Genomic DNA, 1,153,433 nt, shown 5'->3' on the forward strand with positions numbered 1-1,153,433 from the left:
TCATGAGTAGGTCACCTTCATTGGGAATAGTCTGTGAAGTTTCCTTTTTGCACAGCTGAAAGCATTTGTATGCATGACAATAGCAATCACTTACGTTGGTCTTGCAACATGCTGGGGGTAGTGGCTAGAACTTACTAAGAACAGAAAAGGAGAGACATCGAAGAGCATAAATCTGAAACAAAAGAAACTAGCAAAGAGATATATGACACAAAGGAAATATAGGCAGAAATCTAAATAACTTTGCCCCATACGTGTATAAATAAACACTCTCAAGTTTATTGAAGTATAATTTATATGTTACAAAATGAATGTACCCATTTTAAGTAATTAGTTCAGTGAATTTTGATACATGCCTAAACAGGTAGAACTAACACCCAACTCAAGAAACAGAATATTTTTTTAAAAGAGTATTTATTTATTTATTTAGCACAAGTGAGCGGGGGGAGGGGCAGAGAGAGAGGGAGAGAGAGAATGTTAAGCGGACTCCGCACTGAGCTTGGAGCCAGAAGCAAGGCTCCCTCTCACAACTCTGAGATCATAACCTGAGCTGAAATCAAGAGTCAGATGTTCAACCGACTGAGCCACCCAGGTGCCCCAAGAAACAAAAGATTTCTAGCACACTGAAATATTACCTTCTGACACTGCCCAATTTCCCAACCCAACCTCAGCTGCTGTTACATTTCTATCAATATAGACTAGACTTACCTATTTATACAAATGGAGTCATGTGGTATGTACTCTTTTGCATTTGGCTACTTTCATTCAGCAAAATATTTTAGAGATTCATTCATATCATATATATCAATACACATTCATATATATAACTATACTAGCAGACTGTGTACACTACTTTTTTTTTTTTTTTTAGTTTCATACATAGGAGATGAGTTGATGGGGATATATGCTAAGTTTATATTTAACTTTATAAGAAACTACTGACATGTGTTCCAAGATATTTATGCTATTTACACTCTCACAACCAGTGAGTGACATTTTCAGATCTGTATTCTTGCCAAGTTTTACTAGTGTTTCTCTTTTTCCTTTTCAACCATTTTAGTGGATATTGAGTAGTTTAAAATAACATTTCTATGGTGACGATGATTTGTAAAGCCTTCAGTGTTTCTTGGCCACTTACATGTCTTTTTCATTTGTGAGATATATGTTCAAATCTTTTGCCTTTTTTACAAATTAGGTTGTATTTTTATTATTGAGTTATGGCAGTTCTTTATTTTGGGTAAAAACTTGTGTCTAAGATAAGTACTATGAATATTTTCTTTTAGTTTTTGACTTGACCTCTTTTTTAAATGGTGTTTATTAGTAGCAAAATGTTTACTTTTGAGGAAATCCAGTTTATAAATTTTTTTTAATGGTTAGTACTTTTTGTGTCCTAAGAAATCTTTGCCTACACAGTCATAAAGCTTTATACTTTTAAATTTTACATTCAGCTCTGTGATCTGTTTCTGGTTTGTTTTTGTATGTGGCAGGAAGTAGGGTTCAAAGTTGATATTTTTCAATACAGACGTCTGATTATTGCAGCACCAGTTTTGGGAAACACTATCCTTTCTTCTCTTTGTTCAAGTTCACTGACTTTTACTTCTGCAGATCAAACTGCTGTTACAACTAGTGAATTTTTTATTTTAAGTATTATATTTTCCTGTTTTGGAAGTTTCATTGATTTTTTAAAAAATAGTTTTCATTGTTCTTATTGTATTCATGTTTTTTAAATAAACTGTAATAGCTATTTTAAAGTCTGTATATGCTAATTACATCTTCTCTGTCACTTCTGGGTCTGTTTCTGTTGTCTCATTTTTCTCCTGCCTATGGAAAAATGGTTTTTTTCAAATCCTTTTCATGTCTGGTAATTTTGGATTGGCTGCTGTGCATTCTTAATGTTGTATCGTTGAATGTCTGGATTTTATGATGTTCCTTTAAAGAGCATTGCTCTTTGATCACTTAAATTTCTTATGGATTACTTTAATCTTTTTGAGACTTGTTTTTAAGATGTGTTAGGGAAGGTATAAAGTAGTCTTTATTATGGGGATACTTTTGTATCATTACTGATGGATGGCCATTGTAGAGTCTCTACTGAATGCTTAATGGATTCCATGATGTCTCTCCTCTGTGGCTGGCCGGAACTCAAAGACAGTTCAACCCAATTAGAGATAACCATTAAGTTAGGTTATTGTTCTTTCTCCAATTGTTGTTCTTTACCTTGTGGAGTATTGTTCTTTCTGGCTTAATCATCAGCCAACTGCTCAAAGGTGACTTTGTGCATATTTTTTGAATTGTTTTCCTAAATATCTCTTTCCTTTCTAGAACTTTACCCACAAAATTCCAGTCACTCCAGGTAACTCAGTCTTTAAACTCTGTCTTCTCTAGTTAGTGAGGCCCCATGTTCTACTTGGGTTTCCCTTCCCTGAGTAACAATCTGGAAAGTATCTCCAGACCAAAAAAAAAAGACTATTATGTCCTTATCTCATTTGTTTCCTTTCTCTCAGGAATCATAGTCCTTGTGTTACCTATTGTACACTGTCTGAAAACTATGGTTGTATATATATATCTATATATGTTTTTGGTTTTTTAGTTGTTTATGGCAGATGGCTTCTTCAGTAGCAGTTAGTCCAGGAGAAGGACATGTATATTTTTTAAAAGTACAATTAAGATAGTTATTTTACCATAAATAGGGATGTAGTGCTAAAGGTTACTTTAGATATGATTCATTCCTTTTGAGAGGACTAATCAAAAGTAAGTTTTGAGATAGACGCCTTAAGTACTGATGTCTCAAGATGACTATTTCCCAAACAGCAGTTGCTTGTCTCCCACGTTTTGTGAGTTTGGGTGTGAACCACTTGCATTATAATTTACTTAAAATATTTTCTCTAAATTGCCTTGCCTGTAACTTTATTTGAAAGGTAAAATCTACAACATTATTATAAATAGAGTGGGAAAACTAATTATATTTTTCTAATACATATGGAAATAAGCAAATAACTCTTTAAAAGTAAACAAAGTATATCTTTGGAATGCTGAAGGCATCTTAATCTTGTATCTCACCAGGGGTATTTTTCTACACCTAGCCATGCTGGAATAGATCACACAGACATTGAAGAAGGGACATAGGTAATAGAGATAAAAAATATAAAGACCATTTTTTCATTTGTAGTTTCTGATACAAGTATAAAAATTTTAAACTAGGATGATCTTAGAGAATGTCTAATCCACCCCCCTCATTTCACAGATGGACTGGTTTCTTCTTAAGACCTCAGAGCTAGTTAGTTAATTCAGCAGATAAGTATCGAGGGCTGAGCATGTTCTAGGAGCTTGGAATAAAACAATGAAGAGAACAGACAAGGTTTCTTGGAGCTCACATTCCAGTGAGGAAGAGAACGCCCTTCTTTGGTTCAGTGTCCAACTTACATTATTTAATGGCCTACTTACAACAAAAGACAGCACCTGAAACTTCTAATACCTGTTTCCATCTTGTCTCTTGGCACCTTTAGAAATAAGGTTTGGTTCTGTGAAAAACCAACCCAGTTACATAATCATCTCAGTCTAACTCACCTGAAATATATGAGCCACATGATAATACTTTGTACTTCTGAACGGAGCTACTTCTCATACTTTTACTTTAGCCATAAAAGGGAAAATGCTTCTCTTCTTTTTGTAAGTGCCCATTACCCATTGCAAGTATGTAATGTGGAACTTTGTAGGATATAGTCCGCCTCTGGTTGCAACACACATTAGAGCTTTTAGAATGGGTCTTTGGTTTCTTATCTCATCTTGCTCATGATCTTGTTCCTGCCCTATTTTAGTCTCTTTTGATATATCACTCTGTCAAGGTGTTTGTGCTGTTTATCTGTATCAGTTCCCATATCCCAGCTCTGTCTCCTCTCAGACCTGGAAACTCTTACCCCACCAAGCCTTTTCTGGTCTGAGGAAAAGAAGACTCTACTCTGACATTCCAATCTTGAAAGCTGATTCTGTTCCTGACAACTTCAATGTTTTTTACAGGCACAGCCACCCCCAGAGAGCCAGAAAGGGTAGGATGGAAGAAATCATCAGAAATGAGTTTCGGCACACGGTTGACTCTCTCCTTTTTGTCTTTAGATCAGTGGAATTAGTGAAAGCTTTTATGAACTCATGGAATTTTCAGCCTTTGGAATTCCCAGACGTCTTCAGGTTGTCTTTGAAGAATGCTTATTTTACAACGTGTGTTTTTCCTTGGAAAAAGAGAAAAGCAGACTGGGTCTTGTTAGAGGGATGGCTGAGACTTGAGGATAACTCCCTTTTATTATGGACAGGCTTTCTGAAATGCACTTTACATGCTTTTTACTTTTGACCTTTACAGCAATCCAGCAATAAATGAACAATATGTAACCTAATTTTACAAAAGAAGATGTAGACATAGAATCTTAGAGAGGTCACTTAACTTGCCTAATATCAGTCACTGTGTAGGTAGGTCAAAATTCAGTTCTGTTTGATACCAGTGAAACCTTTCAGTAGCTTAATTAATATAGTGTCAGGTTAAAATCATGAATACAAAGATATATATAAAACATTAAGCCTAGGATTTGTCCTTCTATATTTGTTTTATAGCTGAACATATTGAGGCAAAGTCTGTGGGGTTTGCCTTAAAAAATCACTAAGTGAAATAAATAGTGGTCTGAATAGGAACTCTAGTCTTTGAAATTTTATCCCAAACTTTTTCCAGCACAGCATTGTAATTCTAAGAGAAAACTGTTCACTTTTGAATTGGCTTGAGTTGTTTGATTAAAACCTAGTGTACAAACAGTCATAATACAGATTTTAAAGATAGAGTTATAACACTGGTCTTATGAAAATATTTAATGATGTTGATTTGAATTCAAAAAGTATTTATTCAAAATATTTATTGCATGTCCTTTTATTGATTATATTAAGCCTTTCTGCCACCTAGCATCCCACATAAACTATGCTATTACCAGACCAAAACAGAAGATGAAATGCCCTTTCAAATCCAGGAAAATTGTCTTGTTCTATCTAGATTATCCATCTCCTCCCGAAAGACTGGTAGATAGGTAACAGATGAGAATATAATAGGAAATGTCTCCTTCCTCAAAGTGCTTTGTTAGGATATGCTGTTTGAAAGAGAAAAAATAGTTTAATCAGAATCACATAATCATTGAAAACAATCTTGTTTCAGTTGCCATCCCTGCAAATGCAATTATGGCCAATTCTCATGAGTCTGTGCTAATGGGAAGAGAGTGTGACATGGATGGTTGACAGGCTCAGATAATCCAAATAACTGATTTTCAGCATTTCCCCCACTAAACCTACTCACCAGAGTTGCTAGCAAGTAATGGAAATTGCTGATTCTAGTTTCCTTCCTCTTCTCCCCACACCCAGGGCCCCCAAACCAAGTCACTCTTTGATGGAGATATTAGTGAGCAATGAAATGGCCATAAGCCGGTGGGAGGAAGAAGAGAGAAGGAAAGTCAATCAATCCTTGAATAAATAAGAGCTATTTTAATCTGATACTTTAGAAAGGGAAAGCCCTACTCCTGTAGAACATTGTTTTGATTATTATATCTGTACAATAAGTTCATCTCATATAGTTTATTAAATCCCTATTACATAACTAAGATATCAATTCATTTTCTTTGTTTATAAATGTTGAAAATTGGGGGGGGGGGCGCCTGGGTGGCTCAGTGGGTTAAGCCTCTGCCTTCAGCTCAGATCATGATCTCAGGGTCCTGGGATCCGCGAGTCCCGCATCGGGCTCTCTCCTCAGCAGGGAGCCTGCTTCCCCCCTCTCTCTCTGCCTGCCTCTCTGCCTACTTGTGATCTCTCTGTCGAATAATAAATAAAATCTTTTTTAAAAAAATGTTGAAGATAGGAAGATAGGAAATTTTCTTTGACCTTTACCCTCAATCTCAGATCCTCCCCCTTTTCTCAAAAGGAGCCTAACAATCCTGATGCTTATTTATTATTATAAAAAGAGTTCAGCTTCTTACCCATCCAGATTTGTTCTGTGTGTTTATGCAGAAATTTAGTCAGAGGAAGTACGCATTTTCTCTTGTTTTGTTCGACGATACTGAGAGACTAGAGGGTTTAGCTTTGTGATAGACGCTGTGGTGCATTGTCCAAATCCCTCTTCAGTGAAGGACTCATTGCCCCCGTGTGGAATGTTGTCAGCAAACAGGCTTCAGCTGTCAAGCCATTCAGGGACTGCCTCAGTTGCCCAGAAGCACCTCAGCCTCACCCCTTCCGGACTTAGCCCACATTTAATAGCTAATCCGGTTCCATTTAATACCACTGTGCCAGTTCTTATGCAAGTTCAATGCAAGACTGTGAATGTTGGCCCAACTCAGGACAACTCAGAATGAACTTTCTAGATTCAGAGCTCTCTGGAGTGACTGAAGCTGCTGTTGGGCCTGCATTATAGCTCAACTTTTTTCCCCTGGCCACTCTTACTTGCTCAAATATTGATAGCATGAATGTTTCTTTTCTTTTTTTTCTTTTTTTTTTTTTTGATTTACAACAACAGAAATTTATTCTTTTACAACTCTGGAGGCCAGAGGTCCCAATGAGGGTATTGGCAAAGTCACAGCCCTTCTGGAAGCTCTACGGGATAAACTGCTTTTTGCCTGTTCCAGCTTCTGGTGGCTGTCAGCATTCCTTGACTTGTGGCCGAATGTTTCTTAATTAATTTCCTGAATAGTAAACTCCATCTCACAGTCTGCTTCCAGGAAGCCCATCCTGTGACATGTCTTTTGCTTACTTTTTTACCCAGAGGTATGTCTTAGAAGGCTCATTTGCTAGTAAACATAGATCTGCTTTATTCTTTTATTATTCTTCTACCATTTGTGTCAGAAACTGAGTAGTTGTTCATTAAAGGCCTGTTTTCCTGTTCTCCCCGAACCTGTATCCAGGTCGTGAGTGGATATGGCTTAGGTTACTGCATTCTGTGCAAAGAAGTGATCTATGACACTTACAGGCCCAATATGTTAAAATCTTATGAAATCTTTGTTACCTTTTGTCATCCCTTGTGTGCTAGCTGAATGTAAAAGATTTAGCAGAAGATTCCAAGGTCTCTGGGAATGGGAGAGCCACATATGAAACAAGGCTGAGTGACAGAATTACCATAGAGGCTGCCTGCAAACCCCACATCAAATTTCTAAGCTGTTGAACGATTTTGGGTAATTTCTTAGAGGAATTAAGCTCTTACTTAAAAGAGAAAAGACCTTTGGGTTGTTTCTAGTTTCTCTCACTATTGCAAACTCCAACCATTCTAAATATTTTGTGCTTGTCTTCTTGGGTATGTTTCTCTAGTGTTAAACACATAGAATTGGAATTACTAGGTCTTGAGATGTGTAAGCTTTAATACTCAACAAATGTTTTTGCACCATTTTTCCAAGTGGTTGTGCCAATTTTTTTTCATCAGTAGTACATTAGAACACCTTTCTCTCCTGTCTTTCAAACATAGAATTTTAAGGGAAACTCTTGAGTTTGACCCCTAAATATTTTCATATGTAGTTGAATTTTAATTTCATATCTCAAGTTCCAGGACATAAAATTTAAAAAATACTAGACATGTGACCCTTGCAGTTTAGTCTCTTTCAGAGCAGTCCCTAAGATTCATGCCATGAAGTCACTCACCATTTTGCTGTAGGAGTTGTAGCTGTGTATGCCAAGGCAGACGCATACCCATGTGTGCGTATTAGCTCTTCAATGAGCCCAATCAAGTGCCAGATTCTACCTCAGTTTTTTGTTTGTTTGTTTGTTTTTTTAATTTTATTTACTTACTTGACATAGCCAGCAAGAGAGGGAACATAGGCCAGGAAAATGGGAGGAGAAGCAGACCCCCTGCTGAGCAGGGAGCCTGATACAGCCTCAATCCAGGGACCCTGGGATCATGACCTGAGCCAAAGGCAGACACTTAACAGCTGAGCCACTCAGGCACCCCTACCTCAGCCAGTTTTGGTCTTACCCATTTCTCATTCAGAAAGAAATAAGAAAAAAAAGAAAAAAAGAAAAATATATATATATGTATGTATCATATATATATATTTACATATATATATATGATACTGGCTTCTATTTGGTGAATTTATAATGTATGCCAGGCCCTGTGCTAAGCATTTTACCTGTATTAACTTACTTGAGTCTCACAGTAAGCCTCAAATGTAGAAGTTTCTCTTATTTTGCCCTGCTTTTCAGAAAACTGAGGTGAAGGTAACAGAATGTACAGGTGAAAGAGCCGAAGTGTCATCCGGAGACAGGCTGCTGACTCAGGGCTGGAACTCTTTTCTCTTACACTCTGTGGATATACAGCTCTCATTCAAAGTCGGAGGAGTCCTACATTATTTCATTATGTTTTCCTCTACCTCACTGATGGAAATTCAGAGCTGTGGTAGTGTTTGTGCATGGGGGGGATTAACCGGGTCATGAGGAGGTATGCTTTGTGACTGTCAAGGGTTTATTTTAATGAGTAGGACAACACACAGGACCGTTAAGCTCTCTGCCTCAGCTTTGGGGGCATGGAGGGAATATAAAAGTATACAGTTCCGTAAGTCAAAGGTTCTAAAACAACAAAAACAGTGAAATCTGCATTCTGGGTGGCTGCTTGCAAAAGCAGCTGTAATCACTTGGCCAAATCACATCTTGCTCAGTGCTCCTCCCTGAACTTCCTTTGTCCTCACACTGAATATAATGCAGAGGAGGTCTGTGTGGGTCTGGGACAAGATGGAATTTGGACCAGCTGTTTTCAAAGGTTACATTTGAAACTCAAAAGCTAAAAGAGGTTGCTGTGAAAACTGTCTTCTGAAGTCAGAGTTCCCACATTGTATCTTGTGTCTGTACCGAGAAACTACGGTAGAGCCAGAGTTGGCAACACGTAAATCTTCCCAAGATGAACAAAATGTTAGTCGCTATCAAAGAGGCGCAAGGACATATTTGACTTCTCAAATTTCTTCCATATTTGTGGTTTTTGAGGTTGCAGTAGAATTCAAACCTCTCTGGGTTCAAGTTCATCTAGTCTTGACAAAATATGACTTCCTGTGTCAGCAAAAGAAGGTTTTGATTAAAAAAAAAATTGAGGACAATTTGATGAAATCGTTTTTACCATCTATAAATGAATCAAGGTTAGATTTCTCTTAAAATATACAGGGGTCAAAAATCTGGGAACAAAACACAAGCAGCAGACTCACTTGGCATTTCCTTGGACCGTGCCACATTGGAAAACCCTGAGTTCTTGTGAATCCCAAACTTGGTAAAAGGACAAGCAGACAGAGCACAAAGAATGCTAACTGGGTACATGTAATCATTGGACAGAAGGCTGAAATTTTATTTTTTCACAGGCAAATGTGTTTCTTCAAGGCCGTCTTCTGTTTGTGTAATGATATATGTTTGTTCATTTAAGCAATGTCTACTATGCTTGCTTCGTGTCCAGTACAGTTATAAGCTTGCTCTACAGGAGGGAATGAAATCAACACAGTCTCTTATAGTCTTTGAGGGAAGAGATAAGGAAATAGGCACAAGTACTCATAAACAAGTATTCATACACTGAGACAGTTGCTATGAAGAGGATGATTGGGGTACTCTGATAAAGAATGAAGGGGGAGACCTATGTAGATAAAGCCACAGGGCAGATGTGTCTGAAGAAGCACAGTCTAATGGAGACACAAGCAGAATGAGGCCAGGCAAGGTTTCGAATGAAGACTCTGCGATTGGCATAACTATGGGCTGATTGGAGGCTGTGACAAGAGCATACCGGGCCAGTGGGAGGCTGGCTGGAGCAGGGGCCATTTGATCTCAGGCAACGAAATTGCTCTGGAGAGCTTTAAACAGGGAGGTGACATGGTGCAATTTACATTTTAGAATTATCAGTGCAGCTGCAATGTTCACACCCTATGGGGGTGAGGGGGAGATAAGCCGGCAGAGGAGTACAGTGGAAGCAGGGAATTTCGATAGTACACATTTATAATAGTTCAAATGCAGCGGGGAAGAGGAACAAGAGTGAGATATATCTATTTATCTGTTCTCTTGTCGTTGGCTGGACCTCCATCAAAGCTGACATGCATGTGAAATGTTTATGTAAGTTTGATTGTGTTTCATGAATTCCATTAAGCATTCTCAGGGGAAATAAGAATTAGGGAAACCACAAGGCCATTATTGAAGCTTGAGACTGTCAATTGCCAGAGACTGCAAGTAATAAAAGCACCCCTACTCGTGACCATAGCAATGTGCGAAGCAACGGAACTTCTGGGTTCCTGCGAGTATGTGCATACGATGGGTGACTTATGTGGTTCCCATATAGGGAGCTCCTTGAGCAAGGCTGTTAGAAGATGCCCTTGGCCTTGGTCTCTTTTCCATTTCCTTGACATGAGATTGAATGGAGAAGGCAGAGAATTACTAGCAAAATGAGGTTTTTATTTTTCTATGTGTATGCTCATGAAATACCTTAAAAGAAAGGACGGTTGACATCTGTTTTCAGATGGCAGTGTGTGGAGACTCAAGAGCTGTGAATTTTAAAGCTCTAGTTGACATTTTGGACTGGCCTCCACATGTTCCACTGCTTGTAGATAGGATTCATCAAAAGCAGATATTTTTCAAGCTGTGCTGAGCCAAGGTGTTACCTGTAAATTTGTTTTTTAGTATTTCATTGTTCACCAAAAGATATCTATGGAGTTCTCGGGTTATTCATGAACTCATTGTTTTGGATAAAGGGAATTGGATGTCCTAGACAGTAGGATTGCTAGGAACTACTGAACATCCATTGAGATCTGGGACCATGAATTTACTTTTTACTTTTAAAAAGTCACAGTCCCATATTCCTCTAAGTCAAATAATCTCTTCGATGGAAAGTTGCCATAATCTATTTCTCTTGGTATCTGTGGTTTGAGTCTTTCTTTCATTGAGTGATAGATATTTCTTGAGTGTCTATTATGAGCCAAGCACTGTGTTGACAGAATCATCAGTAATAAGATAAGGGAGGCAGAATAAAAAAATAAATAAAAAGAAGACAGAAGTTAGGAGAGAGGGATGAAAAATAACTCAGGAAAAGAAACTTGAAAATCCCTCTGGTGTTCACTTCTTAGTCTGTCATTTTCCATCTATATGACCTTGGGTGAATCACTTTATCTACATCTTTGTTGCCCTCTCTAAATTTGAAGACTTAATTAAACTATGGAGTCCTTGGTGGCCTTACAGGGAAAGGTGTAACTGAAGTGTCACATATGACACATATTTTATATTTCTGACTTCTTTGAAACTGATAAGCTCCAAGGATTTTGGTATCTTATTTAACAGGTAGCAACCACAAATAACTTTGATAAAATTCTCCTCAGAGGTTGAGAACTTGGTGAAATTTTTTGTTCAGAAAAAAAAAAAAAAGAAAAGAAAAAAAGGAGTTTCTATTTAGCAGATTGATTTGCTTTGAGATTTTCCTGTTTCACGTAGAAAACAAGAGCACAGGATCTTGGGGGCCTTTATTAGAGATCCTATGTGTGTGTGTGTGTGTGTGTGTGTGTGCGTGCACGCGCGTGTGTGTGTGCAGCTGAATTGTGTGTGGGCATTGTTGGCCATCTGTCTTTTTTTTTTTACATCAGAAATATAAAACATTTGGGACAGAGGAAACAAAATCCCATCTCATTTGCTTTTACATTGCTCATTTATGGGTCTCCATGTTGACATAATCCAAATGCTAATTTAGCCTAGTATGGCTAATCCCCTAGAAGTTGCAACAGTTAGCCACATAATTCAGTGCCACGCTACAGGCACTGTTCATTTTAGCTTCTCAAATTGGTGAAAGAAAAGGTTTAAATAGTGTTCGCTCCATGAAGCAAAAACAACAATGAGAAAAAGCTAACATTGTATAGAACTTTCCTTCATCCATGCTCTTATACCAGTCTTTCCAACCCCATCGTCTATAGGGGTGGTTTTCAATCTGGGGCAGTTTGGTCCCCCAAGAGGCATTTACAACGTCTAGACATTTCTTCATTGTCATGGCTCAGAGATGGAGGCAGAGGCCAGAGATGTTGCAAAACATCCCACAATGCCCTAGATAGCTCTCACAGCGAGGTATTATCTACACCAAAATGTCCACAGTGACAATGCTGAAGGTGAGAAAGCTGGGTCTAGATCACCCTTTTAAACCCAGAATACATATGCCCACTTTCTAAGTTTGTAAGCTTGCTAAGAGAAAAAGCTAAAAATTGAATTGAATTTAGATTTTAACATATATCAGTAGCTATCTGATACTAAGCGCTTTCAAGTTTGTACCATCAAATGTAAAATAAGTCCATTTGTAATAATAAAAATAATGATCCTTTACATATATAAGCTACTTTATAGTAAGTAAAGCAAATTTACATGCATCGCTGTGTTTATCACTTCGATCCTGTTAAGAGAGGTATGGTTGCCATCATAACCATTTTATAGAAAGGGAATCAGTTTTTCCCTGTTGAACCCTTTGAAATGGCTCTTCAACTTGTTATATAACACCTTAATTATTGAGGAATCACCAACAAATTGTCATATGTCATGTATTTCTGAAAGGAAATACTGGGATGCTCATGTCTCTTACCCTGGGCTTGAGTGAACTCACTGATTGACAAATGGAACTTTAGGGACTGCCTTGGAAGTGGTAAATTGTATGGTATGCCACAACTATGCCATACATCTGATTTATAAAAATTAATTTTTTTTGAAAGGCAGCAGAAGATACTGGATGTGTCATTTTTACTTGAGCTGCCTTTTTTATAGAACCTGAAACAGATGAGATTATGAATAGGGAAAATTCTTGGTCTTTGATCTCCCCTCTCTATGGCTTTACCATGCTGTGATCCATAGATCATAAATTGAACATTTAGTGAAGAAAAGATCAGGGATATCACAGGCTAAGCTGTTGTTTGGTTCTCCTTGGCAAACCAAAAAAATATGAATATAAATGTTGTTTGGTTCTCCTTGGCAAACCAAAAAAATATGAATATAAATGTGTCAAATCCATTAGACGCTTAATGGACCTCCTTTGATTCTGGAAATGTCTTAAAGACAGTGCCAAGAGAAAAGCAAGCAAGACACAAGGATTCAGAAGAATCCTTGCTGAATGTGAAATGAATTCTTGCCTTGCCTTGCAACATTACTCTGAACCCAGGTTTTAGCAGGAGGCAGACCCAGGGTGAAGTGCTGGTTTGGGCACTAGCTCACTCTGTGAAATTACAGCAGTTGCACAATGCTTGATTTCCTCATGCACTAGATGGGATGGTACTCTTTAGGGTGACAGAGAGGATTAAAGCTGTGATGTAATGGACTTAGCAGTGCCAGGCACATTGTAAGCCCTGGAGGACAGCAAATCCTTCTTGAAGAGGCTGTGAAGCTTTGATTATGGCTATCCTTGCTGGTATGATCTCTTTTTGTGATACCTCGTTATGTATGTTCACTCTTGCCTGTGTGCAATGCCGTGATCCTAAATCAGACCATTGACATGTTTTGTAAACATCCCATGAATGAGAGCAAACCCTCCCTCTTCTTAAAACCTTTCAAAGGACTTTCCTAAAGGTGGAAGTCTTCCTTTGCCTGCTCTTTAAATGTTGGAGCTCCTTAGGTTTTTCTCCTTATCCTGTTGCTTCTCTTTCCAATGTCCCAATGCTGTCTTTTAACAAGCGTTGTGTATACCAGTGGTCATAGAAACACTATTCACAATGGCCAAAAGAGGGAAGCAACCCAGATGTCCATGAACATGTGAACGGGAAAACAAAATGTGGTATATACAGTGAACTATTATTCATCTTTAAAAAGAAAGGCAATTCTGACAGATGTGACAACATGAAACAACCTTGAGGACATTATGCTGGGTGAAAAAAGCCAGTCACAAAAGGCCAAATACTGTATGATTTTACTCACTGAGATTCTTAGAGAACTCAAAGCAGGGAGATATAAAGCAGAAGAGTACTTGGTTGGGGGAGATAGAGGCTGGGGGAGAAAGAAAAGGGAATGATTGTTTAATGAGTAAAGAATTTCAGTTTGGGATAAATGAAAGAGTTCTAGAGATGGAGGTTGGTGATGTTTGCACAACAGTGTCAGTACTAGTAATGCCCCTAAATTGTACACTTACAAATGGTTAAAGTGCTAAATTTTGTTACCTATATTTTATCACAGTAAAAAATATTTTTAAAATAAGTACCATATAATAATAAAAGAACAATTGTTAGCAATTATTGAATAGCAAGTACCAGGCATTGGACTAGTCGTGTTAGCTATAGTCTTAATTTACGTCTCACATTAACTCTTAGAGATCAGTGTATGGTTGTTTCCATTTATCAAGATAAAATTAAAGGTCCAAGAGGTTGAGTAAGCCCAAGGTCAAAGGGCTAAGCAGAGATTAAAACCAAGGTATCAAGTGCCAGATTCTTTTTTTTTTTTTTTTTTTTTTTTTGGGGTTACGTAGAAAAGCAATTTATTCCATTATAAGCACTTACACAGTTAGTCATGGAGAGTAACAGGCCTGCTGGTGAAACAGGTCACCCAAAATAGAGATGGTACCAAACTAGTGGTCAAGGACTAACTCCTAAAAAAAAAAAATAAAAATAAAAAAAAAAAAAGCAACACTTATCCAGGATTAATTTAATTTTAAAAACAAATACAAGCTATCAATTCACTCTTCTCAACTCAACTGGACAGTCTACCTGTGGTATGACTGTCAGGTAAAAACATACATCTTTACAACTTGGTGGTCCCAAGTTTTTTAAAAAAACCATTTCACAGAAAGGAAAGAAATATGAAAACAGCTCAAGAAATACACTAACAAGCAAAAATATATGGGGAAAGAGGAACATATAGTTTTGACTTAACTGAAGAAACTGAGAGGAGACTGGTCTACATAGGGAAATGTGCATCCTGGAAAGTCAGGTGTGAAAACTTTAGAGTAGGAATTTATATGACTTGAATCTCCCCCATTTCCTGAATAAAAACAACATCTTGTGGTATTTATACTTCATGGCTCAGACACCTACCTCACTTGGCTCTATCCTTCCTCACTTTAGCCTTTGCTTAAAAGGAGTCTGTAAAACTTGGGGATATAGCCTAAGAAGAAAAATAACCACACCCAATATTCCCCTTTCTGTGGCTACGTTAGACCTTTTGTTACTAGAAAATTCCTGAAGAAAATTTAAATATAAGTCTGTGGCTTTACTGAATCAAGTCCCCCAGTTAATATTTAGAAAACACCCTCTGTTTGGGCTAGTAACATCGTTGATGGTACCTATCATAGAGGGATAGCCAAACAAAGTCTGTGTCTCAAAACCAGTGTTAAATCAATCTCAGGGTTGAGAGGGGGGAAAAAAGGGGAGTCTAAAATCACAAGAAGTGCAGACATATCTAGGACCCTTGTCCTTCTGGATCCACGCTTCCTTCAGGATCTTCATCATTGTAAATGTTCTCTGCCATTTGCCACACTTGCATGATATTGTCTTCTGATACAGAACAAATCACCCAAGGTTCATTGGGATTCCAGGAGAAATCAGATATCTTGGCAGTGTGACCACCATGAATAAACAACAATTCTGGTGGTCCATCTTCTGCATCTTCCGGGGATTGTTCCTCTCCAATTTTACTTAAATCCCAAACATTCAGTCTGCGATCAGTACCACTGGAAGCCAAAATGGTCTCATTGTGAGGCGACCACTGAACCTGGAATATTTCATCCTTATGTGATTCAAAGGAATGCAACTTAAGTTTCAGATTTCTCAGATCCCACAAGGCAACAGTCTTGTCGGCTGATCCTGTGGCCAGAATGAACTCACTGTAAGGATTGAAAGATAGGCAGTTCACTTCAGCAGTGTGAGCATCAACTGAGTGGCTTGGTTTGGAAGTATTGTTTGAACGAGTATCCCAGATCATAAGTTTCTGATCATCAGCAACTGACCCAAACAGAGACTCATGGAGCAGATGCCAGGAAACGTCTTCTACTACTGCTGTATGCCCTGTAAAGATGGTCTTCGCATCCACAACTTTTCCTTCCTTTGGAACAGCACTGATGTCCCAGAGGCAGATGGTGTGGTCGTCTGAAGCACTAAGTAAGTGCCCACTGAGATTTGGGTTCCAAGAAAGTCCATAGCCCTCCTTCTGATGTCCACGGAGACGCAAGTCTGGGTTGCACTCTCCAGAAGGGTCTGGTTTGGAAGGATGTTTTGTATAGTCAAAAACAAGAACATCACTGGATGGAGTCTTTGTCGCAATGATGCAAGGGTTCTGGGGCATATAACGTGCCCGGTTTACTTCTCCTTCATGGTTGATCTTGATTTCTATTTCAATTTTTCCACTAACTGAGCCAAAACCTCCAAATTCTCCTTTCTCACTGTCGTAGTGTGAAGCATCAAACTGAGCATCATCGTTAGGGAGCTGCACACTGGCTATCACAAGATGGTTTTGTTCATCGGACGTGTGTGTTCCCAGGACAAGTCGATGAATGCTGAAGTCTTTCCCTTCTGGTCTGGTTACATCTGGAAGCCACTGCGCAGTTAGGCTAGGCCACTCCAGGGCATGGGTCATCACCAAATCGTAAAGAAAAGGGGTGTTCTTTTTCCATATTTTGTACTCTTCGTTGATCACACGTTCTTCCACTGCGTCATCAAAGGCTGCTTCCTTGTCGGCCATGGCGGGCAGGCAAGCCGGGGGGATCCCGGGGTCGAGCGTTGCGGGAGGGGCGGGGAGGCTACGGGCCTCAAGTGCCAGATTCTTAATCCCTGTGTTTACTCCCTTATCTGGTGCCTATATGTTGACAACCATCATATTTTGATTCTCTAGCTCAGACCTCAGAAGAATGGCAATGATAATGGTGATACTGGTGTTTTTCTCACAATATTTTCAGCTTCTTCAAAAAATTATGAAACAGTGCCCATCATCCCGATTTAAGATGAGAAATTTGAAGCATAGGGAGGTTAAATAACTTGTTCAAGTTCACTCATCCATGGCCAAGCCAGGATTTAAATGTAGGTCAGTCTGATTTAAAGCCATAATCTTAAATATAACTATGTTCTTGAATATCTCACAAGCACCCTGTTTAAAATAAGCCCTCTTTTTTTCGTATTTTAAAATATCTGAACTGGGGATATAACTTATTGTATCAATACAGGGCTCTCCCTATACCTCAGTATTAACTTGATGGATGGATAGACTTTGTAGAACTCGGAAAATTGAGTATTTATCACTCTAGATATACTAAGTGCTCAGAAGAAGTTTGTCAAAACATTTTCCACCGGTGCCTGGGTAGCTCAGTGGCTTAAGCATCTGTCTTGGCCTCAGGTCATGATCCCAGTGTCTTGGGATGGAGCCCCACATCCGGCTTCCTGCTCAAGGAGCCCCTCCACTCTCTCTGTCTTTCACTATCTCTCCCTCTCTCAAATAAAATCCAAAAACAAACAAACAAACCATGATCTGCCCCACGATTACCAAAACCAAGCCTTTGGGCACAGATCTATATGAAAGAATCTGGAACCCAAGCGAGAAGAACAAATATGCATGGGATGGAATTTGCTTTCAGACCTCAGTGAGTTGCTTCTGGGGCCAGAAAAGCTTGGCTCTCCCAAGGCAGATGTAGAGAACACACCTATGTAATTTTTAGATGTGTAAGTCATTTTACAAGATTTTGATCCCCCCGTTCTAGCCACCTTTCTCTGTTGCCCCTGCTTCTCTCCCTTCTCAGTGAGCACTGCTATCTCATTTCTAAGAACTGAGACATACTTGGTCTTTTCAGGGGCAGGGATGTCTTGCATCAACTCACATTGTTTCCTCTTTATCAGTTTTACAATTTCCCTCAGAAACTCCAGAAGATGGAACTGGACAACTTGGAGCCCAAACACAATTTCTAAGACTTAAATCCCTGACCCCCAGAAAGACCCTAAGAGTTGCTATGGAATGCAAACTCCACCAACAGATCCAGTCTGCTTTGTTCTGTGACAAGTTCCCTAACAAACATGAATCACTAGCCATCATAACAGAAGGGCTAATTTTCCTGCTGTATAAAATCAGCTTTTTATAAAAACAGGCATCCTTGATGACATGAGTAGAATCAAATGACCCAAATGCAATTTTTAACAAAGGCAGTAGTGGCTAAAAGTTTCCCCCCCTGGAGTATATCTTGTCTTGCCTGTACCCAGATCTAGATCTGGAAAAGTTTACTTGCAATAATAATTAAACATTGCCATGACAACTGCAATGTTTAAACACTGCTATTGGCAGAAAAAAAATTATTTCCCAAGGAAAAAAATTTTGAGGAAATACATGCAATTTTTCAAGGCACAACAAAAATAGATATGGTTACCTTAAAATATACTATAATTTTCCCAATTATCACTGGTAACATAAATCCAAAATGCAGTTGAAATTTCAGTGTGATAGAGTCACAGTAAATTTAAAGGTTGATTTGACTGGTATTATCTTCTAGAAAGAGAGGAAGGAGCTTGTACTTGGGGAGGGCCACGAGTTACTCTAGTCATCAAATATTCATGCTATAAAAAACTCGGTAAAATAAAATGATGGTTCCTAAATAAATGTCAAGAGTTAGATGGCATTCAGTGAATGGTTCTAGTATGAGCGCAAACAGTGATTCTTTAATACAAGCAAGCAGTGAAAGTATAGGGGGACAAGGGCTCAGGGGAGACCATGTCAGAGAATTAGACTCTGATCCTAAGGAGAGGGCAGCTGGGGCACCTTCCTCATTTCTGCAGAGCTGGGTTCAAATAATGCCCAATAGTACCATGCTAGTGAGTCTGCATCCACAGGAGGGAGATCCTTAGCTAGGGAAGGAGCCTGCAGTAAATGTAGCTGGAAACTTAGGTTGCTATTATTAACAGTAATAATAACTACCACTGAGTGAGTACCTGGTCAGTTCCAGGGGGTTCGAAAGCACTTTATGAACACTCTTCCACCAGATGAAGCTTATGTGTCGGATACCAGTGAAGCACACAAAAACTTTTTTTTTTTTTATTTTTTGCCAGAAATTGCTGTTTTGTGTTTCTCAAAAGGCATTGAATTCCTCTCAGAGGAAAACTTGGAAGGTTGTTGAACTACCTTTGTTCATATTTTGAATTGGTATTGTTTTTATTCTAAAGTACAAAACGGGGTGGGGGTGGGGGCTAGGCAGCACCATAATCTTTTCAGTATCAAAAGCTCTAAAGCTTTGTCTAGGCCACCGGGTCTCTGTCACCACTCCTTCATTAACTAGTTGCCATTGGGTAATGCCAGGACTGGGAGAAAATCGCGGCCTGCAACTTTAAGTGAGGTTGGAGCACCCGTCTCCCACCTTCCCTGAATGTGCTCTGAACCCCTTCATAGCAGCACCTCCTGTCCATCCTGGAGACGCTGCCTGTTGCCAGTCCCCCTTGTTGTTTCTATCTGAACTCTGCGTCTGATTCCATATCATCACTCCCCAGGATATTTCTACCCGGGCTGAAAACACACATCCCACTTCCAGGCATCTGCTTCACGTTTCCTGGATGGCCCAGTAATGTGTTTGTTTAGCTCACTTCACATTTGACTATAGATTTTGCCAGTGGCCTTTTGAACACCAGCCTCAGGATGTTTGTTTTTGTAAGTTTTTGTCTTATCTCACTTCCTCTGAAACAGCCTCGCTTTTCACAGCTTGGCTGAAGCTGTTCTCTGCATCGCTGAGACATCTTGCCAGTGCATGAGGCGAAAAGATTTGCAGTTTGAAAATCCTAACTGTTCTGCATTGCAGCATTTCTCGGAAGAGGCAGAAGAGCACTCGAGGAACATGGGCGAGAGTAACATGCATCAACAGTGGTCTCTCTGCCTCTTTTCTCGCCCTCTCTCCCTTTCCCCCCACCCCTTCTCTCTCACTCCTGCCTGGAACTGGGATGAAGTTCAGCGGTTCTCAAAAAAAAAAAAACAAAAACAAAAAAAAAAAAAAACAGGGTGGGGGGAAGCACCTGGGGAACTTGTTAAAATGCAGATGCGCCAACCATGTCCTCAGAGATTCAGACTCCAAACAGCTGAATGAGCCCTGGGAATTTTTTTTAACACATCCCCCAACACCACCCCTATCATTTTGATGAAGTAGTTAATGGATCTGAACATGAAGAAACGCCAGTAAACTGGTGAAAATCTTACCCTTGAACATCACCATCTTAGATGTGGCTTTGAATTCTAGTTCAGGAATTGCTTGGATGGGTAACCTTCTGAACTCCAGTTTTCCTCAAATGTGGATAAAGAGCACACTGGGGGAATTCAGTGGGCTAGGTGCAAAGTGAATGTTCAGCAAATACTAGTTCTCATTTTTCTTTTGTTTTTAAATTTATTTATTTGACAGAGATCACAAGTAGGCAGAGAGGCAGGCAGAGAGAGAGGAGGAAGCGGGCCCCCTGATGAGCAGAGAGCATCATACGGGGCTTGATCCCTCGGACCCTGGGATCATGACCTGAGCTGAAGGCAGAGGCTTTAACCCACTGAGCTAACCAGGCGTCCCTACTTCTTATTTTTAAATCATTATAGTATAAAGAAACATACAATGAATGAAAATAGTAGAAAATAAATCTTAGTGGTCTTCTAGGGGAGCAAGTAGTTTTAGTCTATGTGAAACTAAAGGCAAAATTTGGACCAATATATGAAAGACAGAAGGCAAGTGCCTAGCTCTTCTATTTTCAATGATCTATAGCCCTATATCTCTCCCTTAACTCGGTCTGTTCCTCAGTCCCATCTCCCCTCATCATCCTTTGGGAGGTTTCTTGAATTCACTTCCTCAGGAGGGTGACTTTCCTGACCTGCAGGTTAAATCCACATTACCAGTTACTTCCTCTCGATGTGTTCCTCACGTGTTATTGTTAACTAGTAGTGTCATGTCTGTTTTCCTTCTGGACTGGGAGCTCCCCTAAGGGATGGGAGCTTTTTTTTTTCCTTTACATTTTTTTAAATAAATTATTTATTTTCAGAAATACAGTGTTCATTATTTTTTCACCACACCTAGTGTTCCATGCAATCCGTGCCCTCCATAATACCCACCACCCATGTACCCCAACCTCCCACCCCCCGCCACTTCAAACCCCTCAGATTGTTTTTCAGAGTCCATAGTCTCTCATGGTTCACCTCCTCTTCCAATTTCTCCCAACTCCATTCTCCTCTCTAAAACCCCTTGTCCTCCATGCTATTTGTTATGCTCCACAAATAAGTGAGACCATATGATAATTGACTCTCTCTGCTTGACTTATTTCACTCAGCATAATCTCTTCCAGTCCCGTCCATGTTGCTACAAAAGTTGGGTATTCGTCCTTTCTGATGGAGGCATAATACTCCATAGTGTACATGGACCACATCTTCCTTATCCATTCGTCTGTTGAAGGGCATCTTGGTAATTGGAGAATCATGGTATGAGCCTGATACATATCTTTTGAGGGAGTAAATAAATGTAAGGATGTAAGAAAGATTTTTTAAAAATTTTTGGGATGTCTCAGGGATACTAACTTGCCTGTTATGGCAAGTCCATTCAAGTGAACCACTTGGATACATTGTGAAGGAAATCTCTGCAGGGACCTTCAAGTTCTCTTTCAGTTGGCCAGCTTTCCAGAGCACACTGAGAAAATCCTGGGCAGTTTCTTGAAGAAAGACAAAGTCATAACGAAGAGCTTTGTTTTGCCATTTGCAAGGAGTTAGACAAATTGCACAAGGAAATGCCAGATGACATCAATTTTAATTATGTCTCAGTGAAACACCTGAAGGTACCATTTAAATGATGCACTGCTACAGTTTGCAGGACTTCCAAAGGATGAAGGAAAAATTAATGAGGTAGAGACAGAATGATTTTATTTACCAATCTACTCCTAGCTTTGCTGCATTTAATTTTTTTTCTTTCCTCATATGGAGAAATTTTAGCTTGGCATTAATATTCCCACAAAGGAAAGGTGATTCACGAGCTGAATGAATTAAGCATTCTACCAGACTTGTTCTCAAAAGTTGGAAAAACAGCAAAAATCACACATTATTTCAAGCCTGGAAAAGCTGAGCTAATATTTTTTCTCCATTGTCTTTTGCTTTCTGTTTCTGGCCAAAAATAGAAAGCCACTTTTATAACCTTTTAAACGTGTTCTTAGGGGAAAAGGCATCTTCCAAGTGGAAGCAGGAGTAGAGAATAAATGCACAGTTCTATTTCTTTTGGCAGATAGACTTCATTTGAATTTTGCTCGTATGGCTCTAGTTTTCATTACTGCAAAATAAAAGGCTACCTGGCAGCTTAGAAAAGGTGAAGAAGACCACATAACTCCTACCCATGTTCTTACTCAATATAGACCTCCTTGTACCTTAACTCAACTCTCTCTGTAGGCCAATTTCTCTGAGTGTTTCTAGTTCATTATTTTCGAAGAAAATCAAAAGTGCCATATGGAATGACAGTTAACTGTAACAAGCATGTAAGCGTACATAGATAAATTATGCATTCATTCTTCATTTATTTGCAAAATTATGGAGATGCAATTTTTAAGGTATTTCTATACATTTCTCTATTCATTTCTTTGAGCCCATTTGTTTCCTTTTGGGAAAGAAAATACACTGAAAACAAAGACAAAATGTACTCTCAACAGCACAATATCAACAGCTCCAGTGACAGACTACTTGTGGGTTCTGGGAGGTCATTTTGCAAAAGCTCTGGACTTAGTCTGGTTGATGAAAGTCCCTGATACTTGTTAGGGGTTTGAGCTTTATCAAGTTTATCACTCCCCATAAATACAAGAAAAAGCTGCTGCGGGGACAATCATATCATCAGATAGGATAGGACTGAAACCTTGTATGGAGATAAACTCCTTCCATATCACACATAACAGTGAAGTCGGTGAGAAAGAAGAGCGTACTCTCTCCCTCTACGTGGAAAAACCAACAAGAAGACTCCTTTACTGAAGCAATTTCCAACGTGAATTCCTTAGATGATATTTCATGGTCAAAAAGATTTTGCACAGTAACTCCATACGATTTCTATTTTTGGAAGGTCATATGCATTTTAGTCAACTAAAGACCTTAGGGATTCCTGAAACCATATGTACTTTTATTTAACTTGACTTCTCCCAAATTCATTTTACCCCTATTTTATAGCACGCCTATTAATGATAACTAGACTTTAATTAAAAAATAGTACCTTAACACATAAACCCCTCTGTATCCCCCGCCCCCAGCCCTTCTCTTCTTTCAGACTCTGTGTAATGTGAGGGTAACCTATAGTAGTTCCAGTACTTTTCCAATTTCTTATATGTCATAACCTGTCCTGTTATAGGCAAGTATAATGCAAAGCATAGTAGTTGCATGCCACACATATACACAATGAATTATTACTGTTTTTCTACTTAATGGTTTCTGACTGTCTTTACCTGCCATAAAGTATTCTGTGAATTCTCCTGTTCTTTAAATTGATGAAATACTGTCCCAGTAGGAGATCACTATCATGGGGAAAAACATTCAACTGCAGCTCAGCAGTTGGAAAGTCCATTCTGATGAGCTAACAGGTATCCACAGGGTGACCCAACCTGGCTGTGAGGCGTATTTGTGGACTGACTGTGGAGTCCTTCCTACTTACCCATTGTTTGGGTATGAAGTCAGATACGAGCACTGTGACTGGTGCTTTCTGTTTCACTGCCCACCTCCCTCCAAGCGTTTAATGGGGAGCTGGTGCTCTGTCATCCAAATGACTACCCTCATTTCCTGTGTCAGGTACACTTCATTTTTCTTGTCTTGGTTTCTGTAAGAGGCCGCAGACCAGATGGAGGAAAACGGAGGGATGATCCATCAACTGTGCCTGCGATGTTTGGAGGATTTTCACTTCCTTTCAATTAGGAGCAGGCTGTTCTCAGAGGATCCCCCTACCTCCACTGCCCTATTTTCTTTCAGAGCAGACAGCCAGAATTTCATTTTACTGTCAGAGCTAGTACTCAGGGGGAAAACCAACCAGGTAGGAAAGAGATAACTGACAGAGGAAGTTATATTCAAATAGACTGATGGGAGCTGGTAGAATTCCAGGTGTTTTCCAGATATACCTATAAGCTAATATCAGGTTTTATATTCCCATTCAGAGATGTCTTTTTTTGGTTATTGTTTCCCGGTAGAATATAATGTCTCTTTTTTATTCCCTTAACAACGAATCTGTATTCATTGCTCAAAATTGAAACTATTCAAATGAGCGAAACAAAGAAAACAAAAGTCACTCATAAAACCACTACTCAAATAGAGTCGTAGTTAATATTATAATGTATTTCTCCTAGCCTTCTTCCTTACATAAATATTTGTCGTTTATTTTAAAACACAGGAATATCTGTGCATGTGTATTAGAAACACACCTTTTTCTACTTCACTGTATGCCTCAGTCATTTTTCGTGCCATGGCGTATTCTTCTGTGCTACCATTTCTGAAGGCTGCAGGAAAATCCCTTCCTTAGGTCTGTGTGTGTTGATGTTTGATCCCTCCCTTCATGCAGTTCAAAGTAGTGATTTGATGTTTCGGGTTGTTTTTTATTATAAACAGTGCTATGGTTAATATCTCTGTGACTGAGTCTTTGCACACAGCCTTGGCTTTGTACTGGTTTTGTTTCTTTTCTTGTGAGATAAAATAAACACAGAAACGTGCATAAACCATTTTTACAGTTATTGAATAACTAAACATGGACATCCATGACTGCTTGACAGTATGAATGTACTTTTTGCTGTAGAACTGTATACATGCAAGGGATTAAAATGGTAAATTTGATGTTTTATATATATGGACCACAATAAGAAATGAGAGAAAAAAAGAACAATGATATAATTACTATCCTGGGCCAAAAAAAGATCATTGCTGCAGCCCATGAGCTTCTCACTATCACAACTCCCTTGGACTCTCCTGGAGGTAAACGTTATGATATCCTTCTTTTAATTTTATCTAATATGGATGAATACCCCAAAGTATCTGTTTTTGAACTTATATAGACACAGAATCATGGTTTTTTTTCTGACTTCTTTGGCTCAATATATATTTACAAGATTTATCCATGTAATGTGTTCATTTATACTGCCACATAACATATCATCATGTACATATAGTATAAATTTATCCATTGTACTCAGGAGGGATAGCCCGGTTTTGATCTGTTGCAGTGTGCAGTTATCCTGGGGTACACATGCACCCATCTCTCTATGGTGCACACCCAAGGTTAAAATCGTTGAGTCATGGGATAAGTATATCTTTAACTTGATAGATAATAGCCAAATAGGTGATTATATTGTTTATAACAGCTATGTATGAGAATTCCCAGTATTCTATGTTCTCCTGGCATTTGGTACTTCCAGACTTTAAAAATATTTCTCTCAATCTAGTAGATACACACAATAACATTTCATTTTGCTTTTATTTGCATATGTTGTGTTATTAATGAAGTAGGGTTCCTTTTCATGTATTTATTTATTGATCATTTGTAAAACAAAAGATTGCATCTTTGGCAGACATTTTTTCTGTTGTCTTGTCTATTCTTTTTTTTTCTTATTGTTTTGGGAGAGTTCTTTTTGTCTTCTGAGGATAAGCCCTTCATTTGTAATGTGTTTCCCCAATCCATAGATTTTCACTTTGTTGATGGTGTATATTTTTTACTTTAGTCAAATATATAACACTTCCTTATTTGTTCTTTGTATTTTAAGATATTCTTAACTATATGGCATTCATGAAAACATTCTTCTGTATTATTTTGGAAATTTCATGGTTTATTCCCTATTTAAATCAGAAACTAATTGGAATTATTATGTAAAAGATGTTATGTGGAGATATATATTTATGTGTGTATATATATTTATATATGTATTTTTTCTTCTTCTTTTTAAAAAATATGGATACCCATTGTCTTAGCAACATTATTAAAGTCCGTCCTTTCCCTTCCAGACTGCATGCTACCTCTGTCATAGAGCATATGCCCATATTACACGCATGGGTCTGTTTCTGAGTTTGCAGCTCTTTTCCACTGGTCTGTTTACCTGTCCTGATCCACAGTTAACTCTGACATAGTAATTCTTTTTTTTTTTTTAAGATTTCATTTATTTATTTGACAGACAGAGATCACAAGTAGGCAGAGAAGCAGGCAGAGAGAGAGGAGGAAGCAGGCTCCCTGCTAAGCAGACTGCCTGATGCGGGGCTCCATCTCAGGACCCTGGGATCATGACCTGAGCTGAAGGCAGAGGCCTTAACCCACTGAGCCACCCAGGCGCCCCTTGACATAGTAATTCTTGATCTCTGGCAGGACACATGCTTCCATATCGTTCTTGACTGCTTGACTGTTATTTACCCTTTGTAGTTCCGTATACATTTTAGGTTCAGCTTATTTCATTGTTGAAAAATTTGGAAATTTGATTGGGATTATATTGGAGGAAAATTTATATCTTTGTGATATTGAAGTTCTTAATCTATGACCATTTATTTAAGTCTTCTTTAATGTCCATGAATATTTTATAATTTGCTTAGTAGAAGTCTTAAATCTTTTTGTTAGATTTGTTCTTATGCATGTTTGGTGTTATTATGAGTGTTATTTTAAAATTTTTTTATTAACATATAGTGTATTATTTGTGGTACAATTGATTTTATATTGCGATCTAGAAAACATGTTTAATTATTTTATTAATATAAGTAACATACCTGCAATTTTTTAGCGGTTTTATACATATAAAATCATATCATTTTGAAGTGACAGTTTTTTCCTTTATTTTCAATCTTTATGCTTCTTCCTTCCTTTCTTTCTTCCTTTCCTCACTGCACTGGCTGGAACCTTCTGTGAAATTCTGATTAGAAGGAATAGTGTGGTATTTTATCTTTTTCTTGATCTCAGAGTGGGAGTACGCCTTCAAGTATGAGGACTGGTGGGGTTCTTCTTTATCAGATTAAGGAAGATAGGTCCCTTCTTCCTAGTTTGCTGCAGGGTTTTCTTTTTTATCATGAATGAATGGAGAATTTTTTTCAAATGCTTTTTCTGTACCTTTGAGATCATTTATGAGTATTTTCTTTTCATGTTTCAGTTATCTATTATTTTATAAGAAGCCATGCCAGTATTTGGTGGATTGGAAGAACGACCGTTTTATCAGACTTTACCTAATCTGTGGGTTGAGAGGGCTCATCAAGGTGATTTTCTGCCATTTTTGTTTGGGTGCTTTTATGTAGTCATAGTGAGAAGATTTCTGGGGTTGCAGTCATGTGGTAGCTCAGTTTGGACATCTATGAAAGATGACTTATTACATGTCTGGCACCTCAGCAGAGATGGCTACAAGTCCCAGTGTGGCTGAAATATCGGGATGGCTGGGCCAATCTTTCTCCACATAGTCTCAAGCCCTCTTTCTCTCTCTCTGGCCTCTGGAAGCTCTCTCCATCTGGTTGGAGGATTTTTTACATGGTGTCCCAAAGTGCACAGCAGGAGCTGCCAGGCCTTCCTAAGGCATATTTCAGAAATTGGCACAGTATCACTTCTGCCACATTCAGCTGGATAAAGGAAGTCACAGGCCAGCCCAGATTCACTGCCAGCAGGACTATACAAGGTTATGATGCCAAGAGGCCATACCACAATATATTAAGGTGGTGAATTACATCAATTAGATTTTCTAATGTCTACTAGCCTTACATACTTGGATAAGCCCAAGTCTTAATGAACTTTTTTTAAATCTAATATATTATTTGTTTAGGTTAGCCCATTTTCACTGTTCCTTCATGATATATTTTAAGAAAAATTGTAGGTCATCCTTGCTCTTAAAAAGAATCCAGTAATACTTTTTTATCAAAGTAGTTGAATGGATGAATCTAGAGGGCGTAATACTCCGCAAAATAAGTCAGTCAGAGAAAGACAAATATCACACGATCTCACTCATAAGTGGAATTAAGAAACAAAAGAAATGAGCAAAGGAAAAAAAGAGAGAGAAAGAGAGAGAGAGGGACAATCTAGAAACAGACTCTTAAATATAGAGAACAGACTGATGGTATGGGGAGGTGAGGGGTGGGGGGAATGGGTAGAATAGGCAATGGGAATTAAGGAGTGAACTTGTGGTGAGTACTATATGAAGTATGGAAGAGTTGAATCAATATATTATACACATGAAACTTGAATAACACTGTATCTTCACTGTACTGGAATTTAAAATAAAATAAAAAATAGTTGAGGCCCCAAGTTCTCTTCTCTCCTCTCCTCATATCTATGCCCTAAGATGAAACTTCTTTGATCTTTCCATGGAGGGGGTGGGACACTAGAACAATTCGATTTGCTGCCAGCAAGGCAGGCATCAGAACCTAAGCAGTGGTGATTTCACCTGGTGATTCACTGTCACATTGACATATCCTGTTCCCGCTGATGGTGCCACCTTTTACACAAAAGCATTCAGAACACTCTGCATTGACAATGGGCTGAGTCTCTCTCACTGCCTCCTCTCCCGTGCAACCTCACAGTGGTTGCATTGGAAGAATCTTGATAGCAACTTCCTTAAGTCCAATGGTGCCCAACTAATGGAGGGTGACTCATGACTCTGACAGGGAAGTTAATGTTTCTTCTCAGTGCTTATGTTGGTTAGTCTTCCCATTTCCTCCTCATATTTGTTTATCCTATCTTCTATGAAGTTTACGAAAAGATTGTAGGACATCACTATAAGGTAATTGGGATAGCATTTAGTTACTACTATAGTAGATTTTACTTAGAAGATTATAGTTTACTATGTACCATGCACTCTGTATATTTAAATAGGTTGTGTATACAATTATATCTAATACATAATGTATGCATAAAATACATGCTGTATGTATGGATATGTTTCCAGTGATCCATGTTTTTACCACATGCTGTGTGTATGTGTATCTGTACACACACACACACACACACACACACACACACGTTGTATGTGGATGCTTTATATATTGTGGTAGACAAAACATAGCCACAAATTTATCAACATTTATCCCACAGAGAGGTGAGTCTTTGACTCCTACCTTTGAACCTGGGTGAGCTCAGAAACTGCTTTGAGCAGGGGGCTATTGAAAAGGTGATGCTATGACTATTTTCAGGCTCAGGCCTTAATAGCCTGGCAGCTTCCACCCCCTGTCTCTTGAAATACTCATTCAGGGAGAAGCCAGCTGCCATATAGGTAGTCCAACAAACCTGAAACCACCATGCTGTGAGGAAGGCCAGGTTAGCCACAGGGGAGTAGAAGGACCTGATGAGCTCCCACTGAGGTATTCTGGTCACCCCAGACCAGGCAACAGACTTGGGAGTGAAGATTCATCAGATGATCCATCCTCAACCCAATCTATTGATACCAACTCATATGCAGATTATAGGAGAGGTAGAGTCTGTTTATGAATTAAGAGGAGTTCCCTTTTGCTCGTGTTGTGATTGAGGTGTCGTGGGACATCCTGACAGAGATACTTAGAGAATACAGAAATTTAGGGTCAATGAGCTGGACTGAAGGTATTATCTAAAAATCCTGAATGTGCCTGCGATTGTTATTTGACATCACTGTGTATGGCCCACTGTTGTGAGTAGTTGCTCATTGTGGGTAACGGCCACACCTCTAGAGGAGGGTAAAGGAATCATACCTATGGCAAAGGACAGTGTATGTCATACAGCTTGAATGAACCCCTCTCCTAGGCAATTCTACTATGTGTCCCCAAGTAACAGCTCCAACCCTGTTTCATCCCTTTCCAAAATCAAAAGTAAAACAAAATTCAAAAGCATTATGTTAGATGTAGGCCATTGTTCATGGTATGAGATTTTATGTAGATATTTTATATTATGATATTATGGATATTTTATATATCTGATATATTTGATATATTTGATATTATAGATATTTTATATAGATATTTTATATTATTTTATATAGATATAGATTATAGATATTTTATATTATACTACATATATTATGTAGATTGGTGTGATCTTTTATGTAGATATTTTACCACTATTAAAGTTATTTATCAAATTATCTCTTCAACTTTTTTTTTTTAAGATTTTATTTATTTAACAGAGATCACAAGTAGGCAGAGAGGCAGGCAGAGAGTGGGGGCAGGGGGTGGAAGCAGGCTCCCTGCTGATCAGAGAGCCCAACATGAGGCTCCAGCCCAGGACCCTGAGATCAGGATCTGAGCCAAAGGCAGAGGCTTAATCCACTGAGCCATCCAGGCACTCCTTCAACTTTCTTTTTTATGGCCTATAAAGACCTATACCTCCTGGCTCTCGGCTACCATTGTGAATCCATTTCCTTTAACTTTACGTTTCATTGACTGCGCTCTAGCCACTCTGACTTTTTATCTCTCCTTTCAATCTACCAAGCTCCTTCCCATTTGGGAGCCCCTTGTACTTACTGTTCCTTCTGTGTAAGAGCTTCATCCATAGATCCTCCTTTAGCTCTGCCCTTTCCAAAATTCAGGTGTCAGCCTAGAACCCAGTTGTACCTTCTCACAGAGGCTAGGTTTACATAGTATACCAGTACCCCAGTTAATCTTCTTTATATCACCTCTTTATGTCTAAAATTAAAAAGAAAAGAAAAATTTGTCAACAGTACTATTAGCTCCACAAGAACAGGATTTTTGAATTTTTAATTCCTAGTTCCAATTTTATACATAGTAGATTCTCAATAAATAACTGCTGTCTGAATAAATGAATGGCCATGTGCATGTGAAAGAGAAAGACCAAGAGAGGGAAGAGGAGGGCCAGTGAGCATGTATCTAACAGGACTCCATCTCCAGTGTTCCCAAATCTGGTGCACTGTTTAGTGGTTCTCCATCTCACATGCACACTGAAATCATCTAGGGACCCACTGAAACTAGAGACCTACTCTCAGAAATTTTGATGTAAATTTTGGGGGTGTAGCCTAGGCATCAAGATTTTCCAAAACTCCCCAGGTGTGTCCCAGCTGAGAATCAGCCATAAGGTATTAATAAAACTGAAGCTATCTTTTCCTGTGCCTCTTCTGACATCTTTATTAAGTAAATTCTGAGATGCTCTAACTCCAGAGCCACCAGGCAATGCTGATCACTACAGATGTCTCCAACATACTTGCTCTAAAGAAAGATCTGGACTGCTCGTGTTTACCTTAAGGATCAAATTCCCATTGACTGGTGGGAACATTTTGGTTTATAAGAAAAGATACACAGAGCTTTTGTTAGAAGATAAACTAGCAATGGCATATGAGCTGCATTCAGAATTTTCCACATTAGCGTCTTTCTTGGTCATTGCATATTAAAGTAGGGTAGGAAAGTAACTTAACAGTCCTCCTGGGAACAGGAGCAGGTTTTGACATTTTGAAGGTCATGTTTCTGCCCTCAAGGGAAGCATATGAGAAAACAGAGCCAGGTTCATTCCCTAAGCCTATCTCTTGGGTATCATGGGGAAGGTACTAATGGCATTGATGGGCACTATGGAACATGATGTTGGTTGAGAAAAAATTTAAAGCAACAAAACCCTCTTTTCAAAAAAAATCAAACCATAATTTGAAAATTGATCAAAATGGAGTGTTCTATTTGGAGGAGAGTTTATAGCCTGGAGGCTAGCTCAGTCTAGGTTGCCTCATGCAGTGCCTACCCCCAAATGGCCCAGGAGGACTGATGACTAGGGCTCTGCCAAAGGTGACTTGAAAAAACACCCTTCCAGATGATACTTTTTGGGGTAGCAATTATAGAGAAATTAAACTAATAACAATTAGGTAAGGGTGTGCTGTGGGTCTTCAGTATTGAGATTGAACATGGCATTAGGATTAACCAGGTTGGCCCCTTTCTAGAATCATTTCAGTCCATATGAGCATGACCTGGGGACCTTGGTGAAATGCAGGTTCTGATTCAGTGGTCTTGGGTGGGACCCAAGATTTGCGTTTCTGATAAGCTCCTCAGAGCTGCCAATGCTTTGAATACCAGCTTCAAATCACAGTTCATGATCAACATTCCCAGGAAACTTATTAAAAATGCAGATCTTGGGGCCCCATCCTGGAGCTTCTCGATGCAGCCCTCTACCTGAAAGTCTGGAAGTCCTTGCTTTTTACAATTTCTCTAGTCTTTTCTGATGTTCACTAAGTTTGAGTACTTATGCTTTAGCACATGTCTGCCTACATATTTTACCTTTTGGGAACCCAGGAGGAGAGCCTGTAACTCATCAAATGTCAGGGCTGGAGGAGGATCTAGAGATCATGTAGCACAACCTTACTCTTTTATTGATTAGAAAATTGAACGCCCAAAGGACAAACAGTTCTGTCAAGTGTCCATCACCAGTGGGGAGCAGGGCAGATGCTAGCATCTCTCTTGTCTTCTGCTGTAGTCCCAAAGCCTAGTACAGTACCTGGCACAAGGAAGGTGAGAGCAACAATCATTCTTACTGGTGTGTATTTGTGCTATGCTTGGGCGTGATTGATTATTTTCAAGTTCTCTTATTAAATATTTTCAAGCTCTAAAAATGAAAATTGCTGTTCCCAGATAAAATATCAAAGTTCTCGTAAGAATCTGAACAGAGTAGGCATTCAGAACATGGACTATGGGGTGTCAGAGAGATGGACCTAGAATTTAGCCCTGGCTTCAACATTTACTAAGTGTGTGATCTTGGCAATTTGGCTCAACTGTTCTGAGCCTGTTTCCTCATTTGTAAATTGGAGATTTCAATAGATTCTAGGTCAGAGTTTTGTGAATATTTCATTGGTCAGTGCTTGTAAACTGTTTAACATGGTTCTTGGTACATAGTAAGTGCTAAATGCAATGATAACCCCTCTGGATTACAAAAATGTGATGATGATTGCAAAAGTCATACCAGAAGACACAGCATTAGGAATCCCCTGCCAACTCATAAGATTTTGAAATGGATCATGTCTGAAATGATTGTGTGTAATACATAGATCATAGATCTGGAGTGAATAAACCTGGGATTGCACACTACTCAGGAGAACTTTCCTATAGCATAAGGTGTGTCACCCTTGTATCATAAAGTGGTTATTGAGATATTGAGAAACTGAGTTACTGAGGTGAGTCGCTCTCAACAGACCAAAGGGCAGGATGGGGTATGGGGGCTGAATTCTCCCCTGGGATTCTCTCCATGGGGTCCAAATATTGACTGACTAGCTTAGAGTTTGCTGCAGATATGTGGTGTAACAGCTTTGAGCAATGTGTCTCAATCTCTACACAGAGAGCATAGGAAAGCTATTTTTAGCCTGATTACTAAAGAGAGGAATGTCAGTTCAAAATACATGCCTCAAGAGTTCAGTAGGGGAATGGGACTGGGCTATCAGGAAGTATGTTTTCTGCACGTGTCCCAGATTTTTAGAATAGCTCCGATTTTCTGACATTCTGCAGTTCTGTGAGTAAAATTCTACTTGTCTGAGCAGATATGCTCATTTTGTAGGGGAAGTGGTTGGGAAAATATGGCCACCACAGACCAATATAGAGATCACATCAATGATACTTGGTGTTTGAGGAAAAAGTACCACATATTGTAAGTAGGCATGACTTCCCCTCAGCAGTGAGTCAGGTTTTTTTCAGTTGTAAGTGACAGAAACTAACTCAAGTTGGCTGAGGCAAAAAGGGGACTCCCTGACTCTTAAAACTGAAAAGTCCAGGGTTGGACCTTTCCAAAACTGACAAGTCCAGGGAGAATCTGGATGGTTGCAGATTCTCAAAAAATGACCCAGCAAAGCCACCTCTCTTTATTTCTTTATTCTTTTCTTTATGTTGTCTTATTTTCTCAGGCGGTCTCCTTTGGGTGATGCCAGCAGCCCTGGGTTTATCTTCATCAGCTTGGCATCCATGTAGAAAGAAAGGAGCTTTTCAGTGAAAGCTTGAAAATTCACTCTGGCTGCACCTGAGTCATTTGTCCCTCCCACACCCACCTGTGAAAGGACTGGTATTAGCAGCACCTGAACCGCGTAGAGTAGAAGATCTCTCAAAGGAAACTGAGACATTAATATAAAAAAAGGAAGGCATGAATGCTGGGCAGGGAAACACACAAAATGTCTTTATATCCTTTTTCCTTGAGTCAGGATTCTGTTTCTCATCACTTCTTTACGCCCAGCTTCCCGAGAATTAAATTCTTCCATATACCATGTCCACAAGACATACCTTCTCCTCCACAAGAGATCTGCCTCTTGCCCACAAGTGAGGTTCATTTGTCCATCCTTTATTTTTCGCCTGTACTGCGTGAACTTCGCTGATGTCTTGGTTCTGACTTGGCTGTCTCTCCACATGTGATTGAATGTCACTTGGAGATTTAATTTCTCCCACCTCGGCTTCCTTTTGCCTCTTTAGTCTTCGTAAAAATTTTGTCACTACACTACAATCCTTTTCAAACTGTGGGAAGAAGGATGATGTCTATACCTGCGGGCAACCAGAAAGAATTTCTTCTGGGAAACATGGAGACACAATTTTGTTGCCATATGCAGCATCTCTGGCCAACTGCAGAATGGACCCACTATTCATTTAGTTCACCAGAGCAAGTACTCCGGGAATGATTTGCTTGGATCCAATTTGCAATTTGCTTTTAGAGAGCTAATTAGATAGAAATTTGCAAGTGAGAATAACTACCCTTGCATGCAGCAATTTGCTTTATTAAATGAGAAGTGACATGGTGTGTGTTACGCCCTTAGCATGATAAGGTTCACAGTTATGCAGATAGTGGAAGCGTTCCAAGAGTGACTGGTGTTCAATGTATAGCTGATTGTCATAAGATTTAGAAAGGGCCTCATGGCAAAAAAGGGACATTTTAATAAAATGTCACTTTCATTCAGGACAGTATATCAGAACCTCCTATAGGATTTGTTAAAAATAATTAACATTTATTGACGACTAGTGTCAGATGCTGGGCAGAACCCATTCACTCCTCCAAACATCCTAGAAGGAAAGTACTATTGCACTCATTTTATACTTAAAGGTTAACTGACTTGCTCTTGGTGACATAACTGGATTGTGAGTGAACTTCCAGCCAGTGGACCCAAGACCCCAAGCTCTGACATAATGTGTAGGTCTAGTAATGATGATCACTTTGGCTATTTAGAAATTACCCATGGCTAACTGTTGGATTTAAATATATATATACATATATGTATGTATATATATACATATATGTATGTATATATATACATATATATTTAGAATATATATTTAGAATATATGTATATTTAGAATAGTTTAAATTATAACAAAATTGAGAGGACAGTATAAAAATTTCCTATATACTCTTCACCCCCCCACACACATAACCTCTTCCATTATCAACATCTTCCACCAGAGTGATTCATTTGTTCTAACTGATGAGCCTACTGACACGTCATTATCACCCAGAGTCCATAGTTTACCTAAGAGTTCATTCTTGGTGTTCTACATTCCATGGATTTAGACAAATGTATTATGACAGGTATCCATCATTATACAGAATATGGTCATTTTCCTGAAAGTTCTTTGTGTTTCCCTATTCATTCCATTCCTGTTCCCCCTTTACCCTACCAACAATTAAAATGGTATAGTTTCCTTTACCTTTTCCAGAATGTCGAAGAGTAGAAACCTTTCACTATAGAGCCTCCTTAGATTGTTTTCTTTCATTTAGTAATACACATTTAAGGTTCTTCCATGGCTTTGTCTGTTTTAATAGCTCATTTCTTTGGAGCACATATTATGTTCTATTGTCTGGTTGTAGCACTGTTTATCCATTCACCTTCCCCATGTTGGTTGCTTCCAAGTTTAGGGAATTATTAATAAATCTGCTATAAATATCCACATGCATGTTTTTTAAGCAGCCATATGTTTTCAGCTCCTTTGGGTAAATACCAAGGAGCACAGTTTTTGGGTTGTTTGGTAAGATTATGTTTGGTTTCGTAAGTAACCACCAAACTCTCTTCCCAAGTGGCTGTGCCATTTTCCCTTCCCATCAGCAATGAATGCAAGTTCCCGTTGCTCTACATCCTCACCAGCATTTGGTGTTGTCAGTGTTCTGGACTTTAGTCATTCTAATGTTTGTGCTACCGGCTGTTTTTTACTTTTTCATTAAAAATGTATCGTATGCCTTTTAAGTGGTAGATAATAGATGTCTCTGATATTCTGTGTATTTTTAAGCAGTAACTCCCCAATAGTACTTGAGACGAAAAACAACAGCTAAAACCTATTGAGTTTTGACTAAGTGTCATGTCTTGTGGAAGCACTTTAAAAAAACTTTGATTGAGTTGATAGAGAGCACAAGCAGGGAGAGAGAGCAAAGGGAAAAGCAGACTCCCTGCTGAGCAGAGAGTCCGGTGTGGGGCTTGATTCCAGGACCCTGGGATCATGACCTGAGCCAAAGCTAGACACTTAACCAACTGAGCCACCCAGGTGCCCTTGTGTTAAGCGCTTTATATGTTTTCTTCCTTTCTTTTTTAAGATTGTATTTATTTGACCTACAGAGATCACAAGCAGGCAGAGAGACAGGCAGAGAGAGAGGAGGAAGCAGCCTCCCCACTGAGCAGAGAGCCCAATGTGGGGCTTGATCCCAGGAGCCTGGGATCATGACCTGAGCCAAAGGCAGAGGCTTTAACCCACTGAGCCACCCAGGCACCCCATATGTTTTCATTTTTTAATTTATTTAATCCTCTTACAAACTTCCTGACTTAGATACCATGCCATTTTAGACTAAGGAAACCAAGTGTTAGAGACAAGACACTGGCTCAGGGCATCCAGTAAATGAGTGACAGAGCTGAGAGAAGAGTCTAGATAATTTGGCTTCATAGCTTTTGCCTTTGGCTTCTCTGCTACACCATACCATAGCACGCCATGCCATACCAGATCCTTTCAGCCACTGTCAGGGGCAATGATGTCCTATTAGAACCTAATCATTTTTATACTTAGTGCTGTTCCTCAGGTATCATTCAGTAGTATCCCCGCCCATAAACATAGCTTCTCAAAGTCATCACTACCAAAATATTAGGTGACATATTTAATTTTTAAATTCACCTTTAAAAGGACAAAATTTTTGGAGAGTGAGATATTGTCACCAAGGAACGTGACAGAATACTAACATTATCAATTTATTCAACATATTTCTCAAGAGAGACTGCCAGCCTGATTCTGTGATAGGCTTTGGGAAGACACATAAGGCACAGTACCACAAGACTGCACATGGTTTAGTGATAAGTATGCAAATAGGTGCTATAGGGCAATGTGTTGAGTTTTGAAGTAGAAGGGAAGCTAAGTGCTTTGGGAGCTTGATCTGAGCTACCCTTGATTGCCAGTGAATTGGGTCTTCCCCAGGAGGTCATAAAAGGCTGTTCTTAAATTAAAGGGATTAGGTTCTCTAATAGTGTGTATTTAATTAAGAATATATTTAGTTGTCCAAAAAAAAAAAAAGATAATAGAGATTTAAGCAATAAGTAACTTAATCAGAGGTCATCAGCCTTAGTTGGTTTAGTTGTTACATGTTATCTCTGGTCTCCTTCTATCTCTCTACTTTCTTAGCTGTTGGCATTTCATGGTCACATGTTTTACCTCATTGTCACAAGATGGATGCTGTCACTGCAAACAGAGCCTACGTGGGAAGTTGATAGGAGAGTGGTAGTAAAAAAGTTATTTTCTGGTAGTGGAACTTTTATTAACTTTTTATTTTATTAACTTTATTACCTTTTATTAACAAGAGAGGATGTGAGACTCTATGGGGAAGATCCTGATGCATCACTCTCGTAACAGGATGATTTATAAGTCAGAATGTCCATTTCTTCGAATGTAAAGAATCGGCTGTACTTAGAATGACATCTAACATCACTTCCCATTTAGAATCCACTTTGTAAAGGCACATTTAGTAGTTTGCTTCTAAGACCAAGTACGTATTATCATCATGCGTATGTGTATCATCATAACATGTGTACAGATGTTTCTAAGACCAAGTAAGTTAAAATCTTTGGTACCTAATCTCTTTGGTCTTCAGGGTCCTGTGCCCACACTTCATGGAGGGCTCTAGCATGTGACACAGTCCTAGAGTCTGCTTGTACAGCAACTAGTGGACTATGGTCTCAGCCTGTCTTAGGCAGAGTGAATATTTTATGCAAAGGGCTTATGCAAGATCCCAAAGGCAGACTGGGACTTTCCAGACCTTACAAGAGCAGTATGCATCCCCATTTTTCATGCTTATTTGCTATTAGGTATGTGTGTGTTTGGCAGAATGTTGTCTAAACCTTGCTTGAATTAAGAGTTCTTATTTGGCAGTAAAATGTGAGGCGGAATGGAAGGTACATCTGAAGCTTAGGAAATACTGGTGAAAATATTCATGACACCAACACAACCATTTTGTATGGTCAAATGAGCTTAAGGTATTCACCATGGAATGCTTTTATTGTGGTGCAAATCACGGAACTAGTGTTCTCAGGACCTCACTTTGGGGAATAAACTCACAAGCAGGGAGTTACAGTTTTAGTCTAGAGTAGACTGGGACAGTTGCTCTAGTTCTTTTCTGATGGTTATTTTTTGATTTTCTGATCTATGACATAATTTATGAGAAAAGTGTTAAAGAGGCATTACAGCAAAATCTCATTTGGTTTTGCTTTTAATGAACTGTCTTTATTGAAAAGAGTAAAATTGAGGAAGTTTGAGGGAAAAATGAAATACATGGTCATTCCACCTACGCACTAATAGCAGATGTGTAGATGAAAAATGAAACACGTAAGGCATTATCTGGATATTTCTATGTTTATGTGCTTCCTATTTATAGAGTGACATTTAGATGACTGACTGAAAATTTCTCTTTCAGAAGCATGATGCTGTAAGATCCATCCTAAGAAAGAAAGTCCTTTGTGGCGAGAACATTCACTGCTTTTCTGTGGCTTCTACAACCAGCACACATCTAGTAATCAAAGAGAGCTGCATGGGATAAATACAGTAGTTGACTTCTGCCCAAATCTTTTGAAGAGAGGAAGTGGAGCTTTTCTGCTCTTCGACACACAAAAGAACATTGCTTTATAATGGATTCCACAGAAAAAGCAAAATCCAAACAAAGCAGCATCTTTTTGCTGTAACCTACATACAATGTAAGTGAGATGCCAAGTATGCAAATGGTGGGAGGGAAGAAATGCACTTTCATTACCCCAGTTATTGGATTTTGTTTAGAAATATGAGTAGTAATTGCCCATGAGTTTGATGATTAATGCGTACTGCTCTTTTCTCCTTCTTCTTCTTGTTCTTTACTATTTGATTCTCAGTTTAATTTTTATATAATATTTCTTTGATTATTTCTTTCTTCATAAAAGATGGGGTAGTGGTCTAAGAACTAGACCCACCTTATATCAGCCCAAGTCATCAGGGTGAAATATAATAGCAGTTCCCTCCCTCTAGGTCAGTTGTCTCTTTCTAGATAAACATAAGTAAGACTGTCTCATGTCTGTTATGAACTCATTTCTGAAAGCAAAACTGGGCCCATCCATTTGTTCTTGTGGTCCAGGTGCAAGTGGAATCAGTGCCATTTTGTAGCAGCTTCTGCTAAGTAGACAAAGCACAGTCCCAATTTGGAACCTGCAGCTGTAAAACTAGACACTCAGCCTGCCACTCACTGCCTCCCCCCCATACATTCCAGCCCCTTGACTGAGACTTTACTATGTGTGAGTTTACCAGTCTAATGAACCCCTCTTCACTATTAGATAGGGACTCTGTTTAGTTGTTGTTGTGGCTCTGTATACCTCTACCCCTCTCCAGGACCTGGGCCAGTGCTCCATCCAAGTAGGCTCTAGATGTTTGTTGACTAGTTAAATATTTTTGAAAGACTCTCCACGCCACCATTGAGGGGGTGGGGAAATGGCTTTGCTGGAGCTGCACATGAAGGAGGAGGCTTGATTCTACAGACTGGAATGAAGTAAAGTGGGAGGATAAAGGATGTTTGAAAAACTGGGGGTGGAAGTCAGTAGGGAAAAAAGAAATGCAAAAGGGAATTCTGTGTTTTGTTTTGGAGTTAAATTCATCAAGGTTATATAAACCTCAGTGCATTAAAAGTGATACCACCTCATAAAGTATTGGACTATATTGTCTTATGTGCTAGAGTAGTCACATGTAGCTATCTAAATTTAGGAAAATTCGAATTAAAGAAAAATAAAAATTTCATTCCTGAGTAATACTAATCACATTGTAAGGGTCAGCTGCCACATATAACTAGTGACTGCTGTATAAAACAGCAGAGATGTGGAATATTTCCATTATCTCCAAAAAGTTGTGTCAGACAGCACTCCTCTAGGGGTGATAACATCATTTTGCTGTCCTCTTGTTCATTCATTCTACAAATATTAACAGAGCACCTACTTTGTTCCTGGCACTGCACTAAGAAAGGGCTAAAATGTTTCAGGGTATAGACTCTGGAATAGCTGGAATAGACTTTGGTTAGGCTGCTCACTCACTGCATGACCTTGGGCAAGTCACTTACCTAACCTGTGCTTTTGTTTAATCACTTATAAAATGAAAATAATAAAATGATCTCATAGCATTGTTATGAGGATTAAATGAGTTTGTATATGTGTGTGCACATGTGTATGAATATACATATGTGTGTATATATATGAGTGTATATATGTGTATGCATGTTTGTGTATGTGTGTGTGTACATATTATGTGTCTTAAAACCAGTTTTGGGCACATGTGCCATTCTTGGTCAGTAGGACCTCTTATCATTAGTAGTAGGTATTTATTACAGAGCAAATGAACAAAACAACTATGGTTCATGCAGTCCTGGAATTTACCATCTAGTGGGAGCAGCAGACAATAAATCATTAAAGAAATTAATAATTACCAACTATGTCAAGAACTGTGAAGGAAATGAATGGGGTGAAGCAAGAGAGCATAATAGGGGACAAACTACCCAGAAAGCTTCTCAGAGGAGGTAACATTTAAGAAAAAAAAAAAAAAAAAAAAAAAGAGGAGCAATGCCATTCTTGCAAAGGGAGGAAGAAAGAGAACTGAAACAGAGGAAAGCACACCATGAAAGAAGACGGTGTGACTAAAACAGAGCAAAAAAGGGTGGGGCTCTAGATAGGTTGGAAGGAGAGGAAAAGAAGGTTGATGTCAGTAGTGCAGAGTGTGCACTAGGGGACATATATTTATAGTATATGTAAAATTATCATTCTGGGGACTGTTCAGGGCACAGATTGGAGGGGACACAGGAATAGAAGCAGGGTTCATTTGAAGTCTATTTTAATAGACCATCAGAAGGGGTAGGATTTAGACTCAGGAGGCATGAAAGTGGAAAAAAATGAGCTGTTTCTAGATACATTTGACAGAATCGATGGGACTTGCCAATGGATTATATGCAGTTGGTAAGGGGGGGGGGCTCCGCACCAATGCTCAGATTTTTTACTTGATTAACCACATCAGTGGTAGTTTGATTTACTGAAATAACAAAAACCTATAGAGAACATTTTTGAGGTAGAAAAACCAAAACTATTTGGGTGCCTGGGTGGCTCAGTTGGTTAAGTGACTGACTTTGGGACAGGTCATGATCCCAGAGTCCTGCTTCTCTCTCTGACCCTCCCCACTCTCCTCCTTTCTCTCTCTCTCTCTCAAATAAATAAAAAAAAAATATTAAAAAAAATAGAAAGTAAAACCAAAACTACTTGACAATAAATAGTCTGTTAGATATGGAAGTCTGGAGTCTACATGAAAGACTGAGATAGGCACATGGACATCATTAGCTTATAGATGATTAAGAGGCAGACTAGGAGACCAGTTTATTGAATGATGGAGTAAAGATACAGTAAACTTATCCCCCCAACAAAACAACTATTTGGGTGAAGAAAGTTTATTTAGATATCTCTGTCTAAATATATTTATCTATATCTTTCTATATAGTGTGTGTGTGTGTGTGTGTGTGTGTGTGTACACACATATTATATACATAGACACACACAATTGTAAATATATAAAATTATATTTAAAAAGTATAAATATGTAAAGCTTACTAAGGTCCTTAAAGTCTCTGAAAATTGTTCTAATGGCACATAGTAAATGAAGAAATATTAATTCAAGTACATTTACTAAATCTCAGTAAGAACAATGAAAGTCTATGATATCTGAACCATGATAACCACTTCCCATGATACCCACTTCCCATGATACCACCTGTATTTATGGAATCACCATTGAAAGAGCAGGCTTCCAGCATTTTTTCATCTTCTCCCAAAGCCCATGTTTCAGAAACTCTATTCACAATGACTGGAGTCTCCACCTATCCTCAACTTTGGGACAGAAGCTACATGCCAAATATGACAGGTCAATAGTATTAGATTCTAGTCATCCTTGAGCAGGTTCCAGGTAGAGGAGTCCCATGCTAGGAGGGTCAAGCCAAGAAGAATAGGGACCACCAACTCTCCCCAGTTTCTAATATAGACATAGAGCAGAAGTGTCACTCCAGGAAAAGTGAGCCTCTCTTCCCATTCTGAACTCTTGTTTAGTGGCATAGAGCTTCAGTCGAGGGTGGAGAGGCAGGCCACTACTGACTAAAGGGAGTGACCTTATTTGGAATAAAACATGGTGAATTCTGTGCTTAGGGTGTTTTTTGAAAACTATGGTGATCTTGGTAAAGAGCAATTAAGAAGCTGCTAATAGCTCCATCATACTGGTAGCAATGAGTAAAACAGTAGAGCAATCAAAAGTTTAACAGAAAGAACCATAGGAAGAGATACACAGGAAAAGCCCTCCTGGCAACATAGGTAACCTTAGCAGTTGGAAATGTAGTACACAAGTAATGGGCTGTGCCTACTCAGGAGTAATCAGAACAGGACATGGGACAGACTTGAAAACACTTCTAGGTTCCACACAGAAAAATAAAATAAATACAAAGGGTATAAGCTGGCACTGGCATGAGGAGGTTAAAGAAAACCTCTAGCCAAACACTGGTTCAGCAATAAGCTAGTTGAACCCAGGAGCAACTTCTAAGAAGGTAAGCTTAAAAATAAAATCCCATATATCCCCAGTAGTCTAGAAGACCATATGTATGTATAAGTCTGCACTCTCACAGGAGTGAATGGAGAAGGATAATCAAACCTACCAGTCCTTGGGTAAACAGGATTTTAAAAATGCAAACTTCATCTGTGAAAGTAGCTATAGTGCTACTTGCATATCCAGTGGTAAAGGCAAAAATCTAATTGCCAACAGAGATTAAGCATGACCTTTGACCAACAAGTGGCTTATGCCATTTAGTTGTTGACCCCAAAATAACCAAGCTAAAAGGGAAAATAAAAAAACAGGGGGAATACCAGAGATTGCACATTGGATGGAAACAGAGTTCACAGAGTTAGTTTAGCCAAGTAACTAAACAAATAAATCAATGACTTGGAAAACAGGAATAATATTAATCCCTGCAGGCAAAGACAGATGTGGAATCAGCATCCAGATTTGCTATAATATATTATTTAAAATGTTTACTTTTCAACAGAAATTTTATAAGATACTCAAAGAAACAGAAAAATGTGACATGTACAACAGGAATAAAAGAAAGCATTCTAACTGTTTTGAAGGAATTCAGATGTTGAACTTGACAGAGATTTTAAAACAGCCATTATAAATGTGCTAAAGGGGATGCCTGGGTGGCTCAGTGGGTTAAGCTGCTGCCTTCGGCTCAGGTCATGATCCCAGGGTCCTGGGATCGAGTCCCACATCGGCCTCCTTGCTCTGCAGGGAGCCTGCCTCTCTCTCCACCTCTGCCTGCCTTTCTGCCTGCTTGTGTGCTTTCTCTCTCTCTTTCTGACAAATAAATAAATAAAATATTTAAAAAAAAATAAATGTGCTAAAGGACTAAAGAAGAGCATGTCTAAAGAAGGCAGGTGTGAGAACAATGTCTCTCCCAATTAAAAAAAAATTAGTAGAAAGATAGGAATTATAAAGTATGAACCACATACAAATGATGTAGTTGAAAAGTGTGATAAAAGAAAATTTCTAGAGGATTTCAAAAATAGATTTTCTCTAGCAGAAAAAAAGTGATCAGGAAATTTGAATATAGATCAATAGGGACTATGTAATGTGAAAAGCAGAAAAAAAAAGAGAGAAAGGGACAAAGTATAAGAAAAATGTAGGCCATAATTAAATCAATATATGCACAATGAAAGTACTAGAGGGAAAGAAGAAGGAGAAGAGGGAGAAAAAATATTCAGAGAACTAATAGCTGGAAACTTCCCAAATTTAATGAAAAAAGAATTATATATCTAAGATGCTCCATAAGAAGGATAAACACAAATGGACCACATTCAGAAACATAGTAGTAAAATATATGAAAGTCAAATATAAAGAGAACATCATGGAAACAGTGACAAGTGACTCATCACATACAAGGAAACTCCAAGATAGACAGCTAACTTTTGACTACAAACAGTAGCTGTCAGAAGACAATGGGATGGCATATTTAAAGAAATGAAAGAAAAAAAATTGTCAACTAAGAATCAGCAAAAACCCTTTTAAAGATGAAAGCAAAGCAAATATATTCCAAGATAAATGGAAGCTGAAAGTTTTTGTTGATAGCAGACCTGCCATATGAGAAATGTTAAAGGAAGTTGTTTAGGCTGAAAATGAATAGCATCAGACAATAATTTGAACCATACCTCCCCACCCCCGCCCCAGACATGGAGGGGAAATAAAGTTTATTATAAAAGACAGTGTAGAGTGATGTCATGGAAGATAATGGAGTAAGTAACTTTAGGAACCAGTCCTGCCACTGAAAAAAACAAAACAAAACAAAACCAAAACCAAAAAACCACCCAAAATTTTGAGAAGGCATTTACAGTCAGAATCAACTACACTGGAATTTTGGAATCTGGTCAAACTCTGACAGTATCTAGGGGAGTGCTTAATGTAAGAGGCTGGTAAATTTTGGTGAGTTTTGCATTTCACAGGGAAGCTACCACCTTCCATTTCCTGGCACTGCATCAGGTAGCTGTGGGGATGGCAGCCCCTGGTTCTGGTGTGACTTGAAGCAGCCAGGTTGTACAATAAACACCTTATTTTTCAGGGATCAGAGTTATATGTGTTGCTCTGCCTTATAGATTACTGTGGGAGCAGTACAGGAGTTGGCCACTGTTGCAGCCCTGAGATTGAATCAGTTTCAGGGCAGTATTTGTCAGGGAATTAAAACAGGATGCCTTTTATTTCTCTTTCTTAATTGGACCTCTGCATTCAAGGAATTCTCTATCAGGCCACTAGCCAACTGTTGAGATAACAGAGACTTCAGTGAGTGATCACACATGACAGGAAAAATGGTCCTGGCAAAAAGAGTTTAGAGAAATCACTAAACAAACAGATAACTATATCCGTCTATGAGCAGCATCAGCAATCTCTGGGGAACAAGGAGTCTCTGATTCCTAGAAGTACCACAATGTGACATTAAAAAAATATTTAGTTCTGGACAAAAATTTACAAAGCCTGCAAAGAATCAGAAATATGTGTCCTGTTCATAGGGGGAAAAAAATCAACATAAAATACCTCTAAGAGATCCTAGACTATGGACATATCAGAAAAGACTTTAAATTAGCTGTATTAATATATGTGAAGAGCTGAAGGAATCAACAAACAAAGACCTAAAGGAAATCAAGAGAGCAATGTGTGAACAGGTAGGGATCTATCAATGAAGACAGAAATTTTTAAAAGGAATAAAATAGAAATGCCAAAAAATTACAAAAGTTGAAATGAGAAATTAATAAAAAGTGCTCAACAGCAGATTTAAGCAGGCAGAAGGAAGAATCTGCAAGCTTGAAGATAAAACAATTGAAATGACCAACTATGAGGAGCAGAGAGAAGAAAGAATGAAGAAAAATAAACAGAGCCTAAAGGACCTATGATATACCATCAAAAGTACCTACATAAGCCTATGGAAGTCCTAGAAGGAGAAGGGAGAAAAAAGGACAGAAGAAAGAGTTAAAGAAATAACAATGAAAAACATCCTAATTTTGATTAAATACATCAATATACACATCTAAGAAACTCAAAAATTGCAAGCGTAAAAACTAGAAGAGATCCACGTTAAGAAACATTCTTGTCAAAATGTCAAAAGCCAAGACAAATCTTACAGGTAGCAAGAGAAGTAACTCATCCCATATAAGGGAGCCCTAATGAGAATATCAGCCAGTTTCTCTTCTGAAACCATGGAGGCCAGAGGCAGTGAGATAATACATTTATTATGTCAAAAGAAAAAAATAATGTCAAGTAGGAATTCTATGACAAAATAGTCCTTTAGAAGCAAAGGAGAAATTAAGACATTCCAAATACTAAAACTAAGGAAGTTTACCACTATTACATTTGCCTATTAAAAATGCTAAGGATACCTGGGAGGCTTAATCAGTTAAGCATCTGCCTTCAGCTCAGGTCATGATCCCAGAGCCCTGGGATTGAGTCCCACATTGGGCTTCTTGCTCAGTGGGAACCCTGCTTCTCCTTCTGCCTACTGCTCCCCCTGCTTGTGTTCTCTCTCTTTCTCTGACAAATAAATAAATAAAATATTTATAAAAAATACTAAAAATAGAGCTAGAAGTACAGTTCTATCACAGTAGAGGTAATTGCATAAAAGTTAATATTTGGGGCTTGTTGCTTCTCTTTTGGTTTCCTGTATTATTTAAAAGACCAATGTGTAAAACAGTAATATAAATCTACGTTATGGCAATATGTAAAGTTGCAATTTGTGACAGTAATATAAATGTGAGGTGAAAGACTGGATAGGACCAGATTTAATGTATACTCTTGAAGCCAAGTTGGTATCAATTCAAACTAGAATTTGAATTACCCCACAGTAATCCCCACAGTAAACACTAAGAAAATAACTAAGAACTGTATAGGAAAGGGAATGAAGAACGTATTAAAAAATGATATGCTAGGGGTGCCTGGGTGGCTCAGTTGGTTAAGCATCTGCTTTTGGCTCAGGTTATGATCTCAAGGTCCTGGGATCGAGTCTTGGGCTCTCTCTTAGGCAGAAAGCCTTCTGCCTCTCCCCCTGCTTGTGCTTGGGCATGCGTTCTCTCTCTCCCTCTCTCTCTCTGTGTGTGTGTGTCAAATAAATAAATAAAATCTTAAAAAAATTGGTATGCTAGAAAAAAAATCAAACACAAACAAAATTGGTATTGAAGGAACTGAGGAACTAAAACAATGTAAGATATATAAAGTAAAGAGCAAAGTGGATGACTAAGTCCTTTATTATCAGTAATAATTCTAAATGTAAATCAATTAAATTCACCAATGAAAAGGCAGATATTGACATAATGGAGTTTTGAAAATATTTTATATATGTGCTCTATGTTTATTCCAGCATTATTTATAATAGCCAAACTATGGAAGCAGCCCAAGTGTCTATCAATAGATGAATGGATAAAGATGTGGTATATATGTATACAATGGAATATTATTCAGCTGTAAAAAATAATGAAATTTTGCCATTAGCAAAAACATACAGCTCAAGAGTATTTGCTAAGAATAAGTCAGAGAAAGACAAATAACATGTGCTCTCACTTATAGATGAAATTTAAAAATCAAAACAAACAAAAGAAAATAAAAGAGAGACAAAAAAAGAAACAGACTCTTAACTATAGAGAACAAACTCACAGTTACCAGAGGGGGGAATGAGTTGGGGGGGACAAGGGAAATAGGGGATTGGGGTTAATGAGTACACTTATCATGATAAGAAAATTAAAGTAAAAATTTAAATATATGCTGTTTACAAAAGATTTACTTCCTTTTTAAAAAAGATTTTATTTATTTATTTGATAGATATAGAGAGTGAGAACAAGCAGGGAGAACAGCAGGCAGAGGGAGAGGGAAAAGCAGGTTCTTCTGAGTAGGGAACCCAACATGGGGCTTGATCCCAGAACCCTGAGATTATGACCTAAGCCGAAGGCAGACATTTAACTGACTGAGCTACCCAAGTGCCCCTTTTGGATGCTATTATAAATAGAATTATTTTCTTAATTTTCTTTTCAGATTGTTCATTGTTGTAGTCAAACATAACCAATTTTTCTGTGTGGACTATGTACACTGCAATTTTACTGAACTTCTTTATTAGCTCTAGTTTTGTTTTCTTTCTTTCTTCTTCTTTTTTTAATGTGTATGTTCTTTGGGCTTTTCAGTAGAAAGAATAATTTCATGTGCAAATAGCAATAGTTTCACTTCTTTCTTTTCAATTTCAATGATTTTCATTTATTTCTCTCTTGCCTAATTGCTTTGGCTAGGATTTCCACTACAATGTGCAACAGTAGTGGTGAAAGCCTGAATCTTTCTCTCATTCCTGATCTTAGGAGTAAAGTTCTCAATCTTTCTGAGACTGAGTGTTTCACCATTGAGTCTGATACCAACTGCAGATTTTTGGTAAATGCCTTTACTGTGTTTTCTTTTAAAGACTTTATTTATTTATTTGAGAGAGAGAGAGCACAAGCAAGGGGGAGGACCACCAAGAGGAGGACAAGCAGACTCCCTGCTGAGTAGGGAGCCTTACTCAGGGCTCCATCCCAAGACCCCAGGATTATGACTTGAGTTGAAGGCAGGTGTTTAAGCAGCTGAGCCACCCACTCACCACAGCCTTTTATTGTGTTAAGAAGGTTTCATTCTATTCCTAATTTACAATTTTTTTTTACCATGAAAAGATGTTGAATTTGTAAATCCTTTTTCAGAATCTTTTTAAATGATTATGTGGTTTTATTTCTATCAATATATTAAACCACATTGATTAATTCTTTTATGTGAAAAAATACGTCTTTTTTATGTTTGAACTCCTAGGATAAATTCTATTTAGACATGTTGTATAAATCCCTTTAGCCTGCTTTTGTATTTGGTTTGTTAGAATTTTATTGAGGTTGTTTACGTCTATATTTACAAGGGATATTGTTTTATAGTTTTCATGTGGTATGTTTGGTTTTATTATCACAGCAATGCTGACCTCATGAATTGTGTTAGGTAGCATTCTTTCCTTTTCAATTTTTTGGAAGAGTTTAAGTAGGAGTGGTGTTAATTCTTCTTTAAATGTTTGGTGAAATTCACCAGTGAAGCCATCTAGTCTACACTTTTCTTTGTTGAGGTATTGCTTATGAATAGTTCACATTCTCTATTTGTTCTAGATCTGTTGAGATTTCCTCTTTTCTACTTGTGTGAGTTTTGGTAATTTGTGTGATTTTAGGGATTTTCAATTTCATTTAGGTTATCTAAAATGTTGGCTTATGATACAATTGTTCATAGTATTCTCTTACAATCCTTTGATTTCTATAAAGTCAGTAACAATATCTCCAGTTTTAAAAAAAATTTTATTTATTTATTTGAGAGAGAGAGTGAGAGACAGAGAGAACGTGAGTGGAGTGAGTGGCAGGGGAGAAGCAGACTCCCTGCCAAGCAGGGAACCCAATACAGGCTTCAGTCTCTGGACTCTGGGATCATGACCTGAGCCAAAGGTAGATGCTTAACCAATGGAGGCATCAAGGTGCCCCAATATGTCCACTTTTATTTCTTATTTTAGCTATTTGTATCTTCTATGATTTCTTGGTACAGCTGAAGTTTACCAAATTTGTCAATCTTTTCAAAAACTGCTTGTCTCATTGATTCCATTTTCTATTCTTCTATTGATCTCTGTTCTAATCTTTATTATTTCCTTCTTTCTGCTACTTTTGGGTTTAGTTTGCTCTTCTTTTTCTAGTTCCTTATGGTGTTATGTTAAGTTGTTAATTTTAGATCTTTATTTTTAATGTAGGCATGGAAAGCTCCAAATTTCCCTCTGAGCACTGCTTTCACTGCATCCTCTAAGTTTTAGTATGCTGTGCTTTCATTTTCATTCTCAAACTATTTTCTAATTTCCCTAGTGATTTAATCTTTGGCCCAATGGTTGTTTAAGAGTATGTTACTTAATTGCACATATTTGTGAATTTTCCAGTTTTCTTTTTGTCATTGGTTTCTAACTTTATCCCAGTGTGGTTGGGGAAGATATTTTATATTATTTTGATCTTTTTAAAAATTTATTGAGATTTGTTTTTTCTCCTAACATATGGCCTATTCTGGAGAATGTTCTGTGTGAATTTAAGAAGAATGTGTATTTTCCCGATGTTGAATGAAATGCTCTTTCTACGTCTGCTTGATTTAGTTGTTTTATAGTGCTCTTCTGGTTCTGTCTCCTTATTGGTCTTTTGGCGATATGTTCTATTCATTTTTGGAAATGGAGTATCGAAGCCTCCAACCATTATTGTAGAACTGTCTATTCCTCCCTATTTCATCAATATTTGCTTCACAAATTTTGGGACTCTTGTTTAGTGTGTATATGTTTATAATTGTTATATCTTCTTGATGAATTGACCTTTTTATCACTACATAATGCCTCTCTTTGTCTCTTGTAACAATTTTTGGCTTATATCTACTTTGTTTGGTATTAGTATAAAAAACCCCAGCTCCCTTTTGGTTACTATTTGCATGGACTTTTTATTTTTTTTTTCCATTCTTCTACCTTCAACCTATTTGTGTCTTTGGATCGAAATTAAATTTCTTTTAGGGGCACCTGGGTGGGTTGGTTAAACGTTCTTTAATTCCTCAGTGGAAAAAAAAAAATCTGTTTGTCCCTCTCCCTCTCCCCCTTCCCCTCTCATGCTCTCTCTCTCTCAAATCAGTAAAATTTTATAAAACAAGTAGCATCCAAAGGACTAAAATACATAGGAATAAATTTATCCAGGGAGGTGAAAGACTTATGCATTGACAATTATGAAACAGTGCTGAAAAAAAAATTAAAGATCTGATTAAATGGGAAAGAATTCTGTGTTCATGAATTGGAAGACTTAATGTTGGTAAGATGCCAGTATTCCCCAAACCAAACTATAAAGTCATTGCATCCCGATCAGAATTCCAATGGGCTTGCTGTGGAAATGGGAAGGCATTCGTCAAATTCATTTGGAATTGCAAGCAGCCCCAAATAGATTAAGTAATATTGAAAAAGTCAAACAAAGTAGAAGAGTCACATTTTCTGTTTTCAAAATGTATTACAAAGCTATGTAATCAAAATGGTGTAGTACTGGCATAAAGATAGACATATAGACCAAAGGGAAAGAACTGAGTGTTCAGAAATAAACCCAAACATCTATATCCAATTGACTTTCAATAAGGGTACCAAGATCATTTAATGGGGTAAGAAGAGTCTCTTCAACAAATGGTGTTGGAACAGCATATGGGATACGAATAAGCATATGGGAAAGAATGAAGCTGAACCCCTGTCGCACTCCATGTATAAAAATTAACTAAAAATTATCAACAACCTAAATGTAAGAACTAAAACCATAAAGCTATTACAGAACAAAGCATAAAGGTGAATTTTCATGACCTCATTTTGGCAGTGGATTCTCAGATTTCACATTAAAAGCATGAGCAACAAAAGAAAAAATAGGAGCGCCTGGGTGGCTTAGTCCTTAAGTATCTGCCTTCAGCTCAGGTCATGATCCCAGGGTTCAAGGATCAAGCCCCACGTTTGTCCTGCTCCCTTTTCAGTAGGAAGCCTGCTTTTCCTTCTCCCATTTCCCCTGCTTATGTTCCCTCTCTTGCTGTTTATCTCTCTGTCAAATAAATAAGTAAAATCTTTAAAAAAAAAAAGGGAAGAAAAAGGAAATGAATTTGATTTCATTAAAGTGGAAGGCTTGTACATCAAAGGCCATTATCAAGAAAGTGAAAAGATAATCTAGAGAATGGGAGAGGATATTACAAATCCTATATCCAATAAGGGACACTTTAATATTCAGAATAAATAAAGTATTCTTACAACTCAAAATCACAAAGACAACCCAATTAAAAAGCAAAAACAAAAGGTTTAAATAGTATTTCTTTGAAGAAGACATTCCAATGACCTGAAGCACAAAAAAAGATGTTCAATATCATTGGTCATTAATGAAATGCAAATAAAAACCACAATGACATACCACTTCATACCCATTAAGTTGGCTGTTAAAAAGGGATGGGGTGTGGGGGGTAGGGAGCAGAGACCAAGAATGGTAAATATTGATTAAGATGTAAGAAGTAGGAACACTTGTATACTACTAGTGAGAATGTAAAATGGTGCAGCCACTATGAATGTATTTAGGTAGTCCCTCAGAAAATGAAATAAAATTACTTGTATGACTCAGCAACTTACTTCTGGGTATATATTTAAGAAAAATGAAAATATTCTGCACAGAAACTTGTACATTAATGTTAATAACAGCATTATCCATTCTAGCCAAAAGATGGAACTCATAATCATACTATAAAAGGGAGGAGGAAGAGCACTATATAGGAGTAAAGTTTCTATCTTTCACTGGAATTAAGTTACTTTAAATATGAAATAGACTTTGATAAACTAAGATGTACATTGTAAGCCCTAGAGTAACCACTAAGAAAATATTTTTAATATAAATATTATTAGTGAAATCAAAATGTTACACTAGGAAATAATCCCTTAAATGCAAAGGAAGACAGTAAGTAAAAGAGGAACAGAGGGGCAAAGAAATTTGAGACAGAGAAAATCAAAAGCCAAGTGGCAGATGTAATTCCAACTATATCAGCAATAGTGTGTAATATAGTCATACAACCCAATCAAAAGGCAGAGATTGGATTAAACAACAACAACAACAACAACAAGATCCAACTATATGCTGTCTAGAGGAGATCATTTAGACTCTAAGATACAAAGAGTTTGAAAACACATGTTTGGCAAAAGAGCATGCAAATAGCAAGTATAAGGACATGAAGTGGCTATGCTAATATCAGAAAAGAAAAAAAAAAGACTTTAAACCAAGAACTAGAAAAGGATGAGCCCACCCAAGGAGAAAGCACTGTTGGAGAAGAACAGAAAGTTTGGGGTAGAACTCCAGGAATTCTCAAATCTAGAGTGGAGAAAGGGCAATACCTTGAAAAAGATACCTTCAAGCTACAATATTTTTCAGGCTTTTGCAAATCATGCTGTGGTGGAAACATACACATTAGAATCTTGCCGCATCAGCCCTAAGGTTGCATGCAGTTGAACTAATCCATTAACTTTCTCACCTACCCCAATTTAACATACAAGGAAAAGAAAGACATGAATAGTGACTTCCTCAAAGTCAGAGAAACATAATAATAGAGCTAAAACTAAAAACCACACACACATCCCCCTCAACAATACAGATGCAGTGTTTCACTTTTCCTTCTTCTCAAGTATTCTGTAAGTCTTTACTTGTTTTGAGAACCTTCAAGGTAGACTCTCAAGGTGCAGCCTGTTTATGGGATCCCAAGAGAAATTTCTCAAGATTTTAAATCAATGGAATTAATTTGGGTTGACTGAGTTATTGTGGACGACTGGTTAACTTTCCTAAATCTTTGTTTCCTCAGCTCTGAAATCAAAAAGAAAACCATACTCTGAGAGATATAATCAAAAGGAATGAATGAGGAGAACAGAATCCCTTAGAGCTTAGTGAATATTTTAGGATCCCATCAGATTGGTTTGAAAACCACAGTAATTCTCTAACCTCCTGAGGACACCATGAAACATTCAAGATGTAATGTCTCTGCATTGTGAACTTAACATCCACAGATAGAAAGATGCAATTTTTGAGTCCAGTGAAAACACCAAGCTGTATTTCAGATGCTAAAGAAGAAACACCACAAAATTCCTAGCTCCCAGTGAAGATTCCAACCATAATACAGGTTTCATTAACATCTGCCATAGAACTAACATATAATCACAGTCTTGAAATCAAAATGCCAGTGATTCCTTACTACCAGAAAGTTGAAGTGCTTTAAACATGCTAAAGGCATTTAGTAAATGCCCTTGTGTGTTTTTTATTTGGGTAAGTCATTCACAATCAGATCCTCTCATCCTTAGTCAATTAGAGTTCAGCAGAGATAAGCCTAGTTTAAATCCTTTGTAACTGTCTATGTGTTTTCCCCTTTGGTGTTTGCTCTGATGAGAATCTGACCCAGCATTACCCTAGATTCTACCATAGTGGAATCAGGTCAGTGTGTTTAAAAAAAAAAAAAAAGTTATCATTTTTAGAATAACAAATCAGCATCACAATAAACGCACAATGAGCTGACTCTTCTCAGAACGAATAAGGAATGATATGGGACAAGATTAGGTACTCTGGGAAACCACAGGAGCACTGGCATTATGCCATAGAGTCCCATATAGTTTGGGCCATTTTTTAGCTTCAGTTAGGTTTTTAATCAAGCACTTCCTTTTGCTGATACTATGGGAGATTGATCTAAAGTGACATTCTATCACTTAACAATTTATGACATTGCCCCATGCTGGAGTTTTCTTAAGTTTCATTTCTGAGCAACTGGAAACAAGTAACTAATCACAGTGGAAGACAGAGATTTGGGTGCTAGGTACTTTTTAAAAAAATGTATATATTGTCAGTAGAAGAAAATTGCAGATGGAGTAGAATTTCCTGCTTTGATGCTAAGGAAGACAAAATATTAAAATATGGACATGTTTAGAATAGTTTAAGTTTTAAATAGAGTGATCTTGACTCATCACTTCAAAGTATTTTTCCAGAGAACCCTTAAGTGAAGTAAAGTCAAGTTCTTAATGTACTTTCTCGGAGGAAATTGTCTTTGCTCAGTTTAGGTTGCCTAATGGAGAGTAAGGAACATCAACTACTTAGAGTAGAAGACATTGAGAGGGAGGAAGAATAGAAAGAAAAGGTAATCTTGATACATTTCATTGCCATTTTTCAAAACATCACACTGAGGCTTTTTTCCTAGTGGCGTTAATCAGCTGCTCAATTAAACCTGACAACTACTATTCAAAAAGAGAAAAATAAATTTATAAACATTTGTAGAAAGAAATGTTTCTCCCCAAGAATAACTCTTCTTGCCTATATGTAGTTTCTTTTTGGAAGTTGGCATTTGCAGTTTATTAATATTATATTAAAATGTAATATATATTCTTTTTTTTATTCAGTGATAGTGATCAGTATTTCACAATGCATTTCTTTTTGGTATACATAAAGGGAAAGAAAGTTGAACTCATGAAAATCAATCTAAAAACAGAATTTATTTTGATTAGAGCCTAATCTTTCCTTGAGTTTTCCTTAATACATTGTAAGTCCTTTATCACTCAGATCTCTACTCATTAATACATTAAGCCAAAAATCACTAATAAGAGTCCTGTCTCATTATAAATTGCCAGAACTAGCTTTCCATACTGGAGTTTTACACTAACAATAGCTTCTGAGGAATGATAACATTTTCTTTAACTGTTCCTACTTCACCTGGTCAACAGCATATTTTTAGGGACAAGTCCCCAAATCACGGTGACTACTGACTGTGTCCATTCAACAAAAATATTATTGCATATTGTTTTTGAACAATAGCCTTGAGTGTGAAAGTATATTATCTTCCCAACCGCTTTTTCCCCATCATTAACTAGTTATTCTTTCCAACAACCTAATGACAGAAGCCACTGTAAAAAAAGAAAGTAGATATAGAAAAAGATTACACAAAAAAGGATTGTGTCAGAGGTTACACTTTGCCAAAGTTATGTTCTGGTGGGTGCAAGTGCATTTCAATGATTCATCTCTTTTGATGGTCACTTAACACCTCAGCATGGCTGATGAAATCAATAATGCTCCTCAAATTGCTGGGGAATCTGAAGTTGGGTTGACAGGAATAAAATCCTTTCTTCTTCCTTTCAGTCAAATCAGTGAGCAACAGGTTTTTCCTGCAAGGTTACAGATTGGTGAAGCTTTCATGTCAGACATTCCAGTTGTCCTTCTGGGGAGGACATCATCCTTGGACTCGGAATCACAGCCTCTTTTAGTTTAAAAGGAACATAGTCCACGGGTTCTTAGCCTTGTTTTGGATATGGACTCCTCTGAGTATCCAACATAAGCTAGGAATGGTCTCTCTCTCTCCCAAAATATTCTCACATAAAATTTTCTGCAGTTAGAGCCATTCATAAAACTTACCCTTGTCTTTTCATGTGAGGAAATGTAGACCCAAGAAGATGAAGTTAGATGCCCAAGTTCTTGTAAGTCCTAACTTAGTTCTTGTCAAATTGTTCATTGCTACCTCTTGAGAGGGCTGAGGTAACCTCAGGTCTTTTCAACCTGTTCTACCATATAACAGTATTCTGGTTCTAAACAACTTCAGCTTCACTTATCCATTCAGCAGTATTTGTTAAGTTTTTCTATATGGTGGGATGCCTGGCTGGCTCAGTCAACAGTTAAGCATCTAACTTTGGTTCAGGTCATGATCCCAGGGTCCTGGGATCAAGTCCCACTTCGGGCTACTTGCTCAGCAGGGAGTCCACTTCTCCCTCTACCCCTCACCCCTGCTTGTGTGCGCTCTCTTTCTCTCTCTCACTGTCTCTCTGACAAATAAATAAAATCTTCAAAAAAAAAATTTTTTTCTGTATGCCAGGCACTGTGATATTTATCCTTCTCTTACATAGCACAAGTGTGAAAACCAAAGAATCAAAATGGCAGTCTAATCTGTTCATCATACCTGTTGGTGAAGTTCCAGAGAACATTGTTTTGAGATTTCTTTTCATCAGATGAAGATCGCAGACCTCTAACACAATTCTAGCTCTACTCACAATCTTTAATGTTCCTCCAGGGCTCTTAAGACCAAAGGTAATTCCCTGCTTGGTATCGTGGGTCCATACATGCATGGAAGACTTACGTTCAGACTCATCTTTCCAGACCCCTTTGCTCAAGACAAACCATTCAGTTCACTCCACAGCAACTCATTAAAAGGAACAAACAAACAAAAAACCCAGTACCATTGTTCATTCAAGCAGTTCTCACCAAGAAATTTACTATAGTTCTCTCCATCTTTCAAAGCCTGGGTCTTTTCAACTTTCTCCGTGAATCCTATCCTTATTACCTAACTTCACATCCCCCTATTCTATTGCATCAAGCGTATATGACTTAGCACCCCTGATATATTTAGCTCTTTGAGGACAGCTATCATGTCTGTGGATCACAGTATACCCTCCCACAGTTGATGAATTTGTTCCAATCGTGGCCGGTAAAAATGGCCTCCCTTCAAAGAATTCCCAAACTATTTTTATTTTTAGTAATTGACTATTAACAGAAAGCCCAGTCTATCCACATATTGAAATTCTTGAATCCTCGCATGTGGATCCCTTAGCCAAGAATACTCTCATTTTTATTTTCTTCTAGAGTCCAGAAAACCTTGGAAGGCTGCCTTATGGGGTGATGGAATGAAAAACCAGACCAAACCAACCAGACAGGGGCTCCTTCTATAAATGAACATTCCACAGCCCAAGACAGAGCATCTTCCATTTCGCAGCTCAGCCCCCAAATGCCTCCTGGTTGTAATTAAGTACTTCAAAGTCTTCCAAACACCCTTTTAGAAATGACTGCCCCAAATACAAGATGATGCCCAATCAGATGTAAATCATCACCCAGCAGGGAGGAAGCGGCATGAAAAGTGGTCATCAGCACTTGGACTAATCAGAAAGTCTAGTCTCTTGATGAGGATTTTCATTTTCTCATTTGTCATTCTAGCCACTGGATTCTCAAGTGGCCAATTTGCTCCCTATTGGTAATCAGCTAGTTATTTTTACTCTCATCCCTCTCTCTGGGACTGTCAGGCTCTCGGAGCAATTCATCACCCACATGGGCCTAACCCTTCTTCTGTGGTGGGAAGTGGGGGAGGGAAGCTATTATCCTGGAAAAGATAAGTAGAAAACTATTTCACCGTTTACATTTGGTTTTTAAACAATGATTTCCCTGATGAGGTAAGTAACATAATGACCCCACCGGTTAAGAGTGCAACGATGACATCTTCAAGGAAAGCACATCATGCAGTGGAAATGACCTCCGGCTGTGAAGTTTGTTCCTCTGAAATGGCTTGTTCTTAGATTGTCTTGACAACCCCCCCAAAGGAGCATCAGCTTACATTCATTACTGGAGCTTGCAGGAAGCTGCCTCTCTGAAAATTAGAAACCCAGAAAGGAGAGTTTTAAATATGTATCATGCATTGGTAGTTATTCCAAGAGACTTTACCCCACCAGCGAGGAGGAAGGTAGCCTTTGAAGGTTGTTTTGTCTGAGGCAGGCAAGTTAGTTCTTTTTCCATTTGTCCCCGCAGGTCGTCTCAATTACAGAGTCTCACTTTGGTTTGCTTGCTGTCCTCGCCTCCTCCCTTCCAGCAGTTGCTGTCTCGGTCTGTCTCCAGTGAAATCATTTCCAAACGTGGTTTCAGGGATTCCGTTTTTCTCAGTTCACCTCAGGTACCATGGAGGAGCTGACCCTGCCACTCGTTGCAAATAAAACTCTGATGTCACAACACTTTCTCATCAGTGGGTGTCTAATTTGATCTCCTCTCAGATTTCCCACAGTCCTTGTGAAGAACCTAATATCAAACCCCCAAGGCCATCTGTGCCCACTATAGCCAAAACTTTATGAACTCCATGTTCACTCTGAAGAAAGTTGTTAGTGTGACACAAATGGACTTTATTTTTTCTTTTCTTTTCTTTTTTTTTTCTTTTTTGGCACTTCCTTCACTGATAGCAAACTCTTTCTTTATTCCTTGGAAGGAAGTTGAGAGTTGAATAGCCCTTCTAGCTATTTCCTTAGGGACTCTATGATTTGAGGCAGCAACGTGATCTGAATCGTGAAATGTTTATCTTCCTCCACTATTTTACATGTCTCAGGCTCTTTCTTAGGGCCTTTATGCTTCGTATAAACATCCACATATGTAAGTTCACTTTTAGGTGTATCCATCTATAAGGAGAATTGAAAGAGATGAGAAAGTACATTTACACATCCCGTATCGAGTTTACTTGCTTTTCATCTGCTAATTCTCTCCACACATGGCTGTTCTCACACTGGTGATATCACCCAACAGCTGCCTTGGACTGGAAACTAAAATGCTTGTAGGATTTCAGTCTTGTGTCTTACCTACTTAAGTCTCTCTTTTCCAAAACACTGAAACAATATGAGAAGAGTTGGCTTGCTTCGGTGAGAAATTATTACTGTGACTTTAAATAGTTTTACCATTTATTCCCCTAATGTTTTGTTGTAATTGTCCCTCATTCTAAATTTGCTTTCAAGAATCATTACCTGTGATTATATCGACATGAGCTCCTATATTTGGTATTTGGGTGAAACAGGAAAATTGATGCTGTAAAAATCGGTTTTCCATCTGCAGTTTGTGAATAGGAAATGAATGGAAAGTAGTGACGCTTTACCTGCCCAGTGTCCTCTTGTTGACCTGAATGAGAACTTTAGTATGCCACGTGGTGCGTACTTGTTGATTAGTATCTGGATTAGTCACACACAATGAGCAGAGATCTCGGGGCGTCCTTCTACAGAATCCATCTGATTCTTTACTGATGCTCTGGGGTCCTCTCTTAGGAAAACAGCAGGTTTCTACCATCATCACCAAAAATAGCTTCATCATCAAAATCTTGTTTTGTGAGAGAAATTTACTTTCTTTCCCATTCTTCCATCCTCTTGAGTTGCCTTTGTTATCACAATATCCTGTCCCCAGGTCCTTTCCCCTAGTCTGGCCATTGTGTTAATTCTCTGTTCTCAAAGAAAAACACCCTTGGGAGAATGAGAAAGCACCCAATAAGCCCTGGTCCAGAAATCCGCAGACCACCACGTGTTAGCAGTAAATACGTGGATAGACTACATACAGCTCAACACATTTTCATGAACTAAATAAATTTATTTGACTAGCACCCAGATCAACAGGAAAGTATTTATGAACCTTTCTAGCCATTGAACAGAATAATTTCTGTTGAAACTAGTCATCAGAAATCGGGGCTTCTATGTTGCCTATCTCCTTATTCCATTTTCAAACATTCATTTTTATTGTATTTTTAAAAAATGTATTGACCAGTGAATGCTTAGAAATAATTAACCAAACAAAGTGAAATCAAACAACAAAACTGGGTCTTCACCCGTGATCATTTGAGAAGAGCTGATCTAGATGCCCTAAGCCCCCTCTCAGATTTTGTGCTTGCCTATTTTCAGCTGCTAAATTCAGCGTTCCTCTGAGAATTCACCCTTCACATGAGACACGGCTCGCCTAGAACAGTACCCATACCTTACAATGAGCACATTCGCTAGAAGTTTTATCCCACTTTCAAAGCACCTTTCCTTGGGGTTAGAACCAGCACAGTTAGTTGGTGTCTATTGGGGTCCTTCAAGTCCCTCCTTGAGGTCCTGCCTTGCAAATGTCAGTGAGGCTTGGATACAAATAGGAAAAGTTTCCCTGCTTAGAGCCCAACATTTTGCGTGAAGATTACAGCATGGTCTACGCTATAGAAATTACTTTCCTGGTTCTAATATAGAAACTGACACACAGGACTGGACTTTTCCTCCTCTTGTGCCAAGAGTGTCTACGGATGTCAAACTTTCCTGTTGTGAATGGGTACAAGCTGTGATGTTGCCATTCAAGGACTTCCAGGAGCAGTAAGAGGAAAATTACAAACCAACTCCCCTCGTAGAGGAAGTGCCTATTCAAACAGCGGTAGGTCGTGAGCACGGTAGCTGCCTCCTTCCTACCAGGAACAGCCCCACCTCTGTAATTGCTGACTCTCCCATCACAGGGCTTGTGAATTGGCATGATAGGAAGAGGCTTGGCAGAAGCAGCATTTGGCATATTCACATTTATCTTTGGGAAAGAATTAGCTCCATGCATTTTCCTGGAAGACAGAATTTCTCTTGTTCGTTAATTGTGTCTTTAAGTTACAACAAAATGCTTTGAAAATGGTATACACGTGATTCTGTAAGCCTTCAACAAATTCAAATAATAAATGACCCCAGACTTATTCTCTGTTTTTATTTTCCTATTGCTTTAGAAGTTGATTATTGGAATGGAAGAGGTTTTACACAGAACTATGCATTTGGAAAGGTCTTTACAGATCAGCTAGCAAATCCTTCTCCCATTTTATAGATGCTAAAACTGACTTGCCCCAGATGAGATTCATGAAACAGATTGGATTTCAGGGTTTTAGGTTTTAATTTTTTTCTTTTGGTAAATGAGTGATGGAAGTAGAATATACTATTAAGGAAGTCACAAATTATAATTGTACAACAAATTTTCATAAATGAAATATACCCATATAACCTGGGCAAGAAGCCGAACATCTCTGTTATACCCTGGAGCCTCTGTAATGCACCCTAGCTGCTGCTCCCCTCCAAAGATAACCACTGTCCTGCTTTCTGGCTTTCTGGTGCCTGTTATTGAAGATCATACAAATGGAATTAGGTTGTGTGTTACTCTCACAAAAGGATTCCTTCATTCAACGCCATGTCGGGGGGATTCTTCCATGTTGCATGTAATTATAATGCATAGGTTTTCATTTCTGTGTAATATTTTTCTGTAAATATAGCACACTATTTATCTTTTCAACTGTTGACAGACATTTAGGTAGTTTCCAGATTGGGGCTATTATGAATAGTGGTGCTAAGACCATGTCTTTTGGTGACTATAGGTATAATCAGATTGGGGTTTACTCCTACTTTGTGCCTAATGATGTCCCAGAAATGCTCATAGAAAGATTGGACCTTTGTGTGAGTCCAAGTGCTATGTGTAATTATCACTATACCCTGTCTGTGCCAACCATCCAAGGGGGGCCATTCGAGGAATTACATTAGCCACATGGCAGTCACCAATACACAATTACGGTTGGAACTATTTGAAAGGCTCTCGAAGGCCAAAGTGGTCACTTGAAATTTTGTTAATAGAAAAGTGTGCATTTAAATTTGCTTTTATTTTTACTTATTTTTAATTACACAAGTCATATGTAAGTACATTCTTGTTCTAAAAACATGTCTAACAAAACAGTAATGCTGCCACGTAGGTATAATGGTTGCAAGGATTTTTGTGTTTTCTTGATCACAAAATATCATCTGTGCCTAACACAGAAGATGCTAGATAATTTGGTGAATGAGTGAATGATAGACAGAACCTGTGACCACTGCTCTTGACTCCTAGAGCTTCCCCAGGGTTAATGTAATCTGAGCGTGGTGTGTATTTTTCTTTATTTTTAAAGATTTATTTATTTATTTTAGAGAGAGCACTCAGGTGCATGTGCATGGGGGAGGGGCAGAGGGACAGGTGTCTTGGGAAGACCCTCTCAGAGCACAGACCCCAGCACACTCAGGGCTCATCTCACAATACTGAGATCATGACCCGAGCCGAAACCAAGAGTCGGGTATTCTACAGACTGAGCCACCTAGGTGCCCTTTGGTGTGTGTTTTTCCATTCCTTTCAGTGGGGGATGGGGGAGGGGTGTAGTAATATCATTGGATAATACCATGCTGTGTGGATATTTCAAATTAACAGTATGTCTTAAGCATTTTTTATTGCTAGTACGTAAATATGTGTCATTTTATGAGCTCTATAACCTTCCATGGTTTGGATGTATTACATTTCAGCTATCTTTAACTTTTTGATAGCATGAATGATGATGCAATGAACATTCTTATAAATATGTATAAAACAGAATTGCTAGCTCACAGGTGGTGTACATTTTTAATACTTCCAAAATGCTTTACAGGATGGCTGTTCCAATTCACACTTTCATCAGCAGAACAGACCTGTTTCCGCTCACCATTGCTATGATTGATATTATCAAACTTGGAAATTTTTGCCAAAATGATGTGTGAAAAATATAATTTAATTTACATTTCCATCTATATTGCTGGAGCTGGGCATCTTTTCATATATTTGCTGATTAGGTTTGGTTTGATTCAAGCTTGATGCAAAGAGCAAGTGTATAGTTGTGAATCATTTAGTGGATGGCTGAAGCCTGCCAATCTCCCATCACAGCATCTCCTTTTGGCCATGTTGCGCTTCATTCTGATCTTCAGAGCCACTGGAGTCCTAGACAGTCCCTGGTTGTATCTCCATCCCATGCTAAGAGTGCAAAAAAGTAACTTAAACATTTCTTCAACGTCCCAGAGAACATGGGGCATCTTGACCCGTTTCAGTATGTTGGTACAAAGCAAAAGCATTTGAAGACTGGATTTTTCAGTTAATGATCCCAGGGCTTTCACTTTATATCAACAACTGAAGAAAAAAACCAAGTTCTACTGTGTGGCTCATCTGTGTTTGCCGCCAAAATAGGGTTCTAAAAAATGACAGATGTGGTATAAAATTCCAATTAAATCTGCCATAAGCATCTTACTTACATTAATGCCTGTTGGATTCATTACCCCACCAGTCCCTGATCAGCACGAAGGGCAAAAGTTCTGAAGGCAAAAGGTCCAGCTTTCAATCCTGACCTTTGCTGTCTTGAAAGCTGGGCACTTTTCTGAACCTCTCTTTCTTTGTTTCATTTTCTATGTTCTAGAGCAAATAATAAAACCTACTTGGTAGAATCATCAGAAGGATTAATGGGTCAATAAATGTTAGGTGCATAGCATAGAACCTGGCATATATTAAACATCCAATAAATGTTATTGTCGTTATTATTACAAATAGGGTTAATTATGACTATATCAGATCAACATTTGAATCAAGCTTGGAACATGTTCACATTCTTTTCTGCTCTTGGTGATGAAAATCACTCTCGTATGCCCTTCACACTCATCTACAGAGGTATCCTCACTTTGGGTAGAAGAGATTACTTTGGTCTCTGAGGCTAATTTTATACACAGCTCCATGCAGGGGTTTAGTCCAGGACATGCAAATGAAGAACATTTAACAAATGGACCCACCAGACCACTAAATTCCATATGAAGTTTTACCCAAAGTGTAAATTGATTCAAGTTTGCTAGGATCTTGGCCTCATGAGCCCTTGGCTGACATTTCTGTTTGAAACCTGACACCCTGCCAGAAAGTTTCTTCAGTTTGAATAAAATGAAAAGGGGCACTTAATTCCAATAACAGACGGACCCAGCAGGGCCAGCATTTGGTTCAGATTTTTATTGCCCCATAAGAATTTGGCCTTCTAGGCTGTGACTCAAGACCTCTACACGTTTGCTTCACATTGAGGATAGAATAATCAGAGGCTCACAGAAAGGACATCTGGGTGGAATGAAGTCACATCCAGCCGCCTTTTTAAAAAATTTTTCCTCAGCTTCCTCAAAATCCCTGTTCGTTGAGGTCCAACCACTCTTAGGTTTGGTGGTAAGACTGATTTAATATCAAGGTAACTGCTGGGTACCATTTGAGAGATGCTGGAAAGATGCACTCCTTCTCACCCTCACTCCAGAATAGGCCTTCCAGGTGGAATTCCTTCCATGTGAGAATTCTCATGTGCTTGAGAGGCATCCTGGGTTAGAATCCTCGTTCAAAATGCAAGTGCTCCTGAAGAGAATGACATATTAAGCTATTGTTATTCCATCAGTCCTTCATTATTCGTTCATTTATTTACTCCCCACATATTTGTGAGAGCTTACTCAAGGCCTGACACTGTGCTATGAACCAAGGGGACAGTGCTAACAAAGCAGACACCGTTCTTACAGTCCTTATGCCCTACATACCTCAGTTAAGTGGAGAGACAGATGTTGGGCAGGCAACTGCATCAAAGTGTGAAGAATATGAAGGATTCGCCAGGAAGGGCCCTGAGGGACTAGGGGTTTGGCCTTGACTCTGAGTGACCTGGATCTTCTTACCCTCCATGTGAGCCCACTGATAGGTGTTAAGAGATGCTACATCTCATGAGAATTTCACCTCCTGTGAGGCAACAGCGCATGCAGCCAGCTCGGGCTCCAAAGTAACTTACTAAGTTTCATTGCAGTGCCCCTCTTGGGCTTTCTGCCCCAGGATCATGTTGTAGGTGAGAACACCTTGTAATGGAGCCTTTCTGCACATTTACCACATTTAAATCCGAGTTAAGAGGGAAAGAGAGAGAAAGAGGGAGGTAGGAAGGGGGGTGGGTAGAGAGACACAGGAAGGAAAGAGCAGGGCAGAGCAGGGCGGGCAGGGAAGGGAATGGAAGGGAAAGGGAGAGGAGAAGAGAAACTAGAGACCCTGTGTAAGCAGAGACACAGGAAGGAGAGAGAGACAGGTATAGTGTGATCCTATTGTTCTTGTCATGAATGAATGTGGTACCAAACACCCTTTCCTAGTCAGGGAGGAGAAACATGAGAATGTGACTCAAGGTCCTGGCGCTTGAGTTATACTCCCATCATTCACCAGCTCTGACCTTGAGAAGTCATTGAACTTTATCACTTCAGTGCGATAAGACACCTCAATGCCCATGAGTTATGCTTTCAAAACATAAAAATGTGTTAACAAATACTAGTTGTCATTATTATATATGAACATTCGATATATGCATGTACAGTGGGTGCGAAGGACAGAATCTATGCTTTTGGGTTGGCTTTGGGTCAAAGGATGGGCAGAGGCTGGGAAACTCTGGGCTTCCCAGAAAGAACTCTAGCACCCTTCTTCTCTTCCTCATGATCTCCAGGGTATATCTCATAGTGCTCCTAGCTTTCAAAGCACGCACATGTCAATCATTTCACACACATTCCTCTTTGTCTCTGTAGGCTGGTTATTGAGTGATCAAAGTCACTCAAGTGGCCCGCCTCTTTTGCTTGTATGCTTCCAAATGGATATCATTTGGCCTGACTCTTATCACCAGCCTCATGATCCTGGAGGGAAACAAAGTACATTGTAGGCTGGGTAGACCTGCATTCCGCAAGTAAGACCCCTTAGACTATTGCGCTACTCATCTCCATGGGAAAGAGGAACTACAGTGTAAGCAAATGAGGCCAGACTCAGTGGAGATTATTTATGAGAGCCACACTTTCTCAGTCAAAAACAAGAGCCCATCAAGTTTATGAAAACACCCTAGAAAGATACTGAGCCTCTGGCCTGCTGTGTCTGGGGGTGCCACTGGTCCTCCATGGAAAAGCAGCCCTCCTGGGGAGTTTTGAGAAACGGAGTTTTCTGATATTTGCAGATGGGATAGCTCTTCAGGAACTGCTTCTTTACATCTGTCTGTTCCAATGGCTAAAGAAATAGATTTCAAACCACATAGGGGGAAAAAAAAGAGGAACTATGTTATTGATATGACTTAGGAGAGCACTCCACAGCCAACCATGCTACCTACGCAACCAGGGGACACCCAGCCTCAGAGTAGCCCTGTCCTTGTGGGCAATGATGCAGGGTGACTTTCCCAAGTGAGGGATGGGCTCAGTGCTGTGCCTCCTGCTCACCGCACCGACCACCCCACCACTGCACACTCTTCATCAGCGTCGTGGTCGTCAGAAGAGCATGGGCTTTGGAGTTGGAGGAGCTAAGTGGAAATCCTAGTCCCATCACTTAGGCACTAAATAATTTTGGACAGTATTTTTGTATCCTTTCTGAGTCTCCATTTTCACAGCTGAAGAAGAGTTGATATCATGATCACAGGGTCATCGTGAGCATTTGATGACACCCTATAGATAAACACTTACCACCACATCTGAGACGTAGCAGTGTGAATCACTAGTGCTTTGCTCATCCATCCATCCCCTTGTTTGGTGGGAGGGGCAGAATGAACATAGCATAGTTTAGAACTTTTTAAAGTTTTCCTTATTTCTTCAAATGTGGCTTTGTCACTGAGGCTTGTCTTGATCACCCTATTTAAAGTAACAAACTTCTATCACAGACACTCTCCCCCACACTCCACACATACTTCCAATCCCCTTCCCATCATTTTGCACTGCCCTAGTTTTCCCATAGCACCATCACTTTCTAACAGATCGCATAATTTATTGCATGTTTAGGTTCATTATTTATGGTTTGTCTCCTCCAGACAGAACTCAAGTCCCACAAGGACTTTGGCCTTCATCTATAATATATACTTTGCATCTAGAAAACAACATGGCCCATAGTACTGTTCAGTAAATATTTGGCAAATGAATTAAGGTCTCAGAGCCATCAGGCCCACTTCCAGTGCTGGTCTTGGCTCATCCTGGTGACTGTAGTCTTTAGCAAACTATTCTCAGCCTCAGTTTTCTCCTTTGCAAAATACTGACAGTGATGATTTCAACCGCTCAGAGTCAGGAGAATGAAATGATATTCTGTCTATAAAGTACTTGGCATAACATCTGGAGTGCAGAAACGTCTAACTAAAAGGAAGCTATTAAAATGAAAATTTGAAAAGCACTTGCTTTCCATGCTAGTATAGACAGAAAGACAGGGGATCATCCAGAGTTATTTTCAGAAACACCCACCCCTAGTCTTATTCTGAACTCCCTCTTGCAATGTATGCATCTGCTGCCAATAATGTGAATTTCACCTCTTCCTTGTACCCCTCTAGTCATCAGCTTCCCCCCATCCCAGCAGGAAGGCCAGTGGGGAAATCTGGGGATCATCACAGGTATTTGGACCTATGGTGTGGGGATCAATACAATGTTGCAACCTCAAATCTGTCATGAACAAATAATAGAGTTCTCATGGGTCTATCTTGTGTTGGAAGCCAAAACTATGGTTACTGCTCTCAAGCAGTTTATGATCCAAAGCATTCTCAAGAGAAGACCACAATGCTCCTTGCCCAGAGTCACTATCGTCTGCAAATGTGTGTGCATGCATGGATTGCAGAGTGGAGGCTGGAAGTGTGCAAGAACCTACTGGGTTTCCAGCTCATTCTAGTGGGCAAACACAGCCTGCCACTTTTTCCTGGTTCCCTCCCACCGTATGAAAACCTTAAGGCAGATGGACATCAAGGATTTAAAATGAGGCTGGCAGTCCAGAGAACAGATTTCAAGTCTCAGCTCTGTTGGGTGCCTTCAGGCAGGACACTGGGCCTATCTGAAGGTAATTGTTGTAATAGCTAACATTTTGTTGCATGTTCCATTTACTGTGGGTATGTGCCAGGTGCCTCTGAGATATCAGTCATTTGCTCAGCTTTTTCTTTGTTCAGCCAAAGTTTGTTGAATTAGAGCTAGCCTTACACCAGGCACAGTGGACACAACCGTGAATGAGACAGCTCAACCGCTTAGCTCATCCGTGGCGGTGGAGACAGAAAGCGAGTAATCCATGACACATATATTTAATCATTCTCACGTGTTTATTCCTTCATTCAAAAACAATGTGTCAAGGTTCATACTATTTGATCAGTGAACTGTGGTCAGTGTTACAAAGGAGAAGTTTAGGGTGTTCTCCAACAAAGCATTTCCTGGGAAGGTGGGTAAATGGCTTCCTCTGAAAGCCTATTCATGGCTTCCTAGGAGAAATGACTTTTGAACTACAAAACTGAAGAATGAGAATTAGGTATGTGGCCCCATTTTGCAGATGAAGACACTGAGGGTCAAAGAGGTCAAGTAACTTGTTCAAGGAACCACAGTTAATATTTGATGGACATGGCTAGCTCTTGGACTGGGATATATGTCAAAATTGCCACCCAGGGCTTTTTCAAAATTTGTGTGCTGGGGTTTCACCAAGAGATTCAGTTGCTCTGGGCGGAGCAAGAAGAGGTGAAAGCAAGTTTAAAAGAGTTCCCAAGTAATTTGGATACACAACTCTAATAATACCACCGTCTAGTATTTCCGCAGCTCAACCCCGGAAGTTCGCGACGACATGGCATCACAGAAGAAAGTGTGATGTCAGGGCTGCTCTGTGTCACTAACTCCCCACATGATCTGAGGGAAGTCTGGGCCTCTCTCTTTCTGGGACTATGACTACATCAGTACTCCAAGCCCTCATTGTGCATTAGAGTCACCTGGAAAACTTTATAAATCTTGCCTGTACCTCACGTCCAAACAATGGCTCCAGAATCTGTGGGGGAAAGGACCCAGGCAGAGGTATTTACCAGAAGTTTCCATGTGATTTAGCACTAGATGATCTCAAAGGTCCCTTCTGACTTTGAAATCCTCCCTGTCTATGAAATTCTTCATCCCCTGCTTTCTGACAACTTAGGGAGACATTACGGAAGGCACACTCGAGAAGGCGGGGTCAGTGGGAGATGAGGTATTGCCAAGACCTGCTGCTCCACTCTGGCAGTGTCTTTGTGAAAATAGTAACTTTTTTTTTTTTCCTGACTGATTTATGTGACAGTTGGAAAGCAGCCCCCAGAACAGGCTGTTCCTCCCCTCAGTACTATTAACATAAATATGTGCACAGGGCCTTTAGCTCCTGCTTCTCCCTGTGTAAACGAGGCTTAAGGGGCCGTGAAAGCCGGAGGCTGAAGAGAAACCGGAGAAAAGGAAGTGTAGTTAGAGGCACAAGAATGAAAAGGGGAAAAGGACAGGACGTTGCTAAGAGACAATGTCAAGCTGGGCCATGGGATTAGCAGCCAGTATCAAAGCAAGTACTTCTTAATGGTATGTCTTCCAGGCGGGCCTTTTCCAAGTGCTGGTGGAGGGTGAGATTATCAAAGCAATTCCATTCCAAATCGCACGTAAAAGGCCCCTTTCCTTCTTGGTAGGACCCAAGTAGTAGGTGGAAGCTAAGGGATTTCAATACACATATCTTCTAGCTTGGGGTAGAGTAAGACTGGATTCTCTACCATGGAACGTAGCAGACTCTTTAACATGCTAATAAGCATCGAGAATCACTGAGAGATAGACAGAGCTTGCAGCCTGCCAAAATTATTTGCAACTTTTTACTTAGAGGGGACATGTGCTTTCCAAGATGTGTTTGAGAAACCCAGATATAAAAACCAACTACTATAATATCTAATATTCCTGTGCTAAGAGCATTACATGAATTATATCTTTTAATCTAAGCAACAGCGCTATGAATTAGGTACCTTTCTTTCCTTCCTTGTGCAGGTGGAGAAATTAAGGCATTAAGAGATTTCGTACTTGCCCAAGAGGATACAGCTAGAAGGGGGAAGGGAAGGAGGTTGAGCCCTGGGGTTACAATGATTTGGATTCAAATCCTGGTTCTACCATTTGCTGGAAGGACACATTTAAGTTAATTAACCTTTCTGAGTCTCAGTTTCCTTACTTGCAAATTGGAGAGGATAAACTGTGCCTTGTAGAGGTGTTGAGATTATGGCTGGTGTGTATAAAGTGCATAGTGGACGCCCCCTAAATGACTATAGGGATCATCATTATCATCTTGTATTTCATATTGGAAAAGGGAGCTTATAAGTGGTGCCTGGAAGAGAATATACATTTTGGTTAAATGGCATGAAATAGACAGTGGGACTGGGCACGTGACAGGGGAGGTCAATGACAAAGCTCTCCTGAGGAAGGGAAAATCCTCCTGCTGTTCTTCAGGTTGAACATACTCATTCTTAATGACCAGCAGGCAACAGAGACTCCTTCAGAGTTTAACCAGGGGGAGGTGGCAGACTTGGAGGCCTCATGTGCTTTGAATCGGCAGCTCCCATCTGGTTGGGCATCAGAATCCTCGAGGAGCTTCTTGAATCAAATTCCTAACCCCTGCGCCTGGAGATTCTGAGTCTGCAAGTCTTTGGCAGCCCCTGGGAATACGTATCTTCTTGGACCTTCCAGCTGATTCTGATTATCCGTCCGCTTTTAAAACCACTAGACTCCATGAAAGCTTGGGAAATCTTGCGATGAGTTACCCAGCAAGGACTCAGAGGAGCTTGGTGTAATTATTTTTGGAATCCAGAGAGTTTGTGGCCTTTTCTTGCATAAGCACCCAATAGCTTTCAAACATCTGGGCATTTGAGGAACAAATTTTCCCCATGCTTTGTGCTCGGTGCAGTGGCCTGGGTTGGCGATTTGTGTGGTGATAATAGCATTAGCTGCAGCACCAGGTGGGCTTGGGTTCAAATCCCAGGACTGGGGAGGGGCAAGACATAATACTAGAAGTCATGAACAATAGACAACGATATTGTGAATAGTTAAAGTCTATGCCATCACTCAGGACAAAAGTAAGAAGCCAGACTGGAGAAATTAAATTAAATTAAATCCTGGATTATATTTTAGTAATTGTTTTTATGATAACAGGAAATAAAAACACAAGAAATAAAAACATTTCAGTATTTTCGTGTATTGATATTTTTATTTTCTTGAATAATATGTAGGTGAGTAACATACTCACGTCTGGCTTTAAGTTCATTTTGGTTTTTCTATCAAGTAGAACTAAAACTCACTGTAGGATATATTTTTCTCAAAGTGATGATTTTGAGCCTATTAAATATTTATACCAGCATTTTTTCTTAGGGGGATAAAAGGCTAACCTTGGGAACTGTTACCTGCTTCTTGTCTTAATATACTTATTAGTATGTTTCTTACTTGGGAATGAAATTCTTTGTCAAAATATCACTGTAGGGCTCCTGGGTACCTTAGCTGGTTAAACATCTGATGCTTGATTTACGTAGGTCATGACCTCAGGGTCTTGAGATTGATCCCTACATCAGGCTCTGCTTAGAATCTGTTTGAGATCTCCCTCTGTCCCTTCCCCTGCTCATGTGCACTCTCTCTCTCTCTTTCTCTTAAATAAATAAGTAAAATGAATCTTTAAAATAGCACAGGGGAAGGGAGGGAAAACTGAATGAGAAGAAATCAGAGAGGGAGACAAACCATGAAAGACTCTGGACTCTGGGAACCCAACTGAGGGTTACAGGAAGGGAGGGAGGTGGGGGGATGGGGTAACCAGGTGATGGGTAGTAAGGAGGTGATGAGCGTTGAGTATTCTATGCAACTAATTAATCGTTGAACACTACATCGAAAAGTAATGATGTGCTATATGCTGGCTAATCGAACATAATAATAAAAATAAGTAAATTGAAAATTAAAAAAAAATATAGTATCACCATAATACGTACTTTAAAAAGTAAATTCCAGTGCAACCTCTTTCTAGCTGTGTAATCAGAGGCAGTATTCTTAAATTGCGTGAGCCTGGTTCTTCATCTCTAGTGATAAAAATAGTGCCCATTATAATGGGTTGCCAGGAACATTAAGTAAGAGGACTCATATTGAGTACTGGTGAAAGGTTGGCTTATAGCAAAGGCTTAGTTAACAGTAGCTGTCATTTTCATTATCCTGTCCCAATTCAGCTTCCTTTGTATCTAGATGGTGGTGGACAAGTAACAGTGCCTCCCTGAGCCGCATTTTCCTCATTCATGAAATCGGAATAATTATGTCTACTCACAGTGTTATAAGCAATAATGGAGGGACTGCTGCTTGAGAAACCCCTTGCAGCCTGCTGGACATGTCGTTAAGTATGGAATGAATGCCAGCTGATGTCATTTGCAGGAAGGATGGGCGTTTTTTGTATTTGGATCTCTTGCGTCATTCATTCCTTCAAAGACACTGTCAGGGGTCTCAGTCAGTTAAGTGTCTGACTCTTAATTTCAGCTCAGGTCATGATCTCAGGGTCATAGTTTTGAGCCCCAAGTTGGGCTCCGTGTTCAAACAGGGAGTCTGCTTGAGATTCTCTCTCTCCTTCTCCCTCTGTCCCTCCTCTGCTCACATGCTCTCTCACTCACTCTCTCTCAGGTAATAAACAAAACAAAAACAAAAACCCATGTCAGGAACCCCCATCATAATACTTGATATGTTTCTTCGAGTATTTTGTTGCCCTAAAAACATAGTGCCCTGAAGTTATGATATCACCTTTTTCTGTTCTGAAAGAAGGGATCCTGGGATGAGTGAGAGTCTAAGAAGCAGGTACCAGGATGAAAATCCTATACCCAGCAAGGCCATAGCCCCCCTGCCTGTGGGGTGCTGCCAGGGTAAACTAAATGTCTGCTACCATCTCTTATGGGTACAATCTTTTCTCCATGGCTGCTGTCTGCCACCAGGCAGAGTGTTGGGTTCTAAGGATGGGCCCCTAAACTAGTAGGCATATTCTCTGCCTTCACGGGGGTTCTAGAATAAAAGAAGGAACTCCCTCTTTTCTTGAGGTGCAAAGCCTTGGATTGAGGGAGCATATTTGGCACAGGCTGAGAAGGGAGAACGTGGCCTGTTTACAGAGCCAAAGGAAGGTGAGCATGGCTGAAACATAAAAGGAGAGAGGGGATGTAGAGAGAAATGAGACTGGGAGGGATACATCTGGGTCTAACATGCCTGGCCTCCAAAGCCATCATAAGGACATGTTAAGGATGTTGGAGACCCACTGAAAAGTTCTAAGCAGGAGGTGACATGATCAGATTTGGGCTTTAGAATGATTACTCTGTCTTCCCCCTGGGGGAAAAAGTGTGTATGTAGAGAGGCATGGGGGAGGGATACTTAAGTTTTCTTATATCTGTTGCCAACAGTTGCTCCATCCTCTTGGGTGAAGCCAAGGGCAGTGGAAGAGGTAGGAGAACAGGAGAATGTAAAGTCAAACATGGCCATCATTTACTGGACATTTGGATATATTGGGTATAGTACTAAATAGAAATGTACGTGATTATTGTGATAGGCAGGTTTCTAAGATGGCCTCTAATCGTTCCCACATTCCTGTGCAGGTCCCTCCCCTAGAACAGGGTCTGGATCTATTGACTTGCTTCTAACAACCAGAATATAGCATGAGTAATGAGATGGCACTTCCATGACTGACTGACAAGAAACTGTGATTTCTGTCTTGCCATTGCTTTCTTGCTTGCTCTAATGAAATGCCCCATGGAGAGACTCACCTAGCAAGGAACTGAACGCTGCTTCTAGTAACTAACCAAGGGTGAGTGAAGCCTTCTACCCACCCCAACCAACGGCACTGCTGCCTGCCAGCGCCCACTGAGTGAGTTGGGAAGCAGATCGTACCCAGTGGGGAGGACTGGGGCTCCATCCAGCACCATGATATTGGCCTGTGAGAGACCCCAAGAGGGAGAACTCTGTTAAGCTGTGTCTGGCTTCCTGATCCCCCTCCCCCCAGAACCTGCGAGATAAGCAATGTGCATGGTGTTGAGCCACTCAGTTGTGGGCTCAGTTATTATACTCCACAGGGTTACATGATCTTACAGAAGGCAGGAGAAGACACAGTAGTGAGGAGGGGGAGGGAGTAACAAGAGTGTCAGAGTGTCAGGGAGAGCAAAGATGACCAGCGATGATCAGGAAAAAGAAAGTACTGAACCTGACCAGGAAGGGGTGTGAGTCTGTGGGGGTGACATGAAGTAGAGGAAGTCCATGCACAGTTCCTATATGATGCAAACAAATTTCAACTCCAGCTCCCGCTGCAGGTGGGAAGGATGACCTTTTGAGGATGAATCCCACAATCTGTTTTTGCTTTCTATTTCTCATTTGAATTTTGGTCTCAATCTTAAGATCCTGTGCTTCTAAAAACGCTCCTAAAGGCAGATATTAATGAATTCAACATCTGGCTTTGCAGTGCTGATCCAAATTCTTTCTTCCCTTTCTCTGGATGCTGTTCCCAGGGATGCACTCCCTGTGCCCTTAAGTGCATCTTTTCTACGCATTGTCTGTTGTCTTTGGAGCCGACTTGGGAACAAAAGGAGGGATCTACACGCGGTGAACTGGGTGTGTGACATCAGAGACTGAGTGGAGTTGAGTTCAATTTCTTCCCTTGCTTGAGTTTCTTACTTAGGAAAGACTCCTAGACGGCCGCATGACATGCCTGGTACTTCCCCTCGCTCCAACTTAAACTAGTCCCTTTTAGCTCAGAACAGGGAAAATATCAAAGAGTCTGGAGTCACCACTTAATTGCTGTGTGGCTTTGAGGAAATGACTTAACCTTTACAAGCCTCAGTTTTCTCTACTGCAGAATGTGAGCAGCAAGACCTCTCTCTTGGGGCTGTTTTGAGGAGGATGAAAGGAGTTGGTGCAGACTCGGTGCTGAGCAAGGGCTTGGCACGAACCCTTTTCTGAAGCCCGTGTTGATGTGAGAAGTAGCTTGCCTTCTCGAGCTTTCCTACCTGGATAGCAACCCCCTAACCACTCTGGAGGCTGCCAAGCCAGCTGCCTCAGACATGTCATAAACAGCCTGGGGAGCAATTTGCTTTCAAAGAGAAACAGGCAGAGGGAATAAAAACAAGACAGCCAGCAGCGGGCCCAGCCCTGGGCCAGGACGATCTGGCACTTGGCAGCAGCCCGGCTAGAGGTGCACCGCCCAGAGAGAGTGCCTCTGCAGGACCTCACAAGCTCAGGGCTGTCCTGAAACTCCACACTCCAGGGAAGATCTGTCGGGGCTGCCCTGTGGCACCCGCACGAGCCTATTCGAAACCCAGCCTGGCCTGAGATTACCTCGCTCCAGTTTTTATTCATGCCACCACCGAAGCCCGCAGCCCCTTCTGTCACTTGAGTTTGTTTTGTCTCTTTAATTCTCTCTCTGGTGGGGGTGGCCTGTCAGCCCCTAAGCAGCCGTGGCCAGCCCTGCATCCTTCCAAAACTTGGGGAATAGCTAGATGCTGGCTGCTGCGGGCACAGGGCTTCCAGTAGGGGCGTCTTCTCTCTGATACCTGTTTCTGTGTTTTCTTTCTGGAAGACAGTTTTAGGGCTCCTGGAACGCAGATCCTGGCCTCCCATCCTGATGGTGATGTGGCTGGCTGTGTTTCACTGTTGACCTCTCAGGTCACCGATGACCTTCTTGGAGAGGCTCTCTCTGATAACCCTTTCTAAGCAGACTCCATCCTCTTCAGAGAGGCTTGTTTTCTCCATCACCTGTTTATTGGCTTCTAGCACCTCCTGAAATCATTCTGTTTACCTATGTCTGTGTCAGGAAGTTGTCCATGTTCCCCACCAGAGAGAGCACAGCTCAGTGTGGCAGCAACTTCACCCAGCCCCCCTAACCCTTACATCCTTATCCAGCCTATGATGAAGGGATGGTTATCCTTCTCCCCACCTTACAGATGAGGAAACTGAGGCTCAGATAAGTTTCTGAATGTCATAGAACTAGTTAGTGGTAGAACAAGAATTAAAACCAGGCAATTGTCTCGGGAGGTAGTCAAAAACCACGTCGCTATGGCGCACTTGAACTGTGGCTCATTCAAACTGAAATGTACTGTAAGTGTAAAGCACATACTGGATTTTGGATTTTGGATTTTGGATTTTTAGTACAAAAAAAAGAATATTAAAATATCATGTTAACAATTTTTATATTGATTATATGGAAATTATAAGCTTTTAATATACTAGGTTAAATAAAATAGAATATTATTAATTTCACCTGTTTCTTTTAAAAATATATGTGGTTCCAGTTGTATTTCCACTGGACTGCATTGGTTTATTCTTTTTTGTTTTTTTAAAAGATTTTATTTATTTATTTATTTGTCAGAGAGAGACAGACAGCACAAGGAGGCAGAGTGGCAGGCAGAGTCAGAGAGAGAAGAAGCAGCACCCCCCAAGCAAGGAGCCCAATGCGGGACTTGATCCCAGGACCTTGGGATCATGACCTGAGCCAAAGGCAGCCGTTTCAGCAACTGAGCCACCTAGGCATCCCTGCATTGGTTTATTCTTTTAATCACTTCACATAGTAACACCTGAAATATTAGTAGCCCTGACATAATGTCACTATTTGTGCCAATAGTGACAATAAAATTCATAGTTACCCAGTTTAGAAATCCCTTTTTTGCTTTCTATAGTCCGAGTGTTTAAAAAAAAAATGCCCTTTAATTTACCTGCATACATTAGGTGCTTATGCCGTGCATACCACTGCACAAGGTGTTTCTTGATGCTGTTAGAACTATTAGAACCTGCAGTCATCAGGAAGTTACAGACACCCAACTGAATTGTCAACGGAGTAAGAGAGGGGGGTTAGTTGGGAGAATTGGGGGTTGCTCACATATCTGAAGGAAGAGCTGCGTGAACAGTGACAGAGATGGGACTCCATCTCCCCCTCTCAGTTCTTTTTGAGTAGTGATTGGTTCCATTTTCTCTATCAGTTTCCTCCTGTGGCTGGGGGCAGATCTGATGGCTCTTCCAGGCTCGCTTCTCTCCAGTTTCATCACTACCTGAGTCTAAGGGGGGCCTCCACCTCAATCCCAAATAGGACTCTTACTGGCTTAAGTTGATCATACATGGATTTCTCTGGCCAGTCCCCCAGAGGCGGCATGATGATTGGCTCAGCCGGGTCACGCGCTCATCATATAAACAGGTGGGTGAGTTAAACTGATTAGGAACCTCTGTTAGAATGAAAACCTGTGGAAAGGATGAAAGGAATCAAAGGAGATTCTTTTGATAAAGGGAAGTGTACTTGGCAGACAAAATGATGCGTTCATAGTGTCTTTCTGGATGCCATTGTCTTCTCCGTGGGAATGAATTTGAGAAATTATAAATATTTCTGTAAAAGTAAAGATGATGCTAGTACTGAATACCAAAGATATTAGAGAAATTTAACAGTAAAGTAAGAGGAGAGTAGAAGTCTTTTGTGCGTATGTAAGGAGACTCAAACATAAGTGTCCCTTTAAGAATGCCCACCTTTGTCCCTTATGATTATCTGTGTTCAAGGAGGCAACCCTGAACACAGAGATACTGGAGTGATGAATATACTTGACTTTTCACTGCTGGAATACAGCTGCTCATTTGTTGAGTACTAACAGTGCAAAAATAGAATTAAAAACAGTTCTGGTCTGCTGGAGGAGCAATCTCATCTAGGTAGTATTTTCTGTTGAACAAGGTGCTCCTGAAAAATCCCTTTTAGAGAAACTAAATACTCTCCCACTTATATAGTCAAAATGTCTCTTTTTTCCTTAAAAAAGAGACTCGGTTCGTCTACACACACAGATAGGCTTCGTCTTCCCTTAGGGTTCAGCCCTCCCTTTTTCTGCTTTATGTTATAAAGCTGTCAGCCCACTGTCATCACACCACCACCTCTAATATCCGAGTGTACTCTTTCTTTGTCACTTACTCGTGAGAGTCATTTTTGGACACATTTCATTAAAATTGAGAAAATTGGGCTTCAGGACCTGAAATATAATTAGAGTTGAATATGCAAATACTAGAGAGATCTTGGATTAACTTACAGGACAACCTATCCATGCCCAAAGAACCCACTGGATATTATGAAATACATACATATCTATATCTGTATTAGCTTCATAGGGAGCTAGTTTTAAAACTGTGCGCTCGTATCATTGTTCATTCTTTTCTTTATTGTTGGAAAGATGTAGTAGGAGTTTATTCTGGTTGGTTGTTTTTTTTTTTTTTTTTTTTTTTTTTCTTTCTCCTCTAACTACTCAGTTTCCCAAAGACAAAGAGATGAAATTCTAACTTTTCAGCTCAGATGCAGGGGTCTTGTCTAAACTATAAGGGCAGGAAGAGCTGCTCTTTGCTATGCATGCCTGAAGCATTATGAAAATAAGAGTCAGGTTTCTTGGCTGGGAAGACCTCATTTGGAGGAAAAGAGCTGGGGAGAGACGTTGTCTTAGGAGGTAACTCGGGCCTGCTGTACGTTGTATATCATCATCATATTCTTGGGAAATGTATGAGCTTATGTTTCCACTACCTCATCTTCATTGTGCATCGCGGAGGCCAAAGATAGGTAGGCAGAAGGGACCGCCTTTATAGAAATACGTGTAAAGAAGTTTCCTATAGAGGTGTGGTTTTGTCAGATAAAACTTGGGGGTTTTGCCTGTACCAGTCCTCATTACACAGTCTTTCTAATTTGGGGCAAATTGATGCTTTACACAAATCATTAAAAATTAGTTCTCTAATGTACGTAGCCTCTTTGGAGTGAAGTTCAGAAGAGACATTTTTGAAGGTGGGGGATGGGGGAGAGGGGGCATGTTTTCCTTCCTGGGAGCTTTCATGTTTAATTAAATCTGTAAATTAAACATTTTTACCCTTCTCGTTTTAAATCCCAGCCAACTGGTGTCTTGCCTTTCTGGCACAAGAAGCGAAGCTACATGTCTAGCTTTGCAGGTAATGGTGACTCATTGTTGTAACCGAATGGGAGGGGAGACAACACACACACAAAAGCTCTCCTTACTGCAGAACACAGAATGTCATTTCTGGAAGAGTCAGTAATTTCTAGTTAAACCCTGCCAGTTATATCTTAAAGGGACCATTACATGGCCTTGCTTTTGTTCGTTTATGATTTTTATATCTGAGCTTCTTTCAGAGCCCAGAAAAGGAATGGCTCCTGCCATCCATACAAAGGGCTGAACACTCTTTGTAATGATTTACCTGCAAAAAATGATGCTGATGATGTCAGTGACCATGAGATTTAAATACCCACTTCACATTATTTCTTCTTGAACTGGTCATGTTTAATTTCAGGCATTGGAAGGAACCAGAGCTTTTAGCAATTAAATGGCCAGTTCTACTTTCTTTTCTAATTGAGGCTTTTTTTTTTTCCTACTCTGTGAGATAGAATAGAAGTTTTCTTCTCCTAAGGTGTACCCCACAACTCTGTCTTAATAATTTGGATTTCTGGAAAACAGCTGGCACATCTTTATCTGGAACTGTAAGAAGAAATAATTTGGTATTAAATGATGAAGACTTTTCTCCCAGTCTAATCAAGGACTGAGTCAAGTGAATCCCAGTTACCAGTAACTTCCTGGGTGTAGGCCAGGCAGTTCGGGATTCACAATCCCCTAGCCTGTTCCCAACTCATGGATTTGTACATCCTGTTCCCTCTACTGACAACTCCCTCCTCACTCCCTCTTCTCTGGATCTCTCCTACTCATCATCCCTGAATCCACTATCACTTTCTTGATACTGCCTGGCTAATTTTGGTCTCCATGGCATCCTATGTCTTTCTTGTGAGAAATCATAATTCATTAATCAGGGAAGTATTTGTAGTCTTCCCTGGGACCGGCGCTAATAGCTATTAGATATGGGTAGGAACAGGGCCTAGCTCTAGGTCTAACACATATTTTGTTGAAGGAGCCAGTGGATTCACTGGACTCATTTCCATTTCACTCTAGGGCAGAGGGTCTCAAGCTTAGAAATAACTAGGAAATGGGCCCAAACTGAAGCCCAGATACACTTCAGAGGTCAAATTGTCCAACCTCGGCCTTACAGTCTGACCTCATCATTATTCCAACCCTTAGTCCAGGTTTTGATAATCTTCGCCAAGAGTATCATCTCTGTTCATTGTTGCCTCCAGTGGGCTCTAAAAACTCAGTGAGTATTGGTGCCTATGGCATCCATTCTTAAAGATGCCCCTCTCCCCTGCCAATCCTCTCTTCTTTTTTACTCCCTTCCGTATTTGCCTCCCATATTGAATCAGGGCTGGTCTAAGATGACTACCAAGGCTAATAATGTATGACTTTGAGGCTAGGTCATAAAAGGCATTGCAGCTCCTGCCTTAGTGCCGTAGATAACTTACTTTGTCCAAATCCAGCCACGGTGCTAGAGGACTCACAAACAGCCCTGCGAAAAAGCATGTGTGGGAAGAAACTGAGGCCTCTGTGAGCACCATCTGCAGCTTATGGACAAGCCCCCTGGGAAGTGGATCCTCCAGCCCCAAACCTACTTACAAACACCAATCTCCGGGTTTCATTGGCCCAGACAGAAGCTGAAATACAATGGAGGTGCTTTCAGATGCTTCATACCTTGTTTCAAATGCCCTCTCCAAAAGCTAGGAAGGCAAGAAAGTTATTTTCACTCATAAAATACTGGCTAAAAAATCATACTTGGAATTCATTGCAACTAGAGCAATATAATATAAATTTTATTCTCTCTCTATCCAGTTAATTTGAGTCCAAGAATTCAGCTTGTTGGATTAATTGCCAGTTCCAAAGACCTCAACCCAATCAGCAGCCTTCTCTTTATATATATATATATATATATATATATATATATATTTTTTTTTTTTATTTCTTTTCAGCGTAACAGAATTCATTGTTTATGTACCACACCCAGTGCTCCATGCAATTCGTGCCCTCCATAATACCCACCACCTGGTTCCCCCAACCTCCACCCCCTGCCCCTTCAAAACCCTCAGATTGTTTTTCAGAGTCCATAGTCTCTCATGGTTCATCTCCCCTTCCAGTTTCCCTCAACTCCCTTCTCTTTACATTTTCACAGTTATTTTCTCATGCTCAGAGTGCTTCAGTTAAAGGCAGCTATGCAAATCCTTCTTCACTTGGCAAATAGGCTCTAAAATTTTCCTTCAAGATACATTGTCATTTTTCCAAACTTCATCCACCTATTGTGCAGTCCAGACATGGCCACAGGTGAGGAATAAACTTCACCTTCATGGAAGAAGATGGCACAAAGAACCTTATTTCATTAAAAATGGTGGAAGGTGGGTCATATCTACTCTTAGCATGAAAACTATGAGGTATTGAGGTCTCACCCTGCAGGTTTTGTCCCATTTTGCATCACTAAGCACTTTCAACCTTTTCATTTCCCCTCTTACCAAGTGGCTGTCCTTTCTTGTCATTAAGGCTGACCCCAGCAGGGAACATCTGTTTCTTTGTTCAGGATGTTGGGGCTACCCTGGTCTCTTTTAGAACCCCCACTAAATTCCAAGCCTCAGGGTCAGAAGTCATTTGATTTGAATTTTTAATAGTTGTACAGTTGTATCTTTTCCTTTAAAAATAATACATGCTCTTAGTACAGATAAATGCCAAAAGATATAGAAATATATATAAAGCAGAAAAAACAATCATCATGTCCCCATAGTTAAAGCTTTTGGTCCATATCTTTCAAAGCTTTATTTTTTCTCCTTTTGTGAGCAAATATATATGCATAAAGAAAGTTTTCTATAAATGGAATCCTTTAATAAATAGTACTATATAACTTTTAAAAATATGAATAAATGGGCGCCTGGGTGGCTCAGTCAGTTAAGTGTCTGCCTTCCATTCAGGTCATGATCTCAGGGTCCTGGGATCGAGCCCTGCACGGGGCTCTCGGCTCAGTGGGAGTCTGCTTTCCCCCTCGCTCTACCTGCCTCTCTGCCTGTGGATTCAATCTTCAGGGCTGAGCTTTCGAGTCTAAGCTCTTAGCTACTCTCCATGTCAATGTCTACAAATCTTCTCAGTCTTCATGATGGTGCTTGGTACCAATTTCCTCCCGACTTGTTGGCTCTCTGTGCTGAATGTCTGCTCTAGACCTTCACTTGCTCACTTGTTTCTCTTTCCCTTATGTGTGCCCCTGCAATTTACCACAGCCTTGGGCCACCTTTCTGAGCTTGTTCCATCCTGATTTATTTGTGGACTCTGAATAGCCTTTCCCTGCTCTCAAGGTGTATTTTGACCTTGATAAACTTGTTCTCTGTTGATCTTTGACAATGATGGAGGTGAGGAAAATGGGTCTAAATATATTTGGGGGGTCCTAATCATGATATCTGTGAGTTCTTTCATCTTAGCAAAAGGCGTATTTAAAGGATAATGTTCCCTTTTTTCTCCCACTCTCATTTTGATTCTGCTCATTCCTAACTGGGTTCATGGTCCCTTCCTGAACTTTCTCTAACAATGCCTTGGGTGTGTCCACGAAGCTCTTAAATCCTTCCCCCAAGAAAGGGAAAGAAGAAAAGCATCATTATATGTGGGCTGGGGGTGGGGGGATAGTGTGGGGAATTGGGGGGCACAAAGAACCAACTGGACTTGGTTTCCAGACAGGGAAGCCAGAGGAATGGCCTGTTGCTCTCCTAAATCTGTACCGTGTGAAAATCTGAGGGCATTCTCAGCTTCCAGCCAGCCATTAGCCTGTGAGAGCACGCTGTCTGAGAATGAAACCTAACTCTTCAGAGAGGAGGCAGGGTGTTGAGTCTCCTTGTTGGCTGGAGTAGAGTGCAGTTTTCCCCCCGTGGAGAGCAACAGACCATCACAGCAGCATCAAGACTTTGGAAATGGTGGCTTCCCAATTGGCTTGGTGGCAGAGAGCCCCAGGCTCTTCACATGGTATCCTCTCTCTCTCTTTCTCTTTCTCTCTCTCGTAAGTAGCAGTTGGATTGCAGCCTCTGAACCATCACATCTCAGATTAATTCCATTTCTGGGACTTACCAAACAGTCTCCTTAAAGTAGCATTCATCATGCAGCATGAGGAGATGACTATTTTTTCACTGTGGCCATTAAGATGGAGACGTTCATCAGGTGGAGGTGTTGCAGGGGTAGCTCGTAGGTGTGACATTGAATGTCTCTGCTATTGACCCATAGCGGCTGTCTGGAGTAATGTTTATAGGAGGATTCTGTGCTTATTTCCAGGCCCAAAGGGCAAGAACACCATGACTGACTTGTCATATCTGCAGTGGGCATTAGACTGATCATGATAGCACATGTGTCATGCATCTGTCAGAAGAATAGGTTGTGGAATAACAGAAGATTGGGGTGCAGGTCTGTAACTTTCTTGCCAGAAGCTAAACCATATGCAGTTGACAATTTGCAGAGCCTCAGTGTTCCCATAAACGCAATAAGGATTTTACCTCTTGCTTTTTGAGGGGATGATAAAGTTGTTGCCAAGGTATCCAGAACATTAAAGCTTTTCAATCAATAGAAACTCTCCAGCCATGTCACTGAGAGTGGTGGCACCGTGGCAAGGAAAGAGTATTAACTGGGGGCAAGAAAATGTATGTGAGATAATCCTGTTGCATCATTTAAGTCACTATTAGTGACTTAATAGTGATTTTGAAGATTTTTTCTCTCTGCCTTTTCTTTTGAGAAAAGACGGGTTTTACAGTGATGACTGTGCTTTGAGTTTTCAGATGTGTTCTGCCATTAATGGAAATTGGGGCAAGAATCCAGACTCCCACCAACTTTCTTCATTATAAAACCCGATATGCAATAACATAACATAGCTCTCATACTCTAGAGACCACAATGTGATATAAACTTCTTTCTGTCTTTCTTTCTTTCTTTCTTTCTTTCTTTTTTAAAATAGAGAGCAGACACATGTGTGAACTGGGCAGGGGGAGGGACAGAGAGAGAGAGAATCTTAAGCAGGTTCCACACTCAGCACAGACTCCGATGTGGGGCTCGATCCTGTGATCGTAAGATCACGACCTGAGCTAAAACCAAGAGCTGGATGTTTAACTGACCGAGCCACCCATGGGCTCCTTCTAATTTAGATTTTTTTTTCTTTAATTTCTGTACCCTAGGGCAAATTATTTAATGGCTCCAAGACTCAGTTTTCCCATTATTAAATAGGCATAATATTTATAGGATCGCCATGAGGCTCCATCACTTAGACAATTTCTGTGAAGGAGTTCCAGAGGCACTATTAATTTGTTTTATTAATATATCACAATTATTTTCTTGATGCATATAGCTTCTGATTTCAGTTGGTTAGAGGAACAACTGAAAGCAGATATCAGAATGAATAACCTGAAAATACCAATAATGATAGAGATTCCTATTTTCTGAAGTCCACTCAGTATAAGGAACTAGATTAGTTTCCACCTCCTCTCAGGGTAGGGTTGTCAGATAAAATATAGAATGCCCAATTAAATTTCAATTTTAATTTCAGACAAACATGTTCTTAGCATAAGTATATGTCAAATATTGCATGGGACATGCTTATAATAAGAAATTGTCATTTATCTGACCATTTTCACTGGGCATCATTTTTTTTAAAACTAAACTAAAACTCTAACCAAGGTTTGCTGAGAACGTTGACTTAATCGTTGTAAACCACTTAGAAGAAAAAGCTCACACAGTAAGCGCTCAATACACAGTAGCAATTAGAGAGACAATGCAGTATAATGTTTTCCAGGGCAGGCTCTGGAGCCAGACTTCCTGCGCCATACCCCAACGGGGCCGCTTATTAGCTGGATGGCCTTGGGTAAGATATTGCATCCCTGCGTGCCTCAGTTTGCTCACCCCTAAAATGACAGCCTTTTCCTCACAGAACTGCTACAAGCGTCCCTTATCTCATGCATGTAAAGGTTTTAGAATGGCGCCCAAGGCGGAGACATTGGTTTAAAAACAAAACAAAACAAAACAAAACAGCTATTACAATGTTATTATAATTGCTGTACTCCTCTATCAGCCTATTTGACCTTCATACTTGACTGTGGCTGCTTACTGTACATACATATGTTTCCTGCTCTCTAGCAGAAAGGTTGCAGGTGTCAGGTGTTTCTTCATCCCCCTTGCATACAGGATGTATCCAAGACCAAAGAGGTCACTAACTTGCCTAAGGTCACACAGCCAGCACTGAGGTTAAACTCTCTGACTCCCTGACTTTAAGACGGAATCTCTTTCTACTCCAGTAGCTGACATCTGTGATCTACAGAGTGGGGATGATGGCTCAGAATTACAACAACATCATCTGCTTGATGCGTGAGCACTCTGTAAATTCTAGAGAACAGGGGTGCCTGGGTGGCTCAGTGGTTAAAGCCTCTGCCTTCAGCTCAGGTCATGATCCCAGGGTCCTGGGATCAAACCCCGCATCGGGCTGTCTGCTCAGTGGGGAGCCTGTTTCCTCCTCTCTCTCTCTCTCTCTCTCTCTCTCTTTCTCTCTGTGCCTGCCTCTCCTCCTACTTGAGATCTCTGTCAAATAAATAAATAAATTTTTAAAAAAATTCTAGAGAACATTATCTGAATATTAGAACAGTGTTATAGTTTTATGTTTGTAAAAGAAATCTTAATCCTCTAAGATCTCCTGAGTTCTTCACCGCCTCTCAGATGGGCAGAGCTGACATGATTGCTGCTGCTCGAGGCAGAGGAGGGCAGTCACAACCCGGGAAGCTGATATGACTTGCTCAGAAGCACCCCGCAGAATAAGAAACAGTGGGTACGAATCCACAGTTTCGAAGCCCATGTTTGATTTCTGACCTGTGGCACTTCCCTCATTATAAACACATTCCTCTGTTAGAGCTTCCAACGTGGTCTGCTTTGGTTTTTATTAAATTAAGTGTGGCGTCCATATCCAAAGACAACGCGAGTGTTCTGTCTTATAAAAATTCCCCCTGCGTTGGATTTTTCTTTCCAGTTTATGTTTAAGATAATGAAAACAAATAATTCACAAATCCAGAGGAGAGATTAGCAAAACAAACTTCACTGTTATTCTTGAGCTATAAGCCAAGCAAGCCAGCAGCAGAATTACTAGCAAATGTTCTGCAGCCCGCATTATCTGAGCATGCCAATTACAGAGCAAAGGCTACTCCACCTCTGAATTTCTTTAGGAATTGCAGGTATAATTTCGACCATGTCATTACAGCATTTCAATTTTCAATTATGCCCCAAATGGTACTTTGGCAGTCAAATGCATTCTGGGCATTTCTTTTTGGATTCCTGAAACTCTGGTCCATGTTGCTTGTCTCTAGACCACCATTAATATACAGCATGCTCACCCTTGAATTTCTCTCCACTTAAAAAAAAAAAAAAAAAAAAAAAAAGAAGGCAGTAAGATGTTTATGGAAAATGCTGGGTTTGGAGGCTTTAAAAGGAAAGTGCTTTGAAAGACCAGGCAAGAGTCCAAGCTGACCTAAGGCCAAAGTCTCTATCAAAGCTGATGGTCTCCAGCCCGGTACTATAGAACGGAGCATGGAAGGGGCTGCCAATCCATGAATATCATAGGATAGCCCCTTGCCCTCTGAAATACCTTCCGGGGGCAGAAGAGTGACAGGGGAGGGTGTGGGGGCAGCAGAATTTCTTCTGTCCTCTCTCAAAAAGACTTAAATGCTAACCAGAAGTACTAAGTTTTGTAACAGGATCAGGAAGGAAAAAAATATTAAAATTTGTAGGTTAAGATCCCCTCTCATTAGAAAAAAAAAAAAACTATGCAGAGAGCTTGAAAGAGAAAGAAAGACTGGAAGGTAGTATACATACATGCAAATGTGGTTATTTCTGGAAGGTTGGTCAAAATTTTTTCATTTACAACTAACTGAATCTCAGCCGAAACTAGTTGAAGTTAAAAGAATCTATAGAAGAAACATATTGGCTCATATGACTTTTTGGCCAATAAATAAATGTTATAGTTTCAGGTATTGCTGCATCTAGGTCCTCACCTGTCACTGAAGAGCTTGCATTTTCCATGTCTCTTTCTATTCTCCCAGAAAGCTAGAATCTGCTTTCTTCTCTATTCCGAAGCTTCGCCATTGGAATCTTCAAACATATTCATCCTTTGTCCTGTGGGTCCCAGAAGAAAAGAGTGTCTTTCAGTAGCTCCAGCAGAAGTCCCAGGAGAGAGTCTGCCCGGTCTGCTGGCCCAGGCCTGCAGCACGGTCAATGCAGTGCAAACCACATGGCTTAAACAGGATTACTGTATGGTCAGGAGAGTTGCCCTCAAATCATATGTCCTCTACTCTGCAATTTTCATCTGCTATTTGTTGGACTATTTTTTTTCTTTTCTTTCTTTCTTTTTTTTAAGGACTTTATTTATTTGAGAGAGAGAGAGAGAATGAGAGAGAGCAGGAGAGGAGAGAGGTCAGCTGGAGAAACAGACTCCCAAGTAGGGAGCCCGATGTGGGACTCAATCCTGGGACTCCAGGATCATGACCTAAGCTGAAGGCAGTCCCTCAACCAACTGAGCTACCCAGGTGCCCCCATTTTTTTTTCTTAAACAGTTTTTAATGAACCTGTATTATTTTATGATAAGATGTAAGTTTTAAAATTTGTTTTGAAACATGCTGTGATATAGAAGAAAGGAATCTAAGAGATTCTAAGCATTCAGGAGACCTTGCAATTCTAATATCCCTAGCTTCCTTCCAAGTAAATAGAATTGGTAAAGAGCCATTTTGTCCATGAGAGCCTACTACCCTGACCACAGTTAGGGAACCCCAGCCTCATGATAGAAATAGTGTCATTCTGTCTCTGTGTATTAACTAATTTAATCTTCACAAAGTCCATTTAAGGTAGGTACTATTAATATCCACCTGTCACAGATGAGGGAAATTGAGGCACATAGAGGTGAAGCAACCTGCCCAAGGTTAAGTGGAAGTGGAAGAGTTGATCTTCACACCCAACAGACTGTCTGTCTAGGGGGTCTGTTAAAAACAAGATCTTGAGAGAAAGACCCAGATGCAGAGGAAACAGCAGAAGCACAAGGTGAAGACAGTGAGAGTGAGAGAGAGAACCCTCTTGTGAGAAGATCTCTCAGGACCTTGCCCTCAGAGCTGCTGTCATTTTGCAGAATAGGGGACATTATTCCAGCTCTTCATGAGCTGTTTTCCTGTCCTTCTCACTTCCCCTCATCTCTTGACAATAGTGCTCTGTTGATGCCTGATGTACATCGCCTTTCCCTCAGTTAAAAAAGCCTGAGTCATAGTGTGACAAGGGAGCCATAAAGTCAAGCCAAAGAAAGGCAATGAACTTATTAATTTCTCTTCCCCGTACTCTCCTGAAGTTCTCTGAATGTCCCTTTTGCCCCTGCTTTCATTCTGCCTGGTATGACCAGGAGTAGCCAGCTTTCTGTCTCTTCTAGGGTAGCCCCTTGAGGGCAGGGCCCGGATTTTACTAACTTCTGTAGGAGAGCCCTGCTCCATCTGCATCCTTCTGGTGCCCAGTAACCAGCTGTGGGATAAAACTCAGGCTCCTGCAGGATGACAGAGTCCTCTGTTGCGATGTCCCTGTCTCCAAAGGCCAAGATTTGGCCTCTTCTTTCCCCTCATCTCCTGCCTCTGGCTTTGCCAAGAGTGAAGAACCAGCCTTCTCTTGCCTGACAAAGCCTTACAAAGTCCTGAGACGGACTCCACAGTATCATCCTCAGGGGACAACCTGAGTGAACCTTGTGGCGGCACCACTGGGTATCCCTCATACAGAGTCAGCAAATGGCAGTCCAGAAGGGGCCACCTTGGGTATGCCTCAAGGGGCTGAACTGAAGCCATTGGTTAGACCAGATGGCATAGACCCAGCAGACTTCCTCCCAGCAAGAAGTGGGTCCTAGCAACAGTGTGCCCTGTTTCTGTACATTATTGCTTTCTGGGACTGGGACATAAAACTTTGGAAGAGCAGGTCAGCCTTCAGTTTTTAGGGGCTGGTTTTAATCTGTGAGGCCATTTAAGATCTTGGTGAGAGATGCTAAAAAATGAGATGAAACCTCTGTCTGGAGATAGAATTCGATGAATTTCCTTAGTTTTCTCAGAAATCTAGAACATGGGAGTATCATTTGGTACTCAGCAAATGTTCTCTGATGCTTTGGGGTTTTTTTCTTCCTTAAGAGCAGTGAAACAGATGGAAAAACACACCAAATTTCAACCCAGCATGCTCCAGCTATAACCTTCCTTGCCAATCTTAATGTTAGTACTCTTCCCCTTCATTCAGGGTGCTCCAGGCCCCTGTCCTTAAATACTCCAATCAAATTCCCATCCCTGGGCCTTTGAACGTGCTCTTCTGTCCTCCTAAAATCCCCTTCTCTCTCCTCCACTGAAGCAAGGAGGTGTCAGGTCATATTCTACCCCTCAAAGATGCCATTCCAGATCACTCAGCCTTAAGTAATTCTTCCCCAGCTACTCTTTCTCCCATTATCCTTTTAGATGACTTCATAACCTTTACCACCATCTTGAACATTTTCTCTGTTGGTCTGTTGGTATTGTATTGTCTGACTTTGCTAGAATGTAAGACAGTCCATACAAGTGGTCCTCAGAGCTCTGTGTCTTTTTCTGTGCCTCCATATGACAATCTCTAGCTTGTTGTAGATGCAGCCTGCCATCACCATACATAGGGCACTGTTAGTATGGCATCCGCTGTGCCCTTGGCAGTGGGAAAGAGAACTTTTCTCTTTCGCAGACAGCCTGAGTGAGAACCTGATTCTAAGTTTGGATCTGTAGGTGGCTTTTTGATGTAACATCCGAAAAGTTATGATCTCCCAAGGCTCTTTCTGCTGAGTCTGGAGATTTACATGTTTGGTATTTGGTGGCATTTATAGGAATTCTCTTTGGGGTTTTACAAACTATAGCATAGCATTGGCTCCATGTGTTCAGCTAGAGGGTAGCTTCTGGGAACTCAGTGAACCAATTTTGGTCCTCAAGTACTGTTTCCACCAGGTATGAATGAGGACCCTATGTGAAAAAGCAAGAAGTAAAGAGGGACACCGGTGTGGAAGACATGCTCCCACCCATCTCCCTGCGGCATTCACAGTTCCTGAATATGACAACCAGTGGTCTGTTGTGAGCACCTGCCATCTTTCTCTAGATACCATGCAGAGCAGGCTGGACAAAGAAGGGAGCTAGTGGCCCTCACTGTGTGACCGATGAGTGCTGGTGAATAAAATCCAACTTCCTTACTCCTGAGACAGATCACCTCTGTGGTGGGCCTGCCCCATGGGTCCCCAGCAAGGCAGAGTTCCAGTTGCCTCCAAAGGTGAATTTGGAGGACTGGCCTTCTTCCCTTTCCAAGCTCACTTCCTTTCCCTGCTTCTGAGGCTTTTTATAAATTCACCTCCCAAATAAACCTTCTTGTACTTAAATCCTTATCTCAGGGTCTGTTTCTGGCTCAGTCTAATCCAAGACAACATGCTATGATTAAATATGGCCAAATAAACGTAGGAACTAAACAAAATGAAATAGAGATTTTTTTTTTTTTCTCCCTGCAGGACCTCCCAGCCTCACTAATATACTTATTTCTATTGTGAGTTTTCAATACAAGTTTTGATGCAGCATTTCCTTTATTTGGCCATGTAAACTGAGGCTGTGGTGCCCCTTACAGGAGAATGTGAACTTTAGAACAACACCCTCTAGGACCACTTACCCCACTCTTCTACCTGACTCACCAGAGTGGGAGAAGCTAGGTGGCTGAGACCAAATTTTTGTTTGGGGACAGTTCCAAGGACTTAAACCTTCATGTTGCTGGAAAAGGCTTGTAAATGCCCTTCCTCCACAGCCATCCACTAACTCTCTTAGCAGAAATGGTGTGTACAGATTCAAGCTTCTGTTCTGAAAGGAACAGAGAATGGAGTGGCTTTCAAAACCTGCTCCTTCTCAAGGTCACCCACCCAAAGTCCTGCAGTTTAACGTAGCAGTTTCATGCATCTTTTATACTTCCCTTTTGTCATGCTGAAAGCCACTGGTTTAGAAATGAGCTAATGGGAACTGACCATATTGCTGACTAAAGAATTGAGAATGACATGTCATTAATGAGTCACTTATTCACGTTGTTGGATGAAATACAGATGTGAGGGCACTTTGGAGCCACAGTCTAGCAAGGGAGATGGATAATGAACTCATAGTTACAAAAAGAACTAATTCCTGTAAGTTTTCTCAATGAAAATGTGCACTTGAATGAAGAGAATATATAATGAAGAGAGTGTATAATGGAGTACAAGGAAAGCTTCCTGGAACAAGTGGCATTTGGGGGGAAACATAAAGGGTGAAGAGGAGAGATGAGTGTTAGAGTTGGTGTTAAGGCTGGGAATGAGAAGTAGCCCAGTGTTAGGGAGCTAGTAGTGGGGGTGGGATGGAGGTTGTGAGGGAACCAGGTCTTCAACAGCCAGAGGAGGAGGGTGGGAACTCAATCGGTAGAGTGGACACAGGCCAGGTTAAGTTCATATTGATTTACCCCATGAGCTTAAGCCAGGAAAACTTCCTTAGCCTCTATATCTTCATCTGCAAAGTAGGATACTACTAGCACCAGCCTATGGGGTTCTAGGATCAAGTGAAATTAACACACGCAATACCCTTCACAAAGTGCCTGTTACATAGCAGGTGGTCAATAAATGTTATGACTTCAGATAGTCATGTATTATTCATTATAATTTGTGGGAGAACAAATTAGTGGGCGAACCGGGACTCAAACCCAGGTTTTTCTTAATGGAGCCTTCTCTGTTAACTTCCTTGATAACTTTCCTTGTTTGATTTTATGTAGCATTTCTCAAAGAGGATTCTGTGAATTATTAGGTGACACTGCATATCAAGTTTTTGAAAATATTTAGGAATTATGGATATAGGAAAATGATTAAAAGATTTTTAGTAATGAAATGTATTCTGCAAATTTTTAGATGTCGTTATCCCACTTTTACTGTTTTAAGATTTAGAAGACTAGATTTTTTTAAAAAACAAAAATGGGAAAAACAATATTGTTAGATAATGAAATTGTGGGTGATTTCCTAGGTGAATTTATAAAAAAAAAATTTATAATTGCTCCCCCAAGATGTAATGAACTTGATAAGGTTCCAGATTTTCTTCCTGGTCTAAAACTTAGGAATTACTCACTTCCCTATTGACGGAAAAAAAAAAAGAAAATAATGTATGCAAGACCCACCTCTTACCAGGAATTGACTTGAAGAACTATTAATCAAGTTTGAAAAAGAGTTAACTAGATGAATCTGCATCCGGGTCCACTTTGAAGAGGAAGGGGATGCTTTCCTGCTCTCAAGCGGAAGTCAGTGCGAAAGGACAGGAGTGGCCCATTTCCAGTCCTGGCAGGCTACGCAGGACTGAGAGCACCTGGGGGTTTAAATGACTGGCACAAAAGAAGAGTAGTTTAGCTTCCTGGCCTTTCTCAGTGATTTAGCTCAAATGCTTAAGGTATATTCCAGGGTGCAGTGGACCCAGGACTGGGCTTGAATAACACCGTGGAATTATTGATGAAATCTTATATGCACCTTGGTTTTTGCTCCAGAGAGAAAACATGAGCAACAACATCCAGATTCCCCTTTGCAAGGTGTTAGCCACAAACATGCCACCAGCATGTTCTGGGGTAGACCCCACAAAAGCATTCCTCAGGCTTTTCAAAGAGCACAATAGCACATGATTCCTTCAAGATTTGAAGTTCATCCTCAAGCATTCATCCATTCTTCTGTATACATACATCATCAGATCAAAATGTGCCCCAGACTGACTGATTCTGAGAGCTGAAAAGATGTTTGGCAAAGAAACCTCAGCGGTATTGAGTCAGAATGTTGATGCAGCACACGAAGCTTTAATTTGGATTAGGATGCTCCAGCTGAAAGAAAATTGTTTAATCTTGCCAGACTGCCCACTAACCCACATGCACACCAAAAAAAAAAAAAAAGGTAAAAGAAAAAAATTAGCTTCAGTTCCCCCCAAATCTTTGTCTCAACAGGTATCTTTTGTAGCATCCTGAGAGTATCCCTATGGACTTTTATGAAGTGCCTACTAGGTGTCATATATTGCAAAGGCATGCCTTAAAGAGGATAAACTGGTAATTTTTCTAGCAAGCAGACTCTTGGCAAATATTTCTGAGGTAAATCGGGATTTATTTGAAGCCTAAGATAGAGGATGTGGGCTCCAGATGGTACTTATGTGAGTGAAAACCCTTAAGTAAAACAGAGCTGACCTCAGAGTGTAAGGAGCACGTATTTGCAAATTATTAGACCATCTGTCACTCGAGGACACTAGAAAAATGTCTTTCATAGGAAATTGGGGAAGTTATGTGCCTCTTTTTGAAGGTCTCAGTTCTGAGAGAATATGCTCGTGAGGCATTCATTGATTTCAGAAGGTGGACCCTCAGGGTATGTAAAAGGTGCACTAAAATCCTCAAAAACTCATGATCCCCTTCAACAACCATGATCAATCACTACATTAAAATAATAAATAAATAGAAGAATATTTCCATGTGTTGGTGGAGGAAACATATGTACCATGGTAGCCTCAACGCCTGGAACTCTGAAGTTCCAGGGCAGACCTACTAGAGTTCGATCTGGAAGGTTCTAAATCATGTTGACAGTGGTAGGAGGTACCTACAAAGGACTTTGAAAGCCTGGATTTGGACTCTAAAGCACATGTCGCATATATTCTTTCTGTGGTTTGCCCTTCTTTCTTCCCTCCTGGATGAATGCTGGCCACCATTCAAGATTTTCTTGGGCAAAACTGAGTGTCTCTTCCTCATTCACCCAAAGCACTACCTACCTTTCTCAAGGACAGTCCATTGTGATTCTGCAGCTGCTTCCCTACTAGACTGTGAGTACACCGACGTCAGGAAACAAGTCTTACTCATCTTAACACACCATGGCACCTGTCACAGTGGCCAACACAGAGTAGACCCTGACATGGTTTAGGTGATAAGAAACTGGAAAAGGAAAGAGACTTCTCTGGGAACGTGATGCATTTCTCATCAGTTAATTCCCAAGTTTGGGGGGGGGGGTGGGCTGTTATAGTTTTAGCAGGGGGAACCCAGAGAGGATCAGTGAAAGATACTTAATTTTCTGGCAAAGTTTTGAAAAAAGTTCGGGGACCACCTGGCAAAGTTCTAGAAAACCAGTAATAGGCAGTAGTACAGTTATATAAATGCACCATGAGGTGGAAAATTACATTTTATGTGGGTTTTTTTGTTATGACCAGTGTAGTAGCTAAGAGAGTGGCTTGGGGGTCAAAATAAGTGGGTTTGGTCCTATGGCCTTGTACAAATCATTTAAGCTTTCTGAATTTCAGTACTGCTATTTACAAAATGGGGATAATATCATTATCTCATGGGATCATTTTTTAAGTTAAAAATTAATATATGTGAATTGCTTACTTCCATATTGGCAAATAGTAAATGCTTAATAAATGCTGGCCATTCTAATTATTAACAATAATATATGTTTAGCATTTTGGTTGTCACATAGGTTTAAACTAAAGATGTTTACTTACACTTGATCCAACAAAACTTTTACTTGGTGCCTATTGTATATGTAGTATACTGTATACAGGGGCTAGATTTAGGAAGATGAATGGTCCTATCACTGAAGTCTTATAACTAAAACTAAAAGGGAAGACTAAAAATTAGGAAGCAAATCATTTCAACATAGTGTTGTATGTGCTATTAGTAAAGTTATTAACAGAGCGCCATGGGAGACATGTCCAACAGATTTTTTTGTGTTAATTATGGTTAGTTGGTTGAGATTGACTGCTTGGGGATGCTGTGTTCAGAAGGATTCTGAAGCTGAGTCCAATTTCTGGGGACAAAAGTGCGATGATTAATTAGCGATGTCTAACACAGATGGAAGTGAGCGGATCAGGATCCAAGTGCCACACATAAATCACTAGACTTTTACCTATTGAAAGGGTAACAGGGAAGATATTTAAGAGGAGCACACATCTGCATTTTATGGCATTACATATTCTTGAATTGAGCGAAGGAGTGATATCAAAAAACCCAGACACTCCTGGATTCACATCTGGGCTTCGCTTCCTTTGCTTTGTGCAACTTACTAAGCATTTCTCAGCCTCACTGACCACAGAAGTGGAATGAAGGGAATAATACATCCTTATTGTGTGGATTAAATGTGAAAATATCCAGCAAAGAGTCCAGGCCTCAGTAGGTACTTAACAAATAATATTACTCTTAAAATGATTACAGCCTTCCCAAACTACCTCAGTATGAAGACATCTCAGATCTGCATTCTGCTCTCTCAAATGAAAGACACAACCCCCACTTGAAAGTGAAAGAAAATAACCATTTAAGTATTTTTATCTCGGTGAAACCACCACCCAATAAAGGAGTCATGAAGAGAAGAATGAATGAACTTGACTCTTTCTGGCATAACGTTTAGCAGCACAAGTAATCCTCATTCCAAAAGATTGCCTTTTCAAGTACATCTTGTCTTTTTAGTAGGTAAAGTCTGTGAGAGCATGTTATATGTCTCCCATGGGTTCTGTAGATCCCCAGACATACATGGTGGTTGCTTAGTGAGTAATAAAGATACAAATAGCCCCCCAAAATAAGATGGGTATTAAATTGATTTCATTTAGGGGATAGGAGTTGTAAAAACATGAGAATTAGAATATTTGATGTTTACATGTTCTCTATCAAGCTTATTCTTACACGTAATCATTCTTTTTAAACACCATAGGTAATAGCACAAACTCGTATATGTGATTATATATATATGTATATACATATATATGTGATATTATATATATCATATGAGATTATATATAGATATAGATACATATCTAAACCATTGAAAAATAATTCATTTTATATGTAATGCAAATAAACTCTCTCTCTCTCTCTCTCTATATATATATATATATATATGTATATATATAATGTGTGGAAGCTTGCCATGAGCTTCTTTGTTCTATGAATGTGAGCTACATTATATCATACATACTTGACCATAATCCTTTGACCTAAGTAGAGTTGTCTGACAAAGTTGAGGTTGAGAATAATTTCAAGGATTTGAATCTTGGTGTTTCTGATTCCAAAGCCCATCCATGCCTTTTGCCCCTTATACTTAGAGAGTCTCTAGCCCCCCTAAATGTGGCTAGCATTAATGCTTGTAAATTGAAGGATTTTGAAATTTGTTGTTTGATGAACTCAACAACTTATCTTTGTATACATCTCTCTATATCTGTTCTGTCAATTCAGACTTTTTATGTGTAAGGTTTAGTTAAAGCAGAGCACACCTGGGGTTACTCACAAATTATGAATGTGAGAGTGTCTAGCACACTGATGATACATCATAGACAGCTAATAAGTGATGGCTATAAGAATGAATAACCAACTGAATAAAAACATTTTGTGCAGTATGTTATCACTATGCAAATATCCATGTTATCATTTCCAATAACTGCCATTTTGTGATGTTCTTAATCACCAAATTATTTCCCAACATTTTCTGGACTTTAGCTCATCTTATCAGTGTGTTATCAGCTCTGTGTGAGTATTTGAGTACATAATGTGTTCTGAAGTAATGGCTGGCCGGCTAGTGTTTTTTAGAGGTGTGGATCACTTCCTTTTCCATTAAGTGTACAATACTTTTGGAAATTAGTTGATCCATATAAATGGATGTTCTTCTTCTCGGCAATACACACTTAATTGCTTAATTTCAAATTCTATTGTCTACTATGAAAGGAAGTTTAAGGCTACTAGCAGTGATGATCAGAGATTCCAAATAAGTATAACAGCTGCCTTATCAAGTCAGATATTACAAAAATGCAGTCTGAAAAACATGTAGGTAATATACATTCCCTAATTAAACACATATGCGACAGAGTCAATAATGTGTGGTAATATATGTTTAAACTTTTCACGAAGAAAAAAGTCAATTGATGTCCTTCATTCATTCCTTACTCAAGAGTTAAACGTTTAAACTTTTCATGAAGAAAAAAGTCAATTGATGTCCTTCATTCATTTCTTACTCAAGAGTTAGTGTTGAAATCTCTTTGTGTCTGTTCTCAATATAAAAAGCAGTTCCATTCCATTCTAAGTATGTGAACATCTTGGATACTTGACATGATCTAGGAATATGGTATCTTAATTAATCCAATCTAACTTTCTATAGATGCCGTTTGTGGATGATCAAGTGTCATAGAGGTTGAATGTAATACAACACACGGAAAAAAAAATGTTTCCTGAGGATTCTGGCTCTGGTTAAAATGAAATAAGCACACTCCACCTTATTCCTCCCACTGAATGCAACCAAAAACCCCAGACGAAAAGGCACACAGCTTCTATCTGTGGACTCAGAAAAGTAAGTGGTAGCAGGTGGATTGGGAAAGGAGTCCAGAACTCTAAATAAAATTGAGGCCATGAGTTTCCTGGGTTTTTATTCCCACATCTCCTACTCCAGGCTCAAGGGCAACATGAATCCTGAAATAGCATGTGGGCACAGGGAGAAAAACCCCCAAGAAAAGCCCCTACTTCTAGTCCAAGGAGTAAGGGGGACCCTAAGGGACAGAGAGAATGGCAGTAACCCTCTGTTTTTTCTTTTGCCTTTTTCTCCCTCTTGTCCAGCCCCCAGGCAAGCTGTAGGCATGGAAGCTGTAATCCTGTTCAGTGGCAATAGCAGCAAGGGTCAGGTAGCCTCCCAAACTTTCTCTCCAGCCAGAGGAACTATAGTTTGAAGAGTTGGTGGAGGATAACTGTGGATTTCTTCTTTCTCTCTATCCACTTGTCGGTCAAGATCAGTTTCATGGAGACTGAAGACCTTGGGTGTTGGTACCAGTAGCAGCCCAGAGGTGTGCCTTCCCAGAGGTCAAGGCAGGGCTTCTGGCATGCGTGGGAAAGCTAGGGGACAAAACGGAAGGCAGACAAGAGGCTTCCAGAGACTATTTCCCAAAACTTTCTTCTAAAAAACTCTGAGGCTGTCTGAAGTCTTCTGAGCCTGGGAGGTCCCCCCATGGGGCGGGTAGCCAGTGCTGGGAGGCATCATTCTGCAAAGCTGCAGGCCCAAAAGCCAAGTGACAATATCTGCAGTCATCTGTTAGCATCACACAGAGACTCCTGAGATAAAATCACTTGTTATTCTAAGAGCATTCAGGGCCTGACATCCACATTTTCTCACTAGGAAACTATGTCCTTTGGGCTTAAAGGAGGAAAAGCTGTTTCAGATGACTGCCTTTTTCCCCCCCGCAAGGATGCTGCATCGAGTGTTGAAAAATAAGAACTCTGGCTCACATTTACTAAAGACTTCCCATGTGCCTAGGACGACCCAGGGGGCTTTATGTATATTATCTCATTCCATGTTCCTGACAACCCTATTCTAGAGGTATTATTATTAGTCCATTTTATAGTGTGGAAAGGGAAGCTCAGAAAGGTGAAAACTAGATTCATTGGGTTGGGCAAATTGGAAATCCAGGGCTGTCGGCTTTCTCCACGAGCACACAGCTCTCCACGTTCGCGGGGCTGCTGTGAACTCACCAACGGCATGATTTCTCAGTGGCTTCCATCTTGAATGTCTATTCCAAGGCCAAACTCTCAAGCAGAGGTAAGACCAATTCCTTTGTCCAGCCTCCTGGAATTCGGCACCTGCACAGAGTTGCAGTTCTCTGTGCATGTCACATGTGAGGGTGAACTTTCAGTGCACACGGTTATTTCACAAAGCTGAGCCTGGCAAGGTTATCTGGGCCATTCCTCTGCCTTTAGGCAACAGAGTCTTGCTCTGTTGGTCACTAAGGAACCTGCTTCTGCACAGGGCGAAGGTCTCATCATGTCAGGTCTCTGTTCAGGATCTCTCCGAGGCTTCACACTGAAGCTTGTGTGCTCTACTCCCATACTCTGAGCTCATGTCCAACCTCCAAGGCTTTGGGAATCTGGAAGAAACCCATCCTCTTCCTGAGCTCTGCACAGTGCAAGGCACAGAGCCAGTGGTTGGCCAGAGCAGGTCCATTGGACTAGATGCTAGTTTCCTGGCCATCTGCCTTTCCCTCCACTACCATAAATATACATTAACCTATCCCAGCTTCTTCAGTTCAGTCTCCTGAATGTGAAATAATGCACGGGTCTAGGTGGGTAGATTTGGAAGGACAGAGCAACAGTGAATGTATCTAGGGAGGCAGGAGAAGAGTTATGAATAAATGGTGAGGCAAAGCCTGGAATCATTTAAGCCAAGGAAATTCAAATGTGGGAACAACCTTCACAGGGTGAGAGTGTTCCAGAAAGGCTTCCTGGAAGGACGCAAATCATGAATTCCCTAACCAGGTGTTTTTCAAACTGTGAGTCATGACCCCAGGGTCAAAAAAAATCACTTTGCTTGAATCGTGACCAGAATTTCTTTTTTTAAAATGAAATAGAATCAAATCCAGTGGAAAATAGCAGAGTGTATTGCTGGCTCATAGCCTATAATGTATTTCTTTGTGATCTGAAAATGTATGAAACACACTGCCCTATCTTTTGGCTTCTGAGAGATCTCTCCACTCCTATGATTTTAAATCCACAGTGCCTGTTGAAGATGAATTTCTGTTCTGTTGGGAATGGAGACATGGCACAACTTTCCCATTTTCAGACAGCACCCTTCCTTCTTTCTGTTGTGTCTGTTCCTGCTGGGCAGTGGGTCACTGATGGAGAGAAGAACTAACGTACGTATAGACCTGGCTCAGGATTAGGTACTTTATACACATGGTCAACATTTAATCCTTATGTCATATCCTTATAATAGCCCTACATGACAGGATTCATCATTTTCATTGTACTGATGAGAAAACTGAGGGTCAGGATGAAGGTATTACTAGTAAATTGCCAGGAAGTGACTGATTTGGGATTTGAACCTACTCTCTTCTGACTCTGATGCTGGTGTAAAGCCCTCTAGGCTTCTGTAAATAGTTTTCCTTTGAATGTGGACTTTCATAATTGAAAGTGATTATGGAATCACTTTTATTGATTATGGAATTCTATATTCTAACTAATCAGAGTATGGGCAGTAAAGCTCCATTTTGTGCCTTTCACAGTGAATCATTGAATCTGTGCCATTTTGCCCCACCCCCAATTTTGTTGTGGTGGTGAAATTCATTTAATATGAAATTTGCCATTTTATCCATTTTTAAATATTAACTTTCCGTATTAAATACACCATCACTGCCACCCATCTCAGAACTCTGTTCATTTTGTGAACCTGCAACTTTATCCCCATTGAACAATAACCACCGATTTTCCCTTCTCCAGAGCCCCTGGCAGTCACCATTCTACTTCCTTGTTTCTATGACTTTGACTACTCTTAAGTACCTCTAATAAGTGGAATCACACAGTGTTTGTCTTTTTGTGACTTAAGATATTTCATTCACAATAATGTCCTCAAGTTTCATCTGTGTTGTAGCATGTGTCAGGATTTCCTTCATTCTTAAGACTAAATAATATCCAATCGCATAGATAAACCACATTTTGTTTATCTACTCATCTGTCAATGGACACTGGGTTGCTTCCTATTTTAGTTCTTACGAATAATGCTGCTATGAACATGGGCACACAAATATCTCTTCAAAACCCTGCTTTCAGTTTGTTTGGATATATAACCAGAAGCAGAATTGGTGGATCACTTTTAAAATGTTTTGAGGAAATGCTGTACTGTTTTCCACAGTGGCTGCACCAATGTACATTCCCACCAGTGGGGTAGAAGGGTTCTAGTTCCTCTTCATCCTCACCAACATATTATTTTCTGATTTTTTGGAAATGACCATCCTTACAGGCAGGTATGAGGTGGTATCTCACTGTAGTTCTGATTTGTATTCCTCTAATGATTAGCAATATTGAGCCTCTGTCAACTTAGCCCAAAATATGCTTGTTGGCCATCCTATATCTTCTTTGGAGAAGTGTCTATTCTTTTGTCCATTTTCAAATCATTTTTGTCGTAGAGTTTTAAGAGTTCTTACCTTTTACCTAATACTCTTTTATCAAATATATGACTTGCCAATATTTTCTCCCATTCTATGAATTGCTTTTTTATTCTGTTGCCAGTGTCTTTGGATGCACGAAATTATCTCATTTTCATGAAGTCCAATTTGTCTGTTCTTTTTGGCTGTGCCTTTGGCATCATATCCAAGGAATCATTGCCAAATGCAATGATGTGAAAATTTTTGCCCTGTGTTTTCTTCTAAGGATTTATAGTTTTAGGTCTTACATGTGGGTCTTGGATCCATTTTGAGTTAATGTTTGTATACAGTGTTAAGTAAGGTGCAATTTCATTCTCTTGTAGGTAGATATCCAGTTTCCCCAGAACCGTTCATTGACAAGACTCATTTCCCCATTGAATGGTCTTGGCGCCCTTATCAAAACCAGGCACATAGTTTTTAAGCTCAGTTTGTAATGGAGAACTATGGGTTTATAAATTCATCAGTGTTGCCAAGTAAGACTAAATAACTTTGTTTTCTATCGTTGAAGGCTTGTAAAATCCCATGTTATTTATTTATTTATTTTCAGGAAGAATGCAGCTATGCATTTCCTAGTTTTGGTTGTGAAATGTTGTTTGTTCATCTTGATTCATTCCATCTCTTGGGTCCATCATTCACCTCCCTTTACCTTCACTGCCTATCACACTGGTCCATGCCAGCACCATCTCCTGCCAGACTACCTGTGCTAGCTTCCTTAACGGTCTCTTCAATTTAATCTCTTCTGATCCTTTTTAAATGCAAATTCCATCAATCCACTGCTTATAATATTCCAATGGCTTCTTTTTGCTCTTTTATGGCACATAAGGACCTTATTTACTAGGGTGGCTACATCTTGCTATGGTTTGACCTTCCTCTCCTCTCTAGCTTCATTTTGTACCCTGCTCTTTGCTCTTTTTATTTTTTTAAGATTGTATTTATTTATTTGATAGACAGAGATTACAAGTAGTCAGAGAGGCAGGCAGGGAGAGAGGAGGAAGTAGGCTCCCCGCTGAGCAGAGAGCCCCATGTGGGGCTTGATCCCAGGACCCTGAGATCATGACCTGAGCCGAAGGCAGAGGCTTTAACCCACTGAGCCACCCAGGCACCCTGTACCCTGCTCTTTGCTCTTCTAATCAAGCAGGACCCCATTCAATTCCTCTGACATGCCTTCTTCCTTCCTGCCACAGGGCCTTCACCCTGTTTCTTCTGCTCACATCACTGTGCAAATCATAAATTCTTTGGGTGATAGACTATCTCCCTGACTAGACTATGAGCTCCGCAAATGTAAGAATTGTGTGGTGTCTGTCTTTTACCCCCAGAGCCTAAAACAATGTCCAACTCATAAAGCAGACAGTAGGACATTCAATAGTCAACTTTGTTGACCTCTTTAGAAGCAGGTGTGATAAAAACTCCAGGTGTTCATGTTTGACCATTAGTCTCAACTCACAGGGAGGTACTCAAGGGCAAGGCTCTGGGGGGATTAAAGAGTCAGGTTTAGCAGAAAGAAGAGCCTTCTGAGTATAAATGTTGATGTCTCAGAGCCCTGGTATTTATGGTTTCTCCTTTATTTGGTTTGGACACAAGACATTCCTCCATCTCCTTTGGGTACTGTCATTTCCTTGTTTAGGAGTTTAGTTAAATCTGCACCTAACATGCTACAAACATTTGGGTGGGGGGAAAGGGATGTCTGGTTTATGGCACTGAGGGGAATGTTAACTGTGTGCAGCTTAGTGTAGCCACAGGATTTACTATGTATATAATTCTAGGATAGATTTGCATGGGCCTCTGTCAGCTTAGTCCCAAATTTCAAGCTGTCTCTCTGGCTATGTGTTTCCCAGGGGATCGGAGCTAAGAATAAGAAGTAGAAAAAAAAAAAAAAAAAAAACCACGAGATAAGACTTCTTCGTGAGCAAAGACATGTTTTCCAGGCAAACCTTTTAGCCAAACAGCCACCAGTGCGTGCTGAGGGGACAGTATGAATAATAATTATAGCAGCCATAATAAAAATTATAGCCCTTCCAGAACTTTTGTTATATGCTAAGTAAGCCCTTTGCCTGCATTATCTTGTTTAATATTCACAACTACCTAGGTGGTGGTTTTATGCAGAAGTCAACTAGAACATGGACAAATCGAGCTCTTTCCCCAAGACCACACATGAAGCCACAGGTGGTAAAGGGAGTTGAAACCCAGCAGATGATCTTCCAGTCCCATTGCTTTTGACCACTGTTTTATCTGCCCACTGCAATCTTTCTTTTTTATTGTATGATAGAAACTGGCATTCAAAGGGTGATAAACTATAGACAGCCCTTTCCCTCGAGAAGTTTAGCACCCACTCAAGAGCATAGCAACCTCATCCCCTCCTTGCTGACACTGAGCACTTAACCATGAACCAGAACTTAGCTTACTTCTGAGCTAAGCCCTGAACTTGTGATATCAAAGTCTCACAACTACCCCAGGTGGGTTCTGTGATCTTACCCAAAGGCCCACAGCTATGCAATGACAGGCTGGGCGAGGACTTGAGGTTTTACTTGACTTGGTCCAATATCTGTGCCTTTCACTACAACACTGCATTACAGAAAGAAAGAGAATGCACGGAGGAACCTCCAACGTACTTTGAGCTCTTTGAGCAGGGCAGGGTGGTGGAATTCTGCCTGTAGAAGCCAGAGAAGGCTTCCTGAGGAATACTAGATCTAGGGAATTGTAAATGTAGGCTTTTGTGGTTAACTTTGCTCTCTGCCTTCCTGCTTATATACAGTAGTAGGTGGGAATGGAGGGAAATGAAAGCCAATGGGTAGAATTCCTAGAGACATATTTATATTTAGCACCTAGAACTTTCTGATAACTATCTCAGACTAAGAGCAGAATGGGCTTTGGGGGAAGTAGTGAGTTCTCCACCCTTGGAAGTAGAAAGGAGGCCAAAGGCACTTGAGAGATTCTGCTATTCCATTGGCAACCAGCTTGGGTCAGGGGCGCTGATTTGGGCTGTGCATAAGAACTGGTGGATGATTTGATTGAACTTCAGTTCCTGAGCTTTGGCCCTAGCATCTGGTTCAGTGGGTCAGGACAGGATCCCGAGAGTCTGCATTTTTAACAAGCTCCTCAGATGATGTTGAAGGCTGTGGTCATTGTGAAGTCAACTGCCACAGTGGGCTAGGTTACCATGAAACCCCTTTCTAACACGGAGGTTCTCCAAACCAGTGTTTTTCACCATGGATTCCACAGACCATTCAGCCTGTACCTCTTCTCAAAGCCAGATAGTGAAGAATTTGGGTTTTGTAAGCTATGTGGTCTCTGTCACTACTCAGATTGCAATTGTGATATGAAAGCAGTCATAGACAGTGTGTAAATGGGGTTAGTTGTATTCCAATAAAATTTGGTTGATAAAAGGAGCAAGTAAGCCAGATTTGACCAAGGAGTTTCCTGATTCCTGGCCTATAAAAATTGGTGCTATATAAAAATGAGTCCATGAAAACTATAAAACCTTAGAATTAAAGAGATTTGTTTAATTTTGGTCTACCCAGAATTTCTCAGATTCATTTAACTGCAGAAACTTCTAATTATGTAACTTATTCTCAACCACTTAGAACTGGTGTTCCAGAGAACCATTTGGGAACCATTAATTCCTATCTTACAAGTGGGCAGCATATATAAGAATTTGCAGGGACTGTCTTCTGAGAGGTTAGGAAGGACACATCCCTAAGATGCTAGTCTCAGGTTGCTAGTGTTGACCCGTAACTCATTCGAGGTGGTGTCCTTGGCTTAGGGTGCTGCACTCAGACTGAAATGAAGGCACTCCCTATGGAAATGCAGTTGTCAGGTTCCTTCCTCGGAGGTGGTCTTATTTATTTTATTTTTTTAAGATTTTATTTATTTATTTGACAGACCACAAGTAAGCAGAGAGGCAGGCGGGGTCGGGGGGTGGGGGGAACAGGCTCTCCACGAAGCAGAGAGCCCAATGGGGCTCGATCCCAGGACCCTGGGATCATGACCTGAGCTGAAGGCAGAGGCTTTAACCCACCAGGCGTCACCCAGGCGCCCCCTCAGAGGTGGTTTTAAATGCAAGTGATGGGACAGAAGATGCCGTCCCATCTTGAGAGAGGTCACTGAAAAGACATGTTAGGAAGAAAGAGCAGGGAGGGGAGTGAACACTTGTAATAAGGTTGATTAAATGTCCACTTTATCCAGATCTGTGGTCTTAAGTGGGAGATGCTTTGCCTTCCCAGGGATACCTGGCAATGTCTGGAGATGGTTCCAATTGTCCTGACTGAGGGTAAGGGATCTAGCGGGGGGGGGGGCAAGGATGCTGCTAGGCATACCACACTGCACAACAGAGCCTCACTGCCATCCCCCCACAAAGGATTTTCTAGCCCCAAATGTCAGTAATGCCCCTGGTGAGAAACCCTGATCCAGATTACCTAATTTCTCCCCTATAACAAGCTTGTGAGGTAGGTAGTATTATCTGTACTCTAAGGAAATGAGGAAACTGAGGCAAAGAGAAATTTGAGTATCTTTCCTCGGAGTTCCCACAATTAGTGACAGTGTGAGCTCATGCCCCTAACAGATCATTTTCAACTACCTATGGCAAAAACAACTTTCACTTCCATGGTCATTAATAGTCTGTGACTCAGTGGGCCCTCCCACAACTCCTTCACACCCCCTTTTGTTACCCCACCCCCTTTTCATTTGCTGCTTCTGATACATTAGGTATGTAGCATCCACCTTTGTCCCGCTCCCAAAAGTTCACCTCTAATGCCCGCTAAAACACCGCTCATTTAAAGCTTGAATTTCATCTGGTGGGAGCCTCACCATCTATGTTCAGTTATGTTCCATTGAACCTACTGGTCTTAGTTTCACCATCTGCAAATAGGAATGGTAACAGTATGTGCCCTTCCCATCTCGATTCAGTTCAACTCAGACACAAGCCATAGGCCCAGGATTATGCATGGAGAGTTAGGGGATCTGAAGAATGCAAACCTCCCAGGGAGAGTATTTAAGGAGGAGGCACATTCCTTGTTTTTATAAGCCTGTCCAGCTCCAGTGTTTTCCAGCGTCCTACAAAAATGCCGTCGAGTGTGAGAAAGGGCCTCAGCGGGTCTGGACAACATCACCAAAGGGTACTCGTTACCTTGATATTTGGCCTGGGGATAAGTGGGCTGGAAGTGCCTGCATGACAGCATATAGACTGGTGGAAAGTTAAAAGTTTCTAGGCAGATCTCTCTCCAACAGAGTAGCTATGAGAAGTGTGACTGGGACACATGCAGGCTGGCCTTCACTCCGGGGACTCCAGGTCAGTTAAGACTCCTGAAGTCCTGGGGCTTGACTTTTCACGGCTAAAGTGAGCCACGAATTTCAGACAGTCCATGAATAAGGAGCTTGTTTGTGGGAAGATAAAACCCATGGATTATCATTAGGCACTGAGACCAAGACTCAGGAAATGAAAGCAATAGAATGGTGTGAATACTTAAGATGGCGCATCACGGCGACCAGCTTTGGGTGTGGCAGAAAGTCATGAACTCTGGCCATGAAGACTGGCTTCCCCCTTTCCCTCATCTTTGGCTCCTTAAAAAGATGCCTACCCTTTTGCTCCCTCTCTATACTGACTCTGGTCGTGCAATTCATAGTGTAAGAATATACTCCTAGAAGTAGAAATGACCAATGAGTCCACCATCATCCTGAAACAAGTCTTTTCAAATCTTGAATCCCCATGGAAATGAGCAATGGCTGAACGCTGAGCTTTCGGTGCTCGCAAATGCCAGGAATTAAATAGTTTAAAAAAAATGCATGTCCCATAAATGACCACTTCCCCTCTTCCCACCCATTAACAAAATAAATAATATCACGTCAGTGTGGTTTAAAGGTATCTGACTGGGTGATGAATAGGGAACACTAGGGCACCTGCCCCAGGGGATTTATGGGGGCTGACGGGCACAGATGAATGTTTGAGGTAAGCTTGTTGAATTAGTTCATAGCTAGACCTATGTCATGTTTTGGATATTTGTGATGAATCGTATTTTAGTTGGTGGTTCTATTAAATTGTATAACTTTTTGCTTTTGTGAAGTCCTATCCTTATAGAATTTCTAGAAGGGCAATAAGGGGAGTGGAAATAAATGATTTGGAACTGGTCAAAGCTAAGGCTCATGTCTGAGCTCTGCCACTTATTAACTAGGTGGCTGTGCACCAGTCGTTTCGCTTTTCTAGATCTTAGTTTTGTTCAATAGTTAAATAATACCTTCTTCTTGTGAGACATAAAGAAATAATGGTAATTTTGTTAAGTGCCTCGAATACACGAGGCACCCAGAAATGGTGACTGTTATTTTCAGTCGAACAGAAGGGAAATTATATTAATGTTTCTGTGAAGTCTCTCTATTAAGGTCTATTAGAGAGACCCAATCTTTCCCCATAAAGGAGAGCAACCCCTCATGATACCTGGTAATGAGTAGCAAAGTGGCTATAATTTCCACTTGTCAGCTTTGTCTCGGTGGACCTCTGACCATTCTGAGGGGGCTAAGAAGGTAAGCAGGAGTCCCATAGTTAATAGGTTTAGAAGAAACCTGATTCGATTATAGGTAATTTACTATTAAGAGAATTCTTGCGGACACAGGGTTAACACCCGGTCCTTCGGCGTGTAGTGGATCTGTTTCACGTTATCGTTTCTACGGTTCTGCGACCCAGTGACTCAAACTGGGCTGCCCTCTTAGCCTGGGAAATCCCTACAGAGGAAACTGGGGAGAAGGAGGCCCTTTGTGCTTTTCTCAAAATGAATCACCAGTGATTACAGCCAATTCAATCTTGGATTCGTTCAACTATGTTACCTTGAAAAGTGGAAGCACCCTTGCCTTTCCCTTTTCCTTCCTTTGTTCGCCAGCCAGCCGCAAGTCCCTGGGCCCACCACACCCCTCACCTCTTACACAAAGACCTCCAGCTTGGAAGTTTCTGTGGCCCCCCCCTGGGGAGGAGCCTGCGGAAACCTCTTCCGCCATTCCCACCCTCCAGGCTTTTCTGGCAGGTGCTGGTTGACTACGTTTCCCTTGCTGCGTTGTTCATGTTTCGCATTTCCTCCCTTTCAGTAACTCCTGATGACTGAGGTAATAATAATTGTTCCACGGAGTTAGCAAATGCCTGGGTGGGTAAAACTAGTCTTCATGGCGATGAGACTCTGAAAGTCCTTGGTTAATTATGTTAAAGGCAGAGCAAGCTCTTTGCACAATCCTGACTAGGCTTTCAGGCTGCCTCAAAAACCCTGGAAGGAGGTAGAAGCAAATGAAGCCATCCGTTGGGACAATGGGCTCCTACAGGGGTCTGTCCGCACTATGTGGGGTCATGTCAGAGGGAAGAGTTGCTGTGAGCTTCCTTCCTCTTGCTGCGCCTTTCCTCTGTTCCAGGGAGCTGATAAAATCGTGCTTTGAAGAGGGCAACGCTGATGCTGGGACAGAACTTTTTAATTCTGTCCTATATGATCCGTTTCAGCCCCAAACCCCAAAACCCCAGCTCTGGCTGGTGTCGAGCTAAGTTAGGCTCCATCCCTGCCCTCCTAGGGAGAAGGACATAGAGACACGGATGTTACAACACACCTGCCTCTTCCAAATGTCAGCCTGGTACTCAAAAACATGGAGTGAGTAAACACACTTCGCCTTCACAAATTTTGCCCTAAAATCATAGCAAGACAATGGTCACTCACTAGTTTTCTTTTGACTTCCTTCTGCCTCTCTTTTCCGTCTCCTTTCTATTTAGCCTCACTCTCACCAATACCCTCTGTGACATCTTGGGTCTGTAATACATTGTTACAAATGTACATTAAAATAAGTGCATAAGCAAGTAAATGTGTTCCTCCATATACCGCATACTCTGTGCGCCTCCCGTATTCCCAGCCGTGGGGAGACCACCCATGGGGAATCGTTGCCATATGCTACACCGCATGTAGGAACAGGACAGAGATCTTCCAGAGCCTATGCCATGGAGCTGGGAGGGAAGGAGGTCAGTGGGGCGCAGAGGACTTCCCTGAAGATTCTGAGCTGAGCGTCACATCATAAATGGGGGTTTGCTCGGAGTCCTGGGAAAGGGCGCTCCAGACGGAAGGAGCAAAGAGTGCTAAGCTTCAAGTATTAAAGAAAAAAGCAAAGCAAAGAGTAAAATATTCATTTGCTCAGTAAGTATTTCACAAGAACCTACTTCTAAGCATCTATGACGTCGGTTTGTTAGCTGTCTGCATGATCGGGTCTGGGGGGATATACCAGGAAGTGTGACATATGGTGTTGCTCTCAGGTTGCTCACAATCTAGTTACACACACACACACACACACACACACGCAGGCACATATGCAGGAATCCAGAGACAAACACTCAAAGAGAGCAAAATAGCAGCCCTGATGCGTTACTCACTGAGTTCAGAGGAGAAATTCTGCAGCTAGCTCTGGCTGAGAAAAGCTTCTAGAAAGTGAGGGACTTTGAAGAAGGGGGTAGAATTTGGAGAGTGGAAGGAAGAGCTCTGGCAGAAGAAATAGGTCAGGAGGAGCAGCTGTAGTGCTGCCTTCACCCCGTGGCTTCTACACCAGTGGTTGGCACGGCCTCTCCTCTAGGCTCTTCATCCAGTACCCTGAAGGAATGTTGAGGGGGCCTGTGACTCTCCAAACATTGCATACAAATTTTCTGTGAATTCGCATGTGCGTATTTCAGGGGAGATTTTTTTTTTTTCTAGTTTTCGTCAGATGTTCCAAAGAGTATCTCAAAATTGCTTATGAGCTTCTGCAATCTGCTCTGACGTGACTTTATTACCACCAGCATCCCTGTCGTTGTTTCTTTAAAACTTGCTTTTTCTTTTTTTTATTACAAGGGGAATCCAGTTTTCATAAACCTGAAGGGAAACAAAACTTCTCAGGGTGATGAAGTTGATGTGTTCAAGGTCACTCAGGGAAACCAGGCCTCCCCAGCGAGGTCAGACTGTGAGGCCCACCCAGGCTCTTCGCCACTGCGCTATCCTCCCCCGCTCAGTCAGGATTCACGCGGTCAGGCTCACCTCCACTCTTAAAGGGGCTTCTTCTATTCTCAGCTTGTGAAACAACACTCTGAGATGTTGACCCTGATCGCTGACCTTGACTTGAGTGTTAATTTTCTCCTTTTGACACCTGATTTTACTAATCATCATACTCTCCTTAGAAGAGCTGGTCCTTTGGAAACCGTGGTAACTGAGCATGCTTTACATACCTTCTGTACACCCCATCTTTTTTTTTTTTTTTAAGATTTTATTTATTTGACAGAGACCACAAGTAGGCAGAGAGGCAGGCAGAGAGAGAGAGAGAGAGAGAGAGAGAGAGAGAAGCAGGCTCCCCACTGAGCAAAGAGCCCAATGTAGGGCTCAATCCCAGGACCCTGAGATCATGATCTGAGCTGAAGGTAGGGTTTAAGCCACTGAGCCACCCAGGTGCCCCCACCCCATCTTTTTTAATGTGAAATTTCACTACAATAGCTACATGTGAACCCGATGTTCACAAATCGTGGTATCACCATTTTCAAGCCAATATTTATATGGACTTAACTGCAAGTGCACTGCATACAATCTTCTAAATTAACTGTTCTTCTTTTTCTTTTTATTATCTGAAAGCAGGGAGGAGATTATAACCAAGCCCCACATTCCCATCTCCTAATTTCATTTATGAGCTCATGACCAATTCTTTTTCCGCTTAGCCCCACTGTTCACTGTTCCCACCTGAATTATTTTGAAACAAATCCCATGTATATAATTTCACCCTTAAATATTTCAGCATTATACAGGATTTAAAGAAGACTTCGTTATAAATAGCACAGGCCACTTGCCAGGTCATGGAAAAGTCTTGTGCTATATACAACAGCATGTGAAAGAATTTTATTTACCAAGGCCCTAGTTGCTTCTCTGGAACATTTCTATCTGGTCATTTCTATAGGTTTAAAAAGTCTTTTTGATAATGAAGGCTGTCACACTGTTGAGGTTCATTCTTGCTGTGAGATCTGGTTTTAGGGAAATTAGTTCAGTGCAATTATGTATGTATAGTCAGTCGTGCTATAAAATATGTTTCGAAAACATGAGTTTGCTCCAATTCCACTGATATATTAAGGAACAACTCGGACATAACTGTATTTCATGTTTGTTTATGCATGATTTCATCCCAGGAAACAGCGCATGAATGACAAAACGGGCCCTTGCTGGAACCGGGCTGCGTGGAAAGACACCCCACCCCCACACCCCCTCAAACTCCCACCCCCCACCTCAGGTCATAAGCCACACCTATCGACATCTGGTGCTTTCTGTCCCATTTCAGATAAACTGGCTTCCACCCCTTCACAAATGCCCAGGAGCTGCAACCCTTCCCATGTCCATTTCCATAAGCAAACGCCAGTCTTTCCTAAGGCAAAGTGCAATATTTACTGCAGTATATTTGCATTTCTTAATCATTGAATGTGGGAAAGCTGTGTGACTGCTTTTCTTAGATTGTCAGCATTTTTTCTTTAATGAATCCTGGACAAATTTCCAGGTGTTGTGTCTCTCACCCAGGGCTTCTCAACCTTGACACTAGCGGTATTCTGGGCTAGGTAATTCTGCGCCGTGGGGAGTGTCCCATGCTAACCACGGGGCTAAACACCATCGCTGGCCTTTCTCCTCCGCCTTCTCTTCACCATTGCCCACCAGGGTGAAGACCAAAACTGTCTGTAGACATTGTCATTGTCCGCTGAGGAGGGGGGCCAAAGTATATGAGATGTTGAGGTTTGACGAGTGATTGAGAACCTCTGCTATAATCCCATTTCCTTTGAGCCCTGTGGTACTTATCATAGTACTCTGCACAGCATGATAATTTTTAGGAATGCGTGTGTCCCATCCTAGGAGAAGGGACTGTCCGTAGGCAGTGAGTCTCCACAGGGAGACTTAGGCTGAATGCATTTACAGGGCACTGCTGCCTTCTATTCCCTTCACATGGAGTTAACAATGTTAATTCCTTAAATTAAGAGAATCACTGACCTCTGATAACATCTTTGCTTTCAAAGTACATAGACCTTGAACCATACAGAATCTTATCACAAAAATAATATTAACAACAATAGCTGTTATTTTTGGATATTCTTTAAGAACCAAGCGCTCTGCTACAAACATTCTATTCAGGCTCATAATCTCGGTGGGAGCCACTATCCGTGAGCGCCCTTTAACAGCAGAGTTCTCTGAAGGAAAACGGAGTCCTGGGGGGAAGAGGAGATTTGCCTGAGGGCAGCCACATAGCAGGGGCTGAGAAGCTTGAGGACATGGTACCTCTATCTCTCAAGTCTACATCCTCACGCCCCTGGGGCCTCCCTACTTAAGGGTATCAACAACTATAGTTTTTAAAGATCTGTTTATTCATTAGAGAGAGTGCAAGCAGGGTGAGGGGCTGGGAGAAGACTACAAGCAGACTCCTCCGACCAGGGACCCCCGACTTGGGGCTCCTCCTGACCCAGAGATCATGACCCAAGCCAAAGGCAGATGCTTAACCGACTAAGCCACCCAGGTGCCCCAGGATATCAGCACCTATGTACTAAGCACCTACTCCTTTTACCAGAATAGTGACTGTAATATTGGAAACACAGCAAACAGATGAAAAGTCAAAATACTCAAATGAATTATCTCATATTACCACAATGAAGCCCTATGCTGACATCAAAAATAAGGTGGTAGTAAAAGAATTCTAGGAAGGAAACTTTCATGCTTTATTTACCCAACAGCACATGTATCTGTTTCTAACAAAGAAATATAGTAGAAGGTGTTAGAGTAAATCAGGAAGCACCATTATTATGTCTGCACGCTAAGATTACTGATGACTTCTGACCTCATCATTTTGCCTAACCATATTTATGAAATCTTCAGCTATAAACATGTATTATATGTATAATATGTAATATCTAAAGAAACATGCTTTTAAAGAGAAAACTGAAGCCCGAGATAGTGCAAGAGATAATAAAAAGTGAACTAGACACCTAATGAGTTCAAGTTGGATTCAATTCTAGAATAGAGAAAAGGTTTGCAGATGTGATTACAAAACCACTGTCAGCAATTTTAGAGAAATCAGAGACTGGGAGTGAAGCCAGGGAATTGGAGATGGGAATATGTTATTCCAGTTTTCAAAAATGAGAAAAATGTGGATTCTAAAAGCTATAAGGCAATGGATATAGCATTCGGAACCCGATTATTCAACGTGGGCTCTACAGACATTTAGGAAGGAGAACTCAGCCCCAGGCAGCTGGGAGCTTGCAGAGGTCCGGGTCATGCTGGCCGAACTTTATCTCCTCTTTCAATACTTTCTTTTTGGTAGACCAATCAAATATGGCAGACATCGTGCACTTTATTTCCAGCACAAGCACTTGATAAACAGGTGTGTGCTTCTCCTGGTGGAAAGCGTGGGCTAGATGATAAACTGAAGAGCTGGATTCACAGCTACCTGAATTATTCATCTAAATTACCAGCGGCTACGTATCGTCTGAGTGAGGAAGGTACTGTGCTAAGCCTTTGCGCACACACGCTTGTCACATGGGTGCCATTGTTATTCCTATCTTAAGAGATGGAGAAACACAGGCTTAGAGAGTCGGTCGTGTTCTTGAAGACAGCCTGTGTATAACTAGCAGAGATGGGAATTTGCTTTTAACTATTAATGTCGTTTTGCCTTTCTAATAAAGAAGGGTTCAAATGAGGGCTTTCACTGCAGACCACAGGTCTTTATCTCTTGCAGTATATTGATATATATTCTGTGACTCAGAAGCAAGCATAGAGCTAATACTTGTCAGACTGGAAGATGATATGCAGCTGGGGTGTTAGACCCCTATCTTCACAACTGCTCCCTTTCCTTTGATTGTAGGAGTGGGCTCTTCCACCCACAGGCCTGGGACAGAGTACCAGAGACACATGGGCATGAGTAGAAACCAAAATTCAGTCCTTCTTCTCCAGAAATATATTTGCTGAGGTCACCATGCAGTTCAACCCTTTCTGGGCTTGCCACGGACTTTTCGCCTGAATAGCAGAGGACTTTGGCCTATTTATTTCACTAGCTGTTTCAGTTCCAAATAAATCGTTGGCCAAAAAAACAAACAAACCAAAAAATCCTTCTGGCTCAGAAAATAAAGAATCTATCCCTTTGTTAAACCTTCCCCGACAGATGGACGTTGGAAGGAAAAAAAGAGAGAAAGAGGGAGGAAGGGAGCTTGGAAGGACAAAGAGATGGAGCAAGGAGAAAAGTCGGAAGGAAGGGAGAGAGAAGGAGAGGGCAGAACAAAGAACGAGAAAAGAAATTTCTTCTTTGTGGAGATAATCCAATGTGTTTCTAAGGCAGCAGTGGAAAATGAAAGAGGTTACCATTTCCCCAGCTGTTTGGTCTGGGACACAGTATAAACAAGCAGCTGCCCCCCCTCGTCTGGACCCCAGGAGGTTGTGGGTCTCAGTGGAGTCCAAGTGCCCATACTTTCCACTTTCCAGGAGACCCCTGCGTGCTGAGTCAGCAGAGCCCCGGAGCAGATGTGAGTGGGAGCTGACGGTTTCTCTTTTTCATTCTTCTGAGTGCCCATGGCAGAGTATGCTGGTGAAGGGTGATGTCTTGAAACAATGGAGGTCAGCGCTGATTAGGAAATTGGGACACAGTTCACAGATCCTTCCTGACTGTGGAGTTTGGGTTTGTGGTGAGGTTTTTCTTAGCTGCTGTTATGAAATGTGCAGGATGAGGATTTGGCCAGGAATAGAAGCCGGAGCTGGTGTTCTGCTGGGCTTAACTTTATTTTCTCCTGCATCAAGAATACCTCCTGGTATATTTGCATCAGGGGGATGTTCTGCAGTCAGTAGAAAGGACGGACCACAGACCTGTGGGGCTTGGCAGGAAAAGATGGCTGCAATCTATCTGTTGTAGAAGCACCCGTGTAATGTGACACGGTGACCTTCGATTACCTCTTGGGGGTAGGGTTACAGGGGATTTTAAAATTTTATATTTTCCCCCCTTGTTTTTATTTTAATGCTAATAATTATAGCTAATGTGTACGGAGGGTTTCCTGTGTGGGTATCATTTCCTGTGGGTGCCAAGCCAAACGTTTCATAGGAATCACTTCATTGACTCCTTGCAAAGACATCTATGAAATATGTACTATTATCACCCTCATTTTACTGATGATGCAACATAAGCCTCTTGCCTAAGGTTATGCAACCAGAAAGCATGAGAAGACCACACTCCAATCCACACTAAGGCCCATTCTCATTAGCACCACGAGACAAGATTTTTTATTTTTTCTGAAATCGATAAAACTGTTTCAATAAAAATGGGTCTTGACCACTGGTTAAATCAAATTTTGAACAAAATGCAGCTATTTCAGATGAATTGGTAGACAAAGTAATTAAGGACGAATCAGAACGTTCGAGATACTCTGTTCTGTGAGAGCAGGAGCTCAGGCATCCTTCCATTGTCTGCATCTGTAGGTAACCCGAGAAAACACAGAAGTATCTCTTCAGACCTGGTGACTGCTATTCTCTCAGTGTTGGCATGGGGAGAAGTTGAGGCTCTTTTTTGATTTTTAGTGCCTTCAAAATTTCTGTGAACAAAAGTATAGCAGCGTCTCCCTCTGCCTTCATGGCTCCCAGGGCAACTGCCTGAACACCCTTTTGTGAGCTTCTGGAACAAGAGCTTGTCGGCCCTTTTCTCCCTTCTGGGACCTGCCACATCATGGGCTTTAGCTTTCTTTGGCCAGACTCTGAGCTGGTGCCTTAGACACAAGAAACAGAATCCAGGGCATCTGAAGAGTTGGCAGAGTACTGGACTCTAAGCCTGTCCCCAAAGTTTCACCTCTCCTTTTTGTGTGCACCTTGGGGCAGCCCACAAAGGCCAAAGCCTGGCTCGTTAAAAGAGGATTATTAGAGATAAAGCCTCTTGACTCCCAGGGCTCAGGGCACAGGGTATGACCACTGGACAGGTGACATTTAAAAATCATGTTCAGGTTTCCACAAGGGTTTCCATAAGAAGCAGCTGGAGAATGTCCCTTGAACCTGGAAGACAGGCCATGTATCAGGCAAAGGGACCCATTGCAGGCAAAGTGTCTAACCCTTTTACGCGATATGCCTTTTGCCTGGAATCCCGTTGTTCATATGAGAACTATCTATTGCGTGTCTACTACATGCGAGATACTATTCCAGGTGCTTGGAAGGCAGAAGACAACAAAACCCAGTCCCTTTCCCTGTGATGCTTGACATTCCAGTCCTTGTACGACCTTGTTTCCTCAGAGAACACCTGCTCATGCGTTAAGACAGAGAGTTGTAGGCCCACCCTGGAAGCTTCCATGATCCTTGAGTGGGGGAGAGGGTTAGGCACACTTTCCTCAGATTCCATTGTATTTTACTGGCACCCATTTTTCTATTATATAACTTATTATACATGTGCTTGTTTATGTGTAATGTATTATTTGTGTCTTTTTTTCTTTTGAGGGGTTCTTTTAATTTGTTTATTTGACACAGAGAGAGAGAGAGAGAGAGCAAGTGAGCACAAGTAGGGGGAGCAGCAGAGGGAGAAGCAGTCTCCCCACTGAGCAGAGAGCCCGATGCAGGGCCCAATCCCAGGACCCTGGGATTGTGACCTGAGCTGAAAGCAGATGCTTAACCGACTGAGTATTCAGGCACTCCTGTTTGGGTCTTTTTCTCAAAGACCATGAACTTGAGATACCTGGGTTCAAATCCAGTTTCCACCACTCACCTAGCTATGGAACCATGGGTCAGTCATTTAACTCCCCTGAAAGCCAGTTTTTCCATTTGTATTTCAGAGACATTAATATGTAACCCAAAAGATTGATGCAGGGTTTACAAGAGAAGTGAAAACCTGCTCATACAAAAACACACAGGTAAATATTTATAACCTCTTTCTTCATTTGGAGACAAACCAAAATGTCTTTCAACGGATGAATGGACCCTAAGAGTGTTCTGCATTCATGCTACACAACCCTGAGAAGAATAAGTTGATACAGGAAACAAGATGGATGAACATCACCTACATTATGTTAAGTGAATGAAGCCAGAATCATAAGCCTACATATAATATAATTCCATTCATGTGACATTCTGCAAAAGCCAAACCACAAAGACAGAACAAAGACCAATGTTATGAAGGGGTGAGATGAGAAGAGGGTTTGGCTACAAATGGGTAAAAAGGAACTTTTTGAGATGAGATATTAGTCCTTATCTTTATGTTAGAAGTTACACAACGGTATTCATTGGTCCAAACTCACAGAGCTGTACACTGTGGACCTGTGTTGGATGGGTGGGTAGATGGATGGATGGTTGATTGGGAGAAAGAAGGAAAGCTATGCAACTTCAAACTTCAGAAAATTTAATGCCTCTGAATGTTTTACCAACAGGAAACAGAAAACAGTGAATAAATTCCTCTCCTGTGGCTTACATGACCTCCCAAAGGATGGCCCCACCAGAATAACTTGTCACACTTGATACCAAGTGTTGGCCAACTCAGTAATGCACAGTCATACTTGTTTTCACTCCTTCCTCGCTACATCCCGTTATCCTCCTCATGTTCGCTTTTTGGCATTGCACTTGTTAATAACATACCAAAAAATCTTTTGCCCTGGGCTTTGCTTTCAAAGAAACCTGGGCTAACCCACAAGGCCGTGTGAGGAGGTTCTTGCCAGAAATAGGAGCAGAAATAACGTGGGCTGCCTTTATTTCTAAGCCTACCCTCTTTGGGCATTCTTCTCTTTGCACTCCCTCCTTTCCTTCCTCGTAGCTGGAACCCCCACTACAACGGAGATTCAAATATGTAGAATTGAATTTGAATTCAAATTCAACCCCCTAAGATATGGCAGAACAACAAGAGGGAAGGAGCTTTGGTTTCTTGATGACTCTGTAGGGAAGAAACCCTGCCATCCTAAATGGTTCATCTCAGGACTGTTAGACAAGAAAGAACAAAATCTCTCTATTTTTAAGCCTCTGTATTTTGGGGGTCTCTTTGTTATAACAACCAAGCCCTCCCTTTAACTAATATGGGGGAATATGGTTTCTCAAGTAACCTCCACAATGGTGACTCTTCTAAACAAATGGTGATGACACATTTTATCACTGAAATGGTGACACTTTTAAGGGTAAAGGAAATGCTATTAATAAGGATTTGGGATAGTAGGAGTAAACTAGTCTTCCCATTTGTAAACAACTTCCAAGCTCTTCTAAGAAGATACGTGGCATTTACTTGGTTTCGTAATTTCATTACTAGGATTGGGAGGAAGGATGGAGAGCGGCAATAATATTGGTAGCATCTGTCCAAATAGGGGTTATTGGCTAGAAAGTTGCTGGTCGTTGTCCAGGGGATACGGATGTGACAAACAGCAAGCAGCCCTACAGATCTGTATACTTTGGAATCGTAGGTGAGCCTGAAAGGATTTCTAACATGTCTTAGAGTATTTCATGAATATAAGGAGCCAATGTCTTTGTCTGCATTTGAGTGGAGAGGAGCCTATAGGTAGATCTTCAAGTTCACAGGTGGATGGATACAGAATATGGATATGAGGGCGCCCATGGTACAGTCTCATATTCTGCATCTGAAGCCCCTTTCCAGGCAATCATTGAGACGTAGGGATCCCAGAGTGTTGCATCAGGGGCCAAGTGACAAAGAGGTACACTTAGCTTGAAGGAAGCGCATTGTCCCTACAAGCCTAAACTTGACTGAAAGAAAATGGCAGGAAATTCAGGAAGCCATAGTCCCGCATTGGGACCTGCAGAGCTGGCAGACCAGTGAACATCAGAGCTCAGTTCTATGCCTGTTTCTCCCTCCATGATTTCACATATGCCCATGTATGCATTACTTGTTCAATGAAACAGGTTTTCTTTATTTAGGACACGGAACATACCACCAGAAAATCAAGCCAGAAGGTTGATATACAAAGAAATTGAGCACTTGAAATGATTTCCATCACTTAAAATTGGCAAAATGCTTTCAAGCCCTCCTCATGAGGACTGACCCTTTATCCACACCATTTTCCTTCCACTGTAATCCCTGTTGCTGAGCATATTAGGGTTACTGTCAACCAAAACCCGCACTCCACAATTTCACCCCCAATCTTTTCACCCCCAATCTGCTTTCTGTTCTGTTTCGTTTTCCAGGGTTTTCCCTGACTATTGTCCCATCACTCCAGGAGGCAATGTAGTGTGAGATAGGCTTACCTCTGGCTAGCTAAACTTTGAGCAGGCTGGTAGTCCCAGAAAAGGTTATTTACAAGGCCACATTATGAAAGTTACAAAGCAGTTAGTTGGAGAGAGAGGAAATGTGAGCATTCAGATGCAAAAAAACCACCCCAAAACTTTAAAACCATAATCTGCCAAATAAAACTGTTTCCTTGGAGCTAAGTAAATATTCTCCCAGGGATGGACCTGAGGAATCAGACAGCTGCAACTATTTATGGTTTCCCCTGTGTCTCCTTCTCTCCTCTGAGTCAAATCAGCTCTACAGAAGACAGTTCCTTTATAAAACCACCCTATTCCCAGCAAGAGATAGAGGCAGCGCCTGAGTAGCACTGAGAGCCAGCTGCCATTGAAATGTTCTGACCATCTGCTGCTTCCTCATTTCCCCCTCCTCTGTCCACATTTAAATGTTTTTCCTGATTCCTCTGTTTGTAGGGAACAGATGGGATGGTCATCACCATATCCCACTTAACCAAACACCTACTATGTTCTAAGCACCATATTAGTGACTTGATAGGAATTATCTCATGGGACCCCCATAAAATTACTTGAGGTGTTATTGCCCCATTTTACTGATGGTAAAACTGAAGCCTATAAAGATGAAGAGATTTGCCTAAGGCAATATGTTGCTAATATGTAGGGCCTTCTGAACCTTAAGGCTCTCTCTTTTTTCCTAAAGAAATTTGTGCCACAGGGATAAAATTTCAGAAAAGTCGTGAAGGAGGTGCAAATATTTTTGGCACCTTTTCAATGTCCTCTTTTCAAGCCAAGGGAAACACTTGGCTGCCCTTTACCACCTTTCCCAAAACTGCCAGGGGTCCCAACAATAGTGGTATTTGCATTTGAATATGGGTCTCCCAGAAAACTAGAGAGTGAAAGAGCCAAAGAAATACATCTCAGTGTTGAATTTCAGACCATGCTCCAAGTAACAGGGAAGATCTTTGGTAGGTCAGTGAGCCTCCCCAAGGCTCCTTTCTCAACTCCAGGTGGCTAGCTCCTACTGTGAAAATCTCAACCACGCTGGGTTTCAGCAATGTCAAGTTCATACAGAAGACTTTACAAAATGGCTACATGGTAATCTTTTCGATTCATTAAAACCAGAACAACAACAAAAATTCTTTAAGCCTTTGCTATGATTCCACAGTTTTTTGAGGGGGGGAGCAGTGGCAAGCCCAATTTGTTCAGATCAAGAGAGTAAAAAGATTCAGATCCCTGACTATGTTATGATGAAGCGAACAAGGTGCTTGTTTTCTAGCAAATAAAAATGTGTTCTTTGGATACTCTTCTTCCTCGAGTCCCTGGGACATGCCTTCAGTCTGCTGTTGCAAATCTAAAACATTCCAGTTGGCAGAAAAATAGACTGTTTTCGTGGTGGACAACTGTGAGTTGAGTTCGGACAATGATTGTTCTGCTTCCAGAAAATCCCGGGAGTGGGGGAAGGGTGGGGGCAGAGAGAGGAAGGGGACTTGTAACTCAGCCAGGTGTTAGACACCTCCTCAGGGGTCCTCTTCTGCTAGTCCCCAGAATCCCAGTACTGGAACAGACCCCACTGACTTTTTCCAAAGTTTGAGCTTTATTAGAGAGGCAGAGCCTAGGGATTTTTCCATGAACAGTTCTTCAGCTCCAGAATTCTGGCTCTGACCTCCTGGTACAAGTGAACTTGCATATACCAACCTCTACGACACGGTGTGACTATGAAGCATTCGTTTGTTTTTCTTTCCATAGGCTTTTCTTATTTTCAGGAAGCGAGATTGAGTAAGAGGAGTATTTGGGATGTTATTTAGCTTAGAAGCAGGTTTGTAGAAAAGAATGTCACCCTAGGGGTTTTCTGTGATAGGTAAATTTTTCTCCTCTGCTAAATGAATAATTAATGTTGTTGTAATATGGAACTGGCCCTTAATTTAGACAATTTATATGCATGTATGCCCACCCCTTCTTTCTCTCAAAGCAAATGGATTCTTTTAACCTACTAAGAGGACCGGCCTAAAATAAGTAAACGTTTGGGTGGTCTGTTGATATTCACAGAGCACATTTGAAATTAACTAATTTGCCTTCTATGAGAAACAGACTTTAATGTTGTTCAAAGAGCTAGATCTTTGAAATTAAGTAGCACAAGTTGTCTTTGTATATCCGCTGAGTTGCTTAGGTTGTTGTTTTAATGGCAGCATGTACTATTGAAGAGAAGGGGGTTGACAGGGCTAGACAGAGGCCAGGATGGGCCTCTTGTTAAAAGTGAATTTCAACTCTCAGAAGTGAATAGGCAAATTAACCATATATTGGATTCCAGAGTCTTAACACATAGTTACGCTCTGTCTCTCTTCCCCCCGACTTCCTGTGTCTCCATCTCTGGCCCACGAGGGTGCCTCTATGCTACATCTGGGGCTCCTTCCGGTTGGGTTCAGCTAGACAGTGATACTGACAAGGAAATCAGCAGGCCAGGAGAGAAAGAAGTCACAGTGTTTCTTCCCTCCTCCCTTACTGTGTGTCATCTCCCTTGTGGCAGTGACTAAGGCTACCGCTTATCTCTTCAGCCCAGGGGTTGGTTGTACTAGTCAGCTTGGGCTGCTCTAACAAGTTACCATAGCCTGGGTGGCCTAAATATCTGAAACAAGAAATTTCTTTTCCCACAGTCTTGGAGGTTGGGAAGTCTGAAATCAAGGTGCTGGCAGATCTGGTGTTTGGTGAAGGACCATTTCCTGGTTTACAGATGGACCTTTCTTTGTATCCTCCTAGAATGGAGAGCTGAGAGAGAAACAAGCCCCCGTCTGCTCTTAGAAAGGCACTAATCCCATTCATGAAGGCTCCATCCTCATGACCTAATCACCTCCCAAAGACCCTACCTCCTAATGCCATAACTGGGACTTAGAATTAGAACATCTGAATTTGGGGGCATAAAACATTCAGTAAGAATGGCCATGACTACATAGGTTTGCCAGTCTTTTGGTGCCCTGCCACCTCCTGCTTCTCTGTACCTTCTCTCTAACACCTCATCATTACAACCGACCTCAGGGGTGGGGGTGCATCCTTTTTACTGCCAGGATCCTGATAAACCACCCAACTGGCTTTTCCTCAATAAGTCTAAGAAATATTAGGAATTGGGCTCTTTATGGTGACCCAAGATCAGTAGTAATCACAATGGGAGTCAATGCTTCCTGAGGGCTTTCCATGTCCCCATGGATTGTGCTAAGCACTGTACACAAAGATACCTAGGAAGTGATGTCTGAACATGTTTCTCAAAGTCACAGGCCATGAGGGGCACTTACAGCTAACATCAATTTAAGTCCAAAGAAAGTGATCTTTAAAAAGTAATAGTAAATATTAATTTTGTTAATACTGAATATTAATAAAAATATTAAACAATCCTTTAAAGGCACTGGATAAATGTGGATGAGAGGTCTTTTTCAACAAAATCTCCTTTTTGCTCAATACTTGCTACAAATAGCTTTACCATTCTTGTCATAAGAGCAAAAGACTTTATCTATCTTTCCTCCTCCCCTATCTTCTCTTTGATGAATCCACAGGCACACAGAACAATTATCATCATCCTACCATCTGCCAGGGGCAGGGCAAGAAGACCTTAGTTATACGCTGTGGGGACTGGAAACGGGAGGAGGAATTTCCATGCTCCCAGGGACATTCTCTGGGCTACTTTGGGTTTTGACCATCTTAAGACTGGTTCTTTGTTGCTGATACATTTATTATATGCTTCCCCTCTCTGTGGTTCTTTCTATTCTAAATGTATGTATTCTGGTATAAGGAAAAGAAAATGAAAGAATTTAGGAAAGGGTAGGGGGCAGAGGGTGGGGGGAGGGTTGGTATTTTATGTCATGTATGGTGTCTTTGTTCTTTTTTCTTTTCTTTTCCCAAAAATAATTGTCCAAATTGCAAGTTTTGGGGTTGTTGGATTGGGCATTGTTTGGATAGTGCTATTTTTGGTGCTAGAGGCATGTGTATGTTTGTGTATTTGTACCTCTTGTCTGACACTCTTGACTTCTCAAAGTCAACTGAGATTAAGAGTCTCATGCTCTTCCGACTGAGCTAGCCGGGCAACAGTCAACTGAGATTAGGTATATTGGTTTTTCCAACTATTCTTTGGGAAGTCTGTTGTCTATCACAGATGCCATGCTTTCCTGTCTTGGGTATGTATACTCCTGATGATACACTAAGCTCACAAAGAACAGGCAAAGTCAAGATCAATATGAAACATCTTACTGGAAGAATGTGAGACAAGTTATGATCAAATGAAAAGAAAATCATCATGGATGAGCAGGCAGAATTCCCATGCCTTTTCAAAATCAGATGAAAGGTGTTACATGTTTCTTTCTTAGTAACTGTAAGGAATAGTCCTAGATTTCCAGGAGTTACAACAATAGTAATAGCTAACATTTATTGTGTCAGACTTCATCTAATCTATTCATCACACTAATCCTATGCTGTATCTGTTATGATTTCCATTTCACAGACGAGGACACTGAGGCTCAGAGAAATTAGATAACTTGCCCACTCGTAAGTGGTAGAGTACTGATTTAATATTATATTACCTCTCTGTTTATGCAAATTTTCAAAACTTTATTTTTAATTATGTAGATGTGTATACTCATTATTGTTATTATTATTTTTTAATCTTAGGGCATCTGGATGGCACAGTGAGTTAGAGCGTCCAACTCTCGGTTTCAGCTCAGGTCTGATCTCAGGGTTGTGAGATCGAGCCCCATGTCAGGCTTCATGTTCAGCAGGGAGTCTGCTTGAGGGCTCTTTCCCTCTCCCTCTGCCCTTCACTCCTCTCACATGTCTCACTCTCTCAAATAAATAATCTTTAAAAAATCAAACCATACAATATTCTAGAAAATATAAAAGAAGCAAATTTCAGTCTTCCTCAACTTTTTTTCTTCTATTTTGTTTTTATTTCTTTCTTGTGTATTATCCTAGCAGTGACCTCTATGGACCTTGACCAAGATCTACAAAGCAGACTCTTAATCTCTATGCTGTGCTGCTTTATTATTGGAAAAGCTGAGAATCACTTCCACTAATTTTGCCAAGAGAGTCGTCTTCCCCATATTTAATTTAGACACTCTTTAAATCAAATTCGTACTACATGCATCTGTTTAATCCCTTTGTCCGTGTATATTTCTTTAAAACTTAGAAATATAATACTCTAAAATATATAGTGGGGATATGTTAAGGATTTCTCTAGTTCAGTAACAAGGGACAAAGCTGGTTCAAAGGAGGATACAAGAAGCTGATATATATTTATTCAGTTCAGACATGTTGGAACAAGATTGCAAATATAGATACAAAACTGATTAATTAGGCACCTGGGGGACTCAGTGGGGTACAGCCTCTGCCTTTTGGCTCAGATCATGATCCCAGTGTCCTAGGATCGAGCCCTGCGTCAGGCTCTCTGCTCAGCAGGGAGCATGCTTCCTCCTCTCTCTCTCTCTCTCTCTCTCTCTGCCTGTTCTCTGCCTACTTGTGATGTCTGTTTGTCAAATAAATAAATAAAATATTTTTTAAAAAACTGATTAATCTCCTTCAGGGCAATAAAACCAGACATTATGGAGTTATCTTTTCTTCTGAACAAAAATTAGTTGCATCTTTACAGAACAAAATCTGTTTACAACTTACCAGTTTCCTACCAGCTGACATCTGACTTTAGAGTCCAAGCTCTAATTAATAGTAAATTTTAACACAAATTTACCTTCCTTTAGAATGGCTATCTAATAGAACTCTCTGCAGGGATGGAAATGCTCTTTATCCCTGCTGTCCAATATGGCCGCCACTTCTTGTAGCCATTGAACACTTGAAATGTGTTTAGAAGGACTGAAGAACTGACTTTTTAATTTTTTAAGATTTTATTTATTTATTTGACAGAGAGAAATCACAAGTAGTTGGAGAGGCAGGCAGAGAGAGAGAGGGGGAAACAGGCTCCCTGCTGAGCAGAGAGCCCCATGCGGGACTCGATCCCAGGACCCCGAGATCATGACCCGAGCCGAAGGCAGCGGCTTAACCCACTGAGCCACCCAGGCGTCCAAGAACTAACTTTTTAATTTTATTGAGTTACTTATTTTTTATTGAAGTATAGTTAGCATATAATATTATATTAGTTTCAGGTGTACAATATATGATTCAACACTTCTATACATTACTCAGTGCTCGTGATAAGTGTAATCCCACGTGTCACCATGCAATATTATTATAGTATGATAGACTATATTCCCTATGCAGTACTTTTCAACTCTATAACTTACTTATTTTACAACTCGAAGTTTGTACATCTTTATTCTTTTATCTATTTGGTCCCTCCCTGCACCTGCCTCTCCTCTCATAACTGCCAGTTTGTTCTTTGTATTTTAGACTATTTCATTTTTTGTTTCTTTCTTCATTTCTTTTGTATTTTAGTGTCCACATATAAGTGAAATCATACAGTATCTTTCTCTGTCTAACTTATTCCACTTACCATAACACCCATCTAGGTCCATCTGTGTTGTTACAAATGCTAAGTTCTCACTCTTTTTTATGGCTAAATAATATTCCAGGGTGTGTGTATCACATATGTACATATCTTCTTTATCTATTCATCTATCAATGGACACTTGGGGACTTCCATATCTTGGCTGTTGTAAACAATGCTTCAATAAACATAAAGATGCATATAACTTTTCAAATTAGCGTTTTTATTTTCTTTGGGTAAATACCCAGCAAGGGAATTACTGGATCATATAATAGTTCTATTTTTAATATTTTGTGGATACTCCATGCTGTTTTTCACAGTGGTTACATCAGTTTATATTCCCACCAACAGTGCACAAGGGTTCCCTTTTCTCCACATTCTTGCCAACATTTGTTGTTTCTTTTCTTTTTGATGCTAGCCATTCTGACCCATCTGAGGTGATATCTCATTGTGGTTTTGTTTTGCATTTCTCTGATGACTTGTGATGTTGAACATCTTTTCATGTGTTTGTTGGCCATCTGTATGTCCTCTTTGAAAAGTGTCTATTCAGGGGTTGCCTAGGTGGCTTAGTCATTGAGCATCTGCCTTTGGCTCAGGTCATGATCCTGGGGTCCTATGATCAAGCCCCATATTGGTCACCTTTCTCTGCGGGAAGCCTGCTTCCCCCTCCCACACTCCCTTTGCTTGTGTTCCCTTTCTCACTGTGTCTCTCTCTGTCAATTAAATAAATAAATAAAATTTTTTTTAAAGAAATGAAAGATGTCTATTCAGGCCCTCTGCCCATTTTTTAAATCAGGGCTATTTGGGGGGGGGGGCGGTTGTTGAGTTGTATAAGTTTTTTTGTGTGTTGAGTTGTATAAGTTCTTTATATATTTTGGATATTAACCCCTTGTTGGATATATCTTTTACAAGTATCTTTTCCCCATTTATTAAGTGATCTGTTCATTTTGTTGATGGTTGCCTTCACTGTACAAAACTTTTATTTCATTTTAATTCCAATTTAACTTTAAGGGGTCACATGTGGCTAATGGCAACGATACTAGTGCAGCTCTGGAGTATCAGATGACCCTAATTAGAACAGTTAGTGAGACATTGAAAGGGCGCATAGTCATCTTCGGCCTTATTTCCAAGTTTCAGGGCATTTTTCCTCACAATTTTGTTTCTCCTACCGTTCCTTCCATTAACCTTTATTTTTCTTTCTTTGCTCTGAAGAGCAGGAAGGGACAGTCTGTTTACAGACTGTTGCCCGCCAGTGGCTCTCATCCAGCTTTCAGATCAAACTGATGGCCCCTCTGAGAACGGAGGACGCAGTCCTTGGGCACTGCAGTCACGATGGACATTACACACAGCTGTGGCCCGAGAGAGCTGACGTGTTCTCCTGTGGAGCTGAGGAGTAAATGTCACGAGAAAAGCCCTTGAAAATGGTTCTCACCCCCTTTCTTCATTGCAGACAGCCCAGAATGAACTGCTCTTAAAATGTCGAACTTTTGTAATCTTAGTGGTTGGGAAAGGCTTCTGATAAGGAGATTCTAGGGTAGAAGGGTGATGAGGTTTTAATTGGTTATCACTGAAGTTCCCAAAGAGATCTCTCATAAAGGAAATAGCTGGCGTAACCTCCCCCCTCCCCGCCCCACAAAAGAAAGGAAATACGTTGTGCTTAGGATAAGGGGACGCATGAAGGATTTCTGCTGATTTATTTTGGAAAGCTATATGAAATGATGGAGATTAAAAAAGGGGAGCCTCTATTGGTCCCTCATCTACTTTACTCAGAAGGGGGACAGATAAGCTGACTGTATCATAGAAACATTTATTGCTTATATGTTTCTGGCTACATCAGCCCACTTTTGCCTCTCTTAAGCCCCTCTGTGACCAACCCTAAGAACTTCACCAATCCATGGATGGAGTTAATGCCTCCAGAGCAGTGGGATCTAAGCACTTACATTTGGCTCACTTCGTACTAAAACCCGCCTGCCAGTAGCTTGGAGTTCTGCCCTGGATATGCTAGGAGCCTGCTTCTGAAAGGGGCTCAAGGCACAAGGGCTCCAAATTTGGAATCACTCTGCCAGCCCTGACAATTGGGGTGACTCAATTTCTTTAATCTTCCCAACTTTCTTGTTCCCTCAGATAACTGAACACTTTATCGAAGGTCAAGCAGACTTTGCTCTAAATCATTAGAGGGTCCGGAAGAGGAAAGTTAAAGAGAGTTAAAGAGAGTCCTGATTGTTCTCAAACAGTCTTGAAATTTTACTTTTTAATTATTTTTAAGCCCCTTGTATTAAAAAAAAAAGAAGTCTATAGAAACATATAGAACTTAAAAAAAGAAACATATATAAGTTACATGATCCAGAATCCCCATTGATTTCTTTAAGCTAAATGAAGACTAACCAGAAATGGGTTTATTGTCTCACTGCTCTTGTTCACCTTCCTGCCTTGATAATCACAGTAAACATGATGCATCAGATATTTCTTGTAATGTCATATGCCATGCTATGCCTGTATCTCATCATTTTCCACTTGAGTTCCCACCAAGTAATGTCCCCTTTCAGAGAAATGCGACTGAGTTGAACATTCAGTAGTTTGAGTACCTCTCCTTGAACACATTGGGGGATTCTTCTGAAACCCACTTTGCGTTACCATCTCATTTTCTTTCTGTGTCCAGCGAAGGCTGATCGAGTGCTTCCTGTGAGCTGGCCATTGGGCTAAGTGCTCTAAGTGCATGTCTCTTTCATGCTCCCAGCACTGAGTTAGTGTTAGTTTTCTCCTTAGGAAAAATGAACACACTGAGGCTCAGAAAAGTTAAGTGAATTCCCCAAAGAGACTCAACTAGTACTTACTGAAATTATGACTAGAGTCCAAGTGTGTTGAACTTCCATACATTTGTTTCCAGCTCACAATAGTCTTGATTTTCATTCCCAGATCTGGATGTTGCATATTGAAATAGCTGTTTGAGCTCTCCATGCATCTATATTCTTATTTGCAAAATAAGGAGAACAAGATCTCCCTTCCAAAGTTGGGGTACCCAGACTTCTCAGAAATGCTATGTTCACTAGCTAGTGTCTTTTCTAGTTTCTTGGATGCTAATGAATTGATATGTCTGGCTCAGATAATAGGTGGGAAATCTCTTTATCCACCATAGAGAACAAGTTAATATAAGATCCTGTCTTCCAACTTGGTCCAATGGGGGTGAGTTGTTGAATTACCAGGAGGAGTACAGTTAAAGGTGGTCTGGCTAATGCAATGGCCCATTCACAGCCTGAAGTACTGGACACAGTCTTGACATTCTTGTTTTACAAAATATGTAAACATTCAATCTAAATACTTTTCTCATTAGTCTTTGAGATTATCTATATATTATTTGTCTTTGATCCATTTGTGTGGGCTAGGTAGAGCATCTGATAATGACTTTGAAGGGGCAAACACGAACATTTTAATTTATGTCAGATTTCAAGTAATTTCTCAGAACACTGTTGCCTCTCCTACTTATTATTTCTATTCGAAATTTTGGGGTGGTCTTCTTAATTTTATATATGACATTTTGGTATTTGGGATTCTCTTTGTAACTGGAAATTTAAAAAAAGAGCAAAATGGACTTCATACAGATCAAATTTACACTGGCCTTGTGTTCTCTGGAAATTAATGTGCCTGCAAGCAGAGAGACGGCATTGAGAAATAACCTTGTCCTCTGAGTGGCCTTGCTAGGGGGACTTAGTTTCTGAAGGGCATTAAAATTCAACATTTTAAGGAATTGTTTCACATGTTATTTCTCTTTAACTTTAAACTTTTCTATTAAAAAACAAACAAACAAACAATACTCAAACCTTTCCTCGTTCAAACAAAGTCTTCTTTAAGGAAAAAATGCAGAGAAAATGATTAAGTCACTTAGAACTGACTTTTCAGGAGGGCTTACTGAATATTCATGATGTTTAATTTTTAAATCTCTCTCAAATGGAATTCCATGGAGACATCATACTTCATCATCTAAGAAGCAAATCAGTCAAACATGGCCATAGACTGACTCCATTAGAGAATATGATCCTTGCCTCATGCTTTCCCCAGTGAGCCAGTTTTGAAGATCTGGTGATAAAAGTCTGCCCTATCAGATAACTTACAGTTGGCCACAGGATCCTGAGAGTTGCTACCTATAGAAACATTCCTAAAAGCAAAAAGGAATACGTGACTGGCTGGCTTGAAGGTAGCAACGGCTTGAAGCCAAGCCAGATTCTTTACTTTCTCAACTTGGTTCTTCTGCTGCATTTCTTTGAAGTACTTTTTTGCAAGTAAAACAAGAAGCTTAATAAAGTCAAAATACTAGCAACACTCTGAAGGCAAGAATAAAAACTATTTGGTTTTTATTTTCAAACACCTGACCTCAATGTCGGAGACATGCTGGCCATAAATAAAGAGAAGCAATGATTAAACACCAAACAAAAAAACAAAACACACAAACGGTTAGTTTGGACTCCACATCAGGGGGAGGTTAAATAAAATATATGGTCAAAAAAGTATTTCTCCAGTAAATCCTACTTGTCACCATTATAAACTTGGTATTAAAAAATCCCACCCGCATGTTTAGGACACAGTGATAGAGCCAAGTGAAGATAAACAAAATTGCCCATCTGTTTCCATTTAAAGAGATATTCAGCTTCCCATATTAAATATGGAGGTCTGTTCAGAATGTAACTAACACAAGCTTCTGCAGGCAAAGAAATCCAGAAGAGAAAAATTTATGCCCTTTAAAACGCCAACACCATGTGTAAAAAAAGGCTAAACCATTAGAAATTTGATTAACTTGACTCTTTTTTTTTCTTTTCTGAGGGGAAGAGTATCTTGATTGTTCTTGGTGACTATAAAAGCAAGATCTACTAATCATGTTCCTTGCTGATGATGCCTCAGAGGAGAGTGGAGAAGATTGATGCTATGATAGAACTTTCTTTTTAATTTGACTGATGCAAAAGAGCTGCACTGAATTGAACACCGTTTTAGCTACAGAGTGTACACACCAAACATCTTGACCCATAAGATGCCTGCCTATGACTGGTAGGCCTTAAGGGGTTCTTCGAATGTTTCTCCTCCCCTCAGCTCTGCCTCCACATCAGAACACTGTGTACCATGGAGAAACAATATAAATAAATCATGTAATAAAATGACCTTTCCCAAATCACGTTTTGGCAAGAAGATGTTTTTTACAGCTGTCTCTTTTCTCTAGCTACAGATGCCAACACCAGTGGAACTTTTATAAGCCTTATTAGAAGTTAAGACATCGAGTTGAATTCAGTTCTGGGGAAGCTAAATTCAGCATGATTCCTTTTTGCATTTTTGGCAAACTGAAAATATATACTGCCAATGAACCAGGGCATTGGAGTTGGCTTCTGGAGAGAAGAAAGTTGTTCTGGGAGAAAGACCATGAGAAGGCATACTGAGAGGAATTACTTCCTTATTTCTTATGTTTGTTTATTTGTTTGTCAGAATAGCAGATTGTGTTATCCTGGGAATTATTGACTAGAGTGACATGTAAATAAGAAAATGGCCTCAAAAGTGGCATGCAACTCTTCCTTTCCTGCTGTGCCTTTGCTCAGAAATGAGACAGATTTGAGTTCACTGGGAAACAAGACACAACTACTCAGGGGTTCATTTTTTACAGGTGGCAGTGTTTTGTGGATTATCTGACAGACCACAATTTGTCAACACAGCCTAATCCACATGTCAAACAACATTTCCAGTCTCTTTCCAGAATATGGCATATCCACGTTGATTACCAGGAAGGTCAGAATTCATAGAAATACATAAATACCAAATGGGATTGGTTGGGTTGCAAAGGACAAGATGGGAATTCCAGAGAGCAACCGTAACTATTTTCTTAAAATATGAGTTTCTTAATTCAGTTTTACTGGGTCATTGTACAACATTGGGAGAACAACAAGAAGGAGATGTTTCTTTGAAAGCTGTACTTTCTCTCTCTCAAAGCAGCTCTACAATGTTCCTTGCTCCTTTGCTCTCCTGGTCACATTAATTTATTTTGGGAAAAGGTGGGAAATAGAATCATGGTTAAAAAACAATGGGAGAAAGAAAATGCAATAGGAAAAAGTATCTTCAACAAATGGTGTTGGGAAAACTGGACAGCTATACGCAAAAGAATGAACTGGATCACTTTCTTACACTGTGCATAAAAATAAACTCAAAATCTATTAAGGAGCTAAATGTGAGACCCAAAACCATAAAAATCCCAGGGAAGAGTATATGCAATAATTTCTCTGACATTGGCTGTAGCAGCTTTTTTCTAGATATGTCTCCTGTGGCAAGGAAAACAAAAGCAAAAATAAACTGTTGGGACTATATAAAAATAAAAAGCTTCTGCACAGTGAAGGAAACAATCAACAAAACTAAAGGCAACCTATGGAATAAGAGGACATATTTACAAATCACATATCCAATAAAGGGTTAGTTAGTATCCAAAATATATAAAGAATTTATAAAACTTAGCACCCAAAACCCAATAACCCCCAAAATGGTCAGAAGACATGAACAGACATTTCTCCAGAGAAGACAACCAGAGAGCCAAGAGACACATGAAAAGATGCTCAATATCACTCAATATCAAGGAAATTCAATTGAAAACCACAATGAGATATCACCTGTCAGAATGGCTAAAACCAAAACCATGAGAAACAAATGTTGGCTAGGATGTGGAGAAAAAGGAACGCTTGTGTACTGTTGGTAGGAATGCAAATTGTTAACCATCACTGTGGAAAACAGAATGAAGATCCCTCAAAAATTTTAAAGTAGAATTAACCTATGATCCAATAATTGCACTACTGGGTATTTACCCCCAAAATACAAAAACACTAATTCAAAGGGATACATGCACCCCATGTTTATTATGGACAAACTATGGAAGCATTCCACATGTTGATCAATTGACAAACGAATAAAGAAGATGTGACATGTATGTGCATGTGTGTGTGTGTGTGTGTGTACACATGCATATATATCTATAGATATATATATCTATGCATATATAGAATATACATGTGTATATATAGAATATTATATATTTAGAATTCTATATAGAGAGAATATTACTCAGCCATCAAAAAGAATGAAATCCCTCTCTGCCTACTTGTGTTCTGTCAAATAAATAAAAAAAAATCTTTAAAAAAAAAAAGAATTAAAAAAAATGAAATCTTGCCATTTGCAACAATGTGGATAGAGCTAGAGAGTATACTGCTAAGCAAATAGAGCCAGTCAGAGAAAGTCAAGTACCATATGATTTCACTCATATGTGGAATTTAAGAAACAAAACAAATGAACACAGTTAAAAAAAAAAAAAAAGAAAAAAGAGAGAGAGAAAGAGGCAAACCAAGGAAGAGACTCTTACCTATTGAAAACAAATGGATGGTTACTAGAGGGGAGGTCAGTGGGGAGATGGATGAGATAGGCAGAGGGGATTAAAAGTACAGTTTTCATGATGAGTAATGTATAGAGTACAGCCTTCATGATGACTAATGTATAGAATTGTTGAATCACAAAAGAAAGAGAGAAAGGTAGGAGGAAAAGAAGAAAGGAAGGCATCTTCACTTCCCTTCTCTTTAGGTGACTAATATAGGGATCAGGGATTGGAAACCAAGTGTCCCCATCTCCTTCTTCAGTTCAGTTCTCCTCCACTTCCTTCTCAATGACTCTTCCCTCCAGATCCTTCCAGCATTCCTCCTAATCTTCTCATTATTTTCCATCCCTTTCTAATTATCTTAGTTCTTTTTTCTTCTTTCATTTCCTGTCCCTTTAACCCTTAGCTTTAGTCTACAAATCTTTACTCATTTTCTAGTTTAGGAATTGGATCTAGATTTTTTCCCCCTCATAATCCCAAAGAAGACCTAGTAAAACCAGGCTAGAATTGAAGGAGCCAATTCACCCACAATACTTCTACCTCTGCCTCCATATCCTTTCTCTTGTGATCACTAAGCTAGAGCTCTTACTTTCTTGGGGCAATTCCACTAGGAATTGTCACAAACTCTACAGGGGAAAAAAAAAATATGGCACAGATAAAACAGAGTCTTCTCAAGCTATAAGCAGGTTGACCACATCTATTAGCACATAGCCTCTTTTTAGAGCCAGGAAATAACTTTGTTTTTGTTGTTTCAAGCCAACTCATTATAAATAAACACCTGTCTTTTTGTATCACTTTCAAATTTAGTTCTTACCTTGGTTTTAACTGAGGTGGGGGGCAGAAATGGCAAAACAAAACAAACAAAAATGGTAAAAAACAAAAAAAATCAGTGACAGGGATAGAAGATAGCAGTGGGGTTGGAGGACACTAGACTTGCCTTGTCCCATAAACATAACTAGGTAATTATCAAATAATACTAAATACCTTAGAATTCAATCTGAGGACTGGCAGAACAAACTAGACAATTAAAAGTAGGTAAGAGGTCACACTGAAGACGCGCAAAGATGCGGCCTGGGAGAGAAACAGAAAGTGGTCACTACAGTGGGGAGGGAGCTGCAGTTGCAGAGAAGGACTAGAGACTAATGAATAGGGGAGTGCACAAGGAAAACAAATCTCCATAGCAACTAGCTTGGCAAGTGAGAGGGCCTGAATTTTGTGAGTTCTTGTAATCAGTAGGACTTAAATCCTGGAGTCTGATAGATCAGTGTGCTTGGCTCTGGGACAGCTTGGAGGACACTGAGCTATTCTTGGAGAGAAGACAGGGTAAATAGCCTGTGGACATACAACACGGAAATAGTGGCCTGAAGAATGCTTGGGACCCACAGTAGGGAGTTTATTTGCTCATCACAAGGTGTGTCCCAGAGAGGCATTGTTCAGGAAGAGACTCCTCCAGAAACAAAGGAACTGGCAGGCACCACTTCCCTCCCCCACCCCTCATCATGCACAAGGTCATCTGCACAAACAGGTTCAGCATTGACACTGGCTACTTAAATTGTTAACACCTAGCTCCAATCCCCCATGCTCCGGAAGAACCTCCCTTCCCAGTCATGCTTGCCTCAGTCCCAGCACAGAGGATCCCCTCCCCCAGAAGACTGACCCACACCCACCCTACCCACACCACATCTCCCAACCCAGGAGTTTTGCAAGACCTCAGTTCAGGTGGTAGTGGCAACAAGTCTCATTTCACAAGCAGACCTGAGCACACCTAGTTTAAACCCACCATATTCAAGCCAGGGACCAAACATTGCCACAATAGGCAAAGACAGGCCATGTAGATGACTGGCTGAAGGATAAAGCAGCCAGGACACAACAGCAGAATATAAGAAGCACACATTAGAAATATCCCAAGAAGTGCCAAGCCCTGGAGACCAGGGGACACTACACTACAGGCACCACAGGACTTTCAGAAAGCCAATATCTGCAAGAACAGGAGATGTGGCTGACTTTCCTAACACAGAGAAATAGGTGTAGAGATTTAGACAAAATGAGAAGACAGAGGAATTTGTCTCAAATGAAAGAATAGGACAAGACCACAGATCTAAGTGAAACAGATAAGTAACATGCCTGGGGGAGAATTTTTTTTTTTTTAAGATTTATTTGTTTATGTTGGAGAGAGAGTGTGTGCACATGTGCATGAGTAGGGAGAGGGGCCGAGGAAGAGAGAGAGGGAGAGAAGCAGACTTCCAGCTAAGCATGGGGCCTGATGTAGGGCTCAATCTTCTGTCCCTGAGATCTTGACCTAAGCCAAAATCAAGAGTCAGATGGTTAACCACTGAGCCACCCAGGTGCTCTGCTTAATGGAGAATTTAAAGCAATGACCATAAGGATACTCACTGGACTTGAGAAAAGAGTGGAGGACATCACTGAAACCATTAACAGAGTTAATGAATAACATAGCAGAGACAAAAGGTTCAGTAAGTGAAATGAGAAACACACTTGATGGAATGAACAATAGAAGAAGCATAGGAATTAATTAATGACCTAGAAGACAGAATAATGGAAAGTAATCAAACTGAACAAAAGAGAGAAAAAAGAATTATACAAAACAAGAATAGATTTAGGGAAATCAGTGATACCAACAAACTTACTAATGTTTATATTTTAGGAGTCCCTAAAGAAAATGAAATCACAAATGAGAAAGAAGAAATAACAACAAACACCACTGAAATATAATTATAACAGAATATCATGAAAAACTATATGCCAACAAATTGGACAGCCTAGGAGAAATGAATAAATTCTTAGAAATTTGTAGCCTACAAAAAACAAAACAAAACAAAACAAAAAGAACAGACCAATCACCAGGAAAGAAATGGAATCAGTAATCAAAAAACTCCCAAAAAAACATAAATCCAGGACCAGATGGCTTAACAGAAGAATTCTGCTTAAGGAAGACTTAGTACCTAATTTTCTCAAACTATTCCAAAAAATAAAAAATTAAGGGAAACTTCCAAATTCATTCTTTGAGGCTAGAATTACCCTGATACCAAGCCAGATAAAGACATCACAAAAATAATGAGAACTATAGTCCAACATCTCTAATGAACATAGATGCAAAAATCCTCAACATAATACTAAGAAACCGAATCCAATAATACATTAAAAAATCATTCAACATGAGTGGGATTTATTCCTGGGTTGCAGGGATAGTTCAATATTTGTAAATCAACCAGTGTGATACATCACATCAATAAGAGAAAAGGTAAGAACCATATGATCATTCCCATGTTGCAGAAAAAGCATTTGATGAAATACAACATCCCTTCATGATAAAAATCCTCAACAAAGTAAGTTTAGAGGGAACACACCTCAACATAATAAAGGCCACATATGAAAATCCCAAGCTAACATCATTCTTAATGGAGAAAAATGGAGTTTTTCTCCTAAAGTCAAGAACAAGACAAAGATGTCCACTCCCAGCACTTTCATTCAACATAGTACTAGAAGTCCTGGCCAGCAATCAGACAAGAAATAAAAGGCATCCAGATCAGTAAGGAAGAAGTAAAAGTTTCACTATTACAGATGACATGATACCACATATAGAAAACCTGAAAGACAGCACCAAAAAACTGCTAGAACTGATAAATAAGTTCACTAGAGTTGAGGGATATAAATCAATCTATAGAAATCTCTTGCATTTCTATATGCCAGTAATGAAGCAGCAGAATGGGAAATTAAGAAAACAATCCCATTTACAATTGTACCCAAGATGATAAGAAACCTAATCAAAGATGTTAAAGAACTACTCTGAAAACTATAAGAAACTGATGAAAGAAATTGATGATGACACAAAGAAATGGGGACATGCCGTGCTCATGGATTGTAGAACAAATATTGTTAAAATGTCATACTACTCAAACCAAGCTGCACATTTAATGTATTCCCTATCAAAATACTAACAGCATTTTTCACAGAATTAGAATAAACTATCCTATAATTTTTAAGGAACCAAAAAAGACCAGGAAGAGCCAATGCAGTCTTGAAAAAGAAGAGGAAATCTGAGGCATCACAATTCCAGACTGCACATTATACTACAAAGCTGTAGTATTAAAAAGAGTATGACACAAAAATGACTGACACAAAAAATGGATATATAGATCAATAGAATAAAGTGGAAAAAAAACTGACACAAAAAGATCAATACAATAAAGTGGAAATAAAAAAACTGACACAAAAATAGATACATAGATCAATAGAATAAAGTAGAAAAATCCAGAAATAAACCCACAACTGTATGGTCAGTTCATCTTTGATAAAGCAGGAAAGAACATCCAATGGGAAAAAGACTGTCTCTTCAACAAATGGTGTGGTCAAAACTGGACAGCTATATGCAAAGGAATGAACTACACCACTTTCTTATACCATGCATAAAAACAAATTCAAAGTGGAGTGCTCATGATGAGCACTGGGTGATGAAAATAAAAACTCAATTAAAAATAAAATAAAAATAAATCAGTGACAACTATTTCCTTTGTCATGACATAGGTTAAAATTTTATTTCATAAAAATGGTCACTTCTCATTAAAGAAGTCTGATCTGCTGGTTAAGCTCTAGGTTGAACTCTACATTTACCAATATTCAATTATTTCTTAATCATAAAAACAGGAATGTCTTGTAGTTCCATGTAATAGGCAAGATTATGATTTCAGATAAATACGTCTTCAGAGGCTTCCAAGTCTAGAGAACTTGAATATTGAATCTCTACAGGCTCAGAGGTGGAGTCTTTCCCCCTTATATTGAACTGATCGTGTAGTTCACATGAAGGTCACAATTCTAGATTAACAGCTCAACTTTCATGGGTCTATTGAGTGTTGGGATTGCAACAGAAGAATCAAAACCTTCACCCAAAGATATATAACTACACAACTAACAGCTATACTTTAAGACATTGTTGTGAAAATGCAGATGGTATTTTATGGGATGATGTATTTTTGATGCTGGAGTCAACCTGAAGTATTATTTTATACAAACTCTTCATTTAAAACACAAGAAATATGAGACCTAGACCCACTGCATGACATGGCAGCTGACAAGGAAAGGTTTTCTACCACGGTGTTCTGCTGATTTTCTAGACTCTTTCTTCCTCCAACTCAGACACTTTGCCTCTACAAAACTGAGGGAGTAGGAGGAAGAAGGAGAGGGAAAGTGGAGCCTCTCTTTTCTTACACTGTAATGAGTACCTTCCATTTCTAGATGGTGAACTGAACATTTGCTACAGCCTTCCCCACCAACCCCAAATCTCTCAGAAACATTAGAAAACATGATTAAAATGAAACTGTACATAGTTGTACTGCAAAGCCAGAAAGGGATTCTCAGTGGGTCATATGCTGTGAGGAATTCCTGAAAGAAATAAAGGAGATAAAATCAGATTAGGGAGTAAAACCAATCCCCCAGTATGGGCCAGGGAAGTCCATTTACATGCTTCCAAATTTCAAATATTGTCTCCTGTCCACTCCCTGCCAGATCTGCAGCCCAGCCCCTCCCTCCCTGAAGTCTTCTTTATCTCAGAATGTTCTTTACTGGCTTGTCCTGCATCAAGTTGTTCTCAGCCTTTTTTCTCATTATCATTCTCCTGAAGTAACTATTGAAGGCATTTTTTCCTCTAATCACTCCTTCCATAAAATTTTAATGCCATAGATATACCATGTATCTGTTTACGTACTGTATGTAGACCCATGCTTCCTACATAAAAAGAATAAAAACTTTTTGCCCCGAGAACCAACTGTTGGTCCCTTGGGGGTGATTTTGTCCCCTTTAAGAATGTATCTTTTATATCTCTGGGATCATACAGCTTCTTTTAAGATGTTACGAGGAGTGCTCTCTGATTCCTCTCAAGTCACACAGTGGAACCAACCAATACGTATGTATCTCTGGGCTGTCAGCTCTGAGTGAATAGTTACACTATCTGAGAACAGATTTTTTTTTTTTTCTTTAAGGGTTGGGAGAAAGATTCCAGGGCATGGGGCAAACGAGCACCAAAATATGGCTTAGATACTTTTACTCCTTGTTTTATTTCTCCTTCGAGTATGCCCAGGACTTGCTTTTCAGAGATGACAATCTCAACATATTCCACAGAATGTGGGTATCAGCACAGAAGAAACCCACAGCGCTGGGCAGCCTCTAAGATGACCCTCTTGGTATCATACCTTTGTTCAATCCCTTCTCCTTGAGTGTGGGCTATCAGTAAAATGGTTCCTTCTTCTAGACAGATATTGGAGGTAGGACTAAGTGCTTTTCCAAGCCAGAAATGAATATCAACACATCAAACCAGAATTAGGTTTCATGTGTTACTGGTATGAGAAGAGTGATAAATTTGATGGAATAAAATGCTACTGGTTCAAATAGAGACAAGAATCCATACTTTATTGTCCTTTTTCAGTTTTTTTTTTTTTTCTTTAAGTTTGACTCTATTAAAAGACTTCATGAACTCTACCCCTAATAATTCAAAATTTAATTATCTGGATAGAGTCTGGCCAGTTCATTATCTTTGTGAGTTTATAGGTAGACAGGCAGATAGGTTATATAGTACATAGTATATAGTATAGATTGGTATTAGTGTTCACATTAGTATATATTAGTACATTGGAAAGATTATGTAGTATATATATTATATGCATAATACAGATTTTTATATGTGCTACAGTATAAAAAGATGGCAAGAAGAATGTTTATCTGCTTATAAGAACTATTGTTGGGGCACCTGGGTGGCTCAGTGGGTTAAGCCGCTGCCTTCGGCTCAGGTCATGATCCCAGGGTCCTGGGATCGAGTCCCGCATCGGGCTCTCTGCTCAGCAGGGAGCCTGCTTCCCTCTCTCTCTCTCTGCCTGCCTCTCTGTCTACTTGTAATCTCTGTCTGTCAAATAAACAAATAAAATCTTAAAAAAAAAAAAAAGAACTATTGTTTTCTAAAACTATAGTAGCACCTTGACCTAGAAGTCAGTAAAAAACTATATTCCCTTTACTTAGACCACATTTGTTCATCAAAATAGGCCCAGTTAGACTTTCACGGGGTTCTATTTTTGCCCAGTTCATGTCATTTCATACTTCTCACACTCTAGCTTAATTGATTCATTTATCCATCAGATTTCAAAAGGTAATAAGACTTTCTTCTAACTCATACTATAATTAAGACAGGTTATTAATTCAGGATTGTCTCTCCCTTCAGTTACTCTTCAATTAGCAAGTTCCTTCTTTGAGACATTTTTTTTTTTAATATCTTTCTTATCTTGGGCCTGGGGGTATTCTGGTTTGATTGATTTGTTGAGAATTTCTTTCTTTTTTTTAATGGCCAGTCAGAATTTTTTCTCTGAGGAATAAGAAACCAGAAAAAAAAAAAAATGTGGAGATTTTGGAAGTTTGACTCATTTTAAGAAGGAAATATTTCATGTAGTAAAAGTGTGAAAGAAGTCTCATTCATAATCTGATTTAATGAATACGGCAAAATTAGTCAGATCATAAAAGATGGTATGGACCACGTCCCACATCATCCAGATGTAGTGAGTGGGTGAATGCTGCAGAAGAGTACTAATTATGGATGTGATTTATAACATGGAGACCAATATCTTCTCCACCATTCACCTGTAGCTACAGTGTGACAGGTGACCAAAGCTTTGAAATTCTGTCCTCCTGAGACTGAAATCTGGCTATACCTCTTACCTACAAGTTATCTAAATCCCCTCAGTGTGTTTTCTCATCTTCAAAAGGGAAAAAAATACAACCCTCTTCACACTGTTGTTAAGTTTCAATGAGGTTAATGAGGTAATGCTTATTTCTTAGCCTAGGGCCTGATACAATGTAAATGCATGATGAATGGCCAGGTTATTATGTGAATGGTGAACTTGACCTCTGTTTCTAAGAGAGAGATGACCTTTCAGGTATCAATTACTGGAACATAAATTGAAGAATTCAAATATGGAAACATAAATTGAAGAAATGAACTATTCTCTCTTTGCTCCTCTCTTCAATGCATTAGTTTTACATCTGATGGAATGTCCCTTCTTACGGGTCAAAAATGGTCAAATGTTGATTCATATTGTCCAATGTAAGGATAGCTTTATATTTAGAAGGTTATACTCAGCTTATTCCTACAAAACACAAAAAATCTCAAGGTTAAAATAAATTGATGATGGTCTCCTCTGTAAGCCCATTAACACACTTGCATGTGTTTTTTTCAAGGCAAGGCTAAGCACAAACTTCAAATATTCATTTTATTATCTTTCCATCCTACTGATGTGTTAGTCTGAACCCAATATGCTGTACTGATAGGGCCAATTGTCTAAATGTGCCTATTTAGACATTGGAGGTTGAAACTTCAGTTAATTTCCTGACAGCTGTCCATTGATGTGTTCTAATCATTTTCACTATAATTGATCTAAATGCTTGATTTTATTTTTTAAGAGACATTCAAAAACCCTCCTCAGTACTTGATCGCCTCATTGGTCCACATGTTCTCAAGGCCATTATGACAAAATTCAGGCCAGTGAGGCTAAAAGATGGTTTTCTATGTTGGGTTGAAGTTTTGTTTGGTTTTTCAGTTTTTAGGTCCTCAAACTTTGCTGTCTCAACAAATCAGTCACATCTGTCATTGTCTCCAGCCCTGCAGGTGCCTAAACATAGAAGCCCGAGTTCATGGATAGAGCATTGGAACAGCACACAGGAATTTGGGTTTTCAGGATTCCAGACACCACAGCAGCTAATCTGGACATCCCTCAGGTAAGGAGGAATTAGAGCACTGCAGTCCTAAAGACCATGGAACCTGCTCTTATTACCTACCAAATGCTTTACCTTGAACACTCACAAAACTTCATGAAAACATGTTCCATTTTTAAAATATTTAACCACTGAGGGAAATTAAGCTGAAAGAATTGAAAGCAACTCTACCCATGTTCCCACAGAGCCTATAAACCCTACACTGAGTCTAGGGCTGTGGTTCTCAACCAGGGATGATTTTATTCCCAGGGGAACACTCTCTGGAAACAATTTTGATTCCACAACTAAGGGAGGGGGCTACAGCTGACTAGTGGGTAGTGGTTACCAAAGACCCACTAATATACAAGGGAGCCCCCCTCAGCCATTACCTGGCCCCAAATGTCAAGATGGCCAAAGTTGAGTAACTCTGGCCTGTAGTCTCCAGAGTTATCCCCACAGAAACTTTTTATGATGGTGAAAAAGTTGTACTAAGAAATGTGATTAGTATGACTGAGGGAATGAGAGTTCATTTAATTTTAAATAATTTAAATTTAATTTAAATAGCCTCATATATCTAGTAGCTCTTCTATTGGACTACTTATGTTCTTACTTCCTGTACTATTGCTTCTTCACCTATAGAGTATCTCATAATAATTTTTTTAGGGTGGTTACAAAAATTAAGTGAGATAAGTAAGTGTGTAATAAGATATTGGCTCTGGTAGTTTGGGAATTAATAAATCCACATATACATGCAAATTATAGTTAAGATTTACATACATATGACATATTTACCTATGTAGACACACATATGAGGAAGCAATTTCCAAAGAATGGCCTTAAATAATAACTACTTGTTTAGACAGTCCACAGACTTTTAAATTGCAGCAATATGAAGGCTTCCATCATGCTGAATCGTGTCACTTCTTCTAACTGCCATAGATGCTGGGAGCTCAAATATTAGACTCTTTACCAGATCAATGAATCCCTACATTTTAATAACTAAATTAAGGCATAATTATTAGTAGGGTTCTCTACCACATCATGACCCCCAAGGACAGGTTTTCTTAAATATCAGTACCCTCATGTTGATAAATCGCATTTGATCTTAGAAAATAAAATTTATGAAGCTTTTTTTAAAAAAAAATATTTTACTTATTTATTTGACAGTGAGAGGGAGAGAGATCACAAGTAGGTAGAGAGAGAGAGGGAAGCAGGCTCCCTGCTGAGCAGAGAGACCAATGCGGGGCTTGATCTCAGGACCCTGAGACCACGACCTGAGCCAAAGGCAAAGGCTCAACCCACTGAGCCACCCAGGTACCCTTATGAAGCTTTTGGAAGCATATCTTCTAGTCTAAAGATCTAGCTCACTTGCTGTTTGAAGGTGCCTCTGGAAGACAAGCAGATTAGCTCACCACAACTCTAGGTGAAAACTCAAGGGGCTTAGTGGGCACACTAATGACCAACACTTTGAGGCTGTTGGCTAGGGCTGGTCTCAGATTTCTATGCAGCTGGGCAATAAGGTCACCGCTTAAATGTCAGATTTTACACTTGCCTGTTAAGAGTCTATGAGCATGAACTTGATACTGGACTGAGGACTAGTTAGATTCTTCCTTCATCATTCTGTGTTGTAGCTTAATTCCCTTTGGAACAAGGTCTGAACTTGAAGGAAAGGAGGTTAGAACCAAATAACATAATAAAAATAAACAGGATCACAGCGTTTCTTTTCCTCTCTTACTTTGGATTTCTGGTTAAATATCACGTCCCTAGAGAAACCTAATCCAACCAGCACACATACAGATTTCTCACCTTACTCTTGTCTTATTTTTATCTTATCCCATTAATTTCTCTCAAAGCACACTGGGGAATGAGCAATTATATACTTGAATAGTCACCTACTTAGTTATTAGACTGCTGAGTTATTAGATCTGAGAGAAATTTGATTCAGAAAGCATTTTCCAAAGACTATTTGTCCCATTTCTTTGATTTCAGGATTTAGGCCCAAGGCCTTTGGGGATGAGACTTCCAGGGAGAGAATTAGGTAAGCATTTACATGAGAAATATAAATGTCAGGCCCAAGGTCCACATAGCATTGCTTCCTGAAGATTCCACTTCTGACGAGGGCAAAAAAGAGTGCAGTAGTTGCCAGCCATGATGTTCCCCCTAAATGTCCCTATTTGAGTTCCCTTAGATATTCAGTTGCTGAGACTTTCTTCCTTCCCACAAACACTAACAATGAGGTGACTATGTAGTTTGGGCCATGAGTCAGGGCTGAGTTACATAGAATACCAAGGTGATGTAGCTTAGGCTTACCCTTTTCAAATCCTACAAAGAAGAGTTCATTTCCCTTTGTAGCCACTAATTCGTGACCTTGTACAAGTTACCCACCCTCCCTAAGCCTGTGATCCCTCATCTATAACTGGGATAACCATAGCATATATTTTATACCATCGTGATGAACTTTAGAGGAGATATCCTTGTTAAAGCATTTAGCACAATGCCTGGCACTTAGAAAGGACCCCAAAATGTTAACCACATGTAGTGACTTTAAAGCTTGGCTCAAATTCTTTGACACTCCTAAGGTTATGGCTTCTCTTCAATCTAGATGTGCTTATGACTGAGTGCATAGAGTAGAGTGGGGTAACACTTTGTGCCTTCCAAGCTAGGTCAAAAAGATATCAGCTTCCACCTTGATCACTGGGACACTGGCCTACCTTAGAAGTCCCAGTTTTCTGAAGTCACCAGGCTGAGAAGGGCACATGGAAGTGTTTTGGCCAACAGTCCCATTTCAATACATCCTTCTAGTCACCCCCCCAACAGTGGCAGTCCACCCTTCTTGGAAGACGACCCGCCAGCCCCAGGAGCTCATTGCCCCATCTGTTCAAGTCACCTTCAGATGAGGCCCAGACACGAGAAAGCAGACCTAAGCCATCCCACTTATATCCTCTCAAAATTCCTGATTCGTAGATTCCTAAGAGCACAGTCCAAGCATTGTTGTTTCAAAACAACTAAGTTTTAGGATAATTTGGAGATAACATAGGAATAGGTTATGAAACACCACAATTATTCATGTCAGTTACTAAAATGACTGTGATAATTTTTAACATTAATCCCAATTAAGTAATGATCATTAGTAATTATTTGCCATAATCTAGGATACAGTTATCACCCTTCCCATCTTGTATGCATTCACCCTTCTTCTGATAATAGCTCTCTGAGAGAAGCCAGGAACTACTCTTATCTTTTCTGAAGGCTTTGCTGGTGCTGCCTCCTCTAAGAACACGTTCCTTGGGTCCAGTCTTCTTGTGACTCACTCTTTCTCACCCTTTAACATTTCAGCTCCGGTCCAGCAAGCCCACTCCGCATACTGGTCAGGCCTCCTCTGTGATCTTGCAAACACCTCAGAGTCTCTCTTAGCACGTTACTCACTGCACTTTCTACATTATATTCTAAGTTTCCATGAGCTCCTTGAAGGACAACACTGCCTTATTAAACTTCATTTCCCCAAGGCCTGCCATTTGCACAGGAAAGACAGTTTCTGGTCCAGGTTTAACCACCAGCTCTGGAATTAGATTTCCCGAGTCCGAAGCCTGGTTCTGCCAGCTACCAGCTGTGTGATCTTCCTGACTGTCTTAAAAATGTGTGTGTCTCAGGTGGGCATGGGGCTTCGTGGATCCCGCCTCACGTGTAAAATTCCTTACAGTTTAAAAATGAAAAGATTTAAGGAACTAGATCAGTCCTGGTTATAAAATCAGTCTATTTAGGATTACAAAATATCACTTCTTGGTTTGGGTCCATACAGAGAGGCAGCCCTGCTATCTCATCTTTCTGGCTTGCTTTATCATTTTCCCCTGTTAAATAACACATGGGCTTTATTTATTTTTTTAATATTTATTTATTTATTTGAGAGAGAGTGAGAGGGAGAGGGTGAGTCAGCAGAGGGAGGGGTAGAAGGAGAAGGATAGAGAGAGACTGAAATAGATTCCCCACTGGGCACAGAGTCCAACTTCGGGGCTCGATCTCAAGACCCTGAGACCAGGACCTGAGCTGAAACCAAGAGCTGGACGCTCAGATGACTGAGCCACGAGGTACCTGGCCATCTGCTTTATTTTTGTTTGTTAATTTGTGTCTTTGTTTAGTCTGGGATCTGCCAGTAATTCCCAAACCTAGTCATGTATACTAGACTCATCTTGGGGAACTGATTACAAAAACTAGGGCAGTCCTTTGGGAAGCTGCAGCTTTAGCAAGGTTACTAGGCAACTGCGTCCACGGAGGTGACCCCTGTCCTGGGCCAGCATTTAGGAACACTGACCTAGGATTTCTATCTAATTTTAATTTTACTGCTTTACCTTCTCACTCCATTTCTCAAGAGGGCAACTGATACACACGATTTTCCCTTCAAGCAGCCTACTCAAGTCTTTTTTCAAACAAACATCCAAATGCCACTGCAATCTCTTTCCCAGATGCCCTTTTCTCACGTCATTGTGTCCCTTCCATTGGCAGTTAGCATCTGACCACGTCCTTGTGGTCAAAGGAGCCGGACCATTTGTAGTCAAAGGATCAGCAGCTGATGGCTTCTCGTAGGGGAGTGAAGTTGCAAATCGGGGTGGTAAATAAAGCTGTTCTCTGAAAGAGCCACTCTCTTTGGCACAATTTGTTCCTTCTCTCCCAGAGGGGGGGAAAAATGGAGGCTTATTCATAGGGGAATGATTAAATGGTCCAAGAATCACTCTGGAGTCAGAAGCTAATCCTCTTTGTCAAATGGAGCCTGTTTTTCCCTATTTCATGTTTGTTTGTGAATGTCACAGCATGTATTCCTAAAACACCACTCCCGGAGGGAGAAGACTCTAATTCTACATTATATCATATCACTTTATCTCAGGATAAATTTCAGAGAGAGAGAGAGGATAGCAGAAAGTCAATCCTTAGAACACACCTGCAAGGCCCTTTCCGTAGTGCTTTGTCGATGAATTGCCCTTTATCTCTCTCCCCAGTGATACTCTCCCAGCTTGACTGGCACTCACACAGCTGTTCACAGCTGCACACAAGATGCTAGCAAGAGCACAATGTCAACCCTTCATCCTCGTGCGGTGCAGTTTAATTTATTTCCTTTGAGGATCGAGTCTGATATTGTGCGCTAGCAAGAATCTAATCAGCAGCTCTAAAAGACATTCAGGGGTCAGATTTAAGGAATGAGATGGGTTTCCGTGTATGATTTGTCTCTTGGCTATTTCGCCTTGCCCCTCGAAACATATCCAGTTGAGAACTGATCTTGACGGTGAGCTTGTTTTAATAGACCTTGAGCGGGAAGTGAGCTGAGGCAGAACAAATGTTCTCATTATTTGAGGGAGAACCGTGGCCACACACCACGTCTGGTGCCAGGCTCCTCTTCACAAGCCAGTTCAATGCAAGGTGACAAAAGAAATTTATTGAGCACCTACTGCATACCAAGTCCTGAATGCCTTTACCATGCCTGGTGCAGTTTAGATGTTCAATAAATGCTGAATAAATGAATAAATCATGCGCTCCGTAAATCAATCTCATAAGCCAACCTAGAGAGATTTGTAGCAGCTGCCCAGAAGGCTATACCAAGAAAGAGTCTGAGTCTCTATCCAGCCTCAGTGGGAAATGTCACCGGATTCATTAGCAAATCAAGGGCAGGAGAGGGTAAAACCAAATGTGCTGCGTATTCCGCCTTCTGGGACGACACATGAAGTTTTATTACTACTTTTACCCTCCTTCTTTCTCGTCCTGCCTATTTATTCATTTATTTATTTGGGTAAACCTTCTTGCCCCTCAGTCTTCAAAATAAGTTGAGTGGCTGTCAGGGTGTAATCAGAAATACAAATCCCCATCTCTTCTGAATCTATATTCAGGCATTCGAGAGCAAAGAGCTAACAGATTCTCTTTCGAGTGAATCAGGGACAGCTCAGTGAAATTTCGTCTCCACCATGGTGGCTCTGCCTGGTTACTACAATGGGAAAGACCAAGCCAACTGCAAAGTTCAAATGGCGGAGAGACCCAGGGTTTACATTTTTGTAACTTAATTTGTCTGCACAAGGTTCACCCCGTCCTTAGCATGTGGTAATATATGTGATTAATATTGGTTGGTGTGTCTTGTTGTTCTGCTCCTTGTGTGGGGGAAAAAAAAATGCATGTGTTTTTTCTCTCTTGACTTCACAGTTGAAGCCTTTTACTTTTTAATTGTCCAGTGCTTCTTGTTAAATAGAGAAACATTAAAACATGGAAATTTAAATTTCACACTCAATTTAGCTAGGCTGCCCTGTTGTAATTTGCTCTCTGAAAAACAGGGGAGTGAGTTTTGACACTATCTACTCGGAGAAGTTGTTGCAAAACAACGTGTATTTTAAATGTTACCTTGAAACTCACAAAGGGTCCATCCAAATTGACCCGAAGGCCTAGAGGATTATCTATCTTCCCTGTCAACTTGGCAGAAGAGTTTCACTAGCAGTCAACCAATAGTTGCTAAAGCCACACAAATTTGCCTAAAATTCTGGGCAAGCACGTCTAAGGACTTGGCAACAAAACACAAGCAACTTTTTTCTTTATACACATTATTGGGTTTGATTTTGTGATAATAAGCATGTATTGCTTTTATAAATGGGAAAAAAGAATTCATATGGATATAAGGAAAATACATAAATTTGTTAAAAAATAAAGGCAGTGTTTCTAAAATCAAAGCTTTCTTTGAGATTAGAAGGAAATAAACCAAAATATTCACAAGTGGATGTCCCTGAGTGAAACTGCCGGTAATTTTATTCTCCTTTTAAAAAGCTGAGCAAGAAAAATGAGGGACAAGGATAAGGTTGTGATCCAAATTGTATGAGTTATTCTATTAAAATCAGGGTAAGTAATATCATAGTTATAATATTTAGTTTGCTAAGATTCCCACATTTTTCCTAGCTTTTTTCCCTAAAAATTTTTGTTAGAGAAGTAAACAGGGAAAAATCAGCTTCAAGACGCCAAATTCAGAAAGCCTATATTTTCTGAGGATTTTTAAATTCTGAAACAAAAGCGGGAGATTCATATAATGGAACAGAGGTAACACTGGAAAAGAAACAGGAGTAAATCAAATTCAGTCTTCTGAATATAGCTTTTTGAAAACCTTACAACTAAATGAATATATGACAAACACATAATTATCTAAAACATTTTTTAAAAGTTACATAATACATTCAGAGACGGTAGGAGACATTGGGAAATGTATGACAATTCATTCCAAAGCTGCCAATGTTTTACCTATATTTTCAAAAATATTTCTATAGAAGCTTTGTTCCTAGCAGCCCAGACCAATGGAAGTATGGAACCCCTTAGCTACAAACTAGAAAGAATGAAAAAAGGAGCCTACAAAAATGTGGCAGACCAGAAAGACTCTAAATTTTGCACAAAGCATCAATCTCAAGAGCTAATTAGTGGCCCCTGGAGACTAGTTTTTCAATTAGGGATTGACTTCAATACCAGAGGCCTGGAAATGAATTGATAAAATGTGCTTCCACCCACCTTTTTTGCTCGAGGGTTCCAGCTACAAAGAAATGTATCAAGAAAATAAAAATCTATGACAAGTGAGGGAATCCTAGACAGGCCAGTAAGAAAGAAATAATTTGGATTCTAAGACCTATAAAGGGAGTTTTAAAGACCTCAGCAGACAATAGTTAAAAGAGGGAAACACTATCTGATGCAGAAAGAACTCCAGCATATCCAGAGGAGGCCCTAGACTTTCTAGGTATTGGTCTGGCTCCGAGGTTACCACACAGGATGATTAAATATCATTGTTGATATGGCAGAATAGTATACCTGAGCCTTGTTTGGTTCCTCCCTGATTTTTTCCTCTTCTATTAAAAAAGGTTGGGATGGCACCTGGGTGACTGAGTGGGTTAAATGTCCAGCTCTTGGTTTCAGCTCAGGTCATGATCTCAGGGTCGTGGGATCAGACCCTGTGTCAGCCTCCATGGTTAGCCAGGAGTCTGCTGGAGATTCTCTCTCTCCCATCCCTTCCAGCGCCTCCCCCCATGCATGTTCTCTCGCAAAATAAATAAATGAATAAGTAAAATCTTTAAAAAATAATAAAATAAAAAAGGTAGGCAGGTCTCTGTGTCCCGTTGTTTCAGAGGCTTTTTATGGTAGAGGAGAAAACAAAATCACCTTAAAAAAACACCCTTGCTGCTTGGCTTTTTTCCCAAAAGTCTGCTTATTGATGAGGCCACTGTTTTTTTGGGGGGGGGAGGAGGGGTCCTTCATTACTCAAAACTGAACCTAATCTTAACTGACATTGAAGTTACTTCCAACCCGAGTAAGTGGTGGTTAGGAGTATAATTTAATTTGATTATGGAGAAATAATGTCATATTATCTTTGCACTCCAGAGTTTGGGATCTCTGTCTCTCTCTCTTTCTCTCGAATGCATATATATGTCTGTATATGTATATATGCATGTATGTATTCTAAAATTTTGTGTGCATATTAATCACCCAAAGTGTTAATTAAAATAAAGATTGCTGGGTCCTACCCCAGAATTTCTAATGCAGTAGGTCTGGAGTGGGACCAAGAATTGCATTTCTAACCAGATCTCAAGTGATGCGGTCACTGCTGGTCTGGGGTCATTACTTCTGAGAACAAGTCTCTCAAACTATCTAAGGTAAAGGGCAAGTTTTATTTATTTTTTTAAATATTTAATCTGCCCTGGATTGGTGTTTTTATAAAATGCAATAAAGATATATTACTAGAGAAATGAAATATTGAAAAGGTATACAAATACAAGCTCTATTTTTTTAAAAAACTGCTACTTAGATTAACATGTGCATAGACACAAAATTCCTCTGCAAATTATTATAAAATTTTCCAAATGTTGACTCACAATGTCTATACTTGCCTCACTGGGGACTGGTTCGTGGAAGTTCCCTGACAAGCCTGATCCCATGGCCCACTATAGCAATCCCAGCCTGACTAAGTAGCATCAGTCTGGGGGTCCTACAGAGGTTTCCTATGTGAGAAATTCCTGCAGCACAATTCAAAGACCCCAAGCCTAGGCCAGTCTCCCACCTTGCCAGTACTGGTTAACAGTCCTGTCTCTTCGTTATCTGATCTAAAAGGGGAAATGATTTGTTTCAGGGCTGGTTCAAAGTATAGAGAGCTTTGTAGCATTGCTTACAGAAAAGCATTATAGAGGAACTTCCACTGGAAAACTCTTAAAGACAAGTCTGGTCATCAGATCTCCCTTCCCTATATGGGATCTTTTAAAATACTCTTTATCAATAATTGGCATCAGTCCAGGAGACCCAGGCTTAAGCCCAGACTCTGCCCTTAACTAGCAGAGGGCTTAAGAGAAGTCATTTTTCCTGTGGGCATCATTGAATTGTCATCCATAATTTTCTTTAAGAACTAATGTTTCTCAAGGGGTTACAAGACATTCTGTGAGAAATGGGTTTGAGGTCAAATACATTTAGGCCAGGCTGAATAGAACATCATGCTCTTTGAGATTCACATTGCCGACATCTTAAAGGGTCTGAAATCTCTGTGGTGAAATGGTCTTGATCTTTTTTTAAAAGATGTTATTTATTTGAGAGAGAGAGACGGGTGCGGGTGCATGCATATGCATAAGCAGGGGAAGGGGGAGAGGGAGAACCAGAGACTCTCTGCTAGGCCTGATTGGGGGCCTCAATCCCAGGACCCCAAATCACGGAAATGGTCTTGATTTTATTTAAATTCTAGAAGTCCCCAAAAGTCACCAGTCAGAGAAAACCTATTAGGTAACAGTGGGTATTCATGGAATACAGTTCTGAAAACATCACCCTAAAGTTTTTTCTGTTCCCAAATTCTCTGTATCTATGACTGTATTCTAGTTCATATAGAATAGGAAAAAATGCTAATAGTCATAATTAATATCACCACCAATAAAAATAGCTAAACCTTGGAGTAAGGGCTATCAGTAACTATGTGCTGGATGGATTAGAAACCCAGACGCTGTTCTAAATGCTTCACATGTATTAATTCATTTAAGCCTTATAGCTACCCTATCATAATTACAGACATTAGTATTCCCATTTTGCACCTGAAAACACCAAAACTCAGAAAATAACAATTACATGTCTCTCAAACCAAGACATTTCTTAAAGACTTGGGTTTTCCTGGATGCCCTAAGGACAGTATCAAGAAATGAAATAAAAACAAGCCCGGTTCTTTTTTTTTTTTGCCTTGTGCGCTTCATTTGCATATCAAAAGCGCTGTAATGTGACTGTGATCTGCACTGTTTAACGTTTCTGACTTTCTTTTACTCTCCCTCTGTTTAGCGTGGCTCACAGTCATTACCCTCTTGATCAAGTTACAGACAAAAGCAGCCTTCAAATTAGGCCTATTAAGATTTGTTTTTAATGAGGAGATAATTCCTCTAACAACACAAGCCAGATTTAGCTGGGATATGATTACACAATCTTGCCATCTTACAGAAAGGAAAGGAAAAGCAGACTTTTGCCTCTGCCTCAAATGATTTCAGCCAGCCTCAAAGAACTTGATGCCACTTTAAAGCGCAGAGCAAACATAATATTTGAGGCTTCTGAGTGATGAAGCAACCCCATGGCCCGTGTTCCACTATTGACAGTGGGAGAGTTTCTATTTCAAGGATCTGAGTTTAGAAGGCAAATGCTCAGGTTCATAGAACTTAAAATCACAGAAGGGAAGATCAATGCTTTCTCTTTGCAAATCTGAGCTGTGTGGCTTTCGTTGAATTCACTTGCCAGAATTGTTTTTCCAGAATGACTACTCTGTGATACTTGAGTAAAACAATTTGATAATTAATTCCAAACTTTTGGGATTTTTCTGAGTGCTTTTGTATTAAATAACACAAAATCTTCTGCGTATTCATTTTCTGAAATGTTCTTCCAACAAAATCATTTTCAGATATATTTATATCCTTTGCATGCTCATCTTTGTAAGTTTTGGGTTAAGAAATCTTTTTCTGTAACTTGCTGAATACGGCAACCAATCATTTATTTATATTTTAGATCTACTTAATACCTCTATTCATCGGAAAGTCTTTTACAATAATATGTAGTAGGGATAATGAACTTGGGCCATCATCGACTGAGTATTCGGTAATAATTCATTTCCCATGGTAGCTCTACTTTAAAGAGATGTAAGCTTCCTTAAGGATTTGAAGTTGTAGAGCAACTTTGAAGTGATGCAGGTGTTTGCCCAAACTTGAACTTAGTATTCATGTTAAGGAATAACTCTTACCCACAGGCTGGGGATGTAAAAGAATCCTTTAGCAAGAATAACAGTTACTAATGCTACACATGACTCTCCAGGTAGAACCGGACACAGTCACATGATTATTTGTTCTGTATTGACATAGCAGAAGCCAAGTGGTAGCATTTGGGGACTGAGTGGAATGGTCAAAATCAGAAGACCAAAGTCTAACTTGATCTTGAACACCATCACCCCTCTACCCCATTCCAACCGGCTACATATGCAGGCACACACTCACAGGTGACTCTGTGAGGTCATTTGTACAAAGCAAGTGTTCATTTACTGTCGTCTCCTTTCAGTTCCATGAATACCTGTTTCTTTCCTGATTACTGTCCTTTTCATATTCTGTTCTGAATTTCTAGAAAGCTCCTTACCCAAACATTTATGTGGGTCATTACTTTTATTCTCTTTTTTCTTAGCCCAAACAAATCAGCAGAGCTTTCCCTGAGCATGCTTTGGAAAGCACATCTACCCAATCCCTCTTATTTTGTGTCTCCTCTCTTTGTTTATTTTCAAACAAGACACTTATTTGACTTCCTGTTTATTATTTTTAACCTGTATTCCTCATTACAGTGTATGATCTTTGAGAGAAAATGTCTATTTTGTCCACTGCTGTATTTCCAAGCCATAGAGAATATGAGACAATGGACATTTCATGTTTTGTTTGCTCAAAAGAATGGATCTTCTTGCTCATTCCTTATTGTTCATTTTGGGTTTTCATTTTCTAATACAAATTTCCATCCCTGAAGGCAAAAGCTATGTTTTATGTATCCTCCAATTCCATCCTTTAATAAATTCCTTCATTTTCCTTCCCCCATATATTCTGAATGTGATTTTGCCTATTCCCTCTCAATGAGTGTTGTAGGTAAAGATGTTGGAGAACTCTCTCCTTTGAGAGTTCACTTAATATTTCTCCCAGATGAACTTACTGCCTCACAAAAGGGCTCTTTGTCTTTCGAGTTTAACCGGCTCTTTGTCTAGGCTGGTATCCAGCACCACAGGAGTAAAATGTCAATGCTCTCTATTTAATCAATGTTTTATTCTTGGCTTGTATTTCAATAGGGCGGATGAAGCAGCAATTCAAATGTTGTTGAAGATTTTTTTTTGTCTCTTTTTAATTTTTGATCTATGTTATGTGAATCTCAATAATTTATCATTTATTTGGAATCTGTAGAAATCCCTTGGAGAAATGTGCTACTCATTTGCTACAAGACACAACAGCTGTGCTGACACTACCAAAACCAAGGCTACCCTTCACTTGACCGAAGTGGTTATTTTACTACATTCAGCTTTTTTTTTTTTTTTTTTTTTTTGTCAAAATTGCTAGATTTTATTGTTTGCAGAGCGGTGGTTTCCAAAGTTCTTTTTGTAGAACACTCATCTATAGTGATGTTTTGTCTTGTCCCCCCACCCCACCCAGAATAGTTTAAATGGGCCAAGAATTTGGGAAACCAAGTATTAGCACGTTAACAGCTCTGAGACCTCTTAGAAAACCAATCATTTAATTTGGTTTAACTTTTAGCAGCTTTTCAGTGTATTTGGCTGTAACAGTGGTTCACCAAGTGTGGTCCCCTAGCCCACTTGGGAGCTTATCAGAAATCCAGATTCTTGGACCCCACCCCATACCTACCAAACCCAAAACCCTAGGGCGCTGGGGAAGCCCAGCAATTTGTATTTTCTCAAGCCCTGAAGAGAACTTGGATATATGCACAAGTTTGAGAACCACGGGACCGTGGAAATTTTGTATTGAGACCACCTTTCAACATCTTTGAGGATCCTGTATTCAAATCACCTGGGATACTCTTCAGTAGGTCTCCAGTGTGGCCCAGGTGGCTATATTTCTTACAAGTTTCCAGGTGCCATTGATGCCGTAGGCCTGGGGAGTTTATTTCGAGTAGCAAGACCACAAGACATTTCCAATCAAAGCTAGAACAGGCATGGCTAACATGCAAGGGAAGAATATTTGGTTATGTTTTCGCAATAGAAATCCTGGGCAAAGTGTTTCTTACTGCCCCACCTTGAGCAGCCCTTCTCTAGCTGTCATCCAGGGACTTTTATTGGAAGACACAATGGCCACAGGATGTTCCTCACCTGGCCACCCACCACAGCGTGGGTTCAAAGACACGGCAAAGGACCAAGTGAAGCAAACCATTCTGGAACAAGGGAATTTTTCTTGCACTTAACAAGAGAAAAGTTTATAGCTACCTCATCCTGGAGAGCTACCGTAACCACTGTGAGATTCAGTTTCCTCTCCGACCAATCGGAAATATTAATAGTACCCGTGTTAACCGTTGTAAAGAGAGTTAAGTATTGCATTCTTGCAAGTGTTTACACTGGGGCATGTAGGAAGTATGTAATAAAGGATGAGGATGGCAGCAAGGATGGTGATGGTCCCATGGAAAACTGAAACATCCCGTAGTCAGCCTCATCATTCAATGGGAAAAAGGATGGAAGGAAAGGTCGAATCATTTTAGTTTCCCTCCATGACTGGGGAATGCATAGTTTCCTCTTGATGCTCTCCTAATAGCTGCAGGAGTCACCCCACCTGCCTAGATAGGCACCAGATTTGTTTGTTAAGTTGGGGAACTGCTGCTTATTTTCTTCTTTCTTGTATGATCAGGATAAAAACAGTCCTGTATAAAAGTTTCGAGCCTTCTCTCAGCTCAGAACGTTCCAAGGGTGATTCAGTGTTCAACTGGACTCCGGTTTTTTTGTAGTGTGGGTCTAGGCAGTAGGTCAGGTGGCCACATGGTAAGAGGTTATGTGGCTCTAGACCCAGAAGACCGGGAACCACACATGGAAGGAAGGAGTTGGTGGATCCTGAAGCAGGGGCAGCAAGAGGAGATGGGAAGGCCAGAGAGAGCTGGAGTTTGGGGTTGATTTTGAGGGAGAAGAGAGAATGAAAGAGCACCTCCTCTGATGAGAAAATTAATATGTGATCCAAGAGGGATTTGGGGGAGTCACAGCCAGGACCTGCATTTGCTGTCCCTCCATCTCTTAGGGAGACATTGGGGACAAGCTACACTGATTCTGGGATATCAGGCTTGTGATGTTCTTCTTCTTTTTTTTAAGATTTTATTTATTTATCTGAGAGAGAGAGTGGAAGCACACAAGCTGGGGGGAAAGGTGGAGGGAGAAGGAAAAGCAGGCTCCCAGATCAGCAGGGAGCCTGATGCAGGGCTTGATCCCAGGACCCTGGACCATGACATGAGCCGAAGGCAGATGCTTAACCAACTGAGCCACCCAGACGCCCCTCAGGCTTGTGACATTCTTCATTTTTGACAACGTGCAGAGACTGACCTTGAGGTAATGTGGTATTGTTTAAATAACATGGTTCAATATTTTATAAATATAAGTATTTATTACATTTATAATCAGAAGGAATAATACCCCTCTCTCCTAGCCTCTCTCTCTGCCTCTCTCTTTTATGAAATGAGCGAGGTCCTTAATTTTAAACATCCATCTTTGTCTAAATTAGTGACTCTCGAGTGGGGGTAGTTTCACACCCCCCTCAGGGGGTATTTGGCAGGGTCTGGAGACAATTTGGGTTATGACAACTGGTGGTGGGTGTTACTGGCATCTATGGGGCAGGGGGCCAGGACTGTTGCTAAAGATCGTACAACCATAGGTTAGCATCCCATAACAAGGAATTCTCTGGTCCAAACTGTTCATAGGGCTGATGTTAAGAAACTCTGGTCTAAATTATTAGAAAATTTCTTTCCTCAATTAGAACTTCCAGTGGTGATTTGGATAATTCCTCTGATTATAATTTACATACTTCCAATAATTATAATTCCAACAGAAAAAAAAAAATTCTAAATATCAGAAACCTTGACGATTCTTAGGGACCTTCCTTCTACCTTATTATCTACCACAGTGAAAACCCTTAATAAACTAGCAATTTTCTCTGGAGATTCCAACTGTAATAATAAACTTAATTAACCAATAAATACAATGTCCAACATTAATTACTTTGGAAATTTGCTTGCCAGTAATACAGTGTATGTTGAGTTTTATCTGATTAGCATGGCTAGTGTTTTCCATGAAACTTCCAGCTTAGAGAAGCTATTGCCAAGCATTCGAAGAGGCAGTGAGGCCAAATGGGAAGAGCCTTGTGTGGTTTCCCTGAGCTTGGTCCTAGGTCTAGCTCTGTCACCAGTGAGTATGGCAATTCATGTCACTTCTCTTAAGCTTGACTGCCTTACCAGCAAAATCAGTAGGAATGGGATTAAATTCATGGTAAGGTTCTCTTCTGCTTCACTCTAAACTCTGATTGAGAGCCTTTGCCTCCGTGAGAAATAGTGCCTTTCAGTTGACCTTTGAAGACCATTCAGTAAAGTTCAGCTCAGCCTGAAGCTCGAGGAAGTGCCTGCTATTTCGAAAAAAAATAAGGCAAGAAAGGAGGAGTCTATGGCAAGTTGCCACCGTTTAAGTGAATTTATCTAAATGGAAATTTCGCATTTTCCCCTACCAAGAAAAATCTGGATCCAAATAGAATGTGAAAAATAGTAAAAACTACATTCCCACAGAAGAAAACAATGAATCAAAACTAACATCTGTTGATCTTCTTCTTCGTCTTCTTCTTCTTTTTTTTTTCCCAGTCAAGCCAACACAGTACTAGTTCACTCCCCTTATTCTCCCCCTTCCAAAAACAAGTAAAATAACTAATTTTTTTTTTAAAAAAACAACATAAAAACAATTTGCATTGAGTTCATTGTAACAGAATGTAAACCAAAACACATCTTTGAAGTTCCCAGCACAGATGGCGGGTCCGGCTCTCCCATGGTAGATGCAGAGCAAAAAAAGTGACTGAGCCACAGGAAGTTGAGGAGACCACAAATATCTAGCAGCACAGACATGGCCCAGAACTGCCCCTGTCCAATAGGAGATGCATTAAGCCTATACATCTCTCTGAAGCAGTCTGTTGCTGGGCTTGTGAGGGAAGTCCTTCTTTCAACTTGAACTTGTCAGTAGAGTCTTATGTAACAGCAACAGGACATGCTCCCTTGAACCCCGTGTTTTAGTGGGAGAGAGGGATTTGTGCTGCTTTGTTAATGTCTACCACCTGGTTCCTATGGTGACTCAGAACAGGCCTTTTTAAGAGAGCTTCCAGAAGCCTGGAGTCATGTTGAGCAAACTTTTTTGACCTGAACACATAGTTAATAATAACTGTTACGCCGTTACCTGTTTTATAAATGTATGCTCTTCTCAAACATGTGCACACACAAACATACACAGAGTTCCCCCAGAGGATCACATTTGCTTGGATCTTGCTTGTTTGGGGACCTACATACCAGTTCCTTCTGCCCAGATCACTTTTCCTACCCTATTCTCTCATTGCCTTATCTGTCTAGGTGATGTTTACTCATCACATATGTTCCTTCCATATCACTGAAGGCCGCAATCTGTCTCTAAGTGCTGTGGTTCAATATTAGAGAAGTCCCAGGGGAAAACTGTTCACTCATTTGTAGTAAGACTGAATAAGCAAGTAAAATCATCAGGTTTTTTAAATATAATTTTGATTAGAAAAAATAGGAACACCATTGATTATTACTTCAATTAGTGCTGTTTGCTCTTTTTTTTTAAGTATCTCAAATCATGTGAGAATTAATTTTTAAAGTTTCTTGGTGGTATAAAAGAATTTTTTTTTTAAGATTTGTTTATTTACTTTAGAAAGAGACAGGGAGAACATGTGTGAGCAGGGGAGAGGCAGAGGGAGACAGAATCCCCAGCCACTCCCACATGGGACTTCATCTAAATGACTCTGAGGTCATGACCTGAGCCCAAACCAAGAGCTGGATACTTAACCTACTAAGCTATGCAGACACCCCATGTTTAAAGGATTTTGAGAGTCTTATTGACTTAGCACAGTCCCTTAAATGTTACACATCAGGATACTGAGCTCCAGACAAGGATAAGTGACCTTCTAAAGCCCATCCAGTTTATAAGGGCACAACTAGGATGAATGATCATGCCCTAAAACACAGAATTCCCCTCCACAAGCACAAATAATTTATCTCATCAATATGTTATGAAGGTAATGTGTCACCCACAGTCTCTATTAACAGTTGAATGTAACAATTCTACAAACATAAATAAAGATCGTTGGTATTCAAAAGTGTGCAAGACTCACACGAAACTACAAAGATGAATTCTATACAGTCCTTGCCTTTAATATCTTATTTAATTGTACCCACATTCTTCCTTTTTGTTTAACCCATAACACAGTTCTATTGTGGCAAACACTACACTATTCCCATTTTTGAAATGAGAAAGTCCTGTTGCTGGTAACCTGCAAAACAGTGATTCAGAAGAGCCTGAGACTTCTATGCCTGCCATGCACAGGTACTCTGAGAACTCAGAGAAAGGAAAGGTTGACTCTGGTTGGGGATTTGTGGAAGGCTTCTTGGAGAATTTAGGATTTCAAGCATGTGATAGATTTCAACAAAAAGACTATCTACGGTGGAGGGAACCAAAGGACAAAAGAAGAAAAGTGGAACAAAAATTCTGGACCTAGTACTTGGAGGATGTCGCTGTTTCAGCATTCTAGGAAACCAGCAGTTCCCAAGAGGTGTTCCATAGAGCACCGTCTCTGTTGGATGTCAGCCGGGGTTCAACAGTGTTCTATGGTCAAATGGGTTTGGAAAATGCTGGATTAAAAGGTTTGACAGGCAGTTTACCACAGTACTGCGCAGAGCCTTGAATAGGTTGATGTGCTTTATGAGGGAATAAAACTCAGAGCATTTCTCAGATTTATTTGACCAGAGAACATCCATTTATTTTTTCCTTTCTTAAAAAGCAGTTGACAGACTAATGTTCCATAGGCCATATGTAAGAGAAATAATGCTGTTTGCTGTGGGAAATATTAACAGAAATGAACATTAGGAAAATTGGTTTGATAATGGTGGGAAAGGTTTACTTAGAAGGAGGTGAGGGGCAGACATGAAGAGCAGATAGAAGGTCAGGGTAGACGTGTTGGCGAGGAGTCATGATGACCTGAAGAGGAGTTCTGGAAGTGGGAATAAAAATTCACAAATCACTGTGACCTGTAAAAGAAAAAAAAAAAATTGGAAACAATAGCGAAATACTAGACACAGACTGGGTTTTAGATGGTTTTGAGAAATTATTTTATATGTTAATTTTATATTATAATAGCATTGTGGTTTTAGAAAAATCTCCATTGTGATTTTAGAAAAATCTTCATCTGTTAGATACTTAACTGAAATATTTATGGGTAAAATGTTTTCCTTTAAAAGAATGCAGTTCTTAAAAAAGGAGTAGGTGAAGCAGGAATAGCAAGATGTTGATAAGGCTAATGAGTTAGATAATTTCCTTGACTTTTGTGTATGCTTGCATATTTCCATAATAAGAAGTTAAAAATAAAATCAAGGAGAGATTGGGAAGGAATATTCTTCACTATCTTAGGTTGGGCTCCCTAAGAAATTGGCTCCGGGGTAGAGATTTGCATGCAATGCTCTCAAGGTGAAACCCCATGGGGGAATGCAGAAACAGAACTGGGCCCCAGGAGATGCTGAAATCACAGCAAGGCATCAGTCGCTCCAGGCTGGGATGGCCCTCAGGTCACCTGATGTCAGGGAGCCAGCCTTTCATGTCCCTCTCCCTTCCCTCCCATTCATATACACATATTGGCCAGTCATTGGATTGTGAGCCATCCCTAGAGAATCCCTTAGGACAGGGCACTATTTGGCTAACACTTCCCAGAGGAGGACTCCAGGGTCAAGAATCTGAGCTTACAGCAACTGAGGTAATAAGAACCTCATTCCTGGATGGGGAATCTGGACGGCATACATGGCACCCAACACACTCTCCATTTCTTTCTTTAAACATTTATAACAATGACATTTTTCTTCCATGCCGCATGCCGTTGATGATTATGTGTGTGTTTGTTGTTTTGCTGGCTGTTATAAAAGAGTGGCATATTTGCATAAAAGGGGCATGTGTTGACAAGAAATAGATCTATTGCTTTAAATTCATCTTGCAAGTGGTTTTCATTGAAAGAGCAGGAAACTAATGTCCTTTTAAAACTTTATTAAAATCATCTGGATATACTCAACCTAATAAAACCAGAGTACACGGCTGCTGAACTTCCTGTAGCTTTAGATATAGAGCAAAGAGAGGCTTATGTGATATCCTACATTTGAAATTGTGTAGAAAGATATGTTAGTGGCCTAAGTAAATATGTATTTTATAAAGCAGATTCACAAATAGCCTTCCTGCTCTGTTTCTGTTGGTGTGACTTTCTGTATGTCTTTGGCATTCTGTCTCACTTGGTGTCTTCATTCTCTGTGCATCTGTATACATTGGTGCTATTTTACTGGGGCTGCTGTCTTTTCTGTTTGGTCAAAGACATTTCCCTTCTCTACTCAAGAAAGGTCAATTCTGAAGTGAAACTTTGCTAAGAGCTGAATCTCCCCCAGCTTAAGAGGCATTTCAATTCTCTCACTTAAAGAAGCAAGTTGTGCCTTCATCATAATTGGATTCTGCTTAATCTAGCCATTTTAATGATTAATTATAAATGGGAGCTCCAAGAGGGGTGGGGTGGCCATATTTAATGAGGTCACTCAGGTAGCCGAGGTTCTCGTTTGGGTATTGCAATCTTGTACTGACTTTTTGCAAAAAAGGGTCAAATAATCTGGACCTTGTTGTTGAGTTACTTTAGAGAAAATGCCACTACTGGTAATTAGGGATGTAAATGCATTTAAGTACGCACAAACCCAAACCTCTACCAAAATCTAGCATACAATTTCAATTACATTTGATTCTGGGGTTCTGAAATGCAAAGGAAAACACAGAACACTGTTGGATAAAACTCCTGTGCAATAGGGAACTAGGAGGAAGTCTTGAATAGCATTACTCCAGCCAACATACACAAGCTTAACATTACTTTTTGAACCTATGGCCATGTGCATTAAAGATGAATATTTTGCCTATGAAAAATTAATGTCCCAGAGCTCTGATTACCATTTCTTTGTGAAATGGAGTATGCAAAATGTCCTTTAAAAATGCATCCTTTTGGTGAATAGATTGCTTTTCCTCTTTTGGCTTGTGCTACTAGTTGGAAAGGCCCCTGAAGGAGTATTAAGCAAATGAGCAAATAGTTATAAAAGTGCCAACTAGATTCACGGGAGCATGGAGATGGATGGAATCAGTGAGTGAGACCAATTTTCATCCTGTGTGAAACAAACAAAATGTCCTTTCTCCTTCCTTTCTTTCTTTCTTTCTTTCTTTCTTTCTTTCTTTCTTTTTTTTTTGCTTGATCCTTTAAAAAGGTATATGCTTATCACTCTTTTCTTGGTTAACAGATACATTTTTTTAAACAAAGAAGACTCTTTTTGAAGGCCACTATAAAAAGAACCCAGCTAAAGAAGATGGAGCTGGCCTGGGGGCTCTGTGAGTTATCAGGTAAATGTTATGTCTGGAGTACAGACCGAGATAACCAAGCCTCATGGGGGCCTTGGATCAATCTAATTCTGATGAATGACCAGTTTGGTAAATATTATTTACATTATTACACAAGTCGGCTCTGTTCCATTCATGTTTGAACAACCCACAGAGTCTGCTGTGGTGTGGCCTCTCGAGTAATCCCCACGGACTGGCTTTCCCCACTGTTAACTCACAATTAGAAGGATAATTAGTAATGAGGGCGCTTTGCTTTTGAACTAAAAATGAAAACATGAGTGAATAGCTCAATAATCTAGAATTGCAGCCATTCATGAGCCACAGACCTCAAAACTCTATTCTCCAATGATCCACGAAGATGGTAGAATTACATTAAAAAATTTGCTTCTCTTTTTGTTTTAAAGAATGCCATTGTTAAACAGGACAGGATTTCAAAAGAAAAACATTTCAAGCATAGTTTTATCCCTCTTATACACGTTTTTCTTTATCTGCGTTTTCTTCCTCTCTTTATTTACCTGTATTCATTTATCCACTCATTTATTCTGTAAGTCTTACTAGGCACTAACATGTGTCAGTCAGTGGTTTAGGCCAGAGATCAGCAAACATTTTCCATGATGGGCCACATAGTAAAAGATTGAGATTTGGGGGGCCACCCAGGCTCAGTTACAACTGCTCAGGTAAGCCATTGCAGGGCAAAGGAAGCCCCAGACAATAAGGAAACATGTTTGTTGGTATTCCAATAAAACTTTATTTATAAAACAGACGGTGTGTCAGATTTGGCCAGCTGGCTACAGTTGGCCAAACCCGGCCACAAGGCCATGGAATTATTGAGACCAAAAAGTAGACAAAATCTCATTGAACATACACTGCAGTTGAAGGAGACAGATAATAACAAACAAAAAGTTTCAGAGAGTAACGAGTACAATAACAAGTAACAAGTACGATGAATTAGAATCATAGTATACCTTCAATTTGGTGCTCTATTTTACTGAATATTAATTTGTGACTGTTTTATACATAGCTACACTCTCTTCATATTTATTGGCCTCACACTATATTGCCTCATTGCTTATCCCATATTTTACTTAATCTTTCCTCTTTGTGTATATTTAGCTAAACCTAATTTGTAAGCATCCAAATGAAGGAAACAAATAAATCCAGGTGTTCATCTTACAAGAAACTTTCTAATTCTTTGTTTCTGCTTTAGCCATATAAGTCCAGTAATTCTAAATAAGGAGAAAAGCAGACATGAGGAAGGTAAATGTAAGAAGTGTTTTCCCTATGCAAAAAAAAAAAAAAAAGAATTTGTCCATGTCAGATATCCTACAGTTTCAGGGTGGTCCTAAAAATCAGGCTCCAGAAGCCTGGATAGTTTTGAAGAAAGGGAGCTAACAAGTGGGAACTCACACTTCCTGTTGATGTCCTGTATTTTGCCACTGGGCATCAGCCCTTCACAGTTTACCATATCAGAAACAATAATATGGGGCACTTGGGTGGCTCAGTGGGTTAAAGCCTCTGCCTTCAGCTTGGGTGATGATCCCAGGGTCCTGGGTCTGAGCCCCGCATCAGGCTCTCTGCTCGGTGGGGAGCCCACTTCTCCCTCTCTCTCTGCCTCCCTCTCTGCCTGCTTGTGATTTCTGTCAAATAAATAAATAAATCTTTAAAAAAAAAAAGAAAGAGGGACACCTGGGTGGCTCAGTTGGTTAGGCAGCTGCCTTCAGCTCAGGTCATGATCCCAGCGTCCTGGGATCGAGTCCCACATCGGGATCCTTGCTCCACAGGGAGCCTGCTTCAACCTCTGACTCTGCCTTCCACTCTGTCTGCCTGTGCTCGCTCTCACTCGCTCTCTCTCTGACAAATAAATAAATAAAATCTTTAAAAAAAAAAAAGAAAGAAAGAAACAAACAAAAATCTCTCAGAGGAAGATGCTCTTATTCAAACCCATCATGCATTGATTGAGTGCTGACTGGATGCAAAGCACAGTTCGTGACTCTGTGCTATAGGAAGGGTCTGGGATGCATCTGGTAAAGCCCCTTCTCTCCAGGTGGCAACAAGGATCTACAGGGATGGGATAGATTCAAACCCAGCAGTGTCAAGTGATGGGATATACCAGAGGCAAACTTTACACCCGACTGATTAGGGTTCCACATGCGTGGGACCACTTCTCTTTCAGAAGTATTTGTTCCTCATTTGCTCTCCTTTTTGGGAAGAAGGTAACCTCTTTAGTAGGAGTGACTGGAAAAACTTAGGGGTGCCAGGCTTTCTGTATTCTGTATTCTCGTTTTAGGTAATGACAGTGACAAACATCTATTACTAGAGTTTCTCTGTGCCACACAGCAATCTTCATCTGTTCAATCCTCGTGACACTCCTGGGAGGTGCAACTATTACCATCCCCTTCTGACAGATGAGGAGACTGTTACAGGGACATGGAGAGATGGGGCTTGCTGCTTGGCTAATGAATGGCGCGGGCAGCTGCACTCACACATCTAATGCCACCATCCGTGCTCTCAACTCTGCTCTATGACTCACCTGAGACCTGAGAGTGTTCTGTTCTATTCTGCCATGATAGAAGCATCCCTGGGACAGAGACAGGATCCATGCTTTGCTCATACCCTCTCTGTCTCTGATGGAGCAAAACAAGCAATTTCTGTGTGCAGGTACACGGCTTTCTTTGGGTGAGCGGTACCGGTTGTGAGATTTGGCAGAGATGGATGGAAAAACCAATCCATCTTCTTGAAATGAGTGATATCGGTAATAAAACAAGTATTTTCATCTCTCTTGGCTTCACTCCTCTATCTATTTTCTTAAATCTTGGTTCTCAATATAGAGGGAAAACGATGTGATTCGTTCTTCCCCTAAAGCTCTAACATATGCATGACTAGCAGCAGTAGTAAAGAGACGCTAACAATAATCCCGGCACAGCAGCACGGTGCTAAACGCTTCCGTTATGTATTGTCTCTCTGAATTTTCACCGCAAGCCCAAATGAGTCAGTACTACATTTCCCAGAAGGGATTAAATTTTAGGCTGTCAGATAGGCTTCTGGTAAATAAAAGGGGGAATGACTGTTTTATTGGCTACATGGCATACTAACAGGCAAGCCCAACATTGACGGCAATGGTCTTTGATGTCAACATCAAATAATTTGGCTTCTCACAGCGTCACTCATAAGAGCTGATATTTCACTCATAAGTCAAAATACTTCAGTGGTACTGGTTAGCAAAAGCAGGATGAAATTAGGTGAAGGTACTTCATTTGAAAATCTCTTTGATCTGTCGACTTCTTCTCATCTCCTCTGGCATTACCCTAGACAAGCCACCATCATCTCTCACTTGTGTTACTGAAACAGCCCCCATACCGTCAACCATATGTATGCTTGTCCATGTCAAATGTCTTCTCTATAATAAGGAAGCACGATCTTGTTAAAGGTCACTCTTCCGCACAGAACACCTGTCTTCCAATATTTCTTAAGATGAAGATCAAAATTCTCAACACACCCATCAAAGCTCTGTAAGGTCTGTTCCCTGTCTGCAGCTCCAGCCGCGTTTCCTCCCCCTCCCCTTTCTGTGCCCCATCTGTACTGGTCTAGTTCCATTCCTGGGCTATCTCATACTCCTTCCTGATCTGCTCATTGTTCCCTCTCCCTGAAATATCCTTCCCTATCTCAGTTTTCACGTCCACAAACATACTTGTCTTTCAGGTTTCAGCTGAAATGTTGCTTCCTCAGAATTTCTTAACCGCCCAGCCTAGGTCTCCTTGTTCCTATCCTATTCCTATAATCTATAGGATTTACCTCAATTTGTATTTATTGGGTGTTTTTCATTACTTGTTTTTGTCTGACTTTATCTAAATAAGGCTCCATGAGGTCAAGGTCCAATTCTGCCTTGCTCACCACTTTGCTCTCAGTGCCCAGCACGGTACCTGGCACATACTCACCCTGTACATATTATTGAATTGGGGCCACAGAATACAGTTGTGCAGGCTGTGTACTGTCCATCTCCAGGGGCAGCATCCACATAAACAATGATATCAGTGGTGCTGCCCCGTGATGGGCAATACAGCAGCCCTGTATTGAAAGACAGAATGAGTGAATAAATGAATGAGTAAATAAAACCATTGATACAGAACTATCTTTGTGGGTAAAATGATATTTGATGTCCAGTATTTCCTAAAAACTATAAAATTCCATGTAGTTATATATGTCCTGCATACTTGTCACACAGAAGTGATTATTTGCGCATTTTGTCTGTTCTAAATGAGATCGTTTTTGCTCTTATTTGAATTCCACAAACACCCTTTCATAATCCTGAACTTGGTCCACAACCCTCCAGGTGCCAGTATAAAGTCCCTCTTTGGCTTTTTAATTGTGCAGGGATCTCATTTTTAACTTGCAGGTGAAAATGAGCTGAAGCTATATTCCATTTGTGAGTCAAAGTATGTTTTTAATACAGTATTCTTATTCAATGGGGGCCCTTGAGTAATATCTGCAATGTATTATAATATGCTGGTAAAATATATACAACCCTTGGGGGAAGAAAAAAGTGACACCCCAATGAAGATTATAGATCACGGTATTGAAAGCTGGATTAGCTGGCACAGGGGACTTTAGATAACGAAGTGTCTACTGGAGATAATAAATCCTGGCCGTGATACCGATCTCAAAGTCTTGCCACACATCTCCAATCTATGTATGACCCCAGGCTTCCCTGCAGCAGAAAATGAGCCATGATTATTACTCATGCCATTTATTAATAAACTTGTAAAGGGTAGTGGCACAGAAAAGTAAAATGGGAATGCTTCTGCATGCACTTGGCGTGGGTAAACTGTGGTTTCCTAGGACCAAGAATTGTTATATCATCCCCAATACTGTTACTGTTTTACCTTGTATCTGAAATTTCTGCATTCTACAGGGAGACTGTAAGTTCCCCAAGGACAAGACCTATGTCTTAAATTTGTTTTTGTACCTAACTTACATGATCTTGACGGTACCTTGAATGTAGAGAGTTTCCTGGTCTTGATACTCACTGGATGATTGAACGAAATTTCTGAACCAAATGGCTTAATTAAACCAGAGTTAAAATTCCACACTGCCCCCCAAACCTTACTATATTAATTTTTCAGACTAAGAACACAGTATTGACTTGGGCAAGTTTTTCATCTGGAGTTAGCCCATGAGATAGTAGATGCCCTGATGCACCACTCATAGACTCTTTTGGGAGTGAAGGACTTCCTCTCCCAGCTGCTGGCAGTACAGATAGGCAGCAACCCTTGTTTATCTGCCCCCTTTGGGGAAAGACCAGTAAGGGAAGCTGCCTTGCCACTGCAGGACTAGCGTCTGCCAATAATGAGTTAACACGAGTTTATAAAAGCCAGGTCCTCTCTCTCCAACTCAGGATGCTGTTGTGGGACCTCCGCATCTCTAGAGCTTCTAATGGTGTCCACTGAGGCCTTTGCTGAGAACACAGTACAGTCCACTTCTCTCTGTGTCCCATCCGGCTTTTGTCCCACCCCTGTCCACAGGTGCTGATCCCAAGAGCACTTCCTAATAAACCTTCTAAATGCTAATAATTGACCCTGAGTTAGCTTCCTCCAGAGCCCAACCTATAACCCCTGCCTCTATGTTTCAATAGAATTAAACACAAAGCAATCGATTCAAGGACTTCTCTCCCCCCATTTGAATGACCTAGTAACAAATGATGCTATTATTTGAGAAAGTTACAGGATCTTGGGAGCAGCTGCAGCAAGAGTTGGATTCACACTCTTCATGTAATACACAGACTCTCATAGCCAGGAGGAACCAGGAGTGTTTCTCGGCGTTCCATGGGAATGCTGCTCCCCCAGCCACATGAGGAATTCAGGGAAGTGTGGTTGCAACACAAGGGCACACTGAATAGTGAGCAGTATCAAGAGTCCTTGCCTCTTTAATTGACCTGCTTTTCTTGAATGATTGCTTGTTGTTTGTTGACATCGCATTCCTCAAACTCTGCATTAACATGACATCCCTTTAGGAAATCTACAGAATGGTGCACCTGGTTGACTCCAATGGTGGAGCAGGTGACTCTTGATATCCAGGTCATGAGTTCAAGCCCCACACTGGGTTATGGAGACTACTTAAAGAAAATAAAATTTAAAATAAATTCAAAAAATCTTTTACAAAATTGGAAAGTTATCATTTTTCCTTATAAATGTAATAAAATATAATTAGTGATGACACTATAGTATAATGATGCTTAATCATCTATTCTAAGGAGTCAGCAAACTCTGGGCTGGGGGAGAACTCCAGCTCACAGGGCATAGAGTCCAGCCACATTCATTTAATCCAGGCACACGATTGTCTCTGGTGGCTTTCACGCCACCACAACAGAATCGAATGGTTGTGACAGAGATGCCATGGCCCCCAAAGTCTGACATATTTCCTATCTGGCCCTTTACAGAAAGAGGTTGCTGACCTCTGTTTCAGGATAGTAATAAATGTTGTATGTGTATACCCACGTGCATGGGCACGTACAGAAAAGACAAACAATGTCTGGTCATTGCTATTAGAGGGGAGTTTTTTAATATTCTTCTTTTTGTGTTTCTCGTGTATTTTTCACAAGAAACATTTCCTAGTAAGAAAGCCAGTGAGGGCTATTTACCATCTGTGCTTTTTCTATTTTAAACCATTTAGAATTTTGCCCTAGCTAGCTGCCTATGAAAAATACATTGATCAGAAGTTAGAAGCCAGCTCTGAGTGTGTGCGCACTGAAAGATTTGTTTCATAAGACTTCTCATGTCTAAGGAAAATATGTAAAAAATGCAGTGTAGAGAAGATTGTCCAGCTAGTGGACTAAGCATCCCGCTGGCCATAAGAAGTTTAAGAATTAAGACAACCACAACAACAACAACAACCCTGATTGTTTTGTGACAGCAGGTTCCTTTTGGTAAGCTTACACACATTATGGTAAGAAATAGGACTTATTCAACCTCTCATTTGTAATGCTTTTTAAATTCTCCTTGGTGCAGGAAAATGGCCTCCATTTTCCAAAAATGGGCCATTTCTGGGCTGGAAAAATAACACTGTGGCCCTGACAATAATACCGTTAGCCATTCTGAGCAATTTTCTTAGTAAATAGCGAGTTCCCTGATCAGTGCTTTTTTTTTTTTTTTTAAGATTTATATACTTATTTATTGGACAGAGAGAGATCATAAGCAGGCAGAGAGGCAGGCAGAGAGGCAGAGCGGGAAGCAGGCTCCCCGTTGAGCAGAGCTTGATCCCAGGACCCTTAGATCATGACTTGAGCTAAAGGCAGAGGCTTAGTCCACTGAGCCACCCAGGCAACCCCGCCTGCTCGGTGCTTTTACCAGCATTTCTTTTTTCAACAAAATAGGGAGAAAAACTTCTCTCAGCCTATTTATCAGATGAGAAAACTGAGCCTCCAGTAAGCTGAAGAGGTGGCTGAAGAGTCACCGCGAAAACATGGCTTAGTCAGAAGTCAAGCCACCTCTCTCTGACTCTAGAATGTAGAGTCCTCGCTCACCGTGTTGGGCTATCTCCTGACCATTTGCCTGTTCCAAAACGTGGTGTATCCCCAGCACCCATCCCAGGAGACACACGTAATGAGTACTCAGTAAATATCCTCAGAATGACCAAAAGAGCGTTCTCTTTAGTCTATTACGTAAGAACTAACCCAAGGAACTAGGTGTTGTGGCCTTAAGATGTCTCGGAAGGTCATAATTTTCATCTATCAGGTTATCTGGAGACTGTATTTTCAGTTGACATAAAGTATTAGCACACTATTTCTATGGAATACCAAAACACTTCTGATTTTATTTATTTATTTATTAAAGATTTTATTTATTTGACAGAGAGAAATCACAAGTAGACAGAGAGGCAGGCAGAGAGAGAGAGGGAAGCAGGCCCCCTGCTGAGCAGAGAGCCCGATGTGGGACTCAATCCCAGGATCCTGAGATCATGACCTGAGCCCAAGGCAGCGGCTTAACCCACTGAGCCACCCAGGCGCCCCAACACTTCTGATTTTAAATAACAGTTTAAGGAAAGCTTTTGTGTAAACATGTTAGAAGTCCAAATTGATGACCTTATTCAAATAAATATTACATTTTGTATAGCGGTCATATTTACTTACCCTGATATTACATATTAGTATCACACAGAGAAATATGAATATATGATTTATAGTTCCATTTTCTTCTACTCTCTTAAGCATTTGAAAATGCTCTTTCTTCGCCCACTCGAAACCTGGTTTTTTTTTTTTTTTTTTAACTTTTTGAATTAAAGCAAGTATTACTAGATTTCTGACTTGGATCCGTGTAGAGGCTGGAAAACATATCTATTCATGATTGATTTTTTCCTGTTAGTGAATCAAAAGAGAATGGATCTTTAACATTACTTAGCCACACCAAATGAAAAGTCAATTATTGCCAAATCTTTCTATTTTATAGATTGAATTGTGTATTTTGAATCCTTCCATTATGCCTTAATTTAAGAGAAAATAAAATTTGGATTTGGAAATGAAATCTAAAAGTTAAGGTTTCCCCACAAATTGTGGCAATTTGTATTGTCATTTAAAATACATGGAGGGGCTCCTGGGTGGCTCAGTGGGTTAAAGCCTCTGCCTTCCGGCTTAGGTCATGATCCCAGGGTCCTTGGGATCAAGTCCGACTCCCTGCTCAGTGGGGAGCCTGTCTTCTCCTCTCTCTCTCTCTCTCTCTGTCTGCCTCTCTGACTACTTGTGATCTCTGTCAAATAAATAAATAAAATCTTTAAAAAAAAATAATAAGGGTGCCTGGGTGGCTCAGTGGGTTAAGCCTCTGCCTTAAGCTCAGGATCATGACCTGGGATAGAGCCCCGCATCAGACTATCTGCTTCACAGGAAACCTGCTTCACCCCCTTTCTCTGTGCGCCTGGGTCTCTGCCTACTTGTGATCTCTGTCAAATAAATAGATAAAATCTTTTAAAATAATAATAATAATAAATAAATAAATAAATAAATAAATAAATAAATAAAATACATTGAGAGAGGGGGCACCTGGCTGGCTCAATTGGTAGAGCGAGAATGCAATTCTTGATCTTGGGGTCATGAATTCAAGCCCCACACTGGGTGTACAGCTTACTTGAAAGAAAGAAAGAAAGAAAGAAATGTATGTGATTCTTCCTACCATAATCATGTAAAAAATAAAAATACATTAGGGGCGCCTGGATGGCTCAGTCAGTTAAGTTTCTTGACTTTTGGTTTCAGCTCAGGTGGTGCGTGATCTCAGGGTCAGGATACAGAGCCCCCATTGGGCTTGGTGCTTAGTGAGGAGTTGGCTTGGGATTTTCTCTCTCTCTCTCCCCATCTGCCCCTCCTCCCCCTACTCTCGTTCTCTGGAAAAAAACAAACAAACAAAGAAACAAAAACCTTTAAAAAAATACAGTCATGGAGAAATAAAAATAGAATTTATTTTCAAACCCTCACCTATGCCAGGTTTGACAGCATGCCAACCGAAAGAGTACTTTATCATGATTACCATCTGACAGAAGAGAAACCTCCGAGGCTCAGAGAGGTCAGGAAATTTGCCCAGTGGTCCTACAGCCATAAAAGAGCAAAGCTGGGATGTGAATTCAGTGTTTTAGACTCTACGGCAAAAGTTCTTAAGCTCAGACACTTGTGCTGGCCTGGGCCTTGGAGGACTTAGCGTTGGCCTTGGACTCTGCTCATTAGATGCCACGAGCACAACCCCCAACCATGGCCAAGTTGTAACCACCAGAAATGTCTCCAGAAATGTCCTGGGACTGGGGTGCAAAATCACCTCTTGTTCACAACCACTGCCCTAGAGCTCCTGTCTTAACTGTGATGCTTTTCTGCCTGCCTTTCAATGTCGGTCAAGTTCAAACTTGTGGACTGGGCCCCCAGCAAGCTTGTCACAGCCCATGCACATCTGGGCCTTGTCCAGCTTAGTTTCTCCCTCATTTTACCTAGGAAGGAAATGCCTGCCACCCATAGTCTGGGGTGGTTTGGGATATATACCCGAAGCTAAAATTAATAAAAAAGAATAATGAATTGCCCTGCTCTCATTACCAGAAATCTGAGCCACAACTGGATCCATGTGCCCTGGGATGAGATTGTTAAAAAGAAAGGGTAGTGGGGAGGCTTATTCAAGCTCAGAGTACTCACGATTTTACTTAGAATTAATTTGAGGAAGAAATAGAATAAGAATTGCAAAGTCATCAAAGATGATGGCTTTTCCTTTATGACCCTTGGCACCAGAACAAAGAGCCTATTTTTGTGGGGTTTTGTTTTGTTTTTTTTTTTTTTTGGATATCCAGAATAAAGAGAATAAAAAATGTTTAGGTAATGTTTGGATGGTTTCGAGACCGTACATACATTAGTGATAGGTCAATTAATATCTGAACAGTTCAAAGAGGCAATTATTTTAATTTATAAATCACTTCAGAGGCAAGGAACTGCCAACCCTTAATGTGGTTTTTACAAATAAGAGTGCTCATTGTTATGTGTGTTTGTGTGTGTGTGCGTTTCTACCCATGTCATTCTATCTGGCCTGAATTTTCCGACCAGATCGCATACCTCGGTGATTATGTATTTGTCTCTAGAGCACTGCCAAATACATAAAGCATTGTATCTGCAATTTGACCCTTGGCTGAGACCACCCTATTTTTCGAGTTTTCACTATGCTGAAAGGTACCACCATGCACAGTGTTGTTTCCAGAAACGGCCTTCTTACATTACACTCTAAATGGCAGCGTCTGGGAGCTAAGACTCCCCAGAGGGTTATAATGTCTCTTGGTAATCATTCCAACAGGGAAGAAGGCCCAGGGATTTCTGGGCACAGGGGACTTATCAGACACTTTGACAGTTGGTGCAAAGTCTTCAAGTGGCAATTTTGAGATTCCTTTTAAAACGATATAATAAGCGTCCCTATATTTTATCTTATTTATTTATTTTTTTCTCAAAGATTTTATTTTTAAGTAATCTTTACACCCAGTGTGGAGTTTGAGCCCACAACCCCAAGATTAGGAGCCACGTGCTCCTCTGAGTCACATGCTCCTGCCAGCCAGGAACCCCTATTTTACTTATTTTTAATTACTGAGTAACAACAAAGTGCCACACGTAGTGCTCAGTGCTAGGGCTCTTAGAGGATGCAAGACAAAAATAATCTGATGGTGAAGCTGGAAATTGTAGTATAGTCTGAGGAGTGCTGTCATGGGGAAAGTATAAGCGGAGAAGCCCAGACTGAGGATATGTTGGTTGGGGAAGCTTCCAGAAGGAAGTGATTGATCTCTGCTTCAAAGCTCAAAGAATAGATATTGGTTTGATTGTGGAGGTTCCAGGAAGAAGGATAGAAAATGGGAAGAGGCCCAGAGGCAAAGAGAGAGAGTGTGGTGATTTCAGGAACGTGAAGGAAACAGGGCTGGGGTCTAGAGAGGAAAAGTGAGGGACAAACCGTGAAGCTAGATATGAGCTCGGGCAGGGTTGTAAAATATTCTGCAAGGCATGTTACAGAGTTTGACTTTATCTTAATGGCACTTGCATGTGATGGACATGCTTTGAGCTGAGACTGGTATGATCAGATTGATAGAAAACAACAGGAGTGGAGGGAAGCAGCTGGGGAAGGAATGAGGGACTGGAGCAGGGAAGGCGGTGCATGGCTTGTGTCCATGGGCAGGGAAGGCGGTGCATGGCTTGTGTCCATGGGCAGGGAAGGCGGTGCATGGCTTGTGTCCATGGGTTCAAGAACTGGAAAGAAGGAGCTTGTAGATGATGTTTAATGGAAATAAGAGATTTTAGTTAAGACTAATAAAGATCTGAGTAATAATAAACTCACCGATAACCCATTATATAGATCCCTTCCCTTTTAACTCCAAGTTTTTCTATTGCAAACTAACAAAAAGAAAATAATTAATCTATATGCCCTTGGTTTCATTAATTAAAAATCACTGAGCAGCTACTACCTGTCTGGCATGATTCTAGATAGTCAAGAATCCCTCCTGCAGACCGGAGACTATTCCTCTTTCCGCCAATTTCATTTTAGGGATGCAGACAGATAGTAACAGGAAATCAAAGCAGGGGTATTCACACAGCCTCCATGCTGTGAAGATGAGAAATTATGGGGTCACTTCAAACGCTGTGCCCTGTTGACATTTCAGCTGAAACCAGAACCAAGGGGAGCCAGCCCTGAGAAGAGCAATGGAGTAAGGCACCCAGTCTAGGCAACAGCACAGGCCTTGGGGTGGGAATGATCAAGATCTTCTGGGGACGCAGAGACAAGTAGATGCACATCATGGAAGGCGTTGTGAGTATGCCAAGACAACTGGATACTGTTCCACTGAGTTCTTATAGTCAGGGCTTCTTATGACTGGACATAATTAATTGCACTCCACTGGCTAGGGTAAATAATCCTTCTTTGAACTGTGGTACATCCTAGTCGTTAATGATGAAACGTTTGGTTGTAGGTCTACTCTCTACCTTGAGATGATCTACTTTCTGGTGCCGTGCACTTTGTTGGGGGAGAACAGACCAGATGGCCTGAGTAACAGCCCTTCATGAAGGCAATGACAGTTTATGCCTGAAGACCAGGCTGCCAGGCTCTGACCAGTGAGTGGTTCAGGCCTTTTCTTGAAGGAAGGGCGAAACCATGCTCCGAGGTCATCCCAGCAGCTCTCCATAGAGGCACCGCACGCACCTGATCCCAGTGGGACTTTTGCTCTGTGCTGGCCTGCCGCTCCATCAAGAACTAATTCCCTTCTTTAATCACAGGAAGTGTTTGGGAAACTGAAGTAAGGATGGTCCTCACTGTGAATGTGTGTGTTGGAAGAGCTGTCTCGTGCCTTTGCCGATTTCCCTCCTGCCTCAGCCCAAAACGACAGCGAGAAGGCTCGGTTTATAAGCAGACACAGGTGGGGATCCCCCCCTGGGGTTCACTCCCAGTTGGATGTATGGCCTCAGTTCCCGAGTCTCATAAGACCGTGATGAGAGAAACCTCAGGAAACTCTCATACTCTCCATAGAGTAGATTTTCTCACCTTTACATAGCAACTGTGCTTCCTTGGGTTCTACATTTTTAGCAAAATAGCACACTTTCAAGCCTGCAAATAAAGGACTGGTGTTTCTTCTGCCCACCACTGTCTTCTGGAAATGTGAACTGAATATTATGAACTTGGCTTCATTTTATCATCACCAAAGACTGGCAGCCAACTAAGGTGCTGCTTATAAAGAAAACCTGGAGATTCTCTTTCTGATGAAAGACTCACCTAAAGGTTATAGTTTGTTGTTGAAGCCTTATCAGAGCCTTGTAAAGTCTTAAAACTACAAAATAAGATGAGGGTCCGAGAGGAAGAATTCTTAGGGAAGTTCAGTTATGTTGGGCTCACCTATAACTAGTTATATCATAGTGTTATGAAAACATTATCACGGTATTACAAAACATTTGTGAACGTACCATTAAATTATTTTTTGGTATTCTAATGGGATTACTTCATCACATTAAAATGAAAAATGTTTGCTATTGTGGCAAATATGTTAATAGCTTTCTACTTTAACTGCATTCATTTTGGAACTTTTCAAGTACTTATTTGTCAAGGGGAGAAGAATACATTTCAGTGTGATACTTTCCATTTCTTCCTTCTAAAGTTACATTTCATGGCAGCTTATCTCAGTAAACAGAGGCAGGGGGAGGCGGGCTTGCTTTGTGATCCACCGTGAACACTTCACTTGGATGGGAAGACTGTTGCAGAGATGGCATCTTAGGCTGTGGACTTAGAAAGACTAGAGTTCATGTCCAGTTCCATCCCTTACAGCCATGTGACCTCACTGCAGGTTACATTTGATGTCAGCCTCAGTGTACGTGTCTGTAAAATGAGGATAACACAGTAGTGTTGACCTTGTATGTTGTAATTAGATTTAAATATTATATGCCTCAAAACAACACTTAAAATGGCACTTGGTACATAGTGAGTTTTCAAAAACACCATTATCATTAACACCAATGAACTCTGCTACTTTAAGCAGGTTGCTTTATCACCTAGACTTTCAATTTCTTACTTTCAAAATAGATTTGGACTAGAACCAACATTTCTCAAATTTAATCATTCTTACACAGTCCTCAAAATTTGTGTTATTTGGGGTGGGGGGCGGAATATCCCTGCAATACAGCCTTGAAAAGAATAAAGCCATATATGCAGATACTAAGCATATCTGTATAAATGTGTAAATGTAAAATAAATCTGTAATTTAATATAGCATTGGCTTTAATTTAATTTTTTTAAAGATTTTATTTATTTACCTGACAGAGATCACAAGTAGGAAGAGAGGCAGGCAGAGAGAGAGGAGGAAGCAGGCTCCCTGCTAAGCAGAGAGCCTGATGTGGGGCTGGATTTCAGGACTGTGGGATCATGACCTGAGCCAAAGGCAGAGGCTTAACCCACTGAGCCACCCAGGTACCCCATGGCTTTAATTTTATTAATAAGGTATCCTAATCACAAATACCCATCTTTCCAGTGTGTTACTATAGAAGATCCTAACACTGGAGGTTTGACCCATTCATGGGTATCTCTGGGCACCATACCTATACCAAATGGGTTACCACTACCTTGCATACCTCAGGCTTATCTAGAGCTATAATAGCTTTTCATTTTAAATATACATTAATATGGACCTGTATGAAACCAGGAGGTACAGAGTAGTCACTGAGAGCAGCCCCTGAAGCTGGTAAGCCCAGGTTCCAATCCCAGCTCTGCCACTTCCTAGCTTCGTGATGATGGGCAAGTCATTTAACATAGCTCTGTCTCAATTTTCCTCATCTGTAAAATCAAGATAATAAGAATATAGTTAAGAGTGTTATTGTGGGTTAATATATGTACAGTGCTTAGATCAATGCCTGGTGTACCAGCATCTCATCAGTGAATTACACCTACCAACATATACAAATTCATCACACTTCACCAATCACCATCCTGGATCGTCTCTATGTTCCATTTTGGCTCTGAAGTCTTTAGGGGGCTGAGAAGAAGATCTGGGTCCTGAGACTCCATTACTGGAGGACACTCTATGTCTCTGGTTCAGGTTTTCCCCCTATAAAATTATTATAGTACCACCTCTCTCCAGGTATTTCCTGAGGATGTTCAGGTCTAGAATGGGTAGGGAGTCTGTATTTGAATAGTATTAATTCCCTCAAAACTTGACAGTAGAAGATCCCATTATTAATTGGCAGCTTATGACTCTTTAGCCTGCGTAGAGGATCAATGTGAGAACCAAATGTTGACTCATGACTCTCCATTGCTTAAGCAAAACCACGAGGGAAAAGAAAACCATTTCTCTAGCTACGCTTTCCTGCCAACAACATTGAAGAAAATGAGACATAACATGGATTCCATATGTCCAAATATATTACTATTCCATTTGGTCATAAAAAAGTAAGTCTCTCTGGCTTACCGTATCTGAAACCCAAATTGTTTCTATCTCAGGCTGAAATCCTTCTTCTAAGTCTTCACACACCTGCATTACATTGACATCCAAAATAAGCACGACTCACTGAAAGTGTGAGATTTCTGTCCAAAAAGATGCTCCGCGGGGATGAGGGAATCTGTAAGCCCAGAGATTGGACGTAAAGTGTGTGGATAGTGGTGGTGGTGTGGGCGATGGACTGTAGTCGGCGTATGTATTGGGAGAAATCCAAAGGGACAAATCAAGTGTTTAAATTCTCAAGTAGAATTATTATGTGTTTCACTATTATGTCTTCGATAAGACAGATTTTGTAAATCACAATGAACTGGTAATTACATGGATACACTACGGCACATTTGAATAGATCACAGAGTCTCCTTGCCTTTCAGCTTGAATGTGGTCAGGTTTCACTTTGGGTAATAAACAAGTTCTTGTGTTAGAGCTGTACTCCTGGGGAGAGATCTAAACCAAGGCAGCAAAGAGGGGTGATGTGGAGTGAAACCAAGGGCCAGGAAAATTGTTTTATCCAATATTGGTTTTGTTCGTTGTGAAAGGAGACAACCCAAAGTCAAGAGAACATGTATGGTTTCATTTCACTTCATCTATTACCCAGCTAACTTGGAAGGAACAATAATTCCCTCATCGGAGACTGCCAGGTTCTCTGGAGTCCACGCATAGGAGTCCATTTCCAAGAGGGACTAAACTTGTGGCTGTGATTGTACTCAGCCCCATTCCTGATAAGATTCAATAATTTTTTTGGATAGGAAAATCATGATGTATATTCTATGCTACCAAATTAAAACTCATCCAACAAATTTGGCATCATATTGGGTTGTAGCTAGTTTATGGGGTGTGTAGCACCCTCCTCCAGTATCTTTTTTGGTAACCCTAATCCATTTGATAGACCTAGCTCAGATTGTTAACTAGGATGAGATTATCCCTGCCTCACTGCATCGTCTTTCCACCAATGTCCTTTCAGAGAGGAACCTCTTTGCTGCCCCCCTCCTCACCCTAGGCCAAGGCAGGTGAGGCCAGGCCATGATGGGTTCTCTACAAGTATCAGGTTCCTGACTAATTCTGGTTCTTCTGGGCTGCCCACACTACTGTCTAATAAAATTCCTATTTAGCTTAAATTAGGCAAAGCCTATTTCTGTCTCTTGCACCAAACAAGCCCATCTAATATATTTACCAAAATGTCACATATATACACATATATGTAATATATATTGCTACCTATATGATATTTTCATTATTTATTGAGAGTTTACCACACTCAGCACTCTTCTACGACTATTAACGTGTTGTAACACATTCATGCTTACAAGTTTATAAAGATACTCTTCCCTGCCCACCCTTCAGCATGTCTCTTTCTGTTCCCTGTCCCTTTTCCCTTCTGTTTTTCAATGTACTTATCTCTTTCCAACATTCCTTGTAATTTTCTTATTAGGTTTATTGTTTATGTGTCTTCCCTCACTGGAATGTAAGCTCATTGCTATTTCTCAAGTGCCCAGGACAGTCTCTGACACATGACAGGGACTCAATAAATATGTGTTTAATTAATTAACTAGTTAACTCATGAGCCGCATGCTATTATTTGGTTTATAAGAATATTCCTTTAAATTCGGGATCCCCGTCCACCTACCTTGCAGGATCTGGTTAGGTAAAATGTTTGCTCTCCTCTCTAAAGCTTTTTGAGTGTGAGCTAGATTTTCACATCTGTGCTCTTGCCCAGCAACAGGGGACTAGATCAAATGACCTCCTGAGAGCTGTCTGGCCCTTGACATTCTAATTCAATTCCACTTAAATGTCCTAAAAGTAATTTGTAGAGAAATTCTTTTTCACCCACCCCCCTACCCCCCTAACCCCCCCCCCCCGTTGGAGTGCACATTTATCTAATTATTTCCTTGGTAGATTGACCTAGCTTTGAAGGAGTTCCATGCCAGCTCTCATGCATTTTCTCTAAGCACTCACTTTATAAAACTAAGAGACTAAAGACTCAGCTCTCTAGGGAATTAAATTGCATTCAAATAAGATTAAGGATTTTTGAGTCACAAAAGCAAGGACAATCAGAGGCTAACTAAGAAGAGGCAATTGTTCGGCAAACTAATCCAGACATGTAATTCACAAAGGGACTCTCACAATTGGTCAAGAAAGAAAATGCCTGTGAAGGATTGAGAGGGCTGCCCTGAGTGAGGGGAGACTTCTTCCTTCCCAGGTTTAAAACCCTGGCCCTCGCTTCCTAGAGAGCGAATATATTTATTCTCTAAATTTAGTCGATTTTGGCCCAATACCCATCCACTGAACTGGATTAGATAAGAGCCTTCGAGAGACCTTGGATTCAATCTTGAGAATGCTGCACTCTAGCTAGTTTCTCTAAAGAGCCATGGCTCGGTGAGGTGGTGTTGGGGTGATGTGAGATCTGTTGATGTTGATCTAAGGAGGTTCGTGTGTCACCCCTCAGCTCAAGCAGGGATTCTTAACCTCTTGTGGGCCGTGGACTTCTTCACAGAATGTTTTACAGTGGGTAAAATAAAGAACATAAGATTTCAAAGCAACGTAATTATATTGAATTTCATTTCTCAAAATATGTTTTTTTTTTCAAAAACAGATCAGTAGTACACATGTTTATTAATACATTGCATATCAAGGGTTAGTGGTAGGTCTCAAAATTGCTGTCATTAGAAAGTGGTGATAAGCTTAAATGATAATTGGAAGTATTTCACATCTGAACTGCCATGTGAAAAATATGTACAATTTAAGTAAGTGATAAACTCACAGGTATAGCTACTAATACTGTGGTATATTGCCTACATTTATAATCAAAGAAAATGCCAAATTTTAGTTAGATAGTAACAAAAATAATGGTATTATTTCACAGATGCCGCAGCTTCTAGCCCAGGTTAAGAGCTCCTGGCATAGAGACCACAGGGCCCAGGTAGCCTCCGCACTAAGCATTGCACCATGAGATGCCCTTGGTTGCTGATATTTGTTTAAACTATTACCCCCAAGAAAATGTTCCCATTGGCTCAGATCCACAATGAGAAAGCTTAAAAAATTGGAAAAATATCAGTACCTGCCATGCGTGTCTTATGCTTAAAGAAATGACCTCTTTAGGCTAGTAGGCAGAGAGCCCCAAGCTGCCATAATAGAGTCAGAGCTCAGACAGTAGTGTGACCAACCTGATGTGGGGCTCAATCCCACGACCCTGAGGTCATGACCTGAGCCGAAATCAAGTCAGCCACTTAACCACCTGAGCGATCCAGGCGCCCCCTATCTTAACCACTGGGCTCTGCACTGAGCATGGAGCCTCCTCGGGATTCTCTCCCTCTCTCTCTCTCTCCCCTGCCCCTCCCCCCACTCCTGTGCTCATGCTCTCTTGCTCTCAAAATAAAATTTTAAAAATGTTAGAGAAACTAAATAAGAAATGTATATCACTAAGGTTTGGGGCTCATAGTACATCACTAAAGAGAAAACCCCCAACTAAATCTCCAGGGCCGAGCTGTCCATTGTAGCAACCCTAGCCTCATGGGCTCATTGAGCACTTGAAATGTGGTTTGGCCAGATTAGGATATTTCCCCAGTATAAAATACACACTAGATTTCAAAGACATAGTAATAAATAAAGGGTATAAAATGTCTTACTAATAAGTTCATAGGGTTTATATGTTGAAAAGTTTATATGAATACATTGAGTTAAATCAAAATATTAAGATTAATGTCACCTGTTTCTTTCAATTTTTTTAAATGTGGCTACTGGAACATTTCAAAATTCATATGTGAGACAACCCAGATAGTCCATCAATAGATGAATGGATAAACAAATTGTGGTAAATACATAAAGTGGAATACTAGTCAGTCTTAAAAAGGAATGGAATTCTGATACATGCTACCTGGATGAGCCTTGAAAATATTATCCTATATATTAAAATATTGAATTGAAAATATTATCCTATATATAAGAAAAATAAGTCAGATTCAAATAGGCAAATATTACATGATTCTACTTATATGAGGTACCTAGAGTAGGCAAACTCAGAGAGAAAGAAAGTAGAATAGAAGCAACCAGGCGTGGGAGGGAGGAGGGGATGGAGAGTTATGTTTAATGGAGGCAGAATTTCTGTACGGGATGAGGAGAAAGTTCTGGAAAGGATTATCAGTGATGGTAGCACAACACTGTAAATGCCGTTGAATTCATTATACACTTAAAAACAGTGACAGTGGTAAATTTTATGGTATGTGTATTTTACCACAATTAAAAAATTTAGTTGTGGCTCACATCATATTTCTTTTGGATAGCGCTTCTCTAGAAAAGCTTAATACATGGCCGGACAGAAATACTCTTCCATCTGTAGACCTGTGGGCGTTTCCGCGTTCAGCCTGTGGAGTTAGAAGCTAGGATTCACATTCTGGCTCTGTGTCTGATGGCTAAAGAACATCTCTAGAAGGTCTGACCCCTCAGTAGCCTCATCTACAAAATGGGGCTTATAAAATGCACCACCTAGGACTGTTGCAAGTCTGAGAGAGAACACAGGCACAGCGAGTAGTGTAATCCCAAGAGGTGATACTGAATGAATGGTCCCATCACCACTATAGTTGGAAGCAGGGGCTTCCATTTTCTGCAATAATTTTCTACTTTGCTGTAGCCTGAGGAATGACCCAGCAGTTCACTTACCAGGAAAAAGCCTGTTCCAAAAATGTTACCCCTTTCTGGAGACCATGAGAAAAAAGCTCAGTCCTACTCTATCAAAATAACATTCACTGGAGAACCTCCCTTCCTCTAGTATTCACAGGGGGATCACCTCATCATGTACTATATGCACTCTTAAGAAAAAAAAAAAAAAACCTATTGGGCAAAATTGCACTGAAAATAACCAAGATTCTGGAGCACATCAGATTTGGGTCGGACCACTCAAAGCCTACATCCCTTTGCAACCAGAGCACTAGCAAAAACCACTGGTCTGTGGGGAAAGATGTTGGCCAGCTGAGGTGGACAGCTTGGCATGGCTAGAATTTACCACAGTGGATCTTAAACACGCACAATCACTCACACACACACACACACACACACACACACACACATAAAGGGTAAGTGGTGGCAGTGCCTTAGCTGGAGCAGGGCTGGCAGTTACTGAGACAATGTGGACAGCGGTGGGGTTCTGAATTGTGGGCGACCATTAAAGTGGGCATGGGAGGAAGGGCAGCTTGCCCCGAGCACAGAGCTGAGCGAGGTTGTGGGAGCTCACGCACTGAGAAGGAGCCATGGGTGCAGGGGCTAAAATATTTTTTACGCACACCTAAAAGGACTTCTGCTACCAGTGCAGCAGCTCAAGTTGAGGACCCTTCCCAGGCTTGCTGAAGCTTTTAATTGGACTCCTGCTAATACAGTTGTCCCTGCCTATAGAAATAGAAAATCGCATATGAACCAATATATCTTCTGTGTAACACAGACAGCAGTCCCCTCTTAAAATAACAAATGACCTAGTTCACACTACAGAACCATACCCATCTGCATTTTCTTTGTGTCAGGGGCAGGACTACATACATTATTCTATTTAATATTCACAATCCCTCCACACATCTGTTATGCCAATTTTAAAGCTACGACCTTGCTGAAAGGCCCCACAGCAAGGAGGTAGCATTGGGAGTCACGTTAAGTCTGCTTCTCTCAAATCGCGTCCTCTTAACCACTGTACTATGTTCTGCCTGGACATTTGAGCCTGCCTGTCATTTGGGTTATTCCAAATGGGACCAAACCCTGGAACAGAATTTAGGTTCAACTTTGCCTAAGCTCACCCCTCCATGAACTTCCCGGTCCTTTCTGAATCCACTCCATATAACATTGGGGAAGGTGGATGAAATGCTTCTAGGCATCTTGCTTCTCTCAAGTACTTGGGACCCATGGAAGGTATAATGGCACGATCTATGGTCTCTAGCTCTGAGGCTATTCTGGTAAGTTTACCTCCCGTCAGGTATGCAAATGAAAGTCATTAGGCTGGAAGTTTTCTGTGTTCTCTAAGGTTTCCCATGGTGACGTACATAGAAGAGAGTCCAAGGAGCAGCGGGTATGCCCAGATTATACCAGATCAGTTACTGTTAGGGTGTATGCAAACGAGTCTTGAAGGCTAGCAAAAAAGTTTGATGGGACAGATTCTTGGATGAAATTCAGAACTGGATTCCTATCCTGGGGCAGTCAGTTAATATGTACCGCAATAGCCAAATTGGCTTCAAAGGGGTTAAATATTTCAGTAGTGTTAGGTAAGTGGTCATTGCTTGAGCCCTCCACCTGTCTACCTCTGCCACCTTAGTCCCTATGGCATCTCCCTTGGGTCCCTCCAAACAGCCTCACATTTGAGGAACTAGATGCCTCACTTCCTAACGAGACCCCGGGTTTTCAGCTGACAGCCATTCTCACTGGCCAACATCTCTGCCCTACTGTTTGTTAAATATCTCCAATATCACCCCTACCTGCCTCTCAGTGTATACCTAAAGAATTAGTTTACCTCCCGAGATTTCAGTTCTTTATATTGATGGGTTACAGAGTACAGACGGAAATGAAGAACTAGACATTAACGAGACCTTGCCTGATGATTCATCCATCATTAGAATATAAGAAAATTTTTTAAAAAGAGTTTAAATTCATTTATAGAAACTAAATAAGGGTTACAATTTCCTATAGATTGGTCAAATTTGGCCTGCAAAAGGTTTTGTTTTTGGGTGGTTTTGTTTTGTTTTGTTTTTGAATGGCCAGGAGCATGTAAAAATACTGAATTCAAAGATGAAGCCCCCAAAACGTCATTATAGCTGCCTTCCACTCCTTCGTCTTGTCCTACTGCTCAGTTGCACATTTGAAAACCCGGCCCATTCCCCGAAGGCATTCCAATTTGGAACCCCTATCAAAAGGCATCTAACACCATCTCGTTTCTATTAGCACTTATTCATCAGTGTAGGCCAACAGCCCTCATATGGTCTGTGACTTGAGCCGTGCCATTTCTATTTTTCTTGAGAAATGGAGGCAAAGCTACAGTCAGAGATAGCCAATTAAGAGTAATTAAACATTTCACCCATCTTAATAGGTCTAATTAGATTTGATTCATCTCTGATTTTATTACCAATGAACATAGTTGGATGATGATTTTATATCTTAACTTCATGGGAGACAAATGCTAATCTCTTCCCCTTGAGCTTTTTTCCTCCCCTTAAGGGATGTGACGGTGAGTCATCATCCATGTTCTCCGTGAATCTTGGTACCATTAAGTAAAGCCCATCTGAGAGCTCTGAATGGAGTCCGGGGTGCTGGGGCAGCTTCTGGCTTTGGGCCACCTCCCTGAATTATTCATGTGGAGCCAGGGTGGGTGAGTGTCCAGCCACGAAGATCTGGAATCAAGGCCAAGGGGAGATGCTGGTCTGGAATAACTGGGGAAACCACCACTGGCGCCAGTAACTTGGAAGCTACAAGTAGAACCGTGTGACTCCAGCTCAGGTCCAGGTGCCCCTTGACCCATGCTATTTTGTGTTAACTACAAAGGGAGCTCTGAGGAGCCAAGATGTCGCTTGGACCTAGTGCAAACCTGGTCCTTTAAGTTGTTCCTTTCTGCAACCCTGCAAGAAGTTTCAGAAAGCCTGGGGACTTTGAGAATGAACAGCAATCACCAGCCTCTAATTTTCCCCTTGTGGCACTCTTTTAATTATCTCATTGGTGTTAAGTTGATAGTATGTTTTCAGTATATTTACTGAGTACCTATGATACACAAAGTGCTGTTAGAGTCTTGGTCAGGGGTTACAGAAGTGGGCAGGACACAGATCATGATCTTTGAGCATTATATGTAAGTTTCATTTGGAGTCTACTTGGTAGTGGCAGAGTGGATGTGATGTTGGAAGGGAGCTCTCCAGAAGAATTCTAGGGCTCCAGTGAGAACCAGTGGGGAGAGAGGCTCAGATCGAGTCATGGCATGAACTCTGGCACGGTGCAGAAGGGTGGCAGAGTTTCATTCCTGACCAGAGTTTCATTCATGTCTGACAAAGAAGATAACACTCTAGTCTATCACTTGTTCAGCTAAATGATATATAGAACAGAAAAAAATAATCACTAAAATTTACTCCATATCAAATACACATAAGACATTAGGTAGGCTCTTAATAGACATTTACTCTTATTTTATTTTTATTTATTTGAGAGGGAGAGAGAGAGTGCGAGCAGGGTGGGTGGGGCAGAGGGAGTGGGAGAGAGAGAGAATCTCAAGCTGACTCCTCACTAAGTGCAGAGTCCAGTGCAGGGCTGGATTCCACGACCTTGAGATCACGACCCTGAGATCACAAAACCAAGAGTCAGTTGCCCGATAGACTGAACCACCCAGGTGTCCTTATTCTTATCTTTTAAGAACAGGTGGCATCGTTTCATCTGGATCACTTATAACTATGTTTAGAACTGGGATTTGACTTACAAGGTCTGCATGGCGACCCCAGCTCTAGATGCAAAGATACGATTCTTACATTTCTGGTCTGTGGCATGCAAAGAGTACCCTAGCAGTTAGACGATGCAGATGACTAGCAAGCCATTTCACAGTGATAGCCTTCAGTTTCCAAAATGTAAAATGCTGAGGGCAGCTTGATGATTTCTCCAGTCCCTTCTGGCTCTACCCATCCTATGAGGATGCCTAGTTCACTCCCCTCATGTGTGGATGGAAACAAAAATAGCTGACAAAAAAAAATGACCAAACTGTATGCATTTCCCTTCTCCATAAATATCCAAGAGACCTGATTGTCTGCTGTCATCCCAAGAGAGAAAAACGATGCTGCTGGAAGAATTCCATGCAATCCATCTGGGCAGTTTGGGGAGTCTGTGAGGTTTGAGGATGATACAGTCAAGGAGTGGCCTGGTGTACAATGACCTTAGTACATAATATAAAACAAGAGAGTTATTTGTCTCTAGTAGTTGTGACCATGTTCCTGGAGCTATGTAGGGAGAATATGTTCTAAGAAAGAAACTGTTAACCCTTTCAATTTTGTTTGGGGGCACCTGCATTACTGAACCAGCTGAGTTGACATTATTGAAAACCTTGTCAGCTGCCATTCAGGGGCTCTGTGAGCCAAGGAAGCTCTTGGGAATGTTTGCTCATTTCTTTATTCAGGCGGTTGGTCCATCTCTGTAGTTTCAGAAGTTGGGTTCTTTGGAAGAATCCAACAGCTGTCAATCCTAACAAACAAGAGCTTTTTAATTCCAGACTGTCCTTCCTCACATAATAGGTAAGGGGGAGGATAATGGGGACTCGTCCAGCTATGTTTTTCATCCTTTCCAGAATCCAGTTTTGAGGAAGCACAGGAGCATTTGACATAGGAAAGTAGGAAGATATATTGAGTTTTCAGATGAATCGCCAAAGTATTAGACATTAGCTCCCAACTGTGTTGGGAAACACATTAAAACTTAAAGACCTAGAGGATATTACCTTCTTTTATTTTACGGCATATTTGTTTTTGAATTTAAACAGAAATTGCTCGTGAACTTAAAAAAGGTCTTCAAACATTCTAAGCTTACTATTAAATTTTGCAGTGAATGGAATGGACTTTGTATCACTGAACGGGTATCTGCTTGCATTCTCATGGACGAGGGAGAGAAAAAACCCCCAAACTTTCTTTGGTAAAGCCACACATTGATATTTGTGCCCGGGATGGATAGCAGGTCACATTTCAGAGCCTCGAGCATAAGTAGAGGCTGGGCTATGACGAAACGGTTCATTTTGGACCGCAGGACCCAGAGGCATTCTGTGGAAAGACAACCCCTCGTTCCAATATGTGAATCAAACCGAAGGTTCGGCGCCTTGCAGCCGCCTTCCAAAGAAATAGTGCCTGAGCTAGGGAAGCAGGTTTTATTTATCTACTATTAACATTCTGCTCAGCAGCCCAGCCAAACAGAATCCAGCACAACCATCCAAAGAGCAAAATGGGGTTAGAGAAAACTCCAAGAAAAGAAAAACTGTGTCCTGTTTTCGTACAATCTTCTCTCTTCCTGCCTTCATGTGTTTGCCCTGCAGTGGCATTCCTTAGCCCCTTGCAGGCTCTACAGAACAGTTAACTGCAGGAATATTGGGTAGATAGTCAGTGGTCCCTGGACTTGCCGGTCTCCACCCAGGCAGAAAGACATGTCCAGGCATCTCCTACTGCCTCCAAAACTGAAAACAAGACAATTTGTTCCTGATTTGGGGTCAGCTGGGTAATTCTTCTGTAGGTGGCAGCCAGCATCATGCGTGAAAGTGCAGCCATCTGGTATCCCCACAGGGGCCAGAGGCTCTGAGATGGCCTGTCTCTCATTTGTGGCACTTGGCACTGGCTGTAGCTCATGAGTCTCCAGAAAGACAGACTGAGCTTCTGCGTATGCTATCAGCATGCTGAGAAACAAGCCCCAGTGCACGAGGGGTTTTCAAGCATCGGAGTGCAAAATATCTTCTGATGTCCCTTGGCCAAAATTAGTCAAAGAGCCAAGCCCCGTCAGTATGAGATGGGACTGTGCAAGGCCATGGATGCATGAAGGCTTGACTCACTGCGGACCGGACTGTCATAACCTACTCCAGTAGGCAAGGCTAAATGGTAAGGAAAATTTAAAAAGTTTTTTTAGCTGACTTAAGTAGCATCGGTAAAGGAACAAGGGAAATGGGCTTTAAGACTTGGGATGTTGCTTCTGCGTTGGCTTCAGAAAATACAAGGCAAAATGATGCAGGTAATTTTTCCATACACAATGAGGTCCTCAGACCCACTGCTGAAAACTGACTTGCTCAAAACAAATTGGGTCTTTTCAAAGCACTCGCATCTCTAAGCTGATCTAAGGACAAAGTGAGTCGAGGTTGTTTTCCTCGATTATTCCTTTCTCATGATCTGAATTGGTTATCAGGTATTTGCAGAAGTACCTGTTCTACATAGTAAAAGACAAGCAAGCACTTGTGGATGCGTGTGCACATATCGCACACACACATGCGCGCGTGCACACACACACACACACACACACCCTTTTTTTATTCCTTAAGTGAAGTCACGAGTACGCTTGCTGTGAACAGAAAGACATAAATGTTTCGGGAGTCAGTAGTCTAGAAAGCATACAGTGGCATCAGTGACCTGCTCCTAGAACTTCCTTTCCCTTGGTATCCCACTCGCTCTAACAGCCCGGCTACGTCATGGACATTCTGAAATGTACTTGCTTTTCAGAGATCTGTCCAGTGAACCATCTGTAAGATCAGAGAATCACAAAGTTGGAAAGAATCTCCGCAGTTTCCCTTTTGCTAGTCAACTTGTGGTCTAAATTATTCAAGACAGATGGACCATCCTCCTCTTTTATACTGATGTTTGCCTCTTGCCAAATCCCTCTCCCCGGCACACATCCCCTTTTTTATTATTATATAAAAGAAATTGTCATCTCTGGCTCACTTGATCCCTTTAGAACCCTACATAAGATAAATGGACCCTGGAAGTGTTTCAGGATTTGACTAAATCCATACAGGTCTTGAGAGAGAGCAAGAGAGCAAAAGCCAGAGACAGAGAGACAGAGAGGGAGAGAAAGAGAGAGTGCTATCCATTCATATGCAACATATATTCCATGATTGACTTAGTTATTTAATTTGTTCTCATGGTTATGAGATAATTTGTTCTCCTGGATATAATAGCATCAGCTACAAGTAACATTGATTGGGAGCTTATTGTATCAGGCAACAGGCGGAGCGTCTTGGAATGTCAGGGCAGAGACTGTATATCAGGCCGGCTTCATGTTGAACAGTCAGCTCACCTACAGACGAGAGAGATATTCAAAGAGAAATCAGAGCCCATAGAGAAGTCCTCAGGGACCAGGGACATGCCAGTCCTATCATTTCAGGGCAAAATGGAAAGCCATGGAGCATGAAGGGGATTTGCCATCCTGTTTATACTTGTGGAGGTTTTCCCACGAAAAAATATCTGGACATAAGAATTTGGCACACAAAATTCCAGGGGTTTTTACAGAGATCCTGCCACCTAGTAATGGGGTCTATAGATTCCTGTGTTAAGAAATTGAGAAAGAGGGGCTCCTGGGTGGCTCAGTGGGCTAAGCCTCTGCCTTCAGCTCAGGTCATGATCTCAGGGTCCTGGGATCGAGCCCCGCATCAGGCTCTCTGCTCAGCGGGGAGCCTGCTTCCCCTCTTTCTCTGCCTACTTGTGATCTCTCTCTCTGTGTGTCAAATAAATAAATAAGAATCTTTTAAAAAAAAAATAGAGAAAGAAAAAAAGAAAGCCTGATTCTTACTAGGAACCTTCTGGGTAGCAGACATTTAACACACATATCAATCCACCTTCAGATTGGCCTTGGAAGACAGGGCTTGTGGTCCTCACTTGGCAAATAGGGAAACTAAGATCCCCAAGAAGTTAAGCCTCTCCAGAGATCACTCTGCTAGCAAGTAAGTAGTAGGCAAGGATCCAAAACTGCATCTTCCTGTCTTCCCTGGCTTAGTCTTTGAGTTGACCACAAGAGACAAAACAATGTGAGAGACTGAAACCCAACAGGGACAGACATTTTGATAAGAGGCCATTTCCATTAGCAGCTACCTAAAGATCTCACAAGAGTTACCCTTAACGATATTACGATTCACTTACACTGCGGAATATTGTACAGCATTAAAAGTTCGACTTTCCGGGGCGCCTGGATGGCTCAGTGGGTTGAGCCTCTGCCTTCGGCTCAGGTCATGATCTCAGGGTCCTGGGATGGAACCCCGCATCGGGCTCTCTGCTCGGCAGGGAGCCTGCTTCCTCCCCCTTCTCTCCCTCTGCCTGCTTCTCTGCCTACTTGTGATCTCTGTGTGTCAAATAAATAAGTAAAAAAAAAAAAAAAAAAAAAAAAGTTCTACTTTCCTGGAGTACTTAATGGCGGGAGGAAACGTTCACAACAGCAAAACCCACGGAGGCTGGATTCGAGTGTATGTATTTCATATAGTCTCCATATATGTAAATGTGTGTCTGTGTAGACACATATATGCATACATTGAGAAAACGGCTGATGGAAAAAATGTGATTTTTGTCTTTTTAATCATTCACCTTTGTACTGTAATGATCACTGGTTATTTTTATAATCAAAAACTATCAGACTTTCTAAAAGTTGAAGTATACCATAAGTGACTCTTAATCTTACAAAACAAACTGAGGGTTGCTGGGGGGAGGGGGGTTGGGAGAAGGGGGGGTGGGGTTATGGACATTGGGGAGGGTATGTGCTTTGGTGAGTGCTGTGAAGTGTGTAAACCTGGCGATTCACAGACCTGTACCCCTGGGGATAAAAATATATGTTTATAAAAAATAAAAAATTAAAAAAAAAAAGTTGAAGTATAGATAGTATTTGGATACCCAAACTGTCTTCTAAAGCACAGGCTAAGGGAAGCAGAAAAGATAATCACTTTTTTTTAAAGGATGTATTTATTAATTTGTTTGAGAGAGAGAGTACATGAGAGAGAGCATGAGCTGGTGGAGGAGGGGGTTGTTGGGGGAGAAGAAGCAGGGATCCCAATGCAGGGCTCATCCCAGATCATGACCTGAGCCAAAGACAGATGCTGAACCGACTGAGCCACCCAGGCACCCTATAATCACTTTTTAATGATGGAAAAATTAAGGCCCAGACAAATGTGACCTAAACTCTGACAAAGGCTTACACAAAATTGGTGGCAATGTTGCATAGGATAGTCTTATCCCTCCCTCCCCCCATAGGATAGTCTTTTATTTTTCCTTTTTTTTTTTTTTTTCTTCTTTATGAAGTACAACCTTATCTGGGGAAAAAAAAAAAAAAAAGTCCTCAACTGTGAAGCAATGTTTTGAATCTCTATCATTACCATGTATACACGAAAACCAAAGCAGAGCTCTCATTAGAAAGACAGATTGCCCAGGCCCCTGCAAACTCTGTCTCCTGTCCCTTAACGCCTTGCACCAAGGGGACATCTAGCTTCACCCTATCCAGGATTTGAAACCAAGGGAACAGGGAATCCAGCTGCCATTGGAAGGTTATTTGCTGTGAGCTTTCCTTTCCTCGGACTCTCCTGTCCGCGTCTTCTGGAGTCTGAGCCAGATTAAAGCAAAACACCCCACTTCCTCAGCAGAACCCACCAAAGGGACTTTTGCTGGCAAAGGTTTAACATAGATGGATGTCAGCCCCTGGGGAATATTCAAATATGTGTACATTTGTTTCCCTAATCGCCATAAATATTTACATTGTGCTTATCAGTAGATTACACGATATATTTATTTAGAACTATCATTTACAGTGCTCTCCCCTAATTGGGAAATGAAACAGCTGTTTGGCACTTAAGAGAACATGTCATGTCCCCTTTGACTGATCACTTAAAAAGGACAGGGATTATAAGTATTTACTTTAGGATTTCTAAAATCATCCTCACCAGTTGTAGGCAGAATGAAAATGATTTCTCAGGCATCTTCTGCTCTACCAGATTGTAGAGATACATGGGAAGAAATGATGAATGGAAGAGCAGTTCCTTGGAATTAAAGGACATATGTCACCAGTTTAAATGTGACTGGGCATTTGTGTAGTTGGTGTTTCCATTCGAATTGCGTGATCCACTCACTCACTACCCTTGCTGTTGAGTGTGTAATGGTATGTGAGTCTGTGGAGTCACTCCTTGCTTTGCTCACTAATTTGCTGGGGCGCAGCTCAGAGGAAAGCTCTTCAAAACTGCTTATTCCAAACGGGGGGAAAAATTAACTCTTTTAAGTTATATTTGCCAGTTATTTCAAATTATAAAAACATAAAAAATAAAGTGGCAAATTTTTCAAAGGACTGATCTGTATTATATTATGATCCTGCTTATCATGGAAAAGAAAGACTTAAAACCAAGTTTGTTTGTTTTCTTTTTAATTAAAGTGGATGTAAAGCCAACATTTCCACTTGTAGTTACTTACAGGAAATATAAAGTACATGGGGAATGTTGGCTTTTTCTGGCTTTGCCCGCATAAAATGTATTGCTTATATATGACAAAGCGACTATACTTTGGGGAAACAAATAAACTGAAAGCGAGTTCACCCCTAGTGTAGCTATGTTAACATAAGAGGAAACGGTTGTGTTTACTAATGCCGTATCTAGTTAACGGTGTGTGAAGTTTAATTTAAAAATCCTATACAAATAGTTTATTGCATACAAATGTGGTCAGTTAGAACAAATTTCTTAAAACATAGCAGATTTAAACAGATTTGTATCAACATAGCTTTCCAGTCCACCATCATTATCAAATTATTTCACATTATCTTCAAGGAGAAATGGTTTTGTACCCAGTGGTAAACATAGTTTAGCACTCTACTTTGAAGGGTGGGGGTAGGGGTTGTGTGTGGAGTGCGGAAATAACTCACCACTTTCGTTCATGGTATTAGACATTTTTGAATAATAGCCAAAGGGTTCTTGTCCGTTTCAGGAATTTACCAAGTACACACTTTCACTTTTCAGAAGTGGGCCTGGAATCAAACTCTGAATAAAATGCGATGGAGAGTCTGTGTCATAGACTTCAGAAATGGCTTGAGGGTTCTTTTTAGAATTTCCACATACTAGGAATGTTCAATCAAGTCAATAAAACTAAACTTTGGAGCCAAGCAGTCATGGTGGGAAAATGACCACTTACAGATTGCCCACAGAAAAGACAAGCATGTTATGTCTAACAGGGATCGAGAAATCAGGCATGGGGCAAGGCATAGCAGAGCGGTTACCAATGGGGAATCCAAGTCAGCAGCCCCGAATCAAAAGCCACTTAGGCTATTTTTCTCACTTCAGCTGTGACCTGGGACAAATCAGGCGATTTTTCTCAAAAGTGATTTCTCTCTGCAAAGAGTCTGATAGCATCATATACCTCCATGGGTAGCCCGTAATGCGGCTATAAATGTTGCATTTATTCTGTAATTCTTTGCTTAATATTTGTCTCCTCTTTTAGACTTGTTACTTTTTTTTTTTTTTTTTAAGATTTTATTTATTTATTTGAGTGAGCGAGCGAGAGAGAATACAAGCAGGGGGAGTGGGAACAGGAGAAGCAGGCTTCCCACTGAGCAGGGAGCTCCATGTGGGGCTCGATCCCAGGACTCTGGGATCATGACCTGAGCCAAAGGCAGATGCTTAACGACTGAGCCACCCAGGTGCCCCTAGACTTAAGTTACTTTAAATTCAAGATCCTTCTCAGCCCTGTATCTCTAGCATCAATTACATGCCTGGCACATAGCCAGTATCCAATGATGATTTGTTGATTATGATCTAAGTACACTGGAAAATTATAGAGAGCACATGATACAACTCATGATGTGTGTTTAGCCCTGTGCCCGCATAGAATGTGTCTTCAATGCATGCGCAATAGTGTTCTTACTGTTGTTATTATTTGCCTTAGATCAGTGAACATTGAATAAAACAATAAATGCCAGGCTTCTACAGGATAAAGCTCATTAGGTAACTCAAATTGGAGGCACTAGGGAGCTACATTTTATTTGTTCAATGGGTAGTGGTTAGGCCCAAGGAAATCATCAATTTATAATATGAGATATATTTTTTCTAGGGGTCAAGACTTCCTAAAATCAAGGTACTTGAAATATAGCATTAATAGTCAGAAAGTTGCTTGTGAGCTTTGAATCAGAACAAAGAGCACTGTCTCTGTGGTCTTGTGGGAGGTGTGATACAAAGAGACTTACCCTGATTCCACCCTTCTGGTACATTTCTGGTGGCTGAGAAGTTAGTATCTAGCTAATACCCCAAATATAAGCTTGGTCTCTCTCTCTCTTTTACTCTCTCTCTTCCTCTTTTTCTCTTTCTCTCTGTCTCTGCCTCTCCACCCACCCTGTGACAACGAAATATAAATACTGACCAATCTGTCTTATCTATGCCTAATATAATTTAGAAGTTCAAAGGGACCTTCGAGAACATCTGTTCCCCTAAACTTACTCCAATATCAAAGATGACAAAAGCATCTCAAAGAAGTGGCTTGCCCAAAGACTGTGACTAAGCAAGGGCCTGACCCCAGGATTCTGACTTCTAGTCTTTCCTGTCAGTAGTCAGCTCTAGCTACAATTCCTTGTTACGGCAGTCTGAAAACCCCATCCCTCCCAAACTTGATTCATGCCCTAATCCCTGGTGTCTGTACCTGTTGCCTTGTATGGAGAAAACGTTTTACAGTTCAGGATCTTAAGATAGGGAGATTATCCTGGATCATCTGGGTGGATTCTAAATGAAATCACATATATCCTTGTAAGAACTAGGCAAGGGGGAATCAAAAACACACTGAGGCAAAGGTGGTGTGAAGATGCAGCAGAGAGCGATGTGAAGGTGCTGGCCTCAAAGACTGGCGGGACGCCTGCCTAAATCAGAGGACGCTGGTAGCCATCAGCTGGCAGCTGGAAGAAGCAACAAATGAGTTTTCCCCTAGATGTTCTGGAAGGAGCGCTGGTCTACCAACACCTTGATGTCAGTCCAGTGATATTGATTTCAGACTTCTGGCCTGCAGAACTGTAAAAGAATAAATCTCTACAGCTTTCAGCTACCAACTTTGAAGAAATTTGTTACAGCAGCCCCAGGAAAGTAATACACCTATGAAACCAGAAGTCACATTTTCCTTTTTAGACAATTTGTAGGCAACATGATATGGCAATGGGGCAAGATACTTTATACGCAGACTGTTGTAATTACATACAACTCTTGGTCCAAAAATAACCTTTGATAACATACCAGGACTATAATTGTATTTTATCTTATTTTATTTTTTAATATTTTATTTATTTGACAGAGAGAAATCACAACTAGGTAGAGAGGCAGGCAGAGAGAGAGGAGGAAGCAGGCTCCCTGCAGAGCAGAGAGCCTGATGCAGGGCTCGATCCTAGGACCCTGAGATCATGACCTGAACCGAAGGCAGAGCCTTTAACCCACTGAGCCAACAAGGTGCCCCTATAATTGTATTTTACGTATATTTAGGAGATAATTTTTCCCTTAGTTTTTCCTTTCGATGCCTTTAAAGACACAGTGTCTTGTCTTATAGTTTGACATTTGGAATGTTATTTTTCTTTTTTTCTTTTTTTAAAGATTTTATTTATTTATTTGACAGAGAGAAATCACAAGTAGATGGAGAGGCAGGCAGAGAGAGAGAGAGGGAAGCAGGCTCCCTGCCGAGCAGAGAGCCCAATGCGGGACTTGATCCCAGGACCCTGAGATCATGACCTGAGCCGAAGGCAGCGGCTTAACCCACTGAGCCACCCAGGCGCCCGGAATGTTACTTTTTCAAAGAACTAATTTTATGACATTTTATTGATTTTAGCTCTAGTTTCAGAGGATGACTTTATTTTTAACTTTCTCCAAAAGCTAGACATACTCCATTTGAGACAACTGCAACCCCCAGGCAATCCCTGTAGCAATAATGCCTCCTCATTCTTCCCAGGAGAGGATTTACTCAGTGCATAATCTTGGCTTAGGTGTAATTGACTGGTACTTTCTGACCTTAAATAAAACACCTCTTATTAAGTTTATATCTTGAAACTATACAAGTCATCATTGGAAAGGTTGCATTGGTATTGGTTAAAGATTAGTAGGCCATCCCTTTATTTTTTGAGGATGTATAGTTATTTAAAGTAGATGGCAGAATAAAATGGTGTTTATTGATAAAGACTAGATGTTTTTCTAAATAAATTTTAACTGCGAATAGAATTTTTAATATCCAAAATTAATGACCCATAGGATTCTGTGATCATTAATAGGTTATAGATTTCCAGCCATTGTTTCTAGTGAGAGTTTTGTTTTTACTTTCTGGAATTGTCTTGATTTTGTTTGAATGTATTTATCAGAAATCCCAATTGGTAAATAGAGGGAACAAAGTCACCGCAACTTATCTATTTACTAATATAAATTAAATAGTATACAAAGTTTATATGTCCATCTGTCAGATATTTTAACAAAGGAACCAAAAATCTGGCATTCACCACCAAAGTGAGGAGAAAATTCTACCAAGAAACAGGGAAGCAAATAAAGGTCATTTCTTTTTTTTTTTTTTTTTAAGATTTTTATTTATTTGACAGACAGAGATCACAAGTAGGCAGAGACAGGCAGAGAGAGAGAAGGAAGCAGGCCCCCCACCGAGCAGAGAGCCCGATGCGGGGCTCGATCCCGGACCCTGAGATCATGACTTGAGCCGAAGGCAGCGGCTTAACCCACTGAGCCACCCAGGCACCCCGAGGTCATTTCTTTTAAAATGAAAAGCAAGAGTCATCTGTGAGTTGAACCAAAGGAAATTGTCATTTTGTAGGTCAGAAAATGGTAGGATGACAGCAATTCTCTATTATTCTACTTAGTAGTTTGCTTAGAATTAATTGGTTTCGATGGTATTGGTGGTCCAGTTTTGCTGGTGTTTGAATTGGCCTACCAATTCAAAGATATGCCATGAACACTGGCTCCATATGGTCTATTTCCCTACTTTGTCCCTTTGAAACATTTTGCCTTTCAGCAGCCAAAGAGAGTTGTTCTTAGAAGATTTGCTGTCGATATCTAAAGAGAAGAGTGGAGTTTTATAGACTTCAAAATGGCTGACACTCTACATGGAACAATTTGAGACCCCAAAACCATCAAAAACCCATTAGAACAGGAAATGAATAGGACTTAGGTATTACATCTCCCATCTTCCCATTCAACCCAGGAGGTAATGAATCTTGCGCTATTTCTTTCTTTCTTTTTTCTTTTTTTTTTTAAGATTTTATTTGTTTATTTGACAGGGAGAGAGAGCTCGAGAGAGCTCATGAGCAGGGGCAAGGGGCAGAGCGAGAGGAAGAGAGACAGAATCTCAAGCAAACTACTCTTTGAGCATGGAGCCTGACACAGGGCTTGATCTCATGACCCTGAAATCATGACCTGAGTCTAAATCAGGAGTCCAGAACCCAAATGACTGAGCAACCCAGTCCCCCTACATGTTATTTTTTAAAACATTAACTACATTTAAACAAAATGCCTCCATTCTGCCTGGAGGGTTTTCCCCCTACTTAGGAAAGAACTTGTCTTGGTTGTTTTTAGAAGGGCTCATATCAAATTAGAGTAAGGATGTCATCAAGTTTTTCCTTGATGTCAGGGCAAGTCAGAGTCCCAAGAGGAAAACAATAATATAGTCACACTGGGTCATTTTAGGAGAGATTAATAAAAGAGTAAATAACAAAGGCATGGGCGGGATATAATGACACCACAGAGATTACACCATAACATGGGGCTAGTGCTACCGATTGAATATTTGTTTCCCCCTAAAATTCAAATGTTGAAAACCTCATGCTCAATGTGATAATACTTTGAGGTGGGGCCTTTGGGAAGTGACTAAGTCATGAGAGCAAGCTTTCATGTATGGGATTAGTGCCCTTCTTTTACCATTCTTGAGAGAGATTCCTTGCCCCTTCCGCTGTGTAAGGACACAGCAAAAAGATGACCATCTATGAGCCAGGAAGCCCTCACAAAGCACCAGATCTGCCGGTGCCTTGATCTCTGCCTTCCCAATGTGCAGAACTCTGAGAAATAAGTTTCGTTTAGAAGCCACCCAGTCTATGGTATGTACTTATACCAGCCCTAATGGACAAAGACATCTAGTACAGGTTGCAGCACTGTGTATATTTCTAGGTCTGATGTAAAACACGAGGTGGGGGGCGGGGGACAGAGAGAGGGAGAGAGGATGGTAGATGGGTGGAGAAGCCTGTCTGAAAAGAACCATGATAACTTTATAGGGGAGGAATCTGGAGAATAAAAGCTCCAATCTAATCTATTCTTTCCTACCTCCATGTGCTAGGGTCTATTTTGCTGAGCCTACCATTAGCCAGAGGGCATGAGAAGCTGTTAATACACTCTCTGAAGGCCGGTATCTTGAGATACTGGGCAGACTGGACAAAGCTAGAGAGTGGATCTGTGAGAGCAAAAGAAATTTTTTTTTCTTTCAATTCCCAGTATTTATGCACAGCCCAGTCAGAAGCAAATCAATTTCATGTTCTTAGAAGAAACAGTATGAGTGTCTTCATGGAGAATGGGAAGAGGGAATAACTAGTATTTATTATCTGTTACAGCTCAGATGCCATTTTGGGTAGTTGGTGTAAGCCATCTCAGTTATTTTCGTTTTTGTTTTCAGAAAGGCAATACACCATAGACACATCACGATCCTATAGATAGAAATGCTCAAGTTAAACAACTTCGGTTATTTCTCCAGAGTCATACAGCTAGTAGGTGGTTGAGGCAGGATTCATACCAAATCTGACTAAAGTCACAGTCCCTGCTGATTTCATCCTTGCACATAACATGTCTGTGCTTGTCTGTAATTTGAGACCTGAAGCCTTATACATGTGAATCTTCAGTAAATACACTTATACACTGATGCCAGTCCTCAAAGGCCAGAAATGTTGTATTTGTATTAACCTGTGTGCTCTCAAGACACACTGGTAATATCTTCCAAAATGTATCACCCCTTAGACATCTCACAGTGTCTTTATATACTGCTCTCTCTGCCTACAGTGTCCTCTCCCTGTCACCCACCATTTTGACCTATTTGCACCTTCACATCCTTCCAGGCTCACCACAAATGTTATCTTTTCTGAAAAAAAAAAAAAAAAAAACCACTCCTGAATTTCTCAGAATGAATGGCTTCTCACCTTTGTTCTCCAAACATGTCATTTGGTGCACCTATTACCATTAGGTATTAATGACTGTAACTTGTATGTTTCTCCATCTTCCTTGGGCTAAATAGGGCATGTTTGTGGGGTTTGCCTTCACAGCGTCTATTCCGCCCTTCTTTGGGTGTCAGCGTCCTGAGTTTCCTTTGGGGAACAACCCCTCCCCCACTGTCAATCTCTGTAAGTGAGGTTGGCTTCTTCTCTGTTCTAACTCCAGGATTGCTCTTGTGACCCAGCTTGGCCCATCAAAGCACCACCTCCTCTGGACTCAGTGACTGGCTTGCGAACAGATCCATGATTGATCATGGCCAATCAAGGCTAAGCCTTGGACTTTTGCTGGAATGAACAAGAGAAAGGAGCTGGAGAGGGAGGAGAGATGGAGGCGTGGAAACTCTTCTTCTTTTCTCTAAGATTTGAATCAGATGGTTTAAAATCTGGAGTCACCAAGTAGAGAAGTCTGTGTTGTAGTAAAGCAGACACAGAAGAAATTGGAGTAAAAATATTCAAAGAGGCCAAATCCTCATGACATTTGCTTTGCCTACTTGGTTTAGTCAGTGCTACTCCAAGTTTTTCAAGTATGTAACCTTAATACTTACATACTTAAGTTTTCAGATTCTCGCAACCCAAAAGTCCTAACGATAACTGCCTAACAGTGCATCTGACATGGAGGGCAAATTGCTCAGAAAATATTCTTTGAGCGAATTAAATGGAATCCCTGCAAACTGATATTTGTCCATGTGTCAAAGTCCTAAATCAAGAGGACCATTGGGCTTCCCACTTCCTTTTGGTTTTAAGACTTATAAGTACTTGAAATGTGTTTGCTAAAGACTTTACATTCTCCCCTAGCACATGACACCACCAGAGGAAAGATGCATTGTGGTTGAAATCAGGTAGCAAATGCCAAGGCTTAGTATGAGCCTGATTTTTCAACCCATCTGCTTCATCACTCCTGAGGATCGTTTGATAGTTTCTGGGGATGTGGGGGGTGAGATGTTTGGAATACCATTCCCTACTCCGTAGGAAAAATGAGATTAGAATATTCCTTTCTAGTGTCCTGGTATTTTTCTTTATCCAAATTCATCTGTCCCCAGGCATTTTCCTACAATAATAGTAGACACGTTTTAGAATTTCTGAACTGCTCACAAACATTCCCTGAGGTTAAGGGACTGACAGAAGCCACGCTTGGGAATTTCACAGATAACTGAACCAGGGGTGGAAGCCTGAAGCATGGTGGGTCAATTTTCCCCAGAAATCTGGAATTAGAGCTGAGAGATAGAGAATGGACTCGATCCAGTCATTTAATGTGCCTGGAACTACAACACATGGCCTGGGGAGCTGTGGGTGCGCATCTTTTCCCCACCATGTGGAATAAGGAGCAGAGAAGATGAGTCTGCTGGGACAAAAGAAAATGAAACAGGTGTGCAGATACAAGCAGAGAAGGAGAGTGTATACTCTCTGGTCCCTGCCGTCCCTACAGCTCACTATTCTAGAATTTTCTGAGGCCTCACTGCATTTCTGCTCACAATTCCATTATAGCACCTCTGCATCTTTGTACTAAATCCTCATTTTTTCATGAAGCTAACCCAACTTGATGTCTGGTGCAAGCAACCATAAAAAGAAAAAGAAAAGAAAAACCTCATATTTTAGCCAAAATAAATAAATAAATAAAATCTTAAGATGAGAAAACGTGAGAAGAAATTCCCCAGTTGAGAGAAACAAAACAAAAATTATCCAGAGAGTTGGCAACTGTCATTCTAAAATCATTCAAGAGATGTCTCTCAGCTCTGAGAAGAGAAAGAGAAAGCTCCTCAGTCAGCCAGCTGTGCAGAACTGAAATTGAATGGACCTACTCCGCGGATTCACCAAGTTGCCGAAAGTAAATTCCTTCCCGCAGTCTTCAGCCTGCCGCTGAGCCATGAAATGTATCCCCAGCAAAACAATTCCTTTCCAAGTCCTGTCCCAGGACTTCGTAAAGTTGTCAGCACACAAGAGCTAGAGCAACTCGCAAGCCAAGAGATGTCACGTTTGCATCACTGTTGACATGTAGACTAATGCTCAGATGGCCCGTTAAGTAGATGGACGTATATGTTCTGCACAAAAACAGAACCCAACTGGTGGCTGGACAGCCCTGCCCTGGCTCTGTATGGCTGGAAACCCCATTTGGCTCAGGAAGGAGAAACAGACATGAGAATCGTGTCAAAACACATTAGTGTATTTTTTTCAGCCATTGCATTCCCTTATTGGGATCTAATAAAGCTAAGGAGATTTTGGTTACGAAATCTGCATTTCTTGCTCATCTTTGTTTTGAAAACACGTGTGGCATCATATGGATAAAGAACATCTTACTTGAGCTTCTGACCGATTCTCCCCAGCCCACAAACGGATTGGCATCCTCAGAAAAATAAAAATCTGTCCCTGCTCTTTTTTTCCTTATCTGTTTTCAAAGCACTGGAGCTATTAAAAGCAACAGAAAGCATGTCCCTTTTTATGCTCAAAAAAAACAAAAACAAAAACAAAAAACAAAAAAACAACTAACCTTTCCCTTACTTTAATTGTAAAATGATTACTCCCGTTATTGGACATCTTTTGGAAATATCTGGATAAAAATACCAAAGGCACATTGATGGAATCTGCAGATGATACTAAATTGGGAAATGCTGTTTTTATTATTAATGACCGTGGATCAGGCAACCAGACTCAAGAACAGCATGGGTGAGAAGGGAAGGGTGCAGTCGAGCAAGTTACATTTCTGAGAAAGGCAAAAGGAGCTATGAAAAATTTAAATGAATCTAAAAACCAGATGCAGTGTGAGTCGTGAACAGGTGAGCCTCGGAAATTCACTCTTCCAGCCAGCGGGGACATGCATGGATGGCCAATTAGAGATCTCCGTACACAGGGGAGTGAGAGCTGAGCTAATTCTGGTTCCACAAGTGGAGGCATTGTGTCTCAAAACAGATCTTCTTTTCTTCCAAAACATTAATAAGACCGCACCTGGCGTCGAGTGTGAAGTTCTGGAACTGTACTAGAATGACATTAAAATACGCGCGCGCGCACACACACACACACACACACACACCCTTCTTTGTAATTTTTCAGGCTTTTCTTTTTTTTTCCCCAACAAAGAAATATACAACCACCTTCCTCTTCATGTTCTTAGCAATTCCTAACAATGTATCAGCCACTTCTCCTGACTAGGATCCTCCTTGAGCATATCTGAAGAAATATGGATGCCTAGTAAGCATTCCCAGATTCACGTACTGGACCCCAAGCTCTGTTCTTCTCATGGCTCCCACCAAAGCTGCTGCTTTCCCCAGTTTTCCTTGTCTCGGTTCTTGGCACTGGACTCTTCCATGCACTCAGGCTTTACAGTGATCCCAGACTCCCTTCTTTCTCCCAAACCACATGTCCCATTCATTCGCCGCTCCTGTTGGTTCTAACTTCAAAATGGATCTGGCTTCTGCCCACATCACCACCTCCATTGCAGCCACATGGACTCACACTGCCAGGATCTCTTGTCATGGTTGTTGCATTAAATATCCGAGTGGGGGAGCGAGTGGTGCTGGGTGGCTCTGACAGTTAAGCGACAGACTCCTGGTTTTAGCTTAGGTAATGATCTCAGGATCCTGAGATGGATTCCCACATTGGGCGCAGAGTCTGCTGGAAATTCTCTCTCCTTCTCCCTCTGCCCCGCCCCTCTCTCACGCTCCCATGTGCTCTATTTAGTAAATTCTTTAAAAAACCATCCTAGTCGGAGTCTCTGCTTCTCTTAACATGAAGGTCAGCCCCTGTCATTTCCCTTCTCAGAAGTCTCCAGCGGTTTCCCAAATCAGCGTGTAGAAGTCGACAAGGCCCTCTGTGATCTGCCACCACTTACTCCCATGACCCCATCTTCTACTCCTGCCTCAGCCACTCCACTCCAGCCACACGGGGCCTCCTTGTTATCCCCACAACACGCCAGGAAGATTCCTGTTTTGTCTTTGCACACGGCTTCCCTGTGCCTGGAATTCTTTTACCCAGATATGAACGTGCTTCCCTCCCTCAGGTCTTTATTCCAGAATCTGCAGTGCAGCCTTTCCCAATGCCCGGATGATACATGCAATCCACATTCACATCACATGTCCTTTCCCCTCTATCTGCTTTATCTTTCTTCCTTGTACCTATCATCAGTGACCATGCTCTGTGTGTTTCTTATTTATTATCTGTCTCTCCCCTGATAGACACACCCAGAATATACATTCCTGCCATTGTTTGCTTTGCTCTGTTTTATTCCCACACCTAGAACAGTGCTTATCACGCAGGAGGAGCTCCATAAATATTTGCAGGAAAACAGAATGCAACCTGATGTTTGTTGGCATGTTCAGGGTGCTTTCATAATCAACACCCTTGATCAGAATCAGCATAGTCCAAAAACTATCTAAGTTCAAATCCAGAGAGCAGGTCTGAGTTGCTTTTCAAGTAACTTTGTTTGTTGACACAGTGCATGTATCCTCCACTCTAAACACAGGCTAAACAGGCTAAACACACTGGCTAAACAGCACTGTGTTCTAAGCGAGCACCATTTCTAGCTAGAATGCTATAGTGCTGTATTTGTGATCTGTAGGGAATATATTTTCAGGAGATGCAATAGCCAAGCTAGAGAGGCATCTTTTTTTTTTTTTTTTAAAGATTTTATTTATTTATTTATTTATTTGACAGACAGAGATCACAAGTAGGCAGACAGGCAGGCAGAGAGAGAGGAAGAAGTGGGCTCCCTGCCGAGCAGAGAGCCCAACTCAGGACAAGATCCCAGGACCCTCAGATCATGACCTGAGCCGAAGGCAGAGGCTTTAACCCACTGAGCCACCCGGGTGCCCCTAGAGAGGCATCTTTTTAAAAAATCTCAGAAATAAGGAAATTAATGCTCAAAAAATGGAATCTAGTGCAAAGAACACTGACTCCGCAATCAGACAAGAACTAACACTGTCAGGCAGTGTTCTCAGCACTTACCTGTATTAATTTGTTCAGCATTCACTACCACCCCAGGAGATAGGATTTATTGTCTTTACACCCAGTCTATGGATGGGAAAAAGAAGGCAGAGGGAGTGGCAATCATTTACCCAACGCTAGATAACCCTTGGGGATGGTGTTTCGAATTTGAAACCAGGGTGCAGAGTCCGTGTTCTTTCTTTCTTTCTTTCTTTCTTTTTTTTTAGATTTTAATTATTTGACAGAAAGAAAGCATAAGCCGGGAGAGCAGGAGAGGGAGAAACAGGCTGCCCCCTGAGAGGGGAGCCATATGTGGGACTCAATCCCAGTACCCTATGATCATGACCTGAGCTGAAGACAGATGCTTAACCAACTGAGCCACCCAGGCACCCCCAGAGTCCATGTTCTTAAGTGTATATGCCCTAAATCCTCACACATTTTTTTTTTTAATCTCAGGAGCCCCTAACACTCACAAAAAGTACCGAGGACCCAAAAGAGCTTTGTTTATGTGCCTTATACCTGTCAATAGTTACTGCATTTAAAATGAAACTAAATTAAAAAATACTCCTCATTAACTCATTTTAAACAACAATCGTATGCTAACTATATGTTATCATAAATAACATGTTAAGATAAATAATTATGTTTCCCCAAACAAAAAACATTTGGCTAAGAGTAGCATTGTTTTACATTTAATGTCTGACTTAGTGGAAGCTAGCTTGACGAGCCCATCTGCTTCTGCCTGCAACCTGCTATTTTATTCTCTTTTGATTGAAGGATACGAAGAAAATCCAACTTCATACAGATACACAATTGGAAAAGAATAGTTTAATAGCTTTTCAGATAATTGTAGGTGTTCTTCTTTGACAGTATGCGAAAGTGCTACTTTTGATAGTATGACAACTGCTGTTTTCATAAAGGTTAGTTGTAGCATGGAATCCAAAATCACATCAAGAAATTTTTCATACTTTGTTATTGTCAATTCCATGAGTTATTTTGTATTTTTGATGGCTCTTTTAGCCATGCATGTTTTGGGGTTTTTTTAACACTATGCATTGGACATTTGGAAAATACCAGTTCAGTGAATTTTGCAAATCTTTAAAAAAAAATTTTTTTTAACAGGCTCATTACTGTCACCGCTCTCATTGTAAAAAGGCCTTATGTAATGGAAAGCTGATAAGCTAATGGTGGCAGAAACACGTTTTCTAAAATTCTGATTTTTGCTTGAAAGTCTGAACTGTATTACTGACAACAAGTAATACCAGGCTATCATCCTGGGGACCTCTGCTCATTGATTTAGCATAGATTTCTAGGTGTTAGCTTCCAGTTATGTTTGTATCTTCCGAAAGTTTATTGATTTACCTGAGCTGTTTGTCAGAAGTCCTCATGTAATATAGCTAGGAGAAAAGTGACTTCAACTTATAAAATTAACATCACTATAAAAAGAATTAAAATTTTTGCCAAGGCAGCAATAGCTTTGCTGAGCAAGGCTTTTGAGCCATCAGGGCACATGCTAACACACACACACACACACACACACACAGTTAAAAAATGTCTTGGCATTTTTAAGCTAATCATTGTGACCACACAGGCCTCTTAAAAAACCTTTGACCAGTTGAAGGAATCTTCGACCACACTGAGAATTGTCTCACTGTACTGGCCCATCTCTCGCATCCAAACCCGCCCCATTACAAGCTGTGCCCCTCCAGCTTCTCCAAGTTTCTTCAGTTTCCTCACCTGTAAAATGCAGCTATTAAAACATAATTCGGGTCTCACAAAATGAACTTGAAAAGTTGAGCCAATCCTACATTAAGCTCTTGGAGAAGTTTCCAGCACACAGAAGGTGCTGGAAACGTGGTCGCTTTCAAGATCTTTGCCGAAATGCATAGCAAGTTATTGGCAAAGCATACCTTTAGCTCCTGCCTGGAGTTTTCCTGGTTCTTTCATAGAAACCCAAGTTTCTCTAGGGTTGTTGTGACAACAAGGAGCAAAGGAGCCATTTCAGCTGATTCAGTGGGGTGAGTGCTCGTCCTCATTCATGTCCTCGCCCAGATGTGGAGGCACTTGGGGGCATCATTAAGAATATGTATGGCCAGGGGGCACCTGGGTGGCTCAGTGGGTTAAAGCCTCTGCCTTCGGCTCAGGTCATGATCCCAGCGTCCTGGGATCGAGCCCCACATCGGGCTCTCTGCTCAGCGGGGAGCCTGCTTCCTCCTCTCTCTCTGCTTACTTGTAATCTCTGTCTGTCAAATAAATAAATAAAATCTTTAAAAAAAAAAAAAAAAGAATATGTATGGCCAGCACTTAGGTCATGAATTTGCTGTGTCCTCACTCTGTGACTTCCTGCGAGTTTTCTAAGCCTCAGCAATCTCTTCTATAAAACTGGATAATAGCACCTGCCTTATGCAGACACTGTGATAACTGAATGAGACAATGCACAGAAACAGTAGGGTACCAGGCCTGTGTAAATGTTCAGGAATGGTGAGCTGCTTGCTACCACCATAGTAAGGACTATTGGGGTTACCTGCGGAGCTCAGCTCACCGTCACATCCTCAGGGAAGCCTTTTCTGACTGTTTCATGAAAGCACCTGATTGTATAATCTCATTGCTCCTATACCTCTCCTTCACCGGACTTGGTATAGTTGTATTTCCATAGGGGATCATCTGATGGCTCTTTATCATGCACACTAGGATCTGAGCTCAAAAATGTCAGGGACGGGGTCTGTGATGCTCACCACTTTATTCCAACATCTGGCTCTGTGCCCAGCACTAAGCAGGCTTCAGTAAATATTTATTGAAGGGATGAATGAAATAGTTAATTTAGTAGCTTGGCAAAGCATAGCTTTCCCCCAGTATATAATTTATCTGAATGTCCTCTAGCACGCACTTGTTACTCAAAGAATGATCTGCAGACCAGGAATAGCCACCTAACCCGGGAGCTTGCTGGAAATGCAACGGGTCTCACTCCAGAACTACAGAATCTAAATGTGCATTTTAAAAAAAAGATTTTACTTATTTATTTGTCAGACAGAGATCACAAGTAGGCAGAGAGGCAGACAGAGAGAGAGGAGGAAGCAGGCTCCCTGCTGAGCAGAGACCCTGACGTGGGACTCGATCCCGGGACCCTGAGATCATGACCTGAGCCAAAGGTGGAGGCTTTAACCCACTGAGCCACCCAGGTGCCCCCTAAAGGTGCATTTTAATAAAATCCCCAGGTGATTCATATTCTTATCAAAGTTTTAGAAGTATGGACAATTGCCTACTCTTCACCAGTCCCGGGGGCGGGGGGGGGGGGACAGAGAAAGAGAGAGAGGGGGGAAAGGAGACGACAACGGGAGATAGGGAAGGAGAGGGAGCCGAGTGAAGGGAAAAGAAGGGGAAGGGGGGAGAGGAAAGGCAGGGCAGGGGAGGAGCAAAGGGGAGGGGAGGGAAGGAAAAGGGAGGTGGAGAGGGGGAAGGGGAGGAGAGAAAGGGAGGGAAGGGGAGGGAAGACCAAACAATCACTAAATTTCCTGGATAAAACAGCACCGCCTTCCCCAAGTCCAGGTCTCATTACATTCCCAATACAAACATTATTACAAATATTACCATGTCTACAAACCAGCTGCATTTAAAAAAAATTTTTTTTTCAGGCTGGGCCAGGCTGCTCTTATTTCCTATTCACATATGATTTTTTCCAGAAGACTATTTTGGTCTCAGCTGAATAATTTATTTCAGAGACTTTACATCCTAAAATATTCTCTGGAGGAGACAGAAACACCATCTGTGCCCACTTCTGGAAAAAAAAACAGCCCCAAACCATGAAGTAGGGGGTGTCATTTTCATTACAGAGTTGCAAAATGTGAATGCTTGCTTGTCTACCACAACCTCAGAGAGGAGAGAAAACACACACACCAAAATCCCTGCTACCATAATAGCACCAAGCCCGCCCCGCTCCGAAACAGCCCAAAGAGATTATAAAAATATGCATGGCACCCAGTTGACCCCTGGAAAAATTACAGCCTAGCTTTTTAATGAAAAGGTTATTATTCTTAGAATTTATTTCCACTTCTGAATGGGGAAGCGCCTTCATCATTGGGTAGTGGTATGCAAGAACTCGAAGAGATTTCAATGAATGATTCATTTGCCTGTGTTCAATCTTACACAGTTCGTGGGGTAGGATTTCAAAATCCCCTTTGTTGCTGTGTTCTCTGCTCCCAAGGGGAAGAAATGGGCCGGGCCAGAAGCAAGGCACCTTTCACTCCTTTGTGTCCTGCCCTCACCAGTGCATTGACCTGGCAAGATCTGAATCTTCGAGCTGATGGTTATCAAATGGCATGTGAGGGTCCTGCGACATGTTTTTCTGCAGCTTCTTCCTTGCCTGGGACTGTCTTCTCTGGGACCCTCCCTTCCATCTCCTACGCAGGTACGCAGGCACAAAATGCTGCCTCGGGAGATAAAGAAGCTGCTGCGTCTGTAGGTTTAATGCCTACAGTGGGTCTGCCCGTGTGTCACGGTCTTCCCCCACCCTAGCTTTTCCTGTGGGTCCTGCTAGGGTTCCAGTCACAAACACATGTTGAGAAGGGGACATTAGGACAACCAGAGAGTGAACACAAGATAGAAATCCAAGCCGAAGTAACATAGCAGGGAGAGACTATGGCTGTACTTGGGAATCACCTGGGAGTCCCGGTGATGCCCAGGCCATATGTCATTATCAGTTCAACCTGACTCTGCGGGAGTTAGACACAGGCATTAGGATTTTGTTTTCCCCGATGCTTCCCAAGCTTTCCCGGAGAGTCCCGATGCTTTCCCGAAGCCTCCCAAATGATTCTCATGTGAAATCAAGTTTGAGAACCAATTATTGTTTCAAGGTGGTGTGATGGGGGGGCGGGTGGAGGGGTGTTGTGTAGACCAAAAACAACCTCAAAATAACTCCAGGAGGATTCTTGGTACTCAGCGATCCTTGAACTGGGCCAGTTCAGTTCCTAAGCAAAGCTTAGGAAACATTTGTTGTCAAGTCAAATTTGTTTATGTTGAGTGTCAAATACCCCATCAATTAAAGAAGATAAGCCTAGAACCCTGAACTTTTAATAATCTTCACATGGATGCCCACAATCTCTGTACCAGGCAATTCTCTGTACCAACAATGCAAGTTACTGGTGATTTCATGATAATGCCAGTGATGATATGAACATTATTATAATTACCAGTAACAACTAACATACACTCAGTGCCTAAGCACTATACACATCTACCTTTCTTTCTTAGAAAGAGTGTGTGGAAAAAAAGAGAAAGAAAGAGCGTGAGCATGAGCAGGGCAGGGGCAGGGCACAGAGGGAAAGGGAGAGAGACAATCTTAAGCAGGCTCCATGCTCAGTGCAGAACCTGATGTGGGGCCCTCATGACCCTGGGATCATGACCTGAACTGAAATCAAAAGTCAGATGCTTAATCAACTGAGCCACCCAGGTGCTTCTGTTACACATTATTTCTAACTTAGTCATCCTATAAACACTAAGGTACATCCTATTAGCATTTTTCTTGTCTATGAATGAGATTTGAAGAGGCTAAGTAACTTGCCCAACTTGACACAGCTAGCACATGCCAGGGATTGGAAATCTCATCTCACATGCTGTAATGAATTAGGCAAATGAGACAGTATTCCACTTTTTAATTAATATTTTATTTATTTTATTTTGGTGTCCCCAGAGCTATGCCCATGATATTTTGGGCATAAAGCATTTGAGGAATTAGATATTTTCCTGCCCTCACAGCCTGGTGTCGAAAACAGATACATGATGATTACCATATAATATATTAGTGGCTACCTGAAGTATTCTTAGAAAGCAAATCAGGGGCAATAAATTCTGTTTAGGTAGACAGAATGGTGTCAGGGGAGGTTTACTAATAGGAGAGGGTATCTTCTAGAGCACTTTAAAGACTGAAGAGGAGTCTGCCAAGCAGAAAAGAAAGAAGCACGCCAAATGGGCTGAACAGAAGGAGCAAACACACAGGCTTAAAATTTTAATGATTTCTAGAGAACTGATCAGCTTCTGGTAAGGGTCCTTGAAATAAAGTGCATTGGGAATTACCAAGAAGCTTGTTGAAACACACATTGCTGGGCCCAAATCCCAGAGCTTTTGACTCAGTAGGACCGAGTGAGACCACAAATTTGCATTTTTAATGAGTTCTCAGGTGTTGCTTATCCTTCTCGTCCAGGGACAATACCATGTTGAGAGCATGGTCTACTTAGAAGGATCACCTGGAAACCCCCACAGCTTGTGTGTGTGTGAGACACAGACCAAAGTCAGCAAGGCTCACACCGAACAAAAGTCTCTGAAGAGATGAGGATTTCTTTTCTTGTTGGTTTTGGGAGCAATTCATCCTGAAGCCGTCCAGTGGGAGGAAGCAGAGAAGCCATACCTCGGGACTGAAACGAGGGAACCTGGGCTTTTCCTGCATCTGTGCCCCACCAGTGCCCCTATTCATGTGCTCATGAAGGCCTGAGGCTAGAGGAGACCAAGCACACTAGATCTTTTGTTGTGCGATCAAGTATTTCTGTCCAGTTCGGAGGAAGGATGGCATTTTTTACATCTCTTCCTGCAGTTTTGGCCCTGTGTCTGCTGGACCACAGGTGAGTTCCTGTGTTTATCACCAACATGATCTGTTGACTGCCAAGGGCCACAGGGGCGCAGGGGGCGGGGGGTGGGGGGGAAGACAAGTCGGGACTGCTCTCACATGCAAAGAATGGAGAGGGTGCTGGATTGCCAGGCTCATGGGGGAAGGCCTGGGACAGATGACCTCCTTGTAAAATCATTCCTTTTCCTCCATCTCTAATTCAGTTATCACGCTTTGCTTCTCTTATTCTCCAGAATGGAAAAATCTAGACTGCCTCTGTCATTGCTCCTCAACCCCCCTTCTACAGGGGTATGCAACCCTTCCAGGCCTGCCTCCAATTTTAGGGTCTTCCTCTTTTAACACCCACCCTATGTAGGACAGATCCCAGCTAGATCTGGACATCCTCTTTGCCCAATAATTGGGGAACTTGAGGCATCTAGTTCCAATGCCCGATGTTGTCACAAGGCTGGTTTCCCAGCTGTCAGCCAATAGGTATGTGTACATTCCTGGCAGGGACCCTCCCAGACCCCACCACTACTCCCAGGATTTGAGAGAGAGGAGTAGGAATCGCCTACCAGAGAAAGGAAACAAAACCGTGTTGTTTGGACTCGTGTTCCATGTTTGTTTTCATTTGGAATGCAATTCCCCATTACTCTCTTGTAATCTTCTAGAAAGTTTCTAGAAGCCTACTGAGTAGTCCACTTCGTTACTGGCCAAAAGCGATGGAAACCCTGTCTTCCAGTTTGGGATTTCCATTTTCTTGCTGTTTGGTCAGGAAGGAGGAGAAAACGTTCGATGATCTAAAAAGCAAATAGTACCTGAGGCCAGACAAGCCTGGTGCCGTGGGCTGCACCAGAAGCCTGTGCTCCATTTCTTTCAGGGAACGGGAGCTTTATCATCAGTATTATTGATGAGACTCTGGCTTCCTTTCCAGAGATTAAGTATTTTTGTCATCATGTCTATTATTCTTCACAAGAACCCAATTAGGGAAGATTGCCTCAACAGAGGAGGCTGATTAAATTCACAGATTTATTGCAAAACCACTTTGGGACTTGTGGAAAATGAGTATCACTGCTGAGCTTCCTTGCTTTAAAAGAAAGAAAAAAAAAGTCAAGCTGTAAGACTGCATCCTGGAGTATCCATCTATAACAGATCATAAAATACCCATAACATGCACACAGTTTATCTTTCTCCAGAGAGGCTCGAGATGCTTCTTCTAGGCTCATAGTACCTCCCCAAGGGGTAGGTGATGGTTTCTGCGTTCCTAGGACACAAGAGGGAATTCTGACCCAGAGCAGGATGAGGTAGGCAGAGGCCAAAGGGAAGATTTTGCTTTGCAAAGCTTACAGCCAATCTCAGGCAGACCCTTGTTATCTGGGTCCCAGAAAAGTTGCTGTAAGTAGGAATGATGTAAACGAAATCTGATTTTTCCATAGAAATGAGGACGGCATTGAGGTTTGCTGACCCCAAACCCAATGCCCAAAATATTAATGAAACAACCACAAGCATTATTTTAAAACTTGTAACTTGCTAGTGAGGATATCCAGGACAAAACCCATACTCCCACCACAAAAGTCTCAGGTTTTGTTTATTTAAGGCAGCCTTTTCCCAGTTGTTTTCTGTACAACATTAACCTCACAGGATGCCCTGGAAGGAAAGGTTTATGGTGATAAAATTGGGGCAGTGCTGCCTATTGGATGCTCCTTGATTGGCAATCCTTATTAACACAATCAAAATAACAGCGAAGTCTTACTCAAAGTCTGCCGGAGCCAAGTACCTGACGTATTATAACTCACCCAGCCTGAGGCAGATACTGATTTACGCCATTTTGCCCATGAGGCAAGGGGGGCATGGAACAGTTAAATGGGTTGCCTGGTTAAAAGGTTCAAGGTCTAGCCAGGTTTCAAATCTGTTCTCATCCTGAAATGCATGCTCTGAACCTCTAAGCTTCATCATGTCTTCACTGTGTAGCTACCTGGTCACATGGCTGTGTCTGTGTTTTTGTTTTGTTTTGTTTTGTTTTGTTCCATTATTGCTTCTTTATACAATTGAGTCCATCCCTAACTGTCACGGTGGGTCATCTTTTGTTGGCATCCTTCATGTGTATGCATGAGCACAGAGCCAGGCTGGGATCATCGTAGGTGATACCGTCCCCTCACATCAAGCTGTCATGCTTCCATCTCATATGGCCTTGGTATAAGTGCTTGAAGCATGCTTTAGTGGATTTTCATCAGTATCTCTGACAGTTTATAGATAAACAAAGATGTAAGGGAGACAGGATGTGTCTGAGTTTATTTACCCTGTCTTTGGCAAGAGAGTCTTCGTCTACAACATGAAAGTGAGTCAAAAGCAAAAGTGGGATAAAAAATGACACCCAGGGTACAACGTTAGCCCTTGTGTTTGTGGGCTTGGGATTTCTTGCACCACTGGCATCTAAGTAAGTAGGAGCTGATGGTGTATTTGATCGGAGCAATGTCAGGGGAAGGGTGAGGAGTAGAGACAGAATATTCTGCACCATCAGTTTCACCCTGAAGAAATCCTTCATTAAATTTAGGAACCAGGTTGTCTGCTAATCATTTTACCAAAGGGTGTTGGCTCAGGAAATGGACTTTTCAAGGATGGGGAAGAGAAGAATGTGAATGATCAGTAGCGGACTCTGATACGAGATGTGGTGTGGTGGGTTGTGTCTGGTTGCACAGGGCACCTAATATCCGCCATCATTCTTGATCCCAATTAAGTCTGCCGCTTTCTATAAATGCCTGTGTGCTCTGAGAGCCTCCACGTGAAAGGATTTGCCCTTCCTTTGCCCCCTTGATCAGTCAGAAATAATTTAATGAGCACCTATGCTACACTCAGTGTTTCCTTTACACACAGGCCTGTTCCCTGATGTGGTCTGGTTGAGGCTCAAGGATGTTTTTTGTTGCTGAAACTGTGCTCCATGCTTTCCATGGATTATCTCCTATATCCACACCAGCCTTAATAGAGCCCACTATGAGCTGTGGGTTATGGAAGAGTAAACCGAGGCTAGAAGAGGAGAAATGGCTTGTTGAAAGACATACAGCAGGAAGGGACAGAGTCAGGAAATTAACTGTACAACCATGAATGTGAAAGCCTATACCGTTTACGGCTATCAGATGCCAGATAAGTGAGTGGGAACCCCTTCACCACTGTTTGCATGGACTAGATGTTTAGGAAGTATAAAGAGAAAAAGAAAATTCTTGATTTGTGTCTTAAAAATCAGTATTATTACTAATTGGGTACGTGGGACCTCTGATGTTGCTGGAACTAAAAAAAAAAAAAAATCAGGAGATCATTTATTTTAGGGAAAACACTAACTATATGGATAAAATTCTTCTGGGTAAAAAAATGCAAAGAACGCCGGTGCTGCCGGCAGCCAAAACAGACTACCTCTATTGTGGCTGTGATTGAGATATTAGAATTTGCTCTTTCTTCAGCTATATAGAAGGTACTTGAAACAATCCTGAAATGGAATTTAATTCTCTCACAAAACACATGCAGTAAGCCCACTTTTTTTTTTTTTAAAGATTTTATTTATTTATTGGACAGAGAGAGAGATCACAAGTAGGCAGAGAGGCAGGCAGAGAGAGGAGGAAGCAGGCTCCCCGCTGAGCAGAGAGCCCGATGCACGGCTCCATCCCAGCACCCTGGGATCATGACCTGAGCCGAAGGCAGAGGCTTAACCCACTGAGCCACCCAGGCGCCCCAGTAAGCCCACTTTTTTAAATTTAGGTGATGACCAGTAATCTCATGAATGCGAAAATGCCAGTGGGGGTGGGGCAACCATTCTGGTCTCAAACAAGTTTTTTTTTTTTTTTAAAGATTTTATTTATTTATTTGACAGAGAGGGAGATCCCAAGTAGGCAGAGAGACAGGCAGAGAGACAGAGAGAGAGGGAAGCAGGCTCCCTGCAGAGCAGAGAGCCCAATGCAGAACTGGATCCCAGGACCCTGAGATCATGAGCTGAGTCGAAGGCAGAGGCTTAACCCGCTGAGCCACCCAGGCGCCCCTCAAACAAGCTTTAAATATTAAGCAGAAGCTCTTCAGCAGTAAAAAGAAATGAGCTATCCACTCACAAGAAGACTTGGGGGAGCCTTTAATGCATATTGCTAAGGAAAGACACCAATCTGAAAAGGAAACTACATACTGTATGAGTCCTACTGTAGGACATTCTGGAAATGGTAAACCTATGGAAATAGTAAAAGGATTAATGGTTGCCCCGGTTGCCGGGAGAGAGGGATACATCGGCTGAGCACAGAGGATTTTTAGGGCAAGGAAGCCATTGTGTGTGACACTGTAAAGGTGTATACATGTCACATGTATCCACATGATACACATGTCACATGTATACATGACATTTGTGATGACTCCTAGATGGTGCCATACAAAGAGTAACATAATATATACTCTGAATTTCAGTTAATAACAATGTATTTATACAGGCTCATCAGTGACAACCAATGGACCACACTAATGCAAGATGTTAATAATGGGGAAACTGCAGAAGAGGGCAAGAAGTCGAGGGGAACTCCATACTTTCTGCTCAACTTTGCTATAAACCTAAAACTGTTCCAAAAAAAAAAAAAAAAGAAGAAGAAGAAGAAGTAACAGACTTTTTTTTTTTTTTAAGCAAGAAGAGAATCACACTGTTTTTCAGCATCCTAGCATCTCCGTAGATGATAGTGCCCTTGTCGGAAAAAAAAAAAAAAATTTGATAATCCACTCAGTGCGTAATACTAACTCAGTGCTTCGGTTGTGACAACCAAGGAATATACGAAAGGTCAATTTAAACGTCTCAGTGGGTTGGAAAGACAAAGCAGACTTTGTGCCACAATAGAACTCATCCCATGGAACCATGGAGATGGCAGGAGATAAAACAATACCCTTTATCGCCAGCAGATTAACTAGCAAGGACATGTTCTTTCTATTTATCCTATAGGCTCCTAAGGACAATGGGCCTTTTGTCCTTACACCTGTTGAAAGGGGAAGGAGCCCCTAACAGAGACCTAGTGGGGTTTATGTGAGGCCATGCAGTTCGGATTTCTTACCTTCGTCTCTGATGGTACATCCCGTTTCATAATATGCCTTCCAGCAGGGGAACTTGGAGACAGAGCCTTCAGCGTTCGAAGGGAAAAAGCAGGTCCGAGTTTTATTTGAGAAGAATGATGGAATATAGAAATCCATGGAGGAGGGCAGGATAACAAAGTAGTGGCATGTTCTGGTTCTCAGCCAGACACCAGACACGAGTTCCGGGAGGGTCCCGCTTCTTCCCTCTCCTCAGCTTTTAGCACCAGGCACAGTGTCAAGGCTCAACAGAGGTGAAGACTGCTGGATCAACAAACCTCCAGGACTTTGCTAGGGAAAAGGAAACAGCAAAATAATTCATCAAGATTGACAGCTGATTTTTCCAGCTGTTTCACGAAGTTTCCAGATAAACATGTCTGGGAGCACATGTGTGCTGATGAATTTTTTCATTCTAAATTCTGGCTTGTAATGGGATCTGTTGGTTTTACTGCCTTCTTGGGGATAGGGGGGAACACTCCAATTTTCTTTAGGGCAACCAAACTTCCTCTTAATTTTGGTGTGTGAAGTTTGATTTTAATACTTCCTTTTGGCTCGAAGGGACGGTCTGAGGCCCGAGCCCAGCCAGTTAGTGTTATTTCCCCTTGGCCTCAGTGAAATTCAGAGAAAGATGTATAACTCAGGCTGAACCCATGAGAATCCCACCTGGGATTTTGCTGCTTGATTTGGAAAGAAGTGTTGTTTTGGTTTTCTTTTCTTTTGGTTTGGTTTTTTGCTATAACTTGAGAAATGGATAAAATGCAAGTCTAGGGTTGCTAGTCAACTTCTTAGCCACCACTTGGGAAAAATACTCTTGGAAAGAAAAGCCAAAATAGAAGAGAACTGAACTGAAAGATAGAGAAAGAAGAAGTCCTGGTAAAAATATTTGAGCAACTTGAACCAGCCAAGCCTAAACTCAACCCATTTCCTGGACCCTTCAATGAGATGGGCCACTAAATTCCCAGGATTTCAACCACCTTATAACCAATTCTATAGATAGATAGAAAGATGATAGATAGATAGATAATCTCCAAATATATGACCACTGAATTCATTTTTCATACTTATTGAAAAGTTCTGAGCCACTTCCATTCATACGTCCATATCCTTCATATTGAAATCTATTAGGAAAATTCTAACTGGGATGTGTTCTGTCCAGAGCCACCCCATATATCTTTGAGGCTCTTCACCCCTCCAGATGGACAAGGATAATATCTGAAATGAAGAGACCTTGAATTTCTATGTCCAAATTCCAACAAAAGGCAGAATTCTCCTTTGTCAAACATCTCACTTCACCACAAACTTTAAACCTTTTTGTGGCTTAGGAAAAGTTGGCACATGGCAGAGCCCTGCTGAACAGATTGAGACATCAGAGAATGGGCCCTTGGCCATGCCTGGCACACATTCTGAAGACATGGCCCCATGCCACCTTCCCCCTCACATTCAATGTGTCATTAACACTAGGAGTGGGCTCAAGAGCTAGGGCAGCTTGGACTTGAAACACAACCTTGAAATTCATGGATGGATTTGAAGGATGAAAAAGAAGGCTCTGTAGCTCTTCAGCCGACTCTAGCCATTAGAATAAGAACTCCCATCAATTGAGTAAGCTGTAGCACACATAGTGCTAAAGACTCTTCTTGCATTATCCCTTTGAACCCTCATCACAACCCTATGTTTTAGATCCTATTGTAATCCTCATTTTAACAATCGAGGAAATTTGACCTAGGAAACTTAGTGAACCTTCCCTGGATCACTGAGCAGGATTCAGACCTAAGCAGTAGGCAGGCTCTCCATCATAGCACAACGTTGCTTGCTAAGAATGAAAAGAGCATCTGGATCATGGCTATAGAATGGTGGCAATGACTGTTATGATGGAAGGAGGCTTAAGCATCATGTAGCCTGACAGAAAACCTGAGGCTGAGGGAGATCAGTGACTTCCCCAAAGCCACATAGCAAAGATAAAGAACCAGACACTGAAATCTAGCCTTGAAGCCCCAGTTCCTTTTCACTGCATGCCTTGTTATTTTCAGATACGTATACAATGCCACACACATCAAGTTATTCAACATGCACTGCTATTATAGATACACAAGTTATTCTAAAATATGTGCATACCACTCGGCAAATGACAACCATCCTGAGACTATCTGTATCTTTCCTTAGGACTCCTGGATCTCTCCACAACTCTCCACAACAAGAAGTTAAAGGGCTGTCCCCTGTGGCCAATTCCCAATCTGATTAGTCGATCCCGTCCCTGAGTTAAATATTTTTAGTATGAACTCTCCTCAACACAAAAGCCCGCACACATACTCTTCTCCCTCTGGATAATGGGAAATTAATGAATGGATCGCCAGCTGCATCTCCGTCATTTGGGATAACAATGTCGTCTCAAGTATAAGAGGTAGATGAAAGCTAATCAGGCCAACTGTATACAGGACAGCCGAGGAGAAAGTTCTGTCCCAGCATTCAGAGACTCTGAGTCCTTCCAGGTGTGGGTTAAAATGTTCTCTCCCTACAGAGAGGAAGTTCAGAGCGTATGAATTGTCAGAGGCAAGAAGGGTCTTGCCCCCACCTCTCTCACCTTTCTTTTTTCTTTCTAGAATGGCAGAGCCATTCCTCAAGTCATGAGAACCCTACGGACAACAAATGGAAATACAAGGAAAGCTTGCCTGCTGCAGAGACAGCTAACCCAGTGCCTTTGGAAGACAATGGGAGGTAAGCCATTCTTTTCCGACTCTTCTCAGCTGCAGAAATGGAGGAACGAATTGCTAGTGGAAGGGAAGCCCTGATATATAGAATACCCAGCATGAGTCAACCCACCCTGTGCTACTAGCCCATCTGAAAACCATCTAGACAATGACCTATCTTCATGAGATGAGGGTTTGCAGAGAATTGACTCAAGCTCTTTGAATATCTGTTCTCCTGTTAAGCCTCACCAGGATTTCCATATCACCAAAGAATCCTTAATTATGAATTATTAGGTATATTCATCAAGAACATCCTTTTATGGACCAGAGGTCTGTTTCATGGCATGAGGTCTGAAGTAAGAGATGAACCCTGCTCAAAAGCAAATATAGAAAAGGCCTGAAAATGCCATAGCCCCCTTTCCTTCACCTTATTCTCTGGATGTTGGCCTACTTAATCCAGGCCTCTCCTCTGGACTATATTAGCATTCCACAGCACCTTATGATTTCCTTTTTTGTAGCAGTTATTGTATTTATAATTATTTTCTTAAAGCTTGTGTTCCTCTCTAAGCCCTAATACCCATGAGAAATGAGTGTGCATTACTCTAACATTTCCCCAGTATGTAGAAGGCTGTGTTGTTTGACAGTGGATATTCACTGATGGAAGAACATTGCACAATGTTGTCATGAAATCCTAGCTATTTACGGAGTGGGCCCTTTAACCCTCATTTGAATATATGGGAAAGGCACTTAAAAAGACCTAAAGTCATCCATGAATACGTCAAGTTCTTTAGCTTCACCAACTCACAAAACACTTTCCAGTTCATCTTCTCTTTCTGTTTATTTAAATGCATTCTCTCTTACACTGTGATTTAAGGAAACTTCCATTCCATGTTATTTTAATTAGTGCATAACTGAGTTTTTCTCAGACTACAGTTCACAGACCAATAAGAGTTGGCTTCCTGTTCCTTGGGGTTCTGTGAATTCCCTATGAGATTTGTAAGATGTAAGCATATGCTGATTCATGCAGATGAACATTTAAAAACTGAATTGGGGGGGCACCTGGGTGGCTCAGTGGGTTAAAGCCTCTGCCTTTGGCTCAGGTCATGATCTCGGGTCCTGGGATCGAGCCCCACATCGGGTTCTCTGCTTAGTGGGGAGCCTGTTTACCCCCCTTCTCTGCCTGCCTCTCTGCCTACTTGTGATTTCTCTCTGTCAAATAAAAAAAATCTTTAAAAAAAAAAAAACTGAATGGGGCCATATGATTTCAATATCTACAGGCTTTAAAATATATCTTATGTTCTCTGCCCATTTCTTGATTGGATTATTTGTTCTTTGGGTGTTGAGTTTGCTAAGTTCTTGAGGAAGTAGAGATGCAACATGGGGGGTTAAGGGGGTAGGAGAAGAATAAATGAAACGATGGGATTGGGAGGGAGACAAACCATAAGTGACTCTTAATCTCACAAAACAAACTGAGGGTTGCTGGGGGGGGGGGGGGGTTGGGAGAAGGGGGGGGTTATGGACATTGGGGAGGGTATGTGCTATGGTGAGTGCTGTGAAGTGTGTAAACCTGGCGATTCACAGACCTGTACCCCTGGGGATAAAAATATATGTTTATTAAAAAAAATAAATTAAAAAATATATATATTTTAAATTCTCTAACACCCCTTCCTTCAGCAAATGGAGTCTCAATTTCCCTTCCCTTAAAATGCAGGCAGGACTTAGTGACTTGCTTCTAGGGAATGATGTGAGACAAAGTTCCCTTGCATGACTTTAGGGGTTAAATGAGAAAAGGTGATATGGCGTCCACCTGGCTCTCTGTCTTGGGGCAAGCATACGGGAGGCTACTATAAGAAATCTGGCTTTGGTGATACTGCCACCCTATTGTGACCAAATGGAGAGACTTTCTAGAGACAGCTAGTGGAGCCCCAACTATTCAAGTCCTCCTAGTCCCGCTAGAAGCCAGGTGAGTGACAAAGACTTGGAGAGGACCCCAGCCTCAGCCACCAGCTGACTATGACCTCATGACAGGCCCCGAGCCAGAACTACCCAGCTGAGCCACTCCTGGGCTCCTGGCCCAAAGAAAGCAGCAGAGACAGGTGATTATTGCTGTCTTAAGTCACCCAGTTTGGGGTGTCCGTCACAAAGCAGTAGACAAGGACTCTGCTGTCCTGACTTGCAGCTGAGTTTGTGACCGCATTGCAACCACATATTCATTAAAGGCCAATGAGAAGAGAATACAGGCAGACTTAATAAATGCATGTCAAGTGAGGGATAAAGTTTTGCAGGAATTCGAATAGAGAACAGTGACAAGTAAATAGCTCATCACCACCAGCTTGGTGTTTCTAGCAAGCTGAACTCAAAGGAATCTTTGTTCCGTCCATACCCTCCTCAAATTGCAAGCAGTTAGCAGGTTTCAGCAAACAACTTCAAGGACATTTAACAAATGCAGTCCGTTTTCATTGTTTTGTTTTTGTTTGGCTTTTTTGTTTTTTTTTTCTGATTCTCTCGGACATTATAATTCCTTATATCGAGTTTTATATGTAATCATTTTAGTAACATTATAATAAAATACTTAAGTCAGCACGAGCGAAACACAATTATTGTTTCTTTAATAGGAATCTTAAGTTTGAGAATCAGGGAGGAACTTGAGATAGGCCTCTGTAACTATAACACACGACGACCTCATTTACTGTTAAATGAAGGACTACCTACGACTCTTTCCCCTAGAGTATTTTTCTTAATTCTCCATATACATAAAAATTCGATTGTAAGCCTCCGTGGATCTGCCTGTAGGTCTCCCGCTTGTTGAAGTCTTGCATTCAAAACCCCTCTTGATGACGATGATGGTTTCAGTCTATGTATTCTTAGTACACATGGCCTGACTTCTCGATTAGCAATCATGTATTCCTCCTGCTCTTTCGTTTCAGCGAGAGGACGGCTATCTGTCTTTGCATTGCCCTTGACCACCCCTACTTAACCTTAACCTTAAATTACATTTTCAGTCAGACCATTATAAACGTAACTTTCAGATCTGGTGAACATTCATTTGTTTTTATTTATTTTTTTTTAAAGATTTTATTTATTTATTTGACAGACAGAGATCACAAGTAGGCAGAGGCAGGCAGAAAGAGAGGAGGAAGCAGGCTCCCTGCTGAGCAGAGAGCCCGATGCGGGACTCGATCCCAGGACCCTGAGATCATGACCTGAGCTGAAGGCAGCGGCTTAACCCACTGAGCCACCCAGGCGCCCCTCATTTATTTTTAGATTATGCTTAAACCAAACTACAGGAGCTTTACTTAGAGCTTATGTTAATACACGTAAATGTGTATTTCTGTTTTATGTGGGTGAGTAGTAGCTATAAGGCATGGCTTTCTGTTACATGCTGTGAAAAATGTCCAGAAGTAGTTTGACTTCTTAAATAGAAACGTAGATCATTAATGATCATAATAACAATATATCAATCATTTATTCCACTCTTGCAGTACTTACATGGTATGGTATTAAACACTTCGTATATATTATTTTGTTTAATCCACAGAACTGGCTTAATGGTTTAGTAAAACTGTCGTTTTACAGATGCTCAGAAGGATGATCATGTGTTCTTAGATAACATCACTGGAAATAGAGGAGCTAAGATTTGAATCCACTAGACTGGCCTTTCTCAACTCAGAGTTCTCTTGAGTTCTAAATTCTCTTGACTCGTCATACTTTCTTGTTTGCGCTATTTCAGTAAAGCTAAGTCGTCATCAGTTGTAAGGGGTTCCACTATCTGTATGCCAGGACAAGAAAGACAGTTAACACTATAGCATGAAGCTTTAATACCAGAAATTTTACTTCATATTCACTTGAAAATGCTCTATGTAAAAAACAGATCTAGTAAGATATCCATTGTTCCCTAACATTACTGTTTTACATAGAGAGACCAGAAAGCAAAAACAAATAAATGGAAGGAGGTATTTTTCTAAAGTTGAGCTCTTCTGAACAGTTTTGGAGATGAAGGTCATCGGTGTTTGTATTTTTCTGCGTTGTCATAGTCCATGTCGATGAGAAGACTGATGATATAGCATTTCTTAAAAGAATGCTCCATCATTGGATCTGGATTTTCCTTCCAAACTGCTCTCATCTTTTTTCCTGAACTTCAATATGTATGTGAGGCAAAGCTAATGCCCCTCATTTAAATATTTAAAAATGCATATCTTAGAGTCAATGGAATATGATATTATGTTTCCTGCAGACCATGTTAAAAAATCAACCATCCACAAATTCAAGTATTTTATGATATTTTAGTTATCCTAGGCATCTAGGTCTAATCTCAGATGTTAGCTTGCTATGGGTCATTAGTATACATTTATGTTGCCTTACTTATATTTCTTCATTTATTGAATGCTTATGATACATCAAGTACTGATCTAGGTCCTTTGCATGTGTTAATTCACCAAGGAAGCAGCATATTGTCCCATTGTATCAATAAGAAAACTGAGATTTAGAGTTTAAATAATTTTTTCAGTCCCATTGCTTCCTAATTGGCAAAGCCAAGATTTGACTTCAATCTCTTGGACACCAACATCCATTCTGCTAACTACTTTGCTATATTACCATCCACATAAACACACACATTGGCAGTGTTAGAATTGGTAACTGTTATTAATGATCCTTATTATGTGCTATGTACACTATTTTTACTTCCCTCAGTCTTCCCTCTGCCTGCACTGTGTATATAAAGTACCATGAATATGGGTTTTATTGACCCCTCTCCCCAAAGCCAAATATTAACAGTAACCCTTCAGGGACTGATCTGGATGTAATGGGCCAGTATTTCTTGCAGCCCGACAATGCATCACTCCTATGGCTGTCTTGCTTTAAAGGTTTCTAGGGGAATTGTCTATAAAAATGACCACAGAATTGGCCATATCACAAGACTCTTACAAGCCATAGGTCCAGGCATGCCTATTTTACCACTGATCAGAAAATTTCATCCTGGCAACCATTCTATAGGAAATTAATGCTGCTGCCTCCCCATGTTTATGGCCCACCATATGAAAGGAAAGAATATGTATCATTGTTGCATGTAGTGCCTGAAGCTAAAGGTTTTCTCATTTAGCTGCTGCCCAGTAGAGCCATGCTTAGGTAATTACATTGCTTTTAAAAAGAAGGAAAATAATCTCAGAGGCACTCTGATCTCATTTTATAAGCTGGAGGTCAGTGGCACAAATACTGAGCAACACTCCTAAACTTTATGCCCTGCAAGTAACTAATCTAAGAATTACTTAGAAAATAAAGTGAAGCAGCTTTTATTAAATGTCAGGTCATGGATTTAGGGAACATTCATTTAAAGATTCCTCCCGTGGTACCCTGAGACAGTGCCTTTTAACAAATCAGTCCAGGTGTTTGGAAACAAGAGGATCCCTGTAATTTCTGGAACTCAAGAGCCATGCTTTGTTGGAGAAAAGTCATTTTCATCTGAAAAAGTTTGCAAGACACCATGAACTACTGCACTGGGCGAGATGTTCATGTCCTTCTTCCCACCTTCTCCTGTCTCAGAATCTGGTGCCACCATCTTCCCAGCTCCCCATCATCTTCTCAGCTCCCAGCTCTTGACTTGCCTAAACAACTCTTACTTGGTGCCTACCTGCCCCAGACAACTCTTACTGGGCCCCTATCTGAAGTCCAACCTTGAGTTCTACTTCTTCCTGCTCAGTAAATCCTTAATCTGCCCACTTCCTTCTATCCCAACTGGCATTCCTTCCAGCCCCCACCACACCCCACCTGGACAGCTGCCTTGGCCTCAGCTTAATCTCTCTCAATAAGCCTGTCTGCCTCCAGTCTCGCTGTTGACGGGGAAACACAAAGTCTAACCTCTTCACTCCCTGGGTTAAACTCTTTGATGGCTTCCTGTGGCTCTTGAGATGAAGCTCCTAGTTTGTCATATCGCTTACAAGGCCCCTCATGATGAGGTCCCCGAGGACTTCTCTCTCCTCCCCTCCCCCACCCCCATTTCTCTACTTTGGACAAATGGAACAACTTTCAACAACCCGCTTGTCCTACCTGCTGCCCCTCACACATGTGATTTCTCTGCCTTGAAATAGCCTGTGCTTTCAAGTCCAAAGTTAGAGTTTACACCCTCTTAGAGTGACTTTGTCTATGGGCAGGTTAGTGCCATGCCCTCCGCCCTCTGCTCTCGTACCTCATGATTATCCTCTCCTTGAGTTAATTCTATAATTACCCCCTTACTTTCCTTTTTCACCAACTGTGACTTCCTTGAGAGCAGAAACAGTTTCTTGTTCACCGTCCTACATCAGGGCAGTGGTGGAAACCACTGCTGTACTGTGTATAGCCGTCATGGTACAAAGGACAATGGGAAGCAGGGTACAGATGCTCATTTTAAAAACTTAAATATTGTTCCACATTTTTAATGTTTATCCTCTCTTTATAACAAGTGGTATTTGTTTTCTCTTTTACGGACCTTGGATGCACAGAAGTGGATTAACTGTGATCTTTGTTCCATGACACAGTCATCACGAGCCCATGCGTGATGGGGCTTATATTTATTTGGCTTATATATTTATTTGGCTCCTTTATATCATAACACGCATCTCCAAATTCACTCTGCAAAGCAAAATCACAGTAGCTGACATTTACCCAGATGTAAACTCATTCTGTTCCGTACCCTTCCACCTGACCGGCCATGCGATCGTTACCATTCTCTCGCTTTCTATTTGAATAGTTTAATTGGCTCTGTGTTTCTAAACTTTACTAATGCTGGTTGTTTTTAACTTTACAAAAAGGATACCATGCAGACACTCTATTTGGGGACTTTTTTCCACTTAATGTCATGTCGCTGAGAGTCACGTTTATTGTACTGCTGTATCTTGCCACAGTTGATTTGGTTGGCCTGCTCTGTTATGTTCCTTCGATGAATCTGCTACAATGTCAGCATCCGTTCGCCCAATGACAGGCACCTGGGTTATCACCCCGTTTTTGCCATTCTGCACAGCCGTGCTCTGAGTACCTGAGGGCCTGTCACCTATCGGACACTGAAAGCATTTCACTGGAGTAAAACTTCTGGGCCGTAGAGTATGGGAATCTTTAGGAGATAAGGCTGAACTAGAATACAATGAGCTAGCACCAATTTATAGTCTTATCAGTGTGTATGAAACCCAGTGCACCCTAATCCTCTCCAGTACTTGGTATTATCAACCTTTTTCATCTTGGTCACTCGAATACCAGTAATATGCTATCTCACATAATCTTGATTAGCATTTGCAATTATTAATAATATTAAGCATTTCTTCATACACCTATTATACATATGTATTTTCTCTGAAAATGCTTATTCTTCTTTTTTGCCCATTTTTCTGTTGGATTGTTAATGTTATTTGTATTGATTTCTGGGCATCTTAACATACCTGATACCAATTCTTTGTAGATTTTGTGTGCTTACTGCAGAATATCTTATTGAAGTTGGTAACTTATTTTTATAATATCTTTAAGGTTTCCTGATGAATAAAGGTTGATAATGTAGCATACACATGACATTCAAAGGCACCAAAGTAGATTTCTGCATAACATGAAAATTACCTACTCTCTTACCTGATAAAATAGGCTGTGGTGGAGGTTTTACTGTGTAGTTGAGCTCTCTGGGAACTAGAACCTACTATTATCTACATTTCCATAAGGGCCTAGGCACTCAGCCAGCACTTGCTGGAATGAACTGAAATACTTTGTGGCAACAGGTACATTAATAAGAACATTTACCCTCTGAGTTGTTTAAACAGATGGCTTGTTTTAGAAGACCAAAAAAAAAAAAAAAAGTAAAAGAAAATAAGAATGGAATTGATCTCCAGTTGATCCTCATGGTTGTGGGGAATCGGCATTTTGGGCAGGCTGTCTCAGGTAGTCCCATTCCTCCTTTTCTAAGACTGTATTATTGGATGCCTTGGTATTTTGGGTATAGATAATTTTTACTGACTCATCTGAAGGAGAGTTTTGCGTATATTGCAAAAATTCTCTTTGAAGCTAAAGGAAGGAAAGAAATAAAAATTAAATGCTCCTCCTTCTTAAAATGCCCTTTATGACTTAAAAATCTCCCCACCCCCATAAACAGATCTACCTATCTCTTTTTCTTTTTCATTCCTTAGCTCTCACACAGGCACAAAGCAAGGCATATCACTGTGGCCACTTTGATATGAAAGCATAATGTAAAATGTTAATTTTTTTAAAGATTTTATTCATTTATTTGACAGAGATCACAAGTAGGCAGAGAGGCAGGCAGAAAGGGGGGGGTGGGGAAGCAGGCTCCCTGCTGAGCAGAGAGCCCAATGCAGGGCTTGATCCCAGGACCCTGAGATCATGACCTGAGCCGAAGGCAGAGGCTTAACCCACTGGGCCACTTAGGCGCCCCTAAAATGTTAATTTTTAAACTGCTTCTTTTCACCTAAAATGTGGAGTCAACCAACCTGTCTAAGGCTCTTCCTGTGCCTCCTACCCACCCTATACCTATCACTCCCCTCCACCTCCCATGAGGGCTAAGGCAGTGGTAGAAATAATTAGGACCTGCGTGACTCAGTGAACAGATCTGTTTTATACCTTACCCGGCAATGTTTCTCAGTATGAAAATTCAGTAGTATATTTTTTAAATTTTAAAATATTTTATAGTATATTTCATAAGGCAGAAGAGTACATATTCACATATACATAGGATGGGGAGTACCATGACACACACCTCTATGTACCCATCATCCAGGCTGAGTAACAGAACATCGCCCGTCCTACTGCAACTCCCCACATCTTTCCTCTCTCTCCTCATGGATTTATGTATGGAAAATATTTTTTGCATAACTATTATGTGTCAAGCACTGTTCTAGTCATTGAAAAACACTAAAATAAAATTAAAAAAAAAGAAACTGACAAAAAGCGCTGACTTACAGAGCTTACATTTTATAAAAGGAAAGTACTATTTTGAATTTTGCATTCCTCATTCCCTTTCCCGCCTTGTAGTTTTACTATATGTATGTGAATCTCTAAACAATATATTAGTTACTTTATTATCTTCTAAACTTTGCTTTTTTTTTATTTAACAATTTTGTTCATGAAATGCTAGTTCATTCATTTTCACTATTTGTAGGTTTTTATTATGTGATTATACTTCCCATTTTCCTGTTTGTGGATATTTGGGTTGCCTTTAGATTTTTGCTTTTGCAAACAAAGCTCCTTAGAAATGTTATCCTACAACATGTTTTTGTGTCTGGATTCTTTTGCTTAAAATTATGTTTATGAGATTAATTTTCATCATGTGTAGCAAAATTCATTACTGTTCATTGCTGTGTAGTTTTCTACTGTATGCACCTACCCAATTTATTTATAATTCTATATTTTAACATTTAAGCTATTTCTAGTATTTGTTTAGTGGCATGTTTGCATGTTTTTAAAAGCATGTATTTGTGTTGAGTATAGCTGAACCCTAAGATATGCATATGCCCAATTTTAGTAGATTCTGCCAATTGATTATATCCAAAATTAGCCTACAACTTGCATTCCCAGCAGTAACCATTCTGGTGACTGGGTATCACACTCTATTTTTAATTTCCACTTACCTGATGATGAGTGAAGATGAACGCTTTTACAGAAGATTGTGGGTTGGCTAATATATTTTATCAAGTAGCAGTTTAACACTTTTGCTCAATTTATCTATTTCTCATTGATTTGAAAAAAGTATATACACAAATATTCCCAAATATGTAAAAGATAGGACTACTTATATGTCATTAAACAGAAGTGGCAGTAATAGCCAAAATTGTTTCACTCCCAATCTTAGAGATAAAAATTCAACATTTTGCTTAAATATGACACTATAGGTTTCAAAAAGTGATTTATCATATTTTTAAAAATCTATTCTCATGGGAAAAATTGACTTGTAGGTTTACTTTTCTAACATACCCTTGTCAGTTTTTGGTATTAAGATTATGCTGGCCTCAAAAATACCTTGGAAAATGCTACCTCTCTATTCTGGATATTTTCTTCTGCCCCATCTGCCCCTTTACTAATTCTCTCTTCTAACCTTAAGTATCTAATATTCTATTAAATCCATTGACTTGGGTTCTTAAATTCAGCTACTGTATTTTAAAATTCTTTAATTTACAATTAATCCTTTTGTATAATATCGAGTTTTCCACCAAAATTCTCCGCCTCATTATTTAATACTTTAACATGTTAATCTTGGTTACTTTAGTCTCCATGTCTGATAGCAAAAATACCTGGATATCTTATGGGTCAGTTTCTACTATTTGTTATTTTCTATTAATTATTAGTCCGTTCTTGTCTTTGTGTCTCATTACTTTTGTTTGAGTGCTAAACACTGATACTGAAAACTGGAAATTACTTGAGGCTCTCATCTGTCCCTTTAATAGTAGCAAATTCCTTAAGGAGACAACCAGTTCAGGTTATAGGCCCACCTTTTGGGGATTCCACCCTCCCTCCAATCCTAGAATTTCAAGTTCTTACTGTATCGGTATTGTCTTGTTAATGCTTTCAAAAACATTTTGTCAAGGAGTGCCTCAGTGGCTCAGTCTGTTAAGCATCTGCCTTTGGTTCAGGTCATGGTCCTGGGACCCTGGGATTGAGCTCTGCAGTGGCCTCCCTGCTCAGTGGGGAGCTTTTTCTCCCTCTCCCTCTGTCTTTCACCTCCACTCATGCTCATTCTCACTTTCTCTCTCTCATAGATGGATAAAGTATTAAAAAAAAAAAGAAATTTTGTCAAGCTTGTCTAATTATTATCAGAGGAGGGATTGTTTAAAATAAGGTAATATGGGGGCGTCTGCCTTCAGCTCAGGTCATGATCCCAGGGTCTTGGGATCGAGCCCCACATCAGGCTCTCTGCTCAGCAGGGAGCCTGCTTCCCTTTCTCTCTCTGCCTGCCTCTCTGCCTACTTGTGATCTCTCTCTCTGTGTCAAATAAGTAAATAAAATCTTTAAAATAAAATAAAATAAAATAATATGCTATTGCTAAAAGTAACAATATCTTATTTCATTTAATTTGCATTTCCATATTTCACCTTAGTTGTTGAACACTTCCAGAAGCTGTATTACTAGTGTTTTCACTTATGCAAATTTTTCTATTTAGTGATTAGTTTCTTCTTAATCTATAGAAATTCTTTATGTCATCTAGATTTTTATTTTTGTTTTACATGTATTTTAAATTATTTCTAATTATAATTTGTCTACTTATTTTGATGAACTCATGTATTTTTTTAATGTGGACATATTCATCAATCTTTTCTCTTTGTGTCTTTTATCTTATTTAGGAAATCCTTCTCCATCTGAATGTCATAAAAATATTCTCTTGTATTTTTTCCTAATCATATTAAAGTTTGTTCTTTTAACTTCTATCTTTAATCTATCTGCTATTCATGTTAGTATTTGGAGTGAAGTAGGGATTCAATTTTACTTTTTTCATATGGGTAGGAATTTACCCCAGGATCATTTATTGGGACAAAACACTTTAATTCCAGAACAACTTGTTTCAGTGAACTATGCTGCAAGTATGGGAGGTCCCTGTTATCTTAGTATTCATTATCTATGTCCCTGAAAGAACCAATCTCTTTAAAAGCTAGCCTTCCCTCAAACCCTCTGACTTAATTTTAGTTTCTCTCCTCTTGTTGTGTCAACAGTATTTGTTAGTCAGTTATCTCATAGGTTGTTAGCTGTTTTTAAAATCCCCAAAATGTAGTACAAAAATGAAAATGGATGGTAAGGTAAAATTACAAATCTTGCAAAAGATGTGGGATTTTATAAACTGAGCATGATTGCTTTAATCATCCCCAGAGGCAATGACAGATAGGGATACGGCACAATCAGTAACAAAAGAACAGAACATAAGTGAGGTAATACTGTGGATGCTTTGAAAGAAAATGACTTTAACATCAAAACTTAAGGAGCAATCCTTTAGAAAAATGTATAAAGATCATGTATGTTACTGCAAACTGATCTTTATGAGTTTGATGCAAAAGTAAAATTAACATTGTCTTCTAGATCAATTTTTTTGAAGTACAATTGACATATACTATTAGTTTCAGGTGTACAATGTAGTGATTAGACAATTCCATACATGATAAAATGCTCACCACAATAAGTGTAGCTGCCATCTATCACCATAGAAAGTTACTACAATATTATTAACTATATTTCTGATGCTATATTTTTCATTCCCGTTACTTATTTATTTTATAATTGGAAGTTTTTACCTCTGAATCCCCTTTAGCTTTTTTGCTTATGCCCTCATCCCCTTTATCCTCTTGGGAATCACCAGGTTTTTCTCTGTATTTATGAGTCTGCTTCTGTTTTCCTTGTTCGTTTTTTTTAAGACTCCAAATAAAATCATATTGTATATTTCTTTCTGTAATTGTAATATTCCACTTTATATATATAATATATATAATCTTCTTTATCTATCTATCTATTGATAGACACTGGATTGCTTCCATCTCTTGGGTATTATAATGTTCTGATGAACATAAGGTTTCATATATCTTTTTGAATTAATGTTTTCATTTCTCTCTCTCTCTCTTTTTTTTTTTTGTCAATACCCAGAAATAAAATTATTGGATCATATGGTATTTCTATTTTTTACTTTCTGAGGAATCTCCATACTGTTTTCCATAGCAGCTACACCAATTTATCTTCCAAGCAGCAGCACACAAGTGTTCTCTTTTTTCCACATCTTCATCAACACTTCTTATTTCTTGCCTTTTGATACTAGCCATTCCGACTTCTGTGAGGTGATAGCTCATTGTGGTTTTGATTTGCAGTGCCCTGAAGATTAATGAGGTTAAACATCTTTTCATGTGTCTGGTTGCCATCTGTATGTCTTCTTTGGAAAAATGTGTATTCAGATCTGCCCATTTTTAAATAAGATTATTACTATTATTTTTGATGTGGGATTATATGAATTTTTTATGTATCTTGGTTATTAACCTCTTATTAAATATATCATTTACAATTATCTTCTCAGTAACTTGCCTTTTTGTTTTGGTGATGATTTCCTTTGCTCTGCAAAAGCTTTTTAATGTGATATAGTTCCAACTGTTTATTTTTGCTATTATTTCCCTTGCCTGAGGAGACGAGTCCAGAAAAATATTGTTAAGGCTGATGTCCACAAGTTTACTATGTTCTCTTTTATGATTTTTATGCTTTCAGGTCTTTGATCCATTTTGAGTTGATTTTTGTGTATGGCATAAGAAAGTGGTCCATTTTTATTCTTTTGCACATAATTGTCTAATATAGCTCAATTTTTAAAGAATCACACACACAAATGGACACATAAGTAACAGAACTTGATGCTTGCTTGTGGTTCTAAGACTATGTCATAATTGGAATTATGACCTAAATTATCTTAAACATAAAATAAGATTGTTTCATAAGTTATATTGTACTTTTGTTTGTTTATAAGAGATACACCTTATCTGTGATTTGGGCAAACAGTAGTTTCAGGTGTATGACATAGTAATTTGATAATTCTATACACTACACTATGCTCGCCATAATAAGTGTAGTTACCATCTGACATAATTTCAGTAATATTGACTATATTCTCTATGATGTACTTTCAATCCTTGAGTTATATTTTTCAAGATGAAATTCCAATCGAAACTTTTTCACTATTACTTATTATAAAACTTTGGTAACTCGGGATTATGAACAATAAACTAGATGGGGAGAGTAGGAGGTCTTCAAACACGTCACTGACACAAACCCAATTCTGATGGACTTATTTCATAGAACAAGTGTAAATGATTATCAGAGCCAGTACTAGGGTCAGATGACTGAGGTGCCTAAGGCAAAGTATTCAAATATTTACACTTAGGACCAACCACTGCAAACGCTGATCTGAAATCTGTTGCTATACTTTAGTTTTGCCTATTCTAGGACTTGAAAAAAAAAATCACACAGTATGTTCTCTTTTATGTTTGCTTTCTTTCACTCAGTTGCTTTTGAGATTAATCCATGTTGTGTGTATGCATAGTTTATTTCTTTTTATAGCTAAATATTCCATTTTATACATTTTCATTTTATATATACATCTTTTTATATTTTATACGAAATGTTTTATATAACATTTTATAAATACACCCAGTATGCTTAGCCATTCATGTTTCGATGGGCATTTGAGTTGTTTCCAGTTATTGCCTACTAAGAATAAAGCTGTTGTGACATTCATGTCCAATTCTTTTTGTGGGCATATATTTCCATTTCTCTTGGATAAATGCCTGACAGTGAATTACTGGATTATATGGTATTTGTTTAACTTCATAAAAAACTGTCAAAATGTTTTCCCAAAAAGTTGTACCATTTTACACAACTTTCTGCAACATATAAGAGCTTCTGGGACTCCATATGCTCACCAATACTGGATATTATTAGTAATTTTAATTTTAGCTATCCTATTATGAAGTAGTGTCACACTGCACTTTAATGTACAGTCCCCTAAAGACTCATATGATATTAAGTATCTTCTCATGCGTGTATTAACCATTTATCTCCTTTTCTAAAGTGCCTTTTGGAGTCTTTAGCCAATTTTTAATTGAATCGCTTGTCATTTAATTATTGAATTTAAGAGGACTTTATATACTCTGAATTAAATATTTTACATACAAAAGCTCTGTCAGATTCAGGTATTGATAATATTATCCCCCAATCTGTGGCTTGCCTTTTGGTTTTCCTTTGATAAACAAGTTTTAATTTTGATAAAGTCCAAATTATCTTTTTCTTCATATATGTCTAGTCTAAGAGATCTTTGCCCATCCTAAAGTTGCAAAAATTTTCTCCTGTATTTTATTTTAGAAATATTATAGTTTGGCTTTTACATTTAAACCTAAAGTCTATTTTTAATTAATTTTGATTTATGGCATGAGTAGATATCAGTATTCATTTTTTAATATGAACATTGAGTTCATATGTTCTCACATCATTTATTAAAAAAAACTTCTCTTTTCCATTTAATTACTTCAGAACTTTCCAAAATTCAATTGGCTATAGGTGAGAGTGTCAGTTTCTAGGATCTCTTCTGTTCCACTGCCCAATACGTCAATACTTTTGTCAATGCCACATTGTTGTGATTGCTAGAGTTTTATAATAAGCTTTAAAATCAGATAGTGTAACTCTTCCAACTTTGTTCCTTTTCAAAATTGTTTTGGCTACTATAGATCATCTGTGTTTCTGTATAAATTCTAGAATCAGCTTGTCAATTTCTATAAAAGCATTTGATGGGATTTTGACTAGGATGCCATTGAATCCATAAACAAATTTGATAGAACTGACACCTTAGCAATACTGAGCCTACCAATCAATGAACATGATCTAGCTCTCTCAGTAGTGTTTGTATTTTTCAGTATGGTTTTGTTGAACATCTTTAATTAGGTTTATTCCGAGGTTTCACAACTGTTTTTGATGTTTTTAATTTACTTTATTAAAATAACTTTTTTTAATTTTGAAAGAGTTTTGCACAGGAAACATGTAAATCTAGAACAGTGAATGCCTATAAACACCACGTCCAGTTTCCTTTATTATTAGCCTCTTATTTTATTATTAGCCTCTTCTTTTAGTATAGGACATTTGTCACAATTATGAAGCAGGAGTGATATGTTATTATTAACTACAACTAATACTTTATTCAGACTTGCTTCATTTTTATCTAGGGTCCATTTTCTCTTCTAGGATCTCATCCAGGATACCATATTACATTTAGTTGTCATGTCTCTTTAGACACCTCTTGGCTGATAGTGTCTGTTTACTTTTTCTTTTTTTCAAGATATTATGTTTTCTTTCTCCGAAGTGATAAGTAATTTGGATATTCACATGCAAACAAGAGAGGCTGGACCCCTACTTCACACCATGTACATAATTAACAGAAACTGCATTATTGACCTAAATACCAGCTAAAACCATCAAATTCTTAAGAGGAAAACGTTGAGATAAATATTCACAACCTAGGATTTGGACATGGATTCTTAGATATGATACAGCAACAAAAGAAAAAAGTAGATAAACTGGACTTCCCTAAAATTAAAAATCTTTGTTCATCAAAGGGCATTAGGAAAAAAAAAGACAACTTAAAGAAGAGGGTAAAATACTTGCAAATCATGTATCTCATAATGGTGTAGTATCCAAAATATATAAAGAGATTTTATAAGTCAACAACAAAAAGACCAAGAAACCAATTTTAAAACAGGCAAAGTATTTGAACATTTTCCCAAAGAAGATATAACCAAAGAAGAAATGGCCAAGAAGTACATAAAAAGATGTTCCACACCATTAGTCATGAGGGAAATGCAAACAAAATTCACAGTGAGGCACCACTTCACAATCACTATAATGGCTATAATAAAAACATAGAAAATGACAACAGTTGGGAAGGATGTGGAGGAATTGACCCCTTCATCCATTATTGGTGGGAATTTAAAGTGGTTCAGCTAATTTGGAAAACAGGATGGCAGTTTCTCAAAAAGTTAAATGTAGAATTTATTATATGATCAACAATTCCGCTCCAAGGTATATACTCTGAAGAATTGAAAACAAGTACTCAAACAATGTCAAGTAGCCGCATATCCAAAGCGGCACTACCCACAATTGTCAAAATGTGGAAATAGCTCAAATGTCCATCAGCAGACTGATGGATAAACAAAATGTGGTATGTACATTCAATGGAATGTTATTCAGCCTTAGAAGAAGGAAATCAATATGCTACAACATAGACCACCTGGAAAACGTCATGCTGAGTGAAAAAGGCCAGACACAAAAGGTCACATGTTGCATGATTCCACTTATATGGAAAAATCCATAGAGACAGATTGGTGGTTATCAGAGGGCAGGGTTTAGAAAGGTGGGGAGCAACTGTTTGACAGGTATGTTTTCCTTTCAGGTGATAAAAATGTTTTGGAACTTGACAGAAGTTGAACAACACTGTAAATGTACTAAATGGCTATTAATTTTTCACTTTTTATGCTATGTAAATTACACCTCAGTAAAAAAAAGAGAGAGAGAGAGAGAGACTTGAAAAAAATGTTAGGAACAGGTCTCTATTTCATCACTGCTAGGTCTCTAGCTACTTTGAGAGTATCTGGCATGCAGTAGGTGCTCCATAAATATCGCTGACTAAATGAAAAACAACACCTATTTTTTTTTTTTTGCCCAGAAATCGCCTCTCATAGCTGTAGCTGGAAAAAAAAATATGTCGGAATGTGCCACCAAAAAGACCTTCTGAACTCATATATATAGCTATAGTATAAATTCACCAGCAACATCGTCTTAAAAATATAGAAGATAAGCCCAGACTCTGGTAAACAACATTCCCTACCCTCTGTCATCCTTACTTTATCTATAAAGCTGAAATGGCTGACTATGGCTAAGTGTGACCTCTGATATCCCCTGCCTCCTTCTCCAGTACCCCAACAAAAGTAAACTTTATTCACTGTGTTTACCCAGCTACATACTATAAAAAACCAGTATGTGCAGCCGGCCTAAGATTTTATGTAAGCCACTGTGAGTGTGGCAGATTAGCTTTGCCAAGAATGACACGAACAAAATAAGGCAGAAGACAGCAAGATAGGTATTCAAAATATGTAAAGATAAATACAGCAGGAGCCTTAATTTGCCTCTATTGTTTTTATTGTTGTTATTCAGCATTTATGGTGTATCAGGCACTCTAAATCATATTTTTAACATGTTATATAACTGAATTTTCACCCCAGTCTTATTTTCAGATGTGGAAACTCAGGCTCATAGAAGTGATGTAAGTGCCCTAGGGTCACGCAAGAAGGAGCAGAGCAAGCATTTGAACTTGGACACCCGGGACTAAGGATTGGCTGCTTTCTGGTTTTTGCCACTGTGCTTCTCCACAAAGTGGAGTTCATGTTAACTCACAGTCCCACTGCTTGTGTACGACTAGTTCTCTTTTTGTTATCACTTAAGATTTTATTTATTTATTTTAGAGATAGAGTGAGGGGAGGAGCAGAGGAAGAGAGACAAGCAGACTCTGCACTGAGCCTACAGCCCAATGTGGGGCTGGATCCTATGACCCTCAGATCAGGACCTGAGCCGAAATCAGGATTCGGGTAACCAACTGAGACACGCTACTGGTTTTTTTGATCAGAGCAGGAAAAGATTTCAAGTTTAAACTCTGATTACATTAGCATAGGTCACGTGACACACTCCAGGCCAAGGGTCAGCGTACTATGATTAGATACTATCACTTCCCAAAATAAAGAATGGACTGTCTAGGGCATCCAAAACAGGCAAAGCATTCCCGCATCTCATACAAACTTCAGGTCATAGTTTAAAAGACATCTGCCAAATAACATCATCCATTAAAAAAATAATATGAAAAGCATATATGAAAGAACTCAATATCTTGGTCAGTACGAGTGTAAGGAAGGGGCTCAGATCAGTTAGTAGGCAGTGTGATGTGATGGGCTGAGAGTCAGGATTTGTTGGTTCTAAGCCCTGCCCTGCCTCTCTCTTACTCTCTCCATCCTTAGATAACCCCCATCTAAGCCTTCATTATCTACTTATAAAAGCAGCACTTGTCGCAAATAGTTCTCAAAGACCCAACTCTAGTTAGTTATGATTTTCTTGTTCTAATCTCGAATTTTGGAAAAACATTCCTAGGTAGCCATGTACAGGACAAGAGAAGCATTCCATTGCTGTTTTCAATCCAAATACCTCTTTTCTAATCTTTGTTTGGCCTTGCAGTACTGGTTTTTCTTCTGGGACTATAAATCCTCTAGTTTCAAGGTCTGATTTTCCCAGGGAATCTCAGGGAATGTGTACATTCTGTGCAATGCCCAGCTTAACCCAGCCAGAACTTTACAGAGGGGAAAATGAAAGAGTGGGTCATTACTCAGAGAATGGAACCTATAAAATGGAAACCAGAATAAAAATATATTTTCTAGCTTTTCCTGGGTCAGTTTTAAAATAATAGAAATTTGGTGAGCATCCGTTTCATTTTATTGGTGTAGATGGGAGTTTCCTAACCTTTTACAATCCATGTCCCCTTATGATAATCCTAAATATCCCACAGCATACCCCGGAATTTCTGAAGTGCACCCTTGACTGGGGCACAGTGCTTACCTCTCCCTCCCTCTCCCCATGAAGAGTCACTCAAACCCAGAATACAGACTCCATCTTCTATGCGTGACCATGGGGCAACATTGAACAAGGTTGACTAGATTGACTAGGTTGACTTTCCCATGGTCATATTGTAAAAATTGTAAGTTGTCTTTTCAATCTCCAACTATTAAGCTACAATATAAACTATGCTTTGATAACCTTCCCTTCCTCTTCATCATCCTGCCCACAGAGAGGAGCTTCTGATATGCACCCCCTAGGAGGAAATATCCCCTAATACCCCAGCTAGTGCACACTTACTCATAATTCTCACTTAGAGCCGACTCTACTTTCTCCTTGATATGTTATCTTAGTCTAACTTCCTCAAGCACATTTCTGAACCTCAGTTCCCTTATGTGTAAAAGACACACAGGGAAACTGAATAAGGTTGCTGTGAAAATTCCTGGGATCATTTATGGAAAGTGCTTGGGACAGTGCCTAGAATATAGGAAGTGCTCGGTGAATGCTGGATGATATCGACCAGGCTGCTGGGTATAATCATAGGGCATGTGTGTTCCACTGTCCCACAGGTTGCAAATCACGCTAAAATCTGAAAGGTGGCCCCTGCACTTGCAATATATAGGAGATGACCGATGGATAATAGAGAGGTAGAAATATACATGTAGCTGGATTGTATAATATGTAACATGTTATCGATCTATGGCTATTGCCAGTGAACCCTGTACATTGCCCAAGCATAGGGTCTCTGATTTCTCAAGCCTCTCCTGCTCCCGCTGTACAACATCAGCAGCAGAGCCAGGACGTCCCGGCTGGCCAAGTATGTAGTATCGGGCCAGCAGGAGCAAATCCAAGTGATCTTCCAAGCCAACTCTCAGAAAGGAACAGTATTTGTGACCCAGAACAGAGGGAAGGCTAGAACTGAAGCTTCGAAAAGGGCCATGTGAGGTCTCTCGCAGTCTTTCCAGGCTCTCATGGAAAAGGTTTATGTCTTTTTAAATATTGGTTGTTTAGACTGAGATTACCCTGAGGACAACATGCTGCTACTATTGTACAGACTGATGCCCAGAGAGAAGTTCTAGGTCTGTCTGTTTGGACGTGAAGCAAATGCCTCCCCTGCAGCCTGTGGGCTGTAAGTGTTTCATAACTGGAGGACGCTCCAGTTCATGCCAGAGACGTGTGACCAAGAAAACAATATGAAAAGATGGAACAAATTGAAGAGGCAGAGTCTAGAGCACTTTCAATTCGTCACAGGCTCCCTAACCATGTGTTTTGTGGCATAAAACACTCAAAGCAGAATGTGACATTAAAGAAAATAAAGGGGGGGGGGCTGTCTGTGACCAAATCATATTAGCATGGAGGATTCTAATTGGGCTTCCTAGCTAGAGAAAATCAAATACCTCCAGCTAGTGGGAAGATCATTTCCCAGATGCATTATCCTATGTCCCAATTAACCCCGTGTGAAATGACACCACTCACTTCTCCTTCCCATTCTAATTTATTGCTACCCAATAATTGGCAAGATCGGCCTTTCTCAGCAGGAAACACCGAAGCCATTCAGTCCCATTTCAAAGGGCATTTATGGCTTGCCTACTGTGCGCTAGGTAAAGGGGTGGGGATAGGACAAAAATAAAGAGAAGTAGATCCCTTCCCAAGGAGCACACTGTCTCAACAGAAAATGAGCAGAAAAGGAACGGACTGCAAAATGAAATCTGGATACTCTATCGATGATACTGTTACCACAGTCCTGCCGGAGTGATGGGCAAAAAAGAAAAAGAAAAAAAAAATGCAAATCACTGATTTATACTTTTATCACATTTAGACTGAAGAACCTGATGACACTGAGAAATTTTGGGTAAAAGGAAACTCTTTTGTTCAGAGGAAAGCTATCTGAAACATTTCCAAGGGAAGTGTTAATCAGTTCTTTTTAAAGAAATTGTGTTTTTCGCTTGCCAAGTCACAATTTACATCTATGGAGGAAAATCATTTTGCCTCAGTCGTTGTACCCATGATTAATTAGTTGATGAGTTGGAAAATCGTGCTTTAGTGGGTTTTAATTTATTTAGTAAGCTCAGTTTATTTGGGAGGAAATGTGTCCAGACAAAACTTTTTTTTTTTTTTTTTTCAAAATGTTTCCCTCAGTCTTATTCTCTGACCACCCAATCCTTTCATCCTTCAAAGGCAATCACCATTTTCAAGTGAGAATAGCAAAAATGGTTGAATTTGGACCTGAGTAAGTGAAATGTTATCCTCTTGGTTTAATATGCCTACTACATTTTAAATAATGACCTACTTGAAAGGGAAAGATGGGAAATTTAAAAATAAAGCTACCAATTCCAGATTTGGATTAGGAACTGAAAACCATAGTTATTTCATGCCCCTCAGGACATTCACTGATTTGGTCTGTTCTATAGATTATCTGTTGTTCTCAATTATTACTCCCAAATGGTTCTAAGAAGACTCTAAACAGTTCATTCCCATGTTCTCAGAGCTCACCTCCTTTTGCCAGAATGGAAAAGGAAAACCTAGTTCCTTCCCTGTGAATTAACTATACTTTATGATCTGGAGATCAGAATAAACTTCAGGAAATGAAACCATCAGCTAGCCACTTTAAATTAAAAACGATTACCATAGGGGCCTGGGTGGCTCAGTGGGTTAAGCCTCTGCTTTCAGCTCAGGTCATGATCTCAGGGTCCTGGGATCGAGCCCCGTATCAGGCTCTCTGCTCAGCAGGGAGCCTGCTCCCCCCACTTTCCGCCACCACGCCACCTGCCTACTTGTGATCTCTCTCTGTCAAATAAATAAATAAAATATTTTTAAAAAATGATTACCATTTATGAAGTACCTCCTCTACACCAGGGAGTCTTATTCATTTAGTCCTCATGAGAGTGACCTTATCCCCATTTTACAGATAAAAAATACATGAACTTGCACAAAGGCAGATGGCCAATAAATGGCAGAAAAGTATGGAAAACCACGTTTGCTAGCTTTGTGGGAAAAAAATTGAGTAGGTAAAAGCAACAGGATTTAGTTCTGGGTCTTTTTCATCCCAAAGCCTGTCCTCTGAAGGAAATCAACACTGAGGTGAGCCCCTTCAAGATGCCACTTACTATAAAATACTTGCTTAGAAGCACACTCTTTTGTTCTAAGGCATTGAAGACTCCCCACTAACACCAATAGGGTGTCCGTTATGTGCCAGGGATTATGCTTCTAATATTGGAAACAGAGATGGCCCTGTGGCTTGTAATCTATCAAAAAATGAAATAATCAAAACAAAAAAATGAAATAATCATAGACCAATGCCTGGCTCTGCACACACACCTACCCACATCAGGGCTGGGCTACATTCATTCCTTTATACATTTAACACATATTCATCAAGTCTTACAATTTGAGCATCTGAGGCTGTGTTTACTCACCTGAAAAATAAGGGCAGTAATTTCCTTGCCTATTTCTCCATGCTGCTGCAAAGACTGCCTTAAGGAATGTGTGGAGTCCTCTGGATGACTGTAACCTGCCCCACTACCATACATTTATTACCGGGAAGCAATTCCACATAGAGATTGAGTACTTCCAAAGTTTGAACCCCTCTGCTGGGTGACCTCGGGCAAAGTGTGCCCTTGCTGTAAACCCCATGCCTTAAGTGAACCTGAACGAACGCTTGTTCCTTGATCACCACAGGGCCTGAAGAACAGTGGCAGCATGAAGCGCCTGGGCTCTGAACACAAATCTAGTACCCAAAAATGTCATTCCTGAGATAAAAACCCACCAGGATACGATGAAAACAGCATATATTTGGGCACGCAGTACACTAAATCCTGGCTCTGCCACTCACAGTGACGTCACACCCATCAGAACGGCTAGTGTGAAAAAGAAGAGAAATAACAAGCGTTGGTGAGGATGTGGAGAAAAGAGGCCCCTTGGACACTGTTGGTGGGAATATACATTAGTGCAGCCACTAAAGACAACAGCATACAGGTTCCTCAAAAAATTAAAAATACATTTACCATATGATCCCTTTAGTCCGCTTCTGGATATTCAGCTGAAGAAATGGAAACACTAATTTGAAAAAAAGTCACGCAACCCTATGTTCACTGCAGTATTATTTACAATAGCCAAGATGTGGAAAGAACCTAATTGTCCAAGGGATGAATGGGTAAGGAAGATAAAGGGATGAATGGATAAAGAGAATGGATAAAGAAGACACACACACACACACACACACACACACACACAGGAATACTATTCAGCCATAAAAAGGAAGGAAATCTTGCTATTTCTGACAACATGGATGGAACCTGAGGCTATTATGCTTAGTGAAATAAGTCAGACAAAGAAAGACAAATACCATATGATGCCACTTACATAATCTAAAAAAAAAAAAGAAACTCATAGATATGTAACTAACAGATTGGTCATTATATGAGGGGAAGGGAATTGGTGGGGTTGGAAAAAGGACAAAGGAGTCTGTCTGATGATCGATAGTAACTAAATTTACTGTGGCGATCACTTTGCAGAATATGCAAATAACAAATTACTATGTTATACACCTGAAACTCATTTTATAACTAATATATTTTTTTAAAGGCACTAGAGTGCTGGATGAGTTGATAGGGCATTTTCATTAGAAATCTGTGTATGCGGATTTGTCTTGCTCACTTTGTTACTTTGAATCTGTTGTATGGATACCTCAGCTGAAATTGAGACAGAAGGAGTTCTGTTCTAGAATCTTGTTGTGACAGTTATTACTGTTATTCGCATCATCACTGCCTGGGAACAAAGTCAAACGGAGCTCCTGGTAGCAAACTCTGTTTGCTTCTATTTCCATGCTAAGGTCACTGATTCAGGTGATCAGAAAGAAGGAAATTTATTCTATGTACCTATCTTAGCTTATCTTCTCTGTCCTACAAGTATATCCAAGGCAAGAGGTGGAGCACTATTTTCCCCATTGTTGATTCAGCCATTTTTTGCAATCTTGGCTCTGGGGGGATCATGTGACATTTTCAAGTTCTAACTTTGTCCATGGGAACAGAATTTAGCACTAGGAAACACTGTCATAACTACTTATTTTAATTGTTGTGAATTCGCTTTTGCATATATCCAACAGCAAACTTGTTTTAAGGATGTTTTAGGTAGGGGATATACACATACTCCCATGAAGGCCATTTTTGCCAACTGAACTACCTTAGCCCCTAGTTTCTTTCAGGTTTGCTCATGTTTTTAACCTTAGAGACTATAAGAGTTCCACTAAGGAAAAGGAAGGCTCCACTTAAAAGGAAAATTATAATGTCTGTTTTTTGTTTTTGTTTTTTTTTTAACTCATCTCTTTTTCCTTCTGGAAGCATTCCTCTGCTGTAATAAAGCTGTAGTACATTAAATAGATACCAAGGGGGCAGTTTCTGAGCCACATTTTTATATGTACTCTTACTTTAGAGTCACATAAGATCTGCCTTCTGACAAGTTCAAAGCACTAAGAAAATGTGACCTCATTAATGCGCTTCACATCTCAGAGTCAAGGAGGGACAGAAATCATTTTTCTCCCATTCTGCAGGTGATGAACCTGAGGCTCAGAGAGGTTTTGATGGAAACAGGCGCAACTGCTAGTAAGAAGAAACCTCACACATTGCTTCTTTTGCTGACCTACTCACCCTTTCACTTGGGTGATGGTAGATACTCTTCAAAACAAGACGACAGAAAAATACCTTGTATGTAAATGCACTGAACATTTTTTAAAAAATTGTTAACATTTCAAACCTGTGACTTGGTAATGATATTTCCCAGGTTAGAAGCAGAATTTCCGTACTCGAACCTTAGGGATCATAAAATGCATTCATTTTACATTGGGGAAAATGAAACCCAGAGGGAATAAAAGATAATACAAGCTATCCAGCTAATTGGAGACAGAAAGACCAGGTCTCCTGACATTTTGTGACCTTTTCCCCAGACTCGGAATGGCATGTATACTCCTGCCTTTGGTGTCAAGCGTGAACCTCAGTGCTTGATCACACTGCCCTTGTGTGCCGTGTTTGCTCACAGCCTTGGTGCAGTGTTGACTCATAGTACCTCATTCTAAACACACGGCTCGAGACGGTCATCAGCCACCACTCGGACTTGACACCAGAAATTAAACCTGTTTACCAGCCATCATATCAAATGCCAAATAAAATTTTTAAAGCTACTTACTGATAGGCATATGATATATATACCAGGTGGAGTCTATGTAGCATATAATTACCATCTCACAACCCTCTGGGGTGGGCACCACTAAAGATCCAGAAACTTTAGTCCAGAGAGGCTAAATAAGCTACTCCGGGTCCCACAGCGAGCCAGTGGCAGATGAAAGATTGACATCTAGACCTGAATAAAAACCCTAAGTGTATTTAGACAGATACACATATACACATGGATTTCACTTAAAGCTTCTTTAAAGATTTTTTATTTAGTTATTTATTTGACAGAGATCACAAGTAGGCAGGCAGGCAGAGAGAGAGGGGAAGCAGGCTCCCCGCTGAGCAGAGACCCCGATGCAGGGCTCAATCCCAGGACCCCGGGACCATGACCCAAGCTGAAGGTAGAGGCTTTAACCCACTGAGCAACCCAGGCACCTGTTAAAGTTTCTTTATATCCCCACTCACTCGCTTTTAATTTTTTTAATAAAAACTGTATATATTTAAGGTATACAGCATACAGCATGATGAGTTGATGTACATAATGATATTATTACTACAACAAGAAAATATGTACAGTTTTTTTGTGTTACAAATGCACGTGCGTCTACTCTCTCGGCAGATCTCTGTTGTTCAGTACAGTATTAAGTAGAGCGTCATGACCATATATTAGATCTCCAGATTTACTCGTCCTGCTTCACTGAAGATTTATACCCTTTGGCCAACATCTCCCCATTTCTTCTGCACCTTCCAGCCCCTAATAACCACTGTTCTACTCTCTGCTTCTGTGTTTTACCTTTTTTTTTTTTTTTAAGATTCCACATATAAGAGAGCATGTAATATTTGTCTTTCTCTATCTTGCTTATTTCACCTAGCATAAAGCCTCCACCATCCACCCATAGTGCTAGAAATGGCAGCATTTCCTTCTCTCCCATCACTGAATAATATTCCATTGTACATATATATAATACACCCCACCTTCCTCATCCACTCATTCACCCATGGACACCTGGGTTCTTTCCAGATCTTGGCTAGTGTGAATAATGCTATACAGCACCTAAGAGTCTACGGATCTCTTTGAGATCCCAATTTTATATATATACATAATATGTATTTAACATATATACCCAGAAGTGATATTTCTAGATAATATGGTAGACTTATCTTTAATTTTTTGAGGTATTTGCATAGTATTCTGGAGCAGGTATGCCAGTCTCTCACCAATAGTGCACAAGGGTTTCCTTTTCCCCACATCCTTGCCAACACTTGTTATTTTTGTCTTTTTGGTGACAGCCATTCTAACAGGTATGAGGCGATATCTCATTGTGGTTTTGATTTGCATTTCCCAGATGGTTAGTGATGTCGAGCCCCTTCTTATATATCTGTGGACCATTTGTATGCCTTCTTTTAAGGGACGTCTACTTAGGTCCTTCACCCATTTTTTTGATTGAGTGATTTGTTTTCTCATTGTTTGAGTTGTTATATATTTGGGATATCGACTCCTTATCCTACATATGCTTCACAGCTATGTCCTCCATTCTGTAGGCTCTCTCCTCACTCTGTTAACTGGATCCTTTGCTGTACAGAAGCTTTTAACTTTGATGCAGTCCCTTTGTCTGTTACTTCTTCAGTTGCCTGTACTTTTGGGGTCATATCCAAAAAGTCATTGCCCAGAGCATTGTCAAGGATTTTACTGCCTGTGTTTCCTTCTAGTAGTTTTGTGGTTTCAAGTCTAACATTTAAGTTTCTAGTCCAATTTGAGTTGATTCTCATGTACCAACTGAGATAATGGTCCAGTTTCATTCTTCTGTATCATCTCTCTCTCCTTTGAATACAGTTTTTTATATCATCATCATCCTATTTTTTTCCCCTTCAATTATCTTTACTTTGGTTAGGTGGGTTTCTTTTCCCTTGCTGAAATGAACAGTAAGATCAGATGCTCCAAATTCAGGGAATTAGAAATGCAAAGAAATTCCCTACCTACAATTGTCTACCAGTTACTAACTGGTTGCAGGTTAGAAATGGCCTTTTCCTGAAAAGCATATTTGGTAGAACACATCAACTCCCTTTCTCTGGAGATTTGTTGTATTCCTCTCTCACGTCCCATACTCTCACCGCATCCATTTCCAAACCCCTTACACAACTTCCTCTGCTTTCCTGTCCTCAAATGAACATGAACAAATTCAGCCCTGCTGTGTCTGGCATTTTAAATGGAGCTGGGGCTGGGCCAAAATAAAGTACTCCAGCATTTTCTAGCAATTCACCAGCAAGAAGATTAAGAAAGATTTATAGCAATTTTCAGTTCTATCTAAATGCCACCAGGGTAGCTTAAGAGTCCAAGCATAAATTCTAGAACCTTTGCCTTTATCTTGGTAAATCAAAAGGAGAAGCAAAAACAAAAGCAAAATAAAGGCCCGGGAGAAGTGCCTTTGTGGTTCTTCAGCTGTCTCTACATGAGTGAATGGTTCACCCATGTCTGTAAGGGTAAAGTTCAAAGAAGATCACAACAAAACGGCCTTTTCTGGACATAGAAGTCAAATCGGCTGAGGTAATCTTTCCTTATCACACATGATGTGGCTCGCCTCCAGTGACCCAGCTTGGCTTCTCAATTAGAACCTGGGAATCCCCATTAATGCTTTGCAGCATTAGCACATGGCCTTAAGCCAACCAACTCACAAAATGGATCCAGTTTTTAAACACCCTTGGACCCTCTCTGTAGCTTCTATTTGAAGAAGGAGATAAATGGCCTCCAATGATCCTCTTGAAAAACCAAACTACATTTATCTTCCTGGTAAAGAAGATGAAAACAAACACCCTTAGTGTCCACATCCCGAGAGAGGAAGGATTCTAGTCCCTCCCGCAGAAGCCAAACTCTTGGCCTGCATCTGGACTGTATTTCGCCAGTTTCAGATGCCTGGTTGTACCTGGTTTCTAAGAAAGATAAATGGATTCCAGGCCCCCAGAGGGTTGGCCATGACTGCTTTTGCTTTGCCAGTGTAAAATGTCAGCTACCGAGAAGGGTCCGTCCTATCTGAGGGCGTACGTTTCATCAGTAAACACTTTCTTCTGCACCTCGTTAATACGGAGAGGGATTTAATGTAAACGGAATCATGCAGCCCTCTGCGGCACTGGGAGACACAGCTGCACCTCCTGGTGTCGTGCTGAAGTCCCCTTGTTTGGTCTCCCTCAAAACCATGCAGCGGCAATGTGTTGGGAAGAAAAGGTAAACAGTTGTGGGTTTCATCACTTACATACAGCTGTGGTGGGTGAGCACAGGTAGGAGGATGTGGGTAGGCAGATGCCATCTGAGATTCTTGGGTTCCGCTACGCCGGCTGCCATCACTCTAGATGCACTGGGTCCATGCAGACAAGCTGCAAGGGAAGTCGGATCCACAGGGACAGCTGACCCAAGTAACCAAAGCAGTTTATAGTACGGTACGGGCCCTAGGAATCCTTCACAGACGTGCTATTATCACTTTGGAGAGAAAGAGACAGATCCCTTTGGTCCCCCTTCCCTGACGCCAGAACATTTGTCATAGGATGTGGCTTTGCAGGTGGCTGTTGGATGGTATTTCACCGGGCACCGATGACAGATAGAACATACCAGACCAGGACGTTTTAAAAGCAAGGCCTGATGTCTAACTGTATGCAGTTTCCATTTGTCTAACTGTATGCAGTTTCCATTTGTCTGCATTTCCATTTGCTCTATCTTCGTTTTTTCTGTCTTTTCTTTCTATACTGGAATATCCCTCCTACCTGCTCATACCCTTGCTGATTATAAGGGTTCCGTTCTTGGGGTTGTATCCTACATGACTTGTTCTTGTGGTTGTATGCTCCATGACTTAGGCATACTACCCTTGTACCTGGAGTAAGGTATGAGCTTAATACATGCCTACTGAACTCACGTTTAGTTCATGGTCTACCTCTTCTCCCTTCCTTTCCTTTCCATTCTCACCCTATCACCTGTCCATGATCTGCTGTCATTCACCATGGCGTTTACATGAGAACTGGTTCACATGCATTTGATGGAGGGGTGGAGGGGCCCCTTGGTGATGCTGGTAGCAGGAACAGTGCCCAATGCTCTACAGACAGGCCCCCTTTGGTATACCAAGTGTTCTTGTATGTAGGTATTTATCTGACTTTTGGAACACAATTATAGCACACAGGCAGCAGGCTGACCCGCACCTCCACGTTATCTGATTGAATCTTCTCAACAACACGTCGAAGTGAAGACCTCCACTCTTACCATGCCAAAAGTGATGAAAACGAGGCTCAGGGAGGGGAATCACTTGCCCTCCATTCCCGGAGATCATGCAGAGGGGGACTGGGAGTTGCACTGCTGCAAATACCACTCCAGATACTGGATACTTAACTCTGTTCAACAAGGAAGCCATCGTTTCATTCCATAACAAACAACAAAGTACTGGCTAGACCTCTTCTTTGAGACACCCCTCCCCCCACACACACACATACAAATCTCATGTGACTGAAGACAGAGACACAGAAGGAAGAAGGCAGAGGGAAAGGGGAACAGACAGCAAGTCTCAGTGCAGGGCTGACATTGGCTCATGGAGGCATATACTCTTCTCTGGGCCATTTCATTCCCACTTGAATTGCTTCCCCACACTTCCAGCTGCTTCTCGAAGAAAACAGCAGAGGAAATGCAAGCGTATGACGTGAAGCCTAAGTGCGGAGGCCAAAGCTGCTAGGGGCTGTAGGAAAGAGTCCTCTCTGAAGGACTTCTGCTCATCTGCGGGGCGTGCTTATTTCTGCCCGTGCTTGCCAGCTGGTGAGCAGATAATCGAGAGCTGCCTCCCCTCAGCTTCTGAGAGGGCAGTGGGACTCTCTCCATGCGGTGGAGACAGGCTGAATGAATAACAAGGGTTGGCCTCCGAGGTCAGCCCGGTATGCAGCCGGCTAGGATGCCGTCTCCTCGGAGAGCCCATTTCTTGGAACCTGGACCATTTTCTGCCTTCAGGAGAGGGCTCCAGTTCATTCCGGCTAATAGCTCATTTATCACTGACTGCTTGACAGGGATTATATCAGAACAGATAGTGGGATGGAAGGGCTGGCTTGGAACTAAGAGGGAAAGAAGGAGAGACAGGAAGGTGGGAAGGGGCCCCATACCTGTCCGTACCCGGCTTGGCCTCAAAGGCCTGCCTGGAATTCAAAGTTCAGGTTTCTCAGGCCTCTGTCTGGGAGAAATCTCAAAAAAAATACCTGTTCCTGAACTTAGGTGAGGAAAACTTCTGGCCACAGTGAAATTTTATAACTTTATCAGCAAGGGGACTGAGACTCGTTCTCTGGTACAAATGCTTTGTTCTTCTTTTTAATGAAGAAGAAGAAATAAAGCACAAAATCCATTAAAGATGGATTCCATTTCAGTGTGAAAATAGGAGATAGCTGTTAATTACTTTGTATTTGTTATTTTTGTTCAGAAATAAACAGAGCACACAACTCTCTTCCCTTATGCCTCCCTCTGCCTGCTCCCACGCCCCCCCCTCAGGTCTGTGGCCTTTCCCATGTTCCCTTCAGAGCATGACTATTAGAACTGCCTCGTACAGTCTGACCTTATTGCCGGATAAAAATCAACCCTTTGTATTTCCCTGCATCCGCGATGGCCTTGCTACATAATGCATAGGAAGGAAAGTCACTTTGAAAAAAGGGCAGTGAGCCTCCTTGTGCTGGGCCTGGTTCTTCTGTTACTATTAAATTAAACCATTGATCCAATTACTGCCACTCAGATTTCTATGTGGAGGCCGAGGGGGCTGCACGTGCCAAGGGGAGAAATGGCCCCTGAAGCCTCCCACTTCCCCTGTTCCTTCCTACAGTCTAGTGCAAGAGAAGTCTAGTGCAGGCCTCAGTGGGAAAGGACTAGGTCATCACCGAGCAGGGGGCCTTGAGGTCAGAGGGGTATCCCTAGGCTGCAAGACGACAGATGGTTCTGGACATTTATACTGGCTTGCTTCCAGAAAGCTAAATAGTTTGAGAGGTCGAAGGGGAGAGAGTGGAAGGGAAAGGAGCCAGGCCTACTTCAACCCATTCGTGACATTACTGCAGAGTGAGCTTTCCAAAAAGCACACCTGATCAGCCCCTCCCCTGCTGGGAACATTCAAGGCTCCCCCTGACTTCTGAATGTTCAGAATGTGGCCCCAGCCAGGCATTTCTGATCTGGCCATTCTTGCAATTCTGCATACCCTCATGGTGCGGGACTGACTGTGCTTTTTCTTATCTCTTTCTCTTGGCAAAAGGAGTCTCTTCACCTTGAACTCCCCTGACTTCTCTGCCTCTTTTGGTTAACTCCTGTTTATCCCTTGAGTCTGAGCTCTGGTATGGCCTCCGCTGGGCTGCTTGCCCAGATCCCGCCAGCACCCTTGTATCTAGGGTCTGTATCAACAACTGGAAAACTTTCTCTAAAGGTCCAGAGAGTGTATGTTTGAGGCCACTCTTTTCTACCATAGGAGCATGAAAGTCTATACAAATCGGCAAGTCTACGTTCCAGTAGAACTTGACTGGCCGAAACAGAGGGTGAGCTAGGTTTGGCCCATGGGTTAGAGTCATCTGCCACCCCTAAACCACATTCCCATAGCTTCTGGAGCATCAGTCAACCAAGAGCCTAGTCTGAGACCACGAGCACCTTGGGAATGAGGATAAAGTCTTTTGTCTCTGTGTGTCCAGGCCCTGACACAGGGCCTGAGGTATGTGTGCTGGGGGCGGGGTGGGGGGGACATCTGTACATAAAGGGGCAGAGAAGGCTCAGTCAACCAACCTTCTAGGACCACTTCACTCTTCTACTGTAAGTCCTTTCTATACGTGTTCTCTGAAGCACTTTAGTTGTCTTTGGATCACGCTGGGGGTGGGCCACAGGGAGAAGAGATGAGTTAGTATGAAACTTGTCTTGTTGTGTCCTCTGAAGGGGAAACAAGGACACAGGAAATGTCTTTCTTTCCAATCTGTAGGCCCTGAATAACTGGCTCTTCGGAAGATTCCAGATTGTAACTGGCCAGCCTTCCAGCTCCCAGAACACGGGCGGGATCTGCTGAGCGTCATCCTCTGGGCGTGCCCACCGGGGCCATCAGCAGGGCGACCCCTCGAATCGCTTGCTGTGACACATTTCTGTCCATCGCATCCTGCTACATCTCCAGCAAGCTGGGGCAGCTCCTAGGCAAGAATTTCTGGCTGTTTGTCTAAAGCTGTGACAACTTAGCTGTGGCGTTTGGACAGCCCTGGGTATGTCCAGGGACTGTGTGGGGAGGGAGGGAATTCCCTCCCCCCCCCCCCAGTAGTTCACAACCAAATGGATTTTTAAATGTTCTAATTCTTCAACGACCACAGCAATCACCACAGGAACAAAATCCATATCCTGCAGCTGTTGGGAGAGGTAGAGAGACAGAGAAGAGGGCTTGGCAAAAAGACAGTAAACCTTTGTTCTTCCTTCCTGCCGGGTCCGCACCCCTTCCTTCTAGTGTGAGCACCTCTGTTTTCACGTAGAGGATCTCCCCTCTCTCTCTCAGTCCATACAGTCTGGATGATATAAGCCCGAGCACGAGGATTTAGGGGTGGAGGCAAGACTCAGGCTTTGCCAGGCTGTGTGTCCTATCTCCTTGGCCATAGAGATGATTTCTGAGCGATGGGCCTCTGACTTAGGTCAGGCCAAACAGAACCACCTCTGGTACTTCTGATGGAAATCCCTGGAAATCACTTTAGGGGATCCGAGAGGCTAATCCATAAGTCAGGAGCCGTGGGCATTCCCTTTGTCAACAGAGAGGACTATGGAGCTGAGAGAGAGTTGTAATGACTTTGTTCGAGCTTAACATCTGCCTGAACTTTTTAGGATCCTGAGCCAATAAACTCCCATTTTTACGCAAATCAAAGTCAGGTTTCCAGCTCTTGTGACTAAAAGAATCCTGACTAATGGAAGGAGTGTTTACACACTCAGACAAAGCACCTAGGACAGAATGTTACAGTTTACAGAGGACTGGGATTCCCCATCCTAGGAAAGGGATTTTCTGCTGTCAGTTAGGCTGGTACTTCCTCCTGACACCTTCTGTTATGATAAGCAAACATGTTGGTGGTGACCCACTTTCTTGCATCAGGTTGGGGGAGGGGTGCGGATTTTTAGAGCCAGTTGAGTCCATATATTTCAATGCAGTAGGGTTGGCCTCCGCTGACGGGACAGCATCCATGGGTCAATGGTGGCCATTTCCCTCTAGGGTGAGTGAATAGAGGAGCTGGGAAATACCTCGGTCCATCTGGTCCGGCTCCCTCACATGATAAAGAAGGACCCCGAGAATGCTGACTGAAGCTGACCCCACATTAGAATTCAAGCGTTCCCATTCTCACGCCTTCAATCCATGGGTTCTCTGGCCCAACTGCCATAACCTGCTTCTCCACTGACATAGGGACAGGATGATTGTCTTGAAGAGTGAGCCTGTAAGGCTCTGCTTAAAGTAAAAGTGCCTTATATACTATAAAGTATGATTCGTTCATTCCTCAAATTGTTGGAGGCCTACCCTGTGCTCGGTACACATGGAACAGTTAACAAAACATGAACCCAGGCTCCTACAAATCTTCTCTATTGGCACGGGAAGGCAATAAACATCACAGAAACTATCTGGGAAGTCAGAGGGAGTAAGTGTTTGGGGAAAAAAATAAAACCAGGAAGAAACCCCAGGGATACGGACGTAACCTGAGGAGATGGGCATCTGACTGAAGAGGTAACAGCTGAGCAACAGCCACCTCAGGGAGAAGAAAGGTTCAATCCTGCAAATGGCAGACGTAACCTCCATGCAGGGGAGACAGCTGCCTGAGCCCGGGAGGTGGAAGGTATAGAACAAATCTTCCTTCTGTGAAGTCATGGTCTCTTCACATGCATTCTACCTCCTACAACTGCTTGGCCAGCAAGTAAGCCGTGCTCAGATACTTAACTGTTTGCACTTGGCCAGGTCACGAAGACAAACGGTAGAGGTGAGCAAAGAGAGAGAGGTGAAGAGTGAGGGGACTGTCCGCCTCTCTGTAGAGAGAAATGTAGCAATACCTCATTTATATATTTCCACCCAGGATTTCTCTGCTGGGTACTTCTACTAAGAAAACCCTATCATTCGGGATCTGTGCAGTGACTTGGCTACAAAAATGGTCATTTATCGTCTGCATTATTTATAACGGTTCAACATTTGAAACATCCTAAACATCCATCTGTGTGGAATTGGCAATTAATTATGGTATTTCCACCAGAAATTCCAGGAATGGCTCAGTTTGGGCTGACTTGGTTCATGGACCTATCCTTGAACCAGCTGCTATGAGCAGGAAGACAGAAATCACTGTTTAGTAAGGAGCAGTTCTATGCAGCCATTAAAAATTGCATTGTACACACCCAGCCGTATTTGTGGAAATAGTATGCACTTTAAATGGGTGCATTTAAAGATACATATCTTTAACAAAAACAAAAAAGTGTATTTATTAACACAACAGATTTTTATTTGCGAAAGAAAGGAATCACAAAATGGTTGTATGCGACATTAGCTAACAAAGGCCATATATGAGCAAAAGTAAAGTCTAGCAGAATATGCATCAAAAGAGTAAAGCATATTCTGAGTAAATCATCATCATATAGATGATTCTTACTATCTTTTTCTTAAGTAATTTTTTACTAGGAAAATTAAAACATGTTTCTGATTTCAAAAAATTATAGATTTTGGAATGGAATACAAAGTAAAACAAGTCTATCTCCTCCAAATAACCACTGTTTTATAGGCCCTTGGGTCCTCTTCCAAAAATGTTTTTTTGCATAAGCAAGCACATGTGTGGGTGTGTGTGTAAATAAGGCCTTTGAGAACACCAAGAGAAGCAAACTAAATCCACTGTTTTACACCTTGCTTTCCCTACCCCCTTAATTTATCTTAAAGATCTTTAACTCTCAGCACTTAGAAATAAACTTGTGCAGCTTCTCAAATGTTATTCCATTATAGGGATTTAATCAATCCCCTTAAAAGTGAACACATAGATGCTCTTAACTCTTGCAAATCTCAAATGCTGGCATTGTCTTTCTTTAACGAGCCTCATTTGGGCACATATATAAATATTTTTCTGATACCTGAAAATGGAATTGCTAGGTCAAAGGATATATACATTATTATCTGCGAGGCACATTCCTGGATTTAATATTTTATAAAACTGCATGTTACATAAGCATTTTTTTTTAATGGCATTGGGGAGTCAACAGTTCTTTCAAAAACCTTCATTAAGGTCTACTATTGTTTGTTTGACCCTAAGGAGGAAGGGGCCCTGTGCTGAACTTATTATGGTATGATGCCCAAAGGACATGTTCTGATTCAGTTGCCAAAGCTGAGAGGCCGATGGCTGGAATCCCAAACAACAGCCCCAATGTATAGTCCATTTAATCATGCCAGAAAATCTCAGGGCTCCTTCCCAGCGTCGTACACCCTTCTACAAAGCAGCCGGCAAAGACAAGCCGTTGGCCAAAGGAAGTGGGAATATATCTCTGATATCTTTGGCATCAGAATACCCTGAGAGAGGCAAAATGGTCAAAACCCCATAAAACTTTCATAGCCTATTAAGAGTGGCACGGCAGGCTTGGCAGAGGCTAAGAACAGAAGAGGTAAACTTGCCCTAAAAAGAAAATAATGGTCGCACTAAAATTCCATAGAGTTTATTGTTCGGATGGAACAGCTTAAAGTGATTATAGAATCTGATTGCCAAGCAGGGTACGTAAGTCAGGGCCAAAGCAACGTAAAGTGACAGTTCTCACTGCAGCTGGCGTCTGGGCAGAAATCTGTTAATTGCGTGTTCGGGGATAACATCAGAAAAGGGCATGAAAACGACTGTCTAAACAGGGTGATATGAAAGCATACATGGCACGTCTCCTCAAAGGACAGAAGGGCAGATGTTGGCAACTTTGTTCAAATAGCAGGAGATGAGTTTGCTTAGAACACCCAGACGTGGGATGAAAATAACGTGATCCAACTCATTGTTCTTGACTCGCTGGTGCACTTCTTAGACTGATAGCCTTTCCTGGCTTGTTTTAAAACATATTGTTTGGCTTCACAATTCCACCTCTAAAAATTGTTTGACTGGCGGCATGTGTGCCTCGACATCAAAAACTAATCTCTGAAGATTCATTTACATGGAAATAACTCAGATATTGGATAAACTACATTTAGGACCTAAGGAGTAGCAGAGCAGGAAAGGTTTCAGTACAACTTACAGAATGAAGAGCTTCAGGTCAGTGTATGTTTTCTGCACTGCCCTACACAAGAGTCCCTGGGTATGGGTAAGTGTAAAGTAATTAAAATTAAATAAAAATTTAAAAATAAAAATAAATAAAAACTCAGTTCTTCAGTCACATTAGTCACATGGCAAGTGCTCAATACTCCTGTGTGGCTATTGGCTTCCATACTGGGCCGTACACGTCCAGAGTATTTCTTCCTTTAATTAATTAATTAATTATATTAACATATAATGTATTATTAGCCCAGGGGTACAGGTCTGTGAGTCGCCAGGTTTACACAGTTCACAGCACTCACCATAGCACACACCCTCCCCAAAGTCAATAACCCTACCACCCTCTCTCTCCCCCAACCCCTCCAGCAACCCTCAGTTTGTTTTGTGAGATTAAGAGTCTCTTATGGTTTGTCTCCCTCCCAATCCCATCTTGTTTCATTTATTCTTTTCCTACCCCAAGCCCCTCACGTTGCATCTCCACTTCCTTCCTTCATTTTTAACTCATCACATTTTTATTAGGTTTAGTTAGCCACCACATAGTACATCACTAGTTTTTGATACAGTGTTCAGTGATCCATTTATTGTCTATAACACCCAGTGCTCATCACAATACGTAAATATCTCTTTCATCATAGAAAGTTCTGTGGGACAGCACTGGATAAGACCTTAGAAATAATTCTCCGACCATGTTTGGCCTACCCAAGTTCCATTGTTTCCACCCATCTTTCTGAATGCTGCACGGGTCAATTCCTTCTTATATTCTCGCTTTGCATGTCACCTGGTGAAACGCTATGAACAGCAGAATAGCAGAAGTGATATGAACACAGTATGTGGCATTTTTTAATGACAGCCGCAGGAAACAAATAACCAAATGCCTGTTATAGCTTGTAAAGAGTAGAAGTCCAAGATGAAGGTATCGATAGGGTTGGTTCCTTCTGAGGGCTGAGAAGGAAGGATTTGTTCTGGGTTTCTTTCCTTGACTCATGAGTGGCCATATTCTTCCTACATCCATTCACATTATTTTCTCTCTATGCATGTCTCTGTATCCATATTTCCCCCACTTTTAAGGACTCAAGTCATAGGGTATGACTGAAATCATGTGAAGATTGTGTTTCTCTGATTGACTTAGTGATCTCGTTTTAGCTTTGGTATCTCTGTAAAGACCTCCATCTCCACATATGGTCATATTCTAAGGTACTGGGGTTAGAGTTCCAACATATGGATCTTGGGTAACATGACCTTTAAGGTAATACATTATCTTTAACAATATTTGTAGCTATAAATGAAGTTTGTGGTGGGCAGAGCCTCATATTGGGATGGTGTGACCTGAAGTCAGTCCTCATATTTCTGACTCTGTGACCTTGAACAAGTCTCGTCACCTCCCCATACTGGTTTCCTCATCTTTAAAATGGTGTCCCTCCTTATGCGCTTTATTTGAATTACATTTTATCTCATTCTATCATCCTGTGTTTACTAACGTACTTAGAGCTATGCAGAAATAAAACAACTTAATTTGACAATCATTTAACACACACCTAAGAGCCAAGCACTTTGTTAGGTGATGAGGACAGACCTGGGTTTGGAACAGCACTTGGATTTCAAGAAGCTCTCAACCTATTGGACTCTAGATGTGAGATTTCAAACTGGCAAATAAGAGAACATAGGAACTGGATGTATATTGGCTTTCTTTTTTAAAAAAATTAACTAATTTTTAAATTTAGATTCAATTAATTGACCTATAGTGTATTATTAGTCTCAGAGGTAGAGTTGAGTGATTCATCAGTTGCATAGAACACCCAGTGCTCACTACATCATGTGCCCTCCTTAATGTCCATCATCCAGTTACTCAATCCCCTCACATCCTTCCTCGCCAGCAATTCTCAGTTTGTTTCCTATGATTAAGAGTCTCTCATGATTTGTATCCCTCTCTGATTTCATCTTGTTTTTCCCTCCCTTTCCCTATGACCCTTGGTTTCTTAAATTCCACATATGAGTGAAATCATGTAGTTGTATTTCTCTGGTTGACCTATTCCACTTAAGCTCCCCTTCTTACTATAAACTCAGTGCATGAATTTGGAAGGATTCGAAGCCTTCTGAGATCAGAAACATGAAAATGTCACTGAACTGGACACGTGAGAAGGGGACTAGAATGTGTTGAAGACAGGTAATGGGTCACATATTCTACTTTCATCTTTCTCTAAGAGTCACAATTATTCCAGGCAGAATTTGTCTGAGAAAAACCAAATCCAAGGGCAAAAGGCAAGAGAGAAAAATCCAACTCCTCAGCAGTGGCATTATGAGGAACTTTGTTGAGAATATGTATCTTCACATCTCAGCACGGGGAACCTCCTATGTCCAAGTAGCTCTGAAAAATATTTTTCTGAAACCTCCATTCATGAACATGAATGTGATGTGTACCCTGAATACATCAGAATACCTGATGCTTTACTGCGGCTTTATACTCTATGAGTCAAGGTTTAAAGGCAAATTCTAAGTATATAAAGGCACATAAAAGTAGACCTACCATTGGAGGAGCTGAAGATTAGATCTGGAGCTGGAAGGGCTGAAATCTACCCTGGACACTTCTAATGACTGCTGAACAGAAGATAAGTGATCTATGTCTCAGTTACAGACCTGAGGGTACACTGGACCCATTAAAGGATCGTTGAGGAAATAATCATGGCAACAATAATGCTAATGCAGTAGGCTAGCACTCCACTCTGACTTAGGTGGCGTCATGGTTCCAGCCAGCTTCCTCCAAGACCAACCATTTAGCTTGCATTAGCTTGTAAGTACTGATCATCTTAGCATCTGCATTCCTTCTTGGAGTTGCTGGGCCACCTCCTCCCCTTGAACTGAGTAAATAAACATGACAGTGAACCCTTCAATGAATGCCCACCCATGATTATTGTGAAGGCTTTGGATCAGTCTCTGCTAAAAGTGAAGACAGATTTAAGGGGCCTTTGCCATTTACTGGAAACTCATATCGAATGGGAAGATGTATGGGGGCCAGTGATTCTAGAATAATAAATAAAAAAGACATGAGAGTCTAGTCCAAACCCACATGAAACCGCCTGACAGGTTACAGCGCAAATCTAAACACACAACCTTCTATAATAGCAAACGTAGAGAAAAACCACCAAGCTCTTGCCATCCCAGCCCATCCATTTATAAACACTCTTCCAGCCAAGGTTCAGTTTTAGCTCACTCTCTCGTGCTAAGGTCTACAGTTTTCTGGAAGCAAAAACAAAACAAAACAAAATTTGTCTTTTTTTTGATGCATAGACATGGATAAACATGAGTGTACAGACAGACAAAGAAAGCTAGGGTCATTTCTTCACTGCCTAGGAACAACGTGGACTCAGAAGCTTTGAGTAGCATCATCGAATGGACTAGAAATAGGACCCAGTATGGCTCTGGATAGGACAGAAATACAACACTCATCCTCCTCTTCTTTGTTTCTATCTTAATTTTTCCACTTTTTATTTTGGGGTTGCATATTCAAACAGATAACTGCTTACAGTCATATGCTATCTATCCTCAATGAAAGGTTGAAAAACATACAAAGCACATCCTTCACAGCTGCATTTGCCAATAATTTCTGGATCTGTTTGGGGCTGATCTCACCCTTAGCCTCCCTCTAGCACCCATCAAAATAATGGATGGGTTAACTTCTCTCTAGTGACACTGACAGAAGTAGTAATGTGCTGTGGTAGGGATTTTTGGTTTCTCTCTGATTAATAGGTGTTCTGGATGCACAGCCCTTTCACTGTTTTCTTTAGATTAAGGGGGAAATGTGATACATAGGGCTAGAGTCTGAGAGGGAGGAAGAGAGCTTTTCAGATCATAGTGGGAAGAGTCACCCCAGTTCACTTTCCTCTTACGTGTTCACCTAATAGTACGATGGGGCTGTCGAGAGCTTGGGCTTTGGGTCACACTAGGCTGGACCCAATTATCATGTGGCAAAGAAGGAACACTATTCAGCCTCTTCCTGGGCTCCGTTCCCTCACCAAAGGATAAGAGCAATTTTAATACCTGCCCACAGGGGTGGAATGAGGTTCGAAAGCTGCTGCCAGGGTGATTATTAGGATCTTCGGTGTGCTTGATCAGTTCCCACTATGAGCTCCTCAATCTAGCTGTGGTTGACTGGACAGGAAAAGGAAGGCAGAGAAGACTTTCCAACTATTCCAGGATGGAGTGGGCATGTTTAGGCTGTAACACTGGCATGATTGAGAAAACACCTGGGTGCCTAGACACAAAAATAATCATGGACTCACTCTCCTGGATTGAACTGATAATGGTGTTTACAAATTTAGGGCCAGACTTTCTAAAGGGAACATGATAAGCTTTGGCGAAACCCTATTCTCCATTCCCAAATGGTCAGATAGGATCATGACAGTTAGGTGGTTCTGAAAGCCTGGTACCTGCAGCCACAGCACCCAGGAACATTTCAGAAATGCAAATTCCTAGGCCTTGCGCCTAGCCTAATAAATCAGAAATTATGGGGAATTTGTGTTTTTAACAAGTGTAGGTAACTGTGATGTCAGTTAGAGAACATCATCTTCTCTCCATGTGTGGATCTTTTTCACCAATAGCCTCAACTTAAAAAAAAAAAAAAAAGCAAACACACAAACACACACACACACACACACACACCCTCACTTTGGTAACCCTGTACTTGGTGGGATGAGATTGAGCCATCCTTGGAAGGAAGCTTGAGCATAGGTCTAAGTAAGCAGGGTTTTATACATCTGCATCCTGGAAGAGATCGGATCTTAAAACAAGCTAGCAAATCTAATCCATCATCCTATTGAGAAAGACTTTCTAGATTTGGCAGCTAAATGCAGGTCAACCAACTTAATCATGTGGTTACTCACCTGATGGTATGCCTACCCTATGAGAGGTTAGCACTCGGAATTAGTAGCAGATAGGCGTTAAGTCCCTGCAAGCACTGTAGCCAAGAATACAAGATCCTACTATAAAGGTTGCAGATCTGCTTCCTCTCAAGGTCTGAGATAAGCAGCCTGTTCAATCTGCGCAGCATCACGAGCAAACCTGCCCCAAAGGTTTGATTGACAGGATACCGAAGAAGAAGCATGGCTGCAATGGACGTGGTTTTCATGTCCTTGACCTCAGTCCCCCCATTTCCCTTTGAGTAGCAGCCATAGACTCAGAGTTGCCTCACTTCTAGATCCAGGGTTAGGGCCTCATTTGAAGGAAATGCAGGGTAATCCTCTCCCCCTTACCATAGTGATTGACTAGGTTTCCCAGCCTGGCCAGTTAGAACAGGCATTTCTCTGGCCACAAGGATCAAGAAAGTCTACACAAGGGGATACAGAAGCTCCTTGTTATTGGTGTCTGGGGTGGGGAGCCATCCACCTCCACGAGGGACAGCGACCTGCCGACAAGGCTGACACACAGGGCCATGAATGTCGGTTGCCACTGACATCGCTATTATCCTTCCTGTCCTCACCTGCTCAGTTCTGGAAGAGAACAAAGGTTTCTGAATGGGGCAGCCCAGAAGGAAGGAATAACTTGCAGCAGAGACCAGAGAACTTGAGCAGAGAAATACTCAAGAATTTCCAAAGAAAAGAATCAAGAAGAAAAATAATGTAGGCAGGAAATGACTATCTATAGGCCTTGGAGTGAAAAATATAAAAATAAAACACCTTGACATGTTAAGTGCAAAGTAAGTTCCTCCAGTCCCCCCAAAGAAAAGGACTGGTGAGGCTTCAGGAGTATATGAAGCTCTTGAGGGGAGTTCTGCCTAATCTAGACAAGGAGCAGAAGGAATGATCCATCTAGGTAGGTGCAAAGATCCCATCACAAATGGAAACATGATGAGTGTTCAGGACTGGAGAAATAAGTTAGAGTGACTAGAATAGAGTGATCAAGAAGAAACATGGCGGTTGCCTGGGTGGCTCAGTCGGTTAACTGTTGCACTCTTGATTGTAGCCCAGGGCATGGTCATGGCGGTCGTGAGATAGAGCCCCGCCTCACCTCAGGTTCCTTGCTCAGCAGGGAGTCTGTTTGAGAGTCTCTCCCTCTCCTTCTCTCTCTGTCTCTCCCCCCACTCAAAAGAAGAGGAGCACCTGGGTGGTGGCTCAGTGGGTTAAGCCTCTGCCTTTGGCTCAGGTCATGATCTCAGGGTCCTGGAATCGAGCCCTGTGTCGGGCTCTCTGCTCAGGAGGAAGCCTGCTTCTCCCTCCCCTCTGCCTGCCACTCTGCTTACTTGTGATCTCTCTCTACCTGTCTAATAGATAAATAAAATCTTTAAAAAATAAATAAATAAAAGAAGAAACCTGGTCCAAGACATTCAGGTTGATAGACATTGAAATGATCACGGAACTGCTTGCTGTCCTGGATTGAAGGGACCTAGAGGAGGGTCAGATAGAGGCTCCAGGTCTTTTAGGCCATGGAAGAGTTGTGATCTTTATCTGAGGATTACTGGGGAGCTGTCAGTGGAAGGGCGCCTGTGGTATCATGACCCATTTTGCAGGGAGAAACATCAAATGCCACGTTCTCAGTTACAGCCTATTAGAAAAGGCGTGAAGACCTCACAGCATGCCCTCCTCTTAGCAGAATGCTAGGGTTCCTGCCACGGTTATAAGGATCCCATCTGCCAGGTGAGGAAAGTAGGAGACAGCTTAGCTTGCATGTGTGAGAAGCTCAGAACAGAACTGGGCTCTCCAAACTGTGACACTAGTCATCCCTCACTCCCAGATACTGCCAGGCTAAAGAGCAGTTCCCTCTTTGATGGTTAACACTTTCCAACCTGGAGTTTTCTCTGGAGACACTAGTGCCCAAGCCCACGGCTAGCTCACCAACCCACTGGTGTGTCATCATAAAGTTTGTTTATTTGAGATAGAGCAAGCAAGAGTCAGGAGGGGTGGAGCAGAGATAGAGGGAGGGGGCGCCTGGGTGGCTCAGTGGGTTGAGCCGCTGCCTTCGGCTCAGGTTATGATCTCAGGGTCTTGGGATCGAGTCCCGCATCGGGCTCTCTGTTCAGCAGGGAGCCTGCTTCCTCCTCTCTCTCTCTCTCTGCCTGCCTCTCTGCCTACTCGTGATCTCTGTCTGTCAAATAAATAAATAAAATCTTAAAAAAAAAAAAAAGAGATAGAGGGAGAAGCAGACTCCCAGCTTACCAGGGAGCTCAATCCCAGGACTGTGGGATCATAACCTGAGGCAAAGGCAGATGCTTAAACAACTGAGCCACCCAGGTGCCCCTGATGTTCCTTCTTGTAACTCTTCTTAGGTTCGTAACACATTATTCTTTGTGTTTTTCTCGCTGGAGAATAATTACTCATTTAGTTTTTTGTTTGTTTGTTTGTTTTGTTTTTTTCTTATACTAAGCAATGAGTTGCTTTAAGGACAGAAACTGTTTAATTTAACTTAGTACATTTCCTGCCCCCTCCCACAAATAGTAGCTACTAGGACCTGGCACATTGTAGGAGTCAATATTTGTTGCATTGGTGGATGAACCAATCATTGAATAAACAAATAATATCATATCAATGATTCAAGGATATCCCTAAAGGTCCCTTCGGGGTGGGGGAGGATATATTTTTTTTTTAATTTGCAATTGGGGCTGAATTTTTGGCTGTTTAAAATGGACCAGGCTCTGGACTAAGAGCTTTATATACAATGTTTCATTTAATTTCCAAACAAACCCTCAACTGATAGTATGTTCTCTTCACTTAACTAGCATATATACAGAGATCGGCAATTATTGGCCCAAAAGTAACCTGCTTGGACAAAGTCACCATTTTGTAGCTCTGGCCTACTTTATCCCATAGACTGACCTCCTGACCAGTGCACTGACGCTTTTTAAACATGCCTTTTCTAGACTTAAATGTTGCAATTAAGGAACAGAGTCCTCTAAAATGCTAGTGCTTGCACCCTTCTCCAGTGCTTTGACAGCAACAACGGCATCCAGAGCTGCTGACTCAGCAATACTCCAGGGTAAGGGATGGATAACCTCCAATTCCTTTGCTGCATGAAAACCCAGTTCAGGGAAAGATACACATGCTAACAGAACTGTCTACATATATTTTTTTTTCTATCTAGGGGATTTTCTTCTATCTTTTTTCAAGTGGGTGAGGTTTATCTTCATAATTCAAGTTTGAATGTAGAAATGCATTCTTGCTAGATCAGACACCTCTCTTTCTTTGGAAAGGAAAGTGGAAAGAATTACAAGATACCATTATGACATGATGGCACAAAATATTCAGCCTAGATTAAATTGGGTGGGGAGGTACCATTGTATATTTAGATATGTCAAATCACATTCCCTGAAACACACTGTGTTAGGAGCTGCTAGTTATTCTCCTAACACTCCCCCCTTTCTCTGTAGCAAGAGACCTCTGTTTTTCAGCCAGGTATCTGGCTGCCCAGTGTATCAGAGTCGGGGCAATCGGTCTAAATTCTAGCTAGGGCTCTGTAAATGGAAGGATCATGTGGCGGCTCTAGCAAGCTCTAGCAAAAAAAGTCTGCGGCTGTGCTTCCTTACCTCCACCTTTTTCTTTCCCTTTTTCACAATGGCTGGAATTTTAATGTGTTTGCCTCTACACTGGAGCACGAGACGACCTTGAAACAGAGGCCCATACACAGTGGGTCATTTAGATTCAGAAAGCCTGGGTCCCTGTGATCTTCATGGAATATGAACGCCAGCCTCATACAAACCTTGTCACAGGGACCAGCTATCTTTCTCTTAAGGGATGGGTATTTTATGTAACAGCCACTAGGCATCCTAATGGAAATGGCAGTCATTTCAGGAGTAGGGGGGAGTGTCGGTAAGGAGTTAGAGGAGCAACAGATAGGTAAAACACCACACACACGCACACACGCGCACACACACACACACACACACACACAAGAGGAGCAACAGATAGGTAAAACACCACACACACGCACACACACGCACACACACACACACACACACACACACAGGTTAACTGCTGGATAATGGCTAGACAGAATGCCATAAGGACTAGAGAAACAACTGAACAAATAAAACTTGATGATAAATGGCTCAACCAGAAGTGGCCTTTGGAAGCAACCTTGTGTTGGCCCTTCAAAATCTGTCTAGAACAACTCACCTCCTCTACCTGAGAAAAAATGCAAGGATGGGGGCCAGGGAGTCTTGCAAAAGGACTCTTGTTTGCCCTACCCCATTCATTCTCTACATGGACACTTTCAACCTGGGGATCTCATTACAAGTGCAGATCCTGCTTCAGAAGGCCTGGGTGGGGCCCAAGGCTTTGCTTTCTCTCATGTCCCCAGGTGATGTCCATGCTACTGGTCTACCTACAGACAAAGCTTTGAGTAAAAAGGCTCTATACAACTGCCAAAGAGATCTCTTTAAAACCTAAATCAGATTGATCATACCAGTCTCCAGCTTAAAACCATCCAATGGCTTTCCATGGCAATTCCAGTAAAACCAGAGTCCTTATGGTATCTTCGAGACCTACCATAATCTGGCCCCTGTCCAGATTGCTGGCTGAGTTTCCACACATTTCTTGCCTCGTCTACTCTCCTTCAGCCACTCTGGACTTACTTCTGTCTCTCAAATATGCCATTCTTACCCCAGCATCTTGTTTCATGTTTTTAATGACACTGACACTTAACCAGTATCTGGAATGCTAACTTATTCCAAACCTGCAAAATATAAGCTTCCAGAATTTAACCTGTAGCATGTACCACCATATTCTCAGCACCTAGCATGGTGCCTACTAAAACACTGGTGCTTAATACGAATGAACACTAGAAGCTAAAGGTTGGTCATTAAAGTAGTGAACGTGATTGATCCCGGAGCACAAAATTCTGATAGGCAAGAGAAATGGGGCTACTGAGTGATACCGTTCTCGACAGCGCGCGCACACACACACACACACACACACACACACACAGAGCCAAGCATCCTAGGAGAACTGGCTCCTATTTAAGCCACATTCCTATAGCAAATAGCACCAGAACCAAATGCCTAGCGTCCCAGCAGATGGTAGATCACAGCAATGGCGGACAACAAAAGCCCATAATGACAAGCGCCAATTGGGTCTGCACTGGTGTTGGTGTAAGAGCCAGCCTTTAGGCTCCAGGGAAAAATGCTTTTGTGATAGTGATGACTTCCATGGCAGAGGACACTGAGCCCAGTGTCCTCAACTAAGACAAATCTCTGATCGTGACACCATTTCCCAGCAAAGGCCACCAGAAGAATGAATGTGCCCATCTCTGTTTCCCATCATCTGCTTGCAATGCTGAAAAGTCCAAACAAACATGTACACTCCAGAAAGGCTAAGCAGCTCCTGCCACAGAAAATGGCCATCATGTGTTTCCTTTCAACTCACCCCTGATTCCCTCCCCAAGGGTGGAAATAAAACATCTTGAAGGTCTGAGAACATTCAAAATAAGCCATCACTTAGAAGTAATGGCCGCTCATGCTATGCACATAAATAAAATCCATACTAAACTTAAACACATTTATAAGGTCTTTGTAAAGACTGCCCTTTCCCTATAAATGTCCAAAAAGATTAATTGAGAACAGGATGACTCATCCATCTAGATTGATTAAACGTATATTTAAGGGTCAGCCTGGAAACAATGCCTAGATGTATTAACACACAATTTGCCCACAGTGATTAGTCTATTTATTTTACTTGCTGACAATATTTCTAGAATTAAGTCATTGTTAATCTATGACTGAAAGGAAAGACAGGACTGCCTTCTCCCTGTCCTAGAAGCCATCTTCTTTCACTCCCATCACTAGCATTCCCCTCCCAAATTTGCAGGCTCCTTTATATCTTGGAAAGGGATTCAAATGCCAGAGTGTAGAGGGAATGCTCCCAAAAGTCCCATCTCAGGCTCAGCCCACTACTTCCCCTCTGAACATTGCTAGCCCTCTGAACAATGTCTCGGCCCTCTTGGAATGTCTTCTTTCTTACCCATTTCTTTTGCATCAGGTCACAGTCTCCAAAAACCTTTTGGGAGGTAACATACTTTTTGCAAAAATAAAACACTAATTCTCTGCTGCTACAATGGGTGCCAACTACATGCAGGGGAGTACACTACTCATGATGTACTTCTTATCTCCATTAACGTTTGTGAAAGCCTGCAAGGAGTTGGAGATCTCAGTAGTCATAGCCCCCCAGGTAAATAAAACCGGGAACTGCAATTTTTAGCTATGTTCACCAATCTACAAGTGAGGAGAGGAGGCTTCGCAGCCTGGTACACAGGAATAACAAGCTGGTGCTCTTGGCTCTTGGACCGTGTTATTTCACAAATGTGTTGAATCTGTCCGTTATGCTTTTCTGTAACAGGACTCCCAGCCCCCCGTGTGAGTAGCTGAGGGCTGAGAATAAACTTTTTTGCTGAATTCCGTCACCATCAATGTCCCTGGTAGCGAGTCAAGTCCCTCATGTGCCCCAGACACATTTGTTGATAGAACGCAAATTATGTTGATAATGTTCCTTTGGCTGTTCTCTGGCACTTATCTAAGCCATGTTTATTAATATAATGGCTGGGGGGGTTTGTAAGAGCCAGTCATACTTTTAGACTGACCACACAATTCTTAAGAGTCTACCAGATGAGCTGTAAAGAAAACAAGGCACTACTCTCAGTGAAAGGGTAAGATGGCAGGTTCTAATTGTCTTCATCAAAGTGGTCCAAGATTGGGTTTAGTGGAATCACCATACTGCCACTGTTCCAGACAGGTTAATTACCTTCCCCAACCCTCAGATCCTTTGTCTGCCAAAGGAGTTGATTACCCTATAAGGTGGTTGTGAATATCAAGTGAGATAATGAAAGCAGAGCAAGAAGCACAGTGACTATTAAAAACTCAATGAGAACCACTGTGGTTACCAATCCTTACCTTAGGCTCTATGATGATCACCGCTAGCCATTTGGTTCCGATTATCTATGCAGTGGACACTGTTCTGAGCACCTTATATACCTTAATTCATTTAATGCTCATAGTAGTTCTCTAAGAAATGACCACTGTATTCCCATTTTACAGATGGGTATGCTGAGGTTCAGAGATGTACACTGATTTGTCCAAGGTCACATTGCCAGTCATTCTCCACTGGAAGCAGGCACTTTAGCTCCAGGGTACAGTCTCTATCTCTCTCTCTTTTTTTAATTTAAATTCAATGAGCCAACACATAAGATATCGTTAGTTTTTGATATAATATTCAATGATTCATTAGTTGGATATAACACCCAGTGCACAGAGCCTAGTCTCTTAACTATGACACTGCATGGCAAGGAATGATACAGCCCCAAATTCAGTGCTGTCCTAAATGGACTCCTGAAACAGAAGAGGTGGGTTAATATGGCCTCCAGGATCCCACTGTCCACTCTCCCTCCCTCTCCCTACACCACTGTTTTTTTTTTTGTTTGTTTGTTTTGTTTTGTTTTGTTTTTTAAGCCAATGTGTAGCTAAGGAGGAAAGGGAGGGAAGGTTTTTCCACCAGAGCTCATTCTCAAGTGGGGCCTCTCAATGATTTTTAAGATAAAATGATAATGTCATGGTTGTTAAGACAACAAGGAAAAATAATAGAGAAGCACTATAAAAGTAAATGTGTTACACACAACAGACAACAAAAAGTGGTTCAGACCCTGCCTTTCTCCAATTCAGCCCATCCCCTGGACTCGCTGTCCCCATATGAAAGCCTGCTGTCCTATCCTTAGCCCCTGGACACCTCTAATCACCAGCTCCAACTGGCCTCTCTCATTCCAGCCCGCTCATCCCTACTCCACTACCAGACTTTAGCTCACACCTCACCTCCAGAAGTCTTCCTGGACCCCCTTGCCAGCCCATTCCATCAAAACTAACTGGCCCCTCTGGGATTTCTTTTCTTTTTTTAGCATGAGAGAGAGAGAGAGAGAGCAGCACATGAGTAGGAGGAGGAGCAGAGGGAGAACCAGGCCCTCCACTGAGCAGGGAGCCCAACTCAGGTCTCAATCCCAGGACTCTAGGGACTCCAGGATCATGACCCAAACCAAAGGCAGACACCTATCAAACTGAGTCACCCAGGCACACCCCTCTAGGATTTCTGTAGCCTGTGCCACAGTTTCCTAAGTACAGTGGCCTACAAACTCCATGAGGGCAGGCAGGATCCAGCAGGTTTTCTGCTATATCCTCAGATGCTAGATCCTGCCTGATATATAATTAGACACCTAGTACACATATTTTGAATGTACAGTACCTTTGAGAACTACAAAGCATGCCAGTTCTTTAAAGCTTCAGAATTATGTAATAAAATGCTTAAAGATCAGGCTTCTTATGACCTGGGAGGGATATAAACTGTTGCAGAAAAGTATGAGTCAGTCTATTTTCTTAGGCTACTCAATAATTTGGAAACCTGGAGAAGGCTTCACAGTACCTATTACTGCAATATCCTTCCTAAAGGGACCCTCTCATCATTTCAACTCATTCCACTTCATTTGGTTCCCTGCAAAGGTAATGCTCAGGAGCTTAATGATAATTATGACATTTCCCCTTAGGTTTCTCTTTTTTAGAATTTAATAATCTCCGCCTCTTAAACTTTTCCCTGTAAAAATTTCCATTGCTTTACCACTTCCCCAGGTACTTATATCTTCTTACCAACAAATCTCATAAAGGAAGTTTGAGGTTCATATTCTTGCTTTTGTTCTCTGAGGACTTGAAGACTTAAAAAATAAATAAAGAAATAAAGAAATAAAAGGACACTCGAGAAATCTATCCACAAGACGCAGAGTAAGATATAAGTTAGTTCGTGGTGATTTGAGCTCAGTCTACCTTTTCTGTTGAGGCCCGTGTGTTGAAACATGCTTCACTTTGTATGAAGTTTCAGAGTCAGATGATGTGAGGTCCATGTTTTAGTATAAGTATAGTGCATAAAGACATTAGAAACCACTCCACATTTTTCAGAATGGCCCCAGTTCAAATACGCAAACCTGTTTTTCCATGAGTAGAACTCCCAAGGGCTGTATCGATTCCTCATCTGGAGTTCAAAAATATGGTCAGCCTATCTATGGCATCTATTCTCTAAAATATTGATAGCAGCCTGCCTCTGTAGTTGCTGCTACGTTAGTCATTCATTGGTGCTTTCTCTTTTGATCATTAAAACCTCTTTGTGAGGCAGATGATACTTTTGTCCCCATTTTATAGATGAGGGAATTGAGGCTCAGGGAATCACCCACCAGTAGGGGGCAGGGCAGGAGTCCAACAGGCCTAATGGACAGTGTACATTAAGCTCTAGGCACACTGCTTAAAGCTCTAACTTGGGAGTTTTGTTTGTTTTTTGGTAAATGACCTGAACCAGCATTATGCACACAGCAGCTTCATAACAATTCTTCGATTTTGACATGAGGAAGCGGGAACTCTCATACTTAGTAACAAAACTGTAAATTGGTTCAACCACTTTGGAGAGCGCTCTAGCAACACCCAGGAGTGTTGAAGATGTGCATTTCTAGGTTTGTGAGTCCCTGGGCAATATGCCAGATACAACTGGTCAGCTGACCCTTTTCCACAGCCCGCCCCTCCCCCATCCAGAAATCCTCCTCTAATTGGCTGACAGATGAAGCACATGGTCCTGTTCTGGTAATGGGCTAAATGTGAAAACCACTGAGGGGGCTTCTAAGAAATCTTCTTCCAGGAGTCAGACTGATGAGTCTGCTTTATTTGACCTCTGCTCCTTTGTCTCACTCTGACTGGAACTTGACACAATGCCTGGAGTTGCTACAACTATTCTGCAGCCATGAAAGAGCAAATCTGAGGCAAAAAGTGCATCCTCTAAGGATGGCAGAGCGGAGAAATGGAACAACGCTGGATCCCTTGGCAGGCAACCCTGGATCTCAATGGCCACGGCAGCCTGGAAGGCCTATGTCCGGGCCCGCTCTTTGGTTAGAAAGAGCAATCTCCTGTGGCCTTAACTCACTGTCAGTTGGGTTTCCTTTGACAGCTGTCTCAAGATACTCCCACATATGTGCACAAGGTGACTTACACAGAAGTCTGCAATAGAACTTACAAACAAAATTACAAACAAAGCTCAATGTCCATCAAATGGGAAAAGGATAAATAACTTGTAGCACATTCACACAGTGAAACACCACATCCCAATGAAAAAAAAAGCAAACTAGATCTACACCTATCAACACAGACAATTCCTGAAACGGAAGCATAAGGCGAAAAAGAAAAATTGCTGCATGACATGCATCCAGTACAATATCCCTTCCGTATAGTTTGAAAGTACAGAATAATTCTATGTATTTTATGGGTCTGTGTGCATCTACACACAGTAGAAAGTATAAAAACATGAATATGAAGGAAACACACCGACTTCAGGGACAGAGGAGGGGATGAAACTAGAAGGCACTTCAACTGAACCTTTGGTGTTTTAGTCCATAAAATTCACCTGAATCAAATATAGCCCAAACTCTGACCATCTGTTAAATTTGGGGGGTAGATCCATGGATATTTGCTAAATAGTTCTTTGAATTTTCTACGGATTTTAAGTGCTTTGCACTTTTTTAAGAAGTTGGCTAAAAAAAGGAAAGAGACTGTTTCAAAAAATGGTTGGGCATTTACATAAAAGGACTCTGCCAAACATGAGGTGGCACATGAAACAACGTGCATCATTATCGTCATCACCATGGGCCAGAAAGGCTGTATTGAGGAGAACTTCCCATGAACTGTGAAAAAAGAGTAGAAGGAGAAGATTAAATTAGGTGGTGGAGATGAAGTTGTGTTATGGAACTATACGGTGTCTCTTCAAAATTCCTAGGTTGAAATCCTCACCCCCAATGTTACTGTATTTGGAAACAGGAAGACTGTGATTGAGGTTAAGTGATTAAGAAGTGATTGAGATTAAATGAGGTCCTAAGAGTGGGACCCCAATCCAATAAGACTAATGCCCCTATGAGAAGAGAAAGAGACACCAGGAGCAGACCGACACTGAAAAAAAAAAAAAAAAAAAAGCCATGTGATGGCACAGAGCAAAGGTAGCCATCTGCAAGCCAAGGAGAGAGGCCTCTGGAGAAACCAGACCTGCCGACACCTTGATCATGACTTCTAGCTTCTGGAACTGGGAGAAAGTAAGTTGTTGTTGTTTAAGTTGATGAGGGAGCAGGAGGCTGGCTGAGGACAAAGCAGGAGCTGGCGCCTTGCACCCACTCTTCACCCTTTCCCCTCCATAAGTGTAGCATCCCTCAGGCAGCCCTGACTGCCATGAACAATAAGCAAATAGTTAACTTGCAGAGCTCACAATCCTGCTAGACAGGAGTCTCCCTTGGCTTACAAATGTCCTAAATCTCACTAACAAAGACGATTGATAGCAGGATTATGACACCCCACCAAAAAGTCTCCCAACTATCTTAAATGTTAATGGCTGGTCTAAAGACAACATTGATCCAGCAGCAAGGGCAAGGCCTCCGGCAGGCCTGGAACATCCTGGCACCTTGTAGGCCCTCTTTAGCATATGAAAACTCCACTGACACCTCCCTTCCCCTCACCTTCCCCCAACAGCAGGGTACATAACCTGCCATCCCTCACAACCTGGGGCAGCAGCAGCTCTTCCTGCTCACGGGTCCTGTCCCCGTGCTTTAATAAACCACCATTTTGCACCAAAGATGTCTCAAGAATTCTTTCTTGGTCATCGGCTCCGGACCTCAGCCCACCAAACCTCACCTAGGTTCTAGAACTTCATCAAAGTCATCTGGTCTGTGGCTTTCTGACAGTCTGAGCAGACTAATATGGCCAATAGGTCTAGAACTATGGTTCTCAATAGTGAATGGCACTGCATAATGTGGGACATTTGAGAAATAGCAGGTGGGGCGGGTAATTCTGGTGGTCACCAAGCCTGAGGAACACAAGAGCCATTTCATGTGCAGGGACAGTTGAAAAGCAAAAACTTCTTTCAGGGCCCAACTCAGTTCTCACAATATAAGATAATTCTGCATCCCCTAGGCCTTTAAAATATCCCACGGAACATTTATGTCGAGGAGATACCTGCATAGAATTATCTAAATTATCTAAAACTACATAACAATGTCAAAAATTTTATTTTGCCAGGTAGTATTACATGCTGAGCTTTCCAGGAAAGTGACTAACTTCTTGATAGATTATGGGAGGATTGCCTTCTTCAGAACTTTGCCAAAAGGTACTCGCCACCATTTTGGAAAATCACTGGCAGTCATGCTAATGATGTTTGAATTGCCCATACAACAGCTCTTTATCAGTGTCCATTCACAGCTGTTGTGTTATGCCAAGAGTCAGCAAACTACTGTTAGCTGGTCAAATCCAGGCCACTGCCTATTTCTGTAAATAAGGTTTTGTTAGAAGAGAATCACACTCATTTGTTTATGAATTGTCTGTCACTGCTTTTGTAGTACAATAGCAGAGTTGAAAATGGCCCACAAAGTCTAAAATATTTACTATCCCACCCTTTCTAGAAATGTTTGCCAATGGCACATACAAACCTGGTTCTGTGTCCAGGATAACACTTAATACTTCAGTATCTAATCTGAATTCTAGAATATCTGGAATATCTAGTTGAATTCTAGAATATTTAACAATTGAAAGATGCATGACTTCATTATGTTACTTTCCCTATAAGTTCTATTAATTATAGTTCATGCATTAGGTAGGCTCTTTTGTAATAGTGTAGATATCTATGTGTCTGTGAAATCCATTTCAGAAAATAAATGGAATTCACTTCACTAAAGAGGGGCAAATATTTCTAAATATTTTTGGCAAGTTAAGAACACCTACTCTAAACCTTAGAACAAAGACCATAAAGAACAAAGAGCTATGTGACCGTGAAGAAAATTGAAAACAGGTGTCAGGCAGAACAGGAACTGACTATAAGCTCCATGAAAGAAGCGACTGGGTTTATTTACACATCATTTACCTCAGGAACTGATACACAGGAGGCGCCGAACACTAGAGTGAGTGATTCGATGAATGGAAGGAGGAAAGACACATATGAATGGCTCGAGAGAGAAGAACTGGAGTAGTGATCTTCCTGTCTCAAGGGTTCATCAAGTAGAAGCTCAGTCATTTGCTGGGCAATTTATACAAGGGATTCCTTCATACAAAGGGTAACTGAGTGGACTAGAGAACTCTTTGGTTCTCTAAACCTCCATTTCTAAAGTTGAGCACTAACACATGGAAATCTCATTACCCGGAAAAGCAAAGACCTTGTTCCAATTTTGGACTGAACTGATCTAAGGCTGCCAACAGCTGCCTACTTTCCTGACATCATCCCTGAACCAGTACCATGAGGAGAGACAGACAGGGAGTACAGTGTGGCAGTTAAATGTAGAAGGCTCTGAAATCAAACAGATTTGGAGCGGAAGGCAAACTGTTGGCTAAGATGGACCACAACATTCCTCCCATCCTTGAATGCATATCCTTTTGCACTATGATGTTGCAGAGCTGTCCTTTAGGATGTGAAGTCTATAGCCCCACCCTTGGTGTATGTAGGATCTCACCTGGTGACTTGGTCTGAGTAGCAGAATGCCGCAAAAAAGACACAGTGTGATTTCTGAGCCTAGATCTCAAGAGGCCTTGTAGTTTCCGCCTTAACCCTTTGGAAAGGTGTGGTCCCATGCGATGAAATCTGGGTGAGAACAAGGATTGGCAGGGTAATGCCCATGGGCCAATCCCACTCCACCACCTGTTTTTGTAAATAAAGTTTTATTGAAACACAGCCAAGTCCATTTGTTTATGTATGGTCTCTGACTGGTTTACACTACAACAGTAAAGTTGAGCAGTTACATTAGCAACTGGAAGCCCTTTGAAGCCAAAAATACTATCTGACTCTTCACAGAAAATATTTGCTGAACCTTTGGCTGCGAAGGATCTGCTACAGGATGAAGACTATGTAGAACAGAATAGTATTGTCCCGACTGAGGTGTCCTTAGAATAAGTAGCTCCCAGTTAAGCTACCCAAGGAGTACAACCAGGTGAATGACTGCAGGGGAGACCAGCAGAAGAACAGTCCTGCTGAACGCAGCCCAAATCGCACAGCCATAGACTTGTGAACCAATATAGTGGGGGTTGTTTTAAGCCACTGCTAAGTTTTGGGCTGGTTTGCGGTGCAGCAAGAAATCAGTGAGAGTGGCAGCTATGGCTATGCTACTGAATGTAGGTGGCAGATTGTTTGTTTCCAGGTCATAGTTTGGGGGTCTTGATGGAATGCTGGGGGTGGGGCTTCTAACTACCAGTATCTAGATCTGTCTGGGGGCTTTCTGCAAAGTCCTGTCAAGAACTCTGGCCAAGCTGGGAAGTTAACACTCCATCGGCACCCCACCACCCCTAACGAGCGATGGACAGAAACTGGTGTGAGAATATGCTCTCGTTCCCTTGCCTTCTGGAAGAGAAAACTCTGAGATTATGTTCTACATTGTTTTCCCGGAATTTCCCCGCAGGGTAACACTCTCATCTCCCCCTGGCATAAGATCACACTTGTTATTTGCTGCTGTCCTTTTTGTGTCTCTTTCTCCCATGACTTAACTGGTATCTCCTGAACATCCCCAAGACGCCATTTTCCCTCAAATCCTTGCCACAGATTCTGCTTCCATCGGAATACAAACCACAAGACACAGTGTAACCTTAGACACTTCGTTATCTCCCTGAATCTTAAGTTGCCTTATCTGTAAAATGAGAAGGACAGGATCATTTATATCGTGGGAGGTGGTCTTGAGGACTATTTTGAAATCACGTAGGTTAAAGCTCCCAGTAGTGCTCTTAGTAGGGGAGAGGCACCTCAGTGAGCCCCACCTCCTCTCTTCATGGGTCCTGGCGATTGGCCAAGCCCATGCACAGAGCTCCAGTGATTGGCCAAAACCCTCTAATAATCCAGGCTGCTACTGAAGGTCTGTGAAAAACTACGAGAGGCAGAGCACGCCTCAATTCAACCACAGTGTGTGGGCACTGATTCTGGCTTAGAGTCACATCCCAGTTCAGAAGCCTGAGCCCCCTGCCTCCATATCTGGAGGACGTCGTGGTTCCTGAATATTGAGTTGGCTCACTGGGCTGGAGCCTGCTGCGTGCCTGACCCCAGGAACCTGTCCCCAACAGGAAGGAGAAGTGTAGTCAAGGAAGTGTAGCAGACCTGACTCCAGACAATTAGAAAAACATCACCATGCCTCACAGTGGAAGGTGAGCATGACTTCAACTGTAGCCTTAAAAAGAAATGGGGTGGGGAAGGATGTTTTTCCTTTCTGCCTTAAAGAGAGATGCTGGTCTACCTAACACCCTCCACTCCTCCTAACAGCCTATAAATACACACCCAATCCTGGAGAAAAAATTAAAAGCACACTTCCCGCCTCATGGACTAGGAAACACGTTCCATTTGCTCTGTCTATTCTCTTTGAAAGGTTGACTCCTTGATTCTCCTCCCTCAAGATCTGCCAAAGTCAAGACATTCGGGGATTGTTTAGGAGAGAACTGGGGTGTGGAACAAGCTCAGGATACTTGGCTGGTCCTCACATCCATCATGGAAGGGGTCCATCACGCCCTGCACAAGACAGCACTGGTAGTGACAGCCAAGTTCTGGATCACAGCCAGGCCAGGAATAATGGCAAAGCTATAATTACCCTGCAGGACTTTGGATGGAAGTGACTATTTTAGAACCTGAAAACATCTCAGCAGCAACTCAGAGTCACATTTGGGAAAGCCCCTTTTGACCACCGTTGTCTTCTTGTCATGCAATAGGATGTCAGTGTCGGAGACATTTCCTACCAGAAAACCATCAAGGGATCTGTGTAGCACTTGGGGAAGCCGAAACAGGCACCATGGCTTCTAAGCCTCGACTCTAAGTGAAAATGCTACCATTTTGTCTTTTGGATGTCTGTTTTTTCTTCCTAGTATTTGTTGGGTCAACATGGTTAGCACAGGTTGTGGCCATGCACTCTCAAGTCCGGAGGCAAAAAGTCCGTGCAATGTATCTTTGCACAACCTACACATCTAATTCAAGGCCTTGTAATAATTAGATGCTTGGGGATAAATGTGTTAAAAAAAAAATGGGATGTGCTTGGGTGTGGAGCCAGAGATCTCCCTGTGGCTACACAGCTTATGTTATACAGCCTTTCAGAGCCTCTGTTTCCTTTTCTGTTATTTCCAGGGTGGGCTTTCTGCCTCCCTCCCAGGACTTTGAGAAATGTGAAAAGAGAGAAAGCACAACAACAGCGCCTATCCTGAAAGCATCTTTTGAGGGTCTTCAACCTATAAAAGAAAGAAAAGAGACAATGGGAAAAAAGAATGGGAAGTCAAACATAGGCTATTAGTTGAGCATAGGTTCTAGAATTAGACCACTTGGGTTCAAATATTAGCTTTGCTATGTCCTTGAAGTATGACCATGGACAGTTCATTGTTCCCTGCCTCCTTTTTCCTAACTGTACTACAGTGCAAGGACCCACCTCCATAGACTTCCACAGCTTATGCAAATGCAGCAAAAAATCTGGAATGCAGTAGTCCCCGGTAGAACACTGTTGCTCCCATCAGTATCATAATCATTTGTAAACTCTTATTATTGGAAGCCAGTGTTTTTTTCCTACCTAGGAATGTGGGTTGTCAATCATGAAGCAGGTGCTTGGTACCCTTGGTAGATCCTTGGTAAGATGACTGTAGAATGTTACAATGTCTCCAACCAGGACACCTGTATGAGCTTCATATCATGACTCTGGTGGGTCCCATTCAGCTGCACAAAGCTTCCTGACAGAAATCTGTTATACAGTTTGGTTATGGTATCAATGTATATGAAGGCTCTATTAAAAATAATAAATTGATCTGGAAATGAACTTCTCCAGACCATCCATGTTTTCATCCACTTCTGTCTTAAATCATTTTTCAGTAGGATACCAAGAGGTGGCTTTAAAGCTAGCTATACCTCAGATTGCCCACAACCTTGTGTTAATGATAGCAATAAATAATGATAATATGATAGCGGATAATGTTTACTGCTTACTCATGCAATGGGCATTACCGGCGGTTAAATACCTGCCCTCTTATTTGACTCTCATCAACTTTCCCTCTATTACCTCATTTAGAACAAGGAGGACGGGCACGCTTAACTATCCCCGTTTTACAGATCAGATGACCCAAAGCTCAGTGAGGTTAACTCACACGCTCAGGATCACCCATTGGTAATGAGCCACCTGGGGATTTGAACCCCACCCTGTGAGAGACAGGAGTCTCAAGTTTTATATCTGTTGAAGCCCACATGTTTGGTGTGCCCTGACTGGCAGGGCATGGAGTGAGGAGATGGGATTTGTGGAGAGCTTTTCTTCCTGTCCCAGGAAAGTTGTAAAGATGGTGGGAAGTGCTGAGAAGGCTTTAGATTGATAATAACTCACTTCCTTGTTCTGTCACAGTTAGGACACATTGTGACAGGCAGAAGGGCAAAGTACACCCAGTGACAAGGCGGCAACTAGAACCCCACCCCTCCTGGTGGATAGGGATTTTCCCTTCGCAAAGGGTTTTCCCCATGTCCTGTCATTGGTGACTTTAAACCACCCGGTAGAGGCAGAATGAACATAAACATTATGGGAGTCACAAGCTATGGAAGGACCAGCTAGAAAGAAAAGGATTTGGGAACCCTAAAATATGTAAAAATTATATATGGACGATTATTCAACTGTAGCAGTGGCAATGAGCCTCAGTTCCCCATCAGCCATATGATCCCAAGGAGCAACAACTATACACATACCACCATTCTGGACCCATACAACCATGCTATTTTTCACTTTCAGTATAGTAGTCACTGAATTACATGAGATATTCAACATACTAGGCTTTGTGTTAGATGACTTTGCCCAACCATCGATTCATGTAGGTGTTCCAGACATGTTTAAGGCAGGCTGGGCTACGCTAGGATGTTGGTAGGTTAGGTGTATTTGGGTACATTTTTGACTGCGGATGTTTTTAACTTAGGATGGGTCAATCAGGATGTAATCCCATTATAAATCTACGAAGGTCTGTATATTCCAGACTCACTTGCCAAAACAGGCATTTGCTCAACACTAGTTACTCTCTCCACTAGCATAGATACTTGGGAGTTGGCAAGGTCAGTAGGGAGGTGATTTACACTGGACGCAGCATATGGATCTAGGAAAGAGAGCCTATATGTTGGGGTAATCCTTTTCAGAGTACTGACCAAGGGTCCAAGAGCTGTCCCAACAAAGAACTGAGTTGGGCAAGGGTTCCTGCCTTTATTCATTAGGCATGGCTAGGGTGTGCATGGTCGGGAGGGGCAAGAGATAGCCAAGAACACTTTGGGCCATATTAGGGAGAGCTTGGGTTTTGTCCTCTAGGTGCGAGAGAGCCAATGAAGAAATTCCAAAATGGAAGTGGCAGAATCAAGGTTTGTTTTCAAAAGACTGGTCTGGCAGCGGCGTGGCAAAGAGAGAGAAAGGCTCTTCTGCGACACTGTTTGAAGCCCACAGTCCTAGCCCTTCGGGCAGCAACAAAGACCTTTTTGAAAGTGGGGACTTCTACTGAATGTAGATCAGGAATAACCATGCCTGCCATTTGTATAGACCCTTTTGCTTCTAACAACAATCTGAGGAGGGGCGCCAAGTAGAATTATCCCATCCACAGATGGGGAAGCATCTCCAAGTAACAACAGAAGCACTGAAATATTCCCAGCTAGAGCAAATGCCTTCTAGCTCTGCCCTATTTAAGACTGAGATTTGATTTGTGTGGTTAGGAAAAGGAAGCATGTTTAAAACTCTAAAAGAAAAAAAAAATACGCAACTGATGAATTATTGAACTCTACATCTGAAACTAATGATATATTACATGCTGGTTAATCGAATTTAAATAAATTTTTTAAAAACGCACACACAAAACACAAAAACTCTTGCTGCCCATAAGTAGAAATCAGTGTTAAATAATAATCTAAGAACTATTGGTTTCAAAAACAAAAAGAATGAGTAACTAGCACAAAGACGCACCCTGCGTACCTGAGAAGCAGAAGCGGCTGGCTAGGGATCCACTTTGCAAAATTAAGAAGCAATTGATGGGAACAATGATAGTTTCATGCATCTCATATGCATAGCTTCTACATCCGTACAGATACAGAATTTCAGCTGGCCTCATTATGCACATTACAACCTTTATCGGGCTGTGCTGGATTTAGCTTAAAAACGATTCTGAAATGACTGTCATTACATATGTTCTTTGAATTACATGAGAACGTCCTTCATTCTCAGCACACACACCTCTTTTTCACTTCCTTCAAAGTACACATATCCCCACAGTTTAGGGAGAGAGAGAATCAAATATCATTAACATGCAGCATAACTAACACCTTGAACTTCAGGTGTCATCAGGAAGAGCCAAAAAAACAACTGAGTCAGGTCTGGAAGATGATTCTGGATAATCAAGAGAAATTCCCAGTGGAAAAAAATAAAAACAACCAGACAGGCTCTTAACCGTCTTGGGCAACTTCCAGAATGAAGGAGCAGTGTCTTTGGATTCAGTCACTTATTTTCCCTAAGCCTCAATTACTTCATAGTAAAATGGCCCACAAGACCCCAATTTTGGCCTGTGGCTCGTCTCCAACCATACCTCCTGCCATTCTTTCCCTTTGTCACTCATCCTCCACCACGAGAGCAGCCTATGGGTCTCTTGGACATGCCAAACACATTCCTGCCTCAGGACCTTTGCACTTGCACTTCTCCGCCTAGAAATAGTACTTCCTTTAGAACTTTGTGGGCTCACTCTCTCCTCTCTTCCATGTCTCTACTCAAACGGCCCTTCTGCAGGAAGTCTTCCTTTGGTCCCTCAGTAGCACCTGCCCACCCCTTTACCCTATGATCTTCCCTGACTACTTTTTCTTCATAGCGTTCATCTCTACCTGACATTATTTATTTTCTTGTTTATTGTCCCCAACCCTAACGAGAATGTAAGATCCATGAGTGCTGGAATTATGTTATCTTCCTCTTTCCCAATTTTGCAAAGAGTATCAGCAAATAAGTAGAAGCTCAATATGGATTTATAGAGAGTAAGGAGGGAGAGAGGAAGGAAAGGAAATCTCAGTGTTCCATTTTTTTTTTTTTCATCTGAAATTCCAAATAAGCACCATGGTGTTAAGTTATTTCCATTAGCTGGTTTACACTGGACAATTAATTGACTAAAATGAGAAATAAGAGGGGCACCTGGATGGCTTGGTGGGTTAAGCTTCTGCTTTCGGCTCAGGTCATGATCTCAGGGTCCTGGGATCGAGCCCCACATCAGGCTCTCTGCTCAGCAGGGAGCCTGCTTCCCTTCCTCTCTCTTTGCCTGCGTCTCTGCCTCCTTGTGATCTCTCTCTGTCAAATAAATAAGTAAAATCTTTTAAAAAAAATGAGAAATCAGAGTTAGCCCCTTTTTTAAAAATTGAGAAATTTTTAATTGTGATAACTACACATAACATCTACCCTCTTACGGACCGAGCAGCTTCAAACAGAGTGCCCCAGCTCAGCCTTCCTGATGATCTGCTTCCAAATCAGTGTAAGACTCCCCTCCCCCATCCAAAAAAATTGTACTAGATTCTTAAATATTTACATTAAATAGATTAACATTTTTAAAACAGAAGGAAAAATCAGTGCTGTATACTTGTGCTACAGCAAGATAACTGTAGAACTTACCCCCCAAAAATGAATATATAGCTCATCCCAAGGAGTGTGATCTGGTAATGGAACATCATTTAAAGCAATATAATTAACACCTTCCCAACTTGTCCGTGTGTCCAAGGGACATTAAAACCTTGTCTAGTGATTATGTCAAGCATCTACATTTAAAACTCTTCATGTACATGAGACCTAGTCAAGTGACCCCACTGTGCTAGGCTAAGAGATTCCTCCCTAATTAAGAGATGGGGAAACTGAGCCTCAGAAAAGTTATCCCTTGCTCGAGGTCAACACAGCGAGTAGCAAAACTGGTACTCACATCAGGTCTTCTAACGGCAAGTTCTGAGTCTTTCCACCATCCCAGGCTGCCAAATGATATTCCTAAATCTAACAGCTCTCTTTTCCCATCTCCTTTTATTATCTACTTTGCTATTCAAAGTCATTCTATACTGAAATTTCTTCCTTCAGCGCTCATATAAAAGGGTGGATTTTTTTTTTTTTTTTTTTTTTTGAGCTCAGCCCATGAATTTTCCAGTCTAGCTTCTTAACAATAAAAAACACCTTCCCTCACAAAATGGCCTTACATGCCACCTGGCAGCTCAGACCTCACTTTAGGAAACACAACTTAATTTAATGGGGTGCTAGGAAGCAAGCTTGGGATGCATCCAGAATTTTAATATAGTGTTTCTGACCAGATGGCATTCACTTGCTCCGAAACTTATCCTTCTGTTATAGTGAGACTGCTTTTTTCAATTACTACAGCAATAACTAAAGAGGTGAAGGTCACGGTTTTGATCCGTGGAGGGGTCAGTTCCTTTTATTCAGGCTCTAAGATGTTATTGCTGTGACTGGCCCCATTCCATGGGCAGCCCCATTTCAAGTTACAGAGTGGAACTAGGTGGATGAATCCGTGCAAATCCATTATGAGGGAGCCCAGCGGCAAGTAGTCAGCCCTGCACTTTTTCCACCAATAGCCACTGTGAAGTTTCTGGAATATATCTGAGTACATGCTAGATGTCCAACATGGTGTAGGACACAAGGAATGGTTACAAAGTAAGCTTTAGTCCTAATTCAGTGTCAATCAACTACATATTGAGTCCCTACTCTTTTCCTGGTACTATGATATGTGCTATGCATTTGGCAAAAATCAGGGCAGACATTGTGGAGTTTACAAATTAGAAACTACAGCATATTCCTATGGTAATTCCTATTGTAATACGCTAATGTCATCTGGTGAAATTACTACATACAAAGGACTCTAGTAGCTACAAAGCTAAAACACCATTCTTGTCCTTAGGATTCCACATATAATATAAAAAATAACAGGCAAACTCTTAAAAAGGTTTATGTATATATACACATACACAGATGTGTGTGTATGTATAAAATATTTAAAAGAATTGATTGACTTTCTCTGACATGAAGGTAGAAATGCACCATAATGTTAGCTACCGTTAATATTAAGCGCATCTCTTCACACTGTCTTTTTGTTAGAAAGGCAGAATTTATCCCCGCAGCATTGCTTGGTGTCCGGTGTCTAAAAGGCAGCTTCCATTTTACCTGGGTTTATACTGCATGGGATGTACTGTTTAGGGGAGTTGGACAGAAATATGTTTCATAATGGAATTTTTTAAAAAGGTATCAATTGTAAGCTAATGGGGAGAATCTAGGTCACAAGAAATTGGGTTGCTGTAAGATTTTTCTTCAAGAGTTTTAAACTTTCCTGCAACAAAATTTTTGTGGGAAAACGATAACCCAACATTGGGACATAAGGCGACCACAGATCCGAAGTGGGTGGCCCTATTGCTTGGAGGTTAGCATATGTGTATAGATGTTAAAATCATGAACTTGGGAATTAGAGGCCTGGATTTGAATCTGCACTCTGAAGTAGACTAACTGGGTATTTCTGAATGGGTTGGGTCATCTCTTAGATCCATAGAAATGTTCACTATAAAAGGGGGATAACCAAGATTACCTCCAGAAATGGTTGCAAAGACAAAGTAATGTAGATAAAGTACTTAGCCCAGGGCCTGGCTTATATTAAGAGCATGACAGCCATGATGACATTTGTATCAATGACGATGATGATGATGACAACGACAATATTGATGATGAAGCAGAAGATAACCAAGATGGAGAGGATGATAACCATGACACTGATGAGCTCAGTGATTCTTTCTGTTTCCCACCTAACCTGTACTTTTACCCATGGTGCTATCCTGAAGGCCAATTTTAGATACATGCCAGATTGAAAAATAACAGAACTCTGTATCGTTGTAGGCCAAAACTCTTTGAATTTTGTTTCTCCTTCTACAGACAAACTTGAAATTACTCCTCCAGAGTCCGTAGGCCAGGTCATTCTGTGAGAAGGAGCTTGTACTCCTAAGATGGTTGTTTGCTTTCACAAAGCCGACAGACCCAGACGCGGCTCCAAACTTGGGTTAATATCTTGGCCTCACCAGTACCATACTTGTAACCAATGGAGCTAACTAGGCTGACATGAAGAAAGAATAAATCCCAAACTAGTCCCTGAGTTATTTTCTTTGGCTCTACAATAGAACTGACTGCAAACAAATATTTTTATTACTGGACTCCTTTTCTGTCCTCAGTGACTCTTCCTTTGGAATAATTTTCTTCAGATTTCAGTGACTCCTCGGGAGAAGGCCTGGGAAGAAGCTACCTAACATGCGTTTCCTGAGACTTAAGAATAACCACTCCATTTCATTTTGAACATCTAATCAGCACAAAATTCATGTCCTAGAAAACCAAATTAATCAGGACAACATGGAAATCTAAAAGGAGAAAGGAAAACAGTGAAGTTACAACCTTACTTTGCAACTACACCTTTTTTGCTGTGTGAAAAAAAATACATGACCCTGTATATGACAAACAGACATCTCCAAGAGACTCCTTATTTTTTCCACATTCTCTCTCTACCTAAGACGTTTTAATGCCCTTAGGTGGTAGAATTTTGGCACACTGGATGAAAAGAAGGCTGTGAATCGCATGCAACTCAAAATATGCTGGGAAGAGTCAGAACGACATATGAACATTTGACGCTACAAAGACTCGGCTTCTGTCTTGGCAAGGAGATATACTTAACCTGCAGCCAGTCCGATCTGGTATACACGTCTTAATATCCTCACTCAGCCATGGGGCTTTCGACACCCTAATAAATTTTAAATGGAGTCAAGACTGAATCTTCAGATAAGTATCTCATCATATGACATTTTTATTTAGGAATTAGAACACTAAAGATTAACTTAAAATTACGTCAATCGAATATCCTTATTGAAAACTTTATTCCTCACGTCTAAGCCATTTTTTATTTTATTTTTAAAGATTTTATTTATTTATTTGACAGTCAGAGATCACAAGTAGGCAGAGAGGCAGGCATCAATAGAAGAGGAAGCAGGCTCCCCAATGATAGAGAGCCCTATGTGGGGCTCTATCCCAGGACCCTGAGATCATGACCTGATATGAAGGCAGAGGCTTAATCCACTGAGCCACCCAGGCACCCCACCATTTTGTATTTTAAACATGATTTCATTTTTTTAAGAGCTGAAAATTACAGGTTTCAGTGCAAATAATGAAAATTCTGAGACACAGAAAGTGAGTCCTTTGAGGGAAATTTAGTAAATGACCTCCCCTTAACCACTCTGATGGAAAAAGTGATAAAAGTTTAATTTTAAAATAATTTAATTTGTTAAAATAACAATTATCACTTGTTGCGTTCTTTGATGCCTGGCACTGTTGTGCTAAGCACTCCACAGGCATATCTCATTTAATTAACATACCTCTTTGAACTTGATAAATGCTATGAAGTGAAAAGAAAAAATTGTTGAGCTACTAACTTGAAATGGCATCATGGGAAAATAACATCCGAACCTTCCAAATACTATTTAAAAGAAAAAAAAAAATTTATTTAGCACCCCCTAGTGTGAAGAATGGGAAAAGCACTTCCCAGTCAAAACTGCTTTTCTATTTCATTCATTCATCATCCATCCATTCTGTGAATATAAGAATATGTGAATATTCTCAATATGTGAATATTCTCATATTCTCAACATACTCTCAACATATTCTCAATATGTGAATATGGTTTCCTTGTTGTATGCCAAGACACTGTGATGGTGCTGGTGTTGAGTAAGAGATAAAACAGACCTGTAGATGAAGGCATGGATGGAAACAACCAGGGTCTTGTTATACAAAGTAATAGGGGGTCCCGCTCGGATGAGTATAAAGTTGGCTGCAGAGCTCCCTGGGCAGGGATAGCATGTGTGAAGGTGCCGAGTGCCACAGATGTTTGGTGTTTTGGGGAACTCTACTGTGGCTGGACTATAGGAGGGAGATGCACAAGATTAGGTGGGAGAGAGGAATAAGAAGGACTCAATGAAGATGGACGCGGCTGGGATTTTTTGTTCTAAGTGTGGAGGAAACAGGTCAGAACCTGAGGCTTGGATGGGACCTGGTGAGATCCCCGTGCAGTAAAGACCTGTGGGACCTCTCTGTGAACGAGGCTCCAGAGGAGTGAAAGAGGGTCTTACCCTTACTGGGGATAAGGAGGCTTTGTAGGAACTGCCACAGGAGATGCTAGTAAGTTGGGTTAAGTCAGTGGTTCTCAAATGGAGGAGACACTGCCCCCAAGGGACATCTGGCAATGTCTGGACACATTTTGGATTATGACCAAGCAGGGGCTCCCCACTGGCATGCAGCATGTCGAGAACAGGGATACTGCTAACAATCCTATGGTGCGCAGGACAGCTTGCCACAGCAAAGAATTTTCCGGCTCCAAATGCCACTAGCATAGAGGTTGTAAAGCCTGGGGTAGAGGTTTAGCAAAAGTGATAGAGATAAGCAGGTAAATTTTAAAAACCTTTAAACTGTGGAATATCTGGAACTTAGTGATGGATGGATACAGAGTTGTGGGGGAGAGGGACATGTCAGGTGTGACTCCCCAGAACCCCGGCTTGAACAAATACGGGTTGTCATTTACTAAGATGGAAAGGCCCATGGGAAGAGCCAGACTGAAACAGGGAAGAAATAAATAACTCACTTTTGACCTTGTCAAGTTTAAGGTGCCTGGGAGATAGCCAAGAGAAGCTGTGAAACAAGTTGACTTTCTGAATTTTTTATTCTAATCATAATCATTATAGTAATTAAATTATGGAGCAGTTATAATGTGCCAGGCTTCATTCTAAGGACTTTTTGTACATTATTGTATTAATCCTACTGACGGTAAGGGTCAACATTCATTCTCTGAACCTTCTTGAAATATATTTAAGTTTCCAAATTACGAGCAACAGATATTATTCTAGTCTTCAGAAATTTTCCCTCAGCATAGGAAACACATTGCTGAAAGCTAACAGTAAATATTATGCCTTCCCTAATAAAACAGAATGTGTCAGTAAGATAAAACATCCTAACCACTGTGGCATCCAAGATATTCAAAATTATATTTGTCCTTACTCCGAAAGCTTTTATCATCCTTATTTTAGAAAACCCTGAAAGCATTTCTCCTCTTTATTGTCTTTGGTTTGGATAAAACAACAAAATTTTACCCCCAAAAGGGCGCCATCATTAGGAAATAGAACCATGATCTCTAGAAGGAGTTGAACATTCCAGGAGAGCCTTCTTCCATTTAATATTCTTTCAAAGCCATCTGGCCCTCCATTTTCCTGGCCAAACGATACAACGTCTTCAAAACACATTTCCAACATTAGCAGATGCATCTAACTCCAGTCAGGAAGCCCGAAGGAATGGAACCTCCTCCATTCTGAGTTACGTGATATGTAAGTCACTCTGTGACTTACCCATGTGATACCCAGGATGGATGTCTGGGAGCAGTTTTGCTTATTTAGTCTGAGAGAAAGAATCTTAAATAGCAAAGCTATGAAAGCTCATATTGTTCAGCGAGCCCCACTGCAGTCGTGAGGTGCAGCCAGACCTTGCTAAAAATGGGACTCCAGTTAGGAATTTGTTAGCAAGGCCAACTTCTGGTAGGGAGTATTTGTAATTGGCCGCAGGGCTAAAGTTTCAACTCACATTAAAGTAGAAAACAAAGTACTTTGTTCAGGTGAGAAGGAACTGCTCCGCTCAGAATCACGGAATACAAAGGATTCACGACTCTCCTATGTCTTGTGTCATTCTTTCTCTCCTATGTCTTGTGTCATTCTTTCTCTCCTATGTCTTGTGTCATTCTTTGAGACATTTTTCTCCAGTTTCCTCCTTGCTTCTATGTCTCTTCCACCCAGAACCTGCCAGTTGTGTGTCAGGTGGAAACAGCGCTGGGGAGCCTGCATCCTTCCTGTCATGACCGAAGGTGCTCCTCGATCTATGGGGACACATAAGACCTCAGATTTCATACCCCCATCTGTTTTCTGGTTTGTTGGGTTCTGGGTTTCTCCATACCTTCAGAAAGAAATCTAGAATTTCTAAGTTCGGTAGTTGGCTCGGGCATATTGAAAATCTCTGTCTTAAAGTCAACACCGTTTCCTGTGCCTCATTACACAACTTCCTCAGCTGTTCTAAAAGTGGCTTCGAGATTTTTTTTTCCCCCCCAGGGAAAGAGGAGGGTCAGGAAGCTGAGTAGCAAGATAAAAAAGCATAGTTCTGGGAGTTCTGGTCCTAGCTGCAGTCCCACCACCAAAACTGGCCCATGGGCCGAACAATTTCATACCACCTAGTGAGTCCCCCTCACTGTCTTACGTCAACACACAAGAGCAGCCTGATCGGAGAAATGATTCCTCCTTATCTCCGTAGTTCCCGAAACAGTATTTTACATTAAAGACTGTATAACCAATAGAATGTTTTTCTATCAAAACTTCAACATAGGGGCGCCTGGGTGGCTCAGTGGGTTAAGCCTCTGCCTTTGGCTCAGGTCCTGATCTCAGGGTCTTGGGATCGAGCCCCACATCAGGCTCTCTGCTCAGAACAGAACCTGCTTCCCCGACTCTCTCTCTCTCTGCCTGCCTCTCTGCCTACCTGTCTGTCAAATAAATAAATAAAATCTTAAAAAAAAAAATCCTTCAAGGTAGGGTGCTTTACTCCCTTGCAACATGTTCTTTACTTTCCCACGCATCTTTCTGGAAGAGACTCTCCCTTTTTCGGTGGGGGTGAGGGGGAAGGAGGAGGCATCCTATGGTATTTGCAATTCCCCCAGAATACGTAATTGATTGAATTCTTAATATGCAAGTCTACCATTGAGGAATATAAAACACTAATTCACTAAAAAGATGAAATTCTACTGGTATTACAACCAAGCATCACGAGCTGCCTCCGGGACACCCGTATCCCACTGTATGGCTGGAAACTAGCTTGAACTAGAGAATGAACACTAACCTTGACTTGAGCTCCTGCTCTGAACCAGAAACCGTGCCAGATATTTACACCTGGTAGTTAGCTCATTCAATTACTAATGTATAATGAACTCTTAAGCATGGTTACACCAGTGGTGGCTAATTATCTTTAATCATTCAGTAATAAACGCTTATTTAAGAAATGTAGGCAAAGTGAAAATAAGCTGGAGGGTTGGAGGGGAGCAGTCCTAATCCCAGCCCCAACAGTGATCACTGTTCAGTATACTTCCTCATAATAATTTTTATAAGGTTTGGCTTCAAAAAAAAAGTTTGTAATGATATAATATGCATAATTACAATACATATGCTCTCTACAGAACCATGCATTATTGCAATAATAAAATACATACAATGATTTAAAATTGTTTTTTTTTTTCCAGCTAACACTAAAACTTCTTTTTGACACGCTATGGTCTCATTCTTTTTAAACAGCTGTATTTTATTACATCTACGGCTCTATCATATCAGTCTTAATAACTGTGAGGTTGAGCATGACATTTGAAGCAACTTAGAAAGGTCAGGGGGTAAAAAAAAAAAAAACCTCACAATGTCCTATTAACTTAAAAAGAAGAAATCCACATTAAGCTATGCAAAGGAATCAAAACCTTTAAAAATACATTAGTATTCTTTCATTTAAAGAAAATACATTAGTATTTTATAAAAAAATACATTAGTATTCTTTCATTCTTTCATTTAAAAATTATTTCAGAGGGCATGCATGATTCAGAATTTCACTAAGCATTTTATAAGGCATTTAAATTAATAAATATGACCGAAATATGTTCTCCTGTCCTCCCTCCCCCCCACAAAATAACTCTACTAAAACCTAAATTTCCTGAGTTCTGTATGTACTTTTTTTTAATAAAAGATTTTATTTATTTATTTGACAGACAGAGATCACAAGTAGGCAGAGAGGCAGACAGAGATAGGAGGAAGCAGGCTCCCTGCTGAGCAGAGAGCCCGATGGGGGGCTCCATCCCAGGACCCTGGGATCATGACCCAGGCAGAAGCTTTAACCCACTACGCTACCCAGGCACCCCTGTATGTACTTTTAAAAGATCATTAAAAATGTATGGCAGAGAGATGAAGAGAGTAAAACTACTATATCTAATAAGGAGTTATCCTGTCCCACTGGCAACATCCTCTGGTGGAAACAGTCATTTGACTTAATGAATTCATTTCCTAGGGCTGCCATAATGAAATACTACAGACTAGGGGGCTTAAACAACAGAACTTGATTTTGTTACAGTTCTGGAGGCTAGGAGTCTAAGATCGAGGTTTGGTGGGGTTCAGCTCTCCCCTTGCCTAGCTGATGGCTCCCTTCTCGCTGTGTCCTCACATGGTCTTTCCTCCTGGGGCACATATCTGAGTCCAAATTCCCTCTTCTTATAAGGAAATCAGTTCCATTGGACAAGGGCCTACCCATATGACTTCATTTTACCTTAATTACCTCTTTAAAAGCCCTGCCTCCAAATACAGTCATATTCTGAGTTCCTCAGGGGGAGGACTTCGACATGAGAATTTGGGGGGCAGGAGGGGGTAACACTGAGCAAGAGTAGCAACAAGATCTCTCTTTTTCATTCCTATGAAGATATCTGATTAATAAAGAATCTTCCTTCTTAGTATGAGAGAGAGAGAGAGAGAAAGAAGAAAAGAAAAACAGATGCAACTCCTCTCCAACACCCCCCACTCTACACCACCACCAAGAAAAACATTTTGTGAGCTTATTTTCTTTATTCAAAGTCTCGTATCACATCTGCATTGGGCATGTTTTCAAATCTTGGGCAAGATCTCAGAACAGCAACGGGCACAACTTTTGCACTAAATTCCTTTAAGAAATAGCCACAGACTTGCTGCAATTTCAAAAAAAAAAAAAAGAAGGAGAAGAAGAAGATGATGATGATGAAGAAGAGGAAGAGGAGGAAGAAGAAAAAGGAGAAAGAAAAAGAATAAAAATGTTAATGCTTTTGCCATTGTTAACATACCCTGGAGACTAGTTTCCTGGTACCTGATGCCACAGAATCACTCTTCTTCCACGGTCCCCTAACTGCTTGGCCCAATTGGGACCCATATCAAAAATAAACCCTATCTTCTTGGAACCCGATCATAGAATTTCCTACCAAATCCAAACCCCTAAAAGCATCCCCCCTTCGAAAGAATCCTAAATTTAAAAAAATAAATAAAACACTTAACTTTGGAAAGATTTTGTTAAATACCAACCACCTAAACCGAAACGTAAGAAAGAAGCAGATTTTAAGTGGAAACAGTCCAAGGAAGGCTCTTCTTTGAAGACATAGCCACTGGCTCTTTTGTTCTTTTATTTTTGCAGGAGACACGGTGAGGGATTTTGTATCCCCTTCCATATCTTTTTGTGAAATCTAATCCTGTTTTGCTAGAGGTTTCCTTCCCTGTTCAGTTTGCCATGCCAAGGGTGGGGGGGTGAAAGTTGCATTTTAACCCGGCATAGGGCTTTCTCAAGTTTATTAACACGGTGCTGCTGAGGCGAGTCAGTCCCCCAGTGCCTGCCCTGGCTCCCAGACGAAGTATCCACTTTCCCTATGATATGTTATTGTAAATAGAATACCAAAAGATTATTATATTTTGGACTAGGTGACTGATTCTGAATTTCCTGACTCTACTAAAATGAAAATAAAAGACCACACAATACTGTAACAGGAACACATCTGGACAGACCACTTTTCCTTTCTTACGAATGCTGAGAGTACGGGTACGGGTAATGTAAGATTCTTGGGTATTTTCTTGCACAGTGAACTTCAACAGGCAAATGCAGACCCAGATCATCTGCACAGATAAGGGAGGGCTTCCCCTTCAGTTAGGAACCTACCATCTGGGGATTATTCCGTCGGACAGACAGGATGACGCTGGACTCCTTGAATCTTCTTTCCTATTAAGATGTAAGAAGAGGAACACCACTGACCAGACCAAATGTGTCAGTTCAAGCTAATTAACTTCTGCTTCTCCATGACCAAATTGCAATCCTAAGATGTTCCCTTTGCAGGAAAATACGGGCACAAGAGGAAACACTGGAGAGTAGATGGATTCAGGAAAATACCTAGAAAAATCACTAATGAGCAATTACCTGCCCATACACTTAGCACAAGAGCAGTGGGAATCATTTGTTAGCTTTCTGTTTTTTACATGTCTGTGTCTTCTACTCTAAATTCCAAGAAGGCAGGGATTGATTGAAGGAGTAAAGAACTGAATGAAAGGATGAAAAAAACCACCCCAGGTCCAGGATTTGAATTTAGAAGGCTTATGAATGAACCGTAGGCGGTTGAATTCTATAATCCTAGTATTTTTTTTAACAAAATGCCTGTGACTCTTATACCATGCTGAGAATTTTAATCTTTGCTTTTCTTCCCTGAAATCAAAATAACTAAGATTTCCTAGAAGTTGTTTGAGTTCCTGATTCTTGATGACCAACTCTCCTAATTTTGCCTGGGACGGACAATGTCCCCAGGATATGGAAATTTGGGTACTAAAATTGGGAAATTCTGGGAACACCATGATGAGAGGGTCATGGTGCCACTACGAATTAGCTTTACTCTTCATTTTGGTCTCATTTAATCCTCATCAAAGCACTATTATTCCATTTTACAGATGAAGCTATGAAGGCTCGGGCATGTTGAGCAACAGAAACTCAGGACTGTCTTATTCAGGAGCCTGAGGTCAGCATGAAGAGACACTGCCTCACCTCAGAATCAGACAAGGGGGACTTTTAGTAACCCCATGTCCTGGATCTTACCCAGTTATTGAAATGATGATGATGAATTCATGTGTATCATGTTCCTCTCTGCAAAGCCCTTTCTGGCTTCACCCTACGGTGAAGGGATGCCATTAAAACTAAATCATAGTCAACCCAGGCTGACCATCTACTGGGAACTTTGTGGCCCGTGTCTCTGGGCTCCAGTGAACCATTTTCAACTTCTGTTTCTAGAGAAGACACAGAGAAAGTAGGAGAGGAAGGGGAAAAGAAATTAATCTTCATCCTCAAGTTATTTCCTCCAAAGGGACTTTCTAATCATTATTGTAACAAAATATTTCTTTTTCCAAAGTCTGTGCTAAGGTTGAGAGCACAACTTGAACTGAAGAATAAATGAGTGCCTTAAAGTGGTGAGGTTGTAAATCGCATATCAGGTCTGAGGATTCATGCTTGGCTGCCTTCTTTCTATTTATCTCCAAGAGTTCCTGGCCCTTCACCTGGGATTGCTCATACTAATATGTGTATTTCAGTGTAGCCAAATCTCAAAGCGACAGGCAAGAAGAACTGTAATGAGCTAGGGGAGACAGATGCATTCAACAAACATACTAAAACTGTTTTTCCTGGGGTAGGTCAAGAGGGCATATACCGTTTAACTGCAAACAAATTCCTTAGAAATGAAGCATTTGACAACATACCATAATCTTGAAGAAAACACAGAAAATTCACTTGTTTTCAATTACATCTGATGATGTGTTATACTTCTAATATGTGATGGGGTTTTTTGGACACCTCTTTGCCTCCCCCCTCCAACTTTAAAATTTTAAATTGGGCACAAAACCTAATCTTCACAGTCAAGGCATTCTACAACACATTTCCATTCTTTTTTTTTTCCTCTGTTCTCCAGTCTTCTCAAGTTGGTCCTTCCTATCTTGTCTCCATGCCTTTATTCAGGCTGATGTTCCCACCTAGAACTCCCTCCCCAATCTTCATCTCCACCTATGAAATCTCTCTCTCTCAGGTTAAACTGCCTTTTTTTTTTTTTTTTTTGGAGACCTATTCCTGCCCAGGCTCAGTCCATGGGTTCCTGGGACCAAACCTATCTTTGCCTCTGGAAGTGGCCATGTGATCTAGACCTGGTCCAACAGAGCTGTTGGTATATTTTGTTGGATTTATCAGAAGAGAGGTGTTCCCTTTTCGCTGATGTCACAGAGCTACTAACAAAGGGAGCTTTGGAGAGCTGGTGTCCATCCTTCCACAAGGAAGAAGCTGTCTGAACCCAAAGCAGGTAAAGAGCGAAACAGCCATGAGATGGAAGGCTGCTTTCTTATGACATCACTTAGCTATCCTGGATCCAAATGCTCCTGAAGCAGGATACCCCCAGATTTTTTTACGTTACCTAAGCCAATTCATGTTTCCATTTTTGCTTAAACTACTTTGAGCTGGGTTTCTGTCACTAAAAACCAAAATCCCAAACATCTCCATTACACAAAACCCTACTCATAATTATGGGTTCTTTCAAAGATCACCAAACTCTGAAAGCTTTCTTAACTTTAAAAGAGGGTGAGCCTTTTTTAGTTTAAAATCTCCTAGTACTCTAGTAAAATCTCCTAGTATTTCTCCAATTCTCCACATTGAGCAAAGGCTCAATGTTACAGCTTTTTAAAAACAAATTATTATTAGGGATGAATAGGAAAATATTAGGGAACACCACAGGATTCTCTTAAGCAGCCTGATAGATCTTCTGGCATACCTGATACTATCTTTTTCTGTCCCCCTTTTGCTTAGAGGTATATTAAAAATTGAGTAGTTTTGCTCAATGCTTTGTTAAATTAACAGACTCCTTCTGGAAAGCCGCACAGAAATGTATCAGTCACAATAATCCAGCTCTTGGGGATTTAGTCAAATGAAATAAAACAAGAGTAGAAGCTGTTCATTCCAGGACTACTGGAAGAACATAATGGGAAATTATTTCAGTATTCCATGGTAACAGACCATAGCCACCCCTTCCATTTCTGAGACCAGCTCTGAAATCCTCAGGTCATGGTCCTAGACACCATGATGTTATTCCAGTGCCTGGGCCAGTGCTCCCTGGATCAATGATTTTAACAGGCTGCATTCCTGGGAAACGGTCTTGGTCAGATGTTAGTGTGCAGGAACAATACCTGTGATCGGTACCTGTGGGGAAATGAGTTCCGTAATACTGGGCAGAGGGAAAGGAAACAGTGATGGAGTCTTAACCCAGCTTTAGCCAAACCCAGGAGCCCTGGAGCTGGAACAACCCTTCCGAGTTGTCCTGTCTTTAAATGTGTGCTGCCCTGGGAAATGAGACATGTCATTGGATGAAAAGGCAATCTTCAGGCAAGCCAAGTACCAGGGAGGAATTCAACTGAGAGCTTGAAGCAGCCAACACAGCCAGGATCTGGGAGAAGGAGTACCTTAGTCCCAGAGGAGAGATCTGGGTTGTACAGATCTGCGTCCCCTACAGGAGTCAACACTGAGGCACGCTGAGCCGGTAAGATGCTATCCTAAAAGAGTCTGAAATGGGAGACAAGGAAACCGGAAGTGGGGAGGCAAGTTTATTGCAGTGCTGGAGGCAAAGGCCACAAACTCACGAGATCGTCAAAGCCACGTGGTCCCTGCCTTTCTCCATGCCTGCTTCTTCAATGGCTCATTGGATTTCATTTGTTCCTGTTACCAAGAAAAACTTAAATACTTGCCCAACAATCCTCAAGTTATTATGACTATGATGGATTATGCAGTCATCAAAATTATAATAATATCATTTTTAAAATGATGTCAAACAGAAAAAAAGTGTCCAAATAGAATTTTAGATGGAACTAACAGAACAGAAAATAGTATTTCTCTGTGTAAACGTTAGTAAGTAAATGTAACACATGCATCCAAGGACGTTATCAAAGAAGTGAACAGACAACCTATAGAATGAGAGAAAGTACCTATAAATCATATTTTTTATAAAGATCTATGGTCTAGAGTCTATTAAGAACTTTCAACTCTTACAACTTAACAACAACAACAGTAATTAAAAAATGGGTAAAGAACTTGAAATAAGCCTTTCTTTCAAAGAAGATACACAAATAGCCTATAAACACAGGAAGAGATGCTCACTGACCTTGAGGTAAATGTATATTGAAACCACAATAAGATACACTTCACGTTTATTAGGACTGCTGTTTAAAAAAAAAGAAAAGAAAAAGAGTGGAGCAAATAACAAGAGTTGGCAAATATGTTCAGAAAATAAAACACTAAGATATTTTGAGTGGGAATTTAAAATGGTTCAGCCACTGCAGAAAATAGTTGGGCGGTTCCTTAAAAAGTCAAACTTACCATAAAAAATGACCATACATCGCAATTCCAGCCCCGGGTAGAGACACAAAGGAATTGAAATCAGAGACTCAAACAGATGTACACAAATGTTAATAGGAGCTCTATTCCCAGTAGCCAGAAGGTGGAAACAGTCCACATGCCCGTCACAGAGGCATGGAGAGACCAATGGTGATCTAACCATACAGCTGAATATTATTCAGCCATTGAAAGGAATGAGGTACCCATCAATAGTGCAGACTTGGAAAACATCACGGTCTATGAAAGAAGACAGGCACACGAAAGGGGCCATATATTGTATGATTCTGTATCTCTGCAATGTCCAGAATCGGTAAGCCCATTGAGAGAGGATGCAGATGCCTGGTTGCAGGGGGACAAGGGGAAAAAAGAAAGCCTGCTTACTGGGGGTAGGGTTTCCTTTTGGGGCAATGAGTATGTTTCACAGCGAGACAAGAGTTGCTGGTTGCATGACACTGTATATGCATTGACTGCCACCGAACTGTCCACTTTACAATGGTTAAAATGTGAATCTCAGGTTGATTTTTAAAAAGGTAGTAGAAATAAAAGATAATACTGTGGGAGTCATTTGATAAGAAGTCGTTTTCAAGGGACACCTAGATGGCTCAGTTGTTGAGCAGCTGCCTTGGGCTCAGGTCATGATCCTAGGGTCCTGGGATCGAGCCCCGATTTGGGTTCCCTGCTTAGCGGGGAGTCTGCCTCTCTTTCTCCCTCTCCCTCTGCCCCTCTTCCCTACTTGTTCTCTCTCTCTCTCTCTCCCTCTATCTCAAATAAATAAATCTTTTTTTTTTTTTTTTTAAAAAGTGGTTTTCAAAAATGTATCACATGGCACATGTATACAGGCGATTCTTTTTGCTTTGGGGTAAACAATTACTTGCTTCCTGAAAGAATTGAGAGTAGTTTATTATGAGAGAGTAATTCTCAGAGTATATGTGATCAACAGTCTCCATATGGAGCGAGTGCCCCATGGTAACACATCCCTCAACAGTATAATTTTGGATATAAAGTGTTTGACAGCTAGCTCTTGTCCTTCCCCAAAGTCTCAATCCTGTCATTTCATTGACAGGATTTTAATACAGTGTTTAATATGGTGTTTCACTGTACACAGTTGAATTTTTTGGACCATGCTACATTGTATTGGCAGGATTTATTTGTAGCACCTTTAAAAAATATTCTCATTAAGTCTTTAATTATAAATTTTCTAGTAAAATACATAAGTATAATATACTTCCTTCTGAACATTCATATAGAAATGGAAATAGGAAGTGAAAATACTCATCATTCTATCACCTAGAATTTTGATTTTAGACCTTTGTGCACACACCTACACATTTATATATGATTATATAGGTGTATTTGGGGCAACAAATAGTAGTATGTTGGACATGCTATATATTTTTCACTTTCTATCATAATGAGCAATTTTCTCTGTCCTTCTAAAATAGCATTTTTTAATGTATAGCTGGGCCATAATTTATGAAACTGATTACCTATTTCATACATGTAGGTATTTTTCCCGGTATTTCTACAATCTTGACTTTCGTTGTGTTCCATTATAACCATTCCCTCATTCATAGCTACATTCTTCTGGTGGGGTAGCTTCCAATTTTCACTAAAATATTTCCAATTTCACCATAAAGGACATGGGATAGAGCCTGGTAGCTCAGTTGATTGAATGACTGCCTTCGGCTCAGATCATTTGCCCATTTGTCCTGGAGTCCTGGGATTGAGTCCCACATCCAGCTTCTCCCTCTGACCTTTTCCCCTCTCATGCTCTCACTCTCTCTCAAATAAATAAATAAAATCTTAAAAAAAAAAAAAAAGAACATGGGATGGAATTCTTTATATTTAAGCCTTTCTGTATCTCATGGATTATTTTCTTTAGAAAATCTTTTTTTGGTTGAGATAATTAACATACAACATTAGTCTCAGGAGTACAACAGAGTAATCCCATATTTGTGTATATTGTAAAATGCTCACGATATTAAGTTAAAATCCATCAACCTAGTTAGACATTTTTATTTTTGTGTTGAGAACTTTTAAGATCTACTCTCAGCAACTTTCAAAAACAGAATACAGTATTATGAGCTGTAGTCACCATGCTATACTTTATATCCCCCAGACTTATTTCTTTTACAACTGGAAGTTTGTACATTTGCCCATTTTGCCCAACTCCCTTCCCCGTCCTTTGGCAACCACCAGTCTGTTCTCTGTATCTGAGTTCAGTATTTTTGTTTGTTTGCTTGTTTGTTGTTAGATTCCACATGCAAGTGAGATCATGTGGTATTTATCTTTCTTTACTGTCTTTTTAAAAAATTAACATATAATGTATTATTTGCCCCAGAGGTACAGGTCTGTGAATCATCAGGCTTACATGTTTCACAGCACTCACCATAGCACATACCCTCCCCAGTGTCCATAACCCAAACACCTTCTCCCTACTCCCTCCCCCCAGCAACCCTCAGTTTGTTTCCTGAGATGAAGAGTCTCTTATGGTTTGTCTCCCTCCCAACCCCATCTTGTTTCATTTTTTCCCTCCCTACCCTGCCAACAACCCCTCACCCTGCCTCTCAAATTCCTCATATCAGAGAGATCATATGATAATTGTCTTTCTCTGATTGACTTATTTTGCTTAGCATAATACCCTCTGATTCCATCCATGTCATGCAAATGGCAAGATTTGGGGGTTTTGATGGCTGCATAGTATTCCACTACTTACATACCACATCTTCTTTATCCATTCATCTCTCGATGGACATCTAGGTTCTTTCCATAGTTTGGCTATTGTGGACATTGCTGCTATAAACATTAGGATGCATGTGCCCTTTCTGATCCCTGCATTTGTATCTCTAGGGTAAATGCCCAGTAGTGTGATTGCTGGGTTGTAGGGTAGCTCTATTTTCAACTTTTTGAGGAACCTCCACACTGTTTTCCAGAGTGGCTGCCCCAGCTTGCTTTCCCACCAACAGTGTAGGAAAGTTCCCCTTTCTCTGCATCCTTGCCAACATCTATCATTTCCTGACTTGTTAATTTAGCCATTCTGACTGCTGCGAGGTGGTATCTCACTGTGGTTTTTATTTGTATTTCCCTGAGGCCAAGTGATGCTGAGCACTTTTTCATGTGTCTGTTGGCCATCTGGATGTCTTCTTTGCAGAAATGTCTGTTCCTGTCTTTTGCCCATTTCTTAATTGGATTATTTTTTCTTCAGGTGTTGAGTTTGATACACCTTTAAAGTTCTATTCAGGGGCACCTGGGTGGCTCAGTGGGTTAAGCAGCTGCCTTCGGCTCAAGTCATGATCCCAGGGTCCTGGGATCGAGCCCCACATCGGGCTCTCTGCTCAGCCGGGAGCCTGCTTCCTTCTCTCTCTCTCTGCCTGCCTCTCTGCCTGCTTGTGATCTCTCTCTGTCAAACAAATAAATAAAATCTTTAAAAAAATAATAATAAAGTTCGATTCAACTTTAAAGAGAAGTTCTTTATAGATTTTGGATACTAGCCCTTTATTTGATATGTCATTTGTGAATATCTTCTCCCATTCTGTCAGTTGTCTTTTGGTTTTGTTGACTGCTACCTTTACTGTGCAAAAGCTTTTGATCTTGATGAATTCCCAATAATTCATTTTTGCCCTTGCTTCCCTTGCCTTTACCGACGTTTCTAGGAAGAAGTTGCTGCAACTGAGGTCAAAGATCTTGTTGCCTGTGTTCTCCCCCAAGGATTCTGATGGATTCCTGTCTCACACTGAGATTTTTCACCCATTTTTGAATCTGTTTTTGGGTGTGGTGTAAAGAAATGGTCCAGTTTCGTTCTTCTGCATGTGGCTGTCCAATTTTTCCAACACCATTTGTTAAAGAGATTGTCTTTTTTCCATTAGACATTCTTCCCTGCAGTCGAAGGAAAGTTGACCATAGAGGTGAAGATCCATTTCTGGGCCCTCCATTGATCTGTTTTTGTGCCAGTACCATACTGCCTTGATGATTACAGCTTTGTAATAGAGCTTGAAGTTTGGAATTGTGATGCTGCCAATTTGGTTTTCTTTTTCAACATACCTCTGGTCATTTGGGATCTTTTCTAGTTCCATATAAATTTTAGGATTATTTGTTCCATTTCTTTGAAAAAAAATTGATGGCATTTTGATAAGGATTGCATTATATGTGTAGATTGCTTTAAGTAGCACAGACATTTTCACAATAGGTGTTCTCCTCTTTTTTGGTCTTATTTCATTTAGCCTAATGCTCTCAAGGTCCATCCATGTTGTCACAAAGGGCAAGATTTCCTTATTTTTTAATGGCTGAGTAATATTTCATTGTGTGTATGTCTACACACACATACACATACACTATATATTAATATGTCTCAAATTCTTTATTCATTGATTCATTCATCAGTGGACACTTACTTAAGTTGCTTCCATGTCTTAGTTATTATACGAAATGCTACAGTGAACATGGGGGTGCATGTATCTTTCTGAGTTAGTGTTTTCATTTCCTTTTGGATAAATACCCAGAAGTGTAATTGCTGGCTGATACAATAGTTCTTTTCAATTTTCTGAGGAACCTTTATAGTGTTTTACACAGTAGCTGCCACCATTTGTACTCCCACCAATGGTGCACAATGGTTGTCTTTTCTCTACTTTCTGTCCAATACATCCTATTTGTTGTCTTTTTGATTAAAAAAATAATAGCCATTCAAACAGGTATGAGATGTTATCTCATTGTGATTTTAATTTGTATTTCCCTGATGATTAGTGATGTTGAGTAATTTTCAAGTACCTGATGGCCATCTGTATATCTTCTTTGGAAAAAAATATGTATCTAGATGTTCTGACCATTTTAATCAGATTATCTTTTGCTATTGAGTTGCAAGAATTCTTTAAACATTTTGAATATTAACCCCTTCTCCTCAGCTATATGACTGGCAAATATTTTCTCCCATTCTGTCGGTTGCCTTTTTCATGTTGATGGTGTCCGCTCCTTTACAGAAGATTTTGTTTGTTGTAGTCTACTTGTTTATGTTTGCTTTTGTTGTCAAATCCAAAAAAATCATTGCTAAGACCTATGTCAGGGAGCTTACTGCCTATGTTTTCTTTTAGGAGTTTTATGCTTTCAAGTCTTACTCAACTCTCTTATCCATTTTGAGTTTGTGTGTGTGTATGGTGCAGAATAGTGTCCAGATTCATTACTTTGTATATGGCTGTTCAGTTTTCCCAGCACCATTTATTCAAAGGACTATCCTTTCCCCATGGTATAGTCTTATTACTTTATCAAAAATTAATGGATAATACATTGATGGGTTTATTTCAGGACTTTCCACTCTGTTCCATTGATCTCTGTGTCTGTTTTTATGCCAGTAACATAGTGTTTGGACTGCTATAGTTTGGACTATAGCTTTGTAGTATAGTTTGAAATCAAGAAATGTGATGCCTCCAGCTTTGTTCTTCTACTTCTTTTCCCCAATTGCTTTGGCTATTCAGGGTTGTTTGTAATTCCACACAAATTTTAGGACCATTTGCTTTATTTTTGTGAACAGAATATTTGTGCTGGATTTGTGCTGAAATTGTAGACTGCTGTGGTATGTGGACATTTTAACAATGTTAATTCTTCCGATCCATGAGCAAAGTATATCTTTCCATTTATTTATGTCTTCTTCTATTTATTTCATCAGTCTTAGAGTTATATACTTACAAATAAATTCTTACAACTAGGAATAGCGAGGCAAAAGGAAAATTGAGGAGTTTTTGATATGTTTTGACAAAGTGCTCATTAGGTGACCCAATTTCTGCTAATAACTCCAGTATACAAGATTGTGCCACAGTTCTACATTCTAAGATCAGGGTTCTCTCTAGTAACTATTGCCAAATGTAGTATTTTATATGGTTTTTTTTTTTTAATTTACTTTTGAATAGACAACATGCAACACAGTTTAAATATCAAATGAGCCAAAGAGCCTACAGGAAAATTCTCTGTTCCGCCTATGTACACCATCTCCCTCTGGGGGCAACCCATATTAACACTTTCTGGTGCATCCTTCCAGAAATAACTTATATATTCATAAATGGTAGTCATCTAAATAGATAGTCTGTACTTTGCACTTATCTATGTATCTTGGACATACACAGCTTCTTCATTCTTTTTTTATGGTCCCATACTTTTTTATTGTTGAATGTCACATACTTAAAAGTGTGTCTTTTGCTGGACATCCCCTTTTAGGGAATGTCCCCTTTTGCTGGACATCCAGGTTGCCTTTTGGCTTTTGCTGCTACAGACAATGTATCTGTGAGTTACCTTGTAAATTTATCACTTCCTGCATGCACAAGTGTGTATGTAAGTTGAATTTCTGGGTTCCTGGGTTCAAGGATTTTTTTTTTAATGTTTTGTTATTATCAAGAAGAAGAAAAAAAAGGAATGTGGGACAAAAAAGAAAAGAAAAAATGTAAAATGTAGTGAGTCTGGTGGTTATTAAATGGTGGGAAATGTCACATATTTTTCCCAGATTGCACATCTCTGAAGTTTCTGGTTTTCTTTCAATAGTCTCCCTCATCTGTTAAAGGGGTTAGAAATTTCAAAAGAGCGGGGCCAGGAAAAAGAATGGGTGCTAAAAACCCAATAGCGGAGCTGCTTCTAATCGTACAACAGCTGTTTTGCCACCAGCTGGATTCCGATAAGGAAGAACAAATGCCTTAGAACAGGGAGGGCTGAGCCTTTAAGCCCTGGAGGTGATGTTACACATTTTCTCTCCAGAAATCCCAAATGGAAATATGTTTAGTATTGGAAAATAATTTTCCCGTAGATGAAATCATCTCAACATCAAGGGTTAAAACTTCAAAACATCAGTTAACATGCCTTTATTTACCAGTGATTTTTTTTAAGTTTCATTCATTTTAATTCAACTTTTAAAAATAACATGTGAACAGCAAAGTGTGCAAATTGTAATCATATAGCTTAATGAATATTCCCAAAGTGAACAGACCCCCATAACCACCACCACCATCAAGCAAAGAACATGATCGCATCCCAGAAACTCCTGTCGTGCCCTTCAAAATGACCATTGTCCCGCAATCACCATTTTCCGTCACCATCAATTAATTTTGCCTGGTATTTTTTTTAAGGATTCTATAAATGGGAAATGTAGAATTCACTTTTCAATGTCTGATTTCTTCTGCCTGACAGTATAGAGAATTCATGGATGATTTTATTATTTTTTTTAAAGATTTTATTTATTCATTTGACAGAGAAATCACAAGTAGGCAGAGAGGCAGATAGAGAGAGAAGGGGAAGCAGGCTCGCCGCCGAGCAAAGAGCCCGATGCGGGGCTCGATCCCAGAACCCTGGGATCATGACCTGAGCCGAAGGCAGAGGCCTTAACCCACTGAGCCACCCAGGCACCCCTGGATGATTTTATTTTTAATCGTGTGTGTGTGTGTGTGTGTGTGTGTGGCTTCATTCATTCAACAAATATTTACTAAGCACCCAGTGCAGTTAAGCACCATGCAAGGTACTGGGGAAACTGTGATGATGATACAGACAATGTGTCTGCTCTCCTAGACCTTACATAAGTCCTGGCTATGACAACGAAACATCTGAGAAGCCAAAAGTCATTGCTTTCCAAGGAGACAACACAATAGTTCAAAAGTATCCAGTTGTCTTAAAGGTCATAGGTGTGGTCAGGCTCAAGTGTGCTCCCATAGATTTCTGCATGTTCATCTGCAGGATCTCCTAGCATCATTTACTTGCTGTATAAGAGGCAGAGGCTTGCAAAGTAAAAATCGCAGTTGCCTTTTCAGAGCTGCATTCCAGCACAGCTCCTGCACTGAATAATTTTAACATGTCTGCCAGGCAAGACTCTGGGGAAGGAAGCAGTCTGTATCTTTGAAATACTATTTCAAACACACTTGTTTTGCAGGAAAATTCATAGAGAGTAATGGCCATAGAATGTTTGGTTTCATTTTCTTTTCTTTTAAGCTATAGTGTCTGCCCTTTTCTTGGTTTAAGAAATGGGTTGGGAGAAATATTTCGTGTGGTCAGGGGAGATTTTTAATTAACCCCAACATCAGGAGGGGATACAGAGGCTATTATCTCAAGACCTCACAGAAAGGCAAATATTCTAGTGTAGGCATATATTAACTTCAGACTTGAGAGTAATTACGGACATTTGTAAATGACTTTTTAAAAATTAAATTAAAAATTAATCAATCTAGTCCAATATTGCAGTAATTAAATACGTGCATTTAAAAATATTAAGAGCATTACATATAAATCTCAAGTCCCTTTACCCACCACCCTCAAACATGTGCCTTCTCCCTTTCTACAGGTATGCATTTAGAGTTTTTTTGGCTTTATGCACAAACACATATATGAGTTCTTCATAGAACTGATACACACATCAATGCTGCAACTTGCCATTAGTCCTTTAACAACAGTTTTTTAGATCTTGCCTGCTGATGTCTACCGGTTCACTCCTCTGAATTGCAGTGCCACATTCTGCCATATGAACGTATCATTCTCTACCATGTGGCCACTCTTCTGCTGAGGATATGTGGTCTCATTACAAGCAATACTTGTAATGTATACATGATCATCCCTGGCATGCATTTTTACGTACGTGAGCAAGTATTTCTCCAGGGAACACATCAGGAAGGGACTAGATCATGCCATTGCTTCTCTAAGAGTGTCTTGGTCCTTAGCCCCAAGAAAGCTCTCTGAAGTCTGTGTAGGTCTTAATTGTTATCTGTATGGGAGCACCCAGCACAGAGCCTCCCAGCCAGTAACTAACCGCCTTCTGCAACACTCGTGGAGGTCCAGGTTTTCCTTTTATCTCTCCACCTCTCTAAGTCTTGGTTGGTTCTTCCTTGACGATGAATCACTCAAAAGGTAGTGTCCTGGGGTGCCGGGGTGGCTCAGTTGGTTAAGTGGGTAAGCATCTGCCTTTCACTCAGGCCATGATCTCAGGGTCCTGGGATGGAGCTCTGGATGGAGCCCTGCATCAGGCCCTGCAGGGAGCCCCGTATCAAGCCCACAGCAGGCTCCCTGCTCAGCAGGGAGTCTGCTTGTCCCTCTTCCTCCACCCCTCCCCTGACTTGTGCTCACACCCTCTCTCTAAAACAAATAAATAAAAATCTTTAAAAAATAAAATAAGAGGTAGCATCCTAAGGTCTCTGTTCTTGGCTTTTTCTTGTTTCTCCATGGTCTTTTTCCTGGTTCAGAAGCTCTCTTCCTTGGCTGCACATCAGAATCAATAGGAGAGCTTTTAAAATTTACCAGCGCCCCCCACCCCCAAATAAAATAAAATAAAATAATAAAATAAATATAAATAAAATAATAAAATAAAATGAATATGATAAAATAAAATAAAATTTGTCAGTGCCCAGACCCATTACCCAGAGGGTCTCACTTATTGGCTTGCAGTGGGGTGTTTTTTTCCCATGGCTTTCCACCCGATACCAGTAAGAGGTTAGAATGGAGAATCATTTGCCCTGGGCTACTGGTTCTCCAAGTGGGGACCCGGCCAGTGTATCAGCAGCCCCTTGTATTTGTCAAAAGTGTAAAAGTTCTTGGGTCTGACCTCAGGGTTACTGAGTTAGAAACTGGGGTAGAGCCCTCTCATATCCTTCCAGATGATTCTAAAGCATATTATATAGATTTTGAGAACCACTGTCCTGGGTGATCCAATGCATTTCCCTGACTTGATAAACAGGCAGAAGAAAACACTGCCATTTCTCATCTTCAACCTAAATTCCTGAACCCACCCACCTAAGTGATATTCCGTGAGAATGCCCTCTGGCACGCACCAGGCTCCTAGCTCCACTCCCATCCAACCACACTGTTTTCCCCTCGGCCTTCTTCCTCTTAGCGAATGACACCAATATCCTTCAAATTGCTGGAGGCAGAAATATGAAATTCATTTTTTAGCATTTCAAAAATAGGTCCTCTATGCAGGTAGCTTAAGACCCAGAAGATATTTTTTAAAAAAAACAAATAATGGGAGAGAGACTCATCTCCCATTATGGACTGAATGTGCCCCCTCCCCAAGTCATATGATGAAGCCCTAACCCACAATGGGACTGTATTTAGAGATAGAGCCTATAAGGAGGGAATTAAGGTTAAATGAAATAATAGGATTAAAAATCCTTGAAATAGGATTAGGGGCCCTAATCCAACTAAGAAAGGTATCCTTCTTCCTTGTAGCAAGTGCATAAGAGTACAGGAAAGTCCAGGTGAAGGCACACCCGGAAGGTGGCTAATCGCAAACAAGGAGCGAGGTCTCACCAGCAAACAACCCTGCCAGCTTCTTGATCTGTACTCCCAGCCTCCAAAACTGTCAGAAAATACATTTCTGGTGCTCAAGCCATTCCAGTCTGTGGTATTTTGTTCTAGTAGCCTGTGATGGTTAATTTTATGGGTCACGTTGACTGGGCCAGGGGGTGCCCAGATACCTGATCAGACATTATTATCCTGGGTGTTTTCTGTGAGAGTGTTTTAGGGTGAGATTATTGCTTAAATTTGTACACTGAGTAAAGTAACTTGCCCACTGTAATGTGAGGGGGCCTCATACAATCAGCTGAAGGCCTGAATAGAACAAAAAACCTGACCCTTCGTCATGTGAGAGAGAATTGCTCCTGAGTGGCTGCCTTCGAAGTGGGACATCTGCTTCTTCCTGCCTTTAGACTCAAGCGGAAACATAGGCTCTTCCTGGGCCTTGTGGCTGCTGGCCTTCAGGTGGAACTAAACCAATGGCTGTCTTTGATCTCAGGCTTTTAGACTGAGACTGGAACTAACCCATCAGCTCTCTTGGGTCTCCAGCTTGCTGACTCACTGTGGGTGTTGGGACCTGGCAGCTGCCATAAGCCCATGAGCAAATTCCTTATAATAAATCTATAATAAATCTCTTTCCATAGTTCATATATAAATAAACCTATATATAAATATCTCTTTATACATAAGTCTTTTTATATTATATATTATATATAAATAATAAATCTATATATAAACATATTATATTATACATTATCTCTCTATATAAATTATATAAATCTCTCTAATAAATATATTTATATATAAATAAATCTCTTTATATATAAATATATTCTATATAATATTAACATATATGTATATAATACACACACGCACGCACGCACATCTTGGATCGGCTTCTCTGGAGAACCGTAGCCGACTAGTGCATCCCTCATCAATCCAATTCCCAGTCTTCTTCCCAGTGTAACCACTGTGCTTAGTTTCTTATGTAACCATTCAGGTTTCTTTAGAATACATATGCAAATAAAAGTATGTTATTTTGCCACTTTTTTTTAGACACAGTCATAGGCACGCACAAAAAGTACTGCAATGGATTCTATCTAGGAGCATTTTACCCAACAACTAAAAAACTAGTATTGGCGTAGTTTTAATTTGACTTTACCTTACTATGTATAAAACGGAGTGCCTTTTCACAGGGCCACGCCATTTGTATTTCCTTTCTCGTGAGCTATTGATGGATACTTTTTGCAGATTTTTTTTCTTTGAGATTGAAGGAAAGATCTCTCTGCGTGATGAGCTGAAAATACAATTTCTCAGCTTGTCATTTCTTTTAGATTTCTGGGTTTTGATTAGGATGTTTCTTCTCATGCAGAATTTGTCTTTGCTTGCTTTATAATGAAGTTAAACATTTCGATTTTTTTTTTCTTATATGGCTTGTGAATTTTTGAGTCTTAACTAGGAAGCCTTCCTTATGCATGGAGGTTAAGTATATTCTCCTCTTTCCTTCTAAATCTGTCTTTAGTTTTTATATTCAACTCTTGATTCATTTGATGTGGGTCAAGCCTATATTTAAAGTGTGAGGTACAGATTATTACATTTAGTTAGTTAGTTTCAAAACCACATGGCTACCATGTCATTCTATCACTAGGTTGTAAATGGTCCATGGTTTCCCAGAAAGTTTCAAAAGTCAGCTCTCCCAGAAACTAAATTCTCACTGCTCATGCTGTTTCTGGCTTTTTCTAAAATCTAGTGTCTAGATTTTTCTAGTTCACCTACTTATTCTTCCACTGAATTTTCTCTTAATTCACAATCCTGTAATCACCCTCTTAATATCTGGTATCAATACTATAATGTATAGATACATTGTTTTTCATTTTCAAAGTCTTCTGAGCCGCTCTTCCCAAATATACTTTGGCTTAATCTGTCTCAAACAAAACAAAAAAAACAGCAGAAACAAATTGTGGGTATTTGTGTTGGGGTTCTAATCATTCTGTAAATTATCTCAGGGAGAATTGGCACTTCTGTGATCGTCAGGCATCTTCCCATTTTCTCACATCTCCTCTGGAGACTTCATTAGTGTTTTAAAAATATCACTCACTAGGCAGTACAGCATTCTTGTTCTCTCTCTCCCTGGTCATTTTGTTGCTCTTGTACGTGTGGCTTCTATTCTTTTATATCCTCTACCTGATTATTATTTGTGTATATAAAAGATACCAATTTCTGCATAAGAATTGAAAGGCTCATTTTTTTTAAGATTTTTTATTTTTTTTATTTGAGAGAGAGAAAGAACACAAGCAGGGGTGAGGTGTAGAGGTAGAAGCAGCCTGCTCCCTGAGCAGGGAGCCTGATGCCATGTGGGGTTCAATCCCAGGATCATGACCTGAGCCAAAGGCAGACACTTAACTGACTGAGACACTTCTCTGACTGAGGGGCTCATGCTTGATGCCCCCTTTCTCTCTCATCCCCAGTATATTGTCCCTCACCATGTCCTGTGGAATCCACCTTCAAAATATAGTCTACACGTGTCTGAATCCTGCCAGCTCCACTAACACCAGCCTAATTCAAGCCAAGGGAACAACACGATATCCCTTGTCAACTCCGTCCTCCACACAGCAGCTAGAGGGTTCTTCTCAAAACAAGAGCATCTTGAAATCTCCCTGAGGAAAACCATTTCCCTGGCTTCCTTTGTGCCCAAAATGAAATGCAGACTACAGACTCCTCACCTGAAGGTGCTATCACTTGGCTTCTGGCTTCCTTGAAATCATGTCTTTGTTCACAGAACTCTAGCCACAAAGGCTTCTCTAGGTTCCAAAACATTCCCACTTCTTTCCTATCCCAGACCTTGCCCTGCTGTTCTCTCCGCCTGAACTACCTTTCTTCCCATTCTGAAGGGGGCTGGCTCCTTCTTAGTCCCTAGGTTTCAGCTTACCTATCAAGCAAGACCTCAAAGAGGTCTTCTCTGTTCTCTTTATATACACAGTCACCCTTTTAATCTGCTCTGCAAAATTTAGGACAGTGTTTAATTATATACGTGTTCGCCTATTTACTTACTCTGTTTTTTCTTCCCCCCTTTACTGTGAACCCTAGCGCTGTCTGCAAAGTGTGTGGCATATAGGAGATGTTCAAAAACTCTGTACTGAGTGAATGAGCAGGTGTCCTCTCAGTCTATATAGTCAGGGCTTGAAAACCCTCTTCCTTTTTTCCTGCTCCTCAATTGCTATTCACATTTTAAATCCATAGCTACTGTATATCAAATGCTTATATTTCTAAGTCGCAGGCTCCCTCAAACTCTTCTCGAAGACTGCCTATCCTAAATCTCTTCCCAATGTTTGTTCACAGATGCACAAAATGTAGAGTTATTTTTGAATAATGAAACACGTATTGAATGGTACAGAAACAGCTGAATTTATGCATAATTTATGAGAAAAATTCCCCTTTAGATGGTGACACCCTATTATTTTCTTTATATATTGTCTTTTTACTTAAAAAAAATTTTCTCATTAAAGAAAGTTGTATTTTCTTCTTGTGAAAATTATTAACAATATGGAAATGGGTATCATAGAAATGCAGAAAGAAAAAAAGATTTCTATAATCCCCAGTCCCAGAGCTCACAGTCCTATGGTCATGGTTTGATGTATGCCCATCTTCCTAGATTTTTTTTTTCTATGCCTATCCTGTTCCAGCACAGGCTGAGATCTTGTTATTGCTATTTTATTTTGTTTTTACTACTCTAGGACCCAATTAGACAAATAACTCTGCAACATATTTGCTTAATAATACAGCTTGGATATGTTTGTGTGTTACAACACATAGCTCTTTTTACTCTTTAATAATTGTCTCATATTTCATTGACTATCCCTTGATGGTTGCCTTCCCTTTTCACCTGACCAATAAAGTGGAGATGGTCTTGAGTTGTGTCATTGGGGTTTTTGTTTGTTTGGTTTTTTTTTTTTTTTTTTAATTTTTAAGGCTTCTGTCACTCCTTGATCAAAATAGCCACTCATGGAGTCATTTCTCTACTGTGACCTCTGTTTTGTCAGAAAAGTCCCTTAAGGGGCACCTGGGTGGCTCAGTGTGTTAAAGTCTCTGCCTTCAGCTCAGGTCATGATCCCAGGGTCCTGTAGCCCCCTATCGGGCTCTCTGCTCAGCAGGGGGCATGCTTCATCTCCTCTCTCTCTGCCTGCCTCTTTGCCTACTTGTGATCTCTGTCTGTCAAATATATAAATAAAGTCAAGAAAGAAAGAAAGGTCCTTTAGACCAAATATAAATTCTGTGAGGTACAGATTTACATTTGGAATTAATGAACTGAGGGATCTACTGTAAGTGATGCCGATTTAAAAAATTTAACACAGGTGCATTTGTGTGGCCTACTGTACGTAGAATGCAGATCAGCACCATCATGGTATGATTACCCAAAAGAAAATTCTGTGTCCAAGCCCTCACTTCTTTTAACTGAACCTCTTGCACAGAGCCCAACAGGAGCTGAAGTTTATACCAGTTCCGCTTGCCGAGCATGCCACCCATATGTACTGTCAGACCTGTTTTTTGGGGGGTGGGGGAGATAATAAAAAAATGATTTTTTATTTTGCCAACATCTGATAGGGACTTGACATGGCATTAACTGCTAGGTTTACATTTCCGGAAGCAACCTATTTTGTGTTATTGGTGCCAAGTAACACAAAGGTAGTGTGTGCTGAATATGCCACTTACCATTGGCACTCGTTTGCTGTCACAGAACCTCCTTGCCAGGTCAAGCCGGGACATGTGACACATTTATGGTTTTGCACATTAATTTGGAAAGTAAGTTATCGCTCCCTACCCCCAGGCTCTCTCCGTTGTCCTTGGTGGTCACAGTAGCTGAGATATTTTGAAAAGTTTTTGGAAAACCTTCTTTGTTCTGGGCCCCCACATAAGCTCCTCATGGGTAATTCAAATCCTGAACTACTTGTACAAGTTTAAGGCAAGCCCCTTGGTCATGGGCTGTTTCTGTAGCAAGGACCACAGGGCGGCCTGAACCACTCTAAGATGCTATGCTGAACTGAGGGCCACAGGAGTTTATAAAAACGGTCACAGCCATGAGATTCCTGAAGAAAACTAGTGTTGTCAAGGGCCAGTCTTACATTTAGGTGAATGAGGGGTTTAAGGTGCTGGAAAGACATTTTCCTCCTCAATGTCCACTTGGCTTGCTGTTCAGAATTCTACCATTTCTGATTCCTTAAACCAAACCCCCACTGGCCTCCTTCCCCCATTGGCCTGATATCTGAATTTCTACTAATGTCAAGATTTCCACTCTTTGAGATTATATTCCTGACCATAAAAATGTATCATGCATTAAGGTAAATATGTGACAGTCAGTATAATGTCATGGTTTAAGAGTATCAGCCTTGAAATCAGAAAGCCTGGCTTTGAGGGGCATCTGGCTGGCTCAGTCAGTGGAGCATGTGATTTTTGATCTCAGGGTCATGAGTTCAAGCCCCACACTGGTTGTGGAGCCTACTTAAAATAAAAATTTATATATTAATTTATATATATAATTATATATCAATTAAACATATTTAATATATAAATTAATACATTAAACATAAAATAAATTTAATAAATTAAATATATATACATATACGTGTGTGTGTGTGTGTATAAATTTTTTAAAGGAAAGTCTGGCTTTGATTCCCCACTCACTAGCTACAAGCTGGGCAACCTTGGGTAATTTATATACCCTCTCTGTGCCTTCATTTCCTCCTTGAAAAATGGGACTGAAGGCATTCCTGTTTCATTGGGTTGTCAGGAGGGTTGAACTCAGTATTCTCCATTGTGCCTAGAAATAGAAAGCCATTGTTAAGGTTTGCCATTATTATAATAAATACCATTAGGACAGACAAGCCATTAAGCATCGTGGGCTGAGGAAATTAGTTTTTTGCATGTGTAAAAATTGCTTGCCATATAAAAACAGGTTTTTTTAATCTTTAGAGGGAAAATTATGTTTTGATTATTTAAAAGTTCTGCCAGGAAAACAATAGGCCCAGGGCTAGAAAAAAATGCTAGATCGGACTTACATGCTAGAATTGCTAATTTAAGCAGAGTAAGAGGGAAAAATCAAGCTGTTTCTAAAAATGAAAATAATTTGGGACGCCTGGGTGGCTCAGTAGGTTGAGCCTCTGCCTTCAGCTCAGGTCATGATCCCAGGGTCCTGGGATCGAGCCCCACTTTGGTCTCTGCTCAGGGGGGAGCATGCTTCCCTCTCTCCCTCTCTGCCTACTTGTGATCTCTCTGTCAAATAAATAAATAAATAATGAAAATAATTTTAAAAGAACAAGGGGACTTACAGCAAGTATAAATGTAGAAAAAATACATAGGAAGGAAATATTACCATGCACAGGATTTATTTCCTTCCCCAGTAGGAGAAAGTCTCATAACTTGGTGAAGGAGATTAACAGGCAAAGGGGCACTAGGTTGACAGCACCCCTTTCTGTCAAACTGAATCAGAAACCACTCTTCCTAACTAGCAAGTGAGGTAGATTGAGGTCCCTGATCTGAACAGAGATTACTTACTTATGCCAGCCTCTAAGGCAAGACTTTCATTGGTCAATTCATTGTCACACCATCCTTTGAGGTAGGTAATTATGATTCCCATTTTCAGAATATAAAAAGGATATGGAAACTCTCATAGCTTTGGTCTCTTACTTGTCACACTCATGATCCTGAAGTAGCCATCAGGGAGAGCCTAGCTCTGAAAATTTCTACTCCTGAAAAAAGGAATCATGATAAGATACTAATTAAAGCAAGTCTCGCCTCTCATGAATGATGATACCATTAAATACAGAGATTATGTCAATTATCCCTGGGGTTTCCTTTGTGTGTGTGCACGCGTGCACACGCGCCCTCGCACGCACTGTGTTGTGTATGAAAGAATGACTTTCATTAATTAAAAGAAAGACTGGCTCTGAATGCTAGAAATAATTTGGGGCAATCGTTAACTCGTTCATTTAAGAAACATTTATTAAGTGCCTGTTACATCCCACTGAGGGGATACAGTGGGAGACCGATTTCTTCCTTGCCCTCACAACAACAGAAAGTGTGAAACAAAGTTTGACAGGAGAATTTACAGGCTCAGGGGGCATATAACAACCGAGTGCCTCTCAAAATACTCCTAAGAGTTATCAGATTCCATGCTAGCATATATAAATCTAACACATGTCTATGTTGAATGTGCTCTTTCACAAAATGGTGACATTGTATCTGCACACATTGTATTACTTTCTGATTTGGCTTCAGTTTCAAAGTGGTGGATATGAGCTAGAAGTCCAGGACTTCTAAATCATTTGTACTTATGAGCTGAACCCCAGGTCTACAAGTCTCATTCCACAAGGTATAGATGGAATGGAACAAGGGGTCGAAGCCCAGAGAGTCTCAAGCGTATATGAATGGGAATCATCTTGGACAAGAGCAAAAAGGGAATCAATAGGAAAAAGGGAATAGGAAAAGGGAATCAGCTTGGACAATAGCCAAAGCCTGGAATGACAAGCGAGAAACAGCTGGTGAGTTAACTTCATAGAACGACCATGCGCAATTCACTGAGTATCTAAAGCTACCTTACAAACTGGGACTATGACTTTCAAAGTGGGCTTAAGAGAAGTTATTTAGAACTTTAGATTTGGCATTAAAAGAAAAAAAGTTCTTTTCTTTTTTGCGGGAAATGACAGAGAGAGAGAGAGAGAAGACACATGAGGGGAAAGCGGAAGGAGAAGGAGATAGAGAATCTTTAGTAGCCTCCACACCAGCATAGAGCCCAACACCAGGCTCGATCTCATGACCCTGAGACCATGACCTGAAATGAAATCAAAAGTCTGATGCTCACCCGACTGAACCACCCAGGCACCCCCAGAAAAAAGTTCTTAAGGTGGTATTCATCAGCCCAAGTGTAAAGGCTGAATGATCAAAAACAATGGGGTGAACAATTTTATATGCCTAGGGGTTCTAGTTAATGGAGATCACGAGCTTTGGAGGTAAAATGACTACAGTTCAAATTCGAACTCAGCACGTTCTAGCTCTGTAATACTGGGCAAATCACTTCACCTCCTGAGTCTTACTTTCATCAGTAAAACAGGGACAATAAAACTCAGACGGCAGGGGGCGCCTGGGTGGCTCAGTGGGTTAAGCCAATGCCTTCGGCTCAGGTCAAGAGCTCAGCAGGGAGCCTGCTTCCCTCTCTCTCTCTCTACCTGCCTCTCCATCTACTTGTGATCTCTCTCTGTCAAATAAATAAAAAATCTTAAAAAAAAAAAAAAAACAACTCAGACGGCAGGACTACCAATGGGGATTAATTAGCACAAAGTTCCAACTCAAGAGAATTTTGTGCTATCATCACTAACAGTAAAACTCCTATAACTTTTGGTATACAAATAGTATACTACTGAAGTCAGTATTTGAAAGACTTTTAAAAATACGGTAGGGTCCTTGCCCATGTGGCACGAAAAGGTAACAGTCCCCTCCTTCCACTGCACACACATGAGACTGACTCAGAGAGCACCATGCTTGAGGTCAGACTTGGGCCATCACCCCCGCCCTGCCTAGTGCTTCACCAGAAACCTGTCTAACCCAGTCCCTTGGCTTATCTACCCAGAAACCACCCACCGCTGACCGCTCAGGAAACTATTCACGTTAATTCTGGCTCCAGGCCTCTCCCTATCATTCGGGTGTGGGTTTTCCCTTTCTGTGGAAATAGATGGCTTCGCTTCAATTCTCCTTCCTGCTGTTCCCAGCGATATTCTGCAAACAAAGTCACTTGTGATGTCATGTCTTGCATTTCCATTGGCCAGCTTCCCTCTCTCTAGTGACTAATGTCAATCATCACTCCCCTGGGATAGAGTTTTCATGAAAAACGAGCCAACGAGGTCTTCCACTTAACCTACAACAATGTTCAATTCCAGTAAAGCCTGGGAGAAGAAAATACACGAAGAATGGTCTCTCTGTTAACTCTAGCTGACCTCCAAAAGCTTTGCTTCTTTTCAAGCAAACTTTCATGATGCACCAGTTTATTAAAGAATCCACTTTTCTCCCTGAATGCCAGTAATTCCATACTCCTGTTCATAAAACTATTCTCTAAACTGCACACGTGTTTGGACGTATACTGACCCATTCATTCAGTAAATATTGGAGCCCCTACTACGTACCAGATTTGCTCTAAGTGCCAAGGAAAGAAGTTGTGAAATGTCCGTAAAATAACTAAGATGATTATCATGAAAATACTCAGCATTAGAAAAGGAAGTTACAGAGCCAAAGAAAACTTGTACACAGAAGAGAAAGTTGAGGCAATTCTCTACATGGTATTAGCTAACCTCTTCCAAACCAAACCTCTTAAACCCAGCCATGCTTTTGAGGACTCCTTTATTCATTATATATGATAGTGATTATCAATTTGGACTAAATTGCTGAAACAGAATTCGAATCCTATCTTTCACTAATGAAGGGACCTTTGTCAAATAATTTCACCGCTTTAGACCTTGCTATCCTTATGTGTAAAATGAAACTACTAATATTGCCCGCCTCATAAAGCTGCTGCAAGAATTAAATTACACGTGTATTTGTACATGGTCTGGCACATGGTAAATACTCAGAAAATGTGGATGATGATGATGGTTCAGACAAAAGATCTGAACCTGAATTTTTCAGATAGTTCACTCCATTGTCCTATGCTATGATTTCAACAGTCTTCCTAACACTTTCTAGCCTTGTTTACAGACGTAAATTCAGAGGCAAGATAATACACTGGAGAAACGATGAATGGACTCTCACAAAGGATAAGAAATTCAGAAACCCAGGTTCTTGGTCACGGCTCAAGGTCACCAAGAGATCCTTGGTATCTTCCTTTCTGATCAGCTCTTTGGAGATGTATCAGGAACAATTTTAAAGAAGAGTAAACAGAGTTTATCTTTGAAATTCAAATCCTAGAAAGGAAGCTAAGCAGACAGAATACACAGAAGAGGCTTCTGTCCCTACATAGAACAATTTCTATACTTATCTTTATCTTTATTTATATATAAAGTATAGTATTTATCTATACTTTACCTTTATTTCAGTTTACCTTTATCAAGGGGGTTTAAATTGAAAGAGAGAAAATTTGTTTCATAGAAAATATTGATAAGTGCTATTATTTATCCTTTATAAACTTTCTTTAATTGACATAAAATTCACATATAATATTAGTTCCAAGTACACAATGTAAAGCTCTGATATATGTAGATATTGTGAAATGATTGCCCCAGCAAGTTTAATTAATATCCATCCCTGTTCATAGTTACAATTCTTTTTCTTGTGATGACTTTTAAAGATCTACTCTAGCAACTTTCAAACATACAAAACAATTTATCTTATAACTGGAGCTTTTTACCTTTTGACTACCTTCCCCATTTTGTCCACCTCCTGCCACACCTCAGGCAACCACCAATCCATTCTCTGTATCTATGAATTTAGGGGTTTTTTGAGTTTTGTTTTGTTTTTTTTAGACTCCATATGTGAAATTAAACGGCATTTGTCTTTCTCTGCCTGACTTACCTCACTTCACAAAATGCCCTCAAGGTCCATTCACATTGCCACAAGCGTCCCTTCTTTTTAACGGCTGAATAATATTCCATTATATGAACCACCATTCCTTTGTCTATTCCTCCATTAATGGACACTTACGTTGCTTCCACATCTTTGCTATTGGTAGTAATACTGCAGGGAGCATGGAAATAGAGCTAACTTTTCAGATTAGTGTTTTTGTGACCTTCAGATAAATACCCAGAAATGGAATTGCTCAATCCCATGCTAACTCCATTTTTAATTTCTAAAGGAATCCTGCTGTGTTTCTGGCTGCACCAACTTACATTCCCACCAACAGCGCATAAAGGTTCCATTTTTTCCATATCCGCACCAAACTTTTTATTTCTTGTCTTTTTAGTAATGGCTACTTTAACAGGTGTGAGCTGATAGCTCATTGCGGTTTTGATTTGCATTTCCCTGATGCTTAGTGATGTTGAGCATCTTTTCATGTACCTGCTGGTCATCTGTATATCTTCTTTGGAAAAAGTCTTTTCAGATCTTCTGACAATTTTTTAATTTTTTTTTTTTTTTTTTTGCTATTGAGTTGTGTGAGCTCTTTATATATTTTGGATATTAAGCCCTTATCCAGTATATATGATTTGTAAATATTTTCTCCCATTACATAGGTTGCCTCTTCACATTATTGATGGTATCCTTTGCTTGCAGAAGCTTTTTAGTTTAATGTAGTCCCACTTGCTTATTTTTCTTTTGTTGTCTTTGCTTTTGGTATCAAATTCCAAAACATTATCACCAAGACCAACATCAAGGAGCTTACCCCTATTTCTTCTAGGAGTTTTATGATTGTAGGTTTTAACACTCAAGTCTTGAATCTGTTTTGAGCTGATTTTTGTGGACGGTGTAAAATAAGGATCTGGTTTCATTCTTTTGGATGTGATTGTCCAGTTTCCCAATATTTTTTGAACAGGTTGTCCTTTCTCCACTGTACATTCTTGGCTCTGTGCCATAAGTCAGTTGACTATATACATGGGTTTATTCATGGCCTCTCTACTCTGTTCTTTTCAGTTTATCCATAGAAGTACTATATTTTTGAGTAATTTTACAGTAAAAGTTCTAGAATATATTCCATCGGAATTGACTAATAGTTTGATTTTGTGATATTTTTTCCATTCCTTGCTAAGTTTGCAATGCTCAGATACTGTGATTATGAGGAATTTTATTTACATAATGAAAAAGATTGTGTTTTAGAAGACATGTGTTTTAGAAAATTATTTTGAAAGTTTAAGAAAAAGATCTAAATGTCACCCTTTAAACATCTTTGCACTTTACAGTTTCTGTTTCTGTTTTCCCATCTTTATACTGTTTATACTCATTAAAAATTCCAGTAATACAGTTAGACAGTGGCACCAGTGGTCCACTTGGGTTAACAACTTTCTTAGGAATTACCAAGTCATTTTTCCCTCTACCAAGAGATATATAAGCATTAATATTTCAAGAGTAGAGACCACTTCTTGCATATTGCTATATGGTCCTTGGTGTTGGGAGTGCTTGATATTTCCAGTACAGAGGGCCAGCCTACTTAGTAACAGAAAACTCCAGTTCTGGGACACTTTCCTTTCTCTTGAAATTGGTGAAATTAGCACACCCTAGGTTCTTCTTGAGGGCTGGTAAAGGTGAAAGTACTTTTGAACCACCCAGGATTAAACAACTCTCTCTCTCCCCGCCTCCCCTCTCCTCTCTCACTCCCTGCTCTCCTTTCGCTCACACACTGGCTCACACACTCCCTCTCTGCTCCGGCTTGTCTAGGTTCCAAACTTGCATCCTAAGGCGGAGGTAGGAGTAGCCTGAAGTGTCGGCTTTGAACTACTCCGAGCATCTCTCCGGCAGAAAGGAAGACGTGATTGAGAAATCCCTCCCCAGACTGGTGCTTCCCCGCCCCCAGCACCTCCCCCTTCTCCCCGCCGACGCTCGAGTCCGCGACTGTCCCCTAGCACTCCGCCCTCACTCCCCTCTCCCCCATATCTCTAAACCCAGTCTGAGCACCAAAGTCCCCGCCCCCTCTCACTGCCAAGAGCCGTTCTTAACCTTTTTTGGGCCGGGGACCTACAAAATGCTCTGGACTCTCTCGGGATGGAGACAGAGAGGTTGGGGGAAGAAAACAGCTTGACAGCTTTGTGAAACTTTCAAAAAACTGATCTGAAATGCACCCCGAACTTCCAGATTAAGAACCCCATCTCGAAAAACTCTTGACTTAGGACAATCAGATCGAAAGTGGAGCTCAGATGCCACATCTCGTTCCCACTGGGAAACTGTAGGAAGGAGAAGACGGTCCGGCACGGGGTCACTTTCACTTGTTAGAAACCAAATGAAGGGGAGAGACAGGGACAGAAATTCATAAAGGGGGAAAGAGAAGAGGGAGAGGGCTGTTATAAAGACAAGACGACAGAAGGGAGGAAGGAGAAAAGGGACAAGAGACATGGGGGAAACAAGGACACAATGGGAGGGAGGCGACAGCACAGTGGACGACCCGGCACAGAGCGCGGCGCACAGAGGCGAGGGCGAGGAAGCGCGAAAGAGCAGAGGGAGGAGAGAGGAGAGGGGTCAAGAGGCAGAAACTGGAAGCTCCGGGAAAGGGAGAGAACTTTCTCTACTCTCCCTCCCCAGCGCAGGGAGTCTCAGAAAAGCCGAGATCTGCACGAGGTGGCGGGGAGCGCGAGCGGCTGGCCCCCGAGCACCGGGCGCCTCTGACCTCCGCCTCCTGCAGCCCGCGGCCGGCTGCGAGACTCGCACGGGCAGCCGAGGAGGGGACTCCGTCTCGAAGGAGGCGGTCCCCACTCGCTTCGCTTTCTCCTCCCCTCTCCTCCCAGAGGCGGGCACCCGGGGTATTTGAGCGGCGGAGGACCCGCGGCCCCCCCGCCTCCGCCCCCCAGCCCCCCATTCAAGAAGCCGCTCCGCTATCCCGGGCAGCACAGGGCGCCCGGCGCGCCTCGGAGCGCACGTTCCGCGCCTTCTCCTGCCGGCTCCCTGGACATTATGCGGCCGAGCAGCCGAGCCCCAGTCCTCCTCCTCCTCCTCCGGCTCCTCCTGCGGCCCGAGCGGCTCAGCTCTCGGCAGGCGGCGGCGTTGCTCAGCCGAGCGCAGACGGGACCCTCGCGGCGAGACCTCAGCGACTCCTAAAGTCAAAAGTTGGCGGCGGGCGCCAGGCTCCGCGCGCTCACCGCGGCCGCAGCCTCGCGTCGCCGCCGCAGCCAAGCCGGGCAGGAGGGAGGGGGGTGGGAGCCACGGGGGAGGGGTGGGGAGCACCATGCAGTTTGTATCCTGGGCCACACTGCTAACGTTCCTGGTGCGGGACCTGGCCGAGATGGGGAGCCCAGACGCCGCGGCCGCCGTGCGCAAGGACAGGCTGCACCCGAGGCAAGGTAATGAGGCTCCGGCCACCGCGACCCCTCCGCCCTAATCGCCACCTCCCCAGCTTCTGCGTCCGACAGCAGGCACCCCGCAGTGGAGGCCTCTGCTTTTCCTAGAAAGAATTATCTATGGCTCTACAACCTCTCCCTTTTTTAGGTCATTTCCAGCCAATTTCTAGAGAGAGCCGCTGTAGAACAAACTTAGTCTCCCCCAGCCCTCTTCGCTTGTAGTTTGATCTTTCCCCTTTCCCACCTCCGTGCCGCAAACTATAGTTACTTAGTAACTGGGGGTAGCAGATAGTGGCATGTTTTATTTGATTCAGGGTATTTGTCAGAATCTGAAATTATCTTACGTATTTTTGACTTTGTTCATTGCTTCCGAATGGTGTTTCCTCAGAGTCCAGCCTAGTTCTTGGCCGTTCCTGGCACATAGTAGGTGCTCAGTAAATATCTGTGCATTGGCTGAGGGTGAAGGCATTGGCTCAAATAGGCAAAATAACTGTTGGAAAATAACCCAGAACAAAGCCCTCTTCATTTTAAATTAAAACTTGGGGGGAACTGGTTTGCAGAAAATGGAATTACTGGTTCATGTGTCTCTGCTCTTCCCTGCAGTGAAATTATTAGAGACCCTGAGAGAATACGAAATCGCGTCTCCCATCCGAGTGAACGCTCTCGGAGAACCCTTTTCCACGAACGTGCACTTCAAAAGAAGGCGACGGAGCATTAAGGCTGCCTCCGACCCCTGGCCTGCCTTCGCTTCCTCCTCTACCTCTTCCCAGGAGCATTACCGCCTCTCTGCCTTCGGCCAGCAATTTCTATTTAATCTCACTGCCCATGCTGGATTTATCGCTCCAACGTTCACTGTCACCCTCTTTGGGACGCCCGGGGAGAATGAGACAAAGTTTTATTCCGAGGAGGAAACGGAGCTCAAGCATTGCTTTTACAAAGGCCATGTCAATACCAAGTCCGAGCACACGGCGGTCATCAACCTCTGCTCAGGAATGGTGAGTTGGTGCGCGCCACCCCCCTCCTTTCCCTCCTCTTCACCCCTTTCTGGAAGGCGTAATTGATTGCTCTCTAGCCTAAGACCCTCACTGTGCCGAGTTTCTACTTTGGCTTTAAATATCCGCTAGCAGCTCGTATGCATCCTGAGGTTTGGGTGACAAGCCCAGTTCGTGTGCTTACACTGGGGAGAGGCAGACGCAGCCGCCCCCAGGGGGTTCGGAATGTTTTGGAGCTTTCTAGAGTCCGAATTCAGGCTCCCCAGCGCTTTGCCCAACGCTAGTAGGCGGCTTGGAAGTCGGGTTTCCAAATTCCGAGAGTTGTCCTTTCCTGCAGCAAACCCTGCTGCCCAGGAGCGGAGCAGCTGAGCGTAGGGAGGACCCAACTCCTTATTGGAGCGTCTTGAGTCAGGGGTGTGGGCTGAGGATCCCCAGCCTCGGGTATGGGGAGTTCCTTCTCCGTGTCGTGGAGGGCGGTGCGTAATCTAGAGTCCGGGAGATTTCTCTGGGCCTTTTTTCACGCGCCAGAAACCCTGAGGCCGAACAGGATTGACAGGGAACAGGTCCGTCCCAGGAACGGAAGGGTGGGCCGAGGGCTCCGGGGGCGGGGAAGAGGGTGGAGCCTGCCTCCGACGCTTTGAATTTGGATAGAAACTGGGAGTGGGGGTGTGGCGCAGTCCGACTCTGCACCCTGCTGGCGGGGTGGCCCCAAGAAACAGAAATAGTGGGGGAGAGCCTGGAGAATCTGCCCGTATGAGACTTCGGTACTTCCGGGTTTTCTGCCAGCATATGGGGTTCCAGAGAATCGAAAAGACAGAGCTTACAATGCATGTTTCCCTGGAGAGGGAGGGCTAGTAGGCGCAGGCTGGCCACCTCCCTGCACTGCAAAATACTCACGTAGCAGGTTTTCCGAGCGGATACCTCGACCCTCTCCTGACCTACCCCTCCCCATCTGCTCTCCAGTTGGCCCCACAGGGCAACAGCTTTTTATCCGCCCCCCCACCCAAACATTTGAAGACCTGCTGTAAAGTTCTGGCCAGAGGGAAAGCGGTCCTTGACTTTCCCAAATGATGTGCGTTGCTACCACGCGCGTGTGACGCAGAAACTTTCCCGGGTCAGGTTCTCCCAGCGCAACGCGCCGTGCGCTCTGCGCCCGGGTGATGCGTTTACTCTTCCCCTGAGGACCCACATTCCCTGTCACCTTCTCTAAGAGGGAGCACGGATACTTACCTGGGGCACTCGGTTGCCCCTTCTGTGCGCTGTTGGTAGATTCAGCGTCCCGGTCTAGATGTCGCATCCATCTCCACCGTCCTATGGAAGGGTGGGAAGAGTCTGGTGGGGAGCCAGGCAACCTTGAAGACTGCGGTGGGGAAGGTTTTAGCCTGCTGGGATACAGGCATGGGGATGAGCCCCTCCAGCCCCCAGCAAAGCGCCGGGAGCTGCGGCTCTTGGTTGAGCTTGTTTGGGGTGGGCGGAGACGGCAGTTTGACGCACGGGGGGGGGGGGGTAAGGGGGTGCTGTAGTGAGTCATCGCTGCCCCAAGACCTAGGGCCAAAGCGCAGGAATCTTTCCATTCTTCAAAAGGTTATGGCCAGAGTGGGCTTAGGGCAGGCATTGGAACCCAGGTCACCAGAGCACACCTAGAAACTAAGATTGTAAACCCCAATTCCAGACCTTTACGGATGGGGCAGGGATTGTACGTAAAGTTTGTAAACAACCTTTACTCCTCCTCCCTCCCCGCCTCCACAGCCCGCTGAATGGCCCTGGCAGTTGTATAAATACTTTGCTGGCAGGGCCTTGATTTCATCTGGCAATTTTAGGTGGTAACTCGCCCGTGGGTATGCAAGTGGTAACTCTCTTGGGGGGCTTAGGGCCCGGGACTTAAGAATGATTGTATAGACCGTGAAAACCCCCTTCATATTGCATTAAATTTCTAATCTGCCTTTTCTGGTAGAGAAAGATCCAGAATACATCTTAAAGATAAGTGCACTGTGTGTTTCTGTCTTCAGCGCTTAATCGAGCTCCAATCTCATCAAGCTCATCCCTTTCTCTTCCTCCTGGAATTTGTCTTTCTTCCCCGGACTTCCCACCACCATTTCTATAGCAGTAATATCATGAAGCTTCTAGTAGCCCACCCAGGAAATCTCTCACTCTTTATAAAGAGTGAATCTAAAAGTGCCAATCTGCACAACACACACACACACACACACACACACGCACGCACTCACACACCCCACCAGTTATCATTTTCCCCGAATTCGATCTTAGATGTGTATCTCACCGGGTCTGAACAAGCCCTGCCCAAATTCTAGACCTCTTTACTTCTCTGCTCCTCTCTCATTTAGCGTTGTTTTCTAAGAAGTATTTCCATCTGGCTTCTCCTCCTTCAAGCGCTCCTCTCTGGTCCCTGCCACACACCGCTAACAAATTAAAAGCTGCTAACAGATTAAGAGCCTGGTGCAAGATTATATGACTCCCCCGTTCACTCACCTTACCTAGTGGCTCCCCATTGCTCAAAGAACAACTACTAATTCCCTCCTCAGATGATTCAGACCATTTGTGATGTGCCCTCTCACGCCTTACACACCCGCACGCTACTCTCTTCTCTTGGGGTTTCCCTCCACCAATTCTGTGTATCAGTCAACCTGCTTTTGCTCCTTTCTCTGAATTTCCCTCCCACCCCAGTCCTACCTTATTGCCTTTGGGCTTTTGGGTTTACTTGGTCATCTCCCCCAGTATCACAGGCTCCAATCCTACCCCTCTTTTAACGTGTAGCTTACACAGCTTCTTCCCCAGGACATCTTGTCCTTCACAGACACTTGTACCTTTCCTATGATGCTTCGTATGCTCTCCCTTGTATTATAGTTCTTGGTACTCAACGATCTAACCCTTTCCTTGGCAGCAGGGTCAGCATCAGAGCATTTATCTCCCATGTTGGAGCCTTGTGTATTATATTTAGTAACTATATTGGGATAAATGGACACTAACCAGGAAAAGATGACTCTTAGAGCGGACATTCATCAAACATCAAAGGTGTCTTCTGTGACTCAACAACAAAATTAATTTGGCATCATACAGATAACACTTATTGGACTCTTATGCAAAGCACTTTTTGTGTGCATTATCTCACCCCATCCCAATCCTCAAAACAACCCATTTTACAGATGAGGAAGGACTCTGAGGCGTAGAGAGTCAGAGGCTTGCTCCAGGTGTCCTGACTAGTAACTGGCAGAGCTGGAGTTCCTGTCTTTCTGACCCACGTTCCTAACCGGGGACCAGAGACTGGATCTGTGTTCCTAAAGAGACTTTGGAAGTTCTTTATAGAAAAGGTACTGGACTAACGTCAGGATACCTGGGTTCTAGATTCAGTACTGGCACCATTCAGCAGCTGCTTCTGTATCACGGAAGAGGGACTTTGGACAAGTCACTTCCTCCCTCTGGGCCTTAGTTTCCCCTTTTAGTAATGAAAGGTGCCAGATCACCATCAAAAGAGCTCCCAGGTTCTTTCCCAATGGTTATGTCTCTCTGGTAGATTGCACATGTGTAAGCTACTGCTGTGTGCCCTGAGAACACCCGAGTTGTATATTTAAAACAGAGAGAGGTGCCCAGAGCAGTTCTCCCTTTAAGCCGACAGCTCGTGAATCACGCGGAAGGCTTTTGTAAGAATACAGATTCTAGACCTCACCCCTGGAAATTCCAGATCTGCAGGTATGGGGTAATGCCACAAATCCCATTTTTTTTTCCAAGTCCCCAGGCAATTTTGAAATTTAGATAGGTTTGGAAACCCCAGTGTCTTGGCCTTTTGCTTCCCAAACTTGATTGAGCCTCAGAATACCTTGGAGTGCTCATTGCTTGTCTCCCGGGCCCTACCCCCAGAGATGGGGATTCAGTAGACCAGATTTAGGGTGGAGCATGATTATGTGAATTTCTAACAAACTCCTAAGTGTTGCCAATACTACCCCTGCCATTCAAGGACTGTCACTTTCATTGTGTCTAGAGGAAGGTAAAAGGGCCCTGGGTTTTTTTTTTTTCTTTCTGTTGTTGTTTTTGTTTTGTTTTGTTTTTGTTTTTGTTTTTTAACAACACCATTGAAGAGCTTGATTTCTTCCTTTCAAGACTTACCACTGCAAGGCATGGACAACTTTTTAATGCTCTTGGAGATGTGGTTTGGGTGGCTCAACTTTGAGGCATAGTTTACCATCTTGTGGGTGTGTGGGAAGGGAAGAAGGAGCTACCCATTTCAGGGTGCTTAAACACATTCTCTCCTGGTGGTTAGAGGCTAACACAGCAACCAGAAAGCTGCTAAGGTGTTCTAATCCCTTACAAAGTGTCAATTTGCTAAGCACTTTCTGTGCATTATCTCATTTAGTCTGCACCATAAGCCTTTACAATAAGTCCTTTTGTCCCTGGTTGACAAATAAGGAAGCCAAAGCTCAGAGCAGTTAAGGACCTTGCCCAAAGTGGGCAGGTCAGTGTCCAGATTGGGATTGGAACCTAGGGCAGTCGGATTCCAAGCCTTGTACCATTTCACTCCCTACTGAAAGGGAAAGGGTGTGCAGAGACTCACCTGTCAGTGTCACTGGTGGGACCTCCTGGAGTGCCTGCGGTGGGTCTCCGCTTTCTGGATTTGAGTAATGATAAGGCTTCTGTGAATCAGCTTTTCCCTCTGGAGCTCACACTTGTCCCTGCATTTCCAGGCTATCTTCACACACAGAAACACTCTCTTGGAACAGCCTGTATAAGTGAGTATGACTAGAATTGAGTCACTGACAAGGATTTCTTAGAGACAGATTTGCATAGCAGGTGCCGTAACCTAGAGTCAGCTCAAGGAGAAGGTACCGTCCTGGGGGAGTGCAAATAAACTCCTTTCCCGAACAGGTGGGCAGAGAGTTCAGTGTTCAGCAGCCCTCACGGGAAGGGCTTGGGGGAAATACCACCCCCACTCCTTGGCAATGTTCCATTTTGTCCCCCTCCCTGTGGTTGAGTTCTGTTAAACCAACCTCTCATCCCTCTTCATCGGCAGCTGGGCACTTTCCGGTCCCATGATGGGGATTATTTTATTGAACCACTACTGTCCATGGACGAGCAAGAAGATGAAGATGAACAGAACAAACCGCACATCGTCTATCGGCACAGCACCCTGCACAGAGAGCCCTCAACGGGAAGGCGTGCATGTGACACCCCAGGTATTTCCTTCCTGCTCTGACAGAGCCCCCCAGCTCGGTGAGATGGGTCAGTGACAATACTACAAACACGTACCTCTTCCACAGGCTGCAAAGTGCTACCGTTCACATTGTCATTTACTCAGTCTTCGAGCGAGGTAGGTATTTCCTGTGGCACAGATGTGGAAGCTACAGAGAGGTTTAGTAACTTGTCCCAGGTTGCACAGCTACAAACCAACAAAGCCTCGATATGAGCTTATCTCACTCCAGGCTCCCAGTGGGCAAAGCTGCGTCTTGTTGAATTTGCTAATTGTTAGGATTCGGCTTCAATAGTCTCTTCAGGCTCTCACAACCATATCTTCAGTCAGCAATGGCTTATGTTCCCTGTGTGTCTTGGTGTTTTCTGTTCCTTTGGGATTTTTTTTTTTTTTAACCAGGTAGGATTAACAAAAAGGTGAAATAGTCTCATAAACGGAACTCAGCAGAATCTCTTTGTGTTCATTGGGTTTTTTTCTAACCACATTGGTTATCAGTTTTAGTTGTTGTTCTAGACTTCAGGAAATAGCAGAATAGAAGTGAGGATTGCGCTGTCAGGTTCTGTCACATGTGCCTGTGCCCACCCCTGGCTTTCCTTCCCTGCTGGCCACATTCCTTGAGGCTTTGTGCTAACACGTCTGGCCATTGTCAGGGCTGTGTCATTCTGGGCCCCTCAGAAAGCTTATGTTTGTGTATGTTTCTCAGTCTACGGCCTTGAGGCAACTTTCCAATGTCTTTGAAGCCTGGTTACTTTCTTTTTGATGACGGCTTGTCCCTAAAAAATTGTTCCTCAGTTTGGTCCTGTTTTAAGATGTTTGCTAAAATGCTCTTTTTTAATTCTAAAATAAGGATTTCTAAAACTTTGTCCCTTTCCTTATTCTTCATTTTTAGAAGATGCTTCTCCAAATTAAATAACTTCTCAAGGTCTTTCTGGCATCTCCAAACAAGACCCGAATTCCAAACCAGCAGAGGGTTTCCTAAAATGTTTCCCAAATGATCGCTTGTTTCGTCTTACATCTGTATTAGGTCCTTCCTCTGATGGACTGTGGTGTCCTATCCCCTCCTGGAATTCTTTCTAAATAAAAGAAGATAACATGAGCTGCTTATAACCCAGAATAGCCAGGCCAGAGGGTGTAGCATTGTAGCCCATCTAGTGCCATGTTCCTCCTCCCAGGGCTGAATGGAATATAACTGAAATATGATGTCGGTTAGACTCATGAACGGGCCAAGGGGTGAGCTGGGCAGGGGGAGGGCTGAGGGAGCGGTGTACTCAGAAACCACAGTCCCAGCAGCTGGCCTGGCACCAAGACTGCCAGCTACCAGGCAGTGTAATGGCGAGATGCATATCCCATTTTTTTTGGCCCGTGCTAGTGAGAACATTGTCCTTTCCTTCTTGACTTCCCAAAGCTGAATTAGCAAATGCTTCTTTTATGTATGTGGATTAACCTATATATAGCATATGATAGAAAGGAAACGTGATTGCTTTCTTTCTATCTTATTAATGTATATTCAGAAGATACTCAAGTAAATAGTATGTTCGTTGATCAATTTATCGAACAACAGCACTTTGTGATAGTCTTCTGCCCTAAAGTGGCAGCAAACCAACATTTAAAAAACAAACAAACAAACAAACAGGTCCTTCTCTATACTGGCAATGTGCAAAGCACTTTACCTACACGACTTTAGTGAATCCTCACCACAACCCTGGAGGGTTGGTACCGCTCTTACCCCATCATACCCAGCAGGGAAGCAGAGAGAAGCACCTTGCCCCAGACCTTCCAGCTACTCTATGATGACAGCCCATGTTTGTCTTATCCCATGGTCCATTTTCTCTGTGCAGGTGTGATATGTATGTGTGCGTGCATTGCGTGTGACAGGGAGAGAGAGAGAGGGAAGTCTTACTTCGTGCTCTCATTCAAAAAGTCCTTAAAGTTCATTTGTTAGAAATTAGTTACCTAAGTCAATCGACATTTGATTTTCTGGGCCAGAGGACAAGTCACTGTCAAGTCCTGTTAAAAACACAAAGAAGAGGGACTATGAAAAGGAGAAGTTGGAGGACAACAGAAGATGCTTTAATTTTTCAAAAAAAAAGTTATTTGGGTTCGTCCTTCTTGGCATTGGGGCCTTTCTGTGTCACCGTCAAAAATCACTTGTGCCAGCTCTCAGTTTTTTTTTCGGGTGTGTCCTTGCCCGTGACCAGTCTGGCCGCCCTTCACCCCATGAGTTGGGTCAGGAGCCCAGTGGTCTTGATCGGCTCGTGCAAGGGTCACTGCTGGACTCTGCCACTCTGGTTTCTCTCTTCCAGCTGCTTCTGTACCCCTTCTTTGAATACAGATGCAGGAGGCTCAGAACAGTTGGAAAGAACTTTGGGATATGGCAAAATTCACCAGCAGCCATTACAGGGACGGACCAGCAGGTCACAGAAGCATCCAAAACCAGGTAGCCTGTGCACAGGGAAAGAAAGTAGGTGGTGGTGGTGGGGGGGGGGTGCTGCAGAGAGAAGCCCCTCTAGCCAGAGCAGAAAATATCCTCTACGAATATTAATCCAGTCAGCTTTAGGGATTTCCCCCTACAGCAGTGGTTGGTAGCCAAGGGTAAACTTTAGAAGCATCCTGAGAGCCTCATAAAAACACTGGTTCTTTAAACACACACACACACACACACACACACAACACACACAGACATACACCCTCTATCTCAAGCTAGTGAGAGGAAGCAAGAATTGGTGTGTTTACTGAGTGCCCCATGTAATCCAGAAGTTCAACTAAATGTGAGCCTCTCTGCTAATAATCACTACCCATGACCTGCCACTTGCCTTGCCGTGGACTTGGCATTCTTCGTCACCGTTTTCTATGGCTTATGGGCTGACAGAAGATTTTCTGGAGGAAACTGTAGTCGTTAGCTCTAGGCCAACAGGCTTATTCTGTACAGATGAGCAAACTATAGTTCTGGGACATTAGGTTGCTTATTTCCAGGAGTGACCAGCTGTATATTCAACACCAGCCCTTCAGAGTTTAAGATCACCCTATCCTAGGAGCACAGCCCCACAAGTCCACTTCTGAGCTGGGTATAATCCTTAGTTGCTAGATAATAAGATCCTGCCCCACACCAGACACTGTGGCTGTTAGTACTCTTGCCTTTTGATGGAGTCCTGCTCATTTCTGACTCTTGATGTATGTCTCATTTTCAAAAGCAGATTCTGAGATAATTTATATTCAAATGACAGGTACAGAAGGAGTTTTATGTAATAAAAATTGTGTGGGTTTAGAAAGGAGGCAATGATTTAATTTATTCATTCATATATGCATTCAGCCATGGTGTATTTCCGAACTCCTCTGTGCTGTGAGGATAAAACCAAGAACCTTCTTTATTCCTGTCAGCTATGTGACCTCAAGCGCATTTAGAGCATAAAGTAAGAATAACACATGCCTTTCAAGGGTGTCGTTACGACTAAATGAGTATGAAATAATGAAAGCTCCCAGGACAGTGTTTAGCAGATGGTAGACAATTACTGAATGGGAGATTAAAAAGAAGAGTCGTGAAAATAGAAATTGAAACAACACCGCAAGTGAAAGGAAAATTCAATGCCAAAACCCAAAGCTCATCGGGTCTCCTCTGCTTAACTTAGAGCTTCTTGGTAACCAGATCATAAAGGGCTTATGGGACTTGGACAGGGTCACCCTGCCAGCAAGTTATGGGGCCAAGAGCCCCCTCCTCTGTGTTTATTTTTTCTGTACCTAATGTAGCATTTTAAAAAAATTTCATTTCTTGGAAGTTTCTCTTGGCCCAGTGGCTGCGTCTCTCTTTTGCCATCGTCTGTTGTGTCTGCATGTGTGCATTTGGGCCAGCTAGGTGGATCTGCATTTATTTGTGATTTTCATCCTGTTTGTAAGTTCTTCAGGATTCAGGATGGGGGGTGGGGCATCTTCTCCCCGCTGCCCCTTCACCCCCCACATGCACGTCTTACTCCTCTGTCCCCTGCGGATTAGGTCCTCAGCAGAGCTCATTGAGCTGCCTGGGGGGGACCAGGTGCCAGGCGTAGGGGAGTCATTCAGGAAAGTTTATTGCTTTTATAAGCCACTTCCTGCTGGTCCTTCACAGTGCATTTCCAGATGAAACCCCAAGTTCTGTCTCACAGACACTCTCTGTTTGACCCTGAATTTTGCACAAGAGGATTTAGTTGTTCTTATCAGCGAGATAGATAGACGAGCTTCCTGTTAGGTGAGGGAGAGAAAGGCCAACAGAAGGCTGTTTTGTTTGTCTGGGCTGAAAAGGCAGTGTTTTTCCATTACTAGAATGCTTCTCTCACCTTCCCATCTCAACACGAGCTGCTGGTTTTTTGTTTTATTTAAGGCGCTTAAGAGTGGATGCCCCTCCTAAGGAAAGAGTTGGACAATTGTGTGAAGACATTTGTGTGAGAATACTCAGTAGGGTGGTATTTATCATAGCAAAAGGCTGGAAGTGACCCAAGTGTCCCTCAGTAGGAGGAGAGACCAGTAATTTATGTTGGGTGGATTCCTATGCAGCCATCAAAAATGATCGTACATACAAATTTACGTCAACACTGACATATATGTGTCCCTCAAGCAGACAAGCCGGTCATGAACAAGTATATATGGTATGATCTCATTTTTTAAAAATGATAGCTGTGTGGTGGTACACGTGTGTTGAAAGAAAAAATTTGAAGCAGTATGTATGGAAATATTAAAAAGGGATGATTTCTGGTCAACAGGAACATAGGCAACATTTATCTTTTTATTTTATGTTCTTAGAGTTTTGCCACAATTCTATAATTTTTCGATCATCAGAAAATACAGATAAAAAGAAGTAGGGCTACTGGAATACAGTGACTTTGTAGCCCCATGGCAGTTGTGACCAGCGACCAGCAGCTAAGCCATGAGACCATGCATTTTTTTTTTTTTAATTTTTTTGGAATGAAACAGTCACTGTAACCAGACAGATAAGAATCCTGCTTTGTATCTGCTTCTTTGAGACAGTGGGGCTGGGCACAGCCGAGGCTCCATCTCAACCCTGCTCAGTTGCCTTGTGTATGATGCACTGACCCTGGGATTACCATGGTTAGTCTCCATTAGGCATGAGGCCCTGGAGACTCTGTCTGTGAGAGTATATTATCCCTTGGTTGGACTCCCACGGATGTGACTGTCGTGAAGTCTGGAAAATACAAGATGATAGTTAAAGACATTCTTTGCTGGGTCTTCTGTGTATCATGAGTCACTGGGCTGCACATTTTCCATACATTATCATTTATAATCTGCTCAACAATGCTCTAGGGTACGTATTATTACCCTGGTTTTACATTTGAGAAAATTACAGCTCAAAGAGGCTGAACAACTTATCCAAAGTCACACAGCTAATAGGAAGTGTGGCTGACACTTCAACTGGGATCTGATTCCTATGTGCTGTCCTGTGGCCTGACTCCACGGAGAACACAAATGTGAGCCGCCATCTAGAAAATCCTTCTCCCTTGGATTTTCATTGATTTAATGGAGGCCCTCGATGCTATCAACAATAGGTCTCATTTGTCCAGCACGCATTGGGAGGCAGGCACTCTTCCAAGGGCTTTATGTGGACTGTATATTTTAATGTTTACCTCTACCTACATTTTGCCATCGGCAGAGAAGTCCATCAAGTTGGCTTGCCCAAGGACACAAACCTCGATGACATCCCAATTTCCACAACCTTTTTGTCCTGGTCTACTCAGAGGGTTTGTTTGCTCTGGACTTTGTTGATTTGTTTGCTTTCAGCTGTGGTGTGTTCTCATGGGGAGGATTTCTCGTAGGCTTGCGGACAGTTTGATTGGATTGGAGGAGGGCTGCCTGGTGCCTAGAATTCCCACCAAGACCCTAATGACTTGCTGAGGCCTGGCGTCTCTCCCCAGGCCTCTGTTGAAGAGTATACTTGTTACACATTAACCTCTGGGATCCCGTTAATAATTTAGCATAGATTAGCTGATTAGATTAGCGGCCAATAGTTGGGCCCAAATGGAGTGAGAGACGGAGCAGCGAAGGTCTGTCCTTCGCGAAGACCTGTGGGGGGCGGGGGGCGGGGGTTGGGGGGTGGGTAATAAACTATGCTGGGGCGGCTGGAGGGTTCCAGGCTGTGCCAGAAGCTTTAGCTGACCTCATGGTCCTGCCTGGGCCCAAGAAGGTCAGTGGTTGTTGGCTAATTAGTTACTTCTGTGAGAAGCCAGCCTGCCTACACCTTCCCACACACACTTTCTGGGTCTTCACATCCTTTTCCCATAGCCGTTCAGCCTGTGAGACAGGCAGCATTGAAAGAGTCATGTGCTGGGCCGTGTGGAAGCCCATGGTGGGTTCTTCTGTTTACTCCGGCAAGAGCTTTTTGGGAGGACGACGCTCCAGTGTTTCCCATTTACAAATAAGAAAGCTCAACTGGGAAAGGTGAATGAACGTGTCCATGTTGGGTTGGGGAAACAGCCAGCCCTCAAACCCAGTTTTGACTGGAATCTTTAAAGATAGTTTCCACCATTTGGGATTTCTTGTTTTGGCTTCACGTCCTGTCACACACCCCTGTTTGTTCCCCATCAGTCTTTATACCATTTTTTCTCTTTTTTTTTAAGTTCTTCAGTGACTGTATTTAATAAATAGTCAACATAGGCAACTCCAAGGAGATTACTGTTTTGAACACCTGAATTCTTGAGCCTGTTTCCTCAGCTTTATCTTCTTTGTGGCATTTATGTAAAAACATGCCTTTTTTTAAAACCTCAGCATTAATAGTGCAATACTACAGCAAAAAAAATGGAGAGTAGAAAAGAAATTTCTAATACAGGAACTGTTGTTTTTTCTTTTTTCATCTGTGCTCATTTATGTGCTTAACTTTTTTTCATCATGTCTTTAAAAATGCATGTTATTGAAGACCGGTTTTCAGCACCTGTACATACGTAGAGGCAACAGTAAGATGAACCCCCATAAAGAGACCATCTACACTAATGGTAGCAGAGACTTTTCCATGTTTGCTTTTTTATTTTTTCTTTTTGCCAGAGTATTTGAAGGTAAATGCAGGTATTGTGACATTTCCTGTCTAAATGTTCCCATTTACATCTCTGAAAAATGAGGGTATTTTCTTATGTAACCTTAATGCAAATATATCATGCTGATATATATCAGCGGTAATTGCTCCATCTAACCCACACAGTATGTATGTTAAAATTTTCCTGATTGTCCCTGCAACAGTAAAGTCCATTTGGTTAGATTGTGATCAAAACATGATCTACATGTGGCAATTGGCTGTTCTCTCTCTAATTTTTTTTTTAAGATTTTATTTATTTATTTGACAGACAGAGATCACAAGTAGGCAGAGGCAGGCAGAGAGAGAGGAGGAAGCAGGGTCCCCGCTGAGCAGGGAGGCCGATGCGGGGCTCGATCCCAAGACCTGAGCTGAAGACAGAGGCTTAACCCACTGAGCCACCTAGGCGCCCCACTCTCTAATTTTTTTTTAAAGATTTTATTTATTTAACAGAGAGAGAGTGTGTGCATGGGCAGAGGGAGAGGGAGAAGCAGACTCCCTGGTGATCAGGAAGCCCGATGTGGGGCTCAATCCCAGGACCCCAGGATCATGACCTGAGCCAAAGGCAGACGCTTAACTGACTGAGCCATCCAGGTGCCCCAGCTGTTCTGTCTCTTAAATAACTTCTCACTTGGTGGCCAGTGCCATGCTTGTTAAATTATTGTTTTCCTTCCAGTTTAGGTTTGCTCCCCACGGTCTTTTTTTCCCCTTTCCACTTCTTTTTTTACTGGTTGATTCATCTTTATTGTTGTAAGGTCAGGCCACCTTTGCCGCCATCTGGAAGAGCGGGGTCAGGCCTAAACCCAGAGCAGGTACCAAGAACAAAGCTACCGGGAATGAGCCACATATCAGAGTTATTTCATTGAGCCCAAAAAAGAGTGGTTAGGCTGTTTTTTGACCTTTTATCTGGAGTACCTTGATAAACCTCTTTCTTCCTTTGTTTTCTTGTTTTTTGTTTTTAATCTACCCATAGAAAGAGTGTCAGTATACAGTATTTACTAAGACTGCTTTATCTACTATTCAAGGATTTCACTCACCTGTGTTTTGAAGCCCCTGAGAGTCAGTTTGCAATTGGGAATTGTAAAGTGACAAGTTAGGTTTGGGCCTGGAATTAGGACTCCCTGACATATGACGAGCTTTCCTTCCTCCTCCCTGGAGCACTTTCTGTAAAGCTTCTGGATTCAGAGATACCATGAGGGCTCCCTGCTTTACTTTGAGCCCCAAATCAGGGCCTTTCCAGGGTCACCTGTCATCAGTCCTGGTTGTTCCTATCACTTTGCTTCAGACTTTGAGAAGGAGCAACATCAAGCCAGGGGAAAATGTTGGTAAAATACTTCCTTATGTGTTGATTCCCATTCCTCACGGGACATTAGTATCAGAGCAGCGTCTTGAAAATGCAGTTGGCTTGTGGTATGTGGAGAAAAGTTCAAACAGACGGCTTTCGCCTTAGAAATTCTCTGTGGTGATTATTTTTTTTCCACAAATCTTTTCACTTTCTATTACTATTTACTATTTACCTATTTCTATTACTATTATTATTACACTACTTCTAGTGTTTTCTTTCCATTTTTCTATTGGGTATAAGTTATCTGCAGCAGCAGTCATTCTTCCTGATACACGGCTCTGCAAGTTTGAGTAAATATGGTCATGTGACTATCACCACGGTTCAGAGAGTCATTCCTGGTGTCCGTGGTAGTCTACCACCTGCTTTCTGTCTCTGCGGTTTGGGCTTTTCCAGAAGGATCATCCAGAATCATCCAGAATCATCCAGTCTAGTGCATTGAAGGACCATCCACTGTGTGGCCTTTGTCGGCAGTCTATCTTTTATTTATTGCTGAGTAGTGCCCCACTGTATGGGTAGGCAAGACTTTGTTTCTTCATTACCCGGTTGAGGGACAAATTTTTTGGCAGCTACACTATAGCTCGCCACTATAACCATTTGCTATGGGTTGTTGGGTGAACAGAAGTGTGTTTGTTTTCATTGGGTAAATACCCAGAAGCGAGATTGCTAGTTTATAAAGTAAGCGTATGTTTAATTTTGTAAGAAATTGTCCATCTCCTTTTCAGAGTGGCCGTACCACTTTGCAGTGCTCCTAGCAGGGTATGAATCCAAGTTTCACTTGGTATTGCCAGTATTTGGTGTGCTTTTGTTTTTTTAACTTTTTGCCACTCTAATAGGTGTGTGGTGCTATCTCATTTGGATTTCCTAATGACCAATGATGGGAGCATCTCTTCATATGCTTGTTTGCCATCCATGTATCTTCGTGAAGTGTCTCAGCAATTCTTTTACCCATTAAAAAACATGGGAATGCTTATTTTCTCATTATTGAAGTTGGAGAGCACTTTATATATTCAGGATACGAGCCCCTTATCAGATATTTGGTTTGCCAATATTTTGCCAGTATTTTCTCCGAGTCTGTGGTTTGTCTTTTCATTCTGTTAGTTTGCACACACTTCTTTCATACGTGGCTTCTATACTCTATTGCATGTATTTTGTGTACTGTGGATGTCCTGCTGTCCTAGGATGGCATTGCAGGAGATAGGAAGAATTACAGTGTAGAGTTTGTCTGAGACACAGGTGCAGAGAGATGGGCCAGGAGAGGCTTATTTAGAACTCTTTATTCAGAGCCATTTTCTGTGCCAAAAGAAAGGGATGCTGCTGCTGTGTTTATTGCTGGTTGGTATCTAGAAACACAACTTGCAATTTCAAGCCAGCGTACTCTATGGTGGGAATGTGTTTTCTTGACTCACGGGTGAAAAGAGTTACAGAGGGAGCCTTGAATACTCAGAGCAACTGTTCTTTGGCACATGTGTACGTGCAGGGAGAGAAAGCCAAAGTGTAGCGAGAGAGACATAGATATAGAAGAAGTTAGTAGTGTGAGATTCAGCCCCCTATGACCACACGCTTCTAGGGGACATGAAAATGGGACACATGACTCCTTTAGTCCAAAGTTCCTGTTCTGTGCTCTGGGGGCAATATAAGGCTTTTCCAGAGATAACTGATTGTATGCTCTGTTTTTTTTCTCTTTGAAACCACTGTCCTTATTCTCACATCTGTGCTATTCCATGGTAACAAGTTAGATTAAAGAGAATGGGAATGGGAATGGGTCTCAGTAACTATGATCTGTATCAGCAGGTCCAAAAGAGAAAATTTGCAGTGGATAATGAAGGCACCCCACCCCCCACAGCTCCCTTCCCATTACTGAAAATCAGCTGCCACCCACCTCTTTTCTGTGGGTCTCTCTCTGCTGTGGGGTTATGCTGTCTCCTTCTACCCTCCCACCCAGCCCCCTGTTTTGGTTATTTCTTTTGATACCTTCTTTTAGGACGGTAATGGCCAAGAGAGGTAGGCTTGACCCCATTTTGAATCTTAGGACCTCCTTTTTCGGCGCTGTTCAGTTTCATCTTGTGAAAGACAAGAACTCATAAAATTTTAATACTGGAAGGAACTTTAGAGAGAACTTCTTTTCCAGTCCCTCTTTTTATGGATCAGAGGATCGAGGCTGAGCATTTTTTAAGGGATTCATCATCTCGGTGCCAGGGTGAAGGAAGACGTGGACCCTGAATGCAGGCTCCTTATTTCCCCATCCTGTGCGCTTCCCAAGCTGCAAATCCAGGAGAGGCTGTCCGCAGAAGCAGTGACAGTGTTTCCCAAGTGCAATCACATGAGTTGTGGCAGTGCTGCTGGATTGATTTTATGTGTAAGGATAAAGAATAAATTAGTGAGCTCCTTTAAGAAGCTGGTTGCATGCCACCAAGAAAAGCATCAGGCTTTTAATTCATTTAGGGGATTGAAGTCATCCCAGCAACAGCTGAACTTAAAGGAACAAAGTCTGAGCTAGGCCCGCTTCCTGGTGCCGCAGGAAGGTGGCCTGTGGCTGGAAAGCATTCCTAGGGGTTCCCCCCTTGTGATCAGATTGGAATATGTCCCTGTGACCCCTCATTTCCGTGGAGGCTGAAACACGGATGTGAGGACAGGAACGGATTTGTACTAGAGGCTGCGGCGCGTAAACTAGCCCTTAGTCATGTGTAAACTGGGAGACGTGTATCAAAGGAATGTGGGAGATAGGCTCCCGCCTAGTTGCTTAGAAGCCTTCTTAAAGAGCTCCAGCAACAACTGCTCTTTAATCTCTGATATGGGAGTGATACCTCGGACCCCCCACAGGCACTGCACAGAGCCTGGGGCTGCCTACAGCTGCCCTGAAGTGTCAGATAGCCTCCGGCCCCAAGCCACTTCATTTCAGCTCAGCCTCTGCAACGAGGCACCCCAGCCACTGCCCTATTAGAGAGAAACTATTATTATCCTCATTGCACAGATGAGGAAATTGAGGCACAAAAAACTCAATTGACTTGCCTGAAGTCACTCAGGTGGAATGTTGGGAAACTGGGATTTCAGCACGGGTCCCTCTGAGTCCCAAACCCAAACTCATCTGGTATAAGCCTATTGGATCTGGTATTCACTCTGCAAACGCCTAGACGGTACCGTCCTAGATGGTGGCCTGCATGGCTTTTAAGCCTTTGAAATGTAGCTACTGCCACATGTTGAAATGATAATATTCTAGATGTATTGGGTTACATAGAAAATATTATTCAAATTAATTTCATCTGGTCCTCTTGGTGTTTTGAAAATGTGCTACTAGAAATGCATAACTTCTGTGTGTGGCTCCCATTTCATTTCTCCTGGAGAGTGCTGGCCAAGAAGATCCCACGCTGCGTCACCACGGAGCCCAGGAGGCGGCCATTGAAAGCAGGCCGCGGGTAGTGTGGGGTGGGGCTTTGGGCAGCTGGCGTGGCCCCCTCACCCCCTGCCAGAAAGGCCAACCTCCCTTTACTGCAAAGAGATCGAATGAGTCACAGCCAACATTTCTGCAGGAGTATTTTGTAGGGTCGTAATAGGAAAACCAAACGGTCTCTTAGTAAAATGCAGGCCTGGGTATGTTCAGCTTATTACATTACCTCAAATAGATACTCCCTAAATATTTTCTCAAGTTAGTTCGGGTGTGCCTCAGTTTCCTCTCTTGGAAATGGCCATCAAAGGCCCTACCATGTTGGGTTGCTGTGAGGAGTAATCTGGTTAGTCCATGGAAAGTGCTTAGAAGAGTCCTGACACAGGGGAACCGTCTCCACACACGTCCTCCAGCATTATTGTTAACTGCAGCCCCTCTTTATGGCTTCAGTTGAGTGGGATACGAGCAGTTGGATGAGAAAGCAGTAGCAGGGCCTTCGAGTATAGTACCTGAGTCAGCAAATTTGACCCCCTTCTTGGCTGAAAGATGGTGGGATGACCTCCAGATATGCCTCCCACCCCCCTGACCCACAGCCAACCACAGTCCCTTGAACTCTAACAGTAGCTTCTCAAGTGTTTTGTGCCAGTGGCATCTCCTTTTCCCCACCACCACCCACCACCACCACCCGGAAAGGAAAGCCCCTTAGCACGCTTCTCTCCATCTCATTATCTTCCCAGGACTGCGTCAGTCCCCACCACCCACCTGCCCTGAAAAGCAGCCAAGAGCCCATCAGTTTCCCAGTGACGGGGTGGTTAAACACATGGAAACTAGTGGCTCTCCTGCAAGATTTCTCAGAGGTCTTAAAATGCTAATGAGCATGGAGAAAGTCCCAGATGTAAATGCTGTGTGGAATATTTTGCACACTTAATGTTATTTGTTTTCAGGAATGTGTTCTGGGGACTCATGTTCCATAAACCACTCTCAGGGAGACCGTTCATAAACGTTCCAGCCAGCCAAAAGGAGTCTCAGCAAAATCTCTTCCGCCACTGTCCGTTGCACATACACAGTCCCTGCTGGTACGGAGCTCGGAGCATCCCTAGAGCCTCGGCACACCCTTTGTTTTTTCCCCCAAGCTCCCCCATGTGTGCAGAGAAGTGAGTTTGGGGGCGTGGTCCTTGCGAGAATCTAGGGGCTCACTGTTGTTTTTAAAGCTAGCCAGTTGAGGACCCTGAAAAAAATTAAACGTTGGTGAGTTTTCATTCTTACAGGACGGTTTCCCTCCACAGCTCCTTCCCCACCCACTTGCTGGAAACTCATTGTTCTTTATTATTAGAACATTCATTGGTTTTATGGCTGTTTGTGTATTTATGTCTTACTTTTTTTTTTTCTCTTTTTCACACACTGTGCTTGTTTATCCATCTTCCTCTGGTCCCAGTAGACTGTGTTTTCTCTCCTGCAGAATCCCCATCTGAAGGCATCATTAACTCTCTGAACAGACCTGATTCGTGCAGATCTTAGATATGAGTAGAGCAAAGACAGCCCGGGGAACTGCCCCCGGCCTCTGCTTTGGGTTCCCTGTATGTTAGCGGCTGTTGGAGCCACAGACAGGTAGAAGTGTTAGTGGCACTAGTTTGCGTCCAATTTCATCTCCAGAACATGTCTTGCCCCCATCCGCCCGCATGTGCGCTTTCCTGGCTGGGAGTTCTAAGGGGGCAGGGACTGGGTCTGCATCCTTGAGCCTCCTCCTCCACATCCCTCCTTTCTTGTAGAAGATTCTTTCTGAAATAGCATTGTTTTACATGAGCAACCTTAATATCAACATCCTCATTCCTACGGAGGGGATAGACCTCAAATGCCTGAGAGAGAAATTAACAGTCATTATGATCACCATAAATACTTCATGAATCCTTCCCGTGTGCCCTGCTTTGTCCCAAGGGCATTTAACTTGCTGTCTCTTTTATCCTCATGGTCAACCCTACAAAGAACTGTTATTATCCTCATTTTACAGATGGGATAACTGAGCCTCTGAGGCTAGAGTAGTGCTAGGGCAGGGCTACCAACAAGAGCTGGTCCACCTCCAGAAGCCAAGTGCAAAACCACTCGGGATTCCCGTCCAGCTTCCTTCTGGCTGTCAAGGCAGGGTAGAGCAGAAAGGGGGGCAGTCCTCCCTTTGCTTCTGTGCTGTGACTTCTCTGCCCACTTGGACCGTGAGGTCACAAGGTGGCTCAGTGCCTTAAGGAAGTTCAGTTAAATTTTGATAAACCTTATAAAAATAGAGAGCAATAATTAACTTCCCAACTGCTCAAGTTAACATTTGAATCTCCTTAGCCCAGCCCCGGTGAATGTGAAACTCTCAATGAGTAACTGCTGAATAACCAGGCCTGGTTGTTATTTTCTAAAATGATTCCAGTTACTTAAGAATATGACAGGCGTTTTATTGCATGGCAATGTGACATGAAGCTCCTTGAAGATGTTTTTTTACCAAAAAATAACTGAATATTACAGTTGTTTTTCTTTCTTTCTTTCTTTCTTTTTTTTTTTTTACTATGAGGTTTTAAGTAATGAGGCCATCTTAAATTTTTATTTATTTTATTTATCTTTATTCTTATTTTTTAAATTTATTTTTATTCTTTCTTTTTAAGGATCGGCCCCAAGTTTTATTTTTGTTTCATTGTTTCCATTGTTTATATCCACTTATCTAGCTCGGTACCTGGCATAAAATGGGTGTTCAAGAAGTAATTTCTAAAATTCAACTTATAATATAGAAGGAGTTTTCTTTCTTTCTTTCTTTCTTTAAGATTGCTTGATTGCTTGCTTGATTGATTTGAGCGAATGAGCACAAGAGCCGGGGGAGGGGCACATAAGGAGAGAGAGAGAGATCATGACCTGAGCCGAAATCAAGAGCCAGTGCCTCCCTGACTGAGCCACCCAGGTGGCATTTTCTGTACACTTTGTTATTTAATTCTCAAGACCACCTTAATGTAGCAGCAGGGATTTGTGACCTCTTTAAGAGGTCAGAGAAACGGACATCCAGAGAAGTGACTTAGAAAAGATCACTTAGGATGTAAACAGTTTATATCTTTGGAATTGTTACTGTAATCCAGAAAAATATTTTTATAATGTCACTCTCCCTGAAATGCTTCCTTTTTTAGTTCTGACTTTATTACTTGGGAAAGGTAGAAAACATAACAATATTTTTGGGTCGCTTCCTATGCGCTGGGCATTTTGTGTGCATGATCTCCAACCATTCCTCAGAGCAAGCCTATGACATAGGTAATGTTCTTATTCAGGTTTCTAAGTGGGAGGCCAGAGGGAGAATGGGAGTCAGTTATTTGCCCAAGGTCAAAAAGAGCTTGAGGGTTGCTCCCTTTGGAGCAGCTGTGCTGGCCTAAGCATCTCTGCTTCTCCTTACTGGTCAGCAAGGCCAGAACAGTTGGAAAAGCCAATATTAACTCATCTTCCTGATATACAGTGTTACAACTGGAGTGACTATGACATGGCCTTGGTGCCACTTTCCACTGTTCAACCTGCCTGAATGTGTTTATCTGTACATGCAACGGTTCAGGGTGCAAAGTATTGCATTTTTCTCTGAATGCAAATGTGCTTTTGATTTTTGGAGGTATCATAGGCTTTTCTGGTTTTTTTTTTTTTTTTTGTATTAAGTTTATTGCCCATCTATTCCCCTGCCCCTACCTGTGCATTGCCTCCCCTATTATCAACATCCATCTCCAGAGGGTACCTTTGTTTCAGCTGGTGAATCTACATTGACATGATAATGATTACCTCATCTGGTTGTATCATCATCACCTAAAGTCCATATTTATATTATGATTTCCTCTTAAGTGTTTTATAGTGTATGGATTTGGACAAAAGTTTAAAAATAACATGTATCCATCATTACGATTTCATACAAAGTATTTTCACTGCTCTGAAAATCCTCTGTGTTCTGTCTGTCCATATCTCTGTACCCCAACCTCCGGCAACCACTGATCTTTTACTGTCCTTGCTGTTTTCCTTTTCCAGAATGTCAGATAGTTGGAATCATGCAGCAGAGAGCATTTTTCAGATTGGCTTCTTTCACTTAGCAGTATACGTTTCAGGTTCCTTCATGTCTTTTCCTTCATGTCTTTACATGGCTTGCTAGCTCAGTTCTTTTTAGCCCTGAATAGCATTCCATTGCCCGGTGCTACCACAGTTTGTGTACTGAAGGACATCTTGGTAGCTCCCAAGTGTTAATGATTATGAATACTAGCCATAGACATCCATGTGCAGCTTCTTCTGCGAACATCTCCTCCGGGTAGATACCAACGAGCATGACTGCTAGATCACATGGTAGGTTTAGTTTTGTAAGAATCTGATAAACTATCTTCCAAAGTGGCTGTACCATTTTGCATTCCCACCATCAGTGAATGAGAGTTTCTGTTGTTCAACATCCTTGCCAGCATTTGGTGTTGTCAGTGTTCCAGATTTGGGCCATTGTAGTTGATGTGTGGTGGTATTTTAATGTTGTTTTAATTTACATTTTCTTGATAGTATATGATGTTGAGCATATTTTCATGTGTTTGCCATCTGTGTATCTTCTGTCATTCAACATGCTGTTTTAAGATTGGAACTAGGACAGGTTGCTCATAAGTTATTTAGTTAACTAAATGTAATTAATTTTTGAAGACTCCTCAAAGGAGAACAACCTTGAAAGAATGATTTCCTATTTTTTTAAAGATTTTATTTATTTATTTGACAGACAGAGATCACAAGTAGGCAGAGAGGCAGGTAGAGAGAGAGAGAAAGGAAGCAGGCTCCCCGTTGAGCAGAGAGCCCGATGTGGGGCTCGATCCCAGGATCCTGGAATCATGACCCGAGCCAAAGGCAGAGGCTTAACCCACTGAGCCACCCAGGCACCCCTGATTTCCTGTTTTCAAGCATCATGTCTGAACTCCAAGAAGAGACAAGAGAAGGGTGCAGCCACTTTGGAAAACAATCTAGCAGTTCCCTAAAATGGTAAACATGGAGTTACTACATGACCCAGAAATTACTTCTAGGTATATACCTAAAAGAAATGGAAACATGGACACACAAAAACTTGCACATGGCATGTTCATAGCAGTATTATTCAACTGAGTTGTTAGACCCAAATGTCCAGCAATTAAAGAGTGAATAAATAAAATGTGAAAGAAGCGAGTCACAAGCCACATATTGTAGAACTCCATTCATATGAAGTGACAGAACAGGCAAATCCATAGATATAAAACCTAGATAAGTGCTTTCCAGGGGCTAGAGGAAAAGAAGTAATGGGGAAATGACCCCTAATGGGTACAGGGTTTCCTTAAAGGGCAATGAAAATATCCTAAAATCAGATAATGGTGATGGTTGCACAACTTTATGAATATGTTAAAAACCACTGAATTATACCCTTTAAAAGGGTGAATTTTATGCTTGTATAAATTTTCTCTCCCTCTCCGTTTTTTTAAAGAGAGAGAAAGGACCGGGAGGTCTGAGGGGAAGGGAAAGAGAGAATCTCAAGCAGACTCACCAGTGAGCATGGACCCCGATGCAGGGCTCAGTCTCAGGACTCTGAGATCATGACCTGAGCCAAAATCAAGAGTCGGACATTTGGCCAACTGAGCCACCTAGCAACCCCTATAAATTATCTCTCAATAAAAAGTACTAATAGACAAACCATAAGAGACTCTTAATCTCACAAAACAAACTGAGGGTTGCCGGGGGGCGGGGGCAGGTAGGGAGAGGGTGGTTGGGCTATGGACATTGGGGAAGATACATGCTCTGGTGAGTGCAGTGAAGTGTGTAAACCTGGCGATTCACAGACCTGTACCCGTGGGGCTAATAATATATGTTAATAAAAAATAAAAAATTTTAAAAAGTACTAATATATGTAAAGCTGTGTGTGAGGAAAAGAAAAAAATAAAGGAAGAGCGAAATTACACAATTTGTACTGTGCTTTCCACCAGAGTGACATTTCATTACATAGCCCGTTCTGATAAAATTAGTAGCAAAGTGACATTACCCATTTGAAACACTGGCCTCAATTCTGTTATGCTCCAAGGTCGTTAAAGAGAAATGTGGATGACTTTCTTTTTACCTTAACACCATATGTCTCTTGGTGGAAATTATTCTCTGTTGTTACAGATTCTATTCAGAGGCAAGAGAGTGGAGTAGGTCTACAAGTTACAATTTCCATATTTTCAGTTCTTGGAAACAACGTTCATGCATTTGTAGCCATTGTGAATATCTGAATCTTTAAAGCTCATACTATTTTTAATGCTAAATTTAAAGTTGCCTGTTAAAATGGATAATGTGTTTGAAATTGGTTGAGCTAATTGGGTCATTAAATAGGATAGTAACTTGTTAGGATAAAAGATCAGATGGGTAAAACACCAGGAAGTATTATATATCAGAACACGTTGTTTTTGATTCTGAAGAAGTAATTTTATTCCTGGTTTTTCATGCCACCTAAAGTAGACGGAATTGTTTCTTTGATACACAGATAGATTACTTGTGAGTGAAAAAATGGTCTTCCAGGTATGTTAGAACTTACATGCATTGTTCTGTTATAAATTGTAGTCTTGTTGTGATCAGTGCCTGAATTTTTTCAGCTTTGTTATTTAAGTAAGTAACCCTGTTTCTAGTCAATCTAGTTAGCCTGGATTCCCGTCTAGATATTCCTATGTTACACGTCCCCCCTGGTGAGTCTCTGAGAGTGTATTTTCCCCCCTGAATGGTCAAAAAGAGTGAATACAGCATTTGCTGAGTGTTTTTCTCACTGTAGGTATACTTTTCTTCCAAATAAACCTGGTAAATCAAAATATTTATAGAAGACTCTAAGTAAAGAGTATTTCTTTTTCACAAACTAAGTGACATATTTTCTTTTTTAAACAGCTTTATTGAGATAAAATTCACATACCATACTATTCATCCGCTGCAAGTGTCCGCTGTAATGGCTTTTGGTGTATTTACAGACATGTGTGACCCTCATCACCATCCCTTTTAGAACATCCTTATCACTTGAAAAAGAAACACTGTACGCTTCAGCTGCCAACCCCTGATCTCGCCACCCCACCTCCAACAACTAATCTACTTTCTGTCTCTTTTGATTTCCTAATTGTGAACTTTTGTTTGACTAGAATCATATACTGACTGGCTTCTTTCACATTACTTTATTGATAAAGTTTATCAACATGTTTTATAATAAAAAAGGGCCAATTCACTAGGAAGATTTCGCCATTATGAATATAGGGGCACATTCTAACAGAGCACCACATACATGAAGCAAAAACTGACAGAAATAAAGGGACAAGCTGACAATTCACCAGTAATTGTTGAAACTTTAATACCCCATATTCGGTAATGGTTAGACCAGGGAGGCAGAAAATCAGTAGGAAATAGAAAACTTGGAAGATACTGTACATCAACTACACCCAGCAGATATCTGTACAACACTCTGTGCAGTGACAGCAGAATACAAATTCTTCTGATGTGCATATGGAACGTTCTCCAGAATAGATCATACATGAGACCATAAAAAATAATAAGAAGAATAACTCAGTACATTTAAAAGAATAGAGGTAATACATAGTACCTTTCCTGACTACAGTGGAAAAAAGTAGAGATCAAAAACATTAAAAAATAAGAAGCTCATAAATATGTGAAAAGTAAACAGCATGCTAAAATAACCAGTAGGTCAAAAGGGAGGTTGGAAAATACTTTGAGATGAGTAAGCATGAAGATAGAACATACCAGAATTTATAGGATGCAAGTCAAGCAATGCCTAGAGGGGAATTTAGAGCAATCAAAGGCTCTATTAAGAAAGAAGAAATATGGGACGCCTGGGTGGCTCAGTTGGTTGGGCAGCTGCCTTAGTTCAGGTCATGATCCCAGCATCCTGGGATCGAGTCCCACATTGGGCTCCTTGCTCGGCGGGAAGCCTGCTTCTCCCTCTGCCTCTGCCTGCCATTCTGTCTGCCTGTGCTCGCTCTTTCTTGCTCTTGCTCTCTCTTTCTCTGACAAATAAATAAAATCTATTTAAAAAAAGGAAGAAATATCTCAAATCAATCATCTAATCTTCTCCTTTAAGACAGTCAAAAAGGGGTGGGGGGCTCCTGGGTGGTTTAATTGGCTAAGCATCCAACTCTTGGTTTCCACTCAGAACATGGTCTCAGGGTCCTGAGATTGAACCCCAGCTCAGGCTCCGTGCCCAGCACAGAGTCTGCTTGAGTTTCTCTCCCTGTCTCCTCCTGCCTTTCCCCCTGCTTGTGCTCTCTCTCTCTCTCAAGTAATAAATAAATATTTTTTTAAAAGACACTAGAAAAGAAAGAGAAAACAAAACTACAGCCTGCAGAGAGAAGAAAACAATAAAGATTAGAGCACAAAATAGTGAAATAGAAAGTAGGAGAAGAAGAGAGACTTTAAAGCCTTCGAAACTTTACTGCATATAACAATTAGATTAAGCCTTTATGGAAGACGTTAAACAGGAGTATTTGTTTTTCATAAAATGAATGACACTGTTTCTTAATATATTAAAAACTATGTACTTTTCAACATGGCCACCAAACACCTATTGTAAAAAGCTGGTCTTTGTGAAAATATCCACATGCTCTCTTTTGTTCACTTGAGATTTAACCAAACCATAAGCCCATTTCAATCCTTAGTTTTTGAGAAATCTTGCTCCAATAGAGCACGTTTTAGGCCATTGATCAAACCCATGTCTGATGCCTCATACCACCACTTTCTGCTGTGTGACTTTGGACAAGTTGCTCAACCTCTCTGAGATTTAGTTTCCTCATGTGTAAAGTAGATGTTAATTTTCTCATTTTGAGAGTAATTGTGAGATAACATACACAAAAGAGCCTAGTCCAATGCCTGGCCCATAGTAAGTACTTGATCAGTATGTATTCCATAGTCATTTTGATAACTTAAAAATGGACGGCCTAAATACCCATGTAGCATGGGTATAACATATGTGGATATACTCAGGAGAGACTGGCAGAAAAGAATATGATATTGAATCCTACTGTGTACCAGACTTTGGGCTAGCTCTGTGGGCTATGGCTGGACCACAAAACAAGTTATGAGAGTATGGACTGATTTCAGTATTTAACGCCTGCTAAAATGGGCAAAATATACATCCTGGCCTAAATGGGTTGTTTAGCAATGGTTTTTATGGTCAAATATTTGAACCCTGCAAATAGGAAACAACTCTGGCTTACCCTTTGTTGTTGTTGTTGTTATTCATGTAATAAATTTTATTCTTTGTATCTTAGATAAACATACTTGTCAGTTGTACAACTCTGTGGTCTGTCTTAGACTACAGGGTGCTGGCATTAAAACTTTAAAACACATTTAGGAGATGGTAGGCAAGATAACGGATGAAATTCTGTTTTTACTCCGAGCCTATTTGGGCAGGCACTCTTCATGCTTATTCGGTGTATAGTGTGGTTGATGACTTTGAGTTTGAACATTTTCACCAGCAACACAAGCTTCAAGCCACATTCTGGACCACCGCTTCTCAAAGCATTACCATGAATATGAATCCCCTGGAGGTCTTGTTAAACTGGAGGGTCTGATTTTTCGGGTCTGGAGTGGGGCGAAGGAGTCTGCAGTCCTTACAGGCTTGTAGGGGCTGCTGTGCTGCTGGTCCGCGGACCCCACTTTGAGCAGCAAGATTGTATAGACCTGAGGACGTAGCTAGGCAAGAGTCAGAATGAGTAGAGCTAATCTGGCATTACACACCATGGCCTCCATGGTCTGTTTATCCTCTCTGAGTTTAATCCACTTCCTTAATGGAGCCCTAAACTAAATTAATTAAAACTTCAGAGGCAGGGCACCTGGGTGGCTCAGTGGGTTAAGCCTCTGCCTTCGGCTCAGGTCATGATATCAGAGTCCTGGGATCAAGCTCCACATCGGGCTCTCTGCTCGGCGGGGAGCCTGCTTCTCCCTCTCTCTCTGCCTGCCTCTCTGCCTACTTGTGATCTCTGTCTGTCTGTCAAATAAATAGATAAAATCTTTTAAAAAAAAATTCAGAGGCAATGAATAGCAGTGATTCTATTCTTACATTTCATGTAAGACGTTGATTTCATGAGGTCCTAGAAAAATACCTTGTCATGTGTTCTCTAGAGTTCCTTTGTATGGTCCATTAGCCTGGCCACCTCCCAGGCCTCTTTCTCCTGCATCTCATTAAATATCAAACGTGGTGTGTAGGAAACATCTCCATTTCCATTCTGTAAACCTCAGTACCCTTGCTGGTCCTTACTGTATCTATGGCAAAGAACAGTGAATGGAAACTGCTTACAACCCAGCAAGACTTTGGTTACCAAATGAGAAGAGTCATAGGCAATTGTCTCCCTTAAACTCGTGCCTGATTTCCTAAGACCTTAAGTGAGCATTTATGGAAGCTTCAAGGGAAGCTAATTTCAAGTCACTTAAACCATTTCCTTAGTCACTCAGATGAGAGTGCAGATTGAATTTCTCCCGTAGAGTCCACAGTGTGTAGAACTTGATTTTGTCTATAATTTGACAGCAGAGGCATCATCTTCTAAGATATAGCAAATTAAATTCTTAATATGAAAGAGAAGTGGTCTGAAATGTAATGTGTGCCCTCTGATTTGTTACAGAACACAAAAATAGTCACAGCAAAGACAAGAGGAAAATGAAAACAAGAAGATTGGGAGACAGACCTAGCCTGGCTGAAGATGTGGCTGTATTAAAAGCCAGCCTAGCAACAAAGGCCCTTTCTGCCTATAGTAACAAGACGGACAGCATCAGGGAAAAGAGGACCCACAGAAGAACAAAACGTTTTTTATCCTATCCACGGTTTGTAGAAGTGATGGTGGTGGCAGACTACAAAATGGTTTTATACCACGGACCAAACCTTCAACACTATATTTTAACTCTAATGTCAATTGTAAGTACATTCCAAAGAAGGTGATTTATGAGGTCCCTAAATGTGCCATTGGGAAATGGGTTTCCACCCCGTGCTTTGGAGGATCATTCTCAGGGCTGGCATTTCAACAATTCAGGCAAGTGACTGAAGAGAACATCAGATGATCGATTGGTTGCCTTTTTATAATAACAATAACGGTGACAGGGCGGAGTGTGTATTTTTTTAGACAATGTGCTTCCTAGTTAAAAGACATCATTGCTAATTCTCCTGGAAGCTCTGCTAGGTAGGATTCTCATTCCCATTTTATAGATAAGAAAACCGAGCCTCAGAGGAGTTAGGTCACTTGCCCATGGTCTTGTGAAGCTAGTAAGTGGCTTAGACACTCATGTGACGTCTAGATGGTCCACTTCCCAATCCCAGTGCTCTTTGTCTAACATACACACCTGCGTGGCTAACTATGGGTCTAATTAAGTAGCCTTGGGATGAGGCCCACAGATCTATCCCTCTGTATTTTCCTACTTTCACTTCGAATAGAAAAATCAATAGATTTACATTATTAATAATAATTAGTAATTAATAATAATAATAAAATTAAAAACAGAACCAAAGACTAATCATGAAAAAGAAGTGTCATTTCCTACCCTGGCCCCTTTTCAGAGGCAACTACCATTAAAAGTTTTTTTGCCTATGTGTCTACCAGCACTGCCCAATAGAAACATAATGCAAGCCACATATGTAATTAAAAAAAAAAAGTAACATTAGTGTTAATAATGTATATCAATTCCTGCCAAAATGCTGTCATTTCAAAAATTGCTGATAAGATATTTTAGGTTTTTTTTTTCATCCAAAGTCTTCAAATTCAGTATGTGTCGTACATTCAGCGGCACATCTCATTTTAGACAAGGCACATGTCCAGTGCTCAGTGGCCACATGGGGCAAGTGGCTACCATATTGGATAACATGACCAAATACGTGTGCATATACAATACTTCTCAAACCAAAATAGAACATTCTAATACACCATTTTAAATACTGTTCTTTTCTTTTAAAAATGTTGGAGATTGTTCTATAATAGTGCATACAATCTACCCTCATTCATTTTAGGACTCAACACAGCATTTATTCCAATAGATTGACCTTAATTTATGTAAACCAGAACCTACTTTTAACAAATTCCCCCAAAAGATTGTGAAAAGCAGCTGTGTTTGGGAGCTTTGCTTTAAGAGTTCTTTTTCCCTCTCCCTGGCCTCTGCTTCTCCTTGCCTTCCCCCCTCACTCCTACCAACCGGTCCCTTGTGCTCCCCACCCCACACCTCACCCCACTTGACCTGCACTCCCCCCTCGCTTCCCTTCCCCATGCTCAGCCCCCCAGGCCCTAGCCCTCTCCTGTCCTGGAGGAGGGAGAGGAAAACCTAATCACACCTTGCCCAGACTCAAGTCTATTTTCAGCCCATGAATTCAGACCCCTCAGGAGAATTTCAGTTATGAGCCTGGGTTTTGGGTCAGATTGATGTAGGTTGAGCATTTTGGCTCTGCCACTCAGCATGGTCTATAGTCTTGGGAAAGTTACTTAAATCCTCTGAGCCGTAGTTTTCTCACCTGTTGTGCAAAGATTGTGATAGCCTAGAGTTTTGCTCTGGGGACCAAATGCCGAAGTGTGTGCAATTTTCAGCAAGGATCTAGTAACACAATAAGCATTCAATGAACGTTAACTCTCACAGTTAATGATAATAATGAAAACCAACCCAACCCAACCCAAACCAAACCAAATGGGTTACTAGGTTGTGAAGCACACAAAGGAGAGTTAAACATGAAGAACAGCTGTATTAGCAACGTACTCAATGTGAGATTCCATACTTGGGCAATCTGGGACTTCTACTGGGATGAAAGAGCTTGATCAAAAATAAATATCCAGTGTTATATGAATATCCAAAGAACTGTTAAGTTGTGTGGCAATGCAGTTTCCGAGGAAAATGCTTTGAAATTTAAACTTGTTGGGATTCATTCTTATCTGAAACTGCCATCTATGAATTTTTCAAAGAGAGTGTTAAGAAATGTTTGTTGAGTGAATGCAAATTCGAACCTACCAAATGCATATGTTTGCATGAAAACATGGAAAGAATTGGAGCCAGGGCGTAAGAAGTGAATTGCTTATTGCTTACACAGAGTTCACAATTAACCTTGAAAAATTTATCTCGGTTGCAGGTAGCCTCTATCTATAAAGACCCAAGTATTGGAAATTTAATTAATATTGTTATTGTGAACTTAGTTGTGATTCATAATGAACAGGTAATCAAGTTTTTTTTTTCTTCTTTCTTGTACATGTATCCGAAATGGCATGTCTCATTGGTGTTGGTACAATGGGCCAATCATAATTCTTTTCTGCATTTAGGAAGGACCTTCCATTTCTTTTAATGCCCAGGCAACTTTAAAAAATTTTTGCCAGTGGCAACACTCGAAGAATTCTCAAGGTGGAATCCAGCATGATACTGCTGTTCTTGTAACCAGGTATATGGATTTCTCATTCCTCAAATCTTCCAGTTTTCCAGTCATGTTGGTCGGACAAGGTCATATATTCTTGGTAACCAGCCCCTCGCATAAGGTTCACAAACCCTTAGTCCTGTGCATTGCAGGATGTTCAACAGCATCTACAGTCTCTTCCTACTACCTATCAGTAGCCTCTCCTCTCGATTGTGATAACCAACAATGTTTCTGGGGTTGGGGGAGCAAAGTCATCCCGATGGCATAACAGGAGCCAACAGGTGCCAAGAAGGCAATCGATATGTCAGGTGGGCCCAACAGTAAACACCCTTAGATGAAAGGCAGATGCTCTTCAGATGGAGCTGGTTGTTACCACGCCACAAAGGCGTCTGGTGTCGCCAACTTCTGTAATTTTGCAAAAAGTCAGAAATTCGGGTTTTTCTTTGAAGTGAAATCTTCCAATTTTTACATGGTAGTGACAAACTCAAAGCTATTTAAAATGCCGTGTAGGGCAACAAAGAAGAGTGCTGTCCTGGTTGTAATTCCCCTTGGCCACCTTGGAGAAAGTCACAGTCACTGACTAGTAGGTGAGCTGATGCCATAGGTATTTAGAGCCTTTTCAGGAACACACAGTAGGAGGGAAAGCCCAGGTTGGAGAGGTTTTTCACTGACTCTATAGCTCCCCCTGTGGCAGAAGAAATCCTCGATGTAGCTTTTAATCCCTATGTCACTGGTTCCCAAGCTTTTTTGAGTTAGAAACCCTCCGCCTCGTCAGTTTCCTCTTTGTAACCTCCTCCCCCGCAAGGTGGGCGCTGTAGTGAATGTCTAGAAGACAGTCAACTGTTTACTTGTGTTGACATTGACTCTTTGATGTTATCATGGCCCTAAGTCTGTTTTGCTTTCAGACAGGATATCTGCAGAGCTCATGACAAGTGTGATACTTTAGGTGAGTCTCCTATGCCCCTCCTCTAGGGCTACAACACTTTCCTGCATTTTTATTCCAAGCCACAATTGCTTTTTCAAGTAAATCCTTCTTCGCTTTCCTTTGAACAGGTCTTGCTGAGCTGGGCACCATCTGTGATCCCTACAGAAGCTGTTCTATTAGTGAAGACAGTGGATTGAGTACGGCTTTCACAATAGCCCATGAGCTGGGCCATGTGTATGTTTCCTTTTTGCATTTTCATTTGATTCCAAGTGACCTAAAACTTTTCTTCCTTTGCATCAGGGAGTATCCCCTTGACCTGAGAGAGTGAAAGTCACTTCTTGAATCATAACAGAAATTTCAGGGTTGAAGAGCCTCAAAACTAGTTGACTCTAGAAAGCTGAGTGGCACAGTGCCCGCTCTTTACCCATAGCTGACGTGCATCTTGGGTTTAACCACACACATTTTCTGGGCAACATCCAACATCTAGTCTTCTCCTTTCCTGCTGGGAATTGGAGGAATGAGCCCTTTCCAGCCCACCCACTGAAGCAGAGCATTCATTAGCTTAAGAAACTTTCCTGAGTAACATCTTTATCTGGAAGGGTCTCCCTCCATTGCCTTCATTCACAAGATTTTCCAAAATCCAGATGGTTCCTAACTGTAAATAGACAAGGCTTTCATTCAGACATCCAGCCTCTGGATGCAGTGAGGTCCCTCTTTTAGAGAAGAGATTGAGCAAAAGATACAGAGAAGAAAACATTTCCTAACTATAGTCACTTAGTTTCATTATGAAATTGGCTTTTCCTTTTTATTCTTTAGAAACAGAGCATAGCTAGAACGTGAGGTGAAACAGTGTAAATTCACCAAGGAATTATTCTGATTTTGGATCTGTATTGTTTTCTTTTTAAAGTGATTTAATTACCCTTACTTTTAAAAATAATTTTCTCAAAAGATGTCACAGATATAGTTGTATGTTGATTTCTATGTCTGTGTTAACCTTGTTTAGAGGCAAATAATCTATTAAGCAAGTTTTTTATTCAACAAATGCTTTTTGAAGGCACCTATGTGCAGTGTGCTATTCTAGAAGTGAAGCAAGATGCATATATAGAGATATCTCCAATTTAGTTCAACATATAATAGGTATATTTTGAAACTAGGAACCTTCAAGCATATTTTAAGAAAACACCTGTTTTCTTTTCTGCGAAAAGAAAACCCAGTATTTATAGCACAAAAGAAGCATGGCTTTCATTAAGCAGTTGTGGTGGGCCAGAGTCCTGCTTAGTCAGCTTCCTCTCTCTCTCTCCTTGATTTCTGAAATATTTTTGTGAAACTCAAGGATTTCTTGGAGCTCAGTTTGAAAACTGATCTACCAGCATTTCCCAATACACAAGGGCTCCAGCACAATTCCAAGAGAATGGTCTGGAGGGGCAGAAAAAGGAGGTTTATAGTCAATTCATTAAAAAACAATTTTTTTTTTCTTCCTGGTCTAGCCCTGCTTAGAGTCACAAGGCTCAGCAACATAAAGTAAAGGCTCTGACAAGTCCTGTATTAAAATAAACTGCTTAGTTTTCTTTAACTCAGTTTTCCCAAACTTATTTTAATAGGCTCTTTTGGGGATTTTTGTTTGTTTTGCATAAAATCTAGTAAATTCCTTTAGACCTTTAAATAGGAGGTATAGATTTGACCATGAAGAATAGGGTGGCATTTCAACAAGGCAGCCATTCCTGCCTCAGGAGACCAGAGTGAGGAAAGTTAGAGTTGGAATGTATCCAAAGGGCTAGAGTTTCTGTGATTAACAGATTAGCCATCACGTATAATCTACAGTTAAGAAAGGTATACTATAAAGTATACTACTGTATAGGTATACTATAAAGAAATATCGTTAATTTCTTCCTCACAGGAGCTTAGAAATTCCTTTTAGGATAGCTGGTTTATAAAGTTGACATTTTAAGGACAGTGAGAATTTTAATTAGCAAAAACTAAATATTTTCAGCCACAGAGAGCCTCAGCTGTGTGACTATACAGTTAACAAACATCTCCCAACACAAAAACCATGTCTCTGGCATTGGTCTAAGAGTTTTTACTTACATTAGGTCCCTAATGGTAGATATCCCCACATGGTAGATATCATGTCCCTGTCAAACGACCTCAGCAATATTAAATCGCTTCAAGTCTGTTTGTTCATGCTGGGGTACCATGTAGTATTGAGGTACCAGCTCTAACAGGGAGACTGGGAGCCAGATACTCAAATTCTGGACTTAATTGTGCTAATTCTGCATTGTCTTTGGTTTGAGAAAAATGTATGCTCTGTCCCTCACTATTAGGTGGGATTAATATATATGCATGTCATCTGAGAGAGGTGTCAGGAAGTTTTCTAAAAAATGAAATAATTGGGAAATGGTGAGAGTTATTAGCTAAATGAGAAGTAAATTTCTAGCCCAATAGGGAATTCTTTTCGTTTTGGTGCTTTGTCTCATAGAGTTAGGTTTGCTTATATTTAATGGAGTATGAATATCTTTTTTTAAAATTTGCTACAGTACTTTGTAGCAGATTTTCTAATGAACTTCTTAAAGATGTAAACATTAAGTTGTTACAGTCATGACTCATGACTCTCTGATAACATAAAACCCTGCTGGGGGAAAAAAGCTATCGATCTTGTATTTGTTGAGTATCATTGGACGCTTCAAAAACAAAACAAAACAAATCAAAAAAACAGCTCCTACCTTCTCATACCTGCTTCCAGAGGCACAAAATCTGAGTTGGGGGAGGAATCTGGAAAGTAACTGAATCTTTCCTGGATACAGGGATTCTTACACGACCTTCCTGAAAATCTTCCACAATTTGTCTAATAGGAGGGAATATGCTTTATATGTATTCCAAAACACAGGGGTTTTTAAATCAGGCTGGAGTGGTTTCCAATGCCAGCTCCTTCACCCCATCACCCTTGTGACCTTAAACAAGTAATTCGGTCTCTCTACAACTCGACTCGTATTTTCTCATCTATAAAATGCAGATCATAATAGCACTTTTCACATAAGGTAGTTAAATGAAATAAAGCATCTAACCCAATTAACACATTGCCTGGTATGTTGTGAATGCAAAAAAAAAAGTCTCAGTTCTTATTTTTTAGTAAGTGCTCAGTGAATATTACAGTCTAGCCCCTGCTGTGAGCAAACGTGCCTGACATTTGAATGAAAAGAAGTTCTCTGTTGGTTTGATGAAGTAAACTTGATTTTATCTGGGCATGTTTGGGGTGATGAGTAAACGCCTTCTTCACACCACAGAAAAACAACCAACCATGATTTGAGGCTCTTGCATGGGTTGGGTTTCCCACTGTAGGTGTGACACTGACTTTGCAGTTGGGAACAGGAAACAGGGGCATTCTTTTAAGAAAATAGGCTCTTAAGCCTGAAAACCCACTATTCTTTTTAACCTAGACCGATGAAGGTTTTCTGTCTCGTAATTTCCATCTGGCAATTATTCCTGTGGGCCATTATTGAAGAGCCCAAGTTGTTTGAGAAGAAAAAGAAAACCATACCCAGGAGAAATGAATGGAATGGACTTGACAGGCTGTGATTCCAGGTTTCAGATTCACATGGAATACATGTCCATCTTCTGTCTAGCTCGCTGATCTCCCTGATGCAAGATGAACTAGTGGAGTGGATTCCCCGCTAAATGCAAAATGATCCCCATGCACCAATTTTGTGACGGAGGAGGCATCCAGAGAGGACATCCCCTCTGAGTTCATGAGTTCATTACCAGAGCTGAGAATGGCATGTGGGTCATAGAACTGATGTTTCTAGATTGAGAAATGCTTCCTATCATTCCCCCCACCCCATTTCCTCCAGCGAAGCCAAGAATGGCAAGTATGTGTTAATGCCGCTGCGGAGTTCCCTCCCAGGCCTGAGAGGACATTGGTACTCCATCATAGCCTTTTCTCAGGGCAGAACCTGGATTCGTTTCAGAATCCTTTTGTGCCCAACTTTTGAGGAAGCAGTACCAATCCATCGGCGTTGGCAGGAGGCATGAAACGATTTGCCCCGTCTGCGTTAAGCCGGTGGAATTGGCATGCTTCTAGTTTCTACGCTTTCAGCTTTCCTTAATGGGTTTTATTGTGCACGAACTTCCCATACCTTTATAATGATATACCTGCGTGGCTGTGTCATTTGTCAACCTAACCCCAAAGGAGATGTCAAGACCCATAGTGAGCCTCTTATTAGAAAGTTTTTGGCTTCAAGGTTTGACACTTGAAGGACTCTTTATATTTGCAGTGTTATCATAACTTGCCAAATTCTTGACTCTATAAGTTGGCCTTGAATGGCTTATTAGGAATTCCCACTACTGTATTCTAGCATGAACTATAGCACGCTCGGAGCGTCTGCAATTCCAAAAAGGACTCTTAACCCAGCTAATGCACCCTGTGATGTCATTTTTTATATATATATATATATATACATTAAAGGCACTTTGTATTAACTTGGGTGAGAATCACGTTCTCTGCTCCACTCCCTCTTCAACCCTCTAGGAAGTTTTCTCCTGCTCCCCAGGATGTGGGTTCCTATTCAAAATGCAGAAGGCAGTCAACATTTTTCTCTTGGACAGGTGCCTCCTTGAACCAGTGATAAGAACTCGGTGCTTTGGTATTCATTGTCGTCCCTGTCTTTGTGTCTTTGACCTTAGGTTTAACATGCCTCATGATGACAACAACAAGTGCAAGGAGGAAGGCGTCAAGAGCCCCCAGCATGTCATGGCTCCGACGCTGAACTTCTACACCAACCCCTGGTTGTGGTCAAAATGTAGTCGAAAATATATCACTGAGTTTTTAGAGTAAGACTTCAACTTTCTTTGAGCCCGGGCTTCTAGTGTCTGGTCTCCGGGTAGCGAGCTCCTTGTGGGAAAGAAAATGTAGAGTCAAGCATTCCTTTGGCGTTGTTATTTTTGTTGACATTCCTGGGAGGAGGTAAAAAAAAAAAAAAAAAAAAAAAAAAAAAAAAAACAACCTCTCTGACATCTGTGCCGTTCCTCTCCTGGCCCGAGTTTCGAAGATTACAGACGGAGCTCAAGAGAAGGCCGGGATCTTAAAGCAAATATGTAAATGTGGCTTCATTCTTGGTGAAGTGATGAATTCTGTTCGGGCCTTGGGGGGGAGGACCCATGAATGTGAAGAGGCGATGAGGGAAGGCCACAGAATTCTTGTGGTTCTGACTTAGTAATTTTGGCTCCGAAAAGGAGAGGGTGGCGAGATGACCCACAAGAGGGTTATGGGGGTGGGTGAAGATCACACAGACCGCCATGTGGTTGAATTAAGAACATTCTTCCTCTGTCTCTCTCTTTCCCTCCCTCCCTCTCTCTCTCTCTCCTTCTTTCTTTTCTTTCTCTTGGTTTCTTTTTTAAGCTTCCTGCCAGGCAGCGCAAAGATCCAATTACATTATACAATATCCCCGTGTCACAGATTCATGGCTCTTCTCTCCCAGCTGTACGAAAGGTTAAGTGATGGTCCAAGGTCACTGGGTGTCTATTTCTCCAGCCACGGGGAAGTGGGGCCTTATTAATCAGAACTCACCAGGTGTGAATTTTCCAGAAGAGGTGTTTGCAGAAAAGTGAAAGAACTCGAGGGTTGCTGTTTTTCTCGCCAACCAGATGGCCTGAAGTCTTTCTTCTTAGAGTTGTTGATTCACCCACTCTTCTACTCAGCAAACATTTACCAAAGACCTGTTGCTATGGTGTTTAGAGCCCCAGGCTTGGGTGAAAAAGACGCTATCTTTGCCCCTAAGAAGCTTACAGTCTATTGGAGAGGAGAGTAAAAAATAAGCAGATTAATTGCCCCAAACTGTGACAAACGCTGTAAAAGCTGCATGTTTCCTACTGACTGTTTTGTGTGGAGAGCCAGTGGTTCCTCAGACGAGTATACACCAAAAATGGAGCTTCCGCTTTTGGATGTTAGCCTGGGACATAAAGAATAAAGCACATCCGATAAAGGAACTGTCCTCTCTACCTTTAATATGGCGGGATGGCCTTGACTTTCATCTGGACCCCTTAACAGCCCCTTCTCGTCATGGCTCTCACCATCTGTGTTTTTCTGCTTTCCATAGCACCGGTTACGGCGAGTGTTTACTTAATGAACCTGAATCCAGATCCTACCCTTTGCCTCCCCAACTGCCAGGCCTCCTGTACGACGTGAATAAACAATGTGAATTGATTTTTGGACCAGGTTCTCAGGTGTGCCCATACATGGTAAGTGTTTGGGGGCCACTTCTGCCCCTGTCCATTGATTCTGGATGTTTTTAATCCACGGTTTCCCAAGGGCTTCTCACTCTCACGTAAACCACGGGTGGCCAAGTGGAGAATGGTCCATTGACCATTAATGACCACAGACATAAGGACGATGACGATCAGCTGTGACAGCGCTCGCTGTTAAATGGTGCTTTACCTGTGCATTCTCACTTCTCTGTCGTGATGGCCCAGAAGGGAGATGTCATTACCATTTTCATTTTGCACGTGGGAAACTGAGATTCAGAGAAGACAGGGGGATCAAGCCAGTAGTGGCGTAGCTCAAACCTTTCCTCTCCTCGGCTCCTTTCATCCCCACTGACTTGTCTGGATGACCTTTATAACAGGGACTCTTCTAGATTCGGTAAAGGTCATTCATGAGACAAACCTGTGTCCCTGTTGTAGCTTGTCAGGGCTGTGCCCTCTGACCCCATGGGGCTTGAAATCATTTCTGGCAATAGGTAGCTTAACTGATGAGTGTGGGATATTTTAATGTGTATGTTGTGGACACTTGGACCAATGATACCCCGTGGTTATCAGGAGGCAAATGGACAAAAATGTGCTTTTCTGAGGTACCCCACTCTCTTCCTTTGGGTGTCTGGTTGGTGGTTTTGGTGGGAGAGACATTGGAAATACCAGGGGAATTGTGAAGTACACTGATTCCATGGAAAGAATAAAAATTTTTAAGTGAAACTCACCCCAGATGATATTCCTTTCTGTGTTTCCCATGATAGCAAACATCACCCTTTTACCCCACCTGAAGTCCTGCTAGACGTAGCCCTTGGAATATTTTATCAATCATCATATGGAGAAAAAAATGTGTTTGTAACCTATGCTATCTTGTTGGCAAAACATTAGTTGAAAGCAACCCTTGCCTGGTTCCATATCATCTAATCACATTGTCACTGGTTTGTTGTTTAACCAAACCGAACAGATGCAGTGTAGACGACTCTGGTGCAATAATGTGGATGGAGTATGCCGGACTCAGCACACACCCTGGGCAGACGGGACTGAGTGTGAGCCCGGAAAGGCAAGTAACACCCCAGGGGTAGCAGAAGTGGGCACGATTTTAGCTGTCGTTTTAGTCACCGTTGTTTAGAGTATACAACACAGTGTGTTTCAGCATGTGTCATACTTTTGGGGGGTAAGAGGTTCAATTTTGCTTTGGAAAATTATGAGAACTTACATTCTAGGATAATACTGATACAAGACACAGAGCGAGCATTATTGCCTCAATTTGGAAAACATCCTTTCTCTCATTTTAACGTTCCTGCAATCCCAACACGCTGTTTGGTTTAACGCGAGACAGTGTTTCTTTTCTGCTTTGTCTTTTTTGTCTTTGTCTTCTCTTTGTCTGTTTTTGGGGCGGCAATGGAAGGCTGGCTTTTAAGTTGATGGAGCATCTTAAAATCAAGGAGACACAGGGGCACCTGGGTGGCTCCGTCATCTGAGCCTCTGACTCTTGATTTTGGCTCAGGTCACGATCTCAGGGCTGTGGGATGGAGCCCGCGTCGGGCTCCACGCTCAGCACAGGCTCTGTTTGAGATTCTCTCCCTCTCCTTCTGTCCCTCCCCCAGCTCATGCTCGCTTGCTCTCTCTCTCTCTCTCTCAAATAAAATAAATGAAATTTCAAAAATCAAAGAAACACAGAAATACAGCAAACTTCCTTTGTTCACTACTGGGATACCAGGCTTTTTCCAGCCTGCGTTGGTCCCTTTAAAGAGCTGTGATGTCACCTGGTAAATATGCAAATGTATGTTGTGAGTTGGTTATAATGATTCCCACTTACTTGTTAATAACCAAAAATAAATAAAAATCTGTTCCTTATACAGCCTGGAAATAACAATGCCCCCCCACACCTAGGAGTATGACTCATACAAACTTCTGTACCTGGTATCCATCTAGAAACTAAAAACTTGCTATATTATCATCATCACCATCCAAAACATGGGCTACTTAAAGTTTTAGATCTAAACCTGATTTTTTTTAATCCCTATGGCAAAGGGCATTCTTTCTCTCACCACTCATGCTATCCCTGGGCTATATTCTGAGTGTGTTGACATCCTTACATGTATTTTTCCTTTCTTCTCTCCTCCTCCCATGGTCCACTTCACTCACCTCTAATATCCTGTTCTCTTCTTCTTTGCCTCCACTTTGGAGGAATGAGTAGCACTCAGCATGTTTCTATGGAAGGGGTCCTCAGAAGTGATCGACTTGAATGCTCCCTTCCCCGATTTTATATTTTATTTATTTATTTATTTATTTTTTAGGGCAGTGTCCCCACACTCCAGCCCCTCCCCACCCCACATTCCTCCTTTGCTTTGTCTGAAGGGGCCAGAGAGTCTCCCTATAATTGCAGTACCTCGGGCTCACTGAGCTCCTCTGTCTCCAGTGCTCAAGCAGGAGGACCAGTGGCTTCCTTACCCATCTGCCTTGGTGATTGTAAAGTGATGTGAGCTGGAGGGTATGAATGTTATTTGAAAAATTATAAAGTTCTGTCCACAAAAAATTAAAAACGACAATGAAGCTGATTTTATACTTGACTTACTTGGAGACTAAATCAGCTCATGTTCTCACTTCTTGATGGCTAAGACCTCAGCAGCAGAGAATATAGCTTTGTCCAATGAACAGACCAACCGAAGCTATGTATGATCATGGACACTACAGCTTTTGCACCTTTCATAAGCATAAGAAGAGATAGATGTCCTTAGCCAGGAAGAATTTTTCGCTTTTTGTGGAACATTTAACTTAAGCGCTTTGATGGCCAGAAGATCATAGATTTGAGTGGGATTGTGGTTCTCAGGTTTCCTTGACAACCATTAAGCATTCATTCATTCTTACAAAATGACAATGTGGCCTCCGAGTCCTGCTTAAAGCACAGTGACCCAGACAGGTGCTAGCAGCTGATGTAAGATGACAACAGACTATATACCTCATTGATAACTGGATTAGTTGGCTTGAGTCTGAGCCTGCCCACTCTATTACTTAAATTAATTCTCTTTGAGCTCAGAAAAATCACTGGGCTTGTGTTAAGGTTCTTTGCCAGTCTGAGGCACCCACCTACTAAGTCTGTTTCTGATATATGTTATTGCTGGAAAAACCGTAACAAAGAGTTTCGGTACTAGGATGAAGTGAATTATGTTCCGTAACATTGTGGCAGACAGGCTACCAACCTCACCATAGCCAGTGCCGTATCTCAGTCATCCTCCAACAGAAAAGAATTCGGGAGAAAGTCTGTTGTATCTTTTTCCAATCTTCTGTTTTTGTAACAGAAGCAGGAGATAAGGGATTGCAGGGTAATCTTATACCTGAGGGATGGGGAAATTTGGAGGTCTTTCAGAAGTCATTTTCCTTGTACGCTTGTGTTTGGCAAGAGCAAGAGACTTCAAGGCATTCCAAAGGGCAGGACACTTAGAGAAGTAACTATGCGGAGAACATGATAGGTACGTGGGTAGTTCTGTTTTAGAAAAAGTGGCCAAGCCTAGCAGCTTTTATTAAAAATGCGGCCATATGTGTGTTTGTTTTCCTGAAGAGCATTTATGCATGTTGCAAACACAGAAGATGGTGTATCTGTTGGCATAGGAATTCTTTGTGTGTTTTTTTTTGTTTTGTTTTTGTTTTGTTTTGTTTTTTGTTTTACTTTTGTTTTTGTTTTATTTTTTTGAATTGGCAGTAAAACCATATGCCTTTTCTCCAACTAATTTGGATTCCCTTTGTGGTGGGCTTAATTTTTCCTTTTTTTTTTTTTTTTTTTGTTTCTTTCTCTTCTTTCTGCCCTGCTCCCTCAGCAGTGATCTGTCTTGGGCTGCTGACACAATGTTATTTTGATGAATGACTCTAATTCTCTTTATTTTCTCCATTCTCTTGTTAAGCCCATTAACATTTCATTTTAACCCCGTTCGTGAGTCTGAGGTTTGAAACTCTTATTTTAAGCTTTCTTGGGACAAAATGGACCTCCAAGTCCCTCTTCCAAACTCCTTAAAAAAGATGTGTTTAGGTAAAATACCATTTAAATGGTTCTAGATGCTTTTAGAAAAGGTTGACTATTGTTTGGCTAGGACTGTACCAGCTCCTTATTGCTTTGTTACGATGTGGTGGCTATTCCAGCACGCAAGTATTGTTTATCGAATTTGCCTGCTAAAATAAGGTCATTGTGGTAAATATCTCCCAAAGAGCCCTGATTTCCAGCCTCTGTCACTTCAGGCACTTCTCCTATTCTTCTCAGCTCTTCTTGTCATTCCCTTTCTACCTATCAGTGGTCATATCAGTAAGGAACATTTGATTTGCAGACCAGTTTTTAATTAGAAGTATAGGAATATCTCATTACTTTGTAGGATTTATAAAATGTGTTTCTAGCAGGAAGATTTGAGGGCTGAATCTGAGGGTCATGTTCTATGACTCCAATTGAATATTAATTAAGAATTTTGTTTAGGTGAGATCCAGTTATAGTAATGTAATCAAATTGGCTCTTTTTTTCTGACACACACAAAAAAACTAGTCCCAAACTAGGCAGGTTATGGGACTGTTGTGGCAGCTCCATAAATCTAATTTCTTCCTGTTCCATTATCATATGCAAATGAACTTCATCCTCAAGGTCACAGAATGGCTGTAGCAACTCCAGCCATCAAGTGGGAGTTCCAGGCAGAATGAAGCCAAGGGGCAGGGGACAAAGAGGCAAAAGGACCTTCCTAGGAATATCAGCCAGTGAAGTCTGCTGACATCTCTTTGACTACTCTTATCTGTACAAGGCTCTAGGAAAATAATGTAGTCTATTTCCAAGGAGAACAGAGAGACTGGATATCGGGTGGACAACTTGGGGGTCTCAGCCTCACCTAACCATGTCATTAATCTTGCTTTTATTTTAATTTTTTCTTTGTTTACATGCCAAAATCAGTGTCCCCATTTGCTCACAATTGAGAGGCAGCATGTGTCACAGTGAAGAGTGCACACTTGAGTCAGACTGTGTTTCGATCTCAGCTCTGCCCCTTACTGATATTTGGTATCAACCTGTCTGTGCCTCCGTTTTCTTTTCAGTAGAAATGGGGGTGATAAGAGTACCTATTTTATAGTGTGCTAGGAGGACTATGTTAATATCTATCTATGCTTAGAACACTGCCTGACCAATACTAAGAGCCCTGAGAATGTATTTAAGTCAGGTCCTCTATGTGTTTCACTGTATACTAGGTACTTCAGATGTGCTGTGTCTCATGTTCTACTCAAGACAACTTTGGCATGTTGGTCTCCATTTTTTAGGAACACTGTAGGAACAGTCAGGAACTCACCTAGGGTCACAAGGTTAGTCTGTGGGAGAGACCTGGCTCCCCACTTGGCCTGCCAAGCTTTGGCCTTCCAAGACCTCCGCTGTCCAGTATAGCCTCCAGCAGCTACAAGTGCCTAGTGAACCCTTCAAATGTCACTCTGAACCAAGATGTGCTTAAGTGAAAATACACACCAGGTGTTAAAGACCTAGTATGAAAAAAAAAATGTAAAACAAAAAACAACCATAATTTTATATTGATTCCATATAGAAATAATAATGTTCAGCTATTTTGAGCTAAATAAAAGGTATTAAAATTCATTTCAGTTTTCCTTTTACTTGTTTTAATGTGGTTTCTAAACATTTAAAATAAATTTTAAAACATGTGGCTTCTGGCACGTTCTCGCTGGATGGTGGAGCTGCAGACCCAGGCTACCTCTCTCATTTGTTTTTATGTGCGTATGTTCCAATAAATGTTCACGACCCCCGTAAAGACCATTGTGAAGAGGATGTCCGAGAGTGACGTCACCCCCTCTACCTCTGCCCACATTTCTTGGGCATAGAAGTGCCCAGGATCTTTGAATGTAGAACCTTTTAAGCCTTAGCCACACAGCCCAGGGACAGGGGACATCCTCAGACACCCCAGCAGAGTTGTTGCAAGAGAGGACGCTGCAAAACAGAGAAAGCTTAATTGTGCTCTCGGAATAATCGTTCACCGAGGCTTCTGTGCGGCTGCCCCTTGCGTTGGGGACCTTCACCTGTGCCTTACTTGTCCGCTTTCCCAGCGCACTCTCCCACCCCCGGCCGCTGTGGGTCTGCCTTTGCCTGTGGCCTCCCTGCAGATAAATCACGGCAGCCGGCCATCACCAGCTCCACTTGAGAGATCTGAGCGAGCCGCGGGGCGTCACCTCCTGCCGCCCCTGCCTCCACTCCGCTTTTGTCCGCTGCTCAGTGACCTCGGCTTTGTGTCAGGGCCTCACACCCCAACAATGGCAGAGGGTTGAAATGGGCTTCTCCGAATCCCTTGTCCTGCTGAGGAGTTTTATTCTGTTTTGTTTCGTCTTAAGCATCATGGCCTTCTTCCTGCTGTAGGCTGGAGACTCTGAAGCCATGAGTCACAAAAAAGCCATAAAGTTTAGGGCTGTCGGTAATCTGTCCATTTTGCTCTGGTCTCATCCTGTGTGCTTTGGTGAAGTGAGTTTATGGGAATCATGTAACTTGCTTTTTTTTTTTTTTTTTCCTCTCCCACCTAATTAAAATTGGCTTTTCAAATCCGCAGGGAGCAATAAAATATATTTTACCGGGCTCCCAGCGTCTCTGAGCCTTCTTAATGGAGAGACGCTCTACAAATCCAGGAACTCGTGTTGGCCCCGTCTACAACCAGTCTGCCCACTTCCTCTCCTCATTTTTTCCAAGTAGACTAATTGGGCACTTCGAAGCCAGCTACAGGGGTTAGCCTGACTGCCTGGAGCCAGTCACTCCCGGGCTCATTTCAGTCAAGCAAGCGGTAAATGAAGACAGGACCTAAAATCCTTAAGTACAAGATGAAAACCCCTACTGTTTCCATTATTCATATAGAATGTGGCCATATAATGATGAAAATCCCTACTGTTTCCATTATTCATATAGAAAATGGCAGCATTTCAAACCAGCACATGGTGGGGTTGGGAGGCGGAATGAAGTATGGTACATACTCAAAAGGGTAGCGGGTCCTACGATGTCTCCAGCACCGATCTCTCCCTCACTGTTCCCCTTATTAAATACAGCACTGCAAGTTTGGATTTTGTGTCCCCAAAGAAATGGAGGCCCCCGTGACGGATGGATCCTGGGGAAGTTGGAGTCCCTTTGGAACCTGCTCAAGAACGTGTGGAGGGGGCATCAAAACAGCTATTCGGGAGTGCAACAGACCAGAGTAAGTCCTAGAAATTCTTGCTGTCGCTTTATCGGCATAGCATGAGTGGCACATTCCAGAAGGGAATGATGTAGCTGGGGACAGATGGAGAGCTCCTTCCCCCTTCAAGAGGGAGTGGATTTCTAGGGTTGCTTAGACTAGTAATAGCCGATCTCTTTCTTCCCAGGCACCGTCCTCTGTAGTACACTTTCTTCCGTGATCCTGTCTATCTACCTTGGGACGCCTGGGTGGCTCAGTGGGTTAAGCATCTGCCTTGGGCTCAGGTCATGATATCAGGGTCCTGGGATCGAGTCCCGCGTCAGGCTCTCTGTTTCTCCATCTGCCTCTGCCTACTGCTCCCCCTGCTTGTGCACTCATTCTCTCTTTGACAAATAAATAAATAAAATCTTAAAAACAAAAACAAAAAAAAGTTCTGTCTGCCAAGCAGTAGGTGCTATTGTATTCATTGGCCTGTTTAATGGTTTGACATCAGACATATCTCACTGCCTGCTGAGCTCAGTATAGCTGGCTAACAAAGGGAACAGACGGATTGTCCCAAGGAAAGGAAGAAATTGGACATTTCTCTCCAGACTGTAGGTAGCTCGGTGCCTCTGCAGTTTAGCTACTAAAATGCCTCAAATGGCACGCAGACCCCCGGGTAGTGGTAGCAGAGGCTAAGGGACTGGATCCCCCAAGGCAGGAATTCATTTTGGGTCAAGGTAGCCGTCTTACAGGTGCAGCCTTAAGGTCCATCCCACAACCAGACAGTGTACAGACTGGGAGTGCCTGGCTTTTGGGGTAATTCTCATTAAATTAAAGACCGTGGCTGTCTTTACCAGCCTAGCCTTTAGTACGTGTTCAAATGAAGTTGATGGGGTTTTTTCCCAGCCTCTGTCACAGTAAGAGTGTGTGTTTATAAGGAGATTTAAGAAAGCATATTTTTATCATAAGGAATGACATCAAATTTTATTTGGATCTAAGGTGTATCAAAATCTAAAGGAACAGAAGGTCATAGGGTGGTATTATAGAGGTCATTGAACCTCTATAGGCCAGAGGACCAAGGAGTCCTCATAGAATCAGGGTAGTTTTTAGATGTCTAAGCCAATAACCATATTGAAGACCCATTTGTTTTGGTGTTATATAAAGTGATTTCATGCACAGGACTCATTTATGAGTCCACATTAAGGGTAGCAGACTGAATTGAGGACAGAAACAAGCAGGTAAGACCAGGGAGTGGGTTGGTACAGTGTAATAGGGTTGTCCTACAGGGTAGTAGAGACTTAAGTACAGGGCACAGCTCAGATCCAGCTGGTTGTTCACAGGCAGGAAGATGGCCTAGTGTTGCCAGAGCTTCCAGTTTTTTTATAAGAAAAAATATGAATCGTGTTAAACAAAAAAGAACATAGCTTTAGGCCACTGCTGCAAGCCCCAACATGATAAATACTCATTAGTACAAATCACAGATAATGATCTATTTATTTTCATGTACTTTTGCTCACAGTCCAACATTTGTCTCATGTTTACATGATATTAGCCTCTGCAAAGACAGTTCAAGAGCTAGAAAACATAGACTCTAGTCTCTCACTATGGGTATAAACACAAAACATTAGATTATTAATAGAGTCTGTATTTTGTATTGGTTTAACAGTGGTTAACCAATTTTGTATTGGTTTAAACGGTACTATAAATATAGTACGTGCTTTCAAAAAATCCAGACACAAAGCTACACGATAAAAAAATTTCTGTTATCATTGTTCCTATTTCCCACCTATACCCCACAAGGAAATAACCAGGGGAAAATGATTGGATAGTATCACTTTGGGCTTTGAAAAAAGATTTGTCATGTAATATGTAGTATATGAAATAAGTATTCTGTAATATGAAATAAGGATCATACTATATATAGTTTTCCACAACTTGTTTTTAAAAGTCCGTTATAAATCCTAACTGTATTATTGAAGCATTAAAATAAAGCATTTCAGGGGCGCCTGGGTGGCTCAGTGGGTTAAAGCCTCTGCCTTCGGCTCAGGTCATGATCCCAGGGTCCTGGGATGGAGCTCTGCATTGGGCTCTCTGCTCAGCGCAGAGCCTGCTTCCCTTCCTCTGTCTCTGCCTGCCTCTCTGCCTACTTGTGAGCTCTGTCTGTCAAATAAATAAGTAAAATCTTTTAGAAAAAATAAAATAAAATAAAATAAAGCATTTTAAGCTAATAGCAAATACGACACACTTTTTAAAAATTAAAAACTGTTCGGTGTTAACAGAGAGCCAAATTATTATTATTATTCCAGTGTGCTGTTATTGCCATGAGGATATGAATATTGCCAACAAGTGGACATTTTTGAAATTGTGACCCAAGAATACTTCATTCAGAAGAACTGTTTGTTTTTGTTTTTGTTTTTTTAAGTCTCAGAGTAGTTCTGGAGGTAATGTGGAAAGTGGAGAGAGATAAATCACTCCATAATTGGAAAGAGCCAGACAAAGAAAATCACCCAGTGTAAAGATCTCAGCAGGAAAGGATCTTGAGCTTCAAAGTGAAGCAAAGATCCTCACATTCAGAAGTTAGGAACTGATCATTAAAGACTTCAATTAGAGGTCCTTGTCCTTGCTGTTTGCTATGGAAGGCTTTAAAAGAGCACCATTCACCTAGCTGAGTGTCAGGGCTGACATCATTCCATGAAAGCTCTTCCAAGCTATTTGCTCTTTGGGATGTCCCTGTGAATTGAGGAAGGAGTCTGCCTCACAAAACCTTGAGTTCACAATGGCAGTGGCGGGGAAGTCCGTTGGACAAGAGAAAGGGACACAGGAAAAGGAAAATCAGATCCAAATCTCGGTTTAAAAGCCTGTGCAGAGAAATTCACAGAGCACATGGTTCGTTATGCAGAAGGCAGAAGGGATAGCTTCTGATTCTCAAGGAACTGGAGGAGAATGGTGTTACCATCACTGGCAACCTGTCTTTTCCCAGTTTGAGGAGCCCTTCTGAATATACTGTAGAGCCCCATTTTTAGTATCCAAGGTATATTTATTAAGAATGCTGGACTTTTTTTTTTTTTTACAGTATTCTTGCGATTCAAGGATGTGTTTAGTATCCAAATACTTTATGCTGTATTTTTAGGTCCCCCCCCCCCCGTCCCCGCAAAAGCATGAAAGCTACAAAGGAGAAGGAGCCTTGGACTATGGTGTCCTAATGAGCAAGCTGTAGAAACCAGATGCTTTCTGATTTAGGTCAAATGGTTTTTGGTTTTTTCAGTATGCAGTGCTGCTGATTTACCATCATGAGAATGGGGCCCGACCATTTTGTCTTTAAATGTTTTATTTGGTTTTTTTAATCCCATTTATGATCCATGCCCTACAGATAAGATGAGCATGTGTTCCAATCTGTAAAAACTGTCCCTGTTCACATCTGTTGTCAGGAGAAGTTATCAATAGCTACCCTTTACTTTCTCTAGTGTCCTGGATTGGACAATTAATTACATGATCATCTGATCTGTGAGAAACACGTAATACAGTAAGATCTAAAATCAGAGCCACCAAAAACACAACTTAGAGTACTAAAGCAAGACCAGTATTGGAACTAGAAGATGCATTATCAGGCAATTGGGCCCTGTCCTTTTTATTTTGTGCTCTAAATTGACTCTGAGCTTGTTGGTGGCTAGAACAAAAGTCTGTAGAATTTTTACAGGTCCATCAAAAATTTAAAAAACCATGCCAGTTCTTTGGGAGAGGCAAAGCTTTCCCTCTTCTGGTGCTTCTATTTTTCTTTTAAATTAGGAGGTAAGTTAAATTAAAAACTAATAAACTCCTATATTTGAGAAGAAGATTGTGAACTAGATATTTTCACACTTAAGCTTTCGCCATAGTAACTGCTAATTAAATCTGATGACAAGGTAATAGACTTGTGTCTATTTCATCTAAGAAAACAAATCTCTCATTTGGCTGTAAAGAATTGCAGCAAAGTTTTCTTTTTCTTTTTTTAAAGGATTTTGTTTATTTATTTGACAGAGAGATCACAAGCAGGCAGAGAGGCAAGCAGAGAGAGAGGAGGAAGCAGGCTCCCTGCTGAGCAGAGAGCCCAATGCAGGGCTAGATCTTAGGACCCCAAGATCATGACCTGAGCCAAAGGCAGAGGCTTAACCCACTGAGCCACCCAGGCGCCCCAGCAAAGTTTTCTTTTTGAGGCACTGAGTTGGGGGAGCTTATTTCAAAATTCAAGAATTGGTTGCTTTGGGAGAGCCATTAACTAAGGAATGAATAAAGATATCCAGGCCCGTAGATCACTCCATTAGGAAGGATCATGAATGATCGCAAGGACAGCCCTCTGGCTCATCCCATCCAATCCTTGAAGAGCTTTTCAGCAACCTCTGCAGCTGGCCATTATACCTCTTCTCAAACCGTCCATGCACGGGAAACACACTACCTTCTGAAGCTGCCTGTCCTATCACTAGAAATACCTTCTTTGTGCTAACCCAAATCTGCCTGCTCCAATTCATTGTAAATACAGATAGACATTGAGATTTCTGTGCAAACCCATTTGCAGACCAAAGTTTAGCTTTCCCTGAGGGTGGAATGCACCTGTGATGATCTTTGCAAAAATGCCTTTGTAGCTTTGGCCATGTAGTGTCATGAGTTTTCTTTGTATAGTCATAGGCATGGTTGTGTAATGTGCACTTGAAGAAAAAAATTCAGCTTGGCTGTGCTGAATGTAGTTACTTTCATAGTAATTCATCTAGCAATTTCCATCAGCCCTTTCCACCCCTATTTGAAATGCAGTTTTTTAATAGTTGGACAATATGATTAATATTTTTAAAGTTGCGTTTCCTATCATTTGTATTATTTGTCTGCATGGAAAAAATATTCCTACCCAGCCAAATTGTTAAATTGCAACATGATCTGAATTAAAAAAAAAAAAAAACTATAACGTGAATTTTTTCCACACTAAAAGGTAAATTCAGTAGGCTACAGCCTTCCCCATAATATGGTCCTTGCAAATCAGGCAGAGATGATTTGGGATAAAAGAAAAGCCATGTATTTTGAAAGGGCAAATTTGTGTTTATTAATAAAGTATAATCTATCTTTATATAAAAAGCCAATAAAGTCACAGAAGGAGTCCTGAAATGGAAAGAAGCCTATCTCAAGAGAGGCAGCATAGGAAAGACCTCAGATCACAAGCTTTGGGTCAGGGAGACCTATGCTGTCTCCCAGCCCTCAGTTCTTACTTAATGGCCTGTCACCTGACCAGGTTACTTAATATTTCTGAACCCCATTAACGAACTTCAGGAACAAGGATGCCACTACCTACCTCACAGCATGGCTGGGCACAGTCACACAAAGTGGCATGGAGCCTTGCACATAAGAGTGGCTCAGGGGTGGGCACACCTTTACTGTAAAGGAATATTTTTCCATAAAATAGCTCAGTAAATATTTCAGACTTGCAGATCACAGGATCTCCAACCCAACTCTTCAACCTTGCAGATATAGTGGGAAATGTACACCGGGCCAGTGGAATGAGCAGGTGTGGCTATTTGCCAATTAGACCTCGTTTATGGACATGGAACTTTGAATTTCGTGTAATCCTATGCCTCTCAAAATACATGTTTTATTTTTTCTTAATTTTTTAAAATGTAAAAACCATTGTTACCTCATTGTTACCTTATTCCCGTACTTGGAATGGATTAACCCAGCTGACCCTCACCCACCCCAAGGAAGTATATCTTAGTGTTGTCTCCCTTTTGCAACTGGGGAAACAGTCTCAGAGAGATTCAGCTACTTACCTAAGATGACACCATTATCAAGAGGCAGGCCTGGGATTCAAACCTTCCGTTTCCAGAGTCCCTGCTGGTGACCGTCCACAATACAGCCTCGCCCATGGAGTGTTTATGAAAAATGCCACTTATAAAAGGAAGTCACTAAATGCCATTTGCCACTTGATAGTGTGCAAAAGCGAGCCAAGGTGGGGACTGTTGCCTTCCTAAGGGAAGCCGCCTCTAAGGGTTTCTGATTTGAAGTCCCAGGAGCTGCTGCATTGGGGCGATTTCAGGAGTGAGTTAAGACTTCTTGTGTAAGAGAGCCAAAAGAAAAAAAATCAACTGTGGAGAATTTCATTTCAAAAAGGAAGAATTTCATTTCAAAAAGGCAAATAAATAAGTGATCCATCCTCCATCGTTAGTTGGGCCCTTTTGAAAGGTTCCACAAAGAGTATCTCAACCTGTGGAAAAACAGAAGAGTTCTTCTTTGTACCGCCATTAAGGCAAGTTTCACCTGAACAGGTGTGGGCCTGATCTTTTTTCTTTTTTTTTTTAGATTTTTTTTTATTTGATAGACAGAGAGAGATCACAAGTAGGCAGAGAGGCAGGCAGAGAGAGAGGGGGAAGCAGGCTCCCCGCTGAGCAGAGAGCCCGATGTGGGGCTCGATCCCAGGACCCTGAGATCATGACCTGAGCTGAAGGCAGAGGCTTAAACCACTGAGCCACCCAGGCGCTCCGGGCCTGATTTTTTATTTACATGTAATCTGTGATATTTTATACATGAGACTAGAGTGTCTTGGTACTTAGAGAAGAGCTTGGAATCCAGGAAACCAAGGATGTATCTCTAAATGGCACCAACGAAGAAAAAAAGAAGAAAAAAAACAAAACAAAACAAAACAAAAAACTCTGGACTATTGTTCCTGGATAATGGAGCAAGAGAGTATAGACAAAGAAAGAACCTGGGAAACTTGGATTTCTAGTCCTGTCCCAGCTCGCTTATGAGCTGTGTGGACCATGGCAAAGGCCTTGACTTCTCTGAACCTCCTGTCCATGTCTGCCTTACTCCAGGGCAAGATACGAGTGTGGGTTAGTGAGTTGAGTGCAGCAGGCAGCTATAAGACACACCGACTTAGTTGTGTTTCATGGAGAAAAAATCAGACCTAGGCAGTGGGAGGTTACATATCGTTTTGTATCCCTAGTTACGGTTTTCTTTGTGATAAATAACAGTACTTATCAGACTGCTTACTAAGCTTCTCAGATTCCTAATGCACTTTTCAGGTGCACTGTATCCTCTGTTTCACATGTGCAGGATGGAGCTCAGAGAGGCCCGATGGCAGATGTGGAGGCGTTTATTGTGTAGCTACAAGGCCCACGTTCTTGCCTTAGTTTGCACATTGTTAATCTAGGGAGCACACTGCAGCAGTTTCACGACCAGTGCCCCCTGGGCACTCTGCAGAAGCACTGAGACCTGCCCCATATCTTAGCACAAGCTCAGTACTCAAAACAAACTTCTCCGTTGGACCAGATTCAGACATATTAACCTAGTAGCTAACCTCTTCAGCATCTACCATGTGTAGATGGTAGGGAAGGGGCAACTAATATTCAGAGAGGCTGAGAACTTCATCTAAGGTCACACAAGGAGGAGAGAGTCAAGACTGGAGCCCAGCTCCAGCTCCAAAGCCTTATCTGTCCTGCTGGACTAGCTCTCATTCCATACTTTTATGGGCATGGATATATGTCCCATTTCCCCCAAGTCCTGATTTAACAAAACAAAATGAAAAAACACTTTGTATGGTCCCAGGGACTCTGAAAGCTTCATTTTAAAGAAGGAAAGTGGAAAACTTTCCTTCAGAGATGTCCTAGGGTAACGGTGAAATCCAAGCTGCCCGAGCCTTGGGTGGGTGAGCCCAGCTTCCTGTGATTCTGTGATCTTCCCATTTCCATGATGGATTTGGCAAGCCGCGGACCACTAGGAGAGGTGTCGTCTCATTGACTCACTGGGTCCCATCTGGAAAATACATGTACATTTGAATTTCTTATAATTGGGGGTTGCACGCCAAGATGGAATTTGCAGTGTGAGGCTATGCAAGCAGACCACGTACCTCCCATCACACAAAAGTTAATGAAACCGGTAGGCTTCTCCTGCTTCTCCTGTTAGGTTAGTCCAAATATGGGAGTGTTCTCTATATTCCGTCTCATTTGTAAAACAAAGAAAAGCCATGGTTGTTGGGGGTGGTGGGAGAAAGAGAGAGAGAGAGGAGGGAAAGAATGAATGGAAATAGAATAGCACAGATGTGAGTCTGGTCTCCTGTGAGAATATCATGTTACATAAAGCAGACGGGGAGCGTTCTAGCTACTCCTCTGTCCCTTTTCCTTTCCACATTTTGAAAACCAGAGGACTGGATTTTCAGGAGAAAGAGGACAGATCCTTGCCTGATAGAGCCCAGGCTTTGTATTTCCAGCTCTGACATTCCATCCCTAAGACAGCCTTACCCGATGGCGCTTTCCCAGTTTGCCAGATGGAGGGCAGAGGTTTGCAGAGGTGGGGTGACTTGCCCAAGGTCATATACTTTCTGGCATGAAGGCAGAAAGCAAACCCGGATTGCAGAATCTTTGTCCTGGACTGTCCTGGCCTCTGTCGTCAGCCACTTCCCTAGAAGACAGGAAGCCACGGAGGAGAGAGTGATGTGGGGAGAAATGCCTTGTGACCCAGCGCGTGTGTGCTTTCCCTTTCTTTCCCCAGGCCGAAAAACGGTGGCAAGTACTGTGTAGGGCGTAGAATGAAGTTCAAGTCTTGTAACACAGAGCCGTGTCTCAAGCAGAAGCGGGACTTCCGAGAGGAGCAGTGCGCTCACTTTGACGGCAAACATTTTAACATCAACGGTCTGCTTCCCAGCGTGCGCTGGGTCCCCAAGTACAGTGGAAGTAAGTGTGTCCGGGGTGGGGGGTGTCCGCGGACGGCGGGCAGGTTGGCGCGGGGTCTGGGCCCAGAAGTCACGCTGCGTCGTGTGTTTCCTCTCCAGTTCTGATGAAGGACCGTTGCAAGCTGTTCTGCCGGGTGGCCGGGAGCACAGCCTATTATCAGCTGCGGGACAGGGTGGTGGACGGGACCCCGTGTGGCCAGGACACCAGCGATATCTGTGTCCAGGGCCTCTGCCGGGTAAGTCCCGGGTGGTGTTTTCTTGACTGTGTTGTCCTGCTGCCACGCTGTGGTCTGTGGCTTCCTTGATAGAGCCAGCAGCAGCTAATATCTGTGCACTGTCTCCAGGGAAGTGGTTTTTAAAGTGTGTTCCCCGGGGCAGCATCAACAATGGCAGCTTGATGCTGTCGCCCAACTGTGAGAACCGGCGTCCTGCATTTTTCAGACATTCTCAAGCTCCGTGAGGGTCTGCACCAAACCTCCCCGTGAAAGTGTATTTTAATAATCCGTGGATACACACCCTCCTTTACTGTAACCTTGGCTCTTAAGGTTAAACCCAAATGCTTTCATACAGCAGGTTTCCTAGAAGAGCTCTGCTCCAGAGAGATGTCGGAGAGGGATCACACTCTAGTCCGGCTGGAGTCGGGTTTCTCATTCTGATTTCAAGCGTGAAAGCTTCTACCTGAGACATGCCTGTTAATCACTCTCAGAAGGGAAATCGAGAAATTTCTGGCAGAGTAAAGCATCCGTGCTGTGATTTCTAGAGGGCTTGATACCATTTCATTGCTCTCACCCATCAGAAAACATTCTTAAATGTAGCCAGGCTTTGAGATAGTTTATTTGATCCTTGCATGGGGTCCAGGAAAATGGGAATCCCAGTCAGTGGGATTTGATGGGAAGAGCCCCCAGCAGCTTCCCCTGCTCTCCGACTCACAACAACAGCGCTCATTTTCTCATCAGTCCGTTCATAGCAAAACATTGAGCTTCTCCTCAAAGGCTAGTTCCTACAAGTGGACAGCATGGACAAGAATGTGAACTCTGTCCTGGTGTCCTAGTCGTTGCTGGTGTCCTTTGCAGACCTCTGTCAACATGGCTGCGTTACATTAAGATGTGGAGAAATTCCAGAAGGTGCTTGAAGCCTCTGGCCTCACATGGTGGCAGCCTGGAATCTTGCTTTGTCCTCCATTCATAGCGTATTTAAACACAGGGGATTTCACATGAAATCCCATTTTCCAGATTCTCTTGAAAGATACGTCAACGTAGGGTTCCTATTTCTTCACAGCTGCGGAGTCTAGAGTGGAGAGAGGTTGCTCCCTTCACATGGGATGTCGGCTCTTTATTTATAGGATACAGCCCCCCACCACATTCCTTTTTTTTTTCATTCCTGAACAGTTCTTTTCATTTACCCCACTTATTTGTAGACTTAGACTTCTCAAGCTTGATTTCTTTTCAAGATTTTATTTTCAAGTTATCTCTACATCCAACACAGGACTCGAACTTACAGCCTTGAGATCAAGGGTCACACATTCTACCTGAGCCAGCCAGCCAGATGCCCCATACTTCTCAAACTTTAATCTGTAGATGAAGCAGATAAGCATCTTGCTAACATGCCAGAACCCACCCCCACCCCACCCCACAATGGATCTGGGTAGAGCCCGAGATTGTACATTCCTAACAGCCTCAGGGATGCTTAAGGCTGCCAGTCCAAGGACCACGTTTTCTGTACCAGGGCTATATATAATTTGAGTTCTCAACCCTTGCAACTTTAAAAAGACTTCCTTGTCATTTGTGAATGCCTAATTCATTGTGAATGCCTAAAGAACCATGCTAATTACCATGTCATAATGTTTTATAATTTTTGTATTTTTATAATACTTACCGTTTATTTCAAACGTTTCTTTTTAAAAGCAAGCTGGATGTGATCACATTTTAAATTCCAAAGCCCGGAGAGATAAATGTGGAGTTTGTGGTGGCGATAATTCTTCATGCAAAACAGTGGCAGGAACATTTAATACAGTACATTATGGTAAGAATCTGTTCCTAAAGAACCAGGAGACGGAAAATGGTCAAAGTTTAAAAATTGTTAACCACAGGTAATAGGTCAAAGTATTCATGTCAGGCATAAAATCAGTCTTGTTAAGGTACATTACCCGTCTGGCTAGAAGACACCTAATAGTAAGAATTGTTATTGCATTCCTTGGTTGTCCACCTTTAACTCCATACTCAAGAGAAACTGAACTGTGTTGTGGAATACTGAATTGTGACTCAATTCTTTTCAGGTTACAATACTGTGGTCCGAATCCCAGCAGGTGCTACCAATATTGATGTGAGGCAGCATAGCTTCTCAGGGAAATCTGAGGACGATAACTACTTAGGTAAGATGACACATCTCCTGCCATTGGTGGGGATTCTGCTTCTCTGGGGCTGTTGGCAGATGTTCCTTCCTAACCCCTTGTGCACACGAAGAGCCGTTGGGTGTCCTGTACTTTCATATTAGTAGTTGATCTTGAAATTCATTCTTTTATATCCCCCTCCCCATGTGTATAACCTCAGAGTAGTATTGGAAGAGTCGTGTAGTTACCCGAGTCCATGTCAGGGGTTCATTCTGGATCATAATAAATAGGAAGGCCTACATCAAATTCTGAAAGCACTTACTATGTAAGTTTAGCATAAAAATCATTGTTGTCTTTGAGTCTTCAAAAATAACAATAACAACAGCAATCTGTCCTATGGGTAACTGGCTAGCAATTTTTTCTTTTTAAGATTTTATTTATTTGGGGGGCGCCTGGGTGGCTCAGTGGTTTAAGCCTCTGCCTTCGGCTCGGGTCATGATCTCAGGGTCCTGGGATCGAGCCCCACATAGGGCTCTCTGCTCAGCGGGGAGCCCACTTCCCCCTCTCTCTCTGCCTGCCTTCTGCCTACTTGTGATCTCTGTCTATCAAATAAATAAATAAAAATCTTTAAAAAAAGATTTTATTTATTTGTTTGACACAGAGAGAGATCACATGCAGGCAGAGAGGCAGGCACAGAGAGAGAGGGAAGCGGGCTCCCCGCTGAGCAGAGAGCCCGATGTGGGGCTCTATCCCAGGACCTGAGACCGGACCTGAGCCAAAGGCAGAGGCTTAACCCACTGAGCCACCCAGATGCCCCTAGCAAATGTTTTATTAAAGATATTACTTGCCCTAATTTCTGTGGTGCCAGTTCTAACCAATAACTGACTGGTGGACTTATTCAACATTTCATTATGCCTGCTTGTTCCAAAATGTTCTAGGGTGCAAGTTATTCTCATGTCATGGCTAGAATGGCCTACCTTGTTACTTTGTGGATTCTTCACCCTTGTCTTATGTTCAGGAACATGATTAATTCCTATCTGTCCTTCTGTTTAAACCACAATGCACCGTCAACCCTGTGTTCATTTCAATAGTTGGCCCAGCTGAGTTCCACGTCAACTTATCCTTCTGTAAACCACTGTGATTATGAAATTTCCCAAGCATTTTTAATTAAAAGAAAGACAAAGGGAGTGCGGTCATGACTGAAGGGATTCAGCTGGTCACCTTGCACAACCAGCCTCCTCCTAGCCATAGAGAGCAGCACGGCTTGCCCTCTGATCTAGAAGATCTCATAGCAGTCTGACTGGGCGGTGACTTTTTAAAAGAAATTAATATACTTGTCCTCGTACAGTGTCTAGACAAGAAAGCTATTTGTGCATCTGAATTCAGCCTCTGTAGAGGGTCTCTGTGCACATTTATACACAATGAACTAGTCCATGAGTCTTCACTGAATCAGATTAGAATCAGAATCTGTATTTTGGAGTGTCTACATGAAATCCTTGATAGCTAGGCAATGATCCTTTAGCCCGGCATGCTGATCAAGTATAATACATACACATGACTTCATTATAGCATTTTCTGCAGTATGCCATTATTCACTCATTCACTTCTTGAATATGGGCCAGACACTCTTCTAGGTACAATAAGCAGAACAAAAATAAGGAAGTTAAAAATCACTGTCTTCTTGGAACATACTTTTTGGTGCTAGGAGAGAGACAGTAAGCAGTAAGTTAATAGGTCAGCCAACTGTACACTGTTAGAAGACGGTAAGTGGCTATCAGAAAATAGAACATCATAAGGGAAACTGGGATACTGAGGGTGAGTTGGGAACAGTGGAGCTGAAGTGTTTAAATTGTGGCAAGAGGAAACAGGTTGATTGGGGGAAGAGCATTCCAGGCAGAGGGAAAGGCCAGTGCAAAATCCTTGAAGTAGGAGCATGTCTGGATTATTCCAAGAATAGGGAGAGGCCCGTGTGGCTGCAGCTCCATCAGCACAGAGGAGAGTTCTAGACGAGGCTGGTCATGCAATAGGAGTAGATCACATAGGGCCATAGAAGCATTGAAAAGACTTGCTTGTTTCTGGGAGACAAGGAGAGCTATTGAAGATTTTGAGCCGAGGAATGATAAGATATCATCGCATTTGTATTTTCAAAGGAGCACTTTGGCTTTTAGATGGAAGAAGGGCGCAGAGTAGATACAGGAGGACTGGTTAGAAATTATTGCAATAATCCATGGGAAAGAGACTGGTGGCTTAGTCCCAAGTAGGAGCAGTGGAGGTGACAGTACATGGTCAAAATCTGGATATTTCTTGAGGATTGGGTCATCATGATTTTTCGATAGATTGAATAGGGTATGTGAGAGAAATAAAGAAGTCAGGGGTGACTCCAAGATTTCTATCTGAGACACTGAGAAGATGGGGCTGCCATGAACTGAGATGAGACAGTTTGTTCCTTATTTACCCATATGGCCACTAGTGTCTTCTTTTTTTTTTTTTTTTTAAGATTTTATTTATTTGAGAGAGAGAGAGTGCACAAGTGGAGAGGAGGGGCAGAAGGAGAGGCAGAGGCGGGCTCTCCACTGAGCAAGGAACCCAATGAGGGGCTCCATCCCAGCAACCTAAGATCATGACCTGAGCCAAAGGCAGATGCTTAACCGACTGAGCCACCCAGGCGCCCCATTGTCTTTAGGTCAGAGGCTATGTCTTTATACCGTAAGCTCTTGATATAAAGCCTACACATATATATGCGCTAAGTAAATAATTGCTCACCTGTTGAATAGTCACTGCTCGTGTTCTCTTTACTGAGGATGTACTATGTGCTTAATGGGGGATTGGATTACCACAGAAATATACATAATAGTCCTTTCTTTGAAAGGCCACAGAGTCCTACTTAGAATCATATACTCAGTGGTTGGATCAGATTTTCCCTAACCTAAATATCCAAATGGGTGGTGACTTTATAAAAGAATGAATGGAGTTCTGGAGGACCCTTTTCAAAATTATTTTTTTGGGACTCCCACATTTCCCATGCCACCACTGAGCAAAATAGATCAGGCATTTTTCTGCACGCACTGGGTTATAAATTTTAAACATGTGGCTGCTGCTGTGGCCTTACTACTTCCTAATTAAATCCAGTGGCATTGCATGCAACCTCCTTTATTAATTAATTTCCTGGAAGCCAAAAGCCATGTTGACCTGCTTCTTTCTTCTTGAAAGGGAGAGAGATGATTCTCTCTTCTGCCCCTTCGTGGAAAATCTCTTTTCAAGTAGTGGCCTAAGTTCAATTAACTTCATCAACCAGGCGAGGTACCTGAATTGGGCAGGGCCTCCTGATAACCTTTTATGCCTCACAGGAGGTTTCTTAATCTCTTTGTCAAGATTGAAAGAAAAATAAAAGATTTGTCATCTGGGAGAGGGAGTCTGGAGCAGTCATGGCCCTTTAGTGGAATATTATGGTAAAGTCACCTGTTGGCCAAAGAACAAGTCTCTGGAAGCAAATGCAGAGTGGGCAAGCATAGATGGCCAGTCACAGTTCACGGAGTGTGAAGGGCAAGACCTCAGGGCCTTTGTACCTTACACTGGCTTCTTAACGAGTGAGGAAGAACATGGCATCATCAAATCCGAGGTGCGTAAACACTTATTCTTGGTTTGAAGGAGCTGCCGCAAATGCTCTAAGAAGGTTTTCACACCCACGGCCGTTCCGTTGCTAAGGCATCTTCATCCTTATCCCTTTCGTTTTTTTTAAAAGCCAGTCAAGCCACACTCTTTCCACAGGTGCTGGTCGAGGAGGAATTTCCAGGAGGGAGGGCCTTTGTAGCAACCCAGCTCTGATGGGTGAAATGGCGGGGAAACCAACCCAGGAAATTAGCTCCTCTAATCGCATTAGTGGAAGGTTGGGCAGTAGACGGTCGTTTGTAGGAAACTATTTGTTTCACAGGGTACCGAAGCAGAAAGTCTCCCTGTCAAAGGCCGTCGTTTCACACAGGCCGCTCCCTCCTGTCGGGTTAAAGCCAAGTCGCACCCAGAGCCACCATGTTCGCCGTTGAGGAGAAAAAATAGATCCATTTCTGTGATACTTCTTTGTCTCCAGTGCACTTAGCTCTTGATTAATTGTGGCAGTGGGAGGACAGGAGTCAATTCAGTTTGGGATAAATCACGAAATTCATTTCCCCTGACGATTCCTTTTTCCTTCCTTCCCCACCAACTACAGGGAGAGGGAGCATGCAAGAGAAGGGTGAAATGCCCCAGTGGGCATAAGTCCGAGAGGAAGCCAGGGGAGGTTGGGAAGGAGCCCCAGAATTAACCTACAACAGACGACTGCTCTTTGAATGAGCACAAAACTGGATTATCCTGTGATTTACGGAGCCGATCTTGTGACATCTCATTTCCCCCATTTTGGTGAGACGTCAGCTGGGCAGCTAGCATGCGACCTCACTTGAGAGAACTTGGTGATTGTGTCGGCAGCATGTCCGGCGGTCACCATGTGAGTGACCCACATTAGGAGGCAGCCTCAGGATGTCTGAGGGGCCTCGGAAACAACCTCACCTCCAATCAGTGACCCATTGAAAGTCCGGCCTCTTGCATGGCTGGTGGGTCTCACGCTACGGCGACCATAGGGGAGACAAGGTTGTCAGAGCTTTACACTGACAGGGAGACAGTTATTCGGCTGGAAGCACTCTGGTCTCCCTGTGATAAATGTCAGGCCCAATCAGTCACTCCCTCTTTCGGTGTCATTGATTGAGCACCTACGATGGGCCAGGGTTTTTCTTGCGGTTACAAAAATGCATTTTTAAATGGCCGCCTTCTGAAAGAGGCTCACGTAGTTGAGGAAGACAAACGACTTAAACTGTTAAACATCATGAGCTCAATGAATCTGACTTCACTTTGTGCATAAGAGAAAGCATGCGTGAATTCATTCATAGAACAGGTACTGGTTGATCGCGTTCTTAGAAAACTTCGGTCGTTAACAGGCTCTGGAGACAGACTTGCCGTGACTGGAAGTCACCTGGCCTTGAGAGAGTATTTTAATAACATTTAAGTCGTGCTTTTCTCATCCCTCACTGAGGCAACTGTGAAGGTGTGGTAAGGAGACAGTGCATAGGAAGAATTCCGAGCTGCCAGCAACGTCTCGTTTAATGTCCGTAACGAGCCAGGGAGAAACTCGTTATCCAGAGGAAGGAACGGAGGCTGAGAGGTTCCATAACTTACCCCAGGTCACGTAAACTTGTCAGAAAGTGGGAAGAGTTGGAATCATTCTTGGTCTGACTTTAGACCCTACACCCTTAACCACTTCACTTTTCTGCCTCAATGTGGAAACAGGTATGGTGGATATGGGGATGTAATGACTGGGAAGTGAGGTTTCTTGGTGGGAGTGAATGGTGAGGCTGGGAAGATTATGCTAAGGAGTTTGAAGCCAGTTGTTAGGTATAGTTGTATTGAGGAGGGCGGCTATCAAAGGATTTTGAGTTACGAAGAAGCAGCCAAGCTTTTGGAGGGTTTGTGTTTTTAAAACCTTTTTCCTGGGGTGCCTGGGTGGCTCAGTGGGTTAAAGCCTCTGCCTTAGGCTCGGGTCATGATCTCAGGGTCTGGGATCGAGCCCCACATTGGGTTCTCTGCTCTGCGGGGAGCCTGCTTCCTCCTCTGTGTCTGCCTGCCTCTCTGCCTACTTGTGATCTCTGTCTGTCAAATAAATAAAATCTTTAATAAATAAATAAATAAAACCTTTTTCCCTCTTACCACATTCTTGCCAACCATTTCAACTGAAGGCATCTCATTCTTCCCTCAGGACCAAGATGGGGCTTATCTGAGTGGGTGCAAATGCAGTCCTGGGTTAGGGACAGAATTCATGCGCTAACTACTGATCCTAGAAAGAGTAGTACTTCCATCAGCATGTGACCAAACGAGTGAGCATGGGGTTGCCACGTCCAAGAAAACGAGGCCCCTGCTGCTGCTGAGCCACCAAGAGCACTCAGAGCTTCATCTCAGCCCTCAGTCATCTCTGCATAACGGTGCAATAGTGACTTTCCCTACATCCTCTAAACCTCCTCCAGCCTGCCTGGTGAGAGACAAGATCTCACCTGCATCAGTGAAAGAGAGGTTAGGGTCCGGCACACACCTCAGGCATCTTCGCTCCCCGTCCCGCAACCAGAGACCAATGTCACGGACCTGTTGCTAAGACGTGACGCTGCCAGTGATTCGCACTCTGTGTAGGTTCTCGAGCAGACCGGGTTGGTTAATGTTGGCACCCGGGATGACATCTGTTTGCCACCCGAGTTAAGTTTCCACATTCCTTTTGTTCACTTAAATCCACGGCCTGTGCATTTCAGGGTTCCCTCCCCACTGAGATTTGCTAATTGTGCACAACTTATAAAAGGTAAGAGGGCCTTTCTCTGATACTTTGTTCAGGACCCAAATGTTTATAGCTCTGATTTATTGAGTTCTTGTTCACGTCAAGCCCAGTACTCAGGAGGATTCATTATCCAAGGAGCGGTAGTACTGAAAAAAAAAAAAAACCTAAACTAAACGAAATGGTACTCAAAAAGCCCAAATTTTATAATAAATACTAGGGGGAAAAGATAGGACGGGGATTTTATCTGGAGAAATTGATCAAAAAGCATGAAAATCGATTTTTTTTCTTATAGTAAACAAAATTATGTTTTCATGCCAACCATGCATATATTTTTAGATTATAGGATAAATCGGTTGATAAATATTCTTTTTTTTTTTTAAAGATTTTATTTATTTGACAGAGAGAGGTCACAAGTAGGCAGAGAGGCAGGCAGAGAGAGGAAGGGAAGCAGGCTCTCAGCTGAGCAGAGAGCCCGACGCGGGGCTCGATCCCAGGGTCTGGGATCATGACTTGAGCTGAAGGCAGAGGCTTAGCCCACTGAACCACCCAGGTTCCCCCAGTTGATAAATATTCTTATCTAAGTTTTCTGGTTAAATTATGTGATAGCAGAGTAGTGCATTCTTTGCTTAGAGTTTGGATTTAACAGTAAAACCTAAAAGGAGTCATTTTTGTAAAAGCTTTCTGGGGCTGTATTTACTTTCTTAATAGTCTCCCTTGACACTTAGATAAATAAATCATTTCTTCTGACTGTAGCTTCTCTGTCCATTTTATTTACTTTCTGTAAGTTTGTAACTGGTCTAATTTCTTCAAGTTCTCAGTTGGCCAGTATTTTGGTGCTTGACTCCAGGACTTTTCTAACATCACTTTTTCAGCTTTTCTGATTGTTTCATCTTTTTCAAGATCTGCGGTAGATTCATTCATTTTTCTAAAATTAAAAAAAAAAGTTTATTGATCATGTACAATGGGCTCTTTTTGAAGCTGAGATATAGCAGTGAATAAAAGAATCCAAGAATCCTTGCCCTCATGGGGCTTACATTCTTGGTTGGGGAGAGAGAGCGTAGACAAGGTGTTATGAAAGAAAATTAAGGTGGGAAATGGGATGGCAAGTATGGAATCTGTGCTGGTAGTCGGAGGGGGTTTCAGTTTTAAAGGAATGGCCTGGGAAGATGTATTAATTATCTTTTACTGTATAACCAATTGTCTCAAGGCATAGTGGCTTAGAATAACAAATATGTACTATATTCCAGTTTCTGTATGTCAGATTGAAAATAGTATAACTGGGTGTTTCTTTTTTTTTTTTTTTTAAGATTTTATTTATTCATTTGAGAGAGAGACAGTGGAGAGAACATGAGAGGCGAGAAGGTCAGAGGGAGAAGCAAACTCCCCATGGAGCTGGGAGCCCAGTGCGGGACTCGATCCCGGGACTTCAGGACCGTGACCTGAGCCGAAGGCAGTTGCTCAACCAACTGAGCCACCCAGGCGCCCTAACTGGGTGTTTCTGGTTTGAGGTATCTCATGAGGTGGCAGTTAAGACTTCATTTAGAGGGCTGCCTGGGTGGCTCAGTTGGTTAAGCCACTGCCTTGGGCTTAGGTCATGATCCCGGATTCCCAAGATCAAGTCCTGTATTGGGCTTTCATCTTCATGGGGAGTCTGCTTCTCCCTCTGACCTTTCCCCCTCTCATGCTCTCCTTCTCCCTCAAATAAATAAATAAAATCTTAAGAAAAAAATTCATTTAGGGCTATGATCACATCTAAAAGCTTGATTGGGGTGGGCAGATCCACTTCCCAAATGCCTCATTCAGATGCTCTTGGCAGAAGGCTTTCTTTCTTCACAGGAAGTCTCTCAGCGGGGGCTGCTTGGGCTGCCTCCCAACATGGCAGCTCAGTTGGCTTCTCCCAAAGCCAGAGAAAGAGCAAGGCAGAGCCACAGTGCCTGAGACCTGACCTTGGAAGTCACACTCTGTCATTTCCTCAAAATCCTACGGATTACACAGTCAGTGTGCTTCCATGTGAGAGAGGACAACACAGGATGTGAATTTCAAGAGGCAAAGACCATTGGGGCCATCTTGGAGGCTGGCTGCTGCTCTAGGCCTCACTGAAAGAGTGACATTTAAGCATCATGTCGGCCACGGATTTTCAGATTCCCATATCTGTCGAGGAAGACTAACAAAGAGCCTATTGGCTCAACTAATGCTAACAAAAAATAGGGATATTTGCATGGGAATTAATTTGTAAATGTTTAGTTCATTAGTACATATTTTCAGATTATAAGGCCTCTGTTTCTATCTGTAAGGCTGTAATATGGGGCTTGTGTATCAAACCCCACACTAATTAAAACGCTTATATTTCAGTAATAGAATTACAAGGGTGGGTTTCTTTATCTCCATTTCAAAGATGAGGAAATGGAGATGGGGAGAGGGAAAGTGAGTTCCCAAGTCCTCATAGCTGGCAAGTGGCAAAACTAGCCTTTGAGTCCATCCCGTCTGACGGAAAAGTAGATCTTCTTTTTCTCCGCATTTTGCCTTTCAGAATGCTCTTTTGTATTTCAGACAGCAAGTCACTGGCAGCCAATCAGTGAATTATCTTTTCTCATCTACAGCTTTATCAAGCAGTAAAGGTGAATTCTTGCTCAATGGAGACTTTGTTGTCACAATGTCCAAAAGGGAAATCCGCATCGGGAACGCCGTGATAGAGTACAGCGGGTCTGACAATGTAGTGGAAAGGATTAACTCCACAGACCGCATTGAACAAGAACTTTTACTTCAGGTAAAAACTTGACCATGAGCCCATGACCCTTCCCTTCCATGTAGTGTCACCGGACCTGCAAACGTCTCCATTTTGTCTGCTCATTCCAGGTATTATCGGTGGGAAAGTTATACAACCCAGACGTGCGCTATTCTTTCAATATTCCTATTGAAGACAAACCCCAGCAGTTTTACTGGAACAGTCATGGGCCCTGGCAAGCGTGCAGCAAACCCTGCCAAGGTATCAACTTGTCAGTGGAGTTTTGGGGATTTGAGGTTTTGATGTTTTTGTTTTGTTTTGTTTTGTTAATTCTTTTTATTGATTTTTCTTTGGCGGCAGCCCAATGCATGTAATCTATAAAACTTTTTATCTGCATGATTCTCCTTTCTCTGCATCTTTCTGGTTATTTTTGGAGGGCAACTTGAACTTTTTAAGGGATTCAGGATATGTTGGGTTTCCTCTCCCTACAAGATTCATATACATGTGTGAACCCAAGCAAAATCAGCTTTGCCACTTTCATTTTCCAGAGACACAGACTTAGTAGTCATATTATATGTGATTTGTCTCATTTCCCTTTGCCTAAATTAGGGGTCAGCAAACTATAGCCAGTGGGCCAAATCCAGCTTGCTATTTGGCTTTTATGAATAAAGTTTTATTGAAACATGGTTACACCATTTTTACATATTATTTATGAGCATCTGCTTTTGCCCGATAATGGCAGAGTTGAATAGTTGTGACAGAGATCATAACGGTGCACAAAACCAAAAATGTTTACTATTTAACCCACTAAAGAAAATGTTTGCCAGTCGCCCTGGTCTAAATAGTTTCTGGAATAGGTTACTTTCTCTGACTATGTTATTTTCTTTTTCCTCCTTGCCTAGGGGAGAGGAAGCGAAAACCTGTTTGCACCCGGGAATCTGATCAGCTTACGGTTTCTGATCAAAGATGTGACCGGCTGCCCCAGCCAGCGCCCATTACCGAACCTTGCGGCACCGACTGTGACCTGAGGTGAGGCCAGTGTTTGTTTCGTGGTCTTTACTGTGAGCTGTGAGGGTCTTGGAGGAGGGAGGAACAGAAGGAGGAAGTAGTGGTCTTTAGTTCCCCTTCCTTTTGTTTCTGTGAAATAAGCTTCAGCCAAGTTTCCATCCCTCTGAAACCAATTATCTAAGACATATGCCTGCAGATTTCTTGTTCTTCCCCTAAGAATTAAAAATAGCTAATAGAGTATGGCATTTGCCAAGAGAAGTTCTCATTTCACCCTCACAACTCAGTGCTAGGCATTGTTATGATTGAGTCATATCTTATGTAAATGTTTGGTACGAATGTCAACAGAAAATGGGGAAATGTCATCTCTCAGGGTACCCGTATGTTGTTCCCTATACACCCAGACTGTATATCACCCAGTAGAAGAAATCTCGTGCATATGAAAGTTGCAATGCCCTAGTGTAAAGTTATGGAAGGAACTAGAAGAAAATCTTCATGCAGATGTCTAGATACAGAAAATACTCTGTGTTTAAGATTAAATCTGAGATAAGAAATAGCGCGTACAGAATAGAATTCTAAAGCTTTCCCGTCTACCTTCAAGGTTGACGGTGTCATGTTTGAATATTAAATAGCTTGGGCATTGCTTTGTATACTCTGAATGATAGTTAAATGCAGGTAACATGAGTTGAGGCTTTAATTCTCCTTTTACAGAAGAGAAATTAGCAGTGTAGAATGGTGTGGGGAATTGTGAGGATCTTACCATTTATAAATGCAAAGTGAATACTTAAGCTTTTTGCAGCTTTTTCTTCACAATGCCAAATCTTAGCCAATGATATGGACAGCCTGTAGTGCTAGAGTAAAGGTTATAAGGCCCTCTCTGGGCTCCAGGAGAAAAGAAGAGTACTGGGATCAATTAGTAATGTCTGTCATGCGAGTAGGTGGGGGAGACATGGCACGAATGCCACATCTTTGCCAGACCTGACATGATGGCTTTGACTTCAAAGCCCAGGCTCTCTCCACCCTCACTGTACTTCATGCCTACACAGTGTCGCTGACCTGTTTGTTCATGGGTTTGTCACAAAACATGGATAAGTCATTGTAGAAAGAAAAAACCCAAGACATTAAAAGGCAGGCATTTACACTATGCAGTTTTAATTTTTGTTATAGGTAAGTAATATACTTAAGAGCCCATTGCTTCAGCCAATTGAGTTAATTTAGTAAATTAGAGTTAAAGCCTTTTCAGAAAAATAATTAGTTATCTAATTGCCAAACTATGTTACTCACAAAAAACCTGACAGTCACTGTCATTGTGGTTCGTACTAATTGCTGTTGAATAGCCATTGTCACGCTGAAAGACGGGAGAGAGGACTATTACTGATGTGTAGAACTCTAAATAATTTTCCCAAAGCGTGTCTGTGGAACACTAGTTCCACGAGACGATTCGTGGTAAGCCAGTATGTTCAAGAAGCCTTACCAACTCTCTCCTCTCCTATGTAGACATGCATCATGTTGATTAACATTTGGAAGACCCAGAGAAGTTCTGAATCACAGAAACCTGCTTAAACCAGTAGTTCCCAAATTTATCCCTAGTATTATTTATTCCCACAATGCCCCCCACACCCACACAGTCATATATATTTTTTGTTTCCACTTATAACAAATACTTTGCTTCTCTGAAATATACTAATAAAATGCATTGTTACATGAAATGCACTGAACGAGTTCAGAACACTGAATTTAAGACCACCTTCCAGGGAGAGACTAAGAAGCAGACAATAATGGCATTTTGAGGAGAACTTTCCTAAGGCAACGCTGTGACTTTTCCAGACTCTTCCAGGTTCTCTGCTCAAATTCTGAAGATAGTATGACTATCAGGGAGACCCTTTTCCACTTGATCTGCTGATGTGTTTTCTTGTGGGGGCAGGACTCCTGCCTCCCTCACCCAGGATGGGTAAGCTTTCCATGAGAAAATGGTGATGAAGGCAAAGAGAAGGTAGCCAAAAATCAAAGAACAGATGAAAGTTCCAGATGCTTCTGTTGAATTGGACCACATTTTTACCTCACTTCCTCAGGGATGTGAAAGTTTGCCCGGATTAAATTTGACAGGATGAGATAAAGCATTGTTTTACAGTCCTTCATTTAACATGTTCCGGTTAGAACAAAATCCCAAAATACTGTGTCACTTTAACGGAAAATCACAGTAGCCCACTTTGCATGCCCAACGTAAAAGTTGGTCAACTCTGACCTACTTTTAAGCATCTGTGAGGAACTCCAAGATAAGCCTGTGGCCAGTACTCCTCAATGTTTCCCAGTCCTGCCCCTGGACAGGTGTGGATGGAAGAATTCTGAGGGCATTTGTATTTGGCAAACTACCCAATTTCTGAGAAGTAGATAGTTAACAGGAGTTAATTCAAATGGAGATTATAAAGAAATTGTCTTTGGATTGTTAAATTGAATGAACAACCTACATATTAAGCTCATTTATTTATAGTCTTCTGTTCAGTTTTAAATTTTTGTGTTTTAATTTGAGCACTGACCGTATTTGGGGGGCATTAAAAGAATATGTCAGTTCTTTGTTGTTGTTGTTGTTGTTTTAAGATTATTTATTTGACAGAGAGAGAGATCACAAGTAGGCTGAGAGGCAAGCAGAGAGAGAGGAGGAAGCAGACTCCCCGCCGAGCAGAGAGCCCGGTGTGGGGCTCGATCCCAGGACGCCAGGATCATGACCCGAGCCGAAGGCAGAGGCCCCAACCCACTGAGCCACCCAGGTGCCCCAAGAATATGTCAGTTTTTAAGCACATGCCCCACTTTGTGGGGAGATGCTGATAATGGGATGGCTGTGCAGGTGTGGGGACCGGGGCATATGGGAAGTCTCTGTACCTTCCTCTCAGTTTTGGCATGAACCTAAAACTGCTCTAAAAAGAAAATTGAATCTTTAAAAAAAAAATATAGTCTAATCAGATTATATAGACTGTTGTCCATGTTTAAAAGGAACTCAGTCTTTATTCACAGAGTTTGGCACACTTGAAATGCACAGTTACAGTCCAATTATCCATTCCTTTATGAAGTCACAGGTTGGCCACTGAACACGTTTTAGCAGAGCCCATATAAAGGAAGTTGTCTAAGGAGCGTTGCCAGCAGCGGGTCTCTATCAGATGCAGCCTTCTTGAGAAATGAAATGCTGAGTTCCATGAACCTTTTAAATAGAAAATTGCTTTTTTTTTTTTGCTCTGTTGAATTCCAATGTTTTCTTCTTTGGGGTTGCTTGAATTTCAGATGGAACGTATCGAGGGAGAATCTTCACAAAGATAGAACCTCTGACTAGCCCTCTGTGACGTCCATGTGCATTGGCAGCCATGAAAAATACATGAATATGTTGGTTTCAAATTGGATTCCAGTAACTGACTGTAGCTTTGGGTTTTGTGGTGTTTGAGTTAAAGAAGAAAAAGGAACTCCATTCTTCTACTAGTTGAATATAGATAGGACATACATATTTAATAGGAATGTTGGTTTCTCCCCACTGTGCGTAGGTGGCACATTGCCAGCCGGAGTGAATGTAGTGCCCAGTGTGGCTTGGGGTACCGCACATTAGACATCTACTGTGCCAAATACAGCAGGCTGGATGGGAAGACCGAGAAGGTTGATGACAGTTTTTGCAGTGGTCACCCCAAACCAAGCAACCAGGAAAAATGCTCAGGAGAATGTAACATGGGTGGCTGGCGTTATTCTGCATGGACTGAAGTAAGTTGGTTCTCACTCAGTGAGTCTTCTTCTTAGATGCTGAGTCTGATTGGTTGATGGTGGCTAATCGACGAACTGATTCGTTCTGTGATTGATTTACAATGCCTGACCTCATTCTGCAGAAGAGTACTGTGATCTATTTGTAATGTCTCACCATATGGCACCGAACATGGTGTGTGGAAAAATGAGAGTGGTGAAACAACTCTTCTAATCCCTTTCTCCATACCCCACAGGCCACTCCGAGTTTTATTTTCTTATGGGGATTCACTAACGTTGACTGTAATATAAATCTGGTAGATAAATGGATAACATGAACAGATACTTCCCAAATCACAGCTAGAATTGGATCGGTTGGATGGTTGTTTCTTTTTTTTTTTTTTAAAGATTTTATTTATTTATTTGACAGAGAGATCCCAAGTAGGCAGAGAGGCAGGCAGAGGGAGAGGTGAGGAAGCAGGCTCCCTGCTGAGCAGAGAGCCCGATGTGGGGCTCGATCCCAGGACCCTGAGATCGTGACCTGAGCTGAAGGCGGAGGCTTAACCCACTGAGCCACCCAGACGCCCCTGGGTGGTTGTTTTTTAAGGGCTGAAAGAGACAAGGTGGCCTAGCCAGGACCCCAACTGTGCTGGGGGAGAAACTTACAACAGTTTCGTGTAACGTATTTTCCTTCCAGTGTTCGAAAAGCTGTGATGGTGGAAGCCAGAGGAGAAGGGCTATTTGTGTCAACACCCGCAATGACGTCCTGGATGACAGCAAATGCTCACATCAAGAGAAAGTCACTGTTCAGAGATGCAGTGAGTTCCCCTGTCCACAGTGGGAAACGGCAGACTGGTCAGAGGTGAGAGAAGAGGGCTCTTATTTCCCCCAGGTCATCTCTGTTACCCTAATTCTGAGTCTCTCCAGCTCTCCTCAAGTCTACACCTGCTGTTTGCTTATCCCCTTCTCCCCTGGATGAAGCAACCGAGGTCCCTGATCAGCCCCAGGAGCGCTGTGCGGGGTGTGACTGGCCCACCGGTGACCGCAGGGGCACGGTGGGTTCGGCTGCATCATCCACTCTGATGGCTGCTGTTGGTGATTTTTGAAGTACCTATCTCTCCCTTTCCTCCTCTTTGAGCCTCCCACTAAATCATTGGAAAGGAAAATAAGGGCTTTATTAATTACAAAGCCATGCTGGCTTAGAGCTGAAGCTAAAGGGGAAAAAAAAAGGAGGCTTCCTATTTTCTCGTCTGTGAAATAAGAGAATTAGACCCCAGTAAGTGGTTTGTCTGCCGTACCCATCCCGTTGCTAATGGAAACCTGAGAAAAGAAAGGACTACTGGAGTGTTCCAGACTTCAGCCTCTCTCCTGCCTGACCTGGTGAAGCCTAAGGCAAGCCCTCATTGCTTAGCATTGGCGACAGCAAGAGAAAAATGCTGAAGCCTCTTTAGTCACTATTAACCCAGCCCGGTGAAATTCACACCACACAGGCGACTCCCTCAGCCTTCCCTCACGGAGGCAGGTGGAAGAGGAAACAGAAGGTCCCTGACTTATGGACCAAGTCAGGAATGCGGGGAAAGAGGTGTTGGTTTCTCTCCTACAGCTTCCGTGCCCATTTGCTTATCTCGACCATGTAAGCGCAGTGTTAACTGTTTACTTTCAACAGGAAATACAATACAGATCTTAAAAGGGTATTATTAATGGTCCTGAAATGGTAGGCAAGCAAGTACCTGTGAGTAACAGTATCTGATTCCCGCACAAGTGAACAACAAACCTACGGGTTTTGTTCTGTTAACAAGCTGCCTTAGCATCAAAGCTAGTGTTTGGTTTTAAAAAAAGATGAAAGAAGGGATTGAGCTAGAGTCTTACCTAAATGGCTAAGAATAGCTAAGGTATCATTTCAGATCAATTAACCTTTTTTGCAAGAAGACTTGCTAAAATGGAGGTGGGGGAGACATCAAACTAAAATGCAGGGTAATCCAGCATTCCTTAGCCTGAAAAACTGGGAAGAAAACAGCAAAATAATTATGAGGATCCCCAGGTAGTCAGAATTTTGGGGGGTTTATTACAGCTTTCTCTTTCACATGTTTCTGTATTTTTCAAATCTTCCACAATGCGCCTGGGTAGTAATGATGATGGTATTTAACATTTAATGAACATGTGCAAAGTATGTTACTTAGATTTTTTTTCATTCGGTCTTCACAATCCTTTGCAATAGGAACTTTGATTATCCTTTTGTAGAGATGAGAAAGGACAGAAGAGACAGAACTACAGAACTGTCCCTTGACTTAGTACCTGTAGCTGGTTGTAGTATGATTAAAACTCGCATTGTTCTGACTCATAAATTCCCCATGCTTAACTCCTGTCCTCGAAAATCACAGAATGTTGTTTTATGATACAGACTTGCCCCGACTTACAATGGTTCAACTTAACGATGTTTGTACTTTACGGTGATGTGAAAGCAATACACATTTAGCGGACACTGTACTTGGCGTTTCGAATCTGGATCCTTTCCCGGACTGGCGATGGGTGGTACACACTCTCTTACGGTGCTGGGCGGCAGCGGCTTCCAGTCAGCTGTGCGGTCGAAATCATGTGAGGGTCAATCAGCCTCTGTCCGCACGACAGCTTTGCTTCTCACTTTCAGTACAGAATCCAGTAAATTGCATGAGATGTTCGACACTTTATTATAAACTAGGCTTCGTGTTGGACGACTTGGCCCCACCGTAGGCTAACGTGAGTGTTCTGGCCGCGTTTCAGGAGGCCTGGCCTCTACTGAGAAGTGGGGTTGGTGAGAGGTAATAAGTGCATTTTTTGACTTAGGATATTTTGAGTTTGCAGCAGGTTTACCTGGATAGAACCCCGTCATAAGTCAGGGGACACATGTGTCTCATGGCGTAGTGCCAGGCTGAGTTCATTCTGGGCTTGACACCGTCCCAGAGCCTTTATAAATAAACACAGAATGAGCGACGGAAAGAAAGAGAGGAAGGAAGGAAGAAAGATGAGTCTTGATGCATTTACAGATTGCTAGCGGAGAGAGGAATGGCTGCGGGAAGGGAGCACATGTGTTCCTGATAATCCGTGAGTGATCCCCGGGAGCCACAACACGTGGTTCAGGAACACCCCTGATTGGCTGTGCTCTTTACCACAGTGCCTGGTCACCTGCGGAAAAGGGCATAAGCATCGCCAGGTGTGGTGTCAGTTTGGTGAAGATCGATTGAGTGATCGACTCTGCGACCCCGAGACCAAGCCGGCCTCCATGCAGACATGTCAGCAGCCAGAATGTGCGTCCTGGCAGGCGGGTCCCTGGGGACAGGTATTTTGAACGATAAAGTTCTTAACTACATTCTTTCCTTCTTATCTGAAGAGGGCTTGCAGAGGGGCATTCCAGGGGTGGGGATTTAACTGCTGGGCCTTGGGACTTGCACCATACCACCGCCACACCGGAAGGAACACGAGAAACTGCAGCCGTTTTGCCCAGGGTCTGCGGGATTGCTGCTCCCTCCTGGAGCCGATTGTTCCCTTTGCAGACCCTCGGGCAGGTCCTCGTCCTGGGGTGAAAACTGTGGATCGAGCACAAGAGTGCTGGAGCAAACTGACAACAGATCTTGTGTCTGGCTGGTATTACCTTCTAATGTGCTGCTGTGGGTCGTCACAGAATGGGGTCCAGAGCCTTCAGTCTGGACCAGGATTTGGAAGGACTTTTGGGCTCACCTCTCATATATAAGTCAGACCCTTCCTACAGAAGGGATTTGCTCAGAAGTGGCAGGATCATCTCACTTTGCCAGGATCTTTTCTGAGTCCCCTTGTCTGCAAGTCCCACAGTCTTGACCTGAGCTATTCTTAAAGGAGAGAGTGAAAGACTCCCTTAGGCTCCCATTTGAGAAGCCACTGCTTTGGGAATTAAGTCCTTCCTAATATAGAAGCGAAAGTATCCTGGGTACTATTTAAGCAGCACTCTGAGTTCCCAAGAGAAGCAAAGCAGCTGTCTGCTGTCACTTTCACAGGCTCTTGAACAATAACTCTCCCCCCACCTGGCCCAGCCACAGCAACTCTCCTGGTATATGTCTTTTTCCAGGATGCATGCAATAAATGGGAGCGGCTTTATCACAACCCCTTAAAATTTCTATCAAACAGACCCTCTTGGGAACCCTCCCACACACAGGCAGCTGATCTTGTCTGATCCTACTAAACAGGGAGAATCTCTTACACTCCTAAGTCCAGCCTCCTTTTTGTTCTCGTCTGTATAACTCTTAGGGAATAAGAGGAAAACAGAGAAGAACCCAGCTCAGAATCACTATGAAGATTTGAGTATAATATCTTTTGGAACTAATGGGCCTATTTTTTTTTTTTTTTTAAATCTGGGTCTACACCAGACCAATCCTAGCCAGACACTTGTTCTTCCTTTTATTGAACATGCAATTCAGGGTAACAGACTGTTTTGTTTTGTTTTAAATATGTTATTTAAGAGTAATACATGGCCAGAAGAGAAATTTTTTGCAAAATGTAATTTAGCAAAAAGAACAAAACAAAGCCCATTCCTTAACTCTGCACAGATTACTGGTATTGATACATCTGATTTTCTTCTCATATTTTTAGGCTAATATTAAGGGCATATTTCATCTGTTTCTTACTTGAAATAAGACACATGTCACACAACTAAGCAGTTCCATGTGAACGGCTCAGTGGCTTTTAGTACGTTCATAATGTAGTGCACCTGCCCACCCCACTAGTTCCAGAAATTTCTCATCACCCCAAAGTACCCAGAAAGCCATTTCTCTCCATTTTCCTCTGACCCTATAGTCCCTCGCAACCAATTGTCTGTTCTCTACTTCCATGGATTTACTTCTCAGTATTCTGTGTAAATGGAATCATACAGTATGTGACCTTTGGCTTCAGATATATTTCACATAGCATACATGTTCCAGGGTCTGAATTGGAGCACATATCTGTACCTCAGTCCTTTCTGTGGCTGCGTAATGTTGCATTATGCTGATGTACCTCATGTGTTTATCCATCTGTACCTGGCTGGACGTTTGGATGTTTGTACCTTTTGGATGTTGTGAATGGGGCTGAGATGAATGTTCAGGTATGAATACTTGTTTTAGTACCTGATTTCAATTCTTTTGGGGTGTATCCCCAGGAGTGGTATTGCTGGATCCTATGGTAAGTCTGTGTTTAACTTTTTAACAGTTTTCCACAGAAGCGGCACCATTTTACATTCCTACCGACAGCACACAAGGATTCCGATTTCCTTGTCTGTGCCAACGCTTTTATTTGCCCACTTCTCAATTATGGCTCTCCTAGTGGGAGTAAAGTGGTATATCATTATGATTTTGATTTTGTATCTTCTCTAATAACAAATGGGACTGAGAATCTTTTCATTTGCCCATTTTAAAAAAAATTGTAATTATGGTCAAAAAACATACCACATCAAATTTACTATCTTAACCATTCTTTTAAGATTTTATTTATTGAGAGAGAACGAGAAAGAGAGAGCATGAGCTGGGGGAGGGGCAGAAGGGAGGGAGATAGAGAATCTCATGCAGACTCTGAACTGAGCACAGAGCCTGACTTGGGGCTCGATCTCACCACTTGGAGATCATGACCTGAGCCAAAGTCAAGAGTTGGACACTTAAACTGACTGAACCACCCAGGCGCCCCCCATCTTAACCATTTTAGAAGTATACAGTTTTTTGTTGGTTTTTATTTTTGCGGGTTTTTTTTTTCCCCAAAAGATTTTACCTATCCACTTTAGAGAGAGAGCAGGGAGAGGGTCAGAGGGAGAGTAAGAGAGGGAGGGGGACAATCACATTCCACACTGAATGCAGAGCCCCCCACTGGGCTTGATCCCACGACCCAGGATCACGACCTGAGATCATGACCCGAGCAAAAATCAAGAGCCAGCTCAACCTCCTGAGCCACCCCATGTGCTCCTTAAACATACAGTTTAACAGTGCGTCTTTTCCTATTCTTTAATGAAGTTTGCTTTTTGCTGTTGAATTATAGCCGTTCTGTATATTGTGGTTTTCAACCCTTTATCAGATATTTGACTTGCAAATATTTTCTCCAGTCCTGTGGTAAGTTGCCTTTCTAGTCTGCACATGGTGTCCATTATCACAAATTGTGATAAAATACAACTTACCCATTTTTTTCTTTTGCCTGTGCTTGGATATGCTAATATCCAAGAGATCATTACTAAATTCCACGTCACAAAGCCTTTAGATAATCTTTTCCTCTCAGCGTTTTATAGTTTTAGCTCTTACGTTGAGGTCTTTGATCTATTTGGGGTTAATTTTTATGTACAGTGTGAGTTAGGACTTCACCTTCATGCTTTTGCATATAGATAGCCACTTGTGCCATGACCATTCATTAAAAAGATTATTCTTTTCCCCATTGTGTGGCTGCGAATTTATTGGAAACCATTCGGCCATAGATGTATGGGTTTATTGCTGGACTCAATTCTATTCTATTTTGTTTCGATCACTGTAGCTTTGTAGTAAGTTTTGAAATTAGGGATGTATCAAGTCACAGTCAAGGAGTTGAACTCCTGCAAATAAAATTCCAGTGGGAGGTAGAAATAATTCCAAGTATCTAAGTGGTAATTGATGAATATGATTTGTGCAAAGCTGGTTGCTCTCTTTTACTTAATTTCTCTGGGTGCCAGCCCTCTGTTCCACTATGATGGAAAATTTTTTTCTTATAAAATTTGCTGAAATGTGCATACCTTCTGTTGTGTTTCTTTCCCTCAGTGCAGTGTCACTTGTGGACAGGGATACCAGCTAAGAGCAGTGAAATGCATCATTGGGACTTACATGTCTGTGGTAGATGACAATGACTGCAATGCAGCAACTAGACCTACTGATACCCAGGTAAGTCTCCTTTGTCCAGCTCAGGGCTTGGCTTTGGGCACCAAAATGCTGGCCCTTCCCCATGGTTCAGCCACAGTTGAAGTCCTTCCATATATAAGTGTGTAGGTAGAGCCACCGGCTAATTAACTAAGTGGTCCAGATGTACCTATCTGCTGCATTTTGAATCGAATACTTTATGTACCAGGATCATTCTTCTCTGGTTCTTTGAAGTATATGTACGTTGGATTCTGATTATTTTATTGGCTAGCAACTGTTGATCGTTTGGTTCTGTATTCTTGAACTCAGACTTTTTTTTAAGTAAGTGACTTCAATGCCGGGTGTAGCAGATAGTGTTATGTGTTGGAGCAACTCTGCACCAGCTCATAAGAGCTCATTGCTAAATTCTCAGGAATTGGGCAAGCTGGTTGCTAAACAGAAGCATTATTAAAATGGAAAATATAAACCTATGATTAAATAGATGGTATTCAAAACAAAGCTGATTAAGCACGCCAGCCTTACCTGTCACTCTCTTTGCTTTACTCCATTTTGCTATTCTCTGTGCTCCTGCGGTGATTTACACGTACATTTGTATCTGTAAGGTGGAAATACTGAATAATGGTGAGCTAGTGCACATCTCTTCCCGAGTCTGACTTCGTGGTCCTCATGTTGACCAGCTATTATGGTAGTGTGTACACCACAGAAATCAGCAAATGCTGTAATTCTAGATTTAAATTATTTTTTTTTTTAGACTTCAGAAAGTGATGGAGAAAATAATAATAATAAAGATTTCGCAGAATCTACGTTATGCCTCAAAGAGTCTCACGTCCAGGGCTGTCACATTGTAAATAACACATCAAATGAAGGAAATATCCTTCTGGCATTTGGAAATCATTGTCTGCTTCGGCACAGGAGTCACTCAGGTCACTGGTAAATGAATGGAGTTCTGACATCGATCTTGATCGTTTCCCTGTCACCTTACTCTTCAACATAAAATATCAACTCCCATTCATGTCAGAACTGTACTTATTCAGCGATTACAACCCATTTTTTGGCCATAGATCCAAGAATCCAACAAAAATCACCCGAAGTATTCTGCGAGACTCAATTGACCGTGTGGAATTTTAAAGGAAGAATTGTAGATATTATTGTTATATGTAAACTGTGTAGCATATATAGCAGTAAAATTTTATATCAGTAAAATTTATAAGCAAACAAATATCTAAATACCAGGATAGACATAGCATGTGCCCGTAATGTGAGTGTGTGTGTGTGTGTGTGTGTGTATAAATACGTTTCTACAAATACACACACATACACCTTTTTTCTCAAGAGAGCCAGTTGGCAATCACTACCAGCACCTTCCTCTTCGTGGGTATGGATTTTAGCATCATTTATGCAAAGAGACTGTGTAAGGAGAAGACTTGGGTTTGTAAATCAGTTTTTCTGACTTCCAAAGACAGGATTTGAACCTTGACCATGCCCAGAGCTCATGTCCTGCGGCCCCATCTGGCCAGTGTCCTGCTTCTGTTCTGAGCACATTTCCGTGTGTGTTGTTAACAATGGACTAAGAGTGTCAAAAAGTAAATGAATACAGCATTGTTGTTCATGTTGTAATTGATGAATGACAAACACCACTTGTGACTTGTGCATCTTTTTTTTTTTTTTTTTTTTACATCACTGACATATTCTAAACCACACGCTAAATGCCTGTGAAATGTTAGCTATTACATCTACACGGTCACAAGGTGAAGACTTAGCAACTCCCTTAGAGCTTCAAAATACACATTTCTCTCTGAATTGTTCCGTAAGATCTGAAGGAGTATAGGGCAGCTCCTGCAGTTGAAGCATATGGACAATTTCTTCACCATGGGAAAAGTAGCCTGTGGTTTTCTTTGGACCGTAGGCAGAAGAATAGGCAAGGTCTCGAGCCAAGAAATAGAATTTCCCCCTTCGGTTTGGAAGCTCCCTGATACTGGGCTGAGCACTGAGGTCACCACACATTGCGCCATGCCTGGACATCTCAAGCATTTAACGGATACATACTTACTCAAAGAATATTTTCTGAATTGTGAGCAAGTACTCATTTCTGTTTTCCCATTTATAAATCTGAAAATGTTATTTATAGCAGATAACCTCAGCTCACTGTAGTGATTTCCTCCGAGTGATCAAGGAGGGTCCTATCCGTTTCAGGCATTGGCATCATGACTACAGCCCTTGGATCTGGATTTGATCTAGATTTCATCAGCACCATGGGAGTTCTCTTTAGGGAAACTTGGAACACCAGTTCCTGATGAGCACATTCTGATTAGGAAATTAATTGAAATGTGAGAACAGGATTTGGTCTTCAGAGCTGTTAAAAATTGACAGTTGATCATTTTAAAACAATACCCTGTTCTTTTCCTACCTAGGTGCCATTTTACCACATTTTTGTCTCTTTCTACTTGAACAGGCAAATAACTATTGTATTAAACATCATTCAGGAAATATCGGGGCACGCTCAGAGTGACTCAGATTATGCCGCATTTTATAGATGAAAACATGGGGGCTGACAGAGGACCTGTGATTTGCCCCGAATCACACAGAAATCAGAGGTCTTAGAATTCTTAGCCCTTAAATTTGTATTCACCTTGCCAAGTAAAGTGTGCATGGACTTCACAGTAACTTTGGCTTTTGTCCCCCTTCCCCATCTAGGACTGCGAATTACCATCTTGTCACCCTCCCCCTGCTGTCCCGGAAACAAGGAGGAGTACACACAGTGCACCAAGAACCCAGTGGCGATTTGGGTCTTGGACACCAGTAAGAAATAGATGGAAGACATAGAGCGGGTGAAAGGGGAGGCGGGGGTTCTCTGACATGACTGTAGGAAGTAGGTTATTGTCCAGTGAATCAGTGTTTCCAAAAAACATACCTACATTATTTTATTTTAACACCCAGTGCTCAGCCACTTGTGGAAAAGGTACTCGGATGAGATACGTCAGCTGCCGGGATGAGGACGGCTCTGTGGCTGACGAGAGCGCCTGTGTGACCCTGCCCAGACCGGTGGCAAAGGAAGAATGTTCTGTGACCCCCTGTGGACGGTGGAAAGCTTTGGACTGGAGCCCTGTAAGCGAGTGGATTCTTTTAAAATTGGGAAATGACTGGGGGAACCATAAGAGGATGACTAGGGACAGGTCCCACATGTCAATGGGTATTATTTTACAATTGGACTTAGCCTGTGATTTAAATTATTTTGCCTCATGTATGTACAGATGGTATGAATCTTAACCAGATGTGCAAGGAATGGATGCTGTGAAAGTGTGTAAATCAGTGGGCAGTTTCCTTTGCCCCATCCTGTTGGGTTGACTGGAAAACCTTGTGTTAATTGAGTCACATTGAGAAAAGAGGCTGGTGGTGGACTACAAATGCCAGAGAGAAGAAGGGAGTAAGGAGAGGTCCTCTTTCCTGGAGTCTGGATGCCTCCAGTAACCTCAGTTTCTTGAAATCCAGTGGCTCTTGGCTTCCCTGTCCAGAGTGGAAAGTGGGAATCCTCACTTAGTACCATGGGCTCAGCCTCCTCTGCACACCAGGCACCATCAGCGGGTTTCTATAAAAGTAGAAGAACCTTAGGAAAAAAAAAAGTAGAAGAACCTTTCTCAGAGCACCTGGGTGACTTAGTCAGTTATGCATCTAACTTGATTTCCACTCAGGTCATGATCTCAGGGTCGTGGAGTGGAGCCCTGTGTGGGGCTCTGCACTCAGCGTGGCATCTGCTTGCCCCTCTCCTTCTGCTTGCCTTCACGCTCCATCGCTCTCTTTCTCTTTCAAATAAATAAATAAAATCTTAAAAGAAAGAAAGAGAGAAAGAAAGAAAGAAAGAAAGAAAGAAGAAAAGAAAAGGAAAACCTTTGTCTTCAGGCAGTTCCTGCTTTCTGCCTTGCAAAAATCCCAGAGCCCAGGAAATACAAAGCTTAGGATAGGTGAAAAGAAGCCCTAAGGAAAACAGAGAATTAATAGCTCAATAAATATCATGACGTATGTATGAAATTTGAGTAGAGTCAAAGAGAGCCAAGTAAAAATCTGGATCCTGACATTTACTGGCCGTATGACCTTGAGCAGTTTGCTTAAAGTTTTTGAGCCCAATTTCTTCTCTTAAAAGACCAAAGAAGAATACCTGCCTTACAAGATTGTTGTAAGTATTATTTGAGATTACCTTTGTTAAATGCTTAGTACTAAGTAGATGCTCAATAAATGGTAGATAATCTCACTCTCCTGCCTTGAGCTTTCAGTCTGTCCATCCATCCATCCATCCATTAAATATATCTGTCTGTGCACCAAATATTTGTAAAAGCTTAGTATAGAAAAAGCAATGAGCAGCAAATAATAAAGCTCTGGCCTTCATAGAGATCATTCTGATGGAGGTTCCAATCAATGAACAAATAAAGAAATATCTATATACAGCAACAAACACTGACAAGTACTAGAAAAATGTCAAGGAGAATCAGGGCATAGGGAAAGCTGGGATGTGCTTCCAGACTGGGTGGACAAAGAAGGCCAAATAGTATATTGAGCAAGACTTGAATAAAGTGAGGGATTATTGTCTAATGGACGTCTGTGTTGTAGAGGAAAAGGTACAGCCGGTGCAAAGATCCTGAGCAAGGAGTTCTGGGCATATTCAAGGAACATCTGTAATCCCAGTTTAGCTAAAGTGCTGTGTGTGGAGAGTGACAGGAGATGGGTCAAGGAGATGGCCTTCCTTCCAGGCCAAGATGAGGACTTCGGACATGATTCAGAGTGAATTAGGAAGTCACTGGAGAGAACGGCCTGATCTTTCATTTGTAAGGGCCATGGTTTGTGATACAACAGACTTGGGCTGGGGTAGAGGGTGTCCAGATTGTGAGCAGGATCCCAGCTGAAAAAGCCACTGCCGTAGCCCGGGCCGGGGCAGGTAACCGTGACGATGACGAGAAGTGGCTGGATTGGGGGTGTAGAGTGACTACCGAGCAGACAGTTTCTCAGTGAAATGGCTGGAGGGTGGAAAGACAAGGGAGCAGGTAAGGATGACGCCAAGGTTGGGGGCCTGAGCAGCAGGGTGAGCAGCGGGCCGTTCACAGAAAATGCACATGGGTGGGTTTGTGACTGCCAGTGACCAATCCTTTCTCTTTCTGGATGTTCAACGTAGTGCTCCGTGACGTGTGGGCAAGGCAGGGCCACCCGGCAAGTGGTATGTGTCAACTACAGTGACCACGTGATTGATCAGAGTGAGTGTGACCCAGATTACATCCCAGAAACCGACCAGGACTGTTCCACATCGCCGTGCCCTCAGCGGACCCCAGACAGTGGTCTCGCTCAGCACCCCTTCCACCATGAGGATTCCCGTCCCCGGAGCGCCGGGCCCAGCCGCACCCATGTGCTCGGGGGAAACCAGTGGAGGACTGGCCCCTGGGGAGCAGTGAGTATTCCCTGACGTCTCTCTCTCTACTTGGCTTTCTTCTCTTCCACACTTTCAGCTTTGGGAGCAAACAGATGAGAAGCACCTTTTCTTCTCACAAGGGATTGGTATTGTATGTTTTCATCTGTTTTGGGTGAACCATCATGGGTTCATTGCAGTCCCTGAAAAGGTGTCCCCCGATAGTGTCTGTTATAAGCTACCTGACCTGGATGGAAGGGGTATGTCCCAGCTGGCCCAGAAGATTCCATGACTCTGAGGCGGTGCTGGGAAGACCGTGATGACATAAAGAGGAATCCCAGAGGCTAGAGCCACAGGCAGCTCCTACCCGTAAGGAAATTAAAAGGACCGAGGAAGTTTTCTGAAAGGGAGCTCTTAGGAAGGTCATTTTCCTTCTTGCTATTTTCCAGGTGAGCAGAGTCTCAAAGTGGCACAGTTGCTGTGTAATTTGTAGTAGTGGTTCATTGCCCTGGAGTGGGGGCCACACTAGTCTAGATAATTCTGTGCTTGGGGTAGAAGTACCATGCCTGATGGCCAATGGCACAGCCTCCAAGTGAAGATGACTGGGAGTCAAAGACTCAGATTTTGAAGACTTCAAATTTTGAAGTCTTCAGTGGGTCCCCTATTCTCCATGGGCCTCAGGTTCCTCGTCTGTAAAACAAAGTAAACAGTAATTCCAGCATTTCTGGGTTGTGGTAAGAAATAAATGTGATGACAGCAGTCAAGTCCTTTGCACAATGCCCATCCCCCACCCATCCCTCCCCAGAGTGAGAACTTCCTCATTATTCTTATCATTGTCCTTCACATTAGGAAGATCTTGAAAGATATTTAATAGTCACAGGGAGAATAGGATCTTAGAATAGGATCTTAGAATCTTTTTGGGTTTTTTACTGAATAATTTACCCCCAAATCTTTCTTATGTGGAATACTGGACCATGTCTAATGGAATGGCAGAAGGGGTAAGGTATCAAGGGACCCTCTCGAGGTGTGGGGAATTAGAAGGTGTCCAGTAATCACGCTGGGGTCTTCATTTTAATTGTTTACTCATAGTTTCCTTCTCATAACACTAATGGTGCTTCATTATTTCTGAACCAAAAAGCATTAGAAGGAAACTGCCTCCTACCATGGTTATGTTTCAGTAAATGAGATTTCCTTTCTCCTGAATACTGATTAGCCACTGAGCATTTTGACTCACAAAAAGCACTGGTTGTAGGCAGGAGGACATCTGCTCCATTGCCCAGGACCTTCGCTCCCACTCTTCTTTCTTGCTCTCCAACTTTAAGGCTTCCTTTGCCTGAGGTAAAAGAAATTTGGGTTCAGAGAAGTTAAAGGGTGATCAGTGGAGGTAATCACTGAGTGGTCCCACAATATCTCTGGTTGAAAAATTTCAAAACTCACATGTGTATTCTAATGATAGCACTAGAACTCCTTAAAAAGAAAAAATTCAAAGCTATTCTTACTTAGGAGTACATTTGGAGAGGATGCATTCTTTCAGAATTGAATGATTCTGCCCTTGGGCAGTGTTCCCAATTAGGGAGGATTAAGTAACCTTTTTGCAGCAATGGGCAATACCATTCTTTGCCTTGTTGTGCCTGTTTTTTGTTTGGGGATTTTTTTTTTTTTCTAAGTTAAGTGAGGCTGAAGATGGACAATGTGATTTTTTTTCAGCTCTAGCTTGCTGTGCCTGACCTGCTCCCAGGAGTGTGTGGAATGTACATGCATCTTTGCTTGGTGTAGTACACAAACTATGTGATTCTCCCTGCTTTCCATGGCCGGAAAGGCAGCAAAGAATCATAAACACTGGGGGATGGGAATCTAATGTTTTCAGTGGATCCCGGCATCAAAACCTCATTTGATAGTACATTTCTGCATAAACCTGAACCCTGTGTGAGGCTGTCTCCCTTGTTACCAATTAGGAGTCTCTGGTTGTGAACAAAAGAAAAACAGCTGCCTCAAGTGAAAATAAAACAAACAGCATTTTTCATGCGGCCCCGGTAGAGACAGAGGGCAAAGCATCCCCAGAGATCTCGCTCAGCGGTTGGCAAATCTTTTTTGCAAAGGACCAGATAGTCTTTTCTGTTATGTGGATCTTATAGTCTCTGTCACAACTAACCAGCTCTGCTGTTGGAGCACAAAAGCAGGAATAGGCAATACATAAACGAGGGGGCATGACTATGTTCCAATAAAACTTTATTTATCAAACAGGTAGTAGGTCATATTTGGCCTTCATGCTGTATCTTGCCAACCCCTCTCTAGACGGAGCAGAAATTAGAGGAAAATTGCTGTAGGGAATTTCTGTCTTAATAAATCCCTTTTAACTCTCATCTACCCTGCTCAGGATTCAAATTCTCAGGAAAAGTCTCATAGACCCAGCTTGTTCTACCTGCCCACTCCCTGACCGGGAAGGGCAGTGTATTTTAATAGGTAGTCCCACCAAGATGACATCCATTGGAGAAGAAATGGTCCCTTTAAGGAGAATTGGGGTTCCAGATATGAGGGGAAGTATGCTAGGCAAGTAAGAAAAACAGATGTTCCTCACCTCTTGTTCCTGCCAAGACTGTTCCTTCTTACTCTGGCCCATGTGAATGATGGGTGCAGGTTTTATTCGGAGAAATGTTTACCTAGGGAAATATGTCCTCTTAAAAGGACAGTTAGATTGCAGCAGGGTGCCTAGGTGACGCATTTGGTTAAGCACCTGACTCTTGGTTTTGGCTCAGGTCATGATCTCGCAGTGGTGGGATCGAGCCAGTGTTGGGCTCTGTGCTCAGTGCAGAGCCTGCTTCAGATTCTCTCTCTCTCTCTCTCCCTGTCACTGAAATAAAAAAAATAAAGTCTTTAAAAAAAAAAAAAAGACAGGCAGATTATTAACGAAGTCAAAAGTGAAATTCTGTAACATGGAATAGAACTAAGAATCCCTGCTAATTTAAAAAAAAAAAAAAATGGCCAAATTAAACCTGGAGAAAAATTATGTACAATACTTAACTTGTCCACGGGATCATAAAGACCCAAACAGGCCCTGAGTTCAGATAGTTCAAGATTGTACAGTGTAGTTCCTTGGCCCCAGCTAAGCACTCTCTCCACCTCTTTGGTCAGATTTTCAGTAGGAAACATCTGATTGGTCACTGGGTGGATTGGTTGTCCTTCCATCAGGTGACCAGCTTTGCTCCAGTCAGCCATATTGGAGGGAGGGTAGCTTGTGGCTTATGGAGCTGTTGTTTCCACTGACTTTAATTGGACAGGCCGTGGTGTACATAACCCAGGACTGGTGCTATGGGAGCTAACAGAAACACAGGTAATGACATTGACCCCTCCTTCAAGGAGCTTACCATTTCATTGAGGCAGTAATGCTCACAGGTAAGGTAGTAAAAGAATGATCCAAGATTGTGTTATCAAGGGAAAAATTCAAGGGCCAAAATATATATTACAGATGTACTTACAATATGGAAGTTCCTTCCTAACATTATACATTCTGGTCCCCAAAGTCAATTAAGATAATAATGCTGTGCTTTCTGTGATGTCCCAAGTTGTTTAAAAAGAGAAAACAAGTGTGTTCAAGTTCAGAGTCATTATATCAGAATCCTCGGGGAATGGAGATGAAATTTTTATAAATCAGAAATTGCCTAAGTGTTTTCTCAGAGAGAAGTCGTAAATCTGATTTCCTGTTCAACATTTTAAAATTAAACCCAATGTATTTCAAAGTAACACATAATTTGTCCAGTATAGGCAGAGAAATTGAGCTTAGGTCCAAAGCAGTAAGCCCAAAAATAAATTCACAGCTTTATTTGGAAAAAGCTGACCAGCAGGAAGCATTGTTTGCAGGTATTTTGAAGTAACCCTGGTTTGAGCTGGGGTTCCTAAAAAGCACAAATCTGCCATCAGAACCTAGAACTTAAAAAAAAAAAAAAAAAAAAAAAAAAAAAAAGTTGCCAGTGCGGTTGGAGGCTTGATAAATAACTCATGGAAATTGCACTGCTTTGAGGACTAGTTGGTTTTTTTTAATAGGCAAACTGATTTTACGAGTTAAGGGTCAGAGTGGAGGATACTAGCAAACACATTGGTTTTGAAAAGATAAGAGCACTGTGGAAAGAAAAAAAAAAAACACTCAAGATGTAGATAAATAAGAGAACTATGACAAGCTCGTGTGGGAAATTAGCTGAAATGCAAACATAATTCAGTGACAACCATGAGAGAGAACAGTAGACAGAAAGTACCCCTGAAGAGAGGCTTGTCAATATGGAATCCAATTAAGGTCCTTGTGGAAGTGGAAAAATAAATTAAAAAACACATCTTGCTGCCATCACCCACTGAAGTCAGGGCTGTTGTGAAGGGAGAGACTGGAACATTCCCTGTGAGGAAATGATGTCTAAGTGACATTCCATGATGCTTTGGGTAATTGAATGAGTTGATATGGAGGCTCCAATTCAATAACTGGTGTGTCGTTAAGCAGGTGATTTGACCTCTGTGTTGAAAGGGCAGTCAATTGTTGGATCTAAATAAGCACTTGGATTTTGAAAAGAAAAGTGTTTCTCATAGACTATGGTGTCCATCATTCTCAGGGATGCAAAGGCGTTAAAGGAAGACAATAAATGGGACTGCTTTGGAAGTCACAAGACATTATCATTCATGGGGGAATCTTTTGAACACCTACCGAGGTCCTAATTTGCGGAAGGGAGAAGCCCTATTTCTACCGTCCAGGGGTTTAGAAGGCATATGCAGGAGAAAGCCCCACAGAAGGGAAGTTCTTGTGCTTGCTTTCTGTCCATTGTCTGGATGACCTGAGAGTGCATTCTGTCACATTTGCCTCTGACCTTCCAACCAGCCACTTTTTGTGTCCCTAAGCTGCAGGTGGAGGTGGGGATAACCTGCTGACTAATGTCTGATGTGTTCAGTGTTCCAGTACCTGTGCTGGTGGATCCCAGCGGCGTGTGGTTGTGTGTCAGGATGAAAACGGATACACTGCAAATGACTGCGTGGAGAGGATAAAACCTGATGAGCAGAGAGCCTGTGAATCTGGCCCTTGTCCTCAGTGGGCTTATGGCAACTGGGGAGAGGTGAGAGAGAGCCATTCGTTTGTATGTCCTTTGGAAAGAAACACAGAGCGATTTTGCTGACCAGACTGCTGCCATTCATAGTTTAAGGCTGGAGAATGAGTTCTAGTGAAAGCTTCTTGACTTGGCATGATCTAGAACTGTCTTAATTCTGGACTGTTTTAAGAGTGCCTTTATTACCAATTAGAGACAGTTTTTAAATACTTAGGAGAGGAACATTAGGAAAGCATGCAGATAAATGCTAGGTTAACTTGTGTGTTCATCTCTGCTGATTAAATTATGGGCCCTTTTAAGGTAATTGGAAATATGTGTTACATTGGTCCATGAAAGTGTTACCATCTTCTTCATAGTTTGGGGTGTTTATGATGCTCTCTTGTTCCCATGGCATCCTTAAAATCCTTGATGAAATAAAACCCTAGGATTTCAAATGCTTGATGAAACCAGAATGAACAGGTGCTGTTATTCCCATTAGAGATGATGCATTTTAATGATGGAAGAGGAATCTTCACCTCTTACCTTGTAAGAGTGGCAGGGCGCCTGGGTGGCTCAGTGGGTTAAGCCTCTGCCTTCGGCTCAGATCATGATCCCAGGGTCCTGGGATCGAGCCCCACATCGGGCTCTCTGCTCAGCAGAGAGCCTGCTTCCTCCTCTCTCTCTCTGCCTGTTTCTCTGCCTACTTGTGATCTCTGTCTGTCAAATAAATAGATAAAATCTTAAAAAAAAAAAAAAAAAAAGAGTGGCATTCTATGACCAATGAGGGGCAGTAGAGTGTTTGGAGCAGACATAACTGGATTCCATTCCCATCCCTGACTCTCATAAACGTTGTAGTCTTGGCAAATTACGTAACTTTGCCAAACATCTGTAGCGTCATATATAAATGGGAATAACAATGGCACCAATTCATAACTACTGTATGAGATAGTGCATGTCAAATACCTAGCACATTGTCTTCAGAGTTAACTGCTATTATAGTGACGATAATCACCATCATTACTACTACTAATGTTTATCGTTAGTAGTAGCAGTAGTAGTATCAAATAGGGTTTTCAGCCACTCTTCTGTGTAGGGTTTAGATGCTTATTGTTTTGTGTGTAATTAACCAACAATCTATCTCTCTAGTCTTGAGTCCACAGGGAGAGCACATAGGTAGAGCTTGTTGCATTGGTCTGTCTTGACTGTAAAATTTATAAAATAAAACATGAGGATTAACATCTTGGAGACCCCGGTGCCAAGAGGGGGATAAATGAAATGTATGGGCACACTCCTGGCTAACCGAAATCCCATGTCCACACTTTCCATAACCTACTAATCATAGGAAGTCATAATACAGTGTTCTGTTGACTTTTGTTGACAGTACGTCATTCTGGAAGGCTTTGATGAAAGGCAGGAAGGGGGAGTCAGGCTTCAAGACTCATGTATTATGGGTTTCCCAAATCTCATAGAGTTCTGTCCTGTGGGGCCCGTGATTAAGCTTCTGTAATTGGACTGAAGCCAGGAGAGTACACGCATTCACTGGGATGCTTGCTGTCAGCACAGACCAGATCATTCCAAATTCTGTGGGAGATCTGGCCTTGACACAGCAGGAGAGCCAAATGTCAGTGTTCCTGGATGTGAGCACAGCAGCACTGTCCAAGAAATACAGCTTGTTCCTGCCTCAGAAGTTTGGGTCTAGCCAGAGTCAGAACTTCATCCAACATTCCCACCACGTTGTTAATTCTTCCCGGGGAAAGTCATCGTCATCCTGAGATTCGGAGAGAGCGTAAAATATCATAACATCATAAAGGTCTCTGGAGACTGGAGTCACAGGAGAGCCAAAAGTTGGTGACAGCTTTTTAGAAGTTGCCAGAAAGTAAACCCCACTAAGTTATTACATCCTTTCTTTGGTACTGGGTGGTGTAGGGAATTTTATTTTTTGGATTTTTGGTTTCGTATCCATCAAAGGAACGGCTGCAATCTTACCTAGTCACTTGATATTGCATTGACCCTGATCGAGTGAATTAACTTCTTTTAGGCTCACTTGTCCCATGTGTAAAATGGGGCCCATATGAGAGTCTCCTCTTGATGAGAGAATGCCTGGGAAACACTTAGTACAGGTGATGAGAACATACTCAGTAACCCAGGTGTACCATTAAGGTAGACAGTTCCATTGTATATAAATATGTTGGTAATTCAGCTTGGGCCTCGAGGCTTCCCTTGCCCAGTGCTGTGATAGAGTTTGGCGAGGAGATTGTTGTCATAGGAGAGAAGATAGGATTTGTCATGGGCTGTTCAGAGTGAATGCAGCGTCTCTTTCTCCTCCTGCAGTGCACTAAGCTATGTGGTGGAGGCTTACGGACAAGACTGGTGGTCTGTCAGCGGCCCAGCGGTGAACGGTTTCCAGATCTGAGCTGTGAAATCCATGATAAGCCTCCAGATCGTGAGCAGTGTAACACACACGTGTGTCCTCAAGACGCTGCGTGGAATACTGGCCCTTGGAGTTCGGTACGGTCCTAACTCTTAATGTTTATTAACCAAACTGTCTTAACTAACAGACCCAGTTCCAAGGTATTCTGGGGCACTCCTTGGCCACAGACAGTTGTCCGACTCACTAGGGCATCCCTGAACCGGGGCTCTGGAGTGATTTTCTTCATACCTACACATAACAGCATTAATGTTTTGTGATTTTGCCAAAGTGACTTTACAGACATAAGTGTACCTCATGTAGGCCTGGGGCCAATGTTAAAAAGTAGCTTCCGTTTTGTTGTTGTTGTTTTAGAAAAGCAAGAGTGTCTACAGACATATTTTAAAGAAATAAGTTCATATAGTTATTAAGTTCCAAAGTGATTTCAGCAGACAACTCAATAGCAGACATTCTTTCCTTTCCCAAATTACGGGAGTTTTGACTTTTGGGGGAAGATACCTGCATATTGAGGCCAAAGCAATTTTTTTTTTTCCCATGACTGTAATTTGCCTCTATGTGACTCGGGTACAAACTCAACACAGTGACCACAGAGGCTGTGCCCACAAAATAGACTGAAATCATTGTGAAAATGCAAAAGACCAGCTACACTGGACTCAGTGACTTGGAACCTTTCGAGGTATCCGAAACATTCTCTCTCTTTCCCCAAGACACAAAGCCCATCTCTTGAGACAATTTTTTGCTTCAGTGCTAGGCTTCCCTTGCTGTCTGCTTAGCTGACATCGTGAGACAGGTTTGCCATTGTAAATACTATGCAAACTTCTGGGGCAGCTCTTGGCAAACAGAAGGTCGGCTGTGTCCAAACAGTCCTTTGGCTGAGTTGTGTTATCATCTGTGAGGCCATTAGGGCTGGTTCGTGTAAATAGAGTAAATGTTTCTGTAAATACATGAATTGCACTGAATCTGAATTTAGTAGTATATGAAGTCATATCCACAAACCTTTTTTATTCCAGAGGGTCCGGAGGAAAAGTCTTAACCATTCTTGAAACTAGATAAAGAGCAGATGACCTGAAGTGGAATGGCTAACACCTATCGATGCTTCTAAGAGCCAAGGGCTTTAGGTTTGAGAATGTGTCTGCAGGTAGAACCTAGCTCTGTAACTACTGTACTCTGTATTAAGTAGAAAGCTAGAGAGTGTGGAGTGTCAGTCATCTCTTCTGATTCTAGTCAGCTGGGCTGTCAGGCTTTCATTCAAAAGCTTAGGTAATGCCATGTGAAGTCAGACGTATATTCACCCGAAGAATTTTGTCTGCAGTACTGATGATACTGCCTCCAAAATGAACATTTTGAAAACGATCAGAAGTGACTGTGGGATGTCAGGAACATCCTCTGGCTTCCCCACTTCCCTCAGTCACCTGTGACAGATTATTTTTCATGAAATTGTCCCTCTTGAGCCCATGATATTTTTACCTTGTTCACTCGGCCAACAGCAACACCACTTCAGAGACGTGTCTCAAAAATTACTAGCCCTTTAAAAAGTAATTTTTCTTTCATTTTGATCAAAAAGTGACCCTGAACCTTCAGAGAGTGTGTGTGTGTGTGTGGGTGTGTGTGTGTATGTGTGTGTATAATCATAAAATATTATATACTGTATACATATATGTGTATGCCTACACATTATATGCAATGTATAACATATATGTTATTGGTTTCCATAACATTCTCCTCCTTGAATGCTTTCTAAATACCACTCAGATTTTTTTACACAGGATCATCCTCCTCTCCCACAGATGTTTTAAGAGCTTAAATCTTGAAATATGACCTACTAATTTAGCTGAAAACGTTAAGATTTTTATTTTAGTTGTTCTTAGGCCTGCACACAGTTTTCTGAAACATACACACACAGAAAGAGAGGGAGAGATGCTAATGCTCTGTTATACACAGACAAGAATACATGGATTTTGAAACTGTTTTTGCTGCCGATATGATTTTCATGCCTCCTTTGTAGAGTGATCATTATTCTTATGTATATTTCAGTGCCTCTGCAGTCTAGGAGCAAGGCCACCTGGGCAAGGCTTCTCACTGTGATTTTTTAAAAAATGACATCAAAAGCATTTTATTTAAATAGATACATTTGTAGTATATTACTTAAATGTGTGTGTGTGTGTGTGTGTGTGTGTATGGGCAGTCTTTCAGATTCTTACTGTAGAACTTTGATTTTACTTTTATGTTGATTTTTGTAGGTGCTTTGTTACAATTTCTGAGCAATTCTAAATTGAAGCATACCTCAGTGAATCATGTTCATAGCCATAAAGCCACTCGTATGGTGCTTCATTGTTGTAACTGACAATGAAATTAACAACAACAAAAAGTATATTTGAGGTGCTAACCCGTTGCTTTCTCTTAAAAGCCCGCTGGATCTGTTAGAGACCAAGGGCAGCAATTAGTCCTTCCATAGGGTTGCTTTCTCTCCAGATTTTCACCCACTAGAGATAGTGTTCAGAAGCAACTACTGCTGTGGGAGGAGGCCTTTCCCAAGGTCAAAATGGAGATAGCCTCATTCAACAATTGTTACTAAGAAGCGGTATTTAGGAAAGAAACGGCCACATCGTCGTTAGCGTGGCTGCTAGAATCTCTGAAAGGAACCGTTGGTGAACGTCAGGTTCAAATACCCGTTTTGGACCTTTAGTTCTGGCTCGTGTCATTGCGGATTCAGAATCGTGGTGGTGAAAAACAACCTCCAAAAATCCAGCCTTTTCTGTCCTCTTTTGAATTTGTCCTTGCACTCCTACTTGATAACTTGCCGATTTCCAAATAAGGTTCTTACACTGATCCACCTTTCAGTCGGCTCCTGGGAGCAGAGTCCTGGGAGCTGACTGATGAGGGAGCGTGCATATCCCATCACTAGAGAGGACATTGGAAAGAGCGCTGTGTGCCGTCAAACCAACAGCAGAAAGTAGGTTAAAAATCCGCAGCATTTGACAGTAAGCAGGTCCATCGAGATAATGAAAGTAGCAGAGGTTGCAGGTGATGTCACCCGTCCAAGCTGGTCCCGTAGCATTCCTTTCTGCCCTGCCCCGTGTATCTGCTTGCTGATCATCTTGGAGACTGTGGTTCTCCTTAGGAGAAATTGCTTGTTGGGGTTTTACATGACAAACCTGAAAGTGTTCTCTGAGCCTTGCTTTAGGTGCTTTGGAATTCTGCTTGTCGACCCAAATAATGAGGATTTATGAGCTCACGAAGGAACTGTGCTTTTGTCTCTGCCTGGCCAACTTATGAATTTGTTTCTACCTCATTTTCATATTAAAGTTTGCAGCTTCCATAGGTAGAAAGAGAAAATGTTGACAACAGTATTCTGTCACCTCATTGCATCCATCTCTAGCAAAAATAAAGACTGTAAATATAAATATCACCACCATACTTTCTGAATAGTTATGAGCAGCCAAGCCTAGTATTATCTGAATATTTTGAGCAGTACAGATTTCTATGTGTTTATATAATAAAGCATATTTATTTTTTCCATGTTATTTAATTTTATATACAATGTTTAAAAATCAGTGTTTATCAGCAGACTGTAAAGGCAAACAGGCTATGTGAATTAGAAATACATGTGTATGTTTCTTTTGGTTTTAAAAAAGATACATTATAATTTTGTAAATCCCCTCCAACCTGTATTGTCCCTCTCCGGAATCGGAGTAGCTTTATGTAATTGGCTAGTTTAAAATGTGTATTTTCAAAAGATACTTAAAAAAAAGAAAAAGAAAAAAACTCTGAATTGGAAATGATATAAACGAAAATATATGAGGCTTAACATTTTGTTGTTTTTTTTCCTTTTCTGATACTGTTATCTGATTCACTGAGTCTCAACTATGAAATATGAATGTTCCACTTACTGAATTTGTAGATAATGATAAAACATAGCCAGAAGACAAAACAAGTGATTAGAGGAAATGGTTCTAAACATGTAAGAAGAGCTAGGGACAGGAAAACACTAACCTTACGTGCACAAATTCGATCACACCTTATTCTTTGTGTTCAGATAACCGTAAGACTTCCGTGTTTGTCAGTTTTGTTATTTGTTCATCTGCAATACATTTCAGAAAGAATTTCTCATTAAAGAAAAATAAAATATGATCGCAGTAAGCGTGTAAGTTTTAAGAGAGCCTGCAGTTTTGAAAAAATTTGTAAAAATTTGTAAAGATGACCCCTGTCGCCTCTTGGTTCCATGCATGCCCCTACTGAGTCTCCCATTTGTATGTGGTTTAGAATGGTAACTGAGGGTTAAAAGGACCAAAATCAGGGAGTCCCCATGTGAGTTTGAGGTTTATATGAGGTGTGAAATCAGATAACTTCTCCAAAGCAGATGATGATAGCTAACTTTTAGAGAATATTTACTACATACAAAGCCAAGTTAAGCAAACACACACTATATTTAGCCACCATGTTACCCCATGAAGGAGGTGCTTTTATGAATCCTTTTGACTGTGTGATCATTTACTATAATAAAATGTCAGTGTCAGTATACTGACTACATTAATCCTGCTTCATGGGATAGAAATAACCCATATTCAGAATGAGTTCTCTAAATTCCTGTTGATATTCAATAAAAGGTATACCTACAACTTGGACTTCATCAGCCTCAACATTATTTAGCTAATATTGGCATTAGCCATTTGACTCCAGCCACAGAAAATCCAAATTTATTTCTTTATTGGTAAATTCCCATAACCAGTGATTATAAACACTTCAAACAACTGGTTAAATTTTGGGAATGGCAAAACATCTCTTGTTTCATTTTAATGTTATCACTTTAGCCAGATTAGGAGGATGATGTAAAGATTTTTGACCATAAGGAATATCACACAAAATGCCTATGCATTTTTAATAAACATAAGATTTTTTCTAATAATGAAGACACATCTTAGATATACTGCTAGCGCCTTTTTAAAAAAAAATAAATATACTATTTGACTCTATCATAATAGAGTATTAAAAATAAGTTGTTATTGTTGTTTTTTTTTTAAATCAGAGCAAGCAAAACACTGGCCTGCACCTATCTCATTGGAGATAAAACTTAGTTGGTTTTTTTTGTTTGTTTGTTTTTCATTGTTTCTGGTGACTGTATGCCTATGGGAGACTCTGTTCCTGCCTCCTGACAGCTGATATCATGATAGTGTGGCAGATTTCTATTTTTGCAGTTTTTAAAAGTCCAAAGGTGGGGGAAGCAGGGAAAGGAGGGTTATTAGGCCCCGAGGAGGAGTGTAGGTCCTCTCACGGACTCACGTCAGCGCGTTGTCCTTCTGGAACAGAAAGGAATGGGAATTTTGGAATGTGGAGTGGGAGGTAGAGATTGAGTCCACGTCTAATTGGTTGGGAGGGAATCCTGATTAGTAGAGGCAGTCGAGGAAGATTTATTTTATGGAGAAGGCGTCAACATTTCTTTAGAAGGGGGGAGGTGGTCATCATTTATTTTTCAGCAAATACTTTTTACATGTCTACCGTGAGCCAGGCATTATTCTAGGTGCTAAGGATATAACAGTGAACAAGTCAGCTATACATTCAGGTAGAGAAGGAGAAAATATGGTATTAAACAAATAAAAGCAATTACATGTGTAAATAAAGAACTGACACTGTTTTCCCGGAAGCCTCATTACAATCATAAAGATAAAAATAAGAGAATGTTCTTAGAGGAACACTCATGGTTACTAATGATCTTTGTTCACTAAATAAAAATTATCATTCCTACCTTTCCTTTTAAATGTACAATTGCATAATCATTTTCAGGGATAAGTGCTCTGTGGCTGGTGGCCTGGAACTTTTAAATTTTTATTTTTATTTTTAAGATTTTTATTTATTTGGCAGACAGACCACAAGTAGGCAGAGAGGCAGGCAGAAAGAGAGAGGAGGAGGAGGCAGGCTCCCTGTTGAGCAGAGAGCCCGATGTGAGGCTCTATCCCAGGACCCTGGGATCATGACCTGAGCCGAAGGCAGAGGCTTTAACCACTGAGCCACCCAGGCACCCCGGCGTCAAAACCTCCTATCAGAGAGTGTGCTTCTGTTCACACTTACATCATTACCCAGACATGAGTTCAGTGATCTGAGAGCCAGGATAAGCAGAGGGCCTGGCTTTCGATCTCTCCCCGCGAGGGTTCTCAGCCTCCATACCTGTGTGGGAAGTCCTGGCTGAGGCTCATTTCCTCCTGTGTTATTTAACGATTACCAATAAAAAGACTTGGAATGTGTGGATTGCCATGCCACCACCTTTGCTTCTTGTTGTTTTATTTCCTCCAAAGTGGGATCATTTTCATAGGTGGTTTTAAAGACCACAACTACCCTTTCCAAGAATTTATAAAATGGAACATTGGCAGCCAAAAAAAAGTGTACAGGAAGTAGTATGGAAAGTAATCAATACAGGCCAAGCCTACAAAACCATTATTTGTAGGCAGATCTGCATCCCCTTTCTCCTATTAGAAAGAGGATATGCCTTGGCCAATGCAATCCAGTAAGTTTCTACAATGATGGAAATGTTTTCTATTTTTGCTTTCCACTATGGAAGCTACTAGACCCATGTGGCTAATACAAAGCCCTTGAAACGTGGCTAAGGGCAACAGGGAGACCGCACTTTACATTGTATTTAATTTTAATTACTCTAAATTTAAATAGCCACCTGTAGCTGGTGGCTACCATATTGGACAGGGCAACCTCAGACAACAGTACATCTTAAGCAATTAATATTCAACTAGCCAAGAAATTTCTAAACTTATTAAAGTAAACTGGAGAGAAAAACCCTATGCCAGCTTGTAAAAAGGGTCCCTAGGTAGGATATTCCTTATATCCAAGTGAGTACCATTCTCCTGCCTTTCTTCTGCTTTGTGCCTTTGTTTTGGAGCACTGCAGGGGGTGTTCTCTGACAGCTGGGCATTAGAAAAAACAGGACAGTGCAAAGAGAGGCTTATCAGAACCAGCTGTCTTGAGAGTAGTAACTCCAGGGCCTCTGTGTAAAAGCAGCTGTTAAAACAACTCTCCTCTTGTGCGTCTTAGAGTTCAAGTTCATCGTGGCAGTAAGTTCAGTTAAGGAGAAAGAGTGTTTATGTGTTCAGTGGGCTGAAAGGGCAAGGCTTGATTGATGCTTTTTAGGAGAAGACAAAAATGGGAAAGACCAGGTAGTCACCTTGTAGAAGCTTGAATTCCAGGAGATCACTCCCTCTTTGAAGGAAGTTTCAGGAAGGCAGCTTTTCATATTCTTCACTGAGCCCTGTAGGTAAAGGTTGGGGAGATTAACTTTAAGGGGCTGTGTTTGAAAGACACTTCAGAAGAATCGGGGTTGAGGCAATGTCTCCTCCATCACTGTGATTCTCATCATTTAGCTTGGCAGTACTTAGCCTTCCCAGTGTTAAGAAAGCCCTTATGGACTTGTTCACATTCATGGCCCACACAGACACCCCCTTGAACTTAAAATGTATGCAACAAAATGGGTGCAGATCGAGTGATGATGTCATCGATACTCTCTTCCAGTGGCCAGATAGCTGTTGTTATTTTTCCCTTTAGGGTGACATCTGAATTAAACTTGAAACCATTCTGGTGGTCTCTTTTTTAAAAGTGCTGATTAATTTGTTATGTTCACTCTCAGGTTGGCTGTGCACTGAACTGGGAAAAAAGTAAAATAATTCTCAGTATCACAGGAAGTGGATGAATGGGTAGCTTCAGTTATCCACAAAAGAGCTGGTTTTTCCCTTCACTTAATTTTGGAAAGAAATGGTACTTCTTCCCATGATTATTGGGAAGGCTTTGATTTTTTTTATTATTATTATAACAATCACTTACATTTTGGAGCATTTACTTTTTGCTAGGAATTACACAAAGCAATTCACCCGTATTTTCTAATTTAATCCTCTCTACTTGAAGAAATTAGCACCATCAGAGAAGTTAACTGGTTGGGTCTAGGTCACACTGTTGAGAAGGGACTTGAACCTGGGATTTTCTGACTTTCAAGCCCTAGGTTTGACCCAAGATAGAATCCTCTCATTTACTCATTAGTTGGTGAAGTGGTAAAATGCAATCTCTGTGGAAAGAGGAAATTTAAGATTTTCTGCTCTCCCAAATTGCAACTATTTGAAACATTCTGGAATTCCTGAGCCATTTTCAAGTTTTGCTTCAGAGCTCTAAAGGGAGGGATATGAGAAAATTGTTTCTCTTTAAATTAAAACCAAGTTAAGAACAAAATTTGTGTTTTTAGAAGATTTTGAGAAAAAAACGTATCCCCTTATTAATAAACACTTACTGGTGATATGTCTGACATTTTAATATACAAAGAGAAATGAAATAACTTGGAGTAATAAATCTAAGTGTTTTCTTTGTTCAGTGGATCGGTAGATAATCAGGACAATAGATCAGATTTTGCTAAAGCCAATTAGGAGATTTGCCGATGTTTGTGGTGATAAGGTTTGCTGTAGAACATAATCTGCTACCCTTCAAGTGAATAATGCAATTAAAATTTATTAAAAAATGAGCTCACACTGAAAGCTCTTTGTTTGAAATAAAAGTCATCAAATGCAATGAGATGTCTTCCAAACTGTTTCTTGAGCTAAAACTAAGCTCTTCTTTGGGCAACACTGAGTCTCCTCTGCTCCCATTGTAGGACAGTCTACAGCTTTGGGTTCTGTTCCTGTTTTCAGCCATCATTCATTGTCCCTTGTATTCCTCCGTCCACATGGCAGGCGTAGGACAAGACTTGGCTATGGTTTGGGAACTGTGTGAAATAAAGAGAAGGAAAATATAATGGAAAAAAAACAGCAGGTTTGCTTTCTTCTTCTTAGGTAAAGCAAAGGAAGAAATAGTCACCACATTTCAAGTGAAAAATCTATTAACCAAATCACTTATTTAATCACCCTAAACCTTCATTTCCTTTGGGCTGAACAGGCCCACTATTTAAGCTTGTTGCAAAGTGGGTGTAAAATAAGCAATACTAAAATGAATGAATTAATGGATGGTTGAGTGAATGAATGGGCCTAGCGACTTAGGAGCTGAAATCCTAATTGCATTGGCCTAGAAATATGGAAAATAAAGTGCTAATCTGTATGAGGGAATAATTAAAAAGAAAGAGAGGATTGGATGTCGGTGGTGTATCAATAGTGACTTCCTCACTTGGAGAGTTATATGGTATTTATGTAGGAGAGTGTCCTTGATTTGGGGAAACTAGAGTTTTAGAGATGGTGAGACATTATGTCTACAAGTCGCTCATATATACATATACACCATTATTATGTAGGGAAGGGAGGGATGAGCAAGTGTGGCAAAATGTTGCCAGTTGGAAGACCAGGATAAGGGAATTCTTTGTGATGATCTTGCAATTTTTCTGTAGGTTTGTTATATTTTAAAATAAGTTATTGTTAAAATTTCTTAAAGAAACATAAATAGGTTCAGAGGATGTATTTTTACTTTAAAGGAAGTGAAGTTAGGTCTGGATTTATTTCAGGACTTTAAAAATTCTGACCTATTTTAGGAAGCTGTTTTTAATCTCAGATTTACACTATCACATCATCATAAAAGTGAGGGCTACAGCCAGGGCTCCGCAGAAACAGAATCTTTGCTAGTTTTTCATTGGCTCGTTTCCCGTGACTTTCTCTTCTCCTTGTCCGCATTTCCCTTCCTCCCTCAGCCCCCTCCCACCCATGCAGCTAAAATGAAAGACCCTGGGGAGTGATGTAGGGTTTTTTCGCTCCCCTTTTCCCAGGGAAATCCAGACTTCCATTGCAAGCCTTGCCAGTAGATTCCAGTAAATACTTGGCTGTATGCAGACTCACCTTTTTTTTTTTTTTAAATCTACTGCTCCCCAGTAAAGCCCAGATTCCTTTGAAAACTAAGAGCTTTTTTTTCCCCCAAAAAAATATGTGTTGTTTATTTTCCTTGCACTTAACAAAAAGCCTTCAACCAACCAACTCACGTATTTCATTGCAGTTTGAACTCTGTTGGTGAAATCATGATTTCCCTCTCGTCATCAGCTGTGAAATATCCGGGAACCCCTTAGTGGTGGTGGGTCAGGGACATGATGTCAGGGAGGAGGTGCTGTGAGGAAAGGATGTTTGTTCATTGTCTTTGAGATCTTCATTGCTGTGTATGGGGTTCAGGGGCACGTTGTACATGTCCCGTTCTCTAGAGACCAGGACTTCCCAATCCTTTTAGTCTGAGACCTTGATCTTCTTGGACTGATGTTCAGAAGGCCCTTTACCACTTCCAGCCACCAAACAAAGCTCTCCGGCCCCACCTCTATCAAGTCAGTTAAAATCAAGTCAGTTTTGAGAGCTTGTTGGACTTTCTGAAAACCTTAGGATAATTCAGTGGTTTTCAATTGGGAGCGATTTTTAACCCCCCCCCCCCCCCCCAGTGGATATTAGGCAGTGTCTTGGGACAAGTGTCATAGATAGGTTAGCACTGCTACTGAATTCTAATGGATGGAAGCCAGGGATGTCAATTAGCATCTTACTGTGCATGGCATAGCCCCTAACAGCAAAGAAGTATCTTACCCAAAATGTTGAAATAGTGCCAAGGTTGAGAAGGCCTGAAGAGACATCTGGTGAGGAGAAGGAGGATTCCTAATCAAAAGTCAAAGTTGAGGTCACAGTTACAAGCCCCATGGAATGATGCTGTTTAGCTATCAGAAAACAGTTCTCTCTGCAGAATTGAATTTCCCATTAAATATTATGTGGGATTCCAGAAAGCCATCAAGGTCAGTCAAAGATTTTCAAGGCTGAGCTGAAAGTATGAGATCTCAAAGTTGCCTTACCAGACTGAATTTGCAAATCCACAATCAGTGTCCCTCATCCTTTTTCTGGAGGGGGAATGGGGAGGTTGTTACAGATGTATACAAATGTGTCCAGTATAATCCACAGACATTCTGCATGGCAAGTTCAGCAAGAGTGACCAACTTTAGAAAGAAGGGCATCAATTGAGGATGGACGCTTCTAGAAAACAAGGGCTACTCCAACGTGTTCATGCTTTAAAATTGTAACAGCCTGATAAGTCGTATGTATTTGTTGCTTTTTGCCTTGTGTTTCAAGCAGTCCATGTTTCCCTCATCCATGATAGAATGCGTGTATGTAATGGTCCAGCTAGATCGAGGAATTGGTGTCAGAGTTGAATATTTAAGTTTTCCTTCAGATATTTTTTTTAAAAATAGGATGAATCCCTAGTGTGCATTTTATCAGGGAAGTAGCAGATTGCGTTTTTGACTAGAGACTAAGGCAGCGATACAGCAAGTATTTCTTGGGTTATAAAAAGGTATGAATCGGGATATCCCAGTCTCAACACTGTTGACATATGAGATCAGGTAATTCTTAACTGGGGGAGATGGTCTGTGCCTTGGAAGATGTTTAGCAGCAGCCTTAACCTCTACCCACTGGATTGCCAATAGTATATCTCCTTGGTCATAATAACCAAAAATGTCTTCAAACATAGCCACATCCCCTACAGGGGAACATCACCTCCTCCCTCTAGTTCTATGGATTTCCTGCCCCAGAACTTTTCTTTCCATAGTCTAATGAGTATTAGGTGGGTATAGTCTGCAGTATTTCCCAAATGTGTTTGATATCAAATTCCCATTTTTTTTTTAAAGTCAGAGAAGTCTTTAAGGTTATCAAATTGTTCCTTTCTCCTTTCTGGGAAGATAAACTGTTATGATATAGAGATCATCAGTTTTCACCATCAATTCTGTCAATTATTTCCCACTGGTTTTTTTAATCCTTTTGAGAAAGTCACACACAGGTGATCAGTTTCTCCAGATGTGTGACATTAAATTGACTTTTCAGTACATGGATTTCTGAGGAAGAAAGTTTCTGAAGCTCTGCCTCTCCCTACCTTTCCTTTTCTGCTTTGCAAATGTTTTCTTGCTTCAGCAGGAGGCAAATGCTATATATTTACCAACTGCAGCCTCCACAGGACACATCCAGATCTGCCCCCAGAACAGCAGGCTCAACTCTGAGAAGGGGAATCAGAGAACATTTGAGATGATGTATCTCAGTCTCAATACTTCTATTTCTAGAAGGTCACTAATGATGGCCCCATAAACACTAGTGGTGACTCCAAAACTTTTGGTCCAGAGAAGCTCATCAGTAGAGGAAAAGCAAGCAAAATGCCCCCAAGACACTGTAATCAACCTCAGAAGTTTTGTGGTCAGACCTAAGTACTAATGAAATATTGGATTTGTCCCCCAGTGTCTAAAGTTTTTTTTTTAATGGAGGACCAGAGAAAATGTTTTTAGAATAAGTATGCTGGTGCCCAATTTAGAAGAGATGGTTCTCCAAAAAGCAAGTTGAGTGGCACCTTCCAGACTTAACTGGAAACTTGAATTTGCAATGGACTAACTAGGTAAAAAGCATTAAGAATTAGAAATTGCTTTTTGCCTTTTACCTAATTATAACCTGAATTATAAACCTAATTATAATTATGTAATTTGGAATTGGAGAAATAATAGTGAAGACCCCATTTACTGAACATTTCGACGAGCCAAGCCCTGGGCCTAATGCTTTATATGCAATATTACTAGTCCTCATAAAGTATTTGCAAAATCGACCTTACTATGTCCATTATGCAGGTAGGAAAACTGAGCTGTCAGAAGGCAAGTAAGTTACCCAGCATCATATGGTCAGTAATACTTGAAGCCAGACCTGACTCCCAAGCTCCTTGCTTTCCTACTCCCTCTCTTGTAGGGCTTTCCAATATTCTAAAAATACTGATTTTGATTTGGGACACATGAACGAAACAAGCTCTTGACCAAGTGGAAATCAGTTTACTCTCCTCTGCTTTTTAAACCACTGAAGTTGAGTCCTTCGTATCTGAGTGTTTTCTAAGGGTTTTCAGCCAGGTTTCCGGTTTTGTTTATTTTACTTATCAAAGTCTGAGGTAGCTGAATGTTTGTATTTTTAAACAGAACAATTTTAACAATTCACTTGGTTTTAAATAGTTTTCAAAGGAACTCAGAAATTAGGCTTGGTCACCCGGAATTCCTCAACCAGTGCTCCTGAAAGGACCTGGCTTCCCCCGTCCCGTGATACAATGATACAACATCCTGGTATGATGAGAATTGGTAGATTTTTAAGGAGAAGTCTGCTGGACTAAGAAAAATAGGTCTTTCTCAACACAACCTGATCCTAACACTTGGGTAACCCAATTACCCCACTTAATAGAGAGGCTTGTGGTGGCTAGTTTGTATAGAGTGTATAGGGTGGTGGCAATGATTTATTTCTGTCAAATTCACTCTATAATTACAAAATCTCAGGCTTGATACTGGTTTTGCAGCTTAGAATCACAAGAGAAGAGATAGTACTGGTCAAACCCAGTCTGAATGATTCCAAAACCAAATTCATAACAACCACCTCCTTCTGTCCCAAACCTTGGGTTTCCTTGAGTAGATCTCCAAATAGTGTAGGAATAATTTAAATTCACCCATAACCATCAACTTAATTTTAGCCCCTTCGAATGCCAAGTGTTTCATGTTCCAGCCATTTACATTTTAGCTGGTTTGACTTTTTGTCTCATCCTTTCACAGTGGCATTTTGAGCTGTTTCTTTAACGAATTGGTGAGCAGGAGGGGAAGACAAGAAAAGCCACAAGAATGAATAGTGCCTGTGGCCAGTGAATTGGTCTTATCTGAATTCCCAATAGAACAATGTAAAGTTGGAGGATAAGCATGTAATTTAATAATGGTTAAGATAAGCTTTTTCCCTCCTGCTGAGATCTGTTTCTCTGGATACAGACTCAGATATGTATGCACATCTCAGCTATTCAGTAGTATTCACATCTACCCAAAAGCAAACTAACTACATAAACTACTTCCTCCCAAAAAAGTTGGACTTTTTCAGTGTAAGAATGTCTGACATGTTGGCATGTAAAGATGTTCCTTTCACACCAAGCCAATGGAGGAAGGTCCAGCTAATTAGAGAAAGCCAGACTGGAAGAGACAATTACATGAACTTTGCCCTGGTGTCTTTTCAATGACTGAAAGATAGACCAGTTCTTTGGGAAGAGGAAGGGGCTTAAGGGCTAGACACAGGTTGGGTAGATGAAAGTCCAGAGAGAACCTGCATGGCTTGCTTTTCAATGAAAGCATTCCCAAAGGTGACTTCAGCTTCCCAGGTCTGTTCCTGACCATCGGTGACATTAGCGTAAGTCATGAGTGGGTGTCCCTGAACATTGCCATCTTCTAGCACAATGACATCTCCAGGCAGCCTCAGTCATGGTCTTCCTTCAGAGTGCCAAGAAGTTCTGGTCACCCATCCCTCAGCCATAACTTTCCCACCAATTACTCGGGCACTTAGTCACTCACCTTTGCAACAGCTGAGAGTAAGGATCCTGGCACAAATATCTTACCCACTATCCCCCTGTCTTCCAGACCGCCTTCATGAACAATCCCGTGGCAAGCAAGCACAGAGTAGGCTTGTACCATTTTCACCTCTCTCCTGAAAGATGCCAATCTCATTATTCTGCTGAAGACAGTTTACAAAGAATCGGAATAGGCAGTGTGCTTGGAAATGGGGAATGAGAGGGCCTGTTAGGGACCCCAGGGCCAGGGAATGTACTAGGCCTCAGGTTCCTGGGGGCACCACCGGCAGTGGCCATGATAAAATTCACCAGGTGTTGCTTTTGCAGATTGTCTTGGTTTTCGGTTTTTGTCTTGATGGGGAGAAACATCACAGTATTTAACATTCTCTCAGGACAAAAGAACAAAAAGAACCTCCATTTGGGTTTCCCAATTCGTGTAGCTCATTTCATAGGCTGTTCTATTTAATATGAATATCACGTCCCCTCCTCTCATTTGAAGTTGTTTCATTATGAGATGGGGAGGGGGCAGCTGGAGAGCCCTGTGCCTCATCGTTCTTGGGGGGGATGAGAGGTGGAGGGCACGAGCCCTTCCTACTGCGTCCCCGTGTTGGCGTGGCCCCAGCATCCCCTGTGCAAGGCGTATTACAGGACCACCTACTTGGCTGTCGTATTGACAGCAGCCTCCAGGCGTGCTCCAAGTTCTGACATGTGAGTCTGAGTGCCTTTTCTCCCACAGTCTTAGACCTTTGTCATACTGCAAAGGCTGTCGGTCTTGGGGACGACAGAGATGGAAGCGTGGACTCATGCCCCATCCGGCTGGGATGACCGTGACTCCCGCATCTGCTTTCTTCCCTGGTGTTCCCTGCCAATCTCCTGCTTTCTCAGCTCCTTTTCATGGTAATAAGTGCCATGGTGGTCCTGGACATAAACAGCCATCAGGCAGACCTGTCAACATTGGCTTTACGCCCTGAAGTCACAGCCCTTGTTTCCTGGCAGAACTCTCTCTCCCGCCCCAGTCATTCTGGTTCCCCAATACCCCCATCCGGAGCCATTCTTGTGTTGTGAGAAGCCCTCACTGTGCTCACACCCAGCAGGTCACAAAGGACTGTGACCACTGCCAAGGCAGAGCTGAGCAGAGCAAGGAAGAGAGGGCATGGCCGTTCGGTGATAGTGGTCACCGGTATGGAGGTTGTGTTTCGGGACATTAAAGGGATAACCTCACAAGAAGCAAATGAGAAACATAAGTAGCTCTTGAGATAATATGTATGAGCAGGAAATGGTGGAATAAAAAAAAAAAAAAAAGCCGTGGCATTCAGATGTGGGGTCTTTCTTTTTCTTACTGTCTTCCTGTCTTCTGTGGCCAGGGAGACCATATTAATAAGTAATAGTTGGAAAGCGTGGAAAGGGTATTACAGAAGAGGAGGAGGCTTCCACATTTATGTCTGCTCTGTGGATTGCTCGGTGGCCTTTGGAAAGAAAAGCTCTTCACCTGCTCACGAGTGAGATTTGACCCAAGTTCCCTTCTTCATTCAGCAAACGCCCGTGGGAGAATGCTAATCTCAGGGACTCCATTAGTTAACATAGATTTAAAAAAAAAAAAAAGTTACTCACCTTTCTACCTACGAGTTGGGAGATATTCTAAAAGACTCTGCTGAATAGAAAATGGTAGTAGTGGTGTTTGTGAATGGGTATTGGTTTTTACACTGTTTGCCCAGAACACCAAGAGCTCTGGCTCTATGCAGTGTCCCACTTCCCCGTGACGTGACTCTGTTGGGTGTAGGCAGTGCTGGGGCCCCCATTTTACAGACTACAAATCTGAGTTGAGAGAGGTTAATTTGCCCCAGGTGGCCCCAGAATAAAATGGCAGACGGCATGTCAGCCTGGGTGTGCCAGACTCCAAAACCTGTGACTCGGCAATGCTGCGTTTTAGAGCAAGATGGAGACAGGCAGGGAGCTTGGCCACCACTTATGCATGTCCACCACAGCCATGGTTCCTGAGCCACGTGAAGAACACCAGTATTTGTCCACAAGTCCCCAGGGGGATCCTATTCTCTGCATCCTAAGCCAGCCTTTACTCCTTCCTTGTTGTGTGACTGTGACACGCCGTGTCTCCTTTTCTCTAGTGTTGAATTTAGAAGATAAATAGAAGGACTAAACCATCTTTGAGATGTCTTACAGCTCAGACATTTGAGAGATGAGTCCTCGGTGAATTGGCAGGCCCACATCGACAGTCCGTGGCCTTCCATTCATGTCCATGCAAAGAGCCATTCACCAGGGAACAGAAGCCGTCACTCGCCGTGTGGCACCAGACAAGCCCCATAGGGTAAAGAAACGCTGAAAAATGGCCAGGAAAAATGAGGGTGTGGCCACAGCCAAGGGAAGATCTGGCCCTTTATTTATGTGATTGTATATTTATACTCTAATCATTTTTCTTCCCTGGGTGTTAAAGATGCCGTGAAGAAAGTAGTAAGGTCAGAAACACTGACGTTGTACAGGTACTGTCTTCCTGAGGGACTGAGGAAGCAGAGGCTTCTAGAATAGTCTTGAGAGACATGTCTTTGAGGTCCTTGCTTTTTGTTGTTGCCTTGGGTCTGCTGAGGTGGACAGCTTGTTTTCTTAACCAAGCCCTTTCTTCTGTGTCGTTTAAGGCAGAAGGTAGTGGTCCTGGAGCCCGAGCCTAACTCTGCTGCCTCCTGGCTTTGTAACCCTGAGCAAGTAATCTCATCTCTTTGGCTTTCCTGATCTGGAAAAAGGAACCCTATAGTTTCTAAGTTATAAGGCTGCTGTTGGGATGAAATGACAGAAGCCAGTAGTTTGTCATTCTTAGTAAGGGTTCAATAGAAGGTAGCTGGTGTGATTTCCAGTAGTTCTGTCCCAGCCGAAAGAGTGGTCCGAGGGTGGCCTTTTTGAATCTAAATAACTTGCGCCAAATTAGTTCAACATTCACACGCAGCACACTTCTATGACTGCTACAGATTTCACGCGTACTTTCACTTCCATAATTATCTCCTGGCTGCCTCTAGCATGGAGGGCAGTACATAAACACGGGTGAGTGGCAGCCCCTGTCTTTTTCCTCCGTGGCAAGTCCACGTGGTTTTCCAGCCGCCACACGGAGCCACGTTGGGCGCTCTGATCCCCCAGGCTACGTCCTTGTGCTCTCATCCTGGCTTGGGAGGGAGAGTGTGTGCCGGCTGGTTTCGCCTCTCCTGATCCTATGATTCTCCTGCATACTTACTTCATTCATCCCTGGCATTGGCAAAGGCTGTCCTGGACCTTGGCTGCCAGCCTCGCATCCTTGCTGCAGCCTGCTTTTCAGGCAAGACTTGACATCTGAGGACTTACACATTGCACCGACCAAGAACCCTCAGAGAGGGAGCCAATAAATCGCCCCCGCGAGGTGATGTGCCGAATTTAACTGTCGTATCTTAGGGACTCACATCGATGCAGAAGTCAGTGCCTGGAAAAGGCTGGAAATGATCAGATGAAAATTTCCCTCAGCATATAAGAGCTGCAACCTGTGTTTATTTGATTATCAAAATGACAACTTCTTTAGGAAATCCTAAAAGACTCACTAATGAACCTGTTAGATATGAAAATTTCTACAAGCAGCTGCTTCTCTTCATTGGTGAGTTAGAAAGCATGAAATGAAAAGTGGTTTTCATGATTAGTTACCTTGAGAATTTCCTTATCACTTTTAGATCTTAATTTCAGGCAAATTATATGGGTGGTGAGTCATGCTGAAGTATTGCATTCTTTTTTTCCAAGTTGGTTCCATTCAAATCCCCAAATAAGAAAAAGGCACATAGGAATAGGTAGAAGGCAGCGAATCTATATGTTAACCAGATTTTAAGGCATCAGAATTTTTTTTTAAGATTTTATTGAGAGAGAGAGGAGGGGCAGAGAGAGCATCTTTAAGCAGACTGTGCACTTGAGTGCACAGCCCTACATGGGATTTGATCCCAGGACCCTGAGATCATGACCTAAGTTGAAACCAAGAGTCAGATTCTCAACAGACTGAGCCGCCCAAGCGCCCTGAGATAATGGATTTGGAAACTACTTCGTCCATTTCATTTCATGAGAAATAGATGTCGGTTGCACCAGTAGTGCCCTTCAGATGAATTATTATCAGTGATGATGGTGATCATTTCACTGTTTTCCTTGTGCTGTTATTGTTCTCAACAGACATCTGTCTGCTTGGGCTGGAATCACGGAAGGAGAGGCATGTAGAAAGCACTGTGGTTACGCCAGTTCGGAAACAGCAGTTGTCTCTGATCCTCGTACCTCTCTCTATGGTGATTGGGATGATTAAATGAGACAGTGCAGGTCTTAGAGCAGTTCCTGGCCCATGAATGAACGTGAGAATGCTAGAGTGTGCCTTTTCTAGTTCTGCCTCTCCTTTTAGACTGTCCCTCTGATGCTATGATTACTGAATGGCTGTTTCCATCCACTCTCTTTCTCCCCCTTCCTATTAATGGATAGCTTGTTTGTACTGCTTATATATTGAACTGACTATCCCTATGGGCGGATTTGCTGTAAGTTCACCCATGTTCCTGTGTTTTCAGGTAGGCCTTTTCTTCACCCTCCTGAAGCCCCTGTTTGAACCCACACACCCAGGTCTTTTGAGTTCTGTCTGTTTCCCACAAATAAAGACATCCTTGACTCCCAGGGCTGTTTCCCTGTACCTGTCATCACTATCCAGTTAGCCACACTGCAAACCTGGGAGTTCTTCCTGAGTCTTCCTCCTCCTCTGTATCCCGCAGCTGATGCACTATTTCTCCCTCAAAAGAAGTATGTCTTAAATCCACCAAATTCCCCCACCCCAACCCTCTGCATCCTCTTCAGAATCACCATCGCCAGGGTGCCTGGGTGGCTCGGCCGATTAAGTGTCTGACTCTTGTATTGGCTCAGATCATGGTCTCAGGGTTGTGAGATCAAGCCCTACGTTAGGTTCTGCACTGAGCCTGGACCCTGCTTAAAATTCTCTCTCTCCCTCGCTGTCTGTCCCTCCCCCTTCTCTTTTCCTCTAGGAAAAAAAAAGAATCACCATCTCCTCTTGCCTGGACCTGTGTAGTAGCTTCCTACTGTCATATTGTCTCCATTCTTGCTGTATTCCCATCCAGTGTCCACTCAGCAGTCAGGGTAGAATTTTTGCAGCAAATATCAGACCATATTTGCCCAGATTTAAAACTCAGTAGTGATATTCCAAATCCAAGTATACGATTATGACCTGTGAGTTCTGTGTGGTCTGGCCCTGGGGGAAGCCTCGGGAGCCCTCCTGCAACCACTGCAGCTGGCTTCCCCCAGAGCACTCCTCTCCGTTGCCAAGCGGGCGTTTATTTTTGTCAACACACGGTCAGTGTTGGTCCCCGTCACTGGCCTGGAAGCTCCATGAGGGTGGGGCACGGTCAGCTTTGCTTATCACTGTGTTGCCAGCCCTTCACATAGATCTTTAAACTTAGTAGGCACTCATGTGTTTATTGAGTGAACAAAGGAATTCATCCCAAGTTCAAATTTAATTTGAAATTATTCAAATTAAATTTGTTATCTGGCAAGGTTAAGTTTCTAAATATTAAAATTAGTCCATTAACAGTAGAGATTTTTCTGTATGCAAGTCATTAGACCACTGGTTTGTAGGAGTATTTCAAGGAGCTTCATTCTATTTTTTTTAAAAGATTTTATTTATAGATTTGAGAGAAAGAGAGCACCAAGCAGGGGGGAGGGACAGATAGAGAGGGAGAAGATGACTCCCTGCTGAGCAGGGAGCCCGATGGGGAGCTCGATCCCAAGACTCTGTGATCATGACTGAAATGGAAGATGGATGCTTAACCAATGAGCCTCCCAGGTGCCCCTAGGAGCTTCATTCTAAAAACCTTCCAGAATTAGGTCCCAAGGCTTTATATACATGAAAGTTCTGTAGGTTGAAAGATGGTTATTTTTGTTCTGGTATGAATATTTAAATTGATCTCCTTCCTTCTACACTGTGTAGTCTATTAAGATTTCCAGGGGCCCCTGGGTGGCACAGTCGGTTGAGCGTCCGACTCTTGGTTTCATCTCAGGCCTTGATCTCTGGGTCGTGAGATCGAGCCTCACATCAGGCTCCACGCTCAGCATAGAATCTGCTTAAGACTTTCTCTCCCTTTCCCTCTGCTGCCCTTCCCCCCACTTCCCTCTCACAAATAAATAAATAAATAACTCTTAAAAAAAAAAAAAAAAGATTTTCAGAATGACAACTCCAAATCGTAATACTCTCATAAGACAGAGCTCAAAGGCAGCCAGCAATGTTTCCATTTCCTGAAGTAAAACAGTCACAGCCAAACCTATTAATATACATATTGCAAAATCATCTACTAGCTGCTATTGAAATGTTTGTAATGATTTGTGCTTATTAGAGTAAGATGTCTGGCACATTTATGAATGATAGAACTTTGAACGTGCTTGGTAATAGCAGTTGGATTAATATTCGGCTCCGTGTTTTACAGGGCGCTATTTATCTATGAGGTACAAAAGGGCACTTCGGTAATTTCCGTTAACAAAATCACAGAGTTAGTGAGGGAAATGAGAAATATTGAATAGAAGGAAATGACACTTGAAATCTGTTTTCATTGCATTTTCACATTTTGTTCTTCATTCTTAAACTCATTTCCCTCTAAAAGTCAAGAACGTTATATTGGGAAATAATGTGTCTTGAAAACCTGAGCCAGCAGGCTTATGATCCAAGTGGTAATGACTTCTGTAATCGCTAATGAGGCAAATGGACATAGAATGTCTCAGTGCACTCACTGGGGCCAGCCTCTTGCCTGTTCTGCAAGAAGCTGTCATATCAAATTTTTGTCCTGACTCCATGGGCACTTTGATTCCTAAACCTTTTTGAGAAACCTAATCTGAAATCAAAGTCAAGTTTCTTAGATGTGGTCAGACAAGGTCACATTTAAAACAGTTCAGTGAACTTGCAGATCAAAGTTGAAAGGTAATGCCTCCCTCCCCAAATTGGCACAGACTTACCTGCACGCTTACCTTTCAGTTTCTAGCGTGGCTTTTTCACCTCCTTCCCCAACCGACTGGGAAAATGAGAGTTTATCCTCTGAAAAATGGTCAAAGAGTTCCTTTAAATCATTTAATTAGGAAATTGGACACAGTTGTATTTTGGAAATGTACCTTTATCCAAATCAGTGTATCACAAGGCATTTTGTTGAAGAAATATCTTGATCAGAGATTGCGTAAAGTGAGATGTGCAACAGGAATCCTTACGAATTCATAGTGGGACTTAAAATCAGAATTTCGTGGTAATTTCTGGTTCATTGGCTTTATTTTTTGCCCGAAGGGTCAGGATTTGCCCACACTCTTGGGTGACCCAAAATGCTATGCAGGATTGCTGCTGTAAGGCTACAGACATTTTTCCCCCTAAGGCCACCTTCTTGCCATGCGGAACCTTGCGATATTACCTAAAATGGCTCTAGAAAAGGGGGGATGATGACTCGTGTTAGATATGATCTTAACATCTCACTACTCAGGTTTTTATCAAACTCCATGTGATTTAAAAAACAAAAACAAAAAACCACAACAACAACCTTGCCATTGCTTTATATTTCAGTGTTCTGTCTCTTGTGGTCGAGGGCATAAGCAACGAAATGTTTACTGCATGGCAAAGGATGGAAGCCATTTAGAAAGTGATTACTGTAAACACCTTGCTAAGCCAAATGGGCTCAGAAAGTGCAGAGGAGGACGATGCCCCAAATGGAAGGCTGGCGCCTGGAGTCAGGTGAGCGATGCTTCTCTGCTACGCTACGACTGCTTCCCTCTTCCCTCCGCCACGTGGCCGGCCGACACCAGCGTGTTGGCTGTGTTTCTCTGCACAGTTCCGGTTTTGCAGAGGGGAGCTTGGGGCCGACGGGGAAGGGGACACTCCCTATGTGAGCGCGCTTGCTAGCTGGGAGACCTGGGGCCTGTGGATTCAGCCCTTGGTGCCTTGCGGAATGCCTCCAGCAGGATGGTTGTTGAGGATGAATTCTAAGTAGTAGTGCTTGTAGGTGTCAGCCCTCTGGCCCAGAGTGGCCCTTCAGGATGCCTTCGCTGATGGCGTGTTTTAGTCCCCTCTACCACTTCAATAACCACGAACTCAGACTGCTGTAAACTTGACTCTGCTCACCTGGCAGGAACTGGGTCAGGATCGAGATGCTTACAGCATGGACTGCCACTGTGAAGGATTAGTGACTAGGTCTCTGCCCCCTTTGCTTCTGCACAACAGAGGTGGGGGACAGAAGGAGGAGCGCTCTCGCATTTTCTAGCTACGTGACCTTGGGTGATCTGTTTAACCTTCCCAAGCCTACTTCATAGAGCTCTTGTGAGGATTTAATGCCATAATGAATGCCGAGTGCTTAGTTCAGGGGTCTTAAATCTAAGAGGCCCTCAAGAGAAATATTTTCTTTGGATGAATGTGATGTGTCTCTCGGACGGGGAAAGAAGGGGGTGGTAAGTTCCCAAGAAAGCAATTACAGTCACACTCCACTAATTCTAAACATTTGGTAATCTAGACAGGAGCTGGGTGAGAGAATTTCCCTATTGTATTTAGCCAGGAACTTTTCAGAAGCTTCTGTTTACCTATAAACAACTGATGTGTGAACCGAAGCAGCCTGGAGGCTGATCTCTTCCTGCCTCACTCGCCCATCCTCTCAGCCTGGTTGAAGGTGCTTGCTTAACAATAATAAGGTGCGGTTTTGTATATTCTGTCTTTCATACTGCTCTTCCTCTCCGTTGCTTGGCCTCTTTGTGCTTTCACTGAAATTGTGGTTCTCCAGTGCAGCCGAGAATTACCAGGGCTTTTAAGAATCAATAGAAAAGTAGGTTCCAAGTTGGAAGGTTCCAGATTTGGTTCTTTCAGAGCCTGCATCCTGAGTCCCCAGAGCCTCAGAGAAGCTCCGGACGGCTGTGTTAACGTGGGGAGGAGTCGGGGATTCTCCATCTTGCCATGACTAATGGAAAATTCCTCTAGAAATGTGAATTTTTCTTAAATGCTCTGAGCTGGCATCATTGTCCCACATGGCGTTCCTCCCCACCCCTGCCTTACTCCCCTTCACAGAAATGCAAGACACGTCTTGCATCATTCCCTAGAAGAGCAGCCTCATCCTTCTTAAGGTCTCTCTCATGATGATCCTGTGTTCTTGTTTCTGTTTTAATTCAACAGTCAAAGCTTCAGGGTCCAACCAAAGCGAGTTCTTCCTCTGACTTCCCTAAGCGATCAGATTTCAAGGCAGTGTTTCGTATGGGTCATCCTTAATGGCTTGTCTAAGTGACTGCTGTCATCTGTAACTCCCAGCCCTCTTATTTGGAGAGCTATTCAATTCATGTATAAGCCCGCAGCTAACATTATTGGAGATACGGCACTAATTAGCTTGTCCTCTTGTAGACTTTCATGCTCTGTTGCTCTTCTTTATGTTCCTTGGCCTCTACTTATCTATTTGCATCATGCCCTGAATATTAAGTTTGCAGCATGAAAATGATGCTCATTTTATAGGCCAATTTATTCAATATAGAGACGATGAAAAGAATCTTTCACTCTTTATTGGTAAACACAGTGAGTTTTAATCCAATATTCTGGGATCTTGTTGGGAAGTCTAAAATTGCTTACAAAGCTGGGATGATTAGGTTTGAACACTGGCAGGGTGGTTTTTTTTTTTTTTTTTTTTTGAACATAAGGTAATAGGATTATCAGAATGCCTCCCTAGAAAAGACTGCACCTGTTCAAAATGATTGCCTAAAACAGTCTAGTCACCTTTGTAGAAAATGCAAGTAAACACAGTTATGTAATGGTCTGTGGCCAGCTTTGTAATGCCCTGATTTGATTTGTAGAAATGAATTATAAAAGCAGGCAAAACAAGGTGCTACATGGGAAAAATCTGATTTATGCGATTTAGAAGTATGCCTGAAAATAATCAGATGCAGTGGTTAATGGAGATAGACAGTCTGCATGGTTAAAGATTATTGGCTTACTAATGATCCATTGGTAAACACAAATAACCCCAAGGCAGTGATATTGAAGCAAGAGCAATGATTATCCATTTGCAACAATGTTGAGAAGATTTTATCTCTATCTGGTCCTTCTGTTTTCTGCTGATACAACATTCTAGTCGTCATCAATTCCAGGTAGGAAGAAGAATTAGGGCCATTTCTCATCACGTCGAAATGTCTGAGGATAATAGGACGTATAGAATATTAGGCTGTGTTGATTTTCATAGTCTCACCCTCGAAATTGGTGCTTTGAGATTTAATGTGGAATGTTTCATTTCTACATCTTTTGAAAATCTTGAATTTGTCAAGGAAATCTTTCCGATAAAAGGAAAGCTTATTTTGGAAAACATCCTCACTAAAATTTTAAAGCATTTTTTTTTTTTAGAAGTTCCACATTCAATTTGTTGAGATGCTTTGGATCAAGAGATAAGGGATGCCCATGAAATTTTAAGTCAAAAATCGGCATCACATTCTTGATTCAGTTTTGATAAATGCAAAGGCTTTGGAGTCCCATGATTATAGAACCATTGCAGAATAAAAATTGTTTAATCCATTCGTATAGAAAGGTTTAAAAAAAAAAATGAAGGTCAGAAATCAAAAGAATGAATGATCAGATTAGAATAAAAGTACCACTTTGTCATTGCTTGTCGATCATGAATTCACTCGGTCGATTCATTTCTCGGTCTTAAGGTACATGTCTTTTTCACACTTGAAACCCTGTATGCTCAGAACAGATCTAACAACCAATGGAATGCCATGATTTAATTAAAATAGCCCTTCTTTCCCTTAGTGATGCAAAACACAATGCTTTGTCTTGCCATTGGTCGTGTCTTCAATCGAGGGAAATGATTAAATTTTAAAAACCCTTCAGTGCTAATACCAAAATGGGAGCTGGCGAATTGCGTGATGAATCCACCAGCCGTTTTCGGTTAGAACTTTTCTTGTAAATTACAGCTTGGTTGTAAGCGTCTGATTCTGAACTATTCTGCTAATGTTTCATGCAGAAACATGGCGAATGTGTAGCTGGTGTCCTTTGAGAAATCAAGGAAACCATATGCACATTATGCACATAGTCAGTGATGAGAAAGAGAGTCGCTTGTGTACTCTCCATTATTTCGTTTGTATTTGAACTGTAAGCATTGATGTTGAATTGTTTGAATACAGGCCTCTCACCCACACTCTTGCTGACGTAGTATAGAAGACTGCATCCTATTAGCACCATATTTTAAAACTGGAAGCCAAATTCTAATCCAGAGTAGCCATGGCCCATTGCCTAGGGCAGAATTCACTTTGACTGCTTTGTGTTTTTGTCTTTGCTGGAGTTGATTATCTCTGTTGTTTGCCATCTTTGTGCAGGGTCTCTCTAAAAGACTTATTAGGAAGTATAAAAGATACATTCTGTCAAATGCTTAGCATGCAGTTCAGCTCTCAGGGGTGATTTTATACTCTCTGGACACTTGGCAATGTCTAGAGACAGAACTGGTTGTCACAAGTGGGTGGAGGAGGGGAGACATGACTGCCATTAAATGGATAGAGCCCAGGGAAGCTGCTAAACTTCCTACAGTGGCTATAGGACAGCTCCAAACAATAAAGAATTATTAGGTGGAGAAACCCTAGTATGGAGTCTGGCACATGGTAAGTGCTAAGTTAAAAGGTCACTATTATTGTTGGGACTCTTATTATTTATTAGAGTTGGTTCATATAGTTGTTTCTCAAGCTAGTCCCTCCTCTAAATAACATCACCACCATAATTTCAACAGTAATACTGGGAAAAAGTATGTAAAATACTTTCCAGTTTTCAAGTATATATATATGATTCCCCACACATCAGAAGTTACGAAGAGATTCTTTTTATCTGTGGAGATAAACATTGAAGTCCCCCTATAAGCTGGGGATTCTGCAGGGCAGGGAGGACAGAGAGATGAAACATAGTTCCCAGTTCAGTAGTTCAGAACTAAAAACATCTCCTTTCAAACCTGCACATTCCATGGTGGAATGATAGCAGGGGGAAACCCATTAACAGAGACTGCTCAACCTTTTTCCAGTAGGCACTAAATAGAAGATGTACTAGCACAGGAAGCATTGAGCACACACACATGCACACATCACCACATCCTCACCATGGCCAGGGTCATGCAGAGGTCTCTCTAATGCTCCCTGATTTATTCATGGGCTTTCCATACAAATCTCAGAGAATTCACCAAGCAAGCATGGCCAGCTCTGTGTGCAAATTGTTGCCTCCCTTGAGACAGCACAGGAAGAAAGTCCAACACAGAGAACTAACTAACTCTGACTCAGTGTACTTGCTTTTGAACAAAGATGACGGTAGATAGGGTATTCGGAAAGGCAAACTTTAGACTTTATGTGCACTTAAGTCATGGCAAAACTTTCCTTCTTTCCAAGCTGGCTTTGACATTATAAAAATAACAATTTTTAGCCTATCACTAAACCTTTCTGTGTCTTTATTTGCCTTTTGAGAAATTGTTGAACACTGCAGGAAGTGATTTTTGGTTAATGTTGGGTACTTACGGCTCTTAATACATTGCCTTCATTGAACCATAAGTAAATTACTCAGTAACACGAGCATCAAAAAGAGGTCTCATTTATTTAGAGCTTGAAGAGTACAGACTCTGAAAGTCTTTAATGTTTGTTCCTTTTTCTTTAGGTTATTAAAACGTTGTGAGATTTTGAATATATATCAGCCCTATGCTGTGCTCAAACTTGTCTACCTAATTAGTCTTTCTTTATATTTCCATTTCAATACACTCTTCTGGGAGTGTCTAGAGATATTCGTGTGTGTGTGTGTGTGTGTGTGTGTGTGTGTGTGTGTACATATATATATATCCAAAGGGTTTTTTAGTTGTTGGTGTTTGTTGTTGATGATGATGATGTTGGAACCTCTCTGTCATTCACGTAGTGACTCCCCCAAGTTACAGTTCATTCATTTCTAGGGTAATCAATGGGAATATGAAACATGTAGCTCCCATGAGCATTAAATGGTCAATCTCTGTAGACAAGGCCATCACTTGTCTTTAGGAACCCTCCCATTCCACCCAGGACATAATGACTTTAAAAGTCTGGTTTCTTCTGGGTCACAGACTCATTCAATCCAATTAATACAATTAAACCCAAACAATAGTAGCTGTGTTGCCTCAAAATATTTCCTTCTCTTCAGCTAGCTTTGATGTGAACGTTCAAGCTCTTGCCCAGCATAGACCCATCGGAAATGATATGATTTCCCGAGCTGCTCTCTAAAGAGTATCAGCTCTTTTCTCAAAACCTGAAATGAAAATAAAATTACTATTCAGCAGAATCTATTGGGTGTGCTTCTCGCTAGTAAATTCCCATTAACCTCAGAGCGAGACAAATCCTGCTGCAGGTTAATTGGACAAGGATGCTTTTCTAATTGAAAAGATCGTGATTCTATTCTTTAAGACTTCATCTCAGAAATGCAGCTGTAATGTACGTTAAGTTTGTTTTCTCAATGCCAGACAAATTAATGGAGGCCAAGCTATCGCAAAAACTTGGTAACAATTTTAAATGGCTCAGTATAATAATATACTGTTCTTTCCAAGCAAATGTTGCCTGTAGTTTCTGTCAAAACCTTAATAAAGACAATAATTCTTGGCCTGCCCATAAGTAAGATTATGAAACCCAACAATGAGGAAACCATTAAAAAATTAATTTAAAGGAAAGTTAATTGCAGACTTAATATGGTGTTTTGCAACTTGGTCAACAAAATGTTTAGCCTGATTAACAGTATTTTTCAAGGGTTGGAAACATGATGCCCGCCCAAGGAAATGGTTTTTCCTTGTCAGCTTTTATTCTCCATATACGTATCCATCTAAGGTTGTAAATAGGCTTTAATACTTCTGTGAATTCAGTAGTTTAAAAAAAAAAAACAAAATTCCTTTGTCTCCGGAAATAGGAGCAAGGAAAGGAAGCGATGGAGAAAATAATTCTACTTATAAGGCCCTAAAAGCTTTCGTGATTTACTCTCCCTGGGTTATACTTTTAATCTGCCAAGAAATTCTTCTTGTACAACGGCACTGTGTCTCCAATTTTCAAGAACTTCCAGTCCTCTGGGATAGAAATCATTTGGGGTTTTTATTTCACATGGCAGCACTATTTATTTCGAGATTGGTATTAAATGTTTTATAATCATCTTTCCCAGCCTCATTCAGTCTCCAAGAGTTTGGGTAACTTTAGAGATTCCCCAAGACTCGAATACATATCTAACTCACCAGCTCTGAACCACAGTTAAGTTTGCAGATTTAAGATATTATCTTGGGTCCCTTTCATTGGAAATTAGAAAGCTTTGTAATAGTGGTGAAAGTCATTAGATTAGGAGTGCATTCCCCATGCCTGTGACCCTTCTCCACCCCTGTCACACACACACACACACACACACACACACACACACACACACACTCACACTCACACATACTCCCCACCCCACCCCCACCAAATGACCCAAAGCTCCCACTTACACGGTCTTTCTTCTTAGTGCTCCGTATCCTGCGGCCAAGGCACACGGCGGAGAAGTGTAGGCTGTCAGATGGGAGCTCACAAAATAGCCAGAGAGTCCGACTGCAACCCGTATACCAGACCGGAGTCGGAGCACATCTGCCAAGCCCCGCCGTGTCCTCGCTATGCTTGGAGGGCAGAGGAATGGCAAGAAGTAAGTAGAGCCATGAAGTGGGCACCTGCCAGGCGTTTCGCTCAGCCCCTTGCAATCACCACATCCTTTATCCTGAAATGACTTCAAGCACGGTGACAAGGCTGGCTCTTTCCCAGAAGGTTTGCTGTCAGACGGCGAGCAGTTCGCTCCGACCAGGGTGGGAGAGCTCCTCCTTTTTATGCAGTTCCTACGTCTGTGTTCTTGAATGTTCCAAGTCGGGCTGCCTCCAGAAACACTGTATCAGGCCTTGGGCCAAATGCATACAGCTATCTTCCACAAAAGGAGGGGGAGATAGAAGACATATTTTCGATACATATATCCCAACTTGGGCATCCCGTATTAGTTCCACCAGCCACAAGGCAGACTCCAGGTAGGACCTGCTCTGCGTGTGTCTCCTTTTGTGACTTTGACTGTCAAGTCCAAGACAGACACTCTTGTGAATCCCTGGTTAATTAGTGAAGCATTTCCAACATTTAAAAAAAAAAAATTGATGGAATCTGAAAAACAGCTCAGTGGATGCAGGGATAGACCTGTTTTTCTCCCTCTCCAAGTTAATGTTTAGTTAAAGAAAACACTGTGTGTCCCTGGAGAAAAGTCTGGCTAGAGAAGGTAAGACTCTGGAGGAAGAGGGAAGGTCTGGTTCCAGAAGAGAACACGTAGAAAGAGGGGAAAGAGTATAAGAAAGCAAAACGGAGTCCTCTGACTTTGGAATGAAACAAAAAGTACACGCTGTCAGCGCTTTAGTGATATGAATAATAAGGAATTTCCCACCAAGAATGGATTTTAGAAGAGGGAGAAACCGTGGCGGGTTCAGTGCTCTGAACTTTATGCTCATCCCCTTACTAGGCAAAATGGGTGTCACTATTATCAGCCCACTTTGCGGCCAAGGAAACTGAGTTCTGAGAACCAGTGTCATCTGTCCCAGCGTCACATGCCCAGCAAGTAGAAGGAGTAAGACTTGATTCTAAATGTAAACCATTCTGAGATACTACCACTGCAGTTTTTTAAAAAAATTGGCACAAGTGTTCCTAGCAATACCACCTTGTTTTTTTTTCCAGGTGTATAGAGATATAATTGGCATATAATATTGTATTTATTTTAGGCGAAAACATGATGATTTGATATATGTATCTATTATAGAATAATTACCATGGTATGTTTTTAATAAGTGTTATAGTTAAATTTTCTCACCTCACATAGTTACAGGTTTTGTTTTTTGTTTTTTGTTTTTCCTGGTGATGAGAAATGTTAAGATCTACTCTCTTGGCAACTTTCAAATGTATGATACAGTACTGTTAACTATAGCCACCCTGTGTATATTAGATTCCCAGGACTTATTTCTGTTATAGCTGGAAATTTGTATCTTTTGACCCCCTTCACCCAGTCACCTAGCCCCTGCCCATCCCCTCCGGCCACTCTGATCTGTTCTCTCTATCTACAGGTTTGATTGTTTTAAGATTCCGTATATAATTGACACCATACAGTATTTGTCGTTCTCTGTCTGACTGATGTCCCTCAGCACAGTGCCCTCAAGTTCCATCTGTGGGGTCACAGGTGGCAGGATTTCCTTCTTTTTATGGCTATTGTATCCCATTGTAGATGTCGATGTAGATATAGATATATACCTTTTTTAATTCATATGCCCATTGATGGACGCTTGAGTTGCTTCCGCGTCTTGGCTGTTGTAAATAATGCTGCAGTGAACGTGGGCGGCGGGAGCAGATATCTTTTCAAGTTAGTGATTTTATTTCCTGCAGAGAAATGTGCAGAAGTGGAATTGCAGAATCATATGGTAGTTCTGTTTTCAATTTTTTTTTTTAAGATTTTATTTACTAGAGAGAGCGAGAGCACAGAGGGAGTGGTGGAGAAGCAGATTCTCCACTGAGCAGAGAGCCCATTGCAGGGCTTGATCCCAGGACCCCAGGATCATGACCTGAGCCAAAGGCAGACACTTAACTGACTGAGCCACCCGGGTGCCCCCTGTTTTTAATTTTTTGAAGACTCTCCATACTATTTTCCATAGAGGATGCCCTAATTTACATTCACATGCACAGTGTGCAGGGGTTCCCCTTTCTCCAGACTCTCAGCAGCACTTGCTGCTATTTTGCTAATAGCTGTTCTAACAGGTATGAGGCTGTATCTCCTTGTGAATTTGATGTGCGTTTCCCTGATGACTAGCAATGGTGAACATCTTTTCATATATCTGTTAGCTCTTTGTATGTCTTCTTTTGAGAAATGTCTGGCCAGGTCCTTTGCCCCTTTTTAGTTTGATGTAGTCACACCTGTTTATTTTTACTTTTGATGCCTTTGCTCTTGGTGTCACATTCAGAATGGTTATAGCCAAGACTAATGTCAAGGATCATACCCCTTATATTTTCTTCCAGTGGTTTTATGTTTTCAAATCTTTCTGATTCAAGACTTTAATCCACTGTGAGTTCATTCTGTGTATGGTATAAGGTAGGAGTCCAATTTCATTATTTTGCATGTGACTGTCCATTTATGGAATTCCCCACCATTTATGGAAGAGACTGGCTTTTCCCCATTGTATATTCTTGACTTCTTTGTTGTAAATGAATTAACCAGATCTGTGTGACTTTATTTCTGGACTCTCTATTCTGTTTCATTGATCTAGATGTTCTTTTTTAATGCCAATACCATTCTGTTTTAATCACTATAATTTTATAATATGGTTTGAAATAGGGAGCGTGATGTCTGGGCTTTGTTCTTCCTTCTCAAGATTGCTTTAGCTCTTCCAGGCCTTTTGTGGTCCCGTACAAATTTTAGGATGGTTCCTTTTATTTCTGTGAAAAATGCCTTTGGAATGCTGATAAGGATTACATTAAATCTGTAGATTGCTTTGGGTAATGGGGGCATTTTCACAATACTAATTCTTCCATGAGCACAGAATTTCTTCTCATTTATTTGTGTCATTTTCAGTTTCTTTTATCAGTGTTCCAGAGCTCTCAATGTATAGGTCTTACACCTCCTGGGTTCAATTTATCCATGAGTGTTTTATGCTTTTTGATGCAATTGTGAATGGAATTGTGTTCTTACAACTGCATTGCTAACCCATGTGGGGATCAGCCTTCTGCCCCGTCCTTCCCTCTCCCTCACCCCTCCTAATGGATTGGATCCATTTGCAGGCATTCACTTCTTCTGTCTCTTCAACTTTTTGCTTGTTTTCTTTCTATATGTTTTTTTACCGCCACCAGACAGTATTGTGGAGGAATGGCTAAAGTAGTTCGATTTCAAATTAATTTCACTTGAGCCACACAAGTTATTGGGAGCCCCAGGGACTGTGGAATTCTGCAGACCTGGTTCATATCCCAGGACTGGGACTTGTTAGCCATGTGACTTAGAACAAGGATTCTTGATTTTTTTGGAACCTAGGGTTTGCCATGTGTAGAATGGGGATAATAATGATGATGATGCAGAGTTGCTCTGAGGAATTTAGCGATGACAGAGTGATTTGGGGATTGGTAATATCAGATACGGAAGGAAGACAAGGCTCCCTGATCTCTGTCTCCCTCAATGTTACCTCTATATTCTTTTTGTAGTCTTGTTTCAGACCCACCACTGCTGGCTTTCTCCCTCTCCCTCTTCATCTGGTGCCACACTCCACCCTGTGTAACACTTCCAAGGAACAAAAAGTAAGAGAGTGTTCCGAAATGAATCTAAGCTGACTGCTCAAGCTTTAGCCAACTTTTGAAAATGCTAGAGCCAATCGAGGAAATACAAGCTCCATTTACAATTCCTTCTGAATTCCAAAGAGTGGAAACCTTGCCAAGTATGCACTGAGGAAGTCCCTTCTCTGATCTTACAAAACAGGCCTAGAAGTGTGCATCTTTGCATGTTCTATGCAGATGGATCCTTTAAAAACATTCCTCAAATATTGCTAGCAAGCAGAACACCTATGCAGATGGCCTGACCTGTGGCCATACTTAAAAGTGAAAGGTTAACCATTCTCATAAAGACAAAAGAATCTTTAGGCACTGAGTAAAGCAGATTCTAATAGTTCTTCTGCAACCACGCTTTCTCCCCTGCCTGAACCGGAAGTGCAAAGTTTGAGAAAGGTGGACCTGGGTGGTAAGAGAGGGTAGAACACTAGCGGGCACCCTCACTTGATATTGAATTGGCAAAGTGAGGCCCAGGGCAGCTGGAGAAGGGACAAGACCCATCAAAAAGCCTATGTAAAACATGCTGGGTTCCCTTTTAGAATGTCCTCACAGCAATTAAGCCTAGAGTGAGTGTTGGTAGCGACTGGATCCTAAGTCTTGATTACCTGTGGGCAGTTCCTGTTTGTGTCTGGCAAAGTCCTGGTATAATTATTCACTGTGCCTAATTTCATGATCAAAGGTATCCTTGTTGGGACGCCTGGGTGGCTCAGTTGGTTAAGCAGCTGCCTTCGGCTCAGGTCATGATCCCAGCATATCGAGTCCCACATCAGGCTCCTTGCTCGGCGGGGAGCCTGCTTCTCCCTCTGCCTCTGCCTGCCATTCTGTCTGCCTGTGCTCGCTCTCTCCCCCCCTCTCTCTCTGATAAATAAATAAAATCTTAAAAAAAAAAAAAAAAGGTATCCTTGTTAAAAAGCACACTTGAGTAGAACGGCACCCTTCAGACCTTCCTCAGTCACAGCACTCAGCCTCCTCTCTTCCTCCTACCTCTGCGCCTACCCATTCCCTCTGCTACCATCTTTCCTGACACCTACCTTGAGCAGACGTGTGTCTTGACTTTCTTACCCTCCATGAGTGACACCTTGAGCTGGTGTCAGTGAGGATGCCAAGGCCCAGCCTCAGAGCTGAGGCCCACTGGATGCGATGTGCTGGAGACCTCCTACACCAATACAGGAAGTACTCTTCTTAGCAGTCCTTGGCAAGCATTTCAGAGCTCTTGTTTGCTTTTTGAGTGTGCATTTTTCTCTTTTGCTTCCCTCCTGTGAATTATTAAAACCCACTTATTTGTTAGCAAGATGTATTTCATGCTGGGCACATAGTAAACAGTGGCCTCCTCATTTTGAGAAATAATCCAGGTGTCCACTGTGGTGAGCACAAGGTCTGCACACCCATGATAGCATAATCATCAGGATGTTTTATGCAGTCACACAGTTGCACAGGTTGTGCACTGCACAATTCAAGAGCTACCATTCCCATAGGTTACAATATGAGTTCCATCCTCCAGACTTATATAGGGTGGTGGCCAGTCCTGATAATAAAAATATCTTATTGTTTATTAAGCTACAGGCCAAGTACTGTGTTGAATATTTTTATGTGGAGGACTTCATTTAACATTGCCATAACTCTCTAATGAAGTAATTAAAATTTCATCCTCACTTAAAAATGAGGAAATTTGAGGCTTAGATAGGTTAATTCATCCAAGTTCATGCATTTAGTAAGTAATAAGACTGGAATTTGAAGCCTGGAAGCCTGATTCTGGAACACACGCTCTGAATTTTATATTCTGTTGCCTCCAATGTCAACATTCATCTACATTGAATTATCTTATTTCCTTTTTAATGGCTTGTCTAGGCTCTTACTGAAAAGTTGGCATAAAGTACAATTCCCTTGACTGGGTGAGCCTCTCACATCCTTCAAACAATTAAATTCCTGGTCCCCTTGGTTGACAATAAGTCCTGTTGTTGGGGCAGTCTTGATGGGATGCAGCAGCTCAGGGGACCTCCTTCATTCATTGTGAGGCCTGGTGCCTGAGCAGCAGGGAAGGGGCATCAGTGTGCCTTAGTGATACTGTAAAAGTAGAGCTTGGGCTTGTAGATGGATGGCAAATAATTGGAGAAGAGAAAAATGCTGTATCCAGACATAAATGTTGGGCTTTTAATATCACCTGCCAACTTTGGGCAATTTATTTGACTTCCCCATGCTCAGTTTTGCTCACTTTAGAAATATAATGCTCATGAGGCAATAGTCATTTGAAAATTACTGTCATAAATGATTTACTTATTCATTGCATTATAATCTGACATATAAGCTTATTTATAGCAGCAGAGGTCTTTAATCAAATTTGTATTGTGAGCATGTGGGTTACATGTCTCCCAGCATTAAGGAGTAAATCTCCCAGGACTGGCAAGTATTCTTCCTTTCACCTTTACCCTAACTATTCTCTTGCCCCTAGTGCCTCTGCATCACAACGAAGCTGCCCTGCTCCTTCCCTTACTTTGGTCACCTTTGCCTATTCTTCAGACCTCACCTAAGATGTCACTTCTCAGAAGCCCTTGCAGATCACATCTCCTCACCAATAACTGAGTCAGATGGCTCTCCTCTGAGTGCTCACAGCACCTGGAAAGACTGTGCTTGAGCAGTCAGCATCTTGAACGGTGGTGGCCTGATTTCGTTGTCTACTTTATCACCCATTTGAGGTCAGAGAGTTTGTTCACTAGAGTTCTCCCCAGCATTTAGCACAGTACCTAGAGCACTAAAAACACTTCTTGAATAAATGAACCTATGAATGAACCAGAAGGACAAAAAAAGGTAGGAGGAAGAAAAAAAGGAAGGAAGGAGGGAGGGAAAAAGAAAGACATTATAGAGCAATACATTTCCTAACCCCTTAGAATCATGATCTTCTCAAAGGTCTTTTAAAACAGCCAAGCAAACTGTTATTCCTGTAAGAACAGATCCTTTATTTTCTTGCCACATTGCCACAGACAAGCTGTGCTCAGATATGTCCGGCCTTCGCAGAACTGCCCACCCCGTGGCTGTTTGGCCCAGTGCAGAGACTTGGACCACTCTCATACATATTTGGATTCCAAAGGTTTTTATTGAGATCAGCTGTAGAATGAGTCCCAAGTTTACCTCCTCAGCTCAGAAAAGTTAGAAAAGAGCAGCGGGCCTTTGGTCAGTTAGTGACAAACATTTTACAAAGTTTCCAATAGGGAGTGATGAGGTTTGGGTGTGTGTACAAGCACCAGACATTGACCCTCTGATGCTCCTTCCCTCATTAATTTACTCAAGAAATCATTATCCAGCACCTGCAAAGAGCTGGGCTCTAGGCCTCAGGGATGCAACAGAGACTCTGACACTGCTGGGCTGGAATCGATGGGCTCACGGAGGAGAGACAGAAAACAAGCGCACAGACACGTTCTGTGAAATTGCCAAATGTCAACAACAGTGCAGGCACAGAAAGAGGCACGGTGCCGAGATAGAGACGGAGAATGACAGGCCAGTCCTACCTTCCCTCAGGTGGGTGGTTGGAGGGGGAGGGCAGGAGGAGGCGATTCCTGATAGAAGGAAGAGGACAGAGCCCAGCACGGCAGGAGCAGAGAGAAGGCCGAAATGAAATTGGACCTACAGCAGCGCCCAAGCTAGGACGTGACCTGGCGGCCAGGCAAGGGTTCAGGTTTTCTCTCAAACCATGGGGGAGATTAACAAGCCCCTTCTTGACCTGGTCTCTGCCCATCTTCCGAAATCCCCATCGCAGTTGGAACTTGTCACCTCCCCCAGCTGCTGTGGCCGTTCCCATGCCCTGCCGCCCCGTGACATTCACCTCTGGCCTCCAGGCGCAGAGACCCTCCTGCCAATGTCCCCTTCTCCTCCTTGCCTGCTTAACCCATCTCCTCAGTCACTCGTCCTCCTCATCCTCTGGTGCTTGGGTACCCCGTTTAGCACTGGGTGTATTCTGGATGCTGGTCCTTTTTCTTTCTTGCTGTCAGAGTTGTGGAAGACCCTGGCGGCTTCTTTAGCCATCATGCTCCGTTATGAAACCCATGTCTGCTCCTACAGCCATACGAGGCAGCCCTAAGTGTTGAACACCAGTGCTCACAAAGTAGCCAGCTGTCCTGCTTTGTGGACCACTGGGTGGGAGTAGCAGCCATCTGAGTGTCATAACAGAGAGAGCACGTGGATAGGAAGATGTCAGACTGTAGCCCAGGGCCCAACATAGAACTTGGCCCCAGGCAACTATTGGTTGGATGGGCGAGTAACTTTCAAGGTATCAGATGTCTTCACGCTTATTATTTCTGCTTTTTTCCCCTGCAAATATACTGATGAGGACAAGGATGTCCATATTCCATGTACCTAACTTTAAAATGAGCTATGAGAAAGAACCTATTGGTCATTTGAAGAACTGCTTTTTCTTTTTTTAATTCAAAGCATTGTTAGATAAACTGACTTATAATTGCTGTTCCTTAGGACATAAAAACTCTACGTAGCACACACAGAACCCTGTGCTGTCAGGGCCCTGATTTGTTCTGTGACTCTTCGGTCCACACACTAGCTCATGGTGGTTGTCTCGCACTAGAAATGGCACTACAGATTATATTATCCGTGAAGAAAATCAGCAGTCTGAAAAGGTAGAGCTTGTGACAACGGGAAGTGATTTTTTTTCTACCCATGATTAGGACATCTCACAGAAAAAGTGTAAAGCAACTTCATGACCATTTCTTAGGAAGGACAGTTTCTACCCATTGCATTAAATGACCCTTTTTAGACCATCACCCTCTGGTCGACCTATCCGGCTAAATAAAATAGTACCTTAAAAGTTTATTTTAGGTCTTCTCTGCTCTCAGATTTGGACAGGCCTTTTCCTCCTGTTAATTTCAGCACATTTTAAAGGCATATGTAGCGTTCAGGACAATGAGCAAGCTACCCGACTTAGCCTGGCCTCCATGACCACTGACTTTCTGAATTCCAGGGTGTCCTCAAATTCAAGGAGGCCGGTGGTGTTACTTATACACTTGGTATATAGCTTTTTTGTTTTGTTTCATTTTTTGTTTTTCTCAATGCTGCACGGAGAATGGAGGAAACCTTTTGGAAGTTAAAATGAGGCTAGCTGAACTTTCTGGCTGTTTTTAGAACATTCTAAGTCATATTCTAGGACAGAGGAGAGAGTTCTTAATCCTGAGTTGGGGGTTGGGCAGTAATATTCCCAAAAGCTGATGAAATGCAGCAGCTTGGATGGGTTGGCTTTCTACTCACCAGCCTCTGTACTCAAGTCAGGACCCCGGGAGAAGAACCTTGCCAGGTAGGTGACCTTCACAGCTGCTGTTGACTAATTCCAAAGCACTGGACAAGTCACTCATTCACTTAGCTTAATTTTTCTTAAAGTTATGTTCACGATGAGGTTCCCCAACTCCCTTTTCCACTGTTGGCAAGAGAGTTTTTATGCTAGTTAACCTTTCTTAAAGACCAAGGCAGAAGCACTTAAAAAGCAAACAGGGGTCTAGGAAACTTTGCATTTCTGCTTTAAAGTGTTACTTATTGACACAGACTGTGGCCCTGGGGATGGGTGGAAAGGAGAGCATGCCGAAAGGTTTAGTCCCGTTTGGGCTGCTCAGTCATCGGGATCCGAGTCTCCTAGGTCCTGCTTTTCTAAGAAATTACTTTTTCTATGGGCAGTTAAGTATTTCTTTTGCATTTATCTATACATCACAGATTAACCACACTTTTGTTTTGTTTTTTAGCATCCAGTGGGTCTGTAACTCCTTCAGCTTTTTTTTTTTTTTAAATAAATAAACAGAAGTGTCCTCACTTCACAATAGTGCCCAGCATACTCCAGAGGCCCAGGAAACCCCAGGCAAGGGTTGAATTAGGTGTCTTGGGAGTGATTTGCTTCTCCTTGCTAATGCTACAGAGCTTTCAATTTATATTTGTACCCCCAGAAAAATTCGAATGACTCCACACCCTAGACCCTGCAGTTTGTATCCAAGTAACAGAAACAGCGAGTTAAATCTGCAGATTGGAAAGGCTACCAGGACATATCACATAGTCCTTTTACTTCCTAAAACTACAAAGTGGCTTACAAAAGACACGGGGTACATCACATGACCCAGCACTTGTACACCTGGGTAGACTCAAGAGAACTGAAATCCAGTGTTTGAACTTAGACACGAATGTGCGTGGTGGCATCATTCACAAGAGCTGAAAGATGAGAACAATCCAGTGTCCAGTACCATTTGAAGGGACAAGATGTGGTATAGCCACACACAGATGATTATTTGATCAGAGAAAGGAATGAAACCCTGATACCCACTACAACATGGGTGAACCTTGCAAACATCAGGCGAAATGAAGAAGCCAGTCATAAAAGGCTGCGTGTTGTAGGATTCCCTTTATGCCCTTTGGCATCCCTTTATGGCCTTCCAAAAAGGCAAACCCATAGAGACAGAGAGCAGGTGGTGGTTGCTACAAACTGGTGGTTGAGGAAGTCAGTACTGACTTTTAAATGGGTATGAGGTCTCCTTTTAGAGTGATGAAAATGTTCTGCAACAACATAGTGATGGTGATTGTACAACATTACAGATGATTAAATGCCACTGAATTATCCACTTTAAAATGGTTGCGATGGTAAATGTTACATGTATTTTAATACCAAAAAAAAAAAAAAAAGAAGAAGAAGAAAAGAAAAAGAAAGAAAGGCATGGGGTATCTGGAAAGACATTTCTGAGTCAGACTGGATCCCAAACTGAAATGCCTTCAGGATGAGATGGGTAATAAAGAGAAGGATGTGTGACAGAAGACAAAGACAGGTTGGGGGGGGGGGCGGGTTCTGTGGATCTCCCAAATACTAAAAAGAGAAAGTTTCAAAGATACCATGCTAACGATAGCTCTCACTTGTTGGTGCGTTAGGTAAGGCTGAGGGAAAACAGAGTGTGTGGTGCTTGTGTGAAGGAAACAGGAGGCCCCTCCCTGGCTTAGCTCACTGTGGTTTCCAAGGTAGTTTAGAGTCATCAAATGCTGAGTGACACAGATGCTTTAGATTGGATAGGCTTTGAGAAACCTTTAGCAACACAGATAACGAGGCTAAACTTCAAAGGGAGTTTGCCGTTGGTTAAAGAGAAAAGATAAAGAACTTGCGGGCAACACAGAGATAGTCCTAGAACAGAACTTGCCGCTTGCTCTATATTCCTGACTTAGTTTATGGGCATAAAAACGAGTGTCCCATCTACCTCACAAATAGATGTTTGATCTGGAACAGGGCATGTAGGCTAAGTCCCAGTTTCTCCACTTGAAAAATGGAGATCACAGGACTTGCTAAATCTCATTACCTACCCGTCTACATCCTCTTTGTCTGTCTTTGCTCCTAAAATATAAGCTGCTCTCTGAGAGCAGGGACTGCGCTGTGCATGTCCATTCTTTTTGTCCCAGGACCCATCCCGGGCCTGACACTGGGAACTTGGTGAATATTTCCTGAGGGAACAAGGGATGAGAGCAGTGCATCCTGGAGAAGAAAAGGCAATCGGGGGTCCCAACAAAGCAAAGTATGACTTGGGAGAACTGAACCTTGTCCTTCATGCTCCTCTGGAATGTACAACTAGGACAAAAGGTTGCAGTCTGCAGAGTGATATGTTTAATAGTAAGATGAAATGGGCCGTCGGACGGTGACAGCTTCCCTGGCTCTAGAGATGTTTAGCAACAGTGTGATAACCACTTTGCTGAAAGTTTTAAAGAGCTTCCATATTTGAGTGAGTAATCAAGCATCAAGGTCCTTTCCACACCTAATCCATTCATTCATGCTTTCATTCTTTCAGTCCAGTAGCCACTTACCAAACACCTATCACTGTGCCTAGAACAGTGTTGGGGGTAAGGGGATAAAGCAGTGAGTTCTCTGATCATTCCTGCCCTCAGAGGCCTCACAGTCCTAGTGGGTGTACAGACGGGAAAATAAATCTCTCCAATAACAGCATACAATAAACCATTTATTACTTTTCCATATCAACACTGTCTTGTCTGTCATGAACAGTGCACCAAGACGTGCGGCGAAGGCTCCAGGTACCGCAAGGTGCTGTGCGTGGATGCAGAAAAAGGCAGCGAGGTTCACGGCATGCACTGTGACATGAGCAAGAGGCCGGCGGACCGCGAGAGCTGTACTTTGCAGCCCTGCGAGTATGTCTGGATCACAGGAGAATGGTCAGAGGTACGTCCCTGAGATTTTGTAACCACCTTTAGGTCAGCGACACCTGAGAGCAGCAGAGGGACCAGGGCAGGAATGGGGAAGACTGGGACCCACCTGCCAGTTCTACCTTCTGGGGCCAGAGCCCCCCATATGCAAAGTGGGACAGCACCTGAGATTGTCTCTCAGTTCCCCTCAATTCTGTGACTCGCCATGACATCCTCTTGGTAAGATAAAGGAGGAGAACTAGGACAGGGCCTGAAAGTTCATTTGATACCTGTGGGTGTCTGAAGACAGTTAAGGTAAGAAAATGCCCTTACTGTCGGGGAGCCAGCAGGGAATGGTGGAGACTGTGACCAACCAGGACAGACCACGTGAAGAGGGCAGGCTTCTCTCCCTGTCCGGGGGAGGCCCTGAGGAAATATGCATCCTGTGTTACCAGACCTGATTTTTCAAGAAAGGACAAAAATCTGAACTAACTAAATCTAACTAACGAAATCTAACTTTAAAATATGGACTCCAATCTTGTATTTGAAACATTGTATGGGGCAAACCAAACACTTTCATGGGCTGGATATGGGTTGCTCGTTTAACAATCTCCCATTCAGAGGAAGAAAATAATTTTCCACAATATTCAAAGAATCAATTTCTTCTTCTCCTTGTGGGTACACAATGCCTAACGCAGAAACTTTTTAGTATTAACGTACCAATGGTAATAATAGCATGATCGTATTATTTGCAAGCCTCATGACATTCTCAAAGACGGAAAGACCTGTAATACTCAAACCAGTTGTCATTTGCCCCAAAGAAATGAGAGATACAATTACATGGGCTCATAGCAGAAGTGCCGGAAATTTTTAGGTAATATGCTCGTTGTCCCTGGACCCTCTTCCAGGTTTGACGGGGCAGCCATCTCACATTTTAATAGAAGAAATATTTGCATGTAGGTGATATGTGTGTTGGGTGTTGAATTGTTTCTGTCCTGTAGCTGGCCGAAAGTCCTTTCTAAACATGTCTCCCCACCCTTCTCTTTATTTTTGCTTCCCCAACCAGGGGACATCTAGTGAGGTCTGGAGACATTTCTGAATGTCGTAGCTGGGGGAGTGGGATGCTGCTGGTATCTAGTAGGTCGAGGTCACGGATGCTTCTACACATCCTCCAGTCCATGGGACAGCCCCTCCCCTGCCACACACACCCCGCAGAAAGCCATCTGGCCCAATGGGCAGTGGTGCTGAGGCTGAGAGACCTCAGCTTTACCCCAGCTCTGCATGTTCTGAGTGTGCTCTTAAAAGAGGGGCAGGGAGACATGGTCCAAATCATTGGAAATAGATTTGCCATTGGCCAGACAGGAACCTGGGGAGGACAGATGCTTGTTCAAAACAGTCTTTGCCTTTGGGTTGAGGCATAAGTTCCAACCCATTCAAATTCCAGGGAGGGTAGGGGGAAGGTATCCTCCAGAGAGGGCTCCTGTCTTCCTTTCAATTCACCTGTCCTAGTTCCTCTTCAGGCTTGGTTCGGAACTTCTGGTTCTCAGCGCTGCCCCACCAAGCCACAGCCTGACTTGCAGCAGGGGAAAAGCCTGCCCTTCTGCCTCTCTCCCTCCTCGGGCCTCTGTCCCTCCCTGCCTCGCCTCCTCCTTAGTTGGTTTCCTGCTTAGTTCTTGGTCATTCATCTTTCTGGAGTTTCTACACCTTTCACCCTATGAACACTGGCATCTTTATCTTAGCCAGTCTTCTCTGTGTCATTATTATTATGCTAAAAGAATTTTGATCTCTTTCTAAGACTGAGTCATGTCACTCCTAGAGCTTTATTTTAACCTTAATCTTAACCTCCAACAGATGAGATTTGAAGAAGATTAAAAAAAAAAAAAAAAAAAAAAGCCTTCGGTAATTCTGCAGATTCTCAATTGTATCATGCATCCCAAACTGCATGTTTACAGGCAAAGTTACGAGGGTTAGAGATAGGTCCTTACATGGATACAAGGACCACGGTACCAAAGACGCTGGACCAGAAATCCCTCTAGAAAAGCTTCTGGTAAAACACAAGAGCCACAGCAAGCCATGCCTTCTCCCTGGGACCTCTGGGACCTGGCAAGCTGTGTGCTTTCCTCTGAGCTCTCCTTGAATGGGGGAGGCCTGGGCCAGATGAGGAAAGAGGATCCACCCCCCACACACACATGCCCCACCCCCACCGATGCATGTGTTTTCTCTGCTCAGGCCTGAAGTGTCTCACCAAGGCAGGGAGAGCACATTCTTATGATTTTTATCCTGTTCCACTCTTCTTCCCAAATTAGATAAGCAATAGATGCTCATGACGAAACAAGCACATGACCCTGAGACATGGAGAATCCAGAGTAAGGGCTTCCCCACGCCCTCCTACCTCCCAGCCTGGACAGACAGAGCATCTGTGGGCTGTCTGCCCTAACATGAGACACCACAGACGAGCTCAGCCCTCCCCGGCCCTCCCCGGGCCTGCCGTCTGCTGGCTCTCCAGGCATTTAAACGGCAGCAGCCAAAGAAGGAAGAGTTGTATGCAGGGCGCTTCCAGGTCTCGAGCCAGCAGAAAAGGAAGGCGTAGGGATGCTCTGTGGGCCTCTGGCTGGGCCTATTCTCTCCTCACCTCTGGGACTTCTTCAAGGGGTGGCTTCTCCCCAGAGCAGTTACAGGAGAGGAAAACCACGTGGCTTCAAGCAACTGCTCAGGAGACGTTCGGAAAGAACAACACGGTGGCTTTTGAGACCTGCTGGATACCGTGGTTCCTCACCCCAGAAAAAGCATCACACTCCCCTTGCTGTGGTCTATTTTGGGGTTCACTAAGGTCACCTCAAACAGCCTTCGGTTTCAAGACTCCTGACCCTCTCACTTAATTTCACAGAACACCTTCACCGGAGATGGCTGGTTATTTGATGACTGTCTAAAAAGACCATCAAAACTAAATTCACTGTACTTTAGCTTTTAAATATATTGTATAAAATACTTAGCTTGGGAAGTAGAACATATTTGAAAATTGCATCAATAACCAATTAGATATCCCATCAGGGGAAGGATCTTGGACACTGTAAGATATTCGTGTCTTTCTCCTTTTCTGTATTGCTTATGTATTTTTAAGTGCTGTGTAATTATGGTAAAAAGGTTAAGTGGTTGCCTGATCTGGTTAGATAGAGAGAGAGGGTAGAGCAGAAAGATAACATTTCAGTCAAGATATACAGGCAGGGAGAGAGAAGAGAGAAGGACAGACAGATAAAGCAAAGCACAGGAAGCCAGAAAGGAAAAGTGTCCTGGAGTCACCTGTTGGCTAAGTGCTTGGGTTTCACACATAACTCAGGTGGGCTGTGATGCTGCCCCCCATCCCCCATGGCCACAACTCTGGTGCAGTCACTGTAGGTTTGGAAAAACATGCGGTCTGGGCTGGAGATCCTATAAATAGGGCCGGGGACAGCTGGAGCCCTGCCCCCTTTCTCCCCTTGAAATCCAAAGAAGGGGCCCAAGGGCCCCCTCCCCACACCTGCCCTGGGGGCCTAGAAGATGGAGTGGAAGCCCTAGAGCCGGGATGCGGGATGCGTGGTTTCGTGGTTTCGGGTTGCATGGCTCCTGTGTGCCTGGGGCCTGCCACTTGAAATGCATAAACAAGCTAATAAAGTGAGAGCTTTCTGCAGTGTCCTCAGGGGTCAGCATCCGAGGTAGAGGTCAGGGGCGTATTGTGAGCTGCCCCCAGGCGCCACTGCAGCCTCTCCTCCCCAACCCTGTCTTCCCAGTGCTCAGTGACCTGTGGAAAGGGCTACAAACAAAGGCTCGTCTCCTGTAGCGAGATTTACACCGGGAAGGAGAATTACGAGTACAGCTACCAGAGCACCATCAACTGCCCGGGCACTCAGCCTCCCAGCGTCCACCCCTGCTACCTGAGGGAGTGCCCCGTCTCGGCCACCTGGAGAGTCGGCAACTGGGGGAGCGTAAGTAGACCAGCTGCTCACCAAATCCGAAAACACCGGGATCCCAAAGTCCGTCTTAAACATGTTCCACCTGACCCATCCAAAGGGATTCTGCTCCCGGCAGAGGTGATGGGAAGCCACGGGAGTTAGGGTCTTGAAATGGGCTCATGGGAAGAGAAGTTCTGTTCTTGGGTGGCAGGGTGGCCCCGGTGCATAGAGCACGGGCTCTGAAGCTGGAAAGCCTCACTGAGAGTCCTGGTGATACTACTTCCCAGTTAATGCAAGGTACAACACTTTGGCACCTCACTTTCCACATCTGCAAAATGGGTGGCTATGAAGAAGAGATGAGTTGATGTGACAGCAAATGACGAGTTACCTGTATTTTACCACAGGGCTTTTAAAAACAGGCCCCTAGAACTCTGTTAGAACTCTGTAAGCGTGACAGAAGAGCTAGTCATTGTCTCTGTGGTCAGGAAGTCAACATAGCCTAGTCCCTCCTTAATGGGGGTATTTCATTGTATTAGGGGTACAGTAAGTGAGACTAATTGGGACTGCCCTGGGATCTTGCCACCATCCCCAGCATCGACTCAGTGTTGGAGAGTGATGCGGTGAAACACGGAATCACTGAATGTGGTTAGGGTTTGATTCCTGGCTCCACCATGACCTTGAATGAAGTTCTTGACATGAGGGCCCCAATTCCCTCTCTATAAAAACAGAATAATGGTAGTACTGTCTCAGAGAATTTTTGTGAGGCTTAAATGAGGAAAAAAAAATATATATATATCATATTATGTACCCATACCTATGTCTTTATAAATACATATATGTAAGACACACATATGTATAAGCATGTGGGTATCATAGCACAGAGACAGGCCAGCCATATGCATCCCGTACATGTACGGATGTTTAGCAGCCTGGGGTCTGAAATGACACTCAGGACATAATGCCCAAGGCTGTGAGCTGTACACCACAGAGCCCGCGCCCCACCCCCCACATTCTGCAGTGGCACCCCAATTCTGCTCTGCCTTGCAGTGCTCGGTGTCGTGTGGCGTGGGAGTGACTCACCGGTCTGTGCAGTGTTTAACCAACGAGGACCAGCCCAGCCACTTGTGCTCTGCAGATCTGAAGCCAGAAGAGAGGAAAACGTGTCACAATATCTATCACTGTAAGTTGGCCCATGGAAGCCATCTCTCTGCGGCATGGAGAACAGGGTTTCTTTGTTTCTTTGTCTGTCAGCCTACCCTTTTAGGAACAGGAGAATTTATAAGAGAAATTAAGATGGGGGATGTAATACACAGCATGAAGCCTGTAGTGAATAGGGCTGTGCAGTACATTTGAAAGTTGCCACGAGAGTAGATCCTACAAGTTTTCATCAAAGGGAAAAAAACATTTTTGTCTTTTTTTGGTATCTCTCTGAAATGATGGGTGTTAACTAAACTGATTGTCATTATTCACAGGGTATGGATGTCAAGTCATTACACAAAACACCTTCAACCTATACAGTGCTACACGTCAATTACCTGTCCATAAAACTGAAGGAAAAAGATAAAAGAAACCTTTATCCCCCCAAAGGGAAAGAATTAATTTTAAAGAAATCGCCCCCCCCCCCCGCCGCCTTTTAAAAACCAAATAGCATTAGTGTGAACAGGATATTCACTCCACAGACCGTCGGTGGACATCTTGGAGCACCACTCTCCATTTTTGCATTTCATGTTTTCTAGGTGAGTTACCCCAAAACTGCAAGGAGGTAAAGAGACTGGAAGGAACCAATAAAGATGGTGAATATTTCCTGCTCATCAAGGGAAAGCTCCTGAAGGTAAACGTTGGACACCAGTCATTATTTCTAGAATGATCTGGGAGCGCGTGGCCCCGGGCCTCATCATCTGGCTGCTGAGCCTCTGTTCATTCTAAATCCGTTATTTCTGGTCTTTCAGATCTTCTGTGCAGGGATGCAGTCGGACCACCCCAAAGAGTACGTCACGCTGGTGCACACCGACTCAGAGAATTTCTCCGAGGTGTACGGGCATAGGTAGGAATGCTCGGGCTCAGAAGAGCACAGACGCCTGCAGACCCCTGGAAAGACCGCCCCATCCTCACCAGAACATTCTCCCTGTCATGCAGGTTGCACAACCCCACCGAGTGTCCGTACAACGGGAGCCGACGGGACGACTGCCAGTGTCGGAAGGACTACACAGCGGCTGGGTTTTCCAGCTTCCAGAAAATCAGGATAGACTTGACGACGATGCAGATCATCAGTAAGGGCCATGGAGCGTCACGGGGGAGGGAATGTGTTCGTGAGTCTGTCCCTTCAGAGAGCAAGCTGCACACTGCTCACTGGCTAGGGACCAGGCGCTGAGATGCCAAGGGGAGCAGGATGAGCTGCTGGGGCCTGGCGATGGCAGCCCCCTCCCAGCTGCGTGGGGGCGGGGCTTGCCCCTTTCCGTTCCCTGCCCTGCGGCCAGTCCCTGGAAAGAGACTGCTTGCTCGCAAGGGGCGGAGCTACGCCACACTGGGAGGCCGGGGAGGGAGGGTGGGGGGGTGATGAATGAATGGAGGAGGTGTAGGTCTCTGAAGGGAGCTAGTGCACTGCGGGGAGACAGGGAAGCAACCCCCAAAACGGGACTCTGAACCCAGAACTGAAGGTCCCCTAATAGCAGGGCGCAGGGTATCAGTGTCAGGAAGGGAAGGGTGGAAAATGTTTTTAAAGGAGAAGAAAGAACAGATACAAACCTCGAAGCTAAGAGACTTGTGTGCAGTCATCTGTCTCCTACGCGGCTCCCCCTTGCAGAGCATACGCAGGAGCAGGGCTTATGCCAAATTTTATCTGATTGTCGGCTTATGGAAGAAAAATGGCGCACAGACTTACCTTTTTTCAGCATATCTTTTTTAAAGATTTTATTTATTTGTCAGGGAGAGAGAGAGCACAACCAGGGGGAGCAGCAGGCAGAGGGAGAAGCAGGCTCCCCGCTGAGCAAGGAACTTGATGCAGGACTCCATCCTAAGGCCCTGAGCCCAAGGCAGACATTTAACTGACTGAGCCACCCAGGCGTCCCCAGACTTATTTATTTATTTATATTTTAAGATTTTATTTATTTATTTGACAGAGAGAGAGATCACAAGTAGGCAGGGAAGCAGGCAAAGGGCAGGTGGAAGCTGAGCAGAGAGCCTGATGTGGGGTTGGATCCCAGGACCCTGAGATCAGGATTGGAGCCAAGGGCAGAGGCCCAACCCACTGAGCCACCCAGGCGCCCCAAGACTTACCTTTTTAAACTAGCCTCTATATGAGCTGAATCGTTACCCTAGCGCGCACTGCATTTTTTTAGGGACATTAATCCTAGGTATGATTAAAGACAGCTAAGCTATCCAAGCATGTTCCCTTGAATAGAGGAAAAACAGAAATCATGAATAATTAATTTTTCCTCATTAACATGGCTCCCATAGTATTGCACTGCCCTCCTCTTGAGAGAGATTAAATTTGATTTGTACCCAGATACTTCTATTGCCTTCAGCCAGCCTGATGCGGGTTAAAGGCAGAGAGTCTGCAGTTTTCAAGCTCAGGAAAAACACTCCAGTTAAGACAGTTAAGACCCAGGGCTTCTCTGCCCTGAAGCCACAAGGGCCCCTTTCCCTGCAGGATGGAGAACTCAGATTTCCCTCGCACTGGAGCGACTGCAGGAAGATTAAGGCTTTTTGCTGTTCCCGAAAGGCTAGACAGGAAGATAAAAAGCTGCCTTGTGCCTCCCGTTCCACAAGCGACAACTTTTGGGCGATTCCCACTTAACTCCGCCTGATCTGTGGTCCCCATTTGTAGAGCTGCTCTTGGGAGCTCTAAAGAGGGTTAAAAACACAAGCCTTGTTTTTATTGGCTTTTTTTTTTTTTTTAAACTACAAGTGAGCCCCAAACTTGAGAAACTGCCATTAATACTTTCAAGATGTGGGTTCTAATGGCTGCACATTTTGGCAATAATAGTGCATAGGCCATGAGAGGACAGAAGAAGCCTCGGGGAAGAACTCCTAAGTAGTTGGAAATGTTCTTGTGGCTTATTTCCTCCTGTCCTTTAAGCCTGAGAGGCGGTGTTCAGGACAACCGAGGACACTACATTTAATGGAGGTAATTCACATATGTAGGTATAGGAGAACCGATTCCAAAGTCACCTTAAACCCCCCTTTTTGGCCTCCATACTGTGAAGAGATTGTGCAGATGAAGCCCAGGGAATGAGGCTCTTGGAACCACAGATATAATGGGGAAAAAGCAAGTGCCCATCTGGATTCATTTGGTCACTAATGATACTTTGGATTTTTTTTCCCCCTCTCCTCCTCCCTCTAACTCTTCCTCTTGCTACACGCCTTCCCTTCTGCCTCCCTGTGACCGTCCTGTCCCTTCTGTACCTTTTTGTCCTTCTCTCCCTTTCTCCGAAACGCCGCAGCCACTGACTTACAGTTTGCCAGGACGAGCGAAGGGCACCCTGTCCCTTTTGCCACAGCTGGGGACTGCTACAGTGCTGCCAAGTGCCCGCAGGTACGTGCTGGGGCTCCCCTGACCAGGGACCCACATCCCGCCCTGCCCCCAGGGACCCTTGGCTGCGATGGCTGCTGGGAGTACAGAGAGATACCCTGGGAAGGGTCCTGTGCCCGCCTGCCTCCAGAGAGAGTCTCAGCAGTGCTCGGAGCTATAATCCTGTCATTCCTAGTGTTTCCCAAGGAACCGATCAGAGCTACACCCCCAAACTTCTGCATTCAGCAAAATCATAGTAGTAATCAGCACCTATCAGTACCTATCACAGTAGTAAAAAATAAAAATAAAAATAGTAGGAGTAGTAGTAAAAAAAAAAAAAAAGAAGAAGAAGAAGTAAGAGAGAGGCCGGATGGCAGGGGTCTTGCTTAAACAAATGATGACAGTTAATGACATGAATATTACGCAGTCAGTGGCGTGCTGCTTTGTTCCCTAACTGGCTCTTGAAACTGAAAAGCCTGCTTCGTAGCCTTTGCCCAGTTCCAAGGTGTAAATAGTCTCCTTCCCCACCCCCACCCGACTCCACTCCAGTAACTGATTTCAAGCCGGTGGTGATGTCACTAAATGGAGCTCACACGCCAGGGTCAGCCATTAAGAATTCTCAACATTGCATGATACAGAAAAATTCTTATCACTACCTCAGATGTATAAAATGTATCGTAATTCAGGCAAAGAAGTGCAAACGTATCATCGCCTACTGGATTCCCTCCTCAGTAGAGCCACAGAACGGCCGGGGCATTGCCCAACTATACTTCCACGCTTTCTTGCCTCTTTAGAGGCCTGGCGAGTTTTAACTTGCCTTTTGAAACCTGCTGGCATTATAATCAGCCCACTGCCAAATTGGCAAAGCAGGCACCAATCGTTGCAAGAAGCTTCTGCCCTGAGAAGGGATAAGGAATTGGGCAGGAGAACTTGGCCCCTGTTCTTGCTCTGGTTCTTGCTCTGGGGTCTTCACAAGGCTGTTGCTAAACTGTGGGTCAGGAATTTCCCACTTTGCCGACAGGCCTTCAAAAGTCTGGCGACTGGGACTGGGAGATGCATTTGGAATCCCAGGCACTGCCTCCCCAGGATGGATGTACGCCCAACTACAGAGACCATCCAAAGACAAACACATCTGAATTTTCTTTTAACAAAGTGTTTTCTCGGCCCCCAGCTTCAGAAAGCAATGCTAAACATTTTAGAGAAGTGAAAAGGAAGCTCTCGGGGAGAAAAAAAATAAACAAAGGGCATAATGGTAAAAGAGGGCCTCTCCTCTATTACCCAGGAATTGAAAACTTTTGAAGTGCTGTTTCTTTAGAGCAGCTGATGACTTCAAACACCCCATTGGTATGGGTTAGCATTTTAACAGCTAATACAGGAGCCCTGTCCTGCCTCTTTTAAAAGTCGGAGGATTTTCTTGCTTCTCTGCGCTGCATCTTTGGGGGAAGTTTAAGTAAATGAAAGGTAATTTGCATTCATTTCTTTTCATAATTCAGAGACAAATGAACTTATTGATTTGCTAAATCCAGCCCCCAAGCAGTTGCTAAATGAGAAAACCCAAAGGCTAGTGAGAAGCTAATTTGTATTTTTCTTAGCCCAATCTTCAAACCACATCGGGCATTTTGAGAATTCAAGCCCTGAGTTTTGCAGATCGGTTTTCTGGGGAAAGGTCTGTGCGAGGTGCTTTGGGGCAGATGGCTTTTCCGGGGACCTAATGATTGCACACAAGTCAGAGTAGAGGGACGTTTTGCTTGCCACTCTGCTTCTTCCTCCCCGTGCACAATGTTGCTTTGGGGATCTGTGTAGCAGTAAGAGCTGGTTTGCCGTGAGCCCCCAACTCAAAATGCAGCCAGAATGTGGTTTTCTATTCTGATCACTGGGGATGTGGCATTATCGTGGTTGATGCCGGTATTGGTCTCATTTATTGAGGGTTTCCTAGATTCGTCCAGCATTTCTAAGTCACGGTAGCATATAATCCCCACAGCAACTTGTGAGAAGCACCGCCCCCCCTTACAGATGAGAAAATTGAGCCACCAAAAGGTTGGGTAGCTTGCCCCAACACAGCTGGTGCTCACTAGAGGCCGGACTCGATCTCAAGTGTGTCTGAGTGCAAACCCATACTGGCTGACGTGTCCGCCTGACATGGCTTGCATGAAAGACTTTGCAGCCTTCCCTTCTGTCCCAACAAAGAGCAAAACCTCTGTTTGTCTCAGGCACATCTTCTGCAAATCTCTCTGGACCCTCTGGCATGTGCATAACTCCGAATTACTTTTATTCTCTTAAATGAGCAACAGGAAGTAGTAACTATCCCTCTAGGGCCTTCTACCCCTTGCAGATGAGGGGCAAAGATGTATGGCCTGGAGCTAAGAGGACAGTAAGTCTTTACTTCTTGGTGGCTCCCAACTTAAGGTGGTCCTTATCAGCAGAAGATGGAGGTCCTGGGGAGGGTGGGAAGAAAGTGAGGAGGAAGACCTCCTGTTCCGTGAGGTGTATGGCCTGCACTGAGACAGCAGGTCTACCTAGCTATGCATAGGGTGTGAGCTCAGATCCTTGACCCGAGGGCAACTGGGGGGGGTTCTTGGGCTAGAAGCCAGGTCAGCAGCCTGGACCTTCCAAGAACCCTGAGGTGGAAGTGGATGCAGTCTACCTTCTCCTGCAGGGTGGGAGTAGGGGGGCTGTCAGCATGGGAGGCAGGATGGGGATGGGGAGAGAGAGGGATCCTGGGCAGTGATGTGGGCTGGACGTTATGAACAAGTGTGAATACCCACCTCAAGGCAGGTAGCAGAGTGAGATGAAGAGGTGGCCCGGTGGGACAGGGAGGGGCTGGTGCCACTCGGAGAAGCCCATGTCTGGGGAGGCCCGGCAAGGAGGGCTTTGTGCTTCCACGTGGCCACAATTGTGAACTCCTGTTGAGGCTCTTTGACAGAGCCGCTGCTGGCATATGTAGAGTATGGTCATAAAATAATTTCCAGAGTGTTTCTGAGATATCACCTACTCTCTGCCAGGTTATGAGTTAGGTTTTAGGTGCATTATACCTTATAATTCCCTCCTATTTGCAGGTTAGATGTTACTAACCCATTTTACAGATGGATTCAGGAAGGGGAAACTGTTCACCCCAGGTCATGTTAAAAGTAGAGGAGTCTGGGTCCTAGGAAAAATTCATCCTCAACACCAGAGTTTCTCAACCTCAGCACTATTGATGTTTGGGGCTGGGTCATTCTCAGTTGTGGGGACCGTGCTGTGCACTGCAGGACATTTAGCAAGACACACCCACAACCTGCCCGTTAGGACAACCAAAAATATCGCTAGATATTGCGGATATCTGGGGGCAAGATCGTCCCCTGTTGAGAGCCACTAAGTTAGACCAGACTAATCCCCCACATCACTTCTGTGAGTTGGAGTCTTATCTGTCCCCATGTTATGGACGTGGAATCTAAGCTGTCAAAGGGGTTTCTAAACTCTGCTAAACTCTGTAAATATGAATGGTACTAATAATGGAAAAGAAACCCGCGGAGTATGCCTAGTCCGGGTCGTCAGAGAGGACAAGCCAGGGTGGGATATTTATTAAGAATCTACCAAGTGCCTAGTCATGTGTTAGAAACCATTACTGATCGAAATAAAGCAATACCAAGGCCCTCCCCTCACTAAGCTCACTGTTCTACTGGAGGCAGACAACCAACACAAAAAACAGAGGCTACCGGTATTTTTGAGTATCTCCTGGGTACCAGCCAGGTGCTACTTGGTTAATTTCACTTAATCCTCCCTGCAGTACTCTGAGGCAGGTACTGTTATTACCTTCCATGTTACAGACGGACAAACTGAGTTCTGAGATACTGAAGAAAAAACAAAAACAACAACAACAACAAAAACCTCTGTACCAGATTTCCTCCCCGGGGAGGAAAGAGCCGAGTTTTTACTCTTAGCTCTGGCAGGCTGGGAGTCTCCACCTCACGGCCCTCCTCCCCCTGTCTTTAGTAAAGACTGCTTTGACAGAGTACGGGATTGGGCAAGGTTCAGAGAGGGAGTGAGGAAGCGTTCACCGTGAGCTTGTTGGTGCAGAACATTTTAAATTCTGAAAATACTCCTTGTGGGGCAGGAAGCCTGGACAATGATATCAAGTGCTTTTGTGGAGTCATTTTCTTAAAGCGAGAAACAGATAGATGGGGAAAGCAAGAAAGAAGCTCTGCTGCAGCGGCTCCTAAGAAATGAGTCTAGAAACCCTGAGGTCGTGTGTCCCCCACCCCCCTCCCCCGCCACTCCGTTTTGAAAGGAATCCTGGAGCTGGTTGGAATCCGGGATCCGGGCGTGGAAGAGGAGGCTCGGCGGTAAGACGTGTAGAATGGGGCGCATGCGCCCTCTGCTGGCGATTCCGAAGAACGCGCCTCTCCTTTGAAGTCCCGCCCCGCTGCGTTTAGTACGCAGAGAGCTCCGCCACGGCGGGGAGCTGCAGCCCAGGAAGCTTTGGCAGCAAGATCTTGTTAGAAAAATTACACTGTGGCATTTTGTTCCTGAAGGAATCTGATAATTGTAAGCAACATCAGGATTGCTGTGTTAGGGAGGAAGAATGATGCTGGTTGAGAGCAAGGACTTTGAAGTCAGGAAAATGTGAGTTGGACTCTCACTGTATCCTGCAGAAGTTAATCACCTCTGCCGGGCCTCAGTTTCCCCTTCTGTGAAGAGAACCGCTTCATAGTGCTCTTAGGAGGATGCATGAGTTGATGCATGTAAAGTGCCTGGCCCAGACCTCCTCCCCTCCCTCCAAAAAAAACCCTCATTAATTAGTGGCTATCGTGATTGATTAATGTCCTCCTTCCCAAGTTCCCTCTTAGTGTGTAGCCTTTGCTCAGGACATCACGTGAACTAAAAATCTCTTTCATTGGCCATTTCTTCCAGGGTCGTTTTAGCATCAACCTTTACGGAACCGGCCTGTCTTTAACCGAATCAGCCAGATGGATATCACAAGGGAATTATGCTGTCTCCGACATTAAGAAGTCTCCGGTAAGGTTACCTAGTGGCTTCGGATGGGTTTTGTTTTCTCTTTCCTTCTTCCGTGTTCGTCTGTGTGGTGGTGCTAAAGGAATGAATGTGCTTTCGCATTTCCTCAAACCGTTATGCGAAGTGTCAGAATGAGAATGTAGGAAATAAATTGAAGGTGAAGCATGGATAAGTGAGTGTATCAGAAAGAGCCTTGCTTCCCTTCTGGTGAATTCTTCCCTGAGTCGCAAACCTGTGAACCATCCAGATAATTAGAGGATGCTTAACCAGGAAGCTGAAAGCAGGAAGAAACCTTTTAAGAGTGTGTGGCCCAGACCCTTTGAGTTAGCCAGCATGAGATTCCTTCTGTGAACTTAAAGAAAAAGATGTTTCTTGTTGTTTTGAGAAAACTCGAAATACAAAAGAGACTGGAAGAAAGGGATAGCTTACCAGGTGATTTTTCTGGAGAGTTAGGGAAACAGGGGTTCCACACTAACCAGCTTTTCATGCTCTGAAATCTTGCTGCTTGTGGTCCAAACAGAGCACCAGCATCACCGGAGGCTCATTGCAAAGGCAGTTTCTGGGGCCCCAGAGCTTCTCAGGCAGGATCTGCCGCTGAACAAGGTCGCCAGGTAGATCATTAGCACAGCATGGCTTGAGAAGCACTGGTCTCCGCAACTGTGTCTCAGCGCTGTTTCTTAGAATCACCTGAGAAAGCTTAAAATGCATGTTCCCCAGCCCCGCCCCCCGCCCCCCCCCCCCCCCCCGCCCCAGCCTGACTCACCAAATGGGAACCTCAGAGGCCGGGTTAGAATTTTAAACTCCCTGGACGATTCTCTTGTAGGGCCAGGGCAGAAATTGCTGCCTGTTCATCAACCTTCCCTCAGAACTTCTGAGGACCTGGGATAGGAACCTGACCTGTGGACAAATGGGAAATTTACCAGAGTATGACCCATGGTCCCAAGTCCTTCTTCAACCACGACCCCCGGGGTCTCCTTAGAAGTGTGGGAGGGAGGGGAGGAAGAAAACAGGACGAGGACTGGAAAAGCAGGTACCATTCCAAAGTAGGCTGCCAGCTCAAATGCAGGATACCCAGGTAAATTAGAATTTGAAATAAACAAGCAACATTTTTTTTTTTAAACTGTAAGCTTGTCTTAAACATTGCATGGGATGTATTTCTTCTAAAAAAAATATTTCTTTGAAATTTACGTCTGACTTGGTGTCCTGTATTTTTATTAGCTAAACCTTATCAAAATCGGAATATAAAAATGAAATTCAAGCTGCTTCCCCCAGGAAGAAACAGCCACTTGCGACTTCCCGTGGAAATCCCAGAGTTTCCCATGCCCATTTTTTTAGCTGTCAGGGATAAATTTGTCTATGAAAAAAACCATCTTACTCCCTTTTTTTCCTCTAAGCCAATCAGCCCCTCATATCTAATTCACTAACTGGCCAATTTGATTGCTCATAAATCATTAAATGTTTTCCTTTGCACTGAAAGGAGTAAAGATAGCTGACCACACACGTGCTTTAGTGGGTGCTCCCAAATTATAATGTTCTTCCCCTGCCACTACCCCTCAGGGTCCATATATTATGGAGCATTCGCTCAGAGGAACAGAAAACTTAACTGTCCAAAATGGTCAGACATGAGGCATGATTCCGTAGGAAACCATCCTTGTAAACTATGTAACATAAGTTTCAGTTCTGTTAGCCCATGATCAACATGGCTCTTTTCATCCAGAAACTAAAAATTATTACGGCAGGGAGCGCCACCTGCTGGAGAGAGTGGTCTCCATCCTGCAAAGATCTGTTGGCCCGTTCCCAAGCTTGGGAGGGAAGTTAGCCTTTGCTACAGGGAGTCGGTTTGACAGGGTCTGTCCAGCACTCTTTATGAATCCCGGGAGCCAGGTCAGAGTCATCCATAGCCTTTGGCAGCCCTGAGAAATGTCAAATCAGTGTTCCCCTAAATCAGTGGTTCTGGAACCCGAGTGTGTATCCGCATCACCTGTGACATTCATCAGCTGCAGGGCACAGCCAGCCTCAGGTGCCTGAGGGGCTCAGGTCATGACCTCCAGGGTGGTGAGTTCGAACCCCACATCCGGCTCTGCACTGGGCATGCAGCCTGCTTGGGATTCTCTCTCTCCCTTTCTTTCTGCCCCTCCCTCCCAAAACAAATGAAAGAAAACCACAGCCAGCCTCAGGAGGGTCTCAAAATGTACATTTCCAACAATTTCCTGGGTAGTGCTGATGTCCCTGGTCTAGGATCACATTTTGAGGACCACTGACCGGTTAAATCAACCCCAAATCCTTCCCTTCAAAGTTGGACCTTTTAATTTCCCTGAATAACCAGTATTCCGTGTAATGGAACACAGTTTGCCAAACTGGATAAGGTCCTGCTCTCACCATTACCTGCCACCGTGTCCCCGAGGCACTGAGGCCTTGGTTCTCAGTCAGCTACCGTGGGCTGCCTCCTAACCCACAACTCGCTTATGAAAATCCAGCTATCCACAAGTATAAAAATCATACTATAGGCCAGTAGAGAAAAATGACATTTTACAGATGTGTGTTTTTCTTCTTCCCACAGAAGTTCGATGTTTAAATATATTCTTTTTTTTTTTTAAGACTTTGTTTATTTGAGAGGGAGAGAGTGAGAGAGAGAGGGAGAGAGCACAAGAGCAGGGTGAGGGCAGAGAGAGAAGCAGACCTGAGCAGGGAGCCCAGTGTCAGACTCCATCCCGGGACTCCAGGATCATGATATGGGCCGAAGGCAAATGCTTAACCAACTGAGTCGTCCAAGAACCCAATGTTTAAATATATTCTAAATGTTAGGCAGTGGGGGCACCTGGGTGGCTCAGTCATTTGTTGTCTACCTTCAGCTCGGGTCATGATCCCAGGGTCCTGGGATGGAGCCCCCATCGGGCTCCCTGCTCAGCCGGAAGCTAGCTTCTCCTCCCTCTCCCACTCCCCCTGGTCGTGTTCCCTCTCTCGCTGTGTCTCTGTCAAATAAATAAATGAAATCTTTAAAAAATAATAACAATAAAAATAAATAAATGTTAGGCAATGTATATATTCACATCTGTGTGACTCTATGTATACATATGTGTGTATATCGATCAATCAATTGATAATCTCCTGTGTTTTTTGGGCAGCTCACCACCAGCACACTCCAAAGAAATATACATAAACACACCTCAAACAAAGATGTGCTGACTTTTCTAAATCACATGAGCCTACTTCCCCTATTTATATTGACTGAGAAAACCAGAAAATACAGTGAAAAGTATGAAATATAAACTATTCATAATGGAACAGATAGTTACTCATTTTAATTATATGTAATAGCTCAAACCAAGCTAGGAAAATATTCATTTGAAAGAGCTTTTTAGAGGGCTTGCTCTAATGAAGAAATAAAAATGATTTATAATTAGTGTTTCATTGTATGTGAGTGGGTACTACTAAGATGCTGGGAAATATACCTTTTTCTCTAAAATAGCCACCGTTTCCATGACAATTGTGTCTATGCTAATCATTTTCTTAGTGGGGTTTTTTTCTTTGTACTCTGTACTAAAAATGATGAGTTTTCGCTCAGACTTTATCTAAATCACATTAGCAGAGTCCCAATTAGTGAAATAGCAGGAACGTTGCAAAGCCATTATCAGCAACTTTATACGTACCCAGACTTTTCCTCATCTCCATGAGAGCAGACTATGATGGAGATTCACACATAAAAACTTTTATGATAATAATAGCTAATATTTTTTGAGCATGTACATTTGGCCAAGTAGTCTGCTAAGTACTTTATGTACATTCTTGCATTTACACCAAACCTTTGAAGTGAGACAAATATTATCCCCATTTTACAGATGCGCCAGGAAATCAAGGCATAGAGAGTTTGTTTTAAAATGCAGTACAGGGGCACCTGGGTGGTTCAGTGGGTTAATGCCTCTGCCTTCGGCTCAGGTCATGATCCCAGGGTCCTGGGATCAAGCCCCACATTGGGCTCTCTGCTCAGCGGGGAGCCTGCTTCCCTTCCTCTCTCTCTGCCTGCCTCTCTGCCTACTTGTGATCTCTGTCTGTCAAATAAATAAATAAAATCTTTAAAAAATAAATAAAATAAAATAAAATGCAGTACAGGCCAGTCAGTCTGACCCTGGTTCTGTGCACTGCTGGGGCACGAGAGAGTGTGGATAAAGCATGAGCTTGGATGAGACAGAAGACATTCCAGCACATCAGGATTCTCCAGGCCCGCAGACCAGGGCTTCAGCCTGTGGAGAAGGTTCCTAGCTAGAACCTTCTAGAAGGTAGAAGGCTGGAGCTAGCTAGAAGGATGATCTGGCATCAGATCTGGTTGGCGGTGTCAGACCGGCTCCAGAACTAATATGAACCCCTAAACACAGGACCAGTTAGGGTCTTAGAAATCAGTCTTCCATCTCAATAACACTCATAATCAAGGGGAAGTGAATTTTTCAAAGAGAAACTATTTTGTTCTCTTTATTTGTTAAATTGGCAAAGCTTGCTTGCTTGCTTTTTAAATGAAATGATTTGCAAGAGACTTTCGGAGCTTGACCATAGGAAGCAAATCTTCACAACCTTGTCCCAGTTCTGGGAATGTAGCCCAAAGATATCCTGGAATGCAGGCACAAATAGAGTTCATCACAGTGTTGCTCCCAACAGTGGAAAATGTGAAACATCTAAGATGCCAAACATTGTGCAGGAATGGAGGGGTGGTGGAGGGTGGCTAATATGACATGGTAAATTTACACAGTGAGCTACACTGTTACAATTAAGGAGTTCTCCGATGCATGGTCAAGTGTTAGGGAATGAATTAGCCAAGCAGTCTGAATTGCAGGTCAAAAAGGAAGTGTGTACATCAGCTTCAGCCTCCTATTCACTCATTTATTCATTCATTTAACAAATGTGCATTTAGTGTCACTCTGAGCCATACACTGTTGGGTCCTGGAGACCTAGGAATTGAAAAAGACATTGGCCTTACCCTCACAGGGCTTACACTGTAGCAGGAAGACAGATGTAAAGAAAGAATTACCCCGTTTTGCCTGATGCTGTGTGGCAGGAAACTGGGGAAGGAAGGTGTCTGAGAGGCAGTGGTCCTTGGGCTGAGTTCTGAAAAATTTAACAGTCAAAAGGTGGGATGACCCAGTGTCCACCGAGGGGAAGAGGGACCCAGAAGAGGGTTCCAATTACAGGGAATGGCATCGTATGTGCAAAGGCCCTGTGTGATAAAAGGCATGTCCGAAGAGCAGCCCAAAGAAATGCAGAAGTCTGGGGTGGGGTAGAGGGAAGGGGTGGTATCTGGAGAGTCGGAAGATGAATCTGGAGGGGCAGCAAACTCCGTCTGTGAAAAACCACATAATTTATGCTTATTCATAAACATTTTAGACTTTACCAGCCAGGAGGCAAAATCAATAATATTATGTATTGATAGGACAAGAGTGGAAAGAAATTTGTATAAAATTTTTATGGATGGAGTTTTAAAAATAATAATGGAGTTCAATTTTTTTTTTTTTTTGCCATACATTTTTACCAATAAGAAGAATGGAATATTCAGAGTGGATAATACTTTGCTGAATTAGCTGAATATTTTGCTTCCTTCTCTATTATCAAAATTGGTTATAAGTGTTTCTTAATGCTGGTCAGAGATGGGATTTTCTGTATTTCATCTTTATAAATGTTTTTTAAATGATAAAATATATATATATATAGTCCACAACTGATACAGTCCACAACCATATAATTTTCATGGAGCATATTCATGGCTTGGCAAGCATTTCTAGAATTCTGTTAGATTATTCTCTTGGTATTTGCCCTCCAGAATGTCATTACATCGCAGATTAGGTACTTGCTACGAAGGTAAGATGGAAGCTTTGTTACATGGATTTTGAAGTATGATATTTTATTTGCACTTACATCAAAGTCCAAAAGATGCTGTTGGAATGGCAGCTCAGGCTCAGAAAATACGTCCACAGATATTTATGTGGCATGACTTATAGCTTCTTGTTTTAACTTTCAGTAGAATGGAAAGTACAGAAAGCAGCTTAACATTACTTCTGATTGGAACAATATTAACTGCCATTACAATGACGTTACCACAGTGTAAGTTGGACCTGTAAGTAGACGTCTTGCCTTGAAATTTAAGTTCAGTTCACTAAGAAATATTGTCAAGTCGACAGCAAAAGCTAGTGTCCAAAGCCAGTGAGTGTCCAAGGGCAGCGACGGAGAGCAGTTCTCATTCAGAAACCTTTAAATCCCAGCCCTGTGAGCTCAAACGTTCACAGTAAAACATTATCATTACTCAGTTATCAAACTGTTGGATGGTGGCAGGAGTCAGGGTGTTCAACGTCTAGTTCTGACTAAAAGTTTATAAAACTCATGATGGATAAGTTCCCAAGAGCAAAAGATGTTCATCCTTGATACTGCCGGTTCCATGACACCTGATAGATTCTTATATTTTGCATAGAGTGCCTACTGAGGGTTAATACAATGAGTAAACAGGCTTCAAACATCTTACATTTTTTGGAAGATTTTATTTATTTATTTATTTATTTGAGAGAGAGAGGGAGAATGTGCATAGAGGTAGGGGGAGAGGGAGAAGCAGACTCCCCGCTGAGTGGGGCTCCCTCCCAGGACTCTGAGATCATGGCCTGAGCTGAAGGCGGACACTTAGCTGACTGAGCCACCCAGCTGCTCCAATATCTTATATTTTTATGAGCTTTGTAAATTTGGCCAACTAACTCTTTCTCTGCTTCTACATATTTTTTTAAATTATGTTATGTTAGTTGCCATACAGTACATCATTCTTTTTTTTTTCTCAAAGATTTTATTTATTTATTTGACAGAGAGACACAGCAAGAGAAAACACAAGCAGGGGAAGTGGGAGAGGGAGAAGCAGGCTTCCTGCTGAGCAGGGAGCCCGATGTGGGGCTCAATCCCAGGTCATGACCCAATCATGACCTGTCTATGATCCCGATCATGACCCGAGTGAAAGGCAGACGCCTAATGACTGAGCCAACCAGGCACCCCAACTTAATTTGGTTTTGATGTAGTGTTCCATGATTTGTTGTTTGCATATAACACCCAGTGCTCCATGCAATACATGCCCGCCTTAATACCCCCCACCAGGCTCACCACCCTCCATGGTCCTCCCTTCTAAAACTCTCAGTGTTTCTTGGAGCCTGTAGTCTCTCATGGTTTTTCTCCCCCTCTGGTTTCACTTCCTTCATTTCCCCCTTCCTTCTCCTAGTGTCCTCCATGCTATTCCTTATGCTCCACAAGTAAGTGAAAGCATATGATAATTGACTTTCTCTGCTTGACTTATTTCTCTTGGCAAAATCTCCTCCAATCCTGTCTATGTTGATACAAAAGTTGGGTATTCATCCTTTCTGATGGAAGCATAATACCCCATTGTATATATGGACCATGTCTTCTTTATCCATTCGTCTGTTGAAGGGCATCTTGGTTCTTTCCACAGTTTGGTGACTGTGGCCATGGCTCTAATGAGCATTGGGGTACAGGTGGTCCTTCTTTTCACTACATCTGTTTCTTTGGGGTAAATACCCAGTAGTGCAATTGCAGGGTCATAGGGTAGCTCTATTTTTAATTTCTTCAGGAATCTCCACACTGGGGGCACCTGGGTGGCTCAGTGGGTTAAAGCCTTTGCCTTCAGCTCAGGTCATGATCCCAGGGTCCTGGGATCAAGCCCAAAGTAAGCCTGCTTCCTCCTCTCTCTCTGCCTGCCTCTCTGCCTACTTGTGATCTATGTCTGCCAAATAAATAAAAATAAAATCTTAAAAAAAAAAAAAGGGAATCTCCACACTGTTTTCCAAAGTGGCTGCACCAACTTGCATTCCCACCAACAGTGTAAGAGGGTTCCCCTTTCTCCACATCCTCTCCAATACTTGTTATTTATTGTCTTGTTGATTTTGGCCATTCTAACTGGTATAAGGTGGTATCTCAGTGTGGTTTTGATTTGAATTTCCCTGATGACTAATGATGATGGGACCTTTTTTCCTGTGTCTGTTAGCCATTTATATCTTCTTTGGAGAAGTGTCTGTTCATGTCTTCTGCCCATTTTTTGACTTGATTATTTGTTTTTTGGGTGTTGAGTTTGAGGAGTTCTTTATGGATCTTGAATATCAGCCCTTTGTCTGTAGTGTCATTTGCAAATATCTTCTCTCATTCTGTGGGTTGCCTCTGTTTTATTGACTGTTTCCTTTGCCGTGCAGAAGCTTTTTATTTGGCGAAGTCCCAAAAGTTCATCTTCACTTTTGTTTCCCTTGCCTTTGGAGACGTGTCTTGAAAGAAGTTGCTGTGGCTGATGTCAAAGATGTTACTGCCTATGTTCTCCTCTAGGATTTTGATGGATTCCTGCCTCATGTTGAGGTCTTTCATCCATTTAGAGTTTATCTTTTTGTATGGTGTAAGAGAATGGTCAAGTTTCATTCTTCTGCATGTTGCTGTCCAATTTTCCCAGCACCATTTATTGCAGAGACTGTCCTTTTTATATTGGATATTTTTTCCTGCTTTGTCAAAGATTATTTGACCATAGAGTTGAGGGTCCATATTGGGTTCTCCATTCTGTTCCATTGATCTATGTGTCTGTTTTTGTGCCAGCACCATACTGTCTTGGTGATCACAGGTTTGTAATATAGTTTGAAATCAGGCAACGTGATGCCCCCAGCTTTGTTTTTCTTTTTCAACATTTCCTTGTCAATTTGGGGTCTTTTCTGATTCCACACAAATTTTGAGAATTGTTTGTTCCAACATTTTGCAAAATGCCTTTCATATTTTGATCAGGTGACATTGGAAGTATAGATTGTTCTGGGCAGCACAGACATTTTTAAAAAATATATTATTTATTCTTTTGACACAGAGAGAGAGAGAGATCACAAGTAGGCAGAGCAGCAGGCAGAGAGAGAGGAGGAAGCAGGCTCCCCGCTGAGCAGAGAGCCCAATGCAGGGCTTGATCCCAGGACCCCAAGACCACGACCTGAGCTGAAAGCAAAGGCTTAACCCACTAAGCCACCCAGACATCCCCAGCATAAACATTTTAACAATGTTTATTCTTCTGATCCATGAGCATGGAATGTTTTTCCATTTTTTGTTTCTTCTTCTATTATTTTCATGAGTGTTCTGTAGTTCCTAGAGTATAGATCCTTTACATTTTTGGTTAGGTTTATTCTTATGGTTTTTGGTGCTATTGTAAATGGAATCAATTCTCTAATTTCTCTTTCTACGGGTACATTGTTAGTGTTTAAGAAAGCAACTGATTTCTGTGCATTGATTTCGTATCCTGCCACATTACTGAATTGCTCTATGAGTTCTAGTAATTTGGGAGTGGAGTCTTTTGGGTTTTCTGCATAAAATACGTCATCTTTGAAGAGAAAGTTTGACTTCTTCTTTGCCAATATGAATACCTTTTATATCTTTTTGTAGTCTGATTGCTGTTCCTAGGACTTCTAGTACTATGTTAAACAATAGTGGTGAGAGCGGGCATCCTTGTTGTGTTCCTAATTGTAAGGAAAAGACTCTCAGCTTTTCTCCATTGAGAATGATATTTGCTGTTGGTTTTTCCTAGATGGATTTTAGGAAATTGGGCAATGTTCCCTCCATTCCAACACACTGAAGAGTTTTAATCAGGAAAGAATGCTATATTTTGTCAAATGCTTTTTCTGCATCAATTGAGAAGACCATGTAGTTCTCTCTCCTCTTATTAATGTGTTCTGTCATATTAACTGATTTGTGAATGTGGAACCACCCTTGCCTCCCAGGGATAAATCCCACCTGGTTGTGGAGGATAATCCTTTTAATGTACTGTTGGATCCTATTAACTAGGACTGAGAATTTCGACATCCATAGTCATCAGGGATATTGGTCTGAAATTCTCCTTTTCGATAGGGGGTCTTTGCCTGGTTTGGGGATCAAGGTAATGCCAGCCTCATAGAGAGAGTCTGGATATTTTCCTTCTGTTTCTATTTTTTGAAGCAGCTTAAGGAGAATGGGTATTAATTTGTCTTTGAATGTTTGGTAGCATTCCCTAGGGAATCCATCAGGTACTGGACTCTTGTTTTTGGGAGGTTTTTGATCACTGTTTCAATCCCCTTACAGGTTATTGGCCTGTAATCTGCTCAGGTTGTCAACTTCTTCCTGTTTCAGTCTTGGTAGTTTATAGGTTTCTAGAAATGTATCCATTTCTTCTAGGTTGCTTAACTTATTGGCCTATAGCTATGGATAATAATATCTTTTAATTGTTTCTATATCCTTGATGTTAGTCATGATCTTTACCCTTTCATTCATAATTTTATTAATTTGGGTCCTTTCTCTTTTCTTTTAAAGAAGTCTGCCCAGTAGTTTATCAATCTTATTAATTCTTTCAAAGAACCAGCTTCTAGTTTTGTTGATGTGTTCTACTGTGTCTCTGGTTTATAATTCATTGATCTCTGCTCTAATCTTAATTATTTTCCTTTTCATGTGTGGATTAGGCTTAATCTGTTGTTAATTCTCCAGTTCTTAAAGTGTAAAGATAATTTGTGTATTGGGGATTTTTCTATTTTTTGGAGTGAGGCTTGGATGGCTATGTATTTCCTGCTTAGGACCACCGTTGCCGTATCCTATTGGCTTTGGACTGATGTGTTTTCATTCTCATTGGTTTCCATGAATTGTCTAAATTCTTCTTTGATTTTCTAGTTGACCCAAACATTCTTGAGCAGGAGGGCCTTTAGCTTCCAACTGTTTGAATTTCTTTCAGACTTTTCCTTGTGATTGAGCTCCAGTTTCAAAGCATTGTGGTCTGAGAAGATGCAGGGAATAATCTCAGTCTTTTGGTATCAGTTGAGACCTGATCTGTGACCCAGTATGGGGTCTGTTCTGGAGAAAGTTCCATGTGTGCTCAAGAAAGAATGAATATTTTATTGTTTTAGGGTGGAATGTTCTGTATATATCTATGAGATCCATCTGGTCCAGTGTGTCATTCAAAGCTCTGGTTTCTTTGTTGATTTTCTGCTCAGATGAGCTGTCTATTGCTGAGAGTGGAGTGTTGAGGTCTCCTACTGTTAACATATTATTATCAATATGTTTCTTTATTTTCATTAACGGTTTTGCTTATGTAGTTGGCTGCTTCCATGTTGGGGACAGAGATATTTACAATTGTCAGATCTTCTTGTTGGATAGCCCCTTTAAGAATGATATAGAGTCCTTCTGTATTTCTAACTACAGTCTTTAGCTTAAAATCTAATTTGTCTGATATGAGAATTGCTACCCTAGCTTTCTTTTGAGGTCTGTTGGCATTAAAGATGGTTCTCTATCCCTTTGCTTTCAGGCTGTATCATTAGATTCAAAATAAGTCTCTTGTAGACAAAGCATATGCATGGGTCCTGTCTCTTTATCCAGTCTGCAACCCTATGCCATTTTATGGAAGCATTTAGACCATTCACATTGAGAATGATGATTGAAAGATACAATTTTATTGTCATCATGTTGCCTGTGAAGTCCTTGTTTCTATAGATTGTCTCTGTAAATTTCTTTTCTGTGTCACTCCTGGGGTCTTTCTCTTTTTATAGACACCCTCCCCTTAATATTTCTTGCAGGGCCAGCTTAGTGGTCACATATTCTTTCAGTTTTTGCTGGTCTTGGAAGCTCTTTCTCTCTCCATCCATTCTAAATGACAGCCTTGCTAGATAAAGAATTCTTAGCTGCATGTTCTTCTCATTTAGTACCCTGAATATGTCTTGCCAGCTCTTTCTGGCCTGTCAAGTCTCTGTGGACAGGTCTAACATTATTCTGATGTTCCTCTCTCTGTATGTAAGGAATCTCTTCCCCCACACTGCCCCTAAGCTGGTTTCCTTGGTTCTAAGATTTGTGAATTTTACTATTACATGCTGGGGCGTTGGTTTGTTCTCCTTGATCTTGGGAGGGGTCCTCTCTGCCTCTAGGACACAAATGATTGTTTCATTCTGCAGATTAGGGAAGTTCTCAGCTATGATTTGCTCAAATATATCTTCTGGTCCTATATCTCTCTCTACCCTCTTAGGGATCCCAGTGCTTCTGAAATGGAACTGTTTCATGGTGTCATTTATTTCTCTAATTCTGTTTTCATGGTTTTTAAGCTCTTTGTTCCAGGCTGATTCCTGTTCCTTCTTTTCTATCAGTTTGTCTTCTAGATCACTAATTCATTCTTCTGCCTTGTATTTACCTTAGCTGTCAGAGTATCTAGATTAGATTGGATCTCATTGATAGTATTTTTAAGTTCTGCCAGATCCGCTCTCAAGTTTCTGCCTTTAGAGAATCTGTTAGCATTAATAGTTTTAGCCATCCTAGCTATTATCTGCATAACTGTTACCTTGAAGTCTATTTCCAACATTTTGCTTATATCCATATCCATTAGTTCTGTGGCAGAGGTCAGTGTCTCTGAATTTTTCCTGTGTTGGAGGTTCCTACTCTTAGCCATTCTATTGAGGGGTGGTTGAGGGAATGTACAGAGTACAGATTATTGACTGCAACCCAGGCAAGATGCACCTCTTTTATAGGGACCTTAGGGTTGTTGGCCTCTTGTTCTTCCAGCCTGTCTTCTGAGGGAGGGGCCTGACACACTGTTACTCAGGCAGCCCCATTTGGACAGAGTTGCCCTGCCCCCTGTGTGGGGGATGGGTTTAGTAAAAACCAGTTTTGGAGCCTTTTGTTCTCTGGTGGCTTTCTCTGGCAGCTTCCCCTGGCAGCTTTCTGCATCTCTTCCAAGAGTCAGAGGAGAAGTCACCATATCAAACTTCTGTCTCAGAGAGATAGCAGTCTGTTCTCCAGTGAGCTCTCCAAGCCATACTGTCTCCTTTTTTTGTCTGTGCTGCTAAAAACCACAGTGTCCTGGGTTTTGCACCCCACAGCAGCGCTCCCAGCCCTCGCTTCCAGGTCCAGGTATGTCTCTGCCCTTTGTCCTTCTAAAATCACCAGCTGCCCCCAGTTCACACGTGTGCCCCCCCCCCCACAGCTCCAGATTTCAGTCTGGGGGCCTGCCCTTTTCCCACTGGTACTGGTCTTTGAGTCTGTGCCCAGTCCCTGGCACCGGAGGCTTTGGTGCCCTGACAGCACAGGATCCAGGAGGCTTCCTCCCCTTTCTATTTATCTTCTAATATCTGCCCGCAGAATCACGGGAAGATCATGCTCCCCACTTCACACCTCAAAACCAACCACCAGAGATATTCTGTTTCTAGAGAGCCAGAGATACCTTCTTACATCTCAGGCTGATTTCAGGAGTGTTCAGATACATATTCAGCTCGATTCAGGGGACCAGTTGAAATAGGGTTCCCTACTCCTCTGCCATCTTTGCTTCTAGGCCATCTACGTATTTTTTACTATTGTCAGTTGCCAACATGTCTTGGTAGATTCCACTTCAGTTATTTGGCACTAGTGTTTCCTCAGTGTCTTTGAAGCTTTCTTGCCTGAATTCATTCCACACAGACTCTTCACAGAAGCTAATTCTTGAGTCACTTCAGACTCGGCATCACCTCCTCAAATAAACAACAGAATGATATGAATACTATCCACCCATCAACTCATCAAGTGTCAAAAAATACCACCCAAAATTATGTGCCTTGCATTTTAATTGATTATGGATGTTGCTTTCCGTGTCATTAACTTCTCAAGCAACTGTTCCTATGGAAAGGATGATAGTCTTAAACAATGTGTTTTCTCTGGACACATTTGTTCAGCTGTTCAATGAAACAAAATGTCTTTAACTCACCTGGGGGTATATACGCTGTTTTCCCTGCTTGGCTAACACATCAGCCACTTGGAAACATAGTCAGTTTCATTGTTTATTTTTACTCGGTTTTATTTTTTATTGTGAGGAAGAGATTATGCTGTGAAGAGATCGTCAGTTGTAAATTTTCTAAATGTATGACCGTTGCTTTCCTAGTGAGTTGGGAATGTATGATGAGGCTGAGGTCGGTAGCATTGGTGTATTCCGTATTTTTCTCGCATGGCTGTGGTGTCATTGCATGAGAAACATTTCATTTTGATAAGAGAATAAGTTCCTATGCCAAGGTGCCTTAAAAGAGCAACATTCAAAGTCACTTTTGTATTCAGGTTCTGACATGATGGTATATGCTGATAATAAAATAAAACAAAATGTTTCGATACGGCAATACGTACAGCATCCACAACACTGCCAAGTTCCAAGGGTGTCTCCATGATTTGCAGGGTGCTGAGTAGTACTGTAAAGCAATGAGAAGTGTCACCACTACTCACCCTGCTGTGGGAGCCTGAGCACAGGCACAGACGTTAAATGAATGAATGAGTGGGGCTGTGTTCCAATAAAACTTTATTACGGATACTGAAATTTGAATTCCCCATCATTTTCACATGTCAGGAAATATTATTTTTGGTTTGCTCCCTCTCAACCATTTAAAAATGTAAACACTGCTCCTGATTTATGGGCCATACAGAGACAGGTGGCAGGCTGCACGGGCCCACAAACCCTCGTTTGTCAGCCCCCGCTGTAGACCACGTGAGGATGTTAGGCTCTGCTTCTGGTACCTCCTGTGCATGCACGAGAGATTTCCCCAAAGCCAGTGGCAGCCCTGGGAACATTAGCCCAGCAGGTGGTCTGAGCACATGCATTTTCTTGCAGGATGGAACCCGAGTCATAGGAAAATGTGGTGGTTACTGTGGAAAATGTACCCCATCCTCTGGCACCGGCCTGGAGGTCCAAATATTATAGTTAAGGTGAGTAAGTCCCACGTTTCCCTCTCTTTCTCTCTCTCCTCTTCTTTCTGTAAACTAATAACTAGCAAATGGGGGCTGGTCAGTTGCCCCCCAGACGGGTCCTAACCTATCCTTGAAGGACCTCGAAAGTGACTCAGTACTGTTCTACCTTTTTCTCTCCTGCTCACCTGCCCTCACGTGATTGAGGTCGTCTCTGCTGCACCCTTGGAGGTGAGGTCCTTAGGCTTTTTGCATCAGCTCCCTATGCAGTATTTACCCAAGGTGTTTGCTGGACTCCATCTCTAGAAGTCCTTTGGTCTCTGGCGCATCTAACAATCTGTATTTTGAATACAGGGAGTTTTGATTCAGGTGACCTATGGATTCATGTTGGAGATGCTGCCCGAGAGTATTGCAAGAGTGATATTAATGGCATCGGTGAGCCCTGACTATGTGTCAGGTACTGAGCCGCGCACCCTGCAAGCATTATTTCCCTGAATCCTCACAATAAAGCCACAGGATGGGGCTTTATCCTCATTTTACAGATAGAGGCTGAGACCCACAGAGGCAAGTGCTTGCCTAGTCGATTCCTTTGGCAGAACCCACTTGGGGTAGTGCTCTACCCCAAAGCCAGGGCTCTTGCTTAATGTGCTATTCAACACACATGTGACTCACAGTGTCCTCTGAGGACTAGCATGATCAGCATCACGCTAGATTTGCATTTTTGGAATAAAACTCTCATGCCTTACCCTAGACCTGCAAAATCAGAATCTGTATTTTAACAAATGCACAAGAGAGTCATGCATGATAAGGTCTGACAGTGCCTGGCCTAACCTCTTTATGCTGACACGTGCTCCCTCTGCTGGGCAGAGGCCTGGATTGGTCCCTCGTTGTCTCATCGCTGTGCCTTCAGCTACAGTGGATGAGTTCAGTCAATCCCAGGAGACTTCTGCAACTTATTTCAAGCTTTGGGCAGCTCATTGTCCTGTAGGACTCTTTAAGATCCTGACGTAGGAGTACCTACTTGACATTTATGTATCAGTATTTCACTGTTTCATTAAACATTCATATTCAAAATGATGATCTTCCATTAGGATTGTTTCTGTTGAGGCAACAGGGGGAAAAAAGGAGATGTACTGCCTTAAATAACTGAGAAATCCAAGCAGTGGGCTAGCTTCAGGCATAGCTGGATCCAGAGGCTCAAACAGGATCAAGACCCTTTCATTCTCCCATAAGTCAGCAAGGCTTGTTTCATTCTCAGACAGAACATCTCCCCCACTCCCTGGTCTCTGGCAGCTCTAGGCTTACATCATCTTTGCTGTTCAGAGCCCCAGATAAATGCCCACCTCCAGCGTGCATTCTGCACAAGAACTCAGGCTCTCCTTGGTTGCATGGGCACTTCTGAACCAATTACAAGGTCCAGGAGACTGAGATCATATACCCAGCTGGAGTTGGGTGATCTGCAGCTTCGTTTAGAAGAGGAAGAAGAGGGATGCCTGGGTGGCTCAGTTGGTTGGGCAGCTGCCTTCGGCTCAGGTCATGATCCCAGCGTTCTGGGATCAAGTCCCACATCAGGCTCCTTGCTCGGCAGGGAGCCTGCTTCTGCCTCTGCCTGCCATTCTGTCTGCCTGTGCTCGCTCTCTCTCTCCCTCTCTCTCTCTGATAAATAAATAAAATCTTTAAAAAAAAAATTGAAAGTCATTTAAAAAAAAAAAGAAAAGAAGAGGAAGAAGAAGGAATTTGTTATCAGAAAAAAGGAGATGGTATGGAGGCAGGCCAAGTTAGTGGGAATCCACTAGAGATCCTCATTTTATATGTATTTTACATATTTTATATCTAGTAAAATAGTTTTGTATGTGTTTATAGGCAGTAAAATTTGAGTGAATTGTATATACATGATATTTACATGTTGTGTCTAGAAAAAAACTGGAAGGAAATGGACCAATATTTGAAGAGCAGTATCTCACGGGAGAGATTTCAGGCTATTAGTTTATTATTTTATTCTTTTTATGCTCCCCAGAAATGTTCATGTTTCTTATAGCAAACATACATCACTTTTAAAATCTAGACAAAGTAGCATCGTTTTTAAGGTCCTGTATGTAAAAAGTGATCTTGCCTGCTGTATGACATTTGAGACAGATGGTTTACATTTCTTGTGTGACTTGTTCATTTTCAGGTGCTCTGAAGAGGAAGTCATTATGGGATGGATGAAGGATAGTAATGCAATACCTCCACCTGAAATTTGTGTGCGTGCGTGTGTGTGTGAGGACTTGTATGAGTGGGTGTGTGTGTACATATGCACATATATACATAGACACACACACACATATACACGTATATGTGTGTGTGTGTATGTGGAATATCCTAATGATGTAAAGTTTAATATTTATGTTTGAAATTATTTATTGTGATGTAATATTTTTGTACGTAAAATGATTCTATTACGACTGCCTTTTGCATAATTTGTCCCTTGCAGTCAGATCACTGCATTTTACGTACTCTACATTATATGTAGTACTATGACAGAAGTGATCCTTCATTATCACGGTACATTATTGTTTACTTTCTATCTGTAAATATTCTGCTGTTACTTTTAAAATTGTACTTCGTTTTTGTTTTTTAAAACAACCTAGCTGCCATCAAGGTGCTACAAGGGTCATATGAGTGTATTTTGGCATTCCTAGGAAAGTATCCGCCAATTAGTAATGTAGTAATGTCACAGATCATTGCAGCTATTAGTGATGTTAATTGTCTATTCAGTTTCATGTGATCTCTGGGAAAAAAAATTGCTGCCTTGGTGCTATATATTGTATATACTTAAGTGATATCAGACTCAGAAATGTAAACATTTTTAATAAAAGGGAGAAATGGAAGGACAGTTTATAATGGACGAATCACTTGGAAAAGTAAGACCAGCTTGTTTATCCCTATGTTTGGATATGCCTGTTTTGGAAGAGAGGTAGACTCTGTTCTTTATTTTGTTATTGTTATTAATACTTTGCTTCAGTTCTTGGCGCCTTGATCTCTCCGAAGTTAAATGGAGGCTACTCCAAAGCAGCTTCATTACAGAATGATACTAAGAAAGTGGGACTCTCTCAATATTTTGCCAAGATGTTCTAAAGTGATGTCCATGTTTACTGGTTGCAAGACAGAGGGTGCTCAGCATGGGATGACCTTCAGGACCCCCAGCACACCTGGAGAAGTTCAGGACCAGTTTTTAGTCATCACAATTGTCTTGTCACCAGCATGTCACAGGATAAACACATTGGCTGGTGACATGACTTCTCTTCAGAACGTGAGCCTAGGACCCCGCCAGTGTCCATGGCTGCTACCGCAATCAGCATTTGTGAGAAGACATAAACCGTGGAGTACGAGACACCTGAATCTTTCTGATTGTCCATTAACCAACTGCTTGTAACTTATTTCCAAAATGGAAGTTGAAGTCATCTTTCTGACCTTCTGACCTGATTGAAGGGAAGCCACTGCCAGTGGCCCACGCCAGGTGCTCGATTTGAGAAATCCAGCCCACCTCCGCAACCCAAAGAGATTGGGAAAAAAACCTGGCAGTAACCTCCAACCCCAAACAAACTCCAGAGTGCTCCAGAAGAGGCTATACTCAGTGTATGAATGTGTTATTCTCGTTTATTAATACATTGTGAAAATATACTATGAATAAATACCATGAGCACATCCAAACATTTGTATTTTACATGGTTTCTGGACTCTTGATTCAAGTTGGATTGAAAATATGTCCAACTTTTTAAGATTGTTGGATTGAGAAGCAAGACATATTTTTGTAATCCCATCGATTACAGTTGTCACTCCAGAGATATATAAGGGACGGGGACTGTCCCCAAGGTCTGCTTTTTCACTATTCAAATCAGCTGAAGTGGTTCTGAGAGAGATATTACTCTCTTGTCTGTATGATGGGGAACAGATGAACAAATAAAACAGGAGATTTAAGTGGGCTTGGGGGCTTCATTGTTAATTTTATATGGCAGGAGTTTCTACTCTCCGGACTTAATGGTATCCAGGGAAATAAGAGCTTTCCAAAGTTGTCAGATAAACAGCAAATAGTAAGTTGGCATCCACCATATGCCAGCCCCTCCTCTAAATTTTTAGCTCTTCCTCATAACCACCAAGCAGAAGTTCATGTACAGTGAGTAAGTGGCAGTCCCCAAACACCCGTGTTTGGCTCTAATTGGGTTACAGGTCCACTTTTGGGCCAGTCATGTTGTTGAGGGGACCGATGTCATGTACCACCTAGAGTCAGGTGATTGACAGCTTCGGCTGGAGGAAAGTTCCCAGAGGAAAGGGTTTTGTTAACAAAGAAGGATAGATAGTATAAAGACAGGCAACAGCAGAGTGTATCTACTCTAGATTCCAACTGTGTGTGTGTGTGTGTGTGTGTGTGTGTGTGTGTGTGTTTGCATGTGTGGGCAAATTCAAATCCTATAGCTAACACCATGATGCCACCCCTTATCGACCCTCAGCATTATCTGAGACCTGGGTTCTAGTCTTTCTTCTGATATCTACTAACTGATTCTAAGCTTTAGTTTCTTTACTTCATAAAATGAGGCTATTGATAGTCCTCCTACTTACCTTGTGAGATTGTTTTCTGAAGACCTTTTCAGCCCTGCATCCTGCATCAATGGTGTTAAAATAGCTGCCTTCAAACTGTGCATCGGCAAATTTAAACTGATGGCCAACAGTGAAGACATGAATGGTTTCAGTTAGGAATTAACGTTCAACTGCTAATTTCGGAGACCTGACTGCAATGTCTTATACATTAAAAAGTGTGTTCACTTTTCAACACAACAGTGTTTTACTATTATGTAAAATAACCCTGGAGATAGGCAATCCAGGCCTGGATGGCAGCTCCACAGAATCCTCAGGTGCAGTTTCTTTCTCTATCTTGTCTCCTCAATCCTCCATAGTTCAATATGGCTGCTAAGGCTCCAGCAATCACTCCCAAATTCCAGACGGGAAGAAAAGAGTGGAGGAAAAGTGGCCTTGCCCCAGCTGTCTTGCTTTTAAAAAGGTTTTCCAGAAGCCTCGTTTAACAAATTCCACTTAGAGCTTCTAGCTGGCAGGAGCAGTAGAGAAACCAGGTTGTTTCACAGAGTACATTGCCAATCTGAATAAAACGAGGGATCTGTTCCTATGAAAGCAGGCAAAATGAATTTAAGAGAGACAACTAGAAGTCTCTGTGACAGGTTCAAGTACAGAGAGGAGAGGGAGTGGTTTGGACGCAATTAGCACAAAGTAAATGAGAGATAATAGGATCTGGGCAAGGGTGGTGACTATTGTCATGGTGGAAAATTATAGAGTGAAGGAGGTGGGAAAATGAACAGATGCTGACAGTGGATAGACGGAGGGTGAACTGCAAGAAGGAAGGTCATTTGCCTACAAATACAGCCAGGGTGACACAAAGATGAATGTGTAGGTGGCAGAATGGACAGATACTGTCTTTAAGAGTCTGTGGATTTTTAACATTTTTATAGCAGTGTACAGATTAAATACTGTCTTTCTATTCTTTTCATTCATTAATTTACCCAAATAATACTTAACGAGCATCTACTTATTTCCAGGCCTAAGCTAGGCACCAGGGATGCAGCAGTGTATTCGTTAAGGGTACAGGCTAGGTAGGGGCTGTATTCGTCCACTAGGGCTCCCGTAGCAAAATACATGGAGCGCGTGGCTTACAATGGGAATCTATTCTCACAATTCCAGAGGCTAGAAGTTCAAGATCAAGGTGCCACCTGGGTTGGTTTGTGATGAGGGCCCCTTCCTGGCTCCTAAACATGCCTGGACGTGCCTCTTCTCACCGAGCCCTCACAGGGCCTAACCTCAGTGTGAGCACGGAGAGAGAAAGAGGTCTTTGGTGTCTCTGTTTCTCCTTATGAGGACACCAGTCCTGTTGGATAGGGCCCCACTCTTATGACTTCATTTAATTTTGATTACACCCCATATCTCCAAACGTGGCCACATTAGGGGTTAAGGCTTTAACATATGACTTTTGGGGAGGCACAATTCAGTTCATAACAGAGGCTTTATAAGGAAGAAATCCCAAAATAAAATGGATATTTATTTCTCTCTCCTCACCATGCACAGGTCCTATCCGATTGGTGACTTGATTCTGTATGTCATCAGAGAACTCGGGCTCCTTCAGTTTTGTGGCTTAGCCATTCTCAAAGGTGTCGTCCTTACGTGGCTCATCCCCATCATATTTGTGTTTAACCTGAAGGAAGGGAGCAATCATCTTAAGGTCATCAGGCAAGATCTGGAAGTTAAAGAATGACTTTTATTCCCCACTTCTTGGCATTTGCTTCGATGCATGTCCTCATCGAGCGGAAATGTTCCCCAGCAGGCTACCACGTACCAGCAAAGGCTATGGGCAGGCGAGGTTTCTATTAAAATAAGATGAAGGGAAGGATGGCTGATGGGCAAATTAGCAGCTTCTGCCAGCAGCAGTGCACAAAACCTATAAAAATCTGTGCCCTTTGGAGCTTACATTGTAGTGGTGACAGATGGACAAGAAGCAAAGACCCAACAAAACCACTCCACAATGGTTTCCCAATAGTAAATCCGACTCCGTTGGCCACCATGGCTCCCAGGTATGACCGTGGCCCAATGTGTCATTCCATCAGCATCAAGAGCTCTCATAGCCAGAGCTTTCACACACGCTGTCGTTCCCTTTGCCTTCCGGGTTCTACGTTTCTTTCTCTTCTGATATGCTAGTAACAAATAGCAAACAAAACCCACTGTGGAATGGGGAGAAGTACCAGAGGAAGAAATAAAGGGAGAAGAGGAACAGAGCGAGCCCTGTATCCCGGGGCAAGTGTGCTGCTGTTTTAAATAAAATGGTCAGAAATTCTTTATGCAGTTACAAACCAACCTGCGAGGGTCCCCATAAAAGCCTGCCACCAACCACCCTGGGTGCGGGGAAATTCCACCTGTTACCAGCAGGTGGCAGGAGCGGTCCTGTGCTGGCTTTTGGTCTCCAATCTAGGTCGTTGCCCTGTTAGTGCGTGTGCAATGTTTTCGGCTTATTTTAGAGGTGATTCTGCAAGATGGGCCAAAGACCTTCAGAGCCCCTAAGCCCTGCAAAGATTTGACTACTCTCCTCAAATATGTACCTCAAAATTAAAAATAACCCAGATCATAAATTTAGGTTTTTCCCTGGAGACTCCCTTTTAAAAATAGCAAATGTTGATGTTTTTTCCTAAGAAATTTGAAGAACTTTTTGCTATAGCCTTAAGCACATGTTTTGTGTTCAGAAGATGGCGCAGCTCAGTTTACAACATCATTAGTCACAATGATATTTTATCAGGACAAATTTTTATAAATGCAAACTTGTAATATAAATATTACATAAATCAGTGGCCTTGAAGTTCTTTTAAAGATCCCATCATGGAAAATTAATCTAACATGGCTTCAACTTAAAATTACAAATATTCCAAGTACGGAGAAGTGGGGCATCTGGTTATAACGGGGGAAGAGGATAAAATGTAACTTTGCGTGGAAATTGTACCAGTTACTGCGTGACTGGTATTGTGACACTTAGGACTTAGGATCCAGTGCCTTACAGGCTGTTGGTATGAACGTCCCAAGATGGCCCAGGACGGTGTTTGTGTGCTGCAAAGACAACCAATATTCAATTTATTACATTTACAAGTCCAAAAACCTATTTCTTAATCTTTGGAGACAGCTGAGAAATTCCATTATTTATCAGTCTAGTTTTTAGCTATTACTTTAAAAAAAAAAAAAAAACATAATGTTGGCTTCATCTTCTTCATTGTCAGTTAAAAAACATCAAATATTTTATGTAGTATTTATGCATCTCATGCAATGTATTTCTGTCTTAAGTCCTTCAGTTATCTGACTTAAGCAAGTCTTTCTGCATACTTAAATTTTTATAAATGCAAACATGTAATATAAATATTACATAAATCAGTGGCCTTGAAGTTCTTTTAAAGATCCCATCATGGAAAATTAATCTAACATGGCTTCAACTTAAAATTACAAATTTAAATCGAGTACTCAATGACACATTGTAAATTGGCATTATAAGCTACCGTGCTTACAGTTCAAATGTCTAAAGTCATGGCAATTATATAAGCTATCAAATTTTTACATGTTCCTAACAGTAAAAACTTAATACAATGGTTCTGATTCTCTCTTTTTTTTTTTTTTAAGATTTTATTTATTTATTTGAGAGAGAGAGACAGTGAGAGAGAGCATGAGCTGGGAGAAGGTCAGAGGGAGAAGCAGACTCCCCGTGGAGCTGGGAGCCCGATGCGGGACTCGATCCCAGGACTCCGGGATCAGGACCTGAGCCGAAGACAGTCGTCCAACCAACTGAGCCACCCAGGCGTCCCTGGTTCTGATTCTCTTAAGCACTTTTATATCTTATGTTCTACCATTAGGATGCATAAACGTTTTATGTTCTTTTGTGCATTCTACAACCATTAGAGAGACCCGGACCCCCACTGGGCATGAGATCAGGAGCAGGAAAAAACCAGGTGGTTCTTCTCATTGCAACTTGGGAAACCTTTGGTATTTATGTCCTAAAATGTAATGCATTTCCCCAGGTCAGGTTTCAAACTATAAATTTATCATCTCCTAGTTCTAGAGGTCTGAAATATAGAGGTCTGAAACCTTTGGTATTTATGTCCTAAAATGTAATGCATTTCCCCAGGTCAGGTTTCAAACTATAAATTTATCATCTCCTATTTCTAGAGGTCTGAAATCTAGAGGTCATTAGGGCTGTGTTCCTTCTGGAGGGTCTACTGGAGACTCGGTTTCCTTGCTTTTCCAGCTTCTAGAGGCCACCGACATTCCCTGGTGCGCAGCCCCTCCTCCATCTTTGAAGCCAGCGGCAGTAGCATTGAAAAGCAGCACTTTCTGGGGCGACTGGGTAGCTCAGTCAGTTAAGCATCTGGCTCTTGGTTTTGACTCAGGTCATGGTCTCAGGATCACAGGATGGCCCTGCGCAAGGCTACGTGCTCTGCAGGGGATCTGCTTGAGATTCTCTCCCTTTCTCCCTCTGCCCCTCCTTCCTGCCCACCCCTGCTCATGCACTTGCACTCTTTTAGATAAATAGATCTTCTAAAAAAAAAAAGAAGAAGAAAGAAAAGTTTCATTTTCAGATTTTGCTCTCCCTATCCAATCTCTGCTTCCATCAGCATAACACTTTCACTTGCTTCTCTTGATTTCACTGGGCCCATCAGATAAGCAAAGGTATTCTCCTTATCTTGAGATCCTTAATCATACCTACAAAGTCTCTGTGATATGTAAGATAAGCCCCTGTGATATGTTTGGAGATTGGGACACAGCTTCAGAGGTCATGAATCCACTTACTATACCTTCTGTGCACATGCATTAAGAGATACAGGCCAGATGCTAACTGGATTGATTGTCCAAATCCCAAATGGGCCACATTGGCCTTTATGTCAATGACCCTTAATTTTAAGACAGGAGTGTCCCCATAGCCCTTGTTCCTTGAATTCTGCCCCGTGCCTCATTTCTCTGACCATACTTCAAGGTTGGCAACACACTGCTTGATTTGATTTTGCATACAGCTCTTGTACATGAATAGCTTCCTGTCTTTGCCCAAAGACTTTTGAACTTGACAAGAGTTCTGTGTTTTCACATGTACTTCCTAGGACATAGAATTCTGAAGATACTGAAGAGATGGTGTGCTGTATTCTGGAGCTTTCTTGTACTCGGACATCTCTGACCTGCCCTGAAGAACGATGCTAGGGCCCCTCTTATGACAGCCTTGTAGGACATGAACCATTATATGTACAGAAAGATTCTGAGGAATACTTGGCATCCATCCATCCCTTTATCATCCTTCTTGATAAACCAAGATGCTTCCTCAGTGCTTAAAGCTCAGCCTCATGATACCGCAGAATAGGTGTACATGTGGGAGCCTCCTGGGCCCCAACTTCTCCAGGGCCAGGTAAGGAGACCTTAGGGCATGTGGTCCCTGGGAGCAGCCCCCAAGCTTAATCAGTATCTCTAGAGGCAGGGCCCAAGAATCTGCCTTTTTAACAGATTCCCCAAGTGATCCGTCTGCACGTGAAGGAGACCGATGGAGTTCCCTTCTTCCCACACAGCATGAGCATCTCCAGACACTAGTGACAGGGCCTGCACCCACCCCCTCCCCCAGCACTTACCTTTGCCTGTTGTGAGTCTATGGCCAGCACCCACGAGCTCTAGAGCAAGCCGTGGACATGATGCCTACACTCCCTGGCCCTCCTCCTTCTTCAGCGGGTCAGTAGGGCTGTGTTCCTTCTGGAGGTTCTATGAGAGAATCAATTTCCTTGCTTTTCCAGCTTCTAGAGGCCACCTACATTCCTTGGTGCACAGCCCCTTCTTCCGTGACATGAGGCTCCCATGTTATTGGGTTGCTGTGAGGATTCTGTGCTGGTACATTCAAAGTATTTCGAACATTGCCTGGCATGTAGTTAAGTACTCAGTATCTTATCTATTAGAACATACATGTAGAACATCCGTACCTGCTACGTATAATCTATGCTTTCATATGGGAAGGGAGAGTATGACGGGGCTGACCCAGCATTTACCTCCACTTCTTGTCCTTGAGTTGAGAAAACCAGGTTTTCGTGTGTGTCCGTCCTGGGATGCCATTTGCACCCAAAATGCTACAGTTCTTTGTTTCCTCCTCCAACATGTGAATGAAAGCTGTGAACCAGAGGTTGATGTCAAGACTAGAAGGAGCCTGAAAGATTATATAGACTGACAGTAATCACAGTAGCTATCTCAAAAGAATTACAGAACCTGTGTTTATTGCCCATTCACTATGTGTGATGGTTAAAGTTTGCATCCACTTGGCTAACGCATGGTACCCTGTTTTTGGTCAAACACCAGTTGAGATGTTGTTCTGCGGGGTTTTTTTGTTTGGTTTTTTTTGGTGGGGGGGGATGCGATTAACACTTAAATCAGTAGACTCTGAGTAAAGCGGATTATCCCCCATGCTGTGGGAAGCTTCATCGGATCAGTGCAAAGCCTTGAGAGAAAAAGCCTGAGGTTCGCTGAGGATGAAGGACGTCTGCCTGTAGACGGCTGTCCAACATCAGCTCTTCCCTGGGTCTCCAGCTTGCCAGCCTGCTCTGCAAATTTTGGACTGGTTAGCCTACATAATCGCATAAGCCATAAGAATAAGTCTCTCTCGAGATAGGTAGTATAATAGTATGTATTATGTAACTTTATATACTCTGCATCCATATCTGATAGCTGGCTCCTCTTGGTTGTATTCCTGGAGAACACCAACCAAGAGACCATATGACAGGCCAGAGATACCCCTTTGCACAACTCTAGAGCCCGTCATTCACCCCGAGCCGCTGAAGGCTTTGCACATGTCCTTTCATGGATCCCTCACGACAGCTTTCTGGGGGAACCGTCTGTTGATTCCCATTTTAAATCTGAGGAGATTGAAGGTTGAGTATGACAGCCTTATTCGCAAACCCTGGGTCTTAACCACTCAGGGGAGGCAGGACCCAGGGCCAACATCTCCTCACGCCTGATGCACTGACTTTCCACACAAGTGAGCTTCCTCACAGAAGGAAGAGGGCGTCTAGAACCTTGCTGCACGTGAGCAGGCAGGCGAAGAATGAAAGCGGTCCCACCTGGAATGCTTCCTGTGACGGCTGCATGTTCCGGACCAGATACCACCACGGGTTAAGAACCACAGGCCCCTGCGAGGTCAAGATAAGGCAGTTTCCAGTTTATGAGTTCGACTTTCTTCCTATTCCATGTCTCTGTGGGGCTCACCTTTTACTCTGACTGAGCCACATTTGGAAATGCCTGCCTCAGCGTCCTTCCGGGCTTTCTGCCCGAGCAGCTGGTCACCATGTTCCAATGAGGAAAGGTTGGGCCAGGGGTGCTGGACTCATTTGCATTCCCTCCTCCCTGGGCCTGAAAAAACAACAACAACAACAACAACAAACTCTTTGTCCGAGGAAAGAGCCAAGCTCTTCACTCAGCAGCTGTCCGGTGCAGACACCTGTGGCTTTTAAGAGGCCCTGTGTTGTCTGAAGTGGGATTTATTTTCCATCTCTGCCCAGGTATTAGTCTACTTAGGTAATGAAGTGTTCAAAGCAATTGCTGGGCCCGTTTGGGCTAACCCAGGGGTCGGCAAATCCTTGTTTCTTTGGCCATTTACAAAATATTTTCTTTGTAGTTGTCCTTGAAACCCAAGTGGGACTAATGGCTTTAACTACCAGCCTACACGTTTCAGAGTGATTTCCACATCAGGAAGCCATTGTCAGCTTCCCCACACACTTAAGTGGTAGAGGATGTGAGCAATTCTGGAAGGCCGCGCTTCTGTTCCGGGCTCCGTCCTCTGCTCACAGAGGAGCTGGTTTTCAGCAGCAATTTCCATTTCTGCCTCCTTGTGTGCACTAAATCATTTAAGGCTCCATTTTCCTTCGGAATAAAAGGTTTCCTTGGTAATGAAAAAGCATTCTAATCATCGCCAGCACCTAAGACATGGAGTTGGCTTTGCAGTCCCCAAAGACCAAAGTGCCCGCGTTGGCATGGTCACGAAGGAAGAGCGTCAGAACAGTCCTGGCGAGCGTGTGGTGGTGAAGAGGGCAGTTTCTAAAATCTGGACAGGTTGCTTACTTCTCTAAAACTCAGTTTCCTCGTTTGTAAATCAGAGCAATAACGGCATCTTTCTCCTGCCATTGTGGCATAACACACCACCCAAAGCTCAGCAGCGTGAAACAATACACATTTGTCATCTCATGGTAGGGTCTGCGGATCAGAGACCCAGGTCTGACTTAGCTGGGTCTGAGATCCCTTCAGGGTCTCCTATAGGCTCCACTCAAGACATTGGCAGGGGCTGTAGTCCGTTCTAAGCTGACTAGGGGGGCATCTGCTTCCAAGCTCGTGCCCGTGGTTGTTGTCAGGATTCTGTTTTCTGCAGGCTTTTGGCAGCAGACTGCTCTCAGTTCTTGCCCAGTGGATCTCTCTCCAGATCCAGAGTGGATCTCTGATCAGAGTGAGCAAGCAGAAAAAGCCAGAAAGTGTGCGCCAGCAAGGAGTGTCAGTCTTTCATAACCTAACCTCGGAGATGGCATCCTATCCTTTTGTTGTTTCCTAGGCACAAGAAGGAAGTCATTAGCTAATTTCAAACACCCTGAGCTTTTTACTCCTAAGTTCTTCAATATCATCTCTAAAAAACATTTTCCTCCTCAACCACAATGCCTTATGACATCTAAAATACTGAAAATAATTCCTTATGTCACTGAAATTCCTGCTTCTATCTTAACTATTTCCACTTGTCCCTGCCTTGTCTTTTATGGATAGTTTATGGGAACCATGGTCAACTAAGATTCATGCATTGCATAAATTTGATTGTGATATCTTTTAACTCTCTTTCGGTCTCTAACACCCTCCTCCCCTTTTTTATGCCACTGATTTTTTTTTTTCTTTCATTTTTCTCCGTTGATTTGTTGAAAAGAAAAGAGGCCAGTGGTTTCATATTCTGGATTTATCTGAGCGCTTCCTCGTGATATCCTTGAACTTCTTCTCCTATCATCTATATGTCTGTGTTCCTATAAACGAGATTTAAGGAAGTATATTCAGCAAACTATTTCATCAGTGACACCGTGTCATCCAATTTCTATTTCACTGGGAGGCACATAATGTCTGGTTGTGCCACTGCTAGTGATTTTAAGATTAATCCGAGTGGTGCTTTTTAAAATGTTTATGTTACTTCTCTGCTTAGAAACCTTGGAAGGGCAGCCCATTCCACTTCAGATAAATCCCAGCTCCCTACCATTATCTGGCTCTGGGCTCATTCTTTCCCTGTTTGTCGCTCTATCTCAAGATCTTTCTCAGCTTAGGACCTTTGCACCATCTGCTTGGGACACTCTCTCCCTAGAGCTTTGCATGGCTGCTTGCTTCTCCTCCCTTCCCAACAGCCCTCCTTCCCAAACCACTCTCTGATTCATAACCCTGTTTTATTTGCTTTCGCCATTTATCACATACAGAAACAATTTCATCCTTTTTTGCTTGTGTCTTTCCTTACATGTTTCTGAGTTTCTCATTTGACTTCCCGTACTAGAATATCAACAGCTCATGGTCAGGGACCTTGTCATGGCTACTTACCACTGCACCCCAAAACCTGGAACAGTGCCGAGCACCTCTTCCATGCTCAATCAATATTTGTTGAGCAAATAAATGAATCTTACCAGGGAGGTTTCTATTAAGATACAGCCCCTAAGACACCTATCTGCGGAGAATAAAAATAGCACTCATCCCTGTTTGTGCTTCTGGGGTTTGGGTTTTTGTTTTGTTTTGGTGGACTAATTAATGCCTTTGGAGGGGCGTATGATGCTTTCCTACCAGACCACTGCTATTCAAAGTGTGTCACATAGACCGGAAGTTTTGGCGATATCTGCAACCCTGTTAAAAATGCACAATCTTATCAGGTGCCTGGGTGGTTCAGTAGGTTACAGGTCGGCCTTCCACTCAGGTCATGATCCCAGCGTCCCACGGGGGACTCCCTGCCGGGGTCCTGCTTCTCCCTTTCCCTCTACCTCTCCCCCCACTGTCCCTCCCCGCCATGCTCCATGCTCATGCTCTCTCTCCCTCTGCTCTCTCTGTCTCAAATAAAATCTTTTTTTTTTTCTTTTTAATGCAGAATCTTGGGCCCCAGCGCAGATCTGCTGAACCCGATGCCCAGGTGGTGGCCGTGTTTTCAAATCTGAGAAACCCCCAGCTGTTCGTCCTCCCCACCCTAGTCTCCAGCTTCACCCAATCATTGCCAGTGTGAAGCCTGAATGACCCATCCCCAGGAAGCAGCTTGGGGTGCCTCCTGAACTATTTACCTAACGGCTTATCTCCCAGGGCTCCTTTCCTTGGGTCTCCTTCTGTTTATAAATATTGAAGGTGAAATGTAAACCACGTTGAAACTCTTCCCCTCCAGGCCTGCGTGTCCTGGTAAGACTTTACATTTGCCGCTATCTCTTGACCTATCTTAGGCAAACAGTTTTAAATGTTTTCGCTCGTGGCTTGGGTTGAGCTTTTCCTTTCATGTTGCCCGGTAAGCAGAAGGAGGCCGGCGTTTATTTGGAAAGCATGAAGGTTTCGCAATATTTCTTAACCGTGGGTTGAAGTCATCGAGCACCACGCTGTGGAATTCGGATTTGATCCCGTGCAGCCCCAGTGCCAAGCCCGCGCTGGGAACCTTTGCAACGGGGTGCGCGTGGGGTGCACGCGCGGTGCTTTACAAATGTGCTCTTTGTCCGCGCTTTTATCATTGCTTCCTTCACTGGAAGGGCATGTGAGCATGGCTTTGAGTACAGTGGGAGATTTGGGGGGGGGGGTATGTCTAAAACTTTAGATGTCCTGCAAGAGCAGAAGGCCCAGAAAATCAGGGGTCAGGACTGTCCCTGGACTCTTCCATCGGACTTTGTTCAGCGTGTTGGTCGTGTTCCACAGTCTCTCAGGATGTCCTAATAAGAGCTCAGGAATCATACAGGACCTCAGGGAAAAAGTATTCACCTCCACTCAGCATTTCCTGAGCTTTTGCTGTGTGCTACACGTGGCCCAGAGACCGGAGAACACAGTGGCAGCTGAGGGGGGGGGCGGGTGAAGGGGGTGTGTGACATCACAATACCATTTTTCTGGAACGTATATCTTAATGGGGTATACATGAGATCAATAACATCTGAAGGGCTTGATGGTTTGAGGGTCCAGAGAAGACTATTCTGAAGTGTATCTCAGCTTTAGAAATAGACAATTCATTGAAGTCACATGTTAAAAAAGCAAGGGTTTAAGCTCAGCTCATCTATCTACTTTTAAGTTGGAAGTCCGTGAGCCATCATGTTTAAGGGCCATTTGGAAAAAGTTTGATTTTATTTGCAAACTGAATTAAGCTATGTTTATAAATTCTGTGTATTCAGTTTCATTTTTTAGTAGCTCATTTGTGTTATTGACAAATCTTCCTGGTTGCTTAAATAATTTTTATAAAGCTATTAAATTGAGCTAATAAGTATGGTGATCCTTAAGACAGCTTAATGTTCTAACTTTATATATAAACTTGCTAAGATTTCAAATTAAAATCCTAAGTCAAGATCAATTATTACCCAATTACATATTTTAAGTGGCTGTTACTAGGCTGATCGGTTCACTGTAACAGATCAAATTCCTATAAACAAAAGAAGCATATAAAATACACATTTTACTACTGAAATATTTAAAATGTAAATATTAATACTATGGATTTTGTTATCTCAAATATTTTTATCATTAATTCTACATTTCTTAAGAGTAGTAATATGCTTCCTTTAAGGGACAATGACAGCAACCCCTTCCAGGTTCACGGAGTATGATGACCAGATTTAGCTAGGCGATGAAGGTGTCCTGTGACACCTGAAGCCCTTTTTCAGAGTTGCCTACAGAAGAAGGTGGTGGCCTCACTCCTGTCCTTTACACTCACATCTTCACCCAGACGGCCACACTGTTGGGTTTCGAATTCCCCTCCCTTTACAGATAAGTACATCTACTCCTAGGTCTACAAGACATGTGAACTTGACCAAAATAACGGCTTTGTTTTCTTTTTCTTTATTCTTTTCCTTCCATAATCTTAAAGCCACACAATACTTACAGATTTCTAATGACACTGTGGCTAACCCTCAGAGTGGTGTGGAATAGTTAAGCACAAAGACCAAGATCATTCTGTTGACAAGAAGTGGCATTTGAAGAGAAAAGGCAGGAAGAGTAGAGGGGTTAGAAAGTGAGGGGTGGGTGCTGGTTTATAGGGTGGTCTGAGATGGCCTGGGGAAGGGACACTGAATTAGAGACAGAATGATGGAAGGGACAAGGCCCTACAGATACCTGGCAAAGCCGTGTTTCATGTAGAGGGAAGGGTAGATGCAAAGGCCCTGAGGTAGGAGCGTGCTTGGCATTTTGAAAGAACAGCAGGGAATCCAGGGCTCCAGCTGGTTGTGTACATGGGGTGGGGGGAGTGAGAAGAGATGAAATAAGAGGAGAAGTGACCAGGATGAGATGGGGTCCCTTATACATTATTATCCACCATAGGGATCCTAAATTCTTTTTTTTTTTAAAGGATTTTATTTATTTATTTGACAGAGAAAGAAATCACAAGTAGGCAGAGAGGCAGGCAGAGAAAGAGGGAAGCAGGCTCCTCACTGAGCAGAGAGCCTGGTGTGGGACTCAATCCCAGGATGCTGAGATCATGACCTGAGCCGAAGGCAGAGGCTTAACCCACTGAGCCACCCAGGCATCTGGGATCCTACTAAATTCTATTCTGAATCAGCTAGGAAGCCACTGGACCTGGTTTAGCGTTTCTTTTCATTTTTTTTAAAGATTTTATTTATTTGACAGACAGAGATCACAAGTGGGCAGAGAGGCAGGCAAAGAGAGAGGAAGGGAAGCAGGCTCCCCGCTGAGCAGAGAGCCTGATGCAGAGCTCTATCCCAGGACCCCGGGATCATGACCTGAGCAGAAGGCAGAGGCTTTAACCCACTAAGCCACCCAGGCGCCCCATGGTCTAGCTTTTCAAAAGCTTTCTCTGGCTACTAGTTGGAAAATAGAATGTAGTGTGACAGGGGTTAAAGCAGATAACCAGCGAAGAAGCAGCTCTTAAAATAGTTCCATCTGGCGCTCACTTTGGCAGCATATATACTAAACTTGGCACTATACAGAGGAGGTTTGCATGGCCCTGCATCAGGATAGCCCACAAAACATCTAGAAAGCATGGTGGCCTCTGGTACCAGGGAAATTTTGCTAAGTGACTGGATTACCAGCACATTTTCGAGGTGGTGCCAACACGGTCAGATGAGGGGTGGGAGACCAGGAGAGGGCTGGAGGAGAGCAGAGTAATGGTAAGAACAAGGAGCGAGATTCACAGATGGGTGAAGTAGCCGGTGCAGTGGCGGCCATCAGGAGTTCAGTGGAGGGCACATCAAGGAGCAGCTGGACACATGACCCGGGAGTGCAAGGTGGAGGCTGGAGCCATCCTGGGGCCAACGCTGATCCCCCCTTAAACTCCAGATTGAATGTCCACCTGCTCTTTGATACGTCCCCTGGATGTCTACAGGGCATCTCTGCCTCTCTGCAAAAAAATCATTATGGACAAGCGCTAGCTGTCGGGTATCTGGCAGGGTCGGGGGAGGGGGGGAAGGAGGGGCAGGGAAGAGGAAGCACGTATTCTTCTAGGGAAAGTAAGTAACGCCATCCGGGTAGTTTTTCAGGACTTCTGCTGCTTTTACGATGCAACTTCAAAGGTTAATGTACCCCCAGTGCTCCACGCCATACATGCCCTCCCTAACACCCCCTGGTTGTGGTGCAAAAACAATGAATACTATTATGCTGAAAAGAAATTAAAAATAAAAAATAAAAATAAAAAAGATTTTTAAAAGGTTGATGTACCTCCACCAGAGTTCCAGCTCATGGTTGATGCAACCTGAGTAAAACAATGTGGATGTATCCAAGGACCTGAGATCGCACCGTGGGTGAGAACCCCTTGACTTGACTTCTTCCAGGGTTTCCTGAGTGCTGCCCCCGCGGCTCCATGTTCTTTCCTTAGAGCGGCCATAGCAGATTCCCGCAAGCTGGGTGGTTTAAGACAGCAGAAATGTGTTCTCTCGTGGAGCTGCAGGCCAGGAGCCAGAAATCTAGCTGTCGGCAGGGCCTTGCTCCCTCTGGAGGCTCTAGGAGCAAACCTTTCCTTGTGTCTTCTTCCCACTTCCGGTAGCTGCTGGTAGCTGCAGGCCTTCCTGGTGGCTCGGATCACTCCCGTCTCTGTGCCCGTCTTCACATGACCTTCTGTGTTTCTGTGACTTCTCTTCTGTCCCTCAGAGTGACACTTGTCGCTGGATTCGAGTATAGTAGAGACTAAAAGTTTTTGTCCCCCCGCCTCCCCAAAGGTCATATGTTGACATCTAAAACCTAGTGTGATAGTGTTAGGAGATGGGGCCTTTGGGAGGGGAGGAGGTCATGAGAGTGGGGCTTTCATATGGGGGATGAGGGCCCTGATAAGAGACCCCAGAGAGATCCCTCATCCCTTCCATCATGTGAGGATGCTGTGAGGAGGTGGCTTTCTGTGAACCAGGAACCAGCCCAGGAACCAGGGCTCTCACCAGATGCCAAATCTGCCGGCACCTTGGTCTTGGACTTCCCAGCCTCCAGAGCTTTGAGAAGCAAATGCTTGTTGTGTATAAGCCACCCAGTCTATGGTGTGTGTGTGTGTGTGTGTGTGTGTGTGTGTGTTTTAAGATTTTATTTTTGGGTAGTTTCTGTACCCAACGCGGGGCTCGATCCCACAATGCTGAGATCAAGCATTGCACACTCCAGTGACGGAGCCAGCCAGATGCCTCTGCGGTATCTTTGCCGTAGCAACCTGAATAGATTAAAACAAGGTTCCATCCAGATAATCCGGGAAGATCTCATCTGGACATCATTAAATTAATTACATCAGCCAAGACCCTTTATCCAAATAAGGTCCCATTCCCAGGTTCTGGGGATTAGGATGTGGACGTGTCTTGGGGCACAGTACCATCAGTCCACTGGATTTGCCTAGTTTTGCAGAGGAAAAGATGTAACCTCTTCACATGATCATGCACCAATTAATTAATTCAGCAGATATTTACTGAGCTGATTATAAGACAAGGCCACGCATGTGGCATTGCACACCAAGGTCAAGATAATAAGCAAAAGGACTTACAGAGACCTCCCAGCCAAATCAGCTCACTTAGCATCATTTATGGTGTCCTCATGTATATTGATACATATATATTTTTAAGTACATAATGCATATACATTATGTATATAATTCTACCAATTAGTTAATAATTAACACCAATTAATTAATTAATATACCTGCCAATTACTTCCACCTGGGAAATAACTCTAAGTGTTTCCATTTACAGTCATAAATGGCTCAGAGAAGTGAAACCACTTTCAGAGGGTGATGATCCCTAGCGGGTATAGTCAGGATTGAAACCCAGGTATGCACAAATTGGGGGAGGAGAGGAATATTCTTCGAACCTTCTGGTCAGCCGCTGTTAGGAAGCACTCACTCTTATTTTATCATGTGCAAATCGCAAACTGTAGGACCGGGGTTTCCCTAAGGCTCAGTGGTCTCAGAGCCCCTCAGTCCTGTTAAACAGCCTAAGAATGACAATGGGTCTGAGCCTCTGCGACCCAGACTCTGTGTTTCCTAAGAGCGTGCGACCCTCCACGTGGGGCATCGGAGAAACCATGGTCTCTGTAACTGATGAGAATTCGACGCAGCCCAGAGTTGCCAGCCAGGATTCTGGAACCCAGTTAGAAATGCAGATTTCAGTTATACTTACTATTGGATAAGACACTAGGAATTCTTTTTCTTCTTCTCCCATGGTTGATGGAAGTAGTCAGGTGGCAAGCAGGAGACGTGGGTACCCTCTTGCAAAGCCACCTCTGAGCCGAGGGCTCCAAGGCAACATCGCTTCTAACTACTGAGCCCCAGGTGCCTCAGCACTAAGGTGACTGTACTAGGTGATCTCAGAGGTTCCCTCCACCTCTGAAGTATTGTAACAGCAAGGCTAAATATTTAGTGCTTAATTATATTTGTTAGGATATGTGTCCTGTATGACTAGGCTTAGTCTACGTTTTTTTATGAGACAGATGAATGAGGTTAATAAGAATAGATAATTAAAAAAAAATACTGGATTCCCAGAAGGCATTTTACTGTGAATTTAATTATGGAAAGTGCTAATTGTATCACTCTAAGACTTGAAAGTTGTCCAATTGCTTCATGCATGAGCAAGGGACAGCTTTTCCTAAGTTAGCCTCAGTTCTAAACTAGTTCCAGAGATGCAGAATTGTCCCTTGTAGCCACGGAAAGAAAGGGAATGCCAGTCCGTTGGCATACTTGATCTCTTTCTTGGTCTTTGGCAAATTAATGTCTCTATGATAGAAAGGAAGTATACATTTTTAAATGAAGCTCCACAATTATCCACCTACTGTATGCTCTCACTATAGGGTTGTCACTAGCCCTTATGGCCTCTTCATTACAGATTAGCCAAAAGCACCCTCTTTAGGTGAGCAGGTGGTTCTGCATCTGCATGGGTGTGATTTGGCAACTGGAGCTTGGAATGAATTGTAGTTTCTATTCATGGCCATGGCTCTTTGTGCAGTGCACAAACTGCCCCACTGAACAAAGGCAACCTGTCCTAGCTCAATCACTTAAACTCTTTCTACTCCCCCCAGGAAGTGGCCTATCTTTATTTCTAAAAAGCACATGAAGATGTGCTTTGAAGATCGTTTCATCTGAGACTGCAGGCAGAGGGCCTAGAATATCTGAGGGTCTTGGATTAGGAGAGAGAAGGACACTTTGGAGAAACTGAGAGAAGAACCATTGTGGCTAAGATTAGGCAACAAGGGAGATGATGTTAGGGGACAAGATCTAGAGATAGAGGTCATTCTTTAATCTGTACAGGTCATTGGTGAGGGGCTTCTTTCTGAAAACAACAGGGCTCTGTGACTGTTGTCAGCACTGAAGGGTTTAAACAGATCCAATTCATTGCTCTGTAGAGAATAAATTGTAGGAAGCCTAGGGTGTCTTGGGCAAGAGTGATGCTGGAGAAGGAGGAGTGGATTTTAGAGATCTTTATAAAGTAGAATTACCCAGGAATGGGGATCGGTTGGGTTGGGGGCTGTGGGGTGAGTTCAAAGGTAGAAACAATTGCTTCCATGACACTTGGAGGCACCATTCTAAGTGCTCTACACATATTAGTTGAGTTAATCTGTGAAGGAGGGACTATTCTTTTCCTCCCTTTATATACAAGAGGAACTTGAAGCGCAGAAAGAGTAAGTAACATGCCCCACGTCCCACAGCAGAGTTGGGAAGTCAGGCCTGAGGGTCTGAGCTTTAAGTCCTTGCTGTAAACCAGTGTCCTTACCTGGGGATGATTTTGCTGCTGAGGACATTTGGTCAGATCTGCTGGCATCTGTGGCTGCTACAACTCAGGGATGGCCGGGAGGTGGGGTGTGGTCCACCTGTCCTCTAGAGGACGGACACCATGGCTGCTGCCAGATTTCTTATATCACAGAACAGCCCCCACAAGAGAGGATGGTCCAGCGCCATCTGTCCAGTATCACTGAGGTGGGGAGCTCGAGCTCTGACCGCTGCGTTAACCTCTTGAGGATAGTGCCTGGGTTACATCTTAGACAGCTCATTTACCAAGACGAGGGGAAGACCAGTTCCAGGGGGACTATGGGTTGCTGTCTGGGTACACCCAGCTGAAGTCCTCAAAGACACCTAAGAAGAGGCCAGCTGAGGACACAGCAGGACAATGACCATCTATGAACCAGGAGGAGGGCTTTCACCAGACACTAAATCACTAAATCTGCTGGCCCCTTGAACTTAGGGTTTCTCAGCCTCCAGAAGTCTGAGAAATAAGTATGCCTTGTTTAAAAGCCTAAAACAACAACAAAAAAGGCCATCAAGAGAACGTGACAAACAGATGGCTGGATGCCTGCTGAGATCTGACATTGGTGGAAGTAAGTTTCTATTCCTGGCAACTGGACACACCCAGACTTTCTACATTTTATCTTGCAGTTGTTTGTTTATACCCCACCCTCTTCCAGAAAGGATGTAAAGCTGCTTACAAGGATAAGGAATAAACAATAGGTCATACAAGTTAAAAGCAGGACGAGAAGGCCAGGACTCCAGGGTGAAGACGTGGGATGGAGCCCAAGGCAAGGCCTGAAAGGGCCCTGACCAGCTTTGTGGCGGTTGCAGGGTCATTAGTAGGATTTTACTGGCCTTGTGCCTCCCTGTCTCTGCTGGCCTCCCTGGCCGAGCACTGCCCCTCTCCAGCAGGTAGACCCTTAGTCACAACTCTTGGCCTGTCTGTGGATAAGAAGAAAACTGGATATTCTTACTGTCTTTTAAGTTCTTGCTACATAGTGGGAAAGCAATAAATAGTTGTTCAGAGAATCTCTGGAGATCCAGCTGTGAACAGGGCATAAACCTTCCCCTCCCGGGGCTGCCTTTCTAAGGGGGAGATAAACCTGAAGCCAGGTGTTTGGTGCAGGCATTCATGGTTTGGTTTTTTTTTATCAGTGCAATTCATACAATACTTTCAAGGTATCATTTATGCTCTAACAAAAGGAGGAGTCAGGAAAGAAGCATGGGGACTGTGTCAGATGGTGTGGTCGGCAGGGGAGGTGGGGTGCTCAGTTCTGAAAAGATGATGAAGCATCGTGCCCTGAAGGAGCCCCCAGCACAAAGTGGGTATGGGATGTTCCAGACCCAGGGAACAGCATAGGTGGATAGCCCTGCATGGAAAGAGCCTTGGCCTTGGAGAGACCCAAAGGGAGGCCTGAAGCGGGACAAGGGAGGTAAGGCTGGGAGGCAGGAAGACAGGAAGGCAGGAAAAGGGCCAGGCTTTGGGAGACAAAGGAAGGGGTACAGGTTTTATTCCAATTGTAGGAGGGAGCTATATGCAAGGACTATGGGGTAAAGACCCAACTTTCCCAGCCTCCTCCATAGACGCGGTCGTGTGACTGAAGCTGGCCACTAGAATGTAAGTTGAAGTGTATAGCTTTGAAAGGAGGGAGTGGTCCCATCCTTGCTGCTCTGTGGGATCCAGACTCAATGGCTGGAGCCCCAGCAGCATCTTGGACTTGGAGGCAACCTTGAAAATGGAGGCTAGGGATGGTGATGCCATGGGGAAGACAGTGCCTGGATTCTGACACCATTGAGCTACCAAACCAGTCTTGGGTAGCCTTGCAGTGGATCTTCTATGGGAAAGAGAGGTCTGTCTTAATGAAGACACGGTTCGGTTATTGTGTAAGTGTCTCTCACGGCTGAACCCAATCCTAACTGATGGAGGGTTGCAGTGGGGAAGGACATGGTTCTCTTTATCATGTAAGAAGTTCCTTTGGACTCTTGGGTGGGGAGTGGACTACAAGGGAATAGCATGGAAGCAGGGATGTGGGACAGAGTCTGCTGCTCCTCTCCAGGCAAATGCATGAATGAATGTATAGATGAATGAATGAACGGCCGGTGCTGCCTGCTTTCTTTCTCACCTGCTCTGACGATCTGCTCTTCTTTGTCTTTCTGTTCCATTAGCTGGTGAGCCTTTTCCTCAAAGGCTACTCGGGCTGCTGTAAGCAAATATCATAGGCTCGATGATTTAAACAGCAGACATTTATGTCTCCCAGTTCTGGAAACTGACAAGTCCAAGATCAAGGTAGATGCAATTCTTTTTTTTTTTTTTTTAAACATTTTATTTATTTATTTGACAGACAGAGGTCACAAGTAGTCAGAAAGGCAGGCAGAGAGAGGGAGAGGAGGAAGCAGTCTCTCTGCGGAGCAGACAGCCCAATGTGGGGCTCGATCCCAGGACTCTGGGATCATGACCTGAGCCAAAGGCAGAGGCTTTAACCCACTGAGCCACCCAGGCACCCCGAGGTAGATGCAATTCTTGGTGAAGGCCCCGTTCCTCCAGGCTCTTGTGTCACTTCCTCTTCCTAAAGGGGCACTCATCCTGTCATGGGGGCCCCACCTCTGAACCTCCTCTAAACCTACCTACCTCTCATGGCCCCACCTCCAGATACCCTCACATTGGGGATTAGGGCATTCCCCACAACAAGCCATTCTGTAGCATCAGCTGAGAATCCTAAAATTGACCTCTGTTCTGGCACAATCTACCCACGGGTGGCATGGGATCCCACAGAGGGAGGCTCCAGTCCACAAGGCTGCTCCCACCTCACTTTGGATGCCCCTGGACAGGAGTAGGTCCCCAGGCTACTCACGACGTCTGTCCAGCGTGGCTACACATCGGAGATTTTCACCACCTCCTCCTCGGGCTGGATTCATTTACCACAGCAGCTTACAGAACTCAGAAAAACACTTGCTTAATTAAAGGGTGTGATAAAGGTCATGGATAAACTGTAGGGGGATACATGGGGCAAGGTCTCGGAGGGTCCCAGGCACAGGAGCCTCTGTCCTCATGGAGCTGGGGCGCGCCGCCTCCCTGGTACATGGATACGCTCACCAGCCGGAAAGTCCTCTGAACCTTGGACCCTGGAGATTTTTACTTAGGCTTCCTCATGGAGGCAGATAGATCCGTCACTGTATTTTCAGCCCTTCTTCCTTCTCAGAAAAATGGGGGGTGGGGCTGAAAATTCCCAGCTTGTGACCGTGGCTCGGTCTTTCTGGTGGCCAGCCTCCGTCCAGGGGCCCCACCCAGAGTCACCTCATTGGAACTAAAAGATGCTCCTTCCAGCAAGTTACAAGGGTTTCAAGAGCTGTGTGTCAGGAACAGGGTCAAAAGACCCGTATATATTTTCTGTTACCTCACAGGGTGCGCAAACATTGATTTCATAACGTAAGCTGATTGTACTTCGCTCCTTTTCCCCTTCCTGATCCCCAAGTTCACCAGAAGGAAGAGACTGGGAATGTCCCAGCCAACCCCATCCCCCAACTCCTGCTTGAAGATTTTACCTTCCCTTCCCCAAAAGGAAAAAAGTCCCCTTCAAGAAGAGAAAGGAGAGGAAGGGGCCCTTCTTTGAGTATTAACCTTGGGAGGGTCCTTCGGGGCCATTGAATCCCCACTTTACAGATGGGCAAACTGATACCCAGAAAGAGAAGGGACTTGCCCATGGCCACACGGTGTGTCAGTAGGATGGAAGTCATACAAGGTAGAAGCTGGAAGAGGGTGTAAGAACCATATACCTCCCCTCCCCCACATTTAGAGAAGGGGAAACCGAGGCTCAGAGCAGGGAGGTAGTGACAGCTAGGACAAGAAGACTAGAACTCGGGGCAGGGTTACCATTGTAGTGCGCAACCACGGCAGCCCCACCGAACCTGCACTTGGGTCTTCATGCTCTGCTCTTGTGTCTGGAAATTCTCAGCCGATGTATCTTTAAATCTGTGTTTCGTAAGTGAAATCTGTTGGGACAGCAGAGCCTGCACGGAGGGTCGGGAGACTCGGTGTGGTGCGTGTGAACTCCTGCCTCCCGCTGACTGTCTGGGTGGGTTCTCGACTCCTCTCTCCCCCGACATCCCACGCCTGGCCCCATCAGCGGCTCCCCAATCCCCTAGCCCCATCCCCACTACCACCAGCAGCAGGGGCCTGTGAATGAGGAGGATTGGCGGGCATAGCCGCTGGCATCTTGGGGTAGGGCACCCTACTCTGCCTGCCATCCCGGCCTGAGGTCGGCAGCCCCATGCATGGTGCATTCCTTGTGCAGCCCAGCGGGGCTGAGCCTCTTCCCCTGTCTGATTTGGGAACCCAGGGCATCCCATTAGGAATGTTGCAATATTTGGGGTTGCCTGTCCATTGTGGGTTGGGGTAAAGGGCCCCTAGGGAAGCGGAATGCCTCACTCTACTTCCCTATATCTCCTAGGTACTTGGCAGTCATCGAGAGAGCCAGCAAAAAAAAAAAAGCCTTATATTTTAGTACCTTTCACAGCACCTCTTTGCTATTTTGTGAACAAGGAGCCCTGCATCTCTCTTTGCAATGGGACCACAGAGCACTGGGACCGGCAGTCAGGTGGCAGGTCCTGACTCGGGACTTTGATCGCTCCTTCCATCAGCTTTCAGCTCTGACTAGGTTTTGTTATGGTCAGCCTACTGTGCTCCAGGCCCCGTGCTCAGCACTTTTCCTCTATCATCTGTTTGGAGGCTTCTAAGAACGCAGTGGGGTGTGGACTCATAGTACCCATCAGACCCAAGAGTACACACAGCAGACTCAGGTTAAAGGGGAGGAAGGGGAGGCACCGACAGGCTCAACATGCCTCAGTCCCACAGCTGATGAGCAGGTGAGGCAGACTTCCTACCCAGGCAGCTTGTCCCCTTGTCCCCTGCTCCGATCCATGGGCATTGAGGGTGGGAGAGGGAAGGCCCAGTGTCTAGGAACTAGCTCTGGCTGCCTCTCTTCCCCCCTGTGCAGGGCCCTGTGTTCCTTCCCCCCTTCCCCAGCAGGCTCACCTCGGGTCCTCCGAGGGGAGGAGACCACGTGGTCCAGATCAGTGTGTAACTAGGCAACCGTTCCAAGATGCTGCTTTTCCTTCATGCTCCTTCTGCCTTATTCAATATCTGCCAGGCGGGCAGGGCTCCCGGGAGCATCCAGAAAGACATCATTAAGAAATAAGGCCGACTGGGGAGGCCTGCGGGGACATCTAATATTCATCTCTCTGAACCCTATACCCTAAAGTCTTGAACTTGCCTGTTGAGGATTCTGAGAGAACGGTGGGAATCCAGATTGCCTGGGACTGGATCTTGATGGATAGGGTATGGGGAAGACGGAGGCAGGGGCACACCTGGTATCACGGTGCATTTGACCCTCAGCTGCTCCCCCCAATCCCCTTGTTTCCCCTGGATGGAGGTTCAGATACCTTGCTCTCAGAAATAGCTCAAAGCTTAGAAATCGTCCTCTGCTCACGCAGCTCTTGCCCCCTGCAGTCAGGTGCGAGGTGAAAGGCACAGCCAGGATGTGTTGGGCTCCTGCTATATTCCCAGTGCCAGACACTAGGGAAAGAAGAATGAGCAAGTTAGACCCCATTCCAATTTCACAGATGGGAACACAAAGGCTCAGACAGGTAGAAAGAAGCTGGATCTAGCTGATGACAACTTTTGTTCCTGCCTCTAGCAATGCTGCTTTTACGGGAACAAAGGGATGGAGGAGTCCTCTGGGTCAGGGGAAACCGATGAACTTGGAGGCCAAGGGTCTCTTCCCGGGCCACAAAGCTTGCTTGGCCCCAAGGTCATCAGGAGTTACTTGAGCTGCTGGTGGATTCGGTAACTGCTGGGAGCTCTAAACCTTCCATTCTCGGAAGCCGGCTGCATTATGCCGGTGCTGACGTCAGCGTGCTCACGTCACTGTATCCGGTGCGGTCATTCACTGGTAGCGGCAGCATAATGGAGCAGAGACTCATTCCTGCCTCTTAAGAGTGAGGGATTGGGGACAATATTTCATCTCTTTGGGTCTCAGTTTCCTTCTCTGTAAAATGGGGATGATAACAATACCTCATAGGATTCTTGTGAGGATTAAAGCAGATCATTTGTGTCATGTGTTGAATGCAATGTTGAATAGTATTTATGGCAAGCTTTTTAAAAAATATTTATGAGAGAGAGAGAGAGAGAATATGAGTGGAGAGAGAGGGCCAGAGGGAGAGAGAGAAAGGGACTCCCTACTGAGCAGAGAGCCTAACATGGAGCTCGATCCCGGGACCCTGGGATCATGACCTGAGCCAACTGAGTCACCCAGGAGCCCCCATTTGTGCCAAACTTTTATCACATATTTTCAAATCCTCAACCAGCTAAAAATAGGACTTAAATCATATTCTTTATTTCTTTATTGGTATTCCAAAAGCCTAGGACTGTGTCTATAAAATAGTAGATATTCAACGATAAATGTCTTTTTCAGATAGTGAAATTTTGGAAAATTAAAATCAAGGTAAACTATGAAATGGTAGACAAAGCTATAGTTCTCTCTTAGCGAGGACTGAATTTGAGCAGCTGTATGTCCAGCCTCCTCTCCCTTCTCTTGTCCCTCCCTAAACCTCCAACCTTCTCTCAAGGGAACACGAGAGCCCTGCCATTTCTTCTGTGATGCGAATTTAGTATCAAGGTGGCTCTCTTTCCAGGGACACTTGCATTCCCAGTATTCTCTGCAATTTTGGAAATACTTCCATCAAAAAGAGGAGGTAGGGCACCTGGGTGGCTCAGTGGGTTAAAGCTTCAGCCTTCAAAAGGGCTTCCCCTGATATTGGCCATTTAAGTGGGGGCACCTGGTTGGCTCAGTGCGTTAAGCCTCTGCTTTCGGCTCAGGTCATGGTCCCAGAGTCCTGGGATCAAGCTCCACATCAGGCTCTCTGCTCAGCAGGGAGTCTGCTTCCCCCTCTTCTCTCTGCCTGCCTCTCTGCCTACTTGTGATCTCTGTCTGTCAAATAAATAAATAAAAGCTTAAAAAAGAAAGAAAGAAAGAAAGAGGAGGTAGACCAGGGTAGTCAGCTCTTCACGGAGCTCAGGGGATGAAGCTGAGACTTGCTAGCTATTCCCTAACCTTGACATCTAGGCTCTATTTCCCAGCTTCCCTTGGAGCCAAGAATGACCATGTGACTGAGTTCTGGCCCATGAATGCGAGTGCAAATGATGTGCACCTCTTGCAACTGTGACCCATCAAACTTGACATGCATTGTCCCCTTGCCCAGCCATGATGGGGGGGGAGGGTAAGTCTCTCTCCCCTCCCCCACATCAGAAGCACTGATTTAGGGCTTTCCCAGAAAGATGAACTTCTAGCATGGTAAGTCATTGAGTTTGAAGAGCGAGGTGGTTACCTGTTACAGCATCTAGTGTTACCTTAACTAATTTCCACATGATGGCAGGTAGCCACAAGGGGAAGCTGAGTCCGCTGCCTCCTGGTGTTGCCTATGTAGGCCAAGGCAGGCTGTGCAGGAAGCAGGACCCGCCCCAGGTTCAGCCTTCCTCATTTCCTACCCGTGCTTTTCTTCCAAGGTCTCTGAGCAGCTACTTTAATTAAAAAAAAAAAAAAAAAAATCTTTAAAGTTGAGACACCCATCCTTGCTTGATCATTCTCTTCTAAAGAGATTCTGGGAGAATCAGAGAGCTGGAAAGTAGGGCAAGGGTTCTTTGATTTCAGCTCAGTTTTTTATTTTTGCCTTGGCTAAGAGTTTAGAGTTAAAAATTCCCTGAGGGAAGAGTTCTTCAAGCTCTCCCTTTACTGCCTGCCTCTCTTTCCTTCCCTCCCTCCTCTTAGGGAGAACTCGGAAGCAGGCAGCCTAGAATCCCAGCTGGTTCCACCACTTTTAGCATCTGACCTCAGCCCAGGGTGTCTTCCTCCCCGGGGTCTTCATCCCCACATCTGTAGACTGAAGATGATGCCCCGTGCCTCACCAGGTCCTTGTGGCTTAGAGATACAATGTTAAAAGCCCAACCCCAGGGGGGAAATGGCTTCTGCTTATATTACTGTTCCTTTTAAACCTTGAGTCCTCTGAATCTGTGTTTCTATTCAATTCCTCCCTCACTGATCATTTATGTAACAGGTGGTGAACTTGGACCAAGTCCTCACCTGCCAGCATACAATGTGCATCCTGGCAGAAAGCTGGATCTGATAGATGTGAGCAGACACATAATATAAATGCCAGTTATAATAAGTGCTATAAGGGAAATGAACAGGTTGCTGAGAAAGACAGTAAGAGGTGAGAAGGTAAGACCCATGATGAATGGGGCAGTCAGGAAAGGCTTCTCTGAGAAGGTGGCATTTCTAGGAACCTCAAAGACTAATAGGCAGCCAGACAAGACGAGGTGAGGTCAAGGAGGAGCCCTCTGGGCAGGAAGAATAGTTGGTACAAAAGTCTTTACATGCTCGGGGTGCCTGGGTGGCTCAGTGGGTTAAAGCCTCTGCTTTTGGCTCAGGTCATGGTCCCAGGGTCCTGGGATCGAGCCCCGCATCAGGCTGTCTGCTCAGTGGGGAGCCTGCTTCCTCCTCTCTCTCTGCCTGCCTCTCTGCCTACTTGTGATCTCTGTCTGTCAAATAAATAAAAATTTTTTTTAAAAAAGTCTTTACATGCTCAAGAGGCAGACAGGGGCCAGTGTGACTGGAGCAGAGGGAGGGAGGGGCCCTAAGCGAGGAGGAGCCCCAAGCTAGGAGGGGCCACATCCTGCTGGCAGGCCAACAGGATAGAAGGTGAATTTTTTAAACATATATCCAAGTGTAATGAGAAGTCATTTGAATAGGGAGCTTGTGTTCCAAGTTATATTTTTACAGTTCTGGTTCTCTAAGTGTGGTCCCCAGACCAGCGGCGTCCGTATCACCTTGGAACCTGTGAGAACGGGAACTCCTCGGGGCCACCCCAGACCTACTGAACAGAAACTCCGGGATGGGGCTTAGCAGTCTGGGTTCGAAAAAGCCTTCCCGGAGATGCTGATACTTGTGGTTGGGACAGGAAGCTCAGTGGTTCTCCATCCTGGCTGCACAGCAGAATCATCCAGAGGCTTTAATGAGCTATGAATATATGAACTATATATGAACCAAGACTCCAAGACTCTGACGTTCTTAGTCTGGGGCTGGCACCCAGGCATTGGTAGTTCATTAAAGCCCCCACCCCCAGAGCATTCCACTAGTTCTGTGGCTAGGAGCATGGCTAGGCATGGAGAATGGGGACCACACAGGGTACACCATCTCTATCTGCTTGCCAGTTAAGGCATCAAAGATCACAGCCAAGTTAGCAAGTACTGAGTTTCTCCTGAGTGAAAGAACTTTTTTCTTTTTTACCCTTATGCTCTGTTTTATAGCCAAGCTGCTTTTGGAACACTGGGGATAGGCAGCAGCAGGGACCACCCGGCCGAGTGATGTATCCAGGAGTAACCAGCAGGGGGCGCGCCAGACTTGGAAATGGGCACTGCAGGGCCTTCGGTGAATCTTGTGGTTTCCGACTTAACTGGGAGAAAGGGATTCATTCTGGAAATAATCATCATATCTACATCTATATACCTAAACAGCTACTATGTAGCCAATACTGTGCTAAGTGCTTTAGGTGTACAGTCTCATTTAATCCTTAGAGCTCTACAAGGCGGGTGCTGTAAACACCCCCACTTTACATATACTTAGAGTAGATACGTGACTTGGCCAGTATCACCCAGCTAGATGGTAGCACGGCTGAGCTTGGTCTTCTGGCCTGTCTGACACCAAAGGCATGTGGCCATTTCTCTGTCAGAAGGGCCAAAATCCCCTCCAGCTCTTTCCGATCTCTGATGGGGCTTCAACTCACTCTTGGGAAGGTCACCTTTGGAAGGTGACATCACTGGGCTGAGCAAAGCTTTTGAAATCAAAGTCCCATGTTTCTGCAACTCACTATGTGATGGTGAGAAAGCTGCTTAGGTCTTTGTGCTCAACTTTCTTTATCCCTAAAATGGGGTGAGATGATGCTCAATTAATGACAGCTTTTCTGTCTATAGCGGTTTCACAGGGGGTAGAAACAGCTCTGGCATGTCTGTGGTCTGTGAACTGTGTGGTCCAGCAGTGCTTTCTGTGATGATGGAAACGCTCTGTATCTCCATTGTGCAGTAGGGTAGCCTCTAGGCACACATGCTCCTGGGCCGCTGACGTGTTGCTAATGCAAAATTCAAGGGCTGACCTTTTCATTTTATTTAACTCTAATAAATTTAAATAAACACATGTGGCTGGTGGCTACTGTGTTGGATGATGCGGGTCTAAAACATGTCTGAGTTTAAGATCTGTGTATCCTCAGGATCCCCTTGGGTATTGGAGAAAATAAGCCATGTTCAACCTTTAGAACCTGGCAAACAGCAAATGCTGGGTGAATGGGAGTTCGCCAGAAAGCAAGAAAGGAGGGGGAATCAACCAGCAAAGCCGCATTCTGCATTTGACACATTTTGTTAAATTGTGGAACTGAGCTCTCAGACTTCCTCACGGCAGATCTCCCAGTCAAGCCAGAACTCCTTAGACATTTCTTCAAGATGGATTTAGTGGGGATAAAGAAAAAACCCACGTTCTAGTTAATAATGTGTATATTCAAAATGAATTCTCTTCATGTCTTCTCTGATTAAAGAAATAGTTTTTCTATTTTTTATGCCCATCACTTCAGTTTTCTCTTGCAGTATTAAAAACCAGACAACTGGGGTGCCTGGGTGGCCCAGTGGGTTAAAGCCTTTGCCTTCAGCTTGGGTCATGGTCTCGGCAGGGTTCTGGTATGGAGCCCCGCATTGGGCTCTCTGCTCAGGGGGGAGCCTGCTTCCTCCTCTCTCTCTGCCTGCTTCTCTGCCTACTTATGATCTCCATCTGTCAAATAAATAAATAAAATAGTTTAAAAAAATAAAACCAGACAACTTTGAGGCACCCGGGTGAATAACTGACTCTTGGTTTCGGCTCAGGTTATGATCTCGGGATCATGAGATCAAGCCCGGTGACCGGCTCCAAGGTCAGCACAAAGTCTGCTTGAGATTTTCTTCCTCTCCCTCTGCCCCTCTCCATCTCTCTCTCTCTCAAATAAATAAATGAATCTTAAAAAAAAAAAAAAAAAACTTCTTAGGAAATTTTTTTAAAGGCTTAAAATGTCAATTAAATAACTGGTGTCCAGGAAACAAGACTACGTCACACAGTTCTCAGTTCTAAAATTTCACTTGTCTGGCCTTTGCCTTTAAGTAGTGGTCATTTGGCAAATCCCAAGATTCGGTGGTCGTGCCTCACAGCTCATACAAGCTAGTGGCAGCAGTTCCCTCCAGAAATAGGTCAGTGTTGGTGGACACTGTCGTTTGTTTCTACCTAAGAGTAACTTCCGCTCTGACAGTCTTAGGACCAATTTGCTTTCCAGCCAGTGAACCTGAGTTCATGGCCACCTTGTTTCCAGTGTATCCTTGAGATGTGGTGTTCCCTGTGGACGGGCACTCTGGGCTGCAGGCTGTGACCTCCTGTGATGTGAAGCCCCTGTTATCCAGACCACACTGTCTGCTCCCAGGGCTGGCTTCGCTGTCCTCAGCTGAAGACTGGTACTTTCTGAGCACTCTAACTTGACTCATGGCTCCTTCAACATAACCTAAGGTTCTAAGCAATGACTGGCCCCTGTAAGGAGCTAAATCTCCTCCCTAACATTTCCTTTCACTGTACATCAAAGCCCCCAAGGAACAAAAGAGAATTCTTTGCCACAGTGATAATTCCCACCTTTTTAAAAACTTTTAAAATTGAGTTGTGACATGCAACGTTAGATTAGTTTCAGACAATTCGATATTTGTGTACACTGCAAAATGATCACTACAATAAGTCCAATTAACATCTATAATGACAACAGTCTTTTTTTTTCCTGTATCTCTTTTTTTTCCTGTCTTTACCTTTCATTTCTGAACATAGACTGTTCCCAGCTCTGTCACCAAAGTCCTTGGTCCCCTGGGAATGTGGTCCAGAATGAATAAAGAGGCTTCCTCCTTCCTTGATAGTGCCTTTCAGTGAAGGGAGGTGGGGCCTTTGGGCCTACCTCCTTGCCCACCACTCTTGTCACCTCCGTATGTCCTCATAGGTCCCCAAATGGCTGGATGTCCGTTACCAAAATAGCTACTTCCAGCTCTTAACGCACCTGCAGTAAGACACTGTGTTAGAAGCTATCAATTAGGTAGACATTCGCAGGGCTCCGAGAACCTGCAGCAACCACAGAGTGTTTTACCCAGGTCTTAGCCGCCCCCCCCCCACCCCCGTGGGCATGGCCATTCCCACCACTGGCTGAGTGTGGGTTTCCAGGCTATGGTACAACTCCTTTAGGTCGGAGCCATTTCGCAACCTACCCCTCTGCTAGCCCTTCTCTGCTCATTCCTCTGCACCTGTCTCTAGGAAGAAGTGCTGCCTCCCTCTTCTGGGTGGGGCCTCTGGGTTCCCCCTCAGACCCCCTGCTCTGTGCCTGGTGGCTGGCCATCTGTCACAGAGCGTCCTTGACTTTTGGCGTTCAGGTGGGGTCTGCCAATGCAGAGTCTCCAGATTGGGGAAGGGAAAAAGAGGAGGGGTACGGATGTCCTTGGTCCTTCCTTTCAAAGTCACTGCAGCCAGGCTCTGTCCCCTCCTTCATACCTTCAGATCCAGGGATGTGATGCTTGGATGCTCCTAGCCCTGGTTTTTGTACTAGTCCTTCTGTTCCTCTGCCCTTGCCATGCTTGAAATAACCCCTTTCTAAGTAAACCTTTCTCCAATTGTCCTCACTTGAATGTGTTGAGTCCCTGATTGACATACCTTCTGTTGGCATATATATGCATTCTGGTTTTGCCATATTTATACATATATATATATAGGCTTTGCCTCAGTGAGCCTCACTACTCACATCTACCGCCTCCAAACATTGCTTGGGTTCAAGATGTTTGCTGATTGTTCCCAAGCCCTAATTTCTCAATTTTAGTCTCTTTCAGACTGACTGTCCATCAGTCCTCCCTCTCTCTGTACTCCCCCTTTTTTTTTTAAAGATTTCATTTATTTATTTGACAGACAGAGATCACATGTAGGCAGAGAGGCAGGCAGAGAGAGAGGAAGGGAAGCAGGCTCCCTGCTGAGCAGAGAGCCCGATTCGGGGCTTGATCCCAGGACCCTGGGATCATGATCTGAGCAGAAGGCAGAGGCTTAATCCACTGAGCCACCCAGGCTTGCCTCTCTGTCCCTTTCTTCCTTCCTACTAGGTAGTCAGACTACCTTGATTCAAGCCCCACCTCCTCTACTGACTAAGTACATGACTTTAACTTTCTAACACTCAGTTTTATCATCTGTGTAATGGAGATAATGGTTGAGCAGTCATAGAATTAAGCAAGATCTTAAGAACATGGTCTGTCCAGTGTGAGTCTCTACTGTATCTACTGACTGTGATTATTTCAATGTCCAGGTCACGCTATAACCACCAGATTCTTAACTTGGGTTCCTAAAGACCTTCTTTCTTGCCCTTCCAGATGGTGGATGACTCCCCCCACCCTACCCCACCCCTGCCAGCCCTACCCATGATCCTGAGGTGACCTTTTGCTTTCTGGTCCTTAAAGACGTCCTTAATTTCCATGGGCCCAGTGTAGTCTGAGAAAAAACTGTTACCTAATTCTTATTTATAGTTTGCCTATTCCCCACAGTTGCTGGTAAAGAATAGCAAAAAGGTGCTTTAAATTGTATTATTATTTTTAGTATGTCCTGTGAAGTCCTGGATATTCAGAATGCCTCAGAGGGAGGCATAGAGGCCAGGAGTCTTTTCTTACAGAGGAGATGGGCTCAGCAGGAGGGAGAATTTGATACCAGTTCTAACAGGCTGGTGGAGCAGAAAAGTACAAAGCGCTTGACATGGGAAGACTATGTAAGTATCTGTGGGTTTGCAGTGGATTTGGTCAGGACTGCAGAGGAAGCAGTTGAGACCAACGGTTAGCTCAGAGATTTAGGAAGATCTGTGACTGTAAATTCTCCATTACATTTCTGATCCATTGACAATTTTGAAGTGTTGATTATGTGATTTTTTTTTTTTTTTTTTTTTTTTTTTTTTTTTTTTTTACAGCTAAGCTCCTGAGAATTGGAGGAAAGAGATTAGGTAGGAGACGTGTGTGTGTGAAATTCACGGAGAAAGAGTTGAGGATACAGTTACAACACCTCCTCGGCCTAAGGCATTTTCTGGATGCTCTGTTTATTTCATATTTTTATTTTCTCTCGAGTCCCCCAGAATAGCAGTTTGTGCACATTTGTCTTCCCATCTAATTTTGTATCAACAATAGTTGGGAAAACACAACCAGATGCTTTCTTTTAAACAAAAGAAATCTACATATTGACATCAATGTCAAAATTAGCAGTCAGTCTCCTTTTAGAAAATTACTTTTTCAGTTCAGTTAATAATTAAATTGACCCAGCCACCTCTTAAATTCTGGGATCAGAATTGTGGTGGGGAGGGGGGGTGCCAGGAGGGGGATTGCTGAACCCTGACCTGGCCTTGGGGAAATCAGCCTGATACATTGTTCTTTTTTGCAGTTCCCTGGAGAAGTATGCTGTAAGCCGGTTTTCCTATTTAAGCAATTAAACTTTAATTACCTAAATCAGATATGAATAGATTCGCCTTTAAAAAACTTAGTATGTCACAGATGAGGCTACAGTTGCCTTGGACCACTCCTGATCATGATCCTGACCCTCCTTACCAGAAGTTACAAGTCTGGAGTGTATCTTCTAGAACTTCTACTTTGTGTTTTCCTGCATACCTAGGCACACAGAGAAAACAAGTACCTTTGTTGTGTGTTTTTCTCATAGACCATTTTGTCCTTGGTTCCTTGCAGTCCTGTTTTTTCTGGACCTCAAAGACCAGACTGAATAACCCAATGGACGTTATTTCACTTTCATTCCTTCTAAGGAGTAGGGTATTAACTCATGTCCTTATATGGTAAATGATGACTTCTTAATAAAGAAGAATTAAAGAATTAATTGAAGAAAATGACATCTTAATATGGTAGAGGCAAATTTACTTAATTTCAAGTTATTGATTATAATTTGTAATTATAATTCATTGATCCTAAAGAGAAAAATTAAGGGAAAAATTTTCCTTTAGGTTGTTCATAGACTTATGCTAGAAAGATCCGAGATGATATCCATTTTATACTTCTGAGTGCAGGAGAGGAAATGAAGAATAAGGAAAGCATCGGACTGGACCCCTGTGTTCTGGTCTACCAGAATCTTCCTTACCTCATACTCACATAGCCCTAGAACTTGGTTGGTGAGGAGCACAAAGAACCCAGGAAGAACTCCCTGAAGGAATAGTGCAGTGAATTAAATACCCAACCAACACACGACTCACCTTTCCTTTTTCTTTTAAAACTAAGTAATGGAAGGTAGAGGATATCAGACTCTACCTTATATTCCCCTTCAGATTATAATAAAGCAATTATTTTCTATATTCATCCCATCTCTTCATACTGCCCTACTCCTCTGAGTCACTCTATCTCAGCTGTGTTCTCTTTCCTGAATCCGTCTTGGTATTCAGTAACTTTCTGTTTTTAATTTCTTCAGAGCAAAGCTAATTACCAATGTTGATTAGGTTTATCTGCAAGAGATTGAAGGGGGAGCTTTCCATAAAGTTTCCAATGTATTGTCTCAGAACACTATATGAGCTTGGTACCATCATTCTCCCCATTTACAGATGAGAAAACTGAGGCTCGGGGAGCATAGGAACCCCAGCCGAAATACCTTCACAGTAAGTGGTGGCATTAGGAGCCAACCTCACTTACTTCTTAAATCTGACACTCACACTCTCACCTCAACCCTATACAACCACATGTGTAGTTACTTTTTAAAGTAAGCAAGAAGAGAGATGTCTGGGTGGCTCAGTGGGTTAAAGCCTCTGCTTTTGGCTCCCGTCATAATCCCAGGGTCCTGGGATCGAGCCCCACATCTGGGTCTCTGCTCAGCAGGGAGCCTGCTTTCCTCCCTGCCTCTCTGCCTACTTACGATCTCTGTCTGTCAAATAAATAAATAAAATATTTTTTAAAAAATAAAGTAAGCAAGAAGAAATACTCATGATAGCATGAGGAGAACAGGTAGGAGACTCTTTTTAAAATTTTATTTGTTTTTATTTTTTTTTAAAGATTTTATTTATTTATTTGACAGGGAGAAAGCAAGAGAGGGAACACAAGCAGGGGGAGTGGGAGAGGGAGAAGCAGGCTTCCTACTGAGCAGGGATGCGGGGCTCGATCCCAGGACCCTGGGATCATGACCCAAGCTGAAGGCAGATGCTTAACAACTGAGCTACCCAGGTGCCCCGAGGTAGGAGACTCTTAACAGGTTCTGGCAAACAGCCTTGTATGCAGTAGGAGCTCAGTGAATGTTTGAAATCAAAATGAAATGATCTGAAGACTAAACGGGTTAAAATGTGTAAAGTGCCTAGAAGTGTATCTGGAACCTACTAGGTTCCAGGTGAGTATTGGATGTTATTATTAATTTGGGGACTGACTATGTCTGTGTTTATGCCCCTGAAGATGCCTCAGAGACAAGCCATTCCTTATCCGGGGTTCAATGTCATGGAGGCCAGTGACACTCGAGGCAATTTAGAGACTGCCCTGAAATATCACTCCATGAAACTAGAGGGCTTGGGCTTGCTAACAAAACTCTCTAGGACCTTCTGGCAGGGGAACAAGTACAGCCAGGGCTCTTAGAAGAGACGGTTTGGAATTAGGGACCTTCTCCCGCATTCCGTGTCCTTTTCTATAGAGCACAGCCACTGTTACTCCTTTCTTCCTGGATGCTTACATCTTCTTCTGCTTGCCCTTGGCTCTATTACCTTTTTGTGTACGTGGAGCCTTTTAGCCTGTATTTGAAATGTCAGTCATTGTTTGCCCCACCTGGGGCCACCTGCACACACCTGGGGCCACAGCGTATGGAGGCGTCAAATCACGTGATCCACCCCCTACCTTCTCCAGCCTTGAGGAGTCAGGATGAGCACTCGACCTTCAAAATCATCATATCCTATGGAGACTGGCCACCACCTTGGGTCACATACAAGGTAAGGAAGCAGATGGAAAAGCCTAAGTGGGACAGAGAGGTGGCCTCTGTTCTGGGTTTCCAGTTCTCGTGTCCATGGGCCCTTGCTAAACTGTTTCCTGTTCTTGATCCCATAACCGATTTTCCTTTCTTTCCTTTTTTTCTTTCTTTCTTTTTTTTTTTTTTTTTTTTTAATTACTTGAGTTAAATTGAGCGAGCCTTGTGCTATGTGGAGGTAGACAACCTTTCACTAGAAGGCTTCCTAATCAGGTAATTAAACTCTTCGAGGCCATTGTCTTCATGCGCCTCTCGAAGGGTAAGTTGCTATCTAACACCTTGTGGGCATTCAGTAAGTATTTGTTTCTTGATAATGGAGATTTCATGGAGTGGATATTATCTGGATCTGTGGATTTGGATGAGACTTTGTTTTCTTGAGGGAGAAGGGCCACATGGGAATAATAGAAATTTTTCATTTGTTCATCCAAAGACGTTTATTCTACAGAACAGAAATTGAAAGATAGAATAAGGTCCAAGTTCTGACTTAGAAGCCTCTCAGTCAAGCAAGGAGATGCCTTTTCCAGCAGGAGACCCGCAGTTTGATTGGTTACTGAGACCTCCGTGAGGTGTTCCCTGTCTTGCAATGGCTGTGATTGTTGACCATTCTGGCAAACTCAGAGGCAAACACCAGCACTGTGGCTAGCCAGCACCTACCCGAGGGCCTGAGACGGATCCTGCAGTCTCCTGGTGACAGAGAGATGTCCTTCCCTTCTCTCATTCTAACGTAGAATTCCTGCATTCATTCTGACCTGCTAGTCATGTCTCCATTCAAGATTGGTTCCCATCATCTCTGTTAAGCATGGGGAGGATTTTTCTATGAAATCCCAGAATGTCTTCTAATGGCCTTTTCCAGATTTCACAACAAGCTAGAGGATGCTCAGAACCAAGGTGTTTTTTGTCTTCCTTGTCCCCTCCTCTGGTAAACCAGCTTGACGTCGCGGCTGATTTCCCTTTATGCACCCCAGTTTGGAAACTCATTGTATTTCCCACCGGAAAGGTCCAAGCCTCTGTCACTAATTAATAGATTTATTGAATTAGTTATTAGAAATCATTAATAATTAAGTCATCATTTAACATATCCTTTTGAGGGGTGCCTGGGAGGCTCAGTGGGTTAAAGCCTCTGCCTTTGGCTCAGGTCATGATCCCAGGGTCATGGGATCGAGCCCCACATCGGGCTCTCTGCTCAGTGGGGAGCCTGTTTCCTCCCCTGCCTCTCTGCCTGCCTCTCTACCTACTTGTGATCTCTGTCAAATAAGTAAATAAAATCTTAAAAAAATATATATCCTTTTGAGTGTCAGCCACATGCCATACCCCAGGGAGAACAAAGTACACCCAGTCTGCACCTGTCATTTCGTTCTTGGAGGCCAGTGGGCAAGATGGTGTTCAACAGACAGTTACACAGACTATAGGATAAATGACGTTGTCCTGTGTGTTGTGAAAGAATATGACCAAGTCAGGTGAGGGCATGTAACAGAAGGGACAATGGATTTGGGTGTCTCAGAGATGTCACAACGTCACACGGAGGCTGAGCCCTCCCTAGGAATGAGGTGAAGGAGGAGGGGAGAGCCGTTTGGATGTAGGGAAGAATGCGGCCTCAATAATTTGGTGGCATCTAGTTGTCACCTCTCAGAAAACAAATGTTCTGTTTTAACCAAAATAACCGGCTGATAGGTGAGACGCCCACCATCAGACTGAATGCCACAGCTGTCACCGAATTAGAAACTGTTCAACATCAAGATGTCTAAAAATCTGCACAGCAATTCTGACATAATTCCACCCTGCCTTCCGCCGCCCCCCTCCCTCCCTGGGAATCAGAACGTCACACAGTCCCAGGGTCCCCAAGGATCCTTTCCAGAGAAGAGCCACCGAGGCCTGAACATTCCTGGTTTGCCTTTGTGAACCCCTGGCCTCCCTGACTTGGTGGAGACAAAAAGCAAAACGCCCCCAAGTACAAGATTTGGGGGGAAAGAAGCAGGACGGTCAGTCAAGCTTGAAAACGACTGCTGAAAACTGCCTCTTTCTGTGCCCTTTGATTTGTGACTCTTCCTTCACGACCCCACCACGTCACCATCATCTCTGTCATCCCGTTCCTCACCCAGCAAACCATCTTCACTACTGTCATCTCCGTCACCATCACCACCATCACCATCTTCGTCCCCACCACCATCGTGGTAGCAGCCATTGACAGGGAGCCATGATCTCGGTGCCAAGCCTTATGCTAAACACGGCACATGCATCGTGTCATTGAATCCCAACAATCCCCCATCAGGTGGGAGCTGTGAGTTTGAACAATGTGAAATTGTCAGTATCCAACCGGTCCGGGATCTATGAAAGTGATCATTTCGTCTGGTTGAACCAGTGGGTTTGTAAATATTGTGTGTGTCTTTATAACCCAAGTATGGCTGAGCCGAGATTCCCACCCAGAAGTGTATTGTTCCAAAGGGGCTGTGAGGTTTTTTTTTTTGTTGTTGTTGTTGTTTTTCCTGACTTGTGAGAGGGAGGAAGGAAGGAAATAAATAGCACGAAGATTCTTTCTTTTCTCGTCCCCTGTCCTAGTTATCTACTCTGCGTGTCCCGTGGGTTAGGAGAGGAAAGAAAAGTCAGAAGATGCTGAAGTCTGAAGATACTCCAACAAGTCTTACCCTCTTCACTCTGTTGTCCCATCCCTTGCTCTGACTCCAGCTAGAACTATCGGTGGTAATCACGGATGCGTGCTACTGAAAAGCCCAGGGAAGTGGTGACTGTAGGCACAGCCAGTCCTCGGTCCTCAAACAGCGTTGATCAAAACCTCCCTCTGGACCACTCAGATCACCTTTCCAGTGGCTGTTCCAGACCCATACCCCACAGCCTAACACCCCCCACCAGAGAGAGAGAGATGAAAGCCATTGGGGGGGCGGGCGGGTAATGTTGGGGGAGAGAGAGAAACGAGAGGAGGGACTGCTTTTTTAGTAATTCCAACAAAATCCTAGCAAAAATGCCCACGGGTTTGCATATGCCACACAGCCATGCAGGGTCAGGGTTGATCACAGCTCTATCTGTGTCTGTCTGTTACCTTAACTCTTTCTCATAACAGCCCTACAGAGTCAGGCTGTTGTTATCATTCCATTTTAAAGAGGGGAAGATTGAGGCACAGAAATAAGGCAAGTGGCCCAAGGTCACACCTTCGTAGATTTTGGCCCCACCATGCTGAGTGCCTCTCTGATGAAGGTCATGGACAGTAGGGATTGGCATCCGAGACTCTGATGCTCAGCCGTGCAGTAGGAAGCAAGCAGGCAGAATCAGCCATATGGGGCCCCAGGGGCCAGCAGCCTGGGGTGAGGACGGGGAAGCTGATGGCTCAGACTCGGGTGCTCTTGTTCTGGAGGAGAGAGACGATTGGGTGCTGGGCAGAGGAAACAGCTGCCCTCCACAATGAGACTGTAGAGAAGTTTTTACAGAGAGGATATTTTTCTCTCCAATCTGATGTTGGGCCCCAATTTCAAAGAACAGGAGGCTATAAAAAGGTCAAAGGAAGGAAGTACTAATTAAGAGGTCCCTGTGGGCTCTCGGGTCACAAAGAACAAAGAATCATAGTTAGGGAGGCTCACAGGCTGGTGTTAACTCCAAGGGCTCGGGGGCAGGGCGGAGGTTCAGCCCAAGGACCCTAGACGGGGGATGGGAACTCTCTAACTCCATTCTCGTTTGTCAAATGGTGATAAGATACTGACCTCTCCGGTTTCCTCGCAAGATTGGATGTCCTAAGTATGGCGATTTCCCTCGCCCGGTGCTTGGCACACATGACTCATTCTCAGTAAATGCTGATGGCTATACTCAATGTTGTTGAAAGGCTATTCAAATATTAGCATCCCTGTGACCCTCTTAGGCCAAAATTCTCCTTTCCTCCTGTGAGATCTTTGGTTTCTTTTTGTAGGATCACAAGAGCAAGGGCTTTTTATAGTACCTATGATCGCAGAAGCCCCATGGCGCTTTCCCAGAACTCATATTGTCCTCACGTCGGGGCTGGCCAGTGTGCCTGACATCAGTATGGCCTACTCCGGTATCCTTTGTCAGATGCTGGAGAAACAGGAGCCCTTATATTCCTTGGGTCCAGAGCGGTCAAACGGCAGCATCCTTCAATACCCCCTTTATACTGATTGGCTGTCTCAGGACAGCTTGTGAACGACTCCATAACCCATGTCCAGGGGCCTCCGGCAGCCAGTCTGGGCTCGGCCTCTAGGACTCAGTTGCTTTATCTTGTTTGCTCTTTGAATCTTGCCCTTCTCATTTGGACTTGATGCCGTAAACTTTCCGAGTTTCCTGACTGATACAGGTAGGTCAGGAGTCTTTGTTGCAAAGGACAGAAACCCAATTGAAACAGACTTAAACAATTATATAATTGAAAAGTCGGGATACAGCAGGATTCAGGGACTTCAACAGTGTTACCCTGTCTCCATGCCCATGTCTTGCCTTCGCTCTCCCTTCTGTTGGCTTCACTCAGGCTGACTCTGTCCCATCAGGGGAGGGAATATGGTTGGAAATGATAGTGAGTCAGTTCCAAGCCTAGCCCTTAATAATTCCCTGTTTCCCTTGGCCTTTCTCTTGTGACTTCTGGAATCCCCATGAGACTACACGCCAGGTAGCCTGCTGGTCCCAGAGAAACAAAAGACACATAGAGTAGAATTGCCCACTGACCACAGATGCTAATACATAAGCCATCCGTGGGATCAGTGTTTATTCTTTTTTTTTTTTTAAGATTTTATTTATTTATTTGACAGGCAGAGATCACAGGTAGGCAGAGAGGCAGACAGAGAGAGAAGAAGGGAAACAGGCTCCCCACTGAGGAGAGAGCCCGATGTGGGACTTGATCCCAGGACTCTGGGATCATGACCTGAGCCGAAGGCAGAGGCTTTAACCCATTGAGCCACCCAGGTGCCCCAGCATCAGTGTTTATTCTTGTATGGCACTGAGCTGGGCTCAGATCTGTCATGTAGACTTACTGTGGCCGCAGTTGAGAGATACACGGCCATTTTCCCAACAACCTCCATCAAGAGAGAGCTTTTCTGTTCTGATCATTCCAACAAAAATTTTAAGACCGATTTCAATTGGCCAGACTTAGGGCTTCTCCCAGTACTGGGTGGCAGGGGAAAGAGAAGCATCTGGAATCAAGACATAGGGCTGTAAGCACTACAGAAAGATCATGGTGCTTTTACCAGAAAAAAAGCCGGCAGAATGACTGATTCTCATTATACCGTGTCCCATGGGTCCATAAAAGCCAGGAACCGGCCTTGCTCATGTCTACACCTGAAGTGTAGGTTGGAACTCAACTGAATGTAAGACCAGTCACCAGTGAGCCAGGTCGGGAGGCCCAGTGCACAGTGTTTGCTGTACTACTGACCTTGGAAAGTCCTAGCCCCGAACTTCTTTCTCTTTCCAGGCCAGAATGGGTAAGGTGCCTTTAGCCAACTGGCAGGCTACTTACTTCCTGGCAACTTGCCCTCTCTTCCCCACAGTGCCAGCTCAGCTTGGAGGTTAAAAAAAAAAAAAGTGGCTGGAGTGATTGCTGGGTTCCACCTGGACCTGGTTTAGAACAGTCCTTTCTCCACAGTCCCCATCCTCAATTGTGCTCAGGGGCTTTAATCCCCAGTGGGGTTCACATCCTGCTGCCTCTCAGTCTTTGAGAAAGGGTAGACCTGAATGGGAAGCGTGGTATGGAATAAAGGTAACACTTTGCCCTGTTGCACAGGGTCATTAAACTTCCCGCTGAATATAATTTAATATGGAGTTGAATTAAAAAATGTGGTGGCTATATTTTGCTTTCTTCTGCCAAATCTGACCTTTCTTCCTTGACCTTTTTGCTGCTCTATTTAGCAGCTGCTATCTTTCAGGAATGCTGCCTGGCTCCAAGATATTCATGGAAAAGGGCAAATTTCTATCTTGCTTCCACAGTATCGTACCCCAAGGGTGCGAGGCAACCTGTGCTTTCCCCAGGGTTCCTGCTGCCTGGAAGTATTTGGAGACGCAAAGAGTGGGCTCCATTTTCTCTCTTCCAGGGGTGACCCAAGACTCTTGGCCCACTCCACCCCCGCTTTATATGCCAGACCTCCCTCTGGAACTGGGAGCCCCTGTGGGAGGAGGCTCAGGTGGGGGAAAGCAAATACTGTTTAATGTATTCACTCTGATTACACCGTTACAGACCGGACAATAGCTGCTGTGAACACAAGCAGGCCAGGTTCAATGCCGCTTTCTTCCCCTCCTCAATGCAGCTTTGATCCAGCCAGGGCTCCCCAGGAGGAATTTTGGTCTAACTGGGGCAGTCCAATCCGGGAACGATGCCTCACTGTGTGGGGGTGGCTCCTTTCATGAACCGAGAGGCAATCGGGACCAAGCTTAGAATGTTCCATGAATGTGGATCACTACCCACGCGCCCCGCAAACCAGCGCTCCATACAGCAGCATACTTAAATTTTTAGCACATAGCCTCGATAGAGGTATGACCGCAGGTGCCATTTTTTTTTCCGAGTTGTCTCTCATCCTTCAAGTCACCTTGATTTTGCCACGCTGTGGCCTGAACGGCCCTTTCTCCCAGCCAGCTGGTGCCGTGCTAGGTTCTGCCACTAGGAGGCACCAGAGGGAAGTTGCAGAGCTGGAGGACAGACAAGGGACTTTTTCTTTGCAGTACTCCCCAGCTTCTTTCTGGCAGAGCAGTCTATTGAAGTCTTTAGGGTTGTTGTTGTTGTTGTTGTTGTTTCCCCAGACAATACCAGTACAGAGAATACATAGAATTATCATTTCTATGTTCCATGATTGACAAAATGCTTCTGCTTAAAAAACAACCACCACCTATGGGCTTTTAAAACAATTCCAGGTCTCTGTGCACTTTCCACCCACGACGAAGAACAGAGAAACGTGAACAGCTGGTACCACAGGGAGAGGGGGTCTCCTCCGCCTGCATAAAGATCCAATTTCTTTCCGGGGGGTAGATACAGCTAAGAAGATAAAAAATGACCTTTAACCTGCGAGAACAGTAATGTAAGATTAATTTGAGGCTTCAAAACTAATGAGTTGGCTCACCCCAGTGCTGCAGCCCGTGAATAACGCGGTATTTGCAGAGCCATAACCCAGTGTTCTCTCTTCCTCAGATGGGGCTTGGGGAGGGGGAGGGGAGGAGAAAGAAACTCACTTTTAAAAATAATCCTCAGAGGAGGGAGATCTGCTAGGTCCCCGTAAAGCTGGTATTAGAGGAAAGAAAAAAAAAAAGCGAATTATGTACCTTTAATCTGCTTAGCTTTTCACTGTTGAATAGCTGAAGGGCTCAGACAGGAAGAGCATTGTGAAGTGGTTAAATCCATGAACTTGGAGTTGGACCCCTCGGGGTCCAGGCCTGATCTGTGACTTTCTAGCTGTGTGATCTTGGGCATGTTTTTTAAGTTGTGCTTCAGGGAGGTTTGGATTAGGTAGTGCGTGGAAAGCATTTCTGTTCAGGCTGTGAATCTGGTTATTTTTGCATTTTTGATGACAGTGGAGGGAGGTGGGAGCAACTTGAGGGTGATTTATCCACAGGATGGGAAGTCTGAGGTTTCTGCTCTGACAAGAGGAAATGTCTAGCAGCAGAAGACAAAAGTGGAACCAGGCTTAGGCAAATCAGGGAAACTGGGTTTAGCACCACCCAAGAAAGAACTGTCTTCCAGGGTGGCTGCCAGGCAGTGGGAATGGCTGCCTGGAGAGGCAGTGAGCGCCCCATCCCTGGGAGAATGCAAGCAGAGGCTGTCTCCAGTATATGAAAGGTTAGGTTAGATTATTTCTCAAGGTCTTTGTCTTTATCTGGCTCGTCCATTTGCTAACTGCGTTGCCTGAGCTCACACTACCTAACAGAGCTTCCTTTTTAGCGATCTCTGTTCCTTTCCTCCTTTCCTCCTTCTTACCGACAGACTGACGCTCTTGATGGGCCAGGCACTGTGCCAGGATCTGGAGATCCCACCAGGGAGAAGATGGCAGATAGACATGCAGACATGTAGCGAGGGAGACAGATGAACATAACATGATAAAGCGGTTCCCCAGACATACTGATAGCGTGATGCCGTGAGGACTCTGCCAGCCTCCAGGACGGGGTGCAGTCACTGAGGGGTGGGAATATATGCTGCAGAAGAAACAAGAAAAGAGGGTAAGAAACAGCGTGGTTTGCAGTGAGTGCTGGCGGGGTGTGAAACCTGTGGGGACAGTGACAGGAGAGGAGAGGCGGAGGCAGAGGCTACAGGATGGAGATCCCCATCTTCCATGCTAAGGAACATGAACTTGCGTCCCATCAACCAGGAGGTCCAGCGGCTGATTTAAACACCTCCTGGCACGCTCAGGGCCCCGTGTGAAGGCAAACTCCCTGGAGGCTGTGTGGAGGATGGGTTAGGAAGAGGCAAAGCTGGACCACCAGCTGGCAGACGGTGCAAGTCAGCAGGTCATCTGAGCCAGAAGTGATGGACGATGCCACCAGCCAAACGTCTGTGGAAGTCACAGGCAGAATCCAATGCTGGGTTGGCCAGGGAAGTTCCTGGCAAAGCAGGAGATGCTCCCACCAATGCCAAGGGTCGTTAGAATTATGATCACTCTAGAAAACTTTGGTTTGGGGGGGTGGCATTGTAGAAATTGGGTCCCCCATCACTTCCCCAGGCAGTGACAATAAAATTTGTGCCTGTGGTCCAATCCAGGGTACATGGTCCTTGTGCTCAGCAAGAGCCTTTAAAAAGGTCATGATACCACTGACTTGAGAAAGAACTTTGCAGGTGCTTCTGGGATACACAGTTGGCTGTTCAAAGACAGGATTTTGGTGTTGCTTGGAGGGACTGGAGGAGAGAAGCACAAGATTAGATTCTGTATAGGCAAACTAAGAGGGTAGATGCTGCTCTTTGAATAAAACTTATAATGGATTTGGCACAAGAGGGCACTGGAAATGGGCCCAAATGTCTCACATTTGCTCAACTCTTTTGCAGACAGCTTGGAATTTACCAGCGTTACTTTTTTTTTTTTTTTTTTTTTAACCAGAGTATTTTAGACCTTGTAGATGTGCCCTGAAATGCCTCATCTCAGGGAGGGTGAGAAGAGCCTCTCTTAAGCAAGTGTGGTGTCTGCTTCTAGAGCTGTTTATGGCAGAGCTGGAAACTGTCTTTGAAATTAACAATAGATGTGCATAAATCTTCAGTTACCTAGCAACTAATACAAGACAACCCAGAGGTTCACAGGCTGGGTGGAGGTAAGCCCATGTTTTAGGAAGACCTGGGATCATTTCCATGTTATTTGGGGGATTGCGGGGAGGGAAAGAAAGAAAATTAATGAGACTAATGAAATGTTTGAGCTTCTTTCTTTTTGTTTGTTTGACCAAAATGGAATCAGATCCCAAACCTTTCCTAAAATCTCTGAGGTTTCTGGCCACAGTGAGGATTGGCGAAAACTAGGTAATTTCGGGGACCCCCTTCCAAAGCTACATTTTTGGTTGTAAAAATGGGCTGTGCAACCACATGTATAAAATGAAAGGCTAGATGAGGGCAACTGTACAGTTTCATCCATGTTATTGCAATGTATGTGGTGATAGGGTTTTTAGGCTTCTGTTTTATTCAATCAAAGGTACGTATTCGGAGCAGAGTAGATTCTTAGAAAGGAAAAGATGTTGAAATAATGTCAAGAGGCATGTGACTTAAGGGACACACACATATAGTTAGCTGATGGGTATAAACGTGTACGTATTTTTTTATTTATAGACATTAGTTTGCGCATTAAGGCTTAGGTTACGAATGCAATGCTCCAGGGCCTGGCAGGCGACACGGACGAGTTCCGTGCCCAGAAGCCATGTGAGCCAGAAGGCTGGACAGCTGCTGCGTAGCCCCAGCTGAACACAGCCATAGGAGTGGGGCTTAGTGCTGCCAGATTTTCGGATTTTTCCCAAAGCCAGAAACCCAGCATTCGTGCAGAATCTCTTATTTTAAAAATATTGACAGCTAATTCCAAGTTTTAAAAAACATCGTGTGGGCTCAAAACCCAGCAAGTCTGCCTGAATGCAAAAGTTTTGAACATGTGGTTTTCTTTTTAAAAATGGCACGGTTTCTCACGACCCACTTTATCTGCAGGGAGGCAGATGAGCTTGCCCAGGCCACTGGCGAACAAGGTTCACACAGAGCCTCGTTCCTACCATGCTGGGGACCCCTCCCGTCTGCCAGGCGCAGCACCTCCCGAGGGTGGGTTTTATTTAGCGCAAGAGTCATGACCCCTGTTTCACAGATGAGGGTACTGAGGCTCACACCCATCCGAGTCACAGTGCCAATGAGTCCTAGAGTCTGAATTTCAGTCCCATCTTTTAGACTCTAAAGCCGCTTGCTCCTCGGGGGTTGACTCAGGAGACAGGACTTTTTCATTTGGGGTTAGCTTTTTTTTTTTTTTTTTTCTTTTTTAGGAAAAAAATTTTTCTTTTAACAGAATTTCTCTGAAGAAGTATTAGGAAGCTATATTCATTTGCAGGAACTGCCTTAAGCGAGTGCCACGAACCAGGCGGCTTCAGGAACCGAAATGGGTTCTCTCGTGATTCCGGAGGCCAGAAGTCCAAGATCGACGTGTCAGCAGGATTAGTTTGCTCTGAATTTTTTCTTCCTGGCTCGTAGAGGACCATCTTCTCCCTGTGTCTTTGCGTCGTCTTGGTGTGTGTCTTGTGTGACTGTGTCCTTACAAGAAGAGATGAGAACACAGACCCGTTGCAGTAGGACTCACTGCATGACCTCATTCTACCTTACCCGCCTCTTCAAAGAGTCTGTCTCCAAATACAGTCACGTTCTGCGGAACAGGGTGTTAGAGCTTCCACACAGGGATTCAGGGCAGGCACAATTCCGCCCTGAACAGACCCATCCATTTTTCCTTTCTTCTTCTGCCCCTTTTAGTGTTATTACTGTTGGAGGGACAAAAGGTTTCCTGAGCCCAGAAACCAGAGCGTAAGGAAAGGGCGTTGGCACACCTGAGGGGATGTGCTTCTCTTATAACAGAAGTCGGCCGACCCAGCAGCTCGTCGGCTCTAGCTGACCCTGGGAAGACTAGCCCCATACCCTTGAACCTGGTAACCCCTTCCCAAGACACAGCTTCAGTGTTTGACAATAAATAAAACATAAGATGTTTAGCAGTGCCACTGTTTTCCTTGGCATCACAGGTTATATCTTTGTGTCTTGATTTCAAATAAGATTGATATGGACAGGGCTGCCTGGGTGGCTCAGTCATTAAGCGTCTGCCTTTGGCTCGGGTCAGGATCCCAGGGTAATGTGATCAGGCCCTGCTTTGGGGTCCCTGCTCGGTGGGAAGCCTGCTTCTCCCTCTCCCACTCCTGGTGCTTGTGTTCCCTCTCTCGCTGTGTCTCTCTCTGTCAAATATAAAAATATATTGGAAATATAAATAAAAAATATCTTTGAAATATAAAAATATCTTTAAAATATAAAATATAAAAATATATTTATATATATTTAAATATTATATAAATATATTTTAAATATAAAATCTTGAAACATAAATAAAAATAAAGTAAATAAAATAAAACAATATTGGTATGGACAAGTTGCATCACCCATCATATCAAAGGCCTCATTGGCCCAGGGCAGGATTTAATAGGATTCTATGCAGGCTCTGGGAACTAAACCGTGAAAAAATATTCGCAATGTGAGAAAATTCTCAAGTGAGCTAAAGTGGGAAGAAGAGGTTCCAAAGAAGTATGTACAGCTTGATTCCAATTTTTTGAAAACAGTTTATTACATGCACATAGATTCATATATATATGCATGTGTATATGTGTGTGTTCACCTGGAAACATGTACCACAAAATATTTAAGATAGCTCTCTTCCAGTGATGGAATCATACATATTTTTTAGTTCATCTTCTGTTTTTTTTTCTAAATATTTCATGTTTTTTGCAATAACATATTATTTTTGCAGTCGGGGAAAATGTCAAACCTTATAATCCCAATTTACACACGCAGTTTACAGAAAAAATCATCGTAACTTAGCCTTGTTCATAAGAAGCTCCCTTATGGCTTTTCACCTGTGACTGCATTTTTACAATATGTAGTTTACTCGCTCTTTTCCAGATTGTACCTGTCAGCCACAATCACCTGGATTCTAGAAAAATTTTTGTGGCAGGCTCGAGAGCCTCTTATCACTTGTTTTGTCCATCCAACTCCCTTTTCTCATGAAAAAGATATTTTGGCCTAAATTCAGAGAAGAGATGGTGCCCGTAGACTTGGATGAACGGCGCTGAAATCGGTAAGTGGACTCGTTTCATGTGCTTAAAGGGTCATCTGAGCGGACCCCAAAAGAAGCAGCACCTAACTTCCTAGTGAATTTGTTCACTCTATTTCTCTTTATTTACTTGAGAGACCCTTTGTATATACTTCCTTTTCAATAGAATGTGTTCTAATTGGCTAAGGATCCCTGCGATGTATGTTTTGATGAAGGAGAGGTCCGTGGGGGATGCTGCTGTCATGTCAAACCTGGAAGAGGCAATATCGGTCTCTTTGTCCAGCTCTTGACATCATTGGTTCCCAGACCTCTGAATACCCTGGCGAGATTTTGTAAAGGGTCAGTCCCCCACACCATTACAGAAATGGAAGTCGCCTGAGACTTTGGATTGGGTAAGATCCAATTCTTCTAATGTTCAGCTGGATTGGAGAACCCTTCCTCTACATGGCTTCTGAGTTTCTCCCTGCAACATCATGATAGATGGTTACATGAAGACTTCTAGAGAAGGAGAATCTTCTACCCCATGAGCTCTGAGTACTATAATTCTCTTTTGCATATAACTTGGATTCCTCTGACGAGTTCAGAGGTTAAAAATGGAGTCACTTGGCCCATAAAACCCAATAAAAATCCCAAGGTCCCAGTCTTCTTGTAGAGTCATATCTTCAAATCAAAAGTAATCACAGTGGTAACTTAGGGCTTTAATTGCAACTCCCCAAGAATTTGTAAGTGGTCTAGTTTATAACTTGTGGGAGCATTTCTCAAACCCCCAGCATTTCCCTTTCCTTCTTAATTCCCATACCTCTTCGTGATACCAGAGCTTTTCATTCACTGCCCCATACCCAAGTCTATCCAAGAGCAGTCCACATGCTCTTTCAGGCTTTTTTCTACCTCTGTTCATTCTAAACAATATGTTGTGTAAATTACCTCTCTGGCTGTTTCCTCTCTGCGCTCTCTCTCTCTCTCTTTCTGGTTTGTTCACTACCCAGACTTCCTACAAGAAGGGAGAGCACAGAAAATGCCCAACAAAAATCTTCCTTCCTTTCTTCCATTCCACTTAAATATATCTCTCTATATCCAATGTCCTGATTCTGCATTTTTTTTTTAAAGGCTAGGAACTGGGGATAGGAGAGCTGATGTCAAAGATAAAATTCCTTGTTTCTAATTTGATGGGGGAGGGCTACCTCTGGGCACATTAATAAGCCTTGAGCTCATCACAGTAATGATTTCTCCATCTGCCACTGCTAGACTATAGACCACTACATAGTTCATATGCTCTGTCCTTATTCTACATCCCCCTCCCACCCCCCACCCCCTGCCCCAGTGTTCACAAATAAAGCCCATCAACTACTATTTGGAATCTTTTTCCATCTCCTGTTCTAATTCCTCTGTCTTATGGTACTTACGATTAAATTCTTTCCTGATTACCATGTTGGGGGGATAGTAAGCAATGTGCTCTGAGCCCCAGTGATTCATAGTGAAGTGTCTATTATGCACTTAGAATCTCAGCCTCTGTATTAGCCAAACATGGCTTTGATCCCAGCTCAGCCTTTTCCTGCTAGGTGTTCACCAAGCATGCCGCTTAACATCTCTGGTCCTTAGCTTCCTCATCTGTAAAATGGGAACAATCACAAAATATAACTCAAAGGGCTGGAAGAATTAAATGAAATGTAATTAACTCCAGTGAAATGCTTAACCCGGAATGTTGGTTCTACATACACAGTAATATTTTCTTTTTACCTTCCTCTTTTGGAAGATATGAGCAGAAGAGAAGGGTGATTTTGCGAGAGAGGGAAGAGGACCTTGTAAAAGGGCAGAAATCAGGGGCACCTGGGTGGCTCAGGTGGTTAAGTGTCTGACTCTTGATTTTGGCTCAGGTCGTGATCCCATGGCCATGAGATGGAGCCCCATGTTGACTGTGTGCTCAGCACACAATCTGCTTGGGTTTCTCTTTCCTTCTCCCTTTGCCCATCCCCAGTCTCTAAAATAGATAAATGAAGTTTTATTTTAAGATTTTATTTATTTATTTGACAGAGACAGAGATCACAAGTAGGCAGAGAGGCCTGCGGGGTGGGGGGAGGGGAAACAGGCTCCCTGCTGAGCAGAGAGCCCAATGTGGGGCTCAATCCCAGGACCCTGAAACCATGGCCTGAGCTGAAGGCAGAGGCTTATCCCACTGAGCCAGAAATCAGCAAACTAAGCCCACAGACCAAATCTGACCTACCACCTACTTCTGTAAATCAAGTTTTACTAACACACAGTCATACTCGTTTCTCTGTGAAAGCATTTGCATTACTGTCGCAGAGTCGGGTCATTGTGATAAGGATTGTATGACCCACATAACCTGTAATATTTACTGTTTGGCTCATTACACATAAAGTTCACCAACCTTGATTTAGAACATAAAAACAGAGTCTCTTTTCCATGTAGTTTGCCACTGGGGAGATGAACGTCCCGAGACTTTCTTCGTCAAGTGAAGTGGTTGACCGTAGTCAAAGATTTTACACCCAAGAGTCAACCCTCACCAACTCCTTAATTACTGTTTGGTTCTGTTTGTTTTGTTTTCACCAAGAATTTACATCTACAACAATCAAGAGTCAGGCAAGGTTCCTTAGAAGCGTGGCTTATCCTACTAGAATGACAAGGAATGGAGTATCACATATCCCATAAGGCCCTTACAACAAGATGCCCAGGGGTCACCCATGTCTGTGCTTCTTTCTAGGCACAAAGCTAGCAGACACGTCCCAGGTTCCTTGCAGTAAGGTGGGCCAAATCTTGAGTTTTTGCTGCTGGAATTAAGGGGAAACATGTCACCATTCCCACACCTTACTAGAGTCTTCCTCATTAACCTCCATACCCTCTCCTCTTCCCTGCCTGTAGGATACAAACAACCCAGTGGAGGACTCTGAAGTTTAGAGTGAGCTATCCCATAGAACTTTCTGGAATGATGGGAAGCTTCTATTCAGCGTTGTTCAATATAACAGTGTTTCATCACATGGGGATATTGTGACCTGGAAATGTGTCTAGTGTAACTGAGGAGGTGAATATTTACTCTTGATGAGTTTGAAGAGCACATAAAACTAGTGACGGCCCTATTGGCTAGAACACTTCTGCAAGACGGTAGATCGGAAGCCTGAGGTCTGGGTGGAGCATAGCACCTCCTTCCCCCTCCCCCTTTCTTCTTCTGGTCCACTTGCCCTAGATTGTGATGTGAGCAAGAAATAACGGCTCCACAGATAGACTTGATGGGCTAGGCAGCCCTGAACTATACAGACCCATAGTCCTGGCAACTGCTTTTATGAAGAGAGGACAGTTCAGTCCACTACTCATTCATTTTACAAGCTCAAGGAATGCCAATGAAGGCCTCTGCTGAGATCTACTTTTTAACCTCATCTGTGGTGTTAATTATCCACTTTAAAAGATGAGAGAAGTGGCTTTGTGAGCCAGAAACTAAGAGTAGCTTCATGAGCGACTTGGACATAACGATCTCAGCTATATGCTATGTAGGAGGGTTCAGTTCTATTCAATACTGCCATTTTTTTTTTTTACAACCATTTTAAACTGTGCATGTCCCATACATGACAGAGAAAGGGCCATCTGGTTTGATGATTTTTGGCTTCGAAGAGAATACGAAAGAAAAGTGTAAGTTTTAATACTCAAGAGATCAGATTTTCTGCTGAAGAGGAAATGACTTCATGTCCAGGAGGGTTCCGCCGAGAAAGGGGCCAGACTGCTCTCTGGGAACTGGTGGGGAGAGGGGGTGCTTCTCAGCGGGGTTGTGCCTGCCACTCAATGTTCCTTTCGTTTCCAAGGTGGGATGATGACTCACTCCTAGAGGAGAACAACTGGTCTCTCCTTCTGTGGTGTCAGGGACAGAGTCTTGTGGGTTTCTGTCCCAAGCCAGAAGGGCTAGGATGACTCACTGTTTCACCCACTCTGTGTGCCCACCTGTTTCTGGACAAAGCACCACAACACCTGTTTTATTGTAAAGAGAACCAGCTTTGTGGGATGCCTGGGTGGCTCAGTGGGTTAAAGCCTCTACCTTCGGCTCAGGTCATGATCTCAGGGTCCTGGGATGGAGCGCCGCATCGGGCTCTCTGCTTGGTGGGGAGCCTGCTTCCCTCTCTCTCTCTGCCTACCTGTCAGCTTGTGATCTCTATCAAATAAATAAATAAAATCTTAAAAGAGAGAGAGAGAGAGAACCAACTCTGTAATCAAACAGACCTCTACCAAAATTTCGAGTCTATCACTTATGAGTTTGGACAAGTCACTTCACTTCTCTGAGTCTTGTTCTCTTTCATTTAGGGATAATAGTACATTTACCTCCTGAAGCTGTAGCAAGAACCCACGTCTATGAAAGCAGCTAGGACACGGCTTCATACAGAGTCAGTACCTCAGAGGATTGAGGGTTCGGAGCCCGTATTTCTAAGACTGGCCCAACAAGGAGGGGCCTTAGGGTGGTCCTGTAGTGAGGATGTGAGTGTATGAGTTAATTACTACAATGTTTCTCAGACTCCAATATGCATTTGATTGACTAGGGATTTTGTTTAAATTTGGATTCAATTTAATAGGATTATGTCATTTAAATGAGCTTCCGGGTAATTTCAAAGCTGCCCATCACTGACATCACCTTAGAAGAGCAAGAAATTAGAGAGTCTTATCCTGCTCTGTGTTTCCCTCTTCTGAGCTGAGATTCGATATCTACTTTGAATTCAGAGGGTGGGGGAAGTGTAGGATAAGGGTAATGCAGAATAGGCAGCCCAAAAGGGAATCTAGGCAGATGACTACAGAAGTCATGGAAAAAGAGATGGGTTGGAGGTTTCCAAGGCTGACTAGACTTTAAACTCACCTGGAGAGCTTTCAGAACTATCCATTGTCAAGTCTCACCCCAGGAATACTGATTTAATTGATTGGGATGGGGCCAGACATTGACATATTAAAGAAAATAACTCCCCAGGTTATTGTCATATGCGGCCCGGGCTCAGAACCTCTGGGCTTGACAAAAGAGGCAACTTTCCCAGTGGGAAAGAATCTGGAAAGGGTCTTATCAAGGTATTAAATCAGGTTGGGTTTTGAGGGGCTGCTGGTTGAGGAAAAAGGAAAAAAGGAAAAAACAGATCATGGAAATTGCATATAAGGGAAGCCACTGGGTTGAAATCTTGAAAAATCAGATCCATTTGATGAAGCTGTCACAAAACACTAAATGTCGGCCTCACCTGAGATGATAACTTAGGTCTAATCCTTTGAAGCCATTTGTTTGTGAAATCCATGCCGTTTCTGGGAATCGGAGGCTCTTTTTCTTTCATCAGCTTTGTGAATTTGATTGCTGTCTATGCTCACAGAGGTTATTGAATGATTTTCATTGGAGCACAGAAGCCAGTTGTGGCTGGTAGCAGTACCTGTCCAGTTACTGGTCCAGTAATTCGTCCAGTGGGTCTCTATAGGGTGGGGGAGGGAGCCATGAGCCCAGCACAGGTGATCCAACAAATTCGGACCAATGCACATAAATAGTTTTGCTACGATTGAGTTTATACTTCTGAAGCCCAGGTGGTAGGCTGTCTCCTTGTTCCCAGAAGCCAGCTCAGAGGTGGCCCTTTGCCAGCTTTGACACAAAGCTCAGCCCCATTCTAGAATCTAGGTGTGCCAAGAGTCTGCAAATACTGAGTTTTATGTACGATTCCTCTGTCTTGGGATGGAGGCTGCATCCGCCACAGCTCAGCATCTCGAACAAGACCTACCTCTCCCCCGGAATGCCTATGCACACAGCCAATAAAGAGATTCTCCTGAATTCTCCTGAATTCCCCTCACAATATTTTACTCCTTTGGATCAGAGTTTGGCCCTGTCCTAGCTGCTCCACAATGGGGGGCCTGGACCCAGGCATAGCAAACACAAGTCTCTCTAGAAATCTGGACCCAACTGTGTAGGTAGACATGTTTTCCCTGTCATCTCAAAGTAGAGTCTTCCTATGAAATCTTTCAGCATTTCATAAATGCAAAAATCACCTTCAGATTTCTTTCAGTTAGTGAAAGCAGGTACTAATGTAGGTCTTTTGTATAGTGAAGCAGGATAAAGTGAATTTTTGGATAGCAGGGGAAACCCTGCATGTTATAAACTGTTACCTGGATGTTAGAATATTCTGTTAAATTCAGAGCAGGGCACAGCTTCTGGAAGGAACACAAAAAGCATAGCCAATGCAAACCATAGCCAAAGGAGCTGGCCCTTTGAAGCCCTTGCCTAAACAATCACACAGGCAAGAGCTCTGCTTTGTGCCTGAACCTTAGACTCACACAGGGGGTTCTTAAGATGCTTATGTCCTGGGACATCTGGGTGGCTCAGTTGGTTAAGCATCTGCTTGTGGCTCAGGTCATGATCCCAGAGTCCTGGGATCGAGTCCCACATTGGGCTCCCTATTCATGCTTTTCCTTCTACTCCGTCCCCCGCTGGTGCACTCTATCTCTCTGACAAGTAAATAAATAAAATCTTTAAAAAAAAAAAAAAAAGGAAAATGCTTGTGCTCAGGCCAGGCCCCTGGAGATTCCAATTTAATTGGCCTGGGGTGTGGCCTGGGCACTGGGATTCTTGAAAGTTCTCCGAGGTTGTTCTTGATGTCCAGCCAAGTTTGCGGCTCGCTGCTCTTTCTACAGTGCTCAGTACTGAAGGGCAGGAGTGAAGGGTTCTTGTAAGCCAGGCTTCCTACCTTGCAGCCATAATTCTCATGTCCTGATTGTGGACCTATGTCGTCGTGAGTGTTTAAATCTCATTAAGTGAGCCCTCTCCCCTTCTACCATCATAAAGCATAAGCATAGTGTCTGTGTGAGACAAGGAGGCCATTAAGTAGCAGACAGACTGAGACGGGCAGGGCACAGAATTTAGTTTGGAGTTAGGACCGAGAAGAATCAGGTATCAACATCCAGGTATCTGCTCCCTGTGTCAGACCTTGTTGGCACAATGCTTCACAGGCGTAGACCAGACAATGGAGGGAAATGGGTGCCAGAAAGCTCTTTTCTCTTTCCCGTTCCTTTCTGTTTATTGGACAGAAGGTACTTGGGAAAATGATATAACACCAAGTTGAGTGCTGACGGAAAGTGGGTCCTTGAGAGGTGAGCAGGGGGAAAAAGAGGCTGATGGGATCTGGGGAAGCAGGCAGTCGAGGAGGAAAAATGGTCACTCACCTTCTCAAACTGTTTCCTCAGACCCGAACTGGACCTTCAAAGATACATTTGGGTAAATCAGAAGATGCCCCTTGGATGCAACCAGCTCTCACCCCAGGGCGCACGTGAGGAACCTGAACACTTCTCTGGGGGGTGGGGGGCAAGGGGAGTGACGTCAGGGAGGAGACAGGGAAATTGCGAGAGAGGGAAAGAGAGAGAGAGAGTGAGAGAGAGAGAGAGAGAGAAGGAGAGACAGACAAGGAGAGAAAGAGCACTTTAATGGAAGCTATCCCTCATAGGCAGTAAGGGATCATGAAACGTGGCACAACAAAGCTGGGCTTCGTTCCTTCTGGAACCACTTATCAATAGGGCAGGGTACTGAGCAAATCACATGACCTCAGTGAGCGTTTGTGTCCTATTCTGACCTTCCTGTGAGTCTTGGAGTTCCAGCCTGTTACTTAAGAATGTATTTCAGAAACACTAGGCTGCAACTCCAGTATAAGGAGTTATTAAAAAGCCAACTTTGCATCTTTGTGTTTTTATAGGGGTCCTGGGAATTCCAGGAGCACAGTATTATAAAGTCCTCAAGGGCATGGTTAAAGGGAGGAACAGAAGGGAAAAGGAGTATTTTTCTGTTGTTACAAAGACACGCATGTCATAGGGAAAACAACGTAGAAAATTGCAAAGAAATGAAACCTGAAATTTCTCCTTCTGAAAGAATAGTAGTAGTTGTCATATAAAACAACTACATATGCATATTTAAAACCCATTATATTTTCAAATTTAGAAGTGTTTTTTCACTCAAAATAACTCAAGCTTCTTGCAGAAATTGAGAATAGATAGATTAAAAAAATCATCTATATTCTACCACTTAGGACTACTTAGTGCTCTAGAATGTTAAAAAGTCAAATATTTACACATTTTATATATATTTTTACCTTTTTTATTATACAAGAAACAAGGGGTTTTTTTGTTCTTTTTTTTTATTATTTTTTTATTTGACAGAGAGAGAGATCACAAGTAGGCAGAGAGAGAGAGAAGCAGGGTCCCTGTTGAGCAGAGAGCCCGATGCGGGGTTCGATCCCAGGACCCTGAGATCATGACCTGAGCCGAAGGCAGAGGCTTAACCCACTAAGCCACCCAGACACCCCTCTACGTTACTTTTAATGTTCGAGTAGAATTCTATTAGATGGTTGCACTATTATTCATTTAACTGATCCTCTAATGTTAAGCAGTTAGATCACCTGTGATTTTTCTTTTTCCTCTTAGAAAGAGCACTGTCACAATAATTCTTTAACCATGTGTTTGTGGTTTCTTTGTAATTTAATTTTTAGGATAAGCCAGGCCAATGGCTCTGCAGAATTCTAAGGATTTTTAAAGAGAAGAGGTAGGATGCTTAGCATAGTACCTTTTATCATTTCAAATATTTTTGCTTTACAGATATGAGAATATAAACTTAAGATGACTTGATGCCTTGTGAAATACTTAGCCCATCAATACTCTTTATTACAGTTTTCTCCTGATTTAATTTTTTTTTTCCAAAGATTTTATTTATTTGACAGAGAGAGATCACAAGTAGACAGAGAGGCAGGCAGAGAGAGAGAGAGGGAAGCAGGCTCCCTGCTGAGCAGAGAGCCCCATGCGGGCCTCGATCCCAGGACCCTGAGATCATGACCTGAGCCGAAGGCAGCGGCTTAACCCACTGAGCCACCCAGGTGCCCCTGATTTAATTTTTTTTCTGATTATATATATCAGTGTCACGCTCATACAAGAAAATGTGTAGACTACAGAAGAGTTGGTTGGAATGAAAGAGGAAAGCTCCTTATGATCCCACCACGGAGAGATTCAGCTCTCTTGTCGCCCCTGCCAACTCCCTCACCACCCATGGCTAGCCTCACTTTTCCCAAATACTCTTTTGTAGACTTCTGATTAGGGGGGATGCTTTCATGGAGCTTCTAAGTGTTGGCTGCCAGTTCAGGGAGGTTCCCCCCGCTTTGCAACCCTCAGGATTGTTTCCAGTAGGTAACAGCAGGAGATGAGCACCTGGGTGGGCCTGTGTTGAGATATTTTGTTCTTAGTCCCTATTTTAGGAAGCGCTCTGTGCACACATCCCTAAGGTTTGCTGCAGGTGCGTGGAAACAGGATGTCGGAGGCTTCACCTGGCTTAATAGTCTCAGATTCATATAAGGAAAAATAGAAAAGCCTAAACACAGAAGGCAGGCATGCATACACCAAAGGATGAGGAGACCAACAGCTTCTTGCTACACCTGTTCCGGATTTGATTATCAGAAGACCTCAGGCAACAAGGACATAATTTTCTATTCAGATAAATAATTTTACATTTCTGATGATAAAATGAGCATCTGCTCATCACAGGAAATACATTTAAGCAGCAAAAAGAAAAAAAAAAACACCTTATTTTGTGTGTGTCTTTCCAGTCTCTTGATGTCTATTTTAAGATGAATTAAAGCCAGACAGCCTCTGCTGGTTTTGTTTTCCCACATTGTATGATAGCAAAGACGTTTTCCATGTCAATAATCCTGTAGGAGGATTTCTCCAGGTTCCATCCATAATTGCACTGCCTTGAGACATGAGGAAAGAGCACCCATCAAAGAGGTCTATGCAGGGTAAATGCAGTGATACAAAGCAAAATAAAATTGCCTACTGTTCACCTATAGCTGACAGGGAGAATGAGTTTTCCTTCCCGGTTACTAAGCTTTATCTTCCTAAGCAAGATAAAGTGCTTGTTGACTAGAGAAGTAAAACACTGCTTCTCAAACGGGAGCCTCAGGTGTAAGTAAGCCCACGGAAAACTGGCTCCTGTTCCGAGGAGATAAGCCAAGGAGGACTCATCCAGCAGGGGGTGATTAAAAAAAATTTTTTTTTTAGTTTCCCTGCTTTTTAAAAAAAAAAATTGAAGTATGATTAACATGCAATGTTACATAGATTCAGGGTTTTTTTAATCTTAAGGCATTATTAATTGGAGAGAGAGAGAGAACACATGATTCGGGTCTTGATCTCACAACCCTAAGATCATGACCTGAGTGAAATCAAGAGTTGGACACCTAACTGACAGAGACACCCAGGCTCCCCCGTGTCAGGGATTTTTTTTTTTTTAAGATTTTATTTATTTATTTGACAGAGAGAGAGAAAGATCACAAGCAGGCAACCAGAGAGAGGAGAAGCAGGTTCCCCACTGAGCAGACAGCCTGATGCAGGGCTTGATCCCAAGACCCCGAGATCATGACCTGAAGGCAGAGGCTTAACGCACTGAGCCAACCAGGTGCCCCCATTTAAATGGCCAATATCAGGGGAAGTCCTTGGGGTTGGGTTTGGGAGGTGGAATTGGGCTTCATGCTTGTGGCTTGATCAGACAACACAGGGAGACGACATACATCTTCTTGGTCTCTCCTCTTTAACCAAGAAATGAAAGTGAAATGCCCAGATCACCCACACCACTTTCCCCAAGGACACAATTACTGTTACATCCTTCACAGCCACGTCCATCCGGAGGTAGGACTATTGCCACGGACCCTTGTACTTCCTTCCAAGGAATCTGAAGAAGGTGCTGCTTCCTCCGGATACGCTCCTTCCATCTGTCAGAGACTGGTAATGCCTTGGTTTTGTTCCTGACCTTTGCTAACAGATTTCATAATTAAAATACAAGTAGGCAATATCCACAGAGAGAACATGGTCCTCCGTCCAGACCCACACCTGCCAGTAGAAGGCCACGCACGGTGCAGCACGGAGCAGGGAATGTGGTCGCCCTGCTGAGAAGGCCAGGTGGGCCCTCTGCACCCGTACTGATGAGCACCTGGGGTTTTAATTGCCGTCACCCCTGCCTCCCGCCCCTAAAAACGACAGCCTTCTCTTTAGTCATTTAACGTTTGTCAAGCATTTAAAATGACCCAGAGCCTGTGCTAGGCCTGTGCCAATAAAGAGATGAATGAGCCATGGCAGTTACTTTCTGCAAGTATACAGCTACTGGTGCTGGGGAGAGGGGGCTATTGGGTAAATAGCTAAAGGCAATGGAAAGGAGTCTCCCCTTTAGGCCGTTAAGCGTTGGAATATTTTTTCCAGAGCTAAGATTATGGTGAGGCAAGTGAAGGAGGGACAGGTAAGTACAGGGTAGGATATGGTCTTTATTTAAAATATTGATTTTTTTTGCATTAATTACTTTAAAATATTGCATTACATGACACTTCATTACAATTACATTAAATACTCCATAAAAATATGGTTAGTCTCGATTCCTGAGTTTTTCGGGTCCCCTGTAAATTTCGCTCTGCACTTTCCTCACCCTTGTTCTGGCCTGGAACTCAAATCAAACCTTAATCTCTGGGCACCAGTGAGCATCAGCAAACGCTAATATACATCAGGTGTCTAAGCTGGGTCACACACACACACTTTTGCAGTTGCGGTACCGTAGACAGCACACAGCTTTTCAGCTCTCAGGCTCAATGTCTCACCCAGAAAAACACTAAGCCCAGAGAAGTATCTTTTTGACAACACCAAGAGTGTCTCCTTTTGACATTTATGGAGTCCTTAGGTTGTTACAATAGGGGTCAGCGTTCTCAGGGAAGGTGGTATTTAAGCTCCCACATTAGTGGGAAGTGGACAGCCTGGTCTATACGCTCGTACTGGCAAAATTTTCTTTCTTTCCTTTTTTTTTTTTTTTTTGTGACAGTTAATCTTTAATGAACCCTTAGTCTGTGACTGTTATAACATCTATTAACAGCCGTACCTGGCCCGCTCATCTCTCTCAACAGCACTGTGAGATTAGGACTCTTGTTATACCCTTGTTTAATCGATAAGGAGACGGAATCACAAAGGCAGTTAATTGGGGAAGATCACCAGCGACCAAGCGGTGGGAAAAGCAGGGGCCCGCGGTGGGCGGAGGGGGAGCGTCAGAGCTTGCCCTGCGCGGGTTCAACAGGTACTCAGCTGCTGCTGTATTCCGGGGGCTGTGGGGGTAGGGGCTTAGGGTATCCTTCTCATCTGCTCAGACTTAGTGAATACATGCCAGGCATGTCACTAACTTTTAAAATAGCCCACGTTTGAGGGTGAGGGGACCCTTTTAGATCTCGATTATGCTGGCTGTTGTAGGTCTGCGTGCATTTGCCCAAACTGGCAGAATGCTGCCCTGCAATTTACTTAAGTGAATTATGACTTCATTTAAAAACCTTAACCCCCCCATCCCTCCACCTCCAGCCGCTGCTCAGGCCCACGCGGCAGGGGGCCTTCAAGTGGTCCCTGCCCTAACTTGGGCTAGGGTGAGGGACGAGCCTTTGTGGGCGGGCCCAGGTGCGGGACCAGAGGCAGCGGCGGCCGGCCGGCGGGGAAGGCGGGGAAGGGAGAAAGTAGGCGCAGCCGGTGCGGGGGAGGGATGGGAAGAGCCCGCGGACCGCGGGGCGAACCCGGGGAGGCGGGGGGATGCCGGGAGAGAGGGAGGGACCTGCCGGCGGGAGAGCGAGAGGCACCAGCAAGGGAGGCGGGGGAAGCGTGCGCTCCGGAGCGAGCCCGGGGCTGCGAGGCGGAGACAGCCAGGCCACGGGCCGCCGAGCGTGCCCGCCCAGGCGACCCGCCCTCCCCGCCGCGGCGTGGACAGACCGACCGACGGCGCTGCGTGCAGGAGGCGCCCGGCCATGTTCAGCCGGAGCTCCCGGAAAAGACTCTCCAGCCGCTCGGTGAGTGTCCCCTAACCTAAGCGGGGCCGGTCTCTGGGTCCCCCTGGGCCTCCGCGAGCGCCCCTGCCCGGCTTCCCTCCCGCCCCGCCTGACGGCCGCGCACCTGTGGCCCCAGGTAAGCCGGCCCCGCGGGCGAGGGCGCGTCCGGGGCTCGCGGGAGCGCTACAAGGCGCGGAAGGGGTTAAGTCTGGAAACCCCTGTCTGGGCGAGAGCGAGACCCCGAGCGGTGGCCCTGTAAGTCACAGTGCGGGGGCGCCCGGGAAAGCCCCCTCCCTCGCTTTTTCCCGAATCACAGTATCTAAGCTCTCCAGCCTCTCGGAGCTCTAGCCGCGGACTTGACTTTGGGCTGTCTTTTGGGGTGTCCTGTGCTGCCCCCTTCCCGGGAGCACCGGCATGGCTCTAGGCGAATGCGCGATGGTCGCTTCTCCCGGACCCTGGGGAACAGAAAGGTCTTGCTTTTGTTTCTTAGAAACCCGCGACCAAGGTGTCTGGGGGAGACAAAGCCCCAGCCATGGCCATTTCTTGGTGGCTTGGTGCCCACGTCAGGGGTAGCCCGCCTGGGTCCACACACCCTTCCCCATGCGGGAGACCACTCTGGGGCGCCGGCAGCGCCCCGCCCCGCGTCCCCCACAACTGAGAGGAGCATTGGAGGCAAATTTGATAAGGTGGGATGGGAGGGTTAGGTCATCCTGCTTGGGACACCAGTGGGGCTTTGGAGGTAGCCCCCGTGGTGGAAACATGGTTGTGTTGTCTTTTTGTTTTGAAGTTGACTGGACTGGGGCGGATAGAGAGAGGCCAGCCGTGTAACGCGTGTGGTGACCAGTGCCCCGGGTTCGCCTTGCATAAATGGAGGTAGGAGGCATCAACTCTGATTCCTAAAGGCATAACAATTCGGGGGTGGGGAGCAGGGAAACATGTATCTTATCTATATATATACACGCTCACACAAACGCCTATATTTATCTCCTTTTGTAAATCTCACTTGTAAGTCACATGGAAAGAATGCAAAGGCTGTTCCTTTAAGACTGGGGCTACATCTGCTACAAATATCGGAAGGTGGAAGTGGTGGCCAGACACTGGGGGATGCAGGAGAGCCTGGCTCAGGCTGCATTTCCCTGCTGGGAGGGTTCTGAGTCCTACCCACACTCTGTGTATTTAAGTTGCTCAGCCCCAAATGGTTCAGCTTGGGCATGAGGGCCACAGGGCAGTGTGTGGAGGATACCTTGGACGTGCTGGTGTTTCCCAATTGTGTTTTCAGTTCAGTCCCTGTAGCTCTGGGTCCCACCCACAAATCCACTACTGCCCGCCTGCGCTGTGTCAACCTTCTTCGGTGGCCAGATGTTTCTTATTAATGTGCCGTGAATGTTGACTTCCAGGCAGCCCTAGCCTGGATTGGAATGATTATGTTTGGGAGATGTGGGATCAGGGTGCCCTCCCGTTGCATCTGGCTGCTGGGGCTTTGGTTGGAAAAAGTTGGGGTGCAGGCTTGCAGGCTCTCAGTTGGATGACGTAAGGAGAAGGGAGTGGATCCTTTTTGGCGACTTTCATGAAAAGGAAAAACCAGTGACAGAATATTCCCCGACATCCTAACATGTTCTCTCTTTGATGAGTGCATCTTTCCCTTTTCCCCACCACTCATATGGCCCTTTGAAGTGGGCGGTTTCTGGACACAAGGCTGGGGGTGGGGGGAAGCCTGCTTTGATTTCATTCTACCCCTCTGTGCGTGCTTCTCTACTTTCTCCCAAATGGTAATGTGTGTTGGGCACCCAGTTACAAGGAAATTCCCAGGCATCTCCTTCAGAAATTAAATGCTTTTGTTCCTGCCTCTGATAGGTCTGGCAGCCTCCTTGCCTTTGTTTCAAGGCACTGAGCACAGCCCTTATGGCTCCCAAGCATTTAATAACTTCTGTCTCAGAGGCAAGGCCAGGTGACCTTATAAATATGGAAAGGGCGGAAGGAGGCATCCATCACTGCCAGTTTTGTAGCCCAAATAGGTGTGGTCTGAGCTGGCCCCTTGCACATCCCAAATGTGGAAGTAGGTGGTCAATGGACTAGGTATAGGAGCCTCACAATGTAAACCCAGTCCAGTATGGCCTGACCGCTTACTGCTTCCTTTCTGATCTCTTGGGTTCACAGGGGTGGGAAAGGCAGAGTCACAAACTGGAGAGTGCTTCCCAGCTTCTCCCCTACACAGCAGCTTGGGGTCAACTTCTGCCCAGAGGCCTGTGGGGTAGTGGTTCTGTGTGTGGGTTGTGGACTGATGCTCCTCCTTTTTTTTCTGTGTGACCTCTGACCTCCAGTAAGTCCCCTGGTCTCAATAGTAATTGGTTTCCCTAACCCTCAGGTGGGAATAATCGTGGTACTCAGCTCATAGGATTGTGGGAGGGGTTAGATGAGACCCATTGTTCACCCAGTATCAGGCCCACGGTAACTACTGGCTACATTTGTTAATTATTTTTTAGCTTCCTATCAACGGCTGCTTGGGAGGAGGCCTCAGTAGCCTGTTTGAGGCTGCTGGGTGTCTAGGTTACTTTAGACTTCCATGACCACAGTTTCTTGGAGAACCTTCAGCTGTTTTAATCCAGTTGATTTTGTGACGGGAATACAAGTGCTGTATTTTCAGCCCATTTTGGAGCTTTTCTTCTGGAAAGAGACCTTTTCATGAGGCTGAGATGGGTTTTCATGCAGAAGCAGTTTCCCCATTGGCAGCAGAAAGGCTTCTCTTGGGCTCCATGAATGGGGTTTTTATAGCATTTCCACCCATTGCTGGAAAGGAAGCAGCTCCTTGCTTTTGCTCCCTCCTTTTCCCCCATGGGCATATTTTCTGGTGACCTTTTGGAGAAGAGGGACAACCATTCCTGGGTTACAACACAATGTTCTTTTTTGGCAGTTTGGAGCCCGCAGTGTGCTCACTTTCTGTTCCTCCGAGGGGGGTGGGAGGGCGGGGAGAGGCTGTGAATCCAGGGGAGAGACCATTGAGCCCTGAGAAGAGCAAGAGGGTGGCCTGACGGAGGCTGAAGGGCTCCTTTTGGTCAGACCTGAAGAGAGAGAATTTCCCTTACCCCAGAGGAGCAGGGCACCCTAAACATTACTGACTGGCCTCTCTTCTAGCCGCTCTGCTTCTACACGGGTCCCCTCTGACCCACTGCCCACCAGCAGGCATTCCCCCCAAAGTAGAACAGAATGGTAGCCCTGCATCCAGCTCTAAGGTACTAACGAAGGTTCTAGGGCAAGAAGAGTGTTTGCTTCCTCCTCTGGTGTGGTGGAGAGAGCTAAGGCTTGCAAGTCCAGAGCTGGCCCGCTGTCTTGTGACCTTCAGCAAATGGCTTGGGCTCCCCGAGTTCCATTTCCCTCTGCTGTCGATGTGGGATTTCTCTACCGAACAAATATTTGAGCGCCTGCTTTGGGCCCGGCTCTCAGCGGGTGCTGGGGATATAGCAAAGAACACACCAGACAGGATTCCTACCCTCATTGAACAAATAATTACATTTTAGATAAGGTGGTCTGGAAAGGACTCTCTGAGGAGGTGACATTTGAGAAGGGACCTAGATGAAGCAAGGGAAGGAGGAGGAGCCCTGTTGATTCAAACCTGGGGCAGGAACCAGCTGGATCAACGTCTCCCTGGGAACTTGCTAGAAATCCAAAATCACAGGCTCCGCCCTAGACTTACGGAATCTGAGCTTTAGTGAGATCCCCAGCTGACTCGTGTGCACCTGAGAGAGAGAGAGAGAGAGAGAGGGAGAAGTGCGGGGTTCGAACACCTAGCCCTGTGGATGCTGGATTGTTCCCTGTACTTTGTGGCTTCCTCCGTGTGAAGGAAGACGCCGAAGGCCCCGAGGACGGCTCTTAGATTTCGTGGGAATCTCCCCGAGTTACAATACTGTTTCCCCATTTCCGTTATCACCAACACCTGCAGGTGGCAAATGTGAGGATTTGTAGGTTTTTTTTTTTTTTTAAGAAATTTTAAAAAAATTTATTCATTTGACAGAAAGAGAGAGAGATCACAAGTAGGTGGTTGTGGGGTAGGTAGCAGGCTCCCTGCTGAGCGGAGAGCCGGACGCAGGGCTCGATCCCAGGACCCTGAGATCATGACCTGAGCCAAAAGCAGAGGCTTAACCCACTGAGCCACCCAGGTGCCCCAGGATTTGTAGGATTTCTAAAGAAAAACAAAACAAAACAAAAAACCCTAGGAAGGTTCCCGTGTTTTGGCGAACAGAGGGCTCACAGTCGTCCAGCACGGTGCCCTCCTCCACCTGATCTAGGGCAGAGGTAAGCACTGTCTCCCACAGGCGACTGGGCCACAAAGCAGCAGCACCTGAAGGCAGCCTGGGGCCGGCCTCAGAGGGAATTTGCATTAAGAGAAACATTAAGGCATCTTCAGGGACCATGGGCAGAACAAAATCATTAATAACTAAGATCTTCCTGTACTATGAGAGAGCACGCTCGGTGGGGGTTCACTGAGCTTGCTTGTTTGCAACCAGTTTGAGAAGGGAGGGGAAAAATAGCCCTTTTTCCTGGGAAGCTTTGCCCTGTGAATGCCTAGGTTCTGAGGAATAAAGTAGCAACAATAATGCTGCAGCATCAGCCATGATCGGGATGGGCACTTACCCTGTTCCGAGCTCTACCTGCCCAGGTGATACCCGTTTCTAGTTCGTCCTCCCCAAACTCTCCAAGGTACAAGTGGGGATTTCCCTGATGAGGAAACCGGGGCTCCAAGTTGTTAAATAATGTCTCAGGTCTCCTCACTGGGGAGAATGAGCTGGAATGGAGCTCTAAACCCCCAGTTCATTTTCTGGTGACTTAAGGCTTCCTGTTCCCTCTCCGATGTAAGGCAGAGGGCTCTCCTGTCACGTGCAGCCCGCAGGTGGATTTTCTTTGGTCTGCCCAGTGTGTTAAGTAAGAGGGCTTTTTATAACGTTAGAATCTAGGTTTCCAGCTTCTCTTTGAAAATCCAACAACGTGATAGCACGGAGCCTTTTTTGCTACCTGGCAGCGTAGGAGTGGTCTCTCTTCAGATGGGTATGACCTTGGCTCGCCGTCGTCTCTGACATTCTGGTTGCCCTGAGGGACCTCCTCAAATCCTTGGGCACCCTGTCCCATACTGGAAGTGCCTGGAGTTTTTACACGCTGAATAAGCACGCTCGTCTCTCTAAATGTGATCTTAAAAAATAGGACGCTTTTGTAAGAGTAGCTGCCATTCCAAAAGCACAGGCAAAGCCAGACAAGCGCTTTATGTCTTTCTTGTCTTTCCATGACATCAATCCTTGGAGATGGTACAATTATTTATCCCTGTTTTAATAGAGACAGAAACGGAGTCTCGGGGTCAAACAGTTTGCCTACATCCTTATAGCCAGCGAGTCGATGGTCTTCCGGCCTTGTCTGACCGCAGATTTCTGGGTCTGGACGAGGACTTTTGCAACTTGGCTTGCATAGGAATTCCCAGGGCATCGTATTCAAATGCAGATTCCGATTGAAGGGGATGGAGGCAGGGGCCCAAGATTCTACATTTCTAAGAAGCTCCCAGGTGATGCTGATGCTGATGCTGCTGGTTGGGGAACAGGCTTTGAGTAGCAACAGTCTGGACCAGGGATCAGCAAATTGAGTCCTGCTGGCCAAATCTGACCCTTTACCTGTTCTGTGTGGCTTATAAGACATACATGGTTTTAGCATTTTTTTTCATGATTAGAAAAAAATGGGGCACCTGGATGGCTAAGTCCGTTGAGCATCTGACTCCTGGTTGCAGCTCAGGTCATGACCTCAGGGTCATGAGATTGAGCCCCGTGTCAGGCTCTGAGCTCAGCACGGAGTCTGTTTGTCCCTCTTCCTCAGCTCCTCCCCCTGATCTCTCTCTCTCCTCTCTCTAAAACGAATAAATAAAATCTTAAAAAAAAATTTTTTTTAAATGGTTGGAAAAAAATGAAGGGCATTTATGACCTAGGAAAATTGTATGAAATTCAAATTTCAGGGGCGCCTGGGTGGCTCAGTGGGTTAGGCCACTGCCTTCGGCTCAGGTCATGATCTCGGGGTCCTGGGATCGAGTCCCGCATCGGGCTCTCTGCTCAGCAGGGAACCTGCTTCCTTCTCTCTCTCTCTCTGCCTGCCTCTTTGCCTACTTGTAATCTCTCTCTGTCAAATAAATAAATAAAATCTTAAAAAAAAAAAAAAAGAAATTCAAATTTCAGTGCCCATAAATAGCTATCTGAACAAAGTCAAGTGCATTTGTTTATGCACTGTCTATGGCTGTTTTCTTGCTACAGTAATAGAGTTCAGTATTTGTAACAGAGATCACTTGGCCTACCGAGCCAGAAACATTTACCGCCTCACCATTTGGAAAGAATGTTTGCCAATCCCTGGGCTGTACAGCAATTGAGGGGAATATGCAATAGCATCTCTTGGTTTTAGAAGAAAAGAATCTGAGAACCTTTTGGAATTAGAACTCAAGGAGACCTCCCCTCCAACCTGGGTGAGATTTGGTGCAGAAATCAAAGACAACCAAAGAACCAGGGAATAGACCAAAGCCATTTCTAAAGGGCATGTGGAGATGCGGCTTGCGAGACCAGATCAATGCCCGCCAGCGGATTCTAAGCTCCTTGTAATCCCTTTAACATTTCGGCTTTGCTGATAAATGTAGATTCGACTTGAGTATTAAAAGGCGGGCTTTTAGAACAAGCCTCCTGGAGTTGCACTTTCAAGAGCCGCTGACGTGGAAAGCTCAGACCAGGGGTGGTTTTGTGAGGTGGTTTTAATTATGCAGAGCGGTTTGTCTCTGGACAACCGGCGGCCTTTCCAGGCGGCATGCTTTGGCCCCATGTAGCCTGGGTCAGCCAATACTGCCTCGAAAAGCATCTTAGTTGCCCGGGCAATTGTGTTGATTGATGACTCTGGTGGCGATCTGGGGAGATGCCGGCTTGGTTTCCTTTAGTGGGTTGTCATTTGGCTAAGAAATGGGCTCCCTGATTATTTTGCTGGGGGAGGAAAAACTTTCTGTCTCTTCAGATGCCAAGAAAAGTTGGGGGTTGGGGGGGGGGTGAAAGGAGATGGTACGTGTGTGTATGAGTGTGTGTGCACCCAAGACGTATGCCTGGAATCCTCAAAGTAGGGAAGGATCTATAGCAGCTCAGAACTTGCTGTCCGGCTCACTGTGCATCCTTGGCATTTGATAACATGCTCGATAGAAGCTTCAGCACCTTTGTAGGATTTTTCTCTCGAAGAAACCTATTTGTTCGTCCCAATGTGTCCATGTTATGGTCTCTGATTTCCAGATAAGGTGTCGCTATTGTGAAGTATTTTAAAATCACACACCCTCACACGTACGTGCGCATAGAAAACTTACACAGCACCCAGAAGCAAACCCTTCATTACACCTTTGAGAGTAGCGGTCAGCAAAGCACAGCCAGTGGGACACAATCAGGCTGCTCTCTGGTTTTGTAGAGACTTCTAGCCAAGAATAGCTTTCCTATTTTTAAGTGGTTGGGGGAAAAAAAATCAAAAGAGGAATTACATTTTGTGGCACATAAAAATGACATAAAATTTACATTTTAAGTTCATAGCTGGAGTTTTAATGGGACACAGCCATGCCGCTTCCTTTAGCATCCTCTCTGATGGCTTTTACAGTAGCAGAGTCTGGTAGCTGAGACAGCCCTCGTGGCCCAGGAAACCGGAAGAGTTGACCACGTGGCCCTGGGCAGAAAGGCTGCTTGACCCCCCAGCCAGATGTCTTGAGATCTATTGCTTATGGCTTGGTTTTTTACATCCTCAAATTCATTCAAATTAGTCTTTGTTAATAAGATTTTAGAGAAAACATGCATCCTATGTGGTCTTCTGTAGCATACTTTAAGATTTACAAATTTTTCCAGGACATCTTTGCGTGTCATCATATAAAGAGCAGAAAGATCGAGGGACTCCTGGGGGGCTCAGTTGGTTAAGCATCTTGCCTTTGGCTTGGGTCATGATCCCAAAGTCCTGGGATTGAGCCCAGGGTCGGGCTTCCTGCTCTGTGGGAGCCTGCTTCTCCCTCTCCCTGCCACTCCCCCTGCTTGTACTCTCTCTCTCTCTAATAAATAAATAAAATCTTAAAAAACAAAAAAGGCAGAAAGATTGAAACTAATACATTTCTTAGCTTTTAGAATCTGGTGTATGGGTTATCAGTAAATTGAAAATTCTCTGCTCATGGCCACTTTGGTGGTTTTCCACCGTTCCTGATTATATAGCAGATGATAATAGCTTTTCTTATGCTACAACAGGGCCATGTGAAGCTCTTGTCAAATTGTCTTCCAAGGAGATGGTGCCAAATTCCACCCCTGCTATTGAAAAAAATGTGAATATATTTATGTGTTCTTCAGGCTGAAACTTTGAAACATCTCAGCGTGTACAGCAACCTTGTAATTAATCCTTGTTTAATCACTCTGAGTGACAATTTGTTCCCAATGAATAGTGAGAAAACACGGAGCATGGATGTCAGTCATCTTTTTCTTTTTCAAAATACGTTTTATTTGTCTTTAATCAGGAGAGTGGTACTCACATTCTGTCGAAAGGTTGCCATCCATCTTTCTGCGTCTGTTGTTTAAGGTTGGTGGGATGAGGGGGAATCTCATAAGTGTGTTATTTTGTGGTCTGCTGGTTCAGAAAGCTGTAAGGTTATCCGTTAACTCTACCATTAATGAGAATCCCAGAGGGAATTCCCTGTGGACAGAGGGAGCCGTCCCCAAAGGGAATGATTCCCAGAGGGTAGAGCATTATGAGATCAAAAGAATTCTACCTGCCCTGTGTATGGAAGAGCCACGGGGAGTGATCTCTGGGGAGAAATGTGTACTTTGAGGCAGTGTCATAAAAACTTCTATGAAGTATATAGGGCTTATGTGGGAAGATTATGGCTGAGCGGTTAAAGGGAAAGCCTTTGAAGACGTTTTGCTGGGATTATAGTCTTGGTTCTGCCTTTTACTAGCTAAGAATCCTTGAACATGGCACTTAACCTTTCCGAGCCTTCCTTGGTTTTCTCATCTGAAAAATGGGAATAAGGTTACTATTATGAGGTTCTCTTATGAGGCTGTCAGGAGGATTACGTGGGATAAGGCACGTAACATGCCTCATTGTGCATGGCATGTAATGTAAGCTCCATGGGTCTGTGGTCGAAAGACAGATGAGTAGCAACAGGATTGGATAAGGAGTAGGAAGGCAGGAGGGCCTGGGGGCCCAGTGGATTAAGCGTCCAAATCTTGGTTTCAGCTCATGGCGTGATCTCACAGTTGTGAAATTGCGTACCTCATTGGTCTCTGTGCTCAGCGGAGAGTCTGCTTGAAGATTCTCTTTCTCCGCAACTTCCCTCCATTCAGTCTCCCCTCCACCCCCTGCTCAAATAAATAAATAAATCCAAAAAAAAAAAAGAGAGAGAAGGAAGGTGTGGGTTGGAGATGCAATGACAGAGAACAAATCCTCCCCCCCCCCCATAATGAGCTGCAGTGCTTCATTTGTTAAACGGGTGTGACGTTCCTTTTTCTATGAACTTCAGGCAGGAGAGATGGTGTCTCCAAGCTCCCCCACCCCCGACCATGTGGGACTTAAGGTTCTAAAGGGATAGCCAACTCACATCACACACTTACATGCAGACATACACACTTCAGATGAAATGGAGTTTAGAATTGGACCCTCTACCCTCACAGTCTATTTGCTTAAGTGAAATGTGCATATGATGTTCGTTAAAACAGTTTGCCAACCATAACAAGAAGACAACATTTAAATTTTGCCCCTGGTGTCCTTATATAAAAAGGGGCCTTTTTTTTGTGCCTTGTGCCCACCAACTGGACCATGAAAATTCATGTCCAAGATGAAAGCCACTCATCATCAAGGTGATACTTAATCCGTGTTACTCAAGCCTGCTTGATAAGCGTCGGGCTTTCCTGCTGCTAGTGTGCCGCACCAAACACTTTGACTTACATGAACATTAAGGAGAAGCTCCCTTTTCTAATTTATACAATATTTGAACTCCAAGATCACACTCTGAAAAGTCCTGGGACAAGATCTGGCCTGTACCTATATTTTGTTGCCGTGGTACTAAATTTAAAATTTTAAGTAGTTGCCAGCATTTTGATGTTTCGTGTAAGAAATCACATTCAGGGTTTCTTTGGAGTAATGTATTTCCAGCAATTCTGGGCTTATTATATTCCTCCCTTACTTTCTGATAAGAATGTGTGTTCAGCTTTTCCACAGTCCCCACCATTCCCTGTTGTGTTATCCTTGGCCTGCCTCACTCATTTACATTTCAGGCTGGCTGCTGTAGACATCTAACTTTGTGCTAGTAATTTGAAGAAGCCAATGAGTGATTATGCCTGACTGGAAGGAGATAAGAATGGCAGAACAGAAGAAAGTCGCCAGTTGGCTGGGACAAATGGACTGAGCAGGACATCTAAGTAGCTAAATCCTCCCTCTCTGGGAGTTGCTTGTTGAAAGGAGCTCACATTGTTGAGGGTTTGCTGTGTGGTTGGCTTTTTTCATGGCCCGTGATTCCCTCAGAACAATTTTCTGAGGCACGTGTTTTATCTTCTGCTTTGTAAATAGGGGGAGACTGTGACCCAGGGGGGGTTAGGTAACATGTGTTAGGTCACACGGGTAAGAAGTAGTGGAGTCAGGATTTGAATCCAGGTCTCTGAGGTTCAAGATCACAAGTACTCTGACCAAGACAGCATGTTTAGCTCTGGCATTTTGTCTCTCCTTGTCTAAATATAAAACTATAACTTGGAGAAAAGAGTCATATTCTCAGTGGTCTGGGGATGAGATTGGACTGTTGCCCACACTGAACAGAACGTCTGAAGAACCCTGGGCTGGTTGGTTTACTTGCGGATGGGGGCTTTAAGGTGAAAGTCTATAAAATCAGAGGACTGAGGGTGTCTGAGAGGTGACAAACTGGCCACTTGCAGTTTCCCCATCAGATCTGCATACATCGAAGGGGGCTCTCTTCAGCTTGCTGACACATTTGGTATTAAATTGGGCTATGGGGAAGCTTGTGAAAAGTGGGAGTCTGCAGCATTCCATTTGCATGTTTCCTAGAGGAACCCTCTGCAGAAGAGGTCAGGGGAGGGAGTTTACGGAGCACCCCCTCGGAGCCGGCTTGAGTCCCTAAGCTAAAAATAACCAGGACCTCCAATCTTTGGACCTGTGCTCTCAAGCTTATGGTCCCCAATGTTTCACAGATCCCAACACCACATTATGAAGCAGACATACTTTTGCCAGCTTGAAGGCATTTAATGAGAGCATTATTTGATTTTTATGTTTGGTAAACTACTTGGGGATGCAGAAACTGCTCTCACAATTCTTAAAAACTGGCTCGTTAAGTGTACATGTAACATCCAGAGCCTGTCCTCCACGTTGAGTGCTGAGGAATTAGGCCTCCAGGGGGCTTATTAGAAGAATGCAGGTGTTTTCTTTCTTCAATGATACTATGAAATTACTGTGATAATATAATTTCCCCAAGCCTTTTGTTCCACAGTCAGGCACCCAGGAGCACACGCCTATCATTTGCATCTTTGATGACTTGCCCTTTGGAGCTTCTCCAGTGACATACAGAGTTGTTGGGAAGTCATAAGGACCGTCTCCTCTCAGCTTCATGAAGCCCCACATTTGGAGGCAATGGGTAACAGGCATGTCTCTGTTGTCTTGGGTCCAGGAATATTTGAAGTCATAGGGAAGGAGACGTACCTAGGTTTTCCTGGGTCCTGGGAGGTAGAATGGTTTCATAGATGTATCCAACTGCTAGGGATTATTGAAAAATTCTGGGTTTTACTTTTCAAAGCCCTGGTGATAACAGCATTTTAAAAGCAGGTTTATTTCTTATTTTAAATTAATCTTGATCAAATAGTTGGATGATAAATGTGCCATGTAGACAGTTTGGAAAAGTCAACAAAGTCAAATGATTTCTTTAGGGGGAAAAAAAAAGAAAAGTAGTGAGACTCCCTGGATCCAAGGAGGAATCTTCTCCACATTAGGGTGTGATTTCCTTCTAGGGCTTTTTTCAATGGGGAGTTTTACATAACTGTATTATTATGTAAATGAATACAAACTGGGTGGCTTCAGATAACAGAAATTCATTCTTTGGCGGTTCTGAAGCCAGAAGTCCAAGATGAAGGGGTCAGGAGTGTCGGTTCTCTCTGTAGGATATAAGGGGAAAAGACCTTGGCATTTTTTGGCTTGTAGATTTCACTCCCATCTCTGCTTCTGTCATCACAGGGTGCTTCCTTTTGTCTCTCTATCCCTTTCTCTTCTCAGAAGGCCTTGCCGATGGATTTGGGCTCACCCTCTCATCTAGGATGATCTCATCTCAAGGTCCTTTACTTCATTACATCCACAAAGACTCCTTTCCAAAATAAAATCAAATTTAGAGATTCCCGGTGGATGTAGCTGTCCAGGGGGCTGCTCTTCAACCCATTATAATTATAATCATGGTGAGAAAGCATATACCCTTTCATGTTCTCCAGCAATGCACCCAACTAAGGCTTTTTAAATGCGTTATCTAGGAAAGTCCAGGAGTGCTAGAGAGCTGGGTATCCACTTTAGGGCACCTTTGTGGGGAACCTGCCTTTTGTCTTTTCGAGGTGCGGTTAAATGCTTGCAACAGGCAGGGATTGTGCAAACCGCTGTTAGTGGATGGAATTTCCTGTCCATATTGATGAATTCAGCATTCTGAATCAGTTGACCCCCTGGGGTCACTCTATGAAGTTCATCCATCTTCTCGCAGCTTTTGTTGGGCTTTGCCAGGGAGATGTATAGGAAATGAACTGATAGTGTATAGACGGTTATTTGTGGGAAGAACTGTTGGCCCTGGGGCTTTTAATTAATGTCTAGGTTGTATAACTGATTGACTTTCAAAGGGGAGAAAATTGAGCTCCCTTAGAAAAGAAAATTCTTCCTAATTCTGGAACTAGGTCCCATCTCTACAAAGTCCTGCCACAGCTAACTTACTCCACTCCCCAGCTCCTATGACTTGTCTGTAAAATCCATCAGAAAAAGTCTAACATTAATTAAACTTCCCTACTCCCTGATTTTTGTTCTGTTAAATTCAGCATGAATGGATATTGGCTTTTCCTAGTAACTTAACTGAAATAAAATGAAAGCAAATGATTTTCCTCATTATCACTCTCATATTAGCGATCATGAATTGACCATTTACAATGGGCAAGAGCTATTCTATCCCAGGCCCATTTCTTATAGTCTTCAATTTAATTCTCGAAACCCTTTATGAAACAGACACCATGATCCACATTGGTTTTAAGAGGAGACCTGGGTGCTGCAAGTTGAAGTTACATACCCAAGGTCACACAATTAGTATTAAAACCAAGGTTAGGTCTTGGGACTCTGACTGTGATGTGGGCTTTTGAGCACCATATTCTTTGCCTTGCTCCGAGGGATCTAAACCGTGGTGGGGCTATCCCCTTCCTGCTCCAAGTTTCCCATTCATTAGCTCTCAGTTGGTGCTTAATTTACACCTAATAAATCAGGTGCTGGTGCTGGTGGTTCAGAGAAGTAGTCTGAGAACCATTATAGCCCTGCCCTCCAGGGCTTAATGTCACATCGGAGAAGCCAGACAGACATGATTTAAATGACTGTCCACTTAGCAGTCTAGGAGATTTCTTACCATGAAGTAGTATAGAGTACTGGTACGTGATCGGTGCTGATGTTGAGGGCCAGGAGTGCAGATGGGAGAGAGAAGCCCCACTCGCATGTGAGCATCGGTATCTTCTTGGCTGCCTCCTCCTTCCTGTCACTTAGGGGCCATGGAATTTACTAAAGTAGCTTTCGCGCTCTTCCATCAGCAGAAAGGAAAACCAGCCAAGGTCTGGTGTCTGTGAAGATGACTCAAGGTTTAGGAGGTTCTAGCCCCACTGGGTAGTCCAATACATCGTAAGGGTACAGAAATGAGATAGTGTGGTGCTGGAGCAGGAGGTGATGCTGGAGGCAGACCAAGATGCCTCCAAAACTAGGCCCGAGTCTCTGTGAGCGGTGTTCAAGAGACGTGACCCGTAAAAGCCATGGGCTAAGCTTCAATACATGGTGCTAGGACAAGCAGTTTTCCATTTGCAATAAGGAGAGAGAGATTCGAAACTTAAACAAGCCCCTCAATTTTCTTTTGGGTGAATGCTTTTATAAATTTGGAAATTAAAAGGCATATCTAAATCTAAATAATTCCTCTTTTTCTGTCCCCCACTCCATACCCTTTTGCCATACTGGCCTCCTTCCTACTGGTTCCTAAACACAGGCATATTTCTACCTCAGGACATTTGACAGGGCAGCTCCCCCCAACTCCCACCCGCCCCAGCAGATGTCCACACAATTTGTTGCTTTGCTTTCCTCCAGGCCTCTTCTCCAGTGTTTCCTTAGAGCAGCATTTCCTAACCATCCGAAATAGTGCTCCAGCCCTTCTCTTTTCCTTGCTTCTCTTAGGTGTTTTTTTTTTGTTTTTTGTTTTTTTTTCTGGAGCACTTTTCACGACATGATGCTCTATTACATTTTTAATGGATTATCTGGATTTTGATGTGCACTAGGTTTAATGACTATAGTCTACACAAGAACTTCAGCTTCATAAGAATCTTCTGTTTCGTGCCTTTTTTGTTTGTTTGTTTAATTCCCCAACTCTCAGAAAAATACCTGGTGCATGGCAAAAATCCCGATAGAATTTGTTGAATAAATGAATAAATGAAGGGATGACCCGGAGCCCAGAAGTCAGAAAAGAAGATTATCTTCCCATGAATAACTTGAAATTTTCAAAAGACAACTTGGGAAAATTATTGGTAATGCACGATATAAGGAGACCTAATTTTTCAAAATGTGGAAACAGCTCTAACTAATGAGAACAATATGAAATGATTCAATAGAAAACTGAACAAAGGATCTCATCAGGCAGATGTATGGAAAAGCATTATTTGTTTTCTTAATGACATGAGCATTTCTCCTGTTTCTGTTTGCCTGAGTCCAGGATAAATAGCTTTTAGGAAACAGATTTGTGTGCAATGGTGAAGTTTGTGTCTCATGAACTATAGCATCTGCTTTCCTAGGAATTATTACAATAGGATGATACTCTGGTTTGAGCTAAGCTTTGTTCACTTCTGTTGAGAATAAAGAGCTATTCAGATTCCTTAGGATTTGGCACTGTCCGAGGGCACAAGCCAGGTCCACAGCTGTGATCATGTGATCCAGGAGACAACAGGAAAGCAGCTGTACAACTACAACAAAACATCACATCTACCTCTAGGGTTGTGGGTGTCTGGCCACTCATGGCTGCATTTCTGTGATCTGGTCACAGTGACTTGGAAAGGGCTGCTGGTGCTTAGTAGTCTGGAGACAGTGTGGTTAAACATTCTTTAGCCTGAGTAACTGTGCCATCACAGTGAAGGTAGTCCTGCCCCAAAGCCAAGGGCATTCTCACCCACTGAGGAGGAGTAATGCAAAGTGTTGCAAGCAGCAAATGCCTTTGGGAAGGGCAAAACACACCTCTGATACTTGGAAACTTACTGAACTCTCCTGGACCTCAGTTTCTCTCATCTTGAGATTGAGGCACATGGATGAATCAGGAAGGGCTCCGTCATCATTAACACATGATGATAGCATTACTAGGGCTTTCTTGCTAAAATAGCCAACGGAGGAGATTTTGGCAAGAAGAAATTGGAAGGGAGTTGTTCATTCAATCCCCTTTGCTGGATAAACCAAAGGTCTGCCTTCCCTCAATGAAACATCCAGTTTGTAAGTCCTTTTTCAGGACGCTGTCAGTCTCTGGTCCCTTCAGCTCTGTTGTAGACTCGTATATTACCAGGAGTGAATTCGTTTGTTCCTAAATCTATTCCCACCTGTTCTCCTTGGGACGGTAGGTACATATGTGAACTTTGTAAATCTATGAAATAAAGATGTAAACAGAAATAAGAATTGCTATTTCTATGAAAATGAAGCTCAGTGCTTGGAAATAACCCAGTAATGGATACTACGAACAACTCAGTTGAATTAGGTTTGAGCAAAATGATTCTAAGAGACTGGGAATGAGGAAGAGATCATGAAAGGACCTAGATTTGTTCGGACATCTTTACGTTATGACACGGCTCTAAAAACAACCAAACTGAAATCGAGGAAGATGGATTGTAGGTTTCTTTTGTGCATGACCTAAAAGGTTTTCTGTTCCATAAACCCATATGTAAAATCTCCTCTCTCCCTAGAAATGAATGTATGGCTATATATTTCAAGAAAAAAATTAGCATATGTATGTATCATTATTTTGTGATTCCTCAATGTGATAGACACTGCTAGGTGTCCCCACGTCCATCATCTACTTCTTCCTTAGGGATATAACCTGTAAAATATTGTATGACAAGCAGCCTGAGAATTAAGAGTATGTACCAGCCCTTTTTATTCCTAGGGGTTGCCATTTCACTAAGTTCCACTCAAAAGCATATAAGTTAAAATAGTAAGTACAATGTCTGGGAAGTACCTTTCAAAAGAAAGTGTGTACCCCTGCTTCCTGCCCACTGGAATATGGATGTGACAGTTGGAGCTCAAGCAGCCAAATTGGACCATGAGGTAGAAGCCCTGTACGGAGGAATGTGGAATAAGACAGGCATTGCCTGGATTCCTGGTGACCATAAAGACTCTCCCTGGTAGCCTTGGATTGCGTAACTCCAGACTGTATTTACATGAGGGAGAAATTGTTTCTATCTTGCTTAAACCACTATTATTTTGGATTTTCAGGCAACCACAGCCGAATTTCTTCCCAATTTGACTACAGATGTTCGTTATATTGGATAAAAGGCTCTGTTATATCAGCTACTGCCCCAGGGTCAAGAATTAGTTTTGACTGTTTCGACAGATTTAGACCTGTCATTTCTAGCAATAAGTTAGGCACTACGTTCTCAATGATAGAGGATCCAAAATCCTTTTTTTTTTTTTTTTTTTAAAGTTTGGGCATGCTTGCTAAAGGGCAAGTGTGCTATGGCAGAACATAAAATATATTGTTCTGAGGTAGGGATGACTTCATCTGAAACCTAGAGTTTTTGTAAGTTACTAGAGTAAATTCCATTATACATGGTTATAATAAGTATTGAAGTGAGAGTACTCCTCCCCCTACCCCCCACCATAGTTCCAACCTCTCTGTGAATCGGCACCGTCATCTATCGAGGAATAACCTGGAACATTTCAAGTATTGTCATCACGGAGCCCCGATTTGACCCTCTGAAAAAGTGCATATGCTGTTGCGGAATGCGTTTAGAACTGCTTATTTTAGGATTAAGGGGTATAGAATGAAGGGATACGATTAATCCCGTTGATAGCCCCTATCATTTTACCAGCAGACGAGGCAGAAAGCTTGGGTTCACATTACATATGTGGAGAAGTATGCCGCAGCGCTACTGCGTGTGAGTGTGGGGCAAGGGGGGAAACCTTATCGCCTTTGTGTGAACAGAAAACGGCATGTGCCTTTTTAACCTCTTAATTAAATAATCACCATTCAAAAACTTTGCTCGCTGGAAAGTCTGCCGTGTTGGTTTTATTGCAGGATAGGTTTGTGTGAAAGACTCAAAGCTCGGGTTGCTTTTTTTGAGCTTTCCTAAATTATCTGAGAAGAGTGTTAAATTGGGTAATAAAAAAAAAATGTCTGAGGAAGAATTGGATGACATTTTGGGGTCAAGTTTGATTTATAAAACACACTGGGAAGTTGATTTATAAAAAGCATGTAGGGAATTTATTCATTCAAGAAAATTTATGTGCCTACTATGACCTCATATACCCTGAAATAAAATTATAACATGTAAGTATGTATTTTGAATTGGATGTCCTCCCTCGATGCTTATCATATATAGGTATGTATACCATGCATATGCCTTTATGAATATTCATGTGTGTATGTGTACATAACTTTGTTTTTTAAGGCAAATGGTGGTATACCATAGCTACATCCTCTTTGTCATTCAGCAGTAGATCTTGGACAGCTTTTAATATCAGTTACATAAATATTCTTTTTTTTTAAAAGTCTGTAAAATCCCATTATATAGCTGTACCATAATTTATTTTTACCAGATCTTCACTGATGATCATTTAGGATATTTAAAATTTCTGGTTGTTGCAAATGTTGCTTGAGTAGACATTCTTATCTGTAGATCGTCATTGCCTTTATGCATGAATATATCTGTAGGACACATTTCTAGAAGTGGGATCCCCGAATCAAAGGGAATACATGTCTCAATTACATAAATATTGTTAGAAGGAAAAAAGTTGGTTTTTGAAGAATGTAGCTATCAGCATGTATGGGGGTAGAACACTGGTTTTCAATGGCTAAGCATTTAAGTTCAACCAACTCCTTGGAATGCCAATTAAAACCTTTTTTATTGTGGTAAAGTAAACATAACCGGAATGCCATTTGTATTCATTACTCTGATTGGCCAGCCTCAAGTTTTTGCAAAACCACTAAATTGGATTTAACCTCACTGTACTGAGGTAGGAGTTATTCAGTATTTTTCTCCTGATAGAGTCTCTGTGGGAGTAAGACACGCCATCCCTACCGCAGACAAGCTGTCAACATTCAGCTCCTGCCCCTGCCTGCCGTGCGGTGCTGAATGTCGGGTGTGTCCTAGTGAGAGTTCGTGCTCTGCAGCAAGGTTGGGTGGAAGGAGGCAGGGGGCTGGGTGTTGGCGATTTTGAAGCTGCGCTGATTGCTCTCATCTCATCTCTGGGTCTTGATGTGCATATCTGTAAAAATCAAGGGACTGAGTAAATAAGCAAATAAAACCCTTTCACTCCATTTTTCCCATCACACCCTCCAGAACTGTTTCTGGAATTAAACCTTGAACCCGGTTTGAAAAACACAGGTTAAATGTGCCTGAAAGCAGTTTCTTCTGTCTCCACCATATGCCTGCTCTACTCCCGACGTCTGTTCCTTCTTGTCTTAGCAGCTGCCCTTGCCCCCAGCAGCTTTCCCCATTTCCACCTTTTCACCCCACTAATCGATTTTCCGTGCAGCACGCAGATACAAAGCAGTGGTTCTTATGAAATATTGAGCAGATACAAACATACTGATAAAATATGTATAAGGCATAAACAGTAGCAACACAATGATTGCCTGTGAGCCTACCACCTGGCTTTAGGAGAAAGAACCTTATTGTCTTTTCTGATTCCATTTTCTCCCTGCCCCCTCCCCTCCACCCCCCACTGTCAGGCCTTTCCACCCAGAGGTAACCATTCTCCTGAATTAGGAGTTTATCATCTCCTTGCTTTGTGTACAAGTTTTGCTCCAAGTGTGTTTCCCTGACAGTCTTTTGTTTGCTTTTCCCATTGTCCTTTGGGATAAACAGGCAAGAGCTTCTGTGATGCAGGTACCCAGGAGTGGCCTTGCAGGAGCATGGGTCTGTGTTGGGGAAACTTACCTAGATAATGACCTGTGGTTTCCCAAGGATGTTTGTTTTGGTTTCTGCTCCCATCAGTGGGTAGGGTTCTTCTTATCTTCCTCCTTCCCATGCTTGGTTGGTCAGCTCTCCCCTCATCCTTGTACATGTGGCTTCTTCTGCATGGAAGGGGCATTCCTGTTTCTCCCAGCCCTGGGCACTCCTTCACAGAGCCTCTAGCTCTCAGTATAATAAATCGTCACCTTCTCAGAACACTGCTCCCACCATATGCCCCCTGGTCCCAAGCTTGTAAGCTCTGGGAAGGCAGGACCCATATGTGCTGGTTCATCATTGCAACCCCGGGGGCCCAGCCCAGTGCCAGGGGGAAGGTGCTCAGTACGTAGTCGGTATCATGAGTAAGTGACTGAGTGAGTCCGGTCCTTGCCAGCCTATGGTCCCGTGGTCCAGTGACATGAAATAAGGATATGAGAAAGTTAAACGGAACCTGTTTCATGTTTGCCTCTGGCTTCAAGGCAGTTTGGTGATGGAGATGGTAACCGAAGACCTGGATGGTGTGTCAATTACGTGCTGCTTGGGTAGAGAAGAACGTTTTGGACACCAGATACCAAAAACGAGGTCCCTTTGAAATAATTGAGTAACCAGAGCATAAAGAAGTGGAGGTTTTATGGTTGCTAACCTTCAAAAGAAGAAAGGTGAGCAGCGGTGCTCTTGGGGTACAGAATGAACCTATATTCCAGCCAGCATTATGTGAACCAGGAAAAAAACAAAACAAAACAAAACAAAACAAAACAACCAACCCCCAAAACGGACAATGATCCTAGATGAGAGGCCTGCGCACGTTTTACTCAAGAGCCCAGATTCCCACTGTGGACGGCCTACCTGTTGCTGTTGGTTTTTCTGCCTTGCATGCACAGCAGTGGGATTTTTTCAGTCCTTCGTGGTAGCACGTTGCCTTGGAGGGAAGCGTGTTGGAAGCTGAGCCCCACAGCTGCAGGCCGGATAGACTGGGAGGGCGGGCATCCGTCCGTTGTTGCAAATTAAGCAAGTGGCTGGACTGACATCCATAAAGAATGAGATCCCTGACACACGATCACTCAGCCAGCAAAGCCCTTTCTCCTGCATAGTCCTGTGAAATTGAAATGGGAGGAAGTAAAGGTGCCCAGCGTTCCTGAGAAGTCCCAGCTGCAGAGGTGCCCCCGCCCTGGGAGGGGGAGGGGTGCTAATAGGCCCAACTGGAATCTCAGTTTGCTCATCTACCTGCTCTGTCAACCCCAGCACGTTACTTACTTCTCTGTGCCTCGGTTTCCTCATCTGTAACATAGGAATATGAATATTCCTTAACAGGTTTCCAGCACAGAACAAGTGATAGAAGGAAGGCAAACCATTTGGGATAATGACTGACACCTAGGACGTTTCTGGATTTCTTTCTTTCTTTCTTTTTTAATATATTTTTTAAAGATCTTATGTATTTATTTGTCAGAGAGAGAGAGCGAGCGAGCGAGTGTAGGCAGGCAGAGTGGCAGCAGAGGCAGAGGGAGAAGCAGGCTTCCCGCCGAGCAAGGAGCCCGATGTGGGACTCGATCCAAGGATGCTGGGCTCATGACCTGAGCTGAAGGCAGCCGCTTAACCAACTGAGCCACCCAGCAATCCAGGCGTCCCTGGATTTCTTTCTTTTAAAGAATTATCTTTCTCTCTCTCTCTGCCTGTCTCTCTGCTTACTTGTGATCTCGGTCTGTCAAATAAATAAAATCTTAAAAAAAAAAAAAAGAATTATCTTTATTTTATCCACAAGGGGCCAGGGGCAATGCAAAGGAGGTTGACTTCTTGGGGTATGTATTGGAAAGTGGCCGGAGCCCAGATCTGGAACTGTTCGCCAGTGTTCTCTGCACGCACTCCTTTCTACTCGGGCGAGTAGCTCGAATAACTTAAACCTCCCTTGATTAAACTGTTGCTAGGAAGGGGCTGCTCTTACTTTTTAAAACATTTCCCAGGTCTTTTTTGCTTTAGCGTGTTTCTTAATGGCTTATGACTTAAACTGGGAGGATTAAAACTGAGGGAATGGCAGTGGGCTCCAGGTACAGAGGATGCTGAAGACTGGTTAAAAATGAGTCAAGAAGTGAACAGAGGGCTAAGGAGAGCTTTCGGAGTCTCAGCCTCCACACCGCACACCTGTCTGTGGCCCTGGCTTGCGCCCTGACGTGGGAGGCCCGCTGCACATCTGTGAGCAAGAGGAAGTTGGTTGGTTTGTTTGTTTTTGTGAAAAATCAGCTCAGTGTGAAAAGAATAAGCAGGCTGACTTGTGATAACTAGTCACCCACCTTAGTAGAAAAATCCCCTTCTAATGGTGCTTACTTTCCAACGGCCACCAGATCCCCCCATTTCAGCCCTGGTCTTATCCCAACATCCTTCGAGAACACTGTTTCTTAACCTGGCTGCCCCTGATGAAAAGTCAGAGCACCCCTGCACGTGGGTGGAGACGGTTTTACATCTTTGTTTCTACTAACCCCTACTTGAACTTCGGGCGTTTCCCTCAATTATGCAGGCGACAAGCTAGGGTAATAACACGAGCAGTACCTCTGACTCTGTCCCCAATAAATATTCCAGATGTCTTCATGTCCCATAGTGGGACATGGACGTTATCTGGAAATATCATTTACTTAGAAAATTAGGCTGCTTAGGAATTATGGTATTACCAAACTTGGTGCTGGATCTCCATGTATCATATGCTAATAAGTACTTTATCACCACATATACTAAATCATGTAAATTATAACTTGCATATAAAACTTGCTAACAGGAGCACCCGGGTGGCTCAATCAGTTAAGCATCTGACTCTTGATTTCAGCTCAGGTCTTGATCTCCTGGCCTGCTCTCTCTCACTCTCTCTCAATCTAAAAAAACCAAAATACCTTAGTAACACATAACTTATATGTATGTCTATATTAATAGACAATATATACTCTATGCATATAGGATACACTAAGTTATGTAGTATATATACCATATATACTAACATAAAAGGACATACATTGCTACATCAAATTGAAAATTTTAATATCTATGTATTTGACTGGTTTCCCTTATAATCGGATATATTTTATTTTACTCCCTTTGGGTAGGGGTTCCTGGACTTCACTAGATGCCCCAAAGGCGAGTAAGGCCCAGAAAGATGAAGAATTCTGACACTGTTTGGAGAGAGGAGATGAAGAGAGAGAGGGATGCCCTCCCATATTTTGTTAACTCTCTTTAGAAGCCGGTGAACACAGTAGAATTGTGAGTTTGGGGGTTTAAGTGTGGCTTTTCAGAACCACGCCATTGAGTGGTCTTTGTGTGTTTTTTTTTTTTTTTTTAAGATTTTATTTATTTATTCGACAGACAGAGATCACAAGTAGGCAGAGAAGCAGGCAGAGAGAGAGGAGGAAGCAGGCTCCCTCCTGATTCCAGGACCCCGGGATCATGACCTGAGCCGAAGGCAGAGGCCTTAACCCACAGAGCCGCTGAGGTGCCCTGAGTGGTCTTTGTTTTTAAATCAGATGTTGCTTTTCACAGTGAGAAGCCTTTGGTTCTGCAGAGTCTCCTCACTTCAGTGTTTTATGAAGCATCTTTTTCTCAGATTGGCTTAGGACTGAGTCAAAAGCAGACTCTGGGGAGGGGAGTGGGAGCTTCCATGTGTCTCTGCCTCTCCCCCTGCTCACTGAAAAACCCACTGCACACACACAGTGTGCCCTTTGGCTGCCCTCCTTCGATGGCATGATGAGCCCTTCTCTCCAGCCCTTGTCCTGAGCAGCATTTGAGAGGTGAGAAGGCCACCTTCTCCAGGATGTCTCCAGGCGCCACCATGAGCACCTCAGGGTACTGCCCTGTGTCAGTGATCCGTTCACTTGCAAGGAACTGGGCCTGACACCTCCCTCTGTTTCACACAAGAAGCACTGCTCAGAACACAGTTTCCCAAAGCCAGCCACTCCCACCCAGGCGCCCTCTGTGGCCTCCAGCCAGATCTAGGTGCCGTCCTGATGCCTGAGAAGTAATTTCAAGTGGCGGTTCTGCTCAGGAGGCCTGGCTCTGGGCTCAGACTGCCTTGGTTCCCACCCCAGCTCCACCAGGAATGACTGTGTGTCTTTAGGCAAGTTAGTTAACCTCTCTGGGCCTTAGTGTCCATTCACCCATCCCTGAACTCAGGGTTGGAAGAGTACTTATCTTACGGGATTGTGAGGAGAATTAAGTAAATTAATGTGTGTGAGGTCCAGAGAGTAGTGCGTGACTCCTAAGAAGCACCCCGTTAAGAATTGGCTGTTGAAATGAGTGATTGTTGACTTTTAATTTTGTTACCATCAGCTTATAAAAGTCAAAATGAATATCATTTAGAAAGGGAATTAGATAACAGGGAGGGGGAGAAAAAAAAAAACAACACAAGTGTGAAAACAGGGAGGACCGTGGTCTCTGTGAACGGCCTGAACTCCAGGGGCAGGGAGTGGGAATTCCTGAGGCAGACAGAAAGCTTGGGCATGGGTGGGGAGGCTGGTCCCTCACCACAAGGAAGGTTGAGGGCAGGACCACAGTGGTCAAACTGTGCAGAGGATCCAGATCTGAGGCAGGGGAAGGTTAAGCTGGGTTAGGAATATGAGAGAAGAGTCAGAGACGCTGGATGACACAGGGTTTAAGGCTGGTGGGCACGCCAGGCCGAGGGATGGGGGGAAGAGCCAAGCCGGGACAGAGAGAGGCCCGCTGGAGCCTGAGAAGGAGCTCCAAGAATGGAAGCTGGGGCGGGGTGGGGAGGAACGGGGGGCGGTTAGTGGGGAGGCCGGAGGAGGCATGGGGGGTGCTGAGAAGGAAGTGGGGGTTAATGGTTTAAGGCATGGAATTTAGATGGAGGTATGGGTACCCAACGGTATGTAATGACTTTTCCAAGGGATTTGCTTATGTGGAAATTGTTTTTTTGTGTTCTTCTTTTTTCTTTTTAAGATTTGGTTATTTATTTGAGAGAGCTTGAGAGACAGAGAGAGAGAGCAGAATAAGAGAGCACTAGCAGGAGTGGAGGGGCAGAAGGAAGAGATGCAGACTCCCCACTGAGATAGGAGGCGGATATGAAACTCCATCCTAGGACCCTGGGATCAGGACCTGAGCCAAAGGTAGACGGCTTAACCTATTGCGCCACCCAGGTGTCCCAGAAGTTGGATTTTTTTGTTTGTTTGTTTTGTTTTGTTTTTTAAAGGTTTTATTTATTTGACACAGAGATAGAGAGTAGAGGTGGCAGAGCAGCAGGAAGAGGGAGAGGGAGAAGCAGACTCCCTGATAAGCAGGCAGCCTGATGCAGGGCTTGAGTCCAGTACCCTGGGATCATGACCTGAGTCGAAGGCAGACACTTAACTGACTGAGCCACCCAGGCGCTCCCAGAAGTTGTTTTTTTGAATGCTTTTTATTTCAGTATTATATGTAGAGATAAAAGTGTCTAAATCAGGGGCACCTGGGTGGCTCAGTGGGTTAAAGCCTCTGCCTTTGGCTCAGGTCATGATCCCAGGGTGCTGGCATCGAGCTCCACGTCAAGCTCTCTGCTCAGCAAGGGAGCCTGACTCTCCCTCTCCCTCTGCCTGCTCCTCTGCCTGCTTGTGATCTCTGTCCAATAAATAAGTAAAATCTTTAGAAAAAAAAAAAAGTGTCCAAACCTGCAAAATTTCCCCAAATTACACACTCAGGACCTAGATCAAGAAACCACATGACCCGCCTTTCCACTCTCAGTGCTCCCACCAGTGGTATGTGCACTGTGCTGTGGGGAGATGTGCGGAAGAGTAAATGGGAGAGGCATAGTCACCCCCGTGGGGACTTCCCCTTCCTGCCGGTGTCCGTGAGGTTTAGGTGTACATCCTGTAACAAGGGGGTTTCATAGATTATCTTTCCTCAGTTATGGTTGACAATAAATGGGAACGGTTGACCACTTCTCTGTCCAATGTTTCCCCTTGGGGCAAAGATACAAAATGCAAATCAGGAACCAAATACAAAGGGAAGGAAATCAGTGTGTGTTGGGTCCCTGTTTGTGGCAGCTGCTGGGCCAGGGGCTTTATGTATTCTGTCCTTCAGGCCTCACGATAACCTCACAAGGTCAGTGTCCATTTTACAGAGGGTAAAACTGAGTCTCAGGGCTTAGCTCTTGGCTTTGCTCTTGCTGCTGGTAAATGTCAGAATCTGCATCCCAGCCCAGGTCTGTCTGGTCTGAAAAGCCCGGCTACATGGCTCAACTTTGCTCATCTTCACAGCTTCTGATGCACAGGAGAATTCTATGAGACCTACAGAGTTTTGCGAGGATTAAAAGATAATATCCCAATAAACTTAGGAAGGGGCCTGACACATATTAAGTTGCCCCATAAATACTAATTACTTCATCTGACAAAGAGGTGTTTAATAAACGTTAACTTGTGTTATTGTTTTTAAGCCTCTAGGCCGAGAACTATTTGTTCAGACTCCTTATTGAGTGTGTCTTTAATGTTATCTGGTAATGGCTACTCCTTGGAGCTAAAAGATCTAATTGCACCGAGTAAGCTTTTTTAATGATGATGCCTAATAAAAATAGAACCTCTCTTTATCCACTGACTCTTTCATGGTCCCGTTAATTCACTTGATTTTTGTTTTCTGCCACGGCAGATAGAGAATCTGTGAATAGAGACCTGCATATTTTGTTTCTTAAAGATTGATTTTTTTTTTTTTTTTGCCCTGGTATTCACACTTGTCCTAGCTACTTAAAATTGAAAGGAAAGGAAGAAATGGCATTTGAGAAAGTCATTTTAACATCATCCACTTAAAAAGAAAAGGCAAAACTCTCTGTAAGACATCTAATTTAGAGTATTATGAAAGATTATCTCTGAAAAATGATATGTGTTCATCCAAAAAATTTAAAGCCTTATTACTTTCACTTGAACTGAAATATCAGCAGTGATTTTTAATTAGATTTTTTTTTTTTTTTAACTTGCGAAGTTCCCAGGCTAGAATGGAAAAGGTCAAGATAGGTTCTGAAGAAGAAAGATCTCATTTTTATTCTTTGTATTGTATAATCATACTCTTTTTTAATGCTTTTATTTTTCCTTCTCAGTAGGTGACATTCTAAAAATAATCTTGTGTTGGCTTGTAAGCTTCTTCAGTTTGGCCTAGGATGAATTTTTTTTTTTTTTTTTTTTTTGAGACGTTATCACGCATTTGGTTTCCAGTGATAATCTATGTGAACTTAGAAGAATTCCCCTAGCAAAATCTTGTGAGGTCAGCCAGGGCCGATGTTTAACATTTTGGCAACTTATCTCCTTGTTTGTTTAGCATTTCTTAGCCTTTGAAGCTTCCCATAAATAGTCATGAAGTTATCACAGGGAAAATCAGTGAAGATGAATTGATGTTATTCCCAAAGGCAGGTCGAGTGCCAGAAGCTGGCTGGTGTGTCAGAATGGTGGCGGTGGGAGCCACGTTGCCTGCGCTGTGGAAAGCCCCTCTTTGTGGCATAATAAAGTCTGTGCTTCTCCTACTGCCCAACGCTGTTGGATCTTTGATAAGCTTTTTGAAGTTTTATTTCATCCTGGTAGACTGCAGTATGAATTAGGCAACAAACAATGAAAACTGTATCTCCATGCTACTGAGTTAATTTACCAGTGGCCCGGAGTGCTTTTGTGGAGTGGGGGTAGGCAGAGGGGCAAACACCTCCAAGGGACAGCCCATAACATAGGTGCACACCTCAGTGCCAATGTCAGTTACCTAAGGAATTCACAGGAGAGAAGTCTATCAGACTCTGTGGACTGGAACATTGTCCTAATGAATGACCTGCTTTGCTCTGACCTTAGAGGCCGAATGTTGGATGCTCTTCAGGGAAAGTCCTCCCCAATGCCCCACATCAGCTTTAGAAAATGGTGATCCTGTTGGTGGATGATAATGCATTATAAAGGACTTTGTGGGTTCTGCCCTTTCCCCTGACCCTTGACTGTTCTTATAACTGGGACCAAGACAAAGCGGGCTTGAATCTGTGAGCCATTTTAGAACTCAATTCCTTTTTTTCTTTTCTTTTCTTTTTCTTTCTTTCTTTTAAAGATTTTACTTATTTATCTGACAGACAGAGATCACAAGTAGGCAGAGAGGCAGACAGAGAGAGAGGGGGAAGCAGGCTTCCCGCTGAGCAGACAGCCCAACTCGAGGCTCAATCCCAGGGCTCTGGGACCATGACCCGAGCCAAAGGCAGAGGCCTTAACCCACTGAGCCACCCAGGCGCCCCCAGAACTCAATTTCTTAATACTCAGTGGCTGACTTGAAATTGAGGGATTGGACGAAAAGAAAGATTTCTGCATTCTGGGTGATGTGGAATATCCCAAACAGGTCAGGCAACATTCCCTGAACTGGGAACAGGTGGAGAACACATTTGGGGAGAAGAGGAAGAGCTTCGGTTTGGATAAGATAAGGTTGAGTGGCTTGTGGGACATTCTGATGGAGAAGTTCTAGAGGTTTATCTTAGAGACAGGCTTGGTATGTGTCACAGGCTTGGTATATGCTTAGGGCTTGAGGTGAAGAAATAGTCATTAGTGTTTAGGTCATTGCTGGGAGTTAGTTGAAGACATCGGAACAATTTGACCAGGAGAAGGTAGAGACACTCTACCATAAAAGGTGTGATTATTGGTGGAGAATTGCACAGACCCCCCTCCTCCCCGAGACAGAAGCTGGTTTAAATGAATTAGGAATTTTATTTTTATTATGTAATGAGAAATAGTGACTTTGGGCATACAGGGGTGGTGTGCCAGCTTAGCTGTCATCTGAGACACATGCTTCTCTCTTTTCAGCTCATCCCTTGTTAGCATGTGCTCTGTCCTCAAGAGAGGGAGATGGCTTTTCTTGCCCGCCTCCCTCTTCTGCCACCCTACACAAGCACTATATTTGAGGTGCGAAGAAAGGGGAAGGGAGAGGAAGAAGCACTGTTGCAACTGAATCATCTTCTTTCCCAGAAGATTCATCCATGACATCAATGCATATCTTATTGGCCAAAGCATGGTCACATGGCCATCGCTACCTGCATGGGAAGTTAGGAAGTAGAGTTGGTTTATTGCCACCCTGAGTATAACATTGCAGTCCGGGTAGCTAGGCACTGGGCCAAAGGGATGTCTAAACAAATGAAGTAAACATTTGGCAAATATTTACTGAATGCTGACTGTATGCAAAAATCTCGAAGCGTCCTTCCTCAAGGTGGCTTTCCTGTCTTGATTGTACAGTCTTCTAACAATTAGATCATGGCCTGTCCTGAGTAAACTGTTTGTGGAGTAGGTACTGCGGGCCAAGGACTGATCTAAGAGCTTGACTTCCATTCTTTCATTTGATCGTCATCTACCGCCCTCTGGGACTGGCACTGTTACATCTGTTTTGCAGATAGCAGAACTGAGGCATAGAGAGGTTAAGTCTCTTACCTGCTGTCACATAGCAAGTGATATGATTTTCAGTGCTTTCCACATTTTTGACCCCATGTATGCAACCCAAAGACCTACCTTCTGCTACATCCCTTGCTTTTTCATATCCAGTTCTTTTATACTAGTTCATTTCCCCAGTTAACACAATTCCTCCCTACGTAAAGGCTAAGTGCTACTTCCTTTTTAAAAATTCACCTAGAATTTACATTTCTTAAGACAGCGTGCAGTTGAACAGACCCATTTTGTTTGAGATATGGTGGATTCAAAGGAATGCGGCTCCAGGAGTGGGCTTTTCACCTGCACCAAAGGGGGAAACATTTGGGGGATGTGGGCAGAGGATTGCAGTGGAGAAAAACCTGACCCCAGTGGCAAGATGGTGGCAGGTGAGTTCCCACTGGACCACTTCATCCTTGTGGAAAAGACAGAATGAGAGATGGAAATACTTGAGAAAAATGTGGACATTTTGCCTTCCATTCTCCTCATGTTGCCTAGCCCTGGTGTGAACAGGAGAAGGAGAACATGACTCTCTTGCTTCTTGTTGGTTTCGGCTTCTGAATCTCTGTGGTCGTGTGGGCTTCTTGCCATGCTGGATGAGATGCTAGTGTTTAAAGGTAAACATTCTTCTAATGCATTGATGAAAGCTGGTGACTTTGTCTAGTTTTCAGCTTGAGACAGGAGCAGTGTCTGTCTCAACATGGGCAGAAAGCTGCCTGGAATAGACCAGGAGAGAGGGCTATTGTTCTCCAAGATGGCTCCTTTATCAAGTGTGTTATGAAGAATAATTTACCTCTATATCAGATTTCTTATTCTGATGCTGTCAACACGTGGATTGGATAACTCATGGTTATGGGGGGTTGTCTTGTCTATTGTAGGACATTTAGCAGCATCCCTGATTTTGATGCACTGGTTGCCAGTTGTGGCAATCCAAAATGTCTTTAGCTGTCACACATGTCACTACATGTTCCCCATGTTACGACTATCCCCAGTCCAGAGCCGTTGCTCTACTTCAGTTGACCTTGTGTGCTAAATTCAAAACCCTAGCTGGACCTACTGTGTAACTCCACTCCATATTTTTTTTTCTAGCTATATTGAGATAAAATTCACACATAACATTTTCAGCCCATATTTGTAAGACTCCTATAAAGCTGTCACATATGAGATGTTTGTGGCTTAGGGAAATACCATGCCACGACATCGGACAGAGACAAAACTCTACTTGTAACATACCATGGAACTATTTATCCAATAAATATCTACTGAGTGCCAGTCGTATGCAAGGCACTGAACTATAATGCCTGTGTACCGCAGGATAAACTAGAGATACATTTTGTGCCCTCATAGAGCTTCTACTCTACCTCTTTGTGCTCCTGAATCCTGAAACATCAAATTATAGATTTGATTAAATTGCAACAAATGCTCCACAGGGAAGGATAAGATGACCTGACCAGTCTGAATAAACCAGAGAAGGTGATGTTTAATCATTTAATCTAAAAGATGAACAGGTGAAATGGGGGAGAGGGAGAAAAAGCCTCCTCGGCAGAGGAAATGGCATGTGCAAAGGCCCTGAGGCAGGGAGGAACATAACATATTTGATGTATAAAAACCAGGGCAGCTGATCTGCAGAAAATAAGGCAGAGGGTAAGAAAGGTGAGATGGAAGAAGACTGGTCTCATATCATCTCAGGAAGTTAAGACTTTATCTTAAGGATGGTAGGAGGCCATTGATTTTACACGGGGGGAGTTATACGTTTCACTTGGTGCTTTAAAAGATAAATCTGTCTCTGTCCAGAAAGCACAGGTTTCTCTCCAGACCTCGAGGGATTGATCTCGTCCCATGCCGGCTGACCCTGATGGCAGTCTTTTGAGGTTACCGCGGCCATTGGTGCCTCTGCCCATCCTCCAACCACCCTAGTTTGGAACCTTTTAAAACTTTAAATAAAAGAAGCAATTTCTGTCCATGTTCTCCCTTTGTTCTCCTTCTTTAAACAGTGATTGAAGCTGGGCTCAGATATCTGAAAACCCCAGAGAAGAAAATAATTTCCATAGCAGCCGTAACCATGGGAAACCTTCAAAATAGCTCCCATTCCTATATTCCGCTCTGCTCTATTGGTTGGCTAGAAATGAGGGCTCACATTTTGGTGTTCTTCTTCTTGTCAAAATCCATGTAGATGAGAGTTGTCTTTTCATTTCCACATATATCTTATCATAGCTTGAGAATCAAAGGATGGCATATTTGGGGTGAGGAAGAAAAGATGAAGCCACTAGAGTACCTTCATTTGTTCATAAGCTGAGTCGCTGAAGTCGAAGGTTGATTTAGAAGACAAGATCTCAGGTTGCTTTTCCTGTTGCTTGTGTTCCCCCACCCCCCCAAGATGTATGTTAGGACCAAGGCCATCTTCTTTGAGAGGTATCAGGAGAAAACAATTTTTTTTTTTTTTCCTTTTTGAGAAATTGAAAGTGCTTTTCATCAGTTTCCCTTCCATTTTGCTCTCCCAGTCTCTTGGTAATGAGTCATCTCTTTGTCCCTTCAGAGATGCTCAAAATTCTTCCAGAAACACGTGATTCCCCTTTGGAGGGTTTCTGTCATAAAAATCAGGACACTTTTTTGGTGGGAGGGGAGGGGGAGCTGAAACTCCGGTCCAGTGCCCCTTTCTGGGGTGGGTACAGGGCAGAAACGGGCTGATCAGTGTTGCTCCTGATGAACAGAATGTAATGAAACGCAGGCATGACAATACAATGAATCAGAAGTTACTGCTGGAGAAATTAATAAGGAGACTGGAACATATGAGTGTAGTGTTTGCTTTTGGAATTTAGCCAGGCCTCTGGGAGAGGCTCAGGAGGAAAGCCGAGAAAGGAAATACAAAGTTCAGGCAAGTCCGTTATGTGCATTCTCCTTTCCAAAATGTTTGAAAACCATGTCGAGAAATGCATTGCCTAAGCTAAAGCAGCTGCCGGCAACTTTAATGTTCCTAGCTTTCCTGGGTCACCAGATAACGGGGTAACTTCTCCAAGATCTCCCTGTGTACGATTGAACACTGGGGTGGGTGGGGGTGGGGAGACTTCCTTTAGGCCACATCCTTATCCTAACAGGCCGACATCCTTTTACCTCCGGAACTCGCTGGATAAAAAGGAGTGACGACGGTGGTGGCATTGGGCTTACTGCCCGTTGTCCTTTGAGGTTTATGTTTTCAAACAAGGCATCGAGGACCAGACAGGCGGTCAGCCGGAAACGTGACGCAGGAATTGAAGAGATTTACCCTGGTTCCAGAGTTTGGCCTGGCCTTCCAGAGGTCATTCATGCGCCTGATGAGAGAGTTTGCCTGTAAAAATTGAATAAGATGACCCACACAGCTAGCCTACCCTGCACTCCACAAATGTCCGTTCCTGTCTCTTATTAAACTTTTATAAGGGCAATCTTAAGAGATGACAATCTGTCTGATGGAAGCTTGTCGGGATGGGCATGTTGAGAATTCTTCCACAACTACGGTTGTCCCTGAGATGGGTGGCATAAGATCAAATCACGAGGTCTGGAATGGTAGTGGCAGTCTGCTTAGTCTCTCTGTTGCTTGCAGGGGAGACCAGCTAGGGTGAAGGCAGTCCTTTCTCTCCTGTCTGCAGCATGAGGCCTCGGACAGTGAGCCTTACTAGCATGAGGCAGCCTCTTCGAGGCCAATGACACTGCCTGGTCACCACCCGAGACACTGGTTCCCATGCTGAGAAAACGCACATTACCACGATCTGCCTGTTAATATGTTCTTCCTGGTAAGTCATTAATTATTAATTAACAGATGTCTCTATGTCCTTTAGACGGTGATTGGAATTGCCAGAAGTATGCGCTCCTCTCTCAAGGGTACCTTGAGAAATTTCTAGATGGAGATTTCCTTCACAGATTCTGTTGTTCAATTCTTGATAAGGAGAACATTCTTCTTGCGTCATTTCAGAGTAAACTACCTTTCCTTCCTGTCTTGCAGAATCTCGGACCTGGGAAGACTCCCAGAGAGTTCCTGGTCGGTCTGGTTGAGAAAACAGATTGACAAGGAGCGGAAGTGACTTTTCTTAAGAGAGCATACTAGGTGGCAAAGCCCAGGCCACAATCTGGGTCTCCTGGGGTGATTTACCAACTAAATTCTAGACATTCTGTAAACATTCTTTAATACTTATCAAAGGTTACTATACTAGTGATAAATGTAAAATGCATCTTTTCCAGCAAAAGCTTTTTGAACAATAAACATTTTAATTGCATAAGATTTTGGTCACTAAAGTCTCCCTTCAGCTAAAACCTGACCCGTCCACGGTGATTGGCAGGCGGAAGATGTGAGGGGTGGCGGGGAGGGGACTGTGGGAGATCTTCCTCCTTTTAAAGCTTGCCTTTAACAAGGATTGATTTTGTCGTGAAGGTATCTGATTCTAGAAGATGGGGAGATTGATGTTTCCGATCCCTTTGTGGATGTTATCTGGGGGAGGTTTTGACTTCAGCCAAGCCTAGATGCCGTCCTTGGTACTCCTGATATCTTAGTTTGTGGGTGAGGGGCTGGAACTCGCTAAGCTCCTGTTTTTCCCCCAAAGCACCATGAAGACCATAATACTGCTTTGATAAGGTTATTGTGTAACTAAAATGGTGTATAGTCCATGTAAAGCCTTTAGCACAGTGCCTGGCGATAGCTAAAGACTATTATTAGCGCCAAGATCAGCCACTGATTTCCACTCTTGAACTTGAATCCATGCTAACAAAGAAGGCCCCCTCAACTTCCCTTGTAATATGAACAAGTTATTGAACACTCTGGCTCAATTTTTTTTTCCCCCCTAATCTCTTACACTGACTGAATCAGACCATTCTTACCTCTAGGAAAAGATGTTTGTTCGTTGGCTAACCTGTTTTCTCCTAAAGTCTCCTGTGTCCATATTCAGATGGATCTTCTGATTTTAGGCTCCTTATTACCAGGGTTCTGATATACCCACCATATCTCCATATTTTGTTTCCAGTCTTCTTACTTATCCTTGGGAACTCAGGAGTCCTCCAGCAGGGATACAAAAGTTCTATTGAAGACTACGTGATGAGGGAAAGAACAAGAGATCTTACAGGAACAATGCGGAGACGTGGAGTAGCGGCCCCTTCTCTCACGTGGAACTAATTGAGACTCTCGTCCTGGGGCCGGGTTTCTGCACCAGGATCCCAGAGCCTGTCCTGGAGAGATGTTGTGGAATCCCACCTCTGTCCGTGCTCGGTCAGAGAGGCCGTGCCCTCAGCATAGAGCTGCGGGGTTTAATAATAAAGTTGGACATGTGTAGGTAAAGATGACCCACATGTTTAATATAGTCCAGTATGTGAAGCAAAGTCCGGTCTGATTACAAGCCACATAAAAACTTCACCTAGGCGTGGTTCTCCTTTCTCCCCGCTTCCATCAAAACGTGGATTTCCCGAGGCTCTGTTTTGAGCTGCTCTCCCTGCACTGTTCCCCCTTTCTGTGATCCCACAAAACGAGGAACCTCTGAATCCAGCCTTCACGCTCCTAGGTTCCAAGATAGCATTTCACGGGCAGCCCCTTCTCAGACCAAAAGGAATGTGAATCATAATATCGGAGCTAACAGAACGCTGTGGTTTTCTACCTCCTTTGAACGCCCCTTGAATTACATTTTCACTGGCTTGGCTCTTTCTCAGTAAATGGGTCTCCTTCAAGTTCCTCTGGCTTTTCATAAGTAGACTGCGATGGTATTTATAAGTATTCCTTATGAGCCACCACGAGTCCTAGTTGGGAAGTACCACTAAAAACAGGAGAGCTCCCTGAAGGTGTCGCTGTGCCTCTGTCCAAGAGTAAGGATAACCTGTATTTGCAAGGCTTTGCACGGTTTTCTAGACCCTTTTGCATATATCATCTCGTGATTCCGGCGCCCTGGAAGATTCTCCTGCTTTTGCTTTTGTAGGAGCACTGGTTTCTCGATGATGCAGCCAGGGCTCAGAAGGGGAGATAGATTGTCTGGCATAGGTGAGGTGGGGCAAAACCAGGCAGGAATCCAGTTCTGACTCTTAGCACAAAGAGCTCTTGGCCTCTGCCCACAGTGGGCTCTCCATACTTTAGCTATGGTTCATAGTGACCAAGACGTCGGCATCTGAGGACCATGCTTCTATAGCCAAGAAGCTGATGCATCATTTAGTTAAACCTCTCCACAACCCTCAGAAGTGAGTAGGAGCCCCGTTCTACAGGTGAGGAGACAGGTTCAGGGAGGCTATTTTACTCACAATCCAAAGCTACGGAGTTTAGATTTCTGCATCCTGTGCTTTATCCTGCCTTCCTCCAAACTAGTCGAAACTCTAGACTATATGCTCCTCTGGCCAAGGTGGGCAAGTCTGTAAAAGACTTGGAACAATTACAAGTGTGTTTGCTAAGATTGGGGCTTTTAAAAAGAGAAACTGCGAATATTTGGGAAGTGCACGTATCCATTAACGTTAAGCAGCCGAAATAACCCAAAATGGTGACCCATACTCTTGGTCCCAGCTCACAGATTTTTCTTTGCTTGAGCAGAAAACTAACGTCTCTTAGAGCCAAGGATTGGGAAAAGGGGTCAAGAGCTTTTGTAGAAGGTGAGTGGGAGTGGGATTAAGAAGCTGTGCTCGTCCTCATATGACTCAGCCCTAAGGACACCTAGTTATTCTCCTTCTACTCCAGGAAAATTCTACAGTTCACATCCTGTATCAGTTAGCTATTGTCCCAGTAATGATGTGTAACAAATAACCTCAGAACCTTGGTGGCGTGCACACTATTCATTTTTTCCTCACTCGTGAGTTTGGGGGTTGGCCAAATTGGCTCTGCTTCTCCTGTCTTTCATCCCCTTCTCGGGATCCGTGGCTAACTCAGACAGGCTCTGCTCATGGCCCGGGAGAGGTACAAAAAAAACAAGCTCAAAACCAAACGTGCTTTAAGGCTCAAGTTTGGAGCTGGGGCATGGTCATTTGTACCTATTTGCCATTGTCCAAAGCAAGTCGTGCGGCCGAGTCGATGCTGAGCAGTGGGAAATAAGGTCCGTGATGAGCCAAAGTGTGGATGCAGGGAGAGGTAAAAATTGGGGCTACTTCAATCAGCTATACATTTCAGTAGGACACGTTTCGGAATTGGCCCTTTTAAATAGTGACTTTAGAGTTTTTGACCTAATGGGTCCCTTTTTGAATACGATGAAATTTCTACACATGTTCTCCCAGAACACACAATATATACTTAATTTAGCATTCATTTTTTAGGGGCTATCTCAAGTCCAACCGTGAGCCCCAAGTTTTTTTTTTTTTTTTTTAAAGATTTTATTTATTTATTTGACAGACAGAGATCATAGGTAGGCAGAGAGGCAGGCAGAGAGAGAGGAGGAAGCAGGCACCCCACTGAGCAGAGAGCCCAATGCAGCACTCCATCCCGGGACCCTGAGATTATGACCTGAGCCGAAGGCAGAGGCTTAACCCACTGAGCCACCCAGGCGCCCCGAATGAGCCCCAAGTTTTGATAGTTGGTAGGGGACTGTTGCCTTGATGGCACCCTGTCTTTTCCAAGTGGGGCGTGAGACAGTATGGTGCCACTCCAGCCTCTCGTCAAGTTCTTCGCCCTTCCCTGTTGCTCGCCCCAGATCTTCAGAATTCTTAAATGGGATCACAGTATCGGATGGGTCTTTTTTCCCTTTCCACTGAAATTAAGAAAGCTTTATCAATCTTTCTTGACCATTACAAAAAAAAAAAAAAGTTTCTCCAAACTAATGGGTAAACAAGTACTGTTCTAGGATATTTGCATTTATTCACAGCTAAATGTGAAGGGTAAGGGTTGTGAAACCAAATCCGGTCCATTTCAAGACTATTCCTCCTCTTTCTGATACTTGCTTTGGTCTTTAGATTTGTTTTAAGTGGCTCCTTCTTTGAAGAAAGCACAGTGATATTAAATAGTTTTTATAAAAGCCCTCAAACGCTGCGTAGATCCTCTAAATTATTCTGGATGTTGTTTTGGGCCTGTGACATGTCAGACTCTGAGAATTACTGATTGAGACCAACTACACACCTGAATCAGAAATCTGGAGATTTCTCCCCCACCCCTAAGGAATCATCCAGACTGTGTTTGATTGCCTCTAGAAATGGAAAATTGCCAGGCATCATTGGTCAGCTGTGACCACGGGATCCTTCTCTCTAATACAGTGTGCAGTCTTCCTCCCGTTCCCAGTACCTGAGGACACTGGTAATCAGCACAGTGACCTCTTGAAGTTTGCCCAGCATCTTAACCATGGAAAGAGGAGCCGACTTTCCTTTCATCTATTGGTGATTCCTTCAGCTCACCACTTTGGAATTTTGTAACAATTTGTTGTGCACCTGAGACACGGGGATGCTTCAGAAGTGAGCCAGCCTTGATTCTCCCTGTGGGCCCTTCGCTGGATGCGGGGTTGGGAAGGCAGGGACGTGAGCAGATCATTGTGTCGCAACACCTTCCCTCCCAGTCCCAGCCTGTCCTCTAGAATTCTTCATTTGCCTGAGAACCCTGTCAGGTTGTTCTTTCCAGTGGGGGACGGAACTCAAAGAAGAAGTCGGTGTCCTCCAGCCCCATGGTCCCTCCAGAATTCCTCGACTTTGGTCCCCTGCCTGGCCCCGCAGCTCCCATACCAACCCTTGTTGCACTAATGAAAACCCACAGCAGAGGGCGGTCTCTCACGCTTATCAAGGCTTCCTTTTGCGTGATGCGATTTAATTGAAGAACCCGTAAAAAAGTTCCTTTGATTAGGGTGGCCTCATAAAGGGGAGAAAAGTCCCTTGCTCTCCTAGAAGCCATGTTTTATCTGCAGGAAGGGCCATTTTGTTCTTTGGGGAGAGATCTTCCTCTTCGGCTGGCCCCAAGCCCCCACACAGTTGGGGTTAATTGGTGAAGTTCAAAGACTGAAAGGGGGCTAGTTTTGGAGTCACCTTTCCGGTTTTGTTTGTGTGTTTGTTGTTGTTGTTGTTATTTTACCAAATACACAAAGTGGTAGGGGCACTGAAAACTGTAGCCAGCCTTGCCGATTTCTCAGGCTATCCTAGCTGCTCCTGGCTCACAGGATTAGCCTGGAGAAGATTATTAATGCCAGACATCTGCTTTTCTTTCTTGTGCCTGGCACTCTGCTGAGTCTGTTTGATATAGTACTGCATTTAATAGCCGCAAAAACCTCATAAGGCAGCTATGCTTGCTACTGCCATTTCACAGATGGGAAGATGGAGTCCCGAGGTTAAGGGCTGTGCTGTGTGACCTAGAGCGCGTCGCTGGGGTTCTCTGGGTTTGGATTCGCTCTTTTGTAAGATGAAGGCATTAAAAAGCTTCCCAAATCCCCATTTCCTCTAGGTGCCGGACAAAAATCAAATGAAAAGCACTGAAACCGAACTTATCCTGAAAACGATGACCTCTCTATTGTGTGGGGGACAAGGGCATTGATGTCAGTGGTGAGGAAGCAAGGTTTTGCTTTTGTCATTGGCTTAAAACGCTCTGAACGGAGGTGAGGGCAGGTCAGAAGCCCGGCATCCCAAGGAGTAACACCCACAGATGATAAAACGTCGAGGCTGGTCCAGTTTTAGCAATCACCTGCCTCAGTTGCCAGGGCATGTTAAACCGGGAGCCGCATTGCTGCTTCTGGAAGCTTGGCCAATCTCAGCATACACGCCTGCTCTCTCAGGAGAGGCAGAAGCAAATCGCGAGCACCTTGAATTATACAAGAGACGACTTTCCTTTTGTTTGCTGGAAAACCTGACTTAACCCCCTTCCTAGCCCGTAAATCTTTCAAAAAGAAAACACATACAGCTTTTGGTGGCCCTGTGTCCTTAGATGAAAGTTTATTCTCTGTGGTATCAGCCACCTCTCAGGACTTAGGGGAGTGTTTTCTCATGGTTTTATATTCTGGTGCGTGGACCTCCCAGCAGGCCCTGGGGAGTGCTGGGTGGTACCTGGCCGGGGGGGGGGGGGGGGGGGGGGTGGTGCGCAGGCTGGAGAGGAAACCCCATGCTAAGAGCTTCTGAAGTTACAGGGGCTTTATCTGGGTTGTTTGGGAATTGGGCCAGGCCCATTTATAAAAGGCAGTGGTGATTAGTCAGTGGTGTGGGGACTGTATACATTGTGTGATGAGAAGGAATCATTGTAGAGAGAGAAGATTAAGGGATGAGTGACAGGTGTTTTTTGTTGTTGTTTAATTGCTGGATCGAAGCTGTACCCCAGGAAATTGCTGTTTAGTAGGGAAGGTCGGGGCTGGGAAAAATACATTCCCAAGTCATCCGCCTACCAGTGGTCTTTATATCTGAGATGGAGATGACTTCCAGAGAGAATGGATGGAGGACAGAGGGCCTGCCTGAGGCCCAAGGCCTCGCCATGTTCAGAGGATTTGTAGAGGAGAATGAATCAGCAAAGGATTTAAAGAAGGGGGGGGGATGTGTCCTTTGATAAATATGCAATGCACACACGCATGCCCACACTCACATGTGCACGTAGCTAAACACTGCTAGGAGTCCTGGATCTGATGTTGCTTTTTACAAGTAATTCTCCCCTCCCAAATAACCTTGCCTGGCAAACACGCTATTTTGTCAGAGGAAACAGCAGGAGCTGCTAAGCTCAGATGATGATTCATTATCTGTTAATGGTTTCCCCCTGGGGTGTGTCTCTCTTTCTCACCACCCCCCACCCGCTTTTAGGGGAGATTTCCGTGTGCTAGAGAAATCCATCTCTGTAAAATTTCCAGAATTCCCAAGCCTTCTGGACTTCTCTTGACGCACGGAACCCGGGAGCTCCTATGCCAATCCAGAATTAATGCGGTCAACCCATGCCTGAAATGTGGTTAACTTCTCTAGGGTCGTGCTTATGCTGAGTGATTTTTTTGTCAAGTGCGCTGGGCAACAGGGTGTCCAGAGAGTGGTCAAACATCATCATTCTGGGTGTTTCTGTGAGGGTGGTGTTGTTGTTTGTTTTTTTTAAAGATTTTATTTATTTGATAGAGACCTAGAGAAAGAGCACAAGTAGAACTGCAGGCAGAGGGAGAGGGAGAAGCAGGCTCTCTGCTGAGCAGGGAGCCGGACATGGGGCTTGATCCCAGGACATTGGAATCATGACCTGAGCCAAAGGCAGATGCTTCACCCTTGGAGCCACACAGGCGCCCCTGTGAGGGTGTTTTTGAGTCAGCTTAACACTTTAATGGGTGGACTTGAGTAAAGCAGGTCACTTTCCATAATGTGAGTGGGCCTTGTCTAATCAGTTGAAGGCCTGGATCAACCCAAACCAGCAACAACAACAATAGCAAACCCCACCTTCCCCTGAACAAGAGAGAATTGTCCAGCTGACTGCCTTTGTACTCCATCTGCAATGTTAGCCCTTCCTGCCCAATGACCTTCAAACTGGAACACGGAGTCTCCCTAGGTCCACACCCCTGGCTCACTTGCACATTTCAGACTTCTCGGCCTCCATAATCATGTAAGCCGCTTCCTTATCATTAACAACCTCTCACCTCTGTCTAGATAGAGAGGGCAGGTAGCCCTGCCTCTCTTTGTAATACCATGCATTTTTTACTATTCTCTACCATCTATCTCTCTGTTCACCTGGGCTTCCAAGGCTTGATCAGGTACCATCGGACTCTTGTCCTGAGACCCCCATGTGCTGCGGGACAGCACCCACAGGGCTTGGAGGCCTTCATACTGTATACATTCAGTGCAGACTTACTGCCGACCCCCATGCTAGAAGCCCTGCCCTTGCTAAGAGGTTGCCAGCTGCATAATGGCCAGGAAACTGGTCTTCCCCTGCTCAGTTCACCGTTTGAACTCTGCCCAGCACAGCAGTCTGCTGACAAACAGCATTCCTGGTTTCTTTTACAGGCTTTGCAGATTGTTCCCTAGAACTAGTGAACCGAAAGTAACAGAAGAATGGGAGAGTCACCCTGGATTTCCTGTGCTTTATCAAGTACACATTCGGGGCCTGAAAAGGTGTCCAAAGGCATTTTCTCATAAATGTTTATGATTGGTTTTGAAGACCTCACCTACATTCAGTCATTGAAACATCACAGGATTCCTTCCCCTGTTTTGTGGGTACAAAAACAACTATTTCCCAGGATTGAAGTTTAGTCATTGGGCACGGAAACAACGATGCTGGGGTTACCCTGATGACCAACCTTGCTACCGAGCCTGGGTGGCAGGGAGGGAGGCCTGCCATTGTACCACGGCTGGGGCAGCAGGGGCCTGGGGCGACGGATGGACGGAGGCAGGCCCCTGCAGCACCAGCCGCGGCACTGGCTGGGACTTCAGAGAAGTCTGGAGGTCAAGTTGGTCAAGAGGCCAACTTCAGGGTCTCTAGGAACAGCTTCTGCAGGAAGAGCTGACACCTATTCACTGGCCCAGATGCACCAGCAACATCTGGCCTCCCTCTGGCTCCCAGTTGCTGGGGGTTGGGGTCCTAAGGACCATTACAGCATAGTGGGAATGCCCTTAAATACCCTTAGTGTGGTTGTGTAGGTCAACCGCGATTCAGCAGCAGCATTTACTCTTGACGAGGGAGTCAAATGAGAGTCTACCCGTAAACCTCTCGCCATCAACAGGCAATATGGAAAATGGTAGAATGGGTTGAAACACAGTCGATGGTAAAGCTTGTACCATTTAGCAGCTTCTGACAAGCAGTTCGCTTTTATGCACACACATATGCTATGTGGAGAATAAAAGGAAGCCATTTTAAAATTTCAGTATCTATTTTTATATCAACTTCTATTAAGTAGAGTATCTCGAATATACTCACCAAATAGTCTGAATTTACAGCGAAGAAACCAAGGGAGTCTGGGGCCAAGGGCTCCCCCCACCACCCCTTCCTGCTCTGCTTCTTGAAGGTTTATTGATTTCCTCCCTCCATGATTTTGGTTTTTTTTCAGAGATAGGCAGCAGCCAGTCAGACTCAGTATCTTGACTCTTATCCTATGTTCTCCTCAGAAACCGTCTTAGTTAGTATACAAATGGAAGAAACACCAAATTAGACTAGCAAGGCATTGAGTAAAATGTAGGCGTTTTTTTAGACAGAAGAGCCTTTCCGTCAGGAACAGATTCCGAAGCTCTGAGCATTATTTATAAATAAAGAGAGCAGCGTGACAAGGCCATTGAGAGTTACGTGAATGAACACGGGGACGGTCTAGGGTCGTGGTGAGAAACCCCATCTGGAGAACCGGGTGGATCTGGATTCAAGCTCTGGCTCTTCCTTTTCCTATCTGTGGGTTCTCGGCCAGCTGTTCAACCCCGGCCTCAGCTTCCACATCTGTAAAATTGGCCTTATCATCATCATGTTGACCGCACTGGTGTGTTATCAAAAGTAAGAGGAATAACTCAGAGAGAGTGCTTAACCCAAAGCCCAAACATAGTACATGCTACATTAAATGTTTGCACTTGTCACAGTTATTCTCATTCAGTGGTTATGGGCAGTAAATAAGAGTCTATTCTAGCTTTGTTGGAAGCGTTCAGCCTCGTGGACAGGAGGTTTGGTATTTGATTTGTTGGTGACGGTTTCTCCTGATTTTCGGGATAGCATGCATCTGTGCCCCTGGGAGAGTCGTGTGTTACCTGGAGTTCACTATCAAAATGAGAAAAATCACCACCTTTTGCCATACAGGCCACTCTTCCCAGGCTCACCTGGGAGGCCATAACAGTCCTCGTCAAGCCTGATCGGGGCTTCAGAAAGTACCGCCTGGCTCTGGAATGGGACCAGGACCGTTGTGGTTGCTGATGACAGTGGTGGTCTCTAATTCTTCCCTTCTTCTGTTTCTGTTGCTTGTAGTACCCTCCCGCCCCAACCCTGCATTCAGCTATGGGGCCGCTCAGACCAGTGGGATGAGAGCAAACCTGATGATGTACGACAAGGCTTGAAAAAGTGGTGCAGGCATGTTTCTGCTTGTGTTCTTCTACTTCTCTGCCATCCCGAGCATAGCTTAGCCTGTGGTCCAGGAAAAGCAAGGAGGGGGGGACATAAAGTACAGCAGGGTAGACCAGTAAACTGAGCCTAAATCAGACACCCACTCACCCCAACCCTCCAACCACCACCGATGCATGAGGGAGCCCAGCCCCAGAGTGGCTCCTGCAGACCCCTGGGAAGGAGAGGCCACCGAGGTCTTCCGGTCAGCCTTATCGTTGCAACAGATGCCTGATACAACCCAGTGGGGAGGAAACTCTGTTTTCTGGCGGTCAATTTTTCTACAAGAAGGAAAACGATGGAATCTTTTGTCTTTTTAAATTTTTATGTTTCATTAAAAATGTTTGATGCCTTAAAGGGAATGAAGCCGCAAGCTGACATGTCCTCAGGAGTGCCAGCCAGATTTTCGCTCATGGCAGGATGTCGTTATTTAAAGTCTGCTGGGAAATAAAACATGTGTACTCATTTGAAGCCGCCTGTAAGTGCCACAAACAATCATCTGTAAGAATGAGGAAGGACGGGAAGGGGACTTGGTTTCCCTGCCGCGGGCTGCCGATAAGTATTCAGAATAGTGAGAGCCCAGGTCCTCAGGTCACTGCTATGTAAGGACTCGAGTAATCATGGCTGCCGGGGGTTCATGTAGCTGAGGAGGGTACTGAAGGGCATGTCACGTTCGCTGGAGGGCTCCATTGACTGTGTCCTTGGCAGGGACAGACATTGTCGATCACCTGGATCCATCTCCTTTTGGATGCCTGTTCTCTGACCTGTGTAGGAACCTGAGCCTTCACCACTATTGAGCTTTCTACATTATATCCTCTGGGCCTATTTGGAAGGAAAAGGGGCCTCTCCCACTAATCTGTGACTCTTCTAAGGGCAACAGTGGGGCTCATTCATTCTTTTTGGTTTATGGACTATCTAGCATGTAGTTGGACTCTTAAGAGTAAATGAATGAATGGATGGATGGGTGGCTGGGTGGTTGGGTAGGTAGATGGATGGATGACATAACATTAAGTATTCACAAGGTGCTGAATTTTTCCCTATTGGATGGACGTCCTTTGGAGACTGCAGAAAGCGAAAGAAGCCACTATGATACTGGAGAAGCTATGTCCTCTTTCGAAGCCTCCGTTTGTAGGTGTGGGAAGGGCAGTCATTAAAAAACCCCATGTCACAGAGCTGGGGTGAGAGCTCCGTGAGCAGGCCTTGGGGACTCGGCATGGTGCCCCGCACACTCTACGCAGCTAACAGTACAGCGGTGGTGCTGGTGCTGACGGTGGGATTAATCCTTTGAAAGTATAAATTATCCTTACAGACCTAAGACTTCCCAAAAGAATCCAGATGCTATGACTTGAATGGGGATGGTAAGAGAAAGACACAGTCCCAGTGGGAGTCAAACTAAGGACACAGCTTCCCCGGGGGGTACTGGTGCAGCTGGAAAGGCTGTGTGGGCCACAGTGAGCCCCCAAGTGGTCAGAGGAAAGACTCTGAGGAGTGGGTGGCGTTTGAAGAATGAGAGAGATTTTGACAGTGGTCATTGATCTGACACAGACTTTGGGTCTTCATGGAATTCTGAAAAAGTACACATCTACCTGGATGTGTGGATCTGGGAGGGCTTGGTGAGGAACGTGGACCTTCCACTGGACCTTGAAGGTAGGAGAAAACAAAGGCAATTTATAGAGAAGAAAGCTTTATTTCTCGGACCCCTTCAAATCTTACTCCTATATTCTGGATAGATATAATGCATTGCAGAGTGTATTGTGTTTCTTCTCAATCCATAGTTTTCTCTTTCTTCCATTTCTTTTCACCCTTCACAAAAGCTCATGGGCTGTGGATTTGAACAGCTCTGGTCTAATTTCAAACACCACTGCTTTAAAAAGCTATTTTGTTTTCTGGGTCTCGACTTTCTCATCCATAAAATGGAGAAGTAATTCCTACTTTAGAAGGTTCATGGGAAGGTTAGTTCAAGAGTCCTTAATGAATGTAGGTCATCGCCATCATTCAGTTTTTATTCTGCCTGCCATCCAAGTACAAGGGACCCTTTTCAACCCGCCTCAGGCTCTGGAGATAAACCAGTTTAGACCCAAAGGTTGTTGAGTGATTCAGCATCACCATTTGGCTCAGTCATCTTACTCAAGCTGAGTGGTCTTCCTGTGGGACAGTTCATTGGTTACCATAACACACCATGTGAAAACATCAGGGGTCTATCCTCAGAGTATGCTGTTTCCCTGAGGCCGTGTCTGCTGCTGGTGGGACCTTCACAGTCCATGTCTAGAGTTGACACATAGCACTCAAGAAGGGTGTAGTCCCTTCATTTACACCTACCCCTAGGTATTGCTGGTTACTAAATAGTTTGATTACCGCTCCTGGCTGCCACCTTTCCAGGCATCAGTTTGCAGGACAAATGACTAGGGGTGACTTATCAAAGTCTATCCTTGAAGACTGTAATTTACAGAATGGCAACATCTGGATGGTGACCGAGTAGCTCAGACATGCAGACACATACAACAAAGATTGAGGGAATTGGAGATGGTTTCTATGAAAAAAAAATTTTTTTCTAGAAAAATTAAGTTCCTTGGTGGTTCTGGGTTCCTCAATAGGGGAGCTATAGGATTGGGGGTTGGGTTAATTCTTCATGGTAAAGAACTAAATGATACATATGTCTCTGTCTTTTGTGCTCTAAATACAGAGCACCAAAAACTACCCCCAGGTATTTCCAGATGTTTCTGGTGTGAGGTTGGTGTTGGAGAGGTGTTGTAATAAGGCCTTTGGTGGAGAATCACCATGTGATCAATGAAACCAAAATAGTGAACAGAGTTTTATTGAGTACATTGCAGAGCAAAATTCAAGGTAGAAAAGCCCACATAATAAAACTAGTGATAATAATAATAAGGAGGATTGAACTTGCAGTTCAATTCAATTCTTGACTTTAAGACTGATAGGTAATTGTCTTCAAGTGTTTCCTTTAGCTTCTGCATAGCAGTTACACTGTGTGAGGGCCTGGATGAGGTCCTGGACCAGGCCGGGACGAGGGGACTATGATGTAGTTTGTGCTCTTCCGGAGCTCACATTTGTCGACCCGCCAGACTGTACAAGCATGGCTGGCTTCAACTCATGGGGCGGCAGCAGCATGGGCAAGGAATGTCCAATTATTCCTCCTCATTTGAGAAGGAATACAGGCACACCTCAGAGTTACTGTGGGTTCAATTCCAGACCACCGCAATAGAGCACGTATCGCAATAAAGCAAGTCAAATGAACATTGGGTTTCCCAGTGCCTTTGAAAGTTACATTTAGTGGTACCTTCTTTCTAGATAGGTCTCCTGAGGCAAGGGAAAGAAATTTCAAGAACAAGTTATTGGGACATCATCAAAATAAAAAGCTTCTGCCCAGCAAAGGAAACAATCCACAAAATTAAAAGGCAGCCTCTGGCATGGGAGAATGTATTTGCAAATGACATCTCTGATAAAGGGTTAGTATCCAAAACACTTAGAACTTACAAAATTCAATCCTCCCCCCCAAATAATCTAATTAAAAATGGGCAGAGGAATTAAATAGACATTTTTCCAAAGGAGATATCCAGATGGCCAACAAGTACATGAAAAGATACTCAGCATCATTCATCAGGGAAATACAGATCAAAACTACAATGAGATTATCACCACACACCTGTCAGAATGGCTCAACTCAAAAGCACAAGAAACAACAGGTATTGGCCAGGATGTGGAGAAAGGGGAAGCCTCTTGCACTGTTGGTGGGAATGCAAGCTAGGACAGCCACTCTGGAAAACAGTATGGAAATTCCTCAGAAAGTTGAAAATTAGAGCTACCCTTCGACCCAGCAGTTGCACTACTGGGTATTTATCCAAAGATACAAAAATACTAGTTCAACAGGATGCATGACCCTCCAGTGTTTATAGCAGCATTATCTACAATAGCCACATTATGGAAGCAGTCCATTGACTGATGAATGGATAAAGGAGATGGGTGTGTGTGTGTGTGTGTGTGTGTGTACACACCCAACATTTCTCAGCCATAAAAAAATAAAATCTTGCCATTTGCAACAACATGGTTGGAGCTCGAGAGTATTATGCTAAATGAAATAAGTCAGAGGAAGACAAACACATACGATTTCACTCCTCTTTGGAATTTAAGAAGCAAACGTGCAAAGGTGGGGGTGGGGGGAAGGAGAGGCAAACCAAGAAACAGACTCTTCGCTATAGAGAACAAACTGATGGTTACCCGCAGGGAGGTGGGCTGGGGGATGGGTGAAATAGGAGATGGGGATTAAGGAGGGCGCTTGTCATGAGTGTGTCCTATGGAAGTGCTGAATCACTGTATTGTACGCCTGAAACTGATGTTACACTGTTAACTAAATGGAATTTAAATAAAAACATTTAACATTTTTATTTTTTTTAAGATTTTATTTATTTACTTAGAGCATGAGAAGGGAGAGGGTCAGAGGGAGAAGCAGAATACCCGCTGAGCAGGGAGCCCGATGTGGGACTCGATCCCGGGACTCCAGGATCATCTCCTGAGCTGAAGGCAGTCGCTCAACCCACTGAGCTACCCAGACACCCAAACATTGAACATCTTTAAAGTTACGTTTATACGCGTGCTGTAATCTACTATGTGTGCCATAGCATTATATCTAAAATAGCAACATATGTACCTTAATTAATAATGCTTGATTGCTTAAAAAAAATGCTAAAACTTACCATTGTCCGAACTTTCAGCGAGTCAGAACTTTTTTGCTGGTGGCTGGGCTTGCCCCCATGTGGATGGTGCCAACTGATCAGGGCGGTGGTTGCTGAAGGTTGGGGGCAGCGTGGCAGTTTCTTAAAATAAGACAGCAGTAAAACTTGCTCCATGAACGGACTCTTCTTTTCCTCAACAACGTCCCCGCAGCCCGCGACACTGTTGGACCACATTTTGCCCACAGGAGACCCTCTTTCAAAACGGGAGTCAGTCCTCTCAGACCCTGCCCACTGCTTTATCAACCCAGTTGATAATAATATTCTAAATCCATTGTTGTTGTATAATAATCATCAGTGTTCACCAGGAGTAGGTGCCCTCTTAGGAAACCACATTCTTAAAAAAAATAAGGGAGGAAGGAAGGAAGGAAAAAGAAACAAAGAAACCACTTCCTTTGCAAGAAACAACTCCTCGTCCATTAACGTTTGAGCAGGAGACTTTTCCAATGCAGTCCTGTTTCCAGGCTCCACTATCAAATTCTTGTTCTCTTGCTGTTTCCACCTCATCTGCAGTCCGACCGCACACATAACATTTACTGATTAGGTTTCTCATCTTCTGCGGGCTCTGTTCATGGGGTCCCAAAACAATTACAATGGGAACATCAAAGATCATTGATGACAGATCCCTAGGACAGATACAACGGAAAAGTTGGGACCGTGGTGAGCATTGCCAGACTGTGACACAGAAATGCAAAGTGAGCAAATGCTGTTGGAAAAATGGCACCGTAGGGCCTGTTGGATACAGGGTTGCCATGAACCTTCACTTTATAGAAGATGTGGTATCTACAGAGTCCAGTCAAATGAGGTGTTCTCCGAGACCTTGGTCTCATTTCTCTGGGATCTTGTAAAGCATTGTTTACCCCTGTAAGTTCCTAGGTGATGAGTTCATCCCTTTTCCACCCTTGGGGTAAGATGGGGAAATGTCATGCACACAGGAAGGATATTAAGAATATTTAATAAATGCCATGGCACAGATGCCTGGAATTCACAACCAGTACTGGCCCGCGCAATGGAAATGGGCCTTTGGAGGCTCCCTTCTGGGCTCTGAATTAACCCTTTGGTGCAGGTGGGCCTGTGAGGGTTTCAGCAAAGTGGCTGTTTGCCAAGTGTTTCCATATTCTGACAGTAGATGCAGTTGTCCATGCTTGCGGCCCAAAGCCAACCTTGTGCATCAGCCCTTACGACCCTCCTTTTGCAGGCATGAGAAGATGGCCTGGGTCTATGTTCTAAGCCCCGTGCCCACCAGTTTCCCCTCCTCCGAGACAGGTTGCCATTCTCCCCCCGTCCCCTAGGTGTCCTCATTAAAGCTCCCCTAGTGGCCCACACGTTGGACCTAAGGGCATTTGGAAAAAGTTTGCTTACTGAACGACAAACATGATAAATACATTTAATGAAGACGTCATAAGTTTCTACGCCAAAACGAAGGGGTTTCTCGCCCATCCGCATCAGTTCTGCTCTTTCTCTTTTTACACAAGCTCACGTGGTATCTTTTTAAAGGTGGTCCCACCTCCCTTGGACCAGATTGCTTACACCCAGCTGGCTCTGTGGGAATCTATTCCCAGCCCTGGTGCTTTCGTGTTTTTGCTTCTGTGGTTTCCAGACAAACCTCTAACATTTGTCCAATGTAACATTTTGTGGTCACGTACATGTGAGCGCGGAGCTTTTTGAAGTTGATTGACGTTCTTGTCTTACAAATTGCTACCTTTTGAGATTTTCCTTTGGTTTTCTTTGGCAGAATAACTTTTCGGTCTTAGAGATCCTGGCAGCATTGTATGTCTGCTGGCTTTTGTGTGTTTAATATTATAATTGCTTTGATATCTGTTCTTACCTCTAACTTGGTTAAAATGTGTGGTTTTTTTTTTTTTTTTTTTTCCGCAGTGCTCTCTGTTGGCTCAAGGGAAGCTGTAAATCTATAAAAGTGTTTGATTTCTGTTCACTGGTTTATTTTAAGAGTAAAATGAATGGCCTTTGAGTACAGCCTGGTGGAAGCGGGTGTCTTTGGGTCCGTTTGATAATCATCAGCAACCCAAATAAGAACATGAAAAGGGGTATTTATCCCAATCATAACCCCTAAATTCATATTAGCATTTGAAAGAAAAATGTGCCCGAGATGATAGAGTTACAAAATGGACTGTTTAGCAAATATTTGTTGGGTCTAAGTCATTAAATCATCTTAGTTCGTGGCTGTAGGTAAAAGAAACCTAATTTGTCGACTGCCTTACAAGAAAAGAGATTGGTGCCTCCAAGACTCAGTGCTTTTAATCAAATCAGATCTTTATTGGCTTGTATCTTTGAAACTTCCCCAGGAATCCTTTTTTTTTTTTTTTTAAGATTTTATTGATTTATTTGGCAGATCACAAGTAGGCAGAGAGGCAGGCAGATAGAGGGAGGAAAGCAGGCTCCCTGCTGAGCAGAGAGCCTGATGCAGGGCTGGATCCTAGGACCCTGAGATCATGACCCAAGCTGAAGGCAGAGGCTTTACCCCACTGAGCCACCCAGGCGTCCCCTGGGAATCATTTTTAAGCAGATAATTATTTGGTCACAAATCAAAGCCCCAGCAAGAGGGAAATGACAATAAAATGGAGAATGCTCCCTTAGCCAAGGAATACAGGTCAGTTTGCCCTCCTTCGAAAACCAGGAGAGGGCCCTCTGGGTTCTTTCCTGCTGATCTCTTGGAGTTCTGAGCCATTTCTCACCTTCTCTTCCCAATGTCCCTACTGATGGCTTTTGAGGTTGAACAGAGGGAAAGTCGATGGTTGGTGGGAAGTTTGTGCATGGGCAGTGGTATTAGATGGGAAAGAAGGTGTGGTTCAGGATGGAGGGTTGGGGGCAGAGTGAGAGCTAAGAGAAGACAGGAAGACAGAGAAATGGGGGCCAATCCTATGCCAGAATTTCTGGGGACATCTCCTAGCTCTGTGTACAGGCAACTGGGCAGATAGGTCTTCTGGTTATGGTAAACCGGGGTGGAAATTCATAATAGTGGGGGTCGTCCTAGTAACAGCGGCTAATTTTTACTGAGTGCTGACTATCTACCCTTCAACTTGCCAAGTGTTTGATGGGATTATCCCCTTTAATCCTCATAGCGACCTTAGGAAGATGAAATTTATTATCCACATTTTCCCACTGAAGAAACTAGGGCTTAGAAAAACTCAGGGTGAAAAGAAGTATTGGTTAAACTGCAAAAGGGCTTTGTTATATACACTTTTCACACAAAGTATCTGAAGTATCTGTAGGAGCCTGTTTGAGACCATCTCCATGGTGAGATTCCAATCCAGATGTGACCAAGAAGGCACAAATGGGAAGCTGGAAAACACTTTGAGGTAGGCGTCCACTGTTTGGGAAATATGGCATTATACCAAGTCAGAGAGGTTGGAATTTATCAATTTGTTTGTTTTATTTTTATTGGAAGACAGAACTTTTAATATATTAACATGTGTCACAGGATTCTCTAGAAGATTTGGTATATTTTTCTAAACTTTCTTGGCCATCGAACCACTCTTTCTTTCTTTTTTTTTGAGGGAGTATCTATTAAATTCTCGAAACATATATATGAAGCACCTTTTGAGAAATATAGACGAACGTGTAGGATGTCTAACTAGAAGGAAAAACGATCCAGGTGCCTTCTTGGTTTCACTCAGGACTCTCCATAATTCAGGGTAAAATTTCATTGCTCCCTGCCAAAGCTTTGCCTCTACAGCTTGGAATGTGTGTGTCTCTGATACTATGTTATAGAACTGTGTTACTGTGAGTAGCTAAAGTTAGACTTAAAAGATATTTCATCGTGAGCATTAAGGTGAGATGACTGCATTTTTGTAAAGAAAAATGTTGTAAGAGTACATGATCATTCTTCAAGTAGAAGAGGAAATTTGAATTTTCTTTCAATACCTAGGAATGAAATAACCAAAGTGTCGAAACCTATTGTTTTTCTTCATCCTTATGACGCTGGAAGGAACATTTTGAAAAGATGATTGAGATGGTTGGGTTCTGACACGTGGGACCTCGCGGAGACTCCAATGCAAGCCTCAGGTAGAAGGTGGTAACCCTGCTTAGATGAAGAGCTCCAGATTCTGAGCTGCAGTTCTCTAAAACTGTGGTCTTGTTCGTGTGATGTAGAGCTCCTGATGACTGTTCGACCCTCACGAGAAACCACACGAGTGCAGTAACTAGACAGGAACCGTTTGTACAGTCAAACAAGAAAAGATCACACCTCCCAGAATCCCCCGGGCAGAAGAGAGCCTGGACCAAATTAGACATCACAGGGAGTGAGGCAGCCATATTGCAAAAACACATCCTTGGGTGTTCTATGGGTTTTTCTTTTTCATTCTTTTCCTCTGAGGTATCAGATCCGTGGAGCCAATAAAGGGAAGACATTTCCCTAACACCAAATGGGAAAAGGCAGTTGAGCCTTCTGAAGTGAACTGTAAAAAGACACAGAGCTGTGGAAAGAAGAATACATTTTCTCCTCAGTGAGGTTGTGTATTTCACAGCTTTTTGATTGCACTTGACCTCTGAAGCATGACCATAGCCAACTTAGGTTGCTGAAACTTAAGATGGTGTAGAGAGCGGGTGGCGGCAAGGCTGCCGCCGCCTCCCTGACAGTCAGAGATTCAGGTCTGGTTAGCAAGAATGTAAAAGATCTTTCCATCCCAACAACGCCAGGCTGGTGGTGGGTTTTTGTGTTTGCTTCTTCTACCCTTCTTGCTTTTACAGTTCATTGACAATTCTGCTCATGCTTTAAAATAATCTGGGCTCGAAGTGAGGCTTGCATCGCGCTGATTTTGATTACTCCCACATACCGTATTTATTTGCCATTTAAAGCATCTTTGTCTGGAGGAGATTCAGTTTCTGCAGCAACTGATCTCCGTGGCTGCGGTTAACTGAGGGAAGGTGAAGGGGAGGCGGGTCCCTTCAGCAGGGCCCATGGTGTGTGGAGACCTCTAGGGAAGAAGGGGAGAAGATAACGCTCAGAATGACCAGGGGGGCCTCACTGCTCCCTCAAACCTTTGTCTGGTGCCTTGCACTTTTTCTGGGGCATGATGGATGGTTACGCCTTCAGGACTGTCCTGACCGTTTAGGAAATACACAGCGTTCACGGTGAACCTTGCGGCCAGGCCCTGGATGCAATTTTGCAGGCTCTCATCCTGGGACTCGGGCCTCCTTTTTCCCATGCCATAGTGACACAAGGTGCTGGGGGACCAGGCGCTTCCAAGTTTCCCATGAGTTCAAGGGCCCAAGGCACGGGGTCGTCCCCCACAATCCTGGCATGAGAACAAAACATCAAAACTTTGGATAAATGAACTTTATGGAAAGACTGCGCTTGAACAGTGCCCCGCAGAGCCATGCAGAAGCCGGAGGCAGAAGGGGGAAAGTTCAGGAATACTAATCTTGTTTTTATTTAAAGACTTTGATGATCTGTTCAGAGTCACCTGTTTTTGCGTTACATTTAAATTTTTTGAAAGATTGCATCAAAACATCATTTTCTTGATTGCTAAGTATAGTGGTACCCTCTTAAATGTTGCATCCAGGGTGAGCGCCTCACTTAGTCCTAGCCCGGTAACAACTTCCACATGAGTGCCTTTTCTATTAAAAGTTTTTAAATAGTGATGTTGATAATGTCACTTACCCTGTATGGAGTGCTCAGTCTGTGCCCCACGACACATGGACTCCTTTGCACCATGGGAAACATTCATAAGTATTGACTTGTGAAATCGGCCTGAAGGTAGGTACGTGATTATTCCCATCCTATGGATGAAGAAATTGAAGCATCAAAAAATTAGGTCATTTGCCCGAAGTCCTCAGCCCACCAGGAAAGGCAGAAGCAGGATTTCAGCCCTGGTGTTTATGGCTCTAGTCTCTCTTAGTTGCCCATCTCCGAGGGCCTGAATTTTTTTCACCCTACCCCGTGTGGGTTGGTTCTGTTCTACCTGGCTGGCAACTTCACGTTTTCCTCGTTGGCGGAAATGTACTGTATTGATTTCTACCTAGGAGATAATGCATTGAATTGAAAGTGAAACCTGCAGTAGGAGATCAGGGAAAGCATGTGGCCATCCTTAATTCTGTGAACCCATGGAAAAGGGGTAGCTGGTTATCAGCCTGGTCCCCTAGCCCTTATAATGGCTTTTATCATAATGGTTTTAATAGCTTTTAAAAAATGTAATATTGAAAATATCTGTGTGCATATTGGCTGGTTCTTCAGTGGTAACCTAACATAGTTTCATTGCCCTTATTTTCTTTTTTTCTCAAATACATGGATTTTGGAATTCTTGTTAGGAAATTTGGGTCTTGGCTGGAAACGTTCCCACCCCGGCTCTGTAGACCTATGCTGTGCATTATGAGAAGGTTATTGACTACTTGAACTGTAGCTCATCAGTAATCCAGTCAGTTTCCCCTTCTCCTTCCTTTGCATATGCTGTAGATTTTCATTTACTTCCAAACACCTACTAGCCACCCTTAGCTATCCAAAATTATCCTTCCACGGCTTGGGGCAGAAGGTGGAGGGGAGGGCCGTCTTTGTTCCCTTCTTCCCTTAATTGTCTCACGGATCAGTGAAGTTTCACTTGAAAGAGATCTGAATTCCCCTTTGAAGTAAATGAGATAATTTTTCTGCAAATGTTAGCTTCAGCGTCTGACAGAATATGCTGCATAAATATTTATTGAATGAATGAATTTCTGTCCTGTTTGTCTTCCTGGGAAGCAGCATTAAGTCCCTGTCTCCAAGGGTCTGAATCTACCTTAGTGCCCTGGGGCAGTCATTAGGTGACGGCTCTACCTGGAGGAGGTGAAAGAACTCTTTAATGCCGTCCTATAGGATGTGCCTCAGTGCAGGAAATCAAATGCATGCTCAGGAGTGACTGAGCCCAACTTCCTTCCCATCCAGTGTTTTCTCCACTCCTCTGCAGATCACCACGTGCGCCTACTTACTTCCTCAGAGTACAGTTGTATTTGTCTAGGCCCTAGGTTGCAAGTGCCAGAGAGAGCCATTTTATTTAATTTTATTTATTTTTGAAGATTTTATTTATTTAACAGAGAGAGAGAGATCACAATTAGGCAGACAGGCAGCAGAGGTAGGGTGGGAAGCAGGCTCCCCGCTGAGCAGAGAGCCCGGTGCGGGGCTCGATCCCAGGACCCTGAGATCATGACCTGAGCTGAAGGCAGAGGCTAAACCCTCTGAGCCACCCAGGCAACCTGAGAGACCCATTTTAAAGGGGTTTATGCATGAAACTGATAATTGATTGGTTGAGGTTATCAGAATACCCAGACAAGGCTGCTGCAAAGGCTCCAGCAACATCTTTAGGATAGGGATCTCTCCAGGACTTGGCTCTGCTGTCCCTTGGTCTCCACCCTTGTGAGTCAGATGGTCGGCTTTTGTTAAACCTCCACTCAGTCCCCGCCCCCACCCCCCAGCCTCACCCTAAAACCTTGGCTCTCTGTGTAGCTCCAGGGAAAATTCTCAGGATTGGCTCTGATTGGATTGTGTGAACTGTGGCCAAACAGATTAAATGCTTGGATTTGCCAGATCTGGGTCACACACTTCCCCCCATGAATCAGGACTCTGGGCTGGCCCATCCACACTGCTTGAGTGGAGAGAGGGGAAGGGCATGGCACCCCAGAGTTACTTCAAGGTCAATTTATCACTGAGAAGAAGGAAAGGTGCTGAGCTGGCAAAATACATCAAAGTGCTGTTATGAAAACCTATAGAGGGATCATTTTTCTGCTTCTCTAAGAGAATGACTCTTGCCGCAGGAATCACAGCCCTCCCCCACTTCCAGAATCATTTGGGAGAGAGTTCCTCAGTCATCAGCAACCAGGGGGCCCCTGATCTTTAAACATACTTTCAAGTCTGTTGCACACAGCAGGTTTTTAATCATTGCTCCAATCAATGTAATTGTGTACCTACTGTGTGCTTGGCATTGTTCCGTCCCTGAGCGTCTACTGTTGCCATAATCGTTCAAATTGACTCTTTTGCCACAGCCCGCCGACAGAGAGCCTGAGCCCGGAGGGGATGCCAGCGGGTTTCCAAATCTGACTCTGTCATTGACTAGCCCTGTGGATTTGGGCTGCCTCATTTTCTGCATTTATAAAATGAGGCTATTCTAGTACCTTCTCCTTACAGTGCGTATGCTGATTAAATGAGAAGATGTGTGTCAAGCGCGTTGCAGCCCAGCTGGCTTATAGTGAGGGCTGACATGGTAGTCATTAGTAATTAATATTTATGTGTCGAAGAACATGTGTTTGGTGAGTGTTTATATCCGTTCGTTTGGGGTCTGTTGAATTGTTGTTGTACGCTGGGTCTTTAACTAGACTCGGGATAAGGATGAGTAAGATACAACTCTTGTTCTTAAGTAATTCATGGTTTCTTGGTAGAGGCAATCGCGTAGGGGAGATTATCAAAGGGAATGCTCATAATTCCATGGTCCATGTGGTTCAGTCCCCAGAGCTGTGTACAACCAAAAGCAATTTGTTCAGATTTCTAGAATATCACAAAGGGAAGCCTGTGCCCTGCCTGTACATGTCTTTCCCCCTTTCCCTCTTTCATTGACTGCCCTTAGCCTGCTGAGATACACAAGTCCCTTCATTTCACGGACCTTGCCAAGCATCCCTGCCCCTTTCCAGCCATGCCCTACAATAAAGACTCCCTGACCACACCTTTCCCTTCCCTACCTTGGCTTCCCCATCCAGTCATTTTCTCTGCTAAAATGGCTCTCTCTATCCCTAGGTAGCTTGAGTGACATCTACTATCCCTTCAAGACTTAGCTCAAGTGCCCCTTCTGTTTGGGTTCTTCCCAGCCTCTTGGCCCCCAGCAAGCGGCGCACCCACTGTGAGGAGACTAGCCCTCTGAGGATGTGATGGTTGGCCTTTCTGACTGTTGTGGGCGGACTACAGGCCGGTCCTCCTGAGAGCAAAATCATCATTTCCTGTGTCTCTTCTGGCATGCTGACACCATGTGGGATGGAGAGAGAAGGACAGCGGTCGTCCTAGAGATGACAGTGCTCTGTGAGGCTTCTAAGGTTGACAGTTCTTGATGGGGCATTTCAAACAGAGCCTCCATCTAGTGAATGATGTATTTTGGTGTCAGTTCCAAAATGACAGTAAAGGCAGAGTAGTACTGGGTGGACACTACAAAGCTTGATCTTCCTTTTTTTTTTTTTTTCTTTTAAGATTTTATGTATTTTTCAGAAAGAAAGAACGAGAGCATAGGCAGAGGGAGCAGCAAGCCAAGGGAGAGGGAGAAGCAGGCTCCCCGCTGAGCAGGAAGCCCCATATGGGGCTTGATCTCAGGACCCTGGCTGGGATCCTAAGTTGAGCCAAAAGCAGATGCTTAACAGACTGAGCCACCCAGGTGTTCCTGCAAAGTGTGGTCTTTGCCATCAGTTAGAACTGGGATGAACTTTAAGCTCCTACCGGCAAGTTCTTTCCCCTCTTAACACCTCCTTATCATTAGAACCTACTCCATAATAGGACTGATCTCACAGGGTTGCTGTGGGCATTTTATGAGATGGTGCAGGAACATCCTTGGCCCAGAACCTGGCAGCCAGTAAAGTCCTTAGTTACAATGGATGCTGTTATTATGAAGGTGAAAATGTATTTCAGAGCGCTCCAATGACTTTTCAAGGTGAACCACCCCAACCACTGTTCTTCAAGGAGGTGGCTCGATGGCTGCTTGTGACAAGGAGGAAGAACGAAACAAACAGCCTTTTGGTTGCTGAGAGGGAACGTGATTTTGTTTTGGTTGTTGTTTGCTTGTTGTTTCTCACACCTGTTTTCTCAGGGGATTGGGACGCAGCGTCTTGCCAAAACTCGACGGCAAGTAAAATACGTAGTTGAAAACCCTCAACAGTCAGAGCAAATGTGAAATCAAATCTCTCATTTGCTTTGGAGCGTCCGGACGGCAAGGACAGCTGCAGTGTTGCTATTTTTTATTTCAAATAAAAGAGTCAGCTCCTTGTTACCATAGAAACCACCAACCTAATTATAAGGAGTTTTGTTCACTGGATAAAAGTCATCATTTCTCTTTCCTCCCCACGCTCATACAGGTCCCCAAAATATTGGCTTGGATTTGATCCTAGATGAAGGGATTCGCTCTCTTTAGCAAGATGATCACGGTGCCCTGGCTACCCCACCCAGGAAAGAAAGCCCTTGTGGCTGGCCAGGGACTTGGAGAAGTGGTGTCTGGAGCTTGTGTTCCACTTTGAAAACAAGTCATGAGCATTTGGCAAGAATAAATTAGTGTTTTAAAAGCAACATCTAAAGAAAGACAATCCTGAGCTATCCTACCACTAGAGAGATATCCCCTTTCTTTTCTGGAAGTAAAAATGTATAGACCCAAGCTCGGGGATCCTTCCGTTCTAGGATTTTACACTGAAATTCTGAAATCAATCGTGTTATATAACATTGCAGTATTTGGAGAAGAAGTGGTAGGCCATGGGTTTCCAAGAGCTAGAGGCCATTTCATGGACGTTGGGGATTTGCTAGAATGGTGAACAGTTGTATGGCCCCGCTAAGGCTACCCCAGAGAACGTGGAACCTTCTCAGGCATGCTTGTCTCTTCTTGAACTTGATCTTCCATCTGTTTCCTGACCTTCCTGCTGATAAGCACCTACGTGGAGGTTCTTTTTCCTTGACCCTGCAGAGGTGGTCCCTCAATAGTCTGCTAGTAGGAAGTTAAGTGGCTAGGAGGACTAAGAGCCTTAGAGGTATTTCAGGCACAAGGTTACTGAGGGGTAAGAGATTTGCAAGCACAATTAATGTATTTATATTTTGACGATTCCATTTATAGCATGGGCCAGCTCTAGGTCAGTTCTGGCGCTGAGCACACTGCTTGCATTTTGTAGATACTGTAATACTCAGTGACATGAATGTTCCAAATACCCATCAGGAATTTTGGAAGCTACATCAGGCCATTTGGGGTGGGAGGCATGCTCCACAGAGGGATTGGACAAGGACAGGGTGAGGCAAAAGCCTGACAGTGAAGACAGGAGTCCCCAAAGAGACCATAACCACAAAATGATAACCATGAAAAGAAGCTTATATAAATATGGGGGGGGGGCAGGGAGGGAGAGAGAGGTGGTAGGCCTTCCCTAGGTTCTGTGACTTGGGCAGTATTCCAGGATAGGTCATCCTGTCCTTCGTGATTGTCCGGAACCAGTCCCTTGATTGGGATGCAGGTGTCTTTGACATAGACTTGTTCCTTGGGTGGTTTCCTCTGCTCTTTGCACCACATAGCCCCCTGCTGTTGATGGTGCCGTGGTGGTGACAGTGGGGTGATGGAAATGTTGATGGCACTTGTAATGACCACGGTGGAGGTGATGGTGGAATTTGTGATACTCCCGGGGGTTGTAATGACATCAGTGATGTTGATGGTGCAGGATGGTGTTTTCTTGTTTTCAGCACCTTCAGCAGCTTTTCAGTTGTTGGCCCCTGTTCTAAGCACTTAGATCTGATGTCTGTTCCTTCATTTAGGCCAGAAACCCGATTATTCCTCTTTCTCATACATGCCACCAAACTCCCAGCAAGTTTTCATCAGCTCTACCTTTAGAACCCATCTGCGTTTGTCCCTTCTCACCATCTCCTTTGCTACCACCGTGGGTCACACGGCCTTCCTCTTCGGCCTGTCTTACTGCCAGAACTTCTCCCTGGACTCCCTGATTCCGTTCTTGCCTCTTACGGCCCATTCACAGCAGCAGGCAGAGTGACCTTGTAAAATCATGCATATCCCATTCCAGAACCTTCTTCCTGGCTTCCCTTCACACTGACTCTGAAATCCAAGACCACACAGGTGACCAGTTAGGTCCCAAACGCCCATCTTACTGGCCTCATCTCCTACCCTTTGCCAGTTGCTTATTCTCCATTCATACCATCCTTCTTCCTGATCCTTGAGTTACCTGGTTCTGTGGCCTTAGCTCCTCCCTATAGGGTGTAGGGCTATTTCACGTAGGCCTCTCCTCAAACTCAGCTTCTTTATTAAATGGCAATCTACCTTTCCCTGTCCCTCATCTTCCTCTATCTCATTAATCTGATTTATTTTTTCATATCTGTCATTATTTTATTAAGCTTTATAATTTATTTTTTCCTTTCTAGAACATCAATTTCATAAAGACAAGGACCTCCTTTGAATTATATACCTCTTTACAGTCATGGTCTAGAACAGCGCTTGGCTTATAGCAAGGGCACCATAAAGCTGGTTTGAAGGAATGAATCAATGATAGGCTTCTGCAATTAAAAATAAAATCCTGGGGCACCTGGGTGGCTCAGTGGGTTAAGGCCTCTGCCTTCAGCCCAGGTCATGATCCCAGGGTCCTGGGATGGAGCCCCGCATCAGGCTCTCTGCTCCTCAGGGAGCCTGCTTCCTCCCCTCTCTCTCTCTCTCTGCCTGCCTCTCTGCCTACTTGTGATTTCTCTCTCTGTCAAATGAATAAAATCTTTAAAAAATAAAAACAATAAAATCCTAAGACTTCTGGACTTTTGGAGAGAAAAGCTAGGGACTTCACTTTCCCAGGAAACTTGTTTGTAACTCATTTGAATTTCTCAAAGTTCCAACTCTGGCAGACCTAAGACAGTGTTCGCCCAACTATGTGATCCTTGGCGTTGGTGGTGTGCAAAATGTCTTAGATGGTTTGTAGACAAGACATTACTATTGAGTTACAGCATGAACCTACTTTTTTTGGCAGTAGAATTTAAAAATTTTTTATTTTATTTAACAGTGACTTAATTTACATGGCATACAATTCAGCAGTTCAAGTTGTATAATTCAGCGTTTTTCAGTATATTCACAGAGTTGCACAACCATCACCATAATCAATTTTAGAACATTTTCATCGCTCCAAAAAGACACCTCATGCCCATTAGCAGTCATTTCCCCCCTTCCCAGGCTCAGACAAACACTTACGTGTTTTCTGTCTCTATAGATTTGCCTTTTTCTGGTTATTTCATTTCAATGGAATCAAGCAACTTTTTTTTTTTTTTTAACTGTGCAGTTTTGTATCTGGCTTCTTTTACTTTAGCAGAACATTTACAAGGTTCTTCAAAGTTGTAGCATGAGTCATGATTCCGTTCCTTTTTATGGTTGAATAGTACTTCTTTGTGCGGATAGTTCACATTTTGTTTGTTCATTTCAGCACTTGCTAGATAAAAAATGGGATTGTTTGCACTTTTTGGCTATCAAGAATAATGCTGCTGTGAACGTTTGTGTACAAGTTTTCTACGTGGACATGTTTTCCGTTCTCTTGGGGATATGCCTAGGAGCTGAACTGCTAGTTCACGCAGTCGTTCTGTGTTTACTGTTTTGAGGAATGACCAAACTGGTTCCCAAAGGGCTTGTGCCATTTTATATCCCCAGCAACGGTGCAGAGGAGTTCAACTTGCTGTGCGCCCTCGCCGTCTTTGCTTGTTGACTCCCTTTTCTCATTATAGCCCCCCTACAGGGCTGTGAGGGTGAATCCGCTTTTGTGATTCCCTTTTAAGAAAGAAGTTTGGGGGCGCCTGGGTGGCTCAGTCAGTTGAGCATCTGACTTTGGCTCAGGTCATAATCTCAGGGTCCTTGGATGGAGCCCTGAGTTGGGCTCCCTCCTCAGCGGGGAGTCTGCTTCTCCCTCTCCTTCTGCCCTTCCCCCCGACTTATGCATGCACACACATTCTCTCAAATAAATAAATGCAATCTAAAAAAAAAAAAAAAGAAGAAGTTAGGCCCTCAGAACTGTCAGCAGGGAGACTACATGGTCTAAGTGCAATTTTATAGCATTATTTGACATTTACTGTATTTTGTAATAACAAATCACTTCCCTTTTATTTCTCCTTTATTTTAAAGTGAGAGCATTATATAGACTCTTTGAAAAACAGCTTTATGAAGATATAATTTACATCCCACACAATTCACTCATTTAAAGTGTATAATTCAGTGGCTTTTCGTATATTCATGGGGTTGGGCATCCTTCACTATATCAATTTTCAGATATTTTTATTAGCTTAGAAGAAACCCCACACCCCTTAGCCATCATCCCCCAAATCCCCCACTACTCCAGCCTCTGGCAACCAGTAATCTATTTTCTATTTCTACACATTTGCCTATTCTGGATATTTCATGTTTTATGTGTGTGTGTGTGTGTGTGTTTTTTAATGGCTGGCTTCCACATCACCTGCCTGGCTCAGTTGGTGGCATGAACTACTCTTGATCTCAGGTTTATGAGTTCCAGCCCCATACTGGGTATGGAGATGACTTGGAACTCTAAAAAAAAAAAAAAAAATCTTAAAAAAAAATGGCTAATTTCCATTTATAGCAAAATGTATTGGTTTTCCTATTAAAATATAAGTTTCCGGGGTGCCTGGGTGGCTCAGTGGGCTAAGCCTCTGCCTTCAGCTCAGGTCATGATCTCAGGGTCCTGGGATCGAGCCCCACATTGGGCTCTCTGCTAAGCAGGGAGCCTGCTTCCTCCTCTCTCTCTCTCTCTCTGCCTACTTGTGATCTCTGTCAAATAAATACATAAAATTAAAATATATATATATATATGTTTCCTGTTAAAATAAATACACTAAACTAAAAATTTAATAAGATAAGTGGCATGTGCATAGAAGGTAAACTTGCTGTGGTGGTCAGGGGAGGGGTGTGGTGGGCCGAGTGAATGGCAGTAGAATGCCTGTGGCCAGTGTTTGAGAAATGGAGAATGATCATTGTCCTTGGTCTGGGCTGGTCAAGAGAAACCGTTCATCTTTGGACTAGAACACGGGGAGGCTGAGTGCCTTCTAGGTCCACAGAGCCACATCAGCAAAGAGCACCATCCCCTCAAGAGCCGTGTGACCTTGTACATCAGTGCCTCAGTCGGCCAGTCTAGACGAGACCCAGTTCATGGGGTCCTAGCGAGGACTAAGTGGCTGATACATGGCAAGCGTTTAGAACACTGCCCGGAATTAACGGCGCATTCCTTCTGTGTTCTCAGCGAGCCAATTTCAATAATAGCCCAGAGGAAGCTCTGACTCCTCCCCACCCCACCGCACCCCACCCCAACCTGATGGCATCTTTGTCGCCTTGTCTTGTGTCTGCCCACCCCTGCTGTTTTGCCTTCCCAAGCAGAGAGCTTTGCTAGAATACCCCCCTCTAAGAGCCAGGCAAAGCCTTCTGCAGCTGAGGGTGGCAGTGGGTATTTGAGGAGCTGGGTTAGAAATATCGCAGCGAGCTTTCAAGTCAAAAACATATTGCCCCTAACCAAGTTTACAAAACCACAGGTTACCTCTTTATGTTTTTGCAAATTGCATCAAATCAAACACTGAAAGCCAAACTCCATGGGGGCCTGAGGGCCTCTGTTATCAGTTTAGCGAGTAACCCCAGAACATGGACACGTTTCCATACCCCAACATTTGGAATGCATCAGCCGACCGGAAACACGATAAACGATGTAAAAAAAAAAATTACACAAGTAAATTGGGATTTTAAAAATGCATTTTGTACATGTTTTTCTTCAGTTGGATCAACCATATGTTAAAGTAAGCTTCACCTATGGCAACAGTTTTCATCTGAATCTTATTATAGCTTAATAAAAGAGTGTGTGGGTGGCGAGCCAAGCCTCCTGCTGAGCTGCTAGAAAATCGGAACTAAACGGGCTTTTGTCTTTTCGCCTTGTGGATCGAAAATGGTTTGATTTTTGCCGGGATTATGGATGGGTGGGGCCGCCTCACCCTTACTGCAGGACTGAAGCGAGGCTCTGGAGGTGTCCGAGGAGAAGACGTCATTTAGGGCGGGACCCAGGAGGTGGGAGAAGACACTGCCTGCCTTCTAATCCAGGCTGGCCCCCCATTCAGAAGCTCTGTGGGAATGGCAATGGATTCATTCCTCCAAGGTTAGGTTATTGAATATGAAAAATAGGGATGATGACACTTACCTTGCACAACTGTCGCGGGTCAAATGAAATCTCACATGTGAAGTTCTTTGCACTATGCTTGGCATGGAGCTAATTTGCCTGGCTTCATTGATATTATAATCATTTTCCCTCTTTTCTGGAGAATTTGACTCCTTTGGACATGTCCGGAATGACCTCTGGTGTCCGGCTTAATTGCATTTAATTTCCACACCGGCCTCTTCTGTTTCTTGGACATACCAGCTTTGTGTCTGCAACAGAGCTTTCCAATTGCCGCCCACCTACCCTGCCTGCCCTTTTCCTTGCCCTTCCTGGGGCGGCTCCTTGGGAACCGTCAGGCCTGTCTTTGTGATCTGCACCTCCACTCGTGTGCACTACCATCTCATTGTGCTTCTTTCCCTCACTGCCCTTGCTCCACCGGAAACCGTCCTGTCCATTGATCTGTTTCCTTGGCTGTTGTCTGTCTCCCCCACTAGCATGTAGGCTCCAGGAAGACACTGTCCTTCATTGTCTTGTCTGAGGTCTGGTGGCCTCCTCCTAGCTCGGTTCCTAGCCTATAAAAAGCACTCCTGAAATATCTGTTGAGTTTCAGTGTACAACTTGGAGTTCACATACAAGGTTTCTTAAGTCGTGGGACATGAGGTTTCAAAAGAAGTCTTATGCTAGAAAGGCTACCATGTTTGATAAGCCTTGTGTTCTGAATTTCAGTTTTACTTCTCCCCGAACTGTGTCCTTGATCCAACCTGATATCATCAGGAGGAAGGCGTACAGGATGATAATAATGATTGTTACAGGCAAATAGGACCTTTAAAAACCATCAGAGGGGGGTGCCTGGGTGGCTCAGTGGGTTAACTCTCTGCCTTCAGCTGAGGTCATGATCCCAGGGTCCTGGGACCGAGTCCTGCATCAGGCTCTCTGCTCAGCGGGAAGCCTGCTTCCTCTTCTCTCTCTCTCTCTCTCTCTCTGCCTGCCTCTCTGCCTACTTGTGATCTCTGTCTGTCAAATAAATAAATTTTTAAAAAAATCTAAAAACCATCAGAGTAGGCAGCCATTTTCACGTGTGGTAGAATGCAGGCATATGGATGGACTGTTACCACCTTTATTATCAGTTAGCAGATGCGTCTCGAGAACCATTGGAAGGATCATAGCGAAAGTTTAGTGGCGCCTGCATGACGTGGTCATTGAGGGAGGAAGAACATCCTTCTGGGGCCCCTAGGTCAGGAGATCCTTGCTGTTCTGTTTCTAGTGTCTTCAGATCCCTAGAAATGGCTTCAAAGAAGTAAGCTTTAATAATATTATTTATTATAATAATACATTACAAATATGCTATTTGTTGCTTATTATGGTAAATGCTATAGAGAAAAAACGTGGTTTCTAGTAAGAAAATAACTGTGGCAGCAGACCTACTTTAGATTGGATGATCAAAATAAATGAACGAATCCCTTGGGAAAGATGAACGTCATTTCTTATAAATCCGCGTGAAATATAGTTACTCTGATGCCCGCACACCAGACTCCTTTACCCTCCACTGTCGGCACAGCAGAAGGAACACCACTGATTCTTTCTTTTTGAAGATTTTATTTATTTATTTGACGGAGAGAGAGAGAGAGAGTGCAAGTAAGCAGAGCGGCAGGCAAAGGGAGAGAGAGAAGCAGGCTCTCTGCTAAGCAGGGAGCCCGATGCGGGGCTCGACCCCAGGACCCTGGGATCATGACCCGAGCTGAAGGCAGCTGCTTAACCAACTGAGCCGCCCAGGCGCCCCAACACCACCGATTCTTCAAGCATGCAGCTGATTTCCCCTTTGTCCAGGCAGGTAGTGCATGCTCCATTCCCTCCTTGCTCTAGCATTCCCTCCCCTTCCTGCAGCCCTCCCCCAGAGGGAGGGACGAGGGTCATGGGGTCCAGAGCGCACAAGGACCTTGGACCTCCTAGATGACCACCTGCTGTGGCACCTTAGTGAAAACAAAATCCTCTTGGAAGGGAGTGAGGCCTGGGGTGGCTTCAGGGTCGCGTCCTTGGCAGATCACGGGCTTGCCTACAGTGTTCCAGAAGCCTCTGGAACAGATAGATCCTTAGTGCTGTTTGGAGTAGTGCAGGAAGGTGGATGTTTTGACCAGTGGCCCCTCTTCCCTCATTCACCAGCCCAACCAGGGCCTGTGGTAGAGGCATTCTGGAAATGTCTTCTGAAAGACACCCTGAACATGTTTGTTTGTTGATGTTTATTTCTTTAAATCTTTTCCTGTTTCAAAGGTATTGATTTATTTAAGAACTGTGTGCCATCATCTGGATTAAACACTTTACATGGACTTTACCACAGTGCTGGGAAAGGCACGATCTGGGGGGGGCACAGCTCCTTTTTTTAGATGGGGACATGAAGGCTGTCAGGAATTCTGTTTACTCAGGGTGGTGTCAGTAGGAACCACTCAGCCCTTTCTCTTAACCACTGGGCGCCTTCTCTCTCCTCACGAATTTAGTGCGCATCATAAATACATAGATGATAGGGATAAGAGACAAAAAATTTAAAGTTATACCCATAAGTCCTGCGTAATGTCTACTACTTTACCCCTCGAAAGTTTATTAACCACTATTAAATTTTTACTTTCTAAACTCTGTGTGGGTGTGTCTATTTCTGTGTATGTGTGTGTGTCTGTTTGTCTAAAATATCCAAAGCATGTATCTTTATATAAATATGTGGTAATTACCACTTTTTAAACAAATAGCAATTTCTAATGTAGCAAATATAAGTATAAAATAGCAAATATAATAACTTCCCATATCAATATACATCTACATGTTATTTTATTTTATTTTTTAAAGATTTTATTTATTTGACAGAGATCACAAGTAGGCAGAGAGGCAGGCGTTGGGGGAGAAGCAGGCTCCCTGCTGAGCAGAGAGCTCAATGCGGGGCTTGGTTCCAGGTCCCGGGGATCATGACCTAAGCCAAAGACAGAGCCCCCCAACCCACTGAGCCACCCAGGCACCCCACTCCATGTTATTTTAAAAACAGCGTAACATCCGACACCTCATCAGCACCATGACTTATTTTACCAAATCCCTATTACTGGACTCTGCCTGCCCCCTCCCTCCCAGATGACAATAATTAGCATTTTATGGTCTGGTCTTCCACTGTTCCAAACTACTGCTCTGGATGTTTTTGAATTTGTTATTTCTGTAGGGTAACTCCCAGAGTGGTATCCAGGCCCTGCCACAAAAGATAATTCAGGATAATGATTTTAGCCAATCAGACCTTGAGAGAATATAATTGCTGTGATTAAGTATTTAACCTGCCTCTCTGGTTCCTGGTTGAGTAAATTCTGGTTGACCAGTTGCTTGCGGCTGGCAAGGAACAAGGCAGTAGGGTAGAGAGAAATTGAAGGTTGGTGTTATAATACGATATGATGAGTTCAATAATAGAAATGTGCTTCATATAGAGGACAAATAGGTATATATCTAATTCCGCCTGAGCATTGGATGGATGGACAGGGCAGAGGATGAGCAGTTTTGGCTTCCAGTGTGGGATGTAGTAGGCAGAGTAGCTAGCAATGGAGCCAGAAAAACAGCCAGGAGCTATGTCAGAGCTTGATAGATATTATTGAGAATGTTTGGACCACCCTCTGGATTTGATACAGACATGATGAGGGAAGACCTTGGAAAGGCCCTAAGAATAGCTGATTTCCATTGTAGAAGGCTCCCGCTGCCCAGGGCATGGAGGACAGCTCTGCGGGAGACAAGGTTGGAGACAGAAAGATGTGTTGGAAGGAGGGTACAGCTTTCTAGGTGAGAGGTCACGGGCGTCTAGATGCACACAAAGAAGTCAAGGAGGGAGGTTGGAGGGGCTGGACTGGAAACTATTCGGATCAGTGGCCTCCACTTAGATATGGAGCTAAGTTTGCAGGACCACCTGGCCCCTGGAATCCTATCCAAAACTGTGCAAAGATGGAAGGTGTTATTAAGAATATTGACAGTGGTAAGCCTCGAATGCTGGGCATGGACAACCTTTAGTGTTGGACCTCTGTTCTGGCTGGAGTTAGCAGATTTTCCAAAGGATCCCCAGATGTGAGTGATCCTATTGGGGTGATGAAAGTCTTCTAAAACTGGATTATAGCGATGGTGGCACAGCTTGATAAAATTACTAAAAATCATCAATTTGTAGACTTAAAATAGGTGAATTTTGTGGCAGGTAAACTATACCTCAATGAAAGTTTTAGTATATGTGCTGCCAAAGCGAGCACTACCTCAATGAACTTTATGAAGGGGAGAGATTCTCATAGTCCAAAGAAGATGAAAGCCACTGAGTATTATGGGTTGCATTAAATGTGCTGGTTAATTCATTGTGTCAACTTGAGTAGGCTTCGGTGCCTCGTTGCTTTGTTAAAAACTAGTCTAGATGTTGCTTTTAAGGATTTTTTTTTTTTTTAATGTGGTTGATGTTTACTCTCAGGGGACTTTAAAGCACGTTGCCCTCTGTAATGTGGGTGGGTCTTTCTTAGTCAATTGAAGGTCTTAAGAGAAAAGCCTGAGGTGCCCCAGGAAAGAAGGGATTCTGCCTCCAGACTTCAGCAGGGAAACCGTGCAAGCATCTCCAGACTGCTGGCCTGCCCTATAGATTTCAGACTCCAGACAGCAGTGTTGACTCACCTGAATTTCTGGCCTGCTGAGCTGCCCTGTGCATTCAGATTTGCCAGCCCCTACAATCGTGTGAGCCAATTCCTTAAAATACCTTTCTGTGTCCTTCTCTCTCCATATATATATGTGCACATACACACACACATGCACACATACGTACTTAATATATAATATATATCCTGCTGGTCCCGATTCTCTCAACAACCCTGACTGGTACAAGAGGAAAATTGAAATATTTTGGTTGCTTTGATTTTTTAAGCTCTTGTCACTCTGAAAAGTATATTCTGACCTGGCATGCCATGGGCTTGGCATTCTAGCATATTTTGGGGCAAGTTAGGACCCCTGAGGGTCCTAGATATGTTCCATGTCATATATTGTTATATGATGTTAGCTCTGGTGCACTGTGGGTAGATGGACAGGCCATGTAGCCCAGCTTGTGGTGGTGGTCTGAGAAAGGCAGGCAGGAAATAGCCAGCCCACTGGCGGCTCCTTTTATAGCAAAGAACCCAAATGAATCACAGGGAACATGGCCCCTGTGTGACTGTGGCTCTCAGAAACCCAGCTACCCTCCCTGGGCCTTCCATCTAAGTGTGTGTGTGTGTGTGTGTGTATGTGTTTTAATATTTTATTTATTTATTTATTTGACAGAGATCACAAGTAAGCAGGGAGGCAGGCAGAGAAAGAGGAGAAAGCAGGCTCCCCACGGAGCAGAGAGCCTTATGTGGGGCTCGATCCCAGAACCCTGGGATCTTGGCCTGAGCCGAAGGCAGAGGCTTTAACCCACTGAGCCACCCAGGCGCCCCTGAGTGTGTGTTTTGAAAAAAGGCACACCCATGTGATCAGCTACAGCTCTGAGCTTTATCGAAGGTTGGCCACAAACAACACAGGAATGACAGCCAGTCCCCAAATTTGGGTTCTCATCCCTCTGTATGTCATGACACAGTTTGGGTCCCTCTCATAGCTTCACCTTAGGGGAGCTAATGGCTCCTCTCTCCTGTTTCTGTTTTTGCCATGACAGGGACGATAGGAAGGAACCTAGGCAGACATTTCTGAGGAAAACTTGGAAGAGTGGAGACTTGTCACACAGAGTGTGTGTGGAACTGGAACTTCGGTTCACGTTGGATATCAATGGTCTAGTTTTTATTGAATACCTACTGTGTGCCAGGAATTATGTTGGGCTTGGGGGCTACTGTTGGCCCATGCTCTTAAGGTGCTTGCCATCTAAGGGGCTACCTGAAGGAACGAAGGAACCAAGGAAAAGAAACATATCCTTAGAGTGAAAACTGATACTGTGTTCTCTTCTAGAACAAAGAGAGGACAAAGACTGTTGACTATTTACCTCCTTCCCTCGTCCTCTCAGAACTGTGGCAAGGAATAGATGAAATAACGTGTGCCGGGCACTAAGGGTCAGGTCATGTCTTAACAGTCCAAGAAGTGCCCCCCCTCCCCGATCTTAGTGAAATTACGTTTCAGCGAGGGAGCTAGACCTAAATAAACCTGGGTGTGTACTATTGTGTGCAAGTGTGTGTGTGTGTGTGTGTGTGTGTGTGTGTCTCCAGACACCAGTGTATTGAACAGAGATGTTGTCATCCAAGAAAGATATTTTGACAATTTTTTGTAGGTAACATTAAAAAATATCCATCCTTTTCTCAGACATCGTAAAGGGATACTTGAAGACATTCCTTAAAAAAAAAAAAAAAGATTTTCCCCATTTATCCATGCACACTGTTGGTTCCCCTCCATCTTGTCATCCAGACTTACCCAGAAATTCTCAAAAAACATACTTCCCCAACCCTCCTCCTCACATATCTCCAATTTCTCCTTCTCCACTCCCACCTTCTCTCAATTCTGCTTCACAGAAGCCTTATCTAGTGCCCCAGTGAATGCAACCCCCCCCCACGGCCTTCAGACCACAGATGGGGTGCAGGGTGGGTGTAAGGTGATGATTGAGAAAGCGGATGGGCAAAGCCAGAACTTGTGTCGGTAGTTGGCGGGGGCAGGGAGCCTGGAAACATTTGCCCATCAATATTTGTCCTGTTACATGGTCACCTCCACCTAACATTTTGGCCTTTCTCTGGGAACGCACATGAAGGACCACCAGCTCTGCCTAGAAAAGTCCCAGGAAGGTCTCTGAGACAGGAGGTTTCTGATTTGGGCCCGAGAGGAAGAGTACAAGGGCCCTGGGGTGGCAGCGTGAGGCAGAGTGCTGTGAATCAGGGAAGAGAGACATTCTGCGGGCTTGGAATGTCAGAGATGCGGGAGGAAGAAGATAGAAGGTAGATGAGGCTGGCCAGCTTCTGTGAGGGCTGTGTACCGTACGAGTGAGCCCTGCACAGCTAATGGCCATCCCCCTGGTGGAGATGCTTCCTTACACTTGCCAGTTGGTTTGCAGATGGTCCCTCCCGCCACCGCAAGGCAGGTGGGTGAGGTCATTGTGGGCCGACGTTGGACAGCTGTCTCCGCCCCCCGAAAACGTGCAGGTTGGCAGCATCTTCTTTGTTCGCAAAAAGTGTTCAGTCTTTCTTTCCCTGGTGCCTCCGCCAGATCACTTGGGTTTGCAAGTGACAGAAACCTAACTCAAGGAGACGGATGCAAAGACTATGACACAAGAAACTAAGCAGTCAGTACGGGAGAGAGTGTGTAACCATGGCTTTAGGCTTAGGCACTGGTAGTGTTTTTATTTCTGTCTGTCTGTCTGTCTCTTTGTGTTCTCCGTCTCGGGACAGCCCCTCTTCGGATGGTGGCAGAAGGGCTCAGGCAAACCTTGGCTGATATCCTGTTACCATAATGCCCCTGGGAAAGGGAACTTTCTCTTCCGGTTACTCCTGCGGAAGTTGCCTTTTGTTGGCTGTCCCCAGGCAGGTCCCATCCTGGAGCTTGGGCCAGGAGGATAGACTGTGCTGATCGGCCAATCCTGGCTCATTTGTCCTGGGGTGGGAGGGGCGCGGTGTGCTCAGAGGTGAGAACTGAGAATGAGGTGCCATGAATCAGAAGTAGGAAATGGATCTCGAGGAGACTAACACGGCAGATGCCTACAACAGTCAGTGTCCTTTCCACCTTAGATCCCGGAAGCACTGAGAAAGACCTTCGCAGAGGTAATGGACATAGCCATTGTTAGGGCTTTTTATGGAGGGAAGGGATGGAGTGACTTCAGGGAATCTATGTGCAGCAGGAAAAGAGATTTGACACGAAGCCCAGCTTCCTATGGGTTTTTTAGTATCTTGTTTGCTGAGGCGAATTAAGCGAGAAGAGAACTTGATTGCATCTGATTGCTTGTAAAAGTGTTCAAACGGCATTTTATCACGCTGTTTAGCTGGGTAAATGGCTAGGAGTTGAGTGCCACCCTCCAAAGTAATCCACAGAATGCGAAGGCCTTCCTTCATACGGCATTTACTTATGATGTTGAAAGTGCAGCCTCTGTTCATTGCTTGAACCTGGGAGGAGCTGTGTTAACTCAGGACAGATGGTGCTTCATACTGACCACACATGAAGACTGATGGCCCCGGGCTCCAAGTTCAGGCAGAAGGCAAGACAGATTTGCTTCCATATCGGATGAGTATCATTCAATGCTAGGACACTGTGGTTTGGGAGTGAAACTGCAGAATTATCTTGAGTAGGTATGTACTATTGTTAATCTTGCTAATTTCAGTAACCATTTTATTGGTATTAAAGCAGGGCTTTTCAGGGACACCTGGGTGGCTCAGACAGTTAAGCATCAGCCTTCGGCTCAGGTCCTATCCCAGGGTTCTGGGATCAAGTCCTGCATCGGGTTCCCTGCTCAGTGGAGAGTCTGCTTCTCCCTCTCCCTCTGCCACTCCCCCTGCTTGTGCTCTCTCTCTCTCTCCAATGAATAAGTAAAATATCTAAAAAAAAAAAAAAAAAAAAAGCAGGGCTTTTCAGTTTACCTAATGCTTCCAGGCGCATCTCTTGTCTTTATCCTCAGAATAACCATGTGCAATGAAGTTTGTTCATCTCCATTTTTTGCAGGTGACAAGCATCTGACTCATTATCACAAAGCTGTGTTGGATTGCCAGCACCAGAGTATGCATGTCCATAACGCTGACTGCAAATCTGGGGCTGTTTTGATGGGTCCATCATGACTGGTCCAGCAGTCTTCCTTGGCTGGGAAAGGACTGGATTTCGTTATGTGCCCATCGGTGCAGGCATCAGAATGAGACCGTCCTCTAGCCAGTCATCTTCCTCAGCATCCTCAGCCCTATTCTTTCATCTCCGAAGTATATGCCCATGATAGCCCATTGGTGGGGGGAAGGTGATGTTAACACTTTGTGAATAATGACTTTTGAACAGCTGAACTAGTCTTCAAAAACTTGTTATTCTGAAATATGTTAGAAGCACAGAGAGTTGCAAAATAAACACAGGGAATCCCTGCACACCTTTCTCGTAGGTTCTCCTAAGGTCCGTATCTTCCAAAATCATTATATAATCATCAGAACCAGGAAATTGACACCCACACAATATTAAATATTAGCATATTTAATATTTTATTATTATATATAATATATACAATATATAATAAATTAATATAATAATAATAAATTAAATATTAAACTAAACTGTGGACCTTACTTAAAAGTCAGGAGCTTTTTCCCAGTCCTGGATCTTCTGCAGGACCTGACATTGCACTTAGCTGTCATGTGTCTTTATCATTTTCTGCTCCAGCCTGTGTGACCCCTGCTCGGTCTTTGTCCTCCTGACTTTGCTCCATTGGAACAGAACTGGCAGTTTATTTTGTAGCGTGTTCTTCTATTTGGATTTGCCTGATATTTTTGCACGATCAGATTGAAATCTGCCTTTTTGACAAGAAGATCACAGAAAGGATGCTGTGTTCATCTCAGCGCATTGTATCAAGAGCTACATGATCTCAGTGTGTCTTGGTATCAGAAATGTCAATGTTTTTTTTCTAAGATTTCATTTATTTATGTGGAGGGGGTGGACAGCAGAAGGGTAGGAACAGAAGAAGAGGGAGAAGGACCTGAGGCAGACTCCCCGCTCAGTGTGAAGCCCGAATGTAGGGCTCAGTCTCAGGACCCTAAGATCACAACCTGAACCGAAGCCAAGAGTCAGGTACTTGACCGACTGAGCTACCCAAGTGCTGCAGAAATGTCAACCTTGACACCTTGTTTAGGGTACTCTTGTATCAAGGTTTCTCTTGAATCAAGCTACTATTTTCCCCTTTGTAATCAATAGATACCTTATGGGGAGATACTTTTGAGATATACAAATATCCTGTTTCTCAGCATCCTTTACCCCACTATTTTTGCCTTCATTGATGACTTTTGTTAACGACATTTATTACTGTGACATTTGCCTAATGACCTTGACTAAAATGGAATGTTTTTCCTTAGTGCTCTTATTCAGATGTCCCATCATTTGACGACACGCCAAGGTAGTACTACATATTTTTATGTTTTCTTTTCCTGTGTCTCTTCACATTTATGCATGCTTTTACCCACTTAATCGTTCATGGATAGCTTTTAAAATATTTTGTTAAAAGGGAAACACAAAACATGTGTTTGGAAGCCTGTCATTGACATAAAGAACTGACAGGAGGCTGGAGAATTGAGCTCACCACACCAAGGTCATGCAGGAGAACTAATGGAAAAGACAACATTCTGCCTTCTGTTGCCCACAGGAGTCAAAATCCAACCTTTTCCATTCCCCTTGATGCTATATAGCAGGCATTTCTGCGGGTTTCCAGTATTCCCAGTTATCATCCTTTAATACCTGCATACAGTCCTGTATACTAATTAGGTGTTCAAGTTGTTCCAAGTTTCACAGGGAATGCATTCTTAAGTATCTTCAAGCCCATGGTTTCTGAACCTTGGCTGCACGGGAATAAACTATGGACTTTTAAGAAATGTGGATGCCTGGGTTCTACCGCCGGAGATTATGATAGAACAGTTGTAGCTGTGGCCTGGGCATGAGGATTTTCCAAAGGTCTCCAAAGATTCTACTGTGTGGCAAAGGTTGAGAACCGTTGGTATAGAAGCTGCTTTGCTTGTATGGCGTAGGTGTTCTTGTGTCTGAATAATGCATATATTCGCAAGTTCCTATGGACTGCAGAAACTTCTGCTGTTTTCACTAGACATAACACAAATATTCACACCCAGAGGCATTCACCTGTGAGGGTGGCCTAAGATTGCTTTATGATATTCTGTTTCCTGCTTATACAAATAGGACTTTCTATACCTTTGGGGGTTTTTTTAAGAGATTTATTTTATATATATATATGTATTTGTATTTTGTATTATATATATATATATATGTATTTGTATTTTTATATATGGAGAGAGAGAGAGAAAGAGAGAGAGGGCATGTGCATGCAGGGAAGGGGGGCAGAGGAAGAGGGAAATAGAGAATCTCGAGCAGACTCCCTGCTGAGCACAGAGTCCAATGCAGGACTCAGTCTCCTGTCCTTGAGATCATGACCTGAGCCAAAATCAAGAGTTGGGCACTAACCACCTGGGCTGCCCAGGTGCCCCTACCCTACCTTTGATTTTTCATCTGTGAAATAGAAAAACATCATGTCTCCTTCCTTGGCTCATGGGGATTATTTAAAAACTGAAATTCCAATTCTTTACGCACAGCTGTTCCGTGCAACCATTTTAGCAAACAATTTGGCAATATCCGAGAAAAAGGAAGATGTGCATTCCCTGCTCTGAAAATAGCTTCAGGCATGTAACAGTGGTTAAATTCTTGGACGAAGAGATAAAAAACCATGATGATGTTTTTCTAGGGCTGGGCTTAAGAAGTCATGGAACCATGATGATAGTTCTCCAAGACTGGGTTTAATAGAAACCATGGAATGGTGTCAACCTTTTCTCTCTGGGAGCTGGTCACCTTTGCTATAGCTGTCTCAGTGATTGGTTAAATTTCCTGCCAGTTTTTTGGTTTGTCTTCCCTTTTACTTAATTTGAAATGTATCTTTTAACTTTGTTTCACACAACCAATATCACAGTGTTGAATTACCTGCATGACCTCCTAAGCATTTGCTCCTCTATGCCAGGTTCCCAAACAAAAATGGGAATGAATTCACAGTGTGAGTGTTGGTAAATTCAGGAAAAGAAGGGAGACATTCTAATATTGTATACTTTTAATTTTATTTAAAGATTTAATTTACTTTAGAGAGACAGAGCATGGGCAGGGGAGGGAAAGATGGAGAGAATCTCCAGCAGACTCCGTGCTGAGAGCAGAGCCCACTGTGGGGCTTGATCTGACAACCTCAGGATCATGACCTGAGCCAAAGTCAAGGGTGGGACACCCAGCCGACTGAGCCATCCGTGCACCCTGATTGTATACTTTTTAAATTATGAACTTCTTCATTAACTAAAAAGACTAGCTGCTATTATTGAACACTTCCTCTTGGCCAGAGACAATGATGAACGTTTCCCAAGTTTTATTTAATCCTTACAATTTAGCCTTCAAGGGGTAGCTTGGATTTGAAATAAGTTTTCATTTTATGGTCGAGGTACTATCATAACAATAATTTATTCAATTCTTACCACGTTCCAGGAACTGTTTAAATAGTCTTTTTTAAACACATTTACTATCAGTTTATTTGCCCTAAGAGAGTATAAGTGACTTGCCCATTGTCATACAACCCAAAAGCAGAGAACTAGGTATTGAACCTAGTCTTATCTGCCTGATGCCAAGGCGAGTTTGCTTGATCGTTGTATTTACTTGGCCCCAGAAGTCTGATGTTTGGTCTGTCATGTAAGTATTCAGGTGCAGAAGACACAGGAAGATTTTGTTTCATTTCAGTCCCAGCCAAGTGATGATGTCATTGCCAGGTGAAGCAGCATCTGGGTCCAGAGCAACTGTAGCAGCACTGTCATTGGCTGCCCGAGCCAATACTTACCTGTCTCTTTGTGACACGTGCCTGCAAGGTAGGGTCAGTGCGATCGGTGTTTTGTGAAGTTAGGTTTATGAATTAAAAAAAAAAAAAAAAAATCAAACCAAACGGGCTTTTGTTCATAACGCCAAGGTGAAGGAAAGTCCCTGTTGATTTTCACTCCAGAGAGGAGTGGACGCTTCAGGCAAGTGAGCTTAGGTTCTGTTGTCCCTGAGCTTCTGTAATTAATCCTGGGCATGCCAGGGAAAACAATTCCAATCCTTCTTGTTTAACATCCGCGGTGAGGATGTTTATCTTGAGGAGTGCTGCTACATGGATATAAGAAATGCTATTTCAGGTCTCTCATTTAATCTTGTATATTTAACCTTGGAGTCTTTATTTTGTTGTCTCTGTGACTCTGCAGAGCCCAAACAGTCTGTGCCTAGTTAATTTCCTGCAAACAGAAACATTCCCAAAGGATTAATGCCCAGCTCTGTGGCAGGGCAGTCATTGCCTCCTCGGGCCCCCACACTCCTGTGTGCCAAGTGTCCATCAGTGCTGTGGAAAGCGTCCCCCACCCCAGACACATGGCTCAGAGGCCACAGCAATGTGGTGGGTGTGTGCCCGTCTCCGTGCCTCTTGGGAAGCAGATTGGGGAAGTGACCGCTGCTAAAATCAATTCTGACAGCTCTCTAATCTTCTTTCTAATTGAAAGCTGGGGCTGCAGGTGAGTCTTTGCAGTGCCCCTTTTAGAATTCACCTCCATCCCCCTCTGAGCTGGTGGGGCTTGCTTCTTCCACTGGTGTCCATGGGCTCTGGCTGGAAACGGTTGAGAAAGGCAGCACCCAGGCTGAGCAGCCCAGCAGTACCTACCCCAGGAAGGAAGAGTCAGCCCTCTCCTCCGTCAGTACAAAAGGATTCTCTGGCGTTCACGGTCACTTCTCCATGGTAGAGCTTTGGTAGGAAGATGAGGTAAAGAGGACAAAACAAGAGCACAGGCAAAACCTATTCACTTTTCACAAACAATGACTGCTTGCTTTCAGAGTGCCTGCCAGAGGGGCAAAGGATAGGAACAGAAAGTGCAGAGAAGCTGAGGCCACATGGCAAATGGGGATTTTAAAAGTTCAACTCATGGGCGATGAAGGCAGTGCACGTTAGCCCCAAAACGAGATGCTGTTTTGTGTATTAATTTAAACATTTTTTAAAAGATTAATCTACTTATTTATTTGGCAGAGAGAGATCACAAGTAGGCAGAGAGGCAGGCAAAGAGAGAGGAGGAAGCAGGCTCCCAGCTGAGCAGAGAGCCTGATGTGGGACTCGATCCCAGGACCCTGGGATCATGACCTGAGCCGAAGGCAGAGGCTTTAACCCACCGAGCCACCAGGCATCCCTTGTGTATTAATTTAACAAAGGTTTTGTTATTGTTGTTTGAGTTGCTGGAGTGAAACAGTGTGGAAGGTGGTATGGTTATTGGCTCTGCCATACAGTACTGTTGGGAACACACATTAGTTCAAAATATCTGGCAAGATATTATCAGAAGCCCCCCAAATAATCATGCCCTTTGCACTCAGGAATGTCACTTCCAGAATTCCTTGGTAAGGAAATCATCCGAGAAAAAGGAAGGAAAAAAAAAAAAAGTTGAAATGCTTAGATATTTATAACAATGTTATTTTTTATAATTACAAATTGGAAATCACATAAATATGTAGCAATAAGGTTATGAAACATTCTAGCAACAGGAGACTGGAATATTAATATCTTTAAATAATATGCCCACTAAAAGTGTTGTTGACTAAGATTTTTATGATACAGGAAATGCTTATGATATATTAATAAGGGAGAATTGTGTATTTAGTTTCTCATTATTTTTTAAAATAATGCATACACATAGGAAAAAAGACAGAAAAGAAATAGACCAAAATGGTAATTATGGTTGTGTCTGGGTGCTGAAGTTTTCTTTCCCTCTTAAAAAAACAAAATTCTGTGTATACTTAAGCTTGTTTAATTCTGCTCTCTTCAGCCTTGATTTAATTAATACTGATAAAGTGCCAATTATATATCAGCACAGATTTATTATAGCTCTACCTTAGAAGTATTTTTATTTTTAATCTTTTAAAAGATTTTGTTTTTTTTTTTTTGAGAGAGAGCAAAGCAGCGGCAGCAGCAGGCCGAGGGAGAGGGAGACGTAGGCTCTCAGCTGAGCAGAGTGCCCAACGTGGGGCTAGGTCCCAGGACCCTGCAATCGTGACCTGAGCCGAAGGCACACACTTAACCAACTGAGCCGCCCAGGTGCCCCAGGAGTATTTTTATTTTCACTATACCTGAGTTGATTATACTATTGAAAGTTGCTCTCTCAGGGCTCTCGGGGAAGTGTGACTTTCTGTTGATGGGGACTAATGGACTCTCCTGTACTTGCCACAGTATGACAAAAGGAGAAATTATCATCATTCTGTGTCCTCCTCTCATGGTCTCATGAACATTACGGACTCACAGTACCTGGGAAAAGGACAATGTGAAATGGTGCTAGAGGTGTCATGAGCGTGCCAAGGAAATCTATAAACTATGGGTATTAAGCATGCAAGAGCTACACAGAGCTTTTTTCCATTTGTGGGGAAGGACACTTATTTAATAAGGAAGGATTGTCAGGCATGGGGACAGAAAAAAGGAGAGGGAGATAAAGAGCTTTCCTGGTAAGCTCTGTATTCCCACCATGGCTTCGGATGATTGTCTTGGACCCTCTGGACAAGTACGATTTTAAAACTGAGAGGTGGGTCCATGCTTTTATATCTTACTGTAGACTAGGTGACACCTGGTAGTACAGAGGGGAAATGACTGTGCTGTATCAAAAGGGCTTGTTGTGAGTGTCCATCTGGGTCTTGCTCTAGCCTTGGATGACTTCAACTGTTTGTGCCTCAGTTCCCTGACCCATAAGGTAGAGGTGTATAAAATGATCTTTGAGGTCCCTTAGCTCCCAGCCATTTTTTTGCTCATCTGAGATATCCGGAAATCTGAACTTGGCCAGAGAAGGAACTAAACCTTATTGTGCTGACAGCCCTGCGGGTTGGCATGCTTCTCTTGGCCTAGGTTGGACTGTAGTTGGGTGCCTCAACAAGCAGACCACCTCGTGAGGATCTTTCTTGAGATGTTGGAAGGGATTTTGATAGCTTTGCATGTGGTTAGAAGACCAGTGCCCTGAAAATAAATGTAACGATAAAATTAGTTATCATATATTAAAGGCCATGCCGTGTCACATTGAACCCTCATAGCTCCCCTGTAGTGGGTATTAGACATTTTACAGAGATCATTAGACCATTAGACCCATTTTACAGAGACCTAGAGAGGCTAAGCGCTCATGGCAGTTACTTAGCTCGTTACTTAGGTGTTAAAGAGTGGAGTCTAGACCTAGCCGACTCCAAGATCCGTGGGCTTAATCTCCATCCATGTTCCTTCTGTCTTTTCTTTCACTCTCAGCATCAGTGAAATTCACAAAACAGCCCAAGGCTCAAGTAACCCCAAACAAAACAGCAGTGCAGAACGGTGGCCCTAGGCAGCGATACACCTGTACTGTGTTTGTTTGGCCTGTGTAGGTTTTCTTAAAGGATGGGATCGGTTGCTAATGTTTATGAATTGGTGGTTTCACGCTGGGCTCACAGCACTGCGAGGCCGGTTGGAATTCCGTACCCGGGGCCCCTTTCAGGTGGGGCATTTGCTGTGCGGTTTGCTGCCTACCCATCTGACCTGCCTTCTTTATTTACATTTAGTTCTCAGGTGGAAAGAAAAATTCAACTTTCTGAATGATGCAGAAATGGGACAGCCAGTTCCCAAATGATTATACTCCAACCACAGCTACAATAGAAGTGAAAGCTCTACAGATGTAAATACCTCCCCCTTTGAAAGTAACTGAATACCATGTCTGAAAATAAAAATGTGCAAAACAATGAGTTATCAGGTACACAGTGTGCAAAAGGAGTCTCTTATGCTTGCAAAAGGCCTTACCAGAATATTCTCTAAAATGATGAGCTCATTTAAATTACGATTTTTTTTTTTTTAAACTAAGTGCTGCTTCCTAGAAATGCTCTGCTACAGAGTAGAAGTTTCCCTGTATTGAAATAGCTTTTATCTGCTCCAGGCACCGCGGCTGCTAAGGCAATGTTGGGGGTGGAGTGGTTGCAGTGTAGACAGGTGCTAGCGTTGCTTAATGATTTTAGAGCCTGAGAAGCCTGGGTTCAAGCTCTAGCTCTTACTTGTACGTGTTGTGCGTATTTGGGACACCTCCTCAATCTGAGTCTCAGTATTTTTTTTTTTTGTAAAATGGATCATTTGAGGCTGAAGGAACATACACACATACATTATTATATGTTTCTATATTATTATTATCGCTACCATTTAAACATGGTGTCTGGCACATTGAAATAATGAATCTTACTACAGTTATTATGGTTTTCTCTTTAATCTTTGAGAAATTCCATTTTTATCTCTCTTGATCCTGACCTCGTCACTTCCTAATATTTCTTGAAAAGCCTCGGAACATCAGAAAGTCCAGTGCCCTAAAGCAGGTGGCTTTCCTTCCAGGAAAAGCAAGAGTGGGAATAATTACCTGAGTTCAGAAAGAAGAACGAAAGGACCCCTTGTGTGCTGGTGTTTGGAAATAATGCTGGCCACCAGATGAGGTTGCTCAAGGGGGAGCGTCCATGCAGGGCCGTGGAGAGCCCGGGGTGGGCTCAGCTTCTAGGGTTTGGGCTGCTCTGAGGGCAATCTCTCCTGAAACGGGCTTGCTCCCTTCCAAGTTGTTCTTCTGTGCGGGAAATAGATGCCAAGCATCATTTTTTGGAGTGGGGGCAGATCAACGGTAGGACCTCATTCTGTCCGTTCGTCTCTATTTTTCACACCTTCTGCTTTGCAGTCCTCACCCTGCTTCCTGTCACTCTTGTCATTTCCCTCCTTTCTTACTGCTCTGTGCAGCTGGAAGGAAAGGGCCCTCTGCAGAACTAAGGAGCAGAGCTAATTCTCTTCTTTTCTGTCATGCGAAGGACTTACTACTTTGTGGCAGACGCTGCCTATCTTCTCCAAACATCCATTCTGCCAGTCTGCTTCCATTTTGAAATATAGGAGGCCACAGGACAAAGACTACATTTCCCAGCTTACCTTGCAGCCAGGTGGCATCCCAGCCATTAGGTACGACAAGCAGAGGGAACCTACTTGGGTCACAATCTCAGGAGGAGGAGGGAAGCCCTCCTCTCCTCCTTTGTCTCCTGCTTCCCAGCTTCAGGGATGTGGCCGTGGTGGCCGTGAGGCATCATCGACTTGTGACGACGGCAACACTGCAAAGATGAGGGCGTAACAGAGGAGGAGGAGGCTGGGTCCCTGAACCCATGGACTCTCTGCACCAGCCCTGGTCTGCATAGCCTCAGACTGTTAACCAAGAGGGAAATAACCTGTCTCTTGGTTAAATCACTGTTGGTTTGGTCTGTGTGATGACTGGCAGACTAGAATCCTGACAGACAAGCGTGCACACACGACACCCTCGCATTTTGACTGGAGATTGTGTGGAGATCCATAACTCCCATGGCTGGAAGCTGCTGTTGATACTTCTTTGGGCTTTGGGCTGTGTGTGGCCTGATCCCTGAGGCACTATCAAAGACTGGGTAGGAGAGCTGGGAATGAGGGGAATCTGGACTTGAATCCTGGCTTTGTACTTTATTAGCTGTGTGACCTTCAGCAAATTAAACTTCAGTTTCCTCACCTGTAAAGTGAGATAATTGTGCCTAACTCACAGAGTTGTATTTTTTAAAGCCCTTTGCCAGTTGCCTAGAACATATAAATGGGTAGATATTTACGTCTCATGGGGTTTTCCTTAGCGAGTAATATAGAGCTAGTTTCTGTATGACCAGGAAATCGATAGGTGTCTATAAGGTGATGGGTATGGGTCCAGAAAATAAGTGAAACAGGTGGTGGGATTTAAGGAAGGCACTTGTGATGAGCCCCGGGGTGTTGTATGGAAGTGTTGAATCTCTATATTATACACCTGACACGAATGTTACCCTGTATATTAACTCACTGGAATTAAAATAAAAACTTAAAGAATTTCACCCTCTACACACACACACACACACACACACACACACACACACACACCATAAAAGGAGTGAAAGTAGCTCCATTTATCCCATTGAACAGTGTGTTGGGTGTTGGGCTTCTCGGACCCTGGTCCCACATTGCCCTGAAAAGAAAGATTCTATTCCAGGCAGTGTCTCCTTCCAAACCCGTTCCATAATTTTCTTTGCCACCTGGACACAGAAGCATCCTGCTCTCCCCATGCATTTTGAGTCTTGGCTCCTGAGCCTGGCATCACCTGTGTGGTTTGGAGACTGTGCTTAGACTTGGTGACTTCCTAGATGCCCCCACACCCCCACACCCCCTGCCGAACTCCCAGATGCTGCCTGACCTGTGGATTCAGCGGTGGCTGGCAGACATGTCTGACTTATGAAACTGTTCGGGCCGGTTCTGCTTTTTGGAGAACATCCTTCCAGGACTCCATGCCAGGACTGGCAAGTTCCTACAACCTTTGGCTTTGAACATGAGAGAGGTATTGCATGGGGAGCTGCAGAGGGGTATTGGTGTAGACTTTTTGGAGGGAGCAGACTTCCCTGCTGGGAAGCACGCCTGGACTTTGGGAGGAGTGTCAGCTATTGGAGCCATCTGGCCCAACCCTGGACTCATCACTCCCATGCAGGCCACCTCCCCAGTCTTGCAGGGGCTACCCTTTTTAGAAGCAGCATAGTTCTGGAGCCTCCAAGATGAATATGGCTTACACAATTCCTCCTTTGTTCTCCAGGGCCTGGGCAGACCAAATGCTCTCCAGAAGGCATCTCAGCAGGTGTCCTTGGGTGCGTGTGCTTTATTTAGGCCTCTTTAAGCTACAGTACTTAGTGGACAGCCTACAGAAAAATGTGGCAGACAAAAAGAAAAGAAAAAATCCAAGAACACTGTGTGTTGTGCATGTCCATCAAGTCCACCAGCTGGTTCACTCCGTGCATCCCAGGGTCACACTGTGCTTTTGTCCCCGGGCTTAAAGACAGGCAGAGGCGATCTAACTGTGGTTAAACACTCAGGTCAGAGTCAAGTGCACCTGCATTCTGGTCCTGGTGCTGTCGTAAACTGGCTGAGTGCCCTTGGGCATGGTTCTTCATGTCAGGAGATTTTCTTTCCCTGACTGGTAAGAGGAAGCTGTGAAAGAGTGCCGACTTCCTGGTGTTAGGAATAACAGCCGAGGTGTGATGTGATGGAGAGTGTCATTTGTGGCACATGGTAAGTGCACAGGCAGTTTAACTATGTATCTGTCCATTGGCTCAGGTAGCCCTTGCAACAGGTGCAAAGGGCCTATCTGTATCTGTCATTCATGCGAGCGGTGTTCCTTTTCTAAGAAACTGTAATGCCCACAGTTGAGTTTGGGGGAAAGGGACAGTTCTTATATTCATCTCTATTCGTAAAATCCTTCTCAAATCCAGAGTTTCCTGCCATTCTCCTGTTTCACCAAGGGAATAAGAATACTGTTCATAATCATCATAATAACAGCAGCAAATATTCAGAACGAGGCACTGTAAGTAAGCGATTTACTCTATTAGTCTTTGTGATACCTATACAAAATTCAGACTTTCATTTACTGCCTTTGGCAGGTTAGGAAATTGAGGCACAAAGAGTTTTTGTAACTTGCCTGAGGTTATGCAATTGATAAATGGTGGAACTGGGATTCACGGGGTAGACCAGTTGGTTCTGGACCCCTGGCTCTCAACCTCCACGTGAAGACCTTCCCAGAGAGTGACTGTTTGGTGGTCTCTCCTTTGAATCCAGCCTGCTCCTTTCAGAAGAACCAGGGAGTAACAGCTGAGTGCCTTCAAAGCAAGGCTTCCCACTGGCCTTGGAAGGAAATGAATCATACTTATTCCTTGAGTGCTTCTGAGAAAAAAAATCTCTCATGACATCTATGAAATGCCAAACAAAATGAATCAGATTTTTTTTTTCTTTTTGTAGGAAGGTAAACTCTCTGCAGGTAGCCGAAGATAATAATTCAGTAAGTTATTAAGTTGAGAAATATAAACATCTTTCCTATAAAATGTCTGTGCTTCCATTTTTCAGTCTGTCAGGAGTGAGGGATTTCGCTGGAGAATTTTCTAAGGCAAAGTTTCTCCATCTTGGCACTATCGACATTTTGAGTCCGTTAGTTCTTGGCTTTGGGGCTTATCGTGTGTGTTATGGGGTGTTTAACAGCATCCCTGGCTTTTAGAACGACCCTCCAGGTGCCAGAAATGCCTTCTCCTCCCAGCTGGACAAACAAAAATGTTTCCAGAGACTCCCCACTGTCCCCTGGGGAGTGGAATTGCCGTTGGTTGAGAACTGCCCCTTTGCAGTCCCCACTAAATGCATCTTAGAATTTGACTTCTGTCGCTTGCACAGCTGGGCAGCGTGGCCATGGACATGCCTTCTGGACCCTCTCAGCTCTAGTTTCCTCATCTGCATCCAGAAGGGGACATTGAGGGGCACTTGGATGGCACAGTTGGTTAAGCATCTGACTCTTGGTTTTAGCTCAGGTCACAGTCTCAGGGTCGTGGGATCGAGCCCTGTGTTGGGCTCTGCACTTAGCGGGGAGCGTGCTCCAGAGTCTCTCTCTTTCTCTGTCCCTCCTGCTTGTGCTCTCTCTCTAAAATAAATAATCCTTCAAAAAAAAGGGGGGGGGGGCAAGTTGATCCTTTCCTGAAGGGTGACTGGGAAGCTGACATGAAGAAACCTAATTAAATGATAGTGGATGGTTAATAAACAATACATGCATATTGTTAACTGTCCTTTTCCTTCCAGTTTCAAAATTCAACAATTCCAATTGTAATTATAGTTCTTAGTTTCACTCCAGATGCTAACATATGTATGTGATAAATCATTTTATGTTTTTTTGGAAGACCACGCCTGGGAATGAAAGTTGAGAGGGATTTTTCTCCTTTTTCTTTTTTTCCCAAGTTTATGTACTCTTTTTTTATTTTCCCCCTAATACAGAAAAGTCTTTTTTATTATTTCACGTGAAGGATTGCTTCAAAGAAGATCAAGGCCAGGGGCGCCTGGGTGGCTCAGTGGGTTAAGCCGCTGCCTTCGGCTCGGGTCATGATCTCAGGGTCCTGGGATCGAGTCCCGCATCGGGCTCTCTGCTCGGCGGGGAGCCTGCTTCCCTCTCTCTCTCTCTCTCTCTGCCTACTTGTAATCTCTCTCTGTCAAATAAATAAAAAATCTTTAACAAAAAAAAAAAAAAAAAAAAAAAAAAAAAAGATCAAGGCCAACCCTTTTAAATATCCACTAGCAGTTCAGGAGGACATGAGTTTAAATAACAGCTCCTGGGATTTAAGTTAGATACAGGAAGGAACTTTGAGACAAAGGGATCCGACAATGGGAATTCATTGCCAGAGCAGGTGATAGAATTGTCTTTCTCGGAGACTGGTAAAACCTAGAAAGCCATTGATCTGGAACAGTCTGGTGAAAGACTTCTAAATTTGGAAAGCAGTCTAAGCCTGCATGTGTACCCTTGAAAAATCTGCAAGCTCCACTTCCTGTCTGAGCCTCTAAGAAAGATTCTGGAACACTATGACAAGTAGGTCTCATCCTCCTTCCTGGGTCGCTGTGCCCCCTCTCTCCCTTCCCCCATTCCCACCACTTGCTAAAAGAAGAACTGAAAGAACATTTGGCTACATTGTAGCACTTAAGACCTTGTTGAAGGCAAAAATGAAAACAGGGAATACTGATTCCCGTGTTCTTAGCAGTTACTTGTAGCGTGAACATACCTTTTTGTTGATGGGGACGTGGCCACACAGTGCCATGTGTCTTCAGCAGCCGGAGCCTGGCCTGAGTTCCCACTGTGGTTTGTTGAGTCATGCCTGCTGCTCCTGAAGAAGATGAATGCTTGGGCCCCACCTCTGGGCTCCTAATTCGGGAAGTTTGGGAGGTACCAGACGACTGTGTTAAGCGTGTGCACGTGCATGCGCGCACACACACACACGATTCTCATCATGGTCTTAATTCTTAAAAGAATGGACTTTGGATCTTAGATGTTTCCTATCTGTTTGTCCTCCTCAGTGATGTGGAGATGGTACTAATAGTACCAACCACACAGAGCGGCTGAGATGGTGGCACAGATAATTCAGACCAAGTGCTTAGCCCAGAGCCCAGGAGAGCTGGGGCCTCGGTTTCCCTGAGCTGGTGTTGTCATCTCTGCCTTAGAAACCTTGGGCTGTGCTTGACTCCTTCCTTTAATGATTTCCTTCACTGTCCAAACTACTTGCCAGATCCTTTTCATTTCATTTGTAACCTACCCCCTTTCTTCACCACCACCCCTCTCCCAGCTTTTTTTTTTTTTTTTTTTTCCTATTTTTACTCCTCAGGTGCATGCCTGGCCCAGGCAACAAGCAGCCTCTTTACTGATATTCCTGCCTCCTGCCTTCCTATCTGTTCTCCCCCGCGTAGCCAGAGTGATCTTTCAAACCTACCTTGAATATCATTCCCATGTTTTTAAAACCCTTCGTTGCACTTAGGACAAACAAATTCTTTCTAAGATTTACATGGCCTTGTGTGATCTGATTTGCCAGCAGTCAACTCATACCACTTTCTGCCCTGCCTACTATAGTTGAGCCATTGTGATCTCTGGCCACATTCAGCTGGACTTGAATCATGCCAAGTTTTTTTTCTGCCTCAGGACCTTTGCACAGGACTTTTCATTCAGCTCCCTGGTTCTTCACCTAGCAACCTCATTCTTACTTTAGGGCTCAGCCATTATTACCTCTTCAGCCTACCCAAGCACACCCATTCACAGGCTGTATTTTACTTCTCATTATTTATACCTCAGCCTCCTGTCTCTTTCCTTCATAACATGAGGCACTTTGTAATTATTTTATTTGTACACTTACTTGTGTTTTCTCACCCTCCTTCACTAGAAGATAAGCCCCCTCCCCACCCGGGAAAGAAACCCTGTTTGTTTTACTCACCAGTCTGTCCCCAGCACCTAGTTTAGTGCCTGCCACCGAGTTTGAGTTTATGCTCGGGAAGCATTCCTGGGGTAAGGGGACGATGGCAAATGAAGGGGTGAATGAGTTGATTTGCTCATGTATTCATTCCCATTTCTGCAAACACTGAGGAGCTCCTGGAGACAAGTCGTGAGCTGGGTTCCTAAAGGGAGGAAGGGATAGAGAGATGTTATCTAGGGCGTATGGGAGTGTTTTAATTTTTCCAGAGCATTTGGACGGATTTTACTTTTTGGACACGGCGAGTTGTGTAATTATGTCATTTTTCCTTTTCCACATCGGCTGCTACAAATTTAGAGCCAAGTTTGTGGCCCATACAGCTTCTCGGTATGCAGTTCAGCCTCATTCTTGGATCCGCTTTAATGTCCCCGTCCTCATTTCTCTTTTCCTTTTGTTCCTATTTTAAATTTATGCCATCTTGTATTTTATGTCTTTTCATAAGCTGCCTCAAATTCTCCCTGAAACAAGACAAAGTATATATCAATCAATATGTAAAAACGTGAAGAGTTTTATGAGAAGTATAAATAAAGAGCTTCTTGCAGTGGAAAGGTAGATCTTTCTCAGACGCCTCCCGGGAGCTCCAGGGGCTTGAGAGGGGAGGTGAGAGCCTTCTCTGGGGGAGACCTAACACTTAGTAGGCACAGGAAATAGGACTTGAATTGAAATTAGTGATGGGGGAAGGGGAAGGATTTAATTCAGGTAACTGGTTATTTTGCCTGTTTTGACTGCACACTGGAGCTCTGCAGCTCCTGCTGTTTTTTTCCCATTATCTTCTTTCTCTGGAAGCACCATATAATTTTCAAAATAAGCAGGAGTCACCCACTCTCCTGTCTCTGAACGCTTCATGCAAGCTTCTGCGAAACTCTCTCGGCACATTCTTAGCCGACCCCGACCTCGGTTTGACAAGGAAGGGGTGGCTGCTTCTCCGCTTCTGTCTGCATTTTGTTTTTTGTTTGCTGGGCTCCTGATTCAGGACTGGACTGAGAGGGGAATCCAAACCCTTTCCTGGATCAGGGTGGCTGTGTCCTTAAAATGCCTGGAAGGACGGTGAGCTCACCCTTCTTGTAGCTCTGAGCACTCCAGATGCTGCCAACGTGAAGCTGTGCGTCTCTAGCTCAGACCTCTGCCCGGACTCAGTGGCTGTCTCCTTCCGACTCTCTTCTTGGATGACCGCTAGGCGAAGGGAGCCGAGCATGTACAGAGCTGGATTCCTCGTCTTCTCCCTGTTCCAGCTGCAACTTCGCCATGTCCTTCGATGACAGTTTCACTCATCCATTTCTCAGCCCGGAAGCTTGGAGGTCATCTTGGACTCTTCTCTGCCTCTGACCTCTCACGCTCAGCCCACCCGGCAGTGCTACAGGCTCTGTCTGCAGATACGCAGACGCTGACCGTGACCCCAGCACTGCCCTGGTCCTGTCATTGCCGTCTCTTGCCTGGGTTCCAGCAAGAGCCGCCAGAGGGCTATTTAGAAACCCTACGTCAGGTCTTGAATGGGAAGACTCCAGTGACAACCCCATCTCCCATAGTCTCAAAGCCAAAGTCTTTCAGGGACCTTGCGGTCACCACGGGGTCAACAGTCCCTTTTCTCACCCCGACCTCCTTCCCGTTCCCAGGCGCCACCACTCGCTCAGACTCACTGCCCCAGCCACAGCCGACTGTTGGCAGTTCCCAGAATGTGCTGTGCTTGCTCTGGCCGGAGGACCCTTGCATCCGATTTCCCTTTTGCTGGAAAACCTTTACTTCCTTCAAGTCTTTGCTTGGTCAACTGGACGATCTCTTTCTGCTTCCCACCATATTCTTCCCTGGGATTCCCAGGCTTTCTAGTATGCTTTTTTTCTTTCATGCAGAGCACTTAACCATCTTCTAACACAATATATGGTTTACTGACTTATTTGGTCTCTCTTTCTTGTCTGTTTATCCCTCTCCCCCCAACCCCCTGCACTAACTGTAAGGGCAGGAATCTTGTTTTACTCCCTAATGAACGCCAAGGGCTTAGCATAGGGCCTGACACGTAGTAGACTCTGAGTAATCTTCGTTATTAATAAATGAAGCATTAGCTTTTCTCAAGCGGGAGTGCTTTCCACGACTTACCAGCATTTGACCTGGTCTGCTGTCCCGCTGAAGGGAACACTTTATAAAGTCTTAATTACACTGATGAAACTGGGGCAAATTCCTCCAAAATAAACCGTGGCTTAACAGCACCCTCCATGTGAACCTTGTACGATTCCTCAGCAACCTCTCTTCTGGAGCCTCTTGGATCCATCTGGAAACCATTCCAGCAGACATCCCTCCTATACAATAGATCACAATTTTCCTTTTTAATATGACTCTGGCTCCCCAGAGCCTGCAGTCAGCATCGAGATGGATTTCTTATCTCTGTTGCTTCATTAAGAGTGTTCCTGTTTGGTTGCCAATGCTACAGTCCTCCCCAGTGCAGTTTGTTGCAACAAAAGAAAGCGTTTGCCAAATGATTTGTCAGCATATGTTATAAAGCCACACAGGCGCTCTTTATGTAACTGGAAAATACTGATCCTATTAGTGACAGATTAAAGACCAGGAAGGAGAAAATGGTGTTGCTTTCTTCAAAGGAACTTAGATGATTGGAGCAAAGGTATAGGGGTGGGGTGAGGAGGAAGAGGCAAAGGAGGCAGAGAGAAGGAGTAGACTGTAGGGGAGGGGATAGAACTCTGGGACCAAGGAAACAAAGACTGGAGCATCGTAGGGCCTGTAGCTATTTATCTTTTAGACACCCAGCATTCTTGAAGGTAATAACCTTTCCAGGCTGACAGCTGGTCTTCCGAGCCAACTCTAGGGAAGAGAAACAGTCATAGGCTCTCCGAAGTAGCAGTGACTGGGACTGACCTCTCAAGGAGCACAGTCCTGCCCTCCTGCTGTACAGAGCCCCCCCCCCCCCAAGCAACGGGGCTGGTGAGCTGGAGGCCTGTGGCTTTAGGGGAGGAGGTCCTAACCACTGGGGTTCAGCAGCTTGTGATTCTTGCTGCTTTTGGAAGTGACTCACCTACCCATCGGGAGAGCACATTAGGCAAGCCTGGCCTCTTCTCCGAGAATAAATATTTGACCTCTCGATGTTCTCCAGGCTTCTTCCTAATTAGGAAACTCAGACAGATCTGTGAGAGCAAAACCAAACATGGCTTCCCAGCACAGGGCAGACCTCCCCTCCCTGATGTGATGGGCTCGAGCCTGGAGCACGCCCAGTTGTTGGGGTCTTGGAGACCTCTCTGGGATGTGCCTCCAGTGCAGGGGGTGGTAGTGGTGGTGGAATGTAATAGTGGCCTTTTGGGGTGTTTCCATTTAGAAAAAATGGACTTCCCTTATCAAAACCAAATGTTTATCTAGTAAAAGGCTCGCTTCATCTAGCATTCTTTTGATGATGTCAACAAATGTAAATGCTTAGAAGACAGACAAATATGTCTTGTCAGGAGGTGAGGTGGCGATCAACCTGAATTCAAGTTGTTCCTTGAAAGATGCATTTTTTAAAAAAATATTTTTATTTGTTTATTTATCAGAGAGAGCGCGCGCAAATGCAGGCAGAGTGGCAGGCAGAGGCAAGAGAGGGAAGCAGGCTCCCCACTGAGCAAGGAGCCCAATGAGGGACTCAATCCTATGATCCTGGGATCATGACCTGAGCCAAAGGCAGTGGCATAACCAACTGAGCCACCCAGGTGTCCCATTGTTCAGCATTCTGCATGTCTGTGGCTCTGGGGGTTGGTGAGGGGGGGGGGGGGGGGGGGGGGGGCTGCAAATACCCCCTTGTTTACTCCAAAGTTCCTTTGTGGTAATGTCCCTTGGGATGTTTTTGAATGGACTGAGCGCAAGAATTTACCACTGTTAGATCACGGCAGTGTTCTAAGCTTTTACGGCGATGGAGACCCAGCAGGCCCCGAATGTGTTCATCCTGTGGTGAGTGGTCTTGGGGTCCGGACTCCACTGGGGCACGTCACTGTTCTTTAGCTCCCCGTTTTCTCCGGAGGAAGAACATCCTCCCTTCCAGCCTCTCCCCCAACCCAACCCAATCAGCTGGGACATACTTGACAGGAGGAAGCCATTCCTCGGCAAACATAAGCAACTGGGGCGCTAGGCTTCAACATTCCAAGAGTCTTTCCATCCGGTTATTTGTGTCTTTGCCTGATTGTCGGGGCGTCTTCAGCCACGCCGCAGGGACCTGTTACCTGAGAGGGAGTCCGGGTGAGGCTCCCGCAGGTAGTCTGCGGCCCAGAAGCGTATCCCGTGCGTTGGCTACGACAAGGATAACAGGGGAGGGATGAGAAACAGGCTCTTCTGTGGTTAATAACGTCGTCTCTGTCTTTGGGTAGCATCTGATTACAGCCTTGTGTATTATTTAAAAGGTTCTTTAAAAAAACATGACCACAGGAGGAAAAGAGTGGCTTTCTCTTCCCGCTGTCTGGAGATTAGGTTTTAATCACGCACATGTAAAGATGTGGTGTTTTCTCATGACATTTGTCAAAACTAATAAGGCCGTTTTCCCTCCCAGGGCAAGCACACTTAAGTGACTCATGTTAAGTTTACTCAGGACAACCCAGGCCTGCTCTGGGATTAAAGCGAGGTTATTCTTTTTCTCTATCCCCTGCAAAACCGATTTGAGACGAACTGATACTACTCTGTGTTTCACATCCTAGCAGGGGATATGGAACTCCATATTCCAGAGACATTTATAGAAAAGGGGGTTTTACATGGAAACGGCCCAGAGGACCTGGTGCTTGAGGGCCTGGGGTCCAGATATGCGTGAGAAGTAAGCGGGCCTAAGTGGAACTGCCCCCCTCCTGGACACCCAGAGGAGCGCACCGGGAAGGAGCTCCGCCAGAACAGAGCGGGTTTGCGGAGCAAAAGGCATTCCCACCTCTCATACTGTGGTCCTTAGCATAGCAGGCTCTGTTCCTTTATGTTCCCAGAGTGAGTTTTGACCCACAGTGACTTAGCAAAATAAACTATACTCTAAATCTAGCCTGCCTCCTGTTTTGTAAATAAAGTTTTATTGGAACACAGCCATGCAATTTGTTTCCTTATCCTCTGTGGCAGCTTTCCTTCTACAATAGCAGAGTTAAGGACCTGTGACAGGGACCACATGACCTGCAAAGCTGAAACTATTTACCAGCTGGCTCTATACAGAAAGAGTTTGCCAGCCCTTGGTGGATTTTTAACTTAGAGACTCTGGTTTTTCAAGGGTATCCATTGATGGCCCTGGGTGGAACAAATCCCCTGAAATAAAATGCAAAATATTTTATGTGTGTGCGTGCCACATAGGACTTTTCTGGAGAGAGAATGCATGGATTATAATACTTTTCCAAGGTGTCCGTGATTCTCAGATGAAGATCCCTACCCTCAAAGGATACGCAAATTTTACCCACATTTACAGACTTGAATTTTGCTTTCCCTTAACCTTTTCTTTTTTAATCCTCAACCCTTCTGATAAGTAATTGGTCCAAAAAAATAAATCATATCTGAAGTATGAATGTCTATCAGGAAAGCATTTTGCTCCATGAGAATACTTTTATTTTTACCAAGACCTTTTGTGCCTGAACCTCAAGGTGTATGTCCAGGGCAATATCAGAAGCCAGGACAAGGGGTGCGGGAGGGGGCTGAGGTGACCAGGAGGCTGTTGACTGGAGATAAGTGCAAGTTTATGCTCCAGTTTAAGGAGACAATAGGGCTGTTATCTTTCTGGTCAAATGCAACCGTAAAACTGTTAAACCCTAAGAGTAGCTACTCAGTAACAAGCATAAGGTGGTATGCTAAGCACATTATGTGAAATGTCTTCCTTTCTACTCGCACCTCCCCAGCGAACTCACATCTGGGATATTAGGACTGCAGTCAGCACAAAATGCACACAATAAAGTTGTTAGCAACTATAGTTACTGTCCTCGGCCTCACCATCCCCATTTATGACCTGAGGAAATTGAGGCTCAGACTTGCCTAAGGTTTCCCAGCTCCTAAGTCACAGAGCGGGAGTTGGACCTCGTGTCTGTCTGTCAGCCTGAGCGGTAGAACTAAAGCCAAGTCCATTCACTTCCAAAGTTGTCCTTTTTTAGAAACCCTGTCTTTCTGACCAGCTCCATGCACGCCAGGATGTGGGTGGTTTCTCTCTCTCGAAGGCGCCCAGACAGAATCCGGCGCCGTTCATGTCAAGAAGCGAGTGTTTTCTCATATTTCCTTCTCATCTCACTTCTTTGACAGGCTTACCTTTAGCATCTTGGTTCTAGAGCAGTGGTTCCCAAACCCAGCCTCCCATCTACACTTCCTAGGAAGCGTCCAAAAACAAACCAAAAAAATTTTCTAGATTCTCAGTTACCACGCCAGGACCTACTGAATCCAGATTTCTGGGGGTCGGCCTTAGAAGTCGTTCTGTTTTATAAACCTGTAGAGGTAGCAGGGCTCAGGCCAGCCAAGCATTCCTGGGTCCATCAGCTGCTGTTTGGATACCCTCATTGTCGAGGACGGGGGCGTAATGTTGCTCAGCTCTGACTGCTTGAACCAAGGTGACTCAACCCCCTCTTGGAAACAGGCGAGATGTTCCCTCTTTGCAGTTGGGTCCTCCTGTCCAAACAGAGCCAGGAGTCTGTGGGTGGTCCTAGGCATGCGGGAGGGCTCCCTTCTGGCAGAGCCGAGAGAGAACAGGCTGAGATGCAGTTGGTTCTTAGGAAGGGAAGAGAGAAGGGTGGGGGTGGTTGGCCCAGAAACAGCAGGATTAGGAAGTTGATTCGGAACTCCAAAGTAGAGTTGGAGGAGGAAGAATATTCCTCTTTTTCCTCTGGGCCTCATGTTAAGGTCTTTACAACATCTTTAGTTAACTCTTAAGAGCTAGCTGTGCAAGTACAGAGATTTCCTGAAGAAAAGCACATTGTGTGGCAAATTATGGCTCTTCATTTCATGGTTTATAGGCAGCGTCCCTAGCGTTCATACTGGTGACCCCTTCCAGAACCCTGGGCAATTTACAGATTGGCCACTGAACTTGAAATGCACGTAGGTCTGAATGACGTACTGCCTGAAAGCATGAGGGGGGCGGCTCCAAGTCTGGAAAGGACTCCAGGACCCCGCAGGCGAGCCTGCCAGATTCTTGACAAAAAATCCGAGCCCCTCAAAAAAATGATAGCAAGGTGCTCTGTGCGTGCATGTTTGTGTGTGTACATATTTGCTAGTCTGCACTGGTCTTTTAGGGGATCGGAGCAATTAACCTTTTTTTATTTTCCCCCTTGTAACTGGAAGTCTGGAAAGAACTCGCAGCCTTTAAAGTTTGGAAAATACGCAGGGAGCAGACGCATTTATGTAAAACTCGATATTTGAGAGTCTTCTTTCCTACAAAGCACGTGAGCAACCAACTGCCAGTGGGAATCGAGCACTTTAAGTCATGCATTGAGATTTCTGTCTGGCTTTTCCTGGTGAGTTGATATCCCCGGATTCTCAGGGATATACGGAAACGTCATTTCCAGCATTTTTTTTTTCTAAAGTGGGGCTCTCCTGGGCTAACACACGCAGGGGGCAATGTCATAATTGAAATTTAGATTGCTCATGATATCTCAGCTAATTGAGTTATTAATTATACAAATAAGCCTCCGTCAAATTCTGACTTCTGTAAATTCTTTGCCGTTCCAACCTGGGTGGATAGAAAGTTTGGACTGGGATGCAATCTCACGTTCTGCTGGTAAAAGGATTTAAGAAGGGATGGCAGATGGAGTCAGCCTAATTAAAATGGAAATCTAATTAGTTGAGGAGAAGGAGAGAAATTCAGTGTCACACTTGTCCCGCACTAACAATGGCACCTCCCCCAACCATCTTCCCCAGGCTCTATTATTCTTATTTAGAGATCAAGACTTGAACTCTGTTCCCTTGCTGGTTTCCCTGCCTCCTCTGAGAAGTGTCCCAAACTGGAAGCCTCACTCCCCCGCAGAGAGTATTAAAAACTGCCAAGCAGGACTGGCGTGTGAGTTGGCAACTACGTTAATTGCAACACTGGGTCCGATGGGACTTCACTGCCTGCATACCCATCCTTGAGAATAAAGGTACTTCTATTTTTAACAGCAGGGGGATACAGAAGCAGGAGAGGCCAGGTGTTAGAGAGCAACTGAGCTTCAGCCTCTGACCTGAATCATCAGAGCTGTCCTTGGGTGGGGAAATCATGGGAAGCGCATTAGGCTCCCAGTTTTTTCAACAGCTTCATGGAACTATAATTTATGTACTATACAACTCATCTAAAGTGTGTGATTCAGTGGTCATTAGTGCATTCACGGAGCTGTGCATCTGTCCCCACTAATTCCAGAACATTCTCATCAGCCCAAGGAGAAAACCCATACCTATTAGCAGTCACTCCCCCTTGCCCCCCAGCTCCCCCTCCCCCAGCCCTAAATAGTACCTAATCTATTTTCTGTCTCTATGGAATTACTTATTCTGGACATTTCATATAAGTAGAATCATGCAATATACAGTCCTTTGTGACTGGCATCTTGCATTCAGCTTGATGTCTTCATGGCTCGTGCATAGTATAGCAATTATCAATACTTCATAGCTTCTCATTGCTGAATAATCTTACATTGTATGGATATACCACAGTTTATATAGTCAAATGTTGATGGGCATTTGAGTTGTTTGCACTTTTTAGCTAGCCTGCATGGACCTATGTTATCTTTTGTCTTGAGTGTACATCCTTAGGAGTAGAATTGCTGGGTGAGGTAGTAACTTCATCTGTAACGTTTTGAGAAATGGTCAAATTGTTGCAAAGTGGGTGTCTCTTTTACATCTCCAGGCCCAGTGTATAAGGATTGCCATTTCTTCACATCCTCCCCCATGCCTGTGATTTTCTGTGCTTTGCTTAGAGCCATCCTAGTGGATGGGAAGTGCAATTCATGGGTGTGATTTGCACTTCTGTGCCAATGGTTGTGAGCCCCTTTCCATCTGCATTCGACCATTGTGTGTCTTCTTCCGCAGACAAATGTCTTTTGCCCACTTTTAATTAAGTTATCTTTTTATTGTTAAATTTTAAGGATTCTTTGTATATTCTAGGTACAAGTCCCCTGTCAGATATACACTTTGCAAATACTTTCTCTCATTCTGTAGATGATCTTTTCACTTTCTTGATTATCTCCTTTGAAGCACCAGAGTTTTCGATTATGATAAAGTCCACTTGAGCTATACTTTTCTTTTGTCACTTGGGATAAGGATCCTATCTAAGAAACCATTGCCTGTCCCCAGGTTATGAAGATTTACTCATGTTTTCTGCTGAGAATTTTATAGTTTTAGCTCTTACATGTAGTTCTGTGATCCACTGTGAGTTAATTTTTGTTTGTGGTAAGAGGAATGGGTTCAACTTATTTTGCATGTGGCTATCTAATTGTCCTAGAACCATGTGTTGAAAACTATCATTTTCCCTCATTGAATTCTCTTGGCTCCCTTTTCATCAATCAGTTGATAATAGATACATGACTTTATTTCCAGACTCTCAATTCTGTTCCCTTTATCAATATGTCTGTCTTATGTCAGTAACACACTGTCCTGATTATTGCAACTTTATGGTAAGTTTTGAAATAGGGAAATGAGAGTCTTCCAACTTTGCTCTTCTATTTCAAGAGAGAAGTTTTGGCCCTTCTTGGTGCTCTAAATTTCCACATGAAGTTGGTCAATTTCTGCAAAAAAGCCAGCTGGGATTTGGACCAAGGCTCCGAATTTGAGGTGGTCCTCAATTTGTTGGCAGTAGGCAGTGGCTCAGGGAAGGAGTTTGAGAGATCCTAAAGAAAAAGGGAGGTGGTGACTTTTCCTGCTAAAATTAAAGCACACGGGGTGCCGGGGTGGCTCAGTTGGTTAAGCCACTGCCTTCGGCTCAGGTCATGATCCCAGGGTCCTGGGATTGAGCTCTGTGTTAGGATCCTTGCTCAGCAGGGAACCTGCTTCTCCCTCTCCCTCTGCCTGCTGCTCCACCTGCTTGTGTTCTCACTCTCTCTCTCTCTCACAAATAAATATATAAAAAATTTTAAAAATTAAAGCACACACACACATACACACAGCACTCACACACACAAACTCTGAGGTTCACATATAGAGGCAGTTCCACATTCTCAGTCTACCACCAATGTCATGTAGGTTCTGTGCAGTTCTGCTACTTATAGGCATCTTGGGAGTAGTATCATGATTCCCATTTTACAGATGTTATGACTCTTCAATGAGTCTGTCAGTGGCTTATCACACTGCCTGGCATAGAGTAAGTGCTTAATATTTCCTGTTGCTGCTGTTATTGTTTTTGGTGAGAGACGTCAGTCACCTGGAGAAGTGTCAAGTCTTCTAACAAAATACAGAATGCAGTCCTTCGATATAGGACACAGTGAATCCCTGTCTCTTCCTGGTCCTTGCATTGTGTCACAGACTCAGACATGAAGTCTAGAGTCATACTGTCGAGCTTTAGAGTCTAGGAATCATTTGAAGGTCTTATTAAAAGGAAAATTCTAATTTGATAGGGGTAGGGGTAGGGCCTCCAACCTGCATTTCAAACAAGCTTTGGGTGATGTCTTTTTGAAGACCCCCTCTGAGAATTAAGGTGGTGGAGGTCCTAGAGGCATGCCCAGGTAGGAGGTGCTCCAGATGGTCTCTGCACTTGGGAGCAGGCTGGAGTTTAGAAGGAAACGCTTGCATCCAGGGGAGCTTGAGAAAGCTACATCGTGATATGTGGATTATCTTTATTCCTTGTAACTGTGGTCATTTCCCTGTTTCCATCATGTGTTCTCCAGTAAATATGGTCTGAGTCACTGGTCTCTAGACTCTTCTAAGTACATACTCCCTCAGTAGATAATGTTTGGACATAGACTGCCAAACCATTTACATTTACTTATCAATAAATTACATATATATACTCCTATGATTAGCTAAAACAGGCCTTACTGGCTTTGCATGGCAGTGTGGGACTCTAAAAATAACCATGCAAGCTGAAACTTTGCAAAGTGATCTTAATAGGCAGTGGGAAAAATTACAATTGTATTAGGACCCTTAAATTTTTTTTTAAACACAGTAGAAACTCTCTTACTGTTGGTTATAAATGCATAGGGAAATAAGAAAAATAGTAAAACTAATATTTAGTACAGTCCAATTTAAGACATGAGAAGCACTGACCATGAAAAAAATTTTTTTTGGTCAAAATCTTATCAAGAGTAGTTTGAATAGTGCTTGTCTTCCAATTTTCTCATCTTCTAACTAGGATACAGAGCAAACATCTTTTTTATAACTTGGCAAATTGTCACACTCCCTTCTAATCTGGATTCACTTTCTATTTTATGCTCTATGATTTCCTGAAATGTTTCCAAGAGTTCCTTTATATTTTTTCAAGATTTATTTATTTATTTTAGGGAGTGAGCAAGGGCAAGTTGGGGGTAGTGGGGGCAGAGGGAGATGAAGAGAGAGAATCTCAAGCAGTCTCTGTGCTGAGCACAGAGCCTGGCAGGGGGCTTTCTCCTATGACCCTAAGATCTACAACCCTAAGATCATGCATGACCTGAGCCTAAACCAAGAGTTGGAGGCTTACCTGACTGAGCCACACAAGTGCCCCTCTAAGAGCTCCTTTAAAGGGAACTTTTTGTTGCACGTCACTTCCTCTCCAAGGTAAATTTCATCCTTTTTGTCACAACTACTTTTCTGTTGATGTTGATAAGTTCACCTTCATTAAATCCCTCTAGTGGTGTGTCCATAGTCAACTCCATGGTCACTATTCTTCCTTCAATAATTCCATTTATATTCTCTTTGTATTTCATTTCCAGCGTGATCACTTTCTGTTTCTTTGCCACACTTGGAATGTTGATGGCCTGATCAGTCACACGGGGGTATCACTGGGAGACACACAGGCAACACAGCTCCATGCTTTGCTGTCTGTGCACGAACTAAGTAACAAATGTGCAGGCTGTGGCCAGTCACTGGCAGACGCGGGAAGAAATAACATGATTGGTTTTTGATCAAAATGTACATTTGTTATTTACATAGTGATTTGTGGAAGCAGTGGAGTTTATACTTCATGCAAATTACTCGCAGTTAAATACCATGCAAATTACTCACAGTTAAAATAGCATGGAAATTGAAATTTGAACCATGATGGGAGACTGACGTTATTTAACTAAACCGGGGTAACTAAAATTTGTGCATAAGGAACTGTGCAAAGTGAATACTGTCTGTACTCCAAAGTATGACATATATGTAAATCAGCGTTTGTGGTTTCAATAATAGTATGCAAAATCCATACCTTCAAAGAACTATCTTGATCTTTTTGTTTTAACCAGTTTACAGTTAGTTTTTCTGGTTATTGCTTTGACTTTATGATGCAGCGTTCAAAGAGCCTAGGCCACAGGTAGAAGACGAACCAACTCTGCCCATTTCTCATTTCCATGTGTTTGCATTATTAGAATTCTGCTCTGTGGAGCTTTTGTAGAATCTGTTTAAGTCATTTGTCAAAGCTAGTTCAGGTAATACTAGATTTCCACAACTCCATAAATCCATTTAACCCAGCAAACTCAGTAATATGTCACAGAGCGCTAAAATGTCATATTCAATATGCCCCCGTCACCTGCCCCATATTGTGACCTTCCCACCCTTTTCTCAGAGTCCTGTTGATGCCATTGAGAAGCATGCCCCATGCCCAGCTGACAACAAAATCTAGGGAGGGTCCCATTGTCCAGACATATGGCAGATATCCCGCACTGTTTAGGTCAAATATAAACCTTAAATCTTTTCAATCCATTGTGGAGACCATTGACCTAAACACTGTGGTTGTCCTTGGGTGCTAAGGGAAATGTCCTTTGTGGGAAGGGGACAGTTCTTCCCTCGTGTCAGCAGGGTGGTTGGGTTGAAGGTCCTCAAAGTCCATGTTCTCAATTCAATTTGCAGAGTGGATTTTCCTGGGGAACTTTGAAAAGTGCCAGCTGGAGTTTCCAGTGCAGGCCGTTTACAGAAAAGCCTGTGGATAAGTGTAGAAGAATGTGTATGTTCTCTTACAGCCCACAGTTGGTTCTAATGCCCAGGTAGGATTAGGAACTATAGCCTCGAGCAGAAGAAAGTCTGTCTTGAGTGAGGTCTTCCCTCTACTGCCAATTTTGAAGGTTCCTAGTTTTTTTTTTTTTTTGTATATATATATATATATTTCTGTGTATGTATGTATACATATTTGTGTTTAGAAGTGTTAAGGAATCCCCTTCGGAAAAATAGCCTTTGTGTTGCCTCCTTAGTTACACGTATTTGCCAAGGAGGGGGCCTCCTGCAGTCATGTAAACACTAGTAGAAGAAAGTTTGTTAAGCACATGGTCAGTGCATATGGCTCTGCCCCCCGAGGGTGACTGTCTGGTTGGAGTGGAGTCCTTCAAACGCTGGGAGAGGCCTAGGCTTTCTCACGGTGTTCCTACCTTTCATTTGGAGCTTGTTCTGTGCTTAAAAACAAAAGCACTCCCCGTATTCCCCTTAATAATAGCTGGCACAGAGACCCAACACTAAAAGATGGTGCTGCCTATCTAGAAGGTCTGAAACACACAATGCCCAGTTAGTCCCCCAAAGGATGGGGGCCAGACATCACCCAGGAAAGACAGAGTTGCTTTCCAAACATAAAAGTCCAAAGATGTTAGGTGAGTTGTTGAAGGCCTGACAACAAACGTGCCCCAGAGGTAAGTTCTTGGTTCCCGATTCCCTACCTACTTCCCCTTGACCTGCTTCACACAGAGTGTGTGGTCTGAGACCAGCTGCCGTGGGAATAACCAGGGAGTTGATTAAAACTCAGATTCCTGGGCTCCACCGGAAGCAGGTGGAATGATCATGGAGTGGCAGGGAGGCTGGGAGTCAGTCTGCATTTATTTTTAATTTTTATTTTTTAATTTTTTATGTTTTTTTAAAGATCTTATTTATTTGACAGAGAGAGCTCAGAAGTCCGCAGAGCAGCAGGCAGAGAGAGAAGGGGAAGCAGGAGTCTGCATTTTTACCAGCTTCCTGGATACATGCTCATTAAGACAAGCTCAAGGCAGAGAATCAGGGTCCTGGCTTAAGCTGCCATTATGCCTTACTCTTTGACCCTGCACATCCCTTTTTACAGTGAGGTAGAAATTAAAGACTAAACGGGAAGCATCTGTAATACTCTTACTGGGTTGAGATTTATCTTTTGAATACAGGCCCCAAAGAGTGCTCATTTCTTCTTGGTAAGAGGAATAGTCTCTTAAGAAATATTTGTAGAAAGGGTAGAGTTTTTCCTAATATATACGAGTAAGCTTAGAAGTTACATTAACTGTGATGGGCACTGTGACGGACCGTTCTGTCCACTGGCCAGCCAAGCTTTGCACAAGTTAGAAATGCAGGAGTCCTTGGACTCCCAAGCAGTCCAATCTGGGATCAAATCTTGCCTGTGCTGCTTATTAGTTTGTGTGAAATTAGATAAGTTATTTAAACGGAGTCTCCGTTTTCCCATCAAAAACCGAGGCTAGTTATATCAATCTTGAAGGGCTATGGGGAAGATTAAATCAGAAAATAAATTCAAAGAACTCCATTTCCATTTTAGAAATAGTTTTGCTATTTTGGGGGCAATCAGATCGTATTTCAGATGTATTGGTAGAGTCGACTGAAGAAAACCTTAGGTGAACCCTTTCAAAGGGGACAAAGACTTTTGAGAACCAGAGCCTAGGCTCTGCACTTGACATCATTACTTGGTAATAATGTGGTGAGAGATGCGAAGAAGTATAAGCTGATGTTTCCTGTGCACCCCCGTAGTTCAGGAGCCCAGCTGAGGAGAAGGTCATGGTCCTGATCCTCTTGAGTTTGTCTGATGGTCCGTTTATGGTTCCCCATGTGGTGTTCTGTTTTACCTTTGTTGTAGCCTGTGGGTAGATAGGCAGCTGTGATCGTCACTGCCCCCTCCCTTTCCGCAGATAAGGAAACTGAAACCGGGGAAGGGGTTTCTGACTTGATCACTGTAGCTAAGACTCACAGGAGTTCTGCCCACGCTGCCTCTTCCTACCCGTGAAACAATCTGAGATCACAGAACCTCGTGGCTCACGGCCAGGTGTGAACCTTGGAGTTGTGATGGATTGCTTCTCCTGTACCTGGTAGCTTTGCATGCTTTGTGACTGGGGACAAGGTCTGACCTGTGCTGACTCCCGAAATGCGCCATGATGGGGAAGGCGACGCCGGAATGGACTTACTGGCGTTCTCTTTGTTAGCTCTGTCCGCCTTGGCATTTTCATTCCATTACGCGTCGAGTTTGTAAAGGCACATACCACTGGCTACAGCTCATCTCCTTAGTGCTGAATTGAAAATAATTAAGGCATATGTAAAGTCAGCATATCTGTCTTCCAAGTGTTTAAAAAAAAAAAAAAAAAACGGGTGTCTTGTTGAAATTGAATTAACTGCTGGAATCAAGAATGCAGTAACTATTTTAAGGAATTCACTTGGACTTTTTTTTTTTTTTAAATCTGTTTTTTAATATGTAAAATCAGCCTAGGGCTGCTTACCTACCTCAAAGCAGAATCCTGTGGCTTTAATGAATGAATATTTGCTGAGCGCCAGCCACGGTCAACAACATCACGATCATTATTATTTTTATCAGCCCTATCATTTTTCATTATTATCATCACATACAGTTCCTTATGTAATAACTGTACTTCAAGGACGCAGGAACATTTCTCTTTAATAAGCTCCCAAACTTTCTCTTCTCCTCCTCCTCCCAACTACCTTTCCGTTTCTGTTGCTCTGGGATTTGGCAACCCAGTTTAATTTATGATGAGAAGACACTCTGGAAAATTGAAGCGAGATAACATGAGTTGATTGGGGGAAAAAATAACTTCATCTTAACTCTTGAAGCAGAAGACATCAGGTTTCCTAATTCCTTCCTTTCGTCCTTGAAAATAGCACATCAGCCATGGAGCACACCTGTGCGGGGTTCTAAAATGTATCTGTGGCAGCCGTTGCCAGAGTAGCAATTAGACAATTACTGCTAAATTTCACCTGCAGAGGCAGACGGTGAAAAAAGACCGGGCGGTTTGACCTTCCACACTTGGGGATGAGGTAAATAATCCGTGGGAGATGAGAAGGGAATATTGGCAGGCAAGTCAGGCAGTGGTGTGGTTCCTGGCTGACCTCCACGGCCTGGGGGACGTTGGTCTCCGCACGTAATTCAACTATTTTTTGTCTGCCTCTCCTCTGTGATGGAGGTATAGTACACTTCCCCTTCCTTCTTCTAGAGTGGTAAATAGTCAAGGAAATCATTCAGTTTCTCACCCTGCTGGCTTTTTTGCAGGGAGCTTACCATAGCTGGAAAGATCTTTGCAATTTATTTCGTTAGTTTCGTTTCCCGACTCCCCTCCCTGCCGCCACCCCCAACTGTGACCTCTGCAGAGAGAGAGAGAGAGACCTCATCTGCCGGGCTCATCTCTCGACTCATTTCCCATCTCAGACCCTGGTGTGTAACAAGTGCTCAACAAACATTTGTCGGGTAAGTGTGTTAAAAGCGCTTTTGACGCGTAAAGCACCAATCACAAATCAATAGCCCAGAGGCCAAATTTGGCTTGCTAAGCTTGTTTCTGGGGTTTTTGTGGTTTTTTTTGTCTTTTGTTTTCTGGGGTTTTTTGTTGTTGTTGTTGTCAGCTTGCACAGTATTGTTAAAAGTATTGAATTAGTGGCCAGCATGTAAATATGGTGAGCCTCCCTAAGGAAGACCACATTTCTGGCTTCTCTTAAAATTCAGTCAGATCTGGAACACGGGACCAGCCTTAGGAGAGGAAGAAGAGCTTAGCACAGTGGTTCTCCAGGTGTGGCCTCAGATCAGCATCATCGGTATCAGCCAGGAACTGGTTAGAAATGCGGATTCTCCGTCCTTTCCTCTTTCCTGACCTATGGAATCATCTGGCAACTTTTATTTTCATAAGTTCTCTGGGTGCTTCTGATGGACCCAAAAGCTTGAGAGTCACTCACCATACTTAGAGCGTAAAAAGGGTGACTGGCTTTGAAAACAGAATGCCTGGATCTGGTTTTGCCACTTCTTCAGCCCTATAGGGTCCGACAAGCTATCTGTGCCCCTGTCTGTTCACACGTAACATGAGGGTGATCCCGGGACCTCCCTCCTAAGGTTAGAAGTACCTGAGTAATGATAATAACTTAATATATGTCCCTGGTTGCTCACATGGCCGTGGTCAGTTGAGGATAAGCAAGCACCTGCCTCTTTTAGATAGACCCTGAGCTGGATCTCCACTCTATGAGGACACTACCCAACGTGTTGACTTCCTTCATGTGACTTGCTGGGCCCTTGTAGCCATTCAGGTTGTCAACCTTGACAAGGACCCACTTTTTCACTATTGGCCATTGCTGATTCCTTTGTTTTCCCATGAAAGATTTATACCGTGTATTGTTTGCCTGCTGTGTAGCAAGCACCGAGCTCAACGTAGTTGGTCCTTTTCTCCTTCCCAGCAGCCCTACAGAGTTGATATTGTTATGTTCCCTTGACAGATGAAGAGCTGGCAATTCAGAGAAGTGAAGTAATTTGCCTAAAGCCACACAGCTGCTAAGTGGCAGAACAGGAATCTAACCCAGGTATTGAACTCCAAAGTCTGTTTTGTTTTCTGCATTCCCCAAAATGGGACACATGGCACAGCAGTTTAAAAATGATTTTATAGGGCAGTGAGTTATTTTTAGGTGGTAAGGAAGATAGTTTCAGTTGGTGTATAAGTTCTGCATTAAATAAAAAAAAAAAGCACAGGGACACTTGGGTGGCTCAGTCAGTTGGGCATCTGCCTTCTGCTCAGGTCATGATCCCGGGGTACTGGGATCGAGCCCCATCTTGGGCTCCCTGCTCAGTGAAGAGCCTGCTTCTCCCTCTCCCTCCGCCTGTTTCTCCACCTACTTGTGTACTCTCTCTCTCTCTCTCTGTCAAGTAAATAAATAAAATCCTAAAAAACTAAAATAAAATAAAAATAAAGTACATAGTAGACAAGCTAATATGTTTTATACTCTTCCACAAACGTGAGAAGAAAGTGGTAATAGGTCACTTAGGTGGTGCAAGTAGATCTTTTTTCTTTTAACTGAAATTCCACTTTAATAATCTTTAAGACTGTATGTTTTAGTTACGTGACTTGGAGACGTATTTTCATGGATGGCATTAGAAGAGAGGGAAGGGAGACCCCATACTTACATTGGTACTTAAAAATCAGAGCATCTGAAGATGTTTTTCTTTATATTGAAACATAATTGAATTAAATGCCAAAACTTCTTTAACCGTTTCTGATGGAACTCGTACTGAAATAGCTTGTCAGAGATAAACCACACAGGTTCTGACCCAAAACAGGTGCTCAGTCAAGATTCACTGACCTAGAGTGCTTCATGTACTCCCTGGTCTTTTCAAATGATTTATCATTTAGTCTGATTTTAAACATTCAAGGTTACTAACTAATAGGTCTTTACATCTCTCCATTACTTGTAATCTTGCCTTTTTTTTCTTTTTTCTTTTTCTTAAACAAAATGACAGCCATAGCCCCATGGCTTTTGTGGGACAAGCGTGTTAACGATTATTTTTTTCCCAGTGTTTTTTTCTATTTATAGCAAGTAAAAATAATTTCTATATATAATAATTTTGTGAAATTCCTTTTTCAAATAGATTTATTTTAACACAACAAGGAGCCAGTTAAAAACTATGTTGGATAAATAATATTGAACGTAGTCTGTGACTATGACCCCTATCGGGAGGGGAGAGAGAAAAATGACAAATATTTGGAAAATGGCAGCTCCTGCCATCCTAAGGAGAGAGGACACCAACTTTTGCCTTTCTGCCTAGACAGCATCCTTAAGGCCTCTGCTTAGACTTCAATGGGTATCTGCCACCAGTTCCATCTCTCCCATTCTGGCAGCTGGCCATCCATGTTACACTAAAGCTGCACCTGACACCGGAGGCCTGATCAAAAAATCAAGTGGTGATGGAGGAAAGGTAGAGAGGATGTGTGGTAACTCATGTCTGTGAGCCTAGTCAGCGTTTTAGGAATTAGAGTTTGGATCCTCCTCTCCAGGAGCAGAGAGCACGGCCCTATGACTCAGTGACTCACTCTAGACCAGCACCACCCACAAGTTGGAGTTTAAATGGACAGAGGGATTCCAACATGGAAACAGTGTTGGAGGAAGGCTATCAGGGGCAGGGTATGGTCTTGCTGCTTCTTGGAAAAAGATGTGTGGCCCCATACTCCAAATTTCTGAGAAAGAAAAAAGTAGACCCCCAAATCCCTGAGAAAGAGAAGAATAACCTCAGGTGGTTTCTCCCAGAAATTGGGCAGCTGGCCTGGTGGCCGAAGTCTTCGGGATAGATCTAGGGAGTCCTGGGTTGGTTTCCTGGGTCTCCATTACCAGCCTTTTGACCTGAGACAAGTCATTTAACCCCTCATTGAGAAAAATGGGAATGGCATATTAGACAATTAAGCTGACAGGAGAAAAGATGTCACACAGAACCTGGTATGCAATGTGTATGATTATTGTTGAGGATAGAAGAGAGAGTCGGTGAGAACTCTAGCATATGTTCTTCCCACCTCAAACTCAGAAAGCCAACACGTTGCCCTGGGACCACCATTTGATCATGTACTAAGGTTCTCAAGAGAAACCATTCTCTCCCTCTATATCTATGCCCACATCCCTGTCTGTATCTAAATCTATAGGTACAGATAGAGATTGATGCAGATTTATCTTAAGGATTTACTTTAGATTTGTTTTAGGCAATTGGTTCATGTACCTATGGATGCCAGCAAGCCCAGAATCAGCAGGGTAGGTTGGCAAGCTGGAGACCCAGGAAGGAGCTGTAATTAAGAGTTCAGAGGCAGTCTGCTGACTGAATTCCCTCTTGTTCCAAAGAGGTCAGTCTTTTCTCTTAAGCTCTTCAACTGCGTGGATGAGGCCCACCCACATTATGGAAGGTCATTTGCTTTACTCAAACAAAGTGTGCTGATTTAAAAATCTCATCTTAAAAATACCTTTACAGAAATATATAATGTCATACCTTATAATGTCCAGGTACCATGACCCCTCACTTGACACATAAAATTAACTATCCCAGGTAGTGTTCCCTGTCTTTGGGTGGCCACTAGTGGAATTCTTTTGATTTTCTTCCACGTTAAACAGAATTCTTTATATAGCTAGGTACAGAACACTAACTGAAACTGGTTTAAGAAAAAAAAAAGGTGAGGAGGGGGAGGAAACACTGATTCAGTAGGTCAGACTATCAGGGGTTTTTAGCTTCTAGATCAGGGTTCTGGGTTCTGTGTAGTATGAGGACCTCTCCATGCCCATTCTCCTGTGTGGGATAGACTGCTGCCAGCTACTCTTAGCTTAAAAGTCTTCGCAAAGTCTTTTTCTTCTTAGAATTTCCAATTTAAATCCTGGGCCTCAATCTCATTGGCCCATTTGGGTCATGTGCCCATCCCTGAACCAATCACCGCAGCAGGAAGAATGAATGTGCGGATTGGTTAGACCAGGTCCTGGGGCCTCCCCCTAGGGCTGAGCTTAGGCACCACCCAAACCCAGTGGCCTGAAGCACCGAGGAAGAGTGATCCCCGTGGGAAATCGTGTAGCCACTTCCGGGAGGAGAAGGACAGCTGGCTGGAGGGACTAAACCCATCATAGAACCGCTCCAACTTCGCACACCCAACTCTCTTCCTGCCCGCGCCATGGCTCTCCGTTTTTTTTTTGTTTTTGTTTTTTTTTTTCTCATCAGTGCATAACCACTTTCTATCCCTTTAAAAACCTGGGCCTTTGCTTCCTCATTTCGAAACTCCCAATTCATCTAAGAAAGCAGATGCTTCAGAAGTAGGCTGCCTCAGAGAGCAGTTTGGAGCCTGATCCTGAATGCGTGATCATTGCCGAGGGACAGTTGGGTACCAGCTGATCCTTCCATGCTTCTGTTCCTGGTGTGGGAGGACGGAGCTCAGAGTAACCGAGTCCTCACTCACGCTGTAGGGAAGGCAGGTTGAGCTTCCTGTGGCTTCTCTTTGTCCACTTAGCCAGAGGTCTATAGTAAAGAGTTTAGAATGGAAACATGGGACTTCCCTATGAATTGTAGCAGGAAGAAGAAATGTCCTGCTAAAAGGATCAAAGATTGGGGCAAAGCTGCTTGCAAACACTTTTTTGAGGTCATATTGTGTGTGCCTGTGTGTGTGTGTACATATTTTTAAATAAAACGTATGCATCTATGCACATTTACATATAAATATGTATATTTATGTAAATATACAAAATACATATAAATACATGCATATACATATACTTTTTAAAAGTCCGTTTCATTGAGATAATTCACAGACCGGACAATTCAGTCCCGTAAAGTGTACAATTCGTTGTTTTTTAGTATTTTCACTGGATTGTGAGACCATCACTAAAATCTTATTTAGAACATTTTCTTCATCCCTAAAATAAACCCCACAGGGATTAGCAGTCACTCCCCATCCTCCCCCTCCTCCAAGCCTCTGGCAACCACTAATCCACTTTCTGTCCCCAGAGATTTGCACACTCTGGACATTTCACATAAACAGAGTCGGACCATCTGTAGGCTTTTGTGACCGGCTTCCTGCATTTAATGTGGTGTTTTCGAGGTTCATCCACACCATTGTATGTATCCGTGTGCCCTTCCTTTTCGTTGCTGAATCATCTTCCTTGGCACGGATGCACCGCAGCTGACGGGCATTTGGACTGGGCCCACTCTTTGGCTATGGTAAAATAATGCTGCTGTGAAACATTTGTGTACACGTTTTTGTGTATATGGATGTTTCCGTTTTTTCTTGCATCTATGCCTAGGAAAGGAGTGACACTCCTGGGTCATCAGGATTTGGAGAACTGCCAAACTGTTTTCCAAAGTGGCTGTGCCACTTAGTTTCCCACCACCAATGTGTTAGGGTTCTGATTTCCCCACATTTCTATTGTCTTTTTATTATAGCCATTCTGGTAGATGAAAAGTGGTGTCTCATGGTGCCTTTGATTGGCCTTTGTCTAGTGGCTGTATCTGCGTATTCTTTCATGGGCTCCTTGACCGTTTGTCTGTCCTCTCTGGAAAAATACCTTTTACCTCTTTTCTCATCAGGTTGTCATTTTATTATGGAGTTGTAAATATTCTTCACATATTCTGGCTGCGAACACACATCTGACGTTGGTTCTTTTTATCCTACCAGGCCTCGGCTTTTAACAGCTCTGGATTAATGAGAATATTTTTTATTCAAGCCTGAGGGGAATTTAAGGGGTAGACTAAGCTGTAATTGATAACATTGCCAGTGGTTTGGGTGTGTTATTTAAAGATGTCTCTGAACCTGATTCTTTATTGTCTGCAAATTTTTTTTCTCTTGAAAAAAAAAAATGTCAAGATACTGAAATGAAAGGGCAGCTCAAAGAATATCTCTAGGAGCGCCTGGGTGGCTCAGTGGGTTAAAGCCTCTGCCTTTGGCTCAGGTCATGATCCCAGGATCCTGGGATCAGGCCCCACATCAGGCTCTCTGCTTAGTGGGAGGAGCCTGCTTCCCCCTCTCTCTCTCTGTCTGCCTCTCTGCTTGTGATCTCTGTCTGTCAAATAAATAAATAAAATCTTTAAAAAAAAAAAAAAAAGAATATCTCTATACCTTCTCCTGGATTCACCAATCATGAACATTTTGCCATGTTTGCTTTCTTGTTCTGTGTGTGTGTGTGTACACCTTAACAGAGCTGAATCCTTTAAAAGTAATTTGCAGACATAATGTCCCTCACCTCAACTCTAGCGTATCCAGATTACATTCCTACATAACCATCATAACTTCCTCCTATCCAAGAAATATATTAATTCAGTAATATCTAATGTATAGTCCCGATTCAGATTTCTCCAGTATTCCCCCAAATGTCCTTTCTTGCCTTAAAAAAAAAAAAAAACCTCCAGGAGGGACGCCTGGGTGGCTCAGTTGGTTGAGCAGGTGCCTTCAGCTCAGGTCATGATCCCAGCGTCCTGGGATCAAGTCCCACATCGGGCTTCTTGCTCAGCAGGGAGCCTGCTTCTCCCTCTGCCTCTGCCTGCCATTCTGTCTGCCTGTGCTCGCTCTCTCCCCCTCTCTCTCTCTGATAAATAAATAAAATCTTAAAAAAAAAAAAACAAAAAACCCTCCAGGATCCAGGATCAAGATTTACATGTTACTTTTGCTTGTGTGGTCTCCCACTCTCCTATGAACTAGAAAATCTTCTCCCTCCTTGTCTTTTGTGACATTGATGTGTTTCCAAAGTAGTTATCTTATAGAATGACCCACGCTCTGGGTTGTTGGACTGTTTCTTTGTGATTGGAATTAGAGTAGATTTTCTTGGTAAGAATATTGCATGGGTGGTGCTGTGTGCTTCCCCTCCCTCTGGAGGAACATGGCATGAGTTTGTCCTGTAATCGCCAGGGCTCAGTGTGATCATTTGATCAAGGAATATCTGCCAGATCTCTCCATTGTAGAAGTAGCTTTTCCCCACTGTAGTTCAGAAGGAATCTGTATGAATATCTTGTTCCTCGACGCCCTTTCACTCCATCATTGTAGCGTGCACTGATCAGCCTGAAGCTCGAATTGGTTATTATACTGGGGGTCAAAAATGTTGATTTTCTAATTTTACCATTCATTCTCCATTTCCTAGCTGACATTGCTCTGTCAAAAAGAGCTTTACCTTGTACTTTCTCATACTTTAACAATTTTGCCTTTCTCCTTTTCTTCTTTTTCTTTTGAATATCATGATGAACTTGAAAATCATTTTAATCATTGTTGTTTCCTAATTTAAAAAGTTAAGCTATTGATCTTCTCAACAGGTGTTTCTGAGTGTCCCACTATGCAGTAGGCATTATTGTCAAAAAAAAAAAAAAATTAAATTGGATTACCTTTAAGGCCTTCTGTCAGGCCTAAATTAATTTGTGGTTCTATGACCAGTGTGTAAATCACTTCCTTGTACCTGTGTTTTTGTATTTATCTCTGCCTGCCTCTAAATTATGTATGTAATTTCATTTACGTGCTGATTTTATTTTGGTATTTTGTCACAATGTTTTTATAGAGTTGCAATTCTATTTTATTAAAGAAAGCAAAATCAAGGAAAGAGCTTTAGGTAATCTGTATCTCTTAGTGTTCAAAACCTAAGAGACATCTGACTCTGAGGGCTCAGAGAAGTTTCTAGTGCTGTCTGAAGAGGTAGCAGCTCACGCGACTACAGCCAAAACCCCTGGGTAAGGTGAATGACCCTTCAAGGTCACAGGCATTGTATTAGATATACTTCTAGTATGCATTAACTAGGTACTTGACCGTCAACCCCCTTCCCAAAATAAAAATAACACTTGAAGTACCATAGGTGATTCTGCCTGCCATTCTGTTCATAAGGTTTGTGGCCAGATTATGTGTGAGACAAGAGATGTGTCTCTCTTTTATAGAACCAACTTGCTGCTTATAGTGTGGGTTTCTCACACATGGAAATTTCACATTTCAGACTCTGTCTGTCTTACGTAGTTAAAAATAAAAATTATACTGTGTATATGTACTCTTATTACACAGTATACATTTTAGTCTCTGTGATATATTTATAATAATAACTCCCTGTATGGGATCATCAGTGACACTGTAACTCTTTGGTAAATCAAGAGATAAATTCACTGTGACTCAATTATTTTTTCCATGTATAATGACTTCAGAATCTAACCCTTGTCTAAGATGTCTCTATTATCCTGTTCTTGCAAACCCATCTCTAGATAGTTTTGATGTCTCTTTTCCTTTCAAACTTTTTTTTTTTCTTCTCTTATGCTGATAAAACCCACTAGCCTTGCTTAATTAATCCCACAAGAGTGCCAGTCTATCACTTATATCTGTGCCCTCCTAGCCTCCCCCTCATCTCTGCTCTTCCCCTGTAACTGGCAGGAGAAATGAAAACTATTAAACTAAGATACCCTCAGTGACAATTTTACAGCTGTCTTGAAAATAGCTCCTTGCTTGCAATAAAAAAAGCCAGTGTGCAGCTGGTAAATGCAAACATATCAGCTTATTGTTTCTCTGAACTGCTCCTCTTTCCCTGGAAAGGCTAGATTTAGAGCTTAGATCATTTGTGAGTCTTTGACTGCAAGCAACAGAAAGTGTTTCTGCTAGCTTCCATAAAAAGGAAGGATGTAGAGTGACTTACAGATTCTAAGGCAAAGCAGAAAAAGCAGACTTCTCAGAAGAGTGGGACCCGAGGATCAAGGGAACAGGAACCCGTGTCTGTTGGTCCACAATCTTTGATATGGTGCTTCTGTGCTGAAAATTCTTTTTTTTTTTTTTTTTAAGATTTTATTTATTTGTCAGAGAGAGAGAGTGCAAGAGTGAGCACAGGCAGAGTGGCAGGCAGAGTCAGAAGGAGAAGCAGGCTCCCTGCGGAGCAAGGAGCCTGATGTGGGACTCGATCCCAGGACGCTGGGATCATGACCTGAGCTGAAGGCAGCTGCTTAACCAACTGAGCCACCCAGGCAACCCTGTGCTGAAAATTCTAAAGCAAGGGAGAGAGAAATGGAAATGGTTTTCCCTGGGGTCATGTGCTCCCTAGGCGGCAGGGACCTGGAACTGGATTGACATTCTCAACCAACTGGGGAGGGGGGTTGCTCCCAAGGGAAACTTGAACTGCTCTTTCCAGAAGAAGACAAAGGAGGTTGGGAAGACACAAGGATCACTGCCCTCAACCCAGCACCATCTGGTATCTTTGTAATGCATTGTCTGGGATGCCCAACACTGTAGGGTAAAGCATTCTGCTATCTCTCCTCTGCCAGCAGTCACCAATCCTACAGCAGACCTTGTCTCACGATCCATTTACCTGTCCCCTCCTTTTAACGTCCTCTCTCTGGGCTGTTCAACTAAAAACACTGGTAGTTGGGGTGCCTGGGTGGCTCAGTGGGTTAAATCCTCTGCCTTCGGCTCAGGTCATGATCCCAGGATCCTGGGATCGAACCCCACATCGAGCTCTCTGTTCAGTGGGGAGCCTGCTTCCTCCTCTCTCTCTCTCTCTCTGCCTGCCTCTCTGTCTACTTGTGATCTCTCTCTGCCAAATAAATAAATAAAATCTTAAAAAAAAAAAAAAAAGCACTGGTAGTCAAATTAGCTCTATAGGCAAAAAATGTGAAAGGGAAGGGAGCAACAGACAAAGAGAGGGACAATGGCCGCAAATGGGTTAAAATGGTCAACTTCCTTCTGGAGACATCCAGCTGTCAAATATTTATTTCCAGAGACCAAAACCTTGCTCATTAGAAATTCACTGGCTTGGTCACTGCTGCCTAGAGCTGTGGGTGTGTAAATGTCAACTCTTTTACTGGCAAGTCGGTGAAATTTGCTGATGACACAAATCTGCGTAGGTTTGGGAGAAGAAGGCAGGATTGTGAGAAACTCCAGATGCATCACAGCAAACCCTGTGAGTCACTCAGACTGGTCAATGGAGAGTCTGCAGGTTGGGTGGCGGTGGGACTGGAAAAGAGAAATTAGCATATTTAGCACCAGAAGAGTGTTGGGCGGGGTGGGGGAGTCAAACTTGAGGGCAGCAGTGTTATTAACTGGCCTTCTCCAAAAATCATCTCAAGCTCTTTCTTGGAACGGTGTACTAAATTTGACTCTTCCTATGTCAGAGAGAGAGAAAAAGGAAAAAAATAGAGCAGAGCATCAGAGCGAGGCTGAGATGAAGCTCCTGCTTCCTATACTCAGAATCTATTTTTATTAATGTTGATAATAAGAACAGTTAACCATTTCTTGATGAATGGTGCGGGGCACCATTACTGAGCATTCTATATGTATCATTAGTCTGCTCTGTAAGTACGTGAGGAAATGCAGCCACCAGCACTGAGGCTCCATTGGCTTGTCCAAGGTCTTCCAGCTCATAAGGGGTAAGGAAAGGATGCAAAATAAAGATGTTATGACTGCTGCTGTAAAAATAGCAGGTGCCTCATTTCTTAGTACCTCGTGCACTGTTTGTGGGTGTCCTTCAGCGTGAATGTGGTGTGTCTGGATAAAGAGCCCCACACTGAAAGTGTAAATATTTATTAACGTTTTTATTTGACAGTTACCTATTGAGCTGTTCCTCTGTGCTGGAGAGGCACCTTTATTACCAGAACAGGAACCTCACTAGGAAGGTCAACTTCTTAACGCCCGTGTTTATACCCATGGGCCAGAGGCTCTTAGATGTTTCTCAACTTGGGGGCCTCTTTGAGCCTCTCACATCTTTATTTAACCCCTTGATCAAAGGGGTAGAATGCTACAGACAGACATTGGTTCCTCCTCTCTGCATTTATAACTCTAAGCTGAGTTGGGCTTTAATGCCTTTCCTTGAGAATGAGGTTGGCGAACAAGAAAGTCACAACAGGACGGGGAAGAATCGGGCATTTAATAGTAAGCAGTGAGGAAAGAAAAGATTTCTGAGCACCTGCTGGATTGTAGAACATGTGACATTAATTCTCCCAGAAATCCCACCACTCATACGTGATCTGCCCATTTTATTTTACTCTTCAGCACACATTACGTATGGAAAGTTTCGATGGTTTGCCCAGCGATGCACAGATTACAAATGCCAAAGTCAGAATTTTTCATCTTTATCTTTTCTTTCTCGCGTCCTTGTGGGCCTCACCTTCCAAATGTACTTAGCATCTGACCACTTCAGAAGAAAGAGCCCCTCTGGCACCCACAGCCCCATCTGAGCCGCCATCCTTTCTTGCCAGAATTCTTGAACACAGGAAGCCGTAGTCCTTGGAGCAGCCTGCAAGGACCTTGGAGGGTCTCTGGGATTCAGAACCACAGTCGTAACCTCAGGGACCGCCTCTCCTCCTGTCCCTCCCATTTCTCACTGCACTCCAGCCATCTGGCCTACAGCTGTTCCTTGAACACCTGAGCTGCGTTCCTTCTCCGGGACTTGGCGCTCGCAGTTCCCTCTGCCTGGAATGTTCTTCCATAGAGCTTGCGTGCTCACATCCTTCATGTCGTCTTCCCGGCGAGACTGGCTCTATCCAGACTACTGAAAATTACGGCTGTACCATAGGCCCAGGCTCAGGGTGGAGTGGTAGGCAGAAATGGCTAAGTGGCTTCCATGACCTTTTCCCCTGATGTCACTTCCATGGTTATATTACATTATATGGCCAAAGGCAAAGGGAAGGCCATCTGGGTCGACAACCACAAAGAAGTAAATTCTGCCACAGCTTGAAAGAGCTTGCCTGATACTTCCCCAGAGCCTCTACAGAGGCCCACCCACCGACACCTGATTGCAGATTTGTGACCCAGGAGCAGAAAAGGCAGCAGAACCCCTTGGACTTTGACCTACAGAACTGCAACATAATGAGCAAATGTTGTTTTTGGTTGCCGAGTCCCTGCGAGCTGCTGGAGCACCACTAACAGAGATGGTAAATGGGATTCTTCCCTCCTGGCCTGATTTGATCCCTGAGCCGCTCTCAGCTGTGTGGAGAAGGGTTTGGAGACTCTGCGATGGTGCAGAGTATCTGAGAGTAGCCGTGGGTCAGCACATACCCGGTCTGGGCTCTTCCCCCACCCTCCACCCCCCACCCCCACCCCCACCCCAGAACTGGACCGGTGCGCTTACGCGGACCTCGTGGAGTGGTTGGGCTGAGGGTTGCTATTAACAAAAACCAGCCCACAGAGGAAGAGATCACGGACCTAAGTAACTCTAATCTGACTGAGCTGCCATGACGAAATACAGACTGGGTGACTGATAAACAGCAGACATTCCTTCCTCTCAGTCCTGGAAGCTGGAAAGTCCAAGATCAAGGTGCTGGAACATTCCATGTCTGGTGAGAGCCAGCTTCCAGGTTCAGAGACTGCTGTCTTTCTGCCCTGAGTGCCGGGGCCACTTATAAGGGTACTCCTCCCATTCCCTCATGACTGAATCACCTACCAAAGACCTACCTCCTCATACCACCTCGCTCCAGGTCAGGATTTCAGTATATTACTCCGGGGGGAGCGGGAGGCATAGACACAAATATCCAGTCTTCAGCAAAGGCCTAGAATGTAAATCCTGTTAGGACACAGATTTTTGCTTGTTATAGCGACTCTTCTGTCCTTGATGTCTAGAACCGTGCCTGGCATAGAGCAGATTCTCTGTAACATTTTTCGAGTTAACGATCTAGGTCACAAAGGAATAGGAGTTAAAAATCTGGCCTGGGGATTAACTGGGTATATATTGGTGCTCCAGTGGCCTGAAGTCAAATTCCATTTCTACCACTTAACAGTTTTCCTCCTCTTCAAGAGGAGACAAGAGGATTTATTTGCGGTGTGGTTGTGAGAATTAATTGAGATATTGAGCAGAAAGTGCTGGACCCAGGGCCTGGCACTGGATCAGATTTAGTGCGTGGAAGCTATTTTAGATTTACCGTATCCGTCAAGGTTCTTAGCAGCTTTGAGCTCAGGCTGATTTAGTCAGGGAAATCTCTATTCAGAGGTTATCCGGAAGCTTACTGGGCTTCCAGGAAGGCTGGAGAGTCTGATTCTGAGTGCAGACCGATCAGAGGAAAGCACTCTCCAGTCAGACAAGCCGAAGCACACTAGGACACGGGTCCTCAGGAGCATGGCAGCCAGTACCACATGTGGTTGTGGCTTTGCTCCTGTACCTCAGGGTACCTGGGCTGGACACCGCCTCGACCCCTGCTGCCCCTAGAAACCCGCACTGTAACTGGTTGCAAGACTCACACGCCCCCCAGCCCTGCTCCTTGGTGTCGTTAAATCTGCATTCTAGTCCCTATTCTGGTCTAGACAAGTCTGTGTGATTGGTCAGGCCGGGCTCCTGCCTGTGCTGCAGCTGCTAAGAGAGCTGGCAAGTGAAGGTTTTGACTTTTCACCCTCCCTAGTGTGAGATAGGCTCCGTCTTCCATTTATAAAGCAAGGGTTCTCCAAACATAAAAAAGACCTTAAGGGGCACCTGGGTGGCTCAGTGGGTTAAAGCCTCTGCCTTCGGCTTAGGTCATGACCGCGGGGTCCTGGGATCGAGCCCTGCATCCAGCTCTCTGCTCAGTGGGGAGCCTGATTCCTCCTCTCTCTCTCTCTGCCTGCCTCTCTGCCTACTTGTGATCTCTGTCAAGTAAATTAAAAATTTAAAAAAAAAAAAAAAGACCTTAAGGGCTAGGCAGCACTCCTCACCCCAACCCCCCAAAAGACAAAACTCCCTACATTGATCATTAAGTTGCAAATTTGGGGTCAGAAATACTGTTTCAAGAGGGCAGGGAGAGCTCTAGGTTCTTGTCTCTGGATGATTCCAGGTAGCAGGGATGACTCATGGGAGCCTTAAATAGATCTGGGGGGAGGTATTTTTTTTTTTTTCCCATTTAACACTGGCTTTCAGTTTGACCTCTTATGATTAATCCTGCACCAGGATCATGAATAATTAAAGGGTCACTTCCGTCTAACTTCAGAATATGGTTGTAGCAGGAAGGTACCTGTCAGTATGAGCTCTATCTGAACCCAGGTCTTAAGCTCTAGGCCTTCGTGGTAGGACCTGCAGAGTCCTACGACATGTCCAAGGGTGAATCGCTCTGTGGTTATGAAGTCAAGGATTGACTGTCATTCTTGCTCTGTGGTTTTTATACCCGAGAACGCCTTCTAAAAAGTAATCCTATGTTAACAGGAAACATATATCTAATGCTTGTCATTTTGTATCCGCTGGCTAAATGCTTTAAGTTGTACGTGGTCTCATTTATTTCTTCCTTCTTTGAAGCATGGTATAATTATGCCCATTTTATAGACTAGGAAACTGAGGCTTAGGGAACATGTCAACCAGGTTGTAGGTGGTGGAACTTGGACTTGAACCCAGGTGTGCCCAACACCAAAGCATGTGGTCTTCACCACAAATTTATGTGAACCTGATAGACGGTGAGCCCTAAAAGCCCTTGGCAGAGAAGTAGGGCTCTTCATCGGTCGGCATTATGAAGGGTCCATTTTGGTAAAGTCGGGCTTGAAGACTGTGGAAAATTCACAGATGCCCTTTTAGATTTGGTGTGGGGTTCAGGGAATTTTGGGGTCTCCAGGTCTTTCTTCAAGATTTTGCCTGCAGATGAAGTTTATGTCTGTCTTGTTTTTTTTTTTTAATGTAGTAGCAATATGAGAGAACATATAATTTTTTCTGTAATCAAGATAATGAACTGAGCTGCCTATATTTATTTCCATTAGCACAGTGATTACATATAATTAAAACCAAGGCATCATCATCAGAAAAGGTCAGATAACAAAAAACATAGGATAGAACAGATAAATTATCTTTTCACAGAAAAGATTCATGCGAACCCTTCTAGAAGAAATGCCCGTGTCCCTCTCTCCCCTCTGCCAATTCCCCGTGCTTCAGGCTACCTTTTCCTTCTCCACCACATTTCACCTTAAAACATGCTATTTTTTTCTGAATTGTATTTCTTCTCTGTCCTCCTTTGAAAATGTAAGCTCCTTGAGGACAGGAGCCTTCCTTTCCTCCGGTGATACACCTCACGCGTCCGCAGAGTCGTGCTGCATCGCGGGTACCCAGTAAATATTTGTTGAATGAATGGGTGACTGTAATACATGACAGTCGAAGTAGAATAAGATGAGAGGAAATTCTTTAGAATGAGGGCATACGTTTGCACAACTGTTTCACCATCTATTGCCATGAGACAAGCCACCTCACCGTGCCATGGCTTAGAGCTGTCACCAGTCCCTGGCCTACCTACCATTCCGTGGTCAGGAATTTGGGGACAGTTCATCTTGACTCACTTGTCTCTGCTCCCCATGGTGCTGGCTGGGGCAGTTGAGCTGGTTCTGGAGAATCCCAGCCAGCCTCTCTCACGTGACTTGGTGCTGACTCTTGGCTGGGGTGCCTTAGTTTTTCTTCTTGGTGGCCCGTCACCACACATGGCCCTCATCTGGCAAGGGCCTTTCTCTCTCTCTCTCTTTCTCTCATAGTCTGGAATTCTTCATGTTGTGGCCAGGTTCCCCGTGGGAAAGTGGTCACTGCAGGGCCCCTCAAGGCCTCAGCTCCAACATCCCAGAATGGCCCTTCCGCCACCGTCTGTGGTGAAAGCCAGTCTGTCCCAGAGCCAGCCCAGTCTTGAGGGCTGGGGACAGGGACAGGGACAGGGACGTGGCCTCTTGGTGGGAGGAGCAGCATGTGAAATTGCAAAAAGAGTGCAGGTGGAGGGGAGGGGGCTCCTTTTGTGTTCTGGGTTGTTGGTTGGTTGGTTGGTTTTTTCCAGCTTACTTTGTTGTGGTAAAATACATGTAGCATAAGATTTTTCTTTTCAGTCCTTTTTAAGTGTAGAGCTCACGGGCACCGAGTGTGTTCACAAGGCTGGGCGGCCATCCCCACCATCCCCCTCCAGGGGATGCTTTCAGCACCTCCCCAGACTGAAACTTTGTCCTCAGTAATCCCGCATTCCGCTCCCCCTCCCCCGGCGCCTGGTAACCACCCTGCTGCTTTCCCGCCCTATTAATGGGACGACTCTAGGTGTAACCTATCTCGATACTTCTGCATGGAAGGATACAGTATTTGTCTTCTCGTGATGGGCTTAATTCTCTTGGCATATTGTCCTCAATGATCATCTCTTTTTGTAGCATGGGTCAGAATTCTGTTTCTTCTTTTTTTTAATTTGAGAGAGAGAGAGAGTGAAGGAGAGAGAGCAAGCAGGAGCAGGGGTGGAGGGAGGAATAGAGGGAGAGGCAGAGGGAGAGGGAGGAGCAGACTCCCCACTGAGCAGGGAGCATGACTTGGGGCTCGATCCTGGGACCCTGAGCTGAAGGCAGGTGCTTAATTGACTGAGCCACCCAGGCACCCCCAGAATTCTGCTTTTTAAGCCTGAATATGCCCTTTTTGTATGCAGGTACCAGATTTTGTTTATCCATTTATCCTCTGATGGGCACTAGAGCTGCTCCCACCTTAAGGCTGTTGTGAATAATGCTTTTATGAACATGGGTGTACAGATACCTGTCCAAGTCCCTGCTTGAGTTCTTCTGGATGTATACCCAGATGTGGAATTGCTGCACCACAGACTAATTCTATGTTTAAGTTTTTGAGGAACCTCCATACTGTTTTCCACAGCAACTGCATAATTGCACGGAAAGGGAACTTTTTTTTTTTTTAAAGGTTTTTTTTTTTTTTTTTTTTATTTGAGAGACAGAGATCACAAGTAGGCAGAGAGGCAGGTAGAGAGACGGGGGAAGCAGGCTCCCCACTGAGCAGAGAGCCCGATGAGGGGCTCGATCCCAGAACCATGGAATCATGACCTGAGCCGAAGGCAGAGGCTTTAACCCACTGCGCCACTCAGGCGCCCCGGAAAGGGAACTTTTTAAAAATATTCTCTTAGACCACAATAATACCTCATTTTCTTTCAAACCTACCTTTACCACTTTTATGAGGAATTGTTTTTAACTTCTTTTTTTTTCTGCTGAAACGTATTGTAATGCACATTTTCCCCTTTGTGGTTGAAAGTCTTCCCTAAAAAACAAGCAAACAAACAAACAAAAGATTTTATTTATTTGAGAGAGAGAGAGTGAGTGAGAGAGAGTGCACAAGCAGGGGCAGAGGGAGAGGGGGAGGGAGACTGAGAAGCAGGCTCCTGGCTGAGCAGGGCTTGATCCCAGGACTCCAGGATCATGACCTGAGTGGGAGGCACATGTTTAACAGACTGAGCCATCCAGGTGCCCTGACAGTCTTCCTTTCTTTTTCCACTTGTATTTATGGTCCTGGAGACCTTCACTGTGTCAGGCTTTCTACTTTTTCTAGCTAACTCATCCCTCTAGTGAAGAAAAGATCTATTTCAAGTTCAGCTGAATAGCCAGGGGCATTTACCCCAAGGTTTCTGCTCTCTGCCTTGCTCAAACTCTGCAGCTTGCACAGATTTCTGGGCAAGGGAAGCAGCATTTCCCTGAAAAGCTTTGGAGAATTGCCCCAGAAGACGGCTCTGAAGTACCTTCAACTTCCCAGCGTTTTGCCAGCCCTCTGTGACTAATCTGAAAATGAATCTTTTGAGAAAAAAAAAAGAAAGAGAAAAGCACCCTCCCAAGACAAATAATGAGAAATTGCTAAAAATAATAGATGTTTTATTGTTTCTCTTCCTAAAGGCCATATTTTTGGCTGGCTTTAACTATTATTCATTCCCCTGGGGCACATTTCGTTTTTGCTGGAAGATTGTATAGGAAGGGGGAATAGCTTATAATTTGGGCTACAAATTGTGTGTGACGTTTCTGTATCGTGTTTGGTGGTTCTTATCTCTGTGATTGTTGCCTAAGAAGAGCTTTTTCTTTTATAGGCATTACTTGAAAGCAGGTAATGCCCCTCACCAATGGGCATACCCCTTCTATAAAGATGTATGTAATATGGCTCATTTTTGTGTTTTTTTAAAGAATGGGATTCATGATTTTACCCCTCACATTTATAATACTGTACTCTACCCCAGCCCATAGAAGAAGTAATTCTATTATTCATGTCCCTATAGCCTTCAGTATTGGAAGGACCCCTATAAAGGTGGCGTGCCCCCCCCAAAATAAATAAAATAAAGGTGGGTGTGTTGGGATTTCCTGAGGCCTTTTTGAAATGACATACTTCTCCATTTCTCTTTGAAGGTAAACATTGGTTCAGTACTTTCCAGGGTCCAGCCACCCCAATAGGGATTCTGCAGGGTATTGGTAAAGACCCAGGTCTTTGTCGTCTCACACATGTAGGTTTTACTTGATATGTGCCTACTTGCTAACTGTATGCTACAGGGCAAATTATGACATCTTCGACAATCTCAGTTACTGCCCCTATAAAACGCAGAAGTCAGTAGTACCTATCTCAGTGGTTTGAAGGGAACAGTCAAAAGTGCTTGGTACAAAAGTATGACCTGAATAATTATTCTTACTATTATTAAATTATAAATTTCCTGAAGACACAATCTTTTTTTGGGGGGGGGCAATCTTTTTCTTTTGATCTTTGAGTACATTGTGTTTATTGATGCATAGTATTTCTTTTTTTTCTTAAGATTTTATTTATTTATTTTAGAGAGAGACAGAGCTTGGGGTGGGGGAAGGCCATAAGCCGGAGGAGGGGCAGAGGGAGAAGGAGAGAGAGTCTCAAGCAGACTCTGCTTTGAGCACAGAGCCCAGTGCAGGGGCTCGATCTCAGGAAGTTGAGATCATGACCAGAGGGGAAATCGAGTTGGATACTTGACTGACTGAGCCACCCAGGTGCCCTGATACATAATATTTCTAAATAATCTGCTGAAAGGGATTGTTGTACCAAAAACAGTGCACATACTGTAGAGCTCTGTATAATTAACTTTTTTTTTTAAGAGTTTATTGGTTTTACTTTTGTTAACTCATTTAATCCTTAAAATAACCTTGGGAGGTGGGTACTATGATATGCCCATTTTATGAATGAGAAAAGTATGGCCAGCCAAGAAAAGTTAAGTCACTTCCCTCCCTCAGTAGGTCAGTGAACCTATTGAACCCACCTTATCTGGCTCCCAAATCCATGCTTTGTATGAGTTTTCAAAGTTTTTATTCTCAGGACCTCTGTAGTCTGTTCAAAGAGTTTGTTTTTGAGTGGTATCTATCTATGAATATGTACCATAATCAAAATTCTAACTGGAAATCTTTTTAAATTACTGAAATAATTTAAAATATAAGAATAATGAATTTGTTGCATGCTACCATACCTACCACATTTTGCAAACAAACAAACAAAAATGACTGGGCCCAATGGCAGTATTTTCCCAAATCTTAACATCTAGCTTCCTAGAAGACAGATGGATAATCATTTTGGTCTCTGCATTCAGTTTGTTGTGGTATCACAAGTGATTTACTGCCTGGAAAATTTTTTTGTCCATAAAAGAATGAGGGAAACATCTTAGTGTTATTATCAGAAGAGTTTTATCTCATGGACTCCCCTGGAAAGATTTTGGGGGTTCCTGGGAATTTCTAGACCACACTTTGAGAACTACTCTCTACCTTTTCCTGATCTTCAGGTGAGAAGTATATGAGCTAGATAGAAAGGGGAGCCTAGAAGTATTAGTAGCTGTTTCTAAATCACCCAATGATGCCTGGCCCAGTTGGTAGCCTAATGTCACATACTGTTTCTTATTTCATTTACATGATTGGGCCAAAGAAGAACATTTTATTTATTTTTTTTTAAAGATTTTATTTATTTATTTGACAGAGAGAGATCACAAGTAGGCAGAGAGGCAGGCAGAGAGAGAGGAAGGGAAGCAGGCTCCCTGCTGAGCAGAGAGCCCTATGTGGGGCTTGATCCCAGGACCCTGGGATCATGACCTGAGCCGAAGGCAGAAGCTTTAATGCACTGAGCTACCCAGGGGCCCCAAGAAGTAATATTTTTAATATCCACTTTATAGGAAAGAACAATCAGGTGAAAAGATCATCAGAGACTCCCCAGAAGAGTTGAGATTTGAACCCATGTCATCAGAGTCCAAGATAGCCTGATCATTCTTCTGTTTTCCCAGGAAGTTGTTGACATACTACATTGTTAGGTAGGTCACTGGCAGTGAGGGACCTTTATGAATCAGGACTTCGGTTTGTTAGTGATAGAAGTCCAATTCAAACTTATTTTTTATTAATATATAATGTATTATTTGCTTCAGGGGTACAGGTCTGTGAATTGTCAGTCTTACACAATTCACAGCACTCACCATAGCACATACCCTCCCCAGTGTCCAGAACCCAGCCTCCCTATCCCTCCCCACTGACCCCCCCGCCCCCCCGCCAAAACCCTTAGTTTGTTTCCTGAAATTAATAGTCTGTTAAGGTTGTCTCCCTCCCTGGTCCCATCTTGTTTCATTTTTTCCCTCGCTTTCCCCAATGATCCCCCGCCCTGCCCCTCAAATTCCTCATATCAGGGAGATCATATGATAATTGTCTTTCTCTGATTGACTTATTTCACTTAGCATAATACCATCTAGTTCTATCCACGTCATTGCAAATGGCAAGATTTGGGGGGGTTTTGATGGCTGCATGCTATTCCATTGTGTATATATACCACATCTTCTTTATTCATTCATCTGTTGATGGACATCTAGTTTCTTTCCATAGCACTTTTTCATGTGTCTATTGGCCATTTGGATGTCTTCTCTGCAGAAATGTCTGTTCACGTCTTCTGCCCATTTCTTGATTGGATTATTTGTTCTTCAGGTGTTGAGTTTGAAAAGGGTAAATTTATTGCCCTCAGAACCTAGTGGTAGATTAACTTCAAGCACGACTAGATCTAGGAGCTCATCTGTCACCTACATAACAAAATCAGACCTCACATTTTCTCTCTTCATCCCTTGAGCTTCCCTTTCATTTGGCATCATTCTTAGGCAGGATTTGACCCGGCCACCTCTAGGCTTTTTCTAACCAGCTTGACAACCCCTGCAACAAGGAAATGAATCTTTCTCAGAAGTTTCAGCACCAGTCCTGGGGATGATGCTTCCACATAAAATAAGAATCTGCCCATAAACCAAGCCCTGGGCTAAGGAGGAAGGGGGCTGAGAGTGGCCAGGGTTAGGACCTTGTGCCAGTCGTTGGAGCCCAAGGATGGAGTGCGGTTAACCCACCTACTCTTATATTAGCTTCAGTTACCTCATCTGAGCATGGGGGAGGGACAGTTCCCAAATGAAAACCGGGATGTTTTGACCCACGAAATGGGAAAAACCCATTAGGTAAAACCGCACAGATAGCCACAATAGATCTCTGTTTTCCTAAGTATACCATTTAAGCTCATACCCTATATGGAACCACTGATTTTTTCCCCCTTCCTTTTCCTCACTCTACAAGGTCATTATATGGGACACTGTGGTCATTTCAAAATGTTCTTTGGTCCTCTGCTGTCCTGGAGACACATGAGACATACACACAAAATGCTCTAAAAATAGGTACCAAGCAACAAAGTAGCATACAGGAAATGAACCGAGAGTCCGGGTGAAATGTCTGTGAGCCAAGAGATGCTGCAGAGGGTCACAAAAGACACAAATTGGGGACAGAGCAACATCTTTGATGTATAAATTACAGAGGAAGGGGCACATGGTGGCCTTTGTTCTGCAAGAGTGTTCTGAAGGGGTCTGCTTCTCTCTGCCTGGGAGACAGTGGATTGAAGTCCATAGAGTATGAATTAGAAGTCAGACACTCAACACAAGCTGGGCTCCCTTTGTCCTTCCCTCGTCATCCAGTGCCGGGATTAGCATTCTGGCCAAAGTCTGCATGTCCGAGTCCAAGTAGAATTTGAGAAGCATGCTGTGCCTGTTCTTTCCATTTTGCTGCCCTCACACGTGGAATATGTACATTTTCCGACAACCGGTATCCCGGTAACCATTCAGTCCTGCACCCCGATGAGCACTTTACTGGGATGGTGGTTGTTTCCACCGGAAAGAAGTGTCATTCAGGAGAGCGAATGGTCGATTGTTGTTAACCACCAGAGAGCCTGGCACGGCTTGTGCTTACAAATGTCGTGGCCTCGATTCTGTCCCTAAAACCAGGTAAATTGCAATATAGTATTAAAACTCTTATTTAATTAAGGTTTTTTTAAGCAACCGAGGATTTCTATTTAAAGGGTATTGAAAAAAACCTTTCAAGCCCTTCGTATGTTATGACGGAGCATTATTATTAACTGCTGTGAGGCATTTGTTTAAAAAAAGAAGGAAAAATGTAGCTTGTGTTTCGTGAAGCTGGTTTAGCTGTTCGCCGAGCGTTAGGAATCCAGATATTGTTCCATTTATTTCAAGTGTCAAAACCAGCCACCCTGAATTAGTCTTTACTTGAAGATTTTGCTTTGAAACATTCAGGGTTGTTTTCTCCAAACTTCCCTTTTCCAACCCAAACATGCACAGATCGAAATTTCTTGCTTAGACAATGGTAATGATCACTCAGTCCAGGGCAAACAATGGAAGGAACTGGCATTTCTACAATCAGTTGGAAGCTTTTATCTCCAGGTTTTTTGGGTTCGATTCTTAAAACTGCACAATGTGCATTGGCCTGAGCCCTGCTTTCGCTCTGAGTCCTGAATGGTCAGCGGTAAGGACTAACACCTGGGACTTTCCATTCACAACCTGCTTTTTGATGGTGCGTTGTGGGGGCATTTTTTTTTTCTTCAGTTTCCACTCCTTCCATCACCCCCAGTTGCGGTAGAGAAAAGTCTCCGTACTGTAGTTAGAAGAACTCCACCTGGCAAAATGGAGACCCATTTCTCTTCATTAGAAAAGAATTCCTTTCAATATCATTGCTTTAGTCAGCTCAGGTGACCATAGCAAAGTCCCACAGACCGGGTGAGTTAAATAGCCGAGATTTATTCTCTCACAGTTCTAGAGGCTGGAAGTTCAAGATCAAGGTGCCAGCAGGCTTCATTTCCGGTGGACCTCTTTTCTTGGCTTGTAGACAGCCATTCTCTTACCATAGCTACACCTGCCCTTTCCTCTGTGTGTGTGTGGGTGGTGGGGAGGGGAGGGGGAAGAGAGAAAGAGAAAGAGATATCTCTGGTGTTTCTTCCTTTCCTTCTTCTTCGTCTTCTTTTTTAAAAGATTTTTATTATTAGAGGGAGAGTGAGAGAGGTCAGAGGGAGAGAGAGAAGCAGACTCACCGCTGAGCAGGGAGCCTAATGCAGGACTCGATCCCAGAACCCTGATTTCATGACCTGAGCTGAAGGCAGTCGCTTAACCAACTGAGCCACCCAGGCACCCCTCTTCCTCTTCTAATGAGGACACTAGTCCTGTGGGATCAGTGTCCTACCTAATGAGCTCCTTAGAGACCCCGTCTCCAAATACAGTCACAGTGTGGGGTCAGGGCTGCAGTATACGAATTGGGGGGGAGGCATGGTTCAGTCCACTAGAATTATCATATTTTTTTCCTTTCATCAAGGGTAACGTGAAAGTCTTTTCTGTGCTTCTAATTCACATGGCATTCTTGTCGACCGCAGTCTCTGCTGGAAGATCTCAGTGAGCCTGCTGTGGGTGGAAAAAGGACACAGTAAACTCTTTCAGCTGGTGAGAGTGACATGCGAGATTAAAAGCACAGAAAATTTAATCTCCTCTCTTCTTGTTCTCCTCTCCTGTAAATGTAGCCTGTCCTATTTGTTACTGTCTGTTTATTTCGCAGGCCTCTTCTGATGGATGCCTGTTATTAAAGCAGATAGGGCCCTGAAGTGGTAATAACAGAGAGCTCCCGGGGAGAGGAGGTTTGCTTAGTGTGGAGATGAGCCCTGTGTTCAGCAATCTGGTCTTTGTCAAGAGACTGGGAAGAAAAGATCAGGGGTAGCACTTCTACCTTCCTTCCATTGTTTTACCATGGAGTTTAAATGTGTTAGGGCATTTTCCAAGATCCTTGGCTTTGGCCTCTCATTCTATAACTTATGTGCCCACTTGTTTATGGATTTATAATAGAATAGTGTTTGGAAACTGACAGAAGTCATCCCCTGTTGTTCCAGAATTTTGGCCAAGACCGAGAGTATAGACAGGAGATGCAAGTACCCTGTGTTCTAAATTCAAAGTTGGGGCCGTGCAGGCGGCACTTGCCAATGGGCTCCGTTTCAGTAGAAGGGGCCTTTCTGGCTTCACCCACAAACTGAGCTGATAAAAGAAGCAAACTCGAAAGAGAGAAAGGTTGTCTTTTTAGGGAGAGGTGGGTTTCCCAGAAGCTATTATCTCCCTTTCCTTCCTGTAAGAGAAGTAGGGGGTTATCCCCTCACTGTGAGCTGACCAAAGCTAATTTGATCCCCCCAGAGCTTTTCGAAGCCCCCAAAGAAGTCAGAGTGGGTGAGTGGTAGCTCTTCTTCTCTAACCTTGCTCCAATTTAATGAAAGCAGGCCTTGGACCAAATTCTCCCACACATACAGACATTGACTAAATGAATATTCATTAGCAAAGCAGGCTCAAAACAGCTCATCAACCCCTTCTGCAGGCCCGTGCAGTCCCAGCACGCCGTATAGCAGTGGGGCTTATCCTGACTACACACCGGAAGCAGGGGGAGAGCTTTAAAAAAGGTACTGATCCTGGTTCTCCCTCCAGAGATTCCTGCATCATTTTTCCCTGGTGAGGCCTGGCACTTGGGATCCTAAATGCTCCCCATGCAAAGCTCCCGTTCAGCCTAGGCGGAGAATCAGTGTTTGAGAAACTCCCATCCTGCCCTGTGTGAAAGGTTCATTTCAGGCCAACCCAGCCCCATCACAGAGGCAGGATTCTGACTCCACTCATTAGGACTCTTTCAATTAGAAAATCTCCATTGTCTGCGCCTAGGGGTGTCGTCATCAGGGGTGTGGGGTACAGGCCAAAGTGGATTTTGTTATTTCCAGTTCACACAGAGGTGAGAAGCATACCCAGACGATTTCAGCGATTTCAAGCATTCTAAATACCTTGGAGTTCACCAACCAGACCCTATTTCTAACATCCATCATGCTAATTAACACGTCATCAGTTTCACCCATAAGAACCTGTTTTGGCATCCCCGATGCTAATTAACAAGTGCTTATTGTTGATTAAACTCAGCTAAGGAAGTGTGCATATGGTAACTGTCCTTGGATTATGGCCCTTTCCAGCGCAGTGCTAAGTGGCCTCCCTGAGTCTGTGTATTCTTGGTCCCATGTTCGCTTACAGCCCTGAAATTTAGGACTAAACTAACTGGCACGTACATGGCATCACCCTAATTATGTAGATGTATTTTAAATAAAATTACAGTCCCATAGTACTGCATTTTTTTCCGAGGCCGCAGGAGGGATGTTCCGAGAGAGAGAGCTGTTTGTGAAGTCTGGACATGTCCCAGCTGCCCGTCATCCCTACTCTACCCTCTAGTCAAGTCAGGGCCTGGTGATCTTCTTTGGTGTGCATTTTGCCCAGCTACTATAGTGGCTTATGACCTGCTGGGACCTTCGCGAAAAGATTTAGGGAAACAACAACAACAAAAACAGGAGAGAGGTGAGCAGTGGGATGGTCAGGCCCAGGTTGGGCCAGGGGCCCCTCTGGTTCTGCATAGGTGTAGACCTCCCTGCGTGGTGCCCGAGGGTGCTGGAGCTGGAGGCCAGACACAGGAAATGAGGTGGAGGCTCTGGACTTGGAGAGAAATGTCGCTGCCACGTATGTTAGAGGCATGTGGCCCAAGACCACCAGCTGGGGGTCAGATTGGGGCTCAGTTCTCTCAGGAGAACCTTTGAGGACTGGGGCAGCGAGGCGCCACTTGTTTAAACCCAATGCACGTAAGGAAACCATGCTGGCTCCATACGATCTCTCTGTGATCCTGCTGCATTGCTGGCTTTTCCTACAGAAGTACTGTCCACCCCTAATCAGAGCAGCCTATAATGACGTCACTGCTCCTTGCTCATGTCAGCTGTTCCAGAACAGGTTGGTGTCCCTCTTCGACGTGTGAGTTGAGCTATGCTTGTTCACGATGGGTCAGCCTCAGATGCGCTCCCCTGTGTTTAATCCGGTACGCAGGAACAAAGGGGCAGCAGCTACCCCAGGTAAATGTTTACTCACGGCGATGAATGAAGTGCAAGAGAGCAAGCTCTACTGCTCATGCGTGCGCCGAGATTCTGCTGATGTCATGGGGGCTGACATCCTATTGGTTGAAGCGAGTCACGTGACTAAGCCCACCACCATCATGGATATAGAGGAAGATACTCCTTCTGAAAAGGCATATGGGAAAGAGGAATGTGTTTGACCGGTCTCTAATCCGCTGCGGGTGCAGATTTCATCTTCTGTGTCCCAAACACCAGAGAGGAAGTTCAGGAAAGAGGAAGCACTCTGAGGGCAGACCACACACCTCTGCCTTCTGTTTTAAGCCACCTGCCCTGATGGGATGGGGGAGGGAATGTTGATCCGAATATAAAATAGGGGTTTTAAAAGAACAGGGTTTTAGGGGCACCTGGGTGGCTCAGTTGTTAAGCGTCTGCCTTTGGCTCAGGTCGTGATCCCAGGGCCCTGGGATGGAGTCCCACATCAGGCTCCCAGCTCAGCGGGAGGCCTGCTTCTTTCTCACTCCCCCCTGCTTATGTTCCCTCTCTCTCTAGGTCTCTCTGTCGAATAAATAAATAACATCTTAAAATAAAAAAGAAGAAGAGGAACAGGGGCTTAGCCTTAGAAAACCAGAATGAGATCCCTGAAACAATTGGAAGTTAATGAAAAATTAGAGTCGGGTAAAGATGTTTATTGATGGAGACTTCCACCTGATAGGTAAAGGGAGTTTGACCCAGCAGGGCTGAACGCTGAGATGGGTTAAGTGTTGCCATCTCGTGTTTATACTTCAGTGTGCCCAGACGCTGTGGTAATCTGTTGCATGCTTCTGTTTTGATGTCATTGTAGGAAATGCCTTCGCACATTCCTTGTCTGGGGGTACATTTCACATGAGCTGTGCCTGGGGAAATTCACTTAGTTGGCAGGGCAAATGGGAACAGACCTGGAGTCTTTTACTTACCAAGCTCTAGGAAGTTGTTTCCTCTCTTTTAGATTCCAGTTGCCTGTGTGTCCATTATAGATAACACTGCCTTTTCATCGAGTCATATGTCTGAAAGTGTGCTTCACAGACTTAATGCTTGAATTATGTTATAAAAGTTTCTCTAGAAAGAGAGGATTCTCTCATCAAATAAATTTTGGAAACTTCAGGTTAAATAAATATAATAGTTTTATTCACTGCAGGACTTTTCAGAGCCTTAAATATGCTAAAATTCATTGTAAATATCTAAAGAGGCCTATTTTGTAATGATTCTTAAAATCATTTTAGAGAATGCTTCTTTCCTCAAAGAATACTCGATTTTCACTTGGTGATGCACCAAATGCTGCCCTGGGGAATTATATGATAAATTGTGCCACATTACTTTGGGTTTTGGAGAAAAGTGGTAGGTAAATTCATTAGTTGTTATTATTATTGTTGTTGTTGTTATTACATACTTCTCTTTGATGTACTATTTGAAATATACCACCTCCACTAAAATTTGCATTACCTTAGAAGCCTGAGTAATAAAATCAGTTCCTAGCAAGAGAATGTGACAGTGATAAGGTGTTGGAGAAAAAAAAAAAGTAGAGGGAAAAAATGTTGAATGAAAAAAATATCAGGGGTGTCTGATGGCTCAGTCAGGTAGGCATCTGCTTTCAGCTCAAGTCATGATCTTGGGGTCCTGGGATTGAGTCCTATGTTTGGCTCCCTACTCTGCTTGCCCCTCTACCTCTACCCCTTCCCCTGCTCCTTCTCTCTTTCACTCATTCTCTCTCTTGCAAATAAAATCTAAAAATAAATAAGTAAATAGTAATAATGATAATAAAAATGAACCAAAAAATGAATCTGTCATCATTGATTTGCCTCATTTCCAGGCATAAGAATCCTAATTCCTTTCTTGCTGGATAGCTAAGCTTTGTTTCAGACTAACCATCTTTTAAGAAACTTGACGCAGTTGTTTCATTCTTGGCTCCGTTAGCAACACATCCTTCCTCTGTTCTCGACTGAGACTCCATTGCCAATCCCTCAGTGACATTTCTGAGCATACTCGTTTTCCCTCACTCCATTTTTCTTTGCCCACAACCCCAGACACTCAACAGCCCTGGAAAAGTCCTGTCATTCTGTTTTCTGTTACTGATTCCAAGCCGCCATGTTTTTGTAAGGAAGGACTCTCGGAGACGTGTGAGTGATAGCCCTAAACATAAGTGTTTTGTTTTGGTTTTTGTTTTTTTGCTTCAGCTGGCCTCTCATCTACTTGTCAGCATGCCAAGGTGACTTCTTTCCCAAACCCCTGCAACCCAGTCTCTCACACACAAAAATAAAGGCACTCATGGGTTATATCTTCAACTTTCTCCAATTCTAGACACACCTGCTCCATTATCTCTCTTTCCCTCCTTTCTTCCTTAGAAGGTCAGGGAAAGCCTGAACCTCCCCTTCCTAAAATAGTAACAATAGCCGATTCACTTAATCCCTGCAATGACCCCATTAATTAGGAGCTATCATTATGTCCATCTTATAGATGAAGATACTGAAGTACACAGAGGTTAAATAATTTGCAAGAGTCTCACAGTTAATAAATGTCATACCTGAGATTTAATGTCTTACCTGGTTGTCTGGCTCCAGAATCCTGGTGATCTATTTTTGGTTCATTCCTATCAGTTAAAAAAAAAAAAAAAAAAAAGACAAACAGCTTTATAGAGCTATGAATCAAATATCATAAAATTTTCCCTTTTAAAATGAACAGTTTGGTGCGATCTAGTATAATTACAGAATTGCGCAACTGACACTGCTAATTCCAAATAATTTTCATCACCCCCGAAGAAATCTTGTCCTCATTAGCAGCCATTCCCCCATGGCCTCCTGTCCCTAGTCCCTGCTAATCCACTTCCTACCTCTGGGTTTGCCTGTTCTGGACATTTCGTATAAATGATGTCATGCAATCTCTGGTTGTTTATGACTGGCTTCTTTGACTTAGCAGAACATCTTTAAGGATCAGTTACGTTGCAACATGTATCAGTACTTTGTTCCCCTCTTTATTGTTGAGTAATATTTCGTTGTACGGATTGATCACATTTTGTGTTTCTGTCCATCAGTGGATGGACGTTTGGATTGCTTCTACTTTTTGGCTGCTGTGGATATGCTTCTACGATGATTCGTGTCTGAGTTTTTGTGTGTACCTATATCTTCATTTCTCATAGGTATGTGCTTAGGAGTGGAACAACATTTTTAAGAGTGCCAGGTTGTTTTCAAAAGCAGGTGCACCATTTTATAATCCTACTATAATGCATGAGGGTTCCATCGTTTCTGTATCCTTAACAATGCTTGTTTTTTTTTTTTAATCATAGATGTCCTAGTGTATGTGAAGCGGTGTCTTATTGTGGTTTTGATTTGTAATTTCCTGATGACTAATGATGTTGAACATTTTTTTCCTGTGCTTACTGGCTATTTGTATATCATCTTGGAAGATAAATGTATCAAAAGCCTTGGCCGTTGTTAAATGGGGTTGTGTTTTTATTGTTGCATTTTAAGAGTTCTTGATATATTCTGGATACAAATCCCTCATTGGATATACGATTCACAATTTTTTTTTCTCATTCCAAGTTATCTTTTTGCTTTTTTGATAGAATCCTGGGAAGAACAGAAGTTTTTCACTTTGAAGAAGACCAATTTATCAAATTTTTTTTCTTTTGTTGCTTGTGCTTTTGGTTTTATATCTAAGAAACTGTTATCTCACCCAGGGTCATGAAGATTTATTCCTCTATTTTCTTCTAAGATTTTTTTTTTTAAATAGTTTTTGGTCTTACATCGGTCTTCCAGTTAGGTCTCTGATTAATTTTCGTTAATTTTTATTTATGGTATAAGGGAAGTGGTCCAGCTTCGTTCTTTTGCATGTGAATGTCAGCCTGAAGGAATACCTTTATTAGTATTTCTTGCAGCACAGGTCTGCAAGTGCAAATTCTCTCAATATATGTTTATCAGGGAATATCTTAATTTCTTCTTTTGTTTTGAAAGATAGTTTTAATGGGTTCATGGCCTGATAGTCTTTCCTCCTCCCCACTGTATCCCCAGTAATTTGAATATGCCATTCAACTTCTTTCTGGTCTCTATGGGTTTTTTTTTAATTTATTTTTTTTAATTTAAATTCAATTAATTAACATACAGTGTATTATTAGTTTCAGAGGTAGCATTCAGTGATTCATCAGTTGCATATAACACCCAGTGCTCATTAGATCACGTGCCCTCCTTAATGCCCATCACTGAGTTATCCCAGCCCCCCACCGCCCCCCAACAACCTTCAGTTTGTTTCCTAGAGTTAAGCCTCTCTTATGGTTTGTCTTCCTCTCTGATTTCGTCTTGTTTTATTTTTCTCTACCTTCCTGTATGTTCCTCTGTTTTGTTTCTTATAGTCCATGAATGGGTGAAATCATAGGATAATTATCTTTCTCTGATTGGCTCATTTTGCTTAGCATAACAGCTTCTAGTTCCAGGCATGGCCTCTGTGGTTTTTGATGAGAAATCTGCACTCATTGTTACTGAGAAGTCTTTGTACTTAAGAAGTCTCTTCTGTCACACTGCTTTTAAGTTTCTCCTTTTGTCTTTGACTTCTTACAATTTATGTTGTGCCTAGAAGGAAATACTTTTGAATTTATCCTACTTGATGTTTGTTTAGCTTCTTGGATGTGTCCATGCATATTCATCACATTTGAGTACTTTTTAATTATCCTTTCTTCAGATTTTCTTTCTGTGCGTTTCTTTTCCACCTCTCTGTCTGGGATTTTTCTTATGTATATGTTGGTAACTTGATGGTGTCTTATAGGTCTCTGAGGCCATGTTCATTTTTCTACATTCTTTTTCCTTTGCATTCCTCAAACAAATTCTTTTTGTATTCCAAAAATCATAAATCAAACTAGATCATCTTTGGTCTGTCTTCAAGCTTGCTGGTTGTTTCTTCTGGTAGTTCACAAATCTCTAGTGAAATGAAATTTTTATTTCAGTTATTATGCCTTTTCAACTCAAGAATTTCAGTTTGTGCATTTTGTTTGTCTGTTTTTCAGTGGGGGAGGAGTGGCAAAGGGAGAGGGTGAGAGAGAATCTCAAGTAGGCTTGAGGTGCTGAGATCCAGCGCACATAGGGCTCGATTTATAACCCTGATATCATAACCCGAGCCAAAATCAGGAGTCGGGTGCTTAAATGACTGAGCCACCTAGGTGCTGCGTATTTAGTAGCCATTGTTCGCATACTTTGCTCTAGTACTTGAGGATGTTTTCCTTTAACTCGTGAACATATTTATAATAATTTAAAGTCTATGCTCAGTAAATCTATTATTTGGCCTTCTTCAAGATCAATTTACACTAAATGCTCTTTTTCCTATGTATGGGCTATAGTTTTCTGGTCTCACAATTATAAATGAGATCTGAACATTTGAAATAATATTGTTAAAACTCTGGAAATCATACCTTCCTCTACCCCCAAAGGGTTTGTTGTTGTACTGTTCGGTGACTTTCCTGGATGAATTCTATAGTGTCCGTATTCTCTTATCATATATGTCTGCTAAGGTTTTTATAGAGTTACCTTATTGGACACCTAGTAATTGGACAGAGATATTCTTGAATACCTAAGGTGAATAATTGTCTTCTTTACCAGATTGCTTGCTGTGTGTGTGTCAATGTACATATTCAGCACTCAGGCAGCTTCTGACTCTGCATTAGCTTTCACTTCCCATTTGTCAGAACATCAAGGTCAACTAGAGGCAAGAGAGTCCTCTTGAGTCTTTCATGGGCATGTGCACAGCTCTTCACATGCCTACTTTTTAAAGCCCTCAGAATTTGTTGGAGCTCTTCTAAGCCCTCCATATTCATCTCATTCTCTAAATTCTGATTTTAAGACTTTTAGCCAGGCTCTTGTTTTCCCCAAGCGGTATTACTTTCTCAGGCAACTGCAGTGTTAAACAATTGCTGCTAAATGTTTTCAACAAACATCTGGGGATAGGGCTTTTACCATGGAGCCAACTCTGATTGAAGTCAACTGAACACAAGCCCTGTTAATAGGATTTTTAAAGAAAACTTCCAGACTGGTCAAATAGAGACAAGTCTCTGTGGATGGGACTCTCTGGGAGCAGTGGGGTGGGGATGGGGGGCTGTCCAAACACATTCTGCCAATTACCATTGTTGTAAGACTATTGGTTTTAAGGGCTACCACAGAAATGGGGAGAGTATCAGCTAAAATGCCATAGAGCTTGCTGTTCTCATCAAAATTATGCTGTTTTTCTCAAATTAATGCCCTTTTGGTTGTTGCAAGCCTTTAAGTTCCAGAGCCCTAAAAAAGTTTAGTTTGACAATTTTTGCCAGTATTCTTGTTACTTTTATGGGGGAATGGATTTTTGGAGGTCCTTACCCTGTCATTCTGGAATTCCTTCTCTAGGCAATCCGGTTTTAATTTATGAACACAAATTTTTTTTAAATCCTTAAGAAGTACTCTGAAGACCTAGTTATGAATGAAAATGGAAGTCTGTAGGATTTTAAGTCATTTGTGCAGAAGAACTGAAGAAGTGATTTAAATTTTTTTCCTTCTAGGTGTTCAAGACCATTAGGACATCTGTAGCCAGTATGTGCTACAAATGATGTAAGCACTCACTTTTCTCTGAGTTAAATTTTCATGACTGGAGAGTGTTACTTTTCTATGGCTGTGTCCTAATTTTTTTTACTAATAAACATTTAGGTATTTTCCCCAACTTTCACTGTCACAGATAGTGGTAAAGCACATATTATTGGGCACGTATTTATAAGTCATTTGGTCATTGAACCGGATTTGCTAGCTCAAAAGGTGTATGTGCTTAAGATCTTGATAGCTAGGCTAACAAATCCATTTGTTTTTTTTTAATCTTTAGAGTTTATATTTTTTTTTTCTCATGCTAGTGTTGGGAGTGTTTTTGTTTTTGGGTCATTCTTTGTCCTTTATTTTAGATGGTCCTAAATATGTACAGAGTATCTGAGATACTGGGAACAAAGATAAACTAATTTTAAAGTGTTTCTTAATTATTTTTAACATGTTTTTCTGTACCCTCCTGACATCTTTTTAGATGAAATACACCTAAATTTATTTATTTTTCAGATTTTATTTATTTCCTTGGCAGGGAGAGAGAGAGAGAAAACACAAGCAGGGGAGCGGCGGTCAAAGGGAGAGGGAGAAGTAGGCTCCCCACTGATTAGGGAGCTCGATTCAAGGCTCGATCCTAGGACTCTGGGATCATGACCTGAGGCAGATATTTAACCGAGCCAGCCACCCAGGCACCCTTGAAATACATCGAAATTTAAGGCACTGGGGCCAGTTGTTAATCTGAAAAGTGGATAGTGGATGCACTATTTCTCATAAAAGGTCCACACTTTTGAACATCCTATAGATTGGCACGTAGCTATTTTATTTTAGCTTGACTCATAACATTTGTACCTGGTACCAACTGGAGTGGCTAAAGCCTTCTTGGTATCTGAAATCCTACTTTTTCATTTGCTCCTTTTGAATATTTTTCTCTTTCAAGTGAGTTGTAGTGGAATGACTCACCTTTCTGAATCTGTTACCCAAAGGACTCTGTATCTTAAATTATACGTAGGTGTTCCTCTAGCTGGGTTAGATTAGACCGTGATTGAAAGTAACACAGTAAAAGGAGAAGCAAGCTGTTTATAACACTTTTTTAAAAAGGTACCTTGAGTTGTGATCTATCCTTTTTCGTGACCTAAAGGGAAAACAAAAATAATCTCTTATCAACAGCCTTTCTCCACTTTACCTTAATGTTTATCTGGCTGCCTTTTGATATTTTATTACTCATCCTACCTTCTGATGAGCAAAGCAATAAAATGTGTTTTAGGCAGACCACGTTGCGGTATTAATTGCCTCATTAGGAGAAAGTTCTTTCCCGTGCCAGTACCCTCTGGTGCTAGGATTCAGGAAATAAAAGTGGCCCTTTGCTAATTCTCAGTTAAGTTAATAGGCCAAATCCCATTACAACAAATCCCAGCACAACAGAATCTTTATATGACAAGAGATTTCCACACCTCCTCCAAACAATGGCCTGCTCATTGCAGGCAACAAAATCCCGGGCCTGTATATGCATTAGGAGTTTTTTTTTTTTTCATAATGGAATTTAACCTACGGTTATGTTTGGAATTAGAATTATGTTTTGGGAATAGTGATTCTACACACGAATGCAAGGCCTCATTTGCCTTTCCCTGAAATATGCTATCAGTGAACCGGAGCAACCCTATAATAACATGGTGAATTCTCCTAAGTATACAGGAGATTAGCAAAAGCCACTCATCACAAAGGGACCCGTAGCTCAGGCTTCTACACCGAGTGGCGGCTGCCAGTCTCTGCCCCATCACGCAGTGCCTGGTACTTGAGTTGCGTTCAGGAAATACCTGTTGAGTGGAGAAGGGAGCAGGAACAACCCTGAGTCGTGCTTCATAGCCTGAGTGGAAAAGGTCCACAGGCGGATTCAGGCTTTCCAGGGAGGCTGGACTTTCACTGCACCGCCAACAAGGGTAGTCTTGCATGAGTCTCCTGGCCAAGGTGCGGAGAGTGTCTCAGCGCCCCCGGGGCCCCAGGTGAGGGTCTGATGGAGGAGCAGCTCTGTCATTACAGCTCAGGAGCTGGTACTTGGGAACTTGATCAAGGGACCCTGTGCAAAGCTGCTCTCAGCCTGTCTGCAGAGGGCCTTGGGGAAAGGGGGGGTGCGGGTCATATTTCAGAAGAACACGGTTCAGAAGGATGAATCTCTCCATCCGGAATGGAAGAACTCCATTGTGGCTGCTGCTGTCCCTTGGGCTGAGGTCAGAGAATATCACCCTGTCACTTCGGCCATTGTACAGAAATAAAAATACCACTCCGCGCACCAATATTAACAATAATAGAGATAACAACTTCTTATTTATTTTTTATGTCCCAGACATTGTTGGAAGGCTTTATGTGCTCGCATGCTTTGTCAGGAAGGATACTGAGAACGCAGGTACGCTCTTCCGTAAGATACAGGTCGCACAGCTACTAAGTGACAGAGCTGGAATTGGAACCCAGGCAATTTAGCTCCCTAATTCATGCACGTAACCACTTTGCTTTGGCGCATCTCCTCTGTGAAACCTCCATATTTTCAGTGTCTCTCTAATAAGTTACTGATGACGCAGATGTAGTCAACTGGCATTCATTCAGCACCCAGCATGGGCCAGGCACTGGAATTATAGAGCTGGACGAAAGTAGACAAGGAGCCTGCTCTTCTTGGTGAATGTGGATGAATGCTAGGAAAGAATTCAACTGGGTTCCACAGTGACCTCTGAGGAAGGTACCTGCTCCAGGCCAGGGAGAAGCAACACTGAGGCTGAGATCTACAGAGAGGGCAAGCAAGGGGCGGGGGAAATGGTATTCCACATGTGGAATAGTATATGCAAAAGCCCAGGGGCATATGGGATCATGGACTCTTCTGGGAACCACAGCCCCAGTAGTAAGAGGAAGAGGCCGCAGAGGTTGGCCAAGCCAGACCTCTGAGACCCCCATAAAACGTGTTAAGGAGACTTACCTAACAAGTAAGGGAATGCCACAGAAGAGCCTTCAGCAGGAGGGTGGGATGACTACATTGGGTTTTGAAAATGCATCTCCCGTGTCTGAGGCAGAACAGCAGGCAGGGTCCCCAGAGAGGGCAGTGGGAGGATAGTAAGGAGGCTCCATCCTTCAGTCCATGCAAGAGAGGAGGCAGCTTGGTTGGGCTAGAGCGGCGGCCGTGAAGATGAAGAGGAGAGGCAGATCAGAGAAATGTCTGGGGGGATAAAATCAATTTATCATGGATGAAATATAGTCATTAAAGATGACTCCAGCTGTCATGGAAACCGAACATCTGATTGAAACGGCGCAAAGAAGATTTAGACTCTGATTTCATTCTGGGCCGGCTAGATCCATCTTACCAACACGAGCAACGTCCTTAACTATATCACTGGGAAAAGACAGTATGCAGTGATTTCAGTATTTATTAAGCCCCAACTGTGTGCTAGGCCCTGCATCAGGCAGTATGTAAACAATGAGGTGGACAGAAACCCTGTCCTTAGGGGGTTTGATAGCAATAGTTCTCAACCACGAGGAGTCTTACCCCATGTGGAGGGGTTTGCTGTTGGCATTGAGTGCGCAGGCTGCTAAACATCATACAATTCCCGGGACAGGCCCCCCAGTAAAGAACGCTGCAGCTCTCCAGGGTCCACCCATGGCGGAGGGTGAGAACTCTGGTTTGTACCTCAGATAGGAAGACAGAGCACTAAGCAATCCCATTACTAATAAGGTGTGAGGAGGTCAAGAGCCGGGCATCATGGCAGTACGGGGCACGGATCCCAGCCTTATTTGTGGGACGAAGAGGCAACAGAGGTGTCTACTTCTGGCAGAAGTTGGAGAGGGCATTGTAAATGTATTGGAGCAGTCCTTGAATTCCATTTAATTCAGATTAATTTAAAAGTATTCATTAAATCCCTTGGGCTCTGGTGTCTGCAAGTTCAAATCCACCATCTTCCTCTCCTAGTGACCTTTGACCTCACTGGTCTTGGTATCTTCATCTCCATATCTTCTTCTCCCCTCATAGCCTGTGGTGAGATTATGGGAGACAGTCTCTGGAAAAGTTTGTGCACAGTATCTTATAAACAGTAATCACTCGGTAAGTGCCCATAATAGACATTTTTTTCTCTCAGTTGCCTCATGTGTGTCATTTTTAGGTTTTCTCCATTTTCTCTAATGACAAGACCTAAAACTGCGTGGCTCCAGCACCTTCCCCAGACCAGCTCCTAAACTCCTTTCTGGAATTTTCCCATTGAGTGTGAGCAGCCTCCTTCTACCTGTGATGGGAAGCATGAAAGAGAAGGAAATAATGCAGTCACTGTTCGTTTTAACTGTAGTATTCAGATCTTTGTGGGACCCTCTGATGGAAAAGTTGAGCTCTTGAAATGGGACGCTCAGACTTTGCTCCCAGTTGAGCAATCATTGTGGTGCTCCCGAATGCAAGACTGAGCTTGTCTGCAGAGCATAACTGTCAGCCAAGGAACTGCTGTCCAACACATGGACTCATCATGTAGTAACTGGCTCAGAAGGTCTTCAGAATCTGAGGGCATTTTAGTCTGTTAATGTGCGAAAGCCAATTGCACTCACACAGTTGTGTTTATTGAAAAATAAGACCTATTGTTTGTGAACTCCCCAAAGAACTTAACAATGGACTCACACCATTTTAATTTGATGTCTTTGTGCCAAAGGGAGAAAGCATTTGGGGAAATTTCCCACCGGCCTTGTGAACCCTGGGCCCGCTGACGATGTTAAAACTGAGACATAACCACCCAACCTCAAGAAAAAGGGAGCATTTGACGAGGCTGGAAGATGGTATTACTGGGAATTTGCTACTTGGTAGCAATGGGTGAAGCCAGGCTGGGTGGGGACTCTACCTCCCAAGATGGGAAGTGTGTTCAGTTGTCTTCCAGCAGATCAGAGAATGGATCCGTCTGAATGATATAGTCGCTATACTCTGGACCAGGGGTTGGCAAGCTGTGGCCTGCAGGCCAAATCCAGCCCATGACCTTTTTTTTTTTTTTCTTTCTTGGTAAATAAAGAATTTTGGAACACAGCCATGCTTAGTCATTTGCGTATTGCCTGTGGCTGCTTTCATGGCAAAGTTGAGCGATTGCAACAGAAAACATAAGACACACAAGGCTCAAATTGCTTTCCATCCGGCCTTTTACAGAAAAAGTTTGCTGGTCCCCTGCTCTAGAAAAGCACTTCTCAAATGCTGGTGTGCCTAAGAATTATCCACAGGTTCTGATCCAATAGGTCTGAGAATCTGCATTTCTAGCAAGCTTCCAGGTGATGCCAATTCTGTGGTTCCTTCCAGTGTAGCAAGGTTCTAGAAACTCATTAGCTTCATGCGATGTTTTTCCTATTGGAGGCAGAATGCTTGGTCGTTAAGGGCATGGGGTTCCAGTCCCATTTTTAGCATTTGTTACCTTGTCATCCTAGTAAGATAGATACTGTCCCGACGCTTTGGATTGCTCTTCTATGAAACAGAGAGGTAGTCTTTACAAGGAGCTTAGCCGGGACCTGGTCTACAGTGTGGATTCCGTCCTTATTAGCAGCTGATACATGGGCATACCCTGAGACCTGACTCATTGCCCCACAAGGGTCAGGCACGATCCCTGTTGCGGCCTGCAGATCAGCCCTTGGAGTCACTTTACTGACAGGGGTCTATGTGATTTTTTTTGAGTCACTGGAGGATAGTTGTCTGTTTTTGTTTTTTTAAGGGAAGATTATGTTGAAATAGCTTTTGGTTTTAAAATTTAAATTCAAGTTATTGAAAAACCTAAGTCTTCAAGTTTTGCATTCAGATCTTGCTATTCTCTATAACATTTGGTCCCCATCTATGAATTTAAATAATTAAATGCTTTACATTTTACATTTACATTCCTTAGTGCAAAATATTTGGCTTTTTTTTTTTTTAAGTCCCCTGACTTAACCTCCTCCTTTCCCAAGAAAACACCCTTTCCAAACTCCCCTTTTAATAATTTTCTCAATTCTCATAAATTAAACTTTTAACTATGGTGAACATTAAGTTGACTGAAGTTTCCTAAAACCATGTGTAAATTTTGCAAGATTTTAGTTTAAAATTATAAATCTATGCCAATTACTCAATTAAACATTTTAAATTGGAATTACAAAAACAGCCTGGTTTTATGAATAGGGCAAATCCTCTTACATGGTAAAATGATTAAAGTACCAAATATATACAGATCCATAATAGAAGCTATATGAAGATGATCGGTTTGGTTTTTTTAAATGTTTCTCTGTGTCATTATAAATCTTAGCAGGGTGAAAAGATGCTTATCCACCAAGGAAACATTTGTCATCCTAAGCAATTTAGGGGATATCGTGTCAGCCAGCCACCTTGAAATTGCAGGATGATGGGAAATTTCAAGTGGGACATGGATCAGTTTCTTGTCTTTAATGCTTTTGGGAGACCCTGACCCCTGTTAATAATCCTTATGCCATTGACTTCATAAATTAATAAAGTGAATGGTCAAGTAATCTGTGACCTTTAAGAGCAAGTTAGAGGTTAAAAGGCATAGACCACTCTTCAAAGCTGCTCCAAGCTTACCACGTGGATGTTGCATTTCTCTGTCTCTGAAGGAGTGGGAATATCTTCCCAGCTAACTTGAGTAACTTTTGAACTTCTTGGAGAATGGTATCTTTTAAAAAACATCCTGTCAGGGCTATAACTTTTCCAGGTATTAGAAAGAAAACCTGTTTAATTTTGGATATCTTCACTGGCATGTAGTGACAACTTCTAAGGTCATTCCCCTAGTTGGGTTGGCCCAGTAAACTCCTTTAATATCGAGAACAATGAGAATAATTAAATATTATTCATGTGGTATCTTTTGGCAGTTCAGTTATAGGGGCAAAATATTACACTTACGAGTGGTTAGAACTGTCTAATTTGTATAGTCCAACCTTTTCATTTTAAGGAAAAGAAAAGACAGATGACCAAAGGAAGGTTCAAGTTCAGACTGAGCCAGAGAAGGCCTAAGATATGCCTAGCCATGCACCAGATAGATGAGATGGTTGAGTCTTGCTTGGGAGACCAATGCTATCCGTCCTGCCGTCCTTCATAAGTAAACGTTTCATAGAAGCTTATCATCATTGGTATGAAAGCAGTGACTCCAGATGATTCATTTCTGCCTGCATTTCATTATTTGAAAATGTGAATAGCTCTTAGATTATATTACCATAGTTTATTTGAAAGGCATTCATTTGAGAGATAGTATTACACCTCCTTGGGCCATTTGATACATGGATGTTTTGGGTACCTAATTTAGATGTTTCCACCAAAACAAACTTTTCTTGGATTGACTTGGACTTCAGGTATACCCTACAAGTTATTTTATTTTATGGTTGTTGAAAAAGTTTGTTTCATAGGTATATCATCTCATGAGCTATATCTTTGTAGAAACAGAGTGCTCTGATCCTGTTTGACCCGTCCATCAAAGGAGGGCCATTTTCAGCAACCTAAAGGTAAGCAGAGTTTTGTAGAATTCACACCCAGCCATCTCAAGCCTTCTCTACTATATATAGGTTTATTTTGTACTGGAGGGTAAAGGACACTTTTGGCCATTTATGCTTGGGGGGCCCTGAAGTTAAGCCTGTCAGTGCTGTTACAGGTATTAAATATGATCCTATTCCCTTGAAAGAAATTAAGAAATTAAACCTTTTCCTTCCCGCTCATGGTTGGGATTAAAACTGCTGTGGTTAAGCCAAATGTTCATCCACATTGGACAGTTCTGAGCAATGAAAGAGTCTTTCAAATGATACATGCAGAGTTGATAGCTATCCCAGTTACTACCCATGTTGTAAATCTTTGTAGCATACCACATGCACACGGCTTTCTTCTTTTCTCAGGAACCCATCCCTCTTGCATTTGAATTGCTGTTGAGTGACACGCTCCCATCCGGAGCTCTTTCTTGGGCCCCATTGTCCTTGCTGCTGTTACTGTTACTGTTACTGAAGCACATGAGAGTCACATCAACCTTTAAGATGCTCATGAACACTCCTGATGGGGTCATTGCTGCCCAGGATGCAGCAACTATAGCCAGAATGTGCTATAGTCCTGGCAGCTTTGAGAAACTACTGAAGTGCTGTTGAAAAAAGAAGAGAGGTGATGTTTAGTGCATCTTGAAAAATGCCAACTCTCCATTTTGAACCGAGTTCATAATTCAAGCTCCCAAGTTCGCATTTGATACTTGAAAAGCACAGTGCTGATGATTAGAATCTGATACTCCTTCTTGCATCCCAGACCAGGAAAGTTGTCGTCATTAGCTGGAGTCTCTGAAAATCCTACCTGATCTGCTTGCTCCTAGCTCTCTTCTCAATGCCAAGTGCGAGGATGTGATGCCAGTGAGTGCATCAGTGGCTCCCTGAAGTGTAGTCCTAGAGAACCTGTAGTCCTCTGAGTTCCCATATGGAGTTCAACTTCCTTAAGGGCAGTCACTGTTTCCTAGCTCAGTTTCAGCTACCTGTTTAATCTCTGTTCATTCAATAAATATCTGTGTGCCTTCTGTGCACCAGGCACCGAGTGTTTCTGGGATCACAGTCAAGGATAAACCTGGGCCCCACTACCTGGTGCTTCTAGATGCTAGAATGGAAGACCAACACAGAGCAGATAATCCTAGGATCAGTTAGTCACAGTTTGTGATGAGTGCAGACCACTATATTGCATATACCAGGAGGCCATTCACCCAGAGGCCATATGATTAAGAATTGTTGATGATAATTGGACAGGAACATCCAGAGTCCACTTAGTTGAACTTAGGTTGCCTTGAGGTGTTGGGTAAGTGTTTTTAAAACAGTTTCTTATACGTCTGTTATTTATGCCAAAGTCCATTATCTTGAAAGCTTTAAAAATTAGGATTTGAATACTATAAGCAAACAAACAGAAAAGCTGGGTTACATAGTCTTGCCTTACTATGTATATGTCGAGAGGCTATGAATTTTCTCAGTTCCTTTTTGTTATCATCACAAAATTAATATATGTGTGGCATGATCATGTGGACACATTAATATGCCTGTGCTGTGAGCTCCATTTTATTCCCCTCCAGTTGCTATAAACATTTATTCCCTGTCAGTGATTTTTCTAAAAAAAAATTTTTTTTTACCCCCTATCTTCTCATGGGCTCTATGAAAATGTGAAGTTTTGGTCAAACAATTCCGCAGTGACGGGTAAAGCTAGGTTTGAATCCAAGAAAGGCTTATAGAAATGACCCTGGTAGAGCCGAGTAATGATGAGTAAGATGCACGGTGGCAGTCACAAACAGGAGAGACTTGCCTGATTTTATTTTTTACAAGCCTAATTCCAGTCCGACGCAGTAAGAATAGATCTTTCTCATCATAGGAAATGACAGACACATCAGCCATCGGAAGCACCAGAGACTAAGTGATTTCTGGTATACTTTTCATCAATTGATACTAAAATTTTATCAGTCCATTTCACTCTGTCTGTTAATACGTGGATGGCAGGGATGTCTCGTGAGGGCTCCTGGCAATTGTGGAAGCCCAAGCCACTATGCAATGGGGAACTCTTCCCTCTTATTCAAACACAGAGATGTCATTCAGATGCAAAAACAGCCAAGTTGTCCGCATGCAGATTAGTATTCCACAATGAAGAGACAGGGGAGTGGGCTGGGGGGGGGTGGGGGTCCCGTCTGTCTGTCCGCTGGTACCAACTCGTTATGTGCCAACCCACACGTTCTCTCCAGGCGGAGCCCCTCCCCCACTTCTGGCCAACACTCGAGTTCGAGAAGTGTTTCCAGATGTGTTCAGGGGCTGACTTCTTAAGTGATGAGAGTGGGTTCTTTGGATCCTTGGCCAGCTGAGTTTTCTGGGCTGTGCCCCAGACTGTGTCTGGTGCCTGAGGCCATGCACTCTTACTGTCCATGCTTGTCCTTCCATAAATGCCCTGTTATCTACATAATGGGGTATACTGAAATGCCACCTTGGAGCAGTTCAGATACTTGCCAAGCCAGAAGAATTTGGCAGCAGAATGCTGTGCTGTTTCCATAAAAGGCTGTTGGTCCTTCCTGGTTATAAATGAATGGTGCCAGTTCCTGCCAGGTGTGCAGCCAGCTCCTGGAAGAATGTTGGGTGGTTGGGTGGGTTGTTAACACTTTCAAGCGGCGGGATACCTAAGGGGAAGGAAGGCATGTGGAATGAAGTCAGAGAAGGTAGGAGCTCCTGTGGGTGGGAGGCCATGGTGGAAACCGAGAGATCCCAAGTGTCCACCTGCCTCCAGTTGACTGCTGCCTTGGGAAAATGGAGATCCCACTTGGTCTGATGCCAGTTTCTTAGAAGAAGCTGGAAATCCTGCTTTTTTATGTAAAATCTCCAGATTTTTATAACTGCTAACTAAAGGAGACTCTTTAGAACACCGTGGGAGCCAAGGACAACACATTTGTTGGCCAGGGGCCCTTCCGTGCCAAGGGTCCGGCTACTCCAAGTGTGGTCCCTGGACCAGCAGCCTCAGCATCTCCTGGGAACTGATTAGAAATTCAGAATCGCAGCTCCACTTCAGACCTACTAAGTGAGAATGTAGTCTTTGAACAACATTTGATCCCAGGTGATTCAGATACACATTAAAATTGGAGAATACTGTGCTGGTGACTTGATTCAGGTCAGCACTTCCTCAAACAGCTATCTAATCATGGGCTAGAAATTAAATATTCTAAAAAGATTTCTGTTTTAAAAGCCCAAAAGGAACCTCATCCTTGAGGTATGAACTTGAATGTAACTTGTCTGGGCAGACTTCCTCCCTAAAACTAGGTTAGATGTCCTTGCTCTCCATGCCACTATGTTCTTACATCTGCCTTTTGACCTGAGGACCCCATGAGGGCAGGGGTCATGTCTGGTTCCCTTTATACTTCCAGGACTTCTCGTAGTGCCTGGCACAGAAGGATGCTTGATGAGCAAATGCAGTGAAATCTCATGATCTCAGCCCAGTTATTGAACATTTGCATGGTAACTTACTTAACCATTTGAAAGTTCTAATTAGATTTGTTCAAGGAGGGACCTCAACAGTGGCACAAACTTTTTCGTACCTGCAGTGTCCACTCCTTTGGGGTGTATCTTCTGTCTCATTGTACCTCTTACTGCCGCCTATGTTCCTAGGATCCGTCCCCTGACCCGCCATACAGTAGCTGTTCCATAAGGGTGTCCTGAATGGATGCACTAGGAAAAGTGAAGGGTTCAGTACTGGTTCCTGTGTTAATGCTCATCTTACTATCATCCCTTAATTATGCATTCAGATTATAGACTCATGGACTTAAAGACATTACGGACATTATGGACTTAAAGAAAGAACTAGATATATATAGTTCACTGTTCCCTGTTCACTGTTGTGAATTAGTGGGGTTTTCGTGCTCTAAAAGATGTAGAGTGTATTGCACTATGGAAAAAATGGAGCTGTGTCTTCATGTTTATCTTGTCCAGATAGAATGGGCAGGAGCATTTCCCTTTCCCCATCTCAGTAGGTTGCCCTTACGAAACCTGAAGTGAATTTTAACTATCCTGATCTCATATGCTTTATCCACACGTTGTCTAGAATAACATATCGTGAAGAAGAAAGAAAACAAGCCAAAACATCTACAAAGATAACATTTACTTATGTTAGTGTTCACTTCTATATTCCCTACAAGGCGCAAAAACCTTTGATCCAAACAAAAATATTTTAGGTTGGATTCCAAAAAAAAATCAAATTCAGACATTTTGGGATGTAATGGAAAGTGAATTGCTTTGCTATGGTTCTCTTTCTTGATAGAAATTGACTTCCCATGGCTCCTATCTACTTGCAATACCGACTGACACTCTTAACTTCTAAAGGAATTCATTCCATTCAGTGACACGCTCTTACTCTACATTGGGATGGCCTCTCATTTTGGTACTTGTGCGTTTACTGTTCTTGTTTGTTTGTTTGTTTGTTTTGGGGGGTGGTCATATGTACAGATGTGTGTCTGTGATCTTCGTGGCTTGTTTTAGAATTCCTGGACTCTGATCTGGCATGGCCATGCTGAGAATATGACTTTAATTCCCAAAGGTGTAGTAATGCCTTTCAGATAAGAATCCTATTTTAGACCAAAAAACTAGAAAATTGGCTTCCTGTGTATGTGTCGTAGAAGCTAACCTTTCTGTTGATTGTGTAAAGTGAAGGAATAATTGTCACTTTGAGAATTAAAGTACAATTAATGTTGTAGAAACTTGATTTCATGAACTGAGACTTCTATAAAATTTCTTTGAATGACAAGCCTGTTAAAAATATGCTCCTAGTTTATAATCAACTGATTTTTTTCTTTTTTTCAATTTTAAAGAACAATGATCTGGTAAGCCTTTAATAACCATGTTTGCATAATTAAAGGAAAAGTATAAATGGATATACATTAAATTATTAACAGTTTGTCACATTAACAAGGTGGAGTTGGAAGTGAGGTAGAGACTCACATTTTATTTTATGTTTAAAAAGCTTGTATTGCTTTTGTGATTTAATTGACTTGAAATGAAATGTATGAAGAATTAAGGAAGTACATGACCTAAAAAATTAAATTAACATATTCTGATGGGACCTTCTTATTTACTTTGTATTTTCAAATTCATTCTGAAAGCTCCATGGTAGAGGCGCCTGGGGGGCTCAGTGGGTTGAAGCGTCTGCCTTTTGCTCAGGTTATGATCCCACTGGGGTCCTGGGTAGGGCTCTCTGCTCAGCGGGGAGCCTGCTCCCCCCACTTCTCTCTGGTTGCCTCTCTGCCTACCTGTGAGCTCTGCCTGTCAAATAAGTGAATAAAATCTTTAAATAAATAAATACTCCATGGTACCAGTCAGATTTTAAAATTTTTGAGTATATTCGACAGTGGTTTTAAGTGTACATCAAGTTATATTGTATCGATCAGAATTTTGGAATAGAATTTGATGCATGGGTGACTGCGGGTTCTTTTTAATTGCTTTCTGGATCCAAAATGTATTCTTTTGGAACAATAGTGTTCTGTGATCTTGATTGTTGACATAATTATTTACCTTAGATAATGCTTTCCATAATGTATAGAAAAAAACTTCTGTAGGAGAAAAATGAGAAGATTTGGAAGTTAGTACTATGTAGTTTTGGAACAAGTATTTGGAACCAGACTGACTGGTTTCAAAGTCAGACTCCATCACATTCTAGCTGTGTGATCTTGGGCTAGTAACCAGATCTCTCTATGCTTTCATTTTTGCAACTCTGAAGTCAAGAATAGTTCTGCCCCCAAAAAGTTGTTATAGGGAGTAAATGAGTTTACTTATGTAAAGCACTTTGAAGACTGCCTGATGTAATATAAACATTGTATCAGTTAGCTCATGCTGCATATCAAATCATCCCCACATTTAGTAGCTTAAAATAACACCCATTTATTATCTCTCATGATTCAGGTTGGCGGGGTGGTTCTTCTGGTCTGGTCTGGTCTGGGTCACTTTGGCTGGGGCTGGACTGGACTGCTTACTGAATGGCCTCTGGTCCATGTTTAATGTGATAGTCCCTGGGACAACAGCAGCTCCGCTTGCTCACAGAATTCCCAACAGCAGCAAAAGGGCAAAGGCACAATTTCTTTCCAAGCTTTTCCCTCTGCTACATTCGTTAATATCACATTGGTCAAAGCAAGTCACGTAGCCAAGCCCATACTCGTAATGGGAGAGACTCAAGAGCATGAGTACAGGTAGGGAAATTATTCAGACCATTTTTATAGACAGTCAGCTTCAAGCACTATATAAGTATTAGCTGCTGCTTATTACTATTATTACTATTATTATTATTATTACTACTAATATTAACTCTCGAAACATAAAGCTACTAAAAGTAAAGACATACTCCAGCAAAGCTCTTGAGTATGTCTTCAGTAAGTCATTAGCATTTGCCATTTCCAGATATTGTGGGAGCCTCAAAAATTAATACTTGCAACAAGAGAGTTCTTAAGAGGAGCTTATTCTGCAGGGCTGAAATTATTATTTTTGTTACAAACTGTAGCTGTCCCTACTGGTCTCCCTGGGAGCATTTTGCAGGTTATAAAATACAGCTATTACTATGGTAATCATATTGCAAGTATAAAATGGCTTTGACCTACTTGTTAAAATGCAGTGTGTATTAAAATAAAGACTGTGAGCTTAAAGCTAAATGAACTCAGAATAAAAACAGAATGGCAAGTCCAAAGTGCTCGAGAGATCTTCAAACGAGGGAAAGGCATTTGATGAAGAGGATGTATTTTTCCTCATTCTCTTCATTTTCCCCTCGTTGTGACGACCTCCGGGAAATGACACTCAATTCTGAAAAAGCATTTCTGTCCTCTAACTTACAGGCCAAATTTTTTTTTAATAATAAGAGCTACCATTTGCTTACTTCACACCAGCCATGTGCTGGCTCTTCGGATGATACACTCTTCTGCTTTCTCTTCATGACATCTCTCCAAAGCAGGAGCCATTATTCTCTTTTTTATAAATGAAGAACCTGAGTCTTGGAGAAGAAAAGACTTAGCCCAAAAGCATGGGAATTCCTGCCTTCAGAGGCTTGGACCTAAAACTCAGAAGAAGTTGATTATAATTGTACCAGTCAATTTGTACATTGATGTATGCATTTATTCAGGAAGTTCTGGTTATGCACCAGACGACATGCTGATTGCTGTGTTAGTCCACAGACGGGTCACTTGTGAGGGGTTCAGAGGTCAAGGGAGGTTACCTGGATGTCCAAAATGCATCCTGGGGCATGTGTAGGATGTGTTGCTCAGGAGAAAGGGCTGAACTGTGTTTCAGGTCCCAGGAGTAGGAGGAGCAAGAAACGAGAGCGCAGGCAAACTGGTCAGTGTAGCTGCACTCGGGAGGCCATTTTGATAGCGTTGCATCGTCAGGGTCGCATCCTAGAGGTCTTTGTGAGTCCAGTTCCTTTACCTGAGGGCAGGGGGGAGGCCGCTAAGAAATGTTCTGACCAGGAATGTCATGAGTAGATGCTTTGTTTAAAAAGATCATTCCAGCCATGGCTTATAAGATGGGGTTGGGTGGGAGAGGCGGGAGTTCTGGCCATGAGTCAGACTGGCAGCAGGGGGAAATAGGGAAGAGAGTAGAGTGGAGGGGCCTTTGGAAGCTGTTTGGATGGAGATGGAGGTGGGGGAGAGTTACAGGATGACATCTGCTGTCTGACTGATGGGTCTGGGTGGAGGGTTCCACTGAAGAAGAAGACTTGGAAGAGGGTGATATGTCTTTGGTGGACTTGGTGATTTTGTAAAATGCCTGTGGGACTTCCTGGCGGAGGAGCCCAGAAAGTGGGGAGGACTCACAGGTCTGATCCTTACAAGAGCTCTCAGGGCTAGAAAGGAGATCTGAGGTCCTGGGCACCCTCTACGTTTGCATCTCCTCGTCTTTCTCCTCCTTTGACTTACTTTGCCCCATTAGTACTTCTCCTCTTACTTGCTTATTGTCTTTCTCCACCACAATAGAGTATAAGCTCCATGAGGGCAGGGAATGTACGTGTTCTTGTTTTCTTTTTCCTTGCCCATGTTAAAAAAAAAAATCAGCTAAATGCAAGCATGGCTCTAGGTGAGGAGTGGGAAGCCTCAGTAGAGTCAATCCAACAAGAGGCAGATTGACTTTATCTTGCAGGCCAGTTGGGATCATTTGGTAGGTGCTTCCTTCCTAAGAGAGTTATATTGAGGAAGATTCTGGAAAGAGCTGGAAAGACCACTGTGGTCATTTGGTGGTATTCACTGAGGAGACTGTCCTTGGCAACATAGCTAACATTCACCACCTTCATCTAGAGAATCTTTTACTATGAGTAATAATTTTCCAGAAATACGTCCATTCTATATCTCAGTCTGCATTTCCCAGCTATGAATCCTGCCTCCCTCAGTCCCTGGTACTCTGCTTGGTGGCTTGTGGATCTCTAGTCTCATTAGCATAGCTCACTAAGGGAGTTGAATGAGGCCAGAGTGAAGCTTGACTTTTAATAGCCTGATCCTTTTGATGCCACCCTGGAAAGCTGTGACTCAGTAGCATGAAAGTTCAGGTGCTGAGTTTTGTTCATAATTATTTGTTCTTTAGCATAGAGAGTTTTCAGAACTAATCTGTCCCAATTTAACTTATTTCAATTAATAGTTTCTCTTAATTATTCTTTCCTACTTGTGCTAATCATCATCCCAGATAAAAGCGAATCCTTGAAATTTTCTTATTGCCCCTCTAGAGGAGGGTAGAATACTCGATGGGCAGTGCTAATGGCTGGCTTCCTTTTGGAAACCTCCCCAGTTGGATCTTCTAACTAGGAGAGTAAACTTCAAGGCCAATAACCCAGAAACCTTAAGCTTTAACATCTGGAGACAGCAGCAGCAAGAAAGTTTGAAATACAAGGAGCATTGAGACTTTCTGGCTGGCAACTCATAGTCACTGATCAGTCACTTGACCCTGAGAAGTTAAGTGACCCGTGAGAGGTCACCATAACTTGAGAGTCATTGTCACCCACGAGAGTGAGCTCATATAATTATTGAAATATAAATGGTTCTTTCGAATGCCAGTATGTTGCTCCAAGTTAGTTCAATCATAATGGGAATTTTGGCAATAGCATGCAATACCTCTTCTCCCTTCATGTCCGGGCGGAGGGTGAGGACCCATGGTCATCAATCAGTAACGATTCACTAAGTGCCTATAGTGGGGTCACCTCTGTTGTAGACATTATGTAAAAACTCAAAAGAGCCTTGAATAGACGACCAGTATCTTTCCCTCTGCTTTTTGCATGGGGGGAGTAGAGGAAAGAAGTAAGCAAATGAAAAAGCAAGCAAGCATTCAGCACATGCAGCGGTGGATAGGATGGTAGTTGATCGACCTGAGATACCTCCGTGTCGGGGCAGCAGGACCAACATGAGAAAACTTGAAATGGCCCAGCCTGCTCTTGGTACTTTGTGGGGAGAGGCTTCCCGGAGGAGGAAGGAATTTCGCAGGACCTTGGAGAATTGAGGGATCTGAGACGTATTCATTTTCTGTTGCTGCATAACAGATGAACACTTATTTAGTAGTTCCAAACAACATCTATGTCTCGTCTCGCAGTTCCACAGGTTAGAAGTTCAGGGGTAGCATGCCTGACTTCTCTGCTCAGGTTCTCAAAAAGCTAAAGTCAAGGTTTTGCCGTCTGTGTCCTCATCTGCTCCTCTTCCGAGCTCATCTACATCATTGGCAGATTCAGTTCCTTGTGCTGGGTAAAGGACTGAGCTCCTTGTTTGCCTGCTAGCTATCAAGGAGGGCCCACTCTCAGCTCTTAAAGGGGAACTGCTGGGTCCTGGCCCCAGGGCCTTCCATCTGCAGAGCGGGTGACTGACAACCTCCCTCACATCAGGGGTCCATCACTCTTTGTGTCTCCAGGAAGATCCTAGTCTTTTTTAAGGGTTCCTAAGATTAGGTCGGGCTCACTGAGGATAATCTCCTTATTTTAAGGTCAACAGATTTGGGACCTCAATTACTGCAGAAAAGTCCCTTCCCGGCAGCTCCTAGGATGGAGTCTGGTTGGAAAACCAGGGAGTCCGTGTGTACCCCCAGGCCAGGAATCTTGGGGGCCATCTCTGAATTCTGCTTACCACATGATAGAAGGCATGAAATGTCCAAGTTGGTAACCAAATTACCAGATAATGGCTGGTGTGTGGATCGGATTGCATGCATAGCCTGGAACTGGGAAGGAGGCCCTTTTAAAGGAAATGAGCTTCCCAGGGGCAGATGGTGACTTAACTGGAGGGGTCTGACCAACTGATTGCACCATCTAGAACCCGACTACCTCTCTGTGTTGTTTCAGTCTACAAGCAAGCTCTTCTTTCTCTCTCCCTCTTTCTCATGTACATACACGCTTCCCCATTTGTCTACATTCTCAGTGGGATGAGCTGCTCAGAAACACGTGGCCATATCTGGAGATGCTTTGGGTCATCACAGCTAGAGAGGATACTCCTGGCATGCGGCGGATGGAAGCCGGAGATGTTGCTAACCATCCTGCATGCGCAGAATAGCTCCCGCAACAAAGAATTATCTGGCCCCCAGTATCACCAGTGCCAAGGTTGATTTACTCTATGAATTGCCCCTCCAGGGTCTCTGTCTAGCTTTTTGAATGTTGATCTGCTGTTGTATCTGCCTGGCTATGCTTCTCCGCTTTTCCACCCCAAGAGTTCCTACTCATTCTTCAGGACTTGCTGCCAACATCACCTTCTTGCGCTGGTTGGTCCATGTGACTTGCTGTGCAGCGTTTCTCCATACCTGGGATACGCTACTCACTCGGGCCTCTGTTGGGTGTATGTATGTGTGACAGATCTGTCTCTCTCCCACCAGACTGTGGGTTCCTTTTGAGTGTCGTCTGAGTCTTTTTTTGTATCTGTGTCCCCAGAGCTTATTACCATAATGCCTGCATATAGTAGTCAGTAAGTGTAAGGTAGACAGGCAGATGGATAAGTGCATGAAAAGTTCATAGAAGTAAACTACTTCGCTCAGTTTCCGCTCTGCCTCTCTTCCGAATGTCTCTGGTGACAGCATCTGCGTATTAGCCAGTGGTCGGTACACGTGAGCAGGTACGTCTCAAGGATCTGGAAGCGGAACTGCATGGGTTTGAATCCCATTCCTGCCACTTACAAGCTGTGTTACTAGAGACAGTTAACTAAACTGCTGTGCCTCCTCATCCTAATCCCTATTTCCAAGGGCCTTTGCAAGGATTGAATGAGTTTATAAAAGGACAGAGTGGGAGGAAATGGAGAGGGGTTGGTCATCTGCGTAATGCTTCTTTGTTTTCCAAATCTGTTTGCCAGAATAATGGGCTTCCCCACCCCCACCCCAACCATCAAAAAAAATCTGGATACAGGTCAGCATGACTGAAAGTGACATATACCTCCAAAGGAATATTCCTAAAAATACAGGGGGAAATTTTCTCCACAGCCACCCTATTTTGGGTGGTTGGGGTGTCAAAGAGTTTGAAACCATATCCCTGAGGACCAGTTAATGGAAGTAAGATGACAGAAGAGAAAGCTAGGGTTTTTGAAGGATGTTGAGTGGGAGAGTTGGCTGTGCTGGTTCTGTGTGCTCCATATTGCTAGTGTTGGCTGCCGGTTTACTGGAAGGAAGAACTTCATCCAGGAGCCAGCTGTCCAGTGATGAACCTCCTCGGAGGGCTGGAGTGTGGGACACAGTAAAAAGGTTCCTTTCCTTTGTTTTATGAATATTCATCAAGTGCTTCCTCTGATAGCCCCGAGGATGCTGTGAAAGACAAGAGAGAGACAAGTCCTGATGGACCTTCCAATCTATAACACCATTTCCCAAAACGTGAGGTGGTTTGGGGTGGTTATACCACCACTCAGTCACGCATCCTTAAAAATGCTCTTTCCAATCTTCTAAACCTCACAGATACATCAAGAAGGGGATCTCATTTGGGGGCTAGGGTTGCTGCTTTTCTAAAACTTGATAAGGTATCTCCATTTTTAGTGAAGAAAGGTTACATGAGGGTTACAGCCTTAGGCCACAGTTCCCAAGTTACTTTTTTGAGTGACTTGTTAAACATCTTTATAAAAATAAGACAATAGAAAAGTCATTAATACAGAATAATTAAAACCAAAGTGGGGCGCCTGGGTGGCTCAGTTGGTTAAGCAACTGCCTTTGGCTTAGGTCACGGTCCCGGAGTCCCGGGATCGAGTCCCGCATCAGGCTCCCAGCTCCATGGGGAGTCTGCTTCTCCCTCTGACCTTCCCGCCTCTCATGCTCTCTCTCACTGTCTCTCTCTCAAATAAATAAATAAAAATCTTAAAAAAAAAACAAACCCAAAGTGATACTAGGGATGATTTTGACTTTGGCCTTTTATCTGTTTTGTTTCATTTTTTCACTTTCATATTTGCATACAGTATAATTCACTCTTGGGTTTACAATTTCATAATTTTTATAAATGTGTGCAGTCACGTAACCACGCCCCCAGTCAAGATACAGATCAGTTCTATCCCCTCCCAAAAGTCCCTCGTGCTTCTCAATCACACCTACCACCTCCAGCCTTTGGCAACCACTGATCTGCTTTGTGTTCCTATAATTTTGCCCTTTGGCAAAATTCCATGTCATGGATTCCTATAATATGAACCCTTTTCAGTCTGGCTTTTTCTTTGCAAAATGCATTTGAGATTTATCCCTCATGTTGCATATGTTCAGTCCTTGTAATTGCTGAGAAGTCGTCCATTATATGGATATACCACAGTATAGTCATTCTAAATAATAATACAAGTCACATTCCATTTAACAAATTATGAACATGGTACTTCTTTAAAGCAGATTTGGGAGAAATCCTATAGGCGGGTATGCAAGTAAGGGAGTCTTGCAGGAGAGCGGGAGAACTCGTCTGGCTAATTGATGCACTGAGGAATTGTTTGTGGTGGGTTACCCTTCAGTTTCTTATGCAGACCTCTAATAGTGTGTTTGGTTGGAATATATATAGGCTTTCTGTCTTCTTATGTCAGAAAAAGCTTTTTGCTCCCTAAGGTAAACCTCGTGGCCTCCAGAGCACCCATTCATAGTCTCTCATTCATTCATTCCCTCCCTCTTTCCCTCTATTAATCCCTCCTCGTCCTCCTCATCCTCACCTTCTCTTTCTCTCTCCCCCCCTCACACCCTCCCCCTAATATTTCACTGGAGTTTATGTAACTGAATTAATTAGACCTATTTCTCAAAGAGTTGGTTTTCTGTAAAATTCACTTTGCAGTTGGCATGACAGAAGAGCTGGCATATTAATCAAATGCTACAATTTGTTCTTTGTATCTGAGTCAGGCTGGGGTTGGGCTTCCTGCTTATCTGTTGTCCGTTTATACTATTTTGTCCTTTGCAGCAAATGAGCCTGGATTCTTTGTGAGTGGGCAGGGTGATGGCTGTGAGTGTTGATAGATTGGGCGTGGAAATGCTTAACAGGGACAGACCCTATCTCCGTAGTTAGTGTTACAGAGTCCCCAGGATATAAGGTGTCTGTATGAAAGTAAATAAGGGCTTCTCTTTTCCTTTCTTTGGTGGATGATATCAATACCATTTAATAGAATAAAATGATAAAAATCTTCGTCCTGTCTTAAATACCATGTTAATTGCCGTTCTGTGTATTTATTCATGTTGTGTTTCTGAAATATGCTTTATTTATAGACATTTACGTCCCCCAATGCATTTTAAATCTTCAGGCATATTCAAATGATATGTGTTTAATTTGATCTGGTGTATGTCTTGGGGGGCAGGGGGTTGCCCTTTGCAGCTAACCAGATCAAAGTTGGTAGCTTCCTCCATTTAGTTAGTTTGCTACAGAATATAAAGCTTCTTAAAGGATTCGAGTGCATATCTTAAAAGCTCATCAGAAATATTCTAAGCCATAGATGTTTTTTTCTCTCTCAGCAACATTTCAGATATGGAGTTTCTCCTCGGTTGCCCCTGCTAGAGTTGCTGAATTTATAATGCCATAGGAAGAAAGAAAGATCTGTTCTGTTTTCTCATCTGTGGAACGAGGGGGTTGAACTGGATGGGAGATGTCAAATTTACAGCGCTAGTGCTGTCACTCCTTTCCCATCCCATGACAGACATCACTAATCAATCACAGCAACGCTTGCCTGCCAAAGGTAGTCTCGGACTTCTTGTCAAGTCAGCACTCCAGGAAGCCACGGCTAATCAATCAGTGTTAGTCCAAGAGATGAAATCTATTTGCCATTCTGCAACGTGATGGTGCTTAATCTGTAAAGGTTACATCACCATTTCACGGTAGAAGGAACAATGTTGGAAGCCATGGTAGTTTGAAGTGAAGAGGTTTTCAGATCACTTTATTTTATGCTCCTTGAAGGCAGGCATTGTGTTTTATTCATGTTTTTCCATGTTTATCTAGCCTATAAGGCAAACCCTTTCTCACAGTAGACATTCCATAAATATTGGTGACATGGTGCACCAGGAATGAATAGAAAGCAGGTCCTTGGCCAGTTCTTCCCTACCTCCCTAAGACTATACAGATCAGTGCTTCTTCTAAAGGGCAGGCACAACAGTTACCGTGACTGAATTTTGTCTGCTTTCATTCTGTCCATTCCTGCAGGCTGGCTAGATCGATGTGTGCTTTTATCCACCGAGCACTGGCAGAGCCAAGCAACTTGGCATTATTAGCTAGACTTGATGAGTTTCCCTTCCATCCATTGTCCCAGTCATTCATAAACCTATTGAGTAATACAGAGGGGCATCCATTTAATCCATCCCATGCTGGATTCTGAATTCTTACAACTTGACTTGTGGCTGAGAATCTGAAGTTTTACTGCTCTAGGTAGAATTTCTGCCCGTTTCAGGATTTAACATCAGGGGGATTCATGTATTTGACACAAAATATGCAGATTTGAGTTATTTTTGGGGAAGTAGATTGTAGGTTCCTTACAGAAAGGTCTGGATCTGGTAACTTTTTATATTTTGATAGTGTGATAATATGCCTTTTGCAGGGTAGATACTCGGTGAATACTTCATATTCCTCAAGGTAGTTTGATGAAACTTTGGCAAACCTCTGTTTTCTTTAACTTTTAGGGGGGAAAAAAAATCATCTTTTAAAAACAGAAGCTGTTTTTTTCCCCCCAACCCAGACACTAAGTTTCATCTAATGAAAATACTAGCTGCCCATTTAATGGAAAGTCACTTGTAGGTAGGGTATTCTGCTAAATGCTTTATATATATTTTCTCTAAACCTCAAAATAACCCCAAGACTAGTGATATGAATTTCATTTCAAATGTGAGATAAAGGAGCTTTGGAGAAGTCATGTAACTTGGCCAAAGTCACAAGGTCATAATAAGTGGCAGTCCTAGGATTTAAAGCCAGGCCTAACTCTAGAGTCTTTTCCCCCAAAGATGCCAGCTCTCTCAGTGCAGATGTTACTTCCTCCACGAAGCCTTCCTTGAGACAAGGCTGGTTGAGATGTTCTGCCTCTGTGTTTCCACAGCAGTTTATACTCCTTTATTACAATACTCCCTGTTCTGCGATGGGCTGTTTCTCTGCTGCCACTCGGCCACCCACATTTGACTGATGGCTGACTGAGTCCCTCTCTCCCAGGAGACCTCTGCCACTTTGCCTTCTTACCTAGGCACCATATATGATGTACAGCTAGGCCTTCAACAATCTATTGTAGTTTAGAATTCATTATATTTGAGGAGAAAAGATTTAGAAAAATGTAATCCAGCTCTAAATGTGGAAGGGCAGAGTTGCCTCTCTGCTCTTCTAAGTGCCTTCTGCTTCCGTCTGTCTTTGCATTATTAAGCCATTCGATTTTTTAACATGTCACTGCATTATTAACTGTAATTTTATGAATAATTAATACATGCAGATGTTCTTACATTTATTTATCCGGCTTCAGATACTTTGTGTTTCTTGAATCTGAGAATTCACGAGTTGTATAAATTCTAGAAATTTCTTAGCTATTAAGCTATTATGCCTCTCCCCAATTTCTCTCTTCTCTTCCTAGGAGATTCCTGTTAGACATATGTTGTGCCTTCTCATTCTCTTCTCTTATCTCTGACCCTCTCTGGCATCTCTTTCAACACTTAATCCCTTTGTGCCTCATTTTGTGTTACGTCCTAAGATCTGTTTCTCTCTTTAGTAGTACCTGACTTCCTGCTTAACCGATTGATTGAGTTTTTAATGTCAGTGAATCAGTGGGGAGAGATAGAAATCACTTCTTATTCCCTTTTAGGCATTTAGTTCTAGGTTTCATGTTTTTAATCATTGTAGACTTTGTTGCATGTTCTTTTTCAGAATGTTGTTTCGTGACCCTGAACTCGTGAGGTCTCATCCTCATATTTGTTGACTTGAGTCTTATCAGTTTCCTGGGTGCCCTGTAACGTACTTGTGGGAGCTTGTGTTTTTGCTGGGCCAGGTATAGCCCAGGTTATGTAACTGGCTCTCCAGGACAATTTTTCATCTGCCTCTGTGAGGTGTTCCAGGTGTGTCATGAACAGGACCAGTTTTTATATTTATTTTTCAGTTAGGCCTTGGTAATTCCTACTCTACTCTCAAGAAAGGCACAAGCCTAGGGTTTCTAATTCTTAGCTTAAACTTTTCCCTCCCACTCAGAGCACACGTCAAGATTAGACAAGTTTCACTGGGCTGGTCGACAGTTTTTCCAATCTATGTGTTCTTCACGGGTGCTACCCTCAGTGAGTGCTCCTGATTTTCTACAGGGGACATGTAACAACTTCCTGCTTCTCCTTATCCAGAGCCCTTACCTCCTGTCCTGCATGGGCATTAAATCCCTCACCCTAGGGAACCAAGACAAATCTTGCCCTGCTGCCACCACCTTTCCCTCAACCTCATGAGTTTATAGGCTTACCATTCTTTTCTTCGGATGCCTCTGTATTTCTACCACCTGGGTGTTTTCCTCTTCTTGTTATGGGTTAAGCGCTCAAAGAATTTGTTAAATATTTTATCTAGCATATCTAGGTGTTTGAAGGGTAGGAATTTTCAGGCTGCCATTTTTTGCCACATTGCCCAGAACTAGGAACTTACTACAAGTTCATGGTAAAATAATCAAATTATACACAAGGGCATATTATGAAATATTAGTCTCCTTCCTGTCTTTGACCTGTGTAGTTCTCAGATCACCTTGCCAGATATAATAACCTTTAGCACTCTCTGAGGTATCATTCTAGAGGCATTTTGTGTATATAGAGCATGCATATGTAGACACAATACATGAAGATTTATTTATGCTAGTGAGAATATATTTTACCTTTTACATTGCACTTAGCAATATGTTTTGGAGTTCATCATATATCAGTGTACTCAGCTATGTCTCTTGTCATGACTGCATGATATCCCCTTAAATGGAGGTACTATAATTTATTTAACCATTTCCCTATTGGATAATTTTTTCAGTTATTTTGAGCTTATAAGCTATCTTCTAGTAGACATTCCTGTATATGTGTCTTTGCTTGTGTATCACTTAACATAGTTTTCTTTGTTGACCTGTTTCTCTGTTTTTCTCTCTTCTTCCCCACCCTATGATGGTTAATTTTATGTGTCACCTTGACTGGGCTAACGTATGGCCAGATGGCTGGTACAACATTATTTTGGGGTGTGTCTGCAAGTGTGTTTCCAGAAGAGATTAACATTAGAATCAATAGACTTCACAGAGATTGCCCTCAGCAATTCTGGTGAGCATCACCCATGACTTTGAGGGCTATGTAGAACAAAAGCATGGAGGAAAGGTCAGTGTTCTACCTGAGGAGAGACATCCACATCCCCTGTCCTCAGACAGCACTGTTCCTGGTTCTCAGGCTTTCAGACGCAGACCAAGACTTAAACCACTGGCTCCCGATTCTCAGACCTTCAGTCCTGTACTGAATTATGCTGTCGGTTCTCCAAGTTGCAAACTGTGTATCATGGGACTTCTCGGCCTCCATGACTATGAGAGCCAGTTCCTTTAATAAATCTCAAATTTATGTGTATCCTGTTGGTTCTGTTTCTCTGGGAAACCCTGGCTAACCACCCCTCCACCCCCAAGCCCCACTATGAATTCCTTGCACTCAAGGGTGTTATCCTTCATTGGTGACTCTGGCACCCCACGTGGGACCATTCAGTGCTGAATCTGCCCTGAATTCAGATCTGTTTCATGACTAACTGGGTACTTAACAGAAAAGCTAAACCAACAATCAGACCAAACCCAACCTCAAGCAGATGTATTTTGATTTCGGTAATAACAACAGCTATTGGAGCCCTTGACTGAGCGTCTTCTCTGCTCCAGACACGAGTTAATGTGATCTTGACAACTCCATGAGACGGACAGCATCTTGCTGTATGGACCAGGACACTGAGATACAGGTTATTTACATAATTAGCAAGAAGCAGAGGCCCCATTTGGATACAGTTGTGTCTGAGATTAGTGCCTGGTCTCTTGAATACTACCTCTTAATTAACATTTGTATTGTCACAAAGGCTCCAGGACCTCCCCCTCCTCCTTCCTCCGGCCTTCTGTCCATCCTTCCTTCCTTCCCTCCTCAGAGATTTCCTGAGGCTCCTAGTGTTCCAGGCAGGGAATGATACTGTGATTATTGGTGAAATCATTTCTGCTCTGGTGGAACATGCAGTGTGAAAGCAGAGACAGATTAAGCAAAAAAAAAAAAAAAAAAAAAAAAAAAAAAAAAAGCGTGATGAGTGTCTGGAAGGGGAGATAATAGGGGAGCTTTAGAAGCACAGAGCTTGAAGGCTCTTCCCAGGCATAGAGGGTCTCCAGCATCTGTGAAAAACTGGATGACCCTTGAACAAGGAGTGAGCTGGGGGAAGATGGACCAGAGGGGTGAAGGACAAGGGTCCAGCATGCTCCCTGTCTTCCTCCAGTGCTCTTTACCCTATAATCTGGCTCTTGCAGCCCCAGCCAGCTCTTAGGATCTCTGCATGCAGAAGCTAGACAGCCCCGAGTCCCGCATCGGAAAGGGGGCTGAACCCCCCCCCCCCCCCAGCCCATCCACCCCACCCCACCCCACCCCACCCCGCCCCACCAGCACCGGCACCACCACCACCCATCAGCCTTTTCTAATTTTAAAGTACTAGCTCCCTTGATTGAAATCTCAATTCGGGAACAGGACTAGGATTGGCCTGTGGCTCGGAATTTTCACCAATAAGCGGAGTGGGAGGTGGAGAGGCGTCCCTTTAAGCAGCAGGGAGGCAGCCTGGAGAGCTTGAAGCTTCTCTCCCCAGGACCTGAGCGATTTTTCTGGAGCCGGAGCTGCTGCGCTCGGAGCAGCTGCCACAGCCCCCGGGAATGTCACCCCCCTTGCGCGGAGCCCCTGCAGGGCCCCCTCTGGCTCCGGGCAGTTGGCGGCCGACGCCCTGCTGGGCTTCTTAGCCGCAGCCGCACCCCCTGCCCCTAGGTCTGCGGGTCCCCTCCCCCTTCCCCCCTGAGTCCCCCGCCGGCGGAGGCGCCGCAGCGGCGAGCAATGCAAGCCTGAGCCGGGTAAGTGGCCCTCCCGTGGCCGGGGAGCTCGGAGGGGGCGCTGGGGCGCCTTTGCTCCCGGTTTTCAGGTTTTCCCAGGGAAAGGGGCCTGGAGCTGGGGCACTAACGTCTGGCAGTGGTGCGCCTGGCAACACAGAGACACTGAGGATGTCCCGAGCTCTAGGGAGGGGACCTAGGGATCATTTTGAGCTGTCTGCTGGCTATTGCGCACTTTATTAACCAGTAATAATAGTAATGATACCAGGAGGTGGGGGTGTTGTGACCGTATTAGGACGACTTTGGGGGTGGGGGGAACATTTAAACTTCTCCTAACTTGCTTTTTGAACAGTCATTATGCTCTTATGATTCATTTTCCTCAAATATTTACAATGCATTTACTGCTAATGACCTACTTACTTATTTCCCTTACGGTATCAAAAAATACTTTCCGTGTCTTCAGAAAGATCAGGAAAAAACCAAGGACTTCTCCCCACACTCCTTATTGCTTGCCTTCCTAGAACTTTTAACAGTCCTCCTCTTCGCCATCGTAGATTCCTGTCAGTAAGCGATTCTGGATTTGTGCATGTGTTCTCTGTGCATTAGGGGGAGATGTAGGGGAGAGATCCCCTCTCCCCGTCTTCTTCCTTCTTCTAGTTCACATAGGGGAGTCTGTAAGATGGGGAAAGGTTTTGGGGGAGGTCATTAATTGAAATTCTCCTCTTCCAGCTTTTCCAATGTACCCTCTGTTTCGGGGGAGTGAGGACTTGAGGAGGACTGGAATTGTGCCTATCTGGAGCGCCTGGGCAGCTGTATCCTAGGGAATTTTAAAACCAACATAATCCATAGGGTTGGGGGGGGGGTAAGGTTTATTGAAAAGATTCAAAGTTTTAGCTTCCCTCCTCTCCCTTGCTAATCTGTCTGTTCACTTGCATATAACCTAAGCAAGAAGTTGGAAGCCTAATACAAAAGAGTCAGATGTTTTTTTTTCTTTTTTTAAGATGGGGCAGCTGGAAACGATGCCTTCCCAAATCAGAGCAAAGTCTGATGCATGGACTGCCAAACTCCATTTCTGCCTATATTAAGTTATTTCGGTGTTTTGCTGGGCTGGCCTTTCTTTCCAATTGTTGAGGTGGTGTAAATCATTTGTATGCTTTGGGTTCCCTGCTTTCTGCAAACAGAAGTTTTTATCTTGCAACTCATTGAAGAATTAGAGGGATGGACATGGCCCCGTATGCACAGAGTGAACAAACACTGCTTGGGGAGGATTTGGGCATTTCCTTTTCAAATCATCCATTGCCAAGTCAGCCATTGGGCAATTCAGATAAAGGTGTCAAGTGAGCTGAGCAGTGAAGAATTTATATGTGCAGCTAATTCTGCTCGTCCTACAATAAAACATCTTCCCATGGGGCCAAAAAAGTCGGGGGAAGGGAGGCTTATGAAAATGATCCTGTGTTCTTAGTCACTGACTACCCAGCTCTCCCTGGATTTCTGAGAACCTGCCAGGAGAAACTGTTGACTGAATGGAAGTTTCAAGAAATGCAGAACAGAAATCAGTACAAGCCCTCCTCGAGTGACTTTTATTTCTGTTTGGAGGAAAGAAACACTTTGTTAGAATAACAAATTGTGGCTGCTTTTCAAGAGTAGAAAATGGTTCTCCTTCTGAAGGCAGATTCCTTTTAAGAGTGTGAATCATTTGGTTTAGGTTTTTTCTCCCACCACCTCCCCCCACCCCCTTTTGCGGTGGAGGCTTGGAGATGATTAAACGTCCTGTCTGCAGGAAATTACCAGGAGATTTGAGTATTTTCCTGAATCAGCCTCAGATGGTACACAGCTTTGGGTGTAAAACAAGAAAGCTCTGTTACCAGGCAATCTTTCTGCCGTGATAACCTCGACTCCCAGTCTTCCGAGCTGCTCCATCAGCAAGCCTTTTATTTTTTAACTTTGGGGTGGTGCTTTCGTTTTAGAAACCAAAATAACTCTCTCATTCCCTTCATGAGCTTTTTAAGACGGAACTTATTTTTGAGACAGTTTTATCCAGCGTACTTCCCCACTGGCCTCCTCCCCCTAGCCTCAGCAGGAAAAGCACTTGGCTGCTTTTCCCCAGATTTCCTATAAGCCGGGATTGGTATCCTTAGGGACACAGATGTCTCAAGGAAGGAGATGCGCCAGGATGGGAGCTAGCGCTCACCGATTTGGTGGAAACATTTGTGGTCTGTGCAGAGCTATGTGCAGAGAAGGCTCAGTGGTTCTGTGTTGAGTTCACCAGAAAGGACATCATGCATCAGCAGCGTGGAGAATGGCATTTGGAAGACTGTAAGGGACAACCGAGGGACACAACATGCTGCTTTGTCGTGGTGCTTACAGAGATCTGCCGGTGTTAATACTTTGGAAGACCAAACCTCAGAAGTGCTGTGTTCCTCCAGGCCATTTTTCTTAATCTTTCCTGAAAGGTACCCCATCACATTAAGCACTTCCTAGCCACATCATCAAATGGGAGATCCCTGGGTGCAAATAAACCCAGAGCACTATTCCCCTGTCAAGGAGAGGAAGGAGAGGGAGTAAAAAAAAAAATTTTTTTAAGCTAACAGAGCATAGGATGGTAATCCTTGTTGCATATAATGAAAATTGTAGCAAGAGTTTAAATGCAGTGTTCAAAAAAAAAAAAAAAACCCGTTTCTTTGCTGCTATTTTTTATTTTCTCAAAATCGAAATGGCAAGGGATTCTTTTTCAGGATACTTAGCATTTGATTACCAGGCAGTTGTTTTGGTGACGTTCTTTTTCATATCCTGCTGCTCTGCGCGACAAGCAGGGGGAGACGCGTTTTTTGCAGAGATTGTATCTGGACGCTTTCCAGAACAATGGAAGGTGTAGGGGCGGTGGAGGGGACAGACAGACACAGGTACTGTGGGACTCAGTGTCTGGGAAAACTCATAAACAATTTCCCTGCAAATTTAGCCCAGAGGCCTTTGAGGATTGCCTCATATTTGACTTTTACCAGCCAGCCTGTGTATAGATATCACGGTACCCATCACAGGGGGCTCTCTCCTCGCAAAGCACCCTTCAAGAAGATGCCAGTTCCACAGGGAGTGTGTATGTGACATTGCTTACCACCTTTTTGAAAATTTGCTTCATACCACTCTTTCTTAAACCAACCAACCAAACTAAAACTGTGACTACTTAATTTGTTGGGAACATTTGCAAGAGGTTCCTTTGCATTCACCTGGGCTGCCATTAATTACGCATTTTAATTTTTTCAGGGATCCAGGTTTTGTTTAGGTTCCTGAGAATGAGCAGATACCTGTTGAACTGGATTTCAGACAATTCCAGGGTTTTTGTGTTGCCTTTTTTTTTTTTTTTTTAAGGTTTATTTATTTATTTTAGAGAGCGAGAGAGTGTGAGGCAGGGGTGGGGGTTTGTGGACCAGAGGGAGAGGGAGAGAGAGAGAGGCTCAGACAGACTCCCAGCTGAGTGCAGAGCCCTGTGCAGGGTTCCATCAGGATCCTGAGATCATGACCTGAGCCAAAGGCAAGAGTTAGATGCCTGATAGACTCTCCCACCCCAGAGCACCTCAAATAGTTTCACTTTTGAGCGCTTGGCTGTCCAGCCTGAGTAGAGGTCCCATATATGCATCTTGTAAATGATAAACAGAATGATAGCTGTTGCTTACTGTTGCCACGCATAGACTAAATGTCTTACCAACCGTAGACTTGACTGCATGTAAGAATATCCATCTGAGATTCTGTTTCAGTAAATCTGTGGTGTGACCTGGAAATTTGCATTTTAAGAAGAATCCTAGGTGGGACCTTGGACTCTAGTTTGAAACACACTTAGCATTTTTGTCCATTATCATTCAGAAGCCTCACTATAACCCAAATAGGTGCTCTTATCATCCCCCTTTCACCGATAAGGAAGAGTAGGCTCAGAGAGGTTCAGTAACACCCTGAGGTCACACAGCTACTAAGTGGCCATGCTGGGGAACTCTCCAACTCCACTGTCCCTGTGCTCAGGCCTATTCTCTTGGTGGTTGGGAGGTCTTCTCCCTACAAGTGGGATCTAGTGACCGTTTCCCCCAGCTGTCTCTTCTAAAGACCCTTCTCTACAATGCTGGCCTCTAGGAGACACTAGTCCGCAGGGACCCCTTTTATGCTGTCTGCTCTGGCCGAATTTAGGAAGGACTGAATAGGGGTGTAGGCATTAACATTAATACTTAAGGATTGTCTAAGTAATTTGCCCTGAGTTCTCTAACTGCCGAGCCGAGATAAGTCAAGATCAGATTAATTTATCCTTAAGGTGCTTTTCAGTCCCCCAGCTTTTAGAGCCCTTAAGGCAGCTCGGTCCCCTTCAGTGGGCCCTTCCACAATTCCCAGGGCCACCTCCTGTCTTCTCTCTGTACATTTCCCCGGAGTCCTCCTGCATGACCCCTCATGATTCCCAAGCCCAAGGAGGTAGAAACCTTTTTCTGATACCCATAACCTGAGCCCACCTGAAGCCCCTCTTCTATCTCAGTCTTCTGTCTAAACGCCCCCCATTCTGGGTCGATTCCTGCAGAAAACAACACAAAGGAAATGTTGAGAAGAGAGGCAGAGACCGAGGAGTCTCATTTAGACCTCTTGCTTGATTCCCCCTTGGCCTGACCTGGTTTCTCTTGCCTCTGGGCATGCGGACGGGTGCTGATTTATCTTGCTTAATTGCTGCAAGATTGTGATATGGGACAAACCACTTAACCTCCTGAGCTTTGCCTCCATTATCTGTACAGTGGAATGCTCCTGTCAACCCTTTCTCCTTGGGGTACAAGTGACATAACGACCATGGAAGCAATTTGGGCTTTGTTCAAACACATTCTGAAGGTGCGCTTATGTTACCTTCAGGCAAGCGGTGGTTCTCATTCTGTGTTCCAGGGAGCACCTGTCGGCAGATTGGTCTTCCAAACAGGAAGGCAAAAAATGGTTCCATGTATATTTGCAACATGTGACATCCTGTGTCTTTTGTTGAGGAATCACGGCTCATGCTAGCACATTAAAGACACTGAGCCCTGGAGTAGAGAAACCTCTTTGGCTTTGCGTGTTCCCTGTTCGGGGGATCCCAGAACACAGCTGAGGGTGTTGCTGTGTAAGATGGCGGCTACTACTTACTAGGGTGTGCCTTCAGACCAGTCACTCACATCGCGCAACCTCCGTTCCCTTCTCTCTGAAACGGGAATAATAGCGGTACCTACCCCACAGAGTTTATTTAAATAAATAAGTTAAGAGATTGCCTTCCACTTCTCAGAAACGCTCGTCTGAGCCCTCTAGGAATGTCATTCTCTCCTTCCAGCTTTCTTTCTCTCTCTCTCTCTGACCCTCTGTATGTTCCCCTTGCTGTATTTTCCTTTCCTTGTTCTCCTCCACTTATTCTAAGTTGGACTGCTCTTCTCTCTCTCTCTCTGTTTTTCTGTTGCTCATTTTTGTTTGTTTGCACACTTGCCAACATCCGTCCTTGGCCGCATGTCGTCACCGACTGATGACTTCCAAATCAACATATTCTGCCTGGAACTCTCTCCTGAGCTCTAGACATGGACACACGTCTCTTCTTAGTGTCCTTGTTAGATATGAAACAGGCTTCTCAAACCTCTTGTGTCAAAACACAACCCTAGATTTATTCCTCTGCCCAAGTCTTCACCAGCAACTGGACCCCCCCACACAACCTGCCCCAGTCACCCAGTTGCTGAGCTACAAACATCAGGCCTCTTTCTCTTTTCCACACACACCTTTGTCTAGTCCAGTAAGAATAAGTCCTTGAAGCTCAACCTCAAAAATATATTCCAGTTGGGACATGGGGAAGGAAGAGGATGGGCTGATTACAGAGGGGTTTCAGGTAACTTCATAGGGTTCTGAAGGGGCTTATGTCTTGATTAAGGGGTTTCATGGGGCTAGGTGGTTGTCAAAATTGGTCAGTCTCTCCAGGTAAAATGTCCATTTTGCTGTATGTAAATTATACCTCTTTAAAAAAATTTGATAGAAAAGATAAATATCCCAAGTGGGGCCACTGCTCACTGTGTCTGCAGGCACGACTTCCGAATGCCGCCATCATGCCTCACTTTGATTATTCAGTCACCTTCCCAAATACCTAGTGTTTCTAAAGCTTCAATCAGATTCTCTCCCTCTCTTATTAGCACCTTCTGATGCTAATGACAGTAAGGACAAACTGAACACATTACTATGAGCTACGAGATCCCCCACTCCCAGTCCAACAACACTGGCACAAACATTTCTCTGTAAGGACGTCTCCCTCCCCCAACCTCTAGTACCTGTGCTTCAGTCATACCAGCTCTCTAACCCCAGAAGCTCCTGCCTGCCTCAGGGCCTTTGTACCTGCTGTTCCTTTTGGTCAGAATGCTCTAGAATTTTGCTGGGCTGGTAGCTTCTCATCACTGACCTTCTTAACTTAAGCATCATTCTACCAAGAAGAATCCCTACATGACTTTGCTTCACCACCAACCCCACCCCCCCAACACACAGACACTGTTTTTCTTTGCCACATTGCTTAACTAATTTTTGCTCAAAGCACTTCTCAAGATAGAAGTGTTTTTCGATGTGGTCACTGTCTTCTTCTCCCTCCTGAAGGGCAGGGAGTATGTCATTCACTTCCCATGTTTCGTACACAGAACTGCCACCCAGTAGGGGCTCATGAAGTTGAATGACCGCCATCTAACTCAGTGTCTGACATAGCAACTGCTAGAAAATTGTTAGTTAATAAACAGTTTTAAAGTTCTGTTTTATTACTCTTCTCCTTTTCTCATCTCCCTCTTCCTTGGGGATGGGAATGTGTTTTGTGACCCCACTAAATCCACATATTTAATGTTTCTGACCCTCCATTTGTTCTGTTTTGTTTAATTATAAAACAAGGTCGGTGATAGCTGCTCCTTGTAGAGGTCTATAAACTCTTTGGAGGAAGGTGTTATCACAGTGGGAGTGAGGCATTAGTGTTTTGTCACCTTCTAAAAATTGCCCCCATGGCTAATGGTTTTCTTTGAAGACCGTGAGCCTTGGAGCTCTCCTGCTGAGGAAATCTTACTAGATCAGCTCTGGGAGCATTACTTGAGATGCAAAACAATTTTTTTTTTCTTTTAAAAGGTTGCATTTATTTATTTCAGAGAGAGAAAGAGCACAGGGCAGAGGGAGAGGGAGAAGCAGGCTCCCTACTGAGCAGAGAGCCCCTTGTGGGGCTCAATCCCAGGACCCCGAGATCAACACCGGAGCCAAAGGCATACGCTTAACCAACTGGGCCACCCAGGTGCCCCGCGATGCAAAGATTTTTAAAATTCACTGAAACGCCCACAAATTGAAACTCACAGGGCAGTAAACATGCATATATATTTTAATCTGTTGGAGAAAATCTTGCCCAGAGAACAAAGGTAGACTGGATGTCTAGTATCTGAGACTTCCTCCCCTCCCTGTTCCCAAAGACTCTCACCCAACATCATTACTGGAGTACTCATTTAAAAATCAGAGCAAAAGGGGCACCTGGGTGGCTCAGTGGGTTAAGCCTCTACCTTCAGCTGGGGTCACAATCTCAGGGTCCTAGGATCGAGCCCCGCATTGGGCTCTCTTCTCAGCAGGGAGCCTGCTTCCGCCCCCCCCCGCCCGCCCGCCTGCCTCTCTGCCTACTTATGATCTCTGTCTGTCAAAAAGATAAATAAAATCTTTAAAAAATATATTTAAAAAATCAGAGCAAAGGATTGCATATCCTAGAAATGAGTAAAATCCAACGAGTATTGGTGAAGAAGATGTCCTTCCCTAGGTAGGAAGAGAATGATACTGGCATTTCTGAAAACCTACAGGCCCCAGTTTATTTATACTATTCATCTAGTCACTGGAGCAGGAAAAGTGCAGAGGGTTTGTTTGCTTGGAGCTCTGGTTGGAAGCATTAAAGGGCCCTTTTGGAGCTCAGGGGGCAGCACCGTGATTGATGAGCCATGTCTGCAGTGGGCAAGAATCGTCTTTGGTCTTGTCCATAAAGAATAAGATTGTTAGATTTGGAAGGGCCCAAGGAGATCATCCGGTCCAACTCTTGACCTGGTAACTACTAAGCCGTGTTTTGGGGGCTTTAGAAAAATAATCATGAGCTTGGTGAAGTAGTAACCCTTAACTTTTTAGGCCTTTGTTTTCCTCCTGGATCTCATCAGTGCATTCAACATGGCACCTTATAGTACCTCCTAGAAATGTTCGGTGGGATCCTCCAGTAAGATTTGGGAAATTCTGCGGTACCATATCCCTTCTGAAACACACATAAGGTAGAGTAAACATAGTCAAGGTCCTCAGAAGTTCAGTTATTTTTTTTTTTAAAGATTTTATTTATTTATTTGACAGAGAGAAATCACAAGTAGACGGAGAGGCAGGCAGAGAGAGAGAGAGGGAAGCAGGCTCCCTGCTGAGCAGAGAGCCCGATGCGGGGCTCGATCCCAGGACCCTGGGATCATGACCTGAGCCGAAGGCAGCGGCTTAACCCACTGAGCCACCCAGGCGCCCTTCAGAAGTTCAGTTATAAAGAAATCTACTAACACTGTTTCCCAAATCTTTGTGACCCCAGGATACTTTTAAGGGACACCTGTTGCCCTTTTGTAGACCACTCTCTTTAGAAGATGGCATATGATGTTGAGGAAGTGGGGAATATATCATATATATATATAAATATATATTCCTAGGGCCGCCATATCCAAGTGTCATAAACATGTTAGCTTTAAGCAACAGAACTGTATTCGTTCCTAGTTTTAGAGGCCAGATTTTGAAAATCAAGTTGCCACCAGGGCCATACTCCATCCAGAAGCTCTGGGAGAGAATCCATTCCTTGCCTCTTCCCATTATTGGTGCCTGCCGACAATCCTTGGGGTTTCTTGGTTTGTGGGTGTATCACTCCCTGTATCTGCCTCTTCTTCACAGGCTGCATTCTCCCGCTGTGTCTATTAAATCTCCCTCTCCCTTTTACAAGGTCATTTACAATGACATTTAGGCTCACCCAGATAATCCAGAATAATCTTCTCATTTCAAAATCCAGAATTTTAATTATACCTGCAGGGACCCTTTTCTCCAAGAAGATGACATTCACAGGTTCCAGGATTTAGGAGATGGACATATCTCGGGGTAGGGGGAGGAGTCATTTTCAACCTCATACAAGGACATTGGATTCAAGAATCAGAAGCCCTGCATCTGGTCCTTGCTTTGCCAAGAGCTCTGCCCACCACAGCTTCCCTAGGGAGGCAGTTAGAATGCTTTACTCGGGAGACAGGGCCCATTTCTTTACCTTCAAAACCCCAGACCCCTCAACTATTAAATGGGATGTAATGTACATACTTCATAGGATGATTATAAAGATTAAATGGGATAATGCTTGTTACTCTAATGACCTGTTTCTACTGTTGCTGCTGCTCTTGCCACTCTTTTTATTTATTTATTTGACAGAGAGAGAGAGAGAGAGACAGAAAGAGAGGGAACACAAGCAAGGGGAATGGGAGAGGGAGAAGCAGTCTTCCCGCCGAGCAGGGAGCCCGATGTGGGGCTCAATCCCAGGAGCCTGGGATCATGACTTGAACTGAAGGCAGACACTTAACGCCTGAGCCATCCAGGCGCCCCTGCTCCTACCGCTCTTAACCATGTTCCTTCTCTTTGAACTTTCTTGTCAAATAAAGTGATGGGGCTGCTGCTTTGCACGAAATGTCCAGGTTCCTCTCAGAACTAGTGGCTGATCCTGGATGTCTCAAAGCCCTTCTTTGATTTTTCAGATCTTTTCATGAAAGTATAATACAATCAAGGAAAGTGAATACGAGTGTTCAGCTCAGAGAGATTTTACAAACTGACCACACCTACGTCACCGGCACACAGATCAAGAATCAGATGTCACCAGGGTCCCAGAGCCTCTTCTGTGAGCCCTCTTCGAGCTTTTTTTTTTTTTTTTTTTTTTTATAAATATTTTATTTATTTATTTGAGAGAGAATGAGAGAGAGAGAGAACGGGAGAGGAGAGAGGTGAGCAGGAGAAGCAGACTCTCTGCCGAGCAGGGAGCCCGATGTGAGACTCCCTCCCAGGACTCCAGGATCGTGACCTGAGCCGAAGGCAGTCACTTAACCAGCTGAGCCACCCAGGCGCCCCCCTCTTTGGGCTCTTTACACTGACCGTCCTCCTTCCTTCCTTCTAGCATCATAGATTCTTCCTGTTTTGATATCTTAAACGGACCCGTACAATAGGTACTCTTTTGAATCTGGCTTTCACTCAACATTTGGTTTGTGAGATTCAATCATTTTGTTGTCTGTAGTTGTACATCATTAATTTTAATTGTTTAGTATTCTGTTCTTAGACCACAATGTATCTGTTCAGTTGTTGATGGGTGTTTGGTTAGTGTCTAGTTAGAGGTTATTACGAAGAGTACTACTTTGGTTACTCTAGTACATTTCCTTTGGGGACTATACAATGCTGGAACAAAATCCACAGTACTTTGAATCAAGACCTCTTTTTTACCCACGTAGCATGCTAATTTAGGAGCTCACCACACAGAGAACATCTCCTAACCAAGGTCATGGCTGCTCTGAAGGAATCATTCTCCTTCCCTTCTACCCACCACACTCCTAAACTGTTGGCCAAGCCGACGTTTCCATGATGGTTGAAATCTTTTGGAACCACCACACTGCAAAATTCTCTTTCAGTGGGCTGGGACCAGATGTGGTCATTTCAAAGTATGCAACACCCAGCCAGGGGCACAGCTCCACCTCCTGGCACCTCCCTCTTTTACTTGTGCCTCCGCTGCCAGTGGGAAGTCCGCCCCTTCCTCCCCGACTGTCTTAAGGAGAGATGAGATGCGCCACAGATGGCCCTTTCCTTCTCCATCTGAGGCTCTCCTGAAGTAATCCTACACACCCATTTCATAATCCCAAACCTGGCATTTGGAACAACCCAAACTGTCTTATAGATTAGAGCGAGTCCGGCTGAAGGTTGGGGGCAGAAGGGTGGAGGAAGGAGTTGGCACAAACTGGTGGTGTGATGTGCGCATGAGCCAAAAACCTGGCACCGTGGCTGATGAAGGTTGGAAGCTGCTGGTTTAACTCAGCCATGCGGTTTTCCTTTTGTTGGGGAAGGTTGGAACTCATGCTTCAACTGTTCCTGGTATTACATGCATGAGAGAGTCTCTCCTAGGTCCCTGAATTGAGTTTGGTCATGGATGATGCATTACTACCATACGGTGAATGGTAGAATCCCATTTGTCGCTTTGCCTGGGGTTCTGTTAATTTGTGCCAGATTATACATGTCAAATCCAGAATTCTCTGGGGAAATATAAGATGGATATTAGGTATACTGACCAACACATTCAGAGAGATGAGATCTCAATGAAATTATGAAATTAGGCTTGTCTGGTTCCTTTGTCGTGCTCATTTTGTCCCTTGTTGTGATAGGCGGCCTTCAAATATGTCTATGACAGGGGGAGTGGGGAGGGAGGCATGGGAAACAATACGTTGTGAGTGTCTTTGTTATGCTCTTGTGTTTACTTTGTATTGCCTGGTGACCAAGAAGTGGGAAAGAAAGTGGGGCTGTTTGGGAAGGGTGAGGTTGACTCCGGGAGATGTCTTATCTGTTAAAGTCAACAAAGAATCAAGGCATACTTTTCTAGAGGATGATAATGTCTCACAAAAATGGACAAATAATTGAGCAACTTCTAGGCCAACTTCCTTTGGAGATTTAGTCATAGTAGTAGCTGCCATTTATTAAGCCTTTTTAATTAATTAATTTTTTTTTTTTTAAAGAAAGATTTTATTTATTTGACAGAGATCACAAGCAGGCAGAGAGGCAGACAGAGAGAGAATGGAGGAAGCAGGCTCCCTGTTGATCAGAGAGCCCGGTGCGGGGCCCAATGCGGTGCTCGATCCCAGGACCCTGGGATCATGACCTGAGCCGAAGGCAGAAGCTTTAATCCACTGAGCCACCCAGGTGCCCCTTAAGCTTTTTTTTATATGACCAGCAGTGTCGTGGGTCGCTATCATGGGTCAACAGATCTTTTTTGTTTTTTTGTAAAGGGCCAGACAGTAAATATTTTAGGTTTTGCAAGTAAAGAGGCAAAATCATGGACACTACGTAGGTACTTACGTAACAATAGGACAGATTTCCCCACGATTTTTGTTGACAGAATTCCTGATGTAATGATAATCACTGAGCATGACATTTTCATAATATAGGTCTGCTAATGAGAAGAATGAAATTCTCTTTTGAGGAGGTGGAGATCGGCGTTACTATTCCCTGTCATGAAATCGATGGCAAGTGCTTATCTCAGAAAATCGCTTTTCACTCCTGGGCCAGGAGGTGGGCTGGATTTGGCCTGTAGACCATAGATAGTTTAATTTACATTGTGGCGGAGCTTCATGTATCCGTAATGCTGAAGCTGGGCTGCAGAGGACAGGGAAAAACTCAGCAGCGGCATGAATGTGTCAGGCATTTATTTTTCTCCCTGCAAAGGGGGTGTAGCGGTGACTGTGAGGGCTGACCTGGCAGCTTCACCGTGTCATAGTGACCTAGGTTTATTTTTTCTGCCCTGCCACTCTCAGCGTATGGCTTCTGTCATCAGAATCACCCCCTGGCCAGCTACTGCCATCACGTTTGCATCTCCGTAAGCAAGAATAAAGGTGGGAAGAGGCTCATACCTTCTCTTTTTTAAGGAGACCTCTCGAAGTGTTCCCCAGTCCGACTACTCTCTCATCGGCCAATGAGGGTCACACGATCACACACCTCTACAGAAGAGGTTGTCTACTCCCCCTGGTAGTGTGCTCAGAGAACAGTTGGAATCCTACCTCCTGAGGGGACAGGAGAGAGGTTAGGATCAGGAGCTAGAGTTCTCTGCCATGTGTAACAAGGGCAGAAGGTGCGCCTTAAAGAGAGTGCCATCTTCCCCAGGGCCATGAGGGAGCAGATTGGGATTTGAGCCATGTCTGCGCAATTCCAGAATCTTCTGTCCCTCTCCCTAAGCCTGCCCTTAAGCGTCGTGGAGAGGTCCGCATGGACCTCTCATAAGGAATGAGGTGATGAGTGATGTGTATCCTTGAACCTTCCAAAGGCGTTCCCAGAGTACCTATAAGGAAGGTTGATGACCATCATCCTTCAGTGGAGAGCCAGGTGAAGGCGTACCAGGGCACGTGGCTGTGGGTAAAGCCTCAGTGACACCTCCTACTTCCCCCTAAACATGAATGAAAATGAGAATCCTACCAAAGTTTGTCAGCAGTCACATAGAACAGAAAGCAAATACAGGGACCATCAAGCTCCCTCATGCAGAGAGGAGGGCAACGGGCCTTGCGATAAGCCCGCTTACCTACCAAGCTGCAGGGAAGCAAGGACATAGGAGCAAGGAAACAGTGCCTGGGCGTGTGGACTTCTAAAGTGACTCTACTCGCTACTGTGGTCTGGCATTTAGCCAAGCAGGCTCCCAACATCTTACGCTGAATGGGAAGCTGGGAAAAAGTGGGTATGAGACCTCACTTCTGCTGACTACGTATACAACATACTTCTACATATTCCCTCTATGTGGATGGAATCTGAAACTTCATACCCATATGTATGTCTGTATACATATGAGTAGTGTATAAATACAGATACAGGTACAGATGTCCTGCTATGAGAACGCTTGAGTGCTCGCGAAGTACCAAATCATTTAACTCCCATAATCCCACAGTAACCCTTTGGGGTACTGTCATCATTGCCATGTTAAAGACAAGTCAGTACAGTGTTGACAGAGTAAGTAACTTGTTCAAGACCACAGGGCTGTACATGGCAAAGCCATGCACTTGAAGTTGAGTCTTCACTTTTAACTCTACTTCTTTCGACTGTAATACTTAAGTCACTCTGTAAGCTAAAAGCCGTAATGGCATTTTCAACAAAGCACATGGGATTACCACAGGGGGAATGATTCCTTTTGACTTGGGGGGAGAAATGGGCAGAGTTTTCAAGAGGTGGGGACATTTGAGCTGGACTCCGTGAGTAGGATCGTGTGGATGGGAAGAATGAAAGCTGCTGCAACAGATCATTATTGGTCAAAGATGTAACACAATCTACTATAATAATAAATACTTTGCCTTGTCTAGTGAGGAGGTGAGAAATGGATTCGGGAACCCTGTCTTCTTGTTCATCTCCCATCACCGTAAAAATAGCGGGTCCCTATTCCTGAGGCGGCTTGTCGTCTAGCTCAGTCTTGTCTGCCAAGTTGGGGGCCAGGCGCAAAGCTCCTTGCTAGGAGACAACTCACCCTGAGTTTTGATGGTCTGCTATTGAATTGTTTGTTCCTCTTTCTACTGTATTCGGGACTTTGGTTTGTCTGCGCTGGGCTCTATATGGTAATGGAAAGGAATAAACCTCATAAATAAAAGAGGAGGTAAAAGTAGGTTTTAGTAATGAGGCTCCTGCAAGATCGCATCAGCAAGCTAAGGAAGGAGCCATTAAATATTTATTGAATTGTTGCATTAACATTTTCACTGTGCCTGCTGTGGACACCGGAACTCTCTGGAGAGTGCAGTCGTCTGCCACCAAAGAGAGAAAGGAACCGGAGCCGAGGCAAAACCTGCCCCTCTATGATGACAGACTTTGCTCTCTCTGAGGGGCCCAGGGAGACTGCCGGAGTCACCTCCAGTTGCTGGAGGAGACTTGGTTGAAGTTGAAGACGGTGAGACAGCGCACGGCAGGGGATGAAGTATTGAGAGGCGCCCTACCTTGAAACGCCTCTCAAGCAATCAGCCGGCAGGTCCCAGGCACATTCCAAGCTGCCCTTCGATTTTTTTTTCCAAGGCCACTGTCTCTGGTTAGTTTTGTTTATGATGGGTTTAATTATGATAAACCATAGTAAGAGGTAGACCCTTGGCTCTTCTTTTTTTTTTTTTTTTTTTTTTCCTTCCCCGTTCTTCTTACTGGAAAAGATTCTTTAAATGGAGTTGTGTGAGGCTGGGTGAGAGAGTGCAGATGGCCTCCGCAGACCCAGCGCTTGTCTCGTGGTCACCTACCAAATAAGGCATGCTGTAGGTATTCCAGCCGCTGTAAGGTCTTGAGCTGGTCAAGGAGTCAATTATTATGCATTAAAAAGCAATTCATCATCTAGAGTAGTGAACTTTTGTGTTATTTTTAGGCCAACCTTTTAATTTATGTGGCATGCCAGAACAGGGTTTCTCACGTGAACTTCTCGAGGGTTCACGGAACAATAACCAGGGTAGGGGGCGGAACGACCAGCAGGAGTAGGTCTCCGAATAACTTTGCGATGATCCCATAGTTGGCTAGTTTTTAGCAAGGACGTTGGAGTCAGACAGTAGTTCACATCCCAGCTCTGCCACGTGCCACTTTGATGATGTCGACTGGGGCGCTCGCCCAGCCCGAGTCTGTTTCTCTGCCTGTATAATGGGTTCGTTCTGGCTCAACAGATCGCTCTGCAGACAGGAGGAGATAGTGCCCCTAAGGCCACTGGGACAGTACTTGGTACACAGCAATCACTTCCTCAGTGCTAGGCGTTGTCGCTATCTCTTGAACTTTTAATCCTAACCTCGAACTTTCTAGCCTTTGAGACTTCCTACAAAGCCCAACTAGAAGGGACACTTGAATCGCTGAATCATGGACTTTCAGAACTGAAGGTACCATGAAAAGATCATCAGCTTGGGGGTCGGCAAAGTCTGGCGCTCTAGCCACATCCAGCCTGCGGTCTTTTTTGTACACCGTTTTGTTGGAACACATTCTGGCCCGTTCGTTTATGTCTTCTCTCTTTCTCTATAGCTGTTCTTCTACTGCGAGGGCACAGTTGAATAGTTGTGGCAGAGACAGTAGGAACTACATGCCCTCAGAGCCCAAAAGCTCAACTCTCTGACCCTCCACAGAGCAAGTTTGTTGACCCCAATCTAATCCACCTAGGATTTGCCCCTCAGGAAACCCCGGCTCACGAGAGGACGAAGACTTGAGGAGATCTGGTGCCAAGTCTTGACTGTAAGCTTGCTGACTGCTCCCAGGCTGCTGTGTTTCTTGCCTCCTGGATTGGTAGGAAAGGGATAATGGAAACCCCAGGGAGAGCTATGTGGCTTGGGTATTGAAACCCAGAGCAGAAGTGCTGTTGGCCAGCAGAGACCAATCCTTCCATGGAGGAAACCACTTCCTAGATGTAAAGGATTAACACTGGGATGATGGTGGCGTCATGCCCTCCACTCTGGTGCTCAGATCAGCTACTATGTCATGCTCAGTGTTCTCCAGCCAGTCAGCCAGTGGGTGGGGAGTGGAGGGGGCATGCTTCTGCTGGGCCCCTCAGGCATGTGGTGGACCTGGCTGGCCATAGTCAGTAAGGACCAAGGATGAACTTGGCTGAAAGAGAGACCTGGTGGGGGAAGTCATTTTCACAGGCTTTTTGCTTCAGAGTCCCTCCCTATGTTGAATGCCTCTTCTTTTTTTCATTTTGTTGAATGTCCTGTTGAAGCACATCATTGAATCTTTCTAGCAGCCTTCTAAGACAGGAAACTGTGGTGACCTTTGTTTTACAGAGGAGGAAGTGGAAGCTCAGGGTGGTTAACTGACCTCACAAGACCAGTGGTGGAGCAAAGGCCTGAAGGTCTGTCAGATCACAAAGAAAAGAGGTGTATCTTAGAGATGAGGGATGACTGTTGGCATAGGTGTAGGCTATGCCCTTACTTTTTTTTTTTTTTTTTAAGACCATCTTGGATTGATTGATACACATTCCTAGTCACTATGTGGTAACGTCTCCAGTATGTTCCATTAAAATGTGAATTCACCCATAGGAATGTCTGACCAGAAAAGCAATAAATCTTGTCTGCATCTAAAGGGGTAAGAGACCTCAACCTTGGATGGTTCGTCAGAGCAGGGGGATGTGTCTTCTGTGCGCACTGATGTGTCCCCAGAGCCTAGAACAGGGCATGGCATGTATTAGGAGCTTAGTAAATATTTGTGGTGTCTTGGACAAACTAGAATTCAAGATGTGAAATGTTATTAGCTTTAGTCTCCAGATGTAACCAGGCTGCTCTGCTCCAAGGCAAACCTGATATGGGCGAAGGGGCCCAGACTCAGACTTGGAAATTGAAAGCTTCAGACTTGCAGATCAGGAGGAACAGCAGTGAGGAACAGACACCGAGACACGAGCAAGTCCCTGACCTCTAACCCCTCCCCGTAGTTCTTGGCCTATGTGCAAAATGGAATGTCTGCCTCTCAGCAGAAAGGTTCAGGAAGGAGTGGCTTGTGACTACAGCTCTCCCTCCAGAGACAGTGTGCTGAAGACAGACTTGGAGGAAAGAAGGCGTGTGGGGACTGGGGTCATGTCCTAGGCAGGGGGATCAGCATGTACAGAGCGTGCCTAGGGTGTCGAGGGATAGCAAGGGAGGAGGACCTTGAGGCTGGAGCAAGGATGGGTGAGTGGGGAGGAGGGGAGAGGTCAGGGCACGTAAGGCCTTGCTAGCCTGCAATAGGAGTCTGGTTTGCATTCTTTGCTGGAAGGGAAGCCGACACTGGGCTTCACACACTGCACTGAAGGAGGCCTCCGGGGGTTGCCAGGTTCTGAATTCCAAGTCAAAGCAGTTTAAGCCACGAGGGACTTTATTGGCTCATGGCGGTCGTGAAGGCTGGTCCTTATTTCAGGCACTGCTGGGGGCGTGTTCTTGCACAATGTCATAGGGATTGTCTCTCTTCTCTGCATCTGTACCACTTTGTATTGGCTTGGTTTCCAGGTCTCCTCTCTCCAGCCTGCCCCAGAGATGACCATGGGCAGCCTCCATCCTAAGAGTGTGAGGATTTAAGGAGCAAGGCTTTCTCACACTTCCCAAGGGTCCTTATCAGCGCCCTCCCCATGGAGGGGAAAATACTGATTGGCCCTGTCCTGCTGACATACACAGCCCTGGGCTAATCAAGGGCAGAGGAGAGTGGCATGGGATGTTCTGGTCAGTTGATGTAGGCCATATGCCTCCCTCCAGGCAAGGTGACCTTCCTCTCTCTAGCCGGGTGGCTCCCGGTGTGGTCCACTTTTCCCTCTCTCACGGGGATATTTGCCAATGTCAGAAAGTACCGATAGGCAAGAAGCTAAGTACAGCCCCATGAGGATATGGCTGCGCAAGGAGAACCTGTCACGCAGACCCAGGAGTGGCCCCTGGCTTGCGGAGCCTTCCACAAAACCTGCTGTTGGGTAATGCTATGGTGGAGACCGAAAATCAGCCTTTTGTTGGGTGATCGAGGGAAGGAAAGCGGTGGCGGCTTCTGAAATCCCGAGTTCCCTTCTGCCTCTGCTCCTTAAGCTGTCAGGCCTTGAGCAAGTATTTAGCTTCTGGTTTCTGTTCAGGAAAATCGGTGGAAAAAGACCCCAAAGACCAAGCGTCGAGGAGGGTGGAACTGAAGCTCTGTGCAAAAGCAATTTATGCACTGATACGCTGCCCGAGTAACGCAGAGGGCTCTGCGACACGTCTTGTGTTCTGCAGAGACGTCTGTGCCCGAGGAAGCAACCATTGCAGGGCCGGTGAGAGGAACAGCCTTGCCAAGTGCCCGAAAGTGGATTCAAGCCTGGACAACAGGATATTCTGGGGGTGCACCAGAACTGGTGAGCTGTAGGGCTCCGGGCAAAGGGCGGTGCAGTCCTCAAGGCATTTACCGTGTAGCTTCTCTCCTTTCGGGGGCTGAGCCTGGCAGTAACCAACAGTTGGTTGTGTGGTTTGCTGGCAAGGAATAATATTTCATACTGAGTCTCTGTCTGACAAGACGATGGCCAGTACTATGGTTATCATCCCCCCCCCCTTAGAATGCTAATGTATGTGTTTTTCTTTACGGTAGTAAATCCTGTTGAGGAAATGTCTGATAAATTTGGTTATCAAAGGAGTTTACTTTAAATCACAGCTTTGGGTAAGGATCCAGAAAGAATTTCCTTTAAGGGTTAAATTCTCAGCATATTTTTCTGCTTTCCTTAAGTCCTGTTATCAGCCAAGATAGTGAGTGATCCTGATTTCTATTTCTATTGTTGTTTAATTCTGTTTCCTTAAGAGAGTCCATCGGAATATTTGCTGCATTTTGCAAAAGGGAATAGTGTGTGTGTGGGGGGGTGGCTTTTAAAAAAAGGGGTGATACATTATCAAATGAGGGGACAGATTTTTCCAGCTGGATTTGTCTCATTGGTTTTACCTGTCTCCCTCCTTTGATGTGAATGGTGATTGATCTGTGGTTCAAGTCACCACCTGCTTGATCGCTACAGAGGTTGACCTTTTGCTCTTCACATGGGGGACTTTAATTATTAGCCAGCAACTGCCTGAATGTGTCCATGTCCCCATAGCCACATGCTGCTACACAGTAATTAACTTTCCTCGGTCCTTTCTGATTGGGAATTTACTGGGGGAAAAGAGGCAGTTTCCCTTTGGAGTTGATTGGAAGTCGTCCCCCCCCCTCCCGCCCCCTAATTAGTTGCCATTTGCCCATTATTAAATGCTTTCCTTGAAATGAGTAAGGAAGACAGAAGAGGAGTTAGGTGAAGCAAGTTTCTGCCAAGACAGATCATTAGCAAGAAGTTAGTGGGAATGACTCATGAAAATTAACTGATGTTAAGTGAATTATTTCTAATGTGCATTTAAATTTTTATCTGGTGAGATGGTGGGCTGCCTTTTTAAAAAAAGAAGTACCAAGTGCTCCGCTTTTCGATTGCACAAATGTTCAGCGAGTGAAGTTTCAGTTACATAAGTTTGATAGAGGGTGGGCTTCAAAGTTTTGTGGACCGGAGTGTGCCAACCAAGGGAGGCCTTCAGTCTTCCTGATCCGTCTGAAGAACGAATGGCTGATTTCCCAATCAGTGACAAACTGGTGAAAACCAGTCCAGACCCAAAGTCCCTTTGATCTCAAAATTATTTTACACAGTCACTTGTGTTTCAGGCCCATTAGAAAATGAAATTCCATGCTGTAATTCCTAATTGAATTAATTTTCTTCATTAAAAATCAATTTGAGTTGTCAGCTCAGTAGTATCCCGCACCCAAAGGCCTATGTCTCGTGAAAGTCTTTATATCTCATCACAAGGCTAAAGAAACTTCAGGAGAACAGTTCATTTTATCCTACGTCAGGGCTAGGGCCCGGGTCACTAAAATTATGACCTATGATAATTTAGCTACGCACTCCCTCCTTTGAAATGGTGTCATATGAAGTTAGGGGGAAAAACTTTGTGCCTGCCTCCTAAGTGCCGCAAATTTTTGCATAGCTAAACAATGGAATCAAAAGAATCCACCTACCATTCAGGAGGTTATATATGATGCAAGACAAAAGGATTGCAAAATAAAATGTCTTTATCCCTTGAGAATAATAGTCATTTCAGAGTGTTACTCTTTTAAAATCAGAAGGCTTAAAGGTAATCGGTAGCCTATAAATACAGGGCAAGGTAGTATAAATAGGATAGGGCTGCCCGAAAATGAACCTCATTTTGATCTTCCTTGCACATTAAAATGCATGCATAGTAATGGCTGCAATTATTAAACTGTATTTTGGGAGCTTCCTGTTCAAATGAGGAAAAAAACATTATACAGATGCTTAAAATGTTATCACCTGATCGGAGAGTCTGGCCTTCTGGAGAAGTATGTACCGGAAACTGACCTATCAAGAGGCCCAGAGTCCAGGTGCAGCCCTGCTAGGTACAGCCAGCTGGCCTGGTGGCTTTGGGAAAGTCACATGACCTGTTTGGGTTTCAGGGTTTTCATCTACAAAATGAGATGTTCGAATATGGGATCCCAAATATGTGAGTGTTGAAAAATGGACCTCGGGTTGACCCTCGAAGACCTTCCCGTGAATAAGTATTGGTTAAACCCGGCAATGAACCCTGTGGGTAGATCCTACCTACCCCCTCTTCGGGGATTTCTCCCTGTATTAGGGGACAGGACAGCCCAGGGAAACCTGAGAACTTCGAGAACCACGTTTTACCCGGACTTTATTGAAACAAAGGTAGGGACAAGGCATGGGTAAGTGCGACCTTTGGCTGTGAATTGGCTCCCAGCTAAACCTCTCAAGTGTGAGCATCTAATTCAGTGGTCCGCACTGTGTGAGCCCCAGATCAGCAGCATCAGCCTCCCTGTCCTAGGAAAACAGTTCAAAATGGAAACTCTAAGGCTCCACCCATCCCAGACCCACTACCAAGTGGAAAAGTCTGGGGTTGGGGCTCCCAGGTCTTTCGGTAACAGGCCCTCCATGTCACTCTGTTGCACACAAAACGTTTAAAACCACGGATGTAACTGAACCCAGACCACAGGCCTTATCACGTGGAGAAACTAGAAGATCAAAACAAAAAGAGAATTTTATTCTAACGTCCAAAGGGGGGGGGGGGTGTCTGGGGGTGAGGGTGAGGGTTACTTGATGTGATCTCATCTCGAGCTCCGTTTTTTTTTTTTTTTTTTTAAGATTTTATTTATTTATTTGACAGACAGAGACCACAAGTAGGCAGAGAGGCAGGCAGAGAGAGGAAGGGAAGCAGGGGCTTGATCCCAGGACCCTGGGATCACGACCTGAGCCAAAGGTAGAGGCTTTAACCCACTGAGCCACCCAGGTGCCCCTCGAGCTCTGTTTTTAATAGCATCACCAAGATCTCTGGGACAATTTTCAAATGATGACTATGGCCATGAGGTTTTCCAGGGGAGGGGGTGTACACAGGAAGGACTTGGTCTTTAGGGATACTCAGGAGAGACCAGACGGACAGGAAAAGTCTCAGTGAACAGCCTTTAAAAGGAGAAAGTCATCTTTGCCGAAATACCTGAGTTACTGGCCAAGGGAGACCACACGGTGATTCACATACCTGGTGCTTTCACCCGTGCTTTCCACTATCACCTGAAAGCTCTGAGGCCAGAACTGGGTTTCAAACCATAGAACCCTCAGCTAGAGAATGCAGAGCTTGCCAGTTATACTGGATTTGGAACTCTCTCAGGGACCATCTGTGGGTCCAAAAGAGGAATCTCCCCTGTGCTTTCTTGGATTTCAGTGATTGGCTTGGTGGAGGGAATAGTTTTATCACCGAATCAAAACCCTTGAATTGCTCAAGGGTATCTTCCTGAAGTCTGCTTGAACACATCTCTCCCCTTCAAGGTTCTCCTTTGGCTTTAAGACCTTCTGTCGGTATGAACACGGAATTGGATTCCGGGTAGAAGTTGCAGGAGACACATGGAGCATGGATTTCTGAACCCTCGGAATGCTCCAAAAGTAGAAGGTGGGTGGTAGGAGACAAGGCCACTAGCATTTATATAGCCTTGATGACAAAGAATTCTAATACATTTTCCCCTGGTCCGTTCCAGATTGAGAAGCCTAGTATACCCCGGGAGTGGTTCTCCTGTCCCTCTTCTGCTACCCCTCGACCCTTTTAGTTGTGGAACTCTTGGAAATACTAGAATTTTTGGCAGGTCATTTTAAAAGTCATGGAATAGAAATAGAATAGGAAAAAACAATGGAATGAAATTGAACTTTTTTTTTTTTAAGCGAGCTTTGGAAAGTTGAAAAAAAATTTTCCAATGTCATCTATCCAATGGACACACAATTTTTCTTTTAGAAAAATGGGCTTGAAATTACCCTGTGCTTACCTTTTCTTACTATTAATTCACTCCATTGATACCAAGTGGCTAAATAACCGAATTCTGTATCTTTTAGGGCAGGATATCAACGTTCAAGTGTTTATCTTTAACTGCAAAATAATTTAATACACATTGGTCAAGGTTTGACAGCCCAATTTTTAAGCATGCAGCGTACACTATAGTATGCTGTGCCAATCTGGTTGAGAGCCATTGGTCTACTGAGAGCCTCAGTGTAATCGGTATATGTATTACGTATGCAATTGTATCTTTCTCTTTTGAGCCGGGATCCACTTGAGTCAAGGACTACGCCTTATTCTTCCTGTATCCTGGTGACCAAATGAAGCCTAGATCATGCTAAACTGTGGTTTCTTAAAGGAATATATTAATTGACCCACACCCATTTTTTTTCTGTAACCTCCCCATACACACACATAAACACACACACACCAGCCATTCACTTTTTTTCCCTCTAGGCTTATCACTGTTTTTCCTTTCATTTTCATCACCTAGTGGCCAACATCAGAAGGTCTAGGACATGTCCCCTAAATCCAGGGTAACTGAATGTCGATTCCAGCCAGGGAGATCTCCCTTCTAAATATGACGTGATAATTATCCCAGACATTTTCAAGTGAGAGACTAATTACCACATTAGTTACTACATGACTTCCTCCACCAGCCAGCTCATTTTATAACTTCCCTTAGAATGACAAGGCACAAATGAGGGTATAAACTGGAGAGTATCAAGATGGTGTTTTTCTGCCTGAACTGAGATCGTGGGGTTTCTGGCCGTGGTTACCAAGTGGTGGCCCAAACATTTTCACTGAGCAAAATCAAACAACATGGAGTATTTCGCCCCCAGGGTTGATTTCAACAGACTATTGGGCCCAAAATACTGTAACTGCAAAAATGCTAGAAGGGTCTCTCAGAGCCTTCTGTGATTTCTGCAAGTTCTTCTTGATCTCCTGTTTTCTTTTGTCTTGGATTCATCACTCGGCCAAATGGATGGTAGGTCCTTCCCTAAGAGACTCAACTTGTCCCTTTCCATAATTTGATGCCACAGATTGGAATCCTAGCAATCATGAGACGAAAGGATAGGGGAAGTACAGAAATAAGATACTAGGAGCCTCCAAGATACAGTTTTATGGGGCCGAAATGATCCTGGGCATTTGGAGCAGCGGCCAAAATTGTGTATTCTTGGGGAAGTAGAACAAGTCCTAATTAGAAGTAATACCTCCTATTTCTGAGCCTCAGCGTACTTATCTATGAGAGGAGGCGGTTAGACACCTTCTAACATCTGTTTTTTCTTAATCGCAGTAACAGTGGCTGCCATTATCACATTGTTACTATGTCAGGCACTCTGCTAAAGCCTTCATCTGCATTTTCTCCTTTAAGCCTCAAAATATAAAACTCTGTCCCATTTTAAACCGAAAAGCTCAAAGAGATTGAATATTTCATTTAAGGCCGCAGAGCTGGTAAGTGAGAGACCTGAGTATTCTGACTCAGGTATGTTTGATACTCAAATCTGTGCTCTTCACCTGTACTGCATATGGTCCCCAAAGAGGCAGTTAATAACTTGTGGCAAAGTAGGAACTACTTCTAGACCACTGGTTCCCCGCTGGAGCACTTTTGTCCCCCAGGGGACATTTGACCATGTTTGCAGGCATTTCTAGGAAAAGGGGTGCTGCTGGCCCCTGGTGGATAGAAGCCAGAGACACTAATAAGCACTCTACAGTATGTGGCACAGAGCCCCACAGCCAAGAATTACCTGGTACAGATTGTCTGACACAGACCATAATACCAAGGTCAAGAATCCCTGGTCTGGGCCCAGCCCAGAAGCACCGTCTTCACCATTGTCCCCAGAAGTTAAAAAACATGAGCCCATCCTCCAGTAGTGACAGCCCTGTCCTTAAAGTGGTGCTCACATGGGCACCACAGCAGGACCCTCTCCGTCCATCCCTGTGTTTGTCAGCCACAGACCTTAGGACAAGATGGACCCACGTTCTGTTCCATCACGCCCGTTTCCCATCTCGCAGATGGAGGTCCTCATTCACTCTCCTGGGATGACTGGGTCATAAGTGAGAGCTCAGTATCCTTATACCCCTCTGTCATCACTGCCTCCCTTCCCTTTTATAAACCTCTTGGTCGGCCTGCGCTCTTACAGATGGCCAGGTGCATGCTTGGTTCCACTGTGCACGCCAGCGGGAGCCACAGACCGCCATTCATGGACTGGTGCTCCGTGTCTTAGACACGCGGGGGAGGGCGTGGGTGAGAGGCATCCCAGGAGAACCCACTGGGAAGGAAGGGTAACTGGTGCAAGTAACGGGATTTGGGGTGATAGAAATGAAAGAATCCAGGAAGCTTGGCTTCTGGCCAAGGCGTTGGCTGAAGTGGACTCCCAGGGTTGGTTAGTTTTATTGTAGAGTAAATTGTTGCTCTGTAATGTAAATGGAAAATTAACTGTGTAACCAATCAAAGAATCTTTGTGATTCTCTGTGAAACATACCACCCAGATGAGTTAAAGATTGATGTATTTGCTTTCAAGAGACATTTTCTAGAAGAGATCGGGTGGGAAAAGAGTGTAATTGGAAGAAAGACGGAGGTAGTTTGGTAGCGGAACTTCCTTTGTGGAAGAAGGAAGGAAAAAAAAGAGAGAAAGGCAGTGTTCAAAATGCTGTGTTTGCTTCATGTAACTTAAAATGCAGAGTTCCAGCTAGACTGCTAAGAAGTCACAATAAATAGGCCCTTTTCATTCTATTAAAAAAAAGATGAATATCATTATGCACGCATTATTTATTTATTTGGGTCCGTGTGAAATGGGAAGAAGAGGAAAGAAAACTGGATGAGGCTGGAAGGCTCCCTTAAGACCTCTGACCCCTTGAGCGGCTCACGGAAAAGAGACGATGATCAGAAGTCACACCTGGTGTCCTGAGCTTTCCGAAGAACCCTCCAGCCGATCTGAGCAAAGTAAGACACAGGCAGGGGTCTCGCCATGGTCTCTCAGGCACAGGGTATAAGGTGGATAAGGACAGAACCAGTGCCCTGGATTAGTACCCGTTTTGATTTAAGGAATCATTTAAACACCTGATGTAGGAGAAAACAAAACCAAACAAACCCTTTGCTCTGCTGGGCCAGTCCTGCGAGCGTCCTATGCGCTGCTGTCCCAGACTTTTGGCCGCTTGTTCTCACAGTGACCCTGGGTGCGGTGGCTTCTGCATTTGGACACCCGAGGAAGCCGTGCCTCTGAGATGGTCAGATTCTCGTTCAAGTTACAGCATCAAGGACAGAGCAAGGATTCAAAACCGGGCTTCCACCTACTTGGTATTAAAGCCCGTTAGAGATCATTGTGATAGCTCCATCGTGTAAACGTACCGAAAGCTGTGAATGTTAAAATATACACATGTACACACGCACATGCACTTACACATATGCATGTGCACACATATATGGACAAATGCACATTTATGTCGGTATAAATAGGTGAATGAGACTATGAGCAGAATAGCAATGGGAACTCACTCTCTGCCCTGGTGTCTGGGAGGGAAGAGACAGGGGACCGTGGAGAACCCGAGTGTCCCCAGCCTAAGGAAGGCTGTCCGGTTCAGCAGATCTACCTGATCAGTGGGTCTTGGGAACTTGAGCTTAGAATGGCCAGATCTTCTGAGGCTTTTTCTTTTATTTTTTTGAGAAGAGAAGCTGTTGTGCGGATGTTGGGCTGGCAAGCCACACCCTGCAGCCCAGATTGGGCCGGCACCTGCTTAAAGGTTTACCCGACTCAGGCCCCCTCCTGATCGCCACAGGAGCCGGGCTGAGTCATTGGGTGGGAGAATGTAGCGCCTTCAGAGCCCAACATCTATATTGCTTGGTTCTTTGCAGTTTCCCTACCTCTGATACAGGCCCAGCAAAACAGAAGTGGGTCGAATCCCACCACCCGCTGACCATGCTGGACCCCTTGGAGGGCATCTCGTCTCGCCCCTTCTTCCTTTTGTCAGCTTTCCACAGCAGGTGCTGGGGGTTCGTCAGAGGACCCTTATCTCACAGTTCAGCCTGCATGCAGACCCCCTGGAGGGCTCCCCCTTGGACTCGGTGGGGCCAGGTGGGGCCTGAGAACCTGCGTGTTTAGCAGGTTCCCTGGTGATGCCAGTGCTGCCAGTCCAGGAGTCCACTTTGGGAAGTTGGGGCTTAGATATGCCACATTTGGTTTTCTGTTTGGTTTTTGTTTTTTTACAGGGGTATCTCAAAGCCCCCTGTAAGGGTTTCTGTTTTTTTACAGGAGTGTCTCAAAACCTCCAGCCTACATGTGGGTGACTAAATTGATCAAGGCAGAGGGATGAATTCTTTTTTTTCTTTTTTTTAAAGATTTTATTTATTTGACACAGAGAGAGATCACAAGTAGGCAGAGAGGCAGGCAGAGAGAGAGAGGAGGAAGCAGGTTCCCTGCTGAGCAGAGAGCCCAATGCGGGGCTTGATCCCAGGACCCTGAGATCATGACCTGAACCAAAGGCAGAGGCTTAACCCACTGAACCACCCCGGTGCCCCCAGAGGGATGAATTCTGTAGAACCCTTACGATAGACTCCCTGAGGCACTGCAAGCCCAGAGGAGGATTCTGTGAGTCCGCCTAGTCCTACAGACCTGCTGCATTTCCTAGTTTGAAGAGCATCTCTTTCTTCAAATAAGAGCATCACACTTACCCAGACCTATCCTAGACCACCCGCATAGCCCACAGGGTGGCTCTAGCTGGGTGTACTCAGTCTGTCGCATGTCGGTGTGGCCATGAAGAGGGGCTGTGGCGGGCTAACACTGCATTCATGACAAGCACAGGGAACTTGTCTCTTAATCCTAGAGGAAGATCTTTTATGTCAAGATCAACCCCAAATCTCGGATGGAATGGGACGGAGAGGGAGGACCAGACTCGGCAAGCAGCGTGAAGATTTTTAAGGACAGCCGTGAACAGAAGAAGGATATAGAATCAGGACTCGGAGGAATGCATGTCGTTAAGAGCTATTTCGATTTCTCTGAGCATCCGTTTCCTCGTCTGTAACTCTGTTTCCTTACACTATTGGTATCACCTGGATGATTGTCCCAAGGATTATATTAGAAGTTGGGTATGTTGTAAATGTCACCTATAATTCTGGCTTATAAATCTTCTCTCCAACGTATGGCCCTGTGGCTGGCTAGGTCTTCCTGACAGCAATCATCTCAGAGATCCCAAGAATCTGGGCCTTTAGAAGGTCTGGGGGTAGCAGCTGGTGGTTCTGATTTGGCTCTGCCAAAGGGTCCCTCCAAAAAGCATTCCTATTTTTTTCTGGGCAGCTGCCTCGAAGCTTCTTCCATCCCTGGTGTTTCTGGGGGCCAGGACTGTTTGCTTCCCTCCTCCCAGCTAGCCAAACACTCTGTGCACATGTCTTCCTGCTGGCTAGGCTCCGAACAGCCCTTCCTTGCACGGCCTCCCCAGCTGTGCTGAGTTGAGCAGTAAAGGCTCTGCCAGCAGGCTCTGCGTGTGCCACTTACGGGACGAGGAATGTGGCTCCTGCCGGATGAATGGGGCTGCTGCCATGGAGAGCGATTGCTAAATAATTCACCACGGCAGACTGCTCCGATATCCATCCATGCGGGCCTGTCCTCCGGCGACCCTGAGGATGCCCCAGCAGGGCTCGTCCTCGCTGTGCTGCGGTGTCGAGGGGAGCGGGAAGAATCAACAAGGCAGCGTGAACACCCTCTGGGCTGTGAAGGGCTCTGTGGGCCTCAGCGGGGAGGCAACTCACAGCCCGGGTGCACTGACCCTGTGGGCTGCTGGCCGTTCAGGCCAGGGTGGGCGGGGGGCAGCTCTGGTCATCCTTACAGTCCAGAGTGTGACTGAGGGCATATTTACACTCAGATATTTTAAAATTTTTTAAAAATTCAAATGTTTTAAATTAAAAATTAATTTTTAAAACTTTAAAAATCCATTTTAAAAATTAAATTAAAAAAAAATTAAAAGAACATTCTTAAAGAACCTGCTGTGTGCTTGGCAGTTTTACCTGTCATATTTCCTATAATCCAGAAAGTCCACGAGGCAGAGACTGCTAGAAGAGGCTGAGAGAAGGAAAGTGACTTGTCGCAGTTCCCACAGCTAATAAGGGGCAGAGTCAGGATTCGCCCTTGGATACATCCTGCATCACAGACCCCCTGTTATCCAGAGATGCCTGGCCATCAAGGGGCCTTTCTTCTCTCCTCCAGACGCTGGCTGTCTCAGTGCATCGGATCCTCCCAGGTTAGGGCAGACACTGCCAGGTTCTCTCTAAGGAAGGACATGACTGTGTGTAACTGAACTTCTCCCACTGTCCATTTCTGCTGGTGTTTCAAGTTGTGTTACCGGTTTTTTGTAGCTCGGACCTTGCCTTGGCTGAGTTCTCTGTTGAGCAAGGTCGTAGCTGGGAGGCAGTGTTGAAAACGATGGGCCTTGTCCCAGGAACTTCCTGCCTGAGGGACGTGAGGGTCTTGAGGCAGGATTCCCAGGTTCTCCTGAAGAGCCTCATTGAGTCAGAAGGTTGACAAGTTGGGACTTGTCCGATGAGTGGAAGGATGGAGTGGGACTGAAGCAAACTTGAACAGGGCTTTTTCTCAGCCTGGCAAGCCAGGAAGACTTATTTCTGCCATTCTCAAAAGGCCATTTTGCACAGTGCACCACACGAACCATCTGCCTGCAGAGCCAGAGGCAGGTCTGTCATGACTGTTTAACGGATAATAATAATAGTGTCTAACGCTGACAGAGTGTCCTTGCTGCATCTTGTACTGTGCAGAGTGCTTTGTGAAGATGATGAACTCCTATAACAAGAGGTTTTATAGTTATCACTGTGACTCACATGTTTCACAGAAGACTTCTGAAAAACAGAGAGGTTAAGCAACTTACCCGTGTCACACAGACTGTGAGTTCCGGAGCCCAGAATCAAATACAGATTTCTTTTCCAATTCCAGGGCTAGTTTCATTGTAGCAGGGCTCTCTTTTAACCCAGATAAATGAGCTGCTCTTCATAGCTATTTATAGATGCTAAGAAGATTTAAGATTCAAAGGAACAGGAAGAATCCAGCACGGTGGGCTAAGAAGTATGTGTACCATAACTGCTCTTTGCATTCTTTTTTCTCCATCAGTCACTTGCCTGATGACATGCACAGGTGTGACAGTTGCCCAGGGTTGTGAGAGAATTGCAAAAAAAAATGCAAAAAAAAATGTTACATGGATGTAAAGGACCCCAATTATTAATCATTGTCACCATCCTAAATGGTTCATTGGCTGTGGTGGTTTATGACCATGGTAGACGTGGGATAGGCCGTGGGTCACTGGGCACTTCATTCTACCATGTTTTTAAAGGGCCTACTGTGTGCAAGGCAGTGTTCTGGGTTTCGAGGATAGAGTGCTCAATGAAAATGAAAAGTGCTCAATGCTTAATTGAGTGCTCAGTGGAAAATCTTGCCTACCATCCCCTAGTGCTTACTGTTTAGGCCTCTGTAAGGAGACAGAACATAGAGTGACATAAGCAATTAAAATATACGATGATTTAAGAGTATTCGGTCCTGTGCATCAGTTTCCAGAATGACAGGGAGGGGAGCACAGGAGACCCTTTAACCAGGGAAATTATCATTTGATTGTGAACATTATTTAAAAAAAACAAGATACAACTATTTAAGGTGTCTGAAAATTATCCCAAGGGCATGTAGCAAATGCAGAAATATCTATTCAAGAAAAGCTACTAAATCTTGGTAAGAAGAGTGAGTCTGTGGCATGTGAACCACGACCCACCCCTCTCCTAATGCCCTTATCGGGATCACAGATCGATGTGATGGATGCTCACTTCGGGAGTATGCAGCCAAGAACATGGGGTTCCTTATCCACCTAGCTCTCAGTCTAGGGCTGTGATTTCACCCTGGGAGGGGCACTTTAGAGATTGGGAACACCCTGCCCCTGCAAAGAAGCCCTACCTTAGATCAAACCATGGAGCAATTTGTGCCCCAGGCTATTGTCAAAAATGGTAGAACAATCAGCTAGCAATTAGTGGAGGCTAACAGCTGGGTGTGATACCATAAATACAAATCAGCCAGGTGCTCAGAGAGAAGGTACTCATGCTCTCTGAGTAGCAATAGCAGAGGCTGCTCACTGCAGAGGAAAGAGACTTCACTCAACTTGTCTAGCTAGTCACCAAATAAATAAACAATAACATCAAGCTCCAGAAAAGGGAGGGAGGGGGTCAGTATCCGTAATTGCTTCAATATGTTATCTAAAACGTTCTGTTTTCAACAAAATATCATGAGTCATTAAAAAAGAAACAAAAACAACAACAACCACAGAAAACTCTGGCCCTTACACAGGGAAAAAGTAAGCAAAAGAAATGACAGATTTATCTGCAATTATGAATATGTGCAAAGAACTATAGGGAACTATGTCTAGAGAACTAAAGGAAACCATTAGGATGATCCATCATCCAATAGAGAATATCAATGAAGAGAAGTTATTTTTAAAAAGTAATTATTTGAAAAATGGAAATTCTGGAGTTGAAAAATGTAATTGAAATGAAAAATTCGCTAGAGGGGCTCAACAGCAGATTTAATCCGGAGGAAGAAAGAAACTGAAAACTTGAAAGTAGATCAATCAAGATGATGCAGTCTGAGGAATAGGGAGAAAAAGAAAAATGAACAGCTTTTTAAAGATAATTTAATTTTTTTCCAGTGTTATTGAGAAATAAATGACATACATCCCTATATAAAGTTTAAGGTGCACAGCATGGTGGTTTGCTTTACTGAGTGAGTGTTTGAGAGCTATGGCATGGTATTACGCACACCAATATATGTGTGATGGGATTAGCTAAAGAGAGAAGAACGAGCAGGAAAACAATACTTGAAGAAATAATAGTGGAAACTTCCAAATCTGATGAAAAAATACTAGTCTACACATCCAAGAAGCTAATGCAACCCAAGTAGGTAAATTTAAGAAGATCTGTACTCACTACCTTGAGGCACATCACAGTCAGAATGTGAAAAGATAATGAGAAAATCTTGAAAGCAGCAGGGGAAAACAACTTATCGCAAATAAGGGAACTCTCATAGGATTAAGAGCAGATTCTTACGTCTTGGCAAAGAGATTGATACTCCCTTTAAATGTTAAATAGAATTACCCTATGTCCCAGCAATTCTTTGTTTAGATTTTTATTTATTTATGTGACAGAGAGATAGAGAGCACAAGTAGGAAGAGGGAGAAGGGCCCTCCACTGAGCAGGAAGCCTGATGTGGGATGCTCGATCCCAGGATGCTGGGATCATGACCTGAGCCAAAGGCAGATGCTTAACCAGCTGAGCCACCAAGGCGCCCTTGTCCCAGCAATTCTGTTCTTTGATATATGCCCAAGAAAGTGGAACATGCATCTTCAAAAAAAAAACTCTACACGGATGGTCCCCATAGCACTATTGATAATAGTCAAAAACGTGGAAACAACCCAAACGTCCATCAGTTGATGAAGTGGTGAAGAAAATGTAAATCTGCAGGCATTTTATTCAACAGTAAAAAGGAATGAAGCTGTGGTACAAGCTACATACAACATGATGATGAACCTTGAAAATATTACACTAAGTGAAAGAAACAAATTACCAAAGTTCACATATTGTATGATTCCATTTGCTCAGAATAGGCAAATCTGTAGACAGAGAGAATATATCAGTGTCTGCTTGGGGCTGGAATAGTGGGACAAATGGGGAGTGATTATTCCTGGCTAAGGCATGAAGGGTTGGTGAAAGTATCTTAAAATTAGATCGTGATAATGGTTGCGTAAGTCTGTGAGTATACTAAAATCTATCAAATTATACACTTTAAGTGGGTGACTGTATGATATGTAAATTGTATTTCAATAAAACTTGTTTTAAAGAGTGCCAAGTGCTAAGGAAAAAGAAAGTAGGGTAAAGGTTTGGCAGTATTAGCAAGGTGGGAGGGAAGACAATCTGGGATAGGAGACTGAGGCTTCACTGCAGTGACATTTTTAAGACTAGAAAAGGTGAGAAAGTGAGCCATGCTACTATCCATGGAAGGAACCTTTCAGACAGAGAGACGAGCCAGTGCAAAGACCTGGAAGATGGGTCTGGTGTGTGTGAGGACTGGTGTCCGTGTGACATCAAGGAAGAGAGGAGCTGGAGATGGTCCCACAGAAGTAATGGGGCCTTACTCTGAGATGAGCAGTGTTGGTGCATTTTGACACGCTATTTATTTTCAGAGAATCACTATGGTTGCAATTTTGTGAATAGACTGAACGGGGGAGGCAGAGAGAGGCAAGGGTGGATGGTGGCTTGCCTCTCCAACCAGGAGGGAGATGACGTGGCTTGGAGCAGGGGGAGAAGGGTGGGGATGATGGCCACGTGTTCGGTTCTGCAGGAACTTTGAAGGTAAAGCCAACAGACAAGTCAAGGATTACAAAATGTTCAGTAAAAGGGGTCAGAGAGTAAATATGTTAGGCTTTTCAGGTCATACAATCTCTGTTGGAACTACTCAGCTTTGCTGTTGAAACGTGGATGTGGCCGTAGACATGCATAAATGAATAATTATCATTGTGTTCTAGTACCGGTGTATTGGCAAAAATGTGAAACAGTAGACTTGACCAATGGGACGTGGTCTGCCAGTTCCTGGGTTAGATATCAGGTCAAGAGGAGGAAACGAGTGAAGGGTAGCTCAGAGGTGTTTGTTCTCAACCATTGGAAAGATGGAGTTACCATTAACTGTGAGAGTGAATCTTACCGGCAGAGCAGATCTGTGAGGACTGATCTCTTGGTAAATCTGAAAAGTCTTCAGACACCCAGATTTGTAAGCCTTGAGTTTGAGGAAAGGCTGGTCTGAGGTGGAATTGGAGACCCTAGACCGGATCCAGGAAGTGCGTGTATATAGAGAAGAGCAGGGGTCTGACGATTGAGCCCGGGGTTAGCTGTTGGGTAGATTAGGAGAACCAGCAAAAGGACATGAGAAAGTGCAGCCACGAGATAGAAGGGAAACCAGGAGAAGGTGACATCACGGAGTGAAGCTGAGAAAATGCTTCAGAGAGAGTAAATAGGTCTTTTCCTTCCCCACTCACAGAATCATGTTGGTATGCAAATGAGCAGAGAAATGTTCTTACAGAAGAATCCTGAATTCCTTCTAATTTCCAGACAAGAAAATTATTGTCAGACTTTTTTATTCATTTAACAAACATTCATGAGCTGTCAGGTCACCAGGCGCTCTGCTAGATGCTTGGAACAAGACACATGCCCCCAAAGGCACAGCCCCTGCCCTCAGAGAGCATGCAGTGTCTTTGGAGAGAGATATTAATCAGGTATTTCATTAACATTAACCAAGGATGGGTGCAGCTCCATCAAACACAGTAAGAGTTCTAAAGGAAAGGAGTTATCTAAGGAAGCAGTACTGTGAGTTTTCTACAAAAGAATTGATCTTTTGATCAAATGAGCACTTGGGTGGCTCAGCCAGTGAAGCACCTGACTCCTAATTATGGCTCAAGTCTTGATCTCAAGGCCATGAGTCCAAGCCCCACACTGGGCTCCATTTTGGCATGGAGCCTACTTAAAAAAAAAAAAGAAAGAAAGAAAAGAAAAGAAAAAGAAGAATTGGTCTAATTTGGAGGGCCAGGGAACCTTCCATATTTTTCTTTGTTTTTAATAATAAATGATTTCCAACGTATCACATCCTGACTGGGACACACCTGACTTTTGAGAGGATGTTTGAGAACCTCTGAACCCAAGGAAGAAATGCAGGCTCTGTCCTCAAAGCCAGGACCAAACCTCAGCTGTGGGACCGGGTGCCATTCTTGATCATCTTTGAAAGTCATTGTCCTCATGGTACAACAGTGGATAGTAAAAGCCACAGTGCGAGTTGACAGTAAGGACTAAATGAGACAAAGTGTATAAAACACCTGGCACGGAGGTCCTTCCCATTCCTTGAGAAAAACAGTATATCATTTTGTACATCTGTGACATGTTATCTTCCAAGATAATTTTCCCAAGACAGGTCTTCGCTGCAAGTTGAATGTGTTCTGAGGCAGCGAGTTTTTCAGCTTTTTTTTCTGGGGTATCTTCCATCTTGCCAACATTCCCTCCCCGGAGAAGCATGGGGAGCTCTAGTGCCCACATTTAGGAAGTGCCGGAAAACCAAAGCATCCCTGTGCAACTCTTGGTCGTTGTTCTCGTCCTTTATACCGAGAAAATTCAGGTTTCCCTCAGCTGTTTAATGAAAATGAGTACCTCCAAAAGCTGCTGTAATAAAAGTACAGCTTTCTCTCTTTAAAACAAAAGCGGTATTTTCTAGCACATCATGTCAGTTTAACAATATTTTCATGGAAATGTGCGGTGGTAAGCATGTTTAAATCATTGATGCAGTTTCTAATCTTTTTGGGGGGAGGGAGCAAAATCTGTAACAGTCTTTCATTTGGATTTATAACAGGCCCATGCTAGCCTGTCCACATTTCTCCTTTTAATTAATATAATTAAAAAAGGATAAGAGGCTGTGGTAGAATTTTGTGCGTTAGATGATCAGGATCAAGAATAATTAAAATGTCTGAGATGAGGCACATTCCTAAAATGGCGGAAAAGAGAAAGGAAGTCCTTTTTTGGGGGGGAGGGGTGGATTTAAAGTATGGCAGATTATTTTTCACAAGATTTAGAAATGTGTCCATAGTGTGAGAAACACTGATATGATGTGGAGTCTTTTTTTTTTTTTTTTTGAAGATTTTGTTTATTCATTTGAGAGAGAGAATGAGAGAGGGAGTGTGAGGGATGGGGAGGGTCGGAGGGAGAAACTGGCCCCCCCCACCCCCACTGAGCAGGAAGCCCAAAGCAGGACTTGATCCCGGGACTCCAGGATCATGACCTGAGCTGAAGACAGTCGCTCAACCAACTGAGCCACCCAGGCACCCTATGATATGGAGTCTAAAACAAATAGGCAAGAAAGAAGGGGTGCTTGGGGTGGGTCGGTCCCTATGTCTGTCAAGAATTTTATAATTTATGTTTGTACCTCTCATTCTTGCTCCCTTGTCTGAAAACCAAGTGGGGAGTAACATTACACTACCTCTGTGCTGGGCACTCTTAGAAGTACTTTGTATCACCCGTTAACTCAGCTCATCTTCTTGGCACTCCTGGTAGCTAGATGTTTCTCTCCATTTTATAGATGGGAAAACTGAGGCTTAGAAAAGATGAGTGGCTGTTCTTGCCAAGTCACATAGGTAAGGAGATCAAAAGGCCGACATGAAATTCAGGTCTTTCTGTTGTAGGAGGCAGATATTTTATTGTAAGTCCTAATTGGAAAAGTGGATAGAAAGTGTTGAGGGGAATCTCCCTGTAGTGTTTCTTTTTTGTGAAGGTGCCTTATCTTTACCTGCACCCTGTGAGCCCCTTATGTGTCTCACCTGCCTTCCAGAAACCTCACCGGTTTATTTTCCTCATGGTTATATGGGTTCGCTGTTGTTGCTTGAGAGTTATTACAAATCAAGAATGTGGATTTTTTCTTGTCATTTTTCTTTTTAGAGCAAATGAGCGAAGCAGATGCATCCTTGATGTCTAGCATTCATTTAGAACTATCATCATCTTTTGATGTTCAACATCCCATTGTTTTAAGACATGATGGTTTTAGTATACTGTGCTAATGCATTTACATGGCCAAAATTAAAATGGACAGCTGTGGTTAAGTGTTATCAGGGTTCCCCAGGATCTCTTATTTTCCCTGCCTCTGGGGCATGTACTTCCCAGCCACCTTGCAGTTGGATGAGGTCATGGGACAAGGTCTTCTCTAGAAGTGATCTCATTTGCCTCTAGGCTAAATCACCTAACTGCATCTCCAGAGGTTAGGTGTTGAGACCACAGAAACACCAGAGGGAAGCTGACTGGATCCCAGAGTCCCTGTAGAACCCCTGGCCCCTCCAGGCAGCTTGGCATGAGTGTGAAATCAGTTCTTGTGGTTAAACTGCTGAGACTACAATGGTCTGTTACTGTACCAGAGTCCAGCCTGTCCCAGCTAATACAACAATTGCCAGCCACCTCAGCCCCATTTTTTTAAATGTACTAGATTTTGAAATTTGAGGATCATTTAAAACTATATAAAACTGTGCGTTTGTGTGTGTGTACACATATATATATGTACACACACATATATGTATGCACACATATATATGTATGTATAAAGTTTTTGAAGAATATTCTTTAAAATTATATATAGTTTGTATAGAATATGTGTTATACATACTATATATGTAATTATAAATTATAATAAAATTATAAACTATAAGCACACATAAAATATGTATATTCTGCTCATACATACTTCTTTCTTAATAAAATAAACTTAAATGAACTTTTGATCTTTGTTAGGTACATGCTTTGAAACTTTGGTAATATCCCTTATGGCAATTAGGATTTCACAGTAACAGGGCTAAGAGGTATTAATCTAAACTAACTAGAGCCTGTCTTTCTATCTCTCTCTTTCTCTTTCTTTTCTTCTTCTTTTTTTTTTTTTTTAAGAGAGAGAGTGGGAGAGGGGCAGAGGGAGAGAGAGAATCCCAAGCAGACTCCATGCTCAGCACAGAGCCCGATATGGGGCACGATCTCATAACCCTGAGACCATGACCTGAGCCAAAATCAAGAGTCAGACGCATAACCTCCTGTACCACAGGTGCCCCGACTTTCTCCTTTTCAAGTGTCCCTGAGACCAAGTCCCTGCCGTTGCTCTGTGTGACCAATGCCAGTTCCTACCATCGCAGTATTCAAAAGTCTTCCTTGAGTTGGAGCGAGGTCCCTCTTTAGTTTATTTCAAATCCATTTCGTCTTATTTTATACCTCCAGAAATGGAGGTAAGAGACTGTTCCTTAGGAGTGCCCTCCACAGAGCCCTTCATCTTGGGGGCCGCAGTCCCCTGCCATTTCAGCGAGCCACCAGCAGTGATTTGCTGACCCTCCCCTCTACTCCTCTAACAAGATTTTGACAGATGCTGGCTAGAATGTAAAGCCGATTTGATTTTCCTCAATGTTAGGAGCTCCTCACGTCAGCCTCCACCCGCGTCCCGTCAGTGTCGGTGTCGCTCCGCTGTCCTGTGCCCTTACAGATGCATCCTTAATTCTGCGTGGGTGCTAACACTTTCCCCTCATATCTGTGCTCTTAGTCCTGCCTGCAACACCTTCTCTGGCAGCTCACATTTGACCTTGGCAATTACAGCCGACTTTACCTTTATGGCTTGTGGATATTGGGTCACGCTGGGTAAAGCTACCCCCTGCCACCCCTATAAAATTGTTTTCTCATTCCAGGATAAAAGAAAGATTTTTTTTTTTTTGACCTTCAACAGAACTCAAATCATACTTTTCCTGATTTCTGATCACCTCTGCCACCATGAATCTAGTCTCCTGCGTGTCTCTACCTATACACGGTATGCGCTTCCAGCCACTTATATGAATATCTTATTTTCTGTCTAAATAGAAAGTTCTGAAGGTCAGCACTTGTGTCCTTGTCTCAACAAGTGTCCTGAATTTCAGAGATTCCCCAATAAATACTTGATTGTCTCATAGGTATTCCTTGTTTTCCCTGCCACCCCCTGCCAAGAAGCTTGCTGTCATAACTGTGGAATTTCACTCTGTTTTTGTAAAAGAACAGTGTGAGGTTTGTCCCTATTTACCAGGTCTCTGAAATTTCCAAGCAGCTGGGGTCTCACCTTGTCTAACACCTTGCAGTATATTTTGGAAAAATCCCGAGTAGGGTGGTGTCTGGGATGAAAATGCTTGTCATGAGGTATTACTGATCTGTGGGCTTTATTATTTTATTAATCTGTACAAGGATAATGCATAGATCTCCAGGTTCCCCATCACTAAGCTGTGCTCATGGAGCACACACTGTCACAAGGACCTCAGCAACGTGCTTTTGCACCATCCCCCCTCCTAACTGTGGTTAGACCTTTGAGAACCCCGCACGTGTTCTATCCTGACGTGCATCACACTTGCTCTAATTGCTTGCTTAATTGTCTTCCCCTCTCACTTCTGAGCTTTTTAAAGGCAGGACTCATGTCCGTCTTGGTCACCAGGAGGTCCCTGAGGCCTAACCCAGTGACTGACAAATAGTAGGAGCTCATTTAATGAGTGCAGGGTTACAGGAATGAATGAAGTGTCAACACTTCCTAAGAGCCTAGTTGTCTTGCCCTCTTGTGCAGCTTCAGCGGGGGAGGCCTCTAGTGCCTGTTGGTCATTTTGACTGCTTATTTCCCTCGTTTCATGCCCCTTGCAAATGTCTGTTGTTCAATGTGAAGGGCACATCAGTAGCGCGCCCACGTTAGGTGGAACTTTGAGTTATACTTAGGAAGTGGGGATGATTTTCTGTCTCCATGGACCTACTTCCTCCTGTTTTTTGACTTTGTCTAGTCCATTAACTCATCAGTGCCAAAGTTACCAGTGAAGGCATCATTACGTCCAGGTACCAAGAGCTCACATTAACGTTTGATGTGTGCTCAGTGCTCAATGCTCAGTGCTCAGTGCTTCGTTCTGAGGGTCATTTGATTCTCTAAACAGCCCTGCAAAGGAAGACACTGTTCTTGTCCCTCCTGTTACAGATGAAAACCTCTGGCCCCAAATCATTCAGTTAGCAAATGTCAGAGCCAGGGTCCATCTGGCCCCAGGCCATCCTTTCCAGACCCCGTGTTCTGTTGTTAACTCTCATGAAGTTGGTAGTCCTGGGCCACCTTTCCTCTTTGCTGCTTCGCTGTTCATCACTTGTGAATTGCTTCTCAAGATTCTCATATGATCATGAGGCTACCAGAGAGTAGCAGGCCCATCTTCAGGTGAAGAAACCGGGACAGGGGCATGGAAAGTCGCAATGACTTCTCCATGGCCACTCCAGAGTAGGATGCCTCCTCGCCATTGGTGGCCCCAAAGTGTTGTATTTGCTCATCTCCTCCTTGAAGGAAATTGAGGTCTAGGGGGACCATCCGCTTCCCCGCCTGCTCTGAACTCTGCATGATGGACACCTCAAGTGGAGTGGGACTCATTTGTTCGTATTCTGTTTCAGCTAGTGCCAAGTCAGACTAGGTCCCATGATTTTCACCATGAAAGGTCTTCTCTGAACCGAAGAGAAGCATTCTGAAAGAAGTTATAGGGCATTATTAATACAATTACATATAACAAAAGAATAATTTAACTTCCCCACATCTAACAAAGAAATTTATTTGAAGCTTCAGGAACTCCCGCTGGAAGGGCAGAGCTCATCAGAGTGGTTTCCTCAGGTGGGGGAGTGTGGGCAAGGAGCCGTGCTGTCTGCTTTGTCCTGGGGACCGCTTTCATGCATGATGGGATAAACTTATCTCCCCACTTCCCCGGCCCCTCCCTCAGCCTCTACCTAAGGAGCCCCCAGCACTTCCTTATCACAAACATACCTTTGAGGATATCAGCCCGCACTTGCCTCTCACAGCATAGACAGGCAAAACTGAAGGAACACTTGATTTTAAACCAGAAGATGAGGTGACCATGTAAATACTCAGAGGATAGAAACAATGACCATCCTGGTGGAAAGCAGGCCTTGGTGATTTTTTTTTTCTGACTTCTTCCAAAGTGTCAGAAATCACGGTTATTTATGGAGTGTGACATTGTATCAGTCCTCACTGCGTGGCATTCAATACTTGGCCCTGATCTCACTAGAGTGAGCTAGGAGAGAGCAGATGCTGTATCTATATACCTAGTCCCTAGAATAGTGCATGGCACAGAGTAGATGCTCAGCAGATATTTCTTGAATGAAGGGAAGTTACAGATGAAGAAATTGAAGACCTCAGGAGTTTCTAGTCACTAGTTATTGGTAGCTAGTCGCCAGTAACTAGTTACTAGTAACTAGTCCAAGGTCCAATGAGACTAGTCCAAGGTCACATGACTTGCAGAAATGAAAGGATTCGAACCCAGGACTCCCAGGCTCTGTGGATTCCTTCTTGGTGATGGCTTAGATAGTCCTGTTGGAGCAGTGAGTGGGATGTTAGAGACCCAAAGGTGTTTAACAAAGCTGCAGTCTAAGATGCAGGAAATACAGGTTCTGGCCTACCCTTGCTGAATTCCCAGCCTGGCTGTAGGAAGAAAAACCCATGCTCTACTCAAAGCCTCGGTTTTGTAATCTGTAAAATGCTGGAATGGAAGAAGTGCTCTTTAAGAGTCCCAGGGTCCTCAGATACCCCTGAGCTGATTTATGCTTTGTCATTTCTTATACTCAGGAGGAGCTAGGGTCAGGGCCAGAGGGAGGCAATGACTAATTCATCACCCAAGCACCTGAGGAAAATAGTCTTGTGTTTTATTTCCGGCATGCACAAAAATTCAAGGATGACGTAGTCTCCGACCAACAAACACCCAGAAATGAAAGTTAAAGAGACAAAACAAAGTACGGGCATTTGAAGACTCCATACATTTTGGGAGTGGGGGAGGAAAAAACGAGCTTGGATTCCACTCCAGGGTTGATGCAACATATAATCTAAAACAGGCGCTCAGGTTGATAACTGTGCCCAGATCCGAATCCCCGGCACACAAGAGCACAACCTTTAAAAAGAAAAAAGAAAAAGAAAAGAAAATAGGCGTATATCTTTAAGCCTGTCTTCTTACGTGTGATATTTTTGGACTCCTTCGGGAGGAGGGTGCAGACCTAGGGCCTTCATATCCAGAGAAGGCTTTTCCCCCCACCCCTCCCTGGCTTGGGGATTATTGATTGGGAAGGCGAGGCTAATTTACATGTAAATAAATCTCGGTGCTGGGCAGCGGGTTGGGACGTCCAGATGCCGTGACTGACTTGCTGACGTCACGGCTTCATTAGCATGCGGAGGATGCGGGCACTGCAACAGCGACTTCTCCGGCACCACCAGCCTCTCCAACCACAGTTATTATTATTTTTTTTTTGGCCGAGCTGCACAGTTCGTGGTTCGGCGTCTTGGGCTCCTCGACCAGCTGACTGGTTGCCCCGGGTCTGGCTCCGGATCAGTTGGTGACGCTGACGCTGGGGTCTGTGACTTCCTGCGGATTGAGAGGCTGGGTTCGCAGGCAGGCAGTCGGATCCAGAGGAAGGGTAGAAGTCACACTTTTTTTTCCCCCCTTGCGCGGTGGGTGCCCAGCAGGGTCTCCATCCAGCAGTGCTGTTTTCCAGCAGTGCTGTTTTCCACCAGCGCATGCAGACCCGCTCCGCCTTGAGCCTGCCTCTGGCTTCGGGAAGGGTCTAGATTTTAAGAAGGGTTTCCAGAAGAAGATGCTTTGGCTGCCTGTGGTCCTGCTTGCGTTCTTAGAAGCCAGACCTGGGGAGAAAGTGAACTGTGGCAACTGACAAGCTCAGAGGGTCTGGTGGAAGCTTCCCCCACCCCTGAAACTGGGCATTTTATCCTCCTTGGAGGTAGGTAAGAAATTTGTTCTAATCCACATATTTAAAAAAAAAAAAAAAACCAACTGTGTATTTTCTAGGGAGGCTAAGAAAGCTGCATATAAATGCTTTGCAGGAGAAGAGGTTATCAGAGCTCCATTATCTTAGGCAAGTGACATTTTTAGTGGTCCTCTGGTACCTTTTACCTTTTCTGTGCTGATTAGAAAGCTCACTTGCAAAGTGACATTTCACAGCTGTAGGGAGTCCTGAAGAAACGCTTCTGTCGTCTTCATGCTCTAGAAGCAGCAGTTCTGTAAAAAGAAGTGCAGCTAGCTTTAAAAAATAATCGTAAAGGGGAGAGGGTTTAAAAACCAAACACCTGCTTGTGTTCATGCCCAGCAGTCTCTTCTGCTCAGGATGTCAGAAACCATTAGAGGGTCTGGGGAAGGAGGACTTTGCTGAGACTTCCAGGGAAAGAAATGGTGCTCAAATAATTTTAGGTTTAATTTTAGCCAGCGCTTTCATGTTAGAAATGGTGACGGAGCTCCAGACTATGCCTGCACTACCGGGCTGAAACACATGACTCAGTGTATTCTCTACATTGGGTTTTTGGAGGAGTGCTCCTTGTTAGTGCTCCTTCTCACTCTTGGTTTCCGCAAAACCTATCAGAGCATTACTAATCCACCACGGAGGTCTTGCGATGAAATCCAGATCTTTAATCCCATTATTCTTTGTTGTGCGGTCTTAGAATATGCTGGGGTCCGGCGGGACTTGTACGAACCCTCAATAAGCCTGGCCGGGCAAAATCACACCAGGGTGAATGATCTGTACCAGGTGCGATGCCATCATCCGGTCCAAGCACGGCTCTTGCATAATTTAGGCACATGTATTATTTCCCCCTGCGAGAGTTCCGCTTCCAGGCCATGCATCCACGACCACAGTCAGGGGAGGGCTCCAGTGTGCCGTGAATATATCAGCACGGACTGCCATGCACCAAAGCTAAAGCTTGCAAGGCTGCAATTTGCTTTGCTTGAACATCTCTTCCCGGCGACTGTTTTATAGCATCTCCATGAGACTCAAACTAAAGGAAGCAGCCTGGCCTCCTCGCTGGAGGCCGATTTGGCAGCTCTAACCCTGCTCCCCAGAAGGGTTATTGGCTGCTGATGGCTTTCACAGATGGGTCAGGATCCTCATCCCCCTGGGCTCCTGAGTCAGTCACAACTTTGACAGAATTACCATATTTTGGAAATTTGGATTTTAAGGGCTCCTTGAGTGCTTGTAAAGGTTTTGCCTTTCCATCAGATGCTCTTTCCCCTCGGAAGTTCTTTTTTTTTTTTTTTCCCAAACATTAAAACATGTTGGCTCAACTGGGCATTTCAGCCTATAAATAGTCATGGGGCAGCCAGAAATAATAAAATAGTGTTGTTTGGAATGGCAGGCTTGTAAAGGCTCACGATGTAGTGTAGAGAAATAAACAAATGTAGGAGGGAAGGTACGTTTGTAGAAGCCTAAAGAATGAGAAAGGAACTTGGAGGTTAGGCACTCTGTAATGACGTGGACCGAGGGCTCCAACTCTGGGTTATCAGCGAAGACACTGATAGCTAGCTCCCTTTCTGAGGATTGACCCCGTCTGTGTGATGGGGAGACCAGTAGGACCTCTAGGCAGTGCAATAGGTATAATTTAATGAGATAGCATAAAAAGCACAGTGCTAGCCTCCGGCACCGACTCAGTGAACTCTAGCCTTCCTTCTTGCCATCCTTGTGTCCTTTTTACCACTACTGGTGTCAGCACTGTCGCTAAAAACAAGACGGTCCACCCGAAAAGCCGTTCGTCTGCAAAGAGGTGTTCCTGGCGGCAGAGGTGCCATCCACAGTGACTATAATGTCCACATCCATTCCCACTCAAGGGAACCTTCCACCCCATTGACCATCAAGTGCAGCATCGAGGGCTCCCACGTTTTGTAGAACTCAGAGTGACCGGATGGTGCCACAGAAATCGTTTAGCACTAGCCGCGGCTCAGGCATGCCGAAAGAAGGTCTCCTGCTTTGGCAGCTGACGAGTCACATGCAGAAAGCTGTGGGATCCAAATTGGAATTGAGGCATTTCTGGATTCCTCTTCCCATTTCTCTTCAGTTCCAACTTCGCATGTGAGAGGCAGTCCTTTTCTTTCTTCTGCTCAGGGCACACACTTTGCTTTTTTTTTTTTTTTTTTCTCCATCCGGAGAGGCCTTTGGAGGTTGGGTCCTCAGAAGCCCCAGGGCTGTGTGTGTGTCCCTGTGTGGGTGACTCCAGCATGGAGATGCGCCGTGAAGAAAGGAATAGGCTGTGTGTGGTCTCCGCTGACGTGCTAGGTCTTTTCCAGACTTGTGAGTTCACGCCTGGTACCAGTGATTGCCCTTTAGTCACTCAGTCTGACAGCTCTTTCTCCCTTTCTTCTCAACATCTTTCTTTTACATTTAGGTGAAGTGGAGCTCCGACGTAGGGTTTGAAGGACAAATGAGAAGGGACCAAAGGAGCCAGAGGAGTCTTGCAGAAAATGTTTTCCTTAGGAGACTCAGACTGGGAGTTGCTCACTCTCGGTTTCTGTGGGTTTTCAGTCAAGTTGTGTTTTGCTTAGAGAATTGTATGTATACCTTGACAGAAGCCCACTTCCATGATTTCCTGCTGGTGTAAGGGATCTTGAGAGAGTTGCCTAACCTCTCAGAACTTTGGTTTCCTTATGTAAAAATTGGAAATCAGTTCCCCTGGACATATAGCATGACTGTGAAATGGTGGCCATGATGTCCTTGACCAATTCTTGGTACCTACTAGGTATTGGGCTTTCTTTTTTTCTGGTGCCAATAATGTTCATATTTCACATTTAGTCCCAACCTATGCGCACCAGGAGGTTGGAGTTTAGTTATTTGACAGAGGAAACTAAGGCCACAGAGGGAAAAGCCCTTACCTTACATGACACACTGGTGATGAAGCTTGGGACCTAGCAGAATGTTGCTTCTACAAGACATCAATTCCAGAGGCTCGGAGTTGGAACAGAGCTTTTAGCCACCCCACGGCACTATTTTCCTTGAACTAGCAGCGATGTCTCTCTTCAGAAGCCTCAAGACATGGTCCTCTCTCATCTCTTGTTTTCAAGCATACCCCAGCGAAAATGTTCTGTCCCTCAGACAGGATCGTGGCTTTCATTTGGCCGAGGACTTTTCTTTTGTGTCTGCAGGCCCATGACAACATTGTCTCTTCCCTCTCTCCCTGACTGTTGTCCTTAAAAATCAGGTAATTGCTGGTAACTGCGAGCTGTGGTAAACTAAGAAAGTTTTGGAGTGAGACACTGGGAAAATCTGTTTCCCTCATGGATGTTGATGACTGACACTTGCCACTTTGCTCTGGTCCCATCCTGTTAAGATTTTTAATGAAATATTCTTGTTTTTACGCCTTGACCGTGTGTGTGTATATGTGTATGTGTGTGTGTGTGTGTGTGTGTGTGTATGTATGCCTGCACGCGTGTGCATGTTTAGATGATGCAGAAAAGAAAATGTTGGATAAGATCAGACTGAGTTTCCAGCAACCTAAGTCCTCCAAAATCTCACTGGGGCTTGGCCAGTTGAGTTGGGAGATTAGGTTTTCTTTTTCCTTTGGCCTGTTGTTTGAGCAGCTCTTTGTTTGGAGTCTGAAGCCCGGAGGCTTGCTGGATTCGTTTATTTCCCTGGGGACAAGGCAGAGGGAGAAAGCAAGGAAGGAGGGGGGGGGCGGTTTAGAGAGATGGAGGAGTTAAGAGGAGGGGAGGAGGGAAGCCAGAATGTGAAAGCAGCTGCGAGAAATTCAGAGCAATCTCCAATCCACCATGAAAGTGGAAAGCTGAAGGTTCCCTGTGGGTGAAGTTGCAACTCGGAGACAGGAGCCTCTGTTCTCCTTCAGCTAGAAATTCCTCTCCCCATCTGTCCTACAGAATTCATAGTGCAGCCATTTCAAATCCTCAAACCTTCCTGGTGGCTAAACACACAGTGTGTTTTCCACCAGAGCACCGTGGACCATTATGAAAACAGCATTGATGAAAAAGAGCATGTTTTCAAGGATGAAATGAACCTGCCTTTCCTTGGTGGGTGTACCTGGTAAACTTCCAGTACATGTTTGGCCATGAAGTCTGGAAAAATCAGGTGGCCATAAAGTCTGGAAAAACCAAAGACTCAGATTTTCTGAGGGTCGACCCAGAAGAGGAGATGGGGCACTAGAAGGGACACAGAATGGAGAAGCATCCCTGGTTGGAAGTGGGAGCCTCAGGGACGTTGGGGCTGGCCTCCTGTGGGAAAGTGTTACCCTGAACCATGCTTCCTCAGAACAGCAGAGGGAACCTGGAAGAGGAAGGAAGGATGTGATTTCCGGTACCCCCCTTCTTCCTGGTGCTGTCATTTGAGCTGCTGCATATAAACCATCCCAAGGCTCTGGAGGGATCACAGGCATCATTTACTCCTTGGAATATGGCACAGAGATGGAGCCCAGGTTGATGCCTTTGACTGTCTGGCACTCTGCACGCCTCACGCTAGATGGCCGACTAGTGTTGCCTCCATTCCTCTCACTCGGGGAGCGCCACTTGCCTCAGACCCCGCCCCTTCCCCGCCCCCCCGCTGGACACCTTAAAATCAAACCTTCCAAATGTCATCCAGCCCCATCCAGGGTTAAAAGTAACTAGGACAGGAATTCTTAGCATTTCATTTCGACTGGGCAGGATGCCATTTTTCCAGCTCTTTTCTTGGCATCCATTCATCAGTTGTGAGTCCTCCGAGATGCTTGTTCAGGAAAGTTCCAGAACTCAGCTGAAAAGCAACCATACTTTCTGGGCTCACAGGGTCAGATAGGTTTTCAGAGTAGCTGTTAGTGTACGTGTCAGTGTGTTTTGGGTGTCTGTGTATCTGTTTATAGTCTTTGCGTCAGTGTTTGCATGAATGTACAGAAACAGTAGTGACTATCAGAGATGGGTGTACTAGTTGTACCTTGCCTTATTAATTCTTGCAGCAATTATGCCGCTAGGGATTATCAGCTCTATTTCATACTAAGGAAACCAAGACTGCTAGAAGTTAAGTGACTTGGCCGAGGGTATGCAGACAGTAACAAGGAAAATTGGGATTCAGCCCCAGGAGAATCACCATCCAAACCCTGAGTCACGTCTGCCATTCTCACTCTAACGTCCACTGTAAATGTTTTTTTTCTTTACTTTCTAGATCATTTCTGTGGCTCTCTCCTTTGAGAAACGTCTCATTATGCAGACCTCAAAATCTTTTCTGTTAATGTGTTGATAAGATTAGAAGGAACATGGGAGAGAATTTGCCAGGTCTGAAACAGAACACAATGGCATCTTCAACTCTGGTTTTGAACATGGCTTTTAGAATGGAAGGGAGATTGGTTGGAAAGTTAGTTAAGGCGCAGTGAGGTGAAGGGTAAAAGCTAGAGGCCAGTGGAGGCAGCCCTTCGGTGGACAAGGGGCAGCATGGGAAGTTCTGCTGCGTGGAAGTTGTAGGTGAATGTGGCCAAACCCAGTTGGAGCGCAGAGAGAGGGGCCATGCCCCTTAGTTCTTGACCCCTTGTGGCATCCACATAAGGTTCTAACTAAAATGTGTGTGTTTCCCTTTCTGAGCTTCTGTTCTTTCATCCCTAAAATGAAGGTCCCGAATCAAATAATCTATAAGTTCTCTTCCAGCACTGACCTTGATGAGCGTGAACTTTGAGAATGAACTCAGCCTTGGTGGTGGAGACGTGCCGTTTGCGCTGTCGGCAGCTCTGGCGCAGAGAACTAAAAGGTCAGGTTTTCTATCGGGACCTGACCCCTCTGTGTTGTGAATATGTGCGGCAAGATGAGAAGCAGTAGCTCTCCAGAGAATGACTCGGAGCTTCCCAGAGAAACATCTGACCTTTGGCGGTTTCACGCCAGGGAAGAGGGAGTGCGTGCCTCTCGTCCGTGTGTTGGTGTTGCTTATTCACCCCTAGAAACCCTCAAGGGCTGTTACGTATGCGAGCATCCTGCCGGGTACCAGAGACGAAGGCTGCTCCGGCTGAACATGTGGACATCTTGGGTTGTTGCTAAAATTCAGACTCAGCCTCTCTAACATGCTCCCCAGTGGTGCCAGAGCTGCTCCTTCTTACCCACCTTTCCGATCAGCATCAGGTGCCATACAGGAAAGAAAATTGAACCAAATTCGGAAATCCCAGGTTCTAATCCCAATTATCTCATTCCTTATCTGAACGAACCTCAAAGAGATCACTTAGCTCCTCCAAGTTTCTCCTACAGAGTTATAAACATAATTACTAACTAGCATTGAATGTCAAGTGTTGTGCGCGTTCTTGTGTGTGCTCTACCTTAGTCTGCCTTAGGAAGAGCAGGGTTACTCAACTACATGTTTCTTGTGATTTAGGACATGGCAGCCATGTAAATTATTATCCTGAACATGAGTTCCTGCTGAATTTGTTCTTCAAGTGGAAGTCATAAGAGGTTGATTGCAAACAGCCTCTGACTTTGTCATCTGTCACCTCACTGGAGGTGACACTCACCTCACTCATCTGTCACCTCACCAGGCTGCCATCTGTCAGAATAAGCAGATGTCCGCTTTCTTCTCTCACTCCTCCCTGTTATTCCCCAGAGGCTTCTATCTGACTGATAGTAGCAGTCTTCTTCAGGTGAGAGAATTATTCTCATGTGAATGTGTGCCCATGTCTGAATTCCATTCTTAGAAGCATCCCGACTATAGAGTTAGTGTGGCAAAGACCGGGCACTGCATCAGCAGACCCCAGTACCCCGGGCCCATCGCAGACCTCCCTGATGAAACCCTCCAATCCATTCACCACATCCCAACAGAATCTTAGACTCGTTCTCACCCCAGCATGCCACGCGGCCTGGACCCATCCATTAGTCCAAGTGATTTAACCTGCCCACAACGTCAACCCTTAAAAATTCCCTGAAGGTTGAGTCTCTTTTCTGTTTGATAAATCTGGATTAAACACCTAATTGCTGGGGCACCTGGGTGGCTCAGTGGGTTAAGGCCTCTGCCTTCAGCTGGGGTCATGATCCCAGGGTCCTGGGATCGAACCCCGAATCGGGTTCTCTACTCTTTGGGGAGTCTGCTTCCTCCTCTCTCTGTGCCTTGCCTCTCTAACTACTTGTGATCTCTGTCTGTCAAATAAATTTAAAAACAAAAAACAAAAAAAACAAAAACCCACCTAATTGCTTAGGCATGCAACAAAGACATTCTGTTTTCTACCTTCTTGTTTTATTCTTTCCTCTGCAAAGTGGACAACCTGAAGGACTACTGAAAGTCTGAGTTCACCGAATTTTTAGTTAATTAAAGTTTTCATAGAGTTTCTCTCCTTTCTCTGGGATATGCATCCTGCTGTTCTGATTAATTTGGTGAGTGTTGTTAAGGTTCCTGTTACTTTCCATCACCAGTGAACGCAGAGTCTTTCTTCAGCTTTCCTGCTAGGCTGCTCCCGGAGGAATACCCACGTTACCATGACCTGCTTTCTATACACATCCCTGGGGCAGTTCAGCTGTCAGGTAGGTGACCCTGAGGAGGAAGTGGCTGCTTTTGGCTCAGCAACTGCACCGTGCTCAGCTGAAGCCCTCGCCCTGACAGCTTATCCATCAAGAATCTGTAGTCCGTTTAAATGACCGCTTAAGTTTCCTCCTGGGGTTTGAGTTCATCATGTCAGAAGTCCCTGGAAAGCCTAGGCAAGCACCTAGTCTACACTCGGAAACACCTGCTATGTTAGGAAGTGGGTGAAAATGCAAAGCAAAGAATTCATGTATTCCTCTCCCAACGATGCGAGCTTGGGTTCCTGCTGGAATGGCTTCCGAAAGATGAGTAGGTGGAAAACAACCTAAGCACGGGGCCAGACTGACCAGACTGGCTTAAACCTGCTTTCCCTGCCCTTTGTCCCCTGGGCTGCCTGACCTGCTGCCTAAATACCACTGGGTTTTGCCCTGGCGGTGCTTAGAAGTTGTTTTAAATTCTGTACCATTGAATTGCTAAGGTTTGGCTTCCTAAGTCATAACTATGATATCATTTGCTATTTTGAATGTTTAAAACAGAGTGAGAAATAGAACATCTACAGCATGCAAGGCGTTGTCTCTGGCCCTATGGGGACCACAGAGAAGGCCTTTTACACTCAACCAGTTCTTGAAACCAGGTGTTTTTTTTTTTGTTGTTGTTGTTTCATTTTTTTAAAAGATTTTTTGTTTTTTAAGTTTTTTAAAAAATTTATATATTTGACAGAGAGAGAGCAAGAGAGATCACAAGCAGGCAGAGAGGCAGGCAGAGAGAGAGGAGGAAGCAGGCTCCCTGCTGAGCAGAGAGCCCCATATGGGGCTCCATCCCAGGACCCTGAGATCATGGCCTGAGCAGAAGGCAGAGGATTAACCCGCTGAGCTACCCAGGTGCCCCGAAACCAGGTATTTTAAACTTGGAATCCAGGAGTACCAAAAGACCAGCAAAGATGGATGAACTTTTTAAAATTAAATGCAACAATTTCTGTGAATGTATATATGTGGGTGGGGTTTCGGTGTTTTGTTTTGTTTTAGTGGTGTGGGGGGTTTGTGGGTTTTGTTTTGTTTGGGGGGTGGGGGGGACCTCCGCCTTCATCAGATTCCTAAAGATATAAAGTAACCCAGAAGATAAGGACTGCTAAACTAGAGGGTAGAATGTTGTAACCTCATCCAGGAAAATCTCTAAAAGGTTACTAAGTGACTAGAAAGAACTATCCTCTTGCTCTGGGGGAGGATGCATACCACTTTTCTGCATGGTTACCCAGGAGCTAATGTGAAGCGCTGTGGAACTAGAAGGAGAATTACCTGGATCTGTTTCATTTTAGAGATGGGTAAATTGAGGTCTGCAGTCTCAGGTGCCAAGGCCATGGCAGTGTCTGCTTCTTCTGTGTTTCAGAGGCTTTTTAGTATTCATTTAACACTTTACCAATTTTTTGAACATTTGCTTTGGGTTAGGTGAGGGATTCTCAGTCTCTCAGTATAGTCCAGGCGTTCTTTCAAAAACTTGACATTTGCAATACACTTAGCAGAATTAAATTACTCTCTAGTTATGGTTCAGTTCTCAGTCATCCTCAACAACAAATACTTTCTTCTCTGCCCTTAACTTCTTGTTTGCCTAACTTTCATTTAATCCAGGAAAAAGGCAGTCTTTCTTTGGTATGGTTTTGATGACATACTCCTGATCGTGTGAATAGCAGACTCACACTCTACATTTCTGGCATCACTGAAACAATATACATTTTCAGTTATTGCAAAAAATAAGTATAAAGAAAAGAAAATTTTACGCAGCAATCATAATCTTGTGTATGACCTTAAAGGGTTTGGAGCCTTTTGGTTGAGAAATGTCCAGCTAGATTCTGGACTGGGCATTAAAGATTCAAAATTTTAAAGAACTATACCTATAGAGTGCTTATTGTTCTAGATACTGGATAAACTCCTTGACTTTGTAGAAATACAGTATAGTGGGAAAAGCGTAATGAACACATTGACAGGTAAGGTAGTTACTGTGTGTGACAAATGTTAAGAAAAAAAATTGAAGGGTAATAGAGTAGTGAGTGAATGAGAAGCAGAAGTGGGCTACTTTCTGGAGCGTCCTTGGTGGAAGTGACTCTGAGTGACATGAATGCTGAAGGGTAGGCCATCTCATAAAGCGTGCAGGGAAGGGTGTTCCAAGCATTGGAAAAGCCACTGCAAAGATCCAAAGAGAAGGATGGCCGTGGCAAGTGTAGAGGACACATTAAAGGTCAATGTGGCTAAGATGCAGTAGACTACATGGAGAGTGGGACAAACTAACGTTGGAGAGAGAGAAAGGGGGCAGATTACACTGGATCTTGTGGCCAAGGTTAAGGAGAGTGTGTATTTTATTCTGACTGCATTGAGAACCAGCAGTTGAAGCAGGAGACTTGAGTGTCATCTCCCTTGTTTTAAAAACAAACAGCTGGTGGAAAATAGATTTTAGAAGGGCCGGGCTGGAAGCAGAGAATTAGGAAAGTAGGCTGTTACAGTAGCCGAGGTAGGAGGTCATCGTGAGCTGGACTACGAGAGTAAAGGCAGGAACAGTGAGCTAATGGAGAAATGACCAAGATTCATCCATGCACCAAGGAAGTCGGACCCGTTGTTCAGGATGACAACTGCACCAAAAGTGTGTGGGCGTGGCTATTTCCAGTAGGCTTTGGGAGGTGGGGTAGGGACAGGGGACATATGCTCTTCAACCATCACCTTGTCAAAATCTGAATACAAGTTCTTAAGTATTTTCCAACCCTTATTCCTATAGACCATGTGAATTCAATTCATCAAGGGCTTCTTTCCAATAAAATATGAAACTAGGAAATGTCAGTTTCTTTCTATATACTACCCCCCCACCACCCCGCCGTCCTCTCATTGCTGCAGAATGAGGAAACTCGTTGTGGCTCAGAACAAAACCGCAAAAACCGTTCCATAGATCCAGCTTCCATCGAGGGAAAGTCAGCGTCTTTCCTTTTTTGCCTAGCCCCCACAGTGGGAAACCCTGAGAAATTTGTTTTGTTTTGTTTTGTTTTCCCTTGGACTTGACTGAAGCCAGGTCTCTCCTGAAAAGAACGTCTTTCCTTATTGTGTCTGACTCCATGTGAGTCCAGGGGCTTTACTTCCAGCTTCAGTATTTGGTAAATACCCAGTTTCTTGATGTTCTCATTTTCCAAATCTGCTGGGGTTGTCTTGAGCCTTTGGCCTCATTCACTGAGGAACATGGATTTCTGGGAAGTTTCTGCCTCAAGCCCTTCAGCATGGATATTAAAGGGCCCCTGTCAAGTTTTGAAGGGTGTGACCATTGCCAGAATCCCCACAAGCCAAGCCCCTGAGGGAAGCTGTTGCCAGCTGGCCCCCCGCCACACCAGAAATGGCTGCATTTCAGTGGTTCTCTGTGTATGGAGCTGGCTGAGTTCCCCTGGATGAAAGGCAGCCTAATATAAACTGAAAATGTTATTAATAAGCAGCCACTTAAGAATTTCCTATGACTTGCCAGTGATTTGGGGGCCTCTATGTGAACAGGGAGAAAAGCACAACTTGTTTTACATGGATTAGGGGACCGGTCCCGTCAGTCTGAAAGGGCATCAAAAAGGCATTCAGGTGTTTGGTGAAGGGCTCTGGAGTCTAGCAGATCTCGGTTTGCAGTCCTGTTTTCATCACCTCCTGGCCGTGGGAGCTGGGGTGAGTTCCAGAAATGCTCCGAGCCTTGGTTTTCCCATCTCTAAAATGAGAATGAGAACGATAATTTCCATCCCGTACTGTGCTTTGAAGACTGAATAAGGAAAGGTGGAAAGTGCTTAGTGTAGAGCCCAGCCTACAATCAAAATATTTTCTTGAAAAGAAAAGTTGGGGTGCCTGGGTGGCTCAGTCAGTTGAGCATCTGACTCTTGGTTTCAGCTCAGGTCGTGGTCTCAGGGTCATGAGATTAAGGGCCTACCAACCCCCCACCCCACCTCTCCATCACCCCTCCTGGTCCAGGCTCTGAATTCAGTGGAGAATCTACTAGAAATTCTATCTCTCCCTCTGCCCCTGCCTCCTCAACATATGTGCTCTCACCCTCTCAAATAAATAAATTAATTAAAAAAAAAAAAAGAAAAGTTGGGAAAATCAAACCCTAGAAATGGAACCAAATGGGCTTTACCTCCCTTGCTCAGGAAAGAAAAAAGTATTTGGGATTCTGGACACTCACAACCATAGCATTTGGTGTCGCTGAGCTTCACTTTCTTTATCTCTAAAAGAACAATTCTAGCCCTTGCTCTTCTTGTTAACCTTGTAGAGTGTCATAAAGGTAATTCAGTGGGTTCCCAGGAGTGAAAATGGATGGTATTTTCTAAAGTGTTTGATTAGGCCCGGGGTCAATAATTCAATATGTAACCTGTTCTACCTTACTGTATTTTGGTTAGAAAAGAAGGTCATTTGTGTGACCTTGAAATATCAAAAGCATGCTAAAGATAAGTAATCCTTGGGTAAGGATTGTAATCGAGTTACTTGCTTAGTCCAGCACACCTTTAAGTATATAGTAGGTGTTTAATAAAGACTTATGGAAAGGTCTTCTTTGCTCCCAGTTTTCCATTGATCTATTTTCTGTCCTAACTGGAATACATTAGTTGGGTCTAGAGTAACTTCTAGAGAAAGGAACTGTGACTGCTTTTACTTGTTTTATTTGCCATCCTTCCGTATAGAATAGGGTGTGACATAGTGGCAGACAGTCAGCTTTCGCTACCTGATGTATGCTGTGTGTATGCACCATCTGATCCTAGCAGCAAGTCAATAAAGTAGTGGTTAGGATTTGAACCCAAGTCAGCGTGCCTCCAGAATCTAAGATCTTAATCCACTGTACTATATACTGCCTTTAAGTACCTAGGCAATATTTAATGCCTCAGATCTTGTTGTCCTGAGATTAGCCAACTTCTACAATCAGCAGATGGCATGGAAGATAAGGCAAACAAAGAGATATTTTGTGGAATCTTCCAGTCCTTGCCTTGAAGTTCGAAGGCAAGTGTTAGAATTCAATTTGCAGTTACTTCTTCAAAAACTATTCTCCTGAAGGACTTATCTGGAAAGGAAACGCTCTCAGAACTTACTCTGCTCAATGACCAACGAAGCAAAACATACGTGTCATAAAATCACAGATAGCATGTGGACAAAGTGAAGCTGAACAATTCTTCCAGAAAGAGTAACCATTCTATCTACCTCAGTTTATTCTTCGCAGAGCCATGGGTCTGACAGGCAGCTAAGGAAATCAGAGCTTCTGTAGATACCCATAGCCCTTCCTGGGGATGCAGTAATGCAGGTAGCAGCGTTGCCATGGAGACAACATCCGTGGCCAAGCTCTTCTCCTCTGAGGGCTCACTGTGTGTACTCATTATGATGCTGAATTAGCTAGCTGTGTGTTTGGTAGGCAGATGCTTCACTGGCCAGGGAACATTTTTACAACAAAGTCAACACTCCTTCACATGGACTGTTATGTGTAATTTCTCTACCTGCCCTCTTGCCGCCATCTTTGACTGCTCTCCATATCTTGATGGCACCTTCTTCTCTCCCACTCCATGTCTTTCATTCACCTGTTGGGAATATTCCTTCCTTCTCTTTTTGCTTAGTATCCTCCTACTTGGCAACCTTTAGGTCCAGCTTCCCCAAAAGAGCCCTCCCTGACTCTTTGGTAACCAGAAACTCTCTGTAGCACAGTGCCTGGCACATGGTAGGTTTTCCGTTAGTAACTCTCCTAACAGCAAAGCCACAGAAAATGACTTTCTAGTTGGTTTGTTTTCAAACTTATGATTTTGAAAACCTGCAGTGTTACATAGTTGTTTCCAGAACAGGACAGTGAACGTCCATATATTTTTCTAGATTTCTCTGTTGTTAACATTCTGCCACATTTGTTACATGTTGTCTCTCTCTTTCCCCGCACATGCATATATATTATTAATATTCTAGCTTACCCATGTGAAAATAAGGGACAGACATCCTGATCATATTTCAGCATCTGTCTCCTTGAAACAAGGACATTCTCCTCAGTGTCCCCCCAAAGGACTCTTCACTTTGATATCTGTGGTTTAGCTCTTTGTGTTTATATCTTTGTGTCCCAGTCAGACAGGCCTCTTGGTTTTGTTGTTGTTGTTTTGTTTTGTTTTAATCCCTCACAATACCTCCTGGGATGTATAGTACATAGATGTTCAGTGAATTATTGTTTAATAAATGAAGCTGCCTGCAGCGAACATTGTTGGTATTCCCTTCCTCCCCCTTGGCACTCACCAGCTTGGTTGACTGGGCTCCTCTCTGAGGAGTGTTTCAAACCATCTTCCACAGCTCCTCAGCTGAAATGGGTCACCATTGTCCAACGCTGCAGCCTGTCCCTTACCTTATGTTGGCATCCTTCCCGTCGCCCAATTCTCTTTTCGATTTCCCTGTCAGGATTTTCTGGGGATCAACCCCTATGATTCTTTACACTCAGATACCTCCTAAGGCTCTGATTCTGGGGACAGACAATCTCAGGCACCATCCTTCAGCTATTGACACGTCATAGTCCTAAATCAAAGTACGGTAAGAGAGGTTCCAAAGAAGAGAGGTCGTGCAGGAGGCTGATCGTTCAAAGGGAATGTGTTTCTCCTGCTTGGAAATTACAAGATAAATTCAGAGTAGGGAGCAGTGTGTATTTGCTCATGGAGATATGAATTGACATAAGACGCGAGGAAACCACTGCCACCGAAAATGATCCTCTACCAACTTTGGCAGCGCCTGGGAGAGAGAAGCTCCTGTCGGCGCAGATGGCCCGAGCCACTGGACCCCGGGCGGAAGGCAGGGACTTGGATGGGGCCAGGCAGCGTGGTCTTGGCTCTCAGCACACACCATTCCTCCTACCCAGCTGGCCCTGTCACGGTCTCGCCCTTTAGCTTCTGTGTTTATTAGGAAACCGTTTTTTCCTTTCTCACAGAGATAGGAATCTCGCTTCCAGACATGGCAAGTGTCAAGGTTCATGCCTGGGTCCCTCATTCAGATGGAGTGTTTGCCAGAAAGCGGGGGAAACAACGTATTGTGGCTGCGGGGAGGGAACGAAGGAGCCAGTCGGGCTGCCAATAACAGGATGTGCTGATATCTGGGTATCAAGACGGAGGGACAGAGGGATTCCAGGGACAAGGGGACGAGGGAGAAGCGTGTGCTCGAGGCACACACTTCGTTGTTGCCGTCCCCTGAATGTCACGTCTGTGCTTGAGCTCAGGGGCAGGCAGTGGCACATCCCGTATGGTCACTGTCACAGAGGCAGACTGTGGTGGGGGAGGGGAGGCCACGCACCACCTCCTGAGAACGCCTCACACCGCACTCTTCCCCACCTCAGGGCCTTTGTGCTTGCCTTCCTCTGCCTGGAGAAGGCTCCCCCAGGGTGGCCTCCTGTTCAGTATTCTGATCACAGCCCAGATGTCACTGGGGCGGGGAGGCCTGTCCTAACCCCTCCTCAAACCCCCTCTGCTTCATCTCCCTGATTATTTCCATTATGGCACTTTCCACAATCCACAAATGGCAAGTTTACCTGTTTGTTTATCTGCCTTTTGTCTGCCTTCCCCACTGGAGTCTAGGCTCCACGAGATGGAAGCGTTGTAGGTCTCTGTCAGCACCCTGTGCCCAGCATCTTATGGTGCACCTTGCATACCGTAGAAGCTCATGGACTGCTGTCTGCTTGGATGGTGGGTAGGTTGCATGGACGGATGGATATGGATCAATGGACAGACGGACAGATGGATGGATGGCAGGATGGAAGGATGCATGGAGGAAGGAAGACCTGGCTCCTCTGTTTACAACCAGGTGGTAGAAAGATCCCTTGTCTTGGAAGCAGACGACGTAGGTTCTCATCTGTGTGACTTCAGTGAACTCACCCACGAGGTGACAGCCTTGATTTTTGTATCTGTGCGATGAATTCAAATACTAACTCGACAGGACTGCTGAGAAAAGAAGTCAGATAAACGATGCAAAGATCATACGAACAACATATATCCTCCGTAAATGTGAGAAATGACGCTAGGGGTAGAAACGCATCGGCCATGTACACCCTTACCTCGTGTTCTCTGGTCAGAAAGCGGGTGTGGTAGCAGTGGAGAGGAAGGAGCCTGGAGGTCGGAACTGTCATACGGAGCCCTTGCTCCTTCGTGAGGCAGTTTCACCAACTGGAACATCCTGACTTTATTTCAGGCCAGCGCCTCCGCCCAGGTCTCTCTTGCCTGCCTGCCTTTCCACCATTCCGATCCTCCACGTGTGTTTGGTGAAGGATGCAGGACGTGGCAGGAGTAGCCATATGTGTAGGTTATAAAATCACGTGACCATGTTTTTGGAGGGAAACAGCTGGTGTTCTGTGTCAGAGCGCCATTTTGACAGCTTTGCCTTAGTCACAACAGGCTCATGTCAGCCGTATCTTAGGGGAGGCAGAACCCACTTATGGTTCCTACCAGCTCACCTGCAACACAGCACAGCAATGCCTTTGCTGCTAACAGCACCCACTGTCTCTTCATTTGTTGACTTTGGGGCAACCTGCAGCCCAGTAAAAACTCTTTTCGCCCCACACACTTATTTTCCCTCTAGGGAGACTCAGGGAAGGTATCCCCATGGGACAGGAACTCAGAACAACGTTCACCTCATCTTAGGCTGGAAACTTAAGGAAATTGGGCAACAGAGCAGACTGCGAAAGTTGAGCTCCTGTCTAGCTCCTGCCTAGCTCCTGCCAAGTCCGTCCTGCCCAGGGTGGAACCTCCAGGTGGTTTGAAGTGATGTCAGTTGCTGCAGCATTGAGAGTATGTGACCGAGGTATAAAGACCCAATTCACAGCCAAGGCTTAGTGGTTTTAAATTATCCATGCCCCATCTTTCCCCACTTGCACAGAAAATTGAAAGTTGATAGCTGTTGAAATCTGGTTTTTAGATGTGTTTTTATCTGACGGACCTAACTTAACTATGGGATACCCATAAATATATATGTGATTCCCACATTGCTGGCATCTTCCTTGCTACGTAAGTAAGTTCTCTAATCCCGTTAAGGGGGCACTGGATCAGAACAAACCCACTTATCTGGATTGAATAATGCCCTTCTCTTTGCTGAGAGTGCTGTGTGTACGTGTGTGGGTGTTCTGGCTCATGCCTTGTCATTCCAGGCCAGTCTTGTCTCTTGGTACTCGCTGATGGGGAACATAGAGAATGAAATCTGGTCTCCAGTTTCTTAACATGAGGGAAAAGAGAGGATCGGCAGCTGTTTCTGTTTAACAGTGATTATCCCTGGGATTGTGAGTGTTTTAAAATATTTCTCTTCTTGCTTATCTGCAATTCCTGATTCCTACATTAAGTGTGTGCTTTTTTTTTTTTTTTAAAGGGTAAGGAAGCAGTAACTTTGTAATGTGGAGAAAAAGGTTCCCCCTTTTCCTCTTGTTAAGAATAAATAAATTATTTTTTTGCCTTCCATGATCTGGAGTCATGGAAAAATTCAAATACTGAGGACCCATCCATTTACATAGCAAAAAGCTATGGAAGACTTTGGGTTATTTTATCCCTTTTGTCTTTAACAAAGGTGTATTTCCCCCACTCTGAGCTCAGCAGCCTGAGGTACTGCCCCATGGCCCCTTGGCCACGTCTAGGGTTATCCATTCCTTATCAATCACTTAGTGTGTCTTGTGGCCAAGTTGCCCTTTAAGCAGTCTGCCCTTTGATACTTTGCATAAAAAGTGGCCTGAACCTAATCTGGCCATGGACTTGGGACAGAGAAGTCCACAGCACAGGGGCAGTGGAAGGCAGGAGGACAGGTGGCAGGGCTGGCAGCGAGTCACCCCTCTGGCTGTTGATGTGATACTGTCCCTCTCTAGCACCTTTATATACCCATGCCTCGATGGGTACCCAGCGGAGTGACAGGTGGGCTTAGCAATGTCAAAGTCTAAGGCATGACAGTCAGGAGGGTTCACTGTAGGTTCCCTGAAACAATTTTAAAAACGTGTGTTGTCCAGGGTTCTTGAGACCTTCGGGTATGTTGGTAGAACACACATGTTTTCACATTTTCAGACCATTGCCTGACTCCAGTGTTCCCTTCTAACTGGAAGACCAGCATCAGAAGAGTGGCCTCCCAGTGTGGGTCGGGGATGCTGGGAGAAAAGCATTTCCTGGGCCCTGTCTCAGATCTATCAAATCTGAGTTTCGGGGTTACCCCACTCCTCCCCAAGCATCTCCATGTAATGTCTTGGCAACCAGATATGTCATTTCCCATGACTAGAATCATTATTTATATGCAGTGTTTCATGATGGGAATTGTCTTTTGAAAGTCATTGATAGCCTTCTTTTCGGGGGGGGTTGTCTTTGCATCATCTTTCAGAATATTGAGCATCTAATTCACATTTTGCTAAGTGCTAGGAATGACCTTGAGCTCTCGAGGGAAGTGTGCTGGTTTCCAAACTTATGTTCTTGGGATCTTAAGGCCATGAAAATGCCTGGAGTTTGGAAAGCATGTTGAACCTGAGACAGGCCACGTCTTCTTTCCTTACATCAACTTGGGCAGCTCTGTTTCTATATCGAGATTTCACGTATGAGTTCTTTTGAAAAGATATTTTCCTCTCATTAAAAAAAGGGAGCAGGAGGGTGAAAGAGAGAAAGTTTTTTTTTTTGTTTGTTTTTGTTTTTTTTTTAAAAGACTTAATGATGTTTACAGTGCCATCCAAATCTAGAATCCTGAGGTTCAGGACACCGACTTGTCAGAATCGCATTATAAAGGAGGATCCCTTTGTGCCTTCATCCTATCACTTCTCACACAAAACAAGACATTGTGGTTCTGGGATCAGTGTTGTAAATAACCTGTCAACATTTCCAAGATGAGACTCCCCCCCACCCCCCCACCCCCGGACACACACCCGAACCCCGCCAGGCACCCAGTCTATTTATAATGAACTCTTCCACAGCACGGTAGGTAGGGTAATTAGCCTAAATTAGCTATTCTCCAAATGGTGTGGCCGTGGGTACAGATGACCAGAGTTCTCAGAGATGGTTAGAAAGAGAGCCTCCACCTGCCCACCAGTATTGTGTGTCCTAAGAAAAAGCAGAACATGACTTCCGGATATGGAAGCAAATACATTAAAAGCTGCAACTTTTGGATGGGGGGGGCTGCAGGGGTGGTTGCCCGGCAGAGAGAGGAAAGGAAGGGAAATGCAGGATCACTGCTCTCAGAATCCTGCCTTCCTCCCTGGAAACCTGTCATTCAAAAGCCCAATTATGTGCAGGTAACATGTCAACTCTGACAGAATGAAACCAATGCATGCTTTATATGGTTAGTGTTGTTTTTTGTTTTTTGTTTTTTGTTTTAAATGAAATCCTGCTATACTATCAGGTTCTATTTTCATAAATGTCTTTTTTTTTTTTTTTTAGCCAAATCATATATTTTTGCCACACACTCCTGAAAAGCTTTAATCAGTGTGTCGAAAGAGAGAGTGGTTGGGTGTTGCTGTGTACATGTTGCCAGGAGGGGGAGAGAGACATGGGGATCAAGAGAAAGCTGCTTGGCCTATTTCTGACCCTCTGCTCCTTTCTGAGTGTCTGGGCCTTGGGTTCCCCATGTGTAAACAGGGGTAATTAAATTTGTCTTTCCAAAGGCTGTCATGGAATCACTCAAAGATTGAAAATTCTTTGCAAATAAAAATGCCTTGCCGTAGGAGTGCCTGTTAATTATGAATGAGAAGTAGAAGGCAGGCAGCTAGCAGGAAAAACACAGGAGGTCCTCATGGTTTTCTGTTTACCATTTTGTTTTCTTTTCTCTTTGTTTTCTCTTTGATTTTGATTTTTTCTGAATGTGTTTGTTGTTCAAGGGTAAAAAGCGCATTCTGCGGTTGGGATCAGGTATGCTTTCTGCCATTAATTGTTGGGGCTCAGGGACCAGGTCAATCCTATTTTGAGTCTCTGTTCCGCTCACCACTAGGGGTTTACTTTGAACATGTTGCTTGGTATCCCTGGGCCTTCCATTTCTGCTCTGGGAAGTGGGGATGGTGTTTTCTTTCTTGGAGGGCTGGTGTACCAATCTGGGCTCGTGTAAGGCATATGTAAGCCAAATGCTATGTATTCTGCCCCTATGTGCGCCCTCCCCAATCACCCTCATCCTGCTTCACCTTTCCTGTATTCCCTAGCGCCCAGCATCTTTACTGTGCTATTTGATCAGATCATCGGCTAAGTGGATTGCTCAGGTTCTAAGAAGGCAGAGATCCTTGCTTGTTTTGGTTAGATTTCCAGAATGCAAGAACAGTGCCTGACCCATGGTGGTTGCCTGATGGTGACAAAATCGGCCCTTAGCCCGCTCCGCTTCTCTGTTGTCTTCCACTCAGTGAGATTCATTCTGGGTCTGGTTCTGCAATTCTGTGTTTTGTTTTCTTCTTGTCTTTTTTCTTCTCCCGGGGATCTTCACTTCATTAGATTATGTCCATCAGACCTTAACTATTGTATTATGACACTGTTTCCCTGCACTGCTGGATACATGGGTTGCACAGATGAATATTCTGGAGACTGACTTTGGTAAAAATTCTACATTTTGTTTGAAAAGTATGGCTTTCTAGTATAAGCCGTGAATCACCAAAGAGCTTCCTAAATTTACTCAAACACACTGAACTGTTTTTTTGTTTTGTTTTGTTTTGTTTCGTTTCCTCTTAAGTCATTAACTGATGTAAAAATAACTGGAGGGAAAAATCCCTGGCCACTTCCTAACACCCTTGACTTCTTTACAGTAGCTGGTTAATTAAAGAGTTACTGTTAAAATGGGCTCTATTTCTGAAAGCAGCTTCCTGGGTTGGGAAGAAACCTCTTTGAGTTTGGAGATGCAAACCAGATCCAAGTGTGCATTCTATTTGTGTATATTTTCAATCTGATGAAAAGCAGGAAGTGGGAGAATCTAACAAGCCCAAGTTGGCTGAACTAAACCACTTTTGTTTCTTGAGTACATTTCAGTGTCAAAATGTAGGCACAAGACATTCATAGAGTAAGGACAGAAACCAACTGATCATCTTAATGGTTGGAAAAAAGCATTTGACAAAACCCAACACCTTTTTGTGATTAAAAACAACAACAACACTCAACAAACTAGTGTAGAAAGAATCTTCTTCAACTTGGTAAAAGCTGTGAAAAGCCCACAGCTAAATAATACTTGATGGTAGAAGATTGGATGTTTTTCCTTAAGATCAAGACCAAGACCAAGATGTCTACCACTGACACTTCTGTTGACCACGGTGCTGGAGGTTCTAGCCAGGGCAATAAGGCAAGACAAAGACATAAAATCTATCAAACTGGAAAAGAAAGAATAACACTGTCTCTGTTTGCAGATGACATGATCTTGTATACAGGAAATGCTGAGGAATACACACACACACACACGCATCATGCTCTTAAAACTGAAAAGACAAGTTCAACAAGATTATATGGTGCGAGATGAATGTGCCTGTACTGCTGGTGTTTCTGTACTGTAATAATCTGAAAATGAAATTAAGCAAAACAATTCCATTTAAATAGCATCCAAAAGAATAAAATACTTGGGAATAAACTTTAAAAAATATGTGAGACTTATGACAGAGAAGCACAAAATAGCATTGAAAGAAATTGAAATAGACTGAAATAAATGTGAAGACATCCTTTGTTCATGGATTGGAAGATCTAATATTAAGATAGCAATGTGCTCCAAATTGATCTCTAGATTCAGTGCAATTCCTGTCGATATTCCAGCTATGATTTTTGCAGAAAATGGCAGGCTCGTCCTAAAATTTGTATTTCATGATGCAAATGCCAGGGACCGGGGAAAGCTAGCACATTTTTTTTTTAAAGAAGGACAAAGTTGGAGGACTCACATTCACAATTTCAAAACCTGCTGCAAAACTACAGTGATCAAGACAGAGTCGTAATTGCATAAGGCAGACAGATAACTCAATGGAATAGAACTGAGAATCCAGAAATAAACCATTACATTTATGATCAGCTGATTTTTGATATGGATGCTAAGACAACCCAATGGAGGAAGAATAGACTTTTTAACAAATGATGCTAAGACAGTTGAATAACTACATGAGTATGAAGTTGGACTCCTTCCTGACACCATGCATGAAAACTAGCTCAAAATGGAACACAGACCCAAATATAAGAGCTAAAGCCATAAACATCTTAGATGAAAACAGGAGTAAATTTTTTCACTTCGAGTTAGACAGTGGTTTCTTAGATAAGATACCAAAAGAACAAGCAATAACGGAAGAAAAATGGGACTTTATCAAAATAAGAAACTTTTGTGCTTCAATGGTCATCATCAAGAAAGTGAAAACTAGGGACGCCTGAGTAGTTCAGTCAATTAAGCATCCGACTCTTGATTTTGGCTCAGGTCACGATCCCAGGATTGTGAGATCAAGCCCTCCTACATCAGGCTTCGTGTTGGCATGGAGCCTCCTTAAGTTTTTCTTTCTTCTTCTCTCTCTCTGCCCTCCTCCAATAAAAATAACTAACTAATTAATTAATTAAAATCCCAAAGGCTGTGTTTAAAAAAAGGAAAAAAGAACAAATTTGGAAGTGTTTATCCAATTAAAAACAAAAAATATCACCCAGAGAATGGGAGAATATTTTTACAAATTCTATTTCTAATAAAGGACTTGTATTCAGAGATATATATACAGAATGCTTATAATTCTACAATAAAAAGACAAATAACAATTTTAATAATGGACTAAGAGTTCAAACAGACATTTCTTCAATGAGGATATATAATAAGCACCTAGAAAGATTCTCAGTGCCATTAGCTATTAAGGAAGTAAGAATCAAAACCACAATAAGATGCCACTCCATTCCCACTAGGATGGAAACAGTGGAAAGATACTAAAAAGTGTGGGAATGATGTAGAGAAAATAAAACACTCATATATTAATGGTGGGAATGTAAAACAGTGCATCTATTTCTGAAAAACAGTTTGACAGTTCCCCAGCATGTGAAGCATAAAGTCACTATATGACCTAGCAGTTGTGCTCCTGGGTGTATAGCCAAGAGAACTGAAAACCTATGTTCACACAAAAATATTTGTATATAAATATTTACAGCAGTAGCATTCACAAAAGTAAAAATAATGGAAATAATCCAAATGTTCACCTGAAGAATGGATGGACAAAATGTAACTTAACCAGACTCTGGAATATTACAATGCAGTAAAAGGGAAGGAAGGATTGTCACATGTTACAACACGGATTAATCTTGGAAACATCCTACAGTGAAAAAAAAAAAAAGCCACTTTCAAAAAACTATGTATTACATGATGCCATACATACGGAATTTAGAACAGGCAAAGCCATAGAGATAGAAAATAGATTAGTGGTTGTCAGGGCCTGGGGGGAAGGGGAATGTGGAAAGTCACTGCCAATGTGCCCTGGGTTTCTTTTGGGGTGATTAAAACAGTCTAGCATGAGGTAGTGGTGATGCACTAAAAGCCAGTGATCTGTACATTTTAAAATGGTGACCTTTCGGATATGGGAATTCTATCTTAACAAAGCTGTTGTCAAAAAAATTAGGCACATATGGGGATTAGGATTCTGGACCCTCTCGTTGCCTGGATAAGATACTATTGAAACTAATCCTGAAGATCTGAGTACCACAGAGAACAGCTCGTTTTCTAAAAATTTTCCTCCTTGATTTCTTTCTCTTCTCTTTTTTACTGGTAGAAGCTAGAAATGCTTTTGTGCTGCTGACATCAACCTTTTTACTGCTTCATCATTTCTGTAGCCATGGAAAAGGGAACCGATGGTAACCATAAAAGAGAAATGTTCAACTTTGGGGAGAGATTTTATCTTTGGCTGCTACCTTTTGAAATAATTCGCATGCATGATCCTCTCCTACTGTATATTTAAAAAAGAAAAAAAAACAACCAATGTAGGAAAAATTTGGGTTTTTGATGAGAATTTCAAACCTACGGGGATATTTAGTAGAGGTGAAAATGTCATTCCCATTAGATCTTGGGGCCAGATTTGTTTGGTGGGAAAACATATTCTTGCTCTTTTTCGGAAAGAAAACCTCACCTGCAGGTCTCTTTAAAAACGCTTCCATTTCCGTAGCTGCTAGGAAGCTTTTATGAAAATGGTATGTTGTCAGTATTTGTTAAGTTCACTGGTAATATTTCTAGTCAGCATATGTATTATGTCTGTTTAATGACTAGTATGGTCAAGAAAATTGCAGTCATGGTCCATAGTCCACGCTCTGTCTAGTAAACGATATTTGATGTTGCTCTTGGGATATTGATTTGGAAGAACAGGTTGGAGTCCACATTCGAACATTCTCATGAGGCTTACCTGGTGGCCTCTGACCTTCCGTGACGTTTCCACGCGTGCAGCACCACACCTTCCAAGAAGACAGGTGGGCTGTGGGGCGCCGCTCTAGGCGTTCCTGCCAAAAGGCAGTTGCCCAGGAATGTGTTTATGGTTTGGGACCCCGAGGGCTGGTTGAACAATAGTTTCTTTTGCCTTCCTTCTCACCTTCTGCCTTTGCTCTTTGCAGGAAGATCTGCCTGCACTGCAAGTGCCCTCAGGAGGAGCACATGGTGACAGTGATGCCCCTAGAGATGGAGAAGACTGTCAGCAAACTCATGTTTGACTTCCAGAGGAACTCCACGTCAGACGACGACTCGGGCTGCGCCTTGGAGGAGTACGCCTGGATCCCGCCGGGACTGAAGCCTGAACAGGTACCATTCTTTTTTTTTTTTTTTTTTTTTTTTTTTTTTTTTTTTTTTTTGCCCTTCTTTCAAGTTTTTATTTTAATTCCAGTTAGTTAACATAAAGTGTAACATTAGCTTCAGGTGTAGAATTTAGTGATTCCTCATTTACAACGTCCACTACTCATCTAAACAAGAACCCTCCTTAATACTCATCATCCATTTAACCCATTCCCCACAGCCCCCACCCCCCTCCCCGTCCCCTCCAGCAACCCTCAGTTTGTTCTCTATGGTTAAAGAGTCTGTTTTCTGATTTACCTCTCCTTTGTTTTCCTCTTTGTTCATCTGTTTTCTTCCTTAAATTCCACATATGAGTGGAATCGTATGCTATTTGTCCTTCTCTGACTGACTTGTTTCACTTAGCATAACACTCTAGCTCCATCCAGGTCATTGCAAATGACAAGAGTTCATTCTTTTTTATGGCTGAGTAATATTCCATGGTATGCATATACCAACACTTCTTTATCCATTCACCTGTCGATGGACATTTGGGCTCTCTCCATAATCTGGCAATTGTTGGTAATATTGCTATAAAACATCAGGGTGCATGTGTCCCTCAAAATCAGTATTTTTGTATCCTTTGGGTAAATACCTAGTAGTTCCGTTGCTGGATTGTAGAGTAGTTCTATCTTTAACTTTTTGAGGAACCTCCATACGGGTCTCCAGAGTGGCTGCACCAGTTTGTATTTCCACCAACATAAAAAGAGGCAAACAGGTACCATTCTGGATGAGGAGGGCAGGGTTTGGGCTGTTTATCTCTGTCCTGCCCATCCTTCCTCATTCCAGCTCTGAAGGAAGAGTTCACTTTGCTGAGTCAGAGAAGTGGTTGGGGGTCCAGTGGGCGCTGAGGAAAGCAGTGAAGTTGAGTCCTATGGGGGCCACTGCTAATTCACTCTGGAGTGCCATTATTAGCTGTCAACAGAAGATTGGCCAGAAACTTCTCAGAAACGCTGGCTTTGAAACATTAGGGAAACTTGATTTTTGAATGGGGGAAAGGGAGTTCGACACTGGCCATGAATCTTTAAGATTCTTTGTTAAAAGAGTGAGGATGTAAGGATTTGCCTTATTCTTCCCAGTGATATATATTGTGTTTAAATACTAAATTTGGCCTTGCTTTACAAAGAAAGACATTGGCATTTCCTGAAATATTTGGCACTACCTACAGGCTGCAAGTATTGACTCGATCAGATGACCTCGGTTCCTTTCTGTTTCACTGCACTGTCCTTGGAGTTTTCTTCTTCACCAGCCTCATGTTGGTTTAGAATCCCCTTTTTTAAAGCCGGACACTCACCATCTGTGAGAGATCCCTAGTTTTGCCCTCTGACACAGAAAATGGCTGTCTCTAGTGATCTTCATGTCTGACAGAATGTTTGGAAGCTTAAAATGTCCTGAGATTTTAAAGTCAGGGACTTTTCGTGCGATAATGCTTCTAGAAAAAGTTATTTTTGATGAGGGAAGACCCGAGAATTCGCCAACTCAAGAGTAGACCCCTAGTAATTTCTCTTTGATTAGCCGTTTCTCATTTTCTTCTTCCAATATTTGAGGTCGCAAATTGGCACCTGGAATCTGGGACCCAGGTAGGATTTGTTTAGCAAAGTATTATTTTAAATTTTGAATTAGTTGCTAATCCTTAAAAATTAGTTTTTACGTGAAAGTTCATATTTATGTCTTGAGGAAGCCCTTCGTAAGCCCTATAGGCACTCCATTTTTGTGATCTCTGCTCTTATTCTTATAAGGAAGAAAATGTTTTAGAACAGAAACATTCACAGAAAATAATCTCCATGAGGATTCGAGGTATCAGGAAGAAGAAATAAGAACATTTTCTCTCAGTTTGCAGGTTAAGGGTATATAGTTATTTCCTTCTGTTTCAGTGAAGATTGTTTTATTAAGGAGTAAGCTCCAGAAGAATGAGAGTATTTGATTAGGTTTGTCTGAACACTAACAAGGTAGCGGGAGACTGAAGCTCTCTGTTTGGCATCACCATTCTGCCTCCAGTGTTTGAGCAGGGAGTTTTCACAACTAGATACATCTGTGAGCTTATTTCATTTTCTTGCTAACCTCATTTCCAGCCGCTTCTAAGAGACCCATCTTCCTTTTGTTCACCTTGCTTTCTGCCAAATTGGGCCCTGGAATTGTGAAGTTACGCTATTTGGGGTTCCCTGCTTAGGTAGACTCTTCCCTAAGACCATGTAACATCACCCTATGATTTTTAGGCACAAAGAAAATTTTTTTTTGGCCCAAGCGTACAGACAGTTGCAGAAGCTGGGGTCTTGGTTCGGTTCACCAGTTCCGAAAGTGAGTACTGATAGTCATTTTGGAGGGTGCTTCACTTAACCAAAATGCATGTTTTGGGGAAACATGAAACAACTTTATTTGATTTGTTTTGACAGAAAGCAATTAATGTTATTAAATAAGTGGTTTGAATTATGTCCAATGAATGGATATTCCCATCTCTTATAATTCTGCTATTCCTTGGATGGTTTTCTTTATTCCCTGAATTTCTTCAAACCTGTGTGACACAGATGGTTTGGAAGGGCAGCTGTTCTCTAGAGAGACTCCTCTTCAACCTGTTTGTAGGGCTGTCTATTTGCCTAATAAAATGGGAGTCTGTATTTAATGGTGTTTGAAGGCATCATGTTGCCTCAAAGAAATGGAATTCAAATTTTAAAATGATGAGATCTTTTAAAATTTATTACTTATGGAGCTGTTTATATGTTTAAGGATTTTTTAAAAGCTGTGTAGGATGTCCTAAGATTAGGCAAATTTGAGACCCTGTATGTTTTTTACTAAAAATGTTGATATTTAATAGCATGTCTAGTTATCACTGGTTTAAGAAAATTTATTTTTCTATCAAAAGAAATTACAGGGAAAGTTAAATGCTTTGTGCTCCAGGGGAAATGCCAAAGACCAGTTAGGGTTGAGAGTCATGTGCCTTTGTTTCTGCTAGAAACCTTTCATTTGACTCCCTGATCATGGGGTTGCTAATATACTTTCAGGTGATACTCTTTATTATCCTGTTTCTTCTGAGAAATGCCTTCAATTAAGTACCTTAAGTGCCTTCAATGAAGTACCCTAAATGGGAGGTGTTTTTGAATAAGGGCATTTAATTTCATAAAACCCTACTAGTGCAAAACCTGACCTTAAAATAGAGCAAAAAGTGATAAATGTAATAGATTATGCCAGAAAGGAGTAACGTCTATGTTGTGATTTTTTAATGACTGAAAAGTCATCATTGAGGTTGCTTGGATCCTTCCCTTCTGCTCACCTCAGGCACGGTGTGTCCCGTCATCTGGAGAGCCCCCCGGTACTTCAGCTGCCCTGACTGGCTGGCTGTTGTCTTTTTTTGAGCTCTAGTTTGTCTTCAAATCAGTTAATAATAAATGCCCTGTCTTCTAGAGATGTTCTCGTGATCAGTTTACAGTAGTAGATGGTACTTTAAGAAAATTTGGAGGGTATTGAACAAGCTGGAAGAAAGGCAAATGGTGAGCAGGGTTTCCATACCTGAGTACTGTTGGAATTCTGGGCTGGATAATTCTTTGCTGTTAGGGCTGTCCTATGCTGTGTAGGATGATTAGCAGCTTCCTTGATTTCTTCCCACCAGATCCCAGTAGCATATACCACCTGTTCCCTAGGACCTTGGGGTGACCAAATATCTCTAGGCAGTGCCCTGTGACTCTGGCAGGGGGCTGGGTTGGGCACCCTAGTTGAGAACCACTGAATCAAAGTGATTTTGAAACCCAAAGGATCTGTCAGCAAAATTCTGGCCCAGTCAAGACATAAAAGGCTGACTCACATCAGCAGACATTTGTTCGAGAACCTTCCATGTTCTGGGTCCGGTTTCATAGCTGCTCCCTTGTAACAGAGTCAGGTATCTGGTGGCGTGAAAGCATGGTGGTCCCTCTGCTTGAGCAGAGTCTGGTGCTCTGCGAACAGACCCCGCTGTGCTCAGTTAAGTCAAAAGAAGGACAGGAAGGGTGTGAGGAGCTGGCAGTGGTGGGGGCGTCCCCTTTGTTCTCCAAAACAGAAATCGCTTTCTCCTTTAGTGTAGAGAAAACTGGCTCATTGATAATACGTTAGAAAGGAAAGAAAACACACCTAAGAAAGTGTGGCTCAAAATCACCCATAATTCCACCAGTCAAGAACTATTATCCTACAACCTTTACTGTATGCATGTGGCAAGTAGCTTTGTAATAGGAGAACTTTCCATTTTGTTTTGGACAAAAACATGATGATGCTGTTCACTTACCTCGACTTTTTTTTTTTTTTTTAAGATTTTATTTATTTATTTGACAGGGGGAGACACAGAGAGGGGACACAAGGAGAAGGAGTGGGAGAGGGAGAAGCAGACTCCCTGCTGAGCAGGGAGTGGATGCGGGGCTCCATCCCAGGACCCTGAGATCATGACCTGAGCCGAAGGCAGAGGCTTAATGACTGAGCTACCCAGGCGCCCCTTACCCCAACTTTTATTCCACTTCGTGTATTGTGAACAGCTTTTGGTATCCGTGTATTTAGATCCCGACTCTCCTTCGGAATGGTTGCCTGTCCTCCTTGGTAGTGTCTTACCTGGAGTGGTCCCACCCACCACTAGGGAGCATTTGGAAGTATATGTTTGGAAGGGGTAGTTAGTGTCAGAATAGTTCCACTGGCACTAAAATGGGTAGAGGGTTGAGACGCTTGACATCCTGAAAATTACCAGATGATTCCGGGCCAAAAAAAAGCCACCCCTCCCGAATGCCAAGAGGACCACCACCAAGCACCGTGGAGCTGAAGGTTCATTTTTGACCATGTGCCTTGCTGGCAGCTTTCCTCTGCATTGAATAAGGGGACAGCAGCCATTGTATTATGCATTTGTCTGTTCCTCTGCTTCACAACATTTCTTAGGGGTAGGGTGGTCTCCTGTAAACCTTTCTAAGGCTTTTGATTTATTGTGACAAACTGCTGTGCAGAAAGGTTATAACTGGTAATGACTCTGGGTGGATCGTCTTCATTGGGTCCCTATGGATGTGTTTTTTCTATTAATTCTGTCATCACTCCATGCAAACCTCAAGAGTCCCATCAGATTGTGTCTCCTGAGTGAATTCCTTTCCATCCATGTTTTGGATACTCTGAGTAACTGTAGAGGGTTCTCGAATATGAATGCCCCAATCCTTGGTCTCCAGATATTAGTAATACTACCTTGACCTTAACTGTGGTTCTGTGCATAAAGAGGGGCAATTCATTTATTTGTTTGGAAGTCTCAACTTGCCCACCAACCCCTCCCAGGAAGGATGAAGATAGTGGGAGCCACCGTCCAATGTTTGGCTTTCCTAGTACTCTGCCACATGTGGCAAAGCAGACCATCCAGTACCACCTACGGGGGTGGGGCATATTAGTTGGTTTTGAGCCCTGTGAAAGTCTAGAACCATCTCTCCTAGAAGTACACAAAGTTCTTCGTTTGGCTTTTAATTCAGTGACAGTAGTTCAGCCATCACTTATCAGATTCAATGTGTTTCCTCAAGGAGCTTCCATGACCACCTCCTACTCCCAATACATGATTAAGTCCCCATTGACATGCTTTGTAGCAATCCCTGCTATTCTCCTTATTAACACTTTTCAAACATAATTAGATACTCACGGGTGCAATTATGTGTTGGATATTTACCTCTTCCACTTTGGTCTAAGATCCAAGAGGGCAGGATCTTAGAATCCCAGCCCCTTGCCCAAAGCCTGACCCATGGTAGACACCCAACTAATAGTTGTTAGGAGACGAGCAGAGGACTGAGGTCCTCTGTGGAAGCAGAAAGGCTCAGGGTTGCATCGCATGGGAAGAGCAGTCTTCACAATATTATTTTCTACATAAAGAAGAATTCTGTGTCAATTTCTCCTGCTCTTTGTGCTTCTCTTGAAGGCTTGTGTTCCAAGCAGATTCCTCTAGCCATTTAGATTGCTTCAGGGTTTTCTCCACCAACAAGGGGCAGGAGACTGGTGGCAGCTCACAGAAGGACCTGGCTCTAGCTCATGCCTACCGCAGCACGGCTCACTCCAGGCCCGGGAGCTGGAGCCAGGTTGTGGCAGCCCAAGGGCCTTTGTGTCCCCATCCAGACACGCAGAGCCCTTTGGGAGCTGCAGGGTAAGGAGGAAGCAGCTTTGTCCCAGGGAGGAACCAGCCTCGCCTCTGGAGTCAGACACATCCGGCCGTCGCTTTATCCCTTCCTGACCTTAGCAACGATGTTCAGCTTCCAAGAGCCTCAGTCCTCTCATGATCATGATCATGATGACAGTGGAGGAAATTATTAACACTTGTTCCGTGTCCAACCAGTTTTTCACTTTGCTTGCATGATTCCTTCTCCGTGCTCAATACAACCTTATTTGAAAATTATTATTCCTGTCTCTGTTTTGGAAGTGAATAAAGCAAGACCCAGAGAAATGCAAAAAGACATGCCCAAGGTCACACAGCCGATCAACAGAGATGGTCTCAGCCAACCCGACCTGGGAGCTGATTCTCTCTGAGCTGTAGGCCACGGGAGCTGCTCTGGGCCCCGAATGAGGGGGTGTCTGCATACAGAAGGTGCTCCATAAAATGGCTATCTCTTCCCTGCCCTTCCTGCAAAGCTAGAGTGACACTGATGACCAGTGTCCCAAGCAGGCAGGAAGAGGGCAAAAGGAACTTTGGGCTGACCAGGACAGAGGAAGGTTAGGTGGGCGTGGAGGAGGTGAGGGAAGCATGGGCTTCGCACGAGTCCTGGATCCCCTTCTCAGCGGCTTTCAGTAGGCCCGTTTTGAATTCTGCCCATCTAGAGGTCTTTCTGTTCCCCAGGCTGTCTGCTGGGTGAGCCTTGTAAAGCTGCCACATCTTTCTAATGTCGTTCTGGTTCCACGGAGCCAAGTGCCGAGGGCAACTTGGACGGGGACCCGCTCAGAGCCACCTGACCCAAGTTCTCTCGCACCCCAAGCAGGTTTCTGGAACGGTTTGCTGAAGAGAAGAGCTCTGCCACCCACCTCCCTCAGAGCCCGAGAGCTCCTGCCACTTCACGGTCAGCAGGCCCGGGAGGAGTGTGTCCCTGGGGCGTTTTCTGTGGGCTGCTCAGAGTGCAAAGAGAGCCTTCCCACAACCAAGACTATTCTGCAACCCTCCCCTTCCCCCCAACCTCCTGGGATCAGCGGGTCAGCAGGAGCCATCACTCCTGGCTCTGGCCTCTCTTGGCCACTTAGAGCCTCTTTAACACCTGTCTCTCGCAGGTGGGCTTCTTGGCGGTGTTTCCCCTGAGAGTGTACGGAGTGCATCAGAGACCGTGCTAGAGACTTTTGTGATGAGGGCACAGCAGTGAGGCTTTTTTCCTGCATTCATTCCTTTATTCAGCAGATACTCGTGTGTATCAGCTGTGCTTCCGCCACTATTCTAGGCACTGAGGCTAAAACAGCAGGCAAGATAATGAAGGTTTCTCCGAGACTGTAGTCGTAAGGGGGTGCGTGTTAGAGACATGAATTAGAAAACAAATCGATATTCAAGATAATTCAAGATGGGGATACGTGAGAAAAGAATAATGTCAATACACATTTAGCGACCTCTTCCACTGTCAGGCATGATCCTGGGTGCCTTACAGGGGGTGTCCCATTTAATCCATGCCACAAGGAAAGCAGAGCAGCTTCTGTGACAACGAAGGTGGGCCGGGAGTGTGGGAGGGACCGGCTGACCTAGACTGGTTGGACAGGGACGGCCTCTCTGGGGAGGCGAGATTTGAACCGCTGCTGAAGGACATGAAAGGGCCGGCTGTGCAAAGGTCTGGCGTGTTGCAGATGTTACGGGACCCACTTGTGTGAAGCTCAGAAGTGAAACGAAATCAGTGTCAACTTCACATCTGCATGAGGAATTCGAGTAGCGGGTGGTGAACGGTGTGGGGAGAGATGAACGGAGCCCACGAAGTGTCCAGCTCTGGCAAAGGCATCCGTGGATGCAAAGGCTGGAAAACCCCAGTGTCTTGGTCGTCCCCGTTGGAAATCGAAGGAGGGCTCACCTCACACTCATCACCTCGGGGTTTCTGCTTACAAGTCAGGATAGGGCAACAGAGAGCCCCCATTACGGATACTCCCTGAAGGTTTCTGTCTGCGCGTTTTGTCAGATGTACTACCTTCTCAAATGTGAGCCTGTCGGGGGGAGTCACACCTTGTCTTGCTCACTGCGCGTGCTTGGTACCTAGAATGATGTCTGGTAGAGATTATCCATGCGATATACACGTGTTACCTGAATAAGCCATTGCATGTCATCCTTGTACAGAACCCTTCCCTCTCCCCGTGAATCCCTTGCCACTCAGAGAGGACCAGAAGCTCGGCCAGGTTGCTACAGGTAGGAAGGGGCGGGGCCACGGCGCACACAGGCCTCCTGGGAAACTCTGCTGCTAGTCTGGGCTCCTCCTCCGCCGCCCGGCTTTCCTCTGCGGTGATCCACCCAGGAGATCAGAGCCAAGGAAGCCGGCATGGTGTGTGTTGGAAGAACCAGCGGCATGTGTCACACAAGGCTCTTTCATTCTCAGGGAAGGATAGTTTCCCCGAATCTCAGGTTGACCCGGGTGACTAAGGGATTCCTCTTTTCCCCACCTCCTGTTTCCCCATCACTGCAGGAAGCAGGAAACTTCAGAGGCTGATTTTCCCCCATCGACGATCTCTGTTTATCTCTGGCTCTCCTCACTGAGGAGAGTCATCCTGGCTGACAGCCCCCGTGGTGAGAACCATGTTGTCTCTCCCTCCTGCACGGGTCCTCATGATCCTATGCAGTGTCGTGGACCTGGGCCCCTGACCGCCATACTCACTGGGCAGATATTATGGGATGCCAACTCTGTGCTGGGCACGGAGGGACAGCTGTGAACACACAAGTCTCCCTTCCCTCCTAGAGCTGAGATTAGAGTAGAGGCTGCGGACAAATGAGCAGTTTGTACAAGTGAACGAGACACTTGCAGAAAATGATGTGTGCTGGAAAAGCAGTAAAAAAATGGGGGATATGATTTAGAGCCAGAGAAGACATACTTTTTCTGTGAAGAACAGTGTAATAAATATTATAGGCCTTGGGAGAGATGTAATCTCTGTTGCAAATACCCAACTCTGATGTTGTTCACCCAACTCTGATGATGTCATGGGAAGGCATGATGTCATAGATGAATGGGCATGGCTAAGGGACAATAAAACTTTATTTACAAAAACAGTCAGTGGGCCTGATTTGATCGAAAGGCTATAGCTTGCTGGTACCTGATTTAGAGAAGCTACTTTAGATGGAGTGGTCAGGGAGAGCCTCTCCAAGGAAATGACGTTTGAGTTGAGTTGTTCTGCAGAATGATGGTTTGATTACCCACATTCTGTCAGCCTAGTCCAATGGTTTTCAAAGAATGGGTTCCCTTTCCAGCAGCACGAGTACTACCTGGGAACCTGTTGAAAAATGAAGATTCCCGGGCTCTGTCCCAGACCTACTGAACCAGAACCCTGAAGATGGGCCCAGCATTCTTTTTGGACAGGGACTTCAGGTGTCTCTTAAACATACCCAAGTTGGAGAAGTGCTGCTCTAGGGTAATGGAAAAACCAATGTTAGAAATGACAAATCTTGGCTCTACCAGTTATTAGGCCTGTGACCTCGGGTACCCTGAGCTTCACTCATTTTATCTGAAAAATGCAGAGGCTCGTGCCCAGGTCTGGAGTCACTGAGAAGAGCCTGGGAGATGCAGACCCGTAGGTGGTCCTCATCGGATGGTGACTGCTGTCATCACCACGGTCACTGTTTGGGTCTTCAAGACACTGCAGCAGAGTTGCCTGTGGGTAATAATGGGGGATGAGCCCCAGAAGCTATCTGTTTCCATCTCCAGCATCTTGCCCTTGCCCGACCTCTCTTGAATATGGCTTGAATACAAGGCTGTCTGTTAAAGGAGAATTGGGGATGCTTTCAAAATCCCTTCACTGCTCCTGTTCCTTCACGTTCTCCTTGGCCCTTTTAATTCAGAAAACGCTCTGGTCCCTGTTATTGTAGAAGCATGAGTTTTACTGCTGTGACTCACCCCTGTGGCGCCCGGATCCACAGTGCCAGCAACCAGTTTTGCCATTTGCTGTCGGGCGATTGACAGTTCGTTCTTTGTAATGTGTGAAGCCATTTATACCGAGAGGGGCAGAGGCTGGCAGATCTGGGGGAAGGCAGAGACGTGGTTCATCTCTGTCGGCCTGCTGGGTGGTTCTGGTTCTTAAGGGAATGTACAATCAAATCTCCCCTCTAAAAACCCCACAAACACCATCATTAGACGCACCAACCATTTGCACGACCGTCTTCATTTCATTATTCCATCAGCACACGCTGAGCTCAGAATGGAATCTCATGGCTGCAGTGAGACGCATGGCTCCCCAACTGGATTGGATTAAATTCCTTCTAAGCGGCCTCTCCCTGTGTTCACCTTCCCTGTCACTCATCCCAGGGTGCTCAGTGTGGTGTGAGAGATGAGTGGGGAAGGGAGGTAGAAGGAGGCCCCGAAGCGATCTCCCGCCCGGTTCTCGGGAAACCAGTCACATGAACGATGGATGCCGTGTTGATCTTGGCTCCAGAAATGCACTGACATCATCACGCGGCAATGGGAACTATGCCTAGGTGCACTCTTCTATAAAACTGCCTGTTAAAGAACTTGTTCTCAACGGAGCTGTCAGAGAGGGGACTAGAAGCTGGGTGCAGGCTTCAGGGCCTCTGCCGATCACTTCAGCAGCCTTGTGGCCAGGTTCCACCAGCAGGGCCTTGTCAAGGCTTATGTGCAGAGTGTGATGCCTAGAGAAACCTAGACTCATCTGCCAATACCGGAAAGGAGAGCTGCCATCAGGGTTTCTAGCTTTCAAGACGGATGGCCCCTGCCTGCATAGTAAATGCTTCCTGGGATCCTCTGGGTGGCCGAGTGGGACTCAGGACTTGGACTTCCTTCCTGAGCACACAGCTGCTTGCCCTTTCTGTGGACTGAGCGGCCAGTGGCCTGCACTGTGAGCTGCCGTGATGGTTGATTTACTCTCAGGATGATCTGTGCCTTCTGACTCGTGAGATATTTTGAGTAGTTTCATGGGCCGGTTGGATGAATCTGCTATCAGGTCATTTAATAACTGATCTCCACCCGTCCCTCTGGGTCTCTGTACTTTCATTCATTCATTTTGCACACAGCCATTTATTCGTTTGACCGGTATTTATTAAGTCATCATTACCTGCGGGCCGTCAGTCCAGGTCTGATTCCGGTGTGGCTGTTGTCGGAGTCCGGTGTAGAACGGGTGTGTCCCAGCCCCTGTCTGGAGATTCTGCTTTCTGTGACACGGACTCCTTCCCAGGCAGATGGAGACAACTCTCTCTGGGGAAGACCCACAGAGACTTCAGGCTCTGTGCTGCTCTCCTGTGGCTTCTGTCTTTGACATACTTGTTCTTGTCAGCTCAGAATGTTCCAGAGCATGAGCTTGGACACTCACTGGCTCTGTGTTCAAATTCTAGTTGTGTCGCTCCCAAACATGAACCAAGTTCATCCACCTTCATGATTTTTCCTTTCATTATCTGAAAAATGAGAATATCATTATCTAACTATATAGCGTGGTTGTAAGGATCGGACGAGACCATACCTTAAACATAGGGCTTTCTTTTTAATAGTGAAAAATCAGAAATAAATCCCATGTCCATCAGCAGATAAGTGGTAAGCAAAGTGTGTTGTATCCGTAGAGTAGAATGCTATTCTGCAGTGAAAAAGAATGGACTCTTGAGATGTGCAACAGCCTGACGGAATCGAAAAGTCATTATTCTGAGTGAAAGAAGTCAGACTAAAAAATTATGTACTGTATGATTCCATTTATATGAAACTCTAGGAACTTTAAGCTATAGTGACAGAAAGCAAATCAGTGGTTACTTGCAGATAGGTGGGGTGAGACACTGAGAAGAAGGAATGACAAAAGGGAAGAGGAAGCTTCTGAGAGTAATAGATTTTTTTTTCTTTATCTTGATTATACTGATGGTTTTGTGGCTATATATATATATATCTCAACATTTATCAGGATAAATACTTTGAATATGTGCAGTTTATTGTATTTCAATTATCACAATCTAATGACTGAATGAATGAACTGCTCTTTAGCAAAACGGAAGGAAAGCATCTTCTCATGCCAGTGGTGGGTTCTTCCTAAGGTTCTGTGGTTACCTCAGGAATTAACAGAACATTTTGGCCAAGTACTGTCAGAAGAAATTTGCTTAGTATTAATTATGCACAATAAAAAGGAGATTGGGGACAGAAACCCATCAACATCCAGAGGGATAGCCCTGAGAAATCAGTTCCACAGACTGGTTCATTTCATCATCTCTGTAAATTCTCTAGGACAGTGCTTAATACGTAGTTGGCACTCAGTAAATAGTGGTGGTAGTTGTTATTGCTCTGGATGAATAAAACTCAGTGATCAGATCTTGCTAAGAGAAGCTAATTATTCAGGCAATTTCTGAACCTGAATTTCCTGCATGAACTGGATAAATTCCTAAGCTCTCACTGGAGAGGGGATCAGGGTTGCCACAAACAGTTGTATAGTTTGTGCACTGCACAAAGTTTCCCAGCCAAGGGTGTGATTGGAGGCTGATAGTCACCTGTGCTCTGATGATTCCCAAAAGGAGGCATACCTTTTGTTGTGTGATGCAAGACTTTAGCTTAAGAGATTGGGGGCTTTTTCTAATTTGTGGTTGGGAAGGGTATTTGTGTAATTTCTGTAAAGATACCAAAAAGTCTAATAGCAACATAGAAGGGATTTTAAACACTAACTAGCCTAGCTTATTGATGATTTTATTTCTTATTTCCCTGCATTCCTGGGGCTTGGGGAAATCTATTGTCTGACCCTTATTTCCCTGCATTCCTGGGGTTTTGGGAAATCTATTGTCTGACCCTATTTGCCTGCATTCTGCATTCCTGGGGTTTTGGGAAATCTATTGTCTGACCCCCCAACTATTCCAGGACATGGAATTCCCATCCTCACTGGCATTGAGTGATCCGTAGCAGAAAAGAGGGAAAATTTTTTTTTTCTTTCAGTTTTGATGGTCAAGATGGTGAATAGTTCATGCCCTTTTCTATTTTCTCCTTTATCTTTTACATTTAACAAATCATCGCAAGCATCATAGCCTTGGACAGAGAGGTAGGCAGGGGAAGGAGCTGAAATACCAACCAACTAATTTTCCTAAGCACTTGACCACTCTTTTCATGTTTGAGGAGAGGTTCAGATCTATGTGGATTAATTTGATGCTGAGCTTGTGCATGATTTTGAAGCATCCATCTTCTCCTGGACCCCATTGCTATGTGGATAATCAAGAATTCATCTGGATGATGAATATTACCTAAGAAACAGCTCTGCTGAAATAGGGTCTGTGGGTGGTCTTTCCCAAGAACCAGGATTCAAAGCCATAGCTGTGGTATCAGACACACCAGGAACCCAATCCATGTCTGCTACTCTCTGTCTGTATCTATGATTGGAGCAACTTATTTAACCTTGGTGAAGTCATTTTTCCTCCTTTATAAAATGAGGTGTAATGGTTCCTGCCTTATAGGCCAACTATTACAGTACGTGGCATTTCAAGAAGCATTAGATAGAATTACCAATTGGAAAGTCCAACTGGTGGTGTGAAAACACTTTCCTTGGAAAGGCTTATCTGTGATAACAAAACTGATCTCAGTCTGAAGTGGTGGTCCAGGGAATGGGGTGGGGGCGAGCGTGGGCAGACTCAAGAACTTTAGAGACTACAGAAATTACTGGAACTTAAACCATGCGTTTAATGTTAATGAACACAGTCTGAGTGAAAGTGTATGATTTGCACGTTGCCACATACAACCAGAATTTAAGGAGCAGAATTTATCTATTTGACCACTCTTCCCCCCTACAACATCAGGGAAAAAATATAAGGACTGTAGATCAGACAGATAGACAGAAAAAGTGGCATTCAAGGCCAGAAAAAGTTATGATTCAGGAAATTCAGTGTCAGACAGTAGGATCTCTAAGTGATCTTGACCAAGTTTCTTAGCACCATGTAGCGCCCGTTTCTTTGGGAGGGAGACAAACCATAAGTGACTCTTAATCTCACAAAACAAACTGAGGGTTGCTGGGGGGAGAGGGGTTGGGGGAAGTGGGGTGGGGTTATGGACATTGGGGAGGGTATGTGCTTTGGTGAGTGCTGTGAAGTGTGTAAACCTGGTGATTCATTTACCTCTACCCTGGGGGATAAAAATATATGTCTATAAAAAATTTAAAAATAAATAAATAAATAAAAAGAAAATGAGGGTATTAAATCGTTCCTAAAAGAAAATGAGGGTATTAAATCGTTCCTCCCAATATAAAGTAAGAATAAGGAAGGTAATGTTTTCAGGTTATTAGAAAAAAGCACAATAGGGCGTCTGGGTGGGTCGGTGGGTTAAGCCACTGCCTTCAGCTCAGGTCATGATCTCAGTGTCCTGGGATCAAGCCCCACATTGGGCTCAGCAGGTAGCCTGCTTCCCGCTCTCTCTCTGCCTGCCTCTCTGCCTACTTATGATCTCTGTTGGTCAAATAAATTAATAAATAATCTTAAAAAAAAAAAGAAAAAAGCATGATAAAGTTAGTGAGCAGTAATTACTGTTGATACAATATTCTCTATTGCCTTCCTAATTTTTTGCCTTTTTGATCTTTCAAAGACTGAGAGAGGCATCTTAAAATCCCTAAATGTATTTATGGGTTTGCTTATCCTTGTATTTCTGTTTTCATTTTATGTGTTTTGAAGCTGTATTTTGGGTGCCTGCAAATTCATGGTTACAAAGTATTTTTCTAGATGTTTCCTTTTATTATTTGGTAGCATCCCTTTTTAGTATTTTTTGCATTTGATTTATTTTACCACAAAAATCATTTTCATAGTTTTTAAAAAGCCTACGAATGCTGCATTAATATTTTCCTGAAACATAAATAGTAGACCAGTGGTTATTACAAAGTGATCAACAAGTCGTATCACTAATAATTTTGAAATGACCAAGGATTAGTTAATCAGTTGGAACATCCCTTTTTGTCACCACTATTTCTGTTGATTTAAATTCTGGTTTGTGTAGTAGTAACATTGCACACTAGCTTCCTTTTGGTGAATAATTGCAAGACTGTGCTTTTTCATTCCTTTATTTCAAACTTTTCTTATGGGTTTGTTTTAAGTAAGCAGCATATGATGAGTAATGCATCTTTCTTTTTAATCCAAACTGATAATCTGTCTTTTAGTTGATAGATATAATATACTTACATTTGTTATGATAACTTAGATAATTATTAGTACCATCTTTTGTTGTTTTGTGTTTGCCATCTTTTTCCCTCTGTTCTTTTCTATTTTCTTGACTTTTTTTTTTTAAGATTTTATTTATTTACTTATTTGACAGAGAGAGAGAGAACACGAGCAGGAACACAAGCAGGGGAGTGGGAGAGGGAGAAGCAGAGTTCCTGCTGAGCAGGGGGCCCGATGCAGGGCTCCATCCCAGGACCCCAGGATCATGACAAGCCGAAGGCAGAGGCTTTAACCCACTGAGCCACCCAGGCACCCTTTGACTTCTATTTTTTAATAGAAGTTTCCTTCATTTTCCTTTACTTTGGAAAGCCATGGAATATATTCCTGTTTTTGTAGGGGTCGCTCACTGTTTCCTAACATCCAGCCACACTGGATCGCTTGCCACTGTTCAGATACCCTGAGCTGCCTTCAAACCCACGGTGCTCACGTGTCATTCATTTTAAACCAGTATCAGTGTTTCCATCCTCCTCCTGATTCAGACCGAGGACTTCTGTGATGTCCTCTCAGTACCGTTTCTTAGGTTACTCATGACAGATTTTTCCCTCCTATCTTAAAAAGTCTGCATGTCATGATGCTGTCCAGCCACCTCGATTGCGTTCAGATTGGGCCAAGTGTAAGTAAAACAATTTAAAACCAAAATCGTATCAATACGAAGAATGTTGAGATCCATTTCATGTCTATTTTACATCTTTATTCCCTTTTCTTAACACAGATACGAACAGATGTAGAAGGTCCCCATTTTTATAGATCTGGTTTCTAAAATATATATGAGTAAAATTAAGGTTTTGCTTTTCTTTTTCATCCATTTTCTACTGATTTCCAAAAAAGCTTTTAGAGGAAAGTTCAGTAAACTAAAGCAAGGGTAAAGATTGCAATAGACAACAAGAGAAGATGTTGTAATTATGACAGAAGACCAAGACTGCAGGATACTACTACAACTGGACACTCTTCTTGGCTAAGTATGTAACGGTATCTGCTGTTTTCTGCATGACATTTTGGTGACACGTGGATGAGCATTGTTTTTTGGGTTTTTTGCATTTATTTATTTTTTATTTTTTAAAGATTTTATTTATTTGGGTTTTTTTTAATTTTTTAAATTTATTTTCAGCATAACAGTATTCATTATTTTTGCACCACACCCAGTGCTCCATGCATTCCGTGCCCTCTATAATACCCACCACCTGGTACCCCCAACCTCCCACCCGCCACCCCTTCAAAACCCTCATATTGTTTTTCAGAGTCCATAGTCTCTCATGGTTCACCTCCCCTTCCAATTTCCCCTAACTCCCTTCTCTTCTCTAACTCCCCTTGTCCTCCGTGCTATTTGTTATGCTCCACAAATAAGTGAAACCATATGATACTTGACTCTCTCTGCTTGACTTATTTCACTCAGCATAATCTCTTCCAGTCCCGTCCATGTTGCTACAAAAGTTGGGTATTCATCCTTTCTGATGGAGGCTTAATACTCCATAGCGTATATGGACCACATCTTCCTTATCCATTTGTCTGTTGAAGGGCATCTTGGTTCTTTCCACAGTTTGGTGACCATGGCCATTGATGAGCATTGTTTTTACACTCTAGATTATCAGGAATGTCAAGATCCTGAAGAGTACTTGCTAGAACTACCTGTCTGGGTCTGAACCTAGTTGATACTGAATTCTCTTTTCTTGCAATTATTGGCTAACACTTTTGATTCTTCTCATGCCACTTCTAGAATAATAAGGAGGCTGTCTTGAGTGAGGAAGAGGTGCTACATAATGGAAATTCTGTAATCTGTGAAATGTTAAGTTAATGCCCTGAGGCTGAAAAGTCAGGAGAAATAACTTGCTCAATTATCAGTGGCGATTTATCTCATGGGTCTCCTCTGTGAGCGGCTGAGCTCCCACATCCTCTCATTTGTTATAGATACTGATGGCTGGGACAGGTGTCCCAGGTGGAAACTTTAATTGTCTTATTAAAAACAGAAAAAAAGTTTCTTATAAAAAGACTTAAAGGTAAGCGTAGATATATTATCTGACTCATTTTTTCCTCCACTGATTTTCACCAAAATTTCAGAGAAATGTTACCAGAGAAGAACATTTGGTCCCAGCATGTAGTAAAAATTACCCTCAAGTAGTCAAGTTCATAAAGAAAGAAAAGAGAGTGATGGTTGTGCGGGGGTGTGAGGGCAGGAATTGGGGAGTTAGTATTTCATAGGTATGGAATTTTAGTTTAGAAAGATGAAAAAGTTCTGGAAAGGGATGGTGGTGATGATTGCCCAATAATGTACTTAATGCCACTTAAAAATGGTTAAAGTGGTTAAGTTTTATATTATATGTGTTTTACCACAAAATAAGTACGTAAAATAATAATAAACTGATAAAATTTTAAAATGTACTCTTGGGAATTGGAGCAGTCGTTTCAAGGACCACATGTTCTTTGTTGGGGATAAACTTCAGCACATTATCTTCTCTTGCATAGACCTCAAAGAAAAAAACCTTGTCAAACCCAGGTCAGTTCACATGATCCTTATCACGTAACATTCGAAGCATGCACATTACTGTTTTACTCCGTTGATGTCTACCTTCTTTGGAGTTCCATTGGGTCCATCTGGTTTTCATGATTAAGCAGCCACTCTAGCCTGTTCATTGCCCAAGGCTTTAGCAGGAATCTCAAGCTTGAAGAATGAACTGTGACTGCATTGGCCATTTGTTCATCAAATACTTAGGGCAGAGTGTAATCCTGTGACTGGTTTATGAAGACAGCCTGGTGAAGTGGAAAGAGAGTGAGCTTTAAAGTCAGACCTAAGTTGGAATCCTGGGTAAGCCCCTTCCTTACTCCTGAACAGGTCCAGGAGATTAGCATCTGGTTGATCCTCCTTATTCACAGAGTATTTGCAAATTTGCCTAGTCACCAAAATTTGTTTGTCACCCCCAAATCAGTACCCAGAGCACATTTGCAATTATTCCCAGACATGCACAGAGGGGTGAAAAAATAGAATCATCCAACATGCACGTTGCCATTTATGTGAACAAGGCAATGCTTCCGCTCTCATTAAATAATGAAGCATGCTTTTTGTTGTCTATTTAGCTGTACATGTTTTGCATTTGTTGGTTTCACTGTTTGAGTTACCTCTCAAGCTCAGCACTTAAGTGCTATCTAATGTTCCTTAGGGCAAGAATCCTGTGAGAAGTCTCATGGAGGATATATATTCAATGGGTAATAACAGATCTTCACTCAGCGTGCGTTATAGTGCTGTCAACCGTGACTCCAGTGTTCGTGAATCAACTGTATATGTGTAATTAAAACAAGGCCTCATATTGATCCACTGACAAAAATGTGACCAGAGGCTGGCAGGCACCTAGTCCTGTATTTCCCCTAGGAACAATGGTTTACTATTTACTCCTCTGATGACTGCCATTACTTTATAGACTATAACGACCACGAATAACAAGAATTGACTGTACTTTCCTTTCCACAAGGTAGTGTATTGTTCACACACCACTGCATTCCTCTTCTGCTGTAGTGGGTATTAGTGCTGCTCACAAATGATTGACTCCTGCTTCTTCCAGGCACATGAAAATTACACGTGACCACATGACTTGTTTTAACCAATGAAATATATGCAGAAATTGCATGCTTCACATTCAGAAAAAAAGCATTTAATTGAGCTCCAGACTTTGTTTTCTTTGCTGTCACCATCGTGGAGGTACATATTAATATAGAGCTGCAGTTACCTGGGTCTCTGCTCACTCAGAGATACAGTGTAAGTGAGAAATAAAACTGGTGTGGATAAGGCTTTCGTATACAGCATATATAAAGAGCTCCTATAATTCAACAACAAAATAAAAAAAAAAACACATTTAAAAAATAGCCAAAGAACTTGAATAGAGACTTTTTTAAAGAAGATCAACAAATGGCCAATAAGGGTGTGGAAAGATGCTCAACATCATTATTCATTAGGAAAATGCAAATCAAAACCCCAGTGAGATACCGTTTCACACCTACTAGGATGGCTATCATTTTTGAAAAAGGGAAATAGCCGGTGTGAGTGAGGATGTGAAGAATTTGGAGCCCTTGTCCATGTACACTGCCAGTGGAAATGGAAAATGCTATGAGCACTGTGGAAAAGAGTTTGAAGTCCTCAAAAAAAAAATAAATAAATAAACATATGATCTAACAGTATATACCACTCTTAGGGATACACTCAAACAACTGGAAGCAAAGATTCAAACACATATTTGTACACCATACAAGTACACATTGAAGTATTAGTCCCAGTAGTCAAAAGGTGAAAACAACCCAAGTTCTATCAACAGTTGAATAGATAAACAAAATGTGGAATATGCATGCAATGGAATAGTATTCAGCCATAAGAAAGAAGCCACTCTTTTTTTTTTTTTGAAGAAAGGAGGGCTTCTTCTTCTTCTTTTTTTTTTTTTTTAAGATTTTATTTATTTATTTATTTGACAGAGCGAGAGATCACAAGTAGGCAGAGAGGCAGGCAGAGAGAGAGGGGGAAGCAGGCTCCCTGCTGAGCAGAGAGCCCCATGTGGGGCTTGATCCCAGGACCCTGAGATCATGACCCGAGCTGAAGACAGAGGCTTAACCCACTGAGTCACCCAGGTGCCCCAAGAAGCCATTTTGATAGACACTACAACACAAATGAACCATGGGAAAATTATGCTAAGCAGAATAAGCCAGAAAAGAAAAATATTGTGATTGCCCTTAGATGAAATATCTAGGCAGGGAGCCTACTTAAAAACAACAACAACAAAAACAAAATAAAATAATTAAAACAGCAAATCTTATAAAGGCTTTACCACAATAAGAATGTTAAAAATTTTTATTTTAATTAAAAAATTACTGTGGTGCAGGGCGCCTGGGTGGCTCAGTGGGTAAAACCTCTGCCTTCAGCTCAGGTCATGATCCCAGGGTCCTGGGATTGACCCCCACATCGGACTCTCTGCTCAGCGGGGGGTGGGGGGGTGGGCCTGCTTCCCCCCTCTCTCTCTCTGCCTGTCTCTCTGCTTACTTGTGATCTCTCTCTCTGTGTCAAATAAATAAATAAAAATCTTAAAAAAAAAAATGACTGTGGTGCAAAGCCACTGATATTTTGTTGTTGTTACAGTGGCATAACCTAGTTCATCCTCACCAAACCTTCTTTCCCATCTGTTTCTCCACAATAGCACAGTATAGGACATTTAGAGTTGTATGGTCACAGCTAATGTTGAACCGGAGACTAGGGTATTACCTCCTCTGATCTTTTGGCCTCTCAGAGCAGGGAGGACTCAGTTCTTGCCATTGTATGCATGATACATTTGAAACTTAATGGGACAGGCAGTGGAACTCAGGCTGAAGGTAGACATGGTGGTCAGAAATATTTACTCAATAATATGGACGCAGCCCCTTAGTTCTCATACTTTTTCATGGGTTCACAACTGTCATTTAATGGGCAGAAATGAAACTGCCTTAAATAAACCAATTGCAAATAAAGATCACCAACCTGTTTTTTGCTTGCTTGTTTGTTTGTTTGTTTGTTTTTGAGAGAGAGAGAAAGTATGCACATGCAGTGTGTGTGAAGTGTGGAGGAGACTTGTCCTCGCCTCACAGGGCTCATCCCTGAGATCATGACCTGAGCTGAAACCAAGAGCCCGATGCTTAACTGAGTGAACCACCCTGGGGTTTCCAACAATAAGCATGGATTTCTAATAGCATCCCGTGATCACCAATCCCTTATTTAAGGAAGAATTCTTACTAGAATTATAGTTTGTGTCCTTATACATCACTTTGGGTAGTTTAAAAGTTGAATTTGTTCTAGGATTTCTCCTATTCCTGCTTTCTAAATTTTCTTCAAAAAGATTTTACATGACCCTGTAAATCTGTACTTATAATAGAGGAGGAAAATGGATTAATTATGGGAAGTATAGAATCAGAAACAGTAACACACAGGAGAAATGCCGTGCAGAAAACTCCTAAGGAGTCCACTTAGGGAAGAGGTAACCCAAAACTGATATATTTATTGGGACACAATTGCTACATGTATATCCAATATAAGGCTCCTCCTTTCTTACTAACTTTCTTACTTACTTATTCTGAACAGCAATTGTTTAACTAGAGGTGTTATTTCCTAGCTTCTCTTGGAGCTAGGTCTAGGCAAAAGTTATAAATAGAAGTTGAATAGTTACTTCTAGGAAATCTCTTTAAATTTTATTGATCCAACTGGGAAATAGGTAATTTTTCCCTTGACCTTCCCCATCTTCTTGCCTGGAATGTGAATATGATAGCTGGAGCTCCAGCAGCTATTTTGTGATTTGGAGATTAGATGCCACAGTTAAGATAGTGGTATAGAGAGATGGAACCCAGATGTTTGATGGTTTTTAGCATATTGGCCCTAGACCACTATACTTAGGTTGTTATTACTAGCTGCCCAATTCTAATGCAATTAGAATTGTAATGCAATTCTTATCTCCACTGTTTTTATTTTCAGTAGTAATACTCACCTGAAAATTCTATACGGCCTTACAGTTAACAGTGTATTTTCATTCTGTCATCATCTTTAATCCTCACACCCCTGAGAGATGAGTACAGTTACCCTACTCTTAGAAATGAAGACATAGAAGTCCAGACAACTTAGATAACTTGGTTGCAGTTACAGACTTAGCATCTGTCACAGTCGAGGCTCAAACATTAGGGGTGTCTGGGTGGCTCAGTGGGTTAAGCCTCTACCTTTGGCTCAGGCCATGATCTCAAAGCCCTGGAATCAAGCCCCGCATCGGGCTCTCTGCTCAGCTGGGAGCCTGCTTCCCCCCCACCTCTCTCTGCCTGCCTCTCTGCCTGATCTCTTAAAAAAAAAAAAAAAAGACTCATTAAATATCAACTGCAGTTTCTCTCTTCTATACTGTAGGCAAATAGTAATATAGTTGAGGTTTGAGTGGATATCCCAGAAGTGGAGAATCTTTCTTCATCATTTTTTTTTTTTAATTAAAAATCAGTGACCTACTAGAACACCATTGGCCATTCCCAGGCTAGCTTAAATAGAGGAGAGTTTTAGTAAGGTTTCAGGTGGGGTTTTTGCTGTTACTCTTTTTGTGGCTACCCACAATATGTTTGACTCACATCCTTTTTAACATTAGAAGAGAAAATCAGATGCATGCCAGTACATAAATGACTGTTTTTAAATGTTCTTTGCCTCTGGATTTTGCCCAGGGATTTAAGAAGGAAACAAGAAGGGAGCAAAGGGAAAGCTGTATACAGAAAGGGCAAAGTTCGTGGCCCACAGATGGAAGGAATATGGAAAGGACTCGCAGTGCAAGTATCAGCGCAAGTAGATGACTTGGTGAAATGTGCTATTTGCCAGAACCATCAAAGACAGAGCTAGAGCTGGATGGTTGTCTTCATGCCCTTTGAAGTAGTCTTTAGGTATTTACAGGCCTGCTGTTTTTCCCTTCTTAAGGAGAGTTTGCCAGAGAAACTGACCATCGAAGTTTCTGACAGTGTTGTGCTGGAATTGGCTGAAGATCCAGTTGGTCAGTTTTCAGGAATTCTGTAAGCCAGTTGTTAAATTCAACTTTCTCTGTTTTTTTTTGAGAATACAGCTTTTTAAAAATTCGAATAGCCAATATATAACACATCATTAGTTTTTGTTTTTTTTTTTAAGATTTTATTTATTTATTTGACAGACGGAGATCACAAGTAGGCAGAGAGGCAGGCAGAGAAAGAGGAAGGGAAGCAGGCTCCCTGTCGAGCAGAGAGCCTGATGCGGGGCTTGATCCCAGGACCCTGGGATCATGACTTGAGCTGAAGGCAGAGGCTTAACCCACTGAGCCACCCAGGCGCCCCACATCATTAGTTTTTGATACAATGTTCAGTGATTTCATTAGTTGCATATAACACCCAGTGCTCATTCAGCCATTTTTAAAGCTTAATTGTATAAACTTATATTAAAATCAGAGGTGATAAGTACTCAGGACTCATCCCTTCATGATTATTTTCTTGTGTTTCCCTGTTATCTGTGCTCATCTGTTACATCCACGGGGTGGCAGTGCCATGTAATGGACGCTGCTCTGTGTCTCTTCTAGTCCCACATCCAGTGACATCCCATGGGTAGCTAGAAATCATCCTTAGCGGGATTGTTTTGCACCATAGAAATGGGCACATGTACACATTTAGGGATCTAAGCAGTTGTTCTTTGAAACTTTGTAGTGTTTGGTCTGCCTCGGGTGGCTCTTGCATTATTTTAACTTCACATTGTGGCCACTTGCATCCTTGTCTTACATACTATACTCAAATATAACCTTCATCCAGGCATCATTTCTTATTTGTATGCGTGTCCTTTCCCCACTAGCCATGAGCGGTTCCTTGCATATAGAAGACTGCCTTGTCCAGTGTGCTCAGGCCGCCATAATAGAACACTATAGCCCGGGTGGTGTCAACAGCAGATTTGCTTCCTTCACAGTTCTGTAGACAAGAAGTCCAAGATCTAGGACCCAGCAGGGTTGGTTTCTGGTAAGACCTCTGTTCTTAGCCTGCAGATGACTGCCCTCTGCGTATGTCTTCAGGGTGCTTTTTCTCTGTGCGTGCACGCTCCTGGTGCCTCCTCATCTTCTAAGGACATCATTTCTTTCTGATTACAGCCCTACCCTTCTGACCTCATTTAAATGTAATCCTCTCTTTAAAGGCTGTGTCTCCAAATACAATCACTTCCGGGGTTAGGGCTTTAGCATGTGAACAGACGGGCACAGTTCCGTCCATGACCTAGACATTTATGACTTATGTATTCGATTGCTTCAAAGCTGGAAAACAGAGCCTTTGCTATGTGCCTGCCTCTGTAGTAGTGGCATTATCCCATTTGAGCCTCGTGGCAATGCTTTAAGGTGAATGTTATTGTCCCCATTTTACAGATGAAGATACTGACTTTACAAGAGATGTAGAATAACTTGCCCAACTATGTACAGATGCTAAGTTTTCAATCCAGTATTCAGACCCAAACAATGTGACTCCAGAGTCCCAACACTCAACCACTATAGGAAACTACCATCCTGCTTTTTCCATACATATGTATGTGTATATTTTGTCTAAAGGCAATATTGAAACTGTTACCAAATAAAGTAAGCAACTGTTGAGGAATTCTTAGCAGGGCATGTATGCAAATGTGTAGACATTCTGCAAAGAGCAGTTTTGACAAAATTGGGGTAGGGGAGACTTAATGTAATTGTAGTTTGAAGGAGAAGTGTTGAAATTCCAAGTTCTTTCGTTTCTGAGACCTCTTCTTCAAGACAGGATACAGTGAATGCCAGGTTTCCAATCCACATCCAATCCAAACTAAATGGAAAGTACTTTCTAACTAAACATTGAGGTTTAATATTCTAATATTCTAAATTAAAAAGTTTTGGAAAACTTTAAGATTGGGAAGAAGAGAGTATGTGGACCTAGGAGGCATAGAGAAAGAACATCTCACACGATTTGAGATTACAGGAGCTACTTAGGACATAATGTGATCATTTTCTGTAATTTGAACAAAATTGACTCAACTTGGAAGAAATGCTCTAGCTTCAAATACAAATGGGTATTATTTGGCCCCTTCCTCCTTTTTTTTTAAAAAAAGATTTTATTTATTTATTTATTTATTTATTTGGCAGGCAGAGATCACAAGTAGGGAGAGAGGCAGGCAGGGGTGGGGGTGGGGAGTAGGCTCCCTGCTGAGCAGGCTTGATCCCTGGGGACCCAGGTGCTCCATTTCCCTTCCTCTTAAAGAAGCAGTCCCTTGTCCCTTGTCAGTATTTCATTCATCTTTCTAGCTGCTCCTCCATCCCTCCACACCAGGAGATCTTCAGTGACAAAGCAGGTGCTTCGATGGGTTGAAAGGAAAGCTCTGTGAGTTTTACTCTGGTTCCTCTGGAAATCTCACCTGCATATTCTCTTCTTCCTCCCTGTATCTGTCCAAATCCTTCCATAAACCAGCGAGGCAGAAAGGTGAGATTAGGACACAGCATGCATTCACTCAGCAAACATGTGTTGAGCACCTGCTAGGTATGAGACACTCACCTGGGGTGTATACAGTCAACAAAATCCCAGGCATTCACACTCTAGAGGGAAGAGAGAGACAATGAATGAGTAGATCATGCACCCGCAAGGGGTAAGTTCTTTGGTGAAAAGCAGGTTAAGTGTTTGCCAGTTTCAGTGCTATTGACATGTGGAACCAGGTTATTCTTGACCGTGGAAGCTGTCTTCTGCATGGTGGGACATTTGGCAACATCCCTGCCCTCCGCCCACTCGATGCCCAACAGCATGCATCTTTGCACGACACACCCACACTCACCTTAAGGATAAGGGGTGAAGGTGCTGATTTATTAAGATCGTCGTCTCTGGGGAGGAAGACCTCTCTGAGGAGGTGACGTTTGAGCAAAGAGTAGAGGAAATGAGAATGGGCGTCCCATAAACATCTGGGGAGAAAATGTGCATGGCAAAGAGAACGGCTAGTGCAGAGGAATGGCAAGGAGGATGTTGGGAGCAGAACTGAGCCACAGGAATATAGTAAGAGACATGGTCGGCCAGGAGGAGGCATGACCTTGATCGTACAGTGGAAGACTTTGGTTTTGAATCAGAGGGCAATGGGAACCGTGGAAAGTTTCCAGAAGAGCGATGACATGACCTGTTTAATATTCAGATAGCGTAGTCCTTGCTGTTGGATAGAGACTCCCCTGCAGGGAATAAAGGTGAAAGCCAGGGTCCAGAAGCAACCGTGTCCGTAATTCCCCTGAGCACTTAGTTGTGGCTAGACGGTCCTACAGGGTTGGGGAGGGAGACTAAGTTCTGGGTATGTTTTGAGCCTACGTCTGACGTGGTTTAATGTTGAATCAGACATTGGGTGTGAGCGAAAAAGAAAGAAAGAAAAAAAGCCTTTGAAATACTCTTCTTCAAAAATACCCTGTATGAGCTTTTATTTCTGATTTTTGATCCTAACCCTATGGGAGTCGAAGCATGGTGGAGTCAGTGTTTAAGCATTAGGAATTGGACTTTTATTTCCTACATTACTTCCTGAGTAAACCAATTAAAATTATAATGTGGGTCTCTAGGAGAAAAGGAAAGGAGCCAAACCTGGTATAATTTTACCTCTTAGATGCCACTTAACACCACTTTTCTCCTCTTGCTTGGGTAATGAAATTCTGGCAAGTGGGGGCACAGTAAACAAGCGAGCCCTTAAAAGCAGCCCATCACCACTTGCTTATAGCTGCAATGCTTCCCGATTGTTCTCCAGGTCTCCATTTCAGAACTAGTGTGTGCTTTTCATAAACATCACCACGTGCCACAAATTCAGGCAGCATCTTTCCCTTCTCCATAGCATCTGCCTTCTGAGACCTTGGGCTTATTCTAGATATTGCCTTCCTGAATTGAGGTAGATTAACCAAGGTTCCAAGCTTCTCAAACGGCAGGAGTGGGAGAGTGCGAAATAAAGGTCTCATCTTCCAGATGGTCTCTGGGTTAAGATGAGCTTTTATAAAGCCTTTCAAATGCGTCAGCCCACATCGGAGATTATACGTCAGGAGTTTTTACCTTCACCTTGTGGAGTCATGTTTGCCTTCTTAAATCAGTGTTTCTCCACTGAGAAATACCTCATACCATACTGGTATGAGGTATTCATTAAGAATATAGAATTCTGGGCTTCCCCGCCACCCCCCCCAGACCCAGAAGAATGGAAATGGGGATAATGTTTAATGAAGACCTCAAATGGTTCTACAGTTTGCTAGCATTTGAGAACCATTGCTATATCATTTAGGAATGGCATTCAGTTCCTAGTACCTTAGACTGTGAATAAAGATACCATTTCTTTCACTCATTGGTAAGAAAGGTTTGGAGATGGGCAATCCAGAGCTGGTTTGGTGCTCCATAGTACAATAAAGAAAGTTATGGTACAGGATGGCTGCTGGAGCTCCAGCCATTGTTTTTACATTCCAGACAGGAAACAGTAAGAAGGGAGAATGGGGGAGGGGATTTTTTGCTAACTGCTCAGCCTCCTTTAAAAGAGTTTTCCCAGGAGTCACATGCTACATGTCATTGGCCAGAATTTAATTGCATGGCCACTCATAGCTACTAGGGAGCTGTAAAAATATTATTCTAAGCTGGGTATATATTGATGCTTTAAGTAAGATTTTGGCATTCTTATTAAGGAAAAAGGATGTAGATAGGCAACCATGTCTGCCACAACTCTCTTGTACCATCATTCCATGGATTTGCAGAAAGACCTTTCATTTGGAGTACCTCATTTTTCACCTTTTGCCGGTTCATTTTAGACCATATGTTGGTTATTTTCTGGAGAACACCAAAGGAAAACATGTCCATCATGTACGTGGTCAGTCATACATACTGGGAATCTGCTATATTTGGTGTTTCAGTTCTTTCCCATCCATCTGCCAGTCTCCTTTTTTCTTTTCTTTTTTTTTTTTTTTTTAAAGATTTTATTTATTTATTTATTTGACAGACAGAGATCACAAGTAGGCAGAGAGGCAGGCAGAGAACGAGGGAGAAGCAGTCTCCCCGTTGAGCAGAGCCCGATGTGGGACTCAATCCCAGGACCCTGAGACCATGACCTGAGCCAAGGCAGAGGCTTAACCCTCTGAGCCACCCAGGTGCCCCTCTTTTTTTCTTGATAAAGAAGGCCAAGAATCCAAAAAAACAGGAAAGGATAAGGAAACCAAGTCCAAAAAATGTTTTCCCCTTTTTAGTTATGCGATGCTCCGTCTAATGAGTACAATGGAGGAGCCTCCAGGGCATGGGGTGGGTTCAGGAGATACTGTATATAAAAACACGTCTGCCGTAAGAGCCATTCCGTAAATAAATACGTTCACTGAGAGGGTGAAGGACAGTTGAATCTGAGATCAGCCAGGGAAATCTGACTTCTCTTTTGGGTTCCCACTCCTAAGAACACAGGATGCTTTTGATATGGAAAATGTCCCACCCAATAAGAGAAGCATTTTGCCCTTAGAATTTCTTATCCTTGCTGGAGCTGGTGGATTCCCCCTTCTTAAGCATGTCTGCAGGTGTGGCAAGAGACACCTGCCAAATTAAGTGAGAGTCAACAAGTCCCCTCCCCTCCCCAGGGCCTCCTGGATCTCCTGGAGAGCACAGGATCACCATCATCTACCGGGCAACCTCACGGGGTTGGCTGTTGAGGGAAAACAGTTGCACGACTCTACAGATCTCAGAACGTGCTCCCTGGACCCCCAGCAGAGGCACCACAGGGGAAAGCAGCGTAAATGTGAACCAATGGACCCAACCCCAGTCCTGTGGAATTAGAAATGTGTTTTAAGACGCCATCCACGTGGTTCTGATGCAAGCTAAAATTTGAGAACCACCACTCTAATGAAGCACTTTGCACTTTTTTTGTTTTTTTTTTTAAATTAGCACACCTTTCTCTCCAACAGGGAGTCATTTGACTCCCTCCCTTCCATCTCTGCCCAGGCAGATATGCTGTCAAATGTGCAGTTCCTTCTAACAAACCCAGTCTTTCAAACTGGGTGAGGCCTCGCTTTGTAGATTTATTTGCACACTGACTAAAGCTCTTGCAATCCATCTGACACAGACTGAAGTTCTTGCCAAACCTCACTGTGGGGAGTGACATTGTAAATAAAGGCCTTCAGCTATCTCATTTTCCTGAGCCAGTGGATTGTGTGCAAAATGCTTTTGTTTGCGGGAAGCGTACCTCATACAGCTCAACCCAAGGTGCAAGTAGCAAAGGGCACCTCTACCTGAGTAATGAATACATGGAATGGACTTTCTAGCCCATTCCAAAGTACTGCTTTTGGAGAGTGATACTTAGTACACACAGGAGGAAAAAATGATCAGCCTAGCAGACAGTGCTCGTTAGTGGTCACCATTGACAAAATCCTATTGAATTTGATTATTTGCTTGTGAAAATTAGCGAGAGAAACATGGTTGGACAAAAAATGAGCAATCTGCAGGGTTTTCAGGGGTGGTGCCAAATTTCATTTCCGTAGTGCCAGAAAGTACACTAAATATTTTCCCTTTACCGATGGTTTGCTGTGTGTTTGTTTTGGGCTACGCAGTAGTTTTCTTTTGGAGGATGCCAGAGGAAACTACATGCAGCAGTTCTGTGTTGCCAGAGCCAGACTGGGAATTTGAGAGGGGAGTTTCAACATCCTTCCCATCCCTTTGCTCAAGGAAGAGCTTGGACTTCCCAAGCTTTGGAACATCAGGAGGAGACACAGAAGCCAGGGGGTGGAAGAACTAAGAGAAGTGGTGAAGAACCAACTCGTTCCCCATCCTCAGAGCAGGCCAGATCACCTACCATGTGAAGTGAGGATGATTGGGGAGGTTGTTACTTAATATTAGCTGATTTGGTTTCATAATGGTGCATTTCACTTGGTAAGTTTTTAAGTCTTCCACCAAACTGTTGACTGCCTCCTGAGGAACTATTTTTAGTACATTCTGTATACATGAAATTACTGAATGCTGGTAGAAGGAAGTATTTTCTGCAGCAGTGATCCGTTGGCTTGAATTATAAAAGGCAACACAAGATGTCCAGTCAGGAAAGATAGAGCTGTGTTCTTAAAGAGTAGTCACTGCCTCTGTTGACGTAAGAATTCAAGTCTTTAGGACGGACCTCAGGGTGCCAGGGTATTTACTGAGCAACCGGTCCCAAAGAGGTCTCCAGTCAAAGCCGACTTTGCTTTGCCCTGCCCTGGCATGCTGGGATGCCTTTATCTCCAATCTCAAAACAGGATGGAACTTCTCCAATCCAGTCTGCAGGTGTGGACCTTGCCCAAGATGGGGTAAGCAGGGTCCTTCTCTGGCGACTTCAAAACGGAGCCAAGTGAGTCAGTCAAGGATGGATGCAAAGGGAGGTTGTGTAAGTTTAGGTGCTGTGGGAATCTTTAAACTTTGAGAAGCTAAGGGACAGATCTGCAGGAGAAGAAGACTAAGGCAGAGATAAGAGGACACTGAATATAGAGAGATGAGAATCCCTTACTGGTCACTTTGCAGTAGCTGGTCCCATTTCGTCTTAAGACCCTACAGTTCTGTTGGGCTTCTTGAGAGAACACCACACCTCTGTAAGAATCTGCCTTTTTCTCCCCTCTGAAATCAAACTATCTTAAATAACATTATCCTCCCTTGCCACCTTCTTCCTTAGATTAAAGTATTTGGGGGCCTCCAAGTTTGGTCTCAATCTGTAAGCAGGTAGTGTGGCTCTGCCTCTTGAAATGGAAGAGAGGCCAGGAAAATCTGGATCCTTCCCTTGGGAGCCTGCGGGCCAGATAATGGACTCCCCACTATGTGTTCATATTGCTTATTGTTATGGAGGGCCAAGTTCTTCGCCCTCACTCTTGTTGAATTGCAGTCCTGCGATGAGGATTCTGAGAGGTTCTAGAATTCAGAGGAACACAGAGATGGGAAGTGACACAGCTGTGAACGGGGGTTCACAAACAGCTGCCTAAGAGGCAAGGAAGGTTCCAACCAGGCTCAGCCTTGGATGGTGACAGCAAAGACTGGGCTCAAGGTGCCAGGTCACAGGGGCTCTCAGGAATGCTTGTGCTCTGGGCAGCAAAGAGGGGTGTGTGAGTCCCAAAGGGCGAGTCAGGAGAGGGTCCATTGCACTCAGTTTGGACTCTCCTGTCAAGCAACTCCAGTGATTTTCCTTTCTTAGTAGCATCCGTCCCGAAGCTTCTGTCACTGGCGTGAGAATGACAAAGGGACATTGCAGCAAGGCTTGGCTACAAGCAGTCTCTCAGCTTGGGGTGTGAGACCCATTCCTCAAGACACAGGGCTCAGCTTTCTGCCTGCACTTACTGGCCATGGCGTGTGATGCATAGATCGCTCTGAGCACAGAATGGGGTGCTGGTCTCTGATGGGCCCATGGCCAGCTCCTCCTCCCAAACTAACTCATGATCTGGGCTTTCCTTTCTTCTCAGAGAGAGTGCTGGTAACCTGTGGGCTGCTTTCAAAACCTGGAGCCCTTCCTTCCCATCCCAGTATGTGGTTCCCCACCAGATGCCTCTAGGGAGGGGTTGCATGGCCCTATCTTGAGAAAGCCAGCTAGTCTATGAGCAGTCTGTTTATGGTTGCCTTCGGGCTTTGCTTGAGACAGGAATATGCACAGGATGGTGAATGGTTACAGTCGTGTGTTACGAAAATAAAGATGGCTTCCGCATCTTCCTGAAGGTCTTGTCACTGCCAAGCCTTTCCCTCCTCCCACCTTTTAAGAGCTATGATCTCCTTTCTGGAGATAAAAGTAGACAGAGCTTTCATAGTTCTTTTTCCCAGCATTCTCCAAACATGTATTCATGTCCAGGGCTCCCTCAACTCAAGGGAATTAGACCAAGTTTGCGGAGTAGAACAAATAGAATGAATTTAGAGCCTCAAGTCTTCTGTCTTCTGTGTCTTGTTGAATGAATGCCTTGTTTCGCAAGAGCTGGTCATGATGCTAAGAGATAGTTGGAAAGAATTTTCCATGATGTCATCTGAACTTGTGGGATTTTTTTTTTAATTTTTTTGCCCCTCCTGTATCATAGCATAACCTTCTGTTTTGGCCAGTTTTTCCTGACCCGAGTTTTGCATACAGCTGGATAACAGAATGTCTGTTTTCTTTCCTTAGGCAAAATTAGATGCCTTCCCAAGTCTTTGTTAGAGCTGAATAAGCCCCAGAAAGGACAAGAATATGTCCTAACAGCCGTAAACAGGAGCATTCTGGGATGTGCAGAAATATCTGTCAATGACCATTTGTAATTACGTACTCAGTATCCCAGATGTCGTGACTCTATTTTCAGACAGTTGGAAACTGCTACCTGTCCTTACAGAGCACTCAAAACCTAGAGGGCTTTTAGTGTAGGTGGAGGCCAAAGGGACCCAGCAGCTCAGCGAGTGCCAGAGCCTGGCTCTGACTTCAGGGTGAGACAGGCACTGACACATCCCTTTGGCTAGGGAGGCACGGCGCATGCCGGAGACTCACAGAGAAAATGGTAAAGTTGCTCTCTCTCCCATTCTCTGTCTCTCTCTCTCTCTGTCTCTCTCAGGGCGGGGAGCCTGCCGACAAAACTCTATGCTCTGGGTCCCCCACCCCCCCCCCCGGCCCCGCGCCTATCTGCTGAATTCTCTTTTTCTAGGAAAGTGTACTAGCTTTATTTTTCCCTAGCAAGACAGGGGAAAGCCTCAAGATTTGGGTGATTGGCTCCACTCTTTCTTCAAGGATGAATCTGTCTGCTTGCAGTGAGAAAGGCAGATGCTGTTAAGTTGCAGGAGGGTGGAAACGACTTGAAGTTGAATGTGTCCTGCTGCCGGAATCTTCTTCCCGGGGGAAGTGGGGACGGGCAGTGACCCATGTGCTTGCATCTTACAGGTTCATCAGTATTACAGCTGTCTCCCAGAAGAGAAGGTTCCCTACGTCAACAGCCCCGGAGAGAAGCTTCGAATCAAGCAGCTACTACACCAGCTGCCACCCCATGACAATGAGGTAAGGAGGAGCTCCCAGGGGCCTTAGCAAGACTTGTCTTAGAAGGTCCTGTGACTTGCTCACCTTCTCCATAATCAGATTGCTGTGATCAGTGAGGTCTCCGAAGAAAAACTCTGGCCCATTTTAGGTTTTAGCTTCCTTAATTAGAGCCAAAAGAAACGGCCCGACACTTTCCAGAAAGCAGATCTCTTTATGGACTGGATTCATCTCCGAGCCCGGCACAACTAGCTGTTTGGGGCATCCGGGGAGCCCTAAAATTTAAAAGCTCAAGCTCAGGTTTTCCTAGTTGAAGAAGAATGTGCTGGTTGCCCAAGTCCTTCGGCTGATTGCGATTCCCCGGGCCAGTCCAAGGTCAAGCCTTGCAAAAACATGATTCCCTGGCATTCTCAGCATCGTTTAATGTTAAGTAAGTGGGCAAGTCTTCCACGTTAGGCTGTGATAAAAGTCACATATCCAGCTTTGCAGCTCTGAACATCTGCGTTTTTGTCGTTGAAAGGCCAACTTTGCTCGCTCACCATTTGTACACCTGGAAGGCTAGCTTGCAAGCTGTCCTTTTTTTCCCTGAACCCCGATCGAAGACACTGTAATGAGGCGTTTCTTATCTTTGAAGTCGAATTGCTCATAAAGGGAAAATCCATGCATACATTTGTGAAAAGATCATCCTGCTTGAAGGGCTTAGGTTTGGACACTGGAAATGAATTTTTGAAATATCTGGTTTTTAAAAACAGTCATCCCCTAGAATGGAATTGTCCACTTAGCTGATTGCATTTTAAACGATTTTAAATTGAAAGGAGAAATAACTCCTCCAGGAACTGGACCCCAGCTTTCTACCAACTGCTCCCACCCACAAGCTGGATCTCCTGGGAAATTGAGTAGGTGCTATTTTATTCTTTATTTGCCCGTATTTGGATCAAAAGGGATAATTCGGCAGCCTCAAAAATAAATTTGAGTCAGTGAAGCAACAGCTTAAAAACTAAAGCAAGTCCCTAGAAAGAGAGCCAGGATTTCCTGTCGCCCATTTCCAACTTCATAAAACAAATACAAACAATGTTTTCCCCTTTAAAGCCGAGAACAAGCCCTGTAACCGGATGCCCAGTTAAATAATTTGGAAGTGAAAATGCGGGTTTTTCCAAGCTGGAGGGGAGTGCCTTTCTTTAAGAGCACATCCATAAAACGTCAGTGGTATAATCCTATGTTCTGGGCTAGTCCGGTCACAGTGGTGCTCCGTGCTCACGGGGACATCCACAGGACGACTTCCTTTTAACACTTGTTTGCTTGCTGGGGCAAGGGGATCTGTGCTCTGCTTTTAATGATTTCCAGTTAACTGTGGGTTTATGAAAAGAGACCATTCAAACTCCTTCTTCCTGCTGGAGAGGATTCCTTCCATGTGACCCAGTGGGCAGATTTCGCCCCCTTGACCTGGCCCTTTTCAGGACAAAGAGTGATGATTCTGAAGTCAGTATCTGATTATTTGCTCTTTGCCCAGAGGAAGCAGTTGAGACTGAGCTAGCTGGCTCAGTTTCCCAGGTAGGAAGCAGTAGTCCTGGTCTACAGACTTGCCAAGGCCCATCACATCACAAGCCATCTGAGCTTTTCACATAACCTTTCCGCTGTTACTCCAGAGAAGGACAGGAAGTGGGACGAGGTCTGTGTTTCCCATAGGGTGGCAGACACAGGACTTGGGGTGGTGCATAAACATGGCAGTTAGCGAAAGTGAGCTGCATAATAAGAGAATCACTCCCTTTTAAATTGTGCTTTATTCCTCTAGATGGAACATGGAACAGGTAGGATCTGCCCCAGGGGCAGGGAGGTGGGATTTCAGTTTGGGCTACCCAGTTTGCTGGTATCTCTCCAACTCATACCGGTCTCCACTTTTAAGTAACTGCCTTAGGAATCTCCATTTCATGGGGCTCCTGGGTGGCTCAGTGGGTTAAGCCTCTGCCTTTGGCTCAGGTCATGATCCCAGGGTCCTGGGATCGAGCCCCGCATCGGGCTCTCTGCTTGGCAGGGAGCCTGCTTCCTCCTCTCTCTCTGCCTGCCTCCCTGCCTACTTGTGATCTCTCTCTGTCAAATAATTAAATAAAATAAAAACTTTAAAAAAAAGAATCGCCATTTCAGGATCTCCCTTGAGCGGAAGTTGCTAGAATCTAACAACATGATTTCATTCTCACATTGTCTCACTTTAGGGTCACCTTCTGGTTCTTATAGGTGATACTGACTTTTAATGTATAGTCACAATATACTTTCTTTTTAAGTAAATGTGTTCAAGTTTTAAAAAGTGAGACCATTTATTTTTATTTATTTATTTTTTTTTTAAGATTTTATTTATTTGACAGAGAGAGATCACAAGTAGGCAGAGAGGCAGGCAGGGAGAGAGGAGGAAGCAGCCTCCCTGCTGAGCAGAGAGCCCGATGCGGGGCTTGATCCCAGGACTCTGGGATCATGACCTGAGCAGAAGGCAGAGGCTTAACCCACTGAGCTACCCAGGTGCCCCAAGTGAGACCATTTTAAAAACAGTATTAGTGGTTCAAGACTATGGCAGAATTGCCCTAGTATGTGTTAATCAGGGGGAAGACCGGGAAATCTTGGATTTGAGTGTCCATAGTGCCCCTCCCTTAATGCTGGGAGTTTTTATGTTTCACAAGAGGGCAAATATCTCACGCAAGTAGACGGATCAGCCACAGTCCAGTGGGCAGCCCTTTCTCTCCCGCGCACAGATTAACACGCAGGGACTTCTGTGAAGTGGGACATGTACCTCCGGACCAACTCCTTTGCCTCAAGCCTTCGGTTCCCCATTTCCCCAAAACGAGGTGGGAGAAGAAGCTGGGAGCTCTCTGACTGCTGTTCCGGCTCGCTGGCCTGGAGCCATCCTTCGGTGTCAGGGCTCACTCACATGGACGCAGGGAGGGGAACGTATCAGGACCCGACAATCCGTCTGAAGATCCATATCATTTTTTAAAGTAGGAAAAAGCCACAGATCTTGACTAGCCCCAGAGCTTCTCGACATGATGGGGACCTTCATGGGGCAGGAGGGCAGGGTAGCAAGGCTGCGGGACAGTTGCAGAACTTTGAGCCTGCTCGTGAGTCGGGCTCCGGACTGCGGCACCTTTGGTCAGGTCTTTCGACTTCGGTAGAAACTCACGTTCTCCAGCCCCGAGCCCGCTGGTGCGCCAGTGCAGGCCGGCGCTGTAAAGTCGAGTGGGAGCACGTGTCAGAAGAAGTCTGGGGCGCGGGCTGCAGAAATCCCATGGGGCAGAGGCGACGTCCCCCCATGACCCTCTCTGTGTCTGTCCAGGTTCGATATTGCAACTCGCTGGATGAGGAGGAAAAGAGGGAGCTGAAGCTCTTCAGCAACCAGAGGAAACGTGAAAACTTGGGCCGCGGGAATGTCCGGCCCTTCCCCGTCACGATGACGGGGGCCATCTGTGAACAGGTGAGCGTGGAGTCCGGGGTGCGGGGCGGGATCGCGCCGGCGTCGCGTCACGCATGGTGGGTCCTTCAACAGCTGTGTCCTGCAGCACCTCCGGAGGCGCCGCGGCGGGACCCCCGTTCTCATTCTGGGCAATACAGCGGTGAACAAAAGATGTGAAAGCTGTTGAAAGATTTTGATTGTCCTCATAAGGAGGTCCGTTCTAGGGGAAACAAACAGTAAAATAAAGAGGAAAAAATACATCAGGGAAGGAGGCTGCAAACCCTGGGGGGTGTGGGGAGCTTGGGATTTCCAGGAAGGTGGCCAGGCAAGGCTGCACTTCGATGGTGGGGTCTCTGGGGGTGCCTGGGGGGCTCAGTCAGTAAGCGTCTGCCTTCAGCTCAGGTTCTGATCTCAGGGTCCTGGGATCAAGTCCTACGTCAGGGGGAGGCAGGGGGGTGTCCCTGCTCAGCAGGGAGTCTGCATCTCCCTCTCTCTCTGCCCCTCCCCACCTCGTGCTCCCTCTCGCTTGCATTCACTCTCAAATAAATAAATAAATGAAATCTTAAAAAAAGAAGAAGGTGGCCTCTGAGCAAAGGCTTCAGGGATGGAGGGAGTGGGTCCTGCAGATCTCAGGGGGCAGAGGGAACAGGTCGCTCCAAGGCTCGGAGGCAGAAGCGTTTCTGTTGTGTTCTGGGACCAACACATGGGCCATGGTGGCACAGAAGAGGGAGTGGAGGGCCATGAAACAGAGTGCGTGGAGGGCCAGTTGTGTTCGCCACTGGAAGGAGATGGGAAGCCGGCTGAGGGATTTAAGCACAGGAAAGACATGAAGGATTTATGGCCTAAAATGAGTCCTTTAAATTTGAGAGGCAGGGCAGGGGCTCATGGTGGGTAGGGAGGGAAAAAATGAAACATGATGAGACCGGGGAGGGAGACAAACCATAAGAGATTGTTAATCTCAGGAAACAAACTGAGGGTTGCTGGGGGTTGGGGGGGTGGGGGTAGGGTGCTTGGCTTATGGGCTTTGGGGAGGGTATGTGCTATGGTGAGTACTGAGAAGTGTGTAAACATGGCGATTCACAGATCTGTACCCCTGGGGCAAATAATACATTATATGTTCATTAAAAGGAAATAAATAAATAAATAATGAATCCTTTAGAAAATGAAATTTGCTTGGACCATGGCATCCACCCAGGGCCACTTAAAGAGGTGGTAAAGGGTCATCCTGGGTTTGAGGGTTCTTTAGGGAAATGCATGCCTTCCCCCTTGCATCCTCCCTAGGGCCTCACTGAGCTAGGTCTGGGGGTGGTTTTTCCTGCTATTCTTCTGCAGAACACTCAGGGCCCAGGGGCGGAGGGTTTTCAAGAAAGGTGGACAGGCAGCCTGCCTGGGTTCTCCCTGCCCCTCCTCTCAGCCATCACTCTGGCCCTGCTCTTGGCTTTGCTGCTCTTTGAAAAGCCCCGTCCAGCTCCTGAAGCTCTCTAGGACCCCACTCAGGTGCTGACAATGTGCGAGCTGTCTCAGTGAGAAGTAGAGAAGTACCTACTCCCTGCGGCCACTCCCTACCGTTCTGTGGCCCTTCTTTGAGATTTCAGAGGCATGGGGTGGGGGTGGGGGCAGTGGAGATGTTCCTTAGTAGGGGGAGCACAGGACCACAGGCTGGGAAGTGGGGTCTTCACCCCTGATACTCACCCTTGAGATGTACATGGTCAGTGGTTGAGCTGTGAGATTCAGGAAACAAAAAAAAGGAGGGGAGCGTCTGGGTGGCTCAGTCGGTTGGACGGCCAATTCTTTATTTCAGGCTCTACACTCACTGGGAGTCTGCTTGAGGATTGTCTCTCCCTCTGCCTCAGTCCCTCACCCATCCACATTCTCAGTCTCTCTCTCTCAAAATAAATAAATAAATGTTTAAAAAATGGGCCACCTGGGTGGCTCAGTTGGTTAAGCGTCCGACTCTTGGTTTCAGCTCAGATGTGATCTCAGGGTTGTGAGATCGAGCCCGGCGTTGGGCTCCCTGCTCAGTGAGAAATCTGCTTGAGTTTCTCTCTTCCTTTGCCTCTGTCCTTACCTCTCCCTACCGACTCTCTAAAATAAATAAGTAAATCCTTTAAAAAATACTTAACAGCAGTTTAAAAAAAAAAAAATTAAAATTAAAAAAAAAAAAAAAAGGAAAGAAAATATGTGAGATTTGGTGTCCTCATATCAGGAATTCTGCCCTTCTGAGATCAGTCTCCCGGAACCAGCCCAGCTGCACACTCTTAAGGATGAAGGAAGGTCAGACATTTCATGTGCAGGTATCAAGTTGTGTAGAATAGTGATAAGAGCACGGAGGCAGAGAAGTTTGATTCATGTTTCTGCCAGACGACCTTGCCCCTGTTAATTTTCCTCCATTTTGTCATCTGCGAAATGCCTCCATCATGGAATTAAGGTGAGGAGTCCCTTACCTTAGTCTGTATTCTGTATCGTTAAAGCAATTGAACAAGGAGACCTTGACACTGAGATGCCTCTGATACCTTCATTACCTACGTGAGCAAACCAGAACCCAAACCAAAGGCAGTGTCTTAGTATTGAGAAAATAACACTGAAGACTAACCAATCGCCAACAGGCAACTAAGTTTTCTCAAATAAGGCAACCACGTAAACTGCAGCTGGTCAAATAATCACCTTGCTTTGCCCCCTGGCCCCCGTCTTCTCTCTAAGCACCTCCCTCCTAGCTCCAGGTAGGTGAAGGCCTCCTAACCACCTTCATTTGGGCAGTGCCCAACTTAAATCTGTATTTGCTCAAATAAACCCTTGAAATTGTTAATGTGTTTCAGTTCACTGTTACCACAGCACCTATCCCAGGTCTACTAATGTTCTAAAAGGCAAGGGTCGTACTTTGTGTTAACAGTGTCTTTCTTTTGTCTGGTCACTGCCTGAATGAGCTCCCAGAGACCATTCCGTGAGACCTTGGCTCCCTTTCCTAGGAATCATGTAATCCCATATGATGGCTGTGGTGTGGGGAAGGTTTGAAGGTATCTTTTCTACCCTTTAGACATTGTCCCCGAAGCCAGCCACTCACGGAGGGCCGAGTAACTAGATTCTCAGCCCGTGAACCTCATGGCCAAGCAGAGAGCCTTTAAATAAATAAGTATTTATTTATTTAAAGGTCAGCAGAGAGCCTTTCCCTGGACCCACCATCTCACACTTTACTCCTCCCTCCGAGGCCCAACCTCAGCTATAACGTGGGTTATCAGAGATGCTGCCCTGTTCCTTTCTGCTTTGGGAGAGGAGCTTGGAACATGAGAGAGATGACAGGAAAGGGGGAGAGAAGCCCCTTCCCTAGCATGGCCTTAGAAGTGGTACCTTTTCAGTCAAGACTAGGCAAAAAGATGTTAGAGAAAGCAGACAGCAAACATGCCTGAAAAGCTTTGGAGAAATTGTTAAGGTACCTTTATGAGCACACTCCCTCTCCCATCTATTTTTTTCTTTTTTTTTTTTTTAATTAACGTATAATGCATTATTTGGCCTAGGGGTACAGGTCTGTGAATCATCAGGATTACACAGTTCACAGCACTTCCCATAGCACATACCCCTCCCCAATGTCTATAACCCAGCCCACCCCACCCCTACCCCACTAACCCCCAGCAACTCTCAGTCTCTTTCCTGAGATTTAGAGTCTCTTATGGTTTGTTTCCCTCCCAATCCCATCTTGTTTCATTTTTTCCCTCCCTTCCTCCCATGACTCCCCCCACCCGCGCCTCTCAAATTCCTCATATCAGTAAGATCATATGATAATTGTCTTTCTCTGACTGACTTATTTCACTTAGCATAATACCCTCTAGTTCCATCCATATTGTTGCAAATGGCAAGATTTCATTTCTTTTGATGGCTGCATAGTATCCCATTGCATATATCAATCACATCTTCTTTATTCTTTTTTTTTTAAGATTTTATTTGTTTATTTGATAGAGAGAGAGAGAGTGAGCATAAGCAGGGGGAGGGGAAGAGTCAGAGGGAGGAGAAACAGACTTCTGCTGAGCAGAGAACCCAATGTGGGACTCGATCTCGGGACCTTGTGATCATGACCTGAGCTGAAGGCAGACGCTTAACTCACTGAGCCACCCAGGCGTCTCTCCCTCTCCCATCTTTTTTTTTTTTTTTTTTTTTTTAAGATTTTATTTATTTGATAGAGCACAAGCAGGGGGAGGGGCAGAGGCAGAGGGAGAAGGAGAAGCAGACTTAATGCTGGGCAGGGAACCCAATGCGGAATTCGATTCCAGGACCCTGGGTCATGACCTGAGCTGAAGACAGCTGCTTAACAGACTGAGCCACCCAGGAGCCCCTCCCTCTCCCATGGAACCCATGCACCCTTCTTGCAACCTGAAAAACCCCCCAAATCCTCCTGGTGTTAAACTTGGGCTGTGCCCCAGGATGGAGTTGGGAGCTTCTAGAAGATATGGACACCTTCAGCCCCAGTCGGTTTGCCCCCTGCCTGTAGACCTCCAGTTTTCTGACTTTGCCACCTTGTAAGTCCTAATTTTCTCAGCGACTTTTATTTGTCTTCCTTGGAAGGAAGAAGAGTGGGAGGGAGGGCAAGCAAAACCTGCCCTGCCATGTACGTAAGGCAGGTAGCACAGTGACCTGCCCTCAGTGGGAGATCTTCTATGTGTGACCCCGGAGAGGCAGAGAGGGGGATGATATCTGGACTGACCTGTCTGCTTGCCTTGCAGTGCGGAGGCCAGATTAACGGCGGGGACATCGCCGTGTTTGCGTCGCGCGCCGGCCACGGTGTCTGCTGGCACCCGCCGTGTTTCATCTGCACCGTCTGCAACGAGCTGCTGGTGGATCTGATCTACTTTTACCAAGATGGGAAGATCTACTGTGGCCGGCACCACGCGGAGTGCCTGAAGCCACGCTGCGCAGCCTGCGATGAGGTCAGAGCACGCTGCAGGCGGGGTGGGGGGCGGGGCGGGAGGGGCCCGCTCCACCCATCGCCCCTCGGTCCTGCCATAGGCCCCACTTGGTCCTGTGCTCTTCTGCATGGAGGGAAACCACGGGCTGGTCTACCTTCTTGTATTAAGCCTCACGGGAGAAGCCCCAGCCCTCTCTGGCTGCTGGCCCATCTGGAAGTGGCTGTGTCCTGGGCATCCAGGCCGGCACTAGGGCAGTTCCAAACTCTCAAAGAAAGGTACTGGGCAGCTTTAAACTTTAGATTTCAGCCGGGGACTAATCATCAGTCATGGTGTAGCCCTGAAGTCTTAAAATAGTTGGGATTCCTGAGCTCCAGTGGGACAAAGTGTTTTGAGAAGAGGGACATTTGGTGGCACAATTTAGTGTCCCCATGATTTACAAACGTTCTGATGGGGATTCAGGAGGCAGGTGCATACGCCCTTAAAAGAGAGCCCTGCTCTGAGAGGTACTTGAACTTGCTCCCCCAGGTCACAAAGCGGACTAGAACCCCCAAGTCTGTGCCTGGTGTTTTCTCCCACCAGGAGCACACCCAGGTATTCTCTTCCTGTGAGCCGCAGGAAGAGAATAGCTGTTTTAGCTTCAAAAGTTTGGAGCTTATATTCCTGCAAAAAGTTAAAAAAAAAAAAAGTTTGGAGGAGAAAAGAGAATATTCTAAACCTGACCACTTTTATGGGAATATTTTGGAAGGATGTTGGATAGGGGTTTCCTTCTGCACAGAGTGGATTTCTGGTTCCATCTGACCCTGCAACAGTCGTGTGGGCTTCTGCAAAGCAGCACTCCCCTTTCTCAGCCACAGCCCACTCCTGCCTGCCTAGGGAGGGTTCGCTTTTTTAGGAGGAAGTTGGCCGGCCTTAACTAATTTGTATTCTAATGCTGTTGGTGATGTTCTGGAGAGACCCTCTAGATGGTTATTTGGGAAACCGAATTCAGTTCCACCGGGATTCAAGCAGCCACTTTACCTTCCTGCCTCAGTTTCTACCTCTGGAAATTAGTGCTCCTAATACTTTATTGTTATCTAATGGCAAATAGAATATGATGATTGAGGTGTCTTGAAATTTTTGTTTATTGAGATATAATTCACCTATCATAAGGTTCACCTTTCTTAGGTGTCCAATTTGGTGGGTTTTAGTATATTCATAAAGTTGTGCGACTCTCCCTGCTGGCTAATCCCAGGACCTTTTCATCACCCCAAAAGAAACTTTGTATCTATTAGCAGTCCCTTCCCTTCTCCCCCTTTCTCCAGCCCCTGGCAGCCACTAATCTGTTCTCTGTCTCTATGAATTTACATATTCTGGGCATTTTACATAAGTGGAATCAGACAATGTGTGATCTTTTCTGGACGTGGTCTTTCATGTGGTGTAATGTTTTGGGGGTTAATCCACACTATAGTGTATGGCTATATTATTCCTTCCCAAGGCTGAGTAATATTCAGTCACGTGTATAGGTCATGTTAGGTAGAGGCAGTTAATGGACATTTAAGTTCTTTCCACTTTTTGAAGATTATGATCAGTGCTGCTATGAACGTTCATATGCAGGTTTTTGTGTGGACATATATTTTCTGTTTCCTTGAGTATATACGTGGGCATGGAATTGCTGGGTCACGTGGTAATCCTGTGCCCAAGTTGAGGGAATGCAGACTTTCTTTCAGAGAAGCTATGGTAGTGGGTGCAAAGTGGTATCACATTATGGTTCTTTTTGTTTGTTTGTTTGCTTTAAATTTTATTTAATTTTATTTTCGGTGTTCCAAAATTCATTGTTTATGCACCACACCCAGTGCTCCATGCAATACGTGCCCTTCTTAATACCCACCACATTATGGTTTTTTGTTTATTTGTTTTTTGTTTTTTTTAAGATTTTATTTATTTATTTGTCAGAGAGAGAGAGAGAGAGACAGAGCGAGCGCACAGGCAGACAGAGTGGCAGAGAGAGAAGCAGGCTCCCTACGGAACAAGGAGCCCGATGTGGGACTCGATCCCAGGACGCTAGGATCTGACCTGAGCCAAAGGCAGCCGCTTAACGAACTGAGCCACCCAGGCGTCCCCCACATTATGGTTTTGATACGTCTGTCCCAGATGGGTAATAACGTTGAGCATCTTTTCATGTGTTTATTGGCTATGTGTATCTTCTTTTTTTGGAGAACTGTGTATTCCAATCCCCTGCTGGTTTTTTTGTTTGTTTTGTTTTAATTGAGCGATTTTTCTTTCTATTCTGGAGTTGCTTGCATATTCTGGATACTAATTCAGACTGCATCCTAGGTGTCAGATACACGCTTTGCAACTATTTTCTCTCATTTTGTGGTTACAGTTTCATTTTCTTGATGTTCTTTGAAGCACAGAAGAGTTTAGTTCCGATGAGGTCCAATTTACCTTTTGTTGTTGTTGTTGTTTACAGTTGCAATGGCATAGCTGAGGAAACTATCACTTAATCCAGGTCCTGAAAATCTGCACTTGTGTTTTCTTGTAAGCATTATAGTTTACAGCTCCTTTGGTCTCTGATCTCTTTTGAGTGAATTTTTGTATATGACTCGGATTCGTTCTTTTGCATGTGGTGACCCAGCTGTCCCAGCCACATTTGTTGAAAAGACCGTTCCTTCCCGCACTGGATGTCCTTGGCATCTTTGTTGATTATCAGTTGGCCATAAATGTTTGGGTTTGTTTCTGGACTTTCAGTTCTCTTCTACTGATCTCTATGTCAGTTCTTACACCAGGACCACACTGCCTGGATTACTGTGGTTTGTAGTCAGCTTTGAAGTCCATGCTTTGAAATTTTAAAAGTCTATATTAGAGGTCAAAACACAAATGCTTCCTAGGGCAAGACAGGTTGTGTACACGAAGGTGACTCATTTTACGAGAGCAACGAGTGGTGCAAGATAGGACCAAACTGGAGAACTGACCACTCATCTAGAAGCAGGAGTCCTCCTTCTCAAATACTTTGTTTTCAACAAAGAAACCAGAAGCTTACGTGTTAAAATAACATTTCTTATTTTTAAAAAGATGTTGCATCAGCCAAATAAGACATGGACGTGCTGTCCAAAGTGCCCATGAGCCATTGGTCTCTGGTCTTGCTTTTTATTCTTTAGGGTAGAACTTTATTTCTCTTATTAAAATGTGGTTCAGTTAGTATCTGGCCAGACCAAAAACTGTGGTTAATTGTGCTTTAGGCAAATCCCAGTGTGCTCACTGATAGAGATGTAGGACAGGACATATACAGATAGATTTTTTAATTGAGTAAATTGTGGGAAAGTCTTGCTTTCCCATCCTTCTAGTTTGGGGTGCCTGTATTCTCCATTAAAGTGCATTCTCCTGGCTGGGTGTTAACCACTGATCCTTTGGCTTCCCCATCTCTAGATCATCTTTGCAGACGAATGCACAGAAGCTGAGGGGCGGCACTGGCACATGAAACACTTCTGCTGCTTCGAGTGCGAGACGGTGCTTGGCGGCCAGCGCTACATCATGAAGGAGGGAAGGCCCTACTGTTGCCACTGCTTTGAGTCCTTGTATGCAGAATATTGTGACACCTGTGCCCAGCACATAGGTGAGGCAATGTTTGGTGCTTAGCTTAGTCCTGCTGTCACTGGGTCTCCTCAGTGTCTGGTGTAGTTAGAAACCCTTTGGCTCTCACCTCATACTGGCTTAAGCGAAAAAAAAAAAGGTGTGTGTGGGGGGATTTCTTGGCTCACGTTTCCAGAAAGGCCAAGGAGTGGGCTTGCTTCAGGTATGGATGGTTCAAGGGTTTAAAGTCTGGAGGTCTTTTTATCCTTTGTGTCTCAGCACTGCTTGCCTTCTGTTGGCATTGGTAAAAAGCAAGCTGCTTTCGCATGCTGGCTAAGAGGACTGCCCAATTATACAGAGCCTTAGCACTTGCATTCTCAAAAGGAGTGGGGCCACGTCTGTCCGAGTATCCAAATCAGCTCCTCCAAATACGAACCTTAGCATCCCTGGTTTGGTCACGGGTTTCACCCTAGAAATAAGAGAAGAGGGTATTTCGGTTGGTCTGCCTGAGTCATAGGCCCACCCCCAACATGGGGTTATGTGATGTACAGCTCCTCTACCCGGGGGAGGGGGAGAGGTCCCAGAAGGAAACTCCGAGGGAAAATGTAAACAGATGTCTTCCACAGTCTCCTTGGAAAACTTGAGGATCAGCAGAGGGAGGAACCAGCATATTCCTCTTGGTAGGAAGGGGTTGTCAAGAAAACCAAATGGTTTCTGGCAAGCATGTCCTAAAAAAATATCAGCTAAAGCTGACCCAGCCGAATACAAAGCAAGAGAACCTGAAATAGCTCATAAGCCATAAACTCCCCCAAAGCAGCAGCAGATCTGTGGCGATGGAGATCATTTTCCCTTCGCAAAGAACGGATTTGTTCAACCCTTCAGCACTCTTCGAGACCAGGCTGTGTCTGTGGCTTCTTCATCCAACCGTCTGTTGTGGCACCTTGAGAAGGAGCCACCCTTTAAAAAGGAAAAGAAAGAGTTGGCAGGCGGTGACTGTCAGAGAGGCCAGCAGCCTGCTCTTCCCGCGGCTTGTGCCCTTCCAAGAAATCTGCTCAGAAGCCGCCAGCTTCTTGCCCCTGGTTGGGAGATGTGGAGGTAATCCGTCTGGGAGCCCATGTTGCCTCACGTCAAGGATTTTATCAGGAACCAAAAGAAGGCACAGGGCCTCCCTGCCTCGTCAGAAGTGATACATTCTGATGAAAACCTAGCTAGTCTTTAGGAGAGCTTTGGGAGTTGCTAAAAATCACAGCTTTGCAGACAACGCACCTACTGTGTGCTCAGGGGTCCTTTGTGGTCCAGCAGTCTGTCCCCCGGACTCAGGCCTGCTTCTAGGAGGCCTTTCGGGGTTGGAGACCCAGCCCGGGGCCTGGGTGATAGTCAGATTCACCTCCCCCTGCAGCCCTGACAGCCTCACCCTCTCACGGCCTAATGCCTCAACCAAGGACCCACTGGCTTTCCTTTCTCACAAGATCAAAATAAGGAAACGGACTTGATTTGATGCTAAGGGGTAGGAAATGGGGAGCTCTCTGTGGACAGGTGGCTGGCCACGTGAGGAAGGCCAGGTGGGCTGTGTCGGAAGGGGGAGGGGAGAATTGTGCCCGTCCCGGAGCCAGCCTCGCTGTGCGTGGATCCTGGGTCCGCCAGTAGGCATCGAGGGTACAGACGCTCTCCTGCCACCACAAGAACCCCCCTTCTCGCTAGTGTTGCTGTTTCTTCTGTCCCTTTCCATTGAGGCTTCAAAGCCTTTCCAGAAACTGCCACTTAGAATGTTTGCTCAGCAACTTGGAAGAGAGAAAAATCTGTCTGTCACCACAGCAGGTCGGCCTCAGAAAGCCCCCCTGTCTTCTTCTCTTTCTCTCCCTTTCTAGCTGTTCACCCCTTTGATCGGCACTGCCTTCTCCTGCCTTGCAAATCCATAAAAAGGCATCAGTGTTTTGCCAGAGAGGGGGACCTCTGTGGCCTGCAGTGTTATCACTGCTGTAGTTCAAATGTGGTCCCTGCTTGGTTTCTCCCTTCATCTACTTTTCTGTGAAATCTCATTTTCCTGCAACAGTGAAAGGGTGTGCTGTGTATACCCTGCATACCACTATCTCCTGGTGCTTTGCTCTGACCATATTACACAAATATTCCATATTTATACAGCCGCTCAGAGTGGACCGTGCATCAGGCGGCCGTTGCCAGGGCAACGGTACTTTTGCCTGCGCATCGCCGAGTAAACAGTCCTATAAACAGACCGAGGCTAGAGCAGCAGTAGACACACACACCCTCCGAGAAGGGCTTACAGAGCTTAGAGGGGGGAATTAAAAAGGAACGCTTAGATGTGGAACAGCACAGCCCTTTTCCAGATGTTTTGAGTTCAGGACCAGTTCAGAGGACCGTCTGACATCAGGGATGTTGCTCAGGGACCGCATTGCATGGCCTCTGGGGCCGTTCTGTCTGTCACCTGCCTCCCCTCTGCTCGCCTCGCCTCACCCCAGCCCAGCCTTCTGCAAGGCCACGTCCCCACTACTGGGGCCCCACTGCCACATTGGAGCACAGCTTCCTTGCAGAAGCTCGGAGAGGCAGCTGGTGGGGGACAAACCCGGGAACCAGGCTTCCTGTGTGCCTCTGATGAGGAGCAGGGAAGACTGCCGCTGCTGGGGATGCTGGGCAGCGGGGGTGAGCACAGCCCTGTGCAGGGGAGGGCGGGAAAGACGGAGCCAGCCCCAGAGCCTTTCCTGGACTGCACCCGGGCAGTGGCCCTTGGAGCAGAAAGGGAGCTGGGCATCAGGAGGTAATGAAAATAGAAGAAAAAGAGCAGTGAGAGTAGTTGGCAGATACAGGTCTAAGCACCGTCTGCTTATTAACTCACAACAACCCTGGGAAGCCAGACCTGTTGTCATGCCCTGTGTTGCCACAGAGGGCACTGAGGCACAGAGAGATCAAGCCACTTGCTTAGGGTCACACAGCCACCGGGCCGAGATCGGACCCCGGGCGGATGGGCTTCGGCAGCTGTGTCACAGGATGCAGCCCGGGTGGGAACCTTCTTCCTCGGACTCCTCACTGACTCCTGAAGCCTCCCTCTGTAGGACTTCAGACCTTGCAGCCCGCCCTGCTTCCTCCCAGGAGCCTTGGGACAAAGTGTGGATGGAGCCGCAGCTCTGGGTCCCCTGACTCTGGGTCCCGTCTCTAGTCCCGCTTCGTCAGTTCTCACGCTTCCCGGGAGTGCTCAGATGAGAAGGCGTGGATTTCCACAGTGGCCGCTTTGCCTTCGAGTGGCCTTTGTGGCGCTCCTGTCCCTCTGAAAGTCTCCTCTTCGTCCCTAGGGCCAGACTCCCAAATCAGCCAAGACCCCTTGATTTGGGGCAGAGCTCATAAGAGAGAGCTTGTGCCTCTCTCTCCCTGGGCTCCAGGGACCTGAAGGTAGGGGCGGGGAGCAGAGGAGGCCGGGACAGCTGCTTGGCTTTTGCCCTTTGTTCTTGTCCTTCTCTTTAGAGGTTGTTCTCCAGTTTCTCATTTACTGCCTCTCCAGACACAGCTATCAGGGTGATTCCCGGAAGGTCTGGGTTCCGGACTGTTAGCCCCTAAAGGTGGAGGTTCAACACTAGAACTCCATTTCTGGGAAGATTTTTATTATCAGAAATCAGGAGTCTTGCACAGGTCCCCTTCCATTCTATAGTACTTGCATGAGACTGCATGCCCCATAGGATCCCCCTACAGGAGCGGGTCCCCCCATCCGCCCCACATCCAGACTTCCATCCTACCAGCTTAGCAACTGCTGTGTAAAGAGCGCCTTGCTGAGATAGTGACGTAGGGAGGCACTCTAGGGGAGTCCATGTAATTCTCCCGTTGGACTAATGCAGGAATTAGATCCACTCTGAAAGCAGCCACCAGGTTGGGCAATACAGTTTTTTACTGGTTGGTACTAGGTCCAGGCATGGCTTTCGCCCTGCCCAAAGCTCATGGCCCAATGGTGGCAAGAAGTTGGTGGCCCCCAGAGAGATTGAGTCCTGGAACCAGCAGGGGGCAGAAGAGATGCTGAGAAGCAAGAGCCCTTGGGCCTCTGGAATGTTCCAGCAGGGCAGGTGTAACAAGATTATGCAAACCAGGGACAGCCCTTGCATGGGGAGCAAGTGTGTTTCTTCCTTCCCTGATGACATTAAGCAAAAGGTGTGCGTGCTTATGGAGGCTGCTTTTGATGAACCACACCCAGGTTTTTCCTTACCAAGTGTTGAAATCCATTTTTATGTTTTCCAGTGAACTGTTAACAGTGATTTTTTTCATCTGAATGGGGGGGGGCAGTTTGGGCTTCAGGTTATCCATTCACTCTATAAAGAGACCCTCCAATATGTCAGGCCATGTTCCTGGACGTGCCACAGAAAATTAAGGACCCTGTCGTCCTAGAGCTTCCCTTGCAGTGGGGGAGAGAATTAATAAGCAGATGCACACATGTAGTCGTGTGTTGTCAAGCAGGGCTCTTGCTCTGAAGAAAAATATGGCAGGTCAGGGTGAAGAGCTGTGGAGAACATGCTCTCAGATGTGTAGGGAGACTTCTCTAAGGAGTTGGCATTGGAGCAGACCCCCGGGGAGAGTGAAAAGGAAATGTTAGATTCTCAGTTAGGAGCAGGACTTCCGGGTACAGATCTCACCCGAGATTCCTAATTGCATTGAGTGAGGCAAGTTACTTAGCCCTCCTGTACCTCCGTTTTCCCATCTGAGAAATGGAAATCAGATTAGAAGCCTACCTCCTACAGTGGCGGAGTTAAATGACTTTACGTATAAGCAGAGCACTTGGAGCAGTTCTGTATCTTGTGTTAGCAGCATGATTATAATTTTGTCTGAGAGAATCTGTCCCAGGCAGAAGGATGCATGGACAGGCCATTTTGATCTAGTTTTTTCTCTGCTCGGAGCAAATGAGTTCAGAAGCAGCTGACTGGTAGAACAAGGGGGTTCTCATAAAAGGACGCAAATACCATCTATGTGAGGTCCTGATTATTGATTTATAATTATTTTATTCTGTTGTATTTGGAACCCTGGGCCAAACCAGGATGCTGTGTGTCTCACATCCTAACATAGGCCTCCGAGCAAACTTGTCAGCCTCTTCCATGTCTTTTTCATCCCTAGGGATCGACCAAGGTCAGATGACCTATGACGGCCAACACTGGCATGCCACTGAGACCTGTTTCTGCTGTGCTCACTGTAAGAAATCCCTCCTGGGGCGGCCCTTCCTCCCAAAGCAGGGCCAGATATTCTGCTCACGGGCCTGCAGTGCCGGCGAGGACCCCAATGGCTCTGACTCATCCGATTCGGCCTTCCAGAACGCCCGGGCTAAGGAGTCCCGGCGCAGTGCCAAAATCGGCAAGAACAAGAGCAAGACGGAGGAGCCCATGCTAAACCAGCACAGCCAGCTGCAGGTGAGTGCCAACCGGCTGTCGGCCGACGTGGACCCCCTGTCACTACAGATGGACATGCTCAGCCTGTCCAGCCAGACGCCCAGCCTCAACCGGGACCCCATCTGGCGGAGCCGCGACGAGCCCTACCATTACGGGAACAAGATGGAGCAGAACCCCTCCCAGAGTCCTCTGCAGCTTCTCAGCCAGTGCAACATCAGAACTTCCTACAGTCCGGGAGGGCAGGGGGCCGGGGCCCAGCCCGACATGTGGGCCAAGCACTTCAGCAACCCCAAAAGGAGCTCCTCGATGGCCATGAAGGGGCACGGTGGCAGCTTCATGAAGGAATGCCGAGAGGACTATTACCCGGGAAGGCTGAGATCCCAGGAGAGCTACAGCGATATGTCAAGTCAGAGCTTTAGTGAGACCCGAGGCAACATCCCAGTCGCCAAATACGAGGAGGAGGAGGAAGAGGAAGGGGGCATAGCCACTCAGCAGTGCCGGACCCGCCATCCCATCAGTTCCCTGAAGTACACCGAGAACATGACACCCACAGAGCAGACCCCTCCGGGCTCCATGGAGTCACTGGCCCTGTCTAATGCAACAGGTATGTTCCGGTCACCTGGAAAACAGAACGCGAGAGGTAATGATCTCTAGGTGACCCGAGGCTGGTCTTCAGGACTTTTGTGTTGTTCCTGCCATGTGCTTTCCTCCAGCAGGGTGTCGGGGAGGGGAAGCGTGGTTTCAGATGGCTTCTGTCTTTGATCACTTTCCCTGTAAGCAGAGCCTGAGGCAAGGATGAGGATGTCTTCGACACAGTGAGGGTGGGCTCCCAGGGAAGGGGAGTCAGAGAGTCAGGCTGGCATTGGGGGAGAAGCCAAGCAGAGAATGCTATCTTGGCTGGCATCTGACTGCAGCCTGACCCCACAGGGGGCTCTGGAGGATGGGTTGCATTGTACAGTTGGCTCCCTCTTGCGACAGGGGTTGACAGTCCCACGTACTGTGTATCTGTCAGTCACGGGCTTTGGGCTGCTAGAGAGTGGCTCCTGGACGAAGTTGTGGGTAGGGGCAGCGGGCATGGCAGGGGCTGTTGGCCAAGGACAGCACTCAGAATAAGAGGCAGCTATGAGCCGGAAGCTATACTCCTAATACCGGGTCGTGCTTGAGACACCACGGCATCTGTGACAGCTTCTAAGGCTGTCCCAAACTCCAGTATCGCATTAGGGAGCTCATTTCAATGTGTAAATGGAGACCAAAGAAATGTGGGCAGACAGGAGAAGGGAAGTAGGTTGAAAAGGAGCAAAGGGGGAAGAGAGAGAGACCATCCAGTGTCTGCTTTCTCCAGACAAATGGTGCAGCCCGTGGGACCTGTGGGGACGGATGTGGAAGTTCTCTAAGATGGCACTCCGCGATGGGTAGTCTGAGCATGGAAGCTAACCGCAGTCTGCAGCAAGACAAGTACTAAAAATGACAATGTCTAGGAACTCTTGGAACGATCTGACCTTGCCGCAACTTGCCACAAGTGTGTGCCCAGCAGGCTCGTCTTCTTGGTCCAAGTGTGGACCAGTCAGGGTGTCGTGGGTTGTGAGTTGTGTGTGGCATGGGCTGTGTGTCCTCCACGCTCAGGAGGGTCGCATAGTCTCCCATGGTGGGTTGAAAATTAAAAACGGGTCCTTTGCCATCGATAGCTGAGAAGGACTGCCCCAAGATGTGCTTCCCTTATAAGTGGAACACCCAAGGAGGGGGACGCACGCCTACCCCTTACATCAGGGACCCCAGAGTTCCATGGGTCTTGGCGGTGCTTGTGATGAACTTGTACGTGCCAGCCCCATCCGGAGGTGACAGCCCCAGCTCAGCTCTAGCGGGTCGTTGCCATGTGTAACGATATTTAATTATTCACCCAGCAGCAACGTAGCTCTTACCCTGTGCCAGACTGTGTTCTACGCACTTCATAAATATTAACTCACTTAAGGAAACCCTCCCAGCCCTAGAAAACGGTTATACTATTAAGAGTCTCATGTCAAAATGGAAGAAACTGAAGCATAGAGACGTTGGAGAATTTGCCCCAAGTCACTTGGCTTTTAAAAGATGGAGTGGGGACTTGAACGTGTGCCTTCAACCCCCACCCCCGGGCGGTGCTGTTCATCATACCAGGTGGCCAACACTTCCAGTTCCTCAAGACGAGCTAAACATGGGGATTTTTAAAATGTGAAATCTATTTAAACTCTTTTCAACCAGCAAACAGGTCTGTAAGTCCTAGGAGGTCTCCGCAGGATGTTTGTAACCCTTACACCTCTGAGATGCGTTCACGTCTGTGTTCTTCTGTGTCCTAGAGGACAACTAGCAGGTATCGTTACCCTCCTGTTTCAGATGAAACAAGAACGAGGCCTTAGTGACTAAGCGCCTTACCGCATGTCGGAGAAGCGAGCAGTTAGTGCCGAGTGATGACTGCCTGGCTTTCAGCCCAGTGTGTGCTGTTTTTGAAAAATGTATATGCTATAATTATTTAAGAGACCAGAAGATAAACAGGTAATTCAGCCTCTGAAGCAGCATTTTTCGAAGCTAGACCACGTGCATTTGATATTGGCTGCTTGATGCAAAAATGGACTCCAGGGAGTCCCCTCAGACCTCCTGCATCAGACCCTATGGCGGGGGTGGGGGCCGGGGGGCGGGGCAGGAACCTGTATTTCAACCAGCTGCTGCTGACGCTGATGCAGCCACTGTCTGAGAACAGCTGTCCGTGGGCTTGTCTGTTTGACTTGATTGTCCTCATGCAGTGACTTAGGAGAAAATCAGATCTAGGTGTTGGGAAATATTGGAAAGGTCAAGTGGTGTATGTTTGAAGAATGTACCATCTCGCATCCTAAAGAAGATGCATTTATCCCCATGATTTTCTAAGGGCTCTTGGGCAAAGCACTGTATGTCCCTCTGACTCTGAGATTAGGAGACGCCTCCCTGAACTGTGTCTGATACCTTTACCCAAAAAAAAAAAAAAAAAAAAAATCCAGAAATCAGCACTGCCCCGTGAAGCCAGTAGCCACATGTGACTGTTGAAATTCGGATTCATGAAAATTAAATGAGATTAAAATTTCGGGGCCATCTGTTGTGCTAGCCCCGTTTCAAGTACTCAAGGGCACCCAGCAGAATTTGATATTCCATTTAACTTCAGTAGCCACGTGTAGCTAGCAGCCACCCATTCTGGACAGCACAGCTGGCGGGAGGGAGCTGGTCGGACGGGCCCAGAGTTAACCCCATCCTTAGTCTGCTGGGAGGTTCTCACAGGAGCTCCAGTCTTTCAGATTGTCAATTAATGGCTTGGAAGACCGGTTCACATGGCCAAGTCGGGTGGCCTTCCACAAACTGCTTACATTCTGTAAGGCTCAGTCACCTCATCTGTGGAATTTAGTGAGTAACAGGACGTCCTTCATAGTGTTTTGGGGAGAAGTCTATGATGATGCATGTAAACTCATTAATATAGTCTTTGACACAGAGGACCTTCTACGAGGGTCACCCGATATTTTTTGCTGTGACTGCATTTTCATCATTCTTATCCCAAGCATACTGGTGCACAGATTGGGCCTCCAAGAATGTTTTGGCTACTGACATCTCCCAGCGTCCACCAGCTGCGCAGGTTTGCATTTTTAGGTTTGCAGATGTTCCTGTGGGACGCTCTCCTTTTTTAAACCAGCGTGCGAAGAGCATGAGGAACAGGGAACTGAAGAAATGCCTTCTGTGCCCCTGTGTTTCCATAGATCTGTCAGACACAGCCGTATGGAAGAAAGATTGCAGCTCATCTTCTAAGCATTGCTTCGTTCTTGGTCACTGGAGCAAACCTTAGATAGCCTTCTAGATCCTACACTGCATGCACACACACGCACACACACACACGTCCATGCATGCACCCAAGACGTGGTATTGACTAGACTTGGAAACTCGGTTGTTTTGCTGCCAACCCCATTGTTGCATTTAAATTTTGCTAGAAAGTTCCTCGTCTTTTGAGAAGGCAGTGCTCAGAACTGTGTATCTTTATGAGACTGACGCGCTGCCTAGTGCGCTAAGGAGGCAGGTAGAACTGTGTATCTTTAAATCCTGGAATCCCAGTCTGTGAGTAACAAGTATGGGTCATAGAAGGATTAGCCAAAACACCTTAATCCTCAGGTGAAAGCTAGTTTTCTAGATAATGGATTTTTTTTTCCTTCCATCGTCAATAACTCATGTTATTGAATAAGTTTGTTGTGTTCAATCTGGCATAAAGCATGATCTTGTTGTAGGCAGCATTTTTCCTTTGAACAGATCTGGGAAAACAGCCTCAAGGACTTGCCAGCCTTAGAGCTGGGCTTTGCCCCGTACTGATTTGCTTAGAACCAGGAGCACATTGCCCCTTGTCTCTGGAAAATACTATCCACCCATTAGGCTCACATGGAGTGAGTCAAGTAAGCACCGTCAGCCATTGACACCAGCACCATGTGGAGCCCTGAAGAAGCTCTCGAACCCTGTCATTGCCTAAACATGCCCGCAAAGCAGCTTGCAGCCTGGGTGACCCTAGTACTGCACATAGTAATAGCAGCAGCTACTGGCATTATGGGGTGTTGGGCACGTACTAGGTAGATTCTAAGGGCTTTGTGTGAACTAGCTCACCATAGCTGGAGGAGGTGGACCCCACTGTTAGTCCCCCCTTAAGGATGACCTAAGTGAGACCCAGAGAGGCTGTGTAGCTCAAGCCCACACAGCTTGGAAGTGGAGGAGCAGGAGGCAGTCTAGCTCCAGGCTTGTGCCCTCAACCACCATACCATGGACATGTGCACAGTGATGATAGTAGTAATGGGTGACAACTGTAAGACCACAGACTATGGTCTAACACGATGGTGATGTCCCATGTAACGTCTCTCTAAATCCTCATAACAGCCCTGTGAGATAAGTCTGATTATTTTGCCCATTTACAGGGAAGTATGCTCAAGTCCACAGGATTTGTGACCTCTCCATGGTCACGACTGATAGCCAGAATCTCAACCTGCAAGGCGCTTGCTCTCAACCTCCTTGATAGAGTCCCCACAGGAAGGGGCATGGTCACAGTCGGGATCGGGATTTCTTTTCCTCTTGCAGCCAGTCTGCTGACGTCCGTCTGGCCTGGGCAGGGCAGGACCGAAGCTGGAGAGCACGGCAGAAGGCAAAGCTGGTAGTCCGAGGTGATCTGCGTGGGTCAGGGGAACTTAAAGACAAAGGAGACAGGTGTAGACGGTCCAGGGGTGGGCGCCTGGTGGGAGGCCCCTGCAGAGATCAGGGGAAGGCGGTACCACAAGTCAGGGCCACCGTTCAAGTCACAATAGAGTCAGGTGAAGAGGAGAGTTCAAATCGGGACCTGTTGCCTCAGGCAGAGGGCGCACCAAAGGACAGCTGGAGATGGGTAGCTTGTCCCCAGCAAAGCACGCTGGAGCGCAGCAGTGAGGCTGGGAACACAGCTCTCCTTGAGGATCAGCCGCATGCCGTGAGGAGTGGCTGGGTCAGAGAGAGCTGCGACCTAAAGGAAGGAAATACAGGTGTGGAGGGGAGTAAAGAAAGGATGGTTTCTGTGCATTCATGCAGCCAGCCACTGTGACTTGAGGGCCTACCCCGTGATGGGCTGTAGACCAGTCTGCCAGAGCTGGAAATTGGACTTTGTGGTTTAATACCCGTGTGGCCTTGAGCTTACCTTTTTGATGCCTCAGTGTCTTCATCTGTGAAATAAAATGACAGCAGTGCCTTATAGGGTGTTGTGGGAATTAAAGAGTTAATTCCTGTAAAGAACTTAGGATAGTGCCTGATGTCCACTAAGTACTCAGTGCCAGCAAGAAGGTGCCACTGCCTGTGCAGTGGGTTAGGGATACAGTGCTGAGCAAAAGTGGACAAAGAGCCTACCTTCCTGCTCCTCACAGTCTAGTGGAGTTCAATAGATTAGAAGCATTGAATTGTGCAATATGAAATTGAATCTGTGGTAAATGTGGGCTAAGGGGGCATGCAAAGTGAGATAAAGCTGAGACAGGGAGGTTAGAAGGAATATCCTGAAAAAGTGATGCTTAAGGGACAAGGGAAGGAGGATTCCAGGCAGCAAGAGCAGCATGTGCAAAGGCCCCGTGGTAGGAATGTATGGCAAGTATAAACACATGAAAGAAGGCCCACAGTGTAAACAGCAGTAAAGACTGATAGAGGAAGACCGATAGGATGTTGACCTAGGAGAGAAAAGTGGCAGGTTGACCGTGCCTTTGGGGGAAGGGTTCTGAGAGACAGAGAAGATCAAGTCAAAAACCTAGAACTGTGTAAGAGTTTGCCGACTCTGATTTTTTACCTAGGCCGCCATCAGCTAAAAGCGCACATGTCATTGGCCTGGATATGTAGAGACCCCGCCAAAGCAGAAGTCAGAAAGGACTTCCTGCTGCCTTTGATGAGTGTTGCACAGTTGTGGCACCGACACACCTTGACAAGGGACACTTTGTTGTGCAAGACCGAGATGCATGTGCAAGATGTACTGATGGCCAGGGAGTCATGGGATAATTTTTCAGCCTTGCTGGCCAACTGGGAGAGAACCAGAGAACAACAAGGGGTGGAGGGGAGTTGAAAGAACCAACTGGAACAGCTCACTTGACCAAGAATGTCTGCAATGTTTTTTAATCCTTATAATGCAAAACATTTCTATATTTAATTCTGGGCAGGAACATTGCTCCTTTTCTTCTGCATAGTTTGGATGTGCATCCTCTACCCCAGTTTTCTTTATTTAATTGGTTGGGTAAAACCTCCTAACCAGCTGCCTCCCAGCCCCCAGAAACCCCGTTCCTCGCTACCCCCCTCTTACTTGAGCGGCCACACCTCAGTCATGCTCATGAATCTCACAACCCAGATCGTTTGTTCATCCCCTCTACTGGGAAGGATGGGTGGCCCGGTCCGGAATTACAGATTAGAAAACCCAGAGTCCTGTCAGTTGGCCTCCGGGCCAGCACCGAGAATACACTGGGATTGTCTTCCTTCATGAGAAGGGCAGAACTCTTGTTTGCAAGTGTCAGAAGCCCAACCCAACTGGTGTACACAGATGAGTTTGTTTTAAGTCGAGTGTCCACCAAGTTCACAGGATTTGGGTTCTGGGAACAGCGGGATCCAGGTGCCCAAATGATGTCGTGAGGACCCACCTTCTTTCCATCTCTCTCTCTCTCTCTCTGGGCTCTTACTTCCTCCCCACTGGCTGGCTTCGTTCTCAGGTGGGCTCTTCCCCGTGGTGGTTGAGATGGCCGTGGGCAACTCCAGGCTAACACCCATTAGCACGAGGTAGTGTCACCCAAAGCCCCAGAGTGGGGTCCCGTTTGCCTGACTTGCGTCACCTGACAATTCTTAAAGGACCTCCTGCGGTGGAAGGAGCGGAGGAATGTTCACTCTGCTCGGTCCATCCTGAGTCATGTGCCCATCCTGGGACCTAAGGGGATGGGGTGCAGCCCATGCAACCTGCAGGGATTGAGAATGGACATGGGCTTCCCAAAGACGAATCCAGGTAGTATTTTCGAAAGAAATGGGATTGTACTGCAAGGAAGTAAACAGCACACGAACCTGCTCCTGAGCCTATCCCGGGAGCATCCCTCCGGGACTGATCCAGGATCTGGTTCCTTCCTCCGGAAGCCCCGTCATGTGAACTTGACCTCATATGTCCATTATGTATATTTGCCATGGTTTTCTGGAGACGAGGGGGCATGTCTCCATGGTGATTTTAATGCGGGGAATTCAGGATGGCAAGGGGATGTTTTGCAAGGGCAGAACCCAACCCCTCAGCTCAGTGTTGAAGGTGTGAGTCAGGTTTCTGACCGGTTCCACGGGGTGACTTTCTCTGTGTTCCTTATGGCAGCGATGCCCCCTTACTGGTATTTCATGACTGTGAACCGGACTCATAGACCAAGGCCCAGATGAAAAACCAACTGAGTGAAAGTCGCGGTAGAATCTGTTCATCTTGTGTTTCTCTTTTTGGGTCAATTTCGTGCTGTGTGGAAGCCGAGGATATTCTCGGGGCCAGGTGAGAGGGAGAGGGGGCAGTGGACAGAGCAGTCTGAACAGAGCCCACCCCAGAGGGCCCGATGCATGCCTGCTTCAGGTCACGGTCTCGCTGACATTTTCTGGGTTCAGAGAAATTTTTCCAGTGTCCTGGTTTTTAATAACCATTCAGGAGGCTTATTTATAACCTCCCTGGGCATGGGCAGTCATCTCTACCCAGAATAAGTAACCATGGTTGCTGACAGGAGAGAAAAGGTTGCTGATTTTATTCATTTTATTACTGAAAAGGCAACACAGGAACATGTGCCCAGGGTGGAGGGAGGGGGCCGACAGGCACCTCAGACTGGTACCGGATTTTGTAAAGTAAATTTTTAAAGGACCTGTGTGCATTTCTCTTGGAGCTTTTGAATGTAGGAATCTCACAACAGGAAATAACTTCGCTCACACCCACTTGGTAATGGCCTTGAAACTCAGATTTTTAGGATTTATTTTTTTAAATGTGGGCAACTAGGAACAGCTACAAGAGAACAATTAAGATATAGGGGATAATATATCATAGCTCTTACCTCTTGACTAGTGTGAATATTTTGGTGAATTTTCATATCTTTTCCCTGTATACCAGCATGTTATATTTTTTTCTGAATTGTAGACATTCTGAAGGTTCTGGGTCCTGACTTTCTTCATTTGCATTCTGTTATTAGCTTCTTTTCGTGGCTTTTATCACATCACGTTTAATGGCTGCGTTAATATCCAGTCGAATGGACGTCACCGTGTTTCTGGAATGGGACCCTTAAGAGGCTCCCAAACTGATTTGTATTGAAATCTACATTTCCTTTGACTTGCAGCAACAAAAACGTACTTTTTTGACTTACTCTTTTCCTTATAAACATAATCAAACCTTCTAAATACTTTGGCACAGTTTCTCACCAGATGCTTGATCTCCTTACTTGAGCATCTCCTCCATGGGGTGTTCTGATAGGACTGGGAGGCCCGTCAGCGATTCTGTGCCAGCCATCCTGGCCCAACCGCCCCTCCTCTACCCAGACACAAAGTGCCTCCCGATCAGTAGGAAATGAGTGTGATTGAAACCCCACTTCCTAGTACAAGCCACCTGGGGCAGCTTTGAGGAGTCTGTTTCTTCATGTAAACAGTCACCATCCCTCCATCAGTGCATTCCCCGGGGACCACCCATTGACCTGGGATGCTTGTCAACAGTACACGTTCTTGGGCCCATCTGAGTCTGCTAACAGAGTCTCTCACTGGCCAGACCTGAGAATCAGCATTTCTAACAGACGCCCCCACAGAACTCTTAGGTCCGTCAAGTTTACGAAACACTGAGCTAGAGAAACCCAGGTCATGCTGGGGTAAGCAGCCCTCCCTGCCGCCTTGTCTGTGGTTAGAAGTTTCTTCTCGCCGATGGTACCCCTCTTGTATCTTTTCTCAGTCATGAGTCTAGCCTCCTGTTTGGACAAAAGAAAAATTGGATTGTGTTTCTTCTAAAAAGTTCTGAAGATGTCCCTGAATAGGATAGCCCTTGGTACCGTAAATAGCATCTAAGCAAGCTAAGAGCATGTTATCTGAAACACGGAGGGCGTGTTTCTTAAGCACTCAGTCTGGGCTAACTATGAAAGAGAGTGATACCTGCTAAGAGCATTTGGTAGTTTTGGTAGTGTCATTGAAGGCAGCAGGAAAGGTGAACCATAAAATACTCTGACTCCAAATAGGGCCTGTTTCGGCTGGAAATCGATGTGCAAGTGAAGGCCAGGAGACCACAGTTTTCATGAATTGGAAGTGGGTTGATTGGTTGGTTAACTTCGAATAACTTTCAGGCGCATCACCATGAACAGTCAGGTAGTTGTGTGTGGTGTGTGTGTGTGTGTGTGTTTCCAGCGGTGTGCCGCCAGGCACCTCCTCCCGCCTACCCTTCCCAAATCAAAACCAGAGCACGCCGTGTTTCTGGGAGGCAGCTGCCACAAATCAGGCTGAGTAAACAGGCGGGGCACCATCTAGAAGATAAAGTCTGCGTCTTCCAACACAAAATTACTAAGAAAAAGCCTAGTGTTTTCTTTGGTACAAAAACTTCGAACAGCTTAAAAATGTCCTGCTGAATTCCCCCTCCACTTAACTAGAACAGACCCATTTCCTCCACTCCTTTCCTGGGATCCAGAAAAAAGCCTTTCTCAACTCCGGGCTCCCTGAGGGTTTGATGGCCCCGTTTGTGGACTACCCAGCTCCCTGTCTTCTCTTTTGTCTTATCCCTCCCACGTACCAGGACTGGGGCAAAAACGTGCTCATTTCGCTCTTTGCAGAAAGCAGTAAAACACGTCCTTTGGTATATTCCTTTCTGTTCTCTGGGCCTTTCGTTGGAACAGCTCCTTGACTCTTCAGCCCTGTAAAGTATAAGGGATTCTTGCTTCTTGGACTCAGCCCGTCCAGTCCCGTCTGCCCGCAGAGGGTTTTATCAGTCTGGGGCCACCTGGGAGGCCTTATTCTGATTCTGACCGCCTGTGTGACTGGCCCTGGCAGGGATTCTGGGCTTCCCAGCGGTGAGCCTGCTGGACCTTTCCTGGGTGTCTCAGCCCGGAGGAGCAGGCTACTGATGGCTGCCTTGTTAGTTGGAGGCACTGACTTTCAAAGGCAGGAAAGTCCAGTTCAGGCTTTCCTTGTGTCTTTTCCTTGGAAGCAGATTGAGCTCAGAGTTGGAAGGGAGAGGAGAGAAAACAGCCTGGAATAACTCATTTTAAAAAAAAAAAAAATTCTTTCTTTATATCTGGATACTGGGTCCTAGGTAAGAAGATCAGAAGAGAAATTCCCTTTACCTGGGATAAACACATAGACACAAATGCCCCCGCGGGGTGAGCAGGGTGGTCTAGGTCAGCGGTTCTCAGCAGGGGTGAGTGGGGAGGGGTAGGGGTTTTGTCACCTAAGGGACATTTAGCAATGCTTAGAGACAATTTTTTTAAAGACTGACTTATTTTAGAGAGAGGAAGAGAGCACGAGTAGCAGGGGCAGAGAGACGGGGAGAGAGAATCTCAAGCAGACTCCATGCTGAGCACAGAACCCAACGAGGGGCTTGATCCCACGACCCTGAGACCATGACCTAAGCCAAAACCAAGAGTCAGACACTCAACTGGCTGTGCCACCTGCGCACGCCACTTGGAAACATTTTTGATTGTCACAACTTAGGGTGCAGGTTGCTAGTAGCTTCCAGTGGGTAGAGGCCAGGGGTGCAGCTCCACAGCCTACAAGGCACAGAACAGCACCTTCCCTCCAACCAAGAGCCATCTGGTCCCATGAGACAGTAGCACCAAGGCTGAGAAAGCCTGGTCTAGACTATTGCCTTGGAAGTCTTCCCTTCCCACGGCAAGCGCTTAGAATCCCGAACTGATGGCTCTAGAAGGCGCCTCCCAGGCCGGGCATTTCAGAAGTACTCCCTGCAGTGGAATGAGCCTATTGTGTTTCTCACTCTGACCCCAGCTGCAGCCCACGCTGGGGTTTAGTGTTTAAGGGTCACAATGACCTGGCTGAAATCACACTGCCGCTGTAGCTATGTGGCCTCAGGCTGGTGGCTTAAACCTCTCACTCCCTCAGCATCCCCTAGTGTGATTATCAATGTATTCTCCCCCAGGGCCGTCGTGAAGCGTGGGGTAGTATGCAGAAAGCACCTCATTGCATGTCTGGCACACGGCAAGTTCAATATTGGAGAGTTATTATTATTCTTATTATCGGGGGCCCCAGAGTGCCGACCTCCTGCCGCCTTCCTTTAACTGTGTCTCAGCCCCTTGCTCACTTAACCAGGGAGAGGAGAGCGCGAATGGAATTCAGAAATCCTTCCGAGGTGCAGGAATCGACAGATGGGCCGTGATACCTGGCAGTTCTGCCGAGGTCAGCAGTCCAGACCCACGCAGACACCCAAAGTGGGGAGTCCTGCTGTTTGGATCTTCAGGGGTGATCGCAGCAAGAAAGAGCCGCGGGAGACCCTTTCTCCCTGGATCTCAGTCTCCAGCCTTCTCTGAGCTTGAAGAGGCTACCGCAATCTGTGGCCTAATTCTGCCCGTGTAACACTATTAGTACTAATGGAGCCCTCCCTCCCCGTGTGAGAAGGGTCCCTGCCGGCTCCTGGACTTCAGCCTTTGCTTCCCTGACCTTCCTTCCTCCTCCTCCACTACCCCCCCCCCACCCACCCCAGCATCAATTAACCTCTCAGAGAATTCCCATTCGGTATAGCTTACAGGAGTTAATTTGTTCTTTCCATCTGTGGATGAGAAGCAGGCCCTGCTCTGGGCCCTGAGCTGGGAAGACAATGGGGACAGACACCAGTGGAAGTTTTCCATGGAGATCGTTATCAGCCGCAGGAACAAGCCCAGCCAGGCCCTCATCTGCAGATGTGTTTCAAGCTCTGGCCCCGGGGTGGGGGTGGGGGAGGGCTGATTCCAGCCTGGCCCCAGGGTTCTCAGATGGTTCTCCATGCAGCCCAGATCTCACCATCCTTGAGGGGACGGTGAGCTAGAAGTGGCCGGGCTTTCTATCACCTTGAGCACTGTCCTTTGTGGCTTGCTTTCTGCTTGGGATTCGAGCCGCCGGGAGAAGCAGATGGCTTCCTCTGTCATTCTCTGCTCTCTGAATCTGTTTATTGTGGGGGCCTCAGTAGTCAGGGCCCCTGGGTGCCACACTTTTATCTGCCAGTAAGAGATGGAGCCCATCAGACCCGAGGACAGTTTTTATTCCAGCTTTCCTCTGAGCTCCAAGACGACAGCAAAAAAAAAAAAAAAAAAGAATTTTAAATCCTCTTCCGTGGGTGCACAGAAGTATCATCTACTCCCCACCCCCAACCACCCCTTTTGTCTTCCACCAGCTGAACCCAGAGTCCCCCGGGGAGCACTGAGATGTAAACACTGTCAGCCCAGCCCCTAATATCCTGTACCACAAACTGTAAACACAGGAGAAGATGCCACATCATCCCTCGTGGCATTCCCCCAAGATCTCCAACACGCTGGGTTTCTAGAGTTGCCATTCAAAGGAGGACCATGCTTGTGTGTCTCCCCCACCCACCCAGAATCCCAACATCCCCTTTTTAATCTGTCTGCTCTCCTAGAGTTTGATTCAAGATTGTTTTGGAAACAGAATAGGGAGGAGGAGGACATTTTTTAAAATCTTGATTCTTCATTCTTTTATATTCATGTGGTCAACAAATATTTATTGAGCATAAATCGACATTTATAGACATTGGTGAATGAGTCCCACCCAGTCCCTATCAGGGTCAGAGCCCCAGCAGGAAATAGGCAGCACATTCAAAGAGTAATTAAAGGCTAATGAAGGAGGGCTGCTGAGTAGAACTAAGGACTCAGGGAGAGAATTGCAGCCAAAACTGCAGCCTTGGGAGGGAACCAAGGCAACACCTTGACCTCTCTCACTCTCTGCACTCCGATCTCCTCCCAGAAGTCAAGCCCCACTCACTAGAAGCCAGAGAAGGAACACACATACACACACACACACACACACACACACACGCACACACACAGAGACACACGTGGACAGATTGTGATTAAGTGCCATGAAGGCAATGAGCAGGGTCAAGAATAGAGAATGTTGAGGGTTAACCACCTCAAAAGGATGACCAGGAAGCTCTCTGAAGTGATATTGTAGCAAGAATTAGATAAAAGGACTTGGTCTGGCACAGGAAGAGGAGGGGAGGGGAGGGAGGCCCTATTGGCCTTAGGAATGGCATATGCAAAGGCCCTGAGGCAAGAGAGAACTTGTGCAGTTCCAGCAACTGAAAGCAGGCCAGCAGAGTTGTCAAGGGGGGAGAGAGTTATATTTAGAGCTGTGAAGCAGTCACATTTTATTGCTGGCTCTGGTTCAACCTCCTGGAATCCCTCTGAGAACACTGTCCTCGACCCCTTTTTCAGTGGGGATGTCTTAAAGTAGAAAAAGTCAGCTGACTTGCACAGGGAGTTGAAAAAGCAAATGCAAGTGTATAAGGAAGCATTAGGTGAAAAATTTCATGCGTTGCGGAGTGTGAAGGGAGGACATGCCATTTAAGACAAAAAAAGTTTTTTGAAAGTCTGTGAGCTCTTTCTGTTGATCTTTCTATTGCTGTGGCTTACATTTACTTTCAGTGCTTAGTCATATCCTGGGTTTCATATACGCAGTACATTTGCATATAACCCCAGGTATCCAGGCTTAGCAATGCAACTAATGCATAAATCTGATTAATGCAAAAGTCTTTCCTTAAGTAAACAGTAATCCTTGAAAACATATGTTACGCAGAAGTATGATTCACAAAACCCCTTTTTTTACTGCACAAATTAGCCAGTATTGGCCCTGGCCAACAAAATCCAGGGTTCTTTGGATATGCTTGTCTTGAAGAAAGATTGAGTAGCTGTCGTTTTTCCCAGGTGGATGTTGCCAAAATTACAGAAGGCTTTCATTTTACCTTCAAAGCTCTGGGTCCTTCCACCTTTCCTCAAAATCCCTAAGGCCAAGGCCCAGAAGTTCAGCAGGAGGATTTTGTGTTGCTGGGACGGGAAGTTAGCGTGTGATATTGCCCTTCTAGAATCTCATCACTGTGGTAGGACAAGAGATGAGACCTTCACGAATTCAGTTATGTCACATTCACTGAGTGGTGACCAAGACTTATCCTTAGCAAATCTCAAGAACCATCACATGTTTGAGGCCCTTGGCTGTGACTAAGAGGGAAAAAGGAGCCAATATCTCATGGGATTTGCCACCTCAAACCCAAAAGGTTTAGAGTGAATACTTAACACTTATTCTAAAGACAGTGGCCACCGGGCCTTCTTGGTCTTGCTTAAGGGAAAGTGTGATTGGTGAGATGTCAGGTAGATGCTAAAATACTCAGACACTGCTTCTCAGTCTTGGTCGCACCTGGAATCATCCCAGGAATGTAAAGGATGCAGGTGCCTCTGCCCCATCCCTAAGAGTCCAGTGTAACTGGTATCTGGCATTTAGTTTGGGCCAGGGGATATTTTCATGCTCCCCAGTAATTCTATCAAGCAGGCAAGATTGAGAAGGAAGGTATTAAGGCAAATCCAAATTTTTCATTAGCTGCATTTGTTTCTAGCTTCTGGGATGATCTATGAGGTCGTTCTGCTTTTATTGCCCTACTCTGGCCCTGTCTCATTGAAGTACCACATCTTAAGGGAGAAAATGTTCGTTTGTGAACACACAAAAATGTGCTGTAGGAACATCTGTCCTCTATGAAATTCTACCCAAAGGCCCTAGAAATTGCTATTAAGGTGATAGTCTCAAGAGTCGGATAGATTCCTGTTAACTCTCAGCTCTGTCTGTTACCAGCTCTGTGACCTTGAGCAAATGATCTAAACTTCTTGAGCCCATATTCCCTCACCTATAGCCATCTTAGGATGAAATGAGAAGACACTTAACACGGTAAACACAAAAAACATGTGTTGTTTCCGTATCAGCAGAGGTGGGGAATATTCTCAGGACCCCATGTATTTTGATTCTGTTGTTGCTAAGGACTGAAGTGGAAAAGCCAAGGGGACAAAAATAACAAAAAGAAAAATTACAGCAATTGTCCCCTTCTTGGAGATGAGAGAACCAAGAGTCAAAGAATTTAAGGTCACGTAGCTAGTGAATGGGCTAAGTGGGGTTTGCCAGTCCACACGTGTAACCACTCCTCTGTGTTTTCCTCCACCAAATAAACGCTCCTGAAGAAGGAGAGGGGCTCTGGGTGACATCACCCCTTAACTGTGCCCAAGAAAAAGGAGTTTACAGAAAGCTTAGGTCTTTCTCTGTTGGGAAGGGTTCTCTAGGAAGACAGCAGCATGTGAAACCAAAATGGACAGGGTCCACCGACAGCCTCAGGCCCCTCAAAAAATCATCTTCCACACCATTCACCGTTTGCTTCCCTTCCTCATAGCAGCCAGCTTGGGCTCAGCTAAAACCGCCTTATGAGCCGTCATTGCAGGCTGAGAGCAGCCGGCTGGGACAGGGGAGTCCCACCTCTTCCTCCTCCTGCTTGTTCCTTTGCCTTGTTCTGGTAGAACCAAGGTCCTCTGTCTTGCTGCTTCAAACAGCGCGGACTCTGAGCAGTGTTTCCCACGTTTTGTTGGGTTTTGAATAAGGCATGCCCTCTCTTTAACAAACAAAACACAAGACTCGCACACCCCCACCCGCCCAGAGTTCCTCGTTCTTTGCAGACCCCCCCCCCCCACTGTTCTGAGGCCACCAAGATCTCCCGTCACAAACAGAGCTGACAGCTGTGAAGCCTTGAGAGTGGGATGCTGTGTTAACGACTAACATCGACTTTTCTTAGTTCTTCTTGACAATAACGCCATGAGTCATACGTATCATCTCATCTCCATTTCACAGACAAGGAATCAGGTCTTGAAGGTGTTGAATAACACATCTGGGACCCCAGTGCAGCCGGTGGCTTGAACCAGGGTCCTAGTGCCCAAGTCCTGTCCTTCTACACATAATCCCGTGCTTCTTGGTCAGGGTGAGTTTACTCTCCACAGGACATTCTGCCGTGTCTGAAATTTTGACTTGTCACAACAGAGTGGGGGAAGGTACTGTATCCAGTGATTCAGAGGCTGAAGCTGCCTTTTAAAGTGCTTATAGCTCTCCCCCACTACACCTCTCCCGGCCCATCAAGGACGCAGAGCCGAGCCATGCCACACCCCTCCTGGACCATCCCTGGTTTGACTTTGCCCAAGGCCCTACCTCCCCTTAGCAACAGAGGTTGAATCTGTCTCCGGAAGGTTCTTTCTGCCCGTGGAGAAGCTCCATGTGTATGCCGTGCCAACGGCAGGGACTCCGTCGCTCTGAGCGTGGAGAAAGCAGGGAGCACTCCTTGCCCCGCTGATGGGCTGTGGGCACTCTCAGACCACCCCAGCCTTCCTGCTTCCTTTTTCTCCTCTTTCTGCGCGTCCTCTTCCGCCACCGGCACCTGTTCTCTGTGAGACTGGAGGCTCTTTCCATGGGCGAAGCCTGAAATGCCGCAAACTATAATAAAAAAGAAAAATGGGGAACTTCTTAAATTATTGTTTTAAAGACTTTATTTATTTGACAGAGGAAAAGAGAGAGCACAAGCCAGGGGAGCAGCCAAGGGAGAGGGAGAAGCAGGCTCCGTGCTGAGCAGGGAGCCTGATGGAGGGCTCGATCCCAGGACCCTGGGATCGGGACCTGAGCCAAAGCAGACGCTTAACCAACTGAGCCACCCAGGCGCCCCAGTGAGGAACTTTTTTAATCATATAAACTATGAGGAAATCCTCTTCCCCCCACACCCCCACACCTCCCTGAGCCTCACACTCCTCTTAGTTTAAAAAAAAAAAAAACCAAAGTAACAAAACCTACTTTTAAGGGATTCGTGAAAATCGAATGAGGATGAATATGTAAATTTTAGCGACGATGCCTTGTCCCTGATAAATTATTCAAAAGGCTACTTCTTGTGAAATACCAATGAAGAAAAACTTACAAAGACAGGACGTGGCTGCAGAGGTAGGAGGAGAGGAGCAGGCAGACGGTGGTGGTGATAATGGTAGTCTTGGTCGTAACGGCCTTGGTCACTAGATGCTGTGGGATGGCGCTGTGTCTGCAGAGTTACGTGCATTAGCCCATTCCGTATGGGTGAGGTCTGTTCCTCTTCCCTGGGGCAGCCCCCCCACAAAATGCTTCCCTTCCCTCTTCCCTGCCTTCTTTTCCTCCGTAGCATTTAGCACTATATGCCACTTATTTTGTTGATTGTCTCCCTCCCTTACAGGGAGGAGAGCTGCTTAAGGGCAGAGACTGGCGTCTGGTTTGCTTTGCTCCTGTTGCCCCAGCGGCTGGAGCACTGTCTGACATTTGGTGCATATTGGATCAATTTCATACGGGGTAGGCATTCATGAAATGTTGGTGAACAAATGAGCCTCCATTTTACAGATGGGAAAACAGAGGCCAAGAGGGGCGAAGGGAATTGTCCAAGAGCACACAGTTGCTGAGAGGCAACCGGATTTCTAGAGAGCCTCAGCCACCAGGACACAGCTCCTTGTATAGCATTGACCTTGTGCCGCAAATGTCCTTGTGGCTCATACTTAACACCAGCCCTAGAGGTGGCCTGTCCTCTGTCTGGGTTCAGAGCTTTGGGGTAAAGGTATGGGTGGAGATGGGCCGCTTGGAGATCTAGAACCACTGACCCTGATTTCCCGTGCCTCCCTGTGAACTCCAGATTATTTTTCATCACAGACAGTTCCGAATAACTTAGCACAACGTGGGGTAGAATTTGTCTTTGCTGTGCCTCAAAGTGTTCTGTCAAGGGTAGACTTTGTGTTCAATATCCTTGTCCTGGGCTCTGTTTCAGCCCCAGAAAAAGCGTCTTGCCTCTAGCTTTCCTGAGACGTGGGCCAAGGTAAAAAGCGACCGGCTCCCAGTGTTTTCTATGTAATTTTCGTCACTCCCAATGTTTTCTTTCTTTCTTTCTTTCTTTTTCTTTTTTTTTTTTTTTATATATTTTATTTATTTATTTGACAGACAGAGATCACAAGTAGGCAGAGAGGCAGGCAGGGAGAGAGAGGAGGAAGCAGGCTCCCCGAAGAGCAGAGAGCCTGATGTGAGGCTCCATCCCAGGACCCTGGGATCATGACCTGAGCCGAAGACAGAGGCTTTAACCCACTGAGCCACCCAGGCACCACGCTCCCAACGTTTTCCATGTAATTCTATCGTCTTCTCTAAGTTACACACAAAAATAGTTTTTAAAATATTACAAAACTACAGAAATATATAGTTGGCCCTTGAAGAACATGGGGTTGGGGGTACTGAGCCCCTGCATAGTCGAAAGTCTGCATATAACTTTTAACTGCCCCAAAACTTAACTTAGTCAAAGCCTCCTGTTGGCCAAAAGCCTTACTGATGACATAAACAGTCAGTTAACACATTTTTTATATTAAATATAATTATGTTTATTCAATAAAGTAAGCTAGAGAAAAGGAAATGTTAAGACATTCATAAGGAAGAGAAAATACATTTATAGCACAGCACTGTTTCAAAAAATAAAAAAATCCATGTATAAGTAGACCCACACAGTTAAAACCTGAACAGGGGTCAACTGTACTATATAAATTGAAATCATCCCCCAGTTTGCATCTACCTACCGTTAGGTGACAATTCCATTAGTATTTATCTCTGGGCATACACTGACAGATAAATAATTGTAAACAGCAAAGTCATCATACCATTCTGCAATATGTTTTTTTACTTAACATTATTTCTTGTTCATCTTTCCCTCTTGGTGTATATAGCTCTAACTGACATGAAGCCATATAGCGTTTCATTGTGTGATGGTATCATCATTCTTTTAACACATCCCCTAGGGTTGGACACTTGGATTTTTTGCAGCATTTCACTGTTATGGTCGTTTGTATCCTTGTTCAGGTTTTTCCGTAGGACCAATCCCTAGAAGTGGGACCCTCTGGACCAAAGGATAGGCACATGGCAAGTTTCTGTAGATACTACCCAATTGCCCTTTTGTACTTCTATCGAAAGAGGAGGTGCTCTGAGCTTGGCACTTGGTAGGACCAAAAATCCTTCTTGAAGATAGGGACTATAGAGCGTGCTCAGCATGGTCCCCCATCTGCTCTGGTATTTGGGGGTTTTATGTGCTCCCAGAGCAAAGAACAGCTCTGATGGCCCAAGAGCTGGAGCCGGACCAAGTAAAATCCCTTCCTCGCTACCTTCTCCAGCAGCCTGATGGGTTTCTCGGGAGCTAGCCATCTGAACAGTTTCCAGGGGAGCTGGGTTGCCATCCACCCTGGCTGGGTTGGCACAGGGACCACACTTAGGGACAGGGGCCGGGGAATTAAGTCATCAGTCTTCACCTGCCAAGATCCGGTGGGAAAGGTAACACAAACTGGAAATCCTGCGTCTGAAAGCGGCTCAGGGCTTGGCAGGTCACAGAACCCTCGCACCTTGCTTGGCCTGCCTGGAGGCAGAGATCTGTAACAGGCGGCTTTTCAGACTAGTAAGGGGGTCTGACCTGTTTATTTATTCACACCCATCTGACTTCAAAGCAGTGGGTTTTTTAATTTAAAAGAGGTATGGAAATCTACCAGAACACTTGTTGCAAATGTAGTCTTGAGCTCCACTCCCCTAAGTCCTGAGGCAGTAGGTCTGGGACAGGAACTGGGACTCTGCATTAATTTTTTTATAGTAACATATAATGTATTATTTTCCCCAGGGGTACAGGTCTGTGAATCATCAGGCTTACACATTTCACAGCACTCACCATAGCACTCCCCAGTGTCTATCCCCCAGCCCCCCCGGGACACTGCATTTAAAGAAGCCACCCAGGTGACTCTAAAACAGATGCTGTCAGGACCCCACTCTGTTTTATTTTATTTTATTTATTTGTCAGAGAGAGAAAGAGAGAGAGAGTGTGCAAGCAGGGGGAGCGGTAGGCAGAGGGAGAAGCAGGCTCCCCACCGAGCAAGGAGCCCGACACGGACTCGAGCCCAGGACCCCAAGATCATGACCCTAGCCGAAGGCAGATGCCCAGCCAACCAAGCCACGCAGGTGTCCCCCCACTCTATTTTGGCTATACCTATAGCCAATCATTGTGTTGTACACCTAAAGCAAATACAAGATTATATGTCAAATATATCTCAATAGAAACAAAAGACAAAAGGCTTTTGAATCATCTTTAAAAAGGGGGGAGGCACCTGGGGGGCTCAGTGGGTTAAGCCTCTGCCTTCAGCTCAGGTCATGATCTCAGGGTCCTGGGATCGAGCCCCACATCGGGCTCTCGGCTCAGCAGGAAGCCTGCTTCTTCCTCTCTCTCTGCCTGCCTCTCTGCCTACTTGTGGTCTCTGTCTATCAAATAAATAAATAAAAATCTGAAAAAAAAAAAAAAACTTACAGACTCAGCTGGGGGAAGGTCGGAGAATCTCCAGTGCAGGTTCAGAAAAGGAACTGGGGTTCAGAGGGGAAAAATGATTTATTCCGTCTTCCAGGAGTGGGCAGCAGAGCTGTGATTGAACTCTAGGTCCTTCCCTGTCCAGACCAATTACTTTTTCACTACCCTAGTAAACACAGTTTATAGGAAGTGTACAATCCATGGAATTTCACAAAGGAAATGAAATATTTGAACAAGGTAAAAGGTAAAAGGGGAGTGGCCTGTCCGGTGGGGTGTGGGGCAGGGGGAGATGCATGAAACCCCTCCCATGGGTACAGAATTGAAAGGGGAGTCAAAAACTCGGTCATCAAGATACACAGTAGTTCATCGCAGCATTTTCAGAATCAAAATTCATGCAAAAATCCATGAGGAACAAAACTTTAAAACTGTATAAAGACAGGATCCATTTTACTGATTATTTCCTTTTTGCCCTAGGCTTCAGTTTCCACTGCGCGTGCCCCTCTTCCAGCGATGGGGATAGAAATTGTAAGCAGACTTGTTTGGATTTTAACAGGAAGTCAGTGTTGAGCCACTGGTTCCCAAAACGTGTCCTTTTGAGTAGGCTGGAGGCAGGTGGGGAAGAGGTTCTATCATCCAAGTGTCTCCTTTATTAATTCCTACTGCACTTAAGCAGTTAAAGATTTTCAGAAGTGCTTCAGAAAGGGCCAGACTTTCTCACTAATCCAGAAAGGATACTTTGTAAAAGTTCCCTCAACTCCTAGGCTGGGATTTGTGTGCCACTGGCAAGGTGTGGGGAGAGAGATCTGAAGGCTTTGGGGAACTCTGGATTCCCAGCTCCTCCTGGGCTAGCAGCTGCTTTCGCCATCTGTGTGGAGGGTGAGGCTCGCCAAGCCTAGGCTGCCTCAGGAAGCCCGGTGAAGGGCACAGACCGAGAGCAGGAGGGAAAGTTTGCATGGCCAGGTTCAGTGTTTTTATGCTTTCTAAGAACTCAATCCTGGCTTTGCCCTTGTCAGAAGCAGGGAAATGGGGGGCACCTGGGTGGCTCAGTTGGTTAAGTGTGTGCCTTTGGCTCAGGTCATGATCTCAGGGTCGTGGGATCGAGCCCCACACCCGGCTCCTTGATCAGCGGGGCATCTGCTTCTCCCCCTCCTTCTGCCCCTTCCCCTGGCTCGTGCCGTCTCAGGCACAAGCACACTCTTGCTCTCCTCTCTCCCTCTCCCAAATAAATAAATTCTTTAAAAAAAAAAAAGAAGAAGAAGAAGAAGGGAAGTAGGTTGTTGGCAGCCTCATTTATGTTGATGAGTGGAGAAGAGGGGAACAGGGCAGAGCAAGGCTGTACTTTCTCTCCCTCTTTCTCTGAGTTCTTTGGTCCCCTGGCCAGAGATTGGGGCTTTACGTGCTTAGGAACAGCCCTCTGGTTGGTCTGCGATCAGCACCTTCCTGGATGTGTTATGAGAAACAAGCGAAACCAAGCTGTCTTTCCAAGTTCATGATACAGGAAGGTACCCAGACCTTTGCTGTTTCAAGTGTGGTCTGTGGACCAACAACATGGGCACCTCCTGGGGCTTGTTAGAAATTCAGAATCTTGGCCCCAGCCCCAGATGCAGTGGACCCCAATTATCATTTTAAGAAGACACCTGGCGGGGGGGGGACTTGCATGCCTGCTGAAGTTGGAGAAGAGGCTGCCTCTGGAGAACTAATTCAGTCCCTGCCTTTGTCACTGATTCCCGTCATCATCCCTGTCCTTGGGCAAGTTGTTCATCATTTTGTCTTTCTTTCCAGTTCTCCAAGAGCAGGTACCACACTGCCTTCCCCTCCAGACACGGCAGGAGGGACCAACAAAGACTATCTTTGGTGTAAATGAACAAAAGAAGTAATAATGATTACTTGAAAACTTAATTCTTACCCAAAAACTATATTCTGTAGCTTGAATTTGTAAGATCTTGATGAAATCCCCAAGCCATGTCTTTTTCTATACGTGTATCGCCTCGCATGCATTCATTGATTCATCCATTTTCCCATTCTGTCCCGACCCTTTCAGTTCTGCACGCCATCTACCCATCCTTTGGACAGCCACGCCGTCTGCCTCTCCTTCATTGTATCTGTTCACCCCCAGTCATCCCAGTCATTGCTCCGTCGTACATGATGTCATGAACTTTTATGCCAAGAATAGCACTCTGTCAACTCCCAGCTCTGTGTAAGGTCAGTCAGATCTTGAGAAGTAAGGATCCCAAGCTTAAAAGAGGCTGTTGTATACTGCCCCTCAAATCCGTAAACCACTTTCATCCAGACTTTACCCTCTTACCGAGCTGGCTGACCAGGGTGAGAAATGCACCCCTAAGTGGGGGGGTGGGGGGGGTAGAAGCTTGTGGACAGGCAGGTAGGATCCATGTGTAAATGTGCCCAGGGATGGGCACTGAATTATTGCACTCCTGCCCCACTCCCAGGTCAAGCACTAGACCAGCACCAGGCTGCAGAAGCCCCCTTCCCCCCCTTACCCCCACCATCCCTCCCTCATCTCCAAAGCAAGCAGTCCTAACCTCAAACAGTTCGGATTCGTTCAGGACGGTTTTTGATCTTATATCCCTGGGATCGTACTGTTTGTGTTCTCTTGTGTCTGGCGTCTTTCACTTTCTGACCTTCACCCGTGCTGTTACATGTAGCAGTAATTTGTATTTATGCAATAGAAAGTTATCCATTCATGAAAAGAGTTTTGTGAATGGTGGCCACCGGTTCAAAGCGCCAGTGTGTGGATGGTTCTTTTCCTCTGTCTTCGCCTCCTGACTGTCAGATCTCTGACTGTCAGCCCTGTGGCCATAGTCCTTGTACTCTTTCTACTCACCCAAATAAAAGGCAGAAAGTAGGAGTTCTGACGTGGCTGCTGTGTGACCTTGGGCACATTATTCCCGCTCTCTATTACCCACTTGAAAAACTTGCATCTCAATGCCGAGCACTTTCATCTGTGACAACAGAGAAGTACCTGCAAAGTGACAGATACTGAGGGAGAGAGAGAGCGAAAACATTCCCTCTGACGTCTCGGCACTAGCACTGTTCTAAGCTCGGTGTCCTGACCCCTTCCTTTTCACTGTCACCGGCAAGGAGGTGGAGTCCACGCCTCTTCCCATTTTACAGATGAGGGAACTGAGGCATCACGCAGGCCAGGGTCTTGCCGGTGGAGGCATAGCTCTGGGAGCTGGAGGCGGAAGGTGAACCGCAAAGCCAGCGCTCTTCTCCACTCTCCTGTGCTGCCTCTCAGGGGAAGGGGGCTTTATTAATCCTGCAGACAAGCGTGGGAGGGATGCTTTCAAACCCAAAGTGGCCTGGAAAAACCTCCCCCTGGCTGCTGTTTGCCTCCCTGTCCTCACCCCTGTGCTCTGGTGACACAGCCCTCCTGTCCCTTCTGAGGACACTCGGAACTTCATCTGGTACAGAATGTTCTCGTTCCCTCTGCCTGGAATGCCTTCCCCCACCCATGGCTGGCTCCTTCAGATCCTTGAGGTGTTAGGATAGTTATCACCCACCACCACAGGGTTCTTTGCGGGTGCTCAGTCGGGGTACAGCCAGTCTTTAATTCTCTAGGACAACAGTTGCATTTCCTCCCTCGTGGGATTACTCCCTAGAGCCGCTGTACCGATATGTGAATGAGTCGTCCGCCTTCTCCGTAGTCACCAGAAAGCGTCTGCTCCCCAGAACCTGGCTTCGCCTAGAATCATTGAAGAGACCAAACGAGTCTCCGAGGCCCTGGCTGCCCGCTCACGGCTGCTGGAGAGCCACTGAGCTTCCGCCCCATGTTCCCTAAACACAGACTCCGGTGTGGTCTGCTGGTTGACTTGGGTGAATGGATTCTGGAAAGCAACATGGGGTCAGCGTGAGCCCTGTGCAAACCCCGGCAGTCTTCACCTGGTTTGAATTTTTTATGCATCCTTTCAATTAGCAATAGGCTTTGTGGCTACATGGCCGCAATCCCCCATGGAGCTGGATAGGAGTTAAAATTGACCCCACATGTTTCTAAAAATGTCACTTCCTGGGCTCCCCCCCCCCACTGCCTTTTACACGTCGGTCTTTATTGGGGTAACTTTATGAGGGAGTTAATGAGTCATTCAGCAGATAGGAGGCGAGGGACCTCCCGTCTGCACCAAGGTTTTGATCTTGACCAGGCGCTCTCCGGTAACTGTCCTGGGTGTGCCAGAAAAGCGGTTTTAGTCCTCTTGTGCCACTTGTCACTTCCCAACTACTCTGGCTCAAAGGCAAGTCTCTGGGATGAATGCTGCTAAAAACCAGCACCTCTGTTGTTGGGGAAACTGGAATTGGTCACGGCCTTCTTCAAAACCCGCTGGTTGTGAGGCAGCTGTTCCTTATTTCGGGCCGGTCTCACCCAGTGGTCAGGGACAGGGAAAGGGCCCTTCCCTGGAGGGGGATCCCGGTGGGCAGTGGCGTGGTGCGAAATTAGAAGCGGGCACCTCCCCCTGCCTCCCACCCCCGGCCAGCCCGCCTCAACCTCCCTCTGGGCAGCAGCTGCCTGAAGAAGACGGTTTCCTGCGTCTGCCAGCACTTTTCCTGGAACCCCAGGAGCAGATGTCGGACACGTGACTGTGAGCACTTATGACCAGCTTGTCCCTCGGGACCCACTAGACGGGCTGTGACTGGAGTTGAGGAAGGAAGAGAGCAGGATTTCGCAAGCTTCCAATGGGAGGAAGAAAATAAGGCTGAGAAGGCCCAAACCACCGGGACCTCTGGAAACCCACTGAGGGGGAGACAGACTGTCAGGAGTGTGTGAGCTGAGGGGAGTTCAGAGAGACAACAACTTTGGGGCTCCCCGATTTGGGAGGCATTGCCACGCCCAGCCTCGTGGGACGCACTCCTCCTTCTCTAGAAGGACAGGGCGTCTGGCCTCTCTGGTGGTCAGGCTCCCGTGTGCATGGTGGGGTGAAGCAGGGTTTCCCCAGCTTTGCTGCGAGATCTGGAGCAGAGTCCTTCTGAGGCTGTGGTCTGCGGCTGCCCCAGGAGTGGGTCTGTTCGGACAGGAGTCCTCAGCTGGGGCCGTTCTATTCCTACAGGACATTGGGCGGTGTCCGGAGATACTGTGCGTTGTCACACCTGGAGGGGTGTACTGCTGGCGTCTAGTGAGCAGAGCCCAGAAGTGGTGCTAACCATCCTGTGAAGCACACAACAGCCCCCATACAGGAAGAAACAAAAATGATCCTGCCCCAGACGCTAAAAGTACCAAAGCTGAGAGACCCTGAATCCGTGTCTTTGGGTGTGGGGTTTCCTGGAGTCGAAGCCCCTTTAGTTGCTAAGAAGATTGGCCCTGAAACTGTCACCACTCTGGCGCAGTGTACCTCTCATCCTCAAGGGCATATGAATCACCAGAGAGGCTCCAGTGCAAAGGCAGGTTGGGATTCCGCAAGTCTGAGTACGACGCCGTGGTCACTGGCCACAGGTCACACTCTTAGTAGCGAGGAATTTTGAGTGTACCCATAATTCCTCCCAGAGCCTCTCCCCTCTCCCTCTCTTTCCAGCCCCAGCCCCCACCCGTCCCTGTCCTGCCCTGTTCGAACATTCCGTGCCTTGTCACTGAGGAACATGTGGTGGTGGTTAAACCCCACTGCCCAGATGACAGCTTCTCTCCAGCTGTTGCCAATTTGAAATTTTGAGTGTTGATGAAATCAATGGACTTAGTTGGAAAAAGGATCCCAAGGGACCTGATCAAACTACCCCTCCCCCCACCACACACACATACACACACACACTTGAATCAGCTTGTCCCTCAAAGACATATTTTCGCAAGCTCTGAGATACTTAAACGGTGCGAGCTCACGACTTTGGGGTTGCTTAAGCTTGGTACAGCTTCCCAGCGCATCCAGGCTCTAAACCAGAGGTTGTCGGTTTCTAGAAAGGACCAGATAATAAATATTTTAGGCTTCATAGGTCCTACCGTCTCTGTCATGACTGCTCATTCCCGCCATTGTAGTGGTATGGGGGTAGTCCTGTTCTAATAAAACTTTATTGACAAAAGGAAGTAGTGAACTGAATGTGGACCAGGGGCTCTACTTTGCAGACCCCTCTTCCAAACAATTCCTATTCATGTCTCTGCTTCTGGGGGAGGGAAAAAAAGTCAGAAAGGGAAAACCCTGCTGCGAGCGAACTAAATCATCATTGTGAGTCGTAAATGTCTGGAAGGCTAAGGTGAGCAGTTCCTCTTTTCTTTTTACAGAAATGTAAAATGGGGATGCACCATTTAGTTTGGCAGAAACACATCTCTGTCCTTCTGTGCCAGTTTCTTTGGAGGGGAGGGATAGGTCTAGGAAGGGCAATAAATAAGGAACAGAAAGATTCAGCCTAAGGGCTGCGTTACCTTGAAGTCTGCATTGTCTTCTCTCTGGACTTGAGCGCTCGCGTACCTCTGGTCTCGGAATAAAGAGAGGGAGGGAACACCACAAAGACTGCTTTTCTTCCATCACACCCAGGGCATCCTTTGAGGGTACTGATTTTTCTCGCTGTCCCCGGCTTCTCTGAGACCTTCCATTGGCAGTGCAAGTTTATTGCACATTCTGACACACTGGCGTTGCTTACAGCAGCCCGGCTGTAGCTTTGTCCTGACGGTTTAACCACAGAGGAGCACAGGTGACATTCCACATGGCCCTCTCCTTGGCGGGGCAAGGCCTGCGGTGCTGACGGAAGCCTGTGGCCCCTGGGCATTTGCTCTGGGCCACAACGATCACTGGGCTAAGGATAAATGGAAGCCACTAGCTTCACAGTCCCCATGGAGCACAGCTCACAGATCCTGCATTATTTGGGGAGGAAAAGACCCTCTCTGCCTCGTAAGAAAACAGAGTTCCCCTGGAGAAGGAATGACTTTGCCTCCATGGCTCATGCAGTCGATTGGGATTCTGCAGCCGGGTGTTCCAGCATGTGTTGGGGCCCTGTGATCATTCCAGTGTCCCCTGTGGGGTCAGACTCTACAGGCTCCAAAGGGGAATTAAGTGGGCCGTCTCTGCCTCCCCCACTGCACCTCGCTTGCGGGCACGCATGCGCACACATCCCGGCTTGGGCAGCAAGGGAAGTAGAGTGTGTGTGTTGCAGCAGAAGAGAGTGACCTAGGAGAGCCCCATTTGGTTGGACTCTTGTCAGTAGGCAGTGATTGGACACGGAGACTCGGGCTGCACACAGATAAATGGTGTAAAGACGTGAATTTCCTCCGCGTAGAGAAGTAGTTCCAGGCGCAAATTACTTTAACAGTGGCACGTCTTCAGTGAACATTGCCATCTCTCTAGCCTGGGCGGGGCGTGGTGGGTGTCGTCTTAGATTCTTTTATTCATAGGATCTACACCTTCAAGCATTTGTTTGCCTTTACAGTTGGCTGGGTACAAAACTCTTGGGGGCACACTTCCTTTCGTTGGCAGTTTGCGGTCTTACTTCCTGCTTTCTTCCAGCATGTAGAATACTGCAGTACCAGTTAGCTAGTTGAGGACTGGCCAATAGGAGTCCGCTCCTGCCCTCGTGGAGGTTCTAGACTACCCCAGGAGTTAAAGGTGTCCTGGAGACAACACACAATTCCTGCAGCTGTGATAAGGCTTAACAAGGAAAAGTACATTTGTCCTCATCTAGTGGCACTACAATTTCCAAACTCAGATACGGTTGTTATACCCATTTTAGAGATGTGTCTCTAGAGGTTCAAAGATTGCCCCCAGTCACCCAGCCCCAGAGGTGACTCTCCAGTTTGGCTTGCAGGGAGGGAGGGACGGTTTCCCAAGTTGAGGTGTGATCTGTGATTGTCTCGGGGGCTTGGAAGCTGCTAATTTAGACATATCTCCAGAACTGTGATTAATAAGCCCAAACACTTTGTGCAGATCGAGGAGCTAATTATAAACCACCCGTTCCTCAGCTTTAAAATTGGAGAGGCCCCAGATGGTAGGGCGCATAAAGAAGCACCAGAGACAATGAGATTGACAGGTAGGACCATGTGTTTCTGTTCCCGCAGTTGGCAACCACCCATCTGAATTACAATTGGTTGTTCCTTAAGTCCTGGCCCATTCCAGGTCAGAGGGTAGCTGCTTTTTTCCCAGCTGTGGCAGTGTGAGGCTTCATTGACCTTGATTGCATAAATATTTACTGAGCTCCAGTGGAGCACTCCTGGTTCTGAGGTAGTCCGGTGAGCAAGGAACATGATCCTTGCTCCCAGGGGACATCCATTCAAGTGCAAACATATGAACTTAAGAAAACAAGTCAGGGTGGGGACCTTAGAAGTTAAAGCTGCAAAGCGACTGGTTGTTGTGGGGGACAGCTTGCAACTTGAGAAAGAGCGATCAGGGCAGGTATCTCGGAAGAGGTGACATTAATGATGAAGAGAAGTCAGCAGTGCAGAGGGGAGGGTTTTCCAAGGAGGGCTGGAATGAGCTGGCTGGTGGTGAAATGTATTGCTGAAGCCGTGTAAACTGGAAAGAGCCTTTGGGTGATCTTGGAGGCCCCTTAGGGTCTTTAGATCTGCGTCAGGACTTTGGACTTTGCCAAGAATGAAATTAACCACAGAGACACCTGTTTAGCGGCAAATGCATGATGGTTGCCCATCGGTGGGCCACATTGGCCATTCTGTTCATGTTCTGCGAGCAAGAGGACCCTGGAGACAAATCTGAGTTAATCTATCAGAAGGTTTATTCCTAAGTAAATTAATGTATTAATAATGTCTGCAGTGAGCAGGTAGCATTTACAATCCCAGCCCCATGTCCCCGAGGGAGTAGCCTATGTTTGGGATAAGTGAGATTAGCAGTAGGCTGTGGGTTGAGCACCAGGACCCCTCCTGCTCTTGACAGAGCATTTTCCTGTGTGGGGGAGGGTGGAGATGGTTATGGTTATCCTGAGATCACAACACGAATCAGCAAGATCACCTCCCAGTGGGACTGAAGCTGCCCTTCTTTATGTTAACCTCCTCATCGAAATAAGAATCTGTTCACATAACATGATGTCCTCAGAAATGACAGGCTTTGGGGCGTCTAAAAGACAGGGAATTTACGGTGTTTGCTTACTTGTTGATGCCAACGCTGATTCCACTCCAGAGCTGGAGGAGAGAGCCCCGCAGAGATCACTGAGCCCACCTGTACAGCTTTTGCTTTTGCCTGTGATTTTGAAGAATTTTTTCCTTCCCTCCTGGATGGAGTTCGTCTGCCCCGAAAACTCATTCATCATCCTGGGTTGCCGACCCACATCCTCTCCGCCCTCAGGTTGAGGAGGTTCTGGAAGTGATTAGGCTGTTGTAAATCAGCTTTTATGATGTTTGTGTCAGAGATAAGCACCAGAGAAAGGGGGAGTTAAAGAACTCATCCCCTCCTGCCCTGACAGTTACCCCAGTAATGGAATTAAAAAATCTATATGAAAGTACCGTGGTTGGCAGAATGGTTTCTCTGCAGGCATATCCAGCATTTAAAGGTGACTCTTTAATAAGAACCCTGCTTTATTTTTATACCTTGTTATTGAGGTATATATATAAGATAAAGCAAACAAAATATTAAACTGCACCTCAAGAAATGTTTCCGTGTGTATCCTTTTATAACCATCACCCAGATCTGGATATAGAGCATCCCCAGCACCCTCGAAGTTTCCCTTTCTGTCCCTTCCCACTGCCTTGATCTCTGCCACCAAACACAGCCTCAGCTCTTGAACTCCATCCAGATGGGATCACGCAACCTGTACTCTTTTGTGTCTGCCAGCATTTTCTGTGACATTCATCCCTGTTACTGGGTATCATTGTTCATTCTCGTCGTCATGTGGAATTCTGCCGTATGACGGCGTCTCCGCTGTGGCACGACTGTCCTCCAGGGCTGGATAATTTTCTGTTGTGGGGACTGCCCAGTGTGTCCACCGTGAGGTACTCAATGTCGTCTCTCTGGCCTCTGCCCATTAGATGCCAACAGCATACACCACCTGCCCCCCTCCTAACCCCCAGCGACTTCCCTGGGCATGGAAAACCAAACCATTGTATATGCATACACTGCTCGTTTTAAGAAACTTTATTTGGCAATAATTTCAAACTAACTCAAATGTTGCAAAAATGGAACGAAACCAATACCCAGAATGTATGCTTTACCTGGATTCACCGCTAGTTAACTGTTGATCCCATTAGTTTATTGCTGGTTCTCTCTTGCTCTCTCTTGATCTCACACACACACACACACTGCATTTCCGAACTGTGTGTACACAATGTACCCACGCAGTGTATTTCCAAACCATTTGAGAGGAAGTCATATCCAGTTCAGCCATGTACTACCATAGCCTTCCCTGTATATTTCCCAAGAGGAAGGGTCTTCTCCAACATTATCATAAATTACCACCGTTATCAAAATTACCACAGTAGATTTAGCATCATATGGCTATTAATTGCCCAGGTCCCAATTTTTGTCAGTCGTTCCACAGCTATGCTCTCTAACATTCTCAGCAGAGAACAGGTTCCAGAGGGATCAGGTGTTCTACACAGTTGCCATGGTTCCTTTGTGTTCTTCGACGTAGAACATTCCCTCAGACTTCTATGGTACTGAAAAAAAAAAAAAGTTTTAAGGATATAGTCCCCCCTTTTTTTTCTTAATAGAATTTTCCTCATTTGGGAGCTTATCTAATGTTTCCTTCTGAATCCACTCAGAAAATGTTCCTGACTAGAACAATGTGTGGGTGATAGTGTGTCCTTCTCAGGACCTACGTCAGGAGGCACACAATGTCCAGTTCTGCCTCATCGATGATGTTAAGTTTGATCTCCCGGTCAAAGTGCTGTCTGATTTCTCTGTTGTGTAGCTATTAAATATTTCCTTACAAACTAATATGGAGAAACACTTAACACCGTGAAAATATCCTGCTCCATCAAATTTTATCCCCTGACTTGAGCATAATTTGACTCTTGTGTGAATCAATCTTTATGTACAGTGGTTACAAAATGGTGGTCTTCCAAATCCAGCAACCCCCCTCTGCTCACCATTGTCTGGTGTATAAGAGCCCAGTCTTCTTCCCCATTTATTTATTAGAGGGTTTATGGACTTATTTCCTCCTTTTTCAATGGTTTATAAATCATTACTGTTTTAATGTTTTGATGCTCACATTGCTCAGCTTTGGTGAGTGAGAGCCCCTCATTTTTTTCATTTGTAACCCTTCCTTCCTTTCTGGTGTAGCGAGATGTTCCATGCTCCTATCTTACCTTCCCTCCTCCTGTCCCGGAATCCGCCGTCTCTCCAGACTCCTCATTCCTTTTAAGGGGGAATGGTATAAAATACATTTTACTGATCCTCTTTCCTGCTAATTGACATCTGAGTTATTTATAGTTCTAAGCCACTCTAAAGAAAGCTTCTCTGAATACCTTTGCACATTTTTGGGACCTATAAACTGATTTCTGTTTGGTGTATAATCAAGAGTAACAATGAAAAATTGTAGCATCTCCACTCTGATTGTACACCCAACAGAAATAATCCATAAGTACACACACACACACCCAAAAGGACACAAATGTTCCAAGCAACCTCATTGATAGTGTGTGTGTGTGTGTGTGTGTGTGTGTGTGTGTGTGTTTGGCATAAACAGATACTGCTAAGTAGTTTTTCAAAGTGTTCATAACACTAGTTTTGTCCGGGGGTTGGAAGTTGTTGGCCCCCAGCCCTGGGAAAGAAGAATCAGTGGCCTGGGTCATACTGGGCCATTGTAATCCAAAGACATGTTTTCTGCAACCAGCAATGGCAAAATGTCTCATCTTCCAACAGGTAATGAGTGAAAATGCTGAGCTTTTACCACCGGGGCCATTCTTAAGCTTCTCTTTTGAGAGTCCTGCTTTAGGGCGGGCAGCATGGAAGTTACTCAGGTCAAGAACCCCCTGCTACTTGCAAAATGGTTTTCATTTAAGTGGTGCCATTGATAGCCTTTAGGGACTGCAGGCCCATTGCTAGAGAGATACCCACTGGTCCTGGTGTTTTAAAAAGTGCCTCCCCCAGGGGAAAAGGAGTATCCTAGAATCCCACTCACATCTTCTGGCTGTTCAGGGCCAATTTAAAACCCTGGAGCAGTCATTCACTAAAGAGCCTGAGAGAGTAAATGTCCCTCTGTGTACACCCAGGGAGCCACTTAGTGTTCCACACATTTGAGCTGTGGAGCTCAGGGACGGCAGGTGCAGGGGGAAGCTGCTGGAGGCTAACAGGAAAGTGAGTTGCTCTGGTTTCAGGAGATTAGATGCGAGGCTCAGTGTTGATAGGAACTATTTGGGCATGGCCCAGCATGTGTCGCTGAAACCTTCCACATCCAGAATATCTGTGCCATGTACTTATAGTGCAGCCTTAGATCAAAGAAGTAACTGAAGCACTTTTTGTAAAGTGAAATTCTAAACAGAAGAAGCATGCATGAGATGCACAGTGGGTTCCTAGTGACTTCAATGAGCCTTTGGAAGAATTAGTAACTAGTAACATATAGCTGTGCAGATGCATTTTAACCAGGTGTCCTCTCTCGGTGGGCACCACCCTCCTGTGGAGTGGGGAGAGAGCTCTCCCAAATATTCTGAGAGCACCTTTGTGCAGTGTACAACTGCGCAACCGTATGCAGCGATCCGAGACAGACGGTGATTCCGATGAGCAAGACTGCACATTTATATTAACCTCCGTGGTCCTCTCTTCCCTCTTTACCCCCAGGCCTGTCCGCAGATGGTGGGGCCAAGCGCCAGGAGCACCTCTCCCGGTTTTCCATGCCTGACCTCAGCAAAGACTCTGGAATGAATGTCTCCGAGAAGCTGAGCAACATGGGCACGCTTAACTCGTCCATGCAGTTCCGGAGCGCAGAGTCGGTTCGCAGCCTGCTCTCTGCCCAGCAGTACCAAGAGATGGAGGGAAACCTCCACCAGCTCGGCAACCCCATTGGGTACAGAGACCTGCAGTCCCACGGCAGGCTGCATCAGAGCTTTGATTTTGATGGGGGGATGGCCAGCAGCAAGCTGCAGGGGCAGGAGGGCATGAGGATCCAGCCCATGAGCGAACGCACGCGGAGGAGAAGTACCTCCCGCGACGACGGTCGCCGCTTCCGACCTCACCGCTCCAGGCGTTCCCGGCGCTCTCGCTCGGACAACGCCCTGCACCTGGCCAGCGAACGCGAGGCCATCTCTCGGTTAAAAGAAAGGCCCCCCCTCCGAGCCAGGGAGGACTACGACCAGTTCATGCGCCAGCGGAGCTTCCAGGAGAGCCTGGGCCAAGGGTCCCGAAGGGACCTGTACGGCCAGTGCCCGAGAACGGTGTCAGACCTGGCTCTGCAGAATGCCTTCGGGGAGCGCTGGGGACCCTACTTCGCCGAGTACGATTGGTGTTCTACCTGCTCCTCCTCTTCGGAGTCTGACAACGAGGGCTACTTCCTAGGAGAACCCATCCCCCAGCCCGCCCGCCTGCGATACGTCACAAGCGATGAGCTGTTGCACAAATACAGCTCCTATGGGCTCCCCAAGTCTTCCACGTTAGGGGGCAGGGGACAGTTGCACAGCAGGAAAAGACAAAAGAGCAAAAACTGCATCATTTCCTAATAGGCTTGGGGTCAGGGAATGGGGGAAGATGGGAGCTAAGAATGTACATTCAGAAACTTGCACTGTTTTCCATTGTAAAGCGCTTTTGGGGGGTGGTGGCTAGAGGAGAAGAGGGAAATGCTGGCCGTGGTGGAGGCAAGGTTATAGACTGACTCAATAGGTAGTCCCAGTTCTCGGCATGTTGAATATTATTTGCACATTTCACTTTGGAAATGCTATAGACTCTGGAGGCCAGGGTTGGTCCCCTCCTTCCCGTCAGTCTGTGTTGAGTCGCCTTTCGCAAGATGGCAAACTGTTTCCCGCTCGCTTATACCCTCTCTGGTTCTCTTACTTTTAGGACCCTTTTTCCAGTAAGTAATTTGTTTATTATTAGCCAGGACCCAAGACTAAGTTATTTACATGTCCATTGTAAATGCAATGTAAATGAGAGTTCTGATAAAATATTTTTGTATTTTGTAATATCAAAGGAATTTCTATATCGTAGGACTCAGTGGAAATTTGCATGCACGCCCAGCGTTGTCTTTGAGTAGTACATTCAGAGGTGGTCCAGGACCGCCTTTTCTTTTTTTTTTTTTTTTTTCTTTTTTCTATACAAATTTGTTACATGTCAGTGAGACCTTTTTCAAAGGAGTTTATTCAATTTGACTTTTTGTGGCTAAAAAAAAAATTAACCATTACACCCAAAGTATTTTATGCTCCATTCTACCTTAAGGAGACATCCTTAAGTCTGCTCCTGCCCTCGGTAGAATTTCTTCTCTACAAAGTGATAGTAATTTTTTTTTTAATTGCAAACGTAACTTTTGCCAATTAGAGAAACCAACCAGTGTCCGTAAACTCCCGTGAGCAACACCGTCCCTGCTGGGAACATTGAAGTTGCTTGCTGTTGATCTGTCCCTTGGGGAAAATGAAAGTGACTGTGAGTGGTACCCGTCGTGTGATGTCAGCATGACGTTGTTTTGAATGTGGCATTATTTTCTGGTGCTCATGTTTCCTGGATTATATTATCTGCTTTCCTTTACCAAGGCAGACGGAACAGCTGCCTTAGGCTGACAACCGGTTGTCCTCAGTGCAAATGAACTTAAGCAGTAGACATGTAGAAGGTCCTGCGGGGCTCTGGGAGGGACGGGGTGTTCTAGATCGTACGTCATGCGTGGAGAAGGAACAAGGGAATTCGAAAGCAGAAAGCAGGTCAAGGGTAGAGACTGAAGGGGGATATGAAGGAAGGTCAGAGTAAAGAGCAGCTTCGGGAAATGAAGTAGAGTGGGAGGTGACCGCTACCTTGAATAACCACCCCCCCCAACCCAGTGCTTGTAGAAAGAACCCAGTTTAACACGCCCCGTAACCAGAGTGTCTGGGTGACCCAGGAAAGGGAGCAGCTTGGGAGATTTCAGGGTGACGGCCTTGAAGAGCAGACGCTGTTCAAAGGGGGATTTCCGTGTTGAACTTTGGGGACTGTTGGTCAGACAGAAATTGGGCTCAAAAGTGAGTTTGCTTGAAGAAGACATTTAACGGTTGTGTTGTTTATAGTAAAATAAAACTTCCTACCTTGCTTCAGTTCACAATGAAGCCCTTGCTTTCTCTTCCATTCTCCTCCTCCCTTGAATGGATTGTAGCAGTTGAAATAATCCATCGGAGGACCCACCTTTAGTGAGATGTACTGTTGATGTAGTACACGGTGTAACTCAGTGGCCATCTGCCGTGGTGAGGTGAGCGTGGTCTCTTTTCAGTATAGTAGTTAATATTTTCTAATATTTTTTTTTTATGGAGAGAATGTGAGATGTGGCTTTTCAGACACCATCCCAAATGGGTCTGGGGAAAAGAAGGCTGTAAAGGATGTGGAAATGGCACTCCATTCAGGATGTATTAAAATAATTTGCTTTTCAGGTATTAATATGACATTTGTCATTGTCACTGATTTAAAAAAAAAAAAAAAGCAATGCAAATGTTGGTTGTGGCTGTTTTCCGCATGCTATCTTCATATCTAAATGCTTCATTACTTATCCAAGCCTCCGGAGAATTAACTCTATTACGTTTGTATAGTAAGTTTGTAAACTGCTTGGCAAAACTGATTAAGAAACAATGTGCAACACCATGCTACTGAAGTGGCAGGTTTCTGGTAGAAATCGGGCGAGTCCAATTTGGAGTTTGGAGTTCCTTGATTGATGAGAATGAAAAGGCATTTTGGAAAAAGAAAAGAGAGACAAAAGTAGATCGCTTAACATAGCAAACAGCTGAAAATCATGTCTGTCCTCTGTGGCCTGGAATCCAATGAAAGAAATTCTCCTGGTAAAAGCTGCTTTCTAAGTCCATCCTCTCCAGAAGTACCCCCTTACCTTCCCCCCATGAGGCTTGAGGCACCCTCCGCAGGAAGAAGAGGGTGGCCTGAAATCGACCCATAGCCACATCCCATGAAGGGGTTGGGAGGACGAAGCGATTTCAGAGCTAGCTGCCCAGGGGGCACCCGGCAGCTCAACTGGCCAGAGCTTGAAATATAATTGAGATGGAAGCCTCAGGGTCACACTGTCTCGAACCAAGGTCTCTTCCGTGTGTTCCATTGCGGCTTCTCCCCACCCCACACGCAGCCAGGCGCCTTACAGACGATGCCCACGAGGCTGGTTAAATCATCACAAAGGTGATGGGACCTCCAAGTGAATGCCCCGGAGAGAGCAGGATGTCATGGTCGTAGGAATCCTACCTGTTCGTGATGACTTACACCTAACATCACAGAACTCCGTTCCTGAAAACTCAATGTGTTCTCTTTGGAGGCAAGAACTTAGGGTCCTCACCTGATCCCTCTGTCATAACCACGAGCTCTTCCTCGTCAAGTTTTGCCTGTGAGTGGGGCTTACACTCACCTCTTCCTAGATCTCCTTGCATCTTTGATAGACCGTTCCAGAAAAGTAATTTTTCCTAGTTCCCTCTCATCTCTAATACTTTGGGTTTGCTTTTTCTACCTCTCTTCATATTGGTCCTCTTGGCTTTTGGTGAAAACGACCACTTGGGTCTTCAGGTCGTTTCTTATCGCTGCTCAACTCAGTGGCAACAGAACGGGCTCTTTTCCAGGAGGAAGTAGCCATTGACAGTTTCCTAAATGTCCCTGCCAATACATATGACCCTCGATACTGTGAACAGCTTTCTTAGCAGCCTGGTGGCATGGAGGGTGGCATTTAGGTACCCTTCCTTCTGTCCTATAGTTCCATGAAGTTGAATGAGGTGAGGGAAAGCAGAACCATGCTCCTAGGTCCTGCGCAGGTTCAAGGTGGGTAGAGTTGTGGATTGGTTGTTGGTTGTTGGTTCTTCCTACATTCACCTTCTCATCACTAGTCCTTCCCTTCTGTCCTCAGCCAGCCCAGTGAACAAGCAATTTTGTCTTTCCAGGAGGGGACCACAAGACAGCTCTTGCTCTTTCTCTGTCCCCATTCTGTAGGATGCTTTTGCACTGCAGCAAACTATTTCCTTCTCCTGCGGTGGTTTTCCACTGCTTGGGTCCCCCTCACCGTATCTGAGTTCAGGTGCGGCCAGCGATGACACAGACATAGCACACGCTCTCCCATTCCTGCAGCGCGGCTGGTAAAACCAGCGAATCTCACCACACTCTCCCAGGGAGCGTGGATGCAGTCTCAAAAATCTTTGTGACGCTCCAAGCACTGAGGATCAGTGGGTTAGAACTGAGGTCATTTGATAACAAATCTCATTTGGGAACTGATTTTTATCTGTCTTTCCATCATTTGCCGTTGGCCCCAAATGGCACACCAACCTTGTAGGAAGCATCATTCGTAAATGACTGTGAGAGCCCCCAGTTCCTTTGTGGGTGCTAAAAGTGGAGGCTGACTTCTTTAGGCAAAACAAAGACAAATCCCTTGGGCCTCCTTCTGCATTCCCATGTTCTTGGCCAATTATTACAAGCAGCCTTCTGTTCATCGTTTTGCAGAGGTCAGATAAGAGGCCATCTTATTCTTCATCTAATCCCACCTTCTAACCAGAAATAACACAAATATTTAAATTCCAAGGAGAAGTGCTCTTTGTGTGTTTCTGTCTAATAGAAACCAGATGCTAATGCCTAAGACAGAGGATCTATCTAGGACCAGAGTAGAGTGGGAAATGAAACCAGTTATCCATTTCGTGCCAGAAGAGTTGCTGTTAGCAACCCTTTAGCATCTTGAAGGCGGCTTCAGATTGCCGCCTTTTGAGGTGCATCTCTCAAAGCACAAGGAAAGTAGAAATGAAGCCAGCTTTGCCTCGCCTCCAGTGCTGGGTCCCTTGGGGCCATCAGCAGACACCGGGGCTTGTCTTGTCTGGCCACTTGGAAGCAGTTGTCAAGGTTAGGACCAAGAAAGGATTGGATTCCTTTTCCATTTTCTCATAACAGTAGCCCAGTCAACACAAGACTGCCATAAACCATGACTCACTGTTGGGAGCTATACTCTTTTATACGCTTACTTCCTGCTGACAAAGCTAGCTTTCCCCAAGGGGAATTCAAAAAGGAGGGAGCAAAGTCACGTCGTGTAGGAAAACATTTCTGGTGATTGAGATTCGATGACTCTGAAGGATAGAAAAAAGAATTGTTCTATCCTGGCAGTTTTCAGAGACATCCCTTCACCCTACTGGGCATTTGGCCATCTGTGTTCAATAGGTCCCTGACCCACCTTTTTTAAGACTTTTTGGAGAGAGTTACCCACTAGTAAGATCTGTTCTCCAGCCTCTGGTTGATACTCCCGTGTTTCCCTAAAGCATTTCGGTTCTACGATGGACCCTGACTTCACGTTCTAAGGTCTACAAGTCCTTCATTTTCCTTAGGAAATTAGGACTTTGGCAGTTTTCCCTCTCCAAACCGCATTCTTTCCTGCACAGGATTGCTTTGCCCATCTCGTGCTTTAACTCCAAGTGCATAAACAAAACCTCAGAGGGTCTGAGAAGGTGAGGCAGGCCAGACTCTGTGTTGTGTGTCGAGTGTCAAGCTTTTTCTAAAGAAGGTCTGCAACGGGCCTTTGGTGTGGGCTCTGCCAGAGACTGTTGTGAACACTTTGCTTGAGATCCGTGCCCTGTAAAATGGATATGTTTTACTGATGTCTGTAATACATTTGTAAACTTCCAATAAAATTTGAATAAAAGAAATGTTGCCAATCTTCTCAGTCCTTCCTCCCTTTCCGGATTTCTTGAAATGGTTGCCTTTGAGCGTCTCAACAAGGAAGACAGAGGCTACACGTGTCAGGGGATGAGATTTACTATGAAGGATGAACCCGATGAAGTTGGGATTTTTCAGCTTCAGCGCTGCGGTCATTTCGGGCCAGTTCATTCTGGCAGAGAACGGGCCCATGCCTTGTAGGATGTTTAGGTCAGCAACATCGCTGACCTCCCTATGCACTAGATGCCAGTCGCTCCCCTCCCCCTGAGATGTGACCACCCAAAATCTCTCCATGCCTCATGCCCATTAGGATGGCTGCTATCAAAAAAATAAAGCCTAACTGCAGTGGGGAGGGGAAGAATGTAAAATGGTGTATCCTCCATGGAACAGAGCACAGCAGTTCTTCCAAAAATGTACACAGGACCAAGAACACAGATACATTGAGCCTGGAGAGATCTAAAGCGACTCATGGGAGCTGGTGCCCATGATGTCTCGCCCCAAACAGATTCCCGTTATCATTAAGCATTTGAAGGATGAATCCTGGGTGGCAACTTCTGTATGTTTTCTTTTGCCCTGCTGCCCTTTAGCAATTTCTGTCAACGTTTTATTTATTTGTTTCAGGGGCGCCTGGGTGGCTCAGTCGTTAAGCATCTGCCTTCAGCTCAGGTCATGATTGCAGAGTCCTGGGATCGAGCCCCTGTCGGGCTCCGTGCTCCACTGGAAGCCTGCTTCTCCCTCTCCCTCTGCCTCTGCTTATGATCCCTCTCTTGCTGTCTCTCTCTCCATCAAATAAATAAATAGAATCATTTTTTTAATCATTTTTTAAAAAAATTTTAAAATTTAAAAAAAATTTTTTTTAATCATTTTTTTTTAAATGATTCTATTTATTTATTTGAGAGAGAGAGCACAAGCAGAGGAGGGACAGAGGGAGAGAGACAAGCAAACTGTCCCCTGAGCAGGGAGTGCAACATGGGACTCAACCCCAGGACCCTGAAGTCATGACCTGAGCCAAGGGCGGATGCTTAACCAACTGAGCCACCTAGGCACCCCCAAGCATTTAGCAACTGAATCCCCTCTTAACCACTTGTTTGTTGTATCATCTCGGGAAATGTGCGTGTCTTCGCTGAGCCTCAGTTTTTATCTAACTAATGGGAGAGAAATGGTGTCCTGTGCACTTATAGAACTAATGCATGGAAATCTCTTAGAGCAGTGTCTGCCCCTGTACGAGCTCAAAACACGAGCTGTGTTGCTGTGATTACTGTCCTCACCATCTCAAAGAGAAAGAATCGCAGAAACCACTGGTATCTGGTCTAACAGTGCTCCTTTACTTTCATTTAACGTAAGCATTAAATGAAGTCTCTAACTGGAGTTAGAGACATCCCCAGGAGGCTTGAATCTTTACTCTATGTAAGAAATGCCTGCAGATAATATTAAACAAAACCAATCTCCTGGTCCTGACCACAGACGTTCTGGTTCAGTGGATCCGGGGTCGAACCTCAGAACCTGCTTTTTTAATAAGGCTTTCCAGTCCGACAGGTTTGAGGACCACACTACTTGAGACTCGGCCTTAACATTTGTTTGTTTCTTTGTTTTCTTCCAAAACAGATAAACAAGAAGCCTGCCGGTCCCACCCACTTCAGGAGACTCTGATAACAAGTTGGTTGGTCAGGTTGGAAAGATCTGAGGCTGGGGTTTACAGTACAATTTTGGAGAATCTGGGGGATATTCACTTTCTCCTGGGAGTGACAGTCTTCACAAGTAGAAGGGTAGTTTAACTGTTTTTAATTTTTCTGAGATACATATATCTCATGACTGCATTGAAGATGGTGAGCTTATTGTGGATTTCAGCCTAACAATTGGTTTGGGTCTGGGAATGGCTACTCTTGGCTCATAACCAGTGGCTTTCACGCATCAAAACTACCTGAGTAGATTATTTAAAATCCAGAGTCTCTGGCACCCCATCCCTAGAAAGTCTGATTCAGCGGGTCTCCAGCAAGACTAGGAAAACTGCATTTTTTCCTAAGCATTCAGGTATCTGAGACCAGCCTTGGGAGAGACAGCTCTGAGCCTCTCTTATAATGGGAAATCCATCCCCTGAGAGCCCTTGGTGCTGCCTGTAGTCCTGCTTGTGTTCCAGAGCTTGCTTCGGAAGGATCGTCTTCTCCAATGCTCATCTACCATAGGTGTAGACACTGGTTTGCTTCCAGCCCACAGTGAGAGATATGGTTCAGTGGATTCGGGTTCGGATCCACTATGGAAACCAGTGTAGCTTCTAAATACAACTAATTTTGTCTGAGAGAGATGTCAAGACAAGAGCCCCAGAAGGAAAGCTTCTCAGAAGATGTGACAGATAAACAGAAACACAGGCTGAAGTATGATAGAGGGAGGATGGAGCCCTTAAAGGGCACAATCCAACCCCACCGGAGAGGAGATGCTTTAAGAGTTTCCTCAGGAAAATACTGGCAGCTACTTGTTCCTCTGCAAGGCTGGTGATTCTAGAGACAAAACAGATCATCAAGGTGGATGGCAGCTTTGGGCCATGAACACAACAAGATAGCAAAACAGATGAGACCAGAAGTACCAGAAAGTAAACCCAAGAACTAGAGGAACTGGGGCAGCTATGTTAGGCTAGTTACTTCAAGTAACTTGAACAAAAGAGAAATGGAAAGAGGGTTGATTTGGGGGATACTATGTGTCTTACAAGAAGCTAAGGGCAGCCCTTTCATGAGAGCCTGAACCAGGAAGAGGAAAGCCACCAAGAACTGAGAAGGATTCTATCCCAATTTTTTGAATCTGTTTCCCACCAACTGTCTGCTTAGTCGTCTGCCTTTGCTTTTGTTCTGGGGAGCTCATGGACATATGGGGCTCCACACAGCTCCTGAGTTGTCATTCTCCACATTTAGCCCCTTATTCTCAAGAAAAAAGGGCCCAAGTTGGATCAGGAGCTCCTTCCTGGTCAAATCATCTACTGGAGGAAAGGGCGTGACTCCCGGTGCGAGGATGCTGACAGAGTGCTAGTTTTTGCAGGTGAGGAAACAGTTTTCAGACAGAGAAAGTCCTAGGCTGAACAGAAACCCAAAATGTATCTCCTGTATGAACTATCCTCGTAACATCCCAAGGGAGGAACCAGGTCTATTATCTGTTGGCTGTATTTCTGAACAGTCACATGTATCTACTTACTGAATTGGAGGTACCTCTCAAGGGGAGGTTTCTACAGTCCCCCAGCCCCATGACTCCTGTGGGCCCAGGCTCAGCCAAGCATTGCCTTCAAAGAAACACAACCCGGGAACCAAAAACTACTATAAACCTATACTTTATCTATCAAACTGAACTGTCTCTCAAGGAAATACTAAAGGAAGAGGTGATTTCTTCATGCACAGTGAATATCTTAAAATGCTCTCTCTCCCTCGCTCCCCCTGCCCACTCTCCTGCGAACCTTTCCCCCAAACGCTCTTCCCTAACTCTCAACCGGCGCCCCCCCCCCCACACCTAGTGCTCAGATCTCTTCTGTCCCACTTTCCCTTCTCCCTCACCTGCTCTTGATTCTGTAAATCAAAGAAGCCACTCTCTGGGGGTTCATTTTTACCTCTTCTTTGCTCACTACTCAGACTCCCTCCTGACGATGCTGCTTTTGACACTGGATGAATTTTTTTTTCCTTCCCAAGCTGCAGGGACCAAATATTTCCTCTGACTGTCTAGCCTGTGTGAATTCCATCCAGTGGGTGGTCTCACGCCTGGTAAGAGGAGGGCTCTGGGAAAGTCGTTGTATCTGTTCTCATGGCCAAGACCCGTAACCTAGGAAATTTTTGTGGTAGACAAGATCTCAGGTTTGGCCCCTGCTCTCTGTCTTCAGCTCGTTTTGTCTCACGGAGAAGTCTAGACATGACCGTGAACATATATGCCACAACTGCTGGACAGCCCTGCATGAAAGTCCAACCAAACTCATCTTCCTGCTAACCGGCGTGGTCTCTCCCTTGCACCTAGACCTTTGGACTTGCTGCTGTATCTGCTTTAAATATCTGCTTTAAACACTCACACTTCTGTTTCCTCTCATTCTTCAGCTCTCAGTTGGACACAAATTTCCTTCATGATGAAAGAGTTGTTGGAAAGTTGGAAATAGGTATCTCTGCCTTGGGCTCCCAGGGTCCCTGCATGTCCCCATCACCATCTTTTAAGTATAAGTTTACCCTCTCCTTTATAACCTGTACTCCGTGCAAGACGGTGTCCCGGCTGTCTTATCAACACTGTTTTCCTGGGTCCTAGAAGGGAAGTCAGAAGGAAGATTCTTAAAAATTTTGGTTCAGTAAGTAAAAAGGGCCGAGAGAGATCACGGGCTTAGTCTTTTATATCTTTGAGTGTCCGGGTTCCCTCTGAAGCTCCAACTTTCCTTCCAAGGCAAAAGCTTTTCTCCTCTGAAGGATGAGTTGCTGCAAGGCAAAATTTCACCTGCAGCCCCTGATGATCAGGTTGGCATTACTGAATTTCCCCCAAATTGGTATTTTTTTTAAACTCCAGCTAAGCATCCTGTTTTCCAATTTCAAAGAGTAATAGTGCCCTTGGACTCCATAATGAAGCAACCAACATTTCAAGTATTATCAACTATAAATGCAAAACCTGAAGTCAAGGTCTCATGCCGCTGAATCATAAGCAGATGACTTATGATATAATGAAAGAACCATCCCTGGGAAGTGAAGGTTTAAGAATAATCAAATCCATATTGATCTGGAAAAATGCTACCCAGGAATAAACTTATATCAGCAAATGGAATAAATTACCATATTTCAACATACTTCTTTCATGGACCTAGTGCTAATTACACCACCGTTGTTTATTGGGAAATGTGCCTGAGCAAGCCAGGACAGAATCAGGGCACCCTTTGTAGGTAATAGAAATCTACAGCTGAATTAGAAATAAATGAGATGGTACAACACCGAATAAAAGCCCCTGATGGCTGAAGAAACACAAAGAAAGACGTTGATGCTTTCTATCCAGTGAAGTGAGCCTATATTAAAACTCTAACATAGTTTATTTCCTATATTCCTTTCATTTCAAAATGATTCCCAGATAAAGAACTCATGAAATAAAGTGGCCCATTTATTTGCAAAATCTATCCTCTTAAACTCATCTATCAACTGTGTCAACTGTGTTCCTCAGTTCTGCCCAGTAATGATTCAGGGGCATTTTTTTGGGTAAAGAAGGTCATATCTGAGACATTTAATGCCCACTGACTATCCATGTGTTCCCTTCCACTCCCAACCCCCTTACAGCTGGGTGGGGTCATACAACTTGGGCTGCCCAAAACACGGAGGACAAGCGAGGTGTCCCTTCCAGACTAAGGTGGTGAACCAGCCCTACATATGTATTTGCCTACTGTTTCTCCTTCCAGACCACGGTGATCTGGATGCCTCGGGGTAAGATGCTGGGTCACTGGACAGGAGCAGACTTCCCTGGGTCACCATATGCATGGAAGAAGCCATAACTTGTTCCGTAACAAGCTTTGTGGGAACAAGATATACACCTCCATTGAATTCAGTGGTAGAGATTTCAGGGTTAGACCCACACTGTTGTGACTAATACCTGGGGGCAAATCTAGAAGGACCTCTCAAGGTTCTTTCTAGTCTGGGTGATCTGGTCACGTGAGTCACTCCATGGCCATGAGAAGTTCTGAAGCCCGAAGGGGGTCAGTGTTTTGGATGTGGTTTCTTCGTGTGTTGGCTTGGTTGGTTTGGTTGGTTGGTTGGTTGCTTTGGTCTGGTTAAAGTATTCAGTTTTTTAAGCTTCCAACCATGAAAATGGGGCTTAGAGAGCTAAATTCTACAAGGCTGTAAGCTCCAAGCATGTGCATATCTGTGCCATTGCATTCACACATGTTAAGCTCAGTCAGTACCTACAGAGAGTATGGTTTTGATAAATATTTGTTAAACAAAAGGAATAAAAGAATTAAAGAATTGAAATGACCCATGCAAAGAGAATCCAGATGGCATGGAGCCCTCCATCAACCCGAGTGTTGCCCTAGAAAGACTGGGGAAGACTTTCTCCTCCATGCAAAAGCAGAGGCTCTGGAAGAAACCACTGAGTTCAATTCCCTGGATAGTACATTCCTTCCACAGATATTTACTGAGCACCTACTGCGTGCCTTATTCTAAGGTTCATGATAAAACAGTGAATAATGTAAACAAACTTCCTATTCTCATGGAGCTCTCCTTTGCTTTCCCCTCATCTTTTTTTAAGCCAAACTCTGACTTGCAGAAAGACAAGTTTTCAATTATCCAGTTATCTGAGCTATCCAGTAGGAAAAAACAAGGCCACGGCAGAAGGTCCGAGTATCTCCCAAAATATCAACTCCATAAACCCCATTTCCCCGGGGCTCCTGATTAGGAATCAACCAGCTTTGCTTCTCCGTCCACGTCTACTGCTTCGCCCCAGAGATCCTCACCTCCCTGTTTCTTATTTGAACTGAGCGGTTGACCCCTACCCTCCTTCCTGGCCTACGAGAAGCTGTTTCTCTCCATGGGCTTCTCTTTCATCTTCTCAGCGGACTGTGCTAATGAGCAAACTTCTAAGTAGCAGACATGGTTCATGTTGGAAACGGCTCGCTAGGCTGCCCTGTGTTAAACATCCCCCGCCGGGGAACAGAGCTATGAGCTTCTTCAAAGGGGTCACTACATCTCCAGAGAAATGCTCCCCAGCAGTCCCAACTGAAGTCTGCCCTGAGCTGGCCCAGGGACTCAAGAAAGAAGCTTGGTTCTTCCATCCGATCCCCACAGTAGTGCCTGAGCCCATGTAGGGTGGGGGTCTAAGCGGTGTACAGTGCTCTGGGGGGGCTAGCACAGACAGGTGCACGCTGCTGATCCCTCTCCCCTGCCAGTGCTCTCCTCCCCTAACCACCCCATCACAGGGGCTCCAGGCAGCTGTAAATATGTGGCTGACCTGCTCTCGGGGATCTGGGATACAGGGATCTTCACCATCATCCAGTCCTGCGTTTATGCCTCCTGCAGCCCCTCAAATGCTTGGCCAGTTTTGCATGGACCCAAGCTTACCCACAAGGTATATGTCACCCAGAAGCATGTTTTCCCCTGAAAGGGGTCTTCCTGAGATCATCAGGGCAGTTCTCTTCCTTTCTCTTCTTTCCAGCTCTGTGTTTTGCAAATGAATGCCATCCACACTGTCCTGTAAATAAAACTTTTTTTTTCTTTTTCTTTTTAAGACAGAAGCCAAGAGCTCAGAACACAATTCCCAGGCACACCAACCAGAGCACAAATAAGTTTTCAACCTCAAGTGACAGCTGAGAATAAAATCTGTAGTATGGACAACGTGCCCAGCTCCAGAAGCAGCCTGGAATGGACTAGAACCCCAGAGAGCAGGAACTCAGGAGGTGTCTGAGTCTTCATGTGCTCTCTTGGAGGGTCCCTCACTTCTGTTTTCTCCGCTGCCCTGAAGATGGGCCAGCGACCATGAGCCCATAGCAAAGAGCCAGTTCTGTTAGGTGGGCCATCCAGATAAATAACATGGGTGCTAACAAATAAAACCACACACGAAATACCGAAAGCCCTGGAGAAGGAGCCTTCGTGCTACATCACTGAGGCAAGAATGAGCCTCCCCTGTGGAACCATTGAACCCAGATTTCAGCCGAGAATGTGAATCCTCTGGCCAACAGGGAAGGGGGAAGGGTATGGAGGGCTTAGCCACCTCCAGGCCCCAGCACTAATGGTTCCAGGAGTTTGAAATCTGGACAGGATGTATGTCTCTGCATCCTCTGAATGGATCTTTGTCAAAAATGGTGAGAGCATCAAGGGAAAAGCTTCTCGCTAGACTCGGCCCAGTATCCTCTTTCATCTTCTCAGCTGGCTGTGCTAATGAGCAAACTTCTAAGTAGTACACATTGTTCATTTTTATAGGAGCCACACTCAGTGGAATGAAATTAAGGGAATTATCATATCTTGTGCATGCTTACCAGTTCTATTTTTGTATTTCAATTGGATACATGATTTTTCTCTTGTCACTTCCTTCTCTGAGACTACACCTTGAGAAAGATACCTGCGTTGTAAGTACAGCTTCTCTCCCTTGAGTCTGTCACATTCCATCACTCAGGACGGAAGTTCCGTGTTTAAGCCATCAGAAATAATATCTGTGTGATCAGGGTTCTGAATTCAATTGCTCAGAATCCTGGGACCAGGATCGGACCCAGAGCCTGCCCTCACTGTGCGGTGGAAGAACATTAGTAATACACCCACATGTATGTGCATGTGTAATGATCTGTTTTTTTCAGGAATTGTAGACATCTGCTGAGACAGAAAGATTTGTTGCACTGGTTTCAATCCACCAAAGATATTTATTTAATGATGTGTTAGGCAAAAGTTTTCTAAAAATACCACTTTTCAAGGGCTCCTTAGTGGCTCAATGGGTTAAAGCCTCTGCCTTTGGCTCAGGTCACGATCCTGGGATCAATCCCTGCATCCGGCCCTCTGCTCAGCAGGGAGCCTGCTGCGCCCACCCCCCCCTCCCCGCCGCCTGCCTCTCTGCCTACTTGTGATCTCTGTCTGTCAAATAAATTAAAAAAAATTTTTTTAATTTATTTGACAGACAGAGATCACAAGTAGGCAGAGAGGCAGGCACAGAGAAGGGGAAGCAGGCTTACCGCTGAGCAGAGAGCCCGATGCAGGGCTCAATCCCAAGACCCCGGGATCACAACCGGAGCTGAAAGCAGAGGCCCCAACCCACTGAGCCACCCAGGTGCCCTAAATAAAATTTTTTTTTAAATCTTTAAAAAAAATAAAAATACCACTTTTCAGCATGACATAGAGAGAAGTTGAATCACTACATTGTACAACCGACATGAATGTAACATTGTGTATCAACAATACTCAAATTTTTAAAAAATATTTTAAATACCACCTTTCTATTTTTTAGAAATAAGCTTTTTTGCTAAAATGAGACCATGAAAGAACATGTAAGTGTTGTCAACCCCTGTTACAAATCTTAGGTATTGCAAGTGAATGTCTCTTTTCTTTTTTTTTTTTTTCTTTAGATTTATTTATTTTAGAGAGAGAGAAAGAAAGAGAAAGCACACACACGTTTGCATGCATGTGAGTGGGGAAAGTGCAGAGGAAGAGGGAAAGAGAGAATCTCATGCAGACTCCATGCTGAGCACAGAGCCTCCGGCTTGATCTTAAAACCCTGAGTTCATGACCTGAACTGAAATCAGGAGTCGGATGCTCAGCCAACAGAGACATCCAGGTGCCCCACAAATGAGTTTAAAAGAAGTTAGGGTGCTATGTTAGGGTTTTTTACTTCTTATTTTTACTTCTTATTAAAAGAAGTTAGGGTGCTGTATTAGGAAATAACCCATTCACCGTTCAGTCCCAGAGAGCATCCTAAGAGTTTTTATTATCAAATTTTTATATTTTTAGGGCCCACAGAGTGTGTCTGACCCATACTAAATGCTGAACAAAACATTCTTTCCCATGATCACATTAAGAACATCCCATGTACAGCCACTGTACTTGGTACCAGACATACTTAAAAAGACATTGCCACTGCCCTTGAGGAGTTCAAGGTCAGAGGTTTCACAGAGGAATAGTCAGAAAGGTTTTTCAAAGAAATTACCTGAGTTTGATTTGGAAGGATGTGCAAGGGTTCCGCTGGTGAAGATGTCGTGGAAAGGCAGAAGGAACCACAGAGTCAGCGCTCGGCAACATAGAAGAGTGTGCCGTATTCGGGGAATACTGTGCCATCAGCGTGGCTAGGAGCCTTGGTGCCAGGAGGTGACTCTGGGTAGGTAGATGGGGTGAGCAGTGAAAGGCTGTGGGTGCCAAGCAAAAGAGTCAGCTTCATTTTTCTGGACAGTGAGGAGCTGTTAAGTTTCTTAAGTAAGAACATGAAGTAATTCCACTTGTTTGGCAGAACAGGATAATTTCAGAGTGGAAGGAAAATGGAGAGCTGGGGCAGAGACATTGTTGCATCAATCCAAGCAAGGAAGCAAGTGGAGGTCCGGAACTGCCCAGTGGGATCCAAACAGTGGGCATCCGAAAGGAGGAATTGGGAAGAAAAGCTGGAAGTTTGGTAAGAGGAGGCCACATGATGGAGCCATTGGAGATGGGCTGTGGGAACCAGCCAGGAGATGGAGTGCTTTCCTGATATTGGGATGTTTCTTTCCGCAGCTGGGGCTTTCTGGGGACCTGGGATCCCCTGAACAGGAGCTAGGCACAGATTCAGACCCTCACATTCAGCTTCTAGCTCTGTCCTTTGCCAACTGTGTGCCCTTGGGCACATTTGTTGCTTTCTCTATGCCCCTGTTAGAAAAAGACGCAAGATGTGAGAGGCAAAGATATTCCCATTTACTAAGAGAAGAGTGGGTACAAATGAAGCCCAGGTAGGCTGAGCTGAGGAGAGAAATGCAGTGGTTTGGCTGGTTGGCTCCAGATCCTTCTTGCTAGCCTCACTCCTATGGACCTTCCTTGTTTTCAGGTGAAAATCATCACCCAGCTTCCCAGCCTAGGGCTGTAGCTGGGAGAGGTCCAGGTAGTATAGAGGGAGAAGAGGAGGTCCTTGCAGACAAGCCGGTTGAACTGCAGATGGGACAGGCCCCCGTTTATCTTCCCAGTGGAACACCACATGGTTTCCACTCAGTCTCTTCCAACCAGGATGGTCAAGGAAGGAATGAGGAGCAAGTAGTCAAGCCTTTGGGTCTGATCCACAATGCAGACCATCTGTGAGCCTCAGGGAGACACAGAGTTGGCCAGTGCTGGTTGGTGGGAATGCGAACTGGTACAGCCATGCTGGAAAGCAGTAGGAAGTTTCTTCAAGAAGTTAAAAATATGATCCAGCAATGGCACCTCTAGATTATCTAGGTATTTACCCAAAGAATGTATAATACATTATCTAGATAATGTATTATAGATAATACATTAGATATTATCTAGATAATATCTAGATAATACATTATCTAGTTATTTACCCAAAGAATGCAAAAACACTAATTCAAAAGGATGCATGCACCCCAATGTTTATAGCAGCATTATCGACAGTAGCCAAGTTATGGAAACAGCCCAAGTGTCCATCAGCTGATAAATGGATAAAGAAGTTGTGTTATCTATATATGATGGAATATTACCCAGCCATAAAGAAGAATGAAATCTTGCCATTTGAATGATGCAGCGGAAGCTAGAGTATTATGTTAGGCAAAACATATCAGTCAAAGTCAAATTACCTATGATTTCAGTCCTATGGGAAATTTAAGAAACGAAAAAATGAGCAAAGGGGGGGAAAAATGAAAGGAAAACCAAGAAATGACTCTTAACTATGGAGAGCACACTGATGGTTACAGAGGGGGACGTGGGTGACAGGATGGGTAACAGAAGGGATGAAGGGGATGAAGGAAGGCACTTGAGTGGGGAGCACTGAGTGATGTATGGAAACGGTGAATCACTGTACTGTACACATGAAGCAAATACTACAGCACACAGCTAACTGGAATTTAAATAAAAACATAAAAACAGATACCACACAACCCTGGCCAGGGCTAGAATCCGGCCCATATTTATACCATTTCCAAACAGCATCTTTTGATGCAAGTACATGAGAGAGTTCACTTTCCTTACTTAATAACTCTTTTGGTTTCCAACATGGCGGTCATGATGTTTCATGCCTACCAACGTCTTTTAACAATTATGGTTGTAAGAAGGAGAGCATGGATAACAATGAACTCCTATTTCATTTGGGACCTGTTAGAATGTCAGAGCTTTAGGAATTTGTCTTCCTGGGTCATGGGGCTAGACTGTATTCCCAAGAGTGAGGCAAGAGTGGCCCTTCCCATGAAGGCAATGGAATTCCCATTGCCAATCAACTGGGAATAAGTCACTCTGGGGGAAGGAATAATTTTCTTTATAGTCAAGATGGGGATGAGTTTGGCCAAGATTCTGAGGCATGGAGAGATCCCAAGTGTGGACGCATTCTCTGGCCAAGTCAGGGGCCAGCAGGCATGGCCCACAACAACACAATTCTCACAGAATGGAACATGAATGGGACCCCTGGAGTTATATAGCAAGGAGGCCCTTCACCCCTCAGCTGAAGAACTGACTCACTTGGAGAACCTGGGACAGGTTTGGGCTTGGGCATAAGTTGAGAGGGCATATTGCCACCATGGAGATAAGGTGGCAGAGAAGAAGCCATATTTCCCACACTGCTATAATCAGAGAGCACGGCACTGGGGCCAGGAGTAGCAGTGGCCCTGGGACCCAAGGTCAGCACATAAAGAGTGCTATAAAGGGTGCTCGCTTTGGGGCACAGGTGGCTGGTTTCCAGGGCAGTGAATGTTTGAAGTAGTAATTGAATCCTTCAGCTTCATGGGGCAAGTATCACCTGTGAGCAGCCAGGCATTTGGATGCAATTAATTACTATGCTTCTTGGACATGTGCATGAAGGAGGGAGACAGGCTCATTTTCGTGGCTACGGACATGGAGTCGTCTTACTTTGGGGCATCAGTGTGGAGCAGTAACACTTGTTCTCCATGCTAGAGAATGAACGTCTCCGTTACTCGTGATTCCTTAGAGCCCAAGGGTGGGTAAAAGGTAACTAAATGACTGGATTTTAGGTTTGCTTATCTGTAAAAAACAAAACAGAACGTAAACTAAGGGAGATTTGGGTCCTAGTATACTGGACATCGTAGTTGGTTGAGTTTTAAACCCCCAAAAGGTAAATCCAAGTCTCAGCTCCAGGACCTGTGACTGTGACCATAATAGAGGGTCTTTGCTCTGTAATTAAGTTAAGGATTTCCAGATGAGGTCTCTCGAGATCAAGGGCGGAGCCCTATAGCCCACGACTGGTGCTCATATAAGAGAAAGGAGAGAGAGCCATATTGCGGGAGGCTCTTTCAGGAGACTCTGAAAGCTAGGTGGAGATTTCCAGGGTGGCCCCAAGCCAAGGAACACCCAGGGCCACTAGAAGCTGGGAGAGACCCGGAAGGAGAGCTTTTGGAGGGAGCCTGGCCCTGCCAACACCTTCCCTGTGGACATCTGGTCTCCAGAAATGTGAGAGAAAAATTTTCTGTTGTTTTAAGCCACAAGGTTTGTGGTAATTTGGTTTGGGTTTTGTTTTGTTTTGGGGTTTTGGCGGGGAGGAGGGTTTTTTTTTTTTTTTAAGCTTTAATTCCAGTAGAGTTTCAGGTTAGTTTCCATTAATTTCAGGTACACAGCATAGCAGTATAGCGATTCAACAATTGTATAGGTTAGTGTTTATCGGTCTACGGTAACTCGTGGCAGCAGCCCAACACCACGCATGCAGGCATATTCAGTGTTTGCTGGTTTTATTTTACTTATTTTTTAAAAAATATTTTATTTATTTGACAGACAGAGATCACAAGTAGGCAGAGAGGCAGGCAGAGAGAGAGGAGGAAGCAGGCTCCCCGCCGAGCAGAGAGCCCGATGCGGGGCTTGATCCCAGGACCCTGAGATCATGACCTGAGCTGAAGGCAGAGGCTTTAACCCATTGAGCCACCCAGGCATCCCTGTTTGCTGGGTTTAAGTAAAGGCCGAGTCCACATGTCATGCTCTACCAGGAGGGTCTGAAAACCTGGCAGAGGGCACATGACTGATGAAGTGTTCTCAGGCAGCACTTCTGTAAACTGAGCCTTGGAATCACCTGGAGGGTCTCCTTAGAACAAGACTGCTGAGCCCGAAGCCCCCCACCCCCAACCTAGAGTTTCTGATCCGGGGAATCTGGGGTAGGCCCTAAGGGCCTGAATTTCTGACCAGCTTCCAGGTGATGACACTGGTCCTAGGAACACGCTTTGAGAACCACTGAGCTGCAGTTCGCAGCTCGGCCCACCCCTGACAAGGAAATGGGGCTTCTGATTTTAGGAACGAGTGGAGATCTGGGGAAAAGAGTCCCCCTTGGGATAAACGGATGATGGAAAGAATACGTGTGTTTTATTTGTTGTGATTTACAGCAGTTCCAGCTTATAGATCAAATGACAACAGAGAGCAAGTATTCCCTCTTTGTCTGGTCGACCCCCCCTGCCCTTTTCCTCTGAGTGTAGACAAGTGTAGGGATTAATGTGCTGCTCTGTAGGCAGCCCTTCTGTGGTCCTTTTGAGATCGCGGATCCATGCAGGAATTCCAGACTTGGTTGGAACGGCAGGATTGTTTCTTAACCCCTGGATCCCTCTTGTACACAACTTCGCACCCTTCCAGGCCAGCCTCTCAATGCACCTGCTGCTCTGCCTGTGAGCCCCACCCCCCCTCCCCCTGGGCTGCAAACAGCTCCATGCTGATGGATAATACCTCCCTTCGGCTCTTGGCCTGAGGCCACTTGCCCCTTGCTTTCTGCTCTGACTCTTGTCTGACTTTTCACCCCCTCAACTCCAAGTATATAAATGATAGTTCATGCCCATGAGCCCATTCCTGACATTGAGGAACAGAACAGAAGTGTAAATATCACCCCTTGCCAATTTCTAGGTGGACAGTTCTGGTTTCTGGGTCTTAGGACTTCTCAAAATGTCCTGTGGGATTTTTGTTGTTCCCAGAGTCGTCCAACTAAGTGATTCTTAGAATCGACTTTCACTCCTTTGTTGATTCCTCCATCCCTCTCTCCTCCCTGGGATCACTTCCCAAAGAAGACCTACCTGCACCCCAGACTTTGCTATTTAGGGAACCCAGGTGTAGACCTGGACTGTAGCCCCCTTCCTCCTCTCCTCCCTTCTGGAGATTGGTGCAAGTCTAGAGATACAGGTGGGGGCCGGTAGGCTTCTGTGGGGTAGACCTGACCCTGAGAACTGAAGTTCCGCATAAGTGGGTCAAGATGAGGACAACGGGAGCTGAAATCCCCCAGTCTGCGGCCCTCCTGGGAAAGCCTTTACGCCTCAATGTTTTCATCAGAGGGAGGCCCTTTATTGGCTCAGATACCAAAAAATGCTTGGAGTTCATCTGTGCTCCCAAGTTCCTATATTCCAAAGGGAAGCCCTATGGTCTGTTTTAAATTAATGCTGTGCAAATGCTTTGGACTTTTTAAGCCTTTCAGTCTCATAAATCTGTGTGATCAACTGGTCCAGTGGTTCTTCAGAAGTGCTCTTGAGAAGCCTGGCATATAGCAGGTGCTTAATAAGTGCTGAAAGACCAAGTGAATCCCATTTATAAGCACACCAGACTATAGGCTTGGGTTGATGATGATGTGTCAAAGTAGGAGTTTTTTTTAAATTGTTGTCAATTATGCATTTGTATACATTGTATACTATTTGTTGTATACAATTGTTGTAAAATATACATAACATAAAACTTATCATTTTAAGAGTACCTGGGTGGCTCTGTCTTCATCTTCGGTGTAAGTATCCAACTCTTGGTTTCAGCTCAAGTCGTGATCTCAGGGTCACGAGATCAAGCCCGGCTCTGGGCTCAGCAGAGAATCTGCTTGAGATTCTCTTTCCATTTCCTCCTCCTGCTTACGTGTTCTTTCTCTCTGTCTGCCTCTCTCAAATAAAATCTTTAAAACAAAAAATAAATTTTGACATTTTTTCCTTTTTTAAGTGTAAGATTCAGTGGCATTAAACATCTTCACAGTGGTGTGAAACCATCCCCATTATCTCTTTGCAAACCTCTTCCTCTACTCCCAACAGAAACTTCACTGTTAAGCCATGATTCTCCATTCCTCTTCCCCTCAGCCTCTGGTAAGCCCCAGGCTGCTTTCCGTGGCCTTGTCTATCTATTCTAGGTGCTTCATGTAAGTGGAATCCTGCAATATTTGTACTTTTTTGTCTGGCTTATCTTACTTAGCATCCTGTTGGCAAAGTTCATTCATGACACGGCATTCATCAGAACTGCCTTCCTTTTGTGGTTGGAATAACATTTCCTTGTATGTATGTGCCATATTTTGTTTACCCATTCATCTGTTGATGGACATTTGGTTGTTTCTACCTTTTGCCTACTGTGAATAACACTGCTGTGAACATAGGTGTGCAAATGTCTGCCTGTTTACAATTCCTTTGGGTATATACCTAAAAGTAGAATTTCTGGATCATACGATAATTCTGTGTTTAACTTCCGAGAAGCCACCACACGGTTTCCCACATCCGCTGTTCTGTTCTCCCTACCAGCAATATACAAGGGTTCCAGTGCTCTTTTCTGGTGGTGTTGGGAGGTGGGGTGGGGTGGGGAGAGTGTTGAGGCTGAGGGAGGGGCAGAGGGAGAGGGAGAGTCTCAATCAGACTCCATGCTGACCACAGAGCCCAGCAGGACACTGCATCTCATGACCCCAAGAGTGACATGAACCAAAATCAAGAATCAGACGCTTAACCAAGTGAGCCACCCAGGCACCCCGAGGCTTCCAATATTTCTTCCTCCTTGCTATCATTTGTTATACACACATGCGCGCGCGCGCGCACACACACACGTAATGAGCCATCCTAATGCCTTCTCATACCTAACGGTTGTGAATGGTTTTCTTACTGTGGTTTTGATTTGCCAAATAACTGGTGTGGGGGGGGGGAGGTTAGGTTAAAAACCCTTTCCTGAACTCTATTTTTGGATATTGGGGTTGGGGCCATAGACCCAGCATAGCATCCCATCTATTACAGAAATATTTTTTTTAAGATTTTATTTATTTGTCAGAGAGAGAGAGGGAGCGAGAGCGAGCACAGGCAGACAGAATGGCAGGCAGAGACAGAGGGAGAAGCAGGCTCCCTGCCGAGCAAGGAGCCCGATGTGGGACTCGAACCCAGGACGCTGGGATCATGACCTGAGCCGAAGGCAGCTGCTTAACCAACTGAGCCACCCAGGCATCCCTACAGAAATATTTTTAAAAATTTTTATTCAATGTATCTTTTTTTAAAGGTTTTTATTTGACAGAGAGTGAGCAAACCCAGGTAGGGGGAACAGCAGAGGGAGAAGGAGAAGCAGGCTCAATTCCAAGACTCTGGGATGATGACCTGAGCCGAAGGCAGACACTTAACCTACTGAGCCACCCAGGAACTCCATTTTTATTCAATTTAAACAAAGAAACAAAAAACCAGTTTCTCTATCTTTTCCTATCCCATGCCTCTAGCAACCACCAGTCTGTTCTGTGTATCTGTCAGCTTGGGGGTTATTGAAGATTTTACATATAAAAAAGATCATAAGGTCTTTGTTCCTCTGATTGATTTCACTTAGCTTCATGCCCTCAAGGTCGATCCATGTTGTCACAAAAAGCAGGTTTCATTCTTTTCTACGGTTTGAGGAATATTCCGTTGCAGATACATACCGCCATTTCTGTACTCATTCGTTGGTGATAGTTGGGTTGTTTGCATAGCTCAGCTCCACTAGATAATCCTGCAGTGAGCACTGGGGTGTAAAATGTCTTGTTGAGTTAGTGGGTTTGTTTTCGTTGGTTAAATATCCAGAAGTAGGATTGTTGGATCATCTGATCGTTCGATTTTTAATTTCCTTGAGAAAGCTCCGTACTGCTGGTCATAGTGGCTTCACCAGCTTACATTCCCATCAACCATGCACGATGGTTCTCTTTTCCCCACATCTTGCCAACACTTACTGTCTTTTTGATCCTAGTCCTTCTGACCGCTGTGATGTGCATTTCCCCGATTATGGACGTCGAGCACCTTTGCATGTACGTGTGAACCATCTGTACAACTTCTTTAGAAAAATGTCTGTTCAGACCCTCTGCCCATCTTTTAATCAGTGTTTCTGCTGTTGAGCTGTGTGAATTCTTTTTGTTTTGGATAGGAACCCCTTATCAGATATGATTTTTCTCCCATTTAATAGGTTGTCTTCTCATTTGGTTGATGGTTTCCTTCTTAGTTTGGTGGAGTAGGACTTGCTGACTTCCCCTTCTCTATCTCTTGTTTTGGGTGAGACATTTATTGGTAGAATACCCCCCAAATGTTAATATACTCTCTGCACATTTCTAATAAATGGAAATTGCTGTTTTCTGGGAAAGCCCTTTCCATTTTGACAGTTTTAGTTGCTTAAGTCCAAATTGAAATTTGTGTAAATTACAGCCCCCAACTCAGTGGTATGGCACCCAGGTTTCCTTTGCCTGAAGTACACTGTTCTCTCCCCTCTACTTACCCAGCTCCTTCACATTCTACCTCTTCTCCTGTGGCCTGGCTCACACAACCCTACCCCCAGACTGAATCTAGTGAACCCCTTTTCTGCTCCCATAGCATCTTAGTCTTACTCTGTCAGTGTTTCCACATGTGTTGTAATTTCCTGTTGATTTGTCTTTCTGTTCCTACCCTTCAAAAAAACAAAAAACAAAAAACGACTACGATATAGTTCACTAATGTCCCCCACTATACAGGCCCACACCAAATGGACATTGAGGCCTTGGTGGGAAAACACAAGTTCTACCCTGGGTACACAAGTCTCCATTCTGGGGTTTCTTCAGAAGGAAATCCGCACGCTTGCTAACATGAAGAGCTCCTCAATCAGCAAGAAGGGAAAATGTTGCATTAAAACTTGCACTGTCTTCCAATCAGGTGATGGAATCCTAAAGCCATGAGAAATCCCATCTGTAGGTACACAGAGCTGGGGAAGCTGCCGAATGTCTTTCTCCACTGTTTTCCCTCCACCAGACTTCTTGCAAGCGTATGCATTTGGTTGAGCTGGACTTCATACTAAAGAAAAATAAAGCACCTTAGGGTATATTTAAACAACCACATTTCTATTTTTCCTTGTGCATTCTACCTACAGCATTGGAAAAAGTAATTTTGTCCCAATTAGGATAGGTCTTTTCGACTGCTGACGCATGTTTATAGAGCATCTGGATATAATCTGATTAGCATCTGGTGTAAGGCTGTGAGATACCATCTCCCAAGGTCTCCCATGGAGAAGGAAAGGCATAAACTTGCCCTCCTTTGGGCCATCCTAGTGTTGACATCTGTAGTTGGGTCAAGGCATCTGGGCCTCCCATCCTCCACCACTGTGCCTAAGTTCATGTGGACAGAGCATTGTCCTGAACTCTCAAGGTCCCCCACTAAATGGAGCCGAAAACCAATGTCAGCACTCTGGCTGATATGAGACTTTTAGCGTTCTTCTTCCTCTGCATATGTTGGGCCCAGCATGGAATGGATCACACACATCTGGGAAGGAGCGGTATCCATACCATGGGTCTCTCCCTGCCCCGGCTGTAGACATTGCCAGCTGCTTGGTTTACGTGTTTCCCAATCACATTCCATGTGCTTCCTCAGATAAGGGTGAATGATCCATCCCTTGAGAATTCCCTGTCTTGTTTTTGCTTTAATTTTTTTTCCCTCATTTTCAAGGCAGAGGTTTAAAGGCAAATAGTTACATAAAGTTGTGTTTGTTTTGTTTTTGTGTCCGTGTTTGTTTTAGGTTGAAGCAAACAGAAAAATTAGTTAATACGTTTAACTGAATTTTGAATGTGGGATCAGTCAATACATTTAACTGAATTCTGGATGTGGGAGCAGCCACTTGTTATGTAACCCTCAGGCCAGAATAGCTACACTGGGAGCGGGGAGAAGGGCTATTCTGTATAAGGAGGAAGGGAAGGTGCCCTTAAATATTAAGTGGCTAGTTGGGCTGGGTCTGATCTAATCCTAGATTCATAATTTTGTCTGATGGGTTTGGAGAGAGAGAGAGTGTAGCTTGTAAATATTTGGCTGAGTCTCACCTATCCTTTACCTAATTAAGCCCAGAAGGGCCAAACACAGTGATTTATGATAAAGATTCAGGCAATAGGTATTTCCTGAGTGTCCCTAATCTATCAAGCACAGGAACTCCTGCAGATGAGAACAGGTGTGACATGTTCCCTTGTCCTTATAACAGAGAGTCTAGTGGGGAAGACTGGTCATCCGTGATGGTTACACACACCACGGTGTCCCCCAACTGTGGAGAAGTCCGGGAACCGTGTGAAGCCCAAGAAGATGGGAGGTGAGGAAGTCCTACCTGAGGTGGTGAGGATGGCTTCCCCGTGAATGTGGCCCTTCACCGGATGCTTGGAGGCACCCGTTAGTTGGGGAAGGAAAGTTCGAGATGGGCAAGAGCCTACACAAAGGAAGGAAAGTACAGCCCATTTGAGGAGGGGAAATAATGCCTATGCAGTTGGAACAGAGAACGAGAAGGTAGAGGATGAGACTGTGGTGGGGTTGGGGGCGGGGCGGGGGGAAGTGGTGGGGTCAAGTCACACAGGTGTTTTAGCCTTACATGGTTATGGTCTTGTCCAAAGGATAACAGAAGCTGTTGAAGTGTTTAAATTGGAGAGGCCTCATAATCCAATTTAGAAATAATGGTTATTTGGGGAATGAATTTTATGTACAACAGTAGAAGCTGGAAAACAAGTCTGCAAGTGTGGGAGAGTGCTACCGGCCCACTTCATAACCTTTTCCTCCCTTCTACAACGGAACTCTGATTTTATTCTAGTCTGGTGATGTGATTGTATTTCCCTAACCCACTGGAGCTACGACTGAGCTATGAGATGGATGTAAAACAAGTGAAGTTTTTGGTTAAGGCTTCTGAATGTTCTTTGAGAGGAATTGATTATCAGGAGGAGGTCTTTTTTTTGCATTTCAGCTCCTTCCCCTATCTTGTTGCCTGGAATGCAGATATGATGGCTGGAGTGTCAGCAGCCATTATGGACCATGGGATGATCAATTTTGATGAAGATTTGGACTAAGGAAGTGGCAGAGGGGGTGGAATGATGGAGGACTGGAAGAGGAAGACATATCTAGTCAAGCTTCTCAGAAGAGGTGATGCTTGCATAGCATTTTGAAGGACTGGAATGATTTGATCAAGAAACATCAGGGCAGCTATTAACAACATTTCTTGTTGTTTTTAGAAGTTCAGTTTCATGTTTATTTCAACCTACATGAATGGTAAGGCCAAGGGTTGAAAATGATTGCTCATGTTTATGTCCAACTCTGTGATATATTCTATTTGGACAACACTTGGTTTAAAATAAAATTTAATGCCTTGTCAAGATTGAAAAATTAAGAGCATTCACATAAAAACCTTGCTTGGAGGGGATTCTCTGGACGATCTCCCCACATTGCATGCAGTCCTGTTTGTGCAGGAGAATTAGCTAAGTAGTGACCACCCTACTTGTTCACCTGTATTCCCTGTGACCCACTCACTGCTGACCTCCCTGCCCCCCCCCCAGGGCCCTGCACGCACGGAGTTTGCAGCCCTAAACCAGGGTAACCTGCCACCATGTGCAGCAGGAGGCCCGCTGTGCCGACCCTCTCTGACAGCAAGGAGGTGGATACCAAGTGTTCACTGCATTTGGAGAAGCCAAAGCAGGTGAATATGACTGCTACCCCATTGCATATAGTCTTATACTAGTGACAGATGAGGCCAGGAAACACAGACACCAGACTGGGGAGGCTGTGTGGGCTAAGCTGTGGAGATTCAAATGTTTTCCGGAAAATGATGGGGAACCGTGGAGCATTTAGACCTGAGAGCTGCGTCATCAGGATAAGTTTTCAAAATTTTCATGTTGGAAGCTGAAAAAGGGATTGGATGAGACTATTGTGTTGTAAATGACTATAACTATCATTTTGTGTATAGTTTTCTAGCTTGTACATTTGACTCTCCTCACCCTTCCAAAGTCAGGGAGTGTGTGTATGTCTTTTAAATATCAGAAAACCGAAGCTTGAAGAGAAATAAAAATGGCCCAAAGCCCTATAGTAAGTGATGGAACCATGACTTCCCAGACCAAAGTGCAGACCAAAGATGAAAATCTGATGTATTTCAGCAATGAATGAGTAATCAAAAAGAAATACTGTAAAAATTGTTGAAATATGATTGAAATAGGCCTATTTCATCATCTCACAGTCCACTTTTCTTCCTTTGCATTCTATTAAATCGAAGTGTCACTGTAATAGTCTTAGTGGCCTTTCATTTGTCCTTTGTCCATATATCATTTTTTTAAAAGATTTTATTTGACAGAGAGAGAGAGCATGTGAGTGAGACCACAAGCAGGGGAGCAGCAGAGGGAGAAGGAGAAGCAGGCTTCCTGCTGAGCAGGGAGCCCAATACGGGCTCAATCTCAGGATCCTGAGATCACCACCTGAACCGAAGGCAGCCACTTAACCAACCAAGGCACTCAGGTGCCCTATAGGGCACTGTCTAAAGATCCTCCCACTCTCTTCAGTTCCCTTGGCTTCCCACTCTTCTTCTCTGCTTCTCCTTCTTTCTCTGTGTTCTTCCGGTGGGCTCTGATGCACACTGGAACATAGAAGTTTCTCCCGGGGGGGGGGGTTCCTCTTCTGCTCATGGCAGCTACCAACCCCCCAGAGCTCTATGTTACTGGCCCCATGCCTTGCTGCTCATGCTGCCCACTCCCAGAGCCCACACAGATCTAGGACTCTGTGAGCTGTGAAACACATCTTGAGAGGTCACTCCGGTTGTCTGGGCTGGGTGAGACAAGCAGGAGAGTCCGAACCACCCGGGTGGCCCTGACCTCTGGGAAAGGGCATCCCACAGCTGCCCGGGGCATCCTGTTGCGGGATTTGTCCACACTGGTGCTCAGGAAGTTTTTTCAATCATTCACCTAAGTCATACCATGCATATTTGGCAAGGACCGTGGCCATTCATGCCGGCCTCTCCCGGTCTTCACTCCTTTTCCAGAAATGAAAAGCTTGGCCTTCCCCTATACACACCCTCCACTCCGCTCCTCCAGGGAATGAGAAATTTGGCTCAGGAATCTACTTAGGGCTCCCAGCTTGAGCTGGCCATCTGGCATAACTGCTGCTTCCAAATTATGTTCACGTCCATGGATAACCAAGTGGATTATCTCCAAGAATCATCTCAGTGAGAAGAGAAGAGGTGGCGAAAATAACACGTTCATTTGCTTGCTCAGAAAAGACCGCGGACATCAGCTCTTTGCCCTCGCTGGCAAAAACACTTCGTCGCTACTCTGTAATGCAAAGCCTAAATCAGGCTTATTAGTGTGGAACTAAAAGGCCCTGGGGGGCAGCCAGCATTTCCAGACCTGGCATTCGTTGTGGTCTGGCATAGCCATAGAACTGACAGGCGCCAGCTTGGGAAAGGTCAGTAAGGGCTTAGGGCCCCCCAAATGCTCACTGACCCATTAACCACGGCAGGTATAATTAAGATACACGTCCTTCCGCTGCTGGATGTCCTCTGCTTGTTGACAAGCTGTTCAGAGAACGGAAGATAATGTTTAATAATTAGTCCAAACAAAATATCATCAGGGAGGCAATCTGGGAGAAGGACAGTGGCGAGGTGGCCTCCCTTACACAAGGAATAGATCAATGTCAAGGCCTATTTAAGAATCTCTACTCATGAACTACAAAGAAACAGGCTTCCCCTACTTTTCCTTGAATCGCTGGTTCTCGGTCAGGTGCAATCCACCCCCGCCTCCAGGGGCCATTTGGCAATGTGTGGTTATCAGAAGGGATGGTACTGGTCTTTAGTGGGTAGAGGTCACCGGTGTTGCTAAAATCCTACAATGCACGGGACAGACATCACAGCAAAAAATATCACCCAGCTCCACGTATCAGGAGTGCTGGTATCAGGAAACTTTGCCATAAATCAACGTAATTTCTAACCCAAGCCTCCTACTCTTCTGGCAAGATGATCAATGTCCATTCTGACTGGAGTTTTAACCCAGGGCTGGACCGTAGTTTGGGGGTTTGCACTGAGCCGAGCTTGGGTAGGAGGTGCTCTGCTGGGAAGGGGGCATCTTGAGGGGAGGCCGCCAAAGTACCCACCTGCTTGTTGTTCGGGCCCCGTTCCTTGAGGTCGTCCCTTCTCCACCAGGTAGTTGAATGATTCTAGAATCTGCAGACTTTTCTTCTGCCCCTCGCTTGGAACAACCCTTGATCTAGCCTCTTCCCCCTGCTTGTTCTGTCACTGTCTCCTCTTGGAAATCTTGCTTCCTCCTGGTTCTGCGGAAATTTCCCAAATTCTTTACAGGACAAGAAACCTCCCAGGCCCCTTTGACCATCTTTTTTGGCACCTAATTCCTGTAAGCTCCTTGTTTTAATAAAGGGAAGGGGAAGAAAAGGAGAGAACTGGGTGGGGTGGGTGTGGAATTAACATCCCAAAGCCTTATCCAGTCGTCACGAAGGTAATCGTGAAGTCCAATGAAAGGATGTTGCCAGCCCAGAGTCCATCTCAGGTTGCCAAGCATCCTTGCCTTCTTCCCAGAGCACTGCTGCTTGTGCTTTTGGGGTAACGTGAAGTTCTCAGATATGTCAACCCCCATTATCCCTGCACACTCGAATGAGAAAGGCTTTGAGGTCTCAGCCCTGAGAACGTTTCTTGTAAACATTTCCACGTTGGCATAAGAAGCAAATGTTGAATTTTGGTGCTCTCACTGACCAGAGCTGACCTGGCTGGGCCAGAATCACTGGCGAACTAAGAGTTTGGTTTAAGCACTAAAACTCGTTTCGGAAATGATCTGATAGCATCTGTTAAAATACAAGTAAGCATGTCCTGGGACACAATCGTCTTTAGGGATTCTATCCTGCGGCGATGAAGGCTTTTGATTCGTGAGCATTGTTCCTAGTAAAGTGAATACAGAAAAAAGCACTTCGAAGTCCATCCCTAGAGGAATGAATTGGGCAGGGAGTGAATTGGTTGCATCCATGTACGTGTGATGGTTAATTCTGTGTGTCCGTGTTGAGCTGGGCCCCTGTGCCTGCATGTTTGGTCACATGTTCTTCTGGATGTTTCTGAGAAGGTGTTTTGGGATGAGATTTGCACTTCAATAGGTGGACTTGGAGGGAAGCAGATTACTGTCTGTGGTGTGGGTGACCCTTCTTAATGCTCCAAAGACTAACTGCTCAAGGCAGGAGAGAATTTGCCAGCAGAATACCTTTGAATTTGGACTCCATCCCTTTCTCTGGGTCTCCAGCCTGCCAACCTACTCTGCAGACTTTGGACTGACTACGCCTTCACAGTCCTATGAGCCAATCGCTTAAAATCTGTTCTGGCCCCCCATCCCGCTGATTCTGTTTCTCTGGAGAACCCTAATTAATACACCACGAGACATGATGCAACTGTGAGTTATGTCAGCGCCTAGGGACCTGGAGAATTGCCATGATGTATTATGTGGAAATAAGGCAATATACAGAGATACATGTAAAACAAGCAATAACCAAGCATACGTGTGTATGTATTAACGTATTTCGTGTGAGCATAGAGATGGGTGGAAGAAAATGGGACATGTTTAATCAGTGGTAATCTGGAAGGGAAGGAGGGAGGTAAAAACCTAGAGTAAACGAGAAGACTCATCAGAAAAGGAAGTGTAGAGTACAACAATACAATGAGATTCTTTTATGAAAAATACAAAAATTCTAAATATGCCCATAGACGGGGAGTGTCAAGTTAACTTGAAAAAAAAAATTTGTGTGTTCTTGGATCAGGATGTAGAGCTACTCTTTTACTCAAATTGCTGATTCTTAAATGTTACAATAATTTAAAAAATACCAGGTTCTCAGATCCAAGACTTAACCATTTCAATTTGGGAAGGTAGCGAGAAGACTGGACGCCAGAGAATATGTACATATATTTTTTTAAGATTTTATTTATTTAAGAGAGAAAATGCTAGAGAGAGAGCAAGTGAGCATGAGCAGTGGGAGATGTTGAGGGGGGATATATGAAGGAGAGGAGGAAGCAGGCTCCCCAATGAGCAGGGAGCCCGATGTGGGGCTCGGTCCCAGGGCCGGAGGCAGACATTTAACCAACGGAGCCACCCAGTGCCCCTTTCCTCTAACTTTCTAACTGAAGTCTCCAGCATGATTTTTGAGCACAGCTGAGCTTGGGGACTGCTGGCGGCCGGGGTGGGGGGTGTTGTGTGTGTGTGTGTGTGTGTGTGTAATATGTAAATACACGCACGCATCTAGGAGAGTCGGTTAGAGAGGCAGAGAGTGTCTCTACACATCACCCCCTGAGGAGCCATGCTTCTATTCTTGGGTCTGTCTGCTGGTGGCAGCCTCATGGAGAGCCCTGAATCTCCAGTGAACTTCATTCTTATCCCATATCTAAGCCCAGGGCTGAAAACTTAGCCCCAGGATGACATTCTGAGTAGATCCCATGAATCTGCTGTCCTCTGGGCATTTAGGGCTGGGAGAATCCTTAAACTTGAGCTTCAGGCCTCAAACCCAGAACTTCATTTCCTGGCCCGCAATGCACCAGCATCCTCCTCAAGAATGGCCTCAGCTCCTGGAGGAGAAGACAAAAGGTATAGACATCCATGCATTTAGAGTCTGGTGTCCCTTGAGTTTGATCAATCCGCCATTGCCATGGGGATGCGGGAGACCCGAGTATGTGACACAGGTGAGCTGTGGATGGAGGGAAGCGACGCCCCCTCGGTTTGCCAAGTCAGGACGTGGGCTTGCTGCTGCTGGGTACCTCCTGTTCTTCTTCTCCTTTACTTTCTGTTTGCTTCTTCCTTTTCCTTTTCTTCTCCACTTTCTCCTGAAGCCCTCAAGTGATTGGAACAGAGTATACAGTCCCAATCACAACAAAATCATTTCAGGTTACAACTTTCCCCCTCTCGCCCCCAAAGAATCCCTAGACAATCTCCAAGCCATGAACTGAACCTCACCAACACACCAACGGCCCTTCACCGAGGGTGTGGCTAATTCCCTTAACATTGGTTCAAGTTCAAAGGCAGCTGAGTTTCCCATTAAAAACAATGAAGGAGGGCTCTCATTGGCAAATGCCTTGGCTAGATCCAGCTGCATGGCATGTCCCGAACTCTCCCCTGGGCCTCACTGGAAAGATCGGATAAGTTGACCCTCCCAGAACGGGGAATGAGGGATGCAGGAGGGAGCCTGAAGGGGCAAGTCATTCCCAGCTCTCACATGCCACAGCCCCATCCACGGGCTCCCCACCTCTGTCCTTTCAAATGACCTCTTAGAATTTCAAATATTCATAGAGCATGAATGATGTCCCACTATCTCCTTTGATTCTCATGAGTTCCGAACAGGGGGATGGAGAGCTGTTGTTCTCATCATTCCTGTCCACCTAGGGTGGAAATGAGGCTGAGAACCTCGTCCCATGACCTCCAGAGACCCAAATAATTCACAGAAGAAATGGTACTTTACCCCAAGTATGACTCCAAATTTCTTTTTTCCCAAACCCACTGCACTGTTCTCTCACCTTACTTAAATTCTTTTTTTTTTTAAGATTTTATTTATTTATTTGACAGAGAGGCAAGCAGAGAGAGGAGAAAGCAGGCTCCCCGCTGAGCAGAAAGCCTAATGCGGGACTCGATCCCAGGACCCTGAGATCATGACCTGAGCCAAAGGCAGAGGCTTTAACTCACTGAGCCACCCAGGTGCCCCCTCACTTAAATTCTTAAAGGACCGCCTCTTTTCCATGCCTTAAATATCCAGCCCTTAGTCTTTGATGACTAGATGTGAAAAACATTCTCTTGTGATTGACGTGGCACCTGACACATGTTGTTTTATTTTTGTGTTTGCTTTTATTGTTAGCTGTTTTGCATCTGCCTCGTTAGTCATTCCATGTGGGGGGTTTTACTTTATACTCTGTGCCTCACAGATTATTCAGGGCAAAGAGTTTTACAAATGTGTTTGGGAAAATGTGAACTGAATTGGCAGGAGGCATTTTTCCCCTTAAGTGGAAATTGTTGTTCCGTTGATGGGATGGTCTGTCTTCTTCATCCTGAGGACACTTGAACAATGGGTTTGAAAGTTGCTCCTGAGCCAGCAGAACAAAGAGAACACCTGAGAATTCAAGCAGAGAAATGTCTTGAAATTTGTGATAAGAGTATAGTTCTCCAGTTAAGGAAAACTTTCCTGTTAAAGAAAAAAAAAAAAAAAAAAAGCATGGACTGAAGCCAGGCCCATAGGCAGCAGGAGAACATCATTACTGCTAGTGGAATTCTCTGGAGCCTCGATTTTTGTTCCTGACGAAAGGGGACGGTCTGCCGTCTGCTCCGCGGAAAACATGTTCCCAATGGAAAGCCTCCATATATTTTTAAAGAATTTTCCAGGTGTCAGCAACCGGTAGGAAGGAGAAAGTACTCATTAAGGGTAAGAAGGGAAATAAAAAAGAGGAGGCTTCGAGTAAGATTATTTGCTTGGGCAGTTTTGGTGATCTGCAGCGTTTTGATGGAAAGGCAGCGAGTTATTACACGCTAAGATTGATCTCCCAGGGTGGCATCAGAGAAGCTGAAATTTTCCTTAATGAACTGCAAGAACAATTAACCTCATGACCAGGCTTCTGTCGGATGACCAAATTCCTTCTGTTCAACTCAAAGTGCACTTGAACCCGACCTTTCATCTGGCTTGCATTTGAGGTCATTGGAGGGTGTCTGTGGACACCATGCTGCTGTATCTGTCTCAGCCACAGTGAATAGCTCCTCCTGTGACACTGGAACCCTGGGGCCTGGTGGGATGGGGGACGTGTCTCCTCAACAACTCGGGAAACTAAGCAGGGAAGCTCCCCTGCTTCCTTTCTTTGCCCCTGATGCTCACACGCCCTAATTTTGTGTCTTGGTCTTTTTTCTTATTATTTTCTTCCTCTGTATGCCTGCCATGAGTCACTCTTGACCCTGCAGTCAAGAGTCACCTGCTCTGCCCACTGAGCCAGTCGGGTGTCTTTCTCTTGGTCTTTTTTTTTTTTTTTTAATGTCACATTCAAGAATAAAGTTAAAGGAAACAGTCTTGTGCCGTGTGCACACAAGCCAGCGTCCTGGAGAAAGGCTGCAGGCCATTCTGAAGGTCCAATCTATCTTGTTGATAAGAGGGAATGGAATAATAGCCTTGTCTTAGTAAGAAGCCCGATGCCTCAGTGTTGGCGGAGAACGCACAGACGGGGTTCTTACTAATCTAACCCACAGGTGACTTTTCCTTCAGGCTCTTCTCTTTCCTCCTCCTCTGGCAATAACCACTCATCAAGTAACTCAGATCTGTTGTCAGCCCACCTCTCTGAAGGGTACTGAGAAAAGAGTGCAGCTTTAGTTCCGTTTTATCTTCATAAGGCAGACAGGAAAATATCCTCTTGATCAGCAGCTAGAAGCCCTCCGAATCCGGTGGTTTCTGCCTCTGGGAGCGATGGGCGCCCTAAGAAAGAGAACAAAGGTCTTTGAAGTCTCCCCAGTTCAGAACTGACTGCAGCTGAAACACTAAAGCAATCTGCTTTGGTAGAGAACAAGCTGTCATGACTCTTTCATCACGGAATGGCCCAGAGTTTGGCATTATTGGATATGCCAAATTGGAAATTACTGGAAATGCCCATGTTTGGCATTAAACATGACCACAGGCATGGTAGACAGTTACAGCAGCGGCTCTGCTCTTTCCCCCCGCCCCCCGACACGGGGCTGCATAGAAGGCAGGTTTAGGCTTTGCTTTACCGTTCGTGGGACACTTCGATGCATAGGAACTCAGCGGGCTTCCCAGAAACACAACTGGGGTGGTGGTGGTGTCCTTTTGCCCACTTTACAGATGAAGTTACTGAGTCTCACAAGAGCTTAATTAATTTGTATATTTGCTCGTAGTTGCTCTGATCAAAGGTGAAGACCTAGCCTTTGTGTGTCTTTTTCTTCTCCCAACTGGTCAGTTCCATTATTGTTCTTCTGACTGGGGGAAAGCCGGTGCTGCTGTTTAGGAAAAAAATGAGATGCCACCATGGTGCCCAAGCAAAGAGGTGTCCCACAAGACTGAGCAGATAATGTGAAAACACCAGCGTGTGTATTTATGTACCTGGGATGAATAGAAAGGGTTCTGGGAGCAAGGTCACGTGACCGGGAATAGTGGTCCCTTCCGGAGAGGTACAGGTATATAGTTTATATATTTATGTACCTGTTACTTTGTAATGACACCAACAAGTTAAATTTGTAATTTTCTTTCCTTTCTTTTTTATTCAGTTTATTTTAATTTGCGTCCGGAGAGGTACAGGTATATAGTTTATATATTTATGTACCTGTTACTTTGTAATGACACCAACAAGTTACATTTGTAATTTTCTTTCCTTTCTTTTTTATTCAGTTTATTTTAATTTGCGTATGGTGAACATGCAGGGTTATATTAGTTTCAGGTGTGCAACATGATGATTCAGCAATCCTACACACTTCCATGGGCATCACGAGGTGTGTACCCTTAATCCCCTTCCGCTGTCTCACCCATCCCCCCACCTCCCCTCTCCTTCCCACTTTCTTTTACTGAATACAAACAGGTAAAATCTCTTCCCCATCTCAAACCTCTCCTTTCCTTTCTGTTTCCACTTCGGCAGATCTGCAATAAGCACAACGAACGTAATTATTCTTGGTGTTAAAACTAATCCACAGTGACACAGATGCCCACAGCCAGTGTCCCACGGTACATCACACCTGCTCTTGTGAGAGGCAGCCCAGAAGTGTAAAACAAGGAAGGAACAAACATTCATTCCCTTATGTGTGAAAGGCTCTTACCATGGTGAGCCCTCGTGAGCCATAGGTGTGCATGGAGAAGGCCTGAGTAGCCCAGGTTCTCCTGCGATAAATCCAGACCTTCTGAAAGAGCAGGCGGCTTGCCCGTGATCACATGTGATGTGCGGAGAGCTGCCTTTGTGCCTCTTGTCCCTCGCAATGCCCCCTGGAAACTGGCCTCATCAAACTGTACGGCAGTGAAATGTAAAATTCAGATGCATCATCATTTGGTTTCTATTTCTGCTATTGTGAGGCCTTTGAGTTTAACTCCTCTTGGCAATAATGTGTGTGATCCTCGCTTAGAGAAATAGGCAGAGTCCCCTGGGAGAGAAACCGGGGCCGTGGGTTAGTGTAATTTTGTTGTCGTTCAATATAAATTTTATTAGCTAAATAGAATTTTGGGTAGCAGAAGCATGGCAGGAGAGTTGGTGATAGTAGCTCTCCTGGAATGGCAAGCTGCCTCTTAGCCTGGAATGTTCTTTCCTATGTCCTGGTCTCTTGTGTCCCACTGTGTGTCCTTGGCCCAGACCTTCTCTCAAAGGGGGAACACAAAGGCTCCCACCTGGGAAGAGCAGTTTGGTTGCACCTCTAAAGCCCTCTTTGTTCCCAGATAATACTGTATATTCTTTCCAAGAAATTCACTTAATTTGTAATAAACTATTTGACTTTTCCTGGAGTTTTCAATGCAAATCTTGGATAAGTGGTACTCGAACACTTGAAGAATGACCCCACTCTCTCCTGTGAATCTACAGGTTTGCTAAAGACCAGAAGGAAAAAAAAAAAAAAATCCGGGAAGGGAAGGCCACCAAAATATTAACAGTGATTATGTGAGACAATAGGATCCCTAGTGATTTTTTGCTTCTTCTTTATACCTAATTGTTTTCAGATTTTCTACAATGAACACATATCCACTTTTAGTCAGAACAAAAAATGTAGTTTTTTTGAGTTCTAAAAAGCAGGATGCAAAGGCTTAGTTGTAGTATTAACCCTTGCTATGTAACAAGGCTGCTTACAAAATTACTGGGGGAAAATAAGCCAAAATGTCTGTAATGTCTGTTCCTAGGTAAAGGCATTACAGTGGTTTTGTGGGGTTTTTTTTTCTTTATAGTTTTATGTGTTCGCCATAATCTCCCTCAGGAGCTTGTGCAGGATTTTCATCTTTAAATAATAAACATTGTTACAGTGTTTAATAAACATTTTTAAGTTCGAATGCATATGGCGGGGAGGAGATTGTATTAAATTCCAAAATGTTTTTATTCCTATAGTAATGACATGTACTCCTAATTCCTGGAATAGTTGAGATTTCTCCAAGATACCTAATTTTATACTTGGGGACTAACGTTTTCATATTTTGGGATCTAACTCAAATATGCTCAAAAATTCCTCCCAAACCGACCTAAGTTATCTTTCTCACAAAGTACAAAATGAGCCTTTGCTTCATGCCAGACACAGTAAAAGACCGTTTGAAGGACATCATCATCTTCAGGGGGCCTCCCTTTGATGGTGTGCCCTGTCCATCCTCACTTTGCCTCTGGACTTCTGTGTCAGGAGCTACCATCCTCAGAGGGGTCCAGACAGAGCCGGCGAGTCCTTCTATGCTCTTCCATTCTTTCTTTCTTTCTTTCTTTCTCTCCTTAGCAGGAGCTATGCTTATGGCTTCAGTCCCTATTAGCATAAATGAAGTTTCGTATCTGAAACAACATGATGACCCTTTGGCTTAGCAAGTTACCCTCTACTTCATTTTAAAGTGGCATTCAGTGCAGTAGTTGGAGGTGAGAGAGGAAACCTGATGGAATTCATGTAAGAGAGGTCAGCACTGGGGCGCCTGGGTGGCTCAGTCATTAAGTGTCTGCCTTCAGCTCAGGTCATGATCCCAGGGTCCGGATCGAGCCCCGCATCAGGCTGCCTACTCACCGAGGCGCCTGCTTCTCCCTCTCCCACTCTCCCTGCTTATGTTTCCTCTCTCTCTCTGTCAAATAAATAAATAAGTTCTTTTAAAAAAAGAAAAGAAAGGTCAGCATTACCTTCCTAATTCTGTTAATTCTCTCTTTATTCATCTTTGAGATTATGACTGAATCTTATCTAGCAGTTATTGCTTGGAAAAAAGAAATTCCTTTGGCCAGCTGCATTTAATCTGAGACCTTATTTCATGAAATACGGTAAGGTCTTTGGCACACCTATGAATTAACCTATGAGGCTAGATCTTTTTTTTTTTTTTTAAACACACAAAGAGTTCTGATTTTAGGTCTTAGTTTAAAAAGGGGCTTCTTCAGTTTAAATGAACACTTGAAACCAAAAGGGGAGGGAGGTATTTTTTCTAGGAGGAGGAAATAGTGACTGCAAAGTACAGATGTAAATCAAAGCAGCTTAGCAGCTTCAAAAAAAAGAAATCTGTTTTTGGAGCTGAACATTCCCTCTTTGACACAATACAGTAAATGCAATATGGTGACACAAACCATTTAAGTAAATACCAGCTCTAATAATAGCTGCGTATCAATTGGAAAGTATTTTTATCCTGTATGTGCTGGCTCCCCAGCCGTAGCCTTTATCAAGCAGAGTGAAATGTGTGATCACTCTGGCCCCCTTTCAGAGATAGAAATGATTGATTGTTTGATCCCCGGAAGCATCGATGCTGCTTAATGGATCCTTAGCGTGAAGAATAATGGAGGAAAAAGCCCTGTGTGTCATTTGATAGCCTCCGTGGCTAAGGAGAAGGGTTTGGGAGGGAAATGAGTAGAACAAGAAAAGAGATTTAATTCCCCAATTAATCTCACTCTGCTTCTGACATAATTCTGGATGGCATAGAATATTAAAAATCAGCATGCCCAATATTCACATTCTTCTCCATCCTGTCTCCTATCTATCTCTGTCAGATTTTCCCTATAGAATGGGGACAGAATTCCTCAAGGACTTGTGAGACAGAGGAGGAGAATGAGTTCTCCCTCCATTTTATAGTCTATGATTCAGTTTTCACCTGAAGTTACCTCTCGGTGGTTCTGTGAGATTAAATGTGTTCTCCTCACAGTGGTTTAAAATATGCCCACACTCGCTGGCATTCTTTTTAAAAACTGGAACCTTGGGGCACCTGGGTGGCTCAGTGGGTTAAGCATCTGCTCAGGTCATAATCCCAGGGTCCTGGGATCAAGCCCCACATCAGACTCCCTGCTCTGTGGGGCGCCTGCTTCTCCCGCTCCCCACTGTTCTTTCTCTCAAATAAGTAGTAAATACAATCTTTTTTTAAAAAGGTGGAGTCCAAATCCTGTTCCCTAATTCCCATTCCCTTAGTAAATTGATTCTAACTAATAAAATATGACAGAAGTTACAGCCCGAGACTTCTGAAACTAAATTGTGAAAATCATCGTCCCCCTGGCCTTGTCAGTCAGTCTCAGGGGAGCCAACAGCCATGTTGGGAGAACACTCCATTGGTCCTGGGGAGAAAGGGCTGTGTGGTGAAGGACTTCTACCGAGGACGTGTAAGGAACTGAGACCTGTGGCCCATAGCCACGTGAGGGAGCCATCTGGCACTCCCAGCTCAGTCAAGCCTTCAGATGACTGCAATCCAACATCTTCAGAGACTGAGGTAGAAGCTGAGCTCAGCCACTCCCTTTTCCCAAAAAACCGTATGACATCATACATATTTGTTAATCTCTAACTGCTGAGATAACTTAGTGGATAACGTAGCAGTTCTTCACCTTTCTTCTTCAGGGCTAGATAATAGTACATCCTTCCTGAGAACATGGATAAGAAGTTGAAATCATGTGCTTGTGTGTTGATTTACTGTGAAGATTTTTGTGTACCTTCATGTTCCTATATTTGAGGCAGATGTAGGTTCCCTAACTGCTTTTGGACAGACTTAATCATTTTTACGTCATTTTTTAGCTGTGTAGTTGACACCCATGTTTTGGTAGATGCTGGCTTTCATCTCCACCTCACTTTATACATACCTCAAAAGTGGCGTGGTTGTACCCCACTTGACAGCTGGTGGCAGAGGGGCTGGTGTCTGATTAGGATGGATAACTTCAGTCATTTAGACGTGGTGAATCTTAACAAATAGAATAGTAGCAGGGACCACTATTCCCCTTAGGAAGATAACTATCTCTGAAAAAAAAAAAAAAAACCTTGATGAGTTTCCAAGAGAAAAAAGAAGGCTTTAAGGGCACAGATACTGCTGGAGTAAAGACAGCATTTGATTATTAGGAAGAATTCCACTTAACAGTAGGAGTGGTTAGGAAGGAGTGAACAATCAGGTGAAGGGTGGGAAGCTCCAACTTACTCAAGCCGTGGAAATAGCTGTGGCCCTTTAAAGAACAGGATTTTCTAGTGTTAGATTTTTAGTGGTCTGAACTACAGCAACAGAAATCTCTACACAAATCTTCCAGACTTTTTGCAAATGCTCTGATTGTGTGAGAGATTCATTTAAAGGAAACTAAGAAAAGACAAACAAGACATGGGAAAGGTGACAGTAGAGGGTTAATTCAGAACCTGGAGAATTAGGAAAATCCTGGGGCCAGCAGTGGACTTCTCAGAATCTGTGAAAATTACATGAGGTTCAAACAAGGTGACCCAGCTGACCTCTGTGTTGCATGCATAGCTCATCTCAGCCTTCTAAATGATTATAAATCCTAACTATGGAATTTTGCTCATGGTTACATGTTTTCCTTTGTTTCTGTGTTCAGAAATGTTACCTAGATTGATTTTTTCATGACTTCCTCTATAACACACACCTAGTGATTATCATCTAATAGCATGATTCCATCCTTTGTTCAGTGTCTGTGTTCCTTAGCTTCCTCTGAAGTGTTACATATGAGTGGTGTCATTGGTTGAGACTCCTAACTCTTGGTTTCAGTTCAGGTCATGATTGCAGGGTCATGAGATTGAGCCCCGCATCAGGGTTATCCTTGGCATGGAGTCAGCTTGGGATTCTCTCTCTCCCCCCCCCACCCACCTCTTGCTTGTGTGTGTGCTCTCTCTCTCGCTCACTCACTCTCTCTCTAAAATAAATAAATAAATCATTAAAAATATGTTTTGTAAAAAAAAGTTGTCACATATGTTAGCCTATGTGGTGAGGTAGACCCCTTGACCACCATCACATTGCAGATAAACTAGACAAACTGAGACTTGATGAAGTTACATAAATGTTCCAAGACACAGAGCTAATAGACAAGGCGATCAGGACCCAGATTTGACCTTGTTCAGCTGAACAACCTCCATTGTTGAGTGAAGTGCTGAGCTACCTTCCTACTGGAAAGGGGTGAAATTTTGCAAAGGATCTCAAGGAAGGAAAAAAAAAAAAAAAGACCTGACACCAGAGCAATGGATTGGGGGTCAAATAGAAAATAACGGGCAACCAAAATGATTAAAGCAATGTGTTAGATAAATAGTTGAACAGGAAAGATCATTGACACCAGGAGTCATCTGGAAAGGCTTCTTGGAGGAGGTGGGATTTGACATTGGTACTGAAGAAGAGAGACAACTGAGGGAGGCAGGAAATACTCCAGGCAGGGACACATCAGGCTGGTTACAGCCAGAGACATGAGTGTGTCCTGGCATATTTTTCAGAGCAAACTGGCTGGTCTAGGGTGGAGGATAGTGGCCGGTGTGTTGGAAGAGAAAGCTGGGAGAAGGTGGAGCAGAGAGGGCACATTAGGAGAGGTCACGGCGGGCAGGTGAAGAGCAGGGAGGAGTGTGAGACTCTGGTCTGGGCCGTGCTGGCTCCGAGCACTTTGCATTTGGGGCTCCCTTTGCCCTTGAGATGTGATAATATTCCATAGAATGCCTCTGTTTCCTTTTAGGAGCAGGTTCATTTCTTACTCTTCCCAACACCTGCCCCTGTTCATAGCAGCATACCTGGTGCCCAGAGGCACTCATTCATGGATGGATGAATGAATAAATGATCAAACTATGAAGAAAGAGGAAGGGTGGTAGCATAAACTATTGGTAGAATCAGATACACCTGACTGCCTACCTCCTTTCCACCTAGCGTCTCGGTGCCTTTGGACATGTTTCTTCCTAAGCCTTAGTTTCCTTGTCCATAAAATATGAATAGCAGCAGTAGCAACCCCACTAGGTTGTTGTGTTAGTTAAAATAATGTGTGTAAACATTTACTGTGGTGCTTCCCATATTGTAAGCTTTCATTACAGTATGTTAATGTGGTATGTCAAATTTAGTGAGTCTAGACCAAGAGAATATAATCCTAGAAATTATTTTAGGGAGAATTGTAAACCTTCATCAGAAACCAGGAAAGGGCCTTAAACTGAATTTTGGCCAGGTCTCAAGGGGGCATATTGACCTCAGCTGGCCTTTTAATTTTAATTGGAAAAAATGCCAGGGAATATGATTGTGGAGGGTCTTGAATATTCCCCCAAGGATGTTGTTAGAGTAAAGTAGTGACAAGATTGTATCTCTTTCCGAATGATCTATCTGGTAGCCATGTGAGTGATGCCCGAGGGAACAGCAGGAGTAGAAAAGTTCAGTGGGAGGCTACTGCAATGGTCCTAGTAAAGATGATGAGGACTTGCATTAATGCTGTGACTTTGAGAATGTAGAGAAGTTTGATTTAAGAGGCTCTGAGAAGAAAGTGCCCTGGACTTAGAGAATGAATGTTGGGGCAAGATAAAGGGGAGAAGGCAAGAATCACTGAGGTTATTTATCTGGGTGGCAGGCAATGTTGGAGACAGCAACTAGGGCAGAGGCAGGAAGAACTGAGGATTTCCGCTTAGACAGCCAGGGGATTCTATTAACGAAGTGCAATTAAGAGTGGATGAATCTGATTTACATCTTTATAATCTCTCCTTTTAAGAACACTGGTCCAGACAATGAAGGTTGTCCCTGACTTGCTCAAGTTCCAATGGACTTTATAAGAAAGAAAGGAAGGAGGAAAGGAAGAGGGAAAAAAGAGAATGCCGTAAGACAGTCCTTTTATTTACCTTTGACCTGGCCCCTCTCTCTAGCCTGTATTTCACCATATTGGACTTGAGGAGGGAGAACTTCGCCTCGGGGAGGCCTATAGTCACAAGGAAAATTTCTGTGCAAAAGAAAACCTCCCTCCAATTCATGACCCACTCATGAGAAGTAAGATTCAAAGTAAGTCAACAAGAGGAAGATATTCCTTCCCACCAAAAGAATCCGTGATTGGATTTGGCTTGTGTGTCTTTGCATACACGTGTGTGTGCCTCACCCCTGCTACACACACGTTGAGAAATACACAGACGCGGAACACACAACACTTTCGAAAACTCCCTTTGAATCGGCCTGGGTATTGCCATGGTAACCTGAACAAAAGCAGTCCTCCTAATCACGGAGGGGAAAACCTGCCGTTCTGTGATAGGTGCCCCCGGGGAGGGTTTTAGCCGCTGCGGGGACCATCGCAGCCTCTGATGCTCCAGTAACCTCATGGGCTCTGTTTATCTCAGATTCTCTAATCTTCCTTCTGTCCGTACTTTCGATCGGCCTTCTCGAGGACCACAGTGCTCCAGCTCTCTCTCGCTCGCTCGCTCGCTCTCTTGTCCTTGGCCACGTTGCTTACTTTCAGGGAATATATGCTTTCTTCTGAGGTTCTTTTGGCCATTAAAAATGGAGCCTTTCCTCACTTAGGAGACTGTGGTGCAGAAATAAAAATGATTCTGCTGTACCTTAAAGTAATTTGAAATTATATATCATTTAAAAAATAATCTTTAAAAGGGGGTTGAGAAATGCCAGGGGCATCCGTGTCTCCGGCCGGTTATGTAAGCACGCATGAAAACGATGTCTCTGTGACCTACAGACTCGAAATACCGAGTCAGAGGTCTGCTACCTGGGCGTGAGGTTTAAGAATGCCTACTCAGTCCCTGCCAAAGAAAATCAATCTGGCCTTTATTATTTTTCTTTGGAGAAGCAGAAGTAGCATTCATTAGAGAAATCCACTTCCCTCCAACTCCGAAGGGAATTTGAGTTTTCCAATTGTACTTAAATACTGTGTCTCTGGTAATAGTTGTCCTAAGGGAGAGATTCCTTCTTCAAAATAGCATTCAAGTAATAATCTTCGAAGGCTTCTGTCTGCTAAAACAGATCTGAAAACTGCAGTTTATTTAAGAATTCATCTTGAAGTACCCAACCATTGCTTTTGCTTTTGTTCTGTGTTGTTCAAACCTTTAAAAAGTCAATGATTTTCTTCTGAGGTTCAGTTGAAACAGAATTTGAAATATTTAATTTTAGACTATGTTACAGTATTAATTTTGAGAATCTTTTAGAGTATTTTGCAGTAAAGTAGGTTTCTGTGTGTTCACATGAACATGCACACATATATACTTGTATGTATATGTGCACGTGTACATGTATTTGTATGTAAGGATACATGTGTGTTACATGAGATAGAGGTCAAGAGAATGGGTTCTGGAATCAAAATGTCAGGCTGTGACTTTTTCTTCCTGTGTGACTTGGTGTAAGTCACTTCTCTGCTTCTCAGTTGCATCTATAAAATAGAAACAAAACTAGTAACCACTTCCTAGACCTGTGTGATGATTGAGTTAATCAATATTTGTGTTAAAACATAGTAAGTGATCAGTCGTATTAGCTAACTTTATTAGAAGTAGGCTTTATGGCTGATTTTAAAAAAAAAACTGAGTTTCAAGCAAACAAAACACTTTTAAATTACTGGTGTGTTTTATGTAATGTACCAATTAGTAATGGTGATGGCCTTTTGCTATTATTTGCTCTGTCTGGAGAACATGAGTAAACCGTGTCCTTCTACTGCCCTATTCTCTGCTCTCGTGACTCCATAAGAAGAGTCTGGTTCCAAGGTTTTCTCTCATAGAGTTTGCCATTCCGGGGGACAGTGCCCCCTTAATGGCTTCAGCTCGTGGAAAAGCAAGTGACATTGAGGCACCCAGCCTGGTGTGGGGTGGTGACATCTCACGATTGTGGTGGTGCTGGGGTTCAGTGTTTGACTGGGTTGTGAAAATTCTTCTTTTCATCATTGGTGTAACTAGGAAGAAAGAGAGAATATGGGGTTTCTAGAATGGACACCTCCAGTCAAGCAGGGTTAGACTCTCAGAAAAGGCTCTAGAAGGAAGAGGATTTGTAGATCTGCTGTTTCGAAAGTCAGAATCAGCTCATTCTTACCTCAGAAGTTAGACCCATACCTTCCACCTTCGAAAAAGCTGGACTCAGAAAAGGCTAATGGCTGAGATAAAGTCAGAAAGAGGAACTAAGGAGTGATGGACCCTGTACTTTGAGCTCCCCCTGTGGGCCAGGGCTTACACTCGGCTCTCGGGGGGCCTCCCTTCCCCACAGAACCACCTCCCCCCTGCAGGGAGGGCCCCGCTGGGCCTTACGGTAGCCCCATATGCAGTCCCCACTTCTACTTTGGGGTCTTCACAGAGCTCTGAAGGAACACTTTCTCTAACCACATCTAGAGAGCTCTTCTACTCATTTTTGATAGACTTTATTTTTTTTTAAAGATTTTATTTATTTATTTTACAGACAAAGATTTATTTATTTATTTTACAGACACAAGGAGTCAGCGAGGCAGGCAGAGAAAGAGGAAGGGAAGCAGGCTCCCTGCCAAGCAGAGAGCCCAATGTGGGGCTTGATCCCAGGATCCTGGGATCATGACCTGAGCTGAAGACAGGGGCTTTAACCCACTGAGCCACCCAGGCGCCCCTAATAGACTTTATTTTTAGAAAGCTTTTTTTTTTTTCAACAGATAAATTGAACAGATAGTACAGAAAGTTCTGATCTACCAGGTGCCAGGTTTCCCAGTTAGTAATCTCTTAATTAGTACGGTACATTGGTTACAGTTAATGAATCAATATTGGTATGTTATCATTAGCGAAAGTCCATATAAATTGTCGCAGCTTTTACTCATGTCTCTCTGTGTCTCTTTCTCCCTCTTATCTTTTTAACCTTCTGTCTCTATTCAAATTGTCTTAGTTTTACCTAATGCCCCAGGACACCAAATCACATTTTGTTGTCATATCTCCTTAGGTTGCTCTTGGCCATGATGGTTTCTCAGTCTTTGTTTCCTGTGACCCGAACAGTTCGAAGAGTACTTAACTGGTCATATATTCTGATGGATGGCCCACTGTGGGAATTTTTCTAATATTTTTCTCATGATAAGATTGGAGTCAAGGGTTACTAGGAGGAAGACCATGGGGGTAACGTGTGTTTTCATCACATCTTACCAAGAGTGGAGACTATCAACATGATTTATGGCTGTTGGTGTGATCTTGGTCACTTAGCTGAGGTAGTTGTCCAGTCTTCTCACTATCAAGTGACTCTCCTGCCTCCCTTTTCCATACTGTGCTCTTCAGAGGGAACCCACCGTGCACAGCCCACACTGAAAGAGTGGGGAGTTATGCTCTCCCTCCTTGAGGGCAGAATATCTACATAAGTTATTTGGAATCCTTCTTCATGGGAGATTTGTAAAGTCATTTTTCAAGTGAGACTGTGCAAGAAAATTGGCCAAGGGAAAATTATGCTCAACAGATGTGTAGAGATAAAGAGGAAGTATTGAAAATAACAAAGAAAAAAGAAGTCTGAGAAATAGCATTTTTTATCTATTTATAAAAATTACCTGAATTGTCAGACCAGGGCTCTGCAATGCCCAAACTATTAATTGCTTATAATACCTAAAAACAGAAAGCAAGTAGAAAATCCAAATAAATCATGGTACATTCATGTAACTGTATGTCAAAACATTTTTTCTATGTGTGTGTGTGTGTATATATATATATATATATATATACACATACACATATATATATATATATAAATGATTGGCATAGAAACAATCTGTTGGTAAATGAATTATATATAATTTGAGTATACTTGTATAAGCACGCACACCTATATGCTTAAACGAGTACTTAAATAAGTTACTTAAATAAGTACACACGCATATAAAAATACACTTACAGTGTAAGTATATGCACAAATATGTGCGTGCATGTATGTATGTGCAAATTTAATGCGTGCAAGGTGAGCTTCTGCCAAAAGAAAATAGTCATTATCTCCAGCTGGTTTCTGTGTCATTTAGAATAGAACCTATACATACTTTCTATTTTCTTCAGTAACTTTTTATTCATCAAACCCCCCCCCCCAAAAATAATGCAAAATTGCTTAAAACAAAGCTTTTACTGACACATAGAAGAGTAGCACATAGTGTTAGTAATCTAAATTATTAAAAACCCGCTAGGTGACACCAGCGTCTAAAATGCCTCTGCTCGGACTTGGAATCAGGAGGGAGGGCAAGAAGATCACTGGGGTTTTGATGCTATGGCCCTGACACCGCGAATCCTGACCAGAGAGCTCTCCGTCCATCCTGGGAGGCTGGACTCTGTGACCCCACACAAAACAGGAGGCACTGTCACCCCAGCTTTCCCCCAGCTCCTCTACTGTCCCTCACAGCCTCATGGAGCCCTGCAGTGTTCCCCTCGGACTTCCCACCTCCCAAGTCCTGCTCCCTCCTGCCCCTCCTGCCCATCTTAACTCTCGCTGTGAGCTCCTACACACCCTTCTTCTCTGTCTACAGGGCTCCCACTAAACACCAGATTCCGGACATTGCCATACAAGACCCCGCATCATCTTGCATGGAGACCCCTTCAAATGCAACCTAATCCCTCACATGAACAAAAAGGGTCATTCTAGCCAAAATGTCAACATGGCAGGTATAATCTTCTAATTGCCTTTGCTTTTCCTCCTGCCCCTTCCCTCCATGCCCTCACCTCGGTTCCCTGCTTTCTGACCCCTCTCTTTCCTTGAAGGTACACGTTAATCACCCCCATAAACACACACACACACATACACACACACTTTCCAGCTACCTCAAAGCCTGCCCCCACTCCCCCATATCTTCCTATTGTCTCTCAACTGGGTCTTACTGGAGGCTGTCTTGGATGGTTGGATTTGCATTATGTTCCCCAAGAGCTGGCAGGGCTCATTTCTCCTCCAGTCAAGTACTCTTGGTGTCTTGGAAAATTCAGTGCACCCATGGCACCCTCACTAATTATTCATTGATGTATATGGCTATGGAACAGTCCCAGAGAGAAAGACATAAAAGTGCAGCCAGTGGGGGCGCCTGGGTGGCTCAGTGGGTTAAGCCGCTGTCTTCGGCTTGGGTCATGATCGCAGGGTCCTGGGATCGAGCCCCGCACCGGGCTCTCTGCTTAGCCGGGAGCCTGCTTCCTTCTCTCTCTCTCTGCCTGCCTCTCTGCCTGCTTATGATCTCTCTCTGTCAAATAAATAAATAAAATCTTAAAAAAAAAAAGTGCAGCCAGTGGAGCCAGATAGTATCTGAGCTCCTTTGGCCACAAGCTGAGTCCTCTGGAGCTTCTTCCTCTCCCTCTCTGAGTCTCTTTGCCCTGGTGTCACCGGGGAATGATGCTGGCACCTCGTGTGTAGAGCTGGTTGAAGATGAAACAAGTGGAGTCCTGGGAAGCTCTTTGAGTCTGCACATCCCAGACGAGTTTGGCTGCGAGCAGAATTAGCTGGTTGGTGAACTTGGCCTTCAAGATCATATAGGTCAGGAGCACAAAGTCTGTCACACAGCCTACAGCTCTGCCAACACTGTTTAGAAGCACACACATTCTTGAGGATTCAGAATGATGTTCCGTAGCTGTTTTAAAATGTACCCACATTCTGTCTTCATCAGGGATGACACGGCACAGAGGTGATGGCCATTGAAAGAAGACTTTATTGCTTGCTGTTCTCAAGAGGAGGGGACACACCCACCATGCAGGGCCCCCTGGGGAGGCACCAGGGTTTGGTGGGGGGGAGCAGATAGGTCTATCCCCTGTGGGGCAGGAAGTAAAGTCGAGGTGGGGTTTGTGGCTGGGGGCTTTGTTGCACAAATCCCATGTGCTGGCAGAAACCCAGGGGTGGTACCGCCATCAACAATGGTGGCTGCTCGTTTGGCCCCTGACTTCACAATGCCAAATCCCCAAGTCCAGGATATCCAGAACGATTGTGACAGCAGCTGGGACCACTTCCTCACTCGGGGTTCTCTTCCTCTGGCCTTCTGTGACTCTGATGCGTTTCACGCTTCAAGATTATATCTCTTGCTGTCTTCTTGAAGTGGCTTCACCAGACCCTGGGTGTTCATTAGATCTCCTGTTCTTTGGCCCGTTTTGGTTTCTCTCTCTCCAAGCCCGACCCTGCTTCCATTATACCCGAAGAAAGATTTTCACCCTTTCTCGGTTTTCACCCTTCCTTGTGCATAGAAGAGCTGCTCCTTTCTATAGATAAGCTTAGAACCTTGGAAAACAGAGGGAAGCTAAGGCTGTGTTGCCATGTCAACACAAAGCAGAACTGACTTGTCAGCATCGCACACTAATCGTTCCAGTTTTCCAGTTTACGGACTGGCAGGGGCCTGGAAGACCGTTTCCTCCCTAGGGGAAGTCTCCCGGTGGTGGTGGAGGGACTCCAAGGCTGGCCCATCCTGGTCCTAGGGGAGCTGCTGGTGACACCTGGTGACAGGATTGCACGGTCAAGACAGGACGCAAACCATGGCCCCACCCCCTTCTCCCTTTTCCAAAGAGAAGCCCCACTTCATATCCACCCCAGCCCCTGATTGCATAATTGCAGGAAATCCTGGCTCCACTCAGCTGCAAAGACAGAATTCTTGAGGAGGAATTTCAGGCTCTCTTACTATTTCCCTCTGCCTTGTAGTCTGGCTCTGTGCCCTCGTTTTGCTTTCTTTTCTCTGGGGTAGGGCTGTGTCCCCCACCCCTCACCCCTGCCTGCCTATGTCTGGAGCAACGTGAGACCCTGGCTAGGCAGCCATCCACTCTGAATTGGCTGAAATTCTTTTCTCTTTAGGAAGAAAAATATATATTTTTTACTACATAGCCCTTGCTGTACTGTTGTATTTTTTGCTTTTTTTTTTTTTTTTCCTTTGAGGTAGGAAAACTGGTCAGTAGCTACTTTACTAGCCTTGATTCCTGCTCCCTTTTATGGGGTGGGGGCTAGGCTCCACCCCCCCACCACATCACACTCTTTAATGATGGTAGCAGAAGAAAGAAGACTCATTCAGAGTTCTAGAAGGATCTCTTGGTGTAGGTATATATTTATGAGTAGAAGGACAGATTCCACAGGAGCCTGGGGATGCACATCACAGTAACTGTCTTTCTTCGACAACTGTACTTTCCACAGTTGGGCATCCCGTTACCTTGCTCCGAGTGTCACAGTGCATTGTCTCAGCAGATGGGACAGAGCAGATCTGTGTTAGGTGTGTAGGTAGGGGGGAGGGGAGAGCCTGCCACTGACCAACCAAGCCCAGCCAGGTTCCAGTGACAGAGCTGATCCCAGCATAGATGACTGACAGAAAAGCAGCTGCGTCTTTGCTACATCTGCCTGAAGCAGATGTAATCGGTTTTCATCTTCTCTGACATTTATTATTTGGGGGAGGAGCTGTCAGGGGAAGGGGCATTAGCCACAAATATGACAAGGTTAAAGGACAATGAGTCTGGTCTGAAGCATTGTATTCGAGACGGTTGACATCCTAAGTTCATCAATCAATATTATTGACTTGGCTGAGCTTCAGGTTGGAGTCATTTCTATAATGTGATTTAGCCCATGCCACAAAATGGTGTGCTGGGGATAAAATGTCTGAAGCCAGTCAGTCGTCTGTGAGATACATTTTGGGAAACATTCTTCATCTTAAAAATAGAACTTGAAGTGTTTGCAGCCAGGAAGATGCTTAATTAGATTCATATAGGAGCCACCAGCTGATCACAAGACAAATAGAAATATCTAGTCTCTTCCGCTTCTGTGGAGACGGGCAGAATGGCTCCCCCTTCTCAAGCCAAATCAGAGAGACCCTTCAGTGAAAAGCTCTCCAGGTCTGAGAGGCCACGCTCAGCACACAGAGCTCACATTTTCCTCCTCCTCTGTCCTCTTGCTCTGCTCTCAAAGCCCGAGGAGCTTCTCGTCACACTGACAAAATGTCCACAAAGGGACGCTCCCGTGGAAAGGGCCACGCTGCGGCATGCGGGACCGGCCCTATCCCCCACCTCCCTGCTTCTTCCTCAGCTTCTCCTTCACACTCTCAGAGCTAAATCCTGTCTTCACCAGACTGGTTTCTGGATCTCAGGGGTGCCGTTTGCAGGGGGGGGTGGGGTGAAGGAGGCGGAGAGGCAGGAGGGGAGGTGGAAAGAGTTTTCCACAAGCATTCTGTTGCTCTGTGCAGCAAGAGTTGGGAGGCAACAAGAGAGTGTGGAGGGAGCCAGGCTGCTAGGACGGAGAGACCTTGTGCCATTCTTTTTTTTTAAGATTTTTTTTTTTTTTGAGCATTTGTGATTCTGAAAGTTACAGTTCTTGAACTGAGGAGGTAACAAGGAGACTGAGGAGTGTGGTTAGGAGTTAGGAACCTATCAAGGAGATTTGGGGTGGGGAAGCCTGGGTGACTCAGTTGATAAAACGTCTGCCTTCAGCTCAGGTCATGATCTCTGGGTCCTAGAATCAAGCCAGGTGTCATCGGGCTCCCGGCTCAGCTGGGAGCCTGCTTCTCCCTCTCTCTCTTTGCTGCTCCCCCACCCCCCCGCCATACTCTCTCTCTGTCTCTCTCTCTCTCAGATAAATAAATAAAACCTAAAAGAAAAAGAGAAGAAAAAATTGGGGATGAGTTACCAGCCTCACAGGTTGACAGGAGAAGGGGGACTTAGAAGTGATGTAGCTTAGCCTTCCATTCAATGCAGGAAGCTCTTCTAGAGCCTTCCTGGAAAGGACCTTCCTGTAAAGGTCTCCTTACGTGGAGACCTTTGGCGAGAGGCACCGTGCTGTTGCATTGGCAGTATAGGAAAGAGGCCGAGAACACAGATGCTGGCTGGAGCCAGACTGCATAGGTTCAAACGCGGGAGCCGCCAGTAACCAGCTGTGGCCCCTTAGGTATGCTACGGGACATTCTGTGCCTCAGTTTTTGTGCGCATAAACTGAGGATAGCGATAGTCGAGGGCAGGTATGGGGATTGATTTTACATATATCTGTAATCCTTCATCAAGGGTGTGTATCCCTGAGAACACTGCTTGGCCTATATTGAGTATCCTGTAACTATTTGCTATAATTATCACTGCTGTAAGGGTGTTCCACATACCAGGAAGTTCTTTTTCAGATGGAATAGGTTTGGCTTCTCTTATTCCTGACCGTTGATCGCATTTCTCTGCGCTGAGATTACTCAAACCAAGGCTATTCTGCCTTCCACACAGGTACCCCCCCAAATGTCTGAAGATAATGATCCTGTCCTTCTTTGTTCTTACATTATCAAGGAGAGCTTCTTGCAAAGGCTGTTCCTTCTATGGAAAACACCTTGGCCCTCCCATGTTCATGTTCTAACTCAGATTCCTTCTTTCCAGATGCCTTTCCACTTCTGCATAATTGACGTGATATTTTATCCATGCTCTGTGTGTATAAAGATGAAAGGACTCAGTGCAGGTTCTCATAGCCGTGTTGCCGTTGTGGCCTGTGCCTTGTTCATCTTGGCAACCCAGCACCTAGCACAAAATTCTTATTGAATGAATGAGGTGGCCTATCAAAGATGAATGGGTGTACAGCAAAAGCCTTCTTTAAGGCATGTACATAGCATCTCCCTTGGAAACTAGAGTCTCGGGAGCCAGGAGACAGGTGAAATAACATTGACTGACTTTGTCCCACAATTGTAGGAAGCAGGCATGCCCAGAATTCCATAAGCTGATAATGTCATCCCTATTCATTCCATCAGAAAGAAACGTTTTTACTGGATCCGTGGTTTTTGATTGGTTGGTAACAGGTTTTCAGACTCCGCTTTGTTGTGTAGGATCCTGTCCATGAGGCAATTGAAAAACGTGAAATAAAGACTCAAGCAAGGATGAGGGAGCCCAGATAACGAAGAAATAAGCCAGGGAGTGACGCTAGGGACTGCAGAGGAAGGAGAGCCCCTGGGACTGGATGTGGCCAGAAGGTCCCTCGGAAGAAGAGAGACAAGACGGTATTCTGGTAGATGTCCCTGGGAGAAAGTGTCATAGACTTCGGAAGTGGAATGTCATCTAAAGGGACTTTTTAAGGGAAACTTTCTTTGCATTCAAAGTATTCTAGTCCGTGTTTTCTTGTGAGACCGAGCGAGATTCAGTGGTTTTTGATGTGCATTTTCTGCGAGACGGGCTGTTTCTTTGACTACGACATGGCCCAGAGCCCCAGCCATGTGCGAGCCCACTTGTGTCTGGGTTCTGTCTTGCCGGGTGGGTTAACCCTCAATCCTTGGGTGCTCCTGCTCTGTGCAAGGCTGAGCGGTGCTTCCCCGTAGCCCCTGGCAGCCCTGTAAGAGAGATGCTGTCTTAACTAAGATAGAAGTGGCAATGTTAACTAAGATAGAAAATGTACGTAAAAGACCTCTTCTCCAGACCAGGCTATCGAATTCTACCAAGATATTGGCATAAAAGTCTTTGGTCAGTGAATCTCTATTGAAATGTCAGCTTATATTTGCAAAAGCCGCCCTCTCTGAGGTAATATGTACATCCTGAGGCTGCACAAAATACAAAAGGACTGGCTATTCCTATCCCGTGGTGGTCGCGTGTTCATACCTTCAAGTTGCTGTTTTAATTGCACGAAGAAGGGAAAGTTGACTTTTTCTAGTTGTTCAAAGGAAGGGTGATGTGTATACCCTTCCCATTTGGGGATTAGATTTACTTTCAAGGAAAGCATCAAACAAAACTATGGAAGAAATTGCACAGTGGTGAAACGTGGAGGAAGGATCTTTAAAAACAATTCCCTGTTGGACCATTTCTTCGAGAACATCAGCTTCTGCTTCTGTTAAAGAAATCCAGTCATCTTGCTGGTTTCCTAGCCTGTTGCTCTTTTGAGGTTAAGCTTTTCCACCTTCATTATAGAACACTCAGCATAAATGCCATAATTAGCAGCTTGGAATTGTGTATTTAGGTAATCTTCCCAGACAGCTCCATCAGAACTGGCCTCAGCTTTTCAGGAATTCATTTGAGTTCATTTATTATTTGACAGTTGGAACAATGCCAATTCGCTACCAAACTGTGACTTCATTCTACCACTAAATTTGACTTTAAAAATTTATAGAAAGCTTTTTCCCCAAATTCCCTCTGTTTAAAAGAGGGTAAAAGAGATGATCTCTGAAAGGTAGAATTACAGACAATCTTACTTTTCTTCTCTTGAGCAATAGTAAGAAGTCTAATGAAAAGTACATGTTATTTTTAAAATATGTTTTAAAATACATTATAAAAAGAGACTGTTTCTTTTGTGTCCCCAAACTTTCAGAGGAGGTAGTAGAGGGCATATTTCTGTGGCATCATTCACATGTGTTCTAGATTATTTATAAAATAATCAGAAAAGAAAATTCAGCAAAAATGAAGATGGGGTAAAAAAAAATTATGCATGGTGACATGCAAAAACAGGTTGTGTTATAAGTGTCTGCAAAGTTTGAAAGTGATTTAAGCTGGGTCTGGGGCAATTACTTGGCCAATTGAGGTCAAAAGCCACATTAAAAAACAAAACAAAACACTGGGAATTCAAAGCAAAATTTTTTCCTGGTTTTTTTTTTTTTTTTTTTTGAAGTATAGTTGATGTGCAGTGTTCCATTAGTTTCAGGTGTACCACATGGTGATTTAACAAATAATAGTTTGATGCTCATCATGGTTAAGTGTAGTTACCGTGTGTCTACCATATTGTTGACCTATTCCCGATGCTGTACTTTTTATCCCCCAGACTCATTTATTTTTAACTGGAAGTGTGTCAATCTTAATGCCCTTGACCATATAAAAGTATTTTATTTTCATTAATTTCTTCTCCATACATATATAAAACCCACCCAAACTTTTGGAAGAAAAAAGAACAGAAGGCTTCTTGTTCTCTGGGTCTCTTGCTCAGAATGTGAGTCTATCATCGATGAAAATAAAATGGAGTCAGGCTGGAGTTTCTGCAGGCATCATCCAGGGAAACCAAGGGAAGGCTGAGTATGGGTCATGGGTGAAGAGATAATAAGAAGAAAGTTTCCTCTTCTCGGTTGCTGAATTGCCTGTGGAGCGGTGCCACCCCTCCGCTCTGCTTGGGCAGGGCTGCTGTGCTCTCCTGAGGTTCCATGACATTCCATGACATGTGCCACATAGCTCTGAGATATGGCAGGGAAAATGTCACAGGGTAAAGCCAGTCTGTCTCCGGGCAGTGCAACACGGCTGTCAGAGGTTCTGCTGGGGGACCCAGTGAGTCTCAGAACACAAACACCAAGCTCTATGGATCTAAGGACAAGACACGTCTGAGAGCGGGCAGATGCTGAGCAAGTGCAGGGAACTGCATGACCCCCAGCGAAGGAGGGGGAAAAGCAAGGACAGAAATCCACGCGCAGGTGACAGAAGCGGACAGGATATTCACAGCTACCGTGGAACAACTGTTGTTCATCAAAGGACACTCCCTAGAACCACCAGAACAAACACATACCTACATGGGGTCCACGGATAACGATATTCTAAGGTTTTTTAAGCTAAAAGGCAGTTTGCTTTGGAGCAGGCAAAATGCCCTATTGAAGATTCATAAGTGCAAGGCACTTTATCAACCTCGCGACGAGGAGGGTGCTGTCACCCCCAGTGCCTGCAGGAAAGACACAGAGCCGATTTGCATTCGGCTCAGAGCTAGAACGAAGGGAAGGGGATAGGGATTCTTCTAGAAAATGGATCTTCAGTTCTCGTGGCCTTTGTGTCCATGGCTCTCTTGGAGTTTAGTCTCAGTAAAGTGGGCAGAGAATAATGACCCCAGAAGTGAGCGAGGACACTGCAACCCCACAGGGAGCTCCATGGTTTGCACAAGATGTCACTGTCCTGGGGAGTCTGGATGGCTCAGTGGGTTAAGCCACTGCCTTTGGCTCAGGTCATGATCTCAGAGTCCTGGGATCGAGCCCAGCATTGGGCTCTCTGCTCAGCAGGGAGCCTCCTTCCCCCTCTCTCTCTGCCTGCCTCTCTGCCTACTTGTGATCTCTGTCTGTCAAATGAATAAATAAAATCTTTAAAAAGAAATAAAGAAAGAAAAAAAGATCACACTGTCCTATCTGCGCCCTCTATCATGGGCAGAGCCAGCACACCCCGCCGCTGCCCAGCGCCAGCGCCCGGCCCTGCGCCAACGGAGACAGTTCCCGCTGCTGGAGGAAAACGCAGCAGATGATGCTTCATCGGGCTCAGGAGGGCATCTGAAGAGAAGAAAGTGAGATCCAGAAACAGAAAAGGAAAACCAGATCTTGTTCAAGTCACAGTGAAGAATTAAGGTCTGTTCCTCACCATACACCCCCTCTCAGCGCTTCCCCTCATGATGGACAACGTTGAAGTCTGACTTACTGACCTCATCACCTCACTTTGTCTAATTCCCTTGGAATACCTACACTTGGCCTTATTTCCTAAAATAACTTAAAATAGTGACTTTGTGCCTAGGTGAAGAGATGTCATTTTTTTTTTTTTAATTTGCCTAGAGTGACGAGCGTCTGTTTAACACATGATAGGCATTGGACAACAATGAGCATGTCCCCTCTCCCCCACCCTGGATGTCCTCAAAGAGATGGGAGGCAGGGAGACCAGGTGGAAATCTCCCAACACTCGTCCAGCAAACAGTGATAAGGTGGTCCCAGCGGAGTATTGGAATCCGCGGAGTCATACTTCAGGACCTCAGCCCTCCTTCCATTGGGCACCAGAACCTCCCGACCCACTGAAGAGAGAATTCCAGGACTTGGTGACTGAGCCGATCTAGGAGAAAAGAGAGAAAGAGGAGCTGCGGCCGGGGCTGGTTTTTCCGGCTTGGGTGGCCCAGTGGATGGAGAGGCCAGTCCCCCAGCGGGGAATTCAGGTCTGAGGGTCATCCTCGAGAACATCAATCACTGTGCCGTACTCAGAAGCCCTTGGGGGTTACTGAGCTGTGCTGGACTGTTTGCTCGGCTTTTTAATTTTCTCGCTTCTTCCTTAGCTGACACACTGTCAGCTGTCCCTTCTTGCTGCTGCCAGTGTGCCTGCCTCTAAGCATTTCCCTCTTTTACTTTCCAATTGGCTGCTTCTGAAAAACCCAAGAGGCAAGGTTGCTGGAAATGTATGGAAAGCAAGAGTCTATAAAAAGCGATGGCCCACGGGCTAGGGTCTGTCTATGATAAATCGTCCGCCTTTGTGCCTTCTGTCTCTGCTGCTCCGAGGACCCTGATTCTAAATGGATTGGGTCTTCACGGACCTGGCATTCACATAACTAAAGAGAGTTTAATTTCTTTTTTTATTTTTATTTTTTCTTTTCTTTTTTTTTAATTCAATTTTATTTTTTCAGTGTTCTAAGATTCATTGTTTATGCACCACACCCAGTGCTCCATGCAATACGTGCCCTCCTGGATATTAATTTCTATCTGTAGAGCAACTTCGAGAATAAATAGTTCCTCCCTTCATCTGATGATAAATTTTGAAGGTAGGATATTTAACATTTCTTGGCTGTCACCTAAAAAATACTGGCTGGCATTTACCGGGCACTTCCTGCGTAGCAGGCCGTGTTCTAAGCACTTGGCATACAGTAAGATGAGGGGTTGGCACAGGAGGCCCAGGGGCTGGGCAATGCTATGATGAGTCATTTCGTAGATAGGAACCCTGAAGCCCTGAGAGGTTAATTCTTCCAAGGAGCCACAGCCTATTAGCAGCAGAGCCAGAATTCCAACGCAAGCCGCCCTATCTTAGCCCCTGGGTCTCAAACACTCTGCTGGGCTGCTCCACGAAGTGGGCCACGGATGGAGGGCGGCTACCCCAAGTTCCCCAACGGTGGACTCTCTGGTTAGGTGAGTAAATGGGGTTTAGAACAGACTTGCACACGGTTTCTGGAGTCTTTCGGGTGGAAAGGTCGTAATGGGTTCGTAGCACAACCCAGGCTTCACGCCCCTCCACCTCTGTCTAAATTCCCAGCACCTGACACACAGACACACGGGCAGGGTGCTAGCGCAGAACAGCAAACCGAGGCTGAAGCAGTGTATGGCGGTTGAGGGGGCACAGCAAGGGCCAGCTTCATAACAGTGTCCCCAGCGGGTCCCCTGAGGCGTGTTGCTGGGTGCTGTTTCCGCTGTGTTTCTTCCATCCCTGCACTAAGCAAAGCTGGAATTCTGGCCTCTGATTATCCGTATGTTGAAGTCCTCACCCCCTAGCCCCTGCTTTACTTCCGAACATAACTCTCTTTGAGGACAGGCCTTGGAAAAGGTTATTAAGGTAAAGTGAAGTCATACGATGGGCCCTCCCACAAACCCTGGTGTCCTTGTAAGATGAGCTTAGGGCATCAGCACCTACACAGGAACGACCATGAGAAGACAGAAGAGAGCCAGCCACAAGCCATATAGAAGGGACTCTGGAGAAATGAACTCGGCTGACCTTGGTGTTGGCCTTTTAGCCTCCAGAAAGCAGAGGGAGTCGGTGGCTGTTGTTTAAGCGCTTGGTCCCAGCAGCCCCTGGGACACCAACCTGGTGGCCACACAGGTCTGTTTGCAGAGCGTGAAGTAGCAAGTTCCTGCAAACAGCCTTTTCCTGGTTCATCCTTACTCTCCCCATGACACCCACCAAAACTTAAGTTTATTTAGGAATTACCTTGGGAAAAAGGAAGGAAGTTGAATTTCTTGATGGAGATAAGAGCGTGGGGGACAGATGTAAAGCTGAGGGGTAAAAAAGATGCTCTCAGAGCAGAAGGGCGGCCGCTCAGGGAGCCGGAGGCCTCCTATCTGGACCCTGGGACCCTGGTGTTTTCACTACCCCCAGCTCCTGTGCCGCATAGGCCCGGGTCCAATGCCTGCCTCAGCAGTCCGAAAGAGGTATTATCTTATAATTTGACTATTCCTATTGATTCACAGTATAATGAAACGCCTTTCCCACTCAAGCTTGTTGAGTAGAACATGAGTGAAATCCCATCCGAAATTCAAGTACTCATCGATGCCAAAAGGCTCCACACAGAGAGATGGCAGCAGGGACCTCCATGGTTGTCCAGTGCTGTCCCCTCTTCCTCCAGTGACCTTGATACCATTTTAAGGAATGACCCCCAGGAATGACACCCCCCCCGGCAAAGTGCACAGTCCCGAAGCACTCGGGGCGATCGCCTTGGCAGGGACGAAAACGGGACCCGCTGGACAAATTTGGCTTCTCTCCCAGTTTTGAATCTTGAGAGAGGTGATCTGAGGAAGGGCAGATGCTGTGATGAGTTCACCCCAGCTTCCGCGCCGTGAAGTGAGTATCCCGGTGGCTGGAGTCCCTTGGACCTCCCTTGATGAAACTCGGCTCTGGAGCTTTACTTGCCTCCTGGGCAGGTCTGCACCTCCCTTGAGTAAGTCTCCTTTTTGCTTTAGTCCACCAGTGGACTTATGACCACAAAGCCTTCTTGGAGGTTAAGCGGGGCAAACCGCAAATATTGACCATGCCCCCCTTTGGGGGAACATCATTATGTGTGGTTTATTGAGACTCCCAGCCATTCCTTTCCCCCCAGGGGGGTCCCTATGCTAAATTTAAATATAAAAATTTTGGGATTAGAGACCATTTGCCACTGAATCTGGAGTTGAAACCATGACTGCTCTCTGCAACCAAAAATGGGTATTATTTCAGAACCTGTGGCGGAAGTCGTGGTTCTAATTCATTTACTTATTTGTTCAACGCAAACCGGAGCTCCTGGTGTGCGCCAGAACCTGGTCTAAGCAAAGACGGCAGCAGCAGATAGAACCCTGAAAAGTCACTGCGCCTGTGGAGTTGACTTCCATGTAATTTTGAATAAATAAGCCAAGAAATCAGAAATTAATGTAAGGTTGCCTGTGGATACCTGAGAGAAGCAAGGTTCCCTTTATTATTTGTAAATCCGTTTTATTGAGATACAATTTCTACACAAGTCACCCATTCAAGCGCAATGCCGTCTCCTTTAGTATTGTGCCAGGGCTGTGCAATCATCAACACGGTCGATTCTAATACCTTTTCATCACCCCAAAACGAAACTTTGTAGTCTAGCGATCAACCTCCAACTCCCCGACCCCTTACCACCCACCCCCCAGCCCTAAGCACCACTAATCTATTTTCTGTCTCTATAGATTCATGTATTCAGGACATTTCATGGAAATGGACTCATAGACTATGTGGTTTTTTTTTTTTTTTAAGATTTTATTTATTTACTTGACAGAGATCACAAGCAGGCAGAGAGCCAGAGGGCAGGCAGTAAGAGGTCTCTCTTACTGAGAGACAGAGGGAAGCAGGTTCCCCGCTGAGCAGAGAGCCCGAGACAGGGCTTGGTCCCAGGACCCTCAGATCATGACCTGAGCCGAAGGCAGAGGCTGTAACCCACTGAGCCACCCAAGCACCCCATGACTATGTGGTCTTTTGTGAGTGACCTCTTTCAGCATAATTATTTGGAGATTCGTCTGTGCTGTTGCATGTACATTGTTTTTTATCGCTGAGCCATATTCCATTGTACAGATGCACCAGAATTTGTTCATCCATTTATTTCTTGATGTATACTGGGGCCGTTTCCAGTTTGGGGGCCCTTACAAATAAAACTTCCAGGAATTGTTGTAAACATGTTTTCAGATGGATCTGTTTCCTATCCTCTTGGGTAAATGACTAGAAGTAGAACTGCTGGATAAGAATGTACCATACTATTTCCTGAAGTGTCCTGACATCTTGTGTTCCCACCAGCCGTGGATTACAACTCCAGCTCCTTCCCATCCTTGGCCCCACCTGGCATGGGCAGACTTTTTAATTGTAACTGTTGTAATTAGTATCTCCTTGAGGTCTTAATTCCCATTTCCCCGGTGATTAATGGTGTTGATCACTTCTCCATGTGCTAATTTGCTATCTGGATGGGTCTTCTTTGGTGATGAATCTGTTCAAATCTTTCACTCATTTTTATTGGGTTGCTTGCTTTCTTATTGTTGAGTTTTGAGATTTTTTTTTTTTTTTTTTTTTTTTTTTTTACAAAATCTGGGTGCAAGTGTTTTATCAGGTAGACACTTTCCGGAGAGGGTCTTCCAGTCTGTGGCTTGTCTTTCTATTCTCTGATGTATTAGTGTCTTTTACATTTTCGTAAAATCCAATGTACAAATTTGTTCTTTTATGGATTTGGGTGTTATATCTAATCTTTGTTTAACCTAAGATCACAAAGATTTTCTCCTATTTTCTTTGGGAAGTTTTATAGACTTAGGTGGTCATGTGCTGAGAGGTAGAGATCTAAGTTTTTTTTTTTTTTTTTCCCATATGTATATCCAGTTGTTCTAGCATCATTTGTGGAAAAGTGAGAATTCTTTGCTTTGTCTTTATCCCTTTTTCAAAAGTCAGTTGTCCATGTGGTGGAGCGGGCAGAGGAATATATAGGGACAGTCTAGTCTGTTCAATTGCTTTGTCTATTTCTATACACCAGTGCCATGCTGTTTTGATGACTGTAGTTTTATGGTATTACTCTGTGTGTGTGTGCGTGTGTGTGTGTGCGTGTGTGTGTGGATCGCATATATCATAACAATTCATCCCTTTACTTGAGCACAAAAGTTGTATTGTTTTGTTTTAAAGATTTATTTCAGAGAGAGAAAGAGGGCATGCACATGCGGAGGGAGAGGGAGAGAGAGCGAAAATCTCTAGCAGAGTCCATGCTGTGCAGGGAGCCCAATGTTAGGCTCGGACCCAGGACCCTGAGATCATGACCTGAGCCAAAATCAGGAGTTGGATGCTTTAGCAACTGAACTACCCAGGCGCTCCAGCACAAAAGCTTTAAGGACAAGAGCTTCGTCCTACTTGTGACAGCAAAGAAAATTAGTTGTGATACCCAAATATCATTTAATATACAATCCATATTCAAATATTTCTAACATCTCCCAAACATTTTTGAAAAAATGTGTATTAGATCTTTTATCGTTATCTCCAGCTACACTGAATTCAAGAATGTAAACCTTTTTCCTGGGTCACTTTTCATAATTGATCCTATTCCTAGGAATTTGTCCCTCCAAGTTTTGAAATTATTACTATGTAACTGATTATTCTTTTTTTAATGATTTTTTATTACAGCTATCAATTTATTTATTTTCAGAAAAACAGTATTCATTATTTTTTCACCACACCCAGTGCTCCATGCAATCCATGCCCTCTATAATACCCACCACCTGGTACCCCAACCTCCCACCCCCCACCGCTTCAAACCCCTCAGATTATTTTTCAGAGTCCATAGTCTCTCGTGATTCACCTCCCCTTCCAACTTACCTTTATTTATACACACAGATACTTTATAAATTTTGTGGCATAAGCAATGTTATATTGACACAAGAGAAACTAATAGAATAGAATAACTCAGAAATAAACCTTATTATATATAAAAATACATGATAAAGAATCCATCACCAGGAAGGAAACATTGTGTTTTTTCCCTTTCTTCTTTTTAATGGTACTTTTTTTTTTTTTTTTTTTGTCTCACCACAGCACATACCTTCCCCAATGTCCATCACCCAGCCACCCATTTTTCCCATTCTCCTCCCCTCCAGCAACCCTCAGTTTCTTTCCTAAGATGAAGAGTCTCTTATGGTTTGTCTCTCTGTCTGGTTTCATCTTGTTTCATTTTTCCCTCCCTTCCCCTGTGATCCTCTGTCTTGTTCCTCAAATTCCTCATATCAGTGAGATCATATGACAGTTGTCTTTCTCTGACTTATTTTGCTTAGCATAATACCCTTTAGATCCATCCACAGCATTGCAAATGGCAAGATTTCTTTCTTTTTGATGGCTGCATAGTATTCCATTGTATGTATTTGTGTATATATATACACCACATCTTCTTTATCCACTCACCTGTCAATGTATAGTAACTAATTATTTGATCTCTTAATTTATTATAATCACTTCTGTCTCTGTGGTTATTTTTCCTTTCTCCTTTTATTATTTTTTTCTCCTTTTTAATCTAACCTCTGTCTCCTTAGGTTCTCCCTATATCTCTCTTTCTGTTTCTTAATCAGGATCTTTAAGGCTTTTTAAAATTTCATCAGTCTTTGCCAAGAGGCAGCTTCAATCTATTTATCCTCTCTGCTACCTATTTATGCTACCTTATTACCTTGGGGTTTTATCTCTCTGTCTAGTTTCTTTGGATTTATTTTGCTGTGCTTCTTAGGAAATGATACCTGCTTAGTGCCTCTTGGTCTTTTCTGTTTAGTAGAAGGCATTCAAAACCGTGAACTCTCAGGATGGGTCTCGCTGTTTCTTAAAAGTTTTATATGCTCTGTATGACTCTCTGTTGCATTCTAGAGAGCTATTTATTTTTCTTTATGACTACTTTTTTAATCCAATATTGTCAACAGCCCCCTTTCCCATTCCAAATGGGAAAGATTTTCAGTCATTTTTAAGCTACTTATGTCTGATCTTATTTGGTTACAAGATGAAAAATTGTGGCTAATAAAATCTTAGTGCTTTTGAGTTTTCAAAGTTCTAATTGTGGACTTAGGTCACTTCTCTGTGATACCTTTGAGGATATTCCTGGACCTTTGAAAAGAATGTATAGTCCCTCAGGGCACTTGGGTGGCTCAGTCGGTTAAGTGTCCAGCTCTTGATTTCGACTCAGACATGATCTCAGGGTCATGGGATTGAGCCCAGCATTAGGCTCTGTGTTCAACCAGGAATCTGTTTGAGATTCTCTCTCTCCCTCTACCCCTCCTTCCTGCCCCATGAGCACACGCATGTGTGCTCTCTCTCTGAATTAAATTTAAAAAAAAATTTTTTTTAAAGAATAAACATTCCCTCTTCAATGAATGTAAGGTTCTACAAGTACCAGTTTCCTTAAGTTTATTGATTGTATTTTTTTAAATTCCTTTCTTTTCTTAACTTTCTTGCTGGGTATGCTATCTTTGGGAGCAACCTGGAAGTCTCTGATCATACTAGTGATTTTAACAAGTTCTCCTTGAATTTGTAATCATTTTTTGTTTTGTGTGCTTAGCTTCTAGAGTTTGGTGCAGAAGTGCTCTGTCTGTTCTACTGCTTTAATTAATGTCAGCTTTGTGGTTGCAAAATGGCATTCAACATCCCGTTGAGTGTCTGTGACCTCTCCGTTTATCTTCTTCCATCTTGGGATCTCTCTTCTGGCTCATCTGCAATTGGTTTTGAGACTCAATGATTGCCTTTGAAAGGGGTATCTGGGCATTACAGTTTCTGGCTATTTACTTATCTCCAGCTGCTTTCTTCCAACCTTAAAGCTGGGCGGTATTGTGGCGGGGTACAGGAATCTTAGGTTGTGGTCCTTCTCTCTGAGATGCTACCCTACTCTGTGAGTGCTACAGGTGTGAGGTCGCAGGCCCTCCTGATGAGGTTTTCTCCACATGCCTGTTGGAGGAGAGGCAGTCTGAGAGGCTGAGGGAACAGTATCAACCAGCGCTGTCCCCATGCACAATTCCAGGAGGCATCAGCCACATCGACGGCAGATCAGACTCTTCCCAGCATCTGCCACTCTCTTGTACTTGCCCAGCCTGGGAACGGGGGGCTGATATTCCCATAGGTTTCTCCACAGACTTTCCACAGAGCTGAAGGCTTCACTGAACCCCACTGCCCTCAAACTTCAGCAGAAGGACCCCAGGAGATGCAGAGATGGAGGTGAGCATGAAGACACAGGGAGTGGCCAGCTTGCTGCCGTGTTCCCAGAACCCTCCTCAACCCTCTCACACAGAACTCTTGGAGCAAGGCTCGCTTGAGATGTTTCTTCCAGAAATGTGTGCTCATTATGTTTAGAGATCTCTAGTGATGACAAAGCTCTTGGGCAGTAACTGGAACATCCTTTTAAACAGAGAAGATGCTAAATTATTTTTCCCTAAAATAAAGCTGAATGCATGGAATCGGTATTCTCCATTTAAAAAAAAAAAAAAAAGGAATCCTGAAAATTGCAGACATTTGGGTTGTACATGGTCTAGGAAATCTCTCAGCCAGCTTGCTTTTGAAGAGGGGTAGATAAGACTCCACAGTACACGACATTGCTGTCTAGAGCACTGACGACCCCTGTGGAGAAAATATTCCACAAAAGGGCATCTGATTGGAAAGCACAGTCCGTGAAATAAACTTGTTTGACTATTTCTGTATCCTTTTAGGAGGCCTGTGCTCACTAAGAAGAAAGAAAAGACTGTTCCTATAAACTGGTGACAGAAAAGCAGTAAAAACCACTAGGGACCTTCTGAAAGTTTTATTCTAATCTTTCACTGATCAGAGGTAGGAAGGGAGGAAGCAAGAAGCCTTGCAACATTCCAGAAATAGTGGACTGCATGGAGAGCCCATGTTTGCTGCCTTGTATACGAGTGAACAATAACGGGCAGTGGCGGGGGGGGCGCGGTGTGCGGTGAGGTTCAGAGAGACACAGTTGGTCTCTTGGACTAGAATAACGTATATTCTTGAATTTCTTTATTATAAAATATATATAACATAAAATTGGACATTTAAACCATTTTTAAGTGTTAATTCAGTGGCATGAATTACATTCGCAATGCTGTGCAAACTTCATTCTATTTCTTTCCAAAATATGTTCCTTTCCCAAAGCAGTCACTTTGTGATGATTAAGCACGAACTCCCCACTTCTCCCTCCCCCCGGCCCCTGGTAACCTCCATCCTACTTTCTGTCTGCATGAATTTGCCTATAGAATGAAGCATTTTTGGGACTGGGGAGTAGTAAAAAGTTGGAGCCTGGGTAAAAAGACTAATCCTTAATGGATTCAGTACTTAATTCTGCAGACAAGGGAAGCCATGCAAGGTTTCAGAGCAAGAAATACAGGCTGATCAAAATGTTACTTTCAGAAGCATCATCTGGCTGAGGTCCGTGGGAAAGATGGGGGTCTGGAGACCAGTTGAGAAGCTGTTACAAAGACCCAGGCTGAGGGGAGGGAGCATTTGGAACTGCTACTGAAATGGAGAAGATTTAAGAGGCGTTTTAGGGAATCTAGAAGGGGAAGCCACTGCATGACCTTGGTAAGATCACCTTGGGGATAAGGGAGGGAACATGACAGCTGTTTTGAGTCTGGGTGTAAGTCAGGTGACTAATTTTTTTTCATTAACTAATTTTTAAACTATACATTTGGAATTAGGCTTCTATTTGAAAGTCACAGCAAGAGTGGTTTAAATTATCAACAGAGAGTACGAGCAAAAGTCAGAATCAGTGAAACCCACATGAAACAACAGGAGAATTCGGTCTTCACTTAAATGTCAAGGTTCATGTGCTTGGCACCTCGTGGAAGAGAAAGAGATGCAAAAGACTGGGGTCATCAGTCAGTCTAGTGAGACTGAAGGTTTGAATTCTGGGGAGGGAGAGGGAGGTGATTCTACAGGAAGGAGCCACGCTTGCAGGGGAGCAGGGAGTGGTTAATGTTTGACACCAGGAAGTACGATATCATTTCATGGCTGGAAGCCTAAAGTTGGATCCAGACTTCCTAAGTTCAAATCCTACCTTGTCATGGACTAGCTGTGTGGCCTTGGGCAAGGTACTTAACCTCTCTGAACCTCTGTAATATGGAGAAATAATAGCAGCTATCTCATTGAGTTGTACCAATTAAATGACTTCATATTTGTCAAGTGCTTAACCAAGCACCCAGTGCACCATAAATGCTGTGTGAGTTTGGTGCCATCATTATTATTTTTAGGCTACTTTAAATTATAAACCAAGGGGTGCCTGGGTGGCTCAGTGGGTTAAAGCCTCTGCCTTCAGCTCAGATCATGATCCCAGGGTCCTGAGATCAAGCCCCGCATCAGGCTCTCTGATCAGCAGGGAGCCTGCTTCCTCCTCACTCTCTGCCTCCCTCTCTGCCTACTTGTGATCTCTGTTTGTCATTTAAATAAATAAAATCTTTAAGATCTGGTTATTAATCTTTAAAAAAAATAAAATATAAACCATAATAAAGGTTTTCCTGTAAGTTTGCACAATTTAATTTACCCAGGAAATCAGAAATGAAGAAATCACAAAGGCTTAGAAGCAGGGCTCAAATGTCTACTCTCTGTGGGTTGAATTAACCAAGAACTGCCAGCCTCCAGGTCACTGCTGATTACTCTCCATGGGGTTACACATTATTTTAAAAATACGTGATTGGGGTCATCATAAGTCACCTTTAAAAATTCATTGGCTTGGGGCACCTGGGGGGCTTGGTGGTTAAGCCTCTGCCTTTGGCTCAGGTCATGGTCTCAGGGTCCTGGGATGGAGCTTGGCATCGGGCTCTCTGCTCAGTTGGAGCCTGCTTCCTGCCCTCCCACCCCCTCTGCTCCGGCCTTTCTGTCTACTTGTGATCTCTGTCAGGTAAATGAATAAAATCTTTAAAAAAAAAAATCATTGGCTTAAAACTTTTTCTTAGTTTTGTCTCCAGAATTAGGGTCTACCTCTTTTTTTTACCTTGTTTTTTTTGAACTAGTCAAGCCCATAGTAGGAGTGGAAGCAATCCATAGCTGACTACAGGAAGCATCTACTAAGTTATTTCCATGTTTTCCAGTGATCAGTGTCAGGATCTAAAATGAGGAAAATAAACCTTTAAGGATCTCTTGCTTCAGCTGAAACTCAAATCAGGAGCAAGGTTTCAAAGGTCATATTCAACTTCTAAATGAGTGGACGTTCCTGACTTTTTCCCCCAGTGAAATTAAGAAGAAGACCACATTCGCTGTGCTTAATACCGAGTCTGACCCCGGTTTCCCCTTCCCCTTGGCCAACAGCAGACCCCCCCTAACCCGCTCGCCTGGAATTCCTTATCTCCAGGTGGGCCGAGGCCATGGGCTCCGCGAGTCTCGGTGGGCACTGCTGCCCTCTGCTGGTCACCACGTGAAACACCTCACGCCCGTCCCTCCCCCTGACTTTTCAGAGGAAAAGAATGCTGTAGCTCCCCATCTACCCCGTGTGTCCTGCGAGTAAAAGCTCCAGATAAAAGCAGTACTAAGTGGTAGAGATGAGCGATAGCAAGTCCAGCACAGTTGTGATCTATCCCACCATTAGACCACAGGCCTTGTTTAAATGCCTGCTATTTAATTTGTTCCCAAGGCTGACTCTCTCTTGCCACTGCATTGCTGAATCTGTGGGTGGTCGAAACTATGCTGTTTTGGTGGGTGTCTGGTAGGGTTTTCCAAGCTTATCTTAAGAAGAGGTAGGAATTGGGCGCCTGGGTGGCTCAGTGGGTTAAGCTGCTGCCTTCGGCTCAGGTCATGATCTCAGGGTCCTGGGATCGAGTCCCGCATCGGGCTCTCTGCTCAGCAGGGAGCCTGCTTCCCTCTCTGTCTCTGCCTGCCTCTCAGTCTACTTGTGATCTCTCTCTGTCAAATAAATAAATAAAATCTTAAAAAAAAAATACAGTGTAATCAAGTGGTTGTGTCTTAGACTCTTCTGGTAATCAAATTCAGAGACCCACTTTTTTCTCTTTTTATACTTTGTATCCTAATAGTTACCTTTGAATTTATATCTTTTACATTGCCTACTGCCTTATTGATATCTTTACATCACCTAGTGGCTGGAATTTATAACTTTTACATTGCCTACCACCTCAGTTACCTTGGAATTTATACCTTTCACACTGATAAATCTTGATTTCTGGAAGTCAGTCCAGAAAAGCTCTTGAAGATCGCCTTTGCCTCTTTTTCACTGCTGCGTAGTATTTCATTGTGTGTTATGTGCCCTAGTTTGTTCAACCAGTTTCCTCTATTTAGCTATTTAAATTGTTTCCAATATTGTACAATTTCAAAGAGTGCCATCACATGGATAGAAGCACGGGGAGATACACCAGAGGTGTATCTTCACGGTAGGTTCCTGGAGGCAATTGCTGAGTGAAAGGGTGAGGGTATGACTGTTTTGTTCACTTTTACCAAAGGGCTCTTCCTGGAGGCAGAAGTGGCCTCTAAGACTGTCGGGAGCATTTAACGTCAGGATACTTAGGATAAAAAAGCAGGGAGGGAGGGAGAGAGGGAAAGGGACTGGAATATTAACCATGCAGCTCTGTCTTAGGAGTCCTCCAGGAAATAGGCAGTTTGAGAGAGGAGGGGGCAGCGAGGCTGGCACTAGAGCTCATTGAAAGGTCGGAAGCAGTTCTCCTCGTCCTCATCGAGCAGGATCTGCTGTGGGTTCTGGACCTAGAGTACCCTGGGTCCCTTCTTAGCATGAGGTTGATGAATATTCATTCTGGTGTGTGAAGCCACTCCCTTCTGTCCACCCGCTCTGCCTGAAGTCACCACCTGATGTCCTTGCTCTCCAAGACATAAACACCTTCCTCCTGCTCCTGCTTGCTCATGGTTTCAGCGTGCTTTTGACTTATGGAGGCTCTGTCCCCCATCCTCTCTCTCTTTTCCACAACCCTGGTTTCTGTGCCTACTAAGGTGATTCATACCAATTTGTTTTTAAGATTTTATTTATTTATTTGACAGAGAGAGATCACAAGTAGGCAGAGAGGCAGGGAGAGAGAGAGGAGGAAGCAGGCTCCCTGCTGAGCAGAGAGCCCGATGCAGGACTCAATCCCAGGACCCTGAGATCGTGACCTGAGCCAAAGGTAGCGGCTTAACCCACTGAGACACCCAGGCGCCCTTGCACCAATTTCTAATTCCAATTCTGACAAGTCTGAGTCTGAGTGTCCCATACCTTTCCTTTAGGGTCAGAACTTTGCATGGCAGGACTCTCCCCGGTAGATGCTCACTGCAGTTCCCACAGCGGCACCCAGCCTGCTGTGTCTACCTGGAGCAGCCCCTCCCCAGGGGTGATGGGCAGGGCTAGAGGTAGGAGGGGAACTATGATGGGTAGGTCCAATCCAGCAGCTTACCAGAAATGGGCCACTCTTTAGACTTTACCTGGCATGTGCTCAGTGGCTGCAAGGGGCAGTTGCATATCCCTGCTCTTTCCCATCACTCTCTTGTTTTTAAACAGTGAAGCGGGGCGGGGGTGGTGGTGCCTGGGTGGCTCATTCCGTTAAGCATCTGCCTTCCATTCAGGTCATGATCCCAGGGTCCTGAGTTTGAGCCCATGCAGGGCTCTCTGTTCAGCAGGAAGCCTGCTTCTCCCTCTGCCTTTGCCTCTCCCTGCTCCCCCTGCTTGTTTTCTCTCTCTCTCTGTGTAAACATTTTTTTTAAATCTTAAAAAAAATAAGCAGGGAAGAAGGATAAAGTGATAACCCTTTTCATCCCGACTTATACTGTTTATGATGATAGGTAATTACCAACAGAATCAAGAGACTTGACACCAGGTAACTTCCTCTAAGAAGGATCCTAAGCCAAACCCATCCTTTTTATCTTACCCTAAATGTCACCCACCAAAGAGCCTTGCCTTAGCATCTCTGTTCCTGTAATGTGTCCATGTTACCATGGTTCTTGCCACTATTTGAATAATTCACCTAATGGCTTCATGTTGGCATGTCTTCCCCACCAGAATATAAATGAGCTCCATGAACCCAGTGGCTGCTGCTCTGTTCTGCACCCTAGCACACATAGCCATAGCTTGGCACACAGCCGGCGTCCGACAAGTGTTTGCTTAGAGCATCAGCGGGGTTGCATGATGGGGTCACCCTGTGCGAGAGAGGCTTCTAGTAACCCAAAAAGGAAAATGGATCTGGTTTACATCAATTACTCAAGCTTGATGACCTGCTCCAGGAATAAAAGCATTTTCTAAGCCTTCTTCTGGCTCCAAAATGATCCTTTGGAAAAGTATAATTTAGTGAGGAAGAAATGAGCGTGCTACATCAGTTGATCATTATGTTGCAATGACTCTGAAACTCCCTGTGTTCCGAGGAGATGCTCTCTAGAAAGAATTTATGTATCCAACAAGGGGTCATCAGTAACTGCCCACCAGGAAAGACGAGGACAGGTGCAGAGAGAACTGTCCACACCAACCCACCCTGGACACAAGCAGGGGATCTGTGACCAGAGCCTCTCACCTCAAGTCTTTGAAGTTCAATGAAAAACGTAAAAGCGCATGCAATTCAAAGTGAGCAAGACCACAGCCAAGCAGATAGAGTTAATTATACAGTAAGAGGAACATTTTGTTTAATTTTTAAAATTTTTTTCGTGGTAAGTATGGTACTCATCACGGTCAATGGCCAGCAGCCCCGGTACAAACAGCGAACTCCGTTCTGCTCCGAATGAAAACCTCCAGCGCCCTGAAACAGAACATTCTGGTCAGAACCAGATGCTCTGACATAAAGGCAAAGTACAAAGTGAAGAAGGAAGGCTTGCTTGCTGGGATCTCTAAATAAAAGCCAGGCCTGAATAGAAGAGGGCTTGTGATCCAGATAATAAAAAATGAAGAAAGTATCATTTTAAAAGGAGCCCCAGAAGCAGAGCGAATAAAGAAGACCTACGTGCCCTTAGTTCATCGGAGCCTGTTTTGGTTAAATGCTGTTCATTTCCATGGAGCAGGATTCGACAAAGAAGATGCATGTTTATTTTTTCCTCTGCGCAAGAACGAAGATCCCAAAACTCAAGGATAAAAGAGGGGTCTTTGTAAAAGGCGTTAATCCAGTCAAATTGAGTTAATGGCTACAGAGAGGTTCATGGAATGGGTGATCGAGCGTTCAATAATGAGTTGTCGATAAGGGGCGAAGAACCGCTTTGGTCCACGGAATCACAGCAACAGTTCAGGAATCGATTGATTTCTCAGCAATTAGAGGTAACAGTGCTAAAAAGCCCAGAGAAAGACACAATGGACGGGAAATTTGTCTCCTCTGTGTTGAGCGGAAGGCACGACAGCAGGACTTGGAGAGTGGTTTGGAGGATATGGGCACGAGCCCGGGACCCCCTGAGGTCGTGAGCGAGCTCAGTGTGATCATGAATCTGTACGGGGAAGAGAAGGAAACCAAACTCTATCAGTCCTACGCGGTTTAAACTGCCTTCTCTCTATTTTTTTTTTTTAAGATTTTATTTATTTACTTGACAGACAGAGATCACAAGTAGGCAGAGAGGCAGGCAGAGAGAGAGAGGAGGAAACTGGCTCCCTGCCGAGCAGAGAGCCCGATGCGGGACTTGATCCCAGGACCCTGAGATCACGACCTGAGCCGAAGGCAGCGGCTTAACCCACTGAGCCACCCAGGCACCCTGCCTTCTCTATATTAATGATGATAGAGTCAGGTGTTCCATTAAACGCAATACTGCATTTTCCATTGTATATCCAATTCCTGTCACGAATCCATGTCTCTGATGATCACTTTTTTAAAAAATTCTTTGCAGATGGACTGGAGTTCATCTCACCCCGCTCCCTCTTCGAATGGAAATACTTCTTAGTGCTTAGTTTTATAACACTGGGTAATCTGTGTATTGGATTTTGGCATAAATCTGGGGTTCACCTACCCTGATTGAATGACAGACGATTTTCACACAACTACCCGAGAGATTTTTCTTTGCGCGTGCGCACGTGCACACACACACACACACACACACACACACAAACGTGAGAGAAATAATAAAAGACTGGCAAAAGTATCCCACATATTCAAGTTAAATGTCTTCTGTGTTTGCTACAGTCTGCGTTATTTTCATTCAGGAGTGCCCACTGCGGTTGGAACTCAGCCGTCTGTCTGTGGGGTTAAAGTAATTCCCTGGTGGAGAGCCTCCACAAGTGACACAGGTTTCTAGAAGTGTCAAGAGTGAGTAATGCATTTACGAAAACACACTCATAACGCATCTGTGAAGAAGAAGAATTTTAGGAGGCATAGAGTTTCAGATTTCACAGTTAGACATTCAAAAGAGAGCATTAAAACAAAAAAGCAGAGCCTTGTCTTCTTTTCTCAAATATTTAAATATGTTCTCCAAAGTATTCAAGCAGTATATGGTTTGTAAAGATTTATTTTGGAAAAAAAACCACCGTGCCTGGATGTGTGCATCACCCTAATAGAATCCTGCCATCTGGAGACCGTCACTTTTAACCTTGCCTTTTGGGGGCTTGGCCCCCATATTCTAAACAATTTACTTGTGCTACTTTTTCCTTCTTCTCCAGTTTTGGATATTAACTTTGAACTTCCTGCTATGGACAATAAAGCCCCGTGCAGTTATGTGTTTTCAGGCCCTGTGAGAGTGGTTTCGGTCCTGGCTTATAACCCACACTTGGGACCCCAGGGTCCAAAACAGACCAGCTCGGCCCACTCACCGCTGACAGAATCCAAAGGCAGAGAGATGAGTGATGGTGAAACTGGAAAGCAATTTATTTCAATGAGGCCAACACCAGGAAGACAGTGGACAGGCATCTCAAAGACTGTCTCCAAAAAGCTGAAAACACCTCTAGCTTATGTCAGGACAATGTGGGACAAAGGTCTGCAGGTGGCGCAGGGCGTGTAGGTGCGCAGTAAAGGGCACGGGGGTCACTGTCTTGGGGTCCATCCTTTGGGGTCCTCCTAGCACCAGGGCTGTCCCTGTTGCTTGGGGGGAGGGGGATGTGGTGGTTGATGTTCCCATCACTGGATCCTTTTGCCTGAGTGACCAGAAAAGCTGGAAAGCAGAACACAATCAGTGAGAAAGTACTGAGAGAGCTCACAATGGAAGTTTTTGGAAGTGCCTTTATCAGGCTGAAGAAAGAAAAATTAGGACAAGAACAGCAGGGGAGTTTGTGCTAACGGAGCCCAGCAATCCGCCTCCCTCCAGAACGGGTCCCACCTTTGTCAGTCCTGCCCCTCCCCCTCCCCATTCTTCCAGTCTGTTTCTGCCCTAGCTTCACTTCCATTCTTCCCCTTGGTGTGTGTTTTTATACCTACAAAAATGTCACTCACAAGGGAGCAATGAAGTATTTTAGAGTTACACTTGCTTTCTGGGACAATCGTGGTCCGGTTGGAATTCATAACTGCCTCGTGTTCTTTTGGCATCATTTTCCAAACTCCTGGAACTGTCTCCCCCCATGAACTCGTGGGCAAGAGCATCCGTGAGTTCTCAGAATTTTCAAACTCATGTATTTGACCTGTTTGTTGTTCTTCTTGGAGGCTCTCGCGCATTCGCTCAGGAAGCATCTGTGGGGGCTTTCTAGATGCCAGGCTCTGTTGCAGGCACTGGACATAACCGTGCACATGACAGAATCTGTGCTCTCCTGGAGTTTACCCTGGAGTTGGGGAGACAGAAATAAGCAGTAAGGATCATAAAGAACAGTACTTCCGAAGATATTTTATGGGGGACAAAAATTGAGCTTGGTATAATGGCTTGGAAGGGCAGGCAGAGAGACACAGTGGAATTCTAAACAGGTGGGGGGAGCCCCTCTGAGAGGTGACGTCTGAGTAGCCCTGAAGGGAAGGAGGATGTCTGGGGGCAGCACATTCCAGGCAGAGGAAATGGTCAGGGCTAAGGGCCTGCCGGGAGAGGGGGCCCGGTCGGTGCTGGCAGGGGCCTGGGGCTGGGGCCGGCAGCAGGATGAGTGAGGAGAAACGTGGGGGTGCGCACAGCAGAGAGGTTGGGAAATGCCGTCTCGTCGGGCCTTGTGGGTCACTGCCGGGGCTTGATTTCACAAGCAAAATGGGGAACTTAAATTTTGAAAGAGAGATGCCTTCCTGGTTGCTCGGTCAAGGAGATTCCAAGGGGAGAAGCAGGGAGACTGGTGGATGGAGCACCGAGATCTAGCCTAGAAATGATGGTGGGCGGGACCGCAGCGTCAGCGGTAGGGGTGGTAGAAACGGTCAGCTTCTGGATGGATTTCCGCGTTAGAGTAAGACCTTGTGGGCCGAGAGAGAGAGACTTGTCAAGGAGAATCTGCTTCTTGCTGGACTTCTGATGGGACGCTCCCCAGGTCACCTGCAAGGTTGCCCTCCCGAGGCCTACTTTTATATCATCCCAGAGATAACTCCTCTCTCCTGGGTGGGATTCCCCATTCTCTAGGGACAGTTCATCCTCCGAAACTTCCTTCCTGAGGACAGGTGCGTGGGAGGTTGGTTTTGAGATGTGGGAGGTCTTAAAATGCCCATAACGTTTGCAAATAAAAGTTGAGGAGGGAGTTCTAGGTTGGAAACAATTTGACTTCCATCTTTTATTGAAGGCCTTGTTCCATTGACTTCTGGCCCCTAGTGTTTTTTGTTTGTTTTGTTGTAATATTTTTAATTACTTATTTGACAGATCACAAGTAGGCAGAGAGGCAGGCAGAGAGAGAGGAAGGGAAGCAGGCTCCCTGCTGAGCAGAGAGTCCCATGCGGGGCTCCATCCGAGGACCCTGAGATCATGACCTGAGCCAAAGGCAGAGGCTTTAACCCACTGAGGCACCCAGCACCCCCCGCCACAAACCAGTGTTTTTATTTTATTTTTTTTAAGATTTTATTTATTTATTTGACAGACAGAGATCACAAGTAGGCAGAGAGGCAGGCAGAGAGAGAGAAGAGAAAGCAGGCTCCCCGCTGAGCAGAGAGTCCCATGCGGGGCTCCATCCGAGGACCCTGAGATCATGACCTGAGCCAAAGGCAGAGGAGCCACCCAAGTGCCCCCAACCAGTATTTTTATTTCAGAACATATTTCATCCTGACTCTTATTCCTCCCTAAGTGACCTTATTTCCTCTCTTTGAAAACCTTGGGAATTGTCTCCTTGAACCCAGTGTTCTAAGTTTTCACAATGAGGTATCTTGAAAAAAAAAAAAAATCTGTGTTGCTGTGTATGCAGTGGTTCCTTCAAACTGGAAATGCTGTGTCCTTCAATTCTAAGATGTCTGCCTTCTCAGCTTTCTTATTCCTTCTAGAATTGTTATTCTGGAGTTATTATTCTTGAATTTTATTCAGGTATTGGCTCTTCTGAACAGCCCTGGGGTGTTTCCTAGTTCAGATTCCGAAGAAAACAGAATTCACCCAACCAGCTCATCTAGCTGAGACAAGCCAGATTAGTCATGAACTGCCAGCGAGACAATGGGTTGGCTTCCTTTGGCTTTACTTGGTCTAATCAGCTCTGGGTCATGTGACCCAGAGGGGCCACTCCTATGGGTTATATAAGCAGGAGGGCAGTCCTTTGAGAACAGGCTTATTTCAATAAGATAAAGCTAATTGTAAATATTCTTTGCTGTCTAATCTTATGTCAAGCGGTTCTGCGTAAAAAAATATCATTATAGTATATAGTATATATACGTGTGCATATATATATATATACATTTTTAACAGAGCAAATTTTAAAAATATTTTAAATGTGACATACAATATTCTTTAGACATCCATTCCAGATGGATCAAAGATTAAAGCACTGAAAGAAAGGAAAAAAAAAGAGAGAAAGGAAGAAATATATTAGAGGAAACATGGGTTAATAATTTTCAAAGTAGGGGTGCCTGGGTGGCTCAGTGGGTTAAAGCTTCTGCCTTCGGCTCAGGTCATGATCTCAGGGTCCTGGGATCGAGCCCCGCATCCAGCTCTCTGCTCGGCAGGGAGCCTGCTTCCTCCTCTCTCTCTGCCTGCCTCTCTGCCTACATGTGATCTCTATCTGTCGGATAAATAAATAAAGTCTTTAAAATTAATTGATACATTAAAAAAAATTATTTTCAAACCATGATGTTGGAAAGATTTACTAAGACGTGATGGTGAGAACAGAGACCATAAAGGGAAATATTGATAACTTTATATAAATATTGAATATTTATGTTGAAAAAATTCTATTAAAATGTCAAAAAAAATAACTGGGAGGAAATTTGTAACATTTGACAAACAGATCCTTAAGATATGAAGACTATTCACCATTTAATAAAATTCCATAGAGGAATGAAGAAAGCCAAACAGGCATTTCATAAGAGGAAATATATGTAGTCAGTAGATAGGTGAAAAGAATTCAACCTTATAATAATATGTAAAGGAAAGCAACATTGCCATAATTGTTAAAGCTTAAAATGGTTGGTAAAGGTGTATTGACAAGAGAAAAACAAGTCCTTTTTAAGATACTGGTAGGAATATAAATTGCCATATCATTTTTGGAAAAAGAATTTAATCCCTATGTAATATGTCAAAATACAAAGTGTGTAGATCCTCTTATTTAGAAATTACACTTCTAGGGATGTGGGTTAAGAAATGGTTGTAGGGTACCTGTGTGGCTCAGTGGGTTAAAGCCTCTGCCTTTGGCTCAGGTCATGATCCCAGAGTCCTGGGATGGAGTCCGGCATTGGGCTTTCTGCTCAGCAGGGAGCCTGCTTCCTTTCCTCTCTCTGCCTGCCTCTCTGCCTACTTGTGATCTCTGTCTGTCAAATAAATAAAATCTTTAAAAAAAGAAAGAAAGAAAGAAATGGTTGTAGAGGGGGACCTGCATGGCCAGTCAGTTAAGTGGCCAACTCTTGATCTTGACTCAGGTCCTGATCTCAGGGTCCTGGGATCAAGCCCCACAGCGGGCTCTGCTCTCCATGGGGAGTCGGCTTGAGCATTCTCTCCCCCTCCTCTGTGCTCCTCCCCCTGCTCACTCTCTCCCTCCCTCTCTCTCTCTCTCAAATAAATAAATAAATCTTAAGAAAGAACTGATTGTATAAATGTGAAAATATATGCACATAGATGATCAACACTTTGGCATTTATGAGACTGAAGACATAATTATCTAAATTGATAGCAGTTAAGGGTTGATGGGATCAATGTTGGTACATAAAAGCAGTGGAATCCTATGTGGTCGTTAGAGGTGGTTAGAGGTGATGGTGTCAGTCCATATTTATTGGCAAGGAAAGGTATCTATAATACATGGTGAATGGAATGGAACAGTTTATAAGGTACAAGTACAGAAGGATCCTATTAATATATCTGGTCCCTTTCAGTGAGGCTAAGTGTCTCTAGAAGGTAAGTTCCACAAGGGCAGGGTGTTGTACTTTTCCCTGCTGTGTTTCCAGTGCCTGGCACTGCCCCTGGTACTTTGCAACCACGTAATACATCTGTTGAGTCAATGAATGAAAGATGTCTAGAAAGTTCTCCCCCCAAAGCTTAATATGATGGGGCCCTCATAATGTTTTTCTATGTTCCTTGTTACCATTTGAGGGGTCTTCAAAATGCTTGTTTTTACCAAAACAAGTAAATCATAAAAAAATGGGGTATAATGCTTACTGCTGGCAAGACTGTAGCAGTCCCAGATGTTTCACAAGCTGTATAAACTGGTTCAATTCTTTTGGAAAATGATGTGACATTAAATATTTAGAAGTCACAGAACATTCCTACCTTTTGTGTATTAATCCTGCATGAGAATTTTTTACAGGGGGGGGGGGACCCCTAAAATATCAAATAATCTATGATGTTCATCTCAGGTTTTATATTAAGAAAATAACAGCCCTGGATGACCTAAAGGGTCAACCTGTAATGGAGAGAAGAGAAAAAAAATTATGGCAAATTCACTGGGTGGAATTTCACATAACCGTTACCAAGTCTGAAGCTACATAGCTTCTTCAAGAACAAAAAGAGGCTGAACATGCAGGCATGCAATGATTTAAATAATGCATAAACGAAATATTAATGTTGTTGTATTAAGACCGGAATTCTGGGCACCATTTTCTTAGACTAGCGGAAAGAACATGGGTTTTAGGGCTGTGCACAGAGATTTTTATTGTTGGTGCTGATGATGATATTTTGAAAAATTTCAAAAGCTTGCCAGCTCCTGTCAGTTAAACAGAATGAAAAGCAGACTAGCTAAGAAGGAAGGGAGGGGAGGGAGAGTTTCGGGAAATCGATCTTCAGAGTTGGGCAACACGTACTCGGAGACTGACTGTCGCGGCCCGAAGCGAGGGAAAACCGTTCGGGACCACACGGGGGCGCCAGCGCACAGGCCGGGTGAGGTGTTCCAAGGTCTGTCCAGCAGGAGGCGCTGCTGGCGGAGGCTTGCCCGGGACCGGAAGCCGGGCTGGAGGCGGCCGGGCACCCTCGTTGTCTCCTCCCGCTTCCGCTGCCGTAGACGCCGCGGGTCCGCGCTGAGTTGCTGTCCGCCCTGTGTTGCTAACCGCGCCGCCGAGATGCCGCTGGAGAACCTGGAGGAGGAGGGTCTGCCCAAGAACCCCGACCTGCGCATCGCGCAGCTGCGCTTCCTGCTCAGCCTGCCCGAGCACCGCGGGGACGCGGCCGTGCGCGACGAGCTGATGGCGGCCGTCCGGGATAACAGTGAGTCCCGCGCGAGCGCCGAGTCAGCGGCCTAGGCCTGGGCTGGCCCCGCGCCCCGGAGGCTGCGGGCATGTTTCCCCGAAGGGGAGCACCCTCCCGCGAGCACCCCGGGGCCCTCCAGCCTTGCTCTCGGAGGGGGTCTGCATCTCTGCATCTGCATCCGTGGGGGCCCTGCTGCTCTGAAAGCAGCTCTGGGGGGCTGTGTCGAGCTCCGAGCGAGGCGCAGAAGAGAGGCTCCGGGCTTGCTGTTCTGGGGGCGGCCGGGCGGGCTGGGGGGCAGCCGTGTAGGAGAGGGCAGCTGTCCGCAGGACGGGGAAGCGTGGGGTCGGTGTCGGGGGCCGTCCCTGGCAGTCAGTGCCCCTGGGCCGCGTAGACTGAACGTCGGTGCCTGAGGATGTGTCTGAGCAGAGGCTTCCCCTTGAAGGCTTTGCTGGAGCAGAAGCCGTCGGGAGGCCAGCAGGACTGGCCGCGATGCCCGTCTCCCAGCAGCAGACGTTTACGTTCTGCCAAGCCCTTTGCCAGGCTCTTCTGTGCCATGCCTTCCTGAGCACGGGGCGGAGAGGGGTCGACTCGACAGGGTGTCTGTGTGCGTGTGTGTGTGTGTGTGGAAGACGGGGGTGGACCCTGACTTTGAGGGTGCCAGGGGCACCCGCTCCTAAGTCACGGCCCTCTTTTTGGCTCTCAGACATGGCTCCTTATTACGAAGCCCTGTGCAAATCCCTCGACTGGCAGATGGACACGGACCTGCTCAATAAAATGAAGAAGGCGAACGAGGAGGAGTTGAAACGTTTGGACGAGGAGCTGGAAGATGCGGAGAAGAACCTGGGAGAGAGCGAAATCCGGGATGCCATGATGGCGAAGGCTGAGTACCTGTGCCGGATAGGCGACAAGGCAAGTGGAGACGGTTCCCCTCTCTCCCTCTCTGCCTAGTGGCAGAGAGGCACTATTTAAGGAAATAACTTCCTTTCCAAACAAAACAAAACAAAAAAACAAGCACACGGGTGATGTGCTTACCGGGCCTAGGGAATCAGCACAAAAAGGAGCCAAGAAAAAGTTTTTTCTTTCTATCCCTGTTCAGCCAGGTGTGTGTGTTCTTCTCTGTGTCCACGCCAGTCAGAACTCAAGGGCACTTGCAGAGATTTGATTCACTGCTCTTGCAAAATTGGGATCATTCTCAGTAGTGCACTTTTCTCCCCTTGGTTGGAAAACATTGGTTCTGTTGAATTTAAAAACTTTATACTACTAATAGTCTCCTTATAAGAAACTGAACATTACAGTTAATGCTGAAGTTCTTATTTGATTTTTCTTTATTCCCTTTCTTCTCAAAGGTGACCTTTTTAAGTTGTTTTATTGCATGCTGACAGACATGAAAATTAGGCGGGATTATATTTTAAAAAATTGTTTTTAGGGGCCCCTACCTGGCTTCATGAAGCATGTGACCCTTGGTCTCAGGGTCCTGAATTAGAACCTCACGTAGATATTAAAAATAAAGTATTGGAAAAGGGTTTTTTAAATAAAGTGGGACCATAATATTCTCATGTCGTCCTGTTAATTTTTTCATTAAGCATTGTATCGTGCTCTTTCCCCTTTAAGATACATAAACGGGGTACGTATTCCGGTTAACTGCTAGCTAGTAGTCCTTTGTAAGGCTGTGCCAAAGTTTACTTTGCTCTTTAGCTGTTTACTTAGCTCTCCAACTGCTGATGGACATGGATGTTGGTTTCAGCTGTTCTTGCTAGTGCAAGCCGATGTAGAAACGTGCTGGAATGTGCTTCCTTGTGGATGTATGCTAGTGTTCTCTAGGATATAGAGACAAGGGACAAGGAAGGATTTTTGACGCAATATATGTGGCCATCATTTCTTCCACATGGTGGCCAGCCTGATCGATACTTTCCTATCCACTGCATGAGACAGATGCCTACAGGTGTTACATCTTTTGAATTTAATTTAGCAGTTAATAGTGGTTAGGAGGATGGGCTTTGAATGTCATTAATTCTAAGCAGTGTATCCTGAAGTACGCAGATGACAGATGTCATGGCATTAGTAGAAGAAAGTGTAATAGTGTGGGTTCGTGGATCAGGTTGCCTGGGTTAGCGCTCCGGTTTCAGTAATTACCATTTACTGGACCCTCCATTTCCTCATCTGAAATGTGGTAGAGCAGTTCCTACTTAGTGAAGATTAGAGATAGGGGCAGAGAACTCAAATGTTACTGATAAGAACTATTATTATTTTAGGTTTATTTATTATTTTTAAAAATTTATTTATTTGCCAGAGAGAGAGCACGCAAGCAACCAATGTACACAAGCAGGGGAAATAGCAGGCAGAGGGAGACACAGGCTTCCCACTGAGCAGGGTCCCAATTGTGGGACTTGATCCAAGGATCCTGGGATCATGACGTGAGAGCCAAAGGCAGATGCTCAATTGACTGAGCCACCCAGGTGCCCCCGTTTTAGATTGATTGATTGATTGATTGATTGATTTTAAGTTTTTTTTTTCCCAAAGATTTTATTTGACAGCAACAGTGAGAGGGGGAATATAAGCAGGGAGAGTGAGAGAGGGAGAAGCAGGCTTCTGCTGAGCAGGGAGCCCAATGGTGTGTCTGATCCCAGGACCCTGGGATCATGACCTGAGCCGAAGGCAGACAGTTAACGACTGAGCCACCCAGATGCCCCACCATTTTAGATTTAAAACGAGATTTTTTTATTGTAAATTTAAAATCTCATTGTAAAAAATTTGGGAACTACAGAACAGTTTAAAAATAGCAATAGAGGGTACTTGGGTGACTCAGGTTGAGCCTCGGACTCTTGATTTCAGCTTTGGTCATGATCTCAGGGTCCTAAGAACCAGCCCTGGAACAACAGGCATTGTCCTCAGCGGGGAGTCTGCTTAAGGATTCTCTTCCTGTCCGTCCCACCCCCATGAGTGTGTGCACTCTCTCTCAAATGAGAAGTCTAAAGATTTTATTTGACAGCGCTTGAGAGAGGGAACACAAGCAGGGGGAGTGGGAGAGGGAGAAGTAGGCCTCCCGCTTAGGAGGGAGCCCGATGCAGGTGGATCCCAGGACCTGGGACCATGACCCGAGCCAAAGGCAGATGCCTAAGGACTGAGCCACCCAGGCACCCCTGTGGTTTGGTTTCAGAGAGGATAGGTTATTACAGGTGAATGAGAAACTAAAGCTTTTGATTCTGGATTTGAGGAATTTCGACAAGGATGTGCTTGAGTCAATATCAGGAGTTTATAAATCGATGATGGGCTTATGTCATTTTCCGTGTTTATTAAGTAGGATTCTTTTTAAAAGAGCTTGCTTTTTTCCTCTCCTGTTACTCTCATTTTAAATATATTATTAACTGTTACGTAATGGATTTTTATTACTCACTGTGTTACACTGATCATGGTCATTATGGTGCTCATCTTGTTACATGCCTGTTAGTGGAAGCTCCTTTGAGAAGTCTTTGACATCTCCTTGGTCTTCTTTCCTTTTTTTCTTTTTTTTAAAAATTTTATTTATTTATTAGAGAGAGAGATCACAAGTAGGAGAGAGGCAGGCAGAGAGAGAGGGGGAAGCAGGCTCCCTGCTGAGCAGAGAGCCAGATGCAGGGCTCGATCCCAGGACCCTGAGATCATGACCTGGGTCAAAGGCAGAGGCTTTAACCCACTGGCCACCCAGGTGCCCCTGGTCTTATTTTCTCATACAACAAGATGTTACAGGCTTACCTGTTATTTTTACTCTCCAAACCTGGAATCATCCATTTCTTCAAAGATCCTTGGTTTCTTTTAGCATGTGGAGAGTGGAGAGTTGTATTAAAAACCACGATCTGAGTGCCAGCTCTGCCCATTACTGTTTTGCTAGCCCCTGTTATTAATTTATGAGGTGTAACTCAACAATTACATAAACTCAGATACAGACTAAGAAGTACCATGTATTGACAATTGATTTTATTCATGTTTGTGTTTTTAAAGCAATAGAACATTTTATTCCACAGTATTTTGATACAGACTTGTATATTTGAATACTCCTTTGTATTATTATGGTGACTAAGGTAAAACTTCCATTACCCTTAAAGTAGTGTAATAATTTACAGGAAAGTAACATTGTAATTAGGGAAAAAAATGCTGAATATGTGCAAGAACGAATGTTGAACAAGTGAGGATAAATTGTGGCTGTTTTTCCTATGTTTTAGAATGTTAAGTATATGCTTAGGCATAGCTGATGTATTTTTTTTATACTTTATATAAGTGGAGAGAAACCCCCCCGCCCCCCGCCCCGTGCAGTTACCACCCAGCTTCAATAGTTACCAGTTCATGGGTATCTTACTTTCTCTCTCTTCATACCTCTTCCCTCTACCCTTTGTTAAGAGAATTCCACATAGTTGGTAGCATTTGAAAATTAACCTTTTTCACCTGTTGCCTTGGATCTCTTGACAGGAGGGTGCTCTGACAGCCTTTCGCAAGACATACGACAAAACTGTGGCCTTGGGTCACCGACTGGATATTGTGTTCTATCTTCTTAGGATTGGGTTATTTTATATGGATAATGATCTCATCACACGAAACACAGAGAAGGCCAAAAGGTACTTTTTAACGATGATGATATATTCCCTGTAATTATGCTATAAATAAGAAACCGATGTAAGAAATTTACCTGTTTTATTTATAACTAGTAAATTAGGTGAAATAATTGACGTGCTTATTTAGTAGAATATTTTCTTTAAATACTACCTTTTGATTCAACTTGTTTTCTGTTTGAAAAGAACACAACACTTAACAAAAAATGGACTTGTCTGTTTCCAGATTGTGACATTACTGTTTTTTATTTATAGCTTAATAGAGGAAGGAGGAGACTGGGACAGGAGAAACCGCCTAAAGGTATATCAGGGTCTTTACTGTGTGGCTATTCGTGATTTCAAACAGGCAGCTGAACTCTTCCTTGACACAGTTTCAACATTCACATCCTATGAACTTATGGATTACAAGACCTTTGTGACTTACACTGTCTATGTCAGCATGATTGCCTTAGAAAGACCAGATCTCAGGGAAAAGGTAATGCCTGAATCTTTAATACTCATGTTTAGAAATTACTCCATACTTTCCTAACCTAAATACACATTAAAGCTACATTCGTTCTTTTTTTAATTTGTAGGTGATTAAAGGAGCCGAGATCCTTGAAGTGCTGCACAGCCTTCCAGCGGTCCGGCAGTACCTGTTTTCACTCTATGAGTGTCGTTACTCAGTTTTCTTCCAGTCCTTAGGTAAGGATAGAGTTGCTTATTTCGATAATCTGTCTTTATCTCAATCCTGATCCTGTATGCAGAGAACTAAGATGATTGTTCACGTGTGTGACAGACTGTACAGGTCTTTAATTACCGGGGCTCAGTTTTTTGCCCCTTTTTGTTTAGGAGGGGATGTTAGCAGACTGTAACCTGTTTTTATATGACCCACCAGGTAAGATTGATGTTTACACTGTTAAAGGTTAGTTTAAAATTTTTTTAAAATTTATTTTAGGATGAGAGAGAGCAGGGGAAGGGCAAAGGAAAAAAGAGAGAAAATCTCACGTAGGGCTTCATCTGACAACCCTGAGATCATGACCAAATCAAGAGTTAGATGCTTAACTGACTGAGCCACCCAAGTACCCCAGTGCTTATTCTATTTTTGAAGTGGATTTTGGCCTAGTGATTCTGGAGTGCTTTTTCCAGGCGTAAAAGTTGGGACTGCTTCATGAGAATTCATACTACTTACCTTATGTGATAGGGGAACAGGGCCCCTGAGGTATGATGAGTTACCTGCGTGGCCTCGTCTTCTCATACGTGTGCACAGGCGTGTTTGCACACAAGATCGTACTGCACAGTTGTTCCTTTTTTATGCTTGCGGCTCTCCTGGCACTCTTCTGCTCAAATATGGGGCCTTTCCCTTCTTCCTTCATCAGAATGAACCCCTTCCCTTCATTCCTGGGGAGCTCTCATTTTATGCCTCCCCTTTTAACTGAGATATGAATTACATACCATAAAATTCACCAGTTTCAAGTGTAAAATTTGGTGGCTTTATTTTCTTGACAAGGTTGTGCAGTCGTCATACCTAATTCCTGAATGTCGTTCTGCAGAGGGAAATCGGTACCCGTTGAGCAGTCACTTCCCGTTCCTCCTCCCACTACCACTGATCTTTCTGTGTCCATGGATTTGCATGTTCTTACTCTCACATTTCATAGGAATGGCGTCATCATCTGTGTGGCTCTCTGTGCCGGGTTCCTTCTCCCTGACATCATCCTTTCATGGGTCATCTGTGTGGTGGCATGTGTCAGGGCTCCATTTAGTTTTATGACTGAAGGATGCTCCATTATATGGAAAAACCACATTTTTACAATCCATTTCATCCACTGACAGACATCTGTGTTGTCTTCCCTTTTAAGCTGTAAGGAACATTTGTCTAATGTTTTATGTAGACCTGTGGTTTCATTTCTCTTGGGTATGTATCTGGATACATACATATTTAGTAATGGACCTGCTGGGTCATACGATGATGCTTTGATTAACTTTTTGAGGAACTGCTGAACGGTTTCCCAGAGCGGTTACACCATTTACATTCCCACCAGCAGTGTGGTCTCAGTCTCCACACATTCTGTACTTGTTACTGTGTCTTTTTGATTATAGGCAGCTTAGTGGGTGTGAAGTGGTATCTGGTGGTTTTGATTGGCTTTTCTCTGATCTGATGGTGAACATCTTTGGTGTGCTTTTTGGTCATATGCCCCATTTTTAAAATAGTATGTCATTTTGTGACTTTTTCTTAGTTTGTTCCTTCTGCTAACTGGAATTATTGGGAGATTTTCTTTTTAATCTTTTTAATCTTTGTAATGAACTTGACACCAGTACATTGCCTGTACATTACTGTGTGGTCTGTGCAAATCTGTTCAATTCATTAAATAATTTTAAAGGAAAGTGAGGAAAAAAAATGAAATTCATGGCTTTGGGAAACCTTTAAATTGTGTAGATATTAATCTCTTCCTACTGCCCCTATTCCTAATAGCAATGGTTTTTTTTTTTTTTTCCAAATTAATTATTTATTTATTTGACAGACAGAGATCACAAGTAGACAGAGAGGCAGGCAGAGAGAGAGGAGGAGCCAGCTCCCTGCTGAGCAGAGAGCCCGATGTGGGGCTCAACCCCAGGACCCTGGGATCACGACCCGAGCCAAAGGCAGAGGCCTTAACCCACTGAGCCACCCAGGCACCCCTCCTAATAGCAATCTTTTATTTGAACATTGTAGGTGAAATTTTTATCACTACCAAATTTATACATTTTCCAGATATTTTAAGGCAGAAGACAGAATAGTTACATTTTCTTTGATGACAGTTGTCTTTATTTATATCATTTATTCTCTCTAGTATACTGAGACATGGAGGATTTATTTAGTTTTGTAAGCCTTTTTGCTTCCCTGAGAATATTCATAGTGTATGTACATACTTTAAAATATTTCATTAGAAAAAGGAAACTGCATCCTTCTCTAGATAATACCCGATTGTTTTTAAAATTAAAAATAGAGAGGGGTGCCTGGGTGGCTCAGTGGGTTAAGCCTCTGCCTTTGGCTCAGGTCATGATCTCAAGGTCCTGGGATTGAGCCCTACAACAGGCTCTCTGCTCAGCAGGGAGCCTGCTTCCCCCCCACCCCCACCTTCCTCTCTGCCTACTTGGGGTCTCTCTCCATCAAATAAATAAATAAAATCTTCAAAAAAAAAAAAAAAGAAATAGAGAAAGTCGTGTTCCCAGATCCATACACGTGTTCACGCACAAAATTCTTCCAGAAATAACCATTTTAAGATTTTATGTATCTTTCCAAACCTTTTGTACATTTAAATGTGCTTTAAGAAATGGAAACAGTAGGGGCAACTGGGTGGTTCAGTGGGTTAAGCCGCTGCCTTCGGCTCAGGTCATGATCTCAGAGTCCTGGGATGGAGCCTGCTTCTTCCTATCTCTCTGCCTGCCTCTCTGCCTGCTTGTGATCTCTCTCTGTCAAATAAATAAATAAAATCTTAAAAAAAAAAAAAAAGAAAGAAATGGAAACAGTATACCAAGGTTATACATACCCATGGAAAAATCTCAAACGGTATCATATAAAGAAGAAAAGCTCTCCCTAACCAACAATTGCCAGGGTCCTTTCTCTAGAGGTGACTGCCACTATCCGGTTTCACGTGTGTCCTTCAGGGACATTTGTATCCAGAGATAGAAGCATGTAACACTGTTAAACATAGGTGGGTGTATTTTACATGCTGCTTTCCAAGTAGGGTTTTTTTCTCTTAACAGTCTAATGTGAATACCTTTTCATGACTGTAGAAAAAGAGTTGGTCATTGAATCAGTAAGGATTTTTAACTACCTGTCATGTATCAGACACTGCAGACGTAATGGCAGATCAAACAGCTGGAGCTCCTTGGAGCTGTAGTTCTCTTAAAGAGACCTATTTCAGTGTGATGAACGTGCCACACTTGATCCTCTACTGACAGAAAATTGTGCTATTTACAGTTTACTCCTGTTGGGAGCAACTTTGTTTTGAACATTCTCTTATAATTCACCTTTTCTACCACTTATTTCGTTAGGGGAAAAAATCCAAGAAAGTGAATGTTACAAAGTGAAAATACATCTTGATCACTTTTGCCCTCCAGGAATCCTGTGCCAGTTTATAGTTACACGGTTTTTTTTACTGAAGTAGAACTGAGATGCAGTGTCAATTTCAGGTGTGTAACATAGTGATTTGATGTTCATATACATTTTTAAATGATGATCTATATCAATTTAGTTACCACCTGTCACCGTACAAAAGTAATATTTTGGTAATATTTGGTATTAAAATATTATTATAATATTTATTACCAAATATTAAATTATTACCAAATATTAAAATATTTCATAATAAAATTAATATTTGACTATTCCCTGTGCTGATTTCAGTTTCTGCCTCTCTTAATTTACATTGATTTTTTAAGATTTTATTTTTAAGTAATTGCTACACGCATGATGGGGCTCAAACTTCTGACTCGAGCAAGAGTTGCATACTCCAACTGAACCAGCCAGGCACCCCTCAATTTACATCATTTGAGGAGAGCCCCCCCCACTCTTAGCCAGTTTGAGAGAAGAAAAAGATATTCATATTTTATTCATTTCTTGTTTGTTTCCAGGGATAGTTTTTATTGAACTCTTGAGTTTTTTAAATGGCACACAAATGATAGAAGATACTTTATGTTCGGCTTAGGTGTATGACCCATCCTGATGAACATTTTTCTTCCCATTCTCTTTCACAGGTTTTCTTGCTGTGTTTTTTTCCCAGTTTTACTAAGATCTGACATATAACACTGTATATGAGTTTAAGCTGTACAGTATGACTTGATGTTTATGCATTTATTTATTTATTTTTACTATTTGGGAGAATGAGCATTGTTTGGTTGAAGGCTGCTAAACCATGTGCTGCCTTGGCCTGCTCATCCTGGTCTCTTTTGATGTTGAACAGCCTTTGCATCTTGCCACAATTTTGTTCTCTTGAACAGTAACACACCCTTATTTTCCCCAGACCCACCACCTACCTCATCCTCTGTTAGACCTCTCAGGGACTGCCTCAGACTTGGTCACTACCCTTGTCTCTACCTTCATTCTGTTATCAGTGAGATAATACATATGAAGAGCCACCTTCATATCTATTATTTGGGTGGCAGTGATTCCCAAGTTCATGTCTCCAGCCCTAAACTTCCCTGTGGGCACCAGACCCATGTCTGAATTCCTCCTTGGTATCTTCACCTGGATGTGCAGTAGGTGAATCCACTTGAACGCTGTGAATCTCCCTTGCCTTGCCCTCTTCCAAAAGATCTCCAGAACCAGAAAACAAAACAAAAATTCTTTTCCAGGGATTTGGTTCTTGTTAAAGCCAGAGAGACGTCTATTTTTAGTTCTTTTGTCTTGCTCACCTTCCATATGCCTGTAGCTGCCCCCCTGCTGCTTTATGCTGAATCTGTGCTCCTTTCTTCTCTGGGGCTGAGCCCGGCAGGAAGAGCAGGGGCACTTCTGCATTGTGGACATTGCTCTTTGCCTCCAGCTGTTTGCCTGCCTCCTCAGAGAGGTTGTCCCTGTGCACCCAGTCCAGCGAAGTCCTCCTAGTTGCCCTGTCACTCTTACTTTCCACACAGAATTTGTTACTATAAGTATCTTGTTAAGTCATTTATCTCTGCTCTTTGAAAACTTAGTTTCTGTGGCAGCAGGAATCTTGTCTTTTGGTTTACTGCCATATCCTCACTATTTTGAGCAGTGATACACTGTGGTTATTTGGTAAACTAATTCATGTGGATGGCTTATCTGTATCCTGTGTCCATTTTACCATTCAGTCTTTCTTCGTTATTTCTAAGAGCTGTCTCTTATAATTTGGCATCTTATTCATTGCAGCTGTTGTGGAACAGGAAATGAAAAAGGACTGGCTTTTTGCCCCTCATTATCGATACTATGTACGAGAGATGAGAATTCACGCATACAGCCAGCTGCTGGAATCCTATAGGTCATTAACTCTTGGCTATATGGCAGAAGCCTTTGGTGTTGGTGTGGAATTCATTGATCAGTAAGTATAAATAATTTATTATGTTAATGCATATCTCTGAAAGTTACCTTTTAATGTCTCAGCTTATACATTTTCTCCATTTACATTGCTTCATTCAATTATAAAATTTTTTTTTCTCTAAATGTTATCAGAACTATCATCTGTCATCTCTGCCTTCATGATGTGCCCCTTTTATGAACAGATGGGATACTGAGTTGTAGAGTGGTTAAGTGATTTTGCAAAAGGGTAACAGACCAGGTGTTGTACAGTAGCATTGTGTCCCACACTGCTGCTATAGTGATGACTCCTAGATGTCTCTCTCATATTTCACATTAAGGGCATGTTTTCTCTGATAATACCTTCATTGTTTTTGGTTTCTGCTGCAATTCTGGTCACATTAGTTAAAAGTGAGACTTTTAGCCCTTAAATCAATGATTCATCAAATACTCACTAAGCCATTACTGTATGGTTGGCATTGGCTAAGGTCCTTGTCACAGACTTTAATATTTGATACTTTTTATATGGGGAGAGTTAGCAAGTAAGCAGATAAATACATAAGGTAATTTCAGATAGAACTGAATCTCTGGAGATAATAAAATGCAACAAAAAGATGCGTGTGGCTGCAGTGGAGTGGTAGTGGCGAGAGAGGGGCAGCTGTGGGCGACTCAGGCATGTGTAGGTCTGTGCAGGGCCTAGCTGGCTGTGGTGTGGAGCTTGGGTTTTAATCTAGGTCCTGTGGGAAGCCATTAGAGGATTTTAAGCATGAGAGTGATAGTGAAACCCTATCTTACACAGGCTACAGGGGAACAGGGAGACTGTGGCCTGTTGAGTACAGTAGCTCATGGAGCAGTATTATGGTGGTCTGGACTAGGGTGGTGGGAGTGGAGTGTGGGAGACGTACACATTGAGTATGTGCTGTCCTTACCGTATCTGGATCAGTGGTTCCCAAAGATAGATCTTGTCAAGTGCTAATGGTAGATTTCAGTGGCCCACATGAAAAGATGGTCATATAAATTTCAGTGATGGTATATTTCATTTTAAAAAAATCTCATTTTAGGGGTTTGATTTTTCTAATTTATTATGAAAAATTTTAAACATGTAGGAAATTCTAAGGAATTAGCTATTTTCATGATTGATTCTGTAATTAGCATGCTGTTTTATCACATATCTGCCCATCCTATTTTTTAAGCACTTCAGAGTGTTTCAGACACTAGCATGCTTCATCCCTAAACCCTTTAGCATGCATCTCAATATTTATTGATAGGCTTGTTTTGAGGTTTTACATATGTACATTTGATGAGAGATACAGATCTTAAGTATAACCTAAACTATGGAGCAGTCCCTACCAGAAATCCCCTTACTCTATTTGAATGTGAATTCTCTGTTCACATTTCGGATGGGTATTTCAGTTTTTTCCCTTCATGTTTGCAGACCAACTCTAAAGGCAAAAAAGTTGTATGTACACACACAGCCCTAGCGGTTACCTACTAAAGATCTTGTTTTAAATTTCTGATACCCAATTCACATAGGGGTTTCCCTAGATTCTTTATGTCCTCCCTTATAAAAATCATTTTCGGTGAAATCCTTTTTTAAGGAGGGTCTGATTCGTTAAGTTGAACATGATTCTGCACCCTTCCTCCACTTCTCTACTTCCTTAGACTCAGTAAGATACTGTGGGGAGAATAGAAGGGGCCATTATTTGAGGAAACGCTGCTGTTGACAGGTTTAAGGTTAGAAATCCATGCACTGTGTACGGTTTTGTTGGTAGGTCTTCTTTTTGGAACATGGGATGTAAATCGGATTGGTGGGATGTTTATTCAGTAAGCACTTGGGTCGTCATGACTGCATACCTTCCGTAGTGAGCCGCCACGCTCAGGACTTGGGAGAAATACCTACGGCTGGGGAAGAGGAGTTATCCTGGGATGTGACTGGCACATGAGGAGATGACAACTGTTCTGGCTCTAGAGCTGGGGATGGGACTTGAATGGAAACCTAGGTATAGGACGTTAGGAGTTAAATTATGGTGTGGTAACCAGGAAGGAAGCTGTGGCCAGATCCTTCTTGATGAGCATACCGAGGAGTCCTCGTATTTGACTGAAGTACCTGAGAATCGGACACATCCACTGATGCCTTCTGTGGACCTTTAGACTGGTGTCGCTGCATTTATAAGATTTTTGAAGGAAAAAAGTGCTTTCCCAGTGGAAGCAATAGCACAAATACCTGTGGGAGCACTTCTTTGAAACCAGTAGCGTAGTGTACTGGCTAGAGTGTGTGGCAGTGTGTACAGGAACTGAGAGGAGCACTGCGTCCACTGCCTGGCTCTGGAGTTAGCTAGCTGGCGGGACTCTCGCAAAGTGGTCCGGGCGGCGGTGACGGGAAGGCCTCTGGTCCGGCGACGCGGGGCGATGCGGGCCTCGGGCAGCCGCCACGCTGAGAGCTCAGGCGTGCCAGCTGTTAGGCTCCTAGAATGGAGCAGTCTGTCCTCACCACAGCAGAGGGCATTCTTCAGTCAGAGTTGGCCTTGTAGCTTCTTTGTAAGTCAGAACCACTATCAGAGGTTCCCCCTGTCTTGGGCTTGGTGTGGGGGTGAGGCGGGGAGAAGTTAACTGTCTGGAAAAAGAACACAAGTTTAGAAAGCCACTCAGTAACAGAACTCAGAAACAGCTGAAAAAGACTGGGCACTGTAGCACTTGGATCCAGGTGTATCTTGATGGAGACTATAGAAATAAAGCTTGCTCTGTGACTGTCAGCCGTGCCTGCTAGTTTAGGACAACCTCCAGCCCAATAACTTTTTTGTCTTTCCAGCTTTTTGAAGCTCCCAACCAGATTTTCCAAAATTATACACTTCCTTATTAAAAACATTAATGCTTTCTCATTCTTCCTACCAAGATTAAGTATTAATTAGTTCCTTTTCGTAGGCTTTTTTTTTTTATACAACTTAGTACAGAAGGCATAGTGGGTCTTTCACCACTGCCTACTGGGGCAATTAGGTAAGAGACTTGACACTTTAAAAGCACAAATCCAAGTAACACACTTTCTCATCTAATTATATCACTTCCTCTCCAGTAAGTGTGAGACACTGTGTTTGTCTCTGACCTTCCTCAACACTGCATTATGCTTTGTTCTCCCCAGAATGATGGCATTTCATTACAGCTTTAATTTGCATTTTTAATGAGTGAAATTGATCTTTTTTGTGTATGTACTTTGCCTGTGTTTTAACGAGCCATTTGTCTGATTTGTTGGTCCCCCTCCCCCCCAGTTTATACTGCAGACATCTTCTGTCCACATTGTCATTTAGTTCGTGACTTGGTTCTGGTGGTATTACCTACGTGGACAGTGTCTACATCACCAGGTTTAGCAGGCTTCTTTCTGGGGTTTGTCACAGAGAGGCTGTCTCATCGCCAGTCAAACCAGCCCTTCCGAATGGATTTCAAATGGCATCTTTGTTAGAAAATTGTTCAGGATTTAGAGTCTCTCTTTTGTTGTTTATGTGCTGGGAGCAAAATGTTTTAGTATCTGGGAGAGTATAATTTTTATTTAAACTTAACAGTTCTATTATAAGTAGATTTTTATTTTAAAGCACTCATCTTTCCATGTAAAGTCTTCATCTAGCTCTTGTATATTTTTAAGCCCTTTTTCTCCTTGTTGGTAGATGATCTTTGCTAGTGTTTCATTGGTAATGCTGTTGTTGAGGTTTATGTGTAAGCATGTTACAGCTATCTTAATTTTGAGGTTTGGGTTGTGACTGTACATAGATATTCAGAAACACTTTTTCACAAAGATTAATATCAGCTGTGCATTCCTGATGCTTATTTATTGTGGCATATTCTTTCGTCTTAATTTTGAAAATCCTAAGCATCATCTGCTCTTGTTTCATTTTTTCCGTATTATTTTTCTGCGAAGGTTTAATGATTTCATTCTTTGACACTTGCCCTCAGTATGTTCTTACCGTTCTGGGATGATCCTGCGCGGTTTGCCCGCAACAGTCTTCTCAGCTGCTGCGCCGTCAAGAGTGCAGGCTGGAAGCCGACGGAAGGTTACCGTGGGCAGCAATGGAAGTGGGTAGTTAGTGCAGTTTAAGAATTTTGTATAATGCTCCTACTAATGCCCCTTTCTCCCTGCTCTTTATTGTAGGGAGCTCTCCAGATTTATTGCTGCAGGGAGACTACACTGCAAAATAGATAAAGTCAACGAAATAGTGGAGACCAACAGGTACTGCTAAGTTTGTGCATCGTTTGTGTGGTAGAATAAGGGGCATTCTTAAGTGTCTTTTAAAAGTAGGTCAACTTGTGTTATGGAGTAATGTGACTGGTAAATAATTCATTTTTTTCTTGAATTTATTTATAGGCCTGATAGCAAGAACTGGCAGTACCAAGAAACTATCAAGAAAGGAGATCTGCTACTCAACAGAGTTCAGAAACTTTCCAGAGTAATTAATATGTAAAACCATGTAAACGAAGGATTTCCTTTAGAGATAACTGTGGAATTTTTATAGCTTACTTTACTATGTACCCGGTTCAGCTGTATAAAATAAATATTGCATTGTTGTTTCTTTCAGTTTACTTTTCTGAGACTGTAATCCAAGACTACAGCGCCTGAGTTCAAATCTGAGTAGTACACTAGGGATAACACAAACCCTTCATGTCTTACTGTAAGTCTCCTGAGTTTTAGAAAATATATGCCATATAGTATGTGTTTAAACACAGTATCTCCCACTTAGTACGCAAAAGAAGATAAATGAAATGTATCTTAAGCTTTCCCTCAGAAAAAAGGGAAGCTTTTGAGGAGGCAACCATAACCGTGGATTCCAGAATCTGCCAATCTCACCAAACAACAAAATACCTATGTCAATAATGATGATGGGATTTCCCCCCCACCAACAAACAGAACCATAGTAAGGAAAACAAAATTCTTCTTTTTTTTTTTTAATATACGTTTGGTGAGTCAGATGGGGCTAAGTGCTAGAAAAAATAATCAGAAACTGGATAAAGGAGACAGTGAAGTAGGGTGTGGAAAGCTCTCCTAAGGTGACATTTAAGTAGAGGAGGGACATGAAAATATCTGGGAGAAGAAAGTTCGTTACTGGAGGTTTTAAGCTGAGGAATGGCCCTGTTTGACCTAAGTGGCACCAGCCAGAGGGAATGCCTGATAGTGGGGGTGCAGCCTGCTTTGCTCAAAGATAAGAATGGGGGGGGCGGCAGGGGAGGGGACCTGGTGAGCAAAAGTCTAGGACAACCCCAAACTTTTTGGATGCCATTCTGACAAGGCCGTTCTGATAGAGCTGAGTTAAAAGGAGAATGGGAAATGGCATTGTACTGTAAAAGGCAGGCAAGAGAAGTCTGCTTTTATAGTTTACATGCTGTTCTAGTTATGAGCCAACTGGAATGACTCATTAACATCAGAAAAGAAAACCTCTCAGTCAATGGAAAATAATGTGATTCAATTCAACATTCATTCATGATAAAAACGTAAGTAAACTAGAAATAATGAAGGTTGGGAAATCAGCATGATTGCCAACGGCACAGTTCATGGCATAGTTCATGGCAATGTCTTAGAAGAATTACCATAACGAGCGTCAGTGATGCTGTAGGAGGCGTCGTGGGCGCCGTATGGTGAATGGCAGGCTAGTAAAATGCTGGATATGCCTTTAGCATTTGAGAATATCCACTTACGGATTTCCGAAAACGCTTATTTATAAAAACCTTAACAATGATCACTCTAATTTCTTGAAGAAAATGTGAACAGAAGTACTCTAAACCCATGATCCTGAAAATCAGAGCCATTTGAGAAATCCAATGTGTAGTCATTGAGAACTCACCGTGTTCCTTGTCTCCGTGTAAAAATCAGAATTCTGTTCTTAGCAAACTGACTCACTGCAGTTCATGCTGAAGGAAAAAAGGATGCAAACGTCCGTTTCTTAAAAACAGCCCTTTCCCTGGGCTCCCACCTCTTAAGACCACTGGGACAAATGAGATCACAGAGCAATTCTGGCCTTTCATTCAAGGTTTACACTAACTCCTGGTCCAGAATGGGGATTCTCAAAACTTTTTTTTTTTTTAAACTCTGCTTGCTTAAAATGTACTTGTATTTTTCTTTCACTATTTATGCCCAACTGCCTAAAATTAGCGAGGATGACAGGTAAGGGAAGCGAAAAGAAACAGATACTCTCCCTTCTGAGTTCAAGATAGGGAAACCGTAAACTCCAGAAGCTGTTAAAGGTCCAGTAGAGTAACTAACTTATCATGGGAACAATACAGCTTTGAGGTGAGGGAGTAAATTTTTTCCTTTTTTTTTTTTCTGAAAAAGAATGTATGCTCACTGCAAAAGACATTCAAAATACTGACGTGGATGGCCTTGTATTCCCACCCAGCAGGGACAGCTACTGTCAACATTTTCATGCTCTATACATGTATGTGGAGATGCAGTCTCCACATAAATCCTATTGAAATGCAGTTTTTAATACAAAACTGGAGCATGTTACATGTTAATAAGTTATTCCATGTAATTACAAGTCCCAGGGGAACACTGTTAGTCTCAAAGTATCTGTTTGGAGATGAAAATAAAGTTAAGACTCCAACACACACTCTTTAAATGAGGCCGTATGGTATGGGAGAAACAGCACTGACACTGAAGCGAGAGAAACCAAATTCTGATCCCAGCTCTCCTCACACTGGCTTCGTGATGCAGGGAGAAAGGACGTCCTCTCTCGGACCCTGTTCCCCTCATCTGCACAGCAGAGGAGCAACCGGGCTACTTCTGCAGTTCTCTATGTGAAAACACTACTAAAACACTGAAATATACTACATGTTTCTTAGTATGCGGAGTGTTAGGAGAAAACTCACATATGGTGAGTAAATTGGGCCACCTCGGCCAACTTTTATAGAATAAACTGAAAACGGAATTTTTTGTATTTGATCAAGATCAAACTGATGTTTTTAACAAACTTACATTTGTTATGTAATTATGGAATGCTAAGATTTGCTTTATGGACAGAGTATTTTAAACCCAGTAAGAGGCTTATAGACATTTTAGGTTCAGGCCCACATTTCCCACAGGTGGGGATCAAAGAGCTCAACAGACCAAAGCCCACCAGGATGGCAGACGATGCTTCCTGATGATACGAAGTTGGCTACTGGCCACCCACCAGAAGCAATACTGCCACGTCTGTCCCTACCCCACGCCCCAAGTTAGTTTCCTAGATAAAAATTCATTTATGGTCACCTTCTAAAAACTGAAAACAATTCCAAGGTCACTTACCCAGCTTCTGTGGAAAAATGGACAGATGAGGCTGCCTCCGGGCTCACTCTCCCCATCAAGCCAATGGCTAGCGTGGGTTCTCCAGCCCGGTCCCGCTCCGACAGCCTGCCCTGTTCCCTTCCACTACCTGCCCTGCATTACCACCCCCACCGCCCCATTCTGTACCCATTTTATGATGGACGCCTTTAGTCCTGTAGTGGCCTGACTAAGCATTAGTATCAACTGATCAGCAAGTTACTGATCAGCAGCAAACTGCGTAATTTTGGATTAATCCTTGGTGCTGTTTTTAACCTGTCTTTTAAAGAGGATTAATGGCTCATCATTGAAATCTTGTTTCTTCACGATTAGGAGGAAGAAAGGAGGGGGACGATGATCATCTCTCACCTTCCTGAGGCTATACAAATGACTAGCAAACTGCCAGCTCCACGTTGGCAATGGGGGCGTAAGGTTAAATCCTTATCCGGAAAAACATGACAAACTCGAGTATGCGCTAATGTGGGTTTCACGGGCAGAGAGCCACAGATGTGCATTACTCCTGTGTTTCTGAAAACCTACAAAAGATAAATTGTAGCAGTTGGGTCCAGGGGGAGGATTACGTTTGTCCCTCCCAAAGGTCTGGCATAATTTTCCCTGGACTGGCTGTGAGACCGAAAAGGGACAATCTGCACCTGAATGATGGGGGGGCTTCCCTCGGGAGGCTGTAAATCACGACTGCCTCAGGCAAGGGGCCTCTTTAGTCAAGTCGGCCAGTAGGTAGCGTCCTGGTAACTGCCCCAACCCTCTTCGAGTTTACCAGAGTCTCAAGGCTGACGAAACTCTACACTTGGCCTCGGAGGATGCTGCATTCATTTCTCGAAGTCCTCTTTGGGTTAGAGGCTGTTCATTCAAAAATACACCAAGGCCTTGGGGCCAACATGAAGTCCAAAATCTCCAAGTCTCCTCTCCTGGCCAGAGGCTTTTCGCCCTCATTCAAATGCCTTCTCTTTGAAGCTGCTCGTCACCCACTTAGACCACCAGTTCTCTGTGCTCACTGTCCCCAGACCTCCAAGCCGCCCCACGCTATTCACACCAGACCAAGCAGCTGGCTCCATCTTCCTCTCAACGCCAACCACTCTGAAACCAGCAGCCTACACAGTAATAGCCTCGCCTCACAGTGCCCAAGCCTGAACCTCAGTGTTTTCCCCCGGAGGCCACTTCCAGCCTCTGCCATGGTCTCACCCAGGACCCAGGAATCACAAGCACCTCTGAAGAGCTCTGTTGTTCAAACTGAGACCTGACATTCCACTCCAGCCCCTACTACCCTAGTCCTCGGTTCCCTGACCTGTCACTAGAAGCGCTATGCCACCATCCTAACTCTGTTACCTGGATCTACCGCAGTTAGCCCCTCCTCTAGTAACAGCCATAATCACTTGAACTTGGACTTAGCTCTGTGACGAATAAATCACTTAACTCGTCTCATTGCAGACAAATACCAGGAAGGAGGATTCTAAGATTTACCCGGGGGGTAATTACAAATAAAATGTCTTGAGAGCGTCTCAAGGATTCCACATGGAGGCTTCTGGTTCTGTTCCTTGAATGCCCCAATGACGGCCATCGTCAATGACTCAGCCATACCCTCATATGCTTTAACTGCCTGGCCAACTCCCTGCCCAAGTTCTAACCTCTCCACTGAACCTGCTGTTCCCATTATCCTGGAGAAAGAGGCAAGAGGAAAAAAAAAAATAAAACCAAAACATTACCTGAGTGGCTTGGTGGGGTTAATTACAATGGAGTCAACTGTCCAAACTTCCAACTAAACCGTTTCAATCTCTTCTCCAAAAATAGGCTTTCCAGGGTCTCATCTGGGGCTTTCTTCTTTCCCTGGGCCACGGAGGATAGGCTTCAGGTTTGTGAAGTTCTGGAGATGGAAGATGAAGTGTGGTATGTCTGTGCCTCTAGCAGAGAGAATCCATACTACTTTCTTGAAATCTGTGGGAAAGAAAAAAAAAAAAAAATTAAGAACCACTGACCTGACAGACCTGAATTCACAGTCTGGCAACACTACCAGCAGCTGGAGAACTGTAGGCGAGACACTTAACTTCTTAGATGTTCCTCCTCCGTTTGACTAGCATCAAAACTACCTACTCTATAAAACTCCTGTTACTCTATAGGGGCTTCATGAGAGACAATGTTTGCAAAATGCTTCAACGGGCATTATAAGCATTCAATTAGATGGGCATCATTTTAACATAATAATGAACCCAATCCAATAGCGACCTTATTTTTCCTAGGTGAATTCATACACTCCCATGACCTCATTTACCACCCAAGAATGAAAGACAATCCTCCACCTTATAGCTCACACTTTTCTCTTAAGTTCTGTCCAGACTGTACGTATAGCCACTGGGCACTAAACAGGAGTATCCCAGTGGCAACTCAAAGTCGTTGTGGATTTCTCCTTCTCTGTCATACTACATACAAGGCTCATCAACCAGTTTAGTTAACCTTGGATTCAAGCTTCCCCTTACCGTTCAACATAATGAGACCTCAGGACCTGTTGGTTCTACCTGTGAGGTACCTCTGCCATCAGTTCCCTATTTATCCCTGTGGTCATTGCCTTAGTTTGGAAACTCAGTTAGCTCTGACCTGGATTTTTATGACCGCACCGTACCTTATTCTTGTCCCAAGGTTCTCACCTGTCCATGTTGTCCTCCATAGTTACTGGATGGCCCTTCTATGATGGGGATTAAAAAAAAAAAAAAAGGATTAAATTATGTGTTTGAATCTCCCCTTCTTCCTGAAAACCTTTTCCTCTGGTCATCTCCCTTTCTCCTGAAAGACAATCTCTGCCAGTGGCAGCTCTGGTCCCTGGGCTTTGGTTGTGGAAAAGGGGGTGAGAAGTGCCAAGAATCGCACAGTCTTACAAGGTGAAAGGTAAGTTGGTTGAACTCCCGTCAGCAACAGGAGCAGGAGTTTCCTACCAGACAGAAAAGACCAAGAGAGTAGAAAGTGGGATGAGAAGGGGGCAGGGCCGTGGGCCTGATTTAGGGGAGAGCTTTCTGATTAAGCTGGGCCGGGGGGAGGACAGAAAGGTATAAAGGATGGCGTGTGAGGCAAAAGACAGAGAAGTGTGAGAGAAAGGGAAAGATGCGAACGGCTTTGACTTCTGACACCTGCGGCACCCTGGCACTGGGTCCCGAAAATCTCTGGGCTGTGACCATCACATTTGGTTCAACTGTACATTCCTGAGGCTGAAGGTCCCATGACACTTCAGGTCCTTGACAATCTAGTGCCGACTTCTGCAACCCTCCAGCCCCTCCCTTCCAGAGGCTTCACCCAGAATGGTTCTTGTCCACTCTGTTCCCACCTGTGCCTGCCCGGACTGCTCTCTCAGCCGACAATGACCTTCCTACCCCTGTCTTCCTGCCGACCCCCCTTCCTGGAAGCAGGAGAGTCTCCTGCTGTCCATGGCCAGGTTACCTGCAAGGGAATGAAGCAAGAAGGGTTAAGAGACTGAGCAAACCTCTTCCCAGGAAGTTTAAGAAGGACACCTGAGGCGAAAGGAGCTTCTCAGAAATGATTTTAGGAGTTGGTGGATCTAAGGAGGGAATGGGAAGTCCGTGGCGTGGTGGGGGTTGAAACCAGAGTAATATACGGACATTTTCTCCAACACTCAAATCAGATGCTTCCCTTATTATGTTAAGCAACAAGAATACTTTTTAATTTCTTAGAATGATTTGCAAATGGAAAAACTGGCCCAGTTTCTAGAGATCCAAGATTATGTTGTGCTCTGAATACTACCAGCACGCACTTGCACTTCCAAGAGGGAAGAGGGTATAGAAAATCAAGGAAGGGACCCCACTAGCCACGGAAACAAAACTTACTCTGGAGAAAAATGAAAACTGACCACATGCCATCGAATTTACACCTAAACAAATACAGACAGAATGTGTTTCTCAATATATCAACTTCCCTTGATTGACAAACCTGCAATAGTGTTCAGTTTACCCCATTATTAATTTCTCCAAATCTTCGTGTGCCCAAGAAGGGAAACATCTTAAGCCCTGTACTTAGCTAATACAGAAGGGAAGGAAACCAAAGGTGCTTCACAAGGATGTCTGATTCAAAAATGAAGACAAGTCAGACTAGATTGAAAGGGGTTTAGTATCACGAGGCAGAAACATGTAAAATATTTCATGCAGCCAACCTTATTTATTGAGAAGTCCTAATTTTATTGCCCATTTAGTAACATGTTTGTTCCACAAACTAATTTCTCATAAAGCAAAGCACAACTTTTCTTATAAATAGTATAAATTATTTTATTTACAGAAACTTGTTACAAAACAAATAGACTATATATTTCTTCTCTTTTAAATATCCAAAGTCATTTTCTATCCCTTGACATTTGTTCATGTTCTATACAGCAGCCAACACAAAGTCCAGCTGAGATGCTCTTGATTACGTGTACAAATTATCAAACTATTCACACATTTTAACACAGGAGATTGCTTTTATAACCAAGCTCAAAGAAACAGCAAAATGCTTTTCAAGGCCCTACATTCACACTGACAGTATGTAGTGCTCATTTAAATGATCAGAAAATGTAGAATGTTTTGCACAAAATGTAAAAATGATTATTTTCTGCTAAACAATGAAACTTTCAACAATCATTTTCCAAAGCCCCCACCCACCCCGCTCCCCGGACAGAGAGATAGTAAGAATTCCTTGGCAACAGAACTCTTGCAGGAAGACAGCTGCCTTTATAAGTTACATTTTTTTTTTCAAATTATACATTTTTCAATGTTCTCAGAGGTACTTTGTATTATATTTTTGGAATATAAAATTTTTTAAATATTCTATTTTAAACTCTGTATTTCATGAGTGAATAACAAAACGGACATATTGTGTAAGTCGCTGGCTGACAAAAAAGATTTGTAACCCTTGGTGCCACCAGGCAATCCATCACCAGTTGAATTACTGTGAACCAAAAGGCCTTAATTTTAAAATACCTTATAAAAATTACCAGCATTGGTGGTTTTCAACTCCTCCCCTAAGATTTCGGAAACAATATTTAGGTGGAAAAAGCAAACTCCAAAAGTTGAACTGAACATTCAAGTCTTTTTCAAGAATCTGTCGAAGCTTAAAACTAGGTTCAGGCACTTTCAGTTTTTCCCGTTAGTTTTAAACCACATCACACATGAACACACATGTGCTCAGAGTGTGCACACACAAACGCACAGGCACACATGCGCACTCGCACTCACACATAAAACACAAACAAAAGAAAAGCAGTGTGTCACTTCGTTACGTGTAGTCTATCGGGAAATCAGGCAACTAGAGAAGCAATGCCCACTTGATCGGCATGAATCCGCTCCCGAGACATTAAAAGGGACAAAAAGACTTTCACAGAACAGAGACATCCCTTAAACTGTAAAGGAGGCAGGTTCTAGAACTATTGGCTTGGCAGTGAACCACTTCAAATTATAAAAAGGTATTTACTTTTATTAATTAATAAATAAATACTAGATGATCTCAATTGTACCAAAACAGGATATCAGAAAAAAAGACCTGTGCAAAAATACATATTTAAATATGTACAATTCATTTTTAACAAAATATGTCTTCTGAAATAGGGATACTTCCATATTTATAATAGAACAAGAAATTCCAAAATAAAGATACAAAAGTAGGTTTTGTAGAATTCTTTGTTCATCAATGCAGCACTTTTTTTCTTTTGTAGGTTAAGAAAACTGCAGGAGTTGTCATGAAATTCTATTGGAAAGAATATAAAAATTATCTTGGTTTTAAATTGATACCAAAGTCTGTCTAGAAACAACCCAACCACTGCAAATTTGGTTTTTGCAAGTTAATTTAATTCAAAAAAATACTTGTACTCCCGTGTTTTAAATGGTCTTAATTGTTCATTATAATAAAAAGTAGTTGTAGGAGAAAATAAAATATCTGAACAGTCTAAAATTTAATAGCACTGTTTAGAATAGGTCTGTTTGTGGCAGGCAGAATCCAAAATGGCTAATTTCCTAATCCCGATGATCTGTGTACTACCGGGAGACATAATGAAATCCAATTAAAACCTCAGTCTAAGAAATCAAATGATCAACACTCGCTTATCTAAATATCTACAGAATTCTGAATCAACTTGCTATCATGGATCCTATTCACATCTTTCGGAACAACATGATCTGTCTATAAATTCCATCGCTAAAAGCAACTTTATTTATAACCATCAAGTCCCCTTGGCTCTGAAAATAATTTCTACCCATATCCCCATTGCACTTGTCACCAAGGAATCAACCAAGTACGTTCTGATTCCCTCTCACCTCCGTTCTCTCCCTCTACTGGGATGGAACCCCAGACTGATTTCTCCTAACTATACCAAACTGGCCCCTCCATGCGCTCTCCTTACTAAGCTCTCCTATAGTATCATTTTTTAAAAAATATTTACTGATTGCATAATAAGTGAACAAGATACTCTTCTCCCCTTCCTTTAAAAAAAATCAATATTTTACATCAATTTATAGCTAAAGTATCTGCATAAAGTTTTTGTTGTCTTACATAATAAGAATAATTCTGTAGCAATTCACATTATTAGGCTGGTAACCAAGTATTTATTCATTCATTCTACTTGTTGTTGACTTGAAATTCCCTGAAACTGATGTTTGTAACCCAAGAATTGCAGGCAAAGAAAGGATGCACTGACTGGCTCTGCCCAGGCCCTGCCCAGAGCAGTGATCAGAGCCTGGGGATATGTACCCTGTGGTGTTCGGTAACTCTACGCGTTCCTCTAGGGAAAAGTGCCTGGGTTCTTGTTTCAGGAGCTGTGATCATGGAATCACCAGCTCAAATGCCCCAGCTCATTCCCCAATGCAATGAGACCTTCTCAAGCAATGACAGTTTTAACACAGGAAGCTCTTTCTTTTGGGATGGGGTACTCAAAAAAAATAATAAATAAATAAATAACCTCGAGGGACTCCAAACTCTCTCTGGAAGATGGCTGGTAGTAATCACCAGAAAGAAGGGTTTGCAGGAAAGTGTGTGCATCCCATCACCTTGGCCTGGACATGTGTACACATATGCCTGCTCCCCTCCCTGGGTGCCTGCTCCCTACCCAAAGGCATCCAGATGAACCTACGGAGAGGAAGAGACACACACAAAAGGGGGAGTGCTCAAAGCAGAAATGTACACGGAGTCCCAGGCCAGTCGCCACAGAGACTGAGGGTAATGCGCACGATGCCCTGGAAACATTTAATATATTAATGACTCGGTGAGGAACAGTTTCTGCTGTATCCTAATCATTTCACTTAACAAAGGCAAGTTTTTAAAACCAGGAGACTGAGCAGGGCAACCAACCCAATCTGCCTTTCTGTATAACACGAAAACTTAAAGGATAAAAAATTCCATCTCTTTGGAAATCTTGGAAAAACATGCCCTCCATAGTGATTTTATCTACCCACCCCATCCCCCTACCAAAATTTGGCTTTCCATTATCAAAACTAATTTGCATTTACATTTTCTTAAGAAAAAAAGAAAAGAAAGAAGGAAAGAAATTACATAGAATTGCTTTTGTACCATGAAAAGTAAGCCTCTAAAATGTGGTATACTTGCTCTCTGGGCGTCGATGGCTTTCAACCAGTTTGTAAGTTAGAAACCTTTGACAGCTTCTTACTCCAAATTACTTGCAAAAGGCTGGGGGAAATACAGGCTATTTTGTCACGGTGCCTTGCGCTCATGTCCATATTCCATGCCTGGAACATTGCTATAAAACCCTAACAGCACATCCCTTCTCTGGAGGGTTGCTCAGGGCGCAGCTCTGCTCTCCTCTGGAACGTTGTCTCCAGACAGGGCACCTAACTGCTGGAGGGTGATGTACAGAAGACAGTGTAAAAAAAGAACTGGGACAGGAAGGGGTTAGAAGGGAGGAAAGTCTACAGTAATGCTCTTGCCAAGACATTCTTTCGCCCAGCCAATCTACTCAAAGAGTGGCTCCATGATTTACTGCAAGTTAAAAAACAAAGCAACAGCTTCTCACAGATGGGTAGCAGTCCAGGCCACTTTAACACTGACAGAAGCAACTCGGTGGCTGAACTTGATCCAGTGTCCTTTACAAGTACTCACTGCTACAGACAGAGCTTCAGGGGAATCCTTGTTACAACAACAGCCCGGCAGATTCTACCCTCGAGGCCCACAGGAGGTTGGGAAAACAGACTCAAAGGCATCGTGGAGTCCATAGTGCTGAGTGGAGGTGTAACTTGTCGTCAAAAGTGTCCAGATTATTCCTCCCCGCGCTATTTTCAGCTGTCAGGGACGTGCCTTTGGCTTTCAAAAAAGAGGGGGTAGGGAAACAATGAAAAGGTAAGTAAGCAGGTGTGCGCGGCCCCGCCCTGCCGCCCAACAGAGCATCCCGAAGGCCACACACTGCTCGGCTCTCTCTGGTGACTGGGGGACACTGGGAGTGCTCAGCTAAACAGTCTGGCCTTAGCCACTTGGGCACAATCATTCTAAAAGATTTAGAAAACCATCTAGAAGAGAGGCAGGCCAGGTTTCTAGCTTAGAGAAAAGGCTCTCATTGTTTGCCTTCTGGCTTTATTTACTGATTTCATTTCCTTGAAGGTCTTCCAGGTTGTCAGCTGAGAACTGAACAAGGCCTCCACGCTGGTATAAGAACTCACACCCAAGTACCCATGCCTGGGGTGGGGGAAACTCAGGCCCCCAGTGATCCACAGGGAGCTACTGAACTCCTGGGCGGTAGAGGCCACAAGCAGAATGGGGGCTGGCTGGGGGAAGCTGCCAAGCCCCCAGGCTTCCCAGTACGGCCCACCACACCCATTCCCTTGTTTAGGGGTCTTCAAACAGCTCAGTTTTCTCTGTTTTAAAACCACCTCAGCAAGGGGCACCCAGGTAGTGCAGTTGGTGAAGCATCTGACTCTTGGTTTTGGCTCAGGTGGTGATCTCAGGGTCATGGGATCAAGTCCTGTGTTGGGCTCAACCCTCAGCACAGAGTCTGCTTGAGATTCTGTCTCTCACTCTGCTCTACCCTACCCCTAAAATATAAATTAATTAAATCTTAAAATCAGCTCTACAAGATACAGGGGATAAGGCCCCTACTCTTCTAAGGGCGCCGTTCTCAACAGCACTTGGGAGTCATGGATACCTTTGAGATTCTGAAGAAAGCTATAGGATCCCTCCTGCAGATAAATGAGCACAGACACTGAAGATATCTAACACTTTTTTGGGGGTTCACTGATCCTCCAATCTCTAGCCATCCCCCACCCCCAGATTTGTGCAGCACAATAAAAAGTTTTCTACTGCACAGGGGAAATCTTTCCCAAATACACACTTAGGATGAAACTAATTTTAAGAACCCAAACTCAGACTGTTTGTCCTAGTGAGGCAGGGCCCTCCCCAGAAGCGGTCAACGGGAGGAGCCAAACTTGGTCAGCAGATATGTGCGCTGTATTAGATTTCAAAACAACACACTACATAACTTCTAAACATGGCCAAACTTTCTCATGCTGAGTCCAGATCTGCAGTTTCTTTGAAATGGGTGACAAGTTTCTGTGAGCACCTGCTTTGTGCAGATGGGCTCCCATTCCCTCATTTTCCAAAAGCACTGTTCACCTCTGCTGTGCCCGCCAGCCTCCTCCCCTCCTTTCTGTGACTTGTGGGCACCAAGGGCTGGAAGTGCCGTCCATGGGAAGCCAGGCGCACGCAGTCAAAGAACATGTGGGGCATTGCAACACACGGGAACATCCCTCCCCCAGGTTCACAGAGAATCAGGAAACTACACTCAGAAGGAAATTTTTCAAGGATGGGTGGCTGTACCACTTTCTGCAGTATTTGCACTGTACTTTTATGCTAATAAACTCTAATGAATAACTACAAACCAAATGGTAAAAGCCCATTTTCACAGGTCCAGGGACCCCTTGCTCAAAGAGCCACGCAACACACAAACAGCCCCTATAGCCTCAGGGCTCAAAGAAGAGTTTAAACAGCTGCTCCTTCAATTCCTGGGTAGTTCTTTGCCCGCACCTTTGGCAGTGGGCATTCATGCACACAGACAGTGGGAGGGCGCGCTACTGCTGCAGGAAACGTCCTGGAATGTTCTGCAGAAGTCCCAACCTGCCCACTGAGTGAAGTTCTGCAGAGGAGGAAGACAGAAGGACAGGACAGAAGGACCCTGCACTGTAGCCCAGGGCTCCGGGGGTGCTGTGGACAGCCCCGTGTGCAGGCAAGGAGAGGAGACACGCTGATGAGTGACAGGATGAGATGTGGATGGACACCTGAGCAGCGGAAGCTAGAGGCGTCCGCTCTAGGAGAAGAGGGGGAGGGGAGGACGGGAACTGGGGAGGAGTGGGGAGCAAAGAGCGCAAGGCGCAGCCCCGGGTCGTTATGAATCGGACGCCCAGCTGGCCACTGCTCTACAAATGGGCCTGCATTCACACTGCCTTCTCATCTCTTCACTGAAATGAGAGCTTAGTCTTCAGCTCTGCCCACACTTACTGCCCCTTCCCTGCCTCCCTGGAAAACCGGGAGAAAAGATAAGGTGAGAGTTAACTGGAAAATCTGAAGTCCTTTGAAAGAAGATTATTAAAAGGTCTTTCTTTCAAAAATTTAACCCATCCCTTTCTAGATTAGGGGGTTTGCAGGCCAGCTTTCTTCAGAGGAGCAAGCGAGAGAACCAGTCTCCAGGAGATCACAGCCTGCGTCCTCCCTGAACGGTGCCCTAGACATGCGCTCCCTAGGCCTGCACCCACGGGCGGTGCTGGGTCTGCTGCCGTCACGTCACGCCGGGTGACTTCTGCGGCCCTTCCTGCTAAAATAAAATGCGCTTCATGGTTTCCTTACCCGGGAGCATCTTCCGAGTCTTAGGAAATCCTGGCAGAGAAACTCTGTTTTACCTTCGCATGGCTCTTCCTTTGAAGAGAGACCATGAAGCTGGACACGTGTTTACAGGCAAACCAACCAACCCTACCACATCGATCTCTGAGCTGGCCAAAGAGCTCGAGGGAGAGGAAATGGGCACCCCCACAGGGCTCACAGTCCATTTCCTACCTGATGAAGGAGGGAACTGTTCGTCAGTCCTTGTGCCCCTGGGCTGGTGCCCGCGTGTTTCATGTGGACGTTGTTCATGGCTGGCAATTTGGCAACCTTTGTGGGTTTGCTGCTGCTGTTGTTGATGCTGCTGGAGCCGGGCGAGCACTTTCTTTTCTTTCCGATCAGTCTATCGAGAGGAGTGTGAGAGTGTGAGTAGCTGCCATGGGAGTTGACGGGCAGCTCGCTGGACTGGTGAATGAATGGGCCAAGAGAAAGCGTGGAGTCACCGCTGTTCACCATCACACTCATCCTCTTGATGGATTCGGCAGGGCTCCCCCCCGGGGGGCCCCTCCCTGACTGCTCGTGCCGGACACTCACCGAGTTCGCCTTATTTACCACACAGTTGAGGCCCACGCCGTGGGAAGATGTTACCGTGGAGGGGTAGGGAGTCCCAGAGTGCGCCACACAGTTTTTCCGAAAAGATTCCATGGAATGAGAAGAAGAGGAGGAGGAGGAGGAGGAAGAGTGAACTAACAGTGGGGAACTGTTTTTGCGTTTCTTTCCTGAGCCACCGCTGGTACTGCTACTGGCGTTGTGACAGTTAGTGCTGTTACCAGAAGGCTCCTTGGGCCTTAAAGACTTGCTGGATTTCAACTTCTGAGGTTTCCTGGACATAGGGGACGAGGGCACCGAGGACAGGCTTGAGGGCGTGGAGGGGGACGAGGAGGAAGAGGACACTTGTCTGGGTTGCATACTGCACACGGGATCCATTGCCCCAGAGGCGGCGGGCTGCGCATTTAGTGTGGTGCCATGAGCTGGTACCGATTTGCTGTTCGGGGAGATGCAGGTGGACGAGAGCAGGACCGGGGAGGCCGACACAGTGGCTCCCGCCAGATAGCTGACCCCACACTGTGACGTCGGCACAGAGTTTGTCCGATGAGGAACACGTGTGGAGACGGGGGGTGTGGTGCTGGGCACCGGCGGGATTTTCCTGCGAAGAAGAGAGAGGACAATAAGAATCACCACAGCCATTCCCAGAAACTTGAGGATGGACGTGCCCTTTACCTCTGGCACTGAGCAGCACACACCTGTCAGAGGGATTCATCTGAAATGCACAGCCCGTCCTTCCCGCCACTTCTCTCCTTCAATTCCTTCATGCCTTCCTCGGGCTCTCAGAGTAATGGTCTGTGAAGCATGCGGGCCTCACTCCCTGCAGGTCCCTAGCCCCACACTGCCTCCTCCCATCCACCCCCTCCACCCCATTCCCAGATTCCACCTACTGACCTTTCTTACATCTCAGAACAGGCCTGGACATGAGGCACTGTCCATTTTCCACCTACAATGCTCTGACCCCATATTCGGCTCAGCCCTCAGTTTCAGACCATTGTCATTTTCTTAGAAAATCTGTCCTGACCATCTTGACTTGCTTGGTTCTCCAGGGACTCATACTGCCCATCCCCAGACTTGGGGGCATTCAAGGCAGTTCCCACAAGTGACTGCTGATCATGGGCTAACTTCCCTACAGACAGAACAGTCCACAGCATATTTATAACTGTCCCGCAGTGCCCAGCACGGTGCTATGAATACTGGAGGCATGCAAATGTTGAGGGAATTCACAAACAAATGAGGAAAAAGGAAAGCCACAGTGATTTAATAGCAACTGCTAGGTCCTACCTATGGCTTGAATCACATCTCTGGGGGTTCCCAAACACAGTGTTGGAACAAAGTATTCTGTTAATAATGTTTGGGTTAGGTATCTATCTGAAGATGAGAGTGTCATTCAAATGGCAAACCAGAGAGGTCCCCTTTTGGTTTTGCTCTGATTTTAAAATATGCCAGCATCAGAATTTCAACAACCCCTACAGCAGAATTAACACCCAGGTGACAACACAGAAAATGGCCTGAATGAAAAGCACATGTCAAGACGGGACTGCTCTGGACTTTATGGGGAGGCTCTAGGGGGTCCAGGCCAGCTGGGGTGCCAGCTCATCTTCCAGGTGAGAGGTGTCCTAACTGCTGCCAAAGTGCTTTCCAGATGCTCTGTGAGACCTACAGCTACTAATAAAAACAACTACTGACTGTATATTTACCAGCTGTAACCACCCCATTCAAGAGTGTCGTTCTGCTCCCAGGGATCCCTGCATCCAGACCGACCACACCCAGATCCCTGTGGGGCAGGGTCCAGACATGGGAAGTTTCTCAATCTCTGAGGGATTCCAAAATGAAGCACAAACTGAGAAGCTGGGCTCTATTCCGATGCTTCTCAGAGGGCAAATACGGACACCATCTGAAAGGCTTATGAGAAATGAGGCGTCTCTGGCATCCCACCCACACCTACTTCATCAGAATCTGCATCTCAACAAGACCCCCAGGCAATCTGAGGGCACTGGCGCGTCTGAGAAGCCCTGCTCTGAATGTGTGGGTGCAGCACCGCCCCCGCTCATGGCGTGCAGTGGCTCCTTGTGGCCACCAGGTGGCTTAGGGAGATGAAGCCCGAAGACCAGGCTGCTGGAATTAAATCCTGGGAAAAGGTAAAGCTTCCAGACTGGGAGAGATGTGGGTCTCTCTGCACAAGACACTGGTTCCTGATGAAAAACAAACACACACACACACACACACACAAACTCTTTTAAGTCATTCATTACCTTTTGTATAAAAACATGACAAAGAGAGATTATGCTGTTGTACAGACCTATGTCTGTATAAGTGAATTCTGTAAAGATAGACAAGCAATTAATAAAAATGCTCCTGTCTGGGGAGGTGGGTGGGAATGTAAAACTCTGAACTGTATACCTCTTTACATTCATTATTATTATTATTATTATTATTATTATTTTTTAACCCCAGTGAATTTATTAGCAATCTAGAAAACTAAGTACCACTCTCTCCCACTCTACCCTCCCCCTTCCCCCACCCAACCCGCCAAAGAAAAATCCTATCCCTTCCTTAGGATTTAGGATGTGTGGAATAGCGGTCCCCAACCAACAGTGGACAAGCAGCTGAAAGAAATCACAGGAGCTCAAAACTGGCCTTTGGGGTCATGGCCATGCTCCAGAGGAAGTGCTAGTCTAATTTCACCAGTGTTCAGACTCCATACACTGAAGATGACTTACTTCACGGCCATACTCAAATTCCATTTTCACTTATCCCCAAATTAACCACAACAGGTAACTAAAGAGACTGAGAAGACTGCCACTGAAAGTAGGGGACCTCCTGGAAGGGAGGACTTTTGGCTGAGCCACTCTGGGAGTTTCCTTGAATAAGTCAAAGATGCCACCTGAAGACCATTCTCGAGCTGAGAAGTGCTGAATTCCTTGCGGCAAGTTTCAGGAGCTGCCTGAGAAGCTCGTCTGCACTGGCCGGCCTTAATGCCCAGCACCTTCCTCCAAGCTCCTGTCTGCCCCAGGCCTGTGTGCCAGCTCATCACTGAGCAAAACGTCTCAGTTGTACTGGCTTTTCTAAAACCAAAGTTCACGTTAATGGAAAGCCATGATGCCCTCCTTGCTGGGGATCAAGTGACTGATAAGGCCGTCAGTCTCTGACAGAAAAAACAGAGAGACAGTGGAGACAACCTCATGATCCTGCATCTTCAAGAGGTCACGGCACAAAAACGAAAACCTCCCCCCACAAGCCATTATGAACCGAAACCATATTCACCCCAACTGCTGGCCATAAACCACTTATCAGTCTAATGGAAGTAAGTCTTTCTGAGGACCCTTTGAAACTGTTGGGAGTACACTAAACCCCTACCTTGGGGAGCTCAATGAGCTCTTCAAGTCTGCAGAAATAAGCAGCTGAGATTTCACCTATTTGGGGGTTTCCTGATGTGGAGAGACCCCCCAGAATCCCAACAAACCAGTGCCCTGATTCATTTTCTAGGCAAGGACAAAGTTCCTTTGGGGAACTTTGGGAAAAGGAGGGAAAAGGAGCCTCTTATCTAGTAAAAACCAGGAAGAAATGTGAACTAGAAAAACAGAGCAGCACTGCTCTGGATCTGATTTTCTAAGAGAATAAATGCAAGTCCCATTAATGACCACGAGGCTAGTTCAGACTGTGGACTGTCTGAGGCCTCCGACCAGCCTCCTCTGACTTTCTGAGGGAACCAAGGCAGCAAGGCAAATGGATGTACTGGCAAAGTCCTCTCAAGAAAGCTCTAGTAAATGATGCTCAAATGGAGAATATGGAATGACATGTGGACAACTGGACAGCTCCCTTCCTTTAGCAAAACTCAAGGTTTCCCAAAATAGGGTCCGCCAAACATCAGTTCCATAAGATTCTCCCCTAAAAGAGGTTTCCAAGTCAAAATAACTTGGGAGATGTTCTACATTATACATGGTATTCCCTGCTTTGAGAGTTACAAAGGCTCTGAGAAGTCCTGCAATAATGAAAACTATTTCACTTCAGAAAAAGCTGAGCCTTTTGACCATGAAACTCTTCTTCCACTTAATCCCATGTAGGAAACACTAGCACACATCATGGCATATAAGATGACCATCTTATCTCATGCTGTAAAGCAGAGCACATGGCTCCTCTTCCTGAAACCCTCAGCAGCTCCCTACTACACCCAGAATCAATTACAGGGTCATCTGGCCCCTGCTAGCTTCTTGAGTTTCATCTTGTAGCATGCTTGCTTTCTTGCTTTTTCTCAAACAGGCCGTGATCTTTTCTGACTCAAGACCTTGACACATACGGTTCTTTCTGCCTAGAGCCCACTCTATCCCACCATCCTATGGGCTGCTCTTTCTCATCCATCCATCTCAGTTCAAGGATCGCCTCTTCAGCAAGGCTTTCCTTGAATCCCTCTGGCTTCTTGTTTTCCCATCTCAGCTCCTTGTTTGGAACCAAGCTGCCTCTGGATCCAAATCCTGGATGCCCTACTACCAACTCGCTGTGTGACCTTGCTTCTTGGTTTCATTATCTGTAAAAGAATGATAATCAAGGTGTCCCAAGATGGCATACCGTGAAAATTAAATCTAAGTTGTCTGGAATACAATAAGCTCTCAGTAAGTGCCAGTGGTTTCTGGTGCTTCCAGGATCTCCCTTCTGACAAGCTACAACCTCTACTGATTTTCTGTTTAGTGGTTTTTGTGTTTCCCCCAACATGTGGGAGTCCCTCTGCCTGGAACCATAGCACCCAGAGCAAGACCCACCTGCTCAGAGTAAATGAATGAATGAATGATGAGGGGCCTTCTCAGGGACAGTCAGAGGCTGTGTTTTCATTTTAAATAAGCTTATCTTACGTTGCCCAGGTGGCTCAGTCAGTTGAGTGCCAGACTCTTGATTTCGCTCAGGTCATGGTCTCGGGGTTGTGGGATGGAGCCCTGCATCGGGCTCCGTGCACAGCGGGGAGTCTGCCTGAGATTCTCTCTCCCTCGTCCCCTCTGCCCCTCCCCCTGTTTGCTCACTCTAAAATAAATACATCTTTAGATAAGCTTATTGAATCATCATCACCATCATCATTATTAAGTTAGTCCCATAAGAAGGAGAGGATGCAGCACCAGGTAAAGTCGGCCCCTCTCCGCACCCCCGGAGCGGCAGGACAGGCACTCACTTCCACAGCTGCGCATTCAGATGCTTCTCCACCATGAGGTTGAGGGCGCAGCGAAGCCGGTTCCACCTGGAGTCAAACACGTAATAGCCTCTTCCAATCTGCCGGCTCCCGAATGTGCAAAACTGCAAGAGAGAGCACAAACACGCGTGCTTGCTAACTCCGCCAGCAGCCCAGGAGGTGAGGGCTCTCTTGCCTTCAGGAAAGGAGCTAACCATGAAAGAGCTTACTCTGAGTACCGCAGGCTGTGAAGCATGAGAGTGAAGATGCCTAGCCCTGAGTTTCATGGAAGAGACAGGGAGAAGCACGAGGTGTCCCAGGAGAGAGTGCATGCCGCCTCTGGGGCACCCTGTTCTGAGCTGCTCTCACACCTTGACCACGTCTCCCACACGAACGGGCATGCCAAGGCCCCTGGCACGCCCCCCTTGCAGTGCCCTGTCCCTGCTGCGTGGGGAGGGTCAACACGGGGGTGCATGTGGAACTTACAGATGCTGGCTGAGGATGATGACCTGAATAATGACAGTCCAGTTTGTCAACAGACTCTTCTTTGTCATCGCCTTCTCCCTCCTCACTGGATAACCGAGAAGCTGGCTCAGTGGCAGGCAGGGGAGGGTGTGGAGATTCATGGACTGGAGGAGGGTCAATGGGGGCACTCCCACCTTGCTGAGCAGGGCAGCCTGGAGGCCTTGGTGAGTAGAAAGTGCAGCACTGATCAGATCACACATCTGGGAATCAGCCGCCTTAACCCAGATACAACAACGTGTCTGAGACCACCTAGGGAGGCCTGGGGTCCCCCACTAGCACTGGGGCAACAGATGCTGATCAGGTGGCCGGGGAGTGAAGAATCCACTCTCCTGAACCGCACAATGTCACAGGGAACTGTCTGCCAGTTCTACCCAGAGGTAACTTGCAAATGGTTCTCCTTTCTATAGCCAATCGAGTGGCTCAGAGCCTCTTCCTAGTTTCCCCAAACAAGAGGAAATAGAAGTGGAACTTAAGAGAAGTCTTTCTTTGATTCTTCTTCAAATTTCACCTAGACTTGGGTTACTGAGGCAATAAATGAGATAAATGGCAACGTGCTCTAAGCCTGAGAGGGACCAGAAGTGATCAAAGGAGGAGGCAGCATGACCACCCGCTGTGGACAGTGTACAGCCTACCGCTCAGGCGGTGCTATAGGCTTCCTACATGTATGAATGCCTGGTGCTTCTAGAACTAAGTTTACTTTTTTACAGATGGAAAAATTTCAATGAGAAGATGGCCAAAGAAAGGACTTGCCAAGGAACGGACAGCCTGGGCTTGGCCACGTTCTGGGGTGCCGTCTCCGACTGCTTCCCCGCCGTGCTTCTCACAGACCAGAAAGCCCGTGTTGGAGCAGCTCAACTACACACATGGGTCTCTGTGGACAGCCACTTCCACCCGTCACGCGACCATGTTAAGGAACAGGCACATGAGGGGTAAAGGTTGGGCACAGTGGCCAGAGGCTGGCACGTCCCTAAGCAGAAGCCCTTGGTGCCCATGGCTGGCAAGGAAGGCCCTCATTCTCTGTGCCTTTCTCTTTCCCTTCCCTCTAGAAATTGGGGACAAAGTCCTTTACTTCAACTTGGTTAAATATACAAGCACAAAGACACATATATTCAAGTACACCTTCACTGTCTCCAAGGAATGTGCATTAAGTTCTCGTAAAACACTCTTGAGATCATCGCTTACAAAACAGCTCAAATGCCTAGTACGTGGTTAGGCCCAGGTCTCAAATGAATGAATGAAAAAACAGGCTGATAAATGGATGCTGTAAAAACTCAGGCTGAATGCCCATCCCCAGCAAGGACTCCCACTGCTGTGTTTTGCAAGAACTGAGACAAGTGAATGGGAAAACGCTGCCAAAGCCGTGTGAGATGTTCCAGGCACTAACCTGCAATCAGGACCCAAGTCTCAGCCCGCTCAGTGAGGTTAAGAGACCCCAGAAGCTGAGCAGGGGTGGAGGAGATCATTCTGGCTTCTTTTTGCTGCTTGCATTTGGCCAAGAAGAGCCCTGGTTGAAACTGACTGATGAACTCAACAATTTTTTTTTCCTTAAATTAAAACCCAATTAGAAAAATCTCTCATCTTCTTAGAGTAAGTGTGACGTACACTCCTCAATATCATGACTATACTGGGGTTTTAGAGCGTCTGCAAGTCTTTTCTCTGGAAAAGGGAGAGAACTGGAGGATTTGGCTTACCTTGGAAGACTGGGGGTGTGAGGTTTAGGTTTACTAGCTACGAAAGGCTTTGATTCAGAAGGAATCACTCCGTGAGAGTTTTGGTGTGGCTCCTGGGAAGGTCTGGGAGGGGTGGGCTGCGGGTCCCTGAGAGGCTGCGTTGGTTGCTGAGAGTCCGGATGGCGAATCGATTCCTTTTCCCTGGTTTTGTTTTTGTGCTCGGCTAATAACACATCAAATCGTTTTCTTCTACCCTGGACAGCCCTCCGCTGAGTTAAGGAATGTGTCTACAGACCAAAAAAATACAGAAACTGAGGAATCTCATCAATAATTATTTCTTCATCATATATCCCAAAACACCATTCCCAATTAAAAACCACCAACAACAATCTGGACCATTAGCACAGTTAAAGGCTGCTCACCATTTGATAAGCTAAAAGTCATAGGAGTGTGACCTTTTTTCTTTTGCTAGAATAGAAGCATATATCCCAGGCTCCAAATACATGAGAATGTGGTGATGTTGCTTCCACCAGGAGAAAGAAGGAATGTTAGCTGTGCCACCTGGTATGTAAGTGAATGGCAAACAGTAGATACAAACAGGTGTTAGGTACTCAAGCTCCATGCCATTGTAACAGTTTGTTTATCGGGGCCCTTACTAGCTCAAACAGAAAAATCCCTCTTGGCCCATTTAGATTTTAAATACGAAAAGGGAATAAACACTTAGGCCATAAACATGTCCCAGAGGGGTGCCTGGCAGGCTCGGTCAGTAGAGCACATGACTCATGATCTTGGGGTCGTGAGTTCAAGCCCCACACTGGGCACAGAGCTTACTTTAAAACAATGTACCAGAGACTCCTCTTTCAGTAGCAGCCGGGGAGTAAAAATTAGACAAGTGTTTCTCTCTTCCAGTGAAAATGCCATGTCAAGAGTGAAAGTGGCTAAAGCATCCTGGAGGTGGGGACTGCTTTGGAAGAGGAAGCCTGGAGAGAAGCAAAGACTACAAGGCTGAGAGGACAAAGTGTGAGCTGGAAGAGATGAAGCGGAGTCAATCCCTACAGACAGACACTCACTACGTAGATCAAGAAAATGGGACAGACAGCATTTCTGAATCTTAAGACAACATCTATTTCAGAATTAGGAAATGGGCACATTGAGAAAAAGGAGGTCAATCCCGGCAGGGTAACCAACAACAACCCGTGCCTGAGGCGTATCTTATAATAAAAAATGTCTATGCTCCAGATGCATTTGATAATTCCTGTTTGTTTTCGAAGGCTAACTTGGTGCTAATACTATTCCTAGAAGAAGATAAAGTCTAGTTAACTATTGCCTATTGCGGAGTCCTAGTCTGCAAAAAACGTTTAAGGAGACAGTGGCTACAAATCACGTGCTGCAAATAGAAGTTAATTCATCTACAGACTTCCTCCATTCTTCCATGTTACAAAAGTAACACAAAAGTACTTGGTGTGTGTTTATGGCCTTAAATATTATACAAACGTATTACTGTTCCAGAAGCTTAGAGGCTTGATACAATTTAAGAGCTTGAAGGGGAATTAGGCTTTTTACTGTCCTTCTGAACTTTAGTTAATGACCTATCTCCTTACGGACCTACTGCAAACTATGCCTGCCCCACACTGAAGCTGGCATAGATGGGTACACAAGTGGATTTAGCTTCTTTTTCAAGTTTTACCTAATTTCCTTTACTATGTAATATATCCAGAGGAAAGTAACTGAAATGAAGAGAAGGAACTTTGTTATGTTCTAGCTACCTAATACTGCACCTGTCACTCAGGAAATACTTCAAACAAAGCATGTAAAAATTATGGCCCTCTACTATGTGTTGAATGAATGAATGAATGAATGAATCAATGAATATATATCACTCATTCAGTCGCCCGTCTCTCTAGACAGATGTAGAAGCCATTCTTCTTCTTTGAATGGCTCTGGTGCTTAGCACAGCAAGACCAATTTAAGTCAAGCTAGGGAAATATTGGTCATCTTATGATCTTATGATCTTATGGTTGGTCATCATAAGATGATGACCAATATTTCCCTAGCTTGATTTGAACAATAACCAGGATTTCTATGGAGCTCTCTCCCCATCAGAACCCTTGAGGGCTACCCAAGAATCATAGGACAAAGACTGGGTATGTAACTAGGCTCCTGCCCCCCCACCCCACCCCTTTGGTAACCAAGTGCCTGCTCCTGCTCTTCAGCCTCCTGGTGGGCTCAGACCCGACCATGTCTATTCTGCCCCATCATGGAATATTTACACATGCTGCTTCCTTGGCTTCTCCCATCCCTCTGTGCCCAGTTAAATCCTGTGGATTTCAGCCCATATTCCTATGGCAAAGGAGGCCTGAGATTCCCTGCTCAATCCCCTACTGAAGGCTGTCATAACACATAGGCTTCCTTCCTGTTACTCCTCAGGGGTAAGTTCATACATATATGAATGATTATGAAGCTAACCTACCTCTCATTCAAAAGACTGTAAGCCCCTCAAGGCTAGGGGCTGTGCCTTGATTCTGTTAAAGCCTGTATCTACGGAGTCCCAGAATGGGGCCCGTGCTCAGATATATGCAAAAAATTCTCCACAATGACCGAAGGGGCAAGGAAACCAGAGCCAAATTTTATGTGCATGGAAGACAGAGAGGACATGAAACAGGATATCAGACAGACAAGGAAATGAGGAGGGGCCTGAGAGGGTGGCAGGCAGACAGAGTGGACAAGCGACAGAGTGGGCAGCAGCAGGTCCCCAGACACCGAAGAGGAAGGACTACGTTCTTGGTCTGAGGCAGGACAGACCCAGGCAGCAACATGGGACACATTCAGCAGGGAGGCCCTTAAGCGTGGGCAGGCCCTTAGGCATGGGCAACCCTCCACAGCTTAAGAGATGCAGGCCAAAATGGCGACAGGAAGAGGGAGAAGCAGTGGCAAACAGAGGCAGGAGGAGAGGAAGGGCCATGTGTGAAAGGGCAGACCTGCCACTTCTATGATGACCTCGGGCAGGCCAGGGCTGCAGATGCATACTAACACGAAGGCAGGCCCCGCACGGGGCTCTGTGGATGCTACCCTTCATAGAACACACGAAAAGCACACATGACTTAAAAAGGAAGATGAGACGACAATGCAGAACCCGTATGAAGTCTGTTCACCATCAATAAAGACTCAGGGAGAAGGCTGGTCAATCCTGCACATTATGACTTGATAAAGCTTATGGTCCACTGGCATGCCCAGAGATGATTAAAGGCCAAGCCTCTGGGATAAGGCAAGCATTCTTCATCGACCACGGGCACCCTAATACTGAGAGATCTGGGGTCTCGAGAGCCAGGGAGGTGGCAAGAGAGTTGAGAGCAGTCAGCCGATCGGGACCAGGTCGGGGTACCGGGGTGAGGCTTGCGCTAATAAACTCCTCTGCAGCTGCTGCAGCAGGCCACAGCTCTTCAGAGCTCGAGGGGCTAACTTTCAACAACACACTGTGCTGTGTGTTCAACTAATGTTACATAAAATAAAAGCAGTTTGTCCTGAGAAGGGAGTTTTTAGCCTAGAGATTTAAGGGTTGGGGCTTGGGGTGAAGATATGTGTGAACCCTGAGACAGAATGCAAAATTCAGAATATATATATATATATACATATACATATATATGTATATGTATATATATATATATATATATATATATACACACACACACATATATATATGTATCCCCCCCCCCAGGAAAAATGATTTGTGATTTTTTTTTTTTTAAGTTAGATATTTAAAGGGGCTCTGGCCAACACCTTTCCGTAAAAGCTTCAGAACCACTGTTGTAAAATAAAATCTACATGCTAAAATTAAATTAGAAATTTAAACTAAAATAATAACCACTTAGAAACAATATTTACACTTTCTGAAGGATTTTAACATTCCTCCACTGTTAAGGGGTAGGGTACGAACTGAAGTCCCTTATTCAAACATAATCTTTGGTAAAATTTAAAATAATACACCAATAATACACATTCAATTTTTTAAAATACAATACTAATTTTTGTAATTCTTACCCCCTTCTCCAAACAAGTGTTTTTAAATTACTTTAAAGCAACGACCTGTGATAGTTTCTGAACCCCTCTGAAGGGTAGCTGGAGACATTCTCCAGAGAAAAGCACACAAGCACATCAGCTCATTTATGCAGGGGTCCCCTGACACCACTCCACGGCAACTCCGACTATACAGCAAATACAACCTTCTTATTAGCATATCGGCATTTGAAAGGAAATCTCAGGGCAGAAAGGAGGATCATACATTTTCTTCGCTTAGTAAGACCGTATGTTATCTAGTACTTTCTTAGAAATGGAAAAATGAGTCTATCTCAAAATCAGATGATTTTTAAAGTGGCTCTTTAAAATTTAGGAACCACACATTACACAAGCATTTTAAAGAATATTCACACACAGGCAAAGTAAATTCCTGGATTTAAGTCCATACAATTTAAACCACAGTAAAGGGTAGTCTCTCACATTAAAATTCTCTGCAGAAATACTAACAGTCTTTGAAAATAACAGACTGATTAGGAAAGAACAGTATTCCCCTGGATATGACACCAGAAGCTCACTGGGGGCAAAACACCTCTTCTGACTGCAGCTTATCACAGAAGATGTCGCATTTTCCGAACTGAAAGCATTCTTCATGGAAACCCAGTTACCCGCTCATTTACAAAATTCAGAACAATCCACAGATCAGCTTCCCTCTGGGTGCAAGAGCCTTATGGGGCCATGCCATGGACCCCAACTCCTGTGCTTACTGGAGAGTTCCCAGTACCATCTAGGAGGTCACTTACCTTGCATGTCAAAGACCGGGTGCAGGGCTTCCTGGTGTCGAGGTCGATGACCCCACAGTGGATGTCAGGGTCAAACTCTCTTTCTGTCAAAAGCATATAGACATTACCAAGGGCTCATCAAACATTCCTTCCTTTATTTTGAAAACAAAAGGAGAAATCTCGAAACAGACACATTTTTAACTTGAATACAATCTATGACATCACCAATAGAAAAAATCTACAACATGTGAGCCCCACAAAGCAGCAGCAGACCCCACAGAGGGCGGGGGTCTACCGTCATCACTTGACAGAAAAGAGGACGTGCAAATCAGCACTATCTCACCTCTCCATTTGCAAAGACACCCCGAGAAAGCTAGTTTTTTTCCTTTTCTTTTATAGATTTTATTTACTTATTTGACAGAGAGAGATCCCAAGTAGGCAGAGAGGCAGGCAGAGAGCGAGAGGGAAGCAGGCTCCCCGCTGAGCAGAGAGCCCGACGTGGGACTCGATCCCAGGACCCTAAGATCATGACCTGAGCCGAAGGCAGCGGCTTAACCCACTGAGCCACCCAGGCGCCCCCCGAGAAAGCTAGTTTTACAGTACCTACAGACACATGCACTTTTAAAAGCAAGAGTGAAGAGGTCAGATGTCTTACTTAAGGATCTTTCTCCTAAAGCTGAAGTTGACCAGCCTTAAAGGGAGGACTTGTAGACAGCAGCCCATCTGTTCCCTCACGAATGCCCGATTAATAGACACAGAAACACTGAGACAAGAAAATGTGAAGTTACCTGATAATCTCTTATTTAAAAATTTCCTGTTATTAGAATTATCTTCAGACTTCTTTTCCAGAGTGGATGGTGCAGGAAGCCCTTTGCCATTCAGAATCTGTCCAGGTGAAGGCAAGGTTGGCTTTGGTATTGAGGAGCAGTTAAGGCCAGGCTTGACTGAGGAACTCACAGTAGCAGGACAGGTGGGCCCCACCGCAGATTTCAGTAGTGTGCCATCCATCTTTGGATGAATCTTTTCCACTTTGACAGAGGGCGTCATGCTATCAGAGAGGGAAGCGAAGCATCAGCCCGAGGGCCCTGCGGCCCCAAGGAAGTGGGGAGCTGGAAGGCAGAGGGCAGAGTCTCCAACTACCCCCATGCGCTGCACAGAGCTAGGCCCCCAAAGGAAACTTTGGAAAATGTGGTGGGACTACCCAGAGAACTCAGGAAGATTCACGATGGTTCAGTCTCTAAGCCCTCCTGGTGAAGCAAAAAAGTCCAGTGGACCATCGGATTTACCTGGTCTTTCGTCATCCAGGACAATCTGACACATGAGGCTATGGGAGACCTACACCTGACACCCAACTCAATTCCTCCAAGAAGCAAAACATGAAAAGGTCTAAAAGGACTGAAGACTATCTGCAAGACCTTTACAGAGTATCTTTTGAGGACTATCATTTTTAAGAAAGGAGTCATCAAAACCAAGTAAAGTGAGTGAACAGAGGAAAGAATAATTGGAACTAGAGAATATGTCCAAGAAATGTCTGTGGGGACGTACAAGAATTCAAATGAGCCTAACCACACCTCCGAGAAGAGGTTCTCTGCCCCCGTCAATGAAGGAGACCAATGTTTAATTAGTTAAGTGATGTGTCACTGACAGGATAATTCTCCAGTCTCTGAAAAAAGTTTTTATGACAAGAGCTCAGACATTAAGTGTGTGGCACACAGCTGGTGAGCACCGAGTACCTGGGCCACTAATAAAGAACCGAGTTTTCTGGGAATCTTACGCTCTCATTTGGGTGGCAAATGTTAGTACAATGCTAACAGTTGGCCTCGACCCCCTCTAAAGCCCAGCTCCATCCAAATAAAGAAGATTGGGATTGATGAGGTTTTATAAACTTTGCTCAGTGAAGTCAGTGCTCAAACAGCTGTTAAGCTGGCGAGTGACTTACACATAGCACTGGCATTTTCTTTGGCTTTCAGACAGGTCCGGGAACGAAAGCCAAGCCTGCTGTACTTGTACTTCTGACAGATGAGCAGAGGCTGGGGGCTTAGCAACCAGGACAAACAGCACCAAACAGCTGTACCTGGAAGAGGCCGACAGCAGCAGAGACGCTGCAAGAAGCCACGGCCTCTCCCAGCTGGCAAGGTCCTTGAGCAGCAGCGGGTGCTAGATGCTGCCCTGAGATTAGCCAGGTTATCAGACCTGGGGACCGAGATGTGGGTCATAGCCTCCAAAAGGGAGACAGGCCAGGGAAATGCCACCCACACCAGGGCAGAGGGCTGCCATGACGAGGCAAGACAGGTTTCTATGGAGTGCTTGGGTTGCTCCCTCACATGCCCACAAGGAGCCTGCCAGGCTCCAGACCCACTGTGCAAACATGCCAAAGCCTTGCCTGGAACTGGGGACTTCTTCCAGTCTTCCCAGTCTGCTACTGTGATGGGAGCCCAAGACTCTGGGGGGAGGAAGCGTTGTTTCCCTATTGCTCTGCAGGCTCCAGGAAATCCTGGAAAAGCATCTAGGAATCACCTCATCTTTTTATTCCTACTGTTATCAATGGCAGCAGCAGAAGCACCAGTGTCCGTTCGTTCACTGTCTCCTGTGGGCCAGACACTACGGCAGGTGCTTGGCGCTACCATGTTAATTCTACAGCTCCCAGGAACTCTGCACCACAGGCTATTCTCACACTGAGAGAGAAACAGCGCTCAAAGCCCTGCAGTTAGGGAAGTGACAGGACGGGCGTGTGAAGCGGGGCCTGGTCTGACTGGAGTGCTCTTTGGTTAGCACTCCTCGACCTTATTACGTTTCCTTCTCCTTGTCTGCAAAATGGGGCTACCACCAAGACCTGCTTCATACGGTTGTTGTGATAATTAAATGACAGGACACAAAGACAGCCAAGTTTCCACAGCTGGCACACGATAAAGAATCAGTAAGTATTAACCTTAACCCAAAGCAGGACAGGGAAACAAAACGAAACATCTATTTGCTTCCCCTCCTTCCCTGCCCCCGAGCAGCCTCTCTTTCCCATTATCTACAAGGCGCTTGGATGCTACTGGGGACACAGTTCCACCTCCTGCAGGAGGCTTCAAGGACTCTCTCGGCCATACTCACATTCTACCATGGGGGACTCTACTTTGCTGAATGGGATGCATTGGCCTGGTGTTCCCCCTGAGCTGGAACTTCTCTTTGGGTGATTTCAGCAACTTGGAACTTAATGAGGATGTGCTTAGAACACCTCCACTGGAAGAACGGCTGCTTCCACTTCCACTGCCACCTTTGCTTTTGGACAGAGAAGGGAAGAAGGAAAATACTGAACTGGGAGGAACAGCCAAAGAAGGCTTGCTGGATGAGCTATGTCTTCTTTCTGAAAAGGAAAACAGGAAGGGGAGGGAAAAAAAAAAAAAGACACGGTTTCAGGCAAGTCTCCAATGGAATCCTGGAAGAGTCCCCTGAAATCAACACATTTAGGTTCAAATATGCGTCACTAAGTGAAAATATATTTAACTCAGCAGCTTTCAGAAATGGCTTATCTAGGCCCCACAGACTTATTTAGGATTCTAGGAACTGGTCCTTCTGCTTCGGAAACATCTCAGCATAAAGTGGTTTATCATACATAGATAACCATTAGGAAATTAAATAGCCATTCTAAACCTGAGAATATTTGGTTTTTCAGGCTCGAAATAAACTTCACTCCAACTTGCAGGTGGAGAGGCAAGTTACTCACTCATCTGCAGAGCTGTACTAATTGACGCTGCATGGGTCTCTTTCTTCCTTGCTAGCAGAGCATCTTTCCAATTTTTAGAATTGCAAAATGTTAAAAAACAAGTTGTACCTTATTTTTTTTTGTCACTACCCACCAGCATATGACAGCAAATAAGAATGTTTCTAGGGTTATCTTATCATTCTTTAAGAATCTGTTCTGCAATTTTCCAGTGAATCACTTCACCCCCCCCCCTTTTCTTTTTAATAATCTCACTCGAGTACAGATGGCATAGCTCTGGTTCACACCACTAAGATGCCAAAGGCATAAGACAAAAATACCACAAATAGCTATGCCTGTTTTTTAAACCAGGAAGTAATTCATGGTTAAATACAGACTATACAGGTTTAGCTGAAAATAAGTCTACCCACTGGAGAATCAGGTTTTCTCTGTGTAAGGCAATCTATACTAAATAAACCGAGAGCTGTTGAAGAACGCTACTATCTGAAACAAGTGAATTATTTAGTAACTTTTATCTACTTAACTACCTAATGATGGTAGCTTAGTGTTGTCAATTAAACTTGCAATTTAAAATGACATGTGGCTTAACTTAAAATGTATGGGATCCAACATTTACTTATCACAATATGGAAGCTAAAGGAATATTTTTAAAAATTTAAACTAGAATCAATGATTATAAGCATCACACAAATGGTTTATTTTTAAAGGTCATTTTATAACAGTCCTGAGCTCTCTGGGAAGCTGAGATGACTTATTTCCCAGAAGGCCATTAGTTCAACAGTGCTTTATGTGGTACTTAAGAACCTACTCTACAGACAAAATTCCAGTTGTCCAACTAGACCACACCAAGGCCACAACAATGTTAGGATGGCTAACTGGATAGTGATTTTTAAGTGCTTCCCCCCCCCCCTCTAATGAAAGTTGTGTGTATGGGAGGGAAAATTAAAATAACTTAAGTTTATTAATTTTCTAAATTTGGCATCTGAGAGGTTCCCTCCCCACCCCGTCTTCTAATTTAGTTCCTCTCTCCTCTGTGATCCCCAAACACTGTCTGAGGATCCTTCCAAGCACCAGCACTTGTCAGCCAGGACTGTAAAAATCGGTTTCCAGTTCTGCCACCTCCCCTTGGATGGCGAGGCTTCCTGTCTGGGTCATCTCTTTCCCTCTGAGGCACAGCACAGAGCAGACCTTCAATTAACATTTTCAACTATTGGTACAGGTTTTCTTGTCAGGAGGAGTGACTGCCAATCACTCCAATGGTTCTCAACCTTGGCCACACACTGGTGTAACATAATGGGCTTTAAAAATGCTGATTCCCAGCCCCCGAGGTTCTGATTTCACTGGTTTGGGGTGTGGTCTGGGCATCCAGACTTTGATAAGCACCCCTATGTGATTCCACTGTGCAGTCAAGGTTGAGAGCCTTCCTCATACTAGGCTAATGCTCCAGAACCATTAGACATGGCTGAGTAAGTTAACATTTGTAGAGCACTGAGAGCGCTGCCTAGCCGCGGCACTCTCTATCAGGGTCTATTAAGTAAAGCTCACAGTTACTACCTGCAGTGCTTTCCAGACTTTGATCAACTGCAAACTATTTTCATCATTCTTACCAAAGCCACATAAGATACTCTTTTTTACTGGACATTTTTGTTTAAACGATCACCTCTCCTGTTCTGTCCTCCTCCTCAGCCAGCATTAACCGGTCTCTCTTAGGGGGGCATCACTGGTACTTTGGACAGGAGAATTCTTGTACAGGATATCAGGATAACTAGAAGTCCTGCCCCCAATCCCTAATCACCAGCAGTGTCCCTCTGCTGGGGGCAACCTGAAACTACCTTCCAATCCATTTTTACATCACCCAGTATGAAGCACAGAACCACCTTCGACTGAGAGCTATTTCTCCAAACAAGAGTATCTACTGAACAGGTTTTGATAAGCTTATTATATATATTTTCTGATATATCTTAAAATAAATATTAAAATATTCCTCCAAGTTCATCCACAGCAAGCTTGTACACTTCTGGTGGAAGCGCACTAAAGGAATAATACCATGTTTCTGCTAGGAAGAGGGAGCAAAACCCCAACTACAATTTTTACTTTAACGAAGCGCACTCTCTTTTTACTATTCTCTGGGGATTAGAATTCTTAGCATGTGTCTTAGAGTAAATGTGATACATTTTCTCTTGATAACCAAATGAGGTAAATAACATTCTCAATCTAATTCAATAGTTATGCTTATTTGGAGAAAGCAAATTTATTCTAAAGTCACTGATACACTAAGGAATGAATTGAGCATAATGAAATATTGCACTTGCTTTTGCAAGATTTCATCTGCAAAAAGCACTACGTCAATGCAGAAAATTACACCTGGCTGAACGGAGCCACGTGGGCATACACAAAACACACCCCTCTTCCCAAACATCTACCATCCACTCCAGGCCGCCCTGGATGTGAGGAGCCACACCCACCCACAACCGGTGCTACAACTTTCCCTCAATTTCAGAAAACCTGCCGTCCACTACTTCCCAAGAGCTCGCAAGCTGCAACCCTTCCAAAACCTACTTTCAGAAGCAAATGTCAGGTCGTTTTCTTGTATTTACCTACTCTTAACCATTTAATCAATGTAAAACTGTGCTACCATTTTTGTTAGGTTCCTATTCTTTTTTGGGTTCCTATCCTTTTTATCAGTAGTAAAGTTTTGAGTGTTGTACCCATAACCCCATTTTCCCAATGCGCCTCATGTGGATTGCATTACACAATTTTGCACAGCACAGTAATTTCTTAGGAATGCATGCTGTGTGACAGCAGAACTGACTGTAACTTCAAGCTTCTCCTTCTATTTCTCTATTCCCATCATAGTCCATTGCTGCCATTTTCTTCAGCTAACGCTTCTTTTCTAGTCTATTAACTCTGATATGGGATTTTGCACTAGAAAAATCAAGCATCAAAGTTTCCTAACATTAGAAGTCAGCTGATGTATCGACAACACTTCAAAAAAATTGTATTTTCTACTTCAATAATAAAGGCTATTTAGAAGCTAAGAATGGCAATCTATCATGTGAATTTCTTTCATTTACTTAAAACTTGAAACCAACTTGTGTGATGTGTGCGTGAGTATGCGTGTAACAGATTCTGGCTGAAAAGGGCCAGCTCAAATCCTTGTCATGCTGCTGAATTAAGCTGTTCCTTCACATCATGGTCTGGTAACTTATTCTCTGGAAAGGGCGGTATCTGGCTTACTTACCCTCTGCAAGAAGCAAAGAGGAAAAAACAAATTTAATTACAGCTGAGTTGGACTCTCCTCATCCTTTCACTGTGGGCCTTTATTTTTCTTAAGATTTTAAACTGGACTTGAAAAAAAAAAGTGTTTGTTCCTAGATCAAAAGAGAAATGGGCAAGTTACGGGTAGGGTTAGGGACCTTATATTAAGTGGGCAAACTGGTGGCCAGATGCTAAGCATAACTGCGGTGTGGTTTGGTGAGGAGTCCAAGTTGAGTTTTCAAAGCACTCCTCTCTCCAGGGTCTGGCACCAGCTCAGACAAAGCACACTCTCTTGTCCCTGAATGAGGAGGGCACTTTGAATGGCTCCAGCAGAAGGGAGAGATAATCAGGCAGACCAACAGATAGACAAATACAGATACTGGAAACACAGAACAGAGACCCAGTGGCATCAGGGGTTTGGGTTCGACGGGGGAGACACACAGATGTGGAGAAAGAGTTAACAAGTAAAGAGGAAGGAAGGAGGGAGAGAGAAAGAGACCACATGCAAGGAAACAAAGAGAAGAGGCACTGGGCTTTTTCTCCCCCTGTGGCTTGAACGTGTGCGACCACTGAACGCAATGGCAGGATACTGGGAAGGATAAGGCAGAGGACAGCTCTCTTTAAGTCTTCCAAAATGCAAAGCAACCAAGAATACTAAGCTTGCAATCTGGGATTCATGCTGAGGTTTAAAAATATATGTAAGTACATGCTGACACCCAGGTACAAACCAAATAGGAGTTCAAAGCAAATAATTAGACCTTTTTAAGTCATAAATAAATGTGCTTTGGAAATAACTAAAAATAATTTATATGTACAAGCGTCAAAGTTAGGACACAAACCTTAAAAAGCTGTCAAAGCAAACTGTAACTTCAAACCATTCACGGTGGAAATAAAAATTTACAAGGGGGTATATCAAATTTTAAGCAGTTTTCCCTGGATTAGTGTCTATTTTTTTGAAAATTTTTGTATATTGTTTTCTTTTTCTACAACAGCTACAGTTTACTTGATTATACTTATAAAAAATCGGGGCATTTCATGTGGTGCTCTAGCCTCAGTCTCACACACGCCAGATTACATCAAGGCGTATTATTGTTCATGAGCAAAGAGTCCATCTGTCCCATTCTCAGGGATCATCATGTAAGAGCAGGCAACTAAGAGCTACTAGACCACTTTACAGTCTTATTTTTGCTCAGGGCTCTTTTATTAATGTTTTATAACTCAACCAACCGACTGATTAGAAGTCTCACCTTCAACAACGTCAACAATAGCAACCACTGTTTACTGGGCAGAAACCACGTGTCAGGCACTATGCTGCGTAATTTACAGAGGTTATCTCATTCAGTCCTGACCATCTTTGTACAAAGCAGATACTGTTATGATCCCCACTTCCAGATAAGGAAGCCAAGGCTTTAAAGGACTCATGACGGTTGCCCAACATCACCCAGCTAGTTAAGAGGCAGAGTTGGGATACAATCCCAAGCAGGTTGACTCTAGCATCCAGGCTGGACCACACCATAACCCACGTGCCCTGACATGGAGTTATTAGCAAGCCATAATTCGTGGTCCGAAGGCAGGCAGAAGAGAGGGGCGAAGGTGAGGGTTGGGACATATAATAGTGGGAAGCCCCTCTTCCCAGGTGCTCAGGAAAAACAGGCTAACTGCCAGCACAAAAGGCTGCAGAGGCTAAACACAAGGTCAAGACTGAATTTCAGTGAATTCAGGATAAGGATCCAGAATCCGTTTAAGTGAAATCCAGGTATTTTGGATTTTACCTTTCCATTATGCAAGCTGCTATCCTAAAGATTAGCTATGCCCATCAGCCTGTGCAGCTTTCTCTTTTGCTCAGGGGAATTTTAAAGCATCAGAGATAGTCTGAAGAGTGAACTCTGGTACAAAGTATCAGGGAGAGCTGCCTTTCTGGCTGAAAAGAAACATTTCACAAAGTTCCCAAATGACTCTGTTTTACTATAAGAACCATCAGGAGGGGCAGCAAATACCTGTTCTATAGGATTAAGCTGGCCCCCTCTGGACCAATACAACGCATGCTTCTTGTCACTCTCTGGTCTCTGGAGGTCATGGTGGCCTTTCCAGCTGAGGCTCAGGGCTGTTGGGCACAGTCTTGATGTGGGCTAAGTAACTAACCAGCCTGAAGAGAACCCAAATTAAAATAAAAAACGCTTTTTTATAGATCCCCTGAAAGGGCAAGAACTTCGGAATCAAGAGACAGATGGGTTCAAAGCCTCTGCCACTGACCATATAGGTAATGCTAGACGATAACCTGATTCCACCTACCTTGTTAACCTCTTCATCTGCTGTGCCTACTCTGCAGGGCTATTGGGGATTAAACGATGGAGAGTTATAGAGCCTGCAGACAGGGACGATCATGGACCGGCACCGGGAAGTCAGCAGGCACCAAGGCAAATGACACCTGTCAATTCAGCTAATGCCAGTTATAGACTTCTGTGAGAAAGGTGTGCTGATTACCGAAGCAGGCAAAAATCACTTACTCTTAAACCTAACCCACTGTAAGTTACCTTCTCTGGTGTGGGACAGGGGTAGGCTACGTATCTAGTATGTATGTCAGTCCAGGAAGAGATTAAGCTCTTCTCCTAAAAGCTCAGAGGACCAACTTTTAAAATTTACTTAAAAATGAGTAAATTTACACTAACCAAAAAGAATGCTCATTCAAGCTGAAGTTATTTTATCAATAAAAGGTTGGCTCATTTTTGACAGAAATGAGTCATTCGGGAAGAACTGCAGGGGAATGGCATGGAGTAAAGTGAAGATCAAGTCTCAAATTCAGCTTTATAGATCCAAAGATGGAAATTTTAGGCCGATTATTGAAGAAAGGATTCCTAAAACTCATAAATTTTTCTCTAAATGAAACTGACACTTTTGGATAGATTTGGTCAGATAAGGTTACAAAGAGTGTGTACTCTGTACAGAAAGGCCTTGTGAAAAAATACCAATCTACACTTCAAGCACGGTATGGTTCCATGGGGTCTCTGACAGCCCCATCCCATTAATACTCTACAACTATCCCTTTTAAAGCAAGGATATTTTAATAATCAAGCTTGTACATGGCTATAAAATGTTAAATGCACATGTATGACCATTTGGTCAGGCATAGCAAGTAATAACTGCACAGAGCAAAAGGCACAGTTTGGAAACTTCCAGTCATTCATTAAGCAGGCCCATCACAAAATTTATTAAGTTTTTTATTTTAACATCCAGGTGGGAAAATAACCCTAATGTGCTTATCATCCAGCTCCCAATTAACCCAAACTGTCATACTTCACTTTCAGACAGCCAAAGACGACTCATGAGGTGTCACGTCAATCAGCATCAAGGAACTATAAATCAAGACTACATAAACATTTTTCAACTCTCAGAGCATCTTCCTTGCACATTTCCTTTGCTCCACATCAGGGTCTTCTCTAGACTTTTGTCATTCAAAGCTGAATTCCATTCTGGATCTTTCATCATTTCTACACATTACCTAGATTATTGTCTATTTACTCTATTTTTCAAAATTCAGCAGCTGACCAGGCATATGTTATTTCAGCGTTATCCTAAGCATTGTCAGTAAAACCAGGGCTTTGTGTCTGACACAGCAGTTATCTATTTTTTTCCTAATAAGTATTAAAAAAAATACTTGGCATACTATCTAAATTCACAGCGTGGATATGAAATCATTGCATGTGAACATGAAGCTTTTAATGTCTTCTCACTACTTTCATGATGAACTTTTCCTCTGTAAGTTTTCTTCTTCTTGTCTAATTGCACTCTCATGTGTCTGACCAGCAAACACGGCCTTACCCCACTTCCTGTCCTCACAGTCTCTTTAATTCTCAATCTGCTTTTTCTTTGATCTGACTTCTTTAGGATCTCCAGACACTCAATTAGACTACTCCAGAGAGAGCCGGGTGTAGTCCAATGCTAAAAAGAAAACAAGTCAATCCGTGAAACTATCCCTGGAATATTCAACTCTCAGGTTGGGGAATCCAGAGTTGACCTCTGAGAGGCAGTGCCTCAACGGACGATCGGCCAACACTGGAGCTGGGAGGCAGACTCCAGAAAGCATGCTTAGGTGGGTTACAAATGGCACTGAAAAACAGGGAGAAGAAAAAGTCTTTACCACAAAGCACTCAGCATCATTTCCACTAGAGAGATTTAATTGAAAAGGATGATTTCAACACTGGCTGCCCTAACAAATTAGTCTCCAACAGCGACTTTTGCCAAACACGTTTCTCCTCCCCCTAATGCAGAGGTGCTTTTAAATTAAAACATAAGGGGAAAGTGCAGAAAAGAGAGTCATTTACAGCACTTGGGCCACTTGAAACAACTTTTCACCAAAGGTCTATAATCAAATTATCAAGCTCTTCAAGTCAGTGCTTTATGACGGAAATAAAAGGCCCACTAAAGTACTCGGGCTTTTCCCCGTCTCCGGGCAGGGTGCGCACTTGCAGCACCCCCATTCACGCTAGCTGCATGAAAGAGAACAGATCACAAAGGGCAGATTACAAGGGAGAACGACTCCGACTCCAGTGGGGGAAGGGACAGGCGTGAATGGATTGTAAATAATGTTGCTAAGAAGGGAGCAGAAATATGGCAACTTCAAATAATCCTCTTGCCAGGAATTCTTCCCATGGGGAGGGACTGTTCTTTCTGTACTTTGCTTTCAAGCGTGTGAGAAATATGAAAACCTTAACTGAGTGTCTGGGGGTACTCCTCCCCTGCCATCCCAACTAGTAGCTCTTTGCAAACATTGTTTAAATGTTTGAATTTTAAAATTCAAGTACTTTATTAGAGGGGATGAAATAAGAGAAAGAGGAGGCACTGAATGGTTAGCACAGGAGATCACCTTGGTTGTGAGTACAACTTCGTTTCTTCATAATCACTGTCATAAAACAGCTGGTTTTAAGGAACAGTGAATGGTCCGAATGACCAGTTCACTTCCTGACGGGGGCCCTTCCTATGCTTCTGTGACTGTGTTTAAGATGCAGACTCAGTGCTGAAGGTTATCATCATTATCTCACACAGGCATGCACAGATGTTTTCAGTGAAAGTACCTTTGGGGGAAAAGGCTGAGGCTGCCTTGAGCAAAATACAGCCACCAAACTCTACTTCTGCTGCCACCATTTCTGACTACAGGCTATCGCGCCACAAATGACATGCTGGCTGACACTTCTACGATGCTAACAGTCATAAGGACTTTTCTCTGCTGTACTCAAGGAGCACAGTGTTACCCAAAAGATGCTGGCAGAGTACAGCAAGCCATAACCCTGCCTGAACAAACATGATCTCCCCAAGAGATGCACAGCACTGCCCCCAGATCCAGTCCTCCCTCTCCCTCCCTCGCTCTCAGTTATCAGTGACTTGAAAAATCTGCATTCCTCAGGTATCAACACGTGAGAAGAAAAAAGAGCCAAAATCAAAAATCAACCAATCTCCAGCTACGTCTGATTTAATCCTTCACTGGTTAGGGAACAAGGCATCCTACAGCCCGGTGATTTATCATTCCAAGTTTAGTCTTCCAATTTGTTACATACCACATGCAGTTCAATCATCAACATACTCAGTCCTTACCCAAACTTCTCTGTAGTCCTATTTTGGGCCTACATCCCAAATGAAAGATACAAGGCTATCATCAAAATGTAAAAAGGGAATTAAAAAAAAAAGTATACCTTTGCCACTCCAATCCAAATTTTAGACACACACACACACACACACACACACACACACGAAGAGACAGAATTAAAGGAACCTGGTAAAACTTTAAAAATTCAAGTTCTCTTTTTCATTGTTTTTGTTTGTTTTTTAAAAATGAAAACTGCTGTGCAGGAATGCCCACAGGGAACACTGTCTATCCAGGCTGAAAAGGAGTAGCAGGTCCAAAGTGCAATGGAATGACAGCACCATCTGCCACCAAGAGCTATACTGAGTCTAAGTCACATCCTTATTGCTATTTCCCCCTAATTTTGTATCCTTTTAATTTCACTTTATTCTGGATGGGGAAGGGAAGCAAACAGTGAACAGGGGAATGACAAAAAACTCAAACTCAGAGCACAACCCCCAAAGCCTTCTTCATTAAGCACTCTGTTAATAAGGAATGGGTGATTCATTACTTAACAATGCCAATGTTTTCAATGGATCTGTAGCACACATTTTTTCTTTTGTAAAGAGAAACAATATCTGTCCCACCTTCAGGATGGAGCTAACAACTAATGAACATCAAAAGCGATATTCAAAAACGAAACCACGAACAGCAAAAGTGAAACTGCCTGACAAGAGACAGTTAAAAAAAAAAAAAAATTTTAGGGAATTAATAGGAATTTGATTAAAGGTTTAAAATCTGCCTATATTTACAGCCCTTCAAACTGGTAGCTAAATTTCAACCTCAATTAAAATCACACGGTCAAGCTCATTACTGCAAGAAGTCATGAAATGTGAATCCAGGGAAAAGTCAAGCACTCCTCTGTCACCTCGCCCCCTGCTCAGCCAGGGAAGCACAAGACGGGGCTACTTTGAGAACAGACTCCCAACACAGCCAGAATCAGCTGAACTGCACTGGCTACCTTGATAACACAACTAAAAAAAATCGTTCTTTCTGCCAGTCAGTATGTAATTAAAATTTTATACACTCAATTTAAGTTACTGAATGACTTTCCAGGGCTACTGTTTATATTTTGAAGTTGTTCTTCCTCTTGACAGTGTTCTGTTTGAAACTTTGCTGTGGATTTGAAGTATCTGACAAAACAGCTTTCAAACACATTCTACAGGAAACACTATGAACTGCCTGTCACAAAACCTCACTTACCACAAGTGAGATAAAAAACAAACAGTTAAAGCGTGTCACAGCGTTCCTCCATTTTTAGAGAGCCGCGTAACTAATGCTTTCCCTGTTTTGAGATACGGGAACTGTTTGGTGCAAACCTCAGCATTTTGTTGGAGTTAATAACAAGCCAGACTCCTGTCTGTGTTTGAACTTTGTCCAGACCACTCAAATGACATTTCAGAATGGCTCCCGTGAACGGCCTGCAGCGGCTAATCCCCCTTGTTGCGATCACCCACTCAGCTCCACTAGCTCTGCAGAGCTCTCTCCCTCCACCACTCCAGCAACGTACAGCTCAGGGCCTGCTGGCAGGGGAGGCCAAACACCAGGAGGAAAGAGGCCTGCACGAACTCTTTTCCATGTAACGTTAGCAAAGACCTAACCCACCTCCCTCACGCTCATCCACAACTGGGCCCGGAGCCAAGCCCAGCCTCTGGAAACTGCCTCAGAAAACTTACCCAGTGGAGCTTTCAGCCCTCGTGCAGAAGGGCTGTTCTGGAGAGGCTTCTTGTCACCTTCCATTCACAGAATCTGGTTGTGCTTCATTGCACACTTGCTACTGCAAGCTTGCATCATGACTTGGGTCTGCCCACCAACTCCAAATATGCTCCATGTTTGGTCTTATGTAACATTTGCTACTACTGTAAAAGCACTTGAATTACAAAGGTCCTGGCAGATCAACAGAAAACAAGGGGTGGAGTCTAATTTCATCTAATATGGTCATACAAGGCGTCCTGGCTGGTGTAAATCAATCCTTCTATTTGAAAGGCAACTGGCCAAAACTGTGCAAGATGGAACTTACGAATTTAACCTGCTAAACTGTGAATTTTCTCACATTCTCATTTTTCTGAATACCTTGAAATGCATGCCGCTGCTACCAGGTACATTAGAAAACTTAGATGATTCTTTATGCAGCCTACATTTTAAGCCTCCATAGACCTAGAAGTTTTAAAGTTAATACATCTCTATAAAAATCAGCAGCCTCTCTCAACATTTTAGTTCCCCATGATCTATACTTAAAATAATTAAAAGTTGTCATACTGAAGCTTACTTTTCCTTCCTCAATCTAGTAACAAAAATCTTAACCAATTTTCTGTGCATTTTTGTAAAATACATCTAATTTCAGAAGAATATACATCTTATTGCCTGGAGTTTGGTGTTCAATCATTACATGACTGACTAACACACTTTTTATACCTTTAATTCAAAAACTTCTCTCCCCGGTGGCTCTTTATAAACACTGTCTTCCTGGTCTGTTTCCCTATCTCAGACCCTATCTCTCCCCACAAAGCTACCCCCCTTTCCTCAATCCCCAAATCTTACTGTCAAATAGACATGGAAAAAAATGGCCAACCAATCAGAGTTTTATGATGATAAAGGCTGCATACATAAATAGACTCGGATGCCTGATAGTTGAGAATGAACACTTTTAAATGTCAAAAGGAGGGGAGAAATTCCTCTACAGAATCCCATCACCCCATAGAGAATATTTGGCAAGAAGTCATGAATTACATGTGTGGAAAAGATTTGGCCTGGAAGGGGTGGGAGTCATGAGGCGTAGGAAATGGTTTCTATTAGACCAGACACAAATTCTAAATTTACTCTAAAACAAAAGAACAGTAGCCATACTGCTTTATTTTCACGGCAAGCATGCAGATCTCAACCAAGGCAGCAATATTAAGATCCAGAGGGTTTTCTGAAACCTACTTTCTTCCCCCCAGACTTCTTATAGTCACATTCAAACAATGCAAAACTATGGTGGTCCTTAAAAGATGCCAGAACACCAGGTAAGAGGCATCAGCAGGTCTCAGAAGCCCAGGATGAGAAAAATCTTCCAAAAGCTTAGCAAAAATAAGAAGTTTAGGTTAAATTGCCAGAGGTGTTCTTACGCTAGAAGAAAAAATTCCATTGCTATCCTACCTGATTGCAACAGGTCTTAGCATTGTTCCCTATACCCACCCGCCCTCCCTAAGGGGCAGCTGAGGAGTCTCCTTGATGTCATCGTCCACAGGGCACAACTGAGATAAGAGGCCCTTTCTCAGACTAAGCCTCAGTTCCACATCACTGCACCTGTCAGGCCAGACCCCAGAGTCCTCGCTGTTCTCCCAGCACAAATGCTTGCCTTTCTAATGTTCCCTTTTGTAAATGGCGGTAGGGCAAAGGGGGAAAAAAATCCTTACAAACCCCAACTGATCCATGAGGTCTGAGAACCAAATCTTATCTGTAATTCTGATGAAAACCAGGGTGAATTTCAGCAAACATTCTTAATTGCTACAAATACATATCTATGTTTAATTTCACAAATAGATGACCCTTGAACAATGTGGGGGTTAGGGGAGCTGACCTCCCATACCCCACAGTTAAAAATCCATCTAACTTTTGACTCCCCCAAAATTTAACTATGAAAAGCCTCCTATACCGATGGGAAGCCTTACTGTTAACATAAAGCTAACACATATTCTCTATGTCATACATATTACATACTGTAACGGGAAAAGAAAATGTTAAGAAAATTATAAGGAGGGGCACCTGGGTGGCTCAGTGGGTTAAAGCCTCTGTCTTTGGCTCAGGTCATGATTCCAGGGTCCGGGATCGAGTCCCACATTGGGCTCTCTGCTCAGCAGGGAGTCTGCTTCCTCCTCTCTCTCTGCCTGCCTCTCTGCCTACTTATAATCTCTGTCAAATAAATAAATAAAATCTTAAAAAAAAAAAAGAAAATACATTTATAGTACTATACTATATTTACTGTAAAAACCATGGATAAAGGGATAAAATCTGCACAACTCAAATCCATGTTGTTCAAGGTCAAGGGTTAATTGCAAACAAGACAGAAACAATTCAAACTTTTTTTTTTTTAAAGATTTTATTTATTTATTTGACAGAGAGAGATCACAAGCAGGAAGAGAGGCAGGCAGAGAGAGAAGAGGAAGCAGGCTCCCTGCCGAACAGAGAGCCCGACACAGGCCTCGATCCCAGGGCCCTGAGATCAAGACCTGAGCCGAAGGCAGTGGCCTAACCCACTGAGCCTTTAAGATCTATATCCAAAAAGGGATGAATGATAGCGTAAGCCAGGAAAATATAATTTTGTACAGTAAAAGTATATATAAATATACAAAAAAGGGGCATAAAGCTTTAGATCAAATTTTTAAACACACACACATTTTCCTCTCTGAATGCCCCAAGTAAAATGTTAAAGCAAATACTTAAATACCTCTTTGTTCTGCTTGGACAGCATTCTTACTCTATTTTCTACAAACCAGCCCCCGATAGCCTACCCAAATAAAGTTTATTTTGATACTAAATTTCCCAACGATGGCTCATATTTAAGTGTCTAGGTCTGAGGACATGGTCATATTTCATTTTTCATATGGAAAAAAAATTCAAAGACTACAGCCTAAAAAAAGACTGCAGACTAAAATACAATTTTAATAGAGAAACACTCATGCCTCACAGACCAAAAATTCTAGGTATCGCCTGTGTCGTGGATGGTTTGTGTTCATCAATTTTATGCTGATGCACAAAGGGAGTCCTGAACTGACAAAATTCTTCTGTGAATGGGCCTGCTCCCAGCAAATGAGCACACCAGCAGGAGCCAGGAAGGGCAGCGCCTCGAGGCTTCGGCTGAGGGGCAACCGGCCCTCAGTCTCCTCACTTGCAGTCGTGTGGCCTCAGCCAAGAGCCTCGCATCTCGCAGGGTCTGTGTCCTAGGAAGTGCTAGGATGGCCTCTCCCGTGGGGCTGCGGCGAGAAGGAAGGAGGTCATGCCCATCATGCAGAGCCTGGCACCGCTTCTGTGCTCCATACAGGTTAGCTCATAGGAGCGGAACCAGGGAGAAATTAGACGGCGGGCATCATTGCAAAGGGAGAGGGAAGAGGAAAAAGAGGTTCCTGCTACCGAAATAAGGGACGTCCCCAACACAGTTTGGAATTTCCTAAGTCAAATCTCAGAGAGGCGGGCAGGTGTCATGTGGTGTTCAGTAGGCCCCAGCAGGCTGCAGGCAGTGGGGAAAGGCTGTGTTGCGGTCACTGGTGGTAGCCCGTTCTCTAGCTTACAGGAGCGCAAGTCTCCAGTGACTCTACTTCAGTGTCTCAGCAGGCCGGGCAAGTTATAATTGGCCTTAATTGGCACTTACAGGAGCTTTAACATTCCTCACCTGCTGCCAAGGAACACTTGAAAGGGGGAGAAAGTATTTTCAAACTTGGAAATACCAAACGATTCATTCAGCTGTGGGCCTGGAAGCCTGCTATCCAGAATCAGATTAGCTTCACCAAGAAACGATGCGATGTTATTATCCGGGGCTCGTTAGGTACTCACGCCGGATTAGGAGAGGTGGAAGATGAAGCTGGAATGGGGGTAATTCACCTTGGGGTCCAGTACCATGCAACAGCCTTCCTTGGGCCGGCATCCTCTGATCCTCTGGTGGATGGCTTTTCAGAACTCAGCCACACTTCATGTGTGTATCTCTGTTCAATTGTTCCGATTGTTCAAAGGCAGGCAAATAAAGTAAGTATAACCTCATGGCCTGATTTACAGAGGCTTTGTAAACCACAGTCTGACCTCAGTCCAGTCATTCAGTATTTGATACACAAAGTGAACACTGTTAAAAGGTGACTGATCACACCAAATGCAAGTGGGATAATGAGATCAGAATAAAACGTCTCACAACAGATTAAATCCTTGTTCCTGCAATTGAATTCACCCAAAACTGTTATTTTCTAGGAGCCTACACATTTGACAGAGAGGAATCCCAGCCGAGCAGACCTAGTTTTCTCTCCTAAGGTAAATTCCAAGGATGATGAATAGAAATTTCCCACAGATGCCAGGAAAATTGCCTGTAATTACTTAAATGAGTTTGTTTTTTTTTTAATCATTGCTCGTTCTGAAAGATCTCTTTGCCTCATATTATTCCATATTACTCAAATTCAGAAGATATGTGCTAACACTGGTAGTAAAAAAGTCTGTGCTTGTTTCAGAAACTTGGTTCAAAGTCGAATTACAATCAATCATGTGTGTGTGTGTAAAACACTTTAAGACGCTTTAGCAAAAGAAACTGAATTTCAGAAAGATAAAACAACTACTCCTGATGGTGATACTTTCATATATGCCTAGTAAATATGAAGTACTGCAGCCTTTGTGGAAAACAACTTAGTAATAGCTATTAACAATGCCTATCAATATCCTTTCTGACCCAGGAAGCCCTTCCTGAGACTCTAATAGAAACAAAGCCACCAGTAGTTAAGGACATATGTGGCAGGCGGGTTACTGTTGCTTTGTTCCTGGAGGCAAAAAGCAGGAAATAGGTTTATGTCCACAGACAGAGGGCTTCGAGGAGGAAGCTACTACCCAGCCACACCTTAGCATAGTAAGCAGCCAGTAAAAAGAGGGGATTAGCATTATCCTGGCCTGTGAATGAATTCCCATGTGGTACTGTTGAGTAGAAAAGCAGCAGAAGTGTGCATATTAGAATCCATTTTTCAGAAAACTATGACCAAAAGTCCCTACTAATAAAACATAGGATTATATGTATTCATATAGATTTACTAGCATTAGAAAAAATTTAGATGTATACTAAGTTATGTACTAATACTGTACCAAGTTACATAGATGGTTTGCAGAAAGAGAAGACTGTTACAGTTGGAAAGAGCGAGTAGGGAGAAAGAGCCAACAAGATAAGAAAAAAGTAGGCTGAATTGAAAATAGTGTATTTGCGATGATCACATTTGTGTATCTATATAAAAATATGATGTTTATATATTTGATATATTCATGCATCATTCAAAAAAATCCATAGAGAAACTAATTTAACCAATTTCTGTACTAAAAAAATGCACTGTGAAAGGAGCTGAAGAAGAATTTAGACAGCACTACATTCTGGTGTTACATCAAACAAGCATATCCTGATTCGGGCTCCCATTTCATTTGTTTGGCTAAGCTGACTGAGAATCAAGTAGCACAACTGAACACACGGAGAAAACAGGCCTATTAGCTACTCTGGCAAAACAGTATTTTAACATTCTAAAGATCATCCCAAAGCTTCAATATTAGAAATTCTAATAATCTTTTGAAAATATCAAGAATATAAAGCAATAAACAAATTTTATTCCAGAGTTTATTTCTGACCCTAGAAGACTACAGATCAGAAACTCGATCATGTGTGATCAGGGGCTTACTGCTTGTATTTTAAGTTTCAAAACTGAGATAATTACTTTCCCTGATCTCCCCCGCCCCCCCCTTTTTTTAACTTTCAAAAACACAAGAGGAAAAGGTACAAAATTTCTTTGACGTTCAATCTGAGAACTGTTGTATCAATAACAAAACGTAGAAGTAAACCTAAAGACTGGGATTTCTGTATACACAATGTGTATATGTGTGTATATACAATGTGAAATGAGAAAGCCAAGAGCTAAGTTAAGCCACTACTCCCTTGCCCCAAACTCGTTTGTTTTATGGACTTGGACTAGCATATGCATGGCAGGAACTATTCTAGCCAGGCAGTAGGTGTTACAGCATAAAGAAGCAATAAAAACTCCCTCTTCTGGTCATATGTAAGACCACAGCTGAACAGGGTTGAAATAGCAGGTGTCTGTGTATCGTAACCAGTAAACACACACATTAGTCTTGTGAAGTGACTCAGGAAAAACACCTTTTAGCAAATATCACTAAAATGCAGTTTTATATACTGAAATAACTCCTTTAAAATCTGAAGCACAGCCATCCTGATGATTTCTATATATAGTAGACAGGTCAAAAAAACCACTGGTGAATAAACAGTATTCATTTCCTGATTGATTAATGCTGCTAGAAACCCACATTTTCACTGTCTTATCCTGGTGACGCAAATCAGAACTGCTGAAGTAGTTCATTAAATTGCAGCCCAGACCAGCCTCCATGGGGAGAATCAATACACTGATATAAATGACAGACATTCCCAAAGAAGAGTGTTATTTAAAGCACTGTCTGACATAATGCGACACTGAGGCCCAGTGAAATTAACTTAAAGACACTAATGAAGTGGAATGATCTTTAAAAAGAAGTGGCGTAGTGTGAATTCACATGAAAAAATAAGATAGATTATTAAGTTAAAAAAAAGTAAATTTATAACACATCCAATGTTAACGTGTATGAGGGAACAAGAAACATGCAGCCAAACAGGTCTATGTGCCGCATCTAGAAACCTTCCAAGGGTATGTGCCAAACTGCAGCCCTGAGAAGTAACATGGAGGAGATTTATTCATTCTGATTTTATATTTATCCTCTTCTTTCATATTTATTTTTCTTTTACAATGAATATTACCATGTTAACAATGAAAAAAAATCAAAATGCCTGTGTTTTTGCTTTTGAATTGGTGTGTTTCTGTTAGCTGAATGAGAAGCTCAGGAGTCCCGGGAGAGCACGCACATCCTCTTTTGTGTCCCGGCATCTACTGTTCCATAAAACAACAACAACAAAGTAAAAAGAATAAATGACCCCAAAGTTTGCATTATTGCACTATTTTCAACCCCTACAATATTTAGAAAATGCCTAACGACTGAATATAACACATCAAGGCTTTTCATTCCAGTCAGTACGCCTCATTTACAAGAAGAAGAAGAAGAAGAAAAAATAAAAGGCTCCACACAAGCTGGAAGAACAACTCCCCTGAATCCATAAACTAGGTAAATTCCTCCGGTTGCTTGAGCCAAAAACCCCATGAGTCATTCCTTGTCCCTTCTTTCCCCATACCGCTAATCCCCCATACATCAGCAGGCCCTGATGGCTTTCCACTTCCATGCAGTCTGCAATGCTGGCCATAACCCTCAGCTTCGGCAGCCTCTGCCACAATCTCAATCTCAGCCTTTTCTCCTGATTCAGCCCTCAACTGGACTAGAGCAAAACAGCCCACCAACCGGCCTCCCTGATTCTGCTCTTGCCCCTATGTTCCACAGAGCAACCATCCATCAGATCAGGACACTCCCCTGCTCAAAACCCTCCAGCGACTTTGAATCACCTGCACTGTCCAATCCTGATCCTTTGGTGGCGTACGGGGCCCTGGACCACTGGGCCCCAGTCCTCCCTTTTCTGAACCTTAACTCAGACCCCTCACATCCTTACACAATGCTTCTCTGCCTCCTCACTGGCCTTTCTGCCACGTGCATTTCCACCCCAGAGTCTCTGTACCTGCTATTTTCTCTGTGTCCAACACTGGTCTTCCACATCCTCACATGGCTAGCTCTTTTTTTTTTTAATGAGCTTCAAAATCAACACCTTAGAGGAGCTTTCTCTGACTAGCCTTACCTAGAGAATCCTGCTCTGGTGCTCATTCTCTTGCACATTATTCTTAGCCTTTATCACTACTTGAAGTAATCTTATTTTACTTGATTTTTGTCTCCACCCTCCCTAACTAGAATATAAGCTGCATGGGAGACACTGTTTCTGTAGTTCAGAGGAGCAATGCTCTAGGAGCAATGCCTAGAGCCGACAGGGGGTACTCAATAAATATTTGTTAAATGCATGAATAACATCATGGCCAATTTATTTATTTTTTTAAGCAATTGGAAAGGCACATTAATAAAGGCAGAGATTCATAAAGAGGAAAAATTAATACATTTTAGAACTACAAATTTAAATGTGGCTCCCATTAATGGCATAAATAACACCACATAAAGACACTGCTTATTACATAACCAAGGAAAAAAGGTAAAATTCTATTAGCTAGGGACAAAGTGGTTCTTTACTTGATACTACTAAAGTCACACAAAAAAATTAATTAGCACTGTTTGGCTTGTGACAAAGAAAGCTGAATTCACTGCATTTATTTTGTATCACTCTACTTGTGATGACCAGAAGTTTAGGTCAAATGGTCAATTTCAGATTTCCACTGAGAGTTAAACTGAACGTCCACCTTGATCTCATTCCCGTTTTGATGTGTCTGCTATGGTTAGCTCCCTTCCCTGACTTAGCCCTGACAGCTGGAGAAAGACCTGGCGTATGTCTCAGAAGCAAAAGAGTTAATTATGTTTGGCTCTGCAACAAGTTTCAATCTTTATACTGACTGAAGGAATAAATATGCCAACCAATTCTCTAAAGAAGCTACTGAATGTTATGGGGCTTAAACAAAAAGAGGAGGAGCTTGGCTTTGGACTACGAGTATTTAGGGTTAAACAGAGTAGGAGAACAGGCTGAAGAGAAATTCAACAACTATGCTAAATCAATTACCTACTACCATTACGTCTTCAAATTACTGAATGTTCTCTCTGAGGTAATGGGTTTACAATGCTGACCCAGCTACTCTACGCCAACTTTAAAGTTCTACCCGAGCTTGGACATCTGTCACTAATGATAGTTTTGTGACATGTGGAATTCATTACATCTTCCCTAGATTTTCTTTTAACTCTATACATCCTTATTACATGCAAGAGAAATGGATATGAGCCGCCAGAAAACCTGGCCTGGTATGTTTTATCCATGTGAAAGAAATTTAATTTAGGGGAGTTTTATTTGTAAACTGGGAACAGAACTATCCACTCGGATAAGAGCAGGAAATGAGACAATACATACAACAATGCTTTGTGAATCACCAAATACTATTTAAAAAATCATCATTAGTCTGTGGACTTTTAAAAGAATGGAAATCCTGAAAAGATTAACTATCACTAAAAGTTTCAAAGTAGTAAAAGGCCCAGATTATGAAAATGCAGTGGCCAAATTTAGCCAGTACACTGGACAGAAGAGAGAAACATTTTTTTTCTTTATCCAAAAATAAAGTTACTTAATAGTGAAATAAAATAACTCATTCAAATTACCTGAAACTGTTACTTTCAACCAGATGGCAAAAGGGGAAAGGTGTTTTTTATTAAACAGCAAAACCTCTGCTTTGTGATGTAGATTAATTCAATCAAAGGATAGCAGACACCGGTCACAACTATATGAAATGCTGTCAACAATGGCAATCAGCCCATCGGCTCTCACAGATTAAGACTCATTCTGCTCATACACTAACATTCTTTGAAACCAATTTAATTAGCTCAAACAAGTATGAGTACTTTCTATTTACTCATTTTCTGATGAAAATTACATTTCTGAAAAATATAATTTATGCTGCCATCTAAAAGAACCCAAGCCACCTCAGTGCACTTCACGGAATGTGTGCGGCTGTTAATTTTGCAGGATCGCAGTATCTGCAAGTAGAGAAAGCTGTAAGATCACAGCAGTATTTCTGCTAATGCTACTTTCACAAAGTTAAGAAAAAGCCAGACTTGTAATATTCCTGCACCCCCACCCCCATCTATGAACAAAGATCTGAGAGAGGAAATGTGTTTTACAATGAGGACCAGACTCACACACCGCTCCTGGTGACTGGCAGGGGCTCAGCACATAATCAATACATAATACCAACTGATAAAAGACCAAGGGTATTCGTTCTCTGTGATTCTTCTGCAGATCAAAATGTGACTTGAGAATCTGCTTCCTAGGCATGACGACTTCCTACGGTTAGGGCTGGCCTCAGCGGACAGCTCCTTCAACAGGAGAGGAAACCAAATCCAAGAGCTGGAGCTGGTGTTTCCCAAAACACAGAGTAGGTTTCACTTCCCATCATTAATAACATTAAATCTCAAGTGATAACTTACTCCTTTTCCAAATCTCTTTCAATTCTTCTGATAACAAACATCACATTACTGGGTGGATAATACTTGCCTAAAACGTGCTAGTCTCCTCTTCCACAAAGGGAGCAGGCCTCGGGGTTCAGAGCTAGCACCGGCAAGAACATCAACAAGGAAATTTAATCACCTCCTCACTTTATTTATTTTTATACTTAGCATCTATGGCAAACAACACCAGTCTTCCTGATGATGATTCTGGTAAGGTTTTCTTTGCAAAGGATTTATTTAAATAGAAGTGGTATGATATAAAGAAAAATATTAAGTGGAATTATGTAAGCAAATCATAAGTAAAGAACCCAACTGATTAAAACCGGGAAAGGTAGCACAGGCACATGTGACTACGAGGCCTTGCTCAGGGACTCGGGGCTGAGCCAAAAGGTGAACAAATGGGTCAACTTAACTAACCTGGGGCAAACTACTTTAGCAGCAGACATTCAAGTAGGGTTTCCATTTCTTAGTGGTTCTAACTACGGCACCTGTCCGAGCCACATCAACAGCATTCACTTAGCCCACCGAAGTAAGATCACCTCACGTCTGCACAAAGACAGGTTGAGAGGAATTAAGGTATTTTTCAAACACAAACTCAAAGAGAAGCACAGAGCAAACAGCAGCAAGCACATGCACGCAGCGTGTCAGAATCACTTGGGAAACTCTTACAAAACAGAACCCCAAAGGCACCCCACAAATCATCAGCCAATCCAACCTGTTCAGATCCACAGCCAGTGTACAGAAACAGGACTACACATTTTATGCTATTCAGTAGCCAGTTTAGGACCAACACATGTGTTACTAACTGAGATTCCCACTGTGGTAAACAACCTCAAAAGGAGATACTTCTGGCCCTATGGAATGAACGTCACCGTCTCAGCCCTCCTCTGTACTCAAAGATTTAGAGGCAATTAACAGGACATTTCCAGCATGTAATAAAAAAAAAGTTAAAAATCAGTTTAAAAAAAAAACAAGGGCCTCCTTTCGTGCCATCCTTGCTAGACTCAACAAATTTCTGAGTGCCAATCTATGTCACTCACCGTGCCAGGCCCCGGGACTGCAGAGCAACAACCCTGACAGAGTGGAGGGATGTGCTGGGGTCACAGTGCACCCCGGTCAGCCTGAGGTTTGGACTCGGTCTCCAGAGTGGTTGGGAATACAGATTGCTAGGTCCTATCCCACAGATTCCCATCTAGGCGGTTGGAATGGTCCTTGGGAAGCTGCCCATTTAGAAAGCTCCTCTCTGATTTAGATGCACAGGAGGTTTGGGATCCAATGATTCAAATTATACTTTTAAATCTGAAATTAACAGTTAGGAACATCTTGCTCTCAAAAATACTGAGTAACTAAAGGAAAATATGAAGTATCCTGGACTACTTCAAAACATTAAAACATCAAGAAAATACGATATTACTATGCAGTTTCCAAGAAAAAAAAAAAAGTTTATATTATGAAAGCAAACAGGTCTATGAGAAACTGGGAATGCCACAATGACACTACCATCAATCCACATCATCGTGCATATGGAAATCCTGGGTAATCGTTAGCTCCCAAAAAGGTAGTTTGGCTAGCAAAAAAATAATATTATCTCTTACTACTCTTGGTAATAAGCTGCTTACCAATTCACAATAACATTATCACCAACACAAACCAATTTAAAAGCCTTGTTGCTATTGTGGCTTCCTTCTCTGCCCTAGCAGCAGTGGTTTTAAAGGAACTGCCTGTTGGAATTTATAACAACTGCTCAGTTGTTCATAAAATCACAGATGATTATCAGTAATACATTAATTCACAGAAGACTGCCCACACATTTTCACCAATTTCGTGCAAGGATAAAAAAAGAAAATCCCTCCATCGGCAGATACGGATTCTTCCGAATACCTAATAACCAGACTATAACGGCCACTGGGAAGGATTTTGAATTTGAAAACTGTTTTTGGTGTTAACATGTAAGAATGGGCCTTTGGGAATTACAACAAAAAAACACATGGGTTCCCCCCAAAAAACTTTTCCTATTATAACCTCTATCCCCAAGGATAGAAGAGACACCGGCAGCACTGGGAACACTTCTTGGTACTGGAGACCCTGCCCACCCCTCCTTCCCTCCAGGTGAGTGGTGTGTCGGTCCCAAATCTCTCCAGGGTCATCACATGGTGCCCCCCCTCCACTTCGTGCAGTTGCACCCAACCCCCTACATCTTCAAATGTCCTAACCTCCTGTTTGTTTGCCATCAGCCTTCTCCTTGGTGCTGCCTCACAGAGGGAAGTCCTTCAACATCTCCCAGCCAAAAACCTCTCTCAGAACACGTGGGCCCCACCTTCCTGCTAGGAACTCTTCTCTTACAGCTTCAATATTTCCCTTGCCACCAGAGGGACCAAGCTCTCCCGTGCAACCACACACACACACCCAACGGCTTTATCAGTCCCATCCAAGCCCCTGCGTAGCCACAGAAGGTATGAGAGTATGTGAATCTTGCATTCACATCTTCTCATTTACATGTCTGAAGTGACCACCATTTGTTTCTCCTTCTACAAGTATCTTATCAGAAAATACTGAGTGGACTAGGTACTGGTACAGAAAAGGAATAAAAATGTGATTTTTATGGGACTCCCTCACCGCTGCCCCCAATACAGACATTCTTAAAGAGAGAATGAGAGAAAGAAAATCATCTCCATAAGGTGCTAGAAAAACTGGGTTGAAGTGCTTCTGGAAGAGGGGACCAAAAGGGCCCTTTGTGATTGTGAAGTCCTGTTGAGTGAGTCCGTGAGCAAGTCAGTGAGCCTTGCCCCAAGCTGCAGCTTCGGGATTCACACTGCCAATTGCCTTTTGCTCCCTTTTGCTCCACTCTGTCACCCACCAATCCTCTCTGGAGGACCACTAAGTCATCACTCTGGGGCTAAGAAACCTGAAGCACTTCCCCAATGACACATCAAGGCCAGGGGGTCTAATGGGCACTGAGGCTCTGACAGCTAGTCCCAGCCTGTCTCTGCACATCGCTCATCCACGTGTGGGAACATCAGTCCCAGCCAATGAGGACTCTATTCAGTCATCCCAGACAGCGGGGGATTCCCTGCCTCTGCGCTTGCTCACATCATTGCTACTGTCAACCTAAGACCACTAAATGTGGCTGTTCAGCACACCAATTGTGAAGTTATACATGATAGCCCTATCTATCCCCATCAAAACACTTCCTGTTTTAGGGGATTAGGAGTGATTTTTTAAAAGTCTTTTCTGGACATCCAGATGGCCAAGAGACGCATTAAAAAATGCTCGACATCACTCGGCATCAGGGAAATACAAATCAAAACCACAATAAGATACCACTTCACACCAGTCAGATGGATAAAATTAACCAGTCAGGAAACGACAGACGTTGGAGAGGATGCACAGAAAGGGGAACCCTCCTACACTGTTTGTGGGAATGCAAGCTGGTGCAGCCACTCTGGAAAACAGCATAGAGGTTCCTTAAAAGTTGAAAACAGAGCTACCCTACAGCCCAGCAATCACACTACTGGGTATTTACCCTAAAGATACAAATGTAGTGATTCGAAGGGGCACGTGCACCTGAATGTTTATAGTAGCAATGTCCACAACAGCCAAACTATGGAAAAAACCTAAAAGTCCATCAACAGATGAATGGATAAAAAAGATGTGGTGTGTGTGAGCGCGCGTGTGCATACACACACACGCGCGCGCGCGCACACACACACATACAGACACACACACACACACACACACACACACACACACAGGAATACTATGCAGCCATCAAAAGAAATGAGATCTCGCCATTTGCAATGACGTGGATGGAACTAGACGGTATTATGCTGAGCGAAATAAGTCAATTATCATATGATCTCCCTGATGTGAGGAATTTGGAAGGCAGAGTAGGGGTTTGGGGGGGCAGGGAAGGAAAAAATGAAACAAGATGGGACCGGGAGGGAGACAAACCATAAGAGACTCTTAATCTCACAAAACTGAGGATTGCTGGGGGGTGGGGGGTAGGGATAGGGTGGTTGGGCTATGGACATTGGGGAGGGTATGTGCTATGGTAAGTGCTGTGAAGTGTGTAAGCCTGATGATCCACAGACCTGTACCCCTTTTGCAAATAATACATTATTTGTTAATAAAAATAATTAATAAATTAAAAGTCTTTTCTGCATCTTCCACAATGGACATATGTTACATACCTAAAAACTGAAGGAAAACATCTGCATATGGGACAACAAATCCATTCTACTCTTCAGAATCACCTAACCTGAAGGCAATTTTCTCCAAGAAGCCTTTTCATCGAAAAGCAATTTGTGTTCCTCCTTGTTCTTAAGGCCCTGGACTGTTTTTTGACATTAAACACAAACCTGCCTGTATCCACAGTTGTACTTTTCTCTCTCCCTCATCCCTATTATGTATCAGGCATTGCATGAGGAGCTTTACCATGTTGTTTCATTTATGGTCACTGAGAACCTATGAGGTTGCTATTACCATTCTGACATTGTAACAAAGGAAGCTGAGGTTGGGAAACTTGCTCAGGGCAAATGAACAACTTATGGTTCTTGCCAGTTTAAATTTAAATCCAGTCTAGTTTGGCTTCAAAATCCTGAACTTCAAAATACTTGGCAATTGATTAACTGCCTTTTCCAATACTAACCTCTATGACTCTTTATCAGGAAGATAGTATCTTACTCACCTTTGTTCTCACTTTAGAGCCTACCCAGGGCTTCACTCAGAATCAGACACTCAGAAAACCTTTTTCTGGTTACTAAGGGAAAAAAATCGATTCCTAAGGGAAAACATGGTGGGATGTTGATATGACCGCATGCCTCTTAAAACAACTGTTGTCCCAACAACAAGCCTTTTTAAGTTTTAGCCTTAAAATGAATCTCAAAGCCATGCTGTCTCCTCAACTCTAGGGTCCCACCTTAGCCTTAGTCTGTTACCATGTCTTGCACCTTGAACTCCTCCCAGCTTCTACCCTTCTCCTACAATTTATTCTCTGCAAATTCACCAGTGAGGTGGACCTGTGTTACTTACTTTCTTATAGAATAAGCCATACAATGCCTCCAAGCTGCTTCTTACTCTGCCCTTCAAGGCTGTGCATGATCAGGGTCTGATCCCTGCCCACAAGGGCAGACCTCTCTAGTCTCTACTTCCCTCCACTAACTACCCTCAACCTACAGCGGTCAGCTGTACACCAGCTCTTCCCTCCATGTAAGAATGCACTTATTCCAGACTGCCACATGGGTGGCTCCATTCGATCACTTACAGCTCAGATCACCAGGGTCACCTCCTCAGAAGCTTTGCTTAAACACTCTATCTATAGAAGGATCCCGTTGTTATTCTGTCTCAAGCTTGCATCTGTAGTAACGAGGACAATGAGGAAACAACTCACAGTTGTTTAAAAAGTATGTCTAGTTAGTTCTGCCTGTCTCTTAAGCTAGGTTGTAAACTGCAAGGAGGTAAATGTGGATCATACTCTACACATCCCCATGCCTGAAATAAGGTGTGCCCTCAAATACTTCTGAGCTATTACTGAACCCAACTGGGTATAAGACGATGTCTTTAGGTGCCATTATGACAAAGCAAAACCATCTTATTTGGATTCTTCCATGATCAAACACCCAGACAGCAGGCCTAGAGCCTAGAAGCCCAGGGATGGCTCAGGGGTTCATGAAATCTCCAAAGACACACTGCTTCATTTCTAAGTACATGTGCATTTTAATGGAAAAGATGTGATAGTTTCATCTCATTCACAAACTGAACATGATGTCAAGCTGGATTTAGAACTACTGAACTTGGAAGTTTCAAAATCAAGAAGACATGTATCCACACTGTGTATATATAATTTTACCAACCACTAAATTCACAACCATGAGGTCTGGAAGGAAATAAACCTTTCACTATGCTGACTCAATATTTCAAAAGAGATTTTATAAAATATATTTTTCCTTGTGTAACTTCAATAAATTAGAAAATACACATCACTTTTAATAAAATTCAGAAAACATCCAACATCTGATAGGCATTAACCCATTTGATCAATTAGAAAGCCTAGCTCCTGACAGAGGGAGGAATATTATAGCCTATCCATGCTGTCACTGGCCTTCAGTTTAATCCTGCTTTACCTTTTACCCTCTAATAATGATTTTTAAATGGTTAAGCACTTACCGTAATGTGATTGAAATGCCTGCGGTTTGACAACCTGATTACAGTCGTTACACACCACCAAGTAGAAATCATCGTGGGCTGGACACAGACCAAATATTGGCATGTCTGCAACAAAGTAAGAGAGTATCACTCATCTGGTTCTGATTAATATGAAACCATTTAGCTCGCAATACTTTCTAAAGCTCCTGCCTTAAGATGAAGTACACCAGTTTAAATACTACTCCAGTGACATTTAAAAGTAACTGATGTGCCACCATAACTATTAAGAGAGAAATCAAATCAGGCTTACAGAAACACTGTTCAGAAAGTTAAAATAAAACACACCCAAAATCATCAGTATGAGGTGAAAGAGACAAATCTATTAAAATGCAAACAATGAATACACTTACACAATAAAGCAACTTTAGATGAACTCCACCAAGGGTTATGGGTAAGAACCTGTACCACGTAAAATGCTTAGCAATTCATAAAGCTGTATCATCTAATGGTTTTGTTTAACTATGCATTCTATTCCAGCCATCTGGTTTCTGAGTTCTATGGAACAGTTAAGAAAGGAAGCAGAGGTTTCACTGAAGAGTAAAACTGCTGGTCTGGTCAGCATGTAATACAAAAAAAATTATTTTTATACTCTTTTTTCAGGTCACAAGAACCTCTAGTCCTTTTGCTCACATACTGATGTCCCTGAACTCATGGAACTTTGGTACAAACACAGTATTTCACACATTAATCTCAGTTCAGTCACTAGAATAGGGCAAGATACAAGTTGGACTCTTTATGGTTAAGAAGTTAATTAAAATACAAATGTGAAACTAAACTATCTGCATGTACACAGAAACTGAGTGTGACTTGATATTTGGTAATACGTGGTTAACTAACAAGTCCTAACCATGAATAATCACTTAACAATAATCTAGGTAGGGAACAGTGCTAACATTTCAGATTCAGAATCTAATCTCTTAAATATTTCAAAATTGGTGAATTTAGGGGTGCCTGGCTGCCTGAGTCAGTAGAGCATGAGACCCTTGGTCTCTGTCTAGGTCGTGAATTCAAGCCCCACGTTGGCACAGAGATTAAAAAAAAAAAAAAAAAAAAGACAATTGCTGATTTTAAGTATTGTACACTGTCTAGAATATCTGCAATGAATGGATAATTAGCACATTTCAATTAGACAAATAGTTTAGTAGACCAAATACCAAGTTTAAAGGGGAAAAAAGATCCAAAACTAATTGGCATCTGTTTTATTTCCTGTAAGATCTGATTTCACATTTTCTCCAGCTTGGGTGATCATGGTAGTTTTACAGGAAAAAAGAAAATGCCCTGAGGAGATGTAAAGTGATCATAGTCTCAAAGCATCAATGACTGATCTAATATCTACACATAGATATAGCTCAGATTTTCTTAAACAGTTTTTATTACACTGAATTGCACAGATTGCAGGCTATAAATTTGAAATATACCAGGGACCAACAAGCTTCTGGGACGCAATGGCAGCACTGAACAGTTTCTAGGTGCTATGATCTCATTCTTTTCTCACAACTACCTAAGTCGATACCATTACAATCCCTCTAAAAAAGGAGGAAACTGATTCACAGAGAGATGAAGAAGTACTTTGTCTACGTCAGTAGCCAGGATTCCATTCTGACTCACAACAATGGCTTGGATCTGGTCCCCTGAAGATCAGAAGAACCTGATTTCTAGAAATTCCTTCCAGTTTCCACCTCCATTAAGTTGGAATGTTAGAGCTGAACACCTCTGATAAACTGATTAGATAATGCAAGAAGCTTCTATCAAGTAGACTATGGACTTCTGTGACTAAGCTTAATAATTTAATGAAAAATAAGAACCAAACAAGGTGCTATTTTCCTTGAAAGCATGCCCACATTTAGTTAAAAATAGTACATGTGGGAGAAAAGGAAAGGTTATATCCCTGCAATGATCAACACGTAATAAGCCATTTTCCATGGCTACAATTTCTTGACATGACAGTTCATTTTAAAAATAAAATGTAAGTAGTTCCCTTTAAGTTCCATATACCCTGTGCTAAATGCCTCCAATACAAGACCAATTAAGAGAGAAAATCTGAATTACAGGACACAGCATTCATAATTTACACCTGTGAAGTATGAAATGTCTATAAATATCAAATCAACAGTTTAATTAATGAAATTGACTCAATTAGTTTTATTAATTAAATGGTAGTTAAAACAGCATTAAATTAAGTGGTCTCACTTTAGATTTAGGCAATGTGCTGGTTTTGTGTGGTTTCCCACAGCACTCAATGTTAAGCAATGCTGTTTAAATATATCACTTTCCCTGAAACCAATACTTTGGGGAACGAGCCCCCTCCAACCCCTTTATAAATAAAACAACTTTAAAAAATTAAGAACTGTACCAATCCATTCAAGTAATAGCAATTCAACCAGCAACAATAACCTTTATATGGAAAACTGTTCTTTTTTGCTGTGATTCCTTTCTTCCTTTTGTGAGATTCAGAAACACTAGTAAAAATAAGAAGGTAGGGTTCATTCTGTAAGGGACCAGGAATCTATACTTCTGGAAAAACTTCAATTTCCTCAATAATTTAAGACCGTGTGCAATCAATGATGAGGATGAACAGTTGGTCTTTACTGAGCGACAGCTATATACCAGGCCCTGTGCTAAAGACTTTTTATATGGTCTTTCCTACAATAAAATCCTCCTTTTACTGATAGAGACATAAACTTGTCCACTATCACCCACCAAGAAAGCATAACCAGGACTCAAAATCAGGTGTGCTCCATGAGCTCAGTTCTTAGTATCTCACCAGCGTATCACACTCCCTAAAAAGCCTGCCTGCGTGCATGTGTGTGTGCGTGCATTGGTGTGTGTTGTGTTGTGTTCACACACGTGCACGATACACACACACAATCCCCATGGAAAGAAACACGGCACACTTAAATCCAATTCATGTTACCCTCAGAAATCAGGTTCCAGCTATGAAAATCTAAAGCAACTTTAATTTTAGCTTTCTAAATTCTTTACTTTCAGAGATCCATATTTGGAAGTAAGCTAGAAGATACAAAATAATTTAAATAAAATGTCTTTAGGAGGAAAAAAAAAAAAAAGAGTTCTATATCCTTTTTCTGTACTGGGACATTCCAGAGGCCTTAGCAACAGGAACAGAATGTGGAATGTTGTGGCAACAGAGAAAATGAAATTTTTGTGAGAGACAGTATGTATGTTTCTGAATATTTTTAAAGCGTAAGTTTATAATCAGCCTATCTACAAATTAACATAAAAAACTTGCCCAAATGCAAGGAGGTAAAAGACTGAATTACTCTGAAGAAAAAAAAAAAAGAAACAAGAAATAGAATTGATAAAAATTAGTTATTATTGAATTTTTTTTAAAGTTCATAAAATATACTGTAAACATACAACTTAGTCTATTATATACTTCAAAATAATGAGAAGTTTTTAAATTGTACCTGGCTCCATGGACTCTGAAGCAGTTTGAAAGAATGGATTTTATTGTGTGTAAGCCCTAAATCTTTTTCAGGATTCAGGTCACTCCAATCTTCCATTTAGCAAGTAGCCCAGCACCCACATTTAGGCCATCATGTACTTTGGAGACCCCAGGCCAACACACTGGGAAAGGCTGGGTTTAAGCACATGGACACATGAGCATGTATGCAGAACCTCCACAGGCAAACGTAGAATGAATGCTCTTTGCCGAAACCAGACCCTAAGCAGGAGGGAATGTATTCAGTTACTTTGGTGCTACTATCCCCATTCTGAGAACTGAGTCCAACAATAGAACATGTGTTTTGTAAACAAAGCATTCTACCTTTGCAGTACCCTGAGTGTCTCCCTTCTCCCATGCTCCCCAATCCCCACATGCCAAAGACTCCCACATTTCCGTCTCTAGCCCAGATGGCTCCTGAGCTCTGTCTAGACTCATATATCCAACTGCCTACTAGACACTGCCATCTGGACGTCTTGTATACATCTCAAAAGGAAGAAGCATGTCCAATAGAACTCCACTTTCTACCCTGCCCTGTTCCTGCCCCACAAAACTTTCCCTCTCTTGGGTAAATGATTATCCATTCTCCTTGACTGTTCAAAACTAAAAACCCAGGTGTCACCTCTGACTCCCCCTTCCCTCATGATTTTCAGGACACCAGCATGTCTGCTCGGCTCTACTCTAAAATCTGCATCCACTTCTATTATCTACGCCACTGCTGTAGAGCCTTCCATCAGTACCTTTCTGACCGGCTCTGGAAGAAGTCCATCTATCAGCTGGTCTACAGTCTCTTCTGCATGGCTGCCAGAGTGACTCTCTGAAGTTCTCCAGTAGACCACATCACTACTATTAACATTTCTCTGGTGGCTTCCCACTCCTCTAGGAATAAAATCTTGGCCCTTACCTCAGTCCCCAGGGCCCTGCCAGATATTCATCCACCTCCCTCTCACTTGTACCCTGATTCCCTCCTTGCTCCTCTCTCCTTGGCTCACTCTGCTCCGGGCACACTGTCCTCCACTCTCTCCTAGACCCAGAAAGCTACTTTCAGCTAGGCTCTGCCCTTTCTCTTCATCAGATACCTAGTACATTCACACACTGTCAGGTCTGGTTCAGCTGTCTTCTTGTCAAGGGGCTCCACCTCTTCCACCCCCCAATTAGTTACTCTCCATCACAAATATCATAAGCAGAGTGGCTAACAGAGAGGATCACTCCCATCACTCTAAATCCAGTGTGTCCTTGGGCAAGTCTATAAGCTCTTCGAACTTCATGTGTCAAACGGTAATGATAAACAGTACCTAATTTACTGGGCACTTCACAGGTCTGAAAGATTAAGAGAGTTAACATAGGGCACCTGGGTGGCTCAGTCAGTTAAGTACCTTCAGATCAGGTCATGATCCCAGCCAGGGTCCTGGGATCAAGTCCTGTATCAGGCTCCCTGCTCAGCAGGGATTTTGCTTCTTCCTCTCCCTCTGCCTTTCCCCCTGCTCATGCACTCACACTCTCTAATAAATAAAAAAAATCCTAAAAAAAAAAAAAAAAACAACAATAGTTAATACATGCAAAGCTCTAGGAGGCCTTAGACAGCACTCAAGCAACAGACCCCTTCCCAGCCTGTGAGACAGGAGTCACACACCCACACTACTGCTCAGAAAACCAAGGTACACAAACATTAAGACCTTGTAAGTTAGTAAGTAGCAGAGTTGAAATTTGAACCCAGATGTGTGGGGCTCCTGTGCCCTGGCTGTTACCAATGTTCTCCCAGCAACACTGCCTAAATCTGCCTCCTCCATGTCACTCCCACTGCCGATACCCATGGTGGTGGCCACCACACACCAGGACAGGTGTCCTCACAGAATCGAGTTTCTTCCCTTTTCAGGCTCCTCTACCCAACTGCCAAAGCTATAAACCTATAAAGCATCAAAGCTGTTCCTCTCCTTGAAGACCTCTGCTGGTTCCAAGATAGGGTTGGGATCTCTGACTAACCCCTCCTCAACCAAGGCCCCAGCACTCTGGCTTCTCCCATCGCTCTGGCCTGAGGCAACCTGCTCCAGTCTCACGACTGCCTGGCCTTCTCAGAGCCTGCCTTGTCTTCCCACAATCCTATTTTTTGGCCAGAACAGTTCCTGTAGCATGCAAAGCGTTCCCCTCTTCCTCCTGGAACTCCCACATTTAGTAAGAACCAGTTCCAGTGCCCTCTCTGCTGTGCTCTTATTCACACCATTCATTATCCCTCTGCAGCCCTTCACTCACTGATTTATGACTTATGAACGTAAGTTACATGCAGACAACTCTGTAAGTCCTGCCTGACAGATGACTCCTTGCCTTCCTCAGCACAGATCCTGAAGATGAGCTCTCGCTGGGTGCTTGTGAAGTTAACAACCAGCACTGAGAACTCTTCCGTAGCTTCCAGTTGCTCTTAGGATAAAAACTGGCCGATGAGGCCTTGACTTTCTTCAACCTGCCTTTCTCCTCACTGGCTCTTTGCAGCTGGCCCTTCCGGCCTTTGATATGTTCCTGGAGCACATCATGCTCTCTCCTGTCACAGTACCCAGGTACCTGCCGCTCCATCTGCCTGGAACCACCACCTTCTCCACATCATCACCTGGCTTATTGCTTTACTCCATTCCTTCTCAGCCTTGAGGTCATGGTCCTGGAGACTTGGCTAGGCAGACCCTGTTACATGTTCCCAGAGCAATGCCTTAGTTATTAGCCTTGCCACAATGCACCATGCCCAATTTTTAACAGTCCATCTAGCCGTGTGAACCTTGAAAAAGTTCTGTATTTGTCTGGCTTCCTGCTCTAGTGACAGTGCCTGATAATGCCTAACTTGACCAATAAGAAGCAGCAAATAATGTGTGTCATATATTACCTGATGAATAATAAGTGAAATATTAAAGTCCCTGTGGGGCCATCATAAGTCAAGGTTATAATTAGGCCTTTATGTCATTGAATGACAGAGTCATCCACTAGAATTGGGCATACCATTTAGTGATACACACATTCAAGAGTGAGAAGGTTTCCCTTGAACACATATCAATCCCATTCCTGGAGGCCACTTTGGGAAAAAATATACATTTCAGGGTCCGATTCTCAAACATGCACATCAGCAATTTCTCTTTCGCTAGTATGTCAGCGCCGTAGCTAAGGGCAGTTGTGGCGTCACTACTTGGATTCAAGTCCTTATTCTTCCTCTTATTGGCTGTTTGACCACAGTTTTACATTATTTAACCTCTTTGAAGATTTTATTTATTTATTTGAAAGACAGAGATCACAAGTAGGCAGAGAGGCAGGCAGAGGGGGAGGGGGAAACAGGCTCCCTGCTGAGCAGAGAGCCTGATATGGGGCTCGATCCCAGGACCCTGAGATCACGACCCAAGCCAAAGACAGAGGCTTAACCCACTGAGCCACCCGGGCACCATTATTTAACCGATTTGAACGTCAGTTTCCTCGATGGTAAAATACGGTTAACAGGACCTATATTTCAGAGTGTTATTTTGAGGTTTAAATGAACTATCCACGGGGAACACTCAGGGCTAAGCATGTTGTAAGCACTCAATAAATGTGAGCAAAAACACAAAAATATATACATACTACCAGTGTCTGCTGCAAGGGCCCCAGCTGTAATTAAACTCACAGAAGATTGATACATACACAAATAGGGACTATTTTACAATGGGAGCTGAATTCTCCAGTGGTCTCACGCTCCTACTGCTGGCTACACACTCCTCCCTGTAAGTGACAAAAGGCAGCGGGGCAGCAGCGGAGGCTCGCTGGCACCCCTCTCCCTGTGGAGGGTCAGGGCCCATGCTTCAGAGTTTAAGCTATACCTTTGCAAGCCAGAAAGAATGCAAGATAAGTGAGGAAGCCACATGGTAGAAAAGGTCACTGGCACGAGTGTAGATCAACTTAGGTAATGGCAGGGGGGAAACAGATCGAAGACAGTGATCCCTAAGGGCTGATGCAACAGACTGAGACACAAAATGTCTGTGCAATGAAAATGGGGGAAACCTGGCTGAAGACAAGCTCTGGAGGGCCATGTCAAGCCCTCAGGAGATTGTGCGTGCAGTGTGAGGCCAAGGGAGGAAACCAAAGATGGGTCTGCAGCTCCTTCCTCACTGCAGCTAACGTGAACACATGGACCATGGGAGACACTGCTGGAAGAACTTTGTTTGCAAAGACAATAGAGCTTCATGGTTAAAGGCACAGCCTCTGGAGCCAGACTGGCTGCATTCAGATCCCAGCCATGCCACCTACGAGCTCAATTTCCTCACCTGTAAATGGGTCAAGTAATTATAACCACCTCGTAAGTTGTTGAAGGGACCTACAAATATAAAATGCCTCAACAGTACAAAGTATTTTAAAATGTGAGCCATTTTTTATCATCTTCCCTATCTCTGCTCTCTGGCCTTAGATCTAAACAGTAGCTATGCTCCCTTCCACCAATTCCAACCCCCACCCCAGAGCAACCAGTGATGTTTTTCCATCAAAATAATCACCCAGTCTTCTTAACACCTTAGTAGTTCTCCAATGTACTCAGAATGAAAACCAATGCTTAGAAGGCCTTGTGTGACCTCTGCAACCTCAAGACATATTATTTACCCTATAATTTCCACTCCAGAATTCTCATCTCCTTGACAATTATTCCAATATGCCAACCAATTGCTGTCCCACCTCAGGGCCCTTGCTAATTCTGTTCCCTCTGTCCAGAATGCTTTGCCTGGCTGGCTCCAGATCTCAGCTTATATTCCAACAGAAGGACCTATCCTGACCACCCCTGTTTGAAGCAGCCAGAATTATCTTCAGATAATTCTTCTCTTTACTCATTAGTTATTTCTTATTGTGTTTTGGCTCTTTCCCTAAGAGGTAAGCTCCATCACGAGGGTGGGTATCATACCTGCCACAGCATAGTGCCTGGCGCACAGCAGGTGATTAATTAATTAATCAAAAAATTAATTAATTAATAATTTGAGCAAGCCCTCTTCATCAGACTTCCCGCGTTTAAATCCGAATGCCATCATCACTCACTAGGAGTGTGGCCTTGGGCAAGTTCCCCTGCTTTGGTATTCTCATTCATAAATCAGAGATGATGCTAGTAGCTAACTTAATGGGTAGTTACAAGAATAAAGCTAGTATACATAAAGCTCTTAGAACTGTGTCTGACATGTGCTAAGTCTGCCTTATCTATTTTGATTCCAATTATTCCTACTTTTACTGTCAGTGAACTACACTGGTCACTGCTTCCAATCTCTGCCATCTATAGCCGGCACCTCTTATGGTATTATGTATTAAGTACTTACAGGCATCATGGCAAATACTCTATATACATCATTCATTTATTCATGCATGTATTGAATCCCTGTGACGCCCAGACACCACTGGAGTGCTGGATAGGTATCAGTGAACAAAAATCACAACAAGAAATCCTAAGAAGTATTAATACATAAGGCAAAAGTAGTAAGTTTATAGGTACTGAATGCTTCCTATGTTCCAAGTACAGCGTTAAGTATTAAGTCATTTGATCGTCACAATACTACCTGCCTTTCAAGGTTAGTATCCCCACACTTAAAAAAAGCAAGAAAGGCACAAGATTACCTGCCTTAACTCACAGAGTCAGTAGACAGAGGAGCCGGGATTTGAAGGTGGCTTTCAAAAGTACATGTTCTTCTCCACCTCAGGACACAAGCCTCTCCATTATTCAGTGCCCTCCCTAACTCTCTCAGGATATTTCTGCTCTTCTGCCTTTAGTCAAAGTCAACCAAGGCAACCTATCAGAGAGCAGACTGCTTAATCTACCTCTGGATGGTCTGCTCTCATTGCTCCTCAAGGGTTTCCTTAGATACTAAGACACTCAGCCCCGCTGGTGTATGAAACACTTCTAAACAACCTGACACACCTGGAAGGCTGGTCTGCAATACTAAGCTTTTACTACAGTCAGCCCCAAATTTATTTCAAATGCTAACTCTCAATTCTAGATAATCAGAAGTAATATCAATAATCTAAAAAAAGTTTTTATTTGCTATTAAATGAGCTTTAATATCTCAACTGGGAAATGACAAAGCAGAATTTTATTTCTAACTTCCACACCCTCTCCCAACTTAAAGGAAACGAGACTTCCTTTGACCATAAGATGTTAAACAATGGAACCAACTAGGCACACAAAGGCCAATCAATAGCCTGCTAAGATATATGTGGTTTGGGGCCTTATGTAAAAGTAATCAATAAGGACTGGATTAAAAAAAAGAAAAATGACATGTTTTAAGTCAACAAGTAATGAACCAAACAGCAGAGGCCCAAAGAGTTAGATCAAAGAAAATGGTCCTAATATTTTGAATCACTATGAGTGGCCAGCCTTACAGTGACCCTCCACAGATAAAAGTCACACAAGTGCTAATGTTGTCACTGCTTGTACTGGAAGTGAGATACAGTGCCTGAGACAGAAGAGAGGAGGCAAATAGCAAAATCCTAGGAAATCTGCGTTAGGGAAGTCACGTCAGGCTACAAGGGTGACCAACTGGACAGTACCCATGACAAGCTGTCTTATGTGTACCTTAAGCTACTCAAAATACTGTCAGTAAATTCTGACCTTTCAAATCAGAACCCAAGCCTGAAATGCCACATGTTCTAAATCTGGAGATGCCTGCCAAAATCCTTACTGAATCTGATTTGCAACACTGCCATTCAGCTAAGCTTGTAGCCCATGGGTAAGATGTGGGCTAAAACAGAGGCTACCCCTTTGCTGGTACTGTAATCTCAAGAGAAGTACTTAACCTCCAAACAATGGTATCTGTCTCCACAGATTGTTGGGTTAAATTAGACAACTCATTGAAATGTTTAACTCTATTCTAAATACAGTTAAGGAGAATATATATAAGGACTCGATAAAGAGTACTGTTGATTTTACCATCATTATTATTTCATGACTCAATACCATTCCTCCTTTTGTTCAAAAGGCAGTCAATACAACAACACTTTATCTGCCAGTATCTTATATGCAGAAAATCCATGGCTCTCTTGTAACTAAGTACAGCTTTAACTATGGAATAGCACTGCCTACTGACCTGTTTTTAAATGGTTGGCCTTATACAGACTATACCCTGGACCAGAAACCAACCTCAACAAATTCAAAAGATCTGAAATCATACCACGTATGTTCTCTGTCCATGATGGAATCTAATCAGAAAGCAGTAAGAGAAAGATAACATTAAAATTTCCCAATACATGGAAACTAAAAAGATATTTCAAATAATCCATAATTGAACAATGCAATTAGAACATTAACAGACTAAGGAAAAAAATCATACCATCATAAATGATGCAGAAATTTTTAGGATAAACAACCACCACCTCATATTCACCTCACTCATGTATAACCACCGCTATTCATAACTAGGAATAGAAAGGACTTCCTTAACTCGACAAACAACATTTACCAAAAAACACCTACAACTAATACCATACTTAATGAAGAAAGATCATATGCTTTCTTCCTAAGCTCAGAAACAAAGCAAGGATATCCACTCTCACCACTGCTATTCATTTTTTTAAGATTTTTCATTTATTTATTTGAGAGAGAGAGAGAGAGCAGGAGAGCAGGGGAAGGGAGAGAAGGAAAAGCAGACTCCCCACTGAGCAGGGAACCCAGTGCAGTGCTCAATCCTGGGACTCCCGGATCATGACCTGAGCTGAAGGCAGATGCTTAACCGACTGAGCCACCCAGGTGCCCCTCGCCATTGTTATTTAGCATAATACTGCAAGTTCTAGACAGAGAAATAAGGCAAGAAAGGGAATTAAAAGGCATACAGATTGGAAAAGAAGAAATAAAGCTGTCTCTATCTGCAGATGACCCAGGAACCTACAGAAAACCTCCTAGAATTTACCAGTTTAGCAAGATGACAGGATACACAATTGCTTTAGTCTGTTTGGGCTGCTAGAACAAAACACCATAGACTAGGTGGTTTATAAACAACAAACACTTACTTCTCAGAGGCTGTAATGTCCAAGATTAAGGTGCCAGTGCATTCCGTGTCTGGTGAAAAACTGTTTCCTGGCTCACAGTCCTCTTTTCTGTATGTACCCCATATGAACAGGGGGAGGGAGCTCTCTGGAGCCTCTCATATGAGGGCATTAATCCCATGGAGTTTCCAATTCTCATGACCTAATTACTTCCCAAAGGCCAAGTATATTAGTCTGTAGTTTCAGTCTTTGGTTTTGGTTATCAGGGTACCGGTCTCAGCCACTTACTTTGGGGATTAGGTTTCAACATATAAATTTTATTTATAAATTACAAATATTTTGCCTATATACAAAAACAACACACAAAAATCAATGGTCTTTCTACATACTAGCCATGAACATGTGAAAGCTGAAATTAAATGGCTAGCCTTCAGCTAGCATGTTAAGCATGATATTTGCTTTACAGTATAGCGGAGTATTATTCAACAGCCATGTGGCTGTGATGAATATAGCAAACTAGAGATCTGTATCTTTCCTAAGTACCTTAAGGGGATACTATAAAACATAATTAGCTCGTATTTATAAAGTCTTTAAATATCTTACCAAAAAACATGTCCCAGAAGGTTGACTTTTAATAGACAATGAAAGACACAGACTTTTAATAAATGTCAAGTTTGGTTGAGATTCATCAAGTTAGAGAGAAGATGGTTATAAATCCTCTACCTTAATGATCACAATGAAAAAGAAAGTACATACAACTCTATGTTCACCCCCAAAGCCCCCTGCAGCTTAAGTATGACCCATGGACCATACTCTCCACATCACCAAGAACCTGGTTAGAATTACAGAATTTCAGGCCCTGACCCAGACCAACCAAACCAGAGTCTGCTTTTTAACAAGATTCTCAGATGGTTTACATAAATGTTTGAGATGTGCTGAAAATAGAGCATCATATACTTTGGACCTAAAGCTGAATAATGTTACCAACACTGGAGAAATTATTCAAAACATAATTCAGATTTTTTATCTGTCCATCTATCAATTGCATCTTGAGCATACTTGCTCAAATGTATATTACTCAAGTTTAGACTAAGTATATGTGCATTGTAAATTATAATAAAGTATACTATATACTATACAATGAGTATATTAGTCTGTAGTTTCAGTCTTTGGTTTCGGTTATCAGGGTACCGGTCTCATAAAGAGTTGAGAAGTGTTCCCTCTTTTCCTATTTTTTAGAAAAGTTTGTGCAGGATGGGTGTTAATGCTTTATACATTTAGTAAAATTCACCAGTCAAACCATCCGGGCCCCAGGCTTTTCTTTGTGACAAGTTTTAAAGTTATGAATTCAAATTCTTGTACTAGGTCTATTTGGATCTTCTGATTCTTCTTGAGTCAGTGTTGGTAGTTTGGTAGTGTCTTTCTAGGAATTTGTCCATTTCATCTAAGTTATCCAATGTGTTGAAACATAGTTGTTCACGGTATTCTTTTATAACCCCTTTCTGTTCTGTGAGGTCATCTAATTCCTGATTTTAGTAGGAGGAATACTATGGTGAAATCTAGCTAAAGGTCTGCCAATTTTATCAAAATCAAAGCCCTCCGATCTTGTTGAAGTATCAGCTTTTGGCGTCACTGATTTTATCTTTTTTTTTTTTTTTCTGTTCTCTAGGTCATCTATTTACACTCTAATCTTTGTTATTTTCTTCCTTCTGCTTGCGTTATGCTCACTTTGCTCCTTTCTCTAGTTTCTTAAGATAGGTTAAAAGAATGATTTGAGATCTTCTTTTTTAAGAGAGAGGTTTACAGCTTTAAGTTTACCCTTAAGAACTGCTTTAGCTGTGGTGCAAAAGTTCTGATACATTGTATTTCATTTTCATTAACTTCAAAGTATTTTCTAAATTTATCTTGTGATTTCTTCTGTGACCCACTGCTTATTTAGGAGTGTAGTTGGCTTAACTGTGCATTTCCCAAATTTCCTTCTGTTGTTAATTTCTAATTTTACTTCTCTGTGGTTAGAAACCATACTTTGTATTTACATGATTTCAGTCTTTCTACATTTCCTGAGGCTACCTACAGATGGTCCTGGAAAATATTTCATGCACATTTGAGAAGAATGTGTATTCTGCTGTTCTTGGTTAATCTAGGTGGTTTATGTTTTTCAAGTCTTCTATATCCTTGTTGATTTTCTGCCTAGCTGTTGTATCCATTCCTGTAAGTGAGTTATTAAACTCTCCGGCTACTATTGTTAAATTGTCCATTTCTCCTTTTGGTGTCAGGTTTTTTCCCTTCATGTATTTTGAGGCTCTGCTGTTAGGTACATGTATCTCTATTATGGTGATGGACTGACCTATTCATGATTATCTGCCCTCTTTTATATCTAATGACATTTTTTAAAACTCTGTTTTATCTGGTATTTGTATGCCACTCTAGTTCATTTGTTCATTCTTACTCTCTCGCTAATGTCTACACCCAACATGGGGCTCAAACTCACAACCCCCAAGATCAAGAGCTGCATGCTCTTCTCAGTAAGTCAGCCAGGCATCCCTGGTCTAGTTCTTTTTTGACTACTGTTTGCATGGTGTATTTTTTCCATTAACTTACAACATATTTCTTACTTCGAACCTGAAGTATGTCTCCTGTTGCTAGCATATTGTAGGGATTTTTTTAAAAAAATCATCTTCTGCCAATTTCTGTTGATTAGCAATCTGTTTACATTTAGCATAATTACTAGAAAGATAAGATTTACGTCTGTGATTCTAATTTTTTTCTAAATGTATTGAGTCTTTTGTTGTTGTCATTTCTCCATTATTACCTCCTTTTGTGTTAAATTGTGTAATGTTTTTTTTTTTTGAGAGACAACAAGTGCAGGGTGGGGAGGGTAGAGGGAGAGAGACAATCTCAAGTAGGCTCCACACTCAGCATGGAGACTAATGCAGGACTCAATCTCACAACCCTGAGACCATGACCTGAGCTAAAACCAAGAGTCACACACTTAACTGAAGGAACCACCTGGGTGCCTTCCTAGTATACCTTTTGGTCCCAAATTATTAATGGCTGGCTTGGGGATTACAACTAACAACTTCAAACAATGGAGTAAAACCAACTTAATTTTAACAATATATAAAAAAGCTTTGCTTTGACATGACTCCAATTTGTATCCCACCCCACCCCCACCTCCCCGCTGCTGCATGTGGGCCATATTTTGCTGTTTCTCTAAAATTCTTGTAATTTTTTGTTGAAGACTAGACAAATAATATAATGTGGCAACTCTGGAAATCATATCCACCTGCCCTTGTTCATTTGTTTAGCGATTTACCTGGTCTAATTGTTGTAAAGTCTATATTCTCTGTTATGTGTGGTGAGGGCAAAAGTCTGTGTGTAGTTAGCTAATTATTAGACAGGGATTTCCTTAAATTTGTTGAACCAGTGAGTCTCCCAGCCCTTGCCAAGGGGCTCTATGTGTATGCTGGAGCATACCTTCAATGATCTCGAGCAAGCATTTTACAACTTTTCTCCAGCCTTCACTTCCTACTTGCCTAGAGCCTCAAGGTCAGCCAGAAGTAAGAGATTAGTGCTTTCTCAGGTCCCCCAAATGACATCTTTTCCCCAGTGTTTCCCACTTAGTTTGTTGGTCAGGCTGTAGTGAGCCTCAACTGGTATCACCACCTCAGACAACTGCAATGGTCAATAAATGCTGCTAATTTTCTTTTCTTTTTTTTTTTAAATAAGCAGGGCACATAGTGAACCCTGAGCCTGCGCAAGTAAAGGCAAGTTCTGGGAATGGAACTTTTTAGGGAGCTAGTACACGGTTTAAAGAGTGACAAATGCCTGGGAATAGGACTTTGGGGGGAGTTCCAAACCCCTTCTATCCCTTCTGGTAGCTTCTAGGCTGCTGGTTTTCACAGTTATCATAGTTGTAGGGCAGTTGGTTTCCAAAGTTACTATGGAGTTGGTGGTGGGGTTTGAAATAGAGTGAATTACACTCCCCCAGAGTCTGCTGCATTTACAGAGACTCCGCTTTCTTTCTTGTGTAAGAAATCAACATATTCCTCCAGTCTTAATTTTCAGAATGCTGACAAAGTTAATTTCGACAATTCTTGACAGTGTTCTCACCATTTTTATGGAGGAGAGATTTTCAGGGGTCCTTACTCTGCCATTTGGAAGTGCTTACTGCAAAAGTATGATTGGACTGTTCACTATTATTTTCAGCACTGCTCAGACTGCAGTGTGGAGAAGGGAGGTTCATGGTTCAAAGCAGAACTGAGAAAACCAGACAGGATCTGTTTGCAATAGTACAGCTGAGAGACACGGAGTAGTCTGGAGTTGGGGATGGCAGGGTGATGGCACAGAAAAGATTCTGCGACATTTAGAAGGAACTGTCGCCATAACTTGGTAATGGCCTGGACACAAGAGTGATGTAGAGAATGACGCCATGTCTCCTGTCCTGTAGAACAGGATGGATGAGTGGCACCAGTGGTACCAGTCTCTGAAAAGGAATTCTGGAAGAATGCCAGGTCTGCAAATGAGGAACATACACTTGGGACTTCTGAAATCTAGGTACCTCTGAGACATCAAAAAAGATGCCGAAGAAGCCTTCATCCTGAAGACTTCCCCCCATTTTAGAGAAATGTCCTATAAATTCTAAAACATTGGTTCCTCCATATGGGAAAAAAACAAAACAAACAAACAAAAAACAAAAAAACATAACAAACAGGCAAGGCATAAATACTAAGTTGTCAATAATTCAAAGTCACCCAGGAATTAAAAATATGGTTCCAAGAATGATGAGAACCAGGCATAAATGCCTAAAACTACTCACTCCTTACACTCAAGTGAATTAAAGCTTTCCCCAAAGGCAGCTATATTTAAAGTGAAATAAAAATAAAGATAAATCTTCCCTTGTGTCTGAAAAGATGCTATTGCACTAGTACACATGTCAGTTTAATGTTCTCATCGAGGCCTGTGAAAACAGCTCAAATCAATCAGATTCGTTCAGGCCTCCACTCATTCCACAAATATTAGAGGCTTCCTAATTGACGGCACTTGGTCTGACCTGGGAGACAGCTGGATCAGACTAGGTCATCAAAGTGCCAGTTGTTCTTTTGGTCGTAACGCCGACTTCCCTGAGTATCACACATTTTTAGCTCTATAACCATTTCCAGTAGTCCTCCCATTCATGCAGGAAACTCACTCGTACAGCTGCTGTCTCCAGGTGGGTATGGGGAGGGGAGAGACTTATAGGCACACTAAGGGGAGAAAGAAAGAGGAGTGCTGACTGCTGGTTAATTACTTCAACTCCTAATCTCTCCTAATGTTACAAAGGCTTTTTCTGTGTAAACAGATTAGGTGCAGTTTATTACTACTAGGAAATATTTAAGTATCTCAAGTTCGTTCTGACTGTTAGCTCATTTCTGCTTCAAAAAACTCTTAGGAGCTAATGGGCAATACCTTCACCAGAAAGCTTCATGTGTTCTCTTATCTCAGTTGTACTTCTTTAGACTGTGCAGCTGCATTCCTTGTCCTTCCAAGGCAAACTGGTCAACACACCTGAGCAAGGTACTCAAAGCACAGTCTCCACAACCGTGTGCAAACAGATGTGGTTGGCAGATAACACCCTGCGTAGCCACAATTCAGAGCGATGCCTCAAGTTAAACAACCGTTTCTCCTCAGTTGTTTGTTTGTCTGAGTGCTTCTAAAGTAAAACGTCAAACAAATGTTTAAAATGCAGTATGATAACAATAGTCACTGCATCACACATTTATTGCGCACTCACTGGGCTACACAGTGTACTCAGCTCTTTACACGCTTTATGGCTTTATGTTATGTAATCTTTGCAACAACCCTGCAGTAGAGGTACTATTATTAGCCCGCTTTTACAAATGAAGAAACAGGCATGGAATGATTAAGTAACTCAGCCAAGGTGGCACAGCTGGCAAGAGATGGGTCTGGACTTAAAGGTGAAATCTAGTTTACTCCAGATCCTAGTCTCTAACCAACACAATGACATGTCACTGGTTAGAGCTTCATTCCCTCCTTCAAAAGTATTCGCTAAGGGTCCCACTTTTATCACCTCTGGGCAAGAGTAAACAAGAAATACAAAGATCCAACCCTTGCGGAATTGACACAGCTTCTGACATTATGAGAGCTGTTTCCTTTAAGACACTTGGGTGGGCAAAACTGTTCACATACATTACTTTATACATAAATAAAACTCACCACTGCCCTAATAAATCCCAATTACCTTAAAGTAATGGTATATAAATATTACACTGAAAACGATTTCAGTGGATGTGGGTGGGATCTCAATAGGTTCAAAAGAAGTACGAAGCATTCAGCTATACTCTTAAAAGACTAACATGACAATACGCACTCTCTACCCTCATTCAACACATCACGAAGCACTTAAGACAACACAGAAAAAGAACTTCATGTACTAATAAATGGAAACTAACAAAGTAAGCTTTTTCACTCCAGTAAGCCTTTATTTTATTTTAGTTAACATATTTCTGTCCTCCCTCGTTTCAGAAAAACAGCCAACGCACTGCCTTATTTACGTCTGTGCTTATCGGTAATGACATGTCCATATCTCTGCAAACAGTTGGTTAATTAATTTGTACCCCTATCTTCTGGCAGCCTGCCTGTGCAACCGAACAGCAAAAATAATTATACTAGGCTAAAGTGGGGACATTTTCACTCTTCTTTTTGAGATTTCTTATCATGGGGCTTGTTGCCTTTTTTTAAAAAATGGGTTTGAGTTGTAGGATGCTTGCAAATCAGATTAAAGTTATTAGAAGACCATGTTTCCATTCTTCACTCCAGCATGAATAAGCAATCAGGAAGAAAATGAACAGACTGAAAACTGACCAAGCAGTCAAAGGCATAAAACTGGGCTGAGTGGAATCATGGATGAAGACAAATCAAGCTCTACTGCAGGAAAGACCTTCATCTCTTTCATTACATTAATCTGAGATTAATCTATCAACACAAATTTACCTAGAACCTACCACAAGCAATCACCAAACCCCATGTGAAAGTCAAGTAAGAGATCACTGGGATCCTGTACCTGACACCCAAATCACAGGATTTCTAATTAGGGATCACCTTTGAAACAGTCTCCAGGGATATATGTCTAGTACTTCAAGGCAAACACAACAGTCCCCTGAGCCCAGCATAAGCCAACCTAACATATAACTCATGTTATAGTTTCCTGCATGCCTGATGACTTTCATCTGTCTTGATTTTAACAATGGAGTTCCATTTTAAGAGAGGAATTGGTTAGTTTCTAACATCAGTTGAAATCACCCTTGAAAATGTCTCAGACGCCACGTGGAGGACATCCAGGAGGTCCCACACAGCCAGTTGTGTCACTGATGTTAGAACAGATGGCTGTTCCTACCAAATGAAATAGATGGCTTGTTTTCAGGGGCCTTACTGTACAAAAATATCCATGTAATTCAACACCAGACTCACAGGACAATGAGATGCTTGCACTTGGACTCAGTTCCCACAACCATCTCCAAATAAAGGAAAAGCAATCAATATTCATAATTGTGTGCTTACTATGTTCAAAACACTCTTTCAGGATGCTGAAGGTAACAGCTATGAGCAAAATCCTACCCTTGCGAAACTTACATCTGAGTTGATTCACACCTCTCTTTTCAAGCTCATTTCAGGGCAATATGCATGGAATGACTAGTGAAATCAGCCACACTGTTTTTTCTCTTTTGTACCATCTTAAACTATAATTTACATAAGTTACAAGCACATATGATGCAACCCTCCTGTAAAAGTTTGAGACCTAGGTTTCTTTTTTTTTTTTTTCAAGATTTATTTATTTGAGAGAGCGAGCGAGCAGCGGACTCCCCGCTGAGAGGGAGCCCTATGAAGGGCTCAATACCAGGATCCTGGGATCATGACCTCAGATGAATGCAGAGGCTTAACTGAGCCACCCATGACCCATGACCTAAGTTTCTTTTATCAGCAGTGTCAGAAAACTGGCTTGTACTATTTATCAAAATGCAGTAAAACAGTCACATAACCACTCACACTCACTGCTGAAATTGCAAAACAAGGACTATTGCAAAAAACACTGTTGGTACCCACATCATGTGAGAGGCTGCACTGCTTTTTGTCCGGAGTCGTGTGAAGGTCCAAAACCATATGAAAAGCAGTTTAAGGGCATCATCACAGAACAGTGAAAAGTGCAGGCTGTTCAAATGTTCGAGATTGTATGTTTGTGGCATTGTGCTGAGTACTGGGAAAAAACAGCATGGTAAAGCAGACTTTGCCCATAAAGAGCTTACAATCCAGTCACAAAGCTGAGAAATTCACAGAAATACCACATCTCTTCATTTCAAAGCTGCCACCAAGTGTGTGTCAATACCAGCCTTTGGGGAAGAATAAAAAAATGTATTTTTCAACTTTATAGTCCAGTCCACTCTTATTTCAGAAATATTAAAACAAAAAAGAGGTGAGGCAGCTGGGTGGCTCAGTTGGTTAAGCATCTGCCTTAGGCTCTGGTCATGATCCCAGGGTCCTAGGATTATGCCTGAGGTCAGACTCCCTGCTCAGCAGGGAGCCTGCTTCTCCCTCTCCCTCTGCTTATCCCTTCTCCACTCATGCACACCAGTACAAGTGCACGCTCTCTCTCAAATAAATAAATAAATAAATAAAATCTTAAAAAAAAAGAAAAAGAAAAAGTGGCATCTTGGAATCAAGGATATACAATAACAGTTACTCTGGGACTTCTCAGGTGTGGCTGTGCAACATCAGTGAAACTCAGGATAAGGAAAGGAGCACTTCTCTTGATAGTCACCCAGAAGAATATCGTTAATGTAAAATCACAACGATCTCAGCAGCGAATTTCCTCCATAATGATTTCTAAGGAAGGGGCTAGTAGTCTTTCAACAGCATCACAGCAGCGACACCAACAATCAGTCATTTGTTCAAACATTTATCAAGTACCTCATATGCACCCAATACTGAAGAACATTCCTATATGCCAGGACCTGAGTGAGGGGTTTTATATTATGACATGTGTTTGGTATTATATGTATTTTTATATATACTTATATTTAGGGGCAACTCTGCCCCTAAAGGGATGCTGGCAGTGTTTGGAGACATTTCCGGCTGTCACATGTCGGGCATGTGGTTCTCCTGGCACCCGACACAGAGGCCAGATGCTGCCAAATACCCTACAATGCACAGGACATTCCCCACAACAAAACAATTATCTGGCCCCAAATGTCATTAACACTGAGGTTGAAAACCCCTCCATGAATTAAAGCACCCTCAAAAAACCTATGGGGGAAAGTCTATTGTAATCCATGCCCACTTGTGAGGTAATGGGAGGCCAAGAGGTATGAAATAACTTGCCCAAGGTCAGCGGGGAAGGATGGAGCTGGGATTGTAACCCAGGAAATGCAAAGCACGGTGCAACGAGCATTAACACCCTGCAAAACTCTTGGTGTGATTACAGGAACCCAGAGAGGAAGTACTTTAAAAAAAAAACTGAGTCACCAGGATGTAACGCTCTTCATTTCACCCTCTCTTCCCTCAGTTACCATCCAGAAGTATTCCCTTTCCGCCTCTCACAAAGGCCATCTCTTTCCAGTGTTCCCCCATCCCATCTTGATCTCTGGAAAGAGGTGTTAAGTAAGATGACCATCTGATTTCTGATTTCTCCTCCCACTGTTCAGAGTGGTTCCCGTCAGCATAAACAAAAACATCCCCTACCCCCAAGAACCCAGAGAAACAGGCAATTCTTTTTGTGAATTCTCTTCCCAGAAGTGGCGTAAGCTCGGCACATGGCACGCCGAGGAGGCCAGCCTCAATCATAACTCCGAGTGGGCAGGGATGAAGAGGTGGTGGGAGAGGCTGCCAGCTGGCAAGCAAATATGAAAGGACAGGACACAAGGGGGTGGTTTTCAGACTTCCCAGCTCCTGGAGGAACTAGTCTTTGGCTTCTCTGTGCAAATGCAGTATTAGCCATTAGCTGCAAAGGAATTAGAGCAATTGATGATTCTGAAAGTAAGGATGAACATCAATAGCTTTTCAAGTGTAAAATCTGCTAATGAATCCATCACCCAACTTCCAATTAACTTTCTTCTAAAAAACAAAAAAAATTAGAGTCCCATCTTAAAATAAATACCATACAAACAACAACAAAAACCAACTAGTCACTTGTTCCTTTAGGTATCCGTAAGATCGCAATTTTATTCTACCTTCAGCAAGAACCATTGCCCTCCCTCTCCAGAAAGGTTATCTTAACAAACTGCTCTGCAAAGGTTTATTCCATAAAGAATAAAGGTTTACTCCATAAAGAATGACATTTTTTTTTTTTCAGGAGGGAAAATAAGGGAGCTTACCGCAGTCACGGGTAAAATTTTATTTCCTCTTTTTTTGTAAAAGAAAATTAGCTGAGACTACAGTCACTTAACATTCCGTTCTTTATTCAACCCCAAATCCTGTTATGAGATGTGCAGTTCACTCATCGTGGACTTTCTAGAGGGAGGTAGAAAACAGCTTCTGCCTCTGAGATTGGAGAGGCTGAGGCTTGCAGAGTGAAGAAAATCATCAACAGGTGGCAAAAATGGTACCCCCAATTCCGCATAGATTGAAGAGGGAATATGTCCGGTACCTTGTGATTCTCAGATGAAGACAATCATTGTAACCAGGAAGCATACAATGAACTCTTCTTTTAACAACAACACTCTGAAGGGGAGACTGCATTTTCAAATCACAGGGCTCTAAGTTTCTGCAGAACTGAAGACTGCATTTTCAACAGCCCAGAACTCGGGAAGTAGGAAGTCTGGGTAAAAAGGTGAGCCTGACAGTTCCGTAAGGAGAGATAGACTCCAGGAGAAAGGAACTGTGCTCCCAGCCATCAACAAACTTTTCTGTCATCTAAATGGACCTCTGACACCAGAAAAGCCTCTTTGGAGGGCACTTGGGCATTATCTACTTAAATATACCTTCCATTTGCCTGTTCATTAACAAAATCAGCAAATAAAAATTTCACTGGTGCTAAGGAACTTGGAGAAGTACTGTTGATAAAATTAGCAAAACTACCAAGAGCCTAAATATCCACCCACTGAGATTTAGTTTAAACAACCATAGTATATCCCAAATACAATCTACAAAGCAGTAGTTAAAAAAAAAAAAAAAAAAAAAAGGCAGAACTCAACGCGATGACATGGGAAGCTCTCCTTATGGTTGAACACAAAAAGCATGCAGCAGGCTTAAAGCTGGACCACAGGTCCAGAAAGGCTGCCTGAAAGAACTAAGGGCAAATGTGGGACCTGAGAGATGAAAGTTATTTTTCTTTGAGGGGAGGGAATTAGGGGAAAGAAGGCAGCAGCAAAAGGAAGGGTGTCTGGGGTTAGGGGGTAGTTACCCTGCACAGAGACAGACATAACCCAGAGGGAAAGACTAAGGAGCCCAGATGCTATGGCGGCCTCAGATAAACAGAACTGTGTCCCACAGCCTCATGAACAGTTTTCGCTTTACCCTAAGGGCAATGGGCATCTATGAAGTCAGTTAAACAAGAACAAGTCATTTAAGCAATAATAAACATTATTTAATGTGAGTCTCAGAAAGATCACCCTCATGTCCTAGAGTCTGTCCCTTATGTGCTCAGAATTTATAAACAGTTTCATGACAAAATGTCAGGTAGGACTGGGCTTTTACTCTTTATTTGCCTGTGTGTCTGAGATGATGCAGACCTACAGGCATCATTATGACAAAAAAATGGTAACTTCTCGTCTCAGGCTGGTCAACTATGACTCTTAACTTTGAATGCAGCCAGAATACTATAAGTTTCTAATGAAAATAATAAAAACAAAATTGTGCTGTGAAATCATTCATTAAAACAAAAGATTTAGAAACTGAATAGGAGTTTTTTAAAAATTATCTTGTATATGAACAAAAAAACCTGCTTTAACTACAAAGAGCATAATAATGGAGACTAGTTACAAGCTTATAAGAAGTCTTGTTATTTTTTGGTGGTGCCAAACCCTATTGGGTTTTAAAAGGCCTTTGAGTATCTGTTCAAAAGTATACTCTCTTTTTAGAAAACTGTACTTAGGCAAATACGGACGGTATTTTGCATGTATCTACAAAGGGGTTCAAGGACCTCCCACTGCTCAAATAAACCCAGTTTGAGAACCGCTTATTTCAAAGCCCTAGCATTAGTTACTTCTTCGTAGGTCCATGCCCACTTCTCCACTTAAAGGCATCTCTGCCCTGACACAAGGGCGTAACAGTCACAATTATTAGCGGTCACCTACATCATGACATGAGATCGGAAATGTTAAAAGGGAGCAGAATTTCACATTAACTCTTTTCCTGAAGTAAGAGTGGAGGGTTTTGGGGGGGGGGTGTAATTTAAAGAGGGTGTAGGTGTACAAAGGAGACCACCTATCCCAGAAAAAATATAGCCAAGGGCACTGAAAACAAAGCAAAAAGAAAGGATATGGCAATAATGTGCCTTTTTTTCTGAAGAGAAAGCAAAAGGCTCTAAGGGAACAGTGGATCGATCGGTCCGTGAGGGGCCTCAGAGGCCAGGGTTTGGGTTTGTTTTCTGCAGTAAGAGCAAGTTCATGAACGCCCTCTCTCAGTCTCCAGAGCTCTTCCTTCCTGACACTATAGTCAAGGCGAGGCACCCTATATGCATTGATTCCACACACGGTAATCCACAGGTTATTGCCACAAACCTTTTATCAGAACTAAGTTAAAATTTTGAGTAATTAAGTGTCATGTTTTCCCCTCCACTTTTTTGTGCGTGGGGAAGGGTGTGCTTACAAGTAAGTAAGATCAGCAGTAGAAACAAGAAGTTGGAACTTCCACTATACATTCCACTGACTCCAACTTTAAGGACTGATTCTTTTAGACCCCTCTGTGTTGCACTTTAATTCTTTAGTGGCTTTCTGAAAGAGACTGCTCTACTCTCCCATGCCCCATATGGTACTTCACAGCCATATTTAACAAAATCAGTGCACATGCTCTTAATATGTCTCCAAAGAAGTAGCCACCTGTCCAGTGTCTTAAACCTTGATACGAAAATCCTTAAGCAATAGGGGTATGTTAGAAGCCACCCCAGATTTTAAACTGTGGGATCTGAAAAAGATCAGGCAACGGTTCATCTGCTCTGGCCCCTCTCTTCATTTGACAGTGCCCAGATATAGACATAATTATGGCCACGGCCTTCCAGGGAAAGCTGTGGAGGGGCTGCACACAAAGGGATCTTATTACGAGATATTTTCATCAGGCAAATAAGAACTTGAGTGATGATGCCAAACCAACCGCTTGCAAGACATATTCCCTACTCCCTCCCTAATTACCTTTTCATAAAACTGACAGCACTGGAAATTTCCTGGGGATTTGGGAATAAAAATAAAAACTTGTTATCTTTTAAAATTTAAGGAAAAGCTGTCTCTGAAAAGGAGCTGCTAAATTTTACCAAAATCAAACATTAAAGTCTGACCTGTCAAAGTACTCAGCATTATTTGAAAACCATTAAAATATACGTAAAGATCTATTTTTCCCCTAAAAGAAAGAGAGAGAGAAAGAGAGAAGGAAGGAAGGAAAGAAAGAAAGAAAATACAAAGAATATAGAAAGAAGGTAAGTAGTTAACTAATTCTGTCCAATTCAATCAAAACCATTTCAAAACCCTAGATTCCTGCCCAAGGCTATGGGGCAGGTAATTTCCAGTTCCTATAGATGGCTGGAGAGCCTCTCAATCATGTCTGCACTGACAACAGGCAGCGTGAACCCACCGTGTGCAGAGTAAAGACAGAATGCTGGGAGTGGCTCTGCAGCCATGAAGAGCAGGCTGGCCTGGCCTTCAAGAAAACTCCCACTTGTCTGTGCCAGTCGTGAGGCACGTAGGCAAGACCACAGCAACACGACATGACCAAAGCAAAAAACAAAACAAAACAAAACAAAAAACCTGATGGGAAGTTTTGTTGTTATTGTAACCTATTTCTCTTTTGGGAAGCACTACCAACAAGGCCAGCAGAGATGCAAAAAAGAATGAAAGATCAGATCAATCAATTTAGCTACTTAATACCAACGAGAAAAATGGTTTGGTAAGTGAGACAGGAAAATTTAGTGAGTCTCATTCTCAAAAGAAACACTCCTGTTGAATCTCCAGATTACAAGCATCTTTGTTCATTATTATAAAAGACTGTATTAGCTGTGTTTGTTTATCTGCCTAGATGAAGACACTGTCCTCAAAGATTAGTATACATGCCACTTCCCTGGTACATTTAAGAAATGTCTAAATTACTTTTTTCTATTTCAGTTAATAAACTATTAGGATTTACTTTCAGAGCATTAACAATTTCTCCACCATGCATTCTGGAAATTATGTTTACTACAGGTTTTAAATGAACCCCTGCATGGCCTAATTCTCTCTCTCCCTTCCCCCCACCCCCTCCTGCTTGCTCATGCACACACTCTCTCTCACATGAATAAATCTTAAAAAAAATATATATATATAACGGTGATAATATAAGTACCTGTTTTGCAGTACTTTGTAAGGATTAAGTGAGGCAATCCATGTAAAGCTCTGATAGAGTGCTTGGCACACAGGAAGTGGTCAAGTAATGAGAGTCACTAATACTAGTTACTAGGTATGGGTTAAAATGCTTAATTTTTCGAGTTCTAAAGTACTTCTTAAAAGCATTTTCCCAGTGTTAAGTAAAATGGGTATGTAAACCATGCAGCTAACAGGATTTGACATGTTTCATAATTCTTAAATGCCATTTATTGAAATCCTATATTTAAGGAGCTGTTTTTATTTCAGAATTACTAGCAAGGAGAAAAAAGAGGATCTCTGCAAAATTTCTACAAACACTTACATGGCAATGGGTGAATACTAGTGCCTACCAATTTGACTAATCTTTCTGGATGGTTTGGTTTTCAAACTACAACAAAATTAGCTGTTTTATTTGTTACCCTGACATAACTATCTCTTTAATGAGAAGAGACTATGATTCATAGAGAGACTGTAAACTCACACAACAGATTATTTTCAGTAACAGCCACCAGCTTTTAGGAAAACATCTACCAAACACACAAGATCTTTTAAAGAAATAGCCATTGCAGCTGCCAGTTAACAGTGAAAAGCTCCTCAGACATTAAGCTAAGGAAGAGAGGAGGAACAGAAAGTGTAGTACATAAAATCTACAGTAAACTCTGAGCTCGTCCCTAGTACAGTGGTTCATCAGAGGAGACAGAAAAAGGCCTAGAAACAGGAATAAAGGGAAGGAAGAAAATAAATTTCCTATTCAGAGGCCGAAAAAAAGCACAGAGTTTATCTGGGGAAAGAAAACCCCGATGACGTAATAGAGGGATTCAGGCACACTGTCATTTATTGCTACAAAACCAGTTATTCCAAAACCAAAACCGTTTCTCTCTTCACGGCATACTGTTAGTCAACCAAAAAGAGGGTGCTGGAACACAGGAAGCAATAATGAACAAGGGTCTATCAAACTTTATATCCAACAGGGAAACGAATGTTACTGCAGTGAACACTACTGGGCCTCCCCAACAACAAGAAGCCAAAGAACATTATTAGCAGGTAGTCTATATACTGTTCTTTCCTCTAGGCAGACCAGTTTTGCAAATTTAGCCAAGACCTGTGTCGTGATAACTCCTTCTACCTGGTATTTACACCCCAAATCTAACAGGAAGGTCACATTTTAGTAAGAGTGGTGGCTTACTTTCCATCATCACAGGATACTAATGCACAGCTTTTGGTAAGGACTACAAAGCACGGAGGAATCGTTTTAGGAAAGGGACGCCTAAGCTAAGGAAGGTGTGGGGCCAGAAACAGCAGCACTAGCCCAGGCAGAGGGAACAGCATGTGCAAGGATTCAGCATATGCAAGGGTTCAGAAGTAGGAAAGAGCCCGGAGTGTGTGAAGAATCGGAAAGAGGCTAATACCCCCAAGGGCAGTGTAGGTAAAGGGGAAAATGAAGGTGAGAAGGCTGGACAGCCTGGCAGAGGCAAAACCAAGCAAGCCTGTGGGCCACAGGAAAAGGATCTGAATTTTCACAAGGCTATAAAGCCCAATGGGACCTGCTGCCCCAACTCACCCAAGCCCGCAGCATGTGACTTCTACTGTTCCCCAGCCACCCTGGTCCCCTGCCTTTATGTCAACACCCTAGGATCCTCTCCCACCAGGGCCTTTGGATTTGCTGTTCCTTTTGCCTGAAGCTCATCCACGATATCCAGATGACTCACACCTTCATAGTCTATAAGTCTTGGTTCAGAAAACCCCTCACCCTATTTCAAATTGTACCCTTCCATACACATCTTTCTTCAGAACACTCATTACCACCTAACATTCAGAGGTTCTTTTTTTTTTTTTTAAACTGTTGCCTATCTCCTCCACTAGAATAGAAGCTCTATGAGGGCAGTTCTGGAACCCTGAAAATTAGAATAGTATCTAGCACAAAGTAGATGCTCAGTAAATATAGGCTGACTGACTGAATGAATACTAACAAAAAGAAATACTTAGGGTGCCTGCGTGGCTCAGTCACTTGGGCATCTGCCTTTGGCTTGGGCCATGATCCTGGCTCCTGGGATCAAGTCCTGCATCAGGGGGTTTCTCCCTCTGCCTCTGCCCCTCTCACTCATGAATAAATAAAAATCTTTAAAACAAAACAAAACAAAAAAAAAAAAAAAGAAAAGAAAAGAAACACTGAGTTTTACCAGAAAGAAACAATCCACTTTAGACTTTAGAAATTATATTTTCAAACCTCGCTTTCTGAATTTATCCTTACCTAGACATGTGAGATTTCACGTAAAGGAAGTAAGCTAATGCCGCACAGGCCTCCAACCTCTACTTTAGCCACTGCCAGTTCAATTTCCAGACAGCTACCGTGCTGAGCTCTCGACACCCACCCTCCTCGGGAGTGACCTTCCTCCTGCTGCAACCAGCTCACCTCCTGCCCTCCGGTGTAGCCAGGTTCCAGGCTCCCTCGCAGAGATGTCCCCACTTCAGAAGCTGCTCCCACACAAGACTGGCTAACTCCTTCAAGGATTAACAAGAGCTCCAATTCTCCCTATCAACTCCAGGAAGCCTCCCCCTTACCTAGCCCCTGCCTTCCCACCAACTCATTCTGTCCTCCACTTCAGAATTACTAAGATTCCCGATTTCCTGGGCCTACCCTCTCACCATCCAAAGCCTCAAAGAACTTGCTAGGAAGTTTGGATTTCCTCCAAGTCCACTGGGAAGCCTCCAAAGGATACATAACAGTCAGTTTACTTGGCTATCCACCCTCCTCCACCCCATCTATCTACTTGGAAAAAGTGGCGGACAAAGTTCTTTTTCCTGTCCACTCTCAACAGATGACCTCCTAACTTCTCCCTTACTTCACAGAAAGAACTAATTACCTTATCTTCTCCCAATTCCACATTTTACCTATAACTGAATCTACAATCTTTATTACAACACAAAAAAGCCTCATTCTATCCAAAGTTGACCTGTCTACTTGGACTCTGATTGCATCCCCTTTTCCCATCTCAAAGTATTATCCTTGTGATGATCCGTCTTCTCCCATGCAATCAATTATCCCCCACTCCTGGATACTTCCAGTGGCAGACAAACATGCCCTAGTATTATCCAATATAAATAAGACAAAATAAAATGGAATAAAATAAACCTTCCCTAGTCTCCTTTATCCATGCTCCCATCCGGCTACTGCCGCATTATCTCCGCTCTCTCTCAGAGCAAAACCTTTTGGTCACCTGCCCACGTTTGTCCTCTCCACTTTTTCAGTGCTGGTCCTCACAGCCCCCTGCAACAACCCCCCTCCCTACCACCCTCCAACAGCTCCCTCCAATGAGGTGCCTGTCTCTCCGACCCTTCCGATTTAAGGTCATTAACCACCTCCACACTGCCAATCCAGAGATCAATTCCCTGGCCTGGCTTGGCTTCATTTCACACGGCATCTGACACAGGCAATCGCCCCTCAATTAAAGTGTTTCTTCACCTGAATTCTACACCACCGCTCACCTGGATTCCCTTCCCGCCCATTGGAGCTTCCTCCCTCCCCCTGCAGATTCCTCCTATGCACCCACCTCCTCAAGGAGGGCTCTGCTATTGGCTCTCCTTATGGATACTGGCACCTTGAAGGAACTCAAACCGACCCCCAGCCTTCCATGTTCTCCGTACACTGGTGACACAAACTGACACACGGCCGCCCACGCACACTGTCCTGCTGAGCCCCAGAGTGTACACTCAGCTGCCGACTCCATAGCCACACGTAAATGCTAAGTATATCACATACACTGTGGCCCAAACCTGAGCTCCTGACCACGTCTCCGCTTTCTCCACCATTCCTCAGCTTACTAAGGTAGCACTCGGCTGCTCAATTCTTACCCTTTTCCATCATCCACATCCAATTCTTCACTAAGTCACATCAAATCTGCCTTCAAAACATACCCTTAACAGGACCCCCTGTCTATACTGCCACTGCCGCCACCACCACCTCTCACCTAGCTGCCTGGCCCACACCCTCCCCTCAAATCACTCAGCATACAAGACCTGGTGGTTTTCACACTTCACAATCAGGCCATTGCCCTGCTGAAGGCTCCCATTATGCTGAGAATAAACCTAAATCTTGACTGTGACCTTTGTGATCTGACCTTCATAAGCCTCATTTTCTTGCACTCTTCTTCATTCCCATCTCAGAAGCTGTGTACTTGCTTTTTCCTTCTGCTTGGAACACTCTTTTCCCCAGTCCCAGAAGATCCATTGGCCACTTCTTTCACACCATTACTATTTCAGCTCCAGTGCTAGATTCTCCTGGTCAAGAGCCTTCCCTGGTCAAGTTGGCTAGAACTCCCCTCCCACCCCCACATCATTAGCCTACTTTACAGCAAGCACTCTATGCCCTTGAAAAATGTTTGTGTATTTGCTGTGTCTCCCTCTGGCAGAGGGGAGGGGCTCTTTCTGACTCGTGTCACTCTATCCCCAACACCCATGAGAGAACCTGGCACTTAGTGGGTAACTCCATAAATATTTGCTGACCAACTGCCTGACTGGGGGTTAGGGCTCTGCTTTCGTACCTTGTTTGCAGTTGTACCCTCAGACTCTAGGCCAGCAAAAGGTACACACAAAATGTCTATCACACGTTTGTGGGATAAAAACTAAACGAACAAAGGCAAAACAGCCAGAGGATTCTCAAGGCAGGAATCAGGCTGGACAAAATATCTTGAGGCCGGCCGAAAGACAAGGTCTGGACCTTGTCAGGAAATAAAATGACCAGGCCAGCAAGTCTGAGTCCTGCTTATTGTGAAGTGCCCAGAGCAGCTACAGGGGCGTCCTTGATCAAGTATGAATCTCCCTATGCCCAAATCCTGTAACCGAAGACTTAAAATTGGCTGGAGCAGGATTACAGAGAATGACAGTTTTCATGTCCCATATTTCTGTGATCTGTAAAATCTTTATAATGAATAGGTATTAACTTCTACAACAATGATTTCTTTCCCCCATTAAAACATATCTGTCTATATAGTTTCCAAAGAGAACAAGGTAACTTAAATGAAGAACTGCTTCAAGCTGGACTGGAAATTTCCAAGAATTAAAAAGGCAATTTTCTAAATTCCCTCACCAGGCAGAAAACCCCTTGTGACCACCACTACCACACACACACACACACACACACACCAAATCACATAAATAGGAGTGCCTCTGTCATCCTATCCACTGCATAATTTCGTGAGGATGCCTTGTTCTACTAGCTATAATTTACCTTTCTTGCTCAGAATAAGAGGTTTGTAAAACATTTTAAGAAGCTACCTAAAGACAAACTTGAGGCTTCCAAAAGAGGAGCAGTGCCACTGTGCACACGCAGGAGCGGGTAAAAAAAACCACACTAGTATGTTCTCTGCGAGTCAAAAAGAGAGGACTAAAGGAGGAAACAAGAAATGTCAATTCCCACTTCTCATTTTCACTAGAGTCCAAGAAAACTTGAAACCTGGGTTCATTTCCTACCCTCGGCTCCCTTGAGCACACTGAGGTTTCCTCTGACTGCCAACACAAGGCCTGCTGAAGGAAAACTGGCATCTCACTTCCTGCTGCTCCCTGACCACCCTGGTCCTCCACCTGATCGGAGGCATGCTCATGGCACTGCGTTCTCATCACTGATAAAATTAACAGAATTAGCAATTAACATTTAGTGAACAGTTGGTCTGCTAGACACTTCCAAGTGCTGAAACTGCATTATGCCATTTAATCCTCCCAACCACTATGAGGTACTACTATTATTCCCATTTTATAGGCCAGTCAACCAAGGCTTAGCAAAGCTATGCAGTAGTTACTCAGCAAGTACAGCCCGAATTTGAGCCCAGGTTTGTGTAACTCCAGAATTGGTAGTGGCCACGACTGCCTCTAAAGTTGCCTCTTTCAAACTTACCATATGGAACCCCTTTCCTGCATAACTCCTAAGAGCAGCACAGAGAAGCAAGGCTGCACGACCAACACTTTGGGAAACTGATTTAAAACAATGGTTCTCGGGGCGCCTGGGTGGCTCCATCAGTTAAGCGTCTGCTCTGGGCTCAGGACAGGATCCCACGGTCCTGGGATCAAGCCCCACACTGAGCTCTCTGCTCAGAGGGAGGCTGCTTCTCCCTCTCCCTCTGCTGCTCCCCTGCCTGTATTCTTTTTCTCTGTCAAATAAATAAAGTTTTTTAAAAATAAATGAATAAATCACTGTTCTCAAGTACCAAAATTACATGATGATCTCCAAGAAGTCGAAAAAGAAACAAGAAAAACAAGAACAGTGCACTGTGCCTTTCTTAAACTTTCTTCAATTTTAAAAAACTGCCCTGAATTCCAGAACAGTGACCCTCATACTTTTATAATGGGAAGAATTATATGTGTGTCTAATTACATATATTCTAGAATGCCAGCAACCCTAAGCACTGATCTCCAATTTATTTAGGAAACTTTCTGGTTTGAAATACAGAAGCCTTGGGCCATTGGTTAAAAACATTTCTCTTTTTCCTACTGCATTACAGGAGTTCAAGATTGTGGAAACCATCCGTATAACCTGAGAGGGAAACATTTTCTGTTTTAAGACTGTGGCTATAACTGGCAAAAACCTATGACTTTTGCTTGCCATAAACTTACACAGAACAAAAAAAGCACTTCATGTTAACAGGGTCTTTATTACAAAGAGGAACGAGAACACTTAATCTAGTTTTACGGTGAGTGCCTGAAATGCAAAAATCATTCTTTTCCTTCTTTTGCTCATTTATAATAATCCCTGCTGTACAAGATGAATATAAATGTAATCCTCTGCCTTTCTTTCAAAAGTACAGTAACTCCGACTGTTAAGTCTACTAACAGGCTTCTTTTTCCTCCTTAGAACTTCAATCAAAAAATACTTTAATAATCAGAGGGGCACATTTATTAAAAATACTGCCATAAACTTTGAATATCAATGTGATTAAAAGCAATCTTGCACTGAAATACTATTTAAATAGTGGAATTTCATTTCTTTTTTAAAGGATTCTTTCTAATGGCACAAATCCCAGATGATTGTGTTTGCTATCTGCTGCAACCTTAGCTTTCATTTAATCTTTTTTTAAAGCCAATTACTTCTAACGCAAACTGCACACACTTCCCCTCCCCCTCAAAGAAAAGATTTTATAAAAGAACTGCTAAATACAACATATAAACTGCTGTAAGGCACAGCAAGGAAAAGGCTCTGGTATCTTTAAAATGAATTTGCAGGGGAGGGCGGTCAGGTTCGGTTTTTCTAGCTGAGCATACAGAGAACAAGGGTCATAGCATCCTGCTCAAGCTCGTGAAAAGCAGGTGAGCGGTCTGGAACGGGCTCAGCACAGCAAAGGGCCACGCACGTGGGCCGCGGAGACAGGCAGATCTGGGTTAGTCTCTTACATGCTCTATGATCATGCTGAGGTACCTCATTTCTCTGAGCCTCAGTTTCCTCCTCTGTAAAAGGGGAAATGGTACTACCTAGATCACACAAGTGCTTCAAAGATTACCTAAGGAGACAATTGCCCTGGCACAGAATGAAAGGGCTCACCAAACGTAAGCTGTCCACACACCTGTAGGTAATCTGTGAAACACAGCACTGAGAAGGCACGATGTGCTTACGAGAAATGAGGCCATAGAACATGTAGGTCATTCAATAAGGATGCATAAATTCCTCATGCTTCACCCTCAAAGTTAAAGATCGCAAGAAACAAAACTGTAACTGGGTTAAAGCTCAGCAACCCCATCCTACTACAGCTCATGTACAGGATTTCTGCGAAAAAGGCCTTGAGGGTTGAGGAATTTAGCATGGACTATACAGATGTTACGCTCTTCAACAAGCACAAAGTCTTAAAAATGTGAGATGCAATGCACACATATAGATGCTGTGTACCTTCTCCATCAATCAAAATGAAGATTTGTTTTCTGGCAAATCTGCCTTATAATTCCCAAGATGACCTCCAACGAGGCTTCAGCCTTTCTAAACCAAATGCAAGGGCAGAAATGCTGAAGAACTGGAGTCAGGTACCCTTTTGAAGACCCCATGAAAGTTCGAATCTTTCTCCAGTCGGGCTTAACAGAAGCCAACCATCACCCTCTCACAGTTGAAGGCCCTTGAAAGCTGCGACAATAGCAGCTCTGTTCATGCTCTGTATCTGAATTGCTCTGAAACAGATCTAGGTCCTAGAGAAGTAGCAGCAGTAAATGACAAAAGTGGACAAGGACAGGATCCTTCCTACAAAAAACCCTACAGAGAGTCTCATGTTTCTTCTAACCCAATATACTTCTGCAATACCAAATAAACTTTTGGTTTAAGAAGAATAAATTTTAGTATTTTAAAGATTGTCCCCTTCAGAACAGAAAAGTTCGAGGAGTACCAAAAGCACACTCTGCAGAATGAGTTTCCCTTCATTAACCAAGAAACCCATTAGAACCAGAACTGGCAAATTTTTTCTGTCAAGAACTAAACAGGCATTGTGAGCCCGGAAGACCCAAAAGCCGAAGCATGGCTTCGACTGCACCTGCTTGACTCCGCTGTTCGTGTACGCAGAAAGCCGCCACAGATGATCAGTACAGGAGCGGCTGGGGCTGTGTGCATTGAAGCCTTACTATGGATTCTAACATCAGAATCTCGTGTGTCTTTCACAGGTCATGGAATAACTAGTTTTCTTTTAAGGTTTCCCTCTAGTGCTTCACCATGTAGAAACCATTCTTACCTAGGCTGCAGGCCCAGTTTGGTCCACACACGGGCTACAGTTTGCACTAAAAGAGCTAAGGAGCCAGAATCACGGGGAAGGAATCCCTGTTGTGGGAGGGTCTCGAGGCCTCCAGGGGGTCGTTCACCCCCAAGTCAGTGCAGACTCAGAGGTGGAGAGTCACATACAGGAACTGTCAGCAAGGACACTGCCCACTATCAATGCAGCCCTAACTCCCACGCACAAAGCATCAAATGTGGGTGACCTGCACCTGAATCACCTGAGTGCTCCTGAAATGAGTATTAACAGAATTCAGATGCAGTGAACTTGAACCTCACTGATTCCCATCTGAGGCTCAGTTTCCATCTCCACTTGAGATGTAGGCAGAATGCAAACACTGCCACCTGCAGAACCCTCGCACACCCTTGGAAGAGGTCAGAAAACGGCAGCCCGGCTTGCAGCAAAAGAACACAGAGCTCACAGATAGTCTCCCATTTTGCAGGAGGCAAGTTGAAATCTGTGTAAGCAGAAAAAAGAAAACCAAGAGAAATCACACGCTGTAAGGAACATGCTTCAAAATAATTCAGTGTGGGGAACAGAGTAGAGGTCAAACAAGATTGGGCCATGCCTCATGAGTTGTTTAAGCTGTATGATGGATTCAAGGAGGCTCATCAAAATTTTTTCTGTACTTCCGTAGATTTCAAATTGTCCATAAGAAAAAGTTGGGGGAAGAAACAAGAGAGAAACCCTAGAGAAAAACAGAAATGTTCTTCACTTCAGGAAGAGGGTTTTATGCCTATAATGCAATTATTTTTGGAGTACTTCACACAGATACCTATTTGTTTTCAGTAACTATGAAATTTTTTTCCCCCAGGAAAGAAAAATTGGGGTATTGTTGACTCTGTCTCTGTTGATTGAGGCTCCCCACCTCCTAGCCAGTCTTTTATTCTCTTTTCTTTTAATCTAGCTGCCTGTAGATGCCAACTAACCTCTTTTTCATCTTGCCCTAGGCTCAATTATGTCATCATTATTATGACAGGGAAATCACCTGTCATCAAGTGTGGCTATCACTCTGGGTTGCCATCCTACTCCCTTGCCTAAATATCACAGATAAGAGAGGTGGTGTCCTGTCTGCACTTTCTGGAAAGTGTAAATGAAGTGCTAAACTCAGGACAAAGCAACAGGAAGTGCTGAAAGACAGCCTCTGGCCTCCCCTGGGGCCATAAAGACTATCTTCCACAAAGTAGGTACTTGGGGAGGGGGGTTAGTCAAAAATTTATCATTTGACCTCTTCATCCTTTAGTGACTCAGTTGAATCTTTGAAAGTAGCCCAATTAATCCATTTTGGGTCACAAGTTTTTACTGAGCACAACCTGTGCAGAAGCTGAATGTGCCTCCATCGACAATGCTCCAGTCCTCTGGGAGTGGATATTCTAATGAAAGAGTCACCACATAATACGTACTTTCCAATGGTGACAGTTTGAAGTGTTTATTGGAAGGAAAAGTACAGGCTACTTTGACTGTTTTACAACAGGTGGCTTAAAAGAGGTTAGGGATGACTTTCCAAAGAAAATGTCATTTTTCTAACTCTACTATTGACCCTCACAATGACATCATTTATTTTTTAAAATCTGCCATGAAATTAAGGCATTTAACATTTTCATTTTTTAAGGCTCCCTATATATGTTCAGGCACTAAAATGGAAACCTTAATCAGTTACTCATACCAATTGAGTTCACCTAAAAATAATTTTGTTAAATGTAGAATTTCACAAGTCACCTTTGGAAAAGAGGGTAATTTGTTTTCTGAGTTTAATCATTTGAAAAAAGTAGAAATTGTTATCCATCTATTTCCACATGGATCAACTCTGTTATCAACTAATATTATAAATTACAGAAAATAAAAAGCAATAAAAATATGAGGATGCAAACAAAAAATAGGCTGACCTCTGAAAGATAACTGCAGTTTTATCCTAACATTTGCCCACTTGTGCTAATAGGAAGAAAAAGGATGATATATTAGCTAAACCACAAATAATCTCACTTCCATCTCAATCAATACTTCTAACCTCTCCTGCAGCATTAGCCCTTGGGCAATCTTGTCAGGAGGGAAGTGGCCGAACTAAGCTACAAGAAGAAAAAGAGAAAGAAATCCTGGCTTAGGAGTTCTGAATTTTGGGGTTAGAGATATATGAAGGATCCTTAAGAATTCAAGAGAAGCTGTTAATGCCTGCCCTACAAAGTAGACATACCTAGTTTTTCCTACGATTCCAAGGCAAGGATGACCATCCTGAAGCCCATTTAAGTCCCAGACTAAAATCCCCTGACCTAGATAAATATCGAATTCAGAAATCAAATCTAAGAGTTTCAACAGCTTAAAGGGTTGTAAGAATTAGTATGCACAGAGTCATTTTCCATACGTTATCTAATTTAACATCCACTCCAACAACCCTGGGAAGCAGTTACCATCATCTCCTTTTACAAAAAGGGAAAGCTAGATTCTGAGAGGTAAAATAACAAATGCAAGGTTAAGCAACCTGCTCTCATACCCAGGTTTTTAACCCGTAGGTCCACAATCATGAACTGGATGAGAACTCAAGAAGTCCAAGGGCACCTGGGTGGCTCAGTTGGTTAAGCGGCTACCTTTGGCTCGGGTCTTGATCTCAGGGTCCTGGCATCGAGCCCCATATCAGGCTCCCAGCTCAGCTGAGAGCCTGCTTCTCCCTCTCCCTCTCTTCCCACTTCTTATGCTCTCTCTCTCTCTCACATAAATAAATACAATCTTCCAAAAAAAAAAAAAAAGTCCGGTCCATAGTTCTAGACATCTTCCAACATGGAAGTTTTTGATTCTTAGCGCTTTGACAATATGATCAATTTATCTACATTTTCATCTCAATTTAACCTCCTTGTCAAGAGGAATTAGTACAGATTTAGTTCCATACACCTCTTCTTGGAAACAGATAATCGTACCCAAAGACAAAAGATAACTGGTCTAATAATTTTTGATAAATTTAAAATGTATTTTCACTTTTTTTTTTTTTTTTTTAATTTGACAGAGAGAGAGAGCTCAGACCAGGAAAAGGACAGAGAGAGAAGCGGACTCCCCAGTGAGAAAGGAACCTGACATGGGGCTCCATACCAGGACCTTGGGATCATGATGTGAGCCGAAGGCAGTTGCTTAACCGACTGAGCTACCCAGGTGCCCCTGTATTTTCATTTCTTAAACAGTCTAACATGAGCTATTTGTTAGACAAACAGAGCCCACTGCGTGAGTGCTGAATGTTCTCATGCTTGAGTATTAAAATTGTCTCAGAAAATCCTTCAAGTCACAAATGAATCAAGAACTGACTGAATTAAAAACTTCAGTCTCTACTCAAAGCCGCCAGGCAGAATTTCAGCCATCCTGGTCCCTTCAGCATCCTGAATGGTTAGAGCACCTTTTAAAAAAACACCACCTTTAAAAATCACTCATCATTTAATAGGCCAGAAGCATACACAACCAAATCTATGATACTTTTTTGCCTTAAGAAGATAGTTGAGAGGTCTTAGATCCTCATGGTGAAAACCTGCTGATGAGTATGTCCCAGCAGAAAATAGTATGACAAAAATTGGGTTCAGGCCACTAAATTTGGTTGGGTCAGTCCAGACCAAGTTGCCCAGTAAAATACTAATAAACTTACTCATCCTCTATTGGGGAATTACCAATAATTAGCACACTGTTTTCACACAGATTTAGAAACTCTTTATGGGAAATGTATCCACACCCAAAGAATAAAAACTAAGAATAAGAGTGGGTCAGGTCCTCTAACACTCTACTCCAACTATTTCCTATGAGAGTTGCCACCTAGTGATTTTAATTTTTTAAGCTCAGGCGGACTGCCAACTCAACACTAAAACCGGACTAACAACTGATTTTTCCTATTGCAACATCGCCAGCAAGTCCTTTGCTTTCCCTCTCTTTCCTTCAAACTCAAACAGCGATTCTCATTTTCAAAATCAACTAATTTGCTCTATAATCTGTTCCAATTGGAAGCCCTCACAGAGCTGCCACTGGTATTACTCTTCCTCGCAGTGCCAAGAGGCCAACAAGAGGCCAGTTCAAAACACCAAAACAGCGAACGTGGAAAAAAAAAAAAAGGCTCTAAAAACAAGAAGTAAATATGGAGACAGTAACAATGGGCCAACTCTGGACTTTAAAACATTCAGCTTGCCGAAGTTCTACCAATTCTTGGGCTCTGGACATTATGCCAAAGTTAATGGCTACACGTGAGGAATGAAATTGCATTGGGGAATATAAACTCAGTATTTTGGATACCAAAACTCATGTAAGGCCTTGTCCTTACTACCACTAAAAGAGCAACTTAAATTGAACCTAAAGTCGACTGGCCTCCAGAAATCCCTTTGGACCGCAGTGTGCCCAGGCACAGGCATTAGATAGCAAAGTTGACTATTTAAATAAAAATAAATCTGAAAAAAAGTCTGACGATTTCTAGATACCAGAGCTTCCATTTAGAAACATACCTTTAGCTACAAGTATTTCCCTAAGTATCAAACAGTTTTATTAAAAACTGACTATAATCAGACTCTGGTTTCACTAACTACGAACACTAAAGGCTTGTTTCACCAAATAAAATTCTGGACTTTTTCCTGCCCTGATCTTGGCAGCTCACACACACATACACACACACACCCCTCTAGCCAACTGCTCCTCAAGCAGCTCTCACACTCACACTCACATACACATACACACCCTCTGGCTAACTGCTCTTCAGTTGTAATGATCCTTCTGAGGCATCCTAAACTTTGTAGCTTAAATCCCATAGAAATAAGGCCACACAGATAAAGCGTTATCTTTTCTCAAGTTTGAAATCAATTCTGATTGCCAGCAGAAAATTTCTGGTAGCAAAATGTCCTTTCCAAAGCCTCCTAAAGCATGCGTGGAAATGCTTTCAAGGCGAAAAATTTCTTTCTTCACTTGTGTCTCTTGGGAAGAGGGTCAGACCATAAGGATTTGGGTTAAATTCACTGCTGGTCCCCAAACCTTATCACTGAGCAATGCACCTCATGCTGCACCAAGTTAGGCCTAGAAGTGAAGGGTTCCGGGACGCTCCCCGTTACAGGAAGCCCCGCAAACCAGATTTTCCAAACGTTCGGCTCTCCCCCTTCTTCCTCCTCAGACAGCAGAATCCTCACTGGGATAAGGAGTGGGTAAGGTGGGATAAAGTCTCCCACCCTGGCGAAGCCCGCTAGAAACTTCCTCAGGGCTTGCAGAAACTCCAATGGGAGGTTGGACTCACCTTCGCGACAGAGCCCCATGACTTCGCGGTTTTTCCCAAACTCCTTGAAACTTTCGTCCAATTCCGTCCCTAGGAGATACACACACACAGGAGGAGGGGAGAGGCAGATCAGTGGCCGGGAGTGTGACGCATGCTGACGCACGCACGGAATAGGTGCGGGCACCTCCGCGTACCCCAACCGAGCGATAGCATCTCTGACCCCCGAGGGGACGGGTCACAGGGTGGGGGGAGGGGAAAAGGGTCAGAAGAAGGGGGACTAAGGGACTTGGGGAAGAGGAGGGCGTGGACACTCACCGTCCTTCCCAGGAAGTTTGGAAGCCTCGACCCACAGATTCCACGACTGTCCCAGCATCGCTTCTGGACTGGGCAGGGGCCTGCGCTCCCCGACGGTCGCCATTGCGGCAGCGGTCGAGGTGGAGGCGGTGCCGGGGCCGCCGTCCTCCGGCCGGAGGCGCCGCGGCGGCGGCGGCGGCTGCCGCTGGGGCTGCGGAGGCTGCTGCTGCTGCTGTTGCTGCTGCTGCCGGGCGGCCGCCGCCACCGCTCCGCCCGCTGCCGCCGCCGCTCGGCGCGGCTCCCCCCTGACGTCATCCACGGCCCGCTCCGACATTCTTTCCGCTCCTACAATGTAACAAAAAAGGGGGAAAAGAGTCGCGCGGGGGCCGCTTTTAAGGAGGCGCCGGGGAGTTCCGGCGGCGTGCGCGGCCCGCAGGCCGGGTGGGGCGCGCTGACAGCGCCCCCCGGCCGCCCAGCCCTCCCAACCCGCCTCCTCCTGGGCCACCCCCCGCCCCGGGCGCAAAGTCCGTGGCCCGGGCTCGCTTTCGCTTTCGACTCCCGCGGCCCCTCGGGGGAGGGGACGAGCCGGCGGCGGCCCGCCGCCACGGCGCAGGGTCCCTTGCCTGCCTCTGCCGCCGAGACCCGCACGGAGGCCGGCGCCCGGGGCTGCTCCCGCCACGGCTGCCCGCGGCGGGGAGGCCCGAAGACGCACCCCCAACCCTCGGGCTGCCCACCCTGAGGCCGCTCGCATCCCCGGGCCGGGCCCGGCGGCCCCGCTCCTTCCTTCCGTCCGCGCGTCCGTCCGAGCGGCGGCGCCCGACCGGCTCCCTTAAGCAGAGGCGCCTCCCGCCGCCTCCTCCCCCTCGCCGGTCCCTCCCTCTCAGCTCGCTCCGGCGAAGTTTGCACGTCAAGCCCCCGGAGTGGAGCCAGGGCGAAGTCGGAAACGCAGCCACCTATGGAGAAGCGAGCCGGCCGGCGGGCCCCGAAACACCATCGAGTGTTGTAGCCGTCCGGCCCTCCCGCCAGGGGCTTTGGAGCAGGGGCGCAGGGGTTGGTGCAGGGAGCGCTTCGCTCTCAGTTCGCAGGCGGCCGCGCAGCTGTCAAAAAGCATGAATGGCAAGCCGCCGCCTAATATGTAGGAAACCACGGGCCGGCAAGGCAATGCGGCCCAGGTGCCATCCCAGGTGTCAGCCCGAAGGCTGGTGTTCGCCCGATGCCCACCACTAGAGGTCACGGCGTGCGCCCGGAGAACTTGAACTTCTCATTTAGCAAAGAGACCATAAAATCAGTGTAAGATGAAGAGAGAGAGACGGAAGCGAATCCGTGTACATGTTTTGGAAGCACTATCCGAAATTTTTCTATTTCCCCTTCCACTGCCCCTAGAAGTGGGGCCCCCCGAGTGGGGGGGCGGATCTTGCCATTTTAAAATCGGACTCATTTTTAATTCGAGTTGTTGGTCCCTCCCTTTTCATGGTTGCCTTTGCTTGGGAGGACGGGAACCCAGGGCTTGGAGAATATACAGCATTCCTAGAAAATGTGTCTAGAAGATAGTGTTTGTCAGGTTTTGTACACTAAATTAAGCAATAGCCCACAAAATTTAGCACCCCTCCCCAACACAAAGGATGCAAAGCTTTTGCTTAAGTGATAGGTATAGATAGCAAAATAAAAGTCTACTTAATAAACTACAGCAAGCGAAGTACTTGAAACAGTAGTAGACCACACCAGGCACCTTTGAGTGCTCTGTTGTTTCAAACTGATGGGAGAATCTGAAGCCTGAGACAGAACAAGGATTTTGATCATGTTTCACATGGCAATAATATCAGAACTCCTAGGCAGATGTGTCATAGTTGTTTGCTTACAGGTGCTTTCTCCAGGTGGGAAGGCAGAAGCTTTCATGTTTTTTATTTTGAATATCTGCTGTGACAGAGGTGGCCAACTTCTCTGCTACAGAAACAAAGTCCAACTTACAGAAACAAAAATAAGAGCAAAAATTAAGAAGGAAATGTTCCTGCAACCTAAATTTAATTCAGGGCTCCTAGAGAGTTTCAGCTGAAATTTTACAAGCTTTAAAAATACACACATACACATATACACTTACACATGCATTTTTTATTTTATAAAGATTTAGAAATAACGGTGTAAAATTTTCCTGGACTGCATGCAAAAGTAAGTTCCAAAAAGTGAAATTATGCATGCTTTCTGTCATTATCTAAGAAGTAGTAAATACAGGGGCCGGTTAGTTAAGTGTCTGACTCTTGATTTTGGCTCAGGTCATGATCTCAGGGTAGTGAGATTAAACCCTTCTCGGGCTCTGTGCTCAGTGTGGAGTCTATTTAAGATTCTCTCTCTCCCGCTCCCTCTGCTTCTCCCCCAATCACACACCCTCTAAATAAATAAATAAATAAATAAATAAATAACATCTTTTTTTTTTTAATTACCATTTTTTAAATTACCATTAAAAAAAAAAAAACAACCAAAAATGGTGGAAATTATTGGAAGGATAAAAAATAATTTCTAAGGCTTTAATTTCCTGTATAAGTTACCAGTGAGAAAAATGCATGGGCAAAACATGTAATTAACCCTGTTAGTATCAAGGGTTCCTACTTCTTAATATGGGCCCTCAAAACTGGAAAAGGAAGTCCTCATTGCACTTTCAACTTTTCATTCATTCCAAATCACATTACAGAATCACATAAAAATGTCCAATTTCTGTTTTCCTAGATTAAAGTACACAGTTTATTAATTGCTCTGAATTCTTTAGTTCAATATTTAAGATAAATGAAAATTTGAATTTTAATGTCATTTGGACCTGCCATTTAAAAAAAAATAAAAAAAGCCTAGGGCCACCCAGCTATACAGATACGAAAGGGAGCTGGCCTTTTGAGTATAGCCCTTCTGATCTCTGAGAGAGCAGTGTGAGAACAAAAATAAGGGGAAGAATGGCAAACATGAAGTACAGACTGACTTCCCCAAGACGTGTCTTGGTTTTCCTCTTTTTACATGTGAAATCCTTCAAGATTCACTAATACAACCTTTAACCAATGGGCTCAACATAGCACTTTATCATACTTCGCCTTCTGTTCTTATTGTTGCTCAATATCTCTTTTTTTTCTTCACAGTTTTTGAGTGGTTTAATAAAGAAAACACAATGCTTTAAGTGAAAAATACTAAGTATCCTCCTAGCACTATGATAGTTATTATGAGAAACTGTGACTAATAACAACTATGAATACTGAGTACCCGCTAGGAGCCAAGCACTGCCCAAGGTACCTTACTGCATTATTGCAACTGATATTCAAAACTGTATAAGGTAGAAGCTGTATTTCTTGCAACTTACAAATAAGGACAACGAAGAAGGGCTCTGGAAGCCAGGTGCTATGAATTTTTCCTGGGTCCACATACTGGCTCTTCTACTTACAAACTGTCATTGGAGCAAATGACCTAACCTAACTTGTCTGAACTTCAGCCTCCTAATATGTAAAATAGAGATAAAGCCAGGATTCTTCTGAGGGAAAGATCCATAGAAAGCACTTGGTACAAAGCTTAAAACAAAATAAACCCTATCATAAGGGTCTAATATCAAACTAAGCAACCCAGATCAATTCTCATCTATGAAATTTATTTGAATTTAAAGTTGAAGATGTGGGTACCAAAAGAATAACAGGCAACTCTGGGCACCTGCCCACCAATGCTATTCTGCTACATACAGCCAATGCATCTTACTACACTCTCTTCACCCATAAGTACATCCTAAATCCTCCCAGACTCTGATATCCATAGTTGGTCTGTGTTTCCCAATAGTTCAACTGAGTCACTGACAAAAGTCAAAACTGGTATCTGACAAAGTACAGTGTTCTGACATGCAAATTTGGGCAACATTTCCAAACTACTCCTTATAAATAAGGCATGGGTCTATAAAGAAAAGTACAGCAGACACTCAAATTTTACCTACCAGGCCATAATAAAAAAACCCGATGACTTCTTACCTAAATACCCCTCCTCCATACCCAAATATTTAAAATGAAAATTACCAATACAATTTGTATTCATTTAATGTAATTATTTTAATACAGTAGCATCCTTTGTATGCTATCAATCCGTGTTCCTGCCAGTGTATTGGTGATGTCTTACAGCTCTGAGGATCTTCACTACCCATCCATACAGACAAATGATATGTTTCATAAGGTCTGAGTAATGAGGACTCAATTTTTCAAACACTTCCTGATTGCCTAACACATACCTGGCGCTCAGACCGACACAAGGTAAACACAACACAGTGATTTTGTTGAGGACCTCATAAGAATAAGAAGTAGGGGAAAAAATTTAATTAATCAAAATGCTCTTATGCAAAAGGCTGTCACCACCAATTAGACTGTACGTGGCTTAAGAACTAGGCCGTCAGACGTGAAATGCTGCCAAATTCTGGGCATTTCATCCCTTCCAGAGATGCATTTAAAATATGGCCTTACTTCACCATCCAAATTTAGGGATGTTCCCAGTAGGTGCCAAGGGTAACAAGGTCTCTCTTTACAAAAAGTATTCTTTGCACAGCAGATTCACTTGTAAAATGCTTTGTTCAAAGGCCAAAGGCATCACTAAGTGGAAAAAATAAAAGTTGATCTTTTTCAGTCTTTAAATTCGGTTTAATGTAAAATGGCTGAAACTGTCCAAAAACTTCTAAGATGTAAGACCCCACCACACAACCAGCCATTTTATTTGGAAAGTGAAACAACACAAAACAAAACAAAAAAAATCCCCACAGGTACCACTACAACATTTTAATAAACTTGAAAACCAGTAACTACAGTATATTTATCTGTGCAAATTACAGGATTGGTAACAGAGATTCTCCATTATCAACCCCAAAGAATTGCAGTTATTTGAGTAACAAGAAACTCAGATCCCCTGAATTAGGAATGTGTTGGTTTTGGTTTCTTTATTTCTCCTAAAATTGGCTGAGCCTTTATTCATATCCTCTCTCCTTCGTCTGACCACACCTCTCTCTCTCTTCCTTTCTTCTCCAGAGCCAGGGCTCTGCTCTCTTCCGCATGTGGGGCTGGCAGGCAAGGACCCTTTAAGCATGCTCCCTCTAGTGAAATACTTGCAGCCTGTCATGCATACCTCTACTCCAGCAGGGGGAGAACAGTGGAAGGAGGAAATTGAATTCAGCTCAGTAGCTGGCACTGCTCACAACCAAAGGCAAAATTAGAAATAATGAGGATAGCTGCAGAGGTGGAAACTTAAGGATGATGGGTAGTTACCTTTTTAAAGATTTAACCTCTACGCATATTCATTCTATAAGCTGTGCCAGGTGCCAAGAGATCCAAAATTTTGAGTTCTAAGTTTGCTTTCTTAATCACAAGTGTAAGCTACAGGCGAATTCTCCCAAAGAAACATTCACCAGTAATAGCAAAATGAAGGAAGAGAAAATTTTAAAATACAAAATAATAGGAGCACCTGGGTGGCTTAGTCAGGTTAAAGCATCTGCTGTCAGGTTAAGCGTCTCCCTTCAGCTCAGATCACTGGGATCTTGGGATGAAGCCCTGCACCGGGCTATGCTTCGGACTCCCTGTTAGGAGGGAAGTCAGCTTCTCCCTCTCCCTCTGCAGCCCCCCTGCTTGTGCGCTCTCTCTATCTCTCTCTCACTCTCTCCCAAATAAATAAAATCTTAAAAATAAAAAAATACAAAATACAAATAGTAAGTTTTAACTTTAAATTGAATAAAGACCAAGTGTTCTAGGGACTTAATATTGGCCCATAATTTTAAACTACTGACAAACTTGATTTAAAATCTTCACTTAAAGCCTTTAAGTAGCTAAAAAAGAGAGAGAGAAAGAATAGAAAAATGTTATGGGAAAAAATGGAGAAGTCAGACTAGCATTTAGCTATAAAAAGAAGCTGACTATATAAAGTTCTAGTGCACTGCCTTGGATGCAATAAAATGCAAAGATTAAACACATTGTTAAAAATAATTTCCAAAATCTTTCTACTGATACAGGTTTTACTGACATGACTGTAAATATCACAACCTATGGACCCAGCAGTTAAGAGCATGAGTTCTAAAGCCGGTCTGCCCAGGCCGAATCCTTGTGCTACCATATGTGGTGTAATTCTGGGGAAACCATTTAACCTCTCTGTACCTGTTTCCTCATCTATAAAATTAGTAAAACAAGAGTATCTACTTTATGAGGAGAATCAGGAAACCTCACAGTACAAAAGCACCCCGTATGTGTTAGCTATTTTTATTAACACCATGTCTGTCACACAGAAAGTCCCAATTTTAATGGAACCATGCTACTGTGTCAGGTCAGTCTTACAGAATGAAGAATGGTTTTAGTTATGTCAGTCCTCACTCTACCAGTTGTCGGGACTCCCCACTGACCACTGAAGTCAGTAAAAGCTTCTCACCTAGCACTACAGGCCCTCATAAGTTGGATCCATTTCACCACAACCACAGTGCTCCCTCCGGCAGGTACTCTACAGTCCTGCCAAAATAACCAATCTATAGCTTCAAACATGCTCCGCACTCCAGAGCCCTGGCACCCAGGCTTTGTTCATAAAGATCACTCTACTTATCATATTTTGTGTCTGTTGGTTTAAATCCTACTTGCTCAACCAAGGACCTCCTCAAATACCGCTTCTTTAATAAAATCTTCCCCGATTCCTCACACGTAAGCACAAGAGAACTCATCTCCACCTCTAAATCATGGGATTTCATGGATTGAGGTTAAGAATTCATGCTCGAGGGACGCCTGGGTGGCTCAGTAGATTAAGCTGTTGACTTCGGCTCAGCTCATCATCCCAGGGTCCTGGGATCAAGTCCCACATTGGGCTTCTTGCTCAGTGGGGAGACTGCTTCTCTCTCTGCTTCTGTCTGCCACTCTGCCTGCTTGTGCGGTCTCTCTCTCTCTGACAAGTAAATAAATAAAATCTTTAAAAAAAAGATTTTATTTATTTATTTGATAGACAGAGATCACAAGTAGGCAGAGAGGCAGGCAGAGAGAAGAGGAAGCAGGCTCCCTGCTAACAGAGAGCCCGACTTGGGACTCGATCACAGGACCCTGGGATCATGACCCCAGCAGAAGGCAGAGGCTTTAACCCACTGAGCCACCCAGGTGTCCCTAAATAAATAAAATCTTTAAAAAAAAAAAAAAAGTTCATGCTCAAAATCAAGGTGGCAAAGAGATATATGCTTAGTCTTCCCAGGGTCAAACGTTTGCATTCCCAACATAAGGGTGTTACTGGGAGTTTAGAATGTACCTACCCACGAACCTGGGATGTGCGGTGGCCAGTTCCCACAGTTAGTCAGCAAAATGCTTTAAGGCTGAACTCTAGGACTAACAGTGCAGGTGAGTCAGTGCAAAGGGAAGGAACAACACATCTTCTTCCTTCTTTCCTCAGCAAAGTTCTAGCTCTGAGCAAAGTCCTAGATTCCACAAATTCAACCCCCCTGACTTTTCCCCATTCTTTGTGATCCTGTAGCCATCTGGGTTTGTACTGCTTCCCAAAGGACAGACTGTTCCACAAAGGCTTTCATCCCCTGTCCACCACCAAAATAAAACCTTCCTTTTCTTAGCAAACATAGATGGCATGCAGATTTAACTATTTTTCATTAAACATGTGAATGAATGAATACTGTTTTCTGTCTTCAACCCCTAATCCTAACACATATTCTCTCATACAGAAGGGAGACCTTAACCCCAAAGACTTTATAGATGTGGTGGTCCCTAAACCTGTCTTCCTAGAAACACACCATTACTGCATCCCCATGGCCATTCTGATTTTAAATGCTACAATCTATGAAAGAAGGCAAAGTTTCTGACATTTTAACCTCTTTAACCTTTTATGGATCAATGTAAAAATCTTGAGGACTCTTCTCCACCTTCTACCACAATCTCCTCCCCACCAAACTGCTCCAAGTAAAGGAACTTCAGCAGAGGCAGAACAGAATTGAAACAAAATTGCTACTGTTGAGTCTACCATTGCTACTTTCCAGAACCTCTTGCCTCTCTCCACTTCAGAAAACAGGTATTTTCACAAAGCATTAGGATTTTTCCAAATAGTTTCTGTGGGGGAGTGGCAGCAGAGGACAGCAATCATATGTAAGTGGTTAGTAAGCTAGAATCTGACTTATCAGGTAACTTCTTAAAAACAGAGCCAAATAGATAAATGGGATTTCACCAAAACCATCAAACCTTTGGGCTTCAAAGGACACCTTCAGGAAAATAAAAAGACAACCCACAGGGAGAAAATTTTTGCAAACTGTGTATTCTAATGAGAGACTTGTATCTGGAACGTATAAAGAATTCTTATAATCCACAAACAGGGGGAGGCAAATAACCTAATTTTTAAAACTGGCAAAGGATTTCAATAGACGTTTGTCCAAAAAGATAACACAAATAACCAACAGCAAAGGAAAAGATATCCAATATCATTTTTCATTTCAGAAATACATACATGGGTGAAATAGGAAGCTCAGTGAGTTAAGCGTCTGCCTTCGGCACAGGTCATGATCCTAGAGTCCTGGATCAAGCCCTACTTCAGGCTCCCTGCTCAGAGAGGAGCTTGCTTCTCCCTCTCCCCCTACCTGCTTTTCCCCTGCTTGTGCACATGCTCCCTCTCTCTGTCATATGAATAAAATCTTTAAAAAAAAAGAGAAATCCATATAAAATCCACAAGAGTTACTGATTCCCACCCACTAGGTTGTCTATTATCAAAACAAAACAGAAAATAATAAGTCTTGGCAAAGATGTAGAAAAATTGGAATTCTTGTATATTGCTGGTAGGAATGTAAAATGATACAACCCCTGTGGAAAAGTCTGGCAGTCCTTCCAAAGGTTAAACACAGATTTGCAATAAGATCCTATAATTCTACTTCTAGATATATACTCAAAAGATTTGAAAGCAAGGACTCAAACACAGATTTGTACACCAATATTCATAACAGCATTACTTACAACTAAAAGGTAGAAGCAATCTAAGTGTCCATCAACTGATGGAGGAATAAAATTGTGCATATCCATACAATGGACTATTATTCAGCCACTAAAAGGAGTAAAGTACTAATACATGCTACGACATAGATAAGCCTGAAAAACAAGCTAAGGAAAAGAAGCCTGACACAAAAGGCCACATATTATATGATTTCATTTCTATAAAATATCCAGAATAAGCAAATCTCTACACACAGAAAACAAACAGGTGGCTTTCAGGCCCGAGGGGAGGGGAAAATGAGGAGTTACTACTTGATGCAAATAGGGTCCTCCTTTGGGAGTAATGAAAATGTTTAGACCTATATGGAGGGGACAGTTATACAATACCATGAATACATTAAAGATTATTAAATGGGTAAATCTGTGGTATTTGAATTATATTTCAATTTTTTTTTAAGCCAACATTAAACTTGGAAAATTTCACACAGAATTCCAGATTGACTTCTGAAAAATCTCTATGATCTCACACCATTGGCCACAAGGTCCCTCAGGACAAACATCAGTGGGAGTGAGACATGTCCTGGAGTCTATCTCTGCCACTGCCTAACTCTGGACCTTAACAGGACAGGCTTTGTCTCTGCCTCAGTTAGCTTTTCTATAAAAGGAGGACCATAACAATATCTATACCTCATCTATGCAGTATCATAACAGTATTCTACCTTATCAACTTGTTACAAGGAGTCAACTATGTAATATGCTTAGAATAGCACTTGTCGCATAGTAAGTACTCATTAAGTGTTAGCTAATTTTATATTTTATACTTTATAATCCTCATCCTCTTTGTAATGGAGGTAAATCGCATTTGCTTTTCATTTTTTGTTTGTTTTTACAAATGAAAGTATAGCATATAATGTAGCAGTCCCAAAGAAAGAAGTAGAAAGACAGCCAAGGTAAAATTTTTTAAAAGCAAATTGCAAGGGGACACCTGGGTGGCTCAGTGGGTTAGGCCTCTACCTTAGGCTCAGGTCATGGTCCCACCGTCCTGGGATCAAGACCCGCATCAGGCTCTCTGCTCGGCGGGGAGCCTGCTTCCTTCTCTCTCTGCCTGCCTCTCTGCCTACTTGTGATCTCTGCCAAATAAATAAATAAAATCTTAAAAAAAAAAAAAGCAACTTGCAAAGTACTTGCATAATACATGCCTATTTTTGTGAAACAGTAATAATGATGAGGATGACAAGTCTATGCATAGGAAACAGTCTAGATAATTCTGGACTTATGGAAAACTGGAAGTGAAAGAATGTAATTAAAGGGGCTTTTATTAACATACATATTTATATAATGTTGCAATTCTTCCAGCTTTATTGGAATATAAGTGAAATATAACATTATGAAAGTTGAAGATGTGCAAATTTTGATACACCTACTGAAAATGATTACCACAGTAAGGTTAAATGACACATCCCATCTCCTCATATAGTTACTTAAATTTTTTTTTAACAACCTTTTCTAAAACCAGGAACTATAATATGGGTTTTTTTTTTTTTTTAGGAGAACCCCTAAATTCATTTTGTTTGAAGCCTTTGTATGATTGTCACAAAATTTTACCAAGTAAATAGCAGTTATCACAGATTGGTAAGACCAGAAGCCATTTACTTTGCTTTGAAACACAGAAGCGGGGATTCCCAAAACACCAACCTCTCTTTAGTCCCATTCTTTCTCATGGAATACATGCTGTTATACTTTACAGCCTCCAGCAGAAGAGATTCTAGCAGGCAACACCTTTCAGTACCTGGCCCAACATCCTTTTTCCAGCTTTACCATCCATCAGTCCCCCTTACAAAGATTCCACTTGAGCTACACAGAACCTAAAATACACATCTCTCAAATGTTTTTCTGTATGCCATTCTTCCCCCCCCCCCCCCCGCCCGACTGAGGTAAAATTCACATAACATAAAATTCACAATTCTAACCACTTTAAAGTATACTACGTGGTATTTAGTACATACACAGCATGCTACAACCTTTGGGTTGTACCCATTAAGGAAAGCCTGTACCCATTAAGCAGTCAATCCCCATCTCCTATCCCTCCCCAACATCTGTTTTGTCTCAATAGATTTGCCTATATTAGATATTTCACATAATTAAAACCACACAATATGGGGCCTTTTGTGTCTGGTGTCTTTTCAGTTAGCATAATGTTTTCAAGGTTCATCCATGTTGGAGCACATATCTGTAATTTATTCCTCTTTACGGCTAAATAATATCCCATTGTGCGGAGGTACCACAATTTATCTGTTCATCAGTGACGGGCATTGGGCTTGTAGCTACCTTTTGGCTATTTCTGCATGCCATTACCTTTCCCTTCCTTCACTTTCACCTCCTAAACAAAGTCAAGCTTTCATGTGAGTTTCAAATTAACTCTTACCCTCCCCAGTTTAGCCTGTCCCAAAGTTCTCAACCTCTGAATTCCTTCTCCACTTCCATAGGTGAGGGAGCAAACTGTCACCAGATGGCAGAATCCCAAAGGCTTATTTAGGTTTACTCAAACTGTTTTTCTTAAATTAGTTGCTAACATTAAAAAACTCAGGGAAAATAACTAAATTTGAGTTCAGGTCCCTTAAAAATCTGCCTGGCTGATTCCAATAACCATAGCTGACCTGGTTTTTACCCTTGCCCCTTACAGCCTATCTCAATATAGCTGCCACAGCACTTCTATTAAAAAAGTCACAGTGGTGCCTGGGTGGCTCTGTCAGTTGAGCGTCTGCCTTGGGCTCAGGTCATGATCCTCAGGAGGTCTGGGTCCTGGGATTGAGCCCCACAACCAGCTCCTTGTTTTCCTCTTCCTTTGCCTGCCACACCCTGTAAGCATGTGTGTGCTCTACCTCTCTGTCAAATAAACAAACAAAATCTTAAAAAAGAAAGAAAGAAAGAAAGAAAGAAGAAAGAAAAAACAGAAGTCAGATCAAGTCATTCTTCTACTCAAAATCTTCCAGTGGCATCCCACTCCTCCCAGAATAAAAGGGCCGAGGGATGGCCTTTTAAGGTTGTACTCACTGGTCTTGTACCTATCTGATCTTATTTCCTACCATTCTCTTGCCTGCTCAAGCAGCTCTGACTCTCACCTTTCTCAGAAGGCTCAGGCAGACTCCTGCTTTAGGCCTTTGCATGTAACAACGTTTGCTCCTTCATCTTTATGCACAGATCTCACCTTCTCAAAAAACCTACCCTGACCACCCTTATTTAATGCTAAAACTCCCCTCATCAGCACACATGATTCTCATTATCCTGACCTGCTTTTTCTAGCCAATTCTCATCATCTAGTATAATGTATTTACTTACTAGATTTTCTATGATCTGTTTCTTTCCATGAAAAAGTAGGTGGCACAATGGCAGGGACTTTTGTCCCTCTGCTTTGCTAATTAATCCCCAATGCTCAGAGAGCACAGCATGACATAGGTAGGCACTCAAACATTTACTTAATGGGTACTGGGCCTATAATCAGTTGGCATGAAAAGGGGCTGCCCTTCAGACTGGTCATAAATTTGACAGTTTCTAACAGTGCTACCTGGCCCATTTCAGTACTCTACCTGTCTGGACTTGAGTTCGTCACACTTCTTGCAGACTTGAGTTTGTTATGCTTCCTCCTTTCCTTCCCCTTGTCATTGACCTTCTGGTATCAAATTAATCTTTCTGTCTGAACACTATTCAAAAAAGAATAAGTCATGGGGCGCCTGGGTGGCTCAGTGGGTTAAGCCTCTGCCTTCGGCTCAGATCATGATCTCAGGGTCCTGGGATCAAGTCCCGCATCGGGTTCTCTGCTTGGCAGGGAACTGCTTCCTCCTCTCTCTCTCTCTCTCTGCCTGCCACTCTGCCCACTTGTGATCTCTGTCAAATAAATAAACAAAATCTTAAAAAAAAAAAAAAGTCATAACTGTAACCTGAGAAAACCACCTCCTATTCTCTTTTCCTCTTCAAGGACAATCCCTCTGCTCGCAGTTCTAGAAGCTCAGTTGAACAACTACAGACTAAAGAGCTCCTTTAGCATTTCTGTCAAATGTGTTTTCTCTCTACCTCCCTACCTCCCCTCTACCACCACCCTCACCCCCCACCCCTGACCACTGTTGCTCACCACCATCTAAGAAACCACTGGTGCTTTCCAGATATTCCACAATGAATGCCATCCTTTGTGATGACTTTGATGATCCCTGAAGGATACCTCTGAAATGCTGGCCTTTCAGCTTTAGGTCAGAAAATTTTAGGTGCCCCTTTTGAGGGCAGAGACTTCAGAGCCATCCTGTCACATGCTCCAAGCACCTAAACAGAACTGCTACATTCTCCCTGAAGCTCCTGTTTCTGTTTGTAAAGTTATCTTTGAGGATGAGTTATTCATGTTGTTCAAAATGTTTCCATCTTTGCTACAGTTGTTTCAGCCTAACTGAAGCACTGCATTTGTCGCCTAAATACACAAGTTGATCAATTTCAGAAGCTGAATGGCCTTTGGTCCTCCCTGTTTGGCTCATGCTCAGTTTTATCCCTCAGTGACTCATCTTACATTGCATCTTAAGCTCTAGCTCCCTCATTCCTCTCAGGAGTAGATAGGAAAATGGATTTTTTGTTTTAATAAAAATTCCTCCAGGACTTTTTCCTCTTTTTCATAGTATGTGAAACTTACCACCCTCCTCCCCTAATATTAAATGCACAAAGGCAAATACGTAGTGAGAAACTCAATTAATAGTGATTGTTATTGGGGTGCCTGGGTTGCTCAGTGGGTTAAGCCTCTGCTTTTGGCTGAGGTCATGATCTCAGGGTCCTGGGATTGAGCCCCGCATCGGGCTCTCTGCTCAACGGGGAGCTTGCTTCCCCCTCTCTCTCTGCCTGCCTCTCTGCCTACTTGTGATCTCTGTCAAATAAATAAAATAAAATCTTTAAAAAGAAAATAGTGACTATTATTTTTGTAGTGATCTGGGACTGCCCATGAGCACACAGCACCTGGCAGTCTAGGCAAAGGCTCTGGGCCCAGAGCGTGTGTCTGAAGAACTCCTGCTTCTTTTAAAATTCGCTTAGGATCTTCCCTGCTCTGAGCAGCTGGGTCAACATTGTTTGAAGAGAGAAGAAAACAGGAGTGAGGGAAAGTGGAACTGAACAGAAACATAAGAGCACATCTTTGAACCAATTCCTAGGAAAAGGTGGAGAGAGATGGACAGTGGGAGATGGTCCTATCTCCGAAGTCTTCCTACAGTGTTAATAAGTTGGGGATGGTCATTTAGCACACTTTTTCTTTTGACACACAGCAAATAATACTGTACTCTTAAATTCAGTGTCATTTCCTATTACAAGATCATATTCAGGGTTATACTGGAGATCTTACTCAGATACCCTGAGTTTTAAAAATTATCATCCTTTGGTAAAAATCTAACTCTGTTATAATCAGAAGCATTGCATTTATTCGGCTGTGCTATGTTGGGACAGCCAGTTACCTTTTCTTTGGAGGGCAGGCCAAAAATTCTGATTGATTCACCAGTGGATCTTCATCTGCTGTGATTGTGGAAGCTCTTTCTTCTTAATTCTGTTTAGATCTACAAAAAGAGAAAAGGAAAAAAAGGATGAAACAATGGATAAAGCTAGTCAGGAATCTATAATCTGATTTGCTGCCAGATGTTCTGAAATTATTATAACTCTCTTGAAATGTCGAAGTGTTAAAATTAGAGGCACTTTACCAATTTTCTAACAAATGCAATTCATTTTTTTTTCTTTTTACAGTGAATTTAACTGGCTATATTTACAATAACCTAAGAACAAATGACTATTCAATGTGTACATAGAGGCAGCCTCCTGGGGCTTAAAATCATTGTGTGTAATTTGCCACTAATGACTTTTCACTTAATTTTTGAAATGGTTATTCAGAGAGCCTGCTCCTATGAAACCTGTCAGTATCACAAATTTAAAACACACACTGAATGAGATTATTATTTGGAAAGCTCACTCAGTCCTTTATTATTCAGCAATTCAGAAAAGTAATTCATAACACTACAAATAGAAAACAAAAACTCAATTAAGCCATCCTCCTAAAAAGCACCAGGGAATTATGTGTTCCACCATGCACATATTTCCATAGATATGCGTACATATATATTGCAAGTAGAATGTGGTTACTATTAAAATTAACTCGGAGAAGAGCACTGAGTTAAGAAGTCAAGGGACTGGAGGTTAACAAACCAGAGTTAGAAATTAAGCCAGTTTTCAAGTCAGACAGGCAGCACAAGAGAAAACAGCAAATACAGGTAATGACACAGCTTCAAAGCAGATGCTCTCAGGGTGTAAAGCATAAGGCAAGCTGATTTCATATGAAAAATTCACTATTAACATACTTCTCTTCCTATAATCCTCAAAAGCTATATACCAAGGCTAGATGGCAAGAAGATTGTTTTGCTTAACTTCCACTCTAAGAGAGTAAGCCAAAATTTTCTATGGTCTGAGAAAAAGTCAGGAGCTGAAATTCTATACCATGTTTTGAACATTTATTCATAATTATCTTTACTGGCTCTTTAAGTTATCCTGGGCCGTATCCTTTCCCTCTTCCTTTTAAAAACAGTTTCAGTTTCATCCATCCACAAAATGTTATTCAGTAATGTAAGCATTCATAATCATCCCTCCAATTGTTATAAGCCAGTTGTTTGTCTTCCTTGGATTTCTAATTCCTTCCTAGTCTCCTATCTTTTAGAATTTTTCTCTTATTTCCATTTTAGTGTTCTTTTTCTGCCTTATTTCCAATAAAAGCCACTATCTTGCTTAACATGTCTGTCCTGAGCCAAAATTCATTTCTCTGCATCTTAAATACTTTACAGCTATGCAAAATCACTCAAAGGAAGCTACAAATTACCAGGATAGAGACAGCCAATAAAGATGTTATGTTAGAGATAACCATTCAGCCCACTGACAGTGATTCCTTCAGAGTAGACTAGAGGTGGAACAACACTGGCATCAGATTAAACTCTGTGCTTGCTAGCATGAATTCACTGGGTCAAGCTTTTTTTCCATTTTCCATCAGGATACTCCAGCCATATCCCCAAAGTACCCAAGGAAGTCATCAGATTTTGGGTGCCATGAAATCGTCCCCAAGACAGCATTTACCTTTAAAAGAATTCACCATTTACTAGCCTGCATGCCTCAAAAATGCTTTAAAGGAAATTCTATTCTTAGAGGAAAAAAGGTAGTGGCAGTTACTAAAAATAAGCATTTAAAAATAGCAAGTTCTCTTAGAACAGGGGGCAGAAAGGCAATTACCCTATGTTTGTATATGTTCTTTTTTATCTTCACAAGAACATTGTACTCAAAAGAGCTCTTGTTATGGTCCCCATTTTACTAGAAAGGAAACAAACTGAGAGAGATCATAATTTGCTCAAGATTGCCCAATAAATAAATGGTTTGGAATTGGAACTAGAGGGAGGCTTTTGATGTTATTTAGCTCCCTTGTATACCAAACTGCCTAAACAGTGACTTAATTTTGTTTTGCAAAGACAAAGATATATTGTTTAAAAGGTAGACTGTAAAGCATTTTCTAAGAATAGGAAAAACTGGACAGATTTTATTCATTTACCAGCTAAAATGTAACAAACGTTCAATAAATATAATTTTTAATAAGATAGTTTTTAAAAGACAGGCAGTGAGAGATGAGAGAGAAGGAAATAAAAAAGATACAGGAATGCCTGAGTAGCTCAGGCAGTTAAGCATCTGACTCTTGGTTTGGCTCAGGTCATGATCTTGGGGTCCTGGGATCAAGCAGAGCTTACATCGGGCTATGCACTCAACAGGGGAATCTGCTTGAGATTCTCTCTCTCTAAGTAGGTAAATCTTAAAAAAAGAAAAAGAAAAAAAATTATAACTTGAATTTCTCCAAAGTTCTGAGAGAAGCATACATTTATTTATTTTTTTGGGGGGGTAGGCAAGATTGTAGAAGATGCCCTTCTTCTCTAGAGGAGCTGCCTAGCCCATGGTGATCCTTTTTCCTAAGTACTATGTAATTCTCAACTCTCTGCCACATGATATTTGTATTATGTGATCCCAAACTCCTCCTCTGCTTTGGCGAAAGGACACATGACCCAAACTGAGATATTCCATTTGGTCTCCTTGGAATTAGAATTTGGAATGAAGAGGTTCTGCTCTGGGCTGGACTGTAAGCTACTCCCACGTATTCTCAGTCTATAAGAAAAAGTCGGTAAGCAAAGAGAAAAAACATGCTGCTCAGAGAGAATCCAACCTAGGAGGCCACGAAATCCCAGAAGAGAGAAAGAGAAGAAGTTTCTGTTGTTGGGGGGAAGGTAGGGCTGTTCTTGGACTTTCCTGTCCCAGGTACAGTCCTCCAGAGGCCCAAAGCATTTCCTTCCCCAAGGGTTTAAGAATCCCACAGACCTGTAAAGTAGATGGCTCCTCTCTTCTCAGCTTAAATGTTAATTGATTCTTGATAAGTGCAACAAAAATTACCTTGCTCAAGACAGTGAAAACTTTTGTTTTAAGAAGGGCAGATGTCACCAGAATTTGTTGTAAAAAGAGGTTCTGTGAAATGCTCAAGGGTTCAGAAAAATTCTCTCATCTTTAAATAGAGAAAAGCCCACACTGTTAGGTGAGCAATGTTATATCAACCTTTATGGGGAAAAGGACTTATTTTCTAGGAGAACATTTTTATGTAATTTTAAGACTCTGAGAGCCTCACTGTAATTATTTATTATACAGTCGAGTCTGTCAAAATTAAACAAAAATGCAATAACCATGATTGTGGAAAGAAAACCAGGCTAAACTGAGTCAGTCTTGTATTGAAGCATACCAATACGAACTTTCTTTTTATTTCTTAAACCTTCTTAAAATCTAGAAGCTTGAACACCTAGGTACCTACCTAGGTGCTTGGAGAGGGCATGAAAGGGAAGAGAACAGGGTAGAGAGGGCCCTGCAAGGAGGGCAAGACAAGTTCTAACCGGATCCTCTATCTTCCAAGTTGGAGCTGAGGGAAGGCTGGCTCCAATGTGCCCATTCTATGCATGGAAAGACTGATTAGAAACAGAGGTTTGCCCCCTGTATTTATTCAGTAAAAACATGCAGAGTGTGTGCTCCATGCAAGGTTCCGTGCATGGCACCAGAGCTGACCGTGTATTCAGCTGCGCAGCTTGGCCCTGGGGTTACACATCTTTCTCTCCACTCTCTGATGCCCACTGCAAACAGGTCCACAGGCCTAAAACAGTTCACTTTATGGTCTATGTTACTTTAGTGACCTCAGGAGAAAAAAGGAATCTATTGCTAACATATAAAAGGTGGGAAATCTCACCTAAAATTCCAAATTTCCTTTTTCTCTTGGAAAGTTAAAAAAAAAAAAAATGTGGCCAGAGGTGGAGCGGGGGGGAGGGGGGCAGCTCTCCTGTCACGGGTTACCCCTTGTCCCTCACTGGGCATGTTCTTTTCAAAGTTCCCACCTGGCTGCATTACTTGTTTTCCTTATCCACCTATCTCCTGTGTGTCACCTTTAGCCCATGTGATAATCGTCAGGCTCTTCTCCCACATGAAACACCACAGACCAAACATTTTAAAAACAGATTACGTATCACCTGTAATGCTCCAAAAATATGAAGTAATGCAGCCCTGAGTTTACTCATTTTCTTCATTGCTTTCACCCTGACAAGCTTTCTCCCTGGTAAAGCAAATTTAAGAATAAAATGCTACGTTCCACACAGCTGGACTTTTCAGTGGTGCGTCTGGGCATCCACCTCTTCAAAGATCAGCTGGAGTTCTCCCACCTCCTGAACTACAGGGTCTAGTCTCAGGGTCACTCCGTTGAACCCCAAATGAGAGTATGAAAATGTAACTGCTGAACAGGGAGCTGAAATGACTTCCAGTAAGGACTCCAATAGCTCTGGCCCAGGTTTCCAGAATACATTTTAGTCCCCACAGTTGGTCATAGAGCTTGCTTGACCCTCCGCAAAACTGCGCCTAAGGAGCCTCCACCTTCTGACAGTGCCTGGCACCAGACCATTTCCATAAAAACTCAGCCAGTTCTTTCTTAGGAAAGATTTCAGCGTAGCCATCCCTCACTTCCCTTGACATTTTCGGTCATATGACTCTTCTATCTCAAGCTTTATCTCTCCCAGACTTCACTGAGGGTAACCCGGCTCTCCCTCCGTTTAGCTGAGGGGTAAGCCATTTGCCCATCAAGTGTGACTACAGTACACTATTTCATCATTAGGTTGAAGGAAAAGCAAAAATATAATAAAAATGTCAATAATTTATGCAAAATACTTGCTCAAGTCAGTAGATTTGCAAGTCAATTACAAAAGCACAGGACAGTAACAGTGGCTGACATTCACTAAGCACTTACTATGTGCCTAGTTTCAACACACAGTAAACCCTTTACGTGTATTCTCTAAACTTAATCCTCCCAGTTCTATAACATAGGTACTTTTACTATCCTTGCTGAGACTTGTGAGATGAGGCCCAGAAGGGGTAGAACTGTGGCAGCTGCATACGAAGGTAGAGCTGAAACCCATTCCTTCTACTGCTACCCTGCACAGCAATCCCTACCTCTGTTCCTCCATACCTGCTCTTCCTACCACCCTGAACTACTTCCTTCCTACCTTCCCAGTAACTCACATCCAGCCTCCAAAACAAACTCAGATAAACCTCTTCAGATCATCACACCTACATCCCTAAGTGGGCTTCTTTGAGGCCAGGTCTGCAACATTTCCTCTCTGCATCCCCAGGGCCTGATATTCTAAGTGTTAATAAATGCCTGCTCAATAGAACTGAATTCAATGGAACCACAGGCTCTGACAGCTACTCAACCACTCAAAATAACGCAGGCCTGGGGTGGGATGTTCCTGCCTTGCTAAGAACTTGCAATTACGCCTGAGTAATAGGGAGCTGTTCTGGCACCTACCCTCACTCTTCCCAGCCAAATCCACCTATCGAAAAAGGGGAAGGAGGGATAAAAAGTCAAGTCCCTGACTCCTGCTGTCCTCTTGATAGGGGAATTAAAAGTCTGTGGTGTTGACAGGGAAGAGGGGAGCCTGGGAGGGACGGAAAGAGTTTCTCCCCCAATATTCTGCCAAGGGGACATTAATTTCCTATTACTGGAGTAGGATTATAGAATTCTAAAATCCACATACTCAATCAAATCATTCTTTGCTACTCTAACACAGTCCTTCAGGAAAGATGTCAAATAAATGAACAGCCAGCAAGTATTTCCCTCTGGAGGCGTACTTATCAACAGTACCAATAGCAGGTACAACTTCGACTGTTTACTCTGGGCCAGCCCCTGTGCTAAGTACTTTACATGCACTGTCCTGTTTAACGTTCACCACACCTCTATGAAGAACATTTAGAAGTGAGGAAATGGAGGTCTAAAGTAGTAAAATGGCTTGCCTAAGGTCACTACCAAATAAACGGCTCACAGTAGAGACAGTTGCTAGTGCATTAAATATGTAATTGTTATTGATAATGCTTGCAGGGTTTGGGAGCTTTCTGGAGTTTTTTTGTTTTTTAATTCTTCTACCCTTGTCTTTAAGTAAGGCCACCTAAATAAAGGTAGTCTGGGCAACCTACAACTCTTAGTGGCTTCTCTAAAAGATCCAGGAAAAGTCCTGCCTCTTTAATAAGCCTTTCTAAATATTATTTGTGATAAAGATTGCCAATGCCAACCTATACTACATTCTTCATCTTCCAAAACATACAATTAGACTAAATTTCCCAATAACCATTGCAGGAAGGCCTAACTATGTGAGCCCTTAAAATATGAAGAGAAACACTGGGATCCATTTCCAGGCTGGATCCACATAAACCTCCTTGTTTTGATTCTTAGCCTCTCATACGCTAGGCTGGTAAAACAGAGAGGGCTCCAAGTCCATAGGTGGGCAGAGCCACAAAACTTCGCCCCTTAATGACTGGGTAAAACAAGAGCCTCCTTGCCAAACTACACTGAGCTATGACTTGAGTAAGAAATGAACATGTATTTTATTATACTACTACAGTTTTGTGTAACAAACAGTCAACCCACCCTAATACAGTATTAGTGCTGTTGCTATTATTACAATTTTCATTATTAACAGTACGGTTATGATTTATTGAAAGTGTAACAGGCAATATATATAATAAGGCTTTTACTTACACAGTTTATTCATTTCTCACTATGAGGTAGGTATCATCTGTATTTTACAGATGACACAACCAAGGGTCAGAGATCAATAATCTTTTCATCCTCTGAACAACTACAGCACTCAAAATCTGAAGGATTTATTTGGTAATTAATTATGGATTGCCTTATTATATATGTTGCATTGATAAGTTGAGCAGTTTTCACTCCTGTAATTAACTGATTTGTCTTCTATAATTTCTTCTTATAATTGGTTTTCCTCATCTGGATAGAGAGCTGCTAATGGGAGAGGTAGGTTTTATATTCTTATATTCCATATCACTTCACACATTGTCTCATGAATACGCAAATTAATATATTCTTTAAATTACCTACTTATATATAAATCAGCATATATACACACACATATAACTTCAAATATGTGTATATGTAACATATACATTCCGTTTTGAGCAGCAGGCCTCTTAAGTAAATCTGACCAAGAAAATTGACTTACTTGCTATGGTTACTTAATACACTTGGTACAGTGCCTGGCATACAGCTGATAATCAATAAATGATTGCTTCCCTTTTCCCCTATCCCAATGGCTATTTTAAGTACAATGATACACTGCTTGAAGAAAACAGGGATGATCAGAAGAAAAATGTTTAAGTGGTGGGGCACCTGGGTGGCTCAGTAAGTTAGGTATCTGACTTTGGCTCAGGTCATGATCTTGGGGTCCTGGGATCTAGCTCCCTGCTCAGCATGGAGTCTGCTTCTCCCTCCACCTCTGCCCTTGCCGCCCTGCTTGTGCTCACTGGCTGGCTCCCTCTCCCTCCCTCTCTCTCAAATAAATAAACAAAATCTTAAAAAAAGAAAGAAAGAAAAATGTTAAAGTGGTAAAGTGGTAGGTAGAGGTTGTTTTAACTACAAAGAATATTTTCCTATGGGGAGGAAGGCTGTCTAAAATGTTAGGAGCTACAGTCAAATAAAGATCATTTGCCAATTATAATAGTATTTCATTTATGAAAAATCTGCTCTGACACAACTTCCAGGAACATGAATTCTGGACAAGCCAAGGAGAGAGTGCTCACACCCCTCCTTCACTGCCAGGGAGCTGCAAAATGGTGCCTGGGGGCTCACCTTCTATTTGCTCAGTTACATAGGTCTGGCCACATGGGATTCCCTAGAGCCACCGTATCATTTGTAATGAAACACTAATGTGTCCTCCTACAGCTCCTAGCATAATTTTTATATTTTGTTAGAAAACAGCATATCGTCATCTAAGGAAGATCTGTTCCCTCTGAGATGGGTTGTTCCCATCCTTCATGTACCACAGGACTCCATTTCCTGCTTATGCCAGTATTAACATGATGAAGACACTGACCTTCATATGTTACATTTCACACTAACCACACACAGGAGGTCCCTGACTTAACAATGTTTTCTGACTTAATGATTTTTCAACTTTACAATGGTGCGAAAGTAATACACATTCAGCAGAAACCACACTTAGCATGTTGGATTTGGATCTTTTCCCAGGCTAGCTATATGTGGTATGACACTCTCTCGTAATGCTGGGCAGCACCACAGCCTGAGTCAGCCCTGCAATCATGAGGGTCCACAAATGACAAAATTTACGACCATTCTGTACCCATAGAGTCATTCTGTTTTCACTATCAGCACAGTATTCAATGAATTACATGAGACAGTAAAATTTTCTTATAAAACAGGCTTTGTGTTAGATGATTTTGCACAACTGTATGCTAATATAAGCAGGTTTAAGGTAGATTGGAGTAAGCTATGATATTAGCTGAGTTAGGCGTTTAAAAAAAAAAAAAAAGATTTTGTTTTTAAGAAATCTCTTGAGTGGAGCTCAAACTTACAACCCAGAAATCAAGAGTCCCATGTTGTACTGACTGAGCCAGCCAGGCACCCCGGGTTAGGTGGTTTAAGTGCATCTTTGATTTAACAATACTGTCAACTTATGATAGTTTATTGGGACATAACCCCATTATAAGCTGAGGATGATCTGTACAGCAATTCTCTGATCTTTCATTATCTAATTAACATAAATATTTAAACTACTATTTATTTGAATATCATGTTCCAAGGAGTTTTTCTTTGAAAAATTCTTTCAAGAAGAAATGAACATAAATGTGGCTCAGTTACTTTATTTGGTATAACTAAAGTATACATTTGGTTTTCTTATTCCTGCTTCATAAACAATTGCAATATTTAATTCGTTGATGGGATGGGCTTTTCCCGGGGTAATTTTCCCTTTAACTTTGCAGTACCATCTTTTAACTGTAGGCAAAAAGGTTAATGCAATAATCAGTTATTACATCAGCACATACGACTTTAGCTGCTGTTCAAATATAGCAACAGAGTATAGAATACCCAAGGCTAGAAAAGTACAGGTTTGAAAATTAGTGAATCAAACTCTGGACAACAACTTCTTTTAAAAAATAAATATATGTTTGGGGCACCTGGGTGGCTCAGTGGGTTAAACCGCTGCCTCCGGCTCGGGTCATGATCTCAGGGTCCTAGGATCAAGCCCACATCGGGCCCCTTGCTCAACAGGAAGCCTGCTTCTCCCTCTCCCACTCCGCCTGCTATGTTACCTCTCTCACTGTGTCTCTCTCTGTCAAATAAATAAATAAAATCTTTAAAAAATATATGTATTTTTTTAAATGTTTAACATTGATACTTTTTTTAAAAATAAGATTCTTTTTTAAACTGCTGATTGAAAATGCCAATCTCAAAAGATCACATTTATGAATCATTCCCAAAATGACAAAATTATGGAATTACAGAACATTAGTGGTTGCCAGGAGTTAGGAGTTGTAAAGGTAACAAGAATGAGTACAACCATTAGAGGACAGCACAAGGGAGACTTCTGTGATTATGGCAGTGGTTAGTCTGCATATGAGATAAAATGACACAGAACTACACATGTATTTTATACCAATGTCACTTTCCTGGTTTTGATATTGTGCTGTATAGATAAAAAAGATGCAACTGATGGGAGAAACTGGGTGAAGAGTAACCAGGTCCTCTCTGAACTGTCTTTGCAACCTGTGAATCTTTAATTATTTCAAAATAAAAAGTCAAAATAACTAAAAGTATGTTAGATTATAAACATATGTCACAGAATACTTTATGCAACCTTTTTTTTTTTTAAATTTTATTTATTTATTTGACAGAGAGAAATCACAAGTAGATGGAGAGGCAGGCAGAGAAAGAGAGAGGAAAGCAGGCTTCCTGCCGAGCAGAGAGCCCGATGCGGGACTCGATCCCAGGACCCCGAGATCATGACCCGAGCCGAAGGCAGCGGCTTACCCACTGAGCCACACAGGCGCCCACTTTATGCAACCTTTAAGATTAAATAAAACCCAAGCATGTGCGATTATTTTATCATCTGATTTTCCATTTTGTATACAAACTACCCCGGATCTTAACAGGAGTTAAGGAAAGAGTAGAAATGGAGTAGGTTTTATAATTGGTTTTGTTGTCAGGATGCTTACTGTTCAATATTGACAATATAAGTAACATAAAGCACTTGGGCAGCAAGTATCTGGATGTCTTAACAAAGGACAAGCAGTATATAACGTTAAAAAAAAATACAAACAGGGGCGCCTGGGTGGCTCAGTGGTTTGGGCTGCTGCCTTCGGCTCGGGTCATGATCTCAGGGTCCTGGGATCAAGCCCCGCATCGGGCTCTCTGCTCTGCAGGAAGCCTGCTTCCCTCTCTCTCTCTCTCTCTGCCTGCCTCTCTGCCTACTTGTGATCTCTGTCTGTCAAATAAATAAATTAAAAAAAAAAATACAAACATATATTTAAAGGCTTATCTTAAAATCCATAAAGCCAGGACACCTGGGTGGCTCAGTCAGTTAGGTGTCTGCCTTTGGCTCAAGGTCCTGACATTGAGTCTCACAGTGGGCTGCTTGCTCAGCAGGAAGGTTCTCCCTCCCCCTGCTCTGCCTGCTCTTTGTGCACCTGTTCGTTCTCTCTCTCTCTCTCTCTCTCTCTCTGGGACAAATAAAATATTTTAAAAAAAGAAAGCAAAAAAAAAAAAATTGAAAGCCATTGGATGGTGTACTTGAAACCTAACTTAAAAATAAAAAATATATTTTGTGATTTCTGTATGCTAATGAAGATCCCACTGCACACATGATTATGGGTAATTTGCAAAATACATTATTTGACTTCTGTGATTACCCAACAAGAGATTCTTTTTTAGGTACACATGACAATAGTTTCTACAATTCAGACATCTCCCTAGCTAAATTAATATAGATTGCCTCAATATACCAATAATAAATAAGAGACAAAAAGAATTCCAGAAGCTGGGAGATGCAAATTAAACAAAGCCAGTACAAGTTATTTTCACCAGGGCTTCAGACAGAAATCTTTTTATTACTGATTAAATGTAACATTCTGGGACTACATCAAAAACATGACTCTCTGATTCCATGTATCTCACACCTAATCTGGCTCAACACTGGCTCATCATAACTCAGAATCTAAAGAGAGGCTGGCAGCACTTCATAAATACCTTCCTGTTCACTCCTTTCTACAGTGATGCAATTTGACCTACATTTCCAGTGCCCATTGAAACTTCATAGGAGGGGGAAGAGGAGAGTTTTTCATTTCTCCTACCCTCTGATTAACTAGGACAGTAAATGCCACTCAAGGGACTGCTACCGGGCAGAAGCAAAGGGGAAAACAAAAGTCATGCCGGTAGGAAATTCCACAGGAGAACATTTAAAATTCCTGCATTCTCTGATTCTGCAAACAAACTGTCATGGCTTTACAAGATGACAGCAAAGAAGAGTTGCCCCAGATTACACCATAATCAGCCTAGGACACCAAGGGCTTTTATTTACTTCAGGCTCCCAGCATGATGAAAATTAAACCTGAACTAGAGACTCTTGTCCTTGCCACCGTCTTTTTGTAAAAATAAGCTTTAAAAAAAAAAAAAAAAAAAAAGCTTTTAATTTTAGAATGATGCTAAGCTTAAAGCGCGCTCTACACTTCAAATACTATACATTGTTCCTATTTACCCTATACCCCATTTCTCCTATTGCTAACCTCTCCTGTTAGTATGCTACATTTGTCACAACTAATGAACCAATACTGACCTATTTATCTTAAATGAAGTCCCTACTTTATTCAGATTTCCTTAGTTTTTGCCTAACATCCTTTTCTGTTCCAGAATCCCATACAGGATATCACATTACATTTAGTTGTCACAACTCTTTACCCCTCTTTGAGACTGTGATAGCTTCTCAGACTCCTTTTCTGATGACCTTGACAGCAGTTTTGAGGAGTTCTAGTTAGATATTTTATAGATATTTTATCTCAATTTTCCACTGGGTTTTTCATAATCATAATGGGATTAACAGATCTGAGGAGGAATACCACAGAGATAAAGTGCCATTCTCATTACATTATATCAAGTATACATTATCATTGTTCATACTAACTTGATCAGCTGGCTGGGGTAGTGCCTGTCAAGTTTCTCCACCATAAAGTCCCCCCCCCCCTTTCCATACTATGTTCCTTAGAAGGATGTCATGAAACACAGCCAACATTTTAGGGATGGACAGTCATGTTTCACCTCCTTTAGGAGGATTTTTGACAAAAATCATTTGGAATTCTACACATGGAAGATTTTATCTATTCTCTCCTATTAGGTTACATATCCAATCATTTACTTACATCAGTATGGACACACAGATATCTCTTTTTTATTAATAATTTATATTTTTATATATTTATATTGACATTATTACAATATATATTATATATATAGTATATCTTTTATTTATATTCATTTTCTATCTTAGGTTACGATTTAAAATTATGCTATTTAGTTGTTTAAACTGTCCCAGCTTTGACCCACTAGGAGCTTTCAGGCGCCTATGTTCATTTGACATACCCCACTACTGTGTGTTTTGTGTTTTGTTTTGTTTTGTTTTAGCACTTTCATGCTTTCTGGCATCAGAAGACGCTCCAGGCCCATTTTGTTTATTCCCTGCCCCAGCCATAGAATTAAGTCATGTCTGGTTCCTTTTACTGGAGAATGGAATTAGAAACCAAGGTCTGGGCACTGGCTCTTAACATAGACATTTAGTTTTACACTTTAAAATTTCTACATACACTATTTCTATAGTAAATTAACTCCTCAGTAATATCTTCATGTTGTGGTAACAATATATAAATCATAAAGAGGATGTTTAGTAATCAAACTGCTATCTGACCAGCCACCTTTCAGGTTTGGTATGTCCAATAAATGCCTTATCACAATAAAGTTCCTCCAAAAAAAATTAAGATTTTTTTTTTTCTGTTACCGGGGAGGAAGAGGAATCTAGATTTAAATACAGCATGCTTGCTCTTCTATGCAAAAGGTCTCCTTTCTTCCTCCATAACCATAAAATGCTGCCAACACTGAATTGCCTAAGCTAAAAGAAAATACAAATATTTGTCAGATCTGGCTTTGAAATATGTTAGTGATGAGTTATGACAGCAGCTATACCTTCTTATTTACAGTTGTTTTATTTTAATCTTACACATAGTTTTTCTTCACTGAAACTAAACTAATTAGCCCAACACAAGGACAGAGCCAGGAGTTTCTTGGGCAGTGGGGGCACCTAGTGGGAAGTAAAGAGATTTCTGTAGATAATAACTCTACAGACAGGAGTTAATCCCCTGCAACACACACAGGAAAATTTGTCACCTCAGACTCCAACTGTTAATCTGTGTAAACACACCATGCTAATAAAATCTTTGGTGACCTCAGATTTGTTTTTTGGATTTTTTGTTCTGTTTTGTTTTAGTAGAAAAAAGGCTGGGGCCAGGCCCTAATACTGCCTTTCTCTGTCATCTTTTTCTCACTCAATTTGATTTAAGATTTACAGTCAATAAACATTTCTTGAGCCTCTACTATGTACTAGGCAGCACACTATGCCTGGTGCTGCCAATTAATCCAATAGATTAGAAAAACAATTAAGAGCCCTGTTTCCATTTTCACCTCCCAGGGGAGCTGCTGAAATTGCTGGGAAATAAGTCAGCCTATTACAATGCTAATGGCACAAAATGGTTTGGAGAAGCACATGGTTTAATGTCTACTTCTACAGTTGTCTGGTGTCAACACCTCAGAAAGATCCTAACTTCCTTATCTGTAAAACAGACATAATCAAACTCACTTCCCAGGGATAACGCATGGAGAGCACAGCCCTGGCATACACAATGGATTCTACAAGTATTAGACCATTTCACATTTTGCATTTCATCATAAACACATCTAGGAAACAGCAGGACTACCCCAATAAGATGATTCATTCTTTTTTTCATTGACAATTTTATTATCTTTGTAAACACTAAAATCATGATCTTTAAAAAAAAAGAAAGAAAGAAAAAAAGAAAGTCAGTTACTGTGTCCCAGTCGACCTGTTTTTGATAAATAGACAATGCACAAAGAGTCTTCAAGAGGCATGGCCAGAATGGATAGGAAATATGTATTAATAAAAGAAGCACCTAACACTGCCTGAAAGCTTATTTTGTGCCAGACACTGTGTGGATGTTGCACAAAAAGCCTATAAGGTACACATTTTATTTTATTTTTTTTAAGATTTTATTTATTTATTTGACAGACAGAGATCACATGTAGGCAGAGTCAGGCAGAGAGAGAGAGAGAAACAGGCTCCCCGCTGAACAGGAAGCCTAATGCGGGGCTCCATCCTAGGACCCTGGGATAATGACCTGAGCTGAAGGCAGAGGCTTTAACCCACGGAGCCACCCAGGCGCCCCTGAGGTAGACATTTTAATTATGTCTAGTTTCCAAATAAGAAACTGGGGCTATAGAGGTGAAGTGACTTGGGTGAGGTTGCTAATTCCTTTCTTAAACACTACTGTGTTGGGTGCTACAGTGGAATGAAAGAGCTAAAATGCTTCCTTTGCTAGAGAGATGCAAAAATGGGAGAAAGGCTATGGACACTTTGGCCCATAAAGGGGACTCCAAATTGGGATCTGTTACCGCCAGAATATTTTCAATAAATAAAACTCATTGACATTTCCCTACAGTGTTTTACAGCAAGTAGCAACTGCTGGGCCTGGCCTGCAAAACTCTTCACCCTCTGGCCCCAGTTCTTGCCTTGGGGCATATTATTACACACTGCTTCTGGATCCAGCTAACTTCTTCAGGACTCCGTTTAGAAGTCACTTACTTACCCTTTCATCTAAATGGAGTTAATCCCACACTCCAATTCCCCAAAACTGGTTTAAGCCTGCTTCTTCATGAATGTCAATATCCTCAGAATGGACAAGCACCCTCCTGCCAGGTATCAAGGACCTCCCCTACAGGTCTTACCCCCAGGACAATTGCATAAAGGTACAAAGAAGAGCAATCAGTTTTTGAAATTAAAGAGAGCAGGATTTAAATCCGGTTTTCTGCTTATGAACTATTTACCTCAACCAAGTCATTTCACCTCTACGATTAAGTTTAATTGAGGAGGTAACAAAAGCACAGTGCCTAGCACATACTAAGTGCCATTATCATTATTATCCCCATATTACATGAAAAAATTAAACTCCAAATTAACAACACACCAAAAGCCACCAAGAGGGTGAGTGGTAGGGGTCTAGGCTAAAAGCCAGTTCTTTTTCCTTCTTTCTACAATTTACTGAGCACCATTATTAAACACCATGCTTGGCACTGAAGACAAAGCTGTGAAACAGACAGGTACCCAGCTCTCAAAGTACTTATACTCTGGTGATGAAGACACCCATCAAACATTTGCACTAATAAATTTAAGTGTCTGAGGGAGAAGAGAAAAGTGCCTGGTTAAATACAGGTTTTAGAACAAGTAGTAAGATCCCTGGATTTTATCTGAAAGGTCAAGGAAGGATCCTGTGAAGAGGTAGCATTTAAACTGGGAGCAGGAGGCAAAAAAGGTTTTCTAAGATGAGGGTATAGCTGAGACCCGAGGCAAAGGATATCTCAGGAGAAAAGATTCTAGTAAGTATGGCTTGACTGAAGAACTAAAAGGTCAGAGCACCTGAGGAGGCTGGAGATAGAGGTGGGGCCAGATCAGAGGACCACAGAAGGACATGGTAAGGATTTTGAATACCATCCAGCCTGAAAGTATTGGGAAGCCACCAAAAGACTGTCTGCTCTTGATGAAAGAGTATGAAAAGGTTAACTAATCCCAGCTCTTGGAGTTCAGGGCCTTTTGGTATCTTTATCATCTATATTTCTAACACATGCCAAGTGTAAACTTTTAATAAATATTTGTGAGATTGGAAAGAATCGCTGATAAATACAGATTAAACCTCTTCTCCCTCTTATAGATCTCACAGCTGATGCTTCTATTCAAGGACCTATCACTGATTACTATAGTTGGATGTAGACCTCTCTCTTCACTGTTTAGTCTTAAGTTTCAGAATCAAGTAAGCATTATTTGTACATTTCTCAATGCCTAGTGCTCAATAAATTCATGGATTGAAACAGACCCTCTTTTAATAGCTTAAAATCTTTTCTTATATTTCTAGATTGGTTGAGTAAGAATTTTCATGCCATTTTATCCACCTTAGTTAAACAGATCTGAAGGGATAATACACAGGGACTTAAAAGAAAAAGTTCCACTTTCCTTTTGCAACTTAAAAAAAAAAAAAAGATTTTCTTTTTAAGTAATCTCTACACCCAACAGGGTCTTGAAATCACAGCCCCAAGATCAAGAGTTGCATGCTCTAAGGACTGAGCCCGCCAGGGCATTCTGGCAGCTTACAACAAAAAACCTTCACCAATGTGGGATTAAAAGTACAATTTTTGTATTTTAGGATATATCACTTGTACAGTTCACATGCATATTTTTTTAATCTTAGTTTAATTTTAGTCAAGAACAAAATGCCCCAACAGGTCTTTCAGTGGTTTTCCAATTCTTCTGAGAAGGGTTCAGATTATTTCTTTGAATAATTAATCTGATATGGGTAGGATAACTGCTTGGACTATTTCTATTAAAAGATTACAACTGAGTCATAATCAATAGTTCACCTGCTTTAAGGTTTATTCCAGTACTTCAAGAGATGAGAATGATGCGCTAACATGAGGAAAGTGCAATTACGCATAAGTTACTAGGGTGTGCTAGTAACTCTCCATTTGATAGTCCCCTCCCCATGGCTATACCAATTTTCAACCACTCTGGCCCTGCTCTGTGCCCCCAAAAACTTGGCCTTTATGGGCAGAATCACTGGGTTAAAGCAAGCAGGCCTCCAGGTGAGTCTGGCCAACTGAAGGCACCGGAAGAAGATCAGAGAGAGAGAGAGGAAAGAAAGTGGGGGAGTACTGCTTCCTTATTCCCTCTCTGCTCTTGGCTACACATTCAGGCATCAGCTGAATCCTCCAGGACCCCCCCCCCCCCCGCGGCTCCAGCCCTCTCACTAAACTCCAGTAAAGCTAATTCTTCTTTGCTCCTTTGGACCTAACAGTGATAATGGCTTTCCATCGCGCTTGGTTCCATAGATGACGGGAGACACACTGTCACCCATAACTCCGGCATTCCTCTGAAAATAATCCTTTCATTAGTCTCCAGAACCATCTCAATGAGCCCTGTTTCTTGCCCGACCTAAGTATTCAAACCATAGACTTGTAAAACCAGCAATCTCCCTCTTTTGCATATAGCAGTTATCATCACAATGGTTGCGCATCTTCCAAAGCAATTCCTTCATACCAAGCACTGCATGTAAGCTCTTAAAATTCTCAGGCAGAAATGACCCTTTTAAACTGGTCAGTGCAGGAGAACACAGGCAGGCACTCCTGAAGGACAGCTGGCAGAATGGAGAGGCTGACACAATTCTCTAGGCGGGAGTCTGTTACATGTCAAGAATAAAACGTTTACAAAGAGATGCTACTTCCTCCTACTTCTCCCTGGGTTTCCTCTCACCAAGGGCATGGGATCAAAGCCACCATTGTATTTTCACACAGAACACCAAGAAGTTGTATCACTGCCTGGGGAAGCCATCCTGTGTGTCACTTCACTTTGCTAGTTTCTCAGACCTAGGGATCTGCTTACCACTAGGCCAAGGAACACAGAAAAAGAGCCAACCATCTTGTATTACCAGCCACCTGCCCATCTTTCCTTCTTTCTCTCTTTCATCCCAGGATAAATCTTTCTTCTACACTAAGACAAAAGATGAGCAGGATGAGAAAATTCTCCTTTGTGCAGCCTTGCCTGTCTCTTTAACAGATCTGACCAGATTAGCACTTTTCTTTTCCACAGGAGAGGACTGGCATATGCTTATACCATAATCTGCTCTGAGCTCCTTCGGATTTTTCTTTTATCAAGTTGACTGGATTTGAGGTTAGATGTTAACTGAAATCACCTGGGAGTGTCTAACTGCTCCACCTTGTTCTCACTTAGTACAAATAACTGAAGGTGACTCTATTTCTGAATATTGAGACATTCTTTTGAGTAAGAGCCAATTTAAAGAATTCTTCAAGGGGCTGAAAAGAACTGAGGTGGCTTAGGAGCTCCTGGGTGGCTCAGTTCGTTAAGTGTCTGCCTTTGCCTCAGGCCAGGATCCTGGGGTCCTGGGATGGGGCCTGGAGGCAGACTCCCTGCTAGGTGGGAGTCTGCCCCCGCCCCTGCTCTTGCACTCTCATGCACAATGCACGCACTCGCTCTTTCCCCCTCTCAAATAAATATATAAAATCTTAAAAAATAGAAAAATAAAATAAAAATTTAAAAAGAACTGATGTGGCTTATTCAATAAGCTACTCCACCAAAAACTCCAAATGTCTCCCTCTGCAACCAGTAGACACTCAGCTTAACAGAGTTGCTAAAAGACACTCAGCTTAACAGAGTTGCTAAAAGACAGATAGACTATAGTCTACAGAAAAGATGATCTGCCTCACTTCAGCCAAGGCTAGCTAAAGGGCAAGATAGCTCTCTTCTCCCATCCTGGGGTTGTGCGGGGGAGATGCCCCTCTCCTCTGCTCTTGGCAATACCTGAGAGGCATTGAGACTAAAGAAATTTGGTTCACACTACATATACATTTCTACCACTCATTATCCTTCCTTGTAAGCATTCATTCCAAAGGTTATTTAATAGGATACCTCTATAACTAGCTGCGTGGATCTATATCAAATATTAGTAGTGGCATCTTTGGGTAGTAGAAGTATGAGTAACTGTTATCTGCTTCTGTGTATTTGTGAAATTTTCCAATTTTTCTACAAACACCTGTTTTTTTCTTAGCAGTTTCCTGTTCTAAGAGGAGATTAACAAGTCAAACACTTGATTTTGCAATCAGGACAAAGTTATTAAACAAAACTTTGCAAGCATTCAGAAGTTTCAGCTTTCTATGAATACCAAACTTATGTAATTCTTTGTTTTATGGAATTCATTTTTTAACTTTTTGTTTTTATTATGTACTACATGAATATACTGAATAACCTTCTAGAATGGGTAGATGAACAGAACCAAGTTACTCTTCGTCAGTCAGGAAAATGCTTCCTTAACTAATATTCTCCAAATCCTCTGACGCACAGTAATGATTAACTATAGAGACACGCCTATCTCTTTTCATCAAACTCCTCTGACAGGGATAATAGGAAACCCTTTTTTCCTTGCCCCCCCTTACTGAACCTGTAGTTGTGCACCAGGGCGATGGGGGGGTAGGGGCAGATGGCAAAGCACAGTAACGATACTGATCCCGGGCAGAATCTCGAACCACATCAGACCATGGTCACCAGGGCCAACCTCTTCCTTCCCAGAGCTCTAAAGGTGACCCAGCCTCAGCCCCTTCCTGATAGGCTCCCTGCCCCCCGCTTTTTTTTTTTTTTTGAAGATTTTTATTTATTTATTTGACAGAAAGAGATCACAAGTAGGCAGAGAGGAAGGGAAGCAGGCTCCCTGGTTGGAAGAGAGCCCGATGCGGGCTCCAAGACCCCAGGATCATAACCTGAGCCGAAGGCAGAGGCTTAACCCACTGAGCCACCCGGGCAACCCCCCACCGTTTTAATGGAATTCTTAAAACTCAAAATCAAAATATATTTTTTAGTTTTTCTGTATTTTAAGATTTTCAATACATTTTATAACTTCTGTTTTAAAATTAAGAAACTACTCAAAATGTGAAAAACAGGAATACTAGATTGAACATGCAATCTTTTTTCTAGTACACATCACAACCTTAATTTACATCATTTAGACTCTTCAGGGTAGAGTTCACTATTTTCATACACTTCAGTACTAATTCAGTTTTTTTTTTTTTAAAGGAACTGTTTCTATAAGAACACCACACAGATGATATTGTATGTAGTTAAAAGGTTAAGAGACTACAGATAAAAAAACAGACTGGTGTTTCTTCCACTTACAAATGCTAGCCAATAAAAACTTTCCAGTCTACAGCTGATTAATGCTTGACACCAGATCTATGGAAAGGAAAGCTAATCGTTGCTGGCTGTTAGCTAAAGCAAGAGACACACTAAGAAACCTGCCTCCTATCACATCGTGACTGCTGTTTACTGGGACAACTGATTTTTCAGTTTAGCTCCATTATAGTTCTAAACAGAAAACTGGAATACTATCTTCTCTAGTAGCTACTGTTCTCATAATCTGTAATAGCTAAACATGTGTTACTGTCTTATAGTGTTGAAATATATTCACAGGAATCCTGAAAACCATAAACATTTTTACTAGCTTCAGGAAGCTAGTAAATTTGAACAAGTGATTCCATTTAAACTGTCCTAATGTAATGGCAAATGGTCTCTTTTCTAACTTCGATTTCCAAATGATTTATAGTTATAACTACAGAACGATAATAATAAACAGGATGGGTAGTGGAGGAGCTGTGAAGAGAGTCTTACATACTTCCTTTTAGAGCAACTAAGAGGAGCTATGCTCCAAAACACTAAAAATGTCTTTGTGTTCAGAACATTAAAACTTAAAAACAGCAAAAAACAAAGCTAAAGAAGTCAAACACTTAACAGCATGAGCAAAATATAAATATAAACAGATTAAAAAGTATGTATTTTTCTTTTTAGTTTTTTAAGATTTACTTGAGAAAGAGAGAGAGAGGGGGACAAGCAGACTCTGTACCTAGTGTGGAGCTTGATCCCACAACCCTGAGATCATAACCTGAGTGGAAATCAAGAGTCTAATGCTTACCAACTGAGCCACCCAGGCACCCCAAGTATGCACTTTTCAACGAAGATCTATGCTAGCACTTTCTCAGGATTAAGTTCAAGGATTCTGAAGGTTTCAAAATGCCTGCAAAAAGGAGACCATGAGACAAACTAGAAATGCAAAAGAAATAAAGACAGTTTTTGTCTAGTATTAAGTGTTAACATGTTTAGGAGCTGTAGAAATCAGCACCTGAAATAAATTAGAAAAAGACAATTTAAAAATTAATGTTAAATGTTAGGACAAGGTTCTACAAGCTACAGAAAAGTCGAGATGTCTCTATTTACAAAAAGTTCTGGCCAAATAAGAACTACCGTATTAACACTGTGATCACATTAATGGTTCAGACTATAGTGAAACTTTACAAGCAAGGGGGAAGGGCCTAACATGCAACCCTATTGTTAACAGAACCCTGTCTAGAGACCCTAATTAAACAAAAGTGTCAAGCACTCCTCTCAAAATCCCTTGTAGTGGTGGGCCTAAACAGCGGAAAACAGAGCAGACCATTAAAAAGAAGAGTCCAGGGGTTGGGAAGACAAGTGACTACACCACAAGGTGGTAATTACACCGTGGGGAAGTAAGAAAGGCCAGACTGAAGGGCTCCAAGAGGTACTTCAAAACCAGCTAATCATGGCAAGAAGAGGTGGGACAAACTGGCTTCTCATCTGGCTATCTGTGGGGACATAAAAAGAGGCCAGGCCTCCAAAGCAAGAATAAACAAAAGTGGCAACTAATGGCCAAGGTGACGACTAGATACCTCCATGACACACCCATGTCCCAACATATATTCCAATATATCCCATCTCCAATTCAGCCCAGAAACCTAAGAAACCAGAAGAGACTTCTCCAACTGGGAAACCAGTGTTCTTGAACCATTTGCAGCAAAGGCACAGGTAGTCAGAATACCCAGGTTTTCCTGCCAACAGTCCTATATTGCAGGGGAAATTGCTTACCTCTTCTAAAACATATGCTCAGCTGAAAATTAGGGAAAATATCCTTGTCTTTGACTTCAAAAGATTAAAAAAGATAGTAGATACATGAAAATGCTCTGAAAAAATCACTGTATTTGCACAACATTTTAGCACTAGAAACATGGGTTAATAACTAACGGCTATATAAATGTAGGTTGTTCCTTTGACCCATAAACTGTAAAGTCAAAAATATTCATTTTTAAGTATTAGCAAGGTTACAAAGAAAGCCACTAGACACCTGGAGAAGACAGAAAAACAGAAGCAGGGCAGTGTGAGAACATTTAGAGCAGGAGCCAATAACTGAATTTATCTTACTATGCACTAGGTAAAACTGTTCCTAACGGAAACCCTGTTACCAATAAATGGCTAAATTATAAACCATAGCTCATATGGTTTTCTTTTAAAAATCAGGGAAATGGGGTGCTGGCTGGCTTAGTTGGTTAAGCGTCTGATTTTTTATTTCAGTTCAAGTCATGGCTTTAGGATCATGAGATCGAGCCCCATTTTGGACTCACATGAGGCACGGAGCCTGCCTGAAGTTCTCTCTCCCTCTGCCCCTTGCCCTCCCCCTTCTAAAATAAGTAAATCTTTAGAAAATAAAAATAGTAAAAATCAGGGAAATTATAGAAAAGAACACTATGTAAAAAAATGGATAAATGTTATTGTCCTTGGAATGATAAGCACTTATTAGTAGAAACGGAAATAGATGGTGGAGTTACAAAAGTTTTCTCAAACTGGGGCTTAAGAACCTTTAGAGGCATGTGGGGTTAAGAGGGAAAGGGGTGAACCAGGGGCCATCAGCATATTGCAAATAGTAATGTGATCAATATGCACACAGCAGCTTGCACGAAAGTTCAGATAGTGGACATCTGTTGGGTTTTATCAGCCCCGCATTCACTCCCCTGCTGGGGAATAAACCGCACATACCCCCACCACTGCCCCCCCCCCACCAGTAGGTACTTTCTTGGTGAAGCAGGAAACAATGCACCTTCCCAGACCCAAGTTGACCCTAAGAGATACACTCTCAGCAGAGGGTGGAGTTATGAAGAGTTGGGAAGGTTAGTAAGGCCAGCACCCTGTGAAGACTGTGTATTGAGGCCTGCTTCTTCAGCTCTATTGTCAATTCAGGGAGCTATACCACATCCTTTCAGTAACCTCTGTTTTTGCTTAGGGTACTCCGATTTTGTTTCCACTACTTACAACTGAAGACTTTTAGCTGATTAGCTATTATTTTCAGTCAAGGAGAATCTATTTTCTTAAAGATTTGGGAGGTAAAATTTGACAAGTAATTTTAAAATATTAGTTTTATGGTGAAACAAAGGGATGTATCATGGAGTAGAATACAGAATTCATGTAAAATTTTAAGACACTGGATTTTTCTTTTGAGATTCCTAAAGATATGCTCCCCGCCCCATGCAAATTTCTTGAGCAATGGATCTAAGCACTGGTTCAGGGATAAACTTTTCATGACTTTTAGGATCTGCCCCTAACTAGGTAAAAGATCTAGAGCAAGTTACATCACCTCCCCAAGGCTCACTTATCACAACTTTAAAATGGGAGTCATAACTGTACCTACTTCACAAAGCTGTTATCCCAAAAGATAACACAGGGAAGCACTTACCACTACGCCTCACCATAGAGTTTATCAGTCATGGGTTAAAGGAGGGTTAATACACAACAGCAAAGGGCATACTATTCCCAAAGATGATCACAACAGTACTGCTGCCCACTGCCCGGTAACCCACCACCCCCCCCCAACTGCTGTCAGCATGACTTACGATAATGTACTTTCCAGCATCTTCCATCAAAAGGTGGTACCTACTTTCAGTCCTTGAATCTGGACAGGGGTTGTGGTTTGCCTTGACCAACACAATGTAGCTGAGTGACCCTGTGTGACTTCTAAGCCCATACCTCAAGAAGCCTTGTAGCTCTCACCTTGAAACACAACATCTCTGTGTGAGGATAACCCAGTCTAGCTGCTGGAAGAGATCGTTTGGTGGTCACAAGAGCTGTCCCAGCTAGATCCCGAGACCAATCAGCTCTGACAGGAGACTTCAGATGGTAACAGCCACATTAGGGACCTCAGGCTAAACGGGAGCAGTAGAAGAACTCTCCTGCCCTAATTTTGTGCAAATAAATGGTTATCACTTTAAGTCACAAAGTTTTAGAGTGGGTTCTTCTTACTCTGCAATATGTAATTGATAGGTACACTTCATCAATTATCATAGTATTTCTACATTTTTTTATTCCATGCATTTCCTAAAATTTCCTGCAAACAAACCCAAAGCCCCAGTGTTTGCAAATGAGTATGTCACAGCCAGATGGTAGTTATACTTCTCATTCTTCATGGCCAGGTCAATGTTTCTAATTTCATAGAACACTGAAATGTATCTCAGAACTTGGGTGTTTAGGGTAGAAAGTAAAACATATCCCCACACCAGAATAATTTAAGTGAAAATAAAGTGAAAAATTTCTAAAATTATCACAGGTACACCACAAGGATGCAGGTGCACTGAGCTGAGCTAAGACTGACAGAAAAAAAAAGTGAAACAAAATTTCTATGATTCATTCAAATATTGGAAATCAGAACAGATTCTCCCTTTTAACAGTTTTTGCACCTGACATCTTCTTCCATATTACTTTAAAGATGACCAAAACCCTCTTTTAGAAGTTCACTATCACTGTCAAGAGGAAGGGCTTGCTTAGGTCACCATGCATTCAACAAATATTTATGGAGTACCAACTCTGTAAAGACCAGTGAATTGTCAGCCCCTGAACACTTTTTCTGGTAGTGCACACAGAGATAGTACACTAAAGGGAGCATGGCTGATGACTAAGTGAACCTAGACGATACTCCTATCTTGGTCAAGGTACCGAGTCTAGTAGCTAGAGGGTTTAGGATGGTGAATGTGGCAAACAAGGCTCTGCCTTCATGCAAGCCTCTAGAAGGAGGGAAATATTAGCAGCCAATATTGTTATCATCCCTGTCATTATTATTATTATTATTATATTATATACCCTTATTTGTCCCACCACTTCTTCCTCCTTAGTTACTGCTAAGTATTTGGGACTCTGCTAAGCACTTGCTTCATTTAATCTTCACAACTTAGCAAGGCATTGCCTACATTTTCATTCATTCATTCATTAATCCATTCATTCATTCAGCTCTACACTCAATGAGGCCTGAATTCATGACCCCGAGATCAAGAGCTGCATGTGTGCTCTACTGACTGAGTCACCTAGGTGCCCCAATTTTGCCCACATTTTACAGAGGAGGAGACTGAGGCCATAAATGGCTAAAAGTAACATAGACTGTAGTTAGTGGAGCTGAGGCTTTTAAACACTACACTATACTGCCTCCATACATATGAACTCCTTGTGATTTTACAGGAATCTCAATGGAGGAAAAACTTCCACAGCAAGAAAGGAGGCACAACATACTACCATGTAAATGTCTGTGTTTCAGTGAGTTTCTTCTGAAAGCTGTTATTTAGTCCTCTGTGGATTTTTTTTCTTTCTTGTTAGAAAAGTCTAAAAATATTCTTGCTTATTAGTAAAAGAGTAAACATTTTTAAGGTATATGAGAAAGCATATTTCACTTCTAATACAATAGAATATGAAGGAAAGTAGCCATAGAGTTAATTAGCCACAAATAGGAGATATTTTAATTACTATATTTATTCTTCAATAGTTTTATTTTTTCCTGATTACAGAAGCACATGCTACATGAAAAGAAAAATTGAGAAAACCATTTTTTAAAAAATCACCCACAATCTTATTACCTAGAGATAACAAGTTCATATTACTCAATGTATATCCTTTAAGATACTTTCTTTTAGGTTTCTTAACCAGGGCTTTTTCCCACCTTTATTTTTTTTTTAATTTTTTAAAAGATTTTATTTATTTATTTGACAGACAGAGATCACAAGTAGGTAGAGAGGCAGGCAGAGAGAGAGAGAGGAGGAAGCAGGCTCCCCACAGAGCAGAGAGTCCAATGTGGGCCTGGATCCCAGGACCCTGGGATCATGACCCCAGCAGAAGGCAGAGGTTTTAACCCACTGAGCCACCCAGGTGCCCCTTTTTCCCACCTTTAAAAACAAAACAAAACAAACATTAAAATGGGCACCTGGGTGGCTTAGTCGGTTATGTGCCTGCCTTGGGCTCATGATCCCAGGCTCCTGGGATCAAGTCCAGCAACGGCCTCCTTCCTTGGCATAGAGCCTGCCTCTGCCTGTCCCTCCCCCTCTTGTACGCACTCTCTCCCTCCCTCTCTGGCAAATAAATAAATAAAATCTTTTTAAATATCGTTAAAAAAAAAATCACACATTATACCTATTCTCATGCTACCTTCTTTCTTTTAAACATCATTCCATGTCAACAAATATCAACCTGCATCAGTTTTTAAAAAGATTTAAGTATCTCTATTTCCAATGTGGGGTTCAAACTCACAACCCCAAAATTAAGAGTCTGCATGCTCTACTAACTGAGCCGACAAGGCACCCCTGCATCATCTTTTTACAGACTATACAGTATTTTACTGCATGGGTAGGTCCTTATGGACCTAATCAATCCTTTATTAATAGGCATTTGGATTACTTTCAATGTTTTGCTATTTTTAAAAAAACAGGGCAGTGAGCAGTCTGGTACACCCATCTACACACATGTGACCAATTCTTTAAGATAAATTTCTGGATGTTGACTTGCCATTTTATGACTCTGGGTGCATATTGCCCAAATTGTCATCTAAAAAGTATATACCAAGTTTACCTTTTAAAAAGGAAACGCTTAAAATTTAAGAGTAATAACATATTTTACTACTATCTACATCATTTTACTACATAAAATGGCATAATATTTTAAAAACAGCATCTTATCTCTAAATATCTAAAATAACTGATGTATAACCCTGATATCACGGTTTACATTTAGAAGGGGGAAGATTCTAAAATACCCAATAACTTCAGCATGTTTTGAAAAGTTACTCCAAAAAGAACATAGCTGCTGCAAAACAAGCAAATTAGTAGGGAATGTTAAAAGGCAGGGAGGCAAAAAATAAGCCAGTCAGTTACAGCAATTACCAGGTCACCAAACTGCATCCCATACAATGACCAAGAGGGAAGGGTCAAGAGATAGAGAAAGAAAAGGTGAAACTAAAAGGAGCAGCCCTCAGAGCTTCAGTGATGGCCAGATGAAATTACACACAGACATACACATCTACATGCTCTGTACACATCAATCCTGGAGCTAATCTCCAGGGGTTGGAGCACAAGAGGAATCTTTGTGTGCTTTTCTTAACCAAACATGGTTTGGTTTGGAAAGGGGGTGGGGGAGTCCAATTACAGATTTCCTTAAGGTAAGAGTGTCTAGTTAGCAGCCTGAGGGCCTAGTATCCATTATGTCTTTTCCAGGACAAGGGGAGAAGAGGAACTTGAAGCATGAGACAGCTCCAAAGGCATAGATTCCTTTCAAAACCATCATGCAGGACAGGGTTCAAACATCAAGTCTTATGGAAAACTGGGCAAGGTGAGAACACTTTTAGCAATAAATAAAACTTCGTGGTGATATAACAATACATGTGCTAAGAAGAGAAGGCCACACATTATAACTAAGAACAACTAACCTGATGGGCAGTTTCATCCCAATGGGGAAGACAGGAGTCTTAGATAATGCTGCCATATCAAAAGCATGGAATACATGAGGAGGCAAAAGACAATCTGTATGCATTGGTAGGGGTGGGGTGGGGTGGGGTGGTATAGCTTGGTGAAGCCACAGACCTACAGGACTTAGGAGTCTAACATTCTTCCAGGAAAGAGGTCAGCCAACTATGGCCTATGATCAAATCCATCTGCTGGCTGTACATATCACCAGCCCAGAAGAGCTTTAACATTTTCAAATGGTTCAAACAAATAAAAACTTATTTCATGGCACATAAAAATTACATGAAATTCAAGTGTCAGTGTCCAAAAAGCTTTGGTGGAACACAGCCATGGACATTCACTTATGTCTCTGGCTGCTTTCTAAATACACTGGTAGGGTTGCACAGGTGCAACAGAGAGATGGGGGGTGGGGGAAAGGGGATGCTGACAAACTGGAAAATATTTACTATGGTGTCCTTTCAGAAAGTTTGCTGATCTCTGTTCTAGGCCAAAAAATCATGGATGGATCACGGCTCCAAACCTGTGCACGCTTATTGGTTTGCCCCCCCGAGAAAGTCAGGATTTAGACATAACCTGCCAGCCTAACAGAGAACACAACCCCACTGCCAAGAACAGCAGACAGGTCTAATAGGTCCTGCAAATGCTGGGCTACCTGCCCATGGTAACAAGAAAGATGTGAAAGGCTTTTATGTGTTGAAAACAGGATGATCCCTAAAGGTTTTTATGGGAATATTCTGAAAGAATATACTACCTTTTCCTTCAAAAAAGACAAGAAAGAAACCATCCTCAAGATGGCTACCACTTTTTTTTTTTTTTAAGATTTTATTTATTTATTTGACAGAGATCACAAGTAAGCAGAGAGGCAGGCAGAGAGACCTGAAGGGAAGCAGGCTCCCTGCTGAGCAGAGAGCCCGCCCTGGGGCTCAATCCCAGGACCCTGGGATCATGACCCCAGCAGAAGGCAGAGGCTTTAACCCACTGAGCCACCCAGGCGCCCCGGCTACCACTTTTAAGCATTTATACTAGGGGCCTAGGATTGAGCAAAGTCTTTTGCTTTTATTATCTCATCTAATGCTCACCTCCTCCAGACTCAGGCTGGCTGGCTCAAGCTGAGCACAATCAGAAAGCTTAGGAAATGGGAGTCAAACCCAGTAAGAGCTTGCGTTCATACCACTACCCTACTCAAAGGCAGTAGGAATGAATGGTCACTACGAATAAATAAAAGGGAAAAAAAAGGCCACAGAAACAGTGGAAACAAATTTGCTCTTATAGCCGTAAATATTACAAGTATTTTATTCATATCTCTCTTCTTACTCATAATTACCTTCTCTTCTTTCAATGCTTAAAGATAGGAAAATACAATTCAGTTCTTCCAGACTCTTTTCCCTGTTGAGAAAAAAAATCGATACAGGTACCCAACTGCGGAGGCATTTCAAAGATGCCAGAATTAGACAAAGTTACAGGTAGCTTCCACTAATGAAGTCCCTGGAGTACCTATGAGGGTCCCCAACACAAGGAGGTGAGTAAACACTTTCAGAGACAATGGGCTGGAAAGTACAAGGACAGTTTTTAGTTTAAAATTTTCATTTAAATTGCAAGTGAAGAGCAGAAGTTAAATGGAATCTTATACAAAGACGCAGCTATGATACTGGCGGGCTGCTACTGTCGCTTCCTGCCCAGTACCCATGTCTTCACCTTTACCAAACACACTACCATCTTCCTTCAACTTTCTCCCGGATATCTACAAAGTAAGGACCACTTAATCCTAACTCATTTTTGAAAACCTAATCTTTTAAAAATGTTTCAACTTGTTAATATTTCCATTATTATTTGGGAACTAATATGTATCATTACCATGTACCATGTTTATACACGTTCATTCCTGTGTTGATCAGTGGTTATCGCATCTAGCTCCCAAGTCCTTAATATGGGCCATATGAGGAGAGGTTTTTTTTACACAGGAAACTTCATTCCTACTCCTTACACCTCTACTGTCACAGGCTTTATCCAGATGAGGAATTGGGAGGGTCAGGTAGGTAAAGTAGCTACAGTGAATGAAAGAAGCCAGATTTGAACTTGAGTCTGTTTTGATGAGACTCCCACCATGCTCTGCTGTTTGGCCAAGGCAAAAACACATTTTCTCAGAATGATTACTTCCCAGTCGCATTTCAGATTTGCTGGAGAGCCGTAAGAGAGTAGCACAGGGTGAACCATTTTCTCTAAGGGCTGGCTGTCAAGATCAGATCTCTGCTTATCAACCATCAATCTATCTGCTCTAAATTTTTTAAATTTAAAAACAGCCACAATGCACCCAGGACTAGCATGTCAAGCCCTTTATGTGTGTATATGGTTTATCAACTAACAGGCAATGCTTTGCTGTGGCAACAAAATGGAAGTGTTTTTGCACCTCTAAGACCACATGTCTAGGCTAAAGACAACTTTAAACAGCAAACACTGGGCACAAAGATATGTATTTCCTTTTTTCTTCCCTTTAAGGATTATTCTAACTCCCATTTTATTCAATAAGAACATAACTCTAGGGACGCCTGGGTGGCTCAGTTGGTTGGACGACTGCCTTCGGCTCAGGTCATGATCCCGGAGTCCCGGGATCGAGTCCCGCATCGGGCTCCCAGCTGCATGGGGAGTCTGCTTCTCCCTCTGACCTTCTCCTCACTCATGCTCTCTCTCACTGTCTCTCTCTCAAGTAAATAAATAAAATCTTTAAAAAAAAAAAAAAAAAAAAAAAGAACATAACTCTAACATTTTGGGGCTCTAGACCTCTTTTATAACACAACCACAGACATTTTTTCCTAGAAGGACACATATAAAAACAAAAAAGTTTGGTCACAACTACAGAGTTCAGGAGTCTCTCGAAGCCCATTCATGGACCCCCTAGAGGTCCAAAGACACCAGAACAACATTTGCTCTAAAAACATACTGCAAGAAATGTCTACATCATTTCATAGGACCAGGGTAAAGATACTAGAGCCAGCTCTCTCATCATCCTTTATCATTTCAAAAGGCTAATATTAAATAAACACTCAAATTTCTGTAACTAGACTCCCATAGTCTCCAAGAAACCAACAATCTAATGACATAAAATCACCCAATCTAAGATTATTTAAGTTCAAAGTCCAAATCCGTTTTGTTACAGCTCAGAATCTGCTACTTCTTTCTGCCTAAAGATTTCCCTATAAATGAAAGAAACATTAGTATGGCCTAAGGCTTGAGTCCTTCCTAGTTTAACATTCACAAACATATTAAGATATAATTATATGAAAAAAGACTACTAAAATTTACTAAAACATGTCATTTTACTATACATGATATGAAGAAAAGTCAATTAAGAGAATTCTTAAATGTTTAACACATAGATCTTTGTCAGGCAGAAGCAAGTTAAATTGAGTAGCTGGCAAAGTAGATTTTTAAAAATTTCACAAAGGCTCAAATTTGGATGTGTTTCAAACCACTTGGATCAAGAACTTTCAGAAATGTTTATTTTTTTAGGTATCTCTCAAACTTTAAACTTTCAGATCTCTCCTTTTCTTACTGCTTTACAAAATTTCTTGCGTTGTCCACCATATTTTTAAGTTACAAAATGAACAAAAAAAGTTTTTGTCCAGAACTCCATCTATGAATATGAGAGAGAATGTCTCATGAAAATTTAACAGTTACAAGGGGTAGTGATACTCTGCTATAAACAAACTAAAGATTATTTTAAATCACTAGATACTGTTTCAAAACCATTATATGATAAGGTGAAGTAACAAGTAGTTTACACAGAACATCATTTCACCCCTTGACCATTATCTTTTATACAACCATCCCCACCAAAATGCAGTTGGGATATATAGATAATCAATGTACACTTCCAATCTACAGTGTATCGGACCTAAGATTTAAAGTAAGTCTCCCTTTGGTTAAAGTATTTTCTCTCCTAAAACCAAGAAAATGAACCAGGCCTGATGCCCATGCGCACACAGAGTTTTAAGTCAGTATTATTTTAAGCCAAGACGGGCTTCACACCCTTGGGGAGGTCAAATTATAACTCAGAATCATCACTCAAAGTAATTTTTGGGGTTTTTTTTTTTTTGCCTTTGTGCCAAAAATCAACGATGCTAATTCTTTTAGAACATTGCTGGAGTTTCGACTTCATACATGTGAAAAAATTTTTACATATGATATACTGATATCTAGTTAGAAGTTAAACACATTTCACTGCCATCCATTCGCATTTACAACTCTTTCCTCTTTGAAAGACCTAAGAGAAAACTGAGAGAATGAACCCAAGTTTCGCAAGGAACCAGAAAGAACCAAATCCAACCCACGAAACTGCTTCAGCCCGGATGTGAAGAGTCAGGGTACCCGGGGGGGGGAGGGGGGAGATAGAGGGGAGAAAGGAAAGCTGGAAAATAACTTTATGTTCAATAAATTTCCAAACCTGGGTTAAAACTCAGACGCTAACTGAATCTATCCCACTGGAGATCAAATCAGCTGTACTGGTTCTTGTTTCCTCTCGCCTCTCACCACCTATATGTTGCCATTTACGAGAAACTCATCGAAGTTGAATCAAAGTGACTTTTGGGAAGAGATGCCACTATGATCTCCACTGTGCTCCGGAAATGTGTAACTCTACACACAGGGCAACGTTACTCCTTCAGCACCAACCACCCCCCGCCCCCCGCTTCACTTTCAACTTCCCCTTAAGATGGGGACAATCACAGAGCCTTTTTTTTTTTTCCTTGAAAATCAAAGAGGAAAAACATAAATAAAGCACCCATCCAGATCACCGACGGGGGGTCCCGGCGTCCCGGGGGGTCGGCGGGCACCGCGCTCTCAGGTCGCTCCGACAACTCCTGCGGGAGGTCTCCAAGTTTCTCGTCCCCCTCGCGGAACACCCGCCAGAGCCAAGGAGGGAAGGGGGCGGCCCCAAGGGCCGGAACCGCGCGACCTGGAACCCGGGGCCTTTGAGGCTCGCAGACCGCGCCCGGCGCAAGGGGTGGCGTTCGAGACCCGCCCGGGTGCGCGTGGGCGCCAACTTCGCAGGGACCCTAGCACCGCGCCCCCTCAGTGCCCCTAGTCCTGAGCGCCTCCCGGGTCAGCCGGTCCGGGCGTCCCCGCCGTCTTCCCCAACCTCCCCCCACCCCAACCCCGCGCAATGAGCCCACCCCCAGTTGAGCCAGCTGGGATGCGGCGACGGGGACGACGGTCCCCTTCCCCGGGAAGGCGCGGGGGACCCGGAGCCCGGCGGCCCGCAGCCCCCGCAACCCCGGCGGCGGCCGGGCGAGCTCACCTGGCGGCTGGCGGCGGCCTCCGGGGCGGCCTCTGGGCGTGGGCCGGGCGGGGGCGGCAGGGGGGGCGGCGGGGGCCCGGACTGCAGCCGGGGCCGCCGCCGCCCGCTGGCCTCGCCCCCCACACGCGCCGGCCGCGGCCGCCCCCGGGCAGTGTGGGGAGCGCGGAGAGCGCGGGGAGCGCGAATCCCGCGGCGGCGGCGGCGGCGGCGCAGCGCGGCTCAGGCGTCGGAGCGGGCGGCCGCGGGCGCCGCCGCCTCCTCCTCCATGGCTGTTTACCCGGCTGCATTGTGGGAGTTTGACCTCCGCCGCCGCCGCCAACCGCCGCCTCAGCTTGCGCCGCCGCCGCCGCCGCCGCGCACGCCATGGGAGCCGTGACTGACGGTGAGGCCCGCTCGCCGCCACCCGGGCCCGTTCCCCCGAGCCCCTCGGCCGCCCCGGCCTCCTCCGAGCCCCCCGGCCTCCCCGGCCCCTTCAGGGAGCCCCTCGGCCTCTGCGATCGGACCCCGCGGGGAGCCGGCCTTTCCCGGACGCTTCTCCCCGGGTCCTTCGGGCCTCTCCCCGGCCCCCTGCTCCCCCCGGGAGCCCCTCGGACTCTCGGCCCGCTTTTCGGAGGCCGCGCCTGGCTTGCAGAGGGTGTGCTGGGAGGATGGTCGGGGGGCTGGGAGCACACGTGCGGGGGTGGGGGGAGCGGGAACGGTGGCAGCGGTGCGTGGGCGGGTGGTACCGGGAAGGGGTCCATGCCATTCGCGTTTGTGACGAGGGAGCACTTAGTGAGAGTTTGGAGTCCGAGGAGTGGCGAAGGGGAAGAAGAGGTGGAGACCCTGCCCCGGTGGTCCGAGGTCTGGAGGGTGGGCTGGAGGGTGTGGGAACTTTAAGGATGGGGTGGAAGTTTGGGGCCAGGCCCCGACAAAGGGAGAGGTTCCAAGACGCGGGTGCTAAGGGTGTCAGCGTTCACAGGGTGACACCTGGAGGAGGATTCTTCTGGACGGGTTGGGAAGGGCCCCCAGACAGTGGTGTGGATCGCAGTGAGGCCTGAGAATTAGCCCCGGACTGGAGGTAGGAAGAGGGAGTTAAGGACAATGTCTAAAAAGGATAGATGTGGGTATCTGGAGGGCAAGCAGAGAGTGTGCAGTGTGCATGGGGGGGTTAGGAGGACCCAGTGTAGGGATGAGGCCACCTGGGGTAGATAAGGCAATAAGAGATTTGTCAGTGTATATGTGTTGGGGAGGAGGGTGCGTAGGCAGAGATGGGGTTTGTGGAACGTTGGGAGGGTAGTTTAAGGCAAGTGGACCCATGTGTGCAGAAACCCAGGAGATGATCTGCGCATTGAGAGCAGAAATAAAATAGGGTGCCACCGTGAGGAAGGTGGACAGGCATGATGGGCAACTAGAGGGAGAACCTAAGAAGGTATTAGGTTAAGGAGGAAGGAAGTCTTTTGACATCAAGGAAGGGGATGTCTAGGGCTGCTGTATTTGAAGAGAAGGTGACCAGTAAGGGTTGATGCCTGTGGAGAGATCATTTCTGAAAAGTTGGGGATGGACAGGATCTCCACATTAAAGGGCCTGCAGTGGGGGGGGGGGGGGGGGGAGGCCTAATTTTGTGATAACAGGTAATGAAGTGGGAGGCTCTTAAAGGTCCAGGAACTTCATGGGAAATTACAGCTTTGTTTCATTCTAGTTTTATTTATCCTGTCTTGGCTAGTCCTTGGGATTACAGTCCAGAACCAACAGGCAAGACCTTTTCTCCCCTCTTAGGTTGCAGTCTGGTGGAAAGAGCCATTTGTGCAAAGGCCCCCAAATGTTGGAAAAACTCAAAGTTGATAAATATTTTCTAAAATTTAAAAAGTTATTTCCAGAGATTTCTGAGGGCAGTGGGAATCAGTTTTTAACATCGGTGTTGTGTGATCAGAATTGCATTAAAAGCAAGAAAACAAAAACCACCACCACGCTATATGTACTATGTGAAGAATGATGAGGGGAAGGAAAGAGAGGAGTTCAGTGGTCTCTTAACATGTAGTAGTCATCATGTGTCAAGGAGTGTTCTAATTATTAACTCCAGTTTACAGGTGCAACTGGGACACGAGGAGGTTAAGCAACTTCTCCACGTTTGTGCAGTTAGTAAGGTATAGAGCCAGAGCTGAAACCAGGCAGTCTGGCTCCTGAGTTCTTGCCCCTTATTACTGTGCATCCAGTCTCTCCGTTACTGCTGCCCTAGTCCTAGTAAGAGATCATGGGAACTCAGAAAAAAGGGGCATACAGAGAAGTAGACTGAGATAGAATATCAGGACTTAAGCAGTTGAGTGGATGTTAGAGGTCACAGGAGTGTGCACTCTGCCCCTTAAAAGCTGTCTGATCTTGTGTAGGTTAATCTCTTTGAGCCTCAGTTTCACTCTTTATAAATGGGGATAATAAAATCTATCTCATAAGGCAGTTTAGAGGTTTAAATGCAATAAAAGTTGTAGTGCTTTGCATTGAGTCTGACATGCAGTAATGTTCAGCAGATACTAGTAAATGTAAGAATTGGTTTACTCATCTCTCCTTCATTTTCCTTTGATTAGGGCTGCGCCTTCTTCATCTTTGTATTTGCACAGATTGCCCTTTCCTGGCTAGCAACTGCTATTTCTTCAAGACTCACCTCAAGTATTCATCTCATTTCTAGAAACAGTTGATCTTTCACCTATTAACCCTGTTATTTTATGCATATTACTGTTGTAGCACTTAATACTTAATTTACTTAAATGACATATTCCAGAAAATATTTAAGGCAGCTCACCATAATGTGAAACCATAAAAAATAAATGCATGAGAAAACAGGGCAAAAAGAGCATTGAGAGGAAGGAAAATGAGGAAGTTAGAAGTGGGATGATTCTCAAAATGCAGTGGGTAAAATCTGGTGCATTAGGCAGCCAGAAGTGACTCTTGTTTCTCTCCTAGTTCATACCAAGGGGCAGGACCTACTCCACTGTGTGCTGCTGTGTACAGGAGAGAAGGCAATATTAGATACACAGTACAAGCAATTATTTCTGATTAAAACACTAGAGATAAAGTTGTCTCTAGGGTCCCCATAAAGAAAAGCTAGTGTCATATCCTTAACCTCTTATCAGCACCATTGATCATAGGGCTGTTTCCTAGCACATCCCTGACTAGGTCAGAGAAGGCTAAATCACAATTTAGAAAGGCATTCTCCCATCCACGTACTAACCAGGCCCGACCCTGCTTAGCTTCCGAGATCAGATGAGATCGGGCGCGGTCAGGGTGGTATGGCCGTAGACTGGAAAGGCATCCTAAAGCCAATAGGTGGTTTAGCTGAATACTTCTGCTGCTCTGCCTTCATTCAGAGTGGATGAAGTACAACTTTTTCAGGCAATCCACAGTAAACATGGTTTTTCTCAACTGGGCTTTTGGTAAAAAGCAGAAGTGAGTAGTGGGTATGATAGGTCAGCAGTATATTGCATACCTTCTGGACCCAATTCAGGGTGCTGTCTACAGCAGTAAACTACAGAAAGCCCCGACTTCTGCTTGGGGGACAGAAGCAATGGTGTGGAATCAAATAAGTAATAAGATAGTTTCTGAGAAAGAACATAACTAAGTCCTGAAATGACCTAAGTTCTGAGAATGAACTGGATGGGATATGAAAGACCATAATGGGGGAGGGCTGCCAAAAGTCCAAGTCCAGTAGACTTCTCTGAAAAGTGACCCGTAGAGTAAGGCCTGAAGGGGTCAACCCCTATGTAGACTTCAGGAAAGGATTCAGGACAGGTTGCAACTAGTGCAAAGGCCTGAGGCGAAAATAAGCTCTGCCCTGCGGAGAAGATAAGGAATAAATTCAAGGGATCAGATAAGGGTTGGTATCCAGGTGCGTCTGGAGGGGTGTGATACAAAGGAGGTCAGAGAAGTAAACAGGAGCTTGCCCAGAGCCACCTAAGCTGTGGAAAGGCGATTGGATTTGTCTTCTGTGGGGACTTACAAATACGATTAGAGGATTTTAAACAGAAAAGTTAGTACTTTTTGATCCTTCTGGGTGGCTGTGTAGAGAATGGATTCTAGGAAGGCAAGAATGGAAGCAGAGAGGCCAGCAAGAAGTCCTCCAAGGCTCCAGGAGGGTTTGGATTAGGACGATGGCCGCAAAGAAGACAGGAGTGGCCTGAATAGCTCAGCCACCCTGAAGAGTTGTTGAAGTACCAGTACTTGTCTCTGGAGCTTAGAGAACAGCTAATGCCCTCTTACAAATTTGAGGTGCCTGGCAAGATGCTGTGCCCTCACATAAACCTTCCATATGAGTTTGCCTGTCCTTTCGGACAGGGAACTCTTAAGAGGGGAAGCTCTTATATTTCCTGCACCCTGTATAAGGACATTTCGGTGCCTGTGAGGAACTCCTCTGCTCAGAGGGAAGGAGAGAGACATGATATAGTTTCCATGGATACAGAACTATAGATATTACCACCAACACTACCATTTTATAGATGGCAAAATAAAGGTCCTGGGGAGCGAGTGACTTACTGTCACATAGCTAGTTCTCAGCAAAGCCAGTTTCTCTCCTCCCCTGTTGTGACTCCAGCATTTTGGCTAACTGAAAACAGTTCAGGTTTTTGTTTTGTTTTGTTTTAAAGATTTTACTTATTCGTTTGAGAGAGAGCACGAGCAGTGGAAGAGGCAGAGGCAGACTCCCCGCTGAGCTGGGAGCCTGACAGGGGGCTCAGTCCCAGGATCTGGAGATCATGACCTGAGCCCAGGGACGATGCTTAACCATCTGAGCCACTCAGGCACCCCTGAAAAACAGTTTAGATGTTGTCACTGTTAACTTAAACTATGTTCACAGTTTGTATTTTGTATGTGTTAATTTAAAGAGTGTTAAACAGTGTTAGTGTTAGTACCCTGATAAGAATCATTTCAGAAGCACTTTTTTTTCTGAGAAAAAGAGAATCTTGCAGGCTCCATGCCCAATGGTGAGCCAACGCAGGGCTTAATCTCATGAGATCATGACCTGAGCCAAAATCAAGAGTGAGACACTTAACCAACTGAGCCATCCAGAAGCACTTTTTGCAGTGCAGAGAACATTAGGTACGTACACGGATGTGCCAGAGCACAGATGCGGGTGAGAAGGAGATGGCAGGGAGCGGGGTGTGGCCGTACATTCCATTGAATAGAGCTTGTTGGTTTTGACTGTATTTTTTTTTTAGTTGACGTGAAATTAGTATATATCATTAGTTTCAGGTGTACAACATAATTTGATATTTGTATGCACTACAATGTGATTGTCATGATAAGCCCAGTTATAAGGGGCATATAAGGGAAGCCTACCCTGCAATGGCCCTGTCCCTCTAATAACCACTAATCTGTTCTCTATATGGGTTTTGTTTTGGGTTTTTTTGGTGTTGTTTGTTCATTTGTTTTTTAGATGCCACATATAAGTGAAAATGTATGGTATTTGTTTTTTCCTGTCTGACTTGTTTCATTTAGCATAATACTCTCAGGGTCCATCGCATGGTTTTCCAAATGACAGGATTTCCTTTTTTATGGCTGAGTAATATTCTACTGTATATATGTTTTTGCTTTTTAATTAGAAATATGATGTTTGGATATATGCCATTAAAACTTAAAATAATGGGCTTTAATATGCCTGTGAACAATATGATAGAATAATGGAACTATGCTCCAACTTTCTAATAATGTGATTGTGGATATTTTCCTATGGTAGCGGATACTACTCATCTGTAAAATGAAAGTAATAATACATGCTTCTAGGGTTTCTTCAAGGGTGAAGTGTGATAATGTAGGTAAAGCATTTCAAAATTGGCTATCTAATCTGCTGTCCAAACCAGGACACTCTCCAGAGTAAAAGGAACAGACAGAATGTATGGTCCTCAGATAGGAGTGGGTAAACCTTGTTTAAGGGCCTGCTGCTGGGATTCCTTTTACAATTGCTGATCCAATGTTAATCGGACCTTTGTGGTCACAGAGTTTGTTTGGCTTTTTTTCCCCCCACTAAAGCCAATGGATTTAACCACTGTGTTCCCTCAGCTCTGATCCCAGCACAGGGGTTACTGATGCAGTGCACCTATTAAATACTGTTTCTTTAGCCAAGATAAATGGTTTTAAAAAGCAAGATTGAAGTTTCAACCTTGACTTTTTTAGCACCACACTCTAAACACTTAAGTAAATCTAGAGAAAAACAAAAGGACCTCAATACTTTGTTTTGCTTTAAAAAAAAAAAATTTGCTTTAATTTTTGTTTAAGTAATCGACTTTGACATTAGCAATGTATTTAGACTAGCCCTAAGTATCTCACGAGAGATCAGAATTTTAAATGGAGAAAGCAAACCATCTTATAAACTGTTCCTTCCACTGCCTCTTTGTAATCTCTTAATGTTGTCAGCCTTCAAAATTGTTTTAGTGATTTTAAGCTTCTTGAGAGGGGCAACATGTTATTTTACCATAAGTAACCTAAAGCAATGAGACATAAGTAATTCATCTTAATGACCCATGAGCAGTGGCGTGGCGAACCAGTGATAAATCTGAAAAGAATCTGCATGCTCACAGTTTTTACATGGCCCTAGTCTCTTGTAGGTCAAGTCAAGCCAGTTTTCTTGTTTCTTGTTAACACATCATGGATTCGTTAAAGAACACTGAATGGGACTTATAATGCAGAAAAAATGAAGAAAAATACCTCAAAGTGACCAATAAGCTCACTCCCCAGATAATCACTATTAGTATTTTTAAAAAGAAAAGTAATGCATGTCAGACAATTCAAGAAAAAAACACCAGTGACAGTGTGAAAACCCTCCCCTCTCACTTCCCATGGCTAGTCCCTCTTCCCCAGAGGTAATCACCGTAGACTGTTTTTGGTGTGCCTTTGCAGAAGGATTTTTAAGTGCCTCTAAAGGGTGAAAGCATCTTCTCTCGTGCCAGACTTGTGCGTTTGAGTCTAAGCTCTACTCCATACTTCCAGTGACATTTAATTTGAGCAGCTAACTTTAAGTTCCTTCACTGGTAAAATAGAGGTAGTAAAACCTACTTTACAGGGCTGTTGTGCAGACTAAGTGTAAATGCATATACGTATATGCATTTACATATATGTGTATTTACATATATACATTCGCATATACATATATACAAATAAAAGTTTTTTATATGTAAAAAACACATTCTTAGCATATTACAAGCATTATGTCAGTTGGTTGGCCACTATATTTACTTTAAAATTTTACGCAAACATTTACACACTCTTCTGTGATATACTTCTATAATCATATCGTGGAGCTCTTCCTACTTCATGCTTTTGTATCACTGTGTAGTATTGTATTTTTAAAATTAATTCTTGGGCCACCAGGGTGGCTCAGTTAAGTGTCTGTCTTTGGCTCAGGTCATGATCTTAGGGTCCTGGGATTGAGCTCCACATCAGGCTCCCTGCTCAGCGAAGAGTCTGCTTCTCCCGCTCCTTATGCCCCTACACCCTTGTGTGCACACTCTGGCTCCTGCGCATGCTCTCTGTCTCTCTAATAATCAAAATCTTTAAAACAATTAATTCTCTAGTAAACATCTAAACATTTAGTCATTTTCAGTTTCTTACTCTTACAGGTAGTATTCCAATGGAGATATTTGTATAGATGCCTTCACCACACACCTGTGGGAATATTTAATAGGAGACAGGTCAAAGACTACATGTATTTTTAATTTTTGGTACATATTGCTACATTGCTGTAGGAGCCAGCTGTTTCAAAGTCACCCCGTCCCAAAGTGTTTAATAAATTGTCCCTTCTCATGGTTTTCAGTTTGGATCTAGAGTGTTTAGGAACACGAAAAAGAAACCAATGGTTCATTTCTGTGCTAATAGAATTCCTTGCTAAAGTGCTTTTAGAAAGGAAATACTAGTCTTCACTGGTTGGTCACAGGATTGCTCTTTCCTTTTTTTTTTTTTTTAAGATTTTATTTATTTGACAGAAAGAAATCTCAAGTAGGCAGAGAGGCAGGTGGGGGTGGGGGGAAGGCTCCCTGCTAAGCAGAGAGCCTGATGGGGCGCTGGATCCCAGGACCCTGAGATCATGACCTAAGCTGAAGGCAGAGGCTTAACCCACTGAGCCACCCAGGTGCCCCAGGATTGTTCTTTCCTAAAAGCAGGTGAGATTGCTGTGCTGTGAGGTCTAGCAGTTTTGAGAGGCACACCTAGGGGTAGATCAGCCCTAAGAGGAAGTGACATTAACAGTGACACTCTTGAGGGTGCCTGGGTGGCTCAGTGGGTTAAAGCCTCTGCCTTTGGCTCAGGTCATGATCCCAGGGTCCTGGGATTGAGCCTCACATCGGGCTGTCTGCTCTGCAGGGAGCCTGCTTCCTCCTCTCTCTTTCTGCTTGCCTCTCTGCCTACTTGTGATCTCTGTCTGTCAAATAAATAAATAAAATCTTTAAAAAAAAAAAAAGTGACACTCTTGACACTGGTTGTCAAGCCTTGACCTATCCCTAAAGAAATAAGTGTCTTGAAAGTTGGGCCACCGTTTTCTTCCAGATTGTTTTGCTTTTTGAATATTTGCTCCCAGATGTTCTGAAAACTTGTTTTGTAATCAAGGTTTAAAGAGCTACTGTGAGGGAATAACAATGATGGGTTTTGAAAGTCTGGGTTTATGAGGGATTGTCCTTTCTGTGATAAAATGAGAACACTGCTAAAATGGCAATGTCCCGTGACTCAAGGCTTGGAGAAGGAGAATGGGTCTAGTGACTGTAAAGCAGTCATTTCTTCCTGCCTCTCTGTTTATGGAAAATGAGATATTAAAAACCTAACCCCTTGGACTATTTGAGGCTTATTTAGTGTCTTCAGCAATTACATGTGTTTTTTCTAGGTATAGGTATAGGTCAGCATATAAGACAAAGAGGGGTTGAAAATGACAAGTAAATCTTTGCTTATCAGCATATATGTGTCATAACTGATTTTAAAGTGATTCTGAATGGCAGACATTTTGTAGATACAATTATAGCACAATATTTAACTGAATCCAGTAAGAAATCTTTCTACAAATCTACACTCAGGTGGAAAAGCACCAGCCTTGGGGCAGATATTAGATATTTGGGGTTAAAAACTTTTCGGGGATGCCTGGGTGGCTCAGTTGGTTAAGCGTCTATCTTCGGCTCAACTCATGATCCAGGGTTCTGAGATGGAGTCCCGTATCAGGGTCCTTGCTCAGCGGGGAGTCTGCTTCTCCCTCTGCCTGCTGCTCCCCATGCTTGTACTCTTGTGTGCACTCGCTCGCTCTCTACCTCTCACAAATAAATATATAAAATTTTTAAAAGCTTTTCCAGATGGCATTGATCTTATAGTCAGTAAAGAAAGCAATCGTGACAACTAAGAAATGATATTGATAACATCATTAAAATAGTTTCTAACCCATCTTATAAAGGGTGGGCCAAGATCTGCCAGAGTTAATAATATTAGTATTTAAGTTGCTTATAGAGATCTTCAGGCATGATGATAATTTATGAGGTTAATGTGTATAATAAACAAAGGTTTTAGGTGTGTTCAGTGTGGCACTAACTGATGAAGTACCATTAAAAGTAATAATACTCGTCATCTGTGTTAGGAACCATCAACACCTGCCTGGATCTAGATAGAATAAGCTATTTTCAAACTGGCCTCTTTGATTGTTGTCTTACTTTGTTGCTGTTAAAACAGTGCTGTGTATTTTTATTTATGTTACTTCGGGGATTTTTATTCCCAGAGTATTTTCTAGGCAACAGCTGACTATGCAGTTTAAGTAGAGATACCGTGACCTTACAATATGAAGCTTAAGAGAAAAGCAAATTTGGGAGAGATCATAACTAGGCAAAACTCTAAATGCATAATATTTACTTAAATGGTTATACAGTTGTGTCCATAGATACAGATGTACCTATATATATCTATAAATATACCTTTCATAGTGTTCACTCACTTTTTAAGACTTTTTAGGATGATACAAGTTGTGAATTAAATTAACATAAAGACACGGGTAACTTCTTTTTTTTTTCATTCTCACTATGAAATGGCATTGTGCTCCTTTGGATAATTTCATTTCAATAAAGTTTCACAGCTTTCCTTCCAGGTGCATATCTTATTCCCATTTTACAAATGAAGTTTTATTCCCGTTTTACAGATGAAGTGAAACTTGGCCCCCCCCACACACACACACAAAGTAAAGCCTCTGTGAACTAATCAGAATTTTGGCCCCAGTTTTTGACTTTGGCCCAGGGGTTTTGCTATGAAGAAATGCCATTAGAAGGAAGAGGGATAGGGCTGAACTGGGAGAAGGACCTGGGACAGGGAATCCATGGTCCTACCAGAATTGGACCTGCCACACTCCTACACGTGGTGCCTTGGCTTTGGCCCCTGCCTTTTCCCAGCCAAGTCTCTGTTCAGTCCCAAATTGCCCCAGGACCTGTAATTCTAATCTCTAATTTTCATGCTGTTTTAGCTCCTACTGCATGTTTTTTGGTAGCCTCCTAATAGCTTCCCTGCCTTTGGGCTTTTCCTAGTTACTGTCCATTATGTACACTGCCCTCAGCTTTGTACTCCTGGCAAGTCTTGGTCCTGAACCATTAGCTACTCCCAGTTGCCTACCAGCAATGTCCAAGTCCACTAGTATGGCATTCACTAGTGCAGACTCACACATTTGGACCTCCATCTTTCTGCCCTTGGGTTCCAGCCTCCTTAAGGTTCTCATGTGCTCATGTATCTTCTAGCCTTTCATTCCCTCCTCTGCTAGAGCTCACAGCTTTCTCCCTGCCTGGGGGGGTGGGGGGGGACAGGGAAGGGACTTTAGCTTGCTTTTTAATTTTTTGCCCTTTTTAAATATTTAAAGTTGGTCTTTTTCTTTTTCTTTTTAAGATTTATTTATTTGGTAGAGGGTAGCAAAGGGAGAGAGAGTCTTAAGTAGAGTCCTCAGTATGAGCATAAAGCCCCATGTAGGGCTAAATCTCATGACCCTGAGATCATGACCTGAGCCAAAGTCAAGATTCAGATGCTCCACTGACTGTGCCAGCTAGACACCCCAAAGATTATACTTTTTTAAGTAATCTTTGCACTCAGCGTGGGGCTTTTAACTCACAACCCCAGGATCAAGAGTTGCATGCTCTACCAACTGAGCCAGCCAGGCACCCATCATTTTTTGTATTTTTTAGGTAGCTTTATTGAGGGATAATTTTATACAAAGAACTGAATATTTAATGTGTAAAATTTGATGTATCTGGACATATGCAAACACCTGTGATAATTTCACCATAATCATAGCTTTCTTTTTCGAACAACAACTGACAGACTTTGAGTGCTCATATGATTCAAAAATCAAATAATGTAAAAAGATATTTCCCCATCTTCCAGCCTGTTCTCTAACCCACTTACATTGCCCCTCTCCCTTGGTAACCCCTTTTAGTTAGTTTCTTGTATATCATTCCAGGGTATTTGTAGGAATATAAGCATATATTCTCATTTCTCCCCCATTTATATTGAAAGGAAGCATGCTATACATTACTGTTCCTCACCCTTGCTCTTTTTCAAGTTATCTTTTTTTTTTTTTAAGATTTTGTTTTTTTATTTATTTGACAGACAAGAGATCACAAGTAGGCAGAGAGGCAGGCAGAGAGAAAAAGGGGGAAGCAGGCTCCCGGCTGAGCAGAGAGCCCGATGCAGGGCTCGATCCCAGGACCCTGGGATCATGACCTGAGCCAAAGGCAGAGGCTTTAACCACTGAGCCAGCCGGGCGCCCCTTGGTAAGTTATCTTAAGTGATCTCTGTATCAGCACATAAACATTTCCTCATTTTTTGGTGGTTGGGTTTTTTTTTTAATGGCTTCATAGTATTCCATCATATTTTTGTGCCAAAATTTATCTAGCTCCTTGTCAATGGAGATCGTCATATTACATATGTACGAGTTTATCTAAGATTATTGGGTGGAAGGGTCTATGTTATTTGAAGTTTAGGTAGATATTGTTGAAATACCTTTTAGCTTTCTTGGTTGGTGATTTTTTAAAAGATTTTATTTATTTTATTTTTATTTATTTGAGAAAGAGTGAGCAAGAGAGAAAGAGAGCACAAGCGGGGAGAAGGAGAAGCAGACTCCCGATGCAGGGAGCCCGATGCAGGGCTCAATCCCAAGACTCGGGATCATGACCTGATCCAAAGGCAGATGCTTAATCAACTGCACTACCCGGGAACCCCCAAAATTTTCTTTATTTGAGGGATAATGAGAGAACGCAGGCAGGGTGGGGAGCAGAGAGAGAGAAGGGCAAGCTGACTCTGCTGACTGTGGAGCCTGATGTGGGGCTTGATCACAGGACCCTGAGATCATGACCAGAGCAGAAAACCAAGAGGTCACTTAACTGAGCGAGCCATCCAGGCATCCCACTAACTGATGATTTTTAAGTATGAAAAGAGCAGCCCAAATTCCATTTCCCCCGAGTCCCCCAAGCCAAAGGAAACTGTCCTAATCTCTTGTCAATGTCATTCACATGTCCATGTCATTCACTTAACAGCCCCTGCCTCTTCTGCATGTGTTCACATGCACATTATTTCTCCACCTAGAGCGGAAGAGCTCAGGTCTTCGTCTCATATCCTCAGAACTGCTCTGGTCCCCTATGAACACATCTGCTCATTGATCAAGTATTCATGTTTTTGCACAAGAAGAGAAATCTCTGCTTCGGACCTGAAAATAAGGTGGTTGCCTGCTAGTCCTTGTTAGTATTTTATTGAGACAAAACTCTTAAGAGAGTAGATGGCCCCAGGCAGATACCACAATCCAATTTAAAAATATTTATTGCACATCAGAAGTGTAAAGACACACGGGTGCTTCCTCCTCTCTCTCTCTCTCTGCCTGCCTCTGCCTACTTGTGATCTCTGTCAAATAAATAAATAAAAGTTAAAAAAAAAAAAAAAGAAGAAGAAGAAGAAGTGTGAAGACACAGTGTGGAAAGTTGGGCAGGAAACAAAATGAATGAGACCCAGGACTGGCCCTCAAGAACCTTTTCCCAAGTTTATTTGGCCTGTACAGTGTTCTGACATTTTTTCAAAAACTTATTTAATTGGGGTATTACATATATAAATGTACACAGATCTTAACTCTACAGCTGGAATGATCACCAAATGTGCTTGAAATATTTTTTTTGTCACCAAACCTTAAAAATCTCTTGAAAAACCAGCTGTGGTAATAGTTTCCCCCCTTCGGGTACTTATTTCCTGATTTTCTATTCCCTTACATCCCTGGTCCTCAATAAAATAAGATGCCCAGGTATTTGGGAGGAAGATGGTGGTTGGTTGGGCAGGTTGGGAGAGCAGAGCTAAGAAAATGAGAAACTGAACAAAAGAAAGGAATTGAGCAGCATCAGATATCCAACTGCTCACTGCTGGATGTTTACTTTTAACAAAGCTAAAGCTTGTTTGTAATAAATAAAAATTCAAAACCCAATTCTGAAAATGTTCCACTAATGTCGCAGAACAGATTTTAAAACTGCAGCCACCTGCCTTCCAAAGTTTATCTCTGCTGCACCTGTGCTCAGAAATACTTCAGCCTACACGCAGGAACTCTTGTTTAAAGATTTCGCTGTTGTTTCATTGTGCAGGCTCTCGAAGAATTATCTACACTTAAAGAATTGTTTTTTAGGGGCGCCTGGGTGGCTCTGGGTTAAAGCCTCTGCCTTCAGCTCAGGTCATGATCCCAGAGTCCTGAGATCAAGCCCCGCATCAGACTCTCTGCTCAGTGGGGAGCCTGCTTCCTCCTCTCTCTCTCTGCCTTTAAAAGATTTTTTTAAATCTTTTTTAAAAATTATTTTTTAGGGGCGCCTGGATGGCGCAGTGGGTTGGGCCTCTGCCTTCGGCTCGGGTCATGATCTCAGGGTCCTGGGATCAAGCCCCGTATCGGGCTCTTCTGCTCAGTGGGGAGCCTGTTTCTTCCTCTCTCTGCCTCTCTGCCTACTTGTGATCTCTGTGTGTCAAATAAATAAATAGAATCTTTAAAAAAATAAAAAAAATTATTTTTTAAAAATATAATGCATGCACATGGTGAAAAACAAGTCTGTGAAACAACATAGAAAATTCAGTTTTTTCTCTGAAAAAACTGTAGTCCCTCTGTAGTCTCTATCACCAGGAGAAACTACTATAACCAGTTTCTTGTGTTCTTTCCAGAGATATTCTCTCAACATGCACATACGTGTGTGTACACACACAGGCACAAACAAACACGCAAGGCCTCCCCCTTTTCTACACAGATGACAGCAAACGGTGTGGTTCTTTGCACATGTTTTATTTGCACCTGCATTTGCATCTCCTGGACCAAAGGAGATTTCTTGCCGTCAGCATATACAGCCACACTGTTGGCTTCATCATAGTACATTATATGAAGTTTGGATAATCTGACTAGTCTCTTACTGGTACATGCTTAGGTTTGCGATCTTTCTACTATGAACAGCACTAAGAACATCTCTGCATTTATCTTTGTGGGTGGATGTGCATGGTTATCTATGGGATCAGTTCCTAGAATTGGAGTTCTGGGGTTGAAAAGAAAATGTGCCTTGGAAATCTTGTTTGTGGTAGCCCATTTGCCCCAGAAAGAGCCTACCCGTCTGCATGCCATCAGTGTATGTAAGTGCAGTTTCTCCATATCCTTGCCAGCACTTCTATCAGGTATTTTGATCTTTGCCAATCTGATAGATGGAAATTACATTTGGGGTGCCTGGGTGGCTGAGTTAGTTAAGCCTCTAACTCTTGCTTTTAGCTCGGATCATGATCTCCTGGATTGTGGGATCCAGCCTTTGTTCCAGCTCGCTGCTCAGCGGAGAGTCTGCTTAGGGATTCTCTCCTTTCCCCTACACATGCGAGCTCTCGCCCTCTCAAATAAATAAACCTTTTTTTAAAAAATTGTGTTTCGGGGCACCTGGGTGGCTCAGTGGGTTAAGCCTCTGCCTTCGGCTCAGGACATGATCCCAGGGTCCTGGGATGGAGCCCCGCATGGGACTCTTTGCTCAGCAGGGAGCCTGCTTCCCCCTCTCTCTCTGCCTGCCTCTCTGCCTACTTGTGATCTCTGTCTGTCAAATAAATAAATAAAATCTTTAAATAAATAATATAATAAAATAAAATAAAAATTATGTTTTATTGGGTTTCAGTCTGCCTTTCTCTTGTCATGATCCCGCATTATTTTGTCCAGCAAGAACACTGCCAGACGGGCCAATTGGAGCCCCACTTACCACTCACCATTATTATCTGCCATGCTCTCTGATTCCATTTTCTTTTTCTTTCCCTTGAAGCAAAAGTGAGACAGACTTGTTAAAAAAGAAAAAGAAAAAAAAAACAAAAACGTCTTCATGGGGGAAGAAACATTACAGATGTAATAACTAAATTACACCTTTTTTTTTTTTTGATAAATCCATTCCCATTTCTCTGACCTCTCTTTCGTTCTTGTCACCCAATCTGCCACTACATCTTTCAAATCTTTTCTTTCTGTTCCTTTCAGAAACACAGAAAGAGACAGGAACACTTCAGCCTGCCTTCTGTGTAAACAGGTTTTTCCAAAACAAAGTTCTCCAAGAACTATGGCTTATGTGCTTGGTGATACCTGAAAACTTTCCGTTCAGTACCCCAGCAGTAGAATTCCAGTTCCATGAGAGCATTGATAACCCCAGCCTCTAGTACACTGCTTGCATATAGTAGACACTCAGTAACTGTCTTCATAGTGACATAAGAATATATACATAAATTCTAGTAAAACCTGCATGACGTAAAATTTGCCATCCTAACCATTTTAAGTATACCGTTTAGTGGCTTGAAGTATATTCGCGTCCCAATGGTTTTCTTCTGGATGAATGAGTAAGTCATGATATTGGTTATTTGTCCCTGAAAGTCAGCAAGAGCCAGACCATCGTTTTCATTCACGGTGTTGTTCTTCCCTCCAGACGAAGTCATACGGAAGCGACTCCTGATTGATGGAGACGGCGCTGGAGATGACCGGAGAATCAATCTGCTGGTGAAAAGTTTCATTAAGTGGTGCAACTCCGGGTCCCAGGAAGAGGGGTATTTCTCTGACTCTCGTTGCTACACCAATGTCCTAATCAGAGTTTAAACCGTGTATACAGCCGTGTCTGTAATTCAGCTTTTCACTCCTTCAGTTGTCCAGTGGAGGCAACTCTAGATTTTTCTGGCCCTTATTTCTCTTCAGAAGCCTGCTTTGTGTTTATTCAAATGCGCAGAAGGTGTAGTGTTTAAGAAATAAGGATTGAAATCTGGCTCATTCATTTGGTCACTTTCGGCATTTAGTTAGACAAAATATCTAAATGGAATTTTCTCTTTTGCTTTTTTCGTTGTTTTTTTTTCATAAAATATTTGAATCACTCTTTATAGCACTACTTTTTCTTTTTTAGTTTAAATTCAATTAATTAACATGAGATATATCATTTGTTTCAGGGGTATAGGTCTGTGATTCATCAGTCTTATGTAACACCCAGTTCTCATTGCAACGCATACCCTCCCCAGTGTCTATCACCTAGTTACCCCAATCCTCCACCCTTCCTCCCCTCCAGCAACCCTCTTTTTCAGTAAGCTGTACGCCCAGTGGGGCTTGAACTCAGGACCCTGAGATAAGGGGTCACCTGTGCTACCAACTGAGTCAGTCAGCCCAGTGCCCCAATTTTCTCTTTCTTAAATAAGCTAATAAAAAGTTTTTATATACTGCAGGGTTTTATATATATTTAGTAACTTTTTTGCCTTAGAAAAATTTCCCTCAGGGCGCCTGAGTGGCTCAGTGGGTTAAAGCCTCTGCCTTCGGCTCAGGTCATGATCCCAGAGTCCTGGGATCGAGCCCCGCATCAGGCTCTTTGCTCAGTGGGGAGCCTGCTTCCTCCTCTCTCTCTGCCTGCCTCACTGCCTACTTGTGATCTCTGTCTGTCAAATAAATAAATAAAATCTTTAAAAAGAAAAAAAAGAAAAATTTCCCTCATTTGAATTAGCTTTTCACATAAATCATTGTAAAGAGTGAAAAATTTGTGAAAATAAAATTCTGAGGATAAAAAAACCATCTTGATTAAAACATTTTTTTTTATGATTTTACTTATTTGAGAGAGGGGGAGGGAGAGCAAACTCATCACTGAGCAGGGAGCCCCCATGGGGCTGGATCTCAGGGCCCTGAGACCTGAGCCAAAGGCAGATGCTTAACCAACTGAGCCACCCAGACACCCTTGGATTCAGACATTTTTAAAAAGTATTTTAAACAAAATTCAAACAAGTAGTTGAATTAAGTTTATATTGATAAGAACAGCAGTCCCATCTTTGCACTTGTAACTGAAGCAGTTTATAAATTCAAGTACTCCCATTAAGAAAAATTAAACATAAAAGAAAGATATTCTAAATTATTTTAAAGCAAATGAGGGGCACCTGGGTGGCTCAGTGGGTTAAAGCCTCTGCCTTCGGCTCAGGTCATGATCTCAGGGTCCTGGGATCGAGCCCCACATCAGACTCTCTGCTCAGCAGGTAGCCTGCTTCCTCCTCTCTCTCTCTCTGCCTGTCTCTCTGCCTACTTGTGATCTCTGTCTGTCAAATAAATAAATAAAATCTTTAAAAAAAAAAAAAAAGCAAATGATTCTCTCAGAACTTGGTAGTTCTGCCTACACTGTAATATATATATAATTGTTCAACTTTGGTATTTCACAAAAATCTTTAATCTGTTTTTCTCTTTTCCACCAGATATAGCCAGTACCAACGTATGCTGAGCACACTGTCCCAATGTGAATTTTCAATGGGCAAAACTTTGCTGGTATATGATATGAATCTCAGAGAAATGGAAAATTATGAAAAAATTTACAAAGAAATAGGTAAACTTAAAACAATTTATGTTTCTTTTTTTTTTTTTTTTTTTTTTTTTTTTTTTTTAAATATTTTATTTATTTATTTGACAGAGAGAGATCACAAGTAGGCAGAGAGGCAGGCAGAGAGAGAGAGAGGGGAGGAAGCAGGCTCCCTGCTGAGCAGAGAGCCCGATGCGGGACTCGATCCCAGGACCCTGAGATCATGACCTGAGCCGAAGGCAGCGGCTTAACCCACTGAGCCACCCAGGCGCCCCAAAACAATTTATGTTTCTTTGTAAAAATTTAATTTTTATGGTGTAAAGGAAGTAATATCTACTAGCATTTTTCTTTGAATAGTGGTAAAATAATAACAATGACAATATTAATAGAAAGAATGTGGTAAATGTTAGCTCCAAAAATGTATTCTGGTATGATTGCGGTACTTTGGATTGTAGCTGTTTTTTAAATACCAGCATCTATTAGCAATGGAACTTAATTTAAAAACACATTTTAAAATTGAAAATGGATGAAGATGATGCATGTTGTTGCAACTGTCTTTAAAAAATCCCTTTTCACATAGAATGTAGCATTGCTGGAGCACATGAAAAAATTGCTGAGTGCAAAAAGCAAATTCTTCAAGCAAAGCGAATACGAAAAAATCGCCAAGGTAAGGGTTTTTCGGGATTTTGGGTGCAAATACTTTATTACTGAGTACTATTTTCATATGGTTTTTAATGTTGTGTGGTAAAATCTTCAGCAAGAATCAATCTGAATTAAAAAAGAAGGAGCTAAACTTAATTCTTTAAAACTATATTATTCTTCAAAATAGTGGAGAAGGAAGGCTATGCTGAAAAACACTTTTTTGATTATACTGATTATCCAAATATTATATTATATTGATTATCCAAATATTATATTATATTGATTATCCAAATATTTCTTAAGTATTCATTTTTTCTTACTGTCTTCAGACTCCTTTGCTTAAGCAATGTTATGGTTAATCAGCAAAGACCATTCACACAAGTACACTAGACCTAAGGTTTTGTTTGTTACTTGTTTGTTTCATGGAGTTACTTTCCAGGAAAAAGAAAAGAATTTAAGCCCAGTGAGTTTTTAAGTACAAACCAAGCAAACATTTAAAGTTTAGCTTCGTCCTGATCTCTTTTGGTTTGGTTTTGTTTGTTTGTTTTTAAGATTTTATTCACTTATTTGACAGAGAGCAAGAGCACAAGCCAGGGAGAGCACCAGAGGGAGGAGAGGGAGAGGCAGGCTTCCTGCTGATCAGGGAGCCTGATACAGGGCTCCATTGTTATCTTCAGGGAGCTAGAGTCTCTGGGAAAGGAACTAGAGCATCTTTCACATATTAAAGAAAGTGTTGAAGATAAGGTTAGATTATGACCTGAGCTGAAGGCAGGTGCTTAACCGACTGAGCCACCCAGGCACCCCTGTTTTGTTTTTTTATTAGGTTATGTCCTCATTGCAGTCCATAAAAACTATTTCAAAATTGTTTCAATGGCTGGGGCATTGTTCCTCCTATAATGTAAGTTGAAAGAAATGAAGATAAAAAATATAATGCATAATCACAACTGTGACCTATATACGAAAAACAAAAAGGAAATAGAAAATGTTAATGGTTATTTTGGGTCTGCAGATTTTTATGGCTTGGTCTTTTTTTTTTTTTTTTCCCTTGCAGTGGACATGTATTATTTTGTAATCAAAAACTTTTTTATTGGGGTGCCTGGGTGGCTCAGTGGGTTAAAGCCTCTGCCTTCGGCTCAGGTCATGATCCCAGGGTCCTGGGATCGAGCCCCACATCGGGCTCTCTGCTCAGCGGGGAGCCTGCTCCCCCTCTCTGTGCCTGCCTCTCTACCTACTTGTGATCTCTGTCAAATAAATAAATAAAATCTTTAAAAAAAATTTTTTTTATTAAAAGTCACACTTTTATTGAATCAAAATGCTGATTTTCAAAACAATGAACTTTACTTTTTAATGAGCCAATTAAGATGTTCAGTTCCTTATTTTAAAAAATTGGTTTTGTACTCATTCAAAAATACATGTGGTCAAGTTCAGTGGCCAATTTGCAGAAGAATATATCAACTTATTTAATAATTATTGACTCTAAAATCATTTTAAAAGGTTCCATAGGGTTTTTCTCTATTAGTTGAGGCTTTTAAATGAATGCTGCCATTCATCAGTTCAAGGTTAATGGGAAATAACAGGGAAATTTGGAGACCTCAGTGGAAGAGAAAAAATAAATTTTATCATTTCTGAATTTTAAATTGTTTTTAAATTTCTGAAATCTTTACCTTTAGAATGAGAATGAGAAGTGTTTGCCATTGTTAAGATCTGCAGTGAATGGTAGGATATATTGACCTCGCTAATCTTCTCTTTGCTGGGCAAATAGTGAATAAGATCCTCTTCATAATCAGTCCACTTAATGATCAATAAAGGGCTTCAGTTCACTTTGCTATGCTAGCCTCTTATATCCTGCCTAGGGATAGGTAAATAGAAAAACAGAGTGGATGCAAAAGGCTTTATTTGGAACAGTTTGAAATCATGTTGAACCAAGTGACATTGGCAGTACTCCTTCCATCCTTCAGTGTTTTCATCTTTATGCACTGAGAAAGTGATTAGAAGAGACCTGTGATATTTCACCTTTTTCTTCATGTCCATGTTCAAAAGAAAACCTTAATTTGATAAATATTTTGTATCTTTCAGAGTATGATGCTTTGGCTAAAGTGATCCAGCACCATCCAGACCGGCATGAGACATTAAAGTAAGTTTAGAGTCTACTTTGAAAGGAACCAATCTTTATAAATTTATAATGTTTACATACTAGCCTATGCATTCCATTTTTATGGGAGTACATAATATGTTTCAGAAGGAGGGGTCAGATCTTCCAAATTACATATTCTACTACCAGTTGGCTGAATTTTTCCTTCCTCTGATCTTACTGTCTGTAGTTCTAAAATAAATGAATATATATATCACAAATGAAAATAGATAAAATATGGTAGACTATACATATAGTACAATACTAAATGAGCAATTTAAAAGAACAAACTATCTCAGGGGCACCTGGTGGCTCAGTCTGTTAAGTGTCTGCCTTCGGCTCAGGTCATGATCCCAGGGTCCTAAGATCAAGTCCTGCATCGGGCTCCCTGCTCAAAGGAGAGTCTGCTTTTGTGTCTGCCTCCCCCAGCTTGTGCTAGTACTCTCTCTCTCTCTGTCTCTTAAATAAATTAATTAAAATCTTAAAAAAAAAAAACGCTTAGATCTTAAAAATATGATCAGTGAAAAGAAGAACAGAAGACATAATGAATTTTAAGTTATTCCTAAGTTTCTGTAACACATACAGAATAATAACCATTTATAAAAATTAACCCCCCATTACATACTAGTACTGTATATTATTTAGAGAGACAAATATGTGAATGAAAAAGGATTGGCGTGGTGAAGTGATTGCCTGAGTAAGGAATAAAGGAGGAAAAATGGTCTGGGATAGAGGATAGCCAATAAGGTTCTAAGAGGATTTCAAGTTAATCTGAAATGTTTCATTTCTTTTACCAAGGGGGAAAAAAAAAGAGGAAGGACCTTTTTTTAGGTCAAATAAGTATGATAAAATGTTAAAAGTTATCAGTTCTTTTGGTGTGATATTCTATTACGTGTGTTTTCTTAGGTTTTAAAACTTCTCTAGAAAAGAAAAGTATATACTTAGAATTTAAAAAGACCATCCTTAGCTTCAACGTTTCATCATAATGGAGTGTAATAACTTCTTATCCTTTTTTTTTTTTAATTTTTAAAATCTTATTTAGTAACTAAAAAGGTATTAATTGTGACTTCTGTGCCCCCAGTTAGCAAACTATAACACTGTCTTATTGTTTTCAGGGAACTAGAATCTCTGGGAAAGGAACTAGAGCATCTTTCACATATTAAAGAAAGTGTTGAAGATAAGGTATCTGTACACATACATTGGTCTCTATGATATGTATAGGTGTATAGATCAATGTGTATTAATTTTTTTCTTGTTTACACAGCTGGAATTGAGGCGGAAACAGTTTCACGTTCTACTTAGTACCATCCACGAACTTCAGCAAACGCTAGAAAGTAAGTAGAAGTAGTCACAGAATGAATGTTTATAAAGACTTTTAAGTGATCCAGGGGCATGCCTTCTAAAGCACACATCTTGTTGAGAGAGTAGACCTTCAGTTTCAGAAGAGGAGTATAGTTGGATGATGTTAGAAGTACTCAAGCTGTTCAAGTTTCTGCATATATGATTTAAAATACATGTACTATGGTTCACATTGAAATTTAAGGATGATAGATTTGGAATTCTTCTTGGTTTATTACAGTTTATTGCTATAAAGTAACAATGCAGGATCCAGGCAGGCAGTGGTCAGTGAGTGGAGTAATAGTGCATAAGCACGTTTGCATAGTCGGTAAATGGAAGGTGCTTTGAGAAACCTGAGACTAACTCTTTGTATTGACTGTTGCCAATTGGAAATGTCTATGTTATCTGACCTCCTTATTGTTTTTACAAAAAACCTAAAACCTAGATTTTTTTTAATGTGTTTTATAACGTAAGTTTTACATTTTGACTTAACTAATAAACACCAACAACCAAAACAGCACTTTTAAAACCAAACACTGTGTTGGCCGATGACAGTCATAGGCTGCCATTTTGCCATCTTTGTTTTAGACATATCGGCTCATAACGGATAAAAATGTTGTCATGTATTCATTAAACATATAATTTAAACGAATTAGACTGAAGTTTTATGGTTTTTCTCAATTGCAGATGATGAAAAGCTCTCAGAGGTAGAAGAAGCTCAAGAAAGCACCATGGAAACAGATCCTAAGCCATAGACAGGCTAATGGTTCACACTTCCCAAGAATGCAGAAGTAACGACATGCTCCTAGTGCATTCAGAATTTGTTGTGTTCTTCAGATATTTAAAGTTTTGGCAGATTAAACTACTTTGCTTTTAAATATTAATGCACAGTTCATTCCTATTTCTTTACACGAAGGAAAAAAACTTCACTATAGATTTGTTTGTATTGAAATGTGTTTTTTATTTTTATAAGGTAGGAAGCAATATCCAAAAATGTTTAATAAAATGTTTTCAAGGCAGATATGTTTGTTCTCATTAGCTTTCTAAGTAGTTTTTATAAAATAAATTGAGGATTGTGAGAAAGTGGCATTTCTAGAATGTATGTGAAAAAAATGAGTCAGTCTGGAAATCATTACCATCTTTGAAAATGGAATTCATAAATAGGCTTCATGAGGGCTTTGAACTTGTGAAATTGTGTACAAAGTGTCTGTGGTGTGTCCTCATTTGGCAAGAGGTTGCCTGATCTAACAGTGGTATAAGAAGTAATTACAAGAGCAAAGTAAATCAATCATGCATTGCCTTCTAGATCTCTCAATGTAATGCTTAAGCAATGTGGTTGTTAAACGTTTTGTTGATATGTTTTCTTCTACTGTTTCATTTTTAGGAGTCATTTTCAGTAAAAAAAACATATCGACAAAGAAAAAATTGTCTCAGAAAAATAATCTATTAAAATGGTCAGTCTTGCATAAACGATTTCATGATCTTAAAAATTAAGCTAAGGCTGAATCAGTTGTAATTTTCTTAAGTAGCGAATTTAATGTTCCATACTTGCTAGCTTCCATCCATATCCATCTTTTTTAGTTCGGAAACATGACACTTTGCATGAATCATACCTTAAACAATGTTACATTTTTGTAATTTTAGTAAGAATTCTTATCTTTAAGTATGAAAGTTTAAATTTAACTTAGTAGTAGTCATATTACAAGTGTCATAATACCATTAAATGCTTCTAATTTCATCTGGCAAATCCTGGGAGAAATTTCTTTGCAGAATTGCTATGCCCTGATAAATGTTTCTGTTTTCCAATATTAATAAGAATTATGAAGCAAAAATTTGCTAACATGGACTCAAAATTAAAAATCAGTTGTTCAAAAAGGATTTTTTTTTAAAGACTGTTAGGCAGAATATTCTAAGAAATTTCTATCTCCCCAACTGATAATTCACTAGAGAGATTTATTCAGGAGTGTGTGTTTTCTTAGGTTTTACCTAAGATAAGAATTCCTATAGAGATAACTCTTTACACAGTCAGGAACAGAATCAGAAGCAGCAGCAAGTACATGGGAAACATACATTTTTCAATTTATACTTCCTCATGGTTCTCTTGGACATCCTCTGGAACTGCTTCGAAGACTGAAGAATTTCATCCCCTAGAAATTCACACTGTTGAAGCTCAGCATGTCTTTGGGCCAATAACTTCCTGGATTTATCTGTCACTGTCTCTATGAGGTCATCCACCTATGACAGATGCAAAGAAATGTAGCCATATGTGGGAAATCCTTGTCAAAACCAATGGGACAGTGGTTTTCCCTGAGAGACAACTTCAGGAACCAGCGGACATTTTGCAAATCCCAAAGTATTATTCTAATTCAAGTCCTAGCAAACAGAGCTTGAAAAGATGCATTTACCACCCAGTGGTAAAGACGATCTAAGTTCTTCTCAAAAGAAGCCTTTGTGCATGCCTTCATTTTAATTGAATTCACTTAATATTTATTAGGCACACAGCATCATCTTAGGTGCCCCTAGCAATCCTTTAGCCACTCTCAGGATGCCCCCTACTAACATTACTTCTTTGTGCTAATCATTAATTTCATCCCACAGCCCTGCTAGACAGGGGTCTAGCCCTGTCTAGCCCTGCTAGACAGCAGGGCTGTGTATTCAGTTAAATTTGCCCCTCTGTGACGCTTCTGAAACACAAAGTAAAAGCCTTTGTCCACTACCTGCATCTGAAGTTTTCCTACTGTCAAATCTGATTTTCGGAGGATGTTTTCCATGCTATGTTTCTTTTTTCTAAGTGCTGGAAAGTGTGATCTCTTTTTTGATGAATACGGAACCTATCGTAAGAATGCAAAAACACATCAGATTAAGAAGTACCGACGTTATTTCTGTGACAGTGCTTAAATAAGAATTCTCACCCTTTGCACATTCTCGTATAAACTGAACATTTGCCACATAACAACGTTGGGTTGGAGAGCATATTCATATTATTCTCCACGCCCCATGTATCTCCTTTGTGCCCAGAGCTCTCTTTGAAGAGATCGATAGGGTGCAGAGAAATGAGATTGTCTGGTCCTGAAAGAATATATAGTGCCAGGAAAAAAGCAGGTCACTCACAAGGGGAAAAAGAAGAAATTGCCTCTGCAGCCGCTGAGCACAGTGAGAGTACAGGGCTGCGGAGGACCAGTGTTCCAGAAAGCTCATTATCACTGCATCTAGTTGTTAATTTGGTCTCTTTTCTGCAGGTTTCCTTATTTTCATGGCAGACATGTCTCCAAACATAAAAAGAAGGCTCTGGGTTCTTTTCGCCCCATGCCTGATACTTCTCCTGTCGTCCCTGGCTTGCTGCTTCTAAGTACCTGTCTTAATAGTGTTGCTATTGGAAATCATTCCTAGGTCACAGCTCCCGGCTAATAGGCCCCTTTTAGACTTACTGGGTTCACTCTTCCTTCCCCTTGTGCTTAGTGACTTGCATTGAGACTGTTGCGAAACCGACACAAAGTAGGATGTGGGACCACATCTGGGACTTAACCCCATGTCTGAGTTTACAAATGAGTCTGCTGACCCACCACTCTGCCCTGCCAGCTCGCCCAGGCTCACATGTCACTTGCAGGATCCTCCCCAATCCATCTATATATATAGTTGGATTCCTCTTTTTTCCTCGCCCATAAAACCCAGTACTTTTTCCTACTGATCAGTTACCACATGGGGGTAATTCCTAAGTTATTTCTGTGTTTGTTGAATACCACTGTTCTGGAGTCAAACGCCTAGATGGTGCAGGAAGGTTGTATAAAACAGTACCAGTTGTGGCTTGTGGTATACTGGAGACAATGTGCCTCTTGCCAAGGGGCCAGCTTCTGCATGTCTCCTGCTCTTATCATGAGGAATTGTGGGCCTAGTGTTTCTAAATCCTATTTTTCAAAAGAAGGCTTAAAGTCCAGATTTTTTAAAAATAGTCTCATTTTTAAATGTGACCGATTAATGCAAACATGTTAGATCACTCTGAGAGCTAAATAAAACCCTTCACAACCTTTTAAGTCTTTTGCTGAACAGCAATCCCACTGTAACCAGATGTATCCATTTTTTTTTCTTTTTTGGTCAGTGGTATTTGTGTCCCAAGAATTAGTTCTCTACACTGAAGTCATTTCTATCATCCTCCACAAGTTTTAAGGTTTTACCTTTTCCACATAGATCTATATATAACCCAATAGGAATTAACTTCTATATATGGCGTGAGATGGGGATCAAATTTCTTTTTTCCCATATGAACACCTACTTGTCCCAGTGCCATTTATTCAAAAGGTTAGCCTTACCTCAATGCCCTGCAGAGCTGTGGTTTAATATCTATCCCCCTTACTAAATCATAAATTTCACAGGCCAGGAATATGTCCATGGGATCACCTTTAGAGTTACCAAATCTAGAAATTGCCCAGTATGTGGTAGGAATACAGTACATGTGAACCTGTCACACAAAAAACAAAATTCAAAACTAATATTGGTGCCTTTTGACAATGATACTCTACTCCAGAGCCCCTCTGTTCAATAGAACTTTCTGCAAATACAGAAATTTTCCTTATTGGCTAATAACAACAAGCACAAGCCACATGTTATTATCGAGCAACATGAAATGCAGTTAGTGCAACTGAGGAAGTGAACTTGAGTTTTAATTAAATAGTCACATATACTTAGTGGCAACCATTTTGGATAGTACAATTAGTATTTAGCATAAAAATTAAGAATAAGGACTCTAGAACCAGATCTGCCTGGATTTGAAACCTGTCTCTGCCACTTATCTAAGCAAATTATTGAACCTCTCGGTACCATCCCTAAAATAAGGATAATATTGCTACCAACCTTTTTATTTTCTTTTTTATTTTTTTTTAATTTTTTAAAAAAGATTTAATTTATTTATTTGACAGAGATCGCAAGTAGGCCGAGAGGCAGGCAGAGAGAAAGAGAGAAGCAGGCTCCCCACTAAGCAGAGAGCTGGATGCAGGGCTCGATCCCAGGACCCTGGGATCATGACCTGAACAAAGGCAGAGGCTTTAACCCACTGAGCCACCCAGGCGCCCCTCTTTTCTTTTTTTAAAAAAGATCCTATTTTTAAATAATCTCTACCTGCAACATGGGGCTCGAATTCATAAATCCGAGATCAAGAGTCCCAGACTCTTCCGACTGAGTCAGCCAGGCACCCTTATCGTTACCTACCTTATAGGACTGTTGTAATTATTATCTGGGTTGATATTTCCAAAGTACTTAAAATTGAAACAAAGTCAGCTCTAAGTAAATGTTTGTCATATTCAAAAAATAATAATTCAGGCGGTTAAAAAAATGGGCAGTTTAGGCTGAAGTGTACATTTGCACAAATAAGGATACTCTTGGTTTGGACGCTCTTGGATTTTCTACTGTCACACGGTCTGTACCTCTGACTATCTTTTAATTTCGATTACAATGAAATAAAATTAAAAATTCAACTTTTTAATTGCACTGGCCACATTTCAGGTTCAAAAGTTACATTTAGGGTGCCTGGGTGCCACAGTCAGTTAAGCATCTGATGCAGGGTTTCAGCTCAGATCGTGATCTCAGGGTCATGAGGTCAAGCCCAGCATGGGGCACAGGGTCTGCTTGAGATTTTTTCTCTCCCTCTTCCACTGCGCCTCCCACTTGTGCTCTCTCTCCCAAATAAATATGGCTTTAAGAAAAAAAAAAAAGTCACATGTGGTTAATGGATATTGGCTAGCACATACTTCACAAGTTTCTACCTAGCAGTGCTGGTCTAGTGAATTTCTCTCCATGCAGTGTGTGTCATTGACCTGATGCTGATATACTGACTTGTTACCTGAATAGCTGAGACGTCAGTATACTCCACTGTTGCCCCAATGATAGTAGAAGCTAAACCATTTGAACTCAGAAGTAGAGGAATCAGACCTGGAAACCCTGCTTGCTGTGTCCTCAGGTCTTGGATAGGAGGATACAAGCAGCAGCAGGTATGAAGGCTTTTACCTTAATGAACTTGGCCTTTACCATACCCCCAAACATCAACTTGTATGCAAGCCTTTAGAAGTGAGTTTGTTTTAGCACTGTACCTTTTGCAGTCCTGAAGGAAGAGACGTCACCGATAACCGCTTGGTGGTCCTCCTGGCCCGGAGCAGTGTATTTCCTCGGGTTATCTCCTCTGTCTCTGCTTCTACAACATCAAGTTGTATAGTCGCTTGGAGAAAAAGGAGGGGAGAAAAACCTGTAAGGATCTCAGAGATAAAATTTTTCTTTCTTTCTTTTTTTTTTTTTTAAATTTTATTTATTTGAGGGAGATCGAGAGAGAGTGGGGCCTGGGCGGGGGGGTTGTGCAGAGCAAAGGGAGAGGGAGAAGGAAGGAACCAAAGGCAGACACTTAACAAACTGAACCACCCAGGCGCCCCACAATGATAAACTTTCTTATTAGTATTCCAAAAAGACTGCATCCCATGCTGCCTCAGTGGCTTTTTCCCTTCAGGTTAAAGATTAAAAAATGACTTTGCTTTTTCTAATCTTATACTTTTTCCTAGAAACATTCGCCTTTTCTTGTGGTCGTGACCTCAGGGGTCCCCAACCTGTTCCGGCAAGGTGCTTATGTCTCCTTCAGACTTCAGTTTTGCCCTTTGTCACTTTTTCCTTTAACTATTGTGGAATTAGAAAAAGTAACCCTTTCTTGTGTAAGATGATCCTTTGAGTACTTGTTACTGATTGAAGGAGTGTTTAAAGTGACTCATTCTCTAGTGATGTGGCTGAAGGCTCTGTCATCACATTACCACAATCATTATTTTTCTCATTTTCCAGGAGCCATGTGAACCCCAGCCCCCTAAATATTTTTCTTTATATCCGTTCAGTTCTTAACACAAAAAATGCTTTTATGAAGGTAACTTTAAGACACCAGCACAAATCAAAAACCGGTGTCATAAATGGGCATTAAAATTAATATGGTAAAAACAAAATGTCATTGCCTGTGGATGGCACTAAATTTGAGATTATTCTCCTTTTCATTAAAAAGAGAGGTCAGTAAATGAGGCTTTTATTTCCTATTGTCAAAAAGCTTGACAGGAACATTGGGGAAGAGGTGTTTGCTATTCCCTCTGTGTTTCAGGGCCTTCCTGCTGTGCTCACACCTCCAGCCATCTTGTCTTGCTTGGGGTCCATTGATAAGGACTTCACTAGAAGTGGTGGCTCCTACTCAGTGAATGGGGGTCTGCCCTCAGAGCAGGTGAACACCCCAGGGACTCTTCCCTCCCCCTGCCCTCTGCTATCCAGCTCTTCCCCAGATCTTACAACTACTACCTATGAATGCTTCTCCCTTTCCTCCCCACCCCCACTGCTACAACTAACTAAGCTACTATCCTTCCTTGGCTGAATCAGTATAGGAGGCTTTTTGCTGTTCTCCCTGCCTCATCTATGGCCCTCCTCCCATCCAGTCTCCACTCTGCAGCCTGAGCTATATTTCAAAGATGCAAATCAGATTGTATAAATCCCCAGCTTGAAAGTATTTCATGCTTTCTTAGCAAAAAGTTAAAAATTCTTAGGAGAAAGTTAAAAATTGTTAATGTGACTTGCAACACCCTAACCACCTTATTCCCCAGCCTTTCCCTGGCTGAATTACTTTCATTTCCTTATTATACCCTGTGTTCTCTTAATACTGGGATGTGAATATACTCTCCCTTCCTCCTGGAAAACTCTTCCCACATCTGACTCTAGTTGTCCTTCAAATCTCAACTGAGTTGTCCCTTTTTTGGGCAGGCCTCTCAGGGGTAATGATCAGCCTAATGTTGGAACGTCCCTCCATGAGGTCAGGGACCATGTCTGTTCTATCTGCTACTCTATGCCTAATTGTGTGGCAAACACATAATAAGTATTCAGCAAATATTTGTTAAAAATTGCAAGGGTGTATGGGGAAGAGCCACTATCTTTGGGCTATAGGTGAGAGTGTCGTAATGTTAGAGCTGTGTCCTGAAAGACAGGTTTCCTGAAGAAATCTTGGTGTAGAGATTGGTTAGTCCAACTAAGAGGAGAAAATAAGCCAATGCACACAGAGGAGGAGGAGGAACTGATCCTGTTTCCTGCTAGGCTCTTCAACTCTATAGCCATCAGTATAGAAACACACCATTTTTGTTATTGTCAATGAAAATAGACAGGTGAATCTATACCAGCTAATTGCTAGATGCTTGGATGCTAGCATTAGTGACTACTTTTTCCAAAAAGGGGGGGGGCAGTTGAAAGAGTCATCAGCCAGCTGGGAGTCGTTAGTTTTGGGGCGGGGCTTGTTTTCTGGAAAAAATACTCACTAGGTATGCAGCCTCATCATTGTGTGAAATGTGGGATCATGTGTGGATTCCCTACAGGTACTAGAAGGGCCATATTGGTTTCCTGACACTGTCCTATAAAAAACATTAAGAAGCTACACAGGATATTTAGGGCAGTGAATTTGTCCTGTATGACACTGTAATGGTGGATATAGGACATAACATGATGGGTTTGCCATATTAGGGCAAGATGTTAATAATGGATGTGGGTGGGGTAAGGAGAGAGGGTATCTGGGAAATTAATCTTGGATCTTGTGTTCAATTTTTCTAGGAAACCTGAAACTGATCTAAAAAAAAAAAAAATCAAGTCATTAACTTAGAAAAGCTATAGGGAAGAATGTGAGTTTTAGTGGTATTGTTAGTCACAACTCAAAGGACACCCCCACCCCCAATAGCATTACTACCTTGCAAAAAAGACTTCAAGTTAACAGTTCAAATGCTGATTCTTCCACAAGGTACACAGGAAGTAGATACAACAAAAGCAAATGTCTGGGGTGCCTGTGTGTCTCAGCGGGTTAAGCCTCTGCCTTCGGCTAAGGTCATGATCTCAGGGTCCTGGAATCGAGCGCCGCATCGGGCTCTCTGCTCAGCAGGGAGCATGCTTCCCTCTCTGTCTCTGCCTGCCTCTCTGCCTACTTGAGATCTCTGCCAAATAAATAAATAAAATCTTTAAAAAAAATAAAAAATAAAAGCAAATGTCTGTTATGACTTACAAATAATAAATTTTATTCATAGAATTCTTCCCACACCCTCCACTGTTGGAAAGTAGCTATTTGAAAAGCTGCATTATGACTTTTTCCAGAAATAAAAGAAAAATCCCACTTTAGTTTAATTTTTTAATGTATATACATTTAGCCGTATATGTGTATATATGCATGTTTAATAAAAAGTGGCTTCTATTTAATAAAAATAGAACAGTTAGACCATGAAGTGGACTGGGAGGGACCTCGAAGACAATGTAATTCAGAACTTTTAAAAATGTCTGTACAGGCAAGTCACCTGGGGCAGATTCTGACTCAGTAGACCCAGGCAGGGCCTGAGATTCTGAATTTCAGACAAGCTCCCAGGAGAAGCCATACTTTGGGGTAGCAAGGAAAGTCGTCCTAACTTCACTATTCCTCTTGGCCTTGACACTTAAGGATAAGTTGCCTTTGATTACCATTCTGTGACAGCTTTCTTGTTCTTGGTTTTACAAATAACCTGGGGGCTGGAAGCTCCTTGACAATTCTGGGAAGAAGGCTCTGTGTGTTGGAAAGAAAGGATTCCTTTTGGTTAGTGGAGACCCCTCTGCCAACACTTGCCCACTTGCTTCTCCATTTGTAGGACAGCACCCTTCCCAAAACGGTCTTCACTTTTCTCATCACATTTTTTCTTTGGTTTTGCTGGCTTTCATGAAATTCCATGTCACTATCAGCAGATGATTCCTCTTTGGGGACCAATACATTTTGTTTTACTAAGTTGGTGGACACGGCTCTATGCCACCTGAACAAAATAAAGAAGAATTCGTGTTAAGGAGATTGAAAAGTCAAAAACAAACAATTTAAATTATCAAAACCCAAACTTGAGTTGTGAATAAGTGATCCAATTCCAAACAATAAAACTGAACACCAAGAACCAAATTACAGACAAACAAAGCCAAAGAAACTCCTCTGTGTTTTATGATCCAACTATGATTACGTGAACTCTGACCACTACCTCATTCTATCCTCATAGTTCCGTAAGAGGTAGGCTATACTCTCATCTTCATGGCACTAATGAGTTAACCGAAATGTAGAGAGGTTAACTGACCAAGCATAGAAGGCAGATCTTAACCCAGGTCCCTGACTGTTAGAACATATACTGGCAAATTGGTAACTTCTTTTCAATGATGGCTAGATGTCGTTTTTGCTGGGTTTGGTGGCTTTCAGTCTACAGTGATAAAAGAGGAGTGATGGCTAGGGTAGTGAATAAGGTCTGTAATCTCCAAGGCCCTGTAAATGATGCATGTATATAAAACACTCATTTAGGTGGAATAACTCTAAACTCTTGTTCCTAAGATTCCAAAGGGCCTATTTTAGTAATATAAACAGGTAATGGGGGCATCTGGGTAGCTCAGTCAGTTGAGCTACCACTCAAATCAAGTCCCACTCTTGATTTTGTCTCAGGTCATGATCTCAGGGTCTTGGGATCAAGCCCCGTGACAGGCTCTGCACTCAGCAGGGAATTTGCTTGAGATTCTCTCTCTCCCCCTCCTTTGGCCCTTCCCCCCATTCACACTCTCTAAACAAACAGATAAACAATCTAAAACATGTTTCTTAATAATGTTCTATGCACTAAACACCATTCTAAGTTGTTCATGTGTTTTATGTAGTTTACCCCGCATCCTGTCATCTCTGTTTTACAAATGAAGAAATTAAAGCTTTTTGAAGTGCCTGGGTGGCTTAGTCATTCCTTAAGCATCTGCCTTCAGCTCAGGTCATGATGCCAGGGGTCCTGGGGTGGAGCATGCATCAGGCTCCCCACTCAGCAGGAGCTCCCTCTCCCACTCCCCCGGCTTGTGTTGTTCCCTCTCTCACTGTGTCTCTCTCTGTCAAATAAATAAATAAAATCTTAAAAAAAATAAAGCTTTGAAAGATTAAATAACTTAGTGCAGGTGATTGGATCCCAATGTCTGTGTTACTCACTATTCTAAAATAAACATAGAGCCTCACACCATTATTTAGCTAATATTCTTCCTCAATGAGCTTTTATTTTTAGTGTCATCCAAAGCAATAATATCCAAAAAAAAAAAAAATCCAAGGGATTTAAAAAAATTAAACCTTTTATTTTGAGGTAATTGTAGTTTCACAGACAGTTGTAAGAAATAATACAGGGAGATTTGCCCAGTTTCCTCCAATGGTAAACTCTTGCAAAAGTTAATTATCACAGTATTGATACTTTTTTAAAATTTTTTTATTTTTTTATTTTTTAAAGATTTTATTTATTTATTTGTGAGAGAGAGAGAGTGAGAGCGAGCACAGGCAGACAGAGTGGAAGGCAGAGTCAGAGGGAGAAGCAGGCTCCCTGCGGAGCAAGGAGCCCGATGTGGGACTCTATCCCAGGACGCTGGGATCACGACCTGAGCCAAAGGCAGCTGCTTAACCAACTGAGCCACCCAGGCGTCCCTATACTTTTTTTTTAAAAAAAGATTTTATTTATTTATTTGACAGACAGAGACCATAAGTAGGCAGAGAGGCAGGCAGAGAGAGAGAGTGAGGGGAAGCAGGTTCCCTGCTGAGCAGAGAGCCCAATCCCAGGATCCTGAGATCATGACCTGAGCCGAAGGCAGAGGCTTTAACCCACTGAGCCACCCAGGCACCCCAGGTACCCCAGTATTGATACTTTTAAGATACAGAACATTTCCATCACCACCAGGCTCTTCATGTGTTACGGCTGCACCCACTCACCCCCACCACCTCCTTAAGCTGGCCTCCATTTGTATAATTTTGTCCTTTAAAAATTTTATCTAAATGGAATCATACGGTATATAACTTTTTGGGATTTACTTTTTTTTCATGCAGCATGAATCTCTGGAAATTAATTCAGATTGTTGTATGTATCAATTTTTCCTTTTTGTTGTTAAGTAATATTCCATGATATGGATTACCACATTGTCTAATCATTCACTCATTGAAATTGAAAGACATTTGGATTGTTTCTAGTTTGGACCTAATAGGAACACACCCATAAGCATTTGTGTATAGGTTTTGGTAGGAAGATGCATCTTCATTTCTCTGGATGAAATCCCAGGTTTTATATTATGTTATGTTATATTATGTTTGCAGTAAATGTAACATATTTCTAATATGGATTAAAATAAACTCATAACTATTAAAAATGTTCTTCATATGCTACCTAAAATATCTCAAGTACTACCAGTTGCACATAGACCATCCTCCAAGAAAATACTGTTCTAAACTAGAGCTAAATCCTTCAACTTCTCTGTAATTACACATGGGAGGTAAATTAGAAGACCTCAGTCACTGGAGTTAAATGGTCTTATTCAAACCAGCACCAGACTTTCTAGCTGGGTCATTTGGCATGTTATTCAATCTCTTATAAGCTTAGGTTTTCTCATTTGAAAATAGGTATACTGTTTTTAGAAATGTGGGCATAAAAAGAAGCAATTCATGGGCTTGGAACCTAAAAAATAATAGCTTTTATTAATATGTGGATCAGAAGAGTGAAGGAAAAGAGTAAAAGGCAAGAAGGGAGTTCAAACAGATGGTCGAAAGAAAGGGGAGAGTCTGTTGGCTAGCCAGCCCACCCTTTTGAGACTGAACATAGACCATCTGCCAGTTACACACACACACACACACACACACACACACACACACATACACACACACACACACACACCAGGGGTGCTATTCATTTAGTCATCATAGTGTCTAAGTTAACTATAACTTTCTAGATGACGGCAGTAAAGAGTCTTGAGGATGGAGTGCCATTTTCTAATTTGCCCAAAGACCATTTATAGTCTAGGATTAATCTTCCCTAGAGCCCTGCAAGAATCATTTAATAAAGCCATCCATTTCTACTACCATAAATACACACACACAGCTCCAAAACAATGGTAATACAACTTTAGGAGGCTCAAGAACCCCAAAGGCCATCCACTTACTCCCCCAGGTTAAAAAGTTCAACTCTAAGTAGTCTGAATCTTTAGAATGTATTTCCTAGGGCATCCCCTCCACCCTCATTCCCGATTTATTTATAACATAACTAACGAAGGTGATTTTGCTCAGGGGCCTTGGAACAGAACTGTAACAATTTCCGTTTTGAAAAGAACCCTTCCTTTCTTAAGTTTTTAAGTATCTCCATTGGTAATGAATGTAATTTGTACTATTGCTTCCCCCTTTAAACTCTTTTTCTTATTGAAAGTGGAACTCTCAGCAATATTTCATTTTGTCCGTGGAAGTTCAGAAGTTTGGTGTTGGAGGATTCAGGCCTCATCAAAACACCTCATTTCAACATGTCTGGTAAGAAAGAAACCAAAAGAAATTGGAAATTAAATCATCTCACTGATTTTCCAAATTAAAATATATAATGTCGGAGTGCCTGGGTGGCTCAGTGGGTTAAAGCCTCTGCCTTCAGCTCAGGTCATGATCCCAGGGTCCTGGGATGGAGCCCCACATCTGGCTCTCTGCCTGGTGGGAGACCTGCTTCCTCTCTCCCTGCCTGCCTCTCTGCCTACTTGTGATCTCTGTCTGTCAAATAAATAAATAAAATCTTAAAAAAATAAAATAAAATAGATAATGTTTGGAGTATTTCATTGCCTGTCTTTATAGCTTTTCCATTGACAGGAAATACCAAGTTTAAGACAGTTTTAACATTACATTAAAGAGCACGCACAGCGTGACCTACAGTTAGTAGATATCTCAGTGCATATTGCTGGCCAAGAGAACAGAAAGCATTGATCATGGACTCATCTCAAGGGATACACTATGGAATTTTCACAATTTTAGCACTTGCACGGGACATGTAATGTCTAAAATTCTGAGACTGCGCTTATTTTCGCATCATATGCCACATTAAAACGCAAACTCAGGTGGAAAGGAAAGCTTTCCCCCATTACGATTACACTCATAAAATGAGGCTTCCATTGTGTCACCACCACCACCAATCATTGTGTCACCCCCACCACCAATCCGTTCAGAGCGTTCATTTCTAAAGGCAATGCTGAAAAACAGATGCTAACTTTTCTAATCATCACAGTGACTATCGCTTAATGCAAAATCACAAGAATCTCGCTCAACAGGAAAGAAAACGAACCCCATTGTCCTACCTTTCAATTCCCCTCCTTTTGAACGGGCCGTTTTTCTTCCTGGGTTGCTGGAGTCTTCGGTACTGGCCGACTCTTCCACAGGCACCCTTAAAAGACTCGGGAAGATACTGCTGAGGGTGGTCCATTGCTGTGAAGTCCTGTAGCTACACCTGTAGCAGCTGTTTGGGATTTCTCCAGCTCTTGAGCTCCCAAACGACAAAACAAAATCATCAGGTACCAGAAGGCCCTTTTAACCTCTGGGCTGTTTTGGGGGGGAAAGTATGTAGGACATTTTTGGAATCTCTTTCTTATTCCCTTCTAGGTGTGAGAGACATCATTTGTGGGACTGGCCCTGTTTACCAACCTCAGAGAGGTTGGGAATGATGCATTTTACAGAGTGCTGGGAAATTCCAGTTCGCTTTGTGGAACACGTGCTCTAGATGCCTGGGCAAGGCAAATACAGAAAAGTTGACCTGAGTTTCTAACCACTATCACTTGGGTTAGTAATAAAATAATCACACACCAACTGACTATGACATTCGGATGTGCGTGTTTGAATCCCAAAGAGGAAAAAGGCTTGGTAGAAATCCCAGTGATCCCAGCTTCTGTTAGATCTCTCAGCTAGAACTGATGAATACTCTCTCGGCCTGGGGTTGGGACACACAATAAAAAAGCCAGTTGTTATTTGGGTGTCTCATAGTAGACCCCAAGGCTATTTTATTATGTCACAAAATTGTGTACTGGTCTCTCAAGGCTGAAAAAGTTGAGTGCCTGGTTCATCCTTCTAACTTACCCCATTTCCCAAAGAGGAAATTCTGGCTGCAAATTCTTCTCACCGCAAGGTGGCAGCAGACACTAGGATTTAGTCCCATCGTGCTCAATGGCGTTTTTGAGTTTTTTAGCCGGAAGGAACTGGATATTGAGAAAAGAAAATTCTAGAAAAGTGTGGGAGAGAGATGCAAGGATTACCCCGCTTTTTGGGTTTGTCCTCATCAGTAATCTGAAGCATACTTCTCAAACTTTCATGTGCACACGAACTACCTGAGGGTTTTATTAAAATGCTGATTTCAATATAGGAAGTCTGGCGTGGGATCCAAGAATTTGCATTTCTAATAAATTCCCAGGTGATGCTGATGAAGCTGGTCCACAGACCACACCTGGAATAGTGTAAGAAAGAGCTTAAAATATTCAAGAATGAAGTGTATTACTTGGAGGGATTAAGACAGTTCTTGTTCTAGCCCCACTGTCAATTCGCTTACCCTATCTGTGCTTGGTTTCACATCTGTGAACTCGGGTCACTAATACCCAAGTCACTGGAGAGTGGGTGCAGGTGGTCTTTTGAGAAGCAATAAAACGCAGCATACCTAATGTGTGTTAGCCAAAAGGGCTTGTGGTTCTACCTGGTCTGTTTTTTCTCAGCTGTTGGCATTCCCAGAGGACAATAAATAACACGTGCTTGAAAGAACAAATGAATGAGCATTTTTTTTTAACTATGAGCCACTTATTTTCACTGGAATAGTTGTCTTAATTCTGTTGGGTTTTGTCAAATATCTGGATGAATGCAATTAATTCTATATTAGGAAAAGAGAGTGGATTTTTATTTGTGTCCATATGTCTGGTGTGTGTACATGTCCATGAGGGTGCAGGTGTGTGTGTGTGTATAACAGGCAGCAACATTTGCTGGTTTGGCTTCTGTCACAAATGGCACAGTTTCTCCAAGGCATCCTGGAGCAGCTGACAGAACTAGTGAGTAGAACAGAGAAGAAAAGCTAGGGCACAGACAGAGAAGCAATTTGAGCCAAATCTGTTTTTAAATTCTAGCTCTGCCCCTTATAGGATGTGGGTGCTTGGGCAGAGGACAAAACCTCCCTGGACCTCCATTTTCTCATCTGTAAAACGGGGAGAGTCACCACTGCCTCCCAAGAACGCTTTATTCATTCTCTGACAATTACTTGAATGCCTACGGGTGCCAGTGTTATTCTAGATGCCTGGGATGCTGGGAAACAACACACCCAGAGTCTCTGAACTGATACAATTTACAAGGCCATGATGGGTGAGGGTAGCCAACAGATAAGAAACCAAATCAACTAACTTCAGCTAGTGGTAAGGGCTATGAGGACGACAGAAAAGGATGTAGGTGTGTGAGTTTTCACATCAGAAGAGGAGTCGGGGAAGGCGGGTCTGCTGACGAGTCACTGAGCCTTAGAACTGAACAAGGAGACAGTCGTGTAAAGATCTGACTGTCCCAGGTAGATGAATCAGCAGACACCAAAGCCCTGAGAAGGAGGAAGTGTGGTGTCTTTGAAAATACCTAAGGTATAGTGGTTGCAGCAAAGCTAGGCAGGGCCAAACCTGCTGGATTCTACAGAACAAAGTAAAAATTCTGGTCTTGATCTGTAGAGCAATGGAGAGGTGTTATGGGTTTTTAAAAAAGCATTTGGACGTAACTGAGTCGTGGGAAAATATACATAATATAAAATTCACCGTCTTAACCGGTTTTAGGGGGACAGCTCAGCAGTGTTATGTATAGTCACATTGCTGTGCAAAATTGCCACTGAACTTCTTCATTTTGCAACACAGAAACTCTGAGCCCATTCAACAGTAACTCCCTATTCCTGCCTTCCCGCCTTTCCTCCCCCTGCCTCCAGCCTCAGGAAACCACCATTCTGCCTTTATGTCTCTATGACTTTAATTAGGGCTTTTAAGTAGCTAGTCATTATATATGTATTCTGTGCAAAGGGGATTCGGCCTTAAACAAAACAACTAGGATCTCTGCCCAGGAATGACATCCTGGTAGAGGAGAGAGACACCAAACCTCTTAACAAACAGATAAAGCACAGCCAGCACTGAAAAAGAATGCTGTGAAAAATCTAGGAAGAGACGACAGAAAGCGAGAGCGTAAGTGGGAGTTTCTGCCACAGCGATCAAGAAGGTGTCTCAAAGAGGTGACATTGAGGTGAGACCTTTCACATTGAAAAGGAGGCAAACTAGGGTAAATTCTGGGAGGAAAAGTAGTCCAAAGGTGGAAAACTCCACCTTTGGAGTTTTCTCAGATGGGTGGGAAACGGGACATGTTTGAGGCCAGAAAGGAGACCAATGTGGTAGGAGCACAGGTGACAAAGGAAGGCAACATTATGTTTGTGTTTCATTTATTTATTTATTTATTTTTAAGATTTTTATGTATTCATGTGAGAGAAAGAGAGAGACAGAGAGCATAAGAAGGAGGAGTGGCAGAGGGAGAGGGAGAGAAGCAGGCTCCCCACTGAGCTGGAAGCCTGACTACCTGGATGGATCCAGGGATCCTGGGATCATGACCTGAGCCGAAGGAAGACGCTTAACCATCTGAGCCACCCAGGCATCCCTATGCTTGTGTTTTAAAGAGAGTGTTCTGTTGGCTTGGGAAATGCATTGGAGAGGACAAAGTATGGTTGTCAAGAAGCCATCGGGCAGGCAAGTGGTCCAGGCTGGAGATGGTGGCGCATAGGAGCCAACGGAGATAGAATGGTATAGATTTAGGAAAGAGTTGGGGGATACAATGCTGGAATGAGTGGAGTCTGGGGATGGGTGAGGAGAGAGCAGGACACAGAGCCTGGGCAATCAGGCTGTGGCAATGGTTCAAGTGTGAGACTGCGGTGGTTTAATGGCTTAGGGGTTACTGGAAGCTAGAGAGAAAGGCACCAATGCAAGAGTCCCTGATACACCTTCTTTTCAACTGTCCTGCCTGGGGTATGGCTTGGAATCATACCCATATGGTCATTCCCTGGACATTTGTAAATGATCCTCTGAAAAGCCGAAAAGACGGAGCAGGGCAAAATCTAGTCGAAACACCGTCTTTATTGTTCCCAACATTATCCTTCTATTGAATATGCCTGAGATTACATAATCTTATTTAGGGAACCATAACAACAGTCCACTCCTCTTGAGGTAGCAATGGACTGAAACCACTAAGTCCGAGACTGCCAACATGAATGCTTGTAGGCACCAGTCAGGGGAATGTGAGATCCTGTGAGATGCAGCAGGAAGGGGTGGGAGCTGTGGCAAACTGTGGGGTTCTGGGCTGTTCAAATGCTCCTAAATTTCAAATTTCTAAGAGTCCTCATGCATTTAGCAATGAGATCTGCAGGTCTAATTGAGCCTGTGGGTCACCTATTTGCTGTCCCGGGAGATTTTTTAATGTCAACTCTCCATTCAGTCAGCCAGATCCTTCCCATCAGTGGCCCTAAAGCTGATTTCCACCCCCAATTATAATTTAAATGTATTGACTTTTATCCATTTCGAGTTTATCTTTGTGTGTGGTGTAAGAGAATGGTCGAGTTTCATTCTTCTACACATAGCTGTCCAATTTTCCCAGCACCATTTATTGAAAAGACTGTCTTTTTTCCAATGTGTATTTTTTCCTGCTTTGTTGAAGATTATTTGACCACAGAGTTGAGGGTCCATATCTGGGCTCTCTACTCTGTTCCACTGATCGATGTGTCTGTTTTTGTGCCAGTACCATGCTGTCTTGGTGATCACAGCTTTGTAGTAAAGCTTGAAATCAGGCAACATGATGCCCCCAGTTTTGTTTTTCTTTTTCAGCATTTCTTTAGCAATTTGGGGTGTCTTCTGGTTCCATACAAATTTTAGGATTGTTTGTTCCAGCTCTTTGAAAAATGCTGGTGGAATTTTGATTGGGATGGCATTGAAAGTATAGATTGCTCTAGGCAGTATAGATGGATAAAAGACCTCAACCTGAGGCAGGAATCTATTAAAATCCTAGAGGAGAACATAGGCAGTAACCTCTTCAACATCAGCCACAGCAACTTTTTTCAAAATATGTCTCCAAAGGCAAAGGAAACAAAAGCAAAAATGAACTTTTGGGCCTTCATCAAGATCAAAGGGTTCCGCACAGCAAGGAAACAGTCAACAAAACAAAGAGACAACCCGCAAAATGGGAAAAGATATTCGTAAATGACAGTACAGACAAAGGGCTGATATCCAAGATCTATGAAGAACTCCTCAAACTCAACACACACAAAACAAATAATCATGTCAAAAAATGGGCAGAAGGCATGAACAGACACTTCTCTAAAGAAGACATACAAATGGCTAACAGGCATATGAAAAAATGTTCATCATCATTAGCAATCAGGGAGATCCCAATCAAAATCACATTGAGATGCCACCTTATACCAGTTAGAATGGCCAAAATTAACAAGACTAAAAGAATGGCCAAAATTAACAAGACCAAACAACAAGTGTTGGAGAGGATATGGAGAAAGGGGAACCATCTTACACTGTTGGTGGGAATGTGAATTGGTATAGCCACTTTGGAAAACAGTGTGGAGATTCCTTAAGAAATTAAAAATAGAGCTTCCCTATGACCCTGCAATTGCACTACTGGGTATTTACCCCAAAGATACAGATGTAGTGAAAAGAGGGACCACCTGTACCTCAATGTTCATAGCAGCCATGGCCACAGTTGCCAAACTGTGGAAAGAACAAGATGCCCTTCAACGGATGAATGAATAAAGAAGATATGGTCCATATATACAATGGAGTATTATGCCTCCATCAGAAAGAATGAATACTTAACTTTTGTATCAACATAGATAGGACTGAAGGAGATTATGCTGAGTGAAACAAGTCAAGCAGAGAGAGCCAAGTATTATATGGTTTCACTTACTTGTGGAGCATAAGGAACAACACAGAGGACATTGGGAGATGGAGAGGAGAAGTGAGTTGGGGGAAATCAGAGGAGGAGACAAACCATGAGAGACTGTGGACTCTGAGAAACAAACTGAGAGTTTTGGAGGGGACAGGAGTCGGGGGATGGGTGAGCCTGGTGGTGGGTATTATGGAGGGCACATATTGCATGGAGCCCTGGGTGTGGTGCATTAAGCAATCTGGAACACTGAAAAGAAATAAAAAAAAAAAATAAATGTATTGACTTGCATTCTGTTGGCTTTGGGCCAATTATTAGTGTTTTTGAATTTGTAAATAACTTGTAAGCCCTCTGCAAACTTGATTAGCAGAGATTCTGGGTCTTATTCCAAGTATTTGAGGGATCAACACATAGAACAGGGCAAGACAATATACCTTGGTGACCCGAGGTCATTTTTAAACTTTTTAAAACTTTTTGAAAATGAATAAGTGTAGCAAGCTGAACATTTTTTTGAAGAGTTTCCACGAATTCTGGCACCTCAGATTTACCAGGGTTTGAGAGGCCTTTGCATGGAAGATGAAATGGGGACATTTCGTCCTTGTTCAAGCAAATCTCCTTATTGGAGATTCTGTCTTTTTGAAAGAAGGTGTCACTTTCCTGATGGGTTAGCAAGAATTATGTCATGAGGAAGTGTACACAGGGTGCCTAGAGACAGAGTGTTTCCTCAGAGAAGAGTGCTTATCCAGACTGTTCTACTCCCTAGAAGTCAGAGAAAACAGAGGCTGGAACAAAGTGTCTCTTAAGAGGCAACAGACTCAAGTATACAGTCCCCTTTTTTCATTTGCTTTTTGTGTTGGCTGCTGCCTCAGTCTGGAATCTCTTATCATATAACTTTGAAATAATCATTTGGTTTGCTTTTACTCTCCTTCCTAACTTCTCGGGATAGGTCTTAGAAGCTGCCAAGTGCTCTGGGCTGTGCCACATTGGAAAGACTACATTTTAATTAAAATGTCTTCTCAGATGCAGTTAATATGAGTATAAATCAGTATAAGGTCTCTGGAGGGTGATTTGGCAATATTCACCAGCGTTTGAAATCGCCATGTCAGAACCAGCAGCCTACCTCTGGGAACCTACTTTATTGAAATGCCCACACAATAATGTAGGTTTATTTGTAGTAGCAAAAACGAGTGGCAACCTACATGTTCATCAATAGAAAATTGATGGACCTCATACAGACATTGAAGCCATTAAGGAAGAAGGGCAAATCTATGTGTTCTGATGTGTAAGTAAAAATGTCATCTAGGGTAGACTGTGGAGTGGATACAGGACGTCCTAAAACTGTGAACTCAAACCAGTCCTTAAAAAACTTTCTCCATATTCACATGCAAAGAGGTATAGAAAATTCTGGAAGAATATGTACCAAAGATTTGACAGTCGTTATTTTTGGAGATTGAGAGAGGAAGTGGTGGTAGAGTAGCAGAGATAGGAATGAGGAGATTAAAAATTTGTTACTTTATTTCATATTGTCTGATTTTCAGAAAATAGTGAGTATGGCTTACATTTATAATTTAAAAATCAAACCCCAAAATTTAAAAATCAGTTACCCAAATATTGAATGTGTAATACTAAGACATTAAGTGTTTTTTTTCTGATTATTGCATGGATGGATTTAATAAAATAACTCAACTGATGAACTTAACCATTTGTTTTAGAAGCAGTCACTTTGAGCACTGAGTAAAAGCTAAACTGTCATTATTGTCCAAAAAAAATCATGTAAATATGCTTAATATTCTAAGAATAAACGATGGGTATCTTGAAACTGAAAAAAACTCTCTGAGATAATCTCTAATTTCTTAGTTAGGAATCATTCAATTTGATATTTTCAATAAAAATAAATAATAATATTTTCAAAAACAATAGCACATTTCTATAGCTGTACTGTCCAACATGGCAACTACCAACCACTTATGGATATTACCCACTTGAATATGGCTAGTCTGAATTGAGATATGCCATAAGTGTAAAACACTAGATTTTGAAGATTTCATAGATTTAATATAAACTATCTTATTAACATTTTAAAATGTTGATTACATGTTAAAATGAAAATACTTTGAATGCATTGAGTTAAAAAAGATATAATATTAAAATTAATTTTAACTTCTTTTAAAAAATCTTTTAAAAATGTTATTACTAGGGGTGCCTGGGTGGCTCAGTGGGTTGAAGCCTCTGCCTTTGGCTCAGGTCATGATCCTGGTGTCTTGGGATCGAGCTCCACATCAGGCTGTCTGCTCACCAGGGAGCCTGCTTCCTCCTCTCTCTCTGCCTGCCTCTCTGCCTACTTCTGATCTCTGTCTGCCAAATAAATAAATAAAATCTTAAAAAAAAAATGTTGTTACTAGAGGGGCACCTGGTTGGGTCAGTTGGTAAAGCATGCAACTTCTGATCTTGGACTTGTAAGTTTGAACCTCATGTTGGATGTAGAGATTACCTTAAAAAAAAAAAAAGTAAGAAATATATATATTTTTTCAATTTAATTTGTTCTTTTATTTTTTTGGTCTTTTGGGGAAGATTTTGGTTTTAAACCTAGGATCATGAACTAGAGACTCTCAATTGCACTTGGCTTACAAGATATTTTGAATATCAGATTTTAAATAAAAATATTCATTTTAGGATACTCACAGAATACAAGAACATCTGACAACTCAGTCCACATCCCATATGGGCTGAGTGGTGGCTTCCTCCATTTAGGTAGAACAAATTTCATTTTCACCAGAGTCCCCACTACTCCCAGATGTCTTCTACCCTGCACTTGACCCTTTATTTTACACTCTCATTAAAAAAGTTCAATCAGTTTTTTCAAATATTCTTGTCCTTGAGTAAAAAGATGTAGCCTCCCAATTTCTATCATTTGATGAAGTCATATGCCAGCATTTTAACATAGCTTGAAGTATTATTTTCACAATTACTCCCTATGACCCAACATGGGACTACCATCAATTTAATCCTTTCTATTTTGATTTATTGATTTAATTGCAGAAAGTGGAGAGTTTATTTTGGAACTATTCTGATTGGAAATGCATAATAAAATGCCAACTCTACTCATTTAAATAACAACTAGGTGGATGGGTTGATTTATGTTCTGAAAATTATTCTCTTCTTTTCTAGAGATTATTCTATGTTCAAGGTATTAATCTGTGTTTCAGAAAATACTGTTAGTGAAAAGCTTAGTATTCCTAAGTTTCTCAGTAAACAATATGCATTAAAGAAAGTTTAGAATCAATTCATTCTTTAATGTGATTATAATGAGGCATCATCGAATGCAGAAGTCATTGGTGACACAGCTCAAACTGCAGAACTGAATAGAAAATCTGAACTAATGAAATGACATCTATTTAGTTGCAAGTTTTCAAATGCACACAGTGTCACAAAATAATAAAGTCCTGATGAGTAGGTCAGTAGGATCTAACCAATCTCTTTCAATTAGCAAAAAAAGAATAATCTTATTCACTCATTTATTCACTTTTCCATTCCACAAATATTTATCACATGCCCACTGTCATCACGACACTGTTCTTGTTACTGGGGACACAGCAGGGAACAGATGAAAGTCCCCAATTTCATGAGGTTTGTTTCTGGGGTAGGAGGGAGGAGGCAGAAAATAAAATAATATATGACATTTCCTGAGCTTGGAAGTGCATGCAGCAGTGGCAGACTTGCTATTTTTGTGTAAGGGTGTCCTGGGAAGACCTCTCTCCTACAGGGACATTGTATCAGAGTCCTGAGAAACCGAGCAAATGGAACATGCAGATATCTAGGGAAAGCGCAGTTTGGACAGAGTATAGTAAGGGCAAAGGCCCTGAGGCAGGACCTGCTTGTCTGTTTAAGGAACATAAAGGCTCATATGGCTGGAGCAGAGGGAGTTAGCACAAGAGTTGTAGAATACGAACCAGGAAGATACCAGGGGACTTACCTGTCGTGTGGGGCCTGAAGGCTGGCCTATGAACATGGCTTTCACATGGTGTGAGATGAAAAACTGTTAGAAGACTTGGAGACCTGTACCCCTGAAACAAATAATGCATTATGTTAAAAAAAAAAAAAGAAATGAAATGGAAAAAAAAAAGACTTTGAGAAAAACAGTGATGTCACTTGATTTCAGTTTTAGCACATCGTCACCCCAAGTAGCTCAATCGTGTCAAATGTGCTAATTAATATGTTCTTCCATAATTACCTGTAACAAATTACCACAAATTTGGTAGTGCCTTAAGACAGCAGAAATCTTTCTTATAGTTCTGCAGTTAGGAGTCTGACATGTCTCACTGGGCTAAAATCAAAGCATTGGCATGGCTGTCTTTTCTCCTGATTCTATAGGGTAAATCCATTTCTTTGTCTTTTCCAGCCTCGAGAGGCCACACACATTCCTTGGCTCGTGATTCCCTTCTTCCATCTAAAAAGCCAGCACATCTCTTCTGATTCTCTTCTTCCACCTCCCTCTTCCATGTTTAAGGACCATTGTGATTACCATGGGCTCATCTAGATAACCCAGGATAATCTCCCATCTCAAGACTCCTAATCACATTTGCAAAGAAAGTCCCGTGTACCATGTAAGGTAACATATTCAGACTCTCTGGAGAATAGGAAGTGGACATCCTTGGGGTGGGGCTGTTATTCTATCTAGTGTCATACTTTGCTAAATAACCATAACTCCCCACCCCAACGCATATACCTAAAGCCAAACAGGATGCAAATCTCAACGATGGAGAACAAATTTGGAATAAGACTTTGAAATGCTATTCCAGAGGGAAATTGACAAGCAGAAATTTATGAATTTCATCGTTCAGAAATTACCAGATCACTTTTTTTTTTTTAAAGATTTTAAGATTTTAAGAGAATGTATGTCTGTGAGTAGGGGGAAGGGCAGAAGAGAAGCAGTCTTGGTTCTGAGCAGGGAGTCTGACATAGGACTCCACACAGGGCTCAGTCCCACCACCCTGAGATCACAACCTGAGCCAAAATCAAGAGTGAGATGCTTAGCCAGCTGAACCACCCAGGCGCTCATCAGATCACTTCTTACATGGAAGAGCTCCCTGGTGAACTAAAGCATACATTTGAAGCAAAAGGGACTTTGTTGGCATAGGACAGAGGATGGTGAAAATATCTATGGCCAGAAAGAGACTTGCAAACCTCTTTAGAGACATGTTCATGAAATAACGGAGAGTCAAAAAGCAGCAGCAGCAGTAAAAGCATCATTAATTATCCAGCACTTCAGCCCATCAGACAAAAAAGTGCAGATGCTGGCAGATGGAAGCGGAGCCTATGTACACAGAATGGTAAGAGCTGGAGAGATACGGCAGGGCATGGATTGCTTTGTTGCTCTTCCTGGATACATCACACCTCCTGTTAGATGGGGAACGCCTGGGCTGTGGGAGAAGAAGGAGACATGGGTCCTAGTTCATCACTGTGTCAGAGCTTACATACATTCTCTTACTGTGAATGGCCATTGCCATATTTGCTACGTTTTGTCGTATGTTGCAAAAAATGATTACCTAACAATATCTGGCTACCTCATAAGCACTCAATATTTGCTTGACCAACTAAATCAGAATGGAGTTTTAATTGGGGAATGGAGAAACAACAGGACCTGAATTCAGGACACTATTTTAATCTCTGATTTTCCAAAGGGGTTTTGGGACTCTAACCTTACTCTGCCTTCCCTAAACCATCACTTTTACCATCAGGGAAAGGTCCAGCTGAAATTGAAGGGTAGGGGAAAACAAATAAAAAAGAGGGGAATCTAGAAAAAGAGAGTCAAAGTCAGCCAGCTCAGTGGGACACATAATGATTTTTGTCTCAGAAGGCGTTGTGACTTGAGCATTGAGTCATTTCCTGGCACTGCAGAGTTAGACACACATGTATAGGACACTGTCATCTAGAGAGCCATTTTTTACCCCAAATTTTAGGCATTGGGTCTAGTTAAACTGATAATGGCTTCGTGTGAAAAGAAATTTTACATTTCTTATGAGAGTGAATGACAAAGCTTTATTAAAATAATGGTCCATAATCTAGATCACTTATCTCTTAAATACAGTGATCTGCTCCCCACCTCCTGCTTGCCCCAGAGGGGCTTCTTATCAAGCCACAGTTGACGTCTAGCTTCTGAAAAGATGAGTTGCTTGCCCAAGTGGTCATGTGGTCAGTCAGATGTAGAACTGGTATCTAAGTCAAAGTAGGCTTGATTCAAAAGTTCACTCCTGATTTGTCCCTCTCCTTTCTTCCCAGAGCTATTGTTATAGCTTTGGTGAGGGCTTTCTCAAAATTTGAAATTCTGAGGCTTTTTCCAGTTTTTACCCCAAAGAACTCTACTCTGAATCATGAGCTTATCTTCCTCCTTTAAAAACATCTAGCAAATGGGGGGTTCAAATCCTGCTGCCATTTATTAGCTGTGTAATTTCAGGCCATTTGGGCTTTCTTTCTGTGTCTTAGTTTGGTTTTGTGCATCATTCAGATGATAATAGTAGTATCCTGACCCTAAAGCTTAAGGATTAAACAGAAAAATTCATGGGAGGGTATGCCTGGCTCGCTCAGTTGGAAGAGCACGCAACTGTTTATCTCAGGGTTGTGAGTTCCAGCCCCATGTTGGGCATAGATATTACTTAAATAAATATATTTTTAAAAATTCACATGAAATAATAGTTTATAGTTCTTAATATTACTTATTTTTCATTCAACAAATATGTATTAGGTGTTTTTTTAGGGTTCAGAATAAACACGGTTCTTGGAGTTGGAGTTTATGGTTCCGCGAGCAGTCATACAAGAGAAAGAAAGTCACACAATGTGTCACATGTCATGATAGGGTGGCATGCAAATATTGAGAAGGAGTGTCTAATCCAACATGGGCAGGGCAGGGCAGGGTAGGCTTTTGAAGGGAGTGATGTTTTATTTTATTTTATAAATAAATTTTAAAGATTCTATTTATTTATTTATTTAGAGAGTGAGCAAGTGGGGGGAGGGTCAAAAGGAGAGGGAGAGAGAGAGAGAGAGAAGGAAGCAGACTCCCTCCTGAGCACAGAGTCTAATGCATGGCTCAATGTCAGGACCCCGAGATCATGATCTGCGCAGAAACCAAGAGTCAGACACCCAACTGACTGAGTCACCCAGGTGCCCCTAAGATTTTATTTTTAAGTAATCTCTACACCCAACATGGGCTTGAACCTACAACCCTGAGATCAAGAATTGCACGCTCTACTGACTGACCCAGCCAGGCGCCCTTGAAGTGAGTGATATTTTAAAGACAACTGAAGTTTGGATAGAATATTGGAAAGCAAAACAAATTTTAGAAACAGTATATAAAACTATCTAGAGGTGGCAGAGAGAAGTGGAAAGGAGGTCAAGATAATTGGAATAGAGAGTACAAAGAGGGGAAAAGGGAGGGAGATGAAGCCAAGAAATGAACAAGGATCCAAGGCCAACCAGAAGACCTTTCCAAAGTTCAGTGTGAACCAAAGATGGATGCCTGATTTCCCTGATGCTTTTCTCTTATCATTAGTGGCCACTGAAATATTTTTTATGTTTTGTTGTACCTTACAAAAACCCCAAAATGATTCTATCATGTCATCTTAGTTTGGATTCTCCTGGAACCAGAACCCAAAGAGAAGTGTTCAAGCACAAGTCACTTGTTTGGGATGGTGATCCTAGGAAACACCAGTAGGGGAATGAGGAATTGAGAGCAGTAGAAGGCAGATGGTGAAGAGTGTGTTACCAAGCTTGTTAGCACCCAGGGCACTTGGAGCTCAGTCCTGCTGGGGAACATAAGGATCCCAGGTAGAAGCACCTCTTCAGTTCCTGAGTTACCAACAGTGAAATAGAGGAAGCCTGTCTGTTTAACCACCAGGTAGGTCGCTGCTGGTCATTGGTTGAGGGATGCCTCCAGGGGCATGAACTCTCTAGCATTCTGGCTTGGCCCGTGTGCAGGTCAAGGCTTAGTTGTAAATGCTCTCAGTGGCCTTCCACACGTAGCTGAGGTGAGTATGGATGGAAAGGGGACAGAATACTGAGCATCTGCTATTTTTTTTTTTAAAGACTTTATTTAAAGATTTATTTATTTATTTAAGAGAGAGAGAATGAGAGAACACAACAGGGGGGAAGGTTGGGGTAGGGGGAGAAGTAGACTCTCCACTGAGCAGGAAGCCTGATGTGGGACTCTGTCCCAGGACCCTGGGATCATAACCTGAGCTGAAGGCAGACGCTTAACCAACTGAGCCACCAACCCAGGTGTCCCCCTGCTACACATTTTTCTTTTCTTTTCTTTTTTTTTTTTTTTTAGATTTATTTATTTGACAGACAGAGATCACAAGTAGGCAAAGAGGTAGGCAGAGAGAGTGGGGGGAAGCAGGCTCCCCGTGGTACTTGAGATGATGAATTGAGCTGAAGGCAGAGGCTTAACCCACTGAACGACCCAGGCGCCCCCTGTTGCACATTTCTAAACATGTTAAAAAGAAAAGTAAGGGGACGCCTGAGTGGCTCAGTTGGTTAAGCAGCTGCCTTTGGCTCAGGTCATGATCCCAGCGTCCTGGGATCGAGTCCCACATCGGGCTCCTTGCTCAGCAGGGAGCCTGCTTCTCCCTCAGCCTCTGCCTGCCATTCTGTCTGCCTGTGCTTGTTCTCTCTGAAGAATAAATAAAATCTTTAAAAAAAAAGAAAAGAAAAGAAAAGTAAGGATCCCATTCTTGTAACCTCATTTAACCTTAATTACCTCCTAAAGATCCCATTTCCAGATATTGTCACACGGGACGTTTATTTCAACATATGAAATTGGGGGAGCACAATTCAGTCCATAGCATTCTGTCTTAATTCAAGGGCCCTAATTAAATGTTAATCATGTTCAGGTACACTCTCACAGACACATCCAGAATAATGTCTGGGCAAATGTCTGGGGCCCAGTCATGGACACATAAAATTAATCACCACTGTCTTGGACCCAGCAGCCTTGTGTCTCTGCCAGCATCAACAAAACTTTAGCTGGTTAATCTGTTAGCTTGTAGGTAGAGTAAGTTGTCAGATCCTTCACAGTTCTTGATGATCTTACCAAGTGAACTCAACTGATTTTAAGACTTTTAATTAAAAAAAAAAAAGGAGCCATACCCATTTTGTGGGCTTTTCCTTTGTGCTTGTCAGATACATTGCAGAAATCCTTATACAAAGTAAAATTTTGTGTTTCCTCTCAGATGTTTTAGCCTTCCCAAGTTCTGCCGTTGAAAATGACAGCCTTCTTCTGGAAAATGCCTCTGAACATACATGAGTTGCCATAATCACTGTGTCTGTCTCGCCTCATGCTTCTCTGTTCTCATTAATGCAAATCCTGTAATCCATCCATTTGTGCTGTCTCATAGATTTCCACATCAGTGGGAAGTATGTAGACAACCAGTATAATTACTTGGTACCACAACGGTTTTAAGATGAAACTATCATCCTCTCCCTTCTCATCTTCCACCATATGTTATTTAAAAAATTTTTTTATTTATTTGAAAGAGAGAGAGAGTGGGTACGAGCAGGGGGAGGGGCAGAGGGAGAAGCTGACTCCCCATTGGGCAGGGAGCCCAACACAGGGCTCCATCCCAGGACCCTGAGATTGTGACCTGAGCTGAAAGCAGATACTTAGCTGACAGAGCCACCCAGATGCCCCTCACCATATGTCATTAATTTAGCAACGTCTCATTGGGATATTATATGCCAGATACTCTAAAAATCTGGGGTATTAGAATCCATTTATTTTATAGATATATCTTGGGGTACAGGGCAAGACACTGGGACTCTTGTGAACAAGAACATGGTCCTTGCCTTCATGGTGTTTACTAGTTCATAGGTACTTATATTATATCTAGTGAAAACACACAAATATAAAATTGTAAATGGAGTAAATGCCATGAAAGAAAGGTCCACTAGTGTATGGAACACCTAAACAAGACATTTGACTTAGTAAGTCTTTCCCTGAGGTAAAGCTACATGAGAAGCAACCTTCAAAATTAATAGAAATTAAACAATGAAGGGAAAGAGAACTCCAGATAGAGGGAACAATATGTGCAAAGGCCCAATGGCAAGAAAGAGTATGGTGAGGAGAAGGGGGGACTGAGTGAAAGCCAAAGTGACAGGAAGTGTGGTGAGAGATTGGACTGTAACAGAGTTGAGGGACAGAGCCTGTGAGACCTATGAGACATATTAGGAAGTTTATTTAGAACCTTATATAATAAAGCTTTTGTCTCTCTCTGGGGCAGTGTTAAGGTAGACTAACTGCTCATTTTAGAAGATTTGGTCTTCCTAATATCAGGGTTTCTTGCAAACCCTCTACATGCACAGCATTTGTCTGAGCCCCTCTGCATGACCATCATTGGACTTGAGAGCCAGAGGAACCAATGCAAACATGAAGCTCACACTGCTTGCCGTGTTGAGTAATGAAGTCCTTAAAAGCAATATGTGATTCCCACTGGAGGGTTTTATATAGGTGAACCTGAATTGGCTTCCAGCTTTAAGAGATTCCAAAACTGATAGGAAGAATAGATATCTCAGTGAGGAGTCATGGTGAATCATAACAGGCAGTATGAAATCATGATTAAGAGTGTGAACTCTGGAACCAAACCACCTGGGTTCAGATCTTGGTTTTATATGTATTATTTTCAGGAGATGACTTAACCTCTCGGTTCTAATTTTTGTCATCTGTAAAATGGGATAGGTAGTATTAAGTAGGTAAAGTGCTTGAAAGAGTCTCTGGTAGCCAGTCAATACTAAACTAGTGATAGTTATGTTAGTATCATGGTGATCTGGACTAGACAGAGGTTTTTAGCCCAAAGGTGTAGTTGTAACCCAGAGGAGGAGTCAAACTCAGACGACTTAGGAGAGGCTCTGCCAATGAGCTAACATTCTTTCAAGAGGACTCAAGGACAGGGACAATATGTCAAAACAAACACATTCAGCAAAAACCTGGAAGTTTGAAAATTAGCATGTCATAAAAACCAAGTACCAGTGTGCCTGGGAGAGTGTGTGGCAAGAAGCAGCCAGAGAGGAGCAAAGAGGTCCATGCATCTCAAACTCTACCTTCCAGAGAGCAGTGTCCCTGATACACTGTCTCCTTGGCTTGAATTGTCTGGTCTTCTTTGCCTCCCATAATTTAGATTCAGTTAAATGTTTGCACCAATGGGTATGTGGAAAAATAGTGCATCCCCTCCTTAATTGTTTAAACCTATCAATTAGAATACAGTTGTTTACATACTTTAAACATAGCATACTAGGAAAACAGATAAAATGTTATCAATAAATTTTATAGATCAAACTTGCAGATGAGCCTACAGCAAATGTCATTCTCAATGGGGAAAAACTGAGAGCTTTTCCACTAAGGTCAGGAGCACGGCAGGGCTGTCCACTATCACCACTGCTGTTCAACCTAGTACTAGAAGTCCTAGCCTCAGCAATCAGACAACAAAAAGAAACAAAAGTCATCTGAATTGGCAAAGAAGAAGTCAAACTCTCTCTCTTTGCAGATAATATGATATTTTATGTGGAAACCCCAAAAGACTCCACTCCAAAACTGCTAGAACTCATATAGGAATTCAGTAAAGTGTCAGAATATAAAATCATTGCACAGAAATCAGTTGCATTTCTATACACCAACAGCAAGACAGAAGAAAGAGAAATTAAGGAGTTGATCCTATTTACAATTGCACCCAAAACCATAAGATACCTAGGAATAAACCTAACCAAAGAGGCAAAGAATCTGTATTCAGAAAACTATAAAGTATTCATGAAAGAAATTGAGGAAGACACAAAGAAATGGAAAAATGTTCCATGGTCATGGATTGGAAAAACAAATGTGAAAATGTCTATGCTAACTAGAGCAATATACACATTTAATGCAATCCCTATCAAAATGCCATCAATTTTTTTCAAGGAAATGGAACAAATAATCCTAAAATTTATATGGGACCAGAAAATACTTCAAATAGCCAGAGGATGTCGAAAAAGGAAGCCAAAGTTGGTGACATCACAATTCCAGACTTCAAGCTATATTACAAAGCTGTAAGCATCAAGACAGTATGGTACTGGCACAAAAACAGACACATAGATCAATGGAACAGAATAGAGAGCCCAGAAATAGACCCTCAACTCTATGGTCAACTAATCTTCAACAAAGCAGGAAAGAATGTGCAATGGAAAAAAGACAATCTCTTTAACAAATGGTGTTGGGAAAATTGGACAGCCATATGCAGAAGAATGAAACTGGACCATTTCCTTACACCACACACAAAAATAGACTTAAAATGGATGAAAGACCTGAATGTGAGGCAGGAATCCATCAGAATCCTTGAGGAGAACACAGGCAGCAAACTTTTCGACCTCTGTCACAGCAACTTCTTCCTAGACACATCGCCAAAGACAAGGGAAACAAGGGCAAAAATGAACTATTTTTGCACAGCAAAGGAAACACTCCACAAAATCAAAAGACAACTGACAGAATGGGAGATGTTTGCAAATGACATATCAAATAAAGGGCTAGTACCCCAAATCTATAAAGAACTTATCATGCTCAACACCCAAGGAACAAATAATCCAATCAAGTAAAGGGCAGAGGACATGAACAGATATTTCTGCAGAGAAGACATCCAGATGGCCAACAAACACATGAAAAAGTGCTCCACATCATTCAGCATCAGGGAAATACAAATCAAAACCACAATGAGTTACCACCTTACACCAGTCAGAATGGCTAAAATTAACAAATCAGGAAATGACAGATGTTGGCAAGGATACGTAGAAAGGGGAACCCTCCTACACTGTTTGTGGGAATGCAAGCTCTTGAGGCCACTCTGGAAAACAGTAGTAGGTTCCCCAAAAAGTTGAAAATAGAGCTACCCTATGACCCAGCAATTGTACTACTGTTTATTTACCACAAAGATACAAATGTAGTAATCTGAAGGGGCACATGTATCCGAATGTTTATCACAGCAATGTCCACAATAGCCAAACTATGGAAAGAGCCTCGATGTCCATCAATAGATGAATGGATATGGGGCACCTGGGTGACTCAGTGGGTTAAGCCTCTGCCTTTGGCTCAGGTCATAATCTCAGGGTCCTGGGATTAAGTCCCACATCAGGCTCTCTGCTCAGCAGGGAGCCTGCTTCCCCTCTCTCTCTGCCTGTCTCTCTGCCCACTTGTGATCTTTCCCTCTGTGTCAAATAAATAAATAAAATCTTAAAAAATTAAAAAATAGATGAATGGATAAAGGAGAGGTGATATATATCCATATATATGATATATATAGAAATATTATGTAGCCATCAAAAACAGAAATCTTGCCATTTGTTAATGAAGTGGATGGCACTAGAGGGTATTATGCTAAGTGAAATAAGTCAATCAGAGAAAGATAATTATCATATGATCTCACTGATCTGTGGAATTTGAGAAACAAGGCAGAGGATCATAGGGGAAGAGAGGAAAAAAAAGAAATAAGAAGAAATCATAGAGGGAGACAAACCATAAGAGACTCATAATCTCAGAAAACAAACTGAGGGTTGCTGGAGTGGGGCTGGGTGGGAGGGATGGGATGGCTGTGGGATGGTCACTGGGGAGGGTATGTGTTGTGGTGAGCTCTGTGTATTGATGAGTCACAGACCTGTACCCCTGAAAAAAATAATATATTATATGTTAAGAACTCAAAAAAAAAAAAAAAAGAAGAAGAAGAAAAATAAGAAGAACAGAACAGAATACCCAGGAATAAACTTAATCAAGGGATGAAAGATCGGGGCGCTTGGGGTTAAAGTCTCTGCCTTCGGCTCAGGTCATGATCCCAGGGTCCTGGGATCGAGCCCCGCATCGGGCTCTCTGCTCAGCGGGGAGCCTGCTTCCTCCTCTCTCTCTGCCTGCCTCTCTGCCCACTTCTGATCTCTGTCTGTCAAATAAATAGATAAAAATCTTAAAAAAAAAAAAAAGGATGAAAGATCTACCTGTATAGTACACTAAGAACTATAAGATACTCATGAAAGAAATTGTAAAAGATGCAAGATAAATGGAAAGATATTTTTTGCGCATGGATTGGCAGAAATAATATTGTTAAAATGTCCATATCATTCAAAGCAATCTACATATTTAAAGTGAACTCTATCAAAATTCCACTGGCATTTTTTTCACAAAAACAGGAAAAAAAACAATACATTGTATGGAACCACAGAAAAGACTCTAAAGGCCAAAGCAATCTTGAAAAAGAAAAACAAAGCTGGGGATATCATACTTACTGACTTCAAACTATATTGCAAACCTATAGTAGACAAAACAGTATGGCACTAGTATAAAAACAGACACATAGATCAACAGAAGAGAACAGATAGCCCAGAAAACAGACACATGTATATCACCAATTAATTTATGACAAAAGAGCCAAGGATATACAATGCGGGAGGATAATCTCTTTAATAAATAGTAATGAGAAAGTTGGACAGTCACATGCAAATGAATGAAATTGAATCACTGTCTTATATCATTAAAAAAAAACTCAAGATGGATTAAAGACTTGAACATAAAGCTTGAAACTAAATCTTAAGTGAAAACACGGGGAATAAGCTCCTTCACACTGGTCTTGATAATGCCAGAAGCAAAGGCCACAAAAGCAAAAACAAACAAATGGGACTATATCAAAATAAAAAACTTCTTCATAGAAATTCATCAAAAAATTATAGACAACCTGTGGAATGGGAGAAAATATTCAAATACTATATCCAATAAGGGATTAATACTCAAAATATATAAAGAACTCCTACAACTTAACACGAAAATAGCAATCTGATTTTAAAATGGGCTGAGGAACTAAGTAGACATTTTTTTCAAACAAGACATCCAAATGGCCTTTAGGTACTTGAAAAGGTGGTCAACATTACTAACCATCAGGGAAATGCAAATCAAAGGCATAATGAGATATTTCACACTTGTTACAATACCTAACATCAAAAAGACAATGGATAGCAAATGCTGGCTAGGATGGGGAGAAAATGGAACCCTTGTGGACCGCTGGTGGCATTGTAAACTGGTTAAGCCAGTTTAAAAACAGTATGGAGATTCCTCAAAAAAGTTAAACATAGAACTACCATATGACTGAACAGTTTTACTTCTGGGTATTTATCTGAAGAAAATGAAATCACTATCTCAAAAAGATTTCTGCACTCCACGTTCACTGCAGGATTATTTATAATAGCCAAAACATGCAAACAACCTAAGTGTTCACCAGTGGATGAATGGATAAAGAAACACACACACACACACACACACACACAGGACTACTATTCAGCCACACAAAAAAGAAGAAAATCCTGCCATTTGCGACAAAACAGATGAACCTCGAGGGCAAGTGAAAGAAGACAGAAGAGAGAGAAAAGTACTGTATGATGTCACTTCTATGTGGAATCTACAAAATCTGAACTCATAGATACAGAGAACAGATCGGTCATTGCTAGAGGTGGGAATGGGGGTGGTGAAGGAAATACGTGAAGGTGCTTTCTGGTTACAAGATAAATAAGTCCTGGAAGGTAGTGTATAGCATGGTGACAGTTAACAATAATGTATTGTAGTCTTGAAAGTTGCTAAAGGAGAAGATCTTTAAAGTTCTTATTAGAAGAAAAAAATGTGTAACTATGTGAGGTTACTGATGTTAAATGAACTTATTGTGGTAGTCATTTCGCAATATATACCTATCACATCTTATCTTGTGCTAATACCTTGGAACTAATGTCATAATATATAACAATTATATCTCAGTCAAACTAGAAAAAGAAAAGTAAAAAAAGGGTTCCTGGGTGGCTCAGTCATTAGGCATCTGCCTTCAGCTCGGGTCATGATCTCAGGGTCCTGGGATCGAGCCCCACATCGGGCTCCCTGCTTAGTGGGAGGCCTGCTTCTCCCTTTCCCACTCTTCCTGTTTGTATTCCTTTTCTCACTGTCTCTCTCTGTCAAATAAATAAATAAAATCTTTTTTAAAAGGTAAAGAAAAAAGAAGAAACCTTACAGATGAAACTAACTGAATAGATGATAAAAATTGAGAACAGACAGGGGTTAAGTCATTTGCCCAAAGAAAAACCTACACGAACAGGAGTTTTAGTAAGGTTAGTGAACAGAGGACTGGCCCCAGCGCTATCATGAAATAGTTGTTGCTCCTTTTGCAAGGTTTGGATCCGTAGGGTTTATATCTACAAAATGGGATCGTAATTCCCTATTTTCTAAGAATCTCCCCCAGTTATTACGGGCATCAAATGATATCAAATGCATTGTAGAGCACATTAAGATGCTTTGAAAAAACAGCAATAGGTTTCTGTGGCAGAGGAGTGAGCAAGAAGGAATGGTAAGGGAAATGGTCCAAGAGGGAGGCTTTATAAAGCCTCAGGAGAAATAGCTAGAATTTTAGATGTATTCTGAGGAAGGTAAGGCATTCTTTATCATTAGCTGCAACAGGGCTGTATAACAAACCATCTCAAAACTCAGAAGCATTTTTTTCTTGCTCACGTATCTGTGGGTTGGCTATGATTAGCTGACCTAGCCTAGTTTGGCTCCTGGCTTTGGGTGGGGTTCCGGTCCGTTTGTCCTACCTCTCATCCTCCTTTAACACTGAGGACATGCAGGGCTCCTGGGTGGCTCAGTGGGTTAAGCCGCTGCCTTCGGCTCAGGTCACAATCTCAGGGTCCTGGGATCGAGTCCCACACGGGTCTCTCTGCTCTGCGGGGAGCCTGCTTCTTCCTCTCCCTCTCTCTGCCTGCCTGTCTGCCTGCTTGTGATCTCTGTCAAATAAATAAATAAAATCTTTAAAAAACAAAAAACACTGAGGACATGCACAACTCCACAGGCACACTTCGAGATATCTGCTCACATCTCATTGCTAAAAGCAAGTCCCACTTCCTTGTTACAGGATGGAGACATTAACACTGCTTTTAATGCAACCAATCGCAAACCTATACTGCAAAGGGTTTTGTGGAAGAGGGATATGATTTAAAAGAACTGCTCTAAGTGCTCTGGGGAGATCAGATTCTAGGGGGACAAAGGCTATCTGTTAGGAGGCTATTGTTAAACCTTGCTATTTTCAGATTTTAAATTTGTTTTCAGCCTCAGTTAGGTACAAAATGCTCTCATGCTCATTCTTTTTTTTTTTTTAAAGATTTTATTTTATTTATTTATTTATTTATTTATTTGACATATCAGAAGTAGGCAGAGAGGCAAGCAGAGAGAGAGAGAGTGGGGGAAGCAGGCTCCCTGCTGAGCAGAGAGACCCATGCGGGGCTTGATCCCAGGACCCTAGGATCATGACCTGAGCCAAAGGCAGAGGCTTTAACCCACTGAACCACCCAGGCGCCCCATCTCATGCTCATTCTCAATTTAAATTTTGTTATAAGCATAAACAACAAAAGACAGCAAAGATCGTTCAAGTTATTTTTATTGGTTTTTGTTGTTGTGTTTGCTTTGGTTTTGGTAAGGTAGTGAATCAGAGCTGTTCTAAGCACAAGGTTCTGAGGTCTGACATAACTAGGCTGTGAACCACAGCTCTCCCAGTTAGTGGCAGCGTGACCATGGGTAAATTACTTGACTTTTGTGTGCTTTGGTTTTCTTTACAGCACAAAGAGATTAATAATAATAATAACTCCTCACTCAAGGTTTGGTAAGAACATCCAATGGGATAAGGTGTGCAAAGTACCAACTTAGTGCTTGGCCCATAAGAAGCAATTAACACACAGTAGTTGTTAGTATAATGAATATTCACACTTCAATATTCACATTATTTTAGTCAAATTACAGACAATAAAAAACTGTAGGAAGGATGGTCACATTATCATAACTGTATCACAGACCAGTTCTAGGTAGCTTTAGAATCAGTTCAATTATGGAATCTTTTCAGAGCATAAATAAATCTGTAGATAAAGACAAAACTAAGTGAGTTAATATCTGTCTCTACAACATTATCGTATAAATGAGAATATACTTTTCCGCTTGAGGTTGAGACTATCATTATTCTTTGTTGAAGCTTGTTCCTTGAAGACATATGCTTGTTTGGTTTGCAAAAGAATGGGTTTTAGAGGGGTGACTGGGCAGGCATCAAACTGGGGGAAAAAAAAAAAGGAAAGAAAGGAAGGAAGGGAGGAAGGAAAGAAAGAGGAAGAAAGGAAGAAAAAAGGAAAGACAGAAAGACCCAGCCAAAACCAAACTAGTTTCCTGGAGAAATAATATCAAAGCTTGAAGTGATCTGATTATACAGATAAATCAATGGAAATGAGACAAGGTTACTCAGGTTATGTAATTTTCAAATTGCTACCTGTCATCGAGCAATATAAGTGGGGTTGCACAGGCAGAATGGGAAAAGGAATCCAAGTTAATCATTGTGTATGCACTTTCTGTTCCCTGGATGGGAATTATCAGCCAAAGGCAGATTTCAACCGTCTTCCTGTCTTCTTCCATTGTAAAGTGTAAAGAATAAGTATTTGAAAAATTTTTTTTAAAGATTTACCCATTTATTTTAGAGACAGAGAGAGCAAGAACAAGCAGGAGAAGGGGCAGGGGGGAAAGAGACTCTCAAGCAGATTCTC

General features: G+C 43.1%; 7 protein-coding genes and 4 long non-coding RNA genes across 33 annotated transcripts; 4 read left to right on the forward strand and 7 right to left on the reverse strand.

The window, feature by feature from the left end:
* Positions 1–500: 500 nt before the first annotated feature.
* Positions 501–321,698, reverse strand: LOC123391459. 4 transcript variants are annotated; one of them, XR_006606150.1, is made up of 7 exons: positions 321,275–321,698; positions 215,597–215,903; positions 86,475–86,595; positions 64,012–64,154; positions 34,048–34,302; positions 30,319–30,480; positions 501–5,117 (listed from the first exon to the last, which is right to left on the reverse strand). It is a non-coding gene; the product is annotated as an uncharacterized LOC123391459 (long non-coding RNA). The 4 variants fall into 4 exon arrangements; XR_006606149.1 differs by having other exon boundaries at positions 64,049–64,154; positions 321,275–321,697; XR_006606151.1 differs by lacking the exon at positions 501–5,117 and adding an exon at positions 8,054–9,036 and having other exon boundaries at positions 64,049–64,154.
* Positions 14,421–16,713, reverse strand: LOC101692695 (histone-binding protein RBBP4). Its single transcript, XM_013046045.2, has one exon. It carries the CDS (start codon positions 16,633–16,635, stop codon positions 15,358–15,360), a length of 1,278 nt encoding a protein of 425 aa, XP_012901499.2. The 5' UTR covers positions 16,636–16,713; the 3' UTR covers positions 14,421–15,357.
* Positions 317,919–481,873, forward strand: ADAMTS9 (ADAM metallopeptidase with thrombospondin type 1 motif 9). Of its 3 annotated transcripts, XM_004738308.3 has the most exons (40): positions 317,920–319,055; positions 319,656–320,047; positions 325,068–325,230; positions 347,642–347,931; positions 350,116–350,199; positions 350,303–350,418; positions 351,297–351,337; positions 351,445–351,550; positions 355,994–356,140; positions 357,406–357,547; positions 358,518–358,613; positions 364,607–364,752; positions 373,216–373,397; positions 373,496–373,632; positions 375,301–375,418; positions 375,672–375,767; positions 384,669–384,835; positions 384,925–385,054; positions 385,696–385,822; positions 389,329–389,539; positions 390,213–390,377; positions 392,667–392,831; positions 396,268–396,387; positions 399,058–399,162; positions 399,301–399,468; positions 401,525–401,794; positions 406,681–406,842; positions 409,144–409,320; positions 431,145–431,312; positions 438,066–438,239; positions 449,928–450,101; positions 453,832–454,026; positions 455,041–455,173; positions 455,730–455,824; positions 455,943–456,037; positions 456,130–456,263; positions 458,436–458,527; positions 463,394–463,498; positions 478,107–478,201; positions 480,354–481,873. In XM_004738308.3, the coding sequence occupies exons 1-39, from the start codon at positions 318,941–318,943 to the stop codon at positions 478,194–478,196; spliced, it is 5,793 nt and encodes a 1,930-aa protein (XP_004738365.1). In that variant the 5' UTR covers positions 317,920–318,940; the 3' UTR covers positions 478,197–478,201; positions 480,354–481,873. The 3 variants fall into 3 exon arrangements, with proteins under 3 accessions (XP_012909039.1, XP_012909038.1, XP_004738365.1); XM_013053585.2 differs by lacking the exon at positions 438,066–438,239 and having other exon boundaries at positions 317,919–319,055; XM_013053584.2 differs by lacking the exon at positions 431,145–431,312 and having other exon boundaries at positions 317,919–319,055.
* On the reverse strand, positions 410,967–438,186 carry LOC106005317. Of its 6 annotated transcripts, none has more exons than XR_006606158.1 (6): positions 438,049–438,186; positions 430,568–430,634; positions 421,091–427,020; positions 419,761–419,829; positions 419,181–419,302; positions 415,200–417,986 (listed from the first exon to the last, which is right to left on the reverse strand). It is a non-coding gene; the product is annotated as an uncharacterized LOC106005317 (long non-coding RNA). The 6 variants fall into 6 exon arrangements; XR_006606154.1 differs by having other exon boundaries at positions 430,556–430,634; XR_006606157.1 differs by lacking the exon at positions 421,091–427,020 and having other exon boundaries at positions 417,694–417,986; positions 430,556–430,634.
* Positions 481,874–542,057: 60,184 nt separating the features above from the next.
* Positions 542,058–860,562, forward strand: PRICKLE2 (prickle planar cell polarity protein 2). 5 transcript variants are annotated; one of them, XM_004738303.3, is made up of 9 exons: positions 542,058–542,297; positions 543,064–543,149; positions 770,886–771,069; positions 803,715–803,828; positions 807,124–807,261; positions 811,953–812,156; positions 815,541–815,727; positions 820,788–821,660; positions 854,573–860,562. In XM_004738303.3, exons 1-9 carry the CDS (start codon positions 542,256–542,258, stop codon positions 855,445–855,447), a joined length of 2,703 nt encoding a protein of 900 aa, XP_004738360.1. In that variant the 5' UTR covers positions 542,058–542,255; the 3' UTR covers positions 855,448–860,562. The 5 variants fall into 5 exon arrangements, with proteins under 5 accessions (XP_004738360.1, XP_004738363.1, XP_012909015.1 ...); XM_004738306.3 differs by lacking the exon at positions 542,058–542,297 and adding an exon at positions 685,462–685,526; XM_013053561.2 differs by lacking the exons at positions 542,058–542,297; positions 543,064–543,149 and adding exons at positions 704,594–704,992; positions 723,415–723,533.
* On the reverse strand, positions 560,383–562,768 carry LOC123391467. Its single transcript, XR_006606175.1, has 3 exons — positions 562,541–562,768; positions 561,683–561,819; positions 560,383–561,008 (listed from the first exon to the last, which is right to left on the reverse strand). It is a non-coding gene; the product is annotated as an uncharacterized LOC123391467 (long non-coding RNA).
* Positions 851,945–855,263, reverse strand: LOC123391466. The gene is made up of 3 exons (XR_006606171.1): positions 855,175–855,263; positions 853,102–853,150; positions 851,945–852,450 (listed from the first exon to the last, which is right to left on the reverse strand). It is a non-coding gene; the product is annotated as an uncharacterized LOC123391466 (long non-coding RNA).
* Positions 860,563–933,588: 73,026 nt separating the features above from the next.
* Positions 933,589–948,944, forward strand: PSMD6 (proteasome 26S subunit, non-ATPase 6). Its single transcript, XM_004738302.3, has 8 exons — positions 933,589–933,826; positions 934,512–934,717; positions 938,252–938,397; positions 938,647–938,866; positions 938,967–939,075; positions 944,240–944,408; positions 948,522–948,599; positions 948,735–948,944. The coding sequence occupies exons 1-8, from the start codon at positions 933,682–933,684 to the stop codon at positions 948,829–948,831; spliced, it is 1,170 nt and encodes a 389-aa protein (XP_004738359.1). The 5' UTR covers positions 933,589–933,681; the 3' UTR covers positions 948,832–948,944.
* A 6,972-nt stretch (positions 948,945–955,916) lies between these two features.
* Positions 955,917–1,093,236, reverse strand: ATXN7 (ataxin 7). 7 transcript variants are annotated; one of them, XR_006606193.1, is made up of 14 exons: positions 1,092,671–1,093,041; positions 1,060,451–1,060,549; positions 1,046,062–1,046,385; positions 1,045,768–1,045,836; positions 1,005,808–1,005,912; positions 978,311–978,563; positions 976,000–976,259; positions 975,233–975,315; positions 970,440–970,705; positions 968,710–968,908; positions 968,227–968,348; positions 962,694–963,666; positions 959,211–959,957; positions 957,320–957,395 (listed from the first exon to the last, which is right to left on the reverse strand). XR_006606193.1 is itself a non-coding variant. In XM_045078123.1 (13 exons), exons 3-13 carry the CDS (start codon positions 1,046,372–1,046,374, stop codon positions 957,336–957,338), a joined length of 2,703 nt encoding a protein of 900 aa, XP_044934058.1. In that variant the 5' UTR covers positions 1,046,375–1,046,385; positions 1,060,451–1,060,549; positions 1,093,187–1,093,236; the 3' UTR covers positions 955,917–957,335. The 7 variants fall into 7 exon arrangements, 6 of the variants coding, with proteins under 6 accessions (XP_044934058.1, XP_044934052.1, XP_044934063.1 ...); XM_045078123.1 differs by lacking the exons at positions 959,211–959,957; positions 1,092,671–1,093,041 and adding an exon at positions 1,093,187–1,093,236 and having other exon boundaries at positions 955,917–957,395; XM_045078117.1 differs by lacking the exon at positions 959,211–959,957 and having other exon boundaries at positions 955,917–957,395; positions 1,092,671–1,093,042.
* A 162-nt stretch (positions 1,093,237–1,093,398) lies between these two features.
* THOC7 (THO complex 7) lies at positions 1,093,399–1,116,099 on the forward strand. The gene is made up of 8 exons (XM_045078165.1): positions 1,093,399–1,093,568; positions 1,109,086–1,109,203; positions 1,110,869–1,110,996; positions 1,111,550–1,111,636; positions 1,113,688–1,113,745; positions 1,114,858–1,114,924; positions 1,115,007–1,115,076; positions 1,115,768–1,116,099. The coding sequence occupies exons 1-8, from the start codon at positions 1,093,550–1,093,552 to the stop codon at positions 1,115,833–1,115,835; spliced, it is 615 nt and encodes a 204-aa protein (XP_044934100.1). The 5' UTR covers positions 1,093,399–1,093,549; the 3' UTR covers positions 1,115,836–1,116,099.
* An 877-nt stretch (positions 1,116,100–1,116,976) lies between these two features.
* CUNH3orf49 (chromosome unknown C3orf49 homolog) lies at positions 1,116,977–1,130,252 on the reverse strand. Of its 3 annotated transcripts, none has more exons than XM_045078158.1 (6): positions 1,129,211–1,129,816; positions 1,124,769–1,124,886; positions 1,124,564–1,124,645; positions 1,121,161–1,121,285; positions 1,117,798–1,117,911; positions 1,116,977–1,117,315 (listed from the first exon to the last, which is right to left on the reverse strand). In XM_045078158.1, exons 1-6 carry the CDS (start codon positions 1,129,333–1,129,335, stop codon positions 1,117,118–1,117,120), a joined length of 762 nt encoding a protein of 253 aa, XP_044934093.1. In that variant the 5' UTR covers positions 1,129,336–1,129,816; the 3' UTR covers positions 1,116,977–1,117,117. The 3 variants fall into 3 exon arrangements, with proteins under 3 accessions (XP_044934093.1, XP_044934090.1, XP_044934084.1); XM_045078155.1 differs by having other exon boundaries at positions 1,124,757–1,124,886; XM_045078149.1 differs by adding an exon at positions 1,129,983–1,130,252 and having other exon boundaries at positions 1,116,979–1,117,315; positions 1,124,564–1,124,886; positions 1,129,211–1,129,395.
* Positions 1,130,253–1,153,433: the final 23,181 nt, after the last annotated feature.

The sequence above is a fragment of the Mustela putorius genome, unplaced genomic scaffold (assembly GCF_011764305.1).
Source record: "Mustela putorius furo isolate JIRA1106 unplaced genomic scaffold, ASM1176430v1.1 tig00000095_pilon_pilon_pilon, whole genome shotgun sequence".
Classification (NCBI taxonomy): Eukaryota; Metazoa; Chordata; class Mammalia; order Carnivora; family Mustelidae; genus Mustela; species Mustela putorius.

Excerpts from the sequence above, each read along its gene's own strand:
- LOC101692695 (XM_013046045.2), bottom strand. The coding sequence starts at position 16,635 with ATGGCCGACAAGGAAGCAGCCTTTGATGACGCAGTGGAAGAACGTGTG.
- ADAMTS9 (XM_004738308.3), top strand. The coding sequence starts at position 318,941 with ATGCAGTTTGTATCCTGGGCCACACTGCTAACGTTCCTGGTGCGGGAC. Across the intron at positions 351,338-351,444 it reads TGACAAGTGTGATACTTTAG|GTCTTGCTGAGCTGGGCACC; the intron begins GTGAGTCTCCTA and ends TCCTTTGAACAG. Across the intron at positions 385,823-389,328 it reads GGCACCGACTGTGACCTGAG|GTGGCACATTGCCAGCCGGA; the intron begins GTGAGGCCAGTG and ends CACTGTGCGTAG.
- PRICKLE2 (XM_004738303.3), top strand. The coding sequence starts at position 542,256 with ATGTTCAGCCGGAGCTCCCGGAAAAGACTCTCCAGCCGCTCG. Across the intron at positions 542,298-543,063 it reads AAAGACTCTCCAGCCGCTCG|TTGACTGGACTGGGGCGGAT; the intron begins GTGAGTGTCCCC and ends TTTGTTTTGAAG. Across the intron at positions 821,661-854,572 it reads GGCCCTGTCTAATGCAACAG|GCCTGTCCGCAGATGGTGGG; the intron begins GTATGTTCCGGT and ends CTTTACCCCCAG.
- PSMD6 (XM_004738302.3), top strand. The coding sequence starts at position 933,682 with ATGCCGCTGGAGAACCTGGAGGAGGAGGGTCTGCCCAAGAACCCCGAC. Across the intron at positions 939,076-944,239 it reads AGTTTTCTTCCAGTCCTTAG|CTGTTGTGGAACAGGAAATG; the intron begins GTAAGGATAGAG and ends TATTCATTGCAG. Across the intron at positions 944,409-948,521 it reads GGTGTGGAATTCATTGATCA|GGAGCTCTCCAGATTTATTG; the intron begins GTAAGTATAAAT and ends TCTTTATTGTAG.
- ATXN7 (XM_045078123.1), bottom strand. The coding sequence starts at position 1,046,374 with ATGTCGGAGCGGGCCGTGGATGACGTCAGGGGGGAGCCGCGCCGAGCG. Across the intron at positions 970,706-975,232 it reads CCCGGTCTTTGACATGCAAG|ACACATTCCTTAACTCAGCG; the intron begins GTAAGTGACCTC and ends TTTGGTCTGTAG. Across the intron at positions 963,667-968,226 it reads CTGAATGCGCAGCTGTGGAA|GAAAATCCCGCCGGTGCCCA; the intron begins GTGAGTGCCTGT and ends TCTTCTTCGCAG.
- THOC7 (XM_045078165.1), top strand. Across the intron at positions 1,109,204-1,110,868 it reads TCCGGGTCCCAGGAAGAGGG|ATATAGCCAGTACCAACGTA; the intron begins GTATTTCTCTGA and ends CTTTTCCACCAG. Across the intron at positions 1,113,746-1,114,857 it reads GACCGGCATGAGACATTAAA|GGAACTAGAATCTCTGGGAA; the intron begins GTAAGTTTAGAG and ends TATTGTTTTCAG.
- CUNH3orf49 (XM_045078149.1), bottom strand. The coding sequence starts at position 1,129,335 with ATGGACCACCCTCAGCAGTATCTTCCCGAGTCTTTTAAGGGTGCCTGT. Across the intron at positions 1,117,912-1,121,160 it reads TTCCTTCAGGACTGCAAAAG|GTTCCGTATTCATCAAAAAA; the intron begins GTACAGTGCTAA and ends TTCTTACGATAG. Across the intron at positions 1,117,316-1,117,797 it reads TAGGAAAACTTCAGATGCAG|GTGGATGACCTCATAGAGAC; the intron begins GTAGTGGACAAA and ends CATCTGTCATAG.